Here is an 882,500-nt window from a genome sequence, read left to right as displayed (position 1 = left end):
TGGTTTTGATGAGCTGTGTGGTGACAGAGACACCTAAAGAAAGTCAACCATGCTCTTTCAAAAGAAGTATGAATGGTGAAACTAGGTAATGATATCAAATCATCAGGGCCCAGTTGTATAAAGGGTGGATAACGCTATCAAAACATACTGTGCTATCCACTGGACAGAGATTTATCCAGGGGATAGGGTCATCCAGGCTTTAAACAACCAGGGCCAGATGAATATTATCAGGGTAGAATGATAAATAAACCTAATTTTTACTCTTTAAGCTTCAAAGAGCACTGATTGCTGAATGTTGAACTTCAGTGCAACAGATTTTCATTTTTGCAAATGGTTCAGAAATATGATTGGGTATGATTGGGTCTGTTTTTGGCCAAAATAAAGTCTTGAAAATCTTGTTCGATTTCTGGTACTGCATCATAAGTTTGTTCAAATATCCACCATTATATGGAAGAGTTGGTGACAAAATTGTTAAATGCAGGTATTCAGTAGACAGTGTACTTTGTTGGAGAACTTCATGATTGTAATCCTTGTGCAACTTTTGATGATTAAAGCATAGAAAGCTTTTTTAGACTTACACCCATCTTGATTTATTCTAAACAAGTCATGAAAACAGATTTCCTCTTTTGCTCCAGCTCATCCTCAAGAAGCTGTAACTCACTGGAAAAGATCATGTTAAACATTCAGTTTGGAAGTAGCGAATTCAACTTACCTTATGCTTTAACAAAGACTATAGGAGAGGTAAGTTACAAATTCAAGTTCATTTTCAATACTAATAAGAATAAACAAAGGAGAAGATTATGAGTTTCTCGCAGTAGCCGTTCAGGATATTCAGCAGCGAAACTATTCTCAGTAAATTGCACTTATTTCATGAATGTCACACGAAAGCAGCAGTAATTAACCCAGAAATAAAATGCGCAAGTATATGCTAGTTATTACTTTTCAAATTATCATGCTCAATATTTTCGCTTTAAAGGATAATTATCCATTGTCACTCTGAAAGTTTTTCTGCAGAAGATCTCGCTGGCTCAACCACAGCTGTTAAACATTAATTTTTAGCTCATCGTTTGTCGATTTTGGTCAACCGTTTCTTGGTTTAAGCTATCGGTTTTTGGACTTTGGTCAACCGTTAAACGTTTCGTGCTATCCGTTTTTATTTTTGGTCAACCGTTTGAAGGCCTAAGCTATCCGTTTTTGGACTTTGGTCAACCGTTTAAATTTTTTGCCATCCGTTTAAGCGGTTATGGCATCTGTTTAAACACTCGAGTTAGCCATTTACTATCCGCTTACAACCGTTTTTCGAGACCGTTTAACAGAAAAGTGTTAGTGTCCGTTTTCCCATGGAGGGTCACATATACATATACAAGTTAATTATCATGATTTGACACATCCCACCCAACGTGCGCAATCTTGTAGCAAACTATGATGAAAGCTGACATGTGCAAAGCCACACAGGTTGATGTGAGCCAGTCCAGAGAAAAACAAAATTTTTGAAAGTTTGGCTCTCAGTTCATAAGTCTTGACCAAGAGCCAAATATTTTCCTATCCAGCCTTCCCAATAAATACACAATATTTTAATATATATCAAGTTTATACATGTTCCTAGAACTCTAGTGCACTCATGAATGTTTTTTAGTTTTTGTGTCATAAGTATCAAATTTTCAACTTGTAACAGTTAATAATGAAATTTTATGATGCTTTTGTGTTTAAGGTTAAGGCTGATATTCTCTCACTGTCTGGTGTTCCATGTAGACATCAGTGTTGGTCAGGCTGGCCTGATGGTGTCACTGATGAAGTATGTATACTTAATTAACACTGCATTGTATCAGTCCTTGACTCTTGGTGACCTAGCAGAAGGTCTTGGTTGATTGCATATAGTCCCTTCCCCTGCAGCTTCTTGTATGTCTGATCTACTGGTAGTTAGTGTTTTAGTAGAATTGGCTCTTGAAATTGTGTGATACAGAGGTTGATACCCCTTTTAATTTTTTTTCTCCAGTGACAGACTTGAGTTAAATTTGAACCTGATTGGCGGAAAAGATTGTGCAGTTTTACAGGACCCAGCACTCAGGGAACTAAAGCACAAACAAACCAATCCTGGATTACTATAATTTGCCACAAAATTGAAAATTGCTCTGTAGTCACATTGTGTTTCTATCATAACAACTAGAAATCCTCAATTGATATTGTCATTTCAGATGAGCCTTGCAGAAGCAAATCTGTCATTTCCTGTGCACAGCGTAAGAATGAATAATGGAAGGGAGGATGGTCCTTCCAAAGTTAGAGAGGTAATTACAATTATGATCATTGATTATTAACCTTTTGTTCCCAAGATCTTGTTAGTTATTATCCTTTTCCTGTACTTTCTGCTCTACAATTCTAATACTATAGTGTAAAGGGTTTTCCCGATTATAAACCTAAACAATGTGTTTCTACCCAAAAGGATAAGGGTAAGTCTGTCCAAGAATTAACCCTTAACTCCCAAGATCTCATTAGTAATTATCCTCAATGTCTGCCATACAGTTTTTGTGATGTTAGTTTGGAGAATTTGGGATTGGATCAACTTGTAATCCCCTAATTGATATTTTTCTTTATTCTCATCACTTGTCTACTTGATATTGTATTGATATTGTAAGGAGAAATTCTGTTTTGATCACTCATGGCAGTTAAAAGGTTAATGAAATGATTATTTTCCTCAGACTAGAAAACCTAAACAAAAACATGCAGACGTTGATATGGATGGGAATGACAGCAGTGACAATGAAGATCCTTCTTTTCATGTTGATGATGATGACATGTTTTGTGATATTCCAACATCTAGAAGACAAATTAGTAAGATGTGTAAGTAAATGGTGTTCACATAGTTGTTTCTTTTCCTAAACACAAACATTTGACCAGCAGATATACATGTACTGGTAAGGTCCAAAGCACATATGAAGTAAGGTTTACCTTTCTAACATACTGTATAGAAAAAACCTTTGAATTTCTTATTGTTTCAAGATGGGGAGTGTTTTTTTCTTTTTCACTTGACTGTGCTGGTCCTATTTTAGCAAAACCCTTGAACCTTTAAGACTGACCAGCATTTAATTTCTCCTTACAAAATTACCCATGAATCACACATGAAGGTCACAAGAATAAAGGAAATTATCGCCAACTAAAGAAGCTCTTGATTGTTAAACCAATTCTCCTTGTCAGCACCTTAGGAAATGTATAGAGAACAGTATGGAGAATATATGTTTGCATGCTTATGTTAGGATGGAGGGGCTAAGTTATCTCATAAGATGACTGATAACTTTGTTATTATCTCTTTTTTGAAGTGAAAGAAAACTGTACAGACACTGCTGAAAATTTAGTTAAGTTTACAGCTCAGTTTGAAGAAAGGTAAGATTTCCTTTCCTATCAGTAATTTTTGTGCATACCAGTAATTTGAGGTAAATTATGCAGATACTTGCTCTGAGTCAATGTGTTGCATGGAACTGACTCAGAGTCCTAAGAAGCATCTTTCATCTGAAATCTCAGTAGGTTTAAAAGGCAAATATTCAGACAAGTTTCAGAGACAAAAGTTTTTCCAAGTTGGAAAAAACTGTTACTTAAACCTCGCTTTTACCAATAGTAATGCACCACCAATCATGGCAGAATAATTTTAACAAGATTGTCTAGTAATAAGGCTATTCACAAGGTTTTTACAAGTCCTGGAAAACCTGGAAAGTTGTGGAATTTTATTTTGACATTTTCCAGCATTGTTAAGTCCTGGAAATAGACTACAGGTCCTGGAAAGTCCTGGAAATCTGCGTAACTCAAACAGTTTCTGAATTTAAGTTATAAGAAATGTTTGTGGACTGTAAGGAGAATTGAGTTTGAAATTGTGGGAATGAAAAGGGTTAAATTTGGAGTCATGGAAAAAAATCAATCTGAGTCCTGGAAAATTCCTTGAAATTTGTTTCTGAAAAAGGATATAAACCTTGCATTCATTGAAGGATGGAAGTGTTATATGTAATAGCTTCAACATCTTTCAAAAATCAATTTAAGTGCTGGTTTGACAAATTTCCAAGCTTGCAAACATAAGACAAGATGGTACACTTTGTGACCTTTATGGTAACCACTTATGATCCAGATCTTTATCTTAGATAACACCTCTCTATTTTTCACCAGTGTATATCACAGTGCCAACTTTCCAGTATGGCTTTTTATGGTATTACCACATTACCTTAACCCTTTAACTCCCAAGATCTAATTGTTAATTCTCCCCTGTAGCTACTACACATTTCCTTGTAAATTGGTTATAAGAACTTGGTGCTAGATCAAGATAGAAGCTTCTACCTGATAAGTTTGAATATTCTCATTACCTGTTTGCTGAATAATGTATGGATATTATAGAGAGAAGTTTCATGTTAATCACTACTGGAATTTAAAGCGTTAAGTTGAGTTACACTTCAACAATATTTTGAAAGTTGTCTTGTTGTTTTGTCAGGTATGGTGAAATACATCCTCATTTTTACATGGGTCCACTTACTGAAGCTATACAGGAAGCTGGTGGAGCCTCAGCTAAAGAGGTATGTACTAGTAAGGCTAGCTGGAATTGTCTCTGTAACCGAGAAATGTGAAAACTTTGCTTTACAGACAAAAGAGGTGGGATAAACCAGGAAAGAAGTAAGGATGTTTAACGGAAGCAAAGGTTGACTTGATTGCAAGTAGTGAATTTGAAAAATTCAGGCTAAAATTTGCAAGATGCACAACTGGTTTCATAGTATCTTTTATTTTTCTTTGTATTTGTATCAAATGAGTTCTGTGGATTTGTTTTTTGCTATTGTTGTTTTGATATGGATTTTGCTTAATTTGGATGGTTATGGTCCTTTTTTTTTTTTAGAGGAGACCGTTACTTCTTTATTTACATCACGATGGTAGCATCTTAACAAATGTATTTTGTAGGTGAGTACTGCTACTGTTCCTCGATTGTCGATACTCGATTCTCGACAGTTTCGAGTATCTAGGATCGAGTTTCGAGTCGAGATTGTGAACTTACTTTTGAGCTTTAAGTATTGTATTGTATATTGAACTCCTCTCAACGTGTAAAGGGGTTATGTTTTTAAAGAAACTGTGGTGCTGCGGCGGTAGGAGAGTATAACAGGTAATTTGGTGTTAACAACTGAGTTGAAAACGTAAATTGGGCACCGTAAAGAGTTAAAAGGCTGACGTTTCGAGCGTTAGCCCTTCGTCAGAGCGATCTCAGAACAGATCCCCTCGATGCGGTTGATTCTCTTCACTGATCACCACACTATGCCTCGCATTTCAAAGTGATTCTCGAATGCGTGTTGAAAAAAAAATCTGAGTTTTTTTTTTAAAATATTTTTGCTTTTCTTTGCCCTATTATTTGTCTGGAAAAGTCGCGTCATGCTCTGAGCCAATCAGATGAAAATCCTAAATCACCCTTGAATTGGACACTCAATTCCCTGCACATGAAACTGGTTAATTGTTTTTGCGTAGAGATCTTATTTGTTCCTGGTGTTCAGAGATAATTGTCATCGTTTTTTCCTCGTTTTAAAGCACTCAGTTGTTGAGAGCGCTACTTACAAGACTGGGTTGATTTTAAATGCACATCGACTTTTTTTTTCTCGTCTTTCAGCCAGCTGATCTGCTCGGACACTATTGTGAACTACATCAGTGGTAATTTTGTCGTGTGGGCCTGGGACATGACTCATGATACAAACAGAACAAGGTGGGTGTACAAAATAGAGTCATTTCAGAAAACTTGTCTAAACTTTTGTCACAAGCGTGCAACAAAGAGAAAATCTGGGTTCCCTATATAGTTTTGCTCCTAAGACCATCTGATTTTTCCGTCCAATGCTCTACTAACTAAGCCACAAAGTACTCCTTTGTGAGCGAAGCCATATGCGAGATTCATATGTTTCTGGGTCTGCGATTCTTTCTTGAGTCATTCATCATTGTAATCGAAGCTAGTGTTTTTTGGCGCTCAATTGTTTGACTTTGGTTTGCGGCACCTTTTATTGTTCAACCAAACCATTCGTTCATTACTGCGAAGATTGCATTCAAATTCATTTGTTAAACGGCAGTTTATATATATGATTTTCGTATATTTACAGGCATTGGTTCATTAATTTACGGGTTTATTAGGAACCAACGTAATAACCAGCTCTTGGCTTGCTTGTTAGCTCAGTTGATAGAGCACTGCACTAGTATCTTAGAGGTCATGGGTTCAAATCCCGTACAGGCCTTATTTTCACTACTGCTTAAGTAATGTTCATTACCAAGTTACTAAATTTTACATCTTTACTTGAACTTGGACTGTTCATGAAAACCTAGAAAATCTTAGGATTTAAGAATTTAATTTTCCAGGTCTTGCTGTTTTTGTATGTTTCCTGTAAGGTCTAAAGATAGATGCTGTTCCCATATTTGGAAAACAAATAGTATTTTAAAACAGTAAAAGAGAGGACTGTTTTCGCGTTTTATTGTTTAAAGGCACTCCAAAATTCTCCGATGCGATCAACACTTAAATAGTTTAAGTTGCTGCAGCGTCCACAGACAAAGATTTAATTAGGTTACTATTACCGAAAAATGTGAAAACAGAAATCAAAAATCATCGTCAACCTGAATTAGTCTGATCGCGTTTTGAGCAATCGTTGAAGTCCAAGAAGAGGTCATGCAAAGTCCAAGTCGTAAGCAGCTAAAGCGCAGACCCTATTTTAAACCGCTCTTCTTTACTTTTTGAGCTCAAAACAAAAGTATTTCCTTCATTTTGATGCAGATTCTTGGACATGGTGACGCAGCACTTTGGTAGTGTGGCCGCTAGCACTGTCAGGGGGTTTGGGGCCGAGCAGTATCCTCTTCTTCTAGTAGCTATGAAAAACAGATCAGCGATGGAGATTTGTTCAGTTCTTCAAGGTACAAACTAGTGCTGTTTTTGTTGATTTAAATGTGAACGTTTCGTGAATTGGTTAGTCCCAAACTGAGCAGAAATGTTTTTTTGTATTGTTAGGACTTAGTGTTTAAGATCTGATACGGTCTACGTTAAGATTTGCTTTGCATTGTTTATAAGTACCACTTACCAACCGAGCTCATGCTCCTCAATGTTAGTTCGAACCTAAGCGCTTGGTTCGTAAATCGACGGTGACAAAACAAGGATCCGTAACTTATATTACGGGCTGTCCAATAGGACAGGTGTGAGAATATATTTGTAATATCTCTGCTGTGTGTCCGACAGGTTTTCAGAAGGATTTCTTGTCACGCAGAACGGCTGACCCACGTTGAAAGCGAAATGAGTTCATTTGAAATGGTAGTTTATTCGATAGCACGTTTTAACACACAATTTAGATAATCAAAAGATTTTTAACTGAAACTTGTTCTGTAAAGTTATAGACGACTGACAACAAATAGCGGGCGATTTTGACAAAAGAGATATCTTTAAATTTTGGCGGGTCGCACAGCAGAGTATGGCATACAAAATCGACCAATCAGAGCGTGCGGAGTACTAACGAGATATACCACTAATTCTGTTAAATCAATTCTTCGGTCTACAATGTTGTTTATAAAGAGTCACACTAATCGTTTCGCAATAGGTACTGTTACCCTTGACGAGCTCATGACAGGTTTAATTAGCGCACACGAGACATTCCAACAAGCCATGGACGTTGAAATTAGGGAAGAGGTAAATAAAGGAGTAATAATTTGGCGCAACAAAGGTTTTCTTTTATAGACCGAAGGAGCATCCTCATATTCCACTCACAAGGAGAGGATGAAATGAAAATAGAACTACTGGGAAGTTGAAAGCTGTGTGAATAGTTAAAATTGCATGGTTAAAGTAGGCGTGAAGTTTCGCTAGATATTAGTTCTTGACTCGTACTTGCATAGTGTTGTCTTATAACCAAATGGCGATCTAGGTCTGGAGTGTAGGGGAAGGGAGGTTCAGTAGCCTGAGCTGTCAGTTCGTAGAACTCCAGATCGAATGATTTTGCCTTGCGCGATGGCCGAGGTTCATGTGCTGTACTCTAAAGCAGGTTACGTTGTCGAGTGCGTCTACCGTGAATGAAATAATGTACGATTTTTCATCATTTGATTCCTAGGGTAGTAACAAGGTTTAATTTTCTGCTTCATGATACTTTTTAGGAAGAAAGAGAAGCGAGGGAATTGGTAAAGAGAGAACAGGATGAAGCATACCAGGCCTCGCTCCGTCAAGACAGAGCTAAGGTGTGCGACTCTTTTCTTGTTATTGGTGTTCTAGTTGCACAGTGCAGAATTTTATTGCTGACATTTATTTCTTTACTGAAAAGAAGACTTTATCGGAACATTAACTGATATGAGTAAGCAAGTGTTGTGTACGAAACTTAAACAATTTTTACCCCTTTGACCTTTTCCTCTACTTTCGGACGGAAAATACTTCCCCATTCCCCCTCCCCCCGGGTTGACTGCCTAATTATTTCCTGCAAATTTTTCTCTCAGGCGGAAGAGAAAAAAAGGCAAGAAGAGGAAGAAATGCTGTCGAAAAAACTGCACGAAGAACAAGCGCTTCACGAAGCGCAGCTGAAAGAGGTATGCAAGAACAATCTACGCAGTGGTGAAGCTCATTTATCTAAGATAAGAAAGTATGGTCTACTCAAGGCTCGATTTCCGCTGTTTTCTCGAGTTTGGTCCTCGATCATCCCAACGGGGAACTTCGGGGGAGGGGCGCGGGCTCATTTTTCGAACAGCGGATAGTAATCGAGTCTCCTCTGGTTTTTTGCCTTTTAAGGGCGATTCAAGCTTAAGGAGAATGTTAAACTTTAGTTGCCTTCAGTAGGAAAACACAAAAGAGAAAAATCTAAACCACGAAAGAACAATGATAGCGAAGAGTGGAGAAAAGTATAAAGGATTTCCAGCGAAAAACTTGAAAAATTTCGGCCAAACTTTTCATGATGCGCCAACATTTCCATTGCTCATTTACCAGACCCCTTTTATAATGGGGCTTCATAATGGGAAAACTTAAACTAGTACCCGTGGTTTCGTTAACTGTCTCCTATGAAAGAGGCCTATTTCAAGCTGTGACCTTGATCTTCGATTCTAGGCTCAACGGTTGTCTCTGATGGATCACCTTCCTGCAGAGCCTGGGTCTGAATGTACAGCCCCAGTTTCCAATCTCCGATTTAGGCTGCCTAATGGTGATACTGTGACACGAAGATTCTTGGCCACCAATCCACTCCAGGTTTGATGTATACTGATTTTCGCTTAACATTAAACACAAGCTTGTATTCTTGATTATTGATGTTGTGAGTACAACAAATCACCTTGTCTTCATTGGACCTCGTTCTGAGGGAGAGACCTAAAAGTTGCCTTAACCCTTAAACCCCTAAGAGTGACCAGCATCTAATTTCTCCTAACAATATCACCCCCAAATCACGCGTCAAGGTCATGAGAATAAAGGAAATGATCATTTACTGAAGAAGCTCTTCATCCCAGGAAATATATAGATAATAGTTGGAAGAATATGCATACCGATATTGGAATCTAAAGGTTAAGTAACTTTTCTCATTCCAGGGCGTGAAATTGCGATTAATACAGGCGCCAATGCGACTAAATTTTTCACTTTGGCGACCAAATCCTGAAAGGTAGTCGTCAAATTGGCGACTAGAACGTTTCATCATAACCTTACCAAGAGATATAGTGAATTAAAAAGATTTGCAAAGATAAATCCGCGGCAAACTTCCTCGTTAAGTTTGTTTCCCAAACGTAGCACATGCATCTCGATCGATAACTAAACGCCATCTTGGATTTAGATGAGCTTTAATGTTGTATATCATCCATCCTAGTGTCCACTTTGTAGCACGTTAAGGATCTTTTCCCTAACTTAATTTTGGAGGGTCTCTCTAGAACGCTGAAAATGGCGACCAACTTTTTTTGAATTGGCTACTACTTTGAAGAATTTAGGAGCCAAGTGGCTATCAGAAAAAAAATTAATTTCACGCCCTGCATTCAATGAAAACGTGTTACTTATTACGTGTTTCAATTTCATCATAGGTTGTGTTAACGTTTGTACAGACAAGAGGTTTCCTAGACAGTGAATATAAAGTAGTGACAAATTTTCCACGGAGAGATGTGAGTACATATATAACTATTTAACCCCTAAGAGTGACTAGCATCTTAGTTCTCCATACATTATCACCCCTGAATCAAACGTTAAGGTCATGAGAAAAAGTGAAATGATCGCAAACTCAAAAAGCTCTTGATTGATAGAAAAATTATCCTCGTAAGTATCATGGAAAATGTTTAGAGATCAGTATGGAGAATATGCATACTGATGTTGGAGTACAAAGGGTTAAGAAAAGGGGAAAAAATCTTTCTTTCCAACCTGCTCATGCTAATCAAAGCTCTTCTTTTCTTTCTTTCTTTTCATTTTCCTTCACAGCTGTCGGCGCTGGATACAACAGAATCACTACAATCCATTGGACTTTATCCTCAAGAGACAATTTTTGTTGAAGAGCGCTAGTCATCTTGTTATATACCTGAAAAGAAAATGTAATATAGAGAGTTAAAGAAGTGGGATGTCTGAGGCCCTAAATGTTGGGTAACCTGTTCTTGACGTCTGAGCCTGAGGTAACCAGGAACTCGAAGCAAGGAACAAGGACAAAGGAAAGAAAAACACCAATAATTTTCGAACTAGGTCTCCATTTTTCAGAGCAATGAAGCCCAAAAGGATTCAAAGGTCAAGATGACAGGGTCGTGATTACTTCATGAACAATCATGTCAAATTGAATACACATGCCTTGGACTAATAAGCTTTATGGTCACAGGTAGAAAGTTTTGCGTCGAAATTGTTCGCTTATATTTTCAAATTTTTAAATTAAATTATATTTAATTGATAGAAAAAGATATATTTTGTGGTTCGGTGTCTGTATAAAGCTACTTGTGGGGAATTGTTAAGTACACTTAAAAAAAAAAGGGCCTTAGAGCAATTTTCGATAGAGTACTGCAAGTGATTTTGGGTGGCTTTAATTTTGTTCTACTTCGCTCTGTGATTGGTTCAGAAAACTCGCGCCTTTCTCTCAACCAATCAAATGCAAAACTAAGCAAGTTTTCGTCGATTAGCCTGATTACTTCTCTTTGATGCAACTTTTACAAAAAGCAAAACACTCCTTTTGGTAAGGTAAAATTGTTCTCATTTCTTTTGCTCTTACCATCTTTTTAAATGGTTTCATGCTACTAAGGGAGGGTTTTCAATGAGAGAATGCTTGGGAAAAGGCCACCTGAACGCAACCAACACTATTCAAAGAGATCACAAATCGTTCCCAACTCCGATCAAGACACTCGTTGAGCCCACTTTAGCTATGATCCTCTCGTTATTTCTTTATTTTGATACTTCCATTCAGTGTCTCCTACATGTATGTGACACGCGTTACATATCTTCCTCAAAATTGTTCCAACTCTCCTCACAAATTGGTGAATGATCCAGATCTACATGATCAGTGGGGACACTTTTCCAGAGCAACGTCTATGAAATTCTTTCGCCTCTTCCTCCTCCAATGTTGTTAATTGCAAATTTGTCAATGCCATCCTGAGAGGGGCCGTGGTAGCAGTGGGTATCCCTGCAAATGCATGTTTAGGTTTATAGTCATCTATTTGGGCGGAGCTGCCAACGGCGAATTTGGAGATTGCAACGTTAAAACCTCTCAAGATTTTTATATACTAGGCATTTATTTTGAAAATATCAACATCGATTTGGGTTTTCAGTGTGGCCTGGGTATTTCTCGCTCGGTTCATAGTTTTCACGCTTCGTTCAACTTGTGGATCAATGCCCCTGGCATTATCGATGCAAAGGCGTCTTTCCACCACCATTTTGAGGTCTTCCTTTTTTCTCAGGCTCATAAAGCTGGCTAATACTACGGAAATTATTGGTGACTAACGATAATTTACTATGGAAGAAGAAGAAAAAAGAAAAAGAAAAGAAAAAAAGGCAAGTTCTTTCGCAAGTTCAGTCCAGTCTACTGTTTTTGACTTATCGAAACACTGCAGGCTCAGACCATAGCACACTACCCGCTGACCTCATGGGATATGAACATTGCCTGGTTACTAAGTAGTCCTCTCTTTCACGGCCTTATCGAAATATGGTGAGTTTTCGTATTTCGTACATTTAAATCTGCTTCCATCTCGTTGTAGAGCACTCGAAATTAAAATCTTAAGCGCTAAAATAATAAATCAGTCTTATATGTGTGAATCTATGATGTGAATTTGTTGTTCGATGTCTAACTTGGGATTATAGTGGTGAAACTGTTTTCGTAGTACTACAAGGTTACGTTAAGCGCTTTGGATACAAACTTAGTCCCATAATATAAGAGCATTTTTGTCAGTTGAGTCCAATTGGCCAAATAAATCCATAGATGAATACCTTTTTAAGTCAACTGACATACAGTAGCGGTAGGTTTTTTAATTTTCGCACGAAGGACACACAACTGCCACCGTTACTTTAAGTCGAAGCAAAATTGTCCCTCTTGATTGAAATGAACGTGTTATTTAGTCTTTCGTTTTAATTAAGTGTTTCTTTTCGGCCCATCTTTCGGCTCGTTCGTTTATTCGAATGCAGTTTTTCTGAATCCCATCCTCACTGCGCAATCAAATGTTTTCATGTGAGTTTGTTATTATTTCTCACTACAGACGAAGGGAACATCGAGTTTTGGTAAGCGCCATAACAAGACACACACTCTGTGTGTGCGCTGTGGTCGTTCAGCATACCACATTCAGAAGAAGCGATGTGCTTCTTGTGGCTATCCAGCCGCTAGAACCAGGAAGTGTAAGTCTGTTTTTTTTATGTTATAATTGAAGTAAACTAAGTTGTTGTTAAAGTGGTGATTATGACTTGTGTGACATGAAGTCCGATTTCCAATAAATTGCTTCAGTTACAAATTGGGGGAAGCTCAGGATTGTAAAATTTAAGTAAAGGCACATACCTTTCTTGTTAGCCCTTTAACTCTCATCAGTGACCAAGAGAGAATTTCTCCTTACAATGTCAATGCAATATCAAGCAGACAAGTGGTGAGAATATAGAAAAATAGTCATTAGAGAATTCTAGTTGATCCAATACCAAATTCTCCAAACTAACATCATAAGAATTGTGTGGCAGAGGTTAAGGAGAATTACTGATGAGATCTTGGGAGTGAAAGGGTTAATAATGAATGAAAGTCATTAGACCAGCTGATTTTGTCCCTGTATGTTTGCTTGGCCATTTCAGAAGTTTTTCCTTTTTTGATTAGCTATGTAGTTGAGTTATATAGGCTGTTAGCTTTAAGTGCTTAATTTTAATTGATTGCTCAACTGTCCATTTTTGCAAGTCCAATGACAAGTGTATGTAATTGGATGGGTGGAGTTGGACAGTGTGGACTTAAATCACCCAATTAAGACCCAAACAAGGGTATAATAGATGATTTTGTTATTGACACAGTTGGTAATGGTAATAGAACTGAGTGGAATCCAATTTGTTCTGTAATCATAAGTGTGATTGACAGAAATCAGATGACCATATAGCAGCAGTCCAATTTGTTAATCACTAGTATCATTACAGGTACAAAAAGTTCAGTAACCAATTAATCAAAACTATGACAAACTATTCAAAAAAAACTAGCCATTGGTGAAAAGTTTTCTTAAAACAGACAAAAGGGTGATGAGAATGCCCACACAAGATACATTCTGTCCAATTACACAAGCGTGGGGTTTCACTGTCCAATTACTTGCATGGCACTGCTCTATTAGTACTCAAATCAGGCTGTTTGATAACTGATCTGTCATACTTTTGATTAAGCAAGAAATTGTAGAAAACCTTAGAAACTTAAAAGATTAAAGCTGTTGCAAAAATTTCATGCACCAGACACAAAACACACAAATTGCCTTATTTAGCATAATTGTGACTGTTCCATTGAAAGCTTTTCAACTTCTGAAAACTCAAAATTTTTTCTCTAGTTAACTGGAGCATCAAAGCTAACCGAAGAAAGACAACTGGAACTGGCCGTATGCGCCACCTTAAAGAGCTACATCGCCGCTTTAAAAATGGATTCCGTGAGGGAACTCAGGCCAAGTCCCAGAAACGAAAAGGTGGAGCGGCTCCTGCCTCCAGTGGTGCAAGCCAGTGAGAAAATGTGCTTGTAATAAAACAGTCTCTTCCATCAATGAAATAGTTGTCTTTTGATATGTTTGCTTTAGTCTCTCCAGTCATGCTTTCTCCTCTATCAGTTATTGTGATGTCACTTGTTTGTGGGACAATGAGATTGAGATGAGAAATGCTTAACTGCTTCAAATTTGGGCAATGGCTTTTGTTACATATTTCAGGATTCAAACATCTGCCAAGGCTTTTTTTTTTCCACAAAATGTTGGTAGACTATGAGTAGTTGCTCCTTTTCATTGAAATTCCTTACAAGTGAAAAATAATCAGCAAAATTAAACATGCACTCCACCACTAGGATGCACTGAATTTTGTTTACTCGTGCATTTTACTTTGCCAACAATGAGGAACTGCTTGCAGTCTAAAATGTTTCCTGGTGGGTTCAATCTATGCTTTTGGTACATGGAAAGAATGCTCTCCTTATGTTATTTGCCTGCCTGTCTATTCACTTGTTTTTATCCATGTGCCAACATGCAAGATATTGTTTTTTGCAAGTCCCCAGCAAATGAATGGGAGCCTTCTTAGTGTTATCTAAGTTTTCAAGGCCAAAAAGGCTAACCTACATGCCATTTAAAGAATAATTCCCCCAAGTACATAAAAATAAAGAGTCTCTGAACGAAGGACATTTCACTCCCAAGCTAAGATCAGCTCCAGTGTAAAACCTCATTTCCACGTTCTCTAGAACACTACGAGGGTGGAAAGAAGAAAGACCTCAAGACTGAGGTGGGAAACTTTCGAGGGTAACTTACACGATCTAACATGCTAATAAATAACCAATTTTAGTCCTAGTTTTCAAATGACACTAGCATTCCTACATTATATTGCAAAATACACGTAAATCTAAAGCGTTACTATTGAGGTTTCATATCCCTGATCACAACACAGCTATTGACTAATGGGTGAGCATGCGGATACCTAGTTATGTAATTTTGGAACATCGTGAGGTACTGGACGCTAGTGACGAAGAGAGGAGCTGGAGAAGGAAAAAAAAAAGCGCCTGTTTGCTCCGCCCTTGTGTACTGCCGCTAAGTGTCGCCGTGTAAATACTTCTTCTGTCTGTACTTGTTAAGTTAAGTTAAGTTGTTAATTTGTATACTTTAGAATGTTCTGTGTGATTTAGATTATTTGAATTGTAGTTTAGTCGGATCAGGGAAGGGATCTTTTTTCGGGATATTTCTTTCCGGGATACTTTTTTTTACGGGGCTGGGTGTGGGTGTTAGTTTTACCTGGTCAGGGGATGACAAACCAATAGCAAAAAACAAAACAAAACAAAAGAATTGTAAAAGTTAACAGTCTTTATTTAAAAAAAATAGTTACTCTGTATGCTTTTTTAAGTACAAGTGCTGAATTTCCAACTGTAATTCACGATTTTGCTGGGCAAGATCTTCGCGAATTTTTTTCCTTAGAGCCACAACGGCTTGGGCGGGGGGCAAATCTTTGGGCAACTCTAAAGAAGACTCTGACTCAAAGACAACGGGCGAGGGCGGCCTGTATGGCTCTCTTTGAAGAGCTGTGGATGATCTCGATCGAAGAGTTTCATTTTCAGGTCTTGGTGTGGTTCTAGAGACTGGCGCAGATCTGGGAGCCTTAGTGAAGGAAACGCACCTCGGGATGATTTTTTCAGGTGAGGAACTTGGAGTAATGTCGACAGAAAATGCTGGACTCTTTTCGCTTTCAACGAGAGTTTCCTCGCTTTCCCCAGGACTAACACTGACACTGATTTCAGCAGGCGTTTTTGGTTCAACGCTTATTCTGTTTCCTAAGTTTTGGTCGCTACTACTTTCTGTTAAATCACCTTGTGTCGGGATCGTTATCGTTATAGGCATACACCTGGAAAATCTGGATTCAATCGGGAGTCTTGGAGAGGACGGTGGAGCAGGAGGAGCAGAGTGCGGTCGACACGTTTTCCTATCGCTCGCCATTACTTCATTATCTGGTCCTCCAGATCTTCCTTGACTAGTTTTTGGACGAACTCTTTGCTGTAAACTAACTTTTTCAGCTTGGTCAGTTTTAGAAATGATTTCAACAGTATAAGTTTTCCTCTTATCGTTTTCCTCTCTATTCTTTCCTTTTGGATTCCTTGCTGTTTTCTTTCTCACAACTCTTTCATCTTCGAAAGTAACCTTTTTGGGAACCTTCTCTTCATTATGTTTCGCAGACTCGTCGGCATTATCTTTTCCATCGTGCTCTGCACGATCTGCACTTTCCATACCGACTTTCACCAGTTCATCAGTTCTGTTATCCTCAATTTCCACAGCAGTAATACATTTATCTTTTGCGGAAATTAAGTTCCTTCGATCGGGATATACCCAGCGTGTTTCTAAACTGAGCTTGTAAGCTGGTGAAAGATAGTTTTCCTCCTTTCGTGTATAGACATTCCTTTGCTGCGCTTTCTTGTGGTGGAAAATAACTGGATGTGATTCATACAAGCCCTATGGAAAACACAGAACTATCAAATGAATAAAGATCTTAGTTACGAGAACAAAAAGACAAAAGTACTTTTAAACCCAGACTCTTCCCATTATCTCAACAAGGTTTTCAATTTTAAACTTCTAATCATTTCTCCAGCAGCCAGGAATAGTAGAATTTACTCTTTTAGCTTTAAAATTAAATTTGTTTTTGCAAAAAGATCGCAGTTAAGATGTCCAGAAGATTCTGTGCCTCACATTTTAAACTTTACACACTTCTAGCTGCTTAAGTTACTGAGGTATTGTTTAATCACTTTATTTATGAGTTGGATCATAGCCATACGTTTTACTTGCATGGCACAGCTTTCGTGTGTCTCGTAAAGCCACACGTATTACACGCGCGTGACACGCGCATGCGGGTAGTGTAATACACATAAGTGACCCAGAGAGTAGTATTGTAAATTGTAAGATGGGTGCAATACATTGACCCTTGCTTCAAAATTGGCATAAAAATGCTTCACAAAGATTACAGAAGTGAAAGTGTAATGTTTTGGCACATACATCATGTATTTATTTTGTTCACCAGCAGTGTTTTATGTTAAGTGCATCGTTATATAATAGAATTTTTAATTTAACATTTACCTTTAAAAAGTTTTAAGGTGATGTAGCAACATCGTCAGTTGAAAGAGTTCTTTCTGCAAACTCCTGACTAGATGCATCATAATGTAAGGAAAGAACATCAATTGTTTCATTAAAAAAGCAAGGCATTAATGCAGCAAATAGGCTACTTTATCTCAAAGTTTAAAAAATTACACTGTTTTTATTTACTCTCATAAAAATGAATATAATTATAAATTTTTTTAACGTGATGGTTTATGCCTTCTAAGAGTTGTGTTGAGTCTGCTTTCAATGGGCCTAACAAGTAACTCTTGAATAGGAAATTAATCAATGGAATAAGTGTACTTGAATTATGCAGATGTAGAAAGTATTAGATCATGGAGATTACCATTCAAGATGAGTCTACTTATAAACAGAATCAAATTAGCAAATGGAAAGTGGTTTAGTGTGGTCTGTATCAAAACCAATATTTGTCATCACAGTGGTCAAATGTTGTTGACTCACAAGGCACAGCTGAATAAGTCTGCAACAAATTTTGACCACTGTGATGACAAATATTGTTATTGATATGAGTACAGACCACACTAAACCATTGTCAATTTGTTTTTTAATACTACAATATCGACATCAAATGAAATGATTCTTTTAGTGTGTAACCATTGTGTGACACACTGACACAAGCAGCATTGTCTGTACCCCTATATCCACAACAGCAATTTGGCCAATCAGATTGTGACATCACAGCCAATTGTGATAAAAACTGTATTCCCCTATTATCTCCCATCCCACACCCATCAATCAGTTGTTTTACCCCACCCTTCTTGATTACAATCAGGAATGCCTTACTATTTTTTCATGTTTTTCTAATTTTTACATTGTTCCTCATACCTTTGAGGAGGAATCCTTCTCTGACTGTAAGGCTGATGAAACAACACATGCCTGTTTATGAAAAGGAATCTCCATTTATAAATCAATAAATCATACTTCAATGAAGAGGTCGGGTAAAAATTGAATTTAAGTTAACCCTTTAATAACTCTCATGAGTGACCAAGACAGAATTTCTCCTTAAAATATAAATACAATATCAAGCAAACAAGTGATGAGAATAAAGAAAAAGATCGGTTAGGGGATTACAAGTTGATCCAATACCAAATTCTCCAAAATTACATTACAAGAACTGTATGGGAGACAGTAAGGAGAATTACTTATGAGATCTTGGGAGTTAAGACTTACAACATTTGACTGACAACAACCATTCACTTGACTCTGATGATGACTTCTGCTCAGTTTGTCAAAACGTCAGTCACCGCTACCAGACTATCAAACCCACATTATTGCAGTAAAGGACTCACAAGGCTCACAGCCTTCTTGACCACCTGGCAGAAAGGCATGTCTAGATTTGTCTGGAGCCTGCTAATTAAGTGCTAACAATAAAGAAACTCAGGAGACTCACATTATGCCAATTCAGCTGCTCCTCCCAGTTCAGTGGAGCTGTGCGTTTCTTCCCTTGCTTTGTATTTCCATCATCAGTTTCCGGTATTAATTCCACTTTCTTCTCAGTTCTTACAATACCATTTTGTCCCACCCTCACTGGCAGGTTATGTCTCAAAAGATTAGGCACACTTTCCCCTTTTTTATTACCCACTGAGTAACAAATTGGCTTCTTGTTCTTCTCATCACAAGCAAAAGTATCAATCACACCAACGCTTGTCTCTTGAGGGAGGTTGAACCAGGCAGTTGGTTTATATTCTGATTCTTTTCCATTGTACTTGCCAAAAAATGACACAGTGTAAGGAAGATGGCCACTGCAATCTTTTTGTTCCTCCTCTATTTTGTCAGCTATTGAGCAGCTTGGACATGATTTGGTTTTCCTCCTCTGAGCTCTGGCTCTTTGCTCATTTGGAGCTGATTTTGTAGAGGAAGGTTTGTGTACGTTTTCTCTTCGTATTTTACTTTGACGTTCTGAAGTTACATATCTTGATGAAGTTGAAACAGACGTTGAAAAAGTTCTGGAGGATGGAGTTGAACTTGATGGCCTGAAATGATACAAAGATTTGTAACTTTTGTTCCTTTTTCCACAACGCTGGAAGGGTGGTGGGATGCTATGGGTGGTGGGGTGCTATGAGTGGTGGAGTGTTATGGATGGTGGGGTGCTATGGGTGGTGGGGTTCTATGTAAATCATGTACCACTCAGCTTAATTTGAAATTTGCTGGCCTATAATCTAAAGATCACATTTCCATGTTATAGTTTAAGGTTAATTATAATATCCCAGTGGTCATGGCCTGAGTCTCTGTGGCATGATGCACTAAGAAGCACTAGCGATGATGTTTAGCCCACAGGAGGGGAAAGTTGATCCTTCCACCTTTCCCCTTTGCGATGTCAGTATATTTAGTTAGGCAGTACCATGTACAAAACATTGATGAACAACATTGAACCAGGGAAGGGGAGCAGCTTTTAGATTTTGGTGCAAAAGTTCTTCTTATCCAATCGATGAAGTCAGTAAATGCACTTTTTGCTTAGGTTGTCTCAACATTTTTACAAATGGTTGTAGAAGCAGAACCAGACAGGAGAATTTAGTGTTAATCCAAAATAACACCCTCTAGCTGATAAGCTTCTCTGTTCTCAATCTCCCTTTCATAATGGAAACATAGCCGTTTCCCTTCTCGAATTTACCATGATTTACCCAACTAATTCGTTAATTAAATTTTCATTTGAGCGGAATTCGAGTTAAGAATACGTTACCTGATACTAGATCGACAAGTATTTGTCTCCTTGTAACTGCATGAAGGAGATTCTTCGTCGATTTCCCGCAACGATCGCTCAGCTTTCTCTCTCGCGGCTTTCAATTTGGCTTCAATACCAGCGCGAAAACGCCCCTAAATATTTAAAACAAACATAGTAAACAAATTGTCCAAGGAAAACAACTGTTGATAATTAGCTCAATTAAGGTAAGACCTCAAGTTATAATTTGGAGGGCAGAAAATTTACTGTAGCTTCACGATGCAAATGCTAACCAAGTGTTTACCTTTGAATGTTTGGAGTAGATCCTATCGGATATCTTGTCCAGATCATTAAGAGTTTGAATACATCTGGATGCCATCGGTTTCCAGAACGGAACAACGCAAATTTTGAGTTCCTAAAAATTTGCATGCATCACATGCTCGGAAAACGTCCAATTCCAGATAAAAATGGAGCAGCTTTCAGCCAGCAGCTGCAAACATTCGCGGAACAGTGGAAAATCGGCCCGAGGCTAACCTTAAAAAATTGAGTAGATCTTCTAAATATTCTCTACGAGATGCAAATAACAATAACACTCATTATAAACACTAGCCGCTGATTTAAATTTGCAAGAAAGGCAGCGATGGATAGAAGGTTGTTTTCACCTCCATGACGACGTGGAAATAAGATGCAAGAGTCTTTTGTGCTATCACTTACCATATTTGGTAAAAGGAAGGCGGGAGGAATTGACGATTCAAGTTTCTCCCTTATGATTGGTCAAAAATGACGTATTCCTCTGCTTTGTTCTCCCGCCACAAGGTCGAATTCCTTCTAGAGGAAACGACAAACACGTTATTGGGGGAAAGTTTAAAAATATTGATCGGATATTCGTAAGGATTAATGGCCGCCCAGAGTCCTACAGATGGATGTCTTCCGCCGTGGAAGAAACCTGGGAAACAAGGAAAGGAGGTGTCAAGATCTGAAGACGAGAAAAAGCCTACAGCAACAAAAATTACAGAATCGGCAAAGTGAGTTCTCGATTCATAATCGATCTCCTTTGGCTCCTTGTAAACCGGTCCTAGCTTGAAATCACTTGCTTCCTCTCTTATCAGGCCTATTTTAGAGGAACAAGCGCTGCTCAGAGAAAAGCTTAAGAATTTACCGACGTGGAAGAAAGATAAAGACGCGCATTTGAAGAGAAAAACACAACCAGTGGTAAGCTCATGTTGCAAGCCTCTAGCTGTTTATATCGTCAGGTGACATGCATGTAAATTGTAAGACTCAATATATTAGCCCATCTGATCAAATTTTTTCAGCAATTTAACCTAAATCGCACCTTTATTTCACGATATTTCGGTGTAAAATCGTTCTTTTTCATTGTACAATTTACTGTACAACGATGTTAGTGTTTATATATTTCATCATGCCCTCCGGTAGTCGACGGTTTATCCATGTGTTGATGTTTTTGTTGACGTGTTCTAAAAATATGTTAATGTTGCGTAAGAAACGATGAGGGTGGAAGTCATATGTAAATTTTACTTTATCTTGTCGAAAATATATATTTAGAAAGTCGATCCCGTATGAATAGTTATTGACGTCGTAAGAGATCTATGATGCACGTAGTCAATTTTTTTTCTCCATATAGATTTGTTCACAATTTATCAAAATCTTCGTTCTATTTTCGTCTATTAGATTACCGCTCGGAATAGCCAAAATTGCTTCGGATTGTGATTGTGATCTGTACATATTAAAAATCAGGCTTGAGTGTTTCAATCTTTATTTCCGAATGGAATGTTGTTTATTTTTCAAATAAACCGTTTTCAATTATTAATGAGAGTGTATTTAAACAATCATGTGATCTATGTTTTGTCAGCTGGTTTTTAAAATGTTTTTTATTTTCATTTCACTGATTGCTTCTTCAAATATTGAGGCATTTTCAGTTTTTCTAGAAAAAATTGATCATAAACCTCACCATACTACTAACAGAGTTTTAAATTATCAAGAGAAAGGTGTACCTCTTTTTTTGTTGTATTTTAAGAATTTTTGAAAGTTTAATGCTTTGATATCTCAAGGTAGAGTTTTCTTCTCTCTGAGGATCAAGAGGGTTGTGTCCTCGTGTACTGGTACACAAAGGAACAAAACATTAACGAACTGCGTCACAACTCCATTTATGGATATGAAAACAATAGGAATTCCCCCATGTACCGGTACACCAGGACAGCCCCATCAAGAGGCTGTAATTCTAAATTAAGAGTATTTCTTCTCTTGCTAGGTGGCCAGGCCCCCTTCTCCAGGAACATCAGCCAATTCTAGTGCCAGGCCCCAAGCAGCTCAGTGTGGAACAGTGGTCAATATCATTTTTTAACATTGGCTATAGACAATTTAGATATTTATTTTAAATTTCCTTTGGTTTGTATAAGCAAGTAAAGAAAACTCAGTAGGGATTACAGCATTATCAAAGTGTAGAAATTTTAGAATATGAGAGATGCTCTATTAGAAAGGTGATTAGGACTTCCAAAAATTTAGCTGTCATTAGATTAATTTAGAATTATATTCATGTGGGAAATTCCATTTGCAAAATTCACCACAGTTTGAATTTGTTTACTCTTCAACCATTTGCTGTTCACATCAAATAAGTGATTAAATCTCTGATGTTTTGTTTTCCCTTATAGCCAGTGAAGGTGCCATCTCCTCCAACACGGCGACGCACTCCTGGTAATTCACCCTCTAATTCCTTAAGTTTCTCATTTCCACGGAGTTCATCACCTGTATATGATGCACCTAATGAAGTCAAGCGCAAGGTTGAAAAAGCAATGAGAGCAAGACTCTACCTTTTGCAGCAGACTGGGCCTAACTCATTCCTGATTGGTGGAGATTCACCTGATCATAAATTCCGTGTGATGATTGGTCCACAGGTACAGTGTATACATGATTTACTTAACTCTTGAACTACTGAGATCTGTTAGTTAATTCTCCCTTCTACTTGTACACATTTCTTTGTAAAATTATAAGGAGAATTTGTTATTAGATTAAGATGACAAATTCTACCTGATAACTTTGAGTGTTCTCATTAACTGTTTGCTGCATAATGTATGGTTATCATAGGGAGAAGTTACATGTTAATCACTTCTGGGAGTTAAAAGGTTAAATATTTTTCAGGCATTTGCTAAATACTTTAACCCTTTCACTCCCACAAGTGACCAAGACAGAATTTCTCCTTACAATATCAATACGATATCAAGCAGGCAGGTGATGAGAATAGAGAAGAATATCAATCATGGGATTATTAGTTGATCCAATACCAAATTCACTGAACTAACATCATAAGAATTGTATGGCAGATAGTAAGGAGAGTTACTAATTAGATCTTGGGAGTGAAAGGGTTAATTTACTCCCAAGATCTGATTGTCAATTTTCCCCCCTAGCTGCTACACATTTCCTTTTACATTGATCACAAGAATTTGGTGTTAGATTAAGATAGCAACTTATACCTGATAATTTTGAGTATTCTCATTACCTGTTTGCTAGATAAGGTGTAGATATTACAGGGAGAAGTTACTTGTCAATCACCTCTGAGCATAAAAGGTTTAATATACATGTAAAAGCAACCATGAAAGCATTATAGTAAATAGCAGCCAGGTAGAGCAGTTTACAGCTACTTTCAACCTTTTAACCCCTAAGAGTGACTAGCATCTAATTTCTCCTTACAATATCACCACTGAATCATATATTAATGTCATGAGAATAAAGGAAATGATCTCCAACTAAGGAAACACTTGATTGTTTGAGAAATTCTCCTTGTCAGCACCTTAGTAAATGTACAGAGAACAGTATGGAGAATATGAATTCTGATGTTAGGGTGTAAAGGGTTAAAACCTCTTACCCCTTTCTGTTTAGCCAACTAGCAGGCTCTTGTGGTAAGGTTTAACCTTACAGTCCCTTTGGCAGACACAGCTGTCTTGACTAATAATTACACTTAAGGTAAATTGGAACCTTTGTCCCTTGGAGAATTATGTGCAGACTGTTTGAAGGCTCTTGTGTCAGAAATTTGGGATGCACTGCTCTTAAAAGCTTTCAATGATAAACAATGTTGTTGAAGTCACCCAAGTCACCTGTTACTTGCTTTTGGAAAGAAAACAAAAGGCTGTACATTACTTTTGGTTTTTAAATCAGTTAGTTTGACCCAAAACAGTGAATGTGCACCTCTACAGTTTCCAACCACAGTTACAAGCTATCTTTCAGCAATTTATGTATTTCTTAGTTCAATTCACCTCTGTGGTCTTTATGATATTAATGTAAAACTATGTCTTTTACTTTCAGAGTTGTACTTGTACAAGGCCACATTGTGTCCACCTTCTTTTTGTGATGCTTAGAGTCTTCAAACTCAAAGAAAATGATCCTCTTTTATGGACTCAAAAATTGAAAAACTTTGAGGTACAAATTAAAGGTTATAATCTTGCCTTTCAAGCCATTGTAGTTCAAGCTGTAGCAACTGTTTCTGAATCTCCTAATCTTTTACAATTTAAAGGTAATAGGAACAAGAACTTGCATGAAAAAATGTTTTCTTTACACAAGGGAAATCTAGATTGAAGCTTGAAATTTTTTCCTACAAGAGGCTAATTTTGTGGGAAAAAATATAGCCCCATGTTATGAGAGTTTTACTTTGCTTTCAGAACTCATCAGTATTATGCCAAAATGAAATTGATTTGAGCACTACTTTTTCGAACTTGTGATGTGAACTTAACAGCTTTAGCTCTTCAGAATGAAGGTTGGTCTAAGTGAGGTTGATTTAAGCTTTTGTTCTACTCCAAAATTCTCATTAGGTGGAGAAGTTGCTCTCCAAGTTCCATGCTCGAGTAAAGTCACGTTTACAAAAGGACATGAATGCACAGAAAACATCTCGAGCCAAGGGCCAGAGAAGCACACCACCAACAACACCTTGTACAAACAGTTTGGGAGGGTTACCCCAGGCACGTGAAGATGAAGAGGTGTGCCCAATTTGCTTATTGGAAATGGTGGAAGGGGAAAGTTTGACAAGTTGCCAAGATGGTTGTCATAACAGACTTCATCAGCATTGTATGGAAATATGTAAGTTGGGCTTAGACTGTCAAGTTAATCAAATGAATGTAGAGGTTTACAAGTTTTCAACATCGTATCAAAGCAAAGATGAAGACAGCTCATTCAAATTTACACATGGAAGGTTAATGAACAAAATTTTGTTAACAGGGACATTAATAACAATGAATGGAAATTTTAATTCATGATTAATAAAATCAAAGTAAGTGTAATGTTTTCATGAAATATTATTTATGCTCAGGTGTTTTCTTTTCTAAACATTTACCTCTTTTCCTTGACTGCCTGAGTATTATTAGCCTCAAGATGTTTTCATTGTTAATCTGCAAATTTAAACTGTTTATTCTTAAGAGAGAATGGTTTTATTAGCATCTTGTTTAGATAATGCTGAAACTACCCAGGGATAATCTGTAACTGCAGTGTGGGGAGGTTGGCCCATAGCCCAAATTAAATAGGGTAATTTAGTGTTATTAACTGAGTTGCTAAGATTAATTGGCCACTGTAAAGAGTTTCAAAGCTGACATTCTGAGCATTAGGTTTTCCACATTTGCTCTGACAAAGGGCTAATGCTTCGGTTCCTTACAGTGGCCAATTTACATTATCAACTTAATTGATAATACTAAATTACCTTGTTATACTCTCCCACTGATGCAGCACAACAGTTTCTATAGAAAGTTGCCCCCTTTATTCACCAATCTTAAACACTCTGACAGGGGCTGCTGAATGTAAGAGACAGCGAGAGGCATTGTTTTGTCCACTCTGTCGCAAGATTTGGTCATCACCTTCAAATATCTGTAGCCCTAAAAGGTATCACTAGTGTTTTCACTTTCAATTTTTATTTTCGTTTTTTGAGACATAACACCTCAGGATAGTCAGCTACACTGTAATATGTTTTCATAAGTCCTACAACATCAGCACAGAATCCATGATATAGCTGGAGAAAGGGGTGGCCTGACATTTGTAGCAAGACTCCTGGTTACATCAGCCTTCCCAATTGTACCACAGTGCTTATGACTGTTCTTGGCTGCAGTACTTTCTATCCCCCTGTTTGTGCCCTTCGTGAACACTGAATAAAATGAGTTCTGCTTTACTTATATCAATCTTTTCACTCCTTTGATTTATGAAAAAGGTATTTCTTCCAACAATATAAGTAAATTTACAACAATAAAGTTGATGAGAAAAAGCAAAAATTATATCAAGTATGGGATATTTTTTGATTCAATTGGCAGTTCTCTGAGCACAAACAATAGATTGATAGGATGTAATTCAAAAAGTACAGAAAACTGATACTTACATATAGAGAGATAAATTCTCTGGAATAAGATTTGTTATAAATGTTTTCATTATAACTGTCGTCATTGTAAGTACTCACTGGAACAATTTTTGTCTTCACTAGATCTCCAGATCACAGTATACGATCCGAACTACCCAGTGTACCAGCACCCTTAGGCCCTGAGGAAATCACACTACCACACTCAAACCCAGTACCAGCTGCACAGGTGGAACTGGCCAAACCATGGATTGAGGTAATTGGGAAACAGATTGAGTTGGCTAGATTCCTCACCTATAAGTAGGAAATTACATTTATATTCTGGTCATTCACTCCCAATTTGTTCATGGTAATTTTTTTAACTGTCTCCTTACTGCGTTTGGTCTTGGACCAAATAATGATATCCTAGTTCACATATTTCTCTATTCTCGTCTGTTTCCCGGTTGATGTTATAAATGTTACTTCAGACTCGAAACAGAAAAAAGTGTCAGATACAGCCATTGAAATAGTCTTTTACTACAGAACTATGTACATGTCACTCTTACAAAGACATCATACTAAACCATATAAAATTGTCCTTTAATACAGAACTATGTACATGTCACTCCCACAAAGACATCATACTAGACCATATAAAATTGACGAAAAACGGATACACTCTGGCGTAAACCCCTTTTGGCATACATGCAATCTCATATCTCTTTTTTTTCCTCATACATGTAGGCATTTGGTGAAAATCTTGTGTGCTGTTTGTTTTCCCGTGAATGGAATGTGAGAGAGACAGCTCTTCGCCGTTTAAGTAAGGACATAAACACGATATTTATGGAAGGAAGTAGCTCACAAAACATGACAGCCTTTGAAGCTTGCTGTTCTCTGTTGTCCATGATGTGTGGGGACCCAGTGTACCGAGTGTATGTGGCTGCTCTGGTATGTATTTTTACTATCTTTTTGCACGTGTCTTCGTAAGTGTTAAATTGATTGCTCTAAGAACTTTTTCAAGGAAAATGTGGGGAATACATACTTCTTACTAACTGGATTTGAGGTCTGTACTGTAAATCATGGATCGGGTTTTTCCGTTGGATTGAAGGCCCAAGCGCGTAGCTTACGGTATGGACTAAGAAAGCGAGGTTTGTAAGATATTCAAGTAGAGGGGGGGGGGGGGGGGGGGGGAAGATTCCGGGACGAGTATCATATATGAACTGGAGTTTCTGTGGCTCATTGGTAGATCATTGGAGCGCGAAATCCGAAGGTCTGAGGTTCGATTCCTAAATGGGACTCAGAATTTCTACTTTGTCCCACGTTCGTGATAAGACGAAAAAACATCTTTCTCTAAGATTTCAATTTAAAAAAACTTTTCAAGTTGGTGGGCCATGCATTGAAATACGGCCCTCTAAACTGACCAATCAAAGCGCACATACTGACCGAGAGATATTAGTTATAAAATCATTTCAATTTTTTTTCTATAATTTTTCAGAGAACTCTCCGTGTATTGGTGATGCATATGTCTTACTCAACCCAGCAAGAGAAATATCATCTTCAGAAATGTTTGTTTGACGTAATTGAAGCTGTTTTAGCCAAGTGTGCGGACTCCAATAGGTAAGTTTTTGGGGGGGAACATAAGATATCAAAATTCTCCCCGACATATCCCGTATGATTTACTTTCTTAAAATTTGGTACAAAATCAATCAATATCCCCACTTGATATGTAAACAATATAATACTTTGACGATAATGAATACAGCAACCTCTAGTTGGCGCGAAAATGTGCTCAGATATTTTTTCAGCGGACATTACATGGTATCTATTCCAATAGCGAAGTTCAACGCAAACTGTAAGCCTCGTGGAACAGATTATGTCCGAGGACAAATATCCGAACATATTTCCATGTCAACTGGAGGTTACTGTGTTCAGTATCCTCTAAATATTATGATTGCATTCGCTGCGTGAGCTGTTCACTTTTCAGTGTTCACTGGTACGACTTTACGAGCAAACGAATGTTTCGCTCATCAATCTCAAATAAAATTTTGAAGAAACAATTTTTTTTGTAGAGGACGCAAGATTTGAAAAGAAGGGAATATTACTTGGGGATTATCACCAAATTCTTGTAACTAATCTACAAGGAAACGTGTAGCATTTAGAGAAGAGAATCAACAATCAGATCTTGGGGAGTTAAGTGGTTGATTCATTAAAATTTTGTTTCTGTATCACTGCAGGCGTATTAGTGCATTGTCGATCCAAGTTCTTTTGGAACTCTGCAAGGATGAGAATGGGGATTTGGCATTAGGCAAGATGCTGGGCGCTGAACATGTGCCCCAGCCTCTGGGAGGTTTTAACTTCATTTTATCCTGCATACTAAGGACTGCAGCTGAATATTCAACTTGGCCGTGGTGGCTTGGGCGGCTGATGTTTCTGCGGAAGTTAATGGAGGAGTATGTCACGGAGTTTGAGCTTTCAGATGATTGTGTTTCTGTTCAAATGGATACAGCTGGTGTTCTTGTTCAGGGCAGAGGGAACAATGCTTGTGAAGACCCAAGTGAAATTTATCAAAGTAACGTCCGCCGCCTGATGTCGGTGTTGAAGTTTACCATGCAAGCTGCAAACTGTTCCCATAGCAAAGTCAGCAAACTGGCCATCGCTGTTCTTACGTGTTGTATGTCATTATCTTCTTGTGTACCCTCAGCTCAACAACACATTAAGAAAGTGGTTTCCAAACTGAAGCCCTCTCAACGCAGTTCGCTTAATCGTCAGCTTCAAGCGATTCCCAGGGCTAGTGTGACTACAGTGAGTCGCAGTGATTCTGTTTTTACTTATGAACCGCAAACAAGTATGGATCCACCGTCTTCTACCTCCAGTAACCGGGACTCAGCCATCGGCAGCTTGCCTTCAGCCATGTCCGATGACGAAGCAGATAATTTTTCAGAGTCAGAGCTTCTTCAGGCTATTGTAGACAACTTCGAGAGACCACAGTCCTTGTGTCTATCGCCTTCATTTACCTTCTCCCCCAATGAGGAGGTTAATCTTGATTGGTCCAGATCTCTGGAGGACTCCCCAAGAATGCCCCCAGTGAAGCTGTCTGTTGGTAAGAAGTGCCAGGAGATCATCGCACAGGAAGAAGCAGAAGCTATGGCTAAAGCTATGGCTGTCTCTTCTCTAGACTCTGGGCCTTCCAGGATACCAAGCTTGGATTCAGGTGATGAGATGGTCATCATCTTTACTCAGCCAGAGGTGTGTTAGTCTTAAAATTTTACTCTTTTGAGCACTTTTTATTTGAATGTCGTGACACCAAAACCTTCTTAGCAATCAGATTGGTGGTTGACATGAAAGAGCAGCAATTGAGTTTCGAAAAACTAAAACCAAACTAATCCCAACGACCAATCAGAATCATAAGTTTACATAGTCATTAGCCAATGAGAACTCGAAGTGAAAATGAGCAAACTTCCTGAAACGCGGGAAAACGCGGGCGACCAAGTCGCGATTGTCTTTAATTTTGCATCTGATTAGTTGAGATGATGGTGCCAGTTTTCTGGACCAATCACAGAGCAAAGTATTGCAAACCCAATGCAATCCTGGACTTCTTTCGAAGCTCAATTGAAGAGGGCTCTAAGGTAAAAAATGATAACTCAAAGAAAAAGCACAAAAGTGACTTGAGGGTTGGAAGGAAGTTTTAGTCTGTGTGTTGATAGGGTAGAGAAATGTTTCGAGAGCAATCTGAGAGCTTGGTTAAACCAATCTAAGACAATGTCGGATGGACGTTGGCCCACAAGTACATGTTTCTCAGCAAAATATTGCACGATTGAAATAATTAATTATAATGTAACGTTCACTTTGGTTTATTTTCGTAAGTTTTAGGGAACAAAATTTATTTTGAAATCGAAAGAAAGTCGTTTCATTTAGTGTAGAAAAGGTTTGCTTTCGCCACGGCAAAAATTATGAACATAACGGCAAAAGTTTGTGACCATCACGGTAACCACATGCGAGAGGTGGCAAGCGAGAAGCTTTCTCCTCAGTGGTACATCAGCTCGATTCATCAGTAATTATCTTTCGTTTCTAGGGATCTATCAGAGACGAAAAAGTGCAACTTTAGAGATCGCAACCTATTTTTTGAGTTTGGGTAGAGATTCTCTTCCTATAGTAAATTGTTGATGTCACATTTCCTTTTGAAGATTTAGACTTCACTTTTGTCTCATCTGTTTTGCAGTCTCTGGAAAAGGCAGTCAATTCTAAACACCTTTATCTGGAGGGAGTTCATTGGAAAAAAGGAGAACTGTTAGGGACTGGGGCCTACTCATCTTGCTATGCTGTCAGAGATCTTATGAATGGGTCCCTTATGGCTGTCAAACAGGTACATTTACTTTAATCTCTTGATTGAAGTCAAAATTCTCCCTTGTAGCTGTCATTCATCTCCTTGGGAATTCGTTGAGAGAATTTGGTGAGCTCTGCGACTTTTCCTTCAAAACCATACAATTCTTCTGCTTCAGAGTAGTTTTCAGTCGAGTGACGAAAAGCCAAAACCAACGTAATCACAGCGACCAACCAGAATAAAGGTTTACATCATCATTAGCCAATGAGAACTCAGAGTGTAAACAAGGAAACCGCTTGAAGCCCGGGAAAAAGGCCGGTGACCGAGTAGCGATTGTTGTAGTTTTGCATCTGATTGGTTGAAAGGATGGTGCGAGTTTTCTGGACCAATCACAGAGCAAAATTAAGAAACGCAATCCCAACGCTCAATTGAAACTTGCTTAATCCTTTATCACTAGGTTTCCTTTTGCCGCAATTCAGTGGAAGATCAGACCAAGGTTACACAGACCATTGAGGATGAGATCTCTCTGTTAGGAAGACTACAGCATCCACATCTGATTAAATGCCTCGGTGCAACGAAACACACTGGACACTTCAACATCTTCCTGGAGTGGATGGCTGGTAAATTTTGTTATTTTGATTTTAATTTAGCCCCGCATCAGGTGACAATCTCGTTGTGTTAGAGTGCTTTGTCCCTTCCCCCCAGAACTTACTGATTAACACTAACCTTGGGTTAAATTTTAATCTAGGTATTTTTTCATTACATTATTCGAAAGCCTTTTTCAAATAATTTTCTCTATAACTGGGCCTAGGGTTCTTATCCCAGGCTATATTAGTGAATTGTGTTCACTGGCAAAACACCCTGATTTCACAGAGCCTCTCTCCAGTAGTATAAATGGGTAGCGGCAAATTGTTAGGTAAACTTTACGAAATGTGGAGAGATGGGATAACCCGCGAGAGAAAGGATGCAGCCAGCTGCTCCATAAGGAAAGGTGTTTTTTAGCTTCATCTCATGGAAACCAGGTTAAACTCCAGTGATATGGGTCACTGGGCTGCTGTACAGACTTTTCCTATGATTGGGAGAGGGGGGAGTGGCGATATGGGGTAATGAGTGGTTTGCGTTTCGTCCCACTCCTCTCGCGGCTTTGCCACTCGCTGTCGACGCTTAGTCGCCTGACGCTTTAAAGCGCACTGAAAACCGCTAGTGACACAGGCTGGGTATTGGGGTAAGAAAGTCTGTAGGACCTGGACAACTGATGGGTGTTGCACTACTCTCTGACCTCTTTTCTCTTGCCATGTTTTCTTGTAGGTGGATCAATCACAAAGCTTCTTACAAAGTATGGGCCGTTTGATGAAAATATTGTGATCAGTTATACGAGGCAGATTCTTCAGGGAGTGGGATACTTGCACCAAAATCAAGTCATTCACAGAGATATTAAAGGTAAATGAACAGGATCAAACTAATGATGACCTCATCAAAACCATGGAAATAACCGAGGCCAATCAGAACAACAGCTGTGATTGCTTAACCCTTAAACTCCTAAGATCGGATTGTTAATTCTCCCTTCTAACTGCCACACATTTCTCGGTCAATTAGTTGTAAGAATTTGTTTTTAGATCAACATAACTTTTACCCAATAACTCTGAGTATTCTCATTACCCGTTTGTTGGATAATGTATGAATCTCATAGGGAGAAGTTATAGGTTAATCACTTCTGTGTAAGATTAGAACCGACACACGGTGAAAAATCGCTCATAGGCGTTGCTTCTTTTCAAGCTGCTGGAAGTTAACACCTCTGCCCTCGGGAGGCTGCTACAGAGAGGTTTTAGTACTTTTTCACAGAACGAGAAGTTAGACGTTATCTTTGCCAGATTTTTTGCTGTTAACTTGTATACTTATCTTACAGTTCTCGTGTCTCAAGAATTGTTATGATTATTTTTGGTGACATAGGAGCAAACATCTTAGTGGATTCAACAGGCAAGAACATTAGAATAGCCGACTTTGGTGCTGCGGCAAGATTAGCAACACAGTTAACAGGAGCTGGCGAATTTCAAGGCCAGTTGCTTGGAACAGTCGCATTTATGGCTCCTGAGGTATGTGTGTTCGACAAACTTGATTGAAGTTGTTCAGCTTTGGTAATAGGTAATGAATGGGTAAGTCTTAAAAGAAACTGTGGTGCTGCGTCGGTGGGGGTTTTTACAAGATCATCTTAGTTTTATCAACTTAGTTGATTCTATAAATATGCCGCCGTATAGAGTTTCATAAGTTGACTTTTCGAGCGTTAGTCCTTCGTCATAGCGACGAATTTTAGGGAACTTAAGTCTAACAAGCTCTTGGGAGAAAAAACTCTCAACTTCTGGCTACCGTCAGCGCTTTAATGACGTATTTGCCTTAGTTTCCGATTTGCTTTAAGGAAGATCGTAATTTTGAATTATTTGCCAAGGGTAGATTCTTATTCTGAATTGTTTACCTGTTGTCTTCCTTCAAGGTCCTACGTGGAGAGAGCTATGGACGAAGCTGTGATGTGTGGAGTGTGGGATGTGTTGTCATAGAAATGGTTACTGGAAAACCGCCATGGAACGCACATGAACATTCAAATCACTTGGCTCTTATCTTTAAGGTAGGACGACGTCATACAGAACTATGTAGTTTCAAGTCAACTACACATGCGCCTCTGAAACACCCTTTTGTAACGTTGTTATCCATTGCTATGAAGTTATGCCTTTATCTTAGCTTGCTCGTTTGTCTTAAAGCAATTTTCAAATGAGAGTCGAATTTAATTCGGGATTGCATGTTTTGGCTTTGCTACGCGCTATGATTGATCAAGAAAACTCGCGCCATTCTGTCAACCAATCAGATGCAAAAGTGAAAACAATTGCGTCTTGGTCATTCGCGTCTTCCCGTGTTTCAAACAATTTGTTTCACTTTGAGTTATTATGGGAGAACCGCTTGTGTGTTTTTTGGGACATACCTTGATCATCATTGTCTTTTTTTTTCTCAGATCGCAATGGCCGAGTCCCCACCCGACATACCAGAGAGCCTTAACCCAGCTCTTCGAGATGTGCTCCTGAGGTGTTTTGAATCAAAACTAGACGAGAGACCGCCTGCTACGGAACTCCTTAGACATCCACTCTTTACTCAAATGTGAAAGGAAGTTAGCTACCAGCATTTTTTTTTCTTTAAATTCAGTCAACTTGAATTACTCAAGTGGAGCTGTAAGCTTCATTAACGCTGCGCACTCGGACATAAGCCCGACTTGTGACCGAGTCGTTTCACTTGATCCCGAATTAGTTAAAATCTTCCGGAAGGTCATAACGTTATGTGTGTCGTCAGCATGTCTGAATGCAGAGAGGCAGAGTTGGATCCAGGAATTTTTGATTGAGGGGTTTGATCTTTGATTCATTTTTTTTTTCTTACACAAGAGCCTGAATAAGCGAGATAAATGTTTCAACCTTGGAAATTTAGCAGTAATATGCCATCCTGTCGTTGGAGGAATCATAGCTTCAGATAAGAAGGAAAAGTACCCACAGTTCTTATGGGAGGGGGGTCCGTTGCCCCCCCCCCCCCTTCCGCTCCTGACCTTCCCCCTGGATCCACCTCTGTTTACGTTTGCCGAAGGACGTTTTTTTAAATGTTCATATTCGTTAATATTCGTAGAAGAGCGAGAGCAAGAAAAAAAAAACAAAACACAAGATAACATTCATGAAGTAAAGCCACCTCAACTTTTTCCCTTCAACTTCCACTTTCAGCAACCGTATCACAATTTAAATCGAACTCCCAAAGCCTGATTAGCTTTTACATTCTTACCAGCCGTTTTTAGGAGAATCTACTTTTATAGTGGGGAGATGTTGAATTTTAATCACTTGATGATTTGAAAGATTCATCAAAAGACAATTTTTTTAAGGTTCTTACCGAAAATTTTATTTTGATGATACTTTCATAGATTGTACAGTTTTTCTTCCTCAACGAACTTTCGTGTGGGTGGTTTTTCCTTCTCCCCAACTGATTTGTACATATCTTAATCAGATTTCTATAGCCAGCATCCGTGATGTTTAACAAGTAGTTTTAAAAACTCCATCTTAAAGATCCAAAATCTCAGCCGTGTGTATTTTTACAATACGTTTTTAGGAAAACCAAAATTAGTTGAAATTAAACGTTTGTAACATTATCTTAGTCATTCCCGGTGGCAGACTGCAAGTTTTTTGTCAGCGGTAGATCGCCAATGCAACGAAGGTGTTGTGTAACATTGTTTCAAGAAACAGTTGCTTTCTTCTTTGAACAATTCATACATTTTAAGGAATACGTAGAACGGTTTGCTTGAAACATGACTTGCATTGTGTGAATAAAGATTTTTTGAACTGAATTACTCTGTGTCTTTTCTGAGAGGGGCAAAAAGTTATGCAAAGTTAGTAACCGAAACATGTTAGTTCGTCTTTTAGTCACCCCGAAATTATGAATGGCTGGGAAAAAAAGGGATTTTCATGAGCCATCTCAAGATATTTCTAGTCTTTCTCATTCGCGCTCTCCTTGCGTGTTCTTTAATGTGGGCTTATAATGGAAAAGATTCGAACCGACTGCAAACAACGAACATTCTTTACTCAAAACGAGTCCTTAATTTTTAGTCCTCGGCAAATTTTTTTTTTGTGTATCATGTTCACCATCGCGCATGTTATACTCCACTGTATGGGTGATGAATCTGCTCTGGTAAAGCACTGCCAGCAGAAAGTATAAGGAAACCCCCAAAAACGAAGACCATATTCAGAAAATGGTCTTCGAAAATGGTCTTCGAATGTATACGCTTTTAAAACACTGTGACTCGCTGTCTTATGTGGTTTTGGTAACCCGTGTGAGAGACAACTTAGTCCCGTGACAGCCTGAAAGCGCGCCTCTATAGCGTTCGCACATGCGCAGACGTTTGACCACTAAGTTAGTTATGGCACATATTGCATTTAGGCCTGGGATTAAATGATCAAAAGATTTAAGAGGGTCTCAATTTGGCGAAGGCTTTTACGGCTAACAGTGAAAATTTTGGCCAATTTACAGCTAACGGCTGATATCTTTCCATTGTAGTTAGAAAAAAAGTTTTTTTTCACGTTTGACTTTTCTTTACGCCTAACAGCAACAAGAAACAGAAACAACTGATCTAAATGGAGAGAGTTTCTTCTTACCAATTGATTCCATTGCAAACCATTGCAAAGGAAATTCTTTTCGTCCCATAGGGGAGCGTCTATGTTTCTAGGCTTGATCTTTGCAGTGCGTAGGACACCTAAAACTTGACTTTAAAATTCAGCCAATTATGTTGACAAGTTCCCCGCAGCTCAGTGGGTAGAGCATCTGACCGCACCATGTTGCGGTCCGTGGTCAGGGTTCAATCCCTGGCGCGGGGAAACTTGTCATTTTTGCTGTTTTTTTTGCTTACTCATCATATTTTTCTTCTTGCTGATAATACGTCTCTGATATCTTTATATACTGATACATATATCATTTATCTTCAAATAGATAGCTTGCTTTTGCTCAAAATGTGAAATTGACGAGATGCATCAGAACAAAAATTATACATATTCTATAAGAGTCTCAATTGGGTGATGGCCGTTTACGGCTAACGGTTGAAGCGTTTGGCCAATTTACGGCTTTTTAATGGTTAATATCATTTCATTCTTTACGTTTCGCTTTTCTTACAACTAACGGTAAAAACTTTTCAATTTTTATGCCTAACACCTAATGTTTTGCCGTTTTACGGCTATCGGTAAACCCCACTAAGACCTTTCTAATGAAAAAAGGAACAGGAACAAATGAATAAAGGGGGTAAGTTTATAAAGAAACTGTGGTGCTGCGTCGGTGGGAGAGTATTGCAGGTAGTTTAGAGCCGTAACAGCTGAGTTGAAAACGAAAATTAGCCACCGTAAAGAGTAAAAAAGCTGACGTTTCGAGCGTTAGCCCTTTGACAATCGCTTTGACGAAGGGCTCGAAACGTCAGCTTTTTTACTCTTTACGGTGGCCAATTTACGTTTTCAACTCAGTTGTTAACACTAAATGACCAGAAACAGAAACAGCAAATCTAAGTGGACAAGATTTCTCATTACTAGGTGAGTCCATTGCAAATCATTGCAAAGGAGATTCTTTTCGTCCTATAGAAGAGCAACTAGGTTTCCAGTCTTGATCTTTGCAGTACGTAGGACGCCTAAAACATGTCTTTAAAATTCAGCTGTCAATGTTGACAAGTTCCCCGCAGCTCAGTGGGTAGAGCATCTGACTGCACCATGTTGCGGTCCGTGGTCAGGGTTCAATCCCTGTCGCGGGGAATCTTGTCATTTTTATTCCTTTTTTTCTTACCCATCATATTTTTCTTCTTGCTGATAATATGTCGTTGATGTCCTGATATACTGTTACAGATATCATTTATCATGGGATAGATTGCTTGCTTTTGCTCAAAATGTAAAATTGAGGAGATGCATCAAATCAAAAGGTTATGCATATTACAAGAGGGTCTAAATGGGATTTTACAGATAACGGTTAAAAATTTAACCATTTTATGACTAACAGTTAATATCTTTGCATTTTGGTTACCAAAAAGATTTTTTTCGTTAGACATTTCTTACAACTAACGGTTAAAAGTTGTCAATTTTTAAGCCTAACAGCCATATTTGAGGCCGTTTTACGGCTATCGGTATACCCCATCGAAACCCCTTTGATAAAAAAAAAAAAAAAAAAAAAAAGAAAAGAAAAGAGGAAACGAAAACAGAAACAACAAATCTGAGTAGTTGGGCAGCTAGAGTTCATCTTATACTAATTGATTCCGTTGCAAACCATTGCAAAGGAGATTGTTTCCTTCTCGTGGAAGAGGGCCTGTGTTTCTAAGCTTGATCTTTGCAGTGCGTAGGACACCTAAAACTTGACTTTAAAATTCAGCCATTTATGTTGACAAGTTCCCCGCAGCTCAGTGGGTAGAGCATCTGACCGCACCATGTTGCGGTCCGTGGTCAGGGTTCAATCCCTGGCGCGGGGAAACTTGTCATTTTTATTTCTTTTTTGCTCACTCATCATATTTTTCTTCTTGCTGATAATACGTCTCTGATATCTTTATATACTAATACACATATCATTTATCTTCAAATATTACTTGCTTGTGCTCAAAATGTGAAATTGAGGTGATGCATCAGCGCAAAAATTATACATATTAGAAGGGGGTCTCAATGGGGTAATGACTTTTATGGCTAACGGTTAAGATTTTAGCCAATATACGGCTTATTAACGGTTAGTATCTTTCCATCATGGTCGCCAAAAATATCTTTACGTTTCACTTTTCTTACAACTAACGGTCAAAATGCGTCAATTTTACGCCTAACAACTAATTTTCATATCGTTTTACGGTCATCAGTTAACCCCAGTGAGACCCTCTAATAAAAAAAAAAAAAGGAAACAGAAACAGCAAATCTAGTGAACAGAACTACTTCTTACAAATTGACACCATTGCCAACCATTGCAAAGGAGATTCTTTTCGTCCTATAAAAAAGCTCCTATGTTTCTAGGCTTGATCCTTGCAGTGCGCAGGTCCTAAAACTTAATTTAAAAATTCAGCTGGTAATGTTGACAAGTTCCCCGCAGCTCAGTGGGTAGAGCATCTGACCGCACCATGTTGCGGTCCGTGATCAGGGTTCAATCCCTGTCGCGGGGAATCTTGTCATTTTTATTTTTTTTTTGCTTTTTTCATCATATTTTTGATCATATTTTTCTCCCTGCTGACGATACGTCCTTGATGTCTTCATATACTGATACAAATATCATTTATCATCGAATATATTGCTTGCTTTCGCTCAAAATTTAAGAATTAAGGAGATGTCTTAGAACAAAAATAATTCATATCATAACGGTCTCAATGGGGTGATGGCTTTTACGGCAAACGGTTAAAATTTTTTAGCCAATTTATGGCCAACAATTAATATCTTTCCATTGTGGTCACCAGAATGGTTTTTTATTATGTTTAACTTTTCGTACCTTAATCAAAAGTATAGCAGGGGAACGAATAGCAGAGGAATGTATTTGAGGACAGCATATCGAAATCCAATGCGACCGTTATAAGGGATACAATGAAAAGAGTATTTAGGAAAGACGTATTTGAAAACGCACAGCAAAACTTATTTGCCGGAGAACACAAGCGGGAACGCAAAATGGATGTTTTATTTTTCTACATAAGTACTATGTCGGTCAAAATGATGGCCATAACTTCTTCGTTAATCAACTTTTTTTGGTATATTCTCGCCTTATCTTTTTTCATTTCCATAACAAAGCTTTCCAAAGCCTGCAAGGACATGTGATAAAAAAACTGCAATTGTCGATTGGCTGCAGGTTTTTAATTAGTATTCAGAAAACTGATGAACATTCCACATACCAAGAGGTTCGTCGAGGAGGAAGGACGCCAAAATGTTTTCTGACGGAAAATCTATGTCCAACCTTGGTGAACGAGAGCTTTGAAGACAAAGAACCAACAACCTAGAACTGAATTAAACATGGTAAGTTGCTGCACTGTATACATTCACGACTGAAAAATTTCTGCCAAAACTGAATATTTCTATCTGGTTGACTGACGTTCTTAGCACGTGCTGGGGTTTCAATCATTTCATGTCTGCCTCGAATGAAAATGACCTCTAAGTTTTGTGACCCTTGAATCCTGCTTTAATTTGAGCCCTTTGATGTTTTTAGCAGCCTTTACATATGAAAATTCGCTTCTAATTTTTCAGTCTAGTTTTCGCCTCGAAATAGCCGTGTCAGTGGAAGAGGACTTAAGAGTAAATGTCAGTAAAAATCAAGGAAAATTCAAAAAACGTGGCCACGGTCAAAAAATCGATTGCGCTCATACTTTGTCAGTTTGAAGGCCTAGGTAAGTAACTGAAGGATATGAGGTTAGTTTTTTGAAATATTCCATATAACGGCAGAAAACCACGAAAAACGGTCACCCTACCGGAAGCTCGGATTTCACCTACCGGAAACTCGAAATTTTACACTTTTCAGCTTCTCGCTACACAGACGTTTACATAGCTGTAAATCTTTCTTAAGTATAATTGAATACATTGATTCTTCCTTAGTCAAACCATGGGAATTATTTTTATCTCTGCTTATTTGTGAGCGAACTGAGACCCGATTAAGAAGACACACTTTTCTCATTTACGCGAAGGTGTAAAATAATCCAAACTCAGCGACGAAAAAAGCTGACCGGTAGTTCTTCAAATCCTCTGATATTATAACCAAAGACAGTTCAGTCATTGATTTTTAGCTCTACGGTTTTAAATCTTTAGGATCTAGTAGCACTTTTGCATGAACGCCGATCAAAATTCGATAAAATTCCAATTGAGCACCTTTGAAATCTACAACTCTACATAACAAAGCACTATTGAATAAATTAACTCCTCGGCCAAAGTTTGTACATAAAACATAAGGGTTTTGCTTTTTTAGCGGTTTGAAGCGTTTTAAAAATATATATTAATGTTAAATATTGTTTACACAGGTAAAACAAACTATGAAACACCAAAATTACCACGAGCTGAAATTAAATCTCACAGGCTCGCTCCCTAATCTGCGTCACGCACGAGCGACTTAGCTACAATTAGTACAGTAACAAACAGATATTTACATCCGTTGATTTTTAATAAGTCGTATTTTTAAAATATCTTACTCAAAGATGTGCCAGGTTTCCCAGTTAACTTGCTGAAAAAAAAAGAAAACCTTAATAGTAATTCTAGCTCAATAATATTGATTTTATTTAGTATGAGAAGTTTTGTGCCGTCGAAAACCAATCGGAAGTAACTGTTTCCACGAAAAGCAAATATTGCATCGTTCTCTAAATAAACAAATCTACTTAACCATATAACCAGAGTATGTTGTTGGCGAAGTTAATAGACATACATAACAACGACGTCTTGCTCGTTCTTGAATATTGTCGGTGGGATTTGCGGCGCAGACGAACGCACTTGCTAAGTAACTTCCAATGGCTAATTTCTACCCTTACTCAGCTTTCGTCACACTGCTCACGCTGTGTAACAAGGATATAAAACATCGCACGAAGTCCTAAAAAACTCTCCGGACTTGAACCAGAATTGATTTTAGCAAGATTGCGTGTTTTTAAAAGCCAACGAGTTTATTGGAGATGACTACCCGTATCGTCTCATCGTGTCACTTAGGCATAACCTGACACGATGTCGATAGTTTCGACTCCTGATGGCCGAGAGCACTCGGATTTGTACCCAATTCATTAACCAGCTCCCAGTTGGCTTGTTAGCTCAATTGGTAGAGCGCTGCACCGGTATCGCAGAGGTCATGGGTTCAAATCCCGTACGGGCCTGAAATTTTTTTCAGGTCCTACTTACAACTACTAGTTTCAGTAGTGTTCTTAGCTGCGAGGATCTTCTAATTTCATCTTTCCACCGCAGTGCAAATATGTGAATTTTCATATATCTAAAATCTTCATTCACTCGGATGTTTATTTATACCCAATTCATTGATTAGTTCCCAGTTGGCTTGTTAGCTCAATTGGTAGAGCGCTGCACCGGTATCGCAGAGGTCATGGGTTCAAATCCCGTACTGGCCTGAAATTTTTTTTTTTTCAGGTCCTACTTACAACTACAAGTTTCAGTAGTGTTCTTAGCTGCGAGGATCTTCTAATTTCATCTTTCCACCGCAGTGCAAATATGTGAATTTTCATATATCTAAAATCTTCAAGCACTCGGATTTCTTTTTCTCCGAGTACGCCTGTGTCACTTATTGAATAATACATCATCATGATGTCTCATTTATTCACCAGGCTTAAAAATATCACATTTATTCCATTGCGCGTATGCCACACATGACATTCCAATCCTAGCAGTATGCAGGATGTTTGTCCCATGAAGCACTCGGATTTTTTTTCCGATTATGCCTGTGTCACTTACTGAGTAATACATCATGTTCAAAAGTATTAATTTTTGCACCATACAGGAAGTTGTTTCGGGTCACTCAGCAAGAGCTGTGAAAAGTAGCCGCACTGGAATAGGAATATATTTTTTCCAATCCAAATCGCAAATCCCACCAACAATATTCAAGAACGAGGAAGACATCGCTGTTCTATGAAGTTCCCCGACAGTAAACTCTGGTTTTAGATGCAATGTTTCACAGATAAAGATAATTGGATTTATTTATTTAAAGAACGATGCAATTTTCGTGAGAACAGGTACTTCTGATTGGCTATCGACGGTATAAAGCTTCTCATTCTTAATAAAATCAATTCTTATCGTTTCAGTTTGAATTCCCATTATGATATTTTCTTTTATTTTTACTTCAGCAAGTTAACTGGGGAACCTGGCACATCGTTGAGTAACATATTTTAAAATAAGACTTATTGTAAATTAACAGATGTAAATATCTGTTTGTTACTGTACTAATTGTAGCGAAGTCGCTCGTGCGTGACACAGATTAGGGAGCGAGCCTGTGAGATTTAATTTCAGCTCGTGGTAATTTTGGTGTTTCATAGTTTGTTTTACCTGTGTAGACAATATTTAACATCAATATATATTTTTAAAAGGTTCAAACCGCTAAGAAAGTAAAACCCTCATTTTGTACAAACTTTGGCCGAGGAGTTAATTTATTCAATAGTGCTTTGTTATGTAGAGTTGTAGATTTCAAAGGCGCTCAATTGGAATTTTATCGAATTTTGATCGGCGTTCATGCAAAAGTGCTACTAGATCCTAAAGATTTAAAACCGTAGAGCTAAAAATCAATGACTGAACTGTCTTTGGTTATAATATCAGAGGATTTGAAGAACTACCGGTCAGCTTTTTTCGTCGCTGAGTTTGGATTATTTTACACCTTCGCGTAAATGAGAAAAGTGTGTCTTCTTAATCGGGTCTCAGTTCGCTCACAAATAAGCAGAGATAAAAATAATTCCCATGGTTTGACTAAGGAAGAATCAATGTATTCAATTATACTTAAGAAAGATTCACAGCTATGTAAACGTCTGTGTAGCGAGAAGCTGAAAAGTGTAAAATTTCGAGTTTCCGCTAGGTGAAATCCGAGCTTCCGGTAGGGTGACCGTTTTTCGTGGTTTTCTGCCGTTATATGGAATATTTCAAAAAACTAACCTCATATCCTTCAGTTACTTACCTAGGCCTTCAAACTGACAAAGTATGAGCGAAATCGATTTTTTGACCGTGGCCACGATTTCTTTGATTTTTACTGACAATCACTCTTAAAAATGTTTAAACGTACATGGCGCCTTTCAACATATTAAATGAAATCTTTTTATTTACTTGTGCAGGGTGAAATTCTAGAAGTATTGATGACTATTGAGGAGAGAGCTATCCAATAAATAAATACAAAGGTGAGCACACGAGTTTTAAGACTTAGATCCGGTTTCTTGGAAAATTTCACCAAAGTCGTATTAGAAAACCATGTTAACGTGGCAAACTGTCAAAAATTTGAAGAGGTTGATGTAGATTATCGAACAGGAAATTCTCTCATGATGTTATTCAGAGCTACCAATCTTGGCAATATTGCAAAGTTAATTCTTAAGAAAGTTCCGATTGTAAAATTTTCCCCTCTAGCTGTTATACATTTCCCTGTAAATTAGCTTCGAGAATTTGGTGTTAGATCTAAAACTAAAATCTAAAAGCTTTTATTTCATAAGGTTGAGTGTTCTCATGACCTGTTTTCCTGGATAATGTATGGGCCCTATACGGAAAAATTACATGCTAATCACTTAAGAAGTTTAAGGGTAGACCTTTCTTCCCATTTCATTGACTGATCTCTTTGCTTTCTTGCATTTTATTACAGAGAGAATAAACTACTAATGGACAGAAATGGAGTGGAAATTAAATTGGGGATTTCATTTGGGATGGATACAGGAATGGATCAAGGAGACGAACTCGAAGAAAACAAGACAAAGATGAGAATTTTTGATTAGTGGAATTATAACTTGCATAATCAGAAAGAAATGGCGACTATAAGTTTGAAAAATTTCTAGATGAAAAATACATGAGCTGAATAGATTTCACACGGATTTTAAGCACTGGAATTTAGTCATTCATAATTTATACTGAAGAACTGCTTTGAATTTTCACTGAATCGCCATTTCTTATCAGAGCTTGTTGACGACTTCTGTCTTTTAGTTTTTATGATGCCCCCAGAATTAAAATTTTCCGTGATCGACTATTACTGTGCTCAAAACGCTCTTTCTCGCTCGTAAATTGTCCTAATAACTTTAATGCAAAATTCAAATTAATTACGATGTATATCAAAGGGTTCCGTCTCGGACACCAAAACCTGGTTCAACCTCGTTCCCATGGTTCTTCTCTACCTCCCTCGGACAACGAATCTCAAGATTAGTTACGTCAGCATCATAGTAAGCGCTCAGTTTTGTCCACCAGTCTCAACAAGCTCTATTAATTAGCATAGTGAAAGGTACTGGCAATATTTTAAGGGGGTTCTGCACGGCTTTTAGCAAAGAGAAGAAAAACATGTCTTCTATAAGCGTTATTTTTGGCAAATTTCTGATACATCAAACGAAAACAAATTAAAGTAAATTTAGCTCGCCTCCGCACCGATTGGCTTAGAGCATTTACAGCCAGCAGTGCCACCTTAAATTCATTGTCGTTGCCAATGGCCTTTGATATGACGGTTGCCAAGAGAACACAAGACTTTTAATGGTTTTTTCCTTACGGGAGGCTTTCAGTAAAGAAAAAACATTGTCGGTTCCGTAAATGAACGAGTCTTCTGGACCAACCACAGAACAAAGTTGTGTGAAACCAAAACAATCCCGGGTCCGGGTTACTTTCCACATTTAATTGAAAATTGTTCTGGCATCGAAGACTGAATTTGCACTGACATACAAACACACTACAGCGGCGTAGAACAGGTTACTGTAAAATGACGAAAACGACTGGGCATTTGTAAGTTACTGAACTAACTTGCATGATTTAATAGAAGATACGGAACAGTGACTGAAGAATTACAGTGGGGAGTTAACAACTTACCACTTTCAAGAACTGAAACTATGTTGAAAATTTAACTAGCACTAGGACAGATATCGACAAAAACGTAACTTAATGAGGATTTAATGGGGATTTACTAACACCAATTACAGCATCGAATGCACACATTACCATACGCCAGAGAAGGACGGGTTGAAATACGAAAAGACGAATTTACCACTGTCAACAGACCAACAATGAAAATAAAACGGACGTCACAACAAAAAAAAAATGGCACAAAACAACCTCGCTTTCCATTAATGGATGACCAAGATAAACTTTCGAGTCTGAGTTCAAAACTTTTAGCTTAATTTGGGGTAGCGTTTCTTAGCAACGTAAGGAAAACCCTTAAACTCTTGTGTTCTCCTAACGACTATTTGCTATTGTACTGGGAGTCAATGCCATGTTTCCGAGATGAATCTCGGGTTATTTCACAGCGATACTTTAAAGAAAATTACCGGAGCAGTAGACTACAGCAAACAGTTCGTGAAAAAATGAGGAAATTTAAATCACATGAAGCCAACTTTTGTTTCTTTGCCGGTACTTCTTTTTCACTTGCGAAAAACTTCGCTTTCCTTTCCTTTCAATTTTTAAGAGAAAAGACGGCTGATTGTTTTTGAAAACAAATTTACCTATAAACAGATATTCAGAAATTGAGAAAAGGTGACGAACGATTTGTAAAGTACTTTGATTTTTCAACAATTTTACTCGAGACTCTTGCAGGACACAGGTTCTCTTTTTCAGTATATTAAATTGAAGCATGTTGATTGGAAAACGAGCTTCTTTCCTAAAATATTTATTGAGAGATTTAAACAAGATCCTACAGCCGATTTTTTAAAGTACAAAGGCTCATTTCGAAAATATTACTTTGAGATGCAAATCGAACGAATGTTTCATTTTTATTTGTGAAAGGAAACAATTTGTTGAATGGAAAATATTTTTTGGAAATTCTCCATTCATAAAGAAATATTTGCTCTAAAAGCAGACTGTGCCAATTTTTTTAAAATCAATTAAAGAAAATTTTGTTGATTGGAAAAAAATCCTTTAGGATAACATACCAACAATTTTCATGTAATCATCCTTTCGTGTTTGGAAAAAATTGGCATAGCCGAAGAACATTTTGAAAACAAAAATTTAAAGTATAACATTTTTCTTAGATTTTGCGTGTTAAGGTTCAAATTTTCCTGTTGTAGTCTGTCTACTGCTTTCGGTTACAAAGATAGAACACTCTTGGAACTTGGCATTGACTATGCGGTGAAACGATACTCACAAAAAGCCATTTCTCAACAAAATACGCCACAAAAACTTTAATGAAAACCGTTACCTTGCTTTGGGCAAAGCTTGTTGTGCAATATTTACGATTTGCAACCAGTCTATGGAATTTTAAATTTTCCAAAACCTTTATTTACGAAAAGGGTTGCAAATGGCTTTAAAAGAGTGATTGTTTACCATGCAATTTGCGGCAGGCTATAAAGAAAGTTGATATTTTCAAGTGCTGTAATAAATTCGACAAAATTTGAAATTTATCCTGACACACAACCTGAAAATCAAAAACTGTTTTGGCTTAATTTCAAGGAGAAAATCGGTAGTTTTTATTGCCTGCTACTTAATTTTAAGTCAACGCTTATCATCTAGTTAAAAAAAACTTGTCTTTTTTACGAAATGATGTTATTTTTTTGGCTGGGAAAATTTTCGAGTGATACTCTCCTAAAATTTTTTTGCGTAATTGTTCCCAGGGGAAACTCTGTGCAAAAAATTTTAAATTTTCCCGCCAAAAGTCTTAGTATATAATTGAACATTTTTTCTTGACACCTTTAATGATAATCAAATAGATTTGTACTTATTTATTGTTGAAAGATAAAGTAAATATTGCATTTATTTATACTTTGAAGAACAATAAAAGAAGATAAAGACACCACAACACTTAAGTTTTTCTTGCTTTTTTTTAAAAAAAAAAAAACGGCGCATGCGTATTTTGGGCACCGTATTTTTTCTAAGTTTTTTGGCGGGAAAATTAAAAACTTTTGAAAGGATATTACTTGCAGAAAATAAAAAAAAGTTGGCGCATGCGTATTTTTAGGTGCCCGTATTTTTAAGTTTTTTGGCGGGAAACTTAAAAATTTTGAACAGAATTTTACCTAGAACTTTCTTTCATTTGAATAATCAAAGCCAGACCTGATAATTTTGGGAAGCATTTCGTTTATTACTCTGGCTAGTTACAAGAAATGAATAAAGTGCGTTTTTTTTCTCTTGCTTTGGAACACCTTATCTCTTAATGCTTTCTCAAAATCTTGGTAAATGGTCCGAATTCGCTTTTTAAAAACACGTTATTTGGCTACCTTCAAAAAATGCTCAACTATCTTCTGCCCTCTGCTTGAATTCTTGACGAGGTAAAGGTGAAGGACTCGCATTTGAAGATCCTGAAAGAAACAGAAAGAATATCAATTGCTAGAAACACAACGCCTGTATGCAAAAATATTGCTTATCTTCAATTTATTCTACACACTAAGCTTTTAAATTTATCGAGTCAAATAGTTCAGAAACATCTCGAATTGATATGGTTTAATTTATTTCCTTTCGATTTAACATAACAAATATTCCAACAATGTAATCTCCTGTAGGAAATTTATTAAAAAGCCCCGTTTTTCTACAGAAAAAATAAGAAATTCTCGTTCAAAACAAACAATGTCTATTTGAAGATGCAAATATTCTAAGCAATTTCGACACTTTCTGTATGGCGCTGTCTGTTTTTTAGATTATTCTCAAATGGGAATTTAAGAACATTTGTAAAACTTTTGCATCGGCCCGTTTTTTTGAAGTAAAAAGGCTTGGCATGAATCTACATTTCTCTGATATTAAATGGATCATTGTTTAGTAGCTTCTGTTTGTTGAATAAATAATTCAAGTTAATTGGAAAATGTACTTATAACAAGCAGAGGAAGTTCACGCAAACGCGACAAATCCACCACTTCAACTAGCGTTACACTAGGAACCAAATTTGCGTTACCAAGCGTGACAAAATTTTTTGAAATAGCATAATCAAACATCAAATGTTTGTCAATAAAAAGGAACAATAGCTCCTTAAATCCATTTATGAATTACTAGAGGTAGCATAATAAATTTCTCTGCTATTTTCTTTAAGCTTTTTTGAGGTGTACTTTTAATTGCAGAAGCGATCAGCCTATGATGGTTTTCCAACACATCTGATATTTCCATGTTCTGTACTAACTTCCTTTATCAAAATGATAACAAGGAAGAGTCACGTGCTAACAACATTTGTCTCATAAGCGTTTCTTTCCAAACTTTTGAGACTTCAAGTAAAAAAGTGATAAAAACAAGGCGAAATTTTCAGTAGCACGGTAAAAATTGTACGATTTTGACAATAAACTTAATTCAGATTTACAGGGCAACGTAAAAAGTACATCTCAGGGCTGCTTATAATTTTCAATCACCTACATTTTAATTCAATGGACTGTTGTCACTACCCTTAATCAGCCGATATTAAAAAGAAAAGCACAAATTTTCCTAAACATCTGACAATGATATTTTTCAACAAAAAAGCTAAAGCAACGAAGATGCAATCAGTTGAAGACACCCTTAGTTTACATCAGTGAATGTCGATCTGATCACCAAACAACAGCTTTCGGTAGATTGACAGAAATAATAATTAAAAAGAGCTCAGAGTCACCTTAAATTTTTATGAGTGGTAGAACAAGACCGCTATGAATTGTTACGAGGTATTTTAAGAGTCACTTATTCAGCTATAACTTTTTCTAAGAGGAAAACTTTGAAAAAACATGTTCACGCTGACTTTGGAAAAAAATTTAAGGTGTTCCGAATTTGAAAGCTTGAGATAGTTTAAGAAAATGAACACTTTTCAAAAACATGTTTCGACAGTTCTTCTGTCATCTTAAGTTCTGAATAATATAAAGTACAAAGTTGAATTTAAAGTGTGTAACAAAATGCTGATTGGACAAAACAAACAATGGTAACAGAACTAAAGATGACAGAAGAACTGTCGAAACATGTGTCGTTCATTTTCTTAAATTCAGACCCTGAGATAGTTCTTTGGTTCTTGATTGTTGCTGTTGGTACCAATAACTAAAAAATGAGCGAGTTGATCCATTTGAACAAGTGAATAACAAAGACTTTAACAAAGTGAATAACAAACGCTTTTCCCGCTTTTCCCGTCAAATGAAGGCACGAGACCGTTCTTTCCGCAGATTGAAAAAGTTGTGAAAGAGCAAACCAAGCCAGCTTAATTTCTGAGTGTGGTAGATTTAAAACATTTGGAACAAATGCTGTAAATTGTTGTGATACATACTAAATTTAGAGTTTAAGTTACTGTTTTTTTGAACAAATGGAGTAACACAGCCAAGCTTGGATTTCCCGTTTTTCATTGCAACAAGCAGGGCGTATTTTGAAGCTGTTAGGGAAGCCAACCATCATTGTGTGAACGTAAACGATTTGTAGGGAACCAACAAAACTGGCAAACGAAAGTACGAAGAAATATGGTATTGCTTAGAAGAAACGCTACTTGACGACTAATTTACTGTAATAATTCACGTTGTGACCAGCTAGATTGAACTAGGTCTCAAGTTCTTTGACAAAATATCACTAAATAACGCAGTGTTAAAGAACGTCACCTAACATTGCAAATAGTTCAAACAAATTAAATGAGCAGAGTGTTTCCATTTATAATTACACCTAACAAATAATTATAAACGATTAGCTTATCAAAATACAGCTTTACGCAGACCCAGAAAGAGAACGACCATAAAATTTTAGGAGTGGTAAAAATGAATAAAACTTTGGTTAGGTGACTTACATGCACAATTTCGGATATTAAGAACTCCCAAACAATGTCAATTTGTTAAGAGAAAACTGTGATTAAAAATTGTGAAGATCTTAAAAAATGTATCATTTGATCACGGCTTAAGACCAAATTGTCTTCTTAAACTATGGCAAAAATATTTACTAGAAGACGCTCTAAGATTGCAGAGGGTTAGCCTCATTATCGTTCTGCACTTAAAGATGGTATCTATGAAATGAGCGTTTTAATTCCTTCGAAAGCTTAAGTATTTCGGTCAAATGAGTAAGAGTAATTCGTCCGTTACCTTTGAAACTTTTTTGGGTCAAGAAAATACATTCAATTGCCAACGTTGCACTAGAATATTATCGTTGTAAGTCCATCGAAATCCTAGTCAAAATTTGAGCTTTCGTCGCTTTGCTTCTACGAATGATGGATCGCAGTAACTGAGATTTTAGGAAGTATACTTTTTTGGTGAATTGAAAGATGAGGAAGTAATTATTATTAACATGCATCAGGTGAATTTCAACACTTCAAAGAATTAACTGCCCTCGAATTATACAAGAAAACATTTTACCAGAGAGTTGTTATCTTTCTTTTGCTTAGAAGGCTTAAAATAAATCAAGAGAGCTACTAAATACTATCTGAAATAAAAAAAGGCACCGAATACACCAAAAATTGCAAATTGCATTGGTCTCGGTTTTGTTTGCTGCTTGTTTGTTTTTTCGTAAAGAGAGGACATTTTTAAAAAAACAAGACGCGTGAAAGCCTGGTTTTCAGTGATCTCTTTTATCAAAGATCGTTTTTTCCAACTGAAAACCTTAACCCTGTACACCCCAACATCATTGTGAATATTCTCCATACTGTTCTGTACACATTTTCGAAGGTGCTCACAAGGAGAATTTGTTTAACAATCTTGCATTAGCTTCTTTAGCTGGTGATCATTTCCTTTATTCTCACGACCTTGATGTTTGATTCAGAGGCGATATCAAAAGAAGAAATTAGATGTCAGTCACTCCTGGGGGTTAAGGGTTAATAGCCATTCAGCATCCTTGGATATGAAATGCGCTCGGTAAACTTTTCAAACTGTATAACAAAATGTCCAAATATAAAATCGAACCGTCACCAAAAACAATTACGCACGCAACTCCATTCAATCTAGATCCAAATCAGCATAAAATCAAAGACTTTTTTTTTAAAAGGAAAAAGAAAACAAAGCGAGAGATTCTTATCACACTAATTCCTCCCATCATTGCCTGATGTCTTGACAAACACAACCATAAATCTCCAAGTTTCTACGATTATGGGCAGGTGGTATCGATAAGTAACTTGTTCTTTGGCATAGATTTGACGAAGGACAGCACCATCAATTGCAAGAGAAGTGTTAGAAAAAGTCTGAGAATCCCCTTCTATCCTGCTATATTCCATACTTATTAAATGCTCACCACCGATGCTAGAACGATTTTTCGAGTGAGTGTACAAAGATATCCAAGATCACTTTGGTTTTACTCAACCTTGCTCTGTGATTGGTCCAGAAAACTCGCGCCATCCTCCTAACCAATCAGATGCAAAACTAAAAACAATTGCGACTTGGTCGTCCGCGTTTTCCCGCGCTTTAAGCAGTTTGCTTGTTTTCACTTTGAGCTCTCATTGGCCAATGATAACGTAAACCTTTGTTCTGATTGGTCGCTCTGATTACTTTGGTTTTTCTTGTTGGTCACTCAATTGAAAACTGCTCTATGGCGCGGGGGGGGGGGGTGATTAAAAAGTAATATTATCAACCTACTGACCTGTTCTTTCTTAATATGCCATCTTCCAGGCTTGTGCCTTTTTCCAATCTTAAACTTTCTTTTCATTGATCTCTAGTTTTCTTTTATGCCTGAAGAGGGGGAAAATAGGAATTTTTATTTGAGGCACACATATTTTGAGGTCCATGGGAGAAAAGTAAGTTTTCCTTTACTTTTTTTTACTAAAAAATTACTATTTTTTTTTGTTATACTGACGTAACTTAAGGGGACAATATTAGTTTATCCAGACGTGCACCTCTCCTCTCCTTCCTATACACAATGTGACTTAATTTAAGTGTATTATCACTTGCCAAGGTTTGGAGATTTTAAAAATATACATATACATATAAAAATAAAAAATAAATAAGTAAAAAGTGCCACTCTTAATTAGTTATTTTTTTACATTTCTTGGATAATTTCAAAACATGCCGATAATAATGGATTGCCTTTGTTACTACAGCTTTTGAAATAGTTTAGGGTTATACCAAAATCTTTCCCAAACGGCCAATTGTCCTTCTGTCATTTCATTTGATTGTTTCGTTAGTATCTCGTGCAATGTAGGCTGTTATTAAATTTGATTGTTACGTTAGTATTTCGCGCGAAATTGGCTGTCCTTTTATTTCATTGTTACTTTTGTATCTCGTGCAACTATAATTTTCCTTTCATGTCATTGATTCGTTTGTTTCTCGCGCAAATTAAGCCGTCCCTTTCAGGTGTTACCTATTACGATTCCTATAGATTCTGACTAATCTTGACCAACTTATCTTCGTTTAAGTGCCCTCATTTAGACATGTATCAAGCAATCTTGAATCAATCTTGATGCCACCTGGTTTTGAATCATAGGAGGGATTTTTTCAGTAGAGACGAAACACTGGACAGGAAACATTTTTCAATTCGTAGACAGAGAGGCAGTGCCCTTCGAGGCCGAGAAAAACTACTCCCCCTCCCCTCCCACCTCACCTACTCTCTGTGCCGTTCAGTCAACACTCGCTCGAGTAAAATGGATTGAATTTCGTCTTAAACTAAGATTCTCAAATTAAGTAACATAGGTATAGTATATTTTACACTTTTCGGAATCGTAACTTCCACTATTTGGTACAAAAGAAGGATAAATTATGATGTAATTAAGCTTACCTTGAAAGTTATGACTTAAAACGGATGCCATTCTTACATTTGGTGTTTCCGCGGGCTTCACTAAGACCCACTACATGGTATAATAATTTATTCCCCCTGTTCGACATTGAGGAAGGTAAAATTTCCGCACAGCCCCATACTATTGTCAAACAAATCTGTTTTCCCTATGGCAATGTATTGTTTTTGTAATCGTTTTCTCTGTCCAAGAACTGAATGCATAATGTAGTATGGGGCTATGCGGAAATTTTACCTTGAGGAAAATCGTTTGTAACTTTCCAAGAGCGCAGTTAAAGGATGTTTGAATCTACATCAAAACTTCAAGCGCCATTTTACCATCGGCGAGTTCAACATCACTCCACGTGATAACGGGGAGGTGAAAAATTAACTGAATTTGAAATTCAAATGAGTTTGTCACCGGGAGCTTTGGAAGAGCTGTAAATGAACAAAAGATTCAATGATCTCTAGCTAAACAATGATCAAGTGCGTGCATTTTAGGATGGTACATACCTTCAATGATAAAATTACGGTTTGGCCTTCTCTCTGCTCTAAATCAGGCGGGGGAAGAGAAATCTTAGTCCTGTATCTAAAAGTGTGTTTTAACGGTATCGCTGTCTTTCTGATTGTCAGGCAATTTAGTGTTAACAATTGGGTTGAAAACGTAAATTAGCCACCGTACGTTTCGAGCGTTAGCCCTTGGTCAGAGCGATTAGAGGAATTGTGATTGTCAACGTCATCATAAATTCCAAATCAATGACGTCAACAAAATACTTTCAGTAATTGCGCGTGTTCAGCCCGATGAACAAGGAGGCTGGGAACGAGATTAGTTAACTAGTCAGATTGCTATGTGGATGAAAAGCTTCTCGTGATACGACTAAGTGTGAACCTGAAATAAACAGTTTGCGCCTATGCGAGCTCATGTGCGCGTTTTCAAATTCATATATGTCCGTTTGCGACGTTGCGTTTTTGTTTGATAGCGTCGGGTTCGCATCAGTGTTCGGCAGCTTTTTCCACCGACGAGTTGTTTGATTTTTCTGAAATATTACGCAAATGACATCACTTGTTACTTGCACATGCAAAGAAACAAAATGTACGGGAGTCACACGATGTGCGTATCGTCACCTCCAGTAAACGCTTAGTGGTTGCTAACCACGCTGGTAATACAAAGGGCTCCTGAAGGGTTCACATTGGGGCATTTTTTATTTTTTTAATGCAACGGATGGGCCAAAATTATTAAAAAGTAGTCCTCGTTTAACTTAAGCATACGAGTGTCAACGACACCTTAATTTTCAGTATCGCTGAAGAACAACTTCGTCTGTCAAACTTCAAATTCCCCAGTCGTTGCACAAACCTCGAGAACACGTTTGTCCTTCTTTGCAAGAGTGCTTTTTAATTTGTTTGTTTAGACATGATCGAAGAGCGGTCTACTCGTAAGTGAGAGCAGAGGAAAGACGAGAGAGCAACACTGAAGCTTTTATTCTGTTCAAAAGTCTTAATGTACTTTAAAGGTTGTGAAAATCGTACAAGTTTAGAACGGACTTAAAATGAACAAAACTTGCATCGAGTTTAAATATTCTTCTTGACTTTCTGTAATTCTGGACAAACAAACGCTCATTTTTTTTCATTGAGAGTCCCTATCGTGACCCCACTTTCAATTTCAGAGTTCAGTTCCCGGACCACTGTCATGTGATCGAATTTATCTGGGAAGATGTTAAATGTTTTGAGAATATCCTCTCTACGGTCACTCTCCGAAGCGTAGTACATCTGAACTTGGTAGGCGAGCCACTGAGCATCCAACACGCTCTGTATTAAAAACAAAAACAGCCAATCAGAACCAACACCGTACAGAGAGCCAATAAGAATCGAGGTTAATAAACGCCAAAAAATATCACCCAATCAGGACCAACGGTTCGGATAAAAGGGCCAATAAGAGTCGTGGGCGTAAATGCCGTCAGTGGCACCAAGCGCCAAGCGCCAAGAGCGGTGCTGGCTTGAATGGCGCCAAAATCAACAACAGCTAACCAGGATCGACGGTTCAGCGAAAAGAGCCAATAAAAGTCAAGGCCGTTAAAGCCGTCAGAGGCACCAAGCGCCAAGCGCGGTGCTGGCTCGAATGGCGCCAAAATCAACAATAGCTAATCAGGATTAACGGTTCGGCGAAAAGAGCCAATAAGAGTCAAGGCCGTAAATGCCGTCAGTAGCACCAAGCGCCATGCGCGGTGCTGGCTCGAATAGCGCCAGAATCAACAACAGCCAATCAGAATCAATGGTTCAGCAAAAGGAGTCAATGAGAGTCGAGGCCGTAAATGCCGTCAGTGGCAGCAAGCGCCAAGCGCGGTGTTGGCTCGAAAGAATAAGAGGGTTTTAAAATAGTTACTTTTAAATGTATTTTCCCCGAAATCAAGAAGCTTTGATTTTGGGCGATAATGATTAAATTGAAGCCACTAAATCACGAGAAGTGTAACTGCAAAAATCAACCGTGCTTTTTCGAACCTTCGCCATTTGTAATCTGTTTTTCTTCTGCATTAAGCACTTATCTGTTCAAAGTATTTGAAAATCACAAACCAAAAGAAACAACTGATTGATCTAACTCACTGACCATTTCATTTGTGTCAATTTCTCCAACCATCAGCACTATTCCTGTAACAAAAAGGAAAATGAATTCATTGTCGCACAATATCGTCAACCCTTCGTTTTTTTCTTAAGATAGAAAAGTAGCCAACCAGTTTCATCAATTACATAACAGAAAAAAATTACAACCACTGACCTTTACTTTCTCTGATGTCTGTAAAGTGTTTGATAGCCAGAGACCAGGGTGCGTTTTCGCCTCGTGTCTGTAAAAAAAGGTTATATGGATAAGAATACTTTTCCACTGTTGCGAAACACGGCAAACTAAAGTGCTCCCGAGGACCAATGAGAGCAAAGGATACTATCACAAGGAACCAATCAGAAATCAGAGTATACACACATCACCGGTCAAAAGCGCGGGAAAACGCCTTTGACCAAATCGCAATGGGTTGCTTTTGGAATCCATCGTGGATCCAAGGAAAGAAAAATTAGGGTAATCCATCTCTTCTTTAGTAAACCAATCCTAGATGATTGGATCAAAAAAATTCATCTTTTCGCCCACAAATTTCGATATGGATATAATGCATAATCATAAATCCATGAGTGTCTCGTAACAAAGTTGTATGCAATCTCAGATGTTTCCGTACATAAATTGTACTTCAAAACCACTCAAATTTATCACTAACAATAATGAAAGACACTACGCGCGCTTTTATTCTATTGGTTGATAACTTCTCGCGCGCTTTTATCCTATTGGCTTACAACTGCTCGCGCGTTTCTACCTCATTGGCTGGTAATTGCGCGCGCAAATACTCTGTTTGTTACGTCATAAAAGATAGATTTTCTCTCCGTGAAAGCAGTGATCAAAGTAATAAAAGGCCCTTAACCCTAGATTTCTACCAAACCCTCTTTTAAAGTTTTGTACACTGGTGAAAATTCAGAATGGGAGTCACATTGAGCTATTACCAATCCAGAGAAGAAGATTACATGGTGGCAAAAAGGTATAGAAAAGCAGTTTGTGGACATTTTTTTTCGTGCTGAGGTCTAGATGATACATTTAGCAACGGTTCCGTTATTTTGCAGTATTACATGTAGAAAACCAAACTGCTCTTTCCAAGTGAAGAAAAAAGTTCTTCCTTCTCAAAAAACCGTCAACCTGGAAGGAATCCAGCTCAATGTGAGCGAAGGATGGAAGCTGCCAGATAAGAAATGAAGGTATGATGATATCAGAATAATCGTTTTATTCCCCGTTTGCTTACTGTGGACAAGAATTAATTCCCACTCCTTCTAACAGCGTGTAATGAAGTGACCGTCGGTTGGGGAGAACCTTGAAAACTGTTGTTCGAGCGCATATCAAATAATTTCCTTGAAAACAAAACCAAAGCTCTAACATCGTCCAATTAGAACAAGGAAAAATATCACAGGGAACAAATAAAAACTCAAGGCAAAAACGAGCAAACTGCCTCAAGCGCGGGATAACGCGAGTGACCAAGTCGCGATTGGTCCACGTTTTGAGGTAAAGCGCGGAAAAACGCAGGTGACTAAGCCGCGATTGGTCTCTGTTTTGATTCTTATTGGTTGAGAGGTTGGAGGGAGATTTTTCTAAACCAATCATAGAACAAGGTAATGCCCGGAAAAACGCGAATGAGCAAGACGCGGTTTGGTCCACGTTCTGAATCTTATTGGTTGAGAGGTTGGCGGGAGATTTCTAAACCAATCACGGAGCAGGGTTACGCTAAACCATCAATCGGATTACATTTAGCACTCCATTGAAAACAAATACTTTACTTCAGGCCGGCAACCTGTGCAGAATAATCGAAGACGAGGATAATGATGACAAAAACGCATATTCACTGTCCACCTGGCTATCAGGTAACTCAAGTGGTTACAGAACAGAGTTATAAAGGCACAATAATGATTCTCTCTTACTTGATAATGAAGGAGAGAAGTGAAATAGCACTTGTGGTCTTTGAATTCGGAATACACGTATTCATATCCCTGTTCTCTTGGAAGAGGGTAGAGGAACTGAAATTAAAAAAAAAGTTGAGTGGATATGCTGAGGACGGTATCCTGACTGTTTCATGTGTTAAAACAACGTGTTATTTTTAAGTGCATATCAACGAAAACAGTGCTTGAATGCTGTAACTCTCTATGACTCTGTAACAATAAAGGATAAATTCTACTTAGCTGTCACGAGCAGGTGTAAAAAATCTAATTTGAATTTGCAAAAAAGAGCCTAGATCCCAACTCTGCGATTAAAAAGATGTAACTAACTACACCATTTGGCTTCAATAGAGATTTTGAAACTTCTTATTTCCCAAAACAAACTGGTAACAACTTTGCAATGAAAGAAAGCTCAAAAACTAAAACTTGAATTGCAAAAAAAGACAAGACAAGACAAAACAAGAGTACTCAAAAGTGTTAACAACGATTTCTAATGTCAAAGTTTAAGTCTGAAGAAATGATTGGCTCATGTTTGTAAATCACATTTACTGCACACAAATACTAAAAAGATAGATGGGGAGAGGGGGGTAGGAAGAGAAAATTGTTGTTTGAATTTTACAAACATAAGAAATTTTCCACAACAAGGAAACAACTGTCAACTGTGTTAAAAGTGATGTCTAAAAACTATTGACATCCACTTACCAGTGGAAACTTGAGAAATCGCTCTTCCATCCTGTCATACACAGTGCTCTACAAAGGAGAAAAAAAAAGATGTACAAGTTTTGCCTGTGTTCTTTCAATATCCTGTGTGGGTTATTATGCCAGTAAACTGATAAAAAGGGTAGGCTATTGCTTAAGCATCACCCATCTCAGTTATAGATACAAAAAAACCACAAACAAAATGATCATATTTGGCCAAACCTAAAATGCACTGGTACCTCAATTAGAATTCTTGCAATTGGGTACAATATTATAATTTAAAAACCTTGACTTCAGATACATAGTCATCGTAAGGAACACTGTAATTATTATCAAGTAGCAAATTTTTCTGAGAAAATTTTCATTCTCACTCACTGGGATGATAGCACTGATGCAGTCCTTGTTCCTGTGATATTCTCTCCAGATCTGCAGACACATAAGTAGAATAAAATACCTTTTTATTAACTGAGTTCAAGGTCCATACTGTCCATATAAGCACAAAGCTTGCAGGACATAATTCGAAAGAAAAAAATTAGTTTCCATAACTTACAGTACTGACGGAAAATACAAGGTTGGTAAGACAAGACAATCTTTGTTCAAGCCACTATTTACAACATTATGCAGTTTGCTGTCATTGGTGTGTTTTAGAACACTGTCATTGGTGCAATTCGATCATCATTATTATTCCAACTACTAGATGTCCTTCCCTCATAGGTCAGCTTTCAAAGACTGATTGGTTGTTGTATGTTTTGATAATAGGGATCCTTGCTTTAGGAATTTCGATTCCATTGTCTCTATTTATTTCAGAACATCATAACTAGAAGGGAAAAAGGATCTTTTTCAAATTTATTGAAGTTCTCACCTGTCCAATCTCATCTGCACTTTTGTCCATAATCTTATCCAGATGCATAATGGAGTTCAATGTCTGGAAAATGAAGAACAGGAATAGCAATTGCTAATTAAAAATATACTTGATCAAATCAGAAAAAATATTAATAATGAATTTTGACGTGTGTACATGGCACAAACAGGTTGACACAAGCCAGTCCAGAAAAAGCCATCCCACCTTGCACTCACAAGGCTCTTTCACATTTTCTGAGATTGTGAATTGAATTTGTTGAATGAGAAAATGAGTTACCCTTCTTGAATAATTGTGAGTTGTTTGTTCTGACTCTAAGAAAAAAGGGAAAAGTTTTTAAGGTAACTGCAGAATGTTTTAAGTGGTTGTTGAGTGTACACTCTTCTTTTCAATACAAGTACATCCTATCAAGGTTGAAATAAAATTTTTGAAATGTTTCATACTTATTAGTAATCATGTCTAATAACATGGTCATTGACTGAGTTTGGTCAGGCCAAACTGAAGGCACCCCCCCATTCAGTCAAGAAGCACATATTATTTGGAGGGTATAATACAAAAGCGGTTTCATTTATGACATTAACATGTTTTCTGTGGAAGACTTGGAAAAAACTTGCATACATTCAAACAAACTCTTCAATTATCAATTGAATCAAATCAAACCTTCTGTCCATATGTTGACATTTCTCCACTGGATGACAAGGGATTGCTTCCAAGGAGTGAGCTCTGTCAAGTCAAAATTAAACATTTCTGTTTATAAATAAATGATAAGAGTATATTATTTAAGTTAAAATAAAGATGGAACTTGAATACACTGTTTTTGCCTTTCTAGTCAGTAACTTTAATTTTCAACAATAACAGGTTGTTTGGTGTCTCTTTTGGTGTTATTTTTCATCAGGAATAATTGCTTGAATGGGTCTCCACAATACTGTTTAATCCAAAACATCTAAGAGTCTGTTTCTTCTGCTGGCTTAACCTTCTACATTGATTTAGTATATTTACAGTATGTACACATCAAGTTGGTGTCTACCAGATTGCCAAAACATTGACACCTAGAAAACATTAACAATGAACAGTGATACCCAAAGGCTTTAAGCAATATGGGTCATATATATATGATAACAACCATCATGAATGATAGAAGTTATCCAAGCTTTCCTGTAAGAAAAGGATTACCACAGAAAAAGAATCCATGAATGATGGAAAGATGAATCACTGATTATGCATCTGCACGCACATTTCCGATAACTCCATTGAGTTTCATCATTCATGGACCATGCTCTTTAGGTGTCACAGAGGTTTCGATAAAACTGCCACTGCCCCTTACCACTGTCTGTTTACTCTGCAAGCAGGATTTTCTATTTGGGTTTAGCCTTTTGGCACAGCTGCCTATCCCACACCATTAAGTGCCACTTGTAGAAAAATTCAGTAAAACCCCTCAAGATTTTTGTCATCAAGTGTCTGTACTATATATCAGACTCTTGGCTTAACAATCCACCTCAGACCTTATGTTGTATCATTGGGTAAGACAACATCAGTGACAGTGCTGTCACTAGTAGAGTATACCCAACTTTCATATAATTTATGCCAATTTATCACTCATAAGATTTAAATCAGTTACCTTTTTTTGGACTTTCTTCTTGAATCTTTCAGCTTCCTCTTTAGCTTTTGTGTCAACACGAAACTTCTCCTCAATGCTTTTGTCCTTTCTTCAAAAAAAAGTGTGAAGAGACTTTCAACCTTTACACCCTAACATCAGTATCCATATTCTCCTTATTATTCCCTACACATTTCTACTGGAACTGACTCTGAGAAATCATTTAACAATCAAAGTTTCTTATGTGGGTGGTCATTTCATTTATTTTCATGATCTTACTGAATGATTCAGCAGTATTACATTAAGGAGAAAGTAGATGCTGGTCACTCTTTAGGTTTAAGGGTTAAAAATTGGGATGATTGGTTTTAATACCGTCGAATGTACGACTGCTAGCATATTCTTACGTTCTGATTAGCTGTTTTTCTGGAAAGATTTCCCATAATATTCTAAAAAACTCCTTGAGCTCTAAAGGCAATCTCCTGTTTTCGCCATTGTTTTCCTTATCCAAGAACAGTATGCATGATATAATATGGTGTTATTCAGAAATCTTACCCGTACAATTAGCAACTGCCCTGTTTTCTTACTCATTTTGCACAACAAGGTAAACATTACTACTTACATCCTGCCGTCTTTGATCTCATTCCTCACTTTCTTGATTCTTTCCGCGTATTTATCGTAAAAAGGATTAGATTCTATTTCATCACTTGTAGAAAAAACTCTTATTCTTGCAATAGTTCCAATCTGAGACCTGACACCTTGGAAACAAGGGGTTGCTTTCATGAGATTTCTTACACACGAACAAATACGAACGGTGGCAGCCATGTTGGATTTGTTGTCTACAAGGTGGTGTAAAAATCACTAATTATAACTATCACACTGACAAACCCACACCTGCCTGGCTTAGAAAACTCATCTTTGCTCATTCACTACTGTGAGTGAGTACGTCAAGATTTTGTTGGTCATTTTAGCAGCATGAAGACTAATTTTAAGGGAATTAAGAAAGAAGCTTGAAATAATAGCTTGTTCGCACACATAGACAACTAAAATTTATTTCAGAAAGAAAAAGAAATGGATTGGTTCAGTGTAGCGAAGATTGTGCAAGAGTACTCCTTTGATGACGCGCATCTGAGACTTCTCTTGTCGTCCGTGGGACGTTGGGCTGCTGCTTCAAACGCACGTCAAAGGCAAATTTAAGACGCCTTCCCTCTTAAGCCCTTGATCTCTACGAGTGACTAGCATCCAATTTCTCCTCACATATCACCCTTAAATGACACATTAAGGTCACGAGAAGAAAGGAAATGATCACCAACTGAAGAGGCTCTTGACTGATAATGGACTGAATGGACCACGCCTCTCACAGTGAGACCATAATGGAGGTCCGCAGGACTGAGACGATGAGATATATCTCATTGAGATATAAAGTCGTATTTTGATAAATATCCCCTCCTCCTATTCTTAGTTCCTCAAAAAGCGTTCTTCATCCGTCTCTGCATTGAGGACTTTACTTAAATAATTTTTGGAAAATACTTAGTGAACAAGAAATAATTCTGACTACACTCAGATGAGTTATTCAATGTGAAAAGTTTATTTAGGACAAGTCAGCCAGTCTTGAAGTATACGAACCCTAATATGATCTTAAGATGTATACGCTGAAAACTAAGGGTTCTACAAAAGAACCTGTGCTACGCCAGATACGAAAAACCACTAAAAAACCACCCTTCAGAAGCGGCCAAAAAATATGTGGAAACGTATTCCTCATCTAATGCAGCAGCACAATACCCCGAGGAAAGAGTAAACTAATCAGGTTACACTGCTTATCACAAAGAAATATCAATATAAGTAGTGATATTTTACAGGGATTAGGAGAACAAAAATTAAATCAATACGAAAAAAAAAAGAAAATGGTTTAACATAGGACTGATACAGAATGACTTAATTTTCCCGCGAAACGCTGAAATAATCCGAAACTTCCATGATGCCACGCGAACCTCTTCAACGTGCCATCAGAATATTAATTTCTGACTAATTCGTTCCCATGTCACTCAAACGTCAGAATTAACACTTCAATAGAGCTGAATTTTACGAATTCGTGAAAAATTCGCCTTTGCCGACCCCAGTAGTTAATTTTTACATGCATTTAGCGCCACATTTAACAGCATAACAACAAAAAGGGAACTCAACGTAAGTATAAGTTAACAGGTTCGTTTGTGAACATGAAAAATGAAATACACGATCTACGGATTTTGAAGTTACCATTGGGCGGATGGAACCAATCCTTATCGCTCTCAGCCTCTCGCTTTAACTCTTTTTCCCCTTGGAGAGACTGCCATCTCATTTCTCTTTAAAGAATCTCCTCTGAATAAAACATTAAGGTCACGAGAATGAAGGAAATGATTATCAACTAAAGAAGCTCTTGATTGTTCAACAAATTCTCCTTGTCAGCACGTTAGGAAATGTATAGAGAACATTATAGTGAATATGCATACTGATGTCAGGATGCAAAGGGTGTTAAGCAAGTCAATCACTGCTAGATCCATCGCCAACGGCCCCTTTCGATGATCCGCATTCTGGAGTAAAAATTTCGGAGAGGCGATGAATTCGCTTCTGAGCAGAAGCAAGTTGACGCTCAAAGCCATCATATTTTTCGATAAGTGCGCACGCTTCGAGCGCTTTCTCCATTGCCATTGCAACATTCCCTTCTAAACGGAACTGATCGGACCGCAAAAGAACTAGATTAATTTTTGTCCCCACCGCCATGTTATCGGCATCTGGTCCGTCTTCAATAGAATCAAGGTGCTTCTTAGCTTGTATAACATCGTCCTCGCTAACGAGCTTATCGCTTCCAAGTAATAACTTTGCCATCTTGACAATTATGTACTCCATATCGACAGGATCAGTTGCACAGTCCAGTGCTATTGTGTATGAGTTGTAGGCTTCGTCCTTCAGGGAAATGCCGCAACGTCCCACAGCAAGCATAGAGCTGATCAATCCCCCATAGCTTTGATGCAGCTCAGCTCTATCGACAGACGAGTCGTGGTACTTGAGAGCTGTTGTAGCCCGTTGCACGCATGTCCACGCATTTCCGAATTTTTTTTGAGTTTTGTAGATCGATGTGAGAAGGTTGAAAGCTCGTGCTGTCAGAACTTCAGGGTTTTCCATTTGCTTCTCCAGGTCAAAGACTTCTTTTGCAATTTTCTTGGCTTCTTTAACATTGCCTTGCATGTACAGTGCAACTGCGCGCTCAATCTTCAAACTTGCTCGCAAGTCTGTGTTTTTAGCACGCCTTTCCGCCAATTGTATCCGTCGCTCATGTCCTTCAAAATCTCCGTTATCTTGTAGATCTTTTAGCTTTGCTATGAGACAGATATACGATGAAGAATTCAGACATCCTCGTTTTGCTACAACTGGCATTTTAAGCGGAAGAGAGTAAATGATTATGTTCAACGAGGGTCGTTTGTCTTTCCGATGCCTTCTGCTCCGTTTTGTTCTGATCTCTTGGTTCTTTGAGGCGGATTCCTCTTCTTCATCTGAGGAACTATAAACATTCACAGAGTTCTGTCCTTTTGAACCTTTTCCTTCAGAGACGATTTCAACCAACTTTGCACCCCAAACCGTGCCGCGGTAAGTATCATCTGCGAGTTTTGTAAACTCTACATTCATCACCTGATTGGCTGGTATTGTACTGCTTTGACAATCAACCAAACAGTTTCCGCCCATAGCTGTTTCGTCATGCGATAGTTGGATTTCATCATCGTTCTGCAAGTCGTTGCTTTGAAGGCTTAATCGAGTTTGCTTTGCCATGCTAGAACTAGTAGTTATGTCTTTAACTTTCTGGACAGAACCATCTCTGAAACCTTTTACACTGGATCAGCCATTCTTTTTCATGTTGGCGCCTTTGGCAAAGATCTTTGAATAAACCATGCAAAATAAACAGCGATCACTCCTTTACTTAACTAAAAAAGAATAAAAACACAATGGTCAATTTTCTGGTTGGTTCGGACAGATACGCGAGATAACTTTTCGCAAACTTTCAATCCAACTGCATCAAACGAGACATTTCACACCGAAAAACTTGCATTACTTTTTATCGATGTACATTTATCTTTTAACTTCTTAGAGTGTGATTAGCATCTAATTTCTCCTTTCAACCCCAGAATCACACACACATAAAGGTCACGAGAATAAAGAAAGTGATCACAAATTAAAGAACTCAAGGTCGTGATTGTTAAAAAAATTTCCTTATAAGCTTTTTCAAGGAAATATATAGAGAACAGTATGGAGAATATGCATATTGATGTTAGGGTGTAATGAGGTTAAATTCTTTCTGAAAATAAGATAAACCTACGACAGGCATGGAATCGGCGTGAGCTCTTTGTTTACACGGGTATCATGTTTTCATTAATAGTATACGAGGATAGACCGAGACAGAAGAAATGTCTTTATTTTCCGAAATCATTTATTTAACTTTGCACATAAAATTCCTAATTCATCATTTTATTGTAAATTCCTTTGATTACCGAAAAAAAGTGTGCGAAAATTTTCGCGATCTGTTGTCGATTTTATTCCATCACCGCCAGTTACCCTAACGAGCAAGAAAGTCCACACGAAAATGTTCCAAAATTAGTCGGAAATTTTTACACCTATATCTAATCTTTGACATATTTTTGCAAAACCAGAAAATTCAGAGATAATTTAAGTTTTCTTCACCCTCGAGCGTGAAGATTGCTGTTACCTTAACTTCACATTAAATTTATCTGGGTTGATTTATCTCGTTGACCCCGAGTTAGTGAATCATCTCATGACAAACCGGAAGTTGTGAAAAAGTGAAAGATTTTATTCTACTTGGTATGAGCACCACGGTCTTTAAAAATTTAACTCCGTTTACCAGTCAACGTTAGGAATAGCCGTATATAAAACATATTTCAAGGTTGAAGCCGGATAAATGATAAAGATCACGTTACAGCGAATATTTCGACCGCAACCGATATGATATTATTTTATTAAAAGGGACAAAAAATTGGTTAAATCGACGCTATACCCAAAATTTAAATCGGATACGATTCCTTTGGGAAAACAATAACGAAACTCACCGATATGATTCCCTTCTTCCTCCTCATTCAGTCGTAATCAAAATTTTGAAAATCACTTTTCCCTTTCGTTTTGATGTCGTTTCTGCAAAAGATAAGGGATTGAGCCCTTGTATTTTTGATCAGCGGACCCACTCGTTCGTGGCATGAGCTTTGTTTTCACTTGCTCTAGATACGATGAAAGTCCTATATATTTGTTAAAGGTCTTGTAGCATGATTATTTTCACTCTTCTCGTTAAGAAATCTAAGTATTTGTTCAAACTTCTTGCCACAAGACGAAAAAATTAAACTAACCAGGTGTGTTTACCCATGCGACTTTGCGCGCTTGTTCACTGGCCTTTTTCAATGCTGCGTCATAACTGGCCATCATTTCCCAAGAGACAATTTTTCAACTGCGCAAAATTCTTATTAATTAATTATGATAATACTAGTTCATTAAAATTATATTATCCCACAAGATGATTGCTCAGTTTTATTTGAAGTTTAAGCAAGATAGATGATTAAGATCAGATCACGTTGCAGCGAACATTTTCAACCACACTCGATATGATTTAATGTCTCAAATTGGACAAAAAATTGGTTAAATCGACGCTGCACCCAAAGTTTAAATCGGCTACGATTCCTTTAAGAAAGCAATAACAAAACTCACCGATATGATTCACTTCTTCCTCCTCATTCAGTTGTAATCACAATTTTTAAAAATGCTTTTCCTTTCGCTTTGAAGCCGTTTCTTCGAAAAGGTTTGAGCCCTTGCGTGTTTTGATCAGCAGACTCACTCGTTTGCTGGATTAACTTTGTTTTACTTGCTCTGGATACGATGAAAGTCCGATTTATTCTCCAAAGGTTTTATAACGTGATTATTTCTACTCTTCTCATTTAGAAATATAAATTTTTGTTTAGGCCTTGTTGCCACAAGGCTTAAAACTTATGCACTCCTAACTAAATTAACCAAGTATGTTTACCCATGTGACTTTGCGCGCTTGTTCACTGGCCTTGTTCAGTGCTGACTTAAAATTGGCCATCATTTCCCAAGAGACAATTTTCAATTTTTTTCCATTAAGTAGTTATAATAGTAGGTTATTATAAATATTCTCCAAGATGATTGCTCAGTTTTATGTGAAGAAGTTTAGGCAAGGCAAGGTGCTACAGTCGTGGGGTCCCTTTTGAAAGGAGCCTTCACCAATCGGATGGGTATGAACTTACTGATGGACATCAAACATATCGCAGTTTTCATGCCGACGCACGAAAAGATGGCGCTAATCAAAGTGATGGGTGTATACATTCACACGCATTCACAAACTAGCGTTATCCTTTTATAAGGAAATGACGGATAGAGGGGATAACTGAAGAGGTACGGGAGAGCCCCGCTGACCGATACAATTTCACACCTTTCCGACAAAATGAAAATATTCTAGGGATGAAGGGGAAAACTTTATTGAAAGGGCATCACAACAGGAAATTTGCAAAGTGTTGATCACTCGGCAAGCATAAAGGGATAATTAATACTTATCATTCATGCACTAAATCGTAACATGCTAGCGTGCAATCTTGCCGTATTAGTTACTGCTGTTGCCAGTTAATGCAAACATTTAGTAGAGGTTGCCTGAGTAGCCAAATATGCGAGATAAACTACCCCTGAGCATGGTATCTAATTTTTCTCCATGTCTTTTATCGTGATATCGGCCATCCTCTCCTCCTAAAGGGAAGAGAGGACGGCCAACTGTAAGGGCCAACCAACGAAATGCGGGGGGTTAAAAAGTTGGATGAAGTCCAGTCATGACTGAAATATGCCACTTGTCAGGCCAACCTTAGGAAATCAGAACCATATCGAGATAAAAGAAACAGTTTATACTCTCTTGAGCCATATAGAAACTCTTTTAGGATAGTTTAAAGGTGACCTGACATCATGTGCGTCATGGGTCTTTAAGAATTTAACTCCGTTTACCAGTCAACGTTAGGAATAGCTGTATATGAAACATATTTCAAGGTTGAAGCCGGATAAGTGATAAAGACCACGTTACAGTGAATATTTTCGACCGCAACCGATGTGATATTATTTTCTTAAAAGGAACAAAAAATTGATTGAATCGACGCTACACCCAAAATTTAAATCGGATACGATTCCTTTGGGAAAACAATAACGAAACTCACCGATATGATTCCCTTCTTCCTCCTCATTCATTCAAAAAATATTTCTTTCTGACAAGGAGAATTGTTTAACAATCTTCTTTAGTTGGTGATCATTTCATCCATTCTCGTGACTTTTATGTTTGAATCAGGGGTAATATTATAAAGAGAGATTAGATACTTGTCACTCTTGGGGATAAATAGCTCAAAATGATGGCTGGGTTTGCCAAAATATAATAACACACTCAAATAAGAATATGAAAGAGTTTATTATAGAGCCAACTAAGAAAAAACCGTAATATAAAACAACAACAACAAAAAACCTACTCACTATGTTAAATATTCTATTCATTCCTTGTAAATAAAAGTAAAATAAAGATAAAGAGAGTTTCAAATATTATTGTATGATATTCTATATAGTTCTCTATCACTGCTTGGAAAAGAACTTTTCACTGTTTTTAGTATCTGGGACAATCTGAAAAAAAATTAAAGTATTGAAAATCATTAGCCATACAGTAGCTTGCAGATCTCATCTAATAACTGCAAAAAAAACTGTACATACTTCAAAAGAGAAAAATGTTGGTAAGAACATCATAAAACCAAGGAAGTAAACATTTACACCTCTTAATTTAATTTAGTTTTGTCAAGGAAGTTGTTAACCCTTGACTCCCATGAGTGACCAAGACAGAATTTCTCCTTACAATATCTGTGCAATATCAACCAGATAAGTGATGAGAATAAAGAAAATTATCAATTTGGGGATGATTCGTTGATCCAATACTAAACTCCTGCATCCCTTTAAACCCTAACATCAGTATGCATATTCTCCATACTGTTCTCTATACATTTCCTGAGGCGCTGACAAGGAGAATTTGTTTAACAATCAAGAGCTTTTTAAGTTGGTGATCATTTCCTTGATTCTTGTGACCTTAATGTTTGATTCAAGAGTGATGTTGTAAGGAGAAATTAGAAGCTGGTCACTTTTATGGGTTAAAGGGTTATTTATTAAAGTGTTCAGTGACAGGAGCAACAATGAGTAATTTCTCTGTACCAGTCATTATTTAACCTGAAAGGAATACACAAACAAAGCCCTACTTACAGTATCACCTCCAGGACGCCATCCAGCAGGACAAACTAAAAACACAAATGTGAAAACAAAATTATTTAGGAACACATGTCACAAGCAAAATTACTAAGAACAATTACACCTAAAACTGTTCTGATTAGTAATACCTTATTCTTGCTTTACCATTTCTTTATTGAAACGTGGTTACCATACCTATACCTTACATAAAATAGCTTTTATTTTCTTTCACTTCAACCCTTAACTCCTAGAAGTGATTCAAAAGTAACTTCTCACAACAATTTCCATACGTCAGCCAGCAAACAGATAATAAGAATACTCAAACTTATCAGATAGATGTTACTAGATCTAGCACTAAATTCTTGTAACTAATTAACAAGGAAATGTGTTGCAGCTTGAGGGGATGATTAATAACCAGGATTCAGTTGTGGAAAGGGCGGACTGGGGATAATGCTATCCAATGGATAAATCGCTATGCAGCAGATAACTGATAGCAAAATGTATCACATTATCTAATGTTTAAAGATGTATCCAGAGGATAGCGTTATCCAACCTTTGAATAGCAGGGCCCAAGAGAAAAAAAAACAAGATTCAAGGAAATGCCTTGTACCTAGAGAGGAGAAGTAACAGTCAGATCTTGGGAGTTCAAGGGTTATGAAATCACTGTATGACAGCTCTAACCACAACAGGTGCTGTAGATTATATAAGATACAATAATTCTCTCCAATGGATAGATCACTATCCAGTAGATAAGTGTTAACAAAATGTACTGTGTTATTCATTGGATAAAGATTTATCCAGTGGATAGTGTTATCCATGCTTCAAACAACCTGGGCCTGTAGATTATACATATTACAATAAGCAAAAAAAGGTGCTAGAAGGCAATGTCTTCCTCACCTTCTCCATGTTCGTCAGTAAACTTGAATGCTTGAACCAGTCGCAAGACTTCATCAACTGACCTCCCCACAGGTAAGTCATTCATTGTGATCTGCCTCAGGATCCCTTTGTCATCAATGATGAACAAACCCCTGCAACAGAAAAGACACAAATCCAGTTCCTCTAACTCAAAGTTATTAAGATTTGTGTGGTGGGATGGGAGAGTAACAGACCAAAGCCCTGTTTAAACTGTTCACGATTGTTGATGATGGTTTCAATTATCATTCACTACCATCGACTACCTTGTTTGCATTCAAAATGTTCATTGATAGTTGATGAAAACCATGTAATTTGACTCCCCCCCTGAAATCCTCTTCCTGCCCCAGTGGGTAACAACAACCTTAACCCTTTAACTCCCAGAGGTGATTAAGATGTAACTTCTCCCTATTATATCCGTACATCATCCAACAAACAGGTAATGAGAATACTCAAACTTATCAGGTAGAAGTTTTCACCTTGATCTAACACCAAATTCTTGCAACTAACTAAAAAGGAAATGTGTAGCAGCTATAAGGGAAAATTAACAACAAGATCTTAGGAGTTAAAGGAATTTATATTTGTTTACCTGAGTGCTACACCCTGATCTTCCAACAGAACACCATAGTCTTTTGAAATCTGCTTTGTTATATCAGAAAGAAGAGGGATCTGCATTTTCCCCAGTCCTCCTTTCTTGCGTGGTTGATTTGTCCTGAAGAAAGTGGAAAAAAAGATTGTCTCAATATTGCCGTCATCCACACCCTTTGACCCCAAAGAGTGACAAGCATCTGATTTCTCTTTAAAATAATGCCTCTGAATCAAACATTTAAGTTAAGAGAATAAAGTTAATGATCAACGACCAAAGACCTTGATTGTCAAACAAATTCTCCTCATCAGCACCTTACAAAATGTATAGAGAACAGTATGGTGAATACACATACTGACATTAGAGTGACAGACAGCTAACATTCATAACATTTTTTCTAACATCTTTGATTCTTGAATCTTTTGAGGCAATCAAAAATCTCCTGAAAAATGATTAAGACACTGGCTTGCTTTTCTGAAAACCTGGAGCTCACATTGAGCCACTAGATAATAACCACAACAAAATTAAGTGTTAAGTGTTTCATTGATTTTTTTTCCCCTCCTATGGCTATTTATTTGTTTTTAATTTTTTGTTAAAGACCCTCCTGAAAACAGCTTTGAGTGTCTTGCTGCTTCCTCATTAAATATTATGTTGATTAAAATCTGTTTTCCCTTCTTCTTACTGATTCATGCAATTCTGCTTCGGCTAACCCTGAGAGTGACCACCATCTAATTTCTCCTTAGAGAACTACTGCTGGATCTTTAAAAAAAGTTAATAAAAATAAAGGAAATGATTTCCAACCTAAGAGGCTATGATTGTTGAACAAATTCTCCTTATCAGTACCAAAGGAAATGTATGGAAAAGACTATGGAGGATACGGCTACAGATACCAGTATTAAGGTGTAAAGGATAAATTCTCTCCATATCAGTTACCCTCTTACCAAGCTAAATGTGAAAAGTGTGAATCCACAGAGCAAGCAATCACTGAACAGTTGATTGCTTCAAATTCCTGGACTCGGTCACTGAAAGCAATGATCTCTGTGGGACAAACAAATGTGCTGAAAATAAAAAGGAAAAAAAAAATTGAGAACAACTTACTTAGTTTACAAGTGTCTTGAACATCATCAAAAGTCAAAGTATTTGTGTATGTTAACCCTTCAACTCCCAGAAGTGATTAACATGTACCCTTTCCCCATAATATCCATACATTACCTACCAAACAGGTAAAGAGAATACTCAAACTTATTTCACAGAAGTTGTTCTCGGGATCTAACACCAAATTCTTGTATCTAATTAACAAGGAAATGACTAGCAGCTAGTGGGGAGAATTAACAACCAGATCTTAAGAGTTTAAAGGTGTACTAGTTAAGGGAATATGCTACGAGCTTTGTGCCTGTTCTATTTTGTTCTACACAATACAAAAGAAATTTCAGGGTTGTCTGAAAGTGAGAATTTGGTTAATGCTGTTTTGTATTGTATTGACTCTCACTGTATATCTTGTGTAAAAAATTATTTTTATCGCTCCAAAAATTTTCTTTTCTGCTCATTTTCCCTTTATTTTGGCTACTTAAGCTACATGTATCTCTGCGATACTGCCACAAATTTTGGTCACCAAATGCTAACTTTGAAAAGTGTTCAGCTTGAATGATTGACAAATCAAGTCAGAAAGTCAGCAGTTTACTTTTCCTGACGTTTCAAAACCCAACATTTAAAATTACTACCATTAACACCTCATTAGCAGCTCTCACATTTAGCAAATGGAGTTAACCTTTTCACACCCATGATCTCATTAGCAATTCTCCTTAGTTCAGAGAATTTGGTACTAGATCAACAACTAATCGATCTCCTGATGAATTTTTGTGCCTAGTGCTTGTAGAGCCCAAGGCACCATGTTATTCTTTATTCTTATCACTTGCCTGCTTGTCAATGTATAGACATTGTATGGAGAAATTCTCTTTTAGTCATTTATGAGAGTGAAAGGCTTAATAAGAGTACAAAGGTTCTACACAAGTCATAACAAATAAGGAGAAAAAGAGCTTCAAAAGATGCATTTTAATCCAGTCCCAGAGGGAAAGTTAGCTTTTGAAATTTTCCAACCCTAAGGCAACATTACCCTTAGCTGTTCACAGCTGTTTATCAGCAGCACAAGCACACCTTAATTGATTGAGTTTTTTATTTCACACAAGCATTTTGTGGGTTCTTCAAATCCAAGACAATCTTTAGTAAAACATGATGGTAAAATTGTTTTGGGTGGAAAAAAAAAAGCTTTTTTTTTCACCTAAGGTCATATAAACAGCTTTCAACCTGCTTTAGTATACATGTACACCTAAAATAATTAACAACATCTCAAAACAGTAACCTTTCCAAGACAAACATTTGATGTATGCTTTGTACCTCTTTTGAGATGTTTGACTAATAAAATAAACAGTTCTGGCTAAATTTCATTAAAAGCAGAGAAAATGTTTGATAACAAATATTAATATGTAAATTTGAGAAAAAATTAATTGCTTTGTTGGCTGTCTTTTTTAAATTTTGTTCTCTTAATGCTATTATTAATCGCAAATATTAGACTGGTAGACTCTTTTTAGTAGCCTGATCTAAAATTGCAGTATAAAACTTTTCTCGCATGCTAATTGATAGACGTACATGAAAAAAGGCAACGACGGAAATTAACAATAATCAGTTTGACAAACTATTAGATATACGCTTTTCGCCAACGAGTACGATAGAAAGAGAAAGCTTTACACATGGAAGAAGTTCCGTATCTTAGCACGAAAAAGGTACAATTTTAAAAGAAGGAAATTTCTACGACTCACTGATTTAAGATCTGACGTAATCGGTCTGTGGTCCAATATTAAGATAAGTATTTATAACACACACTGTTTTTTTTTTTCCGAGGACATTACCTGGTGATTCGATGAGTTTCAATTTTAGAAAACTTGACAGTACTGTAGTATCGATCAAAGACGCCGTGAAATGAGTACAGCTATTAATCTTCTCGAGGTGCAAGGACCTCGTGTCCTTGAAATTAATTGAAGACACGAATGCATAGAGATCGAATCAGAAATCGAGGTCAGCTGTACAAACCTGGCCTCAACTCGATTCACGTCAATTTTCAATCGTCTCAACAGAAAAAATTCGCAGCGAATGGGTCACAAATTTTATCCTATCGAAAAGTTCTCAGCAAGCAATAAGTGAAGTTTTTTTAAAAAGCAATCAGTAACTTAAATGCTATGTTAATTACGTAACCATTTATTCACGAAAAGTATAACATTGATCGAATGTGAAAACACCATTGGGAATGAAAATTAACTTTACAATCGCTCCTTTTCAAGCATTTCACGTTTCACTGGAGCGTTGCAACTGTTTTTCTTATTCACTTCATGGTAACTGATGAGCTAATTATTCAGGCAAGAAGGGTTTAAGGTTCAATCAAACTAAAGCTTACGAAATCCGTTCACCTGTAAATTCTACGCTTAACAGTTCGTTAACTTTCAGTCTACTTACAAGTTCAGCGGGTAAAAGAAAAGCACCACATATTTTCCTGCGAATAAAAAGGAACACGGTTAGTGAAATCAAAAGAAATAAAGCACATTTTTTCCAATAAAAAGCTGATCTCATACCTTTGAAGTCTGAAAGCTTTATATCTACAAACTCTCCATAATGGTTAACAGCCGTCCCAGAAAATGGCGGCGCCGGTTTTTGAATGAACGCCTTACTCATCGTAGAGCTGTAAAATAAACGAAAAAAAGCAGAATTAGAAAACTAAGTGGTTAATTTATCAGGTATTATTTGTTGACATACTTTGATGAACCGGTTCTTTCCTAGCAGGGCGTAATTCCACAATCGAACTGACTAGGAACCCACGTGAAGGCAATCTTTATTTTGGTAACCTAGAACTTAGCTCTCCTGACCGTCGCATGAAATCGAGGCTACACGCTGTCGTTGTTTCCTGGGGTTGTAAAGATTACTTAATTAAAAGAGCATGAATGCACTGGCACGATCCAAAATAAGTACGAATTCACTTGACGGTATATAGAAAGATATATAAATCAGTTTTTTACCCGGAGAGAATAAAAAACTAATAGATGTCTTATCAAATCATTGAATAATATTGAAGCAGCTGTACTAATGTACTTAATTTTTTAAGTATAGTAAAATTTCCATATGAAAAAAGACATTGTTCTCCTTAAAAAGCGATTTCTATAGAGACTCATGAACTCAATCTATGTAGAAAGATAACATAAATCTCTCTAGGGGAAATAAAATGGGTGTAACTGATATTGCATTCATAATTTTCAGTTTAAATCAAATTAAAGATTTTGAATACCAAACAGTGTCTTGCAATTCACAACTATGAACTCACACCCACAAAGGTATGTAATTTGGGATGGACTTGTTAATTTTCTCTCTGCAAGGACAGATGTGGCCATGACCCAAAAAAGCAAAAATAGAAGTAAATTTTCTCAGACTTTATTTTAAGCAAGACAGGTAAAAGAAACCCATGCAGCAATCTTATTACCTGTTGAATTTTCCTGAATTCCAGGTACTTTTAAGTGATATTAACCCTTTAACTCCCAGACGAAGTTTGTAATTCTCCTTACTGTTAACCATACAATTTGTTTTAATGTTAGTTCAGAGAATCTAGTATTAGATCATCCAATTATTCCTAAGTTGATATTTTTCTCAATTCTCATCGCTTACCTGTTTGATATTGTATTGATAATGTTAGGAGAAATTCTGTCTTCATCACTCATGGGAGTTAAAGGGTTAAGAGGTAACACAGGTGGTAAATTTTACTGGCTACTGTCTAAAAAGGAGAACACTGGTAGTATGGATAAAAAAAAACAAAACAAAACAAAACAAAACACAAGAAACTCTGTCTAAGTAACCCACAGCATGCAGACAATTGAGAGCAAAACTATAGCATACATACAAAGGCAAATGAGCATCCTGCTTAATCTCAAATTACAAAAAACAATTTGCCACTATTTATTGCCTTATGGTGAGGGGTCAGTGGATTTTAGGGGGATTCAGTGGTTTTCAAGTAAGAATGAGGAGGGATCATTTATCGCTAAGAGAGAGTGGGGGGGGGGGTATAAAGGGAGGGGACTTTGGAAAATTGACTTCAAATGACAAGGGATCATCAGTATACTGCAGAATATCGTGACACAACCAAAATTCTCCAATCAGCCCCCCAACCATCCACTATTTATTGCTTTGTAGTGAGTATCTGAGGATTTTGGGGGGATTCCATGGTTTTCAGGGGGGGAACAGTGGGGATCATCATTGCAGAGGAGGGGTATGAAGGGAGGGGACTTTAGAAAATTGACTTCAAATGAGAGGGGATCATCAGAATACTGCAGAACCCTGTGAGACAACCAAAATTCTCTGACCACCCCCCCTGCCCCACCCCAGGCAGTAAATAACAATGACCTGATAAAATATTTCATAGCCCTTTCCTCTACCCTCCTCTCCTCTCCAAAAAAGAAAATTTTATAATAAATTAAATCATCATGACAAATGAAGCTGTGTGTTTTTAAAAACTTTTCAGGTAAAAATACATGCTCTACTTGAAAATCTCACTCTATAAAACAATTTTTTCAACCACTACAACTCAAACACACAGAAACCGAAACGGGCGGATTCGCTAGGTCAAGGAAATTTGCATTTAAATCCTTGAGGAAGTACATTGCCTAAATTTAGCACTGACGTTTCAAACAAACTCAAACACACCGCACCCGAGACGGGCGGATTCTGTTGACTAAACAACAAAAGTTGCCTATAAACCGTATCTCCTCAGTCAAAAAATTTCACTAACATTATAAAATAATTGCAGTCGTGCTCATAAAAAACCTCAGACGCGTTACATAATAGCATGCGAAGCGCGAATAAGGTCTTAACTAGGTAATAATGCAGATCGAGTAAGCGAGTTCTGGCGAAAGAATGCATTCCAAATTGTTCATTCAGTGGGTTGTCAGTACTTAGGACTGTTTAATAGCTCTGGGTAAACAAAAAGCTGACCATATTAATCGACTGGATAAAGAGAGCTAAAAGTTCTTTGAGTAAATAAACATTGCTACTTAAATCGTACATTAATACCCACTTACGGAAATAGAATATATAATTTTGATGTCTGCAGTCGGAGTAAAAAGAAGGTAAATAATCTAATGCGTTGATACTTGAGAAACCCATCACTGCCTTCATGGCAAATCTGAACCTGAGGAAAAATGATTCGCTATATTTTGAATTACAAGAAGAAAGCGGACCTTAATACTATCGTACCTTAATCGGTGTTGCAACGCGAAGGTACTTCGACACAATTCGTTTAAAGGAACCGTTCTCCGAGCCTGCTGCAGATTGATTTTGGGACTAAAAGAACGGAAAATTTGAGGAGAGATTCTTCTTGCAACGAGGGAAAATCCTGCAGCAGCCATTGGGAAGTGGAACAGTTGTCAAAAGAAAAGAAAACAGGTCACACAATCAACGATGTGGAAAAGGTTGAACTTTATACTTTGTTGAGCCCGCACTGCGTTAGCGACTTCCATGTAAAAATAAATTTTGGAATGGACTTGCTGAAATAAGGAACTAGAAACCTCTTTAGAAGAAAGTAAAGACAGCGGCATTTTCTTCGAACGCATCGACCGAAATAAAAAAAAAAAACCGGTTAAAGAAAGTTTGATGGCTTGCGTTTTGGCGCTCGATGAAAATAATGGCGATGGAGCAGCGAAAAGTTAAAGGAGCATTAGAGCTTGAAGTCAAAACGCGCACAACAGCAAGGAGTTTCAATTATTTTCTCCAAATGTTGTGAAATATTGTTTTGTATCAACTTCAAGCATTCGTTCAACTCTAAGAGCTACGGATATAAATATCTATGTTTATCTGAGATGTTTCTTCTCTAATTTTGGCATAGGGCCAAGAGTACTCTTCACGAGAGAGTTCCGGGCGGTTTAAAAAGCCCTTAATCACCCCTTCCCCGGAGAAATCGGTGCTAAAATATCAAGTTATTCAGAGCACTGTCCCTTTCTTTTTAGAAGACCTAAACGATAAAATCCCTCGCAGCGATATTCTGACCGAGCGATAAGAGGTAAAGGATGGGGTGTGGTTTCCTTCCGTAGTACTTAATGTGGGTGATAAAACGCGTCATGGGAAAGGGTCTAAGGGTGCTCAATCATTCTGAATATAGATTTCCACTTTTCCATTTTTATATCTCACAATTTAAACACCTGTCGGGGAAGCCCCTTGGAAAATAGAGAGTGGTTGTAAGAAGTGGTTGATAATTTTACCATCCTATTTGAGGTTTCCTCCGTTTTAATACGCTCACGCTCCTGGCGCAAACGTCAAATATCGAGCAGAATCTCACACCCCTTTTTTTCATGCGCTGGGAGCTTTTGTCGGCCCTATATATGACTAATCATAAGTGTCCTTGTTTCTTGAAGTTAAGATTTCCACTTTCCTAACGTCGTTATCTAATATTTTGCCATCGGCAAATGGAGAAATGAAAGCAAAAAGTAAACGAAGTAGGAGCACGATAAAGGAAACACTTTATTCTTACTGACTAAATCCAAATATCAGTAGCTTAAATATCTGCAGTGATGGCTGATCAAATTGAAATTTCATAAGAGGATAAAAAAAAGTGCTTTAAATAGATATCACATTCAAAAAGGGGCGTACATTTTTTTTCCGCCCAGTAAGGAGTAAATAGCTTATAATAACAGGGTAAAATGATCATTTCCACATAAATAGTAATTAAAAATTGATCAATAATAATTTATAATGGTATCCGTTCCTGTGATTGTATTTTTGTTCATCTTAATCGTCATAGCGAGCAAAATATTGTTGTTATCTCACAACAACAGACTAAACAATAAACTAGGTTAGCTGATAATTAAGAGCTAATCTCGTGCCCTGATCCTTTCGTGTGATTGTAACCGCCTAGCCGTGAAAGGTCTGGGCACTAGACTGATTAAGAGCTGTAATACTTAGTTACTTTGCTAGGGGGTGGGGGGGGGGGGAAATTCCTATGAGTTATGCCACCCTATGATAAAAAGAAGAAAAACCAATGATATTTTAACAACCTGGTATGCCCCATTAATGCCCACAAGTTGCTGATTTAGAACTTCCCCCTTCCCTGAAGGACCTTGTCAAAGAAAATTAATTATTATTATTTATAACTATTTACACACTGGAAAGCCTCCAAATGCAAGGCAAACGTTATTACAGCACCCACCCTCCCCACCCACTCCCAACACACGCCCTTACTTGTCCCTATTAAGGCTTCTATATCCCGAGAAAAATCCGGTTCCATTTAATTTTGCCGACCCACAACGAATCATAATGCATTTTGGATTATTTCCCTTCAAAACAATTCAGAAATAACACCATTATGTCAAAAACCAGAAGGATGAGATTTTCAAATGAAAGTACTCGCTTAATTAGCTACATTATAAATAAACATTTCTTCAGGTCTACCCTAAATATATTACGAAATAACTAACCTTTTGCTGTAATAAATCGCGTCGAATTGGTTGAATCCTTTATTATCAGTTAAATGAATCAATCATTTTTTTCTAAGTCAATTTCTCGGTTAAGAATTCATCTCGTATTATTAGCTGGGAATGAGCACCGAAAATATGTGACTCCTAGCTGGAAGAAACATTCCTATTGCCGTTACATCCCGTTAAATTTAACATACAGTTTTCATTATTTTTTCATAAACACTAGCCAAACAAAAATGACTTTTCTCGGACAGTTTTCAAACGAGTGTCGAGAGTATACCGGGAAGGCATAGCAGGTTTTGCGCCACTCTCTAAACCAATCAGACATGACTTCGCCAGTTGCGTTTTCCCGCGCTTCAGGCCATTTGCAGACGTGCTTTTTTTACCATGAAGTCTCATTGGTTCCTTATTATAGTCGCCTTCTTCCTGATTGGCTTTTGTAAATATTTTGGTTGTGGTCTCGCGACACTCAACTGAAAAGTGATCCACTCGTGACGATACACGTTAACAACTTATTACCCTTATAATATAAGTTGACCAAAGATTCCGGTAGAAGAAAGCAAAGAAGACTAACTCGTCCCTAGTCGTCTCGTATTTTTCGCGGGAGACTAACATTAGCGCAGATCCCGCGCGCTTCCCTAAAGGTAGACAGACGACTGGGGACGAGTCAGCGAAGAAAATAAAGAAATTTCGTGCTAAATGGGTGATCATCATCTAAAATCTCGAGATCGTCGGTGAAGCCGTCTCCTGAAATAAAGCGAATTTGCATTACTAAGATGTTCCACAGAGTGTCTACTGTCTGTCTTTTCTTAAATAGGTCACGTCACTAGGCGGTTTCAGTTGATTTGTGTCAAACAAAATTACTTCAATCTGAATGAGGATACAAATATTTGTTCGGCAACATTGAAAACGTAGCGTGTGAGCAGGCCCTCAGTATCAGCGCAGCAGGGCGAGCGTTTCTTCTTGCACAGGAAGAATGGAGACGAGTCGATGAGAGGTATGCCAGAACAACATGCTAACCTCTCGCAGGTTAGCGTTGCTCAATACTTCAAACTTTCTCATGGGTGAAGAAACGCAAGTAATGATGGCCTGCCCACAGGCTATACAAAACAGAAATGAGCCACTAACAAGCCAACAGGGAACATAGACTAGGGATGGTGAAGATTGAAACGGTTTGGGAATCACGATCTTGAAAAGTCATAGATAATGTCTCTCTGAATTTATATACTGTGTTGAACGTGACAACAGTGACGTCACGCAACACCAGACCTAAATTAACAAGAAAGTGTATTTCATGACCTTCAAAAGGGTAGTAACTGAAAATGCGTAGAACGAAGGTTATGCATCGGGAAGACAGAGGGAGAAAAATAGGAATGTCTGGTATCCACTAGTCTCTCTAATTATTAAAACAATAACGAAGCAAAACAAAACCCAACGATACAAGGGGGAGGAAGAGAATTCATTTCTTCTTCCTTAGGTTCCAACCTTGTTTCCAGGATCGCTCTTCTTCCTCCGGTGGTGGGAAGAACAGAGACCATGGAGACAAGCCCCTCAATAGTCCCTGGTATACTTCAAGCTCGTTACTAGTAACTCAGAGTGATTACAAAACGAGAGAAAGTCGAAAGCAAAAAGATCTCTTAATTCTTCGACTAGCTATACTGGGTTTTAAACTAAACAAAAAAGACTGCTGTTTGCGTTCTTACAGAAACATTCTTCTCCTGGGCCGTTGCACAGCGTTTCTATTATGTTTCCACATAAAATCCTTTGTGTCAATGGAGGATACACAAGTGAAGATTGATCAGAAAAGAACTTATACTCCTGTATATCACATGAATACTATCACTAATAGCCGCACACTTCTCCCTTAGCTAGTTGTAAGAAATTAAAATGAAATCGAAGTCTTATAACAAGTGTTTTTCCCGGGAAATTAATGAATTAACCCTTCAAAACCCAAGATCTGGTTGTCAATTCTCCCATCTAGCTGCTAATCATTTCCTTGTATGTTAAATGCAAGACTTTGATGTTGGATCAAGATTACAAATTCTACCTTAGAAGTTTGATTAACCTCATTGATTGTTTGGTGGATCATGTATGGATATTATACGATCAATGTTGGAAGTTAAAGGGCAATTTAATTTAGCCTAGCTCTGATTGGTTTAGGAAAAGAGTGCGACATTTTCAGTCCAATCATAGCAAAGTAGAGTTCAATCGATACAAACCGGGATCAATTTTGACACTCTATTCAACACTGCGGTAAAAGAAAACAAAAAGAATACCTTACCATATGTGAAGACGTATTGCTGTTGGATCCTGAGCTGTTGATCTCAATGTTAACGAAGAGGGTTGCATAGCCTAGAGATTCGCCTTTGTTACTCAACAAATGAATATGCCTGTAACCTGGATTAAAAAAATTATATGCGTCAAACTTTACAGGCAGATGTCGGTCAAATAATCTTATCTATGCAGATGGATTGAAGGCTATCACGTCGATTCACGTGATGTTCTATTTTGAAAGTGGTTAAAAGGCAAGCAGAATATCGAGTGATTAACAATGATTCCGGCAAAGTGCTGCAAAATCTTTGAACAATTTTTGTGTTGAAACGTGATCATTAAGGTAATTTTAAATTGGAAAAGACACAGAGAAACAGCGAGCGCTCGACTTGCAATGGGGTGAAAGTTGCAGATACTTGAGAGAACTCTCAAACGGCTCATAAAGTATCAACCAAGGCGAGTGTTTTCAAATTTTTCGCGTTATTCCTCATACTGTGGCTTATAAAGCCACTAAGCAAATTGAAAGAGTGGTCAATGGCTTTGAGGCTAGAACACATATACCCGAAAAGTCGCAGCAATAATAAAGAGAGCGATCATTCCATCTCACACAAATACCTGGTCTTAAACTGGTGAAGGGTAAGGAGAACTGGCCAATAAAGTCGTCCGCAATTCCAACATCTTCGTCGAATACGGCAAATCGAATCATGGTGAGCTCCGGCATCAGCAAAACCTTTTCAAACCTCTCCTTCCACACTGGATTAAAACCTGCAAACACGTAAAACAATCTTAATTGTTCTAAATAGTATCAATCGATCGAAAAGTGATCTTAAGGGGGAGACTTGGGCTGAAAAGGTGGCGGACGGGGAGGCTGGGGGAGCGGAGAGGGAGGCTATACGTTGAAGAGCATGTCATTATGCTACTCAATCACCCTACCAGAGCGCACGAAGTATTTCTCATGTCAGCCTATCAGCGAACGCATCATAAAATCGTAATTCTGTAACAAAGTCGACAAAATTGTTTATTACCATTGTCTTTGACGACTTTCGTCTTGAAAGACGCCGTGTCAGCTTGTATGCCATGAAAGTCGAGTTTTACATAAGGATCAATGATCTGTAAAGAAAAAAAAAATCTTATATCGGATGTTCTGTTCAAAATCCACCTGGACTCCATAGTCGTCATATTTTCTGGTGAGCAGGTGCTTAATATTTCGATCGAATGATGAAGCCGCCATATTGGATTGGGAAGATACGAGAAAGCCTGGAGCCGGTAAGATGGTGCACAAGGGAGGGGATAGTGGGAACAAAAGGGCGAACGATAATGACAGGCAAAAGGAGTCTAAGCGTACCGCTGCTGTCTGGGCCTAAAAACGTCTGTATCTAACGTAGTTATAAAACAGCACCCCAGTTCCAGTAGCAAAAGAATCGTAAGCAGTTGAGACAACAACCTCTAAACTTGGACAGTATAACCATAGGCACTTGTCCACTTCAAACATACCTCTCCTTTTTCTCCTTCTTTAGCTGGCTTTGGAAGTTGTTGACCAGAAATGACCTGGAAAAATACACATAAACAAGAATACAGTCTTCCAAAACTTTCTCAAGATTAATTGATGAAAACCCTAGGGTAAATAGCTGTAAAGGACGAAAGGCAATACTGAGTAATTACTGAAAACTACAGATTCATCATCAACAAACGCGGAAAACTTTTTTTAATATTCATGTATTTTAACAAAATAGTAGAGCTTTGAACAAGTTGACTGTCCAGTTTTGAGCGACTTTTCTTTTGTGGACACAACTGTGTGCAAAGAAGTGAAAAAGAAAGCACTTTAAACGATTTCAGAAGAACGCTTTTCGGTTGATTGTCGTAAAATCAAGTGCAATGTAATCCCTACGGCTAAACACAAAACTTAAGGAATTACCCAAAGAAGCCAATCAGAGCCCAAAACGCTTCGAAGGCGGGAAAACGCAGGTGACAAAATCGCGAACGGTTTTGCTTTACATTTGATTGGTTGAGAAGATGGCTCGAAATTTCTGGACCGATCACAGAGCGAAATAAAAGAAACCCATTGTAATTCCAGATTTCTTTGGACACTTAACTGAAAACTGATTAAAGCTGCCGCCTAAAATCATAACGTAGAGGGTGCAGTTTAGAAATGTAAGAGACTACATTACCGTTATGGATAGTGTAACCTTCTCCACACCGGGAATTTCTGTCTTAGTGAGAGGATTCAACTTTAATGAGGCTAAAAAAAACAGGAGAAAGGTTTTAGAAATATATTATGGTCGAGGATGTCATAGAAAAAACTACTTTGACAGACAACCGTAGAAAGCAAAAGTAGTGTTGTGAACTGATCAAAACAATTATTTTGTATTTTCCTTACAAGTGTACACCAGAGGGGCACTGGGGACAGGGTAGACCCGAAGGCGGGAAAACGCGGGTAACCACGTTGCGATCAGTTTTAGCTGTACATTTGATTGGTTGAGAAGGTGGCACGGAATTTCAGGACCAATCACAGAACAATTATTTAAAATTTACCTTACACATGTACTCCAAACGGGCACTGAGGAAGGGGTAGACTCAGGAAAACAAAAAGGAGAAAAGCAGAGCTGTTTGGGGGCACAAAGCAAAGGTTCCTCACATGTCAATGAAAGTTTCGCATAACATATAAAACTAGGGAGACAGGGATTTCTTTCGTCCCTCAAGCTAAGGTTTACTTGCCTGCTGTCGAGTGAGGAAAGTGTGCTTTAGCAGAGGGTTGAAGGAAGAACTCAAGGTTACCGCATAAAAGCTCCTGAAGTTATTGAAGGTTCTAAATAAACTTGGAAATACTTACAGTCTCGTAGAACTTTAGGCTTCAGAATGTAGCCAGCTCGTCCATTAGTTCTAAATTTTCCTTGGTTCAAGTGCATGGGTTCAGAATCCGTTTGGTAGTTTAAGGCAACTATTGTCAAAAAGGAAGAATTAAAGTAGACTCTCTGGTGTAATTCAAAGCAGGGAGGTTAAAGAAGCTGCTGTGCTGCGTCGGCATGCGAATCAAATAATCAGCTGCTTCTCAATTTAAAATTGAAAAAGGTAGTTAAATAACCGCAACGAATTTTGAGAAGTTGACCCTAGAGTCTCGTCGGATTTCAACGCTACCCACCCTCCCTACCACTACAACCATGGGATACTATTGATTTAAAAACAACTTCTCAGAGCTAAAACTGTAGGAAATATACGGCAAAGAGTGCGAATAATTTATTATTAGATCTCGGAAAAGGGAGGGTTAACATACCTATTTGACATCCCGCGTTCCAGGCCTGTTGAGGGTTGTAGTTACTAGAGTCCACTCTCCCTCCGGCCGGGTAAATTCTGCTGAGCTGTCTCTTGTTGTATTCAACAAACTCAGCTCCTTGAGAGTTCACCAAGTTGACCATTTTGGATTCCACAAAAGAGGACATTTGGTGAAACTTGCCTGTTTGAAAAAGCAGAGAGAAGAAGGAAGATGTTATTCATACGTTATGAAAGTCGGGCAAGGAAAAATCCACGTACAAGTGAAGAAATGATCAAGTAAAAGAAATTTCAGAAAGAGCTTGAAAAACTTCAGGCTGTGACGGGATTCGAACCCATGCCTCCTACGCTTTTCACTTTCATTGTCAATGTTTCCCCATGTTGTGAAAATTCCCACACTTTTCAGAAGAAACAAATTAACCGATCCTCCCTACCAGAAGGAAGGTAATCTGATTGGCCGTGATATGAGTGTCGCAAGACTAAAACTAAAGTTGTCACGACGACCAATCAGACGAAGTGAAAGAATTTAAAGAACCAATGAGAACTCCAACTAAAACCAAGCAAAATACCAAAAGCGCGAGAAAACGCGGGTGACCAATTCGTGTTTGTTTTCAGTTTTGCATCTGATTGGTTGAGAGAGAGTGGTGCGAGTTTTCTGGACCAATCACGACACTCAATTGAAAATGGCTCTTAAATGCTTACTATTTTGTTTGGCGTGTTCAAAACCCTTGAATCCCACACTGGACACGTAGTTTACGCAGCGGGAGAGCTCTTTGGCCAGCTTCTGTTTCTTCTTTTTCTTACCGCTCTTTTCATCCTGTGGAAAAGAGTTATTAATAAGGTCTAACACAATTCTCCTCCGTAAGTTACATCGAAAACGAGTAACCTTGCAAAACTGGAATCCCTAAGGTTGATGCTTTTAAACATGTGACGATTGCATCTGTAAAACCAGCAACATTGTGAGTAAAGCGCAAGTTGAGCAATTGGTTACCTTAAAAAATACCCCATCAATCATGGAATAATAAAGAAACAAAAAGAAGGCACTCCAGGAAATCCTGTATTGTTGGTGAGTCTTTTGACACCTAACATTGACTATTATCTAATTTCTCCTTATAACATTATCCCCGAATCACACATAAGGTCATGAGAATAAAGGAAATGATCACCAACTAAAGAAACTTTTGATTGTTTAGATACAAATTCTCCTTGTCAGCTCCTCAAGAAATGTACGGAGAACAGTATGGAGAATATGCATACTGATGTAAGGGTGTAAAGGGTTGACGTTTTCAGCTGGAAAAACGATATTTAATCAAACAGATCACCGAGTCCTCGTTCGGAAATCGATTTTTGCTGTTGTGATAGGCTCTGCGCGTTTTATACTTTTTTCTCCCACTGTTCCAACAGTGGAGGTAATTATATTTCACCACTGCCAATCAAGGTTATTTCACGAACATATCGAGATTCTGAGAAAATTTAAGTAACAGAGATTTCCTTTAGTTCTCGAAAACTTGTTGGAGTCGGAATTGGGCAATCATGGTCTAGCGGTCCTAGAGGGGGGCTGAATTTATCTGTTCCTACTCACAAAACCTAAAAATGATTCCATAAGGTCGCTGATCTCTTTCATGAAGCGGGCAGGAGAATACATAAACATATAAACATGGAAACCTTCTTCATCCGAATCAAAATACGATAGCTGACGTTAAGAGTGCAAAACTAGGTTTAAATTTGTTCTAGAATTAACAATATTCCGCTGACACTGTGCATTTTCTTTTAAAATGTCTCTCTAATTAATTGGTTCACTGTACTTTGTTAGTGTTTGAGCTCCAGACAAATTACTCTACATGTATCAACATATCATTTTCAGTTTACAGGATGTTACGACGTATTGAAGCTATTTTACGCCTGGCAAAACTTAACTAGACTTTCCGGCTGACATGCAGTTTACAATTCAAAGACTTCATGCAGTTAAAATTGTCGTCTGAATCTAAAGGCTGTTGAGATCTGCGAGGCTTATTTATTTATAGCTGGATCAATTATATTGTAATTCAGGAACAGAATTAATAACGTTAAGGAGGAGAAAAAATCCTAGCTTTCTTTACTTTAAGGTTAATTATTCTTCGCGATAAGGTTATAAGATGTCAGTATTAGAAAAAATTTACCATGAAATCATATGCTTTAGTAGCATGTTCCAGGCGCTCAGTGAGTCAAACACAGCGAAACAGTCAACGGTGAGATAGCAATGAAAGATTGAAAACGAGAGAGATTTGGGTCGGGTGGCACAGTCCATTACGCAACCTGACCCAGACCTCCCTGGTTTTTTCACTCTTCCACTCCAATCGCTTCGTTTTACAACTGAACGCCTGAAAGAGGCTAATGCTTGAAAGTAACCTACATCATTTTTATTTACCTTGATACTTGCAACAGATTCATCAATTTCTCTTTCTTTAGTCACTCTCCTTTGAGTTCAATTTAAAGTTTAACAAAGCTAGAGCATTCTTCCAGTGACAAAACATAATATAAGCGCTTTGATTTAAAATTTTAAAATTTTCTTAACTATAGGCGATGGTAATCTACTCTAACAAGTAAATCTAAGCGCACCTTTTGTAGGATGGCGCGGTTCTAGATTTCCCCTAAATTTTTCAAAGATTTCAGGGCATTTATTACAACTGTCACTGTGAAAAGAACGCTCTAACTTGAAATTAACGAAGTTTATTGTTATCAGCATGAAATTTTAGCGTTTACTTACATCTGTTTCGTCTTTAAATTTACCAGCGCTGCGTACCACTTTACCAACGGAACGAAAAGATCTACGAATGCTTTCCTGGTAAATACATGGAACAAAGAACGATAAACTGGAGATTTAATTAAAACTATTTAAAAGTATATTTATGACTTTAGTCAGAGAAGGTTATGTCTAAAACTTAAGGATGCCTTTCAAAGATTTACTAAGAAAATTTTCTCCTAATTCTTTCAAGAATCAATCAATACCAATCAATTCATCAAAACCATACCTGCCTCAAAGTTATTTCGGAAAATGTTTTTAACCTTAAAATATCAAACCTTTAATTATTAAAATATTTAACACATAATTCCTTTAGAAAGATAGAAAAAACATTTGGGGAAACCTGGACAAAAGGGGAACTCAGGGAAGGGAGGGTAACTCACTAATGGAGCAATATCCTGACATTCTACATCAATAGAAACTCAACTGAAATTTGGGGCAACCAAGAAAACAGGGGGAACTGGGGGAGGGGTGGGTAACCTACTAAAAGAGCAGCATCTTATCCGTACTGCCTCATCAGGTAAGAAAATTACTGATGACACTCTGGTAGTAAAAGGGGTGACTCTGTGTTCGTAAATATAAGTATTACTTTTAAACTGTTGGTTTTAAGTTTATGAAAAATTATTTTTTAACAGACGTCTTTCAATGCGAGTACTAGGCGTTCTTTCGGTCCTTTCACGTCGATTGCTAAAATAAATAATAATAATAAAATAATAATAATAAAATAATAATAATAAAATAATAATAATAAAATAATAATAATAAAATAATAATAAAATAATAATAATAAAATAATAATAATAAAATAATAATTAGGTACCTTTTTTGGTTTCTTTTGCTTCTTTTTAACCGGAGGAGAAGTACTGGTGGTAGAGGGTCCTTCTGCGCCTGCACTCGAACCAGCTTCCGCGCCCGCATTTTCTTTTGCCATTGCAACCGAAGCTGCCTCTTGATCAATATCAGCTGCTTCGTCTTCATCTGTGACGTCACCTTCGTCGTCACCATCTTTCTCTTGCTCTGGTTTTAATTTCTTACCCTGCGTGAAAAAGCGATTTCGAAAAATTTTAATCCGCCGTATATTACGTAAATGAAGAGGATAGTGCGAACCACAAATAAAACATTCTCCTTCTCATTTTGCAATATAGGCTAAGCGGTGAGCATGCAATATTACAACGGAAGTAACAGTTATTTCGTGGACACTTAATTTTTTGACGTAAAACAGCTTGTCACAATATATTTAATACTATTGTACTAAACAACACGCCGGTTTGCCAATACCTTGATGAGAATTTTGTTCTTGAAGAACTCTGGAGATGGAAAAGTATCGAATTCCTTATCTACGGGAATTTTGTACAGTGTATCTAGTTATCAAATTAGTCAAGGAACTTAACAGTCTCTTATCTTTTTGAACCATCACATTAATGTAATGTCTTAAAGCAACACAGCGAGTCTATCTCAGATTCCATGTTGCCGTGCGTAGTTCAGAGCACAGATGACGTCAAAAGGTGGTAAGAACCAATAAGGTGCAGCCAAGTGTAACACTGATGTTCTTCGCACATGCAGACCCACGCGCGACAACATGAAATCTATTTGTTTTATATGATAATAAGATAAATGCAGTTTTAAGGTAATTCAATGCAGATGAGGATTAATTCAGTGCAAAGAAGTAACAAACCAGACTGAATCATTCCTTGAACTTTTTTGTGCCTTAAGGATGTGAAAATATCATTGTATATTATTGTTTTGATCGTACGCGGTTGTTTTGACCGAACGAAAAATGTCACTTGTAGAGTTTGAATAAATTATTTTGGCACTTGATGCGCGCGCTTTGCTTCGGTATAATTATGATAAGCTATCTCGTATTTTTTCATGTATATTATTAATACGTAATCACATGATTTTCCTCGTACAATTTGGAATAAATGAGCACTAGTGAATTTTTTCAAATAGTCTTTGAAAAAATTTACTCGTGCCTATTTATTCCAAATTGTACTCGAAATCATGTGATTACCAATACTGAAAAACAAATTGTTGTTAACGGTGACGTCATCTCTGCGTATGTCCTCCGATAGATCTTAAGAACCCATTGAAATGTGTGTGGGAAGCAGCTTATCACATAAATTACAATATATAGTAATTTCCTGGTTTATTTTAAAACTCGTTTCGGCGTTCATACGATCACGCAACAAATTCGCAGGCTAGTTTTTTCCCCTCAGATTTTGTATTTCATGTTTTTACACCTGACACTGAAGTAGGAAAGATGAACCCCGATGATATTGTTACTGTCATCAAAACAACTTGATCGAACAAATTTAAAGATACCTCCAAACCTTCCTTCGACTATGTTACTAATTTTCTTTCGATATGCTTTCGTTCTTCCCTTTACTTACTCATTCGTTCGTGATTCTTCAGTTCGTTACTTTCCTTGTTTGTTCTTCCCGCTATTTTTCCCTCAAATCACGCGCCCGATTTACAACGTAAGTTTCTCTTTAAAAATATACCCCTTTTTTAGCAACATGCTGCTTTAAATTCTGGTGATATTTCTATAACAACTCATTCAAAGGATACCGCCAAGTATTTCTTCGAGTATTTCAGCCATTTTCTTTTGATTTGAAAGATTACAATGGTTTTCCAAGGAGAGGATAACCGGATATCTATAAACAGGAGAAAGAAAGAATCATTGCTAAATTACTAATTACTGGTCGAGGTAATTTAAGTCAGAATATGAACTGAGTGGCTCATCTGACCGGAGCTCATTCCGGTTTCTGTACAATGAAGCAACGAGGTGTTGCTACTCCTCCCTGGATAGGATAATAGTCTATTGTCAGGCCTCTCTGACATTTTGAAGGGTCATCAGACACAGTCAGAGTGAAATGTGTTGCCCAAGAACGCAACACAGAGAACTGACTGGCCTCTAATTTCTCCTTACAGTATCACCCTTGAATCAAATGTAGAGGTCATGAGAATAACGAAGATGATCACCAATTTAAGGAGGTCCTGATTGTTACACAAATTCTCCATTTCAGTACCATTGGAAATGTACAGAGAGCACTGCAAAGAATATGAATACGACTACTTGGGCGTAAAGGGCTAAAATCAGCAAGCTCCATCTTAAGTCTTATACATGGACTGCTGCATTACATCACTGTACTTCTTCCCGGAGACTAAGACCTTACTCGTTTGTAAAAGAAAAAAAATTACTTACTCCGAAACCTCGAACGCATATCTGTTAACAGCTTCGATGACATCCTTGAAGAGAATCTTGGAGGTGAGCGTATGACCATGATAAACAATAGGTTCTCCATTATCGCCATCCCAACAGTCCAACTCTACACAACGACAACCTTTCTTCAGAGCATTGATATAAGCATCCACACTGGACGGACCACGGAGCTGATCTTGTAGAAGATAAGTGTTGTGGGACGAGGCAATGTAGTAATGAGTGAGCGGGTGAGTCATGTCTTCGTAAATTTTGTCATAGGCGGGGTCGAAAATGTCCCCCTCTGGAGATTTGAGGTAGCTCGTCAACCCTGACAGATTGAAAAATATCTAATGGTCAAACCTTTCTTAGATTGCGCGCAGACCCTCATTATCAGCGCTGCAGGACACGCGTTTCTCCGCTCGCGGGAAGACATGACACGAGGCAAGGAGAGGTTTTGTTTGGCACTAATAGCTAGAGCCCTTGAAAACCTCTTGCCCGCTGGTGTAGCTCAAGGCTTTATACTTTCCCACGAGCGAAGAAACGATCGTGCCGAAGAAACGCTCGTGCCGAAGTAAAGCTTATGCCGAGGAAACGCTCGTGCCGAAGAAACGCTCGTGCCGAAGAAACGCTCGTGCCGAAGAAACGCTCGTGCCGAAGAACTAATAACGAGAGCCCGAATGCAGGCAATATCTTTCTCGATTTCTTAACCGAGCTCAAAATTTATAGTCTTTCTTTTTCTTCTATTTACGAACATAACGATTTCGACATTACTGGTTGTAGCATTATGCAAGACGCGTCTCACATACGAATCTTGTAAAGGCGTGGCTCATCGTTGATTTCTTGGTGACACAGTGGACTGAGGTTCGATTCCATTTAAAGATTCAAAATTTTTTCCTTTCTTCCACGCTCGTGACAAGACGAAGAAACATCTCTCTCGTACGAGAAGAGTTTCCGAAATTTTACTTAAACAATTTGAACAGCATTTAGAGCAAACACTGACCGTCAATTCCTAATTCATGCCTCTTCTTCCCCGTCTCTGTTGGTTCATGGGTCAAAATCATATCCAAGCAGTATTCTCTGCTGACGTTAGGCATCTGAAAAAAGGAAGTAAAACGCCTTTGTTTCAAACTGATGCAGATTGTCTGTTATGTGCAATCGGATTCGCTGACTGACTAACTAGCGATAGATTGAGTGAGTGACTGACCTAAAACTGACTGACATATCGACTGACTTAGTCACTGACAATTGACTGACGTGACTTAGACTGACTGATTGACTTGAAGCCAATTATATGCTTGAGTAAATTGACTTGTTGACTGACACCTGTCTGACGGGTAAACTGACTCATTAAAATTGGCTAACTGATCAATTAAAAACTCACTAACTGACTGATCGATTGAGGGAAGAACCGAGGAACCGACTGACGAACTGACGGACTGACTGACTGACTGACCGACCGACCGACCGACCGACTGACCGACTGACTGACTGACTGACTGACTGACTGACTGACTGACCGACTGACTGAAGAACGGACTGACTAACTGACTGACAGACTGACTGACGGACGGACAGATTGACTGACTGAGGACAGACGGACTGACGGACTTGTTGACTGATTATTGACTATCACCACAAACACTGGCTTAAAGAGAGTAACAGCATCAAACCAACACCTAAACATACTGATTACCTTATCGACCGATGGATAAATTTATAACTAGCAATCAAATCTTACCCCTTGTACATTTTTTACAAAATAATGGAAATCATCTTCATTCATGTGTGCTCCATTAGATGAATTCTGCTTCATGAGATCGACAATTTCCTTTCTTGTAGATATTGTCTTGAAGAATGTGGCAAACTCGTCTTTATTAAGCGCTGCGTCGCCATCTGTGTTCACTTCCTAATAAAATAGATGGTAAAACAAGTGAAGAGTTGCTTTAAAATTTCCAAAGATGTTGTGCTTCGTTTAAGGCCTGCAACAAATTTTCTTGTGAATTGAGCAGAGGTATTCTTCTTTCTTCTCCTCACTTCTTGGCTGGACCAACGTATTGATATTGCAAAGAAAAAATTACTTAATCACCATTCGAAAGGGTTAAAATGAATTGCATATATTATAGAGGTGTTTGATCGAAATAATTCATGTGATGAAGAAACCGGAATAGCGTCCTGTACAGTTTTCTATCGGTTTTGCACTTTTCATTCGCAAACTAAGTTTTCTTTCCAAGTTCTTTGTTAATCTGGACTTACTAAGAAGTAGACATTGTAAACATACTCACCTTAAATTTCTTTTTCACTTGGCTTGGACTCATGCTAACGTTCAAAGCTTCGACAAGTCTCTGGACTTCCTTCAAACCTAATGAGCCATCTTTGTTCTTGTCGAATTTCTCAAAGGCTTCCACGAGCCATGTGAATAATTGTTAAAGAAAATACTTATCCGTTGCTTCCAAAACTACCCTGGAAAAATCAAACTATCAAACTGAATAGTGGCACAAAAGTAATTAATTGTATGTATGTCAATCTTGAATCTTTCCCACGCTTTTCATTTGAGTATCGTAACACTAAAACCAAAGTAATCACGACAGCCAATCAGAAGACGCATAAAAACGTACTCCAAAGAAACAATGAGAATTCATAGGAACTACGTGAAAACAAAATCAAGCGCGGGAAATACAGAGACAAAGTATTCACAACAGCCAATCAAAAGAGGCGTCAGTACGTACTCCAAAGAGCCAATAGGAATTCAAGGTAACTACATGTAAACGAGATTAAGCGCAGGAAAAATACGCGAGACAAAGTCACGATTTGAATAATAGAGCGCTTTTCCATTGAGTTTGGTACAACCAAAACCGAAGTTACCACAACGGCCAATCAGATGAAAGGAAAGAACCTTAAAGAGCCAATGAGATCTCAAAGTAAAACTAACCAAACTGCCTAAAGCGCGGGAAAACGCGGGTGATTAAGTCGTGATTGGTTTGGTTTTGCATTTGATTGGTTGAGAGAGTAGCACGAGTTTTCTAGAGCGAAGAAGTGCAAAACCAGTGCAATCTCGCATTACTTTTGACCCTCGATTGAAAATTTCTCTACTCACATCTGATCTGTTGAGTGGATAGCGCGTGTATTCTAGACCAATCACAGGATGGTTGAAAGCAACTTAATGGCAAGATGAGAATTCCAGATGATTTTCAATTTTTAATAAAAGTGTGAAAGGATATTGATCGCGATTTTCCTTGTCCTCCTTCTCGAGATTACCTGAAGAACGAAGACAAAAAACAAACAGATAACTGAACAATCCAGTTAAAAAAAAAACATGATTGGTTTGAGCGAAAGTGTATGAGTAGTCACCGATTTCTTTGTCAAAGGAGTAGAATGTTGAATCTCATAATTGACTTTATAACGTCAACTAACACTTTACAGCCTTACATCAGTTTGCATATTCTCCATACTGTTCCCTATACATTTCCTATGGTACTGGCAAGGAGAATTTTCAATAATCATGAGCATCTTTAATTGGTGACCATTTCCTTTATTCTCGTGACCTTAATGTGTGATTCAGGGGCGATGTTGTGAGGAGAAATTAGATGCTGGTCATTCTTAGGGATCAAGGGATTAACAGATCTAAGATCTGTAAAAAATTTCAGGTTGTCCACACGTTATCTGATACCCAAGAACGTTTTGCGATAGCTTGTTGTAAACTCAAATTAAGAGCAATCACAAGGGCCAATCAGATTATGAGAAAATATCACATGTCGCCAATGAGAACTTAAAGTGACAAAGCATGGGAAAATACGAGTGAGCATGTTGTGATTGGTTTGGCTTTACAACTGATTGGTTAAGAGAGTGATGCAAGTTTTCTGGACCAATCACAGAAAGCAGTAAAGCAAAGTAAAAGCAATACGGGATCCCTCTCTACCCTAAATTATAAATTTTGCCTGTCCCAGATGTTTAGTTAGTAAATGGGAACAAATAGTGAATGGCCGATAGTAGTGGAAGTCCGAAAACAAGAGAGGACTGGGTCGGGTGCATAACATTCTCAATGCTACCTGACCCCAAGCCTCCCTTGGTTTTTCACTCCTCCACAACCATTGCACCGTTTACTAGTGCCCTTCATTTTTAATAACTGAATGTCTGGAACAAGCTGATAAAAATTTTTTTGAGGCAGAATGTTACCTTTGTTGATAATGAGCTTTTGAAGTCCTCTTATCCAAAAGTCTGCCACTTCCCTTGACTCTGCCACCACATTGAGAGCTGCACTACCCCCATTGTTGCCAAACTTAATGGAAATACAGTTCTCAAGGGAGTGCTTTTTCAAAAATCCTTGGAAGAGGTCCTTGACGCTGTCTCCAAATTGTATTTCTGTCATTTTGTCAATCTTAACTAAGATATAACAGAAAACCAAAGATGAATAAAATAAAATATTCAAGCTCTCTGAGTTTCATTTCAGGCACTGAGCCCAAAAATGTCACAACCATACAAGGCATTGGAAGGTCTTTCAAACCTTCATAGTGCATCAAAGGAAATAAGCAAAAGAAAGGAGAGGGGGTGTGGTTGATGGCACCTGTGACCCCCCTGTCCTTGCCCACACCTTGCTAAGAAAAAAAGGTATTAAATAATGATAACAAAAGATGAGTCTCTATAAACACAACTAATGCAGGAACCCTCCTCCTCCTCCCCCACCCCCCTCACTTGGTCGAGAACAAGTGATGATTAATGAGATTGTACCATGTGCCAATGAGGCTAAGTCTCCCCCCCCCCCCCCGCCCCTTAATAACTTCCCATGACCCTAAATGACCAACCACAGTCAATAGCTACTGTAGGACCCTAACACCAAACAACAGCAATTAATAACCACTGAAAATTATACATCATTTAACAAATATGAGGAAAAAGTTAATTTTATAGAGGGTGGAACCAAATTGTTATGTAGTAATTCCCTATTACTGAAATAAATGTACAACCAAAATATATCAAACGAATATTCAGGTCCTGCCTGTTTAAAGGGAAGATGTTAACTCTATCTTCTATGAAATCACTGCCAGGTAGATTATAGCACAGTCCATTTTGTTTAGTACACTTGTCTACGGCAGAATAGCAATTTATTTGTTGGATAGAGTTTCCTGCCCTTTGAACAACTGTGAATTCCTATCTTTTATTTAATGTTAATAATGAAAGGACTACTTGAAAAAAATAAAAAATAGGTTTGCAATGCATGAAAAGGGACATTTGTCTAAAGATGTGAGTTACCCACAACTGTATCTAAATTACTTTATAAATATTATGCAAATATTCAAAAATTTTTTTGTTTTCAAGTGCATAATTTTTAAACAAAATTTAAGACAGCTGCGGTTATTTCTAAACAGAAATTATACCCAAGATACAGACCCACCATAAAAAATATCAGAAAATTAAACTTACACCGAGAGTTCTTCCTTGATGGCTCATATCTTATTTCTGTCATCTCTTTATCAAGGACAAAGGTTTTTTTATGATGGCCCTTCCTGTTGACATCCAGTTTGATCATCTTTGATCCATGTTGCATCGCCTTCCAGCAGTCTTGAACTAATTATAATCAATAATTTATTACCATTCATCAAGGTTGTTCTATCCAAAATGTTTTATTTTAATAGTAACCCTTTAACTCCCAAGATCTTATTGCTAATTCTCCCCACTTGCTGTCACATATTTCCTTATTCATTGGTCATGAGAAATTGGTGTTACCAAAAACAAATTCTAACTGATGAGGTTGAATCATCTCATTACCTGTTTTCTGGATAATTTATGGATATTATGGGGAGAAGTTACACATTAATCACTTCCAGGAGATAAAGGGTTGAACAAAAATCATAAACAAATGAAAATCACACATGATCATCTTAATAAAGTGAATGTTCTTCATTGTCTAATCACTAGGTTACCTAAACTTAGAGCATAAACTTAGACCATGAATTAGATGAAGCTAGTTCAAAGAATTGTAATCAACAATATTCATTAACTTATGTCAAATTGATTTTGTCTGTTTGCATATGTCATCCCAAAGTTTTGGCGGTGTGTCAACACAGAATTTTCTTACAAATACCTGTTTCTTTGCTACATTCAATACACCTTAGTTAGTTTTACTAGTCCAATATTTGCATAACTTGTCAAAATTTAGCATACCAGATACAAATTAAAGCTTGAATGACACAACTGTTTCGATTTCACATGTACTTTCAAGAAAAGTTTTCATCCTTGAATCTTCGTTTTTACTTGGATATGGTAACAGTGCTATGAGGTATAACATAAGAGTCTTAAAGAAAAATATAATTTTTCATAAAAATGGAAAAAAAAATTACATACTCGTCAAGACCTCGCCAGATGTGTGCATTCTTTTAATTTTGCTGTGAAATATGAGAGCGACGGGGTTTGGGCGCCTCGTTGTCACTCAACAAGAGAACGATTTAGCAGCAGGGAATATTCGAGTGATTGAAACCCCTAAAACGCTCCAAAATTGCGTGACAAAATGTCGTGACACATGTAAGAACTTTTCGAAAAGCCCCTAAACTTCTAAAGTATACATGTTCGATTATTTTCTTATCGAAAACCTCAACGTTTACAGCGAAACGAGTAAAATCCACGATAAAATATGAGTTAAAAATAGATAAATCAATCAATAAAATCTGGATACAGGATCCGATGTACGTAAGTTATTGTGCTAGGATTACTCGTAATTTTTCCAAACAATAACATATTTGTTCCTTTCTATTTCATCGCTAGTTTAAGTAGTTTCACAAGAAGGAGCAAAATTAACTTGTCAACAAAGTGAGTTAAAATCTCAAGCTACTAAAGTAAGATTCTAGAAGCAAGACAATATTTTGACAAGTGTCAATTTCAAGACGTTCATTAATGAACTTCTTCTCCACGAGTTTGCTAAGAGATAAACTTTGTCTTAAATTTCTAAGGAGAACGATCGAATTAACATTGAATTTCGTTAAAACTCTGTTCGAATTTTAGAAACTTATTCGCTAAAAGTTACGTACACTTAAAAGAATTTAAAACATGGTCTGTCTTGAAGGCGAATATTTGTTATACCGATGCAATGTCACGCTTGGTTAAATGAAATGATCACAGTCATCCGAACCCAAAAACAAGAATGAAGAGAAAAAATCATCTTAAAATATATTGTGTAACTGCAAACTAAACTTTTTCTTTAATTCTGCGAATATTTGTTATCTCAAAAGTTTGCAGACTTGACGTGGGCGAAAGTTGAAGCCAAACGTCTGTCAGAACAAATCTTAACGACAAGCTTAGCGAATTTTAATACCATTGAGCCTAATATTCTATGCTTATAAGCAAAACGTTTTGAAAAATCTTACCTGATGGAGTAGAATTCTCGTTTTCATCGGCCATTCTTGCAAAAGTGAGGGCAACTGTATGAACTTCTTACAAGAAACAACAATTCAGAATTAATTATCATGAAAAAAAATACAAGTTAACTCAATCACACACCCGCCCGATTTAGAAAACCTCCGTTACGCATCGGGAAGTCCTTTAGTTTTACCGTATGGTTTAATTATTAATATTCAAAACATGTTCATTGAATATTTATAGGGATTTTTAAAATATTTGTCAACAGATTCAAAACATCCGCCATAAAATTTTGGCAAAATGAGGAACATTTATGTTTTAGGAAGGAAAATCGATGTTTACGAATTTCCGATGTACACCGCTGAATAGCACCAGTACGTGACTTGAAAAACTTCACGTACAGCCCATGTGAAAGCATAGAACCCCTAGGAAATAGAGTGTTTTTAAAAAGAAAAAAAAACTAATGTGTGAAAGGCAGGCATATATATTAAGGCGGCATAATTTTTTTCAAGGCGTCATGATTTATTAAAAACGCAGCAAGAGGATTTCTAAAGAACGCTTTAAAAATGTTTTGAGAACTTTCCTTGAAGGTATCGGCGTAATTTTTTGTGCAAAAGTAAACAGCTTGCCCGTTGTTTTCCTCAGAAAAAAAAATGAGAAAGAAAGCTATCGCTACAGTTGTGTCTTCAAGATTGTTCGTAGGAGAGACATAAGGTATGAATTTGTAGTCTCCGCCCGTGTTTTGACTTCGAAAGTGAAAAAAGGATATGCAATTAAGATCACCTCCCAAAGCATTGCACAATATCAAACAATACTTTGTGATTTTACTCATTCATAGTCGGAAAAATTCAGAACATTGAAAGCCAAGGAGCTTTACAAACAGACTTAAATATAAAAAAAATAACACACAAACACGATCACTTACCAGTGTATCGCAATCTCTGGAACTGATAAAATACTGGCGAAATAAATAAAACCGAAATAAATATTGCAGCGCGCGTGTATGAAATGGCTAATACTTTTTAAAAAATACCCCAATTGCATGATCCAAATCGATTTTCAAAATTATACAACATGAAGGAAAAATGCGGAAAACTGGGAATATTTGTGCAATATCTTTAATGAAAACCCTTGTTGAGTAATCTTAAGGGTCTCTATCCACCGACACAATACTACACAACATCTACATAACATCTAGCCTGAAAATAATATCACATATCCCGAGTGCAGTTTGCGCATTTAACGTGCAAAGAAAGAATTTGATCAGGTATCGCAATTTTTGAAAGAAAAACCGCAGTAAATGCAAAGCTTTATGTTTAAGAGGGCCATTTTGCTTACCAAATGTCCAACATTGACTTGTTCGGTCTTCGCTAATTGCTTCTTTTCGCTAACAGACGAACAGATGCAATTGCAGGTACTAAGGCGGGTAGTTGTTAATTGTCATGAGATAAATATTGGGAATTTTCCAAGTAACATCAGATGCTAATAAAAAAATATTCGATATAATCCTGGATAAGCTACCCACAAGATTATCTATCAGGCGCGACTTTGGCCTTTATCTAGAAGGGGAAGAGGTTTGTGGCCTCAAGGCTTTCGTCAAAACTGAAATAGGAAACGGAAATGAAATAACCTTGAACGTTTTGCGAAGTAAAAGGTTATATTTAACGACCTAGGTTTCCTCAACTCATGAGGACATACCCCATGACATAAATAACAAAGATTTAACTAACAACTTTCTAGTTTCACACCGTGGTTACGGAAACTCAAACGTACATAATTATCGAAATGGCAAATCCGTGATAAAAAAATTCAATGAAAGTTTTATTTTGTGACATTAACATTATTGTGTAGCAACAGCTCTCATGCGCGGTCGAACGAAGTTTACAGTGACATCATCATTTTATGTAGGCTTTCAAGAGATTTCTGAGAGGGTCACACACTTGGGTGTACGTAAAAGTTAAGGAAAGTTGAAATACAACAATGGTGACAGTGATGTTTTTATATAGCGCATTCTCCGTAAGAATATGCTCTAATACACGTAACAAAACTTTGCGGGGGAATTTGGCCACACTGCATTGAGTAATTTACAATATTTTTGAAAGAGAATTTTGCAGGTGCCACCAATTAAGGAATTTTGGGAAACAAAGCCAAAAACACAACACCAGGAGCTACGTTCCTTACTCTTTGCTAGAACGTTCCCTACTCTCCGCGAGAAGTGCGTGGTTTTTTTTTTCTTTTTTCAACGTCCTCTGCAAACCAGTAGAACAAAAGTAGCATATTCTCCTTCGTAATTTTTAAGACCCTAAGTGTTGGTCCGGTCTGGGGCTTAAACCCTTGACCTCCACGGCGGTCTGTTACATCCTCTGCCTTTTCCTACATGACGGAAAATAATAATAATCTTCTGACATCTTTTAATGGTCAATATGGAAACGTGACCTTAACCGGAACTGATCTTAAGTAAAGGAACGACGTGCAAATATGACGCACATCCGGTCTTGCATGTGTCTCATTTATTACACGTCTAAATATTATAATTCGAGGCATATGACAAGCATAAGACCTGTAGGAAATGATTAACATGCAGCTTCTCCCTGTAACATCCGCTCACTATCCAATAAACAAGTCATGAGAATACTCATACTTATGCTGTAAAAGTTGCTATCTTGATCTAACACTAAATTTATCGTATGTATTTACAAGAAAATATCTAGCGGCTAGAAGGGAGAATTAACAATCAGATCTTGGGAAGAGAAGGGTTAGAAAGTCCAACCGGAGCGAGAACCGGAAATTGTTTGTGACACGTCTATCCACTCAATGTTCAATTCTCATGCGTCTCGAATTCCGTAAGGCATTTATTTTGGTTGTGAGTGGTGACTTCTTATGAAATACGCCTTTTAGAATGATTGTTAAAAATCCAACGCAAGTCTCCTTTTGGTAAGTTTTTTTTCAGTATGTAACCGTCTAAAACCTTAAGAGGAACAAGCATCTAATTTTTCCCGACAAAATCACCCTGAATAAAACATTATAATTAAACAAACTCCTAATACTTAAACAAATTCTCCTTATCTGCACCTCAGAAAATGTATAGAGAACAGTAGGGAGAATATGCATACTGATGTGAGGGTGTAAAGGTTTAAAGGGAATACCTACAGAAGATTCGGGGGCAAATTTCAAACTTCACCTCATGGAGACGTATGCGAACTAAATTTTGATGCGCCTTCCGATGACTTGGCCCCTCGGGCGCTTTCCAATTCACTAAAATAACAGTTTGTTTGCTGGGTTTCTCTTCGTTCGTTCGTTTGTTCTGTTCTCGAGAATTTAGCAAATCAATAAGAATATTTTTAAAAGTTTAAAAATCACGCTCGAAAAGGCACAATCCAAAGTCGATTGTGAAGATTGTTTGCCTTGCAATATCATCCTAAATGTAGCTATTTTCACCGCTTTCGAACAGAATGATCTTCAAATTAATTTTATCACATACCTTGTGCTTGAAGAAAAACACTGCATGAATGATTTAAGTGAAATGTGTGTGAATACAGCCACAGGTCCTGGGCTGATATAGTTTCCTGACTCCTACATCGCCATTTTGTATCTCACGTGTATAGATTGTATGCGCGGTAGGAGACTAAAACCGAAAAAACTTGGGTATCCGTTGGAAATTCTCTTAATTCGAGGCTGACTAGCGAGTTTCTGGGTGAATCGTGTATGCAATTCTATCAAAAGTAGTCGCTATATTCTTTTTCATTTCGTAGCTTTATTGTCTCGAGTAATCTACTGCTTGACATTTCCACAGAATTGGACACAGTCAACAGAACTGGAACTAAAATGTTGATGAGATTATAACTTATTCTTTTTCATTTCGTAACTTTATTGTCTCTAGTAATCTGCTGCCTGACATTTCCACAGAATTAGAAACTTGTAATTGAATCAGTCAACAGAACTGGAACTAAAATGTTGATGAGATTATAACTTGTATTGAGTTTTTCTTCAAGGGCGTAGCTCCGGAGGTCCTAACCCGCAATCTCCATAATGAAATGACTTATTCTTTCTTATTTTAATATACACAAATCTGGATCAATGTCAGACTGAACAACTCTGCACTTACCCCTCCCCTGACTTAAAAACAGTCAACTGATAACAAGTTAGGGTTAATGTTGGGTTGGGGGAGGGGTAGGTGCGCAGTTGATCAGACACTGACATTGATTCACAAATCTTATACTTCAGGGTGGCAGAAACGCGCGAAGCCGAAGAAGCGACATTGCAGAAATCTTTTTCAGTGTTAGATACTCCATTTGCCGTTGCTCATCGCCGCGTTAAACGCAAGCCCGCTAAACGGTACAACAGCGGTACAACCCAACATCGCCAAGACGCACGGAAATTCGAAAATGTGACGCTCCCCCTAGCTACGCCTCTAATACAACTCTATCTTTGTCGTCAATATCTTCGATAGGAGATATCTTAATATTGGAAACCTTAATTACAGAATCAAGCATAAATATGGAAGCGCAACACTTGCAACAGTTCCTATCACAATGCTACCTGTGGATTTTCCTGTAAAGATAAAAGAAAAAAAATAACAATGACTAAAATAGGAAACGAACTTTGCAAACTGTTCAACAAATAGGATGCCTGTCTCTTCCCAGTATTTCTTTCCCAGATCCCTTCGTTTTTGACCTCTCAAGTTATCAAGTTAAGGGGGCTACACAACGAAGATTGGGTGGCCTGGTAACAACCTACCAGGTCCTCATCATTCACACTTCAGTATGAGCGTTTCTCTACCCACGGGTGGTTTTGAGGCCTTTAGCAAGCTAGCCAACGAGAGTTCTGCAGGGCGGGATCTCTAAAAAAACCTTAGTATCACATCCCTTACAGACCTATTGCAGGCCCGCTTTATTCAAGGCCTCGAACTTTCACGCGAGCGAAAAGCGCTCGTGCCACAGCGCTAATGATGAGAGCATAATCACAGGCTGAGGATTGGGTTACTTTCGGATGTGACTTGCAAACCTATTGTAGAAGATCCATTTACAGGAAAAAAAAACCAGAGTCCAAACTCCGTAGAAAATATCAAGTAAACTTGTTAAATAAACCACAACATTTGGCTAAAATAAAAGCTCCGAAACTTCTTAAATTTCCAAGCAAAGGGATAACAAATTTACGCAAACGAAAGTTTAAAAACAACGAACTAAAACTCCGCGAAAACAAACAAAAAGTACGCCAAAAATGTCCACGTCAGTTTTCCAATGTCAAGGTTAGAGTTCTTTGACGTGACTGGCTAATTTGTGAAATCACGCGCGCCGCGCGTGAGTATAAATGTTATTAAGACGATAACGTACGCACAAGAAGGCAAAACTATAGAATAATTTTTAATTGAAATTCGAGAGTGATACAGGGTTGCTTCGGTTTTGCTCTAATTCGTTATGTTATTGGTATAGAAAACTCACGCCACTTTCTCAACCAATCAGAGGCAAAACTACAACCAGCCACGACTTGGTCACCCGCGTTTCCCGCGCTTTGAGCTTTTTGTTTGTTTTCATTTTGAGTTCTCATTGGCTCTTCAGGATAATTGCTTGTCTTTTGTCTTCTTTAAAAGTAAATTGATGCTAAATTTTACAAGATGACCAAACACTAGAAAGGATTGAGCTTTCTCCCAGTTCCCCACAGTCCGTCTACATTTACAGAGGCGACGATCAGTTTAGAGCGAGGGTCGGGGAAAGTGAGAAAAAAGTCTGTCATACACAGTTTTTACCTGGCAATTGGTAAAAGATGTAACCGGCCACAAACCCACGTGAGACAAACGAGTCGTTGTTCGATGTAAACTTTATGGAAATTCGCAGGTGATCGCCAGTCCAGGTTAGGTAAAACGGTTCTCGTTGGCCACACAATTTAAACATGACAACCTCTCCATTAGATTTCCACACTGTCAAAGAGAAGGAAATGAAATGCGTCAAGACTTTCACAACTTGTCATCATAAGATTCAGACTTAGCGTTCTCGTTCCCAGAGTCCTCTTTTTCTGATCACGTGGTCGGTAAGTAATGAATCCCCTATTCCTATGGCATGAAGCGACTAAAATAATGTCTGCTACCCTTAAAGGATTTATAAGTCCTTCTCAGATTTCTCCTCAGTAATTTTGTTAGGTTTCCTTGACAGTTCACCAGATCCACCCAGCTGGTACGTGTGACACAGACTTCCTATCATGGCAGGTTTTCAAAAAACAGCCAGATCACCTTTAATTGTTAGAATGTCATCCTTAGGACTTTGACATATTCCAGATCCTTGTGTGTCAAAATCCATGAAGTAGATACGAACTCCCATCCTCTGAAATAAAAAGTAAGGTTTTGGAAAAATTAGGATGAAGAGAATACAATTACCCTTTGATAAGCATCTAATTTCTCCTTACAATATCATACCTACATCACACATGTAAGTACACGAGAATAAAGGAAATGAACTAAGAAGCTCTTGATTTTTAAACACATTCTCCTTGCCAGCACCTTAGGAAATGTATGCAGAACAGTATGGAGAATATACATACTGATATTAGGGTGTAAAGTGTTATGGTTCTAGGATCAGGGCTAACATACTAATTAGGAGAAGCTGGAAATTAAACTATTCCACTTAGTCCTAGTCTCTGTGTGAGCTGTGGTTTTACTGAGGTGTTTAGTTTGTCTCAACACCTAGGATAGACCAGCTTTGCCGAGTCAAAAAATAGTTTAAGAATAATTACCATAGGAACGAGACTATGTGGGATAGCTAGTCTCTTCGACTGATTTTCTCCCGACTCAAGTTGCTTCTTACGCAACCTGTGTTATGACAACTCACTGACAATTACAATACCTGTAGTGTTGTTTCGAATGTTAATGTCTGCGATTCACATTGCGCAGGATAACGCGCAGGGTAGCCTGGTGAAGAAACAAGGCCACTCTCAGAACTTGAATTCAGCTTCACTTGTTGCCTGAAAATGACATAGAACATATAGGAAGTCTTTTAGCCATGTAATGGCAAAAGAGTTTCACCATTCACTTTAGAGACGGCTAAGAGTAGCCTGGACCCTACTGTGAGCTGTAACCAGTCAACGATAGAGTCTCACCGAGATTACCCTTCGAGACTTCGCGTGAATAATTGACAAGCTGAGAGAGATCGCGCAAGGAGCAGGTTCTTCAAACCCCCTTCTTCCCTCCCTAATGAAGAATTGTGGCATTGATTTCGAGAAAACTGCATGGGATGGCTTGACAGCCGCAATTTCCTTATACGAAAAAATCCGATTTCATGTTCTACTATAGGATCAAATATTTAGTTATAGTCTCTTCTCGTACAGGCTCCTCATCGGAGCTACCTAAAGTAGATTCACAGTTAATTATACCCCCGAAAGACTGAAGAGCGATTGATAATAAGTGCCTGATTGACGGATGACAAAATTTCCCCCAAAAAAATTTTTTAACTGGTTGAAGTTCGTAGAGGGGCTATCTAAAATCAGCCAACGGAATTCAGTACGACAATTTTCTTAATTTTTGTTCAGTAGCTTGAAACTTATTTATATTTGCAGCCTTACACGGAGAAATAATAATAATTCTCTATGTACATTTGCCACTAAAGTTTGGTTTTATTTTAATTAGTTAACAAAATATCACGAGGGAAGCAATGTTTTTCAAAACCTCGGTAAAGCTCTGGGGAGCTGTTTCAAAACGTTAGGTGGACTGAGGGACCGGTCATTACAATGGCCACTTTGGGGAAGGGGGGGAGGGGGGTGGGGTCGAAGGATTATTGGGGATCACATGGTTTTTTGGGGGGACAGGGCGGGATTAGTCGTTGCTAACAGAATAAAAGTGGGAGTTGACTGCCAATGAAGGGGGGGAAGGGATCATCAGAAGACTGCAGAGCCTTAAGGGGGCCAGGTAAGATTTCATGGTGACGACATAAAAATATCCGACCCCCTTCCCCCTCCATGGGCGACAGACAATGGCCACTCAATAGCGTGTTACTCCTTGGGCTTCTCCATCTCTCTTTTGAGTCTGTCGCACGCAATCCGCAAGCATTGACATGCAGTAAAAAACAATGTGGTGTAAAATGCAGAGGGGTTAATGAAGAGCTCTTGTCGATGCCAAACTTGTGACACAAGGAGGACTTGGTTAGAGCTGAGGTTGTACACTGGTTAATTGACAGTCCAGGGACAGGGCAGGTAATTAATAAATTAAAAACATGTAGTAAACTTTGCCCGTTCGTAATCTCTGCGTACCTAGCGCTGTGGACATACCTACTCATCTCAAGTCCGAAGGAATGTGACTCAAACCCTGGCCGCGCCAACTCTTGAGCTTGAGGAAAGGTTTACGCATTTACCTACGTCCTTCCTAAAATATAGGCGCAATAGACACTAAAATATTCTTCATGTAATCTCACACGATTACACACCAGTATTTTTTCGCGAAACAACTTTATTATTACGATTTCATAATTCCAGCAACGGAAACATACAATCGACCGCGATCGCGAGTCTTACACTGATTTTCCGAAAGCAACTTTACTAAAATCAGCCGGTGGACTTAGTTCACGTTCCCCTTGCTATTCTTCATTATTATCGAGCAAATATCCAAGGGATTGAAAATGTCCTCGTCCAACAGTCGCATTTCTTCCTCGCTCAGAGATTTGTAATTCTCTGTAAGTTTTTTTTGCTTGTCCATTTGAACGTCTGCTTCGGTCACCTGGCAGTGATAACTCCATAGGCGCAGCCGACTTCGCGTGCGTTTTTCTTCATCTTTTCTGTTCTGGTCAGGGACAACTTGGTTCTCTTCGTTTGGTGGTAGAACTGAATAAAAAGCATCGTCATCCTCTAAAGGCTCATCAACAAGGCTCGTTTGACTTCCATGTGGTTTGTGGTTGCTGGAGGACTCGTACATACTTTTTCCCTTAACTTCCATGGCCGTTTGGGCTCAACAATCTCTTTCTCGTTCTCGTAATGGTTCTGGTGATCGTCTAGGCTCGTTTGGCAAAATGTTCTGGTCAGGTCTTCGTTTTTATATGTTTTTCTTAGAGATTTTGTTTTGGAAAAACATGTGGGTAAATCCTGCCAGTGACGTCGAATTACTAATTGGTAATTAATTAGTCATGATAACATCTCTCAAGGGATCTACGTCACCCAGTCAATTGCAAAATGGGCGGCGTTCTTTTAGCCTCGATTTTAAGTTGAAGAGTTCGTTTCAGTCCTCTTTGTCCTTATCCTTGACACCCTAACATCAGTATGCATTCTCTAGAAATTTCCAAAGGTGCTGACACAGAGCTCCAAGTTGCGAACGTTTTGGTTTTTATTCTCAAGACCTTTACGTTTGATTCAAGTGTTATACTGTGAAGAAAAAAAAAGCCAGTCACTCTAAGCAATAAAGGGTTAACCATCCTCGCTCCTTCTTGTTTCGGTCGTATATTTTCGGTGTTTATTAAGAAAATGATTATTTCTGGGTTTCTTGATACCAGTTTAACGCGTACCTCCTTTCAGATCGTTGACCGGTGTTTAACACGAAAAAAGAAAACCGCCACTGTCAAGTAAACTCAAGAATTACATATTGTTTTCTAGTCCATTTGTCTTTTTCCGTGATTTTTCGCTCTCTGTAGTAGTATTTATTCATATTTCTGCCTTTTTTTTCCTTTTGTGTGTCCTTTGACTCGTTAAAACATATTTTTCGCTATTTTCCTCGACATAAGAGTAAACGAAGGAAGGCAGGCTGTACGAGATTTCATTGGAAAACAGTATGCGTGTTTGTCATGGTGGACTTGCAAAAACTGGTTGCGCGTTCTCCATGAAAATTTAATCCTCATAAACGAACAGGAAGTTTGCTAAGGTTTCGTTTGCTGTCGAGCAAACAATAAACAGGTTATTTCTGAATCATGACCGATTAACAAATTACATTAAAAATTCATGGAGGTTGTTATGCTTGCCTGAATCATCTAGTTTGACAAACATGGCTTTATCTCAAAATAAATAGGAATTAAACATGTCTGAGTCAGCGCTAAAAATTCAGTTCACAATCATAAATAATTTTCTTACAAAGGCACCTTGCCCAGTATCAGTAAGCTTCTAAATTAAAGATAGAATCGAAGAATATAGAGCTAATGATACAGTTACAATAAAATACGATTATTCAAAAATGATTTAAAACCATGTAAAACTAGAGAAGATGATTTTCGTTTTGTCATGAGCGTGGGAAAAAGAAAAAATTCCGAGTTTCCATGAGGAATCGAACCTCAGACCTTCAGATTCCGCGTTTCAATGCTCTACCACTGAGCCACAGAGACCCTACGGTGAGCGAAGTCTATTACGTAGTTCATATGACACGCTTCCCGTATATTGCTAGGATCAGCAATGTCGACAGCGTCATATTTGTAAATAGATAGAGAGTGATGGTAAATTTTAAGCTCGGTAAAAATATAGAGAAAGATGTTTTTCGTCGTGTCACGAGCGTGGGACAAAATCTCTCTCAAAATTTACTACCTCTCTTAGTCTATTTATGTAAAACTAATTTACAAGAATGATCGCGCACGAATTTGATTATTTCAAGTTCGGTTAAAATTAAAGTGAACACTTAAAAATTTTTACTTCTACAACTCTGTTGGAAGTCTACATTTAGCATGTTCTATTCTTTGAATACTCTTACAGAAAACGTCCGACCACCTTCATTATTCTTTTATATGGAGGAAAAATTTAATAAAGATTACTGAAACAAAAGCACCTGGTATGTTTGTATGCTTCATTTTATCGCATAAAATTCAAATAAATTATGGGAGAATAGGTCAATGCTTTTAAGACTGAGAACAGAACATGGGGTATATTTGAATAACACGATATAATTCAAAACACGAAAACAGGTACAACGGCACTCAAGTCTAACAATGCCCACGTAATCGCCATGGAACATTGAGAGGAGCTAATTAAGGTAAGTAACTTATTTATTAACATTTAATTAAAGCCATTGTGAGCAAAACAACAAACAAAGGTTGCGGGTTAAGAGTCTTTAAGGAGGTAATTACATGAGGTTCTTTGTTATTGTTCAGTTAATTGGCCTCTTACGTGTCATACTTTTGCTATTGTTCGGTTAATTAGCTCCTAATTAATCACTAATTAACGTAAACGTCATCATCGCCGACTCCTTTTAATGGTGATTACGTTGAGCCAAGTCTACGCGGGCGCGAGGACAATCTCAGTGCACCATGGGAAATTAAATGGCCAGGAGGACGGTTGTGTCTTAATCCTACTGGTTAGAAGGTACGCCCGAGGAGTACTTGTGACGAGTTTCCGAGTCGGGTGATCATCGGAAATTGCCGGCTATTCCAATAAGGCGGACTACTCCAATAACACCATTTGCGATTTACCAACAGTCAAGCGACATGATTGAACCAGATATGAACATTATTGCATACTTTAGAGGTTAAATCTAGCAAATTTCGCCAAATTTTGTATGGCTGTTTCCTTCTACCTTGTCGATCTTAATTTTCTCGAACAACAGAGTCATAGCTTAACACTGTAGCCGCCAAGACCTACGCTTGCAAAGGTAAACAAAACTTATGAATAGTATCGCCACTATAATGCCCTTGTCATAGTGCTACTGGTTGCAAAGATCCCCAAGATGAAGTCTCTATTGTCTTGTACCTCTGGTCGGTAGGATCAAAGAGGGCGAAGAAGATACTACCGGCTAGAGGTACAGCTGGCATATTTAGTCGACTTTGCCCGATTTTTGCCACGGTTTGCTTCACATTTTACTTCTCTGCACTCCAAATTATTCTTACATTCTTACAATTTTTCAAGACTACGTTTACATTCATTTTTTTTTTAAAATTTGATCTTGTACCTCCAGCTGGTAGGATCTTAAAGGGCTTAGAAAGTACTACCGGCTGGAGGTACAGCTTGCATATCTAGTCGACTTTGCCAAATTGTTACTACGGTTGGCTCCACGTTTTACCTTTCCGCACTCCAAATTAGTCTTACACTCATTGGAATCATTTTTTTTTCATCATGGTTAATTTACATTTAGTTTTTCTTTATTAGATCTTGTACCTCTAGCTGGTAGGATCTTAGGAGGCTTAGAAAATGCTAGAGGTACAGCTTGAATATTTAATCGACTTTGCACAATTTTTATGACAGTTTGCTTTGTATTTTGCTTTTGGAATCACTTTTGTTAAGAATATCTTCTTGTTCCTTGGTCGTGTACCTTCATAAACAATAACAACATTCATTTCACAATTACAAAATAATTATTTCCTGTATGTCACTAAGAATAGCTCGTCTTTGTTACGTTAATTATAAAAGTAGCAAAAATAATAGTAACAACAATGACTGTAATTGTAACTGCTCAGTGTCAAAGTATTCCCTAGAAAAATGTTTTTCAAAATCTTGCACGATGACCTAAATGATATGCACAACAATTACCTAGCAAAATCGGAAAAATAACATTTTTTGTCATACCCGGCCACTCGCCCTAAACATTTCACCTTAAAGATCAAAACATTCAGTATGTTGGTAACCCTCAAATTTAGAGTGACGATATTAATAATATTTACAACCATTGACTAAAATGAAAACTGACCTTATTTATTCCCCCACGCTTAATTTGAAAATAAGACATAAGTATCCACGGATAATTACATTAAAAATTCACGAGTTCTCAATCTATTGTGGCTGGTAGTTACCACTAATTAATGAGTTAATTAAGAAGAAATTGCTTGTAAGTTGTTTTGTTATTGTTTTGCACTAAGCGATGAAGTCGACCTATATAAACTATAATAATGTTTATTTCAACGAGTCCAGCGAAGAACCTTGAACAAATAGAATCTAAAAAAAAAACGCTTGCGAGTCAGATCGTTTAGGCCTGAAAACATGTATTCATTCCACCAGATAAAGCGCAAAAGAACAGAGAGTTTAAACGTCAGTCAAGCTCTCTCCAAAAACGAAAATTCTGATCAGGTTGTTCCTGAACAATGCACAGAATTTGAAGAGCAAGAAAGAAGAAGAACATGGAGTTACCACTATCAAGTTCCCGAAGCAAAGGTGGAAACAAAAGGGAAACTAACAGAGGCGGCTAAGTCATTGAGCGAAGAGGAGATGCGACTCTTGGAGGAGGACATATTCAAACCTCTGGATATATGGTCAATTATACTGAAAAACTGTCAGGAGAATGAAAATTGACTTCGAGGAAGAAAGTAAATTTGCGAAGATAGCTCAAAGAAACAAGGCCAACGGGTCTTGTCATCGAGTGTGAAAGAAACGCGACGTTTTCAAGGAGATGTACATTTAATATGGTGGACCATTCACGAACAAAAAAGACACCGAGATGAGAATACATGGAGCTTACTCCTTTATTTGGCAGAGTTCGAAACAGAACTGTGATCTCTCTTGACAAAACAAATTTTTCAAACATTCTCTCATAATTTTTCGTTTTCTCAATGTGAAGGAAATTGCCCATAATTTTATATGACATAGAAAGATTCATTGGCCTAAATCAACTCTCTCTTCTCGATAGGAATATTTTTGAGGAGTTTCACCATTGCCGACAATAGATCGTATCTCACATCTCTGTGACTTTGACCGAGTTTTGTTTTCGGTAGGAAAGCTAAATACTCGTTAATTTGACTAAAATCGTACATGAAACTGTAATCTTAGTTTCTCTTTATGCTTGAATGTAAAAAAGGTTTTTTACTTAACAAAAACTAAGTCCTATTCATCTGGCGAAAAAATAAACAGCCATATGTAAATGATACATAGAAGTTATTCTTTGCTTTTATCAACTGAGTTGGTGATGTGAATAGGCTACCGTAGTGAGTTTCCAAAGCTGAAGTTTCAAGCGTTAGCCCCTCGTCAGAGCGAATGGAGGAATTGTGGGTTGTGTATATTTGAAGACGGGTAGATGACAGTGGCCTCGAATCTCATCGAATTTAGCTTAACTAAAAAAAAAAAAGGATGTCAGCGGCGAAAAAAGGGTTGACTTCTAAAACATTTATAACATAGAGAATAATACATGGGCGCGCGAAGATATATGGAATTTCTCTAATCAGTCATAACAAATATTTGTACCAAATATAGACACAAAAAAATTATAATGAAAACCAGCAATTAACCTGGCTGAAGTTATGGAAAAACGTGACTGACGAAGCACAGCACAGCGTTAAAATGAGTGCGCATGCTTGTAACTCGTAATTTATGCGTGCGAAGGAATGGGAACGACAATCTTTCCATGGTAACACTATCGAGGCAAGATGGTAGCATTATTAAACTTCCCGATCCCTGCTTTCATTTGGCAGGGATCAGCCCAAACCAAAACAGATGCGAGACAGCGTTTGTTTGTGCATCAATTTTTCTTTGAAATTTTGCGCGGGAAATTGGTGCGCGACCGCCCAGAATTAATCCCCTTGCGCATGCACGACGTTTGACCGCTGGGTTCAATTGGTCCGGCTAAGTTTTGCATCTGATTGGTTGAGAGAGTGGCACGACTTTTCTTCACCAAGAAAAGAGTGCAGAAGAAAAAAAAAAAACGAATTAAATCCCAGATCCTTGTCGACACCTAACTAAGCTTAACCGATTTGCAACGCAAAGATATCGTCAAAGCCTTTTTTACGTCAATGTTGCAACGCCAAATCTGACCTCATTATTATTAGAACTTCAGTACGTGCATTTCTTTGCCTACGAAAGTTTAAGGCTTGGCGCAACACTACCCAGCATGGAGTCTGCAAGTGATCTGCCAAATCTCTCCCCGACTCGTCTCCGATCTTCCCACGGGCGGCGAATGGAGACCTGTTCACAGGTTGAACTGACGTTAACACGACAGCCAATCAGAAATATGGTGTTATACACCAAGAGCCAATGTGATTTGTCGAGAAACACCTCGAGTGGCACAAGTTTTCCTGACCAATCATAAACCAATTTAATCTCAGGTCACTCAAGACACCATTTTAAAATTTCTTTCAGTCCTAAAACATATTTATCAAAATTTACCTGCGATTGTAAAGGTGAAGCAAACCTCTGGGTTTCGCTGCAACAATAAGTCTGGCTTTAAATCCACGACCTGCAACGGCATCATCCGAATGGAACACGAGTCGAAGACACCGGTCGGGGGAGATTACAGCACTCGGCTTGCTTTTGCCGCAAAATTTCCCGATAGATATGTATGAACAGCTGAAAAAGAACAAACAAGAGAAAAGTATCTAAATGTGCCCTGCTCCTAACGTGTGGCTTCGTTTAGTTGATAGTGCCACCCAACTAGTATCTAGAACGTACAAGTTTGAATCCCGTCGAAGCCTGGTTTTTTCAGGCCTCTCTTCTGTCATTGCTTAACCCTTCAACTCCTATGAGTGACCGAGACAGAATTTCTCCCTACAATATTCATACAATATCAAGCAGACAAGTGATGAGAATGAAGAGAAATTTCAATTAGGGGCCGGGATTATTGGCTGATCCAATACCAAATTCTCCAAACTTACATTGCAAGAATTGTATGGTAGACAGTAAGAAGAATTACTCATGTGATCTTGGGAATGAAAGGGTTAAAAAGCAGTCTACCTGTGAGGATGGTTACTTAAATTGATTACTAGAAATTTAACTTGTCAGTAAGAGTCAGAACTACCTTAACTTTCCTCCATGTGTATGTATAAAATATTTCCGAAAGTTTAAAAATATCTATTTGCAAAAAAGAAAAACAATTAGCCTGGGGTGCATTATTCACAGAAATAATTTCTTATTCACTTCAAACTGAGGTGAGCTTTTTTTTTCCCAGCTTTTTTGATGTTGTCATGGTAGTGAGATTACTCAAACTTATCAGGCACAAGATCTTATCCTGACTGATCACCAAATTCTCGTAACCAATTTACAAGGAAACGTATAGAAGCGAGAGGAGAGAATTAGCAATCAGATCCTGGGATTTAAAGGCTTAAAATTGATCAAACATAACTGGATTAATCACCTTACGAAAATTTCCACATAATCTGTGTCGCAGTTAGGTAGGATGCCGGCGATTTCGAAGTCATACCACGAGAGTTCCAATACATTGGGAGCGATGCTTGCCTGAAATTTAGCCTGAAAAGTGCATTCCAGATTGTTCTTATATTTTCCGTGTTGGTCTTGAGGTAAAGTAATAATTTCACCCCAGGGTAAACTTCCACCGCATGCACAACTTACAGGCCGACTTTGTAGACAACATGCTATTGTAATGACATGGACAAGACATTTCAAATACTTATACATTATGTTTTTTGACGAAATGGTTGAGCAAAGACTGGTGCCAACTACGATTCAAAATGGCTGACTGTGCTGTTGAAAGTGTCCTTGCTAAAGTTTCAGCGATTTTGTCGCCCGTTGGTTTGGAATCGCACCCTTTCAAGGTAGAGTTCTCTTTGTGAGGAATGACACTATATTTGAGATATTAGTTCGATTGATTAGTATCAACTGACAGATTGTTAATGATGATGTTTTGTTCGGCCTGGCATGCAATGATGTTGCACGCCACTGTAATCTTTGCTCTCTTTAGAGAAATCTTCAGCGCGATCTTAATGATTTCTCTTCCAAACGACTAAGGAAAAGTGCCTTTTTTTAAGCCAACTACTGCAAGTTTGACCTTATTTTACGGTTAAAAAAATTACCGTTTAATGTTTGTTTACATTTACACTTTCATCCAAAGCATGTTGTTATCACACGTGTATCTTTCAGTTTATTTTGCACGGGAAACTTCTGACCTTTGTAGCTCTATTTAATTAAATTGTTGACAATTCGGGAAGATAAAGAACGTTAATGCTCCTTAGCAGCTGCTGTAGATTACTTTGAATTAGCTGGTCCTAAAACTGATCACAACCTCTCCAGCTGTGGAATTCAGCCGCAGTTTGTTTTGACCATTTTCAAGTGAGAGTAAGCGGTTTGTTATTGTTGGTTTTCATGAGTAGCTATTGTACAAGAATGAATTAAGTATTACAACATAACAAGCGACGGACAATCACTAGTATTTCCCAATTCTGTTTTATCAGGGTTGAACTGTGCTCTGATCAGCATGAAATCGACAGAATCAGAAAGCTTCTGAGTACAGTCACTACCTTTATCTACCTTAAGTTCAGCTTAGTTAATTTTTTGCACGATTTTGCGGCCTTGTGATGGGCAATTACCTCCCAGGAGATAGGATCTTGGACAGGATGAAAGGCTTAGAACAGCTGTAAGGGTTTATGAAAAACATTGAAATATAACCTTTGGCTCATGGACTAGATTCCATATTACTTATTAGACTACATTCTTCACCAAGAGATCTAATTAATCTCTTTTTAGTTTAATACATTGACAGATGTTTAAAATAAAGAAAATTACTGATTAAAGGATATTGTATCGATATAAACCCAAATTCTAGCCACTAATGCTCGCAAAATCAAGTTTGGAGAATTTGGAATTGGATCAATTGATATTTTTTCTTTATTCTTGTTACTTGTTTGCTTGATATTGTACTGATAGTGTAAGGAGAAATTGGGTCTAGGTCACAAGTGGGACTTGAAGGGTTAACTCATTCAGCAATACCATTCACAGATTGGCTGGTACAATGATCAACTGGAACACGAAGCATTCAACCTACCCTACCCCTATGACACTCTTGCTCTTGTGATCATAAGCACTCCACAGATGTTCGACCGTGGATTTAAACCATTCATCAAGGCAACAGCTTGCATTGGAGAGAACGATCCACTTGATGAATTCATGGCCACTATGTTTGCAAAAGTTAAGGCAGAATTTGGTCCTGAGTGTGACATTGAAGCCATTCATGATTTTGAGATGCTTCCTAACCGCAGACCCAAGGTTTTAGTCCAGACAGCTGCACATGTGGCAGGTGGAGCCTATTACTACCAACGTAATAGTGTAACTAAAGATCCTTGGGACACCAAGAAGAAGATTTGTGGAGTTTCTGTTCATGCTAAGTATGGGGGCTGGTTTGCAATGCGGGGTGTGATCATCTTCAAGAATGTCTTGGTGCCTAACTTGCAACAAAAGGAACCCAAAGATGTTGTGCAAGGAGATGAGAAGCGTATTGAACTTCTAGAGAAGTTCAACTTTCACTGGCAGGATTGGAGTTTCAGGGATATCGTTCCCTCTGAAGTAAAGTATTCTGAAGAGCAAAAGAAATACTTTGCTACCCTACCAGCCAATCGGAAAGAACTTTTAGATTCATACCGGAACACAACTGCTTTGGCAACAGAATGAAAGTCATGGTCTTAAACTTCTAAACAGTCAAAGAAATAATAAAAACCAAATAATTAGAAACTAGAATCAATTAATAGCAGTTAAGGTGAGTTCTTGATTTTTATGGGAGCACACACATTGCTCTATGATATTCATCCATTTTTAGCAGTCTCCACAAGCAGATGTATGTATGATATGATAATAAATGCTGTAAAAATTTTTTTACTAAGACAGATGTATTAAGATAAGTTACAAAATGTTTAAAAAACTCAGGCTGATTAATTTTTAAGGAGAACCACTTGACACACTCAAAAGTATGTAAACTCTTTACTTCTTAACTTCAGTATGCATATTCTCCATACTGTTCTCTATACATTTCCTTAGGTGCTGACAGGGAGAATTTGTTTAATAATCAAAAGCTGCTTCTGCTGGTGATCAAATCCTCTGTTCTCATGACCTTGAAAGTCTTTATGTATGATTCAGGGAGGATATTGTATGCATGCCACTTGTAAGGGTTTGAGGGTTAACTGTCATGGTTAGGACAATGAAAATATATTTTAGTATTAATAGTAATGGGCAGTTTGGCTAGTAGCTACTTTCATTGCTAATAAGTTAGAGTGTTTTATTCATTTGTTTCAATTTTTATCAGCATGTTTTTGCACTGATAAGTGTCCAATTAGTTACAATTGTCAATGGATTTGTTGAGCAAAGCTGGTATTTTTATGAAAGATAAATGCTTAAGAATATAATAGATTATTGAATTTGTTTTTTATTTCCCAAGATGTAATTATTGGGTACAGTTGGAAAAAGAACCAACCATAATCAACCATAAAATAAGACATCCATACTATACTTGAACTTTAATTAACAGAAATTGAATATCAAACTGTTGGCTCTAATGAGGAGTTTACCTATAACTGCTATTGATAGGATAGAATTAAAAAAAAGAACTTTGATACAGAAATTGAGTAGTTTATTATTTCCTGTCCCTGTCAGGAGCACAATACATTCACAAAATTTATTGAATTTAGTAACAGCTAATGATATTACTTATTAATAATAATTGTTATTAATAAAGTTAATTCATTACCACCTTCATGACTGTATTTACTGGCTACTTTTTGATTTAAAACCCTTTACACCCTAACATCAGTATGCATATTCTCCATACTGTTCTTCATACATTTTCTAAGCTGCTGAAAAGGAGAATTTGTGTAACAATCAAGAGCTTCCTTAATTGGTGATCATTTCCTTTATTCTCTTGACCTTGAGTCTTGACAAGACCAAAAATCTCCTCCATCACCAGCTTGCATCATGACGCACTGTAAATAATTTTCCCTAGTGATACTTATAATTATTTTATGTATTCCAGAAAAATGTTTCTCATTACATCAGTGAAAAAAAGGCTATATGTTTACTAACAAATGTAAAATTAAAAGCATTTTAAGCTCAATTTTCATTCACTCCCTAACATCACCTCTCAATAAAATCACACTGTGAAAATAAAACAAAGTAGTGATTCCTACAGGTCTAATATTGTGATTGCTCATGAGCAAAACCAAAAACTTTACAAACTGAAATTTTTTGCTCTCTTGACCCAAAAAATACATTAATTAAAATGTTGAGGTGACAAATTAATCTGTTCTGTTCAACAGTATGTACCTTATTGTGGAATATTTATCTGTGTGTCAGTTGCACTTGTCCATTGTGTTATGTTATAACAGTGGGTATTTCTCGGCCAGTGAACTCTTGCAGCTTTGAGACTTTGAGTGCTATGTCTAGTAGGGGTTTGAGAACAATCTACAAAGAGAATGTATTCAAGTAAAGTAATGATCCTGGCAGTTGAGCAACAAATGAATTGGTTGCAGGAAGAAAGCTTGAAAAAATTTAGGCTTCAAGGGGAGTCGAATCTGTGCCCCTGTATATACTAGTTTGGGGCTACTATTAACTGAGCTGTGAAGCTAAATGTTGGGGGCAGGGGAAATTTCAGAGAGCTCTTCTTTCCTTGAAAGGAATCTGATTATAATTCCTTTTTTTCAATTGTTATCAAAATTTATTCGCCAACAAAAGATTTAAATTTCACATTTGCCTAAGACTTCAGGCAGTACCAATGTCTCAGCTATCCAAATCCATCAATTACGCAAATAAAAAACTTTCATTGGCACCTTGGATAAAAACTAGATTTATAAGTAAGCATAAGGCTAAAACCCAGTTGAGCGATGGTAAGTGAAACTCTAACTCCAGCTGTGTACGCCATCTTTCCTCATGAATAACGAGGGTAAGTTTTGAAAGACATTGTGCTGCATCAGAGGGGGGTATTATCAACTGAATTGATAATGCAAACTGGCCACTGTAAAGAGTTTCTAAAGCTGGTGTTTCTGTTGTTAACCCTTCATCTTTCCTCTCAGCTCTTTTGCCACCAGTTTTCATGCAGTGCTGATTCTAAGCATGACATGTAAATGCGGTAAAAATCCATACCTGAGCATCCAGTAAATGTTTAGATTCATCTGGTTCGTAACTTTCCACATAAACACGAATAGTTGCACCAGCACTTCCTGTGCCACTCAGACGGAAGATGACACGTGATCCATCAGTGAAAATCATGCGAACCCCCTGTGTAGAATCATTAAAGACTGGTTTAATCACCTAAGCCAGAAACAATTTTGTAAAAAAACAATGCATGTAAGTTCATAAGTACACATCAGTGACCCCAATTCCTTGGACTATTGTGACAGATGGAAGATAGCACATGATCCATCAGTGAAAATCATGCAAACCCCGTATGAAGAATCATTTAGGACTGTTCACATCACTTATGCTAGAAACAATTTTTTTAAAAAAGCAATGAATTTTAATTCAGTACACATCAATGACCCCAATTCATTGAACTATTGTGACAGATCTGGTTCATGAACTGCCAAAATGGACAAGATATGGACTATTAAATAAATCAGGGAGTCGAGAAGCAGATGCCTAAAGAAGATGCACCTGAAAGGGTCTTGATTTTAATTGTTAGCAATACTGGGGAAGGAGCTTGGTCGGTCAGCTGCCCAAACTCTGGTTCCACAGTTCTTGAATCACCAATAGACTGCTATTCAGTTCCTTAACCCTTTAACTCCCAAGATCTCATTAGTAATTCTCCTTACTGTCTGCCATACAGTTAGTGTGATGTTAGTTTGGAGAATTTGGTATTGGATCAACTTATAATCCCCTAATTGGTATTAATTTTTCTTTATTATCATCACTTGTCTGTTTGATATTGTACTGATGATGTAAAGAGAAATTCTGTCTTGATAACCCATGGGAGGTAAAACATTAAATGGACAACATACAATCATGTAGATTAGTTATCTGGGGCCATGATAAAAAAAAAAAATGTCTCAGAATACATTAAAAAAAACCTAAACAATTCATTTGTTGTTAAATTATTAACAAAATACATTCAAAGAAATAAATCAAGTATAAAAGGTTCATTAGAGCTTTATAATGAATGATGAATGATGTCTTTTGTCTTGTCATGGACAGAGGTTGGTAAAGTCTGTACCAGCTTTGTCTCCAACCCACACCTCTCAACAATGAGTGTGGGACAGAGAATAAAGTCTGAGTGCATGGTCATAAGGAATCACACTCCTGACCTTCAATTTATTTCTTTAATGACAAAAAAATATATTTCTGCATAAAAACAGTAACAACTTAACCCTTTGGCTCCCAGAAGTGATTAACATAAAACTTCTCCCTATAATATTCATACATTATTCAGCAAACACGTAATGAGAATATTCAAACTTATCAAGTAGAAGCTGTTACCTTGATCTAGCACCAAGTTCTCATAACTGATGTACAAAGAAATGTGTAGCAGCTAGAGGGGAGAATTAACAATCAGATCTAGCATTCAGTTTACCTGTTTCTCTGTCACAATTCCATCAATGGGATCAGTGTAGGAAAAGTCATCCATTGACTTCACTTGGTATGCTTTCTGATCCTGACCACTGCCTCCTGTTAAAGATTTATTCACCAGAGATTCATCTTTGGCTGTCTGTCTTAGCAATTCAATCATCTTTTTGGCTCCCTCAGCTTCTACATTCTCATAATCACACCTGTCGGTAAGCAATTATATTCAGTATAAAGTGTCATTAGTGTTCCTGGAGTAGTCAATCGCAAAAGGGCTCTGAATAAATCAAATGGAAACAGAATTGATTTAAATTAACAAAGATAATTACCATAACCATGAATTCAAATCAACAAACCTTGAAAAATTCAGGTTAAATTTATCAACATGGACTAATTGCAACATTACAGCCTTAACTTTTTCGCTTCCAAGATCTCATATTAAGTAATTCTCTTTAACTGTCTGTCATACAATTCTTAGGATGTAAGTTCAGAGAATTTGGCATTCGATCATCTAATAATCACCTTATTGATATCTTTCTCTATTCTCATCACTTGTCTGGTTGATATTGTATTGATATCGTGAGGAGAAAAACTGTCTTGGTCTCTTGTGAGTGTTAAATGGTGAGGGAAGAGTCATGGAAAGCTACTGTATTAAATAAGCATTAATAATAGCAAAGTCATCAAATGAAATGAATATGGCACCTTAAAGAGTAGAAGAGTACTGCACATACACTGTACCTCACAAAAAATCCCCTTCCATACTTCTTCCAGAAGTCCTTCAATATATCCTGGACAGACATCTTTTTGCTTGCAATGATTGACAGCCATGCTGAAACACACAATTCACATCTGTTAGGATATACAAATACTTGGTAATCAAAACTGCACAGCAATATACATGCATCACCTCTCTGCACCTTAATCCTATAACCAGCTATACCGCATCCTCACTTTACATGCTAATGCCTATTGTAAACAACTCCTAGAGATATGTCCAGAAATGCATGCAGTGACGAAAATAGTGAAAATTCTACTAAATCATCAAATCTGTTGAGCTAATTTCCCTTAGACTAATTTGACTGATATTCACCAAGATCAATTCCACTAAGCTGATTTCCCTTTGACAAGTTTGACTATAATTGATCAAAATCATCAATTCCACCAAGTTGATTCTTCTTTGACAAATTTGACTAAAAATTTGCCAAAACTGTAAAATCCATGAACAATCACTCAGTTCAACGAAATTTCATAAAATCTGCCATTTTTGTTCCTGCATGCATGCATTACTGGACATCTACCCACAAAAAAGAAATCTGTAAAAAATTTTCATCTGATAATCTATACAGTCTCCCACTATTTTTAACATTATATCCTTACCAAGGAATGCCCAGACACCATCTTTCTCCCTGATGTGATCTGATCCTGTACCAAAGCTCTCTTCACCACAAAGTGATAAACGCTGAGCATCCATCAGGTTTCCAAAGAATTTCCAGCCTAATAATGTACATGAAAAAATCATGAAAAAAATCATGAAAAAAATCATGAAAAAAATCATGAAAAAATTGCACTTGTCCTGCCAACTTGTGTAATTTTATTGCCTTTGAAAAATTTACTCTTGCTTATTACACCAAATTGCACTCAAAATCATGTAAGTTATAACCTATACTAACACTATCGCACATTAACCAAAATGCATATTACCGGTGGAAAAGTATTGCTTTCAAGTATAATTGGTATGTAAGTGGTGAAGTATTATATAATTTGTAGTGGATGGTAATTAAAAAAAAATCCTTTGGTAAGTGGTCTTAAATGTGAGTATTGATACATATTAATGGTAATAGGGATATAGTAGGTAACATAAGCAGACCTCACCAGTTGGTACTTCAAAGCATTCAACCCCCAATTTCTGTCCCACTCTGTCAATAGCAGCACTTGTTGGCATGCTACGGGCTACACCCTTCAACCCTGTCTTGACAAAGTATGGAATGCATGTAGCATTATCTGCAATAACTGCAACAGAATCTGATGGAGTCACAAAGAATCCATTTTGCCCAAGAATCATGTTACGATCCTGTGGAATATAGGGCTTATGTCAATGAACAGTTAAATATTATTTTGATCCTTTTAAGCCCCAGAGAGTGACTAGCTAGCATCTAATTTCTCCATACAATATCACCCCTGAATCACATATAAAGGTCATGAGAATAAAGGAAATGATCACAAATAAAGAGGCTCTTAGAGCTCTCAATCATTTCACCAACACATCTCCCACCAAGAGTCTATTTTATAGTTGCGTGCTTGATTGCCAAGCCTTTGAATGTGAGTGAGGCTAAGGGTGACCTTGTTGCGATACAAACCTTGTTGCTCTCCAAATGTGAATTACTTTAATTGTTTTCATGCTAACTAGATACTAGTCTATCACAACCAGGTCACCTTCAGCCTCTCTCCAAATCAAAGGCTTGGCAACTAAGTACACAACTGTAAAATGGCCTATAGTAAGATTATCAAAGAAGTTCTTACCCCATCACCATCAAAAGCTGCACCCAGCTGATGTTCTCCCTTTTTAAGCATTTCCACAAGATCAGAGGCATATGTTTGATTGGGATCAGGATGATGGCCTGAATTAAAGCAAAGAATAACCACAAACATAACTCATCAACAAATCACAGTAAAAATCTTAGGAAAATAAACATGTATTCCCAAAAAATCCTTGACTTCTGGACAAGTAATTCCACTGACAACAAGTCTGTCAAAGACCACAGTGACTGTGCTCCAAGATCACATAACACAATTCAATGTTACTCCTGCATCCAGATAATGAACCGCACCAAATTTTAGCCTTAAGCATTTAATCAACATCCAGGGCAACATGCTATTCCAATGATGCATTAGGTCAGGTGTCAAGACCCCCCTATGAACAAATGACAAAATATTAACACTTTACTCCCAAGATCTCATTAGTAATTCTCCTTACTGTCTGCCATACAATTCATATGATGTTAGTTTGGAAAATTTGGAATTGGATCAAACAATAATCCCCTTATTGAGATTTTAATTTCTTTATTCTCATTACTTGTCTGCTTGTTATTGTACCGACAGTGTAAGGAGAAATTTCATCTAGGTCACTGGTGGGACTTAAAGGGGAATAAAAAAGCCACACTTACCCCCAAAATCTTCTTTAGGTTCACACTTCAAAGTGTAAGATTCTGGTGCCCCCAGTTCCTGACATAAGATTCTCTTCAAATATGGACCAGTCACTATTGATGAAAACAAGAAAAAAGATACATCATCTGATAAATTAGACCCATTCAACTTGAGCAAATCTACAGGATTCATATACCATTTCCAAGTAATTTCAAATCTGGAAGATCAAGTTTTCATTTTGTGGAGAGAAAACTGGTAACCATGGAGAGTTTCTGCAGAGGCCAATTTACAGTTATCAACATAAAACCAAACTATCCTATAGATAAAAGTAATACTTATTTCATTGTGAAACCCACCTCCATGCATAGCACTGGCAATAAACTTGAATGGTGCTTGACCTTCTGTTCCAGCAATCAATGTCTTTAGCAGATCAAAGTCAAAAATCTCCTTCATGAGCAATGTGTAATCCTCTACTGAGTCCCTTATCATCACAGTGAAAGTATGTCCTTCTATCTCCCAGGATTGGCTTCCAATAGTATCAAGATCGACAGTAATATTATGACAGATTTTGTATGATTTTATTGTTTTTGTTTTTGAGAAAATCTCATTGGTGATGGCCTCTGGAGCTGGACCTAAGAGAAAGGAAAAGTAACGTCAATAAATCCTTAACCCTTTAACATCCTACACATGATTTTCAAACTTTTTTAGTGTTCTCCCAACATCCCTGGTGGGTTACCAGTATTATGCAAACAAACCAGTAGAAAATGCAATCTATTACAGAACCCCTTCACTTCCACAAGTGACCAAGACAGAATTTCTCCTCACAATATCAAAACAATATCAAGCAGACATGTGAAGAGAATAAAGAAAAGTATAAATGATGGAATTATTAGTTAATCCAACACCAAATTATCCAAACTATACTACATTCAGATACATGTACATTCCATTTTAGCCAAAAAATATCTTTAACCTTTCACTCCAAGCAGTGATGAATGAAAAATTTCTTTTTACAATATTACTGCTACTTTCAAACAGAAAGGCAGTTTGAGGAAAGGGAAATGTCGGTTCGAGGAGACACTCCTAAATTCATCACCAAACTATTTTTTAGAGCTCATATTGTAAGAAGTGTCTAGCAGACAGTGTCGGCAGTTGAGCTTATATTGCTAGTCAGAGTGAATGGGTTATATATTGTCAGTACAGCTTCGTAGAGAATTGTTTCCAATTAACCCTTTAACTCCCTGAAGTGATTTACATGTAACTTCTCCCTACAATATCCAAACAATATCCAACAAACAGGTAATGAGATTACTCAAACTTATCAGTTAGAGGTTGTTATCATGATATAACACCAAATTCTTGTAACTAAATTACAAGGAAATGTGTCACAGCTTGACAGGAGAATCAACAATCAGATCTTGGAAATTGAAGGGTTCACAAATTATCAATACCTCCATTCTCAATGTTATATTTGATTCCAAAATCACCATCAGGTCCTCCTGGATTGTGGCTTGCAGTAAGAAGAATCCCACCTACAAAACAAATGAATACACTGTACAATGTGTATCATCAACCCTTTAACCCCAATAATGTTTTACTTCTGAATATGTTTCCCTACATTTACAGAAATAACCTGATTTTTTAGTTTCCATGATGTGATATATACTAATTAAAAACAAATATTCACCTCACTGTCCATGAAAGTGGCAGATATTTAGGAAATAAACCCCTTTGGGCAGCTGTTATGTCAGCTGATAATGTCTGCAGTTGACAGATTGTTCAAAAAAAAAATTTGGCAGAGAAGTGAAGCTTCAAGGGGCAATGTGATATTTTATATTATCAGCCAATACACCAGCAGGCCAGAGGGGGTTTATTTATTTCATAACCCTCCCATTCATTTTCATATCACATGAAAAGCACTCATGAAAAAATCAGTGTTGATCTAATGGTGGATGTGTATTAATGATAACCTTTTTAAAGTCACTATCACTGGACTATACTGAACAAGTTTTTTTTTTCTTCTGTGTAAAATGATAAAGATGAAAAAAATCAAAACACTTGAGTTGGCTTTTCTCTGCTGGCTTTGTTCCTTTTCGATATGAATAATCAACATAGACGAGGGTTATTACATGAGACCTGTCTTGTAATTTTCTAGGACATGATGTAAAGTAGCTAGTGCAGTAATGCAAAAAGTAATGGTGTAAATTAATGAATGTGACATATTGCACCACTGCTTGCTAAATATCCACCAATAATATTCACCTCCACTTTGGTGGATAATTGTTGATACTGAGTAGGCTTAACCAGTACAGTGAGCACAGTGGATATGCAATTATCATAATACATATAACTATCAATATTCACAAGCATGTCTTCCAACCTGTTGCTTTCATTTTTCTAATAATGCAGGATACAGCTGGGGTTGAAAAGATGCCACCCTGACCAATAACAAGTTGGCCGATCTGGATACAAAAAGAGTCGTCAAAAACATATCACCAACATGATTTTTTCTTTCTCAAAGAACTGTAAAAGTAGTGAGGTATGGGGCTTTGTCGACATCTCACCCACTTCTCTGACCAAAATGGTCCTCAAATTCTCTGGTTTGGAATTCAAGGTGGCCTGGAGCATTTGAAGTTTTCAAAACATAATATCAATTCACAGACTCTCATCTGAAGGTGCATATGTTATGTAATCTGTTTGGGTCTGTTTATCACAAACTTGGTCTGGTTTAAAATGCTTTCAAGATTATGCTCATGTAGGTTACAAATCTTTATCATAGTGTGGACTAAGAGAAACGACCTTATCAAAATATATATGAACATAAAAACACGCGCGGGGGAGGGGGGGGGGGTGACAGGAATCCAATTGTCATCCTGACCATTGATCAACGTGTCAACCAAAATATTCCTCAAGGAATTTTTGCGATTGCCTAATGGCGATACTGTTCGCTCCAAATGACCAATCATAGGAAAATTTAAATAATAAACAATTACTGTTACGTAGATAACCTTATTCTAAACCATTTCAATATTTTTAATCGTTTCTGTTGCCACGCGTCAAGAAATGAGATCATTCAAAGTTCACCTACAAATTAAAATATTTATAAAACAAACAATCTATACAACAAAACCTTCACAAATAACAAAAAAATGACGGCCGATTTTTTTGAAATTCCTCGCAGGATACTCGACTAGATAAATAACATACTTCGTTTGCGGCTGCCATTCTGACGATAATCAAAACAGCCTCTCGCATAAAGAATCTTCCATCGCCTCCGACAACCAAAGTACACCCTCGCCTTTTTTCCACTGGGATTGAGTCTATAATACATTGTACGAAATTCTCTGTATAGTGATGTTGCTGGAAAACTTTGACAGCTTTCCTTAAGCCTGATGTGCCGGGTTTTTGCCCATCAAATGGCGAGGTGTCTTGCAACGTGACTGTCACCATGTTTCTTTCCCCAGCGTGGTGAAACACAGGTAAAAAAAATCAGCGGTTTTCAATGTGAAAGGTCACGCAACGGTCTGACGCGTATTTGTCACGCAACACTATCGCGCCTATGATCGCTTCGATGGTTCGTTTACCACCTCGTTTTCTTTTTTTTACTGATTGAATACCTGGAACATACTAACTCTCAGGGATAGCTGTCAAAGAAATGCGTTGTTTCAAATTAATAAAATTAAGTTAAGTTACCCTTAAGAAAGGTATGTAACAGCATAAAACCCTTACATCCCAACATCAATATGCATATTCTCCATACTGTTCCTCACACATTTCCTCAGCTACTCACAAAAAGAATTTGTTTAACAATCAAGAGCTTCCCAAGCTATTGATCATTCCTTTATTCTTGTGACCTTAATACATGATTCAGGGGTGATATTCTAAGGAGAAATTAGATCCTAGTGACTCCTGGGGGTCCAAGGGTTATCTTGTTCATTTTTGTTACTCTTGGGAATGTGAGCGGAAACCATCATCATAAAGAGTCAATCGAATGGTCTAAATCTGAGTCGTTGAAAGAACATTGATCATCAGTTTTATCGTGACGTTTTTGCCGCCACGTCAAGTTCTTTTTATATTTGAGGTGAACAGCTAGGCTCCAGTGGGGGCAGTGCAATGCCTGCCAAACTAAATCCAACCCGTGTCTATAGGGTTGGGTTTACCACAACACGAGGGTCACCAGACACCAACTTCGTTGGGGAATCGAACTTCGAGCCAATGACGAACTACGAGACAATGACGTCAGCAAGGAGTCTAGTGCCAGATCCCTGGCGGAGAAACGCGTATCGTGCAGTGCTGACAGCAAGGTAGGCTCTCTCGTGACGGAGACTGCACTATAGATCCTCAACTGTTTACTCCCTAACATCGGTATGCATATTCTTCATACTATTCTCTACACATTTGCTGAGAAGCTGACAAGGAGAATTTGTTTAACAATCAAGAGCTTCTTTAGTTGATCATTTCCTTTAATCTCATCGTTTTAATGTTTGATTCAGGAATGATTCTGTAGGGAGAAATTGGATGCTGGTCGCCCTTGGAGGCTGAGGGTTTTATATTAGGCTCCAGAGATTCACTAATGAATAGCAAGAGATTTCAATTAAAGTAACCACAATTTATTTCTGATGTTTCGTTGAACTTCGTCTTTTCGAGTCATTGGCACGAACATCGCAACATAAGATAAGATAAATTTCCCACATTGGGCTAAGTAAGTTACAGTCAACTTAGAGTCGACTTTCTCACTTTAACATATTCGTTATTGATAACTTCGTCAACTTTAGAAATAAAGAGATAAACTATCTATTGATGGCAATAAACATAGTTTAAAAACTACTTAGTAGCAAAGCAGTTACCTAAAGCAATTTTCTATTAAATGTAAAAAGTAATTTTTACTTTTAATCTTTAAATGTAAAGAATGTTAATCTTAAATGTAAATAAATGTTAATTTTTTTTTTTTGCTTTACTTCGCTGTGATCGGTCCAGAAAACTCGCGCCACTCTTCAACCAATCAGATGCAAAACTAAAACCAAATACGACTTGGATGCCCGCGTTTTCCCTCGCTTCAAGCAGTTTGGTCAGTTTTGCGAGAGTTCTCATTGGCTCTTAAAAATATTTTCCTCTCTTCTGATTGGTCATTGTAATTACTTTGGTTTTGGTTTTACGACATTCATGTAAAGCGCTCTAACGTTGATTTAGATCACAACTGTGATTGAATATACTTCGTGCAGTTACTCTAGCCTTGTAAAAATTAAGACCTGAGCGATTACACATTTTTCCTAGTTTCTCAAAACTACACGTTTAAATCGAAGGATTATATATCGAAAGACTCCTACACTGGTACTTTTCATTCCTAAAATGCTGAATATTTGGCGTTATAACTTGATGGAGTATGAGATCCCAGGTTTCGTTGTGGGAACAATGCCATTTCACGGAGACAACACTTAGAGAAAAATCAATGATGGAAAAAAATTATAGCTACTGGAAAAATTAGGCAAAACTACAAAAGACGTCTTCATTTAGGCCGCATGCCACAAGAAAAAAAAATATCAGGTAGGTGCCTATCTGATAATCAGAATAGAGTGATACCAGGATTTAAGGTCGGATAAAAAGGATTAATGGTCACCGAAAAAGTCTACCCCCAGACTAAATCGTACACAAGCAGCCACCTGGACGAACCATTAAAGGGAAAAACCGGAATATTCAGTGATCTTTCAGTGTCGTTTCAACGTAACAATGATTTTGTTCTCCACAACGTTTTAGTAGCGCAATTTACTGTTTGCTTCTCCATATGGTAACACTTGAGTGGCACATGTCAGACTTGCGCAGTCCTTCCCGCTTGCTTTTCACCAAGCGGAGCTCCAAAAGAGAAAATCTGAGGGTGGAAAGAGAACATTGATAAGTGAAGTTTTCCACGTCAGTGCAATTAGGTAATTGCATCGCACGAGAAGAAGTCTGGTGAGATTTGTAAACATTGTTCCATTACCGTCGCGATCTGAACGTACATGCAGTTACGTGTAAATGGTTAAGTACAAATTGCGTTCGGATCAAGGAATTTCACAAAGAGGGGCCGAAAAAATTGCAGCACGAGCGCTATCCCGACTTATTCCCACCCCTCCCCCTATTGAAAAATTAACGCTCCGATGTAACACTCGTAGTGAGTCGCTGGCCAGAATTTATCACCTCAGAATTTATGCCCGACGTCATGAAGAAACAGATTTACGTTTGGAAAATTAAAACAGCCCTCACCTGTTTCCAAGCACAGCTTTCAGTGATTCAAGATTCCATGTGATATTGGTCTTGATGATCAACAGACCTTTTGGATTGATGATCTCCCACAGGCGAATCAACCAAGCTAAACACAGGAAAAACACAATAACCGTTAGAGCCCTTTTCAACTCAATGCAGCCACACCAAAACTGACGTTATCACGAAGAGAGGTAAAATTTTAAAAAAGCCAATGATAAATCAAAGTGAACCAAGCAAACTTCCTGAAGCGCGGGAAAACGCGCGTGGCCAAGGGGTGTTTGGCTTTAGTCTTCCATCAGATTAGTTGAGAGGGTCGCACGAGTTTTCAAGACATGGGTCATTCCTAACTGCGATTGGCTGTTGTGACTGCACAGGTTTTAGTGGACCCTTGGTAAAGGCATATCGTAATTATGAAAAAAAATTCGCTTTTGAACTTTACATGATGTTCCAGAATTCAGCACAGACATATTTTGCGAAAATGGATTATATCTGTATAAACAGACCGTTAACACTTTAACTCCCGAGAATCTGATTTTATAATTCTCCTCAATAGCTGTTACCCATTTCCATGTAAATCAGTCACGAGCATTTTCATTTTTTTGATCAAGATAAAAACTTCCCACTAATAAGTTTGAGTATTCTCGTTACCTGCTTGCTGGATATTGTATGAATATTCTAGGGAGAAGTTACATGTCGATCAATTCTGGGAGGTCAAGACTTTTAAAGTAAAAGAGTATTTCAGGTTGAATCCCAGTAGCTGGTGGATAAATCTAGTCGCAGACATTAAGATGGGCCGACGTCCACTCATTTGTAACTGAATTCTGTCAGGAAAAAGGCGAGTTCACTTACCTTTAACATTGGCCAGACGGTGGAGGCAAGGCATGACAATGACGTCATAAACACCAATCTCATTTGGCAGCCAGGTGAACTGCACAATTGAAATCAAACAAACAAACAAAATTATCTTACCCGAAAGTACTTTCCTTTATTAACTCAAAATAAACCACGAACAACAACTATTTAGCAGGTTAAAAACGAAGGACAACTTATTCTGCAAAAATCTCCTTTGCAGCCTTTAATTGTTTGGTCACGTCGCGCAATCTCAGTGCTCTTTTCTAACGAGTTTCGTGACAAGTCCAAAGGACTGCGAGAGAGACCTTCAATTCGGTAGCATCCGAATAATAAAAGAATTGACCATTGGGACCGATTCTAACAATCATAGCCTCTAACCTGTTGGAACAGCACTTTCTCAGTTTCGGCTATAATCTTGTTGAGAGGAATACTGGAAAAACGCTTGTCCAGAGCGCTGGTGATCTCCAAGGATTTTCCTTGCTGAATCTTCAGGGCTGCATCGAGCAGACGACCACTGTGGTCTATAGCAATCACCTGCAAGGAAGAGAATCACAATAATTTTTTTTTCCCGAAAGGGCAATTTAACGATATCAGGCAGTCAATGAATAAAGGGGATAAAATTCTAAAGAAACTGTTTTGCTGCATCGATGAGGGATTTTTAAATTTGGTTTCAACAACTGAGTTGATAGTGTCAATTGGTCTCCGTCAAGAGTTCTAAAAGCTGATATTTCGAGCATTCGCCTTTTCCTGCAGTCAAATGAATAAAGGTTTGGTTCTTAGCGCAGCTGGGAGTCTACCTCACAACAACGCTTTTATAAGTCTTTTCCCCACTTGTTTCGAGGAAAATTTTTACTAATAATTTACCGGCTTCGGGTCGGGGTGTTAATGGGGTCGGGGTGTTATGAATTTTCATTGTTCACTTCGGATATTTCTCTTTGTTCTGAGTAGCCGTGGTCCTCTGGTTTGACAACCTTTGATCTTAAAACTCTTAAAGCAGGTTAACGACTTAAAGCGCTTTTCCATTGCGTGTCGTAAAACGAAATTCAAAGTACCCGCCACGGCCAATCGGAAGAGAGGAAAATACCATTAAGAGACAAAAGGAACTCGAAGTAAAACCAACAAAACTGCCTAAAGCGCGGGAAAACGCAGGCGACCAATTTGTGATTGTTTGTTAGTTTTGCATCTTATTGGTTAAGAGGGTGGCACGAGTTTTCTGGACCAATCACAGAACAAAATGAAGCATAACTAACAAAATCTCGGATTACTTTCGACATTCAACTGAAAATTGCTTTATACTGCCTAAGTCGAAAATTCCAAACTCACCTGATCAAAATGTCTGCTCAGTTCATACGAGAGTCGTCCTACAGAGCACATGATTTCCAAAGCCTTCTTAACAGGGCATTCACACTTCTGTATGGCATCCACGCAAAGCTGAACTAGCTCCTCATGCTCTTCGACGTTGTTGTCCATTCCCTGAAAACATACATTGAGTTGTGAATCAAACATAAGGTGACCTTAAACACGCCAGGAAGATCCATGAAACACTACCAACAGTCAGAAGACATCTGTTACCAAGAATTGAGGGAAAAGTTTGAATTTTGTCGTGTACAGTATCAGTTATATACTTTTCAGAAACGGTCTGTTTGGTGCGGTATTAACAATGCAAGGAGAATTTGAGCACCAATCAGAGACGAAGGATCTTTAAAAGGAGAGGGGAAGGGGGGCGGTCGCGGATTTCTGTACATTCTGCGTCAAGTTGCTTGTTTCGCCGTAATAATAGCGGCGAATGAATTCTATATAGCAATAGAAAGGATTTTTCTGCCATGCATTTCCTTTGCATTCGCCCGTTTTCACCACCTTAATTTTTAAGAATTGCATGTTGAGCGTACACGGGCTCTCCAGCGGACTCTCTTCCCCCCCCCCCCCCCCCCTTTGGCTACACCCCAACCGATAATGGTTAGTTGGATTAACTAACCAAAAGATCCCCATAGTGAGACGAGACTTCGCTCAGTAGAAACTCTTCCGCATCATCATGGTATTGTGAATTGGAAGTGGAGTAATATGCACTGTTGTCAACACCAGGCACAGTCGAAGGATTGTCTGAGGAAAATAACAGCATGTACAAATGAAAAAAAAAAGACAAATTTGAAAAATGGATACTTATATGTACTCAGTGGCCCAGAGAGCTCGAGAACTGTGCTAAAACATTCAACCCTTTCACCCTTCAGTGTGACTAGCATACAATTTCCCCTCACAATACCAATCCCTGGATGAAACTTAAGGAGCACAAGAATTTCAAGAGGCTCTCGATTGTCGAACAAATTCAGTCTTGAGACTATACGTGCTGATGTCAGGAAACTACAACTGATAAACAGAGAAAATCGGAGAAGAACTTCTTAGATGCTGACCCAATCTCCGCAGATAAAACAGCTAACTCTCCTAGCTGGTGTCCATAAAATCCCTTTTGGCTGCTCGTGAGAATTTCATGTTATATCAGGACAATATCCCCCCGCATATCATCTCTTTATTTCTATTGACCTATAAGCTTGACATGGTATTCAAATTGTAAGGGAGAATTAAATAAATCGTTCCACAAAAGAGCAAAATGCTTCAAGAGTTTTTCCTCTGATGAGAAGCAATCTCTTTGTGTTCAAAATCTCTTAGTACGTGGCCATAGCCATCCCAACCCACTCAACTTTACGTGGACCCACCGAGTTCTTGCTTTTAGTTTTAAAAGTGAGTACATGTACTACTAAAACATAGCTGGAGGTTTGCGCATGAAAGAGTTCATTACCACTTTCAATATCAGTGTCTGAGCAGTTACACACCTACCCCTCCCCTAACCCATCCTCAACTCAAACGTATTATAAGTTGGGTGTGGTGGGGTTAAGCAAGGGGTAGATGCGTAGTTGCCCAGGTACTGACATTCGCGCACCTACCCCTCCCCTAACCCTTCCTCAACTCTTGCATATTATCAGTTGGGTGTGGTGGGGTTAGGGGAGGGGTAGGCATGGTTCCAGCAGTGAATGAGAATAACGTTATAACCACAGTGTACCTACCTTCTACACCAACTCCAAGCACAAACACAGGAGTCCCAACCAAACGTATTGGTGGACTATCCGCAATGGACTGCACAAGTCTAAAGCCAAGATGCTGGAAGAAATGGCGGCGAAAAGCAAAACGAGCAAATCGTGATGCCCCATCTCCTGTAGAAACCCAGCTGCCACCCTGACAAAAAAAAAAAACATTTTCAATGTCTAAAAACAACTGATCAAAAAAAGCGGTTAAATTAAGTGAAACGTAACTTACCATGATCATGTTGTGTCTTCCATCAAAACATGGTGTAGAAAAGTCATCATACAAAAGGTGAGGTTTGTAATCTTTAAATCCATTAAAATGGTCTTCACCCCACTCCCAAACGTTTCCAAAGACATCACAAAATCCAGCTTTAGTCGGCGGGAACATGTTCACAGGCTTAAACCGAGAAAAAAAATATAACTCTTTAGTTATTTTAAGTCAGTCACAGTGAAGAGAATAATCAATCTTTCCAAGAACTTCTATAATTGACTATAATAATAAAAGGAATGATAAAAAGGACTCACTGTGGAAGAGCCATACGCCATGTTGATGTTTGCTTTTGTATCATCCTGGTAGATAATGTCAGAGGTAGTACCCTCTGAGGGAGATTTCTGGAAAATAATTTTTTTTTCCATTTTAGTGCAGCATTAAACTAAAACCCTGGACTATCTAATAAAATGTTACACAAGAATAATTTGGGGAGAGGAGCTGAGGCAAGTCCAAGCTGGGCATGAGCAACCCCCCCCCCCCCTTCCAACTCCCCGACCTCTCTTTGAGACCATTCTGCACAGAGATGATCCTGAACAAAATCTTGTCAATAGTATTTTGCCTCACAACACAATTAACTGTTTAACTCTCAGGACTAACCAGAGGGAATTTCTCCTTACAATATCAATACAATATCAGACAGACAAATGGCAAGAATAAAGAAAAATATCGATAATAGAGGATTATCAGTTGATCCAATATCAAATTCTCAGAACTAACATCACAAGAATGGTGTGGCAGACAGTAAGGAGAATTACTTATGAGATCTTAGGAATGGAAAGGTTAAAAGAAACTGTTTTAACTCTTTAACTCTTTAACTCCCAGAAGTGACTTACTCATAAATTTTCCTTATAATATCCATAAATTATCCAGCCAAAAGGTAATGAGAATACTCAGACTTATCAAAATGAAGTTGTTATCTTAACCTAACACAAAATTATGTCTCACCAAAGTGAAACTTTTACAAATTAAAATCCTTTTCACAAAATAGTTTATATTTCACTAGCTTTGTGCAGTCAGGGCGCATCACAGGCCTGGTAAGTATTTTTATAATGGGCCATTTCGTAGCTTTATGCGCCATACACGCATGGCGCACGGCCTTCCTAATCCCTGCCTTTGTTTTATCTGTTTACTCTTCTAATGATTACTGATAGCTTCTACTAAACGAGACATTCACATGAAGTTGGTAGCATAATAGTGAGTCACTCCAAAGAAAAAGCAGTACTGAAGTAAGTTTTGCTGACAATAAGATTGTCAAAGCCTAACCTGGGGTTCGCGCATGGCATGATGTTCAGCCTCTGTAGGCAGACGGTAGTCTGAACCCTTCCAGGCACAGAAAGCTTTTGCTTCATGGTAGTTCACTTCTGCAGGCCAGTCCATGGGCATTTCCATCACCTCAAACATTGCACGGTACCTGTTTGTTCAAGCAAAAAGATATGAGAGGAGAAAGAACATATAAAACACCACTTAAGGGGAGAGTGGTCAAATTTACATGGGAGGCTTAGGTTAGGAAGTTACAGTACATACACCTAAATCATGAACAAAATAAACTTCATGCAGTTACCTCCAGGTATTCAGTCAATAAACACAATGTGATTACTGCAATGAGTGTTGGGGTACAACAAGCATCCTTATCATGTGACAAAACAAATGGCATCTCTGTTTAACCCCTGAAACAGTTCTTAAGAGTCAGAGACACTAACTATTTCCAGATATAAACCTCTTTGACTCACTTGTAAGGACACTCCATCTCCTCTAAGTCACTATTTACATGATGATCACCATTTAAGACACCATTGGCAAACCCATTAACAGCACCATTGGCAACTCCATTGGCAACTCCATTGGCAACTCCATTAGCAACTCCATTGGCAACTCCATTGGCAACACCATTGGCAACACCATTATAATGCCCATTCATGTTATGATTGACGTCACTTTCTTCCTTACAGTGAGAGTAAGTTGCTAAGTCTCCACCACAACCAGATTTGCACTTTTTTCCACAAACCCAAAAAGTAGGATGACGCATTTTGCGGAACAGTTTCCAATTCCAGCCTATAACACAATGAGAAATTCACTGAACTCTCCATCTGTCTCCTGAGGAGAGTCTTAGTTATGAAAAAGATTTGAAAGTTACAGTGAAGCATAGTGATTTGTTTTCTTCACTACCAGTAAGTTCACCATGATGAACAAGTGCATGTAACCTCTTTTCACAGTATTAACCCTTTACATCCTAACAAAAATATGTTTGTTCTCCATACTGTTTTATATATATTTTGTATAAAGTACAACAAAAAAAAAACTAGAAGAATTCTTTAGTAGGTGATCATTTCCATTACTCAATATAACCATAATTGTTTACACCCTAACATCAGTATGCATATTCTTCATAATTTTCTCTGTCAATTTCCTAAAGTAAATGAAAAGGAGAGTTTGTGTAACAATCACTGAAGAGCCTCTTTAGTTGGTGATCATTTCCTTTATTCTCATAAACCTTAAAGTGTGATTCAGGGAAGATACTGTAAGGAGAAATTAGAAACTGGTCACTCTTAGTGATTAGAGGGTTATTGTTTGCCCCGGCAGTGATATTGCGGGGAGAGATCAGATGCTCGTCACTCTCAGGGGTTATGGATTAAAATTTGACAGATGTGGCAAAAATTAAAACATGAACAATCATTGATAAAAACAGCACAAATTTTGTGCATCAAACCACACACAAAAAAAAATGTTTTAAATCTACATCAGTAGTTCTAGCTAGGATACTTCATTATGACACATTTGTTCCCTCCATTTTGGGGTGGATTCAACTGTTTTATGCCTTTTAACCTAACAACAAATTCACCTGGAAATTAAGCTTATTATCATGGAAATCAAAGAGTACATTTGAACAAAGCCTTGATTTAAGACAGCTAGTATGCAATTCCAACCTTCATCAGTCCAGTACTTGGAGTCTTCATAACCTCCATCATTGACAAAATCCAAATACTCCCGATTGGTGATCAGATATTTGGAAGCTCTGAAAGGCGGAACCCTAAGGAAAGATTGACAGGTGTCAGATGGCTTCATCAAAAAATGTTCAGAAATTAAAAATATTAATTACTCTGACATTAATGAAACTGACAAGACATAAACACACAATTATCATTGACAACAAACTTAATGAATGATGAAGAGTTCAAATTACATATTACATTTATTAGGTACCCTATAGCTAAGTTAATTTAGCAAAAAAAAAAATACTAATATCAATTAAGTTTTATGTTACTCTTCATACAAGAAGAGATTTTTTTAGATAATTCATCAATAAAATTCCCTTGAATTTTATATGCTATTTCATCTCTTTCCAATCAATCTTAAAAAGCAACCAAAGAATAAGATACATGTAGTAATTCAAAATCCACATTATTAAAGGATGTAAAATACTAACGTCCAAGTATTTAATATCACAGCAGTTGACCAATGTTAACTGACACCATTGAAAAAAATAAAGTTATTACAAACAACATTCGTAACATTCAATTATTAATAATTATTGGCTGGCAGTTTTTCTATTAACAACAGCAAAAAATATTTAATAATAAAAGTAAATACAATCTGACTTATGGACTCAGACATCCTAAAATAAGTAACATAATCAAATATGTTTCATAAAAAACACAAAAAGCATCACTCACCTTTTTCTTTCTTAAAATTAATATTAAATAAATATTCAGCTACAGAAATATTTTACTCATAATTTTAACTGACATTAACATAAACTGCTATGTAATTATGAATTGAATATAACTTTTTAAACAAATGGTACTTTTTGATCTTATTTTTGTAAAAATAGTTTCTTATAGAAAGTGCAAAACTATGAATGATCACTTAATTGGACTCATTTTCAAGTTGCTTACTTTGATAATACTCAGGCTTCAAAATTTTCATTACATTTGTTAATAGTAATATAATTATTTAACTTCTTAGCAACACAATAAATTAAAAAGCAGTTTACTGGCCGTGACTTAATTTCCATACATTGTAATTATACAAATAAAAAGTACATGTATAACTAAACATTAAATTATTTAACATGTGCAATAATAAATATATAATCATGCTGCAGCTTAATGAACCTTGACACACACATTATGTTTCCCACGACAACAAACAAACAAACAATGGACAGAAACAACAAAAGTACAACAAGGGATTATGAAACAACATCTGACAAGCACTGTTGAACAAAGATTAAAACTTGTCCACAGCTGAAAGGACATAATCATTTAATTTTTACAATTAAGTCTGACAGTTTCTGCCAACTGCGGTTTAAGATTAAATATGTTGAGTAACTTTCACCATTCACAGATTTTTGCTGGTATGAAAACTTGAAGGCAGTCACATGTTTAATCATGTGGTGTGATTGTCAAAGTGTTGAGAGAAGTCCTGAGATAGAATGTTGTCCGTATCAAGGACTGATGTTGGTCCTCATCAAAATCAAGTGAGGAATTTGTCTGTACAGATCGATGTCAGTTGAGTGATTTCAGTCTGGTTTGTGAGTCTGGTTGTCTGAGTAAGAAAGTCTGGAAATGGACTGTTATCCATAGCAAAGACTGATGTAATGATTAAACTTAGGTTATAAAGCAGAATGCAGTCTGTCAGTTGGAGATTTTCAGTGTGGTTCATGATCATGAAAACTGATTGGTCAGAGAGAACTGATCGGTCAGTTTTTCCACACTTTTACTGATAGTGAAATACAGGTGGAAAGGTCACTCTTTGATTCTCATATTGATCATGCACCGTTTCTCACACAGACCCTGGTAACTCACTTGACATTCCATTCGCCATATTCGTTGTCCCAGCCATATGATGGAAAGTTTTCTGGTTTGCCCATGCTCACAGCCTGCTCTGTTATTTCAATCAGTGGATTGGACGACACAGGATCGCCTGATAGTTGGTATCATATATGATTTTACAAAAAGCACTATTTCTGATATCTGCACACACCGGAAATGTGGAATTCCCTCGGGAGAGATGATAGAGCTCGAGATCCTCTTAGGAAATGAAACCCACAAATCTTTTCCTCTTCAATTTCCAAATTCTTGCCAGGTTTTCAGAACAAAAATAAGAAAGAGACATGGGGAGGTTCAGGATATTAAGAACCCACCACAAAATCCAACAAAACAGGTTAGGGATGGACATAAATTATCCCCGACAACAAATCACCTCTGAGTCACTCAACCATTCCTCTCAGCTTTCCTCTTAGTACAGTACATGTTATTATTACCCCCCTCTTCCCTCCCTTCCCTCCCAATCAACTCCTCCCACCCTTCCCCTCTAGTTTCTGCTATCTCATACATTCCACTCTTCCATATAAATTTTTTCTCACTTCAAATCCCACTTTTTCTGCAAACCGTTCCTTCAACTCAACCCACTTCACATGCAGTCAATTTTGTGGTAATTATTTTCCCCCATACCCAAATTTTGAAGAAAACCTGGCAAGAATCACAAGTGTCTTGTAATTTCTGTGTTTTGGACCATTCATAAAATTTGGGTGCATTTAACAAGCAGCTTTTTGGTATGCAATCCAGTAAGAAAAACATTCAGAGTTTCTTTCAATATCCAGGTACTGCGGCAAATGGAAGAAACAGTCACATGACTGTGGAAAAAATTTGAAGCAACAGCCAGTCGTCACTTCTTTTGGAAATAGGTTTTAGAAAAAGGAATGTAAATGTGCAATGTATTTTTCTGTAACAGGCATATCTTTTCATTACAGTAACACGGTACTATGACAGCAATATTTTAATTTATACAATTTGTGTTGCACTCAAAAAATAATTCAGGGCCAATTGAATTTGAGATTAACTTGTATCAAAAGGTGAACATTCTTGTTTGCTCTCATTGTTACATGTAAGTTTAAGTCTGCATTTGAAATTAGTCAGTCTGCTTTCAATGTCTTAACAAACAGATGTTTTTTTATATTACCAATTTCTCTGAGTGTTGATTTTCAATTTTTTTTGAAATCCAAACAGATAAAAGTACCTTTTAAATTATTTTCTTACAGACACTTTTGGTGCATTTTGCATAATCCTCAGAGATAGATTGACGATGAGGAGATTAAATAACTTCAGTGAGTGTTGAGCTAAAAGCTCTTTTTTCTTCAGGTATGTGTTTGTAAGTTATAATTGTGTGCTTAGGAAACATTTTACATTTGATGAGAATGTTTGAATCATTCCACCACTGTGGGACAGTGGTACATCACGAAGGATGGACTTCACTCTGTGAGACAGCCAACTGGTAGAAGAGATATAACAAGTGTTCTGTTCCAGCTATGCATGGGCACAAATCTGTAGGCACCTTCTTATGAGACCAAATTCCAGGACAACAGAAGCCTTAGGGTGAGGCCATTTTCATGGGAACCAGAGATGAACACATTTTAGGACCCAAAGGGGTGCAGTTCTGATATAAAAGGGGCCCTTACCTTGCCCCCACCACTGACCAATAGAGTTTAATATTGCATAGGAACACCTTGTAGGTTTAATTATTATCCAACTGCACTATGAGTAGAGTACAAATAACCTTCAATATTTTGACAGTTGTTCTTTTTTGTACTGTAAAAAAGACCTGTTTAACCACTCGACTGTTCCCACTTTTTAAAAAAAGTGCATCAAAAGCAGTTGGATAACAAATAACTTATCAGATGTTTTGGTGTGTAATATCACACAGTATTTTTTTACTCATTGTTTGTATTTTGATTTTACAAAAACTGTTCTTTAGTATATTCTGCTACTAAGTTTTAAGCTAGTTTTAAACTGATTACGCAACTCAGACTAGCAAAGAAAACTTTATCTAACTCTCTCATAGCAACCATGCAAATTAACTACCTGGCTAACAAAAACTATCCCATAACATTTTTCTCCCACAACATGTTATCTACCTTTCCAATAATTATAAAGTTAGCAAGACTATTGCCTCAAAGAATTTCACAATTATCAGTACAAGCTGTGAGTTTTACCTGTGTTCAATGGTCCATTTTTCCATCCCTTAGGCTTTTTGACAAGTTCCAGTGGCATCTGACGAATCAAAACTGATGAAGTCTCAAAGTGGATCCTTGCAAAAAGCAACAAAAATGTGTTGATTGTTAATACTACATGTATTACTTGGCAACCAAAACTCAGTGAATTCAGTGAAGAAACGAATTTAAGATATCCTCGCAGCTATGAACACTACTGAACTAGTAATTGAAAATAGGACCTGAAAAAAATTCAGGCCTGTACAGGATTTGAACCCATGACCTCTGTGATACCAGTGCAGCACTCTACCGACTGAGCTAACGAGCCAACTGGGATCTGGTACCGGCTCCCAGTTGGCTTGTTAGCTCAGTTGGTAGAGCACTGCACCAGTATCGTAGAGGTCATGGATTCAAATCCTGTACAGGCCTGAATTTTTTTCAGGTCCTATTTTCAACCACTAGTTCAGTACAGGGCATGAAATTAACTTTTTTTTCTGATAGCCACTTGGCTCCTAAATTCTTCAAATTGGTAGCCAATTCAAAAAAAGTTGGCTGCCATTTTCAAAGACAAACAAAATCTTTCTTTAAGCTGTCAGCATTCTAGATAGACCCTCCAAAATTAATTTAGGGAAAAGATGGAGGAAGTTTGCCGCGGATTTATCTTTGCAAATCTTTTTTCACTATATCTCTTGGTAAGGTTATGATGAAACATTTTAGTCGCCAATTTGGCGACTAACTTTCATGATTTGGTAGCCAAAGTGAATAATTTAGTCGCATTGGCGCCTGTATTAGGCGCAATTTCACGCCCTGCAGTCGTGTCCTTACCTTTAAGGATCTCTTAAAAATCCATGTATTATCAAAATACCTGCAAGTAACTTCATGTACATAATATTATGTGTAAAAAATTATTTCTTTATTCCCCAAAAGTGATCAAATTTAAAGTAATTTTCTAAATTGTCTGAATTTAAAGCATTATGCAGTGCATTAATTGTCAACTGAATGTGCAGGTGATAAGAATTAAATTACTACAAGATAATATCAACTGGCATTTTAACATGATTTTACTGAAAGTGAAAGGGTTACAAGGCACTGTGGAGGTCTAAACTTGTGACAAATCAACTGCTTTTATTCTACTGTCAGTTCATTGAACAGAGGTTATCCAATTGTATTTTAGATCTTGCCTAGCTGCTTAATAATACCTTATTTGAAATGAAGCCTGTAGAATATACAATAAAATTATCTTGCAAAGATTTCACATGTTATACCCATAGATTAAACAAATTGTAAAATCAAAGCAATTTAAATGCTACAAAAATTACATCTTTATAACCTTTAATGTCATACCTTTCATGTTCAAATCCCATGAAAACCGCCCACTAAAATAAAGATAAGCTCATACCATTAGGCTTGGATACAAAAAAAACAATACTATACTTAACACATTCCACTACCCCTCCCTAACAAGAGCAGACTCATCAACTCACAATCTTTTAATCATACCAAAATTAATAAATTCAAAGGTGTGAAAAAAATTAGGCCTTGCAATCCCAGGTGTGATCAATATAATTCTTAAAATGGTAAGCAGAAAGGTGATAAGGAGAAAAAGGTTTTGTCTGACCAAGGATTTGATCAGATACCAAATTCTCAGAGCTACAATGGGAATACAGTGAGGAGAATCTACATAATTGCATATAGGTAAAATTTTGATCAGCAAACTTGACATATAAAGTGCAAAGCAACCAATAAGAATATTGAAAAATCCCCTCACAATTTTGAAGACCAACCACTCAGGATTGAAACTGTCAGTGCAGAGGTTTTATTTGTGCAGTCACACAGATTTGATATGCACTTAATTTGCTCAAAGAAACAATACTGTATATTTCAAGTTGAGGCACCCCATTCCTTTCCAATAACATCAAAGCTTAAACAAAAGAATTTTTGCTGAATAGTGAATTTCATAACCTTTCCAATAATATATAGTTTATGGTGGTTATGCATCAAATAGCACATTACATTTTTTTTTTTGCTAAGGACACCCACAAAGGTCTACCATATCCTTAAAACAAGACCCTAATGGTTTTACCCATTGGCTGTCCTGAGTAACGGGCAGTTCCAGTGGTGTGTTCTCAATGACATCCAAAATGACTTGGCGTGTTTTCTTGCGGAATTCTGCCACTTCAACAACTGTTGGCCATTTAAAGCTGCCTCCCATCCTGTAGTTCTCCTAAAAGAAATGCAACCATCTCTCATTGTGGTTTTCACATTAACCCTTTGATCCTCAACCCTTTCACTCCCAAGATCTAATTAGTAATCCTCCTTACTATCTGCCATACAATTCTTATGATGTTAGTTCAGAGAATTTGGTATTGGATCAACTAATAATCCCACGATTGATATTCTTCTCTATTCTCATCACCTGCCTGCTTGTTATTGTATTGATATTGTAAGGAGAAATTCTATCTTGGTCACTTGTGGGAGTGAAAGGGTTAAGTGTGACTTGCATCTAATTTCTCCTTAGAAAATCACCCCTAATCAAACATTTGAGACCACAAGAATAAAGGGAAAGTCTTAACAACTTGTTATAGTAAATCAAATCCTTCTTGTCAGCACTTAAGGAAATGTATAGAGAACAGTATGGAGAATATGCATACTGATGTTGGAGTGAACTAGTGAGACTCTGTAACCCCTAAGAGTGACTAGCATCTAATTTCTCACTTCAATATCACCCCTGGCTCAAATATTGAGGTTATCAGAACAAAGGAAATAGGAAAATCTGTAATTTAAATGCCAAATGGAAATCTGTAATTTTGCAAATTGGAAATTCATGTATATACTAGGCAACATCCAAGCTGTCGATGTATAGCCAAAAGTTATTGTGAAACATTAAATCAAAAATTTTTTATCACCGTGTCATCCCATGACATTTCATCTACACCTGTCTCAAAGAGTGTCTCAAGGAAAAAATTCACCCTCTCCTGAAATAAAAAAAAAACCTATGTGAGATAAATAATTCAGTCAAGTACAAACCTATCCAACTCAGATGCAAGGACTTCAACCAATTCTCCTCTACACTGTCCCCTTATTAGAGATTAACTCTTTACCTCTCCCCTCAGGCTGCTATACATTTCCTTGTAAATTAGTAATGAGAATTTAGTGTTAGATCAAGATGACAACTTCTACCTGATAAGTATTCTCATTACTTAGAGATTAACCCCTTAACTCTCCTCTAAGGCTGTCACATATTTGCTTGTAAATTAGTAATGAGAATTTAGTATTAGATCAAAGTAACAAATTCTACTTGATAGGTGTTCTCATAACTCTACATAAAGTGATGGAACAAGTGGATCACTTCGAGGAGTTTTTTTAAAAAAAAAAAGTTACAAGTAAATGCCTGGTTGCATATATAGTTTGGTCAAAGCAGCTAGGTCAGAATAAACTGCAATTAGAAATATGATTCTCCCCACACTCCCAAACCTGAAATTTATTTCTTGGTCTTTAAAAAATGATTCTATTCTGTTACTAGAGATAACATTTAACTTGAATATCATGTAAGACACATACCTTCAGAAGGCCTGAAAGAACAAGTTTATTGATATAAACAGCTGCTGTATGGCCAAAGTAAAATATCAAAGGAAGACGTAGACGATCTGGGCATTTGTAAAATGCTGACTCATCTAAAACAGAATTTAAAAAAACAATGTTAAATTCCCATGTCAGTGTCACCTGGACAGAAACAGTGTTCATGCATATGCTGCTTGCTAGTTTGGTACAAATATTATTAACGACTATATCTTATCTTAAAATTTCCATTTGACATTACAGATTGGAGATATCTCCACCTATTGCACAGAGTTAATCCGCTGAATATTTTATCTTTTAAGCAATCTTTTTAACCAGTAATGGCTAATATTCCTTGGTTTTTAAATTCTGTTCATTATAAAGGGGTAAGTTTCTAAAGAAACTGTGGTGCTGTGTCAGTGAGAGAGTATAGCAGGTAATTTAGTGTTTACAACTGAGTTGAAAACGTAAATTAGCCACCCTAAAGGTTAAAAAAGCTGACGTTTTGAGCATTAGCCAAAATGAAACATCAGCTTTTTCACCCTTTACGGTGGCTACTTTACGTTTTCAACTCAGTTGTTAACACTAGATTACCTGCTCTGTTCATTATAGGCTTCAGGCTCAATATTTTACAGTAGCCATTTGGTGAACTAACATCACAAAATGGTTGCCAGAAGTTTCTGGAACATCACATGAAATACAAAACTTCATCACAACACTTGTCTTTAGATTAAGAAGTATGGCCACCATTGTTAGAGATTCATTCCACTTCTCAAGGCTTATTACTTGGGCAATCAAGCAGCCATAAGAAGATATTTTAACCCAAGAAAGAACAGAGCATGAGTAATATTCAGCTTCAGACCAAGAAAAATAGGCTATAGACTTTTGCAACTAGTTACATCAGACAGCCCAACACAGGTAAGCAAATTGACAACTTACCTCACAAATTTAAATGCTTAAATTCATGGAAATCATGGCAACCACATTTTATAAGATCAGTATCTTTCTGCTCTGATTAAACTCTATATCATATATAAGAAAAAATAATATCTTTGGCGATGCCTTTTGTAAAGTACTTGAAAAAGCACAAACAAGTAAAGTCTTTTTATCATTTCAGATAAGTGGTAAAATCAGTGAAGCAGAAGAGACAGTAAAACACAAAATTGCAGAGAGAAGATCTTTTTAATTTGCATTTTATTAAATATTCAGATTGTCAGTCATCACACCAGGAGGCAATTAGTGGCACCGGAAAAAAAGACATTTGAACAGGTTAACATCAATCAATCATCAAACCAGTGAAGCAGAAAAGACAAAACACAAAATTGCAGAGAGAAGATCTTTTTAAATCTGCATTTTATTAAATATTTAGACTCAGTCATCACACCAGGAGGTAAATAGTGGCACCGGAAAGAAAAACATTTGAACAGTTTAACATCAAAGGTGTCTAAATATACCACACGCTACGTATGATGGCTTCCTTGAAGTGTCATATTCAAAATTAACATGCAGTGGAAGGATGCATTTAAGAAAAGGTGCCTCAAGGGAAATAATCTCAGAGCTGTTTTAAAGTATCTGGAGCCTCTGAAGGAAAATTAACCCTTCAAAAAAGTCTCCTGAGATTTATATTCTCTCTTAAAAATAAAAGTCGCACTACTGAATGGTGACAAAATCATTTAACATGTGTATTATACATCTATTTTTATATTTTTTTGTTTATATTAATCGCGGCCAAGAGATATCACTGAATCACATCTCTCACACTTGATATATTTTGACGTTCTGTCCACAAGAAAGTTATCTTGAGTTAGCTCATAAAGAGCATTTATTCTCGCTCTTGAAAAATATGTAGCGAGCGACGACAAATGTCTCTTCTCTTGCTTTTTCTTTAGACGAGGGTAAAGGACATTTCACAATTATTGTGTTTTCACACGAAATATTAACTATGCATGCTTAAGGGTTTAAATGTTATACATCTGCTTGTGAACAGCTCAAATGTACAAGCTAAAAAGGGATGTTTAAAAAAAGTGAAGCGCACACAATTGCTCTGATGGGAACGGATAAGCTTAGTTTGAGACGAGTTGAAAAGGGATGAATAAAATCTTTCACAAGCAACTCTATTTTACCGATTGCCTCCGGAAAAGTACCCTGTATTACACAGACGAAGAAAGCGAAACCATGCATGTCGCATGACCATCGCTTTTTTCGTGCCTTTCACTCACACCCGCACTTCCTGGGCGTTGTGAGATACTGCAAAATATTTTTTAGTTGTTGGATCACACCTGAGAACTGATCGAAACCAAACAAAGTTCTTAACACCTCTACCGCATTGAGACGCGCCTGAAAGTTCTTGAAAATATTTTTCGTCCCTATGGGAGAATTTAAATGTCGCCTGATTTGCATGAAGCACACGTGTTGTAAGTTCTTTTTGTCGAAAACCCTGAGTCATACACAATAAATTTGTATCAAGCCGAAATAAGTCCAGGTAAATAAAATTATCAACATGGGTAACGACCTTTTATATTTTTTATGGAGGGATACTGAGGGTAGAGTGTTAATCCTGGTTTGATTAAGAGAGAAATACTTAAAAAAATGCTATACATTCAGACATCGTCTTCCAGTCGGTATGACGCGCGCCATCTGGTGGCTAGGGGCCGGAACAAGGAACCGCGAATTTAAACAAGAAACAGAAGTCGGAGAACACAAGCTACCGCTTACCTTTTAGACTCGTGAATAATGTCTCGTACAGGTCGTAGGTGTTTTCGAAGTATTCTTTGATCTCTCTGCAAAACATCAAAAACGGTAACCAATATTAACTTTTGCCGCGCGAGATGTAGCGACGATCAATGTGATTATCATTGCATTCGCAAACGAAAAGGAAGATTACCTCTTGGTACAAGACGAGAGATCGCATGGCTTTAAAGAGTGAAGAACGTGTCTACCACTTGGCTGAAACACAACCATCACTACTAACTAGAGAGTCAGAGTGAAATTTACTATGAAGTTCCTTTGAGCACGCTCGTAGTCACGTTTTGAAAATCTTCCGCCTCTCTGGTCGCGGGGGCCTGGGATGTCCTGTGGAAATGGTGAAACCCTTTGTTATTAGCTCAATCCAGTACGTATTCAAGTAGGAAAGATTTCGCAATAAAATTCCATATATTTTGAAACTACAATCTCAAGAGCTATGCAACATAAATTGAAATCAAAAATTACATTTCTGACTATGCGAAATTTATCGCCTAATTTAGCTTAAAGTCTCGTTTTCAGAAAAGCCTAGAAAAATTTACCGACTTTGCGATTAAGTATTAATTTTCTGTTGAAGAACATTCGTTCCAGTTATCTCAATTTGTATATAAAGGTCGTTATGTAATATCCGCTTTATGTCTCAGGCTTATAGCACATCAAAACACACTCGTAAGAATGTCGAGCGTTGTATGGAGGACATTGTATGAAGACGGTTATCAATGATACATAACCCTGAAAAGTGAGGCGAATACTAAAGTAACCACGCTTGACCATCATCCGTCAGCAGGTTACAATCGTGGCTTCCCTGCCGTGAGTGAAGTGGAAAGAGAACTACCTAGCTAAGTTGTTTTAATTTCCTTGCTCGAGCCTTCTGCCTTTTATGATCTCTACCCCGGGATGAAGAAAATTGTACTCACTTTAAATGCAACAGAAAGGATAGATATATTTCTTTTTTGAGAGCTGATGTTTCCTGTGCTAAATAACCGTGCTGTCTGTTATGCAATCGATGGCATGAATCATGTCACAGATCGGCTGTTATCCCTCCAAGGAAAAAGTTAGACAAGCAACATGGCATCGTAGACAAGTAAACAAGGGGCTTTCTTCTCAGTTAAAAGAGATTAAGACACATGGCTGACAGAACTCAATTGAACCTTGAAGAGCACCAGAACAGAGACACGGACCCTTAAATGTTATGTCAGAGTAGACAGTCGCCTCGTTCTGTTTTGTTTTGTGTTTTTGTGGTAAATCTTATACGACTGAACTGTAGTGCTTCCTAAGCTAAATAAACGTATATTTTTCCAGTTTAAGTCCCTTGAGGGTTTTGGCGGTTTGTTATGCAATCAACACTGAATCGTGACGGGAAAAATGTCTGTAAATGTTAAAAACGTGCATACTTTCACGGTTTTTTTTTTGAGTAAATAGTAAAGTGTTTTTTTTTTTTAAATTGAAAACGCATCTCAAGCAAATTGTCGTGGTTTATGTGATGGTTGGACTGTACATAGTTCACTCTGACGAAGGGCTAACGCTCGGAACGTCAGCTTTGGTGACCATTCAGTTGTTAAAACCAAAATATCTTGTAATAACCCAACCGACAAAGCAACTGTTTTTTTTTAAAACTTACCCCTCCCCCCTTTATTTCAGAGATAGATTCGTGGAGCTGCAGAGGAAACGAATAGCACTCCTTTGAATAGTGACTTGGAAGTGTTGTGAGCCATTAGACCAGTATAATATGTGGGCCTACAATATAGCGACAAGATGCTATTTTAAAGGCTCTTATCGCGATAACGGATGACGATATTTCAGCTCATTTAGTAGCACAACATCGGTGCTTGATGAAGCAAAATGCAACATGGCGACATTACTTCACTTAAGAAGGTTTCCTACAGCTTCTAAGTGCTTCACTTGCAGGTGACGCCATTTTTATGGGCTCGTGAACAGACGGACGAGTGCTGCACGACACTGAAAACCCTCTATCGTAATGGCTAACAATAATAAAAACGAAATCTTAGCGAAAGCCTGATCCAGCCAGACGTATGGAATTGGTCTCTAACTAGATAATTCCAGGATAGAGGACCAATTAAATTTATGAGAGATTACGAAACAACTGTTGAACAATAAGATAAAAGTTCTCACAAACCAGCTGCAGCCACAGTTTCAGTTAGGATGACATCAAATCAGAGAGAAGCTTCTTCGACCCTTACAACCCAGACACTGCACGGAAATATTCACAGTTTGTGACTTTCTAGAACTTTATAAAACGATTTCAATGACCTCCTCACCTATTTTGGAACAATGTCCATTGTTATCAACAGAAAAAAAAAAAAACAATGAGGAAGCGTTGGAGTGTGTTATGCACACTTCATGCGCTCTGAGTTTTCATTGAACATCTGGCAGAATAAAGCCCGCCGACCGTGCCTTATTTTTTTTTTCCGGGAATCGTTATGTGAAACAATAAGTAAAAATTTTTTTCTGACGCCCAGATCTTCAATGATAAGATCAAAGAAACCTCAACTTGACCTGTAAAGTCTAGAAATTCATTCAGTTACTTTTTCATAAACTGAAATAAGAAACTGTTAGACTACAAGTTAGCACTTCTTTACGAAATCTCGTTTCAGTTTGTCTTCAAGCAGGCCAAGCACATGCATCTGAAATGACATTCCAGAAGTGGCGTGACTGTGGTAAAACGATGGGAATGATACTGGACCCGTATGACGGTAACCACGTGGTAATTCGCTATCGCATCATCCCAGTAATATCACAGTTCAGTGATATCAATGGGTTTTTGTTCTTGTTGAAAACTAATACGTGTTGACCTTGAGTTAATCATCAGATCGATAATGGGATGCAAACCGCCCGACAAACAAAAATGACTTGTCGATGACTTCCTTCCTTTCAGAGTAAAAAAAAACATTGAATAATCGTATTAAGTAGTCTGCTTTTTTTAAGGCATAACATATAATATTTTCGTTATAAAAAAGGCTGGAAGAATTGCAATCATTCGCTTTTTGTTACTATCATGCACTAGCTGAGTTGACTTTGATTATTAGGAGGCAAACAAAACGCACACACCTCACGACGTTAAGTCATCGAATAATGAACAGGCCTCACTGACCGAACATCAAAGAGCCTCAAACATTAACGAGCTTGACTGATGATGTTTAATCGGAAATAAGTATTGTTGCAAACAGCTCATGGCTAACATCGCTCACCTGAATATTCAATTTAACTTTTTTTAGCATCTTTGATGAGTGAATAGGAAAACAGAACCAAGAGAGAGCATGACAAGGAGGTTAAGAGTACGAAGCCATCATTAGCCATCCGCGTAAGAGGACACCGGGGGAGGGGTTGGGATTTTTTTTCTTTCACGAGCCCTCTCCTCGCAACCGTCCTCACGTCACGGATTCCCTCTGGTGTCGCAATTGATTTTTATTTTTTGTATTCTTCAAAGCAGTAATAGACAATTGCCATAACTGAAGATATTTTGCACCCTATTCTATGCAATTTCATGAAAATTTCATTAATTGAATTCTATCATAGCCAGCGGTGCAGCTGTGCTAACGGTGACCGGGATGTTTGGTGCGATTTTTAGCGAAACAGAAGACCGCCATTTTGGGTTCTCTTAGAAGAGGAACACTGGGGATAGAAAAAAAATTAACTCCAGTGGGTAGTGGGAAGGATCGTAGGCGTGAGGGAGGCGGCAAACTTCGCAACTCGACAAACTTATGCATTTCGTTTTTACCAATGATATCGATAACTTGAGAAGTCCCTTCAATGGTAAGAGAATCCCACCTTGCGCAGATGATTTTGCAGGGCTAGAACGAAACCAAATCTAAAACATGTCAACCACAGCGATAGACTAAAGTAATTATGTAATATTTAGTGACGTTTCTCTTTAGTTCGCAATTGAAAGCTGCGAATCGAATGAGCAAATCGTCGAACAATATTTAACACTAGTAAAAGTTAACATGTACAGTAAAACTACTACAGCTTGGAAAAAAGAAACCATGTGTTTTAGCCGCCGACTAATATTTCATGACTAACTAATTGACCCTTGCAACTTCAAGATCCAATTTAAATTGTAACGTTTCAAAAGATGTAGCCACAAAAATTACCCTTAAAGTAAAAGTTACCTTTCAAGTTTCTTGTATTCTTAACAGAAACGTAGGTCGCTATTTGGACAAGTCTGCTGTCTGCTGTCAGATTTGAAAACTTTCACTGCCTATATCGACCGCTGCTTCCAAATGCGGCTGTCAGCAATGACGAAGCGGTATCAACTCATCTATTAATTACACTTGGAACAATGCATCAGCCCACTTTGTTTGGAATTCAACAAATGAGAGAAATGCTATATTGCTTCTGCATATCTCACAATAGAATTAGTCCCACACAATTCCGAAAAAGGAGGGAAAAAAGTATGCCTCGGAGGCGCAGCGCCCATGTTATGTTTTAATTACTTATAAAATGTCGCGAATCACTCTCAACTTAAACGAAAACATTCCGTAAAATATATGCATATTTTACAAAGATAGACTTTCCGAGAGTATTCTTGAGTTAATGATTCATTAAGAGAAGTATTGTAATGAAACCTACACAGTGATTTATTGTCGGGAGGGAATGTTGCTGAATTCGGTCTTAGAATTAAGTTACGTTTTCTTCTCTTTTCAGAAAAATAATGATAATAACCATGAGTAACCTAGATAAGTGGTTTTCTTACAAACGTAAAATTTTTCCCGAGGTAATTCTAATTGCTAGGGGCTAATGTAATTGAATAAAACCGCACAATGTTTACCTTATTTCGGTAATAGTTCACAAAACTGTAAAGATGTGTGGATGAAGGGGTTACGTCTGAGTGAAATACGATCAACCTTTGTATGGAGAGCGGGGTTTCTTTCAGCATCAAAGGGAATTCCAACCTGTATTAAAAAAAACAAGCGTCAAAATAAAGAGAAGGCTAACATCACAAGGCTGAGGAAAAATAACAAAAATGCAACGAGAATGGTCGAGAAAGGAAAACAAAGTTTGTCAAGAGAACTTTGATTGATGTTTCAAGATGGACCACACAAAGGGTTCCAGTAAAAGCTAACACCGCCCACAAGACATCTTTCCACCGTTCACTGCAAGCTGGCTCTAAAGTGTTTGGGTTTAGTCTTAGATCCCTTTTCCGAACACAGCCGCCGGGTTCGTGCGGTTCCTTTTCCGGGCACTCTGCTCGCATGACGCAGCCCCTTAATCAAGCGATATTTATATAGAGCAAACAGATATAAGCCGCAAGTTATAACAAACGTCTTGGAAATATTTTTTGATTACTCTTTGTTGCACAATAAAAGATATGTACAGGGGCGAAGTTGATGGAAGAATGGCGGTTGGGGGGGGGGGAGGAGAGAGAGTCGAGAAATGCCAATGATCTCATAACCCTATCATGTCTGAGATAACCACTTTTAATGTCAAATTGCTGAATGCGCTTGAATCTATGGGATCGAAATTGATGAGATGATCAACATGTTTAGTAATCATTGTCCACGCTACCTCGAACTGATAGACATTTAGGCTGATAAGCGTTTACATTAGTATAGAGCAGTGTAACTGATGTCACATAAACCCCTTCTCATCTATGCAGCTTTCGATTTCTATGCATGATTGTTGATTCGCACCTCGCCTTTGTCAACCGTCATGCGAAAGAGATCTCGAGGTCTTCGTAGGTGTTGACATTTATTTTTTCGATCGCGGTCTTTTTAATCGCGTGACCGTTGTAAGTAAAGTGTGTCCCCCCCCCCTTAAAAAAATCTTAGCAACGCCTCTCAAATGTAAATTTAATCGTTGTTGATATTCATGGTATTGTAAACACTCCAGGCGTTTATGACGGATTGAATGAAGGATAAAAAGAGATAAAGGTCCACTGAATAACCAACACATTGACACACCCACAAATTACAATCAAAGCAGTCAAAACTGCGCAATGAAAGCATAATAACACAAAAGACATGTCACGATCAAAGATAATTATCACGGATTAACGATGAAACGTGATAAAATTTATTTGACCGAAACTCAAACCAGGCGTCAAATGAAAAGAAAAAAAAAATTCAGAAATGTTAAATCATTATTTAGCAAAATATTTAAGTTTCTTGTAAACCGGACCTATCAGTAACGACTCTGTAGCAAAGTTTATCCACGTTCACAAGAATTACACAGTCATAATTACATGAGAACTGAGATAATGCAAGCTTCCTGATTGGTCAAAAACCTATAGTTTATTGCACACCGGAAAGTCCATAGAAATTAAAGTTTGTTTTATATAACAAATTAAAAATACCACACTTTCCACCGGTTTACCGACGTCATAGCCCACTTGGAATGTTGAGAGAATACTGAAAATTTGTAAGACTTTAACCGCTTATTTTCACTGGATGGCAGAAGTTTTTAGGCCTGCCCCGAGTGTGCTCGGCAACTTTTGAGCAACTTTTAGTGTTTTGAGCAACGTTTTGTTAGCCTAATTCATTCCTTATTTGATATTGCAACTAAAAATTGGCTAAAATGACATCAAATGAACCATGTGTTTTGTTCATTTGACGTAAGAAGATCCTTAAATGTCGCCCATATTTGCAAGAAACTCTTTAAAGTTAATTTACAAGCTATTTTTTCGACCGCTGTTAGCAATTATTGTAAAGAACAAAAGATAAAGAAAAAAGATAAAGTTTATTAACGTTAACATAAAAATATCGAGATATTTAGGTAGCGACTTTTTAAATTTTTTTGCAATTTTTTCGCAACTTTTTGACATTCAAGTGAGCAGCTGTGAGCCTAACTGTAACATTTTTTGCTTCATTAAGTCAAGTGAGTTTATGAATGGGGACTGAAGGGTAATACTGAACGACCCACACTTAAGCCTTTTTTTTTCACATGTGTTTCTCTCATCTTATTTAGAATTATTACTTTAGCGCAAAAAAAATTAGTCGAGCACTCCTCGAAGGACTGGGACGAGACACAGTTGACTATTCCACACCACCCCATTCGTGAATCGCTTTTTCGCTGAGTCAAGACTTAGTTTAAGAAAGAGGATAGTCGACTTTTTAATATGGTAAAGCAAAATGTAGAGAACACATGAGAGAACAGAAAAAGATGAAAGACTGGGACGAGTGAGTAACTCAAGAAAATGTCCCGTATGTAATACTTTCAATGTCAGGGCAAATTAACGTTATAGGCTAGCGATCGTTTTCCGACCGGCCAGCTTTGATTTGGGGTCAGAGTGGACGGTAGGGCTTGGGGCTGTTGGAGGACGAGAAGCATTATTTTTGACCGTCGATCCGGTCCGCTTTGTACAAATTTCTTTCTCTCCCCAACCTTCCGCTTCGATTAAAATCAAAGATGGCGGCCATAATTTTCGCTAAGAAAATACTGAGCACTTGCTCGCCAAAATTTTGCCTGCCAGTTTCTCAAGTTACATGACACCATAAATAAAGAATAAAGCAAATTCCAACAGATTAAGAAAAACTAACTTACTAAGAAATGAAAGACAATTCCAACCACCTCATACTGTTAAAATTATGACGAGATTAAATTTAATGACTTGACTCATGGCCCCTGCCCTTTCCAATGATCAGCTTTCGCGTGCAAGGAGAACGCAAGGATAGAGCGAGAACGCACGAGAGGAGGTGTCCCTCTATTTTAGTTATACTGGACGAACGACTGTTTGAAATACAACGTACACGAACGATGGTACTTCGCAGTAGAGGGCAACAAATGGCTTCCAATCTTTGAAATGTGTCGGTTAATGAGAAAAAATCACAGTATGTATGAAATAAAAACATTACACCATGTCTCATTGCAATGCATCAAGAAACTCACTCCTTCGCTGCGCTCACTCGTTATTTTTTATAATACATCGCGACTCGTGAATAAAAATAGTGTGTGCGTACTTTCCATAGAATAATCTCTATTTCCTACGCATGTCTAACTCTTTACATTCGTCTCGGCTTGCCAGAAAATCGCAGAACGAGGAAGCATTTCCCGTAGGCTACATTGGCTGCAATGTTTTAAAACCTTGTTGTTTTTCACTATTTTAACTTTATTAATCGAGAAAAACGTGTTAAATTTTTAGCTTTAGGGAGGTTTCATAAAACTAGTTAATTTTCGCTAGCGTTAGATAAAATTACTTGTCCGCCTCATACACGTTATCATCGCTAACCTTCGTTTCTGTCATTTAAATGTAAGAGCATTGCGATCGAAAAAAAACACACTGATTGAGAAAAATCCAGAAAAGTCATGTAATCGGAAGCTCACATTTTATTCATAATACTGCATTGATAGTATTTTTGATCTTAAAAGCTTTATTTCAGTGGTTTGGAAAATTCATTCTTTCAGTTGAAAATATTTAAGTCAATATGTTGGGTTAAATTAGTAAGACAATAGACAAACTTCATTTATTTTCACTTCAGAGCAAAAAAGAAAAACAAACACTACAAGACTTTAAATCAAGGTAAAAAATGAAGGAAATTATTGTACAAAGGGATGAGAGCCATCACTGGTCACAATATTTGTTCGTTTTCCTTACAGTCACGTCCTTTCAACATTTTTAATTAACTACAACACCTTTAACTGTTTTCTAAAATGTTAACGAAAAATTTAAGCTAAATAAGGTTAGCTTCTAATAAGACAGTATTTATTTTTCTTCCCATTTCCGCCGAAAAAAAAGCCGTTTACCTATTGAAACTTTTAAACGTCATCTGCTTGTGTCGATATCTAATGCATTTCTAAATAAACTCTGCGTTGTTACAATAATGACGTGGGACGAATAAATGATCAATTTTATCGATAATTCAGCAAATGCAAATTTAATATACAAAACACCTTTATGATATAAACTTTGGGATTCCCAATGCGTGCGCCAGAAGCAAAAACCTGCAACTGCGTTTTGATCTCCTAACTGGCGAAACGTGCCTTGACCTAAACAATATGATTTCGTGTCTGAAGAAAATCGTACTTCTCACACTGACTTTTATCCGAGCAGTAAGAGGTCCTGATATTTCTACACCATGCAGCGATAACTGTAAATGTTCAGTTTGTCCTTTCAGAGGACTTAAAAACCTGACTGAGGTGACTTGCAACGCAACACGCCTTCGAGAAATTGTCATTCCTTCACGAGTCAACATCTGCGCCTTGTAAGTAGATATCTTTCAGATGAATTTTGCGGTAGGACTGGCCGAGTACAAACCAGACTTTGTAACTGTTTGTCATTTAATTTGCCATTCTCTTTGAGAGGACGCTTTTTATTGACTTAGTGAATTCACAGCGAATGGACCTGTCTGTAGTGTTAAAGTCAATCAACGACTTTAGCTGCAGGAAAGGTGGCTTTTACCCAGTCAACAAACGACTAGATACCCCCTATCCGCGTGAAATATTATTATCCATTTTTAATCAGGGAACTAATTGATAAAAATTACAATCGAAACCATTTCTCCTTCCGCGAAAACGGCTTGGAACACTTTGTTGGGACCGGACATCGAGTCTGTTCCCAAAAGGGACAAGAAATCTCCTTGATATCAACTTATTTATGGACTTAAGGCAAATTCCATTTTTTCTTAAAACATCACATTTACAATTCAACAAATGTCGTTGGAAATTTTATTCATTTATAATCCAGTTAATGGCAGTTTATTCAACCTCATTTTCAACCATCAATAAGATGATGAAGGTCGCTCTCAAACTCCTTTTTTTTTTTCTTTTTTCTTTTTTATTTTCACACGTCGATGTAAGAAAGCGAACCCAATATAGCTAGTTGATTTATCTCTTCACAAGGCCTCTATTCTCTTCACGGTTTTCAGTTTTGTTCCTTGAATGAAAAATATCCTCGATAAACTCGACGGATATCTTAGCTCTAGGGATTGTCAGTTGAGGATCATCTTTGAAATCGTTTTGACAGTGTTAAATATGTTAATCCTCTTGATTACGAGCGGATTTTAAACCTTTGTTTCAGTTTTCTAATTTTTAATTTTTTCCCCTTTTATCATGTCTTCGTGTGAACGTAACATGCTTCAAGATAACAACAACAATATAACGTGCGAATAGCTTGTGAATGAGGATCAAATGTGTTTTACTTTTCAATCGCAGAAACAAGTAGTGTACAATATTCCAAGTCACTCAGCGTATCTCATTTTTAAGAAGACTGGGAACGGATCGGTTAGAAATGCGTGTTACCTTCGTTTACGTTTTCACGAGGAGAAGATAATAATAATAATTATGATAATGATCCAATCGGGCTGATAGTAAGATTGAAATACCCCAAAGCCCTAGCAAACGAGGCAAGTTCTACAAAACTGAGGAATCCACGACGGCTATTCAGAGCGCGGGAAAACATCAAAAGGGCCAGCCAGTCAGAACTCAAATTAAAAACACGCGAAATGTTCAAAGCGCGGGAAAACGCGAGTGGACAAGACGCGACTTGTTCAAGTTTTGAATTTGATTGGTTGAGAAGGTGGCACGATTTTTTCTGGACCAATTGCACAGCGACGTGAAGCAAAACCGAAGAAGTTCTGAATTACTTGAGACACTCTGAAAAAAAAATTGCTCGTCATGACAAATTACTGATGCCATAAGAAGCGCAAGTTTCATTTCATCGCTTATTACCTTCCTTTTCACTTTCTTCTACAGGGTGCTGTCAAGGAATGGAATTTCTTCTCCCGAAAAAAAGTTTTTACGGCCGTTTGATGGAATTATTTCCTTGTAAGTAAAATTAAGTTAGATCGCCAATCTTGTAGTTTCCAAGAAAAAAAAACAACAAATAGTATACAGTAAGTGTGATGGCGCACGAGTTGTGATGGTGGTTATTCAAGCCTCAGCGTATCTCCAATGGAGAGTTAAGATAGCTCAGTCTACTTAGTTTATCTAATCTAGAAAGTGTATCATCTTTTGCATGCAGTGTAGAAATCTGTATTAATTGTAGGCATTGTAAATCTTATGAGTCCGCAACAAGTTTTGACCACTAAGATAACGAATATCTTTGTCGATAAGAGTACAGACCACGTTAAATTACTAATCTGGTATTATCAACTAAGTTGAAGACATAAATTGGCCACCGTAGAGTTTAAGTGCTGACGTTTCGAGCGTTTTTAGTCAATCGCTCTGACGAATGGCTAACACTCGAAACGTCAGCCTCTGGACTATATAAGGTGGCTGATTTACGTTTTCAACTCAGTTGATAATACTAAATTACCCTGTTATACTCTCCCATCAACGCAGCACCACAGTTTCTTTAGAAACTTACCACCTTTACACGTTAAACTATCGTCGATTTTTTTAACATAGTATCGACGTCAAGAACTGAAAACGATTCTTTCAGTGCGTGACCATTGTGTGGCACGTTGACGTGAGCAGCTTTGTCTGTATTCTTGTCAACAACGGCAAATTAGCCATTCAGGTTGTGAAATTACTTTCAATTGGGGTAAAAAGACTAAATCTAATTTAGTTCTCATTAGTTCTCTGTTCAGCGGTTCACAGTTCTGATTTGCTAGTGAGACTATTTAAGTTTTATTTCTAACGATGCTCAATTGAAACGTGTCTGACCCTTAGCTTGGTTGTTGTTGCTGCCTGCATGTGAAGTCCTTTCTATCCTATTTTCAGGGATTTGTCATATAATGCGATAACCAAACTGCCAAAGAGAGCGTTTAGTAGTGTGCCTTCCTTGAAGAAATTGTAAGTTGTCTTAAATTTGCTTGTGAAACTTATCTGGATTACTCATCCCTGGTGATATTTTCCTATTACGCATTTTTAAAACGTGGAGCCTTTCACTTCCTGGCGTGACCAAAGGAGGAGCTCTTCTTAGTTAAAATTCATTACATTTTGAAGCAGAAAGGTCCATTGGGGGAAGGAAAAATATCAATTAGCTGAAATGATTTCGTATAATGCAAATTTCTCAAAGCTAAAATTAATGTAAATGTAGGGGGAATTGCGATCTTAATACTGTAGGGTTCCCAGTTACAGCGGTGGAATCCCTCCTAACGCAACGAATGAACTCCGCAAATATCAGATTACTGTTTTGTTGCTGACGGAATCCTTGGGGGGCCGCATTACAATTAGGAGCTCATGTGCAAGTGATAACTTGCCAAAACATCGAAATCGAGAGTTTTCCGTCTCAAAATCAGATTATACGAAATAAAACAAGATAATTTGGTTTTCTCAACTGAGTTAATTTATAATGTAAATTGGCCACTGTAAATAGTTTCAAAGCTGGCGTTTCGAATGTTAGCCCTTCTTCAGAGAGAATGGAGGAATTGCACACACACACACCAAACCCACAATCAGATCTATCCGGGCTCAGATTCCAATTTTAGAACTTTAGTTTCTCTATTTAATTTTGGAAAGACGCCGTTTGTATTCTTTTCATTTTTTTGAATAGGTATTTGCAACACAACGACATCACAACTTTGGACGACAGCACGTTCCTTGGGCTCCGCAATTTAAGAGATCTGTTAGTAGTTCTTTATCGCTGATATTTTTAGGTACACAGGAGCTCTTTACTTATGGGCTCCTAGTGCACATCATAATACAAATTTTCTTCTTTTGATATTACAATCTTTTAACCTATACAAGACTTTGTTTTAGATGTTTACAGCATAATAACATAGCATCCATATCACTTAAAACGTTGGTGATTGTGTTGGTGATTGTGTTACTCTATGTATTGACTTCTCGGTTTTGCAGATTTGAAGTTTGAAAAAATTCTCTTTTTATTCCGCATGACAAAACGCGCACTACGTTAATGTTCCTACAACATTTAGTTGTTTTTTTTTCAGATTTATCAGTCATAATAGGATAACAAGATTGCCGAGAAATGCGACTTTTAAAGGACTTCGTTCATTGATTGAATTGTAAGCTCTTGACAAGACTTTTCAGATGGTGCTCACTTTTACATTTCTAGCATCACTTTCGAAAACCAAACCCAACACAGAAGATGACTCTAAGATGTGGTTGACAAATTAGTATTTTAAAACGAAGATTCGTCATTGGTTACACTAGATAGCCATCACTCTGAATAGTATGGTATCATATCATCATAGGATAAACTGTGAAGAACGGCACATGCCTAAAACGTAAATTTCTCAACTTAGGGCATAAGAAAGGCATACATACAAAGCTCCACCCTCTTCCCCGCCCTCCCTGCAACTCCCCCCCCCAGGCTGTTACATCACATTGATAACAACCGATGTGAGTACAATGTATCCTCCCTTATCAACTCCTCAAGTTCTGGTGGAAAATGGGCCAAGTTCGACCTTTTTTTCATCTTACTTTGTTAGATCGCGTTGCGCTTTTCAATACCATATATTCTATCTCTCCCTTCTCCTTATCTGCCTCTTTTTCCTTGCCTTTAGAGATCTAAGTCACAATAGACTGGAAAATTTAACCTCTTCTTGTTTTCGAGGGATGATGAAGTTAACAGTATTGTAAGTATTGTATTAAATCATTTATAAACTTATTTAAACCACTAATGTTAGTGTTTTCATTGTGTGACATTTAAATCATTGACAGAGAAGAAGCTTGTGGCATCCTTTCTTTCAACTTAACTTGGTAGCCCTCCCAAAAGCCGAAGTTTTCATTTTTCTACGTAATATTTCCTTGTTTCAGATACTTGCAGCACAACAACATTGCAACTGTGGAGCCTGGTGCATTCTTTGGGCTTAGCAAACTCAAAAAACTGTAAGTTTCTTTTTCCACGCACTTTTAAGGACTGCATGAGTGTCTTGTTGGTTTAGTGAACGACTAACTTATCTTCTGACTTATGTTATGATTTGGTTTTATCATCTGAGTTGACTGTGAATATATGAAAATATATGAGTTGATACGTCAATTGACCACCGTTAAGAGTTTCTAAAGCTGAAGTTTCGAGCGTTAGTCCTTCGTTAGTCCTTCGTCAGAGCGAACTCTTAATGGTGGCTACTTTATATTAACGACTCAGTTGATAAAACCAAATCATTACGTTACACCTCTCATAAACCGACGCACCACCACAACGAATCGGGAGACGTTTTCCGGGAGTCTGGCACTAATAATGAGGTGCTATAGCGCTCGCCTCATACTTTCCCGCGGGCGAAGAAACACTCGTCCCGAAACGCTAACAATGAAGGCCTGGTCGCAGTGACTAAGTGACAAGATGAAAAGTTGTTAGATCGAAAGACCGACAAGTGAGCAACAAGTTCCCCTCCATATTACACAGTGGCTGACGTTCTTAACAAGAGACCTTCTATAACTTGTAAAAGGCATTTGGTAGACTAGATACAATTTGATTCTACCTTTTCAGAGATATGAGTTTTAACAAACTAGAAACTCTAACAGATGACGCGTTTCGGGTTCTGACACTGAAAAATCTGTAAGTGACGAATAAATTTCTTTGTTTGAATGTTCTCTAGGCAGTTCATTTGATTGACTGGCTCTTAAAATTTGCTGAGATCAGCGGTTGTTCCATAGATTGTGTTACTGACCAGTTACGTTTTTTGACTGATCTTGACTGACAATGTGATTGACCGACAGATTAAGTGAAGAACAGGCTGACAGACAAATAGTCAGACAGACGGACGGACGTTCTGATAGACAGACAGACTCTTACTGACCAAAACTGACTGACTAGCGGACTTGCTCCTTGACTTGTTGATTGACGGATTCTTTGACTGACCAGCTGACCGCCTGATGACTATTTTGCCGAATCATTGACTGAATAATTATCTTTCTGAGTGAGTTACGGACTGACTGACCGTATGGCTGGTTGACTGAATGACGGCCGACCAGATGATTAGCAGGTTGACTTGAAGACATGCAGCTTGCTGACAGAGTGACTGACTGACTGACTAATCGACTGACTGACTGATAACTGACTGTCTGACAGACTGAGTGACTGATGACTGACTGACTACCTGACGGTGTCATGACTGACTGACGGACTACCTAGATCGCTGGCTAGCTGACTGCCTCACTGCTTAAATAAATAACTAACCAACCAATTGGCTGATTTCCCCTTATTTTATTGATGACGTCATGATCTAATAAACGTTCACAGCTTGGTATTATGTTTAATACATATACATGTACATGAAAGTCCTTTTCTGTTCAGTTCCTTGCAGCATAATGCGATCACAATCATACAACCTAAAGCTTTCGCCGGACTTCGAAATCTGGAATTTCTGTATGTTTAAACTTGAATATACCAGATTTACTTTGTCTCTTTGTCTAAGTTGGGTGAACTATTTTGACCCTTAAAGTTATGCATGTTAGACTAGAACGTTTCTTTTATATTTTGCAGCGATCTCAGATATAATAAAGTTGTGATTGTGTCTCTGGATGTGTTCAAGGGTCTTAGTAATATTAAAACCATGTAAGTGTTTTGCTATACATGTTTTAATAAATTTTAAACCAGTAAAATTTAATCATGAGCTATCACTAAGAAAAATCATGTTATCTAGTAAACAAAATCATCGAAACTGTTTCTCTGTAGCAGAGATTTAGGACTGAAAATACTTGAAAGAATAAAGCTCGAATAACTCGAGTAAAGCGATAGGAACGTTTAAGCCATGAATTTAATTCATGACGAGATGGGCATGCTCAGAACCCTACTAGATGTAAGGGTGCCAGACTATTAACACAGATAACATGATGAATAGCCTGAAGTAGTTTTCAATTGTGTGTTGGCCGGGGAAATCCAGGATTTGATTCACCCTGGTTTACTGCACCTCAGAATTGATCTTAAGATTCGTACCACCTTTTCAACCAATCGTATTCAAAGCTGAGACCAATCGCAGTTTGGTAATTGGCATTCTCGCGCGCTTGAAGTTTTTTAAAAAATGAGTTTCGAGTTTACATCGGCTCCTTGGTATACTGACCTTCATTGTCTTTTAGTTGTGGTAATTCCTTAAGGTTTGGCTTTACGATACACAATCTAACCAGTCTTATCAAAGGTGGAGCAAGTTAACTTTGTTTCAGTTTTGGTGATATGATCATTCTCGTTTGCAAGATCTCTCTCCCTCGCTTTCCTGGTGGAAGAAAATCGCTGGGACCGAGATTGTACAATTTTCCTTATGTATTCTGTTTTTTTTTTGTTATGTAACAAAGAAACCTGGACGGGAATAATATAACAAACCCATCTGCTGTTAACGAAACAGATAAGGCAAACAAGACACAAGGGAATCAAAGGAGGTCCTTCAATAGTGGTGGATGCTCCCGGATTCAACAAAAACAAGTTGTATTTCAGGTCTCGAGAAACAGGAAGGTGTGTTTCCAAAGACGAAACTGCACCCTGTCTCTTACTGTGGTAAATAAGACTAAAACTGTGCCAGATAGATTTGATATTTGTTGGGATTTAATAAAAAAACTTCGCCCTCTCTTGTTCATCTTGGGAACCATCGCAACTTTTACCAATATGCTGGTTATTATAACAGTTGTATTGACTAAAAGCCTTCGAAGACGTCCGCCATTTTTATTGGTTTCAGCGACGGCAGTATGCGACTTTTTGATTGGTATTTACTCGTTTGGAATGGCTTTCGGGCATGGCTATGACCTTCAGGAATTCAAAGCTTGGCAGGACATCTACTGTACCTACTTAAGGTACCTGTTTATCTTAGCAGAAGTTGATGGAGGACTGACGTCACTGTTGATGACTATTGAACGATATGTTGCCATCGTTTTCTGTATGAACCCTGACATAAGGCTAGGCTACAAAGCTTTACGAATAGCACTCCCGCTGACTTGGATTACGGGCGCCACATCAGCAACTTTAGCGCAAATTTTTGACATGAGACATAACGCGAAACCCGGGAGAATGTGTCTTTTTCACAGAAACTCCGACAGAATACCCTCCATTTTTATTAGCGATATAGTGCTGCTGTTTCTAGTATTTACCTATCTCCTCGTCGTATTTCTTTATTTGCATATTTTCGTCGTTGTGCGAAAATCTGCGCGCAGGGCAGGCACACGTAGAGAATCGCAATTAGCCAAGCGAATTAGTTTGATTGTTCTTACAAGTTTCGTGTTTTTCGCTGTGCCTAATTTTGCTCTGGCGTGGTTTATCATAAATGGAGGTCATGTTTTCGAAGATGTTAGAATGAATCGTACTCTGCTGTGGTGGCTTCCTCCTGTTTGTTTGGTGGTGAATGCCTGTCTTAACCCTTTCATATTCGCGTTTAAAAATGACAAGTTCACTAGATCTCTTAAAAGACTGGCAGGCCGTCCTCTCAGAGGGCTTTTAATGAGTAAGAAAAAGAACAGAGGTGGTCAACCATTTGTGTTACAGTCTCCTGCTGTCTCTCAAGGAAGCCATAATCAAGGAATGGACTCTATCTCTGAAACTCGTTGCTGAAGCAACAGATGCAGCTTTGCGTTAATATCATGAAAAAAGAGAAGGAAAAGAGAGGTAGAATCAAATGACGAGAGAAGGAAAAAATGAATGGAAGGGGGGATGAAACAAAATGAAAGAAAGAAATAAAGAAGAATGAAAGGAAGGAAGAGAGAATGTAAGAAAGCAGGAACGATATGCATGATCAACAAGATATTGCCTGATTTCGTATCAGTAGGATCATACACATATTTAATTTAACCGCTCACTTAACTGAACTAAAGAGAATGTATATGTCGTACCTTACTCCAGCTCGCTACAATATCAAAAAGGCGTCGGAATAAAGTGAAGACAAGTGAAAATTTGTGACAGACACAATGAATAGATCATGTCAGCCTTTGAAATCAGTAAAGTTCACTTACTATTCAACTCGATTCGAAGCAACTCGTAATGATAAAAAATTCAGTCAAGCGACGTTCCTTGGCAGAACATGGAGTTAAATCATCATTGTCGCTACAATTTACGTGCATTTTTGGCATATATTTTTTGGTTTCCTCACAGTATTCTCACGAATTCATAACACTATTAAGTACTATGTTCTAGTTTACGGCTGGTCTAAATCGGATCTCGAATCCTGGGTTGATACACGCGCATACGAAAGACACCACTGAAAGCAACATAAGGTCGTTCCTTCTTTTCCTATTCGTTGGGGCGTTCTTATATCGAATTCGAAGTGGCCAACTGAAATCATCGCATCAAGAAATTACCTCAGTATCGTTACGATCATAGCTTAAAGAATGGTCACAATTTTGAGACGTCTTCGTGTCAATTGAAATACCTCCAAAAAAAGTCGAATTTCATCATATAACAATAATTTTCGCTTTAAATCACAGCCACGTAACAAAATATACACAAAATAAGTTGTTTCTTACCAGTGTCTGTGGGTTTTGATTAATTATCGAGGGTTTTTGTCCAACCGGTCTTCCTAAAACGGTCTTGATCTCAAGGGGTCTTACTCTAAACTGAAATGCACTAATCACGTAGGCGTCGATCCAACTGGATAAAAACAATTTACTGCTCCATTAAACGGAAGCGGTTACGACAAAGGGTTGACGCTCGAAACATTAGCATAAGAAACTCTTTACGGTGGCCGGTAGACATAGTAAAACCAGACAATTACAGTCCGACTTGTAATAAGCCTTTATACCCTAAGAGTGATAAGCATCTAATTTCTCCTTACAATATCACCCCTGAATCACACATTAAGGTCACAAGAATAAAGGAAATGATCACCAACTATAAAGCTCTTGATTGTTAAACAAATTCTCCTTGTCAGCACCTTAAGAAGTGTGTGATGAAACGCATGGAGAATATGCAGGCGGTCACCCACGCGGAATGGCGGGGTGGTTCATACGTCAGCTGAACATTTATCGAGATATGAAACACCTAGAGAGTTTTTGAAGCACTCAAGAAGCTGCAGTTCCTTTTGGCTGCGCCTTGAGCAAGTTTTACGTATCTTTCGTGCTATCAAAACTTTCCGCAGGCAAATAACTACGTTCACATAAGCATAGAGGGGGTAAGTTTCTAAAGAAACAGTGGTGCTGCGTCGGTGGAAGAGTATAACAGGGTAATTTATTATTATCAACTGAGTTGACAAAGTAAATTGGCCACCGTAAAGAGTTTCAAAGCTGAATCTCTGCCGTGGATAAATGCAGGGATACGAAAGATCATAAACAAAAAATACAAGCAGCTGCGAAAGGCACAAAAGTCAGGTAATCCAGGCGACTGGAAAAGATATAAGGAAGTGAGAAACAGCGTAAAACAAAGCTTTGAAAAGAGCGGAAGCAGACTGCTGGAAGAAGACGTTAGGTGAAGCGAAAGGAGAACCAAAGGATTTTTGGAAGATTGCGAGACAGTTGACAGGACAAGTGAAAGATGACAACAACACATCAATTCATGACGATCTTGTCAAATCGACAACCATGAACTCGTTTTTTGCCACAGTTGGCGAAAAGTTAGCATCCCATTTTCCTCCAACTACCGCTGATAAGTCTTACATCGCAAGAGTAACTCCAACGATATCTGAAGTTGTGCTTGATAGCGACGGGTTTTATAGTAAGCTGAGGAAAGTGAGCATTGAGAAAACTTAGGGATGTGATGGTATAACACCGAAGGAAATGAAAATCGTTGCCAAGGAGATCTGCTACAATGTTGCTCACAGAAGAAAAATGAGCAACGATGAAGGAAAATATCCAACTCAATGGAAAATTGGTAAAGTCAAACTCTTGCACAAGGGAAGTGATAACGGCGAGTGTGGTAACTACAGACCACTGACTATGTTGACCATCCCTAGTAAAATCACAGAATCTATCATTTGTGATACGATCGACCCTCATTTAAATGAGATGTTGCAGAAACACTAGTGGGGATACGGAAAGGGTCAGTCATCTGAGTCACTCCTGTACCTGACGGAATCTTGGAAACAGTCAATAGGTGAAGGGAAAGTTGTAGGAGCTATTTTTATGGATTTCAGAAAGGCTTTGGACTCAGTCAGTCACGACATTTTACACTATAAAAATGCATGCTTGCGGCCTGAATGGACAGTTGTCTTGCTGGTCGCAGAGCTATGTATCAAGTCGACAACAGTTTGTAGAGTTAAATGGCGTCCTATCTCCTCCACCAGAAGTGAGATATGGAGTTCCTCTGGGTTCACGTTAAGCCCCAGGACTTTTTTCCAGTTATGTAAACAATTTTTCTGATTGTATATCCCAAGGTGAAGCACACCTTTATGCGGATGATACAACAGCTTTCGTAATTGGAATTATAACATAGCCAGTAAATTTGTGTAATCAAATTCAATTGCGCGAGCGTGCTTCATATTCCTATTGTGCACGCTCATGACGTCAGCGAACAAATCCCTCGAGAAAAAAATTTTTCCATCGGGTTGAAAATGTTATAAAACAATTGGTTCATGCGTCAGCTGTGCGTTCATCGAGATATGAAGCACTTGGGAAGTTTGGAGAGCACTCAAGAAGCTAGAGTTGCTTTTGGCTACGCCTCTAGCAACTCTTAACATCTTTAGTGCTCTTCAAACCTCCCAAGTGCTTCATATCTCAATGAACGTACGCTGACGTATGAACCAATTGTTAAATAGCGCCGATGAGGTTGTAGTAAAGCTCAATCTGCTCTTTATAGAGATCCGCACTTGGTGTGAACTTAACAAACTTACCCTACATACTTGAAAAACTGAAATAACGATAATGCAAAAAGATGAATTTGTAGGACCTTTATTATCAGTTAGATGTGGCGATAAATTGCTAGAATATACCACCAAAACAAAACTATTAGGAGTTCTGACTGATAACCGACTGCTACGGAGAAAACATGTAGATAAAGCACTAAAAGCTTTTGATAACCAGCTACGTGTCTTGAGGAAGATGAGTTATCTTCCATAACATCTATTGGAAGAAATTTATTTTCAGACTGTAATACCTCGAGTGACTTAGTGTATCGGAGTCTGGGGTAGTTGATCTGTTGCTATCCTTACTGATGTAGACAATTTCATTTATTATCAACTTATTAGTGGTATTTTAAAGTAATCTATTTTCTTACTTTGTAAAAACTTTTTTTTTGCTAAGTTTAGTTAACAGTCTTGTATATATTTCCGTAAATTTTTTCTGTAAACATTTTTAACAGAAAGATTCAATTCATAATTTTGTATATTGTTGTATAAAAATTTCTATAAAAATGTTTTAGGTAGGTCCACATCAGCTTTTTAAGCTGCCACTTTTCGACCTACTTTAACAAATCATGTATGTATGTGTGTATGACGTTCGAGCGTTAGCCCTTCGTCATTCGCTATGACGAAGGGCTATCACTCGGAACGTCAGCTTTTAAACTCTCTATTGTGGCCAATTTACGTTATCAACACAGTCGATAATACTAAGTTACTCAGATTAGCATAATGCTGGCATATGTCAAGTTCTAGTGCATAAACGTTTAAACCTTCGTTTCTGGTAATTTTATTATGAAGTTTTCAGAGTCGTTTTTATAGCATATCCGTCTCAAATGTCGTTTCTAGTACTTCTCTGTAATTTTTTAGGCCAGGCTATTTCATTAAAGGCCTGGTTACAACCTCAAGTTTTTAGAAATAGAATTTGGACCAATCAGATGTTGATTAAAATGCTATTTTACTTGTCGGTGGTAGGGCAGGGAAGTGGAGGAGGTGAGGGGAGGGGGTGGTAGGGTTTTTTTTTTAATAATACCTTAACGTACATTTATAATTTAATTAGACGCCATCTTGGAGTGTGTCTACGGATCATTCGTTGGTAACGATGCAAAGCCACCCATGTCCTCTCTCGAGGACAGCCATAAAATGCAACAGGCTTAACCTGTTTGAAAGTAAAAAGTTAAAGACAGTAAGCGTGATCGAAATAGGCGAGAGTCCTTCAATTATGGTAGAAAAAGTAAGATCTTTATTACCTAACAAAATCGAATCGAAAGTAAATCAGTTCATTCTGTTACGACCGACCTCCCCGACGATATGTTCAACCGAGACCATTTCGGTGCACGCGTGGATTACTGGGTTGAAGTCTTTGATGATTGATTTATATAACTGGCGCAACCACCGGAATAAATTTCGTCTCAATGGCAAGTACATAAAAAAAAAGCATACCTGAAAGTGTGACATGTAGACCCTCGCCAGCTTTGAGCAGAATTCCACAAGGATCGAAGTTGATTGAGAGCTGTTCAGCGTCCTAGTCAAAAAGACACAAAATAAATTCACAATAAACTTAATTCAACCGCATTGTACGGTCTCTAAAGTTTGTTTTCGCAAAAGAAAGATGTTGTACCTGAGCCACTGTTGTGACCAGCAACTCGTTACTACCTCCTGCCATGCGCGCTAAGGCAGATGAGGCACGTGACTTGAGAGTGAGCTGTGATAGGCGTAGTTCTCCATGATGAACACAAAGCTGGAAAACGAACAAAAAGAGTCTGAAAAATTTCAAAGTGGATACTGAATGCTAAAATTCTCTTGCACTGCAAACACAAGCGAATATCTAAGGTTCATGAACACCTGTTTGAGTTCTGTCGTGTGAAAACGAAACACAGCATCAGCGAAAAACTGTGTCTGTTTTAAACTTTGGCTATGTTCACTGGGGCAAAGAAAAAAAACTTCGTACAAAAAAAAAATCATAATATTTTACCTCAGCAGTTCCATCTCTCATTTCTTCATCTCCCTTTTGTTTAAACTGACCCCAAGCAGTGGCAGTGATAAAAAAGCCACAGAAGTCTGATGGATTAATTCGCGGTGCAAACCCAAGGCTGATCAAAGGATTCCCAACCTCGGACAACTTCCAATTCTGGTAAAAAAAATAATTCAAAGAAAAGTGAAGACTTACGTTCAATCATCATTTCTTTGACCCTCTACACCCTAATCTCAGTATGCATATTCTCCGAAGGAGAATTTGTTTAACAATCAAAAAAGCTTCCTTAGTTGGTGATCATTTCCTTTATTCTCGTGACGTTACTGTTTGATTCAAGGCTGATATTGTATGGAGAAATTGGACGCAAGTCGCTCTTAGGAGTTAAAGATTTAGGAAGCCGCATTTTCATCTTATTCTTATCAATTTGAGGTCGCAATAATCTCAGTTGGTTAGCTCAGCTCAGCTCAGGTGACGTCATTAAAGAAAGACACAATCCCCTTGAAAGACATCATTCTTTTTTTTTTTTTTATGAAAATCCCAGAGCAGATAGACGTGTCTCCGTAAGGTGCTTGAAAACTTTTTTCAACAATCATCAAGCGGGAAAGAAAAGCGCACACAAAACCGCCGCGCATAAGAGCAAAACCTTACAACACAAGCACTGGATGTCAATATCATAATTAAGAGCTACTGATAGCGAAGTGCTCCTTACCTGACCTGAGGCGAACTCAAAAAAGGTAAAAGCTGCCATTGGGCGAACATAATGGTCGCCACACTCAATTTCGTTCCAAGGACTGCGTCGAGTGCCGTCATACTTTTCACGGGTGTCGGTCAAAACTAAACCAGAAAAGGTGCAATGTGAACAAAAGAATCTTAAACAAAAGGAGATAGGAGGGGTGTAAAGTCAAACATCCTGAAATAAGACACCTTATGAATGAACAAACGCGCAAACACAAGACAAAATGACTGTCAATACCACTGAGTGCTGTGCTGACCATTGACTGATTCAAACACAATTGGGCATATTCGTACTCTAAACCAGTCCAGGCTCCCTTATTAAGCGAAAAAAGAAATATAAAATACATTAGATTTTAGCTGAAGACACACACTTCATCGTTTCAATCTTTGTGTATTCTAAGTTACGAATGCGTGAGCGTGACACAGGTAGAAACGTTTGTGAACAAGTCTTCACAGAATTAAGAATTAAGTCTCTTATGTGTAGGGTGCTTAAGATGGTAACCTGCATAGCTAAATCGTCCTTCTGCGAATAACTATTGCGTGACATGCCATGAGCATGTCCCAACGTCAACAGCCGCTTGACAGCCGACAGGAACACTCAAATCTGACATAAAACCTCATAACACATGCGTCATTCTTTCTTAACATTGCGTGACAAGAAGATAAAGCAGTTACATAAACGAAAGTTTATACACCTGCTGAAACTAACAGGCACGAATTGGACACAATTTGGATGAAATGCACTACTAACCTCACTACTGTGCCGGAAGGGGTCTTCTGGAGGCGACCCAGGCCACCGGCAAATGTAGAGTCCGGCGTCTCGCTGGTCAAAGAACTTCCGGGGATTCTGGTCCGCTAGTAGACATAATTCAAATATAACGTTACTTAATCTGATATATCATGAAATATTTTCTATTGTCATTTTAACTCTTGACTTGATAATGAAGTGAAGTAACGTCGAAGCGTGGTCAAAATCTTTTAAAGTGTTTAGAAGTTTCTGTGTATATCAATAACGTTTAAGCGTTTAATTTTGCAATCAAATGTTTCTAAAAATTCCTTTTTATACGTAAGATAGTAAATTTAAAAAACCAAATAACGTAACAATCGAAAACTCGTCAAGGTCTGATTATGATGATACATTCTAATAGCTTTTGTATAACAATAATACGAGATTTGAGATGAGAAGTCTTACAAGGATATATATGGATACATAAGAATTAAAACCAAACTTGCGACAATTATCAGGAATGAAATTACACGAAAAACCTTTTTAGATAAGGTAAACTTACACTAAACGAAAAGTTCGCGGCGACATTACTTGGCAGGTTACGCCGAGTCACATTGCTTGGGTTTCCAACGTTTAAGCTCAAGATAAATTTTATTCTAACATTTGAATTAACAGTGAATTATTATAACTATTATTATCATTAATATTAGTATTAATATTAATACTTTCAGTATCATTGTTCACCTAACCAGAAGGATTCACCCGTCGTAGCCGTTCTCGAAAATGTCACGCAACACTCCTCTCAGCTCTTCTTCTAGAAGCGTTGCGTGACATTTCAAATGACAGCTGCAAAGACGACTACCTATGAAACTTAGCAGACACACGTCACGCTAGAAACAAAAGAAAACCTGCACGAGAGAACCATCTTCATCGACTACAATTTGCCATACCTGGATTAAACGAATCCACGTGATTTCTGGAGTAAATGTTCTCCAAAGTAGACATGACATGCTCCTTTGGTAAAATATCACCGAGCTGCAAAACGTTTGCCCACCACTGGCCAAGCAGACAATCAATGAACGTTCCTAAAATTAAAAATATCTAAGACTCAAGCCCACTGCTTCTCTAATATTGTCACGCAATGCATTCTCCCTTCATCCGCCCCACTCAAAAATTACATTAGAAAGTCACCCTACCGTCGGCAATTTCCTCTTTCGGATTCTCTGGATCTAGCACCTACACAACAATACAGATTACAATTAAGACATTAAAATGCAGAGGTTTAGTAGAAAGGGAGGAAGGGCTGTGATAAGGAAATTTTGTACGGGTTTACTTCGTCCGAAGGTGTAAATCTTTACCCTTATTACAAAGGAGTCCTTTAATGATCCAAGATGTGAAACGATGCATTCACTCTCTACCATGAAAGATTCAGTAAAGGATGATTATGGGTAACCTCTAAAAATAATCAAATGGACTCGTCGCTTGATCCTTTCGAACAACTTAAGAAAGTTTTCCCCTTTTCACATTCGCACTTACGGAAGCCGCGCCCGTTCATTCACCACACGCACGAAAAAGGATCCTCTTTCGGCTAGAGTATCCTTCTATAGTCCGGGATGGAAGAGGTGAAGACTTTCTCCCTTTTTCCTCTCTCCTCAATTATCATAGCGACTAGGATCAAAGACTCAGTCATTGAAGCATTAATAGATGGGGTTCGTTCTTACAAACCGTAGCAAAAACGTAAACGCGTACGTCGCCAACTAAAAAATTACAGTTCACGTATGACTCAGACATAATGAGTTGCAGAAAAAAGAAACCAAAGCAGATCAAAGAATTCAGATCAAATTCACTTGCATTCTTTAGAACAAATTCAAACGGATTGCTACCTCGTCCTGATAAAGAGGCTCTGAGCTATGCCACTCCTGGGTCACCATGAAGAGCATTGTACACCGAAAAGTTCTTTTTAAGAAAGGGCTTACCTGTGTGTACCATTTTCCGTTTGTGTAACAGGCCTTATCGAGGTTGACACTTCCCAGTTTGAACCTGGCGGAGTACTCATCAGCAAGGTCCTAAAAGGCCCAAAAAATTAAAACATTCAAAGCTTTTCTAGAAAGCGATCTTATCTTAAACAATTGTAGACACCTTCCAAATGCATTAGCCTGCGAACAGGTCATTATCCTGATTAGCCCTTCGGCTCGCGCGCGTCTTCGCCCGCGGGAAATTGAGAGGCCTAGAACAGCGAGAGCCGGCGAAAGGTCCACCAGAGGGGGGAGGGACGATAAACTTCCCGCTTCCCGACTCTTCTCAAACTTTCCCCCCGTAAGAGAAACGCGCGTCCGGCAGCGCTAATAATAAAGACCTGCTCGCAAACTGAGAAGCAAAGCTAGGACTGGCAATAGGAGGGACACGATTCACTAAACTAGAATCTCCTGGCGATATGGAGGCAAATCAGGTTATTTCACCGTCAAAAATGATTAACTTTTCATTACAATCAGGAGTAACATGTACTCGAGAATTCCTAACACCCCCCGCACCCCTCCCCCCAGGTGTGTTGTTTTCACAGTTTTACCCCCAAGATCTAATTGTTAATTCTCCCCTCTAGCTGCGACACATTTCCTTGCAAAATAGTTACGAGAATTCGGTGTTAGCTCAAGATAACAACTTCTTCATGTTGAGTTTAGTATTTCCATTACCTGTTTGCTGGATAATATATTGTAGGGAGAAGCTGTATGTTTATCACCTCTGGGAGTTACAAGGTTAAACTATGGAAATACGGAAAAAGTTGGAAAAAACCTTTACTGTACCGATTCTTTTTGAAGTTTAGCCATCTCCTCCGCAGCTCTATAACACAATAAGAAGAATAATGGATCAGTTTGGGACAAATCCATCTTTGTACAGTAGCAGTTCATTTGACAGTAGGATGCGTCAAAGACACACCTCTATATAGCAAAGTACTTTCAATCGAAAACAGAAAAATAGCTCAACAACTCATTCCGATACAAAAAGTTAAAATAATACTGGATGAATAAATAAATAAAGCTCACATTCTCCTGTATTTCTGAATTATTCCGACAAAAAACTCTCTAACATCTTATTTTAACTTAACAAATAACGATGCAAAACTTTCTCCCTAATGAGTGTACAAAGTAGTCTGTGACTGCCATGGGTTTGCTTTACTTTGCGCTGTGATTGGTCTAGAAATCTCGCGTCTTCCCCTCAGCTAATCACTTTGCATTGATTATATTTTTGCACCAAAAGCGACTTCGACACTGGCGTTTTCGCGCGCTGGAGGACGGGTACGCGTGTTTATTCTGAGTTTTCATTGGCTCCATCAAAACTTCTTCTTTATTCTGACTGGCTGTAGCGAGGATTTGGTTCCGTTTAATCGACAATCTGTCGTGAAAATTCTTTTCGGTTTTCGTGCCATGATTTTCTTTACCGCTGGCCAGAAAATTATTTCGGATTTCACACCATAACTAAAACAATGGTGGCTGCTAACCGTAATGCACAATGATAAAGACAGCACGTGAAAGTATTCACACCATAGAAACAGATGTCATAAGTGTTAGGCTGAGGAGTACGAATCAAACCTGTGAAGACGAAACATCGACAGAGTGAATAATGCAATTAAAGAAACGCTTTCTCAATGAGCCAAAAATACAACTACCGAGAGTATTTAAAAATATTTTTTTTACCATCTCCCGAATCTAGTTCCTCCATCCATCGTGCCATGATTTTCTTAACCGCTGGCCATAAACCATTGAACCACTCTTGAGTAGCCCCCTGAAGAACCTGAAATGATGGACAAGAAGGGCCACAATTGCATTTCTCTCATGAGCCTTTAGTGATCTGATTTGAGAGATTTGCCAAATATATATTGGCTTGTAAATAGACTGGGAGTCGAAACACTAAAACCAAAGATATCCCAGCAACCAATCAGAACCAAGGTTTACATTGTCATTAGCCAATAAGAATTAAAAGTGAAGTCAAGCAAATTGCTTAAAGCGCGGGAAAACGCGAGTGGTCGAGTCGCATTTTTTTTTAACTTGCATCTGATTGGTTGAGAATATGGCGCGAGTTTTCCTAGACCAATCACAGAGAAAAGTTTATCGAAACCAAAGCAATCCTGGATGACTTCCAACATTCAATTGAGATAGCTCTGAGAAGAGCACGGAATGAACAACTTGTAAAATGAAGCCTAAATGTCTCACATTGCAATCCGTCTCAATCTTCTTCATCTTTCCCCATCCTTGTTCTTTCTTGATTTATCATTATCTCTTTTGGTTTTTTTTATCTTACTTAATAGAAGATCTTTTCGTATGTGGTATATTTACCTCCCGGTAGGTTTTCAACACGGTTCCAATTTCGCCATCAACGCATATCGTAGTAGAGGCGGGGTCAACGTCAGTGTAGTTTGGCCAAAAGCTCCACCAGCGTCGAAGCTCAAGAGGCACAGTAGTGCGGCTAAAAATATTATGAAAACAACACTTTTCCAAACATATTCAATTACCAGTGAGCGTTAATGTCTTACCTAACCTCTGAACCGCACTTAAATAGCTTCACGCTTCGAAAAGAGTAGGACGGCATTTCTCGCAATTACAACCGCAAAAATGTACTTCTACTTTTTTGCTACGCAATTTTTTTTTGGCTAGCTCTCCTACGTCTGGCAATGGGCTAAGCGTTTACCCGCGTCTCGGCGGCAAATTCTCCCGTGCTAAGTACCAACTCCAGGTTTTCCTGCACTTGGCAGCGGCTCCGTCTGATTTTCTCACGCTTCGCATCTCTTGCAAGTCAAGTTACTGCGTCTAACACTCGCTGCACCTTGTTAACTCGATTCATTGGTGGTTCGCTACAATGATGATGTGCTTTATTTTAGGCAAACCGTACCTTGGGATGATGGCATTGGGAGCTATCTGCTCTTTCAGATCAACCACTCGCATGGTTCTCTCCAAATCAGGGAAACACCTGATAAGAAACCATAAATTCTTAAGCACTGTCAGAGTACATTTGAATTAAGTCCATATAATTAGCATTTGTAATACACTAATTTTTTTCAGGCGTCATCTCTACCACACATTCACATTGTGAAGACAAGTTACAGGTTACCATACTCTCAGAAAAGGTGAAAAGGTTGCGCAAAGAGAAGAGTACCATGAATCCCAATCGCGAAACTTCAAAAGGGATCGTTTCAAGAATGACCCTGACGTTCGCAAAAATTAGACAGTTATAGTGCCACAGAACTTACTTTGCAATGGCCATTTCGTAGTTGAACACGTGTGTGCAATTGAGCGGGCAACAACCTGACGACATGAAATATGAAATATGAAATATCAAAGTTTCACAAATGAGCACCAACGCAGTTTAAATGACACCTTAGTAATAGCGTCTTGGCTAAATAAACTTGCAAAAAGGTGTTTGAACAGAGACACTTTTCAAAGGAAAATGAAAAATTTCCAACTTTCTCCTTCACAGGTGGCCAACAACTTAGAATGTGCGCTTATTTTTGTGTTGAAGAAGTGCAGTAAAATTCAACTGAGGAGTAAATATTCAACTAAGCATCGATGGTATTCGGGAATTACTTTGGTTTTGCTTTACTTCGCTCCGTAATTGGTCCAAAAAACTCGCGCCACCTTATAAACCAATCAGGGCACACAAAATCAAGTCGCGATTTTGTCATGCTCGTTAACTCGTGCTTCGGAAAGTTTGCTTGTTTACACTTCAAGTACTCGTTCGTCCCTTACGATATTCTCCACAGCTTTGATTTGCTATTCTGATTACTTTGAAGTTGGTTTTACTACACTCGATTAAAAAGCGCTTCAACACGAACTCACCTCCAACTTTACTACATCCTGGAAATGGAAGGAGAAAAAAAAAAGACAACCAGAAACATTAATATATACATTTAATTAAATATATACATTCGATCAAGTTCAAAGATTCAATCTTGTTACGTACTGGCAAACGCTTCGACCTCTCCAAAATTTAAATTCAATTTTTCATACTGTAAAAACTGAGCCGAGAGTTTCCAGAATCACTTCCCCTAACAAGAACCTAGCTTGCGAGAAGGCCATTATAGTCATTTTAGCGATGCAGGTCGCGCGTTTCTCCGCCCACGGGAATATATGAGGTGAGTCGGGGAGAGGTTTACCGGGGATCTGGTACTTCTATCGGTGCCAGACCCCTAGCTGACCTATCACTGGCTCACGTTGCTCAAGGGCTGGTACTTTCCCGCGGGAAAAAAACGCTTGCGCCCGAGCTCTCATAATGGGGCCTTCTCACAGGCTAACAAGAACCACTACTGCATTTTCACTCTGGCCACATGATAACATGATGGTGTTAAAACTGTATTCACCCCTCAAAACTTCAAGGGTATGATTAGTCTCTCTTATTCATAACCGCTTCACATCTCATAAAAAAAATTAGCTTAGCTAGTTTGGTTTTATACCCAAACTGAAAAGTCTATTCCCATATTCTCATCACCAGCATAAAGGATAATGTATCAGCGTTGTGTGAGGAAGTTAGATGTAAATCATTTCTACCTTCAAATCCATAAAGATTGCCATCAGCCAACCACATACACGTGGGGGATCTAACAGAAAATATTTTATCTCTCGTTAAATCTGATGAACGTAATGACTTTTGGTACATCAAGGGAAGGCGCTTATTCGAAACTTTTAAAAGTTTTAAGGGTCGAAACAGTGCTTATTTCAGTCTTTTTGGAAGCAGCCGAATGTGCGAAACAAAGCATTAATGTTTATTTGAAAAGAATCAAGAAAACCGGAAAAAGGACTTGTTGTCCCTGGATCCTTCCTGGCTACAACGACCAACCAAGCAATCGTCACAAAATCTTAACACGTGATGATTGGTTTGACCAAATCATCACAGCACACCCTAAGATCAGTTCAGTATCCATATTCTCCATACTGTTCTCTACATATTTCTTATGGTACTGACAAGGAGAATTTGTTTAATAATCGAGAGCAGTAGTAGGTGATCGTTTCCAATTTCATACAGCCGTTGTTAAAACAGCTATAACCCTCCAAACTTTAATTGCGATCATCAAATTTTCAATTATAACCCACCTTACAACAGACAGCCTTCCAGCTGCACTATCAACCATTTGCCACGGCAATGTGGAATCAAACATTGCATTCCTAAAGACCCTGGTCGACAATGTTAAGGACTCCAAGTTAGCAGTTGTGTAGTACAAAACCTGAAATACAAACAGTGGAGGCCATCGTCAACATTTCTTCTTCAATTTCACTCACTAAGGCACCAAATTACAGTTTGGGTGAAAGAAATATAGGCTACGCTCTGTTCACTGAGGAAACAGTATTTCGATAAGGTGAAACTTACGACATCATTCCATGAGGGCAGTTTTTTCTTTTATTTTAAACAAAAGCACAAACTAAATAACAAAGATAAAATGAATGCCACGCTCAGTTCAAAAAGGAATTCGAATTGTCACAAGCTAATTTTTGTGAAGTTTTAAAGATCCAACATGAATATCAGTATAACTTTTTAACCTTAACAATAACAGTATAATTACTTTTTATCGTAATTTTGTTAACATTCAGGTTAACAAAATTTACCATGTCCTCCAAACACAAACAACTTTGAATATCATAAATTGTAAAGAACACTTTAGGTCCTTGATTCTCCATCCAAGACTGAATTCCAAAAGACAGTAAGGGAGCATATAAATTCTGTAACCCCAGGCAACAGTTGTTTGAAGGGTGGATAACGCTATCCCCTGGATAAATCTCTATCCTGTGGATAGCATATTACATTTTATTAACTCTTATTCACTGAAATGCGATGTATCCAATGGATAGTGCTATCTGCCCCTTTGACCAACTGGGCCCTGGTGTACCACCTTATGGGTACCACAGCATAACCAACATTAATTGCCTTATGTTTATATGAATGCATACACGCCTGTGTTTGTCTGGCTGTCAGCAACAAACAGATGTAAGGTGCAGAGGATTAAACAAATGAAACATTGGGTGATAGTGCTCTCACCTCGTTAATGTTCTTCCAGAACTTGCAATACTGATTGCCAATGTAAAACTGTGTATTGGGATCGTTGATACCAAAATACCCCTGGCTCCAGTTTACATATCTGTCCAGAAGACAAGTAAAATTTTAACTTAAATGGAAGTAATAAAATTGCATAAATGTGAGGTTTGTCACTATGACTTAAATGACAGTGTCGCATCCCATGAATTGTACATTATGATAAAAAAATGAACTTTTTGGCCTTGCAACATACTACATCAAAAATTTGAGCTGCAGTAATTTTGATCCCTAAATTTGCAGCAAATCTACCAACCAGTTTCAATTGTTAACCTTTGTTTAGCAATCACTTACAATGTCACAACCTTTGACATTTTAAATATTTCTTTTCTCTTTCAGTCAACTAAAAAATTTTTTCAAGCAACTAATCAATGATTGTAGTCCCCAACTGGCAATTTTGGAAAATTTTGGACTTGGAGTCCTGTGCATACACTTACACAGACTCCAACATGTACAGTGCACTGTACCCATCAGACAGTCAATTAAGCAATCAATTGATCAATCAATCAGTCAATCAATCAACAGTCAATCAATGAATCAGTTGATATATCAATCAGTCAATCAATCAATCAGTCAATCAATCAATCAGTCAATCAATCAATCAATCAGTTGATATATCAATCAGTCAATCAATCAACAGTCAATCAATCAACAGTCAATCAATCAACAGTCAATCAATCAATCAATCAGTCAATCAATCAGTCAATCAATCAGTCAATGAATCAGTTGATATATCAATCAGTCAATCAATCAACAGTCAATCAATCAACAGTCAATCAATCAACAGTCAATCAATCAATCAATCAACAGTCAATCAATCAACAGTCAATCAATCAACAGTCAATCAATCAATCAACAGTCAATCAATCAACAGTCAATCAATCAACAGTCAATCAATCAACAGTCAATCAACAGTCAGTCAATCAACAGTCAATCAATCAACAGTCAATCAATCAATCAACCAATCAGTCAATCAATCAACAGTCAATCAATCAATCAGTCAATCAATCAACAGTCAATCAATCAACAGTCAATCAATCAACAGTCAATCAATCAACAGTCAATCAATCAATAGTCAATCAATGAATCAGTTGATATATCAATCAGTCAATCAATCAACAGTCAATCAATCAACAGTCAATCAATCAACAGTCAATCAATCAGTCAATCAATCAGTCAATCAATCAATCAGTCAACCAATAAGTTCATCAAATAATTAATTAAATAAAAATCAATCAATCAATATAAAGTATCAATCACTTGTTAATTTCAAAAACATCAAATGAATACCAATCCCTACTGTATCTATAAAACTGTGTAAAGTAAACCTTTTCCAACATATTTCATGATTTTGATGCCATGTCTTATTTCTGATTATGCTTACACCATTTCCAGCTTAATAAAATATACATGAAAAAAAATGCACTTCTGATTGGCAGAAAGTGAGTGCTTTATAGCGCAGGTAATAAAATGATTTCCACTGCAATTTAGTTGTAATAAGCACAAGTAAATTATTCAAATACAACAAAATTGCACAAGCCTGCAGGGCAAGTGCAATTTGTAGTCTTTGAAAAATTTACAAGTTCTTATTACACCAATCTGAACTTGAAATCATGTTGTTGCTTGTTAATGATGTACATGAAAAATCTTCACAGAAAGTAAATAATGACAGATAAATTTTGACAGTATGCGCTATTTGTAATTGCACTCATGTTACATGAGAATACACCCATTTTCAGCCAGTCATGTACACTATTATTCATGAAACACACCTGTCTTGACTTTTTGTGATGTTTTTTTTTTCATGTAAATTAATAATAAGTAATAACATGATTTCTCATGCAATTTGGTACAAATAAGCAATTGTACATTTTTCAAAGACAACAAATTGCACTCACCCGTTGTCTTTGCAAAATTTACTCCTGCTTATCGACACCAAATACACTATGAACTCAAAACCCATGAAAATCTTGTGAAATAATTCATTGTAAATTCACAGATTTTTCACAGGATATTCATGGTTAAATCAATGACATTTTCATGGTCTCAGTGCCATGAAAAAGACCTGAAAAATCCCATGAAAAGCCTGTGAAAATTTCCATATTCACGACCCATGAAATATTGAGTAAAGTGACCTAGAAGCCATGAAATACCCATGAAAATGGCATTTCATGGCCTTTTCAAAGGTACTGAGAAACCCATGAATTTCAAGCCCAAAATTTCATGGTGTCAAAGTTCACTAGTTTTTAATGGGTTGCAGCAAATCATGACCCATGAATATCCTGTGAATATGTTAAAAATTCATTGACCATGAAAATTTTCCTTGAATTTTCATGGCCTCTACATGGTTTTTTCATGGCACATGAAAGTTAATTGCCAGTTAGTTTTCATGGGGTTGTTAGGAATATGCAAGCACCATGAAAATTCTTTGAAAACCCTATGAATTTGGAGTTAAAAATTCTTCACTTTTCTTGTACCAAAGACTGTACTACAGTGTATAGCTTGCAGTATACCATAACTGTAATACATACACTATCACTTAAATTATACACTGAAGAACTAACCTATCTGTGAAACTTCTTGGTCCTGTTGTACAAGCACACGCACATGAAAGACATGACCAGAAGTTTGGATTCTCTGATAGTTTATTTTGTTTCACCAGCTGTACATAAATATTACTCTAGGATTCCAAAATTGTGATAATTCAGTTTACACTTTCTTAAATAAAAAAAGTTGGTATGAAATTTTCTGCATAAAATTAAGATGTTAATGATTTTTAGCTCTATTTTGATATCACTGATTTTCCTTGTGGAGACAGATTCTGCTCCTATATTTCTGAAGGTATATAATAAATTTGATGTGAAAAATATTTGGACGAAATTATTGAAAATATACTCACTGGCTTGATGTATTTTTGTCTAAACTTCAAATATCATTTCCTTCGTCTAATATCATGTGTAAAATGTTATGGACAGTTATTATAATGTCTATTTATGTAACAGCATTCATGTAAATTTCTTGATATGTTTTACACTTGTGATCAATACTCTCAAGGTAACTAACAACAAAACAATTACCAACTTTCTGCACTCTTGCATGTGTGAAGATATATCTATGGCTGACTATGTCAGTGTCTCTCTGTTTTGGCCACCTGAATGTGCCATCCTTCTTTCGGTTATCATTACTATTTGCATCTTCATCATCGTTTGGACCAAGATAGGCTGCTTTAGCAAGTGTGCATTTCCTTTCATCATTTTTGTAGACCAACACTCTTCAATGTTTGCAAAATAAAGGGAGCACATCATCAGTTATCTAAGAGCCTTTCTTATGTACGTAGTAAACCTAGAAATGGATAACTCGCCAAAACAGGTTCTTTTCAACATGAAGCCGTCAGATACCAAGCAACGCACTATGGAAGTGAGGTGAGGTATTTCGTATTCAGAATTTGACTGTATTTTTTATTCCTAAGAACGGTCGTAGGTATTTCCATACAAACTCTTGTGATGTTTCGCCAGATGATCACAGAATAAAAATTTTCAAGTTAAATCAATAGTTAGCGCGCGCGCTCCGATGTTTACGCGTAATAAGATGACCAAGCTTGAACTTACCCCTTCACGTTGTAATACATGTCGATAACTTCATCTTGAGGAAACCTCTTTGAAAAAACTTTGCAGACGGTCCATTGCGTTGATCTGGAAAAAAAGAGACCGCTACACAAACACTACGAGAAATGCAATTGGAATGGAACCATTCCGTTCGAAGTACGAAAAAAACCGCCACTTCTTCGTAAATCACGTGTACTTTCACGTGGTGACCTTAGGTCATCGCAGCCATCATAGGTCAGCGGTCACATAGTGACCTCACAGGGTATCGTGTTCGACGTTACGAAATGACTCCGAAGAGGTCTCGTTGCTGCGTCTGTGATCTTACAAAATAAAGCAGCACAAAAAGCTGTTCGGTATTTGGAATTCGAAGCAAGTAACAATCGACAGGACATCAGAGTCCAAGAAAGTCAGAGCTGACATCGACAGTGATTCCTGTGAAAGCGATCACGAAATCAACAACGATGTTGTAGAAGGCGGTCTCAATGAATACATGAAGGTAACGTTTCATCCCGACTGAGAAGATGGCCTGACTCTGTTAACCGGCGACTCTATGAACGAGGGAAAAATAGCATTTTTTTCAGGTTACATTTGCACACTATTCAAAGTTCCAAATTGAGGTGACAAAGTGATTGATTTTTCATTGTTTTGTTCCACATTTCGTGTAGATGCAATGCGTACTATTGCTGTGCAACTTAAGCATCTGTACTCTGCAGGTGCCTTACTGGAAAAGCCCTAGAAGATTCCTCAGCCGTAAGAATGTAAGAGAAGGCCTTGAACAGGTTTCCAGAGTCATGGCTAACAATCAAAGCCAGCAGTGAGGCAGAAAAAATTCAACAAAGTCGTCCAGGCATGGCGAAGGCAAAAAGGCCCCAAAAAATCAAAGTGAGGATCAAACATCTGGGTCATTGCCTCCAGCCCTATTTGTCTCAACAAAGGAGCAAATTGAAGATCCATTGTTTTTAGTCATTGTTTTGTGATTTCCTGTACATTTTACGTTAACAAAGGCCACTTAAGATGTTGAGGGACATTTTCATTCAACGGTTTTCGCGCTGTACACCAAAATTCCATCAGTGCATAAATTTATAACAAGTTAGTTCCACGGATCATGAAAGTCAGCTCGTTGATAAATCAGTGACTGTGATGAACTCATTATTACCACTTTTAATGGCCTATGAATTCATCAATGAAATTCATGGGCAACAGATTTCAGGGAATATTCATGGCCCATTAATTTTGTTCTCCCAAAACAAATAAATTGTTAGCCCATGAAATGCTGTTTGATTGCAATTCATGGGCATGAAATTCATTCTGATGACTTTCTGGGGAAACTAATGGGTCATGAAAGTAGACTTTGAAGAAATTCATGGGTCATGAAAGTAGGCATATAAAGAAATTCATGGGTCATGAAATTAATTCTGATGACTTTCATGGCAAATCAATGGGTCATAAAAATAGACTTTGAAGAAATTCATGGGTCATGAAAAAAATTCCCCTAATTCATGGAAAATTCAGGGCTAAAAATAACCCCATGAAATTTCATTTTGCAGTATTCATGGGCCATGAAATGATCTTCATGGGTTTTTCACATGAAATTCATGGAATTTTCATAAAACTACAGTTCATAGTGATAGCACTTGACATCATGTTATTGCCTATACTAATACAACATACCTGTGTGGAAAATGCCAAGCCAAGAGAAATGTGAAGGTCTGAAATACATATAGGTTATGATTAATTGAATCATTACTGGGTTTGAATTCAACCCAGTTTGATCTTCTACTCATAAATAATAGTAATAATTGTAATAATAATAGTGGTGGTAATAATCAGGGGATTTAATAGTAAATAAGCTCTTTGTCCAATGTTTCCAAGTCCAACTGGAATTTGAAATTCAGCACATTGGCATTTCATCACAGTCATAAACAAGCTACTCCTAAAATAAAATTAAGACTAATCTGTTCCTAGCATTCTCTGTTGCCTATTTGGTATTTATGAGAAATTAAAATTTACCTCTGAACTGTTAGGTGGGACTTCTCTCTCACAACAAACAGCTCCATTCCAAGTTTTACCCACCTGTAAAGAGACAATCATGGTAAACCTACTCCTGATCTTTTAATTCAGAAAATACAAACTTAAAAACTTTAAGGTTTTGCACAAAGAAAACCGTACAAGACACATCCATCTCTGTGGAAATGCATAAATGAAGGGTAGTGCAGAACAATCAAATCTTTCTGTAAGTTTCATACTGCTTCTTCTCCGCCTGTTCCACAAGGGAATATTTGACACATATGGAAGTAGAATCTAACAGTCTATCAGAAAGTTGCATAAGGCTACTTTTTTCATGCACCTCTTCCCATAACATATGTTTAATAAATCCATCTAAATCAAGAGACAAAAAAAAAACTGTGTATACTGTGTATATATTACAGTAAGTAACAAGACAAGACCCATTGGGAGGAAGGGCCAGGGGAGGGGGTTGGTTGCAGGTGCCAGTGACCAGTGATAGACTCGAATTCAGACCACTGACCGAGAGAAGTCACTGTAATTATATATTCCATTCCACTAAGTGCTTTGAAATAGAAGCTCTGGCTTGACAGCTCATTGGGCTCAAATGCTCAGTGCACCTTTACTTTACATGAGAATTAACCTGACCATTAATTTGTAAAGAACTTACTGGAGAGGGACCACACTTTCCTTGCCCAGGTAGTCCCGATAATGTAAAATATTGCCACATCTCTTTCACATCATCATATTGGAGCATTGTAGACAAACTATCACCTGGCTTTTTCACCACTGTAAAAATAATAATTTAAAAATTTAATTAATATAAAATAGACAATGAATTAATGAGCCGTTGTGATAACATCACAATTTGGGGTGCATAAATTTTAAAATTGGTTTTAAGTATAAAAATAATTTAATTTTAAGTTTATTGGGTTTGTCTAACATTGAAAAAAGAAAAAAATCTCTTGATATAGCTGCACAAGGTGTGAGTGATGTTGAAAAATATATGCACACCAACATTAAGGAAGTCAAGTAATTAATAATTTGATTAGATGCTTTTTCACAGATCACTGTCAGGATACAGGATAAATATTAGTTGCTTGTCTTTAAAGTGAGCAGTACAACCATGGTGAGTAAACTGATCCTTGCCAGTTATTAAAAGTGTAAAAACCTGCTACTAGTTGTACCTAGCTGTATCAGCACCTCTCTCTGCCTTTCAACTCCCAAGACAGTATCAAGTTATTTTCTTCAGCTAACTTTGTTTCACACTGTTAATGGGGAAAGGGGCACTTCTCAACCGAATAAGAACTTCTAAAATCAAAGGACTGGTTGTACAGCTATAGGCTGCCACAGAATCTCTATTTACAGTACCTGATATTGACACATGTCCATTTGATGCACTCCGCTCTTCCAAGGATGGGTTACTCATGTCAATACCAAACAGACAGCTAGATAAATTTCCACAAAAAGAAAATTAAAAACTAAGAAAAAACATTCATTTTATCAAATGATTCATTAAGAAAAATTATGTCTGCATTCCTCTTAACTGTCTGAAAACACTAACTAAACTCTATTCTCCAAGATACCTGGTCTCCAAAAGACTGTTAATGTTTCCACCATATCCATCACAGGCAACTACAATACAAAACAAATGTATCAAACATCTTCATTCATGTAGTATAAACAACAATATTTATTTTAAAATATCACTTTTATGAACTTTTATAATCTGTAAATTAATTTTACATGTCACAAGATCCACCACATGACTGCACTAAGTGCACCAATTCCATTTAACTACAAAAACTACAAACCAATTTTGCCAACTACATTGTGTGCAGAAATTGGACTTGAATCATTAACAAATTAATTCACAACAATCTTTCAGAATATATAGAAGAAATCTTTCATTGACAGCTTTTGATAAAATGCTAATTTGAAAGTAAAAACTATCTCAGTCTTTATCTGTTATTTATATAGTAACATTGGCCTGATAGTTTCTCTTAAGATAAAGGGTTACCATTGATTTACAGATAGAGAGAAAATCAAAGACAGAACTATATGAGTCACAGGATGCTCAGAGAGCATTTTTCCAACCTTTCAAGGTTGCTCACTTGCACACATGTCTTCTCAGAAAGCATTGCAGGAGCAAAGTAAACAATCCAACAAATTCACACCTTCTGAAGTAATTGGAGCCAGTCCATTCCAGCCAGCAATGTTTTGGAGTGATCCCAGTAATGAAACCTACATGTAAAACACATTAAATACTAGTAAGAGAAACATGTTTTTTGTCTTATCACAAGCCTGGTACAAAGAAAAAATTCTGAATCCCCACAAGGAATTGCACCTCAGACCTTTGGATCACACTCCCATGTTCTCTATCTCTTCACAAAACTCAAAACTTTCCATCTCTCTTATTCTATTTACATTAAAAACTGTTATCAATACACATGTGCATCACCACTAAAAGGTCCATTGAACTCTGAGAAGCTCTCCTCGCTTTACCCTCTCTAGAGCCAGTAAGTGTAATGTACTGTAAGTCCTTGCTCAGTTGAGCAGCCTAAGCATAAGATATAATGAGAAAGTTTTGTCATCACAAAGTAATTCACCTTTGCAGCATCTTTTGATGAATTTGTCACAGTGTAGTTTAAGACAATCACTGGTATTCCACTGTTCTTGGAGTCCAGAGGGATGCAAGGATTGAATGCCTCTAAGTGCACTTGGACAGGCACCTCATCACTTAAAATGTCAACTGGAAAAGGCAAAGAAATCATGTGAATATTTTGTAGTATGATCCACAGACAAGGTAAAAGATATCCCCCATCATATAGGAGTGGTGGGTGGTTTGGGAGAATTGGAACAAGGAAGTCCAAATGGAGGCTGTGACGTACATGTAAGTCTATACTGTAAATGACTCAACCTTTCAGCAACAATCATTGACTCACCCCTCCCCCATAAAAACCAACTTAGATATTTTACCCTCCCCGCTCAAAAATCAAAGTGTTTTGACCCTTCACATGTATTTTGCATCAGTTTGAAACACTAAATCTGGAGCACATCTCTGAATACTTACCAGAGAAGCTACAAAAATACAGTCATATGGCTATATTTTGCTTTCTGAAAGAAAGCTACCAAGTTTATGAGTTAGGGTAAAAAGGTTCCTTGCCTTAAAATTTCAGTTACCAGTACTGATTGTTTAATAAATTATTATTGGGTGACAAACCTTCTGTAATGGGGTATTTTGCCGTGACTTCCAAAGTTTTAACTCCAGGTAGTTCACTGAGAAGCTCTTTAGATCCATCTGGTACAACTACAAAATAAAGTTGAGTTCAGATCAGTTAATCTCATTAAATTTGAAATACATGTAGAAGGAATGATATAATATTTGTATACTGTTCAAAAGGACTGCAGATTTCTAATATTTGTATCTGAAAGATCTTCCAATTACCATGGTCTGTGACATATGCTGCAGGAGTGAATCCTTCCTCATCGTACCATGTACTTGACTGAAGAATAACAGCATTACTGGTGCTTCCTTGCTCCACTCTAGGAAAAATAACAAGTATATCAATTATGAAATGGCTCAAATTTTGTTGATTTAACATTTTTCAAACCATCAATCTCAATCTCAAACAAAAGAAACATTAAAATGAGTAGTAAACATTTTACTGTGAAAATGTGAAAGACATTAACACTAAAAATATTTAATATGTATAAAAAGTGACTTGTGTAGTCAGGAAGGCTAATTTCATGTGGGGTTGTAGTTTGCTTATATTTTCTGATCTCTTAGAGGTTTCAGTAGCAAATCCACAGAAAGGGTGTGGGGAATCAAATCTGTAGGTTTTTTTCCCACTTTCCAGACACCAAAATTATTGTCAGTAATGACAGGACTGCATGTAAAATTAATTCTTTATAAAGTAACTTATATCTACTTGTCTTGCAATATTTCTTTACTTACATGTAATTTGGCTTAAGGCAAAAAATATATTTCTATGTTTTTTGCCTCCTATCAAAAATTCCTGGATCTGCCCCTATGATTGGTTTTACTCTGGTTTTCTTAGTTCATGCAACTCAACAAACTTGGGAAAGACTTCAACCAAAACAAATCATTTACAAACCGAATGGCAAAGAATGAATCTGGTACATGAGCTAAATGATTGACTGTGTTGGTAATCTGCCACTGGCGTAGACCCCCATCACCAGCTAATGCTATAGAGCCACCACCTGAAAAATCAAATAAAGTATCAAAAATAAATTATCATAAATTGTCGAATTTAAAAAATGATCAAATAAATAATTAAGATAAATTATCATAAATTACTAACTCAAAAAATTGAAAATAAGATTTATCAATCATCATGTCACAAACATTCTAAAATAGATCACCATATGTCAAATAATGCAAATCAAATATTGCAAGTCCAAGAAAGATTGGTAAGAAATTACTTTTATAAGTGAATTAATGCCAGAGGTCTAATCTTTTCTCTGAAAGCAGAGGGCATACAAAAGCATTGCTTAAGGCCCATTGTAAATAATATGTAAGGTCAAGGTACTTCCACAAGATCAGTCTGAAGGGGAAACTAGCCAATGAGGACTGTTTTGGTCCAATGTCTATAAACCATCACTTGGAAAAAGAGGCTAGTAAGTGTAAAACCTTTGCTGTGAAAATGGAGCCTCACACCACCCCTTGTGTGCTTTAAAAGAGTGGTTTTGCACATCTCAGATATGGTCTCTTTTTTTTCAAGGTTGTGCTTTTTGATTCAAGCATAAATAGTCATATTAACTTTTTATTTTTTCTACTGCCCTGTAATTTTACCAAATATGATCATAAGAATGCACTTTAGAGTAGGGCAAAAATACAGAGCAACAAAATGGCCTGCACTGAATGATCTAAACTTTGATTTTGTTTTTTATTTTATTGGCTTTAATTTTAGTGGAATTATAATTATAGTCTTGGAACAACAATGGTATCAATAAATCCCTTATTATAATGCTTTAACTTATGATACATTCTTTGCCCTGACAGGCTCAGAAAAAAACCACACAATGCGCAAAACATCCACACATATTATGTGTTAAACTACTGAAAATGGCGTACTTAATACAAAGTGTTTATAAATAAAAAAATTTTTTATATATTATTTCTGTTTTTCACATACCTATTGGTCCAAGTGGCAAAGCAACAGCTCTCAGGGCATCACCACTGTACTTGTACTCGTGCAAACGTGGGTTGACCCTGACAACACAAAATGACACTTAACACCAGCATCTGATTTCTCCTTACAGTATCACCCCTGAATCACACTTTAAGCTCATGAGAGTAACAGAAATGATCACCAACTTCAAACTGATTGATGCATTAATGTTCTGGTTTTCATGGTATGTACTTGCTTCATTCTGACCAGTATTGAACCAAAACATTTCAACATTCCTTTGCATATTCTACAAACATTCTTGGGCTTACTTTTTCTCTGGTGGGTCACTAACTACATCTGGGTTGGGAGGGAGTGGCCTCAAAAATTCACAGCAGGACAGTTTCGATTGTACTCCAGTACAACAACTTGTCGGCTTCTACAACAAATCACATCAATTCGTGTATCCAGTAAGAGCATTATATCAGAATAGTTCCCAGTCTTAGGCAAGATCTGACAGAAACTTAACCTCCTAGAAGTGATTAACATGTAACTTCTCCCTATCATATCCATTAATCATCCACAAAACAGGTATTGAGAATACCCAAGCTTATCAGGTAGAGGTTGTTCTCTTGAACTAACACCAAATTCTTGTAACTAATTTAAAAGAAATGTGAGCAGCTTGAGGAGAGAATTAGCATTAGCCTTTGGGATAGAAAGGCTTTTTGACAGCCTTGCACTCAGATCAGCTGCTGCATCTGTTCACTTTATTTCCCTTTGCAATTTCTGCCTTCCACCTGACTGTATAAAGGATGATTGCCAACATACTTGTCTCTTCACTTCTTTACAACAGCTTGAAGTTTCAGCCTTTCCCAAAAGAAGAATATTGACAGAGATTGTAGATCCACGTCCATCTTTATTTTCATGTTTGTTTTCCAACACTTCCTTCCATTCTTGTTCTGTGTTTCCCTATATTATAAATATATTAATGACATGGAATGTACGGACAATTCTGTTACCTGTTCAAGTCTCTAAAACCATAGTTAGTCTCCTCTACTAACTATGCTAAAACCCTTTATGCAATTTGCTTTCTAAATAGCAAAAGCAGCAAGCCACTTCCCAGGTATAAAAGCCCTCACTTTCAAAACAAGGCCAAGTGAAGAACCTACAGTATCTTAATGTTACCAAAATTCAATTTTCTTCATGAGTGCTTCTTACATAGTCATGCTTTACAGCAGAGGCCATGGATTTCTTATGAATGGCTTGTAAGTAATTCAGCTACCACGCTTATAGCCCAGTTGTTATGAAATAGGGATGTATTCAAATGAAAGTGTTTTTATTTAATCTCGCTCAATACTCAAATTCACCATCTATCACTATCAGAACAAAATAGTCTGCCCAATCAAGCCTGTGGTCCACACCCTTGTAACTAGTTCCAGTTTTCATAACATGAAGCCTCTTGGAGTTAATTGCTTTAGATCACATACTCAATGGATTGCTTTTTGCATGCAGATTATTGTACAGCTGTAGCAATTTATCAGTTCTTCCTTTGTCTTACTATATACTACTGGGTGGTGAGAAGCAGTATGTGCCAAAGTATCTTTCCAAAACACAAAACCCAATAATCAGTATGCATATTCTCCATACTGTTCTCTATACATGTCCTAAGGTGCTGACAAGGAGAATTTGTTCAGCAATCAAGAGCTTCTTTATGTGGTGATCATTTCCTCAATTCTCATGAGCTTGAAGTGTGACTCAGGGGTGATATTGTAAGGAGAAATTAGATGGTAGAGGTTAAAGGGTTAACTTTGCTTTGAACAACAGGACCCAGGATTAAAGAGTAACTAACTCTTAAAAACCTTAACAATGACCAGCCGCTGATTTCTGCTTTCAGTAACACTGCTGAATCATTCATTGAGTTCATAAGAATAAAGGAAGTGATCACCAATTTAAGAAGCTTTGATTGTTACACAAATTCTCCTTGTCAGTACCTAAGGAAATGTCAAGGGAAAAGTATAGAGAACATGGATACCGATGTTAAGTTGTAAAGGGCTCATATATCATCATGTAAAAAATGAACACTTACAAATATGAAATCACCTTCATCATCAAAATAACTAAATGCTAGTGAGTAAGTGATTGACAGCTTGTCCTTCACCCACTGCACAACTTCTTTCCATCTGAAATTAGAAATTCAAAATGAGTTTTCTCTTTACAATATCAGTACACATTAAGAAGACTAGTGATGAGAATGAAGAAAAACATCAATTCAGGAATTATTAGTTGGTCCAGTAACAAATTCTCAATACTGACATCATAAGAATTGTATGAGAGACAGTAAGGAGAATTATTAATGAGATCTTGAAGCAATGACACATCACAGTATGTTCACTAAGATCAGTCATCATTTATTCTCTTCCAATGGAGATTGTGCTATTTCCAGGCCAAACTGCTCCTCTTGTGAACTGGTTACATATCACGTTAAGAAGCATTATGCTCCAATATGATTGGTTGATTCTCAACAGCAGTGACTTAACCAACCAATCCCAACAACAGGATTTCTTTTTCGTGTGCAAGTATAAATTCACATTAAGATAAACAGCAAAACAAACTCCTAATGCAGTGAATTAATACATGTAATAAATACAACTGAACTTAACGCAGGAATAATGATTCTAGCAATTGAGGCTTGTTAATACAATTTTTAATAAGCAAATGACGTTATTATAAGTAAACGATTAAGTTGCAAACTAATTTATGGCGAATGGCTTGAAAGAAAGCGATCGAGGTAAACTAGAATCCATTCCATCAACACAATTGTCCTCCTGGAAAAAATACTTCGAAACGTTCTCTGAACCAACTAGTTTACGGATCGATTCCCTAAAGCTAACATCAAAATGAACCAATGCAAAAAAAGCGGAAGTTGAATTACTGGATATGGATCTGAAATTAAATTTCAAATTTCTGAAAGTTGCTCTAACTCCACCGTTTTTCGACATACCTGACTGTGTACGTTGTCTGATAGAGAAGTGACCTTCCATCGGTTAATTCACACCCATTTTCATCGATAACATTTAGTTTTAGGTTTAATTTTCCTTCCATGGCAGTTCCGAGTTATGACATAACAGATCCTAATGTTGTGTCTGCGGGTAATCTGCTGACAATCACATGACTCAGCTTCTTCAAACCCAAGAGCACTCGATATTTGATGTCGTGACTTTTCATAACATACGAATGCTGTGTTCATCGAGATATCAAAAGGGTCACGCATATTTTACTCGAAAATTTAAGCGTAATTCCTGAAAATATGGCATTATACCGGAAGTTTTGTTCCTGATTTTGTATTATGCTTTATTTTGTAACTCAATTCAAGAGCGTTTAAGAGCCCCACACCCCCTCCCCCACCTCTTCCACCTCTCTGCCCTGCCACCGACAGGTAACCAGGCCTTTAATAAGGTAAGCGGGGGGGGGGGGGGGGGGGGGGGGTAAGTTTCTAAAGAAACTGTGGGCTGTGGGTAATCAAATGATGAGATATTAGATTAACCGCTCACTTAAACTAATAAAGAAAATGTATATGTCCTTTCTTACTCTAGCTCGCTAAATACCAAAAAGGCATCGGAATAACGTGAAGTAAAGTGAAGTTTTGTAGCAGATACAATGAATAGATCATGTCAGCCTTTGAAATAAATAAAGTTCACTTATTATTCAACTCGATTCGAAGCACCTCGTAATGGTAAAAAATTCAGTCAAGCGACGTTCCTTGTCAGAACGCTCAGTTGATAATACTAAAGTACTTAGATACGCATAATGCCGGTGGTGTCCGGGCGGATTTGGACCTCCCTCCGCGGATTTGGACCCCACAACAAAATTGAGTGAAAACATCATCTTTAACGTTTTAGGAGAAAAAGATAATACTTTACGTTCCAGTGCGTACCAAAGTATTTTTTTTAATTTAAAATATGCGTATCGCCAATACATACGAACTGACAGCTAGAAATGACCCGTCAGATGTTTTTTTTGACTAAGGGAAAATGCACAAGCATTATTGAGTTTAATGTTTGGAGAGAGGTCGTTTTTTAACCTTTTCCACGATAGTCGAACACCGCTAGATTCAATAAGAGACAAGCTTGTGACACTAATTTATTTGTGAATTGTTCAATGCCCGAGTGTTGGGACGACATGGTACAGTGCGAGTTATGCGAGGAATGGTTACACATGAGCTGCGAGCAATCTAAGAATCTAAAACCGCCAGACTCTAGAAGTCTTCGTAATTGTTAAGGTTTTATTTCGGATCCCTCAACTGTCACCAATCGTTAAAATTAGAAAATAAGATTGAGTTCGATGTAATAGTCTCTACTGTTGTTAAGACAAAGACATCAATGTTGATTTGCATTTGAAAATAAGCTGAGAGTTCCAATAGTTCAGAATGGAAACATTTTTACTTATCATAGGCTTTACGAACGACTTGTAGGAAGAGTCAGGGTTACTTCACTCTTGTTCAGAAACTGTTTGATGTTATTTAATTAGAAAATCAGACTGAGTTATTTTTGTGACTGGATGCAACAGTCTCCGCAATTGTTATGACGTTTCGTATCAATGTTGATACGAAATGGGGGGGGGGGGGGTTTACCGGGGGGTCCAAATCCGCTGTGACTAGTAATTTTATTATGATGTTTTCGGGATATCTATCTCAAATTTCGTTTCTAGTACTTTTCTGTAATTTTTTATCCTAGGCTTCTTCATTAAAGGTAATGTAATGTTAACAACTGAGTTGAAAACGTAAATTGGCTACCTAAAGAGTTTAAAGACTGACATTTCCTCCGCTCGGACGAAGGGCTAACGCTTGAAACGTCAGCCTTTAAACTCTTTACTGTGGCCAATTTACGTTTTCAGCTCAGTTGCTAACACTAAATTATCTGTTATACTCTCCCACCGAGACGCAACACCGCAGTTTCTTTAGAAACTAACGCCCTTACTTCATTAAAGGCCTGGCCCTGGTTGTTCAAAGCTGGGTTAAGGTAACCCAGGGTTAGAGTGAAATTTGATTTCAGGTCTGAAAACTTTAAGAGAAAATTCAGTTCAAATCTTTTTGCTTGCAATTTGATCATTGGATGTTCTAAAAAGAATAGTGAAAATTTTCCCCAAAAGACTTTTGAACAAAGAAATAAAGAAAGCTGGATTAAAATTTAACCCTGGGTTAGAGCTAATCGGCCTTTGAACAACTGGGCCCTGGTTACAACCTCAAGTGCATTTGCACCAATGAGATTACTGTTTTTAAAATGTTATTTAACTTGTCGGTGGCAGAGCAGGAAGTGGAGGAGGGGGGAGGGAGGGGGGCGTGGGGCTCTTAACGCTCTTGAATTTGAGTTACAAAATAAAGCATAATACAAAATCACGAACAAACTTCGGGTATAATGCTACATTTTCAGGAACTACGCTCAAATTTTCGAGTGGAAAATGCGTGACCTCTTTTATATCACGATGAACCGATGAACACAGCAGTCGTATGAGTGCTCCTGGGTTCGAAGAAGCTGAGTCATGTGATAGTCAGCAGATTGCCTTTAAACACAACATTGGCATCTGTCTGGGCATAATTCGAAACGGCTATGGAAGGAAAACTTGACCTTAAACTAAATGTTGTCGATGAAAATGGGTGTGAATTAACCGATAAAAAGCCATATCTCTATCAGACAACAGACACAGTCAGGTATGTCACAAAACAGTTGAGTTAGAACAACTTTCAGCGATAGCGAAAGATGTTCGAACAACTTTTATCAATTTGATTAAAGATCCATATCCAGTAGTTCAACTTCCACTTTTGTTGTAGTGGTTTATTTTGATGTTAGCTTTAGGAACCGATCTGTGAACTAGTTGGGTCAGAGAACATTTCGAAGTGTTTTTCCCAGGAGGGCAATTAGTGTTGGAATGGATTCCAGTTTACCTCGATCTCTTTCTTTCATGCCATTCGCTATGAATTAAAGTTTGCAACTTAATCGTTTTCTTAATAACGTCATTTGCTAATCAAAAATTGTATTACCAAACCTTAATTGCTAGAACAATAATTTCTGTGCAGTCCAATCGTATTTATTACGTGTACTAATTCACTGCATAAGGAGTTTGTTTTGCTGTTTATCTTGATATGAATTTACGCGCACATGAAGAAGAAATCTTGTTGTTGGGATTGGTTGGTTTTAGTCATTGCTGTTAAGTCACTGCTGTTGAAAATCAACCAATCATATTGGAGCATAATGCTTGTTAAGGTAGTTTGTAACCAGTTCACGAGAGGAGTAGTTTGCCCTGGAAATAGCACAATCTCCATTGGAAGTGAATAAATTATGGGACAGACATGGTGACTGATCATGGTAAACATGCTTTGATGCGTCATTACTTCAAGATCTCATTAGAAATTCTCCTTACTGTCTCTCCTACAATTCTCATGATGTCAGTATTGAGAATTTGTTTCTGGACCTACTAATAGTTCCTGAATTGATGTTTTTCTACATTCTCATCACAAGTCTTCTCAATATGTATTGATATTGTAAAGAGAAGTTCTCTCTTGGTCACACATTAGAGTTAAAGGATTAAAACCCAACTAATCATAATGGAGCATAATGCTTGTTAAGATGGTGTGCAAGCAGTTCACCTTATTGTGTAACAAAGAGGAGCAGTTTGCCATGGAAATTAAGCACAGTCCCAACTGGAACTAAATACATTGTGAGACAATTGCAAGCCACCATGACTGATTAATGTAAACATAATATGATGCATTATTAGTAATTTTATGTGAATTCTTCCTAGGAATTTAGTATATGTTCTTGAAGATAGCAAAAGAGGGGTCCTGATCCAGTTTGACACACAAATTTTTAGAAAAATTCACACATTTAGCAAGCAACTCATTTTGAATTTCCAATTTCAGATGGAAAGAAGTTGCACAATGGGTGAAGGACAAGCTGTCAATCACCTACTCACTCGCATTTAGTTATTTTGACGATGAGGGTGATCTCATATTTGTAAGTGTTCATTTTTCAAGTGATGATTAACCCTTTACAACTTAACATCAGTATCCATGTTCTCTATACTTTTCCCTTGACATTTTCTTAGGTACTGCAAGGAGAATTTGTGTAACAATCAAAGCTTCTTAGCTTGGTGATCACTTCCTTTATTCTCATGAACTTAATGAATGATCCAGCAGTGTTACTGAAAGCAGAAATCAGTAGCTGGTCATTGTTAAGGTTTTAAGATTTAATTACTGCCTAATTCTGGGCCCTGTTGTTCAAAGCAAAGTTAACCAGCCTAAAAGTATCATCCCCAAATCTCACATTAAGGTCATGAGAATTGAGGAAATGATCACCACATAAAGAAGCTCTTGATTGTTAAACAAATTCTCCTTGTTAGCACCTGACAAAATGCATAGAGAACAGTATGGAGAATATACATACTGATTTTAAGGTGTAATGGGTTACCAGTAAGTTAGCCTGCTGGACCTAATATTTAGGGGTTATCCTTCAAGTCCTACCCTGGTTATTGGGTTTTGTGCTCAGGAAAGACACTTTTGGCACACACTGCTTCTCTCCACCCAGTAGTATAGTAATCTGCATGCAAAAAGTAGGCAATACTCCAACGGGCTTCATGTTATGAAAACTAGGATTAGTTAAGTGGGTGTGGACCATAGACTTGACTAGGCAGACTACTTTGTTCTGATAGTGATAGATATTTAATTTGACTATTGAACAAGATTAAATAAAAACATTTTCATTTGAATACATCCCTATTTCATAACAGCTGAGCTAAGCATGGTAGCTGAATTACTTTACAAGCCATTCCTAAGAAATCCATGGCCTCTGCTGTAAAGCATGGCTCTGTAAGAAGCACTCATGAAGAAAGTTGAATTTTGGTAACATTGAGATACTGTTGGTTCTGCACTTGGCCTCCTTTTGAAAGTGAGGGCTTTTATACCTGGGAAGTGGCTTGCTGCTTTTGCTATTTAGAAAGCAAATTGCATACAGCGTTTTAGAGACTTGATCAGGTGACAGATTTGTTTGTACATTCCATGTCATTAATATATTTATAATATAGGGAAACACAGAACAAGAATGGAAGGAAGTGTTGGAAAACAAACATGAAAATAAAGATGGACATGGATCTACAATCTCTGTCAATATTCTTCTTTTGGGAAAAGCTGAAACTTCAAGCTGTTGTAAAGAAGTGAAGGCACAAGTATGTTGGCAATCATCCTTTATACAGTCAGGTGGAAGGCCAAATGCAAAGGGAAATAAGTGAACAGATGCGGCAGCTTATCTGAGTACAGGGCTGTCGATTGAAGCCCTTAAATCCCAAAGTCTGATTGTTAATTCTCTCCTCAAGCTGCTACACATTTCTTTTAAATAAGTTACAAGAATTTGGTGTTAGATCAAGAGAACAACCTCTACCTGATAAGTTTGAGTATTCTCAATACCTGTTTTGTGGATGATGTATGGATATTATAGGGAGAATATACATGTTAATCACTTCTGGGAGTTGAAGTTTTTGTCAGATCTCACCTAAGACTGGAAACTATTCTGATATAATGCCCCCACTAGATAAATGAATTTATGTGATTTTTTTTTATAGAAGCCGACAAGTTGTGGTACTGGAGTACAATCTACACTATCCTGCTGTGAATTTTTGAGGCCACTCCCTCCTGACCCAGATGTAAGCAGTGGTCCACTAGAGAAAAAGTAAGCCAACAATGTTTGTGGAAAATGCAAAGGAATGTTCAAATGTTCTGGTTTAATACTGTTCATAATGAAGCAAGTGCATACCATGAAAACCCAAACAGTAAAGTGTCAATAAATATGAAGATTCAACATTTCCCCCCCCCCCCCCCCCTCCCTACCTGGGCATTTGAATATTTGAAGATTGGTTTGTTTAATACCCTGCCCCAGAGGGAAAAATTGTGTTGAAATACCCCACCTAAGTGCTGGATTTGATGGTCACTTTTTTAAGCCAAAATCAGACCTTGTAGAACTTTTTTCTGGGCTATTTGCTTGCAAAAGTGAACTTTATACCTTTTAACCCTTTAACTCCCATGAGTGACCAAGACAGAATTTCTCTCAAGAAGAAAAGTGATGAGAACGAGGAAAAGTATAAATTAGGGTGTTATTAGTTGATCCAATACCAAATTCTCAGATATAAGGTCTACAAGTTACTTACTAATGATGTCGATTATTGTGAAATTGCAAGAAAAGCAGGATTCCAAGTTTTTATCATTTTCCTCCTCATCACAACATATATTATTACTCTGCTTTCCATAAATTTAACATGTACACCCCTTATTTCTCATTCTACATGTATCATGTATCTTCTGCCCTTCCTTTATCTGCCTCTCTCCATTCACCCCTTATTGTGAACTGCACAATGTGTTTGGAAAAGCCAAATGCAAGAGACGTACCTTAACCACATCAATTTAAAAAAACTTTCTCACAATGCAAAGACTGAATTAAAAGGGGTTAATAGTTAAACCTCTACAGCCTAACATCAGTGTGCATATTCTTATTACTGTTCTCTATACATTTCCTGAGGTGCTGACAAGGAGAATTTGTTTAACAATCAAGAGTTTCCTTTAGTTGGTGATCATTTCCGTTATTATCATGACCTTAAGGTTTGATTCAGGGGTGATAATTTGTAAGGACATATTAGATGGCATTGTTAAGTGTCATTTTGTGTTGTCAGGGTCAACCTACGTTTGCACGAGTACAAGTACAGTGGTGATGCCCTGAGAGCTGTTGCTTTGCCACTTGGACCAATTGGTATGTGAAAAACAGAAATATCATATGAAAACATTTTTTTAGTTATAAACACTTTGTATTAAGTACACCTTTTGTGATGGTTTAACACATAATATGTGTGGATATTTTATGCATTGTGTGGTATTTTTCCAAGCCAGAAGGGACAAAGAAAAATATGAGCAGTGAGCAAAATGTCTACTTGTATCCTAAGTTAAACCACTTAACCCTTTAACTCCCAAGATTTGATTGTTAATTCTCCCCTGTAGCTACTACACATTTGCTTGTAAATTAGTTATGAGAACTTGGTGCTAGATCAAGGTAGCAGCTTCTACCTGATAAGTTTGAATATTCTCATTAACTGTTTGCTGAAGAATGTATGGATATTGTAGGGAGAAGTTTTATGTGAATCACTTCTGAGAGTTAAAGGGTTAAAAGTAATATCTCACCAACCTTTTCTGGACTTGCAAATTTGATTTGCATCATTAGACATAAAGTGATTTATTTTTATTTGACAAATAATTATGATTAGAAAATTCTTTTTTTCAATTTTTTGTTATTAATTTATGATAATTTATTTTAATTATATATTTGATCATTTTTATTTAATAATTTATGATAATTTATTTTTGACATTTTATTTGATTTTTCAGGTGGTGGCTCTATAGCATTAGCTGGTGATGGGGGTCTACGCCAGTGGCAGATTACCAACACGGTCAATCATTTAGCTCATGTACCAGATTCATTCTTCGCCATTCGGTTTGTAAATGATTTGTTTTGGTTCAAGTGTTTCCCAAGTTTGTTGTTGAACTCAGAAAACCATAGTATAAACCAATCATAGGGGCGATCCAAGAATTTTTGATTGGAGGCAAAAAACACAGAAATAAATTTAAATGTCCCTCAAGCCAACTTACTTAAATAATAATTAAAAGAAATATTGCAAGACAAGTAATATATTAGGTTACTTTATAAAGAATTAATTTTTCATGCAATCCTGTCATTGCAAGTGACACTTTACAAAAATATTTTTAGTGTTAATGGCTTTCACATTTTCACAGTAAAATATTTGCAACCTATTTGAATGTTTCTTTTGTTTGAGATTGATGGTTTGAAAAATGTTAAATCAACAAAATTTAAGCCATTTCACAATTGATGTATTTTTTATTTTTCCTAGAGTGGAGCAGGGAAGCACCAGTAATGCTGTTATTCTTCAGTCAAGTACTTGGTACGATGAGGAAGGATTCACTCCTGCAGCATATGTCACAGACCATGGTAATTGGAAGATCTTTCAGATACAAATATTAGAAATCTGCAGTCCTTTTGAACAGTATACAAATATTATATCATTCCTTCTACATGTATTTCAAATTTAATGAGATTAACTGGTCTGAACTCAACTTTATTTTGTAGTTGTACCAGATGGATCTAAAGAGCTTCTCAGTGAAGTACCTGGAGTTAAAACTTTGGAAGTAACAGCAAAATACCCCATTGCAGAAGGTTTGTCATCCAATGATAATTTATTAAACAATCGGTACTGGTAACTGAAATTTTAAGGCAAGGAACTTTTGAACCCTAACACGTAAACTTGGTAGCTAAATTTCTTTTAGAAAGCAAAATACAGCCATATGACTTTTACAGTATTTCTGTAGCTTTTCTGATAAGTATTCAGAGATATGCTCCAGATTTAGTGTCACTTTACAAACTGATGTGAAATACATGTGAAGGGTCAAAACACTTTTTGAGGGAGGGGAGGGCAAAATATCTAAGATGGTTTTTATGGGGGAAGGGTTGGTCAATGACTGTAGCTGAAAGGCTGAGTCCTCTACAGTAGACTTATATGTATGTCACAGCCTCCATTTGGACTTCCTTGTTCCAATTCTCCCAAACCACCCACCGCTCCCATATGATGGGGAATATCTTTCACCTTATGTGTGGATCATACTACAAAATATTCACATGATTTCTTTGCCTTTTCTAGTTGATGTTTTGAGTGATGAGGTGCCTGTCCAAGTGCACTTAGAGGCATTCAACCCCTGTGTCCCTCTGGACTCCAAGAACAGTGGAATACCAGTGGTTGTCTTGAACTACACTGTGACAAATTCATCAAAAGATGCTGCAAAGGTGAATTACTTTATAATGATAAAACATCCTCATAAGTCTGGAGTTAGATCTGTCATCACACACCTTGGAATTTGAGTGGTCATGAGGAGGTTATACTGCTTAGTAACATACACCTGAGAAAGCCATTATGTCTCACTAACTTTGACTACATACTTGGGCATGGATTTCTGTTAGTTTATACCCAGGATATCTTGAACTCAGGCAATATGTCTGGTTACAAACTTGTGTTGTGCAGCACAGGGAGATTTCAAAACTAGGCTGTCTGGTATTATTAGTGTTTGGAGTTGTAGTATTCAAATCCTTCAATTACATCTTATAGTTTGGCTAAATATCTTGGCAGAAACTTGTGTTTACATAGTGAATCACTGTTAATTTGACCAAAGACATCTCATATGAAGGCTGTGACCCTGAACTTGAAATTTTGTCAGAGAATCACTGAAAGTTTGATGGGATATCTTATGCTTAGGCTGCTCAACTGGGAAAGGACTTGCAATACATTACACTCAGTGTAAAGAGAGGATAGCTTCTCAGAGTTCATTGGACCTTTTAGTGATGATGCACATTTGTACTGATAACAGTTTTTAATGTAAATAGAATAAGAGAGATGCTAAGTTTTAAGCTCTGTGAAGAAATTGAGAACATCAGAGTGTGGAATCCAAAGGTCTGAGGTTCAATTCTTCATGGGGATTCAGAATTTTTTCTTTGTCCCACGCTTGTGGCAAGATGAAAAACATCTTTCTCTAGTATTTAATGTATTTTACATGTAGGTTTCATTACTGGGATCACTCCAAAACATTGCTGGCTGGAATGGACGGACTCCAATTACTTCAGAAGGTGTGAATTTGTTGGATTGTTTACTTTGCTCCTGCAATGCTTTCTGAGTGTACATGTATGCAAGTGAGCAACCTTGAAAGGTTGGAAAAATGCTCTCTGAGCATCCTGTGACTCATAGTTCTGATTTTCTCTTTATTTGTAAATCAATGGTAACCCTTTATCTTCCTGAAGAGAAATTATAAGGCTAATCTTTCGACAGATAACAGATAAAAAGATAGTTTTTACATTAACCCTTAACTACCATAAGTGACCAGGACAGAATTTCTCCTAACAATATCATTACAATACCAAGCAGACAAATGATGAGAATATCACTTAGGGAATTGTAAATAGATCCAATAACAAATTCTCCTAACCAACATCACTAGAACTATATGGCAGACAATAAGGAGAATTACTAATGTGATCTTGGGAAGGATTTCTTCTAGATGTAATCTGACAGATTGTGTGACTTTTTTTTAATGATTCAAGTGCAGTTGCTGCACACAATGCAGTTGGCGAAATTGGTCTGCAGTTTGTGTAGTTGATGGAATTGGTGCACTTAGTGCAGTTGTGACATGTAAAATTAATTTTATTACAGATTAATAAAAGTTCATAAAGATGATATTTTTACATAGATATTGTTTTTTGCACTTCATGAATGAAGATGTTAGATGCATTTGTTTTGTATTGCAGTTGCCTGTGATGGATATGGTGGAAATATTAACAGTCTTTTGCAGACCAGGTATCATTGAGAATGGTGTTTAATTTGTGATTTCAGATGGTTAAGAGGAATGCTCAGAAATAATTTTTCTTTCAATAATGGCCTTGGCAATTTTTCCATCAATCTCTGATACCTCTAGTAACAAGATGTGTACCAAATTTATTTTCATATTAATGAATCATTTGATAAAATGAATGTTTTTTGTTAGTTTTTAATTTTCTTTTTGCGGAAATTCATCTAGCTGTCTGTTTGGTATTGACATGAGTAACCCATCCTTGGAAGAGAGGAGTGCACCAAATGGACATGTGTCCATCTCAGGTACTGTAAACAGAGGTTCTGTGGCAGCCTATTGCTGTACAATCAGTCCTTTGATTTCAGAAGTTCTCATTTGGTTGAGAAATTGTGATGTTATCACAACCACTTGTCAATTCATTGTCTATTTCATAATTTAATTTTAAAATTATTATTTTTGCAGTGGTGAAAAAGCCAGCGGATAATTTGTCTACAATGCTCCAGTATGATGATGTGAAAGAGATGTGGCAATATTTTACATTATCAGGACTACCTGGGCAAGGAAAGTGTGGTCCCTCTCCAGTAAGTTCTTTACTATGTAATGGTCAGGTTAATTCACATGTAAAGTAAAGGTGCACTGAGCTTTTGAGCCCAATGAGCTGTCCAGCCAGAGCTTTTACTTCAAAGCACCAAGTGGAATGGAGTATAGTGGCTTCTCTTAGTCAGAATTTGAGTCTATGCCCCTGTTACTAGCACCTGCCCCCCTTCCCCCTCCCTCACTATGGGTCTTGTCCTGTAACTTACTGTTATCTTAATTGTATATACAGTGTAATTTTTGTCTCTTGATTTAGATGGATTTAATTATATACTATTAGAAGAGGTGCATGAAAAAAGTAATCTTAAGGGACTTTCTGACAGACTCTCAGATTCTACTTCGAGATTTTTCAAATATTCCCTTGCGAAACAGGCAGAGAAGAAGATGTTGTATTGAAAGTCACATTAAGATTTAATTTAATGCATTTTCACAAAGATGGAGATGTCTTGTATGGTTTTTTATGTGCAAAACCTTTTTAAGTTGTTTGAATCATCAGAATTAAAAGATCAGGAGCAGGTTTACCATGATTGTCTCTTTACAGGTGGGTAAAACTTGGAATGGAGCTGTTTGTTGTGAGAGAGAAGTCCCACCTAACAGTTCAGAGGTAAATTTTAATTTCTCTTAAATACTAAATAGGCAACAGAGAATGTGAGGAACAGATTAGTGGTAATTTCATTTTAGGAGCAGCTTGTTTATGACTGTGATGAAGGGCCAATGTGCTGAATTTCAAATTCCAATTGGACTTGGAAACACTGGACAAAGAGCTTATTCATTAATGTACTATAAATTGTTAAATCCTGATGATTACCATTATTATCATTATTACTATTATTCATGAGTAGAAGATCAAAATGGGTTGAATTCAAACCCAGTAACGATTTGATTAATCATAACCTATTTCTATTTCAGACCTTCACATTTCTCTTGGCTTGGCATTTTCCACACAAGTATGTTGTATTAGTATAGGTAATAACATGATGTTGAGTGCAATTTGGTATTGATAAGCATGAGTACATTTTTTAAAGACGACAGGCAAGTGTAGTTTGTTGTCTTTGAAAAAATGTACAATTGCTTAATTATTTACTACAAATTGCATGGAAACCGTGTTATTACTTTTTAACAATTTACATCGGTGAAAAAAGACATCACAGCAAGTCAAGACAGGCAAAATTTTGACAACATACATGCTGTACTTAAGATGTCAAAGGTTGTGACATTGTAAGTGATTGCCAAACAAAGGTTAAAAACTGGTTAGTAGATTTGCCGCAAATTTAGGGATCAAAACTGCTGCAGCTCGGATTGTTGATGTAGTATGTTGCAAGGCCAGAAATTTCATTTTCCTATCATAATATGCAATTCATGGGATGTGACATTGTCATTTAAGTCATCGTGATTGACCTCACATTTTTGCAATTTGATTTCTTCCATTTAAGTTAAAATTTTACTTTTCTTCTGGACAGATATGTAAACTGGAGCCAGGGGTATTTTGGTATCAACGATCCCAATACACAGTTTTACATTGGCAATCAGTACAGCAAGTTCTGGAAGAACATTAACGAGGTGAGAGCACTATCACCCAATGTTTCATTTGTTTAATCCTCTGCACCTTACATCTGGCTATTGCTGACAGCCAGACAAACACAGGCGTGTATACATTCTTATAAACATTAGGCAATAAATTGTTGGTTATGCTGTGGTGCCCATAAGGTGGTACACCTAGGTCCGTTTGGTCAGAGGGGTGGATAGCGCTATTCATCAGATACATCGCTATCTAGTGGATAAGTGTTAATAAAGTGTAATGTGCTATCCACAGGATAAAGATTTATGCAGGGGAAAGCCTTATCCACCCTGTGAACAACTGGTGCCTGGGGTTACAGAATTTACGTGCTCCCTTACTGTCTTTTGAACTGATTTAGTCATACAGGTGGAGAATCAAGGCCCTTAAGTGTTTTTTATAATTTATGATCTTCAAAGCGAAGTAGTTTGTGTTTGGAGGACATGGTAAATTTTGTTTACTTAAATTTGGACATAATTATCGTAAAAAGTAATTACACTGTAATGGTCAAGGCTAAAAAGTTATATTGATTTTCATGTTGGATCTTTAAAACTTCACAAAAATTAGCTTGAGACAATTCGAATTCCTTTTAGAACCGAGCTTGGCATACATTGTATCTCTGTTATTTAGTTTGTGCTTTTGTTTAAAATGAAAGAAAAAACTGCCCTCATGCAGTGATGTCGTAAATTTCACCTTGCCGAAATACCGTTTCCTCAGTGAACAGAGCGTAGCCTATATTTCTTTCACCCAAACTGTAATTTGGTGCCTTTGTGAGTGAAATTGAAGAAGAAATGTTGACGATGGCCTCTACTGTTTGTATTTCAGGTTTTGTACTACACAACTGCTAACTTGGAGTCCTTAACATTGTCGACCAGGGTCTTTAGAAATGCAATGTTTGATTCCACATTGCCGTGGCAAATGATTGACAGTGCAGCTGGAAGGCTGTCTGTTGTAAGGTGGGTTATAATTGAAAGTTTGTGGATCGCAGTTAAAGTTTGAAGGGTTATAGTTGTTTTAACAACGGCTGTATGAAATGGGAAATGATCGCCTTCTACTGCTCTCGATTATTAAACAAATTCTCCTTGTCGGAAATATGTAGAGAGCAGTAGGGAGAATATGGCTACTTCTGTTAGGATGTAAAGGGTTAACAAGGATCAACTAAGTCCATGTCGTAATGATTTGGTGAAGCTCCTTCCTTCCAATAAGCGCTTCATCTCTAAGAAGCGCCTCCTTGAATTTGGTTTTTGCGAATAAGCGCCCTTATTGAGTAAGCATGCACAAACCAATAGGCGCCCCGATTGAGTAAGCACGCACATACCAATAAGCGCCCCTATTGAGTAAGCACACACATACCAACAAGCGCCCCTATTGAGTAAGCACGCACGTACCAATAAGCGCCACTTTTCCAACAACCGCCCCTAAACCCTCATTACAAAAACAGTGATCTTCGTCTTAGTCTCAACTGACGATTGCTTGGTCGGTCGTTGTAACCAGGAAGGATCCAGGGACAACAAGTCCTTCTCCCTGTCTTTATTCTTTTCCAATAAACATGAAAACTTTGTTTCGCACATTCGGCTGTTTCTCAAGAAAGACTGAAATAAGCACCCTTTTCCGTACAAGTGCCCCCCCTTGAATCGAGTCATTACGTTCATCAGATTTAACGAGAGATGAAATATTTTTCTGTTAGATCCCCCACGTGTATGTGGTTGGCTGATGGCAATCTTTATGGATTTGAAGGTACAAATGATTAACATCTAACTTCCTCATACAACGCTGATACATTATCCTGCATTCTGGTGATGAGAATATGGGATTAAACGTTTCAGTTTGGGTGTAAAACCAAACTCGCTAAGCTAATTTTTTATGAGATGTAAAGCAATAATGAAGAAGAAAGACTTATCAGACACTTGAAGTTTTAAGGGGTGAATACAGTTTTAAAACTATCATGTTATCACGTGACCAGGGTGAAAATGCAATAATGGTTCTTGTTGGCCCGCGAGCAGGCCTCATTATGAGAGCTTGGGCGCGAGCCTCCCTCCACCCGTGGAAAAGTGACAGGCCTTGAGCAACGCGAGCCGGCGACAGGTCTGTAAGGGGTCTGGCACTGATAATAGTAACAGACCCCCGGTAAACCTCTCTTCGACTCGTCTCATATATTCCTGTGGATGGAGGAACGCGCGTCCTGCAACGCTAAAATAACTATGGCCTTCTCGCAAGCTAGGTTCTTGTTAGGGGAAGTGATTCTGGAAACTCTCAGCTCCGTTTTACAGTATGCAAAATTGAATTTAAATTTTGGAGAGGTCGAAGCGTTTGCCAGTACATTACGAGATTGAATCTTTGAACTTGATTGAATGTATATATTGAATTAAATCTATATATTAACGTTTCTGGTTGTCTTTTTTTTCCCTTCCATTTTCAGGATGTAGTAAGGTTGGAGGTGAGTTCTTGTTGAAGCGCTTTGTAATCGAGTGTTGTTAAACCAACTTCAAAATAATCAGAATGGCAAATCAAAGCTGAGGGGAAAATCATAAGGGACGAACGAGTACAAGCAACCTTTCCGAAGCACAGATTACCGAGCGTGACAAAATTGCGACTTGATTTAGTGTGTCCCTGATTGGTTTATAAGGTGGCGCGAGTTTTCTGGACCAATCACGGAGCGAAGTAAAGCGAAACCAAAGTAATTCCCGAATACCATCGACGCTTAGTTGAATGTTTACTCCTTAATTGAATTTTACTGCACTTCTCCAACACAAAAATAAACGCACTTTCTAAGTTGTTGGCCACCTGTGAAGGAGAAAGTTGGAAATTTTTCATTTTCCTTTGAAAATTGTCTCTGCCAAGACGCTATTACTAAGGTGTCATTTGAACTGCGTTAGTGCTTATTTGAGGAACTTTGATACTGATTTCATATTTCATGTCGTCAGGTTGTTGCCCGCTCAATTGCACACACGTGTTCAACTACGAAATGGCCATTGCAAAGTAAGTTCTGCGGCACTAGAACTGTCTACTTTTTGCGAACGTCGGGGTCATTTTTGAAACGATCCCTTTTGAAGTTTCGCGGTTGGGATTCATGGCACTCTTCTCTTTGCGCAACCTTTTCACTTTCACTGAGAGTATGGTAACCTGTTATTTGTCTTCACAATGTTTAGTAGAGATGACGCCTCAAAAAGATTAGTGTATTCCAGGTGCCAATGATATTAACTTTAATCAAATGTATCTAACAGTGCTCGTGAATTTTTTATTTCTTATCAGGTGTTTCCCTGATTTGGAGAGAACCATGAGAGTCGTTGATCTGAAAGAGCAGATAGCTCCCAATGCCATCATACCAAGGTACGGTTTGCCTAAAATAAAGCACATCATCGTTGTAGCGAACCATCAATTAATCGAGTTGAGAAGGTGCAGTGAGTGTCAGACGCAGTAACTTGACTTGCAACTGGTTGAAGTGCAGGAAAACCTGGAGTTGGTACTAAGCACGGGAGAATTTGCCGCCGAGACGCGGGTAAACACTTAGCCCATTGCCAGACACAGGAGAGCTGGCCAATAAGAAAATTTGCGTAACAAAAACGTAGAAATAAATTTTTGCGGTTGTAATTGCGAGAAATACCGTCCTACTCTTTTGGAAGCGTGAATCGATTTAAGTGCGGTTCAGAGGTTAGGTAGGACATAAACGCTCACTGGTAATTTAAATATGTTTAAGTGTTGTTTTTATAATTTTTTTAGCCGCACTACTGTGCCTCTTGAGCTTCGACGCTGGTGGAGCTTTTGGCCAAACTACACTGACGTTGACCCCGCCTCTACTACGATATGCGTTGATGGCGAGATTGGAACCGTGTTGAAAACCTACAGGGAGGTAAATATACCACATACGAAATGATCTTCTCTAAAGTAAGATAAACTGAGTGTCGAAAATCATCCGGGGTTGCTTATGTTCAATAAACTTTGCTCTGTGATTGGTTTAGAAAAACTCGCGCTGTCTTATCAACGAATCAGATGCAAGTACCAAATAAATCGCGACCTGGCCACCCGGGTTTCCTGCGCTTCAAGCAGTTTGCTTGAATTCACTTTGAGTTCTTATTGGTTAATGACAATGGAAACCTTTGTTCTGATTGGTCACTGGGATATCTTTAATTTTATTGTTTCGACTTTCAGTCTATTTATAAGCCAATATATATTTGGCAAATCTCTAAAATCAGATCACTAAAGGCTCATGAGAGAAATGCAACCGTGGCCCTTCTTGTCCATCATTTCAGGTTCTTCAGGGGGCTCCTCAAAAGTGGTTCGATGGTTTATGGCCAGCGGTTAAGAAAATCATGGCACGATGGATGGGGGAACTAGATTCGGGAGATGGTAAAGAAGATTTTTTTAAACGCTGTCAGTAGTTGTATTTTTTGGCTTATTGAGAATTTTTCGTTAAAAGTTGTCATGCGTTTCTTTATTGACAATATTCACTCTGTCGATGTTTCGTCTTCATAGGTTTGATTCGTGCCCCCCAGCCCAATACTTATGACACCTGTTTCTATGGTGTGAATACTTTCACGTGCTGTCTTTATCATTGTGCATTACGGTAAGTAGCCACCATTGTTTTAGTGATGGTGTGAAAACCTTTAATAGTTAAGAATTTTCACAACTGACTATCGATTAACCGGAACCAAAATCATCGCTACAGCCAATCAGAATAAAGAAGAGGTTGTGAAGGAGCCAATGAAAACTCAGTATAAACACGCGTACCCGTCCTATAGAGCGGGAAAACGCGGGTGTCTAAGTCGCTGTTGGTTGCATTTTTTTGCTTCTGATTGGTTAGAAAGTTGGTGCCAAAGCCAATGCAAAGTGATTAGCTGAGAGGAACACGCAAGATTTCTAGACCAGTCACAGTGCAAAGTAAAGCAAACCCATGGCAATCACAGACTACTTTGCACACTCATTAGTGAGAAACGTTTGCATTTTTATAATTAGTTAAGTTAAAATGAGATTTTCGAGAGTTTTCAGTCGGAATAATTCAGCAATACAGGAGAATTTGTAGTCTTTTATTTATTTTTGTCTCGAAATGAAATGTTGAGCTATTTTTCTGTTTCGAGAGAAAGGACTTAGCTATATATAGGTGTGTCTCTATCGATCCTGTTGAATGAACTGATACTCTACAAAGCTGCTCGGTAGATTTGTGCCAAACTGATCCATTATTCACCGTAAAGAGTTTAAAAGCTGACGTTTCGAGCAGTAGCTCTTCGTCAATCGCTCTGACGAAGGGCTGACGCTCGAAACGTCAGCTTTTAAACTCTTTACGGTGGCTAATCTATGTTATCAACTCAAATGATAATACTAAATTACCCTGTCATACTTTCCCACCGACACAGCATCACAATTTCTCTAGAAACTTACCTCCTTGATCCATTATTCCTCTTATTGTATTATAGAGCTGCGGAGGAGATGGCTGAACTTCAAAAAGAATCGGTACAGTAAAGTTTTTTTTTCCCATTTTGCCATATTTCCAGTTTTAACCCTGTGACTCCCAGAGGTGATTAACATGTAGTTTCTCCCTATCTTATGTATATATTATCCAGCAAACAGGTAATGAAAATACTAAAGCTCAACACGAAGAAGTTGTTATCTTGATTTAACACCAAATTCTCTTAACTATTTTACAAGGAAATGTGTCGCAGCTAGAAGGGAGAATTAACTATCAGATCTTGGGGGTAAAAGTGTAAAAACAACGCAAGGTTGGAAAGGGAGGCATTGGGAATCCTCGAGTACATGTTACTCCTGATTGTAATGAAAGTTTAATCATTTTGACCGTGAAATTACCTGATTTGCCTCCATATCGCCAGGAGATTCTAGTTTAGTGAATCTTGTCCCACTTATTGCCAGTTGTGGCTTTGCTTCTCAGCTTGCGAGCAGGTCTTTATTATTAGCGCTGCCGGACGCGCGTTTCTCTTCCCGCGAGAAAGTATGAGAAGAGTCGGGAAGCGAGAAGTTTATCGTCCCCTCCCCTGTGGAACTTTCGCCGGCTCTCGTCTCTCAAGGCCTCTTAATTTCCCTCGGGCAAAGACACACACGTCGAAGCGCTAATCAGGATAATGGCTTGTTCGCAAGCTAATGCATTTGAAAGGTGTCGACAATCGTTTAAGATAAGATCGCTTACTGGGACAGCTTTAAACGTTTCTATTTATTTTGGACCTTCTAGGACCTTGCTGATGAGTACTCCGCCAGGTTCAAACTGGGAAGTGCCAACCTCGATAAGGCCTGTTACTCAAACGGAAAATGGTACACACAGGTGAGCCCTTTCTCCAGAAGAACTTTTGAGTGTGCAATGCCCTTAATGTGACCCAAGAATGACATAGCTCGGAGCCTCTTTATCAGGACGAGGTAGCAATCCATTTGGATTTGTTCTAAAGAATGCAAGTGAATTTGATCAGAATTCTTTGATCTTCTTTTGTTTCTTTTTTCTGTAACTCATTATGTCTAAGTCAAGCGTGAACTGTACTTTTTTTGTTGGCGACGTACGCGTCACCGTTTTTGCTACGGTTTGGAAGAACGAACCCCGTCTATTAACGCTTCAATGACTGAGTCTTTGATCCTAGTCCCTCGGATCTGGATTATACATGGATACTCCAGCCAAAAGGAGATCCTTTTTTTCATGCGCGTGATGAATGAACGGGCGCGGCCTCCATAAGTGCGAATGTGAAAAGGGGAAAACTTTCTTAAGTTGTTTGAAAGGATCAAGCGACGACTCCATATGATTATTTTTAGGTTACCCATAATCATCCTTTACTGAATCTGTCATATCAGAGTGTGAATGCATCGTTTCACATCTGGGGTTCTTAAAGGACTCCTTTGTGAAAAGGGGAAAGATTTACACCTTCGGACGAAGTGAGCCCGTACAAAATTTATTGATCACAGCCATTCCTCCCTTTCCACTAAACCTCATGTGTTAATTGTATCCGGTATTGTTTTTTTGTAGGTGCTGGATCCAAAGAATCCGAAAGCGGAAATTGCTGACGGTAGGGTGACTTTCCAGTGTAATTTTTGAGTGAGGCGGATGAAGTGAGAAAGTGTTGCGTGACAATATTACAGAAGTAATGGGCTTGACGCTTTAATATTTTTATTTTTAGGAACGTTCATTGATTGTTTGCTTGGCCAGTGGTGGGCAAATGTTTTGCAGCTCGGTGATATTTTACCAAAGGAGCATGTCATGTCTACATTGGAGTACATTTACTCTAGCAATCACGTGGATTCGTTTAATCCAGGTATGGCAAATTGTAGTCGATGAAGATGGTTCTCTCGTGCAGGTTTTCTTTTGTTTCTAGCGCGACTCGCGTCTGCTAAAATCCATGGGCAGTCTTCCTAATAACCGTTCTTTGAAATGTCACGCAACGCTGCCAAAAGAAGAGCTGAGGGGAGTGTTGCGTGACATTTTTAAGAACGGCTACAAAGGATGAATCCTTCTGGTCAGGTGAACAGTGGTACTGATAAAATCAATATTAATACTAATAATAATGGTAGTAATGGTCATAATAATTAACGGTTAATTCAAATATTAGAATAAAATTTATCCTGGCTTAAGGTATAAAACCCTAAAAACTGTAAAATATTTTGAAGACGTTTTGACGTGGCTTCACGTCAATATAAAGTCAAAAGTAAAAATGACAAATGAAAATATTTCGTTTTATGTCAGATTAAGTAACGTTATATTTTAATTATGTCTATCAGCGGACCAGAATCCCCGGAAGTTCTTCGATCAGCGAGACGCCGGACTCTACATTTGTCGATGGCCTGGATCGCCTCCAGAAAATCCCTTCCGGTACAGTAGTGAGGTTAGTGGTGCATTTCATCCAAATTATGTCCAATTCATGCTTGTCAGTTTCAATGGGTGTAGAAACTTTCGTTTATATAACTGCTTTATCTTCTTGTCACGCAATGAGCTGTTGGCGTTGGGAACATGCTCACTCGCAGAGGGTCGATTTAGCTATGCAGGCTACCATCTTCAGCACTCTTCACATTAGAGACTAATATCTGTGAAGACTTGTTCACAAACGTTTCTACCTGTGTCACGCTAACGCATTCGTAACTAAGAATACACAAAGATTGAAACGATGAAGTGTTTGTCCTCAGATGAAATCTAATGTATTTTATATTTCTTTTTTTGCTTTATAAGGGAGCCTGGACTAGTTTGGAGTACGAATTTGCCCAGTTGTGTTTGAATCAGTTAATGGTCAGCACAGCACTCGATGGTATTGACAGTCTCTCTGTCTTTTTTGTTTGTGCGTTTGTTCATCCATAGGGTGTCTTATTTCAGGATGTTTGACGTTACATTCCTCCCATCTCCTTTTGTTTAAGATTCTTTTGTTCACATTACACCTTTTCTGGTTTAGTTTTGACCGACACCCGTGAAAAGTATGACGGCACTCGGCGCAGTCCTTGGAACGAGATTGAGTGTGGCGACCATTATATTCGCCCGATGGCAGCTTTTACCTTTTTTGAGTTCGCCTCAGGTCAGGTAAGGAGCACTTCGCTATCAGTAGCTCTTAATTGTGATATTGACATCCAGTGCTTGTGTTGTAAGCTTTTGCTCGTGTGCGTGGGGGTTTTGTGTGCCCCTTTCATGGAGCATGCAGCGGTGAAGCAATGATTAGGAGACAATGAGCGAGGTTTAATTAGTGTTTTAACTTTGCAGCGGGGACATTTACAAGGGATGCACATGCGATTTGAATTCTAAATCGCTTTTTTCCTGCTTGATGACTGTTTAAAAAAGTTTTTAAGTACTCAAGGGGGACACTTCTATCTGCTCTGGGATTTTCCATAAAACAGTGAGGACGTCACGACTCGACGTCACCTGAGCTGAGCTGAGCGAACCAAGATTATTGCGACCTCAAATTGATAAGAATAAGATGATATGGATTGAAAATGTGGCTTCCTAAATCTTTAACTCCTAAGAGCGACTAGCGTCTAATTTCTCCATACAATATCAGCCTTGAATCAAACAGTAACGTCACGAGAATAAAGGAAATGATTACCAACTAAGGAAGCTTTTTTGATTGTTAAACAAATTCTCCTTGTCAATGCCTGTGGAAAGCTGTAGAGGACTGTATGGAGAATATGCATACTGAGATTAGGGTGTGAAGGGTTAAAAAATCACGATTGAACGTAAGTCTTCACTTTTTCTTGAATTATTTTTTTACCAGACTTGGAAGTTGTCCGAGGTTGGGAATCCTTTGATCAGCCTTGGGTTTGCACCGCGAATCAATCCGTCAGACTTCTGTGGCTTTTTTATCACTGCCACTGCTTGGGGTCAGTTTAAACAGAAGGGAGATGAAGAAATGAGAGATGGAACTGCTGAGGTAAAATATTATGATTTTTTTTGTGTGAAGTTTTTTTCTTTGCCTTACTGAACATAAAAAAGGTTTGAAATAGACACAGTTTTGCGCCGATGTTGTGTTTCATATTCACGCTACAGAATACAAACATTGTTTGTGTTTGCAATGCCAGTGAATTTTAGCCTTCAGTATCCACTTTGAAATATTTCAGACTCTTTTGTTTGTTTTCCAGCTTTGTGTTCATCATGGAGAACTAAGCCTATCACAGTTCACTCTCAAGTCACGTGCCTCCTCTGCCTTAGCGCGCATGGCAGGAGGAAGTGACAAGTTGCTGGTCACAACAGTGGCTCAGGTACAACATCTTTCTTTTGCGAAAACAAACTCTCAAGACCGTAAAACGTTACAGGACTGTTGAATTAAGTTTATTGTGAATTTTGTTTTATTAGGACGCTGAACAGCTTTCAATTACCTTCGATTCTTGTGGAATTTTGCTCAAAGCTGGCGAGAGCCTGCATGTAACACTTTCAGGTATGCTTTTTTTGTATTTACTTCGCCATTTAGACGGTGTTTGGGTCGTTCATATTAATCAATCAGCAAAGACTTCAACCCAGTAATCCGTGCGTGCATCGAAATGGTCTCGGTTTAATAAATTGTCAGGAGGGTCGGTCGTATTTTTTTCAAACTTTTCAAAAGAATGGACTGACGTGGTTTTGGTTTAATTTTGTCAGCGAACATAGGTTTTATTATTTTTTCTACCATAATTGAAGGGCTCACGCCTATTTCGATCACGCTTACTGTCTTTAACTTTTTACTTTCAAACAGGATAAGCATGTTGCATTTTATGGCTGTCCTTGAGACAGGTCAAGGATGGCTTTGCATCATTACCAACGAATGATCCGTAGACACACCCCAAGATGGCGTCTAATAAAATTGTAAATGTACGTTAAAGTATTATGATATCAGTGTCGGTTGGCAGATATACATTTCAAGTCAAAAACTTTTAGTGATAAATAACTTTTAACGTCTCCTCACAACTTCAATTCATCACTTTTCAAACAGGTGACTTCTCAGCATCTTGAGAGTAACTGCCGACTTTTTTACAGAGGGTGACAAATGGTGGTCCCCTATCCTAAAAAATATCTAGTACTTAAAATGCTTGTGATATGTTCACAGTAGGTTACGAAACTGAATATTTAACCGCTAAAATATGAAGAAGAAACAAGGTTAATATATTTCTACATCTTGTTTCAGGTATTGTAGAGTTGAAAATAGATATGAAGATAGGGTTTAGGAAAAAATTCAGTTCCGCAGACGGAGAATGATTTGTATCAACATGTATAACTAAACAACATTAAAATAATAGCAAACTCTATGTAAAATTATTTCTTTTAGTTTATTGGTTCTTAGAGAGTTGCATCAAATGTTTACTCTTTATTCCGTCGTATATCGTAGAATTTTTTAACATTAAAATTTGCCACTTTCCATTTGAGTTTCTATAATAAACTGAATGACTTGGCCACAAGAACATGCTGCGTTGTCACTAGCAGAGGATGGTGTATTTCTTCCTCAACAGGACCAAGGGGAATAACAATTTCCTCTCCTTGTACGTTCAACTTGATCTGAAACAGATCAAAGGATGTATTAATAAACAGTATTGAGAAGGAATTTTACAAGTTAAAACCCGTTTTGTGCACTCATTCCATACACTCAAATGAGAAGTTTAGATCAAGTTCTTATAAATTAACTGTTAACAATCCTACAAGGAGTTGAGATTTTCAGATACCGTTGTCACCCGTGTCTGAGAGAAACCGGAATCCAAATAGGAAAATCCGAAAACCACATTGAAAACCAAATCCGAAGCCCATAAGACCGAAAACCAAATGCTAAAGAACGGAAAATCCGCAATCCGTAATAAACGCCCAATCCGAAAAACCAAAATTCTTTGGCACAAAAACAGATCTTAAAAAAATATCAAAAATCCCAATGCCCCCCTCAAGGATGAATCGGTCAGTTCAGTCCACAAATCACACAAGTGATAACACAACAAACATTATTATTACTGAAACCTCAACGAAAACTTTTTTATCGTTATTATTTTCCAATCAGAAACATGCTGCAAAACAACTTTAGTCACGCGATATTTTTCAGGGAAGGTATCTGATGTCACGCAATTGAATTATTCATCGACTACGAACATCGATGCGTAACAGCTTGTAATTGCACTGCTGCAGCCTCACGGAATCTTATTTTGAAATTATAGATTTGCATTTTATGGCTAAATGGCGCAGTCCTTCCCTTACATACAGTAGAGGATTTGATCTCTTCGAGAATATAGTGAAGATTCAGCAAAGAACATCATGGAGATGTTCATGTTTTCAGTTCGTTTCGTTTCGTTTATCAAATCGCAGTAAGCCCTAAAAAATTCCGGAGATATGGTCGATTCTAGTTTTACAATAGAGACTAAATGCATTGCATGACATTAGATCTTTGAAAGACAGGCGCAAAGAACAGTGTTACAAACGTTAACTCTTTGACTCAGTTGTATCCAATTCTGCGCATAAATTCCATCATCTGCTAGCACTCAAGTAAATACAATTTAGAAACCAGTGTAATTTTAAGTTTGGGAAAATGTGCACGACCACATTTATTCCATTTAAGTCCAATCGGTAGAACTTTTAAACATAGTTTTTTTTTTTCTATGGGGTTATTTTATATTACATGAAATTGTTTTTGAATAACAGCGTATAAAACTTCAAATGACGTTTTTCAAATTTCATGCTGCGAATTTGAATATTTTTCAATAAACAAACGATATAGCTACGACAGCGCAACGAAAGAAGCAAATCGCAGAACGAGCGGGCGCGAATCTAGGGCGCATTCATTCATGGAAATATCGACATCCAAAACAGAGTACGTACCCCTGAGAAGTGTTCTCCGCGGATCTAAGTGCCATTTTCGAGGCAATCTATTAGGGAAACTGCACGTGGTTCAAACGCCCTCGTCTGACAGCTCCTTTCATTTGGTTCCGCGATTTCCAATTAGATTATGGTAATCTTATGACCTATTGTATTTCTCGGAAAACTAGCGGAAGAGAAATAGCAGGAGTCTGGAAGCTAGCTAGGTTGGTGACCGCTGACTGAAGTACATGAGATTTTCAAAGATGGCGCGAAATGTTGGAGAGTGATGTGACCACATCACTAAACTAAAATGGTTTGTTAGTCATTTTAGTTCTCAGCGGCAGAATTTCGCCAAAATTTGTATTTATTGCCATACACGCTAAAATTTCCTTTGTCATGAATCTTTTATTTAGCACATGGTAAGTAATTTTACAACATGTTTTAACCAAGAGTTTCATTCCACTACATATATCTAACCCAAGGTATCTTTCTTTACTGAAATGTGAGAAATGGTATGGTACTGTGTGTTAACTAACTTTGTAGGTATAATTTTCAATAGTTTGCCTGAGTATGTCAGGGTAGCTGAGTGAGGCTGATAAGTTACAAAGTTTTTCCTTTTTTTTATCTTTAACAAGGTCATAAAATGAAGCAATTTTGTCTTCTTTCTTTAACTCCCAAGATCTGTTTGCTAATTCTCCCCTCTAGTTTCTAGACGTTTCCTTGTACATTTGTTATGGAATTTGTTGTTAGATCAAGGTAACTTTTTTCATTACCCTTTTGTTGGATATTGTAAGGATATTTTAGGGAGAAGTTACATGCTAATCACATCCAGGAGTTTAAGGATTAAACAGCATGATGTGATACACTGCTACCTAAATTTTACTCAAGTTCGAAACATCCAGGACTAAAGCATTCCCTACAAATTTGTTCAAACTGCAGCTTATTAATTCCGCAGAGCAGTTGCAATATGCAACTCTAATGCCTATTTCACAATTTTGACAAGTACTAATTAATCTTTCATTTACTCAGACTGAAGGGAAAATTAAATTGTTGATTAACTTGAAAGGTGATTGATAAAGAAACCTTGAGACTTCACCTTACTCATACTAATTTTTTCACAAGCCTCGGGTGTAACCAACATGCCAGCAATAAATTTTAGATGAGTTTAATTTCCTGATGACTGGACTGAACTCTTCTATTTACATGCCATTGCCAGTGGTTTCTAAGTAAAGTATTACAAACATAATACATCATGAACAGACTGACTAATTACAAGATTGGAAATAACATAGGATATACAAATAACATGAAATATGTATGACATAAACAATACTAATGATATAGGAAACATGGGTCACTTGACGAAAGAGCAATAATTGCTCTTTACCTCACAATTTTGGAATATGGCTGGTATAACAATGTACTTGCAATTGCCTTTTAACTTGAGCTCACATGATCCGCACAAAAGTCAAACTTATATCAATAGCTGCATCAGGACTGGGACAAGGAGGGGGATTGGTTTCTACACCTGGTATCTTCTCTTGATTTTCTGAGCTAGAAGAAAATATCTTTTAAGAAAGTTGTGCTCCAAGGAACAACACCCCCCTTGATCTTATCCAGTGGTTATTGTTAGGTCCAAAGGAGCAAATTTATCTTATATTTGTGTGAATAAAAATATGTAATAGTTAATTTCCTGAGCAGAGTTTATCAGGCAGTGAAGATAATGACATTGCCTGAAAACAAAAACCAAAAGAAAATCATAAGAGGAAGAAGAAAGGAAAAAAACAATAATTATTGACTTAGGTAATGTTTTAGGGTGAACACCAACGGTTTCAAAAGGGACAGATGTTGAGACTCTACACAAACTATTACACTTCTGTATTTGTTTTAATGGTGTAATGTGCTTTACAGTGTTCTTGTCAATTCCAAATGCAATTAGCATTATTACAAAAACATGCTGTTAAAAGATTCACATAATGACATGTACAACATCACAATGATGTCCTAACCCTATTTCTAAATTCATCTTAGATCTCTGTTAGATTCTGATGAAGATTCTCTTCCTCCAAAAATCAGGTTTGTGATATGTTTTTTCAATTTTGTTCCATTTTATACAGTTGTAATTAACCTATGACCCTAATATCACCCCTGAATCAAGAGTCAAGGAAATGATCACCAACTACAGAAGCTCTTGATTAGTAAACAAATTCTCCTTGTCAGCACCTTAGAAAATGCACAGAGAACAGTATGGAGAATATGCATACTGATGTTAGGTGTAAAAAGAAAAGGGTCATGCTTAGTTTTGAACATTCAGCACCTGGGTCTCTTTCATGCATCTCTGTTTCAGAAAAGCTATATCAGTAAAGGAAGAGGAGATTTCAAAAGCTAAGAAAAGTAGAAGAGCAATCAGCTTGGACACAGGTAAGGAAATTATGTCTACTTATTGAGGGTACTTTTTTATGCGAAAGGTGATGTGGAGACTTTATCTTCACGGGAATTGTGATAATGTCTTTTTTGTATATATATATTTTTTTAATTTTTATAGGATGAACAGTTTTATTTACAGGTTAGAAAGAGTGAAAATATGAATTTGGTTTAATTTTTTTCTTTGGTTTTATTTATCTTCAAAACATGATTGTCTTGAATTTCATGTGAATGTGAAAACATTTTGGATACTTTTCATGATGAATAAGATGGCCAAATATTTTTACGTGACTGAGTTCTACACAAGGGTTTTAGCAGACTCTGCTTATTGATGGAGTGGAAGGGCTGGATAGGGAAATATTTAGTGTGAGGTGAGCTTGAGGCACAGTAAGATGATGTCAGCATTTTTAACATGGCATCACCTTTAACATTGCTAATGTATTAGCTTGCCAAAGAAAACAAAGCCATCTGCTTCATTCAGGGTTCAGCACACTTGCCATTAGACCACTCTGCCTCGAATAGAATATGAATATTATAGCACTTGAGTTATGTTTTGATGTCGTTTCTACAGATGAGAAAGAAGTTGTGCCCAGCAAATTAAAAAAGTCTGCAAAATGGACAGACAATGTAGCTTCTAAAGAGGTCCAGCATGTGAAAGAGAGGTATCATCCATTATTCTCTTTCATTATATTTGACATTTCAGTACCAAACCATGGTGTTCATTTAGAACATAAGATATTGCTCTGGAGAATCATCTGGCTTCTTCTAAAATTATCCAGCTAAATTTTGTTTGTCTATTTGTTTGTTTTTTCCTTTCTTCCATCAGGCATTGATAGTGTTAGACCTGTCATAGGACACTGCTCTTATGCTAATACATTTAACCCTTTGACTGCAAAGAGTGACCAGCATCTAATTTATCTTTACAATATTCCCCCTGAATCAAACATTAATATGCATCTATCACTTTTTTTGTTGAAAGTAAGTTGTTGAAATGGTCTTCTTTCATTGGAGCTTCTTTTTGGTGAAAGATGATTCATAAAATTTACTATGCATTGTGTTTGCTTTTCCAGTTTCTCAAAAATTTTAACTTTTGGAGAGGCACGTGTTACACACAAGTGTCAAGGTAAGGTCACAAGAATAAAGGAAATGATCACCACATAAGCTCTTCATTGATTGTTAAACAAATTCTCCTCGTCACTACCCTAGGAAATGTATAGAGAACAGTATGGAGAATATGCATACTGAGTTTTAGGTGATAAAGGTTAAAAATGAAAAACAAACAAACAGACAACAGCGACATAATAAAGACAGTGTCACACAGTCATCAAGGGTGAATTTAACACAATGTTGTTGTGGTACTGAAATATTTAACACATGGATTGTTATTCTTGCTTCAGTCCAGTCAAATCTAAAGAGAAAAAGCAACTTCTGCTTTTGATTTCTTTGGTTCAACTCCACTCAAAAGGGAATCCAGGAAAATATTTGCTAATGGAAGAAAACAGGTGAATAATTAACTACACTTGATCCACCGCACTTTTTTTTTTTAAAGAAAAAAATCAGGCATCCTGTGTATTTAAACAGTACTTCATGCATCAAACAGGGAAAACTTTAAACCTCACCATACCTTGCCTTTCTATAAAATTCATGCATCACATGTTCAATTTTGGGCTTAATCACACATCCCTTGTAAACCCTCTGCCAATCTGTTATAGTTATATCAGGATGTTCTACAGTGAACACATACCATATGTCACAAAATTAATGGGTACTGGTAGTGACCAATTGAGGTGTAGTTTTGGCAGAAACAACAACATGGGCTCCGTTGAAGCAACAAGTCCTTTTGCCTCTAAGTTATAAAATCAATTCTATTCACTGTCTGTCATGTAAGTGTTATGAAAATATCTTTGAGAATATAGTGTTCAATCAAATGATATCCTCTTGTCAGATGATTTTCTCTCTTCTCATTAGATTTCTACCCAGTTGAATGTGAATTGGTATCTTTGCAAGAAATTAGAAAATTGATCAGTCTTGAGAGAGCAAATTTTAAGTTTGATCCAGAGCTCAGCCCACTTAACCCTTAAACTCCCAGATCTCTCCTAATTCTCCTTATTGTCAATCATACAATTCTTATAATGTTAGTTCAGAGAATTTAGTATTGGATCAACTAATTATCCCCAAATTGATATTTGTCTTTATTCTTATCACTTATCTGGTTGATATTGTATTGATAATTATTGTAGGGTAAAATTATGCAGGGTGTGAAATTGCGCCTAATACAGTCGCCAATGCAACTAAATTTTTCACTTTGGCGACCAAATCCTGAAAATTAGTTGGCAAATTGGCAACTAGAATGTTTTATCATAACCTTACCAAGAGATATAGTGAATTAAAAAGATTTGCAAAGATAAATCTGCAGCAAACTTCCTTGTTAAGTTTGTTTCCAAAGCACAGCACATGCATCTCAATCGATAACTAGACGCCATATTGGATTTAGGTGAGCTTGAAGGTTGTATATCATCCATCCTTGTGTCCACTTTGTAGCAGGTTAAAGATCTTTTCCCTAACTTAATTTTGGAGGGTCTATCTAGAACGCTGACAGCGTAGAAAAAAGTTTTGTTTGTCTTTCAAAATGGCAACCAACCTTTTTTTAATTAGCTACCACTCTGAAGAATTCAGGAGCCAAGTGGCTATCAGAAAAAAAAATTAATTTCTTGTCCTGTCATGGGAGGTAAAGGGTTAATGATCATTCCTTAATTCTTTGTAGAACCATTAATAATTTTTTTTGTTTTTATTTCCCACAGAGATCTGATGAGTCTGAAGAAAATGCAGACTCCAAAGTGAATAGAAAAGAAGAGTATAAAAATGGGAGAGAAAAAGAAGGAAGAGAAAATGGGAATGTCAACCATCACACAACAGATTAACCATCAAAGAAAAGAAAGGAAGACTTCTCAGAATCAAAGTCTGAGGTTAAAAAGCCTTCCCCAGAGAAGAAAAAGGTTTGTAAGCATTTTTATTACCATCCTTTTTTGTTGTAAAATTAATTATTACTATTAATGTTTAAACCTGCTACCCTGATACTAGAATGGATTGGATCTGATATGATTTCATGTGTATGGTAAGTGTTATTAAGCACTTGAATAAGGTACTTGTAGATGAAACAGTAACATTTTATGACTAAATTTGGCTCTGTATAAGATCCAAAAGCTTACTCAAACTTTGTAATTGGTGATACATGAGCATGTTTTGTGTATATTAACCTGTCCTACTATGAGAGTAGATGGTTTTTACTCAGATACACATTACTTACAATACTAACACTACTCAAAATACTACCATTACTTTACCAAGAATTAATATTAAAAACAGTAACAATAGTGACAAAACTTTCAGGTAACTTTCTAGGTGATTTTAACTTTGACAATTCAGGACAATGCTGCCACTTTGTCTCCGTTTTTCAAAGCAGCAGTGTCTTTCACCATCAACATTCCTATTTGGACAACTCTTGCCTTGTCAGGACAACTCCCAGCTGTTAGAATGTTTGATATACATGTAACTTTTGTTCACTTCAAATTTTATCTATGGACTTTTCAGGAAGTACCAAAGACAACTCCTGTCAAAGTCAGAGGATGTGGTTGAAATTCCACCCTCATTGGAAAAGAAAAAGTCTGGCTACTGTAGTTTTATGGCAAGAGATGGTCCTAGGGCACTTGGTTCAAAGGAAATCCCTCAGGTAGGTTTCAAAGTCCAAGATCTGATTATTAATTCTCCCCTCTAGCTGCTAAGCATTTTCCTGTAAATAAATAACAAGAATTTGTTGTTAGATCATCATAACAATATATGTACGTGATAAGTTTTAGTGTTCTCTGTACCTGTTTGCTGGATAATGTATGGATATTCTAGAAAGAAGTTACATGATGATTTCTTCTGGTAATTCAATTGGAGGGCTCAGAGCAAGAACGATCCCTTGATTTTTCGGCCATTTTTGAAAGTGTCCACATGCCAAAATTCAACTACTTCTGAACACTTTCAAAAATGGCCGAAAAATCAAGGGATCGTTCTTGCTCTGAGCCCTCCAATTATCTCTCAAAGCTCTTAATGGTTTGTTTTCCATCCTTTCAAATTTTTAAGAGGTGCAAGACAATTATCTACTGAGTCTTTAACTTTTTTGCCATTTAGAACTTTTCAGTTTGGACTGTATTGAGAGGCCTTCAAGGGAAGAATTGATTATTTGTCTGCACATCTTGAATCATGCATGCACTTGATAATTTAATTTTTAGGGAGCTGAAAACTGTTTGGATGGACTGACATTTATTATCACGGGAATCTTGGAAAGTATTGAGAGAGAGGAGGCAGCTGATTTGATTCAAAGATATGATGGAAAAGTTACCCAATCAGTGAGCAAGAAAACAAGTTATGATGTGGTGGGATGGGATCCTGGAGAGAGCAAACTTTCCAAGGTACATTGTAATACACAGCTCAAAAGAGGGGGAAAAAAACCATGGACATAAACACATTAGCAAACTAACTAGAAATGAAAATTTTACCAGCTGGAGGGTAGAAATAAATTAATTCCATTTTGATATTGGCTTATAAAAGAGTTTTTTTTTTTTTTCCAGTAGCATAAACTTATATTTCTTGCTGTGGAGGTCATCATATGTTTCTTTGTTGAGAGTCCTTTTTTGAAATTGGTGTAAGGTCATATTTGCTTCCTTAAGCAGCCAAACATTACTTGACAAGAAACCTATGGTTTCTTTGTTGTTGTGGTTTTTTTTTTTTGGTTGTTTTTTTGTTTTTTTTTTTACTTTGGTGCTTATCTGTTAGGCTAAGCAATGTGGAACATCAAAAATGGATGAAGATGGTCTGTTTGAGCTTGTTAGAACAAAACCAGGCAACGAGACCAGCTATGAACCACCAAGTGTGGAGAAGAAGACAAAGAAGAAGGAGAAAGCTGAACCAATGGAGTCTCTCAGCCAGGGAAGAGATCAGTTTGAGAGTGATTCATCACAACTGAGTGAAAGATCCATGTCATTTCCAGCAACACGAACACCATCATCATCACCTGCACTGAAAGGTGGGTGTTGCAAACCTTTTCAACAATTAGCACAAGAGCATGACTTCACTGAAAATTTAATTCATACTTTTGTTATGTGCCTTAAATTTTCTCACCAGTGAGCACCCTACTGTAATGTGTGGTGGTTACACTTAGTGAATATAATTTCTCTTGTGTGCGTCCAGGTACGACTTATTATTATTAAATTAATTATTGTAATTATTATTATTGTTATTATTATTATTATTATTATTATTATTATTATTATTATTATTATTATGTTTTGAACACCAACGCCATTTCATTAAATTCTCATTTAAGTGTTAAGAAGTCATTTCTGTGCCAGTTTGGATAGTTATGGATGGGAATGTTTAATTTGTTGACAAATAATAAGCTAAATGAAAGCTATAATCCACCGCATCACCTTTCTCGAAGCGCTCGAAACTTATTCCTTTTTTTTTTTTTTTTAATTCTATACCCCCTCCACTTTCTATCCAACGATGGTAGTAGCCAGGGGAAATTTGGGAGTTCCAATACCTTTTATTTTTTATCATTTTCTACCACGTTTTGGATATTTTTTCGATTAGGCAAACCAAAAATATTCATTACTATTTGTATTCCAACAGACGGGAATTTTCCAATTTTCGAGAATTCCGCGTTATCCAGTCGAAGAAAATCAGATCTCATTTCTCCTTGTATTTTTAGTCGTATTCGCAAATTACAGCTCTATTGGTCAACTTTTCCTAAAAAAGTTTCCAGGCCGACAAATCGCCTGCACCTTTAATAAGAAAATTTCCTTCACATAAGCTTTCAGTACGTGTGTTTCTCATTCTCCCCAGTCCTTTCAAGACCTCTCGTATGGCAGTCCAGCGCCCTTCGATCAACCTAAGCAGGCGATGGTTTAACGACCATCACATCAGCAAAAAAAAAAATAAATAAAAAAATAGCATGTTTATGTCATTGTGCTATACTTGGGATTAATGAAAATGAGAAGTTGAAAATGTAATATGAGGCCCTGTCCAAACTTGGCGTATAAATAGTGAAACAGCAAAGCCACAAAATAGAATCATGGGTCACGAAATAAACAATGATATCCGATTTTCTGTTTCGAGTTCGATGAGCTCATACTCAGCTTCTTCAACACTGCTCGTGTTACCAAGTGCATCGTTTTGTTACACACTTGTGGGGTAAATCACATTTTCACAGGAGTTAAGGTGAGGACAGAATAAGTTCATAGCGACCTAATGCAGTGAATGAGATAAACGGGTATTGACTATAGATACAACTAGAAATAATTTGAGACATGAAACAAAAGAATGGAAGAAATATCGATCTTATTTACTCGTCATGAACGCAGGATCGAATCTTAGACCATCGGATTTTACGATCAGAAGTTCTCACATATGGCTATAGATTTCTCGTTAATGAGCCATGACATACAGTGGATACATAAAGGATCATCCTGCATACTGCTTAGATCATCAATGTCGAAAGTTTCATATCTTAAAATTCATAATGATAGAAAGGGAATTTCAAGCTCTTTTGTGACAGAGGAAAATTTTTAACCGACGACCGAAAAAAAAACCTTATCCGTCAGATCAGGTTAAACGACAGGTTAAATATCAATGCTGACATGTAGATAAACAAACCAGACCTTGAGATAGCTTATTTATCTTCCCATGAGGGATTTACGAAGCTTCGGCATTTCTGATTCCAGTATCAAGTGCGTCACTTGTCTTTATGAACTATTATACAATTATTTATGGCCTCGCTTACTGCATGCAAACTCAGCAGACAATTCTGGAGCTCAAAGAGACAGAGAGCTAGGGCCTCAGATTTCTCCTCCAACTTAAAGACAACTGGTTCAGTAACAATTTATTCATAAAATTCCTGCAAGATACACAGAGGGTTTCTGTACACAAAGATGCATGGAGTACATAGATTTAAAAAGATTCCTCCTCCTCGGATATTTCTTTAGGAAGAGTACTTATGGTATTCGCTTTAAGAACTTTCTTGGAGTTAAATTTATTGCAAGTACTCTTCAGGTGAGGAAAAATAATGAAGAAATATGTAGCATATTGTAATCGAAAGACGAGAAAATTGGAAACAAATTTACATAAAGAATAAATATTATTGATGTGATTTCTTTAGCTTTGTATCTCCCTCTGGTGATTTCACTGGACACCTACGCTTTTGACTGCAAAAATACTAAGTGCAGAATTGGCGGGAGTTATTTATAAGAAAAAAAGCTTACCGTTATTATTCTTAGAAACTTTATGAATTTGTCACGGCGAGAGCGGAAAATGAACATTTGAGAGAACTGTAACGCTAATGGGAAGATGACCAAAAACAAATGTGTATCATATTGAACGAGGGATATATCGAGTTGATCACTTGAAGAGAAATTGCATTGGTACAATATAACTCACGGTGTGAATTCATCCTTATCGATTCAGTTATGGCAGAGTGTAACATGTCCTACTCTGAGGAGAAAAGGGGTATTGCGGATTGCGAATGTTTTGCACTAAAAGAAAAAGAGCTGAATTTAAATCAGAGAACTAATTAATCGCCATGGAGAAACATGTAAACAAGTAATAATCATAAAAAGAATTAAAAAACAAACAAACAAAAAAACAAGCACAATAACTTAAAGAAGAACAGCAATTTTGATCACGCAACTGGGAATTAGACGAGGTTAGATCTTTCAAACTCGTGAATATGTTACCTTCATTTTTTCATTGAAATTGTTGTAAAGCAAAATATTATTCTTGATATTTTCAGGCATGTAGAATTAACAAATGGCATCGTCTGGAGAATAGAGGGATTCAGATACAGGTACAAAACAATTTTAATTCTGCAACTGATTAGAGCTGTAGAGCTCTGGTTATTTATAAAAAAAAAAGGTCGTAATCTTAATTTCGTTGCGGCAGACAATAATCAAGTTTAATTTCAGTCGAATTTCTTCGGTTTATTGTTGTCAGATATGAAAATATTTCATTGGTTTCTCTCATTTGCCTCGTGGTTAAATAGCCTGCACGCGATGCAATTTCCTAAAGCCTTAAATTCCTAAAAGTGATATAACTTGTAATTTATCCCTGTAATATCAATACATTATCCAGCAAACAGGCAATGAGATTACTCAAAGTTTTATCAGGTAGAATTCGTTATCTTTGAACTAACACTAAATTTCTGTATCTACTTTGAAATGAAACATGTAGCAGCTAGAGGGGAGAATTAACAATTAGATCACAGGAGTTAAAGGTTTAACTGTACATGATAATTATGCGGCAGAAGCGCGTGATGAGCATGTGACAGAGCTAGATAACGTGCTGTATATAATTATAGCTTTCGTCAATATCAAAACCAGCTATTATCTCTCGAAAACAAACGAAGTTTAAAACAAAGCTCGAGGTTAAAATCAAAAAATAATAATAATAATAATAATAATAATAAACAAAATCCTTACCTTTTTTTTGATATCGTATCATTCGCGGTATATAGTAATAATAACAGTAATTTGGTTGTCGGTGGACTACCAGAATTTTTTCAGTTTCCGAAACGTGACATCTCCACCGCACGCTGTTAGCGTATCATTTATATCTTCACATATGAAGGTATCGATGTCGTCCGAATTTATCAACATGATAGTTTTACTTTCCATGAAGGCTTTTTTTAATTTTTTTTTTTTACCTGAAGCTGAATTCAATTCTTTTTAAAGGAGATAGTTCTTGTGATGAGAAATTGTTTTAAAATGTTTGAAATTGAATTGGTTTTCCGGCGAGTTGAGTTTCGGTGTAGCGGATCTCTGTATTCGATTCTCCCATGTGATTCAAATTTTCAATCAATATCTTTTGAATAAAAAAGGATGATACATGTTCGCCTCTGGATTCGAATTTAACTGCTTGAATTGAATTACCTCTTTGAAGGTGTAAAAGATGTCATAAACACGCGATGGTAAAATTCGTATCCACGCGTGGTCATCTAATACCTCATCTATGCATGTGCATTACTGAACAAGCGTGAGCTTAAAAAGGCTGTACATCGGCCAATTTCCCTCACTGCATTTTGAGGATCGAGACGAAGGCTTCGTCAGCAAAGGATCAAAGGATGTATCACATGATAACAAAATATTTTCATGCACCATGGAATTACGAAATGAATCTGCGAGTTTCCTTGTGATTTTTGTTTTGTTTTGTTTTCATTTAGGACGAATCTGTGACCTCCGTTATAGCCAAAAGTGCTGGAAAAGCTTTTATTCGTGTAACAAAAATACACTGTTTAGTTACGACATTATACAAGGTATTCAACAGGCTACAAGCATTTCCTTTTTTCTTTATTAGAACTTATGAATTTTTTAAGAAAACCCTCGTCCACCAATTTTTGAAGCTTTGAAGGAAATTTTATACTCACTTGCACGGTTCGATGAACGTGTTTCTCTACGCAATAGGCTCGCGGGGTGTTGGTAGAATTCGTGACGGTTAAGCAAACCCTCGTAGGTGTTTCGGGTTTGAATAAGTTTCGCTAATTTTCACAGCCCCACACGCGATAAAGTGAAGGAACGAGAGAAAGAGTCTTTTATTGCATAATTTTTTAACAAACAAACAAACAATTGAAAAAACAAACCTGACACAACCCGCAAAACTTTGGCTGGAGCTGTCACGCAACAACAATAGCGTGACGGAGCAAACTTTGAGATTCTCATTCTTCCTCAATGATTAAGTATACAACGTTTTCTTTTCGTTACTTTCTTCTGAGTCTCCTCTTTTTTATTTTTAACAATGTAGCGCAGTACAATCGATTCAATTTTATTTCTAGCTATAGCAGAAAGCAACCTCCCAAGAACGGGAGAAGAACTGGAGGTGAAAAATGAGTTTCCAGCTACAGGTAAGAAAAAGCAACAGGGAGAGACTTCTTTATTGTAATTTTTTACTGTTTGTTAATTAAGTATATCTTAATTCTGGTGCACAATTTTTTGGATCACTTCGACTTGAAGGTTTTTAAGGAATCCACTAGATACGCCAGTATTAGAACGCCAGTTGTAATTGCACATAGTTGTAATCACTAACAGAGTTGAATATCTTCTCGGTAATTTCAGCAACAGAGGAAAGTCAAGTTACGTCAAGTGACTCTGAACTGGATGCATACAATGACCCTTTAAGAGGTAAGAAAACCAGGTGAAGTAAGGTTGTTTGAAAGACGCCTCAGTGAAGTTTTTTTTTTCACATTTACATCAACATTTGCTTATGTTCTGTGAATAAGAGTTTTGAGACAGCAAAATATTTTTTTCTTCAAATTCAAACTCTGTTACCAATAAAATGACAGAGTAAAATGTATAGACATCATTAATTATTCATAAGCAATGAAGCGCCAAATTTGAACGCGACTTAGCTTTTAAGAGCCCTAAGTTAAAGAATGGGCCAAAATTGGCCGACTAGGCTTCGTAAAACTCAGTTTTCTCAGTTTTAGAAGTGTTTACTTGTAAATCAACGCATAATGTTTTGGAGATGAACAATGTATCTACAATTTGCACCTAAAATGAACGATATTTGCGCATTAAAAGTATTATACTTGTAAATTTGGTCATTTTTAATATAAAAGTCATTTGCGGCAAGAGAGAGCTGTTGGTACCCGTACACCCGTCAAAGTTGAGTATTGAAAAATTTGCAAATGGGTAACTTTTTGAGGCCGCCAAAAGAAAAGTATTTACGCTAACAACTTTTTGTCCCTTGCTGTTCAGTACATGCTTGGCAGAAATTTTACGCAATTTCAGAATTCTATAGAGAAGAGGAGGCATTTTGTCTCGGCAGTAACGCCTGGTTTGGTCTCCTAAATATTCCACGCCTTCTCGTAAAGTTATGACAACATCAGGAATAAAACTTTTATTATTATTATTATTATTATTATTATTATTATTATTATTATTATTATTATTATTATTATTCATAACTTTAAGCTCCTTTAACCTTTAAGTTCGTTTGGAACTATAGAGTTGGCATCATCCGTCAAGGGTCGTATAAGTCATTACTAAATCATTAACACTGACATGGTGTGTTTTCAGGGATAGCGAAAGTATGTCTCGAGGAAGGTAACAAAGAATACAGACAAGGAGAAGCTAATAACGCGATAAACTCCTACACGGAAGGACTTCAAGTGAACTGCAAAGATAAACGGCTGAACGCCAAGCTTTACAGCAACAGGGCATCAGCTCATTTCTGTTTGGGTAACAATTTCATATGTAAACATATAAATCTGTCATGCAGCGTTACAAGATAACATCAACAAAAGAAAAAATTGAGAAACTGCTGAAAAGTAGCGTAAAAACATAAATCGCCCGGTAGCGGATGAAAATTAAGCAAAGAAATGATCCTCGTTACATTTCAAGCAATTGTAATTTTTTAAGGCTTCTTTGTTGCAATTCCATGTGATGACCACTTTTTTAAACCTTATTTCCTGAATCTCATAGGAAACTTCGTGGAATGTCTCGATGATGCAACAGTTGCCGTCCAATTGGAACCCACTTTAATCAAAGCTGTTAAGAAAGGTGAGTTTTTCAGACGTAAGTCATCAACATTCTATTCTCGTCAAAAGAGGATTGTGTGGTTTGTGGCAGGTAAGGGCACCCCAGGTGTCAATTGTATCTGGTGTGTCAATGTATGTCTGGGTAAAAAGTATAAGAAAATGTCAATAAGCTCTCAAATACCGCTGCCTGGTTAGTTCACGTTGTAGAGCGCCGGAGGTCGATGGCTCAAGCCCTAGACCGGACCATCACCCTAAGTCTTAAAATATCTGAGGACAGTGTGCTGCCGTCTAAGCTGTGACTTCAGCAAATGGTTTGATGTTCTTGTCCCGGATAAGAGGGGAAAACCGTGAGCCCCGTTTCTTGCATCTTCTCCGTAACTCAAGGAGGCACCTGAAAAATTCCCTTTCAAAAGTTGTAAACTGCTCAATGCAGTCTGCCCGAAAAGTTCCCCGAAAAGTGCTGAAAAGCGCATTCAAGCACATTGAAAAAAAGAATTCGCGATATAAATTCATCGTTATCATCATCAATTGAAGCTTAATTGGTAGCCACTTTGCATTAGCTCCTTATTGTTTATTTTCAGTTCTTCCACAACTTCAAATTTCCTTCATTATAACAATTTTTGTTCCTAGCTAAAATGGGAAATTAAGTCCATTTTATCAATACGTTTATACTTCAAAAGTGATGAGTTACTTCGTACCATCAATTATTCTCTCCTTTTCAGGAGCCAGAGCTTGTGTCGAACTTTGCTGGTATAAAGAAGCAAGGAGCTGGTTGCATATGGGATTAGCCGTATCCTTTAACGAATGTTTCAAACGTGATACGAGATGCAATGCGAGTAATATTTCAAGGGAATCAATACGTTCCGGAGAGATTCTTCAACACATAATGTAAGCAATGTTCTCTTATACTGCACTGAGCAGTTTAAAGAAGCTAAAATATTCTTTAAGAGTTCTTTCGACTATTCCACGAAACTTAACTCAAAAGAAGAGGCAATATTAACTAATTCCCAGAGTTTCTGCTGAATGCCCCTCATTTTTGTCTCCAGACAAACATCACCATGACGACCGAACCTAAACCAATAAATGCGCTTCAGAGCTAGTTAAAACCTTGCAATAATTTGAAATCAAACCTCTAAAAGAAACCCACGTTCGAATTATCATTCCAGTTTTAAGGTTCTAGCTAATAATCTCACTGTTTTTTTAAAATACACATTTCCACTGCATTTCCGCAAATCTGCTCATGATTTATCGACCCTTGACACGTTTTAAGATTGAAAATGACGAGAAACGTCTGCTTCAATCATTAGGGAAAACTAATGCTGAACTAATAGTCATAGAAAACAGTTCTTCCAATCTCGGCAACGCTTACCAAGGCCTAGGAAAGTTAAAAACAGCTATCAAGTACCATCAGATTCAACTAAAAATTGCTAAAGTAGTGGGAGATAAGACCGAAGAGGGAAGAAACTATTGCAATCTCGGCAACGCTTATCAAAGCCTAGGACAGTTCAAAACAGCCATCCGGTACCATCAACGTCATCTAGAAATTGCTAAAGAAGTAGGAGACAAGGCCGGAGAGGGAAAAAGTTATGACAATCTCGGCAACGCTTATCACATTCTTGGACAGTTCAAAACAGCCATCCAGTACCATCAACGTGATCTAGAAATTGCTAAAGAATTGGGGGACAAGGCCGGAGAGGGAAGAAGTTCTTGCAGTCTCGGCAGCGCTTATCAAGGTCTAGGACAGTTTAAAACAGCCATCCAATACCATCAACGTCATCTCGAAATTGCTAAAGAAGTGGGAGACAAGGTCGGAGAAGGAAGAAGTTATTGCAATCTCGGCAACGCTCATCAAGGTCTAGGACAGTTCAAAACAGCAATCCAGTACCATCAACGTCATCTAGAAATTGCTAAAGAAGAAGGAGGCAAGGCCGGAGAGGGAAAAAGTTATGGCAATCTCGGCAACGCTTATCAAGGTCAAGGACAGTTCAAAACAGCCATCCAGTACCATCAACGTCCTCTAGAAATTGCTAAAGAAGTGGGAGACAAGGCCGGAGAGGTAAGAAGTTATGGCAATCTCGGCAACGCTTATCAGGGTCCAGGACAGTTCAAAACAGCCATCCAGTACCATCAACGTCATCTAGAAATTGGTAAAGAAGTGGGAGACAAGGCCGAAGAGGGAATCAGTTCTTGCAATCTCGGCGTCGCTTATCAGGGTCTAGGACAGTTCAAAACAGCCATCCAGTACCATCAACGTCATCTAGAAATTGCTAAAGAAGTGGGAGACAAGGCCGGAGAGGGAATTAGTTATGGCAATCTCGGCAACGCTTATCAAGGTCTAGGACAGTTCAAAACAGCCATCCAGTACCATCAACGTCATCTAAAAATTGCTAAAGAAGTGGAAGACAAGGCCGGAGAGGGAATTAGTTATGGCAATCTCGGCAACGCTTATCAAGGTCTAGGACAGTTCAAAACAGCCATCCAGTACCATCAACGTCATCTAGAAATTGCTAAAGAAGTGGGAGACAAGGCCGGAGAAGGAAGAAGTTATTGCAATCTCGGCAACGCTTATTACAGTCTAGGACAGTTCAAAACAGCCATCCAGTACCATCAACGTCATCTGGAAATTGCTAAAGAAGTGGGAGACAAGGCCGGAGAAGGAAGAAGTTATTGCAATCTCGGCAACGCTTATTACAGTCTAGGACAGTTCAAAACAGCCATCCAGTACCATCAACGTCATCTGGAAATTGCTAAAGAAGTGGGAGACAAGGCCGGAGAGGGAAAAAGTTATGGCAGTCTCGGCAACGCTTATTACAGTCTAGGACAGTTCAAAACAGCCATCCATTACCATCAACGTGATCTAGAAATTGCTAAAGAAGTGGGAGACAAGGCGGGAGAGGGAAGAAGTTATGGCAATCTCGGCAACGATTACCGCAGTCTGGGACAATTCAAAACAGCCATCCAGTACCATCAACGTCATCTAGAAATTGCTAAAGAAGTGAGAGACAAGGCCGAAGAGAGAATCAGTTATTTCAATCTCGGCATCGCTTATGAAGGTCTAGAACAGTTCAAAACAGCCATCCAGTACCATCAACGTCATCTACAAATTGCTAAAGAAGTGGGAGACAAGGCTGGAGTGGGAAGAAGTTATTGCATTTTCGGTGTCGCTTATCAAAGTCTAGGACAGTTCAAAACAGCCATCCAGTGCCATCAACGTCATCTAGAAATTGCTAAAGAAGTGGGAAACAAGGCCGGAGAAGGAATCAGTTATTGCAATCTCGGTGTCGCTTATCGTAGTCTAGGACAGTTCAAAACAGCCATCCAGTACCATCAACGTGATCTAGAAATTGCTAAAGAAGTGGGAGACATGGCTGGAGAGGGAATCAGTTATGGCAATCTTGGCAACAATTATCGCTGTCTTGGACAGTTCAAAACAGCCATCCAGTACCATCAACGTCATCTAGAAATTGCTAAAGAAGTGGGAGACAAGGCCGAAGAGGGAATCAGTTATTTCAATCTCGGCATCGCTTATCAAGGTCTAGGACAGTTCAAAACAGTCATCCAGTACCATCAACGTCATCTAGAAATAGCTAAAGAAGTGGGAGACAATGCCGGAGAGGGAAGAAGTTATGGCAATCTCGGCAACGCTTATCGCAGTCTAGGACAGTTCAAAACAGCCATCCAGTACCATCAACGTCATCTAGAAATTGCTAAAGAAGTGGGAGACAAGGCCGGAGAGGGAATCACTAATGGCAATCTCGGCAACGCTTATGACAGTCTAGGACAGTTCAAAACAGCCATCCAGTACCATCAACGTCATCTAGAAATTGCTAAAGAAGTGGGAGACAAGGCTGGAGAGGGAAGAAGTTATGGCAATCTCGGCAACGCTTATGACAGTCTAGGACAGTTCAAAACAGCCATCCAGTACCATCAACGTCATCTAGAAATTGCTAAAGAAGTGGGAGACAAGGCTGGAGAGGGAATCAGTTATAGCAATCTCGGCAACGCTTATCAAGGTCTAGGACAGTTCAAAACAGCCATCCAGTACCATCAACGTGATCTAGAAATTGCTAAAAAAGTGGGAGACAAGGCTGGAGAAGGAAAAAGTTATTGTAATCTCGGTATCGCTTATCGCAGTCTAGGACAGTTCAAAACAGCCATCCAGTACGATCAACGTCATCTAGAAATAGCTGAAGCAGTGGGAAACAAGGCCGATGAGGGAAGAAGTTATGGCAATCTCGGCATCGCTTATGACAGGCTAGGACAGTTCAAAACAGCCATCCAGTACCATCAACGTCATCTAGAAATTGCTAAAGAAGTGGGAGACAAGGCCGGAGAGGGTAAAAGTTATGGCAGTCTCGGCAACGCTTATCGCAGTCTAGGACAGTTCAAAACAGCCATCCAGTACCATCAACGTGATCTAGAAATTGCTAAAGAAGTGGGAGACGAGGCTGGAGAGGGAAGAAGTTATTGCAATCTCGGCGTCGCTTATCAAGGTCTAGGACAGTTCAAAACAGCCATCCAGTACCATCAACGTCATCTAGAAACTGCTAAAGAAGTGGGAAACAAGGCCGGAGAGGGAAGAAGTTATTGCAATCTCGGTGTCGCTTATCGTAGTCTAGGACAGTTCAAAACAGCCATCCAGTACCATCAACGTCATCTAGAAATTGCTAAAGAAGTAGGAGACAAAGCCGGAGAGGGAAGAAGTTATGGCAATCTCGGCAACGCTTATCGCTGTCTAGGACAGTTCAAAACAGCCATCCAGTACTATCAACGTGATCTAGAAATTGCTAAAGAATTGGGGGACAAGGCCGGAGAGGGAAGACGTTCTTGCAGTCTCGGCAGCGCTTATCAAGGTCTAGGACAGTTTAACACAGCCATCCAATACGATCAACGTCATCTAGAAATTGCTGAAGAAGTGGGAGACAAGGCCGGAGAGGGAATCAGTTATGGCAATCTCGGCAACGATTATTGCTCTCTAGGACAGTTCAAAACAGCCATCCAGTACCATCGACGTCATATAGAAATTGCTAAAGAAGTGGGAGACAAGGCCGGAGAGGGAAGAGGTTATGGCAATCTCGGCAACGCTTATCAAGGTCTAGGACAGTTCAAAACAGCCATCCAGTACCATCAACGTCATCTAGAAATTGCTGAAGAAGTGGGAGACAAGGCCGGAGAGGGAATCAGTTATGGCAATCTCGGCAACGATTATTGCTCTCTAGGACAGTTCAAAACAGCCATCCAGTACCATCGACGTCATATAGAAATTGCTAAAGAAGTGGGAGACAAGGCCGGAGAGGGAAGAGGTTATGGCAATCTCGGCAACGCGTATCAAGGTCTAGGACAGTTCAAAACAGCCATCCAGTACCATCAACGTCATCTAGAAATTGCTAAAGAAGTGGGAGACAAGGCTGGAGCGGGAAGAAATTATGGCAATCTCGGCAACGCTTATCAAGGTCTAGGACAGTTCAAAACAGCCATCCAGTACCATCAACGTCATCTAGAAATTGCTGAAGAAGTGGGAGACAAGGCTGGGGAGGGAATCAGCTCTTGCAATCTCGGCAACGCCTATGAAAGTCTAGGACAGTTCAAAACAGCCATCCAGTATCATCAACGTGATCTAGAAATTGCTAAAGAAGTGGGAAACAAGGCCGGAGAGGGAAGAGGTTATGGCAATCTCGGCAACGCTTATAACAGCTTAGGACAGTTCAAAACAGCCATCCAGTACCATCAACGTCATCTAGAAATTGCTAAAGAAGTGGGAGAAAAGGCCGTAGAGGGAAAAGGTTATGGCAATCTCGGCAACGCTTATGACAGTCTAGGACAGTTCAAAACAGCCATCCAGTACCATCAACGTCATATAGAAATTGCTGAAGAAGTGGGAGACAAGGCCGGAGAGGGAATCAGTTATGGCAATCTCGGCAACGATTATTGCTCTCTAGGACAGTTCAAAACAGCCATCCAGTACCATCAACGTCATCTAGAAATTGCTAAAGAAGTGGGAGACAAGGCCAGAGAGGGAAGAAGTTGTGGCAATCTCGGCAACGCTTATTACAGTCTAGGACAGTTCAAAACAGCCATCCAGTACCATCAACGTCATCTAGAAATTGCTAAAGAAGTGGGAGACAAGGCTGGAGAGGGAAAAAGTTATGGCAATCTCGGCAACGCTTATGACAGTCTAGGACAGTTCAAAACAGCCATCCAGTACCATCAACGTCATCTAGAAATTGCTAAAGAAGTGGGAGACAAGGCCGGAGAAGGAACCAGTTATGGCCATCTCGGCAACGCTTATCAAGGTCTACGACAGTTCAAAAAAGCAATCGATTGCCATCAACGTCTTCTAGAAATATCCAAAGAAGTGGGAGACAGGGCCGGAGAGGGAATCAGTTATGGCAATCTCGGCAACGCTTATCAAGGTCTTCGACAGTTCAAAACAGCAATCGAGTACCATCAACGTAATCTAGAAATTGCTAAAGAAGTGGGAGACAAGGCCGGAGAGGGAAGAAGTTATTGCCTACTAGGCAGGATTCATTTCGGTCAAAGAGAGTTTAAAACAGCTATTGTGTGTTATCAACGTCACCGAGAAATATCCAAAGAAGTGGGAGATAAGACTGGAGAGGCGTGCTCACTCTGTTCTCTTGGAAGCAGTTTTGAGTGCCAAGGAAATCTTATGATAGCCTTTGACTGTTATTACTCGAGTGTAGAATTGTATGATGATATCAGGGCCAGTCTTCAACTCAACGATCAGTGGAAGATATCTTATCGTAATGAGCACCAAAGTGCATACAAAGGTTTGTGGCGTATAAATCTCAAACAAGGTCAAGTTGTAAAGGCTCTTCTTTCCGCAGAGAAAGGACGTGCTCAAGCTCTGAGAGATCTCATGGACACAAAATATCCGCCTGGAGATTCTTTAACGCACAGCGCATCCCGCATTTCTCTAAGGTGGGTTCCATTGAGCACAGTTTTCATAGCTATTAATGGACCATGCGTTTTCTTCTGGGTTTGCCTCAGTGAAAATCATATCCAGATGAGAGAAGTACACGTGAACAATTATAAATATGAGAATGAATTGAAATGTTTCATCCAGCTACTGAACAAATCTGCGCTTAAGGAGATCGGTGCAAGAGATACTGTTGCAATCGAAAATCCTCTGCTTGATTCGCCGACAGAAGAGGAAATGGCCAATGGTGTGATCCGAGTTGATGTGAGGCACTCCCAATCAAGTGCTTTAAAGAAGCTGCATGAAATCATCGTTTCTCCTATTGCTGACCTGATCAAAGGCAACGACGAGATCACATTCGTTCCTGAGGGGCCATTTTGCCTAGTACCTTATGCAGCATTGCAGGAGTCGAACTCATCATATTTAAGTGATTCTTTCAGAATTCGTGTGCTTCCCTCTCTGACGACATTGCAACTAATTCGTGGTAGTCCAGCTGACTTTCACACGAAGACTGGTGCATTGCTTGTCGGCGACCCATGTTTCAAACATATCATCTATCAGGGAGGACTTTTAGTGCAACTTCCAGGAGCAAGGGAAGAAGTGGAGATGATCGGACGTGTCCTTAATGTCTCCCCCCTGATTGGAGAAATGGCAACTAAACATGAAGTGTTAAAACGAATATCATCAGTGGCCTTAGTTCACATTGCAGCACACGGTAAACTGGAAACTGGAGAAGTTATCCTGGCACCAAACACCACAAGAGAAAACCCTCAGCCGCAAGAGAAAGACTATCTACTGACGATGAAAGATGTCATAGAAGCTGGGTTACGAGCACGTCTGGTTGTACTTAGCTGCTGTCACACTGCTCGTGGGGAAGTCATGGCAGAGGGTGTGGTCGGCATGGCGCGTGCACTTTTGGCTGCCGGTGCTAGATCTGTTGTGGTAACCTTGTGGGCGATTGGCGACGAGGGAACCCTGGAGTTCATGACTTTCTTCTACGATGCACTTTCCAAAGGCAAGAAGGCAAGTGAAGCTCTCAATCACGCCATGAAGTGTACGAGAGAAATTGAAAAGTTCAAGGAGGTGATTTACTGGGCACCATTTGTACTCATTGGTGATGACGTCAACCTGGATTTCAAGGATATTAGTGGCCGAAACAAGTAAATATTTTGTTTCTACATTCTATTCAATACAAAGTTATCTTAAATCATAATTATAGCCTATGTATGAGCAGTGATACTTGCGTATTATTTTCCTTTCAGTTGAGTTACAAATTTAGAACAAACAATCCTGTTGTGCAATGTATCGTTTCCGCACGTGCTAGGAAATATTTCATGGAAACTCAACCATCCTCCCTAAACTTAGCTTTTTTTATTCTTCAGTTAAGGCAGTGAGCATTGGAATCCCAGGGTGTTTTCGGATACCTGCAAAAGCTGACATTTGGACCAGAAACCAGTAAGCTACTGATGAAATCTTTCTCAAGAGTCTTCTTTTCAAAGCAGGAAGAACCAAAAGACGGCCAAAGTCAAGTTTAACAAGAGAACGGACTTCCTTTGATTCAAAAGTTGACTTTTTGCTTGTCTGAACTGCTCTTAAGAGCTTGATCTTTGATGTTCTGCTGAAACTACTGGTTTTTTTCATATGATGTCTTGAAATTATCATGAGTAGCTATGTAAAAAGTTAATTTTTAATCTAAGTATTACCTACAAGGTGGATTTGGGCGTTGCATTGACGTCGAAGTTGAAACGTCTTGAAAACGTTTTCCAGAGTTTTTTTTTAGACTTTTTCTCAATCGGTTTTTTTCTCATGAGTGAAGTAAAGCTGTTATAGCCATGTGCATGTGTGGAGAATTTCAATGGAAATTGGAGAATAATCAGTTGTCCGATTGCTCGATTATCTTAGTTTATGTCAGATGGAATTTGTGATTAACTTTTCGAGGATTTGTACCCTGTCATTGTTACTTAAAATTAGTTTCTGCCGATCAGAATTTGGTTTATATGGACTTAAAATGACAGATTTTGGCCGTAATGGCCAGGATTTAGTCTTGGTATTAGTTAATTTTCGGAGATTTCTCCTTTAATTTTGAATGCAATAAATAGTGTTCTTTTTTACAAGAAGAACGATGCATTTAAGTATATTGTTTAATCTAATCGCCCAAAGGCAAAAAGAGAAATTTTATTTTATAATTTTAGTTACTGGCCTACAAAGCATTGAAGGAAGCTCAGAACGAGCTGGAAAGTTGGAGGCAAACGATTTTATTTAGTTTCTCCGATTAGATTGTGAACTTATTATCTAAGTATAATAAACTAACATTTGAATGTCAAAAAATGAAACAAGTCGCTTGGCATTTTGTTAGAATGGAAGAGGAAATCAATAACAAAGGGAAGAAAATTTCTGCATCAACCTGCATAAGTCATTTCTTGTCGTTTGAAGTAGTGAGTGCGCCTATGTCTTATTCGCTTAATAACTTTTGCCCATTTCTTTGAATAAGTTTACTGAATGAGAGATAAACTTCCATATTTTCTGACTCTATAACTGCTACTATCGATCATTGACAGCCGTTTCTCAGGATGTCACGCGACGCACTCCTTTAGCACGTTATGTGACAGATATGATGTTTTGTCACATCTTGTCGTTTGAAGTAGTGAGCACACCTGTCTAATACGCACAACTTTTGCCCATTTCCTTGGATAGAGTTATTAAATGAGATACAAAACTCGATTTTTTTCGGATTTTAGAACTGCTAGTTTCATTGGCAGCCGTTCCTTAGGATGTCACGCGACGCGCTTCTATAGCACGTAAAGCGACATGATGTTTTGTCATGTATCTTTGAGGAGGCAAGAAAAAAGAAATTACCTTTCGCTTTTGGAGATGGTGCTTTATTCCCTTTATGGAAAGAGTCCTCATCATGGGAGGTACCCTAGGTCTGTGTGGTTCCTCGAGTGTAGAAAATATTAATTTTTTTTCCACGATTGCAAACTTAACTAAAACAGCTTAACTTATTTAAAACTGACGAGGACCAACTGAGGAGAACTTCTTACGGCTAACGGTAAAAATTGTGGCCATTTTTCTGGTGCGGTTAATTCAGAATGACACATTTGTAGGAAGGAAAGATTTTTAAGGTTAATTTTGCTACAACTAAGGGTAAAAATTTGTCAATTTTTACGCCAAACAGCTAGTTTTTTGACCGATATACGGCTAACGGTTAACCCCATAGAGACCCTCGACTGGGTGACATGCAAGATGTGAAATGAAAACGGTTTAAGAGGGTGGCATTTTCAACTCGAATTTGGAATTAGACCTTTTAGGGAAAAACAAGCCGTGGAAAAATCTTGGAGGCAAGGATTAATCTGGGAGAGACGGGCCTGGGGAGAGCATTGACGCTACGCATTCCTTTTATGTTCAATCTGAGTTGCTTAATGAAGCTCACGCAAAAAAAAAAAAAATATATATATATATATATATATCTTACGAGATATCCACCGACGTCAAGGCGAGCAGGGATAAATTTCCTTCCCTCATTAGTGCCTTGTCCCGGATCCGAAAAGTCAGTAAGCCCTGATATTTTAACCTCACCCCAGATCTAAAAAACTAAATGTTTCAGCAGAACATCTCTACTGACAATAGCATATATTACAATCATTTTAAAAAAAAGATCCATGGGAAGGGGGGAAGGGTGGGTCGAGGTTCCGTTTATCCCTTCGGGCTGGGAGTGCAAACGGCTACGTGGTTACTGGACGTCTTCTTGGAATCTTAGTGCTACAGTTTCAGATGGTAAAGATAAGAATTTCCCTGAGTAATTGCTGAACTTAGGCTTCTTTCGTTCTTCCTAGATTTTCTCTTCGTGCTTCATAACTCTATTCCATTTACCCACCTTATAGCGGTTTTTAGTATACACCACACAGGTGAATAGAGCTCTTCGCGTGGGCTCATTGGCTAATTCGGAATTAATAGTCGAACCTGTATTAAGCGGTCGGTTGAAAAATTCCCGATTTTTTTCCTCTTATGCGTTGTCACTTTTAGGCCTTTCCCGATTATGCTACTAAAACTGGCATTTTATGCTCCTAGAAATTCCGCTTTACGCCAAAAAAAATCTCAAATTATGCTCGACTCTCAAAATAATGAGACATTCGACTTTTTTCTCGTCAGTCGGGATAACTACATCTTCAGCGGCAGCCAAATAGGCAGGAAGCTCGGCTCTGAGACCGTCGATGGTAGTACTACTATCCAGGAAAGGAAATGCTCTCAGAGACTCTACTAATGCATTTGTGGGCTTAAGCCACTCGATCCTAACAGGGCAGAATATTCTGGCAGCCTTGAATGCTACCAGTACATCATAAAGACCGACATTGAACTTTCTCAGAAACCACGTAATTGCCGGCTCAACACAAGCCCTCGCACTTCGTTCAAGTGCTGTTACGTTCTGACATGGGTCTTCCTCCGAAATTGCAGTTGCAATTGTACGGACGTTAAGGAAACAAGGAGCTTGACAAAGTTGGGAAACGGTGCTTAGTTTCTCATAACAAGCAAAAACCAAAGGACCATCCCCTTCCAAAAAATACGTGGCTTTCACAAAATGTTCGCCAACATCAATAGTACCGGCAAGCTCAAGCTTTAAGTTCATTAGTCGCTGTGGGTCAGAAAGTATCGCTTGAAGTTGTAGCTGTTCTTCTCCAACAGAGCTGACCGTAGCATGTCTATTTTACCGATCAGGATACCCGCCTTTAAAAACTCACTGACAACTTCGAGTCTGTAGGCACATTCTTCCACGGGCAAAGTACTACCTTTTGAACTTCCTTCTCTTCTGAATGCCTCGATTATGGTCTGGTCTTTCAATTTCGACTTTTTCAACTTCTCTTTCCCGTTTTGATGCTTCTTGGACGAAATATGAATTTTCAGAACACTTTTCTTGGAGGAAATGATTTCTATACATCCACTGCAAAACAACTCTTTTTCGACAGTCAAATTCTCGCCTGGGAACTGCTTAACTCGCTAATATCACGGGACTTTCGTTGTATCGCTGTTTCCTCTCCGCTTGTAATTTCTACTGGTTGATTCTATAGATCGATCTCGAGCTATCGTCATCAAATTATCATCAAATTAGATGTTAGTCACTCTCAGGGGTTTATAGGGTTAAGTGAACAATTGAAGAAAGATGAACTACGGTTGGTCTTAATGTCCACGCATTCTAACAGAGTGTGTTTTCGGTATGGGGGTGCCTACTCAGTAGGAGCGCTGGCGATTATTACCAAAAACAGAATCGAAGGAGCGCTCACAAGCTGGACGAGACGCTTAATGGAATGAAGGCGCTAAATCGAATCATAACGGTTATCTGTATCTTCATCATCCTTTATATCATTAGAAGTATCATCATTTTTAATTATTGTTATCATCATTATCATCATCGTTATTATTTTCTTTACCATGATCACAATTTCATTCAAAATATGGTATCCAGTCCTTTCGTACCAACGGTCGTTTCGTAACTAAATTCGGACAGTTCGTACCCAGTTTGGGCAAAAGCAGCTCAAGTTTCCAAACAGCCACCGTTAATATGCAAACATGTTGACTTTGTGCAGTGGGCGAAATATAAGGACTTGTATGGAAATGAAAAGTCGCCTTCTCAACCTAAAAATCTGAACTGGTTTTCAGTACAAATAAACTTACCTAGCTATTCCTATGTAACGTAACAAATCAACCTTACGTTTAACATACTTAACATGGGAAACATCCTTTTTAGTAAGGGTGCGAAACAACTCAACCGACTGGGTACGAATGGTCCTGGAAACGACCAGTAACAAAAAAAATAGAGCGCACTTTTGAATAGGGAGTTTAAGAAAACCACGACAAAGACAGCGACGGCAACGGGAACGACACGACACGACACAAAAACGTTTAACAAGCAGAACAACGGCTTTGCCCGTGGGTAAAAAATCTTTGCAAATTTCTTGGCGCAAATCTGCAGAACAACAACGTGAAATGACCCAAATTTGCGTTCTCTGGATAATAATAAAAAAATTGAAAACACGATGACTGACTCAGGAGAAGCTTCAGCGTTTCCAAATTAAGATGAAAACTAACCGATAGCATTTCATGAATTGAAGCAACATCAAAAGAGAAATGACAGCCGACAAGACAAGTCCTGTCTCCATCCCGCCTGCAAAGAATATTTAAAAAAAGAAAAAAAGATTACCATAAAAAATTTACCATCTAATCAAGTCTATTCACTCATCTGTCGTTCGTAATAGTATTTTTGAGTTAAATTGTCTTATTAGCGGTTGTTTGAAGCCCTGAGTTAGGATTGTATATTTTTCTTTTTGGTTGGTGTGTCTGCTGGTTTGTTTTCCTTTCTTTTTTATCTGTTTCAGGTAGGATTGGGTCGGGTGGAAAACGGGAAGGAGGTTTGACTCGGGTCGAAAACAGGAAAGAGGTTTGGGTTGGGTAGAAAACAGGAAGGAGGTTTGGGTCGGGTAGAAAACAAGAGGGAGGTTTGGGTCGGGTTGAAAACAGGAGGGATGTTGTACCGTTTTACTTATGCCCCCTTATTGTTGATATGTCCTCTGACGTAATGAGATACAGTACCCAATCATATCTTGTGATCTATCGAGCAACACGCGGCTTGGGACTGGTTAAGAGACTCCGTTGTAGTTCTGTCTTTAAGCAAAAGTACTCATTCAAGGGGGGTCGGGATAAGTGGAAAATTTGACCAGTGTTTTCCAGTAACAACGGATGAACAACCTCCTGCTGATTTCAGGAAAACTTGCTATCCGCATGGTCATTGCGAAACAGATCATTGGCCTCTCTCTCACACACATTACTTCCCTTGAAGTTCTAACGTTTCTTCGTTAACGCCATATGAGCCAAAATTGGCCTACTAGGCTTCGTAAAACTCAGTTTTCTGAGTTTTAGAAGTGCTTACCTGTAAATCAACGCACAATGTTTTAGAGATTAAAGATGTATCTACAATTTCCACCTAAAATGAACGATACTTTGTGCAGTGAAAAGTATTTTCCTTTTGCACTTGAAAATATTGTAAATTTGGTCATTTTTAGTATGAAAGTCATTTTCGGTAAGAGAGAGCTGTTGGTACCCGTAGACCTGTCAAAGTCCAGTATAAATTGAAACATTGGCAAACGGATAACTTTTTGAGGCCGCCAAAAGGAAAATATTTACGCGAACACCTTTTTGTTCCTTATCGTTCAATACCTGTTCGGAGGAACTTTCACGCAATTTGAGAATTCTACAGAGAAGAGGAGGCATTTTGTCTCGGCCGTATCGCCTGTTTTGGTCTTCTAAATATTTTACACCTTTTCGGACAGTTATGTCAACACCAGGCTCACGCTGTAAACCACCAACCAACAAAATAGTAAAACCCCTGGCTTTCACAACAGGCAAAATGGAAATTCGCGGGAAAGTAGTACTTTCCCAATAATATTTTTTCCAGTGAGCCTCTACGAGAATGTTCTCAATAGACAATTACATGTATGTGATAAAACAAAAAGAAAAAAAGAAAAAAAGCATGTTTTTCCGTCGCACTTGTTTGAAGGATGGGCAAACGACTAACCCTTGTCACTCTCAGCACGACGTTTCTTTTGTTATCAGAACATTCACAAGTTTTAACCTTTTTCGGTCCTGGCTTTGCTTTGCTTTATACATTTTTCTCAATAACTCATGGGATTTTATATTCCAGTTTGACATTTTGGAAACTGTAACCCAGGTGTAAAGGAATTTTGGAAAGTCTTTCGACCTAAATGTAAACCAAACAAACTTGATCTGATTATAGCCAAGCTACAGCTTACATATTTTAAAGCAAACAAAATGCACAGATAAACTCTCCTGAAGTGCGATTGTAAACAAAGTTGAGTTGAAATAGGATCTCCCGCTGAAATTTGGGATACTTCGGAAAACATAACCCAGGTGTAAAAGGGTTTTTGGAAAGTCTCTTGACTCAAATGTAAACCGAGAAACTTGAACTGAAACTGAAATTTCCTTTCAAAAGTTGTAAACTGCTCGATGCAGTTTGCCCGAAAACTTCCCCAAAAAGTGCTGAAAAGCGCATAACAGCACATTAAAATGAAGAATACGCGAGATAAATTCATCGTTATCATCATCAATTGAAGCTTAATTGGTAGCCGCTTTGCATTAGCTCCTTATTGTTCATTTCAGTTCTTCCACAACTTCAAATTTCCTTCATTATCACAATTTTTGTTCCCAGCTAAATGACAAATTAAGTCCATTTGATCAATACGTTTAGACCTTAACAGTGATTAATTACCTCGCACCACCAATTATTCTCTCCTCTTCAGGAGCCAGAGCTTGTGTCGAACTTTGCTTGTATAGAGAAGCAAGGAGCTGGTTGCATATGGGATTGGCCGTATCCTTTAACGAGTTTTTCAAACGTGATAAGAGATGCAATGCAAATAATATTTCAAGAAAAATCAATACGTTCCGGCCAGACTCTTCACACATAATGCAGGCGATGTTCTCTTATACTGCACTGAGCAGTTTAAAGAAGCTAAAATATTCTTAAAGAGTTCTTTCGATTATTCCACGAAACTTTACTCAAAAGAAGAGGCCATTTTTATCTTCAGACGAGCATCACCATGACGACCGCACCTAAACCAATAAATGCGCTTCAGAGCTAGTTAAAACTCTCCAATAACTTGAAATTAAACTTATAAAGCTCTTGATTTTTTAACCAATTCTCCTCGTCAGCGCTTCAGGAAATGTATAGAGAACAGTATGGAGAATATGCATACCGATGTAAGGGTGTAAATGGTTAAGGGAGACATTAGACTACGAGCAGTCCCTCTCTTTCGGTGAAGTCCGTCCCAAGAGTCAAGAAAATCAGTGGATAAAAAGAAATAAGGTGGAGTGGGGCGCTCATCGAACTCCCGCGGCGCATCCGAGGGCTCCCTAGTGTGCACCAACACCAATTTTTGTATGTTAGAGGGAACCGTAAAGCATTATGAAGTTTCCCGCACGATCACATGCCAGTCTTTTTTTCACTAGGGGAAAATATCACTATAAAGAGATTAGGCACTGGAAGCACGATGACGCTGATTCGTTTGGCAAGAGATGTTTCGCGTCGAATTCCAGCGCTGAGAACCAACATACGCGCATATATGAATATGCGTTGGTATAAACCAACTACTGCATTCACAGGGCTACAAACTATCCTGTACGCTTCTAGCGAAAAAACCGATCGAACATGACTAAAGCAACCTCTCTACTACCCCCCAGAATTCAAGTGATTACGCGAAATATGTCATACTACGGGAGCAGGCTGACACAGGGATAAGCGCGTTTTGAAAAATCCAATAACTCTTACGTCATCACTGCGTGATGTAAAAGTACTAATCTTCAGTGAGGTTGTTGTTGGCGAGTAATTTATAACATATGCATCGAGAAAGTAGTCATGTGGAGACTTTTCAATCTCCCAGTCATTGTCGCTTTGCCCAGCAAAGTTTAATATACCCCAAATGCCCGCGGATACCAGTTCTTGTCTGAACGTGAAAGAGATCGCAAAGAAGAGTGGCTGATTCTAAGTGAGAAGCTGCGCCTTTAATTCGAAAACTGTGACTGCAAAAAAATATCGAGAGAAATGGATGATCCAACGATATATGAAGGAGTGTTTGACAACCTTATGCAACAGATTGAAGAAGGTGAAAATGCAGAAGAGATCGTGAGAAACATAAAGGAATCGACCCTACAAGGACGTCTGAAAACACCGGAGAATCCATCGTACTTTATCATGACCATAAACATGAGTAGTAACCACCATGTAAAGGGAAGTGCACAGAAACGGAGGGATCTGTTGTCAGTTATTTTGCGTTCCGCTTTAACTGCAATAATTTTCTGCCAAGAACTACCAGGAAAATTTAAGACAAAAGTTGTTCCAAAGGGGTACGAATACAGAGAAAACAAACCTGAAGCAGCTGTGATGTGGGATAGCAACCAATTTGACGGCTCATCCGAGGGATTAGAGACCGATAACCCTGAATTAACTGAATTGTCGGATAAGAAAGGCCATGCAAGCGAGCTGCTGTCTAGAATTTCGATGGTCAAACTGACGCCTCTTGGGCAGGAACGTAACGAGAGTATTCTGGCAGTTTCGTTTCACGGACCCTACATCGGTAAAACCAAAAAGGAAAGATCTGAGATTTTCCAGAGTCTCGCGGAGTTTCTTGATAAGGTGATTAAATTACGACGTATACGCTCTTACATCGTCGGTGGGGATTTCAATTTTGATACTCAAGAAGTCGAACCCCCTGACGAAGTGGTCATCGCATCTTTTGAATCATCCCCTCGGTCTAAAGAGAAGCAGGAAAAATCGGCCAGATTTATACCGAACAAGGATAACTTTCTTTGGTACCCGGACAAGGCTGTCATAAAAGTCTCTTGGACAAGAGCCTTCGTGTTCGGAAATGAGAATGATAAAAGCAGTGACCTAACTAAAGAAGACTACAAAACAGTCCACAAATCACTGGCTAGTGAAATAACGAAGAAGACCGATGCAACCGCAAGCGGGGCGACCGGAACAACCAAAGCAAGTGAAGCAACTGAAGAAACCAAAGCGACAGATTTGTTGGATCACGATCCTGTTGTAGGTGTTCTTGTCTTTCTTCCTCCTCCTAAAGAGGTTCGGCAAGATCTCTCAAAAACTTTCGAAAACATATCGATGTCAGACAGTCGAGAGGGAGCAGAAGCTACTAATCCAGGTACAGAATAGCTATGAATTACTGTTTAAACAAGAGACTATTCGAAGTCTTGTAAATAACAACCCGAACGAATAATATGCGAAGAGAGTCTGAATAGGGTTGACCGATTAGCGACAAAGGGCGAAAAATATAACTGACAACCGACAAAACTCTCCAAAAAATTCGACAAGCGACAAGTAAATACTTAACAATAACTTACATGGTCTAACATCAGCGATATTTGTATTCAAAATTAGATCATTCTAAAGTTTAGAAGGTGGCCACTTTAAATTTAACATCCAGAATTTCCTGTTATCAAACTTACTTTATGGCCAAGTACCAGTCGGGCTAATTTCTAGAACAGCGTATGCTGCTCGAGCCGAATGACTTTGAAAAATTAACTAGAATTTAAAGTAATTTACTAAGATTTGTCGACTTTTGGCAAAGACCGAAAATTTTAACCGAACACCGGTAAAGTACTGAAATTCTAACCGAAAACCGACATCAGCACCCCCGCTTGCAGACCCTCTGTAAATCTCGCGGGTGCTATCATTTCATTACCTAAACAACTTGTTTTTAAAGGATGATCCAAACGGCCATATGGTCTTGATTGATTCGACTAGTAGCGGCTTGTGTCTGATTTACTGTGTATTTTCGCTAAGATTAAAATTTGTTGTTTTAGATGCGTTCGTCACAAGTTTGTATAATTTTGTTGTGATTTCGAGCCAGTGGGAATCCAAATAGTCAGAGAGGTTCAAATGAACACTGTGTTTATTACGTTAACGGCCATATGGTCTTGATTGATTTAACTAGCAGCGGCTCGTGTCTGATTTACTGTGTATTTTCGCTCAGGTTAAAAACTGTTGGTTTAGATGCGTTTATCACAAATTTGCATAATGATGTTATAATTACGAGCCAGTGGCATTTTAATTGTTAGGCAATCCAAATAGTTAGAGAGGTTCAAAATAAACACCGTGCTTATTATTATCACAGTGACCAACGGTTTCAATCCTAAATTGAAATAATGCTACTACTATACTACTTAAATATAGGAAGGTATAAACCAATACTGTGTACACAGGGCCACAAACTATCTTGTACGCGTCCAGCGAAAAAACCAGCCGAACATGACTAAAGCAACCTCTCTACTACCCCCTAGAAATCAAATGATTACGTGCAAGATGTCATAATACATGGGTAAGAGGATTTTAACCCTTTACACCCCAACATCAGTATACATTTTCTCCACACTGTTCTCTATACATTTCCTATGATACTGACAAGGAGAATTTGTTTAACAATCAAGAGCTTCTTTAGTTGGTGATCATTACCTTCATTCTCATGACCTCAGTGTTTGTTTTAGGGGTGGTACTGATAGGAGAAAACTGTTACTAATCACTCTCAGGGGTTAAAGGGTTAAAAAAAACCCAATAACTCTTACGTAATCACTGCGTGATGTAAAAGTACTAATCCTCATTAAGGGCGGTGTTGGTGAATAAATTATGACAAGGGCATCGAAGAAGCGTGAAAAGGTTCAGCGCTCAGTGTCTTCGGTCAGTCATAGTCGCTTTGCTCAGCAAAGTTTCATGAACCCCAAATGCCCGCAGATACCAACTCTAGTCTGTACTTCAGTGACAGGGATCGCGAGAAAGAGTTACTGATTCTACTGAAGTAACAAGCTGCGCCCTTAATTTGAAAACTGCAACTGCACAAAGCTATCGAGAGTGATGGAAGATCCAACGGTATTTGAAGGAGTGTTTGACAATCTTATACAACAGATTGAAGCAGGTGCAAATAACGAAGAGATCTCGAACGACTTAAATAAATCGATTCTAGAAGCACGTCTGAAAACATCGGAGAATCCATCGTACTTCGTCATGACGATAAACATGAATGGTAACGCCAGTGGAAGTGGAGGTGCACAGAAACGGAGGGATTTGTTGTCAATTATTTTGCGTTCCGCCTTTCCCACAGCTTTAATTTTCTGCCAAGAAATACCAGGAAAATTTGAAAGAGAAGTTGTTCCAGAGAAGTACCACTACAGAAGGAACGAAAAAGAAGCAGCTGTAATATGGGACGGCGACCAGTTTGATGGCTCATCTGTGGGATTTGAGACCACGAACGCTGACATAAGAAAGTTACGGGATAAGATAGAAAAAGAGAGAGGCCATGCGAGCGAGCTTCTGCCTAGGATTTCGATGGTCAAACTGACGCCTCTTAAGCAGGAACAAAACGAGAGTATTCTGGCAGTTTCATTTCACGGACCCTACAACGGTAAGAGCAAAGAAGAAAAATGTGAGATTTTCCGTAGTCTCATCGAGTTTCTTAAGGAGGTGATTACGTTACGACGCATTCCCTCTTTCATCGTCGGTGGGGATTTCAATTTTGATACCCTAGAAGTCGCACTCCCTGACAAAGTGATCGTCTCATCTACTCAATCATCCCCTCGGTCACAAGAGAAGCAGCAAGAACCGGGCAACTTTATACCGAACAAGGATAACTTTATTTGGTACCCATATGCGGCTGTCATCAAAGTCTCTTGGTCAAGAGCCCTCGTGTTTTGTAATGAAAATGATAAAAACAGTGACCTGACTAAAGAAGAACACGAAACAGTTCCCAGAGAAGCCAAATATTTGTTAGACCACGATCCTATTGTAGGCGTCCTCGGCTTTCTTCGTCGAAAGGCTCGGCAAGATCTTTCAAATAAATTCGAATACATGTCGATTTCAGACAATTGAGAGGGAGCAAAAGCTGCTTATCCAGGTACAGAACAGATATGAATTGCTGTTTAAAGACTATTCGAAGTCTTGTAAATAACAACCCGAACGAGTAAGATGCGAAGAGAGTCTGAATAGGGTTAACTGATTAGCGACAAAGGACGAAAAATAGAACTCACTACCGACAAAACGCTCAAAAAAATTCCTCAAGCGACGAGCACCAATAACAATAACAATAACCCCCATGGTCCAACATCAGCGATATTTGTATTCAGAAATAAGATCACTCTAGCTCAGGTGGTAGCCACCTTAAATTTAACATCCAGTTTATCACAGAATTTCCTATTATCAAAGTTACTTTATGGCCAAGTACCAACCGGGCTAATTTCTAGAACAGCGTGCGCTGCTCGAGCCGAATGACTTTGAAAAATTAACTAGAATTTAAAGTCATTTACTAAGATTTATGGACCACCGACAAAGACCGAGAATTTTAACCGAATACCGGTAAAGTACTGAAATTTTAACCGAAAACCAACATCAGCACCCCCGCTTGGAGACCCTCAGTAAATATCGCGGGTGTTATCATTTTATTACCGAAACAACTTATTTTTAAAGGATGATCCAAACGGCCATATGGTCTTGATTGATTTGACTGGCAGCGTCTTGTGTCTGATTTACTATGCATTTTCGCTATGGTGATATTTGTCAAGTAGAAGCTACAGATATTCGTTAAATAAAGGCTATTTAAATAAAGAATTTGACTGTAATATTTTATTCCTAAGAGCGGTCGTAAATATTCCCATACAAACTCTTATAACTTCGCCATGAGGCTTAGTTCTCAAGATGATTATCTCACAGCTGATGCTTGGGCCGCCTGGGCATAAAATAAAAACTATCAGAAGCTACAATCATGAACTTGGAAACTATGAACTCAATGAAGTGTCCCTTCACTGCTGCGATGATGAGAGATACATTCGTGAAGATGGTATAACATCTTAAGCTTATGGACATTACAAAAACCGAAAGTAGACATCACCTCTCTCTCTTAATGTTCGATCGAAGATTGCGATTGCATCATATAAGGTGTCGCCTTTCGAAAACGTGCTGCTCTTCTCGTAAGCTTGAATTAATGTTTCCGCATTGTTTTTTAATGATGTATCTCAGTCATCTTCTCAATTTGATCCTGCAGCAAGCAGAGAGAATTTTCGTTTTGAATGACTAATTGACATTGGTGGATAGTTCCTTCATATTAGTCATCAAATTCTGCAATGTGCATTCTTTTGTGTCTTTCAGGTTATTACAAACATACAGCTTAATCTAGTTGTCTAAGTGATATAGGCATGAGTAAGAGTTTCACTGAAAAATTCCACAATTGTGATGTGAAAATGTGAAGTCTTGTGGTCTCATATGACCTCAAAACAAAAGCAATATTAGAACTCATATCCTCGGGAAAGCCCCTGTTGGAGTGTATCATTGATTTCCTGTTTTTCTGAGAATATCACGCAATGGAATAATGTTGTGAGATCATAGCGTTAGTCTCCTATAGTGTAGAAATATACATATACATATACATCCCCTCCGTCACAAGAGAAGCAGGAAAAGTCGGGCAGATTTATACCGAACAAGGATAACTTTATTTGGTACCCACATAAGGCTGTCATCATTTCTTGGGTAAGAGCCCTCGTGTTTTGTAATGAAAATGATAAAAGGAGTGACCTGGCTAAAGAAGAACACAAAACAGTTCACAAATTATTTACTAGTGAAAGTACTAAGAAAACCAGTGCAACCGCAAGCAGAGCAACCGGAACAACCTTTCTTCCTCCTCCTAAAGAGGTTCGGCAAGATCTTTCAAAAAATTTCGAAAACATTTCGATGTCAGACATTTGAGAGAGAGCAAAAGCTGCTTATCCAAGTACAGAATAGCTACAAATTGCTGTTTAAAGACTATTGGAAGTCTCGTAAATAACAACCCGAACGAGTAATAGAAGAGAGTCTGAATAGTCTGAACACTGTGTTTATTGCGTTCACGGCCATATGATCTTGTGGCTCATTTACTGTGTATTTTCGCTGAGGTTAAAAAAACTGTCGGTTTAAATGCGTTTGTCACGAATTGGCATAATACTGTTATGATTTCGAGCCAGTGGCATCCTAATTGTTAGGCAATCCAAATAGTCAGAGAGGTCCAAAATAAACACTGTGCTTATTATTATAACAGTGACCAACGGTTTCAATCCTAGATTGAAATATTGTGAACAAAAGTAGTTTCATTTGTTGCAAACTTCAATTAAAACTTTTAGTGTCCGTAGTCATTTAATTCACAAACCTGGGAAATTAATGTCATTAATTTTAATCGAGATCAATTTTATTCTAGTGGATGTAGAATTTCAGCTTGGATCAGTTCTATAATCCACTTTTATTTAGGTGTGTTCGTAAGTGAAACAACCATACTCCGGCGTGTGATTTGCTCGGTATGCATCACTATTTTTGTTCAGACTAATTACGCTATCTGCCTTAGGTGGGTTGTCAATAAATTCTTTGTCGTTTTGATATATCACTGCGTGAGAAAGACTGACTCAGTGGCATATCCATTGTTTTAATGTAGCAGACAGACAGGTGGTGTTTTAAACATTTAACAATTTATAAAACAATAATTTCGGCAGGTATAATTTTTTTACTACAGCGAATAAAATAATCATTCTCAATTTTAAAATGTTTACTCTGATGATATTTGTAAAGTAGATAACAGTAAACTTCCGCCCAGCCGCCCACCGCAATTTATTTTAATGATTGTGCGATCTCTTTTATTCTTCGATTGGAGAACTCAAAGAAAGAAGTGCAAAGGAATTCGAAAACTTTTACTGACGACATAAACAAACTAGTCTTCCCTAGTTATTGTTAAGGAATAAGAACATTTTTCAAATCAGTGGCAAAAGTAATTCGGATTTGGATTAGTTTTGCCTTACATCGATCGATGATTGGTTTACATAGAGCAATTTCTAATTGAGTATCAAAAGAAATTCGGGATTGGATTACATTGCTTCAGTCTGTTATTTCTCTTCAAACTCCTGCTATCTTCTAAACCATTCAGACGCAAAACGTAAACCAATCATGACTTGGTTGCCCGCGTTTTTCCTCGTTTTCCCGCCTTTTTGATAGGTGACCTGTTTACTTTGAATGTTCATTGGCTAATGATGACATAAACCTTTGTTATGATTGGCCGTTAAGAGTGCTTTGGTTTTGGATTTTCGACAGTCAATTGAAAACTGCTCTAACGTCCCTCTATTCAACCAGTCACATGGCGAAAGTAATCCAAGTATTTCATTGCTTTTGCTCGACCGACATCTACGATAGGTGAGGGCAACTCAGGGCAACTCGGGGCACCCACTAGACCAATGAAATACAAAACCAAGAAAAATCGCCACTGATGTACTGAGATATAGATGCTGACTTATGTGAAGTCTTAACACTTAATTACAACATTCCCCTGAAATATTAAAAAAATTTGAATAGCGGTCATATACGTTTTATGTTGTGTGTAGCTCAAAGGACCCATTAAGAGTTCCTTGTGAACAAGATTGATCGCAATTAACAACATACACTCCTCTTTTCCCGAGACGTTTTGAAAAGGGAAGCTGTTTTGTCAAGTGTAGTCCTGAAATGACGTTCGTTACTCTTCGTTTAAGATGTCTTAAGAATTCTTCGTTTCTGAAGGCAAATAGAAACGGATTTAGACAGGCGTTCGTTATCATACACATTGGAGGCAACCATATACGCAATATAAAATTTACCGCTCGGTCAGATGCCAGTCTGGTATTTGCTAAGGCAAATATCACCATGCAAAGATTAGGCACTGCATAGAATATCATGTTAGAAAACACTATGACGCAGATTCGTTTAGCAAGAGATGTTTCGCGTCGAATTCCAGCGCCGCGAGCCGACTTTCGCGCGGAGATGAATATGTGAAGGTACAAACCAACAACTGCAAGATACAAGGCCACAAATAGTAACATTAGTACCTGGGTGGCCATAAAGCGTTTCGTTGTTTGCAGATTTTGCACTAAAACGCACATGTAATTGTCTCGAAACCAGACATGATCAAAATACTCAATAACGAAGCAAGAAATCGCGCAAAAAAACCAAATGAGAACGCATAGGAAGCCAGCTACTTTGGGAGTGATTCGTAAATTAGGTCGCATGCAGTATACTATGGCAAGATACCGCTCCACAGTCATCAAGACCGAAGTTAACGCTTCGATCGTTTGTCCTATTATCATCAAAGAACGGAAGTAAGGACATTGGTGCTGTCTCCATTGGCGAATCCCAGCATCGGACTTTATCCCGTGACCAGCGGCTATCGTTAAGGAGAACAAACTCAGGAACAAATCGCCGAGCGCCAAGTGCGCTGTAAGAAACATTGAAGTCTTCTTGATCAAAGAGATGCTACTGAGTATTGTTGCTATGATAACCAAATTGAACAACAATGCAACCACGCCTAGAAAATATTCAATCGCCCTAAGCGACCGCGCCTTGTCATAACAAAAATCTTTATGAGTTTTCCGTACTATCCACATAGGCACAAGATTTAACGGGCAAGATTTACCCTCGCAAGCTCCGTTAAAATATAAGTATTTCTTCTGGAAGTGATCTATTTTTGGCATGTTATATGGAGGTATGAATTCACAGACTTTGGTTTTCGTCAGCAAATTTCGCGGGACATCGGTTCTGGTGAAATTGCACCGTCTACAGTCTTTTGATGTTGTAGCACCAACGATTGTCTTAAGGGAGGAGTCGGTCAGTAGCAACTTGTTTTTCATTATGTTGAAGTGCCCGTTTCCTGTGACGTCAAGGAACTCAATTTTTGGAAGAATTTTGAAGAGAGTACCATGCCACTTCTTGAGATTATTGTAGGCCAAAGTCCTGGGTGATGAACATGAAAAATTTCATGAATTGCATTTGATCGTCCTTATCCTTGCCTGTGACACAAGAGAACTTAACCCTTAGCTCCCGTGAATGACCAAGATAGAATTTCTCCCTACAAAAATTTCTGCGCATACCGTCAATACAATATCAAGCAGACAAGTGATGAGAAAGCTCAGAGATTATAAGTTGACCCAAAGCCAGTCAATTCTCCGAACCAACATTATAAGGATTGTATGGCAGATAGTAGGGAGAATTCATGTTCACATCCAAGTTAACAGAGATATTCAAGAGGAATTTAATCCCTCCACCCTTTGGATCCAGATATCACTTCTCTGCACTAGCTGTCTGCTAAACATCTCTTACGATTTCAGCTCTGCGAATTTGTTGTCAAATCAAACGATATCCCCTTGGTTTATTTATACTGTTAGGAGAAATTACTTACATGTATTTCGCGCAGGAGTGTAAGGGTTAGGCCAAGGAATCGTACCCCCCTGTATAGGTCTTTCTTAGGGACCAATGGGGGGGGGGGGGTTTGGGGGATAATAAGAAGGAGGGAGGGGGGAGGTCAGTCGTCCTAATCAGAGTATAGAGTAGGAACTAAAGAAGAAATAACTAGCGATTAACTGCCAATAAAGGGAATAAAAAGAATATCACAGAGCCTCAGGGGTAGGTTCAGGTATATCTTATTACGGCCAAAATCGTCAGACTCCCCTTCCCTTCCCCCTTTAGGCGATAAATGATGATGGAATAAAAATGGAACGTCGTGTCATTACAAGGGCGTCATGGGTACGAAGAACCTCGCTATCAGGGATTCGCTGTGAAGACCCTTATTGCTTGATATATCCATAATATTTCAATAACGGTGAAGTAAATAAGTTGACAATATCTGCGCATTATTTGGTAGAAACTTACAGATACTGCAGTTGTATGAGTCCATTGAGCGCCTCCTCCCCAATGATTTCTATTTCATTGTGATCTAAAAACCTAGAAAAAATAATAGCATCAGGTATTTTTGTGGGTTTTCAATGACCATTTGTATCATACAATCCCACTTTTTACAAAATTAACCATCTGGTTCTATTCTCTGACTCACTGTCAAGATGACTGACTTATTGACTTACTTAGAATTTGGTTGGAGGAATGATCGAATGCATGAATCAACGAGCGAACGAGAGAACGGACAAACGAACGAACGAGCGAATTATCGTATCACCGAACGAACGAACGAGTAGAAGAACGAGCGAACGATCGTATCACCGAACGAACGAACAAAGGAACGAACGCGTGAACGGTCGTATCACCGAACGAACGAACAAACGAACGAACAAACGAACAAACGAACAAACGAACACACGAACGCACTAACGCACGAACGAACGAATGAGTAAATGGGGAGATGAATTGGAAAATCGACCAGCGACGGGCGCACAAATGAACCAATCAGTATTGAGGTACAGGGAGACGGACGAGTGTGTAAACAAATGAATAAATACGTGCGCGAGTGTTTGTCTATGTTGATCGTTAGGTGTCATATCATACTTACAATTTCTTGAGTGATTTCAATCCTTTGAAAGTATTTTCTGGGATGAGTCCAATCAGATTGTTTGAAAGGTAACTGTTAATGTAGAGACGAGTTAAAAAAGTTGTTCAAAGACTTGCACAAGCAAAGGCTAAGTTGTATATTAAATATGTGTCTAATTTTCAGAGATATCTGTAATTTTGTATAATAATCAGATCTGAATTATTTCCGCATTTTGATCGGGTCTTACCCATAAATTTTTGGGGGCAGACACAGATGACGTCACCGCCAACAACGTTTAGGTTTTTTTTTTTTTTTTCATTTAAAACAAGTAGATTCCAGGTTGCCGTGTGTCTGTTCTGTAATAGACCACAGATGAAATTGAATTATGGTAAGAACATGAGTGATTCATTAGGCTTCACCTTGTGCGCCATTTTATAGTTCTTACCGCATTTTGATATCATCTGGTATCTTTTAGTGAAATATTCAGAGGCTCCTGTCAGAGGCTAGTTTAATACTTGAATTTGATCAAAGACTTAAGCTTATTTATTTATTTCATCTTTATTACTCGCCGTCCGATTTAAAAATTGCTTCAACAGTTATTTCTTATGAATTAAGGACCTGTTTATATGAAGGTGGGGGAACCTCAGGTAGGTGAGGTAACCCGCCTAGGTGGGTTAACCCGTCTGTCCATATAATTTCTTATTTTATCTTGATCACGTTTACATGATAGGTGGGGTGGCCCGCCGAGGCGGGTTGCCCGGTCTGCCAGGTCGGATAACTCGGTCAGCCGGGGTGACAATTTTCCACGTAAACGTCTCGAGATGGGGTAACCCGCCTAGCCGGGGTTGCTTTCATGGCAAAAAGCTCAAAAGCGAAACACGTATGTTTTTAAAACTTTGTACATTTCCTAGCCGTCTCATGGCAGAAATTACCAGAAACTGCAACGGACATACAAGGAGTGTAAAATGTTCACATTTCGGAATATTTAGCGTTATAAATCCACTATGTTTCAAACTATTCCTTATAACGTATTAAGTCAACGGTTCCTCGCGTAACCTAACACCGCGTAACACAACTCGTGACGCTTTCATGAATAAATACATACGTGTCTGAGAATTCATCTTACGTCTTTCCCGAGGCGTGAGCTTGGGACGCCTATGCTCAAACTCCCTGATTGCAAGCGCAACAACAACTTCAAGAAACCTCACCCCAGCACCCCAGGGTTGTAAGATTGTATGTAAACGCGTTTTATTTTTCGACCACAGCTAGGCGGGTTACCTCACCTACCTGGGGTCCTCCACCTCCAAGTAAACAGGCCCTAAGACAAAGAATACCTGCTTTGGTTAATTTTTTTTCAATAACTATTTTTAGCCCCAGAAAGAGAACTCGGTACTCACAGGCTTTTAACAGTTGACATATTATTAAAAGCCAACGGCGAAATACGTTCGATATCATTCCATGATACATCGCTGAAAGAGATTTAAAAAAATTAGTACTTTGTTTTTTATTTGATATGGTGGAGTCACTTCTCTTCGTTCCTCTTAGCTGAAGACAAAATCGTAGAAGTGTCACCACCAGAGGCGTTGATGTCAAATGCACGCATCACTAACGCCGAGACAAAACTTGCTTCTACCTTAAAATTCCCTAATACCTTTTTTTTGTCTTTTGGATCGAATACGGGTTGTTTTTGTGTAAGGCCTGAAATAAAGAAACTTCCGGCAACCACCCGAAGTTGATCCCGGATTACTGACGAGTGATCAGAGTTTCCGGTATTTTACGGCCGTCCCAGATCCCCATAAATTGTTTTTTGGTACAAGGCCCCGCTCAATCCATGGATTCCCCTACGTAATTTTTAAAATGGCCGCCAGCCAAGCAAGCGTTTAAAACTTAAAGGTATGTTTTAGTATCAGTTTGTCTCATTTTAAATTCTAATCAGGTTACCATCCATCCTGTTTCAAAAAAAAAAAAAAAGGCAAACACATACTTTTTTACATTCCTTCAAATTCTGGAGTATAATTTGAACTGTAAAATTGTTCCAATTTCGAGGTTTGTAATTAAGTTGATAGATGAAATAGTATTTCCGAAGGAATCGGCAATGTAGAGGATAATTAACGAGGAATAAGTCATTGCAGGTGGAAGATTTTTAATTAAAAGACAAATATATGTCAGAGCAGAACTATTTCTGCCAGAATTGAAATGAAACTGGAGCGTTACCATACAAAATGATTATTGTAATTAAGAAGACTTAAGCTGGCTTTTCTCCTATTGCAGTTAGACTTACTTAGAGCATATTTGTTGTAAGAGCCCAAAGGAATCCTTCGTTTACCCTTCAAGCATTATTTTAGAATGAAAACACTGGCAAATAAATTATCGAAGGTAACCGTTTTGACATGTGACGCGAACGTCAAGGAAGATTTCGCCATATTTGTTAATTAAAACAGCTTTATTCCTTATCGCTGGAAGCCTACGTGGATGCTCAATTTGTGAAATTAAAAAGACAAGCCTCTGGCTCTTCTTTATTCAATCAATTTCCCACTAATTTCATTTCTTTGCAAGACACTTCTGGTGAGAAATTTGTGTTAACTTTGAAAACTGACTCTTGCAGTTTGGGAAATGAGCGAATTTTTCTTTTTTTTCGGCGATAGACTTAAAAGCATCGAAATAAAATTTCTGATATCCACAAAAAAACGCCAAAGGATTAGTTAAAGAAAATGAAATTAGCGAAAAGGAGAAGTTATTTTTCTGCAACCGAGTCAACCTGAATTCATACATTGTTCAGAGTTAGTGATCGACTTTTCGTGAAAATGTTGACGTTCATCTCATGAACTGGTCAGCAAATAGATGAATTGAGCCAATCCAATCTTAAACTGTCCAGTACATGTTAGATAAATAAAACAGAATGGTAAAGTTATGCGAACTTACAGTGAGCAAATCTTGTTTGCGAGATCAAAATCTCTCAAGTCTTCAATATCGATATTTCTGCACTGTACATCTTTGAGGTCTGATAACGAAGATGTTTCACAAGGGCTGCACGAGCAACTTGTTGGACAGGTTGAATTTTGCATCAGAGAATTCTCCAGCTGCAAAGTTGTTTTGCCAATAGTACACAGCATAAGAATTGTCTTCCAAGAGAAAATCAAATTTCTAGTATCCATTTGGCACGAATCTGATTCGATTTGGAGAAGCGTAGGACAGTCGACAAAGTTGTGTGGTACAGAGAACAGAAACGTGACAAGGCGGCTTTCCGAAAGAACAGAATAGTGTTTTCACCATTTCCGATGTCTTAAGTGATCAAAAACTGAATTTGATCCACTCATTGTCAGAAGTACCCCACAGTCAAGTTGTTCAGGAAATTCAAGCTGTTATCAGATAAAATCGTGATTACTCTCAATTTTGGCTCTGTTTCTCAAGTTTTACCTTGAGGCAAACACGAAATTTAAGCTGAAAATCTGAAAAAATTGTTTCTGCCTTCCGTTTGAATGCCAGTGAGGCTCAAAATACTTTTTATCAAGGTTAATTTTCTTTATTAAATTGGACTTCATTCTTAAAATTTCCTTTGCTTTCCGCCCCAGCTCGAGTGGACTTTTTATCAGTGTCATTGACGTCAAAACTTTGTAACCAATTTTAATCTTTCCCATTCTTAGCCACCTTTTATCATCGCGGTTGATATGCGCTTCTGTTGAGTTTTCTCTTCAGTTTCTTCGAGGCGAGGGCAGTTTTGAACGTCTCAAGCCGATTAGTCCTTTAACAGCAATGAGTGACAAAGACAGATTTTTTTTCCTTACAATATCATTACAATATCAAGCAGACAAGTCATGAGAACAAAGAAAAATAACACTTATGGGATTAGTAGTTGATCCAATATCAAACTCTTAAAACTAACATAAGAATTTTTAAGGCAGACAGTAAGGAGAATTAGTTATGAGATCTTAGGAGAGAAAGGGTCTATCAAGTCATGGCGGTTTTATTCCTTTAACATATTAGCATACCTAAAGAAGTTTTCGTCAGGTACTTGACCCTCTGACTCTTGAGGTTATATTGAGATCGTGGGTGTGAAAGGGTGAAGACCCTTGAGTCAATCACTTTTTTTTCAGTGGACCTTTTCACAACGCTCAGAACCTTCATCAGCCATTTTTAATCTGTATTAAATCGAAGGAGAAATAGAACTCAGAAAAAGGACGCCGAGGTCCAAAATTATGCGGAAGGTACTTTCGGAAATCTCTTCCGTCATAAGGTAGGGAACTGCACCATTGCTTTCTTTATTTGGAATCTATATGCTATTAGGGATTTGTACTAATATCAAAATATCCAAAGATGCTACCTAATGTTAATGATTGTGTAAGCATAACTCTATGAAAAATATTCGATAAGTTTACAGCGCAAGATCGCCACATACAGAAATTCTTATACGCGGCCAACGTGGTCAACCCCCACCGGGAAAAACACTCGACTAATTTATTCATTTTTAGGCAATCTTTATTCGACCCACTCACTATTTACAAAGTTAATTTATCAACTTAAAAAACAGACGTAAATTAAATGAATAAGGGTGCAGGATATCCTGAAAGAAATTACATAAGGGCTTGTCAAAGTATGATATCCTTGTCCCGTTACTTTGTCTCATTGCTGTGTCTCGGTATTCAATACAGGAAAATTCTGTTCAATATTAATACGATCATTTATTCTCCAACTGCACAAAGTAGAGTACAAATAAGGCACGATAGAGTACAAATATTCTGGTTATTTGGACAATTGGTTATTTTGTACTGCTAAAAAAAACCTATTTACTATTCGGCTGTGCGCGCTACGCTACTCTATCCGCTTTGCTTTTCCCGCCTTATGAGAAATGAGCAGAGTTTGTTGTTTGTAAAATACGGTACAACTCATAAACATACACTGCGATACTACACACCAAAACGTCTCATAGGATATATATATATATATATGCATGCTCACTAGTTTTACTAGTTTGAGCACTCTGGCATGGCTTAGATGATCCCACATATGTGAGATCACTTGAGGTGGCTATATAGTCTTTCCTCCATCCTAGCATCAGCACTGCACTGATGAGGCCCAGAAGGCCGAAACAGTACTGTCTGCAGTTAGTTATATATATATATATATATATACATTCAGGCCCGACTTGTCTAATCTACTAATTCGTCTATCTCTCAACCCTTTAGCCCCTAGGAATGACTGGCATCTAATTTCTTCCCACAATATCACGCCTGAATCAAACATGAAAATCATGAGAATAGAGAAGCTGATCACCAACTAACGCAGCTCTTGATTTTGAAACAAACTCTCCTTGTCAGCCTCTTTGGAAATTTATGGAGAACAGTATGGAGAATATGGATACTGATGTTAGGGTGTAAAGGGTTAAAGCTCGGGAGATAATTACCAATCAATCATTATGTATCGCCTGGAGAGGGGAGGGGGGGTTCAAAGGAGTTTTTTTTTGGGGGGGATGGGGGCGGGATGGATCATATGGTTTTGGGGGGGGGAAACGAAGGGGGGGGGTCAGTCGTCGCCAAATAAGTAGAAAGGGGGGACTAGGACTAGAGGGAAATGGAAGGGAATGGGAAGGGATCATTAGAATACTGCAGAACCCTACGAGGGATCTGGTGAGTTTTTTTGTGATCAAACCCCCCCTCCCCCACCCAACCGAAATAACTTTCATATTTCAAAGAAGGCCAAGTGTATGAACTCAGTTTTTATAGGAATTGATATGAAAAGTAGGGCTAAAGATTGGTCTACTTTGCCTTTTGCCTTTGAACAAGGGAACTTCAATTGAAACGATATGTTATTGTAAGTTTAAAGTCTGATACTAAGCCTATTCCTGGTGTTCACCTTTTCAGGCGGTGACAGGCAAAACTTGCCACCCTTGTTACCTCTATATTACCGCTTAGAATAGCTTGGAATTCTTTAAAATTCAACAAAATTAAGCATTGCTCAACTTTAATCAGTCGTGCTTAAAATAAGGGAGAACGGTGTGTTTTTTTTTTTTGCTCGATAAGTCAAATAATTAAGAGAGAGCAAAGTCGAAAGTGATGCACAATTCTCTCAACTAATCAAGTGCAAAACCCAACTGTGAATCAATCGAAACCTGATCACCCGCGTTTCCCGCACCTCAAGAAGTTTTTTTTGTTTTCACTTTGGATTATTTTTGGCAGCCAGATAGGAGAATTAACAATTAGATCTTGGAGGTTAAAGGGTTATAAAGCGGCCTCAAGTGTGCTGCTTGTAAAAAAAAATCGTCAAGAGCCATATGCATTTTATCGATGTCTTATCACGCTCTAATTGAAACCAATTTGCATTTGTTCGACTTCTTTCGGGGAAAAAGTTATTGCGCATGGAAAAATATTTCGCAAAAAGCTTCTCCTGGAATGTCAACTATGGCGAATTGTCGTAACAACTTGTTCATGCGCCTTGACCCTAAAAGAAGTGGTAATTGAGAGAGGGTAGGATAGGCGGAGTTCATAAACTATATTTGTTTACCTGAAAGGCGCCGTATGGCCAATTTGTTAAACAAAACTCTTGGACCATTTTAGGATCATTTCGCGACGAGATTTGCTTCCTAGCGTGGTGCAAAGCCTGAAAAATGCGCCCGCGTTCTTTGAAAAAGCAGTAGAACTTGTATGACAATAAACACACGGTGTAACGATCAGCTAATTTCCATTCCGTGCGGCGTCCGCTTTATGGCTCCATACTTGTTGTCGTGTTGGCTTGCTTGTTAGCAATCCGGCATTCGCGTGCCTGATAAAGTGATAATTCAAATCTTATACAAAAGTGCTACAGGACGGCGCCACAAGTGTGTTAATAAGGTGATATCGCCCTCATTGCTTTCAAAAGAGGGCTTTCTTGTAATAATGGCGTAAAGAGGGCGTTTAGACTTCATGGAACCTCACAACTATTTTATAGCGGCAAAGACAAAAGGTAAAAAATGCTGCTTACTTTGGTTTTCCTTCACAATAGGCTTAGCTTTCTAGGCTTAAATTAGCTGAATAGCGGATGCTTCTTGTGTAACTGTGATATGGTTTTTGAAGATTTATTTCAGATGCTTCCAGTATACTGGACGCAACGCGAGTTAAGTTGATCAAGAATTTCGAAAGAGATTCTCCAGCAATATTCAGGCTCTGTGTAGTTTCACCTGAAATGATTCTAAGCTTTGCGGATTTAATTTGACGTTGTTTACATCTCTCAAAGGAGTCGCTGAATTAGAAAATGACGCGCTTTTGTGACTGTGTAAGCGTTGAATCCTTTGGCGACTATAGGACTCAAAAAGGGTTTAAGAGAAAGAAGAATGTGTTTGAAATTATTCATTGTCATTATCCTTTTTATCCATTGTTTTGCTTTATTCTTCAAAAATCATTTATCATGTAATTACACTATTGTTTCGTCGAGTAGTTGCCCACAAAGAGCCTAACCTGCTGTAAACATGAAGCCAGACAATTAAGTTTGAGACGCTGTAATTTAATATGATTACACGGCTCTCCAATCTCTATATTTCTCAAGCATTTATCGCTCTTAAACTGTCAAGTTTGCACTCTTACGGGAAATGTTTCATGCCCAGCTTTCACTAAATTTTTTTTTCTGAACAACGTCCATGGTCTTATGTTAAAATAATGTTATGTTCCAATTCCCTTCAATTCTCGTTGTAAACCAAAAGTTCTGACATCCCGACATCAGGGGTATCGATATTACTCTATTTAATCTCCATTCCAAACTGAATAATATATTTATAACAATTTTTATACGAGTAAATTAGTTGTTTTCTCAAAACTACGAATCATGTCGCTCATATATAGATACAAATCAAGTTTTGCTTGATACTTATCTCCATGTTTAAATATGGCAGCTTTTGCCTTTCGTAAATATACATTACTGTTCTTTGTCGCTAACAAATCTTGTTTACGTCGATAAGGTAACGAATAGTATTTTACATTGTTGAAACTTTATTACAATTAACTTATTTTTCCTTGGTGTACTGCGCTCCGCCGACTCAGCAGATGTCTTCTTGTAGCGTATTACTGTTGGGAAATCTTTCCTTTTTGTATCTTTTTTTGGTAAGATCGACAGCGGTCAACTGGCTGGAAAGCTGTTATGAAGTGTTCTCTTCATTCGTTGGAACGACTTTTGATGTGGATTAACAGTTCTCTACTGCTTGAGCAATCCACAGTCTTTGCAAGCACATTCCTTCACAATTTTAACCTTCTTTATCACAAAGGAGGGATTTTGTCCGGGGCATTCCAGTCGCACTTTGATTGTCTCCTGTGAGGAGGGCGCGCAATATGAACAGGAAACAAATTGCTTTGGGATGAAAAACGAATTGCATTGTCCATAGCACATGCTGTTGTTGATTTCTGCACTTTGGCAGCCGCGATGACGCACTCTGTCTTTGAAGGGATGTATCACGCACCAATCGCTTTTTAGATTCAACTTGCCTAATTTTATTTGGGGAACTCCACTGGATATGAGCATTTTGTTGCTGTTTGATATCACCGGCCTTCTGGTCGCTGGCCTTTTTCCAACTGAGTCTTCTGTGGCCCCGCTCCCGCTAAATTGGACGCTTATTTCCGGATTATTTCCGTTCTTCCCCTCCGTTTCTTTCTTGGGCCTAATTGGGAGACGTTCCCATGGCTCCTTCTGCGTACTAGACGATGAACTCTGCAAAGGAAGACCACCTCTTGCTTGCCGTTTGGTTGCAGATTCTAAATTGAGGTCGCTTGGGGAAGATGGACGCGAAACTCTCAACTGCATGAGCTCCAACTGTTGACGTCTTCTTGCTGTTGATAGGTTGGTGTTCCTTTGCAGTTTCGTGGACTTTAAGTTGAATAAGTTATTCTGAACAGCTGACAAGCTTTTCGTTGTATCAAGCGTCGGGGTCTCGTCGACTTTTCGTTGCGGGAGGACTTGGTTCCCGAGCAAGCTAATCGGATCTCTAGAGGGAAGTTCTCCTTTATCTTCTCTAGGAAGTGCGCTTGTTTTGCCGTTAAGGAGTTCCATAAACGGAACTGGAGATGAAAACAGCAACGACAGATCCGTCAAAATCAAGAGGGTAACCAAACAGAAATAATTGAAGTTGACAAGTCTTTTGACTACCATCTGATGAGGAAAAAAAAATGAAGACGTCAATCACTTTTGAGGCTCAATCAAATTCATGTTATATTTAACTTGTATTGCTACTAGCGTTTCTACTAATAGAAAGTTCGTGATTTCGCGTGATATTGCTGTACTTTCTACAATCACTTAAAATGCACAATTAGAATTTAAAGAATATATCTTTCGTTTTAATCCATGAGGAAAATCCATAACCAAAATAATCTGCCTACTATGACATAGTCGTGTATATTCGGAACAATGAAGGAAACTTTGTTTACAACAGTAAATAAAACTGACTTCGCTTTCGACATGCATAATCTTGGTCGGCCACACGCCTCTGCTACTGTAGCTATTAAAATGTTATTTGTTTATGGTTAGGTTTGGTTTGTTTGGTCCACGTTGAACACTCGTGGTTTACGAGAAGAGCGGAAGGAACAAAAACTTCTAGCAGTCAGTTATAATGCACAATTGTACTAAAAAAAGAAGGGCTCGCAGACTGCGTCAATTACCTTTCTGAATCAACTCTTAAACGATGACTTTTCTTCGTGACGTTTATCTGAAAGATAGAAAAGCGAGTTCTTAAAGATAATCATTTGAAGCAATCGTAAATTAAGCTGAAGTGTTAACCTGTCTAGTTGTAATGAAAACTTCGAATTTCTTTCGAAAGGGAAGAGTTAATAGTTGAAATCTTTCTCAGCTTACCCCGTCAGTAATACAATGACGATTCCTTTGCGGGAAGAAAACAAGCCTTGAAATTTCTGACACAAGTGTCGAAGTAGAGCACTTGTTTGAATATAAACTGTTCTCGCTCACCCGTGATATATATTGTCTCCACGTATGCCTCTGCCGACAAAAACCACTGTCCAAATTAGACAATTAAGTCACCTTTGCTTTGTTTATGAAACCTGTTTTAGTCAGCAGTCGGCTCCAAGCGAGAAGGCGTGATTTATTGAGCTGGAATATCGATTCGTTCCAGCAAAGCTTAAGACTATTGGCGCCACAAACGCGGCAATGAATAGATTTTTTGGATTGTCAATTGTGTATTGAGCCACCTTCGGTAAATTGAAACGCAAAAAATCTTTTTCTCTCTTCAACAAGTTTTCGTTTACATAGTTCCACCCAGCTAACCACTCATATTCGAGTTTAAAACATGCCTTTGAAGTTCTTTTGATAATAACTTAACTTAATCTAACACAAGAAGAAAACCTGCAATTAACTCGAAATTAATGTTATGATATATTAGCTTCGATGTGGCGCCAGAAGACAAAACATTAGTCGCTCTAAAATGTGTTAGAGAAAAGCAAAGAGGTGGCGGAAATGGAGCCGTGAACTTACTTCTATGTACTGTTGATTTCAAACTGTTATTGCCTTTACTTAGTCTCTGTAATACCCGGCACTAATGAATGTAATTGCTCAAAAAAACAAAAAAAACAAAAAAAAAAAAACGGTGAAGTCTCAGGCGTTAAAACGGATTACAAACATACTAGAAATAATTTGTTTCCAGATTTCAGGTAAGGGCGCCGAAAGATAATACCGACAAATTTCATACTCTTGACTTAAAAAGGGCCGCAATCTTGAATTGAATACCAGCCCGTCTCTGACAGATTTGTAGCAAAATTTTTTATCATATTACTCTGAAATTGTTTAGTTTTTTTTCTATAAAAGAAGCCTTTCGAAATTATCGTAAAAGAAAATCTCTCAAGCGAGTGTATCCGTCTCCGTAATGATCAGTCATCATGACTTGTGCAGAAACTGTAAATGAAATTTTTAAGCCGCACGGACAAAAAAAACACTTATTTTAAAATGAAAACGTTTTCATTGTTTGTTTCAGTAAATTGCGGATAAAGTTCTCATTTCCTTTTTTCCCACGAACTTGACCTGGGACAATACAGTTATACGCAAACGTGTTGCTATTTTTTTAAATTTTTTTTTTGTGGTTGGAAATTACGCGTTTCGATCAATATGAGGTTAATTTATTCTTTCCCAAGGCAAAGGTTGTGAGCAAACCAGGATAAAATCAGGCAAGCATCCCCCTTCAGAGCTTATAGGGGTTATAGTTGAAGGCATCATTAAGTCAATACAGTAGTAGTACTGATATGTATGCATGGAACAGAGACTTTACCCACGTTGTAACAATCCCCTATGTTACAAATTGCAAGACCTGGGTTTAAAACTTTGACGTAACAGACGATATTTTATTTGTTAGGAAGAGTATGGAAAAGAGTCATGGCTCATAAAAACCCTGGTATGAAGACAGACATTGTTGAGCTCAGTAATAGTAAGAATGCAAGAAAAAAGGGCTACCATCAAATCATCCCCCACCGGACATTTTACATTTCGGACCGTATCGCACCTCGTCGGTTTACCCCACGGATATAATTATGCACTTCTATTTGAGAGAGTTTTTTCTATCACTCTTGGAGCCGTTATGTTGTTTTTGTTATGTTTGGTTATTATAAAATTTTCATGTTTCATTATCACGCCTTCAAACTGCTTGGCTAGCTACTGACGTAAGTTGTTTAAAGTATGACGTCTGTTTTCGAGCGCTGTTTGAGGAAGTATGACAGCAATACTATTCCAGTGGTCCAAATACGCTTAAATATAGTTTTTGTGGGCGCATTAAGGTCACTAAATTACTTCTAGGTCTTCTTGTCATTGTACAAAGCTTGTGCTTTGGGCGCAGTCAGTTTTCATTGAAAACATTTTCCGGTTAAGCGTTTTTTCGATGATTTGATGCCGCAGAAAGGGTTCAGATGTGACTCACCATTCGTGATAAGTGAACTGAAGTATAGAGCATTCCATTGTAATTAATCAACAGCTGGAAATTACTATGGAATCCCTAGTACCGTATTGGCCTCCTTCACATCTAAGTAGTCGCACGCAGTCAACGCAACTTTATTTCTGGTATCTTTAGTAAGGCGTAAAGAATTTTGTCTTTGAGACCTCCAAGGTTCCCTCTTCGCAGAAGTGCTATTTAAAATCCACTTTAAAAACTTGGTTTCCTAATTCAATTTGACCTGATTTTCTTGAGAGCACAGAAGATGTTTTTATGCTGACAAAAATACAAAATCGATCAAAATATCAAGCTTATTTCGGGATCTTAAGTGAGGCGGAAAAAAAAGATTTCATCAGTTCTTAGTCCGCCTACAAAGTTCTTTCATAGATGTTTCTGTCTGAAGAAACGATCCTCCTAATTTCTGAAATAAGTTTTTTTTTTCTCGAGAAACATGTTATTTGCTGGCAAAATCTAACAGCTCTGGAAAATTTTGCGAAGAACGCACCAGAAATTGTGTTAGATAAAAGCGTGTAAGGTAACGATTCGTGCTTTAAAGAGTAATTTTGCCATCCTTCGCTCATTTCAAAACAGTGTAGGCTAACATGTAAATATTACAACACATATGAAAAACCTTGCGAAACTCATTTCTTTTAGAGTATAGGGCCGGGTTTGTTGAATGTTTAGAAGGATTGCCGATTGACTTTTGCAATCATACATTGTTTATATTGCCTGTAAAATTAATATAAGTTGTCAGTGTTGTTGCCAATTTTAACACAGACGCCCTTGCGTAATCTGGTATTCATTGACTTTCTCATAGTCACCCCGTGGATTAGTTGCAAGCTTAAGCTTTCTACTTAATCTGAACAGGAGGATAATTTTGCCTTACGAAATTTTTCACCTCATGTACAATTAAAAAAACTGGACCACAGGGTGTTCTGTTCCCCACGAACAACTTCAAAGTAATGTCTTGGGCTTTACGTAACTGCATGATATACCTTAGACGAATCTTTGCTCTCACTGAACTATGTCTGAAGTTTTCACCCACACGTTCGATTTATAGACTTACAATACTAGGTTCTGCGAATAGCTATCGGTATTTGTAAGTAGTGGGTGGTTTTGCTAAGTGCGAATGAAAGAATAAGTGAGATATTTATCACGACTGGCTTGACAAGGTAACCAAGGGATTTGTTCAGGTCTAAGACAGTTTAGCCAATGTTATAGTTTGTTGACTGGAGATTTAAAAATCAAACTAAGCTACCAAAATTCCAGCAGGAATATAGACACTCTTAAATACATCCATTTTAGAAAACTATTATTGATTCGGTATGTTTGTCATGAGCTACAGACGCTCCAACTACCTCAAAGCTCACGTACGATCGACGAGACAGAAGCGTCATGGTATAAGAGAGGGCGTGGGAGCTGAATGAATTCTCTCAAGTCAAGAACCACTTGAGAAACCCAAAACACTTGTGAGTGTCGTGAACGGAGACAGGAAGTCTAAGCTTGTTTTTAGGAATGGTACATTTTAGGGAGGTGGTTGTTGGGATGAAATAAGGAAAGGTGTGTTTTGGTGTAGTAAACATGGATGGGTGTCAAGCGAATGATTGCTTCGCTGGACCTTCTCTTCGAAAACAGGGTCTTAAATGAGTATTTTACGCGCGAGAAAACAACCGGTTGAAGGCAATGGGCAGTTTTAAGGCCTTAGTACATCTCAGTTCCCAAGTGAAGTTTTCAATTCATCGCATACGAAACTTCCTAAGTCTCGAAAAATCGAAGGTCTACTGCTAATTTCGTGCATCCTGGGAAACGTTACCCGAAATTCGTCGTGGTTTTCATTCACAATTCGTCTTAATCTTCTCCATCCCAAGTCATCCTTTGTCCTTCGTGGGTTATTATTGTCTCTTAATTGTTTTCATATCCTACCAAACTAATATTTTGAACTCACGTACAATCCTTGTTTTACAATCTTTTTCATCAATAGCCATCCTCGTTAGAATTCTCTTTCGGAGCCAAATTTGAAAAGACAGAGACGCGTGAAGTTTCCGAATAGTACAGAAGTCTTTTTAAGTCTGTAGATGCTACAATCTCAGGGTTTTTCTTTAAATAGTAGAAGAGAGTTGTCAGAACTTCATAAGTAACTGAATTTAAAATGAATTTAAAATGAATTTTTAAACGGTGTGTATTTCAATACGAGAAGGATAATGCCAAATAACTCACTTTGAAAGAAGTAAAATGAAAGTCTAGAAGATTACACGAAAAATTTACTGTGACTTTGCAAATGAACACACTTAAAAAAACGATAGCGACATAATTTTTTTTTTGGACATTGTACTTGCGTTAAAAGTATGCGGCGACTTGGCGACACGGCTACCATTCTTGGAATGCCTCTTTTCCGTGTCGAAAGCCCACGGTTAACAGAAAGGGCAGACTTCGCTGGGGCTAATTAGAAAAGCGTAGAACTCAATACTTTCTCGTTCATTAATGAAAAAAGGCGAAAAACTACGAGAAAAAAAATGAAAAAGTAGGAGAAAACAGCCAGTAAATTTCTAATATCGATTTTGTGTTTTTAAAGCAGATTGAGGTATTAAACATATTTTTTTTTTATCATTATTTGTTTGTTTGTATTGGAAAAACGAAAACCAAGTCTTTCTTCAAAAATCTGTTATGACTACCTCGTTGCAGATAAACAGTTTAATTTTAGAAGGCCTTCTAACATCATTTGCGTAGCCTAAACAACGTTTGGCGTTATGCTTTCGGATAACCAATCGTCTTAACTTTCCTAAGTCTGTCTGGGAATTTAATATCAGTGTAAGCCGTTTAGAAAAATAAGTGCTATTAATAATTGCGTTCAACACAGGGTGAGTGTATTTGTCTTAGTTCAACTGTTACCCCAGATCACGTAATTGTAGAGAATTTCAGCCCTTGTTTACTAGTCACAGAATTGTCTAAGATAAAACGATATCCGATTCCATTTTAACGCAACAACTTTTTTAAACGAAGGATAGAAGAACTTTTCGAAGCACAAACAAACCATGAAGGGGCATCGATGCGTGAAATCGTGAAAGCAATAACGGATTTAATTTGAGGCTAATTTGAAGGTCGGCTGTGTTTTGCAAAGTTTATCTCGGTTGTTTTTGAAGTGTCGTGTATAAGATACGGATCGAGTCCTTCTTGGTTTCCACACGGCCATAATTTTTCAAGTTAAGAAACACTTTTGAGAATGCAAAACAGTCTAAGAGAGATTGTGGTTGCTATTTTATTTGGCTAGGTTATGTGTGCAGACCATAATTCAAAAAGGCATATTTGAAAACACGTCATAAATATGAACCACTTAAATTCAGTTGAATTCTGTTTCTTTCATGTATTAATCGACCACTGTTTAAACCTCTCAAGAGACTGAGATCGTTTTCGAGGTCAGAAATTTGTATGATTCTTTTGCCTCAGTGTTTTTCCGATAAGCATCAGGAAAGCATTAGGAAACCCATGCATTACTCAGACGTCAAAGAGATCTGTTTGAAAAGAGAGAAAAACAAATGTATATTTTTCCTTTCATGTGACGATGTAACACGGAAGAGATTTTTTAAGTTGAACTGATTTTAAGTTATGTACGAAGGAACACATTTTGAAATGTAAAGGTGCAAGAGGTGCATGACCTAAATTCAGGAATTAAAAAGCGAGTCGTACATTGTTCGAACTGACTGATTTTAAATATGTTACGTGTAAAGGAACTTTTTAGTTCCCTGCATCAACTTATGAAGTAGCAATGGATAGTAGATGTAATCTGTGTTTGGCCTTTTGTATATATGGATGTTTATTCAAGCGGATGGCTTCACAAGGCGACTGCTTTTTCTTGCACCGTGGGTGGTCGATTATAAGAAAGTTGACCATCATACATTTTAAGTTGCCCCTCCCCACCCAGTGGTTATGGTTTTGCTCTCGTTTACACGTGACTTGATTCACGTGACATACTCTTGCGTGTTGTTGGGTATCTGTTGTTTTCTTCAGTTACTCAGATTGAAGTTTATTGTCTACTGAAAGTTTTCTTGTCGTTTCCTTTAGTTCCTGATAACGTTTATGGTCCTCTGAAAATTTTTGAGGGGCTTTATCTCCATATTCAAGACAACTTTTACTGGGCAGGTAAACTGAGATTAAGCTCTAGCACAAACATCTATTTGCTCCGCTTGCAACATAAACGCCGCCTCTAAGTCTACGATGTTATCCATGCATAATGCCTTCATTTGTTTTTCTCTTAGATGAGAATTACAGACTATCGATCGTTTTGTTCCAAAGCATGTAATACGATTATATTAGGTGAGGCTTAACACAGGTCGGGTTCCGACGTTTCATCAGTGTAGGATGTCAATAAGAGAAGCCCAAGGCGCGCCATCTCGGTACAGCAAGAGGTATTTGATATATGAAATCCGGCAGATAGGGAATTAAACTGCAAATACTTCTAAGTAGTAAAGAAAGGGGTTTCTCAATTTGTAATAAGTTCTTAATTAACTGAAAAAGCTACGTAAAGGGTTTGGTAAAAATAGCAGAAGTTAAAACCAGGGAAGGGTGGTGTAGAAAGATATTTTCAATAGACGTTGTTAGCTAGGTTCTCGATGAAATTCAAAAACTTTTCAAGCTTTGTTGGGAATGTATTCGTCGTCAGACTTTGAAACTGTTTTTCTTTCTTTTTTTTAGAATGTAAAAGCCGGTCAAGGTTTCGTTTTTCCGCTAATTAAATATTGGGCAATTTGTCAGTATTAACTCAATTTTTTCGGTCGGCCTTTTCCTTTCAAAGGAATAACAAACTATTTTTGGACCAAAAGTTTACCCGTGGTTGGATTCAGTTGGTAAGAGCATAATACGGGTATTAAGGGTCATGAGGTGTAATCTCTTGCATGATAAAGCTGAACTTTCATTTTTTTTCGTCTTGTTTTTTGTTTTAATTTTCACTTGCAATTAATGGTGGTTTCCAATAATACTTTTGATGAAAAATATTTTTTTCCTCTTTCTTACTATCATTCCTCTTCACGTCTTCAGATGCTTTTTGGGTATTGCTAAGGTTTTTATTTATTGCCTTGGCCCAAGGCAATAAATGATTCACATAATTATAATCTTGTAGTTCCACCTTTGTAATCTACCTTTTTGAAAAACTTAGTTTGATCTAAAAATACAGAACATGAAACATGTGTGGAGAGCAATGGAGGTCACTATTTTAGGTCAGTGAAAACCACTTCGAAAGCTTTTGCAATTGGCTTTAAGTGTTACATATCAGCTTAGTTTTAAGTCATTTTTCACTTTTAATTGGAAGCCAGGATCAGTTAGTAATACTTCATAAGTTAGTTAGCACCTGTTTGCTTGAGATATGAGTTCAACTCGACGCGTAAGAGTATTTATCCTTTATGGCTAAACATGTCGAGTTCAAAAAACGGATCATTGTGGAGTGTTACGTTGGGATACACTTCACATAAACCGACGTGCGTGAGATGGGCCTTTGAATTCCTATAGCTTTCTCTCCTCGGAGTGTCCAAGCATGAATCTCCCCTTACAATATCCATATATTTTCCAGAAGGAGAGGTGATAATTCTCAAATTTAAAAATGAAATGTCTTTCAGAAATGTCTTGCCGACAATGTGGAGGATTGATGGAAGGGATGGAGTTGAAGAAAACCATCAGTGAAAATGAATTACCTAGACCATCTGAGATATAACAAACATTACCCAACCATTTCGCCATTGTATACATACATAGTGAGGGCTTTTTTATTAGTAAGGGACTTTGTCACAGAAGATCGAGTCACTTCCAGTGTCAGAAAGAATTGCCCTCAAAGGAAGTTAACCCTCTTAATCCCAAGATCTTAATATCACTTTGCCGCATTGCCTATCACTTTAGTTTATAACTATGCATTTCTTGCAAATTAGCTCTAAGACTTTTACTTTAAATAAAAAAAAATATCGTCTAATTCATATTCTTTCTTCTTATCAATTTACTGCTTGAAAATGTTCCAATTAACAAGAAATGGTTAGATTTCTTTTTCTCTTAATCCTGGGAATGATATATAACGAAAGAGAATGAAGGTTGTAGAGGATGAAGACGATTTATGCGGATTGAACTAGATGAGGTTTTAGAATTTAGGCCAGAATACTCAAGATAGACAAACCATCTCATAACAAAAATCGAAATAAAACAAAAACAGACCAAAACTTTACAAGTGTACCTTCACAAAAACAGCAAACTTTGTGTTGACACAAACACCAGCAGTCTCTTCTACCAATAAACTTTTTTTCAGGTTGGTTTTCTCCCTCACCGCTTGTAGATCAGTAAACTACCAGCCTGCTTCTAAGTTATCTCCGAAAGAAATCCACATGTGTGATTATGATAGAGAGAAGCATTATTTACACCTTTAGTTCGTATGGCATTTGTGGGCGAATTATGACGCAGCTCTCATGGGTTCCAACATCTTTCAGCGGTCTCAGAAGATCGACAAGTCTCCAGAAAATCCTATTCGATGTAATTAAGATGAAACTGTGTATACTGGCAAAAATTCAACAAAATGTTCGAAATTTTGTTTGATAGAGGTCAGGTCATTGTGAATCCTCGAGGCATCTAGCTAAGGCACGCTTTTAGCAAAACCATTTTGGACTTTGCCATTTTGTCGAAAGGAAAATCATTAGAGTTGAGCCTTTTCTTACTTCAGAACTTAACGGCTGAAGAAGGTTTCAGGTGATACAATATCATATTTAATTTAATGTTAGGAATGATTCTGTAGACAAACCTAGTTTTCAATGAAAAAATAAGAAATTTCTCGATAATACCTCAAATCATACCGCCACGTAACTCTGAAATATCGTTTTGATTTTGCCTCTTACTAGTCATGATGCTATATTAAGTGTTCTGTAAACAACGTCTTTGTTAATGTGCAGATAACATATCATTTATTTACTAAACCCCCCTTGATTTTGGAGACCGTCTGTCTGACTTTGCTCAGATATATGTGTATCAGGAAAGTCTATTTCGCTCAGTGGGTTATCCAAGGAAACCGAAATATTAACCTTTAGCCCGCAAATCATTTGTCAGATTATCATACAAAAATAGAAGCTAACATGTCAACTGATAAAATTAAAGATAATAAGGATAATGATAATCGTAAATGAAGGACGTACAGCGTTAGAGATCTCCCAACCGAGTGCACTATATAGGCAACTATCTTCCAATCGCTCTGACGAAGGGCTAACGCTCGAAACGTCAGCTTCTTTACCCTTTACGGTGGCTAATTTACGTTTTCAACCTAGTTGTTAACACTAAATTACCTGCTATCTTCCGTTTGTGTTTGTTTTCTTTGTAGCTGAGTTATCAGCTGAAGTAAAAAGGTTCCAGTTCCAAAGTAAACAGGAAATATTTCACTGCTCTCCTTTAAACATAGAGTCTTTTATCATTTCTATCATCAGGTGGTGCTGTTGTCATCCTTCGTCATTTTGAAAAAGGAAGGCAACTAGATTTCCATGACAGCCATGTAATTTCATGCATTGAGGCTGATACTAAAACGATAGATTACTGTGAACTAGAATGGCATAGTAAACCGGGAAAGAAGAATGGTTTGCCCACGCGAAGTAATATTCAATAAAACCCTCTTACTCAGACAGACTACCAAATCTCCTTTCTAGAATTTTCAAGGAATGGCGATGTTATGGTTCTTCTATCTTGTCAAATTCTTACAAACTAAATTGTCTTGAGATTATAATTTGCAATTCACTATGATCTTCTCCATTCTCGTTCCTCCTTGGTATATCAACCTCTTTTGTTGTTTTCCATCTTATCGAAGTAATCTTTTGTATTCATTTACAATCCATGTCAGTCTTTTTTAACCTCAACTAACCTTTTTCCTTTTTGATATATCACTGCCTCTTTTGTGTTTTTCTGTCTCACCGAACTAATCTTTTGTAATCATTTCATTCCAATAAAGACAATCTTCTTCACCTTGAGAAATCCCTTTTTCTTCTTGCTCTACCATTTTCTATTTTGTGTTTCTTTCTCACCGAACCGATATTTTGTAACTTCCTTTAAGTCTCAGCGTTAAAAAATTTATGAAAATTATCGTGTTATACCTCGCAAGTAGGCAACGAATCGAAATTTCGCAATTTTAGTGAAAGCAACTTTTTCTAGAGATTTCCGTTAAAATGGCCAATGTTATTCCCTATTAAATCATTTCCTGGGTCTGACAAAACACTCGATTACTTTTTCCTACTATACTATTAGCTTTTAAGGCTGTAGAATACTAAGACTATCAAAGAGAGATAAGCAGAGGGCCAAGATTTCTAAATTGGCAAATCCTTTACCTCAAGGACTTGTTTTATCTTAATTGTGTTGTGATTGGAAGGTTTGCCAACTCCTATCTTAGTGAAGTGATATCTCTATCCTATATTGAATAAGAAGGAAACAGAGAATTATTCTATAATCTCATTTGGCCCGTGGCTAGATTGCCCCCATTGAAGACCTCGGATATGACATAAAGCTTGGCCTTGTTTTCTCATAATCTGGTATCTAGTTTTTTCCATCTGTTAGATGGAAAATTTCTAATTTCTAATTTCATTTGAAATTTCCTTGTAAACCTATAGGCACAGCTTTTTGTTATTATCAAGGAAACACTCCGCTATGTTTATATTCTCCATTTTGTTTTTTATACAATTTCTAAAGTGCTGACAAGGAGAATTATAAAATAATTCAAATAATACGCGCGCTCTGATTGGCCATAAAACCATTTTACATGAGCGTATTTAAACACGGTTTTCGTTCCTTTTTCATTAGTTATTTTATAAAAGAAACCATTGCTGCTTCGCGTCGTGGTTTCCTACGCTTATCTCGTGTTCTCCCAACCCCCCGCGTGTTTACATCAGGCTATGTAAACACGGAAACCATTTTACATTTCTTCATTTGTTTACGAATCAAGACCTCTCGTTGGTGATCATTTCCTTTATTATCATGACCGTTATGTTTGATTCAGCAGCGATACTGTAAGGAGAAATCAGATGCTAATCACTCGAAGGGCGTTGGTCTTTTTTGTACTACCCATATTAACGAATCCCATAATTGCTTTTAATATACCATTTTGAAACAAACTAATTCAACCCACGAAGTGTGATAAAACAGAAGAATAAAGGGGTAAGTTTCTAAAGAAACTGTGGTGCTGCGTTGGTGGGAGAGTATAGCAGGTAATTTAGTGTCAACAACTGGGTTGAAAACGTAAATTAGCCACCGTAAAGGGTAAAAAAGCTGACGTTTCGAGCGTTAGCCCTTCGTCGTCGCTCTGACGAAGGGCTAACGCTCGAAACGTCAGTTTGGTAGGTTTCTACTTAAAGAACTCATTAACGTTTTTGGCATGGAAAATGTTAGACGCATTAGAAAAGCTAAAACGATTTGAACTTCGCTCAGTTGAGATGGCGATGTTCGACTCGACAAGCTAAAATATTCAATTAACAAATAATTGAATAAACACTAGATTGGTTAACCAAACTATCATATTCTTTAAGTACTATTGAGTAATTTCCTTCATGGATGGGTGAACGCGAAGAGAAAACGAAAGAATTTCTCAACTTACCCAGAAAGAGAGGTGATGGCCCGCTTCGTAGCGTCCTTGTTTGCCTTTGGTGGTGAAATGGCTTAAGTAGCTTCTCTAGTGGGATTTTTCATCTCAAGAAGCTTTAATCGGCTGCTGTTCCGGCGCCGAGAGATCATCGTCGCGAGACACTTGTCGCCTCGCTCAGTACGCTTATGGGAACCTAGCCCATTAACACGACAGCGCGATTTGTCATCCAACGCCCTTAGCATAAAAACAGCAGGCCCCACACCCATTGACACGGCAGCGCGATTGGTCAACCAATGCCTTTAGCATGAGAACAGCAATGATCAACTTAAATTTTTTGTCAAGCATGATGTTGAGAACGTCTTAAATTAATTGAAATTCAGCCTCCTGAATACCTTTTAGCCACTGGATAACATTTGGAAAGATTTTTCCTTTGTGAGATTCATGCGTTCATATTTGCGCAGTATGATCCAACTGTGCTAATCTAAGCTTACATACTACGCCTTAGTAATCCGTTAAGTAAATGATACTGTTTACTTCTCTTTTGCCTAAAATTGTAATTCTTGAATTTACCTCCAGCAGAGAAGGCAAAACACCTTTCACCATCATTTTTTTCCACTTTTTACTCAACAAAGCCGGGAGTTCAGCGTAACCGGATTTACGCTGTTTTCAGTCATATAATTCAAGGATTATCACGCTTTCCGTTAATGGCCCCGGTGGTTGTGCGAAACCTCCTCTTGATAGAGGTAGACAACTGGTCTCCAGATTGCGAAAGAACTTTTCAAGCGACACATTTCTGTTGGCCAGGGTCGTTTAAGAGTTCAGTGTAGTTGAGGTGGAAATGCCCATGCTCCCACAGTCTCTGCATCGATTTTCCTCACTCAGCCACCCCCATCTCCTGCGTCTCTTTCCGAAGTAAGGCTTTCATCATTAGAAGTTTTTTTTTTTTGATGTCACGAAACCCTCCCCATGATATCCTGTAGAGTACCTACTAATGAGGCAAGCATATGAGAAGTCATTGACGATAAATTGTGACAGTGGTTAGTCCAGAATTGTAGTAGTAACATTCGTTACACAACACCAGTCCTTATTAGTCATTAGTCGTTTTTAAAATAAGCGACTGGTTTCTTGTGATGTTTCTCGGATTTATAGGAAATTGAGACTACATAAACACTAACGAGCCAAAATTTTTCGAAGTAACTTCCTAGATTAGTTAAGAAAATATTTCAGGTGAATGACATGATATCCTGTTAGTGTATTTGACCTGATAATTTCGTTCAACTGGAACTCTAGATATGGTGCCAGAAACAGGACAATTAAACAGTTCCTAGTCTTATGCTTGTATTCACTCAAGAATCATAGATCACCAGTCGTGTAAGAAACTCGTTCCGACAAGTTAGGGAGAAAAACACCTATAAATTACTTTGTTTTTATGCTTTTTGCCCATTTTTGTCAGAAATGTTTAAATTGTTAACGATATTAACAATTTAGATTCAGGGATGATATATTACTTTGCTATTTTACTTTATGCCCATTTTTAACTCGTGAATTGCGCGCATGCGCAAGAGCGAGTTATAGGTACGATGTGGGGAATGGCATTCGCTCGCTCGCTCGATTGGTCGATTCCTGTAAACTTTTTTTAGATTTTAGGCTTTTGAGTGCATTTGATAGTTTTTGGCGAGCAATAAAAAGACGAAATGGCGACCTTTGTTGCTAAGAATAGTGGTGGGGTGAAAAAGAAGCCAATTATAATCTTTAAAGAGTTTTTTTTTTACGTTTTAGTTTCAACAAGCGGCGCCAGCGACTGGCAGGCATGCAAGGATTCACACTGAAATAACAGAACAACCTTCGTTTTTCATAAAATTGTAATTTACAATCCTTGAACTTGAAAACAATCCAAAGATTCATTGAAAATATCACTTACTGCGAAGCGCTCGGAGTTTACAGATGTTCAAAAGCTTTTTCTGTTATAGCGTGAGATTGAGGACAAAATTGATCATTACGTTTCGTCGTGTGTGTTTTTCCTGTGTGAAGCAACAGAAGATGCCGGCGACTGACGAAATAACAAGTTAACACGAAAATCAAATAACACCTAAACAAACAGTTTTAGCTACCGATTTTCAGTGAATTTTAAAAGAACAATTTTCTTTTAAGTTTCAAGACAATTTGAAGATTCAACATACATACAACGTACTAAAATGCGAAAGTTACACACCACAAAATTGGTAAATAGGCCTGAAATGAAATTCTATCTTGTTATTAATTTTACGTTGCCTAGCACGTGACTTAAATCTACCCAGGCGGAGATCCAAAATGACGGTGGCAGGCTTAACTTAGTTATATCACTCAAAACTCGTTCCCGTTTGTCTCTTTTGATAAAGAGGGAATCGTTAATGTTTTCATTAAGACAGTATTGCCTTGATTTTCTAATATTTACAACGAAAGACAGTAAATCTCACTTTTCACCCACATTTACTTCCAACCTTTTCTCTTAAACCAGAAACAAAAATGATAGACGTTTAAAACACATGACATCATCCACCTTGCCAAATGTAATAGCATGATCATTTCAATGGTAATGCCTTCTTATCCCAACGTTACTTTGTTTCTTTGCTACATTAGCGAACACTGAACTACTGCTCGTACTCTAGATATGACAATCAACCACAAAATTCCCTAAACCAGATAACATTAAACATAATCTAAAAAATCATGTGTCAATTCACGAGTTTGCTCACAGAGCACTTTGATTTATATAGATGTGTAAACTGTTGACAATATCAACACGGCTTGAAGTTGAAAATTATGTTGTTTGAAAATTTTGTTTAAATAATGCTGCTTTTGATCGGAGGTTTATTGCTGGTTTTCAGTGTCACGCCATTCAAAATAGATCAAAATAAAAAATAAAAACCGTTCAATCGATTTAGTCTAGAATCTGGAAATAGAAAGAAGCTAGATATGTAAAGACTCTCGCCAAGATTCAGGTCACAGCAATTTTTCTTACGGAAGATATGAGGAGAAACGTTTTTCCCAAATTTATAGAGATTTGTATGGAGCCGCCATGCTGGTGCCCACCTAGATGGGCACCAACATGGCGGCCGGAAACCAGCAGAAACATCTGTCACTGAGTTTTGCTACAAAAGCGTGAATTTATCTCTCTAAGAACTCATAAACGTAACAATAATACTTTATTCTAATACAAGAACTGTTCAGATAGCTGAATTTCCCTAAATAAGTCACCTTTTAAACCAACATAACAGCTCTCTCGCTCGTCATGTAAAGGCCACGTCACGCAAAAGCTTAGAAATTCAAGAGTAGTCTATCACTAAACCAAGAACCCATTTGGAGTGAAAATTTGTCTGAATATTAGTTTTTAGCTGCTCTAATACATCATGAAAGTAAAATCTCAGGAGGATCAATAGTTCTGAAGTCTGAAATTTAGTGACGTCACGTGAAAACCAGCAATTGCCGAGTAGGAAAATTTAAGTCCCTCATTTCATATTTTTCCAGTCCTTTCACGGTTAATTTACTTCGTTGCTTTGGGACTGGTACATAGTAAATTGATAATCTGCGCGTTAGCTTAACATGGCGCCGTTTTCGAATCTCAAGTGTCGTGTCACTGTTTCTTCATGTTTCCATGATAAGCTCTAACCGAGTTTTTAGACATTTAGAACCATGGTAAGTTCCTATGGAGTTAGGTATGTAATTCATGAGTTCTAGAGCGATTTAGATAGTGTTTGTCACCACATACCCTCGACGTTCGTGATTTAATCTCTGCGCAGCCTACTTCACTGACAAAAACTTCTATCTCCTTGCAGATTTAGTTTAAATTTATATTAAAATTTCCTCTTTACAATATTTTTCATTTACAGAGAAGATCTCTTGCTCCGAGCCAAATTCTCAAAAGGAAACAAGGGTTTTTAGATGACGAAGAAATTGGGAACAAACGTAAACAGGTGAGACGGAACGGAATCGTCTGTTTTGGTTTCCATGAAAGCAAGCCTAGAAACCATTGAAAATTATCAACGTTGCGAAAGAGGCAGTAAAGAGTAAGGTCACCTGAAAGTTAGCTTGAATGTCTAAGGTTACACTTTAAGCTTTCGTTTTCCTAAACACGTATGAACTACATGCAGTACGTTAACTTCATGATCAGATCAGCTTTGGGATCGATAAATTGTACAGGTGTATGCACAGATCAACCATAAAGTTGACCGAACAGTAAACAACAGTTGTAGTTACTGTGTTTCTTTTTGGCTCAGAAGTTCAAGCCTGGATCATTCAAGGCAGATGATAACCCTGATGTTGACAGAAAAGTGCTTGCTCCACTTTCCACTCAAGCAAACCATTCGTCAAACAGTGTTTCAGCTCATGTATGATATCTGTCTTCCTCTGTTTGTTCACATGTGTGTCATTATTTCATTTGAGTGTTCTCTTCAGTTACAAATGATTTAAAAATGCACCTCACATATCTTACTTATTTATAGTTAAAAGGTTGTTGTATGCAAAGTTAAATTTGTCTAAAATGCTTATCAAGAGAATGCAATTTGAAGTGATTCCCATGTCCTTTTCACCCTAACATCAATATGTATATTCTCCATACTCTACTCTATACATTTCCTAAGGTGCTGATGAGGAGAATTTGTTTAACAATCAACAGCTTCTTTAGTTGGTGATCATTTCCTTTATTTTCTTAACCTTAATGTGTTATTCAAGTGTGATATTGTAAGGAGAAAATTAGATGCTGGTCACTCTTAAGGGTTAAAAGGGTCATACATTGAATTTATTCACACAGGAAGATTTAATACGCAAGATTCTTGCTAAGCCTTTCAAGGTCCCGATACCAAACTACCAAGGTAAGGTTTGGTAACTAGAGTTTTGCTATATTATAATTCTATCTATATTAAAGCATTTTTATTTTGCCACAGTCCACATAAATAGACTTCTTTTGATTGAGTGTTGTAAATTTAAAACCAAATTAACCAGAACAGCTCATCAAATGGGATTAAAGAAACTCAAAGTACAAACAAGCTAATTTTGCCCACAGACAAATTGCTATCCAGCAGTTAAGTGTTAACAAAATTTACTTCTCTATTCATGGGAAAGAGATTAATCCAATACTGTGCTTTTTTATTGCAATTGAAAATTGCTGTTTCACAGGATGCACCTTCTCAAGAGGGCTTGGTATCAAAAGGAAAGGACCTCGTACAGCTCTTCATGATCCTTTTGAAGATGATGCTCTTGTACTCTACTCTCCTCCTGAACTAACAGCTCATGAAAAGCTCACAGCAGACCGGTAAGTATAGAATTATACTTTGCATAACTTTTCAGTGTCTTCCTATAGTTATCAGCTATACTGTATACAGCTATTTCAATTTACGTTGTCGGATCAAAGCCTCAAGCCTACAAGACAAGACCGAAGGGGAATATGGGATCTTAGGAGTCATATCTGTTCTTGTTGCTCTTTGTTAAGACACGCAAGGCAATACTAATTGTATTTTCAGCCTCCATGTCCATCTCGCGCCAACAACCCCGAAAGCCTAAAATTAATTCTAATCTACCCATACCGCCTTTCGGTCTTGTCCCGTACCCTTAAAGCTTTGATCCGACAACATAAATTGAAATAGCTGTAAATGGCAATGATTCATTGACAAGGATCAAAAGCCAGTTGAATGTAACTATGTTAGCTGGCTTATGGTAGCTGTCTGTGAGAAAAACTTTAATTTACACATTTTTGGAAGGCACTTAATTTAAATTATAAGGGGCTGCCCTCTTGTTGATTTTTTCTTCTCAAAAACAATACCTTGTCTTTAACAGAGCTTGATATTCTCCTTTTTTTGTTTCTTTCTTTGATCAATTTTGCTACTCAGAGAGCTTCAGGAAGTGCATGGTAAGATTTACATTTAATATTTTAACCCTTTACATCCTAATATCAGTATTCTCCATACTGTTCTCTATACACATTTTCTAAAGTGTTGTCAAGAAGGATTTGTTTAACAACCAAAAACTTCTTTAGTAGATGATCATTTCTTTTATTCTCATGACCTTAATGTGTGATTCAGGGGTGATATTGTAAGGAGAAAGTTGCAGCTAATCACTTCTAAGGAACAAAGGGTTGATGCAGGTTCATACTTTGGGGTTTAATTTTTTTTTTCTTGGTGATGTGATATTATCATACCCCAAAATTAAAGTTTAGAAACATTACTGGGAATTAAGCTTTTCTGTTCTGTTTTCTTTTTTAAACAGTTGTTGTTGATCCACTGCTGGGTAAAATTCTTCGTCCGCATCAGAGAGAGGTAATAGGAAGTACTAGTTTTAAAAAATTTGCATTGCATAGGAGCTTGCCTAAAATGGTAACTCCTGAATGGTTGACAGGCACCGAATCTCTATCTTGCAAGGAAGTGATTGATGATGTTGTCATTAGCTTTAACTATATTTTTTAGTCAGATATGAAATGTGTTCTCCTTAAAAAAAATAAATGAAGATTATCCAACTTTTTTTCAATTTTCTTTTATATTACCTATACTAGTTTTAAAGAGTGCAAGATAAAATTACTCAAAGATGTTTCAATTTTTCTAAATAATTTTGAAAGCAACTGAAATTATAGTAATTATTTGTTTTAAAGGGTGTCAAGTTTTTGTATGACTGTGTAACTGGCCAAAGGATTCAAGGCAGCAATGGATGTATAATGGCAGATGAAATGGTAAGTTTAATAACATACAAGTCCAACCATTCCTATGTGTTTTGTTTTTATCATACTTTTTGAGCTATCACTGTGTACATGTGGTTTGGTCACCTCTAGGATTTATTTGGCTTTTTGTCACATCCAGTCTTTGATCCTTTGTTTGGGCAAGGAGCATGGGTTCATTTTCTGATCAGGGGCTGGGAACCTTAGACACACAAGAGTAAATAAGATGAGAGTACACCTGAAAAGGGTATGAAGTACACAGTCAGCTTTATTATTACCAACAGAACCCTTTTCATGAAGTTGTACAGTGTCAGTAGTTATCAGGATCAAGAAAAATATTTTTAGTGACTGGTTTTGTGATTACCAGTTGCTGGCTTATTTTGACAACCTTGAGACTATAAACTTTATTTTCTTTCATTTAAACGTACATGGTCTAGTTTTATATGGTTTCAGTTTAAATGATTTCAAACTGTTTTGATTTGTATTTTGCTTTATTTAAAATACATATATCAAGGACAGAGAACAAGTTTAAAATCATTTTGACTTAATACAAGTACAATGATGTAAATTCATTTTCATTTAAATTACAATGAAACTTTTTCACTTAAATGATAATAGTAGTGGTTGATTTTTTTTCCAGGGGTTAGGAAAAACGTTACAATGTATCACTCTGATTTGGACTCTGGTGGTAAGTACATTGTCCATAATATAGGTTTATTTATAATTTATATCATAACTATTATAATTAACTCACTCTAGCTGCCACAATGCCACATGTTATGTTGTAACTTAATCCTCTAATTTACTCTTTGCTCTTTTATCTTTAGAAACAAGGGCCAGAAGGTAAGGAAGTACTAATTATTAGGCTTATGTTTAACCTACATTGCTTTGTCTATCACTATTGTTATGTACACAAGAATAAAAAAATTTTTGAGCTTCTCAATCCTTACATGTAGTTCTAGGTCCTTGATCTTTGATTCTTGGTACTTGATTCTCCGTCCTTGAGGATGGAGTTCTAAGGCAAGACTGTCAACTTTCCTTTTGAGCAGCACTGTGCCTCTGTGTTCACTTCTCGTCTGTATGAATTCACTGGGTGAAGTACTAATGTTTTTGCATGATTGATGTTTAATGCTCTTGGGTTCTAACCTGTATCCAGGGGTTTTGATAGCAGTGGTGCAGCAGGTCGATCTAGCAGTACCTGCTTGGGTACTGGCTTTTAGCCTTAACACAAACTTCATGGTATTCTAGACATAACTTTGATCCTCTGCAAATTTGTTCAATTTGATTGAATTCCAACAAAGCAACATGGATTGGAAAAGACCTCAAATGACAGGATGACACTACTGCAAGAGTCTCCAATTTTTGCAAGGAAGGTGGAACCTCTCGAGAAACAGGAAACCATTGAGGCCCTACAAATCCACACTGGATCCCACCCACCATTCCAATATACTCATTTCTACCATATGTTTTATGAAAGCACTATGTACAATACCAATTCCTCTTCCATCCCACATGTATGACATGTACCATGCCATGAAATCAGCTTGTACCTGTGTTTTCTGATCAGACACTTCAGTTTTCCATAAACTTGTTCATTTGTTTCCATGCAGGTCAGCCAATAGCCAGCAAAGTGGTAATTGTTGCACCATCAAGTCTTGTGAAGGTACAGTTTTATAATTTCACATTTATTTTGTTAATATGGTTTCATTCTGTCTCTAAGTTTCTTAAAGGAGCTCAAAATAGAAGTGAATACTTCAAAATGGTCACCTACATGTACATGTAAGTAGTAGCCTGCTGAGAAATGTATTTTTGGGGAGCAAACACTGATTACTTTGATTAACCTGTCAACTCCCAGAAGTGATTAACTTGTTACTTCTCCTTACAATATCCATACATTATTCAGTATCCAGGTAATGAGAATACTGTATAATAATAATAATAATAATAATAATAATAATAATAATAATAATAATAACTTTATTTAAGTGTCAGCGTATTTAGCACTGCTGTGCTAATTGGGGACACTGTAAATGAGGAAACAAATATCGTAAATGAACAGAAACTCGTTAAAAACCCCAACTGGTAGGAGGCAGACCAGTTGGCTATTTACAAAGCGTGCAGGAGTTGAATTCGGGGCCACCGAAGACAAATCAACATAGTGGCAGGGAGGAGGACTTGAACCCGGGACCTCCGGCTTACAAGTGCAGCGCCCTAACCACTAGGCCACCGAAGACAAATCAACATAGTGGCAGGGAGGAGGACTTGAACCCGGGACCTCCGGCTTACAAGTGCAGCGTCCTAACCACTAGGCCACGCTCGCCTCCATGTATCAGCTGGAGGAGAGAATTAACAATCAGATTATGGGAGTTAAAGGGTTAAGGGTTAAGATTCATCCACCATTTTTAGTTTGTAGCTTTACTGAGGAGAGCTGGTCCACTGCAAATACTGAACATGGAATGGTAAGAAGTGATTAGGGCTTGAAGGGAAAAACATTATCCTGTGGTTTGAGAAAGTACCTTTTTTCAAGTGTCTTTCCCTGTGTAGTGCTTTAATTAAGCCCTTTCACTCCCAAAAACCCATTAGTGATTCTCCTTACCGTCTGCCATTCAATTCTTATGATGTTAGTGCAGAGAAGTTGGTATTGGATCAACTAATAATCCCCTTATGGATAATAGGGGGAGAGATTTGGTATTGATCACCCATGGGAGCTAAAGGGTCAAGAAAACCCAACATATATTGGAGCTCTGTAAGATAATCTATTTTAATTGGGAAACTTTCTTTAAAATGTCTTTCCTTACCAGTACTTGAAAACGAAAAACTGCCGGGGGCTGGAAGGACTAAGCTAAGAGAAAGACTTTGCTAAATCCCTTCAGAAATCCAAGTTTCAGACTTCCGATTTTCTGGTTTCAGAACTGGTATAATGAACTTCACAAGTGGCTTGGTGGTAGAATTTCTGCATTGGCTATAGACTCTGGAACCAAAGATCAAATTGATAAAAACCTTGGTAAGACTTTGAAAGAGTGGGTGGAAAAAAAACCCCTATTGATTACTGATAGAATGTTAGATTCTCCTTACAAATTGTCGTACATTCCTTTTCAAAACGGTGGGAGAAGGTGTTACATTGGAGGTCAGTTTAGGCTTCTGCACAACCCTTTCTTTTTTTCAATTTAAAGATTTGTTATGTTACTTTGTATTTGTATGTTTTAAAAATTGAAGTCCTAGTTTTAGTTTAGAGAAGACATTTCAACTTTTAAGTCAAGTCTCATTGTTTTCTTAAAGCATTTGTTCTTTTCTGATATTTTTAGGAATGTTTATGTCTCAGCAAGGGAAGCGTACAGCAAACCCTGTGTTAATCATTTCATATGAAACTTTTCGACTTCATGCCTCTGTGTTACAGTCTGGACCTGTAGGATTAGTCATCTGTGATGAGGTGAAAAAAATTGATTAAATTTTAAACTACTGATACACATAGATAACATATCATGACCTGTTTGTGCATGAAAATCTCAATGTACATGTATGTTTTACTTGATTTCTTGTGATGCACTTTACATCGTTAGACACACTGTAAGTTCAACTGGTATTTTTCTTTTCTCTTTAGGGACATAGACTAAAGAACTTAGAGAGCCAGACATATCAGGCTCTTGATAAATTAAAGACAACACGAAGGGTGCTTTTATCAGGTGGATAGAATACCTCATACTGTCATATCACAGTTAAATAATAACTGAACAGAAAAATCCTGTTCTGGTTTCCAACTTGTATCAATAGTCTGAGCTCTCTCAACAGGCACCTGGAAGCACACTCAGTTCTTCCTATTTAACCACTTAACAAAATTGAAAACATTCTTTTATGAATTCTGTATTTTAGAGCATTCCTGTACGTTGTTTGTTTTTTTTTTCTAGGTACCCCAATTCAGAATGACTTATTGGAATATTTCAGTCTTGTTCATTTTGTAAATAGTGGAATTTTAGGTAGGTCATTTATTTAACTTGTATCAAATGAATATAAATTTGATGAATGCACCAGTGTATTAAACCTCTTGAGAATATGAAAAGACAGTAACAAAAACTTTTTTACTGTGGCTTGTAGGCAGAGTGAGAAATTGTTGTTAATTTGCACTGCTCCATGATGTGAACACAAACATGGAGACATTGAAATGATGAAGTAATCCTCAGATTATTTTATTATTAATTATAATTAACAATTATCCACCACTATTAACAACACTGAGGCAAGTAATTGGTTTAGTGTAATACCACACAGATACCAAAAAAATAAGGTTGTTTCTTTCAATACACCAAAAAATGGTCAGAAATGAAACTCTTGACAGTTACTTTTGTCTCATTGGCTGCAAGAGATGGATACTCTTGAACTTTCTCTGAATACTCTGAACTAGCCAATCAGCATGTGTGAAAAGCACTATTCACTTGTGTGGTATATACTAATGATAATTATTAATACCTTTGTGTGGAGTAAGGTTTTAATCCTTTATGCCCTAGTATCAGTAAGTACGTTCTCCTTTAGTACTGATCCTTACAAAAATTTATTACAGGCACAGTATCAGAATTTAAGAGAAAATTTGAGAATCCTATTCTGAGAGGGAGAGATGCTGATGCTTCTGATGCAGACCACAAGAAAGGAGCAGAAAAACTGGCAGAGGTAAAACCAAAAATAATCCTAATTATTAATTAATTAGATACTGTTCAAAGTGAGGATTTGATCTTGCATTTCTGTATGATTTTATAGCTTGCATCTTTGGTAAACAAGTGCATCATCAGAAGAACTGGTAATTATTAAATTTTCAACTCCAGATATTGCATTTCTTGTGTTCTGAGTGGTTCACTCAACTCCAATTATCAGCTCATATTCCAAGTCACCTTTTATGGGATTGCATTGCAATTAGAAACTGAAAATTTTTGCTAAAAGTATTTAAACATTCAGGATTAATGAAATTTAATGAAACAATTATTCTATTCCTGCTTGTTGGGTATGAGATTGGTTATGGCCAACTTGGCGCCACAATGTACACTTATGGAATAATTGTTAAATGTACTATTTGAAAGTTTACAATAATGTCTTAGTTATATGTGGATCTTGGTGGCTGTTGTCAAAATTTCACCACACAGTTCTCTTATTTCTCCCACTTTATACTAAGGGCTCTGTTTTCTCAATGATATCTTAAATTTTGTATATTCTTTATCTTGCAGCTTCAATATTGTCCAAATACCTGCCAGTTAAAGGTTAGTCTTTTTCTGCTTTTTTTTTGTTTTTTTTTTTTTTGCTTACTTATGAAAGGTGCAAGTAGGAAAAGGAAAGATAAAACCTTTGATGCAACTTTTTTTTTTGAAAAGTGATTGCTGACATTTGATTCTGTTCCTCTAAAATTCTGGTCACTGTTAGTATCATTTTAAACCTTAATCTAACACCACCAAGAAATCTATGAAACATGTGGATGCTTTGTTCCTTCATTTAGCTTTATTAAGACTTTTTTCTTCATTTCAATGACTAGATAACATTTTAGAGGTTTAGTGACATTTTCCTATTTCTCCTACAGTTGAACAGGTTGTGTGTTGCCGCATGACTCCTTTGCAGACAGAACTTTACAAACATCTTATTCAGTCAAAAGTGTTGAGAATGGAGCTGACAAAAGCAAAGTCTGCATCTGGAATGTCTGCATCATCCCTAGCTTTTATTACACAACTAAAAAAATTGACCAATCGTAAGTATATACTGTTTAGAGCAATCTTCAGTTGAATACAATCACGTGATGTAAGATTGATTCAACAAATCAATCTCAGTATTTTAACATCTGTGTGCCTGCCCCTCCCCTAACCCAACTGCAACCTTAACAAGCGACCAGTTGTATGTTGTTGGGTTAGGGGAAGGGTAGGTTCTCAGGTACTGACATTGATTTCAGCTAGCAGTCATCATGTGCAGTGTTGAAATGTCAGTAACCTGCTCCATTTTTGTCTCAGATCCTGAGTTAATCTATGACAAGGCACAAATGGGAGAAGATGGCTTTGAAGGAATACTGGACTTGTTTCCCAAAAGCTTCAGCCTCAAGCAGGTGCAGCCAGAACTCTCTGGTGAGTTGAAGTTGTTGGTATCCAAAAATCTGTTAGGCTTTTAGACATGTATGGGTAGGTTAAGATGACATGAAATGGCAGAAAGCAAAAATTGAATTTTGTGTCATCTTGCTATCTATAGTACTCTGTTATTATTTTGTGTATTGCCCTTTGCACAATCAGGAGCTTCGTAAATTTGTGATTATTTCCTCAAATCTTTTTTGTTCAAGGGTGATACTGTGGGGAAAAGTTAGAAGTCAGTAACTTCAAGGATTAAATAAACAAGAATGTTTAGATTAGCTTATTTAAATAAAAAAATCCTTTTTATTATTTGTCTTTTTTTCTGGTAAGAGGGTTGTTTTTTGAGAATTTTATGATAACAGTGGTAAACATCCTACTTAAACTCCATTACATGCACATGTTTATTTACAGTCCCCTCTTTGGCCAAGCTGATTAAAAATGATTTATCATTTATTGATTTGTTGCTATGATCTTATTTTGTTTCAGGAAAAATGCAAGTATTAGATTACATTTTAGCCATGACAAAATCTACCACTACAGACAAGGTAAGGAACTAGCTCAATCCTAGTACATGTTTTATGTGGCCAGTAATACTTACTAATCTACAACACTGTTCATACCACAATTTTCTGTTTTAAGAGCATTGATTGTTTCCTGGAAACTTGAGTTCTCTCATCGATATTTAAGTGCTCATTGATCAGTTATAATTGTTACTATGGAGATATGCAAATAAAGGATGTTAGTATAACATCTTTTATTTGCATCCTATGATTTTGATTGCAATTTGATGTTTATAAGCACAAGTAAAATTTCAAAGACAACAAAATTGCATGCGCCTGAAGGGCAAGTGCAGTTTGTAGTCTTTCAAAAATTTCCAAGTGCTTATTACACCAAATTGCAAGAGAAATCATGTTATTACTTGTTATTAATGCACATGAAAAAAATGATGAAGAGACAAGACAGGCAAAATTTTATAAGCATGCATGTAATTTACACTTGTGTTTCAACTTTGCGCTAATGTTAGATGAGAATGTACTCATTTTTAGCCAATCAGAAGTGCATGATTTTTTTCATTTACATTATTTTTGTTTCATTATGAGTCAGAGTAATATATTATCTTTTACAGTGTTATTGATATGTGATGTATAACTGTTTTACAACAGGTTGTATTGGTTTCGAATTACACTCAAACCCTGGACTTGTTTGAGAAACTTTGTAGACTAAGAAGGTAGGTTTTGCATTCAAGTAAGTTGTCTAAATCCATTGACCATGTCACTCATTTTGTGAAGATATTTTAAGTTTTCATTTGCTAACAAACTGATAGAAATTCAAAGTGATTACTAAAGATATGCAGGTTTAATATGTAACCCTAGATCATAAATGCATTGTACATTTTGTGTTAAGCTTGTAACCACCTGCTAGACAAGTTCAGTTTTAACAAACAGATTCCATGTTGCCATGCATCTGATCAGTAATAGATCACAGATGATATCAAAATGTGGTAAGTCAGGACAAAAAAGTGGCATATGAGGTACACCCAGAAATGATGTCTTCTCCCTTAACAAGATTAAATATAGTCCTGTTTTGGAATGATTTCTTCACCAATTCATGTCTTGCTACAGTTTAGATCATCACTTCCAAAACCAAAAATTATCACTAATGGTTATGGTAACTTTTTTCAGGTACCAGTATGTTCGTCTTGATGGTACCATGTCTATCAAAAAGCGGCAAAAGATTGTTGACCGCTTTAATGATCCTCATGTAAGTAGCATTAGTACTAATAAAAATGACTGAAGCATTTATGGTTCACTTGATCAGATAGTGATCTTTGGTACAATCAATCCAATATTATCCTGATTTTGGAATGCTTTAAGATTCAAAGCTTCAACTACATAATCGCAAGGAGATGTCAAGGTAATGTTACAGTGTTTCAGAAACCACTAACAGTGTCACCCAAAGGTTTTTCTTGCATTTAACATCATCAAAGTAGGTCATATATGACTGTCACTAGTTATACCTCGAGAAAGAAGTGTTACAGAATTGTTTCAATTAATGTGATTACAAATCAGTTTGTGTAGCATCACTTTCTTTTGAATATGAAATTCTGATTGGATTGGAAAGGGAAAAAGTTATTATGTTGAAATAAATTCTTGGATCACAACTGATTGCCACTTGGTTGATCAAAACTTTTGGATCTGTAGATATGTGGAACTGCTGATTTACATGTACAGTACATACTGTAATTCTTATAGCAAGTTATCCTATTTGACTCTATGTGTATCTTTGCACTTCTCTATAAAATAATCAATGTGGACAAATTGGCAGTTACTGTTTTAAAAGTTATTTATTAAATGTGCTTCATTGTTTTTTGCTTTAGAGTGGTGACTTTGTATTCATGCTAAGTAGTAAAGCTGGTGGGTGTGGCTTGAATCTGATTGGTGCTAACAGACTTGTAATGTTTGATCCTGACTGGAATCCTGCTAATGATGATCAGGCAATGGCTCGTGTATGGAGAGATGGACAGAAGAAAAAGGTTTGTTACATTATTATTATTATTATTATTATTATTATTATAATTATTATAAGTATAGATTTTAAATTGAGCTAAGGTAGAACTTGCAGGGGCAATAGATGGGCTTACTTCAATAAGAGAATCAGGTTTTTAACTCCTAATTAACAATTTATGTGCTAGAAAAAAAGTAAAATTTTAATGAGGCTTCTTTGGTGTCTAGCAGAGCGCTGTATAGTTATGGGAAGGTTGTGAATCAAATTTTAGGAAATTATGCAACATTTGTATTCTAATGGTATTCTAAATCATGTACTGCTCTTCTTTAGGTCTTCATATACAGACTGTTATCGGTAAGTTCCACCATAAAATATGACCCAAAGGTTCTTGATACAATAATTCAATCCCAAGCTTTAATAAGGTGTTTCTAAGTTACAAATACCCTATTAAATTAATGCTGGAGCATTATTAATTTCATAGAAGGAAAAATAATTTTTTTTTTTATACAAAAGACCTTACCCTTGCCCTTGATTTAAATCTGAGGCTTTCAGCATCTTGGAAGTGGCCATTTTAACCCTTTCACTCCCAATATCTTGTTTTATTTAGTAATTCTCCTTACTGTCTGCCAAACAATGCTTATGATGTTGGTTTGGAGAATATGGTATTGGATCCATTAATAATTGTTTGATTGATATTTTCCTTTAATCTGTTCACTTGTCTGCTGATATTTTGTTACTAAGAAATACTGTCTTGGTCACTCATGGAAGTCAAAAGAAAAATTATTTCTAGTAGGAATTTCTTTGCAAGTTCTGAAACGTGAGTTTGGGCATGATTGGCTTTAGTTAATGAGAGGGACACAATCCTAACAATATTTTTTGTTTATGAACATAATATTTTTCAAATGAAAAAAGGGGTGAGTTTCTAAAGAAACTGTGCTGCTGCATTGGGAGAGTATAACAAGGTAATTTAGTATTATTAAGTGAGTTGATAATGTAACTTGGCCACCAGCTTTGAAACTCTTTACGGTGGCCAATTTATGTCATCAACTCAGTTAATAATTCTTAATTACCCTGTTATGTTTGTTGCCAGATTTTGTCACACTAGTTAAGATCTTGTTGTGAGTATAATTATTTTCCTATTTTAGACAGGTACAATCGAGGAAAAGATTTTCCAGCGACAAGCCCACAAAAAAGCACTTAGCAGTTGTGTCGTGGATAAAGAAGAAGATGTAGAAAGGCACTTTTCAGTGGGGGAGTTGAAGGACTTATTTCGTTTGAATGAGGATACTCTTAGTGATACACATGACAAGTAAGTTGGAACATTTGAACCCAATGCACACAGTGGAAACTCTCTTTTGGAACTCCTGCACTCAAGGGAATTATGCTTAGGTTCCAACAGAAACCATTTGCTACTTTGACCTTTTCATTTCTTGCAAGGCTCTAAGCTCAAATTTTGGCAAAAGTTACCTCTTGGCTTAAAATGGTTTCCAGAAAAAAAATTGTGACTTCCTCCTCCCTGCCCCCTCTTGAAAAATTACGTGATCTTCAAAACCACTGATTGCACTGCCTCTTTACATTCTTGTCACTTTAACTTTACCTGATTTAACACAATAATGCTCCCATCACCTAAATCATTTTGTCATGACTGACTTTTTTTTTCATGTTTTGCACAGATTCAAGTGTCGTAGATGTGTAAACAACATTCAGGTTACCTTACCCCCTGAGGGTACTGACTGCAGTGCAGATCTGTCACAGTGGAATCACTGTGCAGATCGCAAGGGACTGGATGATGTCATGTTGAAAGGAGCTTGGTCAAGTGGTGTAACATTTGTATTTCACCAGAAATCACATGAAAAACAACTTGGTGTTTAACTGGTGGATTAGCACAATTTTAATAATGAAATTGGATTTGAAAGTCACTGGACATGATCAGACCTCCATGGAAAAGTTCTAGTAACTTATCTGAAGCCTTGTTTTAAAATCAAAATGTAAAAATTAGAGAAGCATGTTCTGGTACCCTAACCAGTCTAAATTGTTCCTTCAGCTGATAGTTTTACTATAATTTAATTTCGAAACTTTTTAAACCCCCATCTTGAATAAAGATAGGACATCTTTACAGGCTTGTTTAGTTACCAAGACTTTATAGAAAAGGTCCTCTGGTACCCAACAGTATTTGCCATGATTCAACCAAAATCATCATTCAACCACATGTCTCAGTAAATTTTTCACAAGAGGCTGCCAAGGGTTGAAAAGGAAGCTGTGACCTTGAAAAAGTCCATACTCATAGCTCATATCCAAACCTTACACCACACTTAACACAATCAGTTTGCAGTGAATGTTTTTAATGTTTTCATGCAATGAGGAAACTCTACAGTAGACTTCTAAATATGGGCTCACAGTTCTGAAATGTTGCACATGTTGATTTAAAATAATGTATTATCTAAATGTTTGCCCTAATTATTCATTCAATTTTTATTCTCAGCAGAGAAAAATGGCAGTGAAAATATGTATAGTATATTTTTTAAATAATTAGATATTAGCATTATGAATAAATGGATCTAGAACATAGCCATTTATAAGAGATGATTGATTAATGCTAGGGTTGACATCTGAGGACTAATGATATTCTTCTGTCTCTTGGCACAGTCTTTCCTCTCCAAACAGATTCTTCTTCTTTCAATATTTCGTGGGTAAATTCATACCTTACAGCATCTCTAATTGAATGAAAGAAATAATATGTTTTACTCATTTTCCATAAGTGTCTCTTACTTACAATGCTCCTAATAGAAAGTGTTTTCCAATAAGTCTATCTTACCTAGATCTGTTGAGTAAATAGCAGTGTGGAGTAGAGGAAAAGAATTTCTGGTTGTAAGCTTCTAACCATTGGATTTTATGATCAACATATTACCTTAATGCTGAAACTCACAGGAAGCATTACTTAACATATCCCTGGTGTAATGTAGTTATGCTAAAACAAACCAGCACCTCACAAAATTATTGGGATATTGTATCATTCATGTTTTATTTTTAACTATTATGCTTATGGCATTGCATTCATATACCTTATGATATAGAGTGATCTTGGCTGGAGAAGGGTATCAACTTTGACATTGCAAAGCTTGTCATGTTTAAATCTCATAACTGAAGGTGACAGTAGACTAAGGCCAGATATTATTGCTCCACAAAACTGAAAAGACAAAATTCATGATGTTTCACTTCTTTGCCTCCTCAAATAAACTTCTTTTTAAAACCATTTACTTGACAGTTACACTCAACAAAACAAGGTTTTCATCCAAACTATAGTTCCTTATATAAAATTGTGTGTGTGTGTTCATGCATTTTTGCATACTTATTTGGAGTACTAAGAGATGTCAGACTTAAAATGCAAAGGTTTAAAAGTAGTACTGTACTAAGTTTAATAGTAACTGGAACATTTACTAATTTTGATTGATTTTGTTTTCAAGCAAATATTTTAAGAAGTCATCTGTTACCTTAATGCTGTCAATGTGGGGTTTAATGTACCTGAAACAAAATAAGATATCAAAATACATGTAACTTTAGTAATTTAAACCTTGCTAAGAGACAGCTTGTAACCAAATGTTGCAAACAGAATGACTGAAATAAGGTTTAGTACTGGTACTTTTTTTCAAACAATGAGCAGTATTTTTATTTGAACAGTATAACTGTACAGGAGCCTAAAGCACTTAATACACTTTTAATCCTTTACATTCTTTACTATTCTTCGTACAGTTCTTCATAAATTTCCTAAGATGCTGACAAGGAGAATGTGTGTAAAAATGATCAACTTCTTCAGTTGGTGATCATTTCCTTAATTCTTAGGACCTTAGTATGTGATTCAGGGGTGATAATGTAAAGAGAAATTTGATGCTAGTCACTCTAGTGATCAAAGGGTTTAGTGTTCAACAGCATTGGACATTGTAGAACTATTATCCATTGTTGACAACTACTCATATAAAAATAACACACACATGGATCTTAATAGGAACTGTCATGTGCACAGCTTAATTTTCAACCAAAAACAATCCCTGTAAAACAATCCCTGTACAGTTTGTCTCCAGCCTGAAAAATTTTGTCATGGGTTTAGTTCATTCACATGTATAAGGAGTTATTTACCATTTAACCATCTAATTCACAGTATCTGATCATTAATTCTCCCCTCTGGCTGCTACACATTTCCTTGTAAATTAGGTACAAGCATTTGGTGTTAGATCAAGATAACAACCTCTACCTGAAAATTTTGATTACAGTTTAAAGGGAAAAGTTACATGTCAGTCAAGTCTGGGACATAAAGCTTAGCAGTTACAATCATGTAATTACCAAAGTGGAGGTAAAGATGCAGTGCTTTCATTTACACTTAGGAGGATAATTGTTTGAGATTATAGAAAATAAGCTAGTGGTCTGAAAAAGTACTTTATTTCTTATATTTTAATCACTTCTGGGAGTTAAAGAATTAATAATCATTTGGTTGCTTTAACATACCCGTTCTTAGCTAAATCTAATGCATGAACATGGGGCAAGAGTTCCATGCCAGGCTTGAATGCAACATCTCGAATTCTCTGGAAAACTGACAAACACTCTTGAGTCCATCTTGACTTTTCTGTTTCTCTATACCCATGGATTGCCTGCAAGAATTAAAGATTCCGTGATGAAAAAGTCCTCAATCATTGGGTTGTACGTGAATTATTTGCTTAAGCTACAGGTTGACACAAAGTTGAACTGGGTTAATGTAAGAATACTATGTAACTTTATCTTTGCCTGTTAAAAAATTATGTGGGAAAATTTCAATATTTTTTTCTTTGCTAACCTGAGCTGAAGACCTCAGATCAGATCTCAATGTGATCCGATGAATTTTTGATTAAAAAATAACGTAACCAAATTCTGACAGAAAGGGGACCCGAAAATATGTTACTAGAGTTATGTAAAGTTGTAAACGATATCGTTACACGTAAATTAAACAGATCGCACTATCACTATTTATTCCATAATTTTACTAGCGGTAATAACACTTACATTGTCCCAGTGATCATATTGATACTTTTGTCTCTTCAAATATGGTTCGATTTCCTTCAACAGTAAAGTTTGCTCTTCTTCGGAAATAAAATTTCCACAAACTTCTAAATTACCGACAACTAAATCTTGCACTGTCTCCAACTCTTCGGTACTACACCCATCAGTAACAAAACAGATCCTGTTCTCTTCGTTCAGATTAGTAGCTGTACTCGAGAGATATCTCGTGAAATATCTGAAAAATTTTGCATTAATGGAAGAAGAACTGGATGAAAATAGTGACTTACACAAATTCAATACCTTCTTGTCCGCCATATTGGCTTCTGCAGTAACCGCTGATATTTGAGACCGAAGTGCATCCGAATCAGTCACATGACTCTCTGCCTTATAAAGTAACCGTTTCGCGGGAAGAAAGACCGCGGGAGTTTTTAAAGATGGAGACTGCATCGGCTGCCGAGAGGTAAGCGTGATTGTAAAATCAACTTAGCGTCATTAACTGCTGGTCTAGAATGTATCATTTAGTCGATTACCAACTTATCTCTAACAACAGTTTTGTTAACGCTACAGTCATTAAAATCGATCGATGGCTGGCTGCAAAACGATTAATATGTTCGTTACGAAATCGCATCGATCGAGGACTTATAAACTTGGCTAATTAGTTCATAAATACAAGTCGGTATCCTGCGATTTCTCTCAGTTGGTGTTGCTATATTTTTTAAGTTGGCTGGTTCAATTTAGATTTCATGAAAACCCCGGAATTCTGACGGGTAGACGTCCATATTTTCGAGAAGATATTGAATTCATACAACTTACTTATCTTAGAAGGGTTTGATCACACTCACAGCTACTCTCTTTATCTTGCAGGAAGGCTAATGGATTTTGCAGGTAATATTTTTGGCTATTTTTTTTTTTTTGTAAATGCCAATGATTTCTCTCTCCTCTATGAGCTGTATTGAGAGTGTAACTCTAAACCCTTTTACACCTCAGTATCAGTTTGCATACTCGCTGTAGTTTTTCTATACATTTCTAAAGGTGCTGACAAGGAGAATTTGTTTAACGATCTCGAGATTTTTTGTTAATCATTTCCCTTCATTCTTGTGGCCTTAACGTGTGATTGGGAGGTGATTCTTTTAAGAGAAATATGATGCTAGTCACTCTTGGGAGTCGTGAAAATTTATTATTCAGTTGCTGTGAAATATAATTGATAGGTAAAAGTTCCTCACCCAGATTTTTGCCTAGTGGGAACGGCATTGAATTTAAGGTTTTAAAACATTCAAGTTTTTGATCATGGTTACAAATTGCTTAATTTTTTGGCTGAACTATCACAAGAAATGAAACAATGTTTACAAATGATTTTTAAACATCTTGATAACCCAATCTATCAGCCTTTTGATGCAATCTTCTTATCAGTTAATTCCACTACCCCTTATGAATTTCACTGACTGTTGTTTCCCTAGTCTTTCCATAGTCTTTTCAATTTTGTTTCTTCAGATGTTGAATGGGAATGGTTGATTATATTGAACTATTCATATTTGCAAAATGTAGTCTTTGATTTAAATTACTGGCCTTACTCTCAGATCCTAATTTCTTGTCTTCCTACAAATTGTGGAATGAGCTTGGACACTTATATCTCTGTTTCCAAATTATTCGTCAGATATTACATACGTGGAGAATGCAGGGAGGGTGATAACTGCAGGTTTTCACATGACAGCAAAGATGTCCCTGTAAGTATTACATAGTTATTGGATCATTAATTATTATTCTGAATTTAATATCTGTTGTGATTGATAAGTCAGATGCATGGACAAATTTAAACTGCTTTATACACTCACAAGTTTTGTAGTGCCCCTTAGACAATAACCTTGCAGGAAAATTGTTGCTCTCTCATCTAAGAAATCAAGATTTACTGTGCACTATTTCCTCCTGCATTTTTTCTTTTATTTTTTATATAACAGCTACTTTTCATATGTTAAGGAAAAATAGACACTTCACTTAGAAAAATTATCCACATTGACCAAACTTACCATAATGTTTTCAATGTTTGACAGCAGGCTGAAAGACAGGCAGGCTTTCATATTAACCATTCAACCCCTTAGAATGATTAACACCTAATTTCTCCTTACAATTTCAACCCTGAATGTCAAAAGAATTGAGGAAATGATCACCAACTAAAGAAGCTGTGGATTGTTTGGCAAATTCTCCTTGTTAGCAGCTTATGAAATTTATAGAGAACAGTATGGAGAAAATGAATACTGATGTTTGGGCATAAAGGGTTAGGCTATAATCTCCACAGAAAGTTGTTCAAATTTAAAGTCACCCTTGGCTAATGGAATCATATGTGCTCCCAGGACCCTTCTGGAAAGTGAAGACAATCTTGGAAGCTTTTCCTAGAGTTCTAAATTTTCTTCTTTGGAGCTTTTCTAGCTTTCATAGGTTTCTTTATCCGGAAGAAAATTAGATGCTGGTAACCCTTAGAGGTAAAGGGCTTAAGATGACCAAGGAAAATGTGTGCTTGTACCCTGATTGCTACCCAGGGATTTTTATTGTCATCATAACTTCCGTCATCTTTGAGCCAAAAAAGGCCTCCTTTCCAATTATTTTTACAAGTAAAAGTTTCAAAATGCTCTCTCTCTTGCAAGGTTTGCCACTATTACCAGGAAGGACGCTGCTTATTTGGAAAAAATTGTTGGTACAATCACCCTGATGAGCAACTTTTCATGTAAGTCAGTTTAAACTAAATGTCTAGATTTGAATGCATTGTTATTATCTCCTTTGATAGTTGAGTTTCGCAGGGAGATGCAGAGGCCTAAAAATTGGCAAATCGAACTCTGGGTTGTCAAGGGGGGAATTCTATGTTATGCTCATTTTTTACTGTCACAGAGTTTTTCTCCACTCAGGAGTATAGGTAGCTACTGGCAGGGTAGTCTTCTGCTGCTGTTAAAATCAAAGATAGCAGCTATAGTTTTCACCATGAGAATTCTGTGCAATTGTTTGCAAAAGTTAAGCCTGCTCTGTAGGCTAATTTAGTGTTCTGCAGACTCACTAATTGAGCCAAAATTTTTCTGTCTCCAAAGAAATTATGATAGTACCACCAAATTGGAGAAAGGTCAGGGAAGTTTAGTAGGGAGCATTGTTGATCATCATCTCATTAATGTATATTTAATTCTTTGTTTTAAGGCCTGCTGTTTATCCAGCCATAGCTGTTATTGGTGAGTGAAAGATAACATGTCTAGATTCACCCAAATTCAGAGATAGTTTACCCCTGAGAATTCAAATAACCCGATTTCAGTGATGTCTTCAACGACCTTTGGCAACCGCACAACTTATTCCAAGGCCCTCTCTTCTTTCCTCCCCTGGGGTTCCCGGAGTTGGGACAAATATAGACCCCTGGGACGATCTGGGTAACCGCGTAGCTAAAGAAGCCTAGGAACGAGGAACCAAACTCTTAATTTTGTGCCAAAGAAATCGTTTCTCTTTTGCTCAGCTGTTCTTTGTACAGACCTGTAAGAAATTTCATCACCAACGTTTAAGCTGACTTTCCAAAGCAAGTTGCATAAAAATTTCCTGCAACCGAAACTTGTTACACGCTATAAACAATGACAAGGAATAACTGAAATTTGTGAATCAATATGGAAGGTGGAGAAAAACTGGAAATTTCGGAATGAAACGCGTGGTAAGAAGTACTACTCAAAACGCAACATATTGTTTCAAGCAGGTTTCTTCGTAGATTGCGTTGTATCATCTTGTATACAGCATTTTAATCATTATAGAGTTGTTAGTTTAACTGAACGGTTCTCCCGTTAGAAGTGGGTGCCGTTGAAGCAGGAGGCAACCTTAACCTGCTGTTAGCTGCTGCTGTCGCCGGGGTACAAACAGACGATGATGACAGCAGCAGTGGTGGTGACCATGGGCGTGACCCTTTGACATTAGACGATGCTATGGAACTGTGGAACAGACTTAGAAGGAGACAAGGTCAGGAACGCGATGAATCCTTTTCAGGGCTCGATTGCCGGGGCCGGGATAAGCCTTTCAAAGTGTTTCTTTACGATAAACTGTATTAAACTCCTATTTTGTGTGGTTCTAACTGATGATCTATTGGAGGAGAGACGCGTAGATAATGTCACCATTAATTTATTATGTTAAACCAGACCGATGCGCTGCACGTGATTCCTTTTTGTGGTTATTAAGAAGTGATTAAACGACTTAACATGTCAATGTGTTATTGTAGGTCCCACTCCCCTCTCTTGCAAGTAAACTCGACCACAACCAGTTCTTAGTCAGTATCTTTATATCTTTTCAGCTCGTGAGCAATCAAGTGAAGCCGAGCAAATAGAAGAAGACAACGATGCATCAAGTAACGACTCCGACGCGTCTATCTGCTTAGAGAAACACATCCACGAGTTCTTTCACGAAATCCGAAACCACGACTTGAGTTTATGGGACATTGAAACGGTGTATAAGCTCATCTCTAATCTAGCTGAACTGTCTATCAAAGAATTTGACGAGTATAACATCGCATTGAGCTTAATCTTGGGAGAAACTGTCCGTCATTGGCGCCCGTCTGCCAGTAATACTGCAGAATTGTTCTTGAAGATATGTGAGAAGGACGGCGCAGATCTTTCCAGTTTAATTCTTACGCTGTGTAACGCGCCAGTTAGAGTCAAATTTCTAGAGACCCACATAGCATGTATTTTGACGGTCGCGCAAAGGACTTTCACCAAGGAGTGGTCCGCAGAGGCGATCGGGAAACTTCTTCAAGTTGTCGAAGACATTGGGTTTAATATTGATGCTACAGAGGTTTTTCATCGCATGGGAAAAGAACTAGGGGACCCTGAGTCATTAGGAAAGCTCGTTCGGGAATATCTCCTGGCAACAGGCGATAAAGATTCTTTCAATTGTAGGTGTAAGACGGCTGAATGTGAATGTACAGTTACAGTGGACGAAGGACTTGCTTACATCGTTTTCGCAGGACTGGAGAGGAAGATGAATTGGGACGACGAAAAGAAATTAGCGTTCTTCAGGAGTGCCACAGATACGTTATGGGCGCCTGATGTTTTGAACGAATTAGGTAACTTTATTGACTTTGTAAGTGACTTTAAGGCGGTTTTACTAGCTTGTCAGCAGCTCTTGCATTTTTGGTTATTAGCGCTCCAGGACTCGCTTATCATACTTCACTTCACTCTACTGCTCGTTTCCTTTCATTTCGCACTTTTGTTGGCGTTTGCTTTGGTTGGTGATCAAATGCTTTGGTTGGTGATCAAATGCTTTGGTTGGTGATCAAATGCTTTGGTTGGTGATCAAATGCTTTGGTTGGTGATCAAATGCTTTGGTTGGTGATCAAATGCTTTGGTTGGTGATCAAATGCTTTGGTTGGTGATCAAATGCTTTGGTTGGTGATCAAATGCTATGCTTTGACTTACCCTTCGTCCGAAAACTGCTACTAAATATGGCCTCTTAAGGAGTGATGGAAATGTCTGATGTTTGCTGTGAATCGTTTGGGAGAATTTGCACATAGTGTTGTTTTCGAGTTGTTTCAATTCTTTGAAAGTCAGATATTTTGTCTTGAAGTAAAGAAATTCCCCACAAACATAAAAAAAACGCAATTAAATTAAATAACATGCAGTTTTTCTAAAAATTTTAAATTCCATCTTCTATACAAGGTGAACTTTTCAGTATAAAGGATCCCATGAACGTTTGCCAACCTCGAGTAGACAAACGCTTCAACTGGAATGCGAAGGAGTTTGTGAAGGCTGAAGAGCGCGCTGCTACAGAGAGACCGTACACGAAACCAAACAACCCAAGAAAATATCAGTGCAAAGGAGCAAGATGCTCAAACCAGCCCAAGAAAGGCTGCGAATTTGAAATGTGTGGACGGTGTTGTAAAAAGATCGCCGAGGCATGTTCTGTCCACGATGATGCGTTTAGTGTATTTGAGCCCCCAGTTTTTGAACGGAATTTAAGCTTCTACATGATTGAACCCAAAGTTTTCTTCAGGTTTGTATCCAAAGGAGTTGGTTGTTCATTTGAAAGCTCAAACCATATGCTGAACAATTCAGATAAAAACTTAAACTAATCACGACTTTCTCTGCATGTCACGTGGTGTATTTGTTTTCACGTTGTACTCTCATTGGTTCCCATTTTCTTCTTTGTTTTGATTGGCCATCGTGATTGTTACTTGGCTCTTGGTTTTACAACTTAGATCGAAATATTCTCTAACGTACAACACAAGCATAGTAAGGGTAGCTCAAAAAAAATTATGGATCGCGTAGAGGTCTTGAAAGATTAGCAAGCACAACTTTTTAACGCACTGATTTCCTCTTCCAGCCTCATCCAACTACCTATGAGGCTCACAAATGATCGGCGGTATTATTTAATTTGATAAGAATTTTTTTTGCAATTGTTTGTCGAATATGTTTAGTTCTAGGGATGACCTGGATGATATCAGCGGTATTCCTACACCATTCCGAAGTGTTACATTTGGTTCAGAGTTTTCTGTGCGGGATGATGACGTCATAAAAGCCGTGGACCTCTGCAAGGACAATTTAGTGGTACTGGAGCTTGGATCCTCAGACACAGGGACTGGCGTATGGTTGTCAGATGTGGCCGTGCACCACATTGCCAGCAACTGTCCCAATCTGCGCAAACTCCGTTTGGAGTCCGTCACTGGTGCTACCGATGCCGCGGTAACTGACGTCATGTACAGGTGCCCGTTAATGGAAGAACTAGAAGTCAGTGGTCATGACCGCAGTTCGGGTTCCCTGACGGATGAATGTATCAAGCGTTTATTTGACATGAGCGTGTTGCCAAACTTGAAGGGATTGATCATCACTGATCAAATGCGCGTGCGCCATGATGTGGTGTATCGACTGCGCAGGCGTCGACCCAAGCTGAAAATCATCGCTGGCGACACTGACAGCGACAGCATGGCGCATTCTATGGTGCTTGGAATGATGGGGATGTGTTATGGGGACGGGCTATATTAACAGCAGCGATGATATTCGTTTCCTCGGTGCGGGGGTGTTGATGCAATAGCTGCGTCCACGGATGAACAGAACAAGATTTCCTAGTAAATCAAGTTTTTGTCAAGATCTTGAATCAGAGATCCGAAAAAGTGTCTCCAAATGCTTTGTTTGAGTTGAAAAGCCCTGGCTTAATGCAAGCCAATGAGATGCATCATTGTGTGACGTTTTTTTTTAGTGTAATCAGTGTTGTTTACCATGAGTTATGATTTTGAGAATTATGTTGTTGGAGTGACAAAATGATATTAGTAATTGAATGGAAAGAAAACTTCAGAATTAGTGTTTATCATACTGAACCTGTAAATTATGATCAACAAATACTGGATATGTAGTAAGAGTTCAAATAATTATAAATTTATTATTTAATTAGTATATTTGATATTATATTAGAGTGGCTTAGATTAATACTAGGGCTTAATTTAAGTACAGTAAGTGTGATTTTGTCATGGAGAACTTGAAAGGACATCCACGTTAGGAATTTTCTCTCCAAAGTATTTCAATAGTGTTATATGTTTGTGTTCTGGCTGGCCCAGACAATAAAATGACCGCTGTAACCCTTTACTCATCAGTATGTATATTCTCCATACTGTTCTCCATACACTCCTAAGATCTTTGCAAGGAGAATTTGCTTAATAATCAAGAGCTTCTTTTATTGCTGATCATTTCCTTTATTTTTGTGACCTTGATGTTTAATTCAGGGATGATATTGTAAGGAGAAATTGGATGCTAGTCACTCTTAGGTGTCAAAAGGTTTAATGATACTTATGCCTATTGAGGAGTCCTGAGCATATAACGAAGCACCTTGTTACTTCCTGTGCGACCTATACCACAAATGAAAATGTCAAATGCACTCGTTCCCCTTTGTCATCCTCTAAACTTAGAAAATAAATCAATTGAAGGATTTACAACAAAGCCTTAAAAATTATGTTGAAAAGTTTTACATAACCAGTTAGCCTATGTAGGGGCCAGCACATATTGTCTCAGATCTGAGGGAATTTACACCTTTGATTGTTAATGTTCGCAGATAAAAGGTAGTAACCATTTTTACCTGTTCCACATATTTTTCACAGTTTTTGTCAATGCTTGCATTATTATCATCAAAACGGTGCCCTGCAGGTATTATAGGCGTTAAGAATCTAGAGTCTCTTTCTTAGTTGGAAACTGGGATAGTTATGAAATATGGCCAGTACTTTTAGAAAAATTCCACGCCGGCAGGGAGGAGTAGCCGGAGGTCCTTTTTGCAGAAGGGTACTTCACGACGTTTCTTTGAGGTTCAGTTCTTTCGGTTTTCTACCCTTCTTCCGTTAATGGCACCTTGCAAGAAGTCTTTCAGAGGATGCAAATGTAATTATTTAAGGTGTCGTGCGATTTCTCCGCCATCACCGGATGGAGAATCATACCATTTGGCAAGTGCCTTTACTCTGTAAATTCCTTGCAATCCATGAGTTTTTCGTCAAGTGAAGCCTTATCTGCTAACAACTTAATAAATCGCTCAATAAAAAAGCCACATTTTTCAATAAACTGTACATTTAATGTAGGCACTTCAATTTAAGGGGGTACTTTCCTCAAGAAGATGACAACTTTCAAGGGTCATTACAAAGTGAAATCGAAATGGGTATTTTGAAAATAACTCTATGAATAAATTACACCGCAAGTAATTCATTGCAATGAAGTATTCGTAGAAAATTTAAATTGAAACTTATAGAAGCCGAACGAGTATTCAAGTAAGATGATCCTAAACTTTAAACGAATTTTTACTTACAACCATTGTAGCGAAGTTGTGTACATTCAAATTAACCTAACTTTATCGGGTTTTAAATGATATAAACGCTTCTATTTTCTTTTGAATCGAACGATTCAATATACAAAAAATAAAGTTTCTTATCATTAAGTTAACGCTACCTTTTCCTTCGCTTTATTCTTGATAAATTCCATAGACTACCGCAACAGCGAATATTTCTGAATTTGTAAACACTGCATCTACCCACGAATCGTGTTTTTCATCCCACAGAAAGCGGCTAGCAATTCTAACGTCTTGGCCCTTTATCTGCCCGATGCTCACATTGGAAATTATCTTGAAGCGCGTAAATCCCAGAAGCTTAACTCTCTCACAGATTGTGTGAGAAAGAGATTTGCTCAAAGCACGACATTTGATGGCATCGTACTTCACATCCTTCAACGAAGACGACAGCATTTCGTCCAGGATTTCTTTCACTTCGCCGATGTGAAATCGCTTGTCTGGCTCCATTTTGAAGGTGTTTTCAAAGGTGACTTTTTGATGAAGTGTGTGTAAATGGCTCGGTACAATGCTGGGGATGGAAACGATGCTGGATCCACGGTCTCGTTGAACTGGAAACCCAACCTCGAACAGACTTGAACGTCTGGCTCTTTGAGCCGAAACCGCGGGCTTCACCGGGACGCTTTCCGTTTCCAACGTGGAATCTCCTTTTTCAGACATCAATGCAGCACGTATCGTACAAACAGGCTTGAAAGTAAAGTGTATTGCCCCTTTGAGACCAGTCAAGTTGAGATCAAAGTGCTCTCCCTCCTTCTTGATAATTTCACGTTTCACTTCTCTTGCTGATGATTTAGTCACGTGACCTCAGAAACGCGTCATCGCTCGGGTAGTTTCCATGCTTCTGGCCGGGTCCTAGCAAGAAACTAGGAAATAATAATATTAAACTGTGGTAGTGTTTTCATCGGTGGATAAGACTTCATCTTAGGAATTCGTTAGGGAGCACTTGATACCCAATGTCAGGAAGGGAACAGCTGCAAGTATTTCGGAGAAATAAAAACAAAAAAAATCTTGGTCAAGTAGAGGGTGACACCGTGGAAACGGCTTGCCACCCTTAGAGAGACGACCCTTGTAACAGCAATTCACTATCCCCTAATTATGTACCAGGTGGGTTTTGAGCTAAATTGTATACTGAAAACCCATCTTTTAAGAACATGTCATTATTTATCGCCTGAGTGGGGTGGGGCTTTGTCGGAAGATTTTTTGGGGGATTGCATTATCCAACAAAAAGGTAATGAGAATACTCAGACTTATCAGGGAGAAGTTGTCATCTTAATCTTACACCAAATTCTCGTAACTGATTTCCAAAGAAATGTGTAGCAGCTCGCGGGAGAATCAAAATATCAGATTTCGGGAGTTAAAGGCTTTAAGGGGGACTAAAGAAAATTAAGAGAGTGTCTCTGTAAGAGCGGTCCAGTCGATTTTGCTTGAGACACGGATTTCGCTCGTTTCTCGTGTGTTGTAAGACATTCATGTACCTATACTAAAACCACAATCAGTTTGATCGGATCTCTTTATTTTTCAGAGTTTTACGGAAATTAAATTTCACTCGAGCGAAGGCTTGTCGTGACACTTTTCAAGACTTTAATTTCATACAACTTTAGAGGACAATTTACAAAAACTACGGAACTCAGCAAAAAACAAATACCACAGCCAGGTATATTAACTCTATCTTATCTATCAAGGTGACTTTCGTAAACATCACGTGTCAATCAAGGAAACAGGAAGACTTGAATGATACCTTATCGGTTCGCCTAAATCAAACACGCCAAAACCGATCAAATTCAAGGTAAATTTTTGAAAAAGTGAGGCGTTCTTAACTGATCCAACTAACATAGCTAGGAAGTAGGTGCCATAGAAAAGATAACTACAGAAAAAAACTTCGCGGTCCGACCTTTACGAGAACTTTATAACTCCGTGAACTTACCTAATTTTCGGTAATCTCCAAGTTTGGCCGCCATTTTGAGGGACTTGTCAACAAGGAGCGCAACCGATATAAATCAAGCAGGTAAATCTAAAACCGTCAGAAATACATACGAAAGCAATTCAAATGAACTTTTCTTTCAATTCAAGCGGCAAAATTTGAAATTGTTCGTTAAACTTACAATCCTCATGTGACCATTTCTTTCAACAATTCAAACACTACAACTAGTGTTCGAATTCCCCTCGTCGATTCCACCGCAAGAAATAACCTGTGCCACCCAAGCTTCGACTCGAATATGAAGTACGAATCAAGTAACATAACTGCTTCATCTTCGCGGCAATATCACGCTGGTATTTTGATTTTCCGATCGACAAGAACGGTGATCAGGAATAGATCGGTTTGTTTACCTCGTAAACGTAACCGATGACCAGCCGCTAAGTGAAAACAGCATAGCGCGGGTTGGGGTGGTTGGCGGGCTTATCGTCATAAGATATTCGAATGCATGCTCAAAAAGCTTTAGGACTATCAGTCTAAACAGTGAAGGCATGCTTCGAAGTACAGACAATTTTTATTTTATTCTCATAACTTTCTCCTTTACATTAGAACTGGTATTAATTAATAGAGTTATCAATATATTTTTAACCGGGTACCCATATAACCTTTTTGCTTGTCATCAGTAGTATAAAATAAAATGTCTTTTCCACCAGAACCTTTTATTTATGCCCCATTGCACGGAATGAACACTATACTTAGAATGTTTGCTCTAAGTAATTTTTTTCTGTTCCCACGAATGTATGCAAAGTGAGAGATTTGATTCATTCCGCTGACACGTTCTTTTAAGTTATGGCGCGTGCAGGTTTTTTCTATCCAAAGTTGCGCGTGCATCACACCGGAATTGAAAATTCGTCGTAAAATCGCACGAACCTTAGAATGAGTTTAGGCAACTTTGACTTCTGGCGAGATTAAGAGGATGGTTCAAAGGACCCCTTGAGATTTTTTTCAGGACTATAACTGAGAATTGTTAATAACTATGATAATCGTCATCATTAGCGGACGGTGCTTTTTGCCCATGCGATGCCTATAGCAAATCCACATTTTTTTGTTTATCCTCCTGAGCGAGGTGAAATAGGCCAATCCTTGCCAAGATTAGCTCATTTTCACTTAAAAACCTCTTTAAACAGGTGGCAGCTTATCAAATGATGTTTTACTTCGTCATTGCATTCAGACAGTCGTACCAAACCACTTAAGCCACACGATGAACCAAAGTTTTTTCCATCTTTCCTATTCAAAAAGCAGTCCTGAGACATAATAAACGTCTCGCTTGTGAACGACTTCTATCTGTACTTGTAATTGTTTCCAACGCGATACAAGTTCGGGAGATCTAAAGGAACTCATTACAACTTTGTATATTCGATATGATTTCAATTTCCGCGTCAAAGGAGAAGCCTACTGTAATTCGTGAGTGGTCAGTGGTTACGCTCGTGAGGTAAAGAATGGGTTTGTGACTTTTTCATTCAATTGAAAGACTCGCGTCACTCTTATAAAATGGTTGAACGGAATACAGACTTCGAGTAGTCTCTTATTTTTCTTAAAGATAGTGAGGTCACGCGTATCCTGTGAGCATGGTGAATCCGCGAGACGCGAGACTCGTATCTCGCGTCTTCGCCGCTCCACGCTCTCAGAGTTGGCAAAGACAAGACACGTTATTTCCGGTGCAATACAAGAGGTTCAATGGTTATCTCGATTATCTAAACACATTTATTTACGTGGTAAAGATTTGTTTTTAAATCTATGAACTGATGCTAGTCCTATTTGGAACGAAGTGTATTTGTATAGGAAATCGTATGAACGCGAGTGCATTTCGTGATTTATGGGCACGAGTGATGTTTTGAAAGTTCTCAAAATTGCACGAGCCGTAGGCGAGTGCAATTTGAGAACTTTCAAAACATCACGAGTGACCATAAATCACGAAATGCACGAGCAGGTTCATACGATTTTTTATTTATTAAATTCTCGACAAAATTACTCCAACATTTTATCGAGTTGTTCGTGCTCGTATTCTTCCATTTTTGGGTTTACTTTTCGTTGAGTCGCCCATGTTTGCCAGACATTTAACCAGGTCTGTGTAGCTTTCAACGTGTTTTTGTTTTTCGCATTTTCTTTAAGTTGCTCAACGATGTTTTGGTTTGACAAAGCAAACCGGCTGTCAGCCATTTTTTTATAATTTGGTGTTCAAATTTGGCGCTTCCCCGGTGTTTCCATGGCAACTTCTCCGTATTGCACTCTATAACCTCTATTGCACTCTATAACCTATTTATGCATTCATCATTGACCAATCAGAAACGCAATATTTTGTTGAGTATATAATAAGAAATAAAAAAGAATACTAAGTAAAACAAAAGTTGTCTGCAACACGAAGTATGCCTTCGCATTAAGACTGAGAATCCTAATGTTTATCGAATGTTCCCAAAAACCTTCTGATAATCTGCCTGCATCCACCCCTCACCCCGCCTCTCGCCACTGAACCGTACTGTTTTCACTCAGCAGCTGGTCAGCGGTCACGTTTACGAGGTTAACAAACCGATCGATTCTTGATCACTGTTCTTGTCAATCGGAAAATCAAAATACCAGCGTGATATTGCCGCGAAGATGAAGCAGTTATGTTATTTGATTCGTACTTCACATTCGAGTCGAAGCTTGGGTGGCACAGGTTATTTCTTGCGGTGGAATCGACGAGGGGAATTCAGAAAGTTGTAGTGTTTGTATTGTTGGAATAAATGGTCGCATGGGGATGGTAAGTTTAACAAACAATTTCAAATTTTGCCGCTTGAATTGAAAGAAAAGTTCATTTGAATTGCTTTCGTATGTATTTCTGACGGTTTTAGATTAACCTGCTTAATTTATATCGGTTACGCTTCATGTTGACAAGTCCCTCAAAATGGCGGCCAAACTTGGAGATTGCCGAAAATTAGGTAAGTTCACGGAGTTATAAAGTTCTCGTAAAGGTCGGGCCGCAAAGTTTTTTTCTGTAGTTATCTTTTCTATGGCACCTACTTCCTAGCTATGTTAGTTGGATCAGTTAAGAACGCCTCACTTTTTCAAAAATTTACCTTGAATTTGATCGGTTTTGGCGTGTTTGATTTAGGCGAACCGATAAGGTGTCATTCAAGTCTTCCTGTTTCCTTGATTGACACGTGATGTTTACGAAAGTCGCCTCGATAGATAAGATAGAGTTAATATACATGGCTGTGGTATTTGTTTTTTGCTGAGTTCCGTAGTTTTTTGTAAATTGTCCTCTAAAGTTGTATGAAATTAAAGTCTTGAAAAGTGTTACAACAAGCCTTCGCTCGAGTGAAATTTAATTTCCGTAAAACTCTGAAAAATAAAGAGATCCGATCAAACTGATTGTGGTTTTAGTATAGGTACATGAATGTCTTACAACACACGAGAAACGATCGAAATCCGTGTCTCAAGCAAAATCGACCGGACCGCTCTTACAGAGACACTCTCTTAACTGCACATGAGGGGGATGATTAAGAATACTACCTCCTCCTCCTCCCCCCCCCCCCCCCAATTAATTGTCCATTTCCTTGGAAATCGTTTCAGGGCCTGGTAAAGAGAGCAGCGATATAAGATCGTCTCGCGTGGCACTGGTGCCCAACATCAGTTGCTTTCAACTGAAATAATCCATTTAAGATCATGTTTTTTTTAGTGGTAATCTTCTGCCAATGTTTCCGCCCTGTGACCGAAGCTACATCTCAGTGTCGTGTTATAGAAAATCGATGAATCATGATTAAATGTTTCCTTCTTCTCAAATTATATTCTCTTAGAGAGACTCATATTTGTGCCAACTAGTGGAACAGAGGTCTCGCCGAAGGCATTGGCACCAGCAACAAGAACTGATGGCAAAGTTTAGAAAATACTAAATGGATATTGCTGCTTTTGACAGCACTTCACTGTTGATAATGGCCACACATGCACGCGAAAAGAGGCAACGGAGAGAAATGCTCTTAAGAATGCACGTAAGATTGATATTAATTGAGAAAAAAGCGTTTGGGCAACGACAGCGATTGTAATTTATCAATTCTGACAAGAAACCTTTCCTCTGAACACCCACTTTGATACTCGAGCGACGCAACGGAAGAAGTGTATGTTGCTATTCATATTGTAAATACAGGATTTGAGCTTAATCCGTGCCACGAAACACTCAGCAATCGTGACAGCTGAGCTAAAATATGCCTAAATGTTTATTATCCGCAGTAAATTTGTTTTGAGTAAACAGAGTTTAGACTACCGTGCTGAAATATAGGTGAATTCGTGGTAAAAGAAAAATTATTTTGCCAGCCCCCAGGCTGAGAGTGTTCAACTTGAAAATTTAGTAAAATATTTCTCTTACAAGCACGCACCGTTCAGGTTGTCTTAATGTTGGCTGTTGAGATAAGGAAACTTTCGAAGTAATTAAGGTAATGATTTTTGAACACATGCAAAGGAAAACGTGAAGAAATAGTTGAGACTTCATCGTCAAATGTTAGTCGGTTTATCGTCGATACGCATCAGTCATACAATCGCGAGGAACGAACAGAAATTTGGTACAAAGTGTACCATCGCTATAGGTTGTTGTTTAGCGAGTCCGTAGCCACTAAGACAAAAAATATATAAGGACGTACTCTACAAAGTATAGCTAGTGAAATGATTTTTGCAGTATATGAATCTCCTGACGTATAGGAGAAGACACAAAGAATTTACGAATCTGTGTTCATGCACTGTTTATAAAGTGTTTACAGTGTGATCACAAATGGGGGTGTGTGCAATGTATAGCATGCTTCAAGCAGTTTGACTAACCTGCGACGGCAGTATATGAAAATCAGCTCACTGAGGTGACAAAGGAAGATAAAACATTCATTCTTCTCTTTGCTTTCAATGTGGAAGTGGTCACGAATTATCTCAGATGTTTTCGTCGTTAATGGTCCAACCTTTAGTGTGTGTTTTCGTTTCTGCTTTACGTGTGACCTCTGTCGTCAAGATAAGAAATCTGAGAAGCCTTGAGCTAATACTATAGTCGCCGTAACCCGTCGTAAACAGTTTGTCACGCAAATGTGAATAGTCCAAATACTTCCTTGTAATAATAATTAGAGGGAGACATTAGGCCTATGCCCGATTATTTAGCGTTTCTTGAAGGTCTATACTGAAGCGAAATGAGATATCGCCATAATTTCACACCAGTGCAAAGGAAAAAAATATTTAGAGTAATAACTTGACCCCTCCCCCAGTTCCACCCACGACATTCCCAATTGGCTAAGACTGACGGCGATAAACAAATAACAAATGTTATTGAACTGTATTATATTTCATTTATCAAAGGTTGGGAATAATCCATACTGCTCTCGAGACATTTCCTGACAAGGAGAGTTTGTTTAAAATTCAAGAGCCTCTTTAGTTGGTGATCATTTCCTATATTCTCATGACCTTAATGTGTGATTTAAGGGAGAAATTGTCGGGAGAAATTTGATGTTAGTCACTCTGCGGGGTTAAAGGTTAGAGAGAAAAATTATCTTAGAAAGGAAAGGCTTCCAAAGGTGAAGAAAACGATTGATCTGATGAGCGACTTAATTGAAGTTTTCAAAAATGGGATTGCTTTAAGCCATTCTCGTCCTGAAGTCAAACCTTGAGACTAAGCGATCTTTCAAAATGTGCTTACACAATTAGCATACATGTCATTCGTCGTTGGAAAGTCCCATCTATGTCCTTTGTAAACAAACTTGTATGGATCGACGTGGATCGCTTTATCTTTCTGATCCCGCCTAGTTAAGGATCATCTGTGGCTGGCTTAAAGATTGACAGTGGGCAAATTATGTGTAAAGAGAAACTTTTTTGACCTCCGCGGTCGTTGTTTGCGGTCGTTGTTTGCTCTACGCAACACGGAGAGAGAGAGAGAGAGAGAGAGAGAGAGAGAGAGAGAGAGAGAGAGAGAGAGAGAGAGAGAGAGCGTGTGTTATGAAACCAACAGGGAGGGGGGTTATTACGTGACGAGACCGAACTACGGCTGAGAGAGATTCTATAGTTTCCCTTGAATGCGTATTGGACGAATATACGAAGGTAACGAAATTTGAGCAAAATCAGTTTTATCACCTCTGATTTAAAGACTAATAAAAAACTATACAGGCTTTTGGAAAATAAGTGATGAAGCCTATCATAATTTCAGTTTATCTCAAAAGTTATGCGTTTTATGATAATTTTTTGTTTACGAAAAACTAAAAATGATTTTTTTTACTCTTTCATGCATCTTAAACGTCCTTGTAATCACATTTTTATCAAATTTGATTAGAATCTTTAAAGATGGCTTGAAATGCATACTTCCGTAAACTAAATAACTGATTCCTGCTTATACCTATTCACTCGCTACTTTGCAGGCTGAAATATAAATCTGCCATCGCAGACAGATAAATCCAGTGCAGATCAACTATAGATAAAAACAGCTACATCATTAAAAGAACACTTTTCAAATATATACATATCAGCCATTGTCAAAAGAGGACTTGGGATCGTCCTTAATTTTCATTAAGGCAACACAGCGGTCAAACGCCTGCTCATGCGCTAACGTTCACGCGGCGCATTATCGTGTTTTAACGCTATCAAGCCAAGGCACTTTATAGGACTTAAAGATAATCACTTAGGCTAGTAAGTCAAGGTATCTGGAAAAGTTTTACATTTTTGATAAAGCTTAAAAAAAAAATGGCGAATCAACAGATAACACGAGATCTTGTGAAGAGGATCGCGGTTGCACCAAAATAACCACGGGAGAAAACTGGCCCAAAATCCCTTCTTGCTTGTTAAACTTTAGATACTGCTTCCGCTTCGCCATCTGGGATCTAGCGACAAACGAAAAATTAGAAAACACAGCCATATTAAACCTTATTTAAGTACTCACTGGTTACCAGAGATGTCGTTCCCCTAATTCATTGCGAGCGGGAATAGAAAACTTTATTTCCTGCCCTCAGTGGCGTAAGGGAAAGTGTAACCCTCGCTTCCCACCGTAAGGGAATAGGGGATCGTCCTATCGAGATACGAATTTACTACATGCGCAAAGAACTCTCAAGAACTGCACCTGCAGCTCGTGCACATGGATTTTCGAAAAGGGTCTGGGTCTAGCCTCCTTCCGATGTCCCACTTCTATCCCATTTACAGCATTCATCGATCATCTTACCTCCCAGTAATCACCGTCATCATACATTTGTTCCTGAGTTGGTGTGTCGCAGAACGACCCATTCACAATCATACCTAGAGAGATATGAAACGAAACTAATCACGAAACGTGCACTCCTTTATCGATTGATAACACTGTTATTGAACCAGGTCAGCGTAAAATGTCATTAATTGTCAGTATCTCGCCGCTGACGAATAGCGATATTCTGCTTAATCTTGTCCCACAGTTCATTTTTTGTTGTTGTTTAAAAATCATTATCCATAAGATATAAAGTTTTTTTTTCACTGTCGGCAGCTTTCTAAGATATGGGAATAAGTCAAAATTCTTATCACAAATAGGTCTATGCATTCTAATAAGCCCCCTACTGTTTATTTTATATTTTCCTTGGGAAACTACGAAGTCGCCTGAAGATGTATATTGAAATCATGAGGTTTCAGAGAGATGGAGTATAAAAAAACGCGGGTGTTTCATTTCCTTTGTGTAACATAGCTAAAACTACATTCAATAATAATTCCTTGTTACGGTATAATAGTTTTATTACCAGTTACAATTCCGCCGATGATAGCAACACCAATTGTGGCCACGAGACCAGCGATCTGGTAACCAGCCTGAACAGAGGCTGTGCGTTGATCTCCCGCGTTAAACTTTACACCTATATTCCTCATCTCCCAGTATTCAGTGGTGTTCATCTTTGGCGCACGCGCACTCCACACACTAAATAGACTTAAAATTGGAAAAATACGAGTCAGTTGTTGGCAGCTAGCACGGATCGTTTGCTGCTGAATCAGTTCTATAACAAAAGTCGCATTTTCTCGGTTGGTTGTTTTGACCCTTTCTACATCAACATTTGCAGTCATATTCCGCATACTGTTCTCTTTACATTCCTTATGATCCTGGCAAGGAGAATGTGGCGATCATTTTATGAACCTCTTAAATTGGTGATCATAGTCTTCATTCTCATGACCTTTACATTTGATTCAAGAGAGACACTATTGGGAGAAATTAGAAGCCAGACAATTCAATGACTATCACGACGGTGACTTCTTATTATGCATTGGAAACTGGTCAAGAAACGCGAAGAAATGACATTTTTATTATGCCCCTTTAATTACGCGGAGAAAAAAAATAAATTTCCTCCCTGACGAGTTCTGGTAGAATGAAAAAAAAAAACACTTTTTCTTTCTTTTTTAAGGTACGCACGCTTTCTATTCAGGAAAAATTAGTTCCTGTCAGGATGCGTAGTGGACGTCTATGGATCACCTTAATGTAATTAATGTCAACCACGAAGCCTTTCTCTATCGCGCACGACCGATAACGAGCAGGAGCACCCTTTAGGTCATGCGCAACAAACTCAAGGCTCTATGGTTCATTATACTTAACGTTGAGATGTTCAAAATTCTAAGATAACGTACCCATCGTATCCGTATGTCTGAAAATCAGCACTAGCCGAGACGATAGCGCCCGCAATGCCACCAAAGATTCCCGGCATTCCATGCAAGTTGTTCACACCGCAAGTGTCATGGATTTTAGTAAAACTCGTCAACAATGGCTAGAGATTGAATAAAGACATTAGAAAATAACTATGTTTTGCCCTTAGCACTCAGAAGAATATAACCTGCAGTTTATTTATTAGCACTCATATCAATATGCATATTCTCCTTACTGCTAGCCGTACGTTTACTGTGGCACCGACTTGGAGACTGTTTTAAAAAATTGCAGGGATTTCTTAGTTGGCGATCATTTCTTTCATTTCATGACCTAAATGTTTGATTCAGCCGTGATACTGAAAGGGGAAATCAGGTCTCAGTTACTCCTAAGGGTTAATGGATTAATTTAACATTGCGCGTCGGTATCGGAAAATCTCCAGAATTCTCTGAAAGATTTTCCTCCACAATCAGCATGAAAATGAAATCTGATTTTAATCTTCGAGATTTTGAAATTTCATCTAGGGGAAATTCGAGTTAGTATGGAATAAAGCCAAATACATAACGTCACTAGCAGCAGAAACAAAAATAGAAACGTCGGTTAGCACGAGCACATTGTTTTCTTTGTAATTTCTGATTTGCGCGATTTTCTTTGTAATTCAGTTTTCGTGATTTGCGCGGTTATGTTTTGACCTTCCAAAAACGCTCAGAGATAATCAAGATACAACACAAAACAACCTGTTTTTGCTCACACTAATGTATACGTATCCCACAGTGCTCAATGCTCCGGCACAAGAACCAATCAGAAGAGCTCCAAAAGGATTGATTGCCATGTTGGACACTGTTCCCACAGCAACGCCACCAGCAAGTGTTGCGTTTTGAACATGAACCTTAAACGTAGAGAAAGCTGTGATTAGATTCGGTGATAGCAATGAACAATTTTCAATTGAGTGTCGAAACTAATCTGGGGTTGTTTTGGTTTTGCTCTACTTTGCTGTGTGATTGGTCCTGGAAACTCATACTACTCTCTCAGCCAATCAGATGCAAACTAGGACCAATCACGACTTGGTCTGGTCGCCAGCGTTTTCCCGCGCTTTAGGCAGTTTAGTTGGTTTTATTTCTATTTCCCCTTGGGTTGTTTTGGTTTTGCTTTACTTCGCTCTGTGGTTGGTCCAGAAAACTCGTACCACTCTCTCAGCCAATTAGATACCGGTTGCCAACGTTTCCCACGCTTTAGGCAGTTTGGTTGGTTTTTTATCTTCCATTGGCTGTTAAAACTGTTCTCTGTTCCTCTGAACGGCCACCGCGACTACTTTGATTTTGGTTTTAAGGGTTTTTAATTTCAATTCAACTGGCCTTTCACGCCAAAATCACGGTAATCAGGAATAACTTAAAACAGTGATGGCGCATTCTCTTGAAATATTCATCGACATCACCATATCGAAGTACTAGCGCTTGATTTGCGTCTTTCTTAAGTCCCCGTTTATCTCACTGAAATATTTTGCAATCATCTACAGTCAAAAGAAGAATCAAGAGGAAGACAAATTTTTCTCAGTTTGCATAAAAATCACAATAGTTTCTTCACCATGCTAAGCCTCCATTTTCCTCCACTTCTCTGAAACATGGGCGACAAAACGAATGTGGTGACGCAAGCAGCGGTCAGGGAGAAATATGTGTTGATAATAGAACGTTGCTGAGCAACGTAATCCGGAGGCAGCAGAGCAGCGTTGAAACTGGGCCAGAACAACCACAGGAATACAGTACCTGAAAATGATTTTAAAATGCATCAGAATGTATGATGTAGTGATATAGAATACCTAAGTTTCAGAACCAAAGTGGGGGTTGTGGCACAAACTGAAATGTATCGAATGGCAGTTATGTCTCTCATAATAACAATAACAGTGATTTGAAGTCCTGATGTTACTCTTATTGATACTATCGATATTTTTGAAACAGCTTTCGTTTTCTCCACCAAATATCATAAGTCTCCTTCACAGCTGATCTTTGTGACGTGACGCAGCGCTTCTCTCAAACGTTTCGTTTCATCACACAGCACGGCTGCGAAGAATACTGATCATACACAGCATGTCAGATTTGTAACTATGTATCTGACGTGCGTGGTCGCGCAATTCGTTTCTTGAAACATTGCGTGACTTCTATAAGACCAACTAGATATTCATGCATCAAGCAATCTTTCACGCAATCTCGTGACTCGGGAATCATGTAATGTTGGGGATCTTTTGACACTGACTAGTATCGAGGCACGTAATTACACTAATACGCTAGTGAAAGTGCGGATGAAAACACTAGACAACCTCAAAATCTTACCAATCATGGCAAAAATATCTGATTGATAATCGGACGCTTCTTTTGGACTGTCCAACGAATCCTCATTGTATAACACTCGTGACAAAGCCAAGCCGAAATACGCGCCAAAGGTGTGAATGACTATGGACCCCCCTGCGTCTGCGTACTTCAGATATTTGACAGCAATCAAATTATTGACTCCGTAGAACACAACTTCCATGATACCGATGACCAGCAGTTGCAAGCGGCTCACTTTTCCTAGAACCGCTCCGAAAGTGATGAGAACTGCAGCGGCAGCAAACTCTGCGCCGATTAAACTACGTGGAATAAGAGAAAGAGGAGGCATGAGTCGAGTTAAATACACTTCCTTCGAGTCTAAATTAGAGTCTAAATACAGGAAGCACTGAAGCAGAGAATGTTGTTCCTTCACAAAGCTTCATCTAAAGCGTGACTAGCCTTACAATATCACCACTGAACCAAGCATAAAGGAAATGTTCACCAGTTTAAGAAGCTCTTGATTGTTAAACAAATTCTCCTTGTCAGCGCCTCAGAAAATGTATAGAGCACGGTATGGAGAATATGCATGCTGATGTCGAGGTGTAAGGAGTTAATTCTTACTCCCTCTCACGATATCAGACCTGACATATTGCTTAATATTTTCTCTTAAAAGCTAGTTTTACCAATAGTTTGAAAGCGTGAAAGACGAAGATGTCTTAACTTACGTTTGCATGCTAACTTTGATGTTATCGTTCCCGTCCAAACAGATCTGGTTAAAGAAACCATTTATAATTGTACTCCACTGAGCGACGAGGGCAGCAATAAAGAAATTGTATCCCACAGAACCATATCCATACTTCTTCAGGAAGGTCATCAGAAAACCAAACCCGATGTAGATCATAACATGGACATCTTGAAATACTGTTAAAGAAAACAGAAGTTAAGTTACATTTCTGAACAGGATTCCATTTAATTGGCTTCTTACAGGGGTCAAGATTGTATGTCTAGAGATTTCAGCTAATTCATGTGAGATTGGTCATTATTTATAGCCGGAGGATGGGGCACGGGGGGGGGGGGGGGAACGGAGTTAGAGGATTTTGATTATGTCATGATAAAACTTTCCTGATCCTCCCATAGGGCTCTGTAATATTTATATCATCTTCTCTTCCCACCCCCCCACCCCCCCGCCCCCCTTACTGATACTTAAAAGGTAGTCTATTTTCTATATTCCCCCATTAATCGAACCTCGGAATGAGGAATCGAACCTCGGAATGAGGAATCGAACCTCGGAATGAAGAATCGAACCTCGGAAAATAACACTTCAAATCGTGTTATTCTAAAATCAAGCGTAAAAAAAATTGTCTGGCTTCAGCTCCACTCCCAAATCAAATTAACATCAATAAAAAAAAAGAAAAGCGAGAAAAATGTTTTCGTTATGAAAGCTCTGCTTACATTATTACCCTGTTGGCGACGACTGATTCCCGTCCTTTCCCTCTGAAAGCCAGGTACCCCCCCCCCCAAAAAAAAATACACCCCATTGCCCGCTCCCCCACCCCCCAGCGATATATCATGAATGGTCCCTAAACGTACTTTAACTACATCAATCACCCTACCCTCCCTCGGCAACTGAAGAATATAAGGAGCGATTTTTTATAAATATCATCATTAATAGTATTACTATCATTATCGTTTTTATTGTTTTTTTTTTTCAGTCCAACCGGGTCAAATGAATGTTGTATATGACGACTTTTTATGTGAATAACCGACCACCCAAGAGTATAAACTAAATACCCCGCAGAGTGCGTTTTCAGTAAGTGCCGCAAATCCAAATTCAAAGTATTTACATCAGCCAATCAGATGACAGGTAAACATCACAAGTGAACTAAGAGTAAAGACATGTAACCTAGCGAAAGCGCGGTAAAACACGAGTGAGCAATCGTTTTGGAGCGCTTTTTGAATAATTATCGTAAAACTACACTTAATTAGAGCGACAAATCAGAGAGAGAAATAGTCATGATGAGCAACTGAGAACTCATGTCGAAAAAAAGCAAACTGTTTCAGCGCGGAAAAACACGGTAGATTAAAGAGGTTTATATTTTGCATCTGATTAGTTGATCGCATGAAGAGCTCGTTTCTTAGTCAATCATAGTTGATGAATGGGGAGTGTAAGACCAAAGTTCAAACGAAGAACATGTTGATTGAAGAATAAGATTGCATTTCTCACAAGCATTTCACGAGTAACTCGATTGTTTACCGACCCTAACAATGCCAGAACTCCCATTCAGTATTAAATATTAAAGCAACGTCCAAATAGGAAAGCGAAAACCCTTTACGTCGGGGTTTCTGCTCTCGGATAATCCAAATTTTAGCGACATCACATTGTTGTTTTGCGTATGAAGGCTATGAAAAGTTCAAAGCTTTGAAACAAGTGTGACGCCCAATGGTTTAGGTTATTTTTAACTCCCATGAGTGACCAAGACAGAATTTCTCCTGACGATATTATTACAATACATTGCAGACAAGTGATGAGAATTTAGAAAAATACCAGGGGAATTATTGGTTGATCCAGTACCGAATTCTCCGAACTACCACCATAAGAGTTGTATCGCAGACAGCAAGGGGAATTTCTAATGATATCTTGGGAGTGAAAAAGTAAAAAATTTCTCGATGTGTTTATTTGTTTTGGGGGTTTTCCCAAAATGAGCTTTACTAAATGATTTAATTTATTGAACATGTCATGAGATGAACGTGACCGGGCTGTTACGTAAATCGTGTTCCTGTGAAAATCTCATGACCAAGGAAAGTTAGATGGAACGAGATAAAATTTTTTTAGATTCCATCGTTTCCTTCCTACTAATATCCATTGGCAAGGCAGAAGTCTTCTCTGATGAAACAATGGTGAAGTTCATTTCTAGGTTATCGCTGATCCTCACGTGACGTGACGAAGTTTACAATATGACCTGTGCCACACGCTCTGAGGGTTCCTGCCTTATTTGGAAAAAGTCACGTCGTCTTTTTTCATTCATATAGTGCTTACCCAAACGCAACCACTTTGATGCTCTAAATTTTTTCAAAATAGCTCCCTTTTTGCGTTCTCTTCTGTTTCTTTGTTCTTCGACGATTTCGTACCGATATTAAGCAATTTCACCAAACCTGATGACTTGTTTTATTCTGTTGATAGAATAAAACAAGTCAAGTTGTTTACGTGTCACGACTTAAGTGATTTTAGGATACTCGTGACAACGAAATGAAACGTCTCCACACCTCATTGCATGTAAATATAATCTTTTGGCGCGATTCCCAGAGATAAACTTTTGAACTGATTAACAAGAGATGTCGCTTGTACTTTTGAGTGCTTTTTAATCAAGAATTGAAATCGTTCTAGGTCTAAACTTTTTGAAACCAACTTCAAAACGTTGAGAAAGATGTTTATTTTGTCTTGTCACGAATGTTGGGTAGAGAAAAACTCTGAGTACCCCGATGAGGAAATTGAACCTCAGAAATAACACTTCAAAACGTGTTTTTCTAAAATGAAGCGTAAATAAAATTGTCTAGATTCAGCTGCACTCCTAAATCAAATTAACAACAACAACAAAAAGAAAACAACGAAAATGTTTTCGTCATGAAAGCTATGTTTACATTGGATCGTCTACGTTCTACTTACTGATTCGTGATGTTTCAAGTCAAGAAATTGTTTTATCTTCATGTCAAGAGAAAGATAAGTGAAAATGGCACTTACATGGATAATATGTACGAACATCATTCTCCTTAGACCCTTCAGAAGTAAAGTTAAAGGTGCTGTGTTTAATAGACGGAGTAGCGTCGTCGCCATATCTCACCAGAACGGAGAACGACACCAGAAGTAGAGTTTGGAAGAGACCACTGATGAGAGAAAATTTGAAGCCCATGTTAGCTCCAGGCGTACAGCTCTGTTCTGTAGGACTATTACGAAGAGACTGATAGAGGGGTGCGACTTAAGGCAGGTCTAAATCTGTACAAAGTTCTACAGTGGAATGAAATATTTTTTGGCGACTAATTCCAGTTCCGATCCAGGGTTAAATAGTCTCCATTAGCCCCTCAGGTACAGAGCACGTGAAGATTGTTGCTCTTCAGAAGGGGTGTAGTCTCATTCCTCTCAGACAAAGAGGATTCAGAGCTAGGAATAGCTTTGAGCATAAAGGTTAATTTCCACACAAAACCATTAGTGGTATAAGAAAGATTTCATTGGTATTACTCGTTTTTTCTTTCACAAATTGTCAGTCATCGTTTAAGCTCTGAAAATTGGACTCAAAATCCTTGTTGATCTTTGAAATTAGATGAATTTATTTCTAAAGTGCATGGAAAGCTTGTAATACGTACCCGAACAAACCTGTTTTTTTTTTATGTCCAGCACGTTACGATGGACCTTAGACCTTGGAACTTGAGTCCTCCTCTCTTGGGTACCTAAATAGATTCCTCGTCCTATGGGTACCCCCGTGAGCTCCTAGCCAAACATGATCCGTGTGCGTGACAATGCTGTATATATCTTTACAATATCGTTATAAGAATATACAAGAATTGGATATTTTTGTCTATGTATGTTTCGCTCTTGTGACAAGCCTCTAAGAAATATTGATTATTTAACAATTGATGTCCCTTTTAGTCGTACAGAAACTTTAAAGAATTCTTTTTTTTACTCGGGTTTGTTGCGCATGGAACGAATTATCTCTCAGCATTAGGGTATCTAACTAACACCTTACCACTCTTTCGCAAGAAATTGTTTATTAATTTTGATAATAAGTTCAGTGTCATTTTTTTAATCGTAATTATTTTATTTCTATTTTGAGCTTAAAGCATTTTTTAACACTGATTTTTAACTTAGTAAATCAACGAGGCAGTTTATTTTAAGGGATCTTAAGCTGTCCTCAAATTGATTGAATTGACGGGCTCAATTTAATTAATTTGGAATTTGTATTAACGATTAAAGATTTAAGTTTAAAGAGCAAATTGCTCTTTACCTCTCCTCTGTCACAAGATATTTCATGTGACTTTTCACCTTTTTATTTTATAGAAACGTTACATGAAAATTCAATATGCTCACGGAAGTCCGTTAACGGGTAATTATTGGAAAAACCGTTAATTAAATTGACCTTTTTCTCTGAGGTTGTCTTCTGTTTCCTAATGTCACAAATCCATTTTTTTTTTTGCGCTTTTTTGAAAAATAACAGTTATGATGAATCTCTAAAATGCCAGGAAGTATTGTAATATCCTGACAGTGCCCATTATATTTTTTCCTTTTCTGTAGGCGGCAAACAGAAAAGCAAACAAGTTTCGCTTTGCCTTACTTGTCCAGAAGCGCAGAGTACAAATTCTGTACCAGGCCTCTAGATTACTCGCACAAAAACTGGGCCATGTCTCTGATGCCCCTTGAGCCTTAGTACAGTTGAAGTCGCAAAGACCTGAAAATGGGTCTGAAATTTTCAGTAACCTGTGGGCTCTTCGAGCTGATGCTGTTGACCCTGTTTGCTGTTCTGGTTAAATATGGGGAGCGTGCTATGCCCCCATCGCGACGAATAAGCCAGGACGTAAACAAAAGCTCTGAAGTACACGTTCACACGGGTCCTGAGAATGATGTGCCGATTCTCTATCCTTGTAAGTGAAATGTGCATCGTTATCTCTCTAATACTTAGGATAAAGAGGAGCCGCATTGTACTGTTTGGTCCTTACCCTACAAAGTGACACAAATTTTTTTTCACGAAATAAGTCGAACACGTTTTGTCCTCATGTTCCGTCACCCTTCAGTAAGTCAGTGTTTTTCTTTTTAAGAAACAGTGAGGCCCAGCATAAAGTTCGCTATGGTTCAATGATAAAAAACAGGGGCGCGAAACGCGAAAGTCTGAAGTTCGATTCCTCAAGGGGACTCTGAAATTTTTCTTGGACCTACGCTAAAGACAAGACGAAAAAACATCCTTCTTTAACGTTAAAGGATTGATAAGAATGAAAATTATTTACTTGAAATAGAATAACAAAATCATTCAGCTGAGATGAATTTAAGCTATCGACACTTGCGTTCTATTAGTCGGGTTGGCTGACCTTAATTTTCAAAAACTTGCGCAAGGACCGTATAAACTTTAGCGTGAAAAGAGTTTTTGACGTTTTTAGATGAAACACACAGTTGGACAGTTTCTGTAGTAAACGATAGTCACTTGCTGGAACATGTAGTAAAATCACCGGTAGAAAGATTATTGTTACAATTTTCCTTTTGTCTTGTCATATAAATTTTTAAATTGTATTTAAGAGGACAAAAGAACCATGTCAGATTTTTCATTTTATTTTCAAAGCAAAATTTATCTATCATGATCTATCAGTAGCTTGAGTGCTTTCTTTTCTATTTACATGATGCCGGCTTTCACCGTCTCATTACTTATGTCCACTGCTTCGTGAAACCACGTTTTTCTGGTCGATCTGGGTCCCATGATCAACCCGCAAGAGTCTCATGATCACCAGTCAAAACCGCGAAAAGACTCGTATTTGTTACCACGATACTTACTCTTTTCTTGTGATCGATGTAAGGCACAATTCCGTAACTTAGAGATATATTTTCCTTCCCAAGGGGACATGGAGGATATTACATCGCCGCGCGTGCACGCGGATACAAATTGTATCTTCGAGTATTCGAACACCCTCGCCTCGCGCTCACTTTTACGCGCGCGAAGGCTCTTGCTTCCACACACAGCTCTTGTTCGGTTTGCTCCTGTGCGCGTGTGTTTATAATGGATACATGCTCGCCTGGCGCAAAACCACGCGCACGTCTTAGCCTTTGACCTTTATTACTTCTCAAAGAAAATTGGTTCAACTTTTTCCTTTTTTAATTCTTCTGCTTTAATCTGTTCCTTAATTTTAGTTTCGATTGAGGAGATAGATCAAACATTCGAGACAGCATTCAGTCATATTCGCAAACGTGTCGAAAGTCGTCAAAAATACACCGTTACACGTCATGTTTTCAACTGTTATCATGATTGTTTCGCTTTTCTTGCTGTCTCGCTTCATTTTTTTTTTTTCTGACGTGTCTTCTGTTTCCTTCTACAGTCTTTCAGGATGTTAACGTTATCGTCTTTTTTGGCGTTGGTTTATTGATGACCTTCCTAAAGAAGTATGGTTATAGTGGTGTGGGATACAACTTCTTCATCGCTGCCCTCCTTTCCCAATGGGGTGCAATTGTAAATGGCTGTTTTAATCAGATTTACGTCGATGGAAAAGACCACATTGAAATTGGTCTAAGAAGGTATGTATAGGTAATCAAATGATTTCTGGTGCAATTTAGAATAAATAGACACGAGTAAATTTTTTTCAAAGACTAAAAAAATTTACAAATGTTTATTTATTCCAAATTGCACGAGAATAATCATATGATTACGTAATAACAATATACATGAAAAAATACGAGATAGCTTGTCATAATTATGTAAAAGCAAAGCGCGCACATCAAGTGCAAAAATAATTTATTCAAACCCTGCAAGTGACATGGTACTTTCGGTCAAAACAACCGCGTACGATCTAAGCAATGATATACAATGATATTTTCACATATTTAAGGCGTAAGAAAGTTCAAAGTCCGGCTAAACAATTCAAGGAGTTGTTCAGTCTGGTTTGTTACTTCTTTGCACTGAATTAACCCTCTTCTGCATTGAATTACCTGAAAACTGCATTTATCTTAACCAATCAGAATTGAGTAATTTTTTCATGTATTTTGTTAGTGCCAAAAAGATCCAAAAGTCGTATTTCACCGTTTATTCTCTATAAAGACTTTATTAGCAGGCTAAGTGCAAAATGAATATTTTTTCTTTTTCTTGCTGTGCCCTATAGAAAGTATTGAAATTAAGTTTACTAATCTACCCACCATGTTGTCTTGCATAATTAAAGGTATAAATGTGTGAGAGTGGAACAAATAGGCTCGCAGCCCGTGCATAATTACGAATGCAACGATTTACTTCTTATGCTTTCGCTTCGTCTGATTTCAATGCAGTTTGATAAGCGCGGAGTATGCCGCCGTTACTGTCCTCATCAGCTTTGGAGTGGTCTTGGGAAAAGTGAGCCGCCTGCAACTACTTGTCATCGGTATCCTGGAAATATTATTCTATGCCGTCAATAATTTGTTGGCAGTCAAATATCTGAAGTACTCCGACGCAGGAGGGTCCATATTCTTGCATGCGTTTGCGGCGTATTTCGGTTTAGCCTTGTCGTGGATACTTTACAATGAAAATTCTTTGGACAATTATAATGAAGGATCCAGTTACCATTCAGATATTTCTGCTATGATTGGTAAGATATAAAGGTATTATCCTGAAACAATTCTCTAGGTATTTGCTTAAATATGTCACAGCAGTCACACATACGACAAATTGAATCGTATTTGGCTCAGCTTACAGAGCAGCTGTTGTTTCTATGTGTTTTTCAAAAGGGAATAGCGCGGGAAATACGCGCGTAAGATGCACGGAGTGCGAGCAAATCAACCGCCAAACCCCTACTCGAGCCCCGTCCACATCCCCTCTTGTCTGAAACTGCAACAACTTACACTAGCACTTACCCCTGACTCGTCTCCAGTCATCTCCGAGGGAAGCACTCAGGGGTGAATTAAGAAATAGCCACCTTACCTCCTCCTCTTTGTCGCCTGTCACAACGTCCCGTATCTATTTCTCTCGCGATTCTAAAGACCGAAAACAGACTGGAGATGAATCAACATTCGCCATTGCTTGAGTCAACTTTCGATCACTGACAGACATAAAAAGACCGCAAATGTCGTTTGCAATCCAATATCTGATCAAACCTCTAAGTTTTGTGACTATCTATGTTGGGTAATTTTGTAGTATCAACTGAGTTGATAACGTAAATTGGCCATCGTAAAGAGTTACATAGCTGACGTTTCGAGCGCTAGCTCTTTGCCAGAACAAATGACGAAGGGCTATGCTAGAAACGTCAACTTTGAAACTCTTAATGGTGGCCAATTTACGTTATCAACTCAGTTGATACTACTTAATTACCCTGTTATACTCTCCCACCGATGCAACACCACAGTTTCTTTAGAAACTTACCCCCTTTATCCATTCTACAACATGCGCTTCAACTGGAAGGAGATTTTAACAAATATATTCGTTGCTGGTAAACCCGAAATCGTAAACTATGTTATATCTCAGGTACGCTATTCTTGTGGTTACTCTGGCCCAGTTTCAACGCTGCGTTACTGCCTCCAGATTACGTCGCCCAACATCGCTCCATCATCAACACTTACTTCTCCTTAACTGCATCCTGTGTTGTGGTTTTTGTGCTGTCGCCTATCTTTCAGAGAAGTGGCGGTAAATGGAAAATAAGTATGGTGAGAAAAAAATTAGTCCTTTCGATTCTTAGAGCTCGCGACACGGTTGCGCCTAAAGCGGGAGGGAAGATTGGGTGATTAATGTGACCTCCTATCGGTCAATAAAAAGGGATAATTATATAAAAACTGAACAACAACAAACCAGTATGCTCGACCACTACGATGTTAGTTCAAGATCTTTCTCCCGGGTGGGGCCTCAAACTATTCACAATTCTTGCAATATGATAAACAAATGCACCCACAAGTCGTTCAAACTTTGGCAAGAAAAAATACGTTTGAAGAACCCTGATAATTTTAACTAGAGACTCGTTTAGTAAAATATGAAAAAATGGAGAAGATTCACTAAATAAATGGTTACAAAATTTGTAGCAGTGTACATATTTTGAAGTTTTAAAAGCAGCTGCTTTCTTTTTTTTAGGTTCATGTTCAAAACGCTAGTCTGGCCGGCGGCGTTGCCGTGGGAACAACATCTAACATGTTTTTGACACCTTTCGGAGCTCTTTTAATTGGTTGTTGCGCCGGAGCACTGAGCACTGTGGGATTTTCCTATTTGACAGTAAGCAAAATGAATGTGTTTGATTTTAGATAACACGTCTACTTACTTAGTGTAATCACAGCAGCCTATTTAAAACAACCTGAGATAAAACGCAATATCCCTTACTTTTTCTTTGTCATTTTAAGTTTTTTTCCTGAACATGTACAAGAAAGGTTACTTTCCGCAACCTCGAACCCAGGCTGCATCCAAAGGAATGGACTTGTGCTGACATAACACTGTGATTTTACCCTGGTTAATAATAACCTCCCTTTTCTTGAACCACACCTGGGGATCTCTAAGGGAAGGTCGAAACGATTATTTACCGGCCTGGAGGTCCGCACGGTGAAAAACTGTGAACAAAGTCTGAGAAATGCTCCCTGAGGCCACACGTCGGGGGCAACATTTTTAAGTCCACGCTAAGTGTGCAGTATTTGTTACCATGACCTGTCAGAGAATGAATCAAAAGGCTGTACTCTATAAAGTCTCTTTCTTGTGAAACTAAAGCAATCAAGAGGTGTTTTAATGTAATGTTGAGTGCAAAATCTTGTCAACATATAAAAGCTAATCTTTCTATTTTCAACTCTTACCTCATCCGTAGTCATTCTTAGCCAAGTCTCTCAAAATCCATGACACATGCGGTGTGCACAACTTGCATGGAATTCCGGGAATTTTCGGCGGCATTGCGGGCTCAATTATTACTGCGCTTGCACAAGTTGACTCATACGGATACGAAGGGTTTGTAGTTTCCTCTCTTTTGCGACAGATTTTGTATACATTGCCACTCAGAAAACCAAACCTGACGTGACAAAGCAGCCAATCTGAACGAAGAGAAATATCACACACGAGCCAATGAGAACTCGATATACAAACATATCCTGAGCGCGGGAAAACGTGGGTGACCATGTCGTGAATGGTTAAGTTTTCCATCTTCTTGGCTGAGTGGGTGAAGAGTGTTTTTTCATTCCATTCCGCACTACTCTCGACACGTTCTCTTTTATTTTCAGTCTATTCAGTGTGTGGGGTGCGCGAGCTCCGAAGGTGAACTCAATTGAATACTGGGAGCTGAAGAATATGAGTGTGAAGTTTGATGTGGGAGATGAACGCTCAGCCTTTGTTCAGGCTGGTTACCAGGTCGCTGGTATTATGGTTACTTTAGCCATCTCTATCTTTGGAGGAATTGTGACTGGTAAAAATTTTTTAGTGATATCAGTTTTATCGAAAAACAGAAACGAAGCAATGCGGTGGGTGACTGAAAAGCTGTACCAACATGCTTCAACAAGTCTCAGTTACTCCGAAAGTTGCCATTAGAGATTAAAATTGATTTCCTAAAAGCGACCCTCATTATGAAATAGACTCGACATATTCAAACTGATTTTCTCTATTTAGGTTTGATTGTTAAAAGAGAGATCTTTGATCCACCAGCTGAAGAACAATTGTTCGATGATGAGGATTTTTGGGTGGTGAGTGTGTATTGAGGCTTGATAACTGTTGAAATTCGGTACTAATCACTTATGTGTAACAAGGGTCTAAAGTACACGAGAGGGAATGAGACCGATACTCGACCCAAGCCTCTTTTTTGTGCGCTTTGTGTTTTATACACATGGGCGAGAACTAGACACCACGAAATTTGCAAAGCTCTGTGTTATAATTAACACTCATTGACCGATGTGGAGGTGAATGGTGGTGGGTATGTAGCAAGTTGCAATGCGGCGAGATAAATATCCACCACTTTCACCAACACTGAGGTGAATAATTGTGTTAGTATATACCAGACAGAAACAAAAAAAAAATAGTTTATATTGCCAACATACCAAAAAATGGATGGAAATTTAATTGTCGACGCGCGATTTTGTCTCTTTGGCTACTCGGAGGTGAATAGTACTTATTAATCACTTCCGAACCGGCCAATCAGCGCGCACGAAAAGAACTATTCACCTTTGAGGTACAGTATATACTAATTATTCATTCTTAACATTAGCATTTGTTTCTTTTCCTGACAGCTCCCACAGAAACATATTGAGGGATACGAAAACATTGATTGAATCAAGATGAGCCGGCTGTAACTCTTGCTCTGGGGCGCTTTGCCTATCACTATTCATTAGTTACATTGATTTTGTGTAACTAGACAATTACTATTTGAATTTTTATCTTGTGTATTACAATTTGATTTTTGTAGTTTTGACTTCCCTTATGTAAGACAATCAAGAACATGTTAATATGTCTAACTGTTAAGTTTTCCTTTTTTTTCTGAATTTTTCGAACGTCAATAAGAGTGTTTGCTATGGAGCTTTGTAAAATACAGTGCTATCTTTTCTGTTTCAGTGCTGTCTCTCTGTCGTTTAACTGCAAAATCATGCGTATATTTGGAAGGCCCATTTATGATACATTTAGATAGCGCATTCTCTATATTAGTAAATATACTCTGATGCACTTTAAAACATTTTGCGGAGGACTTTGGCCAGACTGCCTTAGGAGGTTTACAATTTTAGAAAGGAAATTTTGCAGGTGCCCCCAATTTAGGAATTTTTGGACACAAACCCAGACCAAAAGTTACGTTCCCTACTCTTTGCGAGAAGAGATTGGGTTCTTTTACGTTCCCACTTTGATCTTATCCTGCCAATCCTTTAGTTGGCCTTTTCCTGTAAAGGGACTAAGTTTAAGAATGAGAAATGGTTGGGGAGAAGAAGGGGATAAGATTTTAGTCACTCTTAGGGGTGAAAGGGTTAACTTCCCCCCCCCCCCCGGGTAAACTCGGGCATTTAAACATTTGACGATTGGTTTGTTCAAATTCCCGCCCCCATGGAGTAAAAATTGTGTCCAAATGTCTCACCCAATTTTTTCGTAAAAGGCAAAAACAGCGACCGTGACTTTCATTGACCAAGCTTTAAACTAGGGCCTAGACCTTGTGGACATGTTCTTCTAAGCCATTCGTTTGCGAAAATGAACTCTTCACCTTTAAACACCTCCATATTTGAAGATGTAACTTTTGTATTCCGATACAAAATTCCCCACTTTATCCAGGCAAGGTTTAAATTCTCCACCCTTGGTGCACGGACGACAGTCTAATAGCCGTGGATTGCCTGAGGGGGAGGGGTGTTTAAGCTTCGAATTAATCAGCCCTTGATTTTCTATAACCAAAAATCGCTTTTGTGGAATCAATGTTATGAAATTTCCAAAAATTACTCAAACTAAATCTTTTGTTATTATAAGAAAAACCCAGATATATCAATCGTATTATTTCCCTTGTCCACGCTTAATAGGCCGCGCCCTTTTTAAAATTTTCATTTTATAACGCGATCTAATATATCAACCAAAATGTTAAACGTGTGATAAAAAGTTCAACTACGGTAAAAAAAAAGGGAGGAAACGCGCCCACTGATACAAAGAGCTTTATTCAAAAACACTAGCTTATGTCGTTTTCCAAACAAATTATCGAAGACATTACCCCTTTACACCCTTGCATCAGTATCAATATTCTCCATACTGTTTTCTATACATTTCCTGAAGTGCTGACAAGGAGAATTCGATTAAAAATCAAAGCTTCCTAGGTTGGCGATTTTTTCCTTATTCTCATAATCTTAGCGAATGATTCGAAAGCATTACTATAAAGAAAAATTAGAAGCTGATCGCTCTTGAGTTTTAAAGGGTAAAAGGGAAAACTATACGAATTTACTATCAATAACACATTGTTGAAAAATTACTTTCTAACATCTCCTAATTTTTTTCTATGAACATCAGCGTAAAAGCTACGTAAAATTAAAAAAAAGATGCCAGATCGGATTTCACTCATCAGATGACTGCCGAATTACTGCAGATTTTTTTCTGACCGTGTCAAAATCATAACAATTTTGTTTTCTCTTCCCAATTCCAGAGAGCTCTGGCATAAAAATGACGTTATAACATAGCTAGTAAATCTGTCTAATCAAATTAAACTGCGTGAGTGTGCTTCATATTCCTAGTGTGCACGCTTATGACGCCAGCAAACATATCCCTCGAGAAAAAAATTTTCCATCGGGTTGAAAATGTTATAAAACAATTGGTTCATACGTCAGCTGTGCGTTCATCGAGATATAAAGCACTTGGGAAGTTTGGAGAGCACTCAAGAAGCTAGGGTTGCATCTTTCGTGTTCTCCAAACTTCCCGCGTGCTTCATATCTCGATGAACGCACGCTGACGTATGAACCAATTGTTAATTGTTAACAAGACTTATAAATCACTAGCATGTTTCCTAACAAAGTTTAAAACTTAGTTATCGATTTATCAGACGTAGTATAAAAACCTATCAGTTATTTATGTCAAAGAAAATAATACAGCGACTGAAGGGGCTTTCGTTTCAGTGGTTAGAAGCCTACAGTTTATCCTCCTTCTCATGGGTGAAACCGTCCCCTGTCTCCACATCTTCGCTTGCCTCTTCAGTGGGGACCTGAACACAGAAGGCAAGGAAAATATTTCAATTTTCAGTTACTGAAAATGTACATTATGAGTACACTGTCCGCGGAACAAGGGCGAGATGTAAACCTCGTTAGGAGAGAGAGTAGCGCGAGTTACTTTCGACACTCGACTGCAAATTTCTCTATTGCCGCACCCTTTAAGAGTGACCAGCTTCCAATTTCTCCTTACAATATCACCCTTAAATCGAATATTAAGGTCATGAGCTGAGAAAAAAGGAAACGATCATTAATTTTAGAAGCTCCCGATTGTCAGTCAAATTCAACTTATAAGTACCTTAAGGAATGTAAACAGGACAGTGAGGAGAATATAAATAATTGATGCTAAAATGTAAAGGGTTAATAGCCACTGAAAAATATCTTACCTCCCAGAAATCATCATCATCATACATCTGTTCTTGAGAGGGTGGATCAAAGATTTTCCACCTCACAATAAAACCTGCGTGAAAAGACCAGTACACACAAAAAAATTAAAAGCCTTTTCCCTTTAAGAGGTTTCAGTTAGATTTAAAGTTATTCAGATATCAAATCTAATTTTTATAACTGATTATATAAGCGCATGATAAAAAATTAATCCTTTAACTTGAAAATGGCCGTTGAGCGGTCGAAACCTCGTTGCTTTTTAAAGTTAATTTTTATAATCAAATCTCATTTAAGAGACAAAAAACCTAAAGTTCTTATGTCTGCACTCTGTATTCTCAAAATATCAATGAGATTGAAACGCTTGCTGACCGTAGCCTCATCAATTTTTTTTAAAGTTATTTTTTCTTAACGTTATTAAACTACGAGCGTTTCCTCCTCGATGAAGTCCGTCTCGCGAGCCAAAACTCAGTGAGGAAGAGAGTAATGTTAGTTTTTTTCCACTTATTTTTTTCCTGAATCACACTACGGACTAAACCGAAGCGGAGGGACTGCTCGTAACCTACAAAATTATCGTCCGTTTAGATGTTACCACTATGAATAATATTTATGGTGAATCTTTTACAGAGGGTTAAATGTTAAAAACAAAACAATATCTTAAATTTCATTCTGTTGGGAGAAAATACACAAAATACACAAAATACACACGGTTTGTTTTCAGTCTTTGCTGTGCTTGATTTCAGCCTGATTCTTAACTTTTGATTGCGTGTGTTAGGAAATAAAGCAATTCTCTTTACCGGTCACAATTCCTCCAATGATGGCAATTCCAAGAGCGACGGCTAAACCGGCGATCTGGTAACCAGCCTGAGCTTTGGCTGAGCGGCCATCTCCTGCATCAAACGGCACGCCCATCTTGACTAGGTCATAGTACTCAGTGGTATTCATCTTTGGAGCACGCGCACCCCACAGATTGAACAGGCTGAGAAATATCAAGACACAAAACAGACATTCACAAATAAAGAACGAACAGGGGTGAGGATAGAAATTCACACGATTTGCAAATTCAGGTTGAAGTTTCAAAGATGTACAAGTCCTTCAAATGTTCTCGACAAAATACACAGTGCTTGTTGAAAGGTTCGGCATAATTCTCGGTATTACTATTGGGATACTATAACACAGGAAAATTAAACGCCTTGGCGGGCAAAATGAAGCCATTCGTTCACGTTCAACGATCGACTGCTATGTCAGATTTTAGGAAATCATCTCAACGATATAAAAAATTTGACGTACCCATCGTATCCGTATTTGTTAACATCGGCATGCGCAGCAGCAACGGCGCCCGCGATGCCACCAAGAATTCCCGGCATTCCGTGCAAGTTGTGTACACCACACGTGTCATGGGTCTTGGTGTATTTCGTCAAGAATGGCTGCAGAAGAGACGTACGTCGATGTGAAGTAAAACTTACCACTCCAAAATCGAAATCGATGCTACGATTTTTGTTTTCTATACTTAGACATGGCATGAATTATCAATACTTACTGTCAGGTATGCGTATCCCACAATGCTCAGTGCTCCGGCAGAGCAACCAATCAAAAGAGCCCCCCACGGACTGATTGACATATTCGACGCTGTTCCCACGGCAACACCACCGGCGAGAGTGGCATTCTGAACGTGAACCTAAAGACAAGAAATAATTTCTAAACATTTGGCATTCACTATCTGATGTTCATCACAATTCTCCCACTTTCTTGTACAAGACGTTGTATAGAAACGGTGGAGAGATTTCAGGTTAAAAAAGTCATTATCTCTCACCATGCTCAATCTCCATTTGGTTCCTTCTCTCTGGAAAAGTGGCGACAGCGCGAATGTGGTCACACAAGCAGCAGCCAATGAGAAGTACGTGTTGATGACGGAGCGGTGTTGTGCAACGTAATCAGGAGCCACTAAGGCAGCGTTGAAACTGGGCCAGTACATCCAAAGGAAAACGGTACCTAAATGTCACAAAATGTTAATTCTTCCATCATCAACATCCTAATAGTCCCTCTTTATCAAAGAGAGTTGTTTGGAAAAACGTAGTCTAAAGAGCAACTTAGCGAAACTTCTTTTTCGAGGTAGGAGGCTTGAAAACGTTATTAGAGACCAACACAGCCAGATGGTTAAAATATTTAAGCTGGTAAAATGGAAAAGCACTACAAATATTTACCAATCATAGCAAAGAGATCAGAATGGTACACGGATGCTTCCTTGGGACTGTCCAAGACCTTTTTGTCATGTAACATCCGGGACAGGGCCAGCCCGAAGTACGCCCCAAAACTGTGAATGATTATGGACCCTCCAGCATCAGAGTACTTCAGGAACTCAATGGCGATCAGTTCGTTGATGGCGTAGAATACTACTTCCAGGATGCCGATGACCAGCAGTTGCAGGCGGCTCACTTTACCCAGGACCGCTCCGTAGGTGATGAGGACCGTGGCAGCGGCGAACTCTGATGTAACCAAACTATATTCAGATGCGAGGAAAAGAAGGTTATGACAGACACACTACAATTTCTATGCCTTTGTCTGCGTTGTCTGGCGAGCATTTCTTTAGATACTAGCAAACAGAATCTGGTGTTACTTCAGTTCATATCCCGTGGTTTGATAATAATAATAATAATAAGTCTTTATTAAGCACTCTAAACAACAAACGTGTTTAGTTACAATGATATGAAATCAGCAAGTATAAAACTAATAAACTAACTAAATTACTAACTGAATAACTAATAAGAGAACAAACATCTATTAATAAAGGTCCTTTTGAAACGTTCAGTTCTGACAAGCGGGAGAATATAATTATGGCGCCTCTTACGTAGCGTATCCATTGTTCGCTCTGGTGGCAAAAGGTCATCTAAAGCTGTTGGAAAATCGCTGTCGGTGATCTTGGCCCACAACTTCTTATCTTTTAGAATAATAATATTTTCAATCGAAAAAAGCTCTTTACAGTAGCCAAGCTTAAAAGCTCTCTTGAACAGCCTGTCTATGCGACTCAGATACTTATGATAATACGCGCAGCCCCATACTTCTACAGCATATGTAAATATAGGTAGAATAAGACTGATAAAGAGAAGATGAAGATGATCCAGCTGCAGTCCATAGAATTTACAAACACGTAAGATGTACAGACGACTACTGGCTTTCGATATAATATTATCAAAATGTAAATCCCAGTTACACGGATCAGATTGAAAAGTTACACCCAACAACTTCAGACATGGTTTACGCTCTATAGAAACCAGAGGAGCAGGTAAGGCCTTAGTGGATTTGCCTCTAAGAAGCATCTCCCACGTTTTCTTGAAGTTTAGTTGCATACGATTAGCAGATGTCCATGCGACGATCGATCGGACCTCCTCAGCTGCTAAATTGCCGTTATTAGCCAGCGATTTTACTGGAATACTTAATGTTAAATCATCAGCATATTTCACAAGTAAATTCTGATTTGGTAGAATGGCCTTAATATCATTGACCATAATAGAAAATAGTATAGGGCCTAAAACTGTCCCCTGAGGGACACCTCTATTGATGTTACTCTTTTTTCTCATAACCTTTCTGCATGAAAAGAAAGTAATGGTGTAAGGAGAATTTACTTATTGGTCACACCTGGGAGCGAAAGTGTCAAGAAGGGTGCAAGGATTGATAAAGCGCAACTTTCGAATTAAGGGCAAGCGCGCGTGTTTGCTTAGCTTCCCGGGTAATCAACCTTGGCCAGCCCCCACCTACTCGTTAAACACCCTGGGTAGGCCGGTCACGTGACTAGGTTTTTACGGACGGAGCTCTGGCTTAGAGCACATTTCGATCAAGAGTCGATCAATCAGGACCCAAATGAGAAGACCAAGAAAACCAAGGAATCTGCCTGAAGCGCGGGAAAACGCCAGTTACCAGTCGTGATTGGTTTAAGTTTTGCATCTGATTGGCTGAGAAGATGGCGTGAATTCCTAGACCAATCACAGAACGAAATAAAGCAAAATCAAGCAAATCTCTGGGTACTTTCGAAATTTAGGTCGAAATTGCTCTAAAGAAAGAAGGGTTAATTCTCCGACCTCCTCCACGATCCTTCACTGGTGTCCAGTGGTAACAAAGAAGACCACTATGAGTCACAATTCCTACATTTCATTAAACTGAAGGAGAAGGTAGAATTTCTTTCACAGTATTAACTCTTTCACTCCCAGGAGTGACCAAAAATGAAGATGAGGAGAAGGAAAAGGTGTATCAACTAAGGGATACCGTTGGCTCCAAAACAAAATTTTCAGAGCTGAAATTACAAAAGATGCTTTGTAGATGATGCCGAAAATTTTTATCTGGAGAGTAAAAAGCTACGTAAAATTTCAATATTTACTGCATAGTCGAATCAGGAAAAATCATCTACATACGTTTGTATGCTAAGCTCGATGTGTTCGTGTCCTTCGCCGTAAATCTGATTTAAACCTCCAGTTACAATTGTACCCCACTGAGTGACAAGAGCGGCGATAAAGAAGTTGTAACCTACAGCACCATATCCATACTTCTTCAGGAAGGTCATCAGAAAACCGAAACCGATGTAGATCATAACATGGACATCTTGGAACACTGTGGAAGAAACGGAGAGAAGTTGAGCATATCTCGGTCTATTTGGCAAGAGTAAATGTAACCAAGCCGGTCATTCCAACACCAGTATGCATATTCTCCCTACTTTTCTCTATAAATTTCTTATGGTGTTGACGAAGAGAATTTGTTCAACCTTTAGTTGGTGACCATTTCCTTTATTCTCATAACTTTTATGATTATTTCAGGGGTGATAAAGGATAGAGAAGTTAGATGCTCATCACTCCTTAGAGTTTGAGAGCTGTGATCATTACTTTAAATTGCTTAAAAATTTTAACCCCTCTTCGTCCTCACATCAGTCTGGTTATGCGTCATACTGTCTTCTATAAATTTTCTCCGATACTGTGAAGGTGAATTTACAAAACGGTCGTTCTTGATCAAAGGAAAGCGACTCAGAGAAATGCGCGCGATATAAAAGTGCACGCGTTAATTCACCTTGCGCCTGGCTCTTCAGCGAACAAAAGATTGTTGAACAAAAAAAAAGGAATCACCTATTGGGAAAGTATACAACTGGATCATTTACTTCCGGGTCGGAATGGGGTGAAGTGATATATAGTGATATCGGCTCCTTTTCGTTAATGTGAAGGCATCTCATGTTGTCCATAATACACGAGCATGGAAAAGCAGGCGATTAGTGTTTTGCACTCCGTTGACTTTGAGTCACGATATTTTTTTTATTGTTTTTATTAGCAATAAAGCCAGACACTCAAGATTATCATTCCTTCTTAAAATTCAACAAATCCGATTTCAGCTCACTCGTGGGACTAGCGTGATTAGGGAAATTGAAAGATCAGTAAGAAAGAATCATATTATTGAAAACAGTGTTTTATATTTTTTCTTCGAATAAGATAGGAAAATAGCCGTGTCATAAACGGGCTTACGCTTCACAGAATTTTGACTTCACATTTAGCTTGCTGTCGCGAGATCTGAAATTGTGACATTAAAGTACTTCTAAACAATTGGTAGATTCCGTAGAGATTGTTTTCCGGGCGTGCCTTCAACCCGAGTAGTACCCCAACCCGTGGTGCGAAACAATAAGAATGAACTAAAATATGCGTGCAGCAACGTAGAATTTTTCATCGTTCGTCGGCATTTTATGATTTGCGTAATTACGTTTCTGAGGGAATCTCCCATGAACTCTCGGAAAAACCGAGAACTCTTTCGGTAACTTTGTAAACTCGATAACGAGAATTTTTGGAAACCGAGTTTTCTCGGTTCATGTGAAAATCTCTTGAATTCTTGTAATATACTTAAAAACTATACTTTCACGACAACGTTTTTGAAATGACCGTCACCTGATATCGACGTCACCCGAGAATCAGAGTGATAACCGCGAGCTTTGTACGTGGATCGGAGTGTACCATTGTATTTTTGCTCGGATCATGAGAATCCCCCAAGTCTGCCGAATCAATTGAGCGCTCCTCAAAAATGCAGTACACTTTGAACTGTATTATGTTTAAACTATGCCCTGTCATGTACTTTGACACTTGCAGTGTGCTTTAACACCCTTGGTGTACTGATACATCCATAGCTACGGCGTGCCTCTTTACATTTGTGGAGTCGAAAATGTAGTCCAAATTTGTATATAATATTTTGTTTCGTTTCCTGCTTTATTTCTTATTCACCACTGGTAGGTTTATTTGTTAAGACGTCCAACTTCGTTAGAAACTTAGCTTTCGAGTTAAAGAACACAATTTCGCTGATTGTGTGGCCTGCAAACTAACTCGCGGAGGAGGGTATTGAAAAAAGTTTCGTGCGCGAAATGTAAAAGGAACTCGAGGTGCGAAGAGAGGGCCAGCTCGATCGTAAAAAGCTCTTCAGGAGCCCCAGGTTCTAACGATCGAACGTCACGCACGCTTCGCGCAACACGAACGAGGGGCTTGAGTTAGGCCTCTCATTTGAAAAAAAAAGCCACCATCCTAGGGAACCGTTAGAAACATTTTTGGTATGAAGAAACCCTTCGGGCTCAGTGAGATAGCTACAGGGGTTTCATCATTGTTAACATTTGCGTTATTTTAAAACCATAGCATATTTTAATATACCTCTTTGAAACTGTCAAATGGTGATATTGCCACCGAATTATAATTTTTTCCTCTCTGCCGGGCGAATCTAAGAAAACACCGGTGCGAAAATTGAGACATCTTGCTTTCGTTACAGTGACGAGATCCTTGAAACCAAAAATATTAGGAGTGACCTTCGCATTGCAAAAAAAAATATGCATCGTTGATGGAATATTATGTTGTGTATTTAAAGGAAGTCCTAACTTATTGGGCGCGATTGCAACACTCGATCATAAGATTTCCACCTGAGGACAAATGTGTGACGCCTGCACTTGTCCGATTTGGAAGTTGCTTCTAATTTTCCTCACTTAAACATGCTTAAGACGGTAAAACGTTGCAAAGCAGCTCATTTATTAGGATTTAAGCGATGTGCGACGAGTCGAAAATCTATTGTCACCGAAAAATGAATTCACTTCTTAACAAAAGAACTCTTTGTGACAAAGGACCTCGTGCCCTGTGTGACGTAAACATAATATTGTATAACATTAAGAGAACACGTGTCTTGGAATCATCTTATAACTGTAATATTTCCTTCAATGATAGTTTTCTGATGTTTTTCGCATAAGTTTCTCTCACATACCACCCGAACCAAATGTTGCTGCAAAAAGTTTCATAGTTACAGAAACTGAGCGCTCCGATGACTTTTAAGATGCATCGCTGCGTTTGACTTGATTAGGATTCAGTTCAGTTCCGCTTCAAATAATTCAAGGTCGTTTCAAAACAAATCACTCAAATCACTGCGTCATAAGAGCTATCGCTGTACGAAATAACGCTTTTTAACGTTTTAAATGTTCTTTTGCAATCCGTGTATCAAATATCCTCATAGAAGCCCACATGTGATTTGTACCAAACCAACTGAAAAGCTTAAAGTTATCAATAAAAGCCTCTTAGGTCTATCGAAGACATCTCCAATAAATATGACCATATCAAAACTTATAAGATCTTACTTGGGTAATAAACCGAGATATCATTCGGTGACGGTGGTTCTTGCCGTTTCTGCCCTACCACAGTCTTATTACTTCCAGTAGCTTCGGTTTGTTCAGACACAGGTTTAGGCGGGAGGGAGTGGTCGCCGTAATCAACAAGAACTGAAAAGACGGCGATCAGAACAAGTTGAAATACCATTGTAACAAGTGTAAACTTCACCGCTGTTCCATTACGGCGAGTTCGCTTTGGCGAGGGACTGCTCACTTGTAGCGGTTGTCGCTGCGAGGAATCCAATGTATCGTCCATCTTGGAGTGCCAGTCACAATAACTATTATTATGAACTCTCAACTCACTCGAAAATATCGTTACTTCGACTAAGGAGCACGTGACGTCCTTATTAAGAAGATGTAACGCTTTCCTCAGTGCCGCGGGCGAATTGTATCTGTTTCCGGGTAATGACAACAAGGTCTCGCCGTCTTCAAGTAGATGATATCAAATCTGCCGTTGCTTATGGGACGTGATGCTTAATTCCTCAAAAATAAGGCTAGAATTCATAGTGTCGATCAATGGTGATGTCTCTCTTAACTTGTTGCCCGTCTGCCGCATCTCAATTGTCTCGATTCCTTGGTTTTTGACTAACTAGCGGCAACTTTACAACCATATATAATTTCGTGAGTTACATAAAACCTCCTATGCGAGTTTTGACCCGAATGGATTCAATACTCCATTCTACTCCATGTCCTCGATGTAAATAAGGTCTAACAGTCTTCTTGAAAGGGTAAATATTTTGATTGGACTTGACACTCAGTGCATGTTGCGACTCATTCTCAGGGAAACTTTCGCCAACAGATTTCAAGACCTTAATTATTTTAGTCGCCCATTTTAAATCCTTGCCATTGCTTGGTTAATCAAAAAACCTTTTTTCGAAGGTAGGAATGCGACAGAAAGTAGAAGACTGGGTTTTGAGGTGGAACTCGGTGATGAAAATAATACACGCGCGATACGCCCTCCACTCTTCCACTACACGCCCGCAACACGCCGAGTGTAATCAATCGCACAGGCTGGCTGGTTGGCAAATGCGTATCACTTAAGTGCCACAATTCAAGAGTAAATCAAAGGGATATATAATTTTTTTTTCATGTTCTTGAAGCGCTAAAAACCGACATCGAAAACGTAGGCTTTTCCAACTTCAGATATATTACATGTTACCTGAAGATCTTATCAATACAAGTACTACTCATCATCGGTGGGGTCAAAAACGATGAGATATTTTGCCAAGGAATTTGGAATAATAGGCTCACTTCAGTGATAATCAAGTTAGATTGGCTGTTAAAACATTGTCATAGGGATAAGCCGTTGATATAGCCCCCCTTTGTGCGAAGGCGAGTTGAAAACGTACACTGAATTCTCAATAAAACCAAATGTGTATTCTTGTTGAGCAATTTGTAGGGTTGTTGTTGAGTTCCGTTTTTTTTTTTTTTTTTTTCAATAATAGATGTGAGACTGAGAAATATCATTTTCAATTACTCTTTTTATTCCATTTGTATCATGTTTTATGATTGCTATTCCTAACCTAGCATGAAATGTAAAGCTTCGCGAAGTTCAGAAAAAATGCATTTTCCCTTGGTATAATTTCAACGATATTCGATTACTACTCCGGGTTGTTGACATAAAAAGGCATGGAACAGAGGAAAATAAAAGATAGCAAGTTTTATAACTATGGGGCTCTTAATGAGAAACACATGGCTTTGTAATATGGCCTTATTCTGATATATAAAGCATGTGTGCGTTTAAAACAAATTTCAAATATTCAGTACTAAACAGCTTGTGGGAAAAGCTGAGCACACTACAATAATGTAAAATATTATTTTATACCCGAAGGCCATTTGTTTGTTTTTTTGGATGGATTTGAAACCCTATACCTTTTCATGTTGCCGAACCGGCCCTTACGTTCGATCTTTCAACAGCTTATTCGTAATTTTGAAAGCAGCTATTTTAGGTAAAAAACATTGGTAAACATTACGATGTACTCCGAAACCTCCTAGAATCGGATTACTACGCGCTGTTGTTATGAGGCTGGAAGGAAAGTGGGCGCTGTCCCATCTCAGGGCGTTTAAGGGACTTTTAAAATGCAATCAGTCTTTCGCTGTTATAAACTTAATTTTTTTTTTCTGAGGAGCGATAGAAATCTAAAGGCGGGGGTTTGATGGCAAACAAGCACAAGAGACATATTCAGTTCGCCATCCAATTCAATTGTCAGTCGATTGTGGCAAGAAATTCGATTAGAAAGTACTAATGATATAAACAAAAATGCAGTTTATTTACATTCATACAAGTCAAGCGGAACATGCTACTAAAACAAATTACTTTCGTTGCCAACATTGTTATTCTCTCTCCTGTCATGGCTCCAAAAAACTTGTGCGCTTTTACCTGTCTAAATCAAAAAACACCATTGATCGCTCACGAGTGACGCATGCCTCGATATCACGAGGGCCTCACGAAAGCGCTAAAAAAAATTTCTATCTCTGATCGATACGTGATTCGCCTTTCCTTTCCTTTTGAGGTTATTCTAAAACTGTACTGCTTGCCAAATATTTCAAGTGGCAGATCTCGTATTCAACGTTATTTGCAATCTGACCTTAAGGTTTCGCCAAAAGGTTTCCGTTTTCTCTGTTGGTTTCCGTTTTCAGACCAATGACTTGATAAGTCTATCAAACCATACTTCTCTGGGTACGTGACAAAGAAAAAACTAAAGGAAACCACATGGAAAATTCAGGAAATTCCATCATGTTAATTTTCTCTAACTTGTTGCACAGCAGGATCTATAGATTTGACGGTTTTCTGGAGCAATTTAAAAGAAAATATTTTTCTATTTTGCTAACAGCATGAAAAACGCGCCAGTATGCAATTTTTCCTATTTTTGGATATCTTTTTTCAAAGGATATCCCGCAGACATGAAGAGGAATCAATGCTTAATTGATTAACGCCCTATGAATAACTTGTGCCGCGCTACAACACACCCATTTCAATATAATCAAAATCCGCTGCAACTTTTTCAGGCGCGTGACAAACTTTTAAGATGGACAAGTCGCTCAGTTTTACTCAATGTATCCCCCCAAAATAAGCTGAAAAAAAGGGAATGCAAGTTCTGAAACAGACTCGCGGAAATAAATTAGCTTCCCAAGGGTTTTTTATGGTCTGTCTAGCAGAAGACAGACCTTCTTCGCGGCTTTTGGCCAATACATTAGATCTAAAATATAATGGCGATAGTAATAATCTACCTCTAAAACTGCTGTCACATAAAAAATTAAAGAAAACGCTTACTTGAATAGTACACAGTTACATCGTTTACGGCGAGCGTCTCAGAGGAATTCACGACTGATCCGGCGGAACCTTTTCGTTTGTGCGGCGGAGAAGCGTGTTGGCCATAATCAACCAGGACGGAAAACAAAATCACCAGCAGCACTTGGAAAATACCACAGATTATGGAGAATTTGAAGCCCATTTTTAGGATTTTTTTCAGTTTCTCGCACTCAACTCCTCGACGGTTGCGATGCCACAGTCTCAGTGGCGTGCTCTTACTGACGGAGCGGATGAATGTGCGAGCGTGCAATTTATACGCACGCTTCGCGCCACTGTGCTAACAACAAAGAAACATGAAACTTGCAATATGAACCTTCCCCTATTGCAAGGAATCATTATGTGATTGGATATGATCCACGTGAGCAGAGTTCATATGCCACATCAGGTCACATCACGCGAAAAATAACGATAAAAATTTTACAAGGGCTTTCTTTAGCCGGTCGAACTTTAAACCCTACAACGCCCCACTGTCACCAAATAGGCTCATTTCAGGGAAAACAATCAAATAACATTTATTGACAGCCATCATCTTTGTGAGACAGAAATGAACATGAATATTGCGTCTAGGTATTGATTTGCAATCAATAATCCAAATTGTTGTCAAATGTTGATCAATGATCTTCACTGCCACTTCAACCGTGTAGAATTATGATCGCTTAAAAATTTTCATCGGTCGAGACCTTTCCAACGATTGAGACGTTTCGTCATCGACTCAGGATTCGTTATTGATATCCAAAAACAATCTGTTGGGCGAAGAAAAGATTCAGCCAGTTCCCCGCTGTTGGAATGACATTGAACATTGTGGAAAAAGCGCGAAATGGGAGAAACAGCTGCTAATCATATAAAAATAAACAAAAAAAAAAAGTTTGTTAAGCGGCGCGTAAAATGAAAAAAATGCGAAAACATTTCCGTGGCGTAAGGATAAAAAAGTGATAAAAACGGAAAGTGCATGGATGAGTAAGGGAGACTTATTCATGGCGGCCACCCTTGAGAGTAAGAGGAAACCAAATTCTTTTGGAGAAAAAAAATGCAGAATATTTACACACTAATAAAGAAACGCGAAGTCAAGTGTGAATGGTACAAACACTGAGATGGACTGGAGCGAGTGGTTGAGAAGCCAAGAGTGTTTCGAATGTTGCTTTGGTAAAAAGGCGTGTGTATTTGAAGTCGTAATCGAAAATTAATTTTGAGGAGAGGTTTAGAAGGACGCATCAGTGTCATTGATCATTTAGTAGAGGTTGAAAGTGCAAATATCTTGAGGCGAGGGCGAGGCAAGCGCGAGGCGCGAATCACGCGCGATGGTAGGAGAAAGTATATATATATGGTTTTTTTTGTGCTCCAATAGCAAAAAAAAGATGCGCCAGTTCTGTGGGCTGTTCTACAGGCTATTCCTACTAAAAAAGACTAAGAGGGGAGCGTCAGCTCCCGAACAGCAGCTGTTTATTAAGCCCACTTTCCTCGTTCAAGTGTGAATCTGCGCGCGTGCGTGTGCAGCGTGGAATCTGAGCCCTCATACATAAACCGGCCGGTATAGACATATTTAACCCATAAATTCCGATTAGCCTCTCATTTTCTTTTTTACCCTTTTCTTTCCTCTTCTTCTTTCCTTTTTACCTTCAGTGTTTATTCACCTTGAACTGAAACACTTTACGCTCTTTCTTAAAAATATTCTTTGTTGGTGGGAACAACGGGGTCCGTCCCAGCTTTATTCCGCCTACATCTGAAGCTAAAGCTGTACTCTGATTTCAATCACGCATGACCCGCTTTTCTCGTTGCTGCCTCGACAAGGTCGACTTCCCATCGAGAGAATTGACTCATGCTTGCAACACTGTGACTTAACCAATGGGCTTATTACACACTTCATACATGCAGGGTTTACTTGAAACTTGCTTAGCTGCCTCTATGTTAGGAATGCCATTTCATTCTATACACCAGCTCCTTCAATTGCCTGTCAACAGTTAGCAGAAGCTTTCCGTCGAGCTTCAAAGAGAGGAATCCTTCTCGAATTTTGCCAATCATGTGACAGTAGACTGGTGATAATGAAGCAATTTTCGGTTAATAATCCGGGATTGCTTTGGTCTTGCTTTACTACGCTCTGTGATTGGTCCAGGTAATTTGCACCACTCTCTCGACCAATTAGATGCAAAAGTAAAACCAATCACTTCTGGGTCGCCCGCGTTTTCCCGTGCCTTAGGCAATTTGGTTGTTTTTATTTTGAGTTCTAATTGGCTCCTAAAGGTATTTTCCTTCCTTTCTTCTGATTGGACATCGTGATTACTCAATCGAAAAGCGCTCTACTAATATAAGAAATAGAGATGATTGTTGGAAGCTTATCTTGCGGAAACATTTAACTCAAAAGTTAAGCCATCGGTAGATTAGGAAAATCATTTCATTGTAGCAAGTGTTGCACTGGATAAAGAAGAATGAAATAAAATCTATTGTCACATGACTACAAAACACCTGTTACATCCCACTACCCTCCCCCACGGGCGTATTGCTCCAAGATGGCGGGACTAGTCGGTCGAACAATTTGTAGCCGTCGTTTAGTCGGAAAAATTCGTTACTTGCACACGAGCAGAACACATTTTGACCAGTATAAATGCGTGGCTGTTAATGAAGTAGAATCCTTTGTAGAGCGATGTATGAGCGCAGTGGGAACACCTTTAGAACATTGCAAAGCTTTGGCGCAAGTTCTTGTTGCCGGCGACGCGAGAGGTCATTTCAGCCATGGGCTCAATAGACTAGGTGAGTTCTGGTCAGAGTGGATTATTTGAAATTAGGGTAAAGTTTCCGCACAGCCCCATACTATTGTAAAACAAATCTGTTTTCCCAATGGAAATGTATTGTTTTTGTCATTGTTTTCTCTGTTCAAGAACTGAATGCATAATGTAGTATGGGGCTGTGCGGAAATTTTACCCAGTTGGATTACTAGTTCAAAATAAATTTTAAAAAAAGGAAATAAATAAACTTTTATCTGCTATAACCGACCCTTTAATTCTTATTAATCTTAATTCTAATGCTGCATGACTATGTTACGTGGTTTTCAAACTAGCAGCTGATACCGATGGGTCTCTATTGTCGTTAAAAGTGGGATTATGTCTGCACGCAATGCAAACATGCCTATGGCTCGTGCACAATTTAATCAAATGTGCACGAATATGATCTGGCTTAATTTAACCATTTCTTATTCCTCTCTAATTTCGGTAAAATTTCCGCACAGCCCCATACTACATTATGCATTCAGTTCTTGAACAGAGAAAACAATGACAAAAACAATACATTTCCATTGGGAAAACAGATTTGTTTTACAATAGTATGGGGCTGTGCGGAAACTTTACCTCCAACTGCAGTATCTATATTTTTTAAGTTGTGACCTTTTTATGGGCACTCAAAAATTATCCAGTGTCATTGACCGGACTTTTTGCAAAACGGAAACTCCCTTCTTATTAGGCTCTATGATTAGATGAGTGGAGACATCTTTCTTTCCATAAATTTTTGGAGAGAAGAGAGCTTACCTGCAGGTACCTTGTTGTGAAAAAAAAATTCAAACACCCTCTCTATTAGGAAACCATCCCAACCTAGAAATGGATAAAAAGGCTATTGAATTCAGAGTTGAATAAAACTATTGGCTTTTTTTGTTGTTTTTTCGAGGCAGAAATTATATAAAAAATTTCCACAAATATAGCCTTAAGAACCAACAACCTGGGGGTGTTAACATCAGCATCAGAAATTGGAAATTCTCCAGCCCATATGCAGAATTCTCCTCCTTAAATTTGATGACTAAAGCTTTTCTTTTATTCAAATATGTAGAATATTCACCTGTTATGTAACACTTTTCTCCTTCAAAATTACACTTTTTTTTGTCTTTGTTGATTAAAAGAAAATGCTGCAAATTCTTCTTTCCACCCATAATTTCAGAGCACAGCACAATGTTAGGAAAGCCACTTAAATAGCCAAAGTGTAATATCAGCTGATATGATCTAGGAAAACTGGGTGTGGTAAACATTGTAAAGGATGGCTGGTAAGCCTGTGGAAAATCTATGTGGAAGGGCAAATCTTGTCTCTTTTAACCGATGTTTTCATGATTAGAACAAATTCACAACTTTAAAATATTTCTGGTGGAAACATTACGGGATCACACCCATTGAAAAATGTCGCATGGGAAAATGCAAATAAGCTAGAAAATAGAAAGAGAGCATGCATAACCTCATTCAGGCCTGTCAATTGGACTGTCAATCATGTAATCCCCTGTGTATGCCGTGTTCACAAGTATTGTTTCTTGCTCAGACAACCAAAACGTAGCACTATTCATCAAAGAAGAATAGGTGCAATTAGTAGCGTTATCTTGACATGGCTACATTGTTCAAAAATCAGTCAGATGTAAAAATACATTACCATTTAAATGTTGGGTTTTTAATTTGTGTTAAGGCTGAAATGTGGCAGATTTACAAGGTTCAACCATCAATTTCGCCATGAAAGCAAAACAACAGTGCAGAATATATCAGTTTCGGATAACATGTCGGTAAAGTCTATTTACTTTTCGAAAAGCTTAAGTATATGTTGTAAATTCCCGCTCCACATAAGTACATGTTCAGTTCCAACTCAGTTTTATCATAACACCATTTCATTTCATTTCATCACTTTCAAACAATACTAACTGCTCCAATTGTGTCTCCATTGTCTCTAAACAGACACAAAGCAAAATTTTACAACTCCCGTTTGGGAATTTGTCAATTCAGATCTTAGGAGACCGAAGCTGGCAGTGAGCTTTTGCAACCTCATTCCCAGGTTATTGCACCCACAAAGCGTCATGGGTACCCCACTTTTCCTGAGTGACGCTTTTCAATGGGCACGATTCTGTAATGAACTTATGGATAGGAAGGTTGAGGAATGCCTCTTGTGTTTTATGGCAGCTGAAACTGGGTACATGTTTTACTTTTACAATCTCTTCTGCCTCTTCTGATATTAACTATCTGCTCTGATTGACTGCCAAGAATAATTAAGTGGTAATTATTACCTTTTTGATGGAAGAGTGCTCTCAAACAATCAATTTTTCAGTTGTATACACAGTTGTATACACAGTTTATTTAACAACTGGCAGGAATGCTATTGCATTTAATTTTCTCATTTAATTTTAGAAATGTATGTCCATGATATAAATGTGGGCTCCACAGTTATAAATGGAGATCCTGAAATTGTCAGAGAAACCAGTGCTACAGCACTTGTTGAGGGAAACAATCTTCTGGGGCCAGTAAGTGTGCTCTAAAATTTTACTCTGTTTTTATCCTTTGACCCCAAAGTGGCCAATATCAATATATATTACTTCACTGAATTCTGACCCAGAAGTAAACAATCTAGCTGTATATTACCCCAATAGGTGAATGCCATTGTTTTTGTTTATCTTTTTGGCTCTCTGAAAAGCCAGGCACAAGTTAAATTCCCATGTGCACTTTTAATTGCACATAATGCTCTGAATGGCTTTCCTTTGATCAAAAAGGACTGTTTTTTAAATTCATCTTTGCGGTATCAAAGGAATGGTGTGGAGAAGACTGGTGTGAGGATTTTTTCATATCTCCAGGCAGCTGTGTAATATTCCTTTTATTATACAAATGTCAATGAAATACTAAATCATTTCACAAGGAGCAATTTTTATATGTAACATAGCGACAGTGGTCTTTCATGTGTGCAGATAACATGTTATCTTCATGAATGAAGATGTGATGTTTTGTGTGCAGGCTTACTTGGTATTTCATTACTGTTTATATATTGAAAAGAAATCTTGAATTTGAAATCTCTGTATCTGCTTTATTTTACATAACAGGTTGTCGGAAACTTTTGTAATGATTTAGCCATGAAGAAAGCTCAAGAGACAGGAATTGGCTGGGTTGCTTGCAAAGGTTAGGAGATTAACTAGCTTTTTTAATTATTAATATGTCAATTGCATTATGATCCATTTTTGTGTCTAATTTCAGTCTGTCACACCTGTTTTTAATGTCAATATGAGGGGTAAATTTCTTAAAAGGATTTAAACTAGTACCAGACAACTGTCCAAAAAATATGACCAATTACTGTCATGGTTTAGTCATTTGGCTAACAATTGTTGTGCGATGGAATCAGCAATAATCATGATTCCAACTTGACTTTTGCTATTAATAGGAAGGGTACAGCTTAGTGCACTTGATGTGTTGCTTTTGTTGGATAGTTCATTGGTACTCATTTTGCAGAGAAATTAATTAATATTTTGTCACTATTGCAGGTTCTAATCATTATGGTATTGCTGGTTGGTATACAATAAAAGCAGTGGAGAAAGGACTTATTGTAAGTAAATTGTGATTCTCTCTCATTTTGCAGTCATTAATCGCCAACAAAGCTGAATCTTGATTTTATGATTGTCTTTTTGTGTGATCCATTTTGGATTTTAATGGTGTGGTGGAACTGAAAAATTAGCTTCACACTTCAACTCCCAGAAGGGATTAACATGTAACTTCCTCATATGATACCTGTACAGTGTCTAGCAAACAGGTAATGAGAATACTCGAACTTATCAGGTAGAAGTTGTTATCTTAAACTAACACCAAATTCTTGTAATAATTTACATTAAGGAAATGTACAACAGTTGGAGGGAGAATTAATTATAGGAGGCGAGCGTGGCCTAGTGGTTAGGGCGCTGCACTTGTAAGCCGGAGGTCCCGGGTTCAAGTCCTCCTCCCTGCCACTATGTTGATTTGTCTTCGGTGGCCCCGAATTCAACTCCTGCACGCTTTGTAAATAGCCAACTGGTCTGCCTCCTACCAGTTGGGGTTTTTAACGAGTTTCTGTTCATTTACGATATTTGTTTCCTCATTTACAGTGTCCCCAATTAGCACAGCAGTGCTAAATACGCTGACACTTAAATAAAGTTATTATTATTATTTTATTATTTATTGGGATTTGAAAGGTTAAATGTGAAGTCTTGGCCTGTACATGGATTTTGTCCTATTTTATATTTGTTTTCCTAGGGGATGAGTTTTACCAACACATCACCATTGGTTGTACCCACAAGAGCACGTAAGGTACAAAGGCTTTTTCATTTTTTTTGTGTGTGTTTTAAGTTAAGCTAGATTCTACATCTAGCTATTGTTAGCTTGCTGGACTAGTGGTTCCTGACAAGAGTAATCATGCTTAGCTTTTGGGAAAGACTTTTTATTCTCTTACTGTCCCTTGGCATCCACAAGTTGAAATGGGTGCCCATGATCTGCAGGAGAATCCTAATAGAATTATTGGAGAGTGCATGGGAGTGTAATGTCTTTTAAAAGACAGAATTGTTTCAGCCAGTGCCAAATGACCATGGAACACAAATTCCAATGTGGCAACCTTTCACTGAAAATATTATTGAACTATTTGTTACAGTGACTCAAATGGTCACAGCTTGGAGTATACCACTTGGAAACAGAAAGGCCTGTGACAGAATTCAACTTATACTTGAAAAATCTTTAAATGTGCATTTTTCAGGTTACTTTGGGAACCAACCCTTTGTCAGTAGCTGCACCAGCTAAAAATGGTGACAGCTTTGTTCTTGACATGGCAACAAGTGCAGTGGCTCTTGGAAAGGTGAGACCACAAGATAAATTGCGATAATCATGAGATAAGAGTTAGGATTGTTTACTTAATTTAAGTAGTTAGAAATTTAGTCATTAACTGATCATTTTTGATATCCTGAACAATTTTTTTTTTGCTATTTTCTAATACTTTCTCTGCATATTAGCATGTACTGCAAGGGGCCTACTCAGCCTCAGTAAGCTGAGTTGAAATTAAGTTACTTCCTTACTTGCTTATCAGAGCTCAGGAATTAAACTGCCTCGATCAAAAGATGGCCAAGGTTTTCTTTTATGATAAGCACAAATATATTGTCATTAGAAAAATAGTCAATTGTTTGGTTTGTTTGGTAAATTTTTTTTTTGACAAACTATAATGGATAATGTTAAAAACAGTCACTTACTGGTAGTCCAAAAAAATAATTTTCAGAATTATTACCGCATTCTATACAAAACAATTACAGTTGTAAATGCCAATGGTGTTGGACTGGTCTGTTGTTTTAGATAGAAATGGCAGATCGAAAGGGAGTTGAAATACCACATGGATGGGCAGTGGATTCAAAAGGATTGGTAAGAAGACTAATAATTCAAATTTCAGAAGCAAAACCTCCAGTAAATATTTTCTATATATATTTGAGATATTTTAAGTTAGAGTTTGAGCTTGATGAAATTTTCAGCTCTTTTAAGTGAAATTTTTATGGTAACTTTTGTAAAGTTATGTTGCAATCTTTACCAAAATTACTTGTTACTGTAATTGGATTTTTCTGTCTAACAAATGAGGTTATTTGACCTCAAAATGACATTATATGATATTCTGAATTATTCTTGCATTTTCATTTGTTCTTACTTATGATCTTTTGGAGGAAAGATGCATATATGGTGTCACCATTAACAATATTTTGCTCTTTTATCTTATAAAGCAAACTGATTCCATGTTGCCATGGGTCTGTTCAGTAATAATAAATCACAGAAGACATCAAAATGTGTAAGAACATTAGTGACACACTCAGCTGTGCCTTGTGTGCTTTTTTTTTTTTTTTTCTGACCACATTTTGACATCATCTGTAGTCTGTTACTGAACACATGCATGGCAACATGGAATCTACTTGTTTTCTACCTGATAACTTTTTTTTTTCATCATAGGAAACTGTCAATCCTGAAAAAGTTTTATCAGGAGGAGGACAGCTGCCACTTGGTGGAACAGAAATAACAAGTACGATAACATAATTAACAGCCTAATTTAACTCTTCTGGTGTGTGAGAAGCCCTCGTTGAATTTAATTAAGCATGCCCTAGGGAGGAAACTGTGCTTTGCCAATTTTGTGGTGGGTAATTTATGGGAGGAAATGACTGATTGTATGACTTAACCCTTTATCTCCCATGAATGACCAAGACAGAATTTATCCTCACAATACCAATACAATATCAACCAGATAAGTGATGAGAATAAAGAAAAATATCAGTTTGGGGATAATTAGTTGAGCCAATACTAAATTCTCTGAACTGACATTGTAAGAATTGTATGATTGACAGTAAGGAGAATTACTAAATTAAATTTGATGTGAGAGGTAATGAGTTAAATCCCAACTTTGATTGTAATTCTCCCCTCTAGCTGCTACACATTTCCTTGTTACTTAGTTACTAGAATTTTGTGTTAGATCAGGGTAACAACTTCTACCTGATAAGTTTGAGTATTCTCATTACCTGTTTGCTGGATAATGTATGGATATTATAGGGAGAAGTTACATGTTAATCACTTCGGGAAATTATACTTTGTAAATCACTCTATGCTAGATTTACTCCCTTTTATCCTGTCTTATTTGCTTTCCAATTGGTAATTAAAATTATTAATGGCAGATTTTTGGATTTTCAGCTAAAATTTGTGGTAATTTTGTAATGACAGTTTATCTCATTCTTGGGTACTTTTGGGTGGTTGATTTTTTATTGCTGGAACTAACAGCTGATCCCAATGTGATCATTATTATCATCATGTCTGCTAATCAGGGCAAACAATACTCCTTAGTGGTTAGTGCAGGATGAAAGGGCCCCAGACACTTTTAGATGAGGTGCAGATTTTACCCAATTGATTTTCCCATAAATTGCGACTTACTAATAAGCTTTCACTTATTCTTGATTGGTAAGAAACCATTGCCCATCTTTATGATTATGTGTTAAAAGGCTGAATTTTATTATTTTATTTTTTGCCATTGATCCCAATGCGATCATTATTATCATCATGTCTGCTAATCAGGGCAAACAATACTCCTTAGTAGTTAGTGCAGGATGAAAGGGCCCTAGACACTTTTAGATGAGGTGCAGATTTTACCCAATTGATTTCCCCACAAATTGCAACTTACTAATAAGCTTTCACTTATTCTTGATTGGTAAGAAACCATCGCCCATCTTTATGATTATGTGTTAAAAGGCTGAATATTATTATTTTATTTTTCGGCATTGAATTTTGCAAAGTGATATAGGGAAAGTCATCATGGCTCTCTCATGTGGGTGTTGTTGATTGCAGGTGGTTTCAAAGGATATGGTTTAGCAATGATGGTTGAGGTGGTTTGTGGCATCCTGGCTGATGCTGCATTTGGTCCCAATGTAAGGAAGTGGAAGGGTGATGACAGGGTGGCTAATTTAGTAAGTACTGGTGCTTTCTCTACTTTTACTTCTTATGTTGTCTTGTGAAAAGACAAATGACATTGTACTTATATACTACCAAGGAAAGGTCTTTGGGAGGGTGCTAGATTTTACAAGCAAAGATGGTTTCAATGCATCTTAAAAAGAGGCCCTTACTGTATATGAATTGAGTAAAATTCAAAAAAGGCAAGGCTCCATTTTTGTCAAGTTTACCTGGAATGATTAACCTGGGTCCAGTTGTTGTCAAGGAAATGTGCTGCGTTATCCACCAGATTGAATTTATCCAGTGGTTAGCACTATCCAACCTTTGAAAAATCAGGGTGTGGTCCAATTTTGCCAAATCATGCTGCTTTTGACCTTTTTTTGTGTTCACACTTCAGAGAGTTGAATCTGTTTTAGGTTAATTCTTCAGAAATAAGAATCACTCTTAGTGGAGAGTCATGGGCTAAACTCCCAATATACAGAGATGGGTACAACTTGACAAGTGTGCAAAGCCATGGTACACTTTGTGCTCCACATGTTGTTGTGTTTAAGCACAGAATAATATCACTACACCGTGGATTTAAAATGGCCAACCAAACTTTAATATACACTTAATCCTAAAGCTACAATTGACCAACATGCATGCAGCTTGACTATTTAAAATTCTGCTCTGGGACACGTGTTACATAACATACCTTACCTAACCTTTGCCCTTAATCATGTTCTCTATTGTTCTATTGTATTTTCCTAGTTCATTAACACAGTACTATTAACACATGATTGCCTCTTAGCTTTGTAGCTTCCATGAGCAAGGTTATGCTCTGGCACTGACAAATACCTCTCTAGAAAATAGACCTTTGCTGTTCTACAGGCTGGGTAAACTCCTGTCAAGTGCTAAACCTTTTTTCCTCCTCAGCTACCTTTAATTAATCTCTTTTTATAACTTCAATTTGTCTACTAATTATTTGAATTGATGTTACATTCAGGGTCAGTGTTTTGTTGCTGTTGATCCTAAAGCATTTTCTGAAGGGTTTGAGGACCGCATGCAGTCACTTATGGATCATTGCAGAAATCTGCAACCGGTAAAACCATTTTATTTAGCTTCTCATGCTAAAAAATGCACCCAACTTTGGTTTTACTGATATTATGGATTAACTTTTGAAAGCCTGTCAAGTGCTGTGCCTGACCCTTTTCTATGGCTCTGTATAATATCTTAAGGCCTCACCCCTCTTGTTCAACATCTTGAGTTGTTCAACCTTCTTAATTTTGACAACATACATTGGCTCATGTCTCCCTAATGGTGTAGTGTAGGTAATTAACCCTTTAACTCCCAGATCAAATTTGTAATTCTCTTTACTGTCAACTTACAATTCTTATAATGTTTATTCAGAGAATTTAATATTGGATCAACTAATTATCCCCAAATTGATATTTTTCTTTATTGTTGTCAATTATCTGGTTGATATTATATTGATATTGTGAGGAGAAATTCTATCTTAATTAATTCTTCTGGGTTTAGTTGTTCAAATGGTGGATAATGCTATCCATTAGATAAATCACTATGCTGTGGAGAGGAGTTAACAAATGAAAACTGTGCTATCCACAGGAGAGATTTATCCAGTTGACTGCATTGTCCACCTTAGCACCACTGAAACCAGGCCAGCTTACCAATCACCCAGTCATTCTGTCAGATCAGCCAGTGAGCCTGTCAGCTGGTTTGATCTTCAGTCAGTTGCCCGTTTTTTTTTTTGCAAATCCCTCAGTCTCTGTACAGGCTGCATGTTCTCCCTCAATAATTTCTGTATCAGACAAGTCTTTCTTAATATACGATGACATCTAAGACCATGGCACTTGATGATTTTGCCAACTGAGGAAGCTCTTTTAGGGAAACAGTTATTGCCTCTCAAAGGCCCACACCCTGTGAGAGAAAAAAAATTTTGTTCAATATTGACTGCAGCATTATAATTCCACAGGCAGAGGGTGAGACCACTGTGCTTGTAGCAGGAGACCCAGAGAGGGCCCACATACAAAAAGTGAAAGAAGATGGTGGTATTCACTATCATGTTAATTTGCTGGAAGCTATGGTATGTTAGCATAGATATGCCTGTTAAAATATTTTGATCAATTAATGAAATGCGGGCATTGCAAAGTAATGAACTACTCATTTTCCGTCTTGGTGAAATCCCAGAATTCTTCCCATATAAAAATAGGTACCAGTCTATCTTTACTCTGCCCAGTAGACATACTGCACCATTCAGATCTTTAAATAAGGATATAAAAATTTCATTGTGGTAACTAGGTTTATCAGTGTGACAGTTTTTCTTTTCAAAAATTTTCTTTTTAAAAAAAAAGAATTATAGACATTACTAAGGTCAATTTCAGATATCCTGTTGTCAGCTCTCAAAGATAAAATTGTTATCCATGCACTGCAACATTGTTATCCATGCACTGCAATGTTGTATCCCCCATCAGTAACACAGACCCTCTTTTCTCTTCTTTAACCCTTTCAATTCCAAGATCTGAAAGTGAATTCTCCCCTCCAGCTGCCTTGCATTTCCTTGTAAATTATTGACAAGAATTTAGTGATAGATCAGAGTAATAAATTCTTCCTGATAAGTTTGAGTATCCTCATTACCTTTTTGCTGGATAATGTACAGATATTAAAGGGAGAAGTTATAGGTTAATCACCTCTGGGAGTTGAAAGGTTAACTCTAATACCTCAGGTGATTAAAATGTTACTTCTCCACACAATTTCATTACATCATCTAGAAAGCTGGTGATGAGGAAAAGAAAGATGTGGTAAAGGGGATATAACCTCTCTTTTTTTAATGACACCAAGTCTTCTTACTATCATGATAAAGCAGCACATAGCAGCTAGATGGGAGAGCTACAAAGCAGATCATAAAAGCTAAAGAATGAAATGTTTAAATTATGAATACATGTAGTAATATTAAATTACTTTATTTCTTTCTCTCCTCTTTATTCTAGGACAAGCTTGCCGACCAACTAGGTGTGCCATGCATGCCAACAAAGTAATACCACTCACACATACATGACATTACTCTTGTCTTAAAGAAAAGATATTTTACCAATGACTTATATGTATGCACCAAAGGATCAACTTATTTTTAGACAAAGTATTTAACCATCACAAAACATACTCAAGAGCTAAAGTGCCACTTTAAGAAAGGGGCACCAAAGAGAGGAAATTACTGTACCCACCAAAAAGGGAAATTAGGACTAAATCAGTGTTTTATTACAAATCTTTCTTTGTGCTTAGCTCATTTTTCTCACAGAACTTGGCTTGTATGCCAGGCCTGTGATAATGCCACTGTGTTATTGGTTCTAGTACTTGCTGAGTTGTACGATTTGCAGTACATCAGCAGTACCATTACACTATTTCAAAATCAATGGTTTGAGTGCAGAGATATCCACCAATAATGTGATCATTTGGGTGAATGTCTTTAGATGGCAACAGTGAATGACATCTTGACCATCTGAGTCATATTTACCGTCATTGTTAAGTCTGATGATACGACTGCAAAGTGACAGTCAAATGATACTAATTGTTGATACTAAACCCAAAAGTACATTTTCTGTTCACTTAACATTTACAATTAACTAACAAATGCACTCACAAAATGGTAAAAGGGACACACCTTAACAAAAATCTACATAGTAAAACTATGGTTGTAGAGAACCTTTGTGTCCAACAAATGTCACAGGTTTTGGGCTGATATGTGAAAAAAAACTACACAATTTTGTATTTTAGGGTGCTTAAACAGAGATCAAAACCAATATATAGCTAGGGGGGTTCCAAAAGTGGCAGTTAAACTCCCTCCCCCCCCCTTTCCAACTAGTAGCTTTGTAGATAAAAAGCTCTCATGTACAATACCCAAACAACCTGAAATGCCCCTAAATGGTGGTGAGACACTAGTATGGGACTGCCACCCCTTAGTTTTGTTAAGAAAAGTGATATTTGTGAAGTGAAACACCCTGCCATGCCCCAAAATGCCAGTAAGATACTAGCACTAGTGTAAGAAAGCAATCTGAAATACTCCCTAATGTCAGTAAGACTCAATTGCTAAACAACCCCACTCCCTCCTTTTCACCCTTGTTAGGATGAATTGATCATCTCTTATGGTGAAGCATCTGACAAGTCCCCATAGGTCGGTAAAATGCATCCCAATTGCTTTCCAGCTTTGGCAATGAATATCAATAATTTACAGCAATACCCCTGAATGTCAATAAGATGTAAGTGTAGAACTGAGCCCCCCCCCCCACACACTTTTCTTGCTAAGCTTTGTTAATAGTGATAATTTACTAATAGAGCACCTTAGCCTTTTTATACTAGTATGATACCATAGTGTGTGATGCCTTCATCTTAGCTTTTTCTAAGAAAAAATAATTCACAATAAAAGATTGAAACTATATTATTTTCTTCAAAAGGACAGTAAGAAAGTGGTGGAACCCCCCCCTACCCCCACTTTCTTTACTGTACTACAAAAAATTGATAACAAATTTATTTAATGAAAACAACCAGTTATATGCCCTAATGCTGGTAAAATCGTAGTGTGAAACCCCATCCTCGCATATGCCCCCATGGGAGGTCCTGGGGTGCCCGTGAATTCCCCCCCCCCCCCCGCTCTTTGCAAGTCTTTTTTAAAGAAAACAACCTACAATATTCAATTAGTGAGAACTGGTGAGTACACACAGTTTGACCCCCCATTGAAAAATCGTGGCTATGCCCGTGTACCCTGGGCAAATGTCAGGAAACTTAACCAGTAGATATTTGGGAAATAAATACAGACATGGCAAGGGTATCAAGCACGTGATCACTTTTACTGTAGAATCGTGCGTATATCCTTGAAAAATGAGAACAGTGGCTTGCAGAATCACTTAGTGATATGAAAATTAAATCGTAGATAGTTAGGAATTAAATGTATACATGGCAAGGCTATTAAGCCAGTGATCCTTTTTGTATGATTTTAGCATAAAGTAGTTAGTGCAAAGTGTAATGTAATTAATTTTAAAATAGCTGTGAATTAGCTAGGTAGGTTTATAAAAGATGATCTACTGGAAGTAAAAATGTTAGAGATTTAGCCTGCGTCGTATGTTCTTTGAGATAAATGCTTGGATATGCTTTGATATTGATGTTGAATGGGGATAAAAGGCAAATTCTTCCACATTCCACTGAGGCAAAGACCAAAACCAAGTATGGCTTGGTTTCGTGTTTGTGCGCACGGCGCTGGTTACAGACGTCTATGTCGAGTTCTCATTCACTGTGCAGTTCGTTTTGTTGAACGCGATGAATATGCAGCAATAGGTTTTTCTTTCGTGTTTATCCTTAAATGATTTCAAGTTTTTCAGTTTGCTTCTCTGGTTCATTTTTGGACAGACCATTTTATTCTTTAAGAAGGGGTGGGCCGCGAGAATAAAAAGTAATACGATGTAATTCATACATGGTCCAAAGGACTCGGAGAACTCGCATCGCAGATTGAATGTGGTTCCAATTTTTTTTTAGAGTTGAGGATTATCTAATATAAAAAATTATGCTCGAAACTTTTCACTATAGGTCAGGAATCTGATATATAAAATTGAATTTGAATTGGAGTTTGGCGTGGTTGGAGTATTTTACCGATATTTTAACAACGGTTTTAATTTAAAAATGGGGATAAAGAGTTTATGGAAATTTTGGGTTTTGTTCAGTCGTATCTCGAGGCCCTAATTTTAGATGCAAATTTTGTGTTTGTGGGGTACATCTGTTAATAATAATAAAAAGACTGTGGGAACAAAGCGTTTCCTCGGGCAAAATTCAAAATTTGAAATATTGTTTGTCGGTTAAGGAAGAGAGTGTCACTCAATTGTAGGTACGGCTAAGATAATTGATCTGTCGAGTCTCTTAAAATTGTAAACCCACCACTAATTTACTTATATTTTTAAGGTGTCGTACTTAAAACTTTCTCTTATACTAAAGAATTTCTCAATAAAGAATTAGTTCCGTAAAACATTTTAAAAAAATGAATGAATTAGGTAAAGAAAGTATCTCAGGCTATGTGATTAGTTAGCGCTAGTAATTTATTGGGATGTCAAAATGTGGCAGCTGTCCTCATATCGCCTAAAATACATGTCGATCTTTAAACAAACGTCGTTATAGCAACCTTTTGCAAAGTCATTTCAGCTGCTAATGTCTGCTTTAGTTGGCTTTTCTCAACTCACCTCGCTATCCAATCAATTATTGATAACAAACCACAGCAGGTCTGTATTCACCTAGCTAATGTTTGGAACGTTGTTGTGGGAACGTAGTGATATTTTCAGTAATAGCCCGTTGCGAAATGGGAAGCTTGTAGAATATATTGTACTGGGAAAGTTTCCTTCTACTCCACTGATAATATCACACTCGACGTTATGGCTTGAACGTGGAAAATGTCCGATAGGCCGGTTTTATGCGCAGCCTGTGACGAGCCCAGTCCCGGGCCAATAAGACGTTTATACTATCAGCCACGAAAACACGGTCCATTCTTTCCGATTCTGGAACAACAGAAAGTTGGGGTCAAAGCAAGTTTATTTTCCGGAGGACGAGTTGTCGTATGTACAGGCTGTGCCAGCCATTTGCAAAGACAGTGGATCGCATTCGAAAAAAAGTGGACTCCTTTGGAAAAACGAACCTACACACTCTTAGCAGGTAAATTCGATGTAATTAAAAGAGTCTGAATTTATCACTGGATGAGATAATTTTGACATCTTTTCAGTTTATCAGAGGTTAAGTTATGAAATATATATGTATCGTCTGGAGTCATTAATCACCAAAATAAGCCTACGTTGACTAGAGCACGATAGTACAAACAAATGGTTGATACAGCTTTTCAGCTACCTATCAGTGACTCAGCAATGAATAATTATTTGTTATCTTAAGCAAGTTATTTGCAAAGTTGCGTTGTAAAGTTGTAAAATTTGGGTTGCTCTACTGTAAAGTCAAAACTGTATCGTCTGTTCTCGATAGTTATCAATGTATGCTAGTCCTATACGCTAAAACTTCTAATAAAGGGGATATTGACGTTAAGACTTTAAAATGATTTTTTTCAAGCGTTATTCGGGCCAAAAAGAATCATTATTTGCAACATGGTACTTTTCAGAACGTGTCAAATACTTACGTCACTCTTCAAAATACCATACCATATGGGTGCCGCTTATAACTGCAAAAAATTTTCGATTGGATCGCCGCCACATCTGAGTACGAAAGACAACATCTATTCATTAGGATTTCCTTATCGCGATATGATTAATTCGTGGGATACAGCCGTAATACAGGAAACGATTCAAAACATACTTTAAGAGTGATCAATCCTTTTTTTCAAACACGGAAACTCAATAGCAACTTGCTAGGCAACCGCAGGAACTCGCCAATACGAAAAAGTTTAAAAAAAAATTGATTTGCTCAAACGCTGTGTTAGAGAAATCTGTTATTGTGCGGTAGAATTTTTATAATTCCCAATACGTTTGGGCTTGACAGCTTTTTGCAATTGTAATGAGAGTTCATTTACTAGCATCATCTTGTTGAGAGGCATGAGTGTATGAATACATTTTCATTATGTAAAATATGTAAGCTGGAAAAGATTTGGGTCTATTTTCTGTCTAGAGATAGGGATTTGGCCCGAGAACATTTTGATAATCTCAAAGGAAGCAGTTTTGATCTTTAGCGTCAGAAACCAGAAAAACAATTTGAATCATATATATAATATAAATGACAATTTATATAGCGCCCTATCCAAAAGCTCTGAGGTGCTTTACAATCAAACCAGAAGACGTGATAACTTGACTTTTAATAAAACTACACGTAATAAGTGTGTAAAAACATCGGACCAGACGCGGGCGGCACAGAAAGGCGATGTTTCTCAGCAGGGGTTTAAGAATTTGCGGGGCATCCCCGCAGGCTTTGATGCGCAAACTAAAGCAAGCGCACCATTAAAAAAGGGCTAGGCAAAATTTCGCGCTTGGGATCTTTTTGTGAACATCTGCATGCTCATCATAATCATAAATGGAGTATGGCCACTTAAGACATGCTTATTGAGTTTGGAGAGAAATTTGCTGGTGTCAAAAACATTTTTGAAAATTTGGGCAAAGGTGCGCATGCTCTTGGCTAGGTGTACGATGAACCATCGCAGGCTCCGCCAAATGATTACTCACATTGATTTCTAGAGCAATTTTCAATTGAGTGTCAAAGTGTCCGGGATTGCATAGGCTTTGTTCCACTTCGCTCTGTGATTGGTCCAGAAAACTCGCGCCACTCTCTAAACCAATCAGATGCAAACTAAAACTAATCATCACGACTTGGTCGCCCGCGTTTTCCCGTGCCTTCGGCAGTTTGTTTGTTTCCACTTTGAGTTCTCATTGGCGCTATGGGGTATTTTTCTTTCTTCTGATTGGTTGTTGTGAGCACTTTGGTTTTGGTTTAACGACATTCAATCGAAAAGCGCTTTTATCATGCATCAGTAATCGCTTGTTGATAATCAATTCGCAAAAAGATCATTTAATGTAAGTAAGTATATCACGATATTGGCATTTAGGGATAATTAAATCTCAGACTGACAACATTGAGTGGTGGTTTTCCTATTTGTGACATTTCAGCCAGCAGGGCGCCAAAGGGTGATGATTTCAGCGAAGCTGGCTCGCAGGACCACGCGGCCAAACTTCATTGGCGCAAAGCCGCCAAATCACTGACAGTTCAACATCAAATCGTGGATAGCTTCCAACACACGTCACATGACGATGATCCGAGCCCCGTCAGCAGATTCAGAATGGCGGCTCAGAACGTCCAACACGAGAGAGAGGCGAACCCAGCTGGTTCTAGTCTCCACGATGTGGTTCAAATGGCGCGCGACGCAAATGCTGATTATGATACACCACCATCTGCCAGAAACGCAGGAAACTTGCATCTTCCTGTTTTAGCCAGAAACTCTCCCGCAGAAAGACGCTTACCAGGGGGTACATCATCTGAATTTCAAGACCAGCTTCCTCAGAAATTACGCGAAAGCGCAGACATTTTGATACGAAAGGTGGCAGAAATTCAATACGAGGAAAATCTGCGACAGTCGCAAGAAACCATTCGTGAGGCGCTGGATCGAGTAAAAAAGTCACAAGACCGAGCGCAGTTTGTGAAGAGCCTGGGGCGCGATCTCAAAGAGCGACTTTACGGTGAACTTGAGTTCCGAGATGCCAACAGAAGTTTAACCGAGGAAAGACGAAAGAAAGCTGTTCAGGCGCTCAAAGACAACGATGACTCCAAACATAAGCAAATATTAAAAGAATTGGCCAAGGAGAAGGAATGGCAGCGAAAAACAGAAGTCATGATTGCAACTCAGGAAAAGAGAATCGAAGAACTTCGACAAGAGATAAAGATAGAAATGCGGAGCATTATGGAAGGACAAAACAGGCATTACGAGGAACTGAAGCAAATGATGATAGATTCCAGAGCAATAGTACCTCATAACGGCAGTGACCACGCGTACGTGAGTCTTGATGGATCAATGCATTCTGGATCTAATCTGGAGGATCTTATTCCGAGTAGAAAGAGAAGGCGTAACAGGGAACCCAGTGCAACTTCTGCCCTAGAGGAGCATTCTCGTGCAAGCACGCCAGAATATTATATCCAGTAGATCAGACGTTTTGATAGACAATTTTGTAAATTATTCATACCTTTTTATTCCCAGACTACCCCCTCCCCCCACCTTCACTATTAATGTACAGTATATATTCCTGCCAAGGAAGAGACCCTATATGATTCACACACATTCTTCATGAAAACATTTCGGAGAAATTTAAATATAACAGAACAAAGCAATTCATCTGGAGGCGAGGTGGCAAGAACTATTATACGGCTCTTTCGCCAGAGAAGTAAAAATAATCGTTGTTAAATTTATCATAACGATTCATAAGCAAATCTTTTATTACCCTCGTAATAAAAAGCAGTCGAGAAAGTCTCTGAGGAAAATGTTCCCCCCAGCATACAACTTAAGATGAGATGGGTCTACGATTGTTTCCTGATGAGAAACCTCTTCCGTATCAATGGGCATCACAACGCACTAAACGATCTTTGTGGTCAATCTTGGACATAGCTGGGGGTGGGGGAGGGGTTTAGTCCTTATACGAGAAAAAGGAACACCTAATCGTAAGTGACAAGTGGCATAATTCCAATCGAGTGTCATAAGTACTCTAGAAGTGCTGTAGTTTTATCACACGAAACCCTGTGGTTGGTCCAAAAGACTCGCGTTGCCCTCTTAACTAATCATTTGCAAAACTAAATCCAATCGGGATCTTGTCACCTGCTTTTATCCGCGCACAATCCCAATCGAATGACAAAAGTGTTCTGGGATTGCAGACGTTTTCCTGCACTACTCTCTGTGATTGGTCCAGAAAACTAGCTTCACCTACTCAACCAATCATTTTCAAAACTAAAAGCAATCGAGATTTTTGTCAATTGCTTTTATCCGCTCTTAACTCCAATCGAGTAATAAAAGTATTCTGGGATTGCAGACGTTTTGCTGCACTACTCTCTGTGATTGGTCTAGAAAACTGACGTCACCCCCTCGACCAATTGTTTGGAAAACTAAAACCAATCGATATTTTTGTCGCACGCCTTTTTCCCGCGTTTAAGGTTGTTTAGGAGTCTGCGCATCGCTTTGAGTTCTTACTGGTTGAGTTGATATTTTCCTCTACTATATTTTGCCTTTCTGATAACCTTGTTTTTCGGTTTCAAGGAAATTAGTGAATTAGCTCCTCGGGGTACTTTCCATTCTTCTGATTAGTTGAGATTACTCGAGTTTTGGTCTTACGACACTCAGTCGGAGAACGCTCTATAAACTGCTGTGTGAGGGTCGTTGATGCTGAATGACGCAAAAACAACAAGCACGAAACGTTTGAAAAGTTTGCTTTTAATGTCACCAGACTGCGACCGATTTACTTCATTTTCTTCTAGCATGAAGGCCCTTAAATTCACACGACTTCCTACTAAAGAAAACGCAAAAAAAAAAAAAAAAAAAAAAAAAGAGAAAAAAACCAGAATAATAGGGAATATTTCTATTTACAAACAAAGAAATGTGAGTTTACAATTTTTCTTCTAGATATCCAAGTCCATCAAGTCCCCCTTTGCTTGTTTGGTTTTCCATTCAGGCAATATAACATTTAATCTTCTTTATATTATGGTTTCTCGACAAAATAAAATATAAACTCTTGTAATTGTAATAGAAATTCGTCCAGTCAAGACATTTGACATTTACGCTTATCCGAAAAGAAGTAAAGAGAGTGAAAAGTTTAAGTTCAAAGGAAGTTTCCGTAACCGAAAACGACTTCACCTCTTAAGAGTCATTCAGTAGAAGAAACGAAAGAAACATTTCAAATGAAACTAGAGCATAGAGCGTTTCTTGAGCTCTTTGAGCAGATTTTCCTTCAATGTCTGATGCTCATTTACAATCTGATTGGTCAAAAACCCCTTCCAAAATCAAGTCAACCAATCATGTGTCTGACCAAAAATCAATTGCGAATTTTCTGCACATGGTGCAGATTACGTGAATTCTGACTGGTTCATTGCCTTTTCCGAATTTATGATTTCCTGAGTCGACAATCGACTTAAAAACGCTCTGTTGGTAACCGGAGGATTTTTGACTCCACTATTTTGTTTCGATCTCAAAAAAAAAAAAAAAAATCTCGCCATTCTCTGGTTTTTTTTCTTTCCTTTTCGTCGTGTAATGATAGATTATCATTTGATAACAGAACAAAAGACGTTCAGCATAATGAACCATAGGCACATCTTTTCTTCGTGCAAGCTTTCAAATCTGTTCTTAAAATAACAGCAATGTTCGAAAAGGTAATCTGTCTTGATTCAATAGGAGTGTTCAATCTGTACATAAAGTTGTTTCACTCCAAGCTGTGGAGAGAAAAATTTGAAAGTTAAACCATTGATATATCAACCCCCCATAATGATAACGATCTCAGTACAGTATCACTGCTAGATCAAACACTATGGTCATGAGAACGAAGATAATGATCACAAACTGAAGAAGTTAAATAGTTATACTGTGGGGTGGTTACTGGCTAGTGCCTTATGTGGTGCTTTGTAATTGTCATCATGAAATGTCCCCTCACCTCCATAAAGATATGATGAGTCTGACTGAGAATTTTATGCGTGTCAGCTGTAGGTGCAACCAGCAAACGTAGAGTTCCAACCCACACGTTACTAAAGATGAGATCAACAGAATGGTATCACCATTAAGATTCATCACTGTCATACTAATCTAATGATTAGAATTATTATAAGCATGAAAGGTTCACAAATGCCTTTTTACAGCAAGATAGAACACTCCTAAGACTGCAAAATAAATGTCGCCACTGCGGGCATCCAAAGTTTTTTTTTTTTTTTTTTTTTGGGGGGGGGGGGCAATTTTCAAGCTAAATGCTTTTGTATTATACATGATTTGAATTTTTATGAAATTTCATATATTAATTTTATCAATTGTATCTTGTAAGTAATCTTGAATTGTGAATAAAGTTATTTTTTTCATTAGAATTCCACAGTGATAAAAATGCATGGCAATCTCTTCCCAAGAGACCCTATAACCTTAGTACCTCTGTGCCATGTGCAAACTACTCTTATTTTGTAACAGAAAAGTACCACATGCACAAACAAAACATGAGCAACAGGACTTGAGTGTCCTCAAATTTGACTCTGGTTTCTTATCAGATTGTGGAACATCAACACACAAAGAGAAACAAATTATGCAGGGGACACACCCAAGAACAGTTAGAGAATGATAAATTTCAGTCTTTCAGTGCTTTTCCAGAGGGAGTGTCTAAGAGGGTAGGGCTCCTGAGTGCATGACCCCCCCCCCCCCCACCTCCTTGTTACAACAAAGACTGAAGTGAATTAGGACTCTAAGACTTGCAAAAACTGCTAAACCACCTTACCACACTCCAAAATTTCAACAAGATATTTAAATAAGACTTTGCCAAAACCTTTTGACCTCCATGAGTGATCAAGACAGAATTTCTCCTTTCAACATCAGTACAATATTAAACACACAAGTTATGAGAATATGGAAAAGTACAAATAAGGGATTATCAGTTGATCCAATGCCAAATTCTCCAAACTAACCACATAAGAATTGTATAGTAGACAGTAAAGAGAATTACAATATCTTGGTGGTAAAAGGGTTGACCAAGAGAGCCTATTTGGGAATGAAATTACATACAATAATGTCAAAAGAGGTTCAAACCTGCTAAGTGCCCAGAAATGAGGATCTTGAATGCTAAACACATCATCCATTTGATTCACCTGTGAAATACATACAGAAAATAATCAATGAATATAACCTGTGTATTTATTATGAGTTCACTTAAAAGGCAAATTTACATGTTAAAAAAAATAGTTTTAAAAATTTATCTTCTCACTCACCCTTTGGTAAGCAATATGGACATTCTTTTCCAAACCAACTGGGATTCTCTGCATTAATATTCCGACAGAATCTTTCAATAGAGGGATTACACTGCAGACACAAAAGAAAACTGGTCAAGTTCAAAATATATGTATTTTGTGATTCAGGGCAACTTACATCAGAAGTGATTGACTGTCAGTAGAAGATTTCCAAATAAATTACTTTATTACAAAAATATATCTTTTTTTTTTTACCTGAAGAAAATAAGAACTGAAATAAACATGGAACATATGGGATCAGCCAACATCCATCCTATTAAAAGAAAGGAAAGCTTTCAGATTCATGACATATTCACCAAAAATTGTCAACCACTTTTAAACAAAATACAAAGTTGGGTATATTTACCTATTCCTAGACATTGACCAGCTTAAATTATACTACCACTAATTTTGTATCCCAAACCATGCTTTATTGGCAATCATGAGATGCAATATTTTTTAGCCAAAAAAGAATGGATGTTTTATCTTAAAGCACTCTTGCCTTTAGCCATGTTTAGCAACATTGCTTCAACTCTCTCCTTCTAAACCCAAGAACCCTTTAACTCCCAGATCAAATTTGTGATTCTCCTCACTGTCAACCATACAATTCTTATAATTTTAGTTCAGAGAATTTAGTATGGGATAAACTGATAATCCCCAAATTTATATTTTTCTTAATTCTAATCTCTCATCTGGTTGATATTGTATTGGTATTGTAAGGAGAAATTCTGTCTTGGTTACCCATGGGAGTTTAAGGGTTAACTTTCAGAAGTGATTTACATGTAACTTATTTCCTTATGATATCCAAAAACCTTCAAGCAAACAGGTAGTAAGATAATCCAATTTATCAGGTAGAGGTTGATATCTTGATCTAACACCAAATTCTCACTAACAATTCAAAAGGAAATGTGCACCAACTAGAAGGGAGAATTAACAATCAGATCTTGGGAGTTAAAGTTTTAAAGGGGGATTAGTAAGTCAGTCAGATGTTTGCAAACTTTTGCTTACGAATTTTTTTGAAAAGATCAGGACACAGTTCACTGTTAGAGATTTTCACAACTTACCAAACTGGTATATAAGTCCAGCTGATATAATTACACCTACACTTCCTAATGTGTCTGCTAATACATGAAGGAAAACTCCTGTATGAAAAAACAACAAGACACAGTCAATTGAACAGTATAAAGGGGGTCACTTTCTACAGAAACTATGGTGCTGCATTGGTGGGGGATTTAACAAGGTAATGTGGTTTAAAAAGATTTTTAAAAGCTGATCAGTGTTTTGAGCATTAGCCATTTGTCAGAGTAAGGGAAAGAGACAGCAAAAAGCAGTTACAACTGGGATATAAATCCTGCTGACTAGCATCTAATTTCTCCTAATCACTGCTGAATCGCACAGTAAAGTCATAGAAATAAAAGAGACAATTGCCAATGATAGAGGGCCTCAACTTTCAAACAAATTCTCATTGTGAGTGTAACAAGAAATGTGGAGAGAACAGTGTGGAGAATATACATACTGATGATAAGGTGAACATCACAGGGAACAAGTTAAGTTGCAGTGAAAATTTCCTTTATGTACATGTAACAAGGAGAAATTTAATGGCTGCATCAATAACACACACCACAGCAACTTGTTTTGAAAGCAGTTCACAAGTAATAAATTATGACATGTAACAGCAATTTGTCTCTACATTTTCCAGCCGATTAAGAAAACAGACATGTAAGAAGATCTGTTACACAAAACTGCAAAGAAACAACCCTTAAAGCCAGCAACACTGTAAAAAGAATGCCACCAATTTTTATACAGCATAATACATATGAAAAATAACCAAAATGAGTGTTTCAACTTTCTCTCCTGTGATAAAGAGTTTTTCAAGTTCTGTGGTAGAATAATTGGGTGATCTCAATTATTCTTAATTTTTCTCAATTTTTCCTTTCGTTTTTCCAATCATATTTGAGTATTTTCTTCCTCTTACCTTCCATTATTTTACTTTGGGAAACTTCCACTTTTCCTTCCTTGTCTGAACAACCTGCATGTAAACAAAGGAGACATCAGGAGAAGCTCATCAATAATAACAATTTTTTTAAGTTAATAATAACCATCACAATCAGAACTGTAACAAATCTTGAACATGATTGGTTATCACAAGCCCAATTTGAGTACTTATGGGACAGTGAATGTGTCATGTAATTGGACATTGTAGTAATTAGGCAGTATTACATTATCCCAAGCCTTGAGTAATTACACAATACACATCATGTGCAAAGATCATGCACATTTCACAGAGTTAAATGTTGTCTTTTTTCCTATGAAAAAATTTTACTGACGACTCGTTTATTTCTTAGATGTTGTCATAGTTAAGATTAATTGGCAACTGGACTTCAACACTTCCAGATACCAATTTCTAAATTAACTGATTAATTAATTCAATGCTTCCAATTCTGTCCATAATCATACCCATAAATAACAAATCACTCTCATGATTTACCTCCTTCACACCCAGGAGTGACCAACAAGGAATTTCTCCTTACAATATCCATACATTTTCAAGAAAAAAGGTAACAAGAGGCAAGAAAATATCAGCAATTGAAGGAGAAATTGCCTGATTTAACATCAAATTCTCAGAATTAGAATCATAAGCAACATGGGGAGACAGGAACAGAGAATTAATATATAGATTGTGGGAGTGACAGGGTTAAGACCAAATTGGACTTGACTGAATCCTATTACTGTTACTTATATCATTGTAAAAAATGATTTGTGCTTTGTAAATTTAGACAATTGTATGCAGTTATAGTCTGTGTTTCAGGCACTTTGGTACCTGAATCATGTGAATGGTTATGTCCACCATTCATGTGGGAGTGTCCATGTGAATGACCATGAGAGTGTCCATGGCCATGACTGTGTCCATGTTCATGGCCACCACCATGTGAATGTCCATGCCCTCCACCATGTGAATGTCCATGCCCTGTGAAGGGGAACAAATGTATATATCACATTTAATCCTTTGATCCCTAAGAGTGACCAGCATCTAATTTCTCCTTATAACATCACCCCTACATCACTCATAAGGTCGCAAGAATAAAGGAAATAGTCATCAACTAAAGAGGCTCTTGACTGTTAAACAAACTCTCACTGTCATGATGTACCTTTGAAATGAATGGAGAATACAGATACTGATGTTTAGGCATAAAGGGTTAACTCTTTAATCCCTAAGAGTAACAAGGATCTAATTTCTCCTTACAATATCATCTTTGAATAAAAGGTTTAAGTCATGAGAATAAAGGAAATGATCAGCCAAAAGCTTTTGATGGTTTTACAAATTCTTCCTGTTAGAACCTAGGAAATGTATAGAGAATAGTATGGAGAATATGCATAATGATCTTAGGTTGTAAGGGGTTAACCCATAGGAGTGATGAAAATATGGGTTTTGAAGAGATGACAGCCTTTTTGCTGGAGGTGTTTGCTTTAAGATTGTATGCCAACAACAACCCACCCTATCCTCACAAAAATTGTCTGTTGACTGCATCATCTTTTCCCTTCAAAATGAAGTTCAAACAAGCCCTACAGTCACAATTAAATTCCCAATAACAACACCATCGTTGAACAAAAACCCAAAACCTTAAAATGAAAGTGTATCCATAAGTTACTTTATTTCTCTCCCAGTTTTGTGTCCTCAAAAAAAATTTGAAGATGCTCAGGAAACCAAGCGATTAGTTCTGAGCCCAGGAAACTTCTGGATAATCTGAGAGAGTTTACATACATTGTAAAGATTACTGTAAAATAGTTCCAATTCATAAGTGACTGAATCACGACAACATAATTTTTTGATTGCCATGGTATCATAATAGGTCAAGAGGTCTACAATTGGGGCCATAATTTTAATAAACCATTATCATTAAGAACATTCTTACCTGCTGCACCTCCATGATGAAAGACAAAAATACCAACAAGATTAACAAAAAATCCTAGAACTGAAACAACAAACAGCCTCTCATGTTTAACCTCTGGAGGGTGAAGAGCTCTCTAGAAGTAAAAAAAAAAATATATGTTTAATGTTAAAAATTAACAAACCAATGTCTTAATGGTCTCACGCATCACGAACTAACATTAGTCACTCAGCAAGAACAGCATAGTTACAACACAAGAAATAAAGCAAACCTCAAAATTCCATCCGTTAAAAGAAACTGGGGCAAACAAAGAACTGGCTATCATGCTGTAAGTGATTTTAACTCGCTGGACAAAACTATACGAGCCTCTGATAATGTAAATATTTTGAAGCGTCAGATTTTTAATTCATTGATTTAAGTTTTGTATTACACATAAGATACATTAGTTTTTAGTAGCATCTTTTAGCATTTTTATTCATTGTAAATTTTTAATTTTTAATTTGCGAGGTCCTTTTTGTAAACCACTTTTTAGTGAAAAAGTTTCCTCATTAAAGATTGTCATTATTTAATGCAATGTTACAGGTGTTTTATCATTTAGGATTGGATGTACCTTATCCTTTTCATATAGCAAAGTCCTATTATATTTAATTTACTATCAAGTAAAACTTTTCACCCCTGGAGTGAATATCATCTAATTTGTCCTTATAATATTGCAACTGAATCAAATATTACATTCAGAAGAATAGAGGTAAGGGTCATCAACAAAAAAAGTTCTTAAATTATTGAACAAATTCTCCTCATCACCACCTTTGAAAATGTATAGGGAACAGTATAGAGAATATACATGTTGATGGGAAGGTGTAAAGGGTTAGAAATATTTACCTCTACAGCTTCAGATAAAATAAAGAATGCAATAAACACCAAAAATAATCCATTCACAAAACCAGCCAGCACTTCAGCTCGTCCATACCTGGATTGCACAGGAATCAAAACAACATTCTATCAATTTTACAAAGAGAAAAGTAAAAGGTGCACTGACTATGGTTAGCTTCAAAAGGTACTAACTCCTTACTGCTCACCCTGTCCTACCTTACACCTCCCCCTTCCCCCTTGCCCCTAACCCTTACCTCATGCCCCTTACTCTCTATACTGGCTGTCAATCAAATACTTCTCTTATATGCTGAATAATACCAAGACTACACATGTTCAGCTTCATGGTGTGATAAAGGATACTCTGGCAGGAACACCATTAACAAAATGCCACTGAATCAAAGGACTTATTTATACAACAAACACTGGTTCCCCTCAAGGGCAACTCAGAGGGTTCACAATACAGTAACATAAGTAAGAGAGAGAGAGAGAGAGAGAGAGAGGCTGTTTTAAATGCAATTCTGTTCCTCTAAACTGCATCACCAGTTCTACTACAAACCTTACTTAAAAAAAATCATCAACCTTACTGTAGGATGAAGGCAATAATTTTAAACTAATAAAAATGCACAAATCAGAGCTTGAATGAAACCAAACAAAGACAACAAAGGCTTTATATTGAAGATGGAATTCACTGCTTTTTTCAGGTAATTCATTTACTCAGTGACCCTTGTAACAGCAAATGTATTGTATGTTTTACAAAAAACTCTGTGCTGCTAGGCAACCCCTCTGATTTCCAGATGTATGTCACAAGTACTGTGCAATGTAAGATTGCCCTCCCTACACGGTCCATAATTTATTATACCCTGTGAGTGCTTAAGGTTGATTTCCATTGAGTAAACCATAATTGAATATAAACCCCCCCCCCCCTCCTTTCCCCTCCTCATGCTTTTAAATCTTTGTTGTCCTTTTCCTCCATTTTCTATTTTCAATGTCATGTGTTTCTGGCCCAATCATAAATAAATTATCACACTGTACTTTTTGCCTCACCATTAATTACAATAAAAAATAGTCACATACAAGACAACTGCTTCTGTATAAAAATGTGGAAAAAAATTAAGCAACACAAAACTGGAAAATTATATTGTTGCACCATTAGTAACAGTAAGATTTGAATTAAAAGTACATTAACAGAGCTAATTACCCATAGGAAAATCTTTCATTTTTTCCCCATTTTGCGATCACCGATGCTATGAGCCCCGCCAAGAGTGCAGTACAATCGAAGAACATATGAAATGAATCTGAGATCAGACCAAGACTGAAAGAAAGATAAACATTCATCGTAAACTTCAATGGATAATAATAATAAAAATAATAATAAAATTCGAATCCATAACAGAAGGATAATTGAGAAATCGCTCACCTATTCGTCCATATCCCGTAGGTCAATTCCACAAACGCAAACGATAGGTTAAGAAGAAGGAAGAAGAACAGATTTCTCGAGCCCTCGCTTGAGAGTATGGCCCTAAATAGATATATTACGCGAAAAAGTTAACATGGATGAACACATGGTTATCGATTTCAGTGCAATCGACGACAACAAAAGCGCTTTCAGATCATCGTACTTTATCCATTCAAACAAACGCGATTTAAGCTTCACTCCTGGTTTGAAATCGTCACTTTTAAAACCGTCTTTGCTGGTTAATGGAAGCATGCCGATATTAAAATTCGTACTGAGGATTGCATCTGATCACAACACTGCCGGCTTCAAAGATACGTGGCATTCGCTCACTTCCTGTCATTTCCCATTGGCTGATGGGATATATGTTTGCCTTCTAATGCGTTTCCAGCTTGCGTTACCACAGGTATCCCAAGATCACGTCCTGAGAGAAAGGTACATTGGCCTGTAAGAACAGAACAGAGTTGCAAAACCTACAACACAAACACAAACTTAAAACAGAATCACAAAGTCCGCAACACTAACACAAAACTCTACAACACAAATACATACTTAGAACAGAATCACAAAATCCGCAACACTAACACAAAACTCTACAAAACTTAAGTTTGTGTTTGTGTTGTAGAGTTTTGTGTTAGTGTTCCGGATATTGTATTTCTGTTTTAAGTTTGTGTTTGTGTTGTAGAGTTTTGTGTTAGTGTTGCGGATTTTGTGATTCTGTTTTAAGTTTGTGTCTACGTTGTAGAGTTTTGTATTAATGTTGCGGATTTTTTTATTCTGTTTTAAGTTTGTGTTTGTGTGGTAGAGTTTTGTATTAATGTTGCGGAATTAAAATTCGTGAAAGCGTCACGCGTTGTGTGACTTTCACGAATTAATGTTTGCTTTTTTTTTTTTTGAGACGTGAGCTTGGTAACCTGTGACCTCACAACTGTAGTTTCAACCAGACAGATTAGTTAAGCTTTGATTCTTTGTTCAGGTAAGTGTCAGGCCTATTTTCATCGCAGGTTTTAACTCTTTTGTTTTGTTTTGTTAACTCCTTTTCATAAGTAGCTTCAGTTTTCCATGACATTAATGATCATCAAAGTTTTCATTCAAATACGTCCGCGTGCGTCAATGAAGAGAAAAATATAACTTGAATTCTTAGCCAAAATGGAACTTAATAATGTATTTTACGTTTCCGATTATTTGATGCGCCCCTTATAGAAAGATCAACCGTTTTCATTTTATTTTGGAACGAAGGATAAGAATATCGATGCAATTCATGCCACGTGACTCGACGTTTGACGGTTGAAAATGACTCGATCTTAAATTTTGTCTCTTTACGTTGTTCTAATTGAAGTCTATGTACTTCAAACAAAGCCTTTAGGGTGTGTGTTGTTTAGTTTGTTGACTATTTATTGCGGTTGGGGAGTATTTATTAAATGAATGGCACTTGCCAATGCATAATTTTAATCAGGAGTCAAACAACGTAGCCAAGTGAAGCATTGTGGGTAGTTTGGAAACAGAGGAAGTTGTACTTTACGAAGTGAAAGTCGATAAGGAACTAGAAGCTTGTAGTAATTTTTTTTTTCTTTACCGACAATCTTCTTTGTTAGGCCAAAACACACATATATAGCCCAAGTTTGGTTGACTCACTGTGTAACCACACGTTAATAGCTGCCCAAATTGCTCATCTTAGGTATGAAAAACTAAAGAGGGACAGAAACCAACCAAATATATGTTGAAATCAATTTAAAAAAACAAAACAAAAGGGAAATGAGCACCCATTAAAAAAAGAGCTCTTGATTGTTAAACAAATTCTCCTTGTCAGTACATAACAAAGTGTACAGAGAATTGTATAGAGAATATTCACACTGATGATGGGGTGTAAAGGGTTAAGTGAATTATCTTCTTCTGTCACCAGTCAGGAACTCAGTTACCATGTCACTTTTCCGACAAAGATCAACATCATGTAGCCGTTTGAAGGAGATATTTCTATGTCCTAGAAGTTCCAGGTAAATTCCCTAACCCTAAGCAATATTTTTTCAAATCAAATTATCAAAACTTTGTTGCTCACCTCTGTGATAACTACCCTATGCTCTAATGCAGGATATTTTACTTTTACAGTGCCCCTTTACACCAATGATTATGAAAATTAAATGGTTGTTGGCAAAGTGTTGGGAAAATGATTTTCCCAACACTTTGTGAATAAATATCTATTCACTTTGTGAATAAATATCTGGCTGAATCATTGTGTTGTGAGTTTTTGGGCAAGATACACTTTTTCACTTTGGCTCTCTTCACCCAGGAGTTAACCCTGTAACTCCCCAGATCTGATTGTTAATTCTCCCTGTAGCTGCTACACATTTCCTTGTAAATAAGTTATGAGAACTTGGTGCTAGATAGAGATAGCAGCTTCTACCTGATAAGTTTGAATATTCTCATTACCTGTTTGCTGAAGAATGTATGGATATTGAAGGGAGAAGTTTTATGTTAATCACCTCTGGGAGTTAAAGGATTAAACTGGGTACTGGCAATATTTGAGGGGCAGAAGGGGAAGAAGTAATACTCCTTGTCACTTTAAATAATGGAAACCAAGTTAAGCTTTGGCTGGAGAAGCTGCTTGGCCCAAGTTCATACTTGCACTTCTGTACTCTTTCCTGATTTTTTCTTAACAGCTGGACATACTCTGATTCATGTTATTTTTATCTCTTATTGTCAGTGGTTGGTTGAGAACAAATGTAACACAACCTAAGAGAAAGATAAGTTCTAATGCAGCATACTTGACAAGATCTCAATACTATTTAGCCATTGGTACCTTGGTAGGGACTCTGACTGGAGTTGGACTCATCCTCAATAAAAAAAAGGTGGATAGACTATGATTATTGGCTTAATAAAAATCAATAACATAATCATTATTATAAAAATTGTTATACTGGTAATGGTTAATCATTACCGGTACAACAATAATTTTTATGATGATAAAATTAGGGAGCTGCAGTGTAGTGTTGTCATAAGAAGCTAGTAATGGAAACCTGCTGGCTGTTGGACCATTTTGCTCTGGCTACTTTGTTAATTGTGATTGTAGACACAAACCTAGTATTTTTAACTGGTTCTATCATGATATCTGGCTAAAAAAAATACAAATTAATATATCCCAGAATGCTGGAAATAACATCTCAGAGAGTTTCAAATTTCATATTTTCCAGGGTGAGATTCTCCCCAGACCATCCAGAAAAGACCTGTTGCTTTGCAACATGCTATGCTTGCTACACAAGCATAATTCAACTCATTCACTCTGATGAAGGGCTAAGGACTAATGCTCAAAATGTCACATCTTAAACTCTTAATGGTGGCCAATTCAGGTTGTCAGTTCAATTGATAATACCAAATCACCTTGTTGTACTCTCCTACCAATGCAGCACCACAGTTTCTTGTATTGGGAACTTGCCCTCTTTATAATCAACTCAGCCAAGTACTCAGTTTAAATCATAAATTTCTTACATTTTCTGATGACAACTCTGCTGTGACGTAGAAGTTAGCAATGAATATGCTTTGAAGAGATAGAGTTGCGAGTCTTAGCAGGGTCATTTTATTTTGTGACATGGGCATTCTGGCATAAATCTTTACATATTTTTTCCACAGATTTCTCAAGCTAAAGAAGCAGCAAAGTCCCTTGGTCAACTATCACAGGACAAAGATCCTGTTTATTCCACAGAAGAGGTTTCTCAACACAACAGCCATGAAAAAGGAATCTGGGTGACTTACAAAGGAAACGTGTATGATATTACAGACTTTGTTGCTAACCATCCTGGAGGGTCAGAAAAGATAATCTTAGCTGCTGGTGGAGCTCTGGAACCATTCTGGGCTCTTTATGCTGTGCACAATAATGAACATGTGTTGGAACTTTTGGCAGAATATCGCATTGGTTCTTTGTCCAAAGATGAAAGTTCTATTGAAGCTGTAGATATCAAAGTACGTAGAAAATATGTGGAAGGATATATTGATCATAGTATGAACTTGAATTTAACACAGCCCATGTCAAAGAAGCTTCATACTTTTTGCCCAGTTGTTAAGTAATATAATATTGTATGTATTAAGCCATCTTCACTTCTACTGGTGAGCATAGGGGATTGACCATGAATCTCTACTAGACCCTGTTTTTGGCTGAATATTGTATAAACAAAAATTCAGAGTTAAGGGATCACTTCACTAAATGAGTGAAAAGAAGATTTTATAGTGTTTTTCATTTTCCAACTTCCTGAAATGCATCAGTCTGGACAGTGGTTAACATGAAAAGTGAAAAACCTAGAATTTTCCCATAGGGAAAAAAACAGGAGAACTCCATATCTTATTATCCAGACACTTGCGCTTAATTCTGTGGTTCAAAGCTGAATTTTTAATCACTGCAGTTGGCCTATTTATGTGTGCATGCAGATAACTGATAGTTACATCACTGTGTATTTTTAGGATCCTTACATAACCGATCCACCTCGTCATCCTGCCTTGAAGGTCAACACTAAGAAACCTTTCAATGCTGAGCCACCTTTGCAGCTCCTGTCAGACAATCTCATCACCCCTAACGAGATCTTTTTCATTCGCAATCATCTTCCAGTTCCAGACATAGATGAAACCAAGTATGAGTTGGAGATTACTGGTGAAGGAATTAAACCTGTGATGCTCTCTCTTGAGGTAATTTGCAGATTAATTCAGTGATCAGTTTCCACAACGTGACTTAAAACAGTAACCCAACAAGAAAATGAAGGGGTGCCTTGAATAAGTTTTGATGCAGTGTCACCTTCTCCCTCTGTTTGACATTGGAAAACAGGAAAATTTGTTAAGGGAATCCAGTACTCTGTAGAAAGTCACCAAGAGTGCTTTTCCATGTGTGTCCACTTGACTTTAGTATCCTTTGCAGCCTTTCTTTGGGATGATACACAGCACTCACCCCACCTGAGAGCATTGCATCTTCCCTTAGCTCACTGATAGCAGCTCTTTCCATGCAACTGCCTTCAGTTGGTGAAAAAGAAACAAGTTGTGGAGGATATAGAGATCTGACCCTTCCCTGTTATTATCAACATAGCAAGCCCTTAAATACAGAGAAGATGCTGTTGTGGGACTTCTCTCCACCTTATCTGAAACCTTCCCCCACCACCCCTCCTCTCTTTACTGGGATATCCTATGTATACCCCATGTTACAATTTTTTTTTACCCTGGAGTGGAAAAAATTGTCTTAGCTCTTTACACCCTAACATCAGTATCCACATTCTCCATACTCTTCTCAGTCCCTTTTCTTTTTTACTGACAAGGAGAATTTGTTTAACAATCAAAGCTTATTAGGTTGATGATCATTTCCTTTATTCTCATTATCTAAGTGAATGATTCAGCAATATTACTGTAAGGAGAAATTAGATGCTAGTCTCTCTTAAGTTTTAAAGGGGTTAAAGTAGTTCTGCAGGCTTGTTTCTTTTTTTCGATCAATTAAAACAGTGTTCTGATTTTTTTTAGGACTTAAAGACCAAGTTTCCGAAGCGTAGAGTAACTGCAACAATGCAATGCGCAGGGAACAGAAGAAGTGAAATGAATCGGATTAAACTGGTGAAAGGCCTTAACTGGGGAGCGGCAGCCATTAGCACTGCTGAATGGACAGGTGTTCTCTTGAAAGATGTATTGAGGTATTATGTCATGAAGAGTTCTTTAGAAAATTGTGCTCGCGTGGGAGGACGCGAGTCTCGAGAACAATTACTCACTTCAACATCAGACGGATAGGAGACGCGGTAGCGTGATGGTAGACCTCAGGGGGAGGGGGTACCTGGGTCAATAATTGCATGGTATATGCTCCTGGTCTCTCAGAACATCTTCCCTATCATAGCCTATTCTGTGACCGATTATAGATCCCATCTTAGTCACTTTGGGCACATAAAACTACATTTAAACTGCAATTCTTACCAATTTTGGATCTCTAGTTACCACAATTTTCCTAATGAGGACCCCAGTCTAGTAACTTTACTGAAAATACAACCCAATTAAAAACAACATCTACCTGATAAGTTTGAGTATTCTCTTTACCTGTTTGCCGGATCATGTATGGATATTATAGGGAGAAGTTACTTGTTAATCACGTCTAGGAGTTAATCAACTTAGAGTACTATTTGATCAGCGACAAAAATCATATCTCTTATTTCTGCTGTCTTTTCATAATTTTTTTTTTTTAATAAATTTTAATTTCATTTGATTTTGATTTACAATTTCCTTTCATCCTTAAAAAAAGGCGTAACCTTTATAGTTTTATGTACATAACTTCCTTCCAACTTTGATTTGGAGTGTCAGTCCAAGATGCTGCCTGAACTTGTGAAGTACTCACACTTGACCAGACAGCGACAGCGAATAGTTATTTTTGTAGCGGCTAAAACAGATGATAGCGTTGAAAGTGAGCTCTGATCGGCTACTCGAACTCCGAATACCCCTCGCTTTTTACCTTCGAGCAACTCCACTTCGTTGAATAAATATTAACTGCTCATCGCATTATAATTTTCCTTCGTTTTGGTCGCTATTTTTAGGTACGCGGGAGTCGATGAAGCATCTGTTCAGAAAAATGGGGTACAACACATTCAATTTGAAGGAGCTGACCATGACATAACCGGCTCTACCTATGGGGCCTCTATACCCGTGGACAGTGCGCTTTCTTCAGAAAGAGACGTACTTGTAGCTTACGAAATGAACGGGGTTCCTATTCCCAGGGATCACGGCTTCCCCGTACGACTTGTAGCACCGGGGGTTGTGGGTGCCCGTAACGTAAAATGGTTGAAGAAGATTGTATCCAGTAAAGAAGAAAGCTCGAGCCATTGGCAGCAGAATGATTACAAAGGATTCTCCCCGACAGTTGACTGGGATACCGTCGACTTTAAGTCTGCACCCGCCATTCAGGAGTTGCCTGTTACCTCAGCCATCTGTGAACCAGCAGAAGGCGCCGTCGTCTCGGCGAATGACGGAGAAATCTCACTCAAAGGGTATGCATGGAGTGGCGGAGGTAAAGGCGTTGTTCGAGTAGACGTGTCACTGGATGGCGGTAAAACATGGCACGTTGCTAACCTAGATGGAGAGGACAAGCTTCATCGAGCGTGGGCCTGGAAACTGTGGAATGCCACTCTGCCCCTACCAGAAGGGAAGGACGCCCTGCAGATCTGTGTCAAAGCTGTAGACTCGTCCTACAACTCACAACCCGACAGTGTTGCTCCCATTTGGAACTTACGAGGAGTGTTGTCCAACGCTTGGCATAGAGTTAATATCACAGTCAAACAGGATTCGCAGGAATAGGAGAATGATGATGGATAGAACTGGACCAACAGAAACGTCACCCGGTCGTCGATAATGAAAACAATAGCAGATTTTGTATTTTTTTTTCTCAATTCTTTTGCGTTTCTTGGTGATGCTCGGTAGCTCTTTATGTCTACTCTTACGTTAAAATGTAAGTACCAGGCTGTCGAAAAGCTGCCAGATCTTAACCCAGTTTCGATATCTTACGAACAGGTCCTCTTTAATGCGAGCGTTACAATGCTGAGTTGTCCCAACTGGAAATAATAATTTATTACTTATATAGCGCAAAATACATGTGGATATGATCTAATGCGCTAGTAAATTTAACCTTTCTGGTATCGAGAACTTTATCATCATCGTTGTAATCACTATCCGGTCTGTTTTAGCGTGTGTGTGCGTGGTTTTTTTTTTCGTCGAAGGTTGAAGGAAAACTTTAAAAGTCCTGGAAGACTACATTATTTCAATCCAGGCCTACTGAATTTGAATATGGGGCATAGGAAGAGGCTTATTGACCGATTTTTTTTTTTCAGTGAACATCGATATAGAAAATAATTTGTCGTAGACATTGTTTTGTCATAATACTGGAAACAACTTCCTGGTCTTGGGTCGTAGTAAACAATTTACAAAAGTTCCAGTAAGTAGTCTGAGAATTTTATATTTTCAAAAGAGTACGAACTGTAGTTAATGTTGTCTTCCCCATGTCACTTTTGGGAACTGTATGGATAGCAATAACCATAACTAAATTTGCTTTAATTACGGAAAGTTTATTCCCATAACAACGTTGTTTTTGTTTTGTTTCGTTGCCAAGTAACGGTAGAAGTTACGGCTGACGAAACTTGGAGCTTTGACGTCGTTGGAAGCTGAGTTTTTTTCTTTCTTCAAATGATGACGTCATTAGAGGGGTCCCGCGTTCACAAAAAAGGTAGATGATCGCAATTCATGCCAAGTTGATGTTCGTTTATGGAACCATAACAACAACATAGGATTATGTCGCAAAGAAATGGTTCTTCTCAATATGACGTCATTGGAGGGTCGACGATCGCAGGTCATGCTAAATTTAATGTTCGTTTCAGGAACCATAGCAACGACATAAGATTATGACGTCAAAGAAATGGTTCCTTTCAGGTCATGACGTCATTACGGTGGTCTTGAGGTAACGGAAAAGGCCGATGATCGCAAGTCATGCTGAGTTTGATGGTCGTTTCAGGAATCATAATAACAACAAGGTTATGCCGTCATCAAAAAGGTTCTTCGAGAGTGAAAACGTTTACATGGTACTAAACGGCCAAACGGGAGAATGTAGAGAATTATATTTTCTGCCTCCCCCTCCTCGTATTCTTTTTGTATTCACGTGCTGCGCGTAATTTCACAAATTAGCCAATCAAAGAACTCTAAACTTGACATTGGAGAACTGACCAGGACATTTTTCGCGTACTTTTGTTGTTTGTTTTCTCAGAGTTTAGTTGGTACTTTTGTGCTTTCGTTCACGCAAATTTGTTACCCCTTTGTTTAGAATTTTATGACGTTTCGTAGCTTTTATTTTAGCCAAATGTTGTGGTTCATTTAATATGTTTCATACATATTTCCTACGGAGTTTGGACTCAAGCCTCTTTTTTCTCAAATTGATTTTTTTTATAGCAACTATCAATTCCAATGACCAAGGCAAGTGAACTTGCAAGCGAAACTCATAAAAGAACGAAGACAACGTAAAATCCACTTCTTTAGTTATTGGTATGACGCCGTTTTGATGATGACATTCAGTGACGTCACAAAAAATATGTAAACTCAAATGGTAACCCAGGTGACGAAAGTAACACACACCTACGTTTTTGACCACTGAGTTTCTTCTCATCCTCAAAGAGACGCAGAACAGAGTTTTTGCTCTCCAGAATCAAACTCATTTTCTTCGAGTTAGCATCAATGATGGATTACAGTACGACAGAGGATCTGGACAAGCCAGGATTGTTTAAAGAGGGCAGGGAGCAAAAAGGGACCAAAAAATCTCAAGAAAAATCCAGTCGAAAGATCCAGCTTCGTTTTGTCACCAATGAGATGTTAGAAATATATCAAAGAATGAGCGAAGAAGAAGAAAAGTTTAAACAGCAATATGAAGAGGCTGCCTTCATGGTATATGGAACACTACCCAAAGGGAAGGTGTCTTTTAATGTTCAACTCAAGATGAGTGAAATACACAAAAACTAGAATTCGAACTTCCTGATCAGAACAAATTGTGCAAACGATACCTAATAAACAATAAAGGCATTATATTGTGGGCCGGGTGTAATAGAAGTCAGGAACTTGAGCGCTGTTATTTTGGATGAGTGATTTGATATTACGTGGCGGAAAGGGAACTCAAGGCCAGAACAGAAATGGAAAAAAACAATCGGTAATTGCTGTTTTTTTGGTTTTTTTGTTTTTAATATTTCTTGAGCATGTGTCTCTTAGGTCTGCAGGTTGCCGGTACTGAGAAGATAAAAAAACATGAAACCATGAAATTTATTAACCCGAAGAATATCTTGTTCGAAAAAAAAATTTATACATTAAACAAATTGATCGATCATCAAGAATTTTATTATTTGTCTCCCCAATTCGGCCAGCTGTCGGCGTGCTCCCACTCTTTATTGTCTCGTACCAGACCTCCCACGGTCAAGCGATGGTAAAAAAACATCAATTCACACCAATAGGCTAGAGTCCAACTCCGTTGAACTTATTAAATTATGCACAATATTTAGCTTAAATAAGGACTTGAAACTTCTTAAAGTCCCAAACAAAGGGGTGACAAAAGGCTCAGAAATTAAAACCGATTCCGAAATACAAACAACAAAAATACGTCCAGTGTCCTCGTAAATTTCCATTGTCAAGGTTTCAAAAGACGTCGCGCGCAAATATAAAACAAAATACAAAAGTGGAGTCGCTTGAAAGACACAAGGCTAAGAAATTTTTAACACGATACGTGGTTCTGGCTCTAGACCAGCATAGTTAGGGACTTCCCATCATTCCTTGCCCACCTGATCCATCGCGTTGGTTTTACATACGAGATTACTCTCAACATACCAACATGGCCGTGTCTCAAAAAGACAAGAAAAAACCAAATTTAAGGAATTGATTGACTGATATCCTCTGTCTTTACATATTTTTCTTACCTCGAATGGCAATTTTTTTAAAGCCTATACGCCCTAACATTAAGTATGCATATTTTCCATACTGTTCTCTATACGTATATTAAGATGCTGAAAAGGAGAATTTCTATTTATTCCTGTGACTTTAATTTTTTATTCATGGGTGACATTGTAAGAAGTAACTAGATAACTCTTACGTCAAAGGATTACGATGCAACATCAACACGAAATTTGATAACATTTGCGCAAATTAAAACTTAATCAGAAACATTTAACGCGAAATATAAATACGCTGAATGTCATAATTTAATGATAAAAAAAGAAAACCAGTTGAACTCAAACTTGGCATAAAATGGTTTCGCAAACAGCCTGAGAGTGTGTTTCTTGGTAGAGAGTTGTTAGGGAGGAGAGGGTGAGGAAATTGCCCTTCGACTAAATTTACCTTTGCAGAATTTAAAAAAATTAACTGTACACTAAAAAAAAGTGTCGAAAAACGCGTCGCACACAACGACTCCTTCATTTTCTAATTTTATTTACAATTGTTCGAAAAAAAGCTATGCTCTACAGCTCAATACGTATGTTCTTTCAAATTAATTTGCTTATATTCGAATATAATTTCTATACTTCGTAGTAAATAATTACTGAATTACTAAAACTGAACTGTTGAAGTCACAAGCATATTTTCTTTGAACTGTTCCTTTCGCTGTATCCGTCAAAGAAGTAAACAAAGTGATCTTGTGATTTATTCTGTCATTGCTAGAAAAAGATTTGTAACTCAATATCAAACTGATTTCGATATTGATGTCGTACTCTACGAAATTTGTTTGCTTTCTTTAACTTATTACTAACATTCGAAAATTCCCTGGTTAGTTATTAGGAACGAGACACCAGAGTAATTATAATTGAGACAGAAACATTCATATTAGTATCGAAAAAAATTGGAAATTGTATTGGTTTAACTATTTCTGTCTTTGATTGACCTAGAAAACTCGTATTACCTTCTTAACCAATCAGATGCAAAGTCAAACCCCTATGATGATTCCTTTGCTCTAATACGCCATTTTACAGTTCTGTACTTAGTTGCCAAGCCTTTGATTTGAAGTGAGGCTGAAGATGACCTTGTTAGAAAAGAGACCAATATCTAGTTAGCATGATAACAAAGTAATTTACATCTGAAAAGCAGCAAGGTTTGTATCATAACAAGGTCAATCTTGGCCTCATTCTTGTTCAAAGGCTTAGCAACCAGGCATGCAACTTTACAATGGACTACTGTGTGACAAAAAAAAACTAACACATTTTTGAAGGTAGTTGGGTCAGATTACAAGAGCACACCAAAGTGAGCTCGTTTCATACATAATAGAAACAACTCAAAACTGCTCAGGATGAGGTTTACGAAGTTAAAACTTACAGGACAAATCTTTAGAATCCTACCCTAAATTCCTCAACTCATAGTCCACAGATTCAAGAAAAGCAACGACCTTCAGTAAAAAAAAGGCTGCGTATTTCACCGACATCATTGCATCGTGAACCATAGCAACATGTTTAAAAATAAATCAGCTTCTAGAGCCTGAGAATAAAATAGCCATTCTATCAATGCCCTAGAGATGATTTCAAATTAGGATTAGTACACTGCTAAACTCTGTACAAAATTTCACGCGTCGGAGCCTCCACTTCCGGAGAAGACTGAGTTAAGCCGATATGTTTTCTCTTGAAGTGTTCACATAACTGGATTCCCCTTTGTAATCCTCTGGGGTCAAATAATCCTGGAAAGAAACACAGATGTAAGGAGAGAAACAAGTTTTTAAAGTACGAAACTTTCTTCCGTTGTTTCAATAGCGACGGTTATTAAGATTGTTGAGTGGGCAGAATAAAATTATAAAGTAAGCGATCGGGAACGAGGTTTGAACTGTGCTTTGCAATTATTGCAATACTTCTTGTTGATAATGTTGATGACGTCCTCACCAAAACGATTTGTCATTGGGAAGAATAAGCCTTAAATAGAGTGACTCTGGCTGGTGTCCACATAACCCTTTACATCCTAATATCAGTATGTATATTCTCCATACTGTACTGCACATTTCCTAAGTTGCTGACAAGGAGAATTTGTTTAACAATCAAGAGCTTCGTAAGTTGGTGATCATTTCCTTTATTCTCATGACCTTCCTGTTTGATTCAGAGGTGACACTGTAAGGAAAAATGAGACGCAAATCAAACTTACTGATTGTTGATTGAGCATTCGGTGAAGTTCATCACTCAGGTCCTCAAACTTTGGCCTCGCCTTAGGATTTGCATTCCAACAACGAAGCATTATTGCATATCTGAAGATTAAAAGAGATTTCACATAGTAAGAACTCCGAAATGACTGATCATGTACTCGGAGCTGGCGTGTGGTTGGTCAGAGGCATGTTTCTTTGACCGTTTGGTGGTACCCATTTAAACTCCTAGCGGGGGTGGAGAGAGGCGCTAATTTTCTTCCCCAAGAACACAACAAAATGACTCTGTGGCTGGGCAGCATGAGAACTAAATCGTAATGTATCTGATTGGTAGAGAGCAGCAGGGTCGAGAGGGTGGTACAACTTTTCTTAAACCACAATAAGCAACGGAGCTCAGTCAAAACGTCAGTGGGGCGTCAGTGGTCCAGTGGTTAGTGCGCTGGACTCTGGGTCGAAGGGCCCGGGTTCAAGTCCTACCAGGGGCATGTCGCTGTATCCTTAAGCAAGATGCTTTACCCACTTTGCTTCGTCTCTCGGATAAGACGTAAAGCCGGAGGTCCCGTCTCACAACCCTTCTATGCTACAAATAAATTGTGGGACGTAAAAGAACGCACGCACTGTTCGCAAAGAGTAGGGCACGTAGTGCCCGGTGTTGTGGTCTATCTCGATTTGTGCCGTCGTAGGTCTGGGTGGGTGAGGTGTGATCAAAATGGACTGAAGCGGCTGCCAGAGGCGCCTTTAATATGCTGACGTCCGATCTCACCTCTCTGGTTCCTCCGCAATTCAGCCCTTGGCTGCAAGTGAGGAAATTGGCACCATTCATCTATCATCTATCTATCTATCTATCTATCTATCTATCTATCTATCTATCTATCTATCTATCTATCAAGTAGATCCAATGTATCCCCAGATTAATTTCGTCACCCAGTTAAAATTTCCCCCAACTCGACAAACAATATACAACCGAATATTAATTACCAAGGACATAGACGAGAACAGAGAGCTCTTAACACTCTAGTTCTATTGAACGCCTCATGATTACATTTTACTTACAGCCAGTCAGTGCAATAACGGGGTTTATCCAAACGATGACCCGCTTTAAGCTTCGGTAGCAGTTCGCTCGAGGCCACACCAGCATACGGAGCACAACCTGTGAGTAAGAACACAGAAGTATTATGTGAGTTGAGCCTTTGCATACCCCTAGTTTTTTATTATGGGTAAGATTTAAGTCAAACGACTGCTGACACGAGCAACGTTAGGGTTTGAAAGCGGTTCATCATCAGCAGTCCGTGTCAAACTTCTCCATATATAGTCATTCTTGTTCCTACTTGGTTTATTAGTCTCTTCTGTGATTTCTATCTTATCGAACCAATATTTTGTAGTCATTTTCAATCCGTCTTAAACTTCCCCATCCTTAACCATCGTTGCACTTGCCTGTCTAGTCGGACTTATATTTTTGGTCTCCACCAACTTAAAGGCGGCTCTGCACGCAGCAAAAAGTGGCTTAGAATATCAAGTGTCATTGACGCTACGAGCTCAAAGCCACAGGAAAGGAAGGGGGGGGGAAGTCTCACCTCCAGTTTCAATTTCCCATAGTAGGACACCAAATGACCATCTGTGAAGAAAAAACGAAATTGGTAACATTTAACATTAAAACAATGTTGTTTCTAGAATAAAGTATGGCAAACATTTCTAGAGTCTTTCTAAACAACTTTCTTGTCAAAGCTAGGGGGGTTCTTATACAAACGTTTTAGTGACTTTTGGGGACAGGTCAGATCGTTTTATCATGATAAATTATCAGTTTTTCTTGTCAAAAATAGGAAGGGGTCACATTAATCTTAGGAACCTCTCCCCCTTTCTTCCCCCTCCCCCACCCCCCTTTTATAGCGCTTTAGACTTACACGTCACTTTGACTGGTGTAAATTCCTTGCTCCAGTGATTCAACCGCCATCCATTTAGCTGGAAGTTTCCCCTGTGAAAAGAAAAATAATTAAAACTTTTAATCATTAGTTTGACTTCAAAAGGGCTGTTAGGATTGGTATGTATCTCAGATTGTTTAATCTCCAATTTCCTTGTACTTTGATGATTTAGATGTTCTTAGACACACTTATCTCACGTCCATGGAAACTTTTTTGCGTGCGTAAGTTTGTATTTTTATCCGTTAAGGTTCTTTTTTTTTCATTCGATTTTCATTTTAGCGATCAGTATCGCCCAGTAAGAAAGAATACAGCAGTTTACAACTGAGAGTCGAACTTAAAAACGGGAGTGCACTGGTTCTAGCTTAACTATACTCTGTGATTGGTTAAGAAAACTCGAACCACTCTCTTAACCAATCAAATTCAAAACTGACACCCTCACGTCTTCTCATGCCTAAAGTACTCTTAAGTTTGAGTTCCCATTAACTCTTTCAAATGTTTCCTTTTGTATAATTGGCCGTTGTTAGAACTTAAGTTTTAGCTTTGCGAATCTCATTGAAGAGCAATATAGATGATCTCCTCACCCCGGTTTTCTTCTCATACACATTGTCCGTGTAGATGTCACGTGACAGACCAAAATCCGACACTTTGGCCACCATTCCTTCTCCAAGGAGAACATTTCTCGCCGCCAGATCCCTGTGTGCACACTGAAAAACAAAACTCACCAATCAAGTTCCAGCACAAGTATGTTGAAAGCGACTCTCCTTAGCCCTGCCTGTCCCCTTCCTCAGCCCTTCCCTACCCTTGCCTTTTCCCTGTCTTATTCCTTCCTTGCCACTGGCTTTCCCCTTCCTCAGCCCTTCCCTACCTCTGCCTTCCCCTTCCCCACCCCTGCCTTTCCCCAACCTTACCCCTTCTTACTACTGGCTTTCCCCTTCCTTGGCCCCTACATACTACTGTATTTCCCCTTCCTAACCCCCATTCTTACCCCTGCCTTTCCCCTTCCTTAACCCTTCCCTATCTCTGCTTTTCACCTTCCTTACTCCTTTCTTACCACTGACTTTCCCCTACCTTAGCCCTTACACACTGCTGTATTTCCCTTTCCTAACCCCATCCTTACCCCTGCCTTTCCCGTTCCTTATTCCTTCCTACCTCTCCTTTTCCCCTTCCTTAGCCCTTCCAGACCGCTGTATTTCTCCTTCCTAACTCCTTCCTTGCCCCTGCCCTTACACTGCCTAAGCCCTCCCCTTCCTCTTGCTCTCCCCTTCCTTGCCCTTTCCCTAACGCTGTCTTTCCTCCTGCTTACCTCTCCCCCTTCCGTAGCGCTGTCTTTCCGCCTGCTTACCTCTCCCCCTTCCCTACCGTTCTTTCCGCCTGATTACCTCTCTCCCTTCCCTACCGCTGTCTTTCCTCCTGCTTACCTCTTCCCCCTTCCTACCACTGTCTTTCTTCCTGCTTACCTCTCCCCCTTCCCTACCTCTGTCTTTCCTCCTGCTTACCTCTCCCCCTTCCCTACCACTGTCTTTCCTCCTGCTTACCTCTCCCCTTCCCTACCACTGTCTTTCCTCCTGCTTACCTCGTCCCTTCCCTACCGCTGTCTTTCCTCCTGCTTACCTCTCCCCCCTTCCCTTCTCTTAACCCAGCAGGAATCCTTCCCACTAATTTGTTTGACAATTTGTCACTCTTGATTACTTAATTTTCTGCTTAAATTTCATAAATGATGGCGGACTGAAGATTGCTTTAACCTCAGCCATCAACCTTACTTGAGGCAAGCTTCAGGAATATCTCTCCCTCTCGTCATATGTGATCACATTTCCAAGGGGGAGAATTTATTTTTCTATCACTGTTTTTGCCCGATGTTTACATACCTTCATAGCAGCAAGATGTTTCATCCCGTCGCTCACTTCGCACGCTATCCTCAGTCTTTCCGTGAAGCTTATCTCTAAAGTATACTCGTTCATGTCATCGTAATTTTGCTTTCGGCGATCCCGAAGATGACGTAACAGGTTCCCGTGTTCGGCAAATTCTACGACAACCAACAAAGGTCCTAAAAGGCAAATAATCGGAAATTTAGTCTTTACGCTCCTAAAAGTAACTAAAAAGTAAGTGTAGAAGGGGTTAGCCTACCTGCAACTGAGCATGCGCCGATAAGATTAACCAAATTGGGGTGGTTTCCTACTGACGTCATAATTTCCAATTCATTCAACAAATCTTTGAGGTCACTTTCTGTGGCAGTACCTGAAATTTGGGTGAAGACAACAAATGATTACACAATGCAACATTTCTAGTCAGAACAAACGAAGTAACAACTGAAGCTTCCGCAGATGCAAAATGAATGCGGGTTTGGAGATGTGTGGCAGTGATTTGTTTCAGAAGCAGAATCCAAAAAGCGCTTCTTTCCAGACTCAGCGCGCATTGTGCCGCGAGCGGAAAAAAAAATTATCACACAATATAATGTTTTCATTCGAAAGGCGTAAGAGAGCTTAACAAAACCTATTGCATTACTGTGAAACAATTGTGAGTTCAAGAAAGGAGGAAACAGTTAAACTTCAAGCCGTCGGTTTTCAGGCCATTTTACACTTAAACAAAAAGTTTACGTTTACTGTTGTTAAGAGACTTGAGCTATTTTTCTGCAACTTTGAGGTATTAAGAAATATGACGAAAATCAGCCTTCATTTTTGCAGTTTGTCTTGGCTGATTATTTAACGCTTTAATACCAAATGTGATCAAAATGAAACTTCTCCCCATAATATCCATACACCATCCAGCAAACGTGTAATGAGAATACTCAAACTTATCAGGTAGAAGTTATCTTAATCTAATACCAAACTCTCGTAACTATTTTACAAGAAAATGAGTGGCAGCTAGAGGGGAGAATTTATAATCTGGTCTTGGAAGTTTAAGGGGTTAACTCGCTACTATCTCATATCTGATTTATCACCTCAAACGCTCTCGGACCATCATTCTGTTTAAGAGGAATGGATTTTTCGAGACCTTTCGTAAAGTGTAATCATATCACAATTTACTGCCTTAAACTGCTTGTCTGTTGGGAATTGAAAATGCGGGGTATATCTTCTATATTGACATGGTGAACGCCTTGATCGGGGAAGAAAACTGATTCAAGGATAGAAATATCATACGTTTTAACTTTTTGACAGCACATGTTATAACATTCCCGTCATCTTCAGTCAACTCTCCTTTTACCACTGTTCCAAACTCGCCTTCTCCAAGAATTTTGCCAAGAATGATACGGTCACGTGGTATTTCACGCCATGAAAACGAGGCTTGGATATCGATTGGTGTGCTTGTGTTGTTCGGTTCTCCACCAGGGACGAGAGCATAGCGATCTCTACCAAAAGTGGAAGTCGTAAATCGTCCATTCTCAGCTTCAGAATGATTTTGCTAAGGTGAAAAAATTATTATAAAGAATAATTTGAACAAGTTTTAGATGCAAAAATCGGTTCAATGTCAAGTGTCTGAGCAATTGCGCATCTACCCCTGCCCTAACCCAACATTAACCCTAACTTTTTGTCAGTTTACTGTTAATGGGTTAGAGGAGGGGTAGGCGCGCAACTGCTCAGACACTGACATTGATCAAAAAAAAGTATCTTGAAGAGACCAAAGAGGCGAAACCATTATTCTGGCTTTTTAGATGGTCTGCACAGCATGAGTATGTAATTAAAATTCCGATGGAGTGTTTCAGCCGCAATTTTGGATCAATAACGTCGAGGAAAGCTTGGAGTAAGTAAAAGAGGTGGACAAGGGAGGTGAGGATGAGATTGACGAGCAAGAAATTGTGAAGGGAAGCTAAAACACTTAAGTCTTTTAGCAAGAGAGGTCAATCCCTCACACACCCACTCCTTTAAAAAAAGGGGGGGATGAGTGAGGGGAGCAGAGGAGAGGAGAGGAGAGGAGAGGAGAGGGAAGATGTCTGCGCTATAACACCCTCGATGACAGAGCCATTGAACTCAATCACCACTCAAATTTTAACTGATCTTTGGTGCTTGACAAGATTCTCTTGAACCGGAAATAAATCTTCAAAACTTATCTTGTAAGACTGGAAAACACTAAAGAGGTAACTGTACACCAGGATGAATATGAATAAAAGATATAACCAGCAACAAACTAAAAAAACATAGCGTTAAATTTTCGCGATGTACAAACTACAAGAACAATAAATTGATCCCATAAAAAGGTTTTAAAGTGTCAGTGTAGATGAATCATTTACCCTTACTGTGCTTAACTGACCGTATCTAGTGTTACAGGATTCATTGGTACTTGTTCTCCATCGTTTAAATATCCTGAGTTTTGTCGTTTCTTTTTCCATCTTCTGTAGACAATTACTACCACAATTGCCAGTATTATAATCAGTAACAACGAGATCACAATGGGTAACACTAATTCGGCGACATTTTTTTCTGTATGAAGAAAATAAAAGGAAATAAATTAGATGTTATTTTTCAGATGATTATGATAGACATGCGTCGAAAGGACGGCTAGGAGGGGGGGGGGTGAGTCATTCGGCCCATGGGACCTCTCCCCTTGAAGGTAAAAAATATAGCATCCTCGTATTCTCTTAATACCGTTACGATGTTGGTGTAGCACCCCGTTACCTTACGTTGTGAATGGTATGTGATTAACTCTCTACCCTCTAACATCACTTGGTATATTCTCCAAACTGTGCTCTACACAGTTCCTATGTGACCGACAAGGAGAATTCGTTCAACAATCAAGTGCTTTTTCATTACTGATAATTTCCGTTATTTCATGACTTTAGTATGTGATTTAAGGGTGATATTGTACGGAGAAATTAAAGACTAGTCACTCTTTGGAGTCAAAGGTTTCAATTGCATCTCTCTGCAGTTCCTCTAATAGACGAGACAATGATGATTAAAATGGTTAAAATTTAAGAAAATGTATGTGGGATGTAAACGAAGACGTGTTTCTTGACGTATTTGCAATTGATGTGAATGGAAGATTTCTCTTGATCTGTCGCTTATGAAACAGATAGAAGTACCAATACCTTAACCCTTTAAACCCTGAGGAAGACTGGCATCTAAACTCTCCTTACAATATCACCTCTGAATCAAATATGAAAGTCATGAGAATTGAGGAGATGATCACCAACTAAAAGAAGCTCTTGATTGTGAAACAAATTCTCCTTGTCAGCCTCTTTGGAAATGTATCGAGAACAGTATGGAGAATATGCATGCTGATGTAAAGGCGTAAAGGGTTAACGAGACTCCTAGAACTCACAAAACAGCCGAAATGACCAACCTTTTTTAGTTTTGAGTTCTCCATTAGTACTCGGTTCCCCCATACCGTACTCGTTTTTTGATTTCAACCTCACGAAGTAAGCAGTATCGGGATCGAGGTTGGTTATCCTGTGGTTTTCGCCCGGAGTGGATGTAAAATGGAGCCACGTGTTTGTTCCAAATTGTCTGATTTGTAGCGAGTATCCATTAATAGAGTACATTTGATAAAGTTCGGGATGCGACCAGGTTATGACGGCTTCAGTTCGTTCAACATCACTCGCTCGAACATTTTCGGGTGGTGGAGGAAGTTCTGGAAGAAGAATGGAAATGGAAAATGGTAAATGAGAAATGGTAAATGGTAGATGGGAAATGGGAAATAAAAAATGGAAAATGGAAAATGGAAAATGAAAAATGGAAAATGGAAAATGGAAAATGAGATGATGCAGCAAGGGAGGATGAAAAAGGATGGAATCGAGAAAAAAGGAAGAAAACAGGGAAATAGTTACAAACCTCGTAACTCAACCTTTTTCTTCACTTTAAGACTGCCTATCTGACCAGTTTGCACACTGGCACTGAGAGTTTTACCAACTTTGTTAGCAACAACCGTTGTCTTTTTTTCCTCAGGTTTCACAATCACAACAACACGGAAACGTACTTTCACGCTGCCATTCCTGTAACGAAGTAACGTCCAAAGTTTAAACCAGTAATTCTCCTTACTGTCTACCAAATGATTCTCATTATGTTAGTTTAAAGAATTTGGTGTCAGATCAATTAGTAATCCCATAATTGATATTTTTCTTTATTCTCATCACTTGTCTGCATGATATTGTATAGATATAGTAAGGAGAAATTCTGTCTTGGTCACTCACGGGAGTTAAAGAGTTCTTAATAGGGTTTTGACTGAAAAGTTGTCTCCGAGTTTTGCTTAGACGCCTCACATCCTAGCGCAAAACGGTAGAACAAACTGACCTGTTTCAACCCTTTAACTACCAAGATCTTAATGTCAATTCTCCCCTCTAGCTGCTACATATTTCCTTGTAAATTAGTTATACGAGTTTGGTGTTAGATCAAGATAGCTTCTACCTGATAAGTTTGAGTATTCTCATTACCTGTTTGCTAGATAATGTGAGGATATTATGGGGAGAAGTTTCATGTTAATCACTTCCGGGAGTTGAAGGGTTAAAGGCTATTTTTAATTAGTAAGAAGACAAAAAAATCTGAGGACTTTAGTGATGCACTAGACAAGAAGCACGTGGGCAGATGGGCTTGACCACAACATTCTGCGCTGCACGTTCTTCGAAATATTTGAGCGACTTCTTTTGCGCCCCATGAGAAGACATACCAAACTTCTAAGCTTTTTATCTTTTAACGAGAATTAGGATTATTTCAAAGCTTTCACTGTTTCAACCTTGCATTCATTCAGTTTATTATAAGCCGTGAAAGAGGAAGTTGCTTTAGCCTCTATAGAGAGAAGCCCCTTGGAGTATTGCTACTTGCACCCGGATGTGATGCTGGTCCCCCACAGGAACCCCAGCCCCTGTAAGCCTTTAGTCTACTTTCACCGACACTTTGCTATAAGCTATACATACCACTGGGGTGGAGAGAGGAACAGGTCGGTGATATTCAAGCGTTAAAGTGTCTTGCTAAAGAACACAACATAGTGACCCCGGTAACGAGTTCAAATACGTTTTACGCGTCAGTTCTTTGCTTTTTCACTTACACAAATCCAAGAATGATAACCTCTTCGAATCCTTCAATATCCTGGAACAAGGCAGTTAACTGTGTAAAAGGAAAGACAAAAACATTCCAAATTTATTTTTTTATTTGCAGACAACCGCTAGCATATTCTTTGTTCTTCCTTTTATCAAGAAGTGAATAGGAATGTTCCTACTCCCCCCTGGATGGGAGGTAGTTTAACTATAAATTAACCATTCCACCCCCCACTGTGATTTCGTTCACCCTTTTCGCCCTATGATCAGTATACAAACTCTCCATACTGTTCTACATACATTTCCTAAGGTGCTGACAAGGAGAATGTGCTTAACAATCAAGAGCTACTCTAGTTGGTGATGATTTCCTGTCTTCTTGTTACCTTAATGTGGGATTCATGGGTGATATTGTAAGGAGAAATTAGAGTTTAAAGGATTAAGCCTCCTTGACAGTTTGCTGATGCCCATATATTTATCTGAGAGGAGAGAATCGTGTTACTTCGGTGAATCTTGGGTCGTATCCCTTTTTTGCTTCGCACCAGTCTCGTAAAGAGAAGTTACATACTGATCAGGTCTAAAGAAGACAAGTTCACAGACTTACCTCTTGCTTCACTTGCTGCTCTAATTTCTGGTATCTCGTAGAAGATTTATTTTCCAAATCTTGATCAAATACTTGATCCTCAATGGTAATGGCGGCATCGACTCCCACGAGGTCTAACGGTAGAAATTAGAAATTATCCGTTTCATCCCTATGCAGCCTGACAATGGGTGTTATTTTGCGCCGAAATTGATGTAATCTTTGTTTTAAAGCCCAAACTTTGTTAGAACGATTTCCAATCGAGTGCTGTGAAACCAAAACCAAAGTAATCGCAACAGCCAATCGAGAGAAAGGAAAATACCTTTAACCTTTTAACTCCCACGATCTCATTAGTAATTCTCCTTACTGTCTGTCGTACAGTCCTTCAGATGTTAGTTTCGAGAATTTGGTATTGGATCAACTTATAATCCCCTAATTTATATTTTTCTATATTCTCACAACTTGTCTGCTTGATATTGTATTGATATTGTAAGGAGAAATTCTGTCTTGGTCACTCATGTGAGTAAAAGGGTTAAAAGCCGATGAGAAACCAAAGTTATTACAAGCTAACCTTCTAAAGCGCGGGAAAACGTGGGCCAAGTCATGGACCATAGACCAAATCATGGTTGGTTTTATTTTTGTATCTGATTCGTTGAGTGGTGGCGCGAGTTTTCTGGACTCAGCGTAGAACGAAGTAAAGCAAAAACCAGTGTTATCTCGGATTGAAAATTGCTTTTTGATCATGACTGAAACTTTCTCTGTGATATATTACTCACCATCTCTCACTGTGACGTTGACACTTTTGACATCCCTTCCCACGCCATTCTCAGCGATGCATTTGTAAATACCGCCATCGTTATCACGGGTGTTGTAAATCAATAGCGAACCATCTTGTTGCATTTTTTTGCCTCGTACATATTTGCTACCATCGTCAAGGGTTGATGTTTCTAAAATATCACTTGCTGCTGTCACCAATTGTTCGTCTGGTGTTACCCAAGTGATATTTGGTTCTGGAAGACCTTCAGCGTGACAAGCAAGTGTCACGTTTTCTTCGGTGCCAATTTCCATTGCTGGATCAATGTAGCTGATTGAAGGTGGTGCTAGGAACAGAAAAAGTAGATAAGTGTCGGTATCTGAGCAACTGCGAATTGAAGTACAGTCAATCGATATCAGATTAGGGTTAACGTTGGGTTAGGGGAGAGGTAGGTGTACAGAACTTTGCCTTGGGGGAGGGGTAAGTGTAAAGAAAGATGGGTTAGGGGAGAGGCCAGTTGTTCGCGTGACCTGATCGTCCGTAGGAGAGTAGTCCTGGGAAAGACTGTCGTCGTTTGTGGTAAGTGACATTTCGACAACCCGAGCAGAAGTGACATTTCGAGAACCTGAGCGAAAGTCACAATTCAAAAAACCTGATTCAAGTGAAGAGTTTTTCATCAGATGAGAGTTGTGGAAACAGATCAGTCAGTTTAGCCATAATGCTAATAGCTCTTTGAGTAGAGATCAGAAAAGCTTACCTTGACAAAGGACACCATCCCCAACGAATCCTTTCAGGCAAGAGCAGTTATATGAACCAACAGTGTTAATACATTTGGCTTTTTCGTGACAATTGTTGAGATCGGGAGCTTGGCACTCGTCAAAGTCTGTTTAAGATAAAGAATGAGGAAAAGTAATTAACTAAATAGAACGTTAAACGAAGGTAAAGGAGTGAATCTTCAGACTGATTGCCCTTTCAAGCAGTTCGTGGAGTATAAAGTTGTTTCTGTTTAAAAGTAATGAAAAAAACCAATCAAACAAATATAAATACTGTAAAGAACCAATGAGGGGTCAGATTACATGAATGACTTGGCAAAGTTTCCTATTATAGCGATTTTAACAGTTTTCACCCAAAAAAGTGTTGAATAAGGAACCAGTCAAAATCTGTTCCCTTGGGGGAGGAGTCGGGGAATTTTGGAGAGATCATATGATTTTCAGGGGGGACAGTGAGGGGATCAGTTGTCGCTTAAAGAGTATAAGGGGGGGGCTACAGATAATTGACTATCAATGAGGGGGATCATTAGAATACTAGAGAGCTTTAGTGGGGGGGGAGGGTTAATAAATTGCGAGGAATAGTGAAGAGAGACGGGAAAAATAACATGATGGGGCTTGACGGCAAAAAGAAAAATGGCAAAATTTATACCTGTCGACTCAATTGATGTGGGGTCCGCCTGGTATTTTCCCAGCATGCCACTTTTCAGAGTTTCATTCATGAATTCGACCAACTGCCGCTGACTAATTTGAGTTTGTGCATCGATTTTAATGAGCACTCTTGGAATAACACTACCATTGCTGTAAAAACAGAGAAATGTCATGTTATATGGAGGTTAGTGACGGTAACAAATCCCAAGCCGAGAGCTTACCTGAAATCAAGAACGGTAGCTGCTACAAAGAATTGTCCAAGTATTGATTTCGACCCCATAAATGTCTTTTCCAGCTAAAATAAGGACAGAAGAGCAAACAATAAAGTTAATGTGAGCGTACTATTACCGAGTGCGAGTCGGTAACTTAACGAGAATTTCACCGACGATATCTTGGTTCAACGACGCTATCGCCCATTAAACTCCCTTTCAAGAAGTAATTTTCCCCGGTCTAAAAAAAAAGAAATATGCCTACGTACATTACCTCAAGTTCCAAACCTCTTGAGAGGGATTTGAAGGTAGGAGATTCCATATCTTGAAGTTCGGCCGAAAACATCTCGTTCGTTATTTTGAATGACACAACATAGTTAGTGGATCTTCTCAACCCTGAAAACAGGTTAAGTGACCAAATAACAGATAAGTTACAATGGCCAATCAGAACAATCTTCAATAGCGCGGGAAAATGGAGATGCCCGAGTCGCAATTGGGTTTAGTTTTGTATCTGATTGGTTGGATATTTGGTGCGAGTTTTCTCGGCCAATCAGGAAAAATTTAGCAAAATTACTTGATGCAATCCTGCATTACAAGCTGACAGCAATCAGCTAAAGTATTGCGCTAACTGAGTTCCACCTTAAATAAGGGACGGGGGGGGGAAAGGATTTTTGGGGGAATCACATGTTTTTCAGGTGAAACGGAGGACGATCAGTCGTTTCTCGTAGAGTTTAAAAATGAGGGGGGTCATTAAAATGCTACAGAGCTTTATGGGGGGGGGGGGGGTCTGGTAAATTTTATGGTAATACAACCGCCCAGAAAAGAAGCAATGATAATATATAATAATTAATTTGGATTTTCATACCTTTTGGTACAAGGATGATAACTTGCGACTTTGTTTGACTCCCTTTACATTTGTCTTTCACGGTCCACCTTCGCTCCAGCCTCCCTTCCCTGTTTGAATTTAAACAGTCATCTTTGTATCTGTCAACGTAGGTTATTGTCACATTCCTCGGACACAATTTTTTAGCACTAGTCAATGAGACCTGTCCAGCAAACTTTGGATCAAGATACTTCTTCTCCCTACAGGTGAAGACGATATCTTTCGGAAAGACTATGGTCGGCTCCTCTGGGGTATATACCGTTAGACGCTGGATGCCCGTGACAAAATTACCACAAGAATCTGTAATAATCCACACTCGGTCGGTTATGCGCCCACACGCATTGTTTTTCACAATATTATCCTTGTGTGAGATTTTGGCTTCCCCACGAGCCCTACATACGCCGTGAGCTGAGCCCGATGCAGTACCTGTATTGGACACACCAGATGATCTATTGCATAAGGTTGTCACGAAATGTTTGGGCGTGGCTAATGTAGGCACTGGCGTGACTAAGTCTTCATCAACCCTACCATCTGAATCATCGTCAACTCCATTCTTTAACTCTTCATCCGTGACACCATCGCAATCATTATCAATGTTGTCTCCACCCACAGTGTTTGTGGGCTTACAAGTATAGTTCAGTGACTGCAGTTGCAGTTCCATCCCAGCCGGCATAGCAAACAACATTCCATTGCGATTCGTTCCGTAAAAAACTGCAGAAAATGTTGTCAGCGGGTTTTCATGGTACACATGATAGGAACCATCACTGGTCAAATGAATCGAAGCTCTTGAGAACCCCCCAGAGCCAGGAATTACGGTCCAGTTCTTGACAATGCTGTCTGCACCCTTCACGCGAAGACCGCTTCGTGAAGCAGTGTCAATAACGACATTTACATAGCAGTCAAAAGTGTTTCCTTGATCATCTTGAGGAACATAAACTGTGTAGTCGTTAGTGAAATACTGCATTGGAGGTACTAAATTCATGGAAGGGCTTTTTCCTGCTTTGGAGTATTGCATCACAAAACTCGGTTGAGTAGTACTGATCACCGAGGACTTGTTCCATGATACATCGATCTTATATTTCTCTCCTTGGTCTAACGTCACTTTGTATTGAGAATCCACATAAACTGCTGTATTTTGAGACGCTATTATATGAAATTCGTCTCCCCCCGGGTTGTTAGGCGTGGGGTTGGTAACAAAAAATTTCCCCCAGAGGGATACAGGGGGGATCTGCTCCACCAGGTGATTGCATGGTTGTTTATTTTCAGGCACCATGGTGCAGTCATCCCCAGTAAATACTGCGACTGGCTTTGTCGACCTTATAATGGTGCCTGTGAGATCCTGGTCAGCCAGAACTTGAAACACGTCTAAATCATTTAAAGTTTCGCTTATGACCTGACCGTCTCCATACCACTTATCCTGATACTGTACTCTACCGCTCGTTCGCAATTTAATCGTGACAGTGGTGTTATCCTCTGTCGCTACGACCTGAATAACAGCATTGATCACGGGGTGATATGCTGCTGCTATGTAAAACATACCAAGAGCATCCACAGGCAACCCAAGAAACCCTTCTACTTTTTGGGCCGCATTTGCTAATCCCTGCACAGACATGGGTTTATCGGCCGTGATTCGAATACCTTTTTTTTTCTCCAGTCCTGAGTTGCCATTCGTGCGTGTATTTCCAGACAGTTGAACTATTGTTAAACCTCCAGCTGACAAGGCGTACGACTTCTCTGGAATGTTCGTGAGAGAAGGCACGTGGACACGAACCCTGCCATCTTCAAAGCTGGATATGTATAGTATATTGTTTCCAGAAAAAGGATGCCTCGGATGTTGAGGAGAGAAGCTCAAGACGAATTCTTTACCTCTGTAATCAACTGAGTCTGAAAGAGAACAGAAACAAGGACAATTTTATCAATCCTTCTGGATAACGAATGGAAATTATAATTAATTGTTAATCACTTCCGGAAGTTATAGTGTGAAAGCCAGCCGGGCATGGTAGCACGGGTATTTTTTCCATGTAAGAACAGTCTTCTTATGACAAATGTTTGCCACAAAACATTTAAGAAGAGTTAACTTCGCTCTCCAACGACAGGACCGTTTATTTCTGGCCCAATTTTGATCGCTACTGCCTCCCCGCAACCCTTAACAATCTAACATTAGTATAGATAATAATGACTGGAAATATATGAACATCATATACGTGCACTGAAGTAGAAGAAACGAATATAAGCGATCCTCGTAGTTATGAACAGTACTGAACTAGTGGTTGAAATAATTAGTAAAGATATTCTCTGTAGTGCTCTGATACATTCCTTATGACTCTGACAAGGAGAATTTGTTTAACAATCAAGAGGTTTTATTGTTAGCAATCGTTTCAGTGATACAGTAAGACGAAATAAGATCCTGGCCAATGGTCATTATTGGGTTAAAGAACTGATTTCCTCTTCAGTTATGAGCTGTCGCTGTGTTCTAATTAATTCACAGACCTGTTCCTCGGTACCGACCTAGATTAACCCCTTGAATTGAGTTGTTAACACCTTAAAAACAGTATGCATATTCTCCATACTGTTCTTAGCGCATTTCCTAAGGCACTGGCAAGGAGAATTTGGTTTACAATCAAGAGCTTTGTCAGTGATCACTTAATTTATTCTCGTAACATTGAGGTGTGATTAAGAGTTGTTATTGTAAGGAGAAATTAGATGCAAGTCACGCTTCTAGGTTAGGAGGTTAAGTAGTAGTGCTGAAAGTTGTCGGTAAACGTCCCTTAGATAAATATTCACAAGCAAGGTTCACACTTGTAGATTATCCTCTTAAAATCTCCATTATGTCTCAACTACACTCAGCCCAAAGCCCTTCGTTTTGCGTCGTTTCCAGCCATCGTTAAATATTCTCTCTCTCTCCCTCTCTGTTGATATTGGCAAAGATTCTCGAGAGTTCAATTTGTCTGAACCCTTTCCCGGTGCTGATATTAGCCGCGTCGAATTTCACTTTGCGACGAGTACTTCTTGGTAAACAATAATCAAAAGGTCTTACGATATAGTGCTTTGCCTGCTTTGCCAATATATTTCATTTTTCCATTGATTTATGGAGAAGCATCAACTTTTCGTAAAATCACTTGTTTAAAGCGGGCATCTTTTCGCTAATTTTGATCAAATTTTATATCTTAACAAATCTTTCGTATTGCTGCAGCTTATTTCCTCTCAGCCCATTTTGGGATCGAAAAGTGTATTTCATGATACCAAGCTACAGAATCTCATGTATTGGAAGACAAATGCTTGTCTGTCTTTTTCTAAAATTCTCAGTAGTAAATTTGCATCATTCTTAGAATTGGGCAGAATCTGAGTTGATCAACTACGTAGCTAAAAAAGAGCATTACATCAGGAACTAAATGAAGGAAGTCATGAGAAGAACAAAGAAAGATGAAGGCTTTTAAGGCTGGCTATTTTATACGATTAACATTTTCAACAAAAAGAGTTGCTTTCCGACCTCTCACGTCTTCGTTGTTTGTAAGATCTATGAACTCGCCAGACCGTGGAAACCTTGTGATAACACTGAATAATAAACCGTTGAAATCCACCGACACATTCTTGAATTACGTGCACAGTTTAAAGATCTAATGACTTTTTTGTGCTGAAATTCTGAGATTGTTCGAAGATTTAGAGGGAAAATATTGCGTGTAAGAAAACCGAAGTCAAACATATCAACAACAGTGTGCACGTATTCTGTACCTTTCCTTCAACATCACAAACAAATTTGCTCGCTAGAGACTATAAATAGATGTTACATACCGTATGTCAAATGAAGGAATGTACAGCTCTGTTGAACATGTTTCCGAGCTCAGAAAAATTGAGCAGATTAATATCAAAGTTGGCATAAATCGAACCGTTTGATGATGAATTTTAAACAATAGTTCACTTCAATTTAAATGATCAGCAACTTCGTTAATTCCAAGATAAACTCGAGCTGAAGCTAGTACAATCACAATCATTCATGTAGACACTTTGGGTCATTCATCTGATTTTGAGGTCTGATCATTTCACTATCACTTAAAGAGCTTTCATCCGTAGTTCTAAGTTTCAATAACGCTGAGCGTTCCATTTTACACAAAAGAACAACAGCAGTAGCCCAAACCCCTCGAAGAGCTTCAAAGGAACATGGCACGGTTCACAGCTTTACAAATTTATGCATACTTGGCACGATTCATTCACTGATCGAAGACGACTGAAGTCGATTTTCGATTCTGTCACGATTTCACAGCAAATATTAGTTTTCAAATATAAGTTTATCTTTGCTTATTAACAGGATCGTTCAATTTTAGTATACGCTTTGAGTGCTAACATCTAAAGTTACACATTATTCGATGTCGCAAGAACTCACCTTGAAAGCTGCTTCGAGCGGCGAGCACGAAAAGAAATCCGACTGAATAAATATTTGTTGCCATTATTTCGTTCGATCTAGGTGTGGAAGGAAACTCGGAAAAACTATAGAAAATCAAGATGATTGCGTCTGCTCAAGATACAGGAAACCCATTAAAGTTGAGGTATTTTCGCTACACCGGATATGACGATTAAGTCTCACACCCCAGTCACCGGAAGTAAGAGGAGAGGACTCGACTCATAAAGATATTTATTTAATTCTTTTGAGGAAAAGTGCTAAGAAAACCAGGAAGAATAACTGAGTCAAATTCTTTTTTTATTGGATATGGTGTAACGCAATCTTGACTTGAAAAAATTCGTGCCGTGACCCACATCTCAAAACAGGACAAAACGCGAGAAATATCATAGAGAATCTAATTAAATTAAATAGGCGTTCTGTGGAAAGCGTAATTGACATAATCTCCTACGCTCGCGCACAAGGAATGTTTCAAAATGTCACGTAACTCTGTAACTCCATAGAAAATTTTCTTGTCCCCAGAATCACTCGTTTTCATTCATGAGGACTCTGGGAACGAGAATACTTGCAAGAATGTAAGGAATGTGAAATTTGGACCAACAAGATGGCGGCCAGAGAGGGAAAAGAGGTTGACCCTCCTCAAATTAAAAATAAGTAAAGAGGGAATTCTCTCTACCAGAAACAAAAGTTCAAGAAAGCAAAAGAAGAAAGGGATAGAAAACGTAAATAAAACAGAAGCAATCGCAGGAAGGAGAGGTAGGGCCATAAAAACATGTAAACAGAACTGCACGTGGATCCATATCCTAATGAAAAACTGGGATAACCACATGCTTTGAGGAGGTACACAGGGTTTCTCCTTGACTTACATTATTCTTATCACTTAATTTATTTATAATGAAAGTGAAAGTGTGATAGCAATAGCTTATTATTGTGTTTGAATCAAAACATGCATGCAGTGACATGGTCTGTTATTGACTTCAAAGTGTGTGTTTCAAATAAGATGCTTAAGATGATTGCTGTGTTGTTTTTATAGCAGTATTTAGACTGATTGTTTGAATGGTACAAGTAAATGGCATGTGCTTCCAACGACATTTGACCTAATATAGAATCATACATGTAACCTCTCACCGGGGTTTAAATGTGTTTTGTTTGCTGTTTGGCCAAAAAATGAAGTTCAGAACTGTTGAATATAACTATGTAAAATGATAAGCTGTATCCTGGACAGATGCACAGACAATAACACCATGAACAACATGTTGCTTTTTATCATATAAAACAAATGTTTTCCATGTTGTCATGGGTCTGTTCATTAATAGATGACAGAAGTAATCAAAAAATGGTAAGCGTAGTGTTTCTGACAGCTGCCAATCATAATGTTCGGAATGCACACGCGGTCCTTATGAAGAGAAGCTATTCTGTAGTCGGGTTTCGTCCCACAGGTTGATTAAATATCGTTGTGTTTCTACCGAACGTCACAGTGGTTATTTAACCGTAAACACCACATCTGGCGACGAGGATTATTCATAGAACACACACACAACAAAACCAAAAGGATTTAACGGGACTTCCGAAGCGATTTCCACAAAAAAAAATCCAAAGCGATCTCCGAAGCATTTTCCCGCGTAAACATCATGGCCATTTCTCTACCAAACTTCCCACCATTTGAAGTTCACCTCGATGGAAATGCAGGCCCAAGATGGAAGAAATGGTTAGGAAGATTCGAGAGACTAACTATTGGAATGGGAATCTCCGATGATACGCAGAAGAGAGCCCTTTTGCTGCATTACGGCGGTCCAGAAGTCGACGAGATCTTCGACACGCTTCAAGACGTCGGTGGAGACAAAGATTACAAAAAGGCCGTCGAGAAACTAACTGCTCACTTCTCTCCGCAAGTCAACGTAACGTACGAAGTGTACAATTTCCGGCAAGCCAAGCAAAAAGACGGAGAAAACCTTGACTGCTTTCACACACGCTTGAGAAGCCTAGCGAAGACCTGCGATTTCACAAATCCAGACAAAGAAATCAAAGAACAGATTATCTTGAACTGTAAATCGAATTCCCTACGGCGCAAAGCTCTGCGAGAAGACCTCGACTTAGCCGACCTCATGAAAGCTGGTAGAGCCTTAGAATTAAGCGAAATACTAGCAAAGGAGTTAGAAAATCACGAACAAACCGTAAACGCGGTAAAGTTTAAGAAGAGAGGAATCTCGACACATCTCAAAGGGAAACAGCGCCATCAACAACCTCGCCAGGAGTCACGCACTCGCTACGAGTCACGCAATCACAGCAACTCCCGAAAAGAGAATATTAAATGTAGGAACTGTGGCGGACCATACCCTCACAAAGACTCCTGCCCCGCGAGGAACAAGAAGTGCACCTCCTGTGGCAAACTAAACCATTTTGCTCGTGTTTGTAGAACAAATCCACCTGAGTCAGCAAAACACGTCACACATGAAGACACGGCTGAAAATGACGAATACGTATACACTATAGGCGGTGACAAGCAACCAACTTGCCACGTCAGGATCGATGGAAAGCAAATCGAAATGATGGTCGACTCCGGTGCATCGGTCGATCTCATAGACGAACGCACCTTCAGGGAGTTATACCAACGGAAGGTACCAGAAGCCTCCAAGCGCAGAATTTTCTCCTACGGATCATCCACACCCCTACCTGTTCTGGGAACCATCGAAGCCGAAATATTCGCCAACGCCAGCAGCACATGGACAACCTTGCACGTCATCAAAGGTGCTTCAGGAAACCTCCTGGGTTTTAACACTGCTACGAAACTTGGTGTGCTCAAGATCATCAATCAAGTCAAACCTGACGAGACCAGTCCCCAGTCCCCCATTAACGGAGATTTGGAAAGCCTGTTCGGTGGAATCGGCAAAGTGCGAGGGAAAGTCATCAAGCTTCACATAGACACTAACGTTGCACCCAAACAACAACCACACCGTCGGATACCCTTCCATGTCAGAAAGGATGTCGAAATGGAGTTAAAGCGATTAGAAGAGCTAGACATCATCGAGACTGTAACGGGCCCAACACCCTGGGTGAGCCCTATTGTCATAGTCCCCAAGAGCTCTGGTGAAGTGAGAATATGTGTGGACATGCGAGAGGCCAACAAGGCTGTTAAACGAGAAAAACACCTGATGCCGACCATAGACGATCTGGTTGCTGACCTCAACGGAGCGACAGTCTTCAGCAAGTTAGACCTTTCGTCTGGATACCACCAACTGGAGCTGGCCCCAGAGAGCCGCTACATTACCACATTCAGCACACACGTCGGACTCCGAAGATACAAGCGCCTCATGTTTGGAATTAACGCAGCATCCGAGATCTTTCAGAACGCAATCGAAGAAATACTCACAGGCCCCCCTGGATGCAAGAATATGTCCGACGACATTATCGTTTATGGAAAAACTCAGAAGAAACACGATGAGAACCTCCGTGGTGTACTGGAACGGCTGAAACAACATGGCGTACGCCTGAACAAGGAGAAATGTTCCTTTTCAAGGAGTGAGATTAAGTTCTACGGACAGATTTTCAGCAAGAATGAAATCAAGGCAGACCCAGCCAAGATCAAAGCGATCACTGACATGAGCAAGCCAGAAAGCACCGGCGAGGTGAAGTCTCTGCTGGGAATGGCTCAATATGTGTCTCGTTACATTCCAAACTACGCTACGATAAGTGCTCCTCTACGACTGTTAACCAAGAAGGACAAGTCATGGCAGTGGGCCGACGAACAGCAACGAGCATTCGACAAGCTGAAAGACAGCCTGATCAAAAATCACGTGATGTCGTACTTCAATCCAAGACTCAAGAGTGAAGTGATAGTCGACGCGAGCCCTGTCGGACTTGGAGGATTGTTGGTGCAGGATGGTAAAGTTATCAGTTACGCTAGCCGAGCACTCAGTGACGTCGAGAGCAGATACTCTCAAACGGAGAGGGAGATGCTAGGAGTAGTCTGGGCAGTCGAACATTTTCATCTTTATTTGTATGGATCAGAGTTCACCATTGCCACAGACCACAAACCACTCCTAGGTATCTTTAACAGTCACAAGCCAACGTCAGCGCGCATCGACAGATGGAAGCTGAGGCTCATGCCTTACAACTGCCAACTCACCTATCGACCTGGCAAGGACGCGGAGAATCCAGCCGATTTTATGAGCCGCCATCCAAGTAACATAGAAAGCAAGGAGCGCAGCATTGCAGAAGACTACGTGAACTATGTATGCAACCAGGCAGTGCCAAAAGCAATGACGCTGCAAGAAATCAAGTTAGAGTCGGAGAAGGACGTTTCGCTCCAAGCACTTATCAAGCCCATCGAGACTGACAATTGGACACATCCCGAAGTACAGGAGTACAGAAATGTGAAGGACGAACTGTCGGCCTACCAAGGAATTATACTGAGAGGAAACAGGATTGTAGTCCCAAAAGTACTGAGAGGCAGAGCTGTAGACCTAGCACACGTTGGACACCAAGGAATGGTAAAAACAAAACGCCTCATCAGAGAGAAAGTGTGGTTTCCTGGTGTAGACAAGATGGTTAAGGAAAAAGTCGACAGCTGTTTACCATGCCAAGCAACAACTACTAGTAAGGCAGAACGACTCGAACCTCTAAAGATGACACCGCTACCAAACGCCCCCTGGAAAGAACTTGCGATGGACTTTCTTGGACCACTCCCTTCAGGAGAGTACCTCATGGTCGTCATAGACGAGTACAGCCGCTTCCCAGAAGTTGAAATCGTCACATCCACTTCTGCTAGATCCACCATCCCGAAGCTTGACTCAATCTTCGCTCGACAAGGAATTCCTGATGTCTTAAAGAGTGACAACGGACCCCCCTTCAATGGCGCGGAGTTCAAGAACTTTGCTGAGCATCTGGGTTTTCACCACCGCAAAATCACGCCTCTCTGGCCAAGAGCTAATGGCGAAGCGGAACGTTTCATGAAGACACTAGAGAAGTGCGTGAGAGCCGCTACCGTTGAGCACAAGAGCTGGAAACAAGAACTCTACAAGTTTCTACGACAGTATCGGGCGACACCTCATTCGACCACTGACATTTCGCCGTGCGAAGCACTTAATCACAGGAAGCTCAAGACTACGCTACCAGAAGTGACACCACCAGTTCTTGAGAAACAGAAGAACATGACAGATAGGGATGCAGAACAGAAGTTGAAGATGAAAGCATATGCAGACCATAAGTTAGGAGTGAGAGAGAGCAAGATCAAGCTAGGAGACACAGTCCTTATTAAGCAACCAAAGCGCAACAAGCTAAGCTCCCCGTTCAGTCCAGTACCTCTCGTGGTTGAAGAAAAGAAAGGATCTATGGTTACAGCAAGCAATGGGAATAAAACTATCACGCGGAACTCATCCATGTTCAAAGTTGTCCCGAACCACATAAGGCATGCTGAAAAGATAACACAAGGGCAGGCAGACGAAGATTTAACAGCAGAGCCTTGGTCACCAGAAGTTTCAGAACAAGACAAGTCATCAAGTTCTCCAAGCCCAATTACACCCTTGCGGCGATCTCAGAGGCAAACAAGGCTCCCTGCGAAACTGAAAGACTTTGTCCTACTTGTGCAATAGAACCAGACACTCGAAGCTTGCAGTTGAACTTTGTGACAAGCTAAACACGTTCCAGTTTATCGTTCTTAATCATTAGAGTTCAGTTGCTTAAGTCGATTTTTTCTAGACATACATGTATTCAAGTTTACAATCAAGAAGGGGAGAGATGTAGTGTTTCTGACAGCTGCCAATCATAATGTTCGGAATGCACACGCGGTCCTTATGAAGAGAAGCTATTCTGTAGTCGGGTTTCGTCCCACAGGTTGATTAAATATCGTTGTGTTTCTACCGAACGTCTCAGTGGTTATTTAACCGTAAACACCACAGTAAGAACATCAGTGGCACACCCTGGTGTGTCTTGTGCGCCACTTTTTTGTTCTAACCACTTCACAGACATCATCTGTGACTTATTAATGCACAGACACACAGCTATTAAGCTGATTCTCGGATGTTCTAAACTGGTTCTAATTGGATGTCAAACAAAGAACATCAGAGAGTATTAGCAGTATTAACGCATTCAAACAGAACTATTGTAATTTAATAAAGGAAGGTTATGCTGGCTTAAATAGCTTTCCCATTTCATGATTTTTTAAATCGTCTGACCCCTTTTTTAATATTATATTTAAATATTAAGCGTTTGTAGCCGCATGAAGTAAGATATCACTTTGATGAACCACTCAATGCTTTTAAAGTTCATTTTTTTATCTTTTTTAAATGAAAACAAAACATGTTTCAGATGAAACATCATCCATTGTCAGTTTGTATAATGAGAAATAAAATGTATCAAAAATGCACTATTTATGGTATAATTTTATTTTATATCTCATTATACAACTGACGATGGATGATGTTTCATCCAAAACATTTTTCATTAAAAAATAGATATAAAAAAAGAATTTAACATTTAAATTTAACATTTTAACTTCAATTTAACTTAACATTGAAACATTTACTACTACATTTACTGTTTTTTTTTTTTTTTTTATAATTTTTAACTTAACTTTGTTAATATTTATAAATTACTTTTATATCTTAGGGGAGGGCCACAAGTTTACCAGTTCTTAACAGCAGAGATTCCAACCCTCCCGATTTGATCGGAGTCTCCCGATTTGATGTCTTGCCTCCCGCTCTCCCGATTTTTACCAAATTCTCCCGATTTATCATAAAATTCTGAAAACTAGGGGAAAATTGCTAATCTTTAGAATTTTTGGTGATCTGTCACTGTGAAACACTCATATTATACTTACTTTCTTCGCGAAGAGCATTATGGTATGTTATAACTCAGGCCGGAATGATGTCAAAATTCAGGAAATGGCACTTGAGAGAACCTAAATTTGCAAAATTTCCCGGGGGCATGCCCCCTGACCCCCCTAGAAGCTCGCGCCTTTGGCACTAATAATTACTCCCTATTTTCCATGACATGGGGTTGGAATCTCTGTAACAGTAATGTTTCACCCTTGGTAAATAAAGTTGTTCATTCATTCATTCAGAAATGGGAAGGAGGAAGTTAAAAGAAGTAGGATCAAAAAAGTGGCACACAAGACTGGTTCATGAAAACTGATCTGTCTGTTTGGCCATGATGCTAGTAGCTTTATGACTAGAGGTTAGAGAAGCTTACCTCGACAAAGGACACCGTCCCCAATGAATCCTTTAAGGCAAGAACAATTATATGAACCTACAGTGTTGGTACATTTAGCCTTTTTGTGACAGTTGTTGAGATCAGGTGCTTGGCACTCGTCAAAGTCTGTTTTAAGATGAAAATTTGATGATTGGGGAAGAGTAAATAACTAAATAGAACATTAAAGGGAAGGTAAAGGAACAAATTTTTAACTGATTGCCCTTTAACCCTTTCACTCTCAAGATGTCATTATTCATTGTCCTTACTGTCTGCCATATCATTCTCACAAAGGTTTTTTTCTTGGAGAATTTGGTAGTGGATAAACTAATCATCCCCTAATTGATATTTTCCTTTGTCTCATCACTTGTCTGCTTGTTATTGTATTGCCATTATAAGGAGAAATTCTGTCTTGGTCACTCATGGGACTTAAAGGGTTAAGGTGGTTCCATAAAACCAATCAAAACAAAGATAAATGCTGTAAAGAACCAATGAGGGGTCACATTATGTGAATGGCTCGGCAAAGTTTCCTATAACAGAAATTTTAACAGTTTTCTCCAAAAGAAGTGTTGAATAAGGAACCAGTCATAATCTATCCCCTTGAGAAGGAGTCAGAGGATTTTGGAGGGATCATATGATTTTCAGGGGGGATGGTGAGGGGATCAGTTGTTGCTTACAGAGTATAAGGGGGGGACTACAGACAATTGACAACCAATGAGGGGGATCATTAGAATACTAGAGAGCCCTAGGAGGGGGGGAAGAGAAATCAGGTTAATTTGATTGTGACACAACCAAAATCTTCCAACACCGCTGGTGATAACTAATAACCAGTCAGTAAATTGCGAAGAATAATGAAGGGAGACGGGAAAAAAATATGGTGGGGCTCAACGGCAAAAAAAAAATAAATAAATAACCAAAATTTATACCTGTCAACTCAACTGATGTGGGGTCCACCTGGTATTTTCCCAGCATGCTATTTTTCAGAGTTTCATTCATAAATTCGACCAACTGCCACTGACTGATTTGAGCTTGTGCATCAATTTTAATAAGCACTTTTGGAATAACACTACCATTGCTGTAAAAACAGAGAAATTTCATGTTAAATAAAGGTTAGTAAACGCTAAATATGAAAAGTGACTGTAACAAATCCCAAGCCGAGAGCTTACCTGAAATTAAGAACGGTAGCTGCTACAAAGAACTGTCCAAGTATTGATTTCGATTCCATAAATGTTTTTTCCAGCTAAAATAAGCACAGAAGAGCAAATAATAAAGTTAATGTGAGTGCACGATTACCGAGTGCGAGTTGGGAACTTAACGAGAATCTTACCAACGACATTTAGGTTTAACGACGCCATCGCTCATTAAATTCCCTTTTAAGAAGGAATTTTCCTTGGCCTTAAAAAACTTTTGACTACGTACATTACCTCAAGTTCCAAACCTCTTGAGAGGGACTTAAAGGAAGGCGATTCCATGTCTTGAAGTTCGGCCGAAAACATCTCGTTCGTTATTTTGAATAACACAACATAGTTAGCTGATCTTCTCAACCCTAAAAACAGGTGAACTGACCAAATAACAGACAAGTTACATTGGCCAATCAGACGTTTCTAACAGAGTTTTAACTGGGGATTACAAAAAAATGACTGGGATCATTAGAATACAACAGAGCCTTTTTGGGGGCGGGGGGGGAGGAGGGAGGAGATCAGGTAAATTTAATGGTGATGTAACCAAAATCCTCCAGCCTCTCCCGCCCCCAAGTCGAGAATGATGATAATAAATAATTTATTTGGATTCTCTGACCTTTTGGTACAAGGATGATAACTTGTGACTTTGTTTGACTCCCTTTACATTTGTCTTTCACGGTCCAAATTCGCTCCAGCCTCCCCTCCCTGTTTGAGTTTAAACAGTCATCTTTGTATCTGTCAACGTAGGTTATTGTCACATTCCTCGGACACAAGTTTGTACTAGTCACTGTAACCTGTCCTGCAAACTTTGGATCAAGATACTTCTTCTCCCTACAGGTGAAGACGATGTCTTCCGGAAAGACTATGGTCGGCTCCTCTGGGGTATATACCGTTACACGCTGGATGCCCGTGACAGAATTACCACAAGAATCTGTAATATTCCACACTCGGTCAGTTATGCGCCGACACGTGTTGTTGCTCACGATATTATCTATGTGTGAGATTTTGGCTTCCCCACGAGCCTTACACACGCCGTGAGCTGAGCCCCTTGCGGAACCTGCATTGAACACATCAGATGATCTATTGCATAAGGTTGTCACAAAATGTTTGGGCGTGGTTAATGTAGGCACTGGCGTGACTAAGTCTTCATCAACCCTACCATCTGAATCATCGTCAACTCCATTCTTTAATTCCTCATCCGTGAGACCATCGCAATCATTATCAATGTTGTCTCCACCCACAGTGTTTGTGGGCTTACAAGTATCGTCTAGTGACTGCCGTTGCAATTGCAGTGACTGCAGTTGCAGTTCCATCCCAGCCGGCATAGCAAACAACATTCCATTGCGATTCGTTCCGTAAAAAACTGCAGAAAATGTTGTCAGCGGGTTTTCGTGGTACACATGATGGGAACCAACACTGGTCAAATGAATCGAAGCTCTTGAGAACCCCCCAGAGCCAAGAATTGTGGTCCAGTTCTTAACAATGCTGCCTGCACCCTTCACGTGAAGACCGCTTCGTGAAGCAGTGTCAATAACGACATTTATATAGCAGTCAAAAGTGTTTCCTTGATCATCTTGAGGAACATAAACTGTGTAGTCGTTAGTGAAAGACTCCATTGGAGGTACTATATTCATGGAAGGGCTTTTTCCTGCTTTGGAGTATTGTATCACAAGACTCGGTTGAGTAGTACTGATCACCAAGGACTTGTTCCATGATACATCGATCTTATATTTCTCTCCTTGGTCTAACGTCACTTTGTATTGAGAATCAACCTTAACTTCTGTATTTTGAGACGCTATTATATGAAATTCGTCTCCCCCCGGGCTGTTAGGCGTGGGGTTGGTAACAAACACTTTCCCCCAGAGGAATACGGGAGGGATCTGCTCCACCAGGTGATTGCATGGCGGTTTATTTTCAGGCACCATGGTGCAGTCATCCCCAGTAAATACTGCGACTGGCTTTGTCGACCTTATAATAGTGCCTGTGAGATCCTGGTCAGCCAGAACTTGAAACACGTCTAAATCATTTAAAGTTTCGCTTATGGTGTGACCGTTTCCATACCAATTATCCTGGTACTTCACTTTACCGTTCGTTCGCAATGTAATCGTGACAGTGGTGTTATCCTCAATCGCTACGACCTGAATTACAGCATTGATCACAGGGCGATAAGCCGCTGCTATGTAAAACATACCAAGAGCATCCACAGGCAACCCAAGAAACGCTTCTACTTTTTGGGTCGCATTTGCTAATCCCTGCACAGACATGGGCTTGTCGGCCGTGATTCGGATACCTTTTTTTTTCTTTAGTCCTGAGGTGCTATTTGTGCGTGTATTGCTCGACAGTTGAACTATTGTTAAAACTCCAGCTGACAAGGCGTACGACTTCTCTGGAGAGTTTGTGAGAGAAGGCACGTGGACACGAACCGTGCCATTTTCGAAGCTGGATATGTAGAGTATATTGTTTCCAGAAAAGAGATACCTTGGATGTTGAGGCGTGAAGCTCAAGACGAACTCTTTACCTCTGTAATCAACTGAGTCTGAAAGAGAACAGAAACAAGGACAATTTTATCAACCCTAAACGAGAAGACCATTTATTTCAGGCCCAATTTTGATCTCTGCTGCCTTTTATTCTTGGCAATCTAACACTAGTATGGATATTCTTTATGGTGTTCTCATACGTTTCCAATTACTCTGACAAGGAGGATTGTTTAACAATCAAAAGGTTTTACTTGAAATCGTTTCAGTGACACAATAAGACGAAATAAGATGCAGACCAACGGTCTCTATTGGGTTGAAAAACTGAACAAAATGACTAATTTGTTACTTATCACAAGATGCCACTGTTAAAATTTGATATATTTTGTGATGTTTTGTGCCAGTAGATGAATAGATACGTTTTTCTTTGCATCAAGATATAGAAGAGTAAAAAAAAGAATTTCGACTTTTTAATTAACCATGGACTGGAAGCGATGCATTATTTGCCAGAAAGCCACAGGAGAGAGGAGCTTGCGGTGCCCAGCAAATTCTAAAAGGAAAGATGTGGGCGCTGGTTTTGTTTCATTATATACAGATTCCATACTACCATTGATCTGTTCAGTAATAGATGACAAATTACATTAAAATGCAGTGAGACCAAAAAAGTGGCACACAAGACTGGTACATGAAAACTGATGAGTCTGTTTGGCCATGATGCTAATAGCTTTAAGACTAAAGGTCAGAAAAGCTTACCTCGACAAAGGACACCATCCCCAATGAATCCTTTTAGGCAAGAACAGTTATATGAACCTACAGTGTTAGTACATTTCGCTTTTTTGTGACAATTGTTGAGATCAGGAGCTTGGCACTCATCAAAGTCTGTTAAAATTTGATAATTGGGGGAAAGCAATTAACTAAATAGAATGTTAAACTAAAGGTGAAGGTATGAATTTTGAGACTGATTGCCCTTTGACCCTTTCAATCCCAAGATATCATTATTTATTCTCCTTACTGGCTGCCATTTCATTCTCATTATGTATGTTAAGAAAATTTGGTAGTAGACCAACTAATCATGCCCTCATTGATATTTTTCGCTATTCTCATCGCTTGTCTGCTTGTTATTGTATTTGTATTATAAGGAGAAATTCTGTCTCAGTCACTCAAGTGAGTTAAAGGCTATTCGTGTGGTATAAAGTGATCTTCTATTTAAAAGTCGTAAAACCAATCAAAACAAAGATAAATACTGTAAAGAACCAATGAGGGGTCAGATTATATGAATGGCTCGGCAAAGTTTCCTATAACAGAAATTTTAACAGTTTTCTTCAAAAGAAGTGTTGAATAAGGAACCAGTCATAATCTATCCCCTTGGGAAGGGGTCAGAGGATTTTGGAGGGATCATATGATTTTCAGGGGGGATGGTGAGGGGATCAGTTGTCTCTTACAGAGTATAAGAAGGGAACTACAGACAAAAGACAACCAATGAGGGGGATCATTAGAATACTAGAGAGCCCTAGGAGGGGGGGAGGAGAAATCAGGTTAATTTAAATGTGACACAACCAAAATCTTCCAACACTGCTGGTGATAACTAATGACCAGCCAGTAAATTGCGAGAAATAATGAAGAGAGACGGGAAAAAAAATATGGTGGGGCTCAACGGCAAAAAAAAAATGGCAAAATTTATACCTGTCAACTCAACTGATGTGGGGTCCACCTGGTATTTTCCCAGCATGCCACTTTTCAGAGTTTCATTCATAATTTCGACCAACTGCCACTGACTGATTTGAGCTTGTGCATCGATTTTAATGAGCACTCTTGGAATAACACTACCATTGCTGTAAAAATAGAGAAATGTCATGTTAAATAAAGGTTAGTAAACGTAAAATATGAAAAGTGACTGTAACAAATCCCAAGCCGAGAGCTTACCTGAAATTAAGAACGGTAGCTGCTACAAAGAATTGTCCAAGTATTGATTTCGATTCCATAAATGTTTTTTCCAGCTAAAATAAGGACAGAAGAGCAAATAATAAAGTTAATGTGAGCGCACGATTACCGAGTACGAGTCGGGAACTTAACGAGAATTTTACCGACGACATTTAAGTTTAACGACGCCATCGCTCATTAAATTCCCTTTCAAGAAGGAATTTTCCTTGGCCTTAAAAAAACTTTTGACTACGTACATTACCTCAAGTTCCAAACCTCTTGAGAGGGACTTAAAGGAAGGCGATTCCATGTCTTGAAGTTCGGCCGAAAACATCTCGTTCGTTATTTTGAATAACACAACATAGTTAGCTGATCTTCTCAACCCTAAAAACAGGTGAACTGACCAAATAACAGACAAGTTACATTGGCCAATCAGACGTTTCTAACAAAGTTTTAACTGGGGATTATAAAAAAATGACTGGGATAATTAGAATACCACAGAGCCTTTTGGGGGGAGGGGGGGGAGGAGATCAGGTAAATTTAATGGTGATGTAACCATAATCCTCCAGCCTCCCCCGCCCCAGGGCGAGAAATGATGATAATTAATAATTTATTTGGATTCTCTGACCTTTTGGTACAAGGATGATAACTTGTGTCTTTGTTTGACTCCCTTTACATTTGTCTTTCACGGTCCAAATTCGCTCCAGCCTCCCCTCCCTGTTTGAGTTTAAACAGTCATCTTTGTATCTGTCAACGTAGGTTATTGTCACATTCCTCGGACACAAGTTTGTACTAGTCACTGTAACCTGTCCAGCAAACTTTGGATCAAGATACTTCTTCTCCCTACAGGTGAAGACGATGTCCTTCGGAAAGACTATGGTCGGCTCCTCTGGGGTGTATACCGTTACACGCTGGATGCCCGTGACGAAATTACCACAAGAATCTGTAATATTCCACACTCGGTCAGTTATGCGCCCACACGTGTTGTTGCTCACGATATTATCCATGTGTGAGATTTTGGCTTCCCCACGAGCCTTACACACGCCGTGAGCTGAGCCCCTTGCGGTACCTGCATTGAACACATCAGATGATCTATTGCATAAGGTTGTCACGAAATGTTTGGGCGTGGTTAATGTAGGCACTGGCGTGACTAAGTCTTCATCAACCCTACCATCTGAATCATCGTCAACTCCATTCTTTAATTCCTCATCCGTGAGACCATCGCAATCATTATCAATGTTGTCTCCACCCACAGTGTTTGTGGGCTTACAAGTATCGTCTAGTGACTGCCGTTGCAATTGCAGTGACTGCAGTTGCAGTTCCATCCCAGCCGGCATAGCAAACAACATTCCATTGCGATTCGTTCCGTAAAAAACTGCAGAAAATGTTGTCAGCGGGTTTTCGTGGTACACATGATGGGAACCAACACTGGTCAAATGAATCGAAGCTCTTGAGAACCCCCCAGAGCCAAGAATTGTGGTCCAGTTCTTAACAATGCTGCCTACACCCTTCACGTGAAGACCGCTTCGTGAAGCAGTGTCAATAACGACATTTACATAGCAGTCAAAAGTGTTTCCTTGATCATCTTGAGGAACATAAACTGTGTAGTCGTTAGCGAAAGACTGCATTGGAGGTACTACATTCACGGAAGGGCTTTTTCCAGCTTTGGAGTATTGCATCACTAGACTCGGTTGAGTAGTACTGATCACCGAGGACTTGTTCCATGATACATCGATCATATATTTCTCTCCTTGGTCTAACGTCACTTTGTATTGAGAATCAACCTTAACTTCTGTATTTTGAGACGCTATTATATGAAATTCGTCTCCCCCCGGGCTGTTAGGCGTGGGGTTGGTAACAAACACTTTCCCCCAGAGGAATACGGGAGGGATCTGCTCCACCAGGTGATTGCATGGCGGTTTATTTTCAGGCACCATGGTGCAGTCATCCCCAGTAAATACTGCGACTGGCTTTGTCGACCTTATAATGGTGCCTGTGAGATCCTGGTCAGCCAGAACTTGAAACACGTCTAAATCATTTAAAGTTTCGCTTATGATGTGACCGTTTCCATACCAATTATCCTGGTACTGTACTTTACCGTTCGTTCGCAATGTAATCGTGACAGTGGTGTTATCCTCAATCGCTACGACCTGAATTACAGCATTGATCACAGGGCGATAAGCCGCTGCTATGTAAAACATACCAAGAGCATCCACAGGCAACCCAAGAAACGCTTCTACTTTTTGGGTCGCATTTGCTAATCCCTGCACAGACATGGGCTTGTCGGCCGTGATTCGGATACCTTTTTTTTTCTTTAGTCCTGAGGTGCTATTTGTGCGTGTATTTCCCGACAGTTGAACTATTGTTAAACCTCCAGCTGACAAGGCGTACGACTTCTCTGGAGAGTCCGTGAGAGAAGGCACGTGGACACGAACCGTGCCATTTTCGAAGCTGGATATGTAGAGTATATTGTTTCCAGAAAAGAGATACCTTGGATGTTGAGGCGAGAAGCTCAAGACGAACTCTTTACCTCTGTAATCAACTGAGTCTAAAAGAGAAGAGAAACAAGGACAATTTTATCAACCCTAAACGAGAAAACCATTTATTTCAGGCCCAATTTTGATCTCTGCTGCCTTTTATTCCTTGGCAATCTAACACTAGTATGGATATTCTTTATGGTGTTCTCATACGTTTCCAATTACTCTGACAAGGAGGATTGTTTAACAATCAAAAGGTTTTACTTGAAATCGTTTCAGTGACACAATAAGACGAAATAAGATGCAGACCAACGGTCACTTTTGGGTTAAAAAACTGATTTCCTCTTCAGTTATGAGCTCTTAGCGTTTTCCAGTTAATTCAAAGACCTGTTCCTCGGTACTGACATAGGTGAACGCTTTGAATTGAATTGTTAATACCTTAAAAACAGTATGCATCTTCACTTTACTGTTCTTTGTGCATTTCGTGGGGTACTGGCAAGGACAATTTGTTTAACAATTTAGAACTTCCTAATGTGATTCAGAGGTGTTATTGTAAGGAGAAATTAGTTACTGGTCACACTTTTCGGTTAAAAGGTTCCGCAGTAATGCTGAGAGTTGTAAACGTCCCACAAATAACTGTTCGCATGAAAGGTTTAACGGTTTTTGACCAAACTTGTTCAAATTGATGATAAAAGCATGAATCTTTGCTACAACACTTGTGACCCTAGGACTAACATTTTGTGATATAGGGGCCCATCCGCATTACCCTTTCGAGACGAGAACCACGCATGTCAGAAACTCGCTAACATGGAAACGAGGTTAAGAATATAAAATCTTCTTAATCCTCTTAAACAAAAGGTTTCCAACCTAACCAATGACTTATTTTCTACCTATTTGTATTCATCTTATGCCATCACGTGACCGCCTCCTTTGATAGTTATCATAATATTTGGGTACCCTGTGGTTAAACATCAATGATGAGTGATGTGTGAAATATCAAAAAAAAAAAGGCAGCAATACGAAACAACATAGCCGTAGAGGTCCCGCTTATGGGTCACGAAACTCTAGTTTGAACATCAGGGCCGAGGAATCGCACAGCTTTAAAGATGGAACACCCTGTCTTTACTTAATACAGCTATTTTACTTTCTTATGTAGGCTTTCGATTCTTTGCTTCAATATGACTAAGTTTTTGGAATTATCGATAGGAAGTTTAAGGTTTTACCCTCAGCACAAGATAGAAATGCTCTCAAAGAAAAAAGAACTTTTGAAGCAGCAGGGCCACAGGCAACCCTTTGAGAGTTGCAAGGTATTAGTACCCAGGACTCAACTAGGTTTTAAAGATGGCAGCCTCCGTGTGTATTGACAGTTACTTCGGGTAAGAAAGTATTTCAGATTTCCAGTTTAAATATCTATCATTTTCTTAGATTATTGGTACACGAAATGACTAATTTGTTACTTATCACAAGATGCCACTGTTAAAATTTGATATATTTTGTGATGTTTTGTGCCAGTAGATGAATAGATACGTTTTTCTTTGCATCAAGATATAGAAGAGTAAAAAAAAGAATTTCGACTTTTTAATTAACCATGGACTGGAAGCGATGCATTATTTGCCAGAAAGCCAGAGGAGAGAGAGCTTGCGGTACCCTGGAAATTCTAAAAGGAAAGATGTGGGCGCTGGTTTTGTTTCATTATATACAGATTCCATACTACCATTGATCTGTTCAGTAATAGATGACAAATTACATAAAAATGCAGTGAGACCAAAAAAGTGGCACACAAGACTGATTCATGAAAACTGATGAGTCTGTTTGGCAATGATGCTAATAGCTTTAAGACTAAAGGTCAGAAAAGCTTACCTCGACAAAGGACACCATCCCCAATGAATCCTTTTAGGCAAGAACAGTTATATGAACCTACAGTGTTAGTACATTTCGCTTTTTTGTGACAATTGTTGAGATCAGGAGCTTGGCACTCATCAAAGTCTGTTAAAATTTGATAATTGGGGGAAAGCAATTAACTAAATAGAATGTTAAACTAAAGGTAAAGGTATAAATTTTGAGACTAATTGCCCTTTGACCCTTTCAATCCCAAGCTATCAATATTTATTCTCCTTACTGTCTGCCATTTCATTCTCATTATGTACGTTAAAAATATTTGGTAGTAGACCAACTAATCATGCCCTCATTGATATTTTTCTTTATTCTTATCACTTGTCTGCTTGTTATTGTATTTGTATTATAAGGAGAAATTCTGTCTCGGTCACTCAAGTGAGTTAAAGGCTATTCGTGTGGTATAAAGTGATCTTCTATTTAAAAGTCATAAAACCAATCAAAACAAAGATAAATACTGTAAAAACCCAATGAGGGGTCAGATGACATGAATGACTTGGCAAAGTTTCCCATAACAGAAATTTTAACAGTCTTCACCCAAAAAAGTGTTGAATAAAGAACCAGTCATAATCTGAAATTATGAGATCCTCGCAGCTAAAAACACTACTAAAACAAGTAGTTGAAAATAGGACCTGAACTACTCGTTTCAGTAGTGTTCTTAGCTGCACGGATCTCTTAATTTCATCTCTTCACCGCAATGCAAATATATGAATTTCAGTCATAATCTATCACCTTGAGGGAGGGGTCAGAGGATTTTGGAGGGATCATATGATTTTCAAGGGGGATGGTGAGGGGATCAGTTTTCGCTTCCAGAGCATAAAGGGGGACTGCAGACAATTGACTACCAATGAGGGGGATCATTAGAATACTAGAGAGCCCTAGGAGGGGGGGGGGAGAGAAATCAGGTTAATTTAAATGTGACACAACCAAAATCTTCCAACACCGCTGGTAATAACTAATAACCAGTTAGTAAATTGCGAGAAATAATGAAGAGATACGGGAAGAAAAATATGGTGGGGCTCTACGGCAAAAAAAAATGCCAAAATTTATACCTGTCAACTCAACTGATGTGGGGTCCACCTGGTATTTTCCCAGCATGCCACTTTTCAGAGTTTCATTCATAAATTCGACCAACTGCCACTGACTGATTTGAGATTGTGCATCGATTTTAATGAGCACTCTTGGAATAACACTACCATTGCTGTAAAACAGAAATGTCACATTAAATGAAGGCTAGTAAACGTAAAATATGGAAAGTGACCGTAACAAATCCCAGGCCGAGAGCTTACCTGAAATCAAGAACGGTTGCTGCTACAAAAAATTGTCCAAGTATTGATTTCGATTCCATAAATGTCTTCTCCAGCTAAAATTTGGACAGAAGAGCAAATAATTATGTGGTGTGAGCATACGATTACCAAGTGAGAGCCGGGAACTTAACGAGAATTTCATTGACGATATCCGTGGTTCAATAACTTCCCTTTCAAGAAGTTATTTTCCTTGGCCCAAAAAAACCATACTTATGTACATTACCTCAAGTTCCAAACCCCTTGAGAGGGATTTGAAGGCAGGAGATTCCATGTCTTGAAGTTCGGCCGAAAACATCTCGTTCGTTAGTTTGAATGACACAACATAGTTAGCTGATCTTCTCAACCCTAAAAACAGGTGAACTGACCAAATAACAGACAAGTTACAATGGCCAATCAGAACAATCTTTAATAGCGCGGGAAAATGGACATGTCCGAGTCCCATTTGGGCCTAGTTTTGTACCTGATTGGTTGGAAGTTTGGTGCGAGTTTTCTCGACCAATCAGGAAATATTTAGCAAAAACTACTGAATTCAATCCTGCATTACAAGCTGACGACAATCAGCTTAAGTATTGCGCCAACCGAGTTCCAGCTTAAGTCAGGGACGGGGGGGGGGGGAAGGGGGGGATTTCAGGGGGCATCACATGTTTTTCAGTTGAAGCAGAGGACGATTAGACGTTTCTAACAGAGTTTTAACTAGGGGATCATAAGAATACCACAGAGCCTTTGGGGGGGGGGGGGGAGATCAGGTAAATTTAATGGTGATGTAACCAAAATCCTCCAGCCTCCCCGCTTCCCATGATAATAAAAAATTGATTTAGAGTTATCTGACCTTTTGGTACAAGGATGATAACTTGTGACTTTGTTTGACTCCCTTTACATTTGTCTTTCACGGTCCAAATTCGCTCCAGCCTCCCTTCCCTGTTTGAATTTAAACAGTCATCTTTGTATCTGTCAACGTAGGTTATTGTCACATTCCTCGGACACAAGTTTGTATTGGTCACTGTAACCTGTCCTGCAAACTTTGGATCAAGATACTTCTTCTCCCTACAGGTGAAGACGATGTCTTTCGGAAAGACTATGGTCGGCTCCTCTGGGGTATATACCGTTACACGCTGGATGCCCGTGACAGAATTACCACAAGAATCTGTAATATTCCACACTCGGTCGGTTATGCGCCCACACGTGTTGTTAGTCACGATATTATCCATGTGCGAGATTTTGGCTTCTCCACGAGCCAGACATGCGCCGTAAGCTGAGCCCGATGCGGTACCTGCATTGAACACACCAGATGATCTATTGCATAAGGTTGTCACGAAATTTTTGGGCGTGGTTAATGTAGGTACCGGCGTGGCTAAGTCTTCATCAACCACACCATCTGAATCATCATCAACTCCATTCTTTAATTCTTCATCCGTGAGACCATCGCAATCATTATCAATGTTGTCTCCACCCACAGTGTTTGTGGGCTTACAAGTATCGTCCAGTGACTGCCGTGGCAGTTCCATCCCAGCCGGCATAGCAAACAACATTCCATTGCGATTCATTCCGTAAAAAACTGCAGAAAATGTTGACAGCGGGTTTTCGTGGTACACATGGTAGGAACCAACACTGGTCAAATGAATCGAAGCTCTTGAGAACCCTCCAGAACCAAGAATTGTGGTCCAGTTCTTGACAACGCTGTCTGCACCCTTCACGCGAAGACCGCTTCGTGAAGCAGTGTCAATAATGACATTTACATAGCAGTCAAAAGTGTTTCCTTGTTCATCTTGAGGAACATAAACTGTGTAGTCGTTAGTGAAAGACTGCATTGGAGGTACTAAATTCATGGAAGGGCTTTTTCCTGCTTTGGAGTATTGCATCACAAGACTCGGTTGAGTAGTACTGATCACCGAGGACTTGTTCCATGATACATCGATCTTATATTTCTCTCCTTGGTCTAAAATCCTTTTGTATTGAGAATCAACATAAACTGCTGTATTTTGAGACGCTATTATATGAAATTCGTCTCCCCCTGGGCTGTTAGGCGTGGGATTGGTAACAAAAAATTTCCCCCAGAGGGATACAGGGGGTATCTGCTCCACCAGGTGATTGCATGGCGGTTTATTTACAGGCACCAGGGTGCAGTCATCCCCAGTAAATACTGCGACTGGCTTTGACGACCTTATAATGGTGCCTGTGAGATCCTGTTCAGCCAGAACTTGAAACACGTCTAAGTCATTTAAAGTTTCGCTTATGATGTGACCGTTTCCATACCAATTATCCTGGTACTGTACTTTGCCGTTCGTTCGCAATGTAATCGTGACAGTGGTGTTATCCTCAATCGCTACGACCTGAATTACAGCATTGATCACTGGGTGATAAGCCGCTGCTATGTAAAACATACCAAGAGCATCCACAGGCAATCCAAGAAACCCTTCCATTCTTTGGGTCGCATTTGCTAATCCCTGCACAGACATGGGCTTGTCGGCCGTGATTCGGATACCTTTTTTTTTCTTTAGTCCTGAGGTGCCATTTGTGCGTGTATTGCTCGACAGTTGAACTATTGTTAAACCTCCGGCTGACAAGGCGTACGACTTCTCTGGAATGTTCGTGAGAGAAGGCACGTGGACACGAACCGTGCCATTTTCGAAGCTGGATATGTAGAGTATATTGTTTCCAGAAAAGGGATACCTTGGATGTTGAGGCGAGAAGCTCAAGACGAACTCTTTACCTCTGTAATCAACTGAGTCTGAAAGAGAACAGAAACAAGGACAATTTTATCAACACTTCCAGATAACGTATAGATATCATGGGAAAAAGTTACATGTTAATTACTTCCGGAAGTCATAGTGTAAAAGCCAGCCGGGCATGATAGCACGGGTATTTTTCCATGTGAGAACAGTCTTCTTATAGCAAATGTTTGCCACAAAACATTTAAGAAGAGTTAACTTCGCTCTCCAACGACAAAACAATTGATTTCAGACCCAATTTTGATCGCTGCTGCCGTTTATTCCTTAGCAATCTAACATTAGTATAGATATTATTTATAGTGTTCTTGTACGTTTCCAATGACTCTGACAAGGAGAATTGTTTAACAATCAAGAGGTTTAATTGTTGAAAATCGTTTCAGTGATACAGTGAGACGAAATAAGATGCTGACCAACGGTCACTATTGGGTTAAAGAACTGATTTCCTCTCCAGTTATGAGCTCTTAGCGTGTTCCAATTAGTTAAAAGGCTGTTCCTTGCGATCGACATAGGTAAACCTTTTGAATTGAATTGTTAATACCCTAAGAACAATATGCATATTCTCCATATTGTTCTCTGCGCATTTCTTGGGGTACTGGCAAGGAAAATTTGTTTAACAATCAAGAGCTTCGTTAGTTGGTGACCACTTCCTTTATTCTCGTGACGTTGAGGTGTGATTCAGAGGTGTTATTGTAAGTAGAAATTAGACGCAGGTGACACTTTTCGGTTAAAAGGTTACGCAGTAATGCTGAAAGTTGTAAACGACCCACAAATAAATGTTCACATGAAAGGTTTAGCGGTTTTTGACCAAACTTGTTCAAATTAATGATGAAAGCATGAATCTTTGCCACAACACTTGTGACCCAAAGACCAACAGTTTCTGATTTTGGGCCCATCCGCATTAACCTCTGGAGACGAGAACCACGCATGTCAGAAACTCGCTACCATGGAAACGAGGCCAAGAATATAAAATCTTCCTAAACGACGAAAGGTTTCCAACATAACCAATGAGTTCTTTTCTACCCATTTGTATTCATCTTATGCCATCACGTGACTACCTCCTTTGATATTTATCGTGATATATGGGTACCCTGTGGTTTAACATCAGTCATGAGTGTCGTCTGAAATATATAAAAAAATGTAGGAATACGAAACAAAATGCCGGAAGAAGTCCCGCTTATGAGTCACAAAGCCCTAATTTTTAACATCAGTACCAAGAATTGCACAGCTTTAAAGATTGAATACTCTGTCTGTACTTAATACAGCTATTTGAATTAATTACGCTTTCGATTCTTTACTTCAATATGACCAAGTTATTGGGATTATCAATAGGAAGTATAAGGTTCACTCTCAGCACATGATAAAAATGGTCTCAAAGAAAACGAATGCTAGAAGCGGCAGGGCCACAGGCAACCCTTTTGAGAGTTGCAAGGTATTAGTACTCAGGACTTCACTCGGTTTTAAAGATGGCGGCCCTCCATGTGTACTTACAGCTATTTCAGGTGAGAAAGTATTTCAGATTTCCAATTTAAATATCTGTCATTTTCTTAGATTACTGACATACGAAATGGATAATTTTGGTCCATATCACAAGATGCCACTGTCAAATTTAATTTTTTTTGTGATGTTTTTATGCCAGTAGATGAATAGATACGTCAGTTGTATCGAGATAGAAAAGTAAAGAGAAAGGAATTTCGACTTTTAAGTTAACCATGGATTGGAAGCGATGCATTATCTGGCAGAAAGCTACAGGAGAGAACTTGCAATGCCCTGCAAATTCTCAAAGGAGAGATGCTGGCGCTAGTTACGTTTCATTATCCCTTAATATCTCAACTATACTCGGCTCAAAGCCCTTCGTTTTCCGTCGTTTCCAGTGATCGTTAAATACTTCTAAAGATAGATCAAGTGATGTAAGACCTGAAAACTGGCGGCGTAACTGTTGTAGCTTCGTTCTCAATTTCCCACTTTTAGAAATAAAAGAGAGAGAGAGAGAGGGAGAGAAACTGTAAACAGCCAGTAATGCCTAAGACTTCGATCCGATTGTCTCTCTTTCTCTATTTGTTAATTTTGGCGAAGATTCTCGAGAGTTCAATTTGTCTGAACCCTTTCCCAGCGCTGATATTGGCCCGGTCAAATTTCAGTCTGCGGTGATTACTTCTTGGTAAACAATAGCCCAAGGGTCTTGCTGTACAGTGCTTTGCCTACAGCCTAATATATTTCATTTTTGAATCGAGTTATGGAGAAACATCGACTTTTTAAAAACTAACTTGTATAAAGGTCAACTTGTTTTGATTAGATTCCAGTCTTTACAAATCTTTCGTATTTGCTGCAGCTTATTTTCAGCATATTTTTCTACTCGGCCCATTTTGAGATCGAAAAGTGTATATTATCGTCCTGTTCGTGATACAAGGCTACGCAATATCATGTATTGGAAAACAAATGCTTGACTGCATTTTTTAAAATTCTTAGTGATAAAATTTGCATTTTCCGTAGACTTGTGTAAAATCTGATTTGATCAACTACATAGCTAGAAAAGAGCATTACAACACGAACGAAATGGAGGTAGTCATGAGAAGTTTTCATGAACAAAGAAAAATGAAGGTTTTTGAGGCTGGTTATATTAATATGATAAATATTTTTAACAAAAATAGTTGCTTTCCGATCTCTCACGTCTTCATTATCTGTAAGACGTATGAACTCGCCAGACCGTGATAGCCTTGTGATGAATAATAAACCGTTAGATCCACCGACGCATCCTTGAGTTATGTGCATAGTTTAAAGATCTAATTAATTATTTTGTGCTGAAATTCTGAGTAGATTGTTCTAAGATTTAGAGGAGGAATATTGCGTGTAAGAAAACCGAAATCAAACGTATCAGTAACAGTTTCAGTTGCAAGTATTCTGTCGCTGATATAGTACCTCTTCCTTCAGAGTCACGAACAACTTTGCACGAAAGAGATTATAAATAAATGTTACATACCGTATGTCAAGTGAAGGAAATCACATCTCTGTTGAACATGTTTCCGAGCTCAGAAAAATTGGGCAGATTAATATTAAAATTGGCATAAATCGAACCGTTTGATGATGTATTTTAAACAAAAGTTCACCCCAATTTAAATGATTAACAACTTCGTTTATTCCAAGATAAACTCGAGCTGAAACGAGCACAGCGCGCACAATCATTCATGTCAACACTTTCAGTCATTCATTCAATTTTGAGCTCTGATCATTTCAGTAAAAGCTTCCATTCGCAATTCTAAGTTTCAATAACGCTGAAGTGTTCCATCTCGAGTAAAAGAACGACGGCAGTAGCCAAAACCTCTCGAAAAGCTTCAAAGGAACATTGCATGATTGACAGCTTATTTGGCACGACTCACTCACTGATCAGTATCGAAGAGAGTCGATTTCCGATTCTGTCACGATTATACAACAAATCTCAGTTTAAATGTAGTTTACGGGTAACATCGTTTATCATTGCTTATTAGCCAGGCTGCTTATTAACGGGATTGTTCAATTTTAGAATACGTTTTGGGTTCTAACAGCTAAAGTTACACATTACTCAATTTCGGAAGAACTTACTTTGGAAGCTACCTCGAGCGGCGAGCACGAAAAGAAATCCGACTGAGTAAATCTTTACAGCCAACATTTCGTTCGATCTAGGTGTGGACGAAACCTTGGAAAGACTAGAGAAAATTGATATTATCACGTCCCCTTGTTCTCAGATACAGGAAGCTTGTCAATCTCACACCCAGTCACCGGAAAGGTGCCTCATTTGGGAACTCAGAGATTCAGAGAGCTGTCAGCTCAAGGAACAAAAATGCAAATAAAGATCTTGATTGAATGCTTTTCTTTGAGTTCCTTTTTTTGTGTGTGAGTTCCTTTTTTGTGTGTGTGTGTCTCGCAACCTTGACCACAACATACCTTGCCATAACCCGGCACATATTTAAACAGGAGAAAAAAACGAGAAATACCATAAATAATCGGATCAAACTAAATAAGCGCACGGGGAAAGAGTAATCGACATAACCGCTTACGCTCGTGCACAAGGGATGTTTTAACATGTCACGTAACCATAAGGAAACCGTCTATGTCCACCACAGGCGGCCCAAGCTCCAGCTGTGAGATGATCATCTTGCGCAATAACAGTCATGGCGTAATTATAAGAGTTTGTATGGGAATATTTACGGCCGCCCTAAGGAATAAAATAATACGTCAAATTCTCAAAAAAAATACCTCACCTTACTTCTACGCAGCTGGAGCTTGGGCCGCCTGTGTGTCCACTTATGAGGACTCTGGGAACAAGAATACTTGCAAGAATGTAAGGAATGTGAAATTTGGACCAAAGAGACTGAGTCCCAACATTGAACAAAGATGGCGGCCAGAGAGGGAAAAGAGGTTGACTTTTCTCAAATTAAAAATAAGCAAAGACGGAGTTCTCTCTACCAGAAAGAAAAGCTCAAGAAAGCAAAAGAAAAAAGGGATAGAAAACGTAAACGAAAACAGGAGGAATCACAGGAAGAAGGAGAGGTAAGGCAATGAAAAAAAAAATTAACATGTAAACATCCACGTGGATCCATATGCTTTGAGAAGGTAAACAAGGTTTCTTCTTGACTTGCATTATTCTGATCGCTTAATTTATTAATAATCAAGGTGAAAGTGTGATAGCATTTGCTTATTATTGTGTTGGAATCAAAACATGCATGCAGTGACATGGTGTGTTATTGATTTCGAAACAGCTGTTAACTAAGATGTATTTGTTTCAAATACGAAGCTTAGCCCTTTAAACCCAAAGAGTTATCAGTATCTAATTTCTCCTTACATGAATACAGCTGAATCATTCTTTAAGATCGTGAGAATAAACGATATGAACGCCAACCCAAGAAGCTTTGATCGTTTTACAAATTCTCCTTTTTAGTACAAAAGGAATATGTATTCTGATGTTAGGATATAAAGGGTTAAAATGACTGCTGTGTGGTTGAAATAGCAATGTTTAGACTGATTGATTGAATGGCACGGCACAAGTAAATGGCAAGTGCTTTGAATGACATTGTCCTAATATAGAATCATCCTTACAACTCATTGCCATAGTTTAAATGTGTTTTGTTTGCTGCTTGACCAATAAATCAAGTTTAAAACTGTTGAATATAAGTATATTATATGATGGGCTGTATCCTACATGTATTTTGATAGGTTCTTACTTATGATATATTGGAGGACAGATGCATAGATTATGTCACCATGAATAACATGTTGCTTTCATCATATAAAACAAATGTTTTCCATGTTGTCATGGGTTTGTTCATTAATAGATCACAGAAGTTGTAAAAAAAGTGGTAAGAACATCAGTGGCACACCCCGATGTACCTTGTGTGCCACTTTTTTGTTCTAACCACATTACTGACATCACCTGTGACCTATTCATGAACAGACGCACAGCTGTTAAGCTGATTCTCAGATGTTCTAACCTGGTTCCAATAAAGAACAAAGAACATCAGAAAAGGGAAGGAGGAAGGTAAAGGAAGATGGTTCAGATCCTCTGAGAATCATTCCTGCCATGGTCAAATTAACATACAGATTCCATGTTGCCATTGATCTGCTTACAAATATGACAGATGACATTAAAATATGGGGAGAGCAAAAAAGTGGCACACAAGATGTAGCCACTGCAAGTGTTTTACCACAATTTGTTGTCTTCTATGATTAGGGAGAGGGTATGATGCAGTAGTGAGAGTGCTTGCCTCCCACTGCTGCAGCCTGCTATGGCAGGGGTTTGAATCCTGGACCTGGCATCACATTACATGTGGAGAAGAAGAGCCACCTGGAATGTGCACTATTAAACTCACATTAATATTATTATGATTATATGTATTATTACTACTATACAGATCCACGGCAACATGGAATCTACATGTTTTGGATGATAAAAAAACAAGATGTCATTAACGATGATGTCATCTATGTGTCTGTCTTCCAACAGACCTTAAATAAGAACCACTCAAAATGTGTGTATAATTCAGCTCATCATGTAAAGGGTAGTTTCAAACTCAAAATGTGATATGTTTCATAACAGCCTAAACCAAAGCAAGTTCCAAGAACTATTGACAACACTCGAGTTGCTGATGAGACCATTGTAGAGCCACAGGATGAGGAGGTAAGATACTTGCCAAATTAAATTGTAATTGTAGGTAACAAATTCCTTAGCCTGTACTTGAGTTTTAGACACACCAGTATTTAGAAATTTGTAGTAATGAGCAGAATAATTTGCTATTTGTGAATTTGTATGTGCTATTATTACAGTTATGGCAAGGGCAAATTATTAAGAGAGTGTTTATAATTACACAGGTCTTAAATGATGAAGAAACTGATGAGTTTGCGGCATACTTTAGATGCGAGGTAGTACCCAAGGTCCTTATCACATCAAGTGACAGATCAAAAGTGGTATGTTTAAATATGAATACTGAATTTTAAATGTTATGTTATTTTGCTGATTCCTTGTATTCCTTGGAGTAATCAGATGATACATTCTCCCAACAATTTTAATACCTTTTCAGGGTTGTTAAAACAGTTTTGAGTAAGGGGACTGTGATACAAAGTAGGCAGCACTAAACAGTTTCATTCCCATCAATGTCATGCTTCTGTGTTAAATATTGAGCCATGAGCATTCAGAAGAGTCAGCTGGCTTATTTGACACTCCAGCCTGCTCTACCCCTGAGAAAAGTTTCACAAACAGTCAGCAAAGAAGTACAACATTGTTAGCAAGGGAAATAACCTTTGGGATCTTATAAGTGAAAGGATTATTTTGAGAACTGATGTGATATGGATCTTTGACATTCTAGGAACTAAATAATGGAAGAGTGGAAAACAAAACTGTTAAACATTCCCTAAAGCCCTCATTTTCAAAATGAACACAAGTTAAATAGCTGTTTTGTTAAATTTAATTATTTTTTCTTCATAATTAAAAAAATTCTTAACCACTAAACTCCCATGAGTGACCAAGACAGAATTTCTCCTTACAATAATAATGCAATATCAACCAGATATGTGACGAGAATAAAGAAAAGTATCAATTTGGGGATAATTAGTTGATTCAAGACTAAATTCTCAGAATTAACATTACAAGAATTGTATGGTTGACAGTAAGGAGAATTACAAATTTGATCTGGGAGTTAAGGGGTTTAATTTTCATTGTATGAAGACAGGGGCTTGCTTAATGATAACATCAACACATAGTGAATGAGTTAGAACATTGAAGTTCCACAAATATGTTTACCTTAGTCTCTTATTTATTCAGTGAATTTGTTTTACTGCTGTCTCTAGAAAACAGTACAGTTTATGAAGGAACTTCAACACATCATCCCAAATTCCGAGGTCCGTGTTCGGAAGGGTATAGATTTGAAGAAAATTATTCCTCAAGCTAAAGAAAGAGGATTTACAGCTCTTGTTGTTGTCAATGAAGACAAAAAAATGCCAAGTATCCTTTTTCATCAGTGTGAGATATGATGTTTGAAGGAGAAATCTGTTGAATGCATTTTCACAGAGGAGGATGGCTAAGGCCTTAAGCCTGAAATTATTGTATTACCTGTAAAATTTATTCAGAAAGGTTCAGAAAAGAAGATTTGAAGTCTTCCCTTTTAAGCTTGTGATGCATGCAATACTGTTTGACATACATGTGATGCATGAGTATTTCTTAAAATTTTGGTGTGAAATGGGAGTAAGACTCCCTTTGCTGGTCCACATGGAGGTTGGTGTCTCTAGACTCTGTAAGGGATAGGGGGAGGGGAGGGTCAGCTTCATAGACTTCTACACTTATGGCCAGTATGATCATCTCAATTCTTAGGGGTTAAAGCTGCAGATTGCTGTATTGCTTTACCTCCAGATGTCAGAGAAAGTATTAAGCACTCAAAGTTAAAATGATATCTTGTAAACCCTTTCTGGAAAATGATAAATATCAAAGTACTTCTGCTTCTGGAAATAGGTGGTTTGAAGCAGAGAATACCTCATGTAAAAACCTTTTCGCTTTTAATATTTTTTTTAAGGAACAAAAATTTGGGGTTGTCTTAGTTTGAAGAATTTTAAAGTTCATCTGTAATATCTTTGCTTAGGAGCTCTCTCCAACATCTCTACATGAGTGGTTTTGTCTGTGTTTTCCCCTAACAAAATGTTTTTAGATGGAATAGTGATAAGTCATTTACCAGATGGACCAACTGCACACTTTAAATTGACCAGCGTGAAACTTGGCAGGACAATCAAGGTGAGGCATGTTACAAAAACTAATATTCTTCCCTCAGATGGTTTAATCCTTTACACCCTAACATCGGTTTACATATTCTCCATACTGTTCTCTATACATTTCCTATGGTACTGACAAGGAGAGTTTGTCATACTATCAGGCGCTTTTTCGAGTTTGCTATCATTTCATTTATTCCCTTAATGTTAATGTTTGATTCAGGGGTGGTACTGTTGGGAAGAACTAGATGCTTATCCAACCCTAGGGGTTAAAAGGTTAAATGAGGAAGTCATTCCATTTTTCCATTTTTGCAAAAAGCCTTGTAGAGTATTGTTACTGCTCCTGCTACTGAGAAAATGGTTTAACAAAAGGGAAAAGGAAAATCAGTTAAGGTTTTTCTGATGTTGTTTTCAGGACATCTAGAAAAAAAAAACAATTAGAGAGGTAGAGATCAAATTATAAACTAATTTACAAATATTACAACTGCATTTCTCTGAAGCATAATATTATTAAATTATACATGACTTTATGTGGAGGACATGGTGGTGTAATAGTTAGTGTGTTGGATTCTGGGTGGAGAGGTCTGGGTTCAAGACCCGGCTAATCCTTGTGTTGTGTTCTTGGGCAGATCACTCCACTCTCACCATGCCTCTCTTCACCCAGATGTACCCGGGACTGGGTACTGGTGAATTGTCAGGGAAGCCTGATGAAATGCAAGGGGGGAACCCTGTGATGGACTAGCATCCTATCCAAGGGGGAGTGGTGATACTGCTAGTTGCTTTACGCTAAGGAAACTGGGATAAGCCAGGCTGGCTGAGCCTCCTGGTACAAGTACAGAATTAACTGTAACCACTTTATGCAGAGGTAGAGGAGCTGCATAAGACTAGGTTTAATTTTGACATGAAATGAAATAAAGCTTGTTGTTGTGCTTCACAAAGGTTTATGTATTTTCTTTCAGAACCATGGTCGTAAGACAAGCCACAGACCAGAGGTTATACTCAATAACTTTAGCACACGTCTTGGTCATTCTGTGGCTCGTCTTCTAGCTGCCCTCTTCCCTCATGATCCCCAGTTTCAAGGCAGACAGTGTGTTACTTTTCATAACCAGAGAGACTTCATTTTCTTCAGACATCACAGGTAATCACTTCAAGTTTGATGAACCATCATAAAGGGGATTTAGGGTTACAGTCCTTTTAAAAAAATTTATCCTCCTTACAGGGCTGTGGAAATCTGCTTTACAATGACCTGGTTAAGAAAATACAGCATAGTTTTTACATCTCTCCTTTGCAATGCCATACTATAATTTTTGTGCCCCATGAATTTTGAAATTGCATGTTTCACCCGTAATCCATTTAACAAATAGAATTTATGTTGCCATGTGTCTCTACAGTAATCGATCACACATGATGTTAAAATGTGGTAAGAACAAGAGTGGCTTATGAGGCAGAGACAAGTGAGTCACTTATTAAATGCTTTTACCACATTTTGACATCTTCTGTGACCTATTACTTATCAACAGACCCACAGCAACTTGGAATGTTTTTGTTTGAAATTCAAAAAGCCAAAAATTGTTAATGATGACATCATCTTTGCATCTGTCCTGCAATAGATCATTAGTAAGAACTAATCAAATTGTGAAGGAGATTCAGCTTATTATGTAGTTGAGTTTTCTCCATCCTTAACCTTCCCTGATCCTTAGAGGAGGCAGCATGGCTGAGTGGTTAGGGTGTTGGACTTGTAATCTGGTGGTCCCAGGTTCAAGTCCTCCACCCTGCTCCTCTCAGGATTTGTTCTTGGTAAACCTGAGTTCAATTCCTCTGCTGTGCTGTGTAAATAGCCAACTTGTCTGCCTCCTACCAGTTGGCATTTTCAAGCACTCTATGTTTATTTCAGTCATTGTAAAGCACTATTGGATGGTGATAGAAATAGTGCTATATAAATAAAGCATTTATTGATATATTATTTATTATTTAATATGTATTGTATGGTGGTTACATGGTTAGTGAACTTGACTGGACTGAGGGTCTGAGCACTATCTGGCTCACTGTGTTGTGTTCTTTTACTAGTCCCTTCCCTCACACAATACCTCTGTGCACTTAACCCTTTAACTCCCAGATCAAATTTGTAATTCTCCTTACTGTCAACCATACAATTATTATAATGTAAGTTCAGAGAATTTAGTATTGAATCAACTTACCGTAATTTCCGGTCGTTTACCCGCGGGTAATCTGTTGATTTTGCGTTAAACGCGCGCCACTGCGGGTAATAGGGAGGTGCGGGTTATGTGACAATTTTAAAATCTAGTGGTAGTTGAATTGAAAAAAATTATCACCAACATGCGTTTCCACCTCTCAAGTGAATTTTATTGTATTAATAGTGCCGCAAAGCGGCACGAAAACATGATGCCGACTCGAGTTTATTTCACGCACGAACAAATTGCGACGAACAAATTGCTATTGGCACGCATGAAAACAAAACCTTGATGGTGACGAAAATTATCCAAAGATATCCGGCGCATCAGTAACAAATTTCCATTTAACACTAGCTTGAGCTAAAGAGAATTTTCCCGTTTTAAGGGACTTGTTAGGCCCAATAGAACCGGAGATATCGATTTTTTCAGATATCGCCGACAGTACTTTATAATTCAAGTTTTAATACTCACCCAGCTTTTTTTCAACAAATCAACATGGCGCTGAACGATCGCTCGCACAAAATCATAAAATGTGGCCACAAATTTGCATTCTGTCAAGTATGAAACGTTGAGATTTGGGCATGGGCCGCTAGTGTTTTTACTGTATAATCTTATCAATAACGTACATGCTAATATTGACACAGAATTGTGCACGCGTCTGAATTTCTTTGACCTTTAAACTCGACAAAGACGCTTTCAAGTTTTCGAAAGTTGGATCAGACAACTTTTAAAAGACTGAAATGTATCACCTTAATGTCACGTTTTCGCCACCAAAAAGTTGAATAACATAACGTGCGGGTTATCCACCAGTGCGGGTAATCTGTTGACTTTTTTTTTCGCCGTATGCAATAATCGGCCAATGCGGGTAATCGGCCGTGCGGGTAAACGACCGGAAATTACGGTATTATCTCCAAATTAACATTTTTCTTTGTTCTCATCACTTTTCTGGTTGATATTGTATTAACACTGTAAGGAGAAATTCTGTCTTGGTCACTTATGGGAGTTAAAGGGTTAAGGGTAAAAATAGGTACTGGCACACTGTCACTAAAACTTGACATAATGCTGGAAGGTAATCTTGTGACAGATTCCTATCCTGCCTGGGGAAAGAGAGGGGTGTAGAAATATTTGTAGTTGCCTCATGCTACTGAAACTGGTGTCTTTTCCAACAGATTATGCCTTCTGACTTTATAAGGCAACTGAACCCTTTCACTCCTAAGATCAAATTATCAGGTTTATCTACAGTGCCTTTCTCATTGTTTTCAATCTGAGAATTTGTATTTAGGTATATCGAACTATTATCCTTAACCCTTTACACACTAACTTCAGTATATATTTTCTCCATACTGTTCTCTATACATTTCCTATGGTACTGACAAGGAGAATTTGTTTAACAATCAAGAGCTCCTCTAGTTGGTGATCATTTCTTCTATTCTCATGACCTCAATGTTTGTTTTGACTGTGATATTAATGGGAGAAATTAGTTGCTAATCACTCTTGAGGTTTAAAGGGTTAACTGATATTTTTCTTTTCTCTCTTTACCTTTCTGCTAAAAAAATGTATTGGTACAGTTAGGAGAAATTCCTTATTGATCGCTCTTTAGAGTGAAAAGGTTACCCCTTTAACTCCCTTGAGTGACCAAGACAACATTTCTCCTTACAATATCAATACAATATTAACCAGATGAGTGATGAGAATAAAGAAAAAGATCAATTTGGGGATAATAAGTTGATCCAATACTTAATTCTCTGAACTAACATTATAAGAATTGTATGGTTGACAGTAAGGAGAATTACAAATTTGGTCCAGAAGTTGAAGGGTTAATCTTGTTATCTTTTTGAAGACAATTAATTTTTTTTCCAGATATATTTTTAAGAACCATAAGAAGGCAGGGCTGCAAGAATTGGGCCCCAGATTTACACTTAAGCTCCGCTCTTTACAACGAGGAACTTTTGATTCCAAGTTTGGAGAATATGAATGGATTCATAAGGTTTGTACAATTGAATTTCAGGAGGAACATAAGCTTACTGTAACAACAACAATAATTTTTGGCACGTGGCTTTTGAAAAGTGATTACTTTGAATGGCTTCAGTAGAATTTTTTTTTTATCAAGGCAATCTTAAGATGAAAATGATTTGTTCTAAAATGATACAACATTCAACCCAAAAAGAGAATTTATTTACTAGAATAGTATTTTTTTCCTATCACTTAAGAGCTTCTCAGTTTTCGTTATCTTTCTGTTTTGCAGAGAAAAGAGATGGATACAAGCCGCAAAAAGTTTTTCCTTTGATCTTACTAGATTGCATGGAGTAATTTAATCATCTTTTTTAATTTAGATACTTAATCTCTCTTAGGGATTTCACCTCTCTTTGAGGCAGAGGACTTTCTTTTCTTAACCCTTCACATCCTAGAATCAGTTTGCATATTCTCCATACTGTTCTCTATACAATTCCTTAGGTGCTGGTAAGGAGAATTTGTTCAACAATTTTGGGATTCTTTAGTTGGTGATCATTTCCTTTATTCTTGTGACCTTAATGTGTGATTCAGGAGTGATATTGTAAGGAGAAATTAAATTTTAGTCACTCTTAGGGTCAAAGGTTTGAAGGAACCTATTAGAAAAGGGAGACTGTATTTAAACTTTTAGTAATCTGTGAGACAGCCAGATATGTTGCTCAATCCCTCAAGAGTTACTAAAAATTAGCAATTTGAATTGACTTAAATGTGAAAAATCTGCTTAGAGAACCATCAACAACTCCATCATCATCATCATCTTTGTCGCAGTAATGATTATTTCCATTGTGTCAAATTCTCATAGAGTGAAAATCTATGAAAAAAATGTTCTTATCTGCTTCTGTATCCTCTCCAAAGTAAGGCTCTTACTACATAGGTGGGGATATAAAAAAAGTGAAAATTGATATTTGCCAGAAATACAAAAAAGTATATTTCTTCAAAGTGAAATGTTATGCCTTCAGTTACTTGTAAAATATTTTACAGATCATTATTTATGTTTTATAATTAATGAAATGAATGTATTTGGTCTCTTTTGGTCTGAAGGTTTTCCATGTGACTGCATACTTCTATTATAATTACAACAACAGTTTTTTAACTTAATAAATTTCTGCTATCAGTAAATTCAGTTTGATTGTTTCTGTGGCTTTATGGCTACTCATCTCACATGGGAAATGATCTATGCCATATACATTCTCTGTTTTTGCCTGTTTCCACTACCAGGAGTGTAAGGCTTAGATATTGCGGACAAACAAAAAATACTTTTAACTCAAAGGACCCCCACCTCCCCTAGCTATGCCCTTGAACCTGTTAAAATAAAGATGGTGCTCCAATAGTGATGACAACCCCTTAAAGGGTAGGTTTAGCTAAAGGTTTCCTTGTAACTGATCAATCTCAAAGAATATGTGATCATTTTCAAAATAATTTTCATTTCTTGGCTCCTTATGGACATTTTTTGGATCACTCTGTCTGTGATAACTCCGTCCATTTAGTTGAGCGTTCCACCCGTCCCAGTTGGGGTTTCCTATACCAACCATTACCCATTCCTATTTTACCCTTAGCTCCCACAGATATGATTAAAAAGTAATTAACCTCTTGAAGTTTTATTTTATCAACTTCCTTGATTTTAAAACTAAGCATTAGCTTTTAAGGGGATAGACAATCTTTCTTTGGCGTTTCTGTTGAAATTCCCCCCCCCCCCACATCACCCTTAGTATCCCTGCTGGATCAACGTGTTTCCTTTTCATCTTCTACATCGGTCATTCGATTGGTATTTTCGCTATCAACCACTCCCCTCTTAAATTTCTGCATCCAGAGGTAGGTAATACATTATTTTTCAAGAAGATATTTTGCTAGATGTTTACAGTTTAAATTTGGTTTACCAGAGAAAATGCTAGTCGTTAGTGTCTTTTCGAGGAATCAAAGAAGGCGGGAAAAAGGCGGAAGTAATCCAAGACAAGTCCCATCATGCATAGCAATTGTTTGACATGGCGGCCATGTCTAGTGGTCGTGTGGCCCAGGAAGATTACTCAATTCAATCGACTTAATTCTTCTAAAAAGGTTTGTTTCGTATTCTAGTGCTTAAAAAAGTGTTATTACTTCATTTTAAACATTTGTAGACTAAATTTACTCCGTTTTCAGGCTGGTGATGGGAAATTTTTTAAGACATGAGGTTCCCGGCGATGACAATGATTTGTTTGCATTTAACACGGTAAGATTTGCGCGTTTATTTTTCTTTACTTTATTTTTTAATTTAATGCTACCATAGGACTTAGAGAGATTTCTCATATACCCTCTTAGACTACTTCAAGGGACAATACCTGGTAAAACTCATCGCCATTTTGTAACCAGGGCACTTCAAGGCTTGTTTATGTAAATTTATAATGTTAACTCTTTATTGATTTTTTTTTAACAAAAAGCAGCCTTATTTTCTTTTGAAATCCACAATTTATTATAATAAATCAGCTACATTGAGACTATTAGCCATAACCTTTCAACTCACCCACTTAACATATTATGGCTGCATGCTTGCTTGCCTTTTAAGTTGTATTTATATCAAAAGTTACATTGATAATTGACATTTTATAAACAGGAATATGGGAACTGGAACATGAAGTGGATCAGCTTCAGCAATCAGGACATGATCATCATCTTCAAAGAGTCGTTGTTTTACTTAATTGTGTCAGGCAGTACAGACGACTCAAACAATATCGAGGGCTCAAAGAACACAGTCTTTATTCCCGAGCTTGACCACGAGCACTTCGTGTTACAACAACAACAATAGTTGGGGAGCCCGGATGTAGTTTCCCTCAGGGAGGGCCTAGGTACAAGTGACGGGCCAACATCCCCCCTTCTTTGAAAAAAAGAAAAAAAAATTAATAGTAAATAGAACAGAGTAAAGTAGGCAGGTGTAGCCTTATATAGGGTTCTGTTCGGACTGTTATCATGGAAAGTTCTGCAACCGTGCTGTTATGCAGCGCGAACGTTTATGGCAGGCATTACTTGAGTTCAAAGTCTTTGAACCGAGTTGGTGGTTTGATGAGTCTTGTGCGTGTTCTCATTTCGGGTTGGTGATCCCTTGGCTGTTCTTGAATTGTAGCAAGGGGTGTGTCGATAGGCAGCTCACTTGGGCCCGTGGCTGGTGTGCTTGGTTCTTGTGGTTGTGGAGGGGAAGGGGTGTCGAGAACTGGGCCGCTGTTACTTTTGTCCAATGAGGGAGGTGGTTGCTGTGTAGGCTGATTAGTGGGCATATTCAGCTCTGATCCTAGACGATTGTAGTGATTTGCAAGGCTGTGGCCTGGTCTAGGCGTGAGCGTGGGTGGGGTGCACGGTGGTGTTTGGGGAGGAGGAGGTGCTGCATGCCTGATGTGTATCCGATTTCGTCGAATGGTACTGTGGGGCGTTTGTATGGTGTAAGATCTTGAGTGGCGTTGTCCAGTGACACGGCCATATGCCCAAGGGTTGCCTGGTTTGCTTGTCGGTGGTCGTGCATACACAAATTCACCAATGTTGATGCTATTCTGCTCTGGGCCCGCAGTCTTGTCATAGTGAGCTTTACTGGTGTTGCGTTTGGCCTTGAGTTCTGCTGATACAGTGTCACGGTTGATTGACATGGGCTCGAGAAGGTGGTCAGCTGTTGGGAGCGTCGTTCGTGTCCGGCGGCTCACCATGCGTTGGGCAGGAGAGTAGGTGTGGCCTTTTGGTGGTGTGTTTCTGTAATTGAGCAAGGCGATTTGGAAGTCATCTGATTTCTTTAGCATAGACTCCGATACTTTCACTGCTGCCTCGGCTCGACCGTTGCCCTGGGAGTGATAGGGACTTGAGGTGGTATGTTTGAACCCGTACTGAGAGGCAAAGTCCATGTAATCCTTACTGGTGAATTGTGGTCCGTTGTCTGTGTGGCAGATACGTGGAACGCCAAACCTGGCGAAATGAGCTTTGGTTTTGTTAATGACTGATGTTGCCAAAGTGTCGTCAAGTTCATCCACTTCGATCCAGTCAGAAAAATGGCACACTGTTACAAGGTAGGCTTTCTGTCTGTACTGGAAGATGTCTTGGCTGATGATCTGCCATGGTAGTGTTGGAATCGGAAGTGATCGCATAGGTTCCTTTGTTGACTTTGATCCATACTGTGCGCAGGTACTGCAGTTGTTGCACATATCAAACACTGCTTGTCTCATCCCGGGCCAGAATAGTACGTCTCGTGCCATGCGTACATTTGATTCAGGACCAAAGTGGTTTGCATGGATTTTCAGCAGCATCTCAGCTTGCATGGACTGCGGTATCATAACTTGGGCGCCTTTGTAGATGAGGCCATTGTCAGTGGTTAGCTCGTCTCTGTAGGTCCAGTATGCTCGTAGTGGTTGTGGTAGCTGCTTTCTGTCATCCGGCCAGCCTTGGGCGATTGTGGCCATTAACTTGGAGAGGTGTTCATCCTTTTTGGTCTCGTCGCGTAGGCGAGATTCGGTGGTTTCTGTGAGGCGGGGGTTGTGGGTATCGGATTCCTCTGTGAGTTCAGTCCTGAACACTTCAAAGCCTGTGACCCTGGCATGTACTGGGGTAGGTAGTGCTGCTCTTGAGAGAGTGTCTGCCAGGTAGAGTGAGGTTCCTTTCTTGTATTGGATGGTGAAGCGGTATCTCTGCAGTCTCATTAGCATTTTCTGTAGCCGTGCTGGGGCTTTGTGCAGAGGTTTTTTGCAGATGGTCTCAAGTGGCTGGTGGTCGGTGTGAACTTCGATATCTGATTTGCCATAGAGCCAGTGGTCAAATTTTCCAAATGCGTTACAAATGGCCAAGCACTCTTTTTCGATTTGGGAGTATCGTTGTTCTGTTGCGTTGAGGCTGTTTGATGTGTATGCTACGGGTTGGAGGCGTCCTTCACTATTGGGCTGAAGGAGGGCACCGCCCACGCCTTCTTCACTAGCGTCGACTTGAAGTGTGACCGGTTTACTGAGGTCATAGTATTGGAGCACTGGTGCAGTGGAGATGAGGTGTTTGGCTTTGTTAAATGCGTCATCTTGTGCTTGTGCCCACATAAAGGGGATATCTGACTTGGTGAGTTGGGTGAGAGGCCGGATGATGGTGCTGAGGTTTGGACAATAGGGTGAGAGATAGTTGGCCATTCCCACGAATCGCTGAACACCTGCTTTGTTTCGGGGTGGGGCCATTGCTGAGATTGCTGCTATCTTGTCTGGGTCTGCTTGCATTCCTCGATCAGTTATGACGTTGCCCATGAATTTGACTTGTTTTAGCTTGAACTGCAGTTTGCTCTGGTTTAATTTTATGTTCTTTTTGGAGCAGCGCTCCATAAGTGCGACAAGACGGCGGTCGTGATCTTTCTCAGCTTCTTGGTAGGTTGTTCCTTCTCCGAACGCAAGTATATCATCGGCGATGCATAATACTCCATCAAGACCCTCTAGAGCTGACATGAGGCGCTTTTGAAATTCCTCAGGAGCGCTTGATATGCCAAATGGGAGGCGGAGCCATCGGTATCTCCCATAAGACGTGTGCATTGTCGTCATCAGTGACGATTCTTCATCAAGTGGTACGTGTAGAAAACCTTCTCTGACATCAACAAGTGAGAAACATTTGGCATGGCAGAGTTTATGGAGCTGTTCAGACAGTGTTGGCATTTGATACACTGGTCTGAGAATTCCTTTATTGACTGTTTGACTGGGGTCAATGCAGATTCTTGTCTTCTTTGGTGTCTCTTTAATGACTTCATTGGAGCACCACGAGGTGGGTTCCTCTACTTTCTTTATGATACCAGCTGCGGTGTATCTGTCAAGGGCTTCCTTTTCTTTCATGCGTTTTGCCACAGGGACTCGATGTATTGGCATTTGTACTGGTGAGACGTCAGCTTTTACTTCGAAATGAACTGGGGGTCCCAGGCAGCCAAGGCCTTCGAAGTTTTCAGGATACTGTGTTAGTATGTCTTCCTTGGTGAGGTTCCCGGGTGGGGCCAGGCGTCGTTTGGAAGGGATCATTATAGGTTTAGAAGGTGAGGGCGTTGCTGGGTCACCGTATGGGTTGGCACTGTCGGGTTGGTCAGGGTGGCGGCCTTTTACTCCCTTGAGTGTACCGTTGGCTTGAGCTGCTGGGTCGCCTGGGTCTGGATTGGTTTGTGGCGAGCTGGCTGGGTAGGTAGGGGCTCTCTTGCCTGACGAGTCTCTTACTGCTGATGTGAGTGAGAATATTTCGTGTGCCCTGATGGTGATGAGCCCCAGTGCCTCGCAGTCGGAGCCAGAGAGAAGGGCTGGTTTGTTCATCATGACATCCCTAGGAAGTATCTGGAATGTGAGCGATTCGTATCGTTTGTTTCTTTCGCACAGAAGGTCGATCTGCCCCAGTGGTTTCAGCGGCTGGGAGTCGCCATAGGGGTGTAGTAGGTAGGGTGACTTTCTAAGCTTCATGTTTGGCATCAGCCTGAAAAGGGTATCTTCAGACAAGGTATTGCAGGTGGCGGCGGTGTCTATTTGGAATGTCACTGGGGTGAATTTGTTCCCTGTTGCAGACATGGGCAGTGTAACAAAGTATTTTTTCTTTGCGTGGGTTGTGTGGATACTGTGTATTTGCCGTGTTTCCAGGGAGTAGCACTGTTCTTGGTAGTCATCAGTGTAGTACTCCACAGGGTGTTGATCATTTGTCATCTGCAGCATATGTACGTTTTGTTCACGAGGGGGTTTTGGTTGGGACCGGCCGCGAGGTGCTCTGTGGCCTCGCCCCCTACCCTGAGCTTGCCATTGGGTAGTTCTCCTTGGTTGTTCGTGTTGGGGGGCGCCTGTCTCGAGACAGACTCTGGAGAAGTGGTCGTTAATTCCACACTTAGTGCAGGTTTTGCCATTTGCAGGGCATGTTTTCCAGGGGTGAGGTCCGCGTCGGTCTCCACACCAAAAGCAGGTTCCAGGCTCCCGCTTTAGTTTCATTTGTTTGTGGCTTATCCAATTAACTTGTTCCTCGATTCCTTTTGTGGCGTCTGTTATGAGTTTGTTGGCTTTTTGGGCTGACTCGAGGGCCTTGGCTTCGGCAACGACACCTTGCATGTTCTTGGGCATTCCGTCCGACTTTAAATGCGTTTTTAGTAACTCAGCTCTCATTGTGCCATCGTGCAAGCCAAAAACGAATTTGTCACGGCACATTTCGTCGGTCAGTGCATTGTACGAGCACAGGCTGCCCGCCTGTCTGACCTTAACTTCCCATTCCTGAACAGATTCGTGTGGGCTTTGCTGAGTGTTCCAGAATTTAAATCTGTCCGCCAATAGGGAGCTTCCGATAGATCCAGTGTAATGAAGTCGTAATTTGTCCATCCAGATCCATGGTTTTTTCTGATCATCAGCTGCTATCTGGGGTTCAATTGTGTAACGGATCACTTGCAAGGCTTCGTCCGGCATTGCCGATCGGAGCGCTGATATTTCCAGTAACGGTTTCTTGTAGTAATCTGCTCTCTCTGTCTCGGGGTTTTTCGCTAAGTTTCGGTAGTCTGCTTGGATGCAGTAGTCGAGGAATCTGAGTTCGAAGTTCTTGAAATTTTCTGACATATTCCCGCCGAGTTTCAATTCAGGTCGCTTGAGGTTCGCCATCGCTGTTTGACGAGTCGGCTGCGGTCGTTGAATTCGCTAAATGTACGTTTGCTCTCCGTAAATGCTTCTCTTGTCGATTTATCGGATCTATCCCACTCCTGACACCATGTCAGGCAGTACAGACGACTCAAACAATATCGAGGGCTCAAAGAACACAGTCTTTATTCCCGAGCTTGACCACGAGCACTTCGTGTTACAACAACAACAATAGTTGGGGAGCCCGGATGTAGTTTCCCTCAGGGAGGGCCTAGGTACAAGTGACGGGCCAACAATTGCAATCCAGCCTTTGGGTGAACCAGGTAAACAAAATTCTTGTTTAAGCCAAGTTCAGTGCTATATTCACCTGAGACATGCACTCTATCTAAAGATCCATGCTTGATTCTCACTGTGTATTAGAGATGAATTACTCCCCAACATTTTGTATTGGAACATGGGGAGGGAGGGAGGGGGGAGTGTTCATTGTAAGCCTGAGCATCTCTGTCTTAATCTTAGGCTACTTCAGTGTCCTTCCACAATCCCCTTACCCCCTCCACCCATGTCTCCCCTTACCCCCTCCACCCATGTCCTTAGCTCTGAATGTGACCAATGGTAAGGACTAATTTACCGTGGAAACAAATTCAGTGCTGTAGCCCCTGAGAGAATTTATATTGATTGGTTTGCTATTTTTCTTGTAAACAAAATTGTAGGACAACACCAGAACAAACATAGGCATTCAACACAGAGTAGTGACAATATCTTCAGTATAATTATAAAATGATCAATTTGTGCAATTGGAAAAGAATGCCTTAGAATTTGCAAACTTGGTGATAACAATGTGATTCTCTACCAACTAAACTGTGAATCTTTGAGTGGAAAGGGGCTTCATCCTGTGATAGCTTCAAGAGGTCTTAGTTGAGATGGTATAGTCTGAGACTTTACTTGAACTTAGTACACTGCTTACAATAGGCAAATTGTGATAAAACATCAGTTACCTAAAAGTCAATTGAAGAACATGAATGTTGAAATTTCCAATTAGGTTAAGAACTGAAAAAAAGGAATTTAGGTGTAGTTTTTAAAAAGGTACAGTAACCATGTGACAACCAAAAGAAAGGGAAAGAATTAACAACGGCACCCTCGATAGTAGCTCCTATTCCCCCAGTTTGCTTTGTTCCTCTTTCTTGCTGGCTTTTCTCTGGGTTGCTTTCAGTCCAAAAATTGGGAAGGAGAGGTTGATTAAGCAGAGAAGAAAAGACATGACTAAATGATAGCAAGGATACTGTTGGGAAAATTTTTTCAAGTTATTTCCTTTGAAATTTTGTGGCTTTGTTGTTATCTTAGCCCTCCATACAATCAGTAGAATCTAATGCATGTTTCTTTAGTAAATTGCATGTCCAGGTTATTTGATATACAGTCAAACCTTACTAAGGGGCAACCTTTTAGAAAACGAAGGATAATGTCTCACTTAAATTTTTCTATAAAGGCAATTTCTATTTATTAAGTTTCAAATAAAAAAGAACTCTTTAAAAGTAATTGGCCAAAAAAACACTACCAAAATGGTTACATGGTAAAATTGACTTGCACTTGGAAATCCTCTTTATTAATACAACTCTTCACCTTAGTTGCTGCAAGATGAAAGCAATGCTTTTTTACTAAAGAAATGCTTGAGTTTGTTACGGAGACTTGCTGTTGACATTGACTGGAAACACCATATCCAAAATTTGCATCTTGGGTAGTACTTTGAATTAATGACATCTTTGCAAGTTGGAGGATAAGGCTAACAAATCATTACTTTCAGTGAACTGAGCTGTTAGGAAGAAAACTCGTGCTTACAGTGCAAACACACAGGTTTTGAAAGAGGCACTACTTACACAAGACTAAGAAAATTTTGGTATCCTAACTTCAACACTCATCTACAGATAACATGATGTTTGGAAGCTTTCCTTTGTTTCTTAGTTGTTCAGAAATCAAACTGTTTCATTCTTTAATTGTGGGTATGCCTTGTAAAGCAAGAAACTGTTTCATGACAACATTCTTTGTTCAGAATAGTGTCTCATGCTGTACAAATGCCTCCAAATTACTTTAATTTATGAAGATACATATTGAAAACATTTATTTTGGTCAATCTAAGGTTGTTATCAATGGATGGTTTGACTGTATAATGCAATTTATTTACTGTGAACTTAATGCGTTTATTTTCTTAAAATCTCTCCAGCTTTTCCTCAGTGAACTCAGTTTCAATCATTTTCAAATTACAAAATATCAGCTTTGTTCAAATTTGTTTTTGTATTTCAGAAAACAAACATGTTTACTGTTGCGTGACTGATTGTACCATGTGTTACCAAAACAATGTTACATGTTTGTTATCAAAACGGGAAGAAAAATTTTACGCAATGTAAACGCAAATCAAAAACTCAAACGTCGCTTTTAAAGGAAATTTTTAAGTCACACATAGACTGGTTAATCTTTTTTCCATTATTAGGTCAAATTTTAGGAAACAAAACTCTTGAAAAATGATTTTTTTCCTCAATTTTAATCATGATTGGTCAGAGTTGCTTTCTTTCTTGGTTGTCGATCGACCGAATAATTTTCCGAAGTAACAGGAATTTTTATAAGACTTCCTCCCGCTCACAAGTAATTAAGATTAACTGAGGAAAATGGATGTGTTTTTAGAAGATATACCTGAACTCTTCAGTCCTAAAACAGATTTAATTCCTCTCTAAGATTGCGATCTTGAAATCGGGAAAAGGGAAGTTGATTTTACGCAAAATTCTCAACACTAACATAGGAAGATAAATCGATCGGAACGCGCTGGGGGAAGTTAGAGATCGAACATTATAAAAGGACTGAGTTTGTATTCACAGTAAATAATTTTTGAGGTTTCAATAATACTCTGTGGTACTGTGGATTCTGAAAAAAAGGTTGTTTCTGTTTCAATGTACGCCATAAACATATCCGAAATTTAATTATCAATTCAAGTAATTGTTCCCTATTGTCACGCAACAAAAGTGTACATTATGTCACGAATTCGGATTACGTGACAAAGAAATTCTAAGTCAAGTTTCGGCCGAAGTTTGTGTCTGCGGCGTACTTGGGTAATAGAAATGAACTGTTTGCTTGAAACCAAACATAACTCGACACCACAAAGTTTTGTTGAAACTTCCATTGAACTTGGTTTTATTTGAGAGGTTTATTTAGTTCACTCAAACAACTGGATTGCAAAGTAAAACAACATGCCATTTTATTGAGGAAATAAAACATTGTCTCTGTTGTCCATGACCTTACTAAATAAAAAAATGGTTACCAAAAAAAAAAAAGCAATAATGTATTCCAACTTTCAAACCCTGTACAGTTCCATCTGATCCCTTAGTCCAAGCCGGGGACAGCTGAACACTTGGAAGAGTTGACCACTTGCTCCCAAGTAGGGGGGACAGGGTAAAGGAAAGTGAGAGTTTGCTCCCAATGCCTCCAGGGTCTTTCTCCTAATTTGTCACAATACCGCTGCTAATCAATTTGGAATTAATGAGTCGGGAAAAAAATTAAAATGCGAAATGGAATTTGACTGAAGGTGCTGATCTGCAAATCAATGTATCAAAAGCTAAAGTGATTTGCCTCGGCGGCAGTAGAAAAAATCGCGCCATAAAATCAGTAAAAAAAAACCTAATTGAGTTAGAAATGTTCCCAACCAGGACAAAAAAACTGAAGCGCAAACTTGAGGTGCCTAATTTTCAGTGCATCGCCACTGAAAGCAAGGAAAGATACTGAATCGCACTAGTCTGGTTTGACTTTATCACACAAATGTTACCAAAGAGCACAAGTCGCTAAATTTCTCATCAGTGAAGATACCCAAACCAGAATCTCTCTCTAATTTGATTGAAAATTATTTGCTGCGATTTTTTATCCTTATGACTTCTGAAAAGGGTTAGATTTATTTGAAATAAGGAAAAAATGATTGCGAAAGGTTTATGTTAATTATGCACATTCGGCTTGGTTTGTTTTTTGACTATTTTAAATCACAAGACGTCAACGGGGAATTGTTCCTTTTCAATCTTCAATTAGGCACAAGCATTCGACGGAATAATTGGAGGAGAAAATAAAAGAACAACTCCCCAGAGAACATCCGTGATCTGAAACAGTCAAACAAAAAAAAAACCGAACGAGCCTTAAACTAAGTGAAAAGCTAAACAAATGTTAGTAAACCTTGGAAGTTTTTAGACTAAGGTAAAGACTAGGACGCAGTAATTCTAATGGCTAACAATATAGGAATAGATTTACCCAAGCCCTTCAAATTATTTACTCATGCGATTTAAATTGGCCTCCAAACCTAGATCGGTTAGATGTTTAAATTTCAGCTAAAGTGTGTTTTTATTCCTATGCTAATTATTCCTAAGAATGCTCCCGCCACAAACTCATCTGTGACTGGAACATAGCGTGACGAGTCAACAAACAGCTGCGTGACGAGCCAAAGAACAGCCGCGTGAACGCCAATAAAAGTAGGATCTGTAATTATTCTAAATATTGTAAGAGTAACTCAACTCCTTATCTATCTGTATCATTCCTTTGATTTAGGTTTTTTCCAAAATAAAACTAAGATAATTTTTAGTTGGAGAAGGATGATGAAAATCCTTTGAGTATTAGCTATCCTAATTTAGGAAAAAAATGCTACTTTATCAAAAAAAAAAGGAAATTTGCCCATTCATGACTAAGCCTATTGTATATAATCCTGTTTTATTATTCCACATCGAAAAAATAAACTGTTATGGTTTTCCAGTGTGTTGTATGTTGTGTGCTACCATATATGGTTTGCTCATGCGCACGCATGAGGCTTCATTAAACAGTCTTTTACTTACCGAACCGCCATGTTGTTTGGGGTGTGTAGTTCTTAAGTAATACATGACATAAACTAATCCTGAAATTAAAGTATCTATAGTATGATGTTTTTATAGTAAATAAATTCTGCTTAAGTAGAAAAAAAGAGATGAAGAAATTTTTCCTGAAATAAAAGTAAAGATAAGTTTCATCCAATTCAAGAGGAGGAAAATCCTAGAGTAATAGAATTATTTTTAGATTGAAAGGAAATGCCACTTAGGGTTAGTCCTTATCAATGACTAGACGTAGTTTTTATAATTTATTTTCATAACTATATACCTACTACACTATGGTTATCCTAAACCGATAGTATCTAAAATAATGTTTTCTACTTTAGTGAGAAAAAAATTTCAAGTAAATTTTGTTTATTTCTAATTAGGCCTATGGTTATTATTTTGTTTTATATTTAAGTTATAATGAAATGAAAAACTAAAGAAGAGAGATTTTGGATTCAGTATCAACCCATCAGAGAGACCCCCAGTAACTATTAGCTCAATTTGATGTCATTTGTGTGAGTCCAGTAAAGCCAGACCAGAGAAATCCAGCAAAAATCCGCACTCCCAATGTAAATACACCTAAATTGACTCCTACAATTCAGCACAACTGTTTTAATGATCCTTGGCTGTAGAACATTTCAAGAAATACATTGAATGCAAATAAAGCACCTTCTGAGGCCAAAACTTGTCAAATTGATGCAGCAGTTCTGTGACAAATTAGGTGAGACCCCAAAGACAAAAGAGCAAACTCTCACCTTCCTTTACACTGTCCTCCCTACTTGAGAGCAAGTGGCCAACTCTTCCAAGTGTCCAACTGTCCCCAGCTTGAATTTTAGGATCAGACAAAGCATCACAGGAATTCTCAGTTGGAATATTTCAGAGGACATCAGAATCACACCTTAGAACAGACAGAGCTCCCACAACCCAGTAGGGATGTGATTGACTAAATTTTTTTCCTTTGTTCTAGCTTCTAAGGATGTGTGCCACCAGCAATCTGAAACTAAATAATATACTGAAAAAAATTAAGTAGATATGCAAGCTCATTAGCACAATCAATAACTTAGCAAATTATAAATAATGATATAAATAACGATAATGTTTCTTTTTTGATGATGCTCATCAATGGCATAAAGCCTTAACCTACTTAGCTAGTTCACGGATATGCCCAGATTACTGAGCTTAGAAAAACCTATCAGCTGTAGAACTGAGTGCTGAAAAAAGTTTATAGAGACCTACAGGAAATCCTAAAAGATATCATTATTTGCAAAGAGAAATATCCTGGGGAAATATGCAAAGTGAAATTGTATCTAGCTTAGGGTTTTCACTATTTGCAGAAACAACGTTGATTCGTGAAATCTTGATTTTGGATATTAATTTTGGCCATACTAAGGTGAATTCATGAAGAATCTGCTTTCATACAGCAAACCCAGTAAAACCCAAAAATTTGTTCATCTACACTATGAATGAACTACCTGGTGAAAAATCTTAGTTAGCAGCAACAAATGCAGCCTAAGAGACAAGATGATGAGGTAACCATAACCAAACTAAAATATTTATACTACTAATTATGAATAGTTTGTGCTCATGAGCTTTGCAAATGTACTACCACCAACATCATGCCAGTGTGAAAGCAAAGACTTCTGGAGACCCTGAAAAATGAAAACCTTTGAAGAACCTATGACTCCAAGGCTTAAAACCCAAAAGCCTAAAACATCTAAGAATTGGACTGCAGGAACCTAAGACCCCATAAAACACCACACCCAGAGATCCTTAACATTAAGACCTTACCACTTAAGACCCCAAAAAAGAACTAAGGGACCTGGAAAGTGGAGATTTAATTAACCTGGGAACTTGAAACCCAAGAACCAGAACCAGGAAATATACTTAGGACCAAAAAGATTTGAAATCTGGGAACATAAGATCAACAAAACTAAAGACCCCTTGACCTGTTGCTCAGAGGAATCACTGCCCAAAAAGCTGAGGCCCAGAAATCAAGAACTAACAAAATTTGGGACCTCTAAACCTACCCCAAGATAAAGTTAAATGCCTAAGGCCTGGAAATCAGAGACCCATATACCTTGGATCAAGGTAACCTAACACTGGGAAAACCTTACACCCACATATCTGGGAGACTTATTTAAATAAATAAATAAATAAATAAATAAATAAATAAGGCATGAAAAAGTAAAAATGCTATACCATAGGCCAGGGAATCTGAGAAACAGGAACCTAAGATCCCAGAGGCTTGATTTCTGCAAAACTTAAGTGCTACAAATCCTTAGAACTGAAGATTCTAAGAGATCTAAAGCAAAAAAACTCCATACCCTGAAATCTGGTAAACCTGAAACACCCAAGATCAGGAAAGAGAAGAGATCTGAAAACTAAGATTTTAAGGGCTAACCCACCAAAAACAATATTTTCAAGACCTAGAAATCCCAGCCTTAGCCAGACCAACCGATGAAACCCTACGATTACAAAACTCAAAACTCTGGCAGCACAATGTTAGCAGTAGTACCAATAATTACTTCTGCTTATTTAGTTTCCAAAGCTAAACCTAAGCAGTGGGGTGCATCCTACAGTTACTTGTACAAAAGGCAGTTAATCTCCTTTTTGAAAAGGCTTATGCTTAAAACCATGTATATGTGAAAACATGAGATATGAGGTGTGCCTCAATTCAGTTGCCCAACCTAAGCCTTAGATACAAAGACTTAAGACACAAAAACCCCTTGATCCAAAAAAACCTGAGACCTAGAGAACACAGGACCTAAAAGACCATAAGCTGACAATAAGAAGCTCAAAATGTAAAACCAAAATAGGATCTGAAAAAACCATGATATTTCAAAGATCTAGAACACCTATGACTTATAAAAAAACTGAGACCCAAAAACCCTATGACCTAAGAGGCTAGGACCCAAAAAACGCAAGACCTGAATTTTGAGATACAAACTATCAAAAAGTGTAGTAAAATTGTGTAAATTGTTAATAAAAAAATCAATCAAAGACTGTTTAACAGTGCTGGTAAAAAGTCTGTTACATCTAGTATTTAACCACCCTTCTATCTTAACCTTAAAAATTCTGCAAAAATTGTTCAAACAAGTGCTATAAGACTCAAAAAACTTAGGCCCCAAAGACCTTAGAACCCAAAAACCTTATGCCCCAAAACCTCAGAGCCCAGAAAACCTTAATCTCCCAAAAACCTTACACCCCAAAAACCTTGGACCCCAAAAACCTTAGACCCCCAGACCTTAGACCCTAAAAACGTTTGACCTAAGAAACCCTTAGGCCACAAAAAACCTTAGACACTAAAAACCTTAGACCCCAAAAAACTTTAGACCCCAAAAAACCTTAGACCCCTAAAAACCTAAGACCCTAAAATCTTAGAACCCCAAACAATTAGACCCCTAAAAACCTTAGAACCCAAAAACGTTAGACCCCAAACAAACTTACACCTCCGAAAAACTTAGATCCCAAAAAACTAAGACCCAAAAATCTTAGACCCTAAAACCCATGACCCCATGTAGCCTTAGGACATCAAGTGCTTAGGACATTACTTGGCTAACACCAGAAATTGCAGGACCCAATAACCCTAAGAGCAAAAAAGCTTAGACCCACCAAACTCAAGACCTTGAAAACACAGCAACCAAAATACCTGAGACTCACGACCCAGAAAAGTCCACCAACCAAAGGGTAGGGGAGCACTTGTTTGAACAACTGTGGCACACACACACACTAAAAAAAAAGCTATAGAATTAATGGCTTCTATAAGACTAAATGAATGGGGGTTGTGGAACAACAGCTGGGTGAAAAACCCCCTGTACATCCACTTGCACCTGGGAGGAAAACCTTGGACTAGCTGTACCCCACATTCCATGACCTCTTGGGCTGGGCCAAATAGATATTTAAAATTAGCTGAAATGCCATGGAAATAAATAATAAATCATTTGGTGCTCTTCTCTTTATAGGCAATCATCAGGGCTCCATCACTAAAATGGGTATGTGCTGCTGTAAACTTCTGCCCAGGCTTCTGCTTTCAAAGTATGATTCATGCCTTGGGTAGATCTGTGACAAAAGCATAAAAAAATTAAATACTGTGGACAAATTTTTATTTTATTCGTATGATTGTCTTAGCTGTGATCCTTTAGGTAAAAAAAAGGGAAATCCACACAAAAAAAATTTACAAATCCAAGGTTTTATATTCATATCAAATGTATCATATTCATATGCGTTGGATATTAGATGAAAAATATCAAGAATAAAATAAAGACATAATAGACATTACAAATCTCACCAATTTCAGTAAACAAATAGAATTTTCATTGTGCTAACTTTACAACCAATTACAGGAAACAAGTGAAGATAAGTAAAGTATTAACGTGACAAAATATTACAAAACAACAGTAAAAATGCACGAGATACAAACTTAACAGTTAATCATAAGAGAAAACTGAGAATGCACGAGATACTAACATAACAATCGATTATAAGAGAAACCTAAGAATGCGCCAGATACCAACGTAACAATCGATTATAAGAGAAAACTTAGAATGCGCGAGATACCAACGTAACAATCGATTATAAGAGAAACCTAAGAATGCGCAAGATACCAACGTAACAATCGATTATAAGAGAGAACTGAGAATGTGCGAGATACAAACGTAAAAATCGATTATAAAAGAAAACTTAGAATGCACAAGATACTTACGTAACAATCGATTATAAAAGAAAACTGAGAATGCACAAGATACTAACGTAACAATCGATTATAAAAGAAAACTTAGAATGCACGAGATACTAACGTAACAATCGATTATAAGAGAAACCTAAGAATGCGCAAGATACTAAAATAACAATCGATGATAAGAAAAAACTTAAAATGCACGAGATACTAACGTAACAGTTGATTATAGGAGAAAACTTAGAATGCACGAGATACTAACGTAACAATCGATTATAAGAGAAAACTGAGAATGCACGAGATACTAACGTAACGGTTGAGTATAAGAGAAAACTTAAAATGTGCGAGATACAAAAGAAATAATCGATTGTAAAGGAAAACTTAGAATGCGCGACATATGTAACGTAACAGTTAATTATTAGAGAAGACTTAAATTGCGCGAGAAACAAACGAAACAATCGATCATAAAAGAAAACTTAGAATGCGCGACATGCTAACGTAACAATTATTTATAAGAGAAAACTTAGAATGCGCGACATACTAACGTAACAGTTGAATATAAGAGAAAACTTAAAATGCGCGAGATGCTAACGTAACAATCGATTACAAGACTGAAAAAACTCAGAATGCGCGAAATACTAACGTAACAATCGATTATAAAAGAAAACTTGAAATATGCGACATGCTAACGTAACAGTCGATTATCAGGGAAAACTAAGAATGTGCGAGATACTAACGTAACAGTCGATTATCAGAGAAAACTAAGAATGTGCGAGATACTAACGTAACAGTCGATTATCAGAGAAAACTAATGTGCAAGATACTAACGAAACAATCGATTATAAGAGAAAACTGAGAATGCACGAGATACTAACGGAACAATTGGTTATAAGAGAAAATTGAGAATGCACGAGATACTAACATAACAATCGATTATAAGAGAAGACTAAGAATGCGCGAGATACTAACTTAACGGTTAAGTACAAGAGAAAACTTAAAATGCGCGAGATACAAACCTAACAGTTGAGTGTAAGTGAAAACTTAGAATGCGCGAGATACTAGCGTAACAACAGATAATAAGAGAAAACTTAAATGCGCGAGATACTAACGTAACAATTGATTACAAGAAAAAACTCAGAATGTGCGAAATACTGACGTAACAATCGATGATAAAATAAAACTTAAATTGCGCAAGATACTTACGTAACAATTGATTTTAAGAGAAAACTTAGAATGCGCGAGATACTAACGTAACAATCGATTATAAGAGAAAACTAAGAATGCGCGAGATACAACGTAACAATTGATTACAAGAAAAAACTCAGAATGTGCGAAATACTGACGTAACAATCGATGATAAAATAAAACTTAAATTGCGCAAGATACTAACGCAACAATCCATTATAAGAGAAAACTTAGAATGCGCGAGATACTAACGTAACAGTTGATTATAGGAGAAAACTAAGAATGCGCGAGATACTAAGTAACGGAACAATCTATTATAAAAGAAAACTTAGAATGCGCGACATACTAACGTAACAATCGATTATCAGAGAAAACTTGGAATGCGCCAGATACTAGCGTAATTGTTGATTAAGAGAGAAAACTCAAAATGCACGAGACACCGACGGAAGAATCGATTACAAGATTGAGGAAACATACCCAAGCTTTGTGAAAACCAAAACAGTACTGCGATATACGCGCGATATATGCTTTTAGTAATAATTGATTATCTTCAATATAACATATTTGTGTCTCCCATGCGAGGTGTCCAGTCCATTTGAAATCGATATGAACATTCTTCTGCAATGTGAATTTTCTGTACACGAGTATGTGAATAAAGCTAGAGGCTCCATTAATCAAACTCTCACAAAACAGCCAGAAATGTAGGATATGTTAAAAGCCACAAAGATTTTTCTTAGAAAGTAAGTTCATTTTCTAAGTTTTTATTTGATCTCTAAGACTGGTGAAGTTGACAAAAAAATTAAATATTTACCTTAAGCATTTTGTCCATGCCTTTAAGTTAGCTGGTCTTCAAGTTCGCTTGTTTTCCAACGTCATCTACTGACCACTCTTATCTCAGATCTAGGGTTGTCCACTGTCCATGAAAAGGTGTCCACAGGCCACCTACCGAGGCATGTCCTAGGGGCATCCTTCCAAGGCTTGTCCACAGGCCCCCTTCCAAGGCTTGTCCACAGTCCACAGTCCACAGACCACCTACCAGGGTTTGTTCAGGCCACCTACCAAGGCTTGTCCACAGGCCGCCTTCCAAGGCATGTCTACAGGCCACCTTCCCAAGCTTGTCCGCAGTCCACTGGCCACCTACCAAGACTTGTCCACAGGCCACCTTGAGCAACGATTGCCCAAAGGCTACGTACCAAGGATTGCCACAGGTCACCTTGGAAGGCTTGTCCACGACAGGTCACCTTCCAAGGCTTGTCTGCCACAGTTCATCTAAGAAGGCTTGTCTGCTGCATGCTACCTTCTAAGGCATGTTCACCACAGGTCACCTTCCATGACTTGTCCACAGGCCAGCACCCTGTAAACATAACAGCATGGTGATTAAGCATATTGATGTATAGTAGTTACTAATAGATATTTATACTGTCATGAAAAGATTTCTGTTCACAAAGTTTCCATTTTTTCAGAATTGAAATGGAAGGATGTAAGATGGCTTATTTCCATGCTCCAGTCACTGAACTGAAAAAATCAATATTCAAAATATTTTCTCCCAGTTATCCTCAAAAATGGTTTTAGTGGCTTCTTTTTTTCCATATGTCTTTACCTTTTGACCCCTAAAAGTGACCAGCATCTAATTTCTCCTTACAATATTATCCCTGAATGACATATTATGGTCACAAGAAAATAGGTAATGATCACCAACTTAAGAAGCTCTTGGTTGTTGAACAAATTCTCCTTTTCAACAACTCAGGAACTTTGTAAAAAAAAGTATGGAAAATATGCATATTAATGTTAGGATGTAAAGGGTTAAAGGTTTTTTTTTCTTTGTAAATATGTCCTTTTACAAATGGGGTTAAAGTTTTGAAGTAAAAACAAAATTAAGAAAAAGCCTGCCAATTTATTTTCAGCTAGGGTATCAAGGCTCTTTACATGAAGGCTAGCCATTGTCCCTTTTGCTGATAAGACTCAAAGTATCTTAACATCTTGTTCTTGATTACTAACAGTAAATAATCCTTGTCCCACAGCTGGTAGAAGGGAAAATGTTAAAAAGCAAAGAGGGACCATGTGAGACCACGGAAAAATGTATTCCCTAAGTCACCCCCTCTTCTTATAGGAGGCGAGCGTGGCCTAGTGGTTAGGGCGCTGCACTTGTAAGCCGGAGGTCCCGGGTTCAAGTCCTCCTCCCTGCCACTGGATGGATTTGTCTTCGGTGGCCCCGAATTCAACTCCTGCACGCTTTGTAAATAGCCAACTGGTCTGCCTCCTACCAGTTGGGGTTTTTAACAAGTTTCTGTTCATTTACGATATTTGTTTCCTCATTTACAGTGTCCCCAATTAGCACAGCAGTGCTAAATACGCTGACACTTAAATAAAGTTATTATTATTATTATTATTATTATTATTATTATTATTATTATTATTATTATTATTATTATTATTATTATTCACCCCAACCGTCAGGAAATTCATTACCCTTCATCTGGAATTTTCAATCCCTTACAGGGGTGGGGGCTTGGAACAATTTAAGCCCAAGACAAAATATTCAAATTATACTATTTTCACTCCTTTGAGTACTTTTTCACATCTTAGGTCATGCAATGATAAAAATTTCAAGTTATTGCATTATATCATCAATTGCAAACTCAGTTCGTATAAGTGACAATGCTTTGTAGAATTATCGGAAAGGTAAGCGCTCGTGCTCAGAATGCAAAATATTTAAGTCTCTTGTTAAATACTAGGAACTATGCCTACAGAATTGCAACAATTTGCCCATCAGGCAGTTTTCAGGTTTATTATCCTTACCTCAGTTACCTCTGATAGTTGACCTGAATGTCACATGTGTTTTCCATTTCGGAGTTTTCTAGCCGCTGTACCGTAGTTTTCTCTCTTCAAACTCCAGAGAACGAGAGAAAATGTGAACTAGAAAGCAAATAATACTTAAAGTCTCATTTTTGCTCCTGTTTTGGAACCAAAATAAGCGATTCCATCGATCACTTACTAAAATAATTGCGCCGCCATGATGAATTTACTCTTAAAACTAGTTACCAGTGTACTTCGTTCGGAAAAACACCCGCGTCACGCTTCACGCGAAATTGCGCGGTTAAACGCGTTTCGTGTTCAAGAATTCATATTTTATCTGCGATGACTTGGAATCGTTGTTTTCTTTCGTTCAAAGAGGATTTAAGGCTTTTTACCTTACTCACGAACTGGAGAAGCCTACTAAGCTGGTGGTTTGGGGTGAGCTAAAATGCCATGAGCGGCAAAACCGCGAAAATTGAGTGATGAAGTCGCGAACAGGAAAGTGTATTCCATCCCCGCGCCTCTCATGGCTCCGCCATTCGCGGCTTGAAAACCGCCATTGATAAAAGCTAGTATCAGGGACACTATATTCACCTTAACAGCCATTTTTGGGGAGTTCTCTGTGGTAGAGGAGGGCGTTACGTGACGTCTCAAAGGAACGACTGCGAAGGAGACTGAAAGCACACAAACTGGAAACCTACCGCAAGACATCTTCTGCATTAATTGAAAGCTTCTAAACGTATAGAATTATTGCGTTTTAATTTGACAACGCGCAGCCCTCCTTGGTTCGGCCTGTTTACCTCTCATTTGTATGACACACACGCTCTCTTTTATTAGTCACGCAAGAAAATATTGAAAACAGGCCCTTCCTGACAGCGCGCAGGGATCTCTACAGTCAACACATAGGTACTGGTGTAGCTTTAAGGTTTTTCGTGCTCTTTGAGCTTCAACGGCAACCGAAAAAAAACACCATAGCTTGCGCGGAATTTAGAAGACTCCGAAAAAAGGCATTACTTAATTTGACACGCAGAAAATAAAGTTATCGGGAAACTTAGGTTTTTTTTAATGTCGATACAAATCATTTTGGGATATATGAAGACTATGAAGTTAATTGTGGGCACAGCAATCGTGCTATAGAGAAGTATGGCCGATGTAAATCGATCGAGCGCAAATTTAAATGGTTAGCATCATGCTGAAACAAATTTGCGCTCGATCGATATGATATTTTGCGCAAGGGCGAAAGGCGCCAACAGATGAAAAGATAGAAGCAATAAACCGAACACAGTTGGAAACTGCGTTGATCATTGACTTTAGTATCATGTGGTGGCTCCTAAAAGAGCCGTTTGTTTTGGCGGAAAACCCACAAAGTGAGTTTACTTGCTGCTGGTGTACTTGGTTACGGCCTTAGTTCCTTCACTCACGGCGTGTTTAGCCAGTTCACCGGGCAAAAGCAGCCTGATAGCAGTCTGGATCTCGCGAGAGCTGATGGTCGACTTTTTGTTGTAGTGGGCAAGGCGAGAAGATTCCGTGGCGATGCGCTCGAAGATGTCGTTGACGAACGAGTTCATGATGCCCATGGCTTTGCTGGAGATACCAGTGTCAGGGTGAACTTGCTTCAACACCTTGTAGATGTAGATAGCATAGCTTTCCCTTCTCTTTCCTCTCCTCTTCTTCTTTCCATCAGCAATGGCTTTAGCCTTTCCGGCTTTCTTCTCGCCTTTCTTTCCTGCAACTTTGGCTGGCATCTTGGTAAATCATTAAGATGAATAAGTTTACAGCGCAACTCGTCTTGTATTTATAACAGAATTGTAAGAGGATCTATTACCATACGGATCGAAATCCTCGATAAATGATTGGCTAATTTCTATGCTGACCCTGGGGTCAATTAGTATTGTCATTCTTTCTATGCCGGTATTAAGAAATTTTAAAAACCACAACATACTTAAAATTGATTGGTGCTTTTCGATCCATCTTGCATAACAAACGAACCATAAATGACAGGATTATGTGTAATCCCATCATTTTCAGTGAAATCATATCATAGTTAACATGTCTGGTCGCGGTAAAGGTAAAGCTAAGGGCACCAAGTCCAAGAGCCGCTCATCACGAGCAGGGCTTCAATTCCCTGTAGGTCGAATCCACCGTCTTCTCCGCAAAGGCAATTACGCTGAGCGAGTTGGTGCCGGTGCTCCAGTGTACTTGGCTGCTGTGCTTGAATATTTGAGCGCTGAGATTCTTGAGTTGGCGGGCAACGCTGCTCGTGACAACAAGAAGACAAGAATCATTCCCCGTCACCTTCAGCTGGCTGTGCGCAATGACGAAGAGTTGAACAAACTGCTGGCTGGTGTCACCATTGCACAAGGAGGTGTTCTTCCTAACATCCAGGCTGTGCTTCTGCCCAAGAAGACCGAGAAAAAACCTAAGGCTTAAATCAACTTCAACCTTAAAAAACGGCTCTTTTAGGAGCCACCACATAATACAAAAGTCTTGACCAACGAGACAAGTCGCTAACCTATTCAACAACAACAACAAAATCGATATAATATCACTTCGATACTTTTCCGCGCTAGTTTCCACCAACGGGCTGATATTTTTAGAGCCCTTGAATTTGGATGAGGGAAAAATCAAGTTTATTACAAGGTTCATTTAAATGTACGCTTAAAAGATCAGAGAAATTTTGCATATAAATAAATGAAAAGGAAATTACGAACGATTTCGGCTCCCGCACCTCAATCATTAGCGGGCTCAAAAGTCGCGCCATTTTCAGTGTTACAAAATATACAATAAAAATTTTTTGGAAGCTTAAAAGATCCACTGATCTTATATGATTTTCTCTTTAGAAGGAAAGAAGAAGCGCAATCTTTAAATAAAAAATATGTCTCTCTGAGTGATTTGACAAAGAACGCTAATATGGGGGGATTGTTTGAGCGCTAAATTTTTCAGCCGTGACCCGCGAGTATTTGAAAAAAGTAACGCACTTCCAAGATGAGAATCGATCTATGGCTCTAACAAAAGCCAAATAGGGATGGTACAAGAGAAGTAATGGGGCATGTTCCAAATTATCAAAAAGCGAGATATATATGCGATTTAACCCGCGTCATAAATGCAAACACTTAATTGATCATGACTTTCTTTATAGTTGGTGGCTCCTAAAAGAGCCGTTTGTTTTGTGTCAGGAGGTTATGTCTAACCGCCAAAGCCGTACAAAGTGCGGCCTTGTCTCTTCAGAGCGTACACCACATCCATGGCTGTCACAGTCTTTCTCTTGGCGTGCTCCGTGTATGTCACAGCATCACGGATCACGTTCTCAAGGAAAACTTTAAGAACACCACGGGTCTCCTCGTAGATCAGGCCAGAGATTCGCTTTACACCGCCTCGGCGAGCAAGACGACGGATGGCTGGCTTGGTGATACCTTGGATGTTATCACGAAGGATTTTTCGGTGACGCTTGGCGCCTCCTTTTCCGAGACCTTTACCTCCTTTGCCACGACCAGACATGTTGATTATCACTCGTGTGTTTGAGTTATGGCAATTGGACGAACGTTATTAGTTTTTATACAGAAAGTTAAGACCTCTTAGAAAACAGAATAAAAGTAAGGGTTGCTATTGGCTGAGTCAAATATCTAGGTATAATTATCACTGTAATATTAACATGTATTAACATAAATTAGACGGTAGTCCCGCGCGCGTATGTTTTCAATAAAAAAAATATCCCTGTTCCATCCAAATGTTACTTGTGAACTTCGCTTAGAATTGGTTTTCTCTCCAGTTATACTATATGTTCAATTTTAAGCGACGATAATACTTAGCTTATTCCTAAACGACCTTTCATGTTACTTCGGATCAAAATAACATTGGAGCTCCGTGAAATTATTCGAAGCTTTCGTATCTAACCAATCAAATCTCTTTACTTTGAGCCAATCACAAGTAAGCCCGCCAGGTATAAATCAATCCCCAGATCCAATTCTCATAAAATCGGTTATCCTGAGTCGTTGAAAATGGCACGTACGAAACAAACTGCACGAAAATCGACCGGTGGAAAAGCTCCACGAAAACAACTCGCTACTAAGGCAGCTCGTAAGAGCGCTCCTGCTACTGGTGGAGTCAAGAAACCTCATCGTTACAGGCCTGGTACGGTCGCTCTTCGTGAGATCCGTCGTTACCAGAAATCCACCGAGCTGTTGATCCGCAAGCTGCCCTTCCAGCGTCTTGTGCGAGAAATCGCTCAAGATTTCAAGACAGATCTGCGTTTCCAAAGCTCGGCTGTGATGGCCCTTCAAGAAGCTAGCGAGGCTTACCTTGTTGGTCTGTTTGAAGACACCAACTTGTGCGCCATCCACGCCAAGCGTGTCACGATTATGCCCAAGGACATTCAGTTGGCACGCCGAATCCGCGGAGAACGAGCATAAATGGACTTCCCTTCGAATTACAAACGGCTCCTTTAGGAGCCACCACATAAATAAAAGCAGTAACCAAACTATGACCCCCCCAACAGCCAACTTTAAAGCCCTAAACTGGAAATATGAAATGAGAAATTTAACTGACAGAAACTGTTATAATACGTTTGCTTGAAGCGCGCTTAGCGGCAAAATCTAGCCGCAAAGTCATTACAGTTGTTAGACTTAAATCCGTGGGAAACACTAATTTTCATCTCCAAGATAATCAGAACATTCAAATTTTCCACCATTTTGCATTTACATATATTCCTTCAATAAGCCACGCAATTTTCTTAATGCCAACACTATGCAAATCATCAGCCCTTAGTGATAATTTTTGTCATCTTTTGAATAGGCCTTATATATGAAAACTTCACTCATTTGTAATGATGAGCGTACGATGCGGTGATTCAAACCTTTTTATTGTATGGTTGACAATATATTGGTACGGTTCGAAATCAATTGATCCGTCCGTACGTCTTCACCATTTAGCAGCGAACTAGTTAATTAGTCTTAGTGACGTAACGCTTAATGTGCTTAATTACACTTTACAATTATCGATAATAGTTATTTAGCGATACAATATTCATGAATAATCCATTTCCAATATAAACCACATTTACTTCATTAAACAGATAAAACACACTTCATATCAAGGTTGCGCACAAAGCGGTGAATGTTGAAGCTTTCGTTCCTCCTCATACTGTCGAATGGGTTTTTGTTGACGTTTAAATTTATTAACGGTCTGCTTTGAATTCGCATCGAAAGGCTCATTTTTTCGCGCACAGACCTAACTTATGACTCCCTCTTTCCGACCAAATCGATGTGATGAATGTAAACTTGAATTTTCCTCGCTGGGGTGCTTGGTATTTTCGGAAGTCTAGACCTACTCCCTTATCTGGGTCGTAAGTGACTCTCTATCGATCGACAACGGAATAGACTAGATCCTCGCAAATGGTATACTATTTCACATGTCTCTGAACTTCACTGAAGAACGTGTAGAAACCCATCACAGCCTTTACCAAGAAAATTACATCGCTAACTAGTTTACAATGTCTGTTTTGCGAATAAACTTACATTTTGAGGATACAACTCTCAAACTTCACTCTACTCATGGTATAAAATCTGCCCGGGAGTCGAGAGCGCGCAACTGATTCTTGCAAGACTGGCATATCAGAATAGCATCGCAAATCCGCCACAATAAACGCACAACCTTGTTTCATCACCATTACTTTTCAAACAATTGCTTCAATATTAGCCTTATCTTCGAGTCATTTTCTTCATTCGAGACATTCAGCATTGTACCTTTTGTCAAGGTTAAGTGTGAAATGGCAGACGTTGTAGTTTTGCTCTTTGTGTTCAAATTTAAAGGCTGCTCTGCTTTTGAATATGCATCCAAATGCTCATTTTTTCATACACATGCAAAATTTAGTACCTCTACTTTCCTAAAATATCTTGTGAAATGGTAAAGAGCGACTTAAACAGAACTTATTTTGTCATTTACCCAAAGTTCTCTTTGGAATCTCACTGCTATATGGACTATTGACCCTAAAATGTCAATCTTATGTTAAGTAAATCAAACTTTACTTTACACCTACATTTTGTGAGATAACGTAGGTAAGCTCTTTATGATCAGGAAAGTTCTGAAGTTATCGAATTGGCTCGTTATGAACCGGAATGTCAAGCAAACTAACACAGTTTGGACGCCGCCATTTTCTAACAACCCTGTTTGCTCAGTGGTCCGTTCGCGAGGAATAACATTACCTTGCGCGCTCCAAGGAATCATTACATGTGTTAGTTCCGAAGGTTATAAAATAATTAACATGTCCGAAGCAAATTCCTTCGCTAAAAGGAAGCCGACTGCGCCCAAAAAGCCAGCCGAGCATCCACCTTATGCTGACATGATCATAGCTGCTATCTTAGCGTTGAAAGAGCGAAACGGCTCTTCCCGCCAGGCCATCGAGAAGTACATCAAGGCCAACTACAAGGTTGGTGAGGTCGGTTCATACCTGAAGATGGCTTTAAAGAGGGGCGTCACGAGTGGAAAGTTTGTCCACACCAAGGGAGTTGGAGCTTCTGGTTCCTTCAAGGTGGCCAAGGAGGAAAAGAAGGAGAAGAAGCCGAAGAAGAAGCCAGCAGCAAGGAAGTCTGCTGCTAAACCAAAGAAGCCCGCCGCCAAGAAGGCAGCAAAGAAACCAGCGGCCAAGAAGACCGCAAAGAAACCAGCGGCCGTAAAGAAACCCGCAGCTAAAAAGCCAGCAGTGAAGAAACCTGTAGCTAAAAAACCAGCAGCAAAGAAACCTGCGGCTAAAAAACCAGCAGCGAAGAAGCCCGCCAAGAAAGTAGCAAAGAAATCGCCGAAGAAGGCCGCCAAGTACTAAGGAAGACAGTAGCTCCTAATTAAATCAAACGGCTCCTTTAGGAGCCACCACATTGAAAACAAAGTTATGATCAACTGAGTATTAAACCGTCTTCGATAATCGAGTTTACCTTTCCGATAATTATGGTTTTGGCCCTGACTAAATTTTTGCTCTCTTAAAACTTCAACCTTGTCAAGTATCACGTATAGCTGGCGGTATTCGTGCTTCGCTTTCAAGCACAGAAGCCGCGGAAGGCTTGGGACGAGAAAAAACATTTTTCCTCACTCACTAAACCGCTTTTCCCGCTTAAAGCGCACTCAAGACCATAAGCTTCGCAGGCTATTTCGATTTCTCGATTGTTTAGATGGGGCGCTTGGTAGCAGAGAGCTTTTTAGATAACAGTTAAGGTATACTGTGTACTTAGCGAAAATGAAAAAAACGGCTGTAGTGAAAGTCTGACTCTTCCAATCAGGTTAGATCAGGCCACCTGTGTCTCGTAGCTCATTCAATCACCACTTGCATATATTTGCGTTACAATCCAGCCGTCTCGTAAGTAGGCAGCTAAAAAAGCTTTAAACCCCGGAAATCTTTTGTACATCAATCACGTTTCTGGAATAAACTAGCGTTTTGTCAGACAATAAGTGATCGAGCAATTACCGTTGGTAAATTAAATAAAAAACTGTCTCTTCAAAGTGTTAATAATGTTGAGTGTGACATTTTGTAAAATTTATCATGAACAATAGTCTACCCTTCCTTTCCCGGTTCATCTGTGACTCATCTTTGCTGTACTTCTTCGTTTGTAAAATTTTGTTTCGTTCGGAACCATACTAAGAGAAACATTTTCATGTTTAAAAACTCTTGCGTTAATGATTGACTTTCGTAACATTTGGTGGCTCCTAAAAGAGCCGTTTGTTTTGGCGGAAAACCCACAAAGTGAGTTTACTTGCTGCTGGTGTACTTGGTCACAGCCTTAGTTCCTTCACTCACGGCGTGTTTAGCCAGTTCACCGGGCAAAAGCAGCCTGATGGCGGTCTGGATCTCGCGAGAGCTGATGGTCGACTTTTTGTTGTAATGGGCAAGGCGGGAAGCTTCGGTGGCGATGCGCTCGAAGATGTCGTTGACGAACGAGTTCATGATGCCCATGGCTTTGCTGGAGATACCAGTGTCAGGGTGAACTTGCTTCAACACCTTGTAGATGTAGATAGCATAGCTTTCCCTTCTCTTTCCTCTCCTCTTCTTCTTTCCATCAGCAATGGCTTTAGCCTTTCCGGCTTTCTTCTCGCCTTTCTTTCCTGCAACTTTAGCTGGCATCTTGTTATATCTCAAAGATGAATAAGTTTACAGCGCAACTCGTCTTGTATTTATAACAGAAACGTAAGAGGATCTATTATCATACGGATCGAAATTCTCGATAAATGATTGGCTCATTGCTTTGAAAACTAACAACCGATTGGTGCTTTTCGATCCTACTGCATGATAAACGAACTATAAATACAAGAGTTGGAGGTCAAAGATACTATTGATCCGTTAAATCTTGTATGTAACACCATGTCTGGTCGCGGTAAAGGTAAAGCTAAGGGCACCAAGTCCAAGAGCCGCTCATCACGAGCAGGGCTACAATTCCCTGTAGGTCGAATCCACCGTCTTCTCCGCAAAGGCAATTATGCTGAGCGAGTTGGCGCCGGTGCTCCAGTGTACTTGGCTGCGGTGCTTGAATATTTGAGCGCTGAGATCCTCGAGTTGGCGGGCAACGCTGCTCGTGACAACAAGAAGACAAGAATCATTCCCCGTCACCTTCAGCTGGCTGTGCGTAATGACGAAGAGTTAAACAAACTGCTGGCCGGTGTCACTATTGCCCAGGGAGGCGTTCTTCCTAACATTCAGGCTGTGCTTCTACCCAAGAAGACCGAGAAGAAACCCAAGGCTTAAATCGGCTATAATTCACTAAAACGGCTCCTTTAGGAGCCACCAAGTACGACAAAAGTCTTGACCAATGAGCGAAATAACACATAAGTACCAACTAAATATTAACCTATTTTAATAAGCAATAATAAGACTCTCCAGCAATAATAAGACTCTCAGCCAGCGTAGTGCAAAAAATTCCTTTTTCTGAGATGTTCCCAAGATCTGAATTTGAGATTTTTCCTTCAAGCTACACCATTGTTATCAGTTTGATTTGCCCCTCTGGGTAAGCTCACGATATCAGTGAACGTTGCAGTAATTTTCGATCTAAGATAACTCAATTCCCATAGACAATTCAATTCTCGTTGACCTCCTATATGCGAAAACCTTTTTTTCTATGCTATATTGCTCCTGAGATCTGTGCGCTAATAAGGCGCAGAGTTAAAACCGAAGTATGTGAAGATTATTTGATCTTATGAGGAATTAAATCCTTTTTTTTCATGAAAGTTATTTCATCAGCGTGAAATATAGTGTTTAGTCAGCTTTTATTTTTCAATAAGATAAAATGGGATCAACGCTTCGTGCGTGAAGGCATCTTTCTGAACGGTCGTCATGGGCAATTGATCACTCTAGAAATTGCGCCAAAACCCGATATGCAAATTTTTCCCAATGATAAGACGCTAACACTCACCAAACAACATTTAACCCTCTTTTAAAAATAAATTTTCTTCATATTCTTCAAGAGTGCAATTGAGGTTCGCAGTAAATACTATCAAATACGTTTACGCGCAGCTTCGTGGCAAACTGTTGAGTTGTGCGCGAGCGTGAAGAGGTGGAGAGAGTGTGACAGCCGAAGAAGTTGTGTAGCTTACTATCGCCAAGAGTAAGATGACCTAAGATGTTACTTTCAAGAGGCGGGAATTAACTATTTAAGTTTTATTGGTCAAGACTTTTATAAGATTTGGTGGCTCCTAAAGGAGCCGTTTGTTTTGTTTCAGAAGGGTCTGTCTAACCACCGAATCCGTACAGAGTGCGGCCTTGTCTCTTCAGAGCGTACACCACATCCATGGCTGTCACAGTCTTTCTCTTGGCGTGCTCGGTGTATGTCACAGCATCACGGATCACGTTCTCAAGGAAAACTTTAAGAACACCACGGGTCTCCTCGTAGATCAGGCCAGAGATTCGCTTTACACCGCCTCGGCGAGCAAGACGACGGATGGCTGGCTTGGTGATACCTTGAATGTTATCACGAAGGATTTTTCGATGACGCTTGGCGCCTCCTTTTCCGAGACCTTTACCTCCTTTACCGCGACCAGACATGTCAGTGGATTCAACTATAACTGAAATATGTTACTGCTGTAAACCATGGGCTTTATATACACAGACGGATGACCTCGTAGAAAACAAGACAGCCATGAGTATTCTCATTGGTTAAGAGCTTGTATATAGATACAGTTTTATTACCATACATTACAATAAATCCACACTAGAAGCACAGGACTTACTTTATGGAAAACAGAAATGTTCTTTTCCACTGGTAATTCCAAAATCAAATCTCAAGTAACAAATGTTCCAAAATATTTTGCCATTTGTAAGTCTTATGTCAGGATAGTACGAATAAAGCTGGAAAAAAAATACATCATCATAAATTTGGATCCAAATGCGACCACAGATCTATGAAATTATTCAGGGTTGCTGGATTTAGCCAATCAAACATCTTAATTTTGAACCAATCAGAAAGAAGCCCGCCAGATATAAATATATTACTCTTCAAACTTCGGTTATCTTTCTCGAAACCGTTGGAAACATGGCTCGTACCAAGCAAACTGCACGAAAATCAACTGGTGGAAAAGCTCCACGTAAACAGCTCGCCACTAAGGCAGCTCGTAAGAGCGCTCCTGCTACTGGTGGAGTCAAGAAACCTCATCGCTACAGGCCTGGTACGGTCGCTCTTCGTGAGATCCGTCGATACCAGAAATCCACCGAGCTGTTGATCCGCAAGCTGCCCTTCCAGCGTCTTGTGCGAGAAATCGCTCAAGATTTCAAGACAGATCTGCGTTTCCAAAGCTCGGCTGTGATGGCCCTTCAAGAAGCTAGCGAGGCTTACCTTGTTGGTCTGTTTGAAGACACCAACTTGTGCGCCATCCACGCCAAGCGTGTCACGATCATGCCCAAGGACATTCAGTTGGCCCGCCGAATCCGCGGAGAACGAGCTTAAGTGAAGAACCTCCACAAAACAAACGGCTCCTATAGGAGCCACCACATGAATAAAAGCAATGACCAATAAAGTTTATAAAATATAGGCAACAACTGATATCGAAGGGTCAGATATGCTTTGCTCGTAAATTTGGATATAGGATGCTTATGAGCGTCACCTCTGAAATTACAGAATTATAATGAAAGTTTCATCTTGTTCACTATGATAAATAATAGCTTAAAAGATTTCCTCAGACTTCTCTTCCATCAACAGGTGATACTTGCCAAAAATTAAAGGCTTACAAAGGTCGAGAGAAGTTCATAACACAAGCTTCTTGTTTCAAATCTCTAAAGCGTAAGAAAGAAAAACAGGCACACTTTTAACAGTATTCAGCCTGCACTATTTATCTCTTGAACCGTAACATCAAAGAAATTTTAAGAAGTTCAGTCAATAAGCCGGCGATATCTTCGATGCTCTGACTATAAGCAGGTAGCATAATGGCCAAAATTATGCCGGCATATATAATTTATATGACCCTGCTTACGAGACCTGAAATTACTACATTCAATGGAAAAAAAAGGCGATCACAATCACATTTGCCATGCAATAACCGTCAATATCTAGATTACTTGGAATGTGCTTCAAAACCCATTATTTTAAAAGTTGTCCGCCTGGAGAATTCAATCACTTTTCACGCTCTAACGGAATATGCTCTACTGCCAAAACTAGCCGCCTAGCTAACAAAAACTGTCACAAAAAGCAGAGGAGTGCGCGAGATCGAAGTGGTTAATTTAGGGCTCTCCTCGAGTCTATAAAGGATTGTCTTTAACATGTAGTTTATTAACGAACACCTCAGCTACTACTGTTTATATTCGTGAGAAATATAAATGCGAAAAGAAATATAGCATTCGCGATAAATCTTTCTCTCGGCTCTTACTCCCTTGTGGCAAAATTGACTCACTTACGTAGGAAGATTTTGCGCGCATTTTGCCTTGAATGACGAACGAGTAGAATTTTCAACCTTGTGGCTTTTAATTATCCAATGTTTTTTCTCTGTTGTAAGATCGTAAATTTTATAGTTATAGCTGAGTGGATCGATGGGCATATTAAAGTTTACCTAGGTTTTTCGTATTCAGAGGCCACGTGTTGTGGGATTGTGTTTGGCTTCGAAATAGTCGTAACTTCTTGAAATCTTGCTGTGGTCGTTTCAGTTCCCAACTTATTTCTTTTAATTTCTCAAAATTTCCAAAGTTACATATTTTCACTGTTTTAGTTCAGGACTTAACAGCGAATAAATCACTGAGACGCGAACACAATAAGAGAGAGCGGCATGATGGCCGATTGATAAACTTAAATATTGAAGTTATTTCAGACGAACAGATCGGTCCTGGCACGCCAATTCTCCAAAATTCATAGTATTTTACAAGAAATCCTTCATTAAGTTTCCTCAATGAATCAAATAAACCCAAAATTTCCCTGTTTTCACATTTCATTTTGAATAGTTGGTTGGATATGAAAATCTTTCACGCGGAAAACAGAGGCAAAGAGAAGACTGATCTGTCTTTGTCTTTGTTGTTCATATATAAATGCCATTTATCCATGGGAAATTGTAGATCAGTGCGATTTAAGGGTAAAAATTGATTGTAAGGGAGTTCTTCTTTCTTAAAATGATCTATTTTATGGAAAACAACGCTCAATACGGATGTTATTAGGCTCTATTAACGAAATGTTTTCAAAAATCTTCGTGTTGTTGTACTTTTTTCGCTGAAAATAACATACTTAGCGGGTCTTTAATGAAATATGTTTAACACGAACTTCTTAAATGGATATAAAAGTTATCTTTTTAAGATCGTGATTACAATAATAACGATAAAATACCATCTCATGGACCAAAACGTGAAGTGAACTAGCACAAAATTACACGACGCCATGTTGTTCGCATTTGTTTTCTCGGCGGTCCGCATTTAACACATATAGATCGCGGCGAACCTCTATCGGTCATCGATTTACTAGTATTACTGAGACACTCGATTCGAAACCATGTCCGAGGCAAAGACGAAGAAGCCGGCCGAGAAAAAGCCTGCCGAACATCCACCTTATATAGATATGATCAAAGCTGCGATCTTAGCGTTGAAAGAACGAAACGGTTCATCGCGCCAAGCCATCGAGAAGTATATCAAGGCTAACTACAAGGTTGGTGAGATCGGTCCACACCTGAAGATGGCTTTGAAGAGGGGTGCTGCTAGTGGTAAGCTTCTTCACACTAAGGGAGTCGGTGCTTCTGGTTCTTTCAAGCTACCAAAGGAAGAGAAGAAGCCGAAGAAAAAGCCAGCTGCAAAGAAGAAGCCTGCTGCCAAACCAAAGAAGCCCGCCGCTAAGAAAGCAGCAAAGAAACCAGCGGCGAAGAAGGTTGCAAAGAAACCCGCGGCCAAAAAGGCAGCGGCGAAGAAACCTGCAGCTAAAAAGCCAGCAGCGAAGAAACCAACCGCTAAAAAACCAGCTGCTAAAAAGCCCGCAGCAAAGAAGCCTGCAGCAAAGAAGCCTGCAGCAAAGAAGCCCGCAGCTAAAAAGCCCGCCAAAAAGGCAGTGAAATCTCCAAAGAAGTCCGCCAAGAAGTAGAAACCGGAAGACATCAACTCTTCACCAAAAACGGCTCTTTTAGGAGCCACCACATTCGCAAAAAGTCCTATCCAACTGAGAAACACAGTGTCATCTATGCTCGTTTTCTTGCTCAAGCTTTTTGGTCGAATGATTTTCCGTTAATAAACTACTCGTTCGGCCGAACTATTATACTATGTACCGGTATCCGGTCATTCCGCCCGAACTTCGAAGTCATTGCGCCTGATGTATATATCGTCTTATCTATGAGTTGTGTAGATTTCTTTAAAAATGGTATCATAAAATAAAACTAGTGTTTTATGAGTTTTTGTTACGAAATACAATATGAGTGGTGTAATATTTTTTTAGTTGTATACTGACATCACAACTGACTTTTTGCCTCAAATATTTGGCCTCGTAGCGTCTATTACATAAAAAATGATTTCGCTTTCGATCGCAGAAGTTCCGAAGAAGTGAAATATCCCAGTGGTTGAATAAGCTGTTGTTTTGATAACACGGTCAACAAATATCTACAAACATTACTAAAAGAAATTAAAAAATGGAATAACAGCTGAATCTCTCTAATTTAATGCACTGTTTGTTCGTCGGGCGGAACGACCGCAATTCTATGTACCGACATACTAATAGAACTGGGGTAAAAATGTTGTTTGAGCTTTTGAAACTGCTAATCAGCTTAAATAGTATCATTAGGGTCCGATGAATTAAGATCAAAGTTGTTAATAATGCCTGCATAATTTAAGGCATCCTAATTTTTTCATCTTGTTTGCTGGATAATATTTTGCATTTCTCGAAGTTATACAACAATTAGTTTTTGAAGTTCTAAGGGTCATGACCGCCCAAAAGTGTGTACCTCCCAAGTACCCCCACTTTGTTTTTCGCCATATTGCCACAGCCAAATGACATAGGTGGATAGTTTTAATAGGTCAGGTCAAGAACAGTATTTGTCATAACTTATCAAATACTGTGCACAGAAAACAGAAAAATGCCTCTCTCCCCTTATTTCTAATTTAGCTCAAGAGCCCCCTCCAAAGTCTAAATTGTGTGGAGTTAACCCTTAAATACCTAAGAGTGACTAGCATCAAATTTCTCCTTATAATATCACCCCTGAATGAAAGAGTAAGGTCATGAGAATAAAGGAAATGGTTACCAACTAGAAAAGCTATGGATTATGAATCAAATTCTCCTCATCAGCACCTTAGGGAATGTTTAGGAAACAGTATGGAAAATATGCATACTAATGCCAAGAAGGAAAGGGTTAAGGGGTGTAGGGAATCAGTTAAGGGGATGCAAGTGAGAACTGCATGTGACTTCTGATTGACTGTGATATTCTCCTTCCAAATTAGCCTGTATTTCATGTGAAAACTCAAGGAGAATTAGTTTTTGCATCAAAGTCCTGATCAGCTTAATTCCCTGTAACCCTTCAAATCTTGTGATGGTTTTCATGAAGGATCCATGTAGAGCATGTCAGAGTTATTGGAGCAATTTGAAACAACCTCCCAAAGTGACAAAAAAAATTAATTCCAAGAAAGCCACACAAATCAGGAGCATGACTTTGACAATGGAAAGTTTCTCTTGCAACGGATATCAACAGTTTGTATTAACCTTAAAATCATCCCTTACACACCTATCATGTGAGAAGTAATACTCTTCAGCAAGTAATACAGGTTTCCTAACTCTTTGAGCCCATAGAGTGATAGTCATCTTATTTCTCCTTACAATATCACAGCTGAATCAAACATAACGGACATGAGAATGAAGGAAAGGATCACAGACTGAAGAAGCTCTTGATTGTTAAACAAATTCTCCTTGTCAGCCACTTAGGATATGTATTAAGAACAATACGGAGAATATGCACACTGATTTTAGGGTGTAAAGAGTTATGTCAAAGTTTTCAAGCTGATCATTTTCCACATTCTCATCCTCTTTTTACTTAAAATATGATTAATAAGAAAATGAGAAGTTGCATATACATCACTTATGAAATGAAAGGGTTATCATATCACAATCAGACTGAAACACCAGAATTTTTTTATTCATTCCAAATAGTGGTCACGTGTCACCATACACTGGCCATAAAATGTCCACATATTCTTCACTTTTTTTAAGCCACATAAAAGTCAAAATACTGTTACAGCTACAAATTTATGTTGTAAGGCTGGGAGCTACATTCTTTTTCTTGCCAAATTACACAAAACAACCAGCTTTAACGCAAATCTCCTGCATTATTTCTGCTTTCTGTCCAAAACTTCAAGGGATTGAAACACTGTAATTGAAAACACTTGCGGTAAGCTAAGTATGGTAAAGCTGTTGGTATGTGTTCCCATTCCAAACCGACCCACAGAAAGTTGAACAGGTATTCTGTAATAACAAAGGTCCTCCTTGTCAGCAACTGTTTTAATATCAAAATCTTTTTTTTTTCCACTTCCTGTTCAGCTGCGAAAATTAAATCTTATTATCTACTAATCCTAGAGTAGAACACAATTATCTTTTTTCTGTGGTTTGTTTGCATGATTTTTGGGTACTGTTCTTTCTAAAAGTGCTGGTTGAATTCTTTGAATCTGCTGCATCATAAGTTGAAATGATTCCTCAACATTAAGGCCAGTCTAAAAAAAACAATACAAAAAAAACAATGATTTAATTTATATTTTAACTTTAAACTCTGAGAATCTGGTTAACAACTTTTCTCTTAGCTGCCACAAATTTCCTTATAGACCCTTTCACCCCTCAAAGTGATAAGAATCTACTCTCTCCCAACAGTATCACCCCTGAATCAAACAATAAGGTTAGGAGAATGAAGGAAATGATGACAAACCCATGAGGTACTTGATTGTTAAACAAAGTCTTCTTGTAATACCATAGGGAATGTACAGAGAATAGTATGGAGAATTTGTATACTGATGTTACAGTGTTAAGGATTAATCACCCCAAAAAACTCTGGTAAGCCTCTTCCAGGGCATCAAATTTCAAATAATTGACCCCCCCTCCATTAGATTCCCATCAAAGATAATTCAGAATAACTAACCTATGCATTAATTTCATAATCAGCCCCCTCTAAATATTTCAGACTAGTCATGCCTCAAAGATAACCCCAGACCCCTTTTCTAAAGAGCCACACCCCCTTTCATAGCATAAGATTGGTTCTGAGTCCCAGATAAAATGGTAGAGTTTGTTTATGCTTAACAATTTAATTCCCGAGATCTGAATGTTAATTCTCCCCTCTAGCTGTCACACATTTCCTTGTAAATAAGTAATGAGAATTTGATGTTGGATCAAGACAACAACTTCTACCTAAGAACTCTGAATATTCTCATTACCTGTTTGCTGGATCATGTATGGATATTATGGAGAGAAGTTAGACATTGAGCACTTCTGAGAGTGAAAGGGTTTAACTCTTCACTTCAAAGAGTACGATATCATAACATTATCAATCAGAAGGCTGATGAGAAGTGACACAAATATCTATTTGATTCAACACCAAATTCTCTGAACTAACACTTAAAGAAATGTATGGAAGACATGCTGAGATCTTGGGAGTGAGTGAGGGGTTGGGTGTAAAATGAGTGAACTCCCCAAGATTAACCCTTTCACTCCCAGAAGTGATAACATGTAACTTCTCCCTACAATATCTCTTTATTATCCAACAAACAGGTAATGAGAATATTCAAACTCTTCAAGTAGAATTTGTTACCTTGATCTAACAACAAATTATGGTAAGTAATTAGCAAGGAAATGTGCAGAAGCTAGATGGGAGAATTGAAAATCAGATCTTGGGAGTTTAAAGGTTAATTACGGACAAACCTTAGCTGACGTTTCAATTAATGGAATATTGACTTCAGCTGAATTGCAATATTCCAACACTTCATCCTTTGTCACTTCGCGTTCACCATCTAGATCCTGTGACAGCAAATAAGGAAATCAATTTGCTGCAAATCATCAATCTTGAAAGACATCAAATAGAACCAATAGTGCTAAATGAATTAAACAGGAAACATTCTAACACCTACAGAAGACCTCCATGTTATATAGTTACATGGATTTAGCAAATGGTGGTAAAAAAGAGAAATTGACTCCTTTGTTTGTGGGGTAAGTTTTCCCCACTGGTTTAAAGCAAGCATTGTTTGCGTTTGTGCCATCGCAATCAAAGGGGATAAAACTAAGCCCATAACTTACAATGCAGACTCAGTATTCTGTTAATGCATGTGTATGAGACAAATAGTGTATACCCAACTCCAGTGTTCTCCTTTTCAGGTGGTAACCAGTAAATTTACCACTTGCAGTACCCCTTATTACTGCCTAAAATCATTTTTGAATGTGTGTTTCCAGAAAATATCCATACCCCCACCACGGAGGGAATTTCATATAGGACTGCCCCACCCCTTCGGATTTTCCATTTTGGGGTAGCAGTGGTAGCCCCCCCACCCCTCTGGAATTTCCAAAGAATTTTCTACCACCCCCTATACCCCCTGGAAATATATTTTTTTCTCGTAGCAAACAACAAACAAGAGGGACGTGTGATTTTGTCGCGTGTATATTCGAGAGATGGCGTACACGCGCAAGGTAAACGTCGCTAACTAGCTTAAACTTAATGTTTGCTTTATTTTTAAATACAATACTTATCCTTAAACATTTAACACAGTATTCTCAGTACACGAAAGGAGAAAAAAACTGTACAAGTCGCAACAAAACACTTTTGAACTGTTAAGTTTGTTCAATGTACTGAGAAAATTGCGTGCACTTGAAATGGAAATGTTCGAAATCACATTGAGCAACGTAAATTTGTACAAAATTGTGTCATAAATAAGAGAGCAAAAGAGAAAACCGAGTCAGCAGTAAGTTATTTTGAACTCATCTTTCCAAATTCCAGCCTCTAATGTAAAATTTCTTCACACAAGCATTGATTCTTGTTAACAGCGGGTCGATAATTTCATCCGATTGTGCATATTAACAAACCTTGGCTAGTTACCAGTCCCACGCGCATATATACAAAGCCCTGGATCCTAATGTTTCTCAATGTTACTATCAACTGTTTTCTACTACGGTACGACTGTACTTATCATTCATTGTAACATCGCAAGCAAGTAAGCCATAAAGAAATCGTCAAGTCTCCTACACATTATGATGCAACGGAATTAAGCTCAGTGCAGATCAAAATTAATAGATGGCTGGAGTCAATAAGGGGTAGTAAATGGTAAATTTATGCGAAACTTTGCGAGACGGCAAGACCAGCGTTTTTTTTTTTTTTTGCGAGACCGAGACAGTTATTTGTAAATTTTACGAACGCGAAACGTGTTATGACCGAGGAAAATCCCTAGGTAACCACTCCTGTTGGTTGTAATCTTTGGAGACTGGTAACGAGTAATGGCGGCTCCGTTCGAAAAACAAAGTGATTCTCTTCTTTATTTGATGTTATTTATGTTCCAAAGCGCTACAAGGATAAAAGAAAACTTTCTTTTGCTGCAGAACTGTTAGAAGCATCGTAATTTAACAACTTAAACTTCAGAACGTCCCACTAAAGTAGGTAAAAGGCGCCAATTGACATACGAAGAAAGTCGATCGACTTCCTACCCTCTGGACGAAAATTTCGCCTCTTACCCCCCATCCCCTCTGGAATTTCCTGGGACTTTGACCCCCCCACCCCTCTGGAATTTCCAATTCCCTCCGTGGTGGGGGTATGGATATTTTCTGGAAACACACAATACTTGAAAATTCAACACGTACAAGGTTTGCTCTACTGGTTTAAAGATTTCTTTTATTTGTTGTGCTTAACCCTTTGACCTCAAGAGTGACTAGCATCTAATTTCTCCTTAAAATGTCGTCCCTGAATCACACATTAAGGTCATGAGAATAAAGGAAATGATTACTAACTAAAGAAACTCTTGATTGTTAAGCAAATTCTCCTTGTCAGCTCCTAAAGAAATGTCTAGAGAACAATATAGCGAATATGTATACTGATGTTAGGGTGCATGGGAAAAGACTGTAACTCACCAACTTATTAGCCACTAAGACCATGGGTATAGTGGAACTCAACTGCCTATCCTGAATAATCTTGCTTCGTAGATCCTTCAGTTCATGCCAACTTGATGTGGAATTTATGGCAAATAGTACCAAGAATGCATCCCCAGTTGCAACTGATGAATCGCGGAAAGAACTAAACTCTTCTTGGCCCGCAGTGTCTACTATCTCCACATCATAGAGCTTTCCATTATATTCAATCTAGGTTTGGAAAGAGGGAAAATGGACAGTGAGCTAAAATAATAACTTGGGCTTCCTGAGGAAAAGCCCAAGTCTAAAATCATGCTACTGTTATTGCATGTCTTCCAAAAAGGCACTTCCAACATTCCTATGATTATAAGGGTCACACAATCTTAAACTTCCTGGCCCTTGGATACAAGAATAAGCCATTTACTACCCTCTAAAGTAAACATAGCCCAAGTGAAGGTCACAGCAGCCTCTTGTTCAAAGTATGATTGCTCTTATCCTTAGAGAAGTTTGAAAAGTCAAAGTGATATACAAACCTAAAGCCTAGCCTTATTTTTTTTAAGCACAGAAGCACCAAGAGTCTTGCCACTTTAGTAGGATTGGATGTTGCTCTAACTAATGGCAATTTCTCTAAGTTCATAACTCTGCTATGCATACCTCCTTTCTGTATGTCTCCTCTGATCATCAGCCGCACATGAAAACAGGGAGAATAATATTTATTACATACACTTCAAATGGTAATTCTTGGTATCACTCCTAGCCTTGTAAAATAATTTGAATCAATAACAGTATCCAAGAAACTGTGCACCCACCCCTTCCCTAACACAACAACAGACAACTGATAACAAGTTTGGGTTAATGATGGTTTTAGGGAGGGGCAGGTACACAGTTGCTCAGATAATAACATTAATCCTTTAATCCCTGGGAGTGACTAGGATCTAATTTCTCCTTACAATATCACCCCTGAATCAAACATTAAGGTCATGAGAATAAAGTGAATGATCACCAACTAAAGAAACTCTCGATTGTTACACAAATTCTCCTAACCAGCACATTAGACAATGTATAGAGAACAGTATGGAGAATATGCATACTGATGTTTGGATATAAAGGGTTAATCCAATAATTTTTTAATAATCCAACTTACCTAATGTGGGGTCATAGTACTAGAAGGGGAAAAATAAAATAAGTGAAAAGTTAGATTTACTTGTAATACTACATGCTAACAAAAGTTACTGTTTTAGTAATTATGAAAAAACTTGTCATTCTTTTTTCCTCATTAATCTTTGGTTGGCTTTATCATATTCACCTTTCCTCAAGGTGGGAATGTGCAACCAGCTGATTGCTAATACGACTGAGTAATGATTGTTAGAAACCAGATTTTCAATGCTAGTTACCAGCAAGTAATTAACCCTTTAAACTCTGAGAGTGACCAGCATCTAATTTCTCCTCACAGCAATGTGGCTGTATCATTTGCTGAGATCATGAGAATAAAGGAAATGATCACCACCCAAAGAAGCTTTGGTTGTACAACAAATTCTCATTGTCAGTACTAAAAGAAATGTATAGAGCAGAGAATTGAGAATATGGATACTGATGTTAGGGTGTAAGGGGTTAACTTGAAAGTCAAATTATTTTCCTCTTGTAATTCAGCCCACAGCCCTCATTTGTTTTGTATGCTTTCATAGACTCTAAACGAGATCAATTGTGTCCAGGAATTACTGTATCCTTGGAAACTTAGCATTTTCCTATTTTGCTGTGAGGGGAAAAAGTTGCAGATCAGACTTTTTGTTCTTCCTTATGATCTTAAAGAGGACAGATGCATACATGACATCATCATGAACATTATCTTGCTTTTTTACTACATAAAACAAAGAGAATCCAGACATGGTTTGATGCTACTCTGGTTTAAAGATTTAGTGAATGTAACCGAAGAAGTTACAATTCATAAACCCAAAATTTCCACACTCCTGTAGTGCCTTCATCAAGTGTGATCTACATGCTGCAACAAGAAGTCCTTTTCTATTATAACTAATTAGCTGCCTTTTTTTGACAAGGTGTAAATAGGCATCAGTAAGTAAGCCACTATCAACATGATTTAAAGGAGTGTTGGCAGAGTTAATATGCCAAGCTTCCAAACAAAGGCACTGGTGGTAATGCTGATTAGTGGTGATAACTTTAGACTTATCCCACTCAATTGTAAGGTTAGTTAGGCATGTGTGCTCTGATAAGGCTGAATTTTCTTTTCTGCACAAGAAAAAACATTGCTACAGGTCTGTACAGTAATAGAGCACAGAACACATCAAAATGTACTAAGAACATTAGTGGCACACTTAGCTGCACTCCATGTGCTAAATTTTTTGTTCTTAACACATTTTGAAGTCTTCTTTGATCCATTGCTGAACTAATGAAAAACAGCAACATGGAATCTACTTATTAAGTGGAAGGGGCCATAGATAGTTTCTTGAACAAAAAGCAGCAAGTATGCTTATTTTTCAATAGCACACTTTTCAATAGCACACAATCTAATTGATGTTTTAAAATTCATCTTATTCACAGCCATTCCAAGACTGATAGAAAGTGATAAATGACATTCAACTTCCTACCTCTGTGAACTCATTCTTCAGGTAACGTATTGTCAAAGAGCTTTTCCCCACTCCCCCACTTCCAACAACACACAGGCGAAACATGTCTGTGCGCTTCCCTTGATTGCCTGACTAAGACTCCTTTCCATCCACAGCTGAAAGAATGTTATTGATAAAGTTAATAAATTACAGGAAAATGTTTTTGGCTCACTGAGCCCTAAAATTAAAAATTTGGACTGCTAAATTTCAGCCTCTGAAGAGCAGAAATTTGGCTTGGTTGAACACTGACAGTGAATATCTGTTACAATGAAAAATTATATCATTTGGAGTACGCAGCCACAACATGGAAAACATTGGTTTGAGATCCACTTCACATTTACAATTTGATCTGTCACGCTTTGCATTTTTTATTTTTTCATCTACATCTGGCATGCTGGGAATTTTAAGCAATGCTTTTCCATGTGCTTGTAGTGTAAGAGATTTTTTGTTTCACTGAGAACATTTTCCAATATGAAATGGATAGTTATACTGTTCAAGAAGTCCTTGTCTTTGAGGATATGTCTTTAAAAAGAGGAACAAGATGGAGGGATCAGAACACAGTTACAATTCCTGTGAAGCTTTGGGTAAAGACACTTGACTCTGCTATGTTATGCTAGTTTGTAACATGCACATTATACCACTTCAAATCAACAATTATGCTACATTTTAAAATATCCAGAGTCAAGGCTCTCCATTGAGTACAGGTGCAAACCAAAGTCTCTGTGTTTCTACCCAGTAGAAGTGTCTGTTAACTTAAGGTTCACAGACACACTGCTCACTGTGACCATCAACAAGATAGCTTTGAGCACTGATGATGATAAGAGAATAACAAGAGAAGATAGGATATCAACTTTAGCTCATGGTCATGGTAAAAAATATGAATCCTGATAATATTCCATTCAATGCATTAATAGCCAGACCTACAAATTCAGGAAAGACAAGATACCTAGTCAATCTTTTGAGTACCACCTTCCAAGGAAAGTCTGATTACACTGTTCTCCTCTGTCCAACATTCATCCACAACATTACATATGACAGTTTTGGAGAAAATGATAAGGACTTACTTATCTTGTTTCTACTCCAAGACCAGATTGATGATGGGCTTAAGATTATCAGTTACATGCATGAGGGAACAGATACATTGATCATTCTCAATGATAGTGCAGCTTCAAGAGATGTGAAGCAGAGAACAAATGAACTTGTGAATTAAGCATTCAGAGCAAGACATAAGGGAATCAGCGTTTGGGACCTCATACGACAGATGACAAGCATTGCAAAGGCAGTCAGAGAGAACATCATTCCATTAGTTCTCTTTTACACACTATCTGTCAATGATATCAAGATCATTTTCAAGGATTACGTGCATGAGGCATGATCTTGTTGTGGAGAAGTACCAAGCGGCCTATGAGAAGTATAAAAAAAATCAAACAAAGCTCCTCAATTGGATTGCAACTAATGACTGAGTCAAGGAGCAGGCAAAACAGAATTTAGTGGACACATTTTGCTTTGAAGCTGTATAACAAGGTGCATAAAATGGAAAGAAAACTTTCAAGAATCTGCTATAGCCCTAGTGGCATTTGGAAGGGATTGGCTGCTGTGAAGAAGTTGGCTAAAGAAGCTGGAGTATGTGAAGACAATACAAAGCTTTGGCTGATGATGCAAGCCATCTGGCAGATTTATTTACCCTGAAGCATATCCTGATACCAACTTTTGATGCTGAATCTCCAAATGCAGTTCATCAAGCTGATCTTTTTCTTTCTCATGACAAAGCGACCGCAAGGTCACAGAAAGTCAACAAGTACACATTGACAGTTGTTGATGTTGCAAGCAGATTCAAGGCTGCAGAACCTCTCAGCTCAAAGGATTCTTCTGAGGTCTCCAAAGCATTTCAGACAATCTATAGGCGTGGACCACTAAGATGGCCAAAAGTTCTTCAGGTTGATCCTAGGCATGAATTCATGGGTGAGGTCACAATGCATGATGTGAGGATAAGAAGAGGGAATGTGAACATCTACAGAAATCAGGGAATCATTGAGCGATTCAACTGAACTTTCAGTGACTGTCTCTTCACTTTCCAATACAGTCAGGAGATGAACTTCAAAGAGGGAAATAGATTGACATAATGAGTGAAGAGGCTTCCAGAAGTTGTTTCAGCTTTGAATTGTGAGGTGACAAGATTGACAAGAAATAAACCTGTGGATGCCATCAAGGATAAGGTGGTTGAAATGAAGAGTTCAATGATTTTTTCAAGGCCTGTTGGCTTGATGGAAAAGAGAATCAACTCCTCAAAGAACGTGACATATCTCTGTGCTACTGCTGAGCTGGAAGGTGGTCAGAGGTGAGCCACAGATCCAATCTGGTCTCTGAAGGTCTATGATATTGATAGAACACTGGTGAATAAGAATGAGCCTGTTCTCTATTACCTGAAAGATGGACCAAAGTGTGGTTTCATCAGAGAAGAGCTTCAGATTGTTCCTCCTGGAACTGAGTTGCCTCCTGAAGGAATTTATTAATTTGAAAACACCAAGAGAGAAATGAGTTTCTTCATAGACCCAAGCAATTCTGGGAATCAATTCAAGAAACTGATGAAGATATGAACAATCAACTGACCACCAAGACACAGTGACCAAGATTAGTATGTTGATTAAAAAACAGAAACAATACATTTATTCTCTTTTTTGTCAAAATATGCTCCCAGAAGTCTCTTCATTGAAACATTCATTACAGAAAAAGCAATGTGCTGGTACCACACAGACCACAACTCAAACAGTGAAGTACTTCATTGAAATAACTTAAGTGTTACTACTTTCAATCAATCAGGAATGAACAACCATGCAATACAAAAAAAATTCACTCCGACCAAAAATATCAACCTAAGTAAAGCATGGAAGATACTTCTCCTTTTTCAATGAAAATAGGCATTTGATCTTCCTTTTATCAATAACCTTAAAATCTTAAATGTCTTAAGTGTTATCAAGATATAAATAAGAAAAGTTTAAATGGAACAACAATCTATACAAGAAACTGTTTGATTGGAAATGGATTCATTCAAAACTTCTCTCTTTTTCTTGAAAAAGATAGAGAAGTTGTTGTTGATGGAACAATACCAAAATCAGGACCACAAGAACCATTCACTGTTGTTTGAGTAAACACAAAATTATATAATATACAAAGAAAACCAGATTTTAAATTAAATGTTTCTATTGATGTCAAACCTTCAGCAGGATTCAAGAGAAAAGCAAACCCAACAGGCGCAAAATGTAATAGGGTAGTTTGTCAAGGAGGAAAGTGGAAAATTAACAGCTGTTGCTGGAATATGGATATGGCAATGCTATAATATACTCTTGTTCTGTCTAGTGTGATGGGAGAACACTTCTCAACTTTAGTGCAAGCAGAATTAGCTATGGTAATTATGTATGGAGCAATTTTTCAAAACAAGATGGAGATGATTTTCAGGAAGGTTTAAACTCAGACAGTCATAATTTTCTCATTTACATAGACACTCTTATGACAGAAGAACAAATAAAAGCACACCATGACTTCCTCATAAGAAGATACTACATTAATGCTGATCCTGTCGAATAAAACCATGAAACATGCTTGCATGTGCAAAGACTTTGAATTTCACAGGTGATGTTGTGAAATTCAGGTGTAATCATGTCTGATATAGCAAAGGCATGAAATCTTCACACAGACAATCAACACCCTGATGGCACAACAAGAGAATTGTTCAAGGTGATAATATTCACAACTTCATCAAAATTCATGAGTGACACATTGTCAATATTATTTATCGGTGAAAAATTCAAGTTGCCTTGAAATCAACCTTGATTTGAAAATGCCCAAAAACTGTTGTTTGAAATCAAAGTTGATTTCAAGGATGACTTGAAATCACAGTTAAAATTCATGAGTTGACTTGAAATTCTAGGTTGTTTTCAAAATGAGCCAGAATCCCTTTTCCTCCCTCTGCTTATGCAATTTTGCTGTCTTTGAAAAATTTACTTGTGCTTATTAACACAAAATTGCACTCACAATCATGTTGTTACCTTTACCAATACACTCAGACACTTGGTCAAAATTTATGATAGACTTAATTTTAGGCAAGCTTCCCGCAGCTCCAGGCTAGTAAATCTTGGTAATAGCTTGCCCTAAGGGCAATCTGATTTGTTTATTATCATTTCACTCTGTTAATTATCACAATACTGGCTAAACTCCAAAACACATTCAAATGAAACAAAGATTTTAATCCAAAGAGGGTCAAAGTTGAATATTTAAGAATGTCTGCATTTAAAGAAACTAATAGAACACAAGTCTAACGAAAACTATGAGAATAATCATTGCTCATTGTCGTACAAGTTAAACTGAGAAGACCGACACTGTGCAAAATCTAGTTCTCTAAGAGCAGTTAATTACCACTAAACCTTTAGAAACTTATTTCACTGTATTCGAACACAAGTTATTTCAAAACTGCTAAAACAAACAAAATAAATTTGAGCAAATTGTTATGCAGTAAGAAATCAATGGTCACATAAACAACAGCCAAAGGAAAAATGATCAATAGTTATTAAATCCTTAATAACCAATACAGCTCTTGAATGTGAACAATTGGCAAATTGGCAGATAATTGTAAGTATTTTAACATTTTCTAGCCACTTTAAATTTTCTCCAAAAAATTTGCATTGAAAACAGCTGTTTTTATGACCATAACTCAACCCACCATCCCCTACTTGTGCGCGATTAACCTTGTAATTTATGTCCATATAATGTAATTGATTGATTGCTCGTACCAAGATAGCACAGACGAACACACCCTAAAATTATTATTATTGCATTGTTGTCATATTGAATTTCACGTTATGGCAATAGGTTTCGAGAGCTGGTCAGAAAAACAAACATGCAACCCTCCTCAAAATCCCTTAAGAGCACATGAAATGTCGTTTAGAAATATATTTTTCTGATGATTGTCACAAAGCGCAGACTTTCAGGGCAAGTTGATGCATGGAAGATTCGTGACATGGACTTGTGCCCTTCAACTGTAAAGACAATAATTATTATAAACCGTTTGTTGTTTAAAGTTAAATCTGACAGCCCCAAAATGACTCTTCGATCGATGCAATGCTCACAACCTAACAATTCTTTCAAAAAAGTGAAATTAATGATAAAATATATATAAGTTTATATGTAAGTACCACCGTGTGAGCGAAGTATTTTTAGTCGAATTAATCGGGCGATCGAACATTCAGTTACTTTGGTAGATATGCAGGCGTTTGTATTTGCTAAATCGACCGCTTTAGAGAAAATATTCTTGCTGGCAAATATCTTACAAAGGTATTATTATAATAAGAATTGGTACAGCGGAACAAAAGACATTGCAGAGGAAAATTAAAATAAGCTTAACGCTATATGATATTATCAAAGAATTCGACGCAGGAACGCAGGTTTAAAACGCATAATAGTTAATAGATAAGCTTATAATTTAAAGCACTTGTATTGTATTTTTCCATTTACTGAAAATCATGTTAAATACAAGTTTTCGTGCGCATTTCAACCCACAAGTCCCTTCATTAGCATGTTTGAAAAACAACTTGACGAGATCCAAAGGAAGTGTAGAAACTTCACTTACCTTTCGAGTCAGTTCTTCGAAGCTACACACTTATTTACAACCTTTGAATCACAGTGACTAAAGGAATTGAATACAGCCACAAAGAAGATTATGACAGAAGTGATTCAATGGACGAGGCAACTGCAAATTCCAGTCATCGGAATAACTTATATATAAACCAGCCTGAGTAAATACTTGAAAACAAGCGTGTCACTCTGGTACAAAAATACATGACGTCATCACCAATCAGCACGAAGCATGGCACGTGTCATCCAGTTGTTTGTTTCGCTGTGATTACAAACCGCAGTTATCCGCAAACAGAAATAACCCCCTGCCGCTGTATTTTATTTATAGAAATAATATTAAAAAGATTTACAACTCTAAGACGAAAAGTCATTCAAATCTTTTTTCCTTAATAAACCATTTCAAAAGTTGTAACAGACATCTTCAGACTATCGATCCTAAAAGCTGGCTGCTGTCTTCTTTACTTTTACTTTGAGAAAAATACCGCTCTGCTGTTTCCGTTGTGCCACTCGTCACATTTTTGTTGGCACAAATTGCGACTGATGGTGAAAAGAAAGAAATATTCAGTACAATTCCCTTCTTAAACAGAAATCTGTTTCCACCACTTTTTTTTCTAACAGATAATTTTCATGGTACCCTACCGCTAAATCATGCCCGTTAGGCAGACATTATCAGTAACGAGTTCCCCTCCCTTCCAAGAACACCGGCGAGGTGTGCCAAAAATCAAATTTGTTTTTTCCTTGAGCATAAACAGTGGGGGGTAATTGGCGCTAATAACCCATCGAGTTTCCGTGTTTTAGCTTTTGTTTTGTTTTGTTTTTTTTATTTAATTTTCTTTCTAGTCCCTTTAACTCCGCCCTTTTTAAAGATTCTCTGTGCATTCACGCGCGAGAGAAGAAGACACGTGTAGTCATATTTCAAGCCCCCTACTCGAGGGAAGTTGGGGGGAGTAAGATGACTTTGATGACTGTTTCGATAAAAAATGACCACCTTTGAAGCTATCCCGCTATCTCAGAGTAACTTAAGAGTAATTTTTCTTGATCTCACCGAGAGACATAGTACCTCTCTAATGTAAATGTTGTTTTTATTTTTCTAATCCGCGGTCCCTTCGAATGACCTCATCCAGCGACCCCCCCCCCCTCCCCCCTCCAAACGTCAAAAAGCCGTAAACAAGATAAATTTAGCACATTTGTTTTTCAATTGGTAACACGTGAATTCATCTGGACACAGGTGGGGTCTCCTACTGCTTAATCACAAAAAGAAACATCCGTGCGGGGTGTAACTTGACAAACAATTTTCTTTAAAATTACCGGCAGATCCGCCAGATGCAGTTTCGTTGCTTGGTGTTAACAGATCACGTTTTTTTTCTGCGAAGCTGGCCAAATGACATTAATTCAACCCAGGATTGTTTGATTGAGCACTAATTGCAAAGATTAAATGTCTCGGAAGTATTCACACAACTTCGACCGGGATCGGTAAATTAACGAAAGTACTTCCGAATTCGGCATCGTTCGAGAACGAGTCGGAAACAGGGGGACTGAAAACAAATAATTACCTCGAGGGGACCCAATTTTTTTATCGATGGGTTGGTGGATGGGGGGAAGAAAGAAAACCGGAAGAGTATTTAGAAAAGAAGAAAATTTATTGTGACTGAATAACACGTATGCATTTCCTGATGAAAGCTTCAAAGATAACTTAGCATTATTACGATATATTTTTGAGTAACTTATCAAAATTGCACAATTTTTGTGCCTGTATTTGCTGAAATGACTTACGTTAAGTTGTAATTTTCGTAATATGTACAAATAAAAAAATTAAGAATTCCATTCGAAAACATATGCAAAATGAGCAATAAAATATCTTCTCACAAAATGAAATTCTACTAACTACTGAACTCTTTTAAGTTCGAGTTTCAATATGTTAAAATTGCTAAAAAAAAAAAAAAAAAGCGTAAGAATTTACAGAGATATGTTAGTTACCCCACATGAAGCCTAAAAGACCAACAGAACTAGGGGTCAGTCATTCTTTATCACCTGAGGGGGAGGGGGGTGGGGGAATTTCAGGGGATCACATGGTTTTCAAGGAGAACGGAGAGGGGATCTGTCGTGGTCAACAGAGTATAAAGAGGGGACTATTGACAATTGACCGCCAATTAACTGTCCAAGACAGGGGATCAGAAGAATATTACAGAGCCTTATAGGGGGGTCACATAAATTTGATCGTGACACAACCAGACTCCTCCGAAACCCCTCAGGCGATAAACAATGACTGATCTCTGATTTGTAATTGATGATAAAAACCATGAATTCAAATTGAATTTTAAAAAAAGCCTATATTAATAAAGCTTCAAAATTGATCCCTTAAAAGTGAGCGGAGTCGCTTTTGCACAACTTGTACGAAAACTTTCCCCAATTTTTCGTGTTTACCATTTGCATTTGGGTTAAATTCCTCTATCTTCAGTTGTACTAAATTTATTCCATACTAAATTCAATCTTTTTTATATCATACGATACTCCACCAATATTCCAAGCTATTGAAAGAAATTCTGAACTATTGTAGTTTATCGACTAGTCACGCAATCCATGACATTGCGTGACACAAGTCTATTCTCCTATTCGATGGTGCAACGCTCACGAAGTGTCCTTGGCAGGTTGCCAGGATTTTTCATCCACCAAGCAACGCAGTCTCTGACAGTGAGATACCAAATTTTTCCACATATTGTGCACCGCTAACAAATGACGGTTACCTGTTAAGACACGCGCAGACGTTTAATTCCCAATTTAAAGAAAAAACATTATATAGTGGCCACGATTTGTAAAAAGTTAAATATGCGCCTCTTAGCCTTAAACCTAACCTCCTCATAAAAAGACAACCCATGTACCAACAATTGACGAATTTCCAATAACCACCATCCATTGCATGGTCCTTTATGGTCGTTACACGTTAGGGTGTTTGAGCCTTACGTGACATCAACTTACTGCTAACTGGGCTGAGAAACGTAGCAATTTCCACGTGAAAACACACATACTTCAATTAGTTAGGGTCCCATAACCACGCTAAGCCAGCGGTATTTGATCTTACAAACATTAAATTGAAGTTTTTCAACCTCGCTCCCAGACTCCCTCTTTTTCCCCAGTCCCAGTAGCGAGAAGGCGGGAGGAGAGAGCTTGGGAACAAGGTTAGACCATTGTTACACTTGGATTGAACATTCGCATCATGAAGATAGACTAATACTCACCAATAATTACTAGACCATGCTTTGCACGAGTAAGAGCAACGTTCATTTGCCGCTCATCAGTAAGAAAACCTAAGTGATTGGCTAACCATTGTTGATTATCAGAGCTGCCTGTGATCTTTTCTACTGGCAGACTTCGCACGGTAGACAAAACCACAAAGTCCTTCTCAGCACCTAGAGAGAGAGACAACATAAATGTGTTAAGATCCAGTCGAAACCACCCCCTACTGGGTAATTAACCCTTTAACAACTAAGAGTGATTAGCATCTAATTTCTCCTTACAATGTCACCACTGAATCACAGATTAATGACATGAGAATTAAGGAAATGACCATCAACTTAAGAAACTCTTGATTATTTAAGAAATTCTCCTTGTCAGCACCTTAGTAAATGTACAAAGAACAGTATGGAGAAATGAACACTGATGTTAGGGTGTAAAGGGTTAAGAGAAATAACCCTAGGACTGCAAGACTCGATTTCGGCCCCTTTCTGAGGATCGTTGTTTTGACCGATGACAGAAAAGGAAAAGCAAAACTAATAACATCTGCCCATGTGAGAGGGAGATGCGGGTCAATCATAGAACAAGGAAAGCAAAAACAACGCAATCCAGTTAACATTGGACACTAAGTAGAAAATTTCTACAAACATACACATACCTTGGCTGGCGAAGACAGAGAGGACCTCTGAGTCACACGAGTTAAAGGAGCTCTGTAACTCTCGGGATATTTTGGCTCTCTGCGCAGAATATGGTGTAATGACAGATATCCGAGAAGATTTTATTCCGTGGGACATCAGGTACTTGAGAACTCGTAGCTACAGAAGAAAATCATTAATAAAGAAAAGGTTACAGGTGCCATGTCAAGTTAGTCATTTGTACTCTGTTTTCAATTTTTCCACCCTCAGTAAGTAAATTCTGATTTGGTAGAATGGCCTTAATATCATTGACCATAATAGAAAATAGTATAGGGCCTAAAACTGTCCCCTGAGGGACACCTCTATTGATATTTACATAGTCCGTGACAATGGCATCAACAACAACTCTTTGTTTCCTGTTCTGTAAAAAACTAATAATCCAATTGGTCACGTATGGATTTATATCAAGTGTTTTCAACTTAGAGCAGAGGATATCATGAGGGACCGAATCAAAAGCTTTGCTGAAATCAAAAGAGAAGATTCTAACACAATCAAAACCCGACTCAAGCCATTTCAGCCAAGCATATTGACACTTAATTAAGGCCATTGTCGTATTGTGGCCTTTGCGGTATGCAAACTGGTCGAAGCTAATGAAGTTCTTCATATATTGAGATAATTCTTGTCTGTATACAAGACGTTCAAAAACCCTCATTATTACATTAGTCAGCGAAATAGGCCGCAACTGTGTGCAATTTTTAAAGTTGGGCTCTTTAGGCAAGGGAGTTATGTCGGCCAATTTCCAAAGATCAGGCACAATGTGATTTTCCAAAGAACAGTTGAAAATATGGGTAACAACAGGAGCGAGGTCGTACGCAAACTCTTTCCAAAACCAGTACGGGATTCCATCTGGACCAGAGGCATTGCTAATCCTAGCAGTATGCAGGGCGCATGTCATTTGAACTTCGTAATAGACCTCGCTCACCGTACTCTCTGTGGCTCAATAATAGAGTATTGGAGCGCGGAATCCGAAGGTCTGAGATTCGATTCCTCATGGGGACTCAGAATTTTTTCTTTGTCCCATGCTCGTGACAAGACGAAAAAAATCTTTCTCTATATCTTTCATTATATGATAAGTAAAATTATACACGCGTTTTGATTGGTTCTTTACTCATGAGCTAAGACAGACGCAAAGATGACGTCACTATTGACAACGTATAGATTCCATGTAACTGTGGGTCTCTACAGTACTAGGTCACAGAAAAAGTCAAAATTTGGTAAGAACATCAGTAACACACTCGACCGCACCTCGCGTACTCCTTTTCTGTTCTTAGCAAATGTTGACGTTATCTGTGTTCTAATACTGAACAGACTCACGGCGACATGGAATGTACTTGTTCAACAAGGCAGGCAGCAGAGAATCTATTTGTTGAATAGAAATACTCTCCGGAGACTATCAGCTACTAGTACTACTATAGTATATACTAAAACAATGGATATCGTTAAAGGCGCACTCTGATTGGCTACTCAAGCTCCGAATTTCATTTGTTAATTACCTTCCAGCAACGCGCGCGATATTTGTGCGCGAAAATATTATAAACGTTGCAGGAAAAAATGAGTTAAAATTATCTTTTTGTGGTACACTAACTCACTCTATCAGTGTATACCAAAACAACTATCTTACGATAGACATACTTGAGCTCACATTGTGTACTTCACACGCTTACTAACAACACTTACCACAACGTTCACCTCTTGCGGGTTGCGCTTAGACTCCTCACGGCCTTCAGGACCTGTGTAGTCCTGGGGACTCTCTTCAGTTCCCATAACATGACAAAATACGACGCGGACATTTGGTCCCACTGGCCAAAAGTTTGGCACCAGTCCGTTTGAAACATGTTCTGGAGTGGTTAGATGTGAAGAATCTTTCAGGAGATCTTCATAAAAATGTTTTGACGGAAACTCCCTAATACTCGGATGCTGATGAAAGAAAGAAAAAAGATATAAACGTCCTACTTGTAAATATACCGGCCATTCATTGAAATACAGGCATTCAGTGATGACTGCACCCTTTTAACCGTAACTAATACACTTGGTTAAAAAAAATTGCGTTCAAAATCAATTACAGTAATAGTACGACTTAAGAGCAGTCCCACGTTTCGGCAAAGTCCGTCGCGCTTATCAAAGAAAGAGAATATTAGCGATTAAATATTTAATGTTAGCGCGCCGCGCGCAGCTCCGGCACGACAAGTACTTTTCGTTCGCCCCACTCCCCACGCCCCACGCCCCATTCCCAGAACTCTACATCGGACTTTCTTACTCGCACTAACACACGCGACGGACTAAAGCGAAAAGGAGGGATTGCTCGTGGTCTAGGAATAGTATGGACCTGCAAGCAGTCTGAGCTGACCCAGGCAGGACATGTTCAAACAAACTTATATTTGCACATCAGAAGAAAATTGAAAAGGTTGAGTAATTACGAAATATAAAATACTGCATTTCATAAAGACAACTACCCTATTTTCTAACACATAGGTGAGTTTGTGAAGGAGTAATGAACATCATACCATATTAAAGTGACGGCAACATCTCAGCGTAACCTTATATTTCATGAAACATACACAGATCTTTGATAAAAGGAAACAATGGCGAAAACAATTGGTTACTTTTGGAACCAAGGCTTTGTTTTAGAAATAACATGGGGCAGTGCAGAAATCCGTCTTTCTGAACGACTATATACACGCTTTCAGTGTTGTAAACTGTAAGCGACAAGAGCTATGAAACTCACCATTCTATACTGTGTCTGTAACTTGCACGACGAGAAACTTTGGCTTGCATTAGGGGTGTTAAAAAGCACGTCAAACAAAGAACGGCCCAGACCAAGCTTACGCGGGACAGAACTCATTATCACAGCACCCAACTGCTTGTGGTCTCCAAGCAACACCACTTGCCTGAGCCGCTGACCGGCCGAACTTAGGGTTACTAGGCATTCTGGCTCAAGGCACATGCTGGCCTCGTCTATGATGGCCTGACAGACACGTGCGTGACGCTTCACACGTGAACTCCCACCCTCGATGCACGTGCACAGAATCACTTCCGTTCCAGTCTCTGCAATTTCGTGTCGCTCTGCTTCATCTAACACTTGGTACAACTCTTGCATTTTGAGACACAAATCCTTTGTGTTTTTTTCCTGTTTTTTGACCTTATCTTTCGCTGAGATTCTCTTCTCCAGCTGTTTGATTTCCTCTTCAACCGCCTTTAGCTTAGACGAATGCGGATTGCTCCGTTTACGGACACGAAAATGTAAAGATATATCTTCACAATCTTTATCCATAACACTTTGTGCAGATGGCAAGTTTGTCCTCAGAGACTGTTTAAAAGATTGGTTCTCAATCGTTTTACCATATATCCGTAAAACTTTCAATCCAGGAATCTTCTGGAGTATCCCTGCCAAACAGAAAAAGCACAGTTAAGCCTAGTCAACAGTGCAAGCGTCCTTTTAAAGAACACAGGTTCTCGTTGGTAAATATCTACAGTATGCCGAACCACCATGTTTGATACAGTGGACAAGGAAAAGGCAAGTTATGAAGAACTTTCTGTCTCCTAATCTTTCTCTGCTTAAGGAAATCCAAAATGGCGGTAAAATGTACTAACCGTTTAACCGGCAAAATAACGGATGCATCGCGGCTTACAAAAAATTCACCCCTAAAATTCTCTTTAGAATAAACATGTAACATCTCCTTGTGATTTCCATACAGTTCTCTGAAAACTGGTTATGAGAATACACCAGTTTATCCGCTAAAGTTTGCTATCTGGTGTGTAATTTAAAGTTAAACTAGGATATTTTTGTGAATAAATTTCAAAATGACTGAATTTGACACCAAATTCTTTTGCCAAAAATGAAAGGAAAGTTACGACAGTCGTAAGGATGAAATAGTGACTAGTTTAAGTGTCCATCTCCCATTCTCTGACAAGCCTTCTGCCCCTTTCGATAACATCTTTAAAGAATAGCTCGATAATCATCATAATTTAGAGCTGTTTTCAAGTTTCGTTAGAAATGCAGGATTGGTTTGTTTTTGCTTTACCTCGTTCTGTATTGGTCCAGAAAACTCGTATCATCTTCTCATCAATCAGAATAAAACCTAAAACCAACCGTGACTCGTTCACCCACGTTTTCCCGCGCTCCAAGCGGTTGGCAAGTTTTTACCCTGAGTTCTTATTGGCTCCTTGTGGTAGTTTACTTTCTTCTGATTGGCTAAAACCAACCGTGACTCATTTACCCACGATTTCCCGCGCTTCAAACGGTTGGCAAGTTTTACCCTGAGTTCTTATTGGCTCCTTGTTGTAATTTCCTTTCTTCTGATTGGCTAGAGTGATCACTTTGGCCTTAATATTATGACAATCAATCGAAATGCGTTCTTGCCCCACCAAAAATTGTTATCAGTTATGGCTGAGAAAAGACTTACTTGCCGCCACATCCACTGCATGATTTGAAGGAGCACAGAATAACACTTGTCCTCCATTCCCTTCTCTTCTGTTCAAGGCAGCAAGTTGATAGGCAACCTGTGCGGCAGTACAGGTCTTACCAGTTCCTACAAAGGCAAAATTTAGAGAGGTCAGCACTGCTTCCTTTGGCAAAATAAACTGCGCCATACAGGAGTACAGCGTTTATTTGAACGCTTGTACGATACGTCTTTTTCCAGAGACAGTAAGAAATAGTGCCAGACGAAAGTGCTTTCCTTTAAATAGTTACATGGAACAGTGTCTTCTTAACATTTAAGAACGGCTTGAAAAAAAACTAAACGAAGGTACTGCTCGATCACCGTGAAACTTAGAACCAGCTTAAATCAATCTGAATTGAATATCATAAGATACACGATTTCCATTGGTTCTGCTTTGCTTGGCACTGTGATTGGTGTACAGAATTGGCGTCTCCCTCTCATCCAATCAAATGCAAAACGAAAACCAATCGCGCACCGGCCACTTACATTTCCCGGCTTGAGGCATCAAACATGTTTTTTCTCTGAAGCCTTATTTCCCCCTTACGATATTTAATATAGTTCTGATTCGGTGCTACGACTAGTGTGGACGTAGCTTTACGCTTTGGTGTACAAGACGTTACCATATTAATACATGTAGGGGTAAGATCTATAGCAATGGCTTTGGTTAACCGAGCGCGAAAACGCACGAAGAACAAGTCACGCTCACGCTTTATTTTCCGCGCGTGCTTGCTTCCGTTCGTCTCCTTTCTTGCATTTTCGCTGAGCGCTTCCTGCACAAGCTAATTGTTATGAAGGGTGCTTTTACCTGGCGGTCCTTGTATCAGGGTGAAAGAAGAATTCACGGCATTCTTCACTGCTTCTTTCTGTCCAGGGTTGAGTCGTAGAGTAGTCTTCGTGTCTTCCTTCTTTTGTCCCTCACGCATTTGGACCCGCGCGAGGTATTTAGGAATGTTCCTCCTCAAGAAAACACTTCTGATAAGCTCCGTGGCTTCACCGAGGCGCTTGACTGCGTTTATCATACGGCGAAATGAGAGTCCTTGTTCGATGACTTCTATGCTGCACAGCCACGAAGTCTGATTCAAGTCCTCAGTGGAGAAGCCGTGCACTAATTCCAACGTAATCACGTCCATTTCGTCACGACTGTCTACTTGCGTGACACAACAATGGACTATACAAGGCAAAGCGTGACATCGAAGACACAAGAAGTCACCAGTGGAGAGCTTCAGTCCACGAGCAACGCACAAGATCTTGGAAAGAGTAAACTCGCCAACTTCTACAATAAATGAAGATTATACCATAATTCTAGTTAACATTCATTGCACTCTTCTTTAAAATATTTTCATAGGAATAAAATAATTCTTGGCAGTCAAAAGAAGCCTCGGTCAATCCTGTCTTTAGAAGGAGGAATGACGCGAACAAGTCGAAAAGTCATCGCAACCTCAACCCTTCAACTCTTATGAGTGACAAGCGTCTAATTTCTCCCTACGTAATCAACCTTTGATTCACACATGAAGGTCATGAGAATAAAGGAAATGATCATCAACTACAGAGAAGGGCTTGATTGTTAGACAAATTCACCCTGTCAGCGCATTAAGAGCTATATAGAGAACCGTAAAGAGAATATACACACTAATGTTAGGGTGAGAGTTCCTGAAAATTTTTGGTAAAATAGACAAAGATGTGTACCAAGGTTTGAAGAATGATAAAAACGGACGATATTAGTTGTTTCACGGGCGTGCGATAACGAAAAAATGTGGGTACCCCACGAAGAAGCGAAACATCGAGCCCCACAGCATTGGACTGCGAACCCGTAAGACTTTGGTTTGATTCCTTTAGGTCTTTGGAGACTGGTTCTTTTTTAATTTTCCCCATGCCCGTGACAATAAAAATGATTACACAGAAAGGGAGGAGTGTTTCAATTGATATTCTAATATTCGAGAGAGGTAACTCACTTCCATTCCACTGAACAGAAACATTTTGAAGAATAACTTGACTAGCTGAATCTGAATTGACACTGGATGTGACTGCTTCGCATTGTAGTAGTGGCAGCATAACTGTTTGATATTCTTTTACGTCACTGTACGTTACTTTGGTCGGTACCATCTGTGGAACTCCAAATGACTTTGTAGGATGACGGCGATGCTTCAAACAGCACACGATCGACTCGGTGAATCTAACCGCTAGGATGCTCGGCCTGGGAAGACCACGGTGTATTTCAGCACCTAAATAGACAGGAATTGTATTTCCTCTTTGGTAGAAGTTGGTATGCGCGCTCAAATCTTGATGACAGCCGAGTGAATTCATTAGAATGTGTTCTTCTGGAGCTTTGTTGCGACAAAAACTCGATGGTTTCTTCTCAACGCGGACCACAGCCTTTGCGTCACGATCGATCATTTGACGCTGTTGGTTCATTTGATGGAGATCTTCAGAACGAAATCCCTGTAGAAATGTAAACCAAAGCTCTTTCGGTATCTCCAGAAACTGTCGCGACACTTCCGAGGAAGCTTCATGCTGTGTAGAAGATGAATCATCGGGGACATCATCTTGACTGCACTCTGTTCTCACACTTTGGCCTGTCGCATTGATCTCCAAGATCTTCCAAGAAAGGACTAACTCTTCCTCCTCTGGCAGCCAGTCCCGCGATGTCGGCTTGCAATCATGGATCCTGACACAGCGATTGAAAGGAGAAATATGCTCGACTTCACCCCCTCCTAACTGTATGTAATCTGGTGCAAGGCAGTCCACCTTGGCAAGCCTCCATTTGGAGTCTCTCTTTATCATTTCTGCCCTCGACACCAATGCAAGTTGATTCTCAAACATGAAAATCCGTGACGTCATCATGTGGCACATCTCACAAATATTCTCCAGTTCTTCCTCTGTGTAAGGCATGTCGTGATTTTCAAGAACAGCCAATAAAAGACGATGAACAATAATGTCCATGTAGCGTCGTATTGGCGACGTAAAGTGCGTGTATGAAGGTACGTTGAGGGCAAAATGGCGCCGTTTCTCAGGAGGTAGTCTCGAAGAAACGACGTAACCGCTTCGTTCTCGGATGGATGTTAAACGACTCAGAATTTTACCAACACCAGCTTTGCTGTCATGTTTAATTAACGCAATGGTTACCTTTCCGATATCTTTTTCATCTAAAGCTGCAGATACTTTCTCCCACGTCTTCAAGCTAATGTTCACACAGTCGTCGCCGCTTTGATGATCTTCGTGACCGGAAGGTTCACTAATGCATTGCAGACTTAGGTACTGCCTCGGTTCCATACCTTTCTCGATACAAGAGTCGTTAATCTCTCGCAAAAGATGGGTCTTAGGGGGTAACTGTCGACGCACTGGTACTTGTGTTTTGGCAATAGGGCTTTGCAGCAGTCGTTCTGCAACTGCGCAGTTAGTCCAAAGCATAAATTCTTCAACCATCTTTTGGGAAGATAACACGCCTGTTTTAATTACATCGTGTTCTAGGGATACATAGCCTTGACGCACTCTTCGCGCCCACATTTTGAACGATAGCCGACCCAGGATACCGACGCCCTTTTGAACGTGTTCAGGGATGTTGTCGACCTTCTTACCGTCAAGGACATCTTGGCACTCATCATAGCTTAGCTTGCAGCAAGACGCTACTATACTGCGTTGAATTTCAGGTCGCGCTACTTCTATTCCTTCTTCATTTAAGTGAAAGATAACTGAAACTGCCAACCTTTCTTCACCCGGAACTAAACTGCAAAGCTCCTTGCTGACGTAGGATGGCAGCATGGGATTGTAATAGGACACTTCATTAGAGCCATACACAGAGGCTCCATGTGATAGGGCTGCCCTGTCCAAGGTGGAATTCTTGGTCACAAAGAAAGAGACATCTGCAATGTGGACACTAACTTTGTAAGTTCCATCGTGATTCCGACAAACCTTCATCGCATCGTCAACCTCAACGCACGAAGCGGGATCGATACTGAACACATCTTCAAATTGCACTCGCTTGGAACGCTCTGTCTCGGGGATTCTCCATTTAGGAGGGAACTCCTTCTCGACTTCACTCTGGATTTTCTTCGAATGCGGTTTGTGGACGCCATGTTCTGCGAGCAAAACTGAAATGCAGAGACGTGGATCACCACCTTCGTTGAAACACTGCACAACAAAGCCGAGGGGAAAGCGGTAACTTGCTCCCCATTTCATGAGCTGCACCAGAAACAACTTCCCTTCCGTTTCCGTCACAAAATTTGCAAAGTTAATTCTTTTATCTCTCATTGCGAAAACAGCCACCCCAGTCTGCCCTTGATGGTCTCTGCTTCGTAAGATGACAAACTTGGAGTTGCATCTGTTAATGGGCGTCATTACGTTTCTGTCTTGGCTGTCCAAACGGCAAACTACTTTCCTGGGATGAATTTCCTTCAGAATGGCCACCACTTTACCTTGAGGATCACCTGTATCTCGGTCCTTGTTGGTGATCTCCACAGCGACCACATCTCCATTGAAAGCTCTGTTTACGTCTGCTCGGCTATTGATGCGGATGTCAGGCTTATCTGGGTCACAAACCTTAGCAATGGCGGTATTACCATCGCTGTGGTTATCAATCTGTAGAGCACAAGCCTCGAGTTCACCTAAAGAAACTTTGGACTGTGCCTCTTCCCTTTCCAAGTGTTCTTCATTGATGGAGTAGTTCTCAATGTAAACTGTGCTCTCACTGGGCTGTAGGATCCATCCTTGTAAGGGCGGGGCTTTCTGTCCCTCACCAATAGACGTCGTGGCACTGTCACTGCAAACAGGCGAAGAACCGTCTCTGATCGATGCCGGAGGAGAAATGGCTCCTTCCTCGGAATCATTCTCTGTTCTGGATGTCAAAGTTTCAAAAGCTTTGATATAATCTAAAACGATGGGATCTTTCTGTTGTGCCATGAACCATTCTTCTGTCTCAGAATCTTCATAATCGTCTTCTGGGTAGATTCCATCCGAGTCATCGAGGTTCGGACGTGCCACAGACCTCCCACCATTATCACTATGGTTACTATCAGATTCCCCGCCATTCATGAGACTAGTAAGAGCGCTATGAAGGGATTCACGATTCTGAAGGAGTTTACATTCCTTCTCAATCAGATTAATCTGTCTCAAAATATTTTCTTGAACGGCGGAGTTAGTGGAGGAAGATTTCAACTTATTCAATAAATCTCTCTCTTTGTACAGCATTTCTTTCCTGTCATGCAAGCTAATTTGAAGCGACGATGGAAGTGACATCGGTGGTTCTTCTATGGTCAAGCTGGGCTGATTCAGTGTTTGATCCTTCTGTACCTTAGGGGTTGCATCGCGCAAATGGAATGAGGAAGGAGGTGTTGAACTACGCGAAGCTGAACGGATGTGTTCAGCTCCGTTCTGTGCTAAGAATACCCTAAGAGGAGGGCGCTGTGGTACAGCCTGTTGGGTTACACCCCAGGGAGCTGACGGATGTTGCAGATTCATCTGCTGTGGCAGAACAACCTGAGGCACAAAACCAATCGGTGGGTGTTGCTGAGGGGGATTTCTAACGAGCGGAACAGGATGCACGGGCAAAGGAACAGGTTGTCTTTGCATGTAAAGTGGACCTTGGGGGCGGATGAAAATTGAAGGTCTTCCTGCGAAAGGACCATAATTCCCGAGGGGTGGACCTTCTTGTACAAAGGGGACATTCCTCTGGTTTCCTGGCATGGGCCCTCGAGGAAAAACAGGGGCTGGTACGTCAGGGACCGCGTTGACAACTGGGATGTAAGATGGGTTATTCCTCGTTGGTGTACTCAAGGCAGTCGGACCTTGCCTCTGCACCTGTTTGCTTTCTCTTTCACTCTTCGCATCTTTCGTCATCTTGATGACCATTTCAAAAGGTAAGCGGTAGTGAAAGGTTTTATTGCTATTGCACCTGCCGAGGATCATCTTGAAACAGACGCGGCACTCCCCAATGGAACAGAGTGCCACAGGGTCCCCAATGATGACAAGGCGAAACCGTGCCCTAGTGATGGCAGTATTCAGTAGCTTGCAATCAGAGAGGAACCCCATGTTCTTTTTACTGCTGTCATCTGCGGTAGATGCATCGTAGGTTCTCACTGTGCTAATGAATAATACATCAAACTCCAATCCTGTAAGGGAAATAAAAATTTCCCTGTATCAGTAAGTAATTAAACTTTTATTAAACATTCGGCTACTTCGTGGTCATAATAATACTTTTGACAGTTTACTAGGGTAGAAACTTGTAAGCGAGTACTATACTGATAGGCTGTTGTACCGTTATTAATAACAAAACAGTTCTCAAATAGAGTGCATTTTGATTGGGTGTCGCAAAACCAAAACCAATCTAATCTCTGGAGCCTATCAGAGCAAAGGAAAATATCATGAAAAGCCAATAAGACCTCAAAGTATAGATGGACAATCTCCCTGGGGCGCGGGAAAACGCGGGTGACCAAGTCGCCAATGATTGGTTGAAGACGTGGCGTGTCACACTCAATTGAAAACTACTCTGTGTACTCGTAATATAGCGTAACAAGAGCAACCAATCAGTTTCGTATCCGATTTAAATTCCTTTACCGATATAGGTACAGAAAACTCATGGAAGAGAAAGGTTATTAATTAGGTCCATATTCAATCACTTCGTACATTGCAGTGATTTCTACCTTGGACATTAGTTACTCCCTCCACTTTAACGCCACCCAAGGACTTGGCTCGCAGGAGTCTTCTGATTTCTCTCACCTACAAAATAAAACAACAACAACAAAAAAAACAACAAACATACATGTTTGCTATTGTTCGCTGAAGAACTATGGTGTGCTCCGGCGGCATTTTCCAAATCATTGTTTCCCTCGCTGCTCACGTTCAGGAAAGGCATTGATAAATGATCACCAACTAACGCAACTCTTGATTGTTAAACAAATTCTGCTTGTCAGCGCCTTAGAAAATGTGGTTACCGATCAATTCATCAGCTTAAGAAACTCTTTACGGTGGCCAAAGAATAACAAAACCAAATCATCTTGTTGTTAGCCCCCCCACTGACACAGTATCACACTTCACAGGATTACACCCTCACATGGACGACCACACTGCTACACAATTGAAGATTCTATGATTCTTAGCACAACGACATATCAGATTCAGAAGAAATTTGAAAACATACAGCTGCCATACCTGTGTTGGATACGGAGAGAGTACACAAATGCGTGCTGGGTCAGCTTCTCCCCAGAAACGAGTTGGCCATTGATTTACCCATTCCTCCACACGGTCAGCCACTTCTGCCGCTTCTCCTCTGTTCAAAAAAGACGGCGGATCATCTGCGATTTCTTCCTGTCCATGAACACCATAGAAGGCAATAGAATACGGTAGCTCACGAGGGCGCTTCAGTTTGGCAACGAGTGTGTCTTGGTAAAACAGATGAGATGGAACGTCCACAATATCATCATAGGCTCTGTAGTTTTGAAGCAATTGAACCTTCCATCTTGACATTGATGGATAAAGCTCATAGAGACGCACTAAGAGCGAGCGGCCGAGACCTAGTCGTTGTGAAACTGGAGACATGATGGGAGGGTTAAGCTATAAAAACAGAAAATAAAAAAGAAGACACTTTTAACTATCAGAGTGCCGACAAGTAATCCAGGATTGGATAGGTTTTGTTTACTTCGCCATGTGATTGGTTTTGACAACTCGCGCTGTTTTCTTAACCAATCAGATTTAAAATAGAAACCGACTTGGTTACCCACGTTTTCCCGCCCTTTGTGCTGTTATTATTTTGAGCTCTCATTGGCTGTTCGTAGAAATTTTCCTTTCTTCTGATTGGCCGTTAATGACGCTGTGCTTTCGGTTTAACGCCGGAAACTCGATCGCAACGTTCTTTACACTGTCGTTGGTGTAGGAAACTCGCGTGACATTTTCAACAAATTAGATGAAAAAACTTAAACCAAACGCGAGTTGTGTATTTGTTAGAGAGATGTTACACACTCATTTTCCACTCGTAGCTTAACGTTATTATTAATAGATTAATTTCAATAGTGTCGAAAGTAAGCCGAGATTGCCATAGTTTTGCCTTACTTCGGTTTGAGATTGGTCCAGAAACTCACGTCACTCTTCCAACCAATCAGATGCAAAACTAAAACCAATCACTACTTGTTCGCTCACGTTTTCCCGCGCTTTTGGTAGTTTGCCCGTTTTTTCTTGACTCCTCATTGGTCGATGATGACGCAAACCTTTGTTATGTCTGGCTGAAGGATAATTTTAGTTTTGGTTGCACGACAGTCAATTGGAAACTGCTCTAATACAAATAATAATTATTCATCGTTACCTGAAGATGATCTCCTGCTAGGACCACCTGCGTTGTAGGTCCTGCAAAGCAAAGCGGGATGATCGTTTCTACTTCCATGGCTTGAGCAGCTTCATCAATGAAGATGTGCGTAAAAAATCCAGGAAGCAATTTAAGATTAGCCAGGGAGGCTGCAGTGACGAGAGTGGTCACCACAACTCCACGTTTCAGTAGTGACTCCTCGTCAGGCATTGCAAATTTTCCAGTGCGCCGATCCAAGAGACAATATTGAAGTACTGTGTCAGAGACGGTGCTGACAAAACGATTTTCCCAGCAAATGCGCAAGGGTTTGAACATTAAAGCTGAAATATTTGCGTTTGTTAAGTAAGGATGAAGATGATTTTTGATATAATGATCGGCTGCGCTGTTGGAATGAGTACAAAGTAGAATACGATATTTTGGTGAGCTTTTCAACTGAATCGAGATAAGCTCTTTGATGGCTTCAGCGATGGTCCTGGTTTTTCCGGTCCCAAACGGACCCAGAATCAACAAAGGAGGTCCCGAGTGAGGCGACAACATCTGCTTCAGCGCATAGGTTTGAGACTCGTTCAACAGCTTGGCACACGTCGAGTGATTTGTCCACTGTTCGCGAATTCCTTCTGGAACAGCCGGGAATACTACATCTAAGCTGACATTCTCTAATGCCCAGTGCATGTGTTGGTACGTGTCCACGAAACGAAAGCACACAGAAGCTGGAAGTGATACTTTAGATCTCAGCCTTTCCATAAGTAAGGCGCTAGCACGCAGTAATACACGATTCTTTTTCAAACTCTCCACTACCACCTCGTACAGGAGAGGATTTGGCATGCCGTGTTGTTGCAATCTAACCAAAGCATGGCCTCCACGTCTGATTAGGAGAGTAGCATCATCCATGAGGTCTTCATGAACTGGAAGGACAATAGTCACTTGGGACGGGTCAGTAGCACATGGTTGAGTACAATAGTGAAGATCTGAGCAATGTATGGTGAGCCTGGAATAGAACAGCACTTAAATTTAAAAGTGACCAGTATCTAATTTCTCCACACAATATCACCACTGAATCACACATATAAGGTCATAAGAATAAAGAAAATGATCACCAACTAAGAACCTCTTGATTGTTAAACAAATTCTCCTAGCCAGCACATTAGGAAATACATAGAGAACAGTATGGAGAATATGCATACTGATGTTAGGGTGTAAAAAACCTTAAACTACGCTCACTATTTTTACAGTTTGACTGTCATTTCTCACATAAATCTAGCATTTGATTGATGTTAACAAAGTCAAGGTTATTGTTGGGTATTCTAAAAACATGATTGATGTACAAACAATTTTTCAACCTTGTCATCTGTCGCCGACGCTCAAATTCCTCGATGTGAAGGAGCATGTGCAGTCGCTGCTTGTACATACTGCGAGTCAAGCGTTCTTCCAGGTGATCAAAATGACCTAATTCTAAAGTTGTACCAAGGCTGGGTGGGAGATCAAATTCAGATTTCCTTTGCACTGCCAAAAGAATAAAGTAGACACCTTAGAGTAAAGATCAGAAGGCATGCAGATTGATGGTTAACCTGAAACGTTAACCAAAGAATTTCAGCTCTGAGAACAAGATAGGATATCTAAATTACTTAACCCTTTAACCCCTAAGAGTGACTAATATCTAAATTCTCCTCACAACATCATCCCTGAATCAAACATTAAGATCATGAGGATAAAGGAAATGATCACCAACTAAAGAAGCTCTTGATTGTTGAACAAATTCTCCCTGTCAGAACCCTTGGAAATGTTAAGAAAACAGTATGGAGAATATGAATGCTGATGTTAGGGAGTAAAGGGTTAATTGACTTCACAACAGGGAGCCTGGCTGAGTGGTGAGAGCATCAGACTCACAATCTGGAGCTCTCAAGGCTCCACAACCAGGGAGCTACACTTCCTACCCTTAGAAGGTAGTGTATGGGTGCCCTCACATTCCCTGCCAACCTGTACAGGAAATATGCAGGCTACCAGGCCTGTGATATATTGTCCATCTCCAAGAACACTGTAATGTCCAAACATTGGAAGATGTTATAGCAAAGGCAGTTCATTCTCCTCAATTATTTTAAGACCCTGAGTGTTGATCCAGTCTGGGGCTTAAACCTGTGACCTCCCAAAGGGCAGTCTGGCATTTTACAGCATGAGCAAACCAGGTGATTACAGTCTCTTATTCATTGCTCTTACCAATATGTTCTGTAGGGTAGTACATATATGTAAATGTACAATTAAAAATGTAATTGAACTGTGTGGAGTGCAATTTGGGCTGAAATTATATGCATGATTTCAAAATCGAACAAGCGTACAATGCAAGTTCAATTTGAAATCACAAGACTGATTTCAGACCAAAATTGCATGACATGAGGTTCAATTACCACTTTATTACATCCATTTTGAAATTGCCCAAATACAGGACTTGGTCAGTTCAAATATTTTATTGATGCAGTACTGAGCTGGTCTGAAAGTAAATTCATGTCCATATTTTTGGGGGAAAAGTTAGAGTTAAGAAACAAAAGTTGCAAAATTTGTCACATGATACTCTTTGTCTTTCATTTTCCTGCAATTTGAATGGTTACCTTAAACAAGCCTTAAATCTGATTGGTTGTTTTGTTTTTAGTGTAGCCTCCTCATTGGCTGGAAAAAAGATGTGATTTAAAGCAAAAAATGGTGTGATTCATGAATAAATCCCATCAATTAGAGCCAATCAGATTACAGGGACCACCAGTGATTTCAAAATGGGTGTAATAAAAATAATAAGGCCTCTAGTTTAGCAGGCAAATATTTGCTTTGTATCATAATTTTATTGCCATACATGTAAGTGTGACTGTACCTTGAGTATCAGTGGGATCAAAAGGCACAACTTGATATTTTCGAAGCCAGGATAACTCACTGTCATCTTCACAAACCACAGGATGCTGGATTGTATGCAGCAAATCATTTTCTGGAGCAACAACCACTTCAAGCTGTCTGTAAACCAAGGGCTTCTCAGCAAAATCAAACACAATTCGCTGCTGAAAGCTGCCATAATGTGCAGATACAAAACGGAACGTGATTTGGTACGCTGTGACTGGATGGCCTGTGTTGTTTACCCATTCTTGGCACCCTGCTCTTAGGGTGCTAGCATTCACCTGAACAATGCTATACTCTGGGAGGTATGGATCCAATGTAAATACACGCTGCAACCTACACCACTGGCTGACACGACTCTGGAAGATAATCATTGTACACTTATAATAACATACCTGAGATACTCATTTAAGAGTTTCAAATGCCTGATGAACTTTCCATTCCAAATTCTCCCAACTGTCTACCATACAATTCTTATAATGTTGCTCCCAAGAATTTGGTATTTGATCAAATAATAATCCCCTAATTGGTATTTTTCTCTATTCTCATCACTCGTCTACTTGATATTGTGAGGAGAAATTCTGTCTTGGTCACTCATGGGAGTTAAATAAGTTAAGCATGTTAAGTCTTTTAGATCATGGTTTTAGACAACCAATAGACTTCAAGATTTCTTATCAAGAGTGTTATTTAAGGTAATAAATGTTTTCCAGTGTTGGCAACAAGCCTTCTTAAATGTCTTAATTTCTATAAAAATCTGTTAACCTTTTAACTCCAGGAATCTGATTATAAATTCTCTCCTCTAGCTGCTAGACATTTCCTGGTCACTTAGTTGCATGAATTTGCTGTTAGATCAAGATAACAACTTCTACCTGATAGTATAGTGCATGGATGTTGTAGGGAGAAGTTATATGGGAATCACTCCTGGGAATTAAAAGGTTAACCCTTTATACCCTTTCATCAGTATGCATATTCACCATACTGTTCTCTATACATTTCTTAAGGTGTTGACAAGGAGAATTTACTGAACAATCAGCAGTTTCTTTAGTTGGCAATCATTTCCTTTATTCTCATGACCTAATGTTTGATTCAGGGGTGGTATTGTAAGGAGACATTACATTCTACACACTCTAAGGGTCAAAGGGTTACCCAGAAGATGGTCTAGAGTAAACCTGCTAAATAGCTTGACTTTGTTTCAAAAGCTTGCCCTTAACATCTTCCTTCTCTTTTAGAATCCTTGTCTCCATTCAAAGATTTACGACTAACAGATGAAAGAAAGCAACTCACACTTGATGCAACTGTAAAAGTCCAGGTGACTGGCTTGTTCTTGTCAATGTGAGGGACGTAGAGTTTTTCATTACAAAGAATGTTGTGATTTGAACTAAATTCAACCATCTGTAAGAAAAAACATGGTACACAAAATAGCATTGTTGTTTAATAAAGCATTTTGTCTCAAGGAACATTTTGTCTAAAGGAATGATATGTTACTGAACTTTTAATTTGACAAAAGTAAAAGGAACCTAGCATTTAGCCTGCCAAGCAATTTTCTTTGGTCTCATTTCAATAGGTCTCAATCTGCTTTTTGGTACTCATTGGGTCGAGGAGGAGAGAGAAGACTGATTAAAGGTTTCAGATGAATTTTCATAAAAGAAATACAAGGCCTTAACAAATTTTGGTGAGGGATTTTAACCCTTATCAATTTTAACCATTTAACCCCCAGATCACATTTGTAATTCTCCTTACTGTCAACCATACAATTATTATAATGTTAGTCTAGAGAATTTAGTATTGGATCAACTAATTATCCCCAAATTGATATTCTTCTCCATTCTCATCACTTATCTGGTTGATATTGTAATGATATTTTAAGGAGAAATGCTATCTTGGTCACTCATGGGAGTTAAAGGGTTAATATAACCTGGTTACCAGTGGTTTACCACAAACAGTGACAGCTCTGTCTGCTGCCTATAAGACCTATTACTGTTTAGCTTGTAAGCAGGCTCTCACGTTTGGATTTTGCCTTACGACACAGCTGCCTATAATACTATCTTATGGAAAAAAATATTAAAACATCTGATTCTATTCCATTTTTTTTCCAAATTAATTTGTCCTATAATGAAGTTCTTAGTGGGTAGAACTGATATGTAACAAATGCAACATAAGTATTCAAATGATAATCCTGGTAAAATAGGGAATTATTTTATTTTCAGTTTTCATACATTTTTTTTAATTTTAAAAAGACTATCCATCAATACTTTGGTACATGCCACACTGTTTAAAACAACCTTGGCACATACAGCAAATTTCAATTAATTTTTTTTCTCCCAAAATAGATCAAACCTTGGAAAATACTTAAAAAGGTAATAGAAAAAAATTGCATCCTTAATAAAAACATGCATGATAAAAGCTAATAAAACACTAATATTTCAATTACCAAAAAACTTTCAGAATAACCATTTCTTCTGAGACGTTCAAGCTCCTGTAACACTATTGCAGCCCTGGACATGGTAGTTGATTGATTTTGTTGCAAATACACAATTTTTTTTTCAGTATGTATCTATCAGCTGGTACTGTACATGTACCCAAACAAACAAGATAGATGACCAGTACACTGGCACTTTCCAGATTTGTAATCTGCTGACCTTAACACCATGACCATTTCCAAGGATTCTGTTAAGAAAGAGGAATAAGTTATTAACACCATGCAACTTAACCCTTTATGCCATAACATCAGCACATATATACTCCTCATTGTTCTCTATACATTTTGTATGTCAAGGACAATGACAATTTTTTCTAAAAGTCAAGAGCTTTTCAAGTTTAGGATTAATTCTTTAATAGTCATGTTTGATTCAGCAAGGATATATTAATGAGACATTTGATTCTAGTTATCCTCAGGAGTTTAAGGGTTTATGTGTGATTCAGGCATGATATTGAAAGGATAAATTCTGTCCTAGTCATTCTTAGGGGTCAAGAGAATGGTGCAATCTCTGATCACTGTCAGTGGCCATCCTTAAGTTAACTAGATTCCCATTAACCTGAGTTTCATAACAAATAAATAAACAAAGTCATGTCTTACAAGTGAAGGGGTGGAATAGAACTCCAAGTAATTTTTCATGCCATATAAAATTCTCCTTAAGTTCTGTATAGAAATAGGCATCAAGTTGGAAGGAGAATTCAGCTGTCCGTCAGAAGTCACTTATGACTTTTTTCATCTACTTGTTTAACTATATTATATACATATCATAAGTAGGTTCAATTTTTAAACCAGATGACCCATCCTGCCCAAGGCAAGAAATACTGCTACTTTTCAGGGACAGGAATTTAAATTTTATCCCACAGTTACCTCAAGGATTTTGCAGAGCAATCCCCGACATTTCACTAATGCCTATTCATTCATGATGTGGCATTTTATACAGCACATTATCTATAATAATTTTCCGCTCTGATGTGCTTTACAACACTTTGCAAGGAATCTGGCCAGACTGCATTAAGCCACTTCTTTAAAAGAACTTTCATAGGTGCCCCCCAATTTTGAACACAAGGCTAGACCACAACACCTGGAACTACTGTGATTTCCCTACTCTTTGCAAGAAGCACATGAGTTCTTTAACGTTCCAAGCAGACCAGTACAGAGAAGGTACAGGAGAGGGGGCCTATGGTTTATCATCCTTATCTAAAAAGACTACAACATCCAACCATTTGCAATGTCATAACAAAGGCAGCACATTCTCCTGAGTAATTTTAAGACGCTGAGTGTTGGTCCAGTCACAGGCTCGAAACTCTCGACCTCCCATGGGGAAAAAGGTAATGTGTGAGAAAGTTTCTCGCCCAAGAACACTACGCAGTGACCTGGCGAAACGTGATCCAAAGTCCAATATTAATTATTAACACCTGTCAGTGTCACGACATAGGTGTACGCTAAAACAGCTATTCCATGTAGTTTACACCTAACCAAAGGGTATCACTTAAATCGTTGTTTCACTTTTTTTCTTCGGAAAATGAACAGCACTTAATTTCATAGCTCTTGTCATTCTCGTAAACATGTGGTTTCATTTCGGCGGGCATATTTCAATTATTAAATAATTTATTACCATATAAGTTCAACCCAGTATGATTCCTAGAGCACAGTGGTAAACTAAGTTAAATTAGGGCAACTTAACATCATCTTTCGTACACTCAATACACAGCTGAACAATGAAGAAGCAGCGCTTATAGCTTCTAGCAATCAAAAACTTACCTGAAGAAAAATATGCAAGCGAAGTTGTCCAGATTCAAGTTTAACGATTTAAGAGTACGTTCCTTAGGCTACGGTGTTTGTCGTTACAACTACACATTTGTAACATCTGGTTTCAAAACCACTGATATAAGATCAAAATAATTCAGTTATTCTTGCCTTGGACCAAATAACATGTCGCTCATGTTTCAGACAAAACAAGATGGAAAGCCACCTTTGGTGGCTGTCAGTTAGTGATAGTTACATGAAAGGAATATTTTGATATTTTTCGTGTCCAGTCTCCTATCTTCTACTTGTTCGAAGATGGCTTCCTCGGTTGCTACGTTGTCTACGTTCGGTTAAACTTCAATAATGCAATCACTTAACTTTTTTTCATGGATTTGCCTTGTACTTTTTATGAGGTACCTCTGCCTTGGTAAGATTCTACAAATGCATTAATGACCTAATCTCAGTTGAACTGCGGTTAACATCACTTTCTGCGATCAAATCTTCTTCAGGATTTTCCGGTGTAACCAACATTAGCGAGCTGTTGACTTCTAAAGATGCACTCGAAAATCGTTTGAAAAATTCCGGAGCTGAATGGCCATTTTGTGTTCTTTATAGAGATCCGAGTAAGTATCAGATAAAAACATTTTTTTTAATTCTTAATTCCTCACAGGAGTAATTTACATTCATATACTGTACAACCGCAAATAAATAATAAATAAATATGAAAATAGATAAATTAATAAAATGAAAAATAGTTTTTGACGCAAAAACAGGAGTCCAAACCCGTCTTTTTGTAAGTTGCCATTAGGCATCCCAAAATCATGAAAGGGTTGCCAAAAATAACATTTAATTACTCTTAATAATAAAAAAAAAAGGAAGAGTCGTGGACGGTTGATCTAAAATCATTTTTTAAAGTTTAACTCTGCACCTCACAAATTGATATTTGTACAATCAAGGAGACAGGTTACAGGTTACAAAATTGGTGACTTTCAATGCAAATACATTTGCCCAAAATTGTTTGCATTCTCACCATGGCAACTAAAATTTCTACAGCCTGGGGCCTTGAAAAGTCAAAGGGTTGTGAATATTTTCTTGAACAACTCAGTGAGTCCTATTATAAATATTCCTTTCAGAAATTCCTCCATCCAAGCTTGAGCAAAGCTTTTTAGAGTTTTTGAATAGTTTAGCACATGATAATCCTTACAAAGAATGGAGCACTGTAGCATTCAACCTTGACAAGGTATGTAGCAGATTACCTGATTAATTATTTATTTCTGAGTGGACTAAGGATCATGGAGAATGCTCAGATGTAATCACACTGTTTGCTTCATAAAATGTATCTTTTTTTTGCTCCTTTAGGGAATGTTATCATGGGAAGGCCACCCAGGTATGGTTCCTCTTCTGCAGTGCTACATTGGAACAGCTTCTTCACCATTGAGTTACCCATCACCTGACAGACCCCATAAAACAACCAGCTCATTGAGAAAATGGTTTGAAACTTTGGTAGGTGCAGTAGAAGGCATGTCATAAAGTTCAGGGTGTAAGCCCTTGAGTTGAACTATTTCTAGAGGCAGGGAAAGGGGGTGTATCTTTTGTGGTTTTAATTTTTTCTAGGGCAGAAAACTTGGGCCTTCTTAACAACTGAGATGGTTATCTTTTCCATTTGGACAAGGAAAGACATGATCTTCCTTGTCCTACAGACTACTGCAAGAATGGGCTTAACCTTGTCTATCATCTGACTTGGACATGTAATAATTTAATCTTTTTTCCATATTTCATAACTTTGCTTCCTATGACATTTGATATTGTTATGCATGGTGTAGCCATTAATTTCCATACAAATGTAGCTTCTTGCCATGTACCAGTAGTAGTTGTTGTTGTCAAGTTTTTTGGACAAGTAAGCTTGTGATCCTGAAAATTAAAATAATTGCCACACATGTCTGAAAGGATAACTGAGTTGAAGAGGTTTCTTGCCCTGTTTACCTTGGCAGAAGGTATGAATTTTATTTTTCTTTTAATGTTTTAATATGAGACATGGGAAAATTGAAACCTAATGATTTTAGGTTCAATTATGTAAACATTTAACTGCAAGATCTTTAAGGTAGACATGCAGTTCATTGGCTATAAGAAAAGTGAAAGAGTATGATCACAAAATACACTCAAGACAAACATACTCAAAAACTATGCTTGTCATAGGATTTTAAACTATAATTATAAATTTGTATTTCCCTTTATTTACGATATATGTTTGGAATCGTTGAACAAGGAAAAAGTGAATCAAACTATTGTTGATTCAATTAATCTTAAAATCATTTTAAACTACTTCATGTGTATTTTCAAAAAGATGATAACATTTCCAATAACTGTTTTATTATTATTTTTTGGTCAACAGAGGAGGATGTTTTCCAAAAGACTATCACCATTCAATACAAATCACCTATATCAGGAAGTTGGTAGTCATAAAGGTTTCACTTTAGTGGGAATTCCTGGTCAGTTTTATCACCAACAAATAGAAAACACATTTAAAAAGGTCAGAATAATATTGAATATTAAATATTTAATAACTATTTATCAATGATTCTGTCATCATGGAAGATGGAGTTCAGCTAGCTGACTTTCCATAACTAGGTATGATTACCTAGTTTTCATGATGTGTTGTTGGAGTTCTAATTATTGTAAGTTGTTAACATACCTATGTTTATGTTTTTTCTTTCTACAGTTGGCTAAGATTTGGGAGGAAAAGATACAAGTGTTTGTTGTTATTCCATCCTCAGATGTTGAGGAGTAAGTTTTTTCACTCCTAGTCGTGACCAAAAAGACATTTCTCCTTAAAATATTAATTCCTTTTCAATTAAAAAGAAGATAAGTAAAAGTTAAAAGATATATCTGTCAAAATGGCATTGCTAATAATTACTACAAGTTTGTAAAATTTTTATAAAATGATGAATATCACTAATACTTGTGCTTCATTCATGGTGACAGTTATATGATTGAGGCATACAACATCAGCAAGGTTCCTGCCATTGTAGTGTTCAACTCTCAAGGTTGGTCCACAGATTTGATCTTCTTGTTGCCTTGTAGATTTTGCACTATGGGTACTAATATGCAGCCATGCACAGAATGTCACTGTTTATGGTTTATCAAGAATAGAAGTTACACTGTTAAAGAAAAAAAAGGACTTCATTACATTTGTTTTATTTTAATGTTTTCCTTAGAGTGGAAAGAAAAAGAAAAGTCTTCATTAGTTTTACAAAGTGTTCTTGAAGTAGAAGAGAGAAGACTTCAAGTTATGCTGGTCACCCTACACAGCCAAGCTTACCAATTGAATCTGGTCAGTTTGTAATTTTTTTAAGAACTTTTTTTTCTATGCTATGACATGTGTAATGCTCAGTTATATTAGTAATTTGGTATTATCAACTGAGTTGAGAATGAAAAATTGGCCACAGTTAAGACATTCAAAGCTGACATTTCAAGCATTAGCCCCTCATTTGCTCTGACAAAGGGCTAACACTTGAAAGGCCAGCTAGGAAACTCTTAATGATGGCCATTTTACATTATCAACTCAATTGATAATACCAAATTACCTTATTACACTCTTCCACTAATGCATCACCAGAGTTTCTTAAGAAACTTACCCTCTTTGCTTAGTTACTTACTTAAGTATTAAACAACAGGAGATTTATTGTGAGATAAGGCATGCAGTCACTGTTTCTTTACACACTTCTTTTATCTTCTTGACCCAGTATGAGATCAAAAAGTCTGCATGAATGTTATTCTCTCTAGGAGGAGGGCTTGGCAGACAGAAAGGACTGGCTTGAAATAAACCACCCTCTCCCCTACCCCCTCCCCTCTTCCTTGTCTCCTTCTTAGCCCCTTCCCCCCCTCTCTCTCTTGAGAGCCTTCTTGATTCAGTCTACAAGTCAATACAATCTCTCTCTGTTGTTCTTGTGATTAGTTTTTAGACTAATAATTAGGAAATAAACTCCTTTGTCAGGTTCTTAAAGCCAGAAAACAATACAGTGTTTGAACCACAGACTAGCTTATGCTGAGATTTATAATATAATCTTTGTAATGGTGTTACTTTGATAGGATAATTTCTTTGATGAAGTGTTGGAGACAAAACATCCACAGCTGCCCATAGTGGTGTGTTTTTATTCTCCAAGAAGTCCACGAACCCTTGATTACTTGGATGCTTTTCATCGATCATATGACACATTCACAAGAATGAAACTCCCAGTGCGATTTGCAATGCTCAACATCATGAGTTACCCAGAGGGTAATTAATATAATTTGCAAATATATGGTTACAAAATAAGTAATGTTGATGAAGTCAATCCTTACAGAGTTAAATAAATAGCAAAGACCCTTTAGCTTATCCACACCCATAAGTGATCGTAACTTCTGTAATGAAATGTAACCTCTCCTTCTTAGAAACATTCCCCTTTTTGATAGAAGGGGGAGTTCTATATCCCATCTTTCACCAACAACACCCAGAAGTTGTTGACATATAACTTCTCCTTATAATATCGAAACAATATCTTGTAAACAGGTGACAAGAAAAGACAAATTTATCAGCAAAAGGCTATTATCTTGATGCAATTCCAAATTCTCCTCACTTGCTTAAAAGGATGTGTGTAGCAGCCAGAAAAGAGAGTCACAGATAATATCTTGAGATTCAAAGATTGAAGAGAGTTTTGAGTGTATCAGTAAACTCTAATTGATTAATCCTTTAAATCCCAAGATCTGATTGTTAATTCTTCCTTCTAGCTGTTACACATTCCCTTTTAAATTAGTTGCAAGAATTTGGTGTTAGATGAAGAGAACAACCTCTGGCTCTACCTGATATGTTTGAGTATCTCATTACCTGTTTGCTGTGTAATTTATGGATATTATAGGGAGAAGTTACATGTAAATCACTTCTGAGAGTTAAAGGATTAAACTAACAGATATCAAGTACAGCCTTATGTTAGGAATTCAAACCTTCTTTGTTATCTTGATATGAATTGTAAACTAATGGAATGTATATTCATACATGTCTGATGTAAAATTTATTCATATTGTTCAGTTGTCCTGAGTGACTTTTCTTTGGCCTTTTTGCATGCACTGATGAACTAATCAAAAGTAATAATAGGGGTTAATTAATTTATTGCAAATCTTGGAATTGTAAAATTTTATTGTCATATTATCCAGTGATAGCAAGATACGTGATTGCATCAGATGTGTACGCTGTCCCTTTTACCGTTGTTTTCTGGCAGGAAAGAGAATCAACTTCACAGAGTAAGTTTAAAGTAACATCTTCTCATTCTCTGTTGCTTGTTGCTGTCTTTAGTTTTGCACTTTAAATGAGACCATATTTCTTTTGTATAAAGCTGCATATAAATAACTTTTCACAGTGCTCAGAAGACATTGTGTAATGTGCCTAAATGTAACATTTTTAACTTGGTTACAAAAATGTATTTTTTCAACAGGGTTTATAATTAAACAACAATTATATGACAAGGATGTTCCCACTCCACTACTTCTTTATGAATTTCTGCAAACATTGCCAGTTGTTGTGCTTCCCACCGCGCCAGATGATGATGATGATGATGTTGATGAAGTCTTTAATCCATGGAAGGAAAGTGATGATGCTAAGGTTAATAACACAATTGTTTCTGAATTATGTGTTTCCATATATTAACCCTTTACACCCTAACATCAGTATGCATATTCTCCATACTGTTCTCTATACATTTTCTGAAGTGCTGACAAGGAGAATTTGTCTAAAAATCTGTAGCTTAAAAAGTTGATATCTTTTCCTTAATTCTCGTGACCTTAATGTTTGATTCAGGGGTGATATTGTATGGAGAAATTAGAAGCTGGTCACTCTTAGGGGTTTAAGGGTTAAGAGACTAAATCTGTGAAAGGTTTGCATGACGTTCATTGGAGATAGTTTAGCAGTTTGGCAGTGGCTGTTCAAATTAGATTATTCTTTTGTGGTATGTTTGTGTTAGATTTTTAATATGGAAAATAATTTTTTTTTTTTTTTGGGATCACACTTGATAACTCATAGTAAAGTGGCTTTTGATATTATAAATAAACTACCAGACGCGTACATGGGGGCCATTCCATGTTGAGCATGATAAAATCGTAAGTGAGACATGAAAATCTCATGAAGGCATATTCAGGGGAAGATCCAGGGATGTTGGATAGGGATTCATTCACAACTGATATTCTGGGTCAACTATCATTGAATCTGAATGTCATTGAAAACGTATTTTCCAGAAAGTGTGCAACCTTGATATATCAGAAGACAAGTGTGTTGAAGGAGATAACAGCACTGTTACAGATTTTGAGCACAATAACGTTATGTTAGGACCTCCTTTACCTCCACCTTCCTGGCAGACAAAGGTGATCATTATCATTGTTATAACTAAATTGTTCTCCTCCTTTCCAATCTTGGTCTGATAATGCTTGTCGTGCAGTTTCCTACTAAGGATTGTGTCGCAAACTAAAATAACGCTACTTCCATCTTGGATACTTTATGTGCTATCGCCTACCTGTACCTCCCAAATTAGCCCATGAAGAAGTTGTTGTACCCCATTCTTTTGGAGTAATTTTGATTTAGTAAGTTTTCACTTAGGTTGTGTCGTTCTTCAACGATTTCACCCGCATGAACACCATTAGAATTAGCTCTCACGATGTTATTGATGTAAGCAGCTGAACCATGGCTGCATCATCTCAGCCGATCAGAAACAACCAGTCACGACTTGGTCACACGCGTTTTCCCGCGCTTCAGACCTGTAACGTGTATTTGCTCTATGCTCTGATTGGTTCTTCGTGATATATCTCTTCACTTTGATTGGTCATTATAATAACGCTTTTCACTTTGATTGGTCATTGCAAAAACGCTCTGTTTGTTTGGTCACAGCACCTTCTGCAGCCCTTTGCATGACTACTATAATCATATCTGTTTGAACGTGTTTCATAGGCTCAAGTTCAGAAGAAACAACAGAAAAAGCTTCAGTTTCATTACGTGAATGATAAAACCTGGTCTTCTCTGGTTGAGCAATCCGTTGGTCCAGTCAAGTCGTACACTGCCGCAGCTTTTCCAACCATGCAAACTTCTCGTCTGTTTTCTGTATCTTTTGTGAGTCATCAGACATTTAACCAGTGTAACATACATGTAGAATACATGTAGCCCTTTATTTTAATGAAACTGTTAATTTACTCCTCCAGACCTCTGATATCCTACACGGAAACAACTAACGAAACTTGACGCGTGTTCAACCGCGCAAAACTTTTCGCGCGCTTTTACCCGCCATTGTCACCTCTTACTTCGCTCAACAGACTAAGTATGAAAATACAAAGCGACTGACTTTGATGTTAGGAAACAATAATTTAATTATTTAAGCGGAATAAGAAAATTGAGTTTTGTCTTCGTAAGGAATAATTAGTTCTTCTGTGGATTTCATATAGATTGTGTTTCTTCAAGAGGGCTGCAGCTACTGCCATCAGGTTTTACCAACAATTGAACGAATATCATCGGACGCCAAGTATTTAGGTATGTGTTATAGCATTAGAGCAATTTTCAACTGAGTATGGAAAGTAATCCGGCATTGCTCTGTTTTTGCCTTACTTCGCGCTGTGATTCGTCTAGAAAACTCGCTACACTCAATCAACCAATCAGATGCAAAACTAAGACCAATCACGACTTGGTCGCCCGCGTTTTCCCGCGCTTGAGGCAAGTCGGATTTTCTTTGAGTTCTCATTGGCTCATAGAGGTATTTTCCTTTCTTCTGATTGGCTTGTATGATTATTTAGGTTCGGTTTTACGAAATTCAGTTAAAAGCACTTCGGGATAGTATATGTAGAATTACACGGTTTTTAAAACTTAGATAAGAAAACAAGATGTTGTACAGCATGCTTCAAGTGCAGCTTTGAGTAATGAAAGCGGGATTTGGTTGTGATGCAAAAATCGATCACTGTGAACTAGTCTTAGTGGGTTACTACTACTTAGTAAGCTACATTACTTGCACTTCTTTTCGTTCCAGGGGCGTCTGTGTTTGTGCACAACTGTTCAACAGACCCTCTAACGTGTCAGCGGTATGGCGTCACAGGCTTCCCAACGCTCACAGCTTTCCGCAGTCTGAGCTGGTCTGCAGTCGAGAGTTGTTCAAGTTCTCATTCAACTTACATCAGGCTGGACTACCACGGACCGATAATAGTGAGTCATACCTTTACAGAGTGATTGTTAACGTAGTATTCACATTGATGATTGAACGGAGCTGTCTTTTTTGCTGCCTCGGATACGTAATTGGCATAATCTAGGCTCTTTGTTAGTGAAGAGAGCGAAAAGACTAGCGCGCGAAACATGGCAAGTAAGTGGACGAGGCGGTTGTGGTTGTCAAGGAAAAAGCTGTGTTTTTTTGTACTCTCAATATTAGAAGCTGCGACATGAGTCTAGGCTATATGTAAAATTAGATATAGAAGTTTTCTTCTCTTTCATTTCCAGGCAAAACTTGTACTAGAGTGGTTATCCAACGTTAGTCAGCCGGCTGTGGATAGAAGATATTTATTCGACTCTATTCCTGAAATGGTATCTCTTTTATTGCCTTTCTTTAATTTATAAGGAAGACACTGACAGCTTTAGCGTTTCAGTCTACGCCTCCTCGTGTCATAACGATTATTAAGGCACGTGGCGTTAGAGGTCAATCACAGCTTTACAGCATCCAAAACAATCCTATGCCCCATTCACACTAGAAGAACATGTTTAGTTAACCAGCTTTAACTGAATAAAAAATTAGCAACAGAAAACTGAAGGACTAAATGGGACACAGGGCTCAAGGAATCAAAACGTTTTCAAACCGTGTTTGACAAAACAGCTTTAAAACGTGTTTTAACTTTGGTGTGAATGCGGTATTAGTTCATTGACGCTTACCACAGATGCCCTGATAATGCTATTTTAAACAGTGTTCAAAACATTTTCTAAACAAAATTCCTCCTTTTGCTTAGTTTGCTGTATCTAAATTGCTTTTGGCTCAAAATACTTCTTTAACAGAGCTGTAAAACTTGCTGCTCTCTGAGCCATTCAGGTGCAAATAGACCAAAATCAAATGCGTTTTCTAGTTTGCCCTTGATCTTTTGACGCCTTCTGCAAAGTTTGCAATGTTGAGCTCTAGTTGGTTTGTCGCGGTATAGTGCCGTTTTGAATTGAGTGTGTAAAGTAATTCGGGATTGCCTTGGTTTTATTCTCTGTGATTGGCCCGGAAAAAAGCTGCTCCACTTCCTCGAGCAATCAAATACAGAGTTGAAGCCAAACGCGATCTGGTGTTTAGCGTTTACCCGCCTTTCAGGAAGTTCAAATGTTTTTGCTGTGACCTCATTTGTTATACTTTTTGTTGTTGGTTCTGATTGGCTGTTGCGATCTCTTTGGTTTTGCTTCTAGATGGTCGGTTTAAAAGCGCTCTATAAGTACCTATCGTTTGGCAGAATGTGAAATTTTTAGTTCGAATTAAGTAGAGCGACCCCGACCCCCTCTGACGAAGGACTAACCCTTGAATCGCTCTGTAGAGGGGCTAACGCTCAAAACGTCAGCCTTTAAACTATTTACGGTGGCCACTTTACGTTATCAACTCAGTCGATAATAATAAATTACCCTGTTATACCCTCCCACCGACGCAGCACCACATTTTCTTCAGAAACTTACCCCATTATTCGATTGTGTTTCCTTTTTCTGAGGATATGGACGTCAGGTTGATTGGCACGCTATACACACGGACTCTTGCTCGCCGCTATCTTGCCACAACTCTTGTCAACAAGTGGTACCCTTTTCACTGTTTTCAACTGGTTTGTGAGCTTCTGTATGGTCGCGTACCTTGCTTTGCGATTTACACCAGAGATGTTGTTGATGATGGAAGTAAAACGAAAGCAAAAGATTAAGATCTCGTGCTATCAAAGGTACACTTTACACTCTATTATTTACACCAATAGATTGGCTGCTCCATAATAGCCATAACTAGTCTAAGGCGGGTCAGTATAATTAACAATGGTAATAGGACCGAGGGGAGTCCAATTCGTATAGGTAATCACATGAGGCCAAGTACTATTAAGGATTAATTGCACGAGAGTTTTCAAAATTTTCCAAAATTGCCCGAGTCGCGAAGCGACGAGGGCAATTTGGAAAATTTTGAAAACTCAAGTGCAATTAATCCTTAATAGTACGAGGTCTCATGGGATTACTTGTTTATCAATAAACGGCAAAATTTATACGAAGGAAAATCACGCGCGCAGTCTACTTTTAACAAATTTCAAGATAACGAACGGTTGCTATGCAACGGATTAGCCAATCATTAACAGGTAATCATGCCCTCTCTTGATTACTAAAAATGCCCTCGATTAAGAAAAAATGCCCTCTCTCTCAACCAATCAGCGCTCAGTAATTTTGCCCTTTATTGATAAGGTTTGTAATCACACGAGTGATTAACAAAATCGGACGACCGCGAAGCGGAAGTCCGCTTTTTTAATCGCGAGTATGATTACAGACAGAATTGGACGACACAAAGTCCCGTTGCCAATAAATCAAAATGATGACAAAATTTATGAAAGAAACATCGGCTAGACATCGGTTATACGTTTTCATTAGACAAAAACTACCGTTAAGTCGGCGACATGCAAGACAACAGCGCGCGCACATGACGCGTTCTGTCCACTCACACAGGCATGACGTGTTAACTGTCCCTTTAACTGTTCTATTACACTGTCCAATTACAAGCGTGACGCGCACACTGTCCAATTAATGCTCAAATCAGGCTGGTGATAACCAATCACGTTCGAGAATTTTGTTATAATTTTGATTAAGATTTAGCTGACTAAACTGTCTAAGCTGACTGCCTAAACTAAATTTGATTAGTGTTGGGAAAGACTTACAATCGAACAAGAAATCGTTTGAAAATCATTGGGTAAAATCTCTGATATTACATTAGGATTTGCAAAACATCATGGAGTGTTTTTCGGTTCTGTTTGTAAAACAACGAATTTTTTATCACTGTTATCCGGGTTTTTTTCGTGAAATAAAAAGCAAATTGAACTTTTAAACTTTTGGAACTCGGCTTCTCGTGTTAAGGCTTTTAAAACAACATTCTCATTTGGATGTACAAGTAAAAGAGAAAATTAAAACACTTTTTGAGACGTAAAAAAATCATGTAGAAAACAATTTTATTACTACGGTACGGTTTGTTCGTAAAATGTTTTTTTGGTTCTTTTCTCATGAAAAGAAAGACTTGCTTACGATTTTAGGTCGACAGCGGAAGTTGACGAAAATTTCGAACAATTTTGCCAACATCTTTTTGATAGAAAACGCATTTACGCATGGATATCTTTTTCTTTGTTTTGTTCTGTTCTTTGTTGTCGTTGTTTTGTTTTGATTTTCCATATTTGCTTTAGAACATCTCTCACTTTTACCGTTTGTTGTTAGCTTGAGCTTCAAAGAAGCGATGGTGTTAGAGTAAAAGTTTTTCAGTTGGGTCAAAATGTGGAATCTTTGATCAACAATCAAAGGGACACCAGACTGCACATGTTTCACGACACTCACAGGTTGGTGCCGTCCAATTTACTTTCTCACAAGTGAGATTAAAGCGGAATTTCTCCTTACAATCTCGATACATTTTAAAGCAAAAGGGTGACGAGAAAAACGTAAAATATCATCAGGGGGATATCGTTTCATTCAACGCTAAAATCTCGGTACTAAAATTTTAAATAATGGAGGATAGACATTACTGAGAATATATATTTGGCTCTTGGGAATGAAAGGGTTGAATTCATGTAGACATTTTCATAATTTTTAAATATATTCTGTCCAGATAATACGAATTCATGGCATGGTGTTAAGAGCGCTCGTTGACGTCAGTGTTGCGCGACTACTCCCCTCCCTCCCCCCCCCCCCCCACGGATCTGACTTAGTTTATAAGGGTTTGTGCAAGAGGTTCTAGCAGTGCACTTTGACTCTGATACTGACACTGCAGTAGCAGATCCAGCATACCCTTAGGGGTATGATATCAACATTCTTTCAATGACAGAACCGTAATAACCACTACGGCGGCTGTTTTGTGTTTTTCATGTGTGTAACCGCGAGTGAAGTTGAGGTAAGGGGATGAAGGTTGGTCGAGAAGTAATTTTTAGACTCTCCCCCCCCCCCACCCCACCCTTTCAGCGATGATTATTTCTTGACCCGACCCTCCACTGACTGTATTTCTTTCTAGGACCACCCTTACCTTTAATAACACCTTTTCTGGATTAGGATTCTTAAATTCATACATTTACAGATACGAAATGCCCAAGAACTTCAAATGTGAATACAACCACAAAATATGCACAGATATTGCTTTGCGCTTTGTTCAAGATCACCGAAGACTTCCAGTTCTTCATATGACCTCAGCTGCATTTCACACCAAGTTGGGGTAAGTATGTAAAACACTTTTCAGTTTAGACTCGAAAGTTATTTGAGACTGCTTTGCTTTTTTGCTCTGTGATTGGTCCAGAAAACTCGCGCCACTCTCTCAGCTAATGAGACGCAAAACTAAAACCAATCACAACTTGGTCGCCCGCGTTTTAGATTGTTTGGTTGTTTTTACTTTGAGTTCCGCGAATTTGGAGATGCAAAATCAAAAGCAGTCCTGAATTTGTCACCCGAGTTTTCCCAAGGGTTGGTAAATGTGATGTCACCCGTTGCTCTGATAAGCAGTTGGTGGGTTGCCATGGTGGAAAGGATATAGTCAGGAAAAATTATTTTAGGAATGCGGTTTACGCTTGACTGGCTGGGGCTTTTGAGTTAACCCTGTACACCCTAACATCAGCATTTATATTCTCCATACTGTTCTTTATACATTTCCCAAGGTTCTGACAAGGAGAATTTGTTTAACAATCGAGAGCTTCTTTAGTTGTTGATCATTTACTCGTCTGTTTTGATTCTGGGGCGATATTATAAGGAGAAGTTAGATGTTAATCACTCACGGGTCACAGGGTTGGGGTTGTTGATGTCGGAAAGGTCGGAGTGGGTGCAGAAGTTTTATTGAGAATAACCTTCGCAAAAGCATAGACTATTTTCAAACTCGATTTTTCTTCACCAGCGTGTGGAGACGTTTGTGAATTCAGTCCGTCATTTCGATAACTCCTTTAATAGTTGGTATTTTCTTTCCTTTCAGATCTGAAGAGAATGCGAACTTCGAACCTTATGCACACAATTTGCCCATACTGTTCGCACTGGCACACAAGAACAACGTATCGAAAGACAGCTCATTTTATAAGGTGAGGAAACTTAACGACCAAAGAATCTCGTTACCATGCTTGCTATGCCGTTCGTCAATAGTTCAGTCTCCCTGGTAATAATGTCACTCGCAGCTGATGTTGGGTTATATCACGCAACGCACATTGCCGGACCAAGGGAAGAGAACACCTTGCGTGACTACGCCGATCAACAGCTGCGAGGAAGAATATATCTTTCATCCGTATTTTTTTGTTTGTGTGTTTTTTCAGGAGCTCCAAGAATCAGCTTACACATTGTACAATGAAATGGTGTTTGTGACTTTGGATATAGACGAGTTTGCGCACTGGGCGAGTCGTTTTGTACCTCGAGATTACCATGCCAAGCATGCTTTTGGTAAGACGCCTCTTTCCTTCTCTGAGTTTGAATCTTTGTGGCTTGACTTGGCTTAGCTCAGCTCAGTATTTATTCAGACGAAGTTTGAAAATGAATGGACGAAACAAAACGAAGTTATCTCTTCGCATGTACTTACTTTTACTCATAGACTGTTTTCGTTTTAATGACACTCTTTCGAGATGCACTCCACTGCAATATTTCATAGCTTGTGAACCAGCGGACAGGATCTCGTCAGCTTGTGAACAGGCTCTAGTTGGAAGGGCCGAGAAGGAACTGTCCTCTATCCTCTAACAAAGTATTCGGTGGGGTGGAGGTGGAGGGGGGGGGGGGGGGTTAAAAAGAGAGGCCTCACCCTCCTAGCTTCAAACCCATCACTTCCCCCTCTCAGACCGCCTTTCTCTACGCCCCATCTTCGGCTTAAGATTTATTAGGTCAAAGGATAGTTTCTGCTTCGTGACTTATTTCTTGTGCGAGTATGATTTTTTTTCTTTTTTCTCCTTACTCAGGAAGACAAGCTGAGAACGTCCCCCCCTTGTACCACTATCCTCGGCTATGTATCATTCAACACGACGATCATCAACATGCCGCTTTTTATCCTCCTATCGAAGAGCTACATGGTATGGGGACTAGAATCCAGGCGCGGCTCAATCAGATAACTTCCCAGCAGATTATAAAGTTTGCTCAGGATTACCTAAAGGATCCTTCGGCGTTAATTGTAAAAACAGAATATTTTTAAATTTAATTGATATAGGACGATTTTGAAATACAGTAGAACTTCTTTTTATAACACCTCTTTCAGGGGCATCCCTATTCAAGGAAAAGAACCTGTGGTCCCGATTGTAAAAATGTCCTCATAGCTTTAGAAAGAGACATCTTAAATTCAGGGAACTCTTTTTGTAGTACCAAGGGTGCCCCCCTGAATTGAGATTATTCGGTATATGTTAACTCTCTACAGGGGATTTTTTTTATAGTCCTAGGGGTGCCCCTGAAAGTAGGTTCCACTTTAGCCTCAGGTAAATTATAATGGCTAGGTTATAAAAGTATTGCTGAAACTTTACTCCTCTTCTGTGTAGTTTCAATCTCATGTACTTTCTTTAGGCAATATTCAAAGGACATTTTTTTGCGCAAAGCACAGGCAATGTAAATAACCAAACAATTCTGCTACTCCTTGTGAAACAAGATATTTATTTTTATACGTATTTATTCAAGACGTAGCTTTAGTGGTTCATAATTTCTTTTAATCTGTATCAAATTAAACTGCGCTTTTTTTTTATCACTGTTGCCCCATTCTGGATCTTTTCACCGTTCCTCTGAGAATCTTTTAACAGGAAATTTTACATGGTGCCTCGCAGGTCTTGAAGCCTTCCAAATATTTTTTGTGCACTTGTTCTCATTCGGTCGACATAATCCCAGTTTAACTCTGCAATATTCAACTTGGGGCAGTTTATGAGCTTTATTCTTTATCTGACTTCTTTATCATGTAATGAAGCGCATTTCTTTGCTTGTGTCCCTGATAAAACTCCCAGTTGAACATAAAGTCCAATTTGCTTGTTATCAGTTAATCCACTAACAAATTTACCATCAGCAAAAACCACGCAGCCAGAAGGCAAATGGTGTCAGTCGTTTTTCTTCTGAATCCCTTGGAGTAAAGTTTTCTAGCTACGCTTTCGCTTGGAACAGTCGGGTTTGTACGTTTTGTGGACGATTTTAAAGTCGCACTGGGTGTTAATTTTCTTGTGGAAGGAAATGTCGTGTCGGAGAAGGTTGTTGAAGTTTCGGTTGGACTCCGCTCTGTGGGCTTGGAACATCCTGAAATATCCACGAAAAAGAAAATTTGTTAACTTCTAAAAAGAGCTTCTATTGATCAACCGAAAAAGGATGCGAATGCAACAATGGTTCTTATTGGTCAGCTTGAAAGGTCTGTAGGTAAAACAAGAGCTCTGATAGGTCAAGCAAATAAGATGTGAAGGAAAGAAGAGCTTTGAGCGGTGAACTAAAACGTTTGGTGACTGAAACCGGAGCTCTGATTTATCAGCCGAAAAGAAGTGAATGTTAAGGGAGCTCTGATAGGACAACTGCCAGAGAAAGTCAAGGGACAAGATTTTTGAATGCCGCAAAAGTTCTTACTGGAACCGGAAATGTCATTTTTCTCTTCCAACTTGTCATTGAAGAGTCCAATAAATATAATTGAAGAAACTCACCTTGATAAATCTGGCACAAGTAAATTTCTACTCTCATACAAATCTGCCCGAGTGGTGTCCACGCCCTTGGATTAAAACGGAGGTAACGCGCGCTTATGCGTCGCTTGAACATGTTCTTATGAACTGTCACCTCGTCCCAGTTTCCTCGCAGCGTCTAGGAGTCAATAACAAAATTAGTGAACCATCATTTCAAAAACAATGTTGTTCAATGGTTAACCGTATGTCTATCGCTCGTGTGTTTGTTACCCTTACGCTATGTTGTGGGATCTGTTTTAAACTTTGCAATATCTACTCGAGCAATCCTCAATCACTGATGGCTGTTTGTCTGTAATGAATTTCCGAATTTTTCACCTGATATCCACTTTTAATTCTATCAAATTTAGAGTAATTTCCCATCTCTGTCCTATTTGGCAGCCACGACTATCCGTCACAGTTTCTCGGAAGTGATTTTTTCCTCAACTCAATTTTTTTTCTCACTCACTTATTAAGATCCGTCAGCCGCATTGCTGCGTCGCCTTAAGCTGCTTTAACCCTTAACACACTAACACCAGCATGCGCACTCTCCATACTGCTCTGTATTAATTTCCTATAGTATCGACAAGGGGAGTTAAAAGCATCTTTAGATAGCGATCATTTTACTTATTCTCATGACCTTAATGTCTGAGTCAGCCATGACACTGTAAGGAGAAATTAGATCCAACTAAGAAGGGATGAAGGGTTATTTAAGTCGTGATAAGTCAAAGCTGCCTAAAGAAACGGTGACTTCCGAATTTAGGCCTTACGTTAAAACACAAAATGCATCACGGCATGTTCTAAAGATGCTTTTTAGAATTCTTACCATTGCTATTCCAGTTTCGTTGCTGTACGTTTGCCACTGTAAGCCGTCTGAACTGTAATTTAGCGTGTATTCTGTTACCCAGGTCCCCATGCTAACAGATCCTTGTGTCGCAACGCCAGAGATGTTACGAAGTTCTTTCAAATCAACCTAAGAGAGAGCGAAAATTCGTCATTTTCTTTACAAAGTTATTTCAATCTACAAGTCTTCTGTTGTATCAGGTCTTACTAGCATTGTATCCATCTTCAGTTTTTTTCCCAGGACCCTTAGCATAACCAAGCATGAGGCGATTAGGAGTATTAATAGTCTCCTCAGGCCATAGAAGATTAACCTCAGCGAATTATTAGTTTCCACGACTGTTCACCATGCATTATGAATTACGACTGGTGACTTGCCATTTCCCGCGCCTAAAGTAGTTTGAAGTTACTTTGAATTCTCATTGGCTGTTTGAGATATTTTCGTTACATCTGATTGCTATTTTGGTTACTCTGGGTACGGTGCGATGACACTTAATTGAAAAATATTGTGACACAAAGATGTAGGTGTAATCTTACCCCTGGATGCAGTGTAAATAAGTCCATTTAATTAAACGATCCGACGCCCAGGCGAAGATCCCTTATGCTAACAACGCTAAATTAATAAGGATGCCGCTTTACTTGGGCTTCAGCTTCACACGTTTGCTGAGTACGCTTGATCTACGACAGGTAAAACCCACATTTCCCTTTTATCCTCGAGTCTTTTTATACCTTTGACCGCTGACAGCCCCTTCTCCCTATCCCTCTCTCAAAGATCTATGCACAAAATTTCCAATCGACAGGCCAAATTTTGTTACCTGGATAAACTGCGTCGTGTCCACGTTCTGTGCACACCAGCTTCCCCAAAGAGCAGAGCCATTGACCTGCTTGAAAACGTTATTGAGGCGGCCTTGATGCGGGTGGTGCCCCTGAATAAAACTGGACGCTGTCACCTGTTTATCTGATATCTGGCCCCTTTCCATTCCGGCAGCAGCGCTGCAGTCTTTATATCCACCCTCTGTGGATGGATTAGTAGAGAAAGTAAATTATCTTAATGGCATAAGTAGGATTTTCAAGGAGAGTATAGTAGGTGGGCTCTAAGCCTGCCATTTGGAAGCATACCAGGTTGTTTAATTTACTGGGAATCATCAGTTTTTTTCTGATAAAGCTAAGGGGGGGGGGCGAAGGGTTTCTAACACCAATAATGGTATTTAGGTATTGGTATTTGGGAGCTCACCTGGTTAATTTTTTGCTGTAACCTATAATTTTAATTGACATACCTACGGATTAAGGATTCCTGCACTAGCGTGTTACTGGTATCTAGGAACATTTTAGACTACTTTATTACTAAAAATCATAATTTTTTTTTTCCGCAACCGACAACAGTCCTTCTCAGGACTACACCCACCTGGACGATAAGACTACACTTAAGTTCAAGATGTTGGAAAGTTTCTTAAGAAAGTGTACATTGTTGATTCAGGCAATAATATAGGGACAAGCATAAACAAGAGAACCATTCAAAAGAACGCGACGCTGAAAAATGTAACCATCTGTAAAGCTGCGCAGCGAAAAACGCATAATGCGTGAGAAGGAAAAGTGGCAATGTAATTGAAAAACGTTTGATATTACCTTCTGTGTTACAGCCATACATTTCAACTCTCATGCAAACGATGCCATATTCATTCCATTCCCGTACAAGTATTCTAATAAATCGTGCTATGATAGCCTTATCCAACTTGTTTGTCACTACTGAGCTGTCATCCTTGTTCCCGCGCAACCTCTAAGAGAATGAGAAATACAAACAATTTCATTAGGAAAGTAGAAGAATAATGAATTACATTTCTTTCTTTAGCTTCGAACAAGCTAACATTAGCTAGGAATTCTTAAAAATAAATACTAAAAAATTTCATCTATAGTTGCGTTTGATGTACCGTATCTTTGTCCATATTTTGGTATGTTTCCCAATTCATTCCATCACAACTGTAGTTTAAGGAGTACTTTTTGACCCAGTTTCCCGACGGATAATCCAATCCTTGGGTGGCCACAGCTGTTATGACACTTTCCTGTCCAAAATCAATTTGTAAATATGGAGTGCGATCCCAATCTGTCGCACACCAGCCACCGAAAGTTTGGCCATGAGGGCGCCTAAATCGGGGAAAAAGAGATCGGTAAAACTTGAGAGTTATCTCTAGTACTGAGTTTGTTAATAGATCTCTGCGGTGGCTACAATGAAAAATTCATGAGGTATCAGCTTTTCAAGCAGAACTTTTTCTCTACTTTTCAAAGCTCTTTTACCCCAAAAGTTTATGATCCAAGCCTTAATGTGTGCAGATTGGTCCCTTCAAGACCTTTAGGCCCTTCTAGGAGTTATTTCAAGTGGTGTTGTTTCTTGTGCATCACAAGGTGTCCTTAATGAATACGTCTGTGGATGAAACGATTACTGCTTTGTTTTTATTAACTGAGTTGATAATGTATCTTGGCCACCACAGTTGTAAAGAGTTTCTAAAACTGACGTTTCGATTGTTGAAAGCGTAGTATGTGATCATAGCTATACCCCTTCAAGTCTTTGGGGCACACCTGTGTCTTGTTGTTGATTACACCTTATTTAGCGATGTCGACGAGTTCTCAGAGTGTGAGCTTTGTGACTTATGACTCTTAGACCACCCCTGGCGAGTTCTAAGTGTGTGTTAAACGTATGTCAGTTTTTCTTGAGTGTGATTCAAAAACTTGTGTCACTCAGCCCACCTCGTGTTCCAAAGTCTGCCGGCGAATGGCTGCGTCCACTCTGAGTATGAAGACGAGGCGGTTATTTGAGAGTCCCGGATGTCTCCTGTGATCATTCCCAAACCAAGACTGCAGTCTGTAAAAGAAGAAAACAACTTATCATCTAAAACATTTCAAAAGAAATTGTATCGCTTTTGCTTTAATTCGCTTTGTGATTGGCCCAGAAAACTTGCGCCACCCGCTCGACCAATCAGAAGCAAGACTGAAATCAATCACGACTTGGTCGCCCGCCTTTTCCCGCGCTTTTGACAGTTTGTTTGGTTGTTTCGCATTAGCTCTCAAAGGTATTTTCCTCTTCTCTGATTGGTCGTTTTGATTGCTTTAGGACACATGTGCTCGTCCAAGAAATAACGTTTTTCTTAAAGTCCATTATAAAAGTGCTGAATTTTCAAGGTCAACAAACAAAATTGAAACTATTAGCAGAATTTCCGATACGCCGGCTTTTGAGATAACCAAACCCGCGAGGTAATTTCATCTCGCCACAAAACCATGAAATAAAATAGGAAAATATCAAATTCATGAACCAAATATAACTATTATATCAACACAAGTTTGCGTTTCAAGAACTCTTTCATCCGTCTGATACGTAATGGCAACTATTGATTTATGATTTAACTCGGCGGCAAGAGTCTCGTTCTATTGTAGGCGTGACTGAGAGAAACTATGACAAGTATTCTAACATTCCTTTGTTTGTTTAAGAATTAAAAAGAATGTCCCCACTCTGAGCGTTTGCAGGAGAAACTCTTGGTCTAGCGTTCAGTTCTTATAACTACTTGGCGCAGTTGTTTGATACAAGATTAAAAGTTTGACTTAAAAGCTTGACTTAAAAGCTGGTATCCGGGAAAGTGGATTCTCTGAAGTGTTTTAAATTAACGTGTGGAAAAAGTTTTTTAAAGCGTAGAAACATGCATGCATGTACATATTCTAGACCGTATTTATATTTATCTTATTTGTAATGGGTTATGGTAGAAATGTAGACGGACATTTTTTTTATTTTCAACTTTTGTGATTGGCTGTAGTAAAATTTTGATAATGCTTAGAGGGCCACCCGCTTGAAATAAATTCTTTATTATTATTATTATTATTATTATTACTTGGTCTTAATTTCTCCTTTGAAAAGTGTGTATTATGCCAACAGCTTGTTGCGTTTTATTTTACAGCAAATCAAAGTGAACATAAAAACTAAACAACTCTTTACAAGACTAGAAAACTAATTGTACAACGCTGGGTTTGCTTAATCATGTTCTGAACAACCAACCCTGACTTGAGAAGTAGATAAAAAGTTCTAAAAAAAAACTGCCAGCATGATTTAGCTGACATTTTTTCTACGATCCCATAAGCAAATAACTGAAAATTTTTTTTAAACGGTTAAAATGAATGCTTCTGACACTGAATAAATTGCTCTAGCTGAGGTAACTGATATAGTCCTTTATTGCATCCACTTTGATCAGACATCTCACTCAATTTGTGAAAAATTTCGCTATAGAGCCAAAGAGTAGTTTTTCTTTTCATCTTCAAAAAATATCGAAGGTTATGAGTTCGTAACAGGAGGAAACTTCTTCTCAAATCACATGCACTAGTGTTTGTGTTTCCTAAACAGAAACCTTTCTGATCGTGTTATATATATCTGTTGAAAAAAAGAAAAACTATCTTAACTTGCCAGCATAAGTTAGAAGGAACTAATCTAGCTCTATGAAATTTCTTTAGCATCACTTTACATCATAAGTGTTCTAAATGGCTGAGTATAATTTTTCGATCCTTTCGCCAAATTAGAAGAGAATCCCATAAAAACCTACCATGCCCGCACACAGTGAGTGTTACAATTACCAAAAAAAACTGTATTTCACGTGGTCGGATTCAAATTCCCGTGGTGTTTATAAAATCACCCATGATTGAGATCATCATAAAAGATACACTTAACCCTTTCACTCCCAAGATCTAATCAGTAATTCTCCTTACTATCTGCCATACAATTCTTATGATGTTAGTTCAGAGAATTTGGTATTGGATCAACTAATAATCCCATGATTGATATTCTTCTCTATTCTCATCACCTGCCTGCTTGATATTGTATTGATATTGTAAGGAGAAATTCTGTCTTGGTCACTTGTGGGAGTGAAAGGGTTAAGTATTTGAATTCCGTGACCTGCTTAGGCTGCGCTGCTCTCTTTTACGCTGACAGTCGTTGACAGTAATTAATAATCATTAATCTTGCTGTTTGACAGCCAATCTTGAGGTAATTTCCGGGGCATTTTAACGCCTGCCTGCCGAACGAACATGCAATGCCTCGTTTTACACATCATTAATCATGTGGAGATTTCAGGAGAAGAGCCGCCCAACGAATTCGACGCTTATCTCTCAAATTCAGAAGGCATTTTCAGACTTGATGATATGTGTGTGTTTCGTTCAGAAAACTGATTAAATCTGAATAATGAAAACTCAAAAAGCAAGTCAAATAGTTTTCTAAGGTTACTTTTTCTGTTGCCCCTTGTTTATATATATATATGCAATTGTCTTTACAATAAATGCCGAAATTCAATTATTGTAAAACAACTGAATGAAAAACCTTTGTTTCCCACTTTGAGTGTACTTCTCTAAAGCATTTCAAAGTCATGTGCTTGCCCTTCTGATTCAACAGCTATAGCACTCGTTTAGCGGATATACTTAAAAAACGCGCTAAACTTCTGAGAGTTCTAAGTAGAATATAGCATTTTCTAGTTGACAACTAGATTAGTTTCTGAGATCCTCTAACGAGGTGGTTAATCTTTTTGTAATCCTCATTCGTTAGCAGGGGAAGTCGCTTGTTTGAAGTTGTTATTCTGAATCAACTTTCGAGTAGAAAAACTCCACTTAGACATGAAATATACTCGAACATAAACCTCGAAGCTAACTCAATATAAGTTTTCTAACAACTCTATCTCAGTTTTAGACGATTATGTCGGTGCTTCTTTCTCGCTATGAGAGAGGAAACAGTTCAAAGTTTTATTGGCTAATGTAGAAGTCGCAGCAACTTTGAAACAGTGAAATAGAGTCAGATGAATGAATTCCTATCAATACCTTACAGATTCAAGTTAGAATTTCGCGGGCACGTTTTCAGCTGTGTTTACACATGAACGTGTGTCGATAGGTTTGGCACTTGGTATCAAATAGCTGAATCAATGAAAACAACTGTGTTTAAATGTTATCTCTGACTGTAACTGAAATTTATCTTTGCATCTTTTTACATGGAGGATCACGAAAAGATTTTTCTCGTTCGAATCACTGAAGTAGCCGAATATAATGTTAGGCACGCTCAGAGCTATGGACCTTCCACATAACCATTCGCTGAAAAAGTGAATTTACTTACCAGATCGTACATAACGAATGAACCACAGAACGAAAGCCACAATTAAAGCAGTCGAGGAATTCATCTTTTCGTTTTTCATCTGTCTAGTAAACGAATTAAAGCTGTTTATCGTACCAAAGAAGAATCAAAAAAGAGCAAGCAGTCTGGATCTTGTTGTTCGGCCGCTATGTAACAATACCCCACTGGTCGGACAAATAAGAAGATCATTAATCTTCGTTAATTACCGTCCTGTCATAATGGTATGCATGCTATAGTTTCGATTTCCTGATATCTTCTTTTACCGGTCCGAAAAGTGCTTAAAATCATAAATCAAACTTTGACGAAAAAGACTCTAATGTTTCAGTTTTGAATTAAATTAAAACAGCTTAGAGAACATGATGTTCTAGAGATATCTCTGCCGACCTTTGCCATCAAAAGAGAGAGATTACTTTATTTGTTGTTAGAGCATATTTCCCCTTGAACATGTCCATGTGCGTTGGAATGACAAAGTGAACTTCGGAAATCCTTTGTACCAAATGATTTACTGTTTCATGTGCTCTATATGTAGTTTTTGACCGTTCCCTGGGTTTCAAAAAACTTGGCCGATAAATTCTCCCATCGCCATGTTTATTCTCTATTTGCATTTCCATCTCGCTAAATTTTCCTGTCTGTTTTGTCAAGATTACTGTGTCTTGTGGCACGTTCATCAAATTGCGCATGAGAAATAATGATTGACCGTGAGTTCTAACCTTATCTATTCATTTTATTCAACATTCATTGTTTGTAGTTTTCCGACTATTTGTGGAGGAGTATAAAGAATTTAAGAATGCTACGGTTTTCTGCTGACAGTAAGAGAGATCTCCGGTCTGAGTGAGACTGGATCAATTATCTGTTGAGAAATTTGCTTAGAAGGTCTCCATGGGGTTAACAATGAGCCGTAAAACGGCGAAAAAAAATTGACAATGTTAACCGTTAATCGTAAAATAAGTTAACCGAAGGAAAAGTAGATGAAATCTCTAACGTGACACTCCCAGAGGTAGGTTAGGAAAACATTGTTGAGTAGTATCAAGGGAGAAAACTATTTAAAGAGCGCACCACACTTAGAGAAAGGCACCAAGGACTCTCGACCTGTCTTTTTCAGTCTTCTTTAATCTCTTTTCTCTAATACAATCTTACTTACATCAAATTCGCTTCACTCTGAGTAACTCTGAACGACTGACACTGACCCCTTCGATCTCTCAATGACTCCTGAGTAAACTCTAAAGTAAATACTTATACATTCGCTATCGGTAGGCATGAGTGGGCATGCTGGCCGACTGACCTTGGAAGATTAAACAGTTATTGTCAGAACACTAACCAAAACACTTTTACAAGAATCACACAAATGAACTACAACGTGCTTAATGCTTCCGATTAACCGAATCAGTCTTTGACCTCATAGTCAAGTTAAAAACTTTAGTGTGGGTCTTAGACAACGTCCGTTGATGAACTAAGCAGAATCACTGTCGCAATTAGGAAACTCATCGCGATAGCTCACACTCAATGCAAATAATTTCGGACTTTGAATTTAACTAAATATAAACAAATGGCTCAATCATACTTAACCAAATAAATACTTCATAACAATACGGAGAACATGAAAAAGAAAATCATCATATCGGTTTCAAAGTTCGCCTGGTCAGGAGGATAAACATGCTCAATCGAAAATAATTTTAATGACGAAAAGACGGGATTCACTTTTGATGGTAGAGGTCAGCAGAGTTACCCCAACTACACGATTTTCTTTTATCTGTCCTCACCCTCAACACCTTAATATCAGTATGTATATTCTCTATACCGTTTTCTTTACATTTCCTAAGGTGCTGATAAGGAGAATCTGTTTCACAATCAAGAGCTTTTTAAGTGGGTGATCAATTCCTTGATTCTCGTGACTTTAATGCGTAATTTAGGGGTTATATTGTTTGGAGAAATTAGATGTTAGTCACTCTTAGGGGTCAGAGGGTAATTAAAATTAAAAAATGATATAGCATTGATAAAAAAAAAACTGTCCCTTGCCATACAATGCCAGTCTTGCACTCTTATCGGCTTAATTACACGTTCCAACGACCTCTGGCAGTAGTGTCCCAACACAAATACACCCGACAGTCAGTACTGAAGTATTGACGTTGTGATGCTCTCTGTAATTATAAGTGCTTCTTTGAGTGTGTTTGATAGAGTATTATAACTCCTAAGTACTTGAAATAAAAAAGACACCTTAACCCTTTAATTCATAAAAGTGACTAGAATCAAATTTCTCTTAACAGTATCACCCCTGAATCAAACATTAAGGAAATGAGAATATAGGAAATGATCGCCGACTTTAAAAGCTCTTGAATGACAGACGAATTCTCCTTGTTGGTCCATAGAAATGTTTAGATGATAGCGTGTAAAATTATTATATGAATTTTAAGGTGAAAAGGGTTAATCTGGATACGAAAATACTTGTAAGAAGATACAGTATGTCATGTAAAAAAATTGAATCTGAGAAAGAGTCACTGATCCCACCTCGAACATTTTACCATTGCTCATACTAGCTCAGGAATTATTGGCTTTAAAATGAAACTGTTACTTTATCTGAGAGTGCACGTTTACAATGGAGGTTAATAATAAAATCTTAATTTGATTCCCACATTATCGCAGTTCGAAAGTGGTAATTCAATTTAATTAACGTATTTGTTATTGTTAAAATTCCTTATCTTTCCAGCTTGGCGTTATGTTGACTAGGCAGACCCTGTACATCGGAGATAGCCGCAAACTTGATTCGGGCGTCAGTTCGTCGTCAGACTATACGTACTATTTCCTACATGCACACAGTAACGTGATCAACTTCGAAAGAAATTTGTGGCAGTACTTATACAAAAACTCCTTCAAAATCAATTTATTAGTCAAACCTAAAAAGAGTCACAGTCACTATGCCTTTAACTATGAAGTTTGTCGTGGGGATTTCACCATCCCCTCCCCTCCAAAAAACGAGGGACAGCAAAGAGCTTGACCGACAGGCAACCCTGCATGAAGACGAATTAAACCGGAAGTGTTTTTGCTCGTTGTAACATTCCGTGTGTTCTTACAAAATTAAGTTGGGAATGTTTATCTATATTTTGGGGTATTTTTAATAAGACAATTATTACACTCACGCTTGATGGATATGAAATGATAATAGCCAAGTCGGCCCTATGGGCCTCGTTGGCTATCTAACATCTCATATCCAACGGGCTTTCGTGGAAAAATTGTTTAGTAAATGGTTAAGTTTTCAGCCCTCAACTTTCGGTCTTGAAAAAAAGTAATAGCTTTTGAATGCTTTGTATAGATTTGAATATGTGGTGCTATATTTAGGGAAATACGGAAGCGTTTTGATTATTTACCAAACATAAAAGACAATAGAAAAGTTCATATTGGATTTGAAAGTTATTGATGTTTCTCTTTAGTTGAGCGTCATTTGATAGGAAAGAAGTTTCCCCAGTCGCCGAGAGATCGGAATAAATAAACAAACAGAAAAGATAGAGAAATTTTGAACACTTTGATCTGAAGGTTTATAAAATTTTACCATTTCAATAGCCCGGTACAAATCAGTGAGAGCATAAATACAGTAGCAATAGAAGACTTTTTAAGTGTGTCAATGAGGTGAAATCTTACACGGATTTTATGGTAGAAGGTTCTTTTGTTCCGAATGGCAGTTTATTATGAGTAACTAAAACGGCAAATTTGCTGCGTTTATTTTACTAGCAAAGACACAATTTTTTTACGAATTCTGGAAGAGAAAAGAGTGAGTTTTTACAGTATTACTGAAAATCTAGCGCTGTTTCCTATACCTTCGTTGTTGATAATGACATAATTTTTTGATCATATCTCTTTGGTACCCCCCTAAAGCTGAGTCAGTTTTGCATGTACTGGCTGAGCTTCCGTTACAAGAGGAGAGAACGGGCTGTTATGTACACTTTAACCACCATGACTTCGGGTCTTTTTTATTTAGGAACTCAGTAACTAATGAACTGATAATACACCGTAAGGAAAAAGATACCGAATGCGGATCACTTAACGGATTTAAGACAGACATGGAGGAAATCCTGACACTTTGGAAACCACAAATTAACTATAATGAAGCACAAATATCCCAAACTGAACAAATGAAAAACCAAATTGCAAGTTGATGCTGAACTTGCCACGACAGGTTTCTAGGGAGTATAAATTGAGAAAAAAGGTCCTTTTAAGCTACTTTTTTTTCGGTATTACGAGCGAGGATTGAAAGAAAGGTTTGAACAGAAAAGGGTTTTTTTGCGACTTTCTTTTGACATGTCGTAAAACGTTTTCGCCTACAGCTCTCGTTCAATATCGAGAGACTGCCAGTAGTTTTGAACAATAACTTTTTAAGACAAAAAATACTCCAACTACCATTTTTTTAAAGGCATATTTGTATGTGGTATGTGTCCATTTACTCATGTAACAAACGAATTTTCCTGTGATCTTTTTTTACTTACTAAACCAGGTTACAGTGGGTGAGAATACATAATGGGAGAGTTCCATCGATCCCACAACCACCATTTCTCATTTCCGAAATTTTCCCGAATTTACCTGGGCCCACATTGCAATCTGAGAGCGTAAGTGGTTATTCTTTGATGTTGTATCACAGGTCATGGTAGGGCATTCCGCCAAATCATCCATGGGTTAACGGCAGAAGCTATCAAAACCGCTAAACACTTATGACGTGAACCGTGTTTGCGAATTTCCTTTGTGGGCGGAAACAAGTTCTTCACACCACGCCATTCCATTGGTGCGGGTGTCCTCAAGTTTTACCACTGAGACTCGTTGAAAGATAGACGAAGGTGTGACCATATGGTCGACATTAAAATTGACACACATGTCGCAGAAAGACCTCGCGCTCTAAAGATTCGAAAAAGAAAGAAGACAATTTTCTGATGAAAACTTAACTTTAAGAGATTTGACTTACAGCTTACTGTGTTTTACCAGGAGGAAATACTTTGTTCGCTCTCAGATCTGGTACAAAAAATAAAGTAAAAGACATTCATTTTACCTCTGCATCTTTCATTCTTAGCGTATCTTTCCTTATCAATAACAAAAACCGATGTATTTTTATCCATGTTTATATGATTGATGATTTAACCTCTCTGTGCCTATTAATGCAGACAGTCTGGCTTTTTGATAATAGACAGTTTCTTGTTACCGTATCGTCTTGAAAAACGCAAATTCTACAATTTGCTTTTGGGAGAATTATTTTTCACACTCTTTTAACGAAAAATGTTTTCGCAAATGTTTAACCTCTCAGCGCCAAGTGTCGTTAATGTTCATGAATGTTCTGGTTTCCTTGAGATACGTTAATTTCGTTTGCGTTTCGGCCTTAGAGGTCACTTCCAGGCGAAATGTCAATCAAACTGGAGATAAAAAAAACCTATTTGGAGATTGTAACTCAATAGGCTTTTTCTGTGTCTCTTTGTTAGGCGCATGTCTTCACAAGTTGTACAGTGAATAATTGAACGGGACAAACGAGTCGTTATAGACCGTGAGGGCTTTACAAAAGAGTTATGAGGACAAAGTTATTACTTTTGTGGGGATTTCTTGTGATTTCATGGTTCAGAGGCGTTTATGGAGGTGAGTATTTTGAAAGAGCTTTTCCTACCCGTTTTCGTGGCGTTAGACATCGCATACCACAAGATAATACGAAGTTGCTTCGGTATTAGGCGATAGATTGGAAAGATTTTGAAAGGAGGGGCTTTTTAATTCGGTCATTCGAATGATTAGAGATTTGGGGAGTTGCTGAATTACTCATGAGAGCGAAATACAGAAAATGGGAGGTAGAATCGAATGTGAAGATGAAATATTGTAACTGGCACGGCTTCGCTTGGTTTTCGATAATGGCACAGGCTGTTAAGCTCGTGTCTGCCAATATTTGTCTTCTTTATTTAGTGTCTAACTGCTTAACTTCAGTTTTTAACAAAGGAAAATATTGAAGAAGACTAAACATGGAACCTTTCAGAGCCCGAAAAAGCTAAAAATTTGGTATTTTGGTGGAAAGCTTCTACAAGTTTAGCATTCATAGCTCGGTTTTAAATTTCTTTGCATGTTTACATCAATGCCTTTGTTTATCCAACGACTCGACCGAGGGGAGTACTTTTAGATATTTTTTAGCTGAAAAGTACTTTGCATGTGATATTTCTCACTTAGGAAAGGATATCCCAAACATTATTGGTCTTCAGGTTCATGTGCTGCAACATAGCTTAAAAGCGAAAATATTTTCTTATTTCCGACATATGTACATATTCGTCTGAAAGGTCGGTTTAAATTCAACTTTAAGATAAGTGAGCATTCAGTAATTCATTTTTCGATCTTTTGTACATGTGTGACTGAAAATTAAAGCATATTTTCTTGTGGCGTAATTTTTTTCACGCCGTGTATCTGCGCTGTAGTAATCTGTTCAAATATTTGCTTTTTGCTATTAGGAAATTAGCTTTCACTTTTTCGAGCGTTTATTTACTTCGTTCATTGTGCTTAATACAGTGGGTTTTTCCAGTGGGTTAGCTTATTTGTCTAAAATCTTAATAAGTCTTTGCGAAAATCTCGTGAGAAAATGTTGTCTTTCTCGCGCGATGGAATACGGGAAAATTTGACTCGTTGTTATTATCAACAGAACTATCGTTATTGCTAGCTTGCTAAGGCCAGCTGTAAAACAGAATGTTTTGAAACTTGCTCTTGATTAGATGTTGAAACTTCGTTTCTGCGAATTTTTGTGAAATTGTTTCACAAATTTCGCTCTGCGCTTTGTCCATTTTTATTTGTGTGGGATGCTGGTGTTGTGGAAGGTATTGTTTTTCGCGTTATCTTTTGTTCCTTAAAAATCAAACTTTCCTTCTTGTAATCTAGAAAGAATGGACTTCCTCTTCTTTCGATTCATATAGACGTTATTTTCGACCGTGTTGGAATGGTTTTCAGTTAAACTCAAAAGTGAACTTAGATCGCCGGCCCTCCGCAAGGGAAAACAGAAAATTTAAAACACGGCAAATATGCTTTTATTAGTCACTGTTATTTTAAGTCATTGACCCATTGTCGGCCTTTTTAAATAAAAACACAAAATCTAAGGAGCTTATGAAATTTATTTCGGCTGGAAAACTTGCCGGGATGCTTTGAAATGAAATGCGTAAACAAAACTTTGCGCCCTAGTAGTTTGATATTTCGTTTGGACAAATTTCACATTTTCGAAGGGACCCACCCAGAATAATTGGTATTTTATCAAGAACAAAGCTAAGAGAAAATAGACACCTATTAAAATCCAGAGCAAAATTATCTAATTAGATTTATCGGCTTTGTATGTCTCATTTTGTCTTTCACGTTGTTTTGAATTTATTATTTTACACCGTCTGGTTTTTTGCATTATTTGTTGAAACTGGTTTTGTACAATTTTTTATGTCCCCAAAAAAATGTTTTGATGTTGTTTCTTATGGGTAAGTTATCTGTCTTGGATGCTGCAAAACAAATGCTCGTAGTACTCTTCTAGTAAGCCGTGCAACATCTACATGATTATCTGAAGCAGATGTTTGTCCCATTTGAAACTTTCATGTTGAAAAAAAATTTATTCCAGACACTTGTTACTCTACTGCTATAAATTCATTCTTAAATGCATTGTATATCTGATGAGAAATTATTCATACCTTTTGTGAAATTTTTTTACCCCAAATGGCAACTTAGAGAGTACCCTTAATGATGACATGACAGTCTTGTTATTTAGTAAAGGGAAGCTCTCAATTTTCCATAGCATACAAAATATAGGAAATGTGCTTGAAAACATTGAACCAGTGTTTGGCACCCAGCCAGGTGCTGTTGAAAAAAAGTGGTATGCTTCACAAACTATTACACAAGAAATGATTTTTAGAGGAAAGGTTGTCACAGCCGCACACACTTGAATTATGTATGAAGTTTTTGTTTTGGGCTGGGGGGGTTCATTTTACCTTCATTATTTTTTGTAATTAACTGTGACATTTAAATTATTTTGCTCCCAATTTCCTGTCTTTTCCTTGGCTCCTTCTCATGTTCTGATGACAAAATGTACTACTGTGAAAAACGAATGGGAACATAGTAAATAGGACCAAGCCTTGGAAGAGTATAGAACAAAACATTCTATATAGTTTTATCTTTCATTGTTTTTGTACAAGATGTTTCATTTCCCATTTCCCTCCATCTCATCTAATGGGTTGGTCAGTTGGTGAAATCAGTGACACTGTGGTGCCCTTGTCAATATGCAGTGCAGAATAAGATAAGAATGTAAAGTAGTTATACTAAAAGCCAATGATCCAGTAATTCCAAGAAACAGAAACAAGCTTTCACCCTCACAAGTCCTCTTTTATTGATCTCCCATACTTAACAATCATTGCACCATCTTTGATAAGATGCATGCTCTCCTTAGAAAGCTGTGCTAATGCCTAAAAATTTACATGTGAAATCTCCACAACTATTTTTTCCTAAGCTATACATATCCATAATTAAAAAAAGGAAAGGAAACAAAAAGAAATGTAGGAATTCTCCAATAGATTGTGAGTTCTGGAAAAGTTTGGATATGCATGATCCCTATGCTCATTGTTTTCTTAACCAGAGTGCTTCCAATATGATATACAGGCTAGACGATTAAGTATAAAGGCTTTTATCTAAGACAAAATCTTATGCACCTGCGCCTTAAAAAGTATAGAAAGTGTCACATTTTTAAAATATTAAAATGTACCTGTTCTGATAGTGTATCTGGCATATATATATATATATATATATATCTATATATTATAAGAGGAAAAAAGGACGCAACTACATTTCCTGACAAGCCTGTTTCATGAATCGCTTCACTCTTCAGGGGTTTAACGTTAAACTCCTGAAGAGTGAAGCGATTCACGAAACAGGCTTGTCGGGAAATGTAGTTGCGTCCTTTTTTCCTCTTATAATATTTATTCTGCTCTGCTTCAACGTATTGAGCACTGTTCCACGCGAAAATCGACTTGCAGACTTCCTATATATATATATATATATATCTATATATATATATCTATATATATATAAATATATACAGAACTGTCTGACAAGCGAAGGTTCTGTCTGACGAGTGCTTAGGTGCAAAACTCAGAGTCACAGAGAATCAATGCGTCCTCTTTGATTCTTTCACTTATATATGCTCAGCTCTGCTACTACAGCATTGAGCACTTTTTGCCAAGGTAGACTCTACCCCCACATTTATATATATATATGTTTACTCTTGCAAAAAAGTAGGTCTTCATGACTATGGGAATTGAGACACTACATGGAGATGATGTTATGTACTCAGCAAAATATTTCACTCTTAATTTGTCAATGACAAATGCATGAATGGCTTATAGAATGCAAGACAAGTTTTCAGTATAGCTATCATGAAACTTATCAATTTCTAAGATGCCATGAAGAAACATTTAGCTAGGTTTATGTTAGAATTATTGTATACAGTCGGACCTGTTTTTGTTTTTAAGGTTCATGTTTATATGTACTTACTTAACAAAATATCAAGAACTCTTCCCTGAAAGCTCTTTAGTTAGTAAATCAAAATTATCTTAAAAGCACAATTCTCCCATTTCCTTGAAAACCCTTGAAACTTCTAGATATATAAATTTTAAACAATGATCACTTTCCTTCATTGTTTGACTAAGAAATACAAGGTGAAATTTCTACAAATGGTTTTTCCTGTAGCAGCATGTGCTCTAACTTACTCATATCCCAAACAGTGCTGGAAACAAAGTGAACACAATGATAAGGTACAGCTTCTACCATATCTTGGCTTTGTAAAGCAGTGGTTAACATCTAACCACCTTCAATAATGTGCCAAAGTATTTACATTAGCCAATCAGAGCAATCGAAAAATACTAACAATTAGCCAATCAGAACTCAAAGTGAAAGCTAGTAAAGTTTCTGCAGCGCGGGAAAACGCGATTGGTTTTGGTTTTGCATCTGATCGACTAAAAGGGTGGTGTAAGATTTCTAGGCCATTGAAGTCCCAGATTACTTTGAACACTCAATTTAAAAGTGTTCTAACGAATTTATGTTGCTATTATTTGAGTCGTTTTTATCATCACAGAGAACTGCGTTTAGAGTAAAACCTTGAAATAATCGTTTGGTAGTTTAGAAAAACACCAAAGAGGTGATTAAAAAAACTAAAAAGGAAGGAAGATGGGTTAGGATAGTGAAGATAAGCACGGATTATAAATGACTAAAGAATACTAGTTTAATAAGATAGAAAAACACTTTAGAGACGATAATAGACTCAGAGGGAACGAGGATGGCTTAGAATTGAGGAGATTGACGCGGATTGTAATTTTCTACAAAATATGAGTTCAGTGAGATAGAAAAACACTTTAGAGACGATAAGAGTTCAAGAAGGAACGAGAATGGCTCAGAATTTGAGGAGATTGACACAGATTGTAATTTTCTTAAAAAATATTAGTTCAGTGGGATAGAAAAACACCTTACAGACGATAATAGACCCAGAAGGAACGAGGATGGCTCAGAATTTGAGAGGATTGACACAAATTGTTAAAAAATTAAAAAATTAAACCAGTGAGTTAGAAAAACACTTTAGAGACGATAATAGACCCAGAAGGAACGACGATGGCTTTTGACTTGAGAAGATTGACACGAATTGTAATTTTCTTAAAAATATGAGTTCAGTAAGATTGAAAAACATCTTAGAGACGATAATAGACCCAGAAGGAACGAGAATGGCATAGAATTTGAGAAGATTGACACGGATTGTAATTTTCTAAAAAACATGAGTGGTAGAAAAACACAGATGAGATAATAGACCAATAAGGAACAAAGATGGAGAATATTTACAGTGATTGTAAATGACGAGGTGAAATTTTTCAGGCCAAGCTCTGAATGATAGACCGACCGTTATTTTGCTTATTGTCTGTTCTGTGTCTTATTTTCTTTAACTGAGTGTAGCCTTTTATTTTTGTACTAAATTATTGTTAGAAATGAGTTATAGACTAGAGGGAAATCACAAAAATCTACCATTTGCCTTAGCCTTTACGCTTATAAACCTATGTAACTGTTGTATGAGTCCTAGTGTCAACTTGAGTAGATTAGTAGCACTGAATGAGGTCTCGCCTTCATCATTGTGTGGGGAGAAGGAATCTTTGACAACATGGCAGAAATGACACTAGTTACGTGTGTGACTCACATCACGAGAGGCCGTGTTGTTCGTTCAAGTTTCTAAAGGCGAGGAACACCTAAACAAATATGTCCGCGAGTTTGTGAACCAGCATCTTACAACCTAACCCAGAAACGCTGGGGAGTTTTTGTCACTTTTTCTACTCAAAAGTATCACTTAGCCATATTTATTTGGATCATCTAATTCAGAGAAATATTTGCTGTGTAATGGTTTTGACGTAGAAGGAGAGAATTTTTAAATTTAGGAACAACATCCTGGTGCCTTCAGGATCTACGTGTGTGACATCTGTCATAATGTCATAATGTTTGTTGTACTTTTGGAAATTCAGTGTAGTAGGAGAGATGTAAGCAAACATTCCAGTGATGTCATTGTTCCTCGTGTCTGTTGAGTCACGTATAGTACTCAACAACAAGAACCCGGACCATTTTCTAAGTTCATCGATAGAGGAAATTATGGAGTGTCTCCCTTATTAACGATAAATTGGTTAAGGAGAGTTGTTCGTTATTAGCGCGCGGATGCTAATGTTAAAATCTCGCTAAAACCACCGGATAAGCTGACCTAAGGGATACTGTTGATAGTCACCAAGTCTGAACAAGCGGAAGGATTTATTTGTTGAAGATTAGTCAAAACAAGCCATCGAAATGACATCTGGGAAAAGTGTTGCATTCTTCTGATAACTGAACAATAATGTCATCAGTTCGCTTTGATACTCGCAATTTTCGATTTTGTCCTCCCGAGCAAGCTTTGCTTTCTTTAACGAGAAATATTTTATGATTTTATTACACTGGTCAAAAGTTTTGATCTAATTTCGCTTATTTATTTGACAGGGCCTTCCTAAAATTGTGTCGTTGTTTCATTCAAACCGAAATTACCATTTCAATGAGTGGCGTAGCATTATCACACCCAATGTTTGTATTTTCCGGCGAAAGATTATTAAAATTAAATTTCGTTTCTGCGCTTCGACAAAAGAACGCGCAGATATGTGATTTGAATAGGCGGCTTGGATTATGGCAGAACAAAGAAAAATGAACGCTTTTTCTCGTATTCACGCCACATTTCGTATTGGGGCATTGGTGATTTTGTTCCACTTCACTCAGTTAGGTACGTTTCATATGCTAGTCTTCATTTGTTACTTCTAGAAGCGCTCGATACTTGTTAGTTCTACATGTGCGCCGAGGAACATCACCTCATCATTAAATATGGTCAATTTGTATTAGTTTTTGAGTGAAATCCTGATGATTTTGTGGAATTAAGGGGCCAAATTTTGAGGTTGCTTTTAAATTTCTGATTTGTGTGAAAAAGTAAAAGATCACGGGATGATTTCAGGGTTTTCGTGTAAAGCCTTATACAGACCGCCTACTCAAGTTTGCTGTTTTTGTACCACTCTGATGGAGTATTCAATTCGCTCATGAAAATCACAGCTTTAAACTATCAGAGCTTAAGTTTTTATTGTTTTTGTTACATTAAGATCGTTAAGTAAGGTAGCAAGGATTTCGCTAGTCTCGCTAAAGCCAATTTATTTTCGGACATTGTTTCGAGGTGATTGCGATGTCGTGTATTTACACACATGTGGGTTCGGTCTTTAACGCAGGACGTAGTTTTTTAAAGCAGGTAATTTAGTGTTGACAACTGATTTGAAAACGTAAATTGGCCACCGTATCGAGTTAAAAGGCTGACGTTTCGAGCGTTAGCCCTTCGTCGCACTGACGTTTAGAGCGTTAGCCCTTCGTCAGAGCGACGTTAGCCGTTTATCTCTTTATGGTGGCCAATGTACTTTTTCAACTCAGTTGTTAACTCTAAATTACCTGCTATACTCTCCCACCGACGCAGCACCACAGTTTCTTTAGAAACTTTACCCCCTTTATTCTTAGTTTTTTGAAAGTCGTTTGTCCTTGCACTGCCTTTGCGTAATCTCCTAGCAGTGACCAAAAATGACTCTCTCCCTCAGATATCGATACATTTTCAAGCAGAAAGTTGGGAGAAAAAGTGAAAAGATCGGTAAAGATTTAATTGGTTAATTTAGTACGAAATTCTCTGAGCTAGATGTACAAGAAATGTATACGATCAGCGCAGAGAAGTGCTAGTTAGGTCCTAGGGGTAATAGGGATAATTTGCGTCGTGATGTCGTGAATCAGGGTTGATTTACAGTGGGATTATTCAAAGCTTAAAATTCGGATGGTTGGAAAGAACGGATGGAGTGACACTGTCCATTGATTCATCCATGTATCAGATGTATTGTTATGTTGATTTTTTTTTTTAATTTTGGTGTTCAAGGGTGCTACTCAGCTCTTGGAATGGAGTCTGTTCAAGGCAAGGTGAAAATCAAAGACGAACAGATCACTGCTTCTTCTTACAGAACATCCGATTCAATGCCGGCAGAAGCTAGGCTCTATGGGTAAGTGTTCACTTTTTTCTTGTTTTAGTTAAAATACGAGTTCTTTTCAATGGTTGTCATGTCAGTACCAATAACAGTAACAAGTAAGGTAGGTTCTCCCCACCAAATCGCCCCTGAATCAAACATGTAAGTCACGAAAATAAAGAAAATAATCACCCAATGAGATACGAATCTGAAAGCAATCACGACTTGGTCGCTGGCGTTTTCCCGCGCTTTAGGCTGATTGGTCGGTTTTACTCTAAGTTCCCATTGGCTCTTAAAGGTATTTCCCTTTCTTTTGATTGGTCATTGTGATTACTTTGGTTTTGGTTTTACGACACTCAGTCGAAATGCGCTCTATAGCAAAGAATGTAGCCCTTATTGAAGTTACATATTTTCATTTTGCTTACCAGTGTTGGTGGTTGGTGTCCAAAAGATACAGATCACAGTCCGTATATTCAAATAGATCTTCTTACGCCCCACACCATCACAAAAGTGGTTACTGAGGGCGGCTATGGTAACTACGTTGAAAAATTCAAATTGACATTCAGCTATGACAACACAAAGTGGTTCGATTACACAGTCCATGGCAAGGTTACGGTGAGTTATCTTCATCTGAATATTGCTAAGTTTGACACTGAATTCTCCAAATAAATGTAAAAGAAATGTGTGACAGACTGTAGGGAGAATTTATGTTAAGATATTGACTGTACCATATAATTTTGTTTTAGGAATTTGAGGGTAATAGAAACGCGTATATTCCCAAGGAAAATAATTTGACACAGCCGCTGACTGCTCGTCTGATTCGGTTACACCCGATATTGGGTAAAAGAAAAGACACGGAGCCTTGTCTCAAGCTGGAGCTGTATGGATGTGAACCTAGAGAAGGTTGGTGTTCACCTTAAACGTGCTCTATGTTAATCCATTACACCCTAACATCAGTATGCATATTCTCCATACTGTTCTTTATACATTTCCTAAGGTGCCGACAAGGAGAATTTGTTTACTGATCAAAAGCTTCTTTTGTTGGTGATCATTTCTTTTATTCTCCTGACCTTCATGTGTGATTCAGGGGTGATACTGTCGGGAGAAATTAGATGCCAGTCACTCTTAGGGTTTAAGGGGTTGCAGTAAGCGGAGGTCCATACCTAAGTATGTTAGTAACAACTTCATTATGACTGTCGACCTAGAGAAGGTTAGTGCGCAGTATGAACGCTCCTTTTATTAAGTGGAGCCACACAACTGTGTAAGTAACGACTTCGTTGTGGTTGTCAACCTAGTGAAAGTTAATTTACACTATGGAAACTCTCTATTTTAGCGGAGCCACACAATTAAGTATTGTTACAATTTTGAGCATTCGAATTTTGCGGCGGTTATTTGTGGGCTGGTGAGTTTTGTGTTTTAAACAAATTGTGCGGTTTGAAAGCCAGTTAGGTAGTGGCGAGCATTTTAATCTAACCACGCTAAGTGAATTGAACAGGCATGCGCGGGTTTCTTCTCGCATGCGCGTGTGACTCGCGTTCTTGCCGCGCGTCTGCCTCGTAGCCAGGCAGCGTCGTTAATGATCCCCAGAAGTACACGAGTTCGTTAACGGATTACTATTTTCCTCGAACTTACTTTTATCTAAGAAATGTAACGACATGCGTCTTCGGGTGACGTAGCGAGCTCTTCAATCCAAAAGAACCGCGCTTATCTCATTTGGAGCATTACCCTTTCTGTTTCCACCAAAAGTTCAAATCCACTTGCGGAACTCAAGGGGAACACTTTGTCATAGTAGGCTCATGAAAATATTAAGACTCTTTCTTCATCACAACAACAGATTGTAAAACGCCAGTTGGTCTTGAGGATCGAAGAATCACCAACCGACAGATTTCTGCATCCTCCCATTGGAACAACCATTATGCCTTCAACGCTCGGCTGAACAATAAGGCAGGGAACCACGACGGCCAATATAACTGGGGCGGGTGGTGCACCGATCAAGAGGATAAGAACCAGTATTTACAGGTTAGTGCTTGGCTACTTTGCAGCTTGATATACAACAAACCTCTGTATAATGGAGAAGGTCTCGATGTTCCGAATCCCCGTTAAGCAATGACCAGCCATCTCACGACCTTTGTAGCGAGGATTTCAGTGTAACAAGCCCTGTGAAACGAGGGTTCAGGCATAAGAAACCCCTTTGTACCCGAATTCTTTTTTCCCAAGAACCTAAACCCCAAATTCGAAAAAAGTTCTCTCAACATTAGCGAAGGATTGTAAAAATTTTTAAAAATGGAAGGTTTAGTAAGCTCTTGCATCCTGGACTGGCGGATGCTTTTTTCTCCTTTTCTTTCGAATTTACACCTTAATCTCAAGCATCAATAGATCTTTATCAAGCTCTTTTTAGAAGAGGGTGCTACCACTGAACTTGTGTGCCTTCATGATAACTATACTTACTAGTATTTGTGCTCTACGTAACTCAGGTCGATCTGGGTCGGGTGCGGTCTGTGTCTGGCGTAGCAACTCAGGGCTACCAGTGGGAAAATTTTGTATCGAAGTATCACTTGAATTACAGTACGGATGGGCTTACGTGGCGTTCCTTCAGAGAGAGGGGAGAAACTAGAAGCAAGGTATGAGCAAATACAAAAAAAAGGGATTAAACTATGGGGCAGAACTGCATTGCGAGTCCAAACTGTTGTGCCTGAATGGAATGATTACCCATCAGGGGCTACCAGTGCGTCTCAGGTTCTCATAAAGTTTGTTAACTCTTGAGCTCCTAAATGTGTTTAACATGTAACTTCTCTAAAATATCCATACATTCACCAAACAGTTATTGAGAATAATCACTTATCAGGTGGAAGTTGTCAACTCGATCTGATACCTAATTCCGGGTTACTAATTCACGTGGAACTGTGTAGCAGCTAGCGAGAATAATTAACAATCAGAATTTGGGAGTTAAATGGCTATTATGTATTCATTGAAAGGTCATCACAATATTTGTTTTTCTCTCGGAATCCGGAAGAGCAGTTCTACTTTATTTGTCTTTAAAAATAAATAGGTTTGCCAAGCTTTTATTTCTCCTTTCATCAGGTTTTCCAAGGCAACTTTGACAACGACACTGTGATAAAGAGGCGCCTTTCTCACAGAATATTTGCTCGTTACATCCGCTTCAATCCTTTAGCTTGGAACGCAGGGGGCTTTATCTGTTTGCGGGTGGAGATTTACGAGTGTCTTCCAACTAAAGGTACAGATAGATTCGTGGACGCGTATTAATGGGGTCAACGCATTAACTGATAGCAGAATCATGCGAGGGTGTTCTTAAATTTAGTTTTTATGTTCACGACTGTGATAGATTTTCAGTTTGTAAGTCTTTGATTTAGTTTTTTCGCTTGGCTGATTACAAATTGTCTGACTGAAAAATGATATACCATGAAAATGCCTAAGTTATTTTGCTTTGTTGAATTCAGATCAAATCCTTTACGCCATCGAGTGGTAGATTTGTTCAAGCTAGTGTCATTTTTAAACTCGGCTTGGTGCTAAGAACTGAGGCGTGGTTCGATTAATGTGCTTTTATGTTCAGTTAGAGCGCATTTCGATTGAGTGTCGTTACAACGAGTGGAAGTAATTTCTGTAGGCTTCAGAATAAGGGAAATATCATAAGGAAGAGAAGAAAGAGGAAGAAAGTAAAAAAAGAGGCAAACAACGTAAAGCGCGGGAAAACGCGTGTGACCAAGTCGCAGTTGGTTTGACTTTGAATCTGATTGGTTGAGAGGATAGCGGGGAGCTTTCGGAACCAATCAGATGACAAAGTAAATTGTGACCAATGCAGTCTCAGATTACTTACGACACTCATTGAAAATCGCTGTACAAGAAAATGAAGTTAATCTTTAACGATTGCAGCTGAAGAGGAGGCCAAGACGCAAATTACAGTTTAGTTTCTCCGCTTGATGCTTACTAAATATAGTTCCCTTTTCTCGAACTAAACACAACGAGTTTTTAATTGCTATATGCTAAGAGCCCTTCATCATTCTTGAATTAGTTGTGTGACATTGGAAGCACTGATTTAAAAACTTGTACTAGTGAACGCAATTTATAATAAAGAGTTTTATTATCCAACTCGACTCATTATAATGAGCTTAGACGGTGGAAAATATCTTCTACTAACTAAAGAAAACAACTATTGAAAGATTTTATTTCTGGTTTTTTTTTAGTCGTAATTATTGTAGGATGCGAAGTGCGGTTTTAAATCCAGATAGAGAAAACGTTGGATAGTGAATCTCGTAAAAAGCTTTCGAGTGTGTCAGTCTTAACATTGTGATTTTTAGGCTAAAAATAGGAGGGATGTTGTTCATGACTAAAACGTAATTAGATCTTTGACCCTTTTCCTGTCTTCTGATTTCTTACCTTTTTCCTCTTTGTATGCATGGGATGAGTTTCCTGTTTCAGCTTGTAGAATAGCCACATAAAGATTTGTGAGCGCGCCAAGGGAGATTAATAACATATTTTGGTCACTAAAATTATCACCATGTCTGCCTTTAATTTCACTCCTGTGAGCTTTGACGTTAACCTTTTAACTCCCAGAAGTAATTGATATGTAACTTCTCCCCATAATATCCATACATTGTCCAGCAAACAGGTAATGAGAATACTCAAACTTATCACGTAGATGTTGTTATCTTGATCTGACACCAAATTCTCATAAGTGATTTACAAGGAAATGTGTTACTGTTAGAGAGAGAATTATCAATTAGATCGCGGGTATCAATACTGGTATACTCTTTAACTCCCTTTTAACTCCCATCTAGTTGGTGTACATTTTCATTTATTTATGCAATGTAATTTTTTCACACAATTTGGCTGATTGTTATGTAGTCTCGTCCCATAATTGGGTGACAATTATTGCAACTGCTATGAGAAGTTTCGTGTCCATCTCCTCTGGTAGTCATTGATAGCAATCAATTTCCCAACAACCGTTGATGAAACGGTTATGATACACGAGTCTAATTGCTGACACCTCTGTGGTTTTAACCTAAAAATACAATTATTAATTCAGGTTACAAATCCGCTTTCCATCTGCCACGCCTTGTGCGATAAATCTTATACTGGTCACGTTTTTTTTTTCATCTAGGGAGCGTACCGGTAGTTGATCCGCCAAGTGAGACTGTGGAACTGAATCGCACCAGTTCTGTCAATCTGACGTGCCTGGTTTCGGGTCAGCCTGGTGCTGACATGGAATGGTATCGAAACGGACTTGTGATCCCCTCCCCACCCCCTGCTGCAGTCTTAAGGAATGGAAGTGTGAAGAGCGTGTTGATGTTATCACGTGTTAAGTACAAAGACCGAGGTTCAGTATTGTCTTGCACGGCCTGGTACCCAGGATTACCAATCAATGCAACGCGGAACATTCATCTTCTTGTCCATGGTATGTGTTTCCGATTTTGCGTTTTTCCTCCTGTAAAATGTAGCCTATTCTTGTAAGTGTGTCATGAGGAATCTGCTTTAATCTTTTCCATCCCAAACGTTTAGTTTATCATTCCCTTTTGGTTAATTACTTCCGCTTTGGTGTTTTTCTTCCTTAGGAAAACATTATTTTCTGGTTTCGCCTGATTATTTTGACTTAACTCCCCTACGTTCGCAAGCCTTTGCGTTGGTGAAGGTGTGTTTACGGACCCTGAACATCGTTTATTTCATTTTTTCCCAGCTCCTCGTCCAGAAGTGGTTATCATGGACGTCCAGTCTAGGACTCTCCGTTTCCGAGTTAAAGATCCCACACCGACAGACACTGCTAAGTACATTGTTCGCTACAGAAAGCGCTCAGTTTACTGGGACTGGGTACAAGTGGAGCTAAACAAGACCACAAGAGGTGACGATACTATGGTCACCTTAGACGGACTGCATCCTTATACCGCGTACATAGTAGAAGTGGCGTCTTACTACAACGACGATGACGAAGGACCATTCAGTATGCCACAGTCTTTTGAGACAAAGGAAGCAGGTGAGGATTACGTTCTCTTTTTTTTTTGCCTGTTTGTTTGTTTACTTGTATTGTGATCATGTCGTCTGGTCGTCCGGACGTGGGTAGCTTTCTGAAGGAGTATTGTTTCACTGTCGATTCTCCTCGACTCTAATGATGGCCTCCACCAAGGTTGTCGAAACGTAAGTCACATTTCGAACAGTTGTCCTTCTTAGGACTACCCTTACCCGGACGATTAGACAATACAATCGAATGTTACCCCCGGATTCAAACCGTTTTTTGGTTCCTCTTTTCACTCGTAAGATTAGATATTTTGGGCTAATGATTAAATCAAGAGACGTCGTTATGAGTGTAATCAATACAGAATGGTTTCATTATCGCGAAACGAACACATTGAACGTGTCGAAACTAAGTTTCTAACAGAATCTATCTAGCCATAGACATTTGGTTCCTTCGAGAAGGCGTGTTCACCTTGATTCAGCGAAATTCCTTATACGTGTTTCCCAAACAATTTGACAGCGGTGGTTTACCTTTTTTATGGAATGCTACTTTCATCCTTCGTCATCCCTGTTCCTGTTTAATTTATTGTCATTCCTCTTCTTTATTTCTTAACTACTTTTACTAAAGTAATATTCTAGAAGTGGTGCTTTTAAACTCTCTCTTAACACGTTTGCTTATTTCCCGTTCCTTTCGTCTCCAGCTCCTAGCGGTCCACCTCGTGATGTTGTCATCATACCACGTGGCAAAAACGACATAAGAGTGTCATGGTTCATCCCCAGTGCTGAGAACAGTAATGGAAAAATCACCAAATATGAAGTTATCTTATACAAACCCAACGGGGAGGTGTACACTTTCATAAGCAAAGAGAAGCTTTCAAAGGACATAAGGGGCCTGGTAATTAATCAGAAGTACTACATTGGCGTGCGTGCCTTTACAAGAGTTGGGCCTGGACCTTATAGCAAAAATATTACCTACTCAATAGGTATGAAATAGAGAGGAAAGTTGTCAACTTCACTATCTAGATCTGAATATCAACTCTCTCAACTCTACCAAGCAGTTGTCATGATCTTAGCCTTGAGAATTTGGTGTTTGATTAGTTGCTTTGTGGTTTGGTTCTTGTCCCAAATGATCATTTGCTTGTTTTAATTTTTTACAGAGAAAAGCAGCGTAGGTTCTCAAATAACACGCGCATTGGAGAAACTGAACAAAGTGAGTGGTTCTGTTTAGCTCAAAGAAAACCTTTTTCGACTTTTTCTTCTTAGGCTTTTTATGCAATTCATAATCTTTCTTCGGGAAGAACCCCTACTCGGTGGTTGACGGAGTTTAATTTTTTCCAGTGCACGAAACAGCACAAATATGGCGTAATTATTGTTATAAGCTATTCATCTATCTATCTTTCAGGTTCCAGTCACTGACGCCAACGCAGTTAAAGTTATGAAGGAAGTCAAAAATATTACAACCAAGTCTTCCGACCTGCAAGAAAAGGACATTTCAATCACAGCAAACATTCTCCAAAATGTTGTTAAGACGAACATGACGTCATCTGAAGTCGGTGATCACGTGTTGGATACCATAAGTCACGTGATGGATGTGGAAACAGACGTGTTGCAGAAAACCCGATATAAGTTCAACACATCTGCTAAGTAAGGGTTCAAAGTTATTTTGATGGAACATTCGAATTGACGGGGGCTTCATTTCCATTTGGACACCCTAAAGTGGTTGTGAGGCAGAGCTTCACGTTGCTCTCTGTATTTGAAATATTTCCTCTTGCTCTAAAAATTTAATCCCTGTAATTTGTTTTCGCTTCCAGATTTGTAAAGCTTCTTGACGAGTACATCGACAAAGGTGGCCAATTTAGCAGAAGTACACGCAATCTTGCTGTTCACGAGCAACTCATTAAAGGAGCCAGTAATGGGGTCAGCTTGTCAGTCCAAACTACCCAGAACAGTATTGCGTTTAACGCAAGCGCAAACTCTTCTCGCGGAGAGAACGCGGAAATCGAAGCTAGTGTGACTGTACCCAATTCCGCTCTGAAGACAGAAGAAAATGCGACTCTGATTGTGGTGTACTATCGCACAAGCAAATTATTTGCCCCCAGATATTCCCCTGAATATCGCAAGACGGAGGAGTGCGAGGATGGTTTCACTGCCGAGAAGGTGTCCAAATTCCAGCGGGAAACTGCAGCGCGGTCACGTTATACCATGGAAAACGTCACTGGAGATGTTATCACAGAGAGTAGCCCGGTGTTGGCTGCGAGTTTGAGGAAAAAGCACGTGTTCAACCTGACCAAGCCCGTCGTTATTAAGTTTAAAATGCCTCACGAACAGGTAAAAATTTGTTGAGAATAAGTACAGAATACAATATCATGCAGACAAGTGATGAGAATAAAGAAAAATCTCAATTATAGAATTACTAATAAATCTGATACCAAATTCTCCAAACTAACGTAAAGAGAATCGTTTGACAGACAGTAAGGAGAATTATTAACGAGATCTATTTTACTGAATACCTTACTTACTTTCATCCCTTCTTAAAACAGATTATCGAGAACAGCACCAGATGTGTCTGGTGGGATTTTGAAAGCGGTGAGTGCTGCATACATGTCGTTATTTTAAGTAGCAACTTGTGGCTGAGCGTTAGCTCTCGCTTTCGTAATTTCCTTATTTGTGTCAGGTGTTGAATTTGAGGGGTAAGCTAAATGTTTTCTGTTGGGGTGGGGTGGGAGTTGGGTGATCCCTACACCAGCGTCTGAGTGGCATTTGGAGGTATAGCGTATAATTCATAACATGATTCATATGATGATACAAGGTTATCAGAGTTGGTAACTTTGAAGAACCTTGTATTTTCATGTGAATTAGTCTGTGATATTCCATTTTTTTTTAAACATGATCTTGATCAAAGTATATGAAACTACTCTCTCCGGTTCTCCTACACTGTTCTCAAATTCTTCCTTGGATTGTTCCATGCTTTAGTTTAAATCCTCTTCAGTCACAGTTACTTTTCTTTTTGTAACTGTGTCCATGACTGAGAATTAAACCTGTAAAATTTTACCATATTTACAATAATTTTTTGTCCCGTCTTTTTTCATAGGTGAATGGTCTACTGCCGGCTGTTCACTTCGAGGGATAGTTGATGATACTGTCATTTGCGATTGTAATCACATGACTAACTTTGCAGTCCTAGTGGTGAGTAGCCTTTTATTGCAAATCCCATCTGCCCTTTGGCCTCCCATACAAGGACATTCCCTGCAAGCACACTCCAAGTCACGGATTGGGACACCCCCTTGCAGCAAACACAAAGTCATGAACCCAGCTCCTTAACCCTTTACATCCTAACATCAGTATGCATATTCTCCAATCTGTTCTCTATACGTTTCCTATGGTTCTGGCAAGGAGAATATGTTTAATAATCAAGAGTGTCTTAAATTGGTGATGATTTCCTTTATTCATGTAACCTTAATGTTTGATTCAGGAGTGATACAGTTAGTTAAAATTAGATGCTAGTCACCTTTAAAGTTAAAGGGTTGAAACGTGAGATTCTGAAACCGCTCCTTGGTGGACCTTTCCTAGTCTTAACGTTTGCGCACAGTAGGAGCGACTATCATTCACATTTGAAACATGGAGTCTACGTCATTGTTTATTTGCAGGATGTAGAAGCTCATACTTCGAAGCCTTGCGGCAAACATTCTATGGTGCTGTCGCTGATCAGTTACATCGGCTGTGGATTGTCTATTTTGGGATTGTCGCTGACCATATTTACTTTTGCATTTTTCAGGTAAGAGTTTTGAACTTGTTAATCATTTCTGTCTTAACTCAGACTTGAATTTCTTGATGATTTTCTACTTTGAATCATCCTTTCTATTGGTTTCTTAGCGATGTTGCTAGCTTAGAACGAGAACTTCGGATTTAACCTTAGTGTTCGCAAATTTCAACAAAAGCTTCTGAGCAGTGTTATGCCCGGCAACTTAGTTCTAATATTTTTAGGTCCGTGAGCGAAACCTCTCTGTGGGACAATCTCACTAAAAGCCTCTAACCGTACTTTTCATTACTTTGTATAAGGTGGTGGGGACTTTTAAATCTGGGAATTCTATTTTGTGTGATCATTCAATTGAAAGCAATGTAACACTTGTTTTTGGCGGTGCTGGTAATTCTTTTGCATAATGTGGCTCTGTGTTTGTACTGCGTATAATTGTGTAAGGAAAAGCTTCTGAGAGGTGTTCTCAACCAGCTTCACTCTTTTGATCATACAAGATTGGGGTCTTGACAATTTTTTACACTTGTGTTTAGGAAAATGTTTTCATGATTTTCTTTTTTTCAATCCTCGATCACAGGAAGCTTCGAAAGGATCAAATCGCTGCTAAAATTCTGCTCCATCTGTGTGTCTCGCTTCTGTGTGTGCTAATCGTGTTTGTCGCGGGGGTGGAGAGGGGCGGGATGGCAGAGGACGCCTGCCGGATCGTAGCAGCCCTTATTCATTATTTCTTGTTGGTGGCGTTTCTGTGGATGTTGATCGAGGCGTATTTCATGTACCAAGCATTTGTTAAAGTATTCAGAGACTTTGGGGATTACGTGATATGGAAATGTACGGCGTTGGCTTGGGGTGAGTCAGTTGTACACGTTATCGAAGAAACAGAGTCATAGTTTGTGGTTCTTTTAGAGTACAAACAAGATTTTTAAAGTTTTTTAAAGGCAATCGGAGAATCTTCTCCATCCTCATGTATTCTTTTTCAACTTTTGTTGATTCTCCGCATCCAAGTGTTTTTCTACTCGATTGATTTAACATTTTCGGTCTGCCTCACGTAAGTGAATGCAAACGTTGTTCAAAACGACTAAGAGAATCATAGACAAGAATTTGGTGATAGCGATGCGCAATTTTCAGCCATGGTACACGAAAATGTTTTGGAATGTCACGAAAAAAGTGTTGATGTACTTTTCAATTGTTAGCAGCAAACAACACAAGAAAACTTTTAGTGCTCTCAAGAAGAGACATAACTGTGGAATAACAAGAAAGTTATTTGTATTAACAGTCAAATTTTTTAAAATCAAAGTTTAATCATTACCTCAACCTGGACGCTAGAAGAACCGTGAGGTTTTTTAAGCTAGCCTCTACCCAAGCTCGCCCCTATTCTTACCCTGTTATCAGAACCGTTTCTAATGTAAAGGACGCTTCAGTTAGAGTTATTGTGTCCTCATTTTATAGGTGTGCCTTTCCTCGCGGTTATCGTTACTCTAGGCGTGGATAAAAGTAGCTATGGTGGAGAAAACTAGTAAGTGAAGCAGAGATACTATGAGTGACCAAGACAGAATTTCTCCTTACAATATCTATACAATATCAAGCAAACAAGTGATGAGAATAAAGAAAAATGTCAATTAGGGAATTATTAGTTAATCCAATACCAAATTCTCATATTTAAAATTATAGATAATTGTATGGCAGACAATATGGAGAATTACTAATGAGATCTTTGAAGTAAAAGGGTTAAGAAACTTAGAACCTCGAGTAATTTCAATTCTGGACAAAAAGTTTCGGTTTTGATATCAGTGTGAGGTTACCGTGCTTTATACTGGGACAAGGAAATTTGACCCTCACCATGCCTCCCCTCGCTCATTTCATTTTATGCGAGCCAGTCTCGTTCTCAGACCTAACTTTCCCTTATTGAGGTTGATATGCTGTACAGAGTTTTGGATATTATATCACCGTCTTTATTTAAATACTTTTAGGTAAATTCATGAAGCTTTATTAAGATATATAGATAAGTATTGCTTGTGAAAAATTTTCAAGAAAGAGCATGATTTTTTCCCGTTAAATTTCGATGCGTTGAGTAAGATTTTAAGGATTAAATACTTTACTGAAATGCAAATATTTTGATGTTAACATGCGTGGGAGGGGGAGCTAGGGACTCTGAAATTGACACCTGAAAAGCACGCACTTAATGAGACTGTGTTGGTTATTGAATTGTAAATATTAGACAGATAACGATGGGAAAGTGGGTCTAAATCGGCCATCTTTAAAACACGCACTTAATGAGGTGTTTCGTTTGTTTGTTTTTTCAGCTGTCGTATCGGGGACGTGGCATTCTTTGCTGCTTTCATGACCCCTGTAGTGTTTGTTATTTTCATCAATACCATAACTTTCTTACTGATCATGTATAAACTGGCCACGAGACCCCCGAACGCTGCCGACCCAGACCGAACTAGCGAAGGACTCTTGAAAATCAAAAGAGCATTTGGAATTCTTATCTTAGTTGGTATCACCTGGATGTTTGGGTTCTTTGCTGTTAGGGAAGCCCGTCTTGTGTTCCAGTATCTCTTTGCGATCTTCAACAGTCTCCAAGGCTTTGCTATCTTCATGTTTTATTGCGTGATTCAGAAGAAAGTGCGCGAGTGTTGGTGGGCGCTTCTCACGTGTAATCTGGGAAGTTTAAAGAAGTCGAAGTCAATCTACACAGACTCTTACGATCGTCGGAGGCTGTCATCTGCTAGCAGGGTTCAGCTTGATGCCATGAGGGCCAGGAGTAACACAGCATTGTCCCAAGTGAGTCTTTTTTTCTTTAATTATGAACTTCCTGATACCTTCTGGATTGTTTTATTCAGAGAAACCTCTCGACGCCTCAATCTGTCTTTCGTAATAGTTCCTAGTTCCTAGTTCCTCATCTGTCTCCAACATAGTATCTTTTTGTTCGTCTACGTTTGTAAATGTCCCTCACTCTCAACGTTCCTCTTTTATTGCCGCGGTGACGGCCTCCATGTTATCATCTTTGATACATCCTCTTCTGTTTGTCTTGTACGTGTGAACAATTTGATTACAACCTTGTTACTGATTTAATTGAAGACTGAGAGACAACAAGCCAAGGATCTTAAAGAAGCGAGAGAAAATTATATAACGGAGCCTAAATGTTACCTAATGATGGCTTCGTTTTCATTTTAGATCCTTCAAATGCCATTACGCAAAGTAAGCAGTTTCCCAGAAATAATCGCGCCGAGAGGTTCTGCGAATAACGTAAATTACCATAGCAACATGGTTTACGAAGACGAGCGAACGCAGCTTCCAACTGTAGCCATTCAAACATGCGATTATCAACTGAGCGGAAGTGAAGGAATAGAAGTTGACGAGTCTATGGACAGTCTTTCATCTCGTTCTGCCTCCAGATCACCTAGTCTCCGATCACGCTCGATTATTGTCACGCAATGTGGTGAACCTGTCACGCATTCTCGTGATCCCAGCATTCGTAGTTGCCAGGTTACTGCGAATTCTGAGCATTCGACACCGAAATTTTTCCGGCTACCAGTAAAACGTATCAATAACCAGCGATCAGTGGGAGCTCTGAATTGGTCACGGGAATGTATGCGTCCTAAAGAAACTCTAAAAAGGACTGCTTCACACACTCCTGAGGTTCAGAGACCAGCGAACCCAAGCTCGTCTCTTAGAAGAACTAGGTCTGCCTGTTCATTCGATGACACTCGATTCAGCGCAGATTTTAGTATATGCAGCGATCAGACTTCATGCGAATCACTGAGTTCAGAAGCTCAAACACCCACAGTCAAAAAGTACCTCGGAACACCGTTTGAAAATGTTGGTAAGTTTAAAGTAAAAACTGAAATTTAAATTCACTGTTTTCAATATCGAAAACTCAACGGTTCCTAGTTCATTTCTAAAGTGAGTGAAGATCTTCTTCCTTGCAGCAAAAGCCCTTTAACCCTAAGAGTGACTGGCTTCTAATTTCTCAGCCTAGAGTCAAATTTAAAGAGAGAGAGAGAGAGAGAGAGAGAGAGAGAGAGAGAGAGAGAGAGAGAGAGAGAGAGAGAGAGAGAGAGAGAGAATGCAAAAAGCTCCTGATTGTTAAACAAATTCTCCTTGTCAGTTCTACTAGATAAGTTAAGATGACAGTGTGGAGATGATGAATACTGATGTAAGGGCACAAAGGGTTAAAAACCCACTTAAGCATGGTGTTAGTTCCAGTTCCGGCCTTAATTTAGAGAGCGCCATTAGGACTAGAAAGAATCCCAGAATAGAAGTGTCCAGTAAATGAATGTAACAGATGCACCTTTATTCATATGAGACCCCAGTGCGAAAGAAGGTGGTGTCCAAAAATAGAAGTTCCAATTTATAGTAGACAATCTTCTTTGTCTGTTCCAGGTGCACAAATTATTGGGCCGCTAAGAGGCTCAATAAGAGGAATTGTGGGATATGTTGAAACCACTGTAGAGAATTTCGACCTTCTGATTGACTTGGAGAAGCAAAGGCCATTTTCATCCCCTGAACGATCAATTCACCACTTGTAATACCAGTAATGGAGCTCTACTCTTCTCCATAGACAGCGTCGGGCCGTGCCATTATTGTTACCTTAGGAAACGAGTTTACGATGTTGAGTTTATCGTGTTTAAAGGAAACATAGCTTTTTGTGGAATCATGGTAAAATCTTGGGCACATGACATTCCATAGCACTGCGTGACTATTCATTTGGTGGCTTGGAATCACAAGTAGCTGGTCACGCAACGGTGTTATGAAAACAAAGATGGCGCTTACTAGTTTGATCCTGTTTTAAGGAACGCATAAATAGCCACATGAGAATCTTCTTTGTCAACTGGCATACAATTAATTGACAATTGCCAGGGAGTTGCTTTCGCATTATTGTCATGAAACATTGCAAGATGAACATATGCATATGTTGACAATTTCAAGTTTGGAAATAGTATAAAGAGCGTTTTGCCACCAGATAGGTGCCTCCTCTGTCACGCACCTTTTTTCAAATCGCGTTGAAATTTTAGCTAACGGCTGCTAGCGATAATGGTATATCACTATCACACAGCCTGAATCGGCCAGGGTTATTTTTTTGCGTTTTCTTCTTGATCCAGTGCTCTCTCCGAAAAAAAAAGGCTTCTAAGCCTCGGCTTGTAAATATAAAATTAATGTAAGCTGTACCTGACTCTCCGGCGTTGATTTAAGCTGGGAAGATAGTTGTATTCTCAATTGAAATAATTATTAGGGAATAAAGGAATTACTTGTCACCTTTGCTGCCCTTTTTGCTTTTAAAATGTGTGTTAATATGCAGTCGAGACTAATAGGAGGAACACCAGCAGTAGGCAAACACTAATAGACTACTGGCGCCTGTTATTGGGTAGAACTGTCTGGTCACTGCTCAACACATCCATATCATGATGGTAGAAATAAGTTTAACATATATAAGAGAAACAGTGATGGGGAAAAATTATTATTGTTGATAAGTTCTGTCCTTGAAAGACGCAAATCCCATCGGCCAACGCAGTACACATAGGATCTAACAGAATAGAGAGTCGACTTTTTCCCTGTGACAAATATTTGGCTGAATTTCCGGTGCGGAGTGACTAGCAATTTACGCATGCGCTTTGCCATTTTGAGATCTGTTTAATTGTTTTCTGTCATATTATTCAATACTCGAACGACGATTTCTGAGGCTATTAAATTTTGAAGCTATTTCAGTACAGTTTGCCAATGAAACTCAAATTGGGGCTGTCGGTCTGGATAGTCACCATCAAGCTGATCGATGATATTAAACTTGATTTATTAGGTAAAGACTCGTCACAGTAGGCCACAGCTAAGTCCTTTATGACAAAGAATATACTCAAATGTTAATGTTGTTGTTAGTGTTGACATGGCTATTTCTTCATACAATTACGAATATATCAAATAACGCTTTGGTGGTGCTTTTTGGTCATAAACATGATAAAAGCAAACTGAAAATCTCTCTAGGTTTCGCGGCGAAGTCTTTCAAACAGACTCCCATTTTCAGGGTCGGCCAGGGTTTTTGGGTATTCGGTATTCAGGGGCGTTTTAAATCGGGTATACGGTATATTGCAGCTTAAATATGGGTATTCAGTATATCACTTTCTTTGAATTTCAGGTATAAAGTATTCAAAGCTTCGATTATTTTTGGGTATATTTGGAAGAATTTGGGGTATTTTGGGGTATTTTGTCGATTTTTTTTCGGGTATATTGGTATTCCACTACCCCCCTGGCCGACCCTGCATTTTGAAAGTTGCGAAAAGGCCAAATCATATTTTCGCGCCAAAAAGCGCGCTTGGTGCGCGTATGTTACGTATTCTGCAATTGCCATAAAACAGAAATTACTCGTGGTTTTATGTCAAAGCAAACTCTAGAAGTTACAACAAACCCATCTTGCTAAGGATGATAGGAAAAGTGAATCTACGCTATAAATGGTTCCTTGCAAACCCTAGAATATTAATGTAACTGATAAATTTATGAAAAAATTGTACAGCTGTAAAATTTTGACAAATTCTCCTTGTCAGCACCTCAGTAAATGTCCAGAGAACAGTATGGAGAATATGAATACTGATGTTAGGGTATAAAGGGTTAAGATTTGCTCCGCTTCTTTAACGACATTCGCTTAGGAAAAGTAAAATTGCTGTTTTTTTTGGTTTTTTTTTTGGTTTTTTTTTTTGCCATTGTTGAACTATTTAACGGTTGGCACACCTACTTGGCAACGCCGACTTATTCAAAACTTTCGAAGTGATTATCTCCCGGTAAGAAGGAAATAATCGAACGACTAAACACGAAAGGTTTGTCTGAGGGACCAGAAATCACAGATTACAGTTTCGCTGTAGGATGAGGTGGAGAATCTTGGTTTTCAGAGGGCACGGAGAGGGATTGAATGTCGCCAACAGGGTGTAATGGAACTGTAGAAATAGACTTTCAATTCGCCCGATATAAGTTTACTTTTGTACATTCCAAAGTAAGTTAGCAGCTTGCGAAAGGTTAGGGCATTCTATCATTGAAAGAACGCCTCATAATTCATCGATGAACGAGCAAAACGGAATGTCACACAACAAGTACTTTGGTGGAATGTCACATAACAAGTACTTTGGTGGAGTATTTGGTAACCGCAGCGATTTGTCCCTCATTTGTGACTGTCATGGCCGATATCCTTCGTATTCCTTTCTCGTAGATTTGAAAGCTTTGTATAAACTTGCCGGTTTTGGTGTATATTTCCACAACCAGACACTCGTTCTCTTCTCTAACACCAGCTACAACGACATGTCCACTTTTCCGATGAAAAGTTATGATGTCGGGTTCATAGATTGTTTGCAGCTTAAACTTCCGAAGATGTTCCCCGTTTTCACCGAAGATGTGAATAAGGCGATCCGCCTTATCCAATGCCATGACTTGACCGTCATTAACAGAAGTGATATCCTTCAAGTTTTTAATTGCAGTTTCCTCTCTAAGCCTGCGAACAAGCCGCCACTTAATGTCATATTTTTCCAACGCACGTTCCATAGACATCCCATCCCCGATCCTCAAAACAATCATATTACCACGCTCATCGACCGATAGCTTGCTATCCCAGCCTCCTTTGCCCACAGGTTGTTGATAGACGTCAGTTTCAGTGTACTTGTAAACCCATAGGGTTCCCTCGTCGATAGCCTCGATTTCCACACATTTCTCAGATTCGGTCTCCGATCCTCTCGAGGGGGGGAGTTTGGGCTCATTTCCTGAACAGCGGCTGGTATTCGAGTTTACCTCATCTGAAGACAAGATGACAGCCAGCACATAGATATCGTCGTTGAAGTCAGTGGCTACATCCAAAGGAATCGCCTTGTCCGGTAGACTGATACGTTTTTCCAACTTGCCGTCGCTGTCAAACACCTTGATAATGGCACTAGCGTGTTCTGTCAAAATAAATTGTCCACTGGAGTTTGTAGCGATGCCTGACACCCATTTCAGTTCGTCCTTACCAAAGGACCATTTCACGCAAAAATCCTCAATGCCCTGATTTCGTAGCGCATTAGTTATTCTTTCGTCACGCAATGGATCAACTGCGCTCCCTCCGGTATCAACAGTGGGCCATGCCTTCTCTAAAGGACATCTACCAAGCACTATTCGTGAGACATCGTAGAGGACCCGATTCATGGAACATACACTGGAAATTAGTTTCCCTCGTTCCTTTTTTCTAAACCAACCCTTGACAGACTTGATGCCTCTTGTAACCTGAACACCAAAATTATTCTGAACCGCTGGAAGGCAATTTAATTCTTCAATGCATACTTTGCAGGATACTAATGCTCTTTTGGGATTGTCCACTGTCTCAAGTATGGTTGCCATAATTCGGTATCGTGTTGCAAGAAGGCGGTCGGATATGTTTAGTGCTTCATTAGCGAAAGCCTCTGTGGCTTTTTCGCGAGCAAGTTTGAATCGCTCTCTTGCACTTGAAAGATCTTGGTTAGTAGAGTCATCTAAGCCCTTAAGATCCAATTTTGTCATTTCTTCTGTGAGCAAAAGGGCTTCATTGCTAGCAGCATGTGCTATTTCTGCGTTGTACTCGCGATGGATCCTTGCCTTGTCGAAGAATTGATATAAGTACCCAATGCCTTCTTTAAAATAAGAGATACTGGCTCTCAAGTCTTTCCTTGAAACTCCTTTCAACATTGATTTGATATCATTGATTTCCGTCATGACCAAATCCCGACATTCTTCATCGGTTACATCTCCATCTCTAAGCATCTCCGCTGCTTTTCCTTTTATGTTACCCCCAAGCAAACCAACTGCACTTTCAAACACGGAAATTACGATAGAGGCCATTTTGTTCCAGTGTCTAAGAAACTTCACAACTGTTACTGGGGAATTTCAAGATTGAATTTTAGATAGACTCGCTATTTTCCTGCTGCCTAGCAAGGAACCTATATGACAATAAATTAGAAGGTCAAGCAAAATGAACCGAATGGTTTAAAGCAGTCTCAGGTTTCGTAGTCAAACAGGGCAAAATCCAACTTGACAACTTGGCTTTCATAAAGCCGATGATGGATTATGGTCTTGAAAGTTCTTCGTTTACAGTCTTCGTTACTTTGACGGTCACCATCAATTTAAAAACAAATGTTGTCTTCACGAACGAAATCATAATTCGTTTCATTAATTTGAGGAGAAGCGAATAAGTCGATTAGAGGAAGAATATAGCGGGAGACGCTCAAGGTATTCGCATGAAGCTGAATGCCCTGGAAGGGAGGAAAATCACGTAGAGTTGCATCCTTGTATCATTTCAAGGAGGAAAGCTTCTGAGATCATGAAAAGGATAATCATCATATTGCTTTGCAGGAGACAAGTTGGAACACATTTTCTGTTCCCTTAATGAAAGCCATATCAGATGGCGACTGCAAAATCCCTCTCGTTGGCGGAAATTGTTCGTGGACTCCTTTGAGGAAATATTTTAGGAGTTGAAATCTAATCCTTTGCTGCTGATGTCTAGTAGATGCCAGGCGATTTAAGAAAATATGGCCAACAGCATATTTTATGTCATTGCAGGCAAGACTTGCTACAGTACAACAAAGTAGTAAAACGGTAAAACGTGGCAAACATAACAATCACGAGAGAAGTTTCAATGCGAGCGCGCGAGAGGTCCGCGAGGGTTCTGGCATTTTTATAGTGCCAGACCCCCACACAACTCTCGCCGTTTTGGCCGCTCGTCGAATTGGACCAAGTAATAGACGAGTTTAAATGTTACGAATCTGATTATTTTTTCTCAGGTTATTCTCGCTGATAATACATTACCTCTTAGTTTTTTTACTGTTTGACGATGATTCTGACTTATGCTTTATATGTACAAAAAAACTTACGTCTTATCAAAAAAATTCTTAGTCACTGATCAGGAAACTGTGAAGATAAAACTAGCAAGGTCAAGAGAAGCTACAAAGAAAGTCTTGACGCTAATCCGAACTGTCCATCAGGAGCAACACTGATGAAGGTCTAACACCAATATTTCTAGTGTGACTGAAAAGGTTGCATTTCACTCTACTGTTTAGTGGCTATATATTTTTTGTTTTATAACTTCTTGTTTCGATTAATATCAAAACTTTGTACAGAAAAAAAGTTGATGACAATACAAAAAGGCATCAGCTAATAATAGTAATGATAATTTAACAAATGATAATGATATCGCACTATGATGAAAATAATATTGTAAGGGAGAGCCAAAGCGGTTTTTAGTGATGCTCTCTGAGGAGCAGAATGGTTGTTATACGTCATCCTCATGTAACACCACATTCTCGAAACTAGCATACAATGAATGCAGTGCAGCTTATGACGGATAATTTCGAATCAGTTCAAGGGAAATAAAGTTTCAATGCTTCAAAGCCTTACAGTCCCTCAGTCGGAAGAAGTAACCTCGTTTCGGAGCACTTGTAAAGTATTTTACACCACGATATGTGCCGTCAGTTCCCAGTTTATCATCGGTGGATAATTCCACACCAGCGATGAGATGGGAGTCGTCTAATGGCAAGTGGGGTAAGTGCCCCACCCACCTCAAGTTTCCATTCTTTAATCCCTTCTTTCCAACCAGACGACACGCCACGTTTGAGCCAATCAACTTCAAGAAGCGCTTGTCTGTGGCAGGTGATTTAGAGGGTATGGTTTTCTTCCCTGCTGCAAGCGCTGGTTTCTTTTGTATCACATTGATTTTCGGTTTAGGAGCTTGGGGCTTTGTAATAACTTTGGGGGCTGTCTTGTTGCTGATGGTTTTAGCCGGTTTCTGAATAGTGACACGCTTAGCCGGCTTTACCGGTCTTGAGATAGCGACAGGTTTGTCTGGTTTAACCAGTTTTGGATGAGACACCCGTCTGTCTGGTTCCTGCTTGGATTTTACGTCACCACTCCCTCCTCCTTCACCAGAGATATCGTCGGGTTTGTTTTCTTCAACAGATCCACTTCCACGAGCAGTTTCATCGCTAAGAAGCGCATTCTCAAGAGACAACCTTGATCTATAAATATGAAAAAAGGAAAAAATCAACACGGTTATTTGCTGTGTTCGTGATACTAGTGACGACAAGAGAATATGCTCTCTCGGTCGTAATAATCAAAGTGGGTTTTGCCATCAAACTCTCTGTGAGATGTTGCTGATATACAGGAGTCAAACCTAAAACTTCAAGGCTAAAGAGGATCCGGGTCCTCACTTTGAGAAGAACATTAACTCAACCCAAATATTAGTCTTAGTCTATGAACCAAGCCTACGTTAACAAAAGCTCATTTTGCAAGCTGATGAGCTGTCACAGTAAGATCTCGATGAATGTGCGTCGACGTGCCTGAGGTGACTGAGAAAGGGCGACTACTACAGCGAAGTCCGACCAACTTTATGATTTCATTTCATAACGCCTTACATGACACACCTGTCGTTAAGCCCTGGATGTAATACGTGTTTATGGAACGGCTGTTCCTCCCTGTCATTCTGATTGGTCAGCTTGATGATATGCTCCCTCGGATCCACTCCTTCGTCCGTGACAAAGGTTCCTGCCTGTTTAAAAATGACATAAAAAGACGTGTCAAAAAAATTGAAGGATCACCGACTGAAGGATTGAGTAAACAGAATTACGTTTCCATCTTGAACTGAATATGAGTGAAATGAGCGCCCTTATTGTCCCTCATTTTTCCTTATTTGCTCTTGAAAACGTTCGCTGGTTTTTTTCGTTCGTCTCCACAGGAAAAGTACACATCCCAACACAGCTCCGAGATAAATTACTCTGTAAATCAGTAAAAAAAATAATGCTGTGTATCTTAGACTCACCATGACTCGGTCTAATAATTCGTCTTCGCTTCCTTCAAGTGATATCTTCATCCCGTCTTCCTGAGTCGGCTTTAGAGTAAAATTTACAACTTTCCCTTCAAACGCCCGAAGCTCCACAAGCTGGGTTTGTGGCTGGTAACCTTGTGCCATGGCTGTGATTTCGTATGAACCTGGTACGAGTAAGCGCCAAAAGTCTCCATCCTTTGATGAAGTGACGTCATGACGACGATCTGCAACGCTAATGGTTGCATCAGAGAGAGGCGCTCCTTGTATGTTCTTGACAAATCCACTCACGCCATAATGCACCTTAGATGCAAGAGAAATGATACATGTTTGACTCTTTGTAGAAACAACGGGGAACTGTAGAAAATTGACCGCCATTTAAGCGCCACAAAGGGGGAGGGGGGGGGGGAGATCATCAGAATACAATGACCGGTCTCGAAGACAGAGAATCTGCATCACAATGACATTTCAACAAAATAGGAGAAAGTCTCATACCTGCTGAGTCAACTCCACCAAAGCCTTCTTGTTATCATGCCAGTACTTTTCCAGCTCAGTACCTTTAGGAAATCGATCGCAGCCAAGCTCCAGTGTTATTTCAAAGCAGTTCGAGTGAACGTAGTTGTAATCCTGCATGCCTCCTGACAAACTCGACCAGCTGGCACCATTTGTGATGCCGTCTATGAAATGTTCTTCCTTTTGATCCGAACAGTTCCATTTAGGATTTGCCAGATGCATCACGGGATGCGCCTTGGGTATAAAACAAAGCAGCGAATCAGTTTTTGACTTAAACCCTTCAACTCCTAAGATTGACCAACACTCTATATCTCCTTACATTATCACTGCTAAATCAAACAGTAAGGTCATGAGAATAAACGAAATGATCACTTACTTAAGCAGCTCTTCATTTTCATATAAATTCTCCATATCAATACCACAGCAAATACATAGAGAGCAGTATGGAGAATATGCATATTGATGCTAGATTGTGAAGAGTGAAAAAAGGGGATAAGACCTTCCCCAAACTGGTCACCGACAGTTGAAATTCATCAATATGTAAAATGATACTTAACGCTAAATTCACAGAAAGGAATAACAAACTCAAATAGTAAATGCTAAAAGCTCAAGTGATAAAATTCAAACTTTCAGGGAAATAACACTTAATTCTTTCTTTCATATGTAAGATTTACCCTAACGGTCGAGTTATCTAGACATCTTCCTCAAATTGGTACCGTTAGGAATTAAATTAAACATAAGGTACCTGTGAATATGTCTTTGCTAAACGTCTGAAAACATCGTCATCCGGTGTAGCGCTGTACTGACTCTGTCCTGATGGTGAATCATCATAAGGATAGAGCGCAACTAAAGCTCCGCTATGCAGACTGGCCGATAATACAAACGGGTACTCCTTAATCCAGTCCATTACAGCCCTGACCTCGGGCTGTGGTGGACCAGTAGTACTGGGGAAAAATTGGTCTGGAAAATTACGATTTAAATCGACTCGAAAAGCGTTTCTCTTTCCAACCAGTTTGTTCGCCTTACCACGAACGGCTGCCAATTCGTAACCATCCGGGTTCATGCTCGGTAAAATATGTATCCTTGTCCTCTGCACAAGATTCTTGATTTCTGGGTCATTTTCATAGTTTTCGCAAAAGTATTTTATCAGCTGTAATAAAAGTTCTCGGCCCAAGGCTTCATTACCGTGAATGTTTCCGATATATTTTACTTCCGCTTCGCCAGCTTCGTGTTTTCCGGGATTGTCTGATATCTCCATCACCCATAGCTTACGGTTCTGCACGCTGTATCCAATAGAATACAATCTTGTAATGTCTGGGTACTTTTTAGCAAAGTACTTTAAAAACCAGGTCAATTCCTCGTAATCGTGGTGTTTAAATTCATTTACATCCAGAATATCAACGCTTTTCCTTGCCTCGTCGTTTGCCTGAAATTTTTGTTTGCCACCGTGGAACATATCAAGAACTTTCCTTAGAAACGGGTTGCAGTTTCCAAGATGAAAACTCAGAATTAAAAAAAAAATCACAAACGTCGATATAAGATGCATTTTTAGCGTCTCGTAGGACGGCTAAACAGCAAATATATAAAAGCAGAAAAATCTTTAGTATCGCAAACCGTCAAATGTCTTCCGCTGTGAAATTCAATCAGTCCAAAATGCGAATTAGATCACTTGTCCATAATCTGACATTCCTCCACAGAACTTTATTCACTCTCTTTATTTAGATCTTATTCTTGAAATGGGTGTGGTGTAGTAGAAAACAATTGCTTGTCTTAGCAATTTACGGGGTTTTCTCATCTTTGTTTGGGTTAATATTCTTCTAAGCATCTCGTTTCTTTTCCTCGTGGGAAAAAATTATGTTCTAAAATCCATATTTTGGCAGATTTGTAAAATATTTTCAGATATCAACAAATCATGTAAACTGCATCGATCTGAAGTTAATTTTAATAAGGTCAACAACAAAATTACTTCACAAGGTTACCCGCTGCATATTAGAATTTTTGAAGTGCTCTTTACTTTCTAGCTTTTGATTAAAAAGTTCAAATACGAATGTACTTATAAAAATATTTATTCAGACGATTTTTGCGCTAAAAGATTCGGAGCAGGTAGATTGTTGCACCTGTCATCTCTCAGCAGGTGGTCTGTTAATTGGATTTTACAAATCGATCGCCAAAACTCTGTTTTACTCTTTAAATCTAAGTGTTCCAGCAAGAGGACAAACTTTAAATTTTAATTGAGACTTCGCGGTCTTTCAGTTTTCTGACATGTCGAATGTGTATTAATGCAACTGCAGTTTTGTTTGTGAGCTGTTGAAATGAAACACGATAAAGGATCATTTACAAATGGTTTATAGCCGTGATGCGATGAGAGATGTAGAGATCATAACTAAATCTTTGTAAGGTGTGGTGAGCGGTCAACCACTCCTGTGGTGATGTCAGAAGAAACATATGAGCTCTAAATTCATATTGTGTAACAAAAGAACAGACATTTCCAACTGTGATCAGTCCTGAGAGCACTATAACCATGCTCCGTGCAAAGTTGTTCGTACTGTTTATGATCCTTCACAGCCTGGTGCTATCTTCTTCTGCAAAGCCACCCGACAAAGGAGCTAAAAAAATATCATTCGAGAAGGAAAACAAACATGATACTGAACCAAACACGAACAACGGAAAGAAAGGGAGTTTTGCAACCATCAAGGATATAAAACATAAACTCGCAATCGCCAAAGAAGAACTGAAAGACCACAGCCAAGAAGATACTAAAAGCACGCTGAAGGATTTAGAAAAAGACTCTAAAACTGAAATACCTGAGAAGAATTCGAGCTTTAGGCATCATAATTATGAAGAAATGACATGGCTTTTGAAGGAGTATTCCAGAAAATATAGCAAAATAGCTCGTTTGTATGACATTGGTACTTCGGTGCAGAACCGCAAATTGTGGGTCATGGAAATCTCCAATAACCCAGGGAAGCACGAGCCAGGGGAGCCAGAATTTAAATACGTCGCTAACATGCACGGGGATGAAGCAGTAGGAAGAGAGATGCTTCTTCATTTAATTAGGTATCTTTGCAAAAACTACGAAGTCAACGAAAGAGTCACTAACATTGTGGACACGACTAGAATCCACATTATGCCGAGTATGAATCCTGACGGATACGAGATGGCTGCCACATTCGCTGATGGGGAAGACAGCTGGAAATCAAGCCGACCTAATGCTAACGGTATCGACTTGAATCGTAATTTTCCAGATCAGTTTTTTCCAAGCACCAACGGGCCACCCCAACCGGAAACCCGCGCTGTCATGAAGTGGATCAATTCTATTCCTTTTGTGCTGTCAGCCAGTTTGCATAGTGGGGCTCTCGTGGCAAATTACCCGTATGATGATAATCCCTCGGGACAGAGCGTGTACAGCGCCACGCCTGATGATGACGTATTTAGACAGATTGCGCGTGCGTACTCAGAGGCACATCCCACAATGCATTTAGCAAACGCACCTTGGAAATGCAAAGAGATTCCGCGGGAGCATTTTATAGACGGGATAACAAACGGAGCTAAGTGGTTCAGCGTATCGGGAGGAATGCAAGATTACAATTACGTGCACTCTAACTGCTTTGATATTACGCTTGAACTCGGTTGTCAGAAGTTTCCTAATGCAAGCGAACTGCCAGAGTACTGGCAGGAGAACAAAGAAGCGCTCCTTAGTTATATAGAGCAGGTATATCAAAAATGATAATCCATAGATTATTAATTTTAAGGATTTTAAAATAGGCTTGTTGCAGCGTGCTATAGAGACAGGGGGGTGATCATAAATTTTCTTTCTTAGGTTTAAAGATCGCTGCGGAGAAGACTACCGCTAAATTTAGCGTGTATGATTTAATCCGTCAAAGATAATGAGGGAACTGAGATGAGACAAAGCAAACTAAGGGAGATGGGGTGAGGCTAAAAGAGAATGAGGGGAGAGGGGGCATAAATGTCACTCTTGACAATCCATTCCACCTTGTCTACGGAATTAAGATTTCTGACACGCTCAGCGCGGAAGCCAACTTCGTGCTCGCCTGTCGGTCAGAAGTAAAGTTGACAAAATATCCTTATAGATTAATTTAGTGTGAATTCAATATGAGTTACCTCTCGGTTGATTCATAAAGTATCCGCTTATCATTAGGTCCATACTGGTGTACACGGTTTTGTTAAAGATCAAGATGGTAACCCAGTGGACGAAGCCAGAGTAGCTGTTTCAAATCGCCGCCATGATGTGTTCTCCGCGAGTGACGGCGACTTTTGGCGATTACTAGTACCAGGCTCTTATGACATCACGGTTTCGGCCAAAGGATTTGAACACGAAACCAAATCATGTACAGTACTGCCTAATAAACCCGCCAACCTCAACTTCACTCTGACCAGGATGAGAATGAGAGAACCCAGGCATCAGTTACAACAGGGCTCTTGGCCTCGAGACCGAATTTCACACGGTGGAGAATTCAGGGATACACAGGAAAATGGTCTGAGCCAGAGCAGGGGCATGCGCAGAGGGCTTGATGACGAACGTGCCGATGACTTTGATGATAAGCATAGAGGGATGTCGTATGATGGATTTGGACAAAGTGCACGAATCTTTCCACACCCTAAATAAGGATCCTTAAAAAGACGCATAACTTTCTGTTAAAAAAAGAATTTCTTCCACAATTTTTCTACCCAAATCGGTTCTAATATATACACCCATATAAAACACTCAATTTTCCGGGAGCTTCTAGTCTTATCATACCGTTCGTCTGTATCGTATTTCGAACCCAATTGAAACATAATTTTCTAAGGAATGTGACATCCCTTATCATCATTCTTGCCTCTGAGATAATTTAGCTTATTTGAGGGATTTTATTGCTATTTAGTTACGATCCACAATAATTTTGTGAAAGAATATTTCGGCCATCGTTTATCCTCCAACGAATTTGTTAATGATGTTTTTCTTAGTTCAACGTCGAATTGTGTTTTACGCCTCGCGAAAACTGGTTTCGACCTAACAAGTCAGAGTTTTTATATCTACTTTTCCCCAGTTTCCGCACCTACGCTTTTTTTCCATCTCACTGACTATCAGCTACATTCTCCGGGTTAGCTTTTGCCTACCGTTATAGCTTTCCGTTGAAAGTTCCCAACTACTGGCGTCCTTTACAATGGCTTGTTATACTTTGTTACCCATAACTCTCAGCGTTTACTCGCCATTTGAGATCTGGGTACGAAAAAAAGGATTTTAATTAAAGTGAAATGCTTGCTTATGAAGCAGATGACGGGCATAGCTTTTTGTTCAAGAAAAAATATGTTAGCAGTAAGACAATAAAATAATTTTTTAAAACTAATCAAAGTGTATTTTAAAATTGTAGTTTCCCAGCTTAAAAAATGTTCCCTTCATTTTAAGAGAGCTCATTAGATCATAAAACATTAATTTCCTTCACCTCTACGAAACGTTTTCTTTAACAAAATAAAGATTACTTACTTGAAAAAATAAACATAACTTTGTTAGACATCCCATAGTAATTATAATTAGATTTGCTTAGTTGGAGTCTGTGAAAGCCGTTTCTTTCCCAGAGGAATAATTATCAGATTGTCGTAAGAGCCCTCCATTACAATTCATTTTGTTGTTAAAAGCTTTTGAAAAGCGTGTGAAAAAGGTGCTACGTTGAATCCCGTAGTGTAATGAAAATAGAGATGACAGGATTTCTATTTATCGAAGCTACTCAAGCACAAACAAATGTACATAGACAGAACTTAAGTTAGGCACCCTGCAGGTTTTGTGTAAACATTACTGTCACTTGTTCACAAACCATGGAAGTGAAATAAAGATAAATTCTAATCACGAAACCGCAATTCACGTTTTAAATCACTAATTGGACAGATTTCAGCCTTCATCTTTGTTTACTAGGAGCTATTTTTAGGCAATTTCCGGACACCTTTGAAGATTTGTTGTGGGATGTTGCTGTGGAATAGGTAAATAGTGAACACTTTAGGGGACTATGAATGTCCATCCGTTCTTGAATTACATTTCCTGTGACAGATAAACCGTGAAAAATCAGTTTAAAATTTGAATACGTGATGCGACATGATGCAGGAAACTCCGTGCTCGTTTAGGAATAAAACGAAACGAGATTACAGTACCAATCAAGATAACCTAAGAATGAAACATTTTCAACATATTTCGGCACAAGATTTGAGGTTAGTACTGCGATAATAAGTTGATGGATGTTAAGAATAGCAAGAACCAGATTATTTTTGTATGTAGATACTTTGAGGACTTCATTGAAAACATCCAATAATGGATGTTTTTGTTTCAAATGACGGAAGAAGATAAGAAAATCTTGAATTTACATTGTGCCTGATTACCTTTACTTGTGAAGGCTTTTGCATGAACATACACTCAGGCGATCCATCAATTCTATAAATTGATGCATTTCAAATTATTTCCTTTACAAAACATCAATTATTTCATTGCTTGTGGTAAAGCTAATGTAAAGTGATTCTAAAGAAAGCAGACGTTTTCAAAACTTCGCAATGATCTTTCCTTGAGAACAGCAAGACATTTAAATAATCAAATATTCTACATTTTTGGTTTGCTATCCTTAAATTCAATATTCTTTCAACGGCCTCAAGCCCTTGTAATCTTGCTTGAGAGAAAAACCGCATTCAGCGATATTTAGGTTTAAATATAACAAAATATGCACTGTTTCATGAGCTTTAGTCTCGGTAATTCACAGTAGGTCTGGAGCAAAACAACACTGAGTTTAATTCAAACCCTTCAACACGTACCTAGGACCTGATCAATAATTCTCCCTCCTATCGGCCTTAATTTTCCCTCTAATTTGGCTTAGCGAGCGCGTTGCTATATCATTTCCATCAGCCATTGCTTGATAAGGTATGAATTACACTGAAAGGGAAGGTTTCTAACGAGATAAGGACCCTTCATTCTTGAATTATCATTACGATGGATTATTTTGAGAATAAAAGAGGCCATAAAACATTCATATCGTTAGTTCTTCACTTCTCAGTTTTATTGTAGAAACATTTTATAAACTGACACTCGTGCGGCATTCGCAGACTGATCAGATGGTCGTCATAGTAACCTATCACCATTCTTGAAAAGGTCAGACAGATTTTCTGATTTCCTTCACCCTTTTTTCAATCCTCTTCTTTACACCTGCTTTTAGAACTGCCTCACAACTGTTTGCCCCACAAAATCACCCATATTAACCTGTCTTAATATAAGATTATCTTCCCCGTGATCTTCGTTTGTCTTTCCATTTTAACATCGTCTCCATTTCAAGATCCCACTTAACTAGGAATCATGCTTAGCTATAAACACTTTGCACCATGCCAAGTATATTTACTTAGTAGTGAAGGATATAAATTTCTCACTCAGTTTGATATGAGGAGTTTTTGATTGCAGGAATTGGAACCTTGAGCACGTTCAAATACTGAGCATAGTAATCATGAAAATTATTCTGTATGAATTTATTCATAAACGAAATATACTCTTTCTCGGAACAGGTAGTAAATGGTAAGGTCAAATCCCCTTGATCTGGACAGTCTACCACAGGAAAATTTTCATCAGCATTTTTCTTTTACTAAATCTAGTGATTGCTCCCGTTTCCTGTGTTCCTAACCAAGATCCAGTTCCATTTTTGCAAATTGTAGAACTCAGTTCTTGACCAAGATTGCGCTCCGCCGGGGATTGCACTGGTTTCACTTTGAGTTATCCTTGTGATATTTTCCGACGTTAAACCAAAATGGAAGCCAAATCATTTGGCTTCCATTTTGGTTTAACGTCACTCGCTGGCAGTGCACTTCAGTACCAATCTTAAATTCAGCAGCGTTATGGACGAGAGATTAGCAAGAAGGGTGGTTTATCGGTGAAATTTTAGTATTTTATGTTTCTGTTAACAGGAATTCCTCCATTGTATCACGAGGAGAGGATATCTGTGGCTGGGAAATCAGTCAGTTATTGCTTCTACATGATGACTTGGGTAATAAGGAAACAGAAGAATATTATCGACAAAAAAATAAAATATATGTAATTCCCTATGTTATTCAGTTCTTGGAACTCAAAATATGAAATATATACGTACAGCTTGGATAATAATTTTCTGATCTAAAGAAACCAGTCTGTCCTTCAAGAAATTAACGAGAACTTACCGCACGTAATTCAAAATTTTTCCCCTATTTGAGTTACCTGTTGGAACTATAAAAATGATCCTGGAGGTAGAATACAGAGGTGAGTGAGAGCTTTCACGAAGCAAGTTTTTATCAAACCTCTGAAACTGGTTAACGTGGTGTTTCAACTGAATTTGAAGTCATTTGAGAGGAGAGCTTGGTTTTTTTTCCCCGAGAACGAAACCTAGAGACCCTAGCCTAACCAGGCGTTTGAACCATAAACTACTTATGTAGGGTAAACCCAGCTTGAAAGTTATAATTTCTGAACTTTATTATATCTCAATGTCTTTTTGTTTCATGCTTTGAAGGAATTGTCGAGTGGCTTAATGATGAAGAACGATCAATGTTTCTTATAACAAACAGAGCTGGTGAGCGAATTGAATGTCTCTTATGCTGAAATCTAACACTTGACAAGTCAGCTTCTCAAAATTCTAATTGCGAAAGGCCCTCTCTAGTATTTCGAAATCGGGCCGAAGGCGTGGTAAAAGGAACTTTAGGTTATTTACGGGCGTTTTTCTTGCTCAGGCAGGTTACAGTTAAGTGTCCAGAGACAATCAAATAAACAACGCTGATAAGACGTGCTAGATCCCTACCCCACCTCTATTAGGAGACCCCCCTCAACCCCTCTGTCGGCAGTGTAAGGGGAGTGGCCTCATTCTAGCTTATTCAATTATCAAGGACTCTTTAAATTTTCATCTGTTCCCTTTCGATCATTTTAGACTGGTGTCATTCATACAGTGGAAGTTTCACATCAAGATCCGCTGTTAACATGTTAGAAACAGCACAAAGCGATAGGTCGACCATGGACACATTGTCATGCCGTTTACACGAAGAAAGCTCTCGACACTCCACACCCAATAATCTCCACATTCTGCGCGGGATCCCAAAAAAACCTGATAAGCAAGATAAAGAGATGGGAAAAAAATTACCCTCGAACAGAACGGCTCGTAATGCGAGGGTAAACACCAACTGTAACCCTGGCAAACGTCCGGAAAGGAGAGAACATTTACTTGATGCAGGGCCTGTGTTAAGCCCCGTTGCCAAAATATGTAATTTAGAGAAGAGGCTTACGGCGAGAAGGAAATCAAAGATCGAAAAGGGTATGGAAGGTCTACGACAACCTTTGGCAACAAAAACGCGAAAGGGTCTGGGTACAAGAGAACTTTTCAACCCTTCTGTTGTATCAGTGAAGGCTGGTGGTTTAGATTCCGATTTTCCGAGCAAAGATAGTCGAGATTCTCGAAAGACTTTATACAAGAAGTATCTACAGTTATTACCAATGGACAGCATGTTGAAAATAAGAAGATGCAATAACACAATGAATATCCCTCCCACAAAAAAATGCCTGAAACCTTTGCCGGCAATCGAAGTGCCGTCGGCCATGTTTGTTCCCAAACTTTCATGCAATCAGAAACAGTTGGATAAAACTCCGTTTAAAAGCTATCGGCCATGAAATGACCGTAAATTCTGGCTCATCATTCGTAAAATATTTTGACTCACGAGAAAATCTGACCCTAAGGAAATATTTCAATACGAACAAACTGTTAAAAAGAGCGGAGAGTTCCTAACAAAGACTAAGACACCCAAATTTCGGAATTAAGTGAGATATTATCATTATGAAAACCTTATTTATCAGCTTTACAAGGAATTGTTAGACATAGTTGTGGACGGTTTTCCTAAATGTCATCCAGCAGTGAAACACTTAGCCCTAATCACAGAAAAGCAGCCATATCATGTAACACGCTGAAACAGGTCCGCATGTCTGCCTTCTGATAGAATGCAAGAAAAAGAAAATACAAAGTAAGCTTTTAAGGTACCGAGTTATCGTTAAAATGTGTTGGTTATAATTAGAGTCGGATGTATCGTTTTCGTTTTTCATAGATTTTACTATTTGCTAATCACAGGGTCTTGTACAAAGCTTGTGCCTATGGGCTTGCTATAAGTAAGTTCCAAGAGAATTCATGATATGAAATAATTATAACCCTCCCTCCTCGTCCAAAAGAAAATTAAAATTCCAACCCAGCCAAATCTAAGAAAATTCTAACGACCGAGAACGTCTTTAACTCCTTCCCCATGAATGACACTAACAACACATCACTGAAAGCTCCTGACGACATTTACTTTTTTGGTGTAATAAACACGACTCCCTATAACCAACCTTCTGGTGGTGAGTAACTCGTGAACTCAGGAAAAAGTTCCCTCTAGGTATTTTTTTTCCTTGTTTATTCCTTTGCCTGAGATGTTTGATTTCCTTCTCCCCTCCCATCGAAAGATCTTTGTCGCTTTACCATCCCCCTGCCTTCAGCAACTTTACCCCCTGACTAAGGAAGTCACTCTTTGTAATAATATTGAAAAAAAAAACGTAAGTCGCTCCTTGCGTGACGCGAAAAATTGAGCACACGATATATTTGTGGTCATATAAGGCAGATACTTATATTGCGTGACATTCTTGTTGCGTGACTAAATCTTTCACATAAAAATTCAGAAAACATATGGGCCGCACACTTTTCTTTTGATTTCGTTGATTAATAAATTTCCGTTACTCGTCTAGAAGTAAAAAATACGTCTCATCAGCTTAATCTTCGTTATCTTTAATCTGCTTTATTAAAAATTTCCTTGTTAACGTACTTCCTGTTAAAATATTATTGGCAACTGGACTTGGGACTTTGGATTGTAATGCTCAATGTTCATGTACGACTTCAATTCATTTTGCTGTACGGGATTTAAATAAAATTAAATCGTCACATTCTTAGAGAATTGTCCAAATGGTTTTTTCACAAAGCAGTGATTGACTGCTGCAAATGCAATCAGCTTCTTGTGTCTCCCGTCAGCCTGTAAATGTGTGAGGTTCAGACAAACTTGACAATATTTTCATTAACATTTATCACCAATTCTCATTAAATCATGTTCGGGAGTAATATTGGCTTGAGTAATTGAATAATTTATACTGAAGTGCGGTCATTTTTGAGGAACACAAAATGAGACACATCATGGGATTTATTTTAATGCAATCCATACCAGTTTAGCTCAGTGCAGACTATGATCAGATATCTTTCAAAAGTATTTCCTGATCATCTGTTGCATATATTGAATCTCATAAATAATCAAGCCAAAAAAGAACAGCTACCATATTTTTTGTCAGAACAAGAATGAAAATATTGTAAACACATGTATACATTTATGATTCATTTAAAATTAACCTACAAATTTCAAACTAGATGACATGTGATATATTTGTGATTACAGATGTGGCATTTCTCTATTATCAGTGCTGATAACATTTTTAGAAAAATTATTTGATATCAGTGACCATTTTTTTTTTTGCACTTTAATTTAAACTCTTCATTTCTCACCTGTCTCAACAGCATTTCTTAAAATCCCATGACAAGTGTGTCATGACACTTTTGTTAGTTCTGATTTTTCAACTGTTTTGTTTGTTTTGATTATACTTACTAGTTTCATTGACTTCACGGCCCACATTTTCATTTTTGTAAAAATTCAGGCCCAAACAGAATAAATATTCACGACAATTTAGAGCTTGCTCTATTTAATTGTAAGCTGTTGAGAAACATTGAAATATTTGCACAGCCAAGACAAGGCCTGCCTTAAATTCTGCAGAGTAATTTTTAAACCAAACTTATTAATACATCAGTCCATCTTTCAATAACAGTGTGGGCTGCAAAAATTGGCTATTGCAGGCCAAAAAAAAATTATTACAACCTCACTTACTCCTAGTTTGACTTCTACCATTCAAATAAGTTTTGCGAAAAAAACTTGTGACCTTCTAGTCTGCTGTTTATTCAAAAGCACATGACCTACAAGTCATGACATGAAGAAACATTTCGTAAAATACATCTCATTTTAATGCTTTGCATTTATTTCCATTTTCAAACATAAATGTACACAGTTCAGGAGTGGTGTTTGCCACCTTAATAATAAGTTCTTCTCTTTGTTCTTTTAAATTCTTTACTCCATTTGATGATTCTGTTGAACCTGGTCGTTCACAGTCTTCATGTTGTGGAATATTGTCTATAATGTATAAATTGTACATACGATATCACTAGAACATATCTTAGTACAGATCTTTTTTTTATGTTACAGCTCTACGTTTGAAAACCGAGCTTGGAATATTCTAGCAAGGTTCACTGTCTTGCAATGAGGCCTTAAGAATTCGTTAGTAATGACGCTTCATGTGAAGCGACAAATGATCTGATCGAGAGAAGCTTCGATCGCATGTGGTGCATTTAAACGGCTTTATTCCGGTGTGCTTTCGATAATGCCTTGTAAGCTCATCAGATCTTGCGAAACGCCAACCGCAATCCTTCCAGTTACACTGGTAAGGTTTTTCTCCAGTATGTGTTCTTTGATGAGCTTTGAGATGCGAGCTCTTAGTATAAGATTTATTACAACCTTCGAATGTACATTTATGAGTCCTTGCTAATGTTTTCTTTCCTTTTGGTAGTTGCACTGGAGTAGATTCTGAGGAATCTTTCGCATCATTTGCATCTGAAGTGTTAATTCCTTTTAATGTATTCGAGTTGGCCTTTGGCGACCCAGAGATGGCTGTAGAACTTTCGATCGTCAATTTTGGCTTCCCCAGTTTGGTCAAAGAATCAGATTTCATCGATTCCGCGAAACCTTCATCGTTGTCAGTTTGCGTTCCCTCTGAAGTTTGTTTCACAGTCGTTGTTTTAGCAGCACAGACGGGTTTCATTTCCACATCACTGCACGTGAGATCCGTCTGCTCGACGGAATCGAGCTGGACTTCAATGTCCGAAGACGACTCACTAGTAGTAGGGCTGCAGCTTGATAAATCATCCGGACTAGCTGCTCGTAACTCCAAAGAAATGTCATCCTGTTGGTAAGGCAATTCGTACAACAAGGCAGTATCTTTCAGCTTGCTTTCGATTAGATCTTCCTGACAGAAATATTTCTCGTTGTAATTTAGCTCGTAGTCTGAATCCAATGAGCTCTCGGAGTCAAATGCGCCGCTGTCATCGAAAATATCCACCTTACTACTGAACTGCGAAAAATTCAAGCTGTCGATGTCAAACCATTGCTGAAAACAGAACATTAAAAATGTTCCATTTGGTTAGTTTCGTCTCACAGAAATTCCAACTCGGTATGAAACTGACTAACTGCTGTAACATACCACTGCTAACAAATCACGCTAACAGCGCTCTGCTTAAACCTACTCGACGCTATACACACTTACCTTTCTAAAATGTTCTTCAGGGTTTCCAAATGTCTCCTTCGGACGCAATAAATCCAAGGTAACCGTTGAAAGCAAAGGATCGACAACGGTGGACATTTTGAACTCAACTATGCTTGCACGTTACCATTTCTTGGTTCACTGCACACGAAGATATAAGCGGTTTCTCATAGCGAGTCACTTGCCTATTTTAACTGCCATTTCATTGGCTGTAGTTTTTATTCAATCATACAATCGATCAAGAGGAACCAATACGGGATATTTCACACCATTTATGGACATGACAAAAATAGCATCCGAGCTTCCTAGTATAAAAGCTGGCACGATCTCTGCATCACTCAGACATGTTAGACATCTTACAGGCATAATTCTTACAGTGTGTGCTTTGTGGGAAATAAAATAGATTCTCCTTCTTGCAGTGTTTTATATCAAACGCTTATGTCATTCATACTGTTTATTCATGAAGTCGCCGTATATTTTTGTCAAACTTATTATTAGATGTGAATCGAAACGAAAGAAAAACCAATGGTAATCGAACGTGGAAGAAAGCAAACTTAACGCAAGTGAAACAAATCACACTGCATCGTGTTCACATACCCCTAACAGATAGCAACAATTTAGCGTAATGTTTTATTTTTTTTGACATTGTTTTGATTTCGTCGAAGCGCTCATTTCGCAATTTTCGATGTTTACATACTAAGAATTTTTAGAGTCTCTAGGTCCTGACATCATTCAAACTCGACGCTAACGATTTAGAAAAAAAATTACGAATTTATAAATTCAATATCGAACTTTGTAATTATACACACAATTTGTAATGGACTTTGCGATGTACGGAAATTTCACTTGGTCATGAGAAGATCATGTTTGTTCATAATTTGAAGTCAATTTGTTTGCTGAACATTTGTGACAATTGGAAAACTATTATGAGTGGATTTAATGTTGGACTTAGAGAGGAATTTGTTCACCGAGCGGCATGTTGCCAAAGTGGGAATTTTCCGCCATAAACCGTAGTAGAGATTTAACTATTCAAGGACGTTTATCGTAGTTATGTTGAAAAGAAAGGAATATTAATTTCCTTAAAAAGCATCTGACGACGTTTTATAGTTTACGCAAGTGATGATTTGAATAAGTAGCATGTTTCATAATTCATCTCCATTCATCTGATAAAAAAAAAAATCTTGCTATTTTAATAGAGCAGATATTTACTCTCTGTTATAAATATTCCTATCAGGAATCTAACAAGTGCTAAGAATTTTTGTGAAAAATGAATCCCTTCGGGTTTTTATTGGAATTATAAGTAAGATATATTTTGTTACAAATCGCTGATAAAACCACAAAAATCGCAAATATTATAAAACATACGATTAGAAACCAAGAATTGATGCGTTACAGAACTTCAGGAATGAGAATTATCTAGAAAACACTTCGGCAATCCGTTAAAATGTCCACCCCCAGCATTTCAAATGCGGAAAACAAGCTATATTCATTCAGCGTAATGATCATGATAACTTTTCAACCGTTTGTCTCTCAATACAATCAACAAGTATTGTATCAGCGGACCCTACCACAACACAAGTAGCAAGTTGTACACAACATTGTATTTATTTTCCAGTCAAACAAGGTTGGATCGACTTGCACTCAATCAACCTTGTCAACAAATTATAACTGCTCCCACACTAACCTTTTCTTCAAGATTGTTTAGATTGAAAACATCGTGTCAGTTTTATTGTTATACCTGATTGACCATAAATAGGCGAGTTTTCAAACGATATTCCGCGAGTCACGTACTGACACTTGACAAATAGCATGGTGCCCTTTGCGTTGCTGATGTTACTTAAGAAGGTTACCTTCTAGACCAATTTCCGCCTATGGCATCCTTTCAAAATTTTCCCAACCAATGCCAAAAATAACCGAAAAATGAAAACTAGCGTATACGAAAATGAATTTCAGCGTAATGGCTTTGTCTCAATTTTGTAATGTAGCATTAAACAATGGATGACTACTTTGATATTTTTGGAAAAAGTCTGGCTTTGATGACAAGTTTTCCGGTGAGGGGCAAAGAGGTTCACTTGTGAACTCGGCAATTTTGACTTATATGGATAATTTAAATAAATTTTCCGCTTTAAGAGGTGTCAAGAGGATAAACTACGCAGTTCCTGCATCCCTCATTGGGAAATTTGGCGAAAGTTGATTTTAATACTTTTTTTACCGCAATCCCTGGGAATTTTCGTGTCCTTATCCATCTTCGCTCTTTTATGGTCTATAATTACGCTTTCGGTGTTTGTTTTTTTTTCGTCTGGCAAGTTTCCTTTATCTTTGAATAATCTAACGTACACGTAGGTCCTTTTGAAAACGGAGTTATTTTTGAGATAAAATTTTTGCATTGAAAAAAACTCATGTGATGTAGCTGCCAAAGAATATCATATGAATCACAAAACAACGGTGCAGTATAACAGTAGACGGCAGACAATTGGTTAGAACATTCAAGATCAATTTGAATAGATCCAGAAAGACATGCACTTGCGATGTAAACAATGTTGCAAAATTTATTCAATAATGCAGATGTGTCCTATCATCAAATCAGAAAAGCCCACGATTGGGCCAATGAGTTTTATTTTGTTCAATTATCTCGGGTATAGAAAGTGTCAGGCCCGCTCCGAGATTCCCTCAAAAACTCGCCATTTCTAATTTTCTCGATCCTTCTAGCCTTGGGACCGCGGTAGTATTGGTCAGCAGTTGTATGCGTGACGGTTAAGAAAGCAAAGATGGCGCACTCTATGGTAACGGGATCCATACATCATGCAGGCGAAACAATTTAGCCAGAAAGGACTTTAGAAAGTTTCTTACAGGAATGTCAGAGATAAAGCGAGTAAAACCGGCTCGCAGGTCGTCTAATTCGAGCGTTTCATCGCGAGCATCAAACGTGTCGTTCTCGGAGAAGGTTCGAAGAGAATCGACTGCAAAATTTGATAATTTTATGAAGGAATGCCGTGCTGCTTACCTGGCTGTTTTAAGTAGCACTACAGAAAAAATTACATCCATTGATGAATTGATCCTAGGTAAGAAAACATAGACTGTCAGCAGATGGAACTATTTAACTAATCACAGCTCGAGGGAGTGGTGAGTTTTGTTTTTATTAGGGGGGAGGGGAGGGGGAGTTGGTAGCTTGAGTTTACCAACAAATGATAAGGCGTGATTAAGAAGGTATACGGTCGTTTCGTTCCATGGTCGTTTCGTTCTACGTCACTTCGTTCCAATTCAAAGTCTCTTCATACCATAAAACAGTCGCTTTGTTCCACTGAAAAGTTTTTTGTTCCACATCAGAAATAGTCTTTAAGCAATTAATATAGCTTACCTCAAGCTGTAGTCAGTGATCATTTCCCTTATCCTTGTGACCTTAATGTATGATTCAGGGGTGATATATTGTAAGGGGAAATTAATGGCTAGTCATTCTTGGGGGGCCAAATGGTAAAGATTTGGGTACTAATTACAATCCCATTTTGCTGCAAACTTGTCAAACTTATCAGGTAAAAGTTGTTGTCTTGATCTAACACTAAAGTCTTGTAATTCATTTACAAGGAAAAGTAAAGCAGCTAGAAGGGAGAATTAACAATCAGATCTTGAGAGTTAAAGGGCTTAGATACTAGATATACTGTGAATGACTTGTGGAATACATTTATGACATGGAGTGTTTCATTGTCTGTCTTGGCTAGCACTTCAATTTGGTGGAAGGAATCCTTCTCGGAAGTTTGCTGAAAAATATTGGAAGCATAATACAGGTTGGAATACTAAGGCTCTTCTTAAAATTGATTACATTACTAAAAGGGTTAAGGGATTATGTTAAATAGTATTTCCCCTTTAACAGGGTTCACACATGTCCTGGAAAACCTGGAATTTTATTTTGACATTCTCCAGAAAAATAAGAAAAGACTAAAATTCACTGGAAGATCCTGGAAATCTATGTCAATCAAGCAATAAAGTTTTTAGAATTTATGTTTATCTTATAGGAAATTTATGTAGACAGTGATAAGCAGAATAAAAAATTACGGGGTTTAAGGTGAAATCTGGAGTCCTGGATAAAGCCAGAGTCCTGGTAAAGTCTCGGAAAAGTCCTTGAAATTTGTTTCTGAAAAAGGGTACAAACCCTGTTTAAGTATGACCTTTTTATGGTGAATTTCATGAAATGAAGCTCTCAGAAATCTTTATAGATAGATAGATAGATGAAGATAGATGAATGGTGCCAATTTCCTCACTTGCAGCCAAGGGCTGAATTGCGGAGGAACCAGAGAGGTGAGATCGGACGTCAGCATATTAAAGGCGCCTCTGGCAGCCGCTTCAGTCCATTGTGATCACACCTCACCCACCCAGACCTACGACGGCACAAATCGAGATAAACTACAACACCGGGCACTACGTGCCCTACTCTTTGCGAACAGTGCGTGCGTTCTTTTACGTCCCACAATTTATTTGTAACATAGAAGGGTTGTGAGACAGGACCTCCGGCTTTACGTCTTATCCGAGAGACGAAGCAAAGTGGGTAAAGCATCTTGCTTAAGGATACAGCGACATGCCCCTGGTAGGACTTGAACCCGGGCCCTTCGACCCAGAGTCCAGCGCACTAACCACTGGACCACTGACGCCCCACGTTATACAATTTAATAACGTCGAGTACATCACATGAACTTCAGAAAGTGGTTAAATGGGAAAAAAGGTTTAGAATAGTTATGCTATGTACTTGAAATAACAATCTAAATGAATTAATTTAATTTGACAGCAGTATGAAAATCAAGCAAAGAAATGATCCTCATAGACAGACTGCAATTGCAGAAGAGAGGCCTAAAAATGTTTAGGCTTCATCGTAATTTGAAGCCCTGCCTCTCAGATACTAGTTGGGGGCTACTACCAACTGAGCTGTGAGACCATATGTTGGGAGCAATGCAAATTTTAAAGGTTTTATCTTTCCCTTAAAGGAATCTGATCACAGTTTCTTTGTAAAATCCCAAAGTCTTAATTTTTCCAGGCTTTTCTTTTCGTAATTGCTTAGCAAATGATAATGAAAGCCGTAAAACACTAGAACAAAAATTTATATTTCAAATCGGCACCCTTAATCCCCACGGAATCAACGAGCGCTTTTCATTCAACTAATTTATTCCTGTTTTTTCGTCATCATATTCCCACCAATGGCGTAGCTCCACTTTCTACATATAAATCCATACACAACCCACAATTCCTCTAATCGCTCTGACGAAGGGCTAACGCTCGAAACGTCAGCTTTTTTACTCTTTACGGTGGCTAATTTACGTTTTCAACCCAGTTGTTAACACTAAATTACCTTCTATACTCTCCCACCGACGCAGCACCACAGTTTCTTTAGAAACTTACCCCTTCATTCTTTTAACTATAAATACGTCATTTACTTACATTTACTTTCTTTTTACAGACAGTATATCTTACAATGATTTCTGTGACATTATGAGGAAAGAGAAGCCTCTTGACAAGGACTCTATGCTGAAAGCATTCAAATGTATTGATACTAATGGCGATGGATTCATAACACATGATGAATTGTTTAGACTTTTGACTAAGGTACAAATGTTCTCCTGCTTTATTAGATATATAAATCCCTTTCATTCACAACATTGATCAGAAGGTAATTTCTCCTTACAAGATCAATACGTTATCACAAAGAAAGGTAAAGGAAATTATCATGAAATTAGATTAAAACCCTTTAACTCCCATGAGTGACCAAGATAGAATTTCTCCTTACAACATCAAGGAGAAATATGATGATTAAAGAAAAATATTAATTAGGGGATTGTTAGTTGACCCAATACTGAATTCTACAAACTCGCATTAAATTAAAAGATTAAAACCCTTTAACTCCCATGAGTGACCAAGATAGAATTTCTCCTTACAACATCAAGGAGAAATATGATGATTAAAGAAAAAAATTAATTAGGGGATTGTTAGTTGACCCAATACTGAATTCTACAAACTCGCATCATAAATCAGAATTGTATGTGAGAAAGAAAGGAGAATTACCAATAAGATCTTGGGAGCAAAAGGGTTAACTCACTTGATTTCAGACCAGAATTCCAGAACTGGCTCTGAAGGAAATGTCTACCACACATCCAGGAAATTGGGAAGTGGAATGAATTAAGCCAAGAGTGTCACAAGGGCAAAGGGGGTAGAGGGGGGGGAGGGGGAGAGGGGTGGTTCCAAGAATGGTTCCAAGAATGTTTCCTCTCAAATGGAAGAGACTCAAGTGTTAATATGTTACAAAAAAGCTACTCCACATGCCTCCTCATGGCAGTGGTGTAGGACTTTATTGAACCTTTTGCAATGAAAAGTCCTTTCCAGTGTGGTGATAACCACAAAATAAATTACAAAGAATTGGATACATAATTTCCGATGTTTCTTATTTGAACCCTAACAAATTGATCACATATGGTTATCCTACTTTGAGCTTGGAATATCTATTATGTTGCACTAGTTTTTGTTTTCTGATTGCTTTTATTCATTAATGGTTAAGTTTTGTTATCCTAACAGCAAGGAGAATGTATGACTAAATCTGAGGTGCAGGCAATTCTAGATGATGCTGATGTAAACAATGATGGAAAGCTGGACTATAATGAGGTTTGTGCTTACAATTTGTAACTGTATTTTTTTACATAATGCTTGCTTTTGCTTTTATAGTTAAGTAAAAACTTCCTAGGAAATTAGACAATTTTTGAAATATCTCATTAAATGAATGTCACAGCTTTTAAAAAAGGGTAAGAAGTTTAGGTGCAAGACCTGGGTGGGTCAAAGTGTTGTGTTCTTGGGCAAAAGGCTTTACTCCCACGGGACCTCTTTCCATCCAGGGCTGGGTTGTTCAAAGCTGGGTTAGGATAACCCAGGGTTAGTGTGAAATCTGATTTCGGATCTGATAGCTTTAAAACAAAATTCAGTCAAATTCTTTTTGTCTGGAATATGACTATTTGATGCTCTAATAAGAACACAGGAAATTATCCTAAAAAGGTATTTGAATAAAGGAATAAAGAAACCCAGATTAAACCTTAACCTTGGGTTAGCACTAATCGACCTTCAAACAACTGAGCCCAGGAGTATAAATAGGTACAGGGAAACTGTCAGGGAAGCCTGATGAAATGCTGGGGGGTACAAAACCTTGCATCCCAGCCAGGGGGTCAAGTAGTAGTAATTCTATTTGTTGCTTCATGCTTAAGAAACTGGGATAAACTCCAGCTGGGTGTACCAATAGGCTCAAGTACAAACTTTACCTCTTTTGTCATACAGTAACCTCATAAATTCCTGTTCATCATTATTAAAGAAATGAAACAATAAAAAAATCCAAAGTTTAAAATATTAAATTTTATTATTTTTCAAGTTTGCAGCACTACTTGTCTCTACAGCAGAGGATTGTAAACAGAAAAGTCTAAAGAAACTAGCAAGAGCTGATGATGACATTGCTTCTTCTCCTGCACCATATTCTGTTAAAAGACAGTCCACAAATAGAAAAACCCTGCAGGAGCCTGAAAACCTCAAGGTACAACAGCTCTTTCTACACAGATTTACATTAGACTACAGCCAGTAATTATTAGTCAGTGTTATCTTCTAGATAAGGGTTTTTTCCACCATAGAACTGCAAACGCAGCATAGGCTGGTATTACTTTTGAAAGAAATGACAAGGGAGCCCAAAGAAACCATGGGGCATATAAAATAAGCACTTTCTTTCTGGTGTTTTAATATTACTTAAAAAACTGAGTGACAGTGGCAAATTAGATAAAATAATATTATAATAAAAAGAACACCACAAGCAAAAACATATTAACAAAATAACAGATAGATGTAGAATGATCAAATCACAATGGTTTGGACTTTTGTTGTAAAAGGGACTAATGTTATGATTCAGTAAGTCAAAATGGTTATTGTATTTAACCCTTTCACTCCCAAGATCTTGTTAGAAATTCTGTTTACTGTCAGTTACACAATTCTTATAATGTTACTTTGGAGAAGTTGGTATTGCGTCAACTAATAATCCCTAATTGATATTTTCATTTATTCTCATCACTTGTCTGCTTGATATTGTAATGGTATTGAAGGGAGAAATTCTGTCTTGGTCACTTCTGGGAGTGAAAGGGTTAAGTGTCTTTAAATTGACCTTTACTAAGGTGCAGCTTCACATGAAAAATTTTAACAAATTTAGTTATAAAACTCATTTTGTGTTTTTTTTTGTAGGATTGGAATAAAGGAAGCAGTAAGGGTAGTTTCTTTATTGACAGATATGGAATGATTTCAAGTCATCATTATAAACTGCACCTCACAAAGGACTCTGAAGTCTTTGTTACCATCCAATCTACTAAAAACAAGAAAGGTGCTAAATTTGAATATCTGCTCTCCCAGTGTTAAACAAGTTGTTGTTGGCTGTCGTGGTCATGTAGATGAATTAATGAATACTTGTATTTCTTGCATTGTAGAGTAAGCCTATCAACTGTATTGACTGTGACTTTGCAACTGCTATACTGCTAGTCTTTGTCAGATGACAAAGCTTCTTCTTTTGATTCAGTCACTAACATGCTAACCATCATCACATCATTCAGCAATCTTCCACTTTTAATATTTGTGTACAGGCAAAAAAATTTCAATGGATGAAGGGGGTAACTTTCTAAAGAAACTGTAGTGCTGCATCAATTGGGGTATTTCAGGATAATTTGCTTGGATGAATGAAGTTGGCCACAGTAAAGAGTTTCAAAAGCTGATGTTACAAGTGTTAGCCCTTCATCAGAGTGAATGGAGCAGCTGTCTCCAGTGTTAAGATAGTTACATTTTTTAGTTCAGTTCATAACATAATGCTGTTTCATTTTTGACTTTGCTGTAGATCAACTGAGAACAATAGACATGGCAGTGTTTTGTGTAGACAAGAATTCAGAATTGGTTGCATTTACAGCATCCAAGCTTGGACCAGTGAGTGTTAATACACAATGATAAAACTTTTTTTAAGATCTGTGAAATCAGTCTGGCTGTTTACAAACTAATATTCAGTAGACATTTTGTTAAGTACAGTCAAATCTGTATTAAGCAGTTACCCACAGGAAATGGCTGAGTGACTGCTATAAATACGAATTATGGTTGTTTCGCCTATGTCTTGAGTTGATTCGCCTTTGTCCAATATGTCAGTTCATGTACGTTTTAAACTCCGCACTATAACAATCATTGTATAAAACAGTTGATTCAATTGAAAAAAAATTGATGTTGAATTGGCAGCAGGTGCATTACTTTCTTCATTACTTAACAGAGGGAAGAGATAAAGGAATGATGTTTCTATATTATGCTATCAAGTTTGCATTGAGAGAATCAAGTTGTAGTAAATCAGATCAATGATTATAGCATTGATGATAGTGTTTATTATCATGTTGATTTTTCAATTACAATCCTCTGTTAAATGAACTACCATGTCCTTTTGAATGATATGTTAGTGAAAGTCTCACCTCATATTTTTTCATCCAGCTAAATTTGCAGATCGTGTGAAAGCACACGAACTAACAAAACACTAATTTATAAAGTTCATGATAGAACAAATCACAACATCAAAATACCATAAACATTGAACTGGGAAGTAAAATGGGAACAAGCTAATTTCTTAAGTACCTTGTCCTTTTGAATGATATGTTTTAATGAAAAGTCTGGGACCTTCTTTAGTATAGGCTGCTCAAGTCACAAGTCTACACAAATAATGCCTTAACTGTTATATATATATTTTTCATCTGTATAATTAGCTAAGTTTGCAGATTGCATGAAATTGCACAAACTAACAGTCAAAACATTAATTTATGAAGTCCCACCTCCTAGTATAGGCCGCTCAAGTCACAAGTAAACACAAAGACTGTAAACAGTGTTTTATTTCATCTTAATACTCAGTTTTTCTGCAAGGTTCGACATGGACTTTTAAACAATTCCGTTTTTAAAGCTTTTATGTATTAATTGTAGGCAAATGGATGTATTGGATGTAGGCGAACCAACCTTAGACATTGGCAAACAGATGGTGGGCGAAATGACCAATTACACTAAATACAGGTTCCACAGAATAGGAGCCAAATGGGATTAAAAAATGCGCTCTGTCCTAACAGTGCTAAGAAAAATAATTATAGTTTAATCAGTGAACTGTTTGTTTAATTTTAGTGAGGCAATTGGAAACAAGTTCTCTCAGCATTTCAGATCCAGCCCTCTTACTGGGATCTGTAACAAATGTCATTTTGCCTCCCCCTTAGCAGCTTTCACCAATCCAGAATTCTTTGACCATTGACTGCTCAATACAGGGTGACCACTTAATGGTGTTGCTAAATACAGGTTTAACTATAATTATATTATTTTGCTTTTTTTGTAGAAATTTTGTTTTCGCTGTGAGCTGGAAGGAGGGACATACAGTTTGATAACTTTCACTACTGGTTGTCGACTCTCCCTTAGAAAAGCAGAACCTGCCAAACAAGTGAAACTTACCACAGGCCATGGAGAAAACCTCCAGCTTAGCAAGATATTTGAGTAAATAAGTTTTAATGTTTTTTTTTTTATCCAAATTTGTATTTTCAATACTCATATACATGAATCAATTTCATCATTGTGATTGGCTAAGAGAAATGCATTTTTTCAAGTCACACAATGCAGAAGAAAGTTAATTCAGTGCAAAAGAAGGTAACTGTTCAGCCAAGCTTTAAACTTTTTTTGTGCCCTTAGAAGATACAAGAGAAATTTGATTACAGAATGGTGTGTGAAATTTTTTGATTCTGTTTTACATTTTTACAGAGAAGCGCTGTCTGAAATCTTTGACAGTTGTGACCTTGATGGGAATGGATCTTTAAGTAGAGAAGAATTCGACTTGTTCCAGTTTAAATCTGGTGGAGACCTTTGTGATGATGATGGATGGGAAATTATGAAAGGTAAATCTCCATATATCATTTTCTGGCCCAGGAAAGTCATGGAAATTCAGTTTAGGTCATTAAAAGGCTTGGAAAATAATTGAATTTGGTATTTTTGAGAGCAAAAAGAAAAATGCCTTCTTACATGATCATGTTCACCTTATTCTGGGAGCAACCCCTTGATCATAAGTCATGGAAAATATAAAAAAAATTCCCTTAAAAAGGCTTGGAAAGTTATAACTTTTCTACCATCCATGATTACAGCTGTGGGTTATGGTTTTCAGAGAATTTTGAAATGGAGGATGATGAGATAACTCTGAAAGGATTCCTGGACCTGAACATGATGGAAGCACAAGATGCAGATGGTGATCCTAACGACTTATGGCTGACTCTTGAAAACATGGGCTATAACAAAGCTCTTGAGTTAGATCAGGTAAATTATTATTACTTACAGCAATTAAAAATGAGTGTGTTAAAAGTAATTAAGGATTACATTGTATTTTGCTACCAAGTGATTATTCTTTAAAGCTTCTTTATGCCACGCTGTTAACAAATCAAATACAAAATGAAAATCAGCCATATTGTAGAGGCCAGCTATACTTGGCAAAAATATGACACAATTACTCATATGCATGCAGTGAATACTTGTTTTCTTTATGACGTCAACTATAACAATGTACACATAAGAAACAGTCAGTTATCCACACTGATTCGTTCTTATAGACAGTGTCTACAGTGTATATAAATGTTGCAAATTAAACCAACATTTGCCTTGGTCGTACACTTTTTATTTTTGCATGTATGAGGTTTTTTACATGCATTTTTCAATTCTTATGATATCCTTTGAGGAATTAATCTTTTTCCTATTACCCACAGATGGAGCTCATAGCTAACAGGTCTGGTGGAGTCAATTGGTAAATTTTTTTTTTCTTTTTTTTTTGTAGGCAAATCCGTTCTTGCTTGAGGTGTACTGTAACAGGTGCAGGCCATCAATTCAAGTAAATTCAGTGGTGGAGAACAAAAATGAAGCTGTGCATAAAGCTGTAGTATCATCAGTGTTAAACAATGTTACCAAAAAGGAGAATATAAAAGGAATGAGGGACCTGGTTTTTTTCAAGTATGAAAGTTCCATTAGAGTGACCCTGGTGTTACAGAATATGGTGAGAATTAAGAACAAATATTCAGCTTTAGTTTGAAGTTTAGACTTAAGTAGTGCTTTTTTTAACCTGTGTACAAAATCCATCTACAAAAAAAGAGACTAGAGTCCAAACTATATAGAAAATATGTATTTAACTTGTTTAATGAACCACAACATTTGGCTGAAATAAAAATCCAAAACTTCTTAAATTTCCAGTCAAAAGGGTAACAAATTTACATGAACAAAAGCTCAAAAACAACTGACTAAAACTCAGCAAAAACAAACTAAAAGTATGCAAGTCAGTTTTCCATATTGGCTAATTTATGAAATAAATAAACCTATACACAACCCACATTTCCTCCAAATGCTCTGATGAAGGGCTAATGCTTGAAATGTCAGCCTTTTAACTCTTTATGGTGGCCAATTTATGTTATCAACTCAGTTGATAACTCTAAATAATCTTGTGATGTCAGTTTGGAGAATTTGGTATTGGATCAACCTATAATCCCCTTACTGATATTTTCTTTATTCTCATCACTTGTCTGCTTGATATGGTATTGATATTGTGATCACTCTTGGGAGTTAAAGTGTGAAGGAAAAAAAAAGATTTTTTTGTCTTGTCAGGAGTATCATGGGACATGACTAAGAAAATTTCTGAGTTCCCACAAGGAATTGACTTTCAGAACTCCAGCATGGACCCAAATGTGTGAGGTTCAATTCCTTATGGGTTCTCAGAATTTTTTTCTCTGTCCCATGCTCATGGCAAGAAGAAAAAAATCGTCTTCTTTCTTTGCTACCATGCTCAAAATTTATCAACTTTTCTATTCAAATTATCACAATATTACCCCTAAAAATTTGGCTTTAAATCATAATACTTGGTTGGTGATTTTTTTTTCTTCTCGTCACCTTTCTGCTTGAAAAGGTGTTGATATGGTGGGGAGAAATTTCTTTTTGATCACTCTTAGGAGTGACAAGGTTACTAATGTTACAGGTGTGTCTGTTACCAGTCCCACAGTGATGTTGTTGTCAGAGTTAACTGTCGCTCCAGCAAGAATTGTTTAAGCCACAGAGGTGATCTAGACTACACAATCCAACTAGATGCTAACAGCACTGAGGTAAGCATCATCTTTTGTAGGTAAATCTATTCTGGCATAAAAGTTTTATCATCTACCAGTTTTATATTTCTACCTCTCATTGACTTATTTACTTAACCTCAGTTAGTTAATGAGCCTAAATGGCATGTAAAAATAGGTAAAGAAAAGGTTAGAGGATGTTGTTATAAAAAAGGGGGAGAGATTAAAACAACAACAGCAGAGTTACTGTACAAAAGTTAAAGTGTTAAAGGATTAGTTCAACTTTCTGATGTAGGCATTTTCTTGTTCAGTCATTTTGTGTAAAACAAACTAATTCTGTCATAAACTTGAGTTTCTTTTCTCATTCCACTTGAATGTCGCCAAAATGCTAGGGGTCACCTGCAATGGACTTGCTTCCCATTCAGGGGGAGTAGTAACACTCCTGATGGCTTAACCCTTTAATCCTTGACAAGGTTCTAATTTCTCCTTGCAATATCACCCCTGAATAAAAGGTTTAAGTCACAAGACTTAAGGAAATGATCAGCAACTAATGAAGTTCTGAATGGTTTTATAAATTCTCCCTGTTAGAACCTAGGGAGTGTATAGAGAACAGAATGGAGAATATGCATAATGATGTCAGGGTGTCAAGGGTTAATGCTACATAGACTAGGATAAAATCCTGTGCCTTTTGAGCCTCCTTGTTTAAGTGCAGACCTACAGGTTGTGGCTATGAATGGAAGTGACTCTAAAACTACATGTGCCCCCCCCCTCCCTCTTTTTTTCTGTTCAGAAATAATTTGTAAATTTTCACAATGAAACAGCCTGGCATACCCTCAAATACCAGTAAGACAGAGGTATGGGACCCATCCCTCCTTAACTTGCCCAGGCCCTCTCATTTCTCATTTTGGGGCATCATCTCTGTTTTAGATACGCTGTACTGTGTCAATGCCTGTCATTTTAAGACTTTTGCAGTCACCCACCTCAATTAGTTTGATTAAATTGAGAGCAGATTATATCTGCTTTTCCATTTCAGGTTGTTCATCATTTTGTACCCCAGGATGTGCGCAGGGAAATGTTTGTGAAATATTCTTTGACGATAGAACAATGATCTTCTTTGTTCTAAAAAAAGAAATACAGCAGGCCATGAAAAATGAAAAAGTCCTCATGAAGTTTCATTTTTAGAAAACTGACTACACAAATGAAGGCTCAAAAGATGTGAGCTTAGCATGTACAAGGATGCAACCAGCCTTATAGATGTAGTGTTTGCACTGATGACGCTAATACCTATAGACCACTTTTCATTTTTCAAGAAAATTAGTTTTAATTTCGAACCTAGCCAAGATAAGGGTATGGAAAGTTTTTTTTTTCTTAATCAAGCTTTGTTAATCACCAAAACCAAGGTAATAAAACAAATGTGAAAAAACAGATTAGAGAAGAAATTGCGGCAACTTTTTTAGTGGGGCAATATTTTCAGAAATCAGGGTAAGTGAAGAAGGAATTCTCATACGCCTTGGCTTAGAAAAACGTCGTTAGGTTTTAAAAATGGTTGTTGTTGAGGGTTGGTTCCCTTGATCAAAGATTCTTCAGAGTACCAAACGGTTTGATGCTAACTGTTATACCCCATGGAGTCTTACACAACATATCCTCCAAAGCTAACCGCTGATCGCTTACGTGAGCTCATGGGAGACTCACGAGGAAGGAGTAAGGAATTAAAGCTATCTACGTTGCATAATGAAAATTATGAACCAAAACCGAGATCCTCAAGACTGAATGGTGTTTGTTGCTGCAAGAAAACGTTTTAAATTAATGTTTCGTGGTCTGTCATCGCCAGCTTCATGTAAAAGCCATGTGAAATGATAGACGGAGACGGAACTTTGGACCTTGCAGGTGAGGTGATCGTGTCAAGCATTCGTTCAGTCGTTCAGAAAGGTTGCATGTTGACTTCGCCGTAGTGATTAGCTTAAGTTAAGGAGCTGTAGTTGCTTTAAAGAGAGGATTTTTTTGCGGCTTGTAATCGAATACCTTTAGCCAAGTCAAAGAATAAATACGCTCTTATTTTATGCATGCAATGAGAACATACTTTGCAATTTTTGAATTTCGTTGCCAACAACTGCGCATTTGGAATTACTAGTTTATTTGAAATTCAAACAGTGCAGCAGTTATTTAATTAAGGTTCATTTGCAATTGCTAATGTTTGCTTTCTTGATGGAAATAAGTTTGCATTTTTTAAGCGTTACAACTATTTTTGGACAAACCCGTCGTAGAATATCAACTTACTTATGCAAATATTACCTTGTCGACTGGGAAACAGTGATGTTGAGAAGTGATGGTGTGAACCATGTTTTGATTGACACAAGAGATCTTATCACATTTCATTTTAAACTTTCACATTTCTTCAGGTTAAAATGATCTTTTAGGAATTAAAAATGTGTCACAATACCTTTGAAATATGGGCTAAACTTCAGAATACCCCGCAACTCATTTACATGTGTCGGGAGGCTTTGAAGATCGAGGCATAACACAATAGACGCTATTCTTATTCAATGACATGTAAATAAGTTGCGGGGTATTCTGAAGTTGCTCCGAAATATGTTTCAAGAGTAGTGAAATCCGATTTAAACATCTCTAATTTATCGGAATTCCTGGAAGAAAACACTTTATTGTGTCAGAATTATAGCGTGTAATTATGCTTGGAAAGTATTTAGAGGAATTTGAGTATTTTGCTTTTGTTTTTTTTGCAGTACATTGTGTTTATTTATTTATTTTTTTAAAGCTTTTTCTTTAGTTGTATTTTTTTGGTGTCATATTATTTTCAAGGTTAGTCTTATTAGTTTTGATATTTTTTGATAGATTGATATAGTTTTGTGAGGGTTTGGTGCTTCTGGTTAACCTTTTAACACTCAAGAGTGACAAGCATCTAATTTTTCCATACAATATCACCCCTGAATCATACAGTAAGGTCATAAGAAAAAAGAAAATTATCAGCAGCTAAAGAAGCTGTTGATTGTAACACGAATTCCCCTTGTCAACATCTGAGGGGAATGTATGGAGAACAGTAGGGAGAATACCTCTTCTGATATTAGGGTTCAAAGGGTTAAGTTCATTGTTTTAAAAATGCTTAGCTCTCACAGTGTCTTATTCTATCCAGGAGGGGTTCTCAAGGGAAAAATTGGCAATCCTGAACTTAGGGAAACTTGAAAAAATTCTGGGGTAGGGGGTACCTGTTTAAGACTAGCATCTCTTCCAGGGGAAGTAGATGTACTCTTAGTCTCTTCATGTTACAGTTCCTAGTGAAAAGCACAAGCCAGTGAGAGCGTCTTGGCCTTCAAGACAAAACCCTTTACACCCTTACATCACCATGCATGATGTCTATAATAATAATTATAATAATAATTAATGATAATTTATTGACTTGTATTACACAATTATCAATATATTAACAATGTTAAAAATTCAACTATGTTCAGATATTAAAGCTAAAAATAATTATTTTGACTGGGAAGATGTACATGTAGAAACACAAAAATTACATGCAAATAAGTAGAGAGCTTTTGCAACTAAAAAAGTCACCATAGCTCTCTTAGACTGATTTAAAGATTCAATATTTCAGATAGAGCACAGAAGATTGTTCCACAATTTAGGAGCAGCTATATGAAAAGAATGATTGCTGAACGCAGTCTATAATTCCTTTAGTACTTCCCTTATGGTACTGGCAATCATTTGTATTATTCTTATTACATTGATGTTTAATTCAGGGTTGATATTGTTACTTGTAGGGAAAATAAGATGCCATTCTCTTTCAGAGGCCAAAATTTTTTTCACCTTGTTTTACATTTACTTCATAAAAAGCTCTTGTTTTTCCGTGTGAGTCTGGTCTTTTCCCAACACCAAACCTGTACACAAAGGGTACTTGAATTCAAGGACTCTTTTGGAGAAAACTTAAGTGGAATGGGGTTTGTGTGTGTCTTGATTTAGTCTATAGCTAAAGCGTCTGTGAAATATGTTTTCAGAATGGCCAGTGCCTTTGTTCCTGTGGACTTAGACAAACTTTTAGATGAATTTGAGGAAAAGGAGCAAGGTTAGAGTTGTGTCTTTGTTTTGTAAAATGTGAAGGGCACTTAAAGAACAAAAACATTCCTCTTGAAATAATCTGTGAACCAATGTTCTTTTGTGTTAATTTGTTTTTCTCTATTTTTGGATGGAATTACAGCATGGAAGGTCAAAAGCAGGCCAATATTTTTTTAAGTTGTATTAAAAAAGCTACATGTACCTCAGCCCAAAATTACTTGATGTTCACACATATACACTTATTGTCCCTAATCATACAATGAATGAGTTACTTTAAAAAGCTGAAGTAGTTTTTGAATATTATCATTGGAGATGTTGTGAAACATACTGAAAGGTTAAAAGTAAATATTATATAATTCAAGTATGAAACTGCTTAAGAATAAGTAACATTATTATTTGGTTTTGTTAATGGTGATATTTTGCAGAAAGGTTCTTTTTTTTCTTTATTGCTATTTTTGTTTTTAAATGTCTGGTGAAAAAAGGCTTGAATTATTGAGATTACTGAACATTATTTGTTACTGATTAACCCCTTCACTTCCAAGACCTCATTAGTAATTCTCCTTACAGTCTGCTGTACAACTCTAATCATTTTACATCGAAGAATTTGATATTGGATCACCTATCCCAAATTGATATTTTTCTTGATTCTCATCTCTTGTCTGCTTGATGTTGTTTTGATATTGTAGGGATAATTTCTGTCTTGGTCACCCATGGGAGTAAAAGGGCTAATGTTTATGATGCTTTCAATTATGATATTTAGAACCAAAACCAGATCAAACCAGTGCAGTCAAAGTGCCAACTGTTGACAGAAAGCGAATAGCTACACAGAGTTTCCAGTCACCATTCCCTTCAATCCAGGAAGAGGTATTGTCTGATCAGGAATCTGAAAAATATCCTGATGACAGCAAGAATGACATTGATGATGATAGTGATGATAGTAGTAGTATTAATGGACTGATTAAAGCAACTGAAGCCATAACTGATCAAAATGTGGCTGGAAAGACTTTAAGAGATGAACTAGAAGAACTGGAGGAAAGTGTGGTTTACACACCTATTGATAATACTTGGCACGAAAATGCACAGAACACTTCTGAGAGTGTCCACTCTGCTGGGCAGTTTGACTTGAATGGTGTGGAGGACACACACTACAATGCCAGCTCACTTGATAATGAAGAGAGCTTAATGACAACTCTTGCAAGCAATGAAGGAGTATCTGATGGCCAGGAAGCAAGTAGTAATAATTTTGATCATAAAGACGAACAAATTAGTAACAATGATGAGTCAGCTTTAGACTCTGCAGTGGCAGCAAACAGTTTAGCTGAACATGCACAAGATGTAGAATTTATGGGCTGGATTGAAGATACATCCAGAGACAACTCAAAACAGCCTGGAAATGATGAGGCTAGCCAGTGTGTTGTTAATGAATTTGTTGTTTCAGAACAACAAGAAACTCATGAACAATTTATGAACAGCACTGTTTTGCATCCCCAAGATGGTGGTATGTCTGTTGATGATGTAAATTTAACATCATATGACCAAGTGCAAAGTGAAAATCTTCTTGAACCTGAATTGTCTATTGTGCCAGTAGTTGATGCAAATTTTGAAACTTACCCTTCAGAGTCTGATCAAAGTCATAATGTAGGAACACAGGATTTTTATACACAGAATGAGAATGCAGATTCTGGCACCTCTTTTCAAACTGAGCCTTCAATGACAAATTCATATAATTGTAATTCAGAACAGGAGAGTTTTGACACAGGCAATCAGCCTGGTCAAGTTGAACATGAAGAAGGTGCACAGTCTCCTGTATTAACCATGTCATTACAGTCTCACGGAGCAGTAGAGGCTCGCCGCATCACCTCAGGAGAAGCTTGTCTTGGTAGAGTGCCACCCCTATGGGTGCCTGACTCTGTGGCTACTCACTGTATGAACTGTGGGTTGAAATTTAGTGTTCTGAAGAGGAGACATCACTGCAGAGCTTGTGGAAAGGTACTGTAGCTCACAATACACTCTTATTTTTATGCTGGATAGGAATTTAGAGGAAATCTATTTGTATATATTGGCACATACATGTAATAGTTGATCATTCAAGGTACTCAAAGTGTTACTAACCCTTGAAGTTCCATGAGTGATTGGCTTTAAACTTCTCCCTGTAGTATTCATACATTATTTAGCAAACAGGTAATGAGAATACTCAAACTTATCAGGTAGAAGTCATTTTCTTGATCTAATACCAAATTCTTGTAATGTATTTACCAAGAAATATTAGCAGCTAGAGGGGGAATTAACATTAAGATCTTAAGAGATAAAGAGTTAACCAGTGTCAAAAAATTACTTCTTTGGTAATATACAACAGAAAGATATAAAACTTTTTTGTATCTTGATATTGGCTATTTGAGGTAAGAAAAGAATTTTTTACTACTTATGGACCTTTACTTTTAGTTGATTGTCTTAATTAAGTGAGTTATGTCAATTACAGGCTCTGTGTTCATCTTGCTGTAATATGAAGTTTGTTTTACCTTACCTGGACAATAAGGAAGGTCGAGTTTGCCAAGTCTGCTGCAATGCCCTCTTAAGAGGTATCTTATTGTTATCAGTTCTACATAGAGCATCCAATGTTTATAGTCATATCTAAAAGAATATTGGATCGTGATTTGTGGTTCTTGTTTGTGTTTGTTTTGGATATGGTTTGTTTTTTTTTTTGCTGCTTGTATGATTAAAGTAAAGAAGTACTCTCTAACTCACAGGAGTTTTAGTTAAGGAGTGCATAGCTTGAGGATAATCTTTTTAGTTTATCAACCAGATGTTTCATAGCATTTCTTTGGTCAAAGCATCATTTTTGAGGCAAAGTATTGATGATGGCTGTAATTTCAGCTCAGGCATTATCAGAAGTGCTGGAAAGCCAAGAGGATGACAATCTCAGAAATCATTTTGACAGTGTGCCAGATGATTTGCTCACAGAAGATGTTTTAGAAGAACATGAAGACTTACCAGCTGACCAGCAAGAGGTCTCTGAAGGTGCAGAGGCCATTGGGGATGAACTTGATTCCACAGAGTTACCCAGCCCAGGTGAAGACCGTACTGTATTTAACCCTTCAAATCCCAAGATCTGATTCAATTCTCCCCTCTAGCTGCTACACATTTCCATTTAAATTAGTTATCAGAACTAGGTGTTAAATCAAGATTACAGCTTCTACCTGAAAAGTTTAAGTATTCTCATTACCTGTTTGCTGGATAATATATGGGTATTATAGGGAGAAGTTGAATGTTAATCAATTCTGGGAGTTTAAGGGTTAAATTGCTTCTGTCAACATGATCTCCAATTTTTCTGTAGTCACTCATAGAGCACATAATAATATTGTGGTTGACGTTTTAACGTAATACCAGAATTCTGTTGTCTAATGTCTGGCACTCATCTTTAGGAGTGGATGTGGCCACGAGACCATCTTCCTCTCCCCCAGTTCTTCCTCCTCTACAAATCCCAGTGCTACCACCCACAGATGCACCTAACACTCCATTATCCACACCAGCATCCCCTGCTCTGTCTGACGACAGTGATTGCTTGTTTCGATTGGATGTTGATAATGTGCGGTCATTGTTGCCACAAGATATAACTACACTGCCACCAGTTTTGAGGGTTACAAATGAAGGTGTGTAACAGCAATTTGTAATTCTTCCTAGTGTGATTTGATTGGATGGGAAGGTTGGTCGTTAACCCTTCGCTACCTAACATCAGAACTCATATTCTCCTTGCTGTTTTTATGCATTTTGTATGGTACTGATTTTAAGTATTTGTTTAACAATCTAGAGCTTCTTCAGCTGTTGATCATTTCCTTCATTCTTATGATCAGAATGTCTTATTCAATGGTGATACTGATGATGAAGGAGAAATTAGATGTTGGTTGCTCACAAATTATCTTGATGTATGACTACTCAACCTTATTTCCTGAAGAAGATTCTCAGTATGTACCAGCTGAAACATGGCAAGCTGCTCAGAAAGTCTCTACTTTGAGAGATAAAATAATGATAATTGCTGCTTAGTAATTATAGTATATCTTATCTGTTTCAGAGATATCAATTCAAGAAAGACCTGATCCTGCAGAAATCATGTATCAACTGAAAGGTACAAACTTTTTAGTTGAAATTGAGTCAAGACAATTATTAAATGTTGCTTCTTGCAAAGCAATTATTTTTTGTATTAGTTTAATGTAAGTGACATTACTAACAGATCAAACAAGACTTGAAAATGAGTCAGATAAAAGATCAACCCTTTAACTCCCAAGATCTGATTGTTAATTCTCTCCTCTTGCTGCTACACAATTTCTTGTAAATTAGATGTGAGAATTTGGTGTAAGATCAAGATAAAAAAATTCTTGTTGATAAGTTTTAGTATTCTCATTAATTGTTTGCCAGAAAACATATAGATATCATAAGGAGAAGTTACATGTTAGTCACTTCTGGGAGTTAAAGGGTTAAAGCTTTTGGGAGAACAGTATGTTTATTAAATATGTATTGTAGACAGAAAATTCGTCGATTGTGAAGCAAATGGGTAAGAAAGCATACCGCCTAAAATAATCTCCTAGGAAACTTGTTTCCTTGTTTTAGCCACTGTAAGAGCTTTTGTAGAACAATATGATTGCTAAACATAGCAGGAACATTCACTTGTTGTGGCATAATTGAGGAAGAAAGCATGCTGTACCTGCCGTAATATTCTCCCTGGAAACTTGTGTCCTTGTATTAGCTACTATCAGCTAATAATCATGGCAGTTTTGATGTGGTAAAAGCACTAGGTCAGCCTCAAATTTAATGACAGGTCAAGTATTTTACGAATAATCTCTAAAAGGTCAAAAATAATTAATGTCCAGATTTTTTTTTTCTTAATGGAGACTTCCTCATATTTTCTCCCATGCTGACAATGCTCTTTTGCAAACAGGTCTTCATGAAACTGTTGTATTCCTGCTGAATAAGAACTTGGTTGTCAAAGTCACTTTAGTGAAATGTAAGTGTGAATTGTTACAATGAATAAACCAGGTGAAGTGTTAGAAGATACTGTTAGATATCAGTTATTGTGCATTCAAGTCATTCAATGTAATGATTTTTCATAACAAAGCAAACTATGTCCACAAAGTTCCAGTAGGTTTTAAAAGTTAGCTATTTACTGTTGGAGAAGCAGTTTCCTTATGGTCAGCAAACTGAACTCAAGGTTGAGAGGTCTGGTTTGGATACCTGGCTGGGTCAATGTGTTGTGTTATTGGGAAAGACACTTTTCTCTCACAGTGTCTCTCTCCAACAAGGAGTATAAATGGGTGCTGGCTAACTGTCAGGAAAGCTTGATGAAATGCTGGGGGGTTGGGGGGGGGGGTGTGTGTGCTGGACCAACATCCCATCCAGGGGGTAGTAGTAATACTCCTAGTCACTTCATGCTGAGGAAACTTGGATAAGCTGTGGCTGGGTGAGGCACTAGGTGCAAATACAGACTTATTTACAATGCTTGAAAGCAATCTGTTATTCAGCTTGTAAAGATTAATCTGTGGGATAGTATTAATCAAAGGGCCTTGAATTTCAAGAGCACTAAGGACTAAGGATTCTTGTTCACTTTTCTTCATTTCTACTAGTGAGCTGTTGTGTGAAGCGCAAATGTTGGTGTTTTGTTACTGAAGGAATGGGGGCAGCTAACCAAGAAGAAATGGTAAAGCTGTTGCTTAAGTTATACTTGTGTCTTAAGTGTTGAAGTACTGTATCTTATCTGTTAATGGTTAAAAAGGGTCAAAAAATTTTGAGTTTAGTTACTGATTGCAGAGAGATATAAAAAAATTACTGTTAGTCAAAAATTATTGTCATTGTTAGTTAGATTATTGTATCCAATGTTTTCAGGTGGTCCTGTTGGAGTGTCATCGTAAAGAGACAATGCTTCCAAAGGATGTCCTTTCGCACTTCAATACAGCCTTTGCATATGCAAAACAAGGTAGGATCTTGATTCCTCTTCATTAATGAGAATAGCAATAATTGTTGGCAGTATTTCTTGGAACTAAGATTTCTTTCAATTGCTGTTAGGTCACACTGTGTCTGAACTTGGCTACACAATTTTTGGTCAACCATTTCTTGGCAGTAGTGACAATGCAGGCTTTCTATATGTAAAACCATCATTTCAGGTATGCTTTGAAATTGAAAGCCTTGGTTCTGAAACTTTTTTTTCTAGTAAGTGTATTTCAAATAAAGAAAAAAATTGAAGGGATGTGAAGAATGAAGCTCTAGATGGCATTTGATGCTGCAACATCTTCTCTCTGGGTTACACATGAGAACACAAAACTCAATTAAACATCCCAGGGATGATTACTTATGGTAATATTAGCTTTTTGCTTTCCCAATCTCAGCTAAAAATTCCTCTGCACTCAAACGTAAATGCTTTTTTTCCAAAGTGCATTTTCAATTATTTTCTATCAAAAAAACCCAAACTTTGTTTTAACAGTTTGAGTGGGGAAGGTTCTATTTATTAACAATAACGATATATACACATGTTAGTGTGAGGAATGTTTGATATTTTTTTTTTAATGTAATCAAATCTTTTCAGTGTTTGAAGAACATCCCTGTTCCTTCCACTCCTTATGTCATAGGAGTGTTAATAAAACGCCTGGAATCACCATGGGCCCAACTGTTTCCTTTAAGGCTGCAGCTAAGACTTGGAGCAGAGTTTAGATGTAAGTGGAAATTTGTTTAGTCATAATGAAATCATGCTTTCATCAGAGTTTCTTTAGTTAGCAACCATTTTCTTTATTATGTGACCTGAATGTGTGATTCTGGGGTAATAGTGGACAGCAAAATTAGATGCTTCTGAGACTTGTTTTTGTTGATTCTAGATTATCCCTGTCCATTATTCAGTTCAAGAAGCAGATCAACAGTATATGGTGAAGTTGGACATACAATCATGAATCTGTTAGCAGTATGTGGTCATTGTTTTTTTTTAATGTACAGTAGTTGCTCTAAATTATTCAGATCAGCTAGATTGTAATTTAGGATGGGTATTTAGGCACTGAGTATTCTTGCACAAGGGCTGTGTTGCTAACACTTTTTGAGCTGTCGTAAATTTCAGCAGCATGAAGTGACAAGGAGTGTTGTTAATCCATCTGCAGTCCCTGGTTGTTCAAAGGCTGGGTAACACTATCCAGCAGTTAGCCTAATATATTTTGTAAATGTTTATCCACTGAATAGAACTATCTAGCCTTTGAATAAAGGGGTAAGTTTCTAAAGAAACTGTGGTGCTGCATCGGTGGGAGAGTATAGCAGGTAATTTAGTGTTAACAACTGGGTTGAAAACGTAAATTAGCCACCGTAAAGAGTAAAAAAGCTGATGTTTCAAGCATTAGCCCTTTGCTCTATCTAGCCTTTGAACAATCAAGGCGGAATGGGACAAGAAACAGCCCCTTTGCACCCCTTGAATTATGTTAGATCTCCCAGACAATTTACTAGCAGATGTCATAATTATTCCAGAGCAGAGAACAGCTCTGTGAGATATATTAAAGTTCACACAGCAACCAGGTGGATAATCAGACATAGTTTGATGCTACTCTGGTTTAAAGATTTAATGAATGTAACTGAAGAAGTTACAATTCATAGACCTAGAGTTAAACGTCTCTTTCAGAAACCCAAAATCATGACTTTCCCACTGCTACATTGTAGACTGTTTTTCATACAGAATATAGCCTTGCTACTAAGTGCGAACTTGCCTTATACTGTAATAATAATTTATTTTCTTAGGACTTCAAGAATTTCCAGTATACATTACCAAGAGTGACAGGGCTTCTCATACACATGGAAGAAAAGAAGACTTTAGTTAGACTGCCACAAGACAGATATGATGAGGTAACAATTTTGAGTGTTAACCCTCTACACCCAAACATCAGACAGTATGCATATTCTCCATACTGTTCTGTATACATTTTCTAAGGAGCTGACAAGGAGAATTTGTCGAACAATCAAGAGCTGCTTTAGTTGGTGATCATTCCTTTATTTTCATGACCTTAATGTGTGGGTCAGGGGTGGTATTGTAAGGAGAAATTAGATGCTAGTCACTTTTAGAAGTTAAGGGTTAAGTGACAATTGAAGTCTTCATGTATTAAGATAGGTAATTTTGTGATTGAAAAGAGGCTGATTAATAAAAAACTTTACCAAAATCAGTAAGTGAAAGGTGCAGTTAGTTTGCCACTTATGGTTATCATTTTCATTGAGTTCTCAACAGAGGATATTTCTGGCTGTTTTTGTGTGTGTGTGTGTGTGTGTGTGTGTGTGTGTGTGCAATAAATGCTTTGTAATTCAGGAAGAGGAAATGTGAACAGCCTGCAGAATTCCTCATAAGAACCTGAATTGTCCACAACCACTGAAAAAGCACTCTTGTCCAGAATTTAAGGCAGTAAGAGTAGTAACATTTTACCTTTTTGGTAGGAGCATTAACCAAAATCATGAACAGACAATACCTGGTAATCTTTTAGGAAATAGACGTCTTTGATTCTCTCATCAGGTGGTAAAGATTCTCAATGCCACTGATGAGCATGTCATGGCTCTTGGAGCCAACTTCAGCTTAGAAGCAGACTCACATCTGGTCTGTATGCAGAGTGAACAAGGCTATAAAACTCAAGCCATCAACATACAGAATCAAGCCAGGAAAGGTACATACTGAAGCAGGTGGAAAATGCACCCAGGGTCACTGGCTCAAGTATATATGGTTTATTTTTTTTAATGTAACTCCTATTATTTTGGTTTTCTTTAGTAACTGGAGCAAGCTTTATTGTCTTCAGTGGGGCGCTAAAGCCAAGCAGTCCGTTCATGGCAAAAGTCAACATTGTGGAAGGTTTGTAACTTGTCCTCTCCACTGAACTCTTTACTGATGCGTATTCTCCTCACTATTTTCTCAACATTTCCTGAGGTGCTGTCAAGGAGAATTTGTATAACAATCAAGGTTCTTTAGTTGGTATGCAGTTCATTTAACTCTTGACCTCTATGTGAAATTCAGGGGTGATAATGTGGGGAAATATAAGATACTGTCACTCTTAGGGGTCAAAGGGCTTAATTTAGAGAGAGCTTGAGCCCATTTACCTCTGAGACACAAATGGCAGCCAGAAGTTTGAATTTCTTTTTTATGGGGCTCTCTATAGATCTTGTGTCTGTGTCATTTAATTTGGAATTTGATGTCAAAGCACAGCAAGAGTAGTTTTCTGTCTGTCTGTCATATTTTCATTGACAGTTACTCTTTGTTTGGCCAATGCTTTTACTTCTAGGGGAGACTCAAACGGAATTTCTCCTCACCATATCAGTAAATTTTTGACCCTTTAACTCCCAGAAGTGATTAAAGTAAAACTTCTCCCTACAACATCCCTACATTCTTCAGCAAACAGGTGATGAGAACATTCAAACTTATCAGGTAGAAGCTGCTATCTTGATCTAGCACCAAGTTCTCATAACTAATTTACAAGGAAATGTGTAGCCGCTACAGGGGAGAATTAACAATCAGATCTTGGGAGTTAAAGGGTTGAGCAGAAAGGTGTTGAGAAGAAAGAATAATACCCTCAAGTGGATATTGTATGATTGGAAGGCAATTTCTCAAGGCTAAAACTAGAAGAAACAAATGGCAGAATGTTCAGAGAATTTGATGTTTGAAGTGCAAAGGCTATGTTAAATATCAGATGATTTGTATCATTTTCCAACTCATTAGAACTTAGGGTATTTATTGTAATATCAGTAAGAGCCATTTTGTAGTACTTGCCATTTGAATACTTGCTGATTTAATTTTTGTTTTTTTCTTTGCATAGATGGCATTATGGTTCAATTGACGCCAGAAATGATTGAAAAGTTACGACATTCTTTGAAAGAAATGCAGGATTATTCAATTACTACAGGGGTTCCAGGTGGGGCTGGTGAAGAACAAGTCATTGTGGAATGGGTCAGTCGTCAAAATACTTCACAGCAAGCTAGGTACTGTATAAATAATAAATAATCAATTTACAATTTATGTTGTGCTTATTGCAAGCCTCCTAGCACTTCACAATTTGAAAGAGAGAAAAACAAGTATTTCAAATAAACATTAAGTGCTTGAAAATCTCAACTGGCAGTAAGCAGACCAGTTGGCTATTTACACAGTGAAGATAAGGCGTTGAACATGGGGCAACCAAATATTGAACTAGTCCTGAAGCAGGACTTGTTCAATTTGTTTGATGCCATAATAGTTCATGTACTTGTAAAGATATTGGCATAACTTATGGCCATAAAGGAGACTAAAGTCTTTGACTGTAATTACACACCCTAATGAAATAAATTGTCCTACTAACAACTTTTGAGAAAGGCTCTAAATCTACAATAAAATGCTGATATTACAACTGATTGATTTTTCTTGATTGATAATTCTTTCAAATTTCCACAGTTTGAACAGTCCAATAGATGGTTTACAGCTAGGTTCTTTTCCAAGTGTCAAAGTTCACAGTGGATGTGACTTCACACGCAAGAATGTATTTAGGATACAATGGACAGAGGTGTTCTTTTTAGGTGAAGGACAACAGAGTGCATCACGGGACCTTAATAAACTCACTGGAGAGCTGGCCAAGGCTTTTTGCCAGACACTTGTGCCACACTTGTCTAAAATGAGCTCAGATGGATTCACCTTTGTTGGACTGAGAGTAAATTTGGATCCTGATAATGTAAGGCACATATAACATATGCCACCATTGGGGTAGTTGGCATGAGTTGTGATAAGCTTTGGTAGTTAAGACATATTTTTAGTTCAGGTATCTTTTTCTGTACAGTCATTATTTTCTTGTTGGTCAGTTGTTAAGTCAGTCTGTCTGTCTGTCTATCTGTCTGTCTGTCAGTCAGTCAATCAGGCAGTCGGTCAGTCAATCTATTAATCGGTAAGTCAGTCAGTTCATATTGTGGCTTCATGCTTGAGAGGTTGAGAGTATGTTGTTGTTCATCTTAGACAAAGGGTGCAGTTACTTTAAATCATATAGTTGAGGAAAAACATTGTCTAGCATATGGTGAGCTATTTGAACTTTTAATATTTACAATATCAGTTCCACCAGCTCACCAATAGGCCAGATGATAACATGCAGTAATTCTTGAATTACAAACTGGTATAATTTATATGATAAGTTATTTTATGATCTGTTGGAGGACAGATGCAAAGATGACTTCACCATGAACAACATTTTGCTTTATTATCATCCGAAACAAATAGACTCCATCATGCTGTAGGACTGTATGGTAACAGATCACGGAGGATGACAAAATGTGGTGAGAATGTCAGTGACACACTCAGTTGTGCCTTGTGCTCCACTTTTTTGTTCTTACTACATTTTGCTGTCATCTGTGATCTATTACTAATCAGATGCACCACAACAGGGAATTCATTTGTTAATTTTAGTAACTAATGTTTTATTCATGAGGTGTGCAGTCATATTGTAGCTTTCTGCGTGATAGGTTGAGAGTATGTAGTTGGTCATCTTAAACACAGGATGCAGTTACTTTATATCATATTTTCCAGGAAATATATTGTTTGGCATGAGATGAGCTGTACGAACTTATATTATTGGTATCAGTTCCACCATCTCACCAATATGCTGGATGATCACATGCAGCAATACTTTAATTACAAACTGGTATAATTTATATGATAAGTTGGAGGACAGATGCAATGATGAGTTCACCATGAACAATAATTTGCTTTATTATTACGTGAAACAAATAGACTCCATCATGCTGGAGGACTGTATATTAATCACAGAGGATGACAAAATGTGGTAAGAACATCAGTGACACACTCATTTGTGCCTTGTGTTCCACTTTTTTGTTTTAACCACATTTTGATGTCATCTGTGGTCTATTACTGAACAGATACACTACAACAGGGAATTCAGTTGTTAATTTTAGTAACTAATGTTTTATTCATGAGGTGTGTAGTCATATTGTAGCTTTCTGCGTGATAAGTTGAGTGTATGTAGTTGTTCATCTTAAACACAGGGTGCAGTTACTTGAAAACATATTTTCAAGATATACTATTTGGCATGAGGTGAGCTGTATGAACTTATATTATTGGTATCAGTTCCACCAGCTCACCAATATGCCAGATGATCACATGCAGTAATTCTTTAATTACAAACTAGTATAATTTTTATGATAAGTTAGAAGACAGATGCAAAGATGAGTTCGCCATGAACAACATTTTGCTTTATTATCAAGGGAAACAGATAGACTTCATCGTGCTGTAGAACTGTTTCGTAATAAATCACAGAGGATGACAAAATGTGGTAAGAACATCAGTGACACACTCATTCCTGCCTTCTGCTCCACTTTTTCGTTTTTACCACATTTTGATGTCATCTGTGATCTATTGCTGAACAGATGCACTCTAACAGGGAATTCATTTGTTAATTTTAGTAACAAATGTTTTATTTGTGAGGTGTGCAGTCATATTGTAGCTTTCTGCATGATAGGTTGAGAGTATTTAGTTGTTCATCTTAAACACAGGGTGCAGTTACTTTATATCATTATTTTCCAGGAAATATATTGTTTGGCATGTGGTGAGCTGTTTGGACTTATATTATTGGTATCAGTCCCACCATCTCACCAATATGCTGGATGATAACATGCTTTGATTCATGAATTATGTAACCATTAGAGATTATAATGTGTTATGGACAGTCAACAGACTGTGGACTTGTTAATTCATGGCAAGATGAAATACACTTATCTTTAGTTACAATAATTTTTAAATCATGGTGTTGAGGGAGAATATTGTCTGGCGTAAGGTGAGCTGTGGGTACTCTTATTATTTATGATATCAGTTCATCATGCTGTAGGACTGTTTTGTAATAAATCACAGAGGATGACAAAATGTGGTAAGAACATCAGTGACACACTCATTCCTGCCTTCTGCTCCACTTTTTCGTTTTTACCACATTTTGATGTCATCTGTGATCTATTGCTGAACAGATGCACTACAACAGGGAATTCATTTGTTAATTTTAGTAACTAATGTTTTATTTGTGAGGTGTGCAGTCATATTGTAGCTTTCTGCATGATAGGTTGAGAGTATTTAGTTGTTCATCTTAAACACAGGGTGCAGCTACTTTAAATCATATTTTCCAGGAAATATATTGTTTGGCATGTGGTGAGCTGTTTGGACTTATATTATTGGTATCAGTCCCACCATCTCACCAATATGCTGGATGATAACATGCTGTGATTCATGAATTATGTACCTGTTAGAGATTATAATACATTATGGACTTGTCAACAGACTGTGGACTTATTAATGCTTGGCAAGATGACATATTTTCCAGGAAATATATTGTTTGGCATGTGGTGAGCTGTTTGAACTTATATTATTGGTATCAGTCCCACCATCTCACCAATATGCTGGATGATATCATGCTGTGATTCATGAATTATGTACCTGTTAGAAATAATAATGCATTATGGACTTGTAAACAGACTGTGGACTTATTAATTCATGGCAAGATGACATATTTTCCAGGAAATATATTGTTTGGCATATGGTGAGCTGTTTGAACTTATATTATCGGTATCAGTCCCACCATCTCACCAATATGCTGGATGATAACATGCCGTGATTCATGAATTATGTACCTGGTAGAGATTATAATACATTATGGACTTGTCAACAGACTGTGGACTTATTAATGCATGGCAAGATGACATATTTTCCAGGAAATATATTGTTTGGCATATGGTGAGCTGTTTGAACTTATATTATTGGTATCAGTCCCACCATCTCACCAATATGCTGGATGATAACATGCTGTGATTCATGAATTATGTACCTGTTAGAGATAATAATGCATTATGGACTTGTCAACGGACTGTGGACTTATTAATTCATGGCAAGATGAAATACACTTGTCACTAGTTACAATAATTTTAAATCATGGTGTTGAGGGAGAATATTGTCTGGCATAAGGTGAGCTGTGGGAACTCTTATTATTTATGTTATCAGTTCATCATGCTGTAGGACTGTTTTGTAATAAATCACAGAGGATGACAAAATGTGGTAAGAACATCAGTGACACACTCATTCCTGCCTTCTGCTCCACTTTTTCGTTTTTACCACATTTTGATGTCATCTGTGATCTATTGCTGAACAGATGCACTATAACAGGGAATTCATTTGTTAATTTTAGTAACAAATGTTTTATTTGTGAGGTGTGCAGTCATATTGTAGCTTTCTGCATGATGAGTTGAGAGTATTTAGTTGTTCATCTTAAACACAGGGTGCAGTTACTTTAAATCATATTTTCCAGGAAATATATTGTTTGGCATGTGGTGAGCTGTTTGGACTTATATTATTGGTATCAGTCCCACCATCTCACCAATATGCTGGATGATAACATGCTGTGATTCATGAATTATGTACCTGTTAGAGTTGATAATACATTATGGACTTGTCAACAGACTGTGGACTTATTAATGCATGGCAAGATGACATGTTTTCCAGGAAATATATTGTTTGGCATGTGGTGAGCTGTTTGAACTTATATTGTTGGTATCAGTCCCACCATCTCACCAATATGCTGGATGATATCACGCCTTGATTCATGAATTATGTACCTGTTAGAGATAATAATGCATTATGGACTTGTAAACAGACTGGGGACTTATTTATTCATGGCAAGATGACATATTTTCCAGGAAATATATTGTTTGGCATATGGTGAGCTGTTTGAACTTATATTATTGGTATCAGTCCCACCATCTCACCAATATGCTGGATGATAACATGCAGTGATTCATGAATTATGTACCTGGTAGAGATTATAATACATTATGGACTTGTCAACAGACTGTGGACTTATTAATGCATGGCAAGATGACATATTTTCCAGGAAATATATTGTTTGGCATATGGTGAGCTGTTTGAACTTATATTATTGGTATCAGTCCCACCATCTCACCAATATGCTGGATGATATAATGCCATAATTTGTGAATTATGTACCTGTTAGAGATAATAATGCATTATGGACTTGTAAACAGACTGGGGACTTATTTATTCATGGCAAGATGACATATTTTCCAGGAAATATATTGTTTGGCATATGGTGAGCTGTTTGAACTTATATTATTGGTATCAGTCCCACCATCTCACTTACAAAGATGATAACATGCCGTGATCCATGAATTATGTACCTGTTAGTGATAATAATGCATTATGGACTTGTCAATGGACTGTGGACTTATTAATTCATGGCAAGATGAAATACACTTGTCACTAGTTACAATAATTTTAAATCATGGTGTTGAGGGAGAATATTGTCTGGCATAAGGTGAGCTGTGGGAACTCTTATTATTTATGATATCAGTTCCACCAGCTCACCAATATGCCAGATGATAATATGCATTATTAAAAACTAGTTCATTGGATTATGCAATTCAAGAGTTTTCATTGGCATAGCCATCATGGGTTTTTGAGCCATGACACCATGCTCTACAAATATGATTGTACTTTGTAATATTACACTTGTTCTTACAGAATTAAGTTGGAGGATTTGTTTATATTTTGAGGTGTTTTTAATAAAACAATTACTACACACATGCTTGTTGGATATGAGATGATTATGGCCAACTCAGCCCTACGAGGCTTGTTGGCTATCTATCATCTCATATCCAATGTGCACTTGTGGAATAATTGTCTATAATTCTTAAAGTATGACCTTGTTTTACTTTATAATCTGGGTCTTGCACAACTATAATCAATATGTTAATGTATGTGTATTAAATTGTGATATATCCATATTCATCATGGATTAAGTTTAGGTACTTCCCATACTGCAAATTCTTTAACTTTAACTCCTGGAAGTGATTATCATATAACCTCTTCCTACAATATCCATACATTATTCAGTGAATAGGTAATGAGAATACTGAAACTTATCAGGTAGAAGTTGTTATTTTGATCAAACATCGAATTCTCATAAAAATTAACAAGGAAATCTGTAGCAACTAGAGGGGAGAATAAACAATCAGATCTTGGCAGTTAAATAGGCAATGTTGTGTTTTGCAGTTGTGATGCCATGCTAGGTTATGGGCAATGAATAAAATTGTTCTTGTCACTTCTTTAATCTCTCAGGTTGGTTATCTTGCGGGAAGCAATCAGCAGCACCTCCCAGCTAATGTTATGGTGGATCTTGACAATGTTTTAGTTCCTGTGATACATGCTGCTGCAAATCACCAAAGAAGGCATTCGTTAAGTGCAGAGTTGTTGTTTAAAGTTTTGAGGCTGCTTTGACAGACATCAGCAACAATTCCTTAGTAGCCATGTTGGTTACCTCATGAACAAGAAGCAACCCAAAGACAGGAAGAGGTTGAAGGAGCTTTTCAGAGTACTCAAGAAGATTTGGCAGAAAAAGCAGAAAATAAATATGATATCTGTAATAATGTTCTTTTCAAATGAAAATTGGATTTTCTTGGGCTGTGGATTAATTTATTTGAAACACAGCAAGAGATATTGCTGATTCAAACAACTTTTTAATACTTTAACTTAAAGTGAAATTATAAAGTTTGTTCAAGCATGAATCTGATGGAACAGGATATTCTTGTGTACAGTGTGCAATATAAGATTATCTGAAACTTCTCTTGTTCATATTTGGTTCTATGCATGGACTGAAAAGTATATAGCAAGATTGGTGTAACACACTTGGCATATGGTAGTCATTTTAAATCATGGTATTGATGAAATACACTGTCTGGCACAAGGTAAACTAGTTGATCTTTTATTATTTATGATATTAGTTCCACCAGCTCACCAATATGCCAGTTGATAACATGCAGTAATTCTTGAATTACAAATTGGTATAATTTATTTGATAAGTTATTTTGATTATGATGATTTAAAATGATAACATGCAGTAATTCTTGAAGTATAAACCTGGTGTATTTGTGGCACTTGTCCAGCTCTGGTCCATGTTCACAATACTTTTTTTTTTAACATGCAATAATTACATTTTCATCAAGGATCTAGTTTTCATACTTCAAAGACTTAAAACACAATTTTTTAGAAAGATATATCCATTGTAATGAGGAAGGTGGGTGGGGGGGGGGGGGTTGATTTGTTGTTGTTTTTTTCCCACTCTTTGTTATCCAGTTTTACTGGTAGATCAAAAGGGTATTTGTTACATCAGGGCCCTCATTACAAAAATTTCCATTACATCTGGTTTATTTTCCATTCATTTTGTTATTCTGGGGCTAAAGAATGTTCAACATATAACTGGGATTTCATCACAAAAGGTTATAACATCATGAGGTTCTGATGGAAAATTTTAATTTAAGGAACCTCAGTTTTGTAAGGCAGTGTTTCCTTGTGTATTATTTATGTTAAAGCATGGTAACAACCAGGATGAACCATTGTATTGTGTCTGTTATTTCTTTTCTTTAGTAGTCCAGAAGAATTTACATATTAAAGGGGACATTAATTTAAAACTTTATATTGTAAAATAGGCTGTGGTTTGTTATTGCAGTAAATAACACTTTCTAAAGAGAAATATAATTGTTTATCTCACAATGTGTTCACTGCAGATGTGGAGTGCTTCAAAACTTGCATGTACAACTAATATATAGCATCATCACTTTTTCAATTTTTGACAAAGTAACAAGGAACAATATTGTCTGACTAGTTACAGTTATTTTAAATCATGGTGTTGAGGAAAAATTTTGTCTTGCATATAGTGGGCTGTTGGAACTTGTATTTTTATGATATCAGTCCCACCAGCTCACCAATATGCCAGATGATATTATGCAGTAATTCTTGAATTATAAACCTGTTAGACATTACATTCTGGAACTTGAATAATCCTCATCAATATCAACAATTATATATATTTTATTTTTCAAAGTTGAGGATTAAGGATTAAGTTTAAGTACTTAAAAAGACATAACAAAATCTAAATCGGAAGTGGTTTTTCTTTACCCATTACACCTTAAGATCATTATGCATATTCTCCATACTGTTCTCTATACATTTCCAATGGTAGAGATGGAGAATTTTAAGATGTGGGTGTCTGTTCTGTCATTATGATCTTTCACACTGTTCTCAGAAATTTTTCTTCTGAGCCATTTCAAAGTAAATTCTAAGGGCAAGGGGTCTCAATTTTGAAAACAAATGAGGGCATTAGAGCTGCAATTGACAAGAGTGGGGTTTTCCTTGTTACTTAAATAAACAAAATAGAATTTTGAGAAAGAAACCTGGCTGCATGATAATAAGCAAAATGAAAAGTTATTGTTCACGTTTTATCTCTAAACTGGTCAGATTGCCTTCCACTTTTTCAATTTTTGACAAAGTAACAAGGAACAATATTGTCTGACTAGTTACAGTTATTTTAAATCATGGTGTTGAGGAAAAATCTTGTCTGGCATATGGTGGGCTGTTTGAACTTGTATTTTTATGATATCAGTTCCACCAGCTCACCAATACACCAGGTGATATTATGCAGTAATTCTTGAATTATAAACCTGTTAGACATTACATTCTGGAACTTGAATAATCCTCATCAATATCAACAATTATATATATTTTATTTTTCAAAGTTGAGGATTAAGGATTAAGTTTAAGTACTTAAAAAGACATATCAAAATCTAAATCGGAAGTGGTTTTTCTTTACCCATTACACCTTAAGATCATTATGCATATTCTCCATACTGTTCTCTATACATTTCCAATGGTAGAGATGGAGAATTTTAAGATGTAGGTGTCTGTTCTGTCATTATGATCTCTCGCACTGTTATCGGAAATATTTCTTCTGAGCCATTTCAAAGTAAATTCCAAGGGCAAGGGGTCTCAATTTTGAAAACAAACTGAGGCATTAGAGCTGCCATAAACAAGAGTGGGGTTGTCCTTGTTGCTTAGATAAGCAAAATGGAATTTTGAGAAAGAAACCTGTCTGCATGGTTATAAGCAAAATGAAGAGTTATTGTTCACGTTTTAACTCTACACTGGTCAGATTGCCTTCCAGATTTAAGCAACAGACTTATCAGAGTTCATATGCAACTCACATAGTCTGCCTCCTTTCCCTTCAGTTAGGTGTAGTACAAAACTCAAAGTGCTGTCAAAGGAGCCCAGATGACTCTTGTCAATGGAACAGTGATTCTTAAATCTTATCGTTAACTCTTAACTCCCATGGGTTACCAAGACAGAATTTCTCATTACAATATCAATATATAATCAAGCAGACAAGTGACAAAAATAAAGAAAAATTTATTAATTAGGAAGAATTGTGAATGAAATCTTCAGATTGAAATGGTTAAGGGAATTCAAACATGACTCGCATAGTCTCCCAGTTAATGAATCCTCCCAATTGTACATTCTTTGGTGTGTCCCTCCCTCAGGTTAAGTGTTGTGAGAAAGTTTTGATGAATGAGCTCAGATAACTCTTGCAGAGGAGACAGTGACTCTTACAATCTCCTAGAAAATTTAAATGAGTAAAAGAACAAAACTGTCTTATTTGGAAAACATGGTTACTTTTAATTCCCTTGTAACAATTTACAACATCAGAGGTTCTGCAAATTCATGTACTGTCTTTATACAAAAGTATCATCATTCGTCATAAGATGGCTCAGGAGGTCACACAGACTGGCAGCAGAGAAAGTTGGTAGAGTTTCACTCTGCTGACTGCTGAAGTTTCCTGCGCTCCTTCTCTCTCACTCTGTACATGTAGCTGTTTCAAAAAGGAGACAGAGCTTACCTTAAAATATGCTAAATGCATGGATACTTAGATAGTTTACTATTAATTGACACTAAGTTTCCCAGACATTGGGAATTGCAGTAGCCCTTGTACTTCCTATAGCTGATTCATGGCAGAGATCATGTTTGTAAATTTTAAGTTTTCCAAACAATTACAAAAATAAGCCTAAATTGAAATGTTAGTTGAACATAGTTCAATATAATGGTGTGCACTACATGCAACATTTCAAGGCAATCCCACTCAATATTTCACTTGGGAATAGTATTTCTTATTTAACACTAATGACTTACAAGGAGTTGGGTTGCTATTTCTGCAGTGGACTTGTTATGATGGGAAAGGGAACGTTGATATTGACCAGAAGAGTGAATTACGTGGATCACAAAGTGGAGGGGAGGGGGGAGGATGGAGAGAAATTCACTGCATCATTCTATATTTATCCTAGCTCACTTTTTTTAATGTGGGAGACTTAGAAATCAGTAAGGGAGTGAAGGAAATCTGTTCTGTATCCAGACCAGTTGACATACTCGATCACTGGTGAACACATATCGCACAATACATTTCCTTGCATCAATAACTACGACATAATATTGTCTTAAAAATTCCGTAGTTACAAATCTTTTCTTTTTCCCTTCTAATAACTCTGTTTTTAGGTATATTCCCAATTAATCTAGCCATTGAATTCGAGCCATAAAGAGGAATTTATCAACAAAATAAGCGTCGACTTATAAGAGGACCTGCCATAATAAAAGCTACCTAGATAGTAAGTCAGTGAAACATTTCGCCCATTCGCCCCTGTTGCATATACTCACTCATCGTACTGACACCTATCCCAAGCATGCTTCTCATGGTGACACTTCCATGGTAAATAGTAAGTATCCTTTCTACACTTCAGAAGAGGAATGAGTAAGTGGGCACAGTAATCTCTGGCCGCCAAGGGAAGTTTCGCGTCCGCCATCTCTTTAGCAGTCACTTTCATCACTTAAAATAAAAAGGGAGTTTCTCATTAACACATTAACGATAACATGAAATTTCCTGGTGCATTTTCAAAGGAATAAAGACCATATTATGATTACAATTTGCATTATTCTCACCTGGCTCAAACCTCTCGTCCGCCATTTTGGATGTTTGGATGTATATACCCACAATGCCAAGAACCTTTAGTTAGTAAGAGGTAGGCACGTAACACGTGCACAGAAAGCTAAAGACACGAAGAACCCTCAACCTCACTTCCATTATGAGCTTTGGCTGTTAAAGGGATTTCGTGAAAAAAGTCATTAATGTCTAAGAAATTATTAAATAGACTATAAAATATGACTTGAGCTGCACTTTTAGACAATTAATAATGATGGTTTGTGATGCATATTCTCATAGGCAATTTCCAAAGTTTGTCAATTGACACATCTCCTTATAATGGCTTGCACTTATGGTTGAGTCAAAGTGAAAATCAGCTCAAACCCCCAACTCCTGGGGCAACCAAAAAAATTTCTCCCTACAATATCAATACATTTTAAAACAGGGAGGCAATGGGAAAGAATAATATCACTGAAGCACTAGCCAATCTATCGGGGACTCCTTATCCCAACCTTAAATAATTTATTTTTTTTACTATGTGTCTGAAACCAAAATCCATATATTGACATCATGAAATTATGCCTCTGTTCTGCAATATATCATGCCGTAAGAATCAATAAAAACAAAACAATTCAGTTCATTGTATGAAATTTTTCTTTATTTACAAATATATCATCAGTCTTTAAAAAGTATCTGAACCAGCTGTTCATGACTACAAGGATCATCATTATCTGTCGAAGTCACTTCAGGCCTGGAATCTACAAGAAAAATAATAAAGAAATCATTCTTTTGAAAAAAAAAAATCTTCAAATAGTTTTGAAAATTGAGTTAGTAGTTGGTTAAAATAGCTCGAGCACAAACTCCCATTTGACCTTCCACAACAACCAACAACAGGAAGACGTCTTTGAAATGCCCCTAAACATAGCTGTCAAGAACCAGCCAATCACAGTGGAGCAAAAAGCTTCATAACATGAGGCATATCCAGTGGAAATCATCACTTGAAGAAAACCGGTGGTATGCCATCAAAATGTATTGATCCAGTTTGGAAGTAACTACCACATGAGACACATGCTTATCCTTCATAACTAGTGTATTCAACATAATGAGTGACCACAACATTTCCGAGATACAGCTGACCAGGGTCTGAAACACCAGGCACTTTCTATCTATCAGCACATGTTGCTGCATCACCTAGAGGAGCTTACTTGCAAGGTAACTAAAAACAATATGAGGATAAAAATCTGAGCTCCAGACCTGGGTTTCCATGAATCTCTTTGTCCTTGTTTGTATTTTTCAAATTGGCACTACCTGGTTACCAGAAAAATAGAAAGGAAAACAAAGGCAAGAATTGTTATAACAACAGATAAAGATAACATTAGGTTACATGTCAGAGGGCCCATCATACTAAAACCTATTCTGGTTATCATAACATGAAGTGACTAGCAGTATATCAGTTTTTCCCCTTTGATGGGCTGCTGATCCATCACAGAGGTACCTCTTAACCTTTTATCATGGATGATGATGCTGGTGTGCATTTATAATTTTGGCCCCTGCTATTCAAAACACAATTAAGTTAACTGAGGATTTTCCAACAATTTTTGATTCAGTTTTTAAGCTTTTCAGACAATTTTAATTGTGTTTATTTTTACCTTCCATTTTTTTCAAGTACACTTAAGGTAAAATTCTTGAAAATGTAAGTCCTAATATATGCTATAATTCAAGAAAAATCAAGGACAAGTTAAATTTTTAATTCTGGATTATCACTTTTCGCCTTTCTAATAACTGCACCCTGGGTGAAGAGAGCACTGTGATGGTAAACTGTCTTTTGCAAGAACAGAAGAGAATGATTGGCCAGGCCATAAGAGACCAGTATCCCAAATGTTGGGATACTGTGTCTACCAAACTTGTACTAAACATACCAAGTAAGTCATTGGTTCTTCTTATCTCTGCCACCAATTCTTTGTTGTCAAATTTCTCAATGTCACCTTCCAGCTGCGACACAAAACTACCAATAGCCTAGCCATGGAAAGATGTACAAGTGAACAGCTTTACTAAGTTCAATGAATCAAAATAAACTAAATCAGATAATTTTAAGGAAAGCCACCAAGAATCTACAAATACTTTTCAGGGCTCCTACTGCTGTTAGCTTTGATTTTAGTTGTCAGAATTCTTCAAAAGGAACATCACAAAAATACTCACAGAAGCCACTTTAGCCTACAGGGCAGGCATAATTTTGGCAAGCAAATGCTTGGTATTTTCTTAACAAAAGGGTAGTGAGGGTAGGGGAGTCTTCTTGCCCTTCCCCTACTCCGTAACCCCACCGTCCACTCAAACTCCAAATCAAAGATCAAACATGGCAGATCATATAAAAGATTGCAAGCTTATAATGTTAGCTTGCCCTAATAAGACACCTGCACTGCAGGTTAAAGCCACTTCAGATTGAGGTATCTGCTTTCATGCCAGTTATTTACTATGGCAGTGCTTACTGATGATCCTTAACCATCTGACCCACAACATTGATTGGCATCTAAATTCTCCTCACACAATATCACCCCTGAATCAACATTAGGGTCACAAGAATAAAGGAAATCATCACCTAGCAGCTCTTGATTGTTAAACATATTCTCCTTGTCATTATCTCATGAAATGTAAAAAGAACATTATGGAGAATATGCATACTGATGTTAGGGTGTAAATGCATGTTACCTTATGTTGAGCATGTTGGTTTCTGATTTCCTGATGAACTTTTTCAAGATTCATCACTCTTTCCTGCACTTCTTTATATCTACAAAAAAAAAGATCACTTTCAATTATTTCATAGGCTTGAATTCTCCAGGACCCTCTACCCTCCTAGAAAGGGCAAGAGTGCATTCTTGCAGATGGCAGCTGGTTATTAAATGACTGTTGTACAGACAACAGTCAAATGTGCCAGGGGTAGCCATGGGGGGGGGGGGGGTGTTGTTGTTGTTAATGTTTCAAATTATTGATTGGCACAATAATTGCATTCAATAGCCTGAGCAGACCCTGATTGTGGCACAACCAGGTCGAATTAGTTACAGGGGCCCCTCATAACTAGACAGACCCCTCCTGCACCTCTTGCCAGCCTGCTTTGCTCAAGACCACAAACATTTTTACAGGAAAAGAAACACCTGTGTCACAGCACTAATAATGTTGACTTTCTTATAAGCTATTTATTGTTATGCAGAAATTAGTGTGAGCTGACACTCAACACTGAGATATAAACAACACATAAAAGCGCAAATCTACAAAAACATAGACCAATATTTTCTAAAAATAATTACCTTTTTAGCTGTTGATCAGATCTAGGACTGCTCCTTGAATCCTGTCTTGCAGCAGATAAATTTTCAAGTAGTTTTCTCTGTGCAAGTCTGTTTAGATTTCGCATAACGGTATCCTCTGTTTTATGATTGACTGAAAAAGGGAAAAATTTGAAGGAAAAGGAGGCAATTTTCATCAACTAACATAAACACTAGCATATAAGTGGCACTTACAGATAAGCTGCACCAATTTTGGTAATTGAAATTTAAGAATACTTTTGCATAGAAATCAAAAGAAATCACAAGTGGACTCTTGATATATAACATATGTTTTTAATTTTGGTTGCTTCATCAAATTTACATGTGTATAAAATGAAAAAGGAGTGTCTTCTCACTTTTTGCAAACTGTACTTATTTTTTTTGATAAAAACACAGATGACGAATTTGGCGTTTTTCTCCTCTGCAACTACTGCACCATTTCCCATAGCGCTGTATTTCATTGACTGAATGCCTGGAATAGGCCATGTTTTTCGCATCCTCCAGGATGAATTAGCTTCTGAAAGAAATGTTTTGAATCCTCCTTTTGAAACATTTGGGATCTTGAGAATTTGCAACTGTCTTTAACCCTTCAACTCCCATGAGTGACCAAGACAGAATTTTCCGTACAATATCAATACAATATCAAGCAGACGAGTGATGAGAATAAAGACAAATATTAATTTGGGGATTATTAGTTGATCCAATACCAAATTCTCAAAGCTAACACCACAAGAACTGCATAGCAGACAGTTAGGAGAATTACTGGTGAGATCTCAGGAGTTGAAGGGTTAACTAGAATCATTAATACTTCTGTGACCATCATAGATCATGCCATGACTATCCGTACCTTTTCTCAATGCATTGTTGATAACTTGTAAAGGAATATGCTTGGCATCTTTTTCTTGAAATCAAAAAGTAAATAAATCTGTAAATTCAATAAAAAAAAATTCTGGAAGAAAAAAGAAGAAGACCATAAAGTTTGCCATAACAATCATTACATGAAAAAGTAATCAACAAATTCTGGCTAAAGACCAATATTAGTTCACTGTGGAGTCTCTGTGGCTCAGTGGTTAGAGCATCGAATTGTGGAATCTGAAGGCCTGAGGTTCGACTCCTCATGGAGACTCAGAATTTTCCTTTGTCCCACGCTCGTGACAAGACAAAAAAAACACATCTTTCTCAACTTCTGGTTAAGTTTTAATAAGTTCGAAAGATAATTTGTAACAATAAGTTGTCAACCAGCACATAATTTCTCTATACAGTATCACTGCCAAACCAAAATTCAAGGCAATGAGAAAAAAGGATGTGATTTCCAACTACAGAAGTTCTTGATTGTTAAACAAATTCCCCTTAACAGTATCTTAGAAAGTGTGCAGAGAACAGTATGGAGAATATGTCTACTGATTTTAAGGTGTTGGGGGGTAAAGCCATTACCTTTAATCTTTGATAAAGAGGGGCAGTCCTTCTCTAACTGGAATGGCTTCTTAAGTATTTTGATTTGTTGTCGTAAGAACTCATGGTCACTCATGAGCTCAGAGAGTTCCTCAGTACAATCCATAGCTTCTGAATCTTCTACATCAGCCAAACTTCCCTCAGGCTCAAACAAAGGTGTTGAATCAGTTTCTCTTGTTTGTTTTTTCCTTCTTGTACCAGTGGTAGTCTGTGGAACAGTATCTTTCATATCTTTATCTTTCTTTCTGACCTTTCTTTTCACAGTTTGGCCAGGAACTTTTGTAGCTTCTTGTAATCTCCTACCAGAACTTAGTGCTTTGTTTCTTTTTGATTTTTTGGCTTGTTTCATTTCAGAATTGTCGCTACTCTTCTGCCTTTTCTTCTGCATTTGCCCATCTTTGGATAAATCGATTGCCTCTAGATCAGCATTTCTCTAAATATAGTAAAAAGATGACATGTTGTGAAGAGGCTCTATGTTGAAGACAAAGCAGGAGGTTACACCAAACCCTTTAGCCCCTAAGAGTGACAAGCATCTAATTTATCCCTATTATATCACCCCTGAATCAAACATGAAGTTATGAAAATAGAGGAGATGATCACTAAAGCAGCTCTTGATTGCTATACATATTCTCCTTGTTAGCCTCTTTGGAAATGTATGGAGAACAGTATGGAGAATATGCATGTTGATGTTAGGGGGTAAAGGGTTAAATAAATCAACCTCTTCCAGAAACAGGTGTATCTGAAGATAATGCAACTGCCTCACAGGGGGAGAGGGGGTGGGGGTAACTCTTGAGATATTTTTTGGGTGGAGTGTTGCCATGAACTTTAACCCATGATGACCATCTTTAACCTTTTAAACCCTAGAAGCAGTAGGCATATTCTTTGTTCTGTTCTTTATAAACTTTCCATGATACTGATGAGGAAAGTGTGATCAGCAATCAAGAGCCTCTCTGGTCGTTGATCATTTCCCTTATTCTTATGGCCTTCCTGTTTTATTAAATAGTGATGCTGTAAGGAGAAATAACATATCAATCACTCTTAGGAGTTAAAGGGTTAAGAAAAAAATCATTTCATTTTGCTACACTGCTCACGGAAAAAAGAGCTAACATACATTGTGTAATATCAACTTCATCCAGCCATTTGCAGCCATCAAAGCTAATCTTAACAGATAACCTTTCAGCCCTGAGCATTAACCCTTGATATACCGACCACCCGAAGGGATGTACAATATACTACCTAACTCCTGGATCCTGGAGGATAAATGAGGACGTTACTCGTTTTTGTCACGAGCTTAGGATAATTACAATTTGTGAGTCCTCCTAAACAATCGAACCCTCGACCTTCGGATTTAGCCTTCCGATAATTTCACCGAAGGACTGACGGCCTATGTTGAGACTACTTAAAGTATTTTTTTCTATAGTACTGTGGCATTGTGTATTGACTTAGAGCTGTACTGTTATGAATCTTGAGACTCACATAAGAAGTTTCCGAACTGTTCACGTTACTAACACCAAGTGTTCCACTACCGAGGTTGCTTCTCTTTCTGCTTCTTCGTCGTGATCCCTAGTAATAACTCATTTTTTGTGTGGAAAATAAAACATTAAGCTCGTAACTGACTCGTTTTCCAGTCTGGTTCTCGAGTGCGCGACTGAAAACAACACTAAAAAAGAGCTTGAGTACTCTTCACGAAGCGCGAGCGTGACCGCCAATTTTCGAGACAATAACGGTAAGACCCTGGGATCGAGTCCCGCCAGACCATTTAGGGGGGTCAGCATTAGATTCCATCCACCAAAACCACCTCGGTCGAGAAGGACTGAGATGGAATATTTAATGACTTGAAAAACATAACCGAAGATTCTCGGAAATCCGCAAGTGATGTAGCCGAACATCCGAAGCTGTAAATCCCATGATTCTTGAGGAACAAACAGAAACAACATAGCGAGAATTTTAAGTCGCGAAACATTGCTTGATGGTAGACATGCAGATAATTAAGGATACGTCAATTCTGTTGATGAGGCGCATAAACTTATTGCGGAATTAAAACAGGGTTGACGACGAAGTTTTCTTTCTTTAAAGCTGTCAAAGGTTTCGGGAACACCGGTGTATATATATATATATATATATATATATATATATATATATAGAGTTATATATATATATATATATATAGTTATATATATATATATATAGTTATATATATAGTTATATATATAGTTATAGTTATATATATATAGTTATATATATATATATATATATATATATATTGATATAGCTCTTTGGCATTACAAAGCTTTGCTATCGCTATTGTGCATTCTCACTAATTGGGATGATACCACAATTGTGGAATCATTCGGGTTAACTTAATGCTTACACCTCCTTCCTCGGACAGAAGTCACAAAATACTCGGGGAAGATGCATGAGATATTTAAGGAGCAAAAATTCGATTTTACTGGTGTGCCTTTCCTAATTTTGGGAAGGAAACTGTTCAATTGCCAGCATGGCATAGATAAAACAGCTGGAGAGAAAAGGAAACGAAAAGATGCAGAGAAGAATTACTGTATATAATAATTTCTTTTTATCCTCAACCTTTTGTTACTGTCAACTATGGCTTGCTAATTCGAAAGGTCAAATACATGAATGGGTCATATGACATTGATCTCAGAATACTTTTTATGACAAACGTGATAACAGTTCAATCTTGGCTAAATTGAAGATAGTTTAGAAGTTAACAATTATAAGAACTTTTCACTAACATATGCTGCTGACAAAGGAGAAAATATATGCAATTCTGCATTTTTTGCTTTCTATCAAGCAGTCATATGTTGGCTCCTTATCACGCTATGACACTTCCATTTTGTCACGTTCCAAAAAACTTGAGAAATACACTGTCACTCATCTTACACTGTTATATTTACCTATTACAGAAGGCTGGAAACAAAGATTTTGTTTTCAAGAAAATAAGATTTCTTGTCTAAGACACAAGGAAGTTTGACTGCAAAACACAGATAAAAATGCAAGAAATTTTATTTTTTTCAGAGAACAAGGTAGTTCTACTCATGTATAAACAGAACAAATCCGGTTTAATAAATCAGATATGCAGCATGACTCCTTTTCTTCCATCCCCACTCAAAACAAGCAAACACACCTATAGAGGTTCCAGTCTGGTCTGCAAATGAAAAGGAGGAAGGTGATCAATGCAAAATTAAGCATTAGGGTTCTTATTTATAACATATTGATTATTGTAAACTGATATCAAGAAATTAAGGTTGCAAGTAGCAGCCAGCTGAATTATAGTTTGAGTTTTACCAAGTCCATTACTTTGTTAAATTTAGAGTAACCTTGTCTTGAGAGAGGGAAATTGAGGAGCTGTAATATACTTATCATCAATTAGAGACCACAAAGAAAAATTTATTTATAGAGCCTTTGAAGGAGAGGGGTAAGACTTGTGAAAAGCTGGCAGACATATAGATAAACTTTACTGCTAAATGGGTTACAATACAAAGTGCTCAGTATTTGGATCAGCTATGGCTCAACTTAAACTTTGCTTTAGCTTCAAGTTTAATCCTTTGTGGTTTCCTTTCTCTGTGTTTATTTTTCAAGTTATGTTACACAAAAGAACACAAAAATGACAAGGAATGCTTTTGAATATTAAGAGGCTGGAATAAGCAAGAAACCAAAACTGAATTTTAAAAAAGTACAAAGTTAATTTGATCTTCCAATGTTACTTAATTTTAACCATTAATAGAATTTGCTATTTAAATTTATCCCCTCCATTTTTCTGGATATTGCGAGCAAAAACAAACAATTATCACAAAATGCATGGTATACAATGGTTTGATTCACCAATGTGGCAAAGGCCTTTCACTGTCTATCCATAAAAAGGGAAATAATTTGTAAAATGTAAGACATTCTGCATCTTGAGTGTATACTTATTCATCCATGTGAAATTAAAGTTTACTTGAAATAAATGTGAAAGATTTATAGGATTTTCAGACCCCTGATAACAATTACTGATGTGCTGATTTGTTGTACTTAAAGGCTGTGATTTTAGCAGAAATAGTGGAAGAAATTTCTGGACCTGGAATTTTGTTGCAAATGTCTGTTTAAGTTAGTTTAAGTCAGTTAAAAACTCTCCTGTTTCAAGATTACATGATTGCCACACCAGAACCTTTTGTATTCTATTATGATTATGGTTTCAATAATAAAAGGTGCTGACTCAAGAACTTTGCAAAATATCTCTAAATACAAAGAAATAGATTCTGGTTATGTACTCCAAATAGCAGGTCACATCAGTCTTCTGTAAGGAAGTGGCAGAAATTGCTATGGTGGTTTTGGTGGATGGAGAGAAACATCCACCAAAACCACTTTATTCTATGTGTTACGAGTTATGATAATCATTATGAACGTTTGGTCGGTCAGCAATTGTGCACCATAAAAAATGATTAGCCAGAGCACTAACTGCTAATTATTGGTATAAATCTTTTGTCTCCCTGAACATCTAACAGTGGCTATAGATAAAATTAAAAAAATATATTGTTGATGGTTTTGGTCAAAGTTTTGGTGGATGTTCCCTAATGACATCCACCAAAACTACGTAACATCTGGGCACCTTTTAAATACGTGAAATATCTGCATAAAATTGCGTAAAATGTTTTATAATACTACAATCGAACAATAAATTAATACTTACCATTTCTTGAGTAAAAAGTTTTGACGCAATTTCCCAAACAAATAATACACTTAGATCATCGGGATAAGTCGGCATGTTGTCGTAGCTTCGTAATTTTCATTTAGTATAACAAGTCATGAGTTGTCCATCATTCCATCTCAGTCCCTCTCGACCAAGGTGGTTTTGGTGGATGGAATCTAATGCTGACCATTTAGGGGCTGCATGCGTCATGATGCATCTCGGCATCAAAAACCCATATAAACTGACTAGTATGGCAGTGAAATATTTTCACTAAAATGTCTGCTGGATAACAATTTTATGTTTAGGGGTAAGCTATATGTTCGCTGCAATGCGGAAAACTTCCCTCTTAAAGCGATGCACTCTTCTTCAGGAGACAAAACATGTCCGTAATTTTTGTTGGTTTTTGTTTCGGAGATGCTTCCCCATTTACATTTCCTATGGAAAAGCTCATTATAACATAGCTTTACAAGGCGTGCGCTTTGTAGGCTAATACGCTCGATCCATTTGCCTGTGGGTCTGTGGGTTGCATGCTGACGTCTTTTTATTTTGCTTTTTTTTTTACACGAAGCGAAAGATGTTTGAAAGTCTCAATGTTATGTTTCTCATTTCAGCTAGAAAGCATTCGATCGCATGACACTATGGAAAGAGTTGTCAATCAAAAGTATTTGCGAATAGTTTCCTTCAAAAGCAAAGGAAAGACAGAGACTTGAATACAAGAACGAAGCAAGGGAGGGTCCTGGGGTGCCCTTGACCCCCCCCCTCCCCCCTTCAGAAATACGTAAAATGTGAATCTTGGTAAATGTTAGCTACAGAGTCCAGAGACGAGAGACGAGCAGATTTTCCTAGCGTTTTCGAAAGTACCAAATTCGCTTCCACATTTTTATGTGAGCACCACATCTTACACAAAGCTGCGCGCAAACGTTTTAGACGGTATTAACAGCGCAACGTGATTGCGCTCGAATAAAAGAAGCATATTTTCTCGAAGATTACGAGGAAAACTTAAACTTTGAAGGTTACCTGTTCTGTGATAGAAGCGCAAGATCTCGAGATCAGTGAAGTGCGTTCCTCTTGCTTTGAAAGAAAAAGTCCGGTACCTTTCACAAAAAGGAATTCAAAATTTTATTTTTCTTAACCATTTAGCCCCTAAGAGTGACTAGCAGGTTTGAGTTATCTCATATCGAATTTTTTTAGCGCAAACTCCTGCAACGGTCAGTGATATCGTGACCTTACCAGAGGAACGAATCAAAGCTGTAACAATGGGTATAGTTTGACAGAAAAATCCCAAATTCTAATCTAGGAAATATCTCGGAGAAGATAAGAGTTGGTGTTAAAATGTTGATAATAATTTGGTGTTTGTGTGAGAATTCGCTCATTGGTCAAGACTTCTGTAATATTTGGTGCTTTCTAATGGGGCTGTTTTAGATGATGAAAAGCTGATTCAAGCCTTGGGTTTCTTTTCTGTCTTCTTGGGCAGAAATACAGCCTGTATTTTGAGAAGAACGCCTTCCTGTGGAATGGTGACAACAGCCAGTAGTTTGTTCAATTATTCGTCATTACAGACAGCTAGCTGAAGGTAACGGGGAATGATTCTTGTCTTCTTGTTGTCACGAGCAGCGTGACCCGCCAACTTGAGGATCTCAGCGCTCAAATGTTCAAACACGGCAGCCAAGTACACTGGAGTACAGGCGCTAACTCGCTCAGCGTAATTGCCTTTGCGTAGAAGACTGTGGATTCAACCCACTGGAAATTGAAGCCCTACTCGGGATGAGCGGCTCCCAGACTTGGTTCCCTTAATGTTACCTTTACCGCTAAAGCCATTGCTGATGGAAAGAAGAAGAGGAGAGGAAAGAGAAGGGAAAGCTATGCTATCTACATCTACAAGGTATTGAAGCAAGTTCACCCCGACACTGGTATCTCCAGCAAAGCCATGGGCATCGTGAACTCGTTCGTCAACGACAGCGCATCGCCAAGGAATCTTCTCGCCTTGCCCACTACAACAAGAAATCGACCACCAGTTTTCGCGAGGACCAGACTGCCATCAGGCTGCTTCTGCCCGGTGAACTGGCTAAAAACGCTGTCAGCAAAGGAATCAAGGTTGTAACCAAGTACACCAGCAGCAATTAAACTCACTGTTCTTTATACTTTTCGTATGACAGTGACAAGGAGAATTTGCCTAACAAGAAAGAGTTGCTTTTTGGTGGTGATCATTTCCTTTTTTCTCAATAACTTAATGTGTAATGCAAGGGTGATGTTGTAAAGAGAAATTAGAAGCTAATCACTCTTAGGGGTTAAGGGGTTAAAGCTATTTTGGATCAATATCAGTATCTGGGTAACTGCTCACCTACCCCTCCCCTAACCCAACATTAACCCTAACTTGTTATCAATAGACTGTTGTTGGGTTAGGGGAGGGGTAGGTGGGCAGTTGCCCAGATACTGATATTGATCCGCTATTTTTTCTTACGAGCTAATAATTCATCGCCATAAGAGGGGAGTTTCGGTTTCTTTGGTGCTGGAATACGAAGCTGACGGTGTTGTATGCGCTCTGATGCGTCAAAATAATTTTATTTTTTGTCTTTTTCGGGGCAGTGGTTTTCGGGTCTTCGGTCCTTTGGATTCAGATGTCTTTTTTTAGGTCTTAGATTTATTGGACCATGGGATACTGAATGTTGAATATTTTGGCCGTGAAAGTGTAGGTACTTTGGGTGTTAGGTTTTCAGGGCTGTAAAATTTTTTTCTAAGGCGTGTGGGAAAAAAAAAAAACAAGGTACATCTGGAAATTTACCGAAACCATTTTACATCTGGAAATTTACCGAAACCATTTTTGATAGAGTGCAAGAAATTTAAAATCTCTTCAGTTAGGAAAATCCTAATTTGCATTTACTTTTGACGCGCTGTTGTTGCCAACGCAATTCACAGACCAATGGAAAAAGGAAAAAAAATAAAAACAGTCTAGAATACTGCATCACTATTTTATTAACCTTTCAGATAAGCCGGAAGGTAGACAGTTTTCACAAGCAAAGATCTGAATCATCTTCCTTCACTGTATCACAATGCTGAGGACACATCAGGGTGATCTGGGGTCCTTCAGATCTCACACCGCGTTAAACAACGCTTTTTTAAACTCTAAAAAAAAAAAGAAAGAAAGAAATAGGGATCATTGCCAGAGTTTAAAGGCTTCTATGTAAGGTTAATGAAAAAAGACAGAGAAGGCCATTTTTGTGAACAGAATAAGAAAGATGGTGAGGTTTGAGCTCGGTAAAGAAATAGAGGAAGATTTTTTCGTCTTGTCACGAGCTTAGGACTCAGAATTTTTTCTTTGTCTCACACTCGTGACAAGACGCAAAAAATCTTTCTATAAGACTATTTCTATTTCACAACAATTAAATCCCAGCCTTTTCTACCAGGAAAGATAATCAGCTCTTATTCAAAGAAGTCTTTCCGTTATGGTTGAAATACAGAAAACAACAAACAACAAGATGCATCCAAACCAAAAAAAACTAAAGGTAACTGGAGAAATAACATAGAGTTACGATGAATGTTAAAGAAGTATTTTGTCGTCGTATGTCTGTAGCCCATACACTGAACAAGATACACGTCCCTTAGCCACGAGTGGACTTTCCAAGACCGTCATCAACTAATGACTTTATGACAAGGGCAAATGGCAAAGTGCAAAAATTGAACTCTGATTTTGGCAAATTTTCCTACGATCCCATCATCCTTAGAGGTCTACAAATGCAAACATCTTGTTCGCAGTATATGCAAATCTCTTCAGTTTACTAAGCAAACGGCAGAAAGCGTTTGCACAAAATTTCAGTGTTTGCCGTTTTCCTGAACCACTGCGCTTCAGCTCTTTATTTTCCCTTTCGTACATTTAACACGCTGTAGCTACTTGGTTGTCGTTTGGTAAAAACATTTTGCGTAGCTTAACTTAGCACACCTTGAAAAAACTGCGTAAATTATGGTGAACCATACATCACGGTATTTTTACGTCACATTTTTTTAAAGATTATTTTTTGCAGTCCTTGTAAAAACAACTCTAAATTCCCTGACTCGCTGCATGTATCTGTTTTAAATTCAAATGGTGAATTCTTACCTTTGTAGTTAAACCTTTGATCTCCATCTTGGTCTTTGCTATTGATAAAATTAGTCATTTGCTGCAAAGTATAGCTTGTTCCAAGAGCTTGGAATCGCGATTTCAGCTCTGTGGCTGTGACATATCCATCATGGTTCTGGTCAGCTGCCCTAAAGTGATTGAGGTAATTTGTCTCTTCGATGTTTTTGGAAACTGCCTGCAGGATGTCCAGTTCCTCTTCACTTAATTTTTTGTCATCTTCGGAAAGAAAACCATAAAGACTGAGCTTCTCAACATTCAGAGTAACTTCCATCTAATTTCTCCTCACAATATCACCCCTGAATAACACATTCAGGTCATGAGAATAAAGGAAATGATCATCAATTAAGAAGCGCTAGATTGTTAAACAAATTCTTCTTGTCAGTACCTTAGGAAATGCACAAAGAACAATACGGAGAATATGCATACTGATGTTAGGGTGTTAAGGTTTAAATCAAACACACTAGACAGAATTTCATTCCAGAACGATAACAACAAATTTGCTCTCACACTTTGTCGACAGTATCCTCCCCTCTTTTGGGTAAAAGACTAAAAGTAGTAGAGAACTTGTTCAGAACTTACAAGAAATTCAGAAAATACTGGTTTCAAGACATAAACTGAAAATTCTAGAACTGAACACCTGTTTCCCATTGCGGACCTATTTTTTTTATCATGCACCTGTTTTAGGAGGCTCAATCAAACGCTAACCCTTCCAACCCTTAACCCGTCACATCCTGACATGAGCACTGATATTCTCTATTCTCTTCTCTGCACATTCTCTTTGGTACTGACAAGGAGAATTCGTTTAACAATCAGAACCTGGAGATTATTTCTTTAATTCTTATTATCTTAATGAATGACTTATTGTAAGGAAAAATTAGATGCTGGTCACTCTCAGGGTTTAAGGGGTTAACAAGTGTAAAAGGCCATACTTACTGTTAAGGTCGTAAACCTTAACTTTGTTCTATTGTATATTAAACTTGTTGAGTTCACTCTCAGAGACAAATCCATCATTGTTGCTGTCCAGCCTTTTAAATAGACCTGAACAAAGAAACAAATGAAGGCGAAATTAAGACTTATAACTTTAGAAGGGATGTCGTAAAGCAGCAACGAACAATATTAAGTTACATGGTACACATTTTTTTTAACTGGTTAACTCCTAACCATTAAGACATACACAGGATCAAGTAGAATTAGGCGACTAGGAATTTTGCTACACCAGCTCCCCCTGGATGGAGGGCTAGTCTAACTAGGTTTACCACTCCCCCCCCCCCCCATCCCTCTGACTATCTTCCAGTATTTTAGACAGTATGCCGGTGCCAATTTGTACTCTTGGGGGATGAGATAGGCATTGTGTGCAGCACAACAGTGCGAAAGAGTGACCTCTCGATCTGGAGTACATATTGCTTTAACCTTTTAGTCCTTAAGAGTGGTAGCCATCTAATTTCTTCCGATTTTGTCACCCCTGAATCAAACATTAAGGTCATGAGAATAAAGGAAATGATCACGAACTCAAGAAACTCTTGATAATTAGACAAATTCTCCATGTAAGTGCCATATCAAACGTATAGCGGAAAGGTATGGAGACTTTACATACTGATGTTAGGATGTAAAGGGTTAAGACCCCCACGCCCCCCCCCCCCCCCCAAAAAAAAAATATTCTGTGGCTCGTTGAAGTTTTGAAAATATATTGCATTTCAAGATATTTTTTTAAAACTTGCTACTTACTTTCATCTTGCACATAGTTCTTGGTTTCTCTCTGCAATGAAAACAAACTTTTAGTCAATATGGTGCGAAAACCTCGACCACAGAATTATTCTTGATTCACTATGGCGGTATCACGAAAACTTTTAGACCAGCGTCCCAATGAGAGTTCTTCTATGACTTTCCTTTCCGAATCACTGAAAATCCTGTCCACACAGGCTGACGTAGTCTACGAGTAGTTTCTCCTTTTCGGCGATGTCCGCTGCTTACATTAAAAAAAAAAAAAAGTGATGATAGCGCTCCTCTCTAAATTGTAAGAGTGCGCTAACATCAATTTTTTTTCTTTGATTTTGTTTACTCGCGCAACAAACTTCACTTAAAAGGAAGGATGGCTCGTAGTCCTTGGCTGATGTGGAATTTGACTTCTTGATACGGTTTGTGGTGCTCCGCGAGGGCTCGAAATAAACGGTAGAGACTAAAAAGAACTTTTTGTGATGATTTAATTGTGATGGTTGCAATCCTGCTTAATTTCAATTTAATTAACATTTGTACTCAAATTTCAGTTTTTGCAGTATAATTATTAAGTCTGGCTATAACAAGTTACTAGTCTTAATTTATCGCCTGAGTGGGGAGGAAGGATTTCAGATGTGACACGATTAAATTCAACTGATCGTTCCCTCCCCCCTTGGGGCTCGGTGATATTCTTATGATTTCGCAATCAATTTTTAAAAGTTCCTCCTTTAACGACAACTGATCCCCTCCCGTTCCCCCTGAAAAACATCTGACAGCCCCAAAAAAACTTTTCTGACCCTCTTCCCCCCCCGTCGAGAATAATGAATGGTTCCTAATCCTAATTAAGCTGATAATTAAGGAATGTAATATATCTTTTATGGAATGAGATCACTTGTTTATAATTAAAACCGTCAATAATTCCAACTGGCCATTTCAATTTCCTGTGAACCATTTGCTTCCGGTGTTGATGTTTAATCGGATACGCGTATTGTGATTTCAGCAAAACTTCTCAGATAATAATGTTTCATCAAGTGATGTACTAGAAAACCGCATCATTCAAAAATGAACAGAGCCGAGAACTTACCGGCGAAACGTTAAATTTTGGGGCAGCTTCAGCTGCACCTATTACCACAACCATAAACAGTATCATCCACTTGATGTGCGCGGCCATTTTTGGACACTTTTCCTGCGAAGGAAGGTTTAATACCCTTGACCTCAGTTTTAAAGGGATCATCAACTCTTATCATCAGTTTGATATAAAGAAAGAACTTAACTTGACCATATCAACATGAAAAAAACTGTATACCTAGACAAATTAATAAATATACCGCTTATTTATCGGTTTACCGACGTAATAACTCACGTGGGATGTTTGGACTGCGCGAGAATTGAATATAAAGTCACTCGAATGTTCTCGCAACATCCCAAGGGGGTTATTATGTTGGTGAGTCTTCTGAGACTCCTAACTACGCCTCGCTGTCTTTTATTGGCGGTCGTCATTTCTAATAAACAGAGATTTGAAAGGTAAAGTAGATAAAAAAGTTCCCTTTCTAAAATGGAAGAGAAACTATGTTGCCCGGCGCTGCCTTACACAGAACTAAAAATTTCCCAACAAGCCTTATCAAGGACGTCCTGGAAATAAAAGTTATCTTCCATAAAGCTGGTTGTTCCTTCAAAGGAAGAATAATGGAAGACTTAATCATCCCTTAAGGCATCCTTCACTAAATAAGGGATTATAATGTGTAATTTGGTATGATCAACTAAGTTGAGTATTATCAACTGTGCTGACGAAGGGCTGACGCTCGAAACGTTTTTAAGGTGGCAAATTTACGTTATAAATCCAATTGATAATACTAAATTACCCTGTTATACTCGCCCACCGACAGAGCACCACAGTTCCTTTAGAAATGTACCCCTTCATTCAAAGAATTATAATGCTTTATTTCATAATTGTTTCCCTTGGGTCACCCAGAGTATTGTATTTGCATTTGCACTGACAACACTGTTGTTATCTTTGCCTTGAATTTTTCTTAACTTGTGATCATATATTTCCCTTTTTCTGTATTTCTCAATTGAAGGATAACTTGAGGTTCGTGAACTAGCCTGTGAACGGGGTACTAATTTGTTAACAAGGTTACATAAGGTTTCCTAGGAACCTACTGGAACAGTGGGCGCGGTGCTCTTCAGATAATTTCTCTTTCTCTGATATCGCGCGCAATTCTACAAGTTATACTTTTGAAACCAACTCAGAAAGAAGTTAGAACAGGAACAAAGATAACCTTGCTTCGAAATAACAAATTTTGTAAAATGACGACGTATTTTAGGCCTCAGTTAATCATGTAAGCTGAAAAGGTGCCAAATTTTGAGCGGAATAATGGTAAGAGGGGCGATGAGCGGTATAATGGTAAGAGAGGCGATGAATATTCATTCAGCGTTCTTTTGGTATAGCAAAGGTATAGCAAACGATAACAGATGAAGATCTCACTGGCTTTTCAGGAATCAGTCCAAATAACACTGACCTAGCTTGGCTTTACAAATTCTTAACGGTGACTTATTCACATTATCAACTCCGTTATTAAAACCAAATTATCTTGTGACATTCCCCACCAACGCAGCATCACAGTTTCTTAAGAAATGTACCCCTTTTAACACCGACTTACCTTGAATTTTGAGCAAATGATCTCGAACTGACTCAGTAAGGCTAAGCGCTGGATAAAACTGACGGCGCTCTCGAGTATCACGGTGCTTTTATGATGGAAAATGTATCTGCCCTTATTGGCTACACATTTGTTCTAATTTGACGTTGCCATGAACACATCATTTGCAACACAAAAGTGGATAACTATAGTACTTATATACTTCGTTAACTTCAATGTTTTTTTTCCAATGGGATTCTTGTAATAATACTCTAGAGTGCTGTTTCTTTTTCAAATGAATAAAGTGGGTAAGTTTCTAAATAAATTGTTTTGCTGCGTCAATGTTCATACCGAGGGGAACAAGAGAACCGATGTTAAAAATAAATTTTTGTTCTAGAGTGTTAAAGCTTTTCAAGCTACCTAGGTATTTTCCTACGTATATAATCACACACAACCCACTATATTCTTCTATTCGCTCTGAGAAAGGACTATATCTCGAAATATTATCAACTCAGTTGATTAACTAAATCATTTCCAGTTTCTTTCAAATTTTGTTCTATTCACGTGCTTCTGGAAGCTTGATCTACGAAATACAAAGAGGGGAATCCCCTTGAGACCTTCAGACGGAAAACAGAGCGTAGAAGCTAGAGAGGTCCACTAAAATCCAGTCGTTTTGTAGCCACGGACGATTCGCACTCAGTCGATTCGTACCCAGAGTAAGAATATTCGTACTCAGTTTGTGTCAGTTCGTTCCCAACGCGCTGGTAGATATTTACCCGTCCAAACGCTCAATGACGATCAAAACCCGGTTAACAGATGGCTATTGTTGCGTTTTGCATGTTAATACAGAGTTGAGCGAGTAAGATGCAAATGTATAATTGAACAGTTAGTTGCTTATACTTGTGGCTTTCTTATTGTGGAAAGTATTAGTTGTTGTTATCAACGGTAATAAGAAACCGATCCTACGTTAAACGTACTTTACAAGGAAAACACACTTTATTCGATTAGTGAAATTTTGACTTCCGACTTAAAAATGTCCTTTTCCTCTAAAATAAATAGGGACGGTCAATTCTTCAATTTAAAAACTTTCCCTTCGTAAGCAGACTGCTAATGATGTTCACGCGAAGGGAGTTCTTCCCTGTCTATTGGGTGACTGAACGAGAGCTGTGTGTGGTACAAATTACCTCAAAAATACGATATTTTGTGCCAACACACGTTTTTTAAACATTTATTTTTCTCATATTGTACCATACTTAACTTATGGTCTGATAGGGTAATTCAGTATTATCAACGAGTTGATAACGTTAATTGGTCTGCGTAAAGGGTTTAAAAGCTGATGTTTTAAGTGTTAGCCCTTCGTCCTTCGCCCTGACGAAGGGTTATGTACCCTCGGTTTTAATTACTTTTCTGATCGCAACCAGCATGCAATTCCTTTGTTTACTGATGCCGATGTTTTACCGTTACAATTCTTCTATTATGAACTTACCCGCGCTAATTTGATGTTTAACATCAAATATGGAAATGCACCTTGCTGCATTCAAAAAATCCTCCAAATCTTCCAAGATATTTCTGAGATCCCTTTTTAGAGCACCCGATCTTCTGCTTATAACAACTTAATAAACAACGTTCTGGACTTTCACATTCATTACAATTTCTTCAAACTGGAAAAAAAACATTGGAATGAGATGCCTTTAAAAAAAAAATCTTTCGAAAAATGAGTTCAAATGACCATCAAATGGGTGCCAAAATGGGACCTAGCTAAGCATGGGGCTAGATACAAAACCCCGAAAAATGGCATAGAAAACTATTCGAAATTTTCCAAAAAATATAAATGACATAAATATCATCTTTATCTCTAAAGATCTCGACATTTTCTCTAAAAAACCAGCAGTAGCTGTGAGATGAGATGAAATTTCCTGTGATGAAACTGCATGGAAGCACCTTCAAACTAATTCAAAATAATCAGTTATTTATTCATTAAGTAGTTCGTCTCCTCAAATATTTATCTTTCAAACAAACAATAACGGCAATAAGCTATGAACAAAGCTTGACATTTCATATGGCATGACCAAGGCCAAAAATATGACAGCTATACCGCCATTACAAAATTACTTGGCGAAGTACCATTTGAAGCAATAAATTATCCAAGACTTGAAACTAACCTTCTGGTTATCAGCTGTATTTTTCTGAATATTAGGGTCTAAAAATCCTTAGATGTTCTGAAAATTATCAAATTTTCTTAAAATCCACCTTTTAACTCAGTCGATAAAGCCGCAAGTCAAATTGTGGAAGAAGTGCAGCTATTTCGGACATGTCAAATTTCTACCATAAAAGCACCGTGATACTCGAAATCTCGTCAGTTTGATCCAGTGCCTAGCCTCACTTTGTCAGTTTTAGATCATTTGCCGAAAAGTCAAAGTAAGCCAGTGTTAAAAGGGAAAGTCTCTAAAAAAACTGTGGTGCTGCGTTGGTGTTATCCACCGACGCAGCATGTGAACTAAGCTAAGTCAGTGTTAGCTGAACTAATTCCTAAATTAGCCCATTATCGGTCATCCGATAGAAGTGCGGTATATTACTTCCAAGTATATAGTATTCTTCATGTTTATATAGTTAAGCTAAGCTTTGTTATGTCGAACTGATGATAAGAGTTGACGATCTCTTACGAACTGTGGTCAAGAGTGCTGATCTAACCTTCCTCTACAGGAAAAGTGTCCAAAAATGGCCGCGCCCACGAAGTGGGTGATGCTGTTTATGGTTGTGGTAATATGTTCAGCTGAAGCTTCACCACAATATAAGGTTCCACTGATAAGTTTCTAGGCTCTGTTAATTTTTGAATGATGCAGTTTACTAGTACATCGTTTGATATAACATTGTATATCTGAGAAATTTGCTGAAAAAACAGTATGAATGTCCACAGAAACATCAACATCGGAAATAATTATGGTTCGCAAGGACAAAGCCAGTTTGTTTTTAATGGTTGTACCCGGAGGTGATTCCTCAGCTCAGTATATCACTGCGCATTCTTCTCCATATAGAGTGACGTTTTGGTTGTCGCTCGCATGAACTGTGACCCGGGGTGTTTTTTCCGGACGACATACACTGGGAACTAGTTAAGAGTAAATTCAACATGGCGGCGTAAATATTCGAATAATCGAAAAGGGGAATCGCTTATTTTGGTACCAAAACAGAAGCAAAAACAGCACCCTAAGCATAATTTGCTTTTCATTACATATTTTCGGTTATTTTATGGTTTGGATGGAGAAAACTACGATAGAGTGGCTAGGAAACTCCAAAATGGAAAACACGTGTGACATTCAGATCAAGTGAGGTAAGGATAGAATACTTGAAAACTCCCTGATGGGCAGATTGTTACAATTCTATGGGAGAATTGTTTAGTCTTAAGCAAGAAAACAAAATATTTTGCTACCTGAGTACGAGTGCTTACCGTTGTTTTGTTATTGTATAAAGCATTGTTACTAATGTGAGCTGAGTTTGCAGTTGACAAACCATAACTGATGCAATTACTTAAGATTTTTTCATTGCATAAAAACATATATGAAAAAGAGCTCAAAGGTCTGAAAAAAATTAATCTTCCACACCTTAAATTTAAATATTTTGTGTTGGCAATATGCATATTCTCCATACCGTTTTCTATACATTTCCTAAGTTGCTGACAAGGAGAATTTGTTTAACAATCAAGAGCTTCTTTTGTTGGTGATCATTTCCACCATTCTTATGACCTTATGTGTGATTCAAGGGGGATATTGTAATGAGAAATTAGATGCTGGTCATTGTTGAGGGTCAATAGGTGAAGGCATGTGGAAAAAAAGAAGCCTTAAAACCATTTTTGAGGATAACATGGAAGAAAATAGTTTGAATTAAACAAATCAACTGAGGTTTAGCGTGGTCTGTACTCTAAAAGAGTACAGGGGCAGCTGCTGTGATGGCAGAGTGTTGTTGATAAGAGTACAAACCATGCTAAACCATTTTAGATTTGTTTTTTACCACAATACCGATGTCAAAATAAAACAATTCTTTCTGTGAGTGACATGTTGTGTGACATGTTGTGTGACACGTTGTGTGACATGTTGACCCAAACAATGTTGTCTGTGCTTTAATCCACCGCAGGAAATTGGCCAATCAGATCGTGACATTACTGCCAATTATGATGAAAGTTAGTTTTTTTCAATTTTGTGATTGAGGCATGGACATAAACCATTTAAAATCTAACTAGTCAGTGATTCTGGCTGTTGCTTTATACAATGTGGAAATTAACCTTAAAGGGAATTTGTAACGTTTATATTTTCAAAAACTATTAATCAATTAGCAAATGTGTAGCTTGATGGGATTATCTTTCTAAATCTGTCAATCCACCTGCTATGGTAATTTAGTGAGTCTGTCACTGGACATATTAAACGAGACATTTGTGGAAAATTGATCTCTTCAAATGAAAAGGAAGAATACTGTTCATGTGCATAATAAAATATGAGAATGTTCCTGCTACACACTTGTATTTAACCCTTGAACTCCCAATGGTGATTAACATTTAACTTCACCCTATAACATCCATACATTACTCATCAATATGCATAATCTCCATGTTGTTCTTTACACATTTCCCTAGGTGTTGGCCTGTTCAAAAACCTTGGAAGGTGGCCTGTGGCAGACAAGCCTTGGAAGGTGTCCTGTGGCAGACAAGCCTTAGAAGGTGGCCTGTGGCGGATAAGCCTTGCTGGGCGACCTTTAAACAATTCTTGGTATGCAGCCAATGGGCAATTGTTGGGAAGTGGCCTGTGGACAATCTTGGGAAGGTGGCCTGTAGATAAGCCTGGAAAGGTAGCCTGTGGACAAGTTTGGGAAGGTGACCTGTGGACAAGCTTGGGAAGGTGACCTGTGGACAGGCCTTGGAAGGTGGCCTGTGGACAACTGTGGACAAGCTAGGGGAGGTGGCCTGTGAATAAGCCTTGGAAAGTAGCCTATGGACAACCTTGGGAAGGTGGCCTGTGGATAAGCCTGGGAAGGTGGCCTGTGGCAGACGAGCCTTGCTAGGTGACCTGTGGACAATCCCTGGTATGTAGTCTTTGGGCAATTGTTGGGGAGTGGCTTGTGGACAAGCCTTGGTAGGTGGCCTGCAGCAGACAAACCTTGGAGGGTGGCCGCTTCGGACAAGCCTTGCTGGATGACCTGTAGACAATCTTAAGTACGTAGCCTCCAGGCAACCCTTGGGAAGTGGCCTGTGGACAAGCTTTAGAAGGTGGCCTGTGGACAAGTTCGGAAAGGTAGCCTGTGGATAAGCATTGGTGGGTGGCCTTTGGATGAGCCTTGATGGTTAGCCCGTGGACAAGCCTTGGTAGTTAGCCTGTGGACAAGCTTGGGAAGGTGGCCAGTGGACAAGCTTGGGAAAGTGGCCTGCAGACATCTCTTCATGGACAGTGGACTATCCGAGATCTTAGATAAGAGTGGTCAGTGGATGAAGAACAAGCGAACTGGCAAACCAGCGAACCAGAGGGCATGGGCAAAATGCGAAAGGTAAATGTTTAATTTTTTTGTCAACTTCACTAAAATTAGAGATCTAATAAAAACTTAGAAAATGAACTTACTTTCTAAGAGAAATCTTTTTGACTTTTCATATATCCTACATTTCTGGCTGTTTTGTGGAAGTTGTGATTACTAGAGCCACTAATTTTATTCACATACTTGTGTACAGCAAATTCACTTTGCAAAAGAATGTTCATATCGATTTCCATTGGACTGTCTTGATCACCTCTCATGGGAGACACAAAGATGTTATATTCAACTTTCACTAGAAGCATATATCGTAGAACTGTATTGGTTAATCAATTGTTACGTCAGTATCTCGGGTATTCTTAGTTTTGTCTTATATTCGATTGTTACGTTAGTATCGCGTGCATTCTAAGTTTTGTCTTATAATCGATTGTTACGTTAGTATCTCGCACATTCTCAGTTTTCTCCTGTAATCGATTGTGAAGTTAGTATTTCGTGTATTCTAAGTTTTCTCTTATAATCGATTGTTACGTTAGTATCTTGTGCATTCTCAGTTTTCTCTTATAATCGATTGTGAAGTTAGTATTTCGTGTATTCTAAGTTTTCTCTTACAATCGATTGTTACGTTAGTATCTCGCACATTCTCAGTTTACTCGTCTAAATGATTGTTACGTTATTATCTCGCGCATTCTCAATTTTCTCCTATAATCGATTGTGAAGTTAGTATCTCGTGTATTCTAAGTTTTCTCTTATAATCGATTGTTACGTTAGTATCTCGCACATTCTCAGTTTACTCGTCTAAATGATTGTTACGTTAATATCTCGCGCATTTTAAGTTTTCTCTTATAATCGATTATTACGTTACTATCTTAGGCATTCCAAGTTTGCTCTTATAATCGGTTGTTACGTTAGTATCTTGCGCATTTTCAGTTTTCTCTTCTAATGGATTGTTACGTTGGTATCTCGTGCATTATAAGTTTTCTTTTATAATTGATTGTTAAGTTAGTATCTTGTGCATTCTCAGTGTTCTCTTGTAAACAATTGTTACGTTAGTATCTCGCGCATTCTCAGTTTTCTCTTATAATCGATTGTTACGTTAGTATCTCGCACATTCTAAGTTTTCTCTTATAATCGATTGTTACGTTAGTATCTCGCGCATTCTAAGTTTTCTCTTATAATCGATTGTTATGTCAGTATCGGGCATTCTAAGTTTTCTCTTATAATCGATTGTTATGTTAGTATCTCGTGCATTTTTAGTTTTCTCTTATAATCGATTGTTATGTCAGTATCGGGCATTGTAAGTTTTCTCTTATAATCGATTGTTATGTTAGTATCTCGTGCATGCTAAGTTTTCTCTTATAATCGATTGTTATGTCAGTATCTCGTGCATTCTAAGTTTTCTCTTATAATCGATTGTTACGTTAGTATCTCGTGCATTCTCAGTTTTCTCATATAATCGATTGTTACGTTTGTATCGCGTGCATTCTCAGTTTTCTCTTATAATCGATTGTTACGTAAATATCTCGCGCATTCTTAGGTTTCTGTTGTAATCGATTTGTACGTTAGTATCTCGCGCATTCTAAGTTTTTTTATAGTCGATTGTTACATTAATACTTTGCGCATTCTAAGTTTTCTCTTCTAATCAAATGTTACGATAGTATCTCTTGCATTCTTAGCTTTCTATTTTAATCGATTACTATCTCGCGCTTTGTAGGTTTTCTCCTATAATCGATTGCTACATTAGTATCTCGCTCATTCTAAGTTTTCTCTTATAATCGATTGTTACGTTAGTATCTCGTGCATTCTAAGTTTTCTCTTGTTATCTATTTTTACGTTAGTACCTCGCGCATTTTAAGTTTTCTCTTATAATCGATTGTTACGTTAGTATCTTGCACATTCTCAGTTTTCTCTTATAATCGATTGTTACGTTAGTATCTCGCGCATTCTAAGTTTTCTCGTGTAATCTATTTTTACGTTAGTATCTCGCGCATTTTAAGTTTTTTCTTATAATCGTTTGTTACGTTAGTATCTCGCGCATTCTAAGTTTTTTCTTATAATCGATTATTACGTTAGTATCTGGGGCATTCTAAGTTTTTTCTTGTAATCGATTTTTACGTTAGTATCTCGCACATTTTAAATTTTCGTTTATAATCGATTGCTACGTTATTACCTCGCGCATTCTCAGTTTTCTCTTATAATCGATTGTTCCGTTAGTATCTTGTAAATTCTCAATTTTCTCCTATAATTGATTGTTACGTTCGTGTCTCGTGCATTCTCAGTTTCCTCTTATAATCGACTGTTACGTTACCATCTTGCACATTCTAAGTTTTCTCTTATAATCGATTGTTACGTTAGTATCTCGCACATTCTTAGTTTTCTCTTTTAATAGATTGTTACGTTAGTATCTCGCTCATTCTAAGTTTTCTCTTATAATCGATTGTTACGTTAGTATCTCGCACATTCTAAGTTTTCTCTTATAATCGATTGTTACGTTAGTATCTCGCACATTCTAAGTTTTCTCTTATAATCGATTGTTACGTTAGTATCTCGCGCATTCTAAGTTTTCTCTTATAATCGATTGTTACGTTAGTATCTCGCACATTCTAAGTTTTCTCTTATAATCGATTGTTACGTTAGTATCTCGCGCATTCTAAGTTTTCTCTTATAATCGATTGTTACGTTAGTATCTCGCACATTCTAAGTTTTCTCTTATAATCGATTGTTACGTTAGTATCTCGCGCATTCTAAGTTTTCTCTTATAATCGATTGTTACGTTAGTATCGCACATTCTAAGTTTTCTCTTATAATCGATTGTTACGTTAGTATCTCGCGCATTCTAAGTTTTCTCTTATAATCGATTGTTACGTTAGTATCTCGCGCATTCTAAGTTTTCTCTTATAATCGATTTTTACGTTAGTATCTCGCTCATTCTTAGTTTTCTCTTATAATCGATTGTTACGTTAGTATCTCGCTCATTCTTAGTTTTCTCTTATAATCGATTGTTACGTTAGTATCTCGCGCATTCTAAGTTTTCTCTTATAATCGATTGTTACGTTAGTATCTCGTGCATTCTTAGTTTTCTCTTATAATCGATTGTTACGTTAGTATCTCGCTCATTCTCAGTTTTCTCTTATAATTGATTGTTACGTTAGTATCTCGCACATTCTAAGTTTTCTCTTATAATCGATTGTTACGTTAGTATCTCGCGCATTCTAAGTTTTCTCTTATAATCGATTGTTACGTTAGTATCTCGCACATTCTAAGTTTTCTCTTATAATCGATTGTTACGTTAGTATCTCGCGCATTCTAAGTTTTCTCTTATAATCGATTGTTACGTTAGTATCTCGCACATTCTAAGTTTTCTCTTATAATCGATTGTTACGTTAGTATCTCGCGCATTCTAAGTTTTCTCTTATAATCGATTGTTACGTTAGTATCTCGCACATGCTAAGTTTTCTCTTATAATCGAGTGTTACGTTAGTATCTCGCTCATTCTTAGTTTTCTCTTATAATCGATTGTTACGTTAGTATCTCGCACATTCTAAGTTTTCTCTTATAATCGATTGGTACGTTAGTATCTCGCGCTTTCTAAGTTTTCTCTTATAATCGATTGTTACGTTAGTATCTCGTGCATTCTTAGTTTTCTCTTATAATCGATTGTTACGTTAGTATCTCGCACATTCTAAGTTTTCTCTTATAATCGATTGTTACGTTAGTATCTCGCGCATTCTAAGTTTTCTCTTATAATCGATTGTTACGTTAGTATCTCGCGCATTCTAAGTTTTCTCTTATAATCGATTGTTACGTTAGTATCTCGCACATTCTAAGTTTTCTCTTATAATCGAGTGTTACGTTAGTATCTTGCTCATTCTTAGTTTTCTCTTATAATCGATTGTTACGTTAGTATCTCGCACATTCTAAGTTTTCTCTTATAATCGATTGGTACGTTAGTATCTCGCGCATTCTAAGTTTTCTCTTATAATCGATTGTTACGTTAGTATCTCGTGCATTCTTAGTTTTCTCTTATAATCGATTGTTACGTTAGTATCTCGCGCATTCTAAGTTTTCTCTTATAATCGATTGTTACGTTAGTATCTCGCGCATTCTTAGTTTTCTCTTATAATCGATTGTTACGTTAGTATCTCGCGCATTCTAAGTTTTCTCTTATAATCGATTGTTACGTTAGTATCTCGCGCATTCTAAGTTTTCTCTTATAATCGATTGTTACTTTAGTATCTCGTGCATTCTTAGTTTTCTCTTATAATCGATTGTTACGTTAGTATCTCGCTCATTCTCAGTTTTCTCTTATAATCGATTGTTACGTTAGTATCGTGTGCATTCTTAGTTTTCTCTTATAATCGATTGTTACGTTAGTATCTCGCTCATTCTAAGTTTTCTCTTATAATCGATTGTTACGTTAGTATCTCGCGCATTCTAAGTTTTCTCTTATAATCGATTGTTACGTTAGTATCTCACTCATTCTCAGTTTTCTCTTATAATCGATTGTTACGTTAGTATCTTGCACATTCTAAGTTTTCTCTTATAATCGATTGTTACGTTAGTATCTCGCGCATTCTAAGTTTTCTCTTATAATCGATTGTTACGTTAGTATCTCGCACATTCTAAGTTTTCTCTTATAATCGATTGTTACGTTAGTATCTCACGCATTCTAAGTTTTCTCTTATAATCGATTGTTACGTTAGTATCTCGCACATTCTAAGTTTTCTCTTATAATCGATTGTTACGTTAGTATCTCGCGCATTCTAAGTTTTCTCTTATAATCGATTGTTACGTTAGTATCTCGTGCATTCTTAATTTTCTCTTATAATCGATTGTTACGTTAGTATCTCGCGCATTCTTAGTTTTCTCTTATAATCGATTGTTACGTTAGTATCTCGCTCATTCTCAGGTTTCTCTTATAATCGATTGTTACGTTAGTATCTCGCTCATTCTCAGTTTTCTCTTATAATCGATTGTTACGTTAGTATCTCGTGCATTCTTAGTTTTCTCTTATAATCGATTGTTACGTTAGTATCTCGCTCATTCTTAGTTTTCTCTTGTAATCGATTGTTACGTTAGTATCTCGCGCATTCTAAGTTTTCTCTTATAATCGATTGTTACGTTAGTATCTCGCTCATTCTTAGTTTTCTCTTATAATTGATTGTTACGTTAGTATCTCGCACATTCTAAGTTTTCTCTTATAATCGATTGTTACGTTAGTATCTCGCGCATTCTAAGTTTTCTATTATAATCGATTGTTACGTTAGTATCTCGCACATTCTAAGTTTTCTCTTATAATCGATTGTTACGTTAGTATCTCGCGCATTCTAAGTTTTCTCTTATAACCGATTGTTACGTTAGTATCTCGCACATTCTAAGTTTTCTCTTAGAATCGATTGTTACGTTAGTATCTCGCGCATTCTAAGTTTTCTCTTATAATCGATTGTTACGTTAGTATCTCGCACATTCTAAGTTTTGTCTTAGAATCGATTGTTACGTTAGTATCTCGCGCATTCTAAGTTTTCTCTTATAATCGATTGTTACGTTAGTATCTCGTGCATTCATAGTTTTCTCTTATAATCGATTGTTACGTTAGTATCTCGCACATTCTAAGTTTTCTCTTATAATCGATTGTTACGTTAGTATCTCGCACATTCTAAGTTTTCTCTTATAATCGATTGTTACGTTAGTATCTCGCGCATTCTAAGTTTTCTCTTAGAATCGATTGTTACGTTAGTATCTCGTGCATTCTCAGTTTTCTCTTATAATCGATTGTTACGTTAGTATCTCGCTCATTCTCAGTTTTCTCTTATAATTGATTGTTATGTTAGTATCGTGTGCATTCTTAGTTTTCTCTTATAATTGATTGTTACGTTAGTATCTCGCTCATTCTAAGTTTTCTCTTATAATCGATTGTTACGTTAGTATCTCGCGCATTCTAAGTTTTCTCTTATAATCGATTGTTACGTTAGTATCTCGCTCATTCTCAGTTTTCTCTTATAATCGATTGTTACGTTAGTATCTCGCACATTCTAAGTTTTCTCTTATAATCGATTGTTACGTTAGTATCTCGCGCATTCTAAGTTTTCTCTTATAATCGATTGTTACGTTAGTATCTCGCACATTCTAAGTTTTCTCTTATAATCGATTGTTACGTTAGTATCTCGTGCATTCTTAGTTTTCTCTTATAATCGATTGTTACGTTAGTATCTCGCGCATTCTTAGTTTTCTCTTATAATCGATCGTTACGTTAGTATCTCGCTCATTCTCAGGTTTCTCTTATAATCGATTGTTACGTTAGTATCTCGCTCATTCTCAGTTTTCTCTTATAATCGATTGTTACGTTAGTATCTCGTGCATTCTTAGTTTTCTCTTATAATCGATTGTTACGTTAGTATCTCGCTCATTCTTAGTTTTCTCTTATAATTGATTGTTACGTTAGTATCTTGCGCATTCTAAGTTTTCTCTTATAATCGATTGTTACGTTAGTATCTCGCTCATTCTTAGTTTTCTCTTATAATTGATTGTTACGTTAGTATCTCGCACATTCTAAGTTTTCTCTTATAATCGATTGTTACGTTAGTATCTCGCGCATTCTAAGTTTTCTATTATAAATGATTGTTACGTTAGTATCTCGCACATTCTAAGTTTTCTCTTATAATCGATTGTTACGTTAGTATCTCGCGCATTCTAAGTTTTCTCTTATAATCGATTGTTACGTTAGTATCTCGCACATTCTAAGTTTTCTCTTAGAATCGATTGTTACGTTAGTATCTCGCGCATTCTAAGTTTTCTCTTATAATCGATTGTTACGTTAGTATCTCGCACATTCTAAGTTTTCTCTTAGAATCGATTGTTACGTTAGTATCTCGCGCATTCTAAGTTTTCTCTTATAATCGATTGTTACGTTAGTATCTCGCGCATTCTTAGTTTTCTCTTATAATCGATTGTTACGTTAGTATCTCGCACATTCTAAGTTTTCTCTTATAATCGATTGTTACGTTAGTATCTCGCACATTCTAAGTTTTCTCTTATAATCGATTGTTACGTTAGTATCTCGCGCATTCTAAGTTTTCTCTTATAATCGATTGTTACGTTAGTATCTTGTGCATTCTTAGTTTTCTCTTATAATCGATTGTTACGTTAGTATCTCGCTCATTCTCAGTTTTCTCTTATAATCGATTGTTACGTTAGTATCGTGTGCATTCTTAGTTTTCTCTTATAATCGATTGTTACGTTAGTATCTCGCTCATTCTAAGTTTTCTCTTATAATCGATTGTTACGTTAGTATCTCGCGCATTCTAAGTTTTCTCTTATAATCGATTGTTACGTTAGTATCTCGCTCATTCTCAGTTTTCTCTTATAATCGATTGTTACGTTAGTATCTCGCACATTCTAAGTTTTCTCTTATAATCGATTGTTACGTTAGTATCTCGCGCATTCTAAGTTTTCTCTTATAATCGATTGTTACGTTAGTATCTCGCACATTCTAAGTTTTTTCTTATAATCGATTGTTACGTTAGTATCTCGCGCATTCTAAGTTTTCTCTTATAATCGATTGTTACGTTAGTATCTCGCACATTCTAAGTTTTCTCTTATAATCGATTGTTACGTTAGTATCTCGCGCATTCTAAGTTTTCTCTTATAATCGATTGTTACGTTAGTATCTCGTGCATTCTTAGTTTTCTCTTATAATCGATTGTTACGTTAGTATCTCGCGCATTCTTAGTTTTCTCTTATAATCGATTGTTACGTTAGTATCTCGCTCATTCTCAGGTTTCTCTTATAATCGATTGTTACGTTAGTATCTCGCTCATTCTCAGTTTTCTGTTATAATCCATTGTTACGTTAGTATCTCGTGCATTCTTAGTTTTCTCTTATAATCGATTGTTACGTTAGTATCCCGCTCATTCTTAGTTTTCTCTTATAATCGATTGTTACGTTAGTATCTCGCGCATTCTAAGTTTTCTCTTATAATCGATTGTTACGTTAGTATCTCGCTCATTCTCAGTTTTCTCTTATAATTGATTGTTACGTTAGTATCTCGCACATTCTAAGTTTTCTCTTATAATCGATTGTTACGTTAGTATCTCGCGCATTCTAAGTTTTCTATTATAATCGATTGTTACGTTAGTATCTCGCACATTCTAAGTTTTCTCTTATAATCGATTGTTACGTTAGTATCTCGCACATTCTAAGTTTTCTCTTATAATCGATTGTTACGTTAGTATCTCGCACATTCTAAGTTTTCTCTTAGAATCGATTGTTACGTTAGTATCTCGCGCATTCTAAGTTTTCTCTTATAATCGATTGTTACGTTAGTATCTCGCACATTCTAAGTTTTCTCTTATAATCGATTGTTACGTTAGTATCTCGCGCATTCTAAGTTTTCTCTTATAATCGATTGTTACGTTAGTATCTCGTGCATTCTTAGTTTTCTCTTATAATCGATTGTTACGTTAGTATCTCGCACATTCTAAGTTTTCTCTTATAATCGATTGTTACGTTAGTATCTCGGGCATTCTAAGTTTTCTCTTATAATCGATTGTTACGTTAGTATCTCGTGCATTCTTAGTTTTCTCTTATAATCGATTGTTACGTTAGTATCTCGCTCATTCTCAGTTTTCTCTTATAATCGATTGTTACGTTAGTATCTCGTGCATTCTTAGTTTTCTCTTATAATCGACTTTTACTTTAGTATCTCGTGCATTTTTAGTTTTCTCTTATAAGCGGTTGTTACGTTAGTATCTCGTGCATTCTAAGTTTTCTCTTATAATCGATTGCTACGTTAGTATCTCGCACATTCTCAGTTTTCTCTTTTAATAGATTGTTACGTTAGTATTTCACGCATTCTAAGTTTTCTCTTATAATCGATTGCTACGTTATTATCTCGCACATTCTCAGTTTTCTCCTATAATCGATTGTTACGTTAGTATCTTGCGCATTCTAAGTTCTCTCTTGTAATCGATTGTATCGTTAGTATCTCGCTTAATAATCGATTGTAACGTTGTTACCTGAGGTATTTGGAAAATTTTACAGCACCTGCTGTTTGTAATTTTCACTCTTTTCACAACTTTTCACTCTTGTCACTTGAAGAATAGACTTGTTTTCAGCCAATTAATTTTAGAGTGTACTTTTTTCATGTAATATAGTTTTCTCTTGTTATAGATTGTTACTTTAGTATCTTGCGGGATTCTTGAGGTTTTCTCGGAATCAACTGTTACCCTAGTATTTTGTGCTAGAGTCTATTTTTTTAGTAACAAAAAAAATGTAGTCAATTTGTAGTCTTTTTAAAATTTACCATTACTTATGTACACCATTGTAAAAGAAGTCGCATTGTTACTTTTTAATAATTTACATGAAAAACGCATCACAGAAAAAACAAGACAGACAAAATTTTGGCAGCGCGTGAATACTTTTTTGTAATATGCTCTCATATTACACAAAAACTACTCTTGTTTTCAGCCAATCAGACACACATTAGTTTTTCATGTAGATTATTACTCTTTTAATAGAATGTTTTGTTAATATTTCACTTATCTTCAATTGTCTCCTTTAATTAGTCGATAAGTTAGCATGATGAACAATCTTATTTATTTACCAAAATTGGTGAGATTTCTTAAGCCTAGCCACTGTGTTTATGCTACTCTTGATATTTTTCAACTGATATCCTATGCAGGAATTGGTAAAATATAAAATATGAATAGGATACATTTCATATGAATATGAAACGTGGGTTTGGTCAATTTTTCATTTATAGGTTGTTCTTTCAATAACTAAAGGAATACAGCTAAGACTGTTATATTAATTACCTTAAAAATTTGTCCAAAGCATTTAATTTTTTTTCAATGTTTCTTATTGCAGATTTACCAAAGAGAAGGATGACCATTTGAAAAAAGAAGCCTGGCATTGAGGCAGAAGTTTACAGCAGCACACACATTTTTTGGTGAGGGACCTCTGATGATTGGTTCCAACAACAAGAGCACCAGGAAATTTATCAGTTATTTCCATGGAGTTTTAGCTAATTTTAGGTATAAAGATGGCCCAGCCCGGGAGGTCATTGAATGTGGGGTGCAGCTGGCCCGGGGTTTTCCTCCCAGGTGCAAGTGGACGTACAAGGAGGTTTTTCACCCAGCTGTTGTTCCACAACCCCCATTCATTTAGTCTTATGGAAGCCATTAATTCTGTAACTTTTTTTTGAGTGTGTGTGCCACAGTTGTTCAAACAAGTGCTCCCCTACCCTTTGGTTGTTAGATTTTTTTGGGTCATACAGTTTTTTGGGTCTTGGATATTTTGGGTGCTGTGTTTTCAAGGTCTAAGGTTTCATGGGTATAAGAGTTTTTCATCATTTCATGTTTGGCTTGGGGAATCTAAGTGGTAGCTACTAAGGTGTTCAGGGTCAAAGGTTTTATGGTCTTAGGTTTCTGGGGTCTAAGGTTTTAGGGCCTAAGGTCTTAGGAGTCTTGGGTTTTGGGGATCTATGGTTTTTGGGGGTCTAAGGTTTTAATGTTTAAGGTTTTTGGGGTCTAAAGTTTTTTCGGGCTTCAAGGTTTTTGGGGTCTAAGGCTTCTGGGTTCTGAGGTTTACTGGGTTTTGAGGTTTTGGGGGTTCTAAGGTTATTAGGGTCTAAGGTTTTTGGGGTGTAAGGTCTTGGGGTCTAAGGTTTTGGGGTGTAGGGTTTTTGGGGTCTAAAGTGTTTTGGGGGTTTAAGGTTTTTGTGGTCTAAGGTTTTTGGGATCTAAGTTTTGGGGTCAAAGGTTTTAGGGTTTAATGTTTTTGGGCTATAAAGTTCTTTGAGGTTTTAAGGTTTTTGGTGTCTAAGGTTTTTGGGTTCAGAGGTTTTTTGGGCTCTGAGGTTTTTGAGGTCTAAGGTTTAAAGGTCTGAGGTATTTTGCATCTAATGTTCTTGGGGTCTAGGGTTTTTGGGATGGAAGGTTTTAGGGTTGAAGGTTTTTTTGGTCTAAGGTTGTTAGGGTCTAAGGCTTTTTGGGTCTAAAGTTTTTGGGGTCTAAGGTGTTAGGGTCTAAGGTTTTTGGGGTCTTAGGTTTTAGAGTCTAAGGTTTTTGATGTCTAGGGTTTTTCAGGCAGAAGGTTTTGGGGTCTAAGGTTTTTGGGGTCTAGGGTTTTGGGGGTCTAAGGTTTTTTAAGGTCCAAGGCTTTTGGGTCTACAGTTTTGGGGTCTAGGGTTTTTGAGGTCTAAGGTTTTTAGGGTCTAAGATTGGGCATTTGGGTTTTTGGGGTCATATATTTTAAGGATTATAAGGTTTATGGGTTATAAGGTTTTTAGAGTCTATGGGTTCTGGGGTCTAGAGTTTTTTGGGAGTCTAAGTTTTTTTGGTCTTTAAGCACTTGCTTTTACAATTTTTGCAAAATTTTCAAGGTAAAGATAGGAGGGTGGTTAAATGTTAGATGTAGCTAACTTATTCTAGCACTGTTAGACAGTCTGATTTATTTGTCCATGAGCTGGTTACACAATTTTACAACACTTTTTGATACTTTGTTTCTCAAAAGTCAGTTCTTTCATTTTTTGACATCATCTGTCTATCGAATTCAGCTTTACAGCCACAGGTACTAAGGGGTTTTGTGTCCTAAGTCTTTATGACTAAGGTTTTGATTGGGTCACTGATTTGAGGCACACCTCTTATTTCATATTTTCACATATACATGGTGTTAAGCCTAAGCCTCTTTAAAAGAGAGGTTAATCATCCATTCATACAAGTAACTGTAGAATTTGCCCCACTGCTTAGGTCTAGCTTTGGAAACTAAATAAGCAGAAGTAATGATAGGTACTACTGCCAACATTGTGCTGCGAGAAATTTAAGTTTTGCAATCTTAGAGTTTTGGACTAAAGGTTCTCCTTGCTGGGTCTGGCCTGGGCTGGGATTTCTCCATCTTGCAAATATTTTTTGGTGGGTTGGCCTTCAGAATCTTAGGCTTCATATCTCTTCTTTTTCTTAATATTAGGTATTTCAGGTTTACCAGGGGCTAGGGTTTGGGCTTTCTTCACTTCAAATCTCTTAAGATTTCTAGTTCTAAACCTCTAGTTCTAAGGATTTCTGGTGCTTAGGTTTTCCAGAAATCTGGCCTCTGGTGTCTTAGGCTCCTGAGTCTCAGATTTCCTTGTCTATGGGTAGCAGTTTTACTCTTCCATACCTTATTTATGTAATATTTAACACATTTTATCTCACAGGTAAGTGGGTCTAAAGTATTTCTAGTATGAGGTACTCCAATCCTAGGCATATGGGTCTCTGATTTCCAGGCCATAGGTATTTAACTTTATTTTGGGCTTAGTAGTTCTAAGTTATGGATATGAGGTTTAGGGGTCTTAGATTTTGTTAGTTCTTGATTTCTGAGTCTCAGATTTGTGGTTGGTGGTTCCTCTGAGCAGCAGGTGAAGGGGTCTTTAGTTTTCTTGATCTTATGTTCCCAGATCTCAGAGTTTTTAGGTCCTTGGTATATTTCCTAGTCTTGGGTCTTGGGTTTAGAAGTCTTTGGTTTAGAGGTCCCAGGTTTATTGAATCTTTAGTTTCCAGGTCCCTCATTTCTTTTTCTGGGTCTTAAGTGTTTAGATATTTAGTTCCCCAGTCTAAGGTTTTCTAAAATTTAGGATTTCTAGGTGTTACGTTTTATGGGGTCTTAGGTTCCTGCAGTCCAATTCTTAGTGGTTTTAGGCTTTTGGGTCTTAAGCCTTAGGGTGATAAGTTAGTCAAAGGTTTTCACTTTTCAAGGTCTCCAGAAGTCTTCGCTTTCACACTGGCATGATGTTGGTGGTAGTACATTTGCAAAGCTCATTAGCACAAACTATTCATAATTAGTAGTATAAATATTTTAGTTTGATTATGGTTACCTCATCATCTTGTCTCTTAGGCTGCATTTGTTGCTGCTTACTAAGATTTTTCACCAGGTAGTTTATTCATGGTATAGATGACCAAATTTTAGGTTTTTTACTAGGTTCATCATAATTTTGTCAAATTATGAAAGCAGATTCTTCATGAATTCACCTTAGTATGGCCAAAATTAATTTTCCAAATTAATATAAGCTAGATAAAATTTCACTTGCATATTTCCTTGGGATATTTCTCTTTTTTTACAAACAATGTTATCTTTTAGGATTTCCTGTAGGTCTTTATATATTTTTTTCAGCACTCAGTTCTACAGCTGATAGGTTTTTTTAAGCTCACAAATCTGAGCATATTCCTGAACTAGCTAAGTAGGTTAAGGCTTTATGCCATTGATGAGCATCCTCAAAAAAACACTATTCTAATTATTTATATCACTATTTATAATTTGCTAGGTTGTTGATTGTGCTAATGAGCTTGCATATCAACTTAATTTTTTTCAGTATATTATTTAATTTCAGATTGCGGGTGGCACACACACTTAGAAGCAAGAACAAAGAAAAAAATGTAGCCAATCACATCCCTGCTGGGTTGTGGAAGCTCTGTCTGTTCTAAGAAGGTGTGTTTCTGATGTCCTCTGAAATATTCCAACTGGGAAATCCTGTGATGCTTTGTCTGATCCTGAAGTTCAAGCCAGGGACAGTTGGACACTTGGAAGAGTTGGCCACTTGCTCTCAAGTAGGGAGGACAGTGTAGAGGAAGGTGAGAGTTTGCTCTTTTGTCTTTGGGGTCTCACCTAATTTGTCACACAACTGCTGCATCAATTTGACAAGTTTTGGCCTCAGAAGGTGCTTTTTTGCATTCAATGTATCTCATGAAATGTTTCACAACTAAGGATCATTAAAACAGTTGTGCTGAATTGTAGGGGTCAATTTAGGTGTATTTACATTGGGAGTGCGGATTTTTGCTGGATTTCTCTGGTCTGGCTTAACTGGACTCACACAAATAACATCAAATTGAGCTAATAGTTACTGGGGGTCTCTCTGATGGGTTGATACTGAATCCAGAATCTCTCTTCTTTAGTTTTTCATTTAAATATAACTTAAATATAAAACAAAATAATAACCATAGGCCAATTATAAATAAACAAAATTTACTAGGGGTTATTTTTCTTACAGAAGCAAAAAACATTACTGTAGATACCATAGGTTTAGGATAACCATAATGCTATAGATATGCAGCTATAAAAAACGTAAAAACTAGGTCTAGTTATTGATAAGGACTAACCCTAAGTAGCATTTTCTTTCAATCTAAAAATAAATCTATTACTCTAGGATTTTCCTCCTCCTGAATTGGATGAAACTTATCTTTATTTTAATTTCAGGAAAAATTTCTCTTTTTTTCTACTTAAGTAGAATTTATCCACCATAAAAACATCATACTATAGATACTTTAATTTTAGGATTAGCATAATTATTTTTGTAGAATATTAAAACAGGATTATATACAATAGGCTTAGTCATGAATAGGCAAATTTCCTTTGTTTTTTTTTTTGGATAAAGTAGCATTTTTTTCCTAAATAAGGATAACTAATACTTAAAGGATTTTCATCATCCTTCTCCAACTAAAAATTATCTTAGTTTTATTTTGGAAAAAACTTAAATCAAAGGACTAATATAGATAGATAAATAGTTAAGTTATTCTTATATTTTATAGGATAATTACAGATCTTACTTTCATTAGCGGTCACGCGGCTGTTCGTTGGCTTGTCACGCAGCTGTTCGTTGCCTCGTCACACAATGTTCCAGTCACAGATGAGTTTGTGGCGGGAGCATTCTTAGGAATAATTAGCATAGGAATAAAGATATACTTTAGCTGAAATTTAAATATCTAACCGATCTAGGTTTTGAGGCCGATTTAAATCGCATAAATAATTAATTTTAAGAGCTTAGGTAAATCTATTCCTATCTTGTCAGCTATTAGAATTACTGCGCCCTAGTCTTTAGCTTAGTCTTAAAAATTCCAAGGTTTACTATCATTTCTCTAGCTTTTCATTTAGTTCAAGGCGGTTTTGTTTGTTGTTTGACTGTCTCAGATCACAGACGTTCTATGGGGAGTTGTTCTTTTATTTTTCCTCCAATTATTCCGTCGCATGTACATGCATGATTGAAAATTTAAAAGGAACAATTCCCTGTAGACGTCTTGTGATTTAAAATGGTCAACAAACAAACCAAGCTGAATGTGCCTAATTAACATAAACCTTTCGCAATAATTTTTTTCTTATTTCAAATAAATCTAAACCTTTTAGTAGTCATAAGGATAGAAATCGCACCGAATTATTTTCAATCAAATTAGAGAGAGATTCTGGTATGGGTATCTTCACTGATAAGAGACATTTAGCGACTTGTGTTCTTTGGTGACATTTGTGTGATAAAGTCAAACCAGATTAGTGCGATTCCGTATCTTTCCTTGCTTTCAGTGGCGATGCACTGAAAATTAGGCACGGCAAGTTAGCACTTCGGTTTTTTTGTCCTGGTTGGGAACATTTCTAACTCAATTAGGTTTTTTCCTATTGATTTCATGGCGCGATTGCGAGCTTAAATTTTTTCTACTGCCGCCGAGGCAAATCACTTTAGTTTTTGATACATTGATTTGCAGATCAGCACCTTCAGTCAAATTCCATTTCGCATTTTAATTTTTTTTCCCCGACTAATTAATTCCAAATTGATTAGCAGCGGTATTGTGACAAATTAGGAGAAAGACCCTGGAGGCATTGGGAGCAAACTCTCACTTTCCTTTACCCTGTCCCCCCTACTTGGGAGCAAGTGGTCAACTCTTCCAAGTGTTCAACTGTCCCCGGCTTGGACTAAGGGATCAGATAAAACTGAACAGGATTTTAAAGTTGGAATAATAGATGAGGACTAAAGAAACAACACTGACTAAGAGCAGCAGAGTGGAAGCAACCATAAGGCGGGGATGAGATTGGCTACATTATTTTTTTAAATTTTTTTTTCCAATAAAGTCATGGACAACAGAGACAATGTTTTATTTCCTCAATAAAATCGCATGTTGTCTTACTTTGCAATCCAGTTGTTTGGGTGAACTAATTGAACCTCTCAAAATAGAGCCAAGTTCAGTGCAAGTTCCAATAAAAACTTTGTGGTATCAAGTTACGTTTGGTTTCAAGCAAACAGTTCATTTCTGTTACCAAAGTACGCCGCAGACACAAGCTTCAGCCGAAACTTAACTTGGATATTTTTTTGTCACGTTATCCGAATTCGTGACATAAAGTTCACCCCTGTTGCGTGACAACAGGGAACGTTTTCTTGAACTGATAATAAAATTTTGGATATGTTTACGGCGTACATAAAACCAGAAACAACCTTTTTACAGAATCCACAGCACAACAGTACCACAGAGTATTATTAAAACCTCAATAATTATTTACTGTGAACATAAATTCAGTCGTTTTATAACGTTCAATCTCTAAATTCCCCCTGCGCGTTCCGATCAATTTAATTTTTAAAGCATGCGTTGAGAATTTCGCGTAAAATAAATTTCCTTTTTCCCGATATCAAGACCGCAGCTATAACTAGGAATTTAACCTGTTTTGGGGCTGAAGAGCCTAACTATATCTTCTAAAAACCTCTCCATTTTCCTCAGTTAATTTTGTTTCCTCGTGAGCGGGAGAAAGTTATTCAAATATATTCCTACTTCGGAAAATTATTCGGTCGATTGACAACCAACAAATGCAATTCTGGCCCAATCATCTTTCAGCTACGCGGAAAACGATTATTTTTGAAGAGTTCTGTTTACTAAAATTTAACTTAATATTGACACAGAGATTGATGAGTCGATGGTTTCAATGCGTGAAATAAAATTTTACTTTGAAAGCGACGTTTGAGCTTTTGATTTACGCTAAATTTTGTCAAATTTTTCATTCGGGTTTGATAACAAACTTTTCAGAAGTCGTTTTAGTTTCTTTTTTAGATGAAAAAAGGATCAGACACACCTGAATCAATAAAACAGAAAAGAACCTGTTCTTGGGAGGATTCGCGTGACACGTGACATCGTTTTGGTAACGCATGGTACAATCTGTCATGCAATAGTGACCATTTTAGTTTCCCGAACGTACTTTTTTTTCTACTTGATTTTCCGTTCTAAGTGCGAAGGGAATAACGAAAAAATTTGAACAAAACTGATATTTTGTAATTTGAAAAGCATTGAAAAGCACTGAAAATCAGTTCACTGAGGAAAAGCTAGAGAGATTTTAAGAAAATAAACCCATTAAGTTCACAGTAAATAAAATACATGTACATTATACAGTCAAACCATCCATTGGCAACAACCTTAGGTTAATCAATATGTCTCTAAATATATGAGTATTAATTTGGAGGAAATTTGCCACCATGAGATAGTTTTCTGAATTAAAACAAGTTGTTATAAAAGAGTTGCTTGCTTCATGTGGCTAACTAAAAAAAGTGAAAGCACATGTATTTCTGAACAATAAAATTTACCAAAAAAGTTTGCAATGTAAGTTAGCACTCATGTTTTTTTACCTCTAAGTTATGGTGTAAAGAAAATTTTTCAGAAAATGAAGGTCATGTCTTATCATTCCCTTCAATCAAAATTTGCCTCTTTCCCCTCAGTTGACTGAATAATAAACCTTGAGATCTTGGATGAACCTCTACAGCTCAAGGCAAGCATTGTGGTTGGCAGGTTTTTAAATTTTATTTTCTGGCCACCGAAACTTTGTTTCTGGGCATCCATTAAGTGATTCTTGGTCACTGAATGACAACTTTGAAAATGAAAGTGAGCCCTGATTAAGCAAAAATCGAATTACTAGCATGACACCCACAACTCTTCAAATTTGTTTCCTTACCATCAGGTGGCAGTCATAATTACAGTATATCCAAATGGCAGTTGGTAAGTAAGAGAGTTGCAATTCAACTTATACTGTGTTGGTGGTGTTTTTTCTTTTTGGCCTAATATTTCCTGAAAAGTCTCTTTTTTGTGATGGCTTAAGGAAAAATTTCTTGAATAAGAAAAAATTGAGTGTGGTATCATTTTCAACTTTCTGTGAGGTTTGCCACATGGAAAGTTTGACTATACATCAAGTAACCTGGACATGCAATTCACGAAAGTACCATGCATAGATTGTACTAATTGTATAGACCACTAAGATGAACTGTAAAAAGCAACATAGCAACAAAATATGATAGGAAAAAACTAAGAAAAATTTGCTTCTTCTGACCAAGCTTACTGGTGCATTTTTGTACTCTCTATTGTTGTATTTTTTCCTTAACTTTGGACTAAAAGAGATCACAGTGAAGAGGAGGCAAATGAGAGGAAAGAAAAGCCCCCTTGGGGAAAGTCAATAAAGTATGTTGTTGTTGTTGTTGTTGAAAGAAAAGGGCTGAGGAATGGATGCACTTCACAAAGGCCTCTTCCTTAATTCGGTCATCCTTTTGGTTTGCTGCGTGATTTCTTAACCTCACTACTACTGATATTTTTCTCTTTTTCAAACCAATTTATGAAAACTATCCAAAGGAAACAACACTAATTCTATTTCCACAGTAAATTGGCCATTTGGGTGATTATTTTAGATCCTCCTTAGGGAGACCAACTCTGCAAGTAAAGCCAAGGACTGAAGGAAGGAGTCTGGGAAGGAGACAGAGACTGTCCCAAGATTGATAGAGATGGTGGCTTACAGTGAAGGTCCTATGTTCCAAGGAAAACAGAGAAGACTACATACATCTCATACACAGTGAGAATCAAGCATGGCACTTATATAGATTGCATGTCTCAGGCAAATTTAGCACTGAACTTGGCTTAAACAAGAGTTTTGTTTACCTGGTTCACCCAAAGGCAGGATTGCAATTAAGTAAAACAACAACTCTTTGAAGATGACAGCCACATCCTGACTGCTGAGGCTGGTCTACTTCATGTTCCAGTTGGCATCTTCCTGTTAAAGTAAGAGTCAATAAGTACTACACTTCACAAAATGCCTTTAATTAAAAAAGCAATTACAAGACTATTCAAAATGTTTCTCATATAGAATCATAAAATCAATAAAGGAAAGCTACTAATGAGACATAATTTATTAAATTGATAAAACAATTTTCAATCCAGAGTCAAAAGTAATCGGTTGCTTTGTTTTTACTTTACTTCCCTCTGTGATTGGTCCAGAAAACTCGCACCACTCTCTCAACCAATCAGATGCAAAACAAAAATCAATCACAACTTGGTCTCCTGCGTTTTCCTGCACTTCAGGCAGTTTGGTTGTTTTTACTTTTAGTTCTCATTGGTTCTTAAAGGTATTTTCTTTCTTTTGATTGGTCATTGTGATTACTTTCAAATTGTTATTGGTTTTACAACACTCATCGCTAAAGTGCTCCAATGTTTCATGACAACTTCGGCATAGTCAAAATATTAAATCATGCAAACTCCATTTCACTTATGGCTTCTAAATGTGTGTTCAAATGAGAAATGTATCAACTGTTTTGGAAGCATCACAAAGCATAGGCTGCAAAACCAGCCAAACACCAATATGGTTCAACTTACTAGTTCCCACAAGAAATTAACAGAACTGTTTTTAAAACTCTTTGAAGAAAAAATGTTTTTGTTCTACACATTAAATGTGATTAGAAAGTTTTCCTTAAAAAGGGTTATCCATTTACAGGAGTTGAAGACCAAACTATAACAGGCTGCAAAGCCAGGCAAATACCAATACAGTTCAATTTTTTGGTTTTGGGCTTTTTTAATGGTAATTTTTCATGACATACAAACTGGTGTAACAATGTTGAAGTATCAGTCAGTGACAGTCTTATATGTCCATTCAATTAATCAGTGATGTAGTGTGTCCGTCAGTCATTTGATCTAACAATCAAACCTTCCAGCCAAACAGAACGTCACACAGGCACACAATTATACAGTAACTCAGTCAGTCAATCTGTCAAATTGTCTTCCATTCAATAACTCAATCTTACAAGTCAGATTGTCGGTCAATCAGTCAGTTTGTCAACCGATCTGTCAGAGTCTGTCAGTCAAAAAGTCAGCCAGTGTGTCAGTGAGTGGGTTAGTAACTCATTTAGACAGTCAGACAATCAGTCATTTAGTCAGTCACTCAGTCAGCTAGTCAGTTAATCAGTCAGTCTTAAGTCAATTAATCAGTTAGTCAATTGGTCAGTCAGTCAGAAAATCAGTTGGTCAGTCAGTCAGTCAGTTATTCAGTCAAACAGTTGGTCCATCAGAAAGTAGGGTTAGTTCTTCAGCCAGTCATTAAATTAGTAAATAAGTGGGAAAGTCAGTCTGTTGGTCAGTCAGTCAATCAATCAGTCCGTCCTCCAACTAGTTAGTAAGTCAGTCAGTCCATCAGACAATCACTCTGTCAGCTACTCCGATCATCTGTGAGTTCATAAATAAGTGAAGAAGTCAGTGCATCAGACAGTCAGTCATTCTGTAAGCCACTCTGTCCATTAGTGAGTTAGTATATAAGTGAGAAAGACCATTAGTCAGTCAGTCAGAAATTCTGTCAATGTCCAAGTTAGTCAGACAGTCAGTCAAACAGTCTGTAAGTCAATGAGTTATAAAGTTATTGGGTCATTCAGTCATGCTATCAATCAGTCAGTCAGTCCATCAATCAGTCTGTCCGTCAGTGAGTACGTGAGAAAGTCTGTCAGTGAGTTAGTCAGACAGTCAGTCAAACAGCCTGTGAGTTACAGACTCATAAAGTTAGTGAGCTATTCAGTCAGGCAATCATCCAGTTTATAACAACTTTATTGGGTACGTCTACGGATAGACGGACGCCAAATGGGTTAGTGCAGCGGGACATGGAGTCCCATACGGGGCACTACCCCTCTTAAATCCACCCAACCCAACCCAGGGGAGGACATCCATCACACAGTAATCTCGTGCGTGGGAAATTAACGTCTCCTACCCCAAACCCTGCAGGAGACGGGACCTCCGGCTTAACGTCTTATCCGAGAAGACGAAGCAAGGTGAGTGAAGCGGCTTGCTTAAGGCCACAACGTAGTGCCCCGGCCAGGACTCGAACCCGGGCCGTCCGACCCAGAGTCCAGCGCTCAGACCACTGGACCACTCACGCCTCACTCAGTTGGTCAAAGTTTTTGATGTTTGTTACAGTTCATTAATAAAATAAAATTACAACATTTAAAATCTAACTTAAGTAAGTTACTCAGTTGCTATAAGTCTGTCAGTTGGACAGTCAGTCTGTCCCACTGTCATCTCAAGGCTTAAAGGTAAACTTGCTGTTAAAAAGGATGATCTATTATCAAAAACTGTTTGTTTCACCACAAAGGAAGAGGTGATAAGAATTCAATATTGGGCTAAGAGAGCAGCGTAAAAATGCTCGTACTAGCGTCTTGCCAACCTCTTACTTCAGCCATTGTTTTCTTTCAACTTAGAACTGTATGCATAATGAAGTATGGGCTGTGTGTAAATCTTATCGTCTACTGCCGAAATTGAGAACAAAAATTATAAATACCTAAGCTGTCATAAATACAGCCGTAAATTGAACGTAAATGTCATAAAAGCGAGAAAATCTTACCTTGTTAGGTGCAAACAAATCTTTCTAATCAGGGTCATCGCTGTTACGCTGACATCTTGAATTCAGCCTGCAAACCAAGTGAGTAAAGTTAACTAATGTTTACCCTGAGGTAATTCAACGTTTTGGGTTCTAAAAATATAGAACATACTTTCGCAAAACGCCGAACTGAGTCGATTCAGTTATCTTCTCTGAGCACATTATGGCCGCCATACTGGTTGTTACCCGCAAAGACTGATGGGACGTATCAGATTACTTCCGCCTTCTTAGCCTCACTCCATTGCCGGAATTTTAAAGATAACTGAGTATAAACTTTTGATTGCGGAACATATTAACCACTCTACTTCTGGCGTTCAGTTAGTCAAGTGCAACTCGACGGTAAGCGGTGGATTGAAACGTGAGATTGGTTTGAATCAGGTCGCGAAATATTGAAGCTAACGCAATAGAAGAAAGGTACCAGTCTTAACTCGCAAGGCTGTGTTGCGTATGCGTTTCTCAGAAGACGTTGTTTGTGGGCAGACTTAAGCTTGGGGTCCTCTGGGTGGGGGGTAAGGGTTAGCATTATCTTGTACCCAGATCTTACCGTTTAACTATAACCGCGTAGCCGTGGGATATCTGGGTACGAGACTGGGGCTACCATTGTCAAGGAGAGTGGGTCGGGACTGTACCACTTGGGGGTGGACTTCGTCTTTTGTTTGCTATCCTCAGCGTGATTTACTTCTATCTCCAGACGCTTTGAGACGACTAAAGCACCAGCTGTTATCACGAAGAAATCAACTATTTGATCGAATGATCAGTATTGCATATTCCAGGGGAAACGAGAAGTGCCTGCAAACAACCATAATGGCCGGTCGCGGGATTTAAAATATCGCAATAATGTTATGAAAGGTTTTCACCACAAGAAGAATAAAAAATTCATTCATGTTTCATTTATTTTTTAAAGTTCTTTTAAATCATGTACAGTGGAACGAACAGACAACTCATGTTACACCTAAAATGCAAAGTAACCCTAACGAAATAACTTGCATAAATAATACTATAGCAAAAAAATTCGACATTCTACATAAAATACACATAACCAATTTCATATTCTGAGCAATTAGTTCCTTTCTACGAAATCACTAATTTTTCAATGTTGTAACTTGATGCTACATTGGAGACACTACGATTTCTCATGAAGTAATCTCCTCTAAGTGCTTTTCTACTGCGCAGGCTCAAGCGCATGCGCCAATACACACCGTTAAAATGGTAGAGCCTGCATATAGATCTCAGGTTGGGCAGAGAAGGAATTACACTTCGGTTGATGAAGTATACATACGATTTCACAAAAATACTATTACATCTTGTTTTTTCATTAAAACTAATATTCATTTTTGTTTCGTTATTTGTGTTTTTTCGTTAGGATTGGAGGATCAGGCCTGGAGAAAAAAATTACATCCCATCTTAAATAAGCCATTAAAAAAGGTTTTGAACCTAACTACTTTGAAAGCTCCAAGTCTTTCCTAAACTAATGCAAAAAAGAAATCTGAAGTTGAAAACAAACAATAAAACATTCACGAGTTAGCAAATGTCAGTTCTACACCAAAAAACATTAACTAAATATTTATCATTATCATTACTTGCAAATCTTACCTAAGTGAAATCTGACTTGGAATAACCTAGGGACATCTCTATGATATTCGACTTTACCTAAACCTTCCAGTTTTTCTAGGCAAGCTGCCGTTTCATAGTCACGCAATCTAACCCGTTCCGTGACCACTTATAGTCACGTCACATAATGACGACAACGTGCGTGGCAAACCCACCATTGAGTTACGTTACAGAAGTTGCGTTACTTAAAACAACGATAGGGAAGAAAAAGACTAATTAATAAAAACTAAGTTTAATTATCTTTGACCAACTTTTCCATATCATACAGCACATCCAACAAGCAGCCGACAGACCACGCCTGTGCTGGACAGCCATCATGACACGGAGCCCCCCCTGCATTAGTAAGTTCTGGTAGGCTACGCCAGGGGGAGCTCGTTATCTCTACCTTGTGTCTTGCCAGGATGCTCTTTACTCGCACAACTGCCAGTTCCAGTCCCTTTGGACCATGAAGTTTTTTAGCGAAGTACAGCCGAGCTCTCAAGAAAGGGCCAGTACACCATAGCCACTCCTACAAAATAACGATACAAAGATTATATTCCCTCTCAGATGTGGGTAATATCATGTTTTCAGAACGATAAACCAAATTGTTTAAGTCTTGCTTGGTTCTTATATTTGAGTGCCGCAATTCTGTGGTGCTTCTTCTTTCAGGTGCCTCTTTTCGGGGGAAATAACCTTCTCTTAGAGTTGCTAATCTACGATTCTAAGCTTCTCATTTCGATACGGTATTTTTTCACTCAACACGTCACTTATTTGGGAGCCCGATAAAAGAAGCCAAAAAATTAACAGGACTGGTTCTCTCAAGCCAAAAAGAAATTTCCTAATTTTTTTCATGACTTAGTCTCTTCGTCCTTTTCTTTTTCTCACTACTAAGGTGTCGAAATTATAGTAACTTTCCCTTCAACACCCTCCTTAAGTGGGGGGAGGAGAGAGGAACAGCAACCAGGCATAAAAACAATCCCGTCTTCAAATATCAAATTATTGACTGACTCACCGGGCCTTGGTGATAAGCGAATCCTTTAGCACTCTTGTATGAGGTGGAGTCTTGCGAGTTGTCATAAACTCCTTCATACGCCCAGTCACTGAAACAGAAAGAAATAGTATCAAATTAAAAAAAAAAAAAAACAGTAACAAGGATAACCTTATAGGCAATCAACTGCAGTGAATTATACGCGGGGCACCTGCAGATGGGTACAACAAAGCCTACCATCTCCCCTTCCTTACCAGTAGCGGATCCAGACCTTGAGCTAAAGGGAGGGGGGAGGGCGCTTTTGTATCGGTTGCCCTGCTGGCTTTTCTTCCTTCTGCAATTCTTTTTTTTTTCCCCAAAATAAGCGGGGGAGATCCGCCACTGCTTACGCTCCCACCCCCCTTCACACTCTGTCCTTTATACTCCTCTACTCTTTTTCTCTTTTTGTGTTTTACTGAGTGCGGAAGTTTTAATTAAGTTTTTTTACATTTTTTCCACAGATGTGCGATTACGTTACCTGGGATCCAATGTAGCCATGCCTAGTGGACCTAAGAGAATTTCCTCCACCATGTCAAGACACTTCCACGCATTTTCAGGGTTAAACATCTCTGGAGCCTAAAATATCAGCGAAACACGTGGCAAATTAGGCCAAGATCCAAGGGTTAACTCTCCTCACATGTAACAATACCTCCACTTGTTAGCTAGTTCTGAGAATTTCCTCTTAATCATGAAAATATCATAACGCTTTGGCAAACAATTTTTTTAAATTCTCATCGAGTTACCCTCTTTGCAACGATGGACTAAAATTTCAAGGATAAATTAAGCCCTGAACAAATCTCAAAGTCAGAGGTTGAGATGTAGTGATACCGACAAGAATGTAACAGTTTATGGAGGTTTCGACCAATCGCACGTTCCCCTTTACCAGTTCGCCCCCACCACGACCAGTCTGCCCCTTCAAATATAACAAGATTTTAAGGCGAACTGGTAAAGGAAGGAGCGCAATTGTTGTATTGCTAGAGGAGAATTAGTAAGAATAGGGGCGATCTTGCTACCTACAAACACCGAACTGAACTTACCACAACCATAGCCACACACAAGTTAGGTCTGAACTGGTAATCTGTAAATCTGTGAGTAGCTCCGACAGTGTCTTTGTAAATTCCTCTTCTGTGGACCAATTTGTCTTCATCACCTTGCTGCTTTTTATCTTTAGGATCCTCAGGTATCCAGAAATGTTCTTCAAACGCATTCTGAATCTTCAAGCTCCACTCCTTGTAAGATAACTCTACGGGAAAACCTTAAAAGATGTAAAGTTACGCCTGTAAATGAAGCGATGATGGAATTCCTATTCTGCTAATAAATTTCCTAATGAACTTGCAACAATAAATATCAAAGAAAAGTTCAGTTTCACTCCCAAGAATGAACAGCACCTAATTTCTCCTTGTAACAAGTGAATACTTCTCAACAATATGACATCCAAGGTTGATGCCAAAGATACCCCTTTAATTTCTTAAAATTTGGACAAATAGATGTACCAGGGAACTTTGCATTTAAATCGGCACTGTAATGAAGATTAAACATACCATCTTGAAGTTTTGACACGCCCGCATATGGAAACTTCTTTTGATCACACAGCTCAGCTAACCAGCGCACAGTTGATTTGCAAAGACCCACTATCTCAACTGCGCTGCCGTCCCTAAAACACAGAGTATTCAACTAAACTTGAATGAACTGTGCGATGTTCAACTCTCGAGAATTGACTTTACTGGAGACTACGACACGAAACAACGAGAAGCTTTCAAAGCGTGCTCACGAAATCAATTCACCCTTTAACTCCCCGAAGTGATTCAAATGTAACTTCTCCCGATAATATCTAGACTTTATCCAGCAAACAGAAAATGAGAATGATCAAACTTATTAGCAAGACGTTATCTTGATCTGACTGTCTGCTGTACAGTTCTTAAATGGTAGAGTATTTGAATTAAGGTTGATATCTCTGTTTCCTGTTCCCATAAACAATGAGCATGCTATTTACCTGGGAGTGGCTGGCACTCCAAAGTTTCCCGCCATATGAGATTCACCAACTTTGTCCATCCATGTCCCAGCATTCCACTGGCTCCCACCATAAACAAATCCAGTGCTCTCGCGGACACCAACAGAGACATTGAACCCTGCACCATGCATGTGGTTGTCGAGCTCGGGCCCAGCTCCCCGCTCACGGAAACTGATACCGTTGAAATGGCGTTGCATAACTTCTTGTATTACGTCATATAGAGGCTGATCCTGGAAAAGAAAGGGACGGCAACGTCTACTTCCGTTATGACGGACGTGCAGTGTGACATCAACAAGATTGCAAGCGAGAATGCGCACGTACGCGAATTGTAAGGATCATTAAATTGGAGTGAGAAGATTTTTGGCTGCGTGCACTGTTTTTCAGGCGAATAAACAGTGTTTGTCTAAATTATTTCGAGGGTTTTTTAGGGAAGTTTAAAATATTTTAACTTACGGTTTTGCCTGGCGGCTGCGGATCAGAACAATCCGAGGGGAAGATCCTGGAGACTGGTTCCGACAGGATCTTTAGCCCATCCGGAACAATGGAGCAATAATCCTGAATACACTGGAGCCACCACCATGGGGCGTCCCTACAGTTATACCGGGGTTTGCGTCCACCGTCCAACAGGTTAGGAATGAGGCCATGGCGGATACATCCAGCAAAGGCCAAGATATGATGTCTGCAATAGTCCAAGAAATTAGAGAACATCGAGAAGGCAAAGGGCTTTGAAAACAAGTACTTTATTTACAGTTCGATTGAGCGTCGTAAAACCAGCACCAAAGTAATCTCAACAGCCAATCACAAAAAAAGAAAATATCACAAGTAGCCAATGAGAATTCAAAGTAAAAACAAGCAACTGCCCGAAGCGCGGGAAAATTCGGGCGACCAAGTCGCGATTGGTTGTATTTTTTAATCTGATTGGCTGAGAAAGTGGCGCGAGTTTTCTGAACCGTTCTCATAAAGAGCTATAGCAAAATCAAGGCCATTCCAGAGTAATTTTCGACATTAAATTTAAAACTGCTCAATAACATTTTACATGCAAGCAGATACAAGTGTTTCTTAACTGATATACCTGGCATCCTGGTACCTGCCCGTTACAAGTAATAAACCTCTAAGTGCAATAAACGTATCTCGCCCCCAGCAGCGCATGAAGCCAGAAGAAAAATGAGGCAAACCAGCCGCTAATGACATCAGAGTTGGCATGTCAGCCCCAGATGATGGACCATGGTACAGTTGGGGCGAGAGAGCTGGAAGCGAGGCTGTCCGAGATAGGCCAACAAACTGGAGCGAGCCAAGTGAAAGGGCTTTGAGGAATGATGAGCCATTTTGAACAAAACTGAAAAAATGGAAATTTTAAATTACACGGATGGTACCGTGTTCTCCTCTAAGAGATGATACCACAAGATGAATTTCAAAGCATCTACAAGGCCCCTGGAAAAACTTCACAGAAAAAGAAACAACAAACCTTGACATCTGGCTCCAAGCTCGATCCAGAAGTTTAAGATAAAGAGGGGTTATAATGGCGTCAAAGTAACACGGCACCAGATATCTTGGACATTCCTTAATCAGACTGAAAACCTTGTCAAGCCATACACCCAACTACAGGTATAAACACAACGGATATCATTAAGTAATTATACAATAACAAAAACAAAGTCCTTGGAAGCTTTCACGTGCCAAGTGCCAACTAGAGAAAAAAAGCTCATACAATCTTTGTACCTGTTACCTATATACAATCGTTTTAACTGCAATTCAGAGCTCTTGCCTTAAACCTTCATACCCTTACATCAGTATGCATGTTATCCATACTGTGCTCTATAAATTTCCTAAGGTGCTGAAAAGGAGAATTTAGTTAACTATCAAGAGCATCTTTAGTTCTTGATCATTTCCTTTATTCTCATGACCTTGATGTGTAATTTCGGGATGATATTGTAAGGAGAAATTAGACTCACTGACCTGTCTTGTGCCAACAAAAGGAAGAAGTCTTCCCACGACATAATCCAACAACCAGTTTCCATCCCGCAGATTTCTACACAGAGGGTGAGCGAGATCATCAAACGGCCGGACATTGGCCAGCACTGATATCACACCTGTGGGACGTTAAACAAACAACAGATAAAAAGGGGTAAGTTTCAAAAGAAATTATGGTGCTACGTTGGCGAGGGGTATTAAAAGATAATTTGCTTTTATAAACTGAGTTGATTATGTAAACTACCCGCCATAAAGAATTTCGAAGGGCTGACGTTTCGAACGTTAGCCTTTCGTCAGGGTGAATAGGAGAATTGTGTCTTGTGTATGATTTGTTTACAGAAAGATGGAGCTACGCTATTGTTGAGTACATGGTAACATGAAAAACACAACAACAAATAAATCAAATGAAAAGCGTTTGTTGATCACGAAATGCCGATTTGAAAGAAAAAGTTTTACTCCAGAGTATTACGGCTTTTCAAAACTGCCTAGATGTAGCTGCTTAAGCAACGAAGGGCAGTACAAAACAGTACAAAAATAAAACAGATGAAAACTATACACAAACGTCGAAGGACCCGAAAAGTGGAAGGACTTGCTTTATCTCTGATACAACACTTTCCTGAAGCAAACTATGCCATTCAAATCTTCTCACAGCACCCCTCTTGACCCACTAACAGTTCTCACAGCACCCCTCTTGACCCACTAACAGTTCTCACAGCACCCCTCTTGACCCACTAACAGTTCTCACAGCACCCCTCTTGACCCACTAACAGTTCTCACAGCACCCCTCTTGACCCACTAACAGTTCTCACAGCACCCCTCTTGACCCACTAACAGGTCTCACAGCACCCCTCTTGACCCACTAACAGTTCTCACAGCACCCCTCTTGACCCACTAACAGTTCTCACAGCACCCCTCTTGACCCACTAACTCCCAGAAGTGATTAATATGTAACTTCTCCCTATAATATCCATACATTATCCAGTAAACAAGTTATGAGAATATTCAAACTTATCAGGTAGAAGTTGTTATCTTGATCTACCACCAATAAATAACCCAATATATAACCCAATAACGTTCCTTTAATGGAGAAAACGTCTGCACTGACCTTGTAAACCACAATAAACAAGAGGTCCTGTATCAGGCAGAACATACACTCCCCCACCATTACCATCATCTCGTTCTTCCGGATCTGCTCGGTACAACACTCGGTTGAGATCGGACAGCGACAGATTGGCGAGTATGTCGTCTAACTCATCAATCATTTTGTAACTCTCCTGGCTCCCAGACTGTTTCTCATACAAATCCACTCCAAGCTGTCTAAAGGAACGGAAGAAAAGAAAGAAAAACACAGAATATATCAAACGATTACTAAAACGGCTCAAAAGACATGACGCAGCAAATAACGATATAGCCTCTGTCTGGCACCTTACCTCAACTGACCGAGAGCATTCTTGACGTTGGTTTCCATGGTGACATCAAATGCAATGACACTTCCCGGGGCGAAATGATCAAAATATACTTCAAAACTGTTATTTCCTTTCTGTTCAGCACGACAAGTCTAAAGTATGATTAAAAAGAGAGGTTGAATGTTCCAAGCACGACAAGTCGATGACTTTTGGATGCAGCAGTATTCGTTACTTTGTTTGAACCTTTTTGTGAAGCATTGGCCTTTGTTTAGATGAGACCCTTGTTAAGTTCTTTTCAGTTTTTGCGCGTATTTGGGTCAGTTTTAAAGCCCTGCTTCCTTTATTTTGCTCCGCGATTGGTCCAGAAAACTCGCTACACTCAATCAACCAATCAGATGCAAAACTAACACCAATCGCGCCTTGGTCGGTAATTGTGAAGAACAGCTCCCCTCCACCGACAGACGGCTAACTGTCGGCCAACAGTCGGCTGACTGTCGGTAATCTGTCGGTTATCTTTCGGCCGACAGATTCCCGCGTTTTCCTTCGCTTTAAACAGTTTGCTTGATCTCACTTTGAGTTCTCATTGGTTCTTCTGGGCTGCATTTTCCGTTCTTCTGACTTACCGTTGTAATTACTTTGATTATATGACACACAATCGGAAAGCCCTCTGACACGCCTTCAAGTGGTAAATTTCACATGCATATGAAAATTTTACCTAAAAAACTGTGCGTGAATTTAACCACTTCAGGAGCCTAAATACACGGCAGATATGCGTCTAGTGTGCGTCTAGTGTGCGTCTAGTGTGCGTCTAGTGTGCGTCTAGTTTAAGGGAAGTCAGAGTGACTACTCTCAGTCCTACCTTGGCCTCATGGAGTGGTTTATGCCTCTGGAGTAGCACTTCATGTGACTGAAGTCCATTGATAAATTCAGCATCTTTAATAAATTCACTTGCATCTTGCCTCTTCAGCAACATGGCTTCAAAAATGATTTCGTTGATCTCACCTACCGAGCGAAAAACATAGTCATCCCGAAACAAATAAAGAACTTCTGTAAAAAAGACAAAATAACTACGGAAACAGCTTGCTTGCCCTGTATGAGGGCCGTGGACGTAGGTCCGGCTCTTCCACTCAGTCAATAAGTACACAATCGCCGCTTAATATAAACATCGACTATGTGGCATTTAAAAAAAGACTAGCCATAGCATATCCCTAGTCATTCCTGGGTTCTGATTGGTTCTGACAGGGTATGATAACTCACCTCACATAGCATGGACACGGGTTGACACAAAGAAATACCCCATTGAAGCATTTTTGTTGCGATGTTGGATGCGCATTTTAGGATTTTCTCTGAGCTGTTCTCAATAAAAGCAACATTCCATACCTACAGCTAGCTTGGCTTACAACTATCATCCCATATATAACGCTTGATATAATAATTAGTATAGTAGTTATTTATCCATATGACCGACCTGGGATGTTTAGTGGTGGAATACCACTCATGTGAATCTCCTGCCTGTCCTTGGTGGGTTGAAGATGATCAGAGGGGTGGTGAAAGGCAGAATGTGCTACTAACACGACAGTCTTTCTCTTGTCTGGGCAGTGCCTAGTAATGGCGTGAACATCATGGTGAATCTGGTCCACATACACCTGGAAAATAATTTCAAAACTCACTCAATGGAAAAAAGAATAATTACTTCTAACGTTTTGATACAACAGAGGTTAAAATTAACCTTTCGACGGTCCCAAGAGAGACCGCGAAGCAATTTTTTAAGTAGAAAATACTAGAAAAGAAACAACAAGGGGGATGTCGTTTCTGTTGAAACTGGTACATGGAAATATTTAACAAATAGATCCCATGTTGCCTTGCGTCTGTTGGGTTCTAGATCATAGATGACGTTAAAATGTGGTAAGAACAAAAGATTTGCAAAGGAAACTTTGTACCTGTGTATATCCTTCTTCACCGAGCCATCTGTGCAGTTCATTGATGGCTTTTTTGGCTGAGATAATACCATCAGTCTCTTTCACAAATGCCGCTTTTTCAAGTTTAGATTTGTCATTTGGCCAAGACAAGTACAAGCGATCTTCTTTTACGACATGGATCTACAACACAATTTAAACACACAGGAATTAACTAACAAATCTTTGGTTATGAATTTTAAGATATCTTCAGGATGATAGAATATCTCTTAATGACATGCAAGGAACAAGTATTTGCATACTGTATCTCATCACAAGCACCCGTTTTCTTCCTCCTCCCGAGTTCTTACGCGACTAAATCTTTCTCCTTCTATCAAATTGTTTTATCTTCTCTTTGAACATTACCCACCCATCCCTCAAGTGTTTAACTGCTATATTTTCTTTGTTCCTTTTACTTTCTGTACCTCCCCTTTTAAACCCATCAAAAAATGCATCTACCATCAGAGCGAGTTTAACTTACATGATGCGGTACCAGTTCATCGTATCCTCTGGAACTACCCGTGGCACAACAAGCCATTGATACTAAAGCTGAACTGGCAATTGAGTCATAAACTGATCGCACCTGAGAAAAAACAATAGCTATATCATTTCACAAATAATACAGTTTTCTTTCAATGCTTTTTAAGGAAAATAAGTAAAAGAAAAGTTCACAGATATAATGTTTTACCATTAGTGATAAAACACCCTTGGATACTCATGCAAAAGCTTACAGAGTACTCTACTTTCTTCACCATCGACTCCACTAGATATTAATTTTGGTTTAACCGTAGCTGAATTAGAATGCACTCATCAGGATACATTTATTTGATTGAACGCCTAACCTTGAATAAGCACCCACCCTGTAGGTGGGTGCCTAAATTCACTGTCTATCAATACATCTCATATTTTATAACAATTATTTTGAATAAGAGCCCACCTTCGAATAAACACTCTCTACAAAGGTCCAAACGTCAAATAAGCCCTCAGGGTGCTTACCAGTAATCAAATAAAGTCGTTACTTTAGGCGTAGCTGAGAGAAACTCTAACTTCTTGAGTACTCTCCATGTGCTTCATATCTAATCAAATTCACAGCTGGCGCTTGAAAGGGTTGTTTTATAAACTATTTCCAGCAAAAGTTTTATTGCAGTTGCAAGAAAAAAAATCCCACTGTGAACACACTCATCACAGGTATGTATAAGGGAATTTATAAAATAATTCAAATAATACGCGCGCTCTGATTGGCCATAAAACCATTTTACATGAGCGCATGTAAACACGGTTTTCGATCCTCTTTCATTAGTTATTTTATAAAAGAAATGTAAAATGGTTTCCGTGTTTACATAGCCTGATGTAAACACTTGGGAGGTTGGGAGAACACTCGATAAGCTGGAAACCACTCCGCTTCGCGTCGTGGTTTCTTACGCTTATCTCGTGTTCTCCCAACCTCCCAAGTGTTTACATCAGGCTATGTAAACACGGAAACCATTTTACATTTCTTCAATGAAGCACTCTCTCACCACAGAATTTGTTTAAATAAATTGACCAGCAAGTTTTTACTATCATGTTACGCCTACAGTGAGATATACTTGATAAATTCTCTTCATGTACCTGAAATGGTGAAGGGTTATCATGTGTAACATCCATAAACAGAGCATGCGCGATGACAGGCACAAGAGGCTTCACAGCTGATGGGTGCATGAAAGCACCAACAGTTTCACCCCCATAGAGGTAAATCAGCCTGCCTTCCTCATGTGGGTCAGGAGCATTTAGAGCTTCTGTTTGGGAGATAAACAAACCAAAACGTTCAAGATTAAACAACGAGAATTCAGAATGAGAACAGATATTTTGTAGTAGAGAAGATGCTTAAGAAACAACTACCGTAAACCAAGTTTAAAAAAGTTTTGTTGCAGTCACCAATATCAATTATTCTATCTTCCAAATGTTTCCAGTTTGGTGACCTTATCTACAAGTATTTACTCCCTTTACACCCTCACACCAATATGAAACCGCAAAACCAAGGGAAAAAAATCATCCAAAGCCGTAAAAAGATTCGATCAAAACCGAAAACCGCATGCAAAACTGTTAAAGCTGATAAATTTTCACATCCCAGTTATCAAAACCCTAATCGATCCGATATAGAGATGACAAGTGGAGCAAAAAGAGGTTTCGCGGCTATGCTTTGCGTTGCGTGGAGGCGAAAATTGCCGCTCAGAAGGAAGAGGAACTGCGGAACCCAAAAAGGAAAAACCGAAAACCACATAGGATACCAAATCCAAAAGCCCAAAAGTATTTTTGACAAAAACCGAAGACCAAATGCTAAAAACCGAAAAATGCGCAAACCGCAATAAAAACAAAAACCGCAAAACCGAACTTTTATTGACACAAAAAACCGAAAAACCGATCTAAAAGATAGCCAAAACCGCAAAAGCGAAAATCCCAATATTCCCCTCTTTGAGATTTGATTGTGGGGTGATTTAGTAAGGAGAAATTAGACGCTGTTGAATTATAGTAGTCAAAGGGTTCTTACCTCTTATAAGAGATGTAATTCCTAGTCGGTTCACAAAAATATTGTCCGTAGCTTCAGAACCAGTGAACAATTCTGCTGTAACATAAAGGTCAGGTTCCACTCGCCTTGCTGCATCTACAAAGTACTGCAATTAAAATTTAACATTTTAAGAGAAACATTTATCCATTCTTTCTCAACAGGACTGGTCTGGATGCACCGGTGCAGTTCACAACAGTTTTGGGAAGAGGTTTGGAACTACTCAATGCATCTCTATACAGTTTTATTTAATGGTTTAAAATATGTTCTACTAACCTCTGCCACATGAAGTGGAGTGCTGTGGCAATTATCAAGACGAATACCATCAAATACCCTAAAATACAGAGCAATTGTCAGAGATATAAACATTTAAAGCATGGTTACTGGACCTGCAGATTTCACTAGGCACTGGCTGAGAAAGAGGTCATTGCCCGCAAAATTTAAGCGGCCATTGTGCTATAAAAACAAAGAATAGTCTTGAGTTGTTACTATGGAAGTTATTTCAATTGCTAATTAATGCATCATATCGATACGCAAAAACAAATCAGTTATAGCTAATAATCTGGACATTGCAGGTGAAATTAGGTTTTCTATTTAGCAGTTGTTTACGGCTTCTGTTGATGGTTTTTTTCCAGGAACTTACACTTGTTGTAGCAATTTTTTTGACAGAAAGAAAACTAAAGAGGATACTAAAAGATATTCTGGCCATTATCTCACCTTGCACAAATCTTCACATACTTCAACATGAAATCCCAAAGAAATGGTACTTCCTCTGGCCCTTTACCATATCGAAGTTTAACACTGTCACCCCATGCAATTACTTCACGGCGGAAATAGACAAATGATCCTGGGGCAGCAAAGTCCCTTAGAGGGTCACCACCCCATATCCATCCTGGATGTGCCATGCAAAATTTTGCCTTGTTTGAATACATAAGCTTCTCCTCTTCTTCGACTGTATCACAGTCACCAGGTGTAGTGAAATACCTGGTAATGAAGAACACAAGATCACCACAGACTAAGGTTTTACTCAACAATTTTTTACATCATCATTGTCAGCTGTGCTCATTGCACCAGTAGGTGCATTGAGCCATCAATTTTCCTTTTGCCTCTACAGGTTGTATATTTTAGCATAGACACAAATGCTTAATAAATAATTTAAACTCAAGCATCCAAGGTCAGATGGGCAAAAAAAAACTGCAAAACTGGGCAAAAAAAAACTGTGCCCTTAGACTTGACTACAGCACTCAGCCTTGGGCCTCAGGCTGTACCCAAGACATAGGGCATGGTTCGAATTCCTCATGGACCTCCTCCTAGTAAATAACACAACTATATATCTTCATGGTTGGGACACTGGTCCATCTATCAAAATAACCCAATAGCATTTCATCAAGATTCCCCAAAAGTTTCCCAATACCCACCCACAGGTGTATTTTTCTTAGATGCTTAAGCACTGTGAGAAAAAAGTGTCCCACACAAAAAATAGAGTTTGACCTCTTAATCTAGAGTCCTTCATGTTAAGCTCCCTACAAATTCTCCTTATTAGCAGCATAGGAAATGTTTAGAGAACAGTATGGAGAATATGCATACTGATGTTAAGGTGTGAAGGATTAAATAACAAATCTAGAAATTCCTAAAAATGTCTCCTTACCTTGTTACTAAAGGACATGTTCTTGTGACTCTTGGATGTCTTGGGCCATCCCCATTCAGACGTTCATACCGCACTGTATTCTGAACACTTTGGATGGCAGATTCAATATGATCAGCGACTTCTCTGTTCTTGACATTGTCATTGAGGTTATTGAGATGTGCTTTAAAGTCCTCACAACATAATTGAAGCCGTCCTTTCTCATCCAAGGCATCAGAACTTAAGAGGTAACAAAGTACAATCAATTTAAATGCCTGAAAAGGGAAAGCCTTAATTCCAACAATCAGGTTTCTATAACAACCAAGTTTGCTGTTGTTTAATTTAAGGAAATTTTATGATGGAAATTTAAGAAAGATAAGATGAAATAAATATTTTAAAAATAAAGAGAGATACACTACTCATTTTCAATCAATTTGTCTTTAGAGACAGTTTGAAGTTTATCAACCTATGAGACAGAATTGTTATGTTCTAACAGTGATTATATTAAATGGGTTCCATTTCAAGTATGTTATGACGAATTTAAACACATGCAACTACTGTTAGTATGGATATTATGATGCTGAATACTAGTGGGTGAACTAAAAACAAAAATTATCTGAACATGCATATATCACAACATTAGATCAAATGTGATTTAGCATTGCAGTCAAGGTGTAATATCAATTGTGGGAGCTGTATGAAGTAATTATGTAAGCTAGTAGTGATATAGCCATAAGTGAATTAACCCTTTCACTCCCATGAGTGACCAAGATAGGATTTCTCCTTACAATATCAATACAATATCAACCAGAAAAGTGATGAGAAGAAAACAATCAACTGGGGATAATTAGTTGATCCAATACTAAATTCTCTGAACTAACATTATAAGAATTGTATGGTTGACAGTAAGGAGAATTACAAATTTGATCTGGGAGTTAAAGGGTTAATTAAGTATTACATTAGAAAATTAAAACAAAGAGAATGTATTTACCGTTCTCTGTTAAACTTTGCAACAGCCTTTACCATATCAACAGTTGCTGAAAAGCGTTTGTATGATGGACCTACTGTTAGTTCAAGTGGCTCCTCATCATGTTTTAAAGAGCCACTCCCTGGTTTTTTGACCTTCAGCATGGCTGTACGGAACTGATCAACTGCCTTTGCAACATCCACACTAAACAACTCCCATAGCCGTAGTTTTGGCAAGACTTGGTGCCTGACATTAAAAAAAAAAAACTTATTAAATAAATCAATATCTATTGGTAACAAAATCTTGGTATATATCCGTTCTGTAATTTCTTGGTACTTGTAAATAATTTATCTATGCCCACGAAAATAGGATTATTATTATTTTTGAATAACTATCAACTCATAAAAATGATTGAAAGGTTTCAATGTACTGTACTTCTCCTAATAATTCTATGTTTGCACCAGCAAACAGGTGATGAGATTTGACAACCTCATCAACTATCAACTAGAGGATACTATTGCAATATGAAACCACGTTTTCTCAGTTGATTTATTGAGAAGGAGTACATGTAACCGAGAAGAAAGAACCATTCCTGAGTGAACACTTTTAATCAACTCCCAAGAACTAATTGTCAATTCTCTAGCTGCCACACATTTCCTTGTAAAATTAGTTACAAGAATTTGGTGTTAGACCAAGATAACAACTTCTACCTGATAATGAATATTCTCATTACCTAGTTTGAGTTAATTCTCATTACCTATTTGCTAGATAATGATCACATCTCGGAGTTAAAGAGCTTAAAGACAGAAAACTCCCAAAACTTACCGCAATATGTCACCTATTCTATGTATATGGTATTCACAGTTCACTTCTGCAGGTAAACCATCTGCAGCCCATAACCCATCAGCTACTTGACAAGTGAAATGCCACAAGGCACGATCCAATAAAAATGCAGGTTTGAGATGAGGAGAGTTGTCCAAGTTGTAAGAGCATTCTGGATGATCCCATAACCAAGGAGAGTTGTTAGCTGTGTGATTCAGAACTACATCCACAATAGACATCACTTTCCACTCACTACGCATCTTGTCAAGGATATCCTTAGAGAAAAGTTTATAAAAAAATATCAGCGCATCAAATTATTAACATATGGTCATGAAATGGCATCTTTTTAACCCTTTTATTGCGAGGAGTGACCAACAAGTAAATTCTCCTTACAATGACAATAAGATAGTTCATGAAAATTAAGAAAATTATCGGCAAGAAAATTGTCTTGATAGTACTCTAAATTCTCAGTAATATGCAACAACAGTCAGTATTATCACAGGTTAGGAGAATTAGCACTCAGATCTTTGGAGTGAATGGGTTAACAAGTCAAGCTTAGAGTTGTGGATATGATTGGGTCTTAAAATTGTTTTTTGAATCACCTTTTTCAAACAGTACAATTATTATCAATGAACTGAAGATCAGTTATTACAAATACTAACTTAGTAACTATCATTATCTTTAGTTAACCCTTTAACACCCAGATCAAATTTTTAATTTTCCTTATTGTTAACCAGACAATTCTTATCAAATAATGATAGCTCAGAGAATTTAGTATTGCACCAACTAATTATCCCCAAACTGATATTTTTCTTTATTCTCATCACTCATCTGGTTGATATTATATTGATATTGAAAGGAGAAATTTTGTCTTGGTCACTCATAGAAGTTAAAGGGTTAATGAATCAGTCATAACTAATTAGTCTAAAAAAATCACCAGTATGATTTTTTTATCTATGATATTAATCAAATAAGTGTTAATAATTCTACCTTATGTATCTAAATGTACCTTAACTCCATCAAAGGAAGCATTTTTTCTCCCAGGTGAATGAAAAGCAGCATTGACGCTGAGCTGATCTAACACAGAGTATGAAGAGTTTGACTTTCCCAGTTGTTGTATCGGCGTAAAGTGAATCATATTGTAACCAGTTTCTTTGGTTACCTGAGAGATCAAAGCAAGTTATAGAAAATACTTCAGTTGAACAAAGTATCTAATATCAAAATATGTATAAATATAAGTATTACTTATTATATTGTGGTAAAATATAAAGGGAGTTAATTGATTTCTTCTCCCCCTGAATGGAGGAATGGAATGTTACTCCATCAGACTTCAATGTGCTTCCTAAAGGAGGCAATGTGTCTCCCAAGTGGACACATCAACAAAACTTGAAAGTATAGGTAGTAACTTGCTATAGAACACATTTCAATGATCTGCCCAGGGAACTACCCAGGGAAAAGTTGATCCTCAGTTTTTGAGGCACAGTTGTTTAACTTGTTCTTACAATAATGCGCTCATTAGGACCTGCATTTTGAGGGGCTTTTGCCTTCACATAAGAAGAAATTGAAGGAAAAATATAAACAATCAAAACTGTCAGCAAAGCTTCAAAACTATACAAAAATTGTAGGCTAACCAATGGTTAGCTTAGTTGTGCTTTGAACAGCCTGGGGTCTTGTGTACTACATAATTCACTGCACATACTGGGTACTAACCCTAAGTCGATCGCTCCATTCCTCCAAGGGTCCTAAACTCTTAGACAGCACAGTCTGTAAGCTTACACACTCTAATGGGATAGTTTCTGAACTGTTCACTTTTAAAACTGGATCCACTGAAAAATAACCTGAGGTTGTCCTTCTCTCTCTAAATCAGAAACAAAATAAAAAGAGGCAAGGTAAAGTTTAATGCATAATGACATGACAGCCAAATATGCTGTAATGGAAATCAATTCCACTTGTAAATTATTGAAAGCACAATATTCAGTTACATAGAAAAACAAATTCCCAAAAATTGTGTCTAAAAGAACATTTTGAGTTCTTAAAAATAATAATAATTTAGAGAAACAGCACACCAGGTTGTTTATCATCGGTTAATAACTGATCAAGTGAGTGAGAGCGGCCACAAGTGCCTCGTTTTAAACTGGAAATTCTTGTTTGAATGAGATCCGTGTTTTAAAGTCTCACATCAGTGCCACCCTATCCAGATTTTAAGTAACCCCCCCCTCCCCTATCTAGAAACTCCAACCTGACTTGATCCTACTAACTCTTAGAAGTGATCAACAGGCGACCTCTCTTCTTAATCTTAATATACTACCTACTCAAAAAGTGATGAGAATGGACAAACCTATCAGATGAAGGGCATTATCCTGATATACAAGTTAAACCTAATTTTCTTGACTAAATTTCTATGAAAAAAATAGAGCGACTGAAAAGGCAAATTTCCAATTTGATGTTACAGGGTTAAGACTTGGCCATCTCAACTCAACCCTTTGATTCCCATCAGAGACCAAGATAGAATTTCTCCTTACAATATTGATACAAAATCAAGCAGACACATGATGAGAGTTGAGAAAAATATCAATTAGGGGATTATTAGTTGATCTAATACCAAGTTCTTCAAACTAACAAAATAAGAATAGCAGACAGTAAAGAGAATTGCAAATGAGATCTTGGGAGTGAAAGGATTAAGGCAAGACAAGCTTTCTTACTCTTTTCCTTTGTTTTCACCATTTTGGTAAGTGACATAGAAATGAAATGATCCTGCAGTATGTGCTATAATATCTGCAAATCTATCAGCATCATCACATTCTTGTCCAGGTGGGCATGTCCATGCCAACTCTGTGTACTTTTTTCTATCAAATGACTGCTGATCAGATGGCGGGTGGTTGCAAAGTAAGTGAACATTGTAAGGTTGCAGTGAAGGACCCAAGGTGAAGCGTAAAGTCCATCCTTACAAGAAAAAGAAACAGTTAGCCTTTTAACCCCTAAGAGAGACAAGCATCTCATTTCTCCTTACAGTATCACAACTAATTCAAACATAAAGGTCATGAGATTAATGGAAATGATCAACAACTACAGAAGCTCCTGATTATAAAGCAAATTCTCCTTGTCAGCACCTCAGGAATGACATGGAGAACAGTATGACAAATATACATACTGATGTTAGGGTGTAAAGCGTTAAGATCTTAGCTATTGAACATTACAAAGCTGCTAAAATACACAATTGTACAGACAAAAAAATTGAAAAAATGACCCTACCAAGTTGGCAGTTTGCTAAATGAGTTACTTTTCATAAACACAGTGATTTAGCCACTTTAAAAATAGATTGTTTTCCCAGAAAGAAAAAAGTGACTTAAAGTATGTGATCATGCAAAATATCAGGCTAATAGTGCTGATGGTTTATATTTTTCTTAACTTTCAAACTACTGTAATGTTTCTCCTACTCCAGCAATGCATTTACAAATTGGTGGCCATGAGATCAACAGTTGCCAAAGAACCTTTTTTTTTCAACTGTCCATGATTATTAGATTTTGTTTGAGTCAAATTTCCTGTAAACAGGTAAACTGAGGATGAAAGTCACATTAATTCCTTGCAAGTTCAATTAAGAATGCAGTTGAATATTTCTTGATTTTGAAAGAAAGCTCTGATCCTGCCTGCTAAACTAGTTAGATTTATTCATTCACAGCTTTGGATACATATTTGGCACAGTTGTACGTGATAAAATCAATTGGACCTTGTATTGACCCAAATCAATATCATTCGTGTCACGCATCTGGTGAGGTGTTTACAATTCTGCTTGCACATTCACTGGTTAATAGCAAAAAGTTTACTTCCCGGTAAATTGTACACAAATGATATAAAAATCAGTTGGAGTAAATTTACTTACTTCAGTCATAAAATAAAACACAAAAAATCCATAGAAGCTTCCTACTGCATAAAACATGTGGTGCAAAATTGAATAAATTGGAAGCATTGGAAAAGGCAACCAATATTAGGCCTCTTACTAAACGTACATAATTTAAAAGCCGATAAATATGTTTATATCCTATGTTTGTCTGAGACCATCCAATCTAAATCGTGAAAATCAATCCTTTCAAGAGCTTTCTTAAATCAAATTGTATAAAAGACAAGATTAGAGGCAAATCTGCCTGCATTCGTCCCAATTTTTCTCTTGTGTGTTTACTTATCAGGGTGTAACATAGCCCTTGATGTGGAAATTTCACCGGGAACTTCGATCACAATAATAAATTTTCAAATTTTCGCCCTTTATAAAGAGCAAAAAATTGCAATTGCGAAAATATAACATAAACATGTTACAACTTGTGCAAATACAGTTTTTTGGCCCAGTTTTTCTAAGGAAACATCAGAAACTGAGAGATCAGCTGGTTAGAAATGTAAGTTTTGCGCCTACGTAAACTTGCTGTCACCCCACTCTGAAACATAGATACAAATTTTCGAACAGTTTTTGAACGCTCCCCGGCATAAGTGATTTGTAAAGCACCAGAACCTTACCTTTCTCGATTCTAAATAGTTTTGTTTCCAACTCTTGACCAGCTTCGAGTTGAAGCACTCGAACCTGACCCGCCATTTTGGATGATTCAGTGGGTCCAACCGCGCTTACTGAGGGATCTGGGCCGATTCTACTTTGTCACGTAAGTCAAGCAAATGTTTTCTCGTGTTTGCGTGACAATATGGCGGATTACAATTTGGCATGTACGAGGTAAATTTAATTCAAGAACGTTTATCAAGTAAAGGAGAAAAAGAGAATAGTGTGGAATGAATAGGTTTATTTAGCAATTCACTCAGTATACTGGTCCAGAGTTCGAATTCTCCCGTCACGATTCTTCTGGACAAGAAACACACGAGGTTCAATAATGTTCAGTCACATGAGCGCACATTTTTAAAATTAACCTTGGGCAAAGTGGTATGATTATATTTGATATCTTCAAGGACACACCATTTCGTTTTATTATGAGTCCACGAAAAAAAGTTACAGAATGAGATGCAGGAATGTCTTGGAAAGACACGAATGAAAATTAAATTCTAGCACTGAAATTCTCATCCCCAAGAAGTAGTATCTCTCCATTGACAGATCATCACATGGAAACCATGCCTGTTAAACGTGTTAACCTTTAGGAAAAAATTACCCAGCTTTAGCGTCCGGATCAATTGTGACTCATCTTCTAGAAAAGATATATTCTCAGGGGTGAAAGCATTTAGATTTTTTGGAATGGCTGAAACCGACGATGGTTTCTTTTTCTCCATCAAAGAAATTGCACTGAAAAAGTCAAGGGGAAGACCATCCGAATCTCTCTTAGGAGAGAGTTTTTTTTAAAAAGTATCTTGCAAGTATATTTGCAATTTGCATACTAAATCACCAAACCCCCCCTCCCCACCCTTCCATCCTAAATTGTCACCTTATGGTTCCATCAGCTAAACAACGCACCTAGAAATACTTGTCATGAATTCTTACCGATTTTGTAACAGTTTGATGGCATGAACTCCTCAGAAATAACCAGGACAAGTTTTGCTTCTAGTGCCGACTAAAAAAATCATTTCAACGTTATATTTAAGTTATAAAGCCAAGTAAACAAACATGAGTTCCTTATTTTATTTTGCGAAAATGAATGTCTATTGTATGGTAACTTTAAAGTTTATTTTTAAAATGTATCTTAGCGTGAGTAATATAATAATGGCATAAAAGGTAAAACCCAAAATAGCTTTTATCTTGTACAACTTGAACGCAAACGAAACAAAATGACCCCTTTCATCGGGACAATACAAGTCATGTTACTCTTAGGAAGCAAAAAACTTAAGTTTACATATATGATATGAAGCATTTAACAACTAAGATTTTTTCTTTAATAGTTTGTTTTATAATGGTGCTATCTTATCAGTCTTTTGAAGGCAAAAACTTTAGACTTAAAAACCTTATTTTTAACGGATAGGAGCACATTGCGTGACATGACCAAGCGCAAAACGTTGCTGTCACGGTAGGAAAGTTATAGTTTGTATACAACGGCTCACCCGCGTTTTCCCGCGCTTCAGGCAGTTAGCTTGTTTTACACTAAGTTCTCATTGGTTCCTTAAGATATTCTCTACTCTTATTGGCGGCCGTGATTACTCTTGTTTTGGCTTTAGGACACTCGATAAATTTGCGCTCGGCTGAAATATTAACATGGCTGCAATAGCTTAAGTAAGTTCTCTAGAAGATTAACCAGAAAAAGTTTCGAACTCTCTTAGTTTTTGTGGACAATGACTAGCTTACAGGACAGGCTTTTAGCGAGAACGCGAGTAAGAAACGTGTGAAAACAGACACGCGGGTAGTAGTGCTTTCCCTTACTCGCGTATGCGTGCGTGCGTGACGTCTCGCTAACATGTGCACAAACTAACAGAAAGCAATAGGATTATAAACTGACAAAACTGTGCGCAACACAGAAATAATGACGATGCTAATTCACGTTTGGCTTTCTAACTATTTGGTAATTTCAGAGTCTATTTATATGTATGTTCTGCGAATGATCCAAGATCTGTGCCACAGCGACACAGCTGAGCCACATCCATAGAAGATTGCCTCTTTCAGAGAAAGATGGTCCTCAGACATAATCATTCTTGATGGTCGCTCTAATTCTCCAGGCCATGTAACTCTTCATCAGCTCATAACAGAAGTTGTACTGATCCTAAACCCAGGTAAGGAAAATTGACCAAGTTATCTTACAAAGTATTTAAGGCTTATTTAGAAAGCAATATAGACCAGACCGTAAGGAAAAGGTGTAACTCCTTTGTAAATCGCTGTGTACCTACCAAGCTAGATACCAGTCCCGCTCTCTGTGATCTAAGCCATCGGACAGTGTTAAATATGTCCACGTTATCATCAGTTTCCAGTCTGTCGATACTCAAACACAGGCTGAGAAATACTCCTGTGCGACCATCACCATTGCTACAAGGACGGGGTGACAGCAATAAAGTTAACAGGATTTAATTTTAAAAAAAAACTGAATAATACGGAAGCGTATTGTCAGTCATTTATTGTGCTGATAGCTCAATCAATCACTTTATCAAATGGTGGACTAAATGTTCAGCCACTGAATGAGGCAGTCAGAGAGCCAGTGAGTAAGTCAGTTAGACAGTTCTTAAGACAGTCAGTCCACCAGAAACCAATTAACAGCAGCAAATTCAAACAATATCATCCACTATTTCAAGTTAGTAGCACGCATGTTAAATGTATCTCAACACTGCATAGATTACTCGAGGGTTTGCACGTGCGTTACCTGCAGTGAACAATGATTGGTCCGTTGTGATACTCCCCAGGCTCCACCTTGTGAACCTGGTGCTGTAGGTATACGAGGCTCTCGGCCCGAGGCAACCCATTCTCCTTCCAACCGTGGCATTGAAAATGATACACCACGAGACTTTCGTCGCCCTGTGAATAGCAACGAAACAATCCAAAAGGGAAGATTCATAACAAAAAGATGGCATATGAGTTGAAGGAAAGGAAATCCCTTAAAAAGATTCTGAAATCCATTCCTGCTCCCGAAAATGTGAATTTATCAAGTAGTTCCACAATTAAACTCACCCCATGACGCCGCACTTTAAAGACTCTTTGGGTGTGGTCCTCGAGAACCTCCTCGTCAATCTTCGTCACCCGAATTTTTCCATATTTGGCACAACCTTCTTCTTCTTCGGGCCAGTAGCGATAACATTGTTCCTAGGAAAGAAGCAAGGAAAGAGAGACTTTAAAACAACGTGAGAAAAATAGTAGGTCTGGTATCCATAGAGGAAGCGCACTAAGGCAAGCCGAAAGCTTCACAGCAATCCGCCAAAAACAAATAAGTAAATAAATAAATAGACGAGGAAAAAAAAAAGAAGGAAAGACAGTGAACAACTTCTAAATAAAATTTACGTCAATATCCGCTCAAATGATGCTCGCAAGAACTGTGTTATACGTGTCTTACCACTCCATTTTCCCGGAGATCAGTGAGCATGACCACTACGGTTGATCGCTGTTCCCACAGCATACGCCAAAAGTCATTGACTGTGCTCGGCATGGGCCCTTGAGTGGCGATGTATGCGGCGCCTTCGTTATGGCTCTGATGATTAAAAGTAAAGCCCAACCTTTTAAGGAAAGATTATAAGATGCATAATCACGGTTCTAAACTCTACATTCCCTTTTCTTAATCACCAATATTTTATCTGATCCAACATCTGTCTGTTACACATGAAAGTCCGAGGCCTTATTGTTCTCTAATTCAAAACTATTAACTTGAACAAAGAATGCACATTTCTTTTTCACTTCAACTAATTGCGGAGTAAATAGCGCATAGGAACTTCTTACATCAATCAAGCTGGCGTTGATGTAGTCGGAACAAGGGTCGTCTGGAAAAGGCTTTAGGTAAACTCTGTTGTGATTAACTAGGAAACAAAAAGAAAAACATAAAAAACAAAATTTGTGTAAAAAAATTTTCTATCAGTGTTTCACACTTTCAAAAGTGAACACAAATACACGAGACAAAGACTACAATTTCATGAGCCGAAGCTGAGCGGAAGGTGAAACAAACTTTCTTACATGGTAACATCTCTGGCGAACGGTTTTTCAATGCGTTTTCTCGAAATAGTGCTTCTCTAAACAGCGTTTCGTGAGCGGAATAGTCTTGAAGGTTCTGTTCGTAAAAAACACACAAAGAAAATAAGAATGTTGACACTTGTTTGCAAACTAGGAAACAACGAAACTACACACTACTTGATTCCACACCCTAGATACACAATCTGTCTGCCACACAGTTTCAATCCTTTGGTAACACCCTGACACCAGTATTACTTTTCTTGTAGTATTGAAAAGGAGAAATCGTTTTAAAATCAAGATCGGTGATCATTTTCTTTATTCTGATGACCTTAACATTTGATTCAAGTCTGAAAACGTAAGGGAAAGTTGGAAACTAGCCACTCTTATGGGTTAAAGGGTTACGTATTTTAGGCGGAAAGAATTTAGTGGTCGATGCAAAAATATCCCATAGCTGATACTTTCTCCTTTCTCCTTTCCCCTTTCTTCTTATTGCCTATCTGCTCGGCAATATATTGATACTGAAAAGAGAAATTACTTACTAGTCACTTCAGGGAAGGAACAGGTTAACCCTTTAATTCCCATGAGTGACCAAGGCAGAATTTCTCCTTACAATATCAATACCATATCAACCATACAATTGATGAGGATAGAGAAAAATATCCGTTTGGGGATAATTGTTGGATCCAATACTAAATTCTCTGAACTAACATCATAGAAATCATACGGTTGACAGTAAGGAGAATTACAAATTTGGTCTGGGAGTTAAAGAGTTAAGATTATTCTAAAAAGAGGTCTTACCTCAAACTCAAGAGTTCTTTGCTCGACTACCTCAGGTTCATCTCCCGAGACGCAAAGAAGATCGCTTCCAAATTCACTTGATGTGATTGTAGTAACACCACAGATGGATGCGTCTCTAAGGACGTCGTAGATAAAACGATACTGCTCCTGAAGCGAAAACACAGATGTAGTAGCGTCAGATCGATAGGGAAGGAGTGTTAATTAAGCCAACGCCTAATTTTGATCGCACTGAGGTTCAGCTTTTACATGTGAAATGTGCTCTTAGTAGCAAATCAAGTTGAATAAACTGTACAAAGCTAACAGAAAATGCCAGGTTGTGCGTTGCCCTTGAAGTTATCTGTTTATTGTGACAAAGGTTTTTTTAAACGTGATTACTCAGAAATAAAAGTTTTTTTTTCTAAACTTTCCTGAAATGTTTTCTATCAAGCATGTATCGAGAAAGACAACATGATAAGAGAAGATAGGTCGAGCTTGGAAGCAGGGAAAGACGCCCTCTTAATGTTGCCAATTACGCAAAGTGCATGGTACAGGAGGTGCGGTGCATTACTGAGGAATCACAACAGGTCTTCATTTGAGCACAAGTGAAGATATATAAAGCAAAAAGAGCAATTCTTCTCCAAAGGAATTGTAACTTACTTCAGTCTGGACCATGTAGTTACGTTGTTTTCTCATTTGCGCCACAAAGCCATACACGTCTACCACCTTCTCGGTGTCCATTTGCTCCATCAGCGAGTCAATGGCAATGAAAGATCCCGTGCGTCCGACGCCAGCACTAAGTAATGCAAACAGTGATTTAACTCCTTCAGCTAACACCAGAGCAAAATATCAACATAAACTGCAATGCTTGGCTATCGTTCTACAAGAACCTTTGTGTTCTTTGTTTTCATAACTACAAAACGTGGGGGCTGAGAGAAAAAGGCGAAGGCCACACGAGAGAGTGTCAGATCTAATCAGAAACGCACTTTAAATTTTCATTTTCGCTAAGTTTGATGAGTTAATGCTTAAAGAGGTTTTTACGAGCGCCTTTGTTGAAAAAGAAATTCAAATTCGAACTGTATAATTCAACTCCAATTTCTTTTTTTTCATTTTCCTTGATATCCTTAAAAATATCCATAGAAAATATTCAATTGTACATCATATGCAAAAAGTTTCACATAACTAAAAGTGAAAGTTCGATTCTTAACAGGTGCTATTACCTAAAACGTGACTCTAAATTCCCTATTACATTCCACGAATTGAGCCTACTCGACAATCTTATCAAACGGGGAACGCCCATATTTCACAGATTAACGCGACTCATGTAGACCATATAATAAAGCTATCTATGTCTATTTCTACCGCTGACCTGCAGTGAATGATAACAGGCCCAGGGTCAGCAACCAGAGTTGTCTTTAACTTGTTATGGAACATTAAGAAAGCAATGGTGTCCCGGGGAACCGAGTGATCAGGCCATGATGTGAAGTGATACTGAACTACTTCTCGCTTGTCTACACTGTCAGGATCTGTTGACTGCGGAGTTCAATGAAAACACCTTATTCAAAACTTTGTGTTTTGACGTTTTTGTCAAGATATTTTGACAGCAAAGAAGAGGCCTGGTAACAAAATTGAATTACCACTGGGAAACAAGACAAAAGTGTGTGATAATTTCGAGTGTTCGCCCTTCGTCAGAGCAAATGATAGAAGTCTACTCAGAGTGGGAAAAATTGTGACGAATAAATAACAAAAACGAAAAAAACACATGAAGAATAAAAATTCTAAGTCTCCTCGATAATGGTTCCAATGCAAATAAGACTTCACTCCAGGTATCTTGTATACTACAGTAGCAGGCACATGAGTGCAAGTTCTGCTCGGTGCTTAATTCATACCACTTAGTAATTCTCGTTACGACGTTTCGAGGCCTAGAATAACTGTTTTTACGTTATTGCATGATTTGCTCACTCACCCAAAGCATAAAATCCCTGATAGTCCAGTCTGACATAGCCATACTACTAAGAAGTGATACAGCCACGTGACCGTACTCTTTGGGCTCAGCCTCGCTCCAGTACCTTTCACAAGGTGAATCTTCCTAAAGTTGGACAAATTGTTCATCAAACACTAATTTAACTGTCCTAAAAGATACTTACGACTTTAAAAATGTTTATATATATATATATATATATATATATATATATATATATATATATATATATATACATATATACATATATATATATATATATATATATATTATTGTTATTATTATTATTATAAGGAAAGCGCTAGAGAACGTGGACTCAGAGAAGTTCCTCTATACCAGTGAAGCCGGTCGGGCGAGTCAATACAAATCGGCTGAAAAAACAGTCGATACCGGTAAATTAACTTGTACCACAGACTGCGATGGTGGAAATAGAAGTGCTTTTGGTTTACAAAGAACAAAAAGGAGGCATCAGCCTGCAACAACTTACGTCTCGTCCCAGCATTTCTATCATAATAATCGTTTTTACATTCTTCTCCCACACCATTCGCCAGAAGTCGTTCACCGTTGACTCAATAGGACCTGGAGAGATAGAGCCACAAAACAGAGTGACTTAGAGTGACTAGCATCTAATTTCTCCTTACTATATCAGCCCTGAATCACGCATTAAGGCCACGAGAATAAAGTAAATGATCACCAACTAAAGAAGCTTGAATTCTCATTGTCAGCAACTTAGGAAATGTATAGAGAACAGCACAGAGAATATACATACTGATCTTAAGGTGTAAGGGTTTTACAGAAATCCTATGCAGATTCTCAAAAAATTGTAGGAGACAACAGCGAACCCGAATGAAAAACCTCGATCAAAAAAATTCATCTCTTGTGTTTCTATAGAACCTCAATTGTCATAATGACAATACTTTCCCGTCTTCTCCTAACCAGTGTTGTTAGCTCAGTCGAGAAGAAATTTAAAATCTCCTCACAGTATCAGTACATTATCCAGCAAACAAGGAAAGAGGATAGACAACTGAACGTATCTGCCGCAGGGTTTAATCTTGGTAAAACACCAGATTCTCATGACTATTTTTCAAAGAAATGTAGAGCAGGTGGAGGCGAGAATTGCAAGTCAGATTGTGGGAGTTAACGTTAAGTGCAGTGTTAGGAGAAAGAGGCTGCCATCACAACAGTGTTGTGACAAAATGGTTCTGTGCTTAAAATGACAAACTTCAGCCGATCCTTAAAAGACAAAGGTAATTTCCTTGATACCTTGTGTTGCGATATACTTGGCTGGGAAACTGTAACCCTGAAAACAAAAACCAGCATTACCGGGTTGTTTTAGTATCTATATAGGGTGCTTTTCTATTAAGTGTTGCAAGGCTAAAACTGGAGTAAATAGGTAATTTAGTGTTAACAACTGAGTTGAAAACGTAAAATTAGCCACCGTAAAGGGTAAAAAAGCTGACGTTTCGAGTGTTAGCCCTTCGTCAATCTCTCTGACGAAAGGCTAACGCACGAAACGCCAGCTTTTTACCCTTTGCAGTGGCTAACTTATGTTTTCAACTCAGTTGTTAACACTAAATTACCTGTTATACTCTCCCACCGAAGCAGCATCACAAGTTTCTTTAGAAACTTATCCCCTTAAAACTGAAGTAAATAACCGAACAGCATCATCAGAAAAAAGGAAAACATCACAGGGAGCCCATGAGAAATTGATGTGAAGCAAATCTGAATGACGCGCGCAAAACACAAATGCCTTAGTCGCAAATGGTTGACGCTGCGCACTTGATTGGCTGGGAGGGTAGAGCGAGTTCTCTAGACCAATCACATCATATGATGAAGTAAAATCGATACGATCCCGGACGTTCAGTCCGACTCTTAAGAAAAAAATTGCTATAAGAATCAACGTAAACCAAATTGATCAACAAACAAGCTTTCTTACATCAACGTAGTTCGCGTTAATGTAGTCAGATCCGGGGATATCTCTCTTGGCTGTGAGCACAACACGACTATGATCATCTGTGGAAGAAAAGATATAGAGAATGAGGCATACACCATATTCAAAAACTCTAATAGTTAAATGGCAAAAAAGTAGAGTAACTGAAGGCCACATAGAGAAGAGAAAGGTCAAAACGAAAGAACTGCCAAAAGAGAAGTACATAAATATTGAAGAAGGCTTAGTTCACAAACGAGTTTTCTGTAGTTCAGTTGGTTAAGAATCCGAATGCAAACTCAAGTCTTGAGGTGGAGTCTGAAGGGGTCGTGTGATTAAGTATTATTGGCTCAATCAGTTGAGAAAAGGATATAATCACTTACAATCAGAGTTTCTCTTGATATTCAATGTAAAACTCCATAAAAATTTGACTAATAATGTGACTGACTCTACAGCAAGTTGGCACTGCGTTAAAGCGGGATTGTTGACGAGTTTGTTCCGTTCAATGTTGTAATTCATCCACTTTACCGTTAGGTCTCCACGAAGAGAAACGTTTTAAGACCTGCATTAAAAATAACAATTTCAACTTACACGCCACTACGTTACAATAGCGGTTTTTGGTCCTGTTATGTGGGACCTGACTCGCCTCCCACGTTGATTTCCACGCAAGCCGATCAAGGCACTGAAAACAAAACCGAAAAAAGGTAGAACATTTTAATTTTCGTATCAGTTCAATTTATACCAGAAGACTCATATTGATAAACTTCAGTAAGAGTGTATAAACTCCTAATCTTCATCAATGAATGTCAAAGTCTACCTTGAATTCGTCGTTAAATAACGCATTGTGGTTTTCATGGAAATGAGCACAGTGCTCTGCCAACTCTTTCACAGGAACTGGTCGCCTGGGTCGAGCAGTCTGTGATATGATGGACACTTCAAGACAATAACATGACGATCAGACAATTACCACTACAAATAATTTGTGAATGTTAAATAAGTGGTTTTGATCTGTAAATTAGAACTCCTTGGGACGGAAAGAACTTCGCATCAACTTTGCATAGAGGTAGGGTCCACCAAAAGGATTGATTAGTAACTAAAATGACTGGCAATAAAATGTGGTCATGTCATACATTGTGCATGTTACTAGAGAAAGACAAACTCACAGGTACGTTTGGTAATGTCTCCTCCCTGTTTTTTTGAACGTCGAGCATCTCGTCTGAAAAAAAACATGCAAAGTTGGTCAGAAAGAACAAAGAGGATACAAGAATCAGTTTCGCCCAAAAGTGCCGCTCATGCCATGAAGAAATTGTCTTAGCATCACGAGTGCCAAGTTACGGTGTGGTCCCCGGCGAGGCTCAGTTTAAAAAGGAGGCAGGGTTACCAAGCTAGTTTTAACAGTCGTGTGTCAAGGTTGATGTGCACGCGGGCTGTTAGAAACCTATAAACTGGAAATTTTTGAAGCAAACTGCGGCTTAGCGTCGGATGCAAGGGGAAGATTGAGTTTGTAGTGAATTGAAATGAAACTACAGTATATGTGCTTGGATTCTGCGTTGGATTTGTGGCCGCCCGGTCATTTTGCGCTGGGATTTTTCGCTTCTCGGATCGGGCGTTCGGAAATGGAGTGTTCAGCTTTGGGCTTTTCTTATGTAGGTTGAAAACCTCGAAATGGACAACTCGCTAAAATGGGTTCTTTTCATCAAAGTAAACGGACAGATAACAAGTGATACGCTGTGGAAGTAAGGTGAGTTATTTTCATTAAGAATTTGAGGTATTGTATTTATAAAAACTCTTATAATTCCGCCATAATTGTTATTGTGCAAGATGATCATCTCACAGCTGGAGCTTGGGCTGCCTGTGCTCCCATGTGTCCTTTTAACCCAAACACAATTTACCACGCCACGTTGTCACCTCCTCATCCTCATGACAAAAGTAACCTATCAACCAGTACCCACCCCTCCCCTAACTCAAAAACAGTCAACTGATAACAAGTTTGGTTAAATGTTGGGTTAGGGGTGGGGTAGGTCCGTAGTTTCTTAGGTTTTGACATAGATCCTTTTATCTAATACCCAGGTAAGAGGGAGAATCATCCATCATATACTGAAAGCAAAAGAGTTGAACCTACTTTTTTTTCCCTTGACATATACAAACCTGAGGAGTAGAATAGTTGTGATTACCACCAGTAGGAAGACAAAACCCACCACTCCGGCTATGATCCATACTAACTTAGACTTGAACAAGCTGGGTTCTTTGGTTGGTACACGAGCTGGGAAAGTAATATTCATATCTTTAATTTTTAAGAGCGAGCAAGTGAGGATTTCTCGTAGCAGACGTTGGTGGTAACAAGCAAGAGGAAACACTTATGGTTTTGAATTAAACTCGTTTCTTGTTTAAGTATTTAAAATTTCGATTCATTGTTGATAGAGTCGTAATATTCAGCAAAACACCTCTCAACACGAGCGTATTAAGAATATTTTATCAGTGACTCAACGAATCTAATGACGGTTGTGAACTAATTTCGTTTCCCGCATCCCAGTTCCCTTAACCAAAACGGTAACGAAAGCCTGGGAACGACATTGGCTACAAAGCGTCAATAAGAAAGCTATAGAAAACTGAGGCCATATAATGAAACAAGCTGTTGAGAGTTCAGACTACAAAAGAAGCGGCCTCCAAGGACAGGAAAACACGAGCCTGGTGTGCTGTCTGGAAAAGAATAAAACTGCTTCTATGCACGTTCGGCAATTGAAGATCTAATAAGACTCGTTTCAATCCTGATTGGTTAACGAAAATCCAGTTGCACCTTTACTCTGACTCGTAAAAGCATTTCCAAGCCTTTTCAACCAATTAGACAGTTTAGACGAATAAATACTGCTAAGTATCAATCAAGAACTTCTCTGACTTTCATATCAAAGTTTGATGATATCAGAATATTTGATAGTATTTACCCTCTGAAGTCTGAACACTGGGTGAATGCTGTACGGTTATCTCGTCACTCATTTGCCCCTGTTTTGAGTTATAAGCCTGTACCTAATGATATAGAGATAGATAAAACATCAAATTTAGTTCCTCGCGAACGTTTTGGTCATCAAATACAAGCTTATAAGCTACAACTTTTCCTTGTAAATGTCTAGGATCTAAAAACCGACATTCCAAGTTCTCTGTTAAAGTCCAACATTTTTACTTACTTTGATCTTGTACTCAGCCTCGACATCAGGAAGAGTCATTTCATACGTCACATACTCCTTGTCGACGTCAGTGTCCACAGTGTAGGTCTTAGTGACCTGATCGCCATCGGTAAAGTGGAGTTCGTATTTCCTGAGGACACCGTTTGTTTCTTCTGGTCGTCGCCACTGAAGAACTAAACGAGTTTTTTCTTTGTATTTTACTGAAATTCTGCGCGGCGGAGAGGGAGCTGGAACAAACAAAGTACTTTGTAACATCAGAGCAACAGAGGAGCTTGTAAATTTTTGTGTGTCTTTGGAAAAATCACATCAAAATATAAAGATTGAAATCTCAGAAAACCAATATTTTGCAGTGATTCTTCTTGGCAACTGACGGAACTCTTTCTGTAAAATCATAAACCTGTCATGAACAGAAATCCGAGTTCTTAAGAGGAAAAAATGGCAATGACCTTTCACCCCAATGACCTCTTTTGGTCGGGTACGCACACTGTACACTTAAGCCAAAGGGAGTTCTTAGCTACAAAGGCTACGTACAACTATAGAGTTACAACCACGCCATATTCTACTAGAATTAAAGGTTGATCTTGTTATGTGATCGCGTTATGTTATTGAGTTGTGTGATTGTGATATGTGATCGTGTTGTAGGATCATGCAGGTGAAGGTAGTCCTGTATGGCAGTGACTGACGCCTATATAACAGGCTTAGGAGGGGAGGTCATTACTAGATTCAAGTGAATGTTACATGTCAGGTTCCTTAAAAAATAATCACTTTTGCTGCGAAGTTATTGGCTGCAAATTAGTCAACTTACGACTGTGGATGTCGCCTAGCACTCTCTTAAAACGTCGAATTACACACTTTTTCCTGACGCTTTCAGTGAATGCTTATATAACACAGAATAATACGGTTGGATAAAGGTTGAAATGAGCTTACCATCCTCAGGCATAATAACATCAACAGGGTCGGAGAATTTTCCCCAGTTGTTCTGCCCAGTCTCCTCTCGCACCATGAAAGAGTACATGTTATGGGGCTTTAGTCCCCCGACTTGAGTCTCTCTCCGGTACGGGTTTCCCGCGTTTACAATCTTATGACCGTCCATTCTGGAGTCAGCGGTGCTACCCACATGAAGCCATTTAACCATGTAACGCGTCACGAATTTCGTGAAGCTTGAGTGAGACCTCCAAGTAATAAGAACACTCTGAGGGTTTTCAATACTGACTTTGACTCCCTGAGGACTGCCTGGGACTACAATTGAACGAAATATAAATAATTCAATAGAATCTAATAAAATGTAGATTTATTAGTGCATTTTTTCGATTTTACTTCACTGATTGCACAGAATCAAAGAAAGAAAATATACAAGATAATAGTCCAAAAGATAAGAACTAACAAACCAAGAATTAAAGACAATAAGGGCTAAAGGATGAGGATGATCAACCCTTTACACCCTGACGTCTCCATATTGTTCTCTATAGTTGTGATCCATATTGTTCTCTATTTCCTAAGGTGCTGACAAGGAGACTTTGATTAACAATCAAGAGCTGTTTTATTTGGTGATCATTTCTTTATTCTTATGACCTTAACGTTTGATTCAGGGGTGATATTGTAAAGAGAAATTAGATGCTGATTACTGATGCGGATTGGAAAAGACTTACTGACCTGTTTGAGGTGTGGAAACAAACGTTTTATCGCTGCTGGGCCCTGAGCCCTTTTTGGTAAATCCCGTGATCCATACACGATACCTTGTCAGTGGTTTCATGTTGTCCAAAGTGACATGCGCCACAGATTCGTTTACAGTGATCACGTTCTTTAGCACAGGATAACTCGTGTCTATCTGACTGTAGTGCACGTGGTAACCTTGGAGTAATCCTTTCACGTGGTGTTGTGGTATGGGTTCCCATTTGACAAATACTGAGTTGGGACTCTTTGCAAACACCTCGAGAATGCGAGGAGCGCGTGATGGCACTACATTGATAGGAAATGTGGAGCAACGGAAGATACATGAATATATTTGGGTCAATGGCAGCATCTGAGTGACCGCGCACCCACCCCTCCCCTTACACATCGTTAACTCGAACTTGTTATCAGTTGCCTATTTTTGTGATGGGGAGAGGTGGGTAAACAGTTGCTGAGATACCAACACTAATTCCATAAGTTTCTAAGATTAAGTTACTCAGTGTTTTTTAGCCGTTGCCACAAACTTATTCCGTTTAGTTTGCTCGATTTTAGCTAATTCAAATTGTCTGCTGTTTCTTTTCCTTTTTTTGGCGTTTTCATGGACCAGGAAAAGAAACGTGGACAATAAACAGTCCAAAAACTCCTCATATAGAACCGCCTAAGCCAAATAAGAATTTCGCTTTCGCGGAGCTGAAGCAGGCACTCCGCATATAGGCATGATGGGTCAAAAATAGGAACTGAAATCAAAATGGTCCATCAAAGCCAAGGAAGATATCGTAAAGAGCAACTGAGAACTCAAAATAAGAGCAAGAAAGAAAGCTGCCTCAATTGGAGGAAAAAGTGAGTGATCACCGAGACGATAATTTAACTCATTGGTTGAGAGGTTGACGCAAAGTTTTCTTGACCAATCGCAGAGCTTAGAGAGGTAAAACTAATGCAAATCAGGATTATTATCGACACTAGGTTGAAGCTTGCTCTGTAAGAAAGACTATATCAGTGTGATTAACATACCATCCTCATCAGTGGTCACTGTCACGGGTCTACTTGGAGGACCGCTGCCCATCGCAGTATACGCAGAAACCCATACGTCATAAGGCGTAAACGGCTCTAAAGACGTTATCTCCACACTTTGAATTGACTTATTAACCGAAACGGCTTTTATCACTCCCATTTGACTGACTGAACGTTTTAACATTGGTCGACCTGCTCTGTAATACACGTGATAGCCTCTTAAAACGCCGTGTACGTACTGCCTAGGGACTGGGCTCCACTCGATCAAGATACTGTGTGCCCCAGTGCTCCGCACTCGCATAGAGATCGGAGAACGACTTGGAACTAGGTACGAAAAAGCTGGTTTTAGATTTTCCCATACTCTTTAATATATAGCGCTACTTACAGTAACCCGGAACGTTTTCTTACCGTTGAGGATGACCAGCATTCAATGAACTCCGTAATAAACTACACAGGTCCGTGATTGAACCCTAACCATGTCAGTGTGTTGTGCACTAGGCAGGGGTTTCATTAAAACTGGGTAGTGGCGGTCTACCACCGACTATAGGACCACCGACTATAGGACCCCCTACCGCAATCTGTTTAGCTTGAGAGCAAGTGCCCGTATTGAGGTATCGCCTTACGGCCCCTTTCCGGCACAGACCTTTTTTACACCATAAAGAAGCGCTTACAGAAATGGTTACTCCTGGCTCTATTGTAAGATTCTTTTCTTTCACTTCACAATATATCTCGCAGTGTGTGCCTCTTAGCTCGGACGAAATGACAGAAGTCTAGCAAACATGTTACTGATACAAGGCAATTTGATTTTATCAACTGAGTTAATGATGTAAATTGGCCGCCGTAAAGAATTTCTAAAGCTGAAGTTTTGAGCGTTCGCCTTTGGTCAGAGCGAATGAGCCAACACTCAAAACGTCAGCCTTGGAAACTAGTTTACATTATCGACTCAGCTGATACAACCAAATCACCTTGTAACACCCCTACCGACGCAGCACTACACAGTTTCTTTACAAACGTACCCCTTTTATTTTTTGATTGACACGATCAGAGAAACCATGTATGAAAAAGCTACGGTAAAAAAAACTCCATGTATGAAGTTTTCTTCGTGATAATATTTATAAAACTTGTGTAGTTAACCCTTTAACTCCCGGATGTGATTCACATGTAACTTCTCCCTAAAATATCCATACACTATCCAGCAAACAGGTAATGAGAATACTCAAATGTATCAGGTAGAAGTTGTTATCTCGATCTAACACCAAATTCTTGCAACTTATTTGCAAGGAAATGTATAGCAGCTTACCATCTTCCATTGTGGTAACGGTAACTGATGCACTTGTATCTCCCAGTCCTTCATCCGTCTTAGCTGTGACCGTCACGGTATAAGTAGAAAACTTTTTAAGATTCTTCAGCTGTGCGATAGATTTTCTAGCTCCTATCTTCTTCGTGTGAGCCTTTCCTGATGTGCCCCTATAGGTCACGTGATACCCTTTTAGAGAATCTGTAGGGGAGATGTAAACTGGGTCCCAGGTCACTGTCAAGCAGGTGGAACAAAGACTGAAAACGCGTAAGTTTTTTGGAGCCTTCGAACCTGAAAGGAAAAAATTGGCCGATTACCAGTCTGTATTTAAATTAAACGTAACAAAAGAGGAAGCTTTGAATTATGTTTTTCCTTTTTCTAATTAGGGGTCATGTATTAAGGACGAATGTCATACTTTTGCAAACAAAAGTAAACACGTACTTCCAAATAGAAACAGCAAATCTAAGTGGACAGAATTTTTACCGATTAAGTCAACTCCAAACCATCACAAAGAAGATTCCTTCGTCCTATGAAATAGCGGATATGTTTTTCTAGGTTTGATCTTTGCAGTACGTAGGACACCTCAAACATGACTTTAAAGTTCAGTCTCCCATATCGACAAGTTCCCCGCAGCTCAGTGGGTAGAGCATCTGACCGCACCATGTTGCGGTCCGTGGTCAGGGTTCAATCCCTGGCGCGGGGAACTTGTCATTTTTGTCTTTTTTTTCATTTTTCTCATCATATTTTTCTCCTTGCCGGTAACATGTCTTTCATGTCTCTTTTAGTTGATACATATAACAAATATAATTGAATTTATCTATTCTTTTTGCTCACGATGTCAAAATGAGGGGATGCATTAGCACACAAAATTCTTAAAAGTAAACACGTACTTCTGAATTGAAACAGCAAATTTAAGTGGACAGAGTTTCCTCTTACTAATTGAATCAATTCCAAACCATTGCAAAGGAGATTCTTTTCGTCCTATCAAATAGCACATATGTTTCTAGGCTTTATTTTTGCAGTACGCAGCACACCTAAAACATGACTTTAAAATTCAATCTCACATACCGACAAGTTCCCCGCAGTTCAGTGGGTAGAGCATCTGACCGCACCATGTTGCGGTCCGTGGTCAGGGTTCAATCCCTGGCGCGGGGAAACTTGTCATTTTGTCTTTTTTTTTTTTTTTGCAACATTTTTTTCACCATATCTTTCTCCTTACTGATGACAAGCCTTTAATGTCTTTTTTTCTTTGATACACATATTATTTATCATCAAATTGATTACACCAGTTTTTTTTTCTTCTGTCTTTTTTTTTTTTTGGCATAAGTTGTCTATTTTTTTTGATATACATATCAAATGTCATCAAATTAATTTGGTGCTTTTCCTTAAGATGTCAAATTGAGGTAATGCATTAGTGCACAAATTTCCTGGAAAATAAAAGTAAACACGTACTTCTCAAAAGAAACGGCAAATCTAAGTGGACAAGGTTTCCTCTTACTAATCAAATTAATTGCAAACCATTACAAAGGAGATTCTTTTCGTCCCATCAAATAGCACATATGTTTCTAGGCTTGACTTTTGCAGAGCAAAGGACACCCCAAACATGACTTTAAAGTTCCATTATACATACCGACAAGTTCCCCGCAGCTCAGTGGGTAGAGCATCTGACCGCACCATGATGCGGTCCGTGGTCAGGGTTCAATCCCTGGCGCGGGGAAACTTGTCATTTTGTCTTTTTTTTTTTTTTTGCAACATTTTTTTCACCATATCTTTCTCCTCACTGATAACAAGCCTTTAATGTCTTTTTTCTTTGATACACATATTATTTATCATCAAATTGATAACACCAGTTTTTTTTTCTTCTGTCTTTTTTTTTTTGGCATAAGTTGTCATTTTTGTTTTATTTTTCATTTTTCTTATCATATCTTTCTCCTTGCTGATAACAAGTCTTTGATGTCTTTTTTTGTTGATATACATATCACGTATAAATATGATCGAATTCATTTCTTACCTTCGGTCGCGATGTCAAATTGAGGTTATGGATTAGTGCACGAAATTCTTAAAAATAAAAGTAAACACGTACTTCTGAATTGAAGCTGGAAATTTAAGTCGAGAGAGCTTCCTCTCACTAATTGAGACAATTCCAAACCATTGCAAGGAAGTTTCCTTCGTAGGACACCTAAAACATGACTTCAAAGTTCAATCTCACATACCGACAAGTTCCCCACAGCTCAGTGGGTAGAGCATCTGACCGCACCATGTTGCGGTCCGTGGTCAGGGTTTAATCCCTGACGCGGGGAAACTTGTCATTTTTGTATTTTCTTTCTGTTCTTTTTTTTTCTTCTTTTTCTCATTATATCTTTCTCCTTGCTGACAACAAGTCATTAATGTCTTAATTGATTGATTCACGTATCATTTATCACCAAATAGATTACATGCTTTTGGTTATGGTGCCAAATTGGAGTGGTGCATAAGAACAAAAGTAACCTACATGTTGAAATAGGAAAGGTAATTCTAAAAACAGCAAATTTAAGTGGACAGAGTTTCCTCTTACTAATTGAGTCAACTGAAAACCATTGCAAACGAGATTCATTCGTCCATGAAATAGCGCGTATGTTTCTTGGCTTAGTCTTTGCAGCACGTAGGACACCTAAAACATGACATTAAAGTTCAATCTCACATACTGACAAGTTCCCCGCAGCTCAGTGGGTGGAGCATCTGACCGCACCATGTTGCGGTCCGTGGTCAGGGTTCAATCCCTGGCGCGGGGAACTTGTCATTTTTGTCTTCTTTTTTTTTCCTTTTTTTTTTTTTTTTTTTTTCCATTTTTCTCATCATATTTTTCTCCTTCCTGATAACACGTCTGTGACGTCTATTTTTGTTGATACACATATCATTTATCATCAAATCGATTACATTCTTTTGCTCAAAAGGTCAAATTGAGGTGGTACACCAGAACAAAAATTACTAATGTACTGAAATAGGAAAGGTAATCCTCAATTGAAATAGAAAATTTAAGTGGACAGAGTTTCCTCTTACCAACTGAATTATTTGCAAACCATTACAAAGGAGATTATTTTCGTCCTATCAAAGAGCACATATGTTTCTAGGCTCGATTTTTGCAGTGCAAAGGACACCCAAACATGACTTTAAAGTTCGATCTCACATACCGACAAGTTCCCCGCTGCTCAGTGGGTAGAGCATCTGACCGCACCATGTTGCGGTCCGTGGTCAGGGTTCAATCCCTGGCGCGGGGAACTTGTCATTTTTGTCTTTCTTTTTTTTATCTTTTTTTTTTTTTCATTTTTCACATCATATCCTTCTCCTAGCCGTAACAAGGCTTTGATGTCTGTAGTTGTTGATACACATATCATTTATCATCAAATCGATTACATTCTTTTGCTAAACGCGCCAAATTGAGGTGGTGCACTAGAGCAATAATTACTTTTGTAATAAAAGAGGAAAGGTAATCCACAAAATAAAAAGCAAAAATTCGTGGACAGAGTTTTTATTACTAACTGAATCATTTGCAAACCACTGCAAAGGAGATTCCTGTTGAACCTATGAAATAAAGAATATGTTTCTAGGCTTGATTTTTACAGTGCGAAAGACACCTAAAACATGACTTTAAAGTTCAATCTCAAAGCAGACAAGTTCCCCGCAGCTCAGTGGGTAGAGCATCTGACCGCACCATGTTGCGGTCCGTGGTCATGGTTCAATCCCTGGCGCGGGGAACTTGTCATTTTTGTCTTTTTTTTTTTTTTTTTTTTCACATCATATCTCTCTCCTAGCCGTAACAAGTATTTGATGTCAGTAGTTGTTGATACACATATCATTTATCATCAAATCGATGATATTATTTTGCTCAACGTGTCAAATTAAGGCGATGCACTAGAGCAAAAATTTACTTTTAAAATAAAAGAGGAAAGGTAATCCTCAAAATAAAAAGCAAAAATTCGTGGACAGAGTTTTTATTACTAACTGAATCATTTGCAAACCATTGCAAAGGAGATTCCTATTGAACCTATGAAATAAAGAATATGTTTCTAGGCTTGATTTTTGCGAGGCGAAGGACACCTAAAACATGACTTTAAAATTTAGTCTTACATGCAGACAAGTTCCCCGCAGCTCAGTGGGTAGAGCATCTGACCGCACCATGTTGCGGTCCGTGGTTAGGGTTCAATCCCTGACGCGGGTAAACTTGTCATTTTTGTCTTTATGTATTTTATTTTTCTTAGCATATCTTTCTCCTTACTTATAACAAGTATTTTTTTTGTTGCTCTTGATACACATATCATTTATCATCAAATTGATTACATGAGTGTGCTTGTCATTTTTTCTTCTTCTTTTGCATTAGTTGTCATTTTTGTTTTATTTTTCATTTATTTTTTATCATTTCTTTCATCTTGCTGATAACAAGTCTTTGATGTCTCTATATGTTGATACACAGATCAGAAATCATAAAATTTGTAACTGGTTTTTGCTCCAGACGTATGTCAAATCATTTGACATACGTCTGGAGTTGAGGTGGTGCACCAGAACCAAAATTACCTTTGTAATAAAAGAGGAAAGGTAATCCTCAATTGAAATAGAAAATCTGAGTGAGCAGAGTTTCCTCTTACTAATTGAGTCAATTGCAAACCATTACAGAGGAGATTCCTTTTGTCCGATAAAAAGCGCATATATTCCTAAGCTTGATTTTTGCAGTGCGCAGGACACCTAAAACTTGACTTTAAAGTTCAATCTTACATACCGACATGTTCCCTGCAGCTCAGTGGGTAGAGCATCTGACCGCACCATGTTGCGGTCCGTGGTCAGGGTTCAATCCCTGGCGCGGGGAACTTGTCATTTTGTCTTTTTTTTTTAATCTTTTTTTTTTTCATTTTTCACATCATATCTTTCTCCTAGCCGTTACAAGTCTTTGATGTCTTTATTTGTTGATACACATATCATTTATCATCAAATCGATGACATTCTTTCGCTCAAGATGCCAAATTGAGGTGGTACACCACATCAAAAAGTACCTTTTACCCTAACCTACTGAGGTTATGTATTGCGGCGTACCAAAATCCTGACCAAAAGTCTTTAAACAGTTAAGAAAAACACAAGCAAAATACGCGTCGCTACCTTCCCTGAGCAGCCCCTTTCCTCATTTTTTCAATGTTTAGCCTATTTTTACGTAAATTTTAATTTGGAAGGGATAAGTGAGTTATTTTCAACAATTACATCGATGTTAAGACATGTACATCATTATATTCGTAGTAACTGTGTCTTGCAGAGGCGTCCAAAACTCTGTCTCTGTAAACATTTTCGCTATCAGAAATTCATTTCACAGATAAGATTAGTGCTTTGAAATAACAAAACGTTCCTTACCATATTTGGTGGTGACTTTCTTCGTTCGACTGAGGACACCATTTCTAATATAGCCCCTGACGCGAGTCAGCCCCGTCAATTGCACCCCATAAGAAGTGTTCCTTTTAAGCCCCACTATGACCACGCTTAGCGTTGTTTGGTTTAATTGAATCACGTGGTTGTCTTGGGACACACGAGGCATCCTCCAGTAAATGACGTAATAGCCTCTGAGCACTCCATTGACGTGTTCCTCAGGTATTGGTTCCCAGGCTACCCTGATTGCAGTTGAGTTGGTCGTCAAGGATGTTATTTTAGGTGCGACTGAAGGAACTGAAAGAGAGACGAGGTTATGCGAAGCTGATACCTTGCTGGAAAAATAACCTCTCTTTGAAACTTCGAGACGAAGGGTAAACGGCAAGTGCTTAGGGGGAGGGGGAGGGGAGGGTAGAAGGGATAGATACCCGGGGATGTTCAGGACATTATAAGACTTGATAACCAGATGCTGCTCGTCGGATAAGCCTGCGCTCATCCTTCTTGGGGGGGGGGGGGGGGAATTGTTTCTTTGTTCCAGGTTTCCTTTATCTCTGGAATCCAATATGGCAGCTTCAGTACTCGATCAGAATATTGAACACTCGCTCGCCAAAAAAGCATATGCGCTGCAGGCCACAAAATTCATTGTAACTTACCAAACTCATCAGTCCAAACTTGCAGTGGTTGACTGGTGGGTCCTTCTCCCTGATTGTTATACCCCAGCACTGTGATCCAATAGGGAGTGTATGGCTGCAGGCCACCCAGCTCTAGTCCTAAAGCAAATACAGCTGTACAGTATAAAATGCTGTTGTTTGTATCGGCACGTTTGTAACAAACTTTGTAACCAAGAATATAGCCATTTCGGTGGTATTTTGGAATCTGCCCCCAGAATACCATGATGCCAACAGAGCTTGTGTTGTAGGCTGTCACGTTTGCAGGAGGAGCCGTGGGGACTAAATTAAAACACAGGAAAAAAAAAATGAATAATTATTAGTATGAATCTTAAAGTACACTTTAACAAACGCTGCAATCTGATTGGCTACCTTAATCACTTTTATTCCGTGTAGAACCGAGTAATGTGGGTGGTTTAACTGGATTACAGAATTATGTTGCCTCGTTTAACAAAAGTTCCATAGAAAGGAGAATTAACACACACTGAAGCAGCTCCAAGCATTACTTCAGCTCTTATCCGCCAAACACGCCCAACTACTTAAATTATGACCTGTGTTATGTGGCTTATATTTTAAGTAAATTAAGTTTAAAATAGACGGGACTGAACGGTTCTTCAACACAGGCAAACCGGCGCCAGAACGCAGACGAATTCAGAAATTTTATTAGCATTTAAATTCCTAACAAATTTTTATATCCTGAATTTAACCAGCTAATAAGTTTTTCACCAAGGAATATTGTAATGAAGGAACGCAGCGTAACTCGTCTTGACTCTAAGTTGCGGCGACATTCAATTCCTTTAGCTGACAGAAATGTTTGCGAAAATGTTTGTCCGTGAGATAGATTTTTGTTACTGGATTAAATCGTAAAATTTGAAACTGGTTAGTTATGGTGCAATGATAGTACCAAGAAAATGAGATCAAGAGACTTATTCAATAATGGCATTTCACACCAGGCAGTTTGTAACAGGCACTTGTCGCAGCGACTCTTTGGGACAACTAACATCCCCAAAAAGTTTGATTCGAGTTAGGAGAGCGTTATGCTTTGGCGAAAGAAGAGAAGAACTACATTTTTGTACTTAAAGTCGCTGTGAGAAGTCATTATCCGTTCTTGAAATTGGCTGTTGAAAAAATTTTCGTTCCGCGCGCTGCCTCCATTTGAATTGAAAATTTACTCATCCAGAAACATACCAGTTGAGAAAAGGGAACATCTTGCAAATCCACCCCCAAAAATAGCACTTTGCAATAATTAGTGTCACTATTGCGCGACTCTGAGGGCACAGACTACATTTAGTCCAAACACCAGCATTTCAATCCTACCCCCCTCACCGCCCCCCCATACCCTCACGGCCCCCCCATACCCTCACGGCCCCCCATACCCTCACCGCCCCCCGCCCCCCCCCCCCCCCCCCATACCCTCACCCCAAACAAAAGGGGAGACTTAAAACAACTTAATGTAAGTTGCAAGTTTTAGAACGTGACAGTAACATGAGTTAGTTCTTCATATGCCGTCACACACTGGCGTGACATCCAAAGAATGATTACACACGCTAGTGTGCTGCGACTTCTAAAATGCACACAGTACCTCCTTCCGGTGTCCAGACGTGAGTATATTTTGTGAATCCTCCCCAAGTGCCATTCACCAAACCTTTCCGTATACGAAAGAAATACTTTGTGTATACTCTAAGACCACGTACGGTAACATTGTTTGTGGTACCAGAGACAACCATGAAGGACTCGTCGGAATTCGCCCTCCATCTTAGTTCAAAAACAGTGTCATTTGATGGAGATGTCACTTCCCAAGCCAACTTTACTCCTCTATCGCCAGTCACGTAACCCACAAAGTTACCAGGTGGCGAGAGGTCAAAAGCTGAAATTTCCCAACAAAAAAAGATCATCAATTTTTATATAGAAAATGCCATAAAACCCTCTAAAATGTAGATTTACTTGGTACTTCGTATATGCTTGATTATTTCGATGTCGCTTATTGTTCGCATCAACTGCGCTTGCTCAGCTACAATCGCTTAACACTTTAACTCCTTACACCCTAAAATCAGTATGCATATTCTCCATACTGTTCTCTTAGCATTTTCTACAATGCCGACATGAAGAATTTGTCTAACAATCAAGGGCTTCTTTAGTTGGTGATCAGCTCCTTTATTCTCCTGACCTTCATGTTTGATTCAGCCGTAATATGGTAGGGAGAAATTAGGCGCCGGTCACTTTGGGGGTTGAAGGGTTGATCCCTAACATTACTCTGCACACTCTCCATCCTAGATACTGTTCTCTATACGTTTCTTGAGGTGCTGAGAATGAGAATTTTTCTGACAATCAACAGCTCCTTCACCTGGTGATCATTTTCTTTTATATCCATGCGATTCATAGGTGATACGAAATTAGATGCTTGTCACTCTTAGAGTCTAAAGGGATAATTAACTTTTATACACACATTTACCGACCGATCGGTCGATCGCGACCAAATGGTAGCGTCAGGTAAATTATAGTTCAGTTGTCTTTTGCTCATATCTCTGATCCTTCAAAATTCCTTGACAGCTCACGCAGTGCAAGACTCAAGCTCTCGACTGACGCTGAATTCTCAGTAAGGTCACTTTATGACAAACTAATTATGACCTGCTAAGGCCGAACACGAGAGAGTGTTAAACATTTTTTTAAGCTACATATTGCGTTTCAGTTAAGCGTATTAGGCGAAATAAATATGTTTCATCAGTTGATACCTCTCACCAGCACAACATGACCTGGTTTATCCTCCATGAGTCATTTCAACTATAGGAGTACAAGCTTTCAAAATTTCGGAATCCAAATGTTACCTAAAACACGGTTAACGATGCAGACTATGTAATAAAACAACATAAATTACTTTCTCGGGCATAGTTTTGGTTCCGAGTCAATAGGCAAGGGTTTAAACGACTCTGAGTCGTGCCCTAAAACTGTCACTTTGGAGGGCACTGAGAGAAAAAAAATAACAACGAAACAGTCTCAACAATCAAGGGAGGGCGCGAGCGGGCTAACAGCCAAAATCTCTATTTTAGCCCGCAAAATGCGTCACAATGCCCGTCAAAGAGATAATAATAAGAAGACAAACACACTAGCACTTTGCTTCATTAAAGAGGTGAAACTGTTTTTTCACAGCATTACATAAATTTTAACGCGATCGTCACTCTCTAACGAAGCACGTCGTACAAATTGAAATTACATTTCCTTTCACTGCTTTGAGATTTTGAGATGATCACTGAGGCCAAAATGAGTTATAAAGCCTAGTTTTGGAATTAATATATACAAAACAGTTTCTCGCAAGGATTTGTTGCAACCTCTTTTTTTCTAGATTATGCTGGCCGTAATTGCAATCAGATCTCGCTTGAAAACATGAGTTTAGGCTTCGATAGACAAATTGTCGCCGACAGACTTCCATGCGTGACTTTCATGAAGATTATCCTCTACCGAAAGAGGACTGGTTATGAGTAAGTTGCGAATTAGAAACGCAAAGGTATTTTACGAGATTAATCTATTGTTCGGTTATTTTTTAAACGGATAAATGCTGCTGATTCGTCCTGTTACAGAACAAGTTTTTCATTATTTCTCCTGATGGTTTATGAATTTCTCGACATATTTACATTAGCTATCGATATCCAAAATATGACGTGCCAAAACCGCAAAATAAGGCACGCAAACAACAAACCTTTTTATTGTTAAACAAATTCTCCTTGTCAGTACTTCAGAATACGTATTGAGAGCGGTATGGAGAATATGCATACTGATGTTAGAGTTAAACGAGAAAATATTTAAAAGCAATATCTTAACCAGATGTCTATTTACACCCCATCTCTCCAAATATGTAAATTAAATTAACACCATTAATTTTCACTCGTAGACTTTAACCCTCTATCTTCCATAAGCGACCAAATAAGAATTTCTTCTCACAATATCAATACACTATCAAGCAGACAAGAGATGAGAATATAGAAAAATATCAGTTGGGGTGTTATAAGTTGATCCAATACCAAACTCTCCAAACTAACATCACAAGAACTGAATGGAAGACAGTACGGAGAATTACTAATAAGATCTTGAGAGTTAGAACTTGACCCCGTTTCTGATTAATGACATCTCATCTCCTTCGCTGCGATTTTCAAAACTACCACCAAATTCTCAGCGTTCCTGGTCAAACAAGATAATCGTCGAGATCTTAAGACGCTAATCTGGCCGCCTCAGCGAGTGTCAGAGAATTTTCGTGCGCACGTGAAACCAGCCTGTTACTCGTCACTCAGTTACAATACAAAGTCGACCCGCTGCGAGTTTCCTGAATTTACCAGAAAATGATAAGGAACTTTTGCGCTCGGTAGCCCTTCGGCTAAATTACTTTCAGATAACGTCAATCTCCCTTGGATGGGGTTTTATAGGGATTCTTCGCCCCCAGGAACAAACACAGTCAAACTACACAAAGTAGTATACTCGCTTAGTATTGTCACGCAACGCTTTAAGAGATGGTGTTGCGTGACAACATCTTCCTTAATCCCCCAACCTATCCCAATCGAACACACCTTAATTAAGACTGTTAGGACCTTTAGAACTGCTACACTGATGTTTTCCGTACCCTTTATACCAAAATTCAACTAACGTCATTGCTGATATGCGAAACTTATTCAAAAGTTATTTTTAAATCAAACTAGCGTATAACTACTCAAAAAATTGTTGACGGATGCTTTTCACAGTTTTTTTTTCCTAATAAGATTTAGGTTTATAGAACAAGTTGACCTACATTTTTCTTAAGATGTGAGATCAACCATTTAATTCCTAAGAGTGACTAGAATCAAATTTCTCCTCACAGTAGTATCCCTAAATTAATCATTGAGGATGTAAAAAAAAGGAGAATGATCGCCGATTTAAAAAGCTCTTGATCATCACACAAATTCTCTCTTTCGTTTCCCTAAGAAATGTTTAGATAATAGTACGGAGAATGAGCATATTAATGTTAGGATGTAAAGGGTGAAAGGGGCAAATATTTCCTCTGCCTTCATACTTGAAATTGTAAAGCAATACACCCCAGCGAATGTCAAAATGCAAGCAACGTAAACCATGTGGGCATAAACCAAACAATCAGATCGCCAAACGTGCTCTGAAAGAAATATTATATTTGCTTTTTCCTAACGATCGGCTAATGATTAAACTAACAGACGAAACAACAGATGTTTACTTTGAAAGCAAGAACTAAAGACAATTGGAAAGATTGAAACGGAAAGATAAACATTACTGAAGGGTTTGTAACACTCACTAAATCGGGATAATGGAAAGTTTTTGTTGAAATCTAAAAACAACAAGTAAAAAATGAAAGCTGTAGAATTTGAAGTGACATTCGCAAATTCCTTCGTGATTACGCTAAGAACGGTTGGCTTGTGGCTGAGAAACCTGATGCTTCACACTATTATTACTAGGGATAAGCTGTTCTTTTCTTTTCCTGGGTATGGTGTTATGAACAAAGCTGTTTAAACAATCCAACGGTCAAATTGCTCCAGTTAAATACGTTTAATTGGTTTGGTGAGGAAAAAAACACCGCCGGTTGTATGAAGATAAGAAAACGTGTAGAATAAACTTCTGCCCTGATTGCGAGAATGGTTTGACGTTAATTAATTTTTTTGAAGAGACGTTTGATATTATTAGATTGTAGAATCATCACGTCAGAGGCTGAAGCCCCATGTACAAGTTATATTCCCTACTGTACAACCGTAAAGTGGTTATTTAACGCATAACGCTCCTGTTTGCAAGCTAGCAGCGGAAGCAGTAATGAACGCACTATGTTCTCACTTACCATTCACAGCCACTGTAATCCACAGCATGTGAAGGATAAGCCAAAAACGGTACATCTTCCTTGAATCTTGTCTTCAGGGATTGACTTCGATGCCTACCTGCGCGCAATCCTTACAACTGTCAGAACACGCACCAATATCGAGCATCACATCATGCGAAGACTTGTACACAAGCCATGCGTCAGTAGCACTATCCTAAACGTTTCAGCACAGAGGAAACCTGTTGAGGATACCAGTTCTCAGATGCCCAGTTCCTTTTCCCAGGTCAAGAGCAATTCACGGATTAATTTTTTCCTGTAGTGCAATGAGTTTGATCAACATGCCTTGTGTCAACTGCAGCTCTGTTTAGAGTTGAGTTTCCAATTAGGTGGTATATGACACCACAATTAGACTATCAGCTTACAGTTAACTGGTGAGAGTGCCTTTTACCGCTGTAAATTAACTAACCACGCGATTGTTTATAAACACACGCTGCTGTTCTTTTGCTATCTCATCAAGTCTCCAGGCAGGAGGCAGCAGTACCTGAGCTCCACAAGAAAAAGACAACGCGCTCTGCTTGAGATGATAGCAAACACCTCAAAGCTTGTTAACGAGTCCACTGTATTCTCCTAGTGAACCAAGCCTCGAGAGCATTCTGACATGACAGGATATATCTGTTTAAAGCAGTTTGAGAGACGCTTTACTGTTTTGATTTCTCTCTTCGTTAATCTTTGGTATTTGCGGTTTTTTAACCACTCAATTGCGGCATGGAGCTTTGATGTTAGGGATCTAACTCGTTACAGCCTGTTTTGGCTCAACTGGCTTTTCTCTCTCTTAGGGAAAAAAAAAAGAAAAAAATATGAGTAACATCCTACTTCTGTAGCCCAGTCCTGGGCGAATCTCTTTCAGTCTAATTTTTTTATGAAATAACATACAATAAAATTCAGCACTAAGAACTTTGGAAAATATATAAAATAAAAACTCTCGATGTGTTATTTCGTCATCTTCTTCTTCTTTTCATTTGGAACATTTTCAGTCTCAGCCCAAAACTCCTTAAACTTAAAAACTCTTCTTTAGTTTCCTTTTAACATGAAGAAAGCCAAAAAAAAAAAAAAAAGGATATTCAGTGCGAATAACCTTAGAACTAACAAGATGTACAATGGAAGATTAGTTTTTTATATATTGTATTAAGATAATCGCGGTAGAGAAAGAGAAATTAATCTACAGAGAGTTTAAGATCATCCTTTTAACATAGCTCATGAGATCGCCAAATTTTTCGAAGGCCAGAGAAACAGTATGAACGTTTCTGCCCTGTTTTATTTTTGTTGCTGAAAGATATGGATCCGTAGGCTAAACCGAATGATAAGCATTTCACCCTGTTTTGTCTAAAGAGAAAGACTTTTAGGTGGGTGTCCACTAAATTTTCCAGACTTGAAGTTCTAATCGGAGATAAAAATCTAACTCTTTGAGAGAAATTAATTACTGTCGGCTGGTCATTGAGCGAAAACACATCGTGTCATTTTAGACCCTATCTTATCAGCTGAAAACTGCCGCAAAAAACTTGACAAGGACAGCAGCTTCAAGGACTTAATTATCACTCTCGTCTGAAAAAATCAATTAATGTCCACCCCGCGACTGAACGAGAGCAAAACACGGGTATTGAGGGGGATACTCAACGTTATCAGTCCAAGGAACTGACACAGGAATCCCTAAAAATAACAGAAACAATGATCTTGCTCGTCACAAGGAATCAATTAGTGTCTCACACTGATAAGAAAACAGGTGTGGCCATGATATCTTGCGACTATGCCCCACTATCTTTGAATCTTAACACAACAGCAGTCTTCGATAACGCAAATTGAATTTCGTTGACAAAAATTACTTCAATGTCGGAAATCATAACACAATTGTATTTGTTTTCGAGTTGTTTGGGTGAATTGTCAATAATACCCATGCTTCTGTTGTTTGACATGTGTACAAAGTTTATTTTTCCCCCCAAACAGCAGAGTACAAAACATTTATCCAGCTGACAGAAAGTCATGTCGCACATAAATGATAACAAATGATGCGCGAGCTTGTACAGGGCTGTTGTTTTAATGTTGCAAGAGCGTCGCTTTTTCCGGTCGGAAAGAATTATAACGAGCTTTATTCTGTAATTTGTAGTAATCCAAGCCGTTTCAGAAGCTGAATTATTGCTGATTAGCCCTGAATTTTCACTCTATTTTCTGTAACTTAACCAGGATGTAAGTTTAAAACGTACGATCTTAGATAACCTTCTGCCCTGCGGAAAGGATTTTTGTAACACAACACGCACTCTGCGGTATGATCTTTCTCGCATATTTCACGGGTCATCACAATCAAATTTCCCGAATTAGTTCTTTGATTAGAGATGAATGCTGCGAAGGAAATGACTAGAATGGATAAGCCATTTCCGTAGATCAATCACATTTCCTGTTAGATTTTGAAGATTTTAGCCTACAATGCACCATATTCTGCTACAACGATCACAAAAAAAATCATCAGCGGGGTCAAAGGGAACTGTGATGGGCGAACAAACCCAATTTGCAACTCATTTTCACACATTTTTGCGACGCGCTACACTTCATTATTGATGAAAACCGTGCATGACAGATGAAAAGTCACAACAAGTTACGTAACCTTCAAAAAGAACATTAAAAATTTGATCTTGGACAATCGACGGAAATTATTAAAACAAGAGTTAAGCCCAGATACACCAGCAAGTCGTGCAAATATTTAAATGTATTTTTTGCCCGTATTTTATCATTTATTGGCGGAAGACGACTGGACGACTGTTCATAAAAGCTGCGTCCTTATCAACAAGCAAGAGCTCGCTAAATCCATGTATCGCACGGGGTGAAGAATGTTATTTTGGCAAGGTTGGGTTTCTTACTCACAAATTTTCATTCAACTTTTTGGCTTGTCCGAATCGTCCCCAATCGTCTAAAAAAGGTGCGCGGCGTGCGGAGAAAGAGGTGAGGGAAAGACGACTGGGAGCAAGTCAGGGTTTCAGCTTTATTAAGCTCCGAGAAACAAAGTCAAGATTAGATTGTTAATAAAAGAATAGATTAAGGAACAAAGGTCGGATGTTAGGCTATTCAAAGGTATGAAAAAAGATGAAGATATTACTTTAAAACCCGTTACCCTTAACAAGGAGAGGAGACCTAGAGAAAACCTAAATATGACGGATCAAGTCACGGGTTCGGAACCAAATCTCTTTAATTAAAAAAAATTACATTAAATAAGCACTGATTTATATAATTCCTCTACGATCCTGCTAATTCAGGGCATACAGATTTACCTTCCAATATCCATTCATTAGCTTCGGTTGGCCCTAAAGTAATACTGTAGATATTAAGCTGTTTATGTAATAGGTTTTTTATAAAATATACTTTTAGACATGCTTTTCCATTCATCAACTACTGTTAAACATAACGAGCTTTTGTCGTATCTTATCGTGGACTCTATCTGTGTTATAAATATCTATCTCCTCAAATAGTTTCATAGATAATTTTTCCTTAAGAAAAAAATGTAAGCTAGAGTAAAATTTGACTTGAATTTTGTCCACAGTTTAACCTAAATATGTAACATGTAGCCAGCAACACACACAACTAGCTTTTCTTTGCAGTTGTTTTTTTTTTTTTTTTAATCTATAATTTGTGTGTTAAGTATACTAGTTTGACTATGTGGCTATACGTCTGCATTGAATTGAAAAACATTATAAAAAAAAATTATCTTTTTAACAACGTACAAAAGAGATTAAAATTTTCAGAACGCTTGGTTATTTGCCAGCAATTCTTGAGCTGAGTTCGCACGTTCTGACTTACTTCGATGTTCATTTTGCAATTTTGGGTTACAAGAAATGTTTCAGTACTTTTTGATAAGAAAGGAATTCAAACCTAACAAATTTATCCTCAACTGCTGTGCAAGATAACTGACTTACAAACAAGTTGATTGTACATCCGATTAACTGATGACTAACAGACCGCTCAACTAACCGATTCATTCAGACTGACCACTGAACTAAGTAACTAACCCATTCAATAGTCCGACCGGCTCACCATGACGGACTTGCTAACTGACTACCTTGCTGACCGACCGACAGTTCGACCAACCAACACACTCACAGACCGCTCAACTGACCGATTCACTCAGACTGACGAACTAAGTAACTAACTACTGCTTTTACTGACCATTTAACCATCGTAGCGATGCCGCCGCACAATAAGGACCACTACTGCTGTACGATCCTTGAATGAATTTGAATAGGGCCTCATTGGGGTGATGGCTTTTACGTCTAACGCTTAAAAAGTTTAGCCATTTTACGGCGACGGTTAACACAAAATGAAATAAAATGACACATTGCAGACAGCAAAAATTTTTTATGGTTAACATTAAATACCGCTTACGGCTAATAGTTAACCCCATTGAGACCCTCCTTAACCCTTTAGCTCCCAAGATCTCATTACTAACTCTCCTTACTATCTGCTATGCAGTTCTTGTGATGTTGCTTTGGAGAATTTGGTATTGGATCAACTTATAATCCCCTGTTTGGTATTTTTCTTTATTCTCATCACTTGCCAGCCTAATATTGTGCTGATATTGTACTGATATTGTACTGATATTGTACTGATATTGTACTGATATTGTACTGATATTGTGCTGATATTGTAAGGAGAAATTCTGTCTTGGTTACTCATGGGAGTTAAAGGGTTAAATAGAACTTGAAAACTCCTTTACATAGGATAGCTTTTTGCAAACTTAAAAACGTTCGCAATTTTTTGCAATTTTCTAGAGTTTTTCTTTTTTTAAGTTTAACTGTAGAGATCTATGAAATATGCTATATTGTAGAAAGTAGGTTAAATATTTATCTCTTTCATATTATAAAGCACTTAGGGGCTTGCAAGAAGCGCTATGTAAATTGTAACTATCATTTGTATCGAGCAGCAATTTACTAATAACAACTATTTCAAGTTGACGCTTCAACAATCTGCAAAGTTTGAGTAGGCGTTAAAAGAATCCAGGTAGGCTAAAATTGTCTTGTAACAGAAAACATAACGATCCTGAAAAATAAAAATTAAATAAAAAGAAATAAAATAGAGTACGTGATTGGGAAACGCTGTTCATAGAGTACAAAATTTAAAAGTTGAAGGTCCAGTGCAGTTTACGTCCGCAATGAAAATGCTGTTTCATAGACATTCATACTCTCCATACATGATATCATCCACAAACGAATTCACTAAAAATTTCTTTACAATTCTTTATAATTCACGATGAAAATACAGCACGCGCTTAAAATTTAGTCCAGGGAACGGACGTTCTAGGGACGATGTTTTCAAGAGAGAGAAAGAGAGATAGAAAGAGAGAGTTCATTGTGTATAGTATTTATGTATAAAAAATAACATCTCATATTTTGCCAAATTTCTTGATTCTTTTATGTTGATCAACGTAACAAAAAAACTTTGTGGTTAAAATTGTACCCGTTCCCACGATTACAAACGAAAGCCAAAAAAATGTAGACAGTGATTCAACTGGTCTACAACGTAGTAATAAAAATAAGTTACACCCAGGCCAACAAGTAAGATTTTGCCCTTATATCATCCCTTTATAAAGATAAAATGTGAACAAAAATGGTGCTAATCTTACCAGAGTGTTCACAGCACCAGGCCTTTTAGCCCGAATCAGTTTAATGGTTTGGAAAACATCAACAGTTTGTTCAATCTTGACTCGTTCGATCACTGACATTATGGAAGCTACACAGCCGCTGCGACCAATACCATCACTACAAAAGTAGTAATATTACCATTGCGTTATTATCAAATATAAGAAGAATTTTACATGGAAATTGAAAATTAAACCCCGCTCGATAAAAACAACTTTAATCAGATACAATGACGTCTCCATCATGGATACTTACTCTGCACCCTGGACGAAATGAAAATGAGCAAGACTTTTACACTAATTAACATGTTCAAAGTGTAATTCCAAATCCAGAACAGTTGTGATCAAGAGATCAAGGAATTAGCGCACTAAAGTCGCTCATGATAGTTTCATTACGTTCCTTCCAAATCAATCCAAAATCCATCACCTGTTCTCAAGTGACCTTCCAAAGACGTAAAGTGATAGTTTCAATTTGTACTCTGCACAATGATGCAGACACTAGCAGATAGTGGTAGACTTAAAATCTTCCTTTTACCTGCACTGGAAAACTATGGCGCCATTTCCTGATTGTTGCTGAGACTGTTGCACAGCGGTCAATAGGTCGATTATTTCCTTGGAGTCTGGGCACGAGTCTCCGTTGACCCACCCTGTAAAGTTGATATGCTGTACAGTTGTTGTCTTCTGGGGAGGCTGAGGAAGGAAGTTGAATTGTACTTAAAAGCTGTGACTTGAAACAGTCCTAAAGCTATTTCAAGTGCAGCTCATTCACAAGTGATCACTCTATATCGCAAATATCATGAACCGTCGTCAGCATCAATATCATAAATGTCATTATCATAACTAAAATGTTATCATAAATTCAACTTGATCTAAGCCAAGCATGGAAGTTACACAACAAGATAGCTCAATTACGTATCATGGAAGTTACACATCGCGATATCTCAGTTATGTGTGATCACCTCTGAATCACTATTTAGATATATTGTCATTATCATCATCGTCATAATCATTATTAGCAAAAAAAATTATCATTTCAAGAACATGATCTTGACTTCTACGTATATCGACAATGGATAATTCAGAGATACTTTCGTCCAACGCTAAATCTTAACATCATCAAAGCAGTATAACACTCCTAGATGAGTCTCACCCCATTATTTATTATACTAAATCGTCTTGTGGTGATGTTGTTTGAGGTATTTTTCGACAAAAGTTGTACAGTGATGTCTCCATGCCTGGCTGATCCTTGACCCGGCCAATATTGTGGGTAGTTCTACGAAAGATAAAACAAAAGAAATGCAGTAACTGTCAGGTCGTTCATTCCACCAACGAAGACATGTGAAATAGTTTGTAACCTTAATTTCTCTTGCAGAAAGAATCGCTCTCTGGTGTTTAACTGCTCCTCTATTTGGTTACAAATGAATAAATAGGGAGTTTTTAAAGAAACTGTGGTGCTGCGTCGGTGGGAGACTATAACAGGGAAATTTGGTTTTATCAACTGAGTTGACAACGTAAATTGGCCTCTGTAAAGAGTTTCAAAGCTGACGTTTCGAGAGTTAGCCCTTCGTCAGAGCGAATGAAACTCTTTACGGTCAATTTACGTTATCAATCCAGTTAATAATACTAAATTACCCTTTTCTGTAACAACTTTCGTTGCTTACAGTTTCCTTTTGGAGCAACAATGCAAGACGGAGTCCAAAACACGTGTACTCGTTTTTATAATATTATTCTTGAAGATTCATCGGATATCTTTAGAGATTACTAAACTGCTTATTGAAAGAAGTTGCTCTTCTGTTAGAATTATAGATGAAATACCTGTTTTCCTTCCTTCAAGTTATTCAACATCACAACTGTACCAATGTTATACTGTGATATCATCCGCCAGAAATCTCCTATAGTGTTGTCTAATGGAGCTTGAGTCAGGATGTAAGCGTTACGTTCCTTGTAGTCCTGGTAACGGACGAAACGAGATCAAGATTAAGGAAGGATTAGTTCTAGAACCTATCCACGTTTACATCACGGCACGAACCCAACAAGAATCTAAGTTTTAAAGTTTTGAAACCCTTTCTATAGTAATTTTAGTTAATAAATTGAATCTCCAGCTAGATTTCTAGGAAACTAGAGGGTACACTTGTCTCGTAACTTTTGTAAACGCCCTTATTAAACGATAAATATGTCTTATTAACCTTAATGTAACATTCTCAATGCTAAACTATGGCTCTCAATTAAGTGTCAGAAACAGCGCTTTTTAGTTTAGTGAACCAAAATCAGAATATTCACAACAGCAAACCAGAAAAGAATAAATTTGATTTGTTAATAGGGTGGCACGTGTTTTCTAAACTGATTAACTGGACTGAAATATAACTGATATACTTACATCAACAAACGAAGCATTGATGTAATCTTGGTCTGGTTGAGTGGACATCAAGCGGACTCGAGCAGTATCCACTGGCGAATAAAAAACAAACCGCAACCATACTTAATAGATAAACGACCTTCCTTTTTTTTTTTTTTTAAAAGAGGAAAATAGACCAAGTAACAAGCACTATCAACTCCTGACCGTGACTTTTAGATTGCAATGGGCAACGCTTTTAAATTAATTTTATACCTGACTTAAGAACTATATTAATTATGGTTATACAGGAAATTTAATATTATGAAGATTGCTAAACAAGACACCACTTACACGGAAGAATATTGGGAAACCTGTTCTTGTCGATGTTCGAAGGTTGAGAGGCTGTTGTTGTTTCTTCTTCAGAAGACAAACAGTCAGTGACAAATTGCAGACGCTAAAACACAAACAATGTTTACTGCTGTATTATTGTCGAAAGAACATTATTTTCTCTTGGCATCATATGTGAAATAACAAATAAGGGAACCTCTCCCTTATCAGTCAACTCTCAATAAACAGGCATTTTCTTAAAAACCAATACATGAGAAGTTCTCAAGAAATGCAAATTGAATTCCATCATGTAACAAGAGTGAACTTCACGTGACACAAAAGCGATAGCATGTAACACTTTCGTTGTAAAAGTGCTGCTAATGTTACTCCATGTAAAAATGATGAAAAACTCAAGTCTTCAGATCAGGATTTCACTGAGAGATCATTGTGTTTAAGTGAAATGTAAGATAGTCTCCGTTTACCTTAAACTCCGCGCCAAAACCAGTGTTTTTAGAAGGTGAAGCAGCTCTAGATAGTTTGTTAATCGATATTCGTAAGTCCTGAGGAGCAATCTCTGTATTCCCACAGGTCAACGCTTCCACCACAGCCTGATGCAAAAAGACATACTGATCCTACAAAGAAACACAAAGTCGTTAACCCATGAATAACCATTTTACATACCTATACGCAATATAATTCATCAAATCTGGTCTCCGATACTTACGTCTTTTTGAACCATATGAGGACGGGATCTACGCATCACTTGCACATAATTACTAATGAACACAGTTTTAATCTTCTTGGCACCCTCCAACATGGCATCAATAGCAATGTACGTACCAGTTCGACCAACACCAGCACTAAATATAAAGTGGAGATGCTTTGTAAGAATTTAGAACGAAGATCTAAGGGCAGCCTTAATGCCTCCCTCCCCTTGAAAGTTATAGGGGTACGCAGAAAAAAAGACGGATTAAAGTAAAGGGCAGGGTTTGTGGTCCGAACGAAGGCTGCCACAATTCCGCTGGACGGGGAAGGTAGTATTGAATATCTACTAGCCTTGATATATTTTTAGCTTATTTAGGCTCTAGTGTGTAAACATATCTGTATTTTCTGAATAAAACTTTAGACCCCCTCCGCTCAAAAATTTCTGGATCCGCCCCGGAGACAGGAACGGTCCATTTTTTCCAGCCATTTCTTAGGATAAAAGAAGGAATCAAGTCAAATAAATCCAGTGAAGGGGGTACCATAATACCTACTTGCATTATTTTACAAAAAGGCATGGAAAAAGGAAAAGTTTAGCTGTTTCTTCATCTTCGTTTTCTTCGCCGACTACAGCTGAGCGTCATCTCTTGTCTTACGACTCTGCATTACTAATCATAGATTACTCGGCAAAAGCTTAATTGCAAAATTTCCAACAAGAACTGAACTTGGGGCATGGGATAACGCCATTTAAGAAGTAACAACCTTTAGCTATCTACCTGCAATGCACAACAAGTGGTCCACCAGTGGCCTGGTGTCGAGTATGAATCTTATATCTAAATCCAAGCAAAGCTGAAGAACGCGCAGGAACACCTCGATCTGGCCAAGTAAGGTAATGATACTGCTGTACCTCACGTTTCTCTGAGTCCTGAAAATCAAACTCAAGTGTTTGGATAACAGCTGTGATTGTTAAATACGAACATGACACTCTAAGCTAGTGTAATAAACATGTTTCGGCAGATGCGTCTGCTATCTTCAATGTATGTTGAAAAGTGAAGAATTAACAACAGTAACTAAGAAAAGTATCTGCCGACGCGTTGTTCGTAAATTAGTTAAAATAGAGAAGATAAATCATAAAATGCTGAGCAAAGTATCTGTAAGTCTTCTTACCTTGACAAGTAGAAATGTCCGAATAATGTAATCGGCAAACACTGCAGTCTTGTGTAGAGTAACTGTAATGGCCCCAAGCTTAGAATTACTCTCTGGCCAATATTGCTCACACTTGGTCTGAAAAGTAATACATTGCGGTGCTTTTATAATACATGCGCTAATCGAACTAATGTTCTCCCATCCCACGCCCCTTCCCGCCACCCCCCCTCCCCCCCCCCCCCAAAAAAAAAGAAATGTTGGGACGGGAGAAAGCATTACGTGACATCTCGGTAGCGAAGTGAAATTTCGAACCCATGACCTTTATGAGTGTTGGTTGAGTGTGTAACAATCTTTTTTCACTCCTGAGCACGTGTACTCTCGCCATTTCGACATGCGTGAACAGAAAAAAATGATTGTTTATTTATTTAGAGACTTTTTCCGTCACAGGGATGGAAAAAGTCTCAGAAAGGCAAGTTAGCCCCCTTCTATAAACAGACATCAAAATTTAGCATGACCAAGACCAGCGTCGTAATAAAATTTCAAGTTCGCGACCACTTTCTTGCCACATCACCGCGAACAAACAGAATTGCTACTAATCAGAATTTGGCGCAGCTAAAGTAACGTAAAGAGTTTGCGTGCAGCGTTTCCAGGATAGGTGTCAATTGGGTTTAGAAAACTCAAGCAAGATCTTGAAAAGTTGGAAAACGCAAAATTGGCATACCTTCCCCAGTTCGACCAGGTTTGTCAGCATCACGATGGTAGAACAATTTTCTTGCCAAATCATTCGCCAGAAATCATTCACTGTCACATTATTTGGACCTAAAGGAGTATTTTTTTAGAATCAGATTAGATAGGCAGACACGTTTCTTTAGATGTGTTAATGAGCTTGGCCAGCAAAAAGAAATCTTCACAAAACAACTATGGACAAAATGGTACAGCTTGATACAAAGTCCTTATAGTTTCTTGAATAAAAATGATTACCTTGTGTGGCGATGTAACACATTGTTTTCTCGTCATATGTCTTAGGAAAGGAAATTGAACGCAAGAATGAAAATTAGTGGCGGATTAAAAAAGACACATCTCTTTTATGGTAGGCTTTCCTTAGTGAAATGCTTCTCTTTATTTCCATTTGAAATATGGTAACAAAAAGAGTTTTAAAGAATCCGGAACTGCATCGGGTTTGTTTTTAGGACTTTCCCTAAGTACGCGCTGTGATTGGCCAAAAACATTGGCATCGTTTTCTCACACAATCAGATGTTAAATTGAAAACTATTATTCCTAGAATAAATAGAATGAGAGAGATGGCAAGTTTTTAGATCGGAAAAGAAATGGAGAAGGAGGTTTTTCATCTTGTCACGAGCGTGAGACAAAGAAAAAAGTCTGATTCCCCATGAGGAATCGAACCTCACATCTTCGGATTTCGCGCACCGATGCTCTACCACTGAGCCACAGAAATACTACGGTGAGCGTGGTCTTTCTCTCTTATTTTGTCATATGAACTTCATACTAGACCTTTTAGATTTTTCCCATGTTCTGATTGGCTCCTTTAGATTTTCCCTTGCTCTGATTGGTCGTCGCGTTGATTTTGGATTTGGTTTCGCGAATTTTATTATTTATTCTGCATCTACTTACCGGGATGTAACTAGCGTTAATGTAGTCAGATGTTGGATCGCCTTCGATTTTTTCCAAAACAACACGAGAATGATCATCTGTTGATGAAAAAACCTCTCATTAAAACGGGTTTTGAGTGGAGTTATATGGATCTGAGACACAGATATGCTGGAGTTCAAAACTTTCAATACGCACTGTGTCACAACAAACTACACGCTCGAATTAGCCTGTGTTAATTACGAGAATGTCAGTTAGTTGAAGTCAAACAACGAAGATAAATATGACCTTGGCAATGAAGAATACGGTTATAACGGTTATAAGTTAGTCGTGAGTGTAAGACAGAAAATAAGCGAGAGAGGGAACTCTCGCGACTCGTTTTTGAAGCAGATATCGTCAATTAAGATTTATATATAAAGAGAGTAAGTTTCTAAAGAAACTGGTGCTGCGTCGGTGTCGGCGACTCATTTCTGAAGCAGATATCGTCAACTACAATTTACTTGTTAAGAGAGTAAGTTTCTAGAGAAACTGTGGTGTTGCGTCGGTGTCGGCGACTCGTTTTTCAAGCAGATATCGTCAATTAAGATTTATATATAAAGTGAGTATGTTTCTGGAGAAACTGTGGTGCTGCGTCGGTGTCGGCGACTCGTTTTCGAAGCAGATATCGTCAATTGGGGTTTATACATAAAGTGAGTAAGTTTCTATAGAAACCGTGGTGCTACGTCAGTGGAGAGTATAACAAGATAATTTTGGTTTTATCAACCGAGTAGATAATATAAATTGGTCATATGCTCTGACGAAGGGGTATTGCTCGAAACGTCAGCTTTGAAACTCTTTAAGGCGGCCAATTTACATCATCAACTCAGTTGATAAAACCCCAAATTTTAAGGTTAACTAAACTATACATGCAAAAAAATTGGTTCTTTGAAATAACTTATAAGACGACAGATGCACCTACCAATGTAGATGGAATCACTATTGACAACTTTTGCCTTCTTTATTACATAAGCCAAACAGATTACATTTTGCAGTACCTCTGTCAAGTAATGTATCGCAGACGACGTCAAAATGTGGTAACATCATCTGCAAACACTCAACTAAAAACCAATTCTGGTTTTCCCCCGCTGAAAGTAGTTTGCTCGATCCAATTGGCTGTTGTAATTAATTCGTTTAGGTTTTGGTTTACGGAACTCAATCAAAATGAATGCACACTGCTTAGCAATTAAAGAATTACTTACAAGTAGTTATGTTTCCATAACGGTTCTTAGCTCTGTTACTCTTGCCAACATTCCAGGACGCCTGCATTCCTCCAGAAAATTGCTGGATAATAATCAAGAGTTCCATGACCAACATAAAATTCCATTGGAACTTATTGCGATGTATTGACTAGACATTGTTTTTCACTTTATAGGTTAGCTCGTAAAAACAAGTCACAGTTCGAGGAAAGGTAAGCTACAGAAATCATATCATTTATATATTCACCATTAAAAGCTATGTCTGAACATGTAACACCGCCCGCGTATTGAGATTTCAAACAAAAGCCTTTCCTTTCCAGAATGGTCTTTAAATGTGCCTAAAGTTTCATTAGGAAACAACGCGATTGAAAAAACCTGCTTTCCACTCCGGCCGATTACCTACGCCACACCTACGTCTAAATTATCTTTTTTTTCTCGCCCCTTTGAATAATTTGGAGCTATTCTGAAGTAAATTCATGATTTTCTTTCGATAAACAGGGCAGCAGATGTCTCGTTTTGAACCGCGAGTTGTGGTTTAACACATGGCGGTGTCCAACGCAAATTGACTTTTGATTTAGCCCTGTCTACTAAGCAGAGCCCATAATTTATCTGTGAAAAAAATGATTCCTTGAGTTTTGAAAGAACAATGGCATTACATATCTTACCTTAAATTCATCTCGCAGCACAATCGCTCCATTTTCTGATTTTTGCTTATAGTATGATGGAAACTCATTCACTGGAATTGGTTTGGGTTTACCATCCTCAGGCTGACTGTAGACAAGTTCCTCATCATCGGGCGGGGATGCATCCACAGCATCTACAAAAAAAAAAAAAAAAAAAAGAGTCCAGAGGTCGTAAGATAGAGTAACACTAGTATCATTGGTTGAAAACTCCCCAGGAAGGTTAGGATTGGGATGTGAACATAGGCTGTTCATATCTGTCAACCAGGAAAGTGCGCGTGACCAGTTGTTGGAGTAGTCTTCCATGCTTCTTACAGCGGATTTATCCACCATTACACTAAAAATTTTACGGGAAAGGGTGAACGTTTTCAACTGACTCTTCAACATGAGAAGGTGTCATTTTTAATTTTAAAAAAGAAACTACAATTGATTCTGTTAAGTCAGGGTCATTACTGAGACCTTAAACTCCCATAGGTGATGAACATATAATTTCTCCAAGCGATTCAAATATGTTATCTTGCTGACAGGTTTTAAGGATAAACAAGTTTATCAGCTGGAGGGTTTCATCTTGATAAACCTCAAAATTCACAGCTCTATATCACCAAGGAAATGTATAGCAGTTAGTAGGGAGAATTACCAATTCAATCGTGGGAGTAAAGAGTTAAACCAGTCACTGAGCTTGGGTAATAGTGTCACTGGATTTGGTAATAGTTTCGCGTGAAAGATCAGATCTTAGAAATCACGAGGGAGACTTCGTAAAGAAAGATGTTTTTTCGTTTAGTCACGGAAGAAAGAAACAGAGTCTAATCCCCATGAGGAATCAAACTTAGGGCGCTCAGATTCTGCGCCCTAAAGCTCTACCACTGACCAGCACAGAACTATATGGTGAGCTAGTGTTCATTCAGGTGTGACAAACGTCCTGGCATAATGCTAGGATTGGCAATAACGAAGGCAGGAAGATTAAAGGGAAATAAAAAGCAAAATAGAGGGGTGTGGAGGGTGTTAGAGACGTTGAAGTATACCAAACCTGTTAAAAGTTTTGCATTCGTCCATAACTAAACACCTTACCTAAGCAGACGGTTTGATCACAAAAGGGTGTTCCTAGGATTCAGTTTCTGATGACATAAACCACACAAGGGGCACGTCACCGAGTTAAACGTTTATCATACCTTTCTGTTGTTCTTGGCCAGCGCGAAAATTCAGGTTTTCATAAACTGCTCCGGTTGAGCCAGGAACTGGACTATTCTGGACGTCATTTAGTGTAACTGAAAACTCGTGCTTATCACTCTCCTGTCGTGATTGCTTCCTCCTATTAGTTTTTTTTTTTTAAAGAAGGATAATGAAAGGTGTGGTTGGTTTTTGTCACGAACGTGGAGTATCGTAAAAATTATATAAGCTGAATCATGAACGCCTTTTGATTGGTTCTTATGATCTGTTGGAGGACAGACGAGGAGATGACGTCAACATTAACAACATTCTGATTTGTTATCATATAAAACAAATAGATTCCATGCTGCCATGAGTTTCATCTGGAGGATGACGTCAAAATGTGGAAGAACATCAGTGACACGCTTGGTTGCGCCTCGAATACCACTTTTTCGTTTTTACCACATTTTGATGTCATCTGTGATTTATTACTGAACGACACACGGCAACATAGGTTATAACTGTTAACTAGATCCCCCTCTAGGAAGTGAACTCCAGATTTACGCTCCGATGCTCTACTTCTGAGATAGAAAGAACTCAAAGGTACATAAGGTGAGTCACAATTAGCTTCATATGTGATAAGCGTCCTGCATATTGCTGGGAACAGCAATGTCGAAAACGAGAGGAAGAGTGAAGTAAAGAAGTATACTGTGAGAGGGAATTTTAGTCGTCATATGAACCTTTCTATTTTATCTTTTTCCCTTTTGACGGAAAAACTCCACCTTGTATACCTTTTTCTAGCGGTACTAACTCACCTTCGGTAAAAGAACACTGCAACAACAACTGCTGGAATAAGGAGTAGCAACAACACCACAGGTACAGCAACAGCTGCGGCGTTTGGACCAGAACCCTCGGATTTGTCATTTTCTCCTACCACTGAAAAATAAAATAAAATATAAAAACATTCACTTTTGAAAGAACTACTCTGAAGTAAACTCAAAGTTATACGGTGAATTGGTACTACATTGATGATGAACATTATTTCAATTCCTTTTTCTTCTTCTTCTTTTCCAAATAAAGTGTGTATCTTGAGACTTTGGATCACTACCCTTTATCGGGAACTAATGTTTAAAAAACATCAATTATAATTGTTTTTTTCTCTCGACTTGCCCATAAAAGAAAAAATTTTGTAAATCACTTTTCGCGACTTTCCTCGTCTCAGACTCGAATACCACGGGAAAAAACTGTAAATGCTTGAAATATTATGCACTTTTATTCATATAATCTCGTTTTCCACGTTTTTTCTCCAGACCGGTTCGCACTCTGACTGCGAGAAACTTTACCAACAAAAATAAGATGCGATGCCACAGATAGCCAATTCTTACTATCAATTGACAAGTGAAAATGTTCCGATTGAAACAAAGATCAGAACTCTACGAAGTTTGCCACAAGGTCTATAAAAAATATTTCCTTTCTTATGAAATAACGTCATAACGTAAGCAACATTAAGAAAAGTAACTTTTACCTGCTTCAACAGAAATCTTAGCGACTTTGCTGACCTCTCCATAAACGTACTAGAAAGGACATGAAATTCATGGAAATTAGTATCAAACTTCTTTTGCGACATAAGTAACAAATTTGTCTTTTAGAAAATTAAATACTGTCAACTCGCGCCACCTTTTCAACCAATCAGATTCAAAACTTAAACCCCTCGTGATTTGGTCACTCGCATTTTCCCGCGCTTCAAGCAGTTTGCTTTTTTTCACTTTGAGTTCTTATTGGTGTATGATAGTGTAAACCTTATTAACGATTGGTCGCTGCGATTACTTTGCTTTTGGTTTTTCGACACAATTGAATACTGCCCTATATACACGTAGTGTAGATCATGATTACCAAAATTCACTTACACCATTGACATTTGTTATGGCTCTCTGGTAAACAATGTAGTTATCTCCTCTCTTAAGTTCTTTGTTTACAAAAGGTCCGTATGAATTTCCATCACCAACGGTAAACTTCCATGGCTTCTCGTATAATGGACTGTTCTCTATCTCAGCAGCAACATAAAAGGTCAATCCGTCTTTGTTTGAACCATCCAGCTGTGATTTATAATCAGTGGGAAGCTCCTCAACACCATCAACAACTCTCAGAACAATGACTTGATAAGCACTGGAATATTAAAAAAAAACAATTATTAACAATCATTCGCCAAAGTGGAGGCAAATATCCACCACTTTCACCGACACTGACGTGAATACTTGTGCTAGTATATAACACACAAATACGAAAAACAAGTTTATTTCTTTTAGGATACCGAAAAAAGGTCGGAAATAAAACTCTTGACTATTCACTTCCCAACTAGCCGATCAGTACGGGCAGAGGCACTATTCACCGGAGTGGTGTAAAATTATTCGGATCAAACGTCACAGAGATCACTGAAATATTAAGAACAAAGAGTTAACATGAACAAGATCTCAATTATTATTGAAATAACAGTCACCTTATTGGACCATTCCTTTGTTCTGCAGGCCAAAGTTCAATTTCAGCCTGCGACTCAGCGACCTTCCTGGTGGTCAGTGATGGTACAACTGGAGTCAATGGCTCTGGGAAGAAAACAAATATAATAACATGATTCGCAAAATATTTACATCAATTTCAAGATGCATATTCTCCATACTGATCCCATATATTTCCTAAGGTGCTAATAAGGAGGATTTGTTCAACAATCAGAAGCTACTTTAGTAGGTGATCATTTCTTTTATTCTTGTGACCACATTGTGTGATTCAGGGGTGATATTGTAAGGAGAAATTAGATGTTAGTCACTCTTGGGGTCAAACGGTTACCTGCATGTTATTGCTTACCTCCTATTTTTGTTTCTACTACCAAGGATGAAGGGGATCCGTTGTTTCCACATTTTGAGATTCCATAAACCCGAAGGTCATATTTGGTACCTGGTACCAAATTATCAAGGGTATATTTTGTTGTTCCCTGTACATCTTTGCTGCCTTCGTGTGAAAAGCTGTTGTTGTAAAACTTTTTCCCAGAGTACTCAACCTTAACAATCAAACAATTGAGTCAAAGGCAGATACAGTAAATACCACACCTGCACTAATTTATTTACAAATAAAATCTCACGTGGACGTGCATTTTCATGATCGCAGCACAAAACAAAAAAACCTTTTTTTTTAAAGGAGTTGTAGCATGTACATGCAAAACAACATACAGCTGTGCATGTACATATAACTCCTCTCACTTATTACAGTAGCTGCTCTTACATGGTAGTCATACTGATGGTACCAGTTCTCTAGTACACTTATGCATTATATTTATTACAACAGAAGTCATTTCCGTCTGTTCTCCTTGAACCCTTTAACTCCCATGAGTGATCAAGACAAAATTTATCCTTACAAGATCGATACAATATCAAGCATAGGAGTGATGAGAATAAAGTAAAATGTCAATTATGGGATTATTAGTTGATCCAATACCAATTTCACCAAATTGACATCATAATAATTGTATGGCAGACAGTAAGGAGAATTACTAATGAGATTTTGGGAGTTAAATGGTTAAAAACACTCTTTAGGTTATGAATTACAAAAATCACAAAAATAGTAGTTTCTGATTCTCAGATTCAAAGAGTTGTGTAAAATTGTGTCAAAACCCAAGTTGTTACAGCAAAGTACACTGAAAAAAAGAAAGCAAGCACTTCACCTTCCACTTTTCTTCCATAGCAGGTTGGGGTCTCACCCATTCCAGTGTCATCTCTGTGGACTGAGAGTCTGTTGCCCTCAGGTTGTTGGGTGCCTTTGGTACTTTGTCATATTAGGAAGTAAAGCAATGTAAGTATCATAGCCTTTTAAGATTCCAGAGTAAGTTTCTTCTTTAGTGTATTCAGTATATGCACTCTTTTTAATTTCCTATTTTTTCTGTACTTTTTTTCTTTGTATAAATAGTCCATGTTGTAATAAGAATAAATTAAATAAAGTGAATGTGGAAAAAAATGTACAGTCAATTGCGGTGAAAAGTTATGGGAAACACGAGGTGCATTTTGAATATCTCTCCCTATTCAATATATCAATTTCCCAGATATTAGCCAAATGAAACTACAACTGAAGAAAACCAAAATACCTCCATTTTCTTACTCTTGTTATGATTTTGAATCAGTTTAAACATTAAGCTTCTATGCAGACTAAATTAACGAATTCAAAGAAAAAATTTGCATGCTCTAATCTGTTGAAAAAAAATGATACTCACATATTTTCAGAGGTAAGGGTTGACTATATGGTCCAGGGCCAGCTTTGGTGTATGCTCGAACAGACACACTGTATCCTTGAACAGACACATTGTAACAAAGCTGAATATCATACAGGACAAAAAATGCTCTTGTTGTGTTAACAGTTTTGCTGTCGGCTGGAGATCTCTTTTGTCGACTTCCAGAAGATACCAATGATGCCTTGATCTCATATGAGATAACTTTGCCATAACTCTCTTTTCTTGTCAGAGGTGACCATGAAATATTGAAGGTTGTTTGGTTCAGTGAACTGAAAGACACATCATTTGGTGCTACACTGGGTTCTGAAAAAGGAAACAAAAACATTCCAATTCAGATAAGTGATCAGCTGTCAGCCATTGAACAAAAAATTTAATGACTATTTCTAGAATAATATTTGACCAAAACCTTATTCCCAAAGTTTACCTGAATTGTGTTTCAGTAATTCTTCCCTCCTTTCCCCTTCATCACATGTTTGTTTGTTTGTTTTTTTTTTAGGTATGTAGTCATTCACATTCAATACAATCATGTTCACCAGTCCTTCACTATTACATGTATGTTGAGAAACACTTGGAGTGGATAAGGAGAGTCCTTCCTGTACAACTCCTATAATACAGCTGTTCTCAACTTGTGTACGTGTACCTTGATATCACTTATTGTCAAATAACATTAAAGTTGAAAGAGAATTTAATAGTCCATTTATGATGTATTAAAATTCAGTCTTGGTGGCAAGGGGTTAGGGGAATAAAGCAAAGGAAATCACTTTGAGGTTGAGGGGCAAATGATTAGTTCCTTTTGTTTTATACCCCCTAGCCTCAGAACTATGTTAGAACTTTAATATATCAAAAATGGCCTATTGATTATAATATTTTCTACTTTACACCTACCATAATCATTAACAGCAACAGACAAGGTTGCATTTGGTCCAGGTTTGACTGTTGCAGCTCTGACGTGGAACTGATAGGTAGCCCCACCTAACACATCCACTGTATAACTTAACAAGTTTCCTCCTAAGGTTTCAGTATGAACATTATGAGGATCTTCATTGTGACTATAAAACACAGTGTAATGCCTGATAATCCCATTTTTATCTGCTGGCTTATGCCAGGTGAGCTTTATCTTTGGACCAACTTGTTTATCTGGTATTATCTCAGAATGTGAAAGGTTTGAAGGAATACTTGGTGCTAAAATAGTAAAAGAATGGAAGATGAAAGTTAGTATTTAAACTAGAATGGAATAAACTTGACCTTTGGCAGAAAAAATGTACTAATTGGATGATGTGCTTTACATGTTCACTTACATTGCAGAAGCCATCTGAACACTTGCAATGCATTCCCTGCTATGAATAATACTTTGTTCTCAATGTTACTACTGTCTTAACTCTATCAATATCATACAGAATATTAAACTGAATACAGTAAAACTCAGGCAATCTATATGTACAAGGTGTACACGTATGTTCCAATCTCATTCAAATCAGCAAGATTTTTTGAAAAAATGTTTTTCCTAACAACCTAGACTGCTCAGTTTTAGCCTCTTACCATCTTCCAATGTCTGCCCAACCATCACAGAACTTTTTGGTCCCTCACCATGAGATCCAACAGCCAACACTTGAAATTCATATCTGGTATACTTGCTAAGATTAGTGAGAATTTCAGTTAATGTTGCTGCTCCACTAACAGGCTCCATGACTGAATTGTCCACTAAGCCCTTCTGTCTGTAAAACAACTTATATCCTGTGATTGTTCCATGTCTGGCATATTCTGGAAGTGATGTCCAGGATGCTCTTATACTAGTAGATGAGGTTGCAGTCACAGTGAAGTTACCTGGAGCTTGTGATGGAACTGGATTGTTGAATAAAAATGATTATTAGGTATTTTAATTATACAGCTTCACAACGGTCATGTGCTTACAAAGGAACTGAATTGGTCAACACAGATGAAAGTTGTTAATAATGATGAAGTGTTATCTTTTTACTAACTCAGTTTTTGAGTCCTCCCTAAAACTTTGCAAGTCAGAATTTCAAGCTCTTTCAAGTCTGACATCAAGTGAACCTCAGTGACTTCATTCGTCCTCAATGGATTAAATTTAGGGAGTGACTAAGTGGTAATTCTGATTTCTGTAGGGGATAACTTATAAATATGATCATAGACAAAGAACATATACATATCAGTATATCACTCAAATATATACCAGTTATGCAATGCTGAGTGGTATACCATGAAATATCACACAAGTCACTTATAGTCTGTCATTACCCAAACATTAATGTTGAGGGCAGAATTTGGCACTGACATGGCTCAAACAGCACTTGAAATATACTAGAAGCGACATTGCATGCTCGATTTTGGCACGAAGAAGATCACAGCATGCAATAAGAGGAGTAGGCACAATACTATCAAATATACAATGAATTCCTGAATTCTGATTGGCTATATTTTCTGCTGCATGGTATCTGTATAAGTAATGCTGAGTAGTATACCACTGAATATCCCATAAGTCACTAGTATTCAATGTCATTACCTGAACATGAGTGGGTGCAATACCATCAAATACACAAGGAATTCCTGAATTCTGACTGGCTATATTTTCTACAGCATGGTATCAGTATAGGCTATGAGATTTTATGTAATATTTTAAGTAAGGTGAGTAATAATACTCCCTTCCACTTTTTTGCAACACTTGTAGGATTTCAATGATAATTTATGGTACAGAGAAAATAGAATTGGTACCTGTAGATAAAAGAACTCCATAAACTTCCACTCTCAATGTCTTATGACCATGATAATCTGTTGGCACAAAACGGATGAACCTTGCCAAAGTATATTCCCTCAGACCATGTTTTACTATGTCATATCTCCCAGAGTTTCCATTAAAGACCTAAAATATTAAGATATCAATGAAAATGAACAGTAATAGACACTGACATGTTTATTCACTTCAAAAGAAAATTTCAACTTTCCGTGCACAAGTGACAGCAGTTTTCCTTGGCTTTGAATTATCAATAAGCCTATAACCAACCAATAAAAATGTAGCAAACACCATCACCACAAAAAGTGATGAAAGAGGATAATCTACAGCTCTAATTCTAACAAAAATAGTTTCAAATCATTTGATCAAGCAAAATGAGTCACTTCAAATCAGAGCTGCAAGCCACACCAACATTCCATGTTAGTGGGTTATCATACACTGGACTACATTATGCCTTAAAAAATAAGCATTTCAAAGCCTGAAAGACATGACCTATGAACCTCATGTCAGATTTTTCACTCATTTCCACCGATACTTGACCTGGTCATAAAACTGATTCAAATTTACACATACCAAAATGCTCTCCCATAGCAGTCTATAATTCTTTTATAAAAAATTAGGCTTGACAGAGTGTATTTTTGCAGGGGGTAAGTTTCTAAAGAAACTGTGGTACTGCGTCCATGGGAGAGTATAGCAGGTAATTTAGTGTTAACAACTAAGTTGAAAACATAAAATTGCCTTTTAACCCTCTATGGTGGCCAATTTATGTTTTAAACCCAGTCACTAACACTAAATTACCTGTTACGTATATTTTTATGAAACTATACAAGAACAAAATATCAAAAAATGAGAAAAAAATTCAAGCAAGTTTAGCATGATGTTTCATTAATATCAAACTGACCTTCTCAGTGTTGTTTTCTTTATATGTGTTAAAGGTGACACCATCCAATGATAATTTAATCTTGTACTTTGTTGTCCACTGATCATTATTGAAAGATCCTTGAGTGGCTACAGCACAGATAACATAATAATACTGCAGGTCAATTTGTAGGTAGTCAGTGTGATTAGTATTAGTTTTTGGTGCCCAACCCTGGTTATTTCCATTCAGACGACCAGCTGAAGGTCCACGGTCATTATTAACTTTTGATGAGGCTGAGAAGCTGCCATCTGGAATTGCATCTCTGCTGGTCACACCAATTGCCTGACTATGACATGCTGTTAAAAGACAATCATAATTACCATAAACTGTGGTTTCAACCCAGAGAATCAGTGCTGGTATATCATACATGTACAGTAACAATCACAAGAGTGCTGCACCATGTAAACACACCTCAAGTGATTTTACTAGTGATTTGAGGTAGTTTGTGTAAAGAACTGTAAGTTCTTCTTCAGTGAAAACTCAAGGCTAAAAAAAATTTAAAAAATTAATTAACTTTGTCACCTTTTGGCCTCTAATTGAAGAAAAAAAGCCATCAGGAATTTCTAGTTGCCAGAATAACACACTATATTACAGGATTCTTACAAATTGCCAGTTCATGAACATAGATCACTCTTAACTACTGGAATATTTATGTCATGTGGTCTTCTTACACCATCAGCTAACTACACAACCACTCCATTATTCTTTACTATTGATTTACAGGTTAATAATAAAAGTTTCACGAAGGGCCACATTTTAATTTGTAGCATTTATGTTTAAATAGGTCACAACATACATTTATACGTGTACATGTATATATATCAACTTTTAAACCAAACTATCATTAATACCTATCTACTACAGGGCGTGAAATTGCGCCTAATACAGGCGCCAATGCGACTAAATTTTTCACTTTGGCGACCAAATCCTGAAAGTTAGTCGCCAAATTGGCGACTAGAACGTTTCATCATAACCTTACCAAGAGATATAGATAATTAAAAAGATTTACAAAGATAAATCCGCGGCAAACTTCCTCGTTAAGTTTGTTTTCAAAACGTAGCATCTCCATCGATAACTAGACGCCATCTTGGATTTAGATGAGCCTGAACGTTGTATATCATCCATCCTAGTGTCCACTTTGTAGCACGTGAAAGATATTTTTTCTTAACTTAAGTTTGGAGGGCTATCTAGAACGCTGACTGCGCAAAGAAAGATTTTGTTTGTCTTTGAAAATGGCGACCACCTTTTTTTGAATTGGCTACCACTTTGAAGAATTTAGAAGCCAAGTGGCTATCAGGAAAAAAAGTTAATTTCACGCCCTGTACTACACGCAACCAGTTTACCGTAGTTATTCGGTTTTAAGGCGTACTCGGCTATAAGACGCACCCCCAATTCGGCAACTTCATTATTGCATGTTTTCAAACTGAGAAAATCGCTAAAATACTTGGTTATAAGGCGCACCGTTGTTTGGGGAGTAAAGATCGGTCAAGTTTATTGTAAATTATTTCATAAACTTACAAAAAAGCGAAAAAGTCGCGTATTGATTTTAGTTTACCGTTAATCAACAAAAACAGAATTGTCGCACACGCGACCACGCACACAAACAAAAGCCTTGGGTAATTGTGAAGAAGAGCTCCCCAAAATACCTGTCGGCCGACTGTCGGTCAACTGTCGGCCGACAGCTAACCAACAGGTTACCGACAGGTTAAGAAAAAAGAATTTAATTAATAATTTTAATTTACAATACACCAGACAATCTAAGAATCGCATTGGAAGATAATTTAATCGAAAACTCGGCCAAAAACTCTGATAACCATAAGCTACGTATCAATACAAACACTTTCGTTAAAATCTCCCAACAATGCAACGCTGCCTCTTATGGTATGTTATGTATGTAACAATGATGTTTGCCTTGTGCATTTGTGTTGCTAACATCGTCCTCTATCTTGCAGGTTTGGGATGAATTGCTATTTCCAATGTCAAGTTTAATAAATGATACAACTGTGAATCTTTTTACTCGTTATGTTAAGTAATAAATTACTATACGCAACAATTCGAAAATTAGACTTGGATGCGTGATGCGATAATTGATTTAGGCGCGCGCCGCTAAAATCACGATTCTACGAGTGAAGTATCTTGTATATTTCACCACTCACAAAACGGCTCCTTTAGGAGCCACCAAATTTTGAAAGTCAATTGTCTACGTATTACACATGTTGGATGTTGTATCAAGCGAAAACCGAGAGAAAACATTAAGGTTTGTGTTAACGTTTCACGGACAAGCTACCGACAAGCTACCGACAAGCTACCGACAGGTTACCGACACATTACCAACAGTCGGCCGACTGTCGGCCGACTGTCGGCCGACTGTCGGTCCACTGTCGGCCGACAGGTAGCCTATATTTCGGGTAAAACCTGTCGGCCATCTGTCGGCCATCTGTCGGCCGTCTGTCGGCCAACTTTCGGCCGACAGGTTTTTTGGGGAGCTCTTCTTCACAATTACCAAGCCTTGATTAAACAAGATGTACCGCCGGGTCTCAGTGCACTAAAAAGGCTGAAAGGATGGAGAAGGTATTACCTCTTCGCTTGTTTATTTTCGTTTCGTTTTGTGACGTATCAAATTACTAAGCACGTGCTCCCGAGCACGTATCACATCTATGCAAATTTGACTTCGCTTGTCTTTCCAGAACCACCATATTCATAAAAGTTAATGTGTGTGTCATTTTATTTGCTTGAAATCGTACCAGTAACTGTGATCAAAAAAAATTGTTTCGGGAAAATATTCGCCTATAAGACGCACCCAAACTTTCGCGGTAATTTTTAGTAGAAATTAGGAATTTCTTGAAAAAACGGTGCGCCTTATAACCGAATAACTACGGTACATTTATTTAACAATATGGAAGTACCTACATGTCTACATACAAAAATTAAATGGCAAATTTTCCTGAGAATGCAGATTGGAACCCCAACTCAGAAAGTTAGCAGTTAATAGTAGTTATTGAAAATATCCAGATATGCCATACCTCTTTGTTCTGAATACACTTCAACTTCACAAAGATTGAATCCCGATTCACCTCCTCTAAGGTCCCTAATGGTGACATATCTTCCTTTCAAACTTGGACGGCAGAAGAATGACAAACCTACTGCTTGAGGAAGGTAAAGAGTAGCTGCCCGACCACATTTGGGACTACTAGTCATGCTAGTATCAGTAATACTTGATACTGTGCCTGAAAGAATACCATAATAATAAATCACTTTTAAAAAGTACAAACAACTTCTAACAGATGACTGAAAAATAATCCATACACTGATCAAATAGAGATATTCATTTTCAAAACAAGCAAGATTTACCTCCCTGGTGACCTTTTGCCTTAATAAAAGCTGCCCTTTTTCTAGTGTGTAGGCCAGACTGACTCATGAAAGTTATTCATAGCAAGGGCATGATGCTAAGTAATACAAGCCAATTATCAAAAATAGATACTGCTATTAGTATTATTATTTGTAATAAGCTAATCCCTGCCAATAATGATGATTGTCTGACAGTTATTTTACACATCATCAAGACTGGGCTCCCACTTAAATTTCAATGTAGCCCCTCAACTATCAAAACTGCTCCTGTTCCTTAAAATTATAAAGATTCCTCCTTGCTGTTATTTGGCAGCAGCCATTCCATCATCACTGAGTTTAATCAGGAAATTATAAAAAACTGTGTATGGGCCACAAAACTCAGTAAAGACAATATATCAAGTGACAAGAAAATATGACTAATTTACACAGGAAAACTTTCGTAAACTAAAGTTCATTCAAAGACTGGTAAATGTATGAGTGATTTGAATCAAAAGCATAAAAATGGATTATAAAGTATTGCATTTAATCAAACAATAACACAAATTTACATTTGTGCCATTTCTCAGAGATTCATTTTTCACATTAATTTTACTGTTAAATCATGTGGAACAATAAAAAAAATTATAATTTTAGCCGATGAGCATAATCATACATCCAACCTGAAAACAAAGTAAAAAGAGGGCAGTCTGCCACCTTGCTCAGCAAAATGGCAATGTTTTTCAGTTCCCTGAAGCTAAAACTCAGTTCCTTTTGGCAACCAGGCACCCATAGGGTACAACCTTGTGTGGGTATGTTATATACAACTGTCAAATCAAAACACCAACATCTGAACTTAACAGCAATTATATGATACATGTACATCCAGAAATAGTTGTGGCTGAGGGTTGACAAGAATGTGGAAACCACAGCAGCATCAACAATACTAGGATCATACTGGATCGTACTGGATCAGACTGGATCGGATCATGGATTAGATTACAGATTGGAACGGGTGTCAGATCAAGGCTTGAATCATGTGTGGCATCACAAGTTGCATCATGGGTCTGATCACGGATTGCAAAAAAAAGTTTGAAAAAATTAAAACTCAAAATGGTTTTTAAATAATAATAATAAATAAAACGTAAGATTTAATGGATAAGGGAGTAGGTTTCTGAAGAAACAGTGGTGCTATGTTAGTGGGAGAGTATAACAAGGTTATTTGGCATTATCAACTGAATTTATAATGTGTTTAAATTGGCCACTGTTAAGATCTTCAAAGATGAGTATTGGCCCTTCATCAGAGTGAATGACGATGGACTGTTTCCCTCTGACAAAGGGCTAACACTTAATGGTGGCCAATTAACTCTATCAACTTGTTAATAATAGCAATTTACCTCAAAATGAAGTCTGCATGACATAATGGAGTGCAAACCCCACTGGAAGTTTTTCTGCCCTAAAACTCTATGTAGTCACTTTCACGGCTGTGTCAAGGAGTTTTGTGAAGTGCCACAATGGATGAAGGCAAGTGAGAGGTACGTATCATTTCACCAGTCCGTTATTGGTCCTCTTTTTAATATCATCTCATGCAATACTTTTCTTTAATTCAATATTACTAACTACATGTGAGTGAAGAGGCGAGGTGAGGAGTAAAAATGGTTTAGATATGACAGCTGAAGTGCATGTGAGTAATTTACATGTAAAGTTATTGTTGATATCGTGCAGATTTCATTCAGGCTTGTCACGTTACAGTTCTAATTTAAATCAACATATTTTAGTATTTCAATCCTATTTTTTATTTATTTTTATTTCACAATTATATATGTATGTTTTTTTATTTTTCAAAAATTTTTTTTCAGTCTGACCAGTGATGCAACCCATTATGTGACCTGTGATCAGGAGCCCATTACCTGGAGCCTCCAAACCAATTGTACCCTTGAGTCAACCCTGTCCCATATCTTTTTATTTTTTGAACTGAGATACTTGGGAGGTTCTTTAATTTCCTGTGAAAACATGCTGATGTTCACATAACACCCTAAAAAAAAATGGCAAAAATTTGTATACTTTTCACCATTATTGAAATACTTTCATGCAACTTGCATGTGACACAAACAAAAGAGTACCACAGCTCTCTTATGATTGGCTACTATGTAAACACCTGTAAAAAAAACCCATAGGAAGTGCTTCTAAAAATAAAAAGATACCGAACAAGGTTGACTCAAAGGGTAATTATGGAAGATAGAAGCTTCAAATAATAAGCTCCTGCTGTGATTTGTTCCATGATCCTGTCTGTGATCTGATCCAGTCCAATCCAGCTTTTTTCAATACCAGAAACCACAGTGTACCATTTCCCCCTCTTTTCTTGAAGACATTAAGCAAAGAGTGCTTTGACCACTTCAAAAATATTAGTTACTGTATGTGTATTAACCTACCAACTCTGATCTCAAATTTTGATAGGCGAGTCTGGGCTTTTATATTGACTAGATACACTTCAGTCACAAACTCATCCTGTCCTAGATCCACTCTCCACCATGGAAAATTGGAATGTGCCCCAAATGTACATGATCCATCCGCAAAGTTCATATTGCTATTTCCATCAACTGCTTTCTCACTTGTGCCACCACTTACTGCCCATGAGTGCTGATATGTTGGTTTTTGAAATGCCAGATTTTCTGGGAGAAAACGTAGACAAAAGAAAAGGAAATGTTTCCTTGGACAAAGATGATCACTGTCTACATACTGATCACTGAATGACAGTTGTATGGAGTTGTAATGAATATGTTTGTTACACTGTACATTATATGGAAAAATTAAAACAAAGAGTGTTTTAAAAAAACTGGTTAATTGTAGATGTTACATTTTGGACAGCCTACAGATGTACCAGCCTTTGCCAAAAAGCTAGAAAGCAAAAGACACCAAACTGCAATCATTTTGATGTAGGAAAAAAATCATGTGCAGGTGTAGGTCTAAATTTTCAAATTAAAAAAATACCTCCACTGTAATTATAGCATTTTTTCTACTTAGTACGGACTCCATTCTTAAGCTACGATGTAATACTATACATATTCTACTGGTCATCATTAACTTGAAAATTAATAGAGACATACTTATATTGCTAGCTTCATTGATTGAAGATTTAAAATTGCTGACATACTGGAAGATAAACTGTACCATTCTTCAACACTTAATAAGGCAACTGAATTCAAAGGTAAATTTTGAGACCCAAATATCAAGAAGGGAAAAGTGTTGTAATATATATAATATATTCAAATAGCAAATAAACCTACATTTAAATTACTTATCAAAAGACATTTCTCACAAGCATGACTATAAAATAATTCCCAACAAAACTTTTCTAAGATCTTTATGGTTAAGGGGTTTCTGTGAGATTAAACAAGATCAGTCTTGGTTTATCCACTCTACAAGAACATATTCCAATGGCACTTGTTGATTTATCTACTTTTGATTACATTCAATTGTTTTATCAATATAATTATAAAATCAGGTGTACTTTTCAAGGCTTTTGTGCTACTTAAAATTCAGTGCGACTTTTGGCTGTAGTAATTATGGTAAATACAGTTTGCACATTAAACATGCAAATATAAGTGTATTCAAACTACATGAATATGTATATGTTTTGAGATATATAAAAAAGTCTTGGATGAGTCAATTTTCCAAAGAGCAAAAGTGACTTCACCACTACATTAAGTTTAGTATAAAGAGTAAGTGAAAAGTTACCTCGTGAATAAACTTCCACCTCACACAGCTGAAGACTTTGTTTCGTTGTGGTTAAAATCCCTACATATCTACCAGTTTTCAGTGGATTGGTAAAACAAACAGCTGATGCAGTGAAGTTATGAAAATCATAGAGTCCTCCACAGGGGGTGTTGCCTACAACATTAGGAGAGTTACCTGCAGATTATGAGGCACTGAAAGTCAGAATTACTAGTAGAGTTTGGTTCCATGTGGCAAACATGATCAATTTGTAATAAATTCTTCAGCAAAGTAAACATCCTGGAAATGTTATTTGGCATATTAAAAAGAAATTAAAACTACCAAAACAAGGATTTAATCACATTAATTTTGTAAGTGCCACAATAGTGTTAACAGAGTGGCCAGGTAAAAAAATTATTACTGGAGGTAAACTTCTGAGTGTCCCATGTGAAGGTACAGTGTAGACAAATGATGACACTTGAGTACCCTGGTTCTAGTACTCCAGTCCCATCTACATGTACTAACTTAACTCTAAAAGTAACCAAGAGTAAGATCCTTGCTAGAAAATCTTAAGCTGAGGCCCTGTATTGACTGAGCAATGACAAGTAAAAAACATCTGGGCTGATTAATAACAAGGTCAATACAGCTTAGCCAAGGTTTCAAAAATTCCTGTAACATCCAAACTGGCCTGTTTTTTAGCAGCTGATTATAAGGTGATGTATGCATGGTTGACCTTACATTCAATTAAAGGATAACAAAACTCACCAACTGTTATTTTGTAGTCTTCAGTAACTACGTGCTGTGAGAACCTGTTGACTATATGAATTTCAGAGACATCAACATGGTCTGAACCCAGGTCCACTCTCCACCAACTGGGGTTTTCTTTTGTTGTATGTGAACAGCTCCCTTTTAAAAAGTTAGTGTCAGGATTTCCATCCACTGCGTTTCCAGATACACCATAAGCATTGTCAGCAGTATTGTTGAATGTTGAAGACTGAGCTGTAGCCTTCCTTAGGGCAAGGTTCTCTGTGAACAAATATTGAAGAAAATGTTACCACATGGGCCAGGAAAAACTTACCATTGTAACAGAGTGATTCCACTCAAGAGATTGTATAACAAAGAAAAATAGTTGTGTAGTTATTTTCCAAAATTCTTAGCTTTCCTTCCACACATTTTTTGTTATGTGTAGTTGTACTGTACCTACACTTCTCTCAACCAAATAGTGTCATGTAGGAGATATTTGTGCCAATTAGTTTTATGTTATAGTTCAATCCTGCGATAGCTTATGATTTACCCATTTCAGATTAAAGCTATTTTTATCATTTCCTCACTTCTGCTATAAAATGACTACTTTTTGCCTAGTTATTCAGCTGATATAACAATTGCAACATACTACAATTTGTCAAGCCTCTGTTTGTCTATATTTCACTTAACATTGACAAAACCTTCCACAAAGATAATCTCAAAGAAACTTAATTTTAAACTGTGATTGTTAAGCAAGCAAATCCTCTCTAAAACTATCAAAGAACACCAGAATATAAAATCTGCATATATAAATGGGTTATTGACCAAGTGTGAGGTCATGATGGCTGTATACTGGCCAAGTTCCTTTCTTCATAATTTTATCAACCAAGATAAAGTCAAGGTCTACAAAAATTGAAAAAATAACCAATTGAAGTTAATATCTAGCCATCTTAACTGAACAAGCCTGGTCAATAATAAAGGATTTATTATATAACTAAACACTATATTTGCTTTAATAAGAATCAAGAATGACTTGTTTATTTTGAGAGCCAGGAAAAAAGGCTAACTGTGTTCATAGTACAATAAACCCAAATAGGTTGCTTTTTTTTTTGGTTTTGACTATCTTCTGCTGCTTTTTGCAACTTTATCGCTGACATAATGCAAAAGTTATTAACTGTATAAGTCCACTTCTTCTTGCACAGGATCAAAGAGGGCAATCCTGAGTGGGCAAGATTGGCTCATCTTGCCCACTCAGATTGCCAATCAGAACACAGGATTCACTTCATATTGCCCACATGCATTGCCAGCAATATGATAAATGTATACATTGGATCTCCTTTGGTTATGGAATATTATCATGCCTGCACATATACCTGGCATTTGTTTCACTCCAAACACCTCTGTTCTCATACACACCCTACCCTGGTGTGTTTGTGGCAGGAAACGCACATATCTTGTCAGCAGTTCATAAACAACATGCTTCACCACTGAGTTTCTTTCATCATTCCCCATGAAGAACTAAGATTTTCAAAAGTTATAACATTAAATAATATTACAGATACATAATGAAAATTACTGTAGGCTTCAAGTAAATTGGTGACTTGGTTAAGAAAAAATGAGATTGTTACAAAAGGCAGCCTATGTTAGAACAAAAAATTCTGATTTGTGAGGAAAATGTTCATGTATTTTTCATCACATGAAATACATGTAAAACAACTTGTATTTTTGTACTCAAATTGTAATTACTTAGAAAACATTGCACCTTAACTTGTCCAGCTTCCTTGTAGTCCGTCCAAGTTGTCCCATTTATGGAAAATTGTAGCTTGTAGGTCTTCACCCACTGATCTGCTTGAGAATTCCCTTGAGTAGACACAGCACAGATGATATGAAGTGTCTGTAGATCAATCTGTAGATATGGGTTAGTGTCACTTGTTCCTGCACACCATGATGATCCTGATCTGTAGTTCAGTCGACCATTCTTGGCTGGTGTGCTGGCATTTTGTACTGAAGAAGCGGTTATGTTACCATCTGAAATTCTCTCATTTTCCAAACCAAGATCCAAATCGATACATACCCCTATAAAAAAGTTAAAAACAGAACGTTATAAAATTTGACATAAAACCATATTAACTCAAGGTAAATGAACAACTATTAATATCTAGCACGACATTTCTACTATCGATACCATTTCTTCAGGATGTATTCAGCCCGAAAAACTACCTTGTTATTTACCTGGATACCTAGGCGTTTTATGATCGTTTAAGTTATGAAACAGATGTAGTAAGTCGGTTCAAAATGAGAATACTGTACTCCATGTTGAATGTGGCATGCTTAGTAACCATGCCATCATCTTGAATTTTAGCGGGAAAATAACTCAGCTTGCAAAGCAAGTCACGTGATTAAGAAAAGGGGTTGTCACATGGTTTAAAGAGTTATACCAGGAAATAATCAAAGGCTAACAAAGATAAAAGGCTGTAGTGCAAATGCAGGTTGAAGCCGATTAATCTCGAATTCCGTAGGCTGAATCCTGTAGTGATTTATTCATTGTGAACCGTGGAGTGAGTGTAAATGATCCCAGTTTCTGGTAGCGGCATTGCGCACCCTTCACATGTTGTCTAACAACCTCACCCCCAGGATCCCGGGGTTGTAGGATTGGGTGTAAACACGGACTATTTTCTAACCAAAGCTATGAGGGTTACTTCAATAACCTGGGGTCCCCCACTTTCTGGTAAACAGGCCCTACAGAATTGTTCTAGCTGGTCGTTGGTGAAACCCCAAAGAGTAGTTTAAAATGATAAATTTATCAATGACATCATCGATTGGACTAACGATTGGTGAAGTGTGCCCCAATATTTACTGAAACTAGTTAACTCCTAGAACATTTTCAATTGAACACATTTCAAAATTTCACTTTAGAAAGCAAATTTTGGTTATGGTCACTATGCTTTAAGAACATCTTTCTTCATATTTTTTGTGGCCCTCCTTGCAACACGTCACTTTAATCTGAAACGCTTTTTCAAATTCTTGGTCTGTTGTTGAAGTTTGTTTCAGAGCTACACCTCGATTCGGGATTTTCATGAAAGGTCTTTGCAAATCTCAGTCCTTCGGCGTGGAAGCAAATTATATGAGTTAACAGGAATGAAATGTCTATTTACACTTTATGATTGTTTATTTTATGGTTATTCCGTGTCGTGTCTCATGAATATACATCGAATACTTGAACACCTACGTCTGAGGCGAGCTGAGTCATTCTTTATTCAATTCAAATTGTATTTTCTATTTGATTATGGTATAATGTTCGAATAAAATGATGAACATGTCTTCATTCCAACGCTTGGTCAGACACTTGTCTACTTTGGCCGTGTTTGCCTGCTCATTTGTTAAAACAATAGTCAATAATAATATGCCAAGTCACGACAAACCTCTTAACATAATTGAACTTTCAGTTTACTTTTTCCTTGAATTTCTCTGCCCTTTTGATTAGGTTCGCGCTGTTTTACTGAATAATCGTCATAGTATCTTTGTCCCACTGCCTTCAGCAGCAACTAAATGGCAGTAAATGTATCGAACTAGTTTGTACACCAAAATGGAAACTTGATGGAGTATTTTGAAATCAGTGCCAAATTTGCATAATGACACAATTTTGTGTTCAAGAAATTAGACAACTCGGAAATTAAAGCAAAGGCTCGGTATGGTGTAGAAACTGTTTGAAGTAAAAGTAAAGGAAAGCAATCGAAATCGTTCAAATTCTAAGCTACTCCTCATATAATCATAGCTTTCAAAGGTACCTCTCCTCGAGCGATGACCGTGTCTTTAAGAGACCGTCATATTTTTATCGATAACGAAGCGAGCTTGTTCTGTTCCGACAAAAGTTTCGACAAAAGTTCCGATCTCTTTCGAGCTACCGCTTCACGACTATCGTGAAACCAAGTAGACAAGATTATGCTCTTACGAAACTAAGAAAAGGCGAGCGACGAAGTCAGTCGATGAGCAGTTGTTACCTCTGAACAGGAAGTAACTCATACTATGCGAGATACGTTTGAAAATCGCCATTAGAATTCTCCCAAACTCACTCTATCAAAATAAAATAACTTGTCAGATTTTTAAGCTTTAAAGAAGATAATAGAATTAACTTGACATTTTTCGGTCGGACTCGACAGTTTGTCAACTGAGCGCAATGAAATGGAATTTAATTATCTCATATCTAAGGAGTCACTGCCAAAAAAATAAATCGGTGAATTTGTGCAGATCTTAACTCGTATGCTCAGATTACAAATGACAGAGAACTCACCGGAACCTAGAGGAATAAGAAAAGCGAAGAAAGCCACTCGGAAGTACAGCTCGGAATCAAACTCCAACATTTCGCCGCTGTTGTTATTTCATAACTCAATAGCCTTTTGCATCCTAAAAAGGTCACCATCTCCATTGAAGCGCATCTGCCAAGTTACAATTAAACTCATTATCATATATATTCCCGGAGTTTCAGCAGCTAACCGAAAGATCACGCGTCGACAAAACGGGTTAAGACTCCACTATTTTAAAGGGATAATCTACAGGCAAAAGACAACGGAAGCAATCATGAAATCTAAAAATAATTTCTGAATATAGAAAAAAAAAAAAATGACTTGAAAACTTTCTACAACAGTCTGGTGTTTTTCCCACAACTGTTGCACTATTACAGGAAGTCTAAATTATTTCTTTGTTTTTCATTGTTTCTTGGTGCGAACGTCACTGGTTATAAAATCAACTTGTCAATCATGATTTGTGTGCTGAAACATTTAAAGCTAATCTTTATTGAAATAACTTTTTTGTAAGAATCCAGAAAGTCAAACCTATGCTCAAATGTCCTGCGTGGGAATGTTTTTTCACTTGTGTATCTTGACAAGGTGAGGCCACAGTTTATGGAGAATCTCTTAAGAAACTCTTTACGGTGGCCAATTTACATTATCAACTCAGTTGACAAAACCAAATTATCAGGTTATACCCCCTACCAACCTAGCACCACAATTTCTTTTGAAACTTACCTCCTTTACCTTTGTCGATCCTGAGAGTTAATCGGTCTGAATATCACTTTCACTGACCATCTTTGTTCCTCTTTTCTTTTCTTTTTCTTTCCAGCACATCTCTTGTGAAACAATCGCTTCCAATTTAATTATCCATCTCAATTTTGAAAAAACGTACTCCTTCACAAAAACAACCTACAATCTCTGTATTCCTAAAATTTACAACAAAAACACAGATTAACGGACCACTGAGAAGATACGAAACCGTAAGGTTTAACTGATATCGTCAGTGTTCCATACCATGTTACGTTAGACCCGAAAACTGTTTGAAAATGTTCGAAAGTAGTTGTTTGACAGCACAGGAAGTTAACCTACAGAAGAGGCGGTTTTTTTGGCTCATCAAGGCAAGTAGAGACGCGAGCCCCTTTATTTCACTTGCTTGGAAAACGAAAAAAATTACCCCTGTTCTGCAGGAATTTATAGCTTGATCTGCCTCAGGGAAGAAGGCACAGAATCACTTGCGGGGAGGGGGGGGGGGCGATCCAATTGATCCCTTTACTTCATCTTACTTGGGGTGATACAAAAAGGGGGGCACCGGTCGATCGGTTTAAAAAGAAAAGATCAGAGTCAAGGTTTAGGTGTTTTTATTAAGCCACCCTAACCAAGTTAAAACAAATAATAGGAGCACATACTTGATAGATTTAATTTTGGCAAGAAAAAGGCAAACGTCATTTGTTGACGTCAAAAATATTCTTTTATTGGCGAGACAAAGCAGGTGATTGATCAACCGAGTCCACGACGTCACGCTTCAGGCATAAGACTGATATTGTATCGATATATTTTTGCGACTGTTGTGAAGGTACTTGTCACAAGACCTTTAGTAATATTTGAAGTCCATGATGCGGTTGTAAATCTAAAACTATCTAATATTTTCAATTGAACGACTCAAAGACTTGGTCGTAGAATTTCTATCAAGAGGAAAAAAGGCGATTTAATGTTACTGGTATTTCTATTTTTGCTTACATTTTCCAGAGGCAAAATAAATCCTTCACTCGAAACATAAATAAAAAAAATCCACGCATTTTCCTTCAAGGCATCGTTTGGTTCGAAAAGATACCGACATGGACTGTGGAAAGACAAAATAATCATTTTCAACGGTGCATTGCTTTATTCAACTCCTACCACAGTATTGAAATTGGTTGCTCTATTTAAAGAGCACGTTCTCCTGGCTGAGCATCTCTTCGACTTCCCATACATTTTACCCAATTTTTAGGCCACAATTCGGGTTAAATCGTTTCCTCTTAAGAGCAACATGGCTAAGTGTGACTCAGAGTTATTTCAAAATTTTCCTTTCTAGTCGGCTGGAATAAGATAAAGTTTGTCTGCACACCTGTCTTTAAGACAGTTCTATTCAGAACTTTAGCATAGATCCAATTCAAGTCTTAAATGCATATATCGATAGCCTCGCCGATGTTGCACAAAAGTTTTCACACTGAAAAATCCAATCATGTTTGCTGTCTATGATGTGTGCTCGTTGGCAAGAGGGTAAAGGTTGCCCAGCCTCAAAGTCAAGGTACTAAGAGACATGTGCAAACATTTTGAGCTCGCATTCAAAATGCGAGATACAAAGACAACACTTCTTGCAAAAATGGAGGAAATGATTTCGGAGTGGAGTTGTAATGCAGTCTAATTATGACGTCCACCCGTTATGCGAATGCGATATCCTTTTTCACAAGAACTCTCCAAAGTTATGAACAGCGACTGCTATGCAGACAGGTGTGACGGCCAAATATCATTTGTTCCTGTCAGCTAGAAATTCGAGCAATCGCTGCTTTACTTGGACTTGAGAGGTATTCAGGACAATTATACGATGGAATTACGTGACAGAGTCACTGGTCAAGGTGTATTTCAATGTGTGCTGTTATCGCCGGTTACACTAGATAGAATCCTGTAGTTTGGTTCTGAAATGTTCATACAGGTTTGAATAGCGTAACCTGTCAGAACTCAAATATGCATGAAGTAGCAGAAGCCAAATTTTTAAGAAAGAGTTTGCCATTAAAATGTTAAGCGAGCGCTAATCAAATTGTGATATTCGATGCAATGTTGTTGACGCCTTTCGTCACGAGAGGGTAAAATTTGTCAAATTCTGGCCTTTTGAAATGTTTAGAGTATCAATCGGTGTAGTCTAAAAGCTCTGTCCTACTATCTTTTCAACTTAAAATGGTTAAAATCTAAGATTTATTGAGCTACTTATATAAAACGGTCGGAGTTTGTTCAATGAACTAATTTGCATAATCGGCTGTCACGCTAGCAAAATCGCTGAAAGTTTGAAGTCATTGCGGCGAACAAAATTAATAAGTGCACGATGTTTTTATATTTTTCTGCAGCCAAACATCTTATTAGAAGAAATCAAGCGGAGTTTTCAATGGTCTGGTCTGGACTTGAGCAATATCAACCAAGAAGGAATGAGTACTTTTGACCAATTTCAGAAAGCTGTCTAACGAGTGTTTTTAAATAAATTATGACGAACCCCTAAATAAACAAATATCAAAATTGAAATACTTTTTATTCACCTAACATATCACACAGTTTAAAAATACAAGAGATTTTTTGTTGCATGCGGTGTGATACGAGGACCAGAGTATTCAACTTTTGAAATTTTCGATGTCGCAAGAGGTCAAAAAAGGGCCTTTAGAAGCTTTGACTTTTGAGAGCTCTAAAAATTTTATTTTAACCGCGGTATTTCCAGAAACTAATGTGGTTTTATTTACTTGCTACCAAAGATAGTTTATTGGGCAAAGTTTGAGGGAAAACTTTTTCCCGATGCGAAATATCTTGGACCGCTCTTACAGAGATCGCCTCTTAAACACCAACGTCTGAGGCGAGCTGAGTTCATTCTTTGTTTAACTTGAACTGTATTTTCTATTTGCTTATGGTGTATTGTTTGAGTAAAGTGATGAATACGACTTCATTCCAACGCTTGGTCAGACAGTTGTCCACTTTGGCCGTGTTTGACTGCTCATTTGTTAAAACAATAGTCGACAGTGATATGCCAAGTCACGACAAACCTATTAACATAATTGAACTTTCAGTTTACTTTGTTCTTGAAGTTCTCTGCCATTTTGATTTGGCTCACGCTGGTTTATTGAATAATCGTCATTACATGTTTATTCAATGCCTTCAGCAGAAGCTAAATGGCAGTAAATGTATCGATCTAGTTTGCACACTAAAATGGAAACTTAAAATAAATAAGCGCCAGATTTGCATAATGACACAACTTTGTGTTCAAGAAATCGGACAGCTCGTAAATTCAAGCAAAGCTCGATATGATGCAGAAACTGTTTTAAGTAAAAGTATAGGAAAGCAGTCGAAATCGTCCAAATTCTAAAACTACTTCTCATGTGATCATAGCTTTCAAATATGCCTCTCTAAGAATGATGACCGTATAATTAGGAAACCGTCATATTTTAATCGATAACGAAGCGAGCTAGTTCTGTTCCGAAAAAAGTTCAGATCTCTCTCAAGCTACCGCTTCATAAACATCGTGAAGCCAAGTGATCATGCTCTTACGTAACTAAGAAAAGACGAGCGACGAGGTCAGTCGGTGAGACGCTCTTATCCCTTACCAGGAAGTAACTCATACTATGCCAGATAGGTTTGAAAATCGCAACTACAATTCTCCAGACTCATTCTCTCAAAATAAAATAACTTGTCAGATGTTTCAGCTTTAAAGAAGATGTTTGAATTCACATGGGATTTTTCGGTCGGACCCGGCAGTTTGTCAATTGACGGCAATGAAATGGAATTTAATAACTTCATATCTATGGAGTCACTGCGAAAAACAATCTGTGAATTCGTTGAGATCTTAAGTCGTATGCACAGATTATAAATGATAGAGAACTCACCGGAACCTAGAGGAATAAGAAAAGCGAAGAAAGCCACTTGGAAGTACAGCCCGGAATCAAACTCCGACATTTCGCCGCTGTTGTTACTTCATAACTCACTGAGAAACTGAAACGTTGCAGACACCTAATGTTTCAGTTCAATAACCTTTTTTATTGTTTTTTTAGAGGGCACGGTAACGAATCTTGCAATCTGACTGGTTCTTTACCCGGTCAGTATTTTCCTATCTCTGCCCACGGGCCACGGTAACGCTTTCGTGAGTCGCCGAGTACATCCCAACTTTCGTTGTCATTTTTCATAAATATACCTCGTTTTCCGGCCGGGCAGTATTTTTAAGCAAACACGTCGGTCACTACCTCAAGCCGATAAATAACTTATGAATCCTCTCTTTTCTCTCTATCAAATCACTTTGGTTGACCGAAAAATATTGGTTTCAGAATGAATTTGTATAAACAATAGTGTCATTACGTTGGTTGACAAGCGGCCTAAAAACCGTCTGCAATTAATTTTAATCGTTCACAAAAAGTACCCAGAAAGTTGAAACGTGAGGTATTTGGTTACAGTTAAACTGAACGATGGAACTTTCATTCATTTAATATCTGAATTTTCTCGAGCAATTTGTTCATAGTGAAAGAGCGAGCGAAGTTTTGATTTAAGTTCTACAACAAATATACGCTCCTGGTGAGTCTTTCCAATTCCGTTCAATTTGGACATTTGTACCTTAAATTGCACAACAGAAATTGAAGGAATTTTTTGAGAAAAGGCCGCATTACATTCCCTTGTGTCTCGTTGGAGTGTGCCGTTCGAATTTAGTTTTTGTAAAGGAAAGATCAGAGTTAAACACGCCATTACAGCAAACAAACGAGCAAACTCTCACAACTTCAAAATAAAAAAATTGAATTTACTCACAATTACTCTCCTCGCCGTTTACTTAATGAACAGAGGTAAATCTTCGTACATGAATGAATGGTCGATGAGAGTGAATAATACTTTCCGTTAGATCATTAACTGATTTTGAAGAAAACATTGTCGTGACAGTCCATGCCAAACTAGTTCTGTTGGTTTTCAAATGTTCCTACGCTTTTTTTTTTTCTTGCGCGCTCTCTAATTGACAGGTGTCAGATTGTGACAGATACTTGTAAAAATAATGTTTCAAAGTTTGTTTGAAAGCCTCTTAAATCACCTTTATCGTTACGGAAATGAAAATGTTTCGCTGAGGCATCTCTCTTAAATTTGCATCACCTCTATTTTAACTACCATTTACCCACTCAAAAATTGTTCAGTTTATGGAAGATCTTGCCGTATTTACGTCCATAAATCATTTGGGTTCTTTCGGAAAGAATTTCGTCAAGTTAAAAAACAATAAATATGTTATTTATCGGCTAAGGGTCGGTCCGTATAGTGAAAAACTGTGACCGAGGTCTTGAAAATGCTGCCCTCGGCCTACGGCCTCGTTTTTCACTATACGGACCTCCCAGCCGGCAAATAACATATATGCATCTTAAAAAGTTCATTCTCTCCGTTGGAGCTCATCTGCCAAAATACAATTAAACTCATTATGGTATATATTCCCGGAGTTTCAGCAGTGCGCCGAAAGACGACGCGTTGACAATACGGGTTTAGATTCCTCTATTTTAAAGGGATGATCTACAGGCATAAGACTCTTACCGGAAGACTAAATTATTTTCTTGTTTTTCATTTTCTCTTGGTGTGAACGTCACTAGTTATAAAGTAAACTTGTCAATTATGATTTGTGTGCTGAAACATTTATAACTAATCTTCATTAAAATGAATTTTTCCGTAAGAATCTAAAAAGGCAAACTTATGTTCAAATGTCGTGGGAATGTTTTTTTCCTTGTGTATCTTGACAAGGTGAGGCCACAGTTTATAGAGAATCTCTTAAGAAACTCTTTACGGCGGCCAATTTACATTAAAAACTCAGTTGTTAAAACCAAATTATCAGGTTATATCCCCTACCCACCTAGTACCACAGCTTTTTCTGAAACTTACCTCCTTTATTTCTGTTGGTCCTAAGAGTTAATCGGTCTGAATATCACTTTCACTAACCATCTTTTTTCTTCTTTTCTTTTTTTTTCTTTCTAGCACATCTCTTGTAAAACTATCGCTTTTAATTTAATTATCCTTCTCAATTTTTGAAGAAACTTATTCCTTCACAAAAACAAGCCTAGAAACTCTGTATTCCTAAGATTTCTCACAAAAACAAAGATTAACAGACCAGTGAGAAGATACGAAACCGTAAGGTTTAACTGATATCGCCAGTGTTGCATACCATGCTACGTTACATTCGAAAACTGTTTGAAAATGTTTTTTTTATCGGAGCATACTTGCCTAACCAACCATACAATTGGGTGGGATAATTCTAAAATTATCACCACTAATCGGCGTTACCACCAGCGCCTTTGTTTGGAGGCTTGGCACATTAACTCCGCCCACGCTCCTTTAAATCGTGACGATGGCGGTCTGCTTCCTGACGCCTATTTACACCTCGTCAGAAAAAAGGCCGCTAATTAGTGATCATATAAAAGGACCTCTTGTTGCAGCGTTTAGATCACCCCTGATGAAGGCACTAGACAGGAGTGTCGAAACGTTGGGTCTATGAATTGTAACTTCTTCGGTTACATTCATTAAATCTGCAAACCAGTGTAGCTTCAAACTATGTCTGTTTGAAAATGTTCGAAAGTAGTTGTTTGACAGCAGAGGAAGATAACCTACAGAAGAGGCAGTTTTTTTGGCTCATTCAGGAAAGTGGAGACGCGAGTCCCTTCTTATTTCCAACCACAGTATTGAAATTTGGTTGTTCTATTTAAAGAGCACTTTCTCCTGACTGAGCATCTCTTCGCCTTCCCATACATTTTACCCAAATCTTAGGCTACAATTCGGGGTAAATCGTTTCCCCTTAAGACCAACATGGCTAAAAGTGACTCAGAGTCATTTCAAAATTTTCCTTTCTACATTCTGCTGCATGTAATTTCATTCACAATGAGCGATTACCGGTACATCAGGTAATTCAGTTGTCATGCGTTACTCATACAATTTGTATAAAAGTTTGTATGTTTCCGTGCCCCGTTAATATGTGGGCGAATGTCATCAGGTACACAACAAAGGCTAACTATAATAATGCAGTGCGACGTACAAAGGAACATCATGGTATTTTTGCGTATAAATTGATTAAAAACCATTTCTGTCACTCTATCCCTGTCACATTCAATGGTGATTTTCATAGTTACTACACAAGATCGAGAAATGACATTCGCAAATCTAGTGCCACAAGAAGATGGAGTCATTGGTCGTCAGTAAATTTCAGCGCCGATATATGAAACGGCTTAGACACTTCATTAAGGAATGCAGAGTCATTGCCTGCTTTTAAACGTGGCCTGTCCAAAGTTGTCTTTGATTCTTAACGACATTCTTTGCTTTTTACCCTCTGTATATTCTTTTTATCTTTTACATTCCTGTATTTTTAACTGGTTATATTTGATGTTTGATAATTGTATATACTCTTTTAAACTTTTACATTTTTGCATGTTTAACTGGTTCTTAATCTAAACTTAGTATTCTTCTGAGAACCCTTTTGTAAACCACTTCGTGACGTTGGCATCCTCATTAAAGATTACTACTACTACTTTGCAAGATAAAAATTTTCCTAATTATTGCTTTGTTTAATTACACGGTCTATTTTTCCACAAAATTTCTTTATAGAGTTAGTCTCTTACGGAAATTCATCATGTGGTTGGGCTTTTACGAACGTTCTGATGTTCGTTAAACCAAGTCTTCAATAATAAACCGTCTGTAGGGCTTACAGACCCATATCTAAACGGGCAGCTGCAATTCAGATCTATCAAGCGTCAAGAGGAGACTTAAGTATTCAACTGAGCGAATTCTCTTACATTCCGCCGTCTTTCTTCCCTGACCTTTCTTTCTTGAATCCCACATTGTAATAATTGGAAGTCACTTGAGTGTCCTGCAATGACTGGTACTCAGAAGGTTCACGTGACTTCCCTTCCGAAGGCCTGGGGTGGAGTTCCATATAAACACTAGGCTCTGACACTTGACGACCACCAGATGGGGCAGGGATACCACTGTTTACTGTGGTTGCTTTTTTGTTAGGCTCAGTTCGTCTCAACCGCCATATTAGCGCACCAATTACAATGAGCAAGACGAAAACAATGCAACAAAGAGCGATGACAGCAGCCCGAAGAACTTGGCATTCACCTGTTAGAAAATAAGAGAGATTTACACCAGATATGAAAATCTCTGTCTCCATTAAAATTGGAGAAGATAATGAAGGAATCAAGTGATAGCTTTGAGAGGAATCAAATGTTTATTATTAGATTATTCCAACATGCTGTTTAATTATGGATTTATTAGCGCTGTTTTATCAAAAATTTAAGACCAGCTTCTTGTGTCCCCACAATACTTACTGGAATCTCCCTTTATGGTTTCTTTAGTGTATTTAAGTGACTCTGCAAATGGAAAGAAAACAACAGTTAAGCATTAAAATTCATAGAAGGGGAAACGAGAACAAAAAACCTACTCTCAACCCAGATTATGGCCTTTCTCATCATAGAGCTGGAAGCATCAAGGCGCTTTTATTAATGTAATCAGAATTTTACATTTAAAAAGAAAATTTACATTTAATTCAAAATAGAATAACAAATATATTAATAAAAATAATTATGATAAGAATTGCAAGGTGACCAAATGTAAATGCAGACCGGAATAAGAATTATCTAGTAAACACAGAAACAACGGTGGTAGGTTAGTTTGCTTTTCGTAATCTGCAAAGGCTAAGGTTTTAAACCCAACTTATTTGATGAAGGGGAGAAATAAGGCCACTATCGTTTTCTGTTCACAGGCACGAACTTTTCAAACAGTGGCAAACTTCAAAAAGGATCTTCCATAACTTGAGTTGAACTTTTTTCCAATTTGCCCAAGCAACTGTAATTAAACAATTGACTTTTGCCAAAGAGGAAGTTTCACTCACTAGTCACAAAGCTTTCATGGAAGTTAACAGCCCACTAAACTGAAAAGGTAGAGAAATTACTTTAAAGTCTCACGTGAGTGTTAACTCGCATACCTGGTGTGACAGATATCAAGGCCACCTTACTGGCATATCCTTCCAAAATTTGCTAGAAAGTGAATCAAACATGGTCAAAAAGTTACAAACACATATCAAAAATTCACTGATGCAATGAAATGAGATTTAGCCCTAACAGCAAGTATGACTGTAGGTAAGAATATGGTTTGGTCTAAAATATTTTTCTTCGTCAATTAAATAGTATGTTTAGATTATCAACTCTAAATTAAAGAACAATTAACAATTAAACAACACCGAAATTTACTTACACCATTGAAACGAGTTATGGCTCTTTCATAGGCAAAATAGTTTTCTCCTTTCCTCAGTTCTTTGTTGATAAAAGTTCCATACGATTTCCCATCACCAACTGTAAATTTCCAAGACATCTCACGTACAGGATCATTTTCGAATTCCGCAGCAATGTAAAACGGATAAAAGTTCAAATTTTTTTCGTTCAAATCTTTCAGCTTCAAATCAAAATCCCTGGGAAGCTCTTGCACACAATCAGAGACTTTAAGAATGATTATTTGGTAAGCACTAAAATATTGAAAATAAACAAATTGTGGTCAACATCATTGCGGTCATCGCCGTATTGAAAGGTGGTGGTTGTTTGATGGCCTTTAATGACTTGAATTAAGCACTTAGGAACTTTTGCGAAAGACTTTGCGAGACAGTTATGTGTTTGTGTTCAATATAGTAGCTAGTTCTGCAGTCAAATCGTCTTGGGAAGAATAGTCCTGAACAGAAATGTTGTTGATTGCAGAACTGGCGTTTTGTTAACGTTACAGTCAACAAGGAGATTTTTACCCAGTCTGGTATTGCAACTTAAGTTCGAAAGACCTAATTAAGGTGTTGTATCTTTCTCATATCATGGACTATGTATACAAGATTAACATCATTATGTGCACAGTGAAAGCAAGAATTGTGGCCTTCTCAGGTGAGTGTATCATTAATAGTTTATGCTTTTAGCTAATCTGTGACACAAATTATAAAACCATCACCTTATTGGACCATTCCTTTGTTCAGCAGGCCACAGATCAATTTCAGCCGTTAAATCAGAGATTTCTACAGTAGTCATTTTCAATGCAGCTGGTGCCACTGGAGCTAAGCAGATTAGAAGATAAGCATCATTTTCCAAAGAGAAATTTTCCTTTGAAAAGAAAGCTATCTCAAAGCTCAATTTTAGTGAAAAAAAAAAGCCCTGACACATACAATTACAAGATCGTTTATAGCATTTGATAAATCAACCTCAATAATAAACATGCGCTCTTGTTTCTTAACTCAGATCATGTTACATTGAATTTTATGTGATAGCTAGTTTAATACATTACTTGCTTCTCAGAAATAAGTGATTAGTTCACAAGAGCAAATTCTCGACGACAAAATGTGCCTTCTTCACAAGAATGTGAACATGGAGAAAACGAGTCCTTTACCCAACATTTGATCTACTAAATCTTAATTCTAAGATACCTTAAAACCATTCAGCCTTGAAAAGAATTAAAATTTCAGTTCCCAAAGTAAATTGCAAATATTTTAATCCTTTAAGCCAATAACACACGACTTTCTTTTCGGAAAAGTTGAGAAGTAGTCTTTAGACATACAGTTAACACCGATAATTTACCGATGTTAGCCCTGTAAACATCACATGGCTGTTGATGTTTCTCGAGCAACTAGTTCGAATTTCACGCCATTATTTACATTTAATAATCTTCCATATAATGCATGTATCCTCAAAAGTTGCACACTAAATCATTAACACACTTATCTCTAGATTACTAGCTTGTATTTCCTTACCCTTCAATCTTGTTTCTTCGTCCAAGTATGTAGCGGGCCCCTTTGTTCCACATTCAGAGATTCCATAAACCTGAAATCTGTATCTGGTTCCTGGTACCAGATTCTCCACAGTATATACTGTTGTCACTTTCACATCTACGATGCCTTCATCTGTGAAACTGTTATTGTAAGACTTAGTCCCAGTGTACTTCACCTTAGCAATCAAACAAAACCGGTTTGAACAGTTTTAAAACACGAAAATTTCGAGTCGCAACAGTTACACAATGTAACGTGACAACCATTATTTCCACAAATTATGTATTCAATTAAAAAAAAATTGAGAAGACAAAAATAGTACAAAAATCGAACAGTTTTCAACAAAGCTACGATATCTTCATGTGTGCACATTAAAGAAGATAACGTACCTTTTTCTTGTTTGTACGGTTCTTATTGTTCTTTTTCCATGTGTTTTGTGTTTTAAGATTTGCTTGATTGCTGTATTTGCCTCCGTTTTTTTTTTTTATAAGTAAAATGCGATTTAACTTACCCTGTATTTGACCTCTTCCCCCACATCGAGCTGGGGTCTTTCCCATACTAGGGTTATCTCTGTGGTGTCAAGGTTTCGTGCTCTTATGTTATTGGGTGCTTCGGTTCCTTTAGCAAAGTGGTAATTAAAAGAATGACGTTTGAAAGAATGAAAACAAGGTTAAGACTATCTTTATTACTTATGTGCCTACATGTATAGGAAATATCTTATATAACACCTAATACAAAAAATACGTTGATTGTTTGATGCCATTCTTCCTTCAAATTTTTTACCGTTATTTTTTTCTTCTTCTATTCAATGTCAGCAACAGACGTCGGTTGTAAAACTTTGTCGGGAATTGGTAGCTAAAGTAACAAGTTATCGCTAGGGAAGTAAAAGGAGGTAAAGCGAAGATATAGCCAGTCATGCACCATTGTTTGGAGAAACACTTGCCAAGCTTAACTGCAAAATATCGTCGTCGTGTTTCATTAGAGGATCAATGATTTCATTAAATCCATCAGGAGAAGTTCAACTTGGCCTGCACCTTGGCGATGTGATACAACTTGCACCTAAATAACGCATAATAATACCCTAATGCATCCCAAAGAGCTCATCACAAGCTATCTAAATGGATTTGACGCTACAAGGAAGGGGAATCGATTCCATCCATTTCTTTCGCACCCTCTTATTATTATTATTATTATGTTAAAAAAATGAAACTTACTCAATTCCAGAGGTAAGGGTTGACTATATGGTCCAGGGCCAGCTTTAGTGTAAGCTCGAACTGATACATTGTTACAAGGCTGAATATCATACAGGATAACAAATGTTATTGTTGTGTTAACAGTTTTGCTGTTGGTTGGAGATCTCTTTTGTCGACTTCCAGAAGACACCAATGATGTCTTGACCTCATATAAGATAACTTTGCCGTAACTCTCTTTTCTTGTCAGAGGTGACCATGAAATATTGAAGGTTGCTTGGTTCAGTCTACTGAAAGACACATCATTTGGTGCTACACTGGGTTCTGACAAAAGGAAATCAAAAAAATATACCAATTCAGATAAATGTCAGCTGTCAGTCATTGGACAAAAAGTTTAACAAATAATATTTCTAAATCATATTTCATCAAAACTTTATCCTCAAAGTTTATCTAAATTGTATTTCAGTAATTCTTCCCTCCTTTCTCCTTCATCACATTTTTATTTTTTTTAGGCGTTTAGTCATTCATGTTGAATACAATCATGTTTACCAGTCCTTCAAAAATACATGTATATTGGATAGAACTTGGAGTTGATAAGGAGAGTCCTTCCTGTACCACTTCTGTAATGCAGCCGTTCTCTACTTGTCCACCTTGATATCGCTTACTGTCTACACTTATCAAATAACATTAAAGTTGAAAGTGAATTTAACAGGCCATTTTCAATGAAATAAAATTCAAACTTGGCACCGAGGGTGAGGGGGAATAAAATAAAGGAAATCACATGGAGGTTGAGGGATGAACAATTAGTTTCTTTAGTTTTATTCCCCTTAGCAACGGAGCTATGTTAGAATTTTAGTATATCAGAACTGGCCTCTTGATCATAATCTTTTCTAATTTACACCTACCATAATCATTAATAGCAACAGACAAGGTTGCATTTGGTCCAGGTTTGATCGTTGCAGCTCTGACGTGGAACTGATAGGTGGCCCCACCTAATACATCTACTGTGTAACTTAACATGTTTCCTCCTAAGGTTTCAGTGTTAATATTATGAGGATCTTCATCGTGACTATAAAACACTGTGTAACTCCTGATAATTCCATTTTCTTCTGCTGGCTTATGCCAGGTGAGCTTTATCTTTGGACCAACTTGTTTATCTGGTATTATCTCAGAATGTGAAAGGTTTAAAGGAATACTTGGTGCTAAAGTAGTAAAAGAATGGAAGATGAAAGTTAGAATTTTAACTATAATGGAATAAACTTGACCTTTGGCAGAAAAAATGTACTAATTGGATGATGGGCTTTACATGTTCACTTACATTGCAGAAGCCATCTGAACACTTGCAATGCATTCCCTGCTATGAATAATACTTTGTTCTCAATGTTACTACTGTCTTAACTCTATCAATATCATACAGAATATTAAACTGAATACAGTAAAACTCAGGCAATCTATATGTACAAGGTGTACACGTATATTCCAATCTCATTCCAATCAGCAAGATTTTTTGAAAAAATGTTTTTCCTAACAACCTAGACTGCTCAGTTTTAGCCTCTTACCATCTTCCAATGTCTGCCCAACCATTACAGAACTTTTTGGTCCCTCACCATGAGATCCAACAGCCAACACTTGAAATTCATATCTGGTATACTTGTTAAGATTAGTGAGAATTTCAGTTAATGTTGCTGCTCCACTAACAGACTCCATGACTGAATTGTCCACTAAGCCCTTCTGTCTGTAAAACAACTTATATCCTGTGATTGTTCCATGTCTGGCATATTCTGGAAGTGATGTCCAGGATGCTCTTATACTAGTAGATGAGGTTGCAGTCACAGTGAAGTTACCTGGAGCTTGTGATGGAACTGGATTGTTGAATAAAAATGATTATTAGGTATTTTAATTATACAGCTTCACAACGGTCATGTGCTTACAAAGGAACTCAATTGGTCAACACAGATGAAAGTTGTTAATAATGATGAAGTGTTATTTTTTTACTAACTCAGTTTTTGAGTCCTCCCTGAAACTTTGCAGTCAGAATTTCAAGCTCTTTCAAGTCTGACATCAAGTGAACCTCAGTGACTTCATTCGTCCTCAATGGATTAAATGAGTGCCATTTAGAGAGTGACTAAGTGGTAATTCTGATTTCTGTAGGGGATAACTTATAAATATGATCATAGACAAAGAACATATACATACCAGTATATCACTCAAATATATACCAGTTATCCAATGCTGAGTGGTATACCATGAAATATCGCACAAGTCACTTATAGTCTGTCATTACCCAAACATTAATGTTGAGGGCAGAATTTGGCACTGACATGGCTCAAACAGCACTTGAAATATACTAGAAGCGACATTGCATGCTCGATTTTGGCACGAAGAAGATCACAGCATGCAATAAGGGGAGTAGGCACGATACTATCAAATATACAATGAATTCCTGAATTCTGATTGGCTTTATTTTCTGCTGCATGGTATCTGTATAAGTAATGCTGAGTAGTATACCACTGAATATCCCACAAGTCACTAGTATTCAATGTCATTACCTGAACATGAGTGGGTGCAATACCATCAAATACACAAGGAATTCCTGAATTCTGACTGGCTATATTTTCTACAGCATGGTATCAGTATAGGCTATGAGATTTTATGTAACATTTTAAGTAAGGTGAGTCATAATACTCCCTTCCACTTTTTTGCCACACTTGTAGGATTTCAATGATAATTTATGGTACAGAGAAAATAGAATTGGTACCTGTAGATAAAAGAACTCCATAAACTTCCACTCTCAATGTCTCATGACCATGATAATCTGTTGGCACAAAACGGATGAACCTTGCCAAAGTATATTCCCTCAGACCATGTTTTACTATGTCATATCTCCCAGAGTTTCCATTAAAGACCTAAAATATTAAGATATGAATGAAAATGAACAGTTATAGACACTGACATGTTTATTCACTTCAAAAGAAAATTTCAACTTTCTGTGCACAAGTGACAGCAGTTTTCCTTGGCTTTGAATTATCAATAAGCCTACAACCAACCAATAAAAATGTAGCAAACACCATCACCGTAAAAAGTGATGAAAGAGGATAATCTACAGCTCTAATTCTAACAAAAATAGTTTCAAATCATTTGATCAAGCAAAATGAGTCATTTCAAATCAGAGCTGCAAGCCACACCAACATTCCATGTTAGTGGGTTATCATACACTGGACTACATTATGCCTTAAGAAATAAGCATTTCAAAGCCTGAAAGACATGACCTATGAAGCTCATGTCAGATTTTTCACTCATTTCCACCTATACTTGACCTGGTCATAAAACTGATTCAAATTTACACATACCAAAATGCTCTCCCATAACTGTCTATAATTCTTCTGCCTATAAAATTAGGCTTGACAGAGTGTATTTTTGCAGGGGGTAAGTTTCTAAAGAAACTGTGGTACTGTGTCCGTGGGAGAGTATAGCAGGTAATTTAGTGTTAACAACTAAGTTGAAAACATAAAATTGCCTTTTAACCCTCTATGGTGGCCAATTTATGTTTTAAACCCAGTTACTAACACTAAATTACCTGTTAAGTATATTTTTATGAAACTACATGAACAAAATATCAAAAAATGAGAAAAAAATTCAAGCAAGTTTAGCTTGATGTTTCATTAATATCAAACTGACCTTCTCAGTGTTGTTTTCTTTATATGTGTTAAAGGTGACACCCAATGACAATTTAATCTTGTACTTTGTTGTCCACTGATCATTATTGACAGATCCTTGAGTGGCTACAGCACAGATAACATAATCATACTGCAGGTCAATTTGTAGGTAGTCAGTGTGATTAGTATTAGTTTTTGGTGCCCAACCCCGGTTATTTCCATTCAGACGACCAGCTGAAGGTCCACGGTCATCATTAGCTTTTGATGAGGCTGAGAAGCTGCCATCTGGAATTGCATCTCTGCTGGTCACACCAATTGCCTGACTATGACATGCTGTTAAAAGACAATCATAATTACCATAAACTGTGGTTTCAACCCAGAGAATCAGTGCTGGTATATCATACATGTACAGTAACAATCACAAGAGTGCTGCACCATGTAAACACACCTCAAGTGATTTTACTAGTGATTTGAGGTAGTTTGTGTAAAGAACTGTAAGTTCTTCTTCAGTGAAAACTCAAGGCTAAAAAATTTAAAAAATTAATTAACTTTGTCACCTTTTGGACTCTAATTGAAGAAAAAAAGCCATCAGGAATTTCTAGTTGCCAGAATAACACACTATATTACAGGATTCTTACAAATTGCCAGTTCATGAACATAGATCACTCTTAACTACTGAAATATTTATGTCATGTGGTCTTCTTACACCATCAGCTAACTACACAACCACTCCATTATTTTTTACTATTGATTTACAGGTTAATAATAAAAGTTTCACGAAGGGCTACATTTTTAATTTGTAGCATTTATGTTTAAATAGGTCACAACATACATTTATACATGTACATGTATATATATCTACTTTTAAAACCAAACTATCATACCTATCTACTACACGCAACCAGTTTACATTTATTTAACAATATGGAAGTACCTACATGTCTACATACAGAAATTAAATGGCAAATTTTCCTGAGAATGCAGATTGGAACCCCAACTCAGTAAGTTAGCAGTTAATAGTAGTTATTGAAAATATCCAGATATGCCATACCTCTTTGTTCTGAATACACTTCAACTTCACAAAGATTGAATCCCGATTTACCTCCTCTAAGGTCCCTAATGGTAACATATCTTCCTTTCAAACTTGGACGGCAGAAGAATGACAAACCTACTGCTTGAGGAAGGTAAAGAGTAGCTGCCCGACCACATTTGGGACTAGTCATGCTAGTATCAGTAATACTTGATACTGTGCCTGAAAGAATACCATAATAATAAATCACTTTTAAAAAGTACAAACAACTTCTAACAGATGACTGAAAAATAATCCATACACTGATCAAATAGAGATATTCATTTTCAAAACAAGCAAGATTTACCTCCCTGGTGACCTTTTGCCTTAATAAAAGCTACCCTTTTTCTAGTGTGTAGGCCAGACTGACTCATGAAAGTTATGCATAGCAAGGGCATGATGCTAAGTAATACAAGCCAATTATCAAAAATAGATACTGCTATTAGTATTATTATTTGTAATAAGCTAATCCCTGCCAATAATGATGATTGTCTGACAGTTATTTTACACATCATCAAGACTAGGCTCCCACTTAAATTTCAATGTAGCCCCTTAACTATCAAAACTGCTCCTGTTCCTTAAAATTATAAAGATTCCTCCTTGCTGTCATTTGGCATCTGAGTTTAATCAGGAAAAATATAACAAACTGTGTATGGGCCACAAAACTCAGTAAAGACAATATATCAAGTTACAAGAAAATATGACTAGTTTGCATAGAAGAAAACTTTCATAAACTATAGTTCATTCAAACACTAGTAAATGTATGAGTGATTTGAATCAAAAGCATCAAAATGGATTACAAAGTATTACATTTAATCAAACAATAACACAAATTTACATCTGTGCCATTTCTCAGAGATTCATTTTTCACATTAATTTTACTGTTAAATCATGTGGAACAATAAAAAAAATTATAATTCTAGCCAATGAGCATAATCATACATCCAACTTGAAAACAAAGTAAATAGAGTGCAGCCAGCCACCCTGCTCAGCAAAATGGCAATGTTTTTCAGTTCCCTGAAGCTAAAACTCAGTTCCTTTGGGCAACCAGGCACCAGTAGAGCACAACGTTGAACAGGTATGTATGTGTACAACTGTCAAATCAAAACTTCAACATCTGAACCTAACAGCAATTATAAGATACATGTACATACAGAAATAGTTGTGGCTGAGGGTTGACAAGGATGTGGAAACCACAGCAGTGTTGACAAAACCAGGATCGTACCGGATCAGACTGCATCAGATCATGAATTGGATCAAGGATTGGAACATGTGGTGGATCATGGGTTGCATCATGGGTCGCATCACAAGTCACATCATGGGTCTGATCACAGATTGCAAAAAGTCAAATTGTTTTTTAAATAATAATAATAAATAAAATATAAGATTAAGTGGATAAGGGAGTAAGTTTCTGAAGAAACCGTGGTGCTGTGTTGGTGGGAGAGTATAACAAGGTAATTTGGCATTATCAACTGAACTGATAATGTGATTAACTTGGCCATTGTTACGATCTTCAAAGATGAGCATTGGCCCTTCATCAGAGTGAATGACAAAGAAATGTTTCTCCCTGACAAAGGGCTAACACTTACTGGTGGCCAATTAACTCTATCAACTTGTTAATCATACCAAATTACCTCAAAATAAAGTCTGCGTGACATAATGGAGTGCAAACCCCACTGGAAGTTTTTCTGCCCCAAAACTCTATGTAGTCACTTTCACGGCTGTATCAAGGAGTTTTGTGGAGTGCTGCAATGGACAAAGGCAAGTGAGAGGTATTTATCATTTCACCAATCAGTTTTTATTTCTCTTTTTTAATATCATCTCATGTGCTACTTTTCTTTTATTCAATATCACTAACCACATGTGAGTAAAGAGGCAAGGTACAGAGTAAAAATGGTTTAGATATGACAGCTGGAGTGTATGTGAGCAATTTATGTATTTTCACAACTATTGATTTCATTCAGGCTTGTCATGTAACATTTCTAATTTAAATTTACATATTTCAGTTTTTCTATCCTATTTTTTTATTTATTTTTATTTTAAAAACAATTATACATATATATATATTTTTTTAATTTTTCAAAATTTTTCTTGGCCCGTGATGCGACCCATCATGCAACTCATCATGCGACCTGTGATGTGACCCATTATGTCACCTGTGATTTGTTCCATGATCTTGTCTGTGATCCAATCCAGTCCAATCCAGCTTTTCTCAATGCCAGAAACCACAGTGTACCATTTCCCCCTCTTTTCTTGAAGACATTAAGCAAAGAGTGCTTTGACCGCTTGAAAAATATTAGTTACTGTATGTGTATTAACCTACCAACTCTGATCTCAAATTTTGATAGGCGAGTCTGGGCTTTTATATTGACTAGATACACTTCAGTCACAAACTCATCCTGTCCTAGATCCACTCTCCACCATGGAAAATTGGAATGTGCCCCAAATGTACATGATCCATCTGCAAAGTTCATATTGCTATTTCCATCAACTGCTTTATCACTTGTGCCACCACTTACTGCCCATGAGTGCTGATATGTTGGTTTTTGAAATGCCAGATTTTCTGGGAGAAAATGTCCACATAAAAAAAAGTAATGTTTCCCTGGACAAAAATGATCACTGTCTACATACTGATCATTGAATGACAGTTGTATTGAGTTGTATGGAGTTGTATTGAATATTTTTGTTACACTTTACATTATAGGGAAAAATTAAAACAAAGAGTATTTTTAAAAAACTGGTTAATGGTAGATATTACATTTTGGATAGCCTACAGATAAACCAGCCCTTGCCAAAAAGCTGGAAAGCAAAAGACACCAAACTGCAATAATTTTGATGTAGGGAAAAAATCATGTACAGGCGTAGTTGTAAATTTTTAGATAAAAAAAAAACACCTCAATTATTTTTATTGCATTTTTTTCTACTTAGTAGAGACTCCATTCTTAAGCTACAAACAATGTAATACTATACAGACTCTACTGGTCACCCTTATTTTTGTGACTGTTAGCTGGTGAATACAACACATACTTATATTGCTTGATTGATTGATTGATTGATTGTAAAGATTAAAAATTGCTTACAAACTGGAAGATAAATTGCACCATTCTTAGACACTTATTAAGGCAAACAGATCAAAGGTAAATTTTAAGACCCAAATATCAAGTAAGGAAAATTGTTGTATTATATACAGTGTATATATTCAAATAGCAACTAAACCTATATTTAAATTACTTATCGAAAGACATTTCTGACAAACATGACCATAATTCCCAGCAGAAATTTTGTAAGATCCTCATTGTTAAAGGGTTCCTGTGAGATTAAACAAGAGTCTTGATATAACCACTTTCCAAGAACATATTCCAGGGGTACTTATTGATTTATCTACTTCTGGTAACATTCAATTGTTTATCAATATAAATAAAAACTCAGAATACTTTTCAAGGCCTTTGTGCAACTTAAAATTCAATGTGACTTTTGGTTGTTGTAATTATGGTAAGTAAGTAAATACAGTTTGTATGCTCAACTTGCAAACATAATTACTTTTATTCTACCTAACATGAATGTTTTGAGTGACGTGTACAAGAAAAAGTCTTCGATGAGTCAATTTTTAAACAAGGAAAAGTAATTTCATCACTACATTACATTAAGTTTAGTATAAAGAGTAAGTGAAAAGTTACCTCGTGAATAGACTTCTATCTCACACAGCTGAAGACTTTGTATCTTTGTGGTTGAAATCCCAACATATTTACCAGTTTTCAGTGGATTGGTAAAACAAACAGCTGATGCAGTGAAGTTATGAAAATCATAGAGTCCTTCACAGGGGGAGTTGACGGAAACATCATCAGAGCTACCTGCAGATCATGAGGCATTGAAAGTCAGAATTACATAAAAAGATCTTGGAAATGCTATTTGGCATATTAAAAAAACTATTAAAACCATCAAATCAAGGATTTCATCACATTCATTATGAATATCCCAAAGTATTGTTATGGAGAGCGCCCATGTTTTTTAGAGTGCGTTGCGTTACATAATTATTAAAAATAGAACGAAGAAGTTTCTAGAACATTTAGTCATGATGACTAAGCGAGAACTTTAAGGAGAACCTTCTAGAACCGTGACTCAGCATATTTTTGTTATGATGTAATCATAGTGTAATGTTTCTAAAAATAACAATATTACAGATCTCTAGAACATTCTAGAACTTTTCCGAAAGATATATAAGGAGTCACGCTAGCTTAAAGAAATAGGCCTTTTAGTGAGCTATAACTGCTGTTGCGAAGAGCCCAGAGGAGCGAGAGCCGGACAGAGTTGTTTACTGGAATTGAAAGCCGTGTGGAAGGCTACGTGAGAGAAAGAATTACGGACGTCGACAGTTTGTTAAAGATTTTCAAGAGAACTGTGAGTTGTGCGGTAGTGCACTGAGATTTAAGTGATATTATTTGTAAAGGGCTCTAAGTTATAGGGATACTGATTGTATTAGCATTTATATCGCTCCGTAGATAAGTGAAAAAGATAGTTATTGTATTGGTTGTCGATATCGCTTCGTAGTTATTACGTTGGTCAATAAAGTAGTTGAGTTGTACGAGTTGTATCTTTCTGGCGGTTTGGAAAATACCGTAACAGTATCCTTAATAGACTGGCCAAGTAAAAAAATTATTACTAAGGGTAAACTTCTGAGTGTCCCTTGTGAAGTTGTGGAGTGTGGACTAACGCTGACACTTGAGTACCCTGGTTCTAGCACTTCAGTCCCATCTACATATACTAACTGAACTCTATGAGTAACCAAGAGCAAGATCTTTGCCAGAAAATCTTAAACTGATTGCCCTGTATTGACTAAGCAATTACAAGATCAAAACATCTGGGCTGATTAATAACAAGGTCAATACAGCTTGGCAGAGGTTTCACAAATTCTTGTCACATCTGAACTGTCTTGTTGTTTAGCAGTTGATTACAAGATGATGTCTACACTGTTGACCTCTTATTTAATCTCCGGATAACAAAACTCACCTAATGTTATTTTGTAGTCTTCAGTAATCACGTACTGTGAGAACCTGTTGACTATATGAACTTCAGAGACGTCAACAAGGTCTGAACCCAGGTCCACTCTCCACCAACTGGGGTTGTCTTTCCAAGTATGTGAACAGCTCCCTTTTAAAAAGTTAGTGTCTGGATTTCCATCTACAGCATTTCCAGACACACCATAAACATTGTCAGCAGTAATGTTGAATGTTGAAGACTGAGTTGTAGCCTTCCTTAGGGCAAGGTTCTCTGTGAACACAGATTGAAGAAAATGTTACCACATGGGCCAGGAAAAACTTACAATTGTAACAGAGTGGTTCCACTCAAGATATTATAAAACAAAAGAAAAAGAGTTATGCAGTTTTTTTTCCTAACTTCTTAGCTTTCCTTCCATAACTTTTTTGTTATGTATAGTTGTAATATACCTACCCTTCTCTCAACCAAATAGTGTCATGTAGGAGATATTTGTGCCAATTAGTTTCATGTTAGAGTTCAATCCTGCAATAGCTTATAAATTACCCATTTCAGATTAAAGCTATTTATAATCCATAATTTTGTTGACAGAGACAAAGTCAAGGTCCACAAAAATAGAAAAAGTAACCAAGTCAATAACCAGCCATCTTACCTAAACAATTTTGGTCAATAAGGGATTTATTATATAGCTAAACATTTTGCTTTCATAACAATCAAGAATGACTTGTTAATTTCGAGAGCCAGGGAAGGAAGCTAACTGTGTTTGTAGCATAATAAACCCAAAAATGTTGCTTAGGTTTTTTCTGTTTTGACTATGTTCTGCCTCTTTTTGCAACTTTATCACTGGCATTATGCAAAAGTTATTAACTTTGTAAGTCCACTTTTTCTTGCACAGGATCAAGGAGGGCAATCTTGAGCAAGCAAGATGAGCTCAGATAGCCAATCAGAACACAGGATTTGCTTCATACTGCCCACATGCACTGCCAGCAATATGATAAATGTATATATTAAACCTCCTTTGGTTATGTAATATTATCATGCCTGCACATATACCTGGCTTTTGTTTCACTCCAAACACCTCTGTTCTCAGACACACCAAACCCTGGTAAGTTTGTGGCAGGAAACGCACATATCTTGTCAGCAGTCCATAAACAACATGCTTCACCACTGAGTTTCTGTCACCATTTCCCATGAAGACCTAAGATTTTAAAAAGTTATAAAATTAATAATATTACAGATACATGATGAAAATTACTGTAGGCTTCAAGTAAATTGATGACTTAAGGTTAAGAAAAAATGAGATTATGTTAGAACAAAAAATACTGATTTGTAAGTACAATGTCCATGTATTTGTTATTACATGAAATACATGTAAACAAGTTGTATTTTTGTAAACAAATTCGTATTACTCAGAAAAACATTGCACCTTAACTTGTCCACCTTCCTTGTAGTCTGTCCAAGTTGTCTCATTTATGGATAATTGTAGAGTGTAGGTCTTCACCCACTGATCTGCTTGAGAATTTCCTTGAGTAGAGACAGCACAGATGATATGAAGAGTCTGTAGATCAATCTGTAGATATGGGTTAGTGTCACTCGTTCCTGCACACCATGATGATCCTGATGTGTAATTCAGTCTACCATTCTTGGCTGGTGTGTTGGCATTTTGTACCGAAGAAGCAGTTATGTTACCATCTGAAATTCTCTCATTTTCCAAACCAAGATCCAAATCGATACATACCCCTATTAGAAAGTTAGATAAAAACAGAAAATTATAAAATTAAACATTAAACCAAACTAAGTAAAGCTAGATGAATAGTCGTGGGTAGATTTCGTTTTGAGTTTTTGATTGCAAGAAAATTCATTTGCTTCATTGCTCCTGCTAAGATATACATTTCTAACAAGGTTCTGACTCTTCTAATTTGTACTTTACACGGACAGGAAAATCTAGATATCCCCAGAAATTGAGGTCATTTGCTTCACAGACACAAAAACAACAACTACATCGTACGACATTTCTACCATCGATACTATTTCTTCATGATATGTTCAGCCCGAAAAATAACTAGTTATTTACCTGGGTACCTAGGAGTTTTATGATCGTTTTAGTTATAGAACACACGTAGTAACTTGGTCTAAAAGTGAGATTACTGTCCTCCATGTTGACTGTGGCATGCTTAGTAACCATTCCATGACCTTGGGTTTTGGCGGGAAAATAACCCAGCGTGCAAAGTTAGCCACGTGATCATTAAATGGATAGCCATATGGTTTTGTGAGTTTTTCAAAGGCTAACAAAGGTAAACTCCGTAGTGCGAGTGCACTTTGTAGTCATTTATTCCCAAATTCCATGGGCTAAATCCTGTTTTCATTTGCTCATCGTGAACCGTGAAAGGAGTGTAAATTATCCCAGTTTATAGTTGTGGCATTGCGACCTCACCCAGGGATTCCGGGGCCGTAGGATTCTGTGTAAAGGCGGATTGATTTTTGACCACGGCTAGGTGGGTTACCTTAATTACCTGAGATCACCCAATTTCATGTAAACAGACCCTTAGTGTTACGACTACCATCTGGTCTCAGGAATTGTTCTAGTAACACTCTGTCGTTTAACCGGTCGTTAAAACTCCATAGAGCAGATTTAACATGATAAATTTAACGATGGCATCATCAATTGGACCAACGTTTGATGGAGTGTGTCCAATTATTTACTGACACTAGTACACTTTCAGACCATTTGCAATTGAACACATTTCAAAATTTCACTTTAGATCGCAAATTCTCGTTATGCCTTCAGAACATCTATAGAGATACTTTTTGTGATCCTCTTTGCAACACGTCACTTAAACCCGAAACGCTTTTTCTTGATCTGGTCTTAAAGGTTGTTTCAGAGCTATACCTTGACTCGGGATTTTCATGAAAGGTCTCTGCTAATCTCAGTTTTTCGGCGTTGAAGAAAATTCTATGAGTTAAGACGAATGAAATGTCTATTAACACATTATGATTGGTTATTTAGTAGTTGTTTCGTGCCGAGTTTCACGAATATACACCGAATACTTAAAGAGGCGATCTCTGTAAGAGCGGTCCAAGATATTTCGCATCGGAAAAAAGTTTTCCCTCAAACTATGCCCAATAAACTATCTTCGTTAGCAAGTAAATAAAACCTCATTAGTTTCTGGAAATACCGCGGTTAAAATAAAATTTTTAGAGCTCTCAAAAGTCAAAGCTGCTAAAGGCCCTTTTTGACCTCTTGCGACATCGAAAATTTCAAAAGTTGAATACCCTGGTCCTCGTATCACACCGCATGCAGCAAAAAAGTCTCTTGTATTTTTAAACTGTGAGATATGTTAGGTGAATAAAAAGTATTTCAATTTTGATATTTGTTTATTCAGGGTTCGTCATAATTTATTTAAAAACGCTCGTTAAACAGCTTTCTGAAATTGGTCAAAAGTACTCTTTCCTTCTTGGTTGATATTGCTCAAGTCCAGACCAGACCATTGAAAACTCCGCTTGATTTCTTCTGTGTAATTATCCTGAATTGCTTCTCCTTTCTAAATAAAGCAGCGATAACATCATTTTTTGGATCAGCATTCTGGTCGGCTGGAATAAGAGAAAGTTTGTCTGCACACCTGTCTTTAAGACAGTTCTATTTAGAACTTTAGCATAGATCCAATTCAAGTCTTAAATGCATATATCGATAGCCTCGCCGATATAGCACAAAAGCCCAGGATTACACATTTGGAATCCCAAGTATATTGTAGGGAAAAATGCTCCTTTCCCGAAAAATCTGAGTTTGTACAAAAAGCTGGGGAAGCGTGCCAGCTAGTGTGCGATGTCATTGCTCTAAGAGATGGAAAAGCGTTATTCCAAGCGGTCGTAGACCATGAAGGGAAGTGCAAGACAGCTATTGATGTTGGCCTTCAAACCCTTACGGCCGCCTATCAGAATGCTCCCACAAAATCACTTAGGACTCAAATACTGAGTATTTATGCCGATAGATTTTCAGCCAACGAGCTTAAACGCATGCATCAGCCATTTGAAAACCTCTCAGATAGACAAATAAAGAAGGCAAGAGCACAGGCGAAGAATGAGGTGCCTGTTGAAAAAAATCCTGCGTCACAGAATCCGACCTTGAGCTCCATATGAACTTGGTAGTTCATCATGTAAGTCCTGTGTCTGCGAGCATGACTGAAAGTCTTTCTGGCAAGTGAAGAGGGAGTGAGTTCATCACTTTCAGTAATTGTCATTAGAGGGTTCGACTGAACTGGTTGCAGCGGCCACAGAACCCATGACAAGTGCTTCACAGCTTCCCATGGGATGAGCTCTTCATAAGAGAGGTGCAAGTGTACGGCTTTCGCAAAACGTCAGGCAGTACTCGTGTCTGAGGGAGGCCAGGAGCACAGTAATGGATGAGATAGGACTGAAAAATCCAATCATGTTTGCTGTCTATGATGTGTGCTCATTGGCAAGAGGGTAAAGGTTGCCCAGCCTCAAAGTCAAGGTACTAAGAGACATGTGCAAACATTTTGAGCTCGCATTCAAAATGCGAGATACAAAGACAACACTTCTTGCAAAAATGGAGGAAATGATTTCGGAGTGGAGTTGTAATGCAGTCTAATTATGATGTCCACCCGTTATGCGAATGCGATATCCTTTTTCACAAGAACTCTCCAAAGTTATGAACAGCGACTGCTATGCAGACAGATGTGACGACCAAATATCATTTGTTCCTGTCAGCTAGAAATTCGAGCAATCGCTGCTTTACTTAGACTTGAGAGATATTCAGGACAATTATACGATGGAATTACGTGACAGAGTCACTGGTCAAGGTGTATTTCAATCTGTGCCGTTATCGCCGGTTACACTAAATAGAATCCTGTAGTTTGGTTCTGAAATGTTCATACAGATTTGAATAGCGTAACCTGTCAGAACTCAAATATGCATGAAGTAGCAGAAGCTAAATTTTTAAGAAAGAGTTTGCCATTAAAATGCTAAGCGAGCGCTAATCAAATTATGATATTCGATGCATTGTTGTTGACGTCTTTCGTCACGAGAGGGTAAAATTTGTCAAATTCTGGCCTTTTGAAATGTTTAGAGTATCATCGGTGTAGTCTAAAAGCTCTGTCCTACTATCTTTTCAACTTAAAATGGTTAAAATCTAAGATTTATTGAGCTACTTATATAAAACGGTCGGAGTTTGTTCAATGAACTAATTTGCATAATCGGCTGTCACGCTAGCAAAATCGCTGAAAATTTGAAGTCACCGCGGCGAACAAAATTAATAGGTGCAAGATGTTTTTATATTTTTCTGCAGCCAAACATCTTATTAGAAGAAATCAAGCGGAGTTTTCAATGGTCTGGTCTGGACTTGAGCAATATCAACCAAGAAGGAAAGAGTACTTTTGACCAATTTCAGAAAGCTGTTTAACGAGCGTTTTTAAATAAATTATGACGAACCCTGAATAAACAAATATCAAAATTGAAATACTTTTTATTCACCTAACATATCTCACAGTTTAAAAATACAAGAGACTTTTTTGCTGCATGCGGTGTGATACGAGGACCAGGGTATTCAACTTTTGAAATTTTCGATGTCGCAAGAGGTCAAAAAGGGCCTTTAGCAGCTTTGACTTTTGAGAACTCTAAAAATTTTATTTTAACCGCGGTATTTCCAGAAACTAATGAGGTTTTATTTACTTGCTAACGAAGATAGTTTATTGGGCATAGTTTGAGGGAAAACTTTTTTCCGATGCGAAATATCTTGGACCGCTCTTACAGAGATCGCCTCTTAAACACCTATGTCTGAGGCGAGCTGAGTTCATTCTTTGTTTAACTTAAACTGTATTTTCTATTTGCTTATGGCGTATTGTTTGAGTAAAGTGATGAATACGACTTCATTCCAACGCTTGGTCAGACAGTTTCCCACTTTGGCCGTGTTTGCCTGCTCATTTATTAAAACAATAGTCGACAGTGATGTGCCAAGTCACGACAAACCTATTAACATAATTGAACTTTCAGTTTACTTTGTTCTTGAAGTTCTCTGCCTTTTTTATTTGGCTCACGCTGGTTTATTGAATAATCGTCATTACATGTTTATCCAATACCTTCAGCAGAAGCTAAATGGCAGTAAATGTATCGAACTAGTTTGCACACTAAAATGAAAACTTAAAATAAGCGCCAGATTTGCATAATGACACAACTTTGTGTTCAAGAAATTGGACAACTCGTAAATTAAAGCAAAGCTCGATATGATGCAGAAACTGTTTTAAGTAAAAGTATAGGAAGGCAGACGAAATCGTCCAAATTCTAAAACTACTTCTCATGTGATCATAGCTTTCAAATATGCCTCTCTAAGAATGATGACCGTATAATTAGGACACCGTCATATTTTAATCGATAACGAAGCGAGCTAGTTCTGTTCCGAAAAAAGTTCAGATCTCTCTCAAGCTACCGCTTCATAAACATCGTGAAGCCAAGTAGAGAAGATCATGCTCTTGCGTAACTAAGAAAAGACGAGCGACGAGGTCAGTCGGTGAGACGCTCTTACTCCTTACCAGGAAGTAACTCATACTATGCCAGATAGGTTTGAAAATCGCAACTACAATTCTCCCAGACTTATTCTCTCAAAATAAAATAATTTGTCAGATGTTTCAGCTTTAAAGAAGATGTTTGAATTCACATGGGATTTTTCGGTCGGACCCGACAGTTTGTCAATTGACGGCAATGAAATGGAATTTAATAACTTCATATCTATGGAGTCACTGCGAAAAACTATCTGTGAATTCGTTGAGATCTTAACTCGTATGCACAGATTATAAATGATAGAGAACTCACCGGAACCTAGAGGAATAAGAAAAGCGAAGAAAGCCACTTGGAAGTACAGCGCGGAATCAAACTCCGACATTTCGCCGCTGTTGTTACTTCATAACTCACTGAGAAACTGAAACGTTGCAGACACCTGATGTTTCAGTTCAATAACCTTTTGCATCTTAAAAAGTTTATTCTCTCTGTTGGAGCTCATCTGCCAAAATACAATTAAACTCATTATGGTATATATTCCCGGAGTTTTTTAGCAGTGTGCTGAAAGACGACGCGTTGACAATACGGGTTTAGGTTCCTCTATTTTAAAGGGATGATTTACAGGCATAAGACTCTCACCGGAAGTCTAAATTATTTTCTTGTTTTTCATTTTTTCTTGGTGGGAACGTCACTAGTTAAAAAGTGAACTTGTCAATTGTGATTTGTGTGCTGAAACATTTATAACTAATCTTTATTAAAATGAATTTTTCCGTAAGAATCTAAAAAGGCAAACTTATGTTCAAATGTCGTGGGAATGTTTTTTTTCTTGTGTATCTTGACAAGGTGAGGCCACAGTTTATAGAGAATCTCTTAAGAAACTCTTTACGGCGGCCAATTTACATTGAAAACTCAGTCGATAAAACCAAATTATCAGGTTATATCCCCTACCCACCTAGTACCACAGCTTTTTCAGAGACTTACCTCCTTTATTTCTGTTGGTCCTAAGAGTTAATCGGTCTGAATATCACTTTCACTTACCATCTTTGTTCTTTTCTTTTTTTTTTCTTTCTAGCACATCTCTTGTAAAACTATCGCTTCTAATTTAATTATCCTTCTCAATTTTTGAAGAAACTTATTCCTTCACAAAAACAAGCCTAGAATCTCTGTATTCCTAAGATTTCTCACAAAAACAAAGATTAACAGACCAGTGAGAAGATACGAAACCGTAAGGTTTAACTGATATCGCCAATGTTGCATACCATACTACGTTACACTCGAAAACTGTTTGAAAATGTTCGAAAGTAGTTGTTCGACAGCAGAGGAAGATACCCTACAGAAGAGGTAGTTTTTTTGGCTCATTCAGGAAAGTGGAGACGCGAGTCCCTTCTTATTTCCTACCACAGTATTGAAATTTGGTTGTTCTATTTAAAGAGCACTTTCTCCTGACTGAGCATCTCTTCGCCTTCCCATACATCTTACCCAATTCTTAGGCTACAATTCGGGGTAAATCGTTTCCCCTTAAGACCAACATGGATAAAAGTGACTCAGAGTCATTTCAAAATTTTCCTTTCTACACTCTACTGCATGTAATTTCATTCACAATGAGCGATTACCGGTACATAAGGTAATTCAGTTGTCATGCGTTACTCCTACAATTTGTATAAAAGTTTGTATGTTTCCCTGCCCCGTTAATATGTGGGCGAATGTCATCAGGTACACAACACTAAAACTATAATAATGCAGTGCGACGTACAAAGGAACATCATGGTGTTTTTACGTATAAATTGATTACCAACCATTTCTGTCACTCTATCCCTGTCACATTCAATAGTGATTTTCATAGTTACTACACAAGATCGAGAAATGACATTCGCAAATCTAGTGCCACAAGAAGATGGGGTCATTGGTCGTCAGTAAATTTTAGCGCCGATATATGAAACGGCTTAGACACTTCATTAAGGAATGCAGAGTCATTGCCTGCTTTTAAACGTGGCCTGTCCAAAGTTGTCTTTGATTCTTAACAACATTCTTTGCTTTTTACCCTCTGTATATTCTTTTTATCTTTTACATTTCTGTATTTTTAACTGGTTATATTTGATGTTTGATAATTGTATATACTCTTTTAAACTTTTACATTTTTGTATGTTTAACTGGTTCTTAATCTAAACTTAGTATTCTTCTGAGAACCCTTTTATAAACCACTTCGTGACGTTGGCATCCTCATTGAAGATTACTACTACTACTTTGTAAGATAAAATTTTCCTAATTCTTGCTTTGTTTAATTACACGGTCTATTTTTCCACGAAATTTCTTTATAGAGTTAGTCTCTTACGGAAATTCATCATGTGGTTGGGCTTTTACGAACGTTCTGATGTTCGTTAAACCAAGTCTTCAATAACAAACCGTCTGTAGGGCTTACAGACCCATATCTAAACGGGCGGCTTCAATTCAGGTCTATCAAGCGTCAAGAGGAGACTAAAGCATTCAACTGTGCGAATTCTCGTAGATTCCGCCGTCTTTCTTCCCTGACCTTTCTTTCTTGAATCCCACATTGTAATAACTGGAAGTCACTTGAGTGTCCTGCAATGACTGGTACTCAGAAGGTTCACGTGACTTCCCTTCCGAAGGCCTGGGGTGAAGTTCCATATAAACACCAGGCTCTGACACTTGATGACCACCAGATGGGGCGGGGATACCACTGTTTACTGTGGTTGCTTTTTTATTAAGCTCAGTTCGTCTCAACCGCCATATTAGCGCACCAATCACAATGAGCAAGAAGAAAACAATGCAACAAAGAGCGATGACAGCAGCCCGAAAGACTTGGGATTCACCTGTTAGAAAATAGGAGGGATTTACATCAGATATGAAAATCTGTGTCTCCATGAAAATTGGAGAAAATAATGAAGGAATCAAGTGATAGCTTTGAGAGGAATCAAATGATTATTACGAGATTATTCCAACATGCTGTTTAATTATGGATTTATTGGCGCTGTTTAATCAACAATTTAAGACCAGCTTCTTGTGTCCCCACAATACTCACTGGTATCTCCCTTTATGGTTTCTTTAGTATATTTAAGTGACTCTGCAGATTGAAAGAAAATAATAGTTAAACATTAAAATTCATAGAAGAGCAAGCGAGAACAAAAAACCTGCCCTTAATCTAGATTGTGGCCTTTCTCATCATAGAGGTAAGAGCATCAAGGCGCTTTTGTCAATTAAATCAATGGAAGTTGCACAAATTTTACATTTAAGTGAAAGTAAAATAACAAAAAATCTACTAAAAAGGATGTTATTCTATAATAATTATGATAAGAATTAAAAGGTGACCAAATGTAAATGCAGACCGGAATGAGAATTATCTATTAAACACAGAAACAACGGTGGTAGGTTAGTTTGCTTTTCGTAATCTGCAGTGGCCGAGGTTTTAAACCTAACTTATTCAGTTGAAGGGGAGAAATAAGGCCAGGCACAAACTTTTGAAACAGTGGCAGACTTCAACAAGGATCTGCCATTACTTGAGTTTAACTTTTTTCCAATTTGCCCGCGCAACTGTAACAATTGACTCTTGCCAAAAGGGAAGTTTCTCTTCAAGTCACAAAGCTCTCATGAAAGTTAACAGCCCACTAAACTGAAAAGATAGAGAAATTACTTTCAAGTCTCACGTGAGTGTTAACTCGCATACCTGGTGTGACAGATATCGAGGCCACTTTACTGGCATATCCTTCCAAAATTTGCTAAAAAGTGAACCAAACATGGTCAAAACGTGACAAACACATCTTAAAATTCATTGATATAAGGAAGTGAGATTTATCCCTAACAGCAAGTGTGACTGCACGTAAAAACATGGTTTGGTCCAAAATAATTTTCTTCATCAAGTGGATATTATGTTTAGATTATCAACTCTAAATTACAGAACAATTAAACAACACCCAAATTTACTTACACCATTGAAACGAGTTATTGCTCTTTGATAGGCAAAATAGTTTCCTCCTTTCCTCAGTTCTTTGTTGATAAAACTTCCATACGATTTCCCGTCACCAATAGTAAATTTCCAAGATTTCTCATGCACAGGATCATTTTCGATTTCCGCAGCGATGTAAAACGGATGAAAGTTCAAATTTTCGTCGTTTAAATCTTTCAGCTTCAAATGAAAATCCTTGGGAAGCTCTTGAACACAATCAGAGACTTTAAGAATGATTATTTGATAAGCACTGAAATGTTGAAAACGAACAAAATTCTGGTCAACATCATTGCGGTCATCGCCGTATTGAAAGGTGGTGGTTGTTTGATGGTCTTTAATGACTTGAGTTAAGCACTTAGGAACTTTTGCGAAAGACTTTGCAACAAAGTCATGTGTTTGTGTTCAATATAGTAGCCAGTTGTGCGATCTGATCGTCTTGGGAAGAATAGTCCTAAACAGAAATGTTGTTGATTGCAGAACTGGCGTTTTGTTAACGTTACAGTCAACAAGGAGATTTTTACCCAGTCTTGTATTGCAACTTAAGTTCGAAAGACCTAATTAAGGTATTGTATCTTTCTTATATCATGGGCTATGTACACAAGATTAACATCATTAGGTGCACAGTGAAAGCAAGAATTGTATCCTCCTCAGGTGAGTGTATCATTAATAGTTTATGCTTTTAGCTAATCTGTGACACAAACTATAAAACCATCACCTTATTGGACCATTCCTTTGTTCAGTAGGCCACAGATCAATTTCAGTCTGCAACTCAGCGACCTTCCTGGTGGTCAGTGATAGTACAACTGGAGCCAATGGCTCTGGGAATAAAATAAATATAATAATATGATTCGCAAAATATTTACATCAATTTCACGATGCATATTCTCCATACTGATCCCATACATTCCTAATCAGAAGTAAGTGATCATTTCCTTTATTCTTGTGACCACATTGTGTGATTCAGGGGTGATATTGTAAGGAGAAATTAGATGTTAGTCACTCTTGGGGGTCAAACGGTTACCTGCATGTTATTGCTTACCTCCTATTTTTGTTTCTACTTCCAAAGATGAAGGGAGTCCGTTGTTTCCACATTTTGAGATTCCATAAACCCGAAGGTCATATTTGGTACCTGGTACCAAATTATCAAGGGTATATTTTGTTGTTCCCTGTACATCTTTGCTGCCTTCGTGTGAAAAACTGTTGTTATAAGACTTTTTCCCAGAGTACTCAACCTTAACAATCAAACAATTGAGTCAAATGCAGATACAGTAAATACCACACCTGCACTAATTTATTTACGAATAAACTCTCACATGGACGTGCATTTTCATGATCGCAGCACAAAACAAAAAAACCTTATTTTTTAAAGGAGTTGTAGCATGTACATGCAAAACAACATACAGCTGTGCATGTACATATAACTCCTCTCACTTATTACAGTAGCTGCTCTTACATGGTAGTCATACTGATGGTACCAGTTCTCTAGTACACTTATGCATTATATTTATTACGACAGAAGTCATTTCCGTCTGTTCTCCTTGAACCCTTTAACTCCCATGAGTGATCAAGACAAAATTTATCCTTACAAGATCGATACAATATCAAGCATAGGAGTGATGAGAATAAAGTAAAATGTCAATTATGGGATTATTAGTTGATCCAATACCAATTTCACCAAATTGACATCATAATAATTGTATGGCAGACCGTAAGGAGAATTACTAATGAGATTTTGGGAGTTAAATGGTTAAAAACACTCTTTAGGTTATGAATTACAAAAATCACAAAAATAGTAGTTTCTGATTCTCAGATTCAAAGAGTTGTGTAAAATTGTGTCAAAACCCAAGTTGTTACAGCAAAGTACACTGAAAAAAAGAAAGCAAGCACTTCACCTTCCACTTTTCTTCCATAGCAGGTTGGGGTCTCACCCATTCCAGTGTCATCTCTGTGGACTGAGAGTCTGTTGCCCTCAGGTTGTTGGGTGCCTTTGGTACTTTGTCATATTAGGAAGTAAAGCAATGTAAGTATCATAGCCTTTTAAGATTCCAGAGTAAGTTTCTTCTTTAGTGTATTCAGTATATGCACTCTTTTTAATTTCCTATTTTTTCTGTACTTTTTTTCTTTGTATAAATAGTCCATGTTGTAATAAGAATAAATTAAATAAAGTGAATGTGGAAAAAAATGTACAGTCAATTGCGGTGAAAAGTTATGGGAAACACGAGGTGCATTTTGAATATCTCTCCCTATTCAATATATCAATTTCCCAGATATTAGCCAAATGAAACTACAACTGAAGAAAACCAAAATACCTCCATTTTCTTACTCTTGTTATGATTTTGAATCAGTTTAAACATTAAGCTTCTATGCAGACTAAATTAACGAATTCAAAGAAAAAATTTGCATGCTCTAATCTGTTGAAAAAAAATGATACTCACATATTTTCAGAGGTAAGGGTTGACTATATGGTCCAGGGCCAGCTTTGGTGTATGCTCGAACAGACACACTGTATCCTTGAACAGACACATTGTAACAAAGCTGAATATCATACAGGACAAAAAATGCTCTTGTTGTGTTAACAGTTTTGCTGTCGGCTGGAGATCTCTTTTGTCGACTTCCAGAAGATACCAATGATGCCTTGATCTCATATGAGATAACTTTGCCATAACTCTCTTTTCTTGTCAGAGGTGACCATGAAATATTGAAGGTTGTTTGGTTCAGTGAACTGAAAGACACATCATTTGGTGCTACACTGGGTTCTGAAAAAGGAAACAAAAACATTCCAATTCAGATAAGTGATCAGCTGTCAGCCATTGAACAAAAAATTTAATGACTATTTCTAGAATAATATTTGACCAAAACCTTATTCCCAAAGTTTACCTGAATTGTGTTTCAGTAATTCTTCCCTCCTTTCCCCTTCATCACATGTTTGTTTGTTTGTTTTTTTTTTTTAGGTATGTAGTCATTCACATTCAATACAATCATGTTCACCAGTCCTTCACTATTACATGTATGTTGAGAAACACTTGGAGTGGATAAGGAGAGTCCTTCCTGTACAACTCCTATAATACAGCTGTTCTCAACTCGTGTACGTGTACCTTGATATCACTTACTGTCAAATAACATTAAAGTTGAAAGAGAATCTAATAGTCCATTTATGATGTATTAAAATTCAGTCTTGGTGGCAAGGGGTTAGGGGAATTAAAAGCAAAGGAAATCACTTTGAGGTTGAGGGGCAAATGATTAGTTCCTTTTGTTTTATACCCCCTAGCCTCAGAACTATGTTAGAATTTTAATATATCAAAAATGGCCTATTGATTATAATATTTTCTACTTTACACCTACCATAATCATTAACAGCAACAGACAAGGTTGCATTTGGTCCAGGTTTGACTGTTGCAGCTCTGACGAGGAACTGATAGGTAGCCCCACCTAACACATCCACTGTATAACTTAACAAGTTTCCTCCTAAGGTTTCAGTATGAACATTATGAGGATCTTCATTGTGACTATAAAACACAGTGTAACTCCTGATAATTCCATTTTCTTCTGCTGGCTTATGCCAGGTGAGCTTTATCTTTGGACCAACTTGTTTATCTGGTATTATCACAGAATGCGAAAGGTTTGAAGGAATACTTGGTGCTAAAGTAATAGAGAAATGGAAGGTGAATTTTATTATTTAAACTAAACTGAAATAAACTTGACCTTTGGCAGAAAAAATTTACAAATCAGATTATGCATTTTTACCCGTTCACTTAAATTCACTTAAACTGTAGAGAGCAGTTCACTCATTATACTAATAATTATAATATTTTAACTCTGACAATATCATGCATAATATCATTACAATAAACCTGGTAAGATGTACATGTGCAGTATATTCCAGTGTTTCTTTATAAAAAAATGTTTCTTAGAACTGACACTGTTCAGTTTTAGCCTCTTACCATCTTCCAATGTCTGCCCAACTGTTACAGAACTTTTTGGTCCCTCACCACGAGATCCAACAGCCAACACTTGAAATTCATATTTGGTATACTTGTTAAGATTAGCAAAATCTTTAGTTAACGTTGTGGCTCCACTAACAGACTCCATGACTGAATTGCCCACTAAGCCATTCTGTCTGTAAAACAACTTATATCCTGTTATTGTTCCATGTCTGGCATATTCTGGCAGTGATGTCCAGGATGCTCTTATACTAGTAGATGAGGTTGCAGTCACAGTGAAGTTTCCTGGAGCTTGTGATGGAACTGGATTGTTGAATAAAAATGATTATTAGGTATTTTAATTTTACAGTTTCACAATGGTCATGTGCCTATAAAGGAACTGAATTGGTCAACACAAATGAAAGTTGTTTTAAAATAATGACGAAGTGTTATTTCTGTAGTATCACAGTGGTTGTGTCCTCCCTAAAACCTTGCAAGTCAGAATTTCAAGCTCTTTCAAGTCTGACATGAAGTGAACCTCAGTGACTACATGAATCCCTGATGGATTAAATGAGTGCCATTAAAGATGTGACTAAATGCTAATCTGATTTCCTTATGCAATGCAATGCTGAGTGGTATACCATGGAATATCCCACAAGTCACTTGTTTTTTGTCATTACCTGAACATTAATGTTGAGGGAAGAATTTGGTTCTGACATGACTCAAACAGCACTTGAAATACACTAGAAATGGTATCACATGCTTGATTTTGACAGGAATAAGATCAGAGCATACAATACGAGGAGTGGGCACAATACCACCATATATACAATTGAATTCCTGAATTCTGATTGGCTATATTTTCTGTGGTATGATATGAAGAAATACATTTTATTTGAAAATACGGGTGTGGATAAAGTATTTGCCTGGTGTATGAGTAAAATTAGGCTGTGAGATTTTATGTAACATTCTAAATAAGTAAGGTAAGTCATAATATCCCTTTCCACTTTTTCCTAACACTTGTAGGATATCAATGATATGGTAAATGGTACAGAGAAAATAGAATTAGTACCTGTTGATAGAAGCACTCCATAAACTTCCACTCTTAATGTCTTATGACCAAAATATTCTGTTGGCACAAAACGGATAAACCTCGCCAAAGCATACTCCTTCAGACCATGTTTTACTATTTCCTTCGCACCAGAGTTTCCATTAAAGACCTAAAATATCAAATGTTGCCAAAAAAGTACTGAATGATGCTTTCTGCAAAAGCAAGTCATGTGTCCAAATAAATAAAAATGAACAGTGATCAACATGGACATGTTTATTCACTTCTCATCCATAACACTACACCACTACACCACTACACCACTACACTACACCTGTGCACACTTTTTTTAAACTGCTTTTTGCATACAGTGTGAGCTGTACTGTAAGTACAAGAATATTTAAACTTTCCATGCACAAGTGACAGCAGATTTCCTTAGCTTTGAATTTTCCACAAGCCTACATCCAATCACTAAAAATGTAACAAACACAAGCACTGAAACAGTGATGAAAGAGGATAATCTACTCCTCTAATTCTAATATAGTTCTAAATCATTTGATCGAGCAAAATGAGTCATTTTAAATCAGAGCTGTGGGCCACACCAACTATTGATGTTAGCAGGTTATCATACAGTCATCTACATTACGCCTTAGAAGAAAATCATTTCAAAGTTTGAAAGACCTGACCTATGAAGCTTGTTTCAGTTTTTCACTCATTTCCCAGCTCTGATACTTGACCTGGTATTAAAACTGGTTCAACTTTACACAAACCCAAATGCTCTGGATCAATATCAGTATCTGGGCAACTGCCCACTTACCCCTCCCCTAACTCAACATTAACCTTAACTTGTTGTCAATTGACTGTTGTTGAGTTAGGGGAGGGGTAGGTGAGCAGTTGCCCAGATACTGATATTGATCCAATGCTCTCAGGTAACTGTCCATTATTATTTTGTCTTACATAAAATTAGGCCTAAGCTAAAGTGTACTTTTATGTAAATAAATGCATGAGCAAAATATTAAAAAAATGACAAAAAAAATCAACCACGTTTAGCATGACATTTCAATTACATCAAACTGACCTTCTCGGTGTTGTTTTCTTTATAAATGTCAAAGGTGGTATCATTCAATGATAACAGAATTATGTACTTTGTTGTCCACTGATTGATATCATTAGCTCCTTGGGTAGCTATGGCACAGATAACATAATCGTACAACAGATCAATTTGTAGGTAGTCAGGATCCTTCAGAAGGCCTGGTGCCCAACCCCGGCTAATTTTGTTCAGACGACCAAACCATGGTTCGCGGTTAGTATTTGCACGTATTGAGGCTGAGATGCTGTTGTCTGGAATTGAATCACTGCTGGTCACACCAATGGCCTGACTATGACATGCTGTTAAAAGACAATCATAATTACCATAAACTGTGGTTTCAACCCAGAGAATCAGTTTATCATACATGTAAAGTAACAATCATAATTGAACTGCACCATCTAAACATGCCCCAAGTGATTTTATCAGTAATTTGAGGTATTTGTGTAATGAACTGTCATTTAAATTCAGTGCAAACTCAAGGCTCAGAAATAAAAAAAAAATTATCTTTGTCAACTTTTGGCCTCTAATTAAAGAAAAAAACACCATCGGTAATTTCTAGCGGCCAGAATAACACAAACCCATAGGATTCTTACAAATTGCCTCTTCATGAAGTTGACAAAGATCACTGATAACCACTGAAATATTTTGATCATTAGGTCTGTTTACACCATCAGCTAACTACACAACCACTCCATAATTCTTTCCTATTGATTTACAGGTTAATAGTAAAAGTTTTAAGGCTGGCCACATTTTTAATTTGTAACATTTATGTTTAAATAGATCATGACATAAATTTATACATGTGCATGTATATCATCTTCTAAACCAAACTTAATCACACCTATCTGCTATACACAACTATATATACATTTCTTTAACAATATTCATGTACCTACATGTCTACATATACAAATTAGATGGCAAATTTTCCCGAGAATGCAGATTGGAACCCCAGCTGAATAAGGTGGCAGTTAATAGTAGTTCTTCAAAATATTCAGATATGCCATACCTCTTTGTTCTGAATACACTTCAACTTCACAAAGATTGAATCCTGAAGGACCATTCTTAAGATCCCTGATGGTGACATATCTTCCTTTCAAACTAGGACGGCAGAAGAATGACAAACTTTCTCCTGAAGGGACGTCATAAGTAGCTACCTGACCACATTTGGGACTAGTAATACTAGTATCAGTAATACTTGATACTGTGCCTGAAAGAATACCATAACAATAAATCACTGATAAAAAGTAGAAACAACGTAAAAGAGATGACTGTAAAATAATTCATATATTGATCAAATAGTGATATTCACCTTCAAAACTAGTCAGATTTACCTCACTGGTGAGCCTTTGCCTCAATAAAATCTGCCCTTTTTCTAGTGTGTAGGCTAGATTGACTCACAAAAGTTATGCATAACAAAGGCATGATACTAAGTAATACAGGCCAATTACCAGAAATAGATACTGCTATTAGCATTATTATTTGTAATAAGCTACATAATCCCTGCCAATACTCATGATTCTCTGACAGTTATTTTACACATCATCAAGACTGAGCTCCCACTAAAATTTCTATGTAGCCCCTCAATTATCAAAACTGCTCCTGTTCCTTGAAATTATAAACTTTAAGATTCCTCCTTGCTGTCATTTGGGAGCAGTCATTTCATCATCACTGAGTTTATTCAGGAAAAATATAACAAACTGTGTACAGGTCACAAAACTCAGTGAAGACAATATATCAAGTGATAAGAAAACATGACTAATTTGCACAGAGAAAATCTTTCATAAACTAAACTTCATTCTTACACTGGTAAATGTATGATTGAGTGATTTAAATCAAAAGCATAAAAATGGATTATAAAGTAATACACTTAATCAAAAAAATAGCACATACTTACATTTATGCCATTTCTCGTTAAATCATTTGGAACAATAAAAAACTAATGATTTTAGCCAATGAGCACAATCATACATCAAACTTGAAAAGAAAGTAAAATGAGCACAGCCAGCCACAGTTGCATGAAGCTAAAACACAATTCCTTTTTGCAACCAGGCTCAAGCAGAGCACAACCTTGAATGAGTATGTATGTGTACAACTGTCAAATCAAAACATCAACATCTGAACCTAACAGCAATTATATGATACATGTTCATGCAGAAATAGTTGTGGCTGTGGGTTAATAAGAATGGTGACACCTTGACAAAACCAGGATGGGATTGGATCGGATCACGGACCAGATCACAGATTGGATCACCAATCGCGAAAAAAAAAGATTTGAAAAATAAAATAATAAAATTGTTTTGAAATAATTTAATAAGAAAAAAAATATATGAATAAATGAGGGTAAATTTCTGAGGAAACCGTGGTGCTGTGTCTGTAGTAGAGTATAACAAGGTAATTTGGTACTATCAACTGAATTGATAACGTAATTAAATTGGCCACCCTGAAGATTTTCAAACATGATGCTTCAAGTGTTAGCCCTTTGTCATAGTGAACGACAAAGAAATGTTTCCCTCTGACAAAGGGCTACCGCTACAAATATGCTTTTAAAAAACCGATGGCCAATTTGCATCATTACCTCATTAATAATACCAAATTACTTCAAAATAAAGTCTACATGGCATAATAGAGTGCAAGTCCCACTGGAAGTTTTTTTTGCCTCAAAACTTCATGCAGCCACTTTCACGGCTGTGTCAAGGAGCTTTGTCTTTGTGTAGTGCCGCCATAGATGAAGGCAAGAAAGAGGTATGTATCATTTCACCACTCAGTTATTATTTCTTTTTTTAATATCATCGCATGAGTTACTTTTCCTTTATTCAATATCACTAACCACATGCAAAAGAAGGGGCAAGGTGAGGAGTAAGAATGGTTTAAATATGACAGCTGAAATGCATGTGAGCAATTCAGGTAAAGCAATTTCTTAAGTCACACAGATTTCAATCAGGCTTGTCACACAACATTTCTAACTAAAATTAACATATTTAAGTTTTTCAATCCAATTTTTTATTTATTATCATTTTTAAAAAAATTATATATAATTTTTTTATTTTTCCAAATTTTGTTTTTGGTCTGTGATGTGATCCGTGATGTGACCCATGACGCAAACTGTGATCCTATCCTGATCCTGCCTGTGATCTGATCCAGTCCAATCCAGCTTTTGTTGATGCTAAAAACCACAGCATAACATTTTCCCCTTTTTTCCTGAAGACATTAAGTTAAGAGTGCATAAATGACTACTTCAAAAGTAATAGTTACTGCACATGTATTAACCTACCAACTCTGATCTCAAATTTTGTCAGGCGAGTTTGACCCTGTATATTGACTATATACACTTCAGTTACAAACTCATCTTGTCCTAGATCCACTCTCCACCACGGAAACTTGTCATCTACCCCAAATGTACATGATCCATCTGCAAAGATCATATTGCTATTTCCATCAACCGCTTTATCACTTGTGCCATTGGCTACTGACCTTGAATGGTGATATGTTGGTTTTTGAAATGCCAGATTTTCTAGGAGAAAATGTACACATACAAAAAGGAAATGTTTCCCTGGACAAAGATGATTACTGTCCACATACTGATCATTGAATGACAGTTGTGTTGAGTTGTATTGAATATGTTTGTTACACTGTACATTGTATGGAAAAATTAAAACAAACAGCATTTTTAAAAAAACTGGTTGATGGTAGATATTACATTTTGAACAGCCAAAAGATGTACCAGCCTTTGCCAAAAAGCTGGAAACACAATAATTTCAATGTTGGAAAAAAGTCATGTACAGGTGTAGGTGTAAATTTAAAAAAAAAACCTCCATTGTAATTATGGCATTTTTTTCTACTTAGTATGGACTCCATTCTCAAGCTACAATGTGATACTTAACAGATTAATTAATCATGACATACTTATATTGCTTGCTTGATTGATTGAAGATTTAAAATTGCTGACATACTGGAATATAAATATCACCATTCTTCCACACTTATTAAGGCAACAGACCAAAAGGTAAATTTTGAGACCCAAATATCAAGAAAGGAAAATTGTCGCATTACACATATCTTCAAATACCAAATAAAGGATTTCTGTGAGATTAGACAAGAGTCTCAATTTAACCACCCTCCAAGAATACATTCAAGGGGCACTTGTTGATTTATCTACTTTTCATTACATTCAATTGTTTCCTAAAATAATTATTAACTCAGGAGAACTTTTCAAGGCTTTCAAGTTTGTGCAACTTAAAATTCAATGTGACTTTTGGCTGTAGTAATTATCATTATACAGTTTGCACACTCAACATGCAAACATAAATCCATTTATTTTACCCAAAATAAGAGTGTACTGGTATATGTTTTGAGATACATGAAAGTCTTGGATGAGTCAATTTTCAAAAGAGGAAAGGGACTTCACCACTTTATTAAGTTTAGTATAAAGAGTCAGTGAAAAGTTACCACGTGAATAGACTTCTACCTCACACAGCTGAAGATTTTATTCTTGTGTGGTTAAAATGCCAACATATCTACCAGTTTTCAGTGGCTTGGTAAAACAAACAGCTGATGCAATGAAGTTATGAAAATCATAGAGCCCTTCACAGAGGGTGTTGCTTGCAACATTAGGAAAGCTACCTGCAGATTTTGAGGCACTGAAAGTCAGAATTACATATAGAGTTGGGTTCTATGTGGCATACCTAATTAATTATAATAGACTCTCCAGTAAAGAAAACATCATGGAAATGTTATTTGGCATATTAAAAACAAGGATTTCATCACATTCATTATGCAAGTCCCAGAGTATCCTTAATAGACTGGCCAGGTAAAAAAATTATTACTAGGGGTAAACTTCTGAGTGTCCCTCGTGAAGTGTAGACTAGTGCTGACACTTGGGAACCCTGGTTCTAGAACTTCAGTCCCTGCATTGACATTTACTAACTGAACTCTTCAAGTAACCAAGAGTAAGACCCTTGGTGGAAATCTTAAACTGAAGAAGCCCTATATTGACTGAGCAATTACAAGATCAAAACATCTGGGCTAATTAATAACAAGGTCATTACAGCTTGGCCAAGGTTTCACAAATTTCTGTCACATCTAAACTGTCTTGTTGTTTAGCAGTTGATTACAAGATGATGTATGCATGGTTGACCTCCTATTCAATCAGTGGATCACAAAACTCACCTAATGTTATTTTGTAGTATTTAGTAACCACATGCTGTGAGAACCTGTTGACTATATGAACTTCAGAGACGTCAACAAGGTTTGAACTCAGGTCAACCCTCCACCAGCTGGGGTTGTCTTTCTGAGTATATGAACAGCTTCCTTTTAAAAAATTAGTGTCAGAATTTCCATCCACTGCATTTCCAGACACACCATAAACATTGTCACCAGTATTGTTGAATGTTGAAGACTGAGATGTAGCCTTCCCGAGGGCAAGGTTCTCTGTGAACAGATATTGAAGAAAATGTTACCACATGGACCAGGAAAAACTTACAACTGCCACAGAGTAGTTCCACTCAAGAGATTGTAAAACAAAAGAAAAAGAGTTACCTATGTAATTAATCCCCTAAATTCTTTGCTTTCCTTCCAAGCCTATTTTGTTAGTTTTCGTTGTACTATACCTACACTTCTCAGACCCAAATAGTGTCATGTAAAATTTGCCAAGCCTCTGCTTAGCTATACTTGTTGGTTTTTTCGGTCGAAGTAGTTCACATGGTCAAATTAGCTTAAATGACCCAACTGCATAAAGGCATAACCAGCTTCATCGTTTGAACTGCACAAAAATCACAGGCTTAATGGTTAAATACTCAAACTGGCAAGGAAATTTTAACCTCGAAACTTGCACAATCAATCTTAACTGATTGAAGTAATACAAACGATCAAACTGTTTGAATGGTTCAATAAGACAAAATGCTGTGAGATTTCAACTTAATGATGTTATTAAATTGCCCGATGACAACCAAAATCAACAGATAAATAATTATCGTTCACAATGATCAACCATTCGTCATTTTATGCTTGGTATAATGCATTTTCGGAGGTTCAGTTTCATTACATAAACATGCAGATGGATTAAGATATGCTGCTGCTGGTCCGGTCTGCATAGTTTAATAAGACATATGACAATCAAATCTGCTAGTAAGACTGCTTATGATACGGACAACCTCGATGTAGTTACAAACGTCAAGAACCTGCTTGAGTATGGTGACGACAGTTGGAGAAGTGTAGCAAAAAAACAGGCTTTGGTATTTGGACACCAATAAAACAGCTGGAAACACAAACATAGGGTTTGAAGCTCGAACACTCCTGATTCAGACTGCGAATAATGACGGCACGGGTGATAGCAAAGATGTTTCAGGAATCATCCCGCTGAACTGCTACAGCTTCTTTGAAGAACTTGAAAACAAAATGCTACCTCCAATGCAGTTACAAATCCACGTTAAACTACAACACGATTATGAATTGAGTCATATGGCACAAGGTAGAGATTTTGGAAGAGTAGTTTTTAATTTTTTTGGTTCATAGGCTCGAAGAATCACTCCAAAAGACAGTCTGTATGATAGTTCTATCCTTTTTTCTTTTTTTTTTTAAAGTCAAACTGGACATATATGAGGGAGAAGAGTGTAGTTGCATATCAGATAAGTGAACTTCAGAATTTTTCCAAATTTCTGAGCCTATTGACCAGATTACCAAACAAGTATTTGACACATTTTGATCTGTCTTGCCAAGTACATAAGATAACAAGAGATCAAAAACACCTGATTTTCAGATACAAACTATTAGCAAACGTGAAATTAGTGTGAAGATCACAAAACCAAAAACAGAATCTCGGTAGTACATATCAGAAGGAAAAACCAATTGTATTGAGACTGAATAGCAGCGCATTCATTGCAATTGATAAGCTGTATGTGTCAAAAAATATTATCAATAGACTTAAAAAGAACCAGATTAATAGAGGAATGAATTTTCCACTCGCAGAAACAAGCCAGAAAAACAAGTTTGTGGTTTACTATCACTGGAAGAACATGAGCTGCGACTACTGGTAAAACACCTGGCCTTTCTACTTTAGCCAAATATTTCTGAAAATGGAATACAAAATGTTGAGTTTATCATTCAAAACAAAACGAAAATAATCAGTTAATCATACGGACCTCCCAGCCGGCAAATAACATATGTGTAATAATGTCGAATTGCCACCCAATGTACTCCCTCATATATGAAAGTTCAAGATTTTAAAAAAAAAGAGTGCTTGGTTGTGCTCATGAGGAATAGATCCATCTCTTCATAATGCATAATTTATCGGTACATTTTTTTACATCAATTCAGAAGCTCGTCTGCTCAATGGTTTGCTTTTATGAAGTTTTGATTTTAAAGTATGGCTCTTAACAGTTGCATGCCATTGAGTGAGCTGTTTCTCCTTAGTAATAGCCTACTGCCCTTTTTCTGTTTTTTTTTTTTTTTTTTTACCATGGCAATAGTGTGTTTTGGGCATGAAAACCGTGAAATGGTAGAAGTGCTCGATAAATACCTAATCTTGGGTGCCTCCTTCAGATTTTGTGCTTGTGCTGTTCATTATATGTTTTGTTGTGCTTCTCGGAATTCTTCTTGTGAATATACCAATGCTTCCAAATGCCCCCACTCTAGGTGAACCTCAACCAAACTTTTTTATTACATCAAGAGTAATTGGGATTCCAACACTTGCTCATAAGGATCCCGAAAATCCACCTAATTGTGTCTTAGATGGTTTCATCACTAAGGCCCCCCCTGTCTAAAGACTGTTCGGTATGTCTTACTTGTGTTTATTTGTCAATAAATGCTTATATGCTATCAACTGATTATTTTCGTTTTGTTTTGAATGATAAACTCAACATTTTGTATTCCATTTTCAGAAATATTTGGCTAAAGTAGAAAGGCCAGGTGTTTTACCAGTAGTCGCAGCTCATGTTCTTCCAGTGATAGTAAACCACAAACTTGTTTTTCTGGCTTGTTTCTGCGAGTGGAAAATTCATTCCTCTATTAATCTGGTTCTTTTTAAGTCTATTGATAATATTTTTTGACACATACAGCTTATCAATTGCAATGAATGCGCTGCTATTCAGTCTCAATACAATTGGTTTTTCCTTCTGATATGTACTACCGAGATTCTGTTTTTGGTTTTGTGATCTTCACACTAATTTCACGTTTGCTAATAGTTTGTATCTGAAAATCAGGTGTTTTTGATCTCTTGTTATCTTATGTACTTGGCAAGACAGATCAAAATGTGTCAAATACTTGTTTGGTAATCTGGTCAATAGGCTCAGAAATTTGGAAAAATTCTGAAGTTCACTTATCTGATATGCAACTACACTCTTCTCCCTCATATATTTCCAGTTTGACTTTAAAAAAAAAAAAAGAAAAAAGGATAGAACTATCATACAGACTGTCTTTTGGAGTGATTCTTCGAGCCTATGAACCAAAAAAATTAAAAACTACTCTTCCAAAATCTCTACCTTGTGCCATATGACTCAATTCATAATCGTGTTGTAGTTTAACGTGGATTTGTAACTGCATTGGAGGTAGCATTTTGTTTTCAAGTTCTTCAAAGAAGCTGTAGCAGTTCAGCGGGATGATTCCTGAAACATCTTTGCTATCACCCGTGCCGTCATTATTCGCAGTCTGAATCAGGAGTGTTCGAGCTTCAAACCCTATGTTTGTGTTTCCAGCTGTTTTATTGGTGTCCAAATACCAAAGCCTGTTTTTTTGCTACACTTCTCCAACTGTCGTCACCATACTCAAGCAGGTTCTTGACGTTTGTAACTACATCGAGGTTGTCCGTATCATAAGCAGTCTTACTAGCAGATTTGATTGTCATATGTCTTATTAAACTATGCAGACCGGACCAGCAGCAGCATATCTTAATCCATCTGCATGTTTATGTAATGAAACTGAACCTCCGAAAATGCATTATACCAAGCATAAAATGACGAATGGTTGATTATTGTGAACGATAATTATTTATCTGTTGATTTTGGTTGTCATCGGGCAATTTAATAACATCATTAAGTTGAAATCTCACAGCATTTTGTCTTATTGAACCATTCAAACAGTTTGATCGTTTGTATTACTTCAATCAGTTAAGATTGATTGTGCAAGTTTCGAGGTTAAAATTTCCTTGCCAGTTTGAGTATTTAACCATTAAGCCTGTGATTTTTGTGCAGTTCAAACGATGAAGCTGGTTATGCCTTTATGCAGTTGGGTCATTTAAGCTAATTTGACCATGTGAACTACTTCGACCAATTAAGATAGATTGCGCAATTTATGCAGTTTAGCTGTCCTTGCTGGGTTAACATCTGACTAGTTGAACTAATTAAGTTAGTTTGACCATTCTGCTCTCTTAAAATAATTGAGCTAGATCCTGCAGTTCGTGTAATTGGAAACATTTAATCAAGTTCTGCCGACTCAACTAGTTATACATTTTGTCATTTAAGCTAGCCTGATCTTGTGAACTTTTTCACATGGTCAAGAGAATGTGCAGTTTGTGCATTTCAACTCTTTTCGCGTATTTGAGTATTTAGCCAGTGAACCAGATAAGCTGTTTAAAACTGCTTCAACCAATTTAACCAGATTTTGCAGTTTTTGCAGTTGAACTTATAAATCTGGTTATGCATTTTGTACAGTTGAACCATCTAAGCAAGTTTGACCATATGATTAACTTTGACCGACTAAGATAGATTTTGCGATTTTTGCAATTTTACTGAATTGCTCCAAATGGTTTTAATCACTGGTTGTGAGGCCAATAATTCATAAGTATGGCAAACAAACAAAAAAAGGTATTGAAAGTCACGCAAATCTCAACTAAAAATAGCGTTTGTTACACTCAAACTAGCTCAGTTTTATCAACCGGTGAAAATGGTCGTTACCTTAAAAAAGTATGTCAGTTGGGTGAAGTAGCTGACATGGTCAAAGTAGCTTAAATGATTGAACTCTAAAGAATGGAAAACTAGCATAGTAGGATCAATTGCACAATCTAGCGAGAGATTGGTTTAACTGGGTATAGTCCAACTAGGGAAGACAGTTAAACTGCACAAATTGCAAAATAAAAAAATTTGGTTGAAGTAGTTCAGTTGGTCAAACCACCTTCAATTGGCGAACTGAACAAACTGCACCATCTGGCTGAATTGGTTCAAGTCGTTAAAATATGTCAGAGTAGCCATATAGTTTAACCAGTTGAATGCGCAAACGAGCAAAGACAGTTAAATGCGAAAATTGCACGAGCTACCTTAATTCGTTGCCATAAATCAAATGGTCAATAAGCTAAAATGACTCAACTAAACAAAATGTATAACCAGCCTGGATGGTTCAACTATGCACAATTTAACTTAATGATTCAAGTAGACAAAATGGATAGTTAGCTTACATAGTTTTCATAGTGGACATTAAATTACATAGATCAATATTAACATTTAACACTTACTCGTAAAAACCTCGTCCTTTAACACGGTACATTATCTATCTGCAGATCTTTCAGTTCATAGCGTGATGCTTAAGTTAAAGGCGAAGGAACTTAGCTCCGATCCAGGCTTCAAGGCATCTCTAAGGTAGTACAACAACAGGAAACGTTACTTGACCGTGTGAGAGCGAAAACCACTTTGGCCCAGTGTCTACCTATAGACATAGAGGAGGAGGTCGTCGAATTCCATTGGCTTGTGCTAATGGCCCGGAAACGTAATGACTACCGGTTAAGCCACATCATAAACATGAACGAGACTCCCATGTGATATGAGCTGCCAGCCACAAGAACCTTCCAACTCACGGGCAACCAACCAATTGGTGCTGATTTTGTCGTGCGTGGAAAGAAGTAGAGTTTCACAGTTTTAACAGTTTTTCTAACAGTTGAAGCCAACGGAGAAAAACTACCGCCGAAACTCGTTTTCAAAGGTGCCAAGCAAAGAACTGGTGTTGACCTAGACCAATCGTGCCTGGATTGGAAACCCTCAAGATTTAATTATGAAGTCGTTCAAATACTGCGAAATCGCAAATGCATCGGACGGCTCAGAAGACAATTTCTCCTAAATTGACAATTTTAACGAATTGCACCAATTCTTGAATTTGTACATTTTGTCCGTTCGCACGATTTTCATCTAGTTTGACCATTCGGTGTAGTTGAACAGTATTAGCTTTCTTTGGTCATTTTGACCAAATGAACCAATTCCGCCGAGTCAATGCATTTTGTTGAGTTGAATCCTTTGAGATATGGTAACTATTTTGATCCTCTCGACCCATTCAGTTTATATGCTCATCTGAACAAATGAGACAATTCAGCTAGTTTTTTCATTTCTCCAGTCGAACAATTTTAGCGAGTTGGTCAGTTAAACCAAGTTTGTGCATTTTCTCCAGTTCGACCGATCCAGGTGGGTTGACTATTTTAACTAGTCCAACAAATTTAGCTAGATAGTACAGTTTTGTGCAGGTTAACCGTTTTGCTACTTTTACCATTTTTACCAGTTCAACAAATTTCGCTCGTTAGTACATTCTGTCCACTTGAATAGTTTCAGCTAGTTTTGAACCATTTGACCAATAGAACAATTCGGCTAGTTTTTGCATTTTGTCCAATTGAACGAATCTAGCCAATTTGAAAATTTTAACCTGCGCAACTCACTCGGCTTGTTTGAGCATCTTATCCCATTTGACCACTGTAGCTACTTTGACCACTCTAACTAGTTCAAAAAATCCATTTGACCAATAGAACCAATGTTAGTATACTAGATTGACCGCTTTTACCACTTAAACCAACTCCGCTTATTTGTGTATTCGGTCCTGTCGAACTATTTTAACCAGTTTGACCATTTCGTCCAGTTTAACACTTTCAGATAGTTTTCGTCATTTTTACTAAATGAACCAACTCATCTAGCTTGTGCATTTTGTCGAGTTGAACAAATTTTAGATATGGCGGAGATTTTAATCTTCTTGACCATTTCTGCTATTTCGCAGTTGAAAAATTCAGCCACTTTGTGCGTCTTGTCCAGTGTAAGGATTTCTGTCAGTTTGACTATTTCGCCCAGTTGAACCGATTCGGTTATACTGTGCAGCTTTGTGAAGCTGTGCCGTTTTTGCAAGTTTAACCTAATTTAGCTACTTTTTGAATTTTTTCTGTTGAACTACTTCTGGTTGTTTGACTATTTAAACCAGTTAAACCAATTCAGAACATTTTTTGAGCATTTTCTGTCCAGCTTATGCGTTTCTGCAAATTTTATCTCTTAGACCATTGAGACCAATCTTTTTTAACAGCTCAACTAACTCGGCTGATTTTTGTGCATTCTAACCAGTTGAGCCTTCTGAGCTAGTTTGCGCATTTTGTCCATTTAAACTGCCTCAGCTTACGTTACCGTTTTAACCAGGTGAATCAGTTCAGCTAAATTGTGCAGCTTTTCCAGTGGAACCGTTTTACCCAGTTTGACGATTAATCAGGCAAGTTTCTGCATTTTGTCCTCCTGAATCGTTCCCTCTTTTTTGACCAGTTAAACTCGTCGAACCAATTTGCTTAGTATGTGCAGTTTGTTCAATTTAACTGATTTTGCTCATTGGACCATTTTCACTATTTTAATTCAACTAGTTTGTGCATTTCTCATTTTATGCCTGCTGGCCTTTTTTGCCATTTTCACCACTTTTACCAATTCTTCTAGTTTACGTACTTTCTGGGGACAGATGTCCTCTTACGAAGGAAGGTGATGCACTTCTTAGAGCTTCTCCCTTGTAGGCGTAGGGGCATGTCCACGTGACCACTTACTACGCAGTAGATCATTGCATGAGGGGTCTCCTACATTGGTGTGGCCATAACTCCACTTTCCTGTGGTGTTTCTGTTTCCAGAGAGTCTGCTTAGTTGGCGTGACAAGGTGCTAAACAGTACAGCTTGGAACCCACGAAGTGTCTCTGTTCTGCTGGAGAGTCCCAGCTTGGAAAGAACCTCCGTCCATGGACGTGGCTTGAGCATCCAGCGAGTGTGGCCCAGCTACGGGATAAATGCCCCACTGCCTTCTGGAAAAAAGAAGACGGAGGAGTGAACCCAAAAGTAAACCCGGGGCAGAAGCCCCTGAGGCAGTTTCCTGCCAAACTCTTTCATTACTCTAATAGCTCTTGGGACGTTGTTGGTGCCAAGTAGTATCAGCTTTGCTCGTTCGCTTGGGTTCATCGGTTACCAAATATGACCTCTTCCATCTTCTTCTTCTTCTTCTTTGACCTTACAGATGATGTCGTACAACACGGCCTGGTTGGAATCGACCTCTAGCAAGTTTGTTTGGGACTTCTGTGGGGACATTCCATGCATCCGCTTGCCACCTTGTCTTTGGTAAAGGGGACAGTTTCCATCTTTGACAGCCGCACCTTCCAAATGTTGACTTCATTCTGTGGGTTTGACCATGTCGGGCCCGCTTTTGGTCGAGCATCCCGCGGCTTGTAAGAACGTGTAATAGCCTATAAACTATTTTTTCCATTCAGCTCTATACAATTTGTTGAAATAAAATTTAGTGAGCAGCGCACAGAAACAAGTCTTTCAACTTATTCTATTATCCGACTGGCTTCGTCTGATCACACAGACTTCATCAGGGATTTAACAAGATGAACAAAATTGAACCACTTACATACTGGACGTTTACGGTACAAATCACGTTCAAATTGGGGTATGAACAGCCAAAAACACACACGAACAGGAAATGTTACACAAATACAGCGCAACAAATTGAAAATGTTACAAGTCCAGCGTAAAAATTAAGAAATGTTTATTTTTATTTTGGGGGCTCACGATTCAACGGTAAATCCGACGAAACCGGTCGGATAATAAGCTAAGTTGTAGACGGTTGAACTGGTACCATCCGGTAAGAAGAGGTGTTCATTTCTGTCGGAGCGGAGCTCTGAACCATTCCAATTTCCTATTCACCACAGAACCCGTGTAAGCTGGATTCACTTTTGTCATGTCGAATTATCTTTTTCTTTGACTTCGTTTTCATTCGGCAGTTTGTCAAGTCAAACACTTTATCAAGTCGGGTTGAAAGCCATGCGTGACTGCTGCCGATGAGAGGAGTCTTCCCCCCTTTTGTACTCTGCGTCGACTTTTCTTCTTCCTCTCCTTTAGGGCTGTGCCGTCAAAGCACATCTGGCCGCATTATTTATTATCTATTAACTAGCCACTTAAGATTTAATATTTATACAGGTTTAACAGTATGGTAAGGCGAGGAGATCTCCAACAAACCACCAGGCTTAGGGGGGAGGCCACCTCGGTTGTCAATATGTTCGTAATTAAGTTGTGAATGTGAATGTGCGGCTCGGCCTATTCGGACTCATTTCACTAAAAGATCAATTACCTTTCTTTTAAAAGAAAAAAAGCCAGTCAAACCCGTAATCGATTTTGGGAGAGAATTCCAAATTGTAGGACCTTGGTTAGGACCTTGAAGATTAGTACGACGGTTATGTGGCCAGTAGCAATTGGCTACTCTTGTATCATAACTGTGTACTTGCCTATTTTCAGGGAACGAGCTGAGAAACATCGGGGGTAATAATTGATTATGATAATGAAACTTGTATTTAGCTATTTGTAATGCATCGACTTGGAGAATACCTAAAATGCCCAATTTAGCAAATATGGGGGCAGTATGCTCTCGATAGTCTGAGTTGGTAATAGGTCGCACAGCACGTTTTGAAACGTTTTGTGTTGAATCACGGTAAACGATACATAGGTAAATAACGTATAATACAGAGTAAACTTAGTCTTAGATGATAAATAGTATTTGGCCCTAAATAATTTACGGACTGTCTCAGAGATCTGTTTAGCTACGAAGCTAACGTGAGGTTTCAATGTTAAATGCTCATCAATTTGAACACCCAAGAATTTTGTTTCATTTACTTTTCTCAATGTTTGATTTCCAAAGGTAAGGGAAAAAGATTTACCAAGTTTCGTCTGCCTCGATTAAAAATAATATAACTAGTTTTCTAAATATTATTTAGATATTTAAATATTAATTCAGATGCATCGGGAAAATTATTTATACATGATATAAATAACAAAAGACCTAAAATAGAGCCTTAGGGGACACCACACCTACTAATTTGCGTGCATGAGCGTTTTGTCGAAATGAACAACATTTGGTGGTCAAGAGCATCAAAGGCTTTAGAAAGGTCCAAGAAGACAGCTTCGCTGATTTCACAAACTGACAACTTTGTAACATATTAAACGAACTAGGAAACTCATTAAGTCTGTTGTACATAAAATTTTGAAAAAGCGGGTACTAAAGAAATTAACGAACGGACCGGTATCCTCTCGTCTGTATACAGGGGTCACTTTAGCAACTTTTAATTTATCCCGAAAAATACCTTTTTGTAAAGAAAGATTAATAGTGCTCCCTAGAGGAGTAGAGATAAGGTGAAAGGAAGTTTTGATAACATGTGCCGGGATGTTATCATAACCGGGGGCCTTTCTAAATGAGAACTCACTGCAAATATCTTCCAATTTGTCAATATCGGTAGGTCCTAGAGTTATAGGTGTATCACTGTTGTCAAAAAGGAATGAACGGAAAGAATAGTTTACCTTAGGTAAAGCTTTTGCCAGGTTGAGACCAAGATTGGAAAAGTATTTACAGAAACTGTCAGCGATCTCTTTGGGATCCGTAACAGTCCTGCCTTCCGTGCGAAACGCCGAGGGTAAAGAGGGCTTTAGCGATCGTCTGGTAAGTTCGTGTATAAAGTCATAAGATTCATTGGGGTCTTCCTCATCAGGAAACGTAGACCAGTTCTTTCGGGAGAGAAGTTCAGTAGATTTATTGAAGTTGCGTTCGTTAAATGAACGCTTAAAAACTGTTTTTCCTCCGGCCGGAGGCATATGTTCATCGTGAAAATATGCAACGACCGGAAAGTGATCTGATCGATAATTTAGAATAATACCGCTGTAGACATCTTTTGGAAGATGAGTAGTGAATATATTGTCTAGAAGTGTTGCTGAGTAAGAAGTCAGGCGTGTTGGATTAAAAAATTGGTGGAAGGAACGCGTGAGAGAACAAGCTAACAATGAATTCCTGCGTAGGCATGTGATGATTGTAGATCGAGGGTGGATCGAGATTAAAATCGCCCATCACGTAAAATTGCTTGTTGTCTTTAGAAATTTTGGAAAAGATATCATTAAATTTCTTTAGGAACATAAAAAAGTTTCGATACGGGGGTCTATGGACAGTCCCTACCATGATGTTTTTCCCATGGGGAGTGTAATCTATGTCTTTCAATCACTTCAAGGTCTGAGAAATTAAAATCCGGTGAAAGTTTATGTTCAAGATCATTATCAATCAAAGCGAAAGTTCTACCTGTTTGTCTACCCACTCCCAAACCTCTTCTCGAACATACCTAAGACACAATTCTAGAATACACGGGCTCGATGCGACTCATTGTGCACCGAATATAATGAGTCATTTGGCCGATTGCCGTTTCAATTTGCTTATCAACCCTTTTTTTAATCCTCTCCTGAATCCCCTTTGGACACACAACTGATGACATTATATGGTTTCTTTCAAAAAGAACGGCCCGGATCACTCATCAATTCTTGAAGGAGTTTGCACCTGCGGGAAACTTTGGAGTAAGGTGTCCCGTGGTCTCCCATCTTGCATGGATGGTTGAATAAATCAACCATTTCATTTCTACAGCCATTCTTCCGTGGAATTTGATGGTGGGACGTCCTCGCATGGCCCTTCCTAACGCATTCGTTTCCTCTTTGAAAGTCTCTTTGTTATCTATAATCAAATATTCTCCCTCCCATCGAAAAGTCACTTAACCATTTCCTTCTGTCAAGACTCTGGAATAATCTAACGATGGATCGTCTTTCTTGGTAAACTTGCGTGTATGTGTATTGAGTCCCTGGGTCGAAAAACCAATTCTTGTCAGTATTGTATTTGTTGACGATGAATTTCATGAGATCCACGCAACAAGACGTACGTTTTTTATATGTGCATCTCACTGTGCAGTGACCGATATTTCCTCTTGGCATCAGGACTATGCGATTTGAAAAAATATGTGGGAATAACATTTCGTCCTCGTCGTTCGTCTTAACGTGTTAAAATGGGTCCAGGTGTAGGAAAAGGGATCTGGGATAATCCCACTTTCCATCCGCGTTCTTAAGGACGTATCTGATAAGGTAATCGATTGCTGAACGATTGAGGTCTATTCCCGGCAAATTCATCCGTACTGGCGTAAGTTCTCGGTTGCTCGTAAAATCCCCTAGCAACGGATCCAGACGACTTTGTCCTTCTTCAAGTCTTCTCGACATCTTTGTTATCCGCCCAAGAGGTAAATTTGAAAGTGAAATGTGATCATCGCAGTAAATTTTCCAATTTAAGCAATTGGAAAGAAGAAGCCTGAAAAAAATCAGGGCTTCAACGGGATTCGAACCCGTGACCTCCGCGAATACCGGTGCGATGCTCTACCAACTGAGCTATGAAGCCACACATTGGGAGCGAGGTAAATTTGTCTAGCCAACTGATCCATTTCACCAGCACTTTATTTCCGCTTCATTTCAAGACTTTTTGGATGTCACATAAGGCATCGTCGGGCACTTGCACTTTTTGTAAGTCTTGTCCGTAAAAGGTATCGTTTCCTTGACTTTGTTCACGAGTTCCGGTACCATTCGCGAAATGATGAACAGTTCATCCGTCCTACCTGATAGGTACCCTTTTTGGAACGTCCTAGCCTTTTCATTCAAACCGACTTTGAAAGGCGGTCTTGTACGATCCTTTTTCTTTCAACGGAGTCGTTTCGCATACGTGTCCCACACATATTCTCAGTATTGACATGAGAGGGCTTCATTACAGTACTACGGTTATACGATTGATTGTACCCATCTACCAAAGCTTGCAAGATGTTCAAATACTTCAAGGAATTAGACTTGGTGACATAACGATAAAGCCTATCTTTCAAGGTACGGTTGAATCTTTCTGCCATGCTGGCTTTGGTATTTCCTCTGGGTTGAAAGGTGTAGAATGCCTTTATCTTTCTCAAATTCTGAAAAGTGCCATTGGAAAATTCTTTGCTATCATCCGTCTGAGGTTTTTGGGGTTTCTGTCCTTTTGGCGCATTTTACAATAAAAGACATCTATGATGACTAATAGAACACGATTTCTTCCATCGTATCGGGCTATAGATTGCGCTTCGACCAGATCAGTCACCCATTGTTTAACATTTGTTTCAACTAGCTGTTTTGGATAGTTTTTTAGCAAAAGTAAAAAACTATGACATGGTCAGGTAAATACACAAATTGAACAATTTTGTATCTGTTGGTTCCCGTAGTTGAAATGTTCAAACTACCTTAGAAAGTCCAACAGCGCAAAATACATAACAAGGTTTGTTAGTCCAAATGGTAAAATAGTCAAACCATTGCAAACACTATAACTGCACTGACTAAAGAATCTATGTCAACTGGTTAGACTAGTTCAATTGTTCAATCAAGCTTAAATGATTAGAGTGGAAAAAATTCAAAACTAGCTTAATGGGATCAACTGCACAAACTGCACAATCTGGCTTAATTGGTCGGAGTACATCACATGGTTTGAATGCTTCAACTGAACTGAAGTTCTCAACCAGCGTAATCAGTTCAACTGCACAATTTGAACAATCTAGCCCACACACTTCAACTGGATTTAAGAAAAATGGCACAACCTATCTTAACTGGTTAAAAAAATAATAGCTTAATTGCTTGAAAACTATTTTGATTGTTTCGACTGGCTAAATAGTGAAACCAGCCAAGACAGGTAAGCTGCACAGATTTCAATATCGTTGTTAATTGGTTGAAGTAGTTTAAATAGTCAAAGTAGCTGATATGGCTCAGATAGACAAAAAGCATCATTACCTTAATCGATTTAACCGCACAAACTGCACAATCTAGCTTCAGTGGTTCAACTGCCAAGTAGCTAAGATGGTTAAACTTAACTTAGGGTCAGAGTTTCATGGGACAAAAATCATAACCAGCTCAAATAGCTCAAGTGGTTAAATGGTCAAACTAGCAAGGAAACAGTTAATTTAAAAAAAAAATGACATACAGCAGAAACAGTCAAACAGCACAAAATTCAGAAAGTAGCTGAGTTGGCTCAATTGCCTCGTATGGACAAAATCCACCGAAAAGCAGAGCAATGTTTTGAGTGAGATAAAGCTTAAAATAGTGTCATTAGCTCCAAACAGGAAGCAAACTTTCTGCACTTTTGTGCAACTACGTTAAAAACAGATTTATTCAGTGGCAAGCAAGTGCAAAAATGTTATGTGCGCGAGAAAGCTTAAAAGAGCCTAATTTCGTTGCAAACGAACGACGATCTCTTTTCCTGTGCTATGAAGCTGAAAACAGGGTAAACTAGCGTGAAGGAAGCAAAAATGTTTTTGTGAGTAAGACATACCTACAAATTACTGCAAATAGGGAAAAATCCTCTTATTAGTGCGATAAAGCCATAAATAGCGTGAACAAGCTGTTAACAGGCGGAACATCATTTTTCGGTGAGAAAGTGCCAAAGACAGGTTTCCTGTCTTATTGCAGCTTATTTCACGGTCTTTTTCAGCTTTTTTTGTTTGCTTGTTTGCTGTTGTTACGCTGTTTTTAGTGTTTTTTGCACTAAAGCTGGCTTTCTTTAATTTTTTGCAGTTAACTGAGTGATTTTAGCTCTGTCTTACTCGAAACAACGTTTTTGGTGTTTTGTTGGTAAATGACGCTGTTTTCAGCTTTTTTGGCGCTCGAAAAGGTTTTTGCCTTATTGCAGCTGATCACACTGTTTTTAGCTTTATAGCAAGGTCAAAACGCTTTTTCGCTTGTTTGCTCTTTTTATGTTATGTTTAGCTTTCTTGGTCTGAAATTGGCTTTTTGGCCTGTTTGCAGCTAACTGGGTCATCTTAGCTTTATGTCACTCGAAACAACGTTTTTGCTGTTTTGTTGCTAACTTTCTGTTTTCAGCTGTTTTTGCACTTAAGAAAAAGGTTTTAACCTTATTGCAGCTAATCACGCTCTTCTCGCTAATTCTTCATCGTATCATGTATATGAAACACTTTGAATAAATTGAAATCTGGTTTACCCTTGTTCATCTCATTCAGAAAATACCAACCGAAGTGTTCCCAAATTGTTGTATTGATATTATGAATCTCATTATGTTCTTGTTTTTTTTTTTTTTTAGAGGGCACGGTAACGAATCCTGCAATCTGCAATTGGTTCTTTACCCGGTCAGTATTTTCCTATCTCTGCCCAAGGGCCACGGTAAGGCTTTCGTGAGTCGCCGAGTACATCTCGACTTTCGTTGCCTTTTTTCATAAATACATATCTCGTTTTGCCGGCCGGGTAGTATTTTTAAGCAAACACATCGGTCACTACCTCAAGCCGACTTATGAATCCTCTCTTTTCTCTCTCTCTCAAATCACCTTGGTTGACAAAATATATTGGTTTCAGAATGAATTTGTATAAGCAATAGTGTCATCACGTTGGTTGACTAGCGGCCTAAAAACCGTCTGCAATTGATTTTAATCATTCTCAAAAAGTACCTAGAAAGTTAAAACGTGAGGTATTTGGTTACAGGTAAACTGAACAATGGAACTTTCGTTCATCTAATATCTGAATTTTCTCAAACAAATTGTTCGTAGTGAAAGAGCGAGCGAAGTTTTAATTTCAGTTCGACAATAAATATACGCTCTCGGTGAGTCTTTCCAAGTCCGTTCAATTTGGACATTGGAACCATAAATTGCACAACAGAAACTGAAGGAATTTATTGAGAAAAGGCCGCATTTGATGCCCTTGTGTCTCGTACGAGTGTGCCGTTCAAATTAAGTTTTTGTGGAGGAAAGACCAGATTTACACACGCCGTTGCAACAAACAAACGTGCAGACTCTCACAACTTCAAAATAAAAAATTTGAATTTACTCACGATTACTTTCCTGGCCGTTTACTTAATGATCAGAGGTAAATCTTCGTACATGAATGAATCGTCGATTAGAGGGAATAATACTTTCCGCTAGATCATTGACTGTTTTTTAAGAAAATTTTTGTCGTGACAGACCTTGCCAAACTAATTCGGTTGTTTTTCAAATCTTCTTGCGCTTTTTTTTTTTTCTTACGCGCTCTCTAATTGTTAGGTGTCAGATTGTGACAGATACTTGTAAAAATGATGTTCCAAACTTTGTTGGAAGCCTTTTAAATCACCTTTATCATCACGCAAGTGAAATGTTTCAGTGAAGCATCTCTCTTTAATTTGTATCACTTCTACTTTAACCTACCATTTACTCGCTCAAAAATTGTTCAGTTTATGGAAGAGCTTGCCGTATTTAAAGCCCTAAATTATTCGGGTTCTTTCGGAATGTATTTCGTTAAGTTTAAAAAAAAAAATAAATACGTTACTTACTGGCTAAGGGTCGATCCGTATGGTGAAAAACTGTGACCTCGGCCTTGAAAATGCTGTTTCAAGACCTCGGTCACAGTTTTTCACCATACGAAAAGTTATAACATTAAATAATATTACAGATACATAATGAAAATTACTGTAGGCTTCAAGTAAATTGGTGACTAGGTTAAGAAAAAATGAGATTGTTACAAAAGGCAGCCTATGTTAGTACAGAAAAATCTGATTTGTGAGGACAATGTTCATGTATTTTTCACTACATGAAATACATGTAAAACAAGTTGTATTTTTGTACTCAAATTGTCATTACTTAGAAAACATTGCACCTTAACTTGTCCAACTTCCTTGTAGTCCGTCCAAGTTGTCCCATCTATGGAAAATTGTAGCTTGTAGGTCTTCACCCACTGATCTGCTTGAGAATTCCCTTGAGTAGACACAGCACAGATGATATGAAGTGTCTGTAGATCAATCTGTAGATATGGGTTAGTGTCACTTGTTCCTGCACACCATGATGATCCTGATCTGTAGTTCAGTCGACCATTCTTGGCTGGTGTGCTGGCATTTTGTACTGAAGAAGCGGTTATGTTACCATCTGAAATTCTCTCATTTTCCAAACCAAGATCCAAATCGATACATACCCCTATAAAAAAGTTAAAAACAGAAAGTTATAAAATTTGACATAAAACCATATTAACTCAAGGTAAATGAACAACTATTAATATCTAGTACGACATTTCTACTATCGATACCATTTCTTCAGGATGTATTCAGCCCGAAAAATTACCCTGTTATTTACCTGGATACCTAGGCGTTTTATGATCGTTTAAGTTATAAAACAGATGTAGTAACTCGGTTCAAAATGAGATTACTGTCCTCCATGTTGAATGTGGCATGCTTAGTAACCATGCCATCATCTTGGATTTTGGCGGGAAAATAACTCAGCTTGCAAAGCTAGTCACGTGATTAAGAAAAGAGGTTGTCACATGGTTTAAAGAGTTATACCAGGAAATAATCAAAGGCTAACAAAGATAAAAGGCCGTAGTGCAAGTGCAGGTTGAAGCCGATTAATCTCGAATTCCGTAGGCTAAATCCTGTAGTGATTTGTTCATTGTGAACCGTGGAGGGAGTATAAATGATCCTGTTTCTGGTAGCGGTATTGCGCACCCTTCACATGTTGTTTAACAACCTCACCCCGGAACCCCGGGGTTGTAGGATTGGGTGTAAACACGGACTATTTTCTAACCAAAGCTATGAGGGTTACCTCAATAACCTGGGGTCCCCCACTTTCTGTTAAATAGGCCCTACAGAATTGTTCTAGCTGGTCGTTGGTGAAACCCCAAAGAGTAGTTTAACATGATAAATTTATCAATGACATCATCGATTGGACTAACGATTGGTGAAGTGTGCCCAAATATTTACTGAAACTAGTTAACTCCCAGAACATTTTCAATTGGACACAATTCAAAATTTCACTTTAGAACGCAAATTTTGGTTATGGTCGCTATGCTTTAAGAACATCTTTCTCCATATTTTTTGTGGCCCTCCTTGCAACACGTCACTTTAATCTGAAACGCTTTTCAAATTCTTGGTCTGTTGTTGAAGTTTGTTTCAGAACTACACCTCGATTCGGGATTTTCATGAAAGGTCTTTGCAAATCTCAGTCTCTCGGCGTGGAAGCAAATTCTATGAGTTAATGGAATGAAATGTCTATTAACACTTTATGATTGTTTATTTTATGGTTATTCCGTGTCGTGTCTCATGAATATACATCGAATGCTTGAACACCTACGTCTGAGGCGAGCTGAGTCATTCTTTATTCAATTCAAATTGTATTTTCTATTTGATTATGGTATAATGTTCGAATAAAATGATGAACACGTCTTCATTCCAACGTTTGGTCAGACAGTTGTCTACTTTGACCGTGTTTGCCTGCTCATTTGTTAAAACAATAGTCAATAATAATATGTCAAGTCACGACAAACCTCTTAACATAATTGAACTTTCAGTTTACTTTTTCCTTGAAGTTCTCTGCCCTTTTGATTTGGCTCGCGCTGTTTTACTGAATAATCGTCATAGTATCTTTGTCCCACTGCCTTCAGCAGCAACTAAATGGCAGTAAATGTATCGAACTAGTTTGTATACCAAAATGGAAACTTGATGGAGTATTTTGAAGTCAGTGCCAAATTTGCATAATGACACAACTATGTGTTCAAGAAATTAGACAACTCGGAAATTAAAGCAAAGGCTCGATATGGTGTAGAAACTGTTTGAAGTAAAAGTAAAGGAAAGCAATCGAAATCGTTCAAATTCTAAGCTACTCCTCATATAATCATAGCTTTCAAAGGTACCTCTCCTCGAGCGATGACCGTGTCTTTAGGAGACCGTCATATTTTTATCGATAACGAAGCGAGCTTGTTCTGTTCCGACAAAAGTTTCGACAAAAGTTCCGATCTCTTTCGAGCTACCGCTTCACAAATATCGTGAAACCAAGTAGACAAGATTATGCTCTTACGAAACTAAGAAAAGGCGAGCGACGAAGTCAGTCAATGAGCCGTTGTAACCTCTGAACAGGAAGTAACTCATACTATGCGAGATACGTTTGAAAATCGCCACTAGAATTCTCCCAAACTCACTCTATCAAAATAAAATAACTTGTCAGATGTTTAAGCTTTAAAGAAGATAATAGAATTAACTTGACATTTTTCGGTCGGACTCGACAGTTTGTCAACTGAACACAATGAAATGGAATTTAATTATCTCATATGTAAGGAGTCACTGCCAAAAAAATAAATCGGTGAATTTGTGCAGATCTTAACTCGTATGCTCAAATTACAAATGACAGAGAACTCACCGGAACCTAGAGGAATAAGAAAAGCGAAGAAAGCCACTCGGAAGTACAGCTTGGAATCAAACTCCAACATTTCGCCGCTGTTGTTATTTCATAACTCAATAGCCTTTTGCATCTTAAAAAGGTCACCATCTCCGTTGAAGCGCATCTGCCAAGTTACAATTAAACTCATTATCATAAATATTCCCGGAGTTTCAGCAGCTAACCGAAAGATCACGCTTTGACAAAACGGGTTTAGACTCCTCTATTTTAAAGGGATGATCTACAGGCAAAAGACAACGGAAGCAATCATGAAATCTAAAAAGAATTTCTGAATATAAAAAAAAAAAAAAATGACTTGAAAACTTTCTACAACAATCTCTGGTGTTTTTCCCACAACTGTTGCACTATTACAGGAAGTCTAAATTATTTCTTTGTTTTTCATTGTTTCTTGGTGCGAGCGTCACTGGTTATAAAATCAACTTGTCAATCATGATTTGTGTGCTGAAACATTTAAAGCTAATCTTTATTGAAATAACTTTTTTGTAAGAATCTAGAAAAGCAAACCTATGCTCAAATGTCCTGCGTGGGAATGTTTTTTCACTTGTGTATCTTGACAAGGTAGGGCCACAGTTTATAGAGAATCTCTTAAGAAACTCTTTACGGTGGCCAATTTACATTATCAACTCAGTTGACAAAACCAAATTATCAGGTTATACCCCCTACCAACCTAGCACCACAATTTCTTTTGAAACTTACCTCCTTTACCTTTGTCGATCCTGAGAGTTAATCGGTCTGAATATCACTTTCACTGACCATCTTTGTTCCTCTTTTCTTTTCTTTTTCTTTCCAGCACATCTCTTGTGAAACAATCGCTTCCAATTTAATTATCCATCTCAATTTTGAAAAAACGTACTCCTTCACAAAAACAACCCTACAATCTCTGTATTCCTAAAATTTACAACAAAAACACAGATTAACGGACCACTGAGAAGATACGAAACCGTAAGGTTTAACTGATATCGCCAATGTTGCATACCATGTTACGTTAGACCCGAAAACTGTTTGAAAATGTTCGAAAGTAGTTGTTTGACAGCACAGGAAGTTAACCTACAGAAGAGGCGGTTTTTTTGGCTCATCAAGGCAAGTGGAGACGCGAGCCCCTCTTTATTTCACTTGTTTGGAAAAAGAAAAAAATTACCCCTGTTCTGCAGGAATTGATAGCTTGATCTGCCTCAGGGAAGAAGGCACAGAATCACTTGCGGGGAGGGGGGGGGGGGCGATTCAATCGATCCCTTCACTTCATCTTACTTGGGGTGATACAAAAAGGGGGGCACTGGTCGATCGGTTTAAAAAGAAATGATCAGAGTCAAGGTTTAGGTGTTTTTATTAAGCCACCCTAACCAAGTTAAAACAAATAATAGGAGCACATACTTGATAGATTTAATTTTGGCAAGAAAAAGGCAAACGTCATTTGCTGACGTCAAAAACATTCTTTTATTGGCGAGACAAAGCAGGTGATTGATCAACCGAGTCCACGACGTCACGCTTCAGGCATAAGACTGATATTGTATCGATATATTTTTGCGACTGTTGTGAAGGTACTTGTCACAAGACCTTCAGTAATATTTGAAGTCCATGATGCGGTTGTAAATCTAAAACTATCTAATATTTTCAATTGAACGACTCAAAGATTTGGTCGTAGAATTTCTATCAAGAGGAAAAAAGGCGATTTAATGTTCCTGGTATTTCTATTTTTGCTTACATTTTCCAGAGGCAAAATAAATCCTTCACTCGAAACATAAATAAAAAAAAATCCACACATTTTCCTTCGAGGCATCGTTTGGTTCGAAAAGATACCGACATGGACTGTGGAAAGACAAAATAATCATTTTCAACGGTGCATTGCTTTATTCAACTCCTACCACAGTATCGAAATTGGTTGCTCTATTTAAAGAGCACGTTCTCCTTCTCCATCTCTTCGACTTCCCATACATTTTACCCAATTTTTAGGCCACAATTCGGGGTAAATCGTTTCCTCTTAAGAGCAACATGGCTAAAAGTGACTCAGAGTTATTTCAAAATTTTCCTTTCTACATTCTACTGCATGTAATTTCATTCACAATGAGCGATTACCAGTACATCAGGTAATTCAGTTGTCATGCGTTACTCCTAAAGTTTGTATAAAGGTTTGTGTGTTTCCGTGCCCCGTTAATATGTGGGCGAATATCATCAGGTACACAACAAAGGCTAAGTATAGTAATGCAGTGCAGAAGCGTTCAATTCTGCATTTACAATCTTAACTCTTGCTTTGTTTCATTACACGGTCAATTTTTCACGAAATTTCTTTATAGAGTTAGTCTCTTACGAAAATTCATCATGTGGTTAGCTTTTACGAACGTTCTGATGTTCGTTAAACCAAATCTTCAACAACAAACTGTCTATAGGGCTTACAGACCCACATCTTACCGGGCGGCTTCAATTTAGATCAATCAAGCGTCAAGAGGAGGTACATCCTTCTCCTTTCTAAATAAAGTAGCGATAACATCATTTTTTAGATCAGCATTCTAGTGGGCTGGAATAAGAGAAAGTTTGTCTGCACACCTGTCTTTAAGACAGTTCTATTCAGAACTTTAGCATAGATCCAATTCAAGTCTTAAATGCATATATCGATAGCCTCGCCGATGTTGCACAAAAGCCCAGGATTACACATTTGGAATCCCAAGTAGATTGTAGGGAAAAATGCTCCTTTCCCGAACACGGAGTTTGTACAAAAAGCTGGGGAAGCGTGCCAGCTGGTGTGCGATGTCATTGCTCTAAGAGATGGAAAAGCATTATTCCAAGCGGTCGTAGACCATGAAGAGAAGTGCAAGACAGCTATTGATGTTGGCCTTCAAACCCTTAAGGCCGCCTATCAGAATGCTCCCACAAAATCACTTAGGACTCAAATACTGAGTATTTATGCCGATAGATTTTCAGCCAACGAGCTTAAACGCATGCATCAGCCATTTGAAAACCTCTCAGATAGACAAATAAAGAAGGCATGAGCACAGGCGAAGAGTGAGGTGCCTGTTGAAAAAAATCCTGCGTCACAGAATCCGACCTTGAGCTCCATATGAACTTGGTGGTTCATCATGTGAGTCCTGTGTCTGCGAGCATGACTGAAAGTCTTTATGGCAAAGTGAAGAGGGAGTGGGTTCATCACTTTCAGTCATTGTCATTAGAGGGTTCGACTGAACTGGTTGCAGCGGCCACAGAACCCTTGACAAGTGCTTCACAGCTTCCCATGGGATGAGCTCTTTATAAGAGGGGTGCAAGTGTACGGCTTTCGCAAAACGTCAGGCAGTAATCGTGTTTGAGGGAGGCCAGGAGCACAGTAATGGATGAGATAGGACTGAAAAATCCAATCATGTTTGCTGTCTATGATGTGTGCTCGTTGGCAAGAGGGTAAAGGTTGCCCAGCCTCAAAGTCAAGGTACTAAGAGACATGTGCAAACATTTTGAGCTCGCATTCAAAATGCGAGATAAAAAAGACAACACTTCTTGCAAAAATGGAGGAAATGATTTCGGAGTGGAGTTGTAATGCAGTCTAATTATGACGTCCACCCGTTATGCGAATGCGATATCCTTTTTCACAAGAACTCTCCAAAGTTATGAACAGCGACTGCTATGCAGACAGGTGTGGCGACCAAATATCATTTGTTCCTGTCAGCTAGAAATTCGAGCAATCGCTGCTTTACTTGGACTTGAGAGGTATTCAGGACAATTATACGATGGAATTAAGTGACAGAGTCACTGGTTAAGGTGTATTTCAATGTGTGCTGTTATCGCCGGTTACACTAAATAGAATCCTGTAGTTTGGTTCTGAAATGTTCATACAGGTTTGAATAGCGTAACCTGTCAGAACTCAAATATGCATGAAGTAGCAGAAGCCAAATTTTTAAGAAAGAGTTTGCCATTAAAATCTTAAGCGAGCGCTAATCAAATTATGATATTCGATGCATTGTTGTTGACGTCTTTCGTCACGAGAGGGTAAAATTTGTCGAATTCTGGCCTTTTGAAATGTTTAGAGTATCAATCGGTGTAGTCTAAAGGCTCTGTCCTACTATCTTTTCAACTTAAAATGGTTAAAATCTAAGATTTATTGAGCTACTTATATAAAACGGTCGGAGTTTGTTCAATGAACTAATTTGCATAATCGGCTGTCACGCTAGCAAAATCGCTGAAAGTTTGAAGTCATTGCGGCGAACAAAATTAATAAGTGCAAGATGTTTTTATATTTTTCTGCAGCCAAACATCTTATTAGAAGAAATCAAGTGGAGTTTTCAATGGTCTGGTCTGGACTTGAGCAATATCAACCAAGAAGGAAAGAGTACTTTTGACCAATTTCAAAAAGCTGTCTAACGAGTGTTTTTAAATAAATTACGACGAACCCTTGAATAAACAATATCAAAATTGAAATACTTTTCATTCACCTAACATATCACAATACAAAAATATACAAGAGATTTTTTGCTGCATGCGGTGTGATACGAGGACCAGGGTATTCAACTTTTGAAATTTTCGATGTCGCAAGAGGTCAAAAAAGGGCCTTTAGCAGCTTTGACTTTTGAGAGCTCTAAAAATTTTATTTGAACCGCGGTATTTCCAGAAACTAATGTGGTTTTATTTACTTGCTACCAAAGATAGTTTATTGGGCAAAGTTTGAGGGAAAACTTTTTCCCGATGCGAAATATCTTGGACCGCTCTTACAGAGATCGCCTCTTAAACACCTACGTCTGAGGCGAGCTGAGTTCATTCTTTGTTTAACTTGAACTGTATTTGCTATTTGCTTATGGTGTATTGTTTGAGTAAAGTGATGAATACGACTTCATTCCAACGCTTGGTCAGACAGTTTTCCACTTTGGCCGTGTTTGCCTGCTCATTTGTTAAAACAATAGTCGACAGTGATATGTCAAGTCACGACAAACCTATTAACATAATTGAACTTTCAGTTTACTTTGTTCTTGAAGTTCTCTGCCATTTTGATTTGGCTCACGCTGGTTTATTGAATAATCGTCATTACATGTTTATCCAATGCCTTCAGCAGAAGCTAAATGGCAGTAAATGTATCGAACTAGTTTGCACACTAAAATGGAATCTTAAAATAAAAAAAAAACGCCAGATTTGCATACTGACACAACTTTGTGTTCAAGAAATCGGACAGCTCGTAAATTCAAGCAAAAGCTCGATATGATGCAGAAACTGTTTTAAGTAAAAGTATAGGAAGGCAGTCGAAATCGTCCAAATTCTAAAACTACTTCTCATGTGATCATGGCTTTCAAATATGCCTTTCAAATAATGATGACCGTGTAATTAGGAAACCGTCATATTTTAATCGATAACGAAGCGAGCTAGTTCTGTTCCGAAAAAAGTTCAGATCTCTCTCAAGCTAACGCTTCATAAACATCGTGAAGCCAAGTAGAGAAGATCATGCTCTTACGTAACTAAGAAAAGACGAGCGACGAGGTCAGTCGGTGAGACGCTCTTATCCCTTACCAGGAAGTAACTCATACTATGCCAGATAGGTTTGAAAATCGCAACTACAATTCTCCAGACTCATTCTCTCAAAATAAAATAACTTGTCAGATGTTTCAGCTTTAAAGAAGATGTTTGAATTCACATGGGATTTTTCGGTCGGACCCGACAGTTTGTCAATTGACGGCAATGAAATGGAATTTAATAACTTCATATCTATGGAGTCACTGCGAAAAACAATCTGTGAATTCGTTGAGATCTTAACTCGTATGCACAGATTATAAATGATAGAGAACTCACCGGAACCTAGAGGAATAAGAAAAGCGAAGAAAGCCACTTGGAAGTACAGCGCGGAATCAAACTCCGACATTTCGCCGCTGTTGTTACTTCATAACTCACTGAGAAACTGAAACGTTGCAGACACCTAATGTTTCAGTTCAATAACCTTTTTTATTGTTTTTTTAGGGGGCACGGTAACGAATGTTGCAATCTGATTGGTTCTTTACCCGGTCAGTATTTTCCTATCTCTGCCCACGGGCCACGGTAACGCTTTCGTGAGTCGCCGAGTACATCCCAACTTCCGTTGTCATTTTTCATAAATATACCTCGTTTTCCGGCTGGGCAGTATTTTTAAGCAAACACGTCGGTCACTACCTCAAGCCGATAAATAACTTATGAATCCTCTCTTTTCTCTCTATCAAATCACTTTGGTTGACCGAAAAATATTGGTTTCAGAATGAATTTGTATAAACAACAGTGTCATTACGTTGGTTGACAAGCGGCCTAAAAACCGTCTGCAATTAATTTTAATCGTTCACAAAAAGTACCCAGAAAGTTGAAACGTGAGGTATTTGGTTACAGTTAAACTGAACGATGGAACTTTCATTCATTTAATATCTGAATTTTCTCGAGCAATTTGTTCATAGTGAAAGAGCGAGCGAAGTTTTAATTTAAGTTCTACAACAAATATACGCTCCTGGTGAGTCTTTCCAATTCCGTTCAATTTGGACATTTGTACCTTGAATTGCACAACAGAAATTGAAGGAATTTTTTGAGAAAAGGCCGCATTACATTCCCTTGTGTCTCGTTGGAGTGTGCCGTTCGAATTTAGTTTTTGTAAAGGAAAGATCAGAGTTAAACACGCCATTACAGCAAACAAACGAGCAAACTCTCACAACTTCAAAATAAAAAAAATTGAATTTACTCACAATTACTTTCCTCGCCGTTTACTTAATGAACAGAGGTAAATCTTCGTACATGAATGAATGGTCGATGAGAGTGAATAATACTTTCCGTTAGATCATTAACTGATTTTGAAGAAAACATTGTCGTGACAGTTCATGCCAAACTAGTTCTGTTGGTTTTCAAATGTTCCTACGCTTTTTTTTTTCTTGCGCGCTCTCTAATTGACAGGTGTCAGATTGTGACAGATACTTGTAAAAATAATGTTTCAAAGTTTGTTTGAAAGCCTCTTAAATCATGAAATGAAAATGTTTCGCTGAAGCATCTCTCTTAAATTTGCATCACCTCTATTTTAACTACCATTTACCCACTCAAAAATTGTTCAGTTTATGGAAGATCTTGCCGTATTTACGTCCATAAATCATTCCGGTTCTTTCGGAAAGAATTTCGTCAAGTTAAAAAACAATAAATATGTTATTTACCGGCTAAGGGTCGGTCCGTATGGTGAAAAACTGTGACCGAGGTCTTGGTTTCAAGACTTCGGTCACAGTTTTTCACCATACGGACCTCCCAGCCGGCAAATAACATATATGCATCTTAAAAAGTTCATTCTCTCCGTTGGAGCTCATCTGCCAAAATACAATTAAACTCATTATGGTATATATTCCCGGAGTTTCAGCAGTGTGCCGAAAGACGACGCGTTGACAATACGGGTTTAGATTCCTCTATTTCAAAGGGATGATCTACAGGCATAAGACTCTTACCGGAAGTCTAAATTATTTTCTTGTTTTTCATTTTTTCTTGGTGTGAACGTCACTAGTTATAAAGTAAACTTGTCAATTATGATTTGTGTGCTGAAACATTTATAACTAATCTTCATTAAAATGAATTTTTCCGTAAGAATCTAAAAAGGCAAACTTATGATCAAATGTCGTGGGAATGTTTTTTTCCTTGTGTATCTTGACAAGGTGAGGCCACAGTTTATAGAGAATCTCTTAAGAAACTCTTTACAGCGGCAATTTACATTGAAAACTCAGTTGATAAAACCAAATTATCAGGTTATACCCCCTACCCACCTAGTACCACAGCTTTTTCAGAAACTTACCTTCTTTATTTCTGTTGGTCCTAAGAGTTAATCGGTCTGAATATCACTTTCACTAACCATCTTTTTTCTTCTTTTCTTTTTTTTTCTTTCTAGCACATCTCTTGTAAAACTATCGCTTCTAATTTAATTATCCTTCTCAATTTTTGAAGAAACTTACTCCTTCACAAAAACAAGCCTAGAATCTCTGTATTCCTAAGATTTCTCACAAAAACAAAGATTAACAGACCAGTGAGAAGATACGAAACCGTAAGGTTTAACTGATATCGCCAGTGTTGCATACCATGCTACGTTACACTCGAAAACTGTTTGAAAATGTTCGAAAGTAGTTGTTTGACAGCAGAGGAAGATAACCTACAGAAGAGGCAGTTTTTTTGGCTCATCCAGGAAAGTGTAGACGCGAGTCCCTTCTTATTTCCTACCACAGTATTGAAATTTGGTTGTTCCATTTAAAGAGCACTTTCTCCTGACTGAGCATCTCTTCGACTTCCCATACATTTTACCCAATTCTTAGGCTACAATTCGGGGTAAATCGTCTCCTCTTAAGACCAACATGGCTAAAAGTGACTCAGAGTCATTTCAAGATTTTCCTTTCTACATTCTCCTGCATGTAATTTCATTCATAAGCGATTACCGGTACATAAGGTAATTCAGTTGTCATGCGTTACTCCTACAATTTGTATAAAAGTTTGTATGTATCCCTGCCCCGTTAATATGTGGGCGAATGTCATCAGGTACACAACAAAGGCTAACTATAATAATGCAGTGCGACGTACAAAGGAACATCATGGTATTTTTACGTATAAATTGATTACCAACCATTTCTGTCACTCTATCCCTGTCACATTCAATGGTGATTTTCATAGTTACTACACAAGATCGAGAAATGACATTCGCAAATCTAGTGCCACAAGAAGATGGGGTCATTGGTCGTCAGTAAATTTTAGCGCCGATATATGAAACGGCTTAGACACTTCATTAAGGAATGCAGAGTCATTGCCTGCTTTTAAACGTGGCCTGTCCAAAGTTGTCTTTGATTCTTAACGACATTCTTTGCTTTTTACCCTCTGTATATTCTTTTTATCTTTTACATTCCTGTATTTTTAACTGGTTATATTTGATGTTTGATAATTGTATATACTCTTTTAAACTTTTACATTTTTGTATGTTTAACTGGTTCTTAATCGAAACTTAGTATTCTTCTGAGGACCCTTTTGTAAACCACTTCGTGACGTTGGCATCCTCATTAAAGATTACTACTACTACTTTGTAAGATAAAAATTTTCCTAATTCTTGCTTTGTTTAATTACACGGTCTATTTTTCCACGAAATTTCTTTATAGAGTTAGTCTCTTACGGAAATTCATCATGTGGTTGGGCTTTTACGAACGTTCTGATGTTCGTTAAACCAAGTCTTCAATAACAAACCGTCTGTAGGGCTTACAGACCCATATCTAAACGGGCGGCTTCAATTCAGGTCTATCAAGCGTCAAGAGGAGACTTAAGTATTCAACTGTGCGAATTCTCCTACATTCCGCCGTCTTTCTTCCCTGACATTTCTCTCTTGAATCCCACATTGTAATAATTGGAAGTCACTTGAGTGTCCTGCAATGACTGGTACTCAGAAGGTTCACGTGACTTCCCTTCCGAAGGCCTGGGGTGTAGTTCCATATAAACACTTGGCTCTGACACTTGACGACCACCAGATGGGGCAGGGATACCACTGTTAACTGTAGTTGCTTTTTTGTTAGGCTCAGTTCGTCTCAACCGCCATATTAGCGCACCAATCACAATGAGCAAGACGAAAACAATGCAACAAAGAGCGATGACAGCAGCCCGAAGAACTTGGCATTCACCTGTTAGAAAATAAGAGAGATTTACACCAGATATGAAAATCTCTGTCTCCATTAAAATGAAGATAATGAAGGAATCAAGTGATAGCTTTGAGAGGAATCAAATGTTTATTAGCAGATTATTCCAACATGCTGTTTAATTATGGATTTATTAGCGCTGTTTTATCAAAAATTTAAGACCAGCTTTTTGTGTCCCCACAATACTTACTGGCATCTCCCTTTATGGTTTCTTTAGTATATTTAAGTGACTCTGCAAATTGAAAGAAAACAACAGTTAAGCATTAAAATTCATAGAAGGGGAAACGAGAACAAAAAAACCTGCTCTCAACCCAGATTATGGCCTTTCTCATCATAGAGCTGGAAGCATCAAGGCGCTTTTATTAATGTAATCAGAATTTTACATTTTAAAAAAAAATTTACATTTAAGTGAAAATAGAATAACAAATATACTAATAAAAATAATTATGATAAGAATTGCAAGGTGACCAAATGTAAATGCAGACCGGAATAAGAATTATCTAGTAAACACAGAAACAACGGGGGTAGGTTAGTTTGCTTTTCGTAATCTGCAAAGGCTAAGGTTTTAAACCCAACTTATTTGATGAAGGGGAGAAATAAGGCCACTATCGTTTTCTCTTCACAGGCACGAACTTTTCAAACAGTGGCAAACTTTCATGGAAGTTAACAGCCCACTAAACTGAAAAGGTAGAGAAATTACTTTAGAGTCTCACGTGAGTGTTAACTCGCATACCTGGTGTGACAGATATCAAGGCCACTTTACTGGCATATCCTTCCAAAATTTGCTAGAAAGTGAACCAAACATGGTCAAAAAGTTACAAACACATATCAAAAATTCACTGATGTAATGAAATGAGATTTAACCCTAACAGCAAGTATGACTGTAGGTAAGAACATGATTTGGTCTAAAATATTTTTCTTCGTCAATTGAATAGTATGTTTAGATTATCAACTCTAAATTAAAGAACAATTAACAATTAAACAACACCGAAATTTACTTACACCATTGAAACGAGTTATGGCTCTTTCATAGGCAAAATAGTTTTCTCCTTTCCTCAGTTCTTTGTTGATAAAAGTTCCATACGATTTCCCATCACCAACTGTAAATTTCCAAGACTTCTCACGTACAGGATCATTTTCGAATTCCGCAGCAATGTAAAACGGATAAAAGTTCAAATTTTTGTCGTTCAAATCTTTCAGCTTCAAATCAAAATCCCTGGGAAGCTCTTGCACACAATCAGAGACTTTAAGAATGATTATTTGGTAAGCACTAAAATATTGAAAATAAACAAATTGTGGTCAACATCATTGCGGTCATCGCCGTATTGAAAGGTGGTGGCTGTTTGATGGCCTTTAATGACTTGAATTAAGCACTTAGGAACTTTTGCGAAAGACTTTGCAAGACAGTTATGTGTTTGTGTTCAATATAGTAGCTAGTTCTGCAGTCAAATCGTCTTGGGAAGAATAGTCCTGAACAGAAATGTTGTTGATTGCAGAACTGGCGTTTTGTTAACGTTACAGTCAACAAGGAGATTTTTACCCAGTCTGGTATCGCAACTTAAGTTCGAAAGACCTAAGTAAGGTGTTGTATCTTTCTCATATCATGGACTATGTATACAAGATTAACATCATTATGTGCACAGTGAAAGCAAGAATTGTGGCCTTCTCAGGTGAGTGTATCATTAATAGTTTATGCTTTTAGCTAATCTGTGACACAAATTATAAAACCATCACCTTATTGGACCATTCCTTTGTTCAGCAGGCCACAGATCAATTTCAGCCGTTAAATCAGAGATTTCTACAGTAGTCATTTTCAATGCAGCTGGTGCCACTGGAGCTAAGCAGATTAGAAGATAAGCATCATTTTCCAAAGAGAAATTTTCCTTTGAAAAGAAAGCTATCTCAAAGCTCAATTTTCATGAAAAAAAAAAAGCCCTGACACATACAATTACAAGATCGTTTATAGCATTTGATAAATCAACCTCAATAATAAACATGCGCTCTTGTTTCTTAACTCAGATCATGTTACATTGAATTTTATGTGATAGCTAGTTTAATACATTGCTTGCTTCTCAGAAATAAGTGATTATTTCACAAGAGCAAATTCTCGACGACAAAATGTGCCCTCTTCACAAGAATGTGAACATGGAGAAAAGGAGTTCTTTACCCACAACATTTGACCTGTTAAATCTTAATTCTAAGATACCTTAAAACCATTCAGCCTTGAAAAGAATTAGAATTTCAGTTCCCAAAGTAAATTGCAAATATTTTAATCCTTTAAGCCGATAACACACGACTTTCTTTTCGGAAAAGTTGAGAAGTAGTCTTTGGACATACAATTGATACCGATAATTTTACCGATGTTAGCCCTGTAAACATCACATGGCTTTTGATGTTTCTCGAGCAACTAGTTCGAATTTCACGCCATTATTTACATTTAATAATCTTCCATATAATGCATGTATCCTCAAAAGTTGCACACTAAATCATTAACACACTTATCTCTAGATTACTAGCTTGTATTTCCTTACCCTTCAATCTTGTTTCTTCGTCCAAGTATGTAGCGGGCCCCTTTGTTCCACATTCAGAGATTCCATAAACCTGAAATCTGTATCTGGTTCCTGGTACCAGATTCTCCACAGTATATACTGTTGTCACTTTCACATCTACGATGCCTTCATCTGTGAAACTGTTATTGTAAGACTTAGTCCCAGTGTACTTCACCTTAGCAATCAAACAAAACCGGTTTGAACAGTTTTAAAACACGAAAATTTCGAATCGCAACAGTTACACAATGTAACGGGACAACCATTATTTCCACAAATTATGTATTCAATTAAAAAAAAAAATTGAGGAGACAAAAATAGTACAAAAATCGAACAGTTTTCAATAAAGCTACGATATCTTCATGTGTGCACATTAAAGAAGATAACGTACCTTTTTCTTGTTTGTACGGTTCTTATTGTTCTTTTTCCATGTGTTTTGTGTTTTAAGATTTGCTTGATTGCTGTATTTGCCTCCGTTTTTTTTTTTTTTATAAGTAAAATGCGATTTAACTTACCCTGTATTTGACCTCTTCCCCCACATCGAGCTGGGGTCTTTCCCATACTAGGGTTATCTCTGTGGTGTCAAGGTTTCGTGCTCTTATGTTATTGGGTGCTTCGGTTCCTTTAGCAAAGTGGTAATTAAAAGAATGACGTTTGAAAGAATGAAAACAAGGTTAAGACTATCTTCATTACTTATGTGCCTACATGTATAGGAAATATCTTATATAACACCTAATACAAAAAATACGTTGATTGTTTGATGCCATTCTTCCTTCAAATTTTTTACCGTTATTTTTTTCTTCTTCTTCTTCTATTCAATGTCAGCAACAGACGTCGGTTGTAAAACTTTGTCGGGAATTGGTAGCTAAAGTAACAAGTTATCGCTAGGGAAGTAAAAGGAGGTGAAGCGAAGATATAGCCAGTCATGCACCATTGTTTGGAGAAACACTTGCCAAGCTTAACTGCAAAATATCGTCGTCGTGTTTCATTAGAGGATCAATGATTTCATTAAATCCATCAGGAGAAGTTCAACTTGGCCTGCACCTTGGCGATGTGATACAACTTGCACCTAAATAACGCATAATAATACCCTAATGCATCCCAAAGAGCTCATCACAAGCTATCTAAATGGATTTGACGCTACAAGGAAGGGGAATCGATTCCATCCATTTCTTTCGCACCCTCTTATTTGTTAAAAAAATGAAACTTACTCAATTCCAGAGGTAAGGGTTGACTATATGGTCCAGGGCCAGCTTTAGTGTAAGCTCGAACTGATACATTGTTACAAGGCTGAATATCATACAGGATAACAAATGTTATTGTTGTGTTAACAGTCTTGCTGTTTGCTGGAGACCTTTTCAGTCGATTTCTAGAAGACACCAATGATATCTTGACCTCATATGAGATAACTTTGCCATAACTCTCTTTTCTTGTCAGAGGTGACCATGAAATATTGAAGGTTGCTTGGTTCAGTCTACTGAAAGACAAATCATTTGGTGCTACACTGGGTTCTGACAAAAGGGAATCAAAAAATTTACCAATTCAGATAAATGGTCAGCTGTCAGTCATTGGACAAAAAGTTTAACAAATAATATTTCTAAATTATATTTCATCAAAACTTTATCCTCAAAGTTTATCTAAATTGTATTTCAGTAATTCTTCCCTCCTTTCCCCTTCATCACATTTTTATTTTTTTTAGGTATGTAGTCATTCATGTTGAATACAATCATGTTTACCAGTCCTTCAATACTACATGTATCTTGGAAGGAACTTGGAGTTGATAAGGAGAGTCCTTCCTGTACCACTCCTGTAATGCAGCCGTTCTCTACTTGTCCACCTTGATATCGCCTACTGTCTACACTTATCAAATAACATTAAAGTTCAAAGTGAATTTAACAGGCCATTTTCAATGTAATAAAATTCAAACTTGGCACCGAGGGTGAGGGGAATAAAATAAAGGAAATTACATGGAGGTTGAGGGATGAATAATTAGTTTCTTTAGTTTTATTGCCCTTAGCAACGGAGCTATGTTAGAATTTTAGTATATCAGAACTGGCCTCTTGATCATAATCTTTTCAGATCGATACCTACCATAATCATTAACAGTAACAGACAAGGCTGCATTTGGTCCAGGTTTGATTGTTGCAGCTCTGACGTGGAACTGATAGGTGGCCCCACCTAATACATCCACTGTATAACTTAATATGTTTCCTCCTAAGGTTTCAGTGTGAATATTATGAGGATCTTCATTGTGACTATAAAACACAGTGTAACTCCTGACAATTCCATTTTCTTCCGCTGGCTTATGCCAGGTGAGTTTTATCTTTGGACCAACTGGTTTATCTGGTATTATCTCAGAGTAAGAAAGGTTTGAAGGAATACTTGGTGCTAAAGTAGTAAAGAAATGGAAGATGAAGGTTATTATTTATATTATTTTTTGCAGAAGAAATGTACAAATTAGATGACGCACTTTTACCTGTTTACTTGAACTGAAGAGACTGGTTAACTTCTTATACTAATAATTATAATAGCTTAACTCTGACAATATCATGCATAATATTGATACAATAAATCTGGAAAGATGTACATGTGAAGCATGTTCCAGCTTCATTAAAAAGAGCTGCATGTTTTTTTGGAAAAAATGTTTCTTACATACCTACATTATTCAGTTTTAGCTTCTTACCATCTTCCAATGTCTGCCCAACCACTACAGAACTTTTTGGTCCCTCACCATGAGATCCAATGGCCAACACTTGAAATTCATATTTGGTATACTTGTTAAGATCAGTGAAATCTTTAGTTAATGTTGCTACTCCATTAACAGACTCCATAACTAAATTGTCCACTGAGCCCTTTTGTCTGTAAAACAACTTATATCCTGTTATATTTCCATGTCTGGCATATTCTGGCAGTGATGTCCATGATGCTCTTATACTAGTAGATGAGGTTGCAGTCACAGTGAAGTTACCTGGAGCTTGTGATGGAACTGGATTGTTGAATAAAAATGATTATAAGGTATTTTAATCATACAGTTTCACAATGGTCATATGCCTGAATTGATCAACACAGATGAAAGTTGTTGAAAATGAGAAAGTGTTATTTCTGGACTACCACAGTTTTTGTGTCCTCCTTAAAACTTTGCAAGTCAGAATTTCAAGCTCTTTCAAGTCTGAAATCAAGTGAATCTCACTGACTACATGAATCCCTGATGGATTGAACGAGTGCCATTTAGAATGTGACTAAGTGGTAGTCTGTCATTTCCTTAAGGGATTATAACTTACAAATATATAACATATACATATATCACTCAAATGTATACCACTTGTGCAATACTGAGTGGTATACCATGGAATATCCCACAAGTCACTCATATTCTGTCATTACCTGAACGTTAATGTTGAAGGAAGAATTTGGTCTGACATGACTCAAACAGCACTTGAAATACACTAGAAACGGTATTGCCTTCTTGATTTTGGCAGGAATAAGATCACAGCACACAATAAGAGGAGTAGGCACGATATCATCAAATACACATTGAATTCCTGAATTCTGATTGGCTATATTTTCTATGGCATGCTATTAGTAAGCTATGTAATTTTATATAACATTTTAAGTAAGGTAAGTCATAACATTCCCCTCCCCTTTTTGCAACACTTGTAGGATTTCAATGATAAGGTACAGAGAAAATAGAATTGGTACCTGTAGATAGGAGAACTCCATAAACTTCCACTCTCAATGCCTTATAACGATAGTACTCTGTTGGCACAAAACGGATGAACCTTGCCAAAGCATACTCCCCAAGACTATGTTTTACTATATCTTTTCTCCCAGAGTTTCCATTAAAGACCTAAAATATCAAAGATTACACAAAACTAATAAATGATGCTTTTTACAAAAGCAAGTCATGTGTCCATAAATGAAAATAAACAATAATAAACACTGACAAGTTTATTCCCTTCACATGAAATTTTGAACCTTCCTTGTACAAGTGACATCAGTTTTCCTTGGCTTTGAATTAACAAACAAGCCTACATTCCAACCAAAAAAAATACAACAAACACCATCACAGAAACAGTAATGAAAGGAGACAATCTACCAGCGAAATGAGTCACTTCAAATCAGGGCTGTGAGCCACATCAACTTTTCATGTCAGTAGGTTTTCATACACTGGTCTAAATTACGCCTTGAAAAATAAGCATTTCAAAGCCTGAAAAACCTGATATATACAGCTCATTTCAGTTTTTTCACTCATTTCCACCAATACTTGACCTGGTAATAAAACTGGTTCAAATTTACACATACCAAAATGCTCTCACATGACTGTCCATTATTCTTCTGCCTTGCATAAAATTAGGCTTGACTAAGTGTATTTCTATGTAACTACATAAACAAAATATATGAAAAAAAATTCAAACAAGGTTAGCATGATATTTCAATTGGATCAAACTGACCTTCTCAGCATTGTTTTCTCTATAACTGTAAAAGATGGTATCATTTAATGATAATTGAATCTTGTACTTTGTTATCCACTGATTACCACCATCAGCTCCTTGGGTAGCTACAGCACAGATAACATAATCATACAGCAGATCAATTTGTAGGTAGTCTGCAGGATTGGTGTTAATCTTTGGTGACCAACCCCAGCTATTTAGATTCAGACGACCAACCGAAGGTCTGCGGTTATTATTAAGAGATGATGAGGCTGAGAAGCTGTCATCTGGAATTGCATCACTGCTGGTCACACCAATGGCCTGACTATGACATGCTGTTAAAAGACAATCATGATTACCATAAACTTTGGTTTCAACTCAGAGAATCAGTTTATTACTCATGTACAGTAACAATCACAAGTGTACTGCACCATCTAACCATGCCTCAAGTGATTTACCAGTAGTTTGAGGTATTTGTGTAAAGACCTGTTGTTGTTAAGTCCAAACTCAAGGCTCAAAAAATGAAAAAAACAAATTAACGTTGTCAACTTTTGGCCTCTAATTGAAGAAAAAAACCATCAGAAATTTCCAGTTGCTAGAATAACACACTATACTACCAGATTCTTACAAATTGCCAGTCATGAACATAGATCACTATTAACTACTGAAACATTTCTATCATGAGGTCTGCTTACACCGTCAGCTAACTACACAACCACTCCATGATTCTTTCCTATTGATTTACATGTTAATAGTAAAAGTTTTAAGATGGGCCATATTTTTAATTTGTAACATTTATTGTTAAATATGTGATGACATACATATATACATTTACATGTATGTACATCAACTTTTATTCCAAACTATCACAACTATCTGCTATACACAACTTTACATTTATTTAACAATATTGAAGTACCTCCATGTCTACATACAGAAATTAAATGGCAAATTTTCCTGAGAATGCAGATTGGAACCTCAGCTGAATAAGGTGGTAGTTAAGAGTAGTTCTTCAAAATATCCAGATATGCCATACCTCTTTGTTCTGAATACACTTCAACTTCACAAAGATTGAATCCCGATAGACCTCCCCTAAGATCCCTGATGGTAACATATCTTCCTTTCAAACTAGGATGGCAGAAGAATGACAAACCTACTGCTTTAGGAAGGTAATGAGTAGCTGCCCGACCACATTTGGGACTAGTCATGTTAGTATCATTAATACTTGATACTGTGCCTGAAAGAATACCATAATAATAAATCACTGTTAAAAAGTATAGACAACTTCAAAGAGATGACTGCAAAATAATCCATATACTGATCAAATAATGATATTCACTTTCAAAACAGCCAAGATTTACCTCGCCAGTGACCTTTTGCCTTAATAAAAGCCACCTTTTTTCTAGTGTGTAGGCTAGAGTGACTTACAAAAGTTATGCATAGCAAGGGCATGATGCTGAGTACTATACAAGCCAATTACCAGAAAGAGATGCTGCTATTTAATTAGTATCATTATTTGTGATAAGCTACTCACTGCCAATACTGATGATTGACTGACAGTTATTTTACATATCATCAAGACTGAGCTCCCACTTAAACTTCAATGTAGCCCCTCAACTATCAAAACTGCTCCTGTTCCTTGAAATTATAAAGATTCCTCCTTGCTGTCATTTGGCAGCAGTCATTTCATCATCACTGAATTTAATCAGGAAAAATATAACCAACTGCGTATAAGCCACAAAACTCAGTGAAGTCAATATATCAAGCGACAAGAAAACAACTAATTTGCATAGAGGAAAACTTTCATAAACTATAGTTCATTCAAAGACTGGTAAATGTATGAGTGATTTGAATCAAAAGCATAAAAATGGATTATAAAGTATTACATTTAATCAAAAAAATAGCACAGATTTACATTTGTTCCATTTTTCAGTGATTCATTTTACACATTTATTGTTAAATCATGTGGAACAATAAAAAAAATTATAACTTTAGCCAATAAGCGTAATCATACATCCAACTTGAAAACAAAGTAAATAGAGCGCAGCCAGCCACCCTGCTCAGCAAAATGGCAATGTTTTTCAGTTCCCTGAAGCTAAAACTCAGTTCCTTTGGGCAACCAGGCACCAGTAGAGCACAACCTTGAACAGGTATGTATGTGTACAACTGTCAAATCAAAACTTCAACATCTGAACCTAACAGCAATTATAAGATACATGTACATACAGAAACATTTGTGGCTGAGGGTTGACAAGGATGTGGAAACCACAGCAGTGTTGACAAAACCAGGATCATACCAGATCAGACTGCATCAGATCATGAATTGGATCAAGGATTGGAACATGTGGTGGATCATGGGTTGCATCATGGGTTGCATCACAGATTGCAAAAAAGTCAAATTGTTTTTTAAATAATAATAGTAAATAAAATATAAGATTAAGTGGATAAGGGAGTAAGTTTCTGAAGAAACCGTGGTGCTGTGTTGGTGGGAGAGTATAACGAGGTAATTTGGTATTATCAACTGAACTGATAATGTGATTAACTTAGCCATTGTTACGATCTTCAAAGATGAGCGTTGGCCCTTCATCAGAGTGAATGACAAAGGAATGTTTCCCTCTGACAAAGGGCTAACACTTAATGGTGGCCAATTAACTCTTTCAACTTGTTAATAATACCAATTTACCTCAAAATTAAGTTTGCATGACATAATGGAGTGTAAACCCCACTGGAAGTTTTTCTGCCTCAAAACTCTATGTAGTCACTTTCACGGCTGCATCAAGGAGTATTGTGGAGTGCTGCAATGGACAAAGGCAAGTGAGATTTGTGTATTTATCATTTCACCATTCAGTTTTTATTTCTCTTTTTTAATATCATCTCATGTGCTACTTTTCTTTTATTCAATATCACTAACCACATGTGAGTAAAGAGGCAAGGTACAGAGTAAAAATGGTTTAGATATGACAGCTGGAGTGTATGTGAGCAACTCATGTATTTTCACAACTATTGATTTCATTCAGGCTTGTCATGTAACATTTCCAATTTAAATTAACATATTTCAGTTTTTCAATCCTATTTTTTATTTTTTTTTTATTTTAAAAACAATTATACATATATATAAATATATATTTTTTATTTTTCCAAATTTTTATGGCCTGTGATGCGACCCATCATGCAACCCATCGTGCGACCTGTGATGTGACCCATTATGTCACCTGTGATTTGTTCCATGATCCTGTCTGTGATCCAATCCAGTCCAATCCAGCTTTTCTCAATGCCAGAAACCACAGTGTACCATTTCCCCCTCTTTTCTTGAAGACATTAAGCAAAGAGTACTTTGACCACTTCAAAAATATTAGTTACTGTATGTATATTAACCTACCAACTCTGATCTCAAATTTTGATAGGCGAGTGTGGGTTTTTATATTGACTAGATACACTTCAGTCACAAACTCATCTTGTCCTAGATCCACTCTCCACCATGGAAAATTGAAATGTGCCCCAAATGTACATGATCCATCCGCAAAGGTCATATTGCTATTTCCATCAACTGCTTTATCACTTGCGCCACCACTTACTGCCCATGAGTGCTGATATGTTGGTTTTTGAAATGCCAGATTTTCTGGGAGAAAATGTCCACACAAAAAAAAGAAATGTTTCCCTGGACAAAGGTGATCACTGTCTACATACTGATAATTCAATGACAGTTGTATTGAGTTGTATGGAGTTGTATTGAATATGTTTGTTACACTTTACATTACAGGGAAAAATTAAAACAAAGAGTATTTTTAAAAAACTGGTTAATGGTAAATATTACATTTTGGATAGCCTACAGATATACCAGCCCTTGCCAAAAAGCTGGAAAGCAAAAGACACCAAACTGTAATAATTTTGATGTAGGGAAAAAATCATGTACAGGCGTAGTTGTAGTTTTTTTAAATAAAAAAAACAACTCAATCATTTTTGTTGCATTTTTTCTACTTGGTAGAGACTCCATTCTTAAGCTACAAACAATGTAATACTATACAGATTCTACTGGTCATCCTTAACTTTGTGACTATTAGCTGGTAAATACAACACATACTTATATTGCTTGATTGATTGATTGATTGTAAAGATTAAAAATTGCTGACACAATGGAAGATAAATTGTACTATTCTTAGACACTTATTAAGGCAACAGATCAAAGGTAAATTTTAAGACCCAAATATCAAGAAAGGAAAATTTTTGTATTATATACAGTGTATATATTCAAATAGCAACTAAACCTATATTTAAATTACTTATCGAAAGACATTTCTTACAAACATGACCATAATTCCCAACAGAAATTTTGTAAGATCTTCGTTGTTAAAGGGTTCCTGTGAGATTAAACAAGAGTCTTGATATAACCACTTTCCAAGAACATATTCCAGGGGTACTTATTGATTTATCTACTTCTGGTAACATTCAATTGTTTATCAATATAAATAAAAACTCGGAATACTTTTCAAGGCCTTTGTGCAACTTAAAATTCAATGTGACTTTTGGTCGTTGTAATTATGGTAAATACAGTTTGTATGCTCAACTTGCAAAGATAATTACTTTTATTCTACCTAACATGAATGTTTTGAGTGACGTGTACAAGAAAAAGTCTTCGATGAGTCAATTTTTAAACAAGGAAAAGTAATTTCATCACTACATTACATTAAGTTTAGTATAAAGAGTAAGTGAAAAGTTACCTTGTGAATAGACTTCTACCTCACACAGCTCAAGACTTTGTATCTTTGTGGTTAAAATCCCAACATATTTACCAGTTTTCAGTGGATTGGTAAAACAAACAGCTGATGCAGTGAAGTTATGAAAATCATAGAGTCCCTCACAGGGGGAGTTGACTGAAACATCATCAGAGCTACCTGCAGATCATGAGGTATTGAAAGTCAGAATTACATAAAAAGATATTGGAAATGCTATTTGGCATATTAAAAAAACTATTAAAACCATCAAAACAAGGATTTCATCAAATTCATCATGAATATCCCAAAGTATTCTTAATAGACTGGCCAAGTAAAAAAATTATCACTAAGGGTAAACTTCTGAGTGTCCCTTGTGAAGTTGTGGAGTGTGGACTAGTGCTGACACTTGAGTACCCTGGTTCTAGCACTCCAGTCCCATCTACATATACTAACTGAACTCTATGAGTAACCAAGAGTAAGGTCCTTGCCGGAAAATCTTAAACTGATTGCCCTGTATTGACTGTGCAATTACAAGATCAAAACATCTGGGCTGATTAATAACAAGGTCAATACAGCTTGGCAGAGGTTTCACAAATTCTTGTCACATCTGAACTGTCTTGTCGTTTAGCAGTTGATTACAAGATGATGTCTGCACTGTTGACCTCTTATTTAATCAGTGGATAACAAAACTCACCTAATGTTATTTTGTAGTCTTCAGTAACCACGTACTGTGAGAACCTGTTGACTATATGAACTTCAAAGACGTCAACAAGGTCTGAACCCAGGTCAACTCTCCACCAACTGGGGTTGTCTTTCCAAGTATGTGAACAGCTCCCTTTTAAAAAGTTAGTGTCTGGATTTCCATCTACAGCATTTCCAGACACACCATAAACATTGTCAGCAGTAATGTTGAATGTTGAAGATTGAGTTGTAGCCTTCCTTAGGGTAAGGTTCTCTGTGAACACAGATTGAAGAAAATGTTACCACATGGGCCAGGAAAAACTTACCATTGTAACAGAGTGGTTCCACTCAAGATATTATAAAACACAAGAAAAAGAGTTATGCAGTTTTTTTTCCTAACTTCTTAGCTTTCCTTCCACACCTTTTTGTTATGTATAGTTGTAATATACCTACACTTCTCTCAACCAAATAGTGTCATGTAGGAGATATTTGTGCCAATTAGTTTCATGTTAGAGTTCAATCCTGCAATAGCTTATGAATTACCCATTTCAGATTAAAGCTATTTCTATCATTTCCTCATTTCTGTTATAAAATGACTACCTTTTGTTTAGTTATTCAGTTGATTTAACAATTGCAACATACTACAATTTGTCAAGCCTTTGTTTGTCTATATTTCACTTAGCACTGACAAAACCTTCCACAAGGATAATCTCAAAGAAACTTAATTTTGAACAGTGAACTTGCTAAGCAGGCAAATCCTTTCGAGAAGTATCAAAGAATACCAGAATATAAAATCTACATAATATATAAATGGGTTAATGACCAAGTGTGAGGTCAAGATGGCTGTACACCAACCAAGTTCCTTTCTCCATAATTTTGTTGACAGAGACAAAGTCAAGGTCCACAAAAATAGAAAAAGTAACCAAGTCAATAACCAGCCATCTTACCTAAACAAGTTTGGTCAATAAGGGATCTATTATATAGCTAAACATTTTGCTTTCAAAAGAATCAAGAATGACTTGTTAATTTTGAGAGCCAGGGAAGGAAGCTAACTGTGTCTGTAGCATAATAAACCCAAAAATGTTGCTTATGTTTTTTCTGTTTTGACTATGTTCTGCCTCCTTTTGCAACTTTATCACTGGCATTATGCAAAAGTTATTAACTTTGTAAGTCCACTTTTTCTTGCACAGGATCAAAGAGGGCAATCTTGAGCAGGCAAGATGAGCTCAGATAGCCAATCAGAACACAGGATTTGCTTTATATTGCCCACATGCACTGCCAGTAATATGATAAATGTATAAATTGAACCTCCTTTGGTTATGTAATATTATCATGCCTGCACATATACCTGGCTTTTGTTTCACTCCAAACACCTCTGTTCTCAGACACACCAAACCCTGGTAAGTTTGTGGCAGGAAACGCACATATCTTGTCAGCAGTCCATAAACAACATGCTTCACCACTGAGTTTCTGTCACCATTTCCCATGAAGACCTAAGATTTTAAAAAGTTATAAAATTAATAATATTACAGATACATGATGAAAATTACTGTAGGCTTCAAGTAAATTGATGACTTAAGGTTAAGAAAAAATGAGATTATGTTAGAACAAAAAATACTGATTTGTAAGCACAATGTCCATGTATTTGTTATTACATGAAATACAGATAAACAAGTTGTATTTTTGTAAACAAATTCTTATTACTCAGAAAAAACATTGCACCTTAACTTGTCCACCTTCCTTGTAGTCTGTCCAAGTTGTCTCATTTATGGATAATTGTAGAGTGTAGGTCTTCACCCACTGATCTGCTAGAGAATTTCCTTGAGTAGAGACAGCACAGATGATATGAAGAGTCTGTAGATCAATCTGCAGATATGGGTTAGTGTCACTCGTTCCTGCACACCATGATGATCCTGATGTGTAATTCAGTCTCCCATTCTTGGCTGGTGTGTTGGCATTTTGTACCGAAGAAGCGGTTATGTTACCATCTGAAATTCTCTCATTTTCCAAACCAAGATCCAAATCGATACATACCCCTATTAGAAAGTTAACAGATAAAACAGAAAATTATAACATTGAACATTAAACCAAACTAAGTAAAGCTAAATGAATAGTCGTGGGTAGATTTCGTTTTGAGTTTTTGATTGCAAGAAAATTCATTTGCTTCATTGCTCCTGCTAAGATATATATTTCTAACAAGGTTCTGACTCTTCTGATTTGTGCTTTATACGGACATGAAAATCTTGATATCCCCAGAAATTGAGGTCATTTGCTTCACAGACACAAAAACAACAACTATATCGTACGACATTTCTATCATCGATACTATTTCTTCAGGACATGTTCAGCCCGAAAAATAAACTAGTTATTTACCTGGATACCTAGGTGTTTTATGATCGTTTTAGTTATAGAACACACGTAGTAACTTAGTCTAAAAGTGAGACTACTGTCCTCCATGTCGACTATGGCATGCTTAGTAACCATGCCACGACCTTGGGTTTTGGCGGGAAAAGTAACCCAGCGTGCAAAGTTAGTCACGTGATCATTAAATAGGTAGCCATATGGTTTTGTGAGTAATTTGTAATCGTACTACCAGGATATTTTTCAAAGGCCAACAAAGGTAAACTCCGTAGTGCGAGTGCAGTTTGTAGTCATTTATTCCCAAATTCCATGGGCTAAATCCTGTTTTCATTTGTTCATCGTGAACCGTGAAAGGAGTGTAAATGATCCCAGTTTATAGTTGTGGCATTGCGACCTCACCCAGGGATTCCGGGGCCGTAGGATTGTGTGTAAAGGCGGATTGATTTTTGACCACGGCTAGGTGGGTTACCTTAATTACCTGAGATCACCCAATTTCATGTAAACAGACCCTTGGTGTTACGACTACCATCCGGTCTCAGGAATTGTTCTAGTAACACTCTGTCGTTTAACCGGTCGTTAATAAAACTCCATAGAGCAGATCATAGTTAGTAGAGGAGAGTCTCCTCTACTAACTATGAGCAGATTTAACATGATAAATTTAACGATGACATCATCAATTGGACCAACGATTGATGGAGTGTGTCCAATTATTTACTGACACTAGTACACTTTCAGACCATTTGCAATTGAACACATTTCAAAATTTCACTTTACATCGCAAATTCTCGTTATGCCTTCAGAACATCTATAGAGGTACTTTTTGTGATCCTCTTTGCAACACGTCACTTAAACCCGAAACGCTTTTTCTTGGTCTGGTCTTAAAGGTTGTTTCAGAGCTATACCTTGACTCGGGATTTTCATGAAAGGTCTCTGTTAGTCTCAGTTTTTCGGCGTTGAAGAAAATTCTATGAGTTAAGACGAATGAAATGTCTATGAACACATTATGATTGGTTATTTAGTAGTTGTTTCGTGCCGAGTTTCATGAATATACACCGAATACTTAAGAGGCGATCTCTGTAAGAGCGGTCCAAGGTATTTCGCATCGGAAAAAAGTTTTCCCTCAAACTTTGCCCGATAAACTATCTTTGGTAGCAAGTAAATAAAACCACATTAGTTTCTGGAAATACGTTAAAATAAAATTTTTAGAGCTCTCAAAAGTCAAAGCTGCTAAAGGCCCTTTTTTGACCTCTTGCGACATCGAAAATTTCAAAAGTTGAATACTCTGGTCCTCGTATCACACCGCATGCAGCAAAAAATCTCTTGTATTTTTAAACTGTGTGATATGTTAGGTGAATAAAAAGTATTTCAATTTTGATATTTGTTTATTCAGGGGTTCGTCATAATTTACATCATAAACACTCGTTAGACAGCTTTCTGAAATTGGTCAAAAGTACTCTTTCTTTCTTGGATGATATTGCTCAAGTCCAGACCAGACCATTGAAAAATCCGCTTGATTTCTTCTTATGAGATGTTTGGCTGCAGAAAAATATGAAAACATCTTGCACTTATTAATTTTGTTCGCCGCGGTGACTTCAAATTTTCAGCGATTTTGCTAGCGTGACAGCCGATTATGCAAATTAGTTCATTGAACAAACTCCGACCGTTTTATATAAGTAGCTCAATACAACGACTACAGCTACTATACCCTACATCAAAGGCACTTCTGAGGCTATCGCACGGATCCTACAACCTTACGACATTCGCGTAGCTCACAGGCCTATAACTACTTTACGACATTTGCTGACCAACGTTAAAGACAAAGACGAACCCAACAACAGACAGGGAGCGATTTATAAGATCGAATGCTCCGACTGCCAGGCCTCCTACATTGGTGAGACTGGTAGAAACCTTAACACGCGACTAACTGAACACAAACGATCTACTAGAAATGGCGATGTAAACAATCACATTTCTGAACATCACCGACAAACTAATCACAGAATCGACTGGGACTCTGCTAAATGCTTAACCTACAGTACAAACTACTTTCAACGACTGACTCTGGAAAGCTGGTTCACTAACTTAGAACAGACGCCTCTCAACAGATGTCAACAATTACCAGCACCTTACAAACGACTCAATAACGACGTGAACAAAACCGACAAACAGACCGACAAACAACAGACGGATCGAAACCGACCAATGACTGTTAACAAACTCTACATGAGTCTTCCAGCCAATCACATCACGGCTAAACAGACCAATCACGTTCAACAGACCAGACTTTATAACATCATCGACTGACAACTATTCCTTACTTGACTCTGAAGATGACTATCGCACAGATAGTCGAAACGTCAGTCACCAACAACAGTTCTTCTCAGAACTACACTCACCCGGACGATCACACTACACAAACTAGCTCAATAAATCTTAGATTTTAACCATTTTAAGTTGAAAAGATAGTAGGACAGAGCTTTTAGACTACACCGATTGATACTCTAAACATTTCAAAAGGCCAGAATTTGACAAATTTTACCCTCTCGTGACGAAAGACGTCAACAACAATGCATCGAATATCATAATTTGATTAGCGCTCGCTTAACATTTTAATGGCAGGGATTAGGAAGGTTTAACAGGCAAATGAGCCTATGGCCCCTATCATTGGAAAGTTATGGGCCATTTATAAAACGTTTGGGCCATTAGGGTAAATAAATGGGCCAGTAAAAATTTTTAACAAAGGTTTATTGCTTGTGTATTACAGTCTATACCTATACAGAGACATGGTTTTAGGCATGAAGAACCGTTGCCATGAATAACCATCCGCTATATTAACTTCAAGTGATCTTCAAGGTTTTTGAAATGTCGTGTGACCACCAGAACAAAACGGTGATGATAAATTGCTATCAACCATTCGGCAGTTCAGTAATTGACAGTGGTCTTCTATAAAAGCCTGACACTAACCAAATGAAACATAATTGTTTTCTGACATCAGTTATGTTTTTTAATTACTTTGTTTTTGACAACAAAAAATTATTTGTTTTGACCATTATTGTTATAACCATATTTTAAGGTCAGAATAAGTTCAATAACAGTAAATATTTGTTCGTTTTGCCAATAACAAATAGGTTACAGATTTTAAACCATTAAGTTTAGGTTAAACCAACCATTTCAATCAGCTATAGCCTTTTGAAAAGGTTATTGTAACTATCAGAATGACCAGCCTTAAGAAATCTCTTTTTTTGTTGGTGCCAAATGGCAAGAGTCTAGAATGCTTGGAAGCACCTTCGTCAGTCGTTTCACATGAACCATCTTTTTCGTCCGTTTCACGGTCGTTTTCGCTCACAGTATCACGATTCTGCTCCGCTGTTGTGTTGAAAAATGTAGACAACGTTCTCTGCGAGCTGTCCAATCTCAAGATTTTTTTCGGAGGCATGAGGCTAATCGATGCAAATACATTCAAAGCGACGAAAACGCTCGAACTCTGCTCGAAAACGAAAGTACATGGAACTCCGAGCAATAGCCTCGTTTGCATGCAAAGTCCGAGTTCAGGATCTGGGAACAAGAATGAAGCGAGCGTGATCAAACGAGCGAAGGCACCGTAGTTTTTCGCTTGTTTATGTCTCACCAAAGTGAAACTTTTACAAATTAAAATCCTTTTCACAAAATAGTTTATATTTCACTAACTTTGTGCGGTTTGGGCGCATCACAGGCCCAGTAAGTATTTTTATAAAGGGCCATTTCGTAGCTCTATGCGCCATACGCGCATGGCGCACGGCCTTCCTAATCCCTGTAATGGCAAACTCTTTCTTAAAAATTTGGCTTCTGCTACTTCATACATATTTTAGTTCTGACAGGTTATGCTATTCAAATCTGTATGAACATTTCAGAACCAAACTACAGGATTCTATTTAGTGTAACCGGCGATAACAGCATTTGGATCAGCATTCTAGTCGGCTGGAATAAGAGAAAGTTTGTCTGCACACCTGTCTTTAAGACAGTTCTATTCAGAACTTTAGCATAGATCCAGCACACATTGAAATACACCTTGACCAGTGACTCTGTCACGTAATTCCATCGTATAATTGTCCTGAATATCTCTCAAGTCTAAGTAAAGCAGCGATTGCTCGAATTTCTAGCTGACAGGAACAAGTGATATTTGGTCGTCACACCTGTCCGCATAGCAGTCGCTGTTCATAACTTTGGAGAGTTCTTGTGAAAAAGGATATCGCATTCGCATAACGGGTGGACGTCATAATTAGACTGCATTACAACTCCACTCCGAAATCATTTCCTCCATTTTTGCAAGAAATGTTGTCTTTGTATCTCGCATTTTGAATGCGAGCTCAAAATGTTTGCACGTGTCTCTTAGCACCTTGAGTTTGAGGCTGGGTAACCTTCATCCTCTTGCCAACGAGCACACATCATAGACAGCAAACATGATTGGATTTTTCAGTCCTATCTCATCCATTACTGTGCTCCTGGCCTCCCTCAAACACGAGTACTGCCTGACGTTTTGCGAAAGCCGTACACTTACACCTCTCTTATGAAGAGCTCATCCCATGGGAAGCTGTGAAGCACTTGTCAAGGGTTCTGTGGCCGCTGCAACCAGTTCAGTCGAACCCTCTAATGACAATGACTGAAAGTGATGAATCCACTCCCTCTTCACTTTGCCATAAAGACTTTCAGTCATGCTCGCAGACACAGGACTTACATGATTAACTACCAAGTTCATATGGAGCTCAAGGTCGGATTCTGTGACGCAGGATTTTTTTCAACAGGCACCTCACTCTTCGCCTGTGCTCTTGCCTTCTTTATTTGTCTATCGGAGAGGTTTTCAAATGGCTGATGCATGCGTTTAAGCTCGTTGGCTGAAAATCTATTGGCATAAATACTCAGTATATGAGTCCTAAGTGATTTTGTGGGAGCATTCTGATAGGCGGCCGTAAGGGTTTGAAGGCCAACATCAATAGCTGTCTTGCACTTCTCTTCATGGTCTACGACCGCTTGGAATAACGCTTTTCCATCTCTTAGAGCAATGACATCGCACATCAGCTGGCACGCTTCTCCAGCTTTTTGTACAAACTCAGATTTTTCAGGAAAGGAGCATTTTTCCCTACAACCTACTTGGGATTCCAAATGTGTAATCCTTGGCTTTTGTGCAACATCGGCGAGGCTATCGATATATGCATTTAAGACTTGAATTGGATCTATGCTAAAGTTCTGAATAGAACTGTCTTAAAGACAGGTGTGCAGACAAACTTTCTCTTATTCCAGCCGACTAGAATGCTGATCCAAATGCTGTTATCGCCGGTTACACTAAATAGAATCCTGTATTTTGGTTCTGAAATGTTCATACAGATTTGAATAGCATAACCTGTCAGAACTAAAATATGTATGAAGTAGCAGAAGCCAAATTTTTAAGAAAGAGTTTGCCATTAAAATGTTAAGCGAGCGCTAATCAAATTATGATATTCGATGTATTGTTGTTGACGTCTTTCGTCACGAGAGGGTAAAATTTGTCAAATTCTGGCCTTTTGAAATGTTTAGAGTATCAATCGGTGTAGTCTAAAAGCTCTGTCCTACTATCTTTTCAACTTAAAATGGTTAAAATCTAAGATTTATTGAGCTACTTATATAAAACGGTCGGAGTTTGTTCAATGAACTAATTTGCATAATCGGCTGTCACGCTAGCAAAATCGCTGAAAGTTTGAAGTCACCGCGGCGAACAAAATTAATAAGTGCAAGATGTTTTTATATTTTTCTGCAGCCAAACATCATATTAGAAGAAATCAAGCGGAGTTTTTAATGGTCTTGTCTGAACTTGAGCAATATCAACCAAGAAGGAAAGAGTACTTTTGACCAATTTCAGAAAGCTGTTTAACGAGCGTTTTTAAATAAATTATGACGAACCCCTGAATAGACAAATATCAAAATTGAAATATTTTTTATTCACCTAACATATCTCACAGTTAAAAAATACAAGAGATTTTTTGCTGCATGCGGTGTGATACGAGGACCAGGGTATTCAACTTTTGAAATTTTCGATGTCGCAAGAGGTCAAAAAAGGGCCTTCAGCAGCTTTGACTTTTGAGAGCTCTAAAAATTTTATTTTAACCGCGGTATTTTCAGAAACTAATGTGGTTTTATTTACTTGCCACCAAAGATAGTTTATCGGGCAAAGTTTGAGGGAAAACTTTTTTCCGATGCGAAATATCTTGGACCGCTCTTACAGAGATCGCCTCTTAAACACCTACGTCTGAGGCGAGCTGAGATCATTCTTTGTTTAACTTGAACTGTATTTTCTATTTGCTTATGGCGTATTGTTTGAGTAAAGTGATGAATACGACTTCATTCCAACGCTTCGTCAGACAGTTGTCCACTTTGGCCGTGTTTGCCCGCTCATTTGTTAAAACAATAGTCGACAGTGACATGCCAAGTCACGACAAACCTATTAACATAATTGAACATTCAGTTTACTTTGTTCTTGAAGTTCTCTGCCTTTTTGATTTGGCTCACGCTGGTTTATTGAATAATCGCCATTACATGTTTATCCAATACCTTCAGCAGAAGCTAAATGGCAGTAAATTTATCGAACTAGTTTGCACACTAAAATGGAAACTTAAAATAAGGGCCAGATTTGCATAATGACACAACTTTGTGTTCTAGAAATTGGACAGCTCGTAAATTCAATCAAAGCTCGATATGGTGCAGAAACTGTTTTAAGTAAAAGTATAGGAAAGCGATCGAATTGTGTTCAAGAAACTGGACAGCTCGTAAATTCAAGCAAAAGCTCGATATGATGCAGAAACTGTTTTAAGTAAAAGTATAGGAAGGCAGTCGAAGTCGTCCAAATTCTAAAAACTACTTCTCATGTGATCATGGCTTTCAAATATGCCTTTCTAAGAATGATGACCGTGTAATTAGGAAACCGTCATATTTTAATCGATAACGAAGCGAGCTAGTTCTGTTCCGAAAAAAGTTCAGATCTCTCTCAAGCTACCGCTTCATAAACATCGTGAAGCCAAGTAAAGAAGATCATGCTCTTACGTAACTAAGAAAAGACGAGCGACGAGGTCAGTCGGTGAGACGCTCTTACCCCTTACCAGGAAGTAAATCATACTATGCCAGAGAGATATGAAAATCGCAACTACAATTCTCCCAAACTCATTCTCTCGAAATAAAATAACTTGTCAGATGTTTCAGCTTTAAAGAAGATGTTTGAATTCACATGGGATTTTTCGGTCGGACTCGACAGTTTGTCAATTGACGGCAATGAAATGGAATTTAATTATTTCATATCTATGGAGTCCCTGCCGAAAAACAGTCAGTGATTTCGTTGGGATATTAACTCATATGCCCAGATTACAAATGATAGAGAACTCACCGGATCCCAGAGGAATAAGAAAAGCGAAGAAAGCCACTCGGAAGTACAGCCTGGTATCAAACTCCGACATTTCGCCGCTGTTGTTACTTCCTAACTCATTAAGACACTGAAACGTTACAGACACCTGATGTTTCAGTTCAATAACCTTTTGCATCTTAAAAAGTTCATTCTCCCCGTTGAAGCGTATCTGCCAAAATACAGTTAAACTCATTATGGTATATATTCCCGGAGTTTCAGCAGCTAGCCGAAAGATCACGCGTTGACAATACGGGTTCAGGTTCCTTTATTTTAAAGGGATGATCTACAGGCAAAAGACAACGGAAGCAATCATGAAATCTCAAAAGAATTTCCGTATTAAAAAAAATGACTTGAAAACTTTCTACAACAATCTCTGGTGTTTTTCCCACAACTGTTGCACTATTACAGGAAGTCTAAATTATTTCTTTGTTTTTTCATTGTTTCTTGGTGCGATAGTCACTGGTTAGAAAGTAAACTTGTCAATCGTGATTTGTGTGCTAAAACATTTAAAGCTAATCTTTATTAAAATAATTTTTTTGTAAGAATCTGGAAAAGGCAAACGTATGCTCAAATGTCCTGCGTGGGAATGGTTTTTTCACTTGTGTATCTTGACAAGGTAGGGCCACAGTTTATGGAGAATCTCTTAAGAAACTCTTTACGGTGGCCAATTTACATTATCAACTCAGTTGATAAAACCAAATTATCAGGTTATACCCCCTACCGAACTATCACTACAGTTTCTTTAGGTCTGAATATCACTTTCACTGACCATCTTTGTTCTTCTTTTCTTTTCTTTTCTTTGCACCTTATCTCTTGTAAAACAATCACTTCCAATTTAAATATCCATTTCAATTTTTTAAAAAACTTATTCCTTCGCCAAAAAACCCTAGGATCTCTGTATTCCTAAGATTTACGACAGAAACCCAGATTAACAGACCAGTGAGAAGATACGAAACCGTAAGGTTTAACTGATATCGTCAGTGTTCGATACCATGTTACGCTATGCCCGAAAACTGTTCGAAAATGTTCGAAAGTAGTTGTTTGACAGCACAGGACGTTAACCTACAGAGGCGGCGGTTTTTGGCTCATCAAGGCAAGTGGAGACCCAAGCCCCTCCTTCTTTTACTCCCCTTGAAAAACGAGAAAATTTTCCTCTGTTCTGCAGGAATTTATAGCTTGATCTGCCTCTGGGAAGAAGGCACAGAATCACTTTAGGAGGGGAGGGTTGGGGCGATCCAATTGATCCCTTTACTTCATCTTGCTTGGGGTGATACAAAAAGATGGGCACTGGTCGATCGGTTTAATAAGAAACGATCAGATTCAAGGTTTAGGTGTTTTTTTAAGCCACAGTAACCAAGTTAAAACAAATAATAGGAGCACATACTTGATAGATTTAATTTTTGAACGCAAAAGGCAAACGTCCTTCGCTGACGTCAAAGACCTTTTATTGGTGAGACAAATCAGGTGATGAATCAGCCGAGTCAACTACGTCACACTTCAGACTGATATTGTATCGATATCTTTTTGCGACTGTTGAGGAAGTATTTGTCACAAGACCTTTTGTAATATTTGAAGCCCGTGATGCAGTTGTAGATCTAAAACTATCCAATGTTTTCAGTTGAACTACTCAAAGATTTGGTCGTCGAATTTCTATCAAGAGGAAGAAAGGCGATTTAATGTTACAAATATTTATATTTTTGCTTACATTTTCCAGAGCTAAAATAAACCATTCACTTAAAATATAAAAGTTGCCGACATGGACTGTGGAAAGACAAAATAATCATTTTCATCGGTACAATGCTTTATTCAACTCCTACCACAGTATTGAAATTGGTTGTTCTATTTAAAGAGGACGTTCTCCTGGCTGAGCATCTCTTCGCCTTCCCATACATTTTACCCAACTCTTAGGCCACAATTCGGGGTAAATCGTTTCCTCTTAAGACCAAAATGGCTAAAAGTGACTTATAGTCATTTCAAAAATTTCCTTTCTGCATTCTACTGCATGTAATTTCATTAATAATGAGCGATTACCGGTACATCAGGTAATTCAGTTGTCATGCGTTACTCTTACAATTCGTATAAACGTTTCTATGTTTCCGTGCCCCGTTAATATGTGGGAGAATGTCATCAGGTACACAACAAAGGCTAACTAATAATGCATTGTGGAAGCGTTCAGTTCTGCATTTTTAAGATAAAAATTTTCCTAATTCTTGATTTGTTTTAATTACACGGTCGGTTTTTCACGAAATTTCTTTTTAGAGTTAGTCTCTTACGAAAATTCATCATGTGGTTAGGCTTTCACGAACGTTCTGATGTTCGTTAAATCAAGTCTTCAATAACACACCGTCTGTAAGGCTTACAGACCTACATCTAAATGGGCGGCTTCAATCCAGATCTATCAAGCGTCAAGAGGAGACTAAAGTATTCAACTGTGCGAATTCTCGTAGATTCCTCCGTCTTTCTTCCCTAACCTTTCTTTCTTGAATCCCACATTGTAATAATTGGAAGTCACTTGAGTGTCCTGCAATGACTGGTACTCAGGAGGTTCACGTGACTTCCCTTCCGAAGGCCTGGGGTGGAGTTCCATATAAACACCAGGCTCTGACACTTGATGACTACCAGATGGGGCGGGGATACCACTGTTTACTGTGGTTGCTTTTTTATTAAGCTCAGTTCGTCTCAACCGCCATATTAGCGCACCAATCACAATGAGCAAGAAGAAAACAATGCAACAAAGAGCGATGACAGCAGCCCGAAAGACTTGGGATTCACCTGTTAGAAAATAGGAGGGATTTACATCAGATATAAAAATCTGTGTCTCCATGAAAATTGGAGAAAATAATGAAGGAATCAAGTGATAGCTTTGAGAGGAATCAAATGATTATTACGAGATTATTCCAACATGCTTTTTAATTATGGATTTATTAGTGCTGTTTAATCAACAATTTAAGACCAGCTTCTTGTGTGCCCACAATACTTACTGGCATCTCCCTTTATGGTTTCTTTAGTATATTTAAGTGACTCTGCAGATTGAAAGAAAATAACAGTTAAGCATTGAAATTCATAGAAGAGCAAGCGAGAACAAAAAACCTGCTCTTAATCAAGATTGTGGCCTTTCTCATCATAGAGCTGGAAGCATCAAGGCGCTTTTGTTAATTACATCAATGGAAGTTGCACAAATTTTACATTTAAGTGAAAATAAAATAACAAAAAATCTACTAAAAAGGATGTTATTCTATGATAATTATGATAAGAATTGAAAGGTGACCAAATGTAAATGCAGACCGGAATAAGAATTATCTAGTAAACACAGAAACAACGGTGGTAGGTTAGTTTGCTTTTCGTAATCTGCAGTGGCCGAGGTTTTAAACCTAACTTATTCAGTTGAAGGGGAGAAATAAGGACAGGCACAAACTTTTGAAACAGTGGCAGACTTCAACAAGGATCTGCCATTACTTGAGTTTAACTTTTTTCCAATTTGCCCGCGCAACTGTAACAATTGACTCTTGCCAAAAAGGAAGTTTCTCTCCAAGTCACAAAGCTCTCATGAAAGTTAACAGCCCACTAAACTGAAAAGATAGAGAAATTACTTTCAAGTCTCACGTGAGTGTTAACTCGCATACCTGGTGTGACAGATATTGAGGCCACTTTACTGGCATATCCTTCCAAAATTTGCTAAAAAGTGAACCAAACATGGTCAAAACGTGACAAACACATCTTAAAATTCATTGATATAAGGAAGTAAGATTTATCCCTAACAGCAAGTGTGACTGCACGTAAAAACATGGTTTGGTCCAAAATAATTTTCTTCATCAAGTGGATATTATGTTTAGATTATCAACTCTGAATTACAGAACAATTAAACAACACCCAAATTTACTTACACCATTGAAACGAGTTATGGCTCTTTGATAGGCAAAATAGTTTCCTCCTTTCCTCAGTTCTTTGTTGATAAAAGTTCCATACCATTTCCCGTCACCAATAGTAAATTTCCAAGATTTCTCATGCACAGGATCATTTTCGATTTCCGCAGCGATGTAAAACGGATGAAAGTTCAAATTTTCGTCGTTTAAATCTTTCAGCTTCAAATGAAAATCCTTGGGAAGCTCTTGAACACAATCAGAGACTTTAAGAATGATTATTTGATAAGCACTGAAATGTTGAAAACGAACAAAATTCTGGTCAACATCATTGCGGTCATCGCCGTATTGAAAGGTGGTGGTTGTTTGATGGTCTTTAATGACTTGAGTTAAGCACTTAGGAACTTTTGCGAAAGACTTTGCAACAAAGTCATGTGTTTGTGTTCAATATAGTAGCCAGTTGTGCGATCTGATCGTCTTGAGAAGAATAGTCCCAAACAGAAATGTTGTTGATTGCAGAACTGGCGTTTTGTTAACGTTACAGTCAACAAGGAGATTTTTTACCCAGTCTTGTATTGCAACTTAAGTTCGAAAGACCTAATTAAGATATTGTATCTTTCTCATATCATGGACTATGTACACAAGATTAACATCATTATGTGCACAGTGAAAGCAAGAATTGTATCCTCGTCAGGTGAGTGTATCATTAATAGTTTATGCTTTTAGCTAATCTGTGACACAAACTATAAAACCATCACCTTATTGGACCATTCCTTTGTTCAGCAGACCACAGATCAATTTCAGCCTGCAACTCAGCGACCTTCCTGGTGGTCAGTGATAGTACAACTGGAGCCAATGGCTCTGGGAATAAAATAAATATAATAATATGATTCGCAAAATATTTACATCAATTTCAAGATGCATATTCTCCATACTGATCCCATACATTCCTAATCAGAAGTAGGTGATCATTTCCTTTATTCTTGTGACCACATTGTGTGATTCAGGGGTGATATTGTGAAGAGAAATTAGATGCAAACAGTTACTTGCATGTTATTGCTTACCTCCTATTTTTGTTTCTACTTCCAAAGATGAAGGGAATCCGTTGTTTCCACATTTTGAGATTCCATAAACCCTTAGGTCATATTTGGTACCTGGTACCAAATTATCAGTGGTATATTTTGTTGTTCCCTGTACATCTTTGCTGCCTTCGTGTGAAAAGCTGTTGTTGTAAGACTTTTTCCCAGAGTACTCAACCTTAATAATCAAACAATTGAGTCAAAGGCAGGTACAGTAAATACCACACCGTCACTAATTTATTTACAAATAAAATCTCCCACGTGGACGTGCATTTTCGTGATCACAGCACAAAACAAAAAACCCTAATTTTATGTATATACATATATCTGTGCATGTACATATAACTCCTCTCACTTATTACAGTAGCTGCTCTTAAATGGTAGTCATACTGATGGTACCAGTTCTCTAGTACACTTATGCATTATATTTATTACGACAGATGTCATTTCCGTCAGTGCACCTTTAACCCTTTAACTCCCACGAATGATCAAGACAGAATTTCCCCTAACAATTTCAATACAATGTCAAGCATAGGAGTGACGAGAATAAAGTAAAATATTGATTAGGGGATTATTAGTTGATCCAATACCAATTTCTCCAAACTAACATCATAAGAATAGTATGACAGACAGTAAAGAGAATTACTAATGAGATCTAGAGAGTTAAAGGGTTAAAAACACTCTTTAAGTTAGGAATTACAAAAATCACAAAAATAGTAGTTTCTGATTCTCAACTTAAAAGAGTTGCATTAAAATTTGTCAAAATCCATGTTTTTACAGCAAAGTAGACTTAAAAATTAAGAATTTCACCTTCCACTTTTCTTCCATAGCAGGTTGGGGTCTCACCCATTCTAGTGTCATCTCTGTTGACTGAGAGTCTGTTGCCCTCAGATTGTTAGGTGCCCCTGGTACTTTGTCATATTAGGAAGTAAAACAATGTAAGTATCATAGCTTTTTTAGATTCCAAAGTAAGTTTCTTCTTTTGTGTATTCAGTAAATGTACGTTTATTAATTTCCTTTTTTTTCTGTAATTTTTTTTACTTTTACAAATAGTCCATGTTGTAATAAGAACATATTAAATAATGTGATTGTGAGTTAAAATGTACAGCTATTTGCAATGAAAAGTTTATGGGAAACGTTGCAACTTGTTTCCCTAGGTACACTAGGAGGTGCATTTTGAATATCACCCCCTATTCAATTAATCAATTTCCTGGTTATTAGCCAAATTAAGCTACAACCAAAGACAGCCAAAATGCCTTGCTTTTCTTACTCTTACTGGTGATTTTGAATCAGACTAAACATCAAGCTTCTATACAGTCTAAATTAATGAGTTTGAAGCAAATTTTGCATGGTCTACATTCAATTTGTGGGAAAAAAAATGAAACTTACTCAATTCCAGAGGTAAGGGTTGACCATATGGTCCAGGGCCAGCTTTAGTGTATGCTCGGACATACACATTGTAACAAGGCTGAATATCATACAGGATAACAAATGCTTTTGTTGTGTTAACAGTTTTGCTGTTGGCTGGAGATCTCTTTTGCCGACTTCCAGAGGACACCAATGACATCTTGACCTCATATGAGATAACTTTGCCATAACTCTCTTTTCTTGTCAGGGGTGACCATGAAATATTGAAGGTTGTTTGGTTCAGCCTACTGAAAGACACATCATTTGGTGCTACACTGGGTTCTGACAAAAGGGAATAAAAAATAATACCAATTCAGATAAATGATCAGCTGTCTGTCGTCGAACGAAAAATTTAATAAATAATTATTTCTGAATCACATTTGATCAAAAATTTATCCTCAAAGTTTATCTAAATTGTATTTCAGTAATTCTTTCCTCCTTTCCCCTTCATCAGATTTTTATTTTTTTTTAGGTATGTAGTCATTCATGTTGAATACAATCATGTTCACCAGTCCTTCAATACTACATGTATCTTGGAAAGAACTTGGAGTTGATAAGGAGAGTCCTTCCTGTACCACTCCTGTAATGCAGCTGTTCTCTATTTGAATTGTCTACCTTGATATAACTTACCATCTACACGTATCAGATAACATTAAAGTTGAAAGTGAATTTAATAGGTAATTTTCAATGTAATAAAATTCAAACTTGGCACCGAGGGTGAGGGGAATAAAACAAAAAAAATCACATGGAGGTTGTGAGATGAATAATTAGTTTTTTTAGTTTTATTCCCCTTAGCAACGGAGCTATGTTAGAATTTTAGTTTATCAAAACTGGCCTATTGATCATAATCTTTTCTAATTTACACCTACCATAATCATTAATAGTAACAGACAAGGTTGCATTTGGTCCAGGTTTGATTGTTGCAGCTTTGAAGTGGAACTGATAGGTGGCCCCACCTAACACATCTGCTGTGTAACTTAATAATGTTATGAGGATCTTCATCGTGACTATAAAACACAGTGTAACTCTTGATAATTCCATTTTCTTCTGCTGGCTTATGCCAGGTGAGCTTTAACTTTGGACCAACTTGTTTATCTGGTTTTATCTCAGAGGGAGAAAGATTTGAAGGAATACTTGGTGCTAAAGTAGTAAAGAAATGGAAGATGAAGGTTATTATTTAAACTGTACTGAAATAAACTTGATCTTTCACAGAAAAAATGCACAAATTAGATGATGCACTTTTACCTGTTCACTTAAACTGTAGAGGGCAGTTAACTCTTAATAATTATAATTAATAGCTTAACTCTGACAATATCATGCATAATATCAATACAATAAGCCTGGCAAGATGTACACATGAAGTATGTTCCAGTTTCATGAAAAAAAGCGATGTGTTTTTTTGGAAAAAATGTTTGTTACAACCTACACTATTTATTTTTAGCCTTCTTACCATCTTCCAGTGTCTGCCCAACCATTACAGGACTTTTTGGTCCCTCACCATGAGATCCCATGGCCAACACTTGAAATTCATATTTGGTATACTTTTTAAGATTAGCAAAATCTTTAGTTAAAATTCCTGCTCCAATAACAGACTCCATGACTGAATTGTTCGCTGAGCCCTTCTGTCTGTAAAACACCTTATAACCTGTTATTGTTCCATGTCTGGCATATTCTGGCAGTGATGCCCACGATGCTCTTATACTAGACGTAGCAGTCACAGTGAAGTTGCCTGGAGCTTGAGATGGAACTGGAGTGTTGAATAAAATGATTATAAGGTATTTTAATTATACAGTTTCACAATGGTCATGTGCCTATAAAGGAACTGAATTGATTAACAAAGATGAAAGTTGTTAATAATGACGAAGTGTTATTTCTGTAGTATCACAGTGGTTGTGTCCTCCCTAAAAGTTTGGAAGTCAGAATTTCAAGCTCTTTCAAGTCTGACATGAAGTGAACCTCAGTGACTATATGAATCCCTGATGGATTAAATGAGTGCCATTAAAGATGTGACTAAATGCTAGTCTGATTTCCTTAAATTAAGGAATAACTTATAAATTTGATTATATACACAGAACATATACATATATCACTCAAATATACACCAGTTATGCAATGCTGAGTGGTATACCATGGAATATCCCACAAGTCACTTGTTTTTTGTCATTACCTGAACATTAATGTTGAGGAAGAATTTGGTTCTGACATGACTCAAACAGCACTTGAACATGCTTGATATTGGCAGGAATAAGATCACAGCACACAATAAGAGGAGTGGGTGCATTGAATTCCTGAATTCCATCTGATTGGCTATATTTTCTGTGGCATGATATCAGTAGGCTATGTGATTATATATAACATTTTTAAGTAAGGTAAGTCATAATATTCCCACTTGTAGGATTTCAATGATATGGCACAGAGAAAATAGAATCAGTACTCAATACTAGCCAGATACGGCGGAGTAAGCCTTAATGATAATATGTTGCCTGGACCGAAACTGCAGCAAGATGTCTTTGATGTGCTATCCTGGTTGCAGATCTGACGGAAATGTTCTCACAAGTCACCATGGCGAAGAAAGAATGTTAACATTGAAGAGTCTGAACTACCTTGCACGAAAGCGTTAGGAGTACAATGGAATGCTGAGACGGATATGTTTTCCTTCAAATTGAACCCCCCGCAGGATGTTGTCCATACCAAGCGAGGGTTTTAAAGAAACTAGCCATGCTGTTTGACCCGTTACAGATGCTAGCACCATTCACACTTAGGGCCAGGATGGCTATGCAGGAGTCGTCGTTACTGGGTTCAGGTTGGGATGACGAGTTCCCCAGTGACTTGAAGAAGACGTGTCAAGAATGGTTCAGTCAGTTACCTGAACTTTCTGGAGTCCAAGTTCCAAGGTGCTATCGTGTTGCTGAGAAAATTGTTGCAGACACCTCTATCCATACTATGGTGGATGCATCGTTGTTGGCCTATGCAGCTGTAAGTTACGTGCGGCATAAATATGAAAATGGAAAAGTGACTGTGCGATTTATTGCAGCGAAAGAGAAGGTCACACCTACGAAAGTGACATCAGTTCCGAGGTTAGAACTAATGGCGGCAGTGTTAGGTCTTAGACTGGCGAGCAAGGTGTCAGAGCTGTTACAGATACCTTTTGAGAACTGTATACTATGGACAGATAGTAAGGACGTCATTTTCTGGATCCAGGGTCAGTTGAGAAGGTATAAGACTTTTGTTGCCAACCGAATATCAGGGATCCATCGGAAGTCAAGTCCCAGACAGTGGCGACCTGTCCCCACCGATTTGAACTGTGCGTATGATGCAACTCGCGGGCTACACGCGAAGGTGCTGACAAGTGAGCATCGCTGGTTTAGTGGACCTGAATTCCTGAGTGAGCATGAAGATGCCTAGCCTCAAGGAAAATGCACGGTGTTTGAAGAGCGTTCAGAAGAATGTCTAGCTGAGATAGTCAAACCCAAGATGACCTTTGCATTAGAGATTTCACAACCGTTGATGAATCCACTAAAGTGTTCCAGTTGAAACCGATTCAGAAGAGTAACAGCATGGGTTAGACGTTTGCTGATCTATTGTTAGCCAAAGTGAAGAAAGGAGCGGACTTACATTGACGCCGATTGAAATAGACAAAGGTGGAAAACTGTGGGTGAAACAAGCACAGGAGGAGAGATTTCCTGAAGAGATAAAAGATTCGATAGGAGGAAAAGAAGTCAGAAGACAGAGCAACTTGAAACTTCTACCCTATTGTGGATGAGCTAGGTATATTGTGAGTCGGAGGGCGTTGGACCGAGCAGAACTATCTTATGATGCAGCACACCCTATGATCTTACCAAAGAAGCATCACATCACCCAATTAATTGTTGCAGACGTCCATAACCGTTGCCAACATGCGGGCGTCAACCACGTGCTAGCTCAGGTACGAATCCGATACTGGGTTATAGATCGTCGGCAGGAGGTGAAGAATTGGGACAAAGAATGCAAGGTGTGTGAGAGAAGACGTGTACAGTTATAAGTGCAGATCATGGCACCGCTTCCAAGGACGATAGTTGGAACAAAGATGAGAGCGTTTGCAAAGTACTGTGTTGATTACGCTGGCCCCTTCACGACCAAGATTACCCGAAGAGTTTTTGCTGAAAGGTATTTGTGCCTGTTTACGTGCTCAGCAACCAGAGCGGTGCATCTAGAAATGGCATGTTCATTGAGCACCACAGATTTCCTGAATGCGTTCAGCCGAATGGTAGCCACCAGGGGAATACCGGAAGAAGTTACAAGTGATAATGGGACAAGCTTTGTAGGAGCAGAGAGAGAGCTTAGAGAACTTGTTCAAGCAATGGACCTGGAACAGATCGCAGGTAATGTTGCAAATAACGGGATCAGATGGAATTGGAATCCTCCACTGGGGTCGCACTTTGGTACGGTGTTTGAGTCGCCGGTTAAAGAAGCTAAGAAAACTCTGAAAGCAACAGTTGGAAATGCTGGACTAACCGACGACGAGCAGCAAACTTCTATGAAGGAAGTAGAAGCATTGATGAACTCGAGACCATTGACGTATGAAAGAACTTACCCGCGAGACGAGCCAGTGTTGACACCTAAGCACTTCTTAGTTGGGCAGCTAGGGGGACAACTAGCACCTCAAGTTACAGATGAAATAGCATTAAATCCCACGAACCGTTCTGGAAGCACTGGAGAGAAACGTATCTGTCAACATTTAACACGCGAAAGAAATGGAGAGAGGCTAAAAAAAAACCTGTAGGTTGGGGATGTAGTGCTCGTTGTTGATCACAATGCTCCACACAGTCAGTGGCATCTGGGTCGAGTGGAAGAAGTCTTCCCTGGTCAGGATGGACAGGTGCACGTCGTTCAGGTGAGCACAAGAGGCCAGAAGTCTTTACGCCCGATAACTTGAATGTGCCCGTTGAACGTTGCAGGCCAGCCAGAGACATGCTCTAGAGAGAAGAGCTGAGGATCCGGAGACGCTCTTTGTGGGGGAGGATGGACGCGCGATCGTTTGTTTATTTGTGTGAGCGTCAGGCGCTACCCCCGTGTCGAGACTGGAACGAATAAAAAAAGTTTTGGTGTGAGCACATGGAAATTGTCTGATGTGTTTTAAACCGGGACCCAGATAGAATTTCCCACGCCTAGGAATCTTCACATGATCAGATTCAAGGTTTAGGTGTTTTTTTAAGCCACAGTAACCAAGTTAAAACAAATAGTAGGAGCACATACTTGATAGATTTAATTTTTGCACGAAAAAGGCAAACGTCCTTGCTGACGTCAAAGACCTTTTATTGGTGAGACAAATCAGGTGATAAATCAGGCGAGTCAACGACGTCACGCTTCAGGCGTAACGTTGATATTGTATCCATATCTTTTTGCGACTGCTGTGGAAGTATTTGTCACAAGACCTTTTGTAATATTTGAAGCCCGTGATGCGGTTGTATATCTAAAACTATCTAATGTTTTCAGTTGAACTACTCAAAGATTTGGTCGTAGAAGTTCTATCAAGAGGAAGAAAGGCGATTTAATGTTATTAATATTTCTATTTTTGCTTAATTTTCCAGAGGTAAAATAAACCATTCACTCGAAATATAATCAGAAAATCCATACATTTTCCTTCGAGGCATCGTTTAGTTCGAAAAGATACCGACATGGACTGTGGAAAGACAAAATAATCATTTTCTTCAGTACAATGCTTTATTCAACTCTTACCACAGTACTGAAATTGGTTGTTCTATTTAAAGAGCACTTTCCCCTGGCTGAGCATCTCCTAGACTTTCCATACATTTTACCCGACTCTTAGGCCACAATTCGGGGTAAAACGTTTCCTGTTAAGAGCAACATGGCTAAAAGTGACTCAGAGTCATTTCAAAATTTTCCTTTCTGCACTCTACTGCATGTAATTTCATTCATAATGAGCGATTACCAGTACATAAGGTAATTCAGTTGTCATGCGTTACTCCTAAAATCTGTATAAACGTTTATATGTTTCTGCACCCCGTTAATATGTGGGCGAATGTCATCAGGTACGCATAAAAGGCTAAGTATAGTTATGCAGTGTGGAAGCGTTCAATTCTGTAAGGGTGAGAAACCTACATCTAAACGGGTGGCTTCAATTCGGATCTATCAAGCGTCAAGTGGAGACTAAAATATTCAACTGTGAAAATTCTCGTAGATTCCGCCGTCTTTCTTCCCTGACCTTCCTTCCTTGAATCCCACATTGTAATAATCGGAAGTCGCTTGAGTGTCCTGCAATGACTGGTACTCAGGAGGTTCACGTGAGTTCCCTTCCGAAGGCCTGAGGTGAGGTTCCATATAAACACCAGGCTCTGACTCTTGATGGCCACCAGATGAGACTGGGATACCACTGTTCACTGTGGTTGTTACTTTGTTATGCTTAGTTCGGCTCAACCGCCATATTAGCGCACCAATCACGATAAGCAAGACGAAAACAATGCAACAAAGAGCGATGACAGCAGCCCGAAGGACTTGGAATTCACCTGTTAGAAATTAGGAGGAATTAACACTAGATATGAAAATCTGTGTCTCCATTAAAATTGGAGAAAATAATGAAGGAATCAAGAAATTGCTTTGAGAGGAATCAAATGTTTGTAATGAGATCATTTCACCATGCTGCCTAATTATGGATTTGTTGGCGCTGTTTAATCAACAATTTAAGACCAGCTTCTTGTGTCCCCACAATACTCACTGGCATCTCCCTTTATGGTTTCTTTAGTATATTTAAGTGACTCTGCAGATTGGAAGAAAATAACAGTTAAGCATTAAAATTCACACATCATCAAGACTAATGATAAAGTCGTAACGTAAGCAAGATTAAGAAAAGTAACTTTTACCTGCTTCAACTGAAATCTTAGCGACTTTGCTGACCTGTCCATAAACGTACTGGAAAGGATGCAAAATTTATGGAAGTTAGTATCAAACTTCTTTTGCGACAAAAATAACTAATTTGTATTTTAGAAAAACTAAATACCGTCAACTCGCACCACCTTTTCAACCAATCAGATTCTAAACTTAAACCCCTCGTGATTTGGTAATTTCCATTTTCCCGCGCTTCAAAAAGTTTGCTTGTTTTCACTTTGAGTTCTCATTGGCTAATGAAAATATAAACTTTTGTTCTGATTTGTCGCTGGGATTACTTTGATTTTGGCTTTTAGACACAATTGGATACTGCTTTATATACATGTAGTGCAGTTCATAATTATCTAAAGTTACTTACACCATTGCCTACTGTTATGGCTCTCTGGTAAACAACATAGTCATCTCCTCTCTTAAGTTCTTTGTTTACAAAACGTCCATATGAATTTCCGTCACCAATGGTAAACTTCCAAGACTTCTCATAAGCTGGACTGTTTTCTATCTCAGCAGCAACATAAAAGCTCAACCTGTCTTTTTTTGAACCATTCAGTTGTGATTTATAATCAGTGGGAAGCTCCTCAACACCATCAACAACTCTCAGAACAATGACTTGATAAGCACTGGAATATGAAAAAAACAATTATTAACAATCATTCGCCAAAGTGGAGGCAAATATCCACCACTTTCACCGACACTGACGTGAATACTTGTACTAGTATAAAACACACAAATACGAAAAATAGGTTTATTTCTTTTAGGATACCGAAAAACGGTCGGAAATAAAACTCTTGACTATTCACTACCTAACTAGCCAATCAGCGCGCGCAGAGGCTCTATTCACCGGAGTGGTGTATACTAACAACAATTATTCGGATCAAACGTCACAAAGATCAATGAAATATTTAGAACAAAGAGTTAACATGTACAAGACCAAAAATATTATTGAAATAACTGTCACCTTATTGGACCATTCCTTTGTTCTGCTGGCCAAAGTTCAATTTCAGCCTGCGACTCTGCGTCCTTCCTGGTGGTCAGTGATAGTACAACTGGAGCCAATGGCTCTGGGAAGAAAACAAATATAATAATATGATTCGCAAAATTTTTACATCAATTTCAATGTGCATATTCTCCATACTGATCCCATACACTTTAGTTAATGATCATTTCCTTTATTCTTGTAACCACATTGTGTGATTCAGGGGTGATATTGTAAGGAGAAATTAGATGTTAGTCACTCTTGGGGGTCAAACGGTTACCTGCATGTTATTGCTTACCTCCTATTTTTGTTTCTACTTCCAAAGTTGAAGAGAGTCCGTTGTTTCCACATTTTGAGATTCCATAAACCTGAAGTTTATATTTGGTACCTGGTACCAAGTTAACAAGGGTATATTTTGTTGTTCCCTGTACATCTTTGCTGCCTTCGTGTGAAAAGCTGTCGTTGTAAGACTTTTTCCCAGAGTACTCAACCTTCACAATTTAAGAATTGAGTCAAATGCAGATAGAGTAAATACCACACCTGCACTAATTTATTTACAAATAAAATCTCCCACGTGGACGTGCATTTTAAGGATCACACTACAAAACGAAAAAACCTTATTTTATAAAGGAGTTGTGGCACTTATTACTGACAGTAACTATTACAATAGCTGCTCTTACATGGTAATCATACTGATGGTACCAGTACTCTAGTACACTTAGGCATCATACTCATTACGACATTTCTGTCTGTGCTCCTTTAGCCCTTTTACTCCCATGAGTGATCAAGAGAGAATTTCTCCTAACAATATCAATACAATATCAAGCACATTAGTGATGAGAATAAAGTAAAATGCCAATTAAAGGATTATTAGTTGATCCAATACCAATTTCTCCAAAATGTCATCAATAATTCTATGGCAGACAGTAAGGAGAATTGCTAATGAGATCTGGAGAGTTAAAGGATTAAAATACTCTTTAGGTTAGAAATTACAAAAAACACAAAAAAAGTAGTTTCTGATTCTCAACATGTGTCAAAACCCACGTTGTTACAGCAAAGTAGACGAAAAAAATAAAGCATTTCACCTTCCACTTTTCTTCCGTAGCAGATTGGAGTCTTTCCCATTCCAGTGTCATCTCTGTTGACTGAGAGTCTGTTGCTCTCAGATTGTTGGGTGCCCTTGGTACTTTGTCATATTAGGAAGTAAAAAAATGTATCATAGCTTTTTTAGATTCCAGAGTAAGTTTCTTCTTTTGTGTATTCAGTAAATGCACTTTTATTAATTTCCTATTTTTTATGTCATTCTTTTTTCTTTCTGTAAATAGTCCATGTTGTAATAAGGATAAATTAAATAATGTGAATTTGGAAAAAATGTACAGCTAATTGCCATGAAAAAGGTATGGGAAACATTAAAACTTGTTTCCCTGGGTACACTAAGGGGTGCATTTTGAATATCAACCCCTATTCAATTAATCAATTTCCTGGTTATTAGCCGAATTAAGCTACAACCAAAGACAGCCAAAATGCCTTGATTTTCTTACTCTTACTAGTGATTTTGAATCAGACTAAACATTAAGCTTCTATATGGTCTAAATTAATTAGTTTGAAGCAAAATTTTGCATGTCCTACATGTAATTTGTCATAAAAAAACGAAACTTACTCAATTCCAGAGGTAAGGGTTGACCATATGGCCCAGGGCCAGCTTTAGTGTATGCTCGGACATACACATTGTAACAAGGCTGAATATCATACAGGATAACAAATGCTTTTGTTGTGTTAACAGTTTTGCTGTTGGCTGGAGATCTCTTTCGTCGACTTGCAGAAGATACCAATGATGTCTTGACCTCATATGAGATAACTTTGCTATAACTCTCTTTTCTTGTCAGAGGTGACCATGAAATATTGAAGGTTGTTTGGTTCAGTCTACTGAAAGACACATCATTTGGTGCTACACCAGGTTCTGAAAAAAAAGGAAAAAAAATACCCATTCAATTATAAGGTCAGCTGTTAGTCACTGAACAAAAAAATTAATAAATATTTCTAAATCATATTTGATCAAAAGTTTATCCTCAAAGCTTACCTGAGTTGTATTTCAGTAATTCTTCCCTCCTTTCCCCTTCATCACATTTTTATTTCTTTAGGTATGTAGTCATTCATGTTGAATACAATCATGTTCACCAGTCCTCCAAAACTACATGTATATTGGGAAGCACTTTGAGTTGATAAGGAAAGTCCTTCCTGTACCACTCCTTTGATGCAGCTGTTCTCTACTTGTCTTCCTTGATATCACTTACCATCTACTCTTATTAATTGACATTAAAGTTGAAAGTGAATTTAATAGGCCATTTTTGATGAATTAAAGTTCAAACTTGGCAGCAAGGGTTAGGGAAATAAAACAGAAAAAAAATCACATCGAGGTTGACAGATGAATAATTAGTTTCTTTTGTTTTATTATTATTACCCCTAGCCTTGGAGCCATGTTACAATTTTAATATATCAAAACTGGCCTATTGATTATTATGTTTTCTAATTTACACCTACCATAATCTTTAACAGCAACAGACAAGGTTGCATTTGGTCCAGGTTTGATAGTTGCCGTTCTGATGTAGAACTGATAGGTGACCCCACCTAACACATCTACTATGTAACTTAACACGTTTCCTCCTAAGGTTTCAGTGTGAATATTATGAGGATCTTCATTGTGACTATAAAACACAGTGTAACTCCTGATAATTCCATTTTCTTCTGCTGGCTTATGCCAGGTGAGCTTTATCTTTGGACCAACTTGTTTATCTGGTATTATCTCGGAGTGTGAAAGATTTGAAGGAATACTTGGTGCTAAAGTAGTCAAGAAATGGAAGGTGATGGTTATTATTTAAACTACACTGAAATAAACTTGACCTTTAGCAGGAAAAAATGTACAAATCAGATGATGCATTTTTACCTGTTCACTTAAACTCACTAAAACTGTAGATGGCAGTTAACTCATTATACTAATAATTAGTTAATGATAACTTAACTTTGATAAACCTGCAAGATGTACATGTGCAGTATATTCCAGTCTCATTAAAAAAGCTGTGTTTTTTTGGAAAAAAATGTTTCTTACAACCTACACTGTTCAGTTTTAGCTGCTTACCATCTTCCAATGTCTGCCCAACTGTTACAGAACTTTTTGGTCCCTCACCATGAGATCCAATGGCCAAAACTTGAAATTCATACTTGGTATACTTGTTAAGATTAGCAAAATCTTTAGTTAGTGTTGCAGCTCCACTAACAGACTCCATGACTGAATTCTCCACTGAGCCCTTCTGTCTGTAAAACAACTTATATCCTGTTATTGTTCCATGTCTGGCATATTCTGGCAGTGATGTCCATGATGCTCTTATACTAGTAGATGAGGTTGCAGTCACACTGAAGTTACCTGGAGCTTGTGATGGAACTGGATTGTTGAATAGAAATGATTATAAGGTATTTTAATTCTAAAGTTTCACAATGGTCATGTGCCTATAAAGGAACTGAATTGGTCAACACAGATGAAAGTTGTTTTAAAATATTGATGAAGTGTTATTTCATTACTATTACAGTGGTTGTGGCCTCCCTAAAACTTTGTAACTCAGAACTTCAAGTTCTTTCAAGCCTCAGTGACTTCATTCATTCCCAATGGATTAAATGAGTGCTATATATTTAGTAAATGAGTTAAAGTAGTAATCTGATTTACTTAAATTCAAGGAATAACTTATAAATGTGATTACATACACAGAACATGTATATATATCACTCAAATATATACCAGTTGTGCAATGCAGAGTAGTATACAATAGAATATTCTATGAGTCACTGGTATTTTGTCATTACCTGAACATTAACATTGAGGGAACAGCACTTGAAATATACTAGAAATGGTATCATGTGCTTGATTTTGGCAGTAATAAGATCACAGCACACAATAAGAGGAATGGGCGCAATAAAATCAAATGTACATTGAACTCCTGAATTCTGATTGGCTATATTTTCTACAGCATGGTATCAGCATAGGATATCAGATTTTGTATAAAATTTTTGAGTAAGGTAAGTCATAATATTCCCTTCCACTTTTTTGCCACACTTGTAGGATTTCAATGATAAGGTACGGAGAAAATAGAATTGGTACTTGTAGATAGGAGAACTCCATAAACTTCTACTCTCAAAGATTTATAGCCATGATAATCTGTTGGCACAAAACGGATGATCCTTGCCAAAGTATACTCCCTCAGACCATGTTTTACTATGTCACTTCTCCCAGAGTTTCCATTAAAGACCTAAAATATCAAAGGTTGCAAAAAAGCAATAAGTTATGCTTTCTGCAAAAGCAAGTCATATGTGTCAAAGTAAATAAAATTGAAAAGTGATAGACATGGACATGTTTATTCACTTCTGCAACACTACACTACTACCTGCACCTGTGCACACTTTTTTTAACCTGCTTTTTGCATACAGAATGAGCTGTAGTGTAAGTACAAAAACATTTGAACTTTCCATGCACAAGTTACTGCAGACTTTTCCTTGGCCTTGAATATCAGCAAGCCTACATCCAACCAATAAAAATTTAGCTACACCATCACAGAAACAGTGTTGAAAGAGGATAATCTACAGCTGTAACTCTAACAAAAATAGTTTTAATCACAAAATGAGTCAATTCAGAGGTTATCAAACACTGGTCTACATTACACCTTCAGAAAAATAAGCATTTCAAAGCCTGAAAGGCCTGACCTATAAAGCTCGAGATCATTTCAGTTTTTTCACTCATTTCCACCACTACTTGACCTGGTAATAAAACTGGTTCAAATTTACACATATACTAAAATGCTCTCTCATAATTATCCATTAGTCTTCTGTTTTACATAAAATTAGGCTTGACTAAGTGTATTTCTATGTAAGTACATGAACAAAATATATGAAAAAAAATGCAACCAAGTTAAGCACGATGTTTCAATTAGATCAAACTGACCTTCTCAGCGTTGTTTTCACTATAAATGTTAAAGGTGATACCATTCAATGATAACTGAATCTTGTACTTTGTTATCCACTCATCACCACCATTAGCTCCTTGGGTAGCTACAGCACAGATAACATAATCATACAGCAGGTCAATTTGTAGGTAGTCAGCAGGATTAGTGTCAGTCTTTGGTGACCAACCAGAGCTCTTTAGATTCAGACGGCCAACCCAAGGTCTGTGGTTATTATTATAAGATGATGAGGCCGAGAAGCTGCCATCTGGAATTGCATCACTGCTGGTAACACCAATGGCCTGACTATGACATGCTGTTAAAAGACAATCATAATTGCCATAAACTGGGGTTTCAACCCAGAGAATCAGTTTATCATACATGTACAGTCACAATCACAAGTGTGTTGCAACATCTAAACATGCCTCAACTGATTTACCAGTGATCTGAGGTATTTCTGTAAAGACCTGTTGTTGTTGTTGTTGTTGTTGAGTGCAAACTCAAGGCTCAAAAAATAAAAAAAATTAATTAACTTTGTCACCTTTCCGCCTCTAATTGAAGAAAAAAATGCCATCAGGAATTTCTGGTTGCCATAATAACACAATACTTAACAGGATTCTTACAAATTTAACAATGTTGAAGTACCTCCATGTCTACATACAGAAATTAAACGGCAAATTTTCCTGAGAATACAAATTGGAACCTCAGCTGAATAAGGTGGCAGTTAAGAGTAGTTCTTCAAAATATCCAGATATGCCATACCTCTTTGTTCTGAATACACTTCAACTTCACAAAGATTGAATTCCGATTCACCTCCCCTGACATCCCTGATGGTGACATATCTTCCATTCAAACTAGGACGGCAGAAGAATGACAAACCTACTCCCGAAGGAAGGCTATGAGTAACTTCCCTACCACATTTGGGACTAGCCATACTGGTATCAGTAATACTTGATACTGTGCCTGAAAGAATACCATAATAATAAATCACTATTAAAAAGTACAAACAAATTAAAAGAGATGACTGTAAAATAAGACATATACTGATAAAATAGAGATATCCAATACTCATGATTGTCTGCAGTTATTTTACACATTATCAAGACGGAGCTCCCACAAAAATTTCAATGTAGTCCCTTAACTATCAAAACTGCTCCTGTTCCTTCAAATTATGAAGATTCTTCCTTTCTGTCATTTGGCAGCAGCCATTTCATTGTCACTGAGTTTAATCAGGGAAACTGTGTACAGGTCACAAAACTCAGTGAATACAATATGACAAGTGACAGGAAAACATGACAATTTGCATGGAGAAAAACTTTCATAAGCTATACCTCATTCAAACACTGGTAAATGTATAAGTGATTTCAATCAAAAGGATAAAAGTGGACTATAAAAGTATTACATTAAATTAAAAAGTAGGACATATCTACATCTATGCCATTTCTCAGATTCATATTACACATTTATTGTTAAGTCATGTGGAACAATAAAAAACTTATGATTTTAGCTGATGAGCATAATCATGCATCCAACTTGAAAAGAAAGTAAAAAAGAGCGCAGCCAGCCACTCACTCAGCAAACTGGCAATGTTTTTCAGTTGCCTGAAGCTAAAACTCAGTTCCTTTTGGTAAACAGGAACCAGCAGAGCACAACCGTGTAAGGGTATCTATGTGTGCAACTGTCAAATCAGAACACCAACATCTAAACCTGACAGCAATTATATGATGCATGTTCATGCAGAAATAGCTGTGGCTGAGGGTTGACAAGAATGTGGAAACCACAACAGCATTGACAAAACCGGGACCAGATCGGATTGGATCATGGATCAGAAAAAAAAGTTTTGAAAAATTTTAAAAATCAAATTGTTATTGAAATAATAATTATAAATAAAATGTGCGATTAAACAAATAAGGGGCTAAGTCTCTAAAGAAACTGTGGTGCTGTGTTGGTGGAAGAACATGACTAGGTAAATTAGTATTATCAACTGAGTTGATAATGTAAATAAATTGGCCACTGTTTCAATTTCAAAAGATGACATTTTCAGCGTTCGCCCTTTGTCAGAGTGAATGCCAAAGGAATGTTTCCCTCTAACAAAGGGCTAACACTCGAAACATCAGCTTCTGAAATATTAACAGAGGCCAATTTATGTTGTTTTTAACTCATTAATAATACCAAATTACCTCAAAGTAAAAGTCTGCCTGACATAATGGAGCATAGGCCCCACGGGAAGTTTTTTTGCCCCAAAACTCCATGTAGTCGCTTTCACAGCTGTGTCAAGGAGTTTTGTGTAGCGCCACCATGGACAAAGGCAAGCAAGAGGTACGAATCATTTTATCAGTCAGTTATTACCATATTTATATGTGTATAAGTTGACTCCCCATTTGCAAGGGTGAAGATCAGATTTTTCATCATTTCTACTCAAAGAAGTAACATTCAAATGGATAGAAATTTCCCAATCTCTTATTTCTGAGAATGTATTGAAAACATGGGGAATTAAAAAAAACTGCATAGCAAAATACAATTGTATGCTGCAAAGTTTATTAGCACTTGTTTATATCACCATGGCCAAAGCATAAACGAGCACTTTGATTCCCTGGAGAAGTATTTTACTATATTTTGTAAATCACATTGAAAATGAAATCTTCTTGAATTTGACTAACTTTTTTTTAATATCATCTCACATTCAATATTACTAACCACACTTAAGAGAAGGGGCTTGGTGAGGAGTAAGAATGGTTTAAATATGACACCTGAAATGCATGACTTTTGTGTGCAATTTATGTAAAGCAATTTTTTATGTCACACAGATTTCATTTTGGCTTGTCATGTAACATTTCTAATTTAAATTAAGATGTTTTAGTTTTTCAATCCCATTTTTATTTGTTATTATTATAAAAACAGTTATATATCTCTATAGATTTTTTTTTAAATTTTTAGAAACCTTTTTTGTTTGGTATGTGATGCAACCCATGATATGATCCCTGATCCTGACCATGATCCAACCTGGTCCAATTCAGCTTTTGTCGATGCCGGAAACCACAGCACACCATTTTCCCCTCTTTTCTTGAGGACATTAAGCCAAGAGTGCAATGACCACTTCAAAAATAACCATTACTGTAAGAGTATTAACCTACCAACTTTTATCTCAAATTTTGTCAGACGATTTACATCATGTAAACCAACTACATACACTTCAGTCACAAACTCATCTTGTCCTAGATCCACTCTCCACCATGGAAATGGATTGTCTTGCACAAATGAACATGATTCACCCGCAAAGTTCATATTGCTATTTCCATCAACCGCTCTATCACTTGTGCCATTTACTAATGTCTTTAGGTGCTGATATGTTGGTTTTTGAAATGCCAGATTTTCTAGGGGAGAAAATGTACACACACACAAAAAAGAAAAGTTTCCTTGGACAAAGATGATCACTGTCCAGATACTGATCATAGAATGACAGTTGCATTGAGTTGTATTGAATATGTTTGTTACATTATACATTATATAGAAAAATTAAAACAAAGGGTATTTTTAAAAAACTGGTTAATGGTAGATATTACATTTTGGGCAGCCTACAGATGTACCAGCCTTTGCCAAAAAGCTGGAAAGCAAAGGACACCAAACTGCAATAATTTTGACATAAGAAAAAAAATCATGTACAGGTGAATGATTAAATTTTGAAATTAAAAATATACCTCCATTGTAATTATGGCATTTTACTCCATTCTTAAGCTACAATGTACTACTATATAAATTCTACTAGTCATCCTTAACTGGTAAATTAATAGAGAGACATACTTATATTGCTTGATTGATTGATTGATTGATTGATTGATTGAAGATTTAACATTTCTGACACACTAGAAGATAAATTGTACTATTCTTAGACACTTATTAAGGCAACAGACCAAAGGTAAATTATAAGACCCAAATATCAAGAAAGGAAAAGTGTGCTAATATACATATATTCAAATTATAGCAAATAAACCTATATTTAAATTACTTATCAAAAGACATTTCTTACAAGCATGACCATGAAATAATTCCCAACAAAACTTTTCTAAGATCTTTATGGTTAAAAGGATTCTGTGAGATTAAACAAGAGTCTCGATTTATCCACTCGACGAGAACATATTCCAAGGGCACTTGTTGATTTATCCACTTTTGATTACATTCAATTGTTTATCAATATCATCATAAAATCAGGTGTACTTTTCAAGGCTTTTGTGCTACTTAAAATTCAATGTGACTTTTAGCTGTAGTAATTATGGTAAATACAGTTTGTACATTAAACATGCAAACATAAGTATATTCAAACTATATCAGTACGTATATGTTTTGAGATACATAAAAAAGTCTTGGATGAGTCAATTTTTAAAAGACGAAAAGTGACTTCACTACTACATTAAGTTTAGTATAAAGAGTAAGTGAAAAGTTACCTCGTGAATAGACTTCTACCTCACACAGCTGAAGACTTTGTTTCTTTGTGGTTAAAATCCCTACATATCTACCAGTTTTCAGTGGATTGGTAAAACAAACAGCTGATGCAGTGAAGTTATAAAAATCATAGAGTCCTCCACAGGGGGAGTTAAGTAACACATTATCAAAGCCACCTGTAGATTATGAGGCACTGAAAGTCAGAGTTACTAGTAGAGTTTGGTTCCATGTGGCAAACATGATCAATTTGTAATAGATTCTTCAGCTAAGTAAACATCCTGGAAATGTTATTTGGCATATTAAAAAGAGATTAAAACTACCAAAACAAGGATTTAATCACATTAATTTTGCAAGTGCCATAATAGCCTTAACAGAGTGGCCAGGTAAAAAAATTATTACTGGAGGTTAACTTCCGAGTGTCCCTTGTGAAAGTACAGTGTAGACAAATGATGACACTTGAGTACCCTGGTTCTAGTACTCCAATCCCATTTACATGTGCTAACTGAACTCTAAGAGTAACCAAGACTAAGATACTTGCAAGCAAATCTTAAACTTAGGCCTTGTATTGACTGAGCAATGACAAGTAAAACACATCTGGGCCGATTAATAACAAGGTCAAAACAGCTTAGCCGAGGTTTCAAAAATTCCTGTAACATCCAAACTGGCCTTTTGTTTAGCAGCTGATGATGAGGTGATGTATGCATGGTTGACCTTACATTTGATCAAAGGATAACAAAACTCACCAAATGTTATTTTGTAGTCTTCAGTAACCACGTGCTGTGAGAACCTGTTGACTATATGAACTTCAGAGACATCAACATGGTCTGAACCCAGATCCACTCTCCACCAACTGAGGTTATTATTCTGAGTATGTGAACAGCTTCCTTTTAAAAAGTTAGTGTTAGGATTTCCATCCACTGCATTTCCAGACACACCATAAACATTGTCAGCAGTAATGTTGAATGTTGAAGACTGAGTTGTAGCCTTCCCTAGGGCAAGGTTATCTGTGAACAGATATTGAAGAAAATGTTACCACATGGGCCAGGAAAAACTTACCATTGCAACAGAGTGGTTCCACTCAAGATATTATAAAACAAAAGAAAAAGAGTTATGCAGTTTCTTTCCCCAAATTCCTCGCCTTCCTTCCATTCCTTTTTTTGTTATGTGTAGTTGTACTGCACCAACACTTCTCTGAACCAAATATAAGTGTCATCTAGGAGATATTTGTGCCAATTAGTTTCATGTTAGAGTTCAATCCTGCAATAGCTTATGAATTACCCATTTCAGATTAAGCTAGTTCTATCATTTCCTCACTTCTGTTATAAAATGACGACCTTTTGCCTAGTTATTCAGTTGATTTAACAATTGCAACATACTACAATTTGTCAAGCCTTTGTTTGTCTATATTTCACTTAGCACTGACAAAACCTTCCACAAAGATAATCTCAAAGAAATTTAATTTTGAACAGTGAACTTGCTAAGCAGGCAAATCCTTTCAAGAAGTATCAAAGAATACCAGAATATAAAATCTACATAATATATAAATGGGTTATTGACCAAGTGTGAGGTCAAGATGGCTGTATACCAACCAAGTTCCTTTTTCCATAATTTTGTTGACAGAGACAAAGTCAAGGTCCACAAAAATAGAAAAAGTAACCAAGTCAATAACCAGCCATCTTTACTAAACAAGTTTGGTCAATAAGGGTATATATAGCTAAACATTTTGCTTTCATAAGAATCAAAAATGACAAAAAATGAAAATGATTTCGAGAGCCAGGGAAGGAAGCTATAACTGTGTTTGTAGCATAATAAACCCAAAAATGTTGCTTATGTTTTTTCTGTTTTGACTATGTTCTGCCTCTTTTTGCAACTTTATCACTGGCATTATGCAAAAGTTACTAACTTTGTAGGTCCACTTTTTCTTGCACAGGATCAGAGAGGGCAATCTTGAGCAAGCAAGATGAGCTCAGATAGCCAATCACAACACAGGATTTGCTTTATATTGCCCACATGCACTGCCAGCAATATGATAAATGTGTATATTAAACCTCCTTTGGTTATGTAATATTATCATGCCTGCACATATACCTGGCTTTTGTTTCACTCCAAACACCTCTGTTCTCAGACATACCAAACCCTCGTAAGTTTGTGGCAGGAAACGCACATATCTTGTCAGCAGTCCATAAACAACATGCTTCACCACTGAGTTTTTGTCACCATTTCCCATGAAGACCTAAGATTTTAAAAAGTTATAACATTAAATAATATTACAGATACATGATGAAAATTATTGTAGGCTTCAAGTAAATTGGTGACTTAAGGTTAAGAAAAATGAGATTATGTTAGAACAAAAAATACTGATTTGTAGGCACAATGTCCATGTATTTGCTATTACATGAAATACATGTAAAACAAGTTGTATTTTTGTACTCAAATTCTTATTACTCAGAAAAACATTGCACCTTAACTTGTCCAGCTTCCTTGTAGTCTGTCCAAGTTGACCCATTTATGGATAATTGTAGAGTGTAGGTCTTCACCCACTGATCTGCTAGAGAATTTCCTTGAGTAGAGACAGCACAGATGATATGAAGAGTCTGTAGATCAATCTGTAGATATGGGTTAGTGTCACTCGTTCCTGCACACCATGATGATCCTGATGTGTAATTCAGTCTACCATTCTTGGCTGGTGTGTTGGCATTTTGTACCGAAGAAGCGGTTATGTTACCATCTGAAATTCTCTCATTTTCCAAACCAAGATCCAAATCGATACATATCCCTATTAGGAAGTTAACAGATAAAATAGAAAATTATAAAATTAAACATTAAACCAAACTAAGTCAAGCTAAATGAATAGTCATGGGTAGATTTTGTTTTGAGTTTTTGATTGCAAGAAAATTCATTTGCTTCATTGCTCGATCCTGCTAAGATATACATTTCTAACAAAGTTCTGACTCTTCTATAATTTGTGCTTTATACGGACATGAAAATCTAGATATCCCCAGAAATTGAGGTCATTTGCTTCACATACACAAAAACAACAACTATATCGTACATATTCTATGAGTTAAGACAAATGAAATGTCTATTAATGCATTATGATTGGTTATTTAGTAGTTGTTTCGTGCCGAATTTCATGAATATACACCAAATACTTAAACACATACGTCTGAGTTCATTCTTTGTTTAACTTAAACTGTTTTTTTTAATTTGATTAGGGTATATTGTTTGAGTGAAGTGATGAATATGACTTCATTCCAACGCTTGGTCAGACAGTTGTCCACTTTGGCCTTGTTTGCCTGCTCATTTGTTAAAACAATAGTCGACAGTGATATGCCAAGTCACAACAAACCTATTAACATAATTGAACTTTCAGTTTACTTTGTTCTTGAAGTTCTCTGCCCTCTTGATTTGGCTCACGCTGGTTTATTGAATAAACGTCATTACATGTTTATCCAATGCCTTCAGCAGAAGCTAAATGGCAGTAAATGTATCGAACTAGCTTGCACACTAAAATGGAAACTTAAAATAAGCGCCAGATTTGCATAATGACACAACTTTGTGTTCAAGAAATTGGACAGCTCGTAAATTCAAGCAAAGCTCGATATGGTGCAGAAACCGTTTTAAGTAAAAGTATAGGAAAGCAGTAGAAATCGTCCAAATTCTAAAACTACTTCTCATGCTTTCAAATATGCCTCTATAAGAATGATGACTGTGTAATTAGGAAACCGTCATATTTTAATCGATAACGAAGCGAGCTAGTTCTGTTCCGAAAAAAGTTCAGATCTCCCTCAAGCTACCGCTTCATAAACATCGTGAAGCCAAGTGATCATGCTCTTACGTAACTGAGAAAAGACGAGGGACGAGGTCAGTCGATGAGACGCTCTTACCTCTTACCAGGAAGTAAATCATACTATGGATTTGAAAATCGCAACTACAATTCTCCCAAACTCATTCTCTCAAAATAAAATAACTTGTCACATGTTTCAGCTTTAAAGATGTTTGAATTCACATGGGATTTTTCGGTCAGACTCGACAGTTTGTCAATTGACGGCAATGAAATGGAATTTAATTATTTCATATCCATGGAGTCCCTGCCGAAAAACAATCTGTGATTTCGTTGAGATGTTAACTCATATGTCCAGATTACAAATGATAGAGAACTCACCGGATCCCAAAGGAATAAGAAAAGCGAAGAAAGCCACTCGGAAGTACAGCCCGGAGTCAAATTCCGACATTTCGCCGCTGTTGTTACTTCATAACTCATTAAGACACTGAAACATTGCAGACACCTGATGTTTCAGTTCAATAACCTTTTGCATCTTAAAAAGCTCATTCTCTCCGTTGAAGCGTATCTGCCAAAATACAACTAAACCCATTATGGTATGTATTCCCGGAGTTTCAGCAGTGTGCCGAAAGACGACGCGTTGACGGTACGGGTTCATAGGTTCCTCTATTTTAAAGGGATGATTTACAAGCATAAAAGAACGGAAGCAATCATGAAATCTCAAAAGAATTTTCGAATAAAAAAACAACAACAATCAACAACAATCTCAGGTGTTTTTCTCACAACTGTTGCACTACTACAGGAAGTCTAAATTATTTCTTTGTTTTTCATTGTTTATTGTTGCGAACGTCACTGGTTATAAAATACACTTGTCAATCATGATTTGTGTGCTAAAACATTTAAAGTTAATCTTTATTAAAATAATTTTTTTTTGTAAGAATCTGGAAAAGGCAAACTTATGCTCAAATGTCCTGCGTGGGAATGTTTTTTCACTTGTGTATCTTGACAAGGTAGGGCCACAGTTTATAGAGAATCTCTTAAGAAACTCTTTACGGTGGCCAATTTACATTACCAACTCAGTTGATATAACCAAATTATCAGGTTATACCCCCTACCGATTTAGCACCACAGTTTCTTTAGAAGCTTACCTCCTTTATTTCTGTTGGTCCCACGAGCTGATCGGTCTGAATATCACTTTCACTGACCATCTTTGTTCTTCTTTTCCTTTTTTTTCCTTTGCACCTCATCTATTGTAAACCAATCACTTCCAATTTAAATATCCATTTCAATTTTTTAAAAAACTTATTCCTTCGCAAAAAAACCCTAGGATCTCTGTATTCCTGAGATTTACGACAGAAACACAGATTAACAGACCAGTGAGAAGATACGAAACCGTAAGGTTTAACTGATATCGCCAGTGTTTTATACCATGTTACGTTATACCCAAAAACTGTTCGAAAATGTTCGAAAGTAGTTGTTTGACAGCACAGGACGTTAACCTACAGAGGCGGCGGTTTTTGGCTCATCAAGGCAAGTGGAGACCCAAGCCCCTCCTTATTTTACTCCCCTTGAAAAACGAAAAAAATTTCCTCTGTTCTGCAGGACTTTATAGCTTGATCTGCCTCAGGGAAGAAGGCACAGAATCACTTGCGGGAGGGGGGGGAGGGGACCGATCCAATTGATCCCTTTACTTCATCTTGCTTGGGGTGATACAAAAAGATGGGCACTGGTCGATCGGTTTAATAAGAGACGATCAGATTCAAGGTTTAGGTGTTTTTTTAAGCCACAGTAACCAAGTTAAAACAAATAATAGGAGCAACATACTTGATAGATTTCATTTTTACACGAAAAAGGCACACGTCCTTTGCTGACGTCAAAAACTGTCTTTTATTGGTGAGACAAATCAGGTGGTGAATCGGCCGAGTCAACGACGTCACACTTCAGACTGATATTGTATCGACATCTTTTTGCGACTGCTGTGGAAGTGTTTGTCACAAGATCTTTAGTAATATTTGAAGCCCATGATGCGGTTGTATATCTAACACTATCCAATGTTTTCAGTTGAACTACTCAAAGATTTGATCGTAGAATTTCTATCAAGAGGAAGAAAGGCGATTTAATGTTACTGATATTTCTATTTTTGCTTACATTTTCCAGAGGCAAAATAAACCATTCACTTAAAATATAAATCAGAAAATCCATACATTTTCCTTCAAGGCATCGTTTGCCCGAAAAGTTGCCGACATGGACTGTGGAAAGACAAAATAAACATTTTCATCGGTACAATGCTTTATTCAACTCCTACCACGGTATTGAAATTGGTTGTTCTATTTAAAGAGCACTTTCTCCTGGCTGAGCATCTCTTCGACTTCCCTTAAACTTTACCCAATTCTTAGGCCACAATTCGGGGTAAATCGTTTCCTCTTAAGACCGACATGGCGAAAAGTGACTTATAGTCATTTCAAAATTTTCCTTTCTGCATTCTACTGCTTGTAATTTCATTGATAATGAGGGATTACCAGTACATCAGATAATTCAGTTGTCATGCGTTATTCCTACAATTTGTATAAAAGTTTGTATGTTTCCGTGCCCCGTTAATATGTGGGCGAATGTCATCAGGTACACAACAAAGGCTAACTATAATAATGCAGTGTGGAGGAGGTTAGTTCTGCTTTTTCCTAATTCTTGCTTTGTTCAATTACACGGTCGGTTTTTCACGAAAGTTCTTTATGAGTTAGTCTCTTACGAAAATTCATCATGTGGCTAGCTTTTACGAACGTTCTGATGTCTGATGAACAAACCGTCTGTAGGGCTTACATACCCACATCTAAACGGGCGGCTTCAATTCAGATCTATCAAGCGTCAAGTGGAGACTCAAATATTCAACTGTGGGAATTCTCGTAGATTCCGCCGTCTTTCTTCCCTGACCTTTCTTTCTTGAATCCCACATTGTAATAACTGGAAGTCACTTGAGTGTCCTCCAATGACTGGTACTCAGAAGGTTCACGTAACTTCCCTTCCGGAGTCCTGGGGTGGAGTTCCATATAAACACCAGGCTCTGACACTTGATGACCACCAGATGGGGCAGGGATACCACTGTTTACTGTGGTTGCTTTTTTGTTGAGCTCAGTTCGTCTCAACCGCCATATTAGCCCACCAATCACAATCAAGATGAGCAAGACGAAAACAATGCAACAAAGAGCGATAACAGCAGCCCGAAGGACTTGGCATTCACCTGTTAAAAAATAAGAGAGATTTACACCAGATATGAAAATCTCTGTCTCCATTAAAATAGTAGAAGATAATGAAGGAATCAAGTGATAGCTATGAGAGGAATCAAATGTTATTCCAACATGCTGTTTAATTATGGATTTATTAGCGCTGTTTTATCAAAAATTTAAGACCAGCTTCTTGTGTCCCCACAATACTCACTAGCATCTCCCTTTATGGTTTCTTTAGTATATTTAAGTGACTCTGCAAATTGAAAGAAAACAACAGTTAAGCATTAAAATTCATAGAAGGGGAAACTAGAACAAAAAACCTGCTCTCAACCCAGATTATGGCCTTTCTCATCATAGAGCTGGAAGCATTAAGGCGCTTTTATTAATGTAATCAGATTTTTACATTTAAGAAAAAATTTACATTTAAGTGAAAATAGAATAACAAATATACTAATAAAAATAATTATGATAAGAATTGAAAAGTGACCAAATGTAAATGCTGACCGGAATAAGAATTATCTAGTAAACACAGAAACAGCGGTGGTAGGTTAGTTTGCTTTTCGTAATATGCAGTGGCCGAGGTTTTAAACCGAACTTATTCAGTTGAAGGGAAGAAATAAGGCCACTATCGTTTTCTGTTCACAGGCACTAACTTTTCAATCAGTGGCAAACTTCAACAAGGATGCCATTTTCCAATTTGCCCGAGCAACTGCAACAATTAACTCTTGCCAAAAATGAAGTTCCTCTCACTAGTCACTAAGCTTTCATGGAAGTTAACAGCCCACTAAACGGAAAAGTCTCACGCTAGTGTTAACTCGCATACCTGGTGTGACAGATATCAAGGCCACTTTACTGGCATATCCTTCCAAAATTTGCAAAAAGTGAACCAAACATGGTCAAAAAGTGACAAACACATCTTAAAATTCATTGATGTAATGTAGTGAGATTTAGCCCTAACAGCAAGTATAACTGTACGTGACAACATGGTTTGGTCCAAAATAATTTTCTTCATCAATTCAGTGGATATTATGTTTAGATTATCAACTATAAATTAAAGAACAATTAAACAACACCCAAATTTACTCACACCATTGAAACGAGTTATTGCTCTTTGATAGGCAAAATAGATTTTTCCTCTCCTCGGTTCTTTGTTGATAAAAGTTCCATACGATTTCCCGTCACCAACAGTAAATTTCCAAGGTTTTTCTCGCACAGGATCATTTTCGATTTCCGCAGCAATGTAAAACGGACAAAAGTTCAAAATTTTTTCGTTTAAATCTTTCAGCTTCAATTCAAAATCACTGGGAAGCTCTTGAACACAATCAGTGAATTTAACAATGATCATTCGATAAGCACTGAAATATAAAAACGAAGAAAATTTTAGTCAACATCATCGCGCTTATCGTCGTATTGAAAGTTGGTGGTTGTTTGATGGTCTTTTATGATTTGAGTTAAGTGCATAGGAACTTTTCTGAAAGACTTAGCAAGACAGTAAAGTGTTTGTGTTCAATTTAGCAGCCAGTTGCGCGGTCTGATCGTCTTGGGAAGAGTAGTCCTGAACAGAAATGTTTTTGATTGCAGAGACTGACGTTTTGTTACCATGAGTGGAAAGCAACTCATTGCAGTTAACAAGGAGGTTGTTACCCAGTCTGGTATTACAACTTAAGTTCGAAAGACCTAATTAAGGTGTTGTATCTTTCTCATATAATGGACAGTGTATACAAGATTAACATCATTATGTGCACAGTGAAAGCAAGAATTGTGGCCTTCTCAGGTGAGTGTATCATTAATAGTTTCTACTTTTAGCTAATCTGTGACAAAAATTATAAAACCATCACCTTATTGGACCATTCCTTTGTTCAGCAGGCCACAGATCAATTTCAGCCGTTAAATCAGAGATTTCTACATTAGTCATTTTCAATGCAGCTGGTGCCACTGGAGCTAAGCAAATCGCAAGATTAGCAATATTTTCCGATGAGACATTTTCCTTTGAAAAAGAAAGCTATCGCAAAACTAAATTTTTATGAAAAAAACCTTGAAAAATACATTTGCATGATCGTTTAAAGCATTTAATAGCTAAACCTCAATAATAAACGTGCTTCTTTTTTCTTAAATCAGATCATGTTACATTGAATATTGTGGTAGATAGTTCAGAAATAAGTGATTTTTCACAAGAGCAAATTCCCAGCGACAAAATGTGCCCTCTTCGAAATAGTGTGAACATGAAGAAAACGAGTTCTTCACCCACAACATTTGACCACTTAAATCTTAATTCTAAGATCCTTTATATCCATTTCAGTCTTGAAAAGAAATAGAATTTCAGTACCCAAAGTAAATTGTAAATATTTTAATCCTTTGAGCCGATTACAAGACTTTCTTTTCGAAAAAGTTGAGAAGTAGTCTTTGGACATACAATTAATATCAAAAACTTTACCGAGGTTAGCCCTGTAAACATTACATGGCTTTTGATGTTTCCCGAGTAACTAATTCGCATCTAATGCCATTACTTACACTTAATAATATTTCATTTAATGCATGTATCCTCAAAAGTTGCACTCTAAATCATTACCCCACTTATCTCTAGATTACTACCTTGTATTTCCTTACCCTCCAATCTTGTTTTTTCGTCCAAATATGTAGTGGGCCCCTTAGTTCCACATTCAGAGATTCCATAAACCTGAAATCTGTATCTAGTTCCTGGTACCAGATTCTTAACAGTATGTGTTGTTGTCACTCTTACATCTACGATACCTTCATCTGTGAAACTTTTATTGTAAGACTTAGTCCCAGTGTACTTCACCTTTGCAATCAAACAAAACCGGTTTGAATAATTTTAAAACACTAAAACTTCGAATCGCAACATGTAGAAAATGTAACGTAACAACTTTTATTTCCACAAATTATGCATGAGAAGACAAAAATAGTACAAAAATTGACCAGTTTTCAATAAAGCTAAGATATCTTCATGTGTGCCCTTTACATAAAATAACTAAAATTTTTGTTTGTACAGTTTGTATCGTTCTTGTTTCAAGTGTTTTGTGTTTGTGTTTTGATTAGATTTGCTTGTTTGTTGTCACTGTTTTGCCTCCTTCTATTTTTTCAAATAAAATGCGATTTAACTTACCCTGTATTTGACCTCTTCCCCCACATCAAGCTGGGGTCTTTCCCATGCTAAGGTTATCTCTGTGGTGTCAAGGTTTTGTGCTCTTATGTTATTGGGTGCTTCTGTTCCTTTGGCAAATAGGCAATTAAAAGAATGACGTTTGACAGAATGAATACAGGGTAAATCTTTATTACTTATGTGGCTACATGTATACGAAATATCTTATATTACACCTAATACCAAAAATACGCTGATTGTTTGATGCCATTCCTTCTTCAAATTTTTGGCCGTTGTTTTTTTCTTCTTCTATTCAATGTCAGCAACAGACGTCGGTTGCAAAAGTTTGTCTGAAATTGGTAGCTAAGGTAACAAGTTATCGCTAGGTAAGTAAAAGGAGGTAAAGCGAAGATATAGCCAGTCATGCACCACTGTTTGGAGAAATACTAGCCGATGTTAACTGCAAAATATCGTTGTCGTGTTTTATGAGAAGTTAAGGTTGGCCTTCACCTTGGGTGATGTAATACAACTTGCAACTAATTAACACATAATAATAACCTAATGCACCTTAAAGTGCTCATCACAAGCTGTCCAAAGGGATTTGATGCTACATGGAAGGGGAGGGATTCCATCCATTTATTTACGTATATTTGTCAGTAATGGGCCATGGCACTGAGTAAGTTATGGCTTATGTTGGTATCAAAATAGATTACTAGTACTTCCTCGCATTTATTAAATAAAAATTAAAGTAACTCTAAGATACCTTGCTTTTTTCACTTTTGCCGATGACTTTGAATCATCAAAATTGTGTCGGAGTTTAAACTTTTGCTTCTACCCAGTCTAAAGCAAACTTTCGCATGCTCTTATTTGTTATAGAAATGAAACTTACTCAATTCCAGAGGTAAGGGTTCAATATATGGTCCAGGGCCAGCTTTGGTATATGCTCGAACGGACACATTGTAACAAGGCTGAACATTATACAGGATAACAAATGCTTTAGTTGTGTTAACAGTTTTGCTGTTGACTGGAGACCTTTTTCGTCGACTTCCAGACGACACCAATGATGCCTTGATCTCATATAAGATAACTTTGCTATAACTCTCTTTCCTTGTCAGAGGTGACCATGAAATATTGAAGGTTGTTTGGTTCAGTCTACTGAAAGACACATCATTTGGTGCTACACTGGGTTCTGACAAAAGGGAATAAAAAAATATACCAATTCAGATAAATGGTCAGCTGTCTATCATTGAACAAAAAAATTTAATAAATAATTATTTCTGAATCACATTTGATCAAAAATTTATCCTCAAAGTTTATCTAAATTGTATTTCAGTAATTCTTCCCTCCTTTCCCCTTCATCACATTTTTATTTTTTTTCAGGTATGTAGTCATTCATGTTGACTAATCAAGTTCACCAGTCCTTCAAAACTACATTGGAAAGCACTTGGAGTTGATAAGGAGAGTCCTTCCTGTACCACTCCTATAATGCAGCTGTTCTCCACTTGTCTACCTTGATATCACTCACTGTCTACACTTATCAAATAACATTAAAGTTGAAAGTAAAATTAATACTAGGCCATTTTCAATGTTTTGTTTTAATGTTTTAGTGTGAATATTATAAGGATCTTCATTGTGACTATAAAACACAGTGTAACTCCTTATAATCCCATTTTCTTCTGCTGGCTTATACCAGGTGAGCTTTATCTTGGGACCAACTTGTTTATCTGGCATTATCTCAGACTGCGAAAGGTTTGAAGGAATGGTTGGTGCTAAAGTAGCAAAGAAATGGAAGATGAAGGTAGTTATTTAAGCTAGACTGAAATAAAATTGATCTTTGGCAGAAAAAATGTAGAAATTAGATAATCCTGTTCACTAAAAGTGCTGACGGAAGTTAACTCATACTACTATTACTAATGCTAACAATAATAATAATAATAATAATAATAATAATAATTACTTAACTCTCATATTATATCCTGCATCATATTATTATAGTCTAAACCTGCCAAGATATACTATTATGTTCCAATCTTATTCAAATAAGCTATAATTATGTTTTTGAGTAAAATATTTCTTACAACCTACACTGTTCAGTTTTAGTCTCTTACCATCTTCCAAAGTCTGCTCAACCTTTACAGAACTTTTTGGTCCCTCACCATGAGATCCAACAGCCAACACTTGAAATTCATATTTGGTGAACTTGTTAAGATTAGTGAAATCTTTAATTAATGTTGCTGCTCCAGCAACAGACTCCATTAGTAGCATTTTAGCATATCAGAACTGGCCTCTTGATCATAATCTTTTTTAATTTACACCTACCATAATCATTAATAGCAACAGACAAGGTTGCATTTGGTCCAGGTTTGATCGTTGCAGCTCTGACGTGGAACTGATAGGTGGCCCCACCTAATACATCTACTGTGTAACTTAACATGTTTCCTCCCAAGGTTTCAGTGTTAATATTATGAGAATCTTCATCGTGACTATAAAACACTGTGTAACTCCTGATAATTCCATTTTCTTCTGCTGGCTTATGCCAGGTGAGCTTTATCTTTGGACCAACTTGTTTATCTGGTATTATCTCAGAATGTGAAAGGTTTGAAGGAATACTTGGTGCTAAAGTAGTAAAAGAATGGAAGATGAAAGTTAGTATTTAAACTATAATGGAATAAACTTGACCTTTTGCAGAAAAAATGTACTAATTGGATGATGGGCTTTACATGTTCACTTACATTGCAGAAGCCATCTGAACACTTGCAATGCATTCCCTGCTATGAATAATACTTTGTTCTCAATGTTACTACTGTCTTAACTCTATCAATATCATACAGAATGTTAAACTGAATACAGTAAAACTCAGGCAATCTATATGTACAAGGTGTACATGTATGTTCCAATCTCATTCCAATCAGCAAGATTTTTTGAAAAAATGTTTTTCCTAACAACCTAGACTGCTCAGTTTTAGCCTCTTACCATCTTCCAATGTCTGCCCAACCATTACAGAACTTTTTGGTCCCTCACCATGAGATCCAACAGCCAACACTTGAAATTCATATCTGGTATACTTGTTAAGATTAGTGAGAATTTCAGTTAATGTTGCTGCTCCACTAACAGGCTCCATGACTGAATTGTCCACTAAGCCCTTCTGTCTGTAAAACAACTTATATCCTGTGATTGTTCCATGTCTGGCATATTCTGGAAGTGATGTCCAGGATGCTCTTATACTAGTAGATGAGGTTGCAGTCACAGTGAAGTTACCTGGAGCTTGTGATGGAACTGGATTGTTGAATAAAAATGATTATTAGGCATTTTAGTTATACAGCTTCACAACGGTCATGTGCTTACAAAGGAACTGAATTGGTCAACACAGATGAAAGTTGTTAATAATGATGAAGTGTTATTTTTTTACTAACTCAGTTTTTGAGTCCTCCCTAAAACTTTGCAAGTCAGAATTTCAAGCTCTTTCAAGTCTGACATCAAGTAAACCTCAGTGACTTCATTCGTCCTCAATGGATTAAATGAGTGCCATTTAGGGAGTGACTAAGTGGTAATTCTATTTTTCTGTAGGGGATAACTTATATATATGATCATAGACAAAGAACATATACATACCAGTATATCACTCAAATATATACCAGTTATGCAGTGCTGAGTGGTATACCATGAAATGTCGTACAAGTCACTTATAGTCTGTCATTACCCAAACATTAATGTTGAGGGCAGAATTTGGCACTGACATGGCTCAAACAGCACTTGAAATATACTAGAAGCGACATTGCATGCTCGATTTTGGCACGAAGATCACAGCATGCAATAAGAGGAGTAGGCACAATACTATCAAATATACAATAA

The 882,500-nt window shown here is 37.8% G+C and overlaps 65 protein-coding genes, 11 long non-coding RNA genes and 5 pseudogenes across 106 annotated transcripts in view; 34 read left to right on the top strand and 47 right to left on the bottom strand.

The window, feature by feature from the left end:
• The window catches only part of LOC113667845 (FAS-associated factor 1), a 15,900-nt gene extending 5,048 nt beyond the window's left edge, over nucleotides 1–10,852 (top strand). The window contains exons 6-21 of the mRNA XM_027183703.2: nucleotides 1–85; nucleotides 636–741; nucleotides 1,712–1,795; nucleotides 2,196–2,285; nucleotides 2,697–2,838; nucleotides 3,315–3,378; nucleotides 4,469–4,550; nucleotides 4,865–4,926; nucleotides 5,621–5,713; nucleotides 6,761–6,897; nucleotides 7,572–7,660; nucleotides 8,119–8,199; nucleotides 8,452–8,541; nucleotides 9,053–9,190; nucleotides 10,003–10,080; nucleotides 10,391–10,852. The exon at nucleotides 1–85 is cut by the window's left edge and continues 40 nt beyond it. Coding sequence (XP_027039504.2) covers nucleotides 1–85; nucleotides 636–741; nucleotides 1,712–1,795; nucleotides 2,196–2,285; nucleotides 2,697–2,838; nucleotides 3,315–3,378; nucleotides 4,469–4,550; nucleotides 4,865–4,926; nucleotides 5,621–5,713; nucleotides 6,761–6,897; nucleotides 7,572–7,660; nucleotides 8,119–8,199; nucleotides 8,452–8,541; nucleotides 9,053–9,190; nucleotides 10,003–10,080; nucleotides 10,391–10,471 — 1,502 coding nt within the window. The 3' untranslated portion in view covers nucleotides 10,472–10,852. The remainder of the gene's footprint in view (nucleotides 86–635; nucleotides 742–1,711; nucleotides 1,796–2,195; nucleotides 2,286–2,696; nucleotides 2,839–3,314; nucleotides 3,379–4,468; nucleotides 4,551–4,864; nucleotides 4,927–5,620; nucleotides 5,714–6,760; nucleotides 6,898–7,571; nucleotides 7,661–8,118; nucleotides 8,200–8,451; nucleotides 8,542–9,052; nucleotides 9,191–10,002; nucleotides 10,081–10,390) is intronic.
• Nucleotides 10,853–12,061: 1,209 nt separating this feature from the next.
• On the top strand, nucleotides 12,062–14,144 carry LOC113667847 (large ribosomal subunit protein eL37A). The gene is made up of 3 exons (XM_027183706.2): nucleotides 12,062–12,089; nucleotides 12,634–12,769; nucleotides 13,933–14,144. Exons 1-3 carry the CDS (start codon nucleotides 12,087–12,089, stop codon nucleotides 14,100–14,102), a joined length of 309 nt encoding a protein of 102 aa, XP_027039507.2. The 5' UTR covers nucleotides 12,062–12,086; the 3' UTR covers nucleotides 14,103–14,144.
• A 1,264-nt stretch (nucleotides 14,145–15,408) lies between these two features.
• LOC113667848 (uncharacterized) lies at nucleotides 15,409–20,566 on the bottom strand. Its single transcript, XM_027183707.2, has 5 exons — nucleotides 20,184–20,566; nucleotides 19,901–20,034; nucleotides 18,611–19,193; nucleotides 18,046–18,096; nucleotides 15,409–16,563 (listed from the first exon to the last, which is right to left on the bottom strand). Exons 1-5 carry the CDS (start codon nucleotides 20,256–20,258, stop codon nucleotides 15,445–15,447), a joined length of 1,962 nt encoding a protein of 653 aa, XP_027039508.2. The 5' UTR covers nucleotides 20,259–20,566; the 3' UTR covers nucleotides 15,409–15,444.
• A 100-nt stretch (nucleotides 20,567–20,666) lies between these two features.
• Nucleotides 20,667–34,882, top strand: LOC113667850 (mitogen-activated protein kinase kinase kinase 1). The gene is made up of 17 exons (XM_089186990.1): nucleotides 20,667–20,904; nucleotides 20,989–21,091; nucleotides 22,149–22,223; nucleotides 22,549–22,791; nucleotides 24,197–24,310; nucleotides 24,700–24,964; nucleotides 25,663–25,756; nucleotides 26,346–26,475; nucleotides 26,943–27,146; nucleotides 27,694–27,815; nucleotides 28,433–29,444; nucleotides 30,418–30,561; nucleotides 30,977–31,139; nucleotides 31,828–31,959; nucleotides 32,470–32,612; nucleotides 33,008–33,139; nucleotides 33,521–34,882. Exons 1-17 carry the CDS (start codon nucleotides 20,777–20,779, stop codon nucleotides 33,665–33,667), a joined length of 3,351 nt encoding a protein of 1,116 aa, XP_089043116.1. The 5' UTR covers nucleotides 20,667–20,776; the 3' UTR covers nucleotides 33,668–34,882.
• An 18,831-nt stretch (nucleotides 34,883–53,713) lies between these two features.
• LOC113667840 (ATP synthase mitochondrial F1 complex assembly factor 1) lies at nucleotides 53,714–60,744 on the bottom strand. The gene is made up of 10 exons (XM_027183697.2): nucleotides 60,525–60,744; nucleotides 59,930–60,017; nucleotides 58,972–59,034; nucleotides 58,315–58,377; nucleotides 57,828–57,878; nucleotides 57,456–57,503; nucleotides 56,739–56,834; nucleotides 55,009–55,075; nucleotides 54,841–54,881; nucleotides 53,714–54,044 (listed from the first exon to the last, which is right to left on the bottom strand). Exons 1-10 carry the CDS (start codon nucleotides 60,725–60,727, stop codon nucleotides 53,853–53,855), a joined length of 912 nt encoding a protein of 303 aa, XP_027039498.2. The 5' UTR covers nucleotides 60,728–60,744; the 3' UTR covers nucleotides 53,714–53,852.
• Nucleotides 55,647–56,995, top strand: LOC149037159 (uncharacterized). Its single transcript, XR_016181413.1, has 3 exons — nucleotides 55,647–55,810; nucleotides 55,893–56,024; nucleotides 56,603–56,995. It is a non-coding gene; the product is annotated as an uncharacterized LOC149037159 (long non-coding RNA).
• A 724-nt stretch (nucleotides 60,745–61,468) lies between the features above and the next one.
• LOC113667839 (uncharacterized) lies at nucleotides 61,469–65,732 on the bottom strand. 2 transcript variants are annotated; one of them, XM_089186989.1, is made up of 2 exons: nucleotides 65,642–65,732; nucleotides 61,469–63,858 (listed from the first exon to the last, which is right to left on the bottom strand). In XM_089186989.1, the coding sequence occupies exon 2, from the start codon at nucleotides 63,704–63,706 to the stop codon at nucleotides 62,423–62,425; it is 1,284 nt and encodes a 427-aa protein (XP_089043115.1). In that variant the 5' UTR covers nucleotides 63,707–63,858; nucleotides 65,642–65,732; the 3' UTR covers nucleotides 61,469–62,422. The 2 variants fall into 2 exon arrangements, with proteins under 2 accessions (XP_089043115.1, XP_027039496.2); XM_027183695.2 differs by lacking the exon at nucleotides 65,642–65,732 and adding an exon at nucleotides 64,996–65,097.
• A 1,637-nt stretch (nucleotides 65,733–67,369) lies between these two features.
• LOC113667841 (peroxiredoxin-1) lies at nucleotides 67,370–76,227 on the bottom strand. Of its 2 annotated transcripts, none has more exons than XM_027183698.2 (8): nucleotides 75,987–76,227; nucleotides 73,325–73,431; nucleotides 73,209–73,245; nucleotides 70,643–70,759; nucleotides 69,705–69,827; nucleotides 69,101–69,231; nucleotides 68,219–68,253; nucleotides 67,370–67,594 (listed from the first exon to the last, which is right to left on the bottom strand). In XM_027183698.2, exons 1-8 carry the CDS (start codon nucleotides 76,136–76,138, stop codon nucleotides 67,547–67,549), a joined length of 750 nt encoding a protein of 249 aa, XP_027039499.1. In that variant the 5' UTR covers nucleotides 76,139–76,227; the 3' UTR covers nucleotides 67,370–67,546. The 2 variants fall into 2 exon arrangements, with proteins under 2 accessions (XP_027039499.1, XP_027039500.1); XM_027183699.2 differs by lacking the exon at nucleotides 75,987–76,227 and adding an exon at nucleotides 73,506–73,595.
• A 1,001-nt stretch (nucleotides 76,228–77,228) lies between these two features.
• LOC113667851 (1-phosphatidylinositol 4,5-bisphosphate phosphodiesterase delta-4) lies at nucleotides 77,229–97,125 on the bottom strand. Its single transcript, XM_089186988.1, has 21 exons — nucleotides 97,077–97,125; nucleotides 95,140–95,283; nucleotides 93,895–94,101; nucleotides 92,940–92,976; nucleotides 92,004–92,133; nucleotides 91,460–91,627; nucleotides 90,722–90,815; nucleotides 89,725–90,049; nucleotides 89,088–89,173; nucleotides 87,798–87,880; nucleotides 87,340–87,555; nucleotides 86,484–86,558; nucleotides 84,440–84,554; nucleotides 83,742–83,921; nucleotides 83,301–83,408; nucleotides 82,639–82,709; nucleotides 81,965–82,018; nucleotides 81,496–81,580; nucleotides 81,086–81,235; nucleotides 80,481–80,596; nucleotides 77,229–78,946 (listed from the first exon to the last, which is right to left on the bottom strand). The coding sequence occupies exons 1-21, from the start codon at nucleotides 97,108–97,110 to the stop codon at nucleotides 78,914–78,916; spliced, it is 2,511 nt and encodes an 836-aa protein (XP_089043114.1). The 5' UTR covers nucleotides 97,111–97,125; the 3' UTR covers nucleotides 77,229–78,913.
• A 2,743-nt stretch (nucleotides 97,126–99,868) lies between these two features.
• Nucleotides 99,869–102,189, top strand: LOC149037158 (uncharacterized). Its single transcript, XR_016180995.1, has 2 exons — nucleotides 99,869–100,002; nucleotides 101,293–102,189. It is a non-coding gene; the product is annotated as an uncharacterized LOC149037158 (long non-coding RNA).
• Nucleotides 100,803–113,436, bottom strand: LOC113667835 (CUB domain-containing protein 2-like). Its single transcript, XM_027183692.2, has 6 exons — nucleotides 113,003–113,436; nucleotides 112,039–112,218; nucleotides 103,905–104,022; nucleotides 103,295–103,385; nucleotides 102,815–102,985; nucleotides 100,803–101,619 (listed from the first exon to the last, which is right to left on the bottom strand). The coding sequence occupies exons 1-6, from the start codon at nucleotides 113,281–113,283 to the stop codon at nucleotides 101,546–101,548; spliced, it is 915 nt and encodes a 304-aa protein (XP_027039493.2). The 5' UTR covers nucleotides 113,284–113,436; the 3' UTR covers nucleotides 100,803–101,545.
• On the top strand, nucleotides 113,262–116,212 carry LOC113667854 (cyanocobalamin reductase / alkylcobalamin dealkylase). The gene is made up of 2 exons (XM_027183716.2): nucleotides 113,262–113,420; nucleotides 114,601–116,212. The coding sequence occupies exons 1-2, from the start codon at nucleotides 113,337–113,339 to the stop codon at nucleotides 115,267–115,269; spliced, it is 753 nt and encodes a 250-aa protein (XP_027039517.2). The 5' UTR covers nucleotides 113,262–113,336; the 3' UTR covers nucleotides 115,270–116,212.
• Nucleotides 116,205–126,484, bottom strand: LOC113667853 (phosphoglucomutase-1). The gene is made up of 12 exons (XM_027183715.2): nucleotides 125,491–126,484; nucleotides 124,664–124,745; nucleotides 123,735–123,815; nucleotides 122,640–122,915; nucleotides 122,304–122,396; nucleotides 121,660–121,757; nucleotides 121,012–121,210; nucleotides 120,517–120,633; nucleotides 119,878–119,968; nucleotides 119,150–119,345; nucleotides 117,727–117,861; nucleotides 116,205–117,048 (listed from the first exon to the last, which is right to left on the bottom strand). The coding sequence occupies exons 1-12, from the start codon at nucleotides 125,731–125,733 to the stop codon at nucleotides 116,959–116,961; spliced, it is 1,701 nt and encodes a 566-aa protein (XP_027039516.2). The 5' UTR covers nucleotides 125,734–126,484; the 3' UTR covers nucleotides 116,205–116,958.
• A 387-nt stretch (nucleotides 126,485–126,871) lies between these two features.
• LOC113667842 (uncharacterized) lies at nucleotides 126,872–164,356 on the bottom strand. 7 transcript variants are annotated; one of them, XM_089186982.1, is made up of 22 exons: nucleotides 164,255–164,356; nucleotides 150,801–150,924; nucleotides 146,154–146,341; nucleotides 145,985–146,049; nucleotides 143,273–143,385; nucleotides 142,618–142,686; nucleotides 141,795–141,935; nucleotides 141,056–141,087; nucleotides 139,715–139,809; nucleotides 137,529–137,646; nucleotides 135,648–135,751; nucleotides 134,454–134,775; nucleotides 133,987–134,134; nucleotides 132,978–133,064; nucleotides 132,685–132,849; nucleotides 132,435–132,603; nucleotides 131,351–131,475; nucleotides 130,699–130,848; nucleotides 129,754–129,909; nucleotides 129,373–129,451; nucleotides 128,524–128,629; nucleotides 126,872–128,149 (listed from the first exon to the last, which is right to left on the bottom strand). In XM_089186982.1, exons 3-22 carry the CDS (start codon nucleotides 146,228–146,230, stop codon nucleotides 128,047–128,049), a joined length of 2,424 nt encoding a protein of 807 aa, XP_089043108.1. In that variant the 5' UTR covers nucleotides 146,231–146,341; nucleotides 150,801–150,924; nucleotides 164,255–164,356; the 3' UTR covers nucleotides 126,872–128,046. The 7 variants fall into 7 exon arrangements, with proteins under 7 accessions (XP_089043108.1, XP_089043107.1, XP_089043110.1 ...); XM_089186981.1 differs by lacking the exon at nucleotides 164,255–164,356 and adding an exon at nucleotides 151,044–151,243; XM_089186984.1 differs by lacking the exons at nucleotides 150,801–150,924; nucleotides 164,255–164,356 and adding exons at nucleotides 144,209–144,291; nucleotides 150,142–150,264.
• LOC113667836 (uncharacterized) lies at nucleotides 154,828–163,756 on the top strand. Of its 3 annotated transcripts, XM_089186985.1 has the most exons (11): nucleotides 154,829–155,169; nucleotides 156,659–156,730; nucleotides 157,628–157,699; nucleotides 158,403–158,474; nucleotides 158,800–158,874; nucleotides 159,376–159,447; nucleotides 159,629–159,700; nucleotides 160,302–160,370; nucleotides 161,109–161,180; nucleotides 161,298–161,369; nucleotides 162,104–163,756. In XM_089186985.1, exons 1-11 carry the CDS (start codon nucleotides 154,964–154,966, stop codon nucleotides 163,344–163,346), a joined length of 2,097 nt encoding a protein of 698 aa, XP_089043111.1. In that variant the 5' UTR covers nucleotides 154,829–154,963; the 3' UTR covers nucleotides 163,347–163,756. The 3 variants fall into 3 exon arrangements, with proteins under 3 accessions (XP_089043113.1, XP_089043112.1, XP_089043111.1); XM_089186987.1 differs by lacking the exon at nucleotides 161,109–161,180 and having other exon boundaries at nucleotides 154,828–155,169; nucleotides 162,104–163,684; XM_089186986.1 differs by lacking the exon at nucleotides 160,302–160,370 and having other exon boundaries at nucleotides 154,828–155,169; nucleotides 162,104–163,370.
• Nucleotides 164,357–166,593: 2,237 nt separating the features above from the next.
• LOC113667838 (non-lysosomal glucosylceramidase-like) lies at nucleotides 166,594–192,151 on the bottom strand. Of its 2 annotated transcripts, none has more exons than XM_089186976.1 (35): nucleotides 191,807–192,151; nucleotides 190,892–190,985; nucleotides 189,634–189,774; nucleotides 189,138–189,244; nucleotides 188,833–188,909; nucleotides 187,792–187,897; nucleotides 187,122–187,219; nucleotides 186,897–186,983; nucleotides 186,283–186,425; nucleotides 185,851–185,917; nucleotides 185,260–185,308; nucleotides 185,045–185,121; nucleotides 184,344–184,462; nucleotides 183,680–183,742; nucleotides 183,341–183,378; nucleotides 178,011–178,110; nucleotides 177,071–177,201; nucleotides 176,528–176,577; nucleotides 175,820–175,837; nucleotides 175,234–175,288; nucleotides 174,876–174,953; nucleotides 174,323–174,452; nucleotides 173,684–173,780; nucleotides 173,488–173,578; nucleotides 172,793–172,829; nucleotides 171,968–172,057; nucleotides 171,188–171,227; nucleotides 170,942–171,076; nucleotides 170,016–170,119; nucleotides 169,503–169,578; nucleotides 169,239–169,363; nucleotides 168,530–168,685; nucleotides 168,176–168,295; nucleotides 167,998–168,079; nucleotides 166,594–167,713 (listed from the first exon to the last, which is right to left on the bottom strand). In XM_089186976.1, the coding sequence occupies exons 1-35, from the start codon at nucleotides 191,905–191,907 to the stop codon at nucleotides 167,709–167,711; spliced, it is 3,087 nt and encodes a 1,028-aa protein (XP_089043102.1). In that variant the 5' UTR covers nucleotides 191,908–192,151; the 3' UTR covers nucleotides 166,594–167,708. The 2 variants fall into 2 exon arrangements, with proteins under 2 accessions (XP_089043102.1, XP_089043103.1); XM_089186977.1 differs by having other exon boundaries at nucleotides 190,906–190,985; nucleotides 191,807–191,980.
• LOC149037157 (uncharacterized) lies at nucleotides 180,692–181,812 on the bottom strand. The gene is made up of 2 exons (XR_016180993.1): nucleotides 181,673–181,812; nucleotides 180,692–181,335 (listed from the first exon to the last, which is right to left on the bottom strand). It is a non-coding gene; the product is annotated as an uncharacterized LOC149037157 (long non-coding RNA).
• A 2,182-nt stretch (nucleotides 192,152–194,333) lies between the features above and the next one.
• LOC113667837 (uncharacterized) lies at nucleotides 194,334–215,222 on the top strand. Its single transcript, XM_089186975.1, has 35 exons — nucleotides 194,334–194,512; nucleotides 195,722–195,815; nucleotides 196,882–197,022; nucleotides 197,416–197,522; nucleotides 198,517–198,593; nucleotides 199,223–199,328; nucleotides 199,744–199,841; nucleotides 199,980–200,066; nucleotides 200,548–200,690; nucleotides 201,458–201,524; nucleotides 202,200–202,248; nucleotides 202,469–202,545; nucleotides 202,703–202,821; nucleotides 203,376–203,438; nucleotides 203,744–203,781; nucleotides 204,295–204,394; nucleotides 205,215–205,345; nucleotides 206,077–206,126; nucleotides 206,809–206,826; nucleotides 207,314–207,368; nucleotides 207,642–207,719; nucleotides 208,110–208,239; nucleotides 208,640–208,736; nucleotides 208,863–208,953; nucleotides 209,801–209,837; nucleotides 210,568–210,657; nucleotides 211,345–211,384; nucleotides 211,496–211,630; nucleotides 212,094–212,197; nucleotides 212,539–212,614; nucleotides 212,756–212,880; nucleotides 213,566–213,721; nucleotides 213,930–214,049; nucleotides 214,144–214,225; nucleotides 214,520–215,222. Exons 1-35 carry the CDS (start codon nucleotides 194,412–194,414, stop codon nucleotides 214,522–214,524), a joined length of 3,087 nt encoding a protein of 1,028 aa, XP_089043101.1. The 5' UTR covers nucleotides 194,334–194,411; the 3' UTR covers nucleotides 214,525–215,222.
• On the bottom strand, nucleotides 215,072–216,782 carry LOC149037156 (uncharacterized). Its single transcript, XR_016180990.1, has 2 exons — nucleotides 216,616–216,782; nucleotides 215,072–215,316 (listed from the first exon to the last, which is right to left on the bottom strand). It is a non-coding gene; the product is annotated as an uncharacterized LOC149037156 (long non-coding RNA).
• An 83-nt stretch (nucleotides 216,783–216,865) lies between these two features.
• LOC113679618 (uncharacterized) lies at nucleotides 216,866–239,852 on the top strand. Of its 2 annotated transcripts, XM_089186973.1 has the most exons (17): nucleotides 216,866–217,013; nucleotides 218,626–218,670; nucleotides 218,942–219,015; nucleotides 219,590–219,680; nucleotides 220,089–220,141; nucleotides 220,416–220,520; nucleotides 221,820–222,014; nucleotides 222,610–222,748; nucleotides 223,296–223,475; nucleotides 223,840–224,089; nucleotides 228,884–228,952; nucleotides 229,164–229,229; nucleotides 230,127–230,288; nucleotides 230,532–230,609; nucleotides 231,310–231,377; nucleotides 231,858–238,684; nucleotides 238,907–239,852. In XM_089186973.1, exons 7-17 carry the CDS (start codon nucleotides 221,881–221,883, stop codon nucleotides 238,908–238,910), a joined length of 7,977 nt encoding a protein of 2,658 aa, XP_089043099.1. In that variant the 5' UTR covers nucleotides 216,866–217,013; nucleotides 218,626–218,670; nucleotides 218,942–219,015; nucleotides 219,590–219,680; nucleotides 220,089–220,141; nucleotides 220,416–220,520; nucleotides 221,820–221,880; the 3' UTR covers nucleotides 238,911–239,852. The 2 variants fall into 2 exon arrangements, with proteins under 2 accessions (XP_089043099.1, XP_089043100.1); XM_089186974.1 differs by lacking the exons at nucleotides 216,866–217,013; nucleotides 218,626–218,670; nucleotides 218,942–219,015; ... (5 more) ...; nucleotides 223,296–223,475; nucleotides 223,840–224,089 and adding exons at nucleotides 225,209–225,282; nucleotides 226,850–226,903.
• A 7,007-nt stretch (nucleotides 239,853–246,859) lies between these two features.
• Nucleotides 246,860–249,220, top strand: LOC113681211 (uncharacterized). Its single transcript, XM_027198287.2, has one exon. It carries the CDS (start codon nucleotides 247,129–247,131, stop codon nucleotides 248,254–248,256), a length of 1,128 nt encoding a protein of 375 aa, XP_027054088.2. The 5' UTR covers nucleotides 246,860–247,128; the 3' UTR covers nucleotides 248,257–249,220.
• Nucleotides 248,307–251,697, top strand: LOC149037155 (uncharacterized). Its single transcript, XM_089188512.1, has one exon. The coding sequence runs from the start codon at nucleotides 249,952–249,954 to the stop codon at nucleotides 250,960–250,962; it is 1,011 nt and encodes a 336-aa protein (XP_089044638.1). The 5' UTR covers nucleotides 248,307–249,951; the 3' UTR covers nucleotides 250,963–251,697.
• A 794-nt stretch (nucleotides 251,698–252,491) lies between these two features.
• Nucleotides 252,492–260,638, bottom strand: LOC113681186 (uncharacterized). Its single transcript, XM_089188510.1, has 5 exons — nucleotides 260,306–260,638; nucleotides 258,781–258,852; nucleotides 257,405–257,476; nucleotides 256,774–256,845; nucleotides 252,492–255,858 (listed from the first exon to the last, which is right to left on the bottom strand). The coding sequence occupies exons 1-5, from the start codon at nucleotides 260,536–260,538 to the stop codon at nucleotides 254,466–254,468; spliced, it is 1,842 nt and encodes a 613-aa protein (XP_089044636.1). The 5' UTR covers nucleotides 260,539–260,638; the 3' UTR covers nucleotides 252,492–254,465.
• Nucleotides 260,639–264,717: 4,079 nt separating this feature from the next.
• On the bottom strand, nucleotides 264,718–279,011 carry LOC113681181 (uncharacterized). 4 transcript variants are annotated; one of them, XM_089186972.1, is made up of 3 exons: nucleotides 278,848–279,011; nucleotides 266,995–267,041; nucleotides 264,718–266,488 (listed from the first exon to the last, which is right to left on the bottom strand). In XM_089186972.1, exon 3 carries the CDS (start codon nucleotides 266,486–266,488, stop codon nucleotides 265,541–265,543), a length of 948 nt encoding a protein of 315 aa, XP_089043098.1. In that variant the 5' UTR covers nucleotides 266,995–267,041; nucleotides 278,848–279,011; the 3' UTR covers nucleotides 264,718–265,540. The 4 variants fall into 4 exon arrangements, with proteins under 4 accessions (XP_089043098.1, XP_089043097.1, XP_027054050.2 ...); XM_089186971.1 differs by lacking the exon at nucleotides 278,848–279,011 and adding an exon at nucleotides 275,470–275,768; XM_027198249.2 differs by lacking the exon at nucleotides 278,848–279,011 and adding an exon at nucleotides 267,188–267,831.
• A 3,372-nt stretch (nucleotides 279,012–282,383) lies between these two features.
• LOC113681180 (DNA repair and recombination protein RAD54-like) lies at nucleotides 282,384–296,227 on the top strand. Of its 2 annotated transcripts, none has more exons than XM_089186969.1 (27): nucleotides 282,384–282,510; nucleotides 282,705–282,788; nucleotides 283,092–283,202; nucleotides 283,625–283,685; nucleotides 283,990–284,125; nucleotides 284,700–284,719; nucleotides 285,076–285,125; nucleotides 285,455–285,532; nucleotides 286,158–286,205; nucleotides 286,345–286,360; nucleotides 287,128–287,180; nucleotides 288,428–288,521; nucleotides 288,823–288,947; nucleotides 289,119–289,200; nucleotides 289,423–289,491; nucleotides 290,073–290,179; nucleotides 290,267–290,306; nucleotides 290,728–290,760; nucleotides 291,075–291,239; nucleotides 291,496–291,606; nucleotides 292,093–292,151; nucleotides 292,770–292,834; nucleotides 293,289–293,367; nucleotides 293,984–294,139; nucleotides 294,442–294,465; nucleotides 295,257–295,420; nucleotides 295,785–296,227. In XM_089186969.1, the coding sequence occupies exons 1-27, from the start codon at nucleotides 282,508–282,510 to the stop codon at nucleotides 295,981–295,983; spliced, it is 2,232 nt and encodes a 743-aa protein (XP_089043095.1). In that variant the 5' UTR covers nucleotides 282,384–282,507; the 3' UTR covers nucleotides 295,984–296,227. The 2 variants fall into 2 exon arrangements, with proteins under 2 accessions (XP_089043095.1, XP_089043096.1); XM_089186970.1 differs by having other exon boundaries at nucleotides 282,392–282,510; nucleotides 283,095–283,202.
• LOC113681182 (RNA demethylase ALKBH7, mitochondrial) lies at nucleotides 295,980–299,479 on the bottom strand. Its single transcript, XM_027198251.2, has 5 exons — nucleotides 299,143–299,479; nucleotides 298,612–298,754; nucleotides 297,603–297,633; nucleotides 297,174–297,298; nucleotides 295,980–296,825 (listed from the first exon to the last, which is right to left on the bottom strand). The coding sequence occupies exons 1-5, from the start codon at nucleotides 299,452–299,454 to the stop codon at nucleotides 296,708–296,710; spliced, it is 729 nt and encodes a 242-aa protein (XP_027054052.2). The 5' UTR covers nucleotides 299,455–299,479; the 3' UTR covers nucleotides 295,980–296,707.
• Nucleotides 299,480–299,558: 79 nt separating this feature from the next.
• On the top strand, nucleotides 299,559–307,070 carry LOC113681185 (uncharacterized). The gene is made up of 9 exons (XM_027198254.2): nucleotides 299,559–299,599; nucleotides 300,004–300,024; nucleotides 300,794–300,863; nucleotides 301,779–301,858; nucleotides 302,317–302,348; nucleotides 302,944–303,111; nucleotides 303,440–304,207; nucleotides 304,800–305,133; nucleotides 305,558–307,070. The coding sequence occupies exons 1-9, from the start codon at nucleotides 299,574–299,576 to the stop codon at nucleotides 306,120–306,122; spliced, it is 2,064 nt and encodes a 687-aa protein (XP_027054055.2). The 5' UTR covers nucleotides 299,559–299,573; the 3' UTR covers nucleotides 306,123–307,070.
• Nucleotides 306,898–315,103, bottom strand: LOC113681169 (dynein light chain Tctex-type 5 pseudogene; annotated as a pseudogene). Of its 2 annotated transcripts, none has more exons than XR_016180985.1 (2): nucleotides 314,720–315,103; nucleotides 306,898–308,819 (listed from the first exon to the last, which is right to left on the bottom strand). The product of XR_016180985.1 is annotated as a dynein light chain Tctex-type 5 pseudogene, transcript variant X1 (transcript). The 2 variants fall into 2 exon arrangements; XR_016180987.1 differs by having other exon boundaries at nucleotides 306,898–308,808.
• Nucleotides 312,434–314,673, top strand: LOC149037154 (uncharacterized). 2 transcript variants are annotated; one of them, XR_016180989.1, is made up of 3 exons: nucleotides 312,434–312,671; nucleotides 312,763–312,849; nucleotides 313,708–314,673. It is a non-coding gene; the product is annotated as an uncharacterized LOC149037154 (long non-coding RNA). The 2 variants fall into 2 exon arrangements; XR_016180988.1 differs by having other exon boundaries at nucleotides 312,548–312,671; nucleotides 312,807–312,849; nucleotides 313,708–313,840.
• An 879-nt stretch (nucleotides 315,104–315,982) lies between the features above and the next one.
• On the bottom strand, nucleotides 315,983–325,107 carry LOC113681206 (ammonium transporter Rh type B-B). The gene is made up of 9 exons (XM_027198283.2): nucleotides 324,549–325,107; nucleotides 321,535–321,730; nucleotides 320,834–321,129; nucleotides 320,091–320,269; nucleotides 319,258–319,395; nucleotides 318,494–318,630; nucleotides 317,623–317,804; nucleotides 317,082–317,155; nucleotides 315,983–316,746 (listed from the first exon to the last, which is right to left on the bottom strand). The coding sequence occupies exons 1-9, from the start codon at nucleotides 324,715–324,717 to the stop codon at nucleotides 316,708–316,710; spliced, it is 1,410 nt and encodes a 469-aa protein (XP_027054084.2). The 5' UTR covers nucleotides 324,718–325,107; the 3' UTR covers nucleotides 315,983–316,707.
• A 907-nt stretch (nucleotides 325,108–326,014) lies between these two features.
• On the top strand, nucleotides 326,015–333,017 carry LOC113681184 (ammonium transporter Rh type C). Its single transcript, XM_089186968.1, has 9 exons — nucleotides 326,015–326,440; nucleotides 327,878–328,073; nucleotides 328,815–329,110; nucleotides 329,983–330,161; nucleotides 330,580–330,717; nucleotides 331,295–331,431; nucleotides 331,701–331,882; nucleotides 332,083–332,156; nucleotides 332,697–333,017. Exons 1-9 carry the CDS (start codon nucleotides 326,254–326,256, stop codon nucleotides 332,736–332,738), a joined length of 1,431 nt encoding a protein of 476 aa, XP_089043094.1. The 5' UTR covers nucleotides 326,015–326,253; the 3' UTR covers nucleotides 332,739–333,017.
• Nucleotides 333,018–334,069: 1,052 nt separating this feature from the next.
• Nucleotides 334,070–346,810, bottom strand: LOC113681170 (ammonium transporter Rh type B). 2 transcript variants are annotated; one of them, XM_027198234.2, is made up of 9 exons: nucleotides 346,433–346,810; nucleotides 339,911–340,106; nucleotides 337,709–338,004; nucleotides 337,318–337,496; nucleotides 337,045–337,182; nucleotides 336,795–336,931; nucleotides 336,302–336,483; nucleotides 335,510–335,583; nucleotides 334,070–335,119 (listed from the first exon to the last, which is right to left on the bottom strand). In XM_027198234.2, the coding sequence occupies exons 1-9, from the start codon at nucleotides 346,611–346,613 to the stop codon at nucleotides 335,045–335,047; spliced, it is 1,458 nt and encodes a 485-aa protein (XP_027054035.2). In that variant the 5' UTR covers nucleotides 346,614–346,810; the 3' UTR covers nucleotides 334,070–335,044. The 2 variants fall into 2 exon arrangements, with proteins under 2 accessions (XP_027054035.2, XP_089043093.1); XM_089186967.1 differs by lacking the exon at nucleotides 346,433–346,810 and adding an exon at nucleotides 343,129–344,065.
• Nucleotides 346,811–348,961: 2,151 nt separating this feature from the next.
• LOC113681172 (uncharacterized) lies at nucleotides 348,962–361,768 on the top strand. 2 transcript variants are annotated; one of them, XM_027198237.2, is made up of 12 exons: nucleotides 348,962–349,216; nucleotides 351,610–351,722; nucleotides 352,293–352,368; nucleotides 352,728–352,789; nucleotides 353,470–353,523; nucleotides 353,963–354,061; nucleotides 354,550–354,615; nucleotides 355,189–355,258; nucleotides 356,566–356,684; nucleotides 357,653–357,748; nucleotides 358,640–358,750; nucleotides 359,655–361,768. In XM_027198237.2, exons 1-12 carry the CDS (start codon nucleotides 348,976–348,978, stop codon nucleotides 359,700–359,702), a joined length of 1,155 nt encoding a protein of 384 aa, XP_027054038.2. In that variant the 5' UTR covers nucleotides 348,962–348,975; the 3' UTR covers nucleotides 359,703–361,768. The 2 variants fall into 2 exon arrangements, with proteins under 2 accessions (XP_027054038.2, XP_089043051.1); XM_089186925.1 differs by lacking the exon at nucleotides 348,962–349,216 and adding an exon at nucleotides 351,291–351,394.
• A 961-nt stretch (nucleotides 361,769–362,729) lies between these two features.
• LOC149037153 (uncharacterized) lies at nucleotides 362,730–363,992 on the bottom strand. The gene is made up of 2 exons (XR_016180977.1): nucleotides 363,821–363,992; nucleotides 362,730–363,197 (listed from the first exon to the last, which is right to left on the bottom strand). It is a non-coding gene; the product is annotated as an uncharacterized LOC149037153 (long non-coding RNA).
• On the top strand, nucleotides 362,918–366,643 carry LOC113681171 (uncharacterized). The gene is made up of 2 exons (XM_027198235.2): nucleotides 362,918–363,351; nucleotides 365,295–366,643. The coding sequence occupies exons 1-2, from the start codon at nucleotides 363,093–363,095 to the stop codon at nucleotides 366,320–366,322; spliced, it is 1,287 nt and encodes a 428-aa protein (XP_027054036.2). The 5' UTR covers nucleotides 362,918–363,092; the 3' UTR covers nucleotides 366,323–366,643.
• Nucleotides 366,644–367,581: 938 nt separating this feature from the next.
• On the bottom strand, nucleotides 367,582–376,698 carry LOC113681207 (zinc transporter 7-B). Its single transcript, XM_089186929.1, has 13 exons — nucleotides 376,514–376,698; nucleotides 376,312–376,413; nucleotides 376,093–376,206; nucleotides 374,904–374,991; nucleotides 374,046–374,157; nucleotides 372,953–373,099; nucleotides 372,107–372,160; nucleotides 371,196–371,273; nucleotides 370,348–370,405; nucleotides 370,114–370,204; nucleotides 369,935–369,993; nucleotides 368,808–368,898; nucleotides 367,582–368,589 (listed from the first exon to the last, which is right to left on the bottom strand). The coding sequence occupies exons 1-13, from the start codon at nucleotides 376,600–376,602 to the stop codon at nucleotides 368,545–368,547; spliced, it is 1,128 nt and encodes a 375-aa protein (XP_089043055.1). The 5' UTR covers nucleotides 376,603–376,698; the 3' UTR covers nucleotides 367,582–368,544.
• A 53-nt stretch (nucleotides 376,699–376,751) lies between these two features.
• On the top strand, nucleotides 376,752–384,277 carry LOC113681197 (sulfite oxidase). Its single transcript, XM_027198271.2, has 8 exons — nucleotides 376,752–376,782; nucleotides 377,246–377,323; nucleotides 378,251–378,341; nucleotides 379,049–379,193; nucleotides 379,972–380,301; nucleotides 380,797–381,018; nucleotides 381,835–382,001; nucleotides 382,887–384,277. The coding sequence occupies exons 3-8, from the start codon at nucleotides 378,268–378,270 to the stop codon at nucleotides 383,641–383,643; spliced, it is 1,695 nt and encodes a 564-aa protein (XP_027054072.2). The 5' UTR covers nucleotides 376,752–376,782; nucleotides 377,246–377,323; nucleotides 378,251–378,267; the 3' UTR covers nucleotides 383,644–384,277.
• A 2,997-nt stretch (nucleotides 384,278–387,274) lies between these two features.
• Nucleotides 387,275–431,012, bottom strand: LOC113681199 (uncharacterized). 2 transcript variants are annotated; one of them, XM_089186879.1, is made up of 36 exons: nucleotides 430,835–431,012; nucleotides 425,359–427,257; nucleotides 424,753–424,874; nucleotides 424,512–424,585; nucleotides 424,275–424,423; nucleotides 423,190–423,315; nucleotides 419,481–421,400; nucleotides 419,115–419,251; nucleotides 418,856–418,929; nucleotides 418,616–418,764; nucleotides 417,686–417,811; nucleotides 415,075–416,994; nucleotides 414,702–414,838; nucleotides 414,444–414,517; nucleotides 414,204–414,352; nucleotides 413,281–413,406; nucleotides 401,679–403,580; nucleotides 401,088–401,209; nucleotides 400,826–400,899; nucleotides 400,606–400,754; nucleotides 399,944–400,069; nucleotides 399,209–399,532; nucleotides 398,457–398,569; nucleotides 397,867–397,925; nucleotides 396,657–396,817; nucleotides 396,169–396,456; nucleotides 395,140–395,309; nucleotides 394,032–394,293; nucleotides 393,019–393,129; nucleotides 392,760–392,938; nucleotides 391,476–391,598; nucleotides 390,877–390,947; nucleotides 390,550–390,590; nucleotides 390,029–390,125; nucleotides 388,981–389,080; nucleotides 387,275–388,525 (listed from the first exon to the last, which is right to left on the bottom strand). In XM_089186879.1, the coding sequence occupies exons 1-36, from the start codon at nucleotides 430,899–430,901 to the stop codon at nucleotides 388,451–388,453; spliced, it is 11,796 nt and encodes a 3,931-aa protein (XP_089043005.1). In that variant the 5' UTR covers nucleotides 430,902–431,012; the 3' UTR covers nucleotides 387,275–388,450. The 2 variants fall into 2 exon arrangements, with proteins under 2 accessions (XP_089043005.1, XP_089043006.1); XM_089186880.1 differs by lacking the exons at nucleotides 423,190–423,315; nucleotides 424,275–424,423; nucleotides 424,512–424,585; nucleotides 424,753–424,874; nucleotides 425,359–427,257 and having other exon boundaries at nucleotides 430,835–430,916.
• LOC113681201 (uncharacterized) lies at nucleotides 406,686–413,477 on the top strand. Its single transcript, XR_003447161.2, has 2 exons — nucleotides 406,686–406,932; nucleotides 413,153–413,477. It is a non-coding gene; the product is annotated as an uncharacterized LOC113681201 (long non-coding RNA).
• A 384-nt stretch (nucleotides 431,013–431,396) lies between the features above and the next one.
• On the top strand, nucleotides 431,397–440,802 carry LOC113681165 (ribosome production factor 1). Its single transcript, XM_089186932.1, has 8 exons — nucleotides 431,397–431,782; nucleotides 433,326–433,406; nucleotides 433,598–433,693; nucleotides 434,573–434,726; nucleotides 435,424–435,506; nucleotides 436,441–436,619; nucleotides 439,534–439,660; nucleotides 439,919–440,802. Exons 1-8 carry the CDS (start codon nucleotides 431,627–431,629, stop codon nucleotides 439,958–439,960), a joined length of 918 nt encoding a protein of 305 aa, XP_089043058.1. The 5' UTR covers nucleotides 431,397–431,626; the 3' UTR covers nucleotides 439,961–440,802.
• Nucleotides 440,803–441,657: 855 nt separating this feature from the next.
• On the top strand, nucleotides 441,658–442,462 carry LOC149037152 (uncharacterized). Its single transcript, XR_016180963.1, has 3 exons — nucleotides 441,658–441,738; nucleotides 441,820–441,889; nucleotides 442,271–442,462. It is a non-coding gene; the product is annotated as an uncharacterized LOC149037152 (long non-coding RNA).
• LOC149037151 (uncharacterized) lies at nucleotides 442,389–447,461 on the bottom strand. Its single transcript, XM_089186902.1, has one exon. The coding sequence runs from the start codon at nucleotides 447,255–447,257 to the stop codon at nucleotides 442,677–442,679; it is 4,581 nt and encodes a 1,526-aa protein (XP_089043028.1). The 5' UTR covers nucleotides 447,258–447,461; the 3' UTR covers nucleotides 442,389–442,676.
• Nucleotides 447,462–447,533: 72 nt separating this feature from the next.
• LOC149037150 (uncharacterized) lies at nucleotides 447,534–459,337 on the top strand. Its single transcript, XM_089186945.1, has 4 exons — nucleotides 447,534–447,556; nucleotides 456,061–456,090; nucleotides 458,857–458,946; nucleotides 458,979–459,337. Exons 2-4 carry the CDS (start codon nucleotides 456,087–456,089, stop codon nucleotides 459,260–459,262), a joined length of 378 nt encoding a protein of 125 aa, XP_089043071.1. The 5' UTR covers nucleotides 447,534–447,556; nucleotides 456,061–456,086; the 3' UTR covers nucleotides 459,263–459,337.
• A 2,451-nt stretch (nucleotides 459,338–461,788) lies between these two features.
• Nucleotides 461,789–462,636, bottom strand: LOC113671723 (histone H2B.1). The gene has a single exon (XM_027187971.2). The coding sequence runs from the start codon at nucleotides 462,497–462,499 to the stop codon at nucleotides 462,128–462,130; it is 372 nt and encodes a 123-aa protein (XP_027043772.2). The 5' UTR covers nucleotides 462,500–462,636; the 3' UTR covers nucleotides 461,789–462,127.
• A 167-nt stretch (nucleotides 462,637–462,803) lies between these two features.
• Nucleotides 462,804–463,312, top strand: LOC113671722 (histone H2A). Its single transcript, XM_027187970.2, has one exon. The coding sequence runs from the start codon at nucleotides 462,804–462,806 to the stop codon at nucleotides 463,182–463,184; it is 381 nt and encodes a 126-aa protein (XP_027043771.1). The 3' UTR covers nucleotides 463,185–463,312.
• A 559-nt stretch (nucleotides 463,313–463,871) lies between these two features.
• On the bottom strand, nucleotides 463,872–464,252 carry LOC149037149 (histone H4). The gene has a single exon (XM_089186949.1). The coding sequence runs from the start codon at nucleotides 464,250–464,252 to the stop codon at nucleotides 463,941–463,943; it is 312 nt and encodes a 103-aa protein (XP_089043075.1). The 3' UTR covers nucleotides 463,872–463,940.
• A 231-nt stretch (nucleotides 464,253–464,483) lies between these two features.
• LOC149037148 (histone H3) lies at nucleotides 464,484–465,163 on the top strand. Its single transcript, XM_089186943.1, has one exon. The coding sequence runs from the start codon at nucleotides 464,753–464,755 to the stop codon at nucleotides 465,161–465,163; it is 411 nt and encodes a 136-aa protein (XP_089043069.1). The 5' UTR covers nucleotides 464,484–464,752.
• Nucleotides 465,164–466,817: 1,654 nt separating this feature from the next.
• LOC113671711 (uncharacterized) lies at nucleotides 466,818–467,686 on the top strand. Its single transcript, XM_027187960.2, has one exon. The coding sequence runs from the start codon at nucleotides 466,819–466,821 to the stop codon at nucleotides 467,569–467,571; it is 753 nt and encodes a 250-aa protein (XP_027043761.2). The 5' UTR covers nucleotide 466,818; the 3' UTR covers nucleotides 467,572–467,686.
• Nucleotides 467,687–468,355: 669 nt separating this feature from the next.
• On the bottom strand, nucleotides 468,356–468,984 carry LOC113671724 (histone H2B.1). The gene has a single exon (XM_027187972.2). It carries the CDS (start codon nucleotides 468,859–468,861, stop codon nucleotides 468,490–468,492), a length of 372 nt encoding a protein of 123 aa, XP_027043773.2. The 5' UTR covers nucleotides 468,862–468,984; the 3' UTR covers nucleotides 468,356–468,489.
• Nucleotides 468,985–469,074: 90 nt separating this feature from the next.
• LOC149037147 (histone H2A) lies at nucleotides 469,075–469,519 on the top strand. Its single transcript, XM_089186944.1, has one exon. The coding sequence runs from the start codon at nucleotides 469,099–469,101 to the stop codon at nucleotides 469,477–469,479; it is 381 nt and encodes a 126-aa protein (XP_089043070.1). The 5' UTR covers nucleotides 469,075–469,098; the 3' UTR covers nucleotides 469,480–469,519.
• Nucleotides 469,520–469,982: 463 nt separating this feature from the next.
• Nucleotides 469,983–470,772, bottom strand: LOC149037146 (histone H4). The gene has a single exon (XM_089186948.1). It carries the CDS (start codon nucleotides 470,770–470,772, stop codon nucleotides 470,461–470,463), a length of 312 nt encoding a protein of 103 aa, XP_089043074.1. The 3' UTR covers nucleotides 469,983–470,460.
• Nucleotides 470,773–471,259: 487 nt separating this feature from the next.
• On the top strand, nucleotides 471,260–471,865 carry LOC113671727 (histone H3). The gene has a single exon (XM_027187976.2). The coding sequence runs from the start codon at nucleotides 471,260–471,262 to the stop codon at nucleotides 471,668–471,670; it is 411 nt and encodes a 136-aa protein (XP_027043777.1). The 3' UTR covers nucleotides 471,671–471,865.
• Nucleotides 471,866–473,653: 1,788 nt separating this feature from the next.
• On the top strand, nucleotides 473,654–474,832 carry LOC113671725 (histone H1-like). The gene has a single exon (XM_027187974.2). It carries the CDS (start codon nucleotides 473,690–473,692, stop codon nucleotides 474,266–474,268), a length of 579 nt encoding a protein of 192 aa, XP_027043775.2. The 5' UTR covers nucleotides 473,654–473,689; the 3' UTR covers nucleotides 474,269–474,832.
• A 1,447-nt stretch (nucleotides 474,833–476,279) lies between these two features.
• LOC113671718 (ras-like protein rasD) lies at nucleotides 476,280–488,714 on the bottom strand. Its single transcript, XM_089186938.1, has 7 exons — nucleotides 488,495–488,714; nucleotides 482,854–482,987; nucleotides 481,395–481,413; nucleotides 480,905–480,924; nucleotides 480,254–480,481; nucleotides 478,067–478,162; nucleotides 476,280–476,871 (listed from the first exon to the last, which is right to left on the bottom strand). The coding sequence occupies exons 2-7, from the start codon at nucleotides 482,935–482,937 to the stop codon at nucleotides 476,734–476,736; spliced, it is 585 nt and encodes a 194-aa protein (XP_089043064.1). The 5' UTR covers nucleotides 482,938–482,987; nucleotides 488,495–488,714; the 3' UTR covers nucleotides 476,280–476,733.
• Nucleotides 488,715–490,120: 1,406 nt separating this feature from the next.
• Nucleotides 490,121–512,494, bottom strand: LOC113671712 (3'-5' exoribonuclease HELZ2). The gene is made up of 16 exons (XM_089186881.1): nucleotides 512,266–512,494; nucleotides 510,460–510,695; nucleotides 509,313–509,420; nucleotides 508,012–508,387; nucleotides 506,495–506,657; nucleotides 505,155–506,142; nucleotides 504,008–504,409; nucleotides 503,500–503,575; nucleotides 498,817–502,968; nucleotides 497,670–498,137; nucleotides 496,829–496,954; nucleotides 495,151–495,809; nucleotides 494,103–494,342; nucleotides 492,389–492,545; nucleotides 491,736–491,906; nucleotides 490,121–491,243 (listed from the first exon to the last, which is right to left on the bottom strand). The coding sequence occupies exons 2-16, from the start codon at nucleotides 510,529–510,531 to the stop codon at nucleotides 491,128–491,130; spliced, it is 8,274 nt and encodes a 2,757-aa protein (XP_089043007.1). The 5' UTR covers nucleotides 510,532–510,695; nucleotides 512,266–512,494; the 3' UTR covers nucleotides 490,121–491,127.
• A 47-nt stretch (nucleotides 512,495–512,541) lies between these two features.
• LOC113671715 (uncharacterized) lies at nucleotides 512,542–527,161 on the top strand (annotated as a pseudogene). Its single transcript, XR_016180952.1, has 22 exons — nucleotides 512,542–512,677; nucleotides 512,760–512,873; nucleotides 513,384–513,490; nucleotides 513,610–513,753; nucleotides 514,643–514,780; nucleotides 514,970–515,034; nucleotides 515,233–515,294; nucleotides 515,466–515,581; nucleotides 516,340–516,526; nucleotides 517,441–517,527; nucleotides 517,719–517,885; nucleotides 518,515–518,640; nucleotides 519,221–519,379; nucleotides 519,709–519,793; nucleotides 520,284–520,456; nucleotides 520,745–520,828; nucleotides 521,971–522,189; nucleotides 523,706–523,824; nucleotides 524,553–524,687; nucleotides 525,432–525,534; nucleotides 525,763–525,886; nucleotides 526,393–527,161. The product of XR_016180952.1 is annotated as an uncharacterized LOC113671715 (transcript).
• Nucleotides 527,052–535,271, bottom strand: LOC113671714 (lactadherin). The gene is made up of 8 exons (XM_027187963.2): nucleotides 535,067–535,271; nucleotides 531,682–531,796; nucleotides 530,868–531,081; nucleotides 530,566–530,716; nucleotides 529,755–529,954; nucleotides 528,926–529,072; nucleotides 528,088–528,241; nucleotides 527,052–527,695 (listed from the first exon to the last, which is right to left on the bottom strand). The coding sequence occupies exons 1-8, from the start codon at nucleotides 535,143–535,145 to the stop codon at nucleotides 527,445–527,447; spliced, it is 1,311 nt and encodes a 436-aa protein (XP_027043764.2). The 5' UTR covers nucleotides 535,146–535,271; the 3' UTR covers nucleotides 527,052–527,444.
• Nucleotides 535,272–540,516: 5,245 nt separating this feature from the next.
• On the top strand, nucleotides 540,517–563,601 carry LOC113671709 (uncharacterized). 2 transcript variants are annotated; one of them, XM_089186901.1, is made up of 21 exons: nucleotides 540,517–540,688; nucleotides 548,544–548,664; nucleotides 549,057–549,243; nucleotides 549,375–549,531; nucleotides 550,463–550,647; nucleotides 551,103–551,249; nucleotides 551,710–551,863; nucleotides 553,748–554,041; nucleotides 554,321–554,614; nucleotides 555,294–555,575; nucleotides 555,750–555,802; nucleotides 555,995–556,236; nucleotides 556,404–556,920; nucleotides 557,133–557,178; nucleotides 557,684–557,778; nucleotides 558,240–558,367; nucleotides 558,924–559,192; nucleotides 559,793–559,859; nucleotides 560,647–561,127; nucleotides 561,521–562,169; nucleotides 562,730–563,601. In XM_089186901.1, exons 1-21 carry the CDS (start codon nucleotides 540,622–540,624, stop codon nucleotides 562,873–562,875), a joined length of 4,581 nt encoding a protein of 1,526 aa, XP_089043027.1. In that variant the 5' UTR covers nucleotides 540,517–540,621; the 3' UTR covers nucleotides 562,876–563,601. The 2 variants fall into 2 exon arrangements, with proteins under 2 accessions (XP_089043027.1, XP_089043026.1); XM_089186900.1 differs by lacking the exon at nucleotides 540,517–540,688 and adding an exon at nucleotides 547,174–547,370.
• A 4,469-nt stretch (nucleotides 563,602–568,070) lies between these two features.
• On the bottom strand, nucleotides 568,071–572,340 carry LOC113671719 (carboxypeptidase D). The gene is made up of 5 exons (XM_027187968.2): nucleotides 571,396–572,340; nucleotides 570,633–570,884; nucleotides 570,135–570,440; nucleotides 569,740–569,864; nucleotides 568,071–569,334 (listed from the first exon to the last, which is right to left on the bottom strand). The coding sequence occupies exons 1-5, from the start codon at nucleotides 572,194–572,196 to the stop codon at nucleotides 568,698–568,700; spliced, it is 2,121 nt and encodes a 706-aa protein (XP_027043769.2). The 5' UTR covers nucleotides 572,197–572,340; the 3' UTR covers nucleotides 568,071–568,697.
• Nucleotides 572,341–573,023: 683 nt separating this feature from the next.
• Nucleotides 573,024–576,148, top strand: LOC113671720 (carboxypeptidase D). The gene is made up of 2 exons (XM_027187969.2): nucleotides 573,024–574,362; nucleotides 574,810–576,148. Exons 1-2 carry the CDS (start codon nucleotides 573,172–573,174, stop codon nucleotides 575,275–575,277), a joined length of 1,659 nt encoding a protein of 552 aa, XP_027043770.2. The 5' UTR covers nucleotides 573,024–573,171; the 3' UTR covers nucleotides 575,278–576,148.
• Nucleotides 576,149–576,549: 401 nt separating this feature from the next.
• Nucleotides 576,550–581,597, top strand: LOC113671716 (uncharacterized). Of its 2 annotated transcripts, none has more exons than XM_089186931.1 (4): nucleotides 576,550–576,626; nucleotides 578,577–578,656; nucleotides 579,152–579,211; nucleotides 579,563–581,597. In XM_089186931.1, the coding sequence occupies exons 1-4, from the start codon at nucleotides 576,610–576,612 to the stop codon at nucleotides 580,294–580,296; spliced, it is 891 nt and encodes a 296-aa protein (XP_089043057.1). In that variant the 5' UTR covers nucleotides 576,550–576,609; the 3' UTR covers nucleotides 580,297–581,597. The 2 variants fall into 2 exon arrangements, with proteins under 2 accessions (XP_089043057.1, XP_027043766.2); XM_027187965.2 differs by having other exon boundaries at nucleotides 576,584–576,851.
• A 1,086-nt stretch (nucleotides 581,598–582,683) lies between these two features.
• LOC113671717 (uncharacterized) lies at nucleotides 582,684–584,279 on the bottom strand. Its single transcript, XM_027187966.2, has 2 exons — nucleotides 584,059–584,279; nucleotides 582,684–583,902 (listed from the first exon to the last, which is right to left on the bottom strand). Exons 1-2 carry the CDS (start codon nucleotides 584,152–584,154, stop codon nucleotides 583,018–583,020), a joined length of 981 nt encoding a protein of 326 aa, XP_027043767.1. The 5' UTR covers nucleotides 584,155–584,279; the 3' UTR covers nucleotides 582,684–583,017.
• Nucleotides 584,280–586,177: 1,898 nt separating this feature from the next.
• Nucleotides 586,178–598,487, top strand: LOC113671708 (EF-hand calcium-binding domain-containing protein 7). 2 transcript variants are annotated; one of them, XM_089186922.1, is made up of 13 exons: nucleotides 586,178–587,178; nucleotides 587,772–587,837; nucleotides 589,499–589,644; nucleotides 590,608–590,694; nucleotides 591,446–591,604; nucleotides 592,297–592,432; nucleotides 592,937–593,022; nucleotides 594,443–594,597; nucleotides 594,859–594,992; nucleotides 595,256–595,404; nucleotides 595,916–596,131; nucleotides 597,117–597,224; nucleotides 598,216–598,340. In XM_089186922.1, exons 3-13 carry the CDS (start codon nucleotides 589,531–589,533, stop codon nucleotides 598,288–598,290), a joined length of 1,419 nt encoding a protein of 472 aa, XP_089043048.1. In that variant the 5' UTR covers nucleotides 586,178–587,178; nucleotides 587,772–587,837; nucleotides 589,499–589,530; the 3' UTR covers nucleotides 598,291–598,340. The 2 variants fall into 2 exon arrangements, with proteins under 2 accessions (XP_089043048.1, XP_089043047.1); XM_089186921.1 differs by having other exon boundaries at nucleotides 586,636–587,117; nucleotides 598,216–598,487.
• Nucleotides 598,488–598,640: 153 nt separating this feature from the next.
• LOC113671713 (zinc finger FYVE domain-containing protein 9) lies at nucleotides 598,641–618,807 on the top strand. Its single transcript, XM_089186916.1, has 19 exons — nucleotides 598,641–599,069; nucleotides 601,193–601,260; nucleotides 602,011–603,239; nucleotides 603,730–603,829; nucleotides 604,125–604,319; nucleotides 604,673–604,900; nucleotides 605,320–605,373; nucleotides 606,184–606,249; nucleotides 606,866–606,939; nucleotides 607,125–607,215; nucleotides 607,305–607,402; nucleotides 607,822–607,948; nucleotides 608,108–608,190; nucleotides 609,006–609,110; nucleotides 609,766–609,913; nucleotides 610,015–610,095; nucleotides 611,054–611,216; nucleotides 611,662–611,935; nucleotides 617,380–618,807. The coding sequence occupies exons 2-19, from the start codon at nucleotides 601,194–601,196 to the stop codon at nucleotides 617,536–617,538; spliced, it is 3,342 nt and encodes a 1,113-aa protein (XP_089043042.1). The 5' UTR covers nucleotides 598,641–599,069; nucleotide 601,193; the 3' UTR covers nucleotides 617,539–618,807.
• Nucleotides 618,808–620,745: 1,938 nt separating this feature from the next.
• On the bottom strand, nucleotides 620,746–622,214 carry LOC113671726 (NADH dehydrogenase [ubiquinone] 1 beta subcomplex subunit 7). Its single transcript, XM_027187975.2, has 3 exons — nucleotides 622,078–622,214; nucleotides 621,796–621,964; nucleotides 620,746–620,959 (listed from the first exon to the last, which is right to left on the bottom strand). Exons 1-3 carry the CDS (start codon nucleotides 622,100–622,102, stop codon nucleotides 620,902–620,904), a joined length of 252 nt encoding a protein of 83 aa, XP_027043776.1. The 5' UTR covers nucleotides 622,103–622,214; the 3' UTR covers nucleotides 620,746–620,901.
• Nucleotides 622,215–622,693: 479 nt separating this feature from the next.
• On the bottom strand, nucleotides 622,694–628,561 carry LOC113671707 (uncharacterized). Its single transcript, XM_089186934.1, has 8 exons — nucleotides 628,303–628,561; nucleotides 626,809–627,259; nucleotides 626,222–626,275; nucleotides 625,360–625,489; nucleotides 624,764–624,842; nucleotides 623,977–624,073; nucleotides 623,312–623,365; nucleotides 622,694–622,815 (listed from the first exon to the last, which is right to left on the bottom strand). The coding sequence occupies exons 2-8, from the start codon at nucleotides 627,212–627,214 to the stop codon at nucleotides 622,733–622,735; spliced, it is 903 nt and encodes a 300-aa protein (XP_089043060.1). The 5' UTR covers nucleotides 627,215–627,259; nucleotides 628,303–628,561; the 3' UTR covers nucleotides 622,694–622,732.
• A 1,273-nt stretch (nucleotides 628,562–629,834) lies between these two features.
• LOC149037145 (uncharacterized) lies at nucleotides 629,835–631,698 on the bottom strand. The gene is made up of 2 exons (XR_016180971.1): nucleotides 631,517–631,698; nucleotides 629,835–629,992 (listed from the first exon to the last, which is right to left on the bottom strand). It is a non-coding gene; the product is annotated as an uncharacterized LOC149037145 (long non-coding RNA).
• A 1,256-nt stretch (nucleotides 631,699–632,954) lies between these two features.
• On the bottom strand, nucleotides 632,955–634,547 carry LOC149037144 (histone H2A-like; annotated as a pseudogene).
• A 60-nt stretch (nucleotides 634,548–634,607) lies between these two features.
• On the bottom strand, nucleotides 634,608–638,514 carry LOC149037143 (uncharacterized; annotated as a pseudogene).
• A 25,635-nt stretch (nucleotides 638,515–664,149) lies between these two features.
• LOC113670758 (uncharacterized) lies at nucleotides 664,150–667,091 on the bottom strand. The gene is made up of 3 exons (XR_016180976.1): nucleotides 667,041–667,091; nucleotides 666,893–666,959; nucleotides 664,150–664,288 (listed from the first exon to the last, which is right to left on the bottom strand). It is a non-coding gene; the product is annotated as an uncharacterized LOC113670758 (long non-coding RNA).
• A 712-nt stretch (nucleotides 667,092–667,803) lies between these two features.
• LOC113670759 (glycogen debranching enzyme) lies at nucleotides 667,804–687,453 on the bottom strand. 2 transcript variants are annotated; one of them, XM_089186898.1, is made up of 27 exons: nucleotides 687,350–687,453; nucleotides 685,546–685,786; nucleotides 684,554–684,701; nucleotides 683,853–684,005; nucleotides 682,847–683,118; nucleotides 682,046–682,267; nucleotides 681,079–681,294; nucleotides 680,148–680,414; nucleotides 679,707–679,764; nucleotides 679,416–679,539; nucleotides 678,497–678,663; nucleotides 677,370–677,471; nucleotides 676,874–677,032; nucleotides 676,402–676,579; nucleotides 675,793–675,935; nucleotides 674,958–675,085; nucleotides 674,633–674,844; nucleotides 673,513–673,646; nucleotides 673,022–673,155; nucleotides 672,629–672,892; nucleotides 672,010–672,235; nucleotides 671,539–671,786; nucleotides 671,087–671,199; nucleotides 670,583–670,800; nucleotides 670,024–670,121; nucleotides 669,531–669,618; nucleotides 667,804–669,047 (listed from the first exon to the last, which is right to left on the bottom strand). In XM_089186898.1, the coding sequence occupies exons 1-27, from the start codon at nucleotides 687,423–687,425 to the stop codon at nucleotides 668,772–668,774; spliced, it is 4,665 nt and encodes a 1,554-aa protein (XP_089043024.1). In that variant the 5' UTR covers nucleotides 687,426–687,453; the 3' UTR covers nucleotides 667,804–668,771. The 2 variants fall into 2 exon arrangements, with proteins under 2 accessions (XP_089043024.1, XP_089043025.1); XM_089186899.1 differs by having other exon boundaries at nucleotides 670,583–670,788.
• Nucleotides 687,454–688,434: 981 nt separating this feature from the next.
• On the bottom strand, nucleotides 688,435–715,895 carry LOC113670755 (receptor-type tyrosine-protein phosphatase delta). The gene is made up of 28 exons (XM_089186961.1): nucleotides 715,118–715,895; nucleotides 710,879–711,163; nucleotides 709,282–709,578; nucleotides 708,617–708,925; nucleotides 703,247–703,534; nucleotides 701,947–702,270; nucleotides 700,918–701,223; nucleotides 700,192–700,503; nucleotides 699,265–699,491; nucleotides 699,025–699,106; nucleotides 698,231–698,345; nucleotides 697,246–697,298; nucleotides 696,900–697,015; nucleotides 696,674–696,764; nucleotides 696,092–696,168; nucleotides 695,419–695,455; nucleotides 694,643–694,734; nucleotides 694,141–694,263; nucleotides 693,544–693,707; nucleotides 692,835–692,970; nucleotides 692,199–692,345; nucleotides 691,404–691,497; nucleotides 691,173–691,249; nucleotides 690,793–690,927; nucleotides 690,414–690,545; nucleotides 690,109–690,260; nucleotides 689,642–689,777; nucleotides 688,435–689,517 (listed from the first exon to the last, which is right to left on the bottom strand). Exons 1-28 carry the CDS (start codon nucleotides 715,170–715,172, stop codon nucleotides 689,434–689,436), a joined length of 4,446 nt encoding a protein of 1,481 aa, XP_089043087.1. The 5' UTR covers nucleotides 715,173–715,895; the 3' UTR covers nucleotides 688,435–689,433.
• Nucleotides 715,896–718,313: 2,418 nt separating this feature from the next.
• On the bottom strand, nucleotides 718,314–750,798 carry LOC113670756 (receptor-type tyrosine-protein phosphatase S). The gene is made up of 36 exons (XM_089186956.1): nucleotides 750,700–750,798; nucleotides 749,967–750,111; nucleotides 747,438–747,751; nucleotides 747,049–747,193; nucleotides 745,697–745,957; nucleotides 744,956–745,129; nucleotides 743,650–743,889; nucleotides 740,917–741,120; nucleotides 737,876–738,189; nucleotides 736,956–737,103; nucleotides 735,765–736,067; nucleotides 735,111–735,407; nucleotides 734,208–734,528; nucleotides 733,665–733,765; nucleotides 732,812–733,004; nucleotides 732,450–732,552; nucleotides 731,860–732,118; nucleotides 731,478–731,526; nucleotides 730,768–730,888; nucleotides 729,976–730,115; nucleotides 728,792–728,943; nucleotides 728,130–728,211; nucleotides 726,916–726,992; nucleotides 726,265–726,304; nucleotides 726,005–726,102; nucleotides 725,305–725,421; nucleotides 724,914–725,062; nucleotides 724,160–724,295; nucleotides 723,918–724,067; nucleotides 723,460–723,562; nucleotides 723,151–723,221; nucleotides 722,589–722,723; nucleotides 721,924–722,046; nucleotides 721,309–721,463; nucleotides 720,759–720,894; nucleotides 718,314–720,175 (listed from the first exon to the last, which is right to left on the bottom strand). Exons 2-36 carry the CDS (start codon nucleotides 750,034–750,036, stop codon nucleotides 720,095–720,097), a joined length of 5,562 nt encoding a protein of 1,853 aa, XP_089043082.1. The 5' UTR covers nucleotides 750,037–750,111; nucleotides 750,700–750,798; the 3' UTR covers nucleotides 718,314–720,094.
• Nucleotides 750,799–756,575: 5,777 nt separating this feature from the next.
• LOC149037142 (uncharacterized) lies at nucleotides 756,576–779,392 on the bottom strand. The gene is made up of 19 exons (XM_089186912.1): nucleotides 779,221–779,392; nucleotides 773,822–774,135; nucleotides 773,449–773,593; nucleotides 772,411–772,671; nucleotides 771,081–771,254; nucleotides 769,727–769,966; nucleotides 767,386–767,586; nucleotides 766,357–766,667; nucleotides 765,437–765,584; nucleotides 764,238–764,540; nucleotides 763,584–763,880; nucleotides 762,703–763,002; nucleotides 762,000–762,106; nucleotides 761,474–761,666; nucleotides 760,681–760,783; nucleotides 759,949–760,216; nucleotides 759,680–759,731; nucleotides 759,024–759,065; nucleotides 756,576–758,814 (listed from the first exon to the last, which is right to left on the bottom strand). Exons 1-19 carry the CDS (start codon nucleotides 779,288–779,290, stop codon nucleotides 758,486–758,488), a joined length of 3,858 nt encoding a protein of 1,285 aa, XP_089043038.1. The 5' UTR covers nucleotides 779,291–779,392; the 3' UTR covers nucleotides 756,576–758,485.
• Nucleotides 779,393–779,870: 478 nt separating this feature from the next.
• Nucleotides 779,871–793,547, bottom strand: LOC149037141 (tyrosine-protein phosphatase Lar-like). Of its 2 annotated transcripts, XM_089186917.1 has the most exons (15): nucleotides 793,374–793,547; nucleotides 792,199–792,438; nucleotides 789,934–790,134; nucleotides 788,913–789,223; nucleotides 787,859–788,006; nucleotides 786,808–787,110; nucleotides 786,209–786,505; nucleotides 785,302–785,622; nucleotides 784,759–784,859; nucleotides 783,906–784,098; nucleotides 783,582–783,684; nucleotides 782,849–783,116; nucleotides 782,588–782,639; nucleotides 781,946–781,987; nucleotides 779,871–781,736 (listed from the first exon to the last, which is right to left on the bottom strand). In XM_089186917.1, exons 2-15 carry the CDS (start codon nucleotides 792,347–792,349, stop codon nucleotides 781,390–781,392), a joined length of 2,838 nt encoding a protein of 945 aa, XP_089043043.1. In that variant the 5' UTR covers nucleotides 792,350–792,438; nucleotides 793,374–793,547; the 3' UTR covers nucleotides 779,871–781,389. The 2 variants fall into 2 exon arrangements, with proteins under 2 accessions (XP_089043043.1, XP_089043044.1); XM_089186918.1 differs by lacking the exon at nucleotides 782,588–782,639 and having other exon boundaries at nucleotides 780,467–781,736.
• A 16,926-nt stretch (nucleotides 793,548–810,473) lies between these two features.
• LOC149037140 (putative carboxypeptidase X1) lies at nucleotides 810,474–819,054 on the bottom strand. Of its 2 annotated transcripts, XM_089186940.1 has the most exons (4): nucleotides 818,926–819,054; nucleotides 813,868–814,059; nucleotides 813,133–813,277; nucleotides 810,474–810,921 (listed from the first exon to the last, which is right to left on the bottom strand). In XM_089186940.1, exons 3-4 carry the CDS (start codon nucleotides 813,200–813,202, stop codon nucleotides 810,524–810,526), a joined length of 468 nt encoding a protein of 155 aa, XP_089043066.1. In that variant the 5' UTR covers nucleotides 813,203–813,277; nucleotides 813,868–814,059; nucleotides 818,926–819,054; the 3' UTR covers nucleotides 810,474–810,523. The 2 variants fall into 2 exon arrangements, with proteins under 2 accessions (XP_089043066.1, XP_089043067.1); XM_089186941.1 differs by lacking the exons at nucleotides 813,868–814,059; nucleotides 818,926–819,054 and having other exon boundaries at nucleotides 813,133–813,333.
• A 1,842-nt stretch (nucleotides 819,055–820,896) lies between these two features.
• LOC113670754 (uncharacterized) lies at nucleotides 820,897–837,605 on the bottom strand. The gene is made up of 19 exons (XM_089188410.1): nucleotides 837,530–837,605; nucleotides 836,871–837,184; nucleotides 836,497–836,641; nucleotides 835,162–835,422; nucleotides 834,474–834,647; nucleotides 833,135–833,374; nucleotides 830,792–830,992; nucleotides 829,777–830,090; nucleotides 829,025–829,172; nucleotides 828,009–828,311; nucleotides 827,417–827,713; nucleotides 826,537–826,836; nucleotides 825,841–825,947; nucleotides 825,311–825,497; nucleotides 824,514–824,616; nucleotides 823,782–824,049; nucleotides 823,513–823,564; nucleotides 822,970–823,011; nucleotides 820,897–822,764 (listed from the first exon to the last, which is right to left on the bottom strand). The coding sequence occupies exons 1-19, from the start codon at nucleotides 837,603–837,605 to the stop codon at nucleotides 822,436–822,438; spliced, it is 3,861 nt and encodes a 1,286-aa protein (XP_089044536.1). The 3' UTR covers nucleotides 820,897–822,435.
• Nucleotides 837,606–846,697: 9,092 nt separating this feature from the next.
• Nucleotides 846,698–872,878, bottom strand: LOC113670757 (tyrosine-protein phosphatase Lar-like; annotated as a pseudogene). Its single transcript, XR_016181373.1, has 26 exons — nucleotides 872,709–872,878; nucleotides 871,006–871,319; nucleotides 870,632–870,776; nucleotides 869,287–869,547; nucleotides 868,546–868,719; nucleotides 867,238–867,477; nucleotides 864,866–865,066; nucleotides 864,106–864,419; nucleotides 863,269–863,416; nucleotides 862,255–862,557; nucleotides 861,660–861,956; nucleotides 860,779–861,078; nucleotides 860,204–860,304; nucleotides 859,417–859,609; nucleotides 859,101–859,203; nucleotides 858,500–858,762; nucleotides 852,711–853,007; nucleotides 852,130–852,400; nucleotides 851,243–851,542; nucleotides 850,664–850,770; nucleotides 849,839–850,031; nucleotides 849,533–849,635; nucleotides 848,799–849,066; nucleotides 848,538–848,589; nucleotides 847,896–847,937; nucleotides 846,698–847,686 (listed from the first exon to the last, which is right to left on the bottom strand). The product of XR_016181373.1 is annotated as a tyrosine-protein phosphatase Lar-like (transcript).
• Nucleotides 857,675–858,169, bottom strand: LOC149037139 (uncharacterized). The gene is made up of 3 exons (XR_016180979.1): nucleotides 858,121–858,169; nucleotides 857,976–858,017; nucleotides 857,675–857,766 (listed from the first exon to the last, which is right to left on the bottom strand). It is a non-coding gene; the product is annotated as an uncharacterized LOC149037139 (long non-coding RNA).
• A 2,185-nt stretch (nucleotides 872,879–875,063) lies between the features above and the next one.
• The window catches only part of LOC149037137 (uncharacterized), a 25,379-nt gene continuing 17,942 nt past the window's right edge, over nucleotides 875,064–882,500 (bottom strand). Inside the window, exons 10-19 of the mRNA XM_089188409.1 lie at nucleotides 881,622–881,924; nucleotides 880,968–881,264; nucleotides 879,538–879,837; nucleotides 878,673–878,779; nucleotides 878,156–878,348; nucleotides 877,387–877,489; nucleotides 876,636–876,903; nucleotides 876,372–876,423; nucleotides 875,760–875,801; nucleotides 875,064–875,562 (exon numbers count right to left, since the gene is read on the bottom strand). Coding sequence (XP_089044535.1) covers nucleotides 875,210–875,562; nucleotides 875,760–875,801; nucleotides 876,372–876,423; nucleotides 876,636–876,903; nucleotides 877,387–877,489; nucleotides 878,156–878,348; nucleotides 878,673–878,779; nucleotides 879,538–879,837; nucleotides 880,968–881,264; nucleotides 881,622–881,924 — 2,018 coding nt within the window. The 3' untranslated portion in view covers nucleotides 875,064–875,209. The remainder of the gene's footprint in view (nucleotides 875,563–875,759; nucleotides 875,802–876,371; nucleotides 876,424–876,635; nucleotides 876,904–877,386; nucleotides 877,490–878,155; nucleotides 878,349–878,672; nucleotides 878,780–879,537; nucleotides 879,838–880,967; nucleotides 881,265–881,621; nucleotides 881,925–882,500) is intronic.
• LOC149037138 (immunoglobulin superfamily DCC subclass member 4-like) lies at nucleotides 880,170–880,904 on the bottom strand. Its single transcript, XM_089188332.1, has 2 exons — nucleotides 880,757–880,904; nucleotides 880,170–880,417 (listed from the first exon to the last, which is right to left on the bottom strand). Exons 1-2 carry the CDS (start codon nucleotides 880,902–880,904, stop codon nucleotides 880,170–880,172), a joined length of 396 nt encoding a protein of 131 aa, XP_089044458.1.

The sequence above is a fragment of the Pocillopora damicornis genome, chromosome 11, assembly GCF_964200805.1.
Source record: "Pocillopora damicornis chromosome 11, jaPocDami1.2, whole genome shotgun sequence".
Taxonomy (NCBI): domain Eukaryota; kingdom Metazoa; phylum Cnidaria; class Anthozoa; order Scleractinia; family Pocilloporidae; genus Pocillopora; species Pocillopora damicornis.
The sequence above is the reverse complement of the archived record's forward strand: the minus strand, read 5'-3'. Positions and strand labels throughout refer to the sequence as shown.

Bases quoted from the DNA above. Each gene is read 5' to 3' on its own strand.
- LOC113667847 (XM_027183706.2), top strand. The intron at 12,770-13,932 runs GTAAGTCTGTTT...TTTTTTCTCTAG, and splicing joins AGCCGCTAGAACCAGGAAGT to TTAACTGGAGCATCAAAGCT.
- LOC113667848 (XM_027183707.2), bottom strand. From the start codon at position 20,258: ATGGCATCCAGATGTATTCAAACTCTTAATGATCTGGACAAGATATCC. The intron at 20,035-20,183 runs GTAAACACTTGG...TTAAATATTTAG, and splicing joins TCTACTCCAAACATTCAAAG to GGGCGTTTTCGCGCTGGTAT. The intron at 16,564-18,045 runs GTATGAGGAACA...TGTTTTCCATAG, and splicing joins AGAAGGATTCCTCCTCAAAG to GGCTTGTATGAATCACATCC.
- LOC113667850 (XM_089186990.1), top strand. From the start codon at position 20,777: ATGGCCGCCCAGAGTCCTACAGATGGATGTCTTCCGCCGTGGAAGAAA. The intron at 24,311-24,699 runs GTACAAATTAAA...AATTCTCATTAG, and splicing joins AAAAATTGAAAAACTTTGAG to GTGGAGAAGTTGCTCTCCAA. The intron at 26,476-26,942 runs GTAATTGGGAAA...TCATACATGTAG, and splicing joins TGGCCAAACCATGGATTGAG to GCATTTGGTGAAAATCTTGT.
- LOC113667840 (XM_027183697.2), bottom strand. From the start codon at position 60,727: ATGGCTGCCACCGTTCGTATTTGTTCGTGTGTAAGAAATCTCATGAAA. The intron at 54,882-55,008 runs GTCAGTGGTTGT...TTTTTGTTACAG, and splicing joins AGACATCAGAGAAAGTAAAG to GAATAGTGCTGATGGTTGGA. The intron at 54,045-54,840 runs GTCAGTGAGTTA...TTTTTAATACAG, and splicing joins AAATTGACACAAATGAAATG to AGCGTGTTGGATGCTCAGTG.
- LOC113667839 (XM_089186989.1), bottom strand. From the start codon at position 63,706: ATGGCAAAGCAAACTCGATTAAGCCTTCAAAGCAACGACTTGCAGAAC.
- LOC113667841 (XM_027183698.2), bottom strand. From the start codon at position 76,138: ATGGCTGCTGCAGGATTTTCCCTCGTTGCAAGAAGAATCTCTCCTCAA. The intron at 70,760-73,208 runs GTAAGTAGACTG...TTTTATTTTCAG, and splicing joins TTCTTTTACCCGCTGAACTT to CACATTTGTTTGTCCCACAG. The intron at 67,595-68,218 runs GTAAGTAGGGCT...ATTTTTTTTCAG, and splicing joins GGCGTCCTGGAGGTGATACT to ATTGTCCCAGATACTAAAAA.
- LOC113667851 (XM_089186988.1), bottom strand. From the start codon at position 97,110: ATGGCCGATGAAAACGAGAATTCTACTCCATCAG. The intron at 95,284-97,076 runs GTAAGATTTTTC...GATTATAATTAG, and splicing joins CGAGAATTCTACTCCATCAG to TTCAAGACTGCTGGAAGGCG. The intron at 81,236-81,495 runs GTAATAAACAAT...ACGTGTTTGCAG, and splicing joins GAAAGTCGTCAAAGACAATG to GTTTTAATCCAGTGTGGAAG.
- LOC113667835 (XM_027183692.2), bottom strand. From the start codon at position 113,283: ATGTATAAGTATTTGAAATGTCTTGTCCATGTCATTACAATAGCATGT. The intron at 112,219-113,002 runs GTGATTAATCCA...GTTCTTTTTCAG, and splicing joins TATGTGGAAATTTTCGTAAG to CTGTTCATACATATCTATCG. The intron at 104,023-112,038 runs GTAAATTTTGAT...TGTCATTTTCAG, and splicing joins CTTCACCTTTACAATCGCAG to GCAACAAGTGAAGCTGAATT.
- LOC113667854 (XM_027183716.2), top strand. From the start codon at position 113,337: ATGGCTGACTGTGCTGTTGAAAGTGTCCTTGCTAAAGTTTCAGCGATT. The intron at 113,421-114,600 runs GTAGAGTTCTCT...TACCATTCACAG, and splicing joins TGGAATCGCACCCTTTCAAG to ATTGGCTGGTACAATGATCA.
- LOC113667853 (XM_027183715.2), bottom strand. From the start codon at position 125,733: ATGGTGACAGTCACGTTGCAAGACACCTCGCCATTTGATGGGCAAAAA. The intron at 123,816-124,663 runs GTTGGAAGACAT...TTTGTTTTGTAG, and splicing joins TAGAAAAATGAAAGCAACAG to GTGGGATTCTTCTTACTGCA. The intron at 121,211-121,659 runs GTAAGAACTTCT...TATATTCCACAG, and splicing joins CAGCTTTTGATGGTGATGGG to GATCGTAACATGATTCTTGG.
- LOC113667842 (XM_089186982.1), bottom strand. From the start codon at position 146,230: ATGGTTGTGTTTCAGCCAAGTGGTAGACACGTTCTTCACTCTTTAAAG. The intron at 141,936-142,617 runs GTGATAAAAAAT...CATTTCTTTTAG, and splicing joins AAATGTCATGGGATGACACG to GAGAACTACAGGATGGGAGG. The intron at 129,910-130,698 runs GTGAGTTTGGAA...TCTTCCTTGCAG, and splicing joins TGAGCAGACATTTTGATCAG to GTGATTGCTATAGACCACAG.
- LOC113667836 (XM_089186985.1), top strand. From the start codon at position 154,964: ATGATTTCGTGTCTGAAGAAAATCGTACTTCTCACACTGACTTTTATC. The intron at 157,700-158,402 runs GTAAGTTGTCTT...TTTTTTGAATAG, and splicing joins GTGCCTTCCTTGAAGAAATT to GTATTTGCAACACAACGACA. The intron at 159,701-160,301 runs GTAAGTTTCTTT...CTACCTTTTCAG, and splicing joins CTTAGCAAACTCAAAAAACT to AGATATGAGTTTTAACAAAC.
- LOC113667838 (XM_089186976.1), bottom strand. From the start codon at position 191,907: ATGGAAGGAAAATTAAACCTAAAACTAAATGTTATCGATGAAAATGGG. The intron at 187,898-188,832 runs GTATGTGAAAAA...TTGATTTTTCAG, and splicing joins TTTGCCACTTGGACCAATAG to GTGGTGGCTCTATAGCATTA. The intron at 170,120-170,941 runs GTATGGCAAATT...TATGTCTACTAG, and splicing joins CGTGGATTCGTTTAATCCAG to CGGACCAGAATCCCCGGAAG.
- LOC113667837 (XM_089186975.1), top strand. From the start codon at position 194,412: ATGGAAGGAAAACTTGACCTTAAACTAAATGTTGTCGATGAAAATGGG. The intron at 198,594-199,222 runs GTATGTGAAAAA...TTGATTTTTCAG, and splicing joins TTTGCCACTTGGACCAATTG to GTGGTGGCTCTATAGCATTA. The intron at 202,822-203,375 runs GTAAGTTCTTTA...GTCTCTTTACAG, and splicing joins GAAAGTGTGGTCCCTCTCCA to GTGGGTAAAACTTGGAATGG.
- LOC113679618 (XM_089186973.1), top strand. From the start codon at position 221,881: ATGGGAGAGAAAAAGAAGGAAGAGAAAATGGGAATGTCAACCATCACA. The intron at 222,749-223,295 runs GTAGGTTTCAAA...TTTAATTTTTAG, and splicing joins GTTCAAAGGAAATCCCTCAG to GGAGCTGAAAACTGTTTGGA. The intron at 223,476-223,839 runs GTACATTGTAAT...CTTATCTGTTAG, and splicing joins GAGAGAGCAAACTTTCCAAG to GCTAAGCAATGTGGAACATC.
- LOC113681211 (XM_027198287.2), top strand. From the start codon at position 247,129: ATGGATGATCCAACGATATATGAAGGAGTGTTTGACAACCTTATGCAA.
- LOC149037155 (XM_089188512.1), top strand. From the start codon at position 249,952: ATGGAAGATCCAACGGTATTTGAAGGAGTGTTTGACAATCTTATACAA.
- LOC113681186 (XM_089188510.1), bottom strand. From the start codon at position 260,538: ATGGATACTAGAAATTTGATTTTCTCTTGGAAGACAATTCTTATGCTG. The intron at 257,477-258,780 runs GTGAGTACCGAG...CTACATTAACAG, and splicing joins ATGTCAACTGTTAAAAGCCT to TTACCTTTCAAACAATCTGA. The intron at 256,846-257,404 runs GTAAGTATGATA...TATTTTTTCTAG, and splicing joins TTGAAATCACTCAAGAAATT to GTTTTTAGATCACAATGAAA.
- LOC113681181 (XM_089186972.1), bottom strand. From the start codon at position 266,488: ATGGTAGTCAAAAGACTTGTCAACTTCAATTATTTCTGTTTGGTTACC.
- LOC113681180 (XM_089186969.1), top strand. The intron at 283,686-283,989 runs GTAAGGTTTGGT...GCTGTTTCACAG, and splicing joins CCCGATACCAAACTACCAAG to GATGCACCTTCTCAAGAGGG. The intron at 294,466-295,256 runs GTAAGTTCCACC...TTCCTATTTTAG, and splicing joins TCATATACAGACTGTTATCG to ACAGGTACAATCGAGGAAAA.
- LOC113681182 (XM_027198251.2), bottom strand. From the start codon at position 299,454: ATGGCGGACAAGAAGGTATTGAATTTGTGTAAGTCACTATTTTCATCC. The intron at 297,299-297,602 runs GTAACAGATGAC...TTGTCTTTTCAG, and splicing joins CCCACATTGACAGCATTAAG to TTTTGTGGAGCAATAATATC. The intron at 296,826-297,173 runs GTATATGAATGC...TCATTCAATTAG, and splicing joins AGATCACTCTATATCATAAG to AGATGCTGTAAGGTATGAAT.
- LOC113681185 (XM_027198254.2), top strand. From the start codon at position 299,574: ATGGAGACTGCATCGGCTGCCGAGAG. The intron at 299,600-300,003 runs GTAAGCGTGATT...TTTATCTTGCAG, and splicing joins ACTGCATCGGCTGCCGAGAG to GAAGGCTAATGGATTTTGCA. The intron at 302,349-302,943 runs GTGAGTGAAAGA...TTCTCCCGTTAG, and splicing joins TCCAGCCATAGCTGTTATTG to AAGTGGGTGCCGTTGAAGCA.
- LOC113681206 (XM_027198283.2), bottom strand. From the start codon at position 324,717: ATGGGCTTCAAATTTTCTCTCATCAGTGGTCTCTTCCAAACTCTACTT. The intron at 318,631-319,257 runs GTGAGCAAAAAC...TTCAATCTCTAG, and splicing joins TGGGATACGTATACATTAGT to CCATTGTTGACGAGTTTTAC. The intron at 317,805-318,493 runs GTACGTTATCTT...TCCAATTTTAAG, and splicing joins CAGACATACGGATACGATGG to TCTATTTAGTGTGTGGAGTG.
- LOC113681184 (XM_089186968.1), top strand. From the start codon at position 326,254: ATGGGTCTGAAATTTTCAGTAACCTGTGGGCTCTTCGAGCTGATGCTG. The intron at 326,441-327,877 runs GTAAGTGAAATG...TTCCTTCTACAG, and splicing joins TGTGCCGATTCTCTATCCTT to TCTTTCAGGATGTTAACGTT. The intron at 330,718-331,294 runs GTAAGCAAAATG...CCTCATCCGTAG, and splicing joins TGGGATTTTCCTATTTGACA to TCATTCTTAGCCAAGTCTCT.
- LOC113681170 (XM_089186967.1), bottom strand. From the start codon at position 343,414: ATGGACGATACATTGGATTCCTCGCAGCGACAACCGCTACAAGTGAGC. The intron at 338,005-339,910 runs GTATGTAGATGA...ATCTGAATATAG, and splicing joins ATCGAGCTTAGCATACAAAC to TTTGGTTACATCAGAGTTCG. The intron at 335,120-335,509 runs GTAAGATATTTT...TTCTGTGTTCAG, and splicing joins ATGATGATGATTTCTGGGAG to GTCCCCACTGAAGAGGCAAG.
- LOC113681172 (XM_027198237.2), top strand. From the start codon at position 348,976: ATGGCGGGACTAGTCGGTCGAACAATTTGTAGCCGTCGTTTAGTCGGA. The intron at 349,217-351,609 runs GTGAGTTCTGGT...ATTTAATTTTAG, and splicing joins CCATGGGCTCAATAGACTAG to AAATGTATGTCCATGATATA. The intron at 357,749-358,639 runs GTAAAACCATTT...ATAATTCCACAG, and splicing joins ATTGCAGAAATCTGCAACCG to GCAGAGGGTGAGACCACTGT.
- LOC113681171 (XM_027198235.2), top strand. From the start codon at position 363,093: ATGTCCGATAGGCCGGTTTTATGCGCAGCCTGTGACGAGCCCAGTCCC. The intron at 363,352-365,294 runs GTAAATTCGATG...GTGACATTTCAG, and splicing joins AACCTACACACTCTTAGCAG to CCAGCAGGGCGCCAAAGGGT.
- LOC113681207 (XM_089186929.1), bottom strand. From the start codon at position 376,602: ATGCTTCCATTAACCAGCAAAGACGGTTTTAAAAGTGACGATTTCAAA. The intron at 373,100-374,045 runs GTAAGAATGTTC...TCCCCTTCACAG, and splicing joins TCATCATGGAGGTGCAGCAG to GGCATGGACATTCACATGGT. The intron at 371,274-372,106 runs GTAAGAGGAAGA...TTTTTCATACAG, and splicing joins CCAAAGTAAAATAATGGAAG to GAGTTTTCCTTCATGTATTA.
- LOC113681197 (XM_027198271.2), top strand. From the start codon at position 378,268: ATGTCACTTTTCCGACAAAGATCAACATCATGTAGCCGTTTGAAGGAG. The intron at 378,342-379,048 runs GTAAATTCCCTA...TCTTATTGTCAG, and splicing joins CTATGTCCTAGAAGTTCCAG to TGGTTGGTTGAGAACAAATG. The intron at 380,302-380,796 runs GTACGTAGAAAA...GTGTATTTTTAG, and splicing joins TTGAAGCTGTAGATATCAAA to GATCCTTACATAACCGATCC.
- LOC113681199 (XM_089186879.1), bottom strand. From the start codon at position 430,901: ATGTTGGCTGTAAAGATTTACTCAGTCGGATTTCTTTTCGTGCTCGCC. The intron at 418,765-418,855 runs GTAAGCTCTCGG...CTATTTTTACAG, and splicing joins GCTACCGTTCTTAATTTCAG to CAATGGTAGTGTTATTCCAA. The intron at 413,407-414,203 runs GTATAAATTTTG...ATCTTAAAACAG, and splicing joins CACATCAGTTGAGTTGACAG to ACTTTGACGAGTGCCAAGCA.
- LOC113681165 (XM_089186932.1), top strand. From the start codon at position 431,627: ATGGCGGCCAGAGAGGGAAAAGAGGTTGACTTTTCTCAAATTAAAAAT. The intron at 433,407-433,597 runs GTAAGATACTTG...ATAATTACACAG, and splicing joins TAGAGCCACAGGATGAGGAG to GTCTTAAATGATGAAGAAAC. The intron at 435,507-436,440 runs GTGAGGCATGTT...ATTTTCTTTCAG, and splicing joins AACTTGGCAGGACAATCAAG to AACCATGGTCGTAAGACAAG.
- LOC149037151 (XM_089186902.1), bottom strand. From the start codon at position 447,257: ATGGCGAACCTCAAGCGACCTGAATTGAAACTCGGCGGGAATATGTCA.
- LOC149037150 (XM_089186945.1), top strand. The intron at 458,947-458,978 runs GCCCCCTTCCAA...CACAGTCCACAG, and splicing joins CTTCCAAGGCTTGTCCACAG to TCCACAGACCACCTACCAGG.
- LOC113671723 (XM_027187971.2), bottom strand. From the start codon at position 462,499: ATGCCAGCCAAAGTTGCAGGAAAGAAAGGCGAGAAGAAAGCCGGAAAG.
- LOC113671722 (XM_027187970.2), top strand. From the start codon at position 462,804: ATGTCTGGTCGCGGTAAAGGTAAAGCTAAGGGCACCAAGTCCAAGAGC.
- LOC149037149 (XM_089186949.1), bottom strand. From the start codon at position 464,252: ATGTCTGGTCGTGGCAAAGGAGGTAAAGGTCTCGGAAAAGGAGGCGCC.
- LOC149037148 (XM_089186943.1), top strand. From the start codon at position 464,753: ATGGCACGTACGAAACAAACTGCACGAAAATCGACCGGTGGAAAAGCT.
- LOC113671711 (XM_027187960.2), top strand. From the start codon at position 466,819: ATGATCAGGAAAGTTCTGAAGTTATCGAATTGGCTCGTTATGAACCGG.
- LOC113671724 (XM_027187972.2), bottom strand. From the start codon at position 468,861: ATGCCAGCTAAAGTTGCAGGAAAGAAAGGCGAGAAGAAAGCCGGAAAG.
- LOC149037147 (XM_089186944.1), top strand. From the start codon at position 469,099: ATGTCTGGTCGCGGTAAAGGTAAAGCTAAGGGCACCAAGTCCAAGAGC.
- LOC149037146 (XM_089186948.1), bottom strand. From the start codon at position 470,772: ATGTCTGGTCGCGGTAAAGGAGGTAAAGGTCTCGGAAAAGGAGGCGCC.
- LOC113671727 (XM_027187976.2), top strand. From the start codon at position 471,260: ATGGCTCGTACCAAGCAAACTGCACGAAAATCAACTGGTGGAAAAGCT.
- LOC113671725 (XM_027187974.2), top strand. From the start codon at position 473,690: ATGTCCGAGGCAAAGACGAAGAAGCCGGCCGAGAAAAAGCCTGCCGAA.
- LOC113671718 (XM_089186938.1), bottom strand. From the start codon at position 482,937: ATGTTTCGCCTGTGTGTTGTTGGAAGTGGGGGAGTGGGGAAAAGCTCT. The intron at 478,163-480,253 runs GTGAGTTACAGT...TTGCTGTCACAG, and splicing joins TCTTAGTGGCTAATAAGTTG to GATCTAGATGGTGAACGCGA. The intron at 476,872-478,066 runs GTTTGTCCGTAA...TGTTTTTTTTAG, and splicing joins TAATTGAAACGTCAGCTAAG to ACTGGCCTTAATGTTGAGGA.
- LOC113671712 (XM_089186881.1), bottom strand. From the start codon at position 510,531: ATGTCCAGGGCTGCAATAGTGTTACAGGAGCTTGAACGTCTCAGAAGA. The intron at 504,410-505,154 runs GTAACGATGAAT...CTGTTTTTATAG, and splicing joins TAGCAGGAGATCATCTTCAG to CTTAACCCTCCCATCATGTC. The intron at 491,907-492,388 runs GTATGTGTATGT...CTCTCTCTCTAG, and splicing joins CTCTGTCTTCGCCAGCCAAG to GTGCTGAGAAGGACTTTGTG.
- LOC113671714 (XM_027187963.2), bottom strand. From the start codon at position 535,145: ATGAAAAACGAAAAGATGAATTCCTCGACTGCTTTAATTGTGGCTTTC. The intron at 531,082-531,681 runs GTGGGCTGAGTG...TCCCCGATTTAG, and splicing joins GGCAGACTTTGGAACACGAG to GCGCCCTCATGGCCAAACTT. The intron at 528,242-528,925 runs GTAAGAATTCTA...ATTGACTCCTAG, and splicing joins ACGAAACTGGAATAGCAATG to ACGCTGCGAGGAAACTGGGA.
- LOC113671709 (XM_089186900.1), top strand. From the start codon at position 547,277: ATGGCAGAACAAAGAAAAATGAACGCTTTTTCTCGTATTCACGCCACA. The intron at 549,532-550,462 runs GTTGGTGTTCAC...TCACAACAACAG, and splicing joins TGGATGTGAACCTAGAGAAG to ATTGTAAAACGCCAGTTGGT. The intron at 558,368-558,923 runs GTAAGAGTTTTG...CCTCGATCACAG, and splicing joins TTTACTTTTGCATTTTTCAG to GAAGCTTCGAAAGGATCAAA.
- LOC113671719 (XM_027187968.2), bottom strand. From the start codon at position 572,196: ATGCATCTTATATCGACGTTTGTGATTTTTTTTTTAATTCTGAGTTTT. The intron at 570,441-570,632 runs GTATGAGACTTT...CTTGCATCTAAG, and splicing joins TGGTGGAGTTGACTCAGCAG to GTGCATTATGGCGTGAGTGG. The intron at 569,335-569,739 runs GTGTGTCATGTA...TCATATTTATAG, and splicing joins CATCCAGGGCTTAACGACAG to ATCAAGGTTGTCTCTTGAGA.
- LOC113671720 (XM_027187969.2), top strand. From the start codon at position 573,172: ATGCTCCGTGCAAAGTTGTTCGTACTGTTTATGATCCTTCACAGCCTG. The intron at 574,363-574,809 runs GTATATCAAAAA...GCTTATCATTAG, and splicing joins TCCTTAGTTATATAGAGCAG to GTCCATACTGGTGTACACGG.
- LOC113671716 (XM_027187965.2), top strand. From the start codon at position 576,739: ATGATGCAGGAAACTCCGTGCTCGTTTAGGAATAAAACGAAACGAGAT. The intron at 576,852-578,576 runs GTTAGTACTGCG...TTCTGTTAACAG, and splicing joins ATTTCGGCACAAGATTTGAG to GAATTCCTCCATTGTATCAC. The intron at 578,657-579,151 runs GTAATAAGGAAA...CATGCTTTGAAG, and splicing joins GCTTCTACATGATGACTTGG to GAATTGTCGAGTGGCTTAAT.
- LOC113671717 (XM_027187966.2), bottom strand. From the start codon at position 584,154: ATGTCCACCGTTGTCGATCCTTTGCTTTCAACGGTTACCTTGGATTTA. The intron at 583,903-584,058 runs GTAAGTGTGTAT...TTCTGTTTTCAG, and splicing joins CTGAAGAACATTTTAGAAAG to CAATGGTTTGACATCGACAG.
- LOC113671708 (XM_089186921.1), top strand. From the start codon at position 586,910: ATGTCAGAGATAAAGCGAGTAAAACCGGCTCGCAGGTCGTCTAATTCG. The intron at 594,598-594,858 runs GTAAATAAGTTT...ACATTTTTACAG, and splicing joins CAGCTTAGCAAGATATTTGA to AGAAGCGCTGTCTGAAATCT. The intron at 594,993-595,255 runs GTAAATCTCCAT...TATGGTTTTCAG, and splicing joins TGGATGGGAAATTATGAAAG to AGAATTTTGAAATGGAGGAT.
- LOC113671713 (XM_089186916.1), top strand. From the start codon at position 601,194: ATGGCCAGTGCCTTTGTTCCTGTGGACTTAGACAAACTTTTAGATGAA. The intron at 605,374-606,183 runs GTACAAACTTTT...TTTTGCAAACAG, and splicing joins AATCATGTATCAACTGAAAG to GTCTTCATGAAACTGTTGTA. The intron at 607,949-608,107 runs GTAAGTGGAAAT...TGTTGATTCTAG, and splicing joins ACTTGGAGCAGAGTTTAGAT to ATTATCCCTGTCCATTATTC.
- LOC113671726 (XM_027187975.2), bottom strand. From the start codon at position 622,102: ATGGCGGACGAGAGGTTTGAGCCAG. The intron at 621,965-622,077 runs GTGAGAATAATG...TTTTATTTTAAG, and splicing joins GGACGAGAGGTTTGAGCCAG to TGATGAAAGTGACTGCTAAA. The intron at 620,960-621,795 runs GTGAGTATATGC...TTTTTGAAACAG, and splicing joins GATAGGTGTCAGTACGATGA to CTACATGTACAGAGTGAGAG.
- LOC113671707 (XM_089186934.1), bottom strand. From the start codon at position 627,214: ATGCAGAAGAAAAGGCAGAAGAGTAGCGACAATTCTGAAATGAAACAA. The intron at 626,276-626,808 runs GTAATGGCTTTA...TTTGATTTCAAG, and splicing joins CTCTTTATCAAAGATTAAAG to AAAAAGATGCCAAGCATATT. The intron at 624,074-624,763 runs GTAACATGCATT...TTCCATGGCTAG, and splicing joins ACCAACATGCTCAACATAAG to GCTATTGGTAGTTTTGTGTC.
- LOC113670759 (XM_089186898.1), bottom strand. From the start codon at position 687,425: ATGGCGGGTCAGGTTCGAGTGCTTCAACTCGAAGCTGGTCAAGAGTTG. The intron at 684,006-684,553 runs GTTAGTACCCAG...TTGATCTCTCAG, and splicing joins AATGGAGCGATCGACTTAGG to GTAACCAAAGAAACTGGTTA. The intron at 673,647-674,632 runs GTCAGTGCAGAC...AACGTCCCACAG, and splicing joins TGTTTATTGTGGTTTACAAG to GTGTGATATCAGTGCTGGCC.
- LOC113670755 (XM_089186961.1), bottom strand. From the start codon at position 715,172: ATGTACCGTTTTTGGCTTATCCTTCACATGCTGTGGATTACAGTGGCT. The intron at 701,224-701,946 runs GTATGTTAATCA...CTATCAATGTAG, and splicing joins AGTGACCACTGATGAGGATG to TGCCATCACGCGCTCCTCGC. The intron at 699,107-699,264 runs GTAAGTAAAAAT...CTATATCATTAG, and splicing joins AGGCTGAGTACAAGATCAAA to GTACAGGCTTATAACTCAAA.
- LOC113670756 (XM_089186956.1), bottom strand. From the start codon at position 750,036: ATGTTGGAGTTTGATTCCGAGCTGTACTTCCGAGTGGCTTTCTTCGCT. The intron at 725,422-726,004 runs GTATGCCAATTT...ATTACTTTTCAG, and splicing joins ACCTGGTCGAACTGGGGAAG to ACCAAGTGTGAGCAATATTG. The intron at 723,563-723,917 runs GTAAACGGAGAC...TTTGTGTTTTAG, and splicing joins GTTTTGGCGCGGAGTTTAAG to CGTCTGCAATTTGTCACTGA.
- LOC149037142 (XM_089186912.1), bottom strand. From the start codon at position 779,290: ATGTCGGAGTTTGATTCCGCGCTGTACTTCCAAGTGGCTTTCTTCGCT. The intron at 774,136-779,220 runs GTGAGTTCTCTA...ACTTTCTAATAG, and splicing joins TCTTATTCCTCTAGGTTCCG to GGGTATGTATCGATTTGGAT. The intron at 763,881-764,237 runs GTAAGAGGCTAA...TTACTACTTTAG, and splicing joins TGGGCAGACATTGGAAGATG to CACCAAGTATTCCTTTAAAC.
- LOC149037141 (XM_089186917.1), bottom strand. From the start codon at position 792,349: ATGATCTTTGCAGATGGATCATGTACATTTGGGGTAGATGACAAGTTT. The intron at 786,506-786,807 runs GTAAGAGGCTAA...CTATTACTTTAG, and splicing joins TGGGCAGACATTGGAAGATG to CACCAAGTATTCCTTCAAAC. The intron at 782,640-782,848 runs GTAAGTAAATTT...TTCACTTTTTAG, and splicing joins CAATAACTCGTTTCAATGGT to CAAATTTTGGAAGGATATGC.
- LOC149037140 (XM_089186940.1), bottom strand. From the start codon at position 813,202: ATGTTGGAGTTTGATTCCAAGCTGTACTTCCGAGTGGCTTTCTTCGCT. The intron at 810,922-813,132 runs GTGAGTTCTCTG...ACTTTTTTATAG, and splicing joins TCTTATTCCTCTAGGTTCCG to GGGTATGTATCGATTTGGAT.
- LOC113670754 (XM_089188410.1), bottom strand. From the start codon at position 837,605: ATGGAGGACAGTAGTCTCACTTTTAGACTAAGTTACTACGTGTGTTCT. The intron at 830,993-833,134 runs GTAGGTTAATAT...GTATTCTTTCAG, and splicing joins AAAATTTGAGATCAGAGTTG to GCACAGTATCAAGTATTAAT. The intron at 824,617-825,310 runs GTAAGGAAATAC...TAATCTGCTTAG, and splicing joins CGAAGAAACAAGATTGAAGG to CTCCAGTGGCACCAGCTGCA.
- LOC149037138 (XM_089188332.1), bottom strand. From the start codon at position 880,904: ATGGAGTCTGTTGCTGGAGCAGCAACATTAATTAAAGATTTCACTAAT. The intron at 880,418-880,756 runs GTAAGAGACTAA...TTGCTACTTTAG, and splicing joins TGAGCAGACTTTGGAAGATG to CACCAACCATTCCTTCAAAC.